This window comes from Pristiophorus japonicus, chromosome 5 (genome assembly GCF_044704955.1).
Source record: "Pristiophorus japonicus isolate sPriJap1 chromosome 5, sPriJap1.hap1, whole genome shotgun sequence".
NCBI lineage: Eukaryota > Metazoa > Chordata > Chondrichthyes > Pristiophoridae > Pristiophorus > Pristiophorus japonicus.
The window spans coordinates 281,076,497-282,048,292 of NC_091981.1; the positions used below are offsets into that span (position 1 = coordinate 281,076,497).

A 971,796-nucleotide genomic window follows, 5' to 3' on the forward strand; every position below is an offset into this window, starting at 1 on the left:
TCACCACCCTCTAAGTGAAGATGTTTCTTCTCATCTCAGTCCTAAATATCCGAAAAGGAGGTGGGGTAGCATTGCTGGTTAAAGAGGAAATTAACGCAAGGAAGGACATTAGCTTCAATGATGTGGAATCTGTATGGGTGGAGCTGCGGAATACCAAAGGGCAGAAAATGCTAGTGGGAGTTGTGTACAGACTACCAAACAGAAGTAGTGAGGTTGGGGACAGCATCAAATAAGAAATTAGGGATGCATGCAATAAAGATACGGCAGTTATCATGGGCGACTTTAATTTACATTTAGATTAGGCTAACCAAGCTGGTAACAACGCGGTGGAGGAGGATTTCCTGGAGTGTATTAGGGATGGTTTTCTAGACCAATATGTCGAGGAACCAACTAGAGGGCTGGCCATCCTAGACTGGGTGATGTGTAATGAGAAAGGACTAATTAGCAATCTTGTTGTGCGAGGTCACTTGGGGAAGAGTGACCATAATATGGTAGAATTCTTTATTAAGATGGAGAGTGACACAGTTAATTCAGAGATGAGGGTCCTGAACTTAAGGAAAGATAACTTCGATGGTATGAGATGTGAATTGGCTAGAATAGACTGGCGAGTGATACTTAAAGGGTTGACGGTGGATAGGCAATGGCAAACATTTAAAGATCACATGGATGAATTTCAACAATTGTACATCCCTGTCTGGAGTAAAAATAAAATGGGGAAGGTGGCTCAACTGTGGCTAACAAGGAAAATTAAGGATAGTGTTAAATCCAAGAAAGAGGCATATAAATTGGCCAGAAAAAACAGCAAACCTGAGGACTGGGAAACATTTAGAATTCAGCAGAGGGTTTAATTAGGAGGGGGAAAATAGAATATGAGAGGAAGCTTGCCGGGAACATAAAAACTGACTGCAAAAGCTTCGATAGATATGTGATGAAAAAAAAGATTAGTGAAGACAAACATAGATCCCTTGCAGTCAGATTCAGGTGAATTTATAATGGGGAACAAAGAAATGGCAGACCAGTTGAACAAATACTTTGATTCGGTCTTCACGAAGGAAGACACAAATAACCTTCCAGAAATACTAGGGGACCGAGGGTCTAGTGAGAAGGAGGAACTGAAGGAAATCCTTATTAGGCGGGAAATTGTGTTAGGGAAATTGATGGGATTGAAGGCCGATAAATCCCCGGGGTCTGATAGTCTGCATCCCAGGGAAGTGGCCCTAGAAATAGTGGATGCATTGGTGATTATTTTCCAACAGTCTATCGAATCTGGATCAGTTCCTATGGACTGGAGAGTAGCTAATGTAACACCACTTTTTGAAAAAGGAGGAAGAGAGAAAACGGGTAATTATAGACCAGTTAGCCTGACATCAGTAGCGGGTAAAATGTTGGAATCAATTATTAAAGATGAAATAGCAGCGCATTTGAAAAGCAGTGACAGGATCGGTCCAAGTCAGCATGGATTTATGAAAGAGAAATCATGCTTGACAAATCTTCTGGAATTTTTTGAGGATGTAACTAGTAGAGTGGACAAGGGAGAACCAGTGGATGTGGTGTATTTGGACTTTCTAAAGTCTTTTGATAAGGTCCCACACAAGAGATTGGCATGTAAAATTAAAGCACATGGTATTGGGGGTAATGTACTGAAGTGGATAGAGAACTGGTTGGCAGACAGGAAGCAGAGAGTTATGATAAATGGGTCCTTTTCAGAATGGCAGGCAGTGACTAGTGGGGTGCCGCAGGGCTCAGGGCTGGGACCCCAGATGTTTACAATATACATTAATGATTTGGATGAAGGAATTGAGTGTAATATCTCCAAGTTTGTGGATGACACTAAACTGGGTGGCGGTGTGAGCTGTGAGAAGGATTCTAAGAGGCTGCAGTGTGATTTGGACTGGTTAGGCGAGTGGGCAAATACATGGCAGATGCAGTATAATGTGGATAAATGTGAGGTTATCCACTTTGGGGGCAAAAACACGAAGGCAGAATATTATTTGAATGGCAGCAGATTAGAAAAGGGGAGGTGCAAGGAGACCTGGGTGTCATGGTACATCAGTCATTGAAAGTTGGCATGCATGTACATCAGGCGGAGAAGGCGGCAAATGGTACGTTGGCCTTCATAGCTAGGGGATTTGAATATAGAGCAGGGAGGTCTTACTACAGTTGTACAGGGCCTTGGTGAGGCCTCACCTGGAATATTGTGTTCAGTTTTGGTCTCCTAATCTGAGGAAGGACGTTCTTGCTATTGAGGGAGGGCAGCGAAGGTTCACCAGACTGATTCCTGGGACGGCCGGACTGACATATGAGGAGAGACTGGATCGACTGGGCCTGTATTCACTGGCATTTAGAAGGATGAGAGGGGATCTCATAGAAACATATAAAATTCTGACGCGACTGGACAGGTTAGATGCGGGTAGAATGTTCCCGATGTTGGGGAAGTCCAGAACCAGGGGACACAGTCTTAGGCTAAGGATAAGGGGTAGGCCATTTAGGACTGAGATGAGGAGAAACTTCTTCACTCAGAGAGTTGTTAACCTGTGGAATTCCCTGCCGCAGAGAGTTGTTGATGTCAGTTCATTGGATATATTCAAGAGGGAGTTAGATATGGCCCTTACAGCTAAAGGGATCAAGGGGTATGGAGAGAAAGCAGGAAAGGGGTACTGAGGGAATTATCAGCCATGATCTTATTGAATGGTGGTGCAGGCTCGAAGGGCCGAATGGCCGACTCCTGCACCTATTTTCTATGTTTCTATGTTTTTATGTGAAGAATCGATCGCCTGGATGGGTTGGAGAGGAATTTTCCCAAATTTCTTTTCTCCCTAAATTGGCCTGGGTTTTTATGTGGTTTTCGCCTCTTCCAGGAGATCACATGGCTCCGGTTGGGGTGGAGTGTCGATGTTTTCAGTATAAGGGGTGACGCAGTTGTGTGAGGCGGACTGTTTGGGCCAGGTGCTCTTTGTCTTTCTGTCATTGTTCATAGGTGTGGTGTATGTAGCACCCAAATCACTGACTCCACACAGTATGGTGTTGTAGTAACTGCCGTGACCTTAGTCCTTTATTGTATAACTCCAGAGTGCCTCTCGGGTGTGGTGGGAAGCTTTTTATACTCTGTCTTGCAGGTACTTTCAGGTCTCCCATCACAGCGCCCTCTGTGGTGCACCATTGCACTTATACATTTAATGTACCTGGACAATACATAACAATAGGTTTATATGTAACTTTCAGGACTGCTGATCAAGGGCCGTGCGGCTCTTTGTCGGCCGATGTGGACACTATGGACAGAAATGCGCTGTAAATTTCTATGTTTCTTTCGAAGAAATTTCCCCTCATCTCAGTCCTAATTGGCTGACCCCCTGGTTCGAGACTCCCCAGCCTGGAGAAACATCCTCCCTGCATCTACCCTGTCGAGCCCTGTAAGAATTTTGTATGTTGCAATGAGATCACCTCCCATTCTTCTAAACTCAAGAGAATATTGGCTGAGTCTATTCAATTCTACAACAGTATGGGCTTAGAACATAAGAACATAAGAATTAGGAACAGGAGTAGGCCATCTAGCCCCTCGAGCCTGCTCCGCCATTCAACAAGATCATGGCTGATCTGGCCGTGGACTCAGCTCCACTTACCCGCCCGCTCCCCATAACCCTTAATTCCCTTATTGGTTAAAAATCTATCTATCTGTGATTTGAATACATTCAATGAGCTAGCCTCAACTGCTTCCTTGGGCAGAGAATGCCACAGATTCACAACCCTCTGGGAGAAGAAATTCCTTCTCAACTCGGTTTTAAATTGGCTCCCCCGTATTTTGAGGCTGTGCCCCCTAGTTCTAGTCTCCCTGACCAGTGGAAACAACCTCTCTGCCTCTATCTTGTCTATCCCTTTCATTATTTTAAATGTTTCTATAAGATCACCCCTCATCCTTCTGAACTCCAACGAGTAAAGACCCAGTCTACTCAATCTATCATCATAAGGTAACAACCTCATCACCGGAATCAGCCTAGTGAATCGTCTCTGTACCCCCTCCAAAGCTAGTATATCCTTCCTTAAGTAAGGTGACCAAAACTGCACGCAGTAATCCAGGTGCGGCCTCACCAATACCCTGTACAGTTGCAGCAGGATCTCCCTGCTTGTGTACTCCATCCCTCTCGCAATGAAGGCCAACATTCCATTTGCCTTCCTGATTACCTGCTGCACCTGCAAACTAACTTTTTGGGATTCATGCACAAGGACCCCAGGTCCCTCTGCACCGCAGCATGTTGTAATTTCTCCCCATTCAAATAATATTCCCTTTTACTGTTTTTTTCCCCCAAGGTGGATGACCTCACATTTACAGACATTGTATTCCATTTGCCAAACCTTAGCCCATTCGCTTAACCTATCTAAATCTCTTTGCAACCTCTCGGTGTCCTCTACACAACCCGCTTTCCCACTAATCTTTGTCATCTGCAAATTTTGTTACACTACACTCTGTCCCCTCTTCCAGGTCATCTATGTATATTGTAAACAGTTGTGGTCCCAGCACCGATCCCTGTGGCACACCACTCATCATCGATTTCCAACCTGAAAAGGGCCCATTTATCTCGACTCTCTGCTTTCTGTTAGTCAGCCAATTCTCGATCCATGCTAATACATTTCCTCTGACTCCGCGTACCTTTATCTTCTGCAGTAACCTTTTGTGTGGCACTTTATCAAATGCCTTTTGGAAATCTAAATACACCACATCCATCGGTACACCTCTATCCAACATGCTCGTTATATCCTCAAAGAATTCCAGTAAATTAGTTAAACATGATTTCCCCTTCATGAATCCATGTTGCGTCTGCTTGATTGCACTATTCCTATCTAGATGTCCCACTATTTCTTCCTTAATGATAGCTTCAAGCATTTTCCCCACTACAGATGTTAAACTAACCAGCCTATACTACCTGCCTTTTGTCTGCCCCCTTTTTTAAACAGAGGCGTTACAATAGCTGCTTTCCAATCCGCTGGTACCTCCCCAGAGTCCAGAGAATTTTGGTAGATTATAACGAATGCATCTGCTATAACTTCCGCCATCTCTTTTAATACCCTGAGATGCATTTCATCAGGACCAGGGGACTTGTCTACCTTGAGTCCCTTTAGCTGTCCAACAATACCCCCCTAGTGATAGTGATTGTCTCAAGGTCCTCCCTTCCCACATTCCCGTGACCAGCAATTTTTGTGTCTTCCATTGTGAAGACCGAAGCAAAATAATTGTTTAAGGTCTTAGCCATTTCTACATTTCCCATTATTAAATCCCCCTTCTCATCTTCTAAGGGACCAACATTTACTTTCGTACAGACCTCTGGAGCTGAAAGGCTGAACGAGCCACCCTCCATATGTCCTTCTGGTTATTACATTTCCAGGGTACAATTGTCATCAGAAGTCTATTCTCCTCAGAGTATTCTTCATACCCATTAATAATAGAATATATTCTGGAATGAGCAACCCTGCACATGTCATCTATGCTGCGATGGAAGGGTGGGGGAAGCTCAATTGATGCAAGAAGACAGTTAATTTGATCCCACACAAATTCCCAAGGCTATAGATAGCATTCGGAAGTAATTTACGCGGAGAATGCATCTGACAAACCTTTAACGTATCTGAAGGAAGCTTGCACAGCAGGTGACACGAAAGTCAATCTTTTTTAATGCAAGGTTTGGTAATGAGAGTCCAGAACACTGAGGGTTATAAAGACTTGGAAGCAAGAAATGCATTTAGAAAGTGCATTAACATGTCTGTTCGAAATATCTCAAAGCACTTCACATACAATTAATTACTTTAAAGTGCAGTACTGTTGCAGATCAAATTAGCCAGGATGGCAGACTGGGCACTTGTCCTGTGCTTTGGGGATTTCAGTAGCTTCGGCGACCCCGACCTGCGAGAATCTACCAGCCGCAAATTGGGGCCATAAAAGGAGCGGTGAGCGGCAGCTTGGAGCAGCGTGGTCACGTACCATTGCAAGGCACAGCGCGAGCTGGTGCAGGAGGGCGATGGCAACGAAGGGGGCGACTGGATTGGACATCACCAAGCTCCAGGTCGCTGATTGGAGCGTAGACAGGAGCGGCACGTGATCGTGGAGCGACGTGATCGGGGCCCAGGACAGGGGTGAATTTGGGGCCAGAAGAGGCGTGGGCTCAGATGCAGCACGGGCCAGCGCACACTGTGATATGTGTGCGCACTAGGTCCGTGCAGCAGAGCTAGTCCTTACCACAGCACTAGGGGATTTGAGTACAGGAGCACGGAGGTCTTACTGCAGTTGTACAGGGCCTTAGTGAGGCCTCACCTGGAATATTGTGTTTAGTTTTGGTCTCCTAATCTGAGGAAGGACGTTCTTGCTATTGAGGGAGTGCAACGAAGGTTCACCAGACTAATTCCAGGGATGGCTGGACTGTCATATGAGGAGAGACTGGATCAACTGGGCCTTTATTCACTGGAGTTTAGAAGGATGAGAGGGGATTTCATAGAAGCGTATAAGATTCTGACAGGACTGAACAGGTTAGATGCGGGAAGAATGTTCCCAATGTTGGGGAGGTCCAGAACCAGGGGGCATAGTCTTAGAATTAAGGGGTATGCTATTTAGGACTGAGATGAGGAGAAACTTCTTCACTCAGAGAGTTGTTAACCTGTGGAATTCCCTGCCGCAGAGAGTTGTTGATGCCAGGTCACTGGATATATTCAAGCGGGAGTTAGATATAGCCCTTACGCCTAAGGGGATCAAGGGGTATGGAGAGAAAGCAGGAAAGGGGTACTGAGGGAATGATCAGCCATGATCTTATTGAATGACAGTGCAGTCTCGAAGGGCCAAATGGCCTACTCCTGCACCTATTTTCTATGTTTATATGGATGCTACACGAGAGTATCATGTAGTATATTTGGGCAACCCAGAGATGCATGAAAATTTCAGCCACGATGTATTAACATTTTCTCATCTGCAGGAGTGTGGAACATCTTTAGTTGTGCTTTGAAGGCATCGTTTTAGCAGGATAAATGTTGTTTATAATTGCTGAATTTCTTTGCTAAGACACTGGAAGCTGCAATTGATGCATTTTTTGGAACAATCATATTAATACTATCAACGCAGCAAAGCTTCCATTCTGCTTCAAATAGAGATCATTCACCTTTATATCTTGAGATAGCATTTAAAATCAGCTTGTGTTATTTTTTATAGCTGGGAGTTAAAAAAAACTTTACAACCACGAGGAGATTCAAATTATATCACGGCTGTTGCAGGAGATTGTGGTTAACTGTGCTCCAAAATTTATATTTTGTCCGATGAACATTTCTTTACATCTTGGAGTCACGTTTGTTTTTTTTTGTATACAAATTCTTTGTAAACTTGAGCTCATCCAAAACTCTGCTGCGCGTATCCTAACCCCCGCACCAAGCTGTGTTCACCCATCACTCCATCTTCATAGGCAGTCCCTCGAAGCGAGGATGACTTGCTTCCACACCAAAAAGGGATGAGTTCACAGGTGTTTCAATGAAGGACCCAATATTCCAAATTCCGAACTACATCTCGAAGGGTGGAAAATGCCTGTGCGTGGATTTTTTCAACGTATGTTGGCCATTGGCTTGATAGAGCTGGGTCTTGGTCCAGTGGCAGCTACACGGACCTAACGCACACCCACATATCACACGCCCGTGCTCGCTAACCTACGTTGTTTCTTGCTCCGGCAACACTTTAATTTTGTAAAACTCATCCTTGTTTTCAAATCCCTCCATGGCTTCGCCCCCCCCCGATCTCTGTAACCTCCTCCAGCTCCACAATCCTGAGATACCCGCGCTCCTCCAATTCTGGCCTCTTGCGCGTCCCTGATTGTCATCACTCCATCCATTGGCAGCCTTGCCTTCAGCTGCCTGGGCCCTAAGCTCTGGAATTCCCTCTCACAACCTCTCCACCTCTAAGATGTTCCTTAAAACCTACCTCTTTGACCAAGCCTTTGGTCATCTATCCCAATATAGTGTCAAATATTGTTTGATAACCCTCCTGTGAAGTGCCTTGGGAAGTTTTACTACATTAAAAGGTACTCTATAAAGGCAAGTTGTTTTCATTGCAATAAAAAAGATACATAGAAACAGATAGCAACACTTTACAATTTTGCTCCTGTTCAGAACGTAAAGACAGAAAAACACTGTGGATGTGCTGGTCGAGGTGAAGGATGTCACTGGGAAATACAGTTCTTATCACCCAGTTTAACCATCAGGCACTTGGGTCATCAGGAAAATTCTGGTTGTGCTCTGTACTGACAATGGGGGAAGCCTCCTTCTGTGCTGGGTGTAATAAGAGTTTACACTTTTGTAATAGCGTATCGGTGGAAAATCAACCCAGCTTTAGAGATGTTCAATTCATCCCTTGTCCTTCCAAAGCATTGTTACCCACCTGATTGATTCAGTCATGGCTCAGTTGGCAACACTCACGCTTCGGAGTCAGAAGAGCAGAGGTTCAAATTCCATTATCCAGGCTGACCCCTCAGTGCAGTACTCGGAGCGCTGCACTGTCGGAGGCGTCGTCTTTCAGATGAGCCATTAAATCAAGGTGGACGTAAAAGATCCTATGGCACTATTTCAAAGAAAAGCAGGGGAAGGTGTCCCGGTCAATATTTATCGCTCAACAAAACATATGATCTTATCACATTGCTATTTGTGGGATCTTGCGGTGTGAAAATTGGCTGCCGCCTTTCCTACATTACAACAGTGACTGCACTTCAAAAGTATTGCATTTGCTGTAAAATGCTTTAGAGGTCGTGAAGTGCGCTATATGAATGCAAGTCTTTCTATTTTCATCTAACTGAAGGTACTTTTACATTATGGAGGTGCTGTCAACTTCTGAGATGCATAGTCTCCATTAGTAGCAGCAGCTCACTTTTCATGGATATGCCAGAATGATGACATCATCCAAGGCCCTCTCTCTTTCTTTCACAGGTCAATTAACCGGCTGCGTTATTCTAGTTTGATTGTTTATAACAGCTGGCATTGAATTTCTATGGTTTATGCCCTCCTTCAGGTCCTGCTTTGCCACAAACCACACTCCAGCTGAGTGTGGGGAAGAGATTAACCTGCACCTTTATCTCTACCAATGCCATTCTTGAACTGGCAACAGTGACGTATACAGTCCAGGCCCATTCGCTCACTTTAAATCTTTGCCAGTGCAGCCTCCCCTATCCACCGACCTGCCCAACGAATCATTCAGAATTTTTTTTTAAACTTGGAAGATTCTGTAGACTATGCTAAAGTATGTGTATAAATTACACTCAAATATTGCATAGCGTAGTGATATCCTGACTGTTCCAAATGACAATTAGGTGCTACATGTGGATCAGATAGCATTTATTTTAATTACATTTCTTTTTGCAAAACTCTAACTAAATAGATTTGTTTTATTTCTCACCCAATGTTCTAGCCACGTAGAACTATGGGAATTTACAGTAAAGAGGCCATTCGACCCATCATATAGGTACCCGCTTGAAAAATCCAAAAAACTAGTCCCATTGCCCTTTATCTTCCTCTGCTTCAAATTTACTTTTCCCTTTAAAGACACATCTCTGCCTCAACTACAAGAATCAATTCTTTATGCATGAGCCTGGAGAGTGGCTCGTGCCAGACTATATAGTCACACCAGTCAATATCGCAAAACTTGGCCCAGTATTTACCTGCTGCCCACAAAGCCTGTGATGGAGCCTGGGCAGTTTAAAAGGTGGCCTTTCTCCGTGTAGCCAAGAGCCCACACGCCTCAATTAATAAACTATCAACTGGCATTGCCTTTACAAAGCAGGTACCACGTGAAATGGAAGCAACTGGTAATATTCAGAGTGAACGCCAGTAAATGGTGCAAGCGAGAGTGCTCATTCAGCTGCTTGAACATAGCAAGCCTGTATTCCTTCACTGAAGGACCAGTCCACAGGGAACAACCTCTACATCTCAGTCTGAACTCGGACTAGAATGATTGAAAGTGATGCACCCAAATTAAAATTTTTAATGTTTTCACAAAGATTATTACATACACCATCCATTGGCCCATCTTCCAACATACAACCATATATTATTTTTTCTGTCAAAAGAATAGAATTCCCTTTGTCAACATTCACCTTTTCAGAAGTTTCTCCTGTCCCCACATTAAAATTACATTTATGTACAGATTGTGTATGAAAAGCACCACCTATCTATATAAAAACACGTGGAAATTAGACTGGACCTCAAATCTACGATAACATAATAAACCTAGTGCTGCAGTTTTTTGACACATCAAATGGGCTCCACATAGCTGGGTGGTAGTCAGTCAGTGGCACCTCTTTTGTTTTTACAAAAGAGCCAGACAGACAGCTCTCAGTTTTGCCTCTGCAAAACATGGACAGCTGCAACTCAGTGAGGCGGTGGCTGACAAAATTTGCTCGCTCCAGCTGAATGTCGATAAGAATTTTAAGTCACAGGTGGGGCCTAGGCCACCAGCACGGTTTATCCGCTGACGCAACGTGACTACTAAAACCCACGCTTCTAGAGCCATTCAAATAATCCGGAAATAAGCATTTTAGGAAATGTGCATTTTATGCACTATTTAAAAAAAAAATTAAAACCTGTTATTTGATATAAAAGTCAATACCTTCAAAATGTTAGAAAAACAGGAATTGAGGATAATGGTCAACCCACTTTGGGTGTAACCGTGCTGATTGAGCACCTTCTGCATTTGCAGCATTGGCGAGTTTTCCTTTTAACTTGAGTTGCGTAATCCTGCACCTTGTCCCCGGCCTTTCACCAAGCCCATGGGAAAAGCCAGCAAGCACATTTAGTGGCGCTCTCAAAAGCAGATACAACCAAACACAAGGTAACGGCGGGGGTGACCCATGCAGGCCAGGTTACGGACGTGATGGGTGCTAAAGCTGGCAAGGGGGCGGTCGTGATACGAAGGACTAAATGCAAACTTCATAAAATAAGTACAATTGTCTCAGCACCTTTGTAAGGTGCAAAGTGTAACATCATTCAAAGCTCTGCAGTGAGATTTTATTTTGACCCATGTTGAGTGCACATCTGTTCTGACAGTCAGTGTGTAGCTTGACAATGATGCATTTCATGTGCAATAATGCTTATTCAAAGAGTTATTCTCCCAGCAACATGTAAACATGATTTTATTTTTTAATTTCCTCCCCCCACCCTATTTAAGGGCTATTGTTAAACCAGTGTCCATAACAGGAGTATTAAATGGACAGAGTAAGGTCGAGTTGACAAGATACGCAGAGATTAGGAAGGAGGGTAAAAATTCCTTCTTAAAAAGGAAGCATTATATAGAAACTATGCAAACAGAAAAAAATACCAGCATCATAATCTGGTTAAAGCATTGGCCACTACTGCATCCCAAAGCCACAACCAGCAAATACTACCCACATGTAGGATCACATTACATTTTCAGTCAATCATTCATTACCTTGTGCGTCACTGGGAAAAACATTAAAAAAAAAATCTCCAAACCCTTCATTAACTGGCACAATACCGGACATCGTCAGAAAGCACCAACAATGCTAGGCTTCTGGGAAGCTGTGTCTAACTTGGCGTTTCATCTACTGAAACTGCTACACAAGGCATGTTTATAGTGTTAGGTTATACAGAATTAACTCTGTAAAGACAGAATGCCATCTACATATATTATATATGTTTATGCTAATTAAACAATTGGTACTCGTCAATCTTGCCCGCAAATCAGCACGTTGGCTGATGTTGGCAGGCTGATAGAGGCAGTAAGCTTTTTAGTCTTTGGCTTCAACAAACGCAGCAAAATGAGTGGCCGGTTGGGAATATGTGCAAGAAATTCCTACCCTTGATGATTCGGTGCCTCCTGTTATTAAATACGTGCGTGAGGATATCAGATGAACAGAGAATTGGACTTGACTATGGTTCCCACCAAGGTCAGATAGCCTGCTGATACTCGCATGAAGACTGGCCAGTCACATGTTTCTATACCACAGAAAGTTGTTGAGGCCAATTCACTAAATATATTCAAAAAGGAGTTAGATGAGGTCCTTACTACTAGGGGGATCAAGGGGTATGGCGAGAAAGCAGGAATGGGGTACTGAAGTTGAATGTTCAGCCATGAACTCATTGAATGGCGGTGCAGGCTAGAAGGGCCGAATGGCCTACTCCTGCACTTATTTTCTATGTTTCTAGTTCCCTGTGGAACCGTACCCCAGTAAGAGTCGGTGCCTTCAGGAGAGAAGGGGGAGGACAATGAAAAAAGATGTTACCAGGAAATCATAAGTTAACTATTGTTGCATAGATTTGAGATTTTCTTAGCTGACAGTAGTCTGTACAAAATCAAATGTTTGCCATTTTCTTTGCAGCCTTAAGGGTGGCGAGTAGCTAACGGTTTGATAGCTTCAGAATCATAATGAAAAATAAGAGAGCATATCTGTATGTGAAGTTGAGTGATGCAGAACTAGGATGCAAAACACAGACATACAAGAGAAGGTTATTAATGTATAGGTTTCCTTCCCAGTAACACCACAATATGTGTGTATGTGTGAGAGAGAGAGCGAGAGAGGCGAGCGAGTAAGTGAGGTGAGTGAGAGTGAGGCAGAAAGTGAATGAGGTGAGAGCGTGTGCGAGTTCCCCAGGAAACTGCCTCATCTTCACTAACATTTGGGAAGAGAGCGACTGTTGTACAGCTTCATTAGCCCAGAGTTGATGGATGTCGATTTTCTACACAGCACATCCGAGTGTTTCCTTTTCCCAATAGCTTAGGCTCTCCTGCTTCCTAATTCCTCGCAACAACCCAAAGCTGCATTTTTATTTACGCGAAGGGAAAAATAGCTGCAAGCCCGAGATTTTGATTCTATTAGTTATGAAAGAAAAATCACTGAAATCGTACAACTGTGGATGAAAGCTAGAAACTAATGCTATCCTACACGCTTCAAATGACTCTACATGCAGGTACAAGCTGCTTATCCATAGTCTCACTAAGATTCCAATCCACGATTAGGCACGAGAAACATTTCCATCAAACAGTAAGGTAAGTATTTTGATTATGACCAACACAATATTGAACTGCCTGCACTAACACTTAGTTTATATGAGGGAGAATGAAAGCGAGTGACTTAATACAATCAAAGGGCTCGGATGAAGTCATGCAATTTAATTGCAAAGCTTCGGAAGTCCTCTAATCTTTGAGATCGGGTCCGTTGCCTCGAACTCCTTTCTACCCAGGAATCTGACAGTACTAATCTGGGATTGGCACAGTAGTGTTATACTGAGAATAATACACCTAAAAAGCAAGATGCTTAAAATAAATTGAGTGAAATCTAATTATAATCTTGTATCTTTCCCAAAACCAGTGATTCGAATCTTCCATCCACCTCTTCCCCATGAAGGTCAGACTGTACTTGTATAGTGGGTCTTAAAAGTAAAGCAATCAGATAATTATATTTTTAGGAAAAGGTAGGCTTGTCATCTCAACCATGATCTCGCAACCAGCTGATATGAATGTGAAATCACTTTCATTGAAATACCTCCTTATTGCTTCTCATGTGGTGGAATAGTTAACAGTGGACAACCTGTAGTGTGACAGAAGGTATAAAACCGGCAGCGTAATGTCGTCTTCAAACAAGGAGCAAAGAAAACAGCCTTGACATACAGCTGCTTGCATTTCATAAGGTAGTTATCAATGTAATCAGATAGGTTAAAATAAAAGTAAACTCAGGTAAAACTCAGCCACGAGACGAGTCTCGTTCGCTGCTGCTCGCTGCCTGCGTGAGCCCCTTCAACCCAACAACTCCTTTACTTCGTCTTCAGCCGCTGAGGAATCACGGGAGGTTGTGGTCTCGTCTTGCGCCGGGCGCTCGTCGCGAGCACCCGGCGGAGATGCCGCGCGGTCAGTATCGGCGTGCGCATCCGGTGACATTTCAGTGGAGGTGGGAAGCGACGGGTCAGTCAAGTCGGAGATCGAGGAGAGATCCTGATCCAGCTCTTGCTCTGTTGATGAAGTAGCCTGCGGCACAGCACCGGCACACGTTAGATCCTCGGGCACAGCTGCGCTAGCCTGGTCTATTTAAAAACAAAAGGGCACACACACACTCATCGTAAGTCAGTCAGATAAATTCACTACTGACAGATAGAGTTAATGTTCCGCATTGAATTCTTCATCTGCCCTGCTTTAGATTTGTTTAAAAGCATCAAATGAGCAGCTAATGCCTTTTCAAGCATAACCACTGGCGACATAATGCAATTTGAGAGACAGCTAGATTGAAGAGCGAGGGAGCAGTAAATTCGTGGCATTTCAATTATTCTGCTAGGCAACCCGACTGGCATCTCACGTCTGCCAGATTTAAAATATAGTGTAGGAAACAAAAAAATATATTTTATAAACACACTCTACGTTAAACACATCACACAACCTGTCACTACAATTACAAAACATAGTGAAACTGTTCACTCAAAACTGGGAGCTGAATTAAAAAATTACTGAGAAGCAAAGATCATGCACAGATATCCGTGACTCCTGCTGGGAAATGCTGAGGGCAGGATCGGGTTCGGCTGTGATGCCACTGTGGGGGAATAGTATTAGGTATTAGGCAGTCCCTTGTATCGAGGATGACCCACTTCCACACAAAAAGGGGTGTTTCAATGAGGGACCTGACATTCCAAGTCCCGAACTACATACTGAAGGGCGGAAGATGCCTGTATGTGAATTCTTTAAGGTGTGGTGGCTGTTGCACACCAGCCATCACACGGGCTTGACAGAGCTAGGGGCTTGATCCAGTGGCAAGGGTTAACCAAGACGACTGGAGACCAAGCTCTGCTGCACGGACCTAGTGCACACACATGCTCCTACTATCCATAGATCGCAGTGTGGGCTGGCCCGTGCTGCCCCTGGGCCCTCGCCTTTTCTGGGCCCCGAACACGATGCTCCTGTGCCCCGATCGCTCACCGCTCCTCCGCCCCAATCAAAAATGGAGCAGTCAGCAACAGGAATAGCCTGCCAATGCTCGCTGCACAGACTCGCACGTGAAGAACAGCCACTTGGATGAGACTCCGTAGCGCGCCGGTATCTGTGGCAGCACGGTCCAGCAGGAGGGGAGAACGTCAAGGGGAGGCAACAAAGAGCTGACTGCCAGCCACACTTACCAGAGTGGAGATCAAGTTCTTCATTGGTGTTGAACCCATCTGTTCCAGTATTGCTTTCCGTTGTTGCATTAAAGATGGAGGAGGAGGATGAGGACAGTGACATATTCAATACTTTGGCCAAGTCATGAGCTTCAGGAATGTCTGCGGATCCAGGTGGAAAACCTATTTCACGAGTACAAAAGACAAATTAAATCGTGACCTGTAAGCTGCACCTGCTGGGCACGCTACACAGTGCAAAGTGACTGCAGCCACACAACCTTGTTTTAATTCAAACCCCTTTTAAAATCTATTCGCAAGCTCCGCCATAATTTTTAGAAACAAACCTCTACTAAAAAGCAGAGCTGGAAAGCAGTACATCATCACATACAATCATTCGCGTAATCAGTCAGGTGTTTTGACTTGTAGAATCTCAGCACCATCTCCAAACCAAACTACTGAGAATTGCACAGCAGCAGAGATGCTGTTTGCCCAACATGCAGTGTTCACAGAGTCGCCCAACACACACGTCTTGCCCCCAAGCCCAGGGAACGTAGGCCATTACACTACAGGCTTTGTAAATCCATTTTGCAATAACACACACTGTGCAGTATAACTGCATCTAAGTCGGCAGTTGTTTGGGATTTGGCCTAGCATGCAGGACCATATCTGTGAGTTAGTATCACCCCACTTTGGTTTCACACCAAATGCAGGAAACTTTTTTTTAAAAAAAGCAATAAAACACGGAATTCGAAAAGAAGTTTGTTTCATTTTCTTTGGAACATCAGTATTCATGATGACCTGAAAAAGGTATTCATGAGAGAGTCAGGGCATTATTATGTACAGTCTGTGCGGTGCAGTCTGATTTTAGTCATCCATAAAGAAGCATTTGCACAATTGTAATAGTGGTTCTTCATTTGAAAATTTCCGTCAGTCACCCAACTGCATGGAACACGCCACTTGGGAAATCATAGATGTGAATTTTATGTTCCTAGCGTGCTGTGCCACTTTTTTTGAAGCCAGCAATCCCAGACAAAAATGGCACACAGCACATTAAGAACCCAGGACAGTACAGGAGCAGAATAGAATCTGCATTGCTAGGCCAAATCCCAAACTCCTGCCGACTTAGATGCAGTTATACTGCACAGTGTGTGTTACTACAAAATGGATTTACAAAGCCTGTAGTGTAATGGCCTACGTCCCCTGGGTTTGGGGGCAAGACGTGTGTGTTGGGCAACACTGTGAACACTGCATATTGGGCAAACAGCATCTCTATTGCTGTGCAATTCTCGGTAGTTTGGTTTGGAGATGGTGCTGAGATTCTACAAGTCAAGACACCTGACTGGTTCCAAAAACTAATACCCTCACATACTCCAAATGTCTATGCCACTGGAAATTACATTAAAATAATCTAGGACGCAATACATTTATTGACAGCAGCGCACAACCTCAAAATTGCGATCTTTGTGGAATTGTTCAATTCCAACATGACCGGCTGTTTGTCGAGTGCAAATCCATTTTGTTACACATCAAAGCATCGCTGGAGAGACCTTTGATGGCTGTCCAGACAGGCTTCAAACGCCCAAGCGAAACAAAGAGAGAATTTTAAAACGCCCACGTACCTGGGTCCATGACACGTTGGATAGGAGGAGGGAGAAGTGAGCTTTCCATTGTCAGGTCGGCTAGCCCCTGCTCCAAGCCTGGGCTCTGACTCGTTCCGTTAGTCGGTGAGCTGGGAGCTACTAAAGGTGCCTGGTGAATAAGCACACAAACACGTTGTATGGTGACCTCGACCTGTATTTAATAGCGAGCACTACCTTCGGCAGTCACACGGCAGACACTCCAAATTGATTATTTTACAAAGTGCTACAGTATCCGCTTTTTTTTTTAATTTTAAAGAAAACAAATTGAAAAATATTAACACGTTGAGAATATAGCAAGAATGCATTCTACCCTGATCGGGTTCCTTGATTCCAAGTTGAGCAGTAAGGAAAATGTGTCCAATTTAAAGTAACCATAAATATGGAGCTTCCCAATGACTCAGTCCTGGCAAACGGTCATCGAAGTGAAAACTCTTTCTTCTTCCACAGATTCTGCCTCACCTGCTGAGCGTTTCCAGCAGGCTTCTGTTTTTATTTCCACTCAGTCGGTGAAGTCACACATAACTAAAGCTACAAAGACCAGAAGGCCTCACGTACAATGTTTGATCCGTGCTAAGTTATCTGTGGGAGTTAAAACCACAACTTTCTGACTCAGAGGCCTACAGCTGACGCACTCAGGCTCGGAGTGTACAACATGGAGATGTGGTAATGCCCAGCCCTCCATATGATCAAACAACCTGCCAACACTCCGTCTGAGCTCACGCGAGTAGTGGTGACTTGGGCATGATACCAGAGGACAGCAGAGCCAGCGTGGATTTGTTGGGGGCAAATCGTATTTGACTAACTTGATTGAATTTTGATGGGGGAAGTGCAGCTGATGTGTATATGGAGTTTAAAAGGCATTTGATAAAGGATGCTGCAACTGGCCTCAGTATCACTGGGCTGGGTGGAGGGTTGGAAAGAACAGGCCATTGTTGTTGCACTCCAATGACCCCTGCTGCAAAGAGAAAGACTTGCATTTCTCCATCACCTTTCACAACCTCAGGTCGTCCCGAAGCGCTTTACAGCCAATGAGATACTTTTTGGAGTGTAGTCACTGTTGTAATATAGGAAACCTGGCAGCCAATTTGTGCACAGCAAGGTCCCACAAACAGCAATGTGATAGTGACCAGATAGTATGTTTTCGTGATGTTGATTGAGGGATAAATATTGACCAGGAATTCTTCGAAATAGTGCCGTGGAATCTTTTGCGTCCACCTGAGAGAGCAGACGGGGCCTCGGTTTAATATCTTATCTGAAAGATGGCACCTGACGGTGCAGCACTCCCTCAGCACTGCACTGGAGTGTCAGCCTAGATTTTTGTGCTCAAGTATGTAGAGCAAGACTTGAACCCACAACCTTCTGGCTCAGAGGTGAGGGTGCTAGCCACTGAGCTACAGCTGACACACACAGAGCATACAGCATGGAGAGGTGGTAATGCCTGGCCCTCCATATGATCAAACAGCCTGCCAACACTCACTGTCTGAGCTCACGTGAGCAGTGGTGACTTCGGCAAGGTACCAGAGCCGGTGTGGATTTGTTCTGGTTAAATCGTGCTTGACCAACTTAATTGAATTTTGATGGGGTAACAGAGAGGGTGGATGAGGGCAGTGCAGCTGATGTGTATATGGAGTTTAAAAAAAGGCATTTGATAAAGTACCACATATTAGACTGGTTAGTAAAATTGAAGCCCATGGGATAAAAGGGGCGGTTGCAGCATGGATACAAAATTAGCTAAGTGATTAAAAACAGAGTTGGCAATTTTTCTGACGGGAGGCATTCCCTAAGGTTCAGCAACAGGACCACCGCTGTTTTTGACATACATGAATGACTTGGACAGGGCACAATTTCAAAACTTGGAAGTGTAGTAAATAGTGAAGAAGATATCAATATTCAAGAGGACAGACAGGCTGCTGGAATCGGCAGACACAATTTTATTTTACACAAGTGGTTAGGATTTGGAAGGCACTGCCTGATAGGGCAATGGATGGATTCAATAGCTTTCAAAAGGAAATTGGATAAATACTTGAAGCAGAAAATAATATTGCAGGGATACGGGGAAGAGTGGGTGAGTGGGACTAACAGGATTGCTCTTCGAACAAGCCGGCGTGGACTCGATGGCCTCCTTTTTGGGCTATGCTATTCTATGATTCTATGAACGGGCTCCGCGAAACCAAAATCCTGCAAGAGGTCAGCACCTTCAACAGAGGAGCAGAGGGAAGAGAATGGACAAAAAGTAAAAGTACAATATAAAGCAATTTTCCTCACATTTGCAAACTGCATACAAAGTGTATCTATTTTATAAGTGTTAGAATCTGGTAAATTTATAAGCTTTATCCCAATTTGGTCAGTTTACATGTTTGATAGAATGCATATCTGATGAGTTCCTAAGCTTCATATAATTGTGTGTCTGGTAAAGTTATAGTGTCTGGTACTTTTAGAATTGTGCATCTGGGAAGGTTATTTCCACGAGACTCGCACAGCACTCAATTCTAATTGAAGTCATTGTCAAGCTTTTGGCTCCCCCAGCTGTTTCAAACAGGTACTGCATAGAATTGAACAGCCATTGGGGTTTCCACATGTTTATAATGAACAGGCTTCCTGTACCCTCAAAGTTAAGGGAGTAATGCACAGTCATAGGTTTTAAAAAAACAAGATGGAACAAGTCTCTTGATTGGGAAATATTAACTCCATTTACACCAGTAATTTCCTATATTATAAACACATTGTGAATGCAGGAAACAGAGTAGCAATGAAGGGCGTGCAGTTCAACTCGTGGTTTTCCCATCAAGGATGAACAGATACTGACAAGTGCAAAAACAAAATCGTCCTGCAGCACATCAAAGGTGTAAATACCTGAAATAGCGTGAAAAAACATTTTGACAGTAGATGACTGAGATTTGGGTTTACAGGTAAATACATTAATTAGGGTAGGGTTTTTTTTAAAAAAAGATTGGGGGGTCAGTGTGTCTCTCAAACCAGTGGTTACCCACCTCCGTGTATCCGTTCTCTGGGTTGTGGGGTGGGGTGCTTGCTACAGATGGTGCTGGGATCTCAATCTTTTTCTCTGGCACTGCAGGACGGGAGGGGATTCTGTGCAAATAGCCGTAGCCAATGCCGCAACCCAAGCTGAAAATGAGAAACGCGCAAGGTGAACATAGAAACATAGAAACTAGGTGCAGGAGCAGGCTATTCGGCCCTTCGAGCCTGCACCGCCATTCAATAAGATCATGGCTGATCATTCAACCTCAGTACCCCATTCCTGCTTTCTCTCCATACCCCTTGATCCCTTTGGCCGTAAGGGCCATATCTAACTCCCTTTTGAATATATCTAATGAACTGGCCTCAACAACTTTCTGCGGTAGAGAATTCCACAGGTTAACCACTTACAGTGAAGAAGTTTCTCCTCATCTCGGTCCTAAATGGCTTACCCCTTAATCTTAGACTGAGACCCCTGGTTCTGGAACTCCCCAGCAACGGGAACATTCTTCCTGCCTCTAACCTGTCCAATCCCATCAGAATTTTATATGTTTCTATGAGATCCCCTCTCATTCTTCTAAACTCCAGTGGATACAAGCCCAGTTGATCCAGTCTCTCCTCATAGGTCAGTCCTCCATCCCAGGAATCAATTTGGTGAACCTTCGTTGTACTCCCTCAATAGCAAGAATGTCCTTCCTCAGATTAGGGGATCAAAACTGAACACAATATTCCAGGTGAGGCCTCACCAAGGCCCTGTACAACTGCAGTAAGACCTCCCTGCTCCTATACTCAAATCCTCTAGCTATGAAAGCCAACATACCATTTGCCTTCTTCACCGCCTGCTGTACCTGCATGCCAAACTTCAATGACTGATGTACCATGACATCCAGGTCTTGTGGAAATGTATTTATATCCAAGCTGTACCACAGTATATTGTTGTGCCCTTTTTAATATAAAACAAAAAGGAGGCCTGGTCCTTCCAGGAATTTCTGCAACAAGCAGTCGGTTTGCATAAACAACTAAACCTGGCTTGAAATGGCTGATAGCCACCAGACAGCTGGGAGGCACGTCCTGCTGAGACAAGTACCCACCCCACCCCCCCATGGTGCTCTCCTATTGTCCATACAACACCAGTTCCACTCCCCCACCCCTTTTCGAAGTACTCAAACCACCAGCCATTATCTCTTGTAGAGACCTCATCCATTTGATGCAAAAAGATAACTGACCAGGAAACTGGACCAACCTGAGACAATGCAAGGCAGGTAATAGCTCATTACCAAACTCTCATAGAATAATGGCCGACTGGCCAACTAATAACCCTGACAAAAGGAAATATCTGGAAACCATGTCAGGACAAGGATGTAGTAATTAACTCTTTATCTGTATTCACTGACTGCAAGACAGAGCCAATACACAGGGAGAGGCCAGAACTTGGGTTTTACTGTATAAATATCCTGTGAAATTGTATCATTTGGAAGGTCTTCACTGAGCCATTGACTGAGTGTGACCTTTCCCTTGTTAGCAAGTAAATTAAAGAAACTTCTGCCGGAGCTGAAGGTGTCGGAGTCGTTTATCGGAGGTCGAGATTTCGACAGTCTCCTTAACCTCCCCTTTTCCTAACCTGTCACCATTCAGATAAAAACTTCCTGTTTTTGCCACCAAAGTGGATAACCTCACATTTATCCACATTGTACTGTATCTGCCATGCATTTACCCACTCACCTAACCTATCTCTTAGCATCCTCCTCACAGCTCACACAGCCACCCAGCTGAGTCTCATCTGCAAACTTGGAGATATTACACTCAATTCCTTCATCTAAATCATTGATGTATATTGTAAATAGCTGGGGTCCCAGCACTGAGCCCTGCGGCACTCCACTAGTCACTGCCTGCCATTCTGAAAAGGACCCGTTTATCCCGACTCTCTGCTTCCTGTCTGCCAACCAGTTCTCTATCCACGTCAGTACATTACCCCCAATACCATGTGCTTTAATTTTGCACACCAATCTCTTGTGTGGGACCTTGTCAAAAGCCTTTTGAAAGTCCAAATACACCACATCCACTGGTTCTCCCTTGTCCACTCTACTAGTTACATCCTCAAAAAATTCTAGAAGATTTGTCAAGCATGATTTCCTTTCATAAATCCATGCTGACTCGGTCCGATCCTGTCACTGCTTTCCAAATGCTCTGCTATTACATCTTTAATAATTGATTCCAATATTTTCCCCACCACCGATGTCAGGCTAACCGGTCTATAATTCCCCGTTTTCTCTCCCCCTCCTTTTTTTAAACATGGTGGAACCTTTCTTAAATTAACACAATGCCTGTATTAAAAGAGGCTGCACATAGTGACACCGCAAGGCCCGGTCAGAATGGAGATGATTGGGTAATTTCCCCCCCCCCCCCCCCCCACCCCCCACCCGTCAATCACACCAGGAGCCCGTACTGCTGTCAGTGACTGGGATTGAATGTATCATTTACATTGTGCAACTATCTGCCTCTACATTTTGCTGGAGAAATAATCCTGCTGTTTACTGTAGTTTTGATCCTGGAGACTATAAATTAAAACCCATTATCTCACCCCGCCTCCAACTCAGTGGTTGACACAATGTTCACTCCAATACAAAAGGAGATGCCGTCTTCATAAAAAAGGTGTTTGGCAAATCTGATCAGTTACAGGCTGGTTGACATAAGTGACAGGAATAGCTGATCAGCTGCGCGTGATGTGTGGTTTGCATCTCCTGCTTTTCTCGAGCTCTCCTTAAGGTACCAACTCTTGCTGGGGTACCATTACAAGGGTTCTGCCAGTGCAGTCCTCCAGTACCCACATGGCTACTAGCATTTACTCCCCGACAGCGGGCTCTCTGACTATGGGACCCATCAGACCAAGGTTTGACACTGTTCACCGGGTCTCCACACTCGTGCATTTTCCAGCAGGGTTATGGGTAACTGGACAGGGATCAGAACACCAACCCTCTCACCTCCGAGTCAAAAGGGTGTCGGTTCAAGCCCCATTCCAGGGTGCCAGAGGTAAATAATTTGGATTGCTCGACGGATGCAGAGGGCCAAGTAACAGCCTTCTTTCGCTCCGTTATGGTCCCAAAAGAATCTTTTTAGGTCTCAGTCTCACCCAAGGTGATGGGATCGGAGGTTACCTGTGACTGGCTTGTATCATTACATCTAACTTATTAGCCTAAATCTTGCTAGAAAAATAATGCCGAGTTCACGACACACGCCGTTGTTAATGCAAAACCAGCCAGAAACAAAGTTTAGGTGAAGAGACGAGCTGTGAATCGCTTGAACTTTGCTGGTCGATTTATGCCACTCCACAGTTTGTCTCGCACAAGTGGCATCTCGGCCTCAACCTTCCTGTTATTTTAATTCGCTGGACTTGCACATTAAACTCAAATAATCCAGGCTGACACCCCAGTGCTGAGGAAGTGCTGCCCTGTCGGAGGTGCCGTCTTTCGGATGAGACGTTAAACCGGGACCCTGCCTGCTCTCTCGGGTGGAAGTAGAATATCCCAGGGTACTATTGAAAGATGAGCAGGGTAGTCCTAACCCTTTAAACCGGGCTGCATGGTCCCCCCCCCCAAAAAAAAAAATTACAGGGAACATTGGGCCTGGCCAATATTTATCCCTCAACCAACACCAAAAAAAATCCAGACGATCTGGTCATTTATTTCATTGCAGTGTGTGGAAACTTGCTATGCGCATTTGGCAGCCCCATTTCCTACACTAAAAACCAACTTGTATTTATATAGCGTCTTTAATGTAGTAAAACGCCCCAAGGCGCTTCACAGGTGAAAATGATTGTAATGTAGGAAACAAAAAAAAAGGACTTAAGTTGGTTGTAAAGTGCTTTGGCACGTCCTAAAGTAGTGGCAGGTGCTATATATATGCAAGTCTTTCAATCAATTGTATATCACTAATCTTCCTGCTCAAGCTGAAATCAGTATGCTCAAATCTAGTTTGGGAAGCAAACCTGTGACCGTTCGGACTGCATGGCTCATTATCAAACCATCAGTCATTTCCCACTGAGCCACTAGGGTACTGCAAAATGCTTTTTCTGCAGCTTACGCTCGTTTAAAGAGGATCCCACCATTCCACATCTTTTAATCAGTCGCAAAGAAGTCTGAACATGAAAATCCTTTCAATGGTCATCGACCTGAAACCTTAACCCTACCTTCCTCTCTCCAAAGGCGCTGCCTGATCTGCTGAGTGTTTCCAGCATTTTCTGCTTTTTTTTTTAAAATGAACATTCACTTGTACTCTTCATTCTTAAAAAGGTTTTGCTACAGGAATCGGTGGTGGTCACAAGTGTGTTAGGTGTAACTGATGGTGTGCGAGGTGTTCAAAATTCAATTTCACTGTAGAGTGAATTAAATTAAGTGGAGCTGAATGGATCATACAATTTTTGAATTGAGGGCGTGACTAAGAAATCAAGGAGAGTCCTGAGGTAGGTTTTTATAGATATAGAAGGCTGCGTTAGCGAGAGGCTTCTTAGATCTCAGCAAACGTGCACTTGTCCCTCCTGTTGCTGAAATCGCGGCTTACACCGTCACTAACACATGAAAAAATGTATACAGGTAGAGTGTCCGAAATCCGGAAACCTCGGGACCTAGGCCATTCCGGATATTTCGGAATGTCTTTCCGACATCCCAAATCCAGAAACGCCTGGACCAAGGTAAGGGGAGGGACAGCGGCAGAACAGGGAGAGAGAGACTGGCGGTTCTGGGGTCGGCAGCCAGGAAAAAAATCTGCCTTGTAGACCTGCAAAAAAGTTAAAGTTTTAATTTTTTTTTAAATTCTTTTTCAGCGATTTAATAGGGAAGGGTTTTGTGAATTTTTATTTTTTGGAATTTTCTTTTTTGCTGTTTTTCCCCCTCCCTAGGCCCAACTCGCAGTGGTAATCTGTTTAAAAAAAGTCCAGATTTCGGAACATTTTCCGGATTCCGAACGACCCCGCCACGGATCGGCCCGGTGTCCGGATTCAGGAACATTCCGAATTTCGGAACTCTGGATTTCGGACGCTCAACCTGTGAACAGAAAATGTTGGAAACACTCAGCAGGTTAGGCAGCATCTATGGAGCGAGGAACAGAGCTAACGTTTCAGGTCTGTGACCCGCCATCAGCGAAACAAATAAGTGATGGTTGAAGCAGCAAAATGAACATGATTGCCGAGAGGTCACCTGCCTGATCCGTGGTTGCAGCCCATTTTCCGGCTAAGCTGTGCGGTCGCACAGTCACCTGCAAGATCCCACGCAGGGCGCTCACCGGCTTTTCCATTGTAGATCCTGCGCACGGCCAAAAATTTGAATGGACCGCGCATTGGGGGAAGACAGGCCGTGCAGGAGGCAGGCCAGCTCACGGGGGACCTTGGTTGCTGGAGGTTTATTGTTTACAAACACATTGGCATGGTTCAATTGTTCTAACTTTGGCACACAAACGAGCTAGCAGGCTAGTTCTGCCTCTTTGGTCAACCAGTGCAGTATGTACGGGGAGGGGGCATCGAGCAGAGGCTAGGAACTTCCCTACTGCAAAACCTTATATAGTGGAGCGGGAAAGGGAAAAGGAAAAGAGGCAAAATCATTCTGGCCATTTTAATAGCTTGCACAAAAGCGGACAGTTCCTCTCCCTGCCTGACAGTGAACAACATTGCAAACAATGCTGAATACCTGGTACACACGATTCCCAGATAGTGTGCCTTAACAAAGCAACAGCTTATAAATTACAGTCAACCAGCACATACCTTCCTTCTCCTCCCCAGGCCCCATTGGGTGTAACCATGACGTCTCTGGTGGTGTCGGTCTCACTGTTATAAACCAGCAGCTTCAGGGGCTTTCCTTCAAAGGCCTCAATCAGGTTGAAAAAATCTTCAGACTAAAAAGAAAAACACAGATTTATTTATTTTTGTTAAATAAAAGAAAAACTTTCCCACTTCTTCCTATCGTGTTTTTTTTTTGCATCACACAAAAATTCTCTAACACTTTAGGTGTGATTTAGCCAACTATTTTTCTCTTACAGATCAATTTATCAAAAGACAAGTGAACCACTTTTGGTAGCTCAGTTGGTTAGATGTGCTGCCCCCGGTGCGAAGCTGTCAAGTGTTGAAGAACTTAAATTTATTTGCTTACTCATTCACGGGACGTGGGCGTCACGGGCGAGGACGGTATCTGTTGCCCATTCCATAATTGCCCTCGAGAAGGTGGTGAGCCGCCTCCTTAAACCACTGCAGTCCTTGTGGTGAAGGTGCCCCCAACAGTGCTGTTGGGTAGGGAGTTCCAGGATTTTGACCCAGCAAACAATTCAACGCTTCTGACACCCTGCGTTAACACGGAGCACTCCCGGAGCAGTTATCGCCCAAGGTCTCGGGGGCGCTGCAATTCTACAGCCACAGTTGTTGCAGAAGTTAGTGCCCAGCACAGGAGCTGTTGCCCTTCCAACCCACCCACCCTATCTATCCATTCTTGTTTTCCTCCCCGAGGTAAAAGTCAGGCGAGTCAACTAGATGCTAAGCGATTAAGTCTGCAAAGAGCTAAACAAATGTATTCTTAGCTGTTTAGAGTCTTTTGAACAATCATCATCATAGGCAGTCCCTCGAAGTGAGGATGACGTGCTTCCACGCCAAAAAAGAATGAGTTTCAATGATAATATTCCAGGTCCCGAACTAAATCCTGAAGATGCCTGTGCGTGGATTTTTTTTAAGAAACGTGTGGTGACCGTTGCACACCAGCCATCGCACGGTTTGACAGAGCTAGGTCTTGGTCCAGTGGCAAGGGTTAACCAAGACGACTGGAGACCAGCTCTGCTGCACGGATCGAGTGCACGCACATATCTTAGTGTGGGGCTGGGCCCGTGCTGCCCCTGGGCCCCTGACCCCGAACTCACGCCTCCCCTGGGCCCCGATCACAGCCCTCCACAGTCTCTCGCCGCTCCTGCTGTATCTGCCCACGCTCCAATTATCGACCTGGACCTTGATGACGTCACTCTTCACTTTTGAACTCTTTTGAACAAGTCATCTAAATGAAAGACGTGCTGCAGAATCTAGGTTCCGAGTGTCTCAGAACCTGACTGGGTTTGTTGCACAAAACGGTCTTGGAAGTGCAGGAGAATTCTGGGGCTCGGGGTCTAGCATGACTACGTAGATGAATGCTCGCTCTGAACTGGCCCAGCAGCCTAGAAATTTCTGTTACCGATGTTAGCAGACGAAGACTTGATACGTAGTGCATTGTGTGAACTGGTCATATCAACATGTTAAGTGTTAATTCATCAATATCAGCAAAGATAATTCAAGGCAAACATGACTTAAGATCACCACTAACTCTCTTCCTTCTCCCCAACCGCCCCCCACCCATTCCCGGCAAAACTGTCTGCAACAGAATGCTATTGCCAGTCTTGGGCCAAATTGTGGGCAATCTTGTGCCTTATTCTAAGGCTCATTAGAATCTGGGTTCAAACCTCCTGAATTAGATCCATTCTAATACATCATGTCAGTATCTTTGGCTGCAATTGGTGGCATTGGAGTGAAACTATTCAGAGTCAGAGCCCAACTTGACCCGGAGGCAAAGTGGAATGAGATTCTCTGTGGTGGCAGCCTCATAAATCCAGTTCAGTGTCCGCCTGGTTTATAGCTCGCTCAAGGGACCAATTGAAAACTCTCTCCCACTCCGGGCCATTGCTAATTCAGGCGTTAGCCATAGCTCAGTGGGTAGCACTCTCGCCGCTGATTCAGAAGGTTGTGGGTTCAAATTCCACTCCAGAGACTGGAGCACGTAATCTAGGCTGCCACTCCAGTGCAGTACCGAGCGAGTGCTGCATTGTCGGAAGTGCCGTCTTTCAGATGAGACATTAAACCAAAATGCAAACGATCCTCTGGCACCATTTCGAAGAAAAGCAGGGGAGTTCTCCCAGTGTCCCATCCAATATTTATTCCTCAACCGTGACAACAGATTGTCTTGTGATTTATCGCATTGCAGCTTGTGGGATGTTACTGTGCGCATATTGGCTGCCGCATTTCCCTACATTACAACAGTGAGTACACTTTAAAAGTAGTTCATTGGCGGTGTTGGGAGAGCGCTAAGGGCACAGATTTATCCAGGCATACATAGATCTATCTCTCCAAGAGTTCTAACCACACGGGAGCCAAGCAATGCAAATGTGACTCTGCCTGGCTGAAAACCGCACCACAGGTGCCAGCTTCGGCTAAATGTACCCCGAGAACTCATTACCTCTTGCATTACTTGATCTGCGCCCACAATGTAATCGGTTTGCGGCCTGAGACCTGCCAGGGCTGCCGGCGAATTGGGTTCAATGTCCTGTCGGGACGAGAAAAGAAAACAGTGAGGGTGGGGAGTGTTGTTGATCATGTGTTTGTTAACAGGCGCTGCATCATTTAGCACAAAGCAGCACTGAACAAGCGAGACGAGAGGATAATTATACTTTCACAGGACGAGGATATAAATACAAATTCAGTAAAACAAAAACATTCAACTGTGAACTCGGCCTTATAACCCACAAGCAACACCAATGATGCTCAGCGCCGCTCCAGAGACTTGAGCGCAAAAATCCAGGCTGACACTCCAGTGCAGTGCTATGGGAGCACTGTACTGTCGGAGGTGCCGTCTTTCAGATGAGACGTTAAACTGAGGCCACGTCTGCTCTCTCAGGTGAACGTAAAAGATCCCATGACACTATTTCAAAGAGGAGCAGGGGAGTTCTCCCCAGTGTCCTGGTCAATATTTATCCCTCAATCAACATCACTAAAACAGATTATCTGGTCAGTATCACATTGCTGTTTGTGGGAGTTTGCTAGGTGCAAATTGGCTGTCTCGATTTCTACATTACAGCAGTGACTACACTTCAGAAGTACTTCATTGGCTGTAAAGTATTTTGGGACATCCTGAGATCGTGAATGGCGCTATATTATTGCGATTCTTTCTTTCCTTTTATATTTTGTATAAACTATTGCTCCTTTTTGTAAATCCTGTCTTAGTAACACATTGCTGATAATACAGCCAAAGATTCATCCCCTAATATTGTCACAAAGTGAAACACTATTGGAATCACACGGCCAGTACTGGTTTATTTTGTATCTTCGACACTGCTGGAAGATGCTATGCGTTACCTGTTGCACCATTTCGCTGTTTGGCAACTAGGGAAAGGCAGCACATGGGCTTTAGAACATACTGCCGAGTAACACCAAAGTGACATTCATTACCAACTATACGAACGGGTGGGAATTCCAGAAATCAGTGCCTAGGCAGCTGAAGGCGCACACACTAATGGTGGGGGAAAAGGAAAATCGGGGCTGCCAGAATTGGAGGAGCGCAGAGATCTCGTAGGGTTGTGGGGCTTTAGGAGCTTACCAAGACAGGGAACGGCGAGGCCATGGAGGGATTTGAACAAAAAGTCACAAATTTTAAATTCGAGGTATTGCTGGACCGGGAACCATTATAGGTCAGCGAGCTCAGTGGTTGATGGATGAACGGGATTTGGTGCGAGTTAGGATGCAGGGAAGCAGAGTTTTGGATGAGCTCAAGTTTATGGAGGGTGGAAGGTGGGAGGCCGACCAGGAGAGTATTGGAATGGTCGATGCTCAAATAACCATTCCTCATTGCAGGACTGAAGTTTTAAAAATCTGTACGGTTTATACATAAACTTGAGATCATCCAAAACTCAGCTGCCCATGTCCTAACTCGCCCCAAGTCCCGCTCATCCATCACCCCTGTGCTCGCTGATCTACATTGGGCCTCAGTTAAGCAACGCCTCGATTTCAAAATTCTCATCCTTGTTTACAAATCCCTCCATGGCCTCGTCCCTCCCTAGCTCTCTAATCTCCTTCAGCCTCACAACCCTACCCCGCCACCCATCACCCAGAGATGTGTGCTCAAAATCTGTCCTTGAGCAACCCCATTGTAATCGCAACCATCGGTGGGGTCATGCCTTCTGTTGCCTAGGCTCTGGAATTCCCTGCCTAAACCTCTCTGCACTCCTTTAAGACGCCCTCATTTCTTATGTGGCTCGGTGCCAAATGTGTCTTATAACACTCCTACGAAGCACCTTGCAACATTTCACTACGTTAAAGGCGCTATATAAATACAAGTTGTTAACAGTTTAGTCATTCTTGTTGCTCTAAAAGCATCACTTGCCGAAGTTCCGTTTAAACAGATAATCGGGGCAGTGTTCGTTTTCATGTGTACTCACCAGCACATGCCAGATATGTTCATGCGCACCTTCAAAACTGCAGAAGCGAACACTAGCTCCAAGCAGGCCCTGTCCACCCCACATGTTACTGGGGACAACCTCCACCTCCCGAACCTTTGTGGCTTTCATGCTGTACACTTCCAGCTTCACCGGCTTCTCTGCATTGGCTTTCAGCAGGTCCTTTAAAGTGTTATTGTCCTTATTCTGGAAAACAAAAAAAAAATGTTTTGCCACAAATATTTTGCAAAGTTGTATGACATTCTTCAGAGACTTAGCTGTACTGGTAATGTAGATCAAAAAGGCTAATGGAATGCTGGCCTTTATATCTAGAGAACTAGAATACAAGGGGGTAGGAAGTGATGTTGCAGCTATACAAATCCTGATTATACCACACCTGAGAGCTATTCTGGGCACCACACCTTAGGAAGGATGTATTGACCTTAGAGAGAGTGGAGCATATCATAAAACCATAGAAATTTACAACACGGAAGGAAGCCATTTCGGCCATCGTGTCCTCGCCAGCCGATAGAACGCTATTCAGTCTAATCCCATTTGTCAGTTCTTGGTTCGTAGCCTTGTAGGTTACTGCACTTCAAGTGCACATCCAAGTAAGTTTTAAATGTGGTGAGGGTTTCTGCCTCTACCACCCTTTCAGGCAGTGAGTTCCAGACCCCCACCACCCTCTGGGTGAAGAAATTTCTCAAATCCCCACTAAACCTCCTACCAATTACTTTAAATCTATGCCCCCTGGTTATTGACCCCTCTGCTAAGAGAAAAAGGTCCTTCCTATCCACTCTATCTAAGCCCCTCATAATTTTATACACCTCAATAAGGTCTCCCCTCAGCCTCCTCTGTTCCAAAGAAAACAAACCCAGCCTATCCAATCTTTCCTTCTAGCTAAAATTCTCCAGTCCAGGCAACATCCTCGTAAATCTCCTCTGTATCCTCTCTAGTGCAATCACATCTTTCCTGTAAATGTGCTGACCAGAACTGCACGCAGTACTCCAGCTGTGGCCTAACTAGTGTTTTATAAGTTCAAGCATTACCCCCTCTGCTCTTGTATTCTATGCCTCGGCTAATAAAGGCAAGTATCCCGTATGCCTTCTTAACCCTTAACTACCTGGCCTGCTACCTTCAGGGATCTGTGGACCTGCACTCGTAGGTTTACTGGAATGATACCTGGACGCCATAGGTTAAATTACAAGCAGAGATTACACAAACACATTCCCTGGAATTTAGATGATTAAAGGGTGAGTTGATCAAAGTTTTCAAGATATTATTGGGAACAGATAGGGTAGATAGAAAGAAACTATTTCTGCTGGTTAGGGAGTTTTGAACTAGGGGGACATAGCTTAAAAATTAGAGCCAGACCTTTCAGAAGTGAAATTAGGAAACACTTCTACACACAAAAGGTGGTAGAAGTTTGGAAAACTCGGTCGCAAATGGGAGTTGATGCTAGATCAATTGTTAATTTTAAAATGGTGATTAATAGATTTTTGTTAAGGAATATGGAGAAAAGGCGGGTATACGGCATTAGGTCACAGATCAGCCATGATCTCTATGAGTGACGGAACGGGCTCGAGGGGCTAAATGGCCTACTCCTGTTCCAAGATAATAAACGTTTTTGTTCAGTTTCTCTGAAGGTTTTCCCAGTTACAGGGAATTAATTGTACATTCACAGTTTTTCTTTCTTCCCAAAAAGAGAATAAAAGAATGGCCTCAAATCATAACTGGTCTGTACCAGGATCCTCTCCCTTTAAAAAGAAATTGCAAGTGGTGGAAATCTGAAAATACTAAAGCCACTTAGGGGATCTGCCAACGTCTGCGATGGGAACACACAGGGCTTCAGTTCCACATTATCCTTTACCTCAGCCATCGCTTTTGCAAGAGAAAACGGTTTTCTTCCTCACAGTGGGAAGGACCGAACGTTTAAGCAATCCTTGGGATGCCAGCTGAGCCCTGATCCCTCTTCAGCTTTCATGACAACCCACCATCTCCCCTTCGATCCTCACTACTGATGGCCAACACACGTGCTGCTTGAATAATGCTGACAAGAGCCAAGGACGAAGTGGAAACTGACCTGGAAGACTTCGTAGGCTCGACACTCAAAATATCCAAACGACACAGCAGCACAACAATAAAACCAATAGAATATTGAATATTATAACAAACAGAACGCAAGCCAGAGGAAGTCATGATCAAACTGTACAGTGCTCCGGTCAAACCACGCCTCGAGTCCTGCCACCAAGTCTGATCATCAAGACTATATTCAGTAGCAAACAACTGCCCTTGTGATGGGACTGAGCAATGTAGCTGTAAAAGCCATCTTGCACAGACTTGCAGCGTGAGGAGGTGCGTGGAGAGGCGGGAGTTCCGGGTTCGGCGAGAGGCTTATAAAGACCAGTGAGACCGGGAGCAGCGTGAGGAGGTGCGTGGAGAGGCGTACTTGTGCAGCTACAGGGAGAAGGCAAAAAGTAGAAAGAAACAGAAAGGTGACGTCACAGCCAAGGGGATAAGTGATTGGTGAGTAGTTTTTCTTTTTTCTCCTATAACAGTGAGTAAACTTTAACATTGTTGTTGCCAATTTAAGTTAATCTAAGGGTTAAGTCATGACAAGAGAGCTCGGTCACGTGATATGCTCCTCCTGTACAATGTGGGAACTCAGGGACACTTCCGGTGTCCCTGACAACTACGTGTGCGGGAAGTGTATCCGCCTCCAGCTCCTGACGGACCTCGTTGCGGAATTGGAGCCGAGGGTGGATTCACTCTGGAGCATCCACGATGCTGAGAACGACGTGAGTAGCACGTGTAGCGAGTTGGTCTTACCGCAGAACGGTCCACAGCCAGATAGGGAATGGAAGACCAGCAGGAAGAGTAGTGCAAGGAAGGTAGTGCAGGGGTCCCCTGGGGTCATCCCCCTGCAAAACAGATACACTGCTTTGAGTACTGTTGGGGGGGGGGGATGACTCATCAGGGGAGGGCGGCACCAACAGCCAAGTTCATGGCACCGTGGCTGGCTCTGTTGCACAGGAGGGCAGGAAAAAGAGTGGGAGAGCGATAGTGATAGGGGATTCAATTGTGAGGGGAATAGATAGGCGTTTCTGCGGCCGCAACCGAGACTCCAGGATAGTATGTTGCCTCCCTGGTGCAAGGGTCAAGGATGTCTCGGAGCAGGTGCAGGACATTCTAAAAAGGGAGGGAGAACAGCCAGTTGTTGTAGTGCACATTGGTACCAACGACATAAGTAAAAAAAAAGGGATGAGGTCCGACAAAACAAATTTAAGGAGCTAGGAGCTAATTTAAAAAGTAGGACCTCAAAAGTAGTAATCTCGGGATTGCTACCAGTGCCACGTGCTAGTCAGAGTAGGAATTGCAGGATAGCGCAGATGAATACGTGGCTTGAGCAGTGGTGCAGCAGGGAGGGATTCAAATTCCTGGGGCATTGGAACCAGTTCTGGGGGAGGTGGGACCAGTACAAACCAGACGGTCTGCACCTGGGCAGGACCGGAACCAATATCCTAGGGGGAGTGTTTGCTAGTGCTGTTGGGGAGGAGTTAAACTAATATGGCAGGGGGATGGGAACCAATGCAGGGCGACGGACGGAAACAAAAAGGAGACAAAAGCAAAAGACAGAAAGGAGATGAGGAAAAGTGGAGGGCAGAGAAACCAAAGGCAAAGAACAAAAAGGGCCACTGTACAGCAAAATTCTAAAAGGACAAAAGGTGTTCAAAAAAAACAAGCCTGAAGGCTTTGTGTCTTAATGCAAGGAGTATCCGTAATAAAGTGGATGAAGTAACTGTGCAAATAGATGTTAACAAATATGATGTGATCGGGATTACAGAGACGTGGCTCCAGGATGATCAGGGCTGGGAACTCAACATTCAGGGGTATTCAACATTCAGGAAGGATAGAATAAAAGGAAAAGGAGGTGGGGTAGCATTGCTGGTTAAAGAGGAGATTAATGCAATAGTTAGGAAGGACATTAGCTTGGATGATGTGGAATCTATATGGGTAGAGCTGCAGAACACCAAAGGGCAAAAAACGTTAGTAGGAGTTATGCACAGACCTCCAAACAGTAGTAGTGATGTTGGGGAGGGTATCAAACAGGAAATTAGGGGTGCATGCAATAAAGGTGCAGCAGTTATAATGGGTGACTTTAATATGCACATAGATTGGGCTAACCAAACTGGAAGCAATATGGTGGAGAAGGATTTCCTGGAGTGCATAAGGGATGGTTTTCTAGACCAATATGTCGAGGAACCAACTAGGGGGGAGGCCATCTTAGACTGGGTGTTGTGTAATGAGAGAGGATTAATTAGCAATCTCGTTGTGCGAGGCCCCTTGGGGAAGAGTGACCATAATATGGTGGAATTCTGCATTAGGATGGAGAATGAAAGTGTCAATTCAGAGACCATGGTCCAGAACTTAAAGAAGGGTAACTTTGAAGGTATGAGGTGTGAATTGGCTAGGATGGATTGGCGAATGATACTTAAGTGGTTGACTGTGGATGGGCAATGGCAGACATTTAGAGACCGCATGGATGAAATACAACAATTGTACATTCCTGTCTGGCGTAAAAATAAAAAAGGGAAGGTGGCTCAACCGTGGCTATCAAGGGAAATCAGAGATAGTATTAAAGCCAAGGAAGTGGCATACAAATTGGCCAGAAATAGCAGCGAACCCAGGGACTGGGAGAAATTTAGAACTCAGCAGAGGAGGACAAAGGGTTTGATTAGGGCAGGGAAAATGGAGTACGAGAAGAAGCTTGCAGGGAACATTAAGACGGATTGCAAAAGTTTCTATAAATATGTAGAGAAAAAGGTTAGTAAAGACAAACATAGGTCCCCTGCAGTCAGAATCAGGGGCAGTCATAACGGGGAACAAAGAAATGGCAGACCAATTGAACAAGTACTTTGGTTCGGTATTCACTAAGGAGGACACAAACAACCTTCCGGATATAAAAGGGGTCAGAGGGGCTAGTAAGGAGGAGGAACTGAGGGAAATCCTTATTAGTTGGGAAATTGTGATGGGAAAATTGATGGGACTGAAGGCCGATAAATCCCCAGGGCCTGATGGACTGCATCCCAGAGTACTTAAGGAGGTGGCCTTGGAAATAGCAGATGCATTGACAGTCATTTTCCAACATTCCATTGACTCTGGATCAGTTCCTATCGAGTGGAGGGTAGCAAATGTAACCCCACTTTTTAAAAAAGGAGAGTGAGAGAAAACAGGGAATTATAGACCGGTCAGCCTGACCTCAGTAGTGGGTAAAATGATGGAATCAATTATTAAGGATGTCATAGCAGCGCATTTGGAAAGAGGTGACATGATAGGTCCAAGTCAGCATGGATTTATGAAAGGGAAATCATGCTTGACAAATCTTCTGGAATTTTTTGAGGATGTTTCCAGTAGAGTGGACAATGGAGAACCAGTTGATGTGGTATATTTGGACTTTCAGAAGGCTTTCGACAAGATCCCACACAAGAGATTAATGTGCAAAGTTAAAGCACATGGGATTGGGGGTAGTGTGCTGACATGGATTGAGAACTGGTTGTCAGACAGGAAGCAAAGAGGAGGAGTAAATGGGTACTTTTCAGAATGGCAGGCAGTGACTAGTGGGGTACCGCAAGGTTCTGTGCTGGGGCCTCAGCTGTTTACACTGTACATTAATGATTTAGACGAGGGGATTAAATGTAGTATCTCCAAATTTGCGGATGATACTAAGTTGGGTGGCAGTGTGAGCTGCGAGGAGGATGCTATGAGGCTGCAGAGTGACTTGGATAGGTTAGGTGAGTGGGCAAATGCATGGCAGATGAAGTATAATGTGGATAAATGTGAGGTTATCCACTTTGGTGGTAAAAACACAGAGAGACAGACTATGAATGGTGACAGATTAGGAAAAGGAGAGGTGCAACGAGACCTGGGTGTCATGGTACATCAGTCATTGAAGGTTGGCATGCAGGTACAGCAGGCGGTTAAGAAAGCAAATGGCATGTTGGCCTTCATAGCGAGGGTATTTGAGTACAGGGGCAGGGAGGTGTTGCTACAGTTGTAAAGGGCCTTGGTGAGGCCACACCTGGAGTATTGTGTACAGTTTTGGTCTCCTAACTTGAGGAAGGACATTCTTGCTATTGAGGGAGTGCAGCGAAGGTTCACCAGACTGATTCCCGGGATGGCGGGACTGATATATCAAGAAAGACTGGATCAACTGGGCTTGTATTCACTGGAGTTCAGAAGAATGAGAGGGGACCTCATAGAAACGTTTAAAATTCTGATGGGTTTAGACAGGTTAGATGCAGGAAGAATGTTCCCAATGTTGGGGAAGTCCAGAACCAGGGGTCACAGTCTGAGGATAAGGGGTAAGCCATTTAGGACCAAGATGAGGAGAAACTTCTTCACCCAGAGAGTGGTGAACCTGTGGAATTCTCTACCACAGAAAGTTGTTGAGGCCAATTCACTAAATATATTCAAAAAGGAGTTAAATGTAGTCCTTACTACTAGGGGGATCAAGGGGTATGGTGAGAAAGCAGGAAGGGGGTACTGAAGTTGCATGTTCAGCCATGAACTCATTGAATGGCGGTGCAAGCTAGAAGGGCTGAATGGCCTACTCCTTCACCTATTTTTCTATGTTTCTATGTTTCTACATGGGAGATGGGTCATTTTTATCAACAATCTTTCAGTTCCAAGATCAGATCAGCCATGATCTTGAGGGACTGGACAGGTTAGATGCAGGAAGAATGTTCCAGATGTTGGGGAAGTCCAGAACCAGAGGACACAGTCTAAGGATAAGGGGTAAACCATTTAGGACCGAGATGAGGAGCAACTTTTTTTACCCAGAGAATTGTGAACCTGTGGAATTCTATGCCACAAAAAGTTGTTGAGTCCAGTTCGTTGGACATATTCAAAAGGGACTTAACTGTGGCCCTTACGGCTAAAGGAATAATGGGTATGGAGAGAAGGTTGGGATGGGGTACTGAGGTTGAATGATCAGCCATGATCATATTGAATGGCGATGCAGGCTCAAAGGGCCATATGGCCTGCTCCTATTTCTTATGTTTTTGTGTGTCACTCGCGATCAAATTTATATATTAAGAAGGGAAAATAAGTTCTGACTACTAGCACAATTTAGCACTTCAATGAGTTTTAAGATAGAAAGAACCAGAGGGGAGATGGTGACTTTTTTGTTTTAAACACAGCAAGTTATGCTGATCTGGAACGCACTGCCTGAAAGCAGTGGTGGAAGCAGATTCAATAGTAACTTTCAAAAGGGAATTTGATATAGACTTGATAAAGGAAAAATATGCAGGGCTATGGGGAAAGAGCAGAACTGGCTAACTGGATAGCTTTCAAAGAGCCAACACCAGCACAATGTGCCTAATGGTCTCCTTCTGTGCTAGAAGACACTATTCTAGAAGACACAAGGGAGAGTCAAATATTATCAGTGCTACAGAAAAGTGCCACATGGCTGATTCCCAGTCTTGGAGGCCTCAGTTGTGAGGAAAGATTGGAAAGATTTTGGCTCTTCTGCCTCATGAGAAGTCAGAGAGGTGATTTTATAGAGGTATACAAGATAGTAAATGGTGTGGAAAAGATTCATCCAGAAAGTATATTTAAAATTAATTTGAGAGACTTGGACAAAGGACTTAAACGAGCCACAGATAAATGTAGGACTAATATCAGGAAGTTCTTACAACTGTGGAGGTGAGAACCCTGGAATCATTCAAGAATCAACAAGAGATTACAACAGGGTGTCTTTATGGTCACTGGATGGATGGGCTGTGTTGTAGGCATTAGGCACCTGCTGAATATATAAAACACTAGGCATTAGGCACCTGCTGAATATATCTAAACTCATAAGTTTAAAGCGGCCACATATAAAATGGCTGCCCAAGCATGATGGGAACCCCGTTAGTCAAGTAATGAACTGGGGCTGACCGAGCAATGACCCTGTGAGGCCCACTACCAGGAATGCCTTGGATACAAGATAATTATAATGAACCAGTGATTTCACACAGCCGAAGCCCGAGGAAGAGAGATAAGGGACTTGCCTCACATAACGAGGTCATTAATCAGCCCGAGCTGACAAAAAACGAACATGCAGTTCCTGAGGTATCAGGGGAATTCTATTGGGTTAAAGAAACCTATATGTCATCTATAATCGTTATGATTGGATTGTGTCCAGCCGAAGTGGGCTGAGTAACTGTAAAGAACTATTGTAAAACATATAAATATCGATGAGTTTTTTTGTTCGGCGGAGAGAAGTGCCTGGATCCAGTCCTGTGGCTTCCTCCCCGCTAGCGTAAATAAAGGCCTCATTGGCATTGGAACCGACTCTGAGTGTTGAGTGATTCTTCTAAAAAACACTAACACTAACAGTGGCGGAGTTGGCAGGATTTCCCGGAGTCGCTGGACGCCCTTGGAAAAACCCGGGTGAGTATAAAAAACGATTTTTAATTATAAAAGGTGCGGAAGGTGGAAGCCGGTTGATTGACACGAGAAGACGGTCTAATATCTCAAACGCCTAGCCTGAGCCTGAATTAAGAGGACTTTTATCCCACGTGACGGCCAGGAACCAAGTAGGCGTAGGGAACACACTTAGACCGTGGGATCGTGATACCGAGAGACATCTTCCGGACCCAGTAGTGTGATTTGAAATATACCCCGGAGACCAGGCGGTGCACAGCGACCAACGGAAACTAAACCCATGAACAGGGCCGGACCAACAGACAAAGCAGTGGTGGGTAGTCGTTAAGGATACGTAGAGCGCTGCGGGAATTGCTTAAACGCGTTTTAAGAATTGTATAAGTTTGTGTAACAGCAGACTTGTGACCTGACAGCAACCCAGAGACGGTCTACTACAAGTTGTGCGAGGTAAAAGGCAAACCTCAGAGTAGATTCCTCACGGTTCTAGTCCTACCCAGGAATGGCCAATAAAGTAGTAAACTCGAGTGGGGATCAGGAGGGTCCCTTACCCGCCATCTGGCGGAAAAGCAAAAGAAACTAATCGAGAAAATGATTAGAGCAGGGTGGGATCCTCAGGACCTGCAAGCAGCCCAACGGGAATGGTGGGTGAAGGAACGGAAAAACCAATACTGGTAGTCCACTACAAAAGTTATGTGAGGAATTATTTAGATAAAACTACGAATTCCCTGAAAGGTCATGGATCCAAAACTAGAGCCGGCCAAAACAATTAATAGGAAAGAAGAGAGACTTTTGTGAACGTCTGTTTTAAATGAGAAGTGCCTGTGTGATTTTTTGACTGCGGAATGAATTATTTATGTTTTCATGTTTCCGAGAGCCTGGTTGGAAGAGGAATGCAAGTGTCTGTTTATTTTAGAAACAGAGTGAAAGTTTTTTTTAACCCTTTGTAGTGTTGTCCTGTATGTGGGAAGTTTTAAGACATTTAAGTTAGAAACGCAGGTGTGAATTTATTCGGATGATAAGTTACAGAGCTAGGAAATGTACAAAGGATAGGTTTGTTGAGCAAAAGATAAAAGAAAACATGCAATGGGTGGTTAAAAAAAGAAAAAAGAATTTGACACACTCACTTACTTGTCGAAAGAAAAAATCCATGATTGATTACATTGGGTTGAAAGACATAAATTTAGTCTCGGAATGAGATAAAGAATGCTTTTTAAAAAAAAAAGCTTCAAGCAAAAAAAAGTTTTAAATAAAGATTGAAATTACAAAGTTTGAATTGGGATTTTGAGATATTCAGAGAAGGCACAGAAAATACTGAGGTGGATTCAAAAAAAAAATTAAATTAAATTAAATCTAATCATGTCAAACTCCTGGACGAGTGGCGAGCTATCTGCGAAGATGTAAAAGGAACTTTTGAAAAATGTTAAAAACAGCAAGCTTTAGCAGTTCAGAAGAGACATTTTAACGACTTTGAAACTGGAGCATTTTGAGATAACGAAAAGCAGCTGTCAAACCCTCAAAGCTGGACTCCATTCCAGTTATGGAGAAAAGAAAAAGATAAAAGACACCACTTTGAAAGTAAACAAATGATTTTAAATTAAATGTGTTTGTGATGGAAAAAGACATAATTTACTAAATACTAGTTCATGTTTGCTGTGAAAAAGATATTGGTTTAATTAGAAAAAAAAATTGGAAGAGGTAAAAAACACTACATGGATTCGAATTTTAAATTATGAGAAAGTTTCAATACAGTTTGAAAAAATTTCCAAAATGGACAGTGTTTATCAAGAAAAGTCCCGAACAGTCTAAACAAGCAGGAGCGGTTTGAAGATAACGAGGAGAAAATCTAAGCTATGCGAACTCAGCACAGAAAGAAAAAAAAACCTGGGAATTAGAGAATCTTACTGAATTTTTAAATTCTTATAGGAAATGGAACTGGCACGGATGTTTAGATTTTGTGCTGAGAGATAAATTAAAAAAAAATTGAATTTCAGTAAACAAAATTGCTATTGTATGTGTGGTCTCGTTTTAAATCAATTTAAAAAAAAAAAATTATTTGACAAATACTTGAATTAGAAGTTAAGAAAACATTGGAGTTTACTCTAAAATGTCGTCTTCCCTGATGAGAAGATTTTTATGCTGTTTAACGGATTCCTAATTTCTAAGCAAGTTTTGAAGGCACAAAGACTTTTTTTCAGATGATTACGTGAAGTCACGTAATGACATCAGGTCTTCTTACAAACCTGGAAAGGAGTTAACCCTTTCCATTGACAGCCGTTTTATACTGAACATTATTAATTTGGATTTCTTAATAGAAAAAAAACTCACCTAACAGAGGAAACAAAAATAAAAACAGAACTAGCTTATGTAATAATACTTGCCTGATACAATAAAGAAATAGATACTCAAACAAAACAAATTGAAGAGTTAAAGCTAAGATAAACAGGCTGGAAGAGATGTTTAAAAAAAACGGGACTAGACGGATAGTGCAGTGCGCAGCCATAGCACCATCACCTATGGCAATAGAGCCAATGTACCCCACGGTGGGTAGGTGTAGTCCACAAACCCAACCTAACGGTAAAGCAGACAACGATGTTTGGAGGAATAATGGTGGCGTTGATTGGAGTTTGGATAATATTTAGATGGGTCATCGTGCAGGCTCGAGCACAGCAGGCCCAAATGCAAAACCGACGGCAGCCCAGACAGGGACATGAAGTGATAGAGATGGTACGACTATAAAGAATATGGTTAACCTAATCCTTACCTTCGATTCCACAGAGTGACAGCGACACAAGTAGACCAGAACCTAACACCTGGTGACGACCAGGCTATCTGTTTAAAATTTTCAGATAAAACACTCACCAAGATGGGACCGCAGTGGTGACTTCGACTCTGGGGACTCATGATACTGGGAACCTCAAGACCCACGCAAACACTGGATGATACCAACGGATTGCAGCGCACTCAGGAAATAAACAACTACATGAACTATAGAGCCTTGTTTAATTTAACGGATGGAATGTGCATCCCAGCAGCCAAGGACTGGAGCAAGGACAGGACTTATTTTTAATGTATGGTTACAAGTAAATCCTAATAAGAACTGGGTATGTGTACAGTGCTCCACGGGTATAAGGAGCAGCTGCATTAAACGGAGGGATGTCAAATGATTTGCGCGCCTCCGGGACAGTCCCAGCAATCAGTCATCCGCAAAAAGGGTTTGGGGCTGTGTGGGTACTACGAGGAGGTGGGGGCGGCTGCAATATCATTGTATGTATGCTTCTCACCCCCTCCGACACCGTGCCCCATAAGAACCACTACATTGCCCAAGGAATTGCCTTGTCCCATAACTACTAAGGGACCAGAAAATGGGATTGTAATGTACAACGAAGGGGAATTATTGTATGATAATGTTAAACATGAAATTGTGTCTGTCCTGATCAATATTTCAGGCATCCAGATGCCGGAATACTGTACAGAACAGTCAAGGAAAATGTACAATGTATTAAGTAAAGTTGTAATGCAGCAGGCTGCCGATGCAATGGGTGCCAGTAGATTCCGAGGACAGGGGTCAGCCCCCAGGATAAAGAGGGGAATAGTTAATGATATTGCCACTGTTTTCAATACAGGGACCTCCGTAGTAAACTCGATAGATATACAAGGGTTAAATGAGAGGGTGGAACAGCTTAGAGGGGTGATGAAGGGGTTATTAGAGAGGGTGGAGAAAAACCAGGAAGACCAAGCCAACCTAGGAAAGGAGGGTGCCGAAATCCAGTTGGATGGCATCTCAGTCCTGGAAGCTCACGCCAAAACCATTAATCACCTCATTGATAGAGAAAAAGAAGATACAGGAAAGCAAAGACAGGGGCAACTCTGTCACGCTTATGGTTTGTGGATGGTGGGACAGATCCGCCACAATCTCGACCAGATCCAACGCGGGGAAGTACCCGATTGGATAGACAGTTCACATTTGGCTCAGTTGGCTAACCAGAGGGGGACACTGGATAATTGTACTCTGAAGGGACTGACCCGAGTATACCCAGCAATTCCAGATTGCCAGATGGGTAGGAATACTGGGATAGGGATAGTCCTGATGATCCCTATAGCCATGCCGGACTCAGGGCCGTTCCCCCTGTACCAACTAGAGAATACGGGAAAATGTCTCCATGCGTTACTATCTGACCACCACCTCCGCCGTTCATCGAAACAACATACTTACCAGGATTTCCCTAACAGATTGCAAGCAAAGGGGGGAGATCACAGTATGCCCTCACTCGGTAGGCCGAGGTGAGCTAGACGAGTGCGGGTTTAACCGAACCGACGGGTGTGTACTAGAAATAGTGCCAGCACACAGGCACTTCGCGAGGGCAGGCTACGGAGAGAAGGGAAGATACTGCGTCTCTACCACAGAGCGTTCATACCAGTATAATGACCTGCAGTGCCCTATACCACAGCCAAACTTTTGCTTTACGCCACTACGATCTGTCACGATCGGGCAAGCGCATATCACCCAGGTTAGGTGCCGGAAGTCCGAAGTTATTGAGGTAACCGATCAGCTCCATGATCATTTGCAGGATTATGACCAGCCAGATCAGGTCCCTATCCCACATCTAACCGAAGTATTACGAGAGTTGAGGCTCAGAGTGGGTCAATCCGTAAAGCTCTACCACCAACTGCAAACTAAAATCAAAGTACTGAAAGAAGATATCGATGTAGACCTACAAAGTCAGAGTTGGTGGAGAAAGGTCTGGGACTGGGGAATAAATGTGAACATCCATCCTTGGATTCGAATAATTTCACATACTGATCGGGATACAATTGATCTTAGTGATAACATGGGGCATAATGGCCTGCCAGGCATGCAGGCACCAAGCACAACGAAGAGGGACCCATGACCGGTCCCCAAATACTAAACAAGCCTGTCTAATAAAGGAGCAGGAGGATTTGGGCCTTTGTCAATTTGATTTAAGCAACCGGGACTCCTGAAACCTCGTGACTGGCCAGCACGTTGAGGCAGGGAGTACCGGGCCGTGCACAGAATCTAATAAAAATAGGGCGGTCGGTTAAAGAGGGACTAGGACTAGTCCCTTTACCGAAAGGAGGGAATTGTTGTAGGCATTAGGCACCTGCTGAATATATAAAACACTAGGCATTAGGCACCTGCTGAATATATCTAAACTCATATAAGTTTAAAGCGGCCACATATAAAATGGCTGCCCAAGCATGATGGGAACCCTGTTAGTCAAGTAATGAACTGGGGCTGATCGAGCAATGACCCTGTGAGGCCCACTACCGGGAATGCCTTGGATACAAGATAATTATAATGAACCAGTGATTTCACACAGCCGAAGCCCGAGGGAGATAAGGGAAGAACCTGCCTCACATAACGAGGTCATTAATCAGCCCGAGCTCATTAATCAGCCCGAGCTGACAAAAACCGAACATGCAGTTCCTGAGGTATCAGGGGAATTCTATTGGGTTAAAGAAACCTATATGTAATCTATAATCGTTATGATTGGATTGTGTCCAGCCGAAGTGGGCTGAGTAACTGTAAAGAACTATTGTAAAACATATAAATATCGATGAGTTTCTTTGTTCGGCGGAGAGAAGTGCCTGGATCCAGTCCTGTGGCTTCCTCCCCGCTAGCATAAATAAAGGCCGCATTGGCGTTGGAACCGACTCTGAGTGTTGAGTGATTCTTCTAAAAAACACTAACACCAACAGGCTGAATGGCCCCCCTCATCTGTAATTGTCTCATGATCTTGTGAAGATGACCATAATTCAAAGTCTTTTTGCTTGGATGAAGGCTACCTCTTTTTTTTTTTAAAAAAAGGTAGTTTTATTTTTAAGGTAGAGTACCCACATCTTACCACAACGGTTGAGCAATATCATAGCAGAGGTACATTACACTGAAGATAGTGCGATGTTACCAAAGGAAACCTGTCACAGCAGTGTCACTTATTGAAGTGTTGTCACTAGTAATCTTGGGTGTGTGAAATTTTCATACTATGTCGACTTGAACTGTGAAAAACACCGACCAGTACAATTATACATTTTGTCCCTCCAAACATGGTTGTGCTCAATCACACCCTCACCACTACTTTTGATACCTTAGTCCCTGTTAAAACAATTACTCTCTCTCACCTTGGCCATTCCACTCCCTCAAGTCCAAGGAACGCAGACTTGAATGGACATGACGGACAACTGGTTTAGCCATTCACCGCCAGATCTGGCTGGACAACAAAGCACTATCGGGTCCTGCTCTTGTCTGCCAAAATCGCTCAATGATTCTGGAATGTAAAGATAAACCCCAGCTTCTATTCTCCACTGCTAGCCGGCTTTTTAACCCCTCTCCCCAGACTGTACCCTCACCTCCGACAATAAGTGTGAGGAGCTCATGGACTTTTGTTTCTAAGATGGAGACCATCCGTTCGGCCGCCTCTGCCTCTTCCCTTCCTTCCCCTAGCCCACCGGGCCTAACTTCCTCGAAGCATCCCCCCTGTTGACCTCACATCTTTCTCCAATTTCTCTCCAATTTCCCCCGAGCTCATCCTGTCCACGAGGCCCACTTTCTGCTCCCTGACCCTGTTCCCACCAAACTGCTGACCACCCAACTTCCTTTTCTGGTTCCCATGTTAGCTGACATTGATAATGGCTCTCTCCCCTCAGGTACTGGCCCCCTCTCCCTCAGAACGGCCATCATCTCGCCTCTCCTCAAAAAACCAACACTCGATCCCTCCGTCCTTGCAAACTACCGCCCCGTCTCCAACCTCCCTTTCCTCTCCGAAGTCCTTGAACATGTTTGTTGCCTCCCAAATCCGTGCCCATCTTTCCCGCAACTCCATGTTTGAATCCCTCCAATCCGGTTCCGCCCCTGCCACAGTACCAAAATGGCTTTCGTCAAATTACATCCTTTGTGACTGTGACAAAGGCAAACTATCCCTCCTCATCCTTGTTGACATGTCTGCAGCCTTTGACACAGTTGACCACTCTATCCTTCAACGCCACTCCACCACCATCCAGCTGGGTGGGTCTACACCTATCTGGTTCCATTCTTAGCTATCTAATCATAGCCAGAGAATCACAAGCAACGGTTTCTCTTTCTGCATCGTTACCTCTGGTGTTCACCAAAGATCTATCCTTGGGCCCCCTCCTATTTCTCATCTACATGTTGCCCCCTTGGCGACATCATCTAAAAACACAGCATCAATTTCCACATATATGCTGATGACACCCAGCTCTCTCTCACTACCATTTCTCTTGACCCCTCCATAGTCTCCAAATTGTCAGATTGCTTCTCCAAAATTGAGTTCTGGATGAGCAGAAATTTGAGTATTGGAAAGTCCTAAGCATTGTTTTCGGTCCCCGCCACAAACTCTGCTCCCTAACCACTGACTCCCCAACTTCTGTCTGAGGCTGAACCAGACTGTTTGCAACCTAGGTGTCATATTTGACCCTGAAATGAGCTTTCGACCACATATCCACAGCATAACTAAGACCGTCTATTTCCACCGCTGTAAAATTGCCCGTCTCAGCCCTTGCCTCAGCTCATCCACTGCTGAAGCCCTCATCCATGCCTCTGTTACCCCTAGACTTGAATATTGCAACACACTCATCGTTGGCCTCCCACATTCCACCCTACGTAAACTAGAGGCAATCGAAAACTCGGCTGCCCGTGTCCTAACTTGCACCAAATTCTGCTCACCATCACCCCTGTGCTCGCTGATGAACATTAGCTCACAGTTAAGCAACATCTCGATTTCAAAATTCTCACCCTTGTTTTCAAATCCCTCCATGGCCTCGCCCCTCCCTAGCTCTGTAATCTCCTTCAGCCCTACAATCGCCTGCGCTCATCTAATTCTGCCCTCGAGCACCTCTGATTATAATCGCTCAACCATTGGTGGCTGTGCCTTCAGTTGCCGAGGCCCCAAGCTCTGGAACTCCCTGCCTAAACCTCTCCACCTCTCTTTGACGTGTCTTAATTTCTTCTTGTGTGGCTCGGTGTCAAATCTTGTGTCTCAACACTTCTGTGACACGGCTTGGGGCATTTCATTACGTTAAAGGCGCTATATAAATACAAGTTGTTGTTGAGTCTGGAGCCATTTTGATGTACGTAATAGGTGATCACTGATGATGGTAGTAATAGGCAGTGCTCCCTCTATCTTTTTTTTTTTTGAGTACACGGCCGCTTTAAGGGGCTGCGTGGCCCATTCAAATTTCTGTGCATGCGCAGTTGTTCCATTGTAAAGCCAGTAAGTGACATGTGCGGGACCTCCAGACTGCTGCTTGGCCATGCAGCTTAACGGAAGCATCGGTAGTGGGAACAATATAAAGCGATGCGGTAAAAAGTATCAGACAAGAATCATATTGAGTAACATAAAAGGAGCATGAACTAAAGTGGGATTTATTCAATCTTTCTAGTGACAACATGGATAGACGGCATTTATGTGCATTTTGATAGTTTAAAAAGCCTTTGGTAATCCCGAAATTAATTAAAATGTGTCTGAATACCGTTTACGCACACAAGACTTACCAGCCTGGTATTTCCGATGGTGATGATGAAATCAAAGAATGGCTCCAAGCCTGCATTTTGGGCTGGGGAGTTATCTTGTATCTGCAACATCAGAGATAAAAACAAACTTGAACATTTTATTCCTGTGACCAGCTGTAACATGGAACAGACTGTTCAGAGTTTTTGATACCTGCTATAAATTTCAGGCCTCTTTTAAAAAATTCATCTCAGGACTTTGGTGTCGCTGGCCAGGCCAGCATTTATTGCCCATCCCGAAGTGCCCTCGATAAGGTGGTGGTGAGCCGCCTTCTTGAACCGCTGCAGTCTGTGTGGTGAAGGTACTCCCACAAAGTGCTGTTAGGGAGGGAGTTCCAGGATTTTAACTCAGGGACAGCATGCAGTAGATACCCTCTCGGCTTCAAAACCACCGGTCAGTCAGTCAGTGAGCAGACCTCACAATTTCCCCTCCCCGGTTAAGAGCTCACCTTTATTGCCCGATATCTAGGCACACAGTGGCGTGATCCTGGAATCCTAACAATGAAACCTCTGGTTCATAGCATTTAAAAGAAAATGCTCTCTACCGCTGTTAATGCACACACAATGACAGGCAGGAAGTGTGTCTCTGGTCTATCCAACCCACACCACACAATTGCAACTCCTTGTGCATCACAACATATACATTCCTCACCCTGCCCCAAACCATGTGATCTCCTGGGAGAGGTGAAAAACCAGATTTTAAAACAACAAAATTAAAAGACTTTTGTGATAGGGTGGAATGCAGCAGTGATTAAAAGGTATGATTGTAAAAGACAAAACTTGCATTTATATAGCACCTTTCACGACCACCGAAAGTCTCAAAGCACTTTTGGAGTGTAGTCACTGTTGTAATGTGGGAAAAGTGGCAACCAATTTGTGCACAGCAAGCTCCCACACACAGCAATGTGATAATGACCAATCTATTTTTGTTATGTTGATTGAGGGATAAATATTGGCCATGACACTGGGGATAACTCCCGCTCTTCTTCGCAATAGTGCCATGGGATCTTTTACGTCCACTTGAGGGGGGAGACGGGGCCTCGGTTTAATGTCTCTTCTGAAAGACGGCACCTCCAACAGTGCAGCACTCCCTCAGCACTGCAGTGGAGTATCAGCCTAGATTTTTTGTGCTCAAGTCATTAGCCTTTTAAATTTTTTTTGTACCTGTCCACTAGTTTTTAGTGATTTCTGTACAAGGACCCCTAAATCTCTCTGCTCCTCAGCATTTAGACAATACTCTGATCTATCTTTCTTAGGCCTATACACAAATAAATGCAAGCCTAGTCTATGTCTTCTGCTTTGGAGATGTGCATAGTCATCTTTCTGTGTAAGTTTTCTATCTGCATGAATGTAGAGTTCCTTAGTTGCTTGTTGATTGGATCAGTCAGAAGGTCTACAGGAATGTATGGCTTAGAGACATGGACCATGTACAGCAGACATCTCAAGTCGCTGGAGAAATACCACCAACGATGTCTCCGCAAGATCCTACAAATCCCCTGGGAGGACAAACGCACCAACATTAGCGTCCTTGACCAGGTCAACATCCCCAGCATTGAAGCACTAACCACATTCGATCAACTCCGCTGGGCAGGCCACATAGTTCGCATGCCAGATACGAGACTCCCAAAGCGCTCTATTCGGAACTCCTTCATGGCAAACGAGCCAAAGGTGGACAGAGGAAACGTTATAAGGACACCCTCAAAGCCTCCCAGATAAAGTGCAACATCCCCACCGACACCTGGGAGTCCCTGGCCAAAGACTGCCCTAAGTGGAGGAAGTGCATCCGGGAGGGCGCTGTGCACCTCGAGTCTCATCGCCGAGAGCGTGCAGAAAACAAGCGCAGGCAGCGGAAGGAGTGTGCGGCAAACCTGTCCAACCCACCCTTATCCTCAACAACTATCTGTCCCACCTGTGACAGGGACTGTGGTTCGCGTATTGGACTGTTCAGCCACCTAAGGACTCATTCTAAGAGTGGAAGCAAGTCTTCCTCGATTCCGAGGGACTGCCTTTGATGATGATGGATCAGTCAGATTGTGAAAGCAAGAAAAAAAAGAACGCAACCATGCACGTCCGAGAGACAGCGTCTCCTAACATCGACCTGACCTGCGACTCTAGCAGCAGGGCAAGTATTGAGCTCCAATCTCCCATTGGTACAAGCCTGAAAAACCACCGAGTCTGACTCTCCATGAGTGCTTCATGTTCTGCCTTCACCGCTCTGCCTCATGCCAGTCAGTCACTGCCAGCAGCCGAGCTGAAAGTTCCTGAAAGCACCAACTTTCTGTGGTCCATTCTACATTACCACAGCGCTGACCGTCAAAAAGTAGTTCATTTGGCTGCAAAGTGCTTCGGGACGTCCTGAAAAGGTGCTATATAATAGCAAGTCTTTCTTTCTTTTACCCTAGGTGGCCATTCTTCTTGAGAGAGCCTGGACAGCAAACATCAGCAAGCTCCGTACCTGCTTCAGCTCATCCACTGCTAAAACCCCCTTCCACGCCTTTGTTACCTCTAGACTTGACTATTCCAACGCACTGCTGGCTGGCCTCCCACATTCTACCCTATGTAAACTGGAGCTCACCCAAAACTCTGTTGTCCGTGTCCTAACTCGCAACAAGTCCCACTCACCCATCACCTCTGTGCTCACTGGCTCCCAGTTAAGCGATGCCCCAATTTTAAAATTCTCATCCTGGTTTCCAAATCCCTCCATGGTTTCGTCCCTCACTATCTCGAGCCTCCTCCAGTCCTACAACTCTCCGAGATATCTATGCTCCTCCAATTCTGACTTCTTGTGCATCCCCGATTTTAATCGCTCCACCGCCTTCAGCTGCCGAGGCTCGAAGATCTAGAATTCCCTCCCTAAACCTCTCCCTTCCTTTAAGACGCTCCTTAAAACCTACCTCTTTGACCAAGCATTTGGCCATCTGCCCATATATCTCAAGTGGCTGAGTGTCAAAGTTTGTTTGATAGCGCTCCTGTGAAGAGCCTTGAGACGCTTTACTATGTTAAAGGTGCTATATAAAATACACAGTTGTTGTTATACAACTATGGAGAGCTACCTAACTGAGCCCAATCCTGTACCCCTCCACAGTCATAAGAACATAAGAAACAGGAGGAGTAGGCCATTTGGCCCCTCGTGCCTGCTCCACCATTCAATAAGATCATGGCTGATCTGATCATGGGCTCAGCTCCACTTCCCTGCCCGCTCTCCATAACCCTTTGTTCCCTTATCGCTCAGAAATCTGTCTAACTCCGCCTTAAATATATTCAATGACCCAGCCTCCACAGCTCTCTGAGGCAGCAAATTCCATAGATTTACAACCCTCAAAAGAGAAGGAATTTCTCCTCATCTCGGTTTTAAATGGGCTGCCCCTTATTCTAAGACTATGTCCCCTAGTCTGTGCACACATGCCGATTCCAAGCTGAGTCAGGACTGAGAACCCTGACTGATTTTCTCCTTCATCCAAAGTTCCAAAAACAATTGCTAAGATTAAATGTAGAACCCTTACTATCGCCCCATTTGAGAGCAACCAAATCAGAATGGACGGGAGATGAATCGGGAACTTTCTTAGTCTCCATGACTCAGCTCCATACTGCTCACTCCATTTAGCAACCAAGCTGTTCGGATGGAGATTGGGTTACACAGCTAAAAATACTTTAGTCTAGGTTTATAACCTGCGTCATTCATTTCTCAGGTTTTCACCTCTGCCTACTCTTTCAAATGTATTACCGTTTACATAGTTTATGATTTTTCAAGTGGTACAGCTGAAGCATTAACATTGAAACATAGAAAATAGGTGCAGGAGTAGGCCATTCGACCCTTCGAGCCTGCACCGCCATTCAATGAGTTCATGGCTGAACATGCAACTTCAGTACCCCATTCCTGCTTTCTCACCATACCCCTTGATCCCCCTAGTAGTAAGGACTACATCTAACTCCTTTTTGAATATATTTAGTGAATTGGCCTCAACAACTTTCTGTGATAGAGAATTCCACAGGTTCTGGGTGAAGAAGTTTCTCCTCATCTCGGTCCTAAATGGCTTACCCCTTATCCTTAGACTGTGACCCCTGGTTCTGGACTTCCCCAACATTGGGAAAATTCTTCCTGCATCTAACCTGTCTAAAGCCGTCAGAATTTTAAACGTTTCTATGAGATCGCCTCTCATTCTTCTGAACTCCAGTGAATACAAGCCCAGTTGATCCAGTCTTTCTTGATATGTCAATCCCGCCATCCCGGGAATCAGTCTGGTGAACTTTCGCTGCACTCCCTCAATAGCAAGAATGTCCTTCCTCAAGTTAGGAGACCAAAACTGTACACAATACTCCAGGTGTGGCCTCACCAAGGCCCTGTACAACTATAATAACACCTACCTTCCCCTGTACTCAAATCCCCTCGCTATGAAGGCCAACATGCCATTTGCTTTCTTAACCGCCTGCTGTACCTGCATGCCAACCTTCAATTAAGCTGTCTTTTTTTCTCTCTCTTTCAGACGTTGCTATGATTTGCCAACATTTCCTGTTTTTAAACTTTGATTCAGAACCATAGGAGCCATCTGACCAGTTTAAACTCTGATCCCCGCTTACAAGCAATGTTCCTCCTAAGTGCGCGGCTGCACAGCGGTCTGGAGGTCCTGTGCAGGCCACTCATGGACTTTTCAATGGGAATAACGTGCATGCTTAAACATTTGAATGGGCCACGTAGCCAGTTAAAGGGCCCGCACACCAAAAGAATTAGAGACATTGCTTACAACCCCTTTCCACTCCCCGCAAAACCCATTTATTTAACTTGGTGCCCTGTCAGCCAACCAACCTTCTATCCATAATGCTTTTATTCCATTTGTACCATACGCCTGAAATTTTCCAACAAGCCTCTTGAGAGACACCTCATGCTATGTATTCAGGTTGCCTTCTGATAGATGTCTTTGCGCCTCGTGTCACTAACACGAAAAAAGCTGCTTTTGATGAGTTTGTTGCAATTCATAGTGTTACAATTGATTGTTAACCTCAGTTGTATAATCTTACTACAGTTGTATCATTTCATGTATCTATCCAAATCTCAATTACATTTGTCAATAACGACTTGTCTTGAAATCCGTGCTGACTGTCCTTGATTAACCTACACGTTTCCAAGTGCTCACTAATTTCATCTTGAATTATGAATTCTAAAAGTTCACACACAACTTAAGTTAGCCTAACTGATCTATAGTTACCTGATTTAAACATCTCTCCCTTCTTTAACAAGGGTGCCACATCAGCAATCCTCCAGTCTCCAGCACTGGGGTTTTTTGTAAAGATTTCAACTTTAAAAAAATGTTATCAAATATTGCAGACGCCCACAAATCCAGCCAAAAATACAGGATTTAAAGTTGTTATTTTTTTTAAACTGAATTTAAATTCTGAAAACTAAACATCTACAAGATGCACTGCAACAACAAAACAAGGCTTCTTCGGCAGCACCTCCCAAACCCACATCCTCTACCACCTAGACGGATAAGGGCAGCAGGCACATAGGAACACCACCCCTCCAAGTCACACACCATCCTAATTTGAAAACATATCGTTCCTTCATCGTCGCTGGGTCACAATCCTAGAACTCCCTGCCTAACAACACTGCGGGAGCACTTTTACCACACGGACTGTAGCAATTCAAGGCAGCGGCTCACCACCACATTCTCATGGGGCCATTAGGGATGGGCAATAAATGCTGGGCTTGCCAGCGACGCCCACATCCCAGAAACTAATAAAAAAACACAGCAATAGCAGTCTATAACTAGCAAACTATTATAGTCGATATATAAAGCATCTGTTAGACCCAAATACATAAACTACCATTAACTTTTCTTTTGAAAATGTGCCTTCTATACTTAAAAGTGCGGATTTTCCCCAACTTTTAAGCAGCTTTCTTTTAAATGAATTCCCATCTTTTTTTTGGGAAAGGTTTGAGAAATTAATTATATGGAAGTTCACCAAAAAGGAAAAAGTACCCATTTTGAAGAGGAGGAGGGCAGTTTTTAAAAGAAATGAATTATACGGAAATTCATTAAAAAGGAGAGCCTCATAAAAGTTACATAACTTGACACAAATTAAAAACTTCTAAAAATGTTACGAATGAATAAAACGATGGCAGCAGAGCAGGTTGCTTGTGTGCAGGTTGTTTTGTGACAGGAGCAGCTCCCTCCTGTACCCGTCCTGGGCCCGCACTGCCCGGCCCGGTCTCCCAGGGCCACTCACGGCGGCCTCTGCAACTTGCCACGCCGGCACTTTAACTCCGTGACCAGGGGAGGGACGGAGGGAGGCTGCTGGTGCCCAGGGGCAGGGCAGGGGGGCCGACACTAGGCTCAACCCCCACCCGCTCTCTCGCTCCACACCCACCCCGTGTACATGGTAGCCCTCGTTGCCCCCGCTGGGGATGTCGGCGCTCTGGGAGCCTCCCATACTCCGAGCTCGGCCGTTGCCGGGGAGCTCCTCACTCCGATCCCTCGCTTCACTGCGCAGCAACCGAGCGCCAGCCTCCCGCCCGGCTCCACCGGCAGCGCCCCCTCCCGCCCGGCTCCACCGGCAGCGCCCCCTCCCGCCCGGCTCCCGCAACTGCGCCGCAAATCACTCCAAATCACTTCTTTAAAATAATATTCCAATTATTACGGAGATGGGATTGGGTACTTTTTTTTTTAAACAGGACATGTCTAAACCCTAACCCTAACATCCCTACCTTGATCCTTCACTTCAACCCTAGCCCCAATCCTAACCCTAACCGAATCCCTGAAACTGGCCCCAAATCCTGACCCGTAATCCTAACAACCCTTCACACTGAAGCTATCCATAACCTTAACCCCCTCAACCTCGATGGTCGAACTCCAAGCCATCATCAACATCTTCACCGAGATGTATGAGAGCATGCTCCTTACACTAAACATCCATAAGACAAAGGTCCTCCACCAACCTACCCCCACATAGCACTGCCCCGCCCCCCCCCCCCCCGATTATTAAAATCCACGACGAGGCCTTGGACAATGTGGACCATTTTTCATACCTTGGGAGCCTACTGTCAACAAGGGCAGACATTGATGACGAAGTTTAACACCGCCTCCAGTGTGCCAGCACAGCCTTCGGTCGCCTGAGGAAGAGAGTGTTTGAACATAAGAACATAAGACATTAAGAATTAGGAACAGGAGTAGACCATCTAGCCCCTCGAGCCTGCTCCGCCATCCAACAAGATCATGGCTGATCTGGCCGTGGACTCAGCTCCACTTACCCGCCCGCTCCCCATAATCCTTAATTCCCTTATTAGTTAAAAATCTATCTATCTGTGACTTGAATACATTCAATGAGCTAGCCTCAACTGTTTCCTTGGGTAGAGAATTCCACAGATTCACAACCCTCTGGGAGAAGAAACTCCTCTCAACTCGGTTTTAAATTGGCTCCCCCTTATTTTGAGGCTGTGCCCCCTAGTTCTAGTCTCCCCGACCAGTGGAAAAAACCTCTCTGCCTCTATCTTGTCTATCCCTTTCATTATTTTAAATGTTTCTATAAGATCACCCCTCATCCTTCTGAACTCTAACGAGTAAAGACCCAGTCTACTCAATCTATCATCATAAGGTAACCCCCTCATCTCCGGAATCAACCTAGTGAATCGTCTCTGTACCTCCTCCAAAGCCAGTATATCCTTCCTTAAGGATACTTCAGGTGCGGCCTCACCAATACCCTAAACAGTTGCAGAAGGACCTCCCTGCTTTTGTACTCCATCCCTCTCGCAATGAAGGCCAACATTCCATTCGCCTTCCTGATTACCTGCTGCACCTGCAAACTAACTTTTTCAGGTAAACTCAAAAGAGTTTCATGCACAAGGGCCAATTGTGGAGCAGTGGAGGCGTGTCCTGCACAGTTGGAGCTGTGCTGCTGAGAGAGGAGCAGCTATCAACCTTTGCTCCTGCCTAGAAGGCCTGGAGAGCCCTGAGAACAGCCCAGGAAGAGAAGGAAGGAAGGGGCTTCACCACCAACTTTCACCCAGAGGGAGAGGAGGAAAAAGCAGAAAACTTTTACTCACTTTACCATTTATACAAGGAGTTGGAGAGAGGGGGAAAGACCAAAACAACATCCAGTGTGGAAGGAGGGAGACTCTACCATTCTACAGGTGGGTGTGGGTGCATTTCCCAAAAAGCCTTTGTTATATCGGTGGGGGGAGGAAAGAAGACCACTGAGGGCCGGAACATCGCGGGGGGTGTGTGTGTGTGTGGTAGTGTGTGTGGGGGCCTTGCTTACAACTAAGCCCCACACACAATTGAACCCCCCCCACCCCCCACCAATTGCCTAGCCTGGGATAGCTGGAGCTACCAGGCTGAAGATTTTATTTACCACTTATTTAACATCATTAGGAGTGTGTGCCTGGTGGCTCTAGCTGCCCCAGGTGAAGACATCTTCTCCCCTCACCCGAAGACCACCCCAAAGACTATTTTGTGTTTTACCATCTAGGGATTGCACCCACAGCTGCGAGGGGAGACCTGCCCTCGCAGTTCCCCCCCCCTTCCCACCCCCCTCTCTCTTTCTCTGTTACTCTGTTTCTCCCCTCTCTCTCTGCGACCCCTTCCTCCCAAATTAATTTTTAAAAAAATCTAAAACAATTGAGACAACTGAGCAGAGGGAGCAAGGCCCCTCCCCAATTGCCAACTAGGGGAGAGGTGTGCCTCGTTAAGAGCTCCTCTGCTCAGTCTATATATGAGGCCAATTAAGACCATTAAGGCCTGTGACTTTGGGGTGGGTGTAGCCCTTAAAGGGACCCCGTGATGGCGACCCCATCCACGCCGGTGGCAGGGCTAGCTAGGACTTATGCGCAGGCGGCATCCACATCCACGGTGCCTCCTGCGCCACCTGCTGCCCTGCCACCATTCAAACTAATAAAAAAAAAACACGGGGTCAAGAGCTACACTCACCCCACAATGAGCATTGAGGAGTGCGTGCGGGCGATGGCTGGGGTAGTCGGCCCCTCGGCCATTGTTGCAGCCTCCAAGATGTCTAGGAAGGCTGTGTTCTTCCTGGGGTCGGAGCGGGCGGTGTCCCTGGCCCTCGAAAAGGGGCTCACGGTGGGCGGGACGTTCCTGCCGGTGGATCCTCTCGAGGCCACTGCGCAGAGGGTCATCATATCAAATGTCCCGCCCTTTGTTCCCGCTGAGCTCCTCCTCCCTCACCTACACCAACTGGGGGAGGTAAGGTCAGGGATTAACCCCATACCGCTCGGCCTCAGGGAGAACAGCCTGCACCACGTGTTCTCCTTCCGCCGTCAGCTCTTTGTCCTGCTGGCGCGGGAGGAGACGACAGAGGGGTATTTTAATGTGGTGCACGAGGGGACTGCCTACCGAGTCTTCTGGACGTCGGACGGCGTGCGGTGCCATGCGCCGCCGCCACTCCTCCCCCTAGTTGCGTCCGCGTGCCGGGAGCCGTAGGTGCACGGGCATCGTCGGGGGCCTTTGTTTTCACGGCCTCCGGCAGGGGGGAGGGAGAGCGTCCGATCGAAAAGAAGGCGCGGAAGAAGACGAGACATCTAGAGGCGGGTCCCCTCAGTGCGCCAGAAAGTTTGACCACCGCGCTCAGCCCAAACCAGTCACCGACGAGCGCGGGGTGCCCTGAGCCCGTGCCTGAGCCCTTGACCAATACCGCAGAGGGGCTCGGGCGAGGGCAAGATAAGGAAAAGGGGGGGGCGGAGCGGGAGGCCTCGGCAGACATGGAGGTCTCCCTGCCTCCGCGCACCCCCAGGAACAAAAGGAGGCACCGCCCCAATGAGGCGGAGGGGGAACAACATCCCTCCGCGGAGGAGTCGGTGCCCGCCGCGTGTCCCGCGTCCCCCACCAGCGCCCCCAAATTGCGCTGTAGGCGCGAGGAATCTGTCCCCGGGGAGGGTGAGGCAGTCGAGGCTGCCCAGCCGCTGCCTCCTGGGGAGGGCGTGGCAGATCTGCCTGTCGTGGGGGGCGTGGGGCCAGCGTCCCGGGGACTGAGGCGGGCGGGGCCGAAAAGGCCGAACCTGAGCCCGCCCAGCCAATACCCAACTTACCCCGGGATTTGCTCGACTCGGCAGAAACTGACACTGCAAACAATTTTAATATACATCCACACGCTGGGCAGGGGGGTAGCGGCGGGGAGGGGGAAGAACAACAACCCTCGCCCCCTACTTTGGAGCTGAGGGACTTGGTGGACCTGGAGAACTTCCTAAACCAGGTCTCTCCGTGTTCCCCGGCTCCTGGGGTGGAGGGGGAACCCCTTCCGCTGTCGCTTCCCGACCCAGCACCAATTTTAAAAGAGCCCAGTGGGGACTCCTCTGCCGACGATCCTGGGGGTGGGATCGGGGCAGAGCCAGGGCCAGATGGAGCGGCCGGGCCGTTTGCCGTACCTCGTGCGGTCGACGGGCCGGCTGCTAGCGGCGACCTCCCGGAGGGGGACGGGGACTCGGTGGAGGACGCGGGTGAAGATCTCGAGTCCATCGCCAGTGAGGCGGTGGATCTGCTCGCGGCCGCCACTGAGACCCTCCTCATTCCCGCAGAGGAACTCCGGGACTTTTTGGTCCAGTGCCGGGGTCGCCGCGACCAAGCCCGTCTGGCCCTGGAAAGATGGTCCGAGCCGGGGCTGCTCGTCGCGTCTGTCCGCGTCGCCGCTAAAACCATGGCCGCGGGCGGGCCCTTATCAAAGGCTCAAGGCCTTGAGCTGCGCCGGCTCAAAAAGTTCCTCGCTGGGCTGCTGAAGGAGTGGAGGTCAACAAACGACTCCGCTCCCTCCCCCACAATAGGTTAGGTAGAGGTTGCACTATGCTCTAGTCATGAAGATAACCATAGCCAGCCTCAACATCAACGGCAGCAGAGAGGCACGCCGTAGATTTAACAATTTTCGCTCCTGCGGGAGGGGAAATATGCGGTGTGCTTCCTGCAAGAAACCCACACCGTTCCGGGAGACGAAGCCACGTGGCTCCTGGAATGGCAAGGAGAGGTCCGCTTGAGCCACCTCACCGCTACTTCTAGTGGGGTGGCCATCTTGCTGGGCCCGAATTTTCAGCCGGAGATCTTGGCGGTCGAGGAGCCCGTGCCAGGCAGCTTGCTGCACGTAACGGTTCGCCTGGGGGACGTGCCGCTCCATCTCGTGAACGTGTACGCCCCTCAGCCCGGCCCACAGCAAACGCGCTTCTTCGAAGAAGTGTCCGCTCTTCTTGGCTCCGTCGACGTCGGCGACTGCATTGTCCTCGGGGAGGATTTTAACTGCACCCTCGAGGCAAGGGACCGCTCCGGTGCCCCGCAGTGCATGACGGCGATGGAAAAGTTGAGGGACCTGGTCGGGTCCTTCGACTTGGTGGACGTCTGGCGAAATCTCCACCCCGACTCCAGCGCCTTTACTTGGGTGAGGCCTGGAGTAGGATGGTCTAGAGTCGACCGCCTTTACGTGTCTCGGGCGTACGTTTCCTGCGTCCCGGCGGCCTCCATGCGGCCGGTGCCGTGTTCGGACCACCACCTGGTGTGGGCGGAGCTCGCTTCGCTCCGCGCGAGGACGGGGTCCGCGTACTGGCACTTTAACAACCGGCTGCTGGAGGACATGCGGTTCCAGGACTCGTTCCGTCGATTCTGGTCCGACTGGAGAAGGAAGCAGGGGGGCTTCCCCTCCTTGAGGCTATGGTGGGACGTGGGCAAGGCTCATGTCCGCGTCTTCTGTCAAGAGTACGCGAGGGGGTCGACCAAGAGGCGGGCGGCCAGAGTCGGGCGCCTAGAAAAAGAGGTGCTCGACCTGGAAGCCCGTCTCGGTCAAGTCGTCCAGGACCCGGCCCTGCGGACGGCGTACGAAGCGAAGAAGGCCGCGCTGAAGGACCTGCAGCTCGTCGGGTCCCGAGGCGCGTTCGTGAGGTCGCGGATCCGGTTCCTGCGGGATCTGGACCGCGGCTCCCCCTTCTTCTACTCGCTGGAAAAAAGGCAGAGTGTCCGTAAGAAGCTCTTGACGCTGCTGGCCGACGACGGCTCTCTCGTCTCGGATCCGGAGGGCGTCAACAACAGGGCCCGTGAATATTACGGGGCTCTGTTCTCTCCGGATCCGTCCAGCGAGGAAGCGCGTAGAGTTTTGTGGGAGGACCTGCCGAAGGTCAGCCCGGAGGGCGCCGAAAATCTGGAAGCTCCGCTAAGCCTGGCGGAGCTGACCGGTGCCCTCGACCGGCTCTCGAGGGGAAAATCCCCGGGGCTGGACGGGCTGACCGTGGAGTTCCACAGGGCGTTCTGGGACGTCCTGGGGAGCGACTACGCGCGGGTCCTGGGGGAAAGTCTGGCGACCGGGGAGATGCCCCTCTCTTGGCGCAGGGCAGTCATCGTCCTGCTGCCTAAGAATGGCGATCTCCGCCTCCTTAAGAACTGGCGCCCGGTCTCCCTCCTCAGCACGGACTACAAAATCTTCGCCAGGGCGATGTCTGCTCGCCTTGGTGCCGTGCTGGACCACATGATCCACCCCGACCAGTCTCCTACACGGTCCCGGGCCGGACAATCCACGATAACATCCATCTGGTCCGGGACCTCATCCATTGTTCCCAGGAGGCTGGTCTGTCGGTCGCCTTCCTATCCCTCGACCAAGAGAAGGCGTTCGACAGGGTTGATCACGACTATCTGCTCAGAACTCTGCGCGCTTTCGGGTTCGGGACGCTTTTCGTCGCCCGGATCCGACTTTTGTACGCCGCCACGGAGTGTCTGATTAAGGTTAACGGGTCCTTGACGGCGCCCTTCGCTTTAGGAGAGGGGTGCGTCAGGGATGCCCCATGTCCGGCCAGTTATACGCCGTTTGCATGGAGCCTTTCCTGCGCCTCTTGTGGACGAGGTTGACGGGACTGGCTCTGCAAGGGCCGGGCGTGGAGGTCGTCCTCTCGGCTTACGCCGATGACGTGCTCCTCGCGGTAGAGGATCCCGCTGACCTGCGGAGGATGCGTGAGTGCCAGGAGATTTACTCGGCCGCGTCCTCCGCCAGGATCAACTGGGAGAAATGTTCCGGACTCTTGGTGGGTCAGTGGCGGGTGGACTCCCTGCCGGAGGAGCTCAGGCCTTTTGCCTGGAGCACGACCCATCTCCTCTATCTGGGAGTCTACCTTAGCCCCAACGAGGGAGCCTGGCCGGCGAACTGGCAGGAGCTGGAGGCCAAGGTCGCCGCTCGCCTAGGGCGCTGGACAGGACTGCTCCGAGTGCTGTCCTACAGGGGTCGAGCGCTAGTCATAAACCAGCTGGTGGCCGCAATGTTGTGGTACCGGCTGGTCACTTTGACCCCTCCCCCTGCATTTGTCGCCAAGATACAGAAGAAGCTGGTGGACTTCTTCTGGAACAACAGGAAGCACTGGGTCTCTGCTGCGGTCTTGAGTCTCCTGCTTGAGGAGGGCGGTCAGTCGTTGGTGTGCGTCAGCGCCCAGCTCGCGACTTTCCGTCTTCAGACCCTGCAGAGATACCTTTACGTCGAGCCCCCTCCTAGGTGGTGTGCTCTGGCGACGTATTTCTTCCGCCAGCAGCGCGACCTCAATTACGACACGCAGCTCCTGTTTGTGAACTTGGGGGGTGTCAGGACCGCCCTCCGGGAGCTGCCTGTCTTTTACAGGGAACTCATCAGGGTCTGGAACAAAGTCTCCACCAAGCGCAGCTCTCCGCCGGCTGGAGTGGCGGCCGTCCTGCAGGAGCCGCTGCTCGGGAATCCGTACCTCCACGACCGAGGTGTTATGTGGCGGTCGGAAGAGAGGGCTGTGGCTGGTGAGGTGACCAGGGTTAGGGACCTGCTCGATGGCGGAGGAGTGGGCTGGATGGCGCCAGACACGCTGGCACGGTGCCTAAATTCTGCCAACGTCCGCCACGCGGCCGATGCCATCGAGTCGCTAAAAACAGCTCTGGGCCCTGACTCCGTTAGGTGCATCGAGGAGGCTCAAGCACGTGGGGAGATCCCGTCCGAACTAACCCCCGTCCGGACGGAATTCCTCATTGGCGCCAAACCCCGGAACCTCCCTCGGGGGCCGGCGCCTCACAACTTGAGCCGCCTCGGGGAAATCCCCTCCGTGCCCTTCAGTTCCGCGCGGAGGGGTTTCCTGTACGGGCTGCTCCTGCACACTCTCAACTTTGCCATCCTCGCCTGCCGTCCGGACACGCCATGGCGTACCATCCTGCCGTCCGGAGGAGGCGGGGGTCCCCGATGGAGGGCACTCTACGCAGGGGTCCTCCCACTATTCATCGGGGACTTGGCCTGGAGGGTGGTGCACGGAGCAGTGCCGTGCAATAAATTTTTAAGCCGGTTCACGGACTCCCAGGCCGCCTGCAATTTCTGCGGTCTGGAGGAGTCCGTGTTCCATGTTTTTATTGAATGCACGAGGTTGCAGCCCCTGTTCCATTATATGAAGGGGCTGCTCCTGAAATTCTGGCTGCACTTCAGTCCCACTCTCCTGATCTTTGGGCACCATGTGCGGAGGGGAGCGGGTAGGTCCGAAGGCCTCCTCGTAGGACTGCTCCTGGGCACGGCCAAGGGTGCCATCAGCCGGTCCAGGCAGCGGGCGGTCGAGGGGGTCGTTCAACCTGACTGCCTGCCTCTCTTCCGCTCTTACATCCGGTCCAGGGTGTCCTTGGAGATGGAGCACGCGGTGTCCACCGGTACGCTCGCGGCCTTCCGCGAGAGGTGGGCACCGGAGGGACTGGAGTGCATCATCACGCCCGGCAACCAAATTTTAATTTGATTTTACGTTTTAAAGTTTAATTTGATTTAATTGCCGGTGCTTTTAGTGTCCCCCTTCCCTTTTATAGGGGGCACTGGGGAAAAATTGTGATTTTAGTGCCCAAAAGAAAACCAAAAAAAGAAAAACACAAAAAAAAAAGGAGAAAAAAAAAGGGGCCTTGTAAATGTCTGGTGTGTCACCCAGGTCGGGTGGCACGGTTTAATGTTTTTTGTTTTGCAGATAAACTCCAAAAAGAGTTTCATGCACAAGGACCTCGTAGGACTGCTCCTGGGCACGGCCAAGGGTGCCATCAGCCGGTCCAGGCAGCGGGCGGTCGAGGGGGTCGTTCAACCTGACTGCCTGCCTCTCTTCCGCTCTTACATCCGGTCCAGGGTGTCCTTGGAGATGGAGCACGCGGTGTCCACCGGTACGCTCGCGGCCTTCCGCGAGAGGTGGGCACCGGAGGGACTGGAGTGCATCATCACGCCCGGCAACCACATTTTAATTTGATTTTACGTTTTAAAGTTTAATTTGTTTTAATTGCCAGTGCTTTTAGTGTCCCCCTCCCCTTTTATAGGGGTCACTGGAAAAAATGTGATTTTAGCGCCCAAAAAAAACCCCCAAAAAAAGAAAAACACAAAAAAAAACACAAAAAAAAGGAAAAAAAGGGCCTTGTAAATGTCTGCTGTGTCATCCAGGGCGGGTGGCACGGTTTAATGTTTTTTGTTTTGCAGATAAACTCCAAAAAGAGTTTCATGCACAAGGACCTCGTAGGACTGCTCCTGGGCACGGCCAAGGGTGCCATCAGCCGGTCCAGGCAGCGGGCGGTCGAGGGGGTCGTTCAGCCAGACTGCCTGCCTCTCGTCCGCGCCTACATCCGGTCCAGGGTGTCCTTGGAGATGGAGCACGCGGTGTCCACCGGTACGCTCGCGGCCTTCCGCGAGAGGTGGGCACCGGAGGGACTGGAGTGCATCATCACGCCCGGCAACCAAATTTTTATTTGATTTTATGTTTTAAAGTTTAATTTGTTTTAATTGCTGGTGTTTTTAGTGTCCCCCTCCCCTTTTATAGGGGGCACTTGGAGGAAAAATATATGATTTTAGTGCCCAAAAAAGAGTTTCATGCACAAGGACCCCCAGGTCCCTCTGCACCACAGCATGTTGTATTTTCTCCCCATTCAAATAGTATTCCCTTTTTTTGTTTTTTTTCCCAAGGTGGATGACCTCACATTTTCTGACATTGTATTCCATCTGCCAAACCTTCGCCCATTCGCTTAACCTATCTAAATCTCTTTGCAGCCTCTCTGTGTCCTCTACATAACCCGCTTTCCCACTAATCTTTGTGTCATCTGCAAATTTTGTTACACTACACTCTGTCCCCTCTTCCAGGTCATCTATGTATATTATAAACAGTTGTGGTCCCAGCACCGATCCCTGTGGCACACCACTAACCACCGATTTCCAACTGGAAAGGACCCATTTATCCCGACTCTCTGCCAATTCTCTATCCATGCTAATACATTTCCACTGACCCCGCATACCTTTATCTTCTGCAGTAACCTTTTGTTTGGCACCTTATCAAATGCCTTTTGAAAATCTAAATACACCACATCCATCGGTACACCTCTATCCACCATGCTCGTTATATCCTCAAAGAATTCCAGTAAATTAGTTAAACATGATTTCCCCTTCATGAATCCATGCTGCGTCTGCTTGATTGCACTATTCCTATCCAGATGTCCCGCTATTTCTTCCTTAATGATAGTTTCAAGCATTTTCCCCACTACAGATGTTAAACTAACCGGCCTATAGTTACCTGCCTTTTGTCTGCCCCCTTTTTTAAACAGAGGCATTACATTAGCTGCTTTCCAATCTGCTAGTACCTCCCCAGAGTCCAGAGAATTTTGATAGATTATAACGGATGCATCTGCTATAACTTCCACCATCTCTTGATGAAATGCATCCCAGGGGACTTGTCTACCTTGAGTCCCATTAGCCTGTCCAGCACTACCCCCCTAGTGATAGTGATTGTCTCCAGGTCCTCCCTTCCCACATTCCTGTGACCAGCAATTTCTGGCATGGTTTCTGTGTCTTCCACTGTGAAGACCGAAGCAAAATAATTGTTTAAGGTCTCAGCCATTTCCACATTTCCCATTATTAAATCCCCCTTCTCATCTTCTAAGGGACCAACATTTACTTTATTCACTCTTTTCCGTTTTATATATCTGTAAAAGCTTTTACTATCCGTTTTTATGTTTTATGCAAGTTTACCTTCGTAATCTATCTTTCCTTTCTTTATTGCTTTCTTCGTCATTCTTTGCTGTTGTTTAAAATTTTCCCAATCTTCTGTTTTCCCACTAACCTTGGCCACCTTATACGGTTTTTAATTTGATACTCTCCTTAATTTCCCTGGTTATCCACGCCTTCTCTTAATGCCCTTCTTTTTCATTGGAATATATTTTTGTTGAGCACTATGAAAGAGCTCCTTAAAAGTCCTCCACTGTTCCTCAATTGTGGTACCGTTTAGTCTGTGTTTCCAGTCTACTTTAGCCAACTCTGCCCTCATCCCACTGTAGTCCCCTTTGTTTAAGCATAGTATGCTCATTTGAGACACTACTTCCTCACCCTCAATCTGTATTACAAATTCAACCATACTGTGATCACTCATTCCGAGAGGATCTTTTACTAGGAGATCGTTTATTATTCATTGTACAGGACCAGATCTAAGATAGCTTGCTCCCTTGTAGGTTCTGTAACATACTGTTCTAAGAAACAATCCCGTATGCATTCTATGAATTCCTCCTCCAGGCTACCCCGTGCGATTTGAGTTGACCAATTGATATGTAGGTTAAAAGCCCCCATGATTACTGCCGTTCCTTTTTCACATGCCTCCATTATTTCCTTGATTATTGCCCGCCCCACCGTGAAGTTATTATTTGGAGGCCTATAAACTACGCCCACCAGTGACTTTTTCCCCTTACTATCTCTAATCTCCACCCACAATGATTCAACATTTTGTTCATTAGAGCCAATATCGTCTCTCACAACTGCCCTGATATCATCCTTTATCAACAGAGCTACCCAACCTCCTTTCCCTTCTTGTCTATCTTTTCGAATTTGAAGACCAGGACCTCAAATCTGGCACCAAGCTTATGGTCTACAGAGCTGTGGTGATATACACCTTCCTATATGGCTCAGAGACAGACTATATACAGCAGACACCTCAAATCGCTGGAGAAGTACCACCAGCGCTGTCGCCACAAGATCCTGCAAATCCACTGGGAGGATAGACGCACCAAAGTCAGTGTTCTCGCTTAGGCCAGCATCCCCAACATCGAAGCATTGACCACACTCGACCAGCTCCAATGGATGGGCCACATCGTCCACATGCCTGACAAGAGACTCCCAAAACAAGCACTATACTCGGAGCTTCAACATGGCAAGCGAGCCCCAGGTGGGCAGAGGAAATGCTTCAAGGACACCCTCAAAGCCTCCTTGATAAAGTGCAACATCCCCACCGACACCTGGGAATCCCTGGCCCACAACTGCCCAAAGTGGAGGAAGAGCATCCGAGAGGGCGCTGAGCGCCTCGAGTCCCATCACCGAGAGCAAGCAGAAACCAAGCTTAGACAGCGGAAGAAGCGTGCATTAACCCAGGCTCCCCGACCACCCCTTCCTTCAACCACTGTCTACGTCACCTGTGACAAAGACTGTAATTCCTGTAATGGACTTTTAGAGTGGAAGCAAGTCATCCTTGACTCCGAGGGACTGCCTATGATGATGACAATGAAGGCTAACCCTAACAACCCTTCACCTTAAGGCTAACCCTAACCTTAACCCTTCACCCCAAAGCTAACCCTAACCTTAACCCTTCACCCCAAGGCTAACCCTAGTTCTAACCACTAATCTTAAACCGCACAATGTCAATAGCGCAATATAGGTCAACCGTGTTGTCAATAATCACTGCAATTTTATTCATAACCAGACTATTATCTTTAAAAGATTGTCTTCCCCATAACAAAAAACAATTTTAAACTTTTACGTTTTCTCCTTCCTCCCCCAATTTTCCACCCCCAATAAAAGACTCTCCCAATTCGTAATTTAAAAAATGCTGCATTTCTTCTTCTCTTGAAGATGTTGCTGGAGTATAGTTCCACAGGCACTGGGCACTTTGACTATTCCTATGGTCCAGATAAGACTATAAACTAAAGCCCAGTCTGCTTGTTCAGGTGGATGTAAAAGAACCTGTGGCACCATTCAAACAATCATAGTCAAATTTATTACTTAACCATCATCATCAATAGAAATTAATTGGCCATTTATCTCATTGCTGCTCCTGTGTGCACAATTTGGGCCCTTCTTTGCTGACATAAGTGATTGCACAAAAAAGTAATTCATTGGCTGAGAGGTACTTCTGGATGTCTTGAGAACATGGAATTGGCGTTTATGGCAAAGGGGATGGAATATAAACGTAAGGAAGTCCTGCTACAACTGTTGGTGAGACCACACCTGGAGTACTGCATCCAGTTTTGGTCTCCTTATTTAAGGAGGAATATATTTGCATTGGAGGCAGTTCAAAGAAGGTTCATGAGGTTGATTCCTGAGATGAAGGGGATATCATATGAAGAAAGGTTGAGGAGGTTGGGCCTATATTCATTGGAGTTTAGAAGACTGAGAGGTGATCTTAGTGAAACGTATAAGATTCTGAGGGAGCTTGACAGAGAGGATGTTTCCCCTCGTGGGGGAATCTAGAACGAGAGGACATAGTCTCAGAATAAGGGGTCACCCATTTAAAATGGAAATGAAGAGGAATTTCTTCTCTCAGAGGGTCGTGAGTCTTTGGAATTCTCTGTCCCAGAGAGCTGTGGAGGCTGGGTCATTGAATATATTTAAGTTGGAGATAGATTTTTGAAAGATAAGGGAGTGAAGGGTTATGGGGAGCGGGCGGGGAAGTGGAGCTGAGGCCAGGATCGGATCAGCCACGATCTTATTGAATGGCGGAGCAGGCTCGAGGGGCCAGATGACCTAATCCTGCTCCTATTTCTTATGTTCTTATGTATGTCCGATCAAGAACAGGCTCCAATGTTGTGCTGCCACTCTTGTGATGTGTAACTGAAACCACTTCACATCAATGTGAAGGTGGTAATGCAACCATAAATTATGACTAGATCATTTTATGATGTTTTATTAAAAGTATGCCATAATTGTGGTTGAAAAATTGTAACTGAAACTCTAAATACACTCAGAGTCCGTAAAGTTTCTAAAGCTCTTTTTTTAAATTGCTCTTTGTTATATAATACTTTGCTCTAGAAGTAGGCATTAGAGCCAATACAGCGTTGACGTACAATAACACACAGGAAAGCATAACCATTAAGAATAAATAAATTAAAATGAAGCAAACTTCGGTTCAGTCGCCGTACTCTTGTGTCTGAGTCAGAAGGTTGCGAGTTCCAGCCCCACACAAAAAACATGAGCTCATAATCTAGGCTGACACACCGGTGCAGTACTGAGGGAGTGCGGCACAGTCAGAAGTGCCGTCTTTCAGATGAGACGTTAAACCGAGGCCCTGTCTGCTCTCTCAGAAAAATTCCTTGATAATACTCAAAGAGGAGCAGGGAACCCAGTGTCTTAGACAATATTATCCTTTAACCAACATCACTAAAAACAGATTATCTGGTCATTATCACGTTGCTGTTTGTGGGACCTTGCTGTGTGCAAATTGGCTGCTATAGTCGCCTCTGAAGAAATTTATTTTTCAACTTATTTTGTCAATTTTCTTTTATTAATTCACAGGATGTGGGCATCGCTGGCAAGGCCGGCATTTATTGCCCAGCTCTAATTGCCCGAGAAGGTGGTGATGATCAGCCTTCTTGAACCACTGCAGTCCGTGTGCTCCTACAGTGCTGTTAGGGAGGGAGTTCCAGGATTTTGACCCAGCGACGATGAAGGAACGACGATATATTTCCAAGTCAGCGTGTGATTTTGAAGGGAACTTGGAGGTGATGGTGTTCCAATCAAACTTAGCATCTCATAGGAACATAGGAACAGGAAGTAGGTCATTAACGCCCCTCAAGCCTATTCCACCATTCAATGAGATCATGGCTGATCTGCGACCTAACTCCATATACCCGCCTTTGGCCCACATCCCTCAATACCTTTGGTTAACACAAATCTATTAATCTCAGATTTAAAATTAACAATTGATCTAGCATTAACTGCCATTTGCTGAAGAGAGCTCCAAACTTCTATTTTGTGTGTAGAAGTGTTTCCTAATTTCACTTCTGAAAGGTCTGGCTCTAATATTTAGACTATGTCCCCTTGTCCTGGACTCCCCAACCAGCCGGAATAGCTTCCTCGCTATCAAAATTGAGTGGTCAGAAATCAGAACCTTGGGTTTCAATGATACATTCAGTGACTCAGGTCTGAAGAAAATAGCTCGCTCGTTGCGTTTGAATTTTAAATTGTGTCAAGCCAATTTCGAAATGTGCTGTTCAATCGCTGCAGCCTCTCTCTTCAATTCTAATGTTAAACGTTGTAACTTCACGCCTGAATTCCAAGAGAAAGCAACAACAGAGAGAAAATCTTGACACCGCGACGTGGCGCGTAAAATGGGTCTAAAGTTGAAGAAAAAAGATATATATACTGGCCAGTTGGGAAAAAAAAGTTTGTAAAAGTTTCGAAAAAGTTCCCCACCTCCAGCTGGCTCACTGGCGCCCCCTGCTGGCGGCCAATGAGCGACGTCGCCCCGCGTCCCACGCCGGTTTGTTGTTTAGCAACAAGCAGCTGATTAGCAACAAGAGGGAAGCGGGTTATCCAGCAGGTTACAGGCAAGAGGCAGCCACTCTGTGGGCGTTACTTTATAACATGATTGCTACTTTACGTAAATACTGCAGCGTTTTCATTCTGGCGCTAGTTGTGGCCGCGGTCGCTGTGTATTACTATTTCTTTTTCCTTTTGTTTTTCTAACGACAGGACAACAGGAGCCACCCTGTCACCGCAGACATGGCTGGCAGTCAGTCCACCACTTTGGTATGTTCAACCGTGGCTGGCTGCTATTTTTAATCACAACTTTCTTGTTAATGCACAATATTTTGATTCTCTTCTGTCTGGTTAATGGTTATAACCAGGACCACTGGTTTATCAGTCGAGTTCAACTTTTATCAGATTACAGCTATTGTTTTATAAATATATTATATATGTATTAAACTTGCACCAAGTCCCGTTCGTCCATGCGCTCGCTGACCTACATTGGCTCCCGGTGAAGTAACGCCTTAATTTCAAAATTCGCATCCTTGATTTCAAATCCCTCCAGGGCCTCGCCCCTCCCTATCTCTGTATTCTCCTCCAGCCCTGCAACCTCACCCTGCCCCTCCAATCTGACTGGGAACCTGGTTGAGGGGCGATGACACCTTACCCTTAAATGAAGCCTCCCCGCTTGGCTATACCTTCCACCACTTGTCCCGCCCAGACGGCCGTGTTGGCGGTGTGGCTCTCATCACCAAATCACACCTTGGTCTGTCCCCCTACTCCTCCAGCACTTTCTCCTCCTGTGAGCATCTCACCTTGTTCCACCCCTCTCACCTCATTTAAAATTCTCATTCTCCACTGCCTACCCAAGTACCATAAAAATTTTATTACTAATATTGCTTCACTACTTTCCTCCCGCTGCCTCTGCACCAAATGACTTTTCATCCTCGGCGATTTCAATCTCCGTCTCAATTCACCATGCTCTCTCTCCTCTGAGTTCACTCGCCTCCTGTCCTCCCTTAATCACTCCCTCCATCTAAACTCCCCAACCTATATTCACAGCCAGTCCCTCGACCGTGCAATCTCTCGTGGCCTCGCTACTCCCATCGTGTCAATCGCAGATAAAGCCATCTCTGACCACTTCCTCATATCGCTCTCTACCCACATCCCCTTTCCACCTCTACCCCCCCCCCCCTCTTTACCTCTTTCTGTGTCCGTCCCTGGAAAAAAACTCTCCTGACTCTCTTACAACTGCACTTATCAACTCCCAATTGTCCAGCCTTTGGCCCTCGATTTACCATGACGTCTCTGCAGCTACCAATCTGCTCAATCACACCCTCACCACCACCTTTGATACCCTAGTCCCTGTTAAAACAATTACTTTCTCTCACCCTGGCCACTCTGCCTGTAACAGCCCCGATCTTGGCTCCCTTAAGTCCAAGGGACGACGCAGACTTGAACGGATATGGCGGACAACTCGTTTCGCTAGTCACTGCCAGATATAAAGCACTATTGGGTCTTGCTCTTGTCTGCCAAAATCGCTCACTATTCCAGAATCATTCTGAAATTTAAAGATAAACCCAATCACTATTCTCTACATCTAACTGTCTTTTTAAATCCCTCTCTCCAGTCTCCACCCTCACCTCCGACAATAAGTGTGAGGAGCTCATGGACTTCTCTGTCTCTAAGATTGAGACCATCCGTTCGGCCGCCTCTACCTCTTCCCTTCCTTCCCCTAGCCCACCGGGCCTAACTTCCTCTAAGGAAGCCCCCTGCCCTAGCCCTGAATTCGCATCTTTCTCTAGTTACTCGCTGATCTCCCCTCATGACCTTTTTTGAGCTCATCCTGTCCATGGGACCCACTTCCTGCTCCCGTGACCCAATTACCACCAAACTGCTGACCAACCAAATTCCTTTTCTGGCTCCCATGTTAGCTGACATTGTTAACAGTTTTCTCTCCTCAGGTACTGTCCCCCTCTCCCTCAAATCTGCCGTTATCACACCTCTCCTAAAAAAAAAACCCTCCACCCCTCCATCCTTGAAAACGACCACACTATCTCCAATTTCCCTTTCCTCTCCAAAGTCCTTGAACGTGTTGTCACCTCCAAAATCCGTGCCCATCTTTCCCGCAATTCCATGTTTGAATCCCTCCAAGGTTTCCGTGCCTGCCACAGTACCGAAATGGCTCTCATCAAAGTCACAAATGACATCCTTTGTGATTGTGACAAAGGCAAACTATCCCTCCTCATCCTCCTTGACTTGTCTGCAGCCTTTGACACGGTTGACCACTCTCCTTCTCCAATGCCTCTCCACCATCGTCCAGCTGGGTAGGATTGCACTTGCCTGGTTCCATTCTTATCTATCTAATCATAGCTAGAGAATCGCCTGCAACAGCTTCTCTTCTACCCCCACATTGTTACCTCTGGTGTCCCCCAAGAATCTATCCTTGGCCCCCTCCTATTTCTTATCTACATGTTGGCGACATCATCTGAAAACACAGCATCAGTTTCCACTGTACGCTGATGACACCCAGCTCTGCCTCACTACTATTTGCCTCGACCCCTCCACGGTCTCTAAATTGTCAGACTGCTTGTCCGACATCTAGTTCTGGATGAGCAAAAATATTCTCCAATTAAATATTGGGAAGACCGAAGCCATTATTTTCCGTCCCCGCCACAAACTCCGTTCCCGAGCCACTGACTCCATCCCTCTCCCCAACTTCTGTCTGAGGCTGAACCACACTGTTCGCAACTTTGCCATCATATTTGACCCTGAAACGAGCTTTCGACCAGATATCAACAGCAGAACTAAGACCACCTATTTCCACCTCTAACATCGCCCGCCTCCACCCTTGCCTCAGCTCATCTGCTGCTGAAGCCCTCATCCATCCCTTTGTTACCTCGAGACTTGACTATTCCAACGCGCTCCTGGCTGGCCTCCCACATTCTACCCTAAACTAGAGGTGATCCAAAACACAGCCACCTATGTCCTAACTCGCACCAAGTCTCGCTGACCCATCACCCCTGTGCTCGCTGATCTACATTGGCTTCTGGTTAAGCAACGCCTCGATTTTGAAATTTTCATTATTATTTACAAATCCCTCCATGGTCTCGCCCCCCCCCCTATCTCTGTAATCTCCCCCAGCCTCACAATCCCCCGAGATGTCTGCGCCCCTCTAATTCTGCCCTCTTGAGCATCCTGAAGCTTTTGGTCAGTTGCACTAATTTCTACTTATGCAGCTCTGTGTCAATTTTATATATCATAATACTCATTAAATGCGCTATATAAATACAAGTTGTTGTTATTGAGATATCTGCGTTCCTCTAACTCTGCCCTCTTGAGCATCCCTGATGATAATCGATTCCCCCATTGATGGCCGTGCTTCAGTTACCTGGGCCCTAAGCTCTGGAACTCCCTGCCTAAACCTCTCCGCCTCTCTACCTCTCTCTCCTCCTTTAAGACACTCCTTAAATCTACCTCTTCGACCAAACTTTTGGTCGCCTGCCCTAATTTTTCTTTGTGTGCTCGGTGTCGAAGTTTTTGACTTGTAACACACCCGTGAAGCGCGTTGGAACGGTTTACTATGTATAGGCGCTATGTAACTACAAGTTGTTGTGGGGCTGGAGGAGATTACAGAGATAGGGAGGGGCGAGGCTATTATAAATGTGTACCCGTTTCGAGTTCCCTTCTTTTGAGGATATTTAGAGTTTCTCCCTAATAATAATTTTGTTTTGATATGCCTGCAGTAGTGATGTCACTAAACGAGTATAATGTCCCTTTCTCCCTCTCGCTGTCCACTGATGCTGCAGCAAGAGAGCAGAACATTCTGGAAATTCATAGAATGATACAGTACAAAAGGAGGCCATTGGGCCCATTGTGCCTGTGCCGTCTCTTTGAAAGAGCTGTCCAATCAGTCCCACGCTCCGGCTTTTTTTCCCCAGAGCCTTGCAAATATTTCCTTTTCAAGTATTTATCCAATCCCCTTTTTGTATCACTATTGTATCTGTTCCCATCGGGGCAATGCGTTCCATAGAAACATAGAAAATAGGTGCAGGAATAGGCCATTCGGCCCTTCGAACCTACACCACCATTCAATATGATCATGGCTGATCATGCAACTTCAGTACCCCATTCTTGCTTTCTCTCCATACCCTTTGATCTCTTTAGCTGTAAGGGCCACATCTAACTCTCTTTTGAATATATCTAATGAACTGGCCTCAACAACTTTCTGTGGTAGAGAATTCCACAGGTTCACAACTCTCTGAGTGAAGAAGTTTCTCCTCATCTCGGTCCTAAATGGCTTACCCCTTATCCTTAGACTGTGACCCCTGGTTCTGGACTTCCCCCAACATCGGGAACATTCTTCCTGCATCTAACCTGTCCAATCCCGTCAGAATTTTATATGTTTCGATGCGATTCCCTCTCATTCTTCTAAATTCCAGTGAATATAAGCCTAGTCGATCCAGTCTTTCTTCATATGTCAGTCCTGCTATCCTGGGAATCAGTCTGGTGAACCTTCGCTGCAATTCCTCAATAGCAAGAATGTCCTTCCTCAGATTAGGAGACCAAAATTGTACACAATACTCAAGGTGTGGTCTCACCAAGACCCTGTACAACTGCAGTAAGACCTCCCTGCTCCTATACTCAAATCTCCTCTTGCTATGAAGGCCAGCATGCAATTTGTTTTCTTTACTGTCTGCTGTACCTGCATGCCTACCGTCAGTGACTGATGTACCATGACACCCAGGTCTCATTGCACCTCTGTCTCCATTCAGATAATAATCTGCCTTCCTGTTTTTGCCACCAAATCATAACAACTCACGGCATTAAAACAATTCTCTCCTCACCTCCCTGGTTCGTTCTCTTGACAATTATCTTAAAAACCAATTGCGGAACTGTAACCAGTAACTTCGGGGGGTGCTGACGTGGGAATGAAATGACAAATTATGCCTGAAATCTATTGAATACACTGGAGTGAATGCCAGAATGGTAAACCACATTGTGCCACCAATTGTAGGAGCCAAGGTAAAGTGAGCCATTAACTTCAATCCAAGCCAAGCAATAGGCAACTTTAACTCAGTTTATTAACTATTATAAATTTGTATTGTTCAGTTTCCTTCTTTGGGGATATTAGAGCTTCTCGCTAATAATTTTATTTTGATACATGTCGCAAAACGAATATAATTGCCCTTTCTGGCTATTTTTAAGCAATATGCATATGTAGAACTCGCTACCACATGGAGTGGTTGATGCATTTAAGGGGAAGATAAATAAACACATGAGGGAGAAAGGAATTGAAGGTTATGCTGATAGGCTGATTAAATAGTGTGGGAGGAGGCTAGTTGGAGCATAAATAGAGACCAGTTGGGACAAATGGCCTGTTTCTGTGCTGTAAATTCCACGTAATTCTATGCAATCTATATATAGAGAGAGCAATGTTATTTCAGAGAAATCCACTGAAAATTGTATCACATTCCGTGTAACATTCTGTACGCTATTGCATTCGGTATATTCATAATTCTTGGTCATTTCCTATATTTGCTTATATTTCAGGCATCGGTAGCTTACTACTGTCAAGAAAAATATTTCAACCACGTGCTAAACGTTGCCAATGAAGGACTGATGATGTGCTGCAACTAGCCAGTGCTGCTGTTCTTCAAAGCTTTCGCAAATTTAATGGAAGGTAAAAAAAAAAATAGCTTTCTAAGAAGGGACGCTGGACTTTCAGACTCTGCGAGGCAGATTGTTTCTCTTTAGCGTAGAGGAAAGTTGTGCCGGGCAGATCACGCGCCCTTAAGTGTCAGCTGTGACTCGGTGGGTAGTACACTCTCCTCTGAGTCAGAAGGTTGTGGGTTCAAGTCCCACTCCAGGGACTTGAGCAGAAAATCTGAGCTGACACTCCAGGGCAGTGCTGACGGAGTGCTGAACTGTCAGAGGTACCGTCTTTCGGAGGAGATGGTAAACCGGTGGGCGTAAAAGATCCCGTGGCACTATTTCGAAGAAGAGCAGGGGAGTTATCCCCAGTGTCCCGGCCAATATTTATCCCTTAATCAACATCCCTATAACAGATTATCTGGTCATTATCACATTGCTGTCTGTGGGAGCTTGCTGTGCACAAATTACATTACAACAGTGACTACACTCCAAAAGTACTTCATTGGCTGTAAAGCACTTTGAGACATCCGGTGATCGTGAAAGGCGCAAGTCTTTCTTTTTTTCTTTAACGGAGCCTACCTAATCTGTTCAACCTGTGAAGAATCGGGCGATTTCCCCATTGCAGGCATGTGATCATTCCGTATCTAATTTTCCTCCATGTATTCTACCCAAGTGATGCTTTAACATAAGAACATAAGAATTAGGAACAGGAGTAGGCCATCTAGCCCCTCGAGCCTGCTCCGCCATTCAATAAGATCATGGCTGATCTGGTCGTGGACTCAGCTCCACTTACCCGCCCTCTCCCCGTAACCCTTAATTCCCTTATTGGTTAAAAATCTATCTATCTTTGACTTGAAAACATTCAATGAGCTAGCCTCAACTGCTTCCTTGGGCAGAGAATTCCACAGATTCACAACCCTCTGGGAGAAGAAATTCTTTCTCAACTCGGTTTTAAATTGGCTCCTCCGTATTTTGAGGCTGTGCCCCCTAGTTCTAGTCTCCCCTACCAGTGGAAACAACCTCTCTGCCTCTATCTTGTCTATCCCTTTCATGATTTTAAATGTTTCTATAAGATCACCCCTCATCCTTCTCAACTCTAACAAGTAAAGACCCAGTCTACTCAATCTATCATCATAAGGTAACCCCCTCATTTCTGGAATCAGCCTAGTGAATCGTCTCTGTACCCCTTCCAAAGCTAGTATATCCTTCCATAAGTAAGGTGACCAAAACTGCACGCAGTACTCCAGGTGCGGCCTTACCAATACCTTATACAGTTGCAGCAAGACCGCCCTGCTTTTGTACTCCATCCCTCTCGCAATGAAGGCCAACATTCCATTCGCCTTCCTGATTACCTGCTGCACCTGCAAACTAACCTTTTGGGATTCATGCACAAGGACCCCCAGGTCCCTCTGCACCACAGCATGTTGTAATTTCTCCCCATTCAAATAATATTCCCTTTTACTGTTTTTTTTTCCCAAGGTGGATGACCTCACACTTTCCGACATTGTATTCCATCTGCCAAACCTTAGCCCATTCGCTTAACCTATCTAAATCTCCTTGCAGCCTCTCTGAGTCCTCTACACAACCCGCTTTCCCACTAATCTTAGTGTCATCTGCAAATTTTGTTGCACTACACTCTGTCCCCTCTTCTAGGTCATCTATGTATATTGTAAACAGTTGTGGTCCCAGCACTGATCCCTGTGGCACACCACTAACCACTGATTTCCAACCGGAAAAAGACCCATTTATCCCGACTCTCTGCTTTCTGTTCGCCAGCCAATTCTCTATCCATGCTAATACATTTCCTCTGACTCCGCGTACCTTTATCTTCTGCAGTAACCTTTTGTGTGGCACCTTATCGAATGCCTTTTGGAAATCTAAATACACCACATCCATCGGTACACCTCTATCCACCATGCTCGTTATATCCTCAAAGAATTCCAGTAAGTTAGTTAAACATGATTTCCCTTTCATGAATCCATGCTGCGTCTGCTTGATTGCACTATTCCTATCCAGATGTCCCGCTATTTCTTCCTTAATGATAGTTTCAAGCATTTTCCCCACTACAGATGTTAAACTAACCGGCCTATAGTTACCTGCCTTTTGCCTGCCCCCTTTTTTAAACAGAGGCGTTACATTAGCTGCTTTCCAATCCGGTGGTACCTCCCCAGAGTCCAGAGAATTTTGGTAGATTATAACGAATGCATCTGCTATAACTTCCGCCATCTCTTTTAATACCCTGGGATGCATTTCATCAGGACCAGGGGACTTGTCTACCTTCAGTCCCATTAGCCTGTCCAGCACTACCCCCCTAGTGATAGTGATTGTCTCAAGGTCCTCCCTTCCCACATTCCTGTGGCCTGCAAATTTTGGCATTGTTTTTGTGTCTTCCACTGTGAAGACGGAAGCAAAATAATTGTTTAAGATCTCAGCCATTTCCACATTTCCCATTATTAAATCCCCCTTTTCATCTTCTAAGGGACCAATATTTACTTTAGTCACTCTTTTCCGTTTTATATATCTGTAAAAGCTTTTACTATCTGTTTTTATGTTTTGCGCAAGTTTACCTTCGTAATCTATCTTCCCTTTCTTTATTGCTTTTTTAGTCATTCTTTGCTGTTGCTTAAGATTTTCCCAATCCTCTCGTTTCCCACTAACCTTGGCCACCTTATACGCATTGGTCTTTGATTTGATACTTTCCTTTATTTCCTTGGTTATCCACAGCTGGTTATCCCTTCTCTTGCCGCCCTTCTTTTTCACTGGAATATATTTTTGTTGCGCACTATGAAAGAGCTCCTTAAAAATCCTCCACTGTTCCTCAATGGTGCCACCGTTTAGTCCTTGTTTCCAGTCTACTTTAGCCAACTCTGCCCTCATCCCACTGTAGTCCCCTTTGTTTAAGCATAGTACGCTCGTTTCTGACACAACTTCCTCATCCTCAATCTGTATTACAAATTCATTGTGATCACTCATTCCGAGAGGATCTTTTACGAGGAGGTCGTTTATTTTTCCTGTCTCATTACACAGGACCAGATCTAAGATGGCTTGCTCCCTTGTAGGTTCCGTTACATACTGTTCTAAGAAACAATCCCGTATGCATTCTATGAATTCCTCCTCCAGGCTGCCCCATGCGATTTGATTTGACCAATCGATATGTAGGTTAAAATCCCCCATGACTACTGCCGTTCCTTTTTCACATGCCTCCATTATTCCCTTGATTATTGCCCCCCCCACCGGGGGCCTATAAACTATGCTGACCAGTGACTTTTTCCCCTTACTATCTCTAATCTCCACCCACAATGATTCAACATTTTGTTCATTGGAGCCAATATCATCCCTCACAACTGCCCTGATATCATCTTTTATTAACAGAGCTACCCCACCTCCTATCCCTTCTTGCCTATCTTTCTGAATCGTCAGATACCCCTGTATATTTAATTCCCAGTCTTGGCCACCTTGCAACCATGTTTCTGTAATGGCCACCAAATCATACCCATTTGTAATGATTTGTGCCGTCAACTCATTTACTTTATTTTGAATGCTGCGTGCATTTAGGTAGAGTGTTTTCATCCTAGTTTTTAAACCATGATTTTTAGTTTTGACCCCTCCTGCAGCCCTTTTATATTCAGTGGCCCTTTTTGTTTCTTGCCTTTGGTTTCTCTGCCCTCCACTTTTACTCATCTCTTTTCTGTCTTTTGTTTTTGTCTCCTTTTTGTTTCCCTCTGTCTCCCTGTATTGGTTCCCATCCCCCTGCCATATTAGTTTACGTCCAAATCAGCTGTGGCTCATTACTGCAGTGACTACTCTTCAAGAGTACTTCACTGGATGTAAAATCCTGAGGTAGTAGAAGGTGCTATGTAGAATCATAGAACAGTACAGCACAGAAGGAGCCGTTCGGCCCATCGAGTCTGCACCGGCTGTTTCAAAGAGCAATCTAGTTAGTACCACTCCGCCTGCTCTTTCCCCATATCCCTGAAATTTTTCTTCTTTAAGTATTTCTCCAGTTCCCTTCTGAAGGCTAATATTGAACCTGATCTCACCACCCTATCAGGCAGTGCATTCCAAATCCTAACCATTCTTTCCGTAAAACACTTTTTCCTCATGTCGTCGCTGATTCTTTTGCCAATCACCTTAAATCTGCTCTCTCGGGTTTGTTTCTTTTCAAAATAACCCAAGTTGCGTGTACAATTGGAAAATTGCTCCATCCCTGAGCAACTAAGAAGAAAATAAAGCACATTCCTCTCTATGTTAGGTATGGGCTTCCACTAGGCATCTCCCCCCAGCTGCATTATGGAATCCAGGAGCTCACAAATTTACTTTAGATACTTGGGAGTGAACTAGAGCACTGCATGCAGTTCTGGTCAGCACATTACAGGAAAGATGTGATTGCACTGGAGAGGATACAGAGGAGATTTACGAGGATGTTGCCTGGACTGGAGAATTTTAGCTATGAGGAAAGATTGGATAGGCTGGGGTTGTTTTCTTTGGAACAGGGGAGGCTGAGGGGAGACCTGATTGAGGTGTATAAAATTATGAGGGGCCTAGATAGCGTGGCTAGGAAGGACTCTATGACCTATTCCCCTTTAGCAGAGAGGTCAATAACCAGGGGACATAGATTGAAAGTAATTGGTAGGAGGTTTAGAGGGCCTTTGAGGAGAAATGTTTTCACCCAGAAGGTGGTGGGGGTCTGGAACTCACTGCCTGAAAGGGTGATAGAGGTAGAAACCCTCACCACATTTAAAAAGTACTTGGATGTGCACCTGAAGTGCCGTAACCTACAGGGCTATGGACCAAGAGCTGGAAAGTGGGATTAGGCTGGATAGCTCTTTGTCGGCCGGCGCAGATATGATGGGCTGAAATGGCCTCCTTCCGTGCTGTAAATTTCCATGATTCTATGAACTTGGTATTCTGTTCCATAGTGCATCATATTACTAAAGAAAGAAAGACTTACATTTATACAGCGTTGTTCATGACCACAGGACGACCCAAAGTGCTTTATACCCAATGAAGTACTTTTGAAGTGTAGTCATTGTTGTCGGAAATCCCCAATAGGAATGTACTTGTGGATGTCGGGTGAGTGTAAGATTGGCTCAGCTGTGATGCCCCCTGCAGTTGAATAACCTGCTGACACTCCCTGTTAAGGCTGAGACATTAATAACTTGTGAAAAATACCAAACAGCACGTGGTAGCCATGGAACTGTGCCGAGCAAGAAATCCATGATTTCAGGAGAGGGGTGAACCGTGATTTTAGATGCATTTAAGGGGAAGCTCGATAGATAGATGAAGGAGGAAGGAATAGAAGGGTATGTTGATATGCTGAGATAAAGAGAGGTGGGAGGAGGCTTGTGTGGAGCATAAACAGTGGCACGGACCAGTTGGGCCGAAGGACCTGTTCCTGTGCTGTAAAATTCTATTGGCTGAATTTTCCAGGGTGGTAACTGGTGCGATCGGTGGCGGGTCGGGTGGGAAAGTTGTTTTTTTTTTGACAGCTCCCACGTGCATTTCCCACAGGTGCATCCTGTAGCGATGGGGAACCCGATTGAAATCATTATTAGGTACTTTACAAGCACGTTAGATCCATTTTTCCCTCTACTTTTTAAATTTCCTCGCATGGCCACGGGATTCACACAACTCGGGAATCATGTCCGTCAACCTGAGGCGGGAGTTCAGTGGCCATTGCTCCAGCTGATTACTTGGCAGCATGGAAAACAAACCAAGATTAAAAACATGTTGATTACATCAGCTAACAGATTGATGGAGATTCTGTTCTACTTGGAAAGCTAATGATAAATGTTAATTTTTCACTGGCCATTCTCGGCTGTTCCCGTCCAACTCAACAGGAATTGCAGTGAATTGATCCGCACTATAAAAAAATGACATTTACCATTTAAATACATTTTTGTGCTGTTTCTGGTCAGGTTTTTCTGTGATTGTCCAGTTACACATTAAATCAAGTCATTAACGATAACAATTTCTGGGTCAATTTCCCCCTCTATAAGTTCCATAACCACCTCTTGGAGGCGGGAGTGGAGCGGAGAGGCTTTACCGACCAGGGGCAGACAGATGGGCCGGCCCGCTTTCTGACCCCCGTGGGAAATTGCCCCGTGCGGAATTGTCCCGCGGGAGCACCGCTACCGCCGGTCGGTGCGACTGACGGCTTTCCCCAGTGGGGAGCTGTGTGTGGCGTCCACCCGTAAATGGGTGGTGGCGCTGCCGGTGACTCCATTTCATTTTTTATTGTGCAATTATGCCCACGGGTTCAGCCAGGCCGCCAACAGGCAGTCTGATACCTCCTCTTAGATGCTGGGCCGCTGGCCCGGCCAAAACCCTCCCCAGTGGACCGAACTAAAAACTTTGCAGAGTTTGCAGTGGCCCTCCCCTCTAACCGAAGGGGAGAGTCGTTGTGACATGTCAGCGTGGCGCTGATGAGCATTCGGGGCAGCGGACCCACTGCAAGGTCACTTCCGCTCCGCAGCCGTCACGACATCCGCCCCGACATACACACAAAAACTAAAGTGCTGAATTACGATCGGATCTCCGCTCCATGGATTGGGGCAGAGAAAAACTTAAAGAAATGGTAAGTGCACCCCGTTTGGGGCGCAGGGCAATTTTGGCCCCTCATTCTCATCGCACATTCCAATTGCTTTCAGTCCCTGAATATGATAACTTTAATATTTTAGTCTGAGACTTTAGGGTGAATTTCTGCAGAGGTTCTCTCACTTGTCCATTGTTAACTTCAACAGAAGAGCTGCAGAAATCCCAGAAACACATTGTAAGCACCACTTACACTGTTTGTCAGGGATTCCGCAGCTCTTCCACTGAACTACACAAGATTGTAAATCCACCCCTTTAAAATTACATTTAAAATCTGTTTCCTTTAGTGTATACACACACACACAGTATATTTGTACCAGATACTGATACAAAAGTCCATAGATTTGTGACTAATTTCTCCAATTGAATATTGGGAAGACCGAAGCCATTGTTTTCGGTCCCCGTCACAAACTCCGTTCACTAGACTCCATCCCTCTCCCCAACTTCTGCCTGAGGCTGAACCAGACTGTTCGCAACTTAGGTTTCATATTTGACCCTGAAATGTGCTTTCAACAACATATCCGCAGCATAATTAATACCGCCTACTTGCACCTCCGTAACATCGCCCGTCTCCACCCTTGCCTCCGCTCAACTGCTGCTGAAGCCCTGATCCATGCCTTTGTTACCTCTAGACTTGACTATTCCAGTACACTGCTGACTGGCCTCCCACATTCTACCACATTGTTTGTCAGGCATTCCTCAGCTCTTCCACTGAACTACATAAGATTATAAATCCACCCCTTTAAAATTACATTTAAAATCTGCTTAATTTTATCTATTACCTATACACACACCTTCTATTTGTACCAGATACTGATACAAAAGTCCATAGATAAACTAGAGGTGATCCAAAACTCGGCTACCCATGTCCTAACTCGCAACAAGTCCTGCTCACCCATCACCCCTGTGCTTGCTGAACTACATTGGCTCTCAGTTAAGCAATGCCTTGATTTCAAAATTCTCATCCTTGTTTAGAAATCCCTCCATGGCCTCACCCCTCCCTATCTCTGTAATCTCTTCCAATCCCATAATTCCCCGAGATGTCTGCGCTCCTCTAATTCTGCCCTCCTTGAGCATCCCTGATTATAATCGCTCAGCCATTGATGGCCGTGTCTTCTGTTGACTCAACCCCAAGCTCAGGAACTCCCTGTCTAAACCTCTCCACCTCTCTTTCCTCCTTCAAGACACTCCTTAAAACCTACCTCTTTGACCAAGCTTTTGGTCACCTGCCCTAATTTCTCCTTCTGCGGCTCGGTGTCAATTTTTTTGTCTTGTAATGCTCCTGTGTAGCGCCTTGGGACATTTCACTGCGTTAAAGGCGCCATATAAATACCAGTTGTTGTTGTTGTTGAGGAAGGAATGTTGGCTCGAACATCAGAGGAAGTCCCTGCTCTTACTTGGGTGGTGTCACATGATCTTTAACATCCAGAGTGACTGCCGCCTACGAACTAGAAGCTGCGCAGAAACGTTCTGTACATGAACGTTGACGTTAACCAATTAAACTTTAACTTTTCATTTTCTTCTGCTGCTGTGGCTCAGTTTGGCAGCAGCGATTAAACTTTAAATTTTTATTTTCTTCAGTTCGGCAGCAGCGATCTCTTTCCTGTCCCCCTCCCCTTCCTTTCTCTCTCGCCAATCTGTGTGAGAACAACCAAAAGAACAATGGATCTGCACATGCTTAACTACTTTATTTCGTCAGCAGCAGTCATAAGAACATAAGAAATAGGAGCAGGGGTAGGCCATTTGGCCCCTCGAGCCTGCTCCGCCATTCAATAAGATTATGGCTGATCTGATCATGGACTCAGCTCCACTTCCCTGCCTGCTCCCTATAATCCTTGACTCCATTATCGCTCAAAAATCTGTCTATCTTCACCTTAAATATATTCAATGACCCAGCCTCCACCGTTCCATGGGGCAGAGAATTCCACAGATCTACAATGAAGAAATTCCTCCTCATCTCAGGTTTAAATGGGCGGCCCCTTATTCTGAGCCTATTTCCCCTAGTTTTAGTTTCCCCTATGAGTGGAAACATCCTCTCTGCATCCATCTTGTTGAGCCCCCTCATTATCTTATAAGTTTCAATAAGATCACCTCTCATTCTTCTGAACTCCAATGTGTATAGACCCAACCTACTCAACCTATCCTCATAAGTCAACCCCCTCATCTCCAGAAACAACCTAGTGAACTTTCTCCGAACAGCCTCCAAGGCAAGTATATCCCTCCTTAAATATGGAGACCAAAACTGTACACAGTACTCCAGGTGTAGCCTCTCCAATACCCTGTACAGTCACGTCCATTGACAACATAGAGAGATGTGGTGTTGGTTTGACATCTTATTTAAGGGACAGTGCCGCTGACAATGCAGCTTCCCCCTCAGTGCTGCATTGGAGTGCCAATCGACATGATGCACTGAAGTCCTGTACTGGGGAGTATTGTGACTCAAGAGGCAAGAGTCCAACAACTAAGCCAAGCTGCAACTGTAGTGCTGGCATGTTTTAATGTACTAGAGAGATATGCATGTTTCAGTGGGCTGACTGCACTTTCCTCGTCCTCTACTTTTGCAGGTCGTATCCAAGAAGCCATCAGAGACCTCGAAGCAATCAAGGGCAAGCAAGATGTTTCACTGTGCTCGATTATTGCCCTCCTTTATGCGCACAGAAAGAGCTCAGTAATTGGTAGGTGCTCCAAGATTTGTTATGCTTTCAGTTACTCCTGCCCGCATGGAACTGTTAGTAGAATTCTCAATAAATACGAATGAAATATTAATTACTTGGATCACTTTCTGGAAAACACGTCAATAGTTGCCTCTTGAGTCCTGTTTACTTCAATGGCTTTCTGGGTAACTTTTTTTGCTGTAACTCCATTACCCTTTTTTGTAATATTAGTCGTAGCCATTCGTGGATCTCCTGTTGCTCACGGTAAGCTGCTCTGTACACTTTCACAGGGACAGAGGCATTATACCATGTTATACACATTGTATTATTAACAGCTAAAGTGCAGTTGTGTGTAACTGAACATGTCTATTTGAGGCCACAAGATCTTATTTCTGTAATTACACTCACTTCCTGATTGGAGATTCATTTCTTTTAGGTCGCATTTAGGCTAGGTCGATTGAAAATTTCAAAACTGAACTAGGCTAAGTGTCAGGAAACTGAGAGTAGTGGTGAACGGTTGTTTTTCAGACTGGAGGAAGGTATACAGTGGTGCTCCTCAGGGTACTAGGACCACTGCTTTTCTTGATATATTAATGATCTGGGCTTGGGTGTACAGGGCATAATTTTAACATTTGCAGATTATACAAAACTTGGAAATATTGTGAACAGTGAGGAGGATAGCGATAGACTTCAAGAAGACTTATGCAGGCTGGTGGAATGGGTGGACACGTGGAAGATAATATTGAATGCAGAAAAGTGTGAAGTGATGCATTTTGATAGGAAGGAGAGGCAATATAAACAAAAGGGTACAAACCTAAAGGAGGGTAAGTGAACAGAGAGATCTGGGGCTATATGTGCACAAATCATTGAAGGTCGCAGAAGGTTGAGAAAGCATATGGGATACTGGGCTTCATAAATGGAGGCATGGAGTAAAAAGCAAAGAAGTTATTGTTCTATATGTAAACCTGTATATGCCTTGTGTAGCCACCAGAGGGCTCATCTCCTGGAGTCCCAAGGGATTCCACAATCCCTTGGGAGCATAGGTACTTCAGGAGGCCTCACAGGTTGGAGAGGCATGCTGGAGACCTGCAATAAAAGTCTAAGGTCACATTTTACTTTGAGCTCACAGTATCCAGTCAGACTCTTTATTCATACACAACAACTGGCAACAAGATACAGATGACGAACCCAACGATGTAGAGAACAGTGGGCATCCTGGAGAAATTCTCGGAGGGAGATGATTGGGAAACCTTTGTGGGGCAACTCGACCAATACTTCATGGCCAACGAGCTGGAAGGAGAAGCGAACGCTGCCAAGCGAAGGGCGATCCTCCTCACCGTCTGCGGGGCACCAAAGTATGGCCTCATGAAAAATCTGCTCACTCCAGCGAAACCCACAGAGAAATCGTACGATGATTTGTGCACACTGGTCTGGGAGCATCTGAACCCGAAGGAAAGCGTTCTGATGGAGAGGTACAGGTTCTACCCTACAAAAGGTCTGAAGGCCAGAAAGTGGCGAGTTATGTCGCCGAGCTAAGACGCCTTGCAGGACATTGCAAATTTGAAGGATATTTGGAGCACATGCTCAGAGACTTCTTCGTACTTGGCATTGGTCATGAAGTGATACTTCGCAAACTTTTGACTGTAGAGACCCCAAACTTGAGTAAAGTCATAGCGATAGCCCAGGCGTTCATTGCCACCAGTGACAATACTAAGCAAATCTCTCAGCACATGAGTGCTGCAACAAGTACTGTGAACAAAGTGATGTTGTTTTCAAATCGCAACATACAGGGCAGGCCCCACATGCCTGCAGCTGCACATCCGCAGATGCCTCAGAGTCCACCATCAAGGGTGATGAATGCAAGGCCATTAACACCTTGTTGGCGCTGCGGGGATAATCATCGTTTCCATTCATGCCGCTTCAAAGGGTACGTTTGCAAGGGCTGTGGAACAATGGGACACCTCCAACGTATGTGCGCGAGCTGCAAACCCTGCTAACCCTGCAAACCACCGTGTTGCAGAGGAGGACAGATCCACGGCGGATCACGACGAACTAGAGCCTCAGACCGAGGAGGCAGAGGTATACGGTGTGCACACATTTACCACAAACTGTCCCCCGATAATGCTGAAGGTTGAATTAAATGAATTCCCGGTGTCAGTGAAGCTGGACATGGGTGCGAGCCAGTCCATTATGAGCAAAAAGACTTTCGATAAATTGTGGTGCAACAAGGCCTCAAGGCCAGCCTTGACTCCCATTCGTACGAAACTGAGAACTTCCACAAAGGAACTGATTCCCGTAATCGGCAGTGCTACTGTAAAGGTCTCCTACGATGGAGCGGTGTACAAGCTACCACTCTGAGTGGTACTGGGCGATGGTCCCACGCTACTCGCAGGAGCTGGCTGGGAAAGATACGCTGGAACTGGGAAGATGTCCGAACGCTCTCGTCCGCTGACGATCCTTCGTGTGCCCAGGTCTTAAACAAGTTCCCTTCGCTGTTCGAACCAGGCATCTGGAAGTTCCAAGGAGCAAAAGTGCAGATCCACCTAATTCCGGGGACGCGACCCATCCATCACAAGTTGAGAGCAGGACCGTACATGATGAGAGAGAGGGTAAAGATCGAGCTGGACCGGCTGCAACGAGAGGGCATCATTTCGTCGATCGAATTCAACAAGTGGGCCAGTCCGATTGTTTCAGTCCTCAAGGGAGACGGCACCATCAGAATCTGTAGTCATTAAAAAGTAACTATCAATCGTTTCTCCCTGCAGGATCAATACCCACTACTAAAGGCTGCCGACCTTTTTGCAATGCTGGCAGGAGGAAAGACGTTCACGAAGCTGGACTTGATCTCGGCCTATATGACGCAGGAACTGGAGGAATCATTTGAAGGGCCTCACCTGCATCAACATGCACAAAGATCTCTTCATTTACAACCGATGCCCGTTTGGGATTCGATCAGCCGCGGCGATATTCCAGAGAAACATGGAAAGCTTGCTGAAGTCGGTCCCGCACACAGTGGTCTTCCAGGACGACATCTTGGTTACAGGTCGGGACACATTCGAGCATCTGCAGAACCTGGAGGAGGTTCTTAGTCGACTCAACCGCTTGGGGCTCAGGTTAAAACGCTCGAAGTGCATTTTCCTGGCACCTGAAGTGGAGTTCCTGGGAGAAGAATTGCGGCGGACGGCATCAGGCCCACTAATTCGAAGACGGAGCAATCGAGAACACACCGAGGCCACGGAATGTGATGGAGCTGCGGTCGTTTCTGGGACTCCTGAACTACTTTGGTAACTTCTTACCGGGTCTCCGCACACTGTTAGAACCACTGCACGCCTTACTGCGTAAAGGAGACGACTGGGTATGGGCAAAAGCCAAGAAAATGCCTTTGTAAAAGCTAGAAAATTGTTATGCTCAAACAAATTGCTTGTGTTGTATGATCCATGTAAGCGTTTGGTACTAGCATGTGATGCGTCGTTGTACGGTGTCCAGTGTGTATTGCAACAAGCTAATGATTCTGGGAAATTGCAACTGGTTGCTTATGCATCCAGGAGTCTGTCTAAGGCTGAGAGAGCCTAGAGCATGATTGAAAAAGAAGCATTAGCGTGTGTTTATGGGGTAAAGAAAATGCATCAATATCTGTTTGGGCTCAAATTTGAATTGGAAACTGACCATAAGCCACTGATATCCCTTTTTTCCGAAGGTAAGGGGATAAATAAGCATGCATCGGCCCATATCCAAAGATGGGCGCTCACGTTGTCAGCATACAACTATGCCATCCGCCACAGGCCAGGCACAGAAAACTGTGCCGATGCTCTGTCGGTTGCCATTGCCCACCACGGGGGTGGAAATGGCACAGCCCGCAGATTTAGTCATGGTTATGGAAGCATTCGAGAGTGAGCAATCACCAGTCACAGCCCGACAGATTAGAACCTGGACAAGCCAGGACCCCTTGCTGTCCCTAGTAAAAAAAAAAAATTGTGTGCTTCACGAGAGCTGGCCCAGTGTCGCAGTGGAAATGCAGGAAGAGATAAAGCCATACCAGTGGCGCAAAGATGAAATGTCTATACAGGCAGACTACCTTCTGTGGGGTAATCGGGTACTGATCCCCAAGAAGGGCAGGGACACTTTCATCAGTGATCTCCGCAGTACTCACCCAGGCAGTGTAATGATGAAAGCGATAACCAGATCCCATGTGTGGTGGCCCGGTATCGATGCGGACTTAGAGTCCTGCATGCACAAATGTAACGCATGCTCGCCGTTAAGCAACGCACCCAGGGAGGCGCCACTAAGTTTATGGTCTTAGCCCTCCAAACCGTGGTCCAGGGTCCATGTCGACTATGCAGGTCCGTTTTTGTGTAAAATGTTCCTTGTGGTTGTAGATGCGTACTCCAAATAGATTGAATGTGAGATAATGTCGACAAGCACGTCCACTGCCACTACTGAAAGCCTGCGGGCCATGTTTGCCACGCACGGACTGCCTGATGTCATTGTGAGCGACAACAGGCCATGTTTCACCAGTACCGAGTTCAAAGAGTTCATGACCCGTAATGGGATCAAACATGTTACATCTGCCCCGTTCAAACCAGCATCCAATGGTCAGGCAGAACGAGCAGTTCAAACAATCAAGCAGGGCTTGAAGAGTGTAACTGAAGGCTCACTGCAGACTTGCCTATCCCGAGTCCTGCTGAGCTACTGCACGAGACCCCATTCACTCACTGGGATCCCACCTGCTGAACTGCTCATGAAAAGGGCACTTAAGACAAGACTCTCGTTAGTTCACCCTGATCTACATGAACAAAGTACATATCATGATAGCGCAAATGTGTCACGCGAAATTGAAACCAATGATCCTGTATTTGTGTTGAACTATGGACAAGGTCCCAAGTGGCTTCCCAGCACTATTGTGGCCAAAGTGGGGAGCAGGCTGTTTCGGTTCAAACTTTCAAATGGATTCATTCACCGGAAACACTTGGACCAAATCTAACTCAGATTATGGACCATCCTGAGCAACCCACTTTGGACCCTACCTTCTTTGATCCCCCAACATATACACCAGTGGCCACGAAGCAGAAACCATCACCCACAGCAGCCCAGCAGGACTCACCACACCAGGCAGCCCAGTAAGGCCAGCTGCACAGTAGCCCAGCGAGGGCCCAACAAACGATTCACCAAAACCAGCATTTGCACCAAGACGATAAACCAGGGAAAGAAAGGCCCCAGATCGACTCACCTTGTAAATAGTTACACTGTTGACTTTGGGGTGGGGGGGGGGGGGGAAGAGTGTTGTTATTTATGTAAACCTGTATATACATTGTGTAGCCACCAGAGGGCTCATCCCTTGAGTCCCAAGGGATCCCACAATCCCTTGGGAGAACAGATACTTAAGGAGGCCTCACAGGCTGGAGAGGCACTCTGGAAAGCTGCAATAAAAGATTAAGGTCACACTTTACTTTGAGCTCACAGTATCCAGTCAGACTCTTTATTCATACACAACAGTTACGATGAACCTTTTATAAAACACTGGTTTGGCCTCAATTCTGGGCACAGGACTTTAGGAAGGATGTAAAGGCCTTAGAGGGGGTGCAGAAAAGATTTACGAGAATCATTCCAGGGATGAGGGACTTCAATTACATGGATAGACTGGAGAAGCTGGGGTTGCTCTCCTTAGAGCAGAGAACGTTGAGAGGAGATTTGATAGAGGTTTCAAAATCATGAGGGGTCTAGACAGAGTAGATAGAAAGAAACTGTTCCCATTGGTGGAAGGGTCGAGAACCAGAGGACACAGGTTGGCAAAAGAACCAAAGGTGTCATGAGGAAAAACTTTAGTTTGGAGAGTGATTAGGATTGGGAATGCATGGCCTGAAAGGGCGCTGGAGTCAGACTCAATCGCGGCTTTCAAAAGGGAATTGAATAAGTACCCGAAGGAGAAATATTTGCTGGGCTACGGGGAAAGGGTGGGGAGGAGGACTAGCTGAGGTGCTCTTACAGAGAGCCGGCATGGACTCGATGGGCCGAATGGCCTCCTTCTGTGCTGTAACCATTCTATAATTCTACGATTCTGTGATTTTTTAAAAATTAGGCAAGTGCATTAAGGGATCCCGAACCAAGGCGGAGAGATGGAAGTTAGATACAGATCAGTCATGATTTCATTGAAAAGGCTCGAGGAGCTGAATAGCCTGGTTCTGGCCTTATGTTCCTTGGTACATTCTGAAGTCAATTTGAAATCGTTCCTTGGGAAAGTTTATTTGAAACCAGTGGGAAATGACTATCACTTCCTCTCTCTTTTTTTGATACTTAAAAAAAAAGTGTGATACAGAAATTTGCATATGTGACAAAATGTGACCCATAAAGTAAAGAAAGAAAGAAAGACTTACATTTATATAGGGCCTTTCATGACCATTGAACATTTTAAAGCGCCTTACAGCCAATGAGGTACTTTTTTGGAGAGTAGTCACTGTAGTAATGTGGGAAACATGGCAGCCAATTTGCACACAGCAAGCTCCCACACAAACAGCAATGTGATAATGAGCAGATAATCTATTTTTGTTATGTTGATTGAGGGATAAATATTGGCCAGGTCACTGGGGATAACTCCCCTGCTCTTCATCCACCTGAGAGAGCAGACGGGGCCTCGGTTTAATGTCTCATCTGAAAGACGGGATCTCCAACAGTGCAGCACTCCCTCAGTACTGCACTGGAGTGTCAGCCTAGGTTTATGAGCTCAAGTCCCTGGATTATTGCCTGAGCCATGTGTAAATTGGCATAGAAGTAGACAGAAAGACATGTTCCTTTTCATGGGAAACTGGCACCAGTTCTGCAACAGGAAGGAACTGTAAGGATGGGAGGATGGGACAGGCTCCACTTGAACCGGGATGGGACCTGTGTCCTAGCAGAAAGAGTAAATAGGGAGGTGACAAAGGCTTTAAACTAGATAAGATGGGGGCGGGGAAATCTACGAGAAAAGTAGCCAGCCTAAAGATAACCAAAACAGGAAAAGAGAGCATAGGAATTAATAAAGTAAGGGAGGACATTGATGGCAAGGGGATAAATAGAGTTCTAGAACAGCAGGGAAAAATTGCGTACCGCCCCGGGAAACATAGAAACATAGAAAATAGGTGCAGGAGTAGGCCATTTGGCCCTTCGAGCCTGCACTACCATTCAATAAGATCATGGCTGATCATTCATCTCAGTACCCCTTTCCTGCTTTCTCTCCGTACACCTTTCCTGCTTTCTCTCCATACCCCTTTAATCCCTTTAGCCGTAAGGGCCATATCTAACTCCCTCTCGAATATTTCCAATCAACTGGCATCAACAACTCTCTGCGGTAGGGAATTCCAAAGGTTAACAACTCTCTGAGTGAAGAAGTTCCTCCTCATCTCAGTCCTAAATGGCTTACCCTTTATCCTTAGACTATGTCCCCTGGTTCTGGACTTCCCCAACATCGGGAACATTCTTCCTGCATCTAACCTGTCCAGTCCCGTCAGAATGTTATATATTTCTATGAGATCCCCTCTCATTCTTCTAAACTCCAGTGAATACAGGCCCAGTTGACCCAGTCTCTCCTCATATCTTAGTCCTGCCATCCCGGGAATCAGTCTGGTGAACCTTCGCTGCACTCCCTCAGTAGCAAGAATGTCCTTCCTCAGATTAGGAGACCAAAACTGAACACAATATTCCAGGTGAGGCCTCACTAAGGCCCTGTACAACTGCAGTAAGACCTCCCTGCTCCTATACGCAACTCCCATAGCTATGAAGGCCAACATACCATTTGCCTTCTTCATCATCTGCTGTACCTGCATGCCAACTTTCAATGACTGATGTCCCATGACACCCAGGTCTCGCTGCACCTCCCCTTTTCCTAATCTGCCGCCATTCAGATAATATTCTGCCTTCGTGTTTTTTCCACCAAAATGGATAACCTCACATTTATCCACATTATACTGCATCTGCCATACATTTGCCCACTCACCTAACCTGTCCAAGTCATCCTGCAGCCTCTTAGCGTTCTCCTCACAGCTCACACCGCCACCCAGTTTAGTGTCATCCGCAAACTTGGAGATGTTACACTCAATTCCTTCATCTAAATCGTTAATGTATATTGTAAAGAGCTGGGGTCCCAGCATTGAGCCCTGCAGCACCCCACTAGTCACTGCCTGCCATTCTGAAAAGGACCCGTTTATCCTGACTCTCTGCTTCCTGTCTGCCAACCAGTTCTCTATTCACGTCAGTACGTGACCCCCAATACCATGTGCTTTAATTTTGAACACCAATCTCTTGTGTGGGACCTTGTCAAAGGCCTTTTGAAAGTCCAAATACACCACATCAACTGGTTCTCCCTTGTCCACTCTACCAGTTACATCCTCAAAGAATTCCAGAAGATTTGTCCAGCATGATTCCCCTTTCATAAATCCATGATGACTTGGACCGATCCTGTCACTGCTTTCCAAATGCATTGCTATTTCATCTTTAATAATTGATTCCAACATTTTTCCCACTGCTGATGTCAGGCTAACTGGTCTATAATTGCCCGTTTTCTCTCTCCCTCCAGTCCATAGGAACTGATCCAGAGTCGATAGACTGTTGGAAAATAACCACCAATGCATCCATTGTTTCTAGGGCCACTTCCTTAAGTACTCTGGGATGCAGACTATCAGGCCCCGGGGATTTATCAGCCTTCAATCCAATCAATTTCCCTAACACAACTTCCCGCCTAATAAGGATTTCCTTCAGTTCATCCTTCTTTCTAGACCCTCGGTCCCCTAGTTTTTCCGGAAGGTTATTTCTGTCTTTCTTCATAAAGACAGAACCAAAGTATTTGTTAATAGGTCCACCATTTCTTTGTTCCCCATTATAAATTCACCTGAATCTGACTGCAAGGGACCTACGTTTGTCTTTACTAATCTTTTTCTCTTCACATATCTATAAAAGCTTTTGCAGTCAGTTTTTATGTTCCCGGCAAGCTTCCTCTCATACTCTATTTTCCCATTATCACAGTAGTGGAAGAGGACTAGATATTGGCACTACAAAGTAACCTAAAACATAAGTAAAGGAAAGGACCTTGTAAGATATTTAATATAAGACTTAAAAAAAATGGTAATGGAGAAAAATAATGGGACTTAAGAAAGACAAATATCCAGGACCTGATGGTTTCCACCCTAGGCTAAGAACATAAATAAGAGCAGTAGGCCCCTCGAGTCTGCTCCGCCATTCAATAAGATCATGGTTGATCTGATCTTGGCTTTCACTTTCCTGCCTGTTCCCCACAACTCTTGACTCCCCTATAGTTCAAGAATCTGACTATCTCAGCCTTAAATATATTCAAAGACCCAGCCTTCACAGCTCTCTGAGGTAGAGAATTCCAAAGATTCGCGACCCTCAGAGAGAAGAAATTCCTCCTCATCTCTGTCTTAAATGGGCAACCCCTTATTCTGAAACTATGCCCCCTAGTTCTAGGTTCCCTCAAGAGGGGAAACGTTGTCTCTGCATCTACCCTGTCAAGCCCCCTCAGAATCTTATGTTTCAATAAGATCACCTCTCATTCTTCTAAACTCCAATGAGTACAGGCTCAACCTGCTCAACCTTTCCTCATAAGACAACCCCTTTATCCCAGGAATCAATCTAGTGAACCTTCCCTGAATTGCCTCCAATGCAAGTATTAAAAGACCAGATGAGGAGATTGCAAATGTCATAATTATAATTTTGAAAAGCTCTCTAAATTCAGGAATTGTGCCTCTGAATTGAAAAATTGCAAATGTCGCTCCCATTATTTAATACAGGAGGAAGGGAGAAACCTAAATACAGACCTGTCAGTTTAATGTCAGTTTTGGGACGGTTACTAGGATCCGTCATTAGGGACAGAGTGATTGAACATTTGAACAACTATAAGCTGATCAAAAAGAGTCAGCATGGATTTGTGAAGATTGGGTCATATATGACTAATCTAGTTAATAAAGTTCTGCACAAGAGATAATAAATAAAAATGAGAGCGCACGAAATTGGAGGCCCGGAATTGGGTTGGTAATTGGTTGGGAGTTAGGAAACAGAGGGCTGGATTTTACGATGATGTCCACCTCTGTTTTCGCCCCAGAGGGGCGGCAATGGTGACGATGAGCTCTTCTGGGCAGATGGTCAGCTTCTAGCGCCCCGCTGGGGTTTTCGGGGCCGGTTTCGGCGGGGCAAGGAACATTATCGCCCGGAAGAGTTGAGCCGGTGTGCAACATCTCTGGACTCCCGCCCAACCCGTACGCCCCGCAGTGCGTGCTGCTGGGACCGCCTGTGAAAACGGGCTGCAGTGAAGTAAGTTATGTCCATCTCGGGTAAGTGTGTTTGTTCTTTTATATTTTTTGAGATTTATGCTGTGATGGCATGGGCTATGGATTGGGAATGTTTTTGGTGGTTTTCGTTCAAGTTTTTGTTTTCTCCCCAAGGCTCTCTGAGCGCGCTCCAGAGCTGGCACTTTAGCTCGACATTTTCCCAAGCTCAGCCGGCCTAGTGCCCTAAGAGAGGTGTACAACGCCTCCCTTAGCGCTCTGCCCCCTGACTCGGTCCAGCGGCCCAATTTTGATGACCGAGGCGCAAACTGTTCCCGGGCGCAAACTTTACCGCCTCGCTGCCTTTATCGCCCCAAAATCATCAAAGCTGAAAATCCAGCCCTCTAGAGAGTAAGGATAAAGGGAGTGTCTTCTGATTGGTGGGTTGTGACCAGTAGTGTTCCCCAGAGATCTGTACCGGGGTCTCGGCTTTTCACCAGATATATCAATGACTTGGATGAAGGAATAGAGAGTTATATATCCAAGTTAGCAGATGATAATAAATCAGGAGGCACAGTAAGTTGTGTAGAAGGGAGCAGAGAGTTAGAAAAGGACACAGACATAGAAAATAGGTGCAGGAGTAGGCCATTCGAGCCTGCACCGCCGTTCAATATGATCATGGCTGATCATGGAACATCAGTACTCCATTCCTGCTTTCTCTCCATATCCCCTGATCCCCTTTAGCCGTAAGGGCCACATCTAACTCCCTCTTGAATATATCCAACGAACTGGATCAATAACTTTCTGCGGTAGGGAATTCACAATTCTCTGAGTGAAGAAGTTTCTCCTCATCTCGGTCCTATATTGCTTACCACTTATCCTTAGACTGTTTCCCCTTTTCTGGACTTCCCCAACATCGGGAACATTCTTCCTGCATCTAACCTGTCCAATCCCATCAGAATTTTATATATTTCTATGAGATATATACAAACTTTAAACATCACAAAATGTTGTTTCCTGCTGCTAAAATGATTAATGAGCATGTTGCCTTTTCAAGACCAGGACGCCATTCAGGAACTTGAGACAAGGCTGAAAGAAAGCCATAAAACTGCAGGAGAAAGAGCTCTGTATTATGCTAGTTTATTCTTGTGGTTTGTGGATCGCCATGAGGAAGCTGGAGAGTACACTGACAGGCTGATGAAAATTTTCAGCAGATCAAAGGAGGTATGTATTTTATGCTTTCGAATAGAAACTTGTAACTATGTAGCAACTTGCCATGTCCTCAGGACTTACCCCGCAGCACTTCACAGACAATGCATTACTTGTGAATGCATTGTTGTTACGTTGGTAGATGCCGCAACCAATTTGTGCACAGCAAGCTTCCACAAACAGCAACGAGATGAACGACTAGTTAATTAATTTTTGAGGGAAGCGTAGACCAGGGCACCCTTCCCTATTCTTCGTGGAATGGTACACTGGGATCGTTTTTTGTCCATCTGCCTAAACCACTAGGAAAACCAAATGGGACTTCAATTTAACATCTCATCTGAGAAGGCACCTCTGACAATGCAGCACTCGCTCAGTACTGCACTGAAGCATCAACCTAGATTATGGAATATTGCAGCACTGAAACAGGCCAAGTTGGTGTTGGTAGTCCCGGAGTGGGGCGTGAACGCATAATCTTCCTTCTCGGAGGCGAGAGTGCTCACTGAGCCATGGTGGCACGGCCATAATGAGTTTCCCCCCCAATAGTTTCAGTAGTGCATTGCCCACCGCAGTACTGAGCTATGCACATTCAGAAGATGCTAGTTGTGGGCCCCGATCTGTGCTGAGTTAGTTATTTATGGCGATGGATCTCACGGCACTATTTCAAAGAAGAGCAGGGGAATTCTCTGTGGTGCCCTGGGCCAATATTTATCCTTCAACCAACAACACTTTAAAAGAAAAACTGATTATCTGGTTATTTTATTGCTGTGAGTGGGAGCTTACTGTGTGCAAACTGGCTGCTGCGTTTCCCACATAACAGTGACTACACTTCAATACACTACTGTATTGGCTATAAAGAGCTTTGGCACATCATGCTGGGTGCTATTTAAATGCAAGTTACTTCTCTTTCTGTTTAGTGCCAGGAAAGCTGTCAGGGCATTAAAGTTAGCCTCAATATATCAAAACTACAAAAACATTCTGATCACATCATCATCATAGGCGGTCCCTTGAAACAAGTATGACTTGCTTCCATGCCAAAAAAGGACAAGTTCACAGGTGTTTCAATGAAGGACCCGAACTACATCCTGAAGGGTGGAAGATGCCTGTGCGTGGATTTTTTTTAACGTGTGGTGACTATTGCACACCAGCCACCACACAGGCTTGACAGAGCTAGGTCTTGGTCCAGTGGCAAGGATTGACCAAGACAACTGGAGACCAGCTCTGCTGCAGTGTGGGCTGGCCCGTGCTGCCCTTGGCCCCGAACTCACGCCTCCCCTGGGCCCCGATCAAGTCTCTCTACAGTCTCTCGCTGCTCCTGCTGTATCTGCCCACGCTCCAATCATCGACCAGGACCTTGATGACATCACTCTCGCTGCCGTCACCCTCCTGCACCAGCTCGCGCTGTACCTTGTAGTGGGCTCCACGCTGCTCCCTGGGCCGCTTGGCGCTCCTTTTATGGCCCCCACCTGCCGCTGGTGTTCTCATGCAGGTCGGGGCCTCCACACTGCTCCCGAAGCTTCTACGCCGCCCCTTTTATGGCTTTGCTCTTTATAGTAGTAGTAAAGTTGGGGACAGCATCAAACAAGAAATAAGGGATGTGTGCAATAAAGGTACAGCAGTAATCATGGGCGACTTTAATCTACATATAGATTGGGCTAACCTAACTGGTAGCAATGCGGTGGAGGAGGATTTCCTGGAGTGTATTAGGGATGGTTTTCTAGACCAATATGTCGAGGAACCAACTAGGGAGCTGGCCATCCTAGACTGGGTGATGTGTAATGAGAAAGGAATAATTAGCAATCTTGTTGTGCGAGGCCCCTTGGGGAAGAGTGACCATAACATGGTCGAATTCTTTATTAAGATGGAGAGTGATACAGTTAATTCGGAAACTAGGGTCCTGAACTTAAGGAAAGGTAACTTCGATGGTTTGAGGCGTGAATTGGTGAGAATAGACTGGCAAATGATACTTAAAGGGTTGACGGTGGATAGGCAATGGCAAACATTTAAAGATCACATGGATGAACTTCGGCAATTGTACATCCCTGTCTGGAGTAAAAATAAAACTGGGAAGGTGGCTCAACCATGGCTAACAAGGGAAATTAAGGATAGTGTCAAATCCAAGGAAGAAGCATATACATTGGCCAGAAAAAGCAACAAACCTGAGAACTGGGAGAAATTTAGAATTCAGCAGAGGAGGACAAAGGGTTTAATTAAGAGGTGGAAAATAGAGTACGAGAAGAAGCTTGCCGGGAACATAAAAACTGACTGCAAAAGCTTCTATAGATATGTGAAGAGAAAAAGATTAGTGAAGACAAACGTAGGTCCCTTGCAGTCGGATTCAGGTGAATTTATAATGGGGAACAAGGAAATGGCAGACCAATTGAACAAATACTTTCGTTCTGACTTTACAAAGGAAGACACAAATAGCCTTCCGGAGGTATTAGGGGACCGAGGGTCTAGTGAGAAGGAGGAACTGAAGGATATCCTTATTAGACAGGAAATTGTGTTAGGGAAATTGATGGGATTGAAGGCCAATAAATCCCCGGGGCCTCATAGTCTGCATCCCAGAGTACTTAAGGAAGTGGCCTTAGAAATAGTGGATGCATTGGTGATCATTTTCCAACAGTCTATTGACTCTGGATTAGTTCCTATGGACTGGAGGGTAGCTAATGTAGCACCACTTTTTAAAAAGGGAGGGAGAGAGAAAGCGGGTAATTACAGACCGGTTAACCTGACATCAGTAGTGGGGAAAATGTTGGAATCAGTTATTAAGGATGAAATAGCAGCGCATTTGAAAAGCAGTGACAGGATCGGTCCAAGTCAGCATGGATTTATGAAAGGGAAATCATGCTTGATAAAATCTTCTGGAATTTTTTGAGATTGTAACTAGTAGAGTGGATAAGGGAGAACCAGTGGATGTGGTGTATTTGGACTTTCAAAAAGGCCTTTGACAAGATCCGACACAAGAGATTGGTGAGCAAAATCAAAGCACGTGGTATTGGGGGTAATATACTGATGTGGGTAGAGAACTGGTTGGCAGACAGGAAGCAGAGAGTCGGGATAAACTGGTCCTTTTCAGAATGGCAGGCAGTGACTATTGGGGTGCTGCAGGGCTCAGTGCTGGGACCCCAGCTCTTTACAATATACATCAATGATTTGGATGAAGGAATTGAGTGTAATATCTCCAAGTTTGCAGATGACACTAAGCTGGGTGGTGGTGAGAGCTGTGAAGGGGACGCTAGGAGGCTGCAGGGTGACTTGGACAGGTTAGGTGAATGGGCAAATGCATGGCAGATGCAGTATAATGTGAATAAATGTGAGGTTATCCACTTTGGGGGCAAAAATGCGAAGACAGAATATTATCTGAATGGCGGCAGATTAGCAAAAGGGGAGGTGCAACGAGACCTGGGTGTCATGGTTCATCAGTCATTGAAAGTTGGCATATAGGTACAACAGGTGGTGAAGAAGGCAAATGATATGTTGGCCTTCATAGCTAGGGGATTTGAGTATAGGAGCAGGGAGGTCTTACTGCAGTTGTACAGGGCCTTGGTGAGGCCTCACCTGGAATATTGTGTTCAGTTTTAGTCTCCTAATCTGAGGAAGGGCGTTCTTGCTATTGAGGGAGTGCAGCGAAGGTTCACCAGAGTGATTCCCGGCAGGACTGACATATGAGGAGAGACTGGATCAACTGGGCCTTTATACATTGGAGTTTAGAAGGATGAGAGGGGATCTCATAGAAACTTATATAAACATAAATTCTGACGGGACGGGACAGGTTAGATGCGGATAGAATGTTCCCGATGTTGGGGAAGCCCAGAACCAGGGGATACAGTCTTAGGATAAGGGATAGGCCATTTAGGACTGAGATGAGGAGAAACTTCTTCACTCAGAGAATTGTTAACCTGTGGAATTCCCTGCCGCAGAGAGTTGTTGATGCCAAATCGTTGGATATATTCAAGAGGGAGTTAGATATGGCCCTTACGGCTAAGGGGATCAAGGGGTATGGAGAGAAAGCAGGAAAGGGGTACTGAGGGAATGATCAGCCATGATCTTATTGAATGGCGGTGCAGGCTCGAAGGGCCAAATGACCGAATCCAGCACCTATTTTCTCTGTTTCTATATAGTTTGTGTGTTGCAAGCATATAGCATGATTTTAAATTTCGCACAAATGTTCATGTCCCCAGGCAAACTCCCTTCTACTAGTATCATTATACAGTATATTGGACCATTTAAGCCTCACTGCAGCGGTTCAAGAAGGCGGCTCACCACGACCTTCTCACGGGCAATTCTGGATGGTCAATAAATGTTGGCTTTGCCAGCGATGCCCACATCCCGTGAATATTGCATGGCATCTTTCATGACCCAAAGCGCTTTACAGGCAATTAAGTACCTTTTTGAACTGTAGTCACGTGGCAGCCAATTTGTGCATGGCAAGATCCCACAAAAAAAAGCAAAATGATCAGATAATCAGTTTTTTAGTAATGTTGGTTGAGGATATTGGCCCCGGCACTAGGATAACTCCCCTGCTGTTCTCTGAAATAGTGGCCGTGAGATCTTTTGCATTCACCTGAGGGGACAGACAGAGCCTCGGTTTAACGTTTCATCTGAAAGACGGCACCTCCGACAGTGCAGCAGACCCCCCCCCAGGCATTAGGAGCTAATGGTACATGCGTGGTTCTAGAGCAATACAAGAGCAGTTTTAAGTGCGTATGCGCACCTGCCTAGAATCGAGCTGAGTCAGGGAGGAAGGTGACAGCGGTCCCATCAATAGAGCTAATCAGAATCCATATTGTTTACACTGCCAGACATTAATACTGAAAGGATAGATTGAACTGACGGATCACAAGAATGGTAATTTAAAGAAGGCCTTCGGTTACCTAGAAGAGGGGCTGCAGGATTCGAAAGATGTTTTCGGTCTGATGGGAAAGGTGAGCTATTACCTGCTGAGTTTTGTGACTTTGAATTTGGTAACATTGAATTTGGGGAAAAAAAAGGTTGTATTGGGAGTGGTATATTAGCAAAGAATTTGGGTTTCTATAGCATAAGAACATAAGAAATAGGAACAGGAGTAGGCCATACGGCATTTTATCAGTTTGCTCCGGATATCTCAAAGGTGTAATCATGTGAGCAAACACAGCGGCCAATTTCCAGACAGCAAGACTCCGCAAACAGTGACATCGATGAATGGCCAGTTGATACTTTTGGGTCCCCGTTGGTTAAGGGAAGGATATTAGCCAGGAGACCGAGGAAAATTCCCCACGATTCAGATACTTGTCTTGGAATATTTTACATCCACCCGAAATGCTGTCACAGGTCTGACAGGGGCCTCGGTTTAATGTCTAATTGGACAGGCAACACCTCCCGAAACACACAGCACACTCTTTCAGTACCACACTGAAGTGCCAGCTTAAATTTTAGGCTCAATTTTCCACCTGGCCCCTGCTGATTTTTTTTTGATAGATGAAAGCATGGACACATGCACGGTGGGGGGGGGGGGACTTTCTCTCAGAGTACAAATGTGCACAGGCCCAATCAGAATAGAAACATAGAAAATAGGTGCCGGAATAGGCCATTCGGCCCTTCGAGCCTGCACCACCATTCAATAAGATCATGGCTGATCATGCAACTTTAGTACCCCATTCCTGCTTTCTCTCCATACCCCTTGATCCCTTTAGCCATAAGGGCCACATCTAACTCCCTTTTGAATATATCTAACGAACTGTCCTCAACAACTTTCTGTGGTAGAGAAGACCTCCCTGCTCCTATACTCAAATCCCCTCGCTATTAAGGCCAACGTGCCATTTGCCTTCTTCACCGCCTGCTGTACCTGCATGCCAACTTTGAAAGACTGATGCACCATGACACCCAGGTCTCGTTGCAGCTCCCTTTTCCTAATCTGTCACCATTCAGATAATATTCTGCCATCCTCTTTTTGCCACCAAAGTGGATAACCTCACATTTATCCACATTATACTGCATCTGCCATGTATTTGCCCACTCACCCAACCTGTCAAAGTCACCCTGCAGCCTCTTAGCATCCTCCTCACAGCTCACACCGCCACCCAGCTTCGTGTCATCTGCAAACTTGGAGATATTACATTCAATTCCTTTGTCTAAATCATTAATGTATATTGTAAATAGCTGGGGTCCTAGCACTGAACCTTGTGGTACCCCACTAGTCACTGCCTGCCATTCTGAAAAGGATCCGCTTATTCATATTCTTTGCTTCCTGTCTGCCAACCAGTTCTCTATCCACGTCAGTACATTACCCCCAATACCATGTGCTTTAATTTTGCACACTAATCTCTTGTGTAGGACCTTGTCAACAGCCTTTTGAAAGTCCAATTACACCACATCCACTGGTTCTCCCTTGTCCACTCTACTAGTTCCATCCTCAAAAAATTCTAGAAGATTTGTCAAGCATGATTTCCCTTTCATAAATCCATGCTGACTTGGACCGATCTCGTCACTGTTTTCCAAATGCGCTGCTATTACATCGTTAATAATTGATTCCAACATTTTCCCCACTACCGATGTCAGGCTGACTAGTCTATAATTCCATGTGTTTCTCTCTCCCTCCTTTTTTTAAAAAGTGGGGTTACATTAGCTACCCTCCAATCCATAGGAACTGATCCAGAGTCTATAGAATGTTAGAAAATGACCACCAATACATCCACTATTTCTAGGGCCACTTCCTTAAGTACTCTGGGATGCAGACTATCAGGCCCTGGGGATTTATCGGCCTTCAGACCCATCAGTTTCCCTAACACAATTTCCTGACTAATAAGGATTTCCTTCAGTTCCTCCTCCTCGCTAGACCCTTGGTCCACTAGTATTTCCGGAAGACTATTTGTGTCTTCCTTAGTGAAGACAGAACCAAAGTATTTGTTCAATTGATCTGCCATTTCTTTGTTCCCCATTATAAATTCACTTGATTCTGACTGCAAGGGACCTACATTTGTCTTCACTAATCTTTTTCTCTTCACATATCTTTAGAAGCTTTTGCAGTCAGTTTTTATGTTTCCGGCAAGCTTCCTCTCATACTCTATTTCCTCCTCCTAATTAAACCCTTTGTCCTCCTCTGCTGAATTCTAAATTTCTCCCAGTCCACAGGTTTGCTCCTTTTTCTGGCCAATGTATATGCCTCTTCCTTGGATGTAACACTATCCCTAATTTCCCTTGTTAGCCATGGTTGATCCACCTTCCCCGTTTTATTTCTAAAAAGTGAAATCAATTGCAGGCAGCTTCTTCTTTCTGTGTTGTGGCATAGCTTTCTAAGCAAATTACTGTTCCCCCACCCCCCCTCATCTAAGAGAGACATTTAAGACGATTAATGGATTTGAATAAGGTAGATAGAGGGAGACTATTTCCTTTGGTGGAGGCTGAGGGGAGACCTTCTTGAAGTATATAAAAATTATGTGGAGCCTAGATAGAGTGCATAGTAAGGGCCTATTTCCCTTAGAAGAGGGGTCAACAGGGGCCATAGATCTAAAGTAATTGGTAAAAGGTTTAGAGGGGATTTGAGGGAAAACTTCTTCACCCAGAGGATTGTGGGGATTTGGAACTCACTGTCTGAGAGGGTGGTAGAGGCAGAAACCCTCATCACATTTAACAAGTACTTGGATGTGCACTTGAAGCGACATAACCTGCAGGGTTACGGACCAAGAGCTGGAAAGTGGGATTTGGCTGGATAGCTCTTGATCGGCAGGTACGGACACGGTGGGCCGAAATGGCCTCCTTCTGTGCTGTAAATTTTTATGATTCTATGATTCACACAAAGGCTAGCGGAAATCTGGAAAATGCTCCACAAAAAAACTGTTGAGACTGGGCAGGTCAATTGGAAAATGTCAAAACAGAGATTGATAGATTTTCGTTGGGCAAGGTTAGTAAGTGATCTGGAACCAAGGCGGGTAAATGGAATTAAGAAGCAGAACAGCCCATGATCTAACCTAACGGCAGAGCAGACTCAAAGGGATGAATGGCCTACTCCTGTTCCCATGAGAAGGTCACTGCGTCATTCACACTTCAATTTTCACACGTTCCTCGCTAATGGGGACACCACTAGCCTCTGCTCAGCGCATCCCCTGATGGGCAGGCTGGGATTGAGAACTGGCCAATTTCAGGTTGTCAACCAATGTGCTATTTCCCCCTGGCTGGGGAGTCTAGAACCAGGGGGGGGTCGCAGTCTCAGAATAAGGGGTCGGCCACTTAGGACTAAGATGAGGAGAAATTTCTTCACTCCGAGGGTGGTGAATCTTTGGAATTCTCTATCCCAGAGCGCTGTGGAGGCTCAGTCATTGAGTATATTCAAGACAGAGATCAATAGATTTTTGGATATTAAGGGAGTCGGCAAGAGGCGGGAGTCGGAGCTGCAGCGGCCTATAAAAGGGTCCAGCAGTTCAGGGAGTTCGTTGAGTCGGCAAGAGGCGGGAGTTGGAACGACAGCAGCAGTGAGGCAAAAAAGAAGTAGAAAGAAATCGAAAGGTGACGTCACAGCCAAGGGGGTAAGTGATTGGCTGGTGATTGGTAAGTAGTTTTTCTTTTTCTTTTCTATATCAGTAAGTAACCTTTAGCATTATTGTTGCCAATTTAAGGATTAAGTCAAGGCAGGACAGCTCGGACACGTGTTATGCTCCTCCTGTACTATGTGGGAAGTCAGGGACGCTTCCGGTGTCCCTGACGACTACGTATGCGGGAAGTATATCCGCCTCCAGCTCCTGACGGACCGCATTGCGGCACTGGAGCTGCGGGTGGATTCACTCTGGAGCATCCACGATGCTGAGAATGACGTCAATAGCACGTTTAGCGAGTTGGTCTTACCGCAGGTAAAGGGTACACAGCTAGATAGGGAATGGATGACCAACAGGAAGAGCAGTGCAAGGTAGGTAGTGCAGGGGTCCCCTGCAATCATCCCCCTGCAAAACAGATACACCGCTTTGGGTACTGTTGAGAGGGATGACTCATCAGGGGGGAGCAGCAGCAGCCAAGTTCATGGCACCGTGGCTGGCTCTGCTGCACAGGAGGGCAGGAAAAAGAGTGGGAGAGCAATAGTGATAGGGGATTCGATTGTAAGGGGAATAGATAGACGTTTCTGCGGCCGCAACTGAGATTCCAGGATGGTATGGCCTCCCTAGTGCAAGGGTCAAGGATGTCTTGGAGCGGGTGCAGGACATTTTAAAAAGGGAGGGTGAACAGCCAGTTGTCGTGGTACATATAGGTACCAACGATATAGGTAAAAAACAGGATGAGGTCCTACGAGACGAATTTAGGGAGCTAGGAGTTAAATTAAAAAGTAGGACTTCAAAAGTAGTAATCTCAGGATTGCTACCAGTGCCACGTGCCAGTCAGAGTAGGAATCGCAGGATAGCTCAGATGAATACGTGGCTTGAGCAGTGGTGCAGAAGCGAGGGATTCAAATTCCTGGGGCATTGGAACCGGTTCTGGGGGAGGTGGGACCAATACAAACTGGATGGTCTGCACCTGGGCAGGACCGGAACCAATGTCCAAGGGGGAGTGTTTGCTAGTGCGGTTTGGGAGGAGGATGGCAGGGGGATGGGAACCTATGCAGGGAGACAGAGGGAAATAAAATGGAGACAGAAGCAAAAGATAGAAAGGAGAATAGTAAAAGTGGAGGGCAGAGAAACCCAAGGCAAAAAACAAAAAGGGCCACTTTACAGTAAAATTCTAAAGGGTCAAAGTGTGTTTTAAAAAAAAAAGACAAGCCTGAAGACTCTGTGCCTCAATGCGAGGAGTATTCGGAATAAGGTGGACGAATTAACTGCGCAGATAGCAGTTAACGGATACGATGTGATTGGCATCACGGAAACGTGGCTCCAGGGTGACCAAGGCTGGGAACTCAACATCCAAGGGTATTCAGCATTCAGGAAGGATAGACAGAAAGAAAAAGGAGGCAGGGGTATTCAGCATTCAGGAAGGATAGACAGAAAGAAAAAGGAGGCAGGGTGGCATTGCTGGTTAAAGAGGAAATTAATGCAATTGTAAGGAAGAACATTAGCTTGGATGATGTGGAATCGGTATGGGGGGAGCTACGGAATACCAAAGGGCAGAAAACGCAAGTGGGAGTTGTGTACAGGCCACCAAATAGTAGTAGTGAGGTTGGGGACAGCATTAAACAAGAAATAAGGGATGTGTGCAATAAAAGTACAGCAGTAATCATGGGCGACTTTAATCTACATATTGATTGGGCTAACCTAACTGGTAGCAATGCGGTGGAGGAGGATTTCCTGGAGTGTATTAGGGATGGTTTTCTCGACCAATATGTCGAGGAACCAACCAGAGAGCTGGCCATCCTAGACTGGGTGATGTGTAATGAGAAGGGACTAATTTGCAATCTTATTGTGCGAGGCCTCTTGGGGAAGAGTGACCATAATATGGTAGAATTCTTTATTAAGATGGAGAGTGACACAGTTAATTCAGAAACTAGGGTCCTGAACTTGAGGAAAGGTAACTTTGACGGTATGAGGCGCGAATTGGCTAGAATAGACTGGCAAATGATACTTAAAGGGTTGATGGTGGATAGGCAATGGCAAACCTTTAAAGATCACATGGATGAACTTCAACAATTGTACATCCCTGTCTGGAGTAAAAATAAAATGGGGAAGGTGGTTCAACCGTGGCTAACAAGGGAAATTAAGGATAGTGTTAAATCCAAGGAAGAGGCATTCCAATTAGCCAGAAAAAGCAGCAAACCGGAGGACTGGGTGAAATTTAGAATTCAGCAGAGGAGGACAAAGGGTTTAATTAAGAGGGGGAAAATAGAGTATGAGAGGAAGCTTGCCGAAAACATAAAAACTGACTGCAAAAGCTTCTATAGATATGTGAAGAGAAAAAGATTAGTGAAGACAAATGTAGGTCCCTTGCAGTCGGATTCGGGTGAATTTATAATGGGGAACAAAGAAATAGCAGACCAACTGAACTTCGGTTCTGTCTTCACAAAGGAAGACACAAATAACCTTCCGGAAATACTAGGGGACCTAGGGTCTAGTGAGAAGGAGGGACTGAAGGATATCCTTATTAGGCGGGAAATTGTGTTCGGGAAATTGATGGGATTGAAGGCTGGTAAATCCCCAGGGCCTGATAGTCTACATCCCAGAGTACTTAAGGAAGTGGCCCTAGAAATTGGTGATAATTTTCCAGCAGTCTATCGACTCTGGATCAGTTCCTATGGACTGGAGGGTTGCTAATGAAACACCACTTTTTAAAAAAAAAAGGAGGGAGAGAGAAAACGGGTAATTATAGACCGGCTAGCCTGACATCAGTAGTGGGGAAAATGTTGGAATCAATCATTAAGGATGAAATAGCAGCACATTTGGAAAGCAGGGATAGGATTGGTCCAAGTCAGCATGGATTTATGAAAGGGAAATCATGCTTGACAAATCTTCTGGAATTTTTTGAGGATGTAACTAGTAGAGTGGACAAGGGAGAACCAGTGGATGTGGTGTATTTGAACTTTCAAAAGGCTTTTGACAAGGTCCCGCACAAGAGATTGGTGTGCAAAATCAAAGCACGTGGTATTGGGGGTAATATACTGACGTGGATAGAGAACTGGTTGGCATCGTGGATGCTCCAGAGTGAATCCACCCTCAGCTCCAATTCCGCAACGCGGACCGTCAGGAGCTCGAGGCGGATACACTTCCCACACACGTAGTCGTCAGGGACACCGGAAGTGTCCCTGAGTTCCCACATGGTACAGGAGGAGCATAACACCCGACCGAGCTCTCCTGCCATGACTTAACCCTTAGATACACATGGTCCTGCATGACAGTTGCTTACAGTGCTTTGTTGTAATAAACTTTTTGGCTCCCCCCACCACCTCACTACCTCCCCCCCCCCCCACCCCCTGCGCTCCTGAACTACAGGTCTGCTGCCATCAGAAGGAACAGAATTTCCTCGATGGCCTGGAAACGGTCAACCAGATTATTGCCACCGCTCCCATGTTCTTGCCAGCGTTCATTCTGAAGAGCTATTTTTAACCCAAAACAACTGGGATCAAACTTTAGTGCACGGCATAAATCAGGCTTCTACAATACTCGAGTGCTTATGATCTTTATTCTCTATCAATCAGTTACCACCTCATTCATAGCCCTGATCCAAGTCACTAATTATATCCTACGTGACTGTAACCATGGCACCTCTTAGGCCCTTTGATCAATCTGTTTGGAGGTTTTCCGATAGCTTATTTGGGTACGGCAGCATAGTGGTTATGTTACTGGGCTAGTAATCCAGAGGCCTGGACTAATGATCCGGAGACGAGAGTGTAAATCCCACCACGGCAGCTGGGGAATTTAAATTCAGTTCATGACATTTTTTTAAAATCTGGAATGAAAAGCTCGTACCAGTAATGGTGACCATGAAACTACCATTTTGTCGTAAAAACCCATCTGATTCACTAATGTCCTTGAGGGAAGGAAATCTGCTGTCCTTACCTGGTCTGGCCAATATGTAACTCCAGACCCACAGCACTGGGGTTGATTCTTAACTGCCCTCTGAAATGGCGGCTCACCACCACCTTCGGGCATCTAGAGATGGGCATCTAGAGATGGGCAATAAATGCTAGCCTTGCTGGCAACGTCCACATCCCAGAAACAAATACATAAAAAAAAACGAGTGGCCTGAAACTCCAAAGCAAGTGAGTTATCCCCGCTGCCCCGCCATAGATGGGGCACTGTTTGGGCCATGGATTGTTGACAGGTTTATTGGGTATGATATTAATATTGACAGTATCGTGACTTCTGGATTTCATCCACTTCAACAATATCCCTAACCCACCAAGCGTTCTGAGTAATCGGGTGTGGGTATAAAGGGGGTTGGAACAACGTAATCGGTCTTCCCAGAGTTCCTAATCTCGCCTCCCACTTCCCCTCTCTCTCTTCCACCCTCTCTCTCTTCCACCCTCTCTCTCTCTCTCCCTCTCTCTCAAACCCCCTCTCTTTCTTCTTCCCTCTCTTCTCTCTTCCCCCTCTCTCCGGCCACCTTTCTCTCCATCGCCCCCTTCTCTCTCTCTCTCTCTCGCTCCCGTCTCGCTCGCTCGCTCTCTTCCCCGCCCCCCCCACCCCCCGGTCGGGAGGGCTCGGCTGGAGGCTCAGCGGCTCAGCGGTTGGATCAACGTGGCCAATTGCGAGGTCCCACATTCGGTTCCATTTTCGGGTGGGTGGGGCCCAGAAGACGCAGGCGCAGAAGGAAGAGAAAACGTTTAGTACAAATAGTCACTCCGTTGTTTTATCTCTCTCTACTTTCAAAAGCTGCCTCAAGAACTACTAGTTCAATCCACCTGACACTCCCCCAATTCCTGCTGAATGTCTCAGTTTCAGCCTGTGCTACATCTCCGGTGCTATATAAATTATTGTTGTATTAATAATGGGAGAAGAAAGACAGCTCATAACACCCAAGATGCAGTTATACTGTATTCGGTGTGAAACCCAAAGCAGTGTGAGTACCTCCCGGAGGAGGCTTCACACCTCTTGTGGTCAATAGTTAGATTGCTACTGACTCCCAATGCATACCATCGGGTGGGTAAGAATGCAAAAGCGACAAAGTGTCTAAGTTGTAAAGAAATCCGTGAATATGTTGCTCCACAGTTACTAATCCCATCTTTTTCTCCTCCATTAAAACAAGAATTATGCTAAAGGAAGGCACCAATGTGGATGCAATGCTAATCCTGTGTCTCCATGCCCTCTGTAGAAAAGGATTGCTGAAGAAACTTATGTCACATTGAACTAAGACCTTCCACTTAGCAGGATGTGAAACTATAGAGGAAGTCCCTAACTTCTGTCTGAGGCTGAACCAGACTGTTCGCAACATATTTGACCCTGAAATGAGCTTGCGACCACATATCCGCAGCATAACTCAGACCGCCTATTTCCAACTCCGTAACATCGCCCGTCTCCGCCCTTGCCTCAACTCATCCGCTGCTGAAGCCCTCATCCATGCCTTTGTTACCTCGAGACTTGACTATTCCAGTGCACTCCTGACTGGCCTCCCACATTCTACCCTACGTAAACCAGAGGTGCTCCAAAACTCAGCTGCCTGTGTCCGAACTCGCACCAAGTCCCGCTCACCCCTGTGCTTGCTGACCTACATTGGCTTCCAGTTAAGCAATGCCTCGACTTTGAAATTCTCATCCTTGTTTACAAATCCCCCCATGGCTTCGCCTCTCCCTATCTCTGTAATCTCCTCCAGCCCTGCAACCCTCCCGAGATGTCTGCACTCCTCTAATTCTGCCCTCTTGAGCATCCTTGATTATAATCGCTCAACCATTGGTGGCCATGCCTTCTGTTGCCTAGGCCCCAAGCTCTGGAACTCCCTGCCTAAACCTCTCCGCCTCTTTATCTCTCTTTCATCCTTCAAGACGCTGCTTAAAACCATCCTCTTTGACCCAGCTAATTTCTTTTTATGCGGCTCGGTGTCAAATTTGTTGTCTCATAATACTCCTGTGAAGCTCCTTGGGACGTTTCACTACGTTAAACGCGCTATATAAATACAAGTTGTTGCTGTTATATCCCTAGATAATAGTGAAATGCAGTGAGTTATTGGTTCATTGTCATGTCAGGCATTTCCAAACGTAAGGTGGTTTACTTGGCCATCAAAGCCCCTGAGGCTTATTTTGCACCCCATTAAAATTACGAGCCTACGCACAGACCATGCATAGGCTGGAAGGTATTTTAGATTAAGGACCTCCCCTTAATGTGATCCAGAGGCTTGAGGAGCACCTGCCTAAATGGCTGAGCACCCATATGTAATGTATTTGCTTCATGGGTTCTTTGCTTAAGAAATCATAGCAACATATTACTATTAAGAACTAGTTGGTTTATTAGCAAAAGGTTTAACAATCACACTACACATTACCAGTTCATCCACTAGGATCACAACTACCTGCCTCATCATGGATTCCCCTGAACCCAACTGGCTGGGGCTTTATTGAGTCCTGTGAACATCACGTGACCAACTAAGCCACTCACAACCCAACAGCTCTACAACTCTTTTATAGTAAACAAAAATAAACATTAGATCAAGTGCCCCCCAATCTTGGGGACACTCCAAACATTTCTCAATGCCCTTTTTTTTTGTTTTTAAAAAAAATTTTTGTAGGTTTTTTTTTTGTGTTTTTTTAGGGCATTAAAATTACATATTTTACAAGTGCCCTCTATAAAAGGGGAGGGGGACACTAAAAACCCCGGCAATTAAAACAAATTAAACTTTAAAACATAAAATCAAATTAAAATTTGGTTGCCGGGGGTGATGATGCACTCCAGTCCCTCCGGCGCCCACCTCTTGCGGAAGGCCGCGAGCGTACCGGTGGACACCGCGTGCTCCATCTCTAGGGACACCCTGGCCCGGATGTAAGAGCGGAAGAGAGGCAGGCAGTCAGGCTGAACGACCCGCTCGACCGCCTGCTGCCTGGACCGACTGATGGCCCCCTTGGCCGTGCCCAGGAGCAGTCCTGTGAGGAGGTCCTCGGACCTACCCGCTCCCCTCCGCACCGGGTGCCCAAAGATCAGGAGTGTGGGACTGAAGTGCAACCAGAAATTGAGGAGCAGCCCCTTTAAATAATGGAACAGTGGCTGCAACCTCGCACACTCCATAAAAACGTGGAACACGGACTCTTCCAGACCACAGAAATTGTAAGCGGCCTGGGAGCCCGTGAACCGACTTAAAAATTTATTGCACAGGACTGCTCCGTGCACCACCCTCCAGGCCAAGTCCCCGATAAATAGAGGGAGGACTCCCACGTAGAGTGCACTCCATCGAGGACCCCCGCCTCCTCCGGACGGCAAGATGGTACGCCATGGCATGTCCGGACGGCAGACGAGGATGGCAAGGTTGAGAGTGTGCAGGAGCAGCCCGTACAGGAAACCCCTCCGCGCAGAACTGAAAGGCACGGAGGGGATTTCCCCGAAGCGGCTCAAATTGCGAGGCGCCGGCTCCCGAGGGAGATTCCGGGGCTTGGCGCTGATGAGGAATTCCGTCCGGACGGGGGTCAGTTCGGACGGGATCTTCAACAGCTCTACAAACCTGCGAACATACTCACAGGTGCATACATTACAGGAGGGAGTTCCAGAGCTTGGGTCCCAGGCAGCTGAAGGCACAGCCAGTTGGTTGTGCGATGATCATCAGGGATGCTCAAGAGGGCAGAATTTGAGGAGCGCAGATATCTCGGAGGGGGTTGGGGTGCATTGTGAGGTAGAAGCAGATTACAGAGATAGGGAGAGGCGAGGCCATGGTGGGATTTGTAAACAAGGATGAGAATTGTGAAATCAAGGCGTTGCTTAACTGTGAGCCAATGTCGGTCAGCAAGCACAGGGATGATGGGTGCACATTTAAACCATAAATCAGTGATTGGTTTCCTTCTGTTGAGTATAACTCAATAATGACGTGAACTATTATCTACCGTCCATGCTAACACTTTACAGCATTGCTTCATGCAAATTGTTTAATTTTTTTTTTAGAAGGACCGTGTCCGGACGGCATACCGTCACTCCTGGCCGTAGCTCAAGCCTGCATGGTCCTGAAGCTGATTCCTCAGGCCAGGAACCAGCTGAAAAGAATAAAAAAATAAACTGGAATTTGAAAGATGCTGAGGAGTTTGAGAAGAGCTGGCTTCTGCTGGCTGATATTTACACTAAAGCAGGAAAATATGACCTTGCAACAGAATTGATAAAACGCTGCTTGCAGTACAATCAGGTGAGACTAATGAAAGTCTGCCCAGTACTGTCCCCCCCCCCCCCCCACCCCCACCCAAAAAACGCACATTAACTGGGAGCGGTAGCATAGCGGTAATATTACTGCACTAATAATCCAGAGGCCTGGACTAATCATCCAGAGACACGAGTTCAAATCCCACCACAGTTGCTGGAGAATTTAAATTCAGTTAATTAAATAAATCAGGAATTAAGAAAAGCTAGTATCAGTAATGGTGACCATGAAACTACCGGATTGTCGTAAAAACCCATCTGGTTCACTAATGTCCCTTTAGGGAAGGAAATCTGCTGTCATTACCCGGCCTATATGTGACTCCAGACCCACAGCAATGCCCTCTGAAATAGCTGTATAAGGTGGCTCACCACCACCTTCTCGAGGGCAATTAGGGATGGGCAATAAATGCTGGCCTTGCCAGCGTCGCCCACATCCCCTGAACGAATGAATTAAAAAAATTCTTTTAGGGAAGGAACTCTGTTCCCTTACTCGGTCTGACCTAAATGTGACGCCAGATGCACAGCAATGTGGCTAACTGTTAACCGCCCTCTGAAATGGCCCAGCGTGCCACTCTGTTGTGAAAAGAAAACTCTACGAGAAACAATAATAAGAATAAAACCGGATGGATCACTCGGCACCGGCTATGGATACAACAACAGCATACCCTGCCCGGTCGACCCTGCAAAGTCCACTCACGAACATCTGGGGACTTGTGTCAAAATACTGGAACTCCCTCCGTAACAGGACTGTGGGAGAACCTTCACTACACGGACTGCAGCGGTTCAAGATGGTGGCTCACCACCACCTTCTCGAGGGCAATCAGGGATGGGCAGTAAATGATGACTTTGCCAACGACACCCACATTCAGTGAACACATTTTTTTTTAAAGTACCACAAACGTTGATTGTAGGTGTCCACGTTCTGTAGTTTAGTTCCACTCCAGCGGGGAGCTTGTTGAGTGTGAGGTGGAGCATGACAGTGAGGAAGATTGAGAAAAGGGTTGGCGCGATGATGCAGCCCTGCTTGACCCCGGTCCGGACGTGGATTGGGTGGGAACCTGTTCAACATTCGTCTTCTCCAGGCCAGATCCCAACCTCTGTCATCGAACTACAGTACGCGGACGATGCATGTGTCTGCGCACATTCAGGGACTGAACTCCAAGCCATAGTCACCATCTTCACTGAGGCGTACGAAAGCATAGGCCTTACACTAAACATCCGTAAGACAAAGGTCCTCCACCAGCCTGACCCCGCCACACAGCACTATCCCCCGAGTAATCAAGATCCACGGTGCAGCCCTGGACAACGTAGACCACTTTCCATACTTCGGGCAGACATCGACGACGAGATTTAACACAGCCTCCACTGCGCCAACGCACCCCTCGGCCGCCTGAGGAAAAGAGTGTTTGAAGACCAGGCCCTCAAATCTGCCATCAAGCTCATGGTCTACAGGGCTGTAGTGATACCCGCCCTCCTGTATGGCTCAGAGACGTGGACCATTTACAGTAGACACCTCAAATCGCTGGAGAAATACCACCAACGATGTCTCCGCAAGATCCTGCAAATTCCCTGGGAGGACAGACGCACCAACGTCAGTGTTCTTGATCAGGCCAACATCCCCAGCATCGAAGCACTGACCACACTCAACCAGCTCTGCTGGTTGGGCTACATTGTTCGCATGCCTGACACAAGACTCCCAAAGCAAGCGTTCTACTCGGAACTGCTACACGTCAAGCGAGCCCCAGGTGGCCAGAGGAAACGTTTCAAGGACACCCTCAAAGCCTCCTTGATAAAATGCAACATCCCCACCAACACCTGGGAATCCCTGGCCAAAGGCCACCCTAAGTGGAGGAAGAGCATCCGGGAGGGCGTTGAGCACCTTGAATCTCATCGCCGAGAGCACGCAGAAACCAAGCGCAGGCAGTGGAAGGAGCGTGCGGCAAACCAGTCCCACCCACCCTCTCCCACCTGTGACCGAGACTGTAATTCCTGTACTGGACTGTTCAGTCATCCTAAGAACTAATTTTTAAAGTGGAAGCAAGTCTTCCTCGATGTTGAAGTTTACAGTAGGAACGTAAAAAATGTTGCACTTGCAACTTACAGAAATACCATCCTGTATGAGTTCAAAATACCTGCATACATCTTCTCTTTCTGCTAGATGGTGAAATTACCCAGAGCCCCGTTCCTTTAACACACAAACTTTAAAACTTTTACTGGAGCGATCACAAGCTAGGGAGAGAGATTTCTGGCACCCCGTAACAATTTCTCCAAGTCTTTCTATGCTTCCAACTTCTTCTGAGGCAGTCCCCCAGAGTCAAGGATGGCTTGTTTCCACACTAAAATAAGTTCTAAGGTGATTGAAGAGTCCAATGTGGGATCTACAGTCTCTGTCATAGGTGGGGCAGATGGTAGTTGGAGGAACGGGTGGATGGAGTGCTTGATTTGTCGTACGCTCCTTCCACTGTTTGTACTTGGCTTCCGCGTGCTCCTGACAAAGAGACTCGAAGTGTTCGGTGCCTTCCCGGATGCTTCTCCTCAACTTTGAGCGGTCTTGGGTCAGGGATCTCCAGGTGTCAGTGGGGATGTTGCATTTTTTCAAGGAGGCATTGATGGTGTCCTTGAAGCGTTTTCTCTGCCCTCCTGCTTGCCGTGATGTAGCTTAGAGTAGAGTGCTTGCTGCGGGAGTCTAGTATCGGGCATGCGGACAATGTGGCCCATCCATTGGAGCTGGTTGAATGTGATCATTGCTTCGATGCTGGGGATGTTGGCCTGAGAGAGAACACTGACGTTGGTGCGCCTATCCTGCCAATGAATTTGTAGGATTTTGCGGAGGCAGTGTTGGTGGTACTTCTCCAGTGCTTTGAGGTGCCTACTGTACATAGTCCATGTCTCTGAAGCATATAGGAGGGCGGGTATCACTACTGCTCTATAGATCATGAGCTTGGTGCCGGGTTTGAGATCCTGGTCTTTGAACACTCTTTTCCTCAGGCAGCCGAAGGCTACATTGGCACACTGAAGGTGGTGTTGGACTTCGTCATCACTGTCTGTCCTTGCTGCGTAGTAGGCGCCCAAGGTATGGGAAGTGGTCCACAATGTCCATGACGAGACCTTGGCTTCCAACTACCTTCAGTATCATAGCTGTCCATATTTTTTTCCTTCAACTGCATCCTGTATGCCACCTATTACAAAAAGAGATTCCATATAATGTTAAAAGTACTTACTGTAATCAAGAAAAATGGTTGTGAATCAATTAGCAGCAATGAGAGCTGCTGACGTGAATATGGTTTTTGTTGACAACTTGAATTTGGTCTTTTTAAAAATTTGTTTATGGGATGTGGGCGTCACTGGCAAGGCCAGCATTTATTGCCCATCCCTATTTGCCTTGAGAAGATGATGGCGAGCCGCCTTCTTGAGCCACTGCAGTCCGTGTGGTGAAGGTGCTCCACAGTGCTGTTAGGGAGGGAGTTCCAGGATTTTGACCCAGCGATGATGAAGGAATGGTGATATTCTTCCAAGTCAGAATAGTCTGTGACATGGAGGGAAACGTGGAGGTGGTGGTGTTCCCATGCACCTGCTGCCCTTGTCTGGTCGCGGGTTTGGGAGGTGCTGCTGAAGAAGCCTTGGCGAGTAGCTGCAGTGCATCTTGTAGATGGTACACACTGCAGCCACGGTGTGCCAGTGGTGGAGGGAGTGAATGTTTAAGGTGGTGGATGGGGTACCAATCAAGCGGGCTGCTTTGATGGTGTCGAGCTTCTTGAGTGTTGTTGGACTATGAACCAACTGGATTTAAAGTTAATCTAATGCATATTTTCAAAGTATTTTGCTTACTCCTGTTTACAAACAGCCGATCAATGACGAACAGGGAAAGACCCTCTGGGCCATCCAGCCTGTCCCACACAACTTCGTTGCCTTGTGCATCACAATAGATACACTCCCACCCCACCTGAAAGCCACATAATCTCCTGGGAGAGGCAAAAGTACAAGATAAAAACCCAGGCCAATTAGGGGGGGAAATAAATCTGGAAAATTCCTCTCCAACTCCCTTAGGCGATCGAAACTAGACCTGGAAACCACTCTGGTTTATATTACATAAGAACATAAGAAATAGGAGCAAGAGTAGGCCATTTGGCTCCTCGAGCCTACTCCGCCATTTAATAAGATCATGGCTGATCTGATCTTGGGCTCAGCTCCACTTCCCTGCCTGTTCCCCATAACCCTTTACTCCCTTATCACTCAAAAATCTGTCTATCCTTAAATATATTCAATGACCCAACTTCCACAGCTCTCTGGGGGAGAGAACTCCATAGATTTACAGCCCTCTGAGAGAAGAAATTTCTCCTCATCTCAATTTTAAATGGGCGGCCCCTTATTCTGAGACTATGTTCCCTAGTTTTAATTTCCCCTATGAGTGGAAATACCCTCTCTGCATCCACCTTGTCGAGCCCTCTCATTGTCTTATGTTTCAATAAAATCACCCCTCATTCTTCTGAACTTCAATGTGTATAGGCCCAACCTACTCAACCTATCCTCATAAGTCAACCCCCCCATCTCCGGAATCAACCTAGAGAACCTTCTCTGAAATTTATTTTATTTAAAATTTGCCGTGCACAAAAATGGTTGCCGTACTTCCATACATTACAATGACTGCACTTCAAAAAGTACGTCGTTAGCTGTGAAGTGATTTGGGACGTTCCTGAGGTCGTGAAAGGCAAACATGCACGTTATTTATTTTCTTCTTTAAATCTGTTTGTAAACAAATCTCCCTCAGTTTCTTTTTTTTAATCTGTCCAGTCTTGCTGCAAGGCGTACGAATACATGGGGTTCATCAGGGAGAAGGAGCAGTCCTACATGGACACAGTTACAAACTACAAATTGGCCTGGAAGTGCAGCAATGAAGCAAGCCCTGCTATTGGTGAGTCGATATATTGCTTGTTGTTAACGGGCAACTTTAAATTAGCAGCACGGAGAACGGCGATAATATCCCGAGAAAACAGGACTGGGTGCGTTTCGGGAAATTTAAACCATCGGGACTTGATATGTGAAATTGGAACTCCAGTTTTTCCGGATCCCTAAATTTGATCTTCGGATTCAGATTTGTTGGCATTTGCAATCAGGTACAGGAATGTCACAACACCTGCGCTACCTGAAATGGGAAGTTCACGTCCAATTCAGAATCCAGTTTGATCCAAACTGGAAATATTCGGGAAAGTACAACTGATAAAAAGTGACATAATTCAAATTAATTTTGACCCAAATGTCGTATGGACATTGTCTAAGTTCTTACGTGACATTAACAGCGTTTTTCTCATCCACTGCCATCCATTATTTTTAATACGGTAATATATATGCAATGATCATAACATTAAAAAAACCCAGGAGTAATATTGTTTGAAGGTGGTGAGAGGCTATTGAGTGTGATTACTATGGAAAATCAGCAGCAAGTCATTTAAAGCAAGATGCAATAAGCAAATAAGTTACTGGTTCAAGAGCGACTGGGACCAACGAGAACTTAAGCGCACTCCCCACACTATGCTGCTGGGAAAAGCAGGCACGTCAAAACTGAGGAGAATAGGCCTCCAACCTGAGCCTGTCTCTTGTCACATTCAGCCCCACCATACTATTTCCCCCCGCCCCGGCGGCCCCCGGCCTGTGAGCACCATCGGAGCAGGCCGGGGAGCGGAAGGAGCAGGCCGTGGTGGTGTACCACTCCAGGGAGCAGCACGTGCTGGAGCAGGAGAGCAACGGCAGTGAAAAGGGACATCACCAAGGTCCAGGTCGGTGATTGGAGCATGGGCAGATACAGCAGGAGCGGTGAGGTCGGGGCGAAGGAGCGGCGAGAGACTGTAGAGGGACGTGATCGGGGCCCAGGAGAGGTGTGAGTTCAGGGCCCAGAAGAGGCGAGGGCCCAGGGGCAGCACGGGCCAGCCCACACTGCGACATGTGTGCAAACTAGGTCCGTGCAGCTGAGCTGGTCTCCAGTCGTCTTGGTTAACCCTTGCTATTGGACCAAGACCTAGCTCTGTCGAGCCCGTGTGGTGGCTGGTGTGCAATGGCCACCACATGTTAAAAAAATCCACGCACCGGCATCTTCCACCCTTCAGGATGCAGTTTGGACCTGGAATTTTAGGTCCATCATTGAAACATCTGTGAACTTTTTGACGTGGAAGCAAGTCATCCTCGATTCGAGGGACTGATGATGACTATTCCCCCCCTCTCCCCGATGCATCCTTTTTCCCGAAACCTTGTCTTGATGCTGTGTCAAATAACTACAAAGTGCAGCCACTCCTTCGCTCCCCACCAGCGCTGCAGAGACTAATTGCGGGTGTGCAGAATTATATTTGTTTGTTCTTGGAATGTTGCGAGAGCTCCGGTTTTATTTCCCGTCCCTGGTCGCCCTGAAAGAACTGCTGGTGGGCCTTCAGCTAGAATCGCTTGAGTCCTTGCTTAGATTAGTGCCGTCAAGATGGAGGTTTGGACCCGGCAGTGCCGAGGCACTGGCAGTTCATGTCCAAGTAACGACGGTTTGCGGAAACTTGGAGGGAAAGTTGGAGGAACTTTAGTTGAAGCATTGCATCAGTGGGTAGCGCGCTCGCCTCTGAGCCAGAAGGTCATGAGATCGAGATCCTTTCCAGAGACTTGAGCGCATAATCTCGGCTGACACTCCAGTGCAGTCCTGAGGGAATGCGCTGCTGTTGCAGGTGCCGTCCTGTCTTCGATGAGCTGTTTAAACTGAGGCCCCAAAAGATCGATGGCACTATTGGAAGAAGAGCACAGGAGGCCCCTCCAGAGCGCTGGCCAACATTTATTCCTCAATAACATCCACCCCTATGTAAAGCAGAGGTGATGAAAGACTCAGTTGCCCGTATCCTAACTTGCACCAGTGCCCGCTGACCTGGTGCCCGCTGACCTGGTGCCCGAGTGCCACGCTGTGACAGCCTGCCGCGAACTTCATTGCTGGTTTAGCGGCGGCGTTGTCATTTGGCACTGTGCACTTTAGCCCCACCCATTTGGTGACGTCACATGCGTGCAACGCCCTCTTAGTGCCATGTTCACCAACTTGACTGCTTTCGCCTGCCGTAGCGCCTGGCACTACACCCAACAGGGAAAGCAAGCACTGCAAAGAGGATCCTGGGGCGATATCTGAGGGACTGACCGGGTAAGTGTTCAGATTGCACTTTATTTACAGTTTTCTGACCTCTAGAAGACTATTGCTAACCTTTCTTCCATTTCCTTGCAGTTTTTGCTTGGTCCACCTCAGCTCCTCTTTTGCCGCTAGGATGGCAGTATCCTAGAGCCTCAACTTCAGTAGCGCTCCCGGCCTGCTGGTGCCCTAACAGGAGTGTGGAACACTTCAGTTAGCACTCCAATCCCCTCTTGGGGCACTTACAACGAATATTCCGGTTGAAGGCGGTAAACATCACCCGGCGCTAAAGTTATTCATCGTCATAGGCAGTCCCTCGGAATCGAGGATGACTTGCTTCCACTCTAAAAGTGAGTTCTCGGGTGGCTGCGCAGTCCAATACCTGAATTACAGTTTCTGCCACAGATGGGGCAGACAGTGGTTGAAGGAAAGGGTGGGTGGGGAGTCTGGTTTGCCGCACGCTCCTTCCGCTGCCTGCACCTGGTTTCTGCATGCTCTCGGCGACGAGACTCGAGGTGCTCAGCGCCTTCCCAGATGCTCTTCCTCCACTTAGGGCAGTCTTGGGCCAGTGATTCCCAGGACTTTATCAAGGAGGCTTTGGGGGTGCCCTTAAAAGTTTCCTCTGCCCACCTGGGGCTCGCTTGCCGTGTCGGAATTCCAAGTAGAGTGCTTGCTTTGGGAGTCTTGTGTCAGGCATGCGGACCATGTGGCCCGCCCAACGGAGCTGGTCGAACGTGGTCAGTGCTTCGATGCTAGGGATGTGGCCTGATCGAGAACACTGTCGTTGGTGCGTCTATCCTCGCAGGATCTGCAGGATCTTGCCGAGGCAGCACTGGTGGTACTTCTCCAGCGCTATATAGTCCACACCTCTGAGCCACATAGGAGGGTGGGTATCACTATGCTCTGTAGACCATAAGCTTGGTGCCAGATTTGAGGTCCTAATCTTCAAACACTCTCTTCCTCAGGCGACCAAAGGCTGCATTGGCGCACTGGAGGCATTGTTGAACCTCGTCATCGATGTCTGCCCTTGCTGATAATAGCTCCCAAAGTATGGAAAATGGTCCGCATTGTGTAAGGCCATACATTGATTTTGATGACCGGGGGAGGGGTTGGGGGGGGGTGGGCAGTGATGTGTGACAGGGTCAGGTTGGTGGAGGACCTTTGTCTTACGGATGTTTAGTGTAAGATCCATGCTTTCGTAGGTGAAGGAGTTGACGATGGCTTGCGTAGATGCAAGCGTCGTCCACGTACTGTAGTTCGATGACAGAGGATGGGACGACCTTGGATCTAGCCTGGAGGCGGTGAAGGTTGAACAGGTTCCCACTGGTTCTGTAGTTTTGTTTCACTCCAGCAGGGAGCTTGTTGAAAGTGAGATGGAGCATTGCAGCATGGAAGATCGAGAAGAGCGTTGGTGCCATGATGCAGCCCTGCTTGACCCCAGTCCGGACGTGGATTGGGCCTGTGGTGGATCCGTTGGTCAAGATCACGGCTTGCATGTCATCATGGAGTAGGTGGAGGATGGTGAAAAACTTTTGGGGGAAGCCGAAACGGTTGATAGCGTCAAAGGTATTTGTGAGGTCAAACAAGGCCATGTACAAGGGTTGAAGCCATTCCCTGCATTCCTCTAGTAGTTGTCACGCGGTGAAGATTATGTCCATTGTACCCTTTAGTGGACGTAATTCACATTGTGACTCTGGGAGGAGCTCTTCAGCTACAGGGAGAAGATGATTGAGGAGGATTCTTGCGATGACTTTCTCTGTGGCCGACAGCAGGGAGATTCCTCTGTAGTTACTGCAGTCGGCCTTGTCCCCTTTTTTGAAGATGGTCACAATTACGGTGTCTCTGAGATCTCCTAGCATGCTCTTCTCCTTCCAGATGAGAGAGATGAGGTCATGCATTTGTGCCAATAATGCTTCACCGCCATACTTTAGTGCCTCGGCGATGATTCCATCTGCTCCTGAGGCCTTGTTGTTCTTGAGCTGACGGATGGCCTTTTCTACCTCGTATAGGGCTGGGGTTTTGCTGAGATGGTGGCGGGTAGCATGCTGCGGAATGGAGTCGAGGACACTCGTGTCGAAGACAGAGTTTCGGTTAAGGAGATCTTCGAAGTGCTCCTTCCAGTGGGCACTGACTGCCTCGGTGTCCTTAATAAGTGCCTTAAACGATGTCCTTAAAGTTAGTGACCAGGAGGTGTCACTGTCTCAAACCAGACTGCTCTGAATTTTTAGCCCTTTGTGTTTGGAATACCACTCAACGTTTAGCCCCATCACGTGGGGTGCAGTATAATCTAACCAATTGCTTAGTTTTGAATTTGTATAATTTCTTTTGAACTTCTATAGTTAAACTGTACAGGTTAATTGTTTACGAATTATAAATTCCGAATCAGGAAATATACCTGAAGTGAGGGGTAAGAGCCAGGCTGGCAAACGACCCATGGACAGGAAACTGTCAATTTCACTTCTTCATGATGCCTTTTTCAACCTCTGTTTTTATGAATTTTTTTGGTGATGTTTTGAGTTGTGATGTTGGTTTTTGGTGGGGAGTGAGAGTCAATCTTTTAAATTTTGGTGCTGGATATAAGCAGCGGACTCTTCCAGGTACAGCAAAGTGTCGGGGCGGCAGGTGAGGGGGGCCATGGTAGCGGGGGAGGAGGAGTGTCGGGGGGCGGGAGTGTCGGGTGGGGGAGTGGGGGAGTGTCGGGGTGGGAAATATCGGGGCGGGAAGTGTCGGGAGGAGGAGTGTCGGGGCAGGGAGTGTCGGGCTGCAAAGTTTTAAAAACTCTCCTCGGCTGTGCTCCAATAATGAGCCTCAGATAATCACCCTACACTGCACCAGTGTGACACTTTCCATTTCTCACATCACACCATCCTTTGGGTCTCTGGTGGTGAGTACCCATGGAAGCCCAATTGCAGCCAGGTTTGCACAGTAAACTGTCAATATTGGGCTTAACCAGGACTCTAACAGCCAAGGAAAGAAACTCTGATGAAATGAGTCTCGGGTGGAAGGTGTACCAACCTACTTCATTACTCAGTCCTCTCACTTGCTTGGATTTTTATAATTTTGACTAGAGGATAAATGAATATCTCATAATTCTAATAGTCTCTCTCACTTTCTCTTTCCCGTTTTTCTGTGTAGGTTACAAACTCGCTTTCAATTACCTGAAAGCAAAACTGTACCTTCATGCAATCGACATTTGCCACAAGGTTTGTATTATGTGAAGAGATCTTAAACAAAATTATTTTATTTTCTAAATAAAGCCGCAGGTAGCTTTTGTCAGTTCACCAGAATGATTCCGGGACTCCAAGGGTTAAATTACGAGAAGAGATTACACAAACTCGAGTTGTATTCTCTGGAATTTAGAAGGCTAAGGGGTGATTTGATCGAAGTTTTCAGGATATTAAGGGGAACAGATAGGGTAGATAGAGAGAAACTATTCCCGCTGGTTGGGGAGTCTAGGACTAGGGGGCATCGTCTAAAAATTAGAGCCAGACATTTCAGGAGTGGAGTTAGGAAACACTTCTACACACAAAGGGTGGTAGAAGTATGGAACTCTCTTCTACAAACAGCAATTGATGCTGGATCAATTGTTTATTCTAAATCTGAGATTGATAGATTTTTGTCAATCAAAGGTATTACGGCACAGGTGGGTACATGGAGTTAGGTCGCAGATCAGTCATGATCTCATTAAATGGCAGAACAGGCTCGAGGGGCTAAATGGTCTCCTCCTATTCCAATGTTCCTATGTAGCCACTGGACCAAGACCTAGCTCTGTCAACGTGTGGTGGCTGGAGTGCAACAGTTACCACACGTTAAAAAAATCCACGCACAGGCATCTTCCACCCTTCAGGATGTAGTTCGGGACCTGGAATATTAGGTCCTTCATTGAAACACCTGTGAACTCATCCCTTTTTGGTGTGGAAACAAGTCATCCTCGATACGAGGGACCGCCTATGATGATGATGTAGTACAAGAGAACCTTTTTTAAAAACTATTTGATTTACTAGAGCTTTTGATATAACACTCATTGCTTCTACCTCCCGAGTCACCAGCAGCAGTGCTTGGGTGGCCAATCGCCCATTCAGGTAGAGTCCCGTCTAAAGCAGGAGGGTTGGGAAACCTACTCCACCTGTTCTAAATCCGTTGCATTTAATATTGTATCTATGGGTCCTTTGTTCTTGATTGTTTTATCTGCCCATTTTCCAGGTGCTGAAACATCACCCCACTAATCCAAAGATTCGCAAGGAGGTTTTCGAAAAGGCTTCTCTTAAGCCCTAAGATTTTTATACGCTTTACACCTATACGTAATTTCAGAAAGTCTAAGAAAGTTGTGCACGTGCAAATATCCATTGAGAATAAAGCTCACGAAGATTAGCTTCATTATCATTAATTTTAAAAAGCTTGTACTTGTTAATTTACCTTCGTACTAAACCGACCACCGCTTCTTAGCATTTAGCGAGACAAACTTTTTAACTTGTTTGTCTTCTCGCTTATCTTTGGATGTTTTCCCTTTCACATGGGCATTAAGTCAGATAGACTGGATGTAAAAATCCCCAACCTTCTGAGGCAGAGGCTGGAACTCTACCAAATGAGTTAAGCTGACAATGAACACAAACTGTCCAGCCATACATGCTGGAACATACACTGCCATTACTGAAATAAAAGTCACTCCATGCCTGGAGAAACTTCATTATTGCGATATTGGGGAGTCTAGGACTAGTCTAAAAATTAGAGCCAGACCTTTCAGGAGTGTAGTAATGCGATTAAACCTATCTGACAAAATATATACTTACACGAGGATTTTCAATAAAAATGAGACACACTAACAAATTTAGGAAAAATAACCAGTTTTGGCGCAAATGGTATATTTAGGAGATAGAAGCATAGAAAATACGTCCAGGAGTGGGCCATTCGACCCTTCGAGCATGCACCACCATTCAATAAGATCATGGCTGATCATTCCCTCAGTACCCCTTTCCTGCTTTCTCTCCATACCCCTTGATCCCTTTAGCCGTAAGGGCCATATCTAACTCCCTCTAGAATATATCCAATGAACTGGCATCAACAACTCTCTGCAGCAGGGAATTCCACAGATTAACAACTCTCTGAGTGAAGACGTTTCTCCTCATCTCGGTCCTAAATGGCCTACCCCTTATCCTAAGACTGTGTCCCCTGGTTCTGGATTTCCCCAACATCGGGAACAATCTACCCGCATCTAACCTGTCCCGTCCCGTCAGAATCTTGTATGTTTCTATGAGATCCCCTCTCATCCTTCTAAACTCCAGTGAATACAGGCCCAGTTGATCCAGTTTCTCCTCATATGTCAGTCCAACCATCCCGGGAATCAGTCTGGTGAACATTCCCTGCACTCCCTCAATAGCAAGAACATCCTTCCTCAGATTAGGAGACCAAAATGGAACACAATATTCCAGGTGAGGCTTCACCAAGGCCCTGTACAACTGCAGTAAGACCTCCCTGCTCCTATACTCAAATCCCCTAGCTATGAAGGCCAACATACCATTTGCCTTCTTCACCACCTGCTGCACCTGTATGCCAACTTTCAATGACTAATGAACTATAACACCCAGGTCTTGTTGCACCTCCCCTTTTCCTAATCTGCCGCCATTCAGATAATATTCTGTCTTCGCGTTTTTGCCCCCAAAGTGGATAACCTCACATTTATCCACATTATACGGCATCTGCCATGCATTTGCCCACTCACCTAACCTGTCCAAGTCACCCTGCAGCCTCTTAGCATCCTCCTCACAGCTCACACCGCCACCCAGCTTAGTGTCATCTGCAAACTTGGAGATATTACACCCAATTCCTTCATCCAAATCATTGATGTATATTGTAAAGAGCTGGGGTCCCAGCACTGAGCCCTGCGACACTCCACTAGTCACTGCCTGCCATTCTGAAAAGGACCCGTTTATCCAGACTCTCTGCTTCCTGTCTGCCAACCAGTTCTCTATCCACGTCAGTACATTACCCCCAATACCATGTGCTTTGATTTTGCACACGAATCTCTTGTGTGAGACCTTGTCAAAAGCCTTTTGAAAGTCCAAATACACCACATCCACTGGTTCTCCCTTGTCCACTCTCCTAGTTACATCCTCAAAAAATTCCAGAAGATTTGTCAAGCATGATTTCCCTTTCATAAATCCATGCTGACTTGGACTGATCCTGTCACTGCTTTCCAAATGTGCTGCTATTTCATCCTTAATAATTGATTCCAACATTTTCCCCACCACCCGTTGGGTAGCAGAACTAAACTGAATATTCATGCTGCCCTACCTATGCATGGGGCTGGCTGTGGGAGCTCACCTGCACAGATCAGGAGGGGTACGGTATGTTACTGGACTTACATAGTGGTTATGTTACTGGACTAGTATTCCCAAAGCCTGGATTAATGAGCCGGTGACATGAGTTCAAATCCCACCACGGCAGCTGGAAGAATTTATATTTGGTTGATTAAATAAATCTGGAATTAAAAAATGCTAGTATCAGTAATGCTGGCTGTGAAACTACCGGACTTTTGTTAAAATCCCATCTGGTTCACCAATGTCCTGTAGGGAAGGAAATCTGCCATCCTTACCCAGTCTGGCCTATATGTGACTCCAGACCCCACAGCAATGAGGTTGCCTCTTAACTGCCCGCTAAAATGGCCGAGCAAGTTATGACAAAGTCAGCACCGCGGGAGTATCTTCACCATAAGAACTTCAGGGGTTCAAGAAGACTGATCACCACCACCTTCTCAAGGGAAATTAGGGGTGGGTAATAAACGCCGGCCTTGCCAGCATTGTTTAACAGACTGTAGCAACAAAGCAAACCATTCCTGGGAGTCACGGGGGTTGAGGTGGAGCACTGGTGACCTCATCGGAAATTTAAAAGATTTTGCATAGGCACCCAGCCTCCACAGCTTTCTGGGGCAGAGGATTCCACAGATTTACAACCCTATGAGAGAAGAAATTCCTCTTCATCTCAGTTCTAAATGGGCGACCCCTTATTCTGAAACTATGCCCACTAGTTCTAGATTCCCCCACGAATGGAAACATCCTCTCTGCATCTACTTTGTCGAGCCCCATCAGTATCTTATATGTTCCAATAAGAATACCTCTCATTCTTCTAAACTCCAATGAGTAGAGGCCCAACCTGCTCAGCCTTTCTTCATAAGTCAACCCCTTCATCTCAGGAATCAACCTAGTGAACCTTCTCTGAACTGCCTCCAATGCAAGTATATCCCTCCTTAAATAATGAGACCAAAACTGTATGCAGTACTCCAGGTGCGACCTCTCCAATACCCTGTATAGTTGTAGCAGGACTTCCCTGCTTTTATACTCCATCCCCCTTCCAATAAAGGCCAACATTCTATTTGCCTTCCTGATTACTTGCAGTACCTACATACTAACTTTTTGTGTTTCATGCATGGACCCCAGGTCTGTCTGTACTGAAGGATTTTGTCATTTCTTTCCAGTTAAATAATTAGCTTTTTTATTTTTCCTAACAAAATAGATAACCTCACACTTTCCCACATTATACTCCATGTGCCAAATGTTTGCCCACTCACTTAGCCTGTCTATATCCCTTTGCAGATTTTGTGTGTCCTCCTCACAACTTGCTTTCCCACCCATCTTTGTATCATCAGCAAACTTGGCTATATTACACTCAGTCCCTTCATTAATATAGATTATAAATAGTTGAGGCCTGTGGCACTCCACTAGTTACCGTTTGCCAATCTGAAAATGACCCATTTATCCCGACTCTCTTAGTTAACCAATCCTCTATCCATGCTAATATATAACCCTCCAACTCCTTGAGCTCTTATCTTGTGCAGTAACCTTTTATGTGGCACCTTATCGAATGCCTTTTGGAAATCCAAATACACCACATCCAATGGTTCCCCGTTATCCACCCTGCTCGTTACATCCTCAAAGAACTCCAGCAAATTTGTCAAACATGATTTCCCTTTCAGAAAACCATGCTGACTGCTTGACTGTATTATGCTTTTCCAAATGTCCTGCTACTACTTCCTTAATAATGGACTCCAGCATTTTCCCAACAACAGATGTTAGGCTAACTGGTCTATAGTTTCCTGCTTTCTGTCTGCCTCAATGTGCCCTCAATAATGATATATGCAGGCTTAGATATCTAGGCTGACACTTCTGTGCAAATCTGAGGGAGTGCTGCACTGTCGAAGTGCCATCTTTCAGATCAAACCAAGGTCGCGTTTGCCCTCTAGGATGGACGTAAAAGATCCCATGGCATTATTTCGAAAAAGAGCAAGGGAGATCTCCCCGTTGTCCTGGTCAATATTTATCCCTCAGCCAGTATCACCAAAAAATAAATTATCCGTTCATTTATCTCTGCCGTTGGTAGGATTTTAATGTGCACAAATTGGCTGCCACATTTTGCTACTTTACAAAGGTGACTACACTTCAAAAAGTACTTCATTTGCTGTAAAGTGCTTTGGGGCATTCTTAGGTTGTGATATATAGAAACTTAAAAAATAGGTGCAGGAGCAGGCCATTCGGCCTTTCGAGACTGCACCACCATTCAATATGATCATGGCTGATCATGTAACTTCAGTACCCCATTCCTGCTTTCTCTCCATACCCTTTGATCCCTTTAGCCGCAAGGGCCACATCTAACTCCCTTTTGAATACATCTAATGAACTGGCTTCAACAACTCTCTGTGGTAGAGAATTCCACAGGTTCACAATTCTCTAAGTGAAGAAGTTTCTCCTCATCTCAGTCCTAAATGGCTTACCCCTTATTCTTAAACTGTGACCCCTGGTTCTGGACTTCCCCAACATCGGGAACATTCTTCCTGCATCTAACCTGTCCAGTCCCATCAGAATTTTATATGTTTCTATGAGATCCCCTCTCATCCTTCTAAACTCCACTGAATCATCAATCATAGGCAGTCCCTCGGAATCAGAAAGACTTGCTTCCACTCCTGAAGTGAGTTCTTTGGTGGCTGAACAGTCCAATACGAGAGGCACAGACTCTGTCACAGGTGGGACAGATAGTCGTTGAGGGAAGGGGTGGTTTGCTGCACGCTCTTTCCACTGTCTGCGCTTGATTTCTGCATGCTCTCGGCATTGAGACTCGAGGTGCTCAGCGCCCTCTCGGATGCATTTCCTCCACTTAGGGCGGTCTTTGGCCAGGGACTCCCAGGTGTCAGTGGGGATGTTGCACTTTATCAGGAAGGCTTTGAGGGTGTCCTTGTAGCGTTTCCGCTGCCCACCTTCGGCTCGTTTGCCATGAAGGAGCTCCGAGTAGAGCACTTGCTTTGGGAGACTCGTGTCTGGCATGCGGACTATGTGGCCTGCCCAGCGGAGCTGATCAAGTGTGGTCAGTGCTTCAATGCTGGGGATGTTAGCCTGAGTGAGGATGCTGATGTTGGTGCGCCTGTCCTCCCAGGGGATTTCTAGGATCTTGCAGAGACATCTTTGGTGATATTTCTCCAGCAACTTGAGGTGTCCACTGTACATGGTCCATGTCTCTGAGCCATACAGGAGGGCAGATATTACCACAGCCCTGTAGACCATGAGCTTGGTGGCAGTTTGGAGGGTCTGGTCTTCAAACACTCTTTTCCTCAGGCAACGAAGGCTGCACTGGCGCACTGGAGGCGGTGTTGGATCTCATCGTCAATGCCTGTTCTTGTTGATAGGAGGCTCTCGAGATATGGGAAGTGGTCCACGGTGCCCAGAGCCGCGCCGTGGATCTTGATGACTGGGGGGCAGTGCTGTGTGGTGAGGACAGAGGCCGCACTCCAGGACATAGTCGACTAATTTACTGAGGCGTACAAAAGCATGGGCCTTACGCTAAACATCCGTAAGACAAAGGTCCTCCACCAGCCTGTTCTCCAGTGAATATAAGCCTAGTCGATCCAGTCTTTCTTCATATGTCAGTCCTGCCATCCCGGGAATCAGTCTGGTGAACCTTCGCTGCACTCCCTCAATAGCAAGAATGTCCTTCCTCAGATTAGGAGACCATAACTGAACACAATATTCAAGGTGTGGCCTCACCAAAGCCCTGTACAACTGCAGTAAGACCTCCCTGCTCCTATACTCAATTCCTCTTGCTATGAGGGACAACATACCATTTGCCTTCTTCACTGCCTGCTGTATCTGCATGCCGACTTTCAATAACTGATGTACCATGACACCCAGGTCTCGTTGCACCTCCCCTTTTCCTAACCTGTCACCATTCAGATAATATTTTGCTTTCCTGTTTTTGCCACCAAAGTGGATAACCTCACATTTATCTACATTATACTGTATCTTCTATGCATTTGCCCACTCACCTAATCTGTCCAAGTCACCCTGCAGCCTCTTAGCATCCTCCTAACAGCTCACACTGCCACCCAGCTTAGTGTCACCTGCAAATTTGGAGATATTACATTCAATTCCTTCGTCAAAATCATTAATGTATATTGTAAATAGCGGAGTCCCAGCACTGAACCTTGTGGTACCCCACTAGTCACTGCTTGCCATTCTGAAAAAGAACCGTTTATTCCTACTCTTTGCTTCCTGTCTGCCAACCAGTTCTCTATCCACATCAATACATTGCCCCCAATACCATGTGCTTTACTTTTGCACACTAATCCCTTGTGTGGGACCTTGTCAAAAGCCTTTTGAAAGTCCAAATATACCACATCCACTGGTTCTCCCTTGTCCACTCTACTAGTTACATCCTCAAAAAGTTCGAGAAGATTTGTCAAGCCTGATTTCCCTTTCATAAATCCATGCTGACTTGGACCGATCCTGCCACTGCTTTCCAAATGCGCTGCTATTACATCGTTAATAATTGATTCCAACATTTTCCCCACTACCGATGTCAGGATAACTGGTCTATAATTCCCTGTTTTCTCTCTCTCTCCTTTTTTAAAAAGTGGTGTTACATTAGCTACCCTCCAATCCATAGGAACTGATCCAGAGTCTATAGAATGTTGGAAAATGATCACCAATGCATCCACTATTTCTAGGGCCAGTACTCTGGGATGCAGACTATCAGGCCCTGGGGATTTATCGGCCTTCAATCCCATCAATTTCCCGAACACAATTTCCTGACTAATAAGAATTTCCTTCAGTTCCTCGTTCTCGCCAGACCCTCAGTCCCCTAGTATTTCCGGAAGGTTATTTGTGTCTTCCTTAGTAAAGACAGAACCAAAGTATTTGTTCAATTGATCTGCCATTTCTTTGTTCCCCATTATAAATTCACCTGATTCTGACTGCAAGGGACCTACATTTGTCTTCACATAAATGCATGTTATTTTTTATTTTTTAGAGGTATACATCAAATATATTTGAGAAGCAGCTGAGTGTTTTGAGTATCAGCCCGTCTCAGTAGTAACCCCCTCAGCTGGCAATCAGAAGGTTGCGGGTTCAAGTCCCATTCCACAGCCTAAGTTTATCGATCTCGGCTAAAACACAATGGAGGGCTGCATTGTCAGAAGTGCTGCTTTTCAGAAAAGATGTTAAACTGAGCCCACTATCTGCCCATTCAGGTGGATCTCACTGCACGATTCAAAGAAGAACTTGGGAATCGCACTGGTTAGCGTTCCTTCAAAAACAGATTCCGTCAACTTATTTGCTATTTGTGGGACATTGCTGTGTGCAATTCGGTTGCTGTGTCTGCTTTCAAAAGTAATTAATCAACTGTGAAATGATTTGGGGTGTCCTGGCGATGTGCAAAGTGCTATATACATATGCTTGTTCTTCTTTAATGAGCCTCACTAATAACAGCTGCATAGTGATTAGATACTTTCAACAATAGCCATTAATCACCCAGAGAAATTTACCTGGATCAAATTTGTCAATTCCTTTCACAATCTTAAAATCTTCACCTGGAAGCTTTTCCAAAGAGAAAAAGCGCAAATTGCTTAACCTCTCCTCACAGCTTGAATGTATGATAGCTGAAATTGTTTTGATTGCTCCCCTCCTTCTCTTCTTTCGTATGGGAGTAGCAAAGCAAATCAAATGTCAATATCTGTTGGATATCCAGACCAAAGCTTCTGGTATAACAGCGTGGATATCTTATAGGCTGCCTGCAAATTCCCTCCGAGGGCAGTGCTTGATGATGTGCTCCAGGATCTGATTAGGAGCTCCACAGTTGTATGATGGGGATGCTTTAATCTTCCACTTATGCAGAAGGTGGCAGCATCTACCATGGCCGGTTCTGAGGCGGTTGATGGTTGTCCACTGTTTACGACGAAGGTTTGCTCCCCCCTGAAAGAGATGCATTAACAGAGAGACCGGGGGCTATATGTGCACAAATCGTTGAAGGTGGCAGGGCAGGTTGAGAAAGCGGTTAAAAAAAGCATACAGGATCCTGGGCTTCATAAATAGTTGCATAGTGTACAAAAGCAAGGAAGTTATGACGAACCTTCATAAAATACTAGTTCAGCCTCAACTGGAGTATTGTGTCCAATTCTGGGCACCACACTTTAGGAAGGATGTGAAGGCCTTAGAGATAGTGCAGAAAAGATTTACCAGAATGGTTCCAGGAATGAGGGACTTCAGTTACATGGATAGACTGGAGAAACTGGGGTTGTTCTCCCTTTGAGCAGAGAAGGTTGAGAGGAGATTTGATAGAGATGTTCAAAATCATGAGGGGTCTGGACAGAGTAAATAGAGAGAAACTGTTCCCATTGGCAGAAGGGTCGAGAACTAGAGGACACAGATTTAAGGTGATTGGCTGAAGAAGTGAGTCGGAAGTTCGGCGAGTCGGGAGATTAGTGAGTCGGGAGGTTGGTGAGTCGGGAGGCCCTGTGAGTTCGGTGAGTCGGGAGGTCGGTGAGCCAGGAGGTTGGTGAGCCGGGAGGTCCTGTGAGTTTGGTGAGTCAGAAGTTCGGCGAGTCGTGAATTCGGCGAGTCGTGAGGTCGGCGAGTCGGGAGGCCGGTGAGTCGGGAGTTCGGCGAGTCGTGAGTTCAGCGAATTGGAAGACCCTGTGAGTTCGGTGAGTTGTGAGGCCCTGTGAGTTCGGTGAGTCAGGAGGTCAGTGAGTTGGGAGGCCCTGTGAGTTCGATGAGTCGAGAATTCGGCGAATTGGGAGGCCCTGTGAGTTCGGTGAGTTGTGAGGCCCTGTGAGTTCGGTGAGTCGGGAGGTCAGTGAGTTGGGAGGCCCTGTGAGTTCGATGAGTCGAGAATTCGGCGAATTGGGAGGCCCTGTGAGTTCGGTGAGTCGGAAGGTCGGTGAGTTGGGAGGCCCTGTGAGTTCGGTGAGTCGGGAGGTCAGTGAGTTGGGAGGCCCTGTGAGTTCGATGAGTCGAGAATTCGGCGAATTGGGAGGCCCTGTGAGTTCGGTGAGTCGGGAGGTCGGTGAGTTGTGAGGCCCTGTGAGTTCGGTGAGTCGAGAATTCGGCGAATTGGGAGGCCCTGTGAGTTCGGTGAGTTGTGAGGCCCTGTGAGTTCGGTGAGTCGGGAGGTCAGTGAGTTGGGAGGCCCTGTGAGTTCGATGAGTCGAGAATTCGGCGAATTGGGAGGCCCTGTGAGTTCGGTGAGTTGTGAGGCCCTGTGAGTTCAGTGAGTCGGGAGGTCGGTGAGTTGGGAGGCCCTGTGAGTTCGGTGAGTCGAGAATTCGGCAAATTGGGTGGCCCTGTGAGTTCGGTGAGTCGGGAGGTCGGTGAGTTGGGAGGCCCTGTGAGTCGGGAGGTCGGTGAGTTGTGAGGCCCTGAGAGTTCGTTGAGTCGGGAGGCCAGCGAGTCGGGAGGCCGGTGAGTCAGGATGTCGGTGAGTCGGGAATTCGACAAATTGGGAGGCCCTGTGAGTTCGGTGAGTCGGGAGGTCAGTGAGTTGTGAGGCCCTGTGAGTTCGGTGAGTCGGGAGGTCGGTGAGTTGGGAGGCCCTGTGAGTTTGATGAGTTGGGAGGCCCTGTGAGTTCAGTGAGTCGGGAGGTCGGTGAGTTGGGAGGCCCTGTGAGGTCGGTGAGTTGGGAGGCCCGGTGAGTTGGGAGGCCCTGTGAGTTCGGTGAGTCGGGAGGTCGGTGAGTTGGGAGGCCCTGTGAGTTTGGTGAGTTGGGAGGCCCTGTGAGTTCGGTGAGTCGGGAGGTCGGTGAGTTGGGAGGCCCTGTGAGTTTGGTGAGTTGGGAGGCCCTGTGAGTTCGGTGAGTTGGGAGGCCCAGTGAGTTCGGTGAGTCGGGAGGTCGGTGAGTTGGGAGGCCCTGTGAGTTTGGTGAGTTGGGAGGCCCTGTGAGTTCGGTGAGTCGGGAGGTCGGTGAGTTGGGAGGCCCTGTGAGGTCGGTGAGTTGGGAGGCCCTGTGAGTTTGGTGAGTTGGGAGGCCCTGTGAGTTCGGTGAGTCGGGAGGTCGGTGAGTTGGGAGGCCCTGTGAGTTCGGGAGGCTCGGAGGTCCGAGTGTTCGGGAGGTCAGGAGTTCGAGGAGCAGGAGGCCTGGAGGTCGGCGAGGAGTTCACAGCACTCGGCCGGGCAGGTAAGTGACTGGCTGTTTGATTGTAAGTATCTCTCTTTCTCTTTTTATCAGATAAGTTTAAATAGAGGGATGGCAGGGTAACTCAGTCCTGTGGAGTGCACATCCTACGGCAGGGAAGTCCTGGACGCTTCGTGCGGCCTAAACAACCATGTGTGCAGGCGGTGTCTCCAGCTTCAACTGTTCGAGCTCCACGTTTCGGAGCTTGAGCGACGGCTGGAGTCAATATGGTGCAAAAAGAAGTGGCAGGACCTTGGTCAAGTAGCTAGTGTAAGTAATATTTTCATTTTTCAATGGAATTGCAATTGTAAATGTGACCATCTGGATGTCCCACCCAACAGAAAGACACTCTCGCTAAAAAGTTAGATTTTCATCTTTGCAGAGGAAGGTGGCACACAACAAACAAGAAAGAACTCGAACAGGAGGAGGCCCAGTAAATCTGCACATATTGACACCCTTGGAAGAGAGGGTCGCTGCTTTGATGGGTCCTGCCTGGAGAAAAGCAACCACCACTGCACAAGCTGGGCCCACACTCGAGGGAGAGGGTAAGTCCTGCAAATTCCACAGTCTGGCTTTGCTAAATGTGAAGTACTGCACGGGCTAGCCATACTTCGGTTCATGTCTCCATCAGCTACACTTCAGTTGATGCAATGTGCTATCATTCATCATGGTCCTTCAAATGAGCCTGCTGCCTGCGCTGTGTGAGCCTACTAATGCCACCCTGCCCCCTCCTCGGCTGCAAACCATTTTTCAGTTCTGTTATATTTTGCAGAACTTGAGGCCAACCCTGACGATGCAGAAGATTCAGACGAGGATGAGCCTGAAGAGGAGAATATCTTCCAATCCCACCTTCCAGACCAAGAGCATAGGGATGAGGGGGAAGGGGGAGGGGGAGGAGATGGATGAAGCCCCCACTGTTGTACTCACTTTGGAGAAGGTGCAGGTGCCGGCCATTGAGGTGCTAGCCCCTTCCCTGAGTAGTGGTTTGAGTGTTGATGCGACATTCCATGGTTTCCCACCGTCCAAGGCTGGGGATTCCAGTAGGGTGCAGTGAGGCACGCCCAGGGTCCCATCTTCCCAGGCTGCAGGTCCCAGAGGGGTGCAGCGAGGCACACCCAGGGCCCCACCGTCCGAGGCTGCAGGTCCCACTGGGATGCTGCAAGCCACACCCACGCTGCGCTCTCCTGAGATGCAGGATCTAACTGATGTGGTTCAGATGATGGCAATGAGTGCGGAGAGCATTGACTTTACGCGATCTCTCCTGGACACCATCAGTGGGGTAGGTTATGAGGTATCGACTGTCGGGAGAAGTAACAACACTCTCACAAGAAATGGGAACGCTGTCCGGGAACATGAAGGAGGGAATAACATCCGAGCCAGGGTGTCCCTGGAGATGGAGCATGCGGTGTCCACTGGTACTCTCACGGCCTTCCACGAGAGGTGGGCACCAGAGGGACTGGAGTGCATCATCACCCTCGACAACCAAATTCTAATTTGAACCATTATTGTTAAAAGTACATTTGCTTAATTTGTCAGTTTTAGTGCTCCTTTAATAATGGGTCACTTGATCTTTTGTTTTACTAAAATAGTTGAAGGAGGGAATATTTCAGTCAGCTGAAACTATGTCGGTGCACATGAGGGAGGGAATGTCGCAGGTAGTTGATGTGCTGTCAGTGAACATGAGGGAGGGAATGTCGTAGGTAGTTCAAACACCCTCAGTGAACATGAAGGAGGGAATGTTGCAGGTAGTTGACACACTGTTGCTCAACATGAGGAAGGGAATGTTGAAGGTAGTTGAGACATTGTCAGAGCACATGAGGGAGGGAATTTTGGAGTTAGCTGCTGCAATATGGATCACGCCCAGACCCCACGCCTATTGACAGAATCAACTGCCACTCCCACTCCAATCCCCAGACCAGCCTCTGAAGAGGCTCAAGCCGGGACTTCTACATTACCACCTGCATCCCCACTCCCCCATCAAGAAGTGCGCATTACCCGAGATATTCGAAAGAATAAGCTTGGTATCAACCCAAGAAACGCTGCGTCACCGCCTGCGGGCAGGGGTGGTGTCACCAAGCCCAGGCGCAGCGGGTGGTCTTATAATCAGGTTGAAGAGAGATGGGTGCAGCCTTTCTTTGCTGCTGCTGCTGTTATTATTATTGTTATTACTGTTGTAACTGTTCTCAAATTTAAAGTTTTTTGTAAGTTATGTAAATTTACAACTTTAAAAATTAGTAAGTGATCTTAAAGTTTTAAAGTGATCGTAGAGTTTGTAAGTGATCTTAAGTGACAACTTTAAAGTTTGATACAAGAATATATTTATTAAAGTACAAACAAATATTTGTGAAACTTTTGAATAAAATATATTTTAAATTATAACTGAATCATTTACATTATTTGTTCCATTATTAACACAACTTTTGGAACTCAAGAAGAATCATTTCCATCATTTGTTCCATTAACACAACACAACATTACGGAACAGGTCCAAACAGTAAACATGGTCCATGTGGAATAGTTGCCGCTGAGCCTTCAGGCAGCAAAGCGTTCACAGATGAGCTGCTGGCGCAAAGCTCAAGCAATCAATAAAGGGCATGATTGCCCGCCCTCCTCTGCCGTCTTGCTCTGGGTTCAGGTAGTTGCATGACTTCCTCATACTTGTCCTCCTCCTTATCATCTGCATCTTGCTCAGCATTATCATAAGAACATAAGAAATAGGAACAGGAGTAGGCCATACGGCCCCTCGAGCCTGCTCCACCATTCAATATGATCATGGCTGATCTGATCATGGATTCAGCTCCAGTTCCCCGCCCGTTCCCCATAACCCCTTATCATTTAAAAAACTCTCTATTTCTGTCTTAAATTTATTCAATGTCCCAGTTTCCACAGCTCTCTGAGGCAGCGAATTCCACAGATTTACAACCCTCAGAGAAGAAATTCCTCCTCATCTGTTTTAAATGGGTGGCCCCTTATTCTGAGATCATGCCCTCTAGTTGTAGTCTCCCCCATCAGTGGAAACATCCTCCCTGTATCCACCTTGTCAAGCCCCCTCATAATCTTATACGTTTCGATCAGATCACCTTTCATTCTTCTGAATTCCAATGCGTCGAGGCCTAACCTACTCAATCTTTCCTCATAAAACAACCCCTTGATCCCAGGAATCAACCTAGTCAACCTTCTCTGAACTACCTCCAAAGCAAGTATATCCTTTCATAAATATGGAATCCAAAACTGCACGCAGTATTCCAGGTGTGGCCTCACCAATACCTTGTATAGCTGTAGCAAGACTTCTCTGCTTTTATACTCCATCCCCTTTGCAATAAAGGCCAAGATACCATTGGCCTTCCTGATCATTTGCTGTACCTGCATACTATCCTTTTGTGCTTCATGCACAAGTACCCCCAGGTTCCACTGTACTGCTGCACTTTGCAATCTTTCTCTATTTAAATAATAACTTGCTCTTTGATTTTTTTCTGCCAAAGTGCTTGACCTCACACTTTCCAAAATTTTACTCCATCTGCCAAATTTTTGCCCACTCACTTAGCCTGTCTATTGCCTTTTGCAGATTTTTTGTGCCTTCCTCACACTTGCTTTTCCTCCCATCTTTGTATCATCAGCAAACTTGGCTACGTTATACTTAGTTCCTTCTTCCAAGTCGTTAATGTAGATTGTAAATAGTTGAGGTCCCAGCAATGATCCCTGCGGCACCCTACTAGTTACTGGTTGCCAACGAGAGAATGAACCATTTATCCCGACACTCTGTTCTCTGTTAGTTAGCCACTCCTCTATCCATGCTAATATATTACCCCCAATTCCGTGAACTTTTATCTTGTGCAGTAACCTTTTATGTGGCACCTTGTCAAATGCCTTCTGGAAGTCCAAATACACCACATTCACTGGTTCCCTTTTATCCACCCTGTTTGTTACATCCTCAAAGAACTCCAGCAAATTTGTCAAACATGACTTCTGTTGTGTATCTGTAAAGCATGCACTCCCGTGTTCCACCACCAGGGAGCGCATCCCCTGAAGTCCCAAGGGATCCCAGCATCCCTTGGGAGCACTGTATATAAGCCGGCCCCTAAGGCGTGTTCCTCACTCTGGAGTGTCTTAATAAAGATTGAGGTCACTGTTACTTTAACCTCCCTGTGTGCAGCCTCATCTGAGTTAGGAACACAATAACTGGCGATGAGTATACGAATCCAACGCAAAGATGCAGCAAACTGTGGCCATTCTGGAGGAGTTCTCGGAGGGTGAGGACTGGGAAGCCTCTGTCGAACGGCTAGACCAGTACTTTGTAGCCAACGAGCTGGACAGAGAAGGAAGCGCTGCAAAAAGGAGAGCGGTCCTCCTCAGTCTGCGGGGCACCGACCTACAGCCTCATGTTCTGGCTCTGGTGAAACCCACAGATAATTCATATGAGGAGCTGTGTACACTGGTTCGGGAGCATCTTAACCCGAGGGAGAGCGTGCTGATAGCGAGGTATCGGTTCTACACGTGCCAATGATCCGAAGGTCAGGAAGTGACGAGCTACGTCTAAGGGCTAAGACGACTTGCAGGACAATGTTAGTTTGATGGCTACCTGGAGCAAATGCTGAGACTTTTTTGTACTGGGCATTGGCCACGAGCCAATCCTATGAAAACTTTTGACTGTAGGGACACCGACCCTCCGTAAGGCCATTGCGGTAGCACAGGCGTTTATGTCCACCAGTGATAACACCAAACAAATCTCTCAGCACACAAGTGCTAGCAATGTTCATAAATTAACTGGAACCGTGTTTGCGAGCAGAAATGTACAGGGCAGAACCCACGAGTCTGCAACTGCCAGCAGGCCTCAGGTGACCCAGATGACTCAAGAGTCCCCAACAAAGGATGAATGCAAGGCAGTTCACATCTTGTTAGCGTTGTGGAGGCTTCCATTCAGCCTATTCATGCCGCTTCAAAGGGTATGTTTGCAAGGGCTGTGGAACAATGGGGCACCTCCAACAAGCTTGCAGACGAGCTGCAAGCTCTGCAAAACCTGCTAACCACCAAGTGGCAGAGGAAGATCGGTCCATGGTGGATCAAAGCAATTTTGAGCCTCAGAGAGAGGAGGCAGATGCTGAAGTACACCGGGTGCACACATTTTCGATGAAATGTCCACCTATAATGCTAAATGTAAAATTGAATGGCTTACCCGTAGCCATAGAACTGGACACCGGCGCTAGCCAATCCATCATGAGTAAAAAGACATTTGAGAGACTGTGGTGCAACAAGGCACTCAGATCAGCCCTGAGCCCCTTCCACACGAAACTGAGAACTTACACCAAAGAGCTTATCACTGTCCTGGGCAGCGCCATGGTCAAGGTCACCTACGAGGGCACGGTGCATGAACTGCCACTCTGGATTGTCCCAGGCGATGGCCCCACACAGCTTGGAAGGAGCTGGCTGGGCAAAATCCGCTGAAACTGGGATGACATCCGAGCACTATCACGATGAGGCCTCATTTATCCAGGTTCTTAACAAATTTCCTTCCCTTTTTGAGCCAGGCATTGGAAACATTTCCGGGGCGAAGGTGCAGATTCACTTGGTCCCAGAGACATGACCCATTCACCACAAGGCGCAAGCGGTACCTCACATGATGAGGTAGAGAGTGGAAATCGAGCTGCACAGGCTGCAACGCGTGGGCATCATCTCCCCAGTGGAATTCAGCGAGTGGGCCAGCCCGATTGTTCCAGTACTCAAAAGTGATGGCACGGTCAGGATTTGCAGCGATTATAAAGTAACTATTAATCGTTTCTCGCTGCAGGACCAATACCCGCTACCTAAGGCAGACGACCTATTTGCGACGCTGGCAGGAGGCAAGACGTTCACCAAGCTCGACCTGACTTCGGCTTACATGACGCAGGAGCTGGAGGAGTCTTCGAAGGGCCTCACCTGCATCAACACGCACAAGGGAATGTTCATCTACAACAGATGCCCGTTTGGAATTTGGTCGGCTACAGCGATCTTCCAGAGAAACATGGAGAACCTACTCAAGTCGGTACCACACACGGTGGTCTTTCAGGACGACATATTGGTCAAGGGTCGGGCTGAAAAACAATGGCGTCTTTCTGCACCGATTTTTCAATGCGCGTTGCTTTTTCTTAACTCACAGAAAGTTTTTCGGGAGTGGTCACATACGCCGACCTAGGAGAAATTTTTTGGGAGCAAGCTTCCATAATTGACAAAAACTGGCGCAGACATCAGGTTATGCTCCCACGACGCAAAAAAAACTAACCTAAAAAAATCGTAACTGTGATACACTGGCACACATTCCTTGGGGAAACTTTAATTTTTTTAAACTTATGCCAAAAAAAGCGTCATGTGCCAATAAAACGCCCAATCGCTGGGGAAAATTGAGCCCTATATACATTCTCTGGCTACTAACATTGCAAGAGGAACCTGTCTCCATCTCATTTTGAACATAGCGTGATCAGCAAAACGAGCAGCTGACCTAGTCAGGAAAGGTTCATTTCTGTTCATTGCTGATTTGTGCTATGCAGTTATCAACTCAGATAGATAATTTGTCACAAATTCCATGAGGGGTATTGATTGCTCAATTGTCGCACCACAAGAAAGACACCATCTGGCATATTCCCAATGTCCGGGAAGCACGGTGACTAATAGTATTACTAGCTTCACATTAGCAAACAAAGTGGCCTATCCTCTGAGGTTTTGGCAATAGCTCATATGCACCAACATGTATTGACACAGTAGAGGTGGCGTCCCACAAACCATTAAGCTGAGAACTCAGCCAAATTGCTGTGTGAGAGGGAGGCACTGAGCTCAAGCCAATCGTCTAATAAAGGGCTGGGAAGAACCAGAGTGAGAGTCATCGACAAGCCACTGTAGGATGAGCACCAATGGCTTAGGGTACACATGGAGATAAGGAGGACTGAAAAAATAAAACAGAGGGATTTCCCACCTTCAAAAAAAAAAACCCAGGAGCCAAAAACACCATAAACTTAGATTTCCCCACTGAAGTTTTGGGGAATCAGAGGTCTCAGCAGTGGTAAAGATATTTTCAGCCTGCTATTAGTGTGGGGTTAGACATACTAGCAATCGAACACGACTGCCAACCGTAGACATTTGCTGTGAGAGGAGCAAGCATTTGAAATGTTTCCAATTTTCGCCAATGATTAGCAGGGAGTTGCAGCCTCTAATACAAATGATGCGTTTCACATACATTTCCATTTTCTGCCCTTGTTGTTCACGTGGCTTCTCTGAATTAGATTGCCATACATCTTGGCAATTTTGTGCTGGATACCTAAAGAGTTGAGGTTTCCCCAGTCTCATTTTACCCTGACCCCTCACAGCCAGCAGAGACAGAGAGAACTTTCAACGCTATAATCCAGGCTAGATTCAAGCCCAGGACCCCGAGATGAAAGACAGTTTTGTGGTTTTTAATGAACTGTAATCAATTCCTGCTGAAATCATGTGCAAAAATGAGCTGATTCCAGCAATTTGCAGTCTTGTGATTGAATGCTGCTCTGAGGCATGTACAATATGTAACTTTATTCTCCGAGCAGTATTTACACCATGTCTGTTTTCAAAATAAACAGGTATTCTTTAAGGAGATATTTTCCTCGTTGTATGAATAGAGGATAAGAAATAGGAGCAGGAGTAATAAAGGGCTGGCTCCGGACACACCCAACACCGGGATCACTCCCCCCGCACACAACCCGCCCCGTCAGAATCCTTCCCAAATGCCGAACACCCCCGGATGTCAAGCCCCCAGCCCCGGCCACCCTGGACACCAACCACACCACATCCACCAACCGCCATCTGCGCAGTCAACCCGTCCACCCCACTCTGAACACTCCCCACACCGAGGCAGAGTCCCCAGGCCCGCCCCTCCAACACACTTCGCCCCCCCAGATCTTCGCTGCAATGTGGCCCCTCCTGTCCCCCGCCCTGGGTTTCTCCGTCCCCCACCTCCACCACTCTCCCATCCATCCCCCGCCCCCGTCTCCCCTCATCTTCCCTCTGCCTCCCCGCACAGGCTCCAATCTTGGGGGCAGTAACCTTCTGGGGCAGGGAATTTTAGCCCCCAGCGCGGAAGTCCTGCTCCCGCCGCAGAATTGGCCTTACCACCCCCTCAATGGAAGCGGAGTGCAATTTCCCACACTCTACTTCCTTTGGGGGCAGTTACCGGGGCACGACTGGATGCTCCTGTGACAGTTGGAACTGGTGCTCGCTCCACTCTCTGTCCTGTAACAGTTGCAACTGGTGCTCTCCACTCTCTGACATGTGACAGCCATCCCAGGAATCAGTCTGGTGAACCTTCGCTGCACTCCCTCAATGGCAAGAACGTCCTTCCTCAGATTAGGAGACCAAAACTGAACACAATATTCCAGGTGGGGCCTCACCAAGGCCCTGTACAACTGCAGTAAGACTTCCCTACTCCTATACTCAAATCCCCCAGCTATGAAGGCCAACATACCATTTGCCTTCTTCACCGCCTACTGTACCTGCATGCCAACCTTCAATGACTGATGAATCATGACACCCAGGTCTCGCTGCACCTCCCTTTTTCCTAATCTGCTGCCATTCAGATAATATTCTGACTTCGTCCCCAAAGTGGATAACCTCACATTTATCCACATTATACTGCATCTGCCATGTATTTGCCCACTGACCTAACCTGTCCAAATCCTCCTGCAGCCTCTTAGCGTCCTCCTCACAGCTCACACTGCCACCCAGTTTAATTTTATAATTAAAAAAAAAGGAAACTGCTGCCAAGTACCTCTCAATAGAGTGTTTATTGGGACTAAACTTCCGTCCTCACTGTGCCCGTATGATGTGTGGATGGACCTGGCAAGGCCTCGCAAAAGCTGGTTTTCCGGGCATGCGTCGAAAAACGGCTTTTCTGATCGGTCAAGATTTGTCTTTACAGACCCTCCACATCCCCGGGGAGAAGGACATTCGCGCGGGAGAGATCGGGCTATTTGCCCAACCCATGCCCAGAGAATGTCTTTCCAAGTCTTACGACCGGTGAAAGCAGGCACATAGCCTACTTTAACACAAAAAGTAAAATACTGCGGGCGGATGCTGAAATGTGAAATAAAAACAGAAAATGCTGGAAATCACAGCGGGTCAGGCAGCATCTGTGGAGAGAAAAACAGAGTTAATGTTTCGGGTAGATGACCCGCTGATATTTCCAGCATTCTCAGTTTTTATATTATATATAGCATGGCCTACGTTTACCAGTGTAAGATGTTTCAAACATATAAAAATTTAAAACTCATTTTAATGTTAAAAACCCTGTCCATTACAGGAAGTTTATTTTAAACCATTTTCAAACCGCATAAACATTTTTTCAAAAAAATGTTTTTTTTTTCTAAAACATTAACTTTAATTTCAATTAATTTTAAATATGTGAGGTGTTTCATTTAGTTATTATGTTGTGTTTCTTCTTCTAGGGGTTTATTCTCATCGATAATAATGGGAACTCGTAATTATCAATGAGACTACTGCCGAGTGGTTGGTGGTTCAGGCCCACGTGACTCCAGCATTTTTGCACTTACGGGGAACGCTATGTATCAAATGAAGGGCCTCCGACCGCGCCTCCGGAACCACCAGGTACTTTCGCCGCAAAAATGTTTTGGGGTGGAGGCGTTTGTCCGAAGAAAACCTCCGACCGGAGTTTTAGCCCCAATATTTCAGCATTGCTTTTAAAATGTTGGCAGTGGTGCTTATGGCCTCTGCAAACTGTGGAGAAAAAAAAAAGAGGGATGAAACATTAGATTAAAATTGCTGATGTGATTATGCACATTGAACCCCAGCCACCCCAAATCTCTTGACCATGTGCACACCCAGTGTCAATCAATGTTGGGTGCCGCTTGCCAGGACCGGATATGACGCTTGACGCAACAAAGACGTAGCCACATCCGCTTTATGCTAATTGATGGGTGAGGCGCGAGCCGGAAACGTTAAACAGCCGTGGCGCGCTCATGTTTGTACGGCACCTATCAAGTCTTCTCAGACGGCAAGGTAAGCGGGGGCAGAGGCCCGGCTTGTGAAACTTACCGTGGCGTTACTAATATTTGTTGAGGTGAAATGAAGGGAAAAAAGATATTTATTTAGAAAAGGAAAAAAAAAATAACGATGTGCCGGCCCGGAGCTCACCCCGCCACCGTCTGACTTGGCGTCGCGCTCCTGAAAGTGAGGCTGTTGGGCGGGCGCGGTGAGTGACTCTAATCCTATTGGTTGGTTAACGCGTCAATCATCGAATTGGTGGGCGGTGTTCCGTTCAGTTGTCGCGGCGCGCATGCGTGAGCCAATTCTTTTGACAATGGGCCAAGTGGCTGAGAGGTGTAATGTAGTTCTTCTGCAATTCCATCCTTCCACCTGGTTAGTTGCACCCAAATCTCTGCATTCAACATTTTATCTAAGTTGACTTAACTGTATAAACTTGGTGCAATTTAAAAAAAAAAAAAAATACTTTTTAAAGTAATTTGCAAAAGAAACATGTAGATGAGCAGAGAGAGACACATTGGTGTTCATACACACACACACATCCTTAAAGTTGGCAGGGTAAACATAGAAACATAGAAAATAGGTGCAGGAGTAGACCATTCAGCCCTTGGAGCCTGCACCACCTTTCAATAAGATCATGGCTGATCATTCCCTCAGTACCCCTTTCCTGCTTTCTCTCCATAACCCTTGATCCCTTTATCTGTAAGGGCCATATCTAACTCTCTCTTGAATATATCCAATGAATTGACATCAACAACTCTCTGCGGTAGGGAATTCCACAGGTTAACAACTCTCTGAGTGAAGAAGTTTCTCCTCATCTCAGTCCTAAATGGCCTACCCCTTATCCTTAGACTGTGTCCCCTGGTTCTGGACTTCCCCAGCATCGGGAACATTCTTCCTGCATCTAACCTGTCCAGTCCTGTCAGAATTTTATATGTTTCTAAGAGATCCCCGCTCATCCTTCTAAACTCCAGTGAATATAGGCCCAGTTGATCCAGTCTCTCCTCATATGTCAGTCCTGCCATCCCGGGAATCAGTCTGCTGAACCTTTGCTGCACTCCCTCAATAGCTAGAATGTTGATAAGGTGGTCAAAAAAGCATATAGGTTACTTGATTTTATAAATAGAGAGATAGAATATTAAATCAAAGTTTTCATGCTGGGTCTTTAAATCACTGGTTTTTCCTCGGCTGGAGTATTGTCGACAATTCTTGGCACCACACTTCGGGAAAGATAGAAAGGCCTTGGAAAAGGTACAGGATGTTACCAGGGTTGAGGGACTTGAGTTATGAGGCGAGGTTGGAAGAGTTAGGACTGTTGTCCTTGAAATAGAGGTTAAGAGGTGATCTTAATAAAGGTTTTCAAGATGATGGGCTTTGATAGAGTAAATAGGGGGGAAAAAATCCCTCTGGCCAATGGGTCAATAACTAATAGGAAAAGATCTAGGGTGGAGATGAGGAGAAAATTGTTTCACTCAGTTGTCGGGATATGGAACGCTCAGCCTGAAAAGGTGGTGGGAGCTGATTCCATCAATAATTTTAAAAGGGAATTGGACGGGTACTTGATGAGGAACTTGCAGGGTTACGGACAAAAGGAGGCGTGCTTGCTGATTGGAAGTTGCAATTAGTTTCCCTCCTATTCACATTAGTACCTGCGATTCAAATTTTAGCTTGAACACACTTCTTTTGGTGCCATGCAGAAAAAGGGTAAAAGTCGTCATTTGTCAGCAGAAGCAGGCTAAGCTTATTAAGATTTGTACGCAAGCAGTTGTCTCCTGTTTTGACATTCCTAGCCTTTGTTTGAAGGGTTTCCGTCATCCCACGTGCAGGATCTAGGACCGTGCTGTGTGGTGAATCCGTGGGCCGAGGGCAGAAGAGACCTTGCTGGGATACAGGGAGGACCCTGACTTGTTGCTCTGTGTGGCATTGGAGAAGAAGTCAGCTGGTTGCATCTCTGCCATTTCCCTTTGCGTGAGGCGTATGGGTTCGGCGATGAGCGAACCTGGTGTCGCATTCGATTTGGAAGAGCAGTATAGGTTGTTCCACCACACCTGAAGGAAAATGTTGGTTGGATAGTGGTTGCTAGTGTGCTGAGGCTTAGAATGGAGGTGACATTCTCTCGAGGCCAGACGTATGAACAAATGTTTGCTGTGTCCAGTGTTTGATGCCTGTCTTGTTTGAGTTGTAGAGAAGGGTTGTGGAAGCTGTGCCTCCATTGCTCCATGGTATATTAGGTGCGTCCATGAGGATGGTTGCAGAGCGCTCCCATTTTATGGTGAGCTCTGCTACTCATCGTAACATTGAGAAAGAGTTCCTGGTAGCTGCTGTTTGCAGATTTAGGACCCATCATCATCATCATATGCAGTCCCTCGAAATGGAGGAAGACTTGCTTCCACTCTAAAAGTTGGCGTGCGCTGGCAACGTAATTCTTCCGCCAGCAGTACAGCCTCAATTACGACACGCAGCTCCTGTTTGTGAGCTTGGGAGGCGTCAGGACCGCCGTCCAGGGGCTGCCTGTCTTTTACCAGGAACTCACCGGGGTCTGGAACAAAGTCTCCACCAAGCGCAGCTCTCCACCGGCTGGAGTGGCGGCTGTCCTGCAGGAGCCGCTGCTCAGGAATCCGTACCTCCACGACCGAGGTTTTAGGTGGCAGTCGGACGAGAGGGCTGTGGCTGGCGAGGTGACCAGGGTCAGCAACCTGCTCGATGGCGGAGGAGCGGGCTGGATGGCGCCAGACACGCTGGCACGGCGCCTAAATTCGGCCGAAATCCGCACGTGGGGAGATCCTGCCCGAACTGACCCCCGTCCGGACGGGATTCCTCATCGGCGCCAAACCCTGGAACCTCCCTCGGGAGCCGGCGCCTCACAACTTGAGCCGCCTCGGGGAAATCCCCTCCGTGCCTTTCAGTTCTGCGCGGAGGGGTTTCCTGTACGGGCTGCTCCTGCACACTCTCAACCTTGCCAACCTCGTCTGCCATCCGGACACGCCATGGCATACCATCTTGCCGTCCGGAGGAGGCGGGGGTCACCGATGGAGTGCACTCTACGCGGGAGTCCTCCCACTATTTATCGGGGACTTGGCCTGGAGGGTGGTGCACGGAGCAGTCCCGTGCAATAAATTTTTAAGTCGGTTCACGGGCTCCCAGGCTGCCTGCAATTTCTGCGGTCTGGAAGAGTCCGTGTTCCATGTTTTTATGGAGTGTGCGAGGTTGCAGCCCCTGTTCCATTATTTAAAGGGGCTGCTCCTCAATTTCTGGTTGCACTTCAGTCCCACGCTCCTGATCTTTGGGCACCCTGTGCGGAGGGGAGCGGGTAGGTCCGAAGGCCTCCTTGTAGGACTGCTCCTGGGCACGGCCAAGGGTGCCATCAGCCGGTACAGGCAGCGGGCGGTCGAGGGGGACGTTCAGCCTGACTGCCTGCCTCTCTAACGCGCATACATCCGAGCCAGGGTGTCCTTGGAGATGGAGCACGCAGTGTCCACAGGTACGCTCGCGACCTTCCGCGAGAGGTGGGCGCCGGAGGGACTGGAGTGCATCATCACCCCCGGCAACCAAATTTTAATTTGATTTTATATGTTTTAAAGTTTAATTTGTTTTAATTACCGGGTTTTTTTAGTGTCCCCCTCCCCTTTTATAGGGGGCACTTGTAAAAAAAATTATGATTTTAGTGCCCAAATAAAACCCCAAAAAACCTACAAAAATACAAAAAAAAACAAAAAAAAGGGCCTTGAAAAATGTTTGGAGTGTCCCCCAGATTGGGGGGGCACTTGATTTAACTGGTTAATTTTGTCTCCTATCAAAAGAGTTGTGGAAGCTCTGTGCCTCCATTGCTCCATGGTAGCTCCCATTTTATGGTGAGCTCTGCTACTCATCGTAACATTGAAAGAGAGTTCCTGGTAGCTGCTGTTTGCAGATTTAGGACCCATCATCATCATCATACGCAGTCCCTCGAAATGGAGGAAGACTTGCTTCCACTCTAAAAGTGAGTTCCCAAGTGACTGTACAGTCCAATGCGGGAATTACAATCTGTCACAGGTGGGACAGACAGTCGTTGAAGGAAAGGGTGAATGGGGAGTCTGGTTTGCCGCGCACTCTCTGCCTGTGCTTGCTTTCTGCATGTTCTCCGCAACAAGACTTGAGGTGCTCAGCGCCCTCCCGGATGCTCTTCCTCCACTTAGGGCGGTCTTTGGCCAGGGACTCCCAGGTGTCGGTGGGGATGTTGCATTTTATCAAGGAGGCTTTGAGGCTGTCCTTGAAACATTTCCTCTGCCCACCTGGGGCTCGCTTGCTGTGTAGGAGTTCAGAGTAGAGCGCTTGCTTTGGGAGTCTTGTGTCAGGCATGCGGACAGTGTGGCTCGTCCAACAGAGTTGGTCGAGTGTGGTCAATGATTCGATGCTGGGGATGTCTGTCCTCCCAGGAGATTTGCAGGATCTTGCGGAGCCATCGTTGGCAGTATTTCTCCAGCGATTTGAGGTGTCTACTGTATATGGTCCACATCTCTGAGCCACAAACAAGTGCTTGTTAAAGGTCTAATGAACAGCTCGAGGCTACCTATTAAAGCCCCAGTCTGGGACATGCCCACAATCGAAGATGACCAGTTAAGAGGGAGCGTTGTGTTGTCGGAAGTACTATCTTTCAGATGAGATATTACACCAACTCTGCCTGTTCAGGTGGCTGTAAAAAATTCCATGTCAGAGCCGCAGCTGGAAATGTTTTGTGCAGTTCTGGTAGGAAGCGTGCATGTTGGAGGGTTTGGGGTGGGGGCCCATAACTAGGGGATATAAAAATGGTGGTCACTAATAAATCCAATAGTGAATTCAGGAGAAACTTCTTTACCCAGAGAATGGTTAGTGTAATGTGTGCACCTGTGAGTATGCTCACAGTTTGATAGAGCTGTTGAGTCATGAGTGGCTTAGCCAGTCACATGATGTTCATAAGACTCAATAAAACCCCAGCCAGTTGGGTTCAGGGGGCCCATGATGAGGTATGGATGAACTGGTAATGTGTATGCTCCACATGAGCCTCCTCTTTGAATATCATCATCATCGGCAGCCCCTCAAAATCGTCAAAAACTTGCTTCCACTCAAAAACGGAGTTCTCAGGTGACTGAACAGTCCAATATGGGAATTACAGGCCCCAAGATTTTTAGGAGCAACTGGTGGAGAACGGAGTATCTTAGAAATCGCAATTCTCCACATTTAAGTTTTCTGCAGTTCTAGTCAGGTAGAACAGTTTCACTTTGGAACAGAATTTTTTTTTCAAAAGGGGGTGTGTCCGGCCACTGACGCCTGATTTGAAAGTTTCCACAGTGAAAACGTACTCCAAACTAACTTAGAATGGAGCAAGTGAAGATTTTTGTCGGCCTGAAAAAACCTTGTCTACACATTAAAAAAATCAGGTGCAGGTTACAAATTAGGCGTCGGGAACGAGGTGGGGGGGGGGGGGGGGAGGGCAGGGAAGTCATTACATTCTACAATAAATCCTTAGTTACACTTAAACAAATAATTCCAACCTGAATAAAAATTTATAAGCAAAGAAAAGATTAAATAAACCATGTTCCTACCTGTGTGAAAGTGCTTCAGGCAGGGAGAAGGCTGCAGGAAGCCTCACAAGTTGAGGCAGCCGTTCCCGACGGCAGCTGGGGGAGGCAGGGAGGAGGCAGCCGTTCCCGACGGCAGCGGGGAGGAGGCAGGGAGGAGGCAGCCGTTCCCGACGGCAGCGGGGAGGAGGCAGCCGTTCCCGACGGCAGCGGGGAGGAGGCAGGGAGGAGGCAGCCGTTCCCGACGGCAGCGGGGAGGAGGCAGCCGTTCCCGACGGCAGCGGGGAGGAGGCAGGGAGGAGGCAGCCGTTCCCGACGGCAGTGGGGAGGAGGCAGGGAGGAGGCAGCCGTTCCCGACGGCAGCGGGGGGGAGACAGGGAGGAGGCAGCCGTTCCCGACGGCAGGGGGGGGGGGGGAGGAGGAGGCAGTGAGGGCCCGACCGACGGCGGCGGGGGGGGGAGGCAGTGAGAAGGCTGCAGGAAGCCTCAGAAGTTGAGTCAGCCATTCCCGACGGCAGAGGGGGGGGAGGCCCTCTGCCGTCGGTCGGGCCCGTCGGGAAACAGCTGCCTCAACTTCTGAGGCTTCCTGCAGCCTTCTCACTGCTGCAAGAAGCCTCAGTGCTGATCATGAAAGGGCAATGTGGTTTTATTAAAAATTTTTTAAAATTGAACAGCTACAAAGAACTACAAAAATGGCCGAGTGCCAATGTTTCCTTCACACTGCGCGTGCGCGAACGCTCCAACGCGCACGCGCAGGGTTGCCGGCACGAAAAAAAACTCATTTAAATGGTACCCGCCCCCTCCTACTTACAAAATCGGCGTGAGTGGTAGGCTCCGCCCCCATGGCGCCGCGCCAAGCTGACATCGAGCTGCAAAGCGCTCAAGAATAGTGTGTTTTTTTTCGGCGCAAAAAACGGGCGCCCAGCTCGGAGGGGCGCCTGTTTTGCCGTGTGTGGAAACTTGGGGCCACAGTCTCTGTCACAGGTGGGACAGACAGTGGTTGAAGGAAAGGGTGGGTGGGACTGGTTTGCTGCATCCACTTGAGAGAGGAGACGGGGCTTTGGTTTAATGTCTCGTCCCGTGCGAAAATCTGACAGTGCAATTCTAAGGGAATGCTGCACTGAGATGTCCGCCTAGATTTTGCGCTCAAGTACCTGGAGTGGGGCTGGAATCCACAACCTACTGACTGAGGCGAGGGTACTACCCACTGAGCCAAGGCTGATGCCAAGTCAGATGTAAGGTTCAGTCTTTGGCTATCTTAAAACTGGCTCCAGGGATTCAATTGTAAAAATGTAGGTTGCAGCTGCATAGGCATGTACACTGTGTTTTGTAGGTGAAAATCAGTGGGGCTTTAATCTTTCCTTGCTTCGCTTTCAATTTGATGTGCAGTGCAAATGTTACTCGATGTATATGTTATAGGATGAAAAACTATAGCATCTCCTTATGATGGAAGTGCAGTTACAGGCCTTCACTGTATAGCAGCATGTGATTCGGAACTCTCGACGGAGGATTTTGCTTGTGAATAAACATTAGAAAATATTTAAGCTGGATCTATATCAGGATGCACGAGCTTTAGATTTGTCAGGAGCACATCGCTAACAATTTGTACTGTAGATTGATTGCATTAGAGATGCAAGTTAAATGAAATTTGCTTGAGTTAGAATATGTTTATTGCGGTTGAGCAGAGTGCGAGCTGTATGGAGTTTGATAATTATCGAGCTATCCGAAACCGTGGAAAGATACCAGGGAGTAGCTTGGTGTTTGCCCTTTGGTGATACACACCCACGTTGAACCTGATTTTCAAGCAGAATAGCACGAGTGTGTTCGTTGCAGCTCTTTGAACACGACTCCGAAACACACCTTGAAGCATGTATGTCAGCTGTGTCACCAAACTGCTAACCGTGACCAGCTGCATTTTGAAGTTGCAGCCATTCCAAACAACATACAGCAAAAGTAAGTGCCTTTTTGTTGTAATTCTCTGGGTGGAAGGCTGCTCTGACCTGCCGAGAAACGTGAGCGTTGAATTTGGAGACGGGCTTGTGGCAAGTCTGAGTGTGAAAGTGCTGGAGTTTGTAACCTCGACTTTGCCACAAGGCTTTCTTTTAGAACATAGGAAATAGGAGCAGGAGTAGGCCATTCGAGCCTGCTCCACCATTCATTTAAGGTCACAGTTGATCTTCCCCCCCCCCTCAACTGCACTTTTCCGCCCGATCCCCATATCCCTTGGTTTCCTTAGTAACCAAAAATCTAGAGATCTCTGTCTTGGATATACTTAATGGCTGAGCCGACACAGCCCTCTGGCATAGAAAATTCCAAAGATTCACAACCTTCTGAGGTAAAAATTTCTCCTCATAAGAACATAAGAATTAGGAACAGGAGTAGGCCATCTAGCCCCTCGAGCCTGCTCCGCCATTCAATAAGATCATGGCTGATCTGGCCGTGGACTCAGCTCCACTTACCCGCCCGCTCCCCGTAACCCTTAATTCCTTTATTGGTTAAAAATCTATCTATCTGTGATTTGAATACATTCAATGAGCTAGCCTCAACTGCTTCCTTGGGCAGAGAATTCCACAGATTCACAACCCTCTGGGAGAAGAAATTCCTTCTCAACTCGGTTTGAAATTGGCTCCTCCGTATTTTGAGGCTGTGCCCCCTAGTTCTAGTCTCCCCGACCAGTGGAAACAACCTCTTTGCCTCTATCTTGTCTATCCCTTTCATGATTTTAAATGTTTCTATAAGATCACCCCTCATCCTTCTGAACTCCAAGGAGTAAAGACCCAGTCTACTCAATCTATCATCATAAGGTAACCCCCTCATTTCTGGAATCAGCCGAGTGAATCGTCTCTGTACCCCCTCCAAAGCTAGTATATCCTTCCATAAGTAAGGTGACCAAAACTGCACGCAGTACTCCAGGTGCGGCCTTACCAATACCCTATACAGTTGCAGCAGGACCTCCCTGCTTTTGTACTCCATCCCTCTCGCAATGAAGGCCAACATTCCATTCGCCTTCCTGATTACCTGCAAATGAACCTTTTGGGATTCATGCACAAGGACCCCCAGGTCCCTCTGCACCACAGCATGTTGTAATTTCTCCCCATTCAAATAATATTCCTTTTTTTACTGTTTTTTTTTCCCCCAAGGTGGATGACCTCACACTTTCCGACATTGTATTCCATCTGCCAAACCTTAGCCCATTCGCTTAACCTATCCAAATCTTCTTGCAGCCTCTCTGAGTCCTCTACACAACCCGCTTTCCCACTAATCTTAGTGTCATCTGCAAATTTTGTTGCACTACACTCTGTTCCCTCTTCCAGGTCATCTATGTATATTGTAAACAGTTGTGGTCCCAGCACTGATCCCTGTGGCACACCACTAACCACCGATTTCCAACCGGAAAAGGACCCATTTATCCCGACTCTCTGCTTTATGTTCACCAGCTAATTCTCTATCCATGCTAATACATTTCCTCCGACGCCGCGTACCTCTATCTTCTGCAGTAACCTTTTGTGTGGCACCTTATCGAATGCCTTTTGGAAATCTAAATACACCACATCCATCGGTACACCTCTATCCAACATGCTCGTTATATCCTCAAAGAATTCCAGTAAGTTAGTTAAACATGATTTCCCCTTCATTAATTCATGCTGCGTCTGCTTGATTGCACTATTCCTATCTAGATGTCCCGCTATTTCTTATGATAGTTTCAAGCATTTTCCCCACTACAGATGTTAAACTAACAGGCCTATAGTTACCTGCCTTTTGCCTGCCCCCTTTTTTAAACAGGGGCGTTACATTAGCTGCTTTCCAATCTGCTGGTACCTCCCCAGAGTCCAGAGAATTTTGGTAGATTATAACGAATGCATCTGCTATAACTTCCGCCATCTCTTTTAATACCCTGGGATGCATTTCATCAGGACCAGGGGACTTGTCTACCTTGAGTCCCATTAGCCTGTCCAGCACTACCCCCCCTAGTGATAGTGATTGTCTCGAGGTCCTCCCTTCCCACATTCCTGTGGCCTGCAAATTTTGGCATGGTTTTTGTGTCTTCCACTGTGAAGACGGAAGCAAAATAATTGTTTAAGGTCTCAGCCATTTCCACATTTCCCATTATTAAATCCCCCTTTTCAGCTTCTAAGGGACCAACATTTACTTTAGTCGCTCTTTTCCGTTTTATATGTCTGTAAAAGCTTTTACTATCTGTTTTTATGTTTTGCGCAAGTTTACGTCCTAAATGGCTGACCCCTTATTCTGAGATTGTGACCGCCTAGTTTTAGACTCCCCAGCCAGTGGAAACATCCTCCCAGCATCTACCTTATCAAGCAACTTAATAATTTTATATGTTTCGATGAAGAACTTGTTGTGGAGGTTGTTGCGTTATAGCTTGTGTGGCATGTCGAATAACTGGTACTGTCGGGGCTAAAGTATCTGCTGATTCTTAAACGATGGGGTGGAGGTGCTGTACTGGCAGGCTCCGACGCAAGTCGAGTCACGTCTGAGACAGATAGCTGGCCTCGGCCTCCTGTGCCGTACACACAGTATAGAAAACTATTTGGAGGTGGCTCTTTCTACGTGGAGAAACCAGTTGCCTTCCAGCTAGTTCTCTACCCCACCTCCTGCACAGAAGCTCGCCAGGTACACCTGCCTGCGGGAAGGCTACTATGGAGCTCTGAGACACTGAGGGATCCTGCTCCAAGCTCGGAATACAGCATTTTTCTGCCTGCAGGGTGGAAGGCCTGGGCGGTCAGCCCCATAGGGAGCTCCTTACTGCGCACCCCTCTCCTCGACCATCCGCTGCCATCCTTTGCCCTTTCTCTCCCATCTCTCCTCTCCCACTGTTTTGCATGAGAACATAAGGAATAGGCCATAATGCCCCTCGAGCCTGCTCCGCCATTTAATAAGATCATGGCTGATCTGATCATGGACTCAGCTCCACTTCCCCGCCCGCTCCCCATAACCCTTTATCCCCTTATCGCTCAAGAAACTGTTTATTTCTGTCTTAAATTTATTCAATGTCCCAGCTTCCACAGCTCTCTGAGGCAGCATATTCCACAGATTTACAACCCTCAGAGAAGAAATTTCTCCTCATCTCGGTTTTAAATGGGCGGCCCCTTATTCTAAGATCATGCCCCCTAGTTCTAGTCTCCCCCATCAGTGGAAACATCCTCTCTGCATCCACCTTGTCAAACCCCCTCATAATCTTATACGTTTCGATAAGATCACCTCTCAATTTTTTGAATTTCAATGAGTAGAGGTCCAACCTACTCAATCTTTCCTCATAAGTCAACCCCCTCATCCCCGGAATCAACCTAGTGAACCTTCTCTGAACTGCCTCCAAAGCAAGTATATCTTTTCGTAAATATGGAAACCAAAACTGCACGCAGTTCTCCTGGCTCTAATAGTGGCTGTATTTTAGCTCTAACTACAAGTTAACTGCAGGTTTGCACCACCACTGCCCATCCTCCGACCCTGCCTGTTCTTTGCTTTCCTCAGTGAGCACTGGATCTTCTCCCAAATTTGGCTTCCAAATTCCTAGACTTCTCTGGATATCAACAACAACAACTTGTATTTATATAGCGCCTTTAACGCAGTGAAACATCCCAAGGCGCTTCGCAGGAGTATTATGAGATAAACGTTTTGACACCGAGCTGCATAAGTAGAACTTAGTGCAGGTGATCAAAAGCTTGGTCAGAGGTATGTTTTAAGGAGTGTCTTAAAGGAGGAAAGAGAGGTAGAGAGATGGAGGTTTAGGCAGGGAGTTCCAGAACTTGGGGCCCAGGCAACAGAAGGCACGGCCACCAATGGTTGAGCAATTATAATCAGGATGCTCAAGAGGGCAGAATTAGAGGAGCGTAGACATCTCGGAGACCACATTGAAGTTGTTGTTGCTGTTATTGTTGAAACATGGGGCCCAAGTTTCCACATGATTTGCGCCTGATCTTTAGGAGCAACTGGTGGAGAACGGACTATCTTAGAAATCGCAATTCTCTACATTTTTATTTCTGCAGTTCTAGTCAGGTAGAACAGTTCTACTTCGGAACAGAATTTTTTCTTCAAAAGGGGGCGTGTCCGGCCACTGACGCCTGATTTCAAAGTTTCCACAGTGAAAACGTACTCCAAACTAAGTTAGAATGGAGCAAGTGAAGATTTTTGTAGAACTGAAAAAACCTGTTCTACACATTAAAAAATCAGGCGCAGGTTACAAATTAGCCCTCCAGAACGAGGTGGGGGGGAAGGGAAGTCATTAAATTCTACAATAAATCCTTATTTATACTTCTACAAATATTATACAAATAAATCCAACCTGAATAAACATTTATAAGCAAAGAAAAGATTAAATAAACCATCTTCCTACCTGTGTGAAAGTGCTTCAGGCACGGAGAATGCTGCAGTCAGCCTGAGGCGCCCGTTCTTCCCACGGGGGGGGGGGGGGGGCGGAGGCGTCCGTTCTTTCCCGCGGGGGGGGTAGGAGGCGCCCGTTCTTCCTGCGGGGGGGGGGGGGGGGGGAGGAGGCGCCCGTTCCTCCCGCGGTGGGGGGGGTAGGAGGCGCCCGTTCTTTCCCGCGGGGGGGGGGGGGGGGAGGAGGCGTCCGTTCTTTCCCGCGGGGGGGGGGGGGGGAGGGGAGGGGAGGAGGCGCCCGTTCTTCCCGCGGGGGGGGGTTAGGAGGCGCCTGTTCTTTTCCGCGGGAGGGAGGGGAGGCGCCCATTCTTCCCGCGGGGGTGGGGAGGAAGGAGACAATGAGAAGGCTGCATGTGCTGATGGCAATGTGCTTTTATTTAAAAAAAATGTTCAAAAACTAAACAACTGCAAAGAACTACAAAAATGGCCGAGTGCCAATGTTTTTTTCACACTGCGCGTGCGCGAACGCTCTAATGCGCACGCGCAGCGTTGCCGGCAGGAAAAAAACTAATTTAAATAGTACCCACCCCCTCCCACTTACAAAATCGGCGCGAGTGTAGACTCCACCCCCCCCTGGGCGCCGCGCCAGGCAGACAAGGAGCTGCAGGGCTCTCCAGAATCGCGATTTTTTTTTTTAGGCGCGAAAAACGGGCGCCCAGCTCGGAGGGGCGCCCGTTTTTTAGCGTTTGGAAACTTGGGCCCATGATTTCTGAGGGCTCCAAAGTAGTTCTGTGGATGGTAATAAAAGTCTCACTAGTTGCAGTGGCGTGCTTCTAGTATATGTCAGTATTTGATGTCACTATTACAGCCTGATATTGAGGGGGAGAGCTTTTTTTTTAAAAAAGTCAAATAAATGAGTATTATTTCCTTAGAACAAATATATTTTTTTTCTCTTCCTAACTCCTTATCTCGTGTTTCCTTTGAATCTTTTTGTCTTCTAGAAGAGTGTCCCCAATACCCCAGTAAGTAACAGTGCTACTGGCTGCAATACAGACCACAAGCATCTCTGGTAATAATTTCTGGATTCTTTTCCTTCAATCTGTTTCAGTGAATACACTGAGGCGAACACCAAAGGAGCTTGTAACAAAGCAGTCTTTATTAATATGTCTTACCGGCCGAGACTTATCAGACAGAAGGAATACTCTCTTGATAGAGCGTACCCACTTCCTACGGACAAGTGAAGTTACATTGTGAAGGCACACAGTTATACATTTTTTGGTACAAGATAACAAGATACAATTAGAGCGATATCCTAGTTCAGCCTATCCCTTTTGATCCCTCCTTCCCTTTGTCCACTCATGAGCCGACATCTATATGAGCTGTTTTTACTAAAGAACTTCCTCAGGCATTGCTTCTAAATGTTACAATTTTACTGGCGTGACTAGTAACTGAGACCTTGCAATTCTGCTAATTGTGCTGATGTTGTAATATTTGCAGTCTGACAATCTTTTAGTTATTTTCCATTGCTTATACATTTTCACATATCCAGTTCACTTCACTGTCTTTATTGCTTATATATTTTCACATATCCACATTCCCCCCCTTTTATCATTCCATGATAACACTTAGGATCATTCTAGGAGTATCGCATTCATCCGTTCACACTCTATTTCCTGAATCATATTGTTGTTATTGTCGTATAGTTTGGTTCGTTGTATCATAACTCGGGAGCCCTTGACCACAAGCTGCTGTGCATCTTGTAGATGGTACACACTGCAGCCACGGTGTGCCGGTGGTGGAGGGAGTGAATGTTGAAGGTGGTGGATGGGGTGCCAATCAAGTGGGTTGCTTTGTCCTGGATGGTGTTGAGCTTCTTGAGTGTTGTTGGAGCTGCACTCATCCAGGCAAGTGGAGAGTATTCCATCACACTCCTGACTTGTGCCTTGTAGATGGTTTTGGGGAGTCAGGAGGCTGCAGAATACCCAGCCTCTGACCTGCTCTTGTTGCCACAGTATTTATGCGGCTGGTCCAGTTAAGTTTCTGGTCAATGGTGACCTCCAGGATGTTGATGGTGGGGGAATCATTTGTATCCCAGGCTATTTGAAAACCAGTAATGGGGAATACAAAGAGCAACTTCTGTATATGCCAGAGCAACATGCTGCAACACAATGGGGGTCTTGACTCCCCCCAGAGACAGATACCAATCGAAGGTTAGTATCTTGTGTTTCCTCACCACTACCAATACACACAGAACTTATCGAATCCATACAGCTTAGGAAATCTTGAGAGAAATTAGTCACTATAATCAAGTTAATCTCTTCTGCCAATTTGTAAAATCCCATTTGCCAATTCGCAAATGACATCCTGCCCACATTTATTTAGTAGCAGGTTAACGACTACTTACTTACAACATCGCTTGACTGTGCTTTTTAAGATTAGGGCCTGTTGCGACTAGAGGATTACTCGGGGCTTATCTCTACAAGTCAAATCAGGGCAAAAACGTATGCTGATGATCAATCCTAAACCTGAAGAACAGGGTTGGGATGCCTGCGTGACACAATGGGATAGATAAAATAACAAACGGAGGCTTTCCAACAATGTGGGAACTCCACCCACAGGTCACAACAGGAAAATCTGAAACAAACAGGTATTTATTACATCAGGAACGCCCAACCTTTTGTAGCCGGGGGCCAAGTCTGTGTGTCAAATCTGCTGTGTCAAGTAATTAAGCAGAAATGCAAGTCCCTGTACACAAGTCTCTCAGATACACAAAGTGTGACCGCCACACAAAGCAAGAATGGCCTACATACAAAAGATTGCGACCCCTCTTCTCCTCCCGCCCACCCCCACCCCTCACCCCAAAGTGAGATCACATACATACAAAAAAGACAATCCCACACATGCAAACAGCAAGAACTCAAAGCGAGAACCTCATACACGGAAGCAGCCAAAATACACACACAAGAGAGTGCAAATTCACAAAATTGTAACGCCTCTCTATTCTGCCCCCAGCCCAAAACTTGGAAGCTGCAACTATTTAGAGTTGCTGTGCCTGAAAGAGTGATAAAATGTTCCAAGGCACTTCACCTGAGCGATTTGACACTGAACTACATAAGGAGCTATTTGGGCAGGTGATGGTAGGTTTTTTTTTTAAAAAGGAGCTTCTTAAATGAGGACAGGGAGGCAGAGGGGTTTAGGGAAGGAATTCCAGAGCTTAGGGCCTAGGCAGCTGAAAGCATGGCCACCAATACTGGTGGGATTAAAATCAGGTGTGCAAGAAGCCAGAATTGGAGAAATGCAGAGAATTCAGAGGGTTGTAAGGCTGGAGGAGGATAGAGAGATAGGGAGAGGCGAGACCATGGAGGGATTTGAACACAAGGGTGAGAATTTTGAGAGAGAGACATTGCAGCTAATGTAGGCCAGTGAATAGAGGGGCAATGGGTGAACAGGTCTTGGTGCAAGTCAGGATACGGCCAGCAGAGTTGACAACACAAGAATTAGGGAGCAGGAGTAGGCCATTCGGCTCCTCGAGCTTGCTCCACCATTCAATGAGATCATGGCTGATCAAAGTTCTCCTTAGCTTGCACCCAGTTATGCCTAATATCAGAGAAAAAAAGTGCACATTGCACAATATCTGACCATGTCCCAATAAAGTTCGGAGCTTTAACTTGATTGGGACATGGTCAGATATTGGAGCTCTCAAAAACCAACCAACATGAAGCAAAACTTAACATTTCCAGTTACACTGAAAATGTTTATGTAAGCAGACCAATTTATGAACTGCGACTAGGCAGCTGCACATGACAAAGTAGCCTTCTGAACACTTATCTTGCAATAGCAATGTCTATTTAAAGCAACAGACCATCAAATTCAGATTGCTTGACTGGTGCAATTTCAAAGTCAGCAGAATCACAAAAGCAAACGTCCAGGATTTAAGTACAAATATTGTATTTTCCACAGAGATCGACAGACTTGCGAACTAGTGAAATTCAGCAAGTTCAATCGCAGCACTCACACTGACTGAAGTTAAACAGATTAGATTTTCCATTATATACGAAGTAATGATTCAGGATTGTAGGGCTGTGGGAGGTTACAGTTACAGAGATAGGGAAGGGAGGGGCCACGGAGAGATTTGAAAACAAGGATGAGAACTTTTAAAAATTGAGGTGATGACAGACCGAGAGCCAACATAGGTCAGCGAGCACAGGGGTGGGATGCTCGCTGTAGTGTGTTTACTCCAAGAAGCTGGTCGTGTATGTTTTATTTATTGGCCATCCCTAGTTATCCTGAGGGCATGAAGAATCACATGTAGTCCACGTAGGTTCGTTTCCCTGAAGGGCATTAGTGAGCCAGTTGGGTTTTTACGACAATCCAGTAAGCTACTTATAGATTGGTTGGCAGTAATCTTGCATTTTACTGCTGCTTAATATCAAACCAACAGGAACAAATTGTTTTCCCTCTTCCATTAAAAGAGACAGATTCCAAACAAGGTTTTACACAATGTACAGGTTGAACCTCCCTTATCCAGGACTCCCTTTTCCGGATCCACCCTTCATCCAGAACCATTCCCGGCCACCGGGTGACGCATGCGCAGAGCTCCAACATGAACAAATTGAAGTCCTTCCTCGCTGCCGACACCCCCAATCGCTGGCCTGACCCCGCGATCCACCACCGCATGATCTCTCTGCCACACTCCCAGCCCCAAGTCAGCCAGCCCCGATATCCCCTTGCTCAGTACCTGTACCATCCAATTTAACGGGACCACCCCTCGTCCAGAAAAATCCCTTATCCAGAACAGGCCAGGTCCCGAGGGTTCCGGATAAGTGAGGTTCAACCTGTACTAACGCAAGAAGGAATGAAGAAGAGTGATCGAGTGTGGGAGCGAGTGTGTGATAGAGTGTGCGCGCGAGGGAGAGAACGGCAAGTGCACGAGGTAGCAGGCGAGAGAAGGACGTGCAAACGAAGGTGAAAGCGAGCGAGTGACATGTACGAAGGGAAAAGCAAGGGAGAGGAGCAAGAGAACAAAAGTGGTGCGCCAGAGAGAAAGGTAGAAAAAAAAAAGAGACAAAAAAAAACTAGCATTTGCAAAAAGATTTAATCACATTTCAGAAACGTCACCAATAGCATTTATTTATAAATGCAGTGACTTTTGTTGCACAGAAACCCTGAATACCCAGTCTTGCTGCTTTACAGTTTACGGAGGCTCTCTGGTACCTTGCACAACCATCCATTCAGATTCTCAGACAGCAAGTATTGATGAGCGATTCAAACATGAGCACATCACACTCAATATCCTGTAGTTATGCCCCGTCCAGCAGTGGTCACTGGATAGGAAGCAGGGGCAGGTAATTCGGCTTATATTTTCCCTCCATAGCCCAGAGATGCTGAAGCTAATTGTACTGCAGCTGTAGATTTCTGGATTCTTTTCCTTCAATCTGTTTCAGTGAATACACTGAGGCGAACACCAAAGGAGCTTGTAACAAAGCAGTCTTTATTAATATGTCTTACCGGCCGAGACTTATCAGACAGAAGGAATACTCTCTTGATAGAGCGTACCCACTTCCTACGGACAAGTGAAGTTACATTGTGAAGGCACACAGTTATACATTTTTTGGTACAAGATAACAAGATACAATTAGAGCGATATCCTAGTTCAGCCTATCCCTTTTGATCCCTCCTTCCCTTTGTCCACTCATGAGCCGACATCTATATGAGCTGTTTTTACTAAAGAACTTCCTCAGGCATTGCTTCTAAATGTTACAATTTTACTGGCGTGACTAGTAACTGAGACCTTGCAATTCTGCTAATTGTGCTGATGTTGTAATATTTGCAGTCTGACAATCTTTTAGTTATTTTCCATTGCTTATACATTTTCACATATCCAGTTCACTTCACTGTCTTTATTGCTTATATATTTTCACATATCCACATTCCCCCCCTTTTATCATTCCATGATAACACTTAGGATCATTCTAGGAGTATCGCATTCATCCGTTCACACTCTATTTCCTGAATCATATTGTTGTTATTGTCGTATAGTTTGGTTCGTTGTATCATAACTCGGGAGCCCTTGACCACAAGAGGGTTTGCTAACCTTGCCATCATAATTTTACAACAAAGGTTAAGGCAACCAACAATCAAACAACAGGTAATTATTACTACGATGAGAATAATTGCCCCATGCATTAGATAGGATCGCCAAGTTCCATCTGATAGCCATCTGATAAAAGTTTAGGATGTCGACGGCCTTGTTCAGCTATGGAGAAGAGGAAACTGGAACAGAAACAGGAATTAGAATAACCAGTAAAATAGGTTCGTTAGAGGGTGGTGAGCTTGCAGTGGTGCAGGTGACCCCAGGCACTTTTCCCCTCAACCTTGGCTGCAGTGGGGGTAGTGAGTAACACCTGAAAAGGCCCCTCTCATCGTGGCTCTAATCCCTTCCGAATCCATTTCTTAATCAGGACATACTTCCCTGGTACCACGAGGCATGATTCGGATAAAACTGGGAGGTCGAGGTGAGCATCTCGAACCTGGTTGTGGGCTATTCGCAGAGCCCGAGTCAGAGAAAGAACATAGGTGGTCATCAGTCGAGCTGGGATACCATATCTAGGAACAATTTCCCTCGTTAACACCTTAACAACAGTTTGAGCCTTATTGTCCAGGGTCGGGTAGGCTTCAATCCATCTGCTAAACACATCTACTATTACTAACACACATTTGTAACACTGAACTCTTTGCAACTCAATGTAGTCCAACTGCAAGGTCTCAAAGGGACCTTCAGGTAGGGGCGTCTTACCCCAATCACAGGGGACTCCCTTCCCTGGATTATGCTGTTGGCAAACAAGGCAACGACTACTGATGTTCTGGGCCAACGCCTGGAGTCTAGGGTGTCACCAAGTAGCCAAAAGCGTATCACTTGTTGCCTTTGCTCCACAATGAGTAGCAAAATGCATACATTCAATAACCCATGAGGCCAACTCGTCAGACATGCAAGTCTGTTCCGCGGGAGTGGTCCAGAGTTTAGAGACATTGTCATAGGTACATCTATAATCTTTCCACAACAGTTTATCTTTTTCAGGAGCGTCCTCCTGTGCGTTAATGACATCTTGGATGGTTGGCATTGGTTTTTCCGAGGCTAACTTATCCTTTGTAGGATTTTTAGTTTGACTCATCATTCTGGGCACTGCCATTTATTGTCCACGAGAGGCCTGTTTGGCCTCTTTGTCAGCACAGTAGTTGCCTCTATCAACCGGAGAGTTTCCGGTAGTGTGGGCGGTACATTTGACAATGGCAATGCGCTTGGGGAGCATGAGGGCTTGCAACAAGTCAGATACTAGCTGCTTATGTGATATCTCATTCCCATTTGAGGTTAGGAATCCCCTATTTTTCCATAATTGTCCGAAATCATGGGCTACCCCAAAGGCATATCCAGAGTCGGTATAGATATTGACCTTGAGGTCTTTAGCCAAGATACAGGCTCGGGTGAGGGCAAATAGTTCAGCTTGTTGGGCGGAATAGGCGGTCTCAAAGGCGGCAGATTCCAAGACCTGATTCTCCTGGTTTACTATGGCGTATCCTGAAATTCGTGCACCTTCTGGATCAATAGAAGAGCTTCCGTCAACATACATAATACAGTCTGGGTCCTCCATTGGTACATCAACAAAATCTTCCCTGACCGAGGTGGCCTCTTGAATTAAAGATAAACAATCATGACTCGGTTCTTCCTCATCTTGGGGTGGCTCAGTAAGAAAACAGGCCGGATTAATGGCAGTACAGTGCCGAAAGGTCAGCCTAGGGTTATTTAGTAGGTAGATCTCATATCTGCTCTGCCTGGCCATGGTAAGATGTTGAGTCTGCAGTTGACCCAAGAGGGCAGCTACGGAGTGAGAGGTATATACAACAATATCCTGCTGGAGGGTAAGGTTGGCGGCAGATTGAAGGCTATTGTAGATGGTAGTTAATACTTGAGTACATACGGGGTGTCCCAAGGCAACGGGGTCTATTTTAGAAGAGTAGTAGGCAACAGGCCTATGCTTATCCCAGTGTTTGAGTTAAGACAGCGGTAGCACAATCTTTCAAGATCGTACAATACAGTTGAAAGGGCCGGTCATAGAGGGGCCGGCCCAAAGCCGGAGCTTGCAGCAGGGTTGTCTTTAGTTCCTTAAAGGCTTGGACGTCTGTGGTTTCTATTTCAAAGCTGCCTTCCTTGGTAGTGTATGGTGTGAGTTGCTTGGTCATCAGGGCAGCATTAGGGATCCAGGATCTACAGTAATTTATCATCCCCAACCACTGCTGCATTTGTCTAGCCGTGCTCGGGACTGGAAACTGGCAGATGGGTTCGATTCGACATGCCTCCAAGGCTCGGTGGATGCCTGATAAAATGATCCCAAGAAATTTGACTTGAGACTGGCCAATTTTGACCTTTGACGGGGAAACTATGTATCCCAGAGAGGACAAGTAATTCAGTAACTGATTAGCATCCTCCCTATTACTTGGTTCATCTGCGCTGGCTACCAGTAAATCGTCCACATACTGAATTAAAGTGGATCCCTTAGTCAGCGTGAGGGACTGTAACTGTCTCTGCAGGCACCTTGAGAATAAGGTTGGGGAGTGGATGAACCCTTGGGGAAGTCTAGTCCAGGTATATTGCTGTCCCTGGTAAGTGAAGGCGAACAGGTACTGACTTGCCTGGGCTAGCGGCAAAGCGAAGAAGGCATGTTGAAGGTCTATTATAGCGAAGATCTTGGCGTTTGCTGGGATTATTGACAGTATCTGTGCTGGGTTGGGAACCAGAGCGTGCAGGGGCTGGACGATAGCATTGATAGCTCGAAGGTCTTGAACTAAACGGTATTCGTTTGGTCTGCTTGGCTTAGGGACTGCCAGTATAGGAGTATTACACGGGGACTGGCATTGGACCAAAATCCCCTGTTCCACTAGCCCCTTAATCAGTCGGTGGATACTCGGTATTGCCTGTGATTTCAGTGGGTACTGTCGGATAGAGGGCCCGTCCACATTGCCCTGCACTGGGATCTCAATCGGATCAATGGGAGTATAACCCACTTGGGAGGGGTCCTCTGCCCACACATGAGGATCCACATAGTCAGGTATGTCAGAGCCAGTATGATGCTTCAGAGTCGTTAAGACCTTCTCGGGGTCCCCGTCGAATTGGACTGTTCGGCCATGTTTTACAATTTGCACATCCCGGCTGGTAGGGTCAGCCTCGTCTATAGCCTGGCGCACCATAACTCCTAAATCTTTAGCGTGGTGAGGAGCTAATACTTCACGAGTAATATGTGGTGCCACCGTTGGGGGCTGTCTCCACAGATTCTTATCCATTTCCACAAAATCTGCCTTCCCTTCCGGTCCAGTCACTCTAGCCCTTAATAGAATTTCCTTCACTTCCCCTTCGTGATCCTGATAAAAGTTCTGCAGGTCCTGATTCTTTCCACTGGGATCGTATGCTAGGGTCACGTGATAGTGGTGGTCTCTGGACCTGCCGCAGGCACCCTGAGGGGTTCTAGTGGTATAATACTGCCGCTTAAGGGTTCCTTGTTTTACAATAATCCCATCATCTCCACACTCCAAATGCAACTGGAATTTGCAGAGGAGGTCTCTAGCCATCAAGTTACAGTCCAAATTGGTAGTGATAACAAATCGATGTTCCACCGATTCTTCCTGGTAACCCACTTTAACCGGTTCTGACACCGGGAATATAGAGACTCGTCCCAGAAACCTGACAGTCCCTGTGTTTCAGTGGAGGCGGGGAGTTTAAGCTTTGATTGTACAGAAGACATGAAGGCTCCTGTATCTATCAAGAAGGGTTGCCACTCATTCAGGATTTTTAACAATATCATCGGTTCGTCGTCCGGGGAGGGTCCCTGCACAATCAAGCTACGTAGTCAATACGAATAATCGGGGGACGATTGGCCAAAGGGGTTGTTCTGGGAGAAGTTAGTGTAAGATCCTCGTCCTCTTTCCCCCCCCTTGCCCCCCTCTTCCTTTTTCGTGCTGACGGTAGGGGCAATTTCTATTCCAATGTCCTTCTTGCCCACAAATAAAGCATTCATTTCCTCTTACCCAGCCCCGACTTCTTCCCATACCAGGCCGGGGACAATAGGGCGGTCCGTAATTAGCAGGGCCCGGGCCGTTTGGGTGTTTAGTATAACCGTATCCTTGTTTATCCACCCAACCCTGCATGCAATATTGCAGTTCCATCTGGTATCCCCTTGGGTTGGAATTTGGTCCTTCCACCCGAGACGGCTCTTCCTTTCTAGTCACGTATTCAGTCTTGACCCGGGTTGGGGGCGCACCTCCCCCCTCTCCTTTCTTTTCCTGCCAATAATATTTAACCGCCCTTTCCATCTGGGCTTTACTGTTATCTGCCCAATTCATATTATTTGTCCGGATAGCGTGAGCAATCGAATAGGGCAGGCACTGAAGTAGGATAGCGCAGAATTGAGGAGCATCCTCTCCCTCCCTGAAGGCATTATCTCCTGATTGACTCCCGTATATTTCAATAAATCTTTCCATGAATTCATCGGCAGTTTCTTCTCGTTTGGGTTTAGTTTCTAATACTGCGGCCATACTGATGGGCTTCTGAAGGGTCGAGGTGAGCGCATTAAAGATAGCGTTTAGGCGGTCCTGGACATCGTTAGGGTGTGCAACCACCAATGCATCATGAGTAGCACGTCCTAGGTGCGTTAGAAATCGGGTATGCTCAGTTGGGCTCAGGGTTTGCTTTACCAAGGCCCACAGGTCCCTTGATTCTGCATTATAAACTGAAATAGTAATTCGAAGATGATCTATAAATTTGATAGGTTCTTTTTTCCGATCTGGTATGCTGGCCATAAGGGCCATAATTTCGTTCGGTTTCCAGGGCACATAGACATCTATGGTGGGGTGGTTTGCAGCTTGTTGTGCATCAGGGTTTGGCATTGGTCGGACTGGGAATTGGTGTCGGGGCTTTGGGATCTTGGAAGGCATTTCTAGGTCGGAGGATGTTTCGGAGCTGTCTGACTGCTCGACACCTCCGCGTCTCGATCGGCGGGAGAGTTTGCTATGCTTTTCACAACTGGGACTGGTAGTTTGACTAGAAGATTTACGGGACTGTCTGTGATGTCGAGATATAGTTCTGCCCTTCCGAGTGTGAGATCTGGTCCTCTCGGCTATATTGCCTGTGAACTGGGGATCCGAATCGCTATCAGAGGATGAGGAGTCAGTTTGGGCTTGTTGCTTCGTTGGTGTGGGGTTACATTTATCTTTTTCTTCTATCGCCGGAGTGTAAGGTGGAGGGGGATGGGAAGAGGACTGGAGCAAGGGGCTAGGGGCTGCGGGAGGCGCCGTTGGGCGCCGAGTCAGTGACCATTCATCAATTTCATCATCAGCCTCGGTCAATGCAAAGCCAGCCATTTGACTACGTAGTCGGTCAATACCTTTCTCAGAGGTCCCAGCGGATCTCTTAGTACGTTTTTCGTGCGCGCATTCTTTTTTTAAGACGTCTACGGTTTTAACATGTCCTCCCTCTGTCAATGAGAGTCCTAATTTAGTGGCGTTTACTTGCCAACTTGACAGAAGTGATGCATCTTTTAATTTTTGACAATAGTGTAGCAATTAAATTCTTGTCCCTTTTCCCTCGTCCCCTTCTCCAAATCAATCCCTGTGCCTTTTTTGCTACCTCCACGCTTCTAATGCCACCTAGGGGCCATTGGTCATCTCCTAATAATTTGTTCAGGGCTCCAGATAATTTTTTTAATTGTTCAGCTCTTTCAGGGATTTCCACACATATCTTTTGTAGCGGACTACTCGCATCCGTGGTTTTATCTAACTCATTACCCATTCTCGCGTCGCCCCTCGTATCGTAACTGTTTCTAATTAGTCCCGATGTCCCCACGTCGCCCCGTGGTGGTTTTGGTTAACTTATCCAGAGCCTCGGCGGACCAAGTGATATACAAAATTGACGCCACACCTGGCATAAGTACAATTTTAATTTTAATTTTACACAGTCCCGCGGCTTAATATTTTTCTAACCTCCGCGTCGCTGTGCGGTTTCATTTTCTTCGCTTCACCCCAAGGTTCGCGTCGCCGCGCGATTTAAACTAACCCGATCTCCCATGTCGCCCCGCGGTTCGCGTCGCCGCGCGATTTAAACTAACCCTATCTCCCGCGTCGCCCCGCGGTTCGCGATCCCGCGGTCCGCGTTACTGCGCGATTTTTTTTCTCAGCGCCGCCACACGATCTGTTCCTCCGCTGTGGGTATGTGAAAATATATAAGCAATAAAGACAGTGAAGTGAACTGGATATGTGAAAATGTATAAGCAATGGAAAATAACTAAAAGATTGTCAGACTGCAAATATTACAACATCAGCACAATTAGCAGAATTGCAAGGTCTCAGTTACTAGTCACGCCAGTAAAATTGTAACATTTAGAAGCAATGCCTGAGGAAGTTCTTTAGTAAAAACAGCTCATATAGATGTCGGCTCATGAGTGGACAAAGGGAAGGAGGGATCAAAAGGGATAGGCTGAACTAGGATATCGCTCTAATTGTATCTTGTTATCTTGTACCAAAAAATGTATAACTGTGTGCCTTCACAATGTAACTTCACTTGTCCGTAGGAAGTGGGTACGCTCTATCAAGAGAGTATTCCTTCTGTCTGATAAGTCTCGGCCGGTAAGACATATTAATAAAGACTGCTTTGTTACAAGCTCCTTTGGTGTTCGCCTCAGTGTATTCACTGAAACAGATTGAAGGAAAAGAATCCAGAAATCTACAGCTGCAGTACAATTAGCTTCAGCATCTCTGGGCTATGGAGGGAAAATATAAGCCGAATTACCTGCCCCTGCTTCCTATCCAGTGACCACTGCTGGACGGGGCATAACTACAGGATATTGAGTGTGATGTGCTCATGTTTGAATCGCTCATCAATACTTGCTGTCTGAGAATCTGAATGGATGGTTGTGCAAGGTACCAGAGAGCCTCCGTAAACTGTAAAGCAGCAAGACTGGGTATTCAGGGTTTCTGTGCAACAAAAGTCACTGCATTTATAAATAAATGCTATTGGTGACGTTTCTGAAATGTGATTAAATCTTTTTGCAAATGCTAGTTTTTTTTTGTCTCTTTTTTTTTTCTACCTTTCTCTCTGGCGCACCACTTTTGTTCTCTTGCTCCTCTCCCTTGCTTTTCCCTTCGTACATGTCACTCGCTCGCTTTCACCTTCGTTTGCACGTCCTTCTCTCGCCTGCTACCTCGTGCACTTGCCGTTCTCTCCCTCGCGCGCACACTCTATCACACACTCGCTCCCACACTCGATCACTCTTCTTCATTCCTTCTTGCGTTAGTACAGGTTGAACCTCACTTATCCGGAACCCTCGGGACCTGGCCTGTTCTGGATAAGGGATTTTTCTGGACGAGGGGTGGTCCCGTTAAATTGGATGGTACAGGTACTGAGCAAGGGGATATCGGGGCTGGCTGACTTGGGGCTGGGAGTGTGGCAGAGAGATCATGCGGTGGTGGATCGCGGGGTCAGGCCAGCGATTGGGGGTGTCGGCAGCGAGGAAGGACTTCAATTTGTTCATGTTGGAGCTCTGCGCATGCGTCACCCGGTGGCCGGGAATGGTTCTGGATGAAGGGTGGATCCGGAAAAGGGAGTCCTGGATAAGGGAGGTTCAACCTGTACATTGTGTAAAACCTTGTTTGGAATCTGTCTCTTTTAATGGAAGAGGGAAAACAATTTGTTCCTGTTGGTTTGATATTAAGCAGCAGTAAAATGCAAGATTACTGCCAACCAATCTATAAGTAGCTTACTGGATTGTCGTAAAAACCCAACTGGCTCACTAATGCCCTTCAGGGAAACGAACCTACGTGGACTACATGTGATTCTTCATGCCCTCAGGATAACTAGGGATGGCCAATAAATAAAACATACACGACCAGCTTCTTGGAGTAAACACACTACAGCGAGCATCCCACCCCTGTGCTCGCTGACCTATGTTGGCTCTCGGTCTGTCATCACCTCAATTTTTAAAAGTTCTCATCCTTGTTTTCAAATCTCTCCGTGGCCCCTCCCTTCCCTATCTCTGTAACTGTAACCTCCCACAGCCCTACAATCCTGAATCATTACTTCGTATATAATGGAAAATCTAATCTGTTTAACTTCAGTCAGTGTGAGTGCTGCGATTGAACTTGCTGAATTTCACTAGTTCGCAAGTCTGTCGATCTCTGTGGAAAATACAATATTTGTACTTAAATCCTGGACGTTTGCTTTTGTGATTCTGCTGACTTTGAAATTGCACCAGTCAAGCAATCTGAATTTGATGGTCTGTTGCTTTAAATAGACATTGCTATTGCAAGATAAGTGTTCAGAAGGCTACTTTGTCATGTGCAGCTGCCTAGTCGCAGTTCATAAATTGGTCTGCTTACATAAACATTTTCAGTGTAACTGGAAATGTTAAGTTTTGCTTCATGTTGGTTGGTTTTTGAGAGCTCCAATATCTGACCATGTCCCAATCAAGTTAAAGCTCCGAACTTTATTGGGACATGGTCAGATATTGTGCAATGTGCACTTTTTTTCTCTGATATTAGGCATAACTGGGTGCAAGCTAAGGAGAACTTTGATCAGCCATGATCTCATTGAATGGTGGAGCAAGCTCGAGGAGCCGAATGGCCTACTCCTGCTCCCTAATTCTTGTGTTGTCAACTCTGCTGGCCGTATCCTGACTTGCACCAAGACCTGTTCACCCATTGCCCCTCTATTCACTGGCCTACATTAGCTGCAATGTCTCTCTCTCAAAATTCTCACCCTTGTGTTCAAATCCCTCCATGGTCTCGCCTCTCCCTATCTCTCTATCCTCCTCCAGCCTTACAACCCTCTGAATTCTCTGCATTTCTCCAATTCTGGCTTCTTGCACACCTGATTTTAATCCCACCAGTATTGGTGGCCATGCTTTCAGCTGCCTAGGCCCTAAGCTCTGGAATTCCTTCCCTAAACCCCTCTGCCTCCCTGTCCTCATTTAAGAAGCTCCTTTTTAAAAAAAAAACCTACCATCACCTGCCCAAATAGCTCCTTATGTAGTTCAGTGTCAAATCGCTCAGGTGAAGTGCCTTGGAACATTTTATCACTCTTTCAGGCACAGCAACTCTAAATAGTTGCAGCTTCCAAGTTTTGGGCTGGGGGCAGAATAGAGAGGCGTTACAATTTTGTGAATTTGCACTCTCTTGTGTGTGTATTTTGGCTGCTTCCGTGTATGAGGTTCTCGCTTTGAGTTCTTGCTGTTTGCATGTGTGGGATTGTCTTTTTTGTATGTATGTGATCTCACTTTGGGGTGAGGGGTGGGGGTGGGCGGGAGGAGAAGAGGGGTCGCAATCTTTTGTATGTAGGCCATTCTTGCTTTGTGTGGCGGTCACACTTTGTGTATCTGAGAGACTTGTGTACAGGGACTTGCATTTCTGCTTAATTACTTGACACAGCAGATTTGACACACAGACTTGGCCCCCGGCTACAAAAGGTTGGGCGTTCCTGATGTAATAAATACCTGTTTGTTTCAGATTTTCCTGTTGTGACCTGTGGGTGGAGTTCCCACATTGTTGGAAAGCCTCCGTTTGTTATTTTATCTATCCCATTGTGTCACGCAGGCATCCCAACCCTGTTCTTCAGGTTTAGGATTGATCATCAGCATACGTTTTTGCCCTGATTTGACTTGTAGAGATAAGCCCCGAGTAATCCTCTAGTCGCAACAGGCCCTAATCTTAAAAAGCACAGTCAAGCGATGTTGTAAGTAAGTAGTCGTTAACCTGCTACTAAATAAATGTGGGCAGGATGTCATTTGCGAATTGGCAAATGGGATTTTACAAATTGGCAGAAGAGATTAACTTGATTATAGTGACTAATTTCTCTCAAGATTTCCTAAGCTGTATGGATTCGATAAGTTCTGTGTGTATTGGTAGTGGTGAGGAAACACAAGATACTAACCTTCGATTGGTATCTGTCTCTGGGGGGAGTCAAGACCCCCATTGTGTTGCAGCATGTTGCTCTGGCATATACAGAAGTTGCTCTTTGTATTCCCCATTACTGGTTTTCAAATAGCCTGGGATACAAATGATTCCCCCACCATCAACATCCTGGAGGTCACCATTGACCAGAAACTTAACTGGACCAGCCGCATAAATACTGTGGCAACAAGAGCAGGTCAGAGGCTGGGTATTCTGCAGCCTCCTGACTCCCCAAAACCATCTACAAGGCACAAGTCAGGAGTGTGATGGAATACTCTCCACTTGCCTGGATGAGTGCAGCTCCAACAACACTCAAGAAGCTCAACACCATCCAGGACAAAGCAACCCACTTGATTGGCACCCCATCCACCACCTTCAACATTCACTCCCTCCACCACCGGCACACCGTGGCTGCAGTGTGTACCATCTACAAGATGCACAGCAGCAACTCGCCAAGGCTTCTTCGGCAGCACCTCCCAAACCCACGACCTCTACCACCTAGAAGGACAAGGGCAGCAGATGCATGGGAACACCATCACCTGCAAGTTCCCCTCCAAGTCACACTTCCTTTCTGACTTGGAAATATGTCACCGTTCCTTCATCGTCGCTGGGTCAAAATCCTGGAACTCCCTCCCTAACAGCAGTGTGGGAATACCTTCACCACACGGACTGCAGCGGTTCAAGAAGGTGGCTCACCACCTTCTCGAGGGCAATTGGGGATGGGCAATAAATGCTGGTCCTGCCAGCGATGCCCACAACCCGGAAAGTAAAACAAGAGTAGGTCATTCAGCCCCTTGAGTCTGTTCCGCCATTCAGTTAGATTATGGCTGATCTGTACCTCAACTTAATTTACCCACCTTTTTCTCTATCACTGAAACTCTTACCCAATAAAAATCCGTCAATCTCTGACCTGAATTTCAATTGACCCCCAGCATCCACAGCCTTTCTGGGGGAGTGTCTTCCAGATATCCACTACTGTTCATTTGAATAAAGTGCTTCCTGACTTCACTGCTAAATGGCTCAGCTCTAATTTATTCAGAGCAAATACACCAAACCCTCCTTGTAAAGCTTGTTTAATGGGCTGTGGCGTGTAACTTTGTTCCTGCTATATTTTATGATTAGCCAACAAGGTAGATACAGATGGAGAAGACACTTCCACCCATTTAACTCGTCCATTCTTAAAGACCTTAAAGACATCATGGCATCTAACTGTGTTTCTTTAATTATGCTAAGGTTTTTGCCTCCCATCATTCTATCCCTAAAGTTATATATTTGTTTTATATTTTTTTTTATATGCTTCCGCGAGATCCTACAAAACCCCTGGGAGGACAGACGCACCAACGTTGGCGTCCTTGATCAGGCCAACATCCCCAGCATTGAAGCATTGACCACACTTGATCAGCTCCGCTTGGTCAGGCCACATTGTTCGTATTCCAGACACGAGACTCCCAAAGCAAGGCTCTACTCGGAATTCCTTCACGGCAAACGAGCCAAAGATGGGCAGCGGAAACGTTACAGGGACACCCTGAAAGCCTACCTGAAAACGTGCAACATCCCCACTGGCCATAGACCACCCTGAGTGGAGGAAGTGCTTCCGGAAGGCGCTGAGCACCTCAAGTCTCATCGCCGAGAGCATGCAGAAATCAAGCACATGCAGCGGAAAGAGCGTGCGGCAAACCAGTCCCACCCACCCCTTCCCTCAATGACTATCTGTCCAATCTGTGACGGGGACTGTGGTTCTCGTATTGGACTGTTCAGTCACCCAAGGACTCGTGGAAGCAAGTCTTCCTCAATTCTGAGGGGCTGCCTATGATGATGATGATGCTGATGATATTTGTTTGCACCGTCCTATAGTAGAAAGTGGCAGAAAAAAATAATGTGTTTTATTTTAATCTTTTGACTGTATTAACTGTAGAGTTTAAAAGAAAAATCTGAGCTCAGTTGTAGCACTGTAATTTGTATTTAACCTCTTCAGAAGACACATATTGTGGCCAGAGGCCATTAAAGGGAGCAAGAACCTTGCCTGTGAGTGTGGTTAACTGAGTTTCATGTGCTGATGCCCTATGGGAGCTCCTTTTTGATATTGAAGGGATACTGTCGGGGGGGAAGCCGCTGTCCAGAGAGTGCTAGATTTGCTGCCAGGTATTGTCGAGCTACAGTACACGGATGACGCTTGCATCTGCACACATTCAGATGCTGAACTCCAAGTCATAGTCAACATCTTCACCGAGGCGTATGAAAGCATGGGTCTTACACTAAACATCCATAAGACAAAGGTCCTCCACCAACCTGACCCTGCCACACAGCACTGCACCCCGATCATCAAGATCCACGGCTTTGACTATATTCAATGACCCAGCCTCCACAGCTCTTTGGGGTAGAGAATTCTAAATATTCACGCCCCTCTGAGAGAAGAAATTGGACGACCCCTTATTCTGAAACTATGCCCCCGAGTTCTAGTTCTTCCATGAGGGGAAACAGCCTCTCAGAATCTAACCTTTCAAGCCCCCTCACAGGGCATTAAAGGTGTTGATTTCTGGATTATTTTCCCTCAATCTGGTTCAGCGAATTCACTGAGTCGAATACCGTTACTGTTTATAACAAAGCAGGCTTTTATTACCGGCCGGGACTTTATCAGACAGAAGGAATGCTCTCTTGATAGAGCGCACCCACTTCCTACGGACAAAGTGAAGTTACATTGTAAAGGCACAACGGTTATACATTTTCGGTACAAGATAACAAGATACAATTAGAGTGACATCCTAGTTCAGCCTATCCCCTTTGATCCCTCCTTCCCTTTATCCACTCATTAGCCGATACCTGGCCTTCCTTGCCCAATTAAATACGAGTAAGTGGTTATAGCAACTGTTTTTCACAAAGAGCTTTCTCACACATTGCTTGTAAATGTTACAATTTTACTGGCGTAACTAGTAACTTAGACCTTGAGCAAGTCTGTTAATTGTGCTGATGTTGTAATATTTCAGTCTGACATTCTTTTAGTTATTCTCCCATGACTTCTTTGTTCAATTTCACTTTCTCTATACATTTTTCCACATTCTCAACTTCAATGGGCCCAAGTTTCCACACGATAAAAAACGGGCGCCCCTCCGAGCTGGGCGCCCGTTTTTCGCGCCTAAAACGGCGCCTAAAAAAAAAAATCGCGATTCTGGAGCGTTCTGCAGCTCCTTGTCTGCCTGGCGCGGCGCCCAGGGGGGCGGAGCCTACACTCGCGCCGATTTTGTAAGTGGGAGGGGGCGGGTACTATTTAAATTGTTTTTTTTCTTGCCGGCAACGCTGCGCGTTGGAGCGTTCGCGCATGCTCAGTGTGAAAAAATCATTGGCACTCGGCCATTTTTGTAGTTCTTTGTAGCTGTTTAATTTTTGAACATTTTTTTAATAAAAGCACATTGCCATCAGCACATCTCACTGCAGCCTTCTCACTGTCTCCTTCCCCCCCCCCCCCCCCCACTTCGTTCTGGACGCCTAATTTGTAACCTGTGCCTGATTTTTTAATGTGTAGAACTGGTTTTTTCAGTTCTACAAAAATCTTCACTTGCTCCATTCTACTTTAGTTTGGAGTACGTTTTCACTGTGGAAACTTTGAAATCAGGCGTCAGTGGCCGGACACGCCCCCTTTTGAAGAAAAAATTCTGTTCCAAAGTAGAACTGTTCTACCTGATTAGAACTGCAGAAAAAAAAATGTGGAGAATTGCGATTTCTAAGATAGTCCGTTCTCCACCAGTTGCTCCTAAAAATCAGGTGCAAATCATGTGGAAACTTGGGCCCAATGTCTCTATACATTTTCAAACATTCATATTCTATACATTTTCAAACATTCACATTCCCCCCCTTTTATCATTCCATGATAACCCTGGTGACTATTCCAGGAGTATCGCATTCAGCCGTTCGCACTCTTTTTCCTGATCCTCTTTGTTGAGTAGGCCTTTAGTTTGCTGGAGCCCCTGGCCACAAGAGGGTTTGCTAACCTTGCCATCATGACTTTACAACAAAGGTTAAAGCAACCAATAATCAAGCAACAGGTAATTATTACTACGATGAGAATAATCGCTCCATGCATTATATACGATCCCCAAGATCCACCTAACAGCCAATCAAACCAGCCTACTCCTCCTGCAGGGGTAGATAACTTCTTTACCTCCCTTCTTATGTGATCAGTGAGATTGGTTATGTTTTCTGAATTATCGGGGATGTAAGTGCAACATTCAGATCCTATCAAGGCACACGTTCCCCCTTTCTCAGCTAACAGGTAATCGAGGGCCATTCTGTTTTGTAATGCTACGGTCCGTATTGCTACCATTTCAGCCGTGATGCCCTCCAGAGCTTCAGCAGTATTGTTAGCTATTTGTTCCAATATCGTCTCTAGGTTCTGTACTTCATCCATGAGATGTCCTATCCCGATTGGGAACATCATGACCCCAAAGAACCTGTCGGCAGGGGTGATGGCTCGCTTGTATCGGCTGGAGGCATGTGCTTCCGCCAGGGTACGTACTTACCGCAGAAGTGGCAACACATATCCCAGATAGCAGGACCCTGTCCATTGCTTAGGCAACCAGGGATTTGCCTTATGACCGCACACGAAATACGTGCCGAAAAAAGCTGCTTTCTGATATATTGCTTCCGGGTCCCAAGACTGGGCCCACAGACCTCCACCACCTGTTTTATTCGGAAGGTGAAAGAGGATGGTGATCTGTGCACCTGTGGTGATGTTGAGACTGTGTGGGCAATTGCTGTACCCTATAATATGTCCCTTGTTACTGGTGTCATTTCGGGTTAGACATATGTCCCCGGTTGGCCTCCCAATCCCCGAGGTATTGGTCAGAGCTAAGAATGGGGGTTCCTTTTCACGGTCGTCGGTTGGTTGGTACCATCCCTGGAACGTCTGACTAATGGGGTCTCCAGCACTCTCCCACTTGGTGACCTCCCCATGGTAATGGTATGATACTCCTCCTGGTCTCCGTGATCCTTCTTTTGACCCGCCTTTCATCTCTCGTATTTGCATTGGCCCCCCTCCTCTCATGATAGTCTGGCTCTGAATCCATCTGACAGTTAGGGTCAGTGGAACGGGGCACAAAGGAATTCCCCCTTTGGAATGTATAGGGATATGTGAGCACACCCAGCAACTAGAAAAGTTCCTGTTTTGCGCATAAACATAAGACATATATAGGAACGTATTTACATGGAGTTCCCTTCGTTATCTTGCCCCCTGTATGTTATAAGCTGCCAACGCCATTATACTAAAAAGAATCCACCACCCCATAGCTATGGGTTAAGTGGATATCATCCAACGTCCTCTGGGCCCGTCAGGTTCCAAGAGTCTCAAGGACCTGGTTTGTCCAACGGGGAATTAGAGGTACACAACCTTCAGCAGCTCGTCTTTGCTCGCCCGAATGTTCCACTTATTCAGCTATGGGATAGAGGAAGTCTGTAATATAAATAAAGGATAGTTAAGGAGTGATAAGCTTGCAATGATGCAGGTGAACCCAGGCACTTCTCCCCTCAACCTTAGCTGCAGTGGGGGTGGTGAGTAACACCTGAAAAGGCCCCTCCCATTGTGGCTCTAATCCTTTTCGAATCCATTTCTTAATCAGGACATACTTCCCCTGGTGTCACGAGGGACAATTCGGGTAAAACTGGGAGGTCGAGGTAAGCCTCTCGAACCTGGTTGTGGGCTATTCGCAGAGCCTGAGTCAGAGAAAGAACATAGGTGGTCATCAGTCGAGCTGGGATACCATATCTAGGAACAATTTCCCTCTAACACCTTAACAACAGTTTGAGCCTTATTGTCCAGGGTCGGGTAGGCTTCAATCCATTTGCTAAACACATCTACTATTACTAACACATATTTGTAACACTGAACTCTTTGCAACTCAATGTAGTCCAACCGCAATGTCTCAAAGGAACCTTCAGGTAGGGGCGTCTTACCCCAATCACAGGGGACTCCCTTCCCTGGATTATGCTGCTGGCAGACCAGGCAATGACTACTGATGTTCTGGGCCAGCGCCTGGAGTCTAGGGTGCCACCAAGTAGCCAAAAGTGTGTCACTTGTTGCCCTTGCTCCACAATGAGTAGCAAAATGCATACATTCAATAACCCATGAGGCCAACTCGTCCGACATGCAAGTCTGTTCCGCGGGAGTGGTCCAGAGTTTAGAAACATTGTCATAAGTACATGCATAATTTTTCCACAACAGTTTATCTTTTTCAGGAGCGTCCTCCTGTACTTTAATGACATCTTGGATGGTTGGCCTTGGGACGTCTGAGTTAACCCTTTCCATTGACAGCCGTTTTATACTGAACATTATTAATTTGGATTTCTTAATAGAAAAAGACTCACGTAACAGAGGAAATGGTGCGATAGTCAGAATGAAAATAAAAACAGAACTAGCTTATGTAATAATACTTGCCTGATACAATAATGAAATAGATACTCAAACAAAACAAATTGAAGAGTTAAAAGGCTAAGATAAATAAGCTGAAAGAGATCCACAAACCCTGACCTCCGATTTCACGGAGTGACCTCGACATGCATGGATAAAAGATGAGTCAGACTACCAGTCGTGAAAGGCAAAACAAACACTCCCGCCGATCGGGATGCAGAGGTGCTGCGCAGTCAGACAGCTCCGAACCACCCCACCATAGATGTCTATGTGCCTTGGAAACCGAATGAAATTATGTCCATTCTGACCACTATGCCAGATCGAAAGAGAGAACCGGTCAAGTTTATAGATCATCTTCGAATTACCATTGCAGTTTATAATGCAGAATCAAGGGACCTGTGGGCCCTGGTACAGCAAACCCTGAGCCCAACTGAGCATGCCCGATTTCTAACTCACCTAGGACGTGCAACCCATGATGCATTGGTGGCTGCTCACCCTAACAATGCCCAGGACCGCCTAAACGCTGTCTTTAATTCCCTCGGCACGACCCTTCAGAAGCCCATCAGTATGGCAGCAGTATTAGAAACTAAACCCAAACGAGACGAAACTGCCGACGAATTCATGGAAAGATTCATTGAAATATACGGAGGTCAATCAGTAGATAATGCCTTCAGGGCGGGAGAGGATTCACCTCAATTCTGCGCTATCCTACTTCAGTGCCTGCCCTATTCGGTTGCTCACGTTATCCGGACAAATAATATGAATTGGGCAGATAACAGTAAAGCCCAGATGGAAAGGGCGGTTAAATATTATTGGCAGGAAAAGAAAGGAGACGGGGGAGGTGCGCCCCCAACCCGGGTCAAGACTGAATACGTGACTAGAAAGGAAGAGCTGCCTCGGGTGGAAGGACCAAAACCCGATCCAAAGGGGATACCAGATGGAACCGCAGTGTTGCGTGCAGGGTTGGGTGGATAAACAGGGATACGGTTATACCAAACACCCAAATGGCCCGGGCCCTGCTAATTACAGACTGCCCTATTGTCCCCGACCTGGTATGGGAAGAGGTCGGGGCTGGGGAAGACGAGATGGATGCTTTAATTGTGAGCAAGAAGGACATTGGAGTAGAGAGTGTCCCTCCCGTCGGCACGAAAGAGGAAGAGGAGGGGGGCAAGGGGGGAGAGGACGGGGATCTTACACTAACTTCTCCCAGAACAACCCCTTTGGCCAACCGTCCCCCGATTATTCGTATTGACTATGTAGCTTGATTGTACAGAGAACCTCCCCGGATGACGAACCGATTTGCCAGTTTCCAGTCCCTAGCACGGCAATGCGACAGTGGTTGGGGATGATCAATTACTGCAGATCCTGGATCCCTAATGTCGGCCTGATGACTAAGCACCTCACATCGTATACAAACAAGGAAGGCAGCTTTAAAATAAAAACCGCAGACGTCCAAGCCTTTAAGGAACTAAAGACAGCCCTGCTGCAAGCTCTGGCTTTGGGCCGGCCCCTCTATGACCGGCCCTTTCAAACTGTATTGTACAATCCTGAAAGACTGTGCTACCGTTGTCTTAACTCAAACACTGGGATAAGCAGAGGCCTGTTGCCTACTACTCTTCCAAAATAGACCCCGTTGCCTTGGGGCACCCTGTATTAACCGCCATCTACAATAGCCCCCAACCCGCTGCCAACATCACCCTCCAGCAGGATATTGTTGTGTACACCTCTCACTCCGTAGCTACCCTCCTGGGTCAACTGCAGACTCAACACCTTACCATGGCCAGGCAAAGCAGATATGAGATCTACCGACTAAATAATCCTAAGCTGACCTTTCGGCACCGTACTGCCATTAATCCGGCCTGTTTTCTTACTGAGCCACCCCAAGATGAGGAAGAACCCAGTCATGACTGTTTATCTTTAATTCAAGAGGCCACGTTGGTCAGGGAAGATTTAGTTGATGTACCAATGGAGGACCCAGACTGTATTATGTATGTTGACGGAAGCTCTTCTATTGATCCAGAAGGTGCACGAATTTCAGGATACGCCATAGTAAACCAGGAGAATCAGGTCTTGGAATCTGCCGCCTTTGAAACCGCCTATTCCGCCCAACAAGCTGAACTATTCCCACAGGGGAATGAGATATCCCATAGGCAACTAGTATCTGACTTGTTGCAAGCCCTCATGCTCCCCAAGCGCATTGCCATTGTTAAATGTACCGCCCACACCACCGGAAAATCCCCGGTTGATATAGGGAACCATTGTGCTGACAAAGAGGCCAAACAGGCCTCTCGTGGACAACAAATGGTAGTGCCCAGAATGATGAGTCAGACTAAAAGTCCTGCAAAGGATAAGTTAGCCTCGGAAAAACCAATGCCAACCATCCAAGATGTCATTAAAGCACAGGAGATCGCTCCTGAAAAAGATAAACTGTTGTAGAAATATTATGCATGTACTTATGACGATGTTTCTAAACTCTGGACCACTCCCGCGGAACAGACTTGCATGTCTAACGAGTTGGCTCTATGGGTTATTGAATGTATGTATTTTGCTACTCATTGTGAAGCAAGGACCACAAGTGATACACTTTTGGCTACTTGGTGGCACCCTAGACTCCAGGCGCTCGCCCAGAACATCAGTAGTCGTTGCCTGGTTTGCCAGCAGCATAGTCCAGGGAAGGGAGTCCCCTGTGATTGGTGTAAGACCCCCCTACCCGAAGGTCCCTTTGAGACATTGCAGTTGGACTTCATTGAGTTGCAAAGAGTTCAGTGTTACAAATATGGGTTAGTAATAGTAGATGTGTTTAGCAGATGGATTGAAGCCTACCCGACCCTGGACAATAAGGCTCAAACTGTTGTTAAGGTGTTAATGAGGGAAATTGTTCCTAGATATGGTATCCCAGCTCGACTGGTGACCACCTATGTTCTTTCTCTGACTCAGGCTCTGCGAATAGCCCACAACCAGGTTCGAGAGGCTCACCTCGACCTCCCAGTTTTACCCGAATCGTCCCTCGTGGTACCAGGGAAGTATGTTCTGATTAAGAAATGGATTCGGAAGGGATTAGAGTCACGATGGGAGGGGCCTTTTCAGGTGTTACTTACTACCCCCACTGCAGCTAAGGTTGAGGGGAAAAGTGCCTGGGTTCACCTGCACCATTCACCAACCTCTAACGAACTTATTTTACTGGTTATTCTAACTCCTGTTTCTGTTCCAGACTTCCTCTTCTCCATAGCTGAATAAGGTTCTTCCTAGGAGCGTCCCGACTAAACGAATGGGTCCCGAGGAGAACAGTTTGAACTCCTACCCGTAGTGATAGACAACCAGCTACACCGACGGTGACCTGAGGAGAGAGGCGAGAAAACCGAACTCTTTGAATCAGCAAAATATTCGGACTATTTATCCTTGTCCATAGAGACGCTACAAGAAACATTTTGTTCCCGAGTAATTGTTAACCTAGAGCGATAAGATGAAACTGTGTCTGTGTGCCACAGTCTGTATAGTAGCGTTGGAGTACGACAGGTGCGGCGCATGGGAGGGGAGACTGAAGCGAGAGCTCCATGTAAACACCTTTTTGTATATGTCTTATGTGTATGCGCGAAATGGGAACTTTTCTAGTTGCTGGGTGTGCTCACATATCCCTATACATTCCAAATGGGGAATTCCTTTGCGCCCCGTTCCACTGACCCTAACTGAGACTGTCAAGTGGCTTCTGAGAGAGGGGGGGCCAATACGAAAGATGAAAGGCGGGTCAAGATGTTGGTCTGGGAGCAACCAGACTTTCAGCTGCAAGGCGGCCTGCCCTTCGGAGCTTTCCCCCAACTGTGAGAGAGATAATAACGATACTTCTCACATATCCCTCTTGTTTTCAAAGATTGCAATCTAACAGGTATCGTCAGAGGGATCACGGAGGGCAGGAGGAGCATCATACCGTTACCGTGTGGACAACCACGGGGACGTCACTAAGTGGGAGAGTGCTGGGTACCCCATTAGTCAAACGTTCCAGGGATGGTACCAACCACCCTACGACCGTAAAAAGGAACCCCCATTCTTAGGCTTGACCAATACCTCGGGGATCGGGAGGCCAACCGGGGCCATATGTTTAACCCGAAATATCATAGGGTACAGCGATTGCCCACACAGCCTCAACATCACAACAGGTGCACGAGTCACTATCCTCTCTCACCTTCCGAATAGCAGAGGTGGAGGTCTGTGGGCCCAGTCTTGGGACCACAACACAATATACATAGAGGCAGCGTATAACGGCACGAATTTTGTGTGCGGGCATAGGGCATATCCCCGGTTGCCTAGGCGATGGACAGGGTCCTGCTATCTGGAATTTGTGCGGCAAATACGTACCCTGGTGGAAGCACATGCCTCCAGCCGACACAAGCGAGCCCTCACCCCCGCTGATAGGTTCTTTGGAGTCATGATGTTCCCATTCGGGATAGAACGCATCATGGATGAAGTACAGAACCTAGAGAGGGTATTGGAACAGATAGCTAACCATACTGCCGAAGCTCTGGAGGACATCACGGCCGAAATGATAGCAATGCGGACCGTAGCATTACAAAACCGAATGGCCCACGATTATCTGTTAGCTGAGAAAGGGGGAACGTGTGCCCTGATAGGATCTGAATGTTGCACTTACATCCCCGATAATTCAGAAAACATAACCAATCTCGCAGATCACATAAGAAGAGAGGTAACGAAGTTATCCACGCCAGCAGGAGGATCTAGCTGGTTTGATTGGCTATTAGGTGGATCTTGGGGAGCCTATCTAATGCATGGGGCAATTATTCTCATCGTAGTAATAATTACCTGTTGCTTGATTATTGGTTGCTTTAACCTTTGTTGTAAAGTCATGATGGCAAGGTTAGCAAACCTTGGGGCTCCCGGGTTATGATCCAGCAAACTAAAGACCTACTCGGCAAGAAGGATCAGGAAAGAGAGTGCGAACGGCTGAATGCGATACTCCTGGAATAGTCACCAGGGTTATCATGGCATGATAAAAGGGGGGAATGTGAATGTTTGAAAATGTATAGAGACATTGAAGTTGAGAATGTGGGAAAATCTAGAGACAATGAAATTGAACAAAGGATTCATGGAGGAATAGCCATAAAAATCTCAGACTGGAGACTGCAAATGTTACAATACTGACACAGCTTGCAAAATAACTTCAAGGTCTTATTAGATCATACCACTAACCTGAAACATTAACAGAAGAAGAAAAAGAATGGGTTTTTGTGTAAAAACAGACCATACTGAAGTCGGCTTATGAGTGGACAAAGGGAAAGAGGGATCAAAGGGGATAGGCTGAACTGGGATGTCACTCTAATTGTATCTTGTTATCTTTTACCGAAAATGTATAACCGTCGTGCCTTTACAATGTAACGTCACTTTGTCTATCAGAGTTGCATTCCTTCTGTCTGATAAAGTCCCCGATCGGGATTTGCTTTGAAATAAAAGCTTGCTTTGTTTAAGGCAGAAACGGTATTCGACTCAGTAATTTTGCTGAACCAGATTGAGGGAAAAGAATCCAGAAATCAACAAAGGTCGTGTTATACTGTCTCTTTTAAACTGCAGATTTAATATAATTTTTTTTTTGAATCCACCTCAGTATTTTGCTGTGCCTTCTCTGAATATCTCAAAATCCCAATTCAAACTTTGTAATTTCAATCTTTAGTTAAAACTTTTTTTTTGAACTTAGAAGCTTTTTTTAAAAGGCATTCTTTATCTCATTCCGAGACTAGATTTATGTCTTTCAACCCAATGTAATCAATCATTGCATTTTCTTTCGACAAGTAAGTGAGCGTGCCAAATAAATTCTTTTTTTCAACCACCGGGACCATGTAATTTAAAAAAAATCTTTTACTCAACAAACCTATCCTTTGTGCATTTCCTAGCTCCGTAACTTATCATCCGAATATATGTAATTCAATAAGGTTCACACTCTTAAACTTCCCACATACAGGACAACACTACGAAGGGTTAAAAAAACTTTCAATCTGTTTGAAAAAGTGGGTGGAGCTAAAACAAACCACAACTCCCCGGTTTCCCAAACAGACTTTCTTATCCACAGTCAAAATCACACAAGCACTTCTCATTTAAAACAGACGTTCACAAAAGTCTCTTCTTTCCTATTAATTGTTTTGGCCGGCTCTAATTTTGGATCCATGATTGATCATCTCCTAATTTGTTCAAGGCTCCAGATAACAGTCCAAATAGGGAATTCATAGTTTTATCTAAATCTAGCCCTACCTTCCATGTCGCCGCATGGATCGCGTCGCCCCGCAATTTGATCTAGCCCTACCTTCCGTTGCGCCGCACGGATCGCGTCGCCCCGCAATTTGATCTAACCTTATCTAGCCCTACCTTCCGTGTCGCCGCACGGATCGCGTCGTCCCGCGATTTGATCTAGCCCTATCTAGCCCTACCTTCCGTGTCGCCGCATGGATCGCGTCGCCCCGCGATTTGATCTAGCCCTACCTTCCGTGTCGCCGCACGGATCGCGTCGCCCCGCGATTTGAATCCAATCAGTGCCTAGACAGGCCAAGTGATATACAAGGTCGACGTCACACCTTATTTGGACACTTATTCCCTGTTCCCTAATTCCCTATTTTATGTAATCCTAAGCCTTACTTAATTTGTTCTAGGTTCCAGATTTACCTATTCTAACCTATCCTTCCGAGTCGCCGCCCGGTTTGCGTTGCCGCGCGATTTCCTTTCCTTATTCTAAGTTTGAAAGGTATTCACCAGATTGTCCTGAATCTCATTCAGACACTACCTGAGAACCAGTGAGTGGCCAAACTTTTCTCAGCCATTTGAAACTGAAGGAAACTGCAGTGGTATTTTAAAATATACTCACTACATTGGCCACTTTCCTCCCGTCTCGTCCAAGGCTAGTCTGGCTCTTAATTCGCAAGTTTTCGGCAGTCCGTTGAGATCCCACTTCTGACACCAAATGTTGATTTCTGGATTCTTTTCCCTCAATCTGGTTCAGCGAATTCACTGAGTCGAATACCGTTACTGCTTATAACAAAGCAGGCTTTATTACCGGCCGGGACTTTATCAGACAGAAGGAATGCTCTCTTGATAGAGCGCACCCACTTCCTACGGACAAAGTGACGTTACATTGTAAAGGCACAACGGTTATACATTTTCGGTACAAGATAACAAGATACAATTAGAGTGACATCCTAGTTCAGCCGATCCCCTTTGATCCCTCCTTCCCTCTGTCCACTCATTAGCCGATACCTGGCCTTCCTTGCCCAATTAAATACGGGTAAGTAGTTACAGTAACTGTGTTTCACAAAGAGCTTTCTCACACATTGCACAAAGAACTTTCTCACACATTGCTTGTAAATGTTACAATTTTACTAGCGTGGCTAGTAACTTAGACCTTGAGCAAGTCTGTTAATTGTGCTAATGTAATATTTGCAGTCTGACATTCTTTTAGTTATTCTCCCATGATTTCTTTGTTCAATTTCACTTTCTCAACTTCAATGTCTCTATACATTTTCAAACATTCATATTCTATACATTTTCAAACATTCACAAAGGCGGCATCTCAGGATGATTTTTTTTAAAGCCAGTTAAATTCTAGGTTTTAGCTCGAGGGGTATAGAATATAAACAGCAAGAGGTAATAATGAGTGTTTATGACACCTCAGTTAGAGTACTGTGCGTAGTATTGGCTCTGTTATGTATGTAAACTCTACCAATATGTAAGACTTGCCACCAGGGGGCGCACCTGTGGGAGACCCAAAGGCCACCTGCACACCCTGGGCACGTAGGTATAAAAGGCAGACTACAATGCTGCCTCCTCACTCTGGAGTTACAATAAAGAGACCAAGGTCACAACAGTTTGAGCTTAAGATGTACAGTCTTGTGGAGTTGTTCTAAACGTAACAGGCTCCACGCTGTTGGAAGGGTATTGAGGCTTCAGAGAGGATACAGCACGGATTCACTGGGATATATGAAGAAAGATTTGGAAAAATTGGGTTTGGCAAATGATTGATTTCTGAAATAACACTGGACTCTGGAAGTTGACCATTTCTGAAATCAATATGGAATCGTGCACAGCTACACGTGTTAACCTGTTTTGTTTACTGCAGTGGACCAGCTACAATTGGTAAAGTTACATGTGGAAGAAAAAGGATTGTCCTCAAACATTAACACTTGGTATTCACTTTGGGCCAGATCTTGCTGGAACAGGATATCTCGCGGCATACACCTGGTTAGACCTTCTCCTGCACAAATAGACTCAAATAACTTGCGCCATAACTTGCTGGAAGTGCGAGCTGGTAACCATGTGGTGAGGGCAGTGGGGCATTTGGGACCTGGATGAACAACAGTTAAGGATTGAGAAAGAATCACAGGAAAGACAGAGTAGAAGGGTGAACTAGAGTCAAATCGGGTGCAGAAAGAGTGGGAAAGATAGATTAGATTGAGGGAGAGAAAAAAGAGATAACGGCAAAGGAACGAATAAATTAAAAATTTGACATTTAAAAGTTTCATTAAAAAAAATCTCCAACAATTTTCTACATACAGGAATGAGACTGAACAGTTTAAATTGTTCCCTTTTGGGGCCAGACAAATTGATTGGCATTGCATTAACAATGATCACATTGTAGGGAATTTGGCTAAAACTAGTGGGGGGCTCAGGGTGAGATGCCGTTTGTGCGAAGCATGGCGGAGCGGTGTAAATCAACGCGTAAGTTCTGGAGACCAGCGCACGATGCATCCTCTGAACTTGCTGACCGGTTTTCACATTACTACCGGCGTGTGTCGTTAAGATGCTGCTGTTTTTTCCATTGTGCTTCGCCCCTATGTATCCAGTTGATGTGGTTGGATATTATTTTGAGCACTGGTGCTGTCTGCCTGTGATCATATATCCTTGTTCTTTTCAGGTCTTTATCTTCCAACAAATTTGTATTTATTTTCAGATTTTAAAATGACTGTTTTCTAATTTTAAACAGTTCTGTCCTCCTCATTTATTGAGCAATTTCTCTTTCATGTGGAGCACAGATCAGAGGAGGGCTCATTATGCAAAGCAGAAGTTTGGGTTTTTTTTGGAACAAGATTTATTTGCAAGCAGTACGTTGAAATGATGGAATGTACCACTGAGTTTTGTGTATCGTCAAGTCCACACTCCCAAGTATAGGGTTCAGACGTGGATTGCAGACTGAGTAGAGGGAAATAAATAAACATAGACCCGTTTAACTGCATGTTGCTTCGTAATATGATCCAATGGTTAATAATTGTTGGGGATGAGAAAAATCAACGCAAAACTTTGTCATTTAACACTAGCTTCCTGGGGGAGTGCTAAATTTAAACAAGATGACGTGGGAATACATTTTGTATTGCTTTAAAGGGAGTTAACCGTGGAAGAGCAGCAGATTAGCCAATTGCTCTGTTGATAGGTTTAACTGTGTCCACGTGAACACTTGTAAGTAAGGCTGGTGAAGTGCTCCACTGCCATCGGCTGTCGGTGTTCAGAGAGCTTGTGTTTGAACTGAAAGCGAGAGCCCGTGAACCAGCGGGGACCAAATGGTAAGCAGACTGCGTCGATGAACAGAGTACAAGAGTTGATGCTGCAGCCCATTGCATACAATTGCAGTTACTGGGAGCGCCTTCTCTTCTAGTCGAGTCTGTAGTGTTCATTGTTGCACAGTTAACACAATCTTAATGTCAGCAGAGGATAACATTCAAGCAACTTTGACAAGAATGAGCTTTTCCTGTTGCGGTTTCTCCTGTGTGATTCTACTTTGTACTGACCACAGTACTTTGAAGGATAACTTTGTGCTAAGGCCTTTATATGGCCTCAAGTACTGCAAATTACATTTAAAAACAAATTGATCACGCATGAAGATTCTCTGCCTGTTATTTGTAGCAAAGTGGCAAATATTTTTGTCATTCTTGCAGTTACGATTTTGCTGCAACCAGCAAACACATGAAATCTGCCAAAGAATGGAGTAAACCGTGGCTTTTAATGTTTCATTGTCATAGGCAGTCCCTCAGAACCGAGGAAGACTTGCTTCCACTCTAAAAATGAGTCCTTGGGGGACTGAACAGTCCAATACGAAAACCACAGACTCTGTCCCACCTGTGACAGACAATCGTTGAGGGAAAGGGTGGGTGAGACAGGTTTGCTGCACGCTCTTTCCGCTGCCTGCTCTTGATTTCTGCATGCTCTCGGCATTGAGACTCTGTGCTTAGCGCCCTCCCGGATTTTAATGTTTAGTGAGGCGCTAATGGTACAGTTTGCCTTAAAGTAATAAAATGTTCCAAGGTGCTTCAGAGTTTGACACCGAACCACAGATACTGGGACAGCTGACCAAAAGCTTGGTCAAAGAGGTAGGTTTTAAGGAGCATCTTAAAGGGGTAGAGAGTGAGGTTTGGCGAAGGAATTCCTGAGCTTGTAGGCCCAGACAGTGGAAGGCACAGCTGCCAATGGTGGAGCGAAGGAAAACGGGGAATGTGCAAGAGGCCAGAATTGGAGGAGCGTTGAGATCTGAGGGTTGTAGAGCTGGAGGAAGTTACAGATGTAGAGAGGCCCTATGGAGGGATTTGAACACCAGGATGAGACGTTGGCAGATCGTGAGCTATTGTGGTTCGACGAGTACAGAGTAATGTGTGAACAGGACTTGGTGCGAGTTAGGATACGAGCAGCAGAGTTTTGGATAAGCTTAAGTTACGGAGGTTGGTAAGGTGGAAAGGCCAGGAGAGCATTGGAATAGTCGAGTCTTGTGGTAAGGAAGAGCTTTGCTTTCACCTGACTATAAGAGCAATCTGGAGGCAATATTAAAACAGTGCTGCTGGCTTGCACAGCTCTACATGCACATGTTCAAAAGTTCCTGCACTGTATACACAGCAATCGGCAATGCCAGCAAGTTAACGGGGACTAACTGGAGGAGAGCTCTTGTTTTCAAAAGTGAACAGATGAAGTGCAAGGTAAAAATCGGCATAGAACGGAAGTGTGGAGGGAAAAGCAAAGTAGCAACACATGACCCTGGAGAAGTGAGGAAAAGAATGAAGTAGAGAAAAAAATGCAACTATTCGGAAAGACCTCCGATGTCCACACAAGATTGAAAACAATCAAAGGGACAGCAACTGGACTCAATTCTTGTGTGGATGTGGTGTCTCACTCCAGCACCACAAATATCTCCACGCCTTGTGGTCATTGTGATTTGTCATGTGCCACTATAACCCAGTTACTTTTAACGCCGGCTCTCGGTACCCGAATCAAGTGTAAATTGTCACTGGGTTGGGAGTAAGGACATTTATTCGCTTCACATGATGTTGCTACTGTGCTAAATGTGACCTTTTACAACCTTGACTTCACTGGCATGACTAATTTCTAGAATTGTTAATGTGAGAGGTTTAAGAAGTCAAAACGTTGGATTTTTGAAGGGACAAATTTGTGTTGGAAGTGTGGGTGACGGGCAGTAGTCAGTGCGGGGGATGGGGAGGGGGCTGCTGTGCCAGTGACTGAGGGGGCAGTGGGACGCGTGGGTGACCAGGATGACGGGCGGGTGATTGAGGGGGGGGGGGCAGTGGGAGGGAGAGTGATTGAGGGGGAGGCAGAGGGAGGGTGGATGACTGAGGGGACAGTGGGAGAACGGGTGGGGCAGCGGCCAGTGTGGGTTACGGAGAGGGCAGTGCCAGCGGGATGTTTGGGTGATGGTGACAGAAGAACATGGTGCTGGATTTCAGTAAATCTAATTGTGGGTACTTGAAATTGTGGGTCACTCCTCCAGCCCAAAGTTATTTTAACATCAGCATTGCAGTTATAGGTTTGTCATTCTAAACTTGAATGCAGAGAGATCATTTTGAGCTATGTAACACTTGGTGACGGACTGGTTACAGGTCTGTCACTGCTGGGAGTAGTTTGCGGCGACTATAAAACAAGTGGATTGATTTTTGGTGTCCTAGAACCAATGGTATTGTTTTATGCACATCATTGCAACATGTAACTATCCTCCTCCACTCACTGTGTTTTGCTCAAGCTGCTTTTATCGGGAGATGTTGCTGTATTTTTGGTTGCGTTCTGTTTGCTGTAGTAGTTAGAAACTTTTTTTTTGAGTAGACCGTTTCTGTAGTGTGTTTAAGTAGACTTTGCTGTAAAATAGACTCATTGGCTGACAGTGCAACTCATGGGCTTTGGTGTTGATCGACACACTGAGTGTTTATCCCACAGCCAACGCTTAGCAGAAGATCTGGTCATTTATTTCATTGCTGCTTGTGGGAGCTTGCTGTGTGAAAGTTGCCTCCGTGTTTCCTACGTTACAACAATGACAACACTTCAAAAAGTATTTCATTGGTTGTAAAGTGCTTTGGGAGGTTGTGAAATGCACCATATATAGATGCAATTTCTTCCTTCTTATCACGAGTAAACTCCAAAGATGCAAGCGGCCTCTTTTGAACCCTCTCTCCAACTAGTGCAGCCACCATTCAGTGGGATCTTGTGTGTGTCACGCTGTGGTCAGAAGGATGGTGGTAATGCAGTCACACATCTCGTGTTGAGTTGCGCAACTCACCATTCCTTTTTGTGAGGAGCTTCTGGTTCCTGTTGTCTACCTAGTGAGATCTCAAACCCACGCTTGTCACTTGTCTAATGACCAGTTGTGAATATTCTCCTGGGGGACGTCAGCAGTTGGGGTAAAAGGTGCTTCCAAGAGAACAGGACAGGCTGCTAGAAACTCGGAACCAAGTCAGTCCTCTGTGGTAGATGCGATAATTGGATCCTAAACCAGGCAGGTCCTCCGTACAATCAGGGCAGCCACCAGCTTCATTGATGGAACCTTGCAAGATGGTCGTTATGTGGTAACTGGACAACCCTACAACCCTAGAACCCAATTCCCCAATGGGTAGAGTGGTCTCAAAACTGTACCCAAAATATAGTTACTTTGAAGTGCCGAGACCGATTTTGACACTGCCACATTTCTACAAATCGCAATGAGGAGAATCATTCATGCTCCTTCTTTGTGTAAAAGAAACCTCTGAAGTAAAGATTTCAATCTTCTATTTAATCTCTGACATCTAAAAGAATAACACAATAATCACAAACTTGACCCCCATGGTGCTTAGAGCATAAAAGACTTGATGAATTTATGGCAGGGATGCTGGAACCATCTTGTTTTTTTTTAATTCATTCACGGGATGTGGGTGTCGCTGGCAAGGCCAGCAGTTATTGTCCATCCATAATTGTTCTTTAGGAGATGGTGGTGAGCCACCGCCTTGAACCGCTGCAGTCCATGTGATGAAGGTACAGTACTTCCACAGTGCTGCTAGGGAGGGAGTTCCAGGATTTTGACCCAGTGACGAAGAAGGAACGGCGATATATTTCCAAGTCGGGATGGTGTGCGACTTGGAGGTGGTGGTGGTCTTGTAGGTCGCGGGTTTGGGAGATTTTGCCGAACAAGCCTTGGCGAGTTGCTGCAGTGCATCTTGTAGATGGTACACACTGCAGCCACGGTGTGCCAGTGGGGAGGGAGTGAATGTTGAAGGTGGTGGATGGGGTGCCAATCAAGTGGGCTGCTTTGTCCTGGATGGTGTCGAGCTTCTTGAGTGTTGTTGGAGCTGCACTCATCCAGGCAAGTGGCGAGTATTCCATCGCACTCCTGACTTGTGCCTTGTAGATGTGGAAAGGCTTTGGGGAGTCAGGAGGTGAGCCACTCGCTGCAGAATACCCAGCCTCTGACCTCTTGTAGCCACGGTATTTATGTGACTGTTTCGACCACTCCAGTTCTGATGTTGAATGGTTAACTCTTCCCTGCTAATGCAGAAACTAGTTCCACTTGGCTACATGGGGTAAGATTTCCTTGAACAATTATATATCTTGTTTGTATAAAATATTTGCTATAAAAATGATGGTGGATTGTGATCATCTGTTGAATTGTGAGTAATTTGTGTTTATTTTTCCCAGCAATGGCAGGCCCCAGACCAGTGGTAATTAGTGGACCCTCTGGTGCAGGCAAGAGCACCCTCCTGAAACTGCTTCTCAAGGAGTATGAGCACGTTTTTGGATTCAGTGTCTCGCGTTAGTAGCTCTTTAATGTCTCTCTTTCTAGCCAAGACTTCAAAAGCATATGCCTGCCTCAAAGCAGGAAAGTTAAATGGACTTGGTCCAACTGCTAATTTGGCAGGTTTTTCATATTTCAAATGTGCGCATTATCTATAGATTGTGCTGCTATAAAGAAGTGAGCTCATCATCATAGGCAGTCCCTCGGAATCGAGGAAGACTTACTTCCACTCTCAAAGTGAGTTCTCTGGTGGCTGAACAGTCCAATACGAGAGCCACAGACCCTGTTACAGGTGGGACAGACATTCGTCGAGGGAAGGGGTGGGTGGGGCTGGTTTGCCGCGCGCTCCTTCCGCTGCCTGCGCTTGATCTCTTCACGCTCTTTGGCTGATTCTGGAGATGAGGGGGTTAGTGATGATAGATTGAGTAGACTGGGTCTTTTCTCGTTGGAGTTCAGAAGGATGAGGGGTGATCTTATAAAAACATTTAAAATAATGAAAGGGATAGACAAGATAGAGGCAGAGAGGTTGTTTCCACTGGTCGGGGAGATCAGAACTAGGGGGCACAGCCTCAAAATACGGGGGAGACAATTTAAAACCGAGTTGAGAAGGAATTTCTTCTCCCAGAGGGTTGTGAATCTGTGGAATTCTCTGCCCAAGGAAGCAGTTGAGGCTAGCTCATTAAATGTATTCAAATCACAGATAGATAGATTTTTAACCAATAAGGGAATTAAGGGTTACGGGGAGCGGGCGGGTAAGTGGAGCTGAGTCCACGGCCAGATTAGCCATGATCTCGTTGAATGGCGGAGCAGGCTCGAGGGGCTAGATGGCCTACTCCTGTTCCTAATTCTTATGTTCTTATGTTCTTATTGAGACTCAAAGAGCTCAACGCCCTCCCGGATGCACTTTCTCCACCTCGGGTGGTCTTTGGCCAGGGTCTCCCAGGTGTTGGTGGTGATGTTGCACTTTATCAGGGAGGCTTTGAGGGTGTCCTTGTAATGCTTCCGTTGCCACCTTTGGCTCGTTTACCATGAAGGAGCTCCATATAAAGCATTTGCTTTGGGAGTCTCGTATCTGGCATGTGAACCATGTGGCCTGCCTAGTGAAGCTGATTTGAGTGTGGTCAGTGCTTCAATATTGGGGATGTTGGCCTGATCGAGGACACTGATGTTGGTGCGCCTGTCCTCCCAGGGGATTTGCAGGATCTTGCAGAGATATCGCTGGTGATATATTTCCAGCAACTTGAGGTGCCTTCAGAAATGAGCTAGTCCATAGTGGGCACTCCAGTTTGCTCCGGAGTCTAGACCAATCCAAGCTCCCCATGTTATATGGAGGAGAACTCTTCAGAACCTGCTTGTGTAAGCTAGTCGGTTCATGGAGCTACCAGAATACATCAGAGAAGACCCGGGGAATCTCATTGTAAGTTTTGAAAAGGACAATCTCATTTAACAATAACCGCAACTTCCCTCTAGAATGGTTTTTCTGATTCGGGCTGGCATAGAGTTTAAGAAGTGAAATATAATGACCAACCTTGGCTCTGCAGTACCATTAATGTTTTTTTTTTGCCCAGGCTTAACAAAAAAAAAACACACAGGAAAAAGTGGAGTGCAGAAACCGAAATATAAGCACAACATGCTGAAAACACTCAGCAGGTCAGGCAGCAGCTCTGGAGAAACGGTTAATGTTTCAGGTCGATGACCTTTCATCAGAACATTTGTAGAAACAGAAGTTGGCCATTCATCTCATTAAGTCAACTCTGTCTTAGTCCTACCTTTTCTCCATGTCCTTCAATACCCATGCAAGTTCCTTCTTTCATTTTGCTTCCCAAGTACTTATCACCCTTTTAAAACTTCTCAGTTGATCTTATGGGCTAGACTTTCCACTATGATCGCTATCGCCCCAAAATGAGTGATATTTCCAGCCTTAGTGCTTTTTAAATTTTTCTTCTGGGCAACTTGTAATTGTATGAAGGGATTTACTTTTAACCAGTCTAGTTCCAATTTTGTGAGTATAACTTGGCTCCTTGTTCAGTATTCCCCTATTGGAGATAAGACATGTTCTCTATCTACCCTGTTAATATTTATTTTAAACACCAAGTTAGATTACTCCAAGTAGAAACCTGGAATTAGAAATCAAATTAGAGAATTGGAACTAAACTGGTTAAAAGCAAATCCAGAAAAATGTTAATACAAATGCGTTAAATTGGATTGCGTTGCTTACTCAGAAATTGCTCTGTTCTGAATTCGGCTCTGCGATCGATGCCTCACTTCATTCAGTGGCGTCAGTTGTTCAATGTTCTCAGTCTGAGGGACTTGTATGGGATTTGACTCCTGCTGCCCTGTCAAATTGTACAATAGCGGACCTGGGGGTGTAACTGTAAATGACAGTTACCTCATATACTCTGCCCAGGGCAAATAACTTCCCCTTGCCCAGTGTGGGACTGAGCCCCATAGAGTGCAGGAAGAGCGCAGGTTCCATCCTCCGGCCCGCATGGGCTCGATGGGCCGAATGGTTACAGCACGGAAGGTGGCCAATCTATCATTCTATGGTGCAACATTGGAACTAAACTGGCTAAAAGCAAATCCAGCAAAATGTTAAATAATTCCATACAAATGCGTTAAATTGCTTACTCAGAAATTGCTCTGTTCTGCGATAGATACCTCCATTCATTCAGTGGCTTGGACTGGATATCTATTCTATTGATTTGAATTGGATATCCATGTCTGTTGCATGGGCAATTTCTCCGAAAAATGAATGAGTTGACACTAGACAAGGTGAGGCTTGGTTTAAATAATTTTAAGCTGCTTTATTCTGCAGCAAACTGAATATACAGAGCAATATTTATGGTCAGATTGATTCACAGTTCAATCGATATAACTCCTCTCCACTGAATAACATGGAAATAATGTACTTCTGGACCATCCCATGTCAGTGGGTGGTCTTGTTTGACTTTAAAACAAACTAACTCTGCATTCTGCCTTTTGCTGTTGAGACCAATTCATGAAAACATACAGTAGGACACTTGGGCTTTGAAGATTATTGATATACTGAGTGTTGCGCTATGTGTATGTTCTTGGTGACACTTACCTGATGGTGAAAATTATTTTACAGATACAACAAGAAATCCAAGGCAAGGTGAAGAAAATGGCAAAGGTTAGCGCCTATTTCATTTAACTTATAAATCTCTTTGCATTGTATTTTAAATATGTAGCATTTGAAGTTCTTAGTTAATAATCTTTTATCTCTACTGCTTAAAAATTTGTTTAGGTCCCACAAGTGCTAAGAAAGTGGTATCAAAGATTATTTCACTTATCTAATGTACATTTCTGTACATTTTCCCCTGTTTAAAAATCAACAGAGGATGACTAAGACATTGATAACGAGGGAGAAAAGCAAAATGAGAGTAAACTACTTGGGCCTCAACTATTTACAATCTATATTAATGACTTGGATGAAGGGACCGAGTATAATGTCAAATTTGATAAAGGTAGGAAAGCAAGTTGTGAGGAGGACGCAAAGAATTTACAAAGGGATATAGACAGGCTAAGTGAGTGCACAAAAATTTGGCGGATGGAGTATAATGTGGGAAAATGTGAGGTTATCCACTTTGGTAGGAAAATAAAAAAGCAAGTTATTATTTAAATGGGGAGAGATTACAAAATGCTGAGATATACAGAGGGATCTGGGGGTCCTTGTACATGAAACACACCGTTAGCATGCAGATACAATAAGTATTTAGGAAGGCAAATAGAATGTTGGCCTTTATTGCAAGGGAAATGGAGTATAAAAGTAGGGAAGGCCTGTTACACTTGAAGTACTGCATGCCGTTTTGGTCTCTTATTTAAGGAGGGATATACTTGCATTGGAGGCAGTTCACAGAAGGTTCACAAGGTTGATTCCTGAGATGAACGGGTTGTCTTATGAAGGAAGGTTGAGCAGGTTGGGCCTATACTCATTGGAGTTTGGGTGATCTTAGTGAAACTTATAAAATTCTGAGGGGGCTTGACAGGGTAGATGCAAAGGGAATGTTTCCCCCTCGTGGGAGAATCTAGAACTAGGGGGCATAGTTTCAGAATAAGGAGTCTCCCATTTAAAACTAAAATGAGAAGGAATTAGTTCTTCTCAGATGGTCGTGAATCTTTGGAATTCTCTACCCCAGAGAGCTGTGGAGGCTGAGTCATTGAATATATTTAAGGTGGGGATATACAGATGTTTGAATGATAAGGGAGTCGAGGGTTATGGGGGGGCAGGCAGGAAAGTGGAGTTGAGGCCAAGATCAGATCAGCTATGATCTTATTGAATGGTGGAGCAGGCTCGAGGGTCCGTATGGCCTACTCCTGCTCCTATTTATGTTCTTGTGTCTTTGAAAACCCTTTTAGGCGAAGTTAAACTCTGACTAGCTGAAATTCTCCACTTGGTTAAAAAAATTAATTTGACCAGAATGATTTGAATTTGTGGTTTCTCAAAAAAAGCACCAAATTAACTCCCATTGCGGTTTGTGGAAAGATGCTAGCATGGAATGGCTGCCTCATTTGCCTACACAGTGACACCTGCACCGATGTGCTTTTAGGCATGATGAGAAACAATATAATGTAGGCATTCTTTTTCTTCAATAGTTTCTCGAACTGGGTTCGTCTTAAGATGGATAGGCCATTCTACATTGTGCTCTACAAGATGCACTGTAGCAACTCGCCAGGGCTTCTTCCACAGCACCTCCCAAACCCGCGACCTCTACCACCTCAGAGGTCGAGGGCAACAAGTGCATGGGAGCACCATCACCTCCAAGTTCTCCTTTCAAGTCTCACACCATCCTGACTTGAACATTTATTGCCATTTCTTCATCGTCGCTGGGTCAAAATCCTGGAACTCTCTCCCTAACAGCACCGTGGGAGTACCTTCACCACACGGATTGCAGCGGTTCAAGAAGGTGGCTCACCACCACCTTCTCAAGGGGTGGGCAATAAGTGCAGGCCTTGCCAACGACGCCCATATCCCAGGAACAAATTTAAAAAAAGAATGTACAAAATGTTGTCTGTGGGTTTTGTAATAATGATTCAAGAGTTTTGTCTGTGTTCTGTACCCAGATTACCATTTTGTAACGAGAGATGAAATGCTTCGTGGCATTGAAGCTGGGGAATTTATAGAAAATGCAGAGTTCTCGGGGAACCGATATGGAACAAGGTATGTGCTGCGATTCTGAAGGTAATTTATTGTGTTAACTGAGGGATGAGGCAGTTTAATGGGTTGACTCCTGATTCTCAACCCAGACCAGCCCTCCTTTAAAATCTATTTGATTATATAGTCTAGTGGTGAAGTAATTTTTTTCCAGTGTGCTATTATCCAACCCCATATATTAACGTTTTGATTTTAATCACTAAGTTAAATATTCCCTTAAAGGATTGCCTCACGTCAGCCATTAGGAGGTATAATTTACAGGATGCGGCTCTTGAGGTGGAATGCATATTTTTCAGGGATTGCTGTGGCTGGGAAAGCTGCCTAACTGCAATAAGTGACTGAAGCTGTTGACCGTTTAGTGCTCCTGTACAGTTAGCGCGACATTCCTGATCTTCACCCACCTAACAGCTGCCATCTTGAAATTTTGAAGCTTCACCATCTAACTCATCTCGCTCTCGCACTCTCTCGTTATCTTGCGCGCTATCTTGACCTCTGACTTGTTCACTCACTCCCCATTCCTCTTGCACTCTTTCCCCTACCTTCTCTCTCTCTCTCTCTCTCTCAGCTTTTTAACAATCCAGCCAGCTGTGTTACGCCACCAGATCAGTTGTGTTCCTTTTCTTTTTATCACACTTGAGTCACCTGTATTATGCCAGATGGAAGTGACTGGGGCCCAGGAGAGGCGTGAGTCTGGGGCCCAGAAGAGGCGAGGGCGCAGAGGCAGCATGGGCCAGCCCACACTGAGATATGTGTGCGCCCTCGGTCTGTGCAGCAGAGCTGGTCTCCAGTTAGTTTTGGGTAATCCTTTCCACTTGACCAAGACCTCGCTCTGTCAAGCCCGTGTGGTGGCTGGTGTGCAACGGCCACCACACATTAAAAAAATCCACGCACAGGCATCTTCCACCCTTCAACATGTAGTTCGGGACCTGGAATATTAGGTCCTTCACCTGTTGGCATGGAAGCAAGTCATCCTCGATACGAGGGACTGCCGAGAATGATGATGATGATGATGATTTGGACAGTAAGTATAATCACTTGTAGCAGTGGTGTTCATACACAAATGAAATAATTATCAAATCCTAAGTGTTCTCAAAATAGATGCCACAAAGCTGCAGTAATTCCAATTCCACCAAATCCCCTTTCGAGTTCAGTCACCTTTCAAGGGAGTAATCCAATTAGCAGCAGCCAGCAGCTGTTGTATAGTCTGTACTAAGTAATCAACAGCCCTATCCTTGAGCGTGTCTGATCAAAATCCTTCCATTTTACCCTGACTCGCCCTGTGTTTGCTAACGAAATCGCAGTGTGTGGCCTCCCATCTCCACACACCTGTGACCTGCACTCACAACTTGCCAGTCTGCAGCACTGGCACGATGCCTCCCTCAGCTGGTGCCCTGATGGCACAATCCTAAAATGCTGCCATCCCCCACCGTACTTACAACCCCACACAAGGACGTGAGCGCGAGAAGCTGAGAAGACACAGAGTAGTAATAAAGGGCCCAAGTTTCGGGCCGAGCCTAAAATGGCGCAGCCCGGACCTGGACGCCCGTTTTTCGCGCCACAAAGTGCGCCTAAAAAAAACTTAACTATTCTCCGGCTCCCTGCAGGTCCCCTGGAGCTGGGCGTGGCGCAGCACGAGCTGTAGGGGGCGGAGTCAGATCCCTGCACTGAAAACAGTGCCGGGACCTCTGCACATGCGCGCTACAGTGGGCACGCATGTGCAGTAGCTCCAGGTGCCCAAAACTGTGTGGGAGGGGCCCGAAGCACGCAGCCCCTAGCCCTGGTCGAATGGCCTCACTGGGACTGCGTGGATAAGGCTCCTCCCACCCGACCCGACCCCTGCTCCTCCTCCTCCCCCCGCCCCCCGACCTCCGCTCCTCTTTTCCCCCCACCCAAACCCAACCTGACCTCCCCCCACCCCCGCCCCCCCCCCCCCCCCCGGCGACCCGACCTCTGCTCCTCTTACCCCCCACCCAAACCCGACCTGACCTCCGCGCCATCCTCCGCGACTCTCTCTCTCCCTCCCCCCCCCCGACCTCTGAGACCCGACCCCACCTATCTGTAAATCCAGCCCAAAGTCTTGGGCCCAGCCATTCAGCCTCCTTCTCTCCCTCCCCCCCTGCCCCCCCCCTCCTCTCTCCTTCCCTTCCTCCTCTCTCCTTCCCTTCCTCCTCTCTCCTTCCCTTCCTCCTCTCTCCTTCCCTTCCTCCTCTCTCCTTCCCTTCCTCCTCTCCCCTTCCCTTCCTCTTCTCTCCTTCGCTTCCTCTTCTCTCCTTCCCTTCCTCTTCTCTCCTTCCCTTCCTCTTCTCTCCTTCCCTTCCTCCTCTCTCCCTCCTTTCTCCTTCCCCCTTCCCTTCCTCCTCTCTCCTTCCTTCCCTTCCTCCTCTCTCCTTCCTTCCCTTCCTCCTCTCTCCTTCCTTCCCTCCCTCCTCTCTCCTTCCTTCCCTCCCTCCTCTCTCCTTCCTTCCCTCCCTCCTCTCTCCTTCCTTCCCTCCCTCCTCTCTCCTTCCTTCCCTCCCTCCTCTCTCCTTCCCTCCCTCCCTCCTCTCTCCTTCCCTCCCTCCCTCCTCTCTCCTTCCCTCCCTCCCTCCTCTCTCCTTCCCTCCCTCCCTCCTCTCTCCTTCCCTCCCTCCCTCCCTCCTCTCTCCTTCCCTCCCTCCCTCTCTCCTTCCCTCCCTCCCTCCTCTCTCCTTCCCTCCCTCTCTCCTCTCTCCCTCCCTCCTCTCTCCCTCCCTCCTCTCTCCTTCCCTCCCTCCCTCCTTCCTTCTCTCCCTCCCTCCCTCCCTCCTTCCTCCCCTCCCTCCTTCCTTCCTTCCCTCCTCTCTCCCTCCCTCCTCTCTCCTTCCCTCCCTCCCTCCTCTCTCCTTCCCTCAATCCCTCCTCTCCTTCCCTCCCTCCCTCCCTCCCTCCTCTCTCTCCTTCCCTCCCTCCCTCCTCTCTCTCCTTCCCTCCCTCCCTCCTCTCTCTCCTTCCCTCCCTCCCTCCTCGCTGTCAGAAACACAGACACTGACAGAGAGATAGAGACACACTGGGGGGGGCCGTCCCAGCACGCTGTTGGTGGACTTCCGGTGCTGCAGTTGGTAAATAGAAAATGTTTTTTTTTAATTTTTATTTTTTATTAATTTTTTTTGATTGATTTATTGGTTGATTTATTGATGTATTGATGTATTTATCATTTATCATTGATGATGGCTCTTTATTTGTAAAACTGAAGTGTTTAATGTTTGTAAACTTCCCTTTAAATCCCCTACGCCTAATTTGTAACCTACACCTGATTTTCTAAAGTGTAGACAAGGTTTTTTCGAATGTACAAAAATCTTCACTTACTCCATTCTAAGTTAGTTTGGAGTAAGTTTTCACTGCCGAAACTTTGAAAACAGGCCTAAGTGGCCGGACACGCCCCCTTTTGAAAAAAAAATTCTGTTCCAAAGTGAAACTGTTCTAACTGACTAGAACTGGAGCAAACTAAATGCCGAGAATTCAAATTTCTAAGATACTCCATTCTAAACCAGTTGCTCCAAAAAAACAGGAGCAACTCAGGCTGAAGCTTGGCCCCAAATAGTGTAGCGAACCAGAAAAGAAAGACACCAAGCCAGTTAAGCAAGAAAACGTATCCACTGATGCATTGTGAACAACGCCATAATATATTTTTAGACAGCATTGGAAAGAATCCCGAACCATAGAAAGTTCATCTGATCAAAAGAAAAAGCTATGAAGGATAGAAATGTTCAGCAGGACAGTCAGCATCTGAAAGTGAAACGTTAATGTTTTGGATGGGGCTTTTCACTAGGTCACACAGATGAAAGCTGCCATCTAAAACGTCAATTCTTTTTTTGGCCCTGTTTCATAGGAACAGAAGGCCATTCAGCCCCTCGAGCCTATTCCGCCATTCAATTAGATCACAGCTGATCTATATCTTAACTCCATCTACCCACCCTAGTTCCATAACCCTTAATACCCTTGCCTAACAAATCTATCAATTTCAATTTTCAGTTGACCCCACAGCCTCGAGAGCTTTTTGGGGGCGAGTGTTCCAAATTTCCACTACCCTTTGTGTGAAAAACTCCTTGCTGACATCATCCCTGAACGACCTAGCTCTAATTTTAAGGTTATGCCCCCTTGTTCTGGACTTTCGTCAGAGGAAAATATCTCTATCTACTCTTATCAAATCCTCAATCATTTTAAACACCTCAATTAGATCACCCCATAATCTTCTATATTCAAGGGAATATAAGTCTCGTCTATGCAACCTGTCCTTTATAATTTAACTCTTTTAGAATCATTCTGGTGAATTTGAGTTGTGTTTCGGGTTCATTATGTAACTGGCAAGCCTACATTGGGAGCTTTTCCTCTGGGAATAATGCCAGCCGCTGGCCTGATACTGAAATGACTTGTTTTACTTGCAGTAAAGCAGCGGTGCAGGCCGTACAAGCCAAGAACCAAATCTGTATTCTTGACATAGACATGCAGGGCGTGAGGAATATCAAGAAAACAGACCTGTGCCCAATCTACCTTTCTATTCAGCCGCCATCATTTGAAATTCTAGTAAGTACAGCACCAGTTAGTATTGCCACCTACAGCTTTGCTGTTGGGATAAGGATGCACTTTTCATGAAAGCCATTATCAGATCAGGAGAGTGAAGTAGTGTGAGGTGCCCGTTATTTAAAGGAACACTCCTCGGGAAGAGTCATAAAGATCATTATCCACCCATGGCTGTCGACTAGATGAGAATGGAAAAGTTATAACTTGCGTTTAAATTATTTTTTTTTAACCTTGTAGTGCCATCCATGTCGCAGTTGTTGGATGCTCATTCCTGGGGTGCTTCCGTGCTCTAACATGGCACTGGGTGCTCCAGGAATCATTAAAACCAAGCCCAGCTTATAGCCCTGACTTGCATTAATCCTTTTTTACTATAACTTTAAAGTCAACTCGCAGACAGGATTTTTAAATGATCATCTACTGCTAAGTATTTTCAATGTCACTCTGTGCTGAATTCCGAGCAACATGAATGAGTATAAGAAGTGTGCTGGACATGTTGTGATCTGGAATGCACTGCCTGAAAGGCCGATGGAAGCGGATTCAATATTGAAAAGTGAATTGGATAAATACTTTAAGGGGGAACATTTGCAGGGCAATGGGGAGTGAGCAGGGGGAGTAGGACTAACTGGCTGGCTCTTGCATTGAGCCAGCATAGGCATGATGGGCCAAGTCACCTCCTTCCCTGCTGCAAGATTCTACGATTGCCTTGATAAGCAGGGTAGTAGAAAGTAAAATAAAACATTGCAGTGTCGGGCAACTTGTGAGGAAAGGCCAACAATATGATTTTGTGAATTTTCTGCACGAGATTCCTTTCAGACAAGCTTTACGCTGGAGGATTCTTGAAGTCCATTGGCAATAATCTTGTCACCATTTGGATCAATGATTTGAAATGTCTGACACATTGCTGACTAGGCGCGCTCCACTGAACCATGTGTGTCTGTTTTCCAACTACTGATCCTAGCTTTTCATAATTGCATCAGCTGAAATACCCTGTACTGAGATTTGAATAGGATTTTGTAATTGGAACCTCTTGTCCCATGCAGAATGGACTTTACACATGGATATTCACAGTCATACATATATATTTTAATTTATTTGTCCAGATGAAAAACCAAAGATTAACGTAACAATTTCCATATCCTTTGTGCTAAAGGCTGGAATCTTGTACAGCTGTTTAGCTACAGTGTTGATTTTTATATCTCGAGTGAATTCAATAGGTCTGCTGAAACTTGTCCACAAACATTAAAGGCAGGACTTTCTGATGACTTACAGAACATCTCTGAAGGTTCCAAAGAAAGTTATGCCATACCTACAACTTTGAACAGTATATTTGTGATTGCCAAACTAAATTGAGCAGGTAAATCACCAGTAACCTCGACATTACTCTCCCAAGCAAATAGATGGGAAATAAATTGCAACTCTGATGTAACTGTTGGAAATCTTTTTTCACAACGTGTTCTATTAAACCCATTTTTAGGAAGAACGATTGAGAAAGAGAAAAACTGAATCCCAGGAAAGTTTAGAAAAGAGGCTAATGGCAGCAAAATTGGACATGGAATTCAGTAAGTACTTCAGCAAATATTTGCTGATATTTATATGTATATTCTTGTACCAATAAAAGTTTCTATTTATAATGGGATATAGCGTTAGCGATGTGATTGTTGGGAGATGGTGTAATGATGCAAATTTGGCACTGCAAAGACAGGTGAGTACAACACTTGAGTGTTAGAATATTTTTTTTGGAGGGGTATTAATAAATCTGGAATTAGAACAAGACCAGAATTATAAATACACTGAACAGCATCTATGATGGATCTTTGTAAATATTTCTGTTTTGCAGGTAAAGAGCCTGGTATGTTTGATGAAGTAATAATTAATGATGATTTAGAAGATGCCTATTCTCGGTTGAAATCGGTTCTGATTGAGGTGAGCTAATTGCAGATCAGCCTGGGAACACTGACTTGCTTGTGCGATGAACTTTTTAGTTATTATAACGTGTGGCCATTTAACACCAATGGGAGCAAAAGAGTTTACTGTAAACTTCTTGTAAAATCAACTGGATGATTACTGCTAGATCTTTAAAATAAGTGAAACATTAGGGTACAGCGCAGTGAAAGATAACCGTTTGATCACATTTGTTTCGCCAGTTTGGCTCATTCTTGTCTTTGGATAGTATAGAATGGTTACAGCACAAAAGGAGGCCATTTGGCCCGTCGAGCCCATGCCGGCTCTCTACAAGAGCACCTCAGCTAGTCCCACTCCCCCGCCCTTTCCCTGTAGCCCTGCAATCTTTTTTCCTTCAAGTACTTATCCACAACTTCCTTTTTGAAAAGCCACAATTGAATCTGCCTTTGCCACCCTTTCACGCAGTGAATTCCAGATTCTAACCACTCGCTGCGTATAAGAGTTTTTCCATAAGGTTCTGAGTTCAAACCTAACTTGAGCAAAGGTTAGCACTTTCTAGTGCTGACTGATGGACTGCTGCAATGTTCAAAATGAAACAAAGCCATGCTTGTACAAGTGGTTCAGGAGGGATATTTACCATCCCATGGCATTATTTGAAGAGGAGCAGGTTCTCCCAGGGTCCTGGCAAACCTTCCTCCAAAAATACCACCAAAAAGCGTATTAGCTGGTCCTTCATCTCGTTGCTGTTTTAGGGATCTTGCAGTATGACTTGGAGGTGAAGGTATTGCTGCTCTTGTCCTCCTTGATGATTGCAGGGCTGCAAAGTATTCTGGAAGGTTTCAGCTGTAACAACTACAAGCTGGTCAATGCACTCGGGGCTGAATAGTAGTCAGCCTTAGTGAGTGGCTGGCCACGTCTCAAACTATTGGGGAGTGGGAAGATTTTATCGATGAGGTATTTGAGAAGACCATGCTGGGGGTCGGAGTAAGAGAGGAGATCCCAATATCTACAGGAGGAGGGAGGATGGGTCTCTGTTAGAACAGGGTGCTAAAAGTTGTGAACCACAGCAATCATCCCCGGTGCTCTCCTCTGGAAAGAGATAACGTGGAACCTTGAGAGTTGACTGCGACAGGCGAGGATGTGTCCTGCACTGAGACTTCCAGCAGCTTGTCAGAGAAGGAAGGGGAAATGAGTGTAGAATATTGTGGAGAGAGTAGGGGATTTAGAATGGAGATTGAGAATTCAAACCCAGCTGAGAGCAAGTTGGAGAATTGAAACTTGGTGAGGGAGATGGAGTTGCGCTATCACATGAGCTGCTGTCTTTAGGAATGGAGGAATAAACTGAGATAATTTGAAATGGGAGAAATGGTGTCAAATTGAGAATGCAGAGTCCCACTGCTCTAGACAAAGAAAGGAAACTGAGTAAGAGTGTTGCTGTGAAAGCAGTTTCAGATCAATAAAAGTAGATATGTATCACTGGTTTGTGCAGAAAACCTGCTTCCTAATGCTTTTTGTGGTGTTTTGTTGTAGGAAATCCAAAAAGCGAAAGACTTACAGAACTGAACTAGTCCTGAACTCCATTCCAGCCAGAAGTTCTAACCTTCTACTCCAGCAGCTTGTACTAAGTAGGAAGAATGAAAATTTCTGAACAAAACATCCATGTATTTATTATCTTAAAAGTTTTTTTTTAAAAAAGGATGTTATTTTTGTGTTGGGTTTGTTTTTGTCGAGCTGGCATTCCATTTTCTAAGCTTGTTGATGAGAAAAAAACATGGCTTTACTGTCTTGTTCAGTATATTGAGGAATTGCCTAATACGTGGAAAGTACTTGTGCAATTTTATAGCTTGTGTTTTTTATTAAAGTATATACTGGATACTAACTACAGTATCAATAGTAAAGAGACACTCCAAACACAAACTATTACTGTTGTATCTTATAATGTTTTTAATAGAGGAAAAGGTGATCATGATTGGACCAATGGAAAGGAGTAGACTTGGCTCAAGGCCTTTTATACCTGGATAATTTCTGAGAAAACTGATTAATGCTATCTCACAAATAGCAAACTTCCATATAGGTGATTGTGTTGTCGTCTCATTATTGAATGTATCAAAGTCGGAGAAGAATTATTCTAACAAGGAAATATGTCTGATTTTTTTTTTATTCTGAATTTCCCCTCCCAAACAAAATGACTTGTCTTTCTTTTGGGAATAAATAAAACCAATGAGAAAAGCTGGAATGTTGTGTTTATTCCATGCCTAAGACTGACAGGACAGTGACCAGTTACAAAACAAAAACACACAACATCGGAAGCTCTCAGCTGGTCATAGAAACATAGAAAATAGGTGCAGGAGTAGGCCATTCGGCCCTTCGAGTCTGCACCGCCATTCAATAAGATCATGGCTGATCATTCCCCCAGTACCCCTTTCCTGCTTTCTCTCCATACCCCTTGATCCCTTTAGCTGTAAGGGTCATATATCTAACTCCCTCTTGAATATATCCAATGAACTGGCATCAACACCTCTCTGTGGCAGGGAATTCCACAGGTTAACAACTCTGAGTGAAGAAGTTTCTCCTCATCTCAGTCTGGCCTACCCCTTATCCTAAAACTGTCCCCTGGTTCTGGACTTTCCCAACATCAGGAACAATCTACCCGCATCTAACCTGTCCCATCCTGTCAGAATCTTGTATGTTTCTATGAGATCCCCTCTCATCCTTCTAAACTCCAATGTAATGGCAGCAGCTGTGGAGAGAATGGACATGGACGGACAAGCCAATGGTTCAGGTATGGACTCTTCAATCGGTAGACGAACGGTAGATATTACAGACGAACAGTTAAAACAAAGGAGGGGCACACAAAATAGAATGACCTGTAACCTGTTTAATTGGAAAGCAGGAGATGGATAAATGGCATTCGCATGCGATATTGGGAGAAATCAGAGATATTTACAAGGTATAGAGACTGTATAGCTGAAAGGGATAGGGAATCGACAGGTAGAAAGGGAGGCATGAAAAGCTGAATGTGCAGGCTACAACGGTGCAGACACTGCGAGGTCCTTACCCCTAGCACTAACCTACTCCTCCCATCCCAAGCAACACCAGCACACCCCATTCCACACCGCCAGCATTTTCTACGAAAGAGACATGGGAGCTATACCCTGTAGTTAAAATCTAGCGTTATTAATGTCAATATTAAGGCCTGAGGACTGCAAAATGCCTAGTCGGACAGATGAGATGTTGTTCCTTGAGCTTATCTTTCCCAGTCACGAAAAGAACAGAGTACGTTTGGGCAGACAATGATCAAGGGAGGTTTTGCATCGGCACTGAAGAACCTCCCATGGAGAAAGCAAAGAAATAGGTCGCAGAATCTCTGCATTGAAATTCTCCAATAGCATCTAGTAAGCTCTTGGGTGTTGGTGTTCACCAGCTGTGCACCGTACACCAGAAAAGGAGCTTGAAGCCGAAAGAAAAAAATCTTGACAAGATTGGCACTGCCCATCAGTGACTGAAATACACTGGGCAGCAAAGGCAAACACGGACATATCCTAGGGGCTGAAGTAGACAGAATCCCCCATTATCCACCGCCCACCCAAACACAAGAAAAACTAATTTGTTTTGGAAAATGAAACGAGTGCGCGCTGATTTATAATTGTACGGTCTTGAGGGAGGTTAATGCAGCAGATGGCCAAGTGCCCAGCCATGTCAGCAGCTTGTTACTGATGAACAAATTGATGCTTGTTTGAAGTATTTAAGTGCTGATGATTTCCATAGCAGATACTGAGTGGCGCTGACAGGCCAAGACGTCTATTCATGGACCAAAATGATTGAGGTGTGGGGGGCAAGTGGATTTTGCAACTGTAGTAATTTTTACTGCAGGTTCAGGATGTGAAATGGTGGCTGTAGATTCTGCTGAGCTGGATACAGAGGCAGATGCCACGGAGCATGCTATATCTCCATTTTGAGCTATGAAGCACCTTTTTTTGTGTTTTATCTTCCTCCAAGACATCTGGGAATAATTCCTCAAACAGACAGGCTACAAAAAATATGCTTGAATCTGGCTACAGTTTAGATCATGGTTGCAAAACCAAAGTATGATGACTGCTATATGTGATAAGGTCACAGCTCTGCAAGCCTAATAATAGTGCTGGCAATTTCTGCATGAGTGGATAGTGTGGTTTTCCCTCTTTCATTGATACCATTACCTCAGTTCTCTGCAACTTGAATTTTATTTTCCTTTCCACATTCTTCACACACTACAAGCATCTGTCTATTTGGTTTGATTCCTGGAGAATATGTGGTGGGCATGTAAAAAAAAACTGCAGACAGAAATTGTGCCTGTGTTGCATCACAGACAACTAATGATGAGGGAGGCTGTTCCGCCCACTTAGCTCATCCTTCCATGGAAACCTATGATTCCCTTTATGCCTCTCTGCCGCCTTATTGCCCCTGCGCCCCCCCCCCACCCCAAAAGAAATCCTGGAGCGGAGCTTAAACTGCGACCTGATACCGAGGTAACAAGCTACCACTGAGCCAAGATTGGGCATTAAATATACTTGTCCCTTATCAGTCGAAGGACAGGTCGCCCACAACAAAGTCGACTGATGGCAGAATCTATCCATGTTCCGATTGAATCCTTCAGCCAGTTGCTTCTCTTGCTATAGAGGAGCCCATGCCTACGTAGGCAACAGTCACTGACGGTTTTGCCCCAGACTAGCTCTGGCCTTCCAGTCGAGGGACCTGCTGGCTCCCGTCTAACCAATAAATTGAAATTGCTAAAATATCTTTCTCTTGTAATAGTCCACATACAGATTTCACAAATTATATGAAAATTAAATATGGTTTTAAATTGATTCCTTTTTTGAACAGCAAAACTTTATTAAAATAAAAACACTTTCACACGTACAATATTGAGATTGCATGCAGATTAAAGGCTTGTATTAAAAATATTCTTATTTAGTCTGGTGAGATGTTCTTAAACTGACGACCTCTTTGGATTCCGTTCTATATAAAGATGTTGGGATCAATCGACAGATATCCATCCACAGGGCACCTCCGCTTGCAAATTTTATTTCCAAAAATTATTTCAGGAGTTAGATAATGTATCTTGAAAAGCTGACCTTTGTAAAACAAGCAAAAAATAGAGCGATGCATAAAATCAACAAAAAAAATCGTAATTAGAGTAGCCTCTCACCATATTAAAATTGTGAAATTGCAAAACTAACGCAGAAATTCTACTGCACGCCTGAAAGAGTTAGTTAATATGTTACTTAGAGTGGAAATGTTTGTGCACTTAAATGTAGCCTTTTATTGTCCAGAAATACAATACTAGTGTAAGCAATATATTCTGTAGCTTTTAAAAGGCTATTTTAGTCCTACATAAATGGTTTCTATTGTAATCACTAGATAGTTCTAAGGGCACCTCTAATCAAATGTTAGAAGTACTGCGGAACTGATAACCAGGGCTATATTCATCCGTCCAGAAAGGAAACAATTTGACAGCTCCAACTACTGTCGATTCTGGCCTGCATCTCACATGTATGGGGGGTAGACTCTCGTACATCTCTGCAGAACAGAGTTGAAAGCAGCAAGTTGACCAAGAGAGTCTACAGACACTGCAAAAACATGACACGCCTAATTAGTACCTCCAAACACAACTGGTGCATCTTTGGATGATGAAAACTGTTTTGCGATGAGTGTCATTATTTTGTTTTTTTAATTTATTCATTCTCGGGATGTGGTGACGCTGGCAAATTGCTCCAGTTGCTCTGAGAAAGTGGTGGGCTTTCGCCTTGAACTGCTGGTAGCAGTTTGATACAGCTGAGTGGCTTGTTGGCACTGGAGTCAGAATGGCCGATTTCCTTCTCTAACAGCATTAGTAAACCAGTTGGGTTTTTAGCTTCATGATTACTTTTACTGTATCAGCTATTTATTTCTATTTTCTGATTTAAAAAAAATTCAACTTGCCATAAAGGGATCTGAACTCGCGCTTGCTGCATTATTAGTTCAGATCTCTGGATTACTAGTCCAGTAACATAAACCACAACACTATTGTACCCATATGCTTTGAAAAAACTGTGTTTGCAGGAATGGTGTGGATATTCGCAGTGAATTTGTTTTTCAAGTTGAAACTTTTCCTCAAATAATATTGAACCGCTGCTTTGACACATATGTTTAATTCTCCTCCACTGACTTCTGTGGTCCACCTTTATACGCTTTCAACGCTATACTTCTACCTGTCTCAACATAGCAAACATATTTCCTTCTGCATCCACACGGTCACCTCTACTATCGCCCAGGATTCCATCCTCCCTTGTTTACATGCTGCCTCTCAGCAAAGGGGTCAGCATTCATTGTATTCTGCAAGGGAAGGGGGAAAGGCTACTATAACTTAAGCTAATGCAAACATTATGCTTTGTATCAGTTTTTATGCAAAGACTACAGTTGGTGTTGATATATGATATTTGGAATAAATTGGGACACATTTCATTCTTTATCACTCAAATTATTGGACCGACTGCTCTCTAAGCAGTAACACTCCTGATGTGATTGTCTAATTATTGGCTTATGATGTGCAAACACAAGTTTATGGCTTGCAAACCAATTTTCCTTGAATTCCTCTAAAGTTATCTCAAAGTTAAAAAGAAAAAGGTGACATACATTCAGGTACATTACAAAGATTTGTTTTTACTTGTTTCTCTTCATTTCTCCTCGTCACTGAAGTATCAGCACCTCGTGCTTTGTCGACAGAAGCATCCTCCGTTTCTCCCGTTGTTTCAAGTAATTCCTGAGCTTTGTTGTTTGAAAGGAAACTGTTGAGCGTCTTAGCTTCATTTTTGAGTCGTCTTGTAACCACGGAAACGAACGGCATTCAGAGGCACATGGTCTTCCTCTGCAATATATATAGAAGAAAAATGCAATGACACATCATGGTGTGAGGGACAGTCAGTCACAAGAGTAACTGCACAGTTTTTTAAAAGTGCTTGATTCCTTTTCTTCCAAATTACTCCTTCAATTCTCATGCCCTTCTGAAGGTGCCCTCCTCCAGGTCTTGTTCCAAGGGCACTGGCCATCTTTTAATGTCTTACCCCAGAAGCCACTGGCCAACTATCCAACTGTGCAGGATCTCACAGGTGAACCTGATAATGTCTTTAACCACTCTCCACAAACGTGCACTCCCAGCAGAGGAAGTGCTTCTCAGGGACACAGTGGTAAACTGCAGTGCCCCTTCTGTGGCCCCAGCGGAGATTAGCTTAGGTTGAACAAAGGATCTTAACTGGTTTGTATAGCTCTGAACTGGAGGGCCATTGGTGGTTAATTTTAATTCTATGAGATGATCTTTGTAACTTCCTGATTTTTAGAACCCGACTTTTGGAACCAACAATTCCAACATACCCATTGATCTTAAAAATATATATATATAATGCAATTTCATCCAATAAAAGTTACTGCATTTGTGTCCTTTTGATTAAAATTATATGTTTTGAGATATGATTCACTGTTTCCTATTAAATAAATTGCAGTCCTCCACCCCTCTTGCCCCCGCCCCCGTCCCAAGAACAATCTTAGTTTAGAAAGTCCTACAGATACAAATTCAGCAAAGCTGTGGAGTCAAGACAGGTTTGAAGTATTTATGAATGAACTCGAGAGCAAGGGAAATGGAACACTCACCCTGGATTAAGGCATAGGGTATTCTTCAGAAATGAAACCGCTCCTTGCGAAAGGCCAGCGTAGCATCGCCCCAGCTTGACTTTCCCTTTCCTTATATTCTTTTCTTTGTCACAATCTTTATCAGACCTAAAAGGACAATCTGCACTCAACCTGCAAGAGAATGGAAATAGTGTCTCTGGTTGGGAATCTTTTTGTAAATTCAGTTTGCATTTCCCGTTTTCTTTCATTGCTTTCCCCCTCCCCAATGCATTGCTCAAGAGGACAAGCCAAAGTTTTGCTGCCCAAGGTGCTGCTCTGTGAGCGACTGTTGGCCAGTGGGGGAAAGCTGCCCGAGGTGATGAGCTGTTTCGTCCCCCATTCCCTACTGAGAAACCCATCTGGTTTGTGCACCTCCCCTTGAGGTCAGAAACTCACTGACATCTGGGGAAATATGGTGTATCCACCTCCTATGCTGCAAGAACTGCTCAATACTTCTAAAAGAACCTTTCGAGTTAACTCGAAATACTGAATAGACGAAGTCAGCACAAACAAATTTACACTGTCACTTCACATGGCGGCTGAGATCCAACAGAAAACCCACGACTTAAAGAACAAATGGTGGGTGGAGAAAGCACAACAAATCCAGCAGCTAGCCGACAACCACGACTTGCGAGGATTCTTCAGCGCAGTCAAGATGACCAACAGCCCAAGGCCCTACCCCACGGCTGGCCAAGAACGGTGAGGTGCTCATCAAGGACAGAGAGGCAGTCAGTGCCCGCTGGAAGGAGCACTTCGGGGATTTCCCTCACCGAGACTCTGTCTTCGACGTGAGTGACCACGACTCCATCCCACAGCATGCTACCCGCCACCATCTCAGCACAACCCCAGCCCGGCACGAGGTTGAAAAGGCCATCCGACAACTGAATAACAACAAGGCATCAGGAGCAGATGGAATCTCTGCCAAAGGACTAAAACATGCCGGAGAAGTACTACTGGTGCGGATCCATGACCTCATCTCTCTTATCTGGAAGGAGGAGAACATGCCAGGAGATCTCAGAGACGCTATAATTGTGACCATCTTCAAGAAAGGTGACTCCGACTGAGGATTCTCTCTGCTGCCGACCACCGGGAAAGTCATTGCAAGATTCCTCCTCAATTGCCTTCTCCCTCTGGCTGAAGAGCTCCTCCCAGATTCGCAATGCGGATTCCGCCCATTAAGGGGCACAACGGACATGACCTTCACCGCGTGGCAGATACAAGAGAAAAACAAGGAACAGTACCAACCCTTGTACCTGGCTGCCTTTGACCTCACAAAAGCCTTCGACACTGTCAACCATGAGGGATTATAGAGCATCCTCCTCAAATTCGGCTGCCTTCAAAAGTTTGTCACCATCCTCCACCTGCTCCATGATGACATTGACCAATGGATCCATCACAGACACATTCCACGTTCGGACAGGGGTGAAGCAAGGCTGTGTCATCCCACCAACACTCTTCTCGATCTTCCTTGCTACAATGCTCCATCTCACCCTCAGCAAGCTCCCCGCTGGAGTGGAGCTAAATGGCAGGACAAACGGGAATCTGTTGAACCTCCACAGCCTCCAGGCCAGATCCAAGGTCGTCCCATCCTCCGTCATCGAATTGCAGTAATGCAGACGACACTTGCATTTGCGCACACTCGAAGGCCACCGTCAACACCTTCACCGACGAGTATGAGAGCATGGACCTTACACTAAACATCCGTAAGAGAAAGGTCCTCTACCAACCTGCTCCCCCCCCCCAAACAGCACTGCCCCCTGATTAGCAAAATCCACGACATGGTGTTGGACGACGTGGACCATTTTCCATACCTCGGGAGCCTACTGTCAACAAGGGCAGACATCGACGACAAGGTCCAACTCCGCCTTCAGTGTGCCAGTGCAGCCTTCGGTCGCCTGAGGAAGAGAGTGTTTGAAGACCAGGACCTCAAACCCGGTACCAAGCTCATGGTCTACAGAGCAGTGGTGATAACTGCCCTCCTATATGGCTCAAAGACATGGATTATGTACAGCAGGCACCTCAAAACACTGGAGAAGTGTTGCCTCCGGAAGATCCTGCAAATCCATTGGCAGGATAGGCGCACCAAGGTCAGTGTTCTCGCTCAGGCCAACATCCCCAGCATCGAAGCATTGACTACGCTCGATCAGCTCCGCTGGGCGAGCCACATCGTCCGCATGCCTAACACGAGACTCCCAAAACATGCACTCTACTCAGAGCTCCAACATGGCAAACGAGCCCCAGGTGGGCAGAGGAAACATTTCAAGGACACCCTCAAAGCCTCCTTGATAAAGTGCAACATCCCCACCGACACCTGGGAGTCCCTGGCCGAAGACCGCCCAAAGTGGAAGAAAAGCATCCGGGAAGGCGCTGAGCACCTCGAGTCTCTTCGCCGAGAGCATGCAGAAACCAAGTGTCGACAGCAGAAAGAGCGTGTAGCAACCCAGGCTCCCCACCCACCCGTTCCTCCAACCACCGTCTGCCCCACCTGTGACAGAGACTGTAGGTCCTGCATTGGACTTCTCAATCACCTAAGAACTCATTTTTAGTATGGAAGCAAGTCATCCTCGACTCTAGGGGACTGCCTATGATGGTGATGGATGATGACATGACGGTCAGAGGTATTCTCACCTTTGAACTCTTCTAAATAACTCTTCCACATGCTATAAAACATTAGCTGAACCTTACTGGAGAAGACAATTTCTAAAAAGGCATAGGCAGGAGTAGCAGGACGTTTAGAAAATCATAATACAATCAAGCAGAGGCACCATGGTTTTATGCAAGGGAAATTGTGTTTGACAAATGTATTAGAGCACTTTGAGGATATAATGAGCATGGTGGCTAAAGGGGAACCAGTAGATGTAGTGTATTTGGATTTACAAAAGGCATATGATAAGGTGCCACATAAAAGGTTACTGCACAAGATAAGCGCTCATGGTAGAGGACACAGAGAGGCTGCAAAGAGATTTAGATAGGTTAAGCGAATGGGCTAAGGTTTGGCAGATGGAATACAATGTCGGAAAATGTGAGGTCATCCACCTTGGGAAAAAAAACAGTAAAAAGGAATATTATTTGAATGGGGAGAAATTACAACATGCTGTGGTGCAGAGGGACCTGGGGGTCCTTGTGCATGAATTCCAAAAAGTTAGTTTGCAGGTGCAGCAGGTAATCAGGAAGGTGAATGGAATGTTGGCCTTCATTGCGAGAGGGATGGAGTACAAAAGCAGGGACGTCCTGCTGCAACTGTATAGGATATTGGTGAGGCCGCACCTGGAGTACTGCGTGCAGTTTTGGTTAACTTACTTAAGGAAGGATATACTAGCTTTGGAGGGGGTACAGAGACGATTCACTAGGCTGATTCCGGAGATGAGGTGGTTACCTTATGATGACAGATTGAGTAGACTGGGTCTTTACTTGTTGGAGTTCAGAAGGATGAGAGGTGATCTTATAGAAACATTTAAAATAATGAAAGTGATAGACAAGATAGAGGCAGAGAGGTTGTTTCCACTGGTCGGGAAGACTAGAACTAGGGGGCACAGCCTCAAAATACGTGGGAGACAATTTAAAACCGAGTTGAGAAGGAATTTCTTCTCCCAGAGGGTTGTGAATCTGTGGAATTCTCTGCCCAAGGAAGCAGTTGAGGCTAGCTCATTGAATGTATTCAAATCACAGATAGATAGATTTTTAACCAATAAGGGAATTAAGGGTTACGGAGAGCGGGCGGGTAAGTGGAGCTGAGTCCACGGCCAGATCAGCCATGATCTTGTTGAATGGCGGAGCAGGCTCGAGGGACGAGATGGCCTACTCCTGTTCCTAATTCTTATGTTCTTATAGTGTTGGGGGTAATATATTAGCATGGATAGAGGATTGGCTAACTAACAGAAAACAGAGTCGGGATAAATGGGTCATTTTCTGGTTGGCAAACTGTAACTGGTGGGGTGCCACAGGGATCAGTGCTGGGCCTCAACTATTTACAATCTATATTAATGACGTGGATGAAAGGACCAAGTGTACTGTAGCCAAATTTGTTGTCAACACAAAGATAGGTGGGAAAGCAAATTGTGAGGAGGACACAAAATTGTGAGGAGGACGCAAAGGGATATAGACAGGCTAAGTGAGTGGGCAAAAATTTGGCAGATGGAGTATAATGTGGGAAAATGTGAGGTTATCCGCTTTGGTATGAAGAATAGAAAAGCAGAATATTATTTAAATGGAGAAAGACTACAGAATGCTGCAGTACAGAAGGATCTGGGTGTCCTCGTACATGAAACACAAAAAGTTAGTATGCAGGTACAGCAAATAATTAGGAAGGCAAAGGAAATGTTGGCCTTTATTGCAAGGGGGATGGAGTATAAAAGCAGAGATTTCCTGCTACAACTGTACAGGATTTGGTGAGGCCACACCTAGAGTACTGCGTACAGTTTTGGTCTCCGTATTCAAGGAAGGATATACTTGCTTTGGAGGTAGTTCAGAGAAGGTTCACTAGGTTGATTCCTGAGATGAAAGGGTTTGTCTTATGAGGAAAGGTTGAGCAGGTTGTGCCTATACTCATTGGAGTTTAGAAGAATGAGAGGTGATCTTATTGAAACATATTAAGATTCCAAGGGGGCTTGACAGGGTAGATGCTGAGAGGATGTCTCCCCTCGTGGGGGAATGTAGAGCTAGAGGGCATAGTTTCAGAATAAGGTGTCGCCCATTTAAGATGGAGATGAGGAGGAATTTCTTCTCTCAGAGGGTCGTGAATCTTTGGAATTCTCTACCTGAGAGAGCTGTGGTGGCTGGGTCATTGAATGTATTTAAGGCGGAGATAGAAAGATTCTTGAACTATAGGGGAGTCAAGGGTTATGGGGAACAGGAAGGAAAGTGGAGTTGGGGCCAAGATCAGATTAGCCATGATCTTATTGAATGGCAGGGCAGGCTCGAAGGGCCAAATGGCCTACTCCCGCTCCTATTTCTTATGTTCTTAAATCACACTTCTGATACAGAGGAGAGAGTGTTAAAGGGAACATCTGTAATGGATCACCAACAAAAAGATGCAGCTAAAAAGCACAGAACGTCAATTATTTTGAGCACATCGATGGTTTGTGCAAAGTGGTGAGTTGCTGGTCGGATTTTCCAGCTGCAACAGTGATATAATTACTTTTTTTCTCTTGAATTACCCCCCTTTTCCTGATTGGGATTGTCCCACAGATGATGGGAGTCGTCCAATATCTCACCGAAGTGGGTATTCTCCACATGAGATTCCAGAAAATGATCATTAGTCCACGTGCGATGTGACAGCTGAGTGAGTTCTGTCGTCACCTTATGTCTGTACACCTACACTTCCAGCAGAAGTTGGTGCCGAGCCTTCAGGACTGAGAACTCTGGCCGATTTATTTTCACGCTCCCTTGCCACAGTCAACTGTGATGTCCCTATGTCGTAGCAGCTGTGATGGGTTAACACATCATAGATCATTTTCTATTTCATTATTTGTTTTCAGGATGTGGGCGAAGGTGGCAAGGCCACATTGCCCATCAATAGGAGCCCTGAGAAGTAGGTGATGGGACTTCATCTTGATGGTGCTTTGAGTTCTACTGAGATTTGGGGCCTCCCTTCCCTGATCATTAGCGAACTAGTTGGGCTGTTCCAACAATACATCAATTTGTATGGTCAGCTCACAAGCTGACCACATTTATTTAATTTAACTTCATAACTTAGAATGGTGGGATCTGAACTCACTACCCATGGGCTGCTAGTCCAGTACCATAACCACTACACTACCAGCTGAATTTGGGTCGCTGAAGGGAAAAAAAACACAATTTATACAGAAATTCTTTTTTTGCAGATGACAGACTGGGGAAAAAGTTGAGGGGGACAGGTTGTGCAGATAAATATATCCTGTAGGAATAAGCATTGTCAGAGATGTAGATACAAGGAACTCACATTGTAAAGGTCAACACACCAACTGCCCAAATATCTGTCTCTGGAACAACTGCCTTCCCTTCAAGGATTTCTGGAGCTGAAGAAAGAAAGTTTTACTTTGTAAGCTGCAGTACTATGAGACGCTCTTGTATATAATATTCCGACAGTGGATAGTCAAGGGACTATAGGGGGGGAGGAACTTAACACAATCACAATCACTAAGGAGGTGGTACTCAGTAAGATGGGACTACAGGCAGATAAATCCCCTGGACCTGATGGCTTGCATCCTAGGGTCTTAAGAGAAGTAGCGGCAGGGATTGTGGATGTATTGGTTGTAATTTACCAAAATTCCCTGGATACTGGGGAGGTCCCAGCAGATTGGAAAACTGCAAATGTAGCACCCCTATTTAAAAAAGGAGGCAGACAAAAAGCAGGAAACTATAGACCAGCTAGCCTAACATCTGTGGTTGGGAAAATGTTGGAGTCCATTATTAAAGAAGCAGTAGCAGGACATTTGGAAAACTAACATTCGGTCAGGCAGAGTCAGCATGGATTTATGAAAGGGAAGTTATGTTTGACAAATTTGCTGGAGTTCTTTGAGGCTGTAACGAACAGGGTGGATAAAGGGGAACCAGTGGATGTGGTGTATTTGGACATCCAGAAGGCATTTGACAAGGTACCACATAAAAGGTTACTGCACAAGATAAAAGTTCACAGGGCTGGAGGTAATATATTAGCATGGATAGAGGATTGGCTAACTAACAGAGAACAGAGAGTCAGGATAAATGGTTCATTCTCTGGTTGGCAACCAGTAACTAGTGGGGTGCCGCAGGAATCAGTGGTAGGATCCCAACTATTTACAATCTATATTGGAAGAAGGGACTGAGCGTAATGTCGCCAAGTTTCCTGACGATACTAAGATGGGAGGAAAAGCAATGTGTGAGGAGGACACAAAAAATCTGCAAAGGGACATAGACAGGCTAAGTGAGTGGGCAAAAATTTGGCAGATGGAGTAAAATGTTGGAAAGTGTTAGGTCATGCACTTTGGCAGAAAAAATCAAAGAGCAAGTTATTATTTAAATGGAGAAAGATTGCAAAGTGCCGCAGTACAGTGGGACCTGGGGGTACTTGTGCATGAAACACAAAAGGATAGTATGCAGGTACAGCAAGTGATCAGGAAGGCCAATGGTATCTTGGCCTTTATTGCAAAGAGGATGGAGTATGAAAGCAGGGAAGTTTTGCTACAGCTATATAAGAATTCTGTGTGCAGTTATGGTTTCTATATTTACGAAAGGATATACTTGCTTTGGAGGCAGTTCAGTGAAGGTTCACTAGGTTGATTCCGGGGATGATTTATGAGGAAAGGTTGAGTAGGTTGGGCCTCTACTCATTGGAATTCAGAAGAATGAGAGGTGATCTTATCGAAACGTATAAGATCATGAGGGGGCTTGACAAGATAGATGCAGAGAGGATGTTTCCATTGATGGGGGAGACTAAAACTAGAGGGCGTGATCTTAGAATAAATAAGTGGCCGCCCATTTAAAACAGATGAGGAAATATTTCTTCGCTCAGAGGGCTGCAAATCTGTGGAATTCGCTGCCTCAGAGAGCTGTGGAAGCTGGGACATTGAATAAATTTATGACGGAAATAGACAGTTTCTTAAACGATAAGGGGTTATGGGAAGCGGGCGGGGAAGTGGAGCTGAGTCCATGAACAGATCAGCCATGATCTTATTGAATGGCGGAGCAGGCTCAAGGGGCCGTATGACCTACTCCTGTTCCTATTTCTTATGTTCTTATAATATATATAATATATATACACACATATATGAAAAATATATTTAATAATCTATCAATTATATAATTGTTCAAATTGGCAGTAAAGTCATTAATCCCCATTCACATCATGATTTGATTAAAGAAAGACTTGCATTTATATAGCGCCTTTCATGGCCACTGGAGGTCCCAAAGCACATTTCAGCCAATGAAGTACTTATTTTTTGGAATGCAGTCACTGTTGTAATGTGGGAAACGCAGCAGCACAGCAAGCTCCCACAAACAGCAATATGATAATGACCAAATAATCTGTTTTTTATTGATGCTTATTGGGGGATAACTGTTGGCCAGCACACCAGGGATAACTCTCTTGCTCTTCTAGCTGATCCAGTAGTTCAGATGATAATGTGTGCTTGTGCAGGCACTTAAAACTTTTGTTCCTGTTCTGGAGAAGCAAATCACTGTGTCAATGACAGAGACTGAAAGAAGCTTCCACTGATCTTGACACAGAAATAGGATGGACCTGAGACACTGGGGAGTGCAAGGGTGGAGTTGGGAGGCTGCAGTGGGAGGCAGAATGTCTGGTACAAACCTGACACACTTCAGATGTCGCACTTCAAGGTGTGACACTTTACTACAGATGGAAAACCATCTTAAAAGCATTTCCTGCTGGTGTCTCGAATAGGAGCCAGAGATTTACAAGCAGTGACAATCTACAGAGAAATAACTACCCTGTAATTGACCTCAGGATGTGACCAATCATTGAAATTAGATCATGTTGCCTTCAATGGACAGGCCGCATTTCACAGTGGAATAATACACTGAGAGTTACATGGCATAATGCTCTTCCTTCTTATTAAACTGCATATCCTCTGACTTACCATAAGCAACTCCACTAGAAATCAATGAATCTGTGTTTCTTTTATATGCATAAAATATATACATATATATATATATAAATAAAATATATGTATGTGAATCTGAATCATACCGGGTCTTAAAGGGTTAAATTATGACGCTAGGTCACATAAACTTGTATTTTCTTTAGTTTAGATGGTTGAGGGGTAATCTAATTGGTGTTTGAAGTTATAAAGGAATTTAATAAGATAGATACAGTCAGAACTGGTTCCAATGATGGGGAAATCCACAACAAGGGGGGAATATCTTAAAATTAGAGCTAGGCCATTATAAGTGAAATCAGCAAGTATTTTTTCATACAAGAGGTAGTGGAAACCTGGAACTCTCTCCCCCAGTGGATGCTGGGGGTCAATTGAAATTTTCATAACAGAGATTGATAGATTTTTGTTAGGTAAGGTTTATCAATGGAAATGGAACAAAGACATGTAAATGGAGTTAATATACAGATCGTCTAATAGAATGGCAGAAGAGGCTGAATATCCAACTACTGTTCCTATGTTGCTATGTATACTGATTTTGGATGAAGGGGCTGCTACTGCTACCGCGAGATCCTACAATTCCCCTGGGATAAAAGGCACAGCAGGGAGTCCGGGGCCCAGCGTCGAGGAGGTGCGTGGAGAGGCAGTCGGGACTTCGGCAAGAGGCTCGGGAGGTGCGTGGTGCGGCGAGAGGCTTGTGCAGCAACAGGGAGAAGGCAAAAAAGAAGTAGAAAGAAAACGAAAGGTGACGTCACAGGGGGTAAGTGATTGGCTGGTGATTGGTAAGTAGTTTTTCTTTTTCTTTTCTACATCAGTAAGTAAACTTTTAACATTGTTGTTGACAATTTAAGTGTATCTAAGGGTTAGGTCATGGCAGGAGAGCTCGGACACGTGTTATGCTCCACCTATACTATGTGGGAAGTCAGGAACGCTTCCGGTGTCCCTGACGACTACGTGTGCGGGAAGTGTATCCGCCTGCAGCTCCTGACGGACCGCGTTGCGGCACTGGAGCTGCGGGTGGATTCACTCTGGAGTATCCATGATGCTGAGAATGACGTGAATAGCACGTTTAGCGAGTTGATCACACCGCAGGTAAAAGGTATACAGCCAGATAGGGAATGGGTGACCAACAGGAAGAGCAGTGCAAGGAAGGTAGTGCAGGAGTCCCCTGCAGTAATCCCCCTGCAAAACAGATACACCGCTTTGGGTGCTGTTGAGGGGGAATGACTCATCAGGGGAGGGCAGCAGCAGCCAAGTCCATGGCACCGTGGGTGGCTCTGCTGCACAGGAGGGAAGGAAAAAGAGTGGGAGAGCAATAGTGATAGGGATTCAATTGTAAGGGGAATAGATAGACATTTCTGCGGCTGTAACCAAGACTCCAGGATGTTATGTTGCCTCCCTGGTGCAAGGGTCAAGGATGTCTCGGAGCAGGTGCAGGACATTCTGAAAAGGGAGGACGAACAGCCAGTTGTCGTGGTGCATATAGGTACCAACGATTTCAGTAAAAAACGGTATGAGGTCCTACGAGGCGAATTTAGGGAGCTGGGAGCTAAATTAAAAAGTAGGACCTCAAAAGTAGTAATCTCAGGATTGCTACTAGTGCCACGTGCTAGTCAGAGTAGGAATCGCAGGATAGCTCAGATGAATACGTGGCATGAGGAGTGGTGTAGAAGGGAGGGATTCAAATTCCTCGGACATTGGAACCGGTTCTGGGGGAGGTGGGACCAGTACAAACCGGATGGTCTGCACGTGGGCAGGACCGGAACCAATGTCCTAGGGGGAGTGTTTGCTAGTGCTGCTGGGGAGGAGTTAAACTAATATGGCAGGGGGATGGGAACCTATGCAGGAAGACAGAGGGAAATAAAATGGAGTCAGAAGCAAAATATAGAAAGGAGAATAGTAAAAGTGGAGGGCAGAGAAACCCAAGGCAAAAAACAAAAAGGGCCACATTTCAGCAAAATTCTAAAGGGGCAAAGTGTGTTAAAAAAACAAGCCTGAAGGCTCTGTGCCTCAATGCAAGGAGTATTCGGAATAAGGTGGATGAATTAACTGCGCAAATAGCAGTTAACGGATACGATGTGATTGGCATCACGGAGACATGGCTCAAGGGTGACCAAGGCTGGGAACTCAACATCCAAGGGTATTCAGCATTTAGGACGGATAGATAGAAAGGAAAAGGAGGCGGGGTGGCGTTGCTGGTTAAAGATGAAATCAATGCAATTGTGAGGAAGGACATTAGCTTGGATGATGTGGAATCGGTATGGGTGGAGCTGCGGAATTCCAAAGGGCAGAAAATGCTAGTGAGAGGTGTGTATAGACCACCAAACAGTAGTAGTGAGGTTTGGGACAGCATCAAACAAGAAATAAGGGATGTGTGCAATAAAGGTACAGCAATAATCATGGGCGACTTTAATCTACACATTGATTGGGCTAACCTAACTGGTAGCAATGAGGTGGAGGAGGATTTCCTGGAGTGTATTAGGGATGGTTTTCGAGACCAATATGTCGAAGAACCAACCAGGGAGCTGGCCATCCTAGACTGGGTGATGTGTAATGAGAAGGGACTAATTAGCAATCTTGTTGTGCGAGGCCCCTTGGGGAAAAGTGACCATAATATGGTAGAATTCCTTATTAAGATGGAGAGTGACAAAGTTAATTCGAAAACTAGGGTCCTGAACTAAAGGAAAGGTAACTTTGACGGTATGAGGTGTGAATTGGCTAGAATAGACTGGCAAACAATACTCAAAGGGTTGACGGTGGATAAGCAATGGCAAACATTTAAAGATCACATGGATGAACTTCAGCAAATGTACATCCCTGTCTGGAGTAAAAAATAAAACTAGGAAGGTGGCTCAACCATGGCTAACAAGGGAAATTAAGGATAGTGTTAAAGCCAAGGAAGAGGCATATAAATTGGCTAGAAAAAGCAACAAACCTGAGGACTGGGAGAAATTTAGAATTCAACAGAGGAGGACTAAGGGTTTAATTAAGAGGGGGAAAACAGAATACGAGAGGAAGCTTGCAGGGAATATAAAAACTGACTGCAAAAGCTTCTATAAATATGTGAAGAGAAAAAGATTAGTAAAGGCAAATGCAGTCGGATTCAGGTGAAATTATAATGGGGAACAAAGAAATGGCAGACCAATTGAACCAAAACTTCGGTTCTGTCTTCACGAAGGAAGATACAAATAACCTTTCGAAGGTACGAGGGGACAGTGGGTCTAGTGAGAAGGAGGAACTGAAGGATATTCTTATTAGGCGGGTAATTGTGTTCGGGAAATTGATGGGATTGAAGGCCGATAAATTCCCGGGGCCTGATAGTCTGCATCCCAGAGTGCTGAAGGAAGTGGCCCTAGAAATAGTGGATGCATTGGTGATCATTTTCCAACAGTCTATCGATCCTGGATCTGTTCCCATGGACTGGAGGGTAGCTAATGTAACATCACTTTTTAAAAAAGGAGTGAGAGAGAAAACGGGTAATTATAGACCGGTTAGCTTGACATCAGTAGTGGGGAAAATGTTGGAATCAATCCTGAAGGATGAAATAGCAATGCATTTGGAAAGCAGTGACAGGATCGGACCGAGTCAGCATGGATTTATGAAAGGGAAATCATGCTTGACGAATCTTCTGGAATTTTTTGAGGATGTAACTAGCAGAGTGGACAAGGGAGAACCAGTGGATGTGGTGTATTTGGACTTTCAAAAGGCTTTTGACTAGGTCCCGCACAAGAGATTGTTGTGCAAAATCAAAGCACATGGTATTGGGGGTAATATACTGACGTGGATAGGGAACTGGTTGGCAGACAGGAAGCAGAGAGTTGGGATAAACGGGTCCTTTTCAGAATGGCAGGCAGTTACTAGTGGGGTGCCGCAGGGCTCAGTGCTGGGACCTCAGCTCTTTACAATATACATTAACGATTTGGATGAAGGAATAGAGTGTAATATCTCCAAGTTTGCAGATGACACTATACTGGGTGGCAGTGTGAGCTGTGAGGAGGACGCTAAGAGGGTGCAGGGTGACTTGGACAGGTTAGGTGAGTGGGCAAATGCATGGCAGATGCAGTATAATGTGGATAAATGTGAGGTTATCCATTTTGGGGGCAAAAACACGAAGGCAGAATATTATCTGAATGACAGCAGACTAGGAAAAGGGGAGGTGCAACGAGACCTGGGTGTCATGGTTCATCAGTCACTGAAAGTGGGCACACATGTACAGCAGGCGGTAAAGAAGGCAAATGGTATGTTGGCCTTCAGAGCTAGGATATTTGAATATAGAAGCAGGGATCTCTAATGCAGTTGTACAGGGCCTTAGTGAGGCCTCACCTGGAATATTGTGTTCAGTTTTGGTCTCCTAGTGTGAGGAAGGACGTTCTTGCTATTGAGGGAGTGCAGCAAAGGTTCACCAGACTGATTCCAGGGATGGCTGGGCTGTCATATGAGGAGAGACTGGATCAACTGGGCCTTTATTCACTGGAGTTTAGAAGGATGAGAGGGGATCTCATAGAAACATACAAGGTTCTGACGGGACTGGACAGGTTAGATGCAGGAAGAATGTAGCCGATGTTGGGAAAGTCCAGAACCAGGGGACATAGTATTAGGATAAGGGGTAGGCCATTTAGGACTGAGATGAAGAGAAACTTCTTCACTCAGAGAGTTGTTAACCTGTGGAATTCCCTGCCGCAGAGAGTTGTTGATGCCAGTTCATTGGATATATTCAAGAGGGAGTTAGATATGGCTCTTACGGTTAAGGGGATCAAAGGGTCTGGAGAGAAAGCAGGAAAGGGGTACTGAAGAAATGATCAGCCATGATCTTATTGAATGGCGGTGCAGGCTCGAAGGGCCGAATGGCCTACTCCTGCACCTATTTTCTATGTTTCTATGTTTCTAGGACAGACGCACCAACATCAATGTCCTTGTCCAGGCCAACATCCCCAGCATTGATGCACTGACCACACTTGATCTGCTCTGCTGGGCAGGCCATAGTGCCCACAAGCCAGACACGAGACTCCCAAAGCAAGCGTTCTACTCGGAACTCCTTCATGGCAAATGAGCAAAAGGTGGACAGAGGAAACGTTACAAGGACACCCTCAAAGCTTCCCTGATAAAGTGCAACATCTCCTCCGACACCTGGGAGTCCCTGGCCAAAGATCGTGCTAAGTGGAGGAAGTGCATCTGGGTGGGCGATGAGCACCTCGAGTCTCTTCGCTGACTGCATGCAGAAGACAAGCGCAGGCAGCAGAAAGAACATGCGGCAAACCTGACCCACCCACCCTTCCCCTCAATGGCTGTCTGTCCCACCTGTGGCAGGGACTGTAATTCCCGTACTGGACTGTTCAGCCACCGAAGGACTCATTCTAAGAGTGGAAGCAAGTCTTCCTCGATTCCGAGGGACTGCCTATGATGAGTGTTATATATGTGGACTTGTATTTACTCTGTACAGCCACCAGAGGGCTCATTCCTCGGAGTCCCAAGGGATCCCATAATCTCTTGGGAGCACAGATATTTAAGAAGGCTTCATAGGTTGGAGACGCACTCTGGAGACCTGCAATACAAGACGAAGGTCACACCTTACTTTGAGCTCACAGTGTTCAGTCTGACTCTTTCTCCATACTCGACAACTGGCGACGAGATACAGATAGTGAATCCAAAGATGCAGAGAACAGTGGGCATCCTGGAGACATTTTTGGAGGGAGATGATTGGGAAACTTTTGTGGAGCAACTCGACCAATACTTCGTGGCCAACAAGCTAGACGGGGAAGAGAGCGCTGCCAAACGAAGGGCGATCCTCCTCACCGTCTGTGGGGAACCAACGTATGGCCTCATGAAGAATCTGCTCACTCCAGCGAAACCCACGGAGAAATCGTACGACGATTTGTGCACACTGGTCCGAGAGCATTTGAACCCGAAGGAAAGCGTTTTGATGGCGAGGTACCGGTTCTACACCTACAAAAGGTCTGAAGGCCAGGAAGTGGTGAGTTATGTCGCCGAGCTAAGACGCCTTGCAGGACATTGCAAATTTGAAGGACATTTGGAGCAGATGCTCAGAGATTTTTTCGTACTTGGCATTGGCCACGAAACCATACTTCGCAAACTTTTGACTGTAGAGACCCCAACCTTGAGTAAGGCCACAGCGATAGCCCAGGCGTTCTTTGCCACCAGTGACAATACTAAGCAAATCTCTCAACACAAAAGTGCTGCTATAAGTACTGTGAACAAAATGATGTTGTTTTCAAATCGTAACATATAGGGCAGGTCACACATACCTGCAGCTGCACATCCGCAGATGTCTCAGTGTCCACCATCAAGGGTGATGAATGCAAGGCCATTAACACCTTGTTGGTGCTGCGGGGGTGATCATCATTTCCATTTATGCCGATTCAAAGGATACGTTCGCAAGGGCTGTGGAACAATGGGACACCTCCAACGAGTGTGCAGGCAAGCTGCAAAGTGTGTTAAACCTGTAAATCACCATGTTGCAGAGGAGGATCACAATGAAACAGAGCCTCAGATAGAGGAGGCAGAGGTAAATGGGGTACACACATTTACCACAAATTGTCCCCCGATAATGCTGAATGTTGAACTAAATGGACTCCCGGTGTCAATGGAGCTGGACACGGGCGCAAGCCAGTCCATCATGGGAATAAAGACTTTCGAAAGGTTGTGGTGCAACAAGGCCTCAAGGCTGGTCTTAACTCCAATTCGCACAAAACTAAGAACTTACACAAAAGAACTGATTCCTGTAATCAGCAGTGCTACCGTAAAGGTCTCCTACGATGGAGCGGTACACAAACTACCACTCTGGGTGGTACCGGTCGATGGTCCCACTCTGCTCGGCAGGGAAAGATACGCTGGAACTGGGATGACATCTGAGCGCTATCACCCGCTGACGACACTTCGTGTGCCCAGGTCATAAACAAATTTCCTTTGCTGTTCGAACCAGGCATCGGGAAATTCCAAGGAGAAAAAGTGCAGATCCACCTAATTCCAGGGGCGCAACCCATCCATCACAAGGCGAGAGCAGTACCGTACATGATGAGAGAAAGGGTAGAGATCGAGCTAGACCAGCTACAAAGAGAGGGCATCATCTCACCGATCGAGTTCAGCGAGTGGGCCAGTCCTATTGTCCCAGTCCTCAAAGGAGACGGGACCGTCAGAATCTGTGGCGATTACAAAGTAATTATCAATCGTTTCTCCCTGCAGGACCACTACCCACTACCAAAAGCCGAAGACCTCTTTGCAACGCTGGCGGGAGGAAAGACGTTCACGAAGTTGGATCTGACGTCAGCCTACATGACGCAGGAACTGGAGGAATCATCGAAGGCCATCACCTGCATCAATACGCACAAATGTATTTTTGTTTATAACAAATGTCCATTTGGAATCCGATCAGTGGCGGCGATATTCCAGAGAAACATTGAGAGTTTACTGAAGTCGGTCCCGCACACCACGGTCTTCCAGGACGACATCTTGGTCGCAGGTCAGAACACAGTCGAGCACCTGCAGAACCTGGAGGAGGTTCTTAGTTGACTCAACCGCGTGGGGCTCAGGTTAAAACGCTAGAAGTACGTTTTCCTGGTGCCTGAAGTGGAGTTCCTGGGAAGGAGGATTGCGGGGGACAGCATCAGGCCCACCAACGTGAAGACAGAGGCAATCGAGAATGCACCGAGGCCACAGAACGTGACGGAGCTGCGCTCGTTTCTGGGACTCTTGAACTACTTTGGTAACTTCTTACCGGTCTCAGCACCCTGCTAGAACCATTACATGTCTTACTACAAAAAGGGGGCGAATGGGTTTGGGGCAAAAGCCAAGAAAATGCCTTTGTAAAAGCGAGAAAATTGTTATGCTCAAACAAATTGCTTGTGTTGTATGATCCACCTAAGCGTTTGGTACTATCATGTGATGCGTCGTCATATGGCGTCGGGTGTGTATTGCAACAAGGCAATGATTTCGGAAAACTGCAACCGGTTGCTTATGCATCCAGGAGTGTGTCTAAGGCTGAGAGAGCCTACAGCATGATTGAAAAAGAAGCGTTAGCGTGTGTCTATGGGGTAAAGAAAATGCATCAATACCTGTTTGGGCTAAAATTCGAATTGGAAATTGACCATAAGCCACTTATATCCCTGTTTTCCGAGAGTAAAGGGATAAATACCAACACATCGGCCCGCATCCAGAGATGGGCGCTCACATTGTCTGCATACAGCTACGCCATCCGCCACAGGCCAGGCACAGAAAACTGCGCCGATGCTCTCAGTAGGCTGCCATTGCCCACCACGGGGGTGGAAATGGCGCAGCCCGCAGATCTAGCCATGGTTATGGAAGCATTTGAGAGTGAGCAATCACCTGTCACTGCCCGGCAGATCAAAACCTGGACAAGCCAGGACACCTTATTATCTCTAGTCAAAAGCTGTGTGCTTCACGGGAGCTGGGCCAGTGTCCCAGTGGAAATGCAGGAAGAGATAAAGCCGTTCCAGCAGCGCAAAGATGAAATGTCTATACAGACAGACTGCCTTCTGTGGGGCAATCGAGTAGTGGTCCCCAAGAAGGGCAGAGACACCTTCATCAATGACCTCCACAGTACGCACCCAGGCATCGTAATGACGAAAGCGATAGCCAGATCCCACGTGTGGTGGCCCAGTATCGATGCAGACTTCGAGTCCTGCGTTCACAGATGTAATACATGCTCGCAGTTAAACAATGTACCCAGGGAGGCGCCGCTAAGTTTATGTTCTTCGCCCTCCAAACCGTGGTCTAGGGTACACGTCGACTCTGTAAGCCTGTTCTTGGGTAAAATGTTCCTTGTGGTTGTAGACGTGTACTCCAAGTGGATTGAATGTGAAATAATGTCGGCTAGCACGTCCGCTACCACTACTGAAAGCCTGCAGGCCATGTTTGCCACTCATGGCTTACCCGATGTCCTGGTGAGCGACAACGGGCCATGTTTTACCAGTGCTGAGTTCAAAGAATTCATGACCCGTAACGGGATCAAATATATCACATCTACCCCGTTTAAACCAGCGTCCAATGGTCAGGCAGAGCAGTGCAAACCGTCAAGCAAGGCTTGAAGAGGGTAACTGAAGGCTCACTGCAGACCCGCCTATCCTGAGTCCTGCTTAGCTACTGCACGAGATCCACTCGCTCACTGGGATCCCACCTGCTGAACTGCTCATGAAAAGAGCACTTAAGACAAGGCTCTCGTTAGTTCACCCTGATCTACATGAACAGGTAGAGAGCAGGCAGCTTCAACAAAGTTCATACATTGATAGCGCAAATGTGTCACGTGAGATTGAAGTCAATGATCCTGTATTTGTATTAAATTATGGACAAGGTCCCAAGTCGCTTCCCGGCACTGTCGTGGCCAAAGAGCAGGATGTTTCGGGACAAACTTTCAAATGGATTCATTCACCGGAAACACTTGGACCAAATCAAACTCAGATTCACGGACTACCCTGAGCAACCCACCTTGGACCCTAACTTTTTTGATCCCCCAACATACACACCAGTGGCAACCGACACCACGGTTGACCACGAAGCAGAACCCAACACAGCAGCCCAGCGAGGGCCCAACAAATGATTCAACAACACCAGCTTTCACACCAAAACGATCAACCAGGGCAAGAAGGGACCCAGGTCGACTCACATTGTAAATAGTTACACTATTGACTTTGCGGGGGTGGGGGGGGGGGAGTGTTGTTATATATGTGGACTTGTATTTACTCTGTACAGCCACCAAAGGGCTCATTCCCCAGAGTCCCAGGGATCCGATAATCCCTTGGGAGCACAGGTATTTAAGAAGGCTTCACAGGTTGGAGAGGCACTCTGGAGACCTGCAATAAAAGACTACGGTCACACTTTACTTTGAGCTCACAGTGTTCAGTCTGACTCTTTCTCCATACACTACAATGAGGACTATAAATTAATCTAGATGAATGTTCTGCTGGGGAAATTTGCGACTCAGCAGGTGTTAGCCGTGGCTCAGTGGGTAGCACTCTCACCTCAGTGCAAAATCTAGGCTGACATTCGAGTGCAGAGCTGAAGTAGTGCTACAGTGTCAGAGGTGTCGTCTTTTGGATGAGACCCTAAATCCAGGCCCCGTCTGACCGCTCAGGTTGATGTAAAAGATTCCTTGGCATTTGAAGAGCAGGGGAGTTTTCCTTAGTGTCCTGGCCAATATTTATCCCTCAACTAGCATCACTAAAAAATAATTATCTGTGTGTGCAATGCATAAATTGGCTATTGCATTTCCTACATTACAAGTGCCTACACTTCAAAGGTACTTTATTGTCTGCAATGCGCTTTGAGATGTCCTGAGGTCGCAAAAGGCGCTATATAAATGCAAGTCCTGCTTTCTAATTATGGAAAAAAATAAAAGCAAGACTCACCCATATTCTCCACAAAGTCTCGGCACTTTTCCACCAGTACAGGACGGCCAGGCATGAGAATCTCAGCATTGCCGAAATCCAGCAGCTTCAAAACATTGTGGTCCACAATGATCATGTTCTCTGATTTCAGATCAAGGTGGAGAGTATGATTGAGATGGAGGTATTCAACAGCACTAAGCATCTGTGTCAGGAACTCCACCACGTGGTGCTCAGTGTAAGAGGATCTAGAATGGAAAGAAAATGCTGCGTTACTTTGGTAAAAAATTCTCTGTGATTATGTGGTGGTGCAACCTATATTTTTTGTTATACATTTCAAAACAAAAAGAGCATGAGAATTCCTGTGGGGTTCTCCTGATCTCATAACTTCAGTCGGTCGAGGAGGCGGGAGCTCGGACAGCGCGAGTCCGGGGTCGGCGAGAGGCGTACTGGTGCAGCTGCAGCAGGGACAGAAGGCAAAAAAGTAAAAAGAAATCGAAAGGTCACAGCCAAGGGGGTAAGTGATTGGCTGGTGATTGGTAAGTAGTTTTTCTTTTTCTTTTCTATCAGTAAGTAACATTTAGCGTTGTTGTTGCCAAATTAAGTTAATCTAGGGGTTAAGTCATGGCAGGACAGCTCGGACACGTGTTATGCTCCTCCTGTACTATGTGGGAAATCAGGGACGCTTCCGGTGTCCCTGATGACTACGTGTGCGGGAAGTGTATCTGCCTCCAGCTCCTGACGGTCCGTGTTGCGGCACTGGAGCTACGGGTGGATTCACTCTGGAGCATCCACGGTGCTGAGAATGATGTGAATAGCACGTTTAGTGAGTTGGTCTTACCGCAGGTAAAGGGTACACAGCCAGATAGGGAATGGAAGACCAACAGGAAGAGCAGTGCAAGGAAGGTAGTGCAGGGGTCTCCTGCGGTCATCCTCCTGCAAAACAGATACACCGCTTTGAGTACTGTTGAGGTGGATGACTCATCAGGGGAGAGCAGCAGCAGCCAGGTTCATGGCACCGTGGGTGGCTCTGCTGCACAGGAGGGCAGGAAAAAGAGTGGGAGAGCTATAGTGATAGGGGATTCGATTGTAAGGGGAATAGATAGGCGTTTCTGTGGCCGCAACCGAGACTCCAGGATGGTATGTTGCCTCCCTGGTGCAAGGGTCAAGGATGTCTCGGAGCGGGAGCAGGACATTCTGAAAAGGGGGGGTGAACAGCCAACGTATAGGTACCAACGATATAGGTAAAAAACGGGATGAGGTCCTACGAGACGAATTTAAGGAGCTAGGAGCTAAATTAAAGAGTAGGACCTCAAAAGTAGTAATCTCGGGATTGCTACCAGTGCCACGTGCTAGTCAGAGTAGGAATCGCAGGATAGTGCAGATGAATACATGGCTTGAGCAGTGGTGCAGCAGGGAGGGATTCAAATTCCTGGGGCATTGGAACCGGTTCTGGGGGAGGTGGGACCAGTACAAACTGGATGGTCTGCACCTGGGCAGGACCGGAACCAATGTCCTAGGGGGGAGTGTTTGCTTGTGCTGTTGGGGAGGAGTTAAACTAATATGGCAGGGGGATGGGAACCAATGCAGGGAGACAGAGGGAAACAAAATGGAGACAGAAGCAAAAGACAGAAAGGAGATGAGTAAAAGTGGAGGGCAGAGAAACCCAAGGCAAAAAACAAATAGGGCCACTGTACAGCAAAATTCTAAAGGGTCAAAATGTAATAAAAAGGCAAGCCTGAAAGCTCGGTGCCTCAAAGCGAGGATTATTCGGAACCCAGGAGAGGGCTCTGAGCTAGTTAGAGTGGGTGAGAGCTCAGATGAACAGGACCCCAAGAAAGAATGCAAAAGGCAGGAGGCAACAGAGCAGAGTAGCACTGGGGTAAGTGTAAACCACAAGGTGATAGGAAGGGACAATATGTATGAATATAAAGGGGCTGCAGGAGGGGTCAAAATTAAAAATCATGGTATAAAAACTAGTATTAAAACACTCTACCTAAACGCACGCAGCATTCGAAATAAAGTAAATGAGTTGACGGCACAAATCATTACAAATGGGTATGATTTGGTGGCCATTACAGAAACGTGGTTGCAGGGTGGCCAAGACTGGGATTTAAATATACAGGGGTATCTGACAATTTGGAAGGATAGACAAGAAGGAAAAGGAGGTGGGGTAGCTCTGTTAATAAAGGATGATATCAGGGAAGTTGTGAGAGACAATATTCGCTCTAATGAACAAAATGTTGAATCTTTGTGGGTGGAGATTATAGATAGTAAGGGGAAAAAGTCACTGGTGGGCATAGTTTATAGGCCCCCAAATAATAACTTCACGGTGGGGCGGACAATAATCAAGGGAATAATGGAGGCATGTGAAAAAGGAACGGCAGTAATCATGGGGGATTTTAACCTACATATCAATTGGTCAAATCAAATCGCATGGGGTAGCCTGGAGGAGGAATTCATAGAATGCATACGGGATTGTTTCTTAGAACAGTATGTTACAGAACCTACAAGGGAGCAAGCTATCTTAGATCTGGTCCTGTGTAATGAGTCAGGAATAATAAATTATCTCTGAGTAAAAGATCCTCTTGGAATGAGTGATCACAGTATGGTTGAATTTGTAATACAGATTGAGGGTGAGGAAGTACTGTCTCAAACATGAGGGCAAAGTTGGCTAAAGTAGACTGGGAACACAGACTAAACGGTGGCACAATTGAGGAACAGTGGAGGACTTTTAAGGAGCTCTTTCATAGTGCTCAACAAAAATATATTCCAGTGAAAAAGAAGGGCGGTAAGAGAAGGGATAACCAGCCGTGGATAACCAAGGAAATAAAGGAGAGTATCAAATTAAAAACAAATGCGTATAAGGTGGCCAAGGTTAGTGGGAAACTAGAAGATTGGGAAAATTTTAAACGACAGCAAAGAATGACTAAGAAAGCAATAAAGAAAGGAAGATAGATTACGAAAGTAAACTTGCGCAAAACATAAAAACAGATAGTAAAAGTTTTTACAGATAGTAAAACGGAAGAGAGTGACTAAAGTAAATGTTGGTCACTTAGAAGATGAGAAGGGGGATTTAATAATGGGAAATGTGGAAATGGCTGAGACCTTAAACAATTATTTTGCTTCCGTCTTCACAGTGGAAGACAGAAAAACCATGCCAAAAATTGCTGGTCATAGGAATGTGGGAAGGGAGGACCTTGAGATGATCACCATCACTAGGGAGGTAGTGCTGGACAGACTAATGGGATTGAAGGTAGACAAGTCCCCTGGTCCTGATGAAATGCATCCCAAGGTATTAAAAGAGATGGCGGAAGTTATAACAGATGCATTTGTTATAATCTACCAAAATTCTCTGGATTCTGGGGAGGTACCAGCGGATTGTAAAGCAGCTAATGTAACGCCTCTGTTTAAAAAAGGGGGCAGGCAAAAGGCAGGTAATTATAGGCCCGTTAGTTTAACATCTGTAGTGGGGAAAATGCTTGAAACTATCATTAAGGAAGAAATAACGGGACATCTGGATAGGAATAGTGCAATCAAGCAGACGCAGCATGAATTAATGAAGGGGAAATCATGTTTAACTAACTTACTGGAATTCTTTGAGGATATAACGAGCATGGTGGATAGAGGTGTACCGATGGATGTGGTGTATTTAGATTTCCGAAAGGCATTCGATAAGGTGCCACACAAAAGGTTACTGCAGAAGATGAAGGTACGTGGAGTCAGAGGAAATGTATTAGCATGGATAGAGAATTGGCTGGCGAACAGAAAGCAGAGAGTTGGGATAAATGGGTCCTTTTCCGGTTGGAAATCAGTGGTTAGTGGTGTGCCACAGGGATCAGTGCTGGGACCACAACTGTTTACAATATACATAGATGACCTAGAGGAGGGGACAGAGTGTAGTGCAACAAAATTTGCAGATGACACTAAGATTAGTGGGAAAGCGGGTTGTGTCGAGGACACAGAGAGGCTACAAGGAGATTTGGATAGGTTAAGCGAATGGGCTAAGGTTTGGCAGATGGAATACAATGTCGGAAAGTGTGAGGTCATCCACCTTGGGAAAAAAAACAGTAAAAGGGAATATTATTTGAATGGGGAGAAATTACAACATGCTGTGGTGCAGAGGGACCTGGGGGTCCTTGTGCATGAATCCCAAAAGGTTAGTTTGCAGGTGCAGCAGGTAATCAGAAAGGCGAATGGAATGTTGGCCTTCATCGCGAAAGGGATGGAGTACAAAAGCAGGGAGGTGTTGCTGCAACTGTATAGGGTATTGGTAAGGCCGCACCTGGAGTACTGCGTGCAGTTTTGGTCACCTTACTTAAGGAAGGATATACTAGCTTTGGAAGGGGTACAGAGACGATTCACTAGGCTGATTCGAGAAATGAGGGGGTTAACTTATGATGATAGATTGAGTAGACTGGGTCTTTACTCCTTGGAGTTCAGAAGGATGAGGGGTGATCTTATAGAAACATTTAAAATCATGAAAGGGATAGACAAGATAGAGGCAGAGAGGTTGTTTCCATTGGTGGGGGAGACTAGAACTAGGGGGCACAGTCTCAAAATACGGAGGAGCCAATTTAAAACCGAGTTGAGAAAGAATTTCTTCTCCCAGAGGGTTGTGAATCTGTGGAATTCTCTGCCCAAGGAAGCAGTTGAGGCTGGCTCATTGAATGTTTTCAAGTCAAAGATAGATAGATTTTTAAGCAATAAGGGAATTAAGGGTTACGGGGAGAGGGCGGGTAAGTGGAGCTGAGTCCACGACCAGATCAGCCATGATCTTGTTGAATGGCGGAGCAGGCTCGAGGGGCTAGATGGCCTACTCCTGTTCCTAATTCTTATGTTCTTATGTTCTTATGAATCCCAAAAGGTTAGTTTGCAGGTGCAGCAGGTAATCAGGAAGGCGAATGGAATGTTGGCCTTCATTGCGAGAGGGATGGAGTACAAAAGCAGGGAGGTCCTGCTGCAACTGTATAGGGTATTGGTGAGGCCGCACCTGGAGTACTGCGTGCAGTTTTGGTCACCTTACTTAAGGAAGGATATACTAGCTTTGGAGGGGGTACAGAGATGATTCAATAGGCTGATTCCGGAGATAAGGGGGTTACCTTATGATGATAGATTGAGTAGACTGGGTCTTTACTCCTTGGAGTTCAGAAGGATGAGGGGTGATCTTATAGAAACATTTAAAATCATGAAAGGGATAGACAAGATAGAGGCAGAGAGGTTGTTTCCACTGGTCGGGAAAACTAGAACTAGGGGGCACAGCCTCAAAATACGGGGGAGCCAATTTCAAACCGAGTTGAGAAGGAATTTCTTCTCCCAGAGGGTTGTGAATCTGTGGAATTCTCTGCCCAAGGAAGCAGTTGAGGCTAGCTCATTGAATGTATTCAAATCACAGATAGATAGATTTTTCACCAATAAGGGAATTAAGGGTTATGGGGAGCAGGCGGGTAAGTGGAGCTGAGTCCACGGCCAGATCAGCCATGATCTTTTTGAATGGCGGAGCAGGCTCGAGGGGCTAGATGGCCTACTCCTGTTCCTAATTGTTATGTTCTTATGTTCTTATATGTGCCATCATCATCATAAGCAGTCCCTCGGAATCGAGGAAGACTTGCGTCCACTCTTAACACAAGTTCTTAGGTGACTGAACAGTCCAATACGAGAACCACAGTCTCTGTCACAGGTGGGACAGACAGTCGCTGACGGAAAGGGAGGGTGGGACAGGTTTGCCGCACGCTTTTTCTGCTGCCTGCACTTGATTTCTGCATGCTCTCGGCGACGAGACTCGAGGTGCTCAGTGCCCTCCCGGATGCACTTCCTCCACTTAGGGCGGTCTTTGGCCAGGGACTCCCAGGTGTCGGTGGGGATGTTGCACTTTATCAGGGAGGCTTTGAGGGTGTCCTTGTAGCGTTTCCACTGCCCACCTCTGCGTTAACGGCAAAAAACAGCCATTTAAAAAAATTATTATTCGTTCATGCGATGTGGGCATCACTGGCAAGGCCAGCATTTATTGCCCATTCCTTACTGCCCTCGAGAAGGTGGTGGTGAGCTGCCTTCTTGAACCGCTGCAGTCTGTGTTACACCGTATCTCCAGGATTACTGCCATAGTTATGGATCAGGAGAACCCAGTGGAAATTCTCCCCTATAGTGTTTGTACTGCACTGATAGATGGGTGGAGAAATATGTAACAGCAGACTGAAAGTAACAAATTTAGATCAGGTCATATCTTGCCACGCTACAGGGAGAGATGCAGAATTGTGATGGACGAAATGAGCTTTTCCTTAGTATAGACGTTATGCTCATCAAAGCGGAGGATGTTGTGTGGGGAAATAGGTCACTTTTCTACATCTGACGTATTGTCAGCATCCAGCTTGGAGATAGCGGCACTGAATTCCATTCCTCTTCCTCTTGCGTTTATATTCGAGCAGGGTCCCTCATGTATTTGCATTGTAGCTGGAGGTGGGAAGGTGGGTGTTTGGAAGGTCAATGCAGCACCTTGCCACAGAATCTGTAGACATACCAACCACCTGAATGTTTTCAGTTTTTTTTTTAAAGTACCCCTCTTTTTATTTTAGAAAAATGAGGTTGGGTTCTGCACTGCAATCAATTGGGCTGTTCGCCATTTAAGTTTCAAATCCTCGCAATAAACCTTAGCATCGCAATACGCGGGGGAGTCACAGCACCACTCGCACCCAGCTTTGCTAGGGCATGAACGGAAGCAATGTAAAACTGTGACATTTAAAACTGAGATGAGGAAGAATTTCTTCTCTCAGAAGTTTGTGAATCTGTGGAATTCGTGGCCTCAGAGAGCTGTGGAAGCCGGGACATTGAATAAATTTAAGACAGAGATAGGCAGTTTCTTAACCGATAAGGGAATAAGGGGTTATGGGGAGCGGGCGGGGAAATGGACCCGAGTCCATTATCAGATCAGCCATGATCGTATTAAATGATGGAGCAGGCTCGAGAGGCCGTATGGCCTACTCCTGCTCCTATTTCTTCTGTCCTTATGACATATTTTCCTCATTTGCATGGCATCATAATCTGCTCACCCATTTGCGAGTGGTCATATTCCACTCCAAGTGCACAGGAAAGTTTGATTGGCAGAATGGGGGACAGAGCCTCCTTGTAACCGGCTACCCGCCCCAATTTCCATCCCTGGTCTACCCAGACACAGCGCTGTTACACCAAGAAAACAGGAAATTTGAACCAGCATAGCCAGCAGCAGAATAAAACTCTCTAAAGTGTGACGGTGGAAAACTGAGGCTCTCACAGAACAGCTCCATCTTTACCTTTCTGCCAAGCTGCGAAACAGCTCTTTCCCTTCGCAGAGTTCTTGGATCAGAACTAAATATTTCGGTGTGATGTAGGCACCGTGAAGCTGTACAATGTTGCAGTGGTGCAGCTTCTTCATGGTTTCATACTCCTTCAGGACAAACGGCCTCCTCTGTTTCTTGTAGGGTGTGATTTTAGCTGCAAGTGACTTTCCAGAGGAGTTTTCTGTACAGTTTTTTATGATGCTGAAGCGCCCTCTTTAAAAATAATAAAAATCAAACAATGCATGGAATTTAAAATCATCTAGTAAATCAAATTAATGTAAAATAAACTAAATCTAGGGATAGTCGAAAATATTAATCAGTAAGAATGTCACTATGCTCCCAATCTTTCCTAAAACCACCCTCTCTTCTTCCATCAAAAGCCTCTTAAAACTCTATGGGCGTGAATTTTCTTGTAGCTGCTCCTGCTCCACCACCTGACACATAATCGGGGTTTCTGCTGCACCTCCGGTGAAGATAAGGCGGTGGAACTCTAAGGTATTTCCCAGCTAATGTCTTTGACTCTGCATTTGCTGCACTCCTCCCCACCACCAGCCCCCACTTACAGTCTCATGTCCCCTGCTTGGTGCTCTCTTCTGCCTCTTGTAAAGCACTGCGAGATGCTTTCTTTGTGAAGGATGCTATATAATTGCAAGCTGTTGTTGAATAGAAGCTGAATTGGTAAAAGACAGACAATTTAGCAAGTAACATCACCTTTGTGTGTTTTTCTTTTAAAGAAAGTGTTTCCCTAATCCCGTTTTTAGTTTCCCTCTAGAATTTGGTTCTTTCTGAATTACTGAAGAACACAATTGTTAATACATGGAATGGGCTATTTTGACATTATTGATCCTAATTAAAGTTTGAATCAACAGAAGTTTGGGGATCGGGCGGGAAAGTGGAGTTGAGGCAGAAGATCAGCCATGATCTTATTGGATGGCGGAGCAGGCTCGAGGGACCTACTCCTATTTCCTGTGTTCTTAAGTGACTCACCACCCCAACACTATTGAAATTTAATTTCATATTTTAAGATTTGCTTTTCATTTGAAGTTGTTCCAAGATAGCAGGCTAATATGCACGCCAACCTGTGCATTAAATGTTAATGCACTCCAATTTGTTTGCTGTTCAATACATAACGCACTCCAGCCTATGTGTCAACCTGTGTACATAATACATTCCAGCCTATATCTTATCTTCTACTTATTTCAATGTATGATATACAAAATATAACATACCTCCTCTAGCTCTAATACGTAACACATTCCAGCCCATGTTTTATCTTTCACGTGCATACTCCAGGTTATGTGTTACTTCCATATATCTCACTTCAGCCTATGTATTATGCTCCGTGTTAACATACTCCAGCCTATGTGTTATCCTGTAAATGGCACAATCCAATCCCACTGTAGCTGGAATTTTCTGGGGTGTCAGCGGGTGGGATTGGTGGCGGTTTGGGTGGGAAAATGTTTTTTTTGATAGCGAGTCGGGAATGCGGTGTCGACCCACCGCAACATGCCTTGTCCAATGTTGGGTTTGTCAGCGATGAGCAGACCCAGCAGGCAGCGGCGGGTGACCCAAATAAACTCATTATAACAGACACTTAACAGGCTTTTTAAACTTACTATTTAACTTTAACTTCATGGCCACGAGAACCACGCTGTTCAGGGACCACGTCTGTCAACCTGAGGCGGGAGTTCAGTGGCCATTGCTCCAGCTGATTACATAACAGCTTCAAATGTACAGTAAAAGCTCCCACCTGACAGATCATCACTTTCCTCAGCCACAGGCTGTTTCTCAGTCCATTTCCAGCACAGATTCTGCAGGCTTTCCACTTTCCATCCACTCTTACCTCATTGAAAGAACCTCTCTCACCATTGGCAGAATGCTTCTGTCATCTCTATTTCACTTGCCATATATACCATCAACATGGGTGCCTGTTATACTGTCTCACCTTGGTCCTCAGAATCCGACTACTATCATCCCCAACACCAACAACACCAACCTGCTTTGGGTACTGTTGAGGGGGATGACTCATCAGGGGAGGGCAGCAGCAGCCAAGTTCATGGCACCATGGCTGGCTCTGCTGCACAGGAGGGCAGGAAAAAGAGTGGGAGAGCAATAGTGATTGGGGATTCAATGGTGAGGGGAATAGATAGGCGTTTCTGCGGCCGCAACCGAGACTCCAGGATGGTATGTTGCCTCCCTGGTGCAAGGGTCAAGGATGTCTCGGAGCGGGTGCAGGACATTCTAAAAAGGGAGGGAGAACAGCCAGTTGTCGTGGTGCACATTGGTACCAACGACATAGGTAAAAAAAGGGATGAGGTCCTACGAAACGAATTTAAGGAGCTAGGAGCTAAATTAAAAAGTAGGACCTCAAAAGTAGTAATCTCGGGATTGCTACCAGTGCCACGTGATAGTCAGAGTAGGAATCGCAGGATAGTGCAGATGAATACGTGGCTTGAGCAGTGGTGCAACAGGGAGGGATTTAAATTTCTGGGGCATTGGAACCGGTTCTGGGGGAGGTGGGACCAGTACAAACCGGACGGTCTGCACCTGGGCAGGACCGGAACCAATGTCCTAGGGGGAGTGTTTGCTAGTGCTGTTGGGGAGGATTTAAACTGTTATGGCAGGGGGATGGGAACCAATGCAGGGAGACAGAGGGAAACAAAAAGGAGGCAAAAGCAAAAGACAGAAAGGAGATGAGTAAAAGTGGAGGGCAGAGAAACCCAAGGCAAAGAACAAAAAGGGCCACTGTACAGCAAAATTCTAAAAGGACAAAGGGTGTTAAAAGAACAAGCCTGAAGGCTTTGTGTCTTAATGCAAGGAGTATCCGCAATAAAGTGGATGAATTAACTGTGCAAATAGATGTTAACAAATATGATGTGATTGGGATTACGGAGACGTGGCTCCAGGATGATCAGGGCTGGGAACTCAACATCCAGGGGTATTCAACATTCAGGAAAGATAGAATAAAAGGAAAAGGAGGTGGGGTAGCATTGCTGGTTAAGGAGCAAATTAAGGCAATAGTTCGGAAGGACATTAGCTTGGATGATGTGGAATCTATATGGGTAGAGCTGCAGAATACCAAAGGACAAAAAACGTTAGTGGGAGTTGTGTACAGACCTCCAAACAGTAGTAGTGATGTTGGGGAGGGCATCAAACATGAAATTAGGGGTGCGTGCAATAAAGGTGCAGCAGTTATAATGGGTGACTTTAATATGCACATAGATTGGGTTAACCAAACTGGAAGCAATACGGTAGAGGAGGATTTCCTGGAGTGCATAAGGGATGGTTTTTTAGACCAATATGTCGAGGAACCAACTACGGGGGAGGCCATCTTAGACTGGGTGTTGTGTAATGAGAGAGGATTAATTAGCAATCTCGTTGTGCGAGGCCCCTTGGGGAAGAGTGACCATAATATGGTGGAATTCTGCATTAGGATGGAGAATGAAACAGTTAATTCAGAGACCATGGTCCAGAACTTAAAGAAGGATAACTTTGAAGGTATGAGGCGTGAATTGGCTAGGATAGATTGGCGAATGATACTGAAGGGGTTGACTGTGGATGGGCAATGGCAGACATTTAGAGACCGCATGGATGAACTACAACAATTGTACATTCCTGTCTGTCGTAAAAATAAAAAAGGGAAGGTGGCTCAACCGTGGCTATCAAGGGAAATCAGGGATAGCATTAAAGCCAAGGAAGTGGCATACAAATTGGCCAGAAATAGCAGAGAACCCGGGGACTGGGAGAAATTTACAACTCAGCAGAGGAGGACAAAGGGTTTGATTAGGGCAGGGAAAATGGAGTATGAGAAGAAGCTTGCAGGGAACATTAAGACGGATTGCAAAAGTTTCTATAGATATGTAAAGAGAAAAAGGTTAGTAAAGACAAACGTAGGTCCCCTGCAGTCAGAATCAGGGGAAGTCATAACGGGGAACAAAGAAATGGCGGACCAATTGAACAAGTACTTTGGTTCGGTATTCACTGAGGAGGACACAAACAACCTTCCGGATATAAAAGGGGTCGGAGGGTCTAGTAAGGAGGAGGAACTGAGGGAAATCCTTATTAGTCGGGAAATTGTGTTGGGGAAATTGATGGGATTGAAGACCGATAAATCCCCAGGGCCTGATGGACTGCATCCCAGAGTACTTAAGGAGGTGGCCTTGGAAATAGTGGATGCATTGACAGTCATTTTCCAACATTCCATTGACTCTGGATCAGTTCCTATGGAGTGGAGGGTAGCCAATGTAACCCCACTTTTTAAAAAAGGAGGGAGAGAGAAAACAGGGAATTACAGACCGGTCAGCCTGACATCGGTAGTGGGTAAAATGATGGAATCAATTATTAAGGATGTCATAGCAGTGTATTTGGAAAGAGGTAATATGATAGGTCCAAGTCAGCATGGATTTGTGAAAGGGAAATCATGCTTGACAAATCTTCTGGAATTTTTTGAGGATGTTTCCAGTAGAGTGGACAAGGGAGAACCAGTTGATGTGATATATTTGGACTTTCAGAAGGCTTTCGACAAGGTCCCACACAAGAGATTAATGTGCAAAGTTAAAGCACATGGGATTGGGGGTAGTGTGCTGACATGGATTGAGAACTGGTTGTCAGACAGGAAGCAAAGAGTAGGAGTAAATGGGTACTTTTCAGAATGGCAGGCAGTGACTAGTGGGGTACCGCAAGGTTCTGTGGTGGGGCCCCAGCTGTTTACACTGTACATTAATGATTTAGACGAGGGGATTAAATGCAGTATCTCCAAATTTGCGGATGACACTAAGTTAGGTGGCAGTGTGAGCTGCGAGGAGGATGCTATGAGGCTGCAGAGCGACTTGGATAGGTTAGGTGAGTGGGCAAATGCATGGCAGATGAAGTATAATGTGGATAAATGTGAGGTTATCCACTTTGGTGGTAAAAACAGAGAGACAGACTATTATCTGAATGGTGACAGATTAGGAAAAGGGCAGGTGCAAAGAGACCTGGGTGTCATGGTACATCAGTCATTGAAGGTTGGCATGCAGGTACAGCAGGCGGTTAAGAAAGCAAATGGCATGTTGGCCTTCATAGTGAGGGGATTTGAGTACAAGGGCAGGGAGGTGTTGCTACAATTGTACAGGGCCTTGGTGAGGCCACACCTGGAGTATTGTGTACAGTTTTGGTCTCCTAACCTGAGGAAGGACATTCTTGCTATTGAGGAAGTGCAGCGAAGGTTCACCAGACTGATTCCCGGGATGGCGGGACTGACCTATCAAGAAAGACTGGATCAACTGGGCTTGTATTCACTGGAGTTCAGAAGAATGAGAGGGGACCTCATAGAAACGTTTAAAATTCTGACGGGGTTAGACAGGTTAGATGCAGGAAGAATGTTCCCAATGTTGGGGAAGTCCAGAACCAGGGGACACAGTCTAAGGATAAGGGGGAAGCCATTTAGGACCGAGATGAGGAGGAATTTCTTCACCCAGAGAGTGGTGAACCTGTGGAATTCTCGACCACAGAAAGTTGTTGAGGCCAATTCACTAAATATATTCAAAAAGGAGTTAGATGAAGTCCTTACTACTAGGGGAATCAAGGGGTATGGTGAGAAAGCAGGAATGGGGTACTGAAGTTGCATGTTCAGCCATGAACTCATTGAATGGCGGTGCAGGCTAGAAGGGCCGAATGGCCTACTCCTGCACCTATTTTCTATGTTTCTATGTTTCTAACCTTCTTTGCAATCACCTGATATTGCACAGCAGAGGGCATCAGCACCCAAGCACATTGTTGCCTGGGAGGCCAGGGATGGTCTCACCATGACCGCATTTACTTCACTTGATGTTGGCACCACCCCACATCAATACCAAAAAGGTTCCCTAAATGTCCAAGCCATTCTTTTCACACTCATCACTATTGCGGGGGGTACCGTTATGTCACACCATTCACTGCAACTCACTAAACCATTTCCAAAGGTGCACACACATCTGTCCAAGAATGTCAAGTGTTATCAATAAAGGTTTCAATGTTTGACAGCAAATTAACAGTAACTTTACATGAACATTGGATAAAATACCCAAGTGGCTACAATTGTGTGTTGTTGGTTGGTATGATTGCACGGGGATGAGCGTGAGTGTAAGGGGTGGCTAGTGAGATGGGGATGTGATAATATAGATAGAGGTATGGATGGAGGTGTAAGGTAAGTTGGTGTGAGTAAGGATGTGCAGGAGTAGGGTAGGGAAGGGAAGACAGAGTGATGAGGATGTGATGAGAGGCACAGGAGGATGAAGGCGAGTATGGCTTTATACTAATGTTTTGTGATCTACTGAGATCACTGAAAGGTTTGCGCTACTGCACCCAGGACCTCCTGACGACATCCCTGCCTGTGCCCTCCTCTGCAATGTGCAACCAGACTGTGCTGGTTTCCTGGGGAGATCTTTTCCACCCATTGGAAGTGAAGAGCAACTCCCTGTTCTGATTCCTTCCATAATATGGAGGGTGTCATGTGAGAACATGGGTGCAGCCCTGTACCTCTGTGCAATAATTGTCAGTGTTTGCAGCACTTCAATGCTGTAGGACACTGACAGCACAACTGTCAAAAGAAAGTTGGCACGGTCCCTTTAAGGAAACCGACTCAAGACACGTCATCAATGGCATCACCAGATCCACTTCCTCTAATTGGGTCGGGAAAAGCACTGGGTGGACAAGCCCTAGCAATGGAAAATCATTTTCCAGAGCGGATGGAGCAAGCACCAACTTGGCCCGCCGAGGTAAGGAAAATCTCGGCCTATATGTTCGGGATAATTCACATACCTGTTTATCTCTGTAAAAAACGTGTATGTCTGATGCACTGATGCCAGCTTCTCACCATGCACACTGTGCGACTGTACTTCTGATAGGAAAGAATACAGAAAAGACAGCAAGAAAATTAGAAAAATAAAAGATGGAATGAAGGAACATTTCAGAATTTAAACAAATAAAACTCACATTTTTCTGAATGATAATGAAAATTACAAGCTTAAACTTGTCCGACAGAAACTTTTTAGAAAACCTATGATTGATTTTGCTTCTTTACCTGTAATCATTAGGCTAATTTAATTTAGTCTCGTTTTGATTAAAAAGCCTTATTGTCCCTGCCTCTTTGAATACCCCTAGCTGACACAGACTAGCCAAGGGACTTAGGTTTCTGCCAATGTCCGTGGCTGTTCAGTGGCACACAAGTTGCCTGAACTGATTTACTTTACAATTTTTTCCAACTTTCTCCATCAAATTTTACCCCTGCACAGAGAATTGGGACAAAGTTACACAATGACAAGGTAGATATGATTAAGGAAGATTATTTGGCCATCCAGAAGAAACAACCCTACAGTTCTCCCATCGAAGCACCGAGCTGCTTCTTAAATGATTTCTGCATTTTAGCCTCAGCTACCTTACCCGGAGATCCATTCATCTCTTTCTGTGAGGAATAACTTGCTTGCGTGTTCTAACTTGATCTTTACCTGGATTGAATCTGAGCTACTGATAGGAGGGTAGAAATTCCAGCTGGGGTGGGGAGGGTGAAACTGAAGAACCTAAGCCTGCTGAGAGCAGATGTGGGTTCTGCTCTGGGCCTCCTGAAGCCCCCAAGAACTAAAAGAAATAAATAAACAAAGGAATCAGTCGTGTAAAGCTTAGGCCACTAGAAAAATTACGACACAGAAGGAGGCCATTTGACCCATCGTGTCCGCGCCAGCTAAAAAAGGGCTACCCAGCCTAAACCCACCTTCCAGCACTCGGTCCGTAGCCCTTTAGGTAACGGCTCTTTAAGTGCACATCCAAGTACCTTTTAAATGTGGTGAGGGTTTCTGCCTCTACCACCCTTTCAGGCAGTGAGTTCCAGACCCCCAGCACCCTCTGGGTGAATAAATGTTTCCTCAGCCCCCCTCTAATCCTTCGACCAACTACTTTAAACCTATACCCCCTGGTTATTGACCCCTCTGCGAAGGGAAATAGATCTTTCCTGACCACTCTATCTAGGCCCCTCATAATTTTATACACCTCAATTAAACTCATTTGTTGATGTAGCATTGTGCAGGTGCCTGATTCACTCTGCCAACTCCCCAATTGCTGTCCAGCTGAGATCAGCTAACAGCACACTGCAGGGATCAAATCCCAGGCCTCTGATCTGAATGGATTCGTGTTACACCGGGTGGCGTCTTTAAGCAAGCTATTTTTATTCACATTCGAAAGTATGCACCTGTATAAGACACTGCAACTTTACATTGCAAACTACTCCAAACACTGACCAATCACTCTGCACAGGGACTGATACAATGTGTTCCCTATCATGTCTGTCACTGCAGTACCTAGCCCAAGTGCGGCAGAGCCTGGTCTCCAGGCGTCTTGGATCCCCTTGCCACTGGACCAAGACCTTGCTCCGTCAAGCCCGTGTGGTGGTTGGTGTGCAACGGCCACCCCACGTTAAAAGGATTCACGCACAGGCATCTTCCACTGTTTAAAATGAGTTCATCAGTCACCTGAGTACTCATTTTTAGTGTGGAAGCAAGTCACCCTCGACCCCGAGGGACGGCCTATGACCTAATCCTGGGTGAGTTTGGAGACAAACGAGATGGATCCAAATTTTGAGTTACACTACGTTTAAGGATAAAATAAAATTGAATTTTAAGTAAAAGTTTAAACTAAAATGGCACATTATTCTTCTGAGAGGTAAATTACCTTCTTCAGTAGTCATTATTTTCATTACTCGTCACTAATAAATCCAAAGAGAAATCTTTACCTAGAGAGTGGATAGAATGTGGAACTCGCTACCACATGGAGTAGTTGAGGCGAATAGCATTTAAGGGGAAGCTAGGTAAACACATGAGGGCGAAAGGAATAGAAACATAGAAAATAGGTGCAGGAGTAGGCCATTCGGCCCTTCGAGCCTGCACCACCATTCAATAAGATCATGGCTGATCATTCACCTCAGTACCCCTTTCCTGCTTTCTCTCCATACCCCTTGATCCCTTTAGCTGTAAGGGCCATATCTAACTCTCTCTTGAATATATCCAATGAACTGGCATCAGCAACTCTCTGCAGAAGGGAATTCCACAGGTTAACAACTCTCTTGAGTGAAGAAGTTTCTCCTCATCTCAGTCCTAAATGGCTTACCCCTTATCCTTAGACTGTGTCCCCTGCTTCTGGACTTCCCCAACATCGGGAACATTCTTCCTACATCTAACCTGTCCAGTCTCGTCAGAATTTTATATGTTTCTATGAGATCCCCTCTCATCCTTCTAAACTCCAGTGAATACAGGCCCAGTTTTTCCAGTCTCTCCTCATATGTCAGTCCAGCTATCCTGGGAATCAGTCTGGTGAACCTTCGCTGCACTCCCTCAATAGCAAGAACGTCCTTCCTCAGATTAGGAGAAATTGAACATAATATTCCAGGTGAGGCCTCACCAAGGCCCTGTACAACTGCAGTAAGACCTCCCTGCTCCTATACACAAAACCCCTAGCTATGAAGGCCAATATACCATTTGCCTTCTTCACTGCCTGCTGTACCTGCATGCCAATTTTCAATGACTGATGTACCATGACACCCAGGTCTCGTTGCACCTCCCCTTTCAGATAATATTCTGCCTTCGTGTTTTGTCCCCAAAGTAGATAACCTCACATTTATCCATATTGTACTGCATCTGCCCACTCACCTAACCTGTCCAAGTCACCCTTATGCCTCTTAGCGTCCTCCTCACAACTCACACCACCACCCAGTTTAGTGTCATCTGCAAACTTGGAGATACTACACTCAATTCCTTCATCCAAATCGTTAATGTATATTGTAAATAGCTGGGGACCCAGCACTGAGCCCTGAGGCACCCCACTAGTCACTGCCTGCTATTCTCAAAAGGACCCGTTTGTCCCAACTCTGCTTCCTGTCTGCCAACCAGTTCTCTATCCACGTCTGTACATTATCCCCAATACCATGTGCTTTAATTTTGCACACCAATCTCTTGTGTGGGACCTTGTCAAAAGCCTTTTGAAAGTCCAAATACACCACATCCACTGGTTCCCCCTTGTTCACTCTACTAGTTACATCCTCAAAAATTCCAGAAGATTTGTCAAGCATGATTTCTCTTTCATAAAGCCATGTTGACTTGGACCGATCCTGTCACTGCTTTCCAAATGCGCTGTTATTTCATCTTTAATAATTGATTCAAACATTTTCCCCACTACTGATGTCAGCCTAACCGGTCTATAATTACCCGTTTTCTCTCTCCCTCCCTTTTTAAAAAGTGGTGTTACATTAGCTACCCTCCAGTCCCTAGGAACTGATCCAGAGTCGATAGACTGTTGGAAAATGATCACCAATGCATCCACTATTTCCAGGACCACTTCCTTAAGTACTCTGGGATGCAGACTATCAGGCCCCGGGGATTTATCGGCCTTCAATCCCATCAATTTCCCGAACACAATTTCCCGCCTAATAAGGATATCCTTCAGTTTCTCCTTCTCACCAGACCCTCAGTCCCTTGTACTTCTGGAAGGTTATTTGTGTCTTCCTTTGTGAAGACAGAACCAAAGTATTTGTTCAACTGGTCTGCCATTTCTTTGTTCCCCATTATAAATTCACCTGAATCTGACTGCAAGGGACCTACGTTTGTCTTCACTAATCTTTTTCTCTTCACATATTTATAGAAGCTTTTGCAGTCAGTTTTTATGTTCCCGGCAAGCTTCCTCTCATACTCCACTTTCCCCTCCTAATTAAACCCTTTGTCTCCTCTGCTGAATTCTACATTTTATTCAGTCCTCAGGTTTGCTGCTTTTTCTGGCCAATTTATATGCCTCTTCCTTGGATTTAACACTATCCTTAATTTCCCTTGTTAGCCATGGTGAGCCACCTTCCTCGTTTTTTTTAAAACTCCAGACAGGGATGTACAATTGTTGAATTATCCATGTGATTATTTAATGTTTGCCATTGCCTATCTACCATCAACCCTTTAAGTATCATTTGCCAGTCTATTCTAGCCAATTCACGTCTCATACCATCGAAGTAACCTTTCCTTAAGTTCAGGACCCTAGTCTTTGAATTAACTGTGTCACTCTCCATCTAAATAAAGAATTCTACCATATTATAGTCATTCTTTCCCAAGGGGCCTCGCACAACAAGATTGTCAATTAATCCTTTCTCATTACACATCACCCAGTCTAGGATGGCCAGCCCTCTAGTTGGTTCCTTGAAATATTGGTCTAGAAAACCATCCCTAATACACTCCAGGAATTCCTCCTCCACCGTATTGCTACCAGTTTGGTTAGCCCAATCTATATGTAGATTAAAGTCGGCCATGATAACTGCTGTACCTTTATTGCACGCATCCCTAAGTTTGATGTTGTCCCCAACCTCACTACTACTGTTTGGTGGTCTGTACACAATTCCCACTAGCGTTTTCTGCCCTTTGGTATTCCGCAGCTCCACCCATACAGATTCCACATCATCCAAGTTAATGTCCTTCTTTATTATTGCGTTAATTTCCTCTTTAACCAGCAACGCTACCCCACCTCCTTTTCCTTTCTGTCTATCCTTCCTGAATGTTGAATACCCCTGGATGTTGAGTTCCCAGCCTTGGTCACCCTGGAGCTATGTCTCCGTGATGCCAATTACATCATATTCATTAATTGCTGCATGTGCAGTTAATTCGTCCATCTTATTATGAATACTCCTCACATTGAGGCACAGAGCCTTCAGGCTTGTCTTTTTAACACACTTTGCCCTTTTAGAATTTTGCTGCAATGTGGCTCTTTTTGATTTTTGCCTTGGGTTTCTCTGCTCTTCACTTTTACTGTGTATCTTTTGCTTCTGCCCCCATTCTACTTCCCTCTGTCTCCCTGCATAGGTTCTCATCCCCCTACCATATTAGTTTAACCCCTCCCCAACAACACTAGCAAACACTCCCCCTAGGACATTGGTTCCGGTCCTGCCCAGGTGCAGACTGTCCGGTTTATATTGGTCCCACCTCCCCCAGAACCGGTTCCAATGTCCCAGGAATTTGAATCCCTCCCTTCTGCATCACTCCTCAAGCCACGTATTCACCTGAGCTAGCCTGCAATTCCTACTCTGACTAGCACGTGGCATTGGTAGCAACCCTGAGATTACTACCTTTGAGGTCCTACTTTTTAATTTTACTCCTAGCTCCCTAAGTTCATTCCGTTTTTTTACCTATATCGTTGGTACCTATATGCACCTCGACAACTGGCTGTTCACCCTCCCCTTTCAAAATGTCCTGCAACCGCTCCGAGACATCCTTGCCCCTTGCACCAGGGAGGCAACATACCATTCTGGAGTCTTGATTGCAGCCTCAGAAACATCTATCTATTCCCCTTACAATAGAATCCCCTATCACTATAGCTCTCCCACACTTTTTCCTGCCCTCCTGTGCAGCAGAGCGACCCACGGTGCCATGGACTTGGCTGCTGCTGCCCTGATGAGTCATTCCCCCCAACAGTACCGAAAGCGGTGTTCTATTTTGGAGGGGGATGGCCACAGGGGACCTCTGCAGTACCTTCCTTCCACTGCTCTTCCTGTTGGTCATCCATTCCCTATCTGTCTGTGTAACCTTTACCTGCGGTAAGACCAACTCACTAAACATGCTATTCACGGCATCCTCAGCATCGCGCATGCTCCAGAGTGAATCCACCCGCAGCTCCAGTGCGGCCTGTCAGGAGCTGCAGCAGGGTACACTTACCTAACATGTAGTCGTTAGGGATACTGGAAGCGTCCCTGAGTTCGCACATAGTACAGGAGGAGCATGACACATGTCCGAGCTCTCCTGCCATGACTTAACCCTTAGATTAACTTAATAGAAGGATATGCAGAGAAGGTTAGATGAAGTAGAGTGGGAGGAGGCTTGTGTGGAGCAGAAACACTGGCTTGGACCAGTGGGCCAAATGGCTTGTGTCGGTGCTGTGACTTCTATGTAATTGTGTGTTATTAAAATATGTTTTGGGTAAAGTCAAATACTGATAGCTGCACTTCACTCTATAACAGGGTCTAACAGACAAGAAAGTGCAATGAGCTTTACCTGTCTCCCCAATGATAACATCTGCAGATGGTTGACTAAATGGTCCTTTCCCAGCTTTGCCGACATAAGCGACTCTGTACGAATAGGTTTCTCCCTTACGCAGGTTACTGGCATAAAAGCAGGATTCAGAGAGGTCAGACGCAACAGTTTTCCAGTTTTCACCTGAAAAAGGTAAACATTTATTGGATGAAGGAATAATATATTACAACATACTTTAATGCAGTCCAAGAAAAACATTGGATGTTACTGGAGCGAGGAGATTGAGGAATATAGTAAGATGGTGGGTAAATGGGACTGAGTGAACAAAACAGATTGCTTATTGGGCCTAATGGCCTTTTCCTGTTCCTAATGATTCTAGAGGCTTCGTTTTCTTTTGAACGCGAATGCAATGCAATGTTAATGAAGATTTATGATTTACGTGTTACAGATATTTTCTGTGTTGTGTATAAGAACACATGGGGCCGATTTGCCCGCTGCCGCTGACATTCCTCCTGAAGATCCGCCCAGTGGCACTTTCGGGGTGGCCTGCTGCGGGCGGGAGGGGAGAGCCGCCGGGAGCCGCGGGCTGACGTCAGCGGACGGCCGAGTGACGCAACTGACCTCCCGACGGCCGAGCTCCCAGATTCCTGTGGGCGGGAGATGGCGGGACCCGGCGGCAGAACGGGGGGTGGGGCCGCTGGCTGCAGGCTGGTCTGTCCCCGACGGTGAGTTTGAAGAACCTGAAAAAAAGGTAAGTGAACATTTTAATACTTTTTTTCAACAGCGACTTACCTGGATGTGGTCACCTGAAGGTCTTCGGAGACTTTAAAAAATTTTTTGCTGTTGTTTTTTTTCCCAGATCTTCGACCCTCCGTGGGCCCGACTCCATCCTCGGCCGCACTTGGGCGGCAGGCGCCTCTGCCGCCGAGAATGCGACCTCCCGCCCGCTGCCGCCCAGATTGGCGACGTAGGTCTTCCATTTGCCGCCTGCCGACCTTCGAGGAACCTTCTTCCTGAACATCTCGTCCAAAGTACCGTCCGGTACCTCGGTGGCCATCGGTGGTACTTTGGGCGGGTGGAGGCCTTGCTGAAAATCGGCCCCAAAGCGTTTATTTTGTTCTGGTCATGCACCAATTAGTGTATTGGGATTAAATTATTTTTGCTCGTTAAAACAACGCAGAAAGAAATTTTAAATGGACATATCCACAAGCGTGGTACGAGAGGAAATTATATGCCTTATGTTCTTATACACAACACAGAAAATAGCTTTAACAAGTAAATCTTTATTAACATTGCAATGCATTCACATTCAAAAGAATACTTAATACCACGACAAGAACACTTAAAATTATAATTTATTCCCACTAAACAGTTTAAACTAATTTTATAGTAAGTCGGTCAGTGCCAAAGCAAATGACTTGCTGCCTTTTACCAAGTGTGCTCTGTCATCAGCCAGATGTTTAACTTGTGTTAATTGCTAAATTTTTAATTTTGCCAAGCAAAGTAACATCTCTACTTACCTTTTCTCTGACACTCAACAATGTACATTATCGGTGTGTGGGTTACAAGTGGCTTCCATATCACTAAAACTCCATCTTCATAGACCTGCGCTACTTCAGGGGAATCGGGGCGACAAGGCACAGCTGTAATGGAGAGAAAGTAAAGACAGTTTGGTTGGAGGAAAAAAAAGACTTCTGACAACTCATCCTTTTTACTGCACCTTACATCAAAAAAGTGGACACAGTCTGGCCACCATCTTTAGTGAATAACAAGTCATTTACAATAACTTTCTTGCCCCTTTCTCCAATGTTATCCCCTCCTCTCCTGATGACACTGGCCTAGAAATTCATCTCGGGCAGTGGCACAAAACATGTGGTACTAGATCAGCAGCCCGTTATTTATTATTTATTCATTGATGAGATGTAGGCATCACTGGCTAGGCCAGTATTTATTGCTCATCTCTAATTGCCCTACTTGGCCATTTCCAAGGGCTGTTAAGAGGCAACCGCATGGGTCTGGAAAAGTCACATATAGGCCAGCATTCCCTAAAGGACATTAGTGAACCAGATGGGTTTTTAACAACAATCCAGTAGTTTCATGGTCACCATTCCAGATTTATTTAATGAACTGAATTTAAATCCCCCCACAGCCATGGTGGGATTTGAACTCATATCTCTGGATCATCCAGGCCTTTGGATTACTAGTCCAGTAACATTACCACTATGCTACCATGCCCTATGTATACACAGCGTCTAATATTCAGTTCCATTGCAGTCCATTGATTCCCATACATGAGTTGCCCTCCAACACCTCATCCGAGTGACAATTTTACATGTGAATGGTTGCAGGCCATTCAAATGTTGGATGGGGCATCATGCAGTGAAGCACCAATCCTGCCTTTACTTGACATGCAGACAAGTACACTGTTCAACAGTGGTCACTCGATCGCATCAGGAGTGGCAACCCATGCTCATTTTCTCCGCCACTCCTAGTCCAGGATCACTGATGCATTGTTGCATTTCTGACACGGTTAATTGGGTGAACTATTCATGGGATTCTAAATGGCTTGTGAATGCTCCCCAGATTTAGACAAAATCAAAAGCAAAATACTGCGGATGCTGGAATCTGAAATAAAAACAGAAAATGCTGGAAACCTCAGCGGGTCAGGCAGCATCTGTGGAGAGGAAGCAGAGTTAACGTTTCGGGTCAATGACCCTTCGTCAGAACCGGAGAGTGTTCGAAAAAAACACATTCTTGAGAAGCACTGAAAGGGGGAGGGTAGAAAGACCAAAAAAGAAGGTCTGTGATAAGGTGGAAGGCAGGAGAGGTTAGAGAGACAAAAGGGATGTTGGGCCTAATTGAAATAGTTAGACAAAGTTTGGTCTAGATAGGGTGTGAATGGCGGAATAATGACCAGCTGCCATTGGAGACAAAGAGAAAAAAAAACATAAGATCGGCAGGGGGTGGTGGGAGCCAAAGATGGCCAGAGGTTATGCTCCAAAATTGTTGAACTCGATGTTAAGTCCAGAAGGCTGTAAAGTGCCTAAACGAAAGATGAGGTGCTGTTCCTCAAGTTTGCGTTGAGCTTCACTGGAACAGTGTAGGAGTCCGAGGACGGAGAGGTCAGAGTGGGAGTGGAGCGGAGAATTAAAGTGACAGGCAACCGGAAGCTCAGGGTCACGCTTACGAACTTGAGACAAAATCACTTTTAGACAACTATACAGAGGATTAGTTACCTGCAAGATTCAGTAAGCAGCAGGTTGAGGCTTTGCCTAAGCAGTTTTCAGCCACACATTTATAACTACCAAGATCCTCCTCAGTCACATTTAGGATAGTTAAAAGCTGGCCTTTTTTACTTGTGGTTGATGACAGTATTCGATCATTGCAGCACACCAGCTGGTCATCTACAGGGAAGGGTAAATCATGAAAAAGAAGTGTTAAATTGAAAGATATAGATGTGAACTTTTCCTTTTGTTTCATAGAATCATAGAAGTTTACAGCACGGAAGGAGGCCATTACGGCCTGTAAAGTCCTGACCCTGCAGTACAGACTTACACGAGGCATATGCTGAAGTCAAGGTGACTCTGGACCTGCACCTTTATTTCACAGCTCTCGAGTGCCACACTTGCCTGAGACCTGCCTTTATAAACCTGTGTGGGACAGGTATGCAGTGTCTCCTGCAAGTGCACCCCTGGTGGTAAAGTATGCTTGTGGTTACAGGTCATATCTGGTTACAGTCATGTATAGCATGGTAAGATACAGTTATATACAGTAGTATGAGATACATGATATCACCCTCCCCAAGTTCTTATTGTCTTTATAGATTCAGTCTCTCAGGTGGTCTACGCTCTCGCGTGGAGCGTCTTAGTTGTGGTTCAGTTGTTTGCCTTGGTGCCTGTTTTTCTTTCGGTGTGATTGCTGGTATCTCGCCTGGGCTGTCTGTTTCGTTCAGTATGATTGCTGGTATCTCGCCTGGGCTGTCTGTTTCGATCAGTATGATTGCTGGTATCTCGCCTGGGCTGTCTGTTTCGTTCAGTATGATTGCTGGTATCTCGCCTGGGCTGTCTGTTTCGATCAGTATGATTGCTGGTATCTCGCCTGGGCTGTCTGTTTCGTTCAGTATGATTGCTGGTATCTCGCCTGGGCTGTCTGTTTCGTTCAGTATGATTGCTGGTATCTCGCCTGGGCTGTCTGTTGAGACTGCCCTTTCCTCAGGTTGTTCCCTCTGTCTGTCCACCAGGTGTGGTGTGAGTTCCACATTGTAGTCTGCCTCTGGTTCTGCAGTGTTGTTGGTGAATTTACTTTTGACTTGGTCTACATGCCTCCGGCAGGTTTGGCCATTATCCATTTGTACAACCAGTAGCCTGTTTCCTTCCTTGCCTGTTACTGTCCCTGCAAGCCATTTGGGACCCCTGCCATAGTTTAGCACAAACACTTTGTCCCCTATCTCATTCCACCTTCCCCTCGAATTTCGGTCATGGTACTCAGTTAGCTTCCGGCGCTTTGCCTCAACAATTTCATGCATGTCTGGGAGGATTAATGAGAGCCTAGTCTTTAAGGTCCGTTTCACCAATAGTTGCGCGGTGGGAACCCCAGTCAACGAATGCGGACGAGGTCTGTATGCCAGCAGCAGTCGCGACAGGCGGCTCTGCATCGTGGGACCTTGGATTTTTAGCATGCCTTGTTTAACGATTTGCACTGCTCGCTCCGCCTGGCCATTGGGGGCCGGCTTGAACGGTGCCGTCTTAACGTGATTTATGCCGTGGTCAACTATAAAATCTTGAAATTCTGCCCTGGTGAAGCACGGACCATTATCACTGATCAATATGTCAGGAATTCCGTGCGTTGCAAACATGGTTCTAAGGCTCTCCACAGTGGTGGAGGTGGTGCTCGAGTTTAAAATGGTGCATTCGATCCACTTTGAAAATGCATCGACGACTACGAGGAACATTTTGCCCATGAATGGGCCTGCATAGTCTACATGCACCCGCGACCACGGTTTGGTGGGCCAGGGCCAGGGGCTTAGTGGGGACCTCCCTGGGGGCATTACTGAGTTGGGCACAAATGGTGCACTGCCGGAGGCAGAGCTCCAAGTCCGCGTCAATGCCAGGCCACCAGACGTGGGATCTGGCTATGGCCTTCATAAGGACGATCCCCGGGTGCTCGTGGTGGAGCTCCCGGACAAACACCTCTCTGCCTTGCAAGGGCATAACTACTCGGCTACCCCACATCAGGCAGTCTGCCTGTAGTGATAGTTCATGCATGCGCCTATGGAAAGGTTTGATCTCCTCGGGGCAGGCATCGCGAGCCTCTGCCCAGTCACCAGTTAAAACACATCTTTTGACTAAGGATAACGTGGGGTCACTGGTCGTCCAGGCTCTGATTTGGCGAGCCGTCATGGGCGAACCTGTGGATTCAAAGGCATTGATTGCCATGACCATCTCACAGTCCTGTTCGTCGGACCCTTCCGTGGTCGCCAGGGGTAGCCTGCTAAGCGCTTCGGCACAGTTGTCTGTGCCTTATTGTGTAGTCGTAAGACGCCAGCCTAAGTGCCCACCGCTGAATGCGCGCCGAGGCGTTGCCGTTTATTGCCTTGCACTCGGATAGCAGGGACGTGAGGGGTTTGTGGTCGGTTTCTAATGCGAACTTGGCCCCGAAAAGGTATTGGTGCATCTTTTTGGCACCGTACACGCACGTGAGCGCCTCCTTCTCAACCATACCGTACCTGTGCTCCGCCTACGAAAGTGACCTGGAGGCATAAGCAATGGGTTGTAATTTACCCGCATCATTGACATGCTGTAAAACGCACCCGACCCCATACCCTGACGCATCACATGTAACAACTAGCTTTTTACCTGGGTCAAAAAAAGCTAAAACACTGTTGGAACCTAGAAGGTTGCGTGCCTTATTGAAGGCACGTTCTTGGGCGTCCCCCCAAAACCAATCGCACCCCTTTCTGAGTAGCACGTGGAGAGGCTCCAGCAGCGTGCTGAAGTTCTGCATAAAGTTCCCAAAGTAATTGAGTAGCCCGAGAAAGGCGCGCAGTTCCGAGACATTCCGGGACCTGGGTGCCAGACGAATTGCTTCGGTTTTGGATTCTGTTGGGCGGATTCCATCAGCGACAATCCTTCTGTCCAAAAATTAAACCTCGGGCACGAGAAACAGACACTTGGATTTCTTAACTCTTAGGCCTACCCGATCCAATCGACTTAGTACTTCCTCCAAATTGCGGAGATGGGAGTCGGTGTCCCTGCCCGTGATGAGTATGCCATCTTGAAACACAACTGTCCCCGGGATGGACTTGAGCAGACTCTCCATGTTGCGCTGGAATATAGCAGCTGCCGACCTGATGCCGAATGGGCATCGATTGTACGTAAAAAGGCCTCGATGTGTGTTGATGGTGGTGAGTAGCTTAGACTCTTCGGTCAGTTCTTGCGTCATATACGCAGATGTGAGATCTAGTTTCGAGAAAAGTTTTCCTCCAGCCAACGTGGCAAATAGGTCCTCCGCTCTGGGCAGCGGGTACTGGTCCTGTAGAGAGACTCTGTTTATGGTAGACTTGTAATCCCCACAGATTCGTACGGATCCATCAGGCTTCATGACGGGGACGATGGGACTTGCCCAGTCGCTAAATTCCACGGGTGAGATAATGTCTTCACGCAGAAGCCGGTCCAGTTCGTGTTCAGTCTTTTCCCTCATCACATAAGGCACAGCTCTAGCCTTGTGATGGACTGGTCTGGCATCCTGTGTGATGTAGATTTTAACTTTAGCCCCTTTGAAGGTGTCCACACCTGGCTGAAAGAGATGTTCAAAATGACTAAGAACTATTGAGCAGGAGGTCCATTCCTCTGATGACATGGCGTGAACATCATCCCATTTCCAATTTAGTTTTGCCAGCCAGCTTCTCCCCAACAGTGCTGGGAGATCTCTGGGGACAATCCACAGGGGAAGTTGGTTCACCGTCCCTTTGTGTGTGACTGAGAACATGGCGCTGCCAAGGACTGGGACGATTTCTTTGGTATAAGTCCTTAGTTTGGTGTCGATCCTTGTGAGTTTTGGTCTGTTGCTTTTGTGCGGCCACAGCTGTTCAAATTGTTGGACGCTCATGAGAGATTGACTAGCTCCCGTGTCCAGTTCCATGTTGATGGGTATCCCGTTGAGTAGGACCCTCATCATTATTGGAGGCATTTTGTTGTAAGAACAGTGGACATTGATCGTGTTGACCCGCTGTACCTCGGTGTCCTGGGCACTGTCCCCACCGTCTTCTGGTCTGCTTTCCGACCCTTCCGATTTGTATACCAGCCGAGCTGCTGTTTTTCTGCACATGCGGGCCAGATGCCCTGTATAGTTGCAGTTTCTGCAAACAGCATGCTGAAATCGACACACCCTGGTGAGTGCCTTCCCCCACATCTCCAGCACAGACTGCTTCCATTGTTTCCGAAGGATGAGCTGCGTCTGGCTGATCTCTCTTGAGCTTCTCTCAGTCTGTAGTTGATTGCTCACATTGTGGGTTGATGAGGTGTGAATGGCCGTTCCTGTAGCCCTTGATGGCTTCTGGCGCCACTGCCTGCTGTTGAAGGCCTGCTCTCCTGCCTTTGCCTGTGTGTGGGGGTAGCAGCTCGTTAACTTAAACTTTAACAGACTTAAACGAGGCATATGCTGAAGTCAAGGTCACCCTGGACCTGCATCTTTACTTCACAGCTCTCGAGTGCCACACTTGCCTGAGACCTGCCTTTATGTACCTGTGTGGAACAGGTATGCAGTGACTCCTGCAAGTGCACCCCTGGTGGTAAAGTATGCTTGTTGTTACAGGTCATATATGGTTACAGTCATGTATAGCATGGTAAGATACAGTTATATACAGTAGTGTGAGATACATGACACGGCCCATCGTATCCACGCCAGGTAACAAAGGTCTATCCAGCCTAATCCCACTTTCCAGCTCTTGGTCTGTAGCCCTGTAGGTTATGGCACTTCAAGTACTTTTTAAATGTGATGAGGGTTTCTGCCTCTACCACCCTTTCAAGCAGTGAGTTCCAGACCCCCACTACCCTCTGGGTGAAGAAATTTCCCTTCAAATACCCTCTAAACTTTCTACCAATTACTTTAAATCTATGCCGCCTGGTTGTTGACCCCTCTGCTAAGGAAATAGGTCCATCCTATCCACCATATATATGCCCGTCATAATTTTATACACCTCAATGAGGTCTCCCCTCAGCCTTCTCCGTTCCAAAGAAAAAACCCAGCCTATCCAATCTGTCCTCATAGCTAAAATTCTCCAGTCCAAGCAACAACCTTATAAATCTTCTCTGTACCCTCTGTAGGGCAATCACATCTTTCCTGTAATGTGGTGACCAGAATTGAACGCAGTACTCCAGCTGTGGCCTAACTAGTGTTTTATACAGTTCAAGCATAACCTCTCTGCTCGTATTCTATGCCTCGGCTAATAAAGACAAGCATTCCGTATGCCTTCTTAACCACCTTATCTACCTGGCCTGCTACCTTCAGGGATCTGTGGACCTGCACTCCAAGGTCCCGTTGTTCCACTACACTTTTCAGTGTCCTACCATTTAATGTGTATTCCCTTGCCTTGTTAGCCCTCCCCAAATGCATTACCTCATATTTCTCCAGATTGAATTCCTTTTGCCACTGTTCTGCCCACCTGACCGGTTCATTGATATCTTCCTGCAGTCTACAGCTTTCTTCTTCATTATCAATTGCATTGCCGATTTTAGTATCATCTGCAAAGTTCTTAATCATACCCTTTACATTCAAGTCTAAATCATTGATATATACCACAAAGAGCAAGGGACCTAGTGTTGAGCCCTGAGGAACCCCACTGGAAAAATCCTTCCAGTCGCATCAACCATTACCCTTTTCTTCCTGCCTCCGAGCCAATTTTGGATCCAACTTGCCCTTGATCCCATGGGCTTTTATTTTAATGACCAGTCTGCCATGTGGCACCTTATCAAAAGCTTTGCTAAAATCCATCTCAAACGCACTACCCTCATCGACCCTCCTTGTTATCTCCTCAAAAAATTCAATCAAGTTAGACAGACACGACCTTCCCTTCACAAACCCATGCTGACTGTCCTTGATTAATCCATGTCTTTCTAAATTAAGATTTATCCTGTCCCTCAGAATTTTTTCTAATAATTTTCCCACCATCGAGGTTAGGCTGAATGACCTGTAATTACTCGGCCTATCCCTTTCTCCCATTTTAAATAAAGGTACCACGTTAGCAGTCCTCCAGCACTACACCTGTAGCCAGAGAGGGTTGGAAAATGATGGTCACAGCCTCTGCTATTTGTACTGCTGAATTGAGCAATATCTCGTGATGCTACTCATTTTTAACTGGTAGGACTGTACTGTGTAGGACTTAATTAACGTGAAACATGCAAGTAAGCACTAGATTAAAATTGAGCACTGAAGGACCTGGAAGGCAATTACAACTTACTATATAACTATAAACACATTTAAAAAAAATGTGAACATAGAATTAGGTCAAGACTGCTCAAATTAATTACACATAGCACCCTTACTGGCAGAGAGAGGAGACTGCTATCATTCTAGGCGGGATTAAAAACTAGATTCACAGGCAAAAGGGAATTGTGTTCAGCAGGATCAGACGGAGCGGTTTAAAATGGTAACTGCATTAACACTGCCAATAACTCTTCTGTTAGATATACAGTTTGTGAAAAATAACTGACATTAGAATTATTTAGTGTACTGATAAAGTCTTCACGACACTCTGCAAGATGCTATTGAGACTCAACTGCAACAAGATCAAACAGCAGGGATTTCAGACTGAGTCTAAAATTGGGGGTTCAATTTCTACCCGGGGGAGGGGGGGGGGCGGTGCTCTTTCAATTACTTGCTGCAAGTTAGTGGAAGATCCACAGAATCTCAGGATATACGCGTGGAGTTAAGGCAGATAATTGGGAGAACCCTCGTGGAAATTTAATCCCTTCAAGCCTGCACACACATTGCATGGACCGAGAGGGATTTCAAAGAACATAAAAAAGACAAAACTCTCATAATTCGCAGAAAAAAGTACATTCAACCATAAAAAATATATATATTGTGACGGAATTCAAATCAGGACTGAAAGGCGGGACAGATAAAACAAGGTTCTAAAAAAAAAATTGTTGAACAAAATTTTTCCTTCTTTTTTTAAAACCAATTTTCACCCCTCTTCTGAAAGTAATGGCTCTTGGATACAGCACTGGAGGGTGACCAGCAGCTTTGGAACCATAATCCAGCGAAGTGCTCATTCTTGATGTGCGAGCCTAGCCGGTGAATGTTAGCAGGCTATTGGACTGTGAGAGCCTACACCAGCCAAGCCTGATTTTTGCATTCATAGAAACATAGAAACATAGAAAATAGGTGCAGGAGTAGGCCATTCGGCCCTTCTAGCCTGCACCGCCATTCAATGAGTTCATGGCTGAACATTCAACTTCAGTACCCCATTCCTGCTTTCTCGCCATACCCCTTGATCCCCCTAGCAGTAAGGACCTCATCTAACTCCTTTTTGAATATATTTAGTGAATTGGCCTCAACAACTTTCTGTGGTAGAGAATTCCACAGGTTCACCACTCTCTGGGTGAAGAAGTTCCTCCGCATCTCGGTCCTAAATGGCTTACCCCTTATCCTTAGACTGTGACCCCTGGTTCTGGACTTCCCCAACATTGGGAACATTCTTACTGCATCTAACCTGTCTAACCCCGTCAGAATTTTATATGTTTCTATGAGGTCCCCTCTCATTCTTCTGAACTCCAGTGAATACAAGCCCAGTTGATCCAGTCTTTCTTGATAGGTCTGACGAGTAGTTGGATTGCAATCAGAAGAAGGAACCCGGGATGATTCACCCCTCCCCAACCTAGGGGTGCTGAGATCAATTACAGCCCCAATTTTGGCATCGCATCGGACATCAGCTAATTGAGTACAGAATAAAAGAACCCTGTAAGGCTCCAGTTACACACCGCATTCATTAGCTGAGCAATCGGTATATTCAAATGATACAGGAGTCAATTGTGTAGGGAGGTGCAATATAAAATAGACTAACCTTTGAACCACAGTATGTCAGGGTTCGGGCAGCCAGAAGGTCGACAGGACAGGGTCACAGACTGTCTCAAAACAACTGACTGGTTTAGGAGGTCTTCCAGAAATGATGGTGCTGAAAAAAAAGGAAACAAGCTTCCAATGTTCCAAGAGTGGGAAAAGAACTGAGTTGCAAGATTATTCACTACAGTAAAGAATTCAAATATCGAGGGGCAAAGTAAAACATTACGAAATTAGAGGCAGTTTTAAAGCTGCTCTGGTTTTGTAAGATTACATAGAAACATAGAAAATAGGTGCAGGAGTAGGCCATTCAGCCCTTCGAGCCTGCACTGCCATTTGATAAGATCATGGCTGATCATTCACCTCAGTACCCCTTTCCTGCTTTCTCTCCATACCCCTTGATCCCTTTAGCAGTCAGGGCCACATCTTACTCCCTCTTGAATATATTTAACGAACTGGCATCAACGACTCTCTGCAGTAGAGAATTCCACAGTTAACAACGCTCTGAATGAAGAAGTTTCTTCTCATCTCGGTTCTAAATGGCTTACCCCTTATCCTTAGACTGTGATCCCTGGTTCTGGACTTCCCCAACATCGGGAACATTCTTCCTGCATCTAACCTGTCCAGTCCTGTTAGAATTTTATATGCCTCTATGAGATCCCCTCTCATTCTTCTAAACTCCAGTGAATACAGGTCCAGTCGATCCAGTCTCTCCTTATATGTCAGTCTGCCATCCCGGGAATCAGTCTGGTGAACCTTCGCTGCACTCCCTCAATAGAAAAATGTCCTTCCTCAGATTAGGAGACCAAAACTGAACACAATATTCCAGGTGAGGCCTCACCAAGGCCCTGTAGAACTGCATTAAGATCTCCTTGCTCCTATACTCAAATGCCCTAGCTATGAAGGCCAACATACTATTTGCCTTCTTCACCGCCTGCTGTACCCACATGCCAACTTTCAATGACTGATGTACCATGACACCCAGGTCTCGTTGCACCTCCCCTTTTCTTAATCTGCCGCCATTCAGATAATATTCTTCCTTCATGTTTTTGCCCCCAAAGTGGATAACCTCACATTTATCCATATTATACTGCATTTGCTCACTCACCTAACCTGTCCGAGTCATCCTGCAGCCTCTTAGCATCCTCCTCACAGCTCACACCACCACCTAGTTTAGTGTCATCTGTAAACTTGGAGATATTACATTCAATTCCTTCATCTAAATCATTAATGTATATTGTAAGAGCTGGGGTCCCAGCACTGAGCCCTACGGCACCCCACTAGTCACTGCCTGCCATTCTAAAAAGGACCCGTTTATCCCGACTCTCTGCTTCCTGTCTGCCAACCAGTTCTCTATCCACGTCAGTACATTACCCCCAATACCATGTGCTTTGATTTTGCACACCAATCTCTTGAGAGGGACCTTGTCAAAAGCCTTTTGAAAGTCCAAATGCACCACATCCACTGGTTCTCCCTTGTCCACTCTATTAGTTACATCCTCAAAAATTCTAGGTTTGTCAAGCATGATTTCCCTTTCATAAATCATGCTGACTTGGACCGATCCTGTCACTGCTTTTCAAATGCGCTGCTACTTCATCTTTAATAATTGATTCCAACATTTTCCCCACTACTGATGTCAGGCTAACCGGTCTATAATTACCCGTTTACTCTCTCCCTCCTTTTTTAAAAAGTGGTGTTACATTAGCTACCCTCCAGTCCATGGGAACTGATCCAGAGTCGATAGTGTTGTAACTCCACTCATCCCCTCCCTTTATTTCCCCGCACTGGACGCTGTTCTGCAGTCAGAAGTGCAGCGAAAAGTTCAGAATACCGACAAAAATAATTGGTCCGTTCTGCTGCAAGAACAACGAAAGTTGGACTTTTTATATTTCCAAGTGTGACTGAGAGCAGCAAGGACTGCGACTGACTGCTCTCCAATAAAGCAAGAGCTGCCTTTGGAGTAAGTGGGGGAGTCAGCCACAACTCTTGAACACAAAGAGCAGGAGACATATGGGAAATATTATCATGCAAGGCTAGAATAAGTGGATTCAAGACTTATTTAGGTATGTTTTTGTCAAGAGAAGGGATTGAGGGATTGGTCGAGACGGTGGAATCCAGCTACTAAAAAAAGAATGGTCCGGTGGTAAATTGCCTTTTCAGGAAGAATTCAGTATCATCCTGTAAGGGGGTAAAAAATACACTTGAGTAAGAAGCATACTATTTATATTTCCAAGTGTGACTAAGAGCACAAGGACTGCGAGTGACTGACTGAAAGATAAGGGGAACGGCACAGAATCAGATTAAAGGGAGCAGCTTTGCTTGCTTGCTTATCTTTAAAAAAATGCAGAACTAGCTATGAGAAACCAGGGCAAGGTTAACACTGTAGAACAACACATTCCAAAAGACTGAGATTGGCCCCACATGCAATAGAGAAATAAAGATGCTGCAAAACCACTCAGCAGCCAGTCTGATAAGGGTTAACAAATCAATGTAGCTCCGTAGATCAGTTGTAAGCCAACTGGTAGTCGGAAACTAGTGTTCACGAGGCCACCATGCCTTCGAAAACTGCCTAACTGTGTGTGTAGAACCCTTGTTCGTTGAAGGTTCATTCCTAGACAACTAGGTCTGGAATGCTTCCCCTGCATATGCTTGAATAAAGATTGGAGAAGTGAATCCAAGGTTTCGTCTGATGGATTCCGTGGTCATTATAAGGGCTGGTGTCGATTCCTTATTTCAGGGAATCCAACTTGAAGAAGAGAAGTCTTCTTTTTACCCCAACAATCCTGTCTTGTTTCTGTTCCCAAAATGTCTTACATTCTTATGTGAAGTCAATCTGCTAAGCTAAACAGACCGAATTTATAAAAATACATAAAATAGTGTTAAGCTGAAACCTAACTTTTCCCTCACATATGAAAAATACATGAATTGGCTGTAATGACTGCCTCAAAAGTGGGAGAAGAATTATAATGCATTATTCTCATTCTTTAAGAAAAGTAACTTGCAGCTAATTGCAGCTCACAGTTGAAAGTCTATTTATTTAACAGGATATTCCATCACCGAGTATTTGTGCTACTACCTGTGCAAGTTACTCAGTGTAAAATATGAGCTATTAAGACAGGGTTACATTCATCAGCAATACCTTTTTCCTTTGCTCTCAAACTGGGAAGCTTGAATGAAAACAGTCTCGATTTTTTCTTCAGGGAACCACTGGGATTGTCTGTAGACTGCTCGCCCACTTGCAGTTTTTCTATTTCTGCACAAAATTATAATATGGTTAATGTCATTTAAATATTCTTTCATTCGGGAAATTCATTTGTAGCTTAGTATTGAGGAAATAATTCCTACTACCTTTATTATATATTATAGTTACAGCTGCTGTTCACCATAGGCTGGGAGAGCCATACTTGGATCAAGTCAGGTATTCATGTTTCTTAACTTAGGAGAACCTAATGTGCTGCATCAAAGGTGTTTAAGGCAAGATGTTTAAGATGATTAAAGGAGTTGATAGGGTAGATAGAGAGTGGGGGAGTCCAGAACCTTAAAATTAGGCCATTCAGTGGTGAGGTCAGGAAGGACTTCACACAAAGGGTAGTGGAAATCTCAAACTCTCTTCCCCCAAAAGCTGTTGAAGCTGTGGTGGGGGGGGGGGGGGGGTCAATTGAAAATTTCAAAACTGAATTTGATAGATTTTTGTTGGGAAAGGGTATTAAGGGTTTCGGAACAAGGGCAGGTAGAAGGAGTTAAGATAAGATCAACCATGATCTAATTGAATGGCGGAACAAGCTCGAAGGGCTGAGTGGACTTCTCCTATGCCTATGAAGAAAGAAAATATGTTGTGTAAACCAAATGAATCCAGGATTCCGTCTCAGGAGTGGCTGACAGTTCAAATCGCACAGCCACGATTCTAAGCAGTTATGTCAATCTTTATCCAGATATCTGGTTGCGAAGGTTTATGGCCATATTTTGGACTACGTGGGCCTGCTTTCCAATAAACTTAACTGCGGCTGAAAGAGCACCGGGTGCCTTGAAGTAACCTCAGCTGGAGGATACTGTGTGAAGGCAAGATGGTCCACAAAAACAGGTCTGTTCATGAAAAAAAATGTTTACTTGTTTGCAGAGTACTTCAGGGTTCTATTATTCTTACGTATTCAACACCTTATTTTTGCTAATGGTATGTAGGTATGTGCTTAAAATATGCATCCTAGCAACGCTAAATTCTAGTTCAGGACAAGCTGTAAAACTATCACTGGAAAAGCTCTGATAAATCATCACACTTGCAGGACTTTGATTTTATTTAATCGGGATCTCACTAAATCTGAAAAACGTTCTGACGTTACCCCTCACTGCGACGGATGCAATCACAAAACAATGAAAAATGTCAAAGCAAGCGACTTTTACATCTCTTGGAAGATGTTTTGTACTTACCTTCTTCATGTGGTGTTAAAGGAGCTATTAATGGCATTTTCATAACTTCCATGTACTGGCTCCCATGCAATTCCGTGCTAGGTGGGTCTGCACTTCCATGGAGGGGCTCGGTCAGCCCCCCTTCATTCTCCTTTCTCAGTTTAGGTTTCTCTGCTGAATCTTTGCTTTTCAATTGCCATGTAAAGCGAGCGGGCAACGTCTGACTTTTTCTTGCCCCCCTTGAGTATTGCAAATGTTTCCTTGAGCTTAAATCCCGCAACACAGATAAAGAATATCGACTTCCCCCTCCGTCTTCGTCATGCTGATGCAATCCTTTATCCCAATTTAGTGAAGCAGATCTGCTAAATAATCTTAAAAGACCAGACTCACCAAACCTTTTTGATGCAGATTTCGACATTGGGTCTGTGTGGGTTTCACTGTTCGACAGACTCGTTTCACTTGAAGAAGTTTGACTTTTGAATGCTTTTTTTAGACTTTCAAAGCTTTGATGTATTTTGTTTTCCAGTGAAGTTCTTTTAGGTTTACTTTTCTTTTTTGACTCTCCTTCCTCAATATCAGATGTGGCTTCATCCTCTTCATTATCTTCGAGCAGTTCCAATAGATCTGATTCCCATTCACCTGCAGTCAGATTCCAGGAACACTCATTCACTGGTTCAGTCTCATCGCACAATATTTCATACGAGGTGGTTGATGTCGGATCTAACTTTCCTTGTAAAGGACTGTCCTTTTTGGGCTCTGTTTCCCTTGAAGGAAATAGTTCTTCAGATGTGCTTGGCACAGGCAATGGTTTGGCTTGTGAGGCGCTTGGCTCTTCAAACTCTTGAAACAGAAATGAGGGGCAAAGTTCATACTGCGCCTCACAGCTGTATGGCTCCGACAGGTCAAAGTAATCTGTGTCTGGTTCCACTGCATCGAAGTACAAAGAGCTGACATTCTCACTCGAATTCTGCTCCTGAGGTTCAAATGTGGCAACTGAGGCAGCAACAAAGGAGCTTTCGCTCTGCAACTCAGAATCCATTGAGCCGTGAAAGTCAGAAGACCCGATACCTGAAACATTTGAATGTGAATTGGTAGGTTCGTCAGAATGCTGCCATTTTGTTGTTATAGCTTCCAACTCCGGTAGTTGAGAGAGAGACGAGCTCTTTGCATCTTTAATTGACTGTGAAGATTCACAGTCCTTGTTTTGGAGATCTGATGAACTCTGGAGGGGAGAACCTGCACTAGAGTCCACCTCTGAATGCTGACTATCATTGTCTTTGATGTCGGTAATACAGGTTTTCTTTTCCATGCTAAACTCGACTTTCTGTTCTTTTTCCGATGAATGCGAAGAAGCTGCATCAGTTTGGTCTATCTCAGAGGAAATATTTTCTGTGGGGTATTCTAAAGTGTATTTTAAGTCTGTTAAAAAGGTGACCTCTTCAGATACACACACAGTGTCACTTGGTACACATGTGGACACTGCTGACTTCTGTGTACCTGACTCTTGTCCACCTAGGGAAAGAGGCTGGGGTATTATGACATCACTAACAACAGTCATTGCCCTGGAGTTTGCATCTGAGTGCTGGGGAAATGGCTCCAATATTTCTCTTGCAGATTCTCTTGCTGCTGTCTGACATAAGAACTCTGTTTCGCATTCATCCAACGACCTGCACCTCCTTGAATTTTGCTTGGGAGCATAAGCCACACTCGCGCCATTATCGTAAGAGGCTGACTTTGCCAGCCTTCCGGAGATGTGGCTTGAGGTTTCTTCAAACCTTTCATCAGCAGGCGTTCTGTCCTGTACAGCCATCTGAAAGCACTCCAAGAGGGGCTCACGTAGGCCGCTCACATTTCCCTTTGTGTAACCTGCCTGCATAAAGCGTTTTCTCGTTCTTTCGAGACTCCTTGCATATTGAGCATCGTCAGTGGCAAGCTCCTTACTCTCCAGCGTGTCACTGTAGAAGGTGCTTTTTATAAGACTATGCCTTGGTAAAAGTCTGGATGATGGTTTGGAGCTTGCATCCAGTAAGTTGTCTTCTCCTGATATGTGAAGTGTGAGAGCGCTATCAGCTGAAAGGCCTCGTACGAGGTTGTGAGTTGCTGTTCCCGGCACTCTTGAACAGTCTGAAGTCTCTATCGTAGCTGCTTTGAAAATGGGATGCTTCATTCGGTTGGTACTTAAGTTCAGTTCTTCACATGTTTCAGAATATTTATGCGGTGCTTTCATGTCCTCTTCACCACATTCTGCACCTGTTTCATGCTTTACATCTGCTTGTTTTTCCACAGCAACGCTTCTAGTTAACGCTGGCCTATGTCTCCTGTGCTCACTGATATCTGGATCTAAGATGTCTGTTGAAGAAGCAGACCATTGAGTTTCACAATCTTCACCTTCATTTGTAAAATATTGAGCAAACACAGTCTGATTGGCATCTGGAGTATGGGGTGGGCATGCTTCTGTCTGGCGGGTGCAGTCTCCAGAATCAGAAGAGGAGGCACTGGATGTTGGCGGGCTGCTTTCCTTAAGCAAATGCCGAGACATACCAAGAGAAAGGCCTTCGGAAGTCCCTTCCAACAGTTGGGGAATTGACCTCATTACAAGTATTGATTTGTAGCACATAAGGGAGCGCTGAAAATAATACAAAGGTGACAAATTTAAAGACGGATGAAAATACTTACTATAAAAACAACAACCTGACTTTTTAAAAAAAATTTGTAATAATTAGATGAAAAACCTTAAGTGACTAACTAAAGTTACGCCCTCCATCAAAATTGGATTTGATTCCCACTGTCAAACTTGCCTGTGCGAGAAAACTTTTATAGATGGCTCTTATAAAGCAACAGTTATTGGGCCCGAAATTCATGGACATACTGCCCCCTACCCAACCAAAAATGTGACTTTGGTGAAAAAATACCTACATACTGCCAACATACCGCTCGGTGGAATATTCATCATTGACATACTGCCAAGCGGTATGCACACACCGTCTGCCGTGCAGAACCGCCTGCATACCACCCAAAAAGTCTGATTTTCATAGCATACCGCTGACATACCACCAGAGCTGCATACCGTCCTGGAAAAGGTGGTTTTACGCAATGTTAAGTGGGTGGGAATGGGCGGTAGTGCTTGGAGCCGCCATTTTTAAATTAGGAACAGTCAGCTAAGGCAGCACCTCTGTATTTCTGAGGTGAACAGTGACTTTACAGTGCAATTTACAGTGGGAAAGGTATTTTTATTGGTACTAAGTAACTTATTAAGATCAAATATGTTGTGTATGGAGAAAGAGTCAGACTGAACACTGTGAGCTCAAAGTAAAGTGTGACCTTAGTCTTTTATTGCAGGTCTCCAGAGTGCCTCTCCAACCTGTGAAGCCTCCTTAAATACCTGTGCTCCCAAGGGATTATGGGATCTCTTGGAACTCCAGGGGTTGAGCCCTCTGGTGGCTGGACAGAGTAAATACATATCCACATATACAACAACACTCCCCCCCCCAAAGTCGATAGTGTAACTACAGTGAGAGTCGATCTGGGGCCATTCTTGCCCTGGTTGATCATCTCGGTGTGAAAGCTGGTGTTGTTGAATCATTCGTTGGGCCCTCGCTGGGCTGTTGTGCAGCTGGCCTTGCTGGGCTGCCTGGTGTGTTGGGCCCTGCAGGGCTGCTGTGGATGATGGGTTCTGCTTCGTGGTCAACCGTGGTGCCGGTTGCCACTGGTGTGTATGTTGGGGGATCAAAAAAGGTAGGGTCCAAGGTGGGTTGCTCAGGATAGTCTGTGAATCTGAGTTTGATTTGGTCCAAGTATTTCTGGTGAATGAATCCATTTGAAAGTTTGACCCAAAACACCCTGCTCCCCTCTTTGGCCACGACAGTGCTGGGAAGCCACTTGGGACCTTGTCCATAATTTAATACAAATACAGGATCATTGATTTCAATCTCGCGTGACACATTTACACTACCATGGTGCACTTTGTTGAAGCCACCTGCTCTCTACCTGTTCATATAGATCAGGGTGAACTAACGAGAGCTTTGTCTTGAGTGCTCTTTTCATGAGCAGTTCAGCAGATGCGATCCCAGTGAGTGAGTGTGGTCTCGTGCGGTAGCTAAGCAGGACTCGGGATAGGCGAGTCTGCAGTGAGCCTTCAGTTACCTCTTCAAGCCTTGCTTGATGGTTTGCACTGCTCTCTCTGCCTGACCATTAAACGCTGGTTTAAACGGGGCAGATATGACATGTTTGATCCCATTACAGGTCATGAATTCTTTGAACTCAGCACTGGTAAAACATGGCCCGTTGTCGCTCACCAGGACGTAGGGTAAGCCGTGTGTGGCAAACATGGCCCGCAGGCTTTCAGTAGTGGCAGCGGACGTGCTAGCCGACATTATCTCACATTCAATCCACTTGGAGTACAACCACAAGGAACATTTTACCGAAGAACGGGCCTGCATAGTCGACGTGTACCCTAGACCAGGTTTGGAGAGCCAAGACCATAAACTTAGCGGTGCCTCCCTGGGTGCATTGCTTAACTGCGAGCAAGTATTACATCTGTGAATGCATCGATACCGCGATCTGGCTATCGCTTTCATCATTACGATGCCTAGGTGGGTACTGTGGAGGACATTGATGAAGGTGTATCTGCCCTTCTTGGATTGCCCCACAGAAGGCAGTCTGCCTGGAATGGCTTTATCTCTTCCTGCATTTCCACTGGGACACTGGACCAGCTCCCGTTAAGCACACAGCTTTTGACTAGAGATAATAAGGGGTCCTGGCTTGTCCAGGTTTTGATCTGCCGGGCAGTGATGGGTGATTGCTCACTCTCAAATGCTTCCATAACCATGGCGAGATCTGCGGGCTGCGCCATTTCCAATGGCAGCCTACTGAGAGCATCGGTGCATTTTTCTGTGCCTGGCCTGTGGCGGATGGCGTAGTTGTATGCGGACAACATGAGTGCCCATCTCTGGATGCGGATCAATGCGTTGGTATTTAAACCTTTACTCTCGGAAAACAGGGATATAAGTGGCTTATGGTCAGTTTCCAATTTGAATTTTAGCCCAAACAGGTATTGATGCATTTTCTTTACTCCATAGACACATGCTAACGCTTCTTTTTCAATCATGCTGTAGGCTCTCTCAGCCTTAGACAGACTGCTGGATGCATAAGCAACCGGTTGCAGTTTCCCGAAATCATTAGCTTGTTGCAATACACACCCGACGCCATATGATGACACATCACATGCTACTACCAATCGCTTACATGGATCATACAACACAAGCAATTTGTTTGAGCATAACAATTTTATCGCTTTTACAAAGGCATTTTCTTTGCTTTTGCCACAAACCCATTCGTCCCCTTTTTGTAGTAAGACATGCAGTGGTTCTAGCAGTGTGCCGAGACCCGGTAAGAAGTTACCAAAGTAGTTCAAGAGTCCCAGAAATGACTGCAGCTCCGTCACGTTCTGTGGCCGCGGTGTGTTCTCGATTGCCTCCGTCTTCGCGTTGGTGGGCCTGATGCCATCCGCTGCAATCCTCCTTCCCAAGAACTTCACTTCAGGCATCAGGAAAACGCGTTTCGAGCGTTTTAACCTGAGCCCCACGTGGTTGAGTCGACCAAGAACCTCCTCCAGGTTCTGCAGGTGCTCGCCTGTGTTCCGACCTGTGACCAAGATGTCGTCCTGGAAGACCACGGTGTGCGGGACCGACTTCAGTAAACTTTCCATGTTTCGCTGGAATATTGCCGCCGCTGATCGGATTCCAAACGGGCATCTGTTATAAACAAAAAGACCCTTGTGCGTGTTGATGCAGGTGAGAGCCTTCGATGATTCCTCCAGTTCCTGTGTCATTTAGGCTGAAGTCAGATCCAGCTTCGTGAACATCTTTCCTCCTGCCAGCATTGCAAAGAGGTCGTCGGCCTTTGGTAGTGGGTATTGGTCCTGTAGGGAGAAACGATTGATAGTTACTTTGTAATCGCCACAGATTCTGACGATGCCGTATCCCTTGAGATCTGGGACAATGGGACTGGCCCACTCGCTGAACTCGATCGGTGAAATGATGCCCTCTCTTTGCAGCCGGTCTAGCTCGATCTCTACCCTTTCTCTCATCATGTACGGTACAACTCTTGCCTTGTGATGGATGGGTCGCGCCCTGGAATTAGATGGATCTGCACTTTGGCTCCTTGGAATTTCTCGATGCCTGGTTTAAACAGCGAAGGAAATTTGTTTAAGACCTGGGCACACAAAGTGTCGTCAGCAGGCGATAGCGCTCGGACGTCATCCCAGTTCCAGCGTATCTTTCCCAGCCAGCTCCTGCCGAGCAGCGTGGGACCATCACCCGATACCACCCAGAGTGGTAGCTTGTGCATCACTCCATTGTAGGAAACCTTTACGGTAGCACAGCCGATTACAGGAATAAGTTCTTTCGTATAAGTTCTTAGTTTCGTGCGAACTGGAGTTAAGACTGGCCTTGAGGCCTTGTTGCACCACAACCTTTCGAAAGCCTTTTTGCCCATGATGGACTGGCTCACACCCGTGTCCAGCTCCATTGACACCGGGAGTCCATTTAGTTCAACATTCAACATTATCGGGGGACAATTCGTGGTGAATGTGTACACTCCATGAACCTCTGTCTCCTCTATCTGAGGCTCTGGTTCGTCGTGATCCTCTGTGGATCTGTCCTCCTCTGCAACGTGCAGATTTAACAGGCTTAGCAGTTCGCCTGCACACCCGTTGGAGGCATCCCATTGTTCCACAGCCCTTGCAAATGTATCCTTTGAATCGGCATGAATGGAAACGATGATCACCCCCGCAGCACCAACAAGGTGTTAATGGCCTTGCATTCAACACCTTTAATGGTGGACTCTGAGTCAACTGCGGACGTGCAGCTGCAGGTATGTGTGACCTGCCCTGTACGTTACGATTCGAAAACAACATCACTTTGTTCACAGTACTTGTAGCAGCACTTGTGTGCTGAGAGATTTGCTTTGTATTGTCACTGAAGGCAAAGAACGTCTGGGCTATTGCTGTGGCCTTACTCAAGGTTGGGGTCTTTACATTCAAAAGTTTGTGAAGTATGGTTCCAACGCCAAGTACGAAAAAGTCTCTGAGCATCTGCTCCAAATGTCCTTCAAATTCGCAATGTCCTGCAAGGTGTCTCAGCTCGGCGACATAACTCGCCACTCCCTGGCCTTCAGATCTTTAATAGGTGTAGAACCGGTACCTCGCCATCAGAACGCTTTCCTTCGGGTTTAAATGCTCTCGGACCAGTGTGCACAAATCGTCGTACGATTTCTCTGTGGGTTTCGCTGGAGTGAGCAGATTCTTCATGAGGCCATACGTTGGTTCCCCACAGACGGTGAGGAGGATCGCCCTTCGTTTGGCAGCGTTCTCTTCTCCATCTAGCTCGTTGGCCATGAAGTATTTGACGAGTCGCTCCACAAAAGTTTCCCAATCATCTCCCTCCGAAAATTTCTCCAGGATGCCCACTGTTCTCTGCATCTTTGGGTTCGCTATCTGTATCTCGTTGCTAGTTGTTGTGTATGGAGAAAGAGTCAGACTGGACAATGTGAGCACAAAGTAAAGTAAGACCGTAGTCTTTTAATGCGGGTCCCAATTCACTAAATATATTCAAAAAGGAGTTAGATGTAGTCCTTACTACTAGGGGGATCAAGGGGTATGGCGAGAAAGCAGGAATGGGGTACTGAAGTTGCATGTTCAACCATGAATTCATTGAATGGCGGTGCAGGCTCCAAGGGCTGAATGGCCTACTCCTGCACCTATTTTTCTATGTCTCCAGAGTGCTTCTCCAACCTGTGAAGCCTCCTTAAATACCTGTGCTCCCAAGGGATTATGGGATCCCTTGGAACTCCAGGGGTTGAGCCCTCTGGTGGCGGGACAGAGTAAATACATATCCACATATACAACAACACTCCCCCCCCCAAAGTCGATAGTGTAACTACAGTGAGAGTCGATCTGGCGCCATTCTTGCCCTGGTTGATCATCTCGGTGTGAAAGCTGGTGTTGTTGAATCTTTCGATGGGCCCTCGCTGGGCTGTTGTGCAGCTGGCCTGCTTGGTGTGTTGGGCCCTGCAGGGCTGCTGTGGATGATGGGTTCTGCTTCGTGGTCAACCGTGGTGCCGGTTTCCACTGGTGTGTATGTTGGGGGATCAAAAAGGTAGGGTCCAAGGTGGGTTGCTCAGGATAGTCTGTGAATCTGAGTTTGATTTGGTCCAAGTATTTCTGGTGAATGAATCCATTTGAAAGTTTGACCCAAAACATCCTGCTCCCCTCTTTGGCCACGACAGTACTGGGAAGCCACTTGTCCATAATTTAATACAAATACAGGATCATTGATTTCAATCTCGCGTGACACATTTACACTACCATGGTGCACTTTGTTGAAGCCACCTGCTCTCTACCTGTTCATATAGATCAGGGTGAACTAACGAGAGCTTTGTCTTGAGTGCTCTTTTCATGAGCAGTTCAGCAGATGCGATCCCAGTGAGTGAGTGTGGTCTCGTGCGGTAGCTAAGCAGGACTCGGGATAGGCGAGTCTGCAGTGAGCCTTCAGTTACCTCTTCAAGCCTTGCTTGATGGTTTGCACTGCTCTCTCTGCCTGACCATTAAACGCTGGTTTAAACGGGGCAGATGTGACATGTTTGATCCCATTACAGGTCATGAATTCTTTGAACTCAGCACTGGTAAAACATGGCCCGTTGTCGCTCACCAGGACGTAGGGTAAGCCGTGGGTGGCAAACATGGCCCGCAGGCTTTCAGTAGTGGCAGCGGACGTGCTATCCGACATTATCTCACATTCAATCCACTTGGAGTACAACCACAAGGAACATTTTACCGAAGAACGGGCCTGCATAGTCGACGTGTACCCTAGACCAGGTTTGGAGAGCCAAGACCATAAACTTAGCGGTGCCTCCCTGGGTGCATTGCTTAACTGCGAGCAAGTATTACATCTGTGAATGCATCGATACCGCGATCTGGCTATCGCTTTCATCATTACGATGCCTAGGTGGGTACTGTGGAGGACATTGATGAAGGTGTATCTGCCCTTCTTGGATTGCCCCACAGAAGGCAGTCTGCCTGGAACGGCTTTATCTCTTCCTGCATTTCCACTGGGACACTGGACCAGCTCACAGCTTTTGACTAGAGATAATAAGGGGTCCTGGCTTGTCCAGGCTTTGATCTGCCGGGCAGTGATGGGTGATTGCTCACTCTCAAATGCTTTCATAACCATGGCGAGATCTGCGGGCTGCGCCATTTCCAATGGCAGCCTACTGAGAGCATCGGCGCATTTTTCTGTGCCTGGTCTGTGGCGGATGGCGTAGTTGTATGCGGACAACATGAGTGCCCATCTCTGGATGCGGGCCAATGCGTTGGTATTTAAACCTTTACTCTCGGAAAACAGGGATATAAGTGGCTTATGGTCAGTTTCCAATTTGAATTTTAGCCCAAACAGGTATTGATGCATTTTCTTTACTCCATAGACACATGCTAACGCTTCTTTTTCAATCATGCTGTAGGCTCTCTCAGCCTTAGACAGACTGCTGGATGCATAAGCAACCGGTTGCAGTTTCCCGAAATCATTAGCTTGTTGCAATACACACCCGACGCCATATGATGACACATCACATGCTACTACCAAACGCTTACATGGATCATACAACACAAGCAATTTGTTTGAGCATAGCAACTTTATCGCTTTTACAAAGGCATTTTCTTTGCTTTTGCCACAAACCCATTCATCCCCTTTTTGTAGTAAGACATGCAATGGTTCTAGCAGTGTGCTGAGGCCCAGTAAGAAGTTACCAAAGTAGTTCAAGAGTTCCAGAAATGACTGCAGCTCCGTCACGTTCTGTGGCCTCGGTGCGTTCTCGATTGCCTCCGTCTTCGCGTTGGTGGGCCTGATGCCATCCGCTGCAATCCTCCTTCCCAAGAACTTCACCTCAGGCACCAGGAAAATGCGTTTCGAGCGTTTTAACCTGAGCCCCACGTGGTTGAGTCGACCAAGAACCTCCTCCAGGTTCTGCAGGTGCTCGCCTGTGTTCCGACCTGTGACCAAGATGTCGTCCTGGAAGAACACGGTGTGCGGTACCGACTTCAGTAAACTTTCCATGTTTCGCTGGAATATTGCCGCCGCTGATCGGATTCCAAACGGGCATCTGTTATAAATAAAAAGACCCTTGTGCGTGTTGATGCAGGTGAGAGCCTTCGATGATTCCTCCAGTTCCTGTGTCATTTAGGCTGAAGTCAGATCCAGCTTCGTGAACATCTTTCCTCCTGCCAGCATTGCAAAGAGGTCGTCGGCCTTTGGTAGTGGGTATTGGTCCTGTAGGGAGAAACGATTGATAGTTACTTTGTAATCGCCACAGATTCTAACGATGCCGTATCCCTTGAGAACTGGGACAATGGGACTGGCCCACTCGCTGAACTCGATCGGTGAAATGATGCCCTCTCTTTGCAGACGGTCTAGCTCGATCTCTACCCTTTCTCTCATCATGTACGGTACAACTCTTGCCTTGTGATGGATGGGTCGCGCCCTGGAATTAGATGGATCTGCACTTTGGCTCCTTGGAATTTCTCGATGCCTGGTTCGAACAGCGAAGGAAATTTGTTTAAGACCTGGGCACACAAAGTGTCGTCAGCAGGCGATAGCGCTCGGACGTCATCCCAGTTCCAGCGTATCTTTCCCAGCCAGCTCCTGCCGAGCAGCGTGGGACCATCACCCGGTACCACCCAGAGTGGTAGCTTGTGCATCACTCCATTGTAGGAAACCTTTACGGTAGAACAGCCGATTACAGGAATCAGTTCTTTCGTATAAGTTCTTAGTTTTGTGCGAACTGGAGTTAAGACTGGCCTTGAGGCCTTGTTGCACCACAACCTTTCGAAAGCCTTTTTGCCCATGATGGACTGGCTCACACCCGTGTCCAGCTCCATTGACACCGGGAGTCCATTTAGTTCAACATTCAACATTATCGGGGGACAATTCGTGGTGAATGTGTACACTCGATGAACCTCTGCCTCCTCTATCTGAGGCTCTAGTTCGTCGTGATCCTCTGTGGATCTGTCCTCCTCTGCAACGTGGTGGTTTGCAGATTTAACAGGCTTAGCAGCTCGCCTGCACACTCGTTGGAGGCGTCCCATTGTTCCACAGCCCTTGCAAATGTACCCTTTGAATCGGCATGAATGGAAACGATGATCACCCCCGCAACACCAACAAGGTGTTAATGGCCTTGCATTCAACACCTTTAATGGTAGACTCTGATTCATCTGCGGACGTGCAGCTGCAGGTATGTGTGACCTGCCCTGTACGTTACGATTCGAAAACAACATCACTTTGTTCACAGTACTTGTAGCAGCACTTGTGTGCTGAGAGATTTGCTTTGTATTGTCACTGATGGCAAAGAACGTCTGGGCTATCGCTATGGCCTTACTCAAGGTTGGGGTCTTTACATTCAAAAGTTTGTGAAGTATGGTTCCAACGCCAAGTACGAAAAAGTCTCTGAGCATCTGCTCCAAATGTCCTTCAAATTCGCAATGTTCTGCGAGGTGTCTCAGCTCGGCGACATAACTCGCCACTTCCTGGCCTTCAGATCTTTAATAGGTGTAGAACCAGTACCTCGCCATCAGAACGCTTTCCTTCGGGTTTAAATGCTCTCGGACCAGTGTGCACAAATCGTCGTACGATTTCTCTGTGGGTTTCGCTGGAGTGAGCAGATTCTTCATGAGGCCATATGTTGGTGCCCCACAGACGGTGAGGAGGATCACCCTTCGTTTGGCAGTGCTCTCTTCCCCATCTAGCTCTTGGCCACGAAGTATTGGTCGAGTCGCTCCACAAAAGTTTCCCAATCATCTCCCTCCGAAAATTTCTCCAGGATGCCCACTGTTCTCTGCATCTTTGGGTTCGCTATTTGTATCTCGTTGCTAGTTGTTGTGTATGGAGAAAGAGTCAGACTGGACAATGTGAGCACAAAGTAAAGTAAGACCGTAGTCTTTTAATGCAGGTCCCAATTCATTTAAATGTATTCAAAAAGGAGTTAGATGTAGTCGTTACTACTAGGGGGATCAAGGGGTATGGCGAGAAAGCAGGAATGGGGTACTGAAGTTGCATGTTCAGCCATGAACTCATTGAATGGCTGTGCAGGCTCGAAGGGCTGAATGGCCTACTCCTGCACCTATTTTTCTATGTCTCCATAGTGCTTCTCCAACCTGTGAAGCCTCCTTAAATACCTGTGCTCCCAAGGGATTATCGGATCCCTTGGGACTCCAGCGGATGAGCCCTCTGGTGGCTGTACAGAGTAAATACACGTGCACATATACAACAAAAGGCATTTTAGTTATATTTTTTTCATTGAAAAATATTGTGGAGATTTTAAAAGAATGGGGCCTGTACTATCTCAGCCTCTATTGCTGACTACTTGTCTAATGGAGAATCCAGATGTGAGGTTTAATGAGCAGAGTTATCAGGGTAATGGAGGACATCGCAGACTGATGAGGAGGAGGAGGCCTTATCCCGAAAGGATTTTCAGGGAGAAGTGCTCATACTTGGACCTGACCGATTGACAGTGTGTTCGGAGGATGTGCTTCCGAAAAGAGGTGATCAATGAGATTTTCCAGCTCATTGAGGCAGACCTGCAGCCCACCAACATTACGTCGGGATGAAGGTAACTGCGGCACTTCCCTTTTATGCATGTCTCTCTTTTCAGACATCAGCTCGGGATATATGTTGTATTTCTCATTACGCCACTCATCGGTGCATTCGACAGGTAACCGAAGCACTGTATGCATGCCGGATGGAATTTATAAACTTCCCAATGACCAGGGAGGAACAGAATAACAGGGCTTTGGGATTTGCATGCATTGCCGACTTCCCTAAGGGGCAGGGTGCTGTTGACTGTGCCCATATTCCCCTGCGAGCACCATTATAGGAGGCGGAGGTGTACCGAAACCGTAAGGGATTTCACTCGCTCAACGTGCAGCTCGTATGCGACCATACACAGCGTATAATGGCAGTGAATGCCAACTTTCCAGGGAGCATCCGTGATGTGCACATCTTGCGTGAGAGCACTGTGTCTGACCTGCTGACATCTGAGCCACAAGGTAAATGCTGGATGCTGACGGACAAAGGGTACGGCCTCGCTACCTGGCTCTTGACCCCCTGTAGAACCCTCAGACAGAAGCCGAGCAACTATATAAAAGAGCCATATAGCCACACGTAATATTATCCTAAAGACAACTGGAGTGCTGAAGCAGTGTTGGACGACTCGGGAGGCAGGCTGCAATACCACCCTGATCAGGTTGCTCAGTTCACAGTGGTGTGCTGCATGTTGTATAATTTAGCAATCAGGCGGGGACAGGAATTGCCACAGGGGACTGCAGGACCACCTGAGGAGAGAGTGCAAGAGACGGAGGAGGAAGAAGAGGAAAATTAGGGGGAGGAGAAGCTTCCAGATGAACCCATGGCACCAACCCCCCAACACCACAGCGGAGGGCACACGGAGCGTATGCCACTGCAAAACAGTTACATCAGCAGCTCATAAATGAACGCTTTGCTTGAATGTGGAGAGCGGCTTTGGAACCCTGATGACTGTTACCCCAAAAGTATGACGCTATACAAGAGTGCTTAAATTCAATTCAAACGTTTATGTAAAAATGTAAAAAATATACAACAATTTTAAAACTTTGTAACTATAAAACTTTAAGAACAATTTTAACAAAACTTTAACAACTTGAATAAACTTTTAAAAAACAAACTTGAATTATTAAATGAACAAGGACAAGAAAAGACCCTTTACTGTCCTCGACGTGCTACACCACCCTTGGGACTATTCCCCCCTTTCCCTTTCCTAGTGCCCCTGGGCACGGAGCTCCCTGTGCAGGTACCAAGCTGGCATGCAGCACCGCACCCCGAGTGCTGTTGCTGCCGTTGGAGGTCAGATACTGCAGGCGCAATAAATGGGTCCTCAGGAGAAGCTCGTGATGTGGAAGGCACGGCTTCAGGGCTAGAAGATGCTATCAGTTCCCCATCCTCGGGTGCTGTCAACCTGACTACTATGGCACGGGGGGATTCTGTGCCAGGTCCCGATCCCGTCGATTGCCGCATGACTTCGATGCAGTCGGCGGTTCGCTCCATCGCGGTGATCATACACGACATATCCTCCGACTGCCACTCTGATAGTGCCATGATGTTTGCGGCTATCGTAGCCATGGCCTTGAGCAGCTCTCGACCTATGTTGTTAGGTCGGAGTATCTCTCTGTAATATTCTCGAGAAGGGCAGGTAACTCTGTCTCGGCGAAGGTGGGCGCCCTCAACCTCCCGTCCTTTTCGACGTTCCTGCGCTTCGACTTTTTTTTCAACCTCTCCATTATATTTATGTTGTTATGATTTTTGCTTTGTAAAATATGTCTTATTATTGTTCAAACAGTAGAATTATTATTTGTTATGAATATATTTTAACTCTGCAATGTGTTTTTAAAGTAACTGATCGTCGACTAGCTTGCTGCTCCTTCTCACTCTCTCTCCCTCGACTACAACTCACTGCGCATGCGCAGGTGACCCTTGACCCCCGAAATTGCGGGTAAACCTTTCTGTGAAAAAAGCGAAAAAAAATATCGCGCACGTGCAGTTCAGTGCCGCACCACCGTCCATCGGAAAGAAAGTTGATCTGGATCGACTACTATGTTACCTATTGTCCGCTGCAGGACGCTGGCATACCGTCGAAAAAAAATTGACCAATTTTGTCCTCTTCGGTCTCGGCGGTATGCCAGTGGTTTGAAACGACACACTGCCGGCATACCACCGATAAATGGGCGGATCTTATGTATTGACCAAGTTCGGGGCCATTGTTTTCTTACCTGCCACTTGTTTCTTGATATAAAGAATTTCAATCTTTTTGTGTTAATTGTACAAGATTCCTGGAGTTTACGTTTTTCCTGCGAAAAAAAGTCCAAGTTACTTTAGCTTTTTTTTCTCCTAACAATGAGAATTATACACATGTATGTATATTACATAAACAGTTTCTTGATGTTGTGGGAATTGTAAGAACTTAAAATATTTTATATATTAGATAGAACATTCGGCCTAACAAACCTGTCCCTTTTTTATAAATCAACCACACTAGCTCCCTTCTCCCAAAATCCTTCAATCACTTCTCTCTCAGGATACACATTCAATTGTCTCTCGAGATCATTTACAGTGTCTGCTTCAATGCCTTCCCTATTCATTTATTTCAGCACCCTATTCTTCATCATCATATGCAGTCCCTCGAAATCGAGGAAGACTTGCTTCCACTCTAAAAGTGAGTTCTCAGGTGACTGTATAGTCCAATACGGAAATTACAGTCTCTGTCACAGGTGGGGCAGATAGTGGTTGAAGGAAAGGGTGGGTGGGGAATCTGGTTTGCCTCATGCTCCTTCCGCTGCCTGCACTTGTTTTTTACATGCTCTCGGCAACGAGACTCGAGGTGCTCAGCGTCCTTCCTGATGCTCTTCCTCCACTTAGGGCGGTCTTTGGCCAGGTGTCGGTGTGGATGTTGCACTTTATCAAGGAGGCTTTGAGGGTGTCCATGAAATGTTTCCTCTGCCCACCTGGGGCTCGCTTGCCGTGTAGGAGTTCCGAGTAGAGCGTTTGCTTTGGAAGTCTCGTGTCGAGCATGTGAACAATGTGGCCCGCCCAACGGAGCTGGTCGAGTGTGGTCAGTGCTTCGATGCTGGGGATGTTGGCCTGATCGAGAACACTTTAGTTGGTGCGTCTGTCCTTCCAGGGGATTTGCAGGATCTTGCAGAGACATCGTTGGTGGTATTTCTCCAACGATTTGAGGTGTCTACTGTATATGGTCCACGTCTCTGAGCCATACAGGAGGGCGGGTATCACTACAGCCCTGTAGACCATAAGCTTGGTGCCAGATTTGAGGGCCTGGTCTTCGAACACTCTCTTCCTCAGGCGGCCGAAGGCTGCGCTGGCGCACTGGAGGCGATGTTGAACGTTGTCGTTGATGTCTGCCCTTACTGATAATAGGCTCCCGAGGTATGGAAAGTGGTCCACGTTGTCCAGGGCCATGCCATGGATCATGATGACTGGAGGGGGGGCAGTGCAGTGTAGCGGGGTCAGGTTGGTAGAGGACCTTTGTCTTACGGGTGTTTAGTGTAAAGCCTATGCTTTCATACGCCTCGGTGAGGATGTTGATAATGACTCACCCAGCAGTGCCTGGTCTCCAGTCGTCTTGGACCCCCTTACCACTGGACCAAGACCTTGCTCTGCTAAGCCCGTGTGGTAGCCGGTGTGCAATGGCCACCCCACGTTAAAAGAACTCATGCACAGGCATCTTCCACCCTTCAAAATGAAGTTCGGGACCTGGATCGTCAGGACCCTCATGGACAACTCCAATAGCGACAGACCGGAACGCCGCAACGCCATCGTTGCCCAGGAACTTAGACGCTTCGATGTCAACATCGCCGCCCTAAGCGAGACCCAGTGGGCAGGGAAAGGCCAGCTCAAAGAACCTTCTTCTGGAAAGGCAAACCAGAGGAAGAACGCCACCTCCACGGAGTCGGTTTCGCCATCAAAAACGAGCTGGTCGACTGCCTTACAGACTCCCCCTGCAGGATTAACGAACGTCTCATGACTCTCCGACTCACCCTATCCCAGCACCCTATTACTCTTTAGGTAAAGGCCTGTTCCTTTATTTGGCCTGCTCAGCTCCTGCCAGTTTTTCCACTTTGCATCTTTGTGCACAAAACTGATTTTAACCTTTGACTCATCACTAGCCCTTAAAACATCCTGGGACTGCAAAATACTGATTGGTCAGGTTTTGCACCAATCATAGAGGATTCTGTTTGCGCCAACCAGGCATCAACAGCCTTTGCCAGTCCTCCAACCACGGAGCTCAGGCTGCAAGTTCTCAGTTTTCAATCGTTAAGAGGAGGCGAATGATGGGGAATGGGAATGGGAGAAAATGGGGGGAAGAACAGAGCGGAAAGGAGGGCGAGGTTGAGCTAAAGATGCAGCGTATTTGAATTTTTTTTATTATATGGGTGGTGGATTTTTTTTGTCTGGGGAGTCTTGCATTTGTTGTGTGTAGAGGTTCTTGTATTTCTTTTTAGTTATGGGCAGTCGTGCTATGTGCATATACTTTTGCAATATTTTTGCATGAGGGTGTTTGGCGTTTCTGTGTATGAGGGCTCAGATTTCTGAATGCAAATGACATGTTGACCTTGGAGTACAAGAGGAAGGAAGTCTTGCTACAATTGTACAGGGCTTTAGTGAGGCCACTGTGGAGTACTGTACACAGTTTTACAAAAGAACATATAAGAACATAAGAATTAGGAACAGGAGTAGGCCATCTAGCCCCTCGAGCCTGCTCTGCCATTCAACAAGATCATGGCTGATCTGGCCGTGGACTCAGCTCCACTTACCCGCCCACTCCCCGTAACCCTTAATTTCCTTATTGGTTAAAAATCTATCTATCTGTGACTTGAATACATTCAATGAGCTAGCCTCAACTGCTTCCTTGGGCAGAGAATTCCACAGATTCACAACCTTCTGGGAGAAGAAATTCCTTCTCAACTCGGTTTTAAATTGTCTCCCCCGTATTTTGAGGCTGTGCCTCCAAGTTCTAGTCTCCCTGACCAGTGGAAACAACCTCTCCGCCTCTATCTTGTCTATCCCTTTCATTATCTTAAATGTTTCTATAAGATCACCCCTCATCCTTCTGAACTCCAACGAGTAAAGACCCAGTCTAATCAATCTATCATCATAAGGTAACCCCCTCATCTCCGGAATCAGCCTAGTGAATCGTCTCTGTACCCCCTCCAAATCTAGTATATCCTTCCTTAAGTAAGGTGACCAAAACTGCAGGTGTGGCTTCACCAATACCCTATACAGTTGCAGCAGGACCTCCCTGCTTTTGTACTCCATCCCTCTCGCGATGAAGGCCAACATTCCATTCGCCTTTCTGATTACCTGCTGCACCTGCAAACTAACTTTTTGGGATTCATGCACAAGGACCCCCAGGTCCCTCTGCACTACAGCATGTTGTAATTTTTCCCCATTCAAATAATATTCCCTTTTACTGTTTTTTTTCCCAAGGTGGATGACCTCACACTTTCCGACATTGTATTCCATCTGCCAAACCTTAGCCCATTCGCTTAACCTATCTAAATATCTTTGCAGCCTCTCTGTGTCCTCTACACAACCCGCTTTCCCACTAATCTTAGTGTCATCTGCAAATTTTGTTCCACTACACTCTGTCCCCTCTTCCAGGTCATCTATGTATATTGTAAACAGTTGTGGTCCCAGCACCGATCCCTGTGGCACACCACTAAGCACCGATTTCCAACCCGAAAAGAACCCATTTATCCCGACTCTCTGCTTTCTGTTAGCCAGCCAATTCTCTATCCATGCTAATACATTTCCTCTGACTCCGCGTACCTTTATCTTCTGCAGTAACCTTTTGTGTGGCACCTTATACAAATGCCTTTTGGAAATCTAAATACACCATATCCATCGGTACACCTCTATCCACCATGCTCGTTATATTCTCAAAGCTACACCTCTATCCACCATGCTCGTTATATCCTCAAATATATCTTTATCTTGGTCTCCTTATCTTGCCTTAGAGCAACAAAGGTTCACTCGATTGTTCCCTGGGATGAGACTTATTGAAACTTATAAGATTCTGATGGGGATTGAAAGATGCTGAGAGGTTGTTTCTCTTGACTGCAGAGTCTAGAACTATGGGCCATAGACTTAGGATAAGGGGTCAGCCATGTAAGACTGACGTGAGGAGGAATTTCTTCACTCAGAATCTTTGTAATTCTCTATCCCAAAGAGCTGTGGACGTTGAGTCTCTGAATATATTCAAGGCTGAGATAGGTAGATTTTTGGACTCTAGGGGAATCAAGGGATATGGAGATCGGGCAGGAAAGTGGACTTGAGGTCAAAAATCAGCCATGATCTTATTGAATGACGCAGCAGGCTCGAGGGGCCTTATGGCCTACTCCTGCTCCTAACTTTTACGTTCTTATGAATAATCATATTCAGTTCACTCACTGGCTTTGACACACGTATCTGGTCCCAACCCTAGAAGTCTGGACATTCCTGCTTCAATGCTTTGTGGAAATCTGTCTTGCTGCCTCAGGTCTTCAACTTTCTGTCAGGTTTGAAATATTATTTTCTCCTTCTCATTCTACGGATCTGATGTGGTAAACCTCTGGTGTCACATTGCAAACTGACACTTGAAGGATCATGTTTTTAAAATCTCTTCCCTAATTCTGAGCACTCAAATTAGTGCACAAGTTGGATAATAAAATGGCTTTCTATATGCATATTAGTAGTAAGTGGATAGTCAAGGTATGGGTAGGGCTGCTAAAAACTGAAGGAGTGAGGTAATGGCAGAGATATTAAACAAGTGCTTTGCCTCAATTTTCACAGGAGGTGGATATTGTGATTGTAGTACCTGTACCATCAGACATGGTTGTAGAACTGTTTGTTAATCACAGATTACGGTACTAAGGAAGTTAAGATAAGATCCTAAGAGAAGCTAGCAAAGAAATAGTAGAGGCTCTGGCTAAAATTTTCCAAAATTCTGTGGAAAGGAAAATGAATCCAGAAGATTGTGGGGGGGGGGGGGGAGGGGGAAGAGAGAGGTCGGGATCGGCAGGGGTCAGGTCGAAGGCTTCCTTGAGTAGCCGAGAGGCGCGTGGGGGGGGGGGGGGGTGTGAGTACTCCTGCTCCCCCTGACCCACAAGAAATGCTGAGAAAGGGAAACCCATGCAGCAGCAGTGACATTTAAAACTGACTGCCAATTGCACGCCTGGGAGCTCAATTTAAATGTTAGTTAAATATCCCGTCTCTCCACGATCGGACACTCGGACACCCTGATACCCACCACCATAAAACGGGCGAATGCGTGTGCAGTATGCGTTCCCCATATTTAAGTTTTTAACCCCCCCCCCCCCCACCGTCATGGGGAGGTTAATATCGAGGACAGTTTCACCCCGTTTACTCAACCAAGCCCTCTCATAATGTTGAATAATATTGGAGATTATTAAATGTTATGAGAGAGTAAATAATGATTGCCATTACCATTGGTCGGTGTAATGGTAATGCGAGGCACATATTTAAGATCAGCATAGAAAGAATTATGCAGGGCTGATAAGTACTTTACAAGGAGAATTAGATAGTTGCTTGAAAAAGAGAAATATTAAAGGGTATGTGGGGCGAACAGGAGAATAGAATTAGGTCAGGTGGCTCATGAGAAGAAAAGCACCGACAGTGACATGATGGGCCGAATGGCCTATTTCTGTGCAGTAAAATTCTGTGATTCTAGTTATGTTGGAGTTTTACAAGCACTTAATGTTAAGGATTATTTCCCCACCAAAGCATTAACAATTTTGAGTTTTGATTCCATTTCCTGTAAGTGCCCTGCCCCACCACATTTGTTTACAATTTCTCCAAACAGCACCTGCTTTGAAAAGTAACGGCATTTACCAGTTTCTGAATGCCTCCATTGAAACATTCCTATGTTCTTAAAATCTTTACACTATATGCCATGCTGTTATCGTCAGAACTGTCGGGTTCATTAATTGCTCCACCGATGCTTCAGCAATAAATGAAGAAAAATATATCAAAAACACAGAAAATAAAAGAACACACAAAAAAGTATGATGGTTATTCTTTATAATGTTTATTTCTAATTCATGTTTTAAGATGCGTAGCTGCTTATAGTCACCAAGAAATCCAAGGGAATTCAGAAGAAACTTCTTTAGCCAGAGAGTGGTGAGAATGTGGACCTCGCTACCACAGGGAGTGGTTGAAGCGAATAGTATCGATGCATTTAAGGGGAGGCTAGACACGCATATGAGGGAGAAGGGAATAAAGGGTTATGTGGATAGATTTAGATGAGGAAATACAGGAGGAGACTCGAGTGGAGCATAAATGCCGGCATGGACTGGTTGGGCCGAATGGCCTGTTTCTGCACCGTATATCCTATGTAATGTAATCCTATGTAATGCTTCACCACTAAGCAGAAAGGCAGAAAAGCACAATTGGTATTTGGCCATTTGTGTTTATATTGTGAAAGCAAACGACATACCTGAAACCACTGTTCTTTCAAACATTCAGATGCTGATGGCCTGTCCCTAAAGGATGAAAATTGAATAGCTCTTATACAAATTACTACACTGAAATAACTGTACGTTAAAAACGAGATAACTGCAAGCAAAACACACATTGAAAGAAGTGAAAAATATTATATTTTGTATATTAATGATTCCCTCAAGGTCAATGGAATTGTTTCATATTTTTAGTTTTCTTATATAGTTACTTTTTTCGTTTTCTAATTTTCTGTCTTGATCTGTCAAACAATGTTCCCCTAAGGTGCGCAGGCGCGTGGTAAATTTAAAGGGACAGTGTCCAAAAAATAGTAGAGGGAACATTGCTCTCAAGCAGTGCATTAATGGCAGTGAGCAGGCAGAGACGAAGGAAGATGAAAGGGGCAAGGGAGGGCAGCAAGGCACTACTCCAGACCTCCGCTATGCTTACCAATAAGAAGGGTGAGGAACTAGGAACCTGGCCTTACGTAAATAACTGCCTACAGCGACACAGCTAAGATTGGAATGTCAATGGCACCACAAGGAATAAAACCTCTAACGCACCTCTCTGGTGCCGTGTGCTGATGCTCTGACTTGCTGCACTGCCAAATATCTCTACTGCTCAATTTTATTTCCATTTTATGTGATGCTTGATGTTCGTTCCATCGTTGACGGCTGTGCCTTCAGTTGACTGGGCCCTAAGGTCTAGAATTCCCTCCCTAAACCTCTCCGCCTCTCTTTCCTTCTTTAAGTCGCTCTTTAAATCCTACCTTTTTCACCTGCCCTAATATCTCCTTCATTTTGATTCGGACTCTGTGAAGTGCTTTCGGATGTTTTCCTATGTTAAAGGTGCTATACAAATGTAAGTTGTTGTGAACATCCTTGTATAATTAAATAGCTGACAAAGACGCCACTTATAGCTAACAAATATACATTGTGGCCCTGAATTCTCAGAGTTGGTACTCTCAGAGTACGCTGCCATGCCGCCTTTGAAATTGACCGCAAGTTAGGGAATCCCGAACTTGCGATCTGTCAAGTTCTGACTGCACATAGGCTTCGCTGTGTCTTTCACCTCCTCATACAAATGAACTCGCCGGCGAAAAGTTGGGCTAATTTCTCACCTGCTGAGAGGTAATTACACTGAAAATGTTTAAATCTGATGCAAACAGATGCAGGAAGCCTGTTGCACAGCCCAAGGGGACCGGATGATAAAATTGTATTACAAAAAGATGTGTAACAAGACAAGGCTATAATGGGTGATTTGTTTTAAGAGGTTATCATAATGAAGTATTTGTAAGCACACTGCATAAAGCATTAAATGAGTGGTTTGTAACCTATTTTTAAATGAGAAGTTAATAATCAGAGTGTAAAATAATGAGAAACTTGTATTGTCAGTGTGTAATAAGGTTTGTAACAACTGATGCTTGTGAATTTTGTATCAAGATACTTTGTTCTAATGAGAGATTTATAATGACAGATTGTTACCATGAGAAAATTGCAGTTACAAAATTTATTGTAATGACAGCCTTTTAGTATTGGATTCCACTTTGTAGTCATGTACATCCGCATAAAGGAGAGACAAAGAAAGGTCCCCAGTATTCCCATTAAGTTTACTCAGAATTTCACTGTTTAATCAACTGTCAGGTTTCCAGCACAAAGATAAATGCTTTGATTCACACAACTTTAAAGGTCGTCAGAATGTTAAAATAAATATTGCCCCATTATTTGTTGTTTTGAAGATTTTATTTGCTGCCAAGCTTATGCAGTTTACTGCAGCTGATATTGTAAATGTAAATGTAATGTACTCCTGTCAGCTTGTGCTTCCACGAAGCTTAGGTCTGCGCTTTTTAATTGATACTGCCTTGTCTTCACACAAGTCAGCAATCTCCCCTGTCTCCTGATTGGCTGAGAGTCAGGAAGTGAAAGGAGCACCGCCTCACGTGATCCCAGGTTCGAATACGAACAACCGTGTGCTCCGCGCGGCACTGCGCTGCGCACAACTCTGCAGCATTTGCAAGCAAGCTCTCGAAGGATGTGCGGATTTGCTTACAATGTCGGTGGTGTACTCTTTAGCTACACCACCGACAGTGAATTCAGGGCTTGTGTGTTTTGAAATAAAGTAAGAAATCTGCGGCAGAGGCTGACTGACGTGTGATGCACTGTCAACTTTTATTTGCATATTTCTAGCAGTTGTGTTTTTCATCTCAGCTGCCAACAATAACTTGCATTTATATAGCACCTTTAACCCAGTAAAGGAGCTTCACAGGAGAATTATGAAACAAAATCTGACACCAAGCCACATCAATTGATACGTGATCAAAAGTTTGGTCAAAGAGATAGGTTTTAAGGAGCGAGAGAGGTGGAGAGGTTCAGTGAGGGAATTCTAGAATTTAGGGCCCAAGCAGCTGAAGGCACGGCCGCCAATGATATATGAAACCTAGGGTTCATACAGGTCACCTGTAGATTTAACTTTTAATTTCACTGAGAAGAGGACTTGTCTACGGAGACCAATTAAAGCCTCAACAACAAATTAAAAAGGAAATCTGATCACTGTTTTTTTACTGCACATTTTACATTTCTCACCTTTTAATTAGTATGATTATTTTCCCAACTGACCAAATATTTGAATCAAAGCCCTCTGTGCTCACCTGAGCCACCTGAGTTCCTGCGGGATATTTTTCTTGTTAATTGCTATCGAAAAACAAAGCTACTGAGTATTCCTAGTTGTTGTTCTCACTTGCTGCCAGTGACAGATAGGTTTAATTACATAAATAACAATGCTATTATTGTAGATTCACGGTTCCCTCTACTGTCAAATATCCATGGTAATTGGCAGGAAAGAGCCCTGATTTCACGACCATGGCGTGAGCTGGTCCAGTCTGGGGGCATACCTGTCACGGAGCAGGTATGCTGAATTTTGTGCCAACCCCTTTTTTTCCCCCCTTTTCTTTTTCGGTGGGGCCAGGAGAAGCGGGAGTTCCCCACCTGCTGGACGGCTCGGTGTAGGAGCCGGCCGAATCCGGCATGCTGCAGTAGAACCCCGGCCCGTTTGGTGCCCGAGGCTCCCCAGCTGCACAAAGCCGAAAATGCTCCAGGCCTGCCGGCGCTGGCTTCAGGTGGGCGTTGCGGCCGCTCCACCGACTCCGTGTCGGTTTTTGGTGGGTCAAAAATCCTCCCCCACCTTCTCCCTTTCAGCGGACTTTCTCGAGCAGCCAAGCTCCAGAACATTCAGCTGCACCCAGTTAGGAACATAGGAAGTGGAGCAGGTCTTTCAGCCCCTCCATCCCGTTCCGCCATTCAGTGAGATCACACCTGATCTGTATCTTAACTCCATCTGCCTTCCTTGGTTCCGTAACCCTTAATACCCTTGCCTAACAAAAATATAGCCGTGGCTGTAGCCGTGAAGTCATATCATTCTCGGCTTTACAGTCTTATACAGGATTTACATTTTAAAATGAAGGCACATGACTGTAACATGGCCTCATTAATTGGCATCAATGCGCCAGTTTGTAAAACTGGATGTGCTGGAAATTGGGCACCTGAGGTCCTGTGCACGATTTTTGGGCTCGCGGGCAGGGAAGTGGAGCTGAGTCCATGATAAGATCAGCCATGATCTTATTGAATGGCAGATCAGGCTCGAGGGGCCGTATGGCCTACTCCTGCTCCTACTTCTTATGTTCTTATGAGTCTGAGACCCATTGAAATGAAGCCTTGTGAATATTTACTCAATCATGTTATCCCAGGTGACCTTAATAAGTTAGCACGGAATGCTCCAACCAGAGACACGGATGAAGAAATTCATAGTAATTGGAGAAAAAATTAATTTGGAGTCCTTTCCCTTTCTCATTAAAATGCAAAACGTTGAAAAGGGCAACTAAACTTCTTTATTCACCAGTATGTACAGTATGCACATTTAAAAAGTCTTGATCATATTAAATATCGGAGCAGGCTCAAGGGGCCAAATGGCCTACTCCTGCTCCTATTTCTTATGTTCTTATTTAAATAGGAACACTGCAGTGAAATAGTACTTCCAGATCATAGCAACAGTTTTGTAGGTTTGAATAAACACATGCCAATATGAACTCACTGTGGGATTATTCTAAGTATTCTCTTAATTAAATGTTGAGCGTCTTCGCTTATACAATCCAAATCACGCTCATCCCATGAGAAGGATCCTTCTTTCACATTGGTCAGAATAACTCTGTCATTTTCACCAGCAAATGGAGAACTACCTGTCAAACTTTAATGAATCACATATACGTATATTAGACAGCATGATAGTGAACTGAAACGCAATTAAAGTAATTAACACTGTAAACAAATCCGTGCAGTATCTGGCTCCTCCTAATTGTACAAACACAAAATAACTTGTTGGAAATCTGCAATGCTCAATGGCCTAAGGTTAAAATTTAAGATTTGCATGTAATTATACAAGTTTTGCTGATTTACATCATTCCCTGAATTACCCATTAATATTACATTTATTTTTAATGCTTGATTTATTTTTTCCAACTCCAAATACTTATAGGTTTACAACTGGTGCAAGTGAATCATGAGAACTTTCTTCTGAGTTAAATTAACTCAGAAGCATACCCTAATACAGAAGCATAGTCTAATCTATTTTACATAAATTAGTATGTTCAGGTGCAAACAGAAAAACATTTTAAATCATAAAATATTGAATTATCCTTTACACAAGTAACATAATCGAAGTTGGTGATGCCCACGGATTGAGGCTTAAGGATCTTCATATGAGTCTGCAGTGAGTTACTTGCTGGATATTCTCAGTCACAGTGTAGTTGGTCAAGCATGGGGTAGAATTGCTGTGTGGGTTCCCTCGTGTAACGCCAGAGCTTTCACACAAGCACCAAGATGTAGCTTGGTTGGCGGTGAGGAGGGCCTTACCCGTCAGAGCCTTCATGCATAGCCGATGTCTCAGCAGCACGGCACGGTGCCCCCGAGTCGGCTGCAGGGCAGATGAGACTGTCAACCATCTCCTTCAGGATTGCGCCTTCGCAAGGCAGGTTTGGAAAGAGATGCAGTGGTTGCTGTCGAGGTTCATCCCGAGCAGCTCCGTAACACAGGACTCTGTGCTCTACGGGCTGTTCCCAGGGACACACACCGAGACAGACATCACCTGCTGCTGGAGGGCCATCAACTCGGTCAAAGACGCTCTTTGGTCTTGCCGAAACTTGCTGGTCTTGCAGAGCAAGGAGATGTCCACGTCTGCGTGTTGCAGACTGGCGCAATCCAAGATCCAGGATTACGTGCTGAGGGACGCACTTAAAATTGGTGCAGTCGCCGCGAAGGCACGGTGGGGAGGGGCCACAGTTTGAAGCCCTTCTGCCATGGTAAATCCGGGGGCAGGAATCAGTACAAAACTCCCCTCAGGCTGTACTTGCAACTTCTTTTTCATGTACATGGAGCACCATGATCTGTCAACATCTATGTAGTGCCATGTACAATGTAAGGTCTGTTTCGTAATGCACGTTGAAAAGAAAAAAATGTAAATGTACCGTCACCCATTCCGTGTACTGTATAGTGACACATGTAATGTAATTTTGTTGAATGTACTACAAGGTATCCCGTATTGTACCGAATTGTACTTGAACTGAAAAGCAAGGAAATGTATCAAACGGAACTGCCGTCAGCACCCAAATGTAGTGTATGGGATTGCTGACCGCAGCTAAACGTACTGAACTGCTTTTGAATGTACTGTACAAATTTTTTATATGAATAAAGTATATTTTGAAATAAAAAAAACTTCAGCAGTAAAGAAATGTATTGAACGGAACTGCGGTCAGCACCCAAAGGTAATGTATGGAATTGCTGACCGCATCCAAACGTACTGAACTGCTTTCCAATGTATTGCACAAATTTTTATACGAATAAAGTATATTTTGAAATTTAAAAAAAACTTTAGCAGAAATCCTGGAGAGACGACTGATTGAATCATTTCTCCGGGGTTTCCGACAATCTTCTGTCAAAGTTACAGCGGGAGATTGGGAGAAGTCCCGTTGGAAGTTTCACCTCACGAGTGTTACTTTCAGACACATAGGCAGCAGGAAATAATCAATTCAGATGTCTAAACTGGTTCCTGATTGGATCTATAAATAGCCAGGATGTTGATCTATGGGATTTCCTTTCAGCAAAGGTGCTTGTTGACGGGCTAATCTTCTCATACCAGCAGAAGAGATCCTAAAGAGTCAGGAGATTTTAAAATAATGGGCAAATTTTCTTCTTCACGACATTGGCGGTGATCTGGCAGAGTTATAGAACCCGCCCGCAAGAATGCAAATGTTCTCTGTGTGCTAGGTTAGCCTTGAAGAGGTAGGTTTCAATGGAGGCCTGTGTTGAGTGCTCCCAATTCCAATTTGTTCTTCTACTGTGACTGAAAATTGTAGCGTTCCTATGACCCCCCAGCCCAATTCCCACTGGGTACAATTCCACACAGTTTGCTACAAATTCCACTAAATTAATAATCTTGCTCAGAAAAGCCACAAAGATGGGAAAATAGCTAATTCACACGGGGCGGGGTCTAAGCACATTGTTTAGGGGCAGAAAGGGATCTTTGGTCTATGCTGCATCTGACCTACAAGTACTTGATGCCAAACACAAGACTCCATTCCTCAGCACAGGCATTATTCACCTCGTTTGACAAAATAAAAGAGATTTTCTGCTTTGTTGCTCCCCAGCACATTCCCCCAGCCCATGGTTTCCCTGTCATTAAAATGAATGGACAGGAAATCAAGGGCTGGATGTGACAGATTTCCTAATATGTGATCCCAGTGCTGGGAGCAAGTGAAGCAGAAATTCTCCCCATAAATGACAAAAATATATTCAGTTTGAAAATGAAATATGCAAGATTCAAATTTACATAGAACTCATCTTACTTACCACAAAAATGTGATAACACCAATAGCCCTATATAAGATAGATAGAAAATATAAAAAGTGAGACGGTAATCAGTAATAATCCTTATTAGCATTAAAAAAATCCTCGGCACAGTTCTGAATTACAAGGTTACAACACAAACAAGCTACATACAGTTTCAAAACCCTTTGCCTTCAGATGGAAACAAATGCTCCCTGCAGCCAGCTTGGTCCTTTTCATACTTTTAATAACTATTGCTTTTTTCAGTTTTTCACCCCTCCCCTCTTGAAGGAGTTGATGAATGTGCGAACATGGTTCCACAGGTTTAACAGCCTTCTGATATCTCAACCTAGTAGCCATTCTTCAGGTGTCAATAGTAATTCTTGTGGGGCTGGCATCATACAATGCTCACCCTTTCTAGAAGGGGGTCCTTGGGTTCGGGGAGCGCTGAGTCGAGGAGGCCTATAAAAGGTCCGGGAGTTCGGGAGCAGTGGGAGTTCGAGGAGCGTTGAGTCGAGGAGGCCTATAAAAGGCCCGGTAGTTCGGGAGCAGCGGGATTTCGAGCAGCAGTGAGTCGAGGAGGCAAGCTGGTGCAGGGGCAGAAGGTAAACAAAGAAGTAGAAAGAAATCGAAGGGTGACATCACAGCCAAGTGGGTAAGTGTTTGGCTGGTGGATTGGTGAGTATCTAATCTTTTTTTCTTCTTTTTATTTCCTTATCAGTAAGTAACCTTTGACATTGTTGCCAAATTAAGTTAATCTTAAGGGTTAAGTCATGGCAGGAGAGCCCAGACACGCGTCATGCTCCTCCTGTGCTATGTGGGAAGCCAGGTGTCCCTGACGACTACATGTGCAGGAAGTGTATCCAGCTGCAGCACCTGACAACCGCATTGCAGCACTGGAGCTGCGCGCGGATTCACTCTGGAGCATCCGCGATGCTGAGGATAACGTGAGTAGCACTTTTAGTGAGTTGGTCACACCGCAGGCAAAGGTTACTCAGGCAGATAAGGAATGGGTGACCATCAGGCAGAGCAGTAGAAGGAAGGTAGTGCAGGGGTCCCCTGCGGTCATCCCCCTCCAAAACAGATATACTGTTTTGGGTACTGTTGAGGGGGCATGACTCATCAGGGGAAGGCAGCAGCAGCCAAGTTCATGGCACCATGGGTGGCTCTGCTGCACAGGAGGGCAGGAAGAAGAGTGGGAGAGCTATAGTGGTAGGGGATTCTATTGTAAGGGGAATAGATAGGCATTTTTGCGGCCACAATCGAGACTCCAGGATGGTATGTTGCCTCCCTGGTGCAAGGGTCAAGGCTGTCTCGGAGCGGCTGCAGGACTTTTGGAGGGGGAGAGTGAACGCCAGTTGTCGTGCTGCATATAGGTACAAACGATATAGGTAAAAAATGGGATGACGTCCTACAAGCTGAATTTAAGGAGCTAGGAGTTAAATTAAAAAGCAGGACCTCAAAGGTAGTATTCTCAGAATTGCTACCAGTGCCACGTGCTAGTCAGAGTGTAGGAATTTCAGGATAGCTAAGATGAATACGTGGCTTGAGGAGTGGTGCAGGAGGGAGGGATTCAAATTCCTGGGACACTGGAACCGGTTCTCGGGGAGGTGGGACCAGTACAAACCGGATGGTCTGCACGTGGGCAGGACCGGAACCAATGTCCTAGGGGGAGTGTTTGCTAGTGCTGTTGGGGAGGAGTTAAACTAATAGGGCAGGGGGATGGGAACCTACGCAGAGAGACAGAGGGAAGTAAAATGGGGGCAGAAGCAAAAGATAGAATGAAGAAAAGTAAAAGTGGAGGGCAGAGAAACCCAAGGCAAACATCAAAAAGGGCCACATTACAACAAAAGTCTAAAGGGACAAAGTGTGTTAAAAAGACAAGCCTGAAAGTTCTGTGCCTCAATGTGCAGAATATTCGTAATAAGGTGGACGAATTAACTGCGCAGGCAGCTATTAACGAATATGATATAATTGGGATTATGGAGACATGGCTCCAGGGTGACCAAAGCTGGGAACTCAACATCCAGGGATGTTCAACATTCAGGAAGGATAGACAGAAAGGAAAAGGAGGCGGGGTAGCGTTGCTGGTTAGAGAAGAAATTAACGCAATACTAAGGAAGGACATTAGCTTGGATGATGTGGAATCGGTATGGATAGTGGGAGTTGTGTACAGACCACCAAACAGTAGTAGTGAGGTTGGGGCCAGCATCAAACAAGAAATTAGGGATGCGTTCAATAAAGGTACAGCAGTTATCATGAGCGACTTTAATCTACATATAGATTGGGCTAACCAAACTGGTCGCAATATGGTAGAGGAGGATTTCCTGGAGTGTATTAGGGATGGCTTTCTAGACCAATATGTCGAGGAACCAACTGGAGGGCTGGCCATCCTAGACTGGGTGATGTGTAACGAGAAGGGACTAATTAGCAATCTTGTTGTGCGAGGCCCCTTGGGGAAGAGTGACCATAGTATGGTAGAATTCTTTATTAAGATGGAGAATGACATAGTTAATTCAGAGACTAGGGTCCTGAACTTAAGGAAAGGTAACTTCGATGGTATGAGACGTGAATTGGCTAGAATAGACTGGCGAATGATACTTAAAGGGTTGACGGTGGATAGGCAATGGTAGACATTTAAAGATCACATGGATGAACTTCAACAATTGTACATCCCTGTCTGGAGTAAAAATAAAACGGGGAAGGTGGCTCAACCGTGGCTAACAAAGGAAATTAGGGATAGTGTTAAATCCAAGGAAGAGACATATAAATTGGCCAGAAAAAGCAGCAAACCTGAGAACTGGGAGAACTTTGTAATACAGCAGAGGAGGACAAAGGGTTTAATTAGGAGGGGAAAAATAGAGTATGAGAGGAAGCTTGCTGGGAACATAAAAACTGACTGCAAAAGCTTCTATAGATATGTGAAGAGAAAAAGATTAGTGAAGACAAACGTAGGTCCCGTGCAGTCAGAATCAGGTGAATTTATAATGGGGAACAAAAAAATGGCGCACCAACTGAACAGTTACTTTGGTTCTGTCTTCACGAAGGAAGACACAAATAACGTTCCGGAAATACTAGGGGATCGAGGGTCTAGCGAGTAGGAGCAACTGAAGGAAATCCTTATTAGTCAGGAAATTGTGTTAGGGAAATTCATGGGATTGAATGCCGATAAATCCCCAGGGCCTGATATTCTGCATCCCAGAGTACTTAAGGAAGTGACCCTAGAAATAGTGGATGCATTGGTGATCATTTTCCAACAGTCAATCGACTCTGGATCAGTTTCTATGGACTGGAGGGTAGCTAATGTAACACTACTTTTTAAAAAAGGAGGGAGAGAGAAAACAGGTAATTATAGACTGGTTAGCCTGACATCAGTAGTGGGGAAAATGTTGGAATCAATTATTAAAGATGAAATAGCAGCGCATTTGGAAAGCAGTGACAGAATCGGTCCAAGTCAGCATGGATTTATAAAAGGGAAATCATGCTTGACAAATCTAGAATTTTTTGAGGATGTAACTGGTAGAGTGGACAAGGGAGAACCAGTGGATGTGGTGTATTTGGACTTTCAAAAGGCTTTTGACAAGGTCCCACACAAGAGATTGGTGTGCAAAATTAAAGCACATGGTATTGCGGGTAATGTATTGACGTGATAGAGAACTGGTTGGCAGACAGGAAGCAGAGAGTCGGGATAAACGGGTCCTTCTCAGAATGTCAGGCAGTGACTAGTGGGGTGCCGCAGGGCTCAGTGCTGGGACCCCAGCAATTTACAATATACATCAATGATTTAGATGAAGGAATTGACAGTAATATCTCCAAGTTTGCAGATGACACTAAGCTGGGTGGTGGTGTGAGCTGTGAGGAGAATGCTAAGAGGCTGCATGGTGACTTGGACAGGTTAGGTGAGTGGACAAATGTATGGCAGATGCAGTATCATGTGGATAAATGTGAAGTTATCCACTTTGGTAGCAAAAACATGAAGGCAGATTATTATCTGAATGGCGGCAGATTAGGAAAAGGGGAGATGCAACGAGACCTGGGTGTCATGGTGCATCAGTCATTGAAGGTTGGCATGCAGGTGCAGCAGGTGGTGAAGAAGGCAAATGACATGTTGGCTAGGGATTTGGGTATAGGAGCAGGGAGGTCTTGCTGCAGCTGTACAGGGCTTTGGTGAGGCCTCACCTGGAATATTGTGTTCAGTTTTAGTCTCCTAATCTGAGGAAGGACGATCTTGCTGTTGAGGGAGTGCAGCGAAGGTTCACCAGACTGATTCCCGGGACGGCAGGACTGACATATGAGGAGAGACTGGATCGACAGGGCCTGTATTCACTGAAGTTTAGAAGAATGAGAGGGGATCTCATAGAGACATATAAAATTCTGACGGGACTGGACAGGTTAGATGCAGGAAGAATGTTCCCGATGTTGGGGGAGTCCAGAACCAGGGGACACAGTCTAAGGATAAGGGGTAAGCCATTTAGGACCGAGATGAGGAGAAACTTCTTCACTCAGAGAGTCGTTAACTGTGGAATTATCTTCCACAGAGAGTTGTTGATGCCAGTCGTTAGATATATTTAAAGAGGGAGTTGGATATGGCCTTTTTAGCTAAAGGGATCAAGGGGTATGGAGAGAAAGCAGGAAAGGGATACTGAGGTGAATAATCAGCGATGACCTTATTGAATGGTGGTGCAGGCTCGAAGGGCCGAATAGCCTACTCCTGCACCTATTTTCTATGTTTCTATGTAGCCTTTAGCTGATTATTTTCCCTTCCACATAACAAAGGTGCTGAGGTCAATTGTAGCGCCCCCTACTGTTGCCCTGGCTGAGATTAGCTAATTCAGCCCAGGTCCAGGACTAAATTTAGACTTTTCCCTGATAGGAATGGTTCAGTTACCACTTGTAGCAGTCATCTACAATTATAAAAAAAGGCAGTTTAACCTAAGATGTCTGATGCAATCTTAACTGTGAGCCTCTCCTTATCTCTTGATCTTCCAATACCCCAGTACCTTACCATATGTCAGTGGCTGGTGAAATTGGATCCTGGGAGACAATCTCAGGGGCCACAAACTCCGGGCAGCCATACTTGCTAAACTGTGGCTGGGTTGGTGAGAATTCTTGCGCAAATCCAAAATCACATATTTTAACATCGTCTCTTTCTGGATGCACCATTAAAATGTTAGCAGGCTGATTAAAGAAAGGAAAAATTACATTACAAGCCAGTCAGCAATAAACTGCACTGCAACTCCTTACAGCAAACGATACACTCCACTACAGTCTATTTTTTTTATAGGGAAACGGGGGCTTATGGCCAAAGCTCTCAGAGCTGGACATCAACAAGATTGGAAAAGCTAAGGCTGAAGATAAATCATCACCATCATATGTAGTCTCTCGAAACGAGGATGACTTGCTTCCACGCCAAAAAGGGATGAGTTGACAGGTGTTTCAATGAAGGACCTAATACTCCAAGTCCCGAACTACATCTTGAAGGGTGGAAGATGCCTGTGCGTGGATTTTTTTAACGTGTGGTGGCCGTTGCACACCAGCCAGCACACGGGCTTGACAGAGCCAGGTCTTGGTCCAGTGGCAAGGATTACCCAAAACAACTGGAGACCTGCTCTGCTGCACGGGTCTAGTGCACACACATATCGCAGTGTGGGCTGGCCCGTGCTGCCCCTGGGCCCTCGCCTCTTCTGGCCCCGAACTCATGCCTCTCCCGGGTTCCCATCACATCTCTCTACATTCTCTCGCCGTTCCTTCGCCCCGACCTCGCCGCTCGTGCTGTACCTGCTCACGCTCCAATCACCGACCTGGACCTTGATGACGTCCCTCTTCGCTGCCGTCGCTCTCCTGCACCAGCTCACGCTGTACCTTGAAGTGGTACGCCGCCACACAACCCATGCATAAATCATGCATAAATCAAGAAGTACTGGTCAGAAGACACCAAACGTGTGTTTTAAAAGGCTGCCAGGTTGCAGAAAGAAAAGGAAGGCTGAAGGAGGTAAGGCTTTCTCGGGTGTTGAGGTCCACAGAAAGAATGAATTAGATAACATTGCTGTGGACCTAAAATATAATTTCCACAGACACCCCCAGACATGTAAAAATTTACCTCATAAAACATCAAAGGCCAAATTTAATTTGAAAACTACTGTTTTTGATTTTATAAGCCTGGCTACACCCAGTGTGGCAATGTCAGTCCGTTAGAATTTGGCAAACAGGAAATTATGGCTTGCAAACCATAAATTCTTTATGACATTGTCCCTAAAAGATTAATTAAATTGACCCGAATGAGAGGTTTCACAGTGATGTTAAAAGGCAGGAAAACACAGTGAGAAACAACTGATGTCTCGTTTGTAAATAATACTGTATGTTAATCGTTAACTGCAAGGGAGTCAAAATGTGTCAAGATTTATACTGCGCTCTGGAGTTTTAATCTGTGCTCAGCATCAGAATTTGAGGGGGTCTGTGATTTTCAACAGCCAGCCGGCCCCTTGAAGAAGTGTCCAGCGGTTGGAAATGTGAGGGAAATAGCGTCTTCTCCCTGTGGATGTGCAAGGCCCACCGGTGCGATTTTCAGGCAGGCTTGTAAGTGGTCGCCTAGCATTCCTGACGAAAACAGATTGAAGGCTGCTTCCACATGCAGATCGGGATCCTACGCTAGTTGTACCAGGTGGGAAGCAGTCTAACCGGCGGTCCTTCACAGGATGGTTGGAGACCGCTTAAGTCACGGCCTGGAACATCTTTTATGGGGGGAAATTTTATAGGGGGCAGGAGAAGCAGGAATGCTCCTTCAGACCCCACAAGATACTGCGGTCCACTGCCGGACGATGGATAGGACCCCACTCAGTGCCCCCCTCCCCTCCAGTTAGTGAAGAATTCTGGCTCTGCTCACTCATAGAGCCGTTGTATTTCTGGCCACCTCGGTTCGGTGAACTGCCCGTTAGCTCTCATTGCTTCGAGCCTCCGCTAAATGCTTCAGGTGGGTGCAGTGGATGCACAGCCCAGTTTGGGCGCATGTTTAAAATCATCTCTGGTGTGTCATTTTTCCATTCGGACTGCTGGACAGTTCCATTGAAACTGAACCAAGAAATAATTAGTGTTGATATGAGGTATTCTCTCATCTACTGCAGCAACTGCACAAATAAATACGTGGGACCTTCGGGAAAAACAGTGAGGTGAGAGCGTATTCAATGCTTTAATCTGTTTGAAAGGAAGTAAGTCTTACTTTTATGTCAAGGTGAAGTATATTGTTGTCATGGAGATACTGGACCCCTTCCAAAATCTGCTGGATATAGTACCTAACCTAGACCAAACAATAAAATATGAAAGATTAACCATATATTCAAATTTTAACCACTGTTAATTGAGTGATGGTCCTTGTATAATCTGATGAGTGGTTATTTATGGCTAATGGAACATGACTCCAGTTGATTCACACAAATCCAACATATTAAAAAGACAGCCATTAAAATTTGAAATACACACACAAAAGTAAATTACATATAACCCTACGGAGTCAACCGGTGAACACAGATCAGGGCCATATCAACCCTTAAATTAAAATGTCTTAAATTGCTGGTTAACCGTGGCACTTTCATAGTCTCCAATTATTTGACCTCATGCAAATCTCCAAAGATGAGAAAGAGACTTTGAAGAAGTGTGTTTGCAGGACATTAAGTATAATCTCCCACACTTTGAACTTCTTGGATGAATTTCTGTTGAATTCTTCAATCTGTTCATATGCTGAAGTGGTTGAGCCTCCTATCCTCCTGGTTCGTGGATATCCTAAAGGAAGCCACCTACATTGAGAACTGGCAGAGCTGTGCAGATCCATTCCGGCTAGAAGGAAAGATTCTCAAGTCTCCATGGATTGGATAGTGCAGTGGCTTAACACGCTGTCACCTTTGGGACCTAATTTGGATCCAGATGAACAAGGAACATAGGAAAGTACAGGACCAGAAAAGACTCTACGGTCCATAGTCTGCGATTAAAATGTCCTACTCTCTGCCAGATAGCACAGCCCAGTTTCTATTGGGCACTTGATTATAGTCCCAAAAAGATAGTTGGTGTGGCATAAGTTTCACTGCTCTTCAAACTTTAAGGGACATCGGGGGGGGGGGGGGGGGGGGGAAGTAGAGGACTCTTTCATTTGGATTTGTCCTGTCCTATATTTTCATGCTAACACCAGATCTACAAAATTGAATAATAGAATCATGAATGTCATAGCGCAGAAACAGTCTAAATGGATCATCAAGTCTGTGCTGGTGATATTTTACATACATGCCATCTAGCCTAATTACCCCTCTTTTGGTTTCCCCCCATATACTCTGTTCCTTTTTTTCAAACAACTATCTAAGCCCCCTTTATGGACTTTGTTTCAGCCACAGTTTGTGGCAGACAATTCTGCATTCTAACCCCCTGTATAAGGACATTTTTTCTCACATCTCCATTAATTCTTTCGTTTTTCTTAAATTTGTGTCTTCTTCCTTTCATCTCGCCAGCTAATAGAAATTATCCATCATTATTTACCATTATCCTGAAGACTTCTATCAGATTACCCCTAAACATCAACAACTTGCATTTATAGAGCACATCTAATGTACAGAAGTGTTTTAGGGCATGTCACAAAAAACATAAGGAAACAGATGCCAAGCCAGAAAGGGAAAGATTATTGAGGGTGGTAAAAAGCTTGACCAAACAGACAGCCTGCCAGAGCTTTCAATTTGGAGAGGTTTTAGTCCGAGACAACTGAAGGGAGAGGATTGCAAAGTCAGAGAAACACAGTGTTAAGGAGGAGATACAAGGCTGAATGAAATTGTGATGGTAGGGTGGGGAGAGGTCCTCGAGGGATTTCAAGATGGGTGTGAGGATTTTAAATGTAATGCACTGGGTTTGGGTTAAAGGCAATAAATAAACATAAGTTGCTGTTGTTGTTTATAAACCAAGGATAAATACTTGGGGTCAACTTCAAGTGGGGCAGGGAAGAGAAGCCATTGCTGGAGACACACTGGCTATGTTTGGATACGTAGGAATGGAACCATGGCTGAACAATGGAGAAGCATCGTAGGAGAATGGCATGATCAATTGTGTCAAATACTGCAGAAAGGTCAAGGACAACTAGGAGGGATAATGCACAGAGGCTGTGGTTCATGACTTTGGCTAAGCCCATTTTGGTGTTGTGAGAGGATGGAAGCTGGAATGGAGTGATTAGAAACTTTTCAGCTTTACTGAAGTCCCTCTGCTCTCTTATTCCATTTAACATCTTACCATTTAAGATGCATTTTCATTCCTGAGCCATAAGTCCAAAATGGGTTACTTCATACTTTTCTGCATCTGCTATCTATCTGCCATATTCACCTGCAACCTTTTACAATCTTTACCAAATGTTGCCATATCAGAAAAGGTCAGTCTTGCTTCCTAAATTCCTAAGCCCAGATAATTTATGTATGAAAGAAATATACCATCCACAGCACTGTCATCTCCCACCTTAACAAGTACAAAAAATCCACGAATAAATAGCTTCAACTAAGTCAAGAGCTAATCTCAGAGCTTCTTCCAGATGGAATTTGGGAGCAATCTTCTGGAGACTCTGCTCTTGACGCGGAATGTGGAGTGGACAATCAAGCGCGGAGGTTGGTGTGCTTGATTCACGGTGCTCTTGACTTGCTGGTGAGCGGAAAATTGGAAGGATGGTCAATGAGACATGCTTATCTCTGAACCCGATTCTCCAATTTGCACTCCCGCCAGACTCTCTTTTCGGAGGGGCGTTGAAGATCAAACCAAAGGGTCCATGCAGGCAGTTTGAACCTTTTCAAAATGAATTCTGTTTCCAATTGTCTGTTACACAAGCTGCCAAGAATATAGTTCTGATGAAGGGTCCACATCTGAGATAATAATCCACCTTTTCCCTTTGCCATGTCCAGCGCTTTCTATTTTTACTACTACGGCAATGCTGTTGGTTTAGTCACTCCTTTGTTGTCCTGTTAATAATTTGGTAAAGCATACATAGGTTGACAATTGAAATTATTGGTGAAAATAAGTCTTACCTCAGTTTCTGCAACTATGTTCTTTTTGAACAAATGGTCCAACAGCCCTTCGTTAGAGCACCTGTTAATGTGGCTCAGGATAACAAGCATGAACAACATGAAGAGCGGGTGTCACATGCAGCCAACACACTTGTCTCAGTGGCTGACAGATGGACGAGATTTTATTTTGGACAATACTGTCAACAGGATGGGGTTACCACCTGAATTCGGAATCATTTTTAACCTGCTATTAAGAGATATTGCCATGGAAAATAATTTCATACCTGCCTTTGAAGAAAAATACAATGGGGAAAAGCAATGAAACTACTAACCCGGAATCTGATTTGCCACTGTTTAAAAAGTTGATGTTTATTAGGTAAGGGTATTAAGGTATATGGAACCAAGGCGGGTAAATGGAGTTGAGATACAGATCAGCCATGATATAATTTAATGGCGGAACAGGCTCGAGGGGCTGAATGGCCTGCTCCTGTTCCTATGAGGTGAGGCCAGCTGGAGGTTGGACTTTAGTATATTTTTATTTATTAAAAAGTTCCTTTCTCTTTGGACAAAGCTGCGGTTTTTCCCTCAGTGGGACAGGAGTACTGCCATTTGTTCAAATAGCATTCTGGGAGAGGGGCATCAAGAAAGATTATTTTTTCACACGTTACAACTCAACCCACCGACTTTCAATCAGTTCTGAACATAAAAACATTAGTCTGCCTACTGCTGATCAAGTTTCTTTAATTATATAAAAGACATTGTGACTGTGGGTTGCAGCCAGAGATAAATATGAAGAGAGCAAATGTTGCATGAAACTAGACCATGGTGGTTGCTGAGAGCACAGAAAGGCTTGGGAGAGATTGAACATAAGAAATAGGAGCAGCAGTCGGCCACTTAGCCCCTCGAGCCTGCTCCGCCATTTAATAAGATCATGGCTGATCTGATCATGGACTCAGCTCCACTTCAGTAACACAGATTGTACTGGGTTACTGACGAGGAAGTCAGATTTTCTAATGCACTCTACAACAACAGTGGTTTAGCACACAATGGTTAACTTTGCATTTAGATTTCTTGGTTTAGGAGACAGGGAACAGAGTTTTAGGTGATGATACTGAACATGAGCACCACAGCAGGGAGAAGCATTGTGTCACTCCTCAAAGCTGTTCCATTCTGGGTGAATGTATTCTAAATCTGGTGATTCTGTCAAGCAATGGAAAATCATAAGACAGGTAAATATGGAGCTCACCGATAAAAAAAAAGTGCTTCATCATAAACTGATGAAAAACAATAATCAACCCACCATAACGCTCCAATCAAAGCAAATTCAAAGTTGGTGCTTAATCACTGACAGTGGAAAAGCTACAATGCTGTATGCATTACTTGATCACTCATGTATTATCCTTCTAAATTTAAAATTCTGGTAAGTATTGGGTAAGTAGAAGCTGTACAACTATTTTAAGTCATAGTGAAATCTAGTTTAACATTTTGATTTAAACCTAGAACTTTAAAACTGTAGGTAACAGAGGTTGCCTGCCAGTGACAGTTAACTGTCAGTCAGCTGAAATTATTTGTCTTGAATAGGTGTTAATCACAGACAAAGGTGTGCTGAGTCAACACTTGTAAACTGGGTACAGCTCCCAAGGGCACAAAAGTCAACAGTTTTTCAGAGCACAGAGTAATCTGCACAGAGAGGTCTTAAAGGGAGTGGTTTATTTGAGAATTTGGAAAAAGTGGGAATTTGGGGAAAATTATTATCAATTACAAAAAAAAAGTAAAAATATGTAAGTGATATTTCACTAGCTGCTGGGTTGGTCAGTTTTTCCTCTCTTTTCTTGGGCATTGGTTTAAATTAAGAGCTGGGATTGTAAATTAAATGTTCAAAACTTCGATTCTTAACTAATTCAATACATTAGAGATGGCAGGGCAGGTGGTGCATGTGAGAGCTGGTGGATATCACTGAGGTCCACGGTGACCACATCTACAGCTCGAGGAACTTCGGCTCTGCGTTGATGAGCTGGACACATCAGGGAAGGGGGGAGAGTTACCTGGATGCCACAATCCAGGAGCTAGTCACACCAATTAGATTAATGAATTCAAATTCGATCCGTAGTCAGGGACAGGAGGGTGTGACTACGAGTGAGAAAGGTATGGGGATTCAGGATGTAGTGATAGAGGAGCCTCGGCCCTCGCTCTTGTCCAACATGTTTGAGGCGCTCACTCCCTGTGTGGACGAGAGCATGCACTGCAGGAAGGATGAGCAAACTGACCACAGCACCGTGGTACAGGGGACCATTCAAGTAATGGTGGGGGGGGGGGGGGGAGTAAAAAGAAATGTTGTAGTGGTAGGGGACAATATCATTAGGGGGATAGCTACTGTTCTCTGCAGCTGAGCGTGTGAGTCCCGAAGGCAATGTTGCTGAACCGGTGCCAGGGTTAAGGGAAATTTTCTCTGGGCTGGAGAGGAACTTGGAGTGGGAGGGTAAATAAAATCAGAAAGTTAAAGACTGGCATGGGAGAGATGGGTTTTGGTTCGTGGGACACTGGCATCAGTACTGAGGTAAGAGTGAGCTGCTCTGTTGAGACGGGCTCCAATTAAAAAGGGCTGGGACTAGGGTCCTGGCGAATTGAATAATTAGAGCTGTAGAGAGCGCTTTAAACTAATTAGTGGGGTGGTGGGGGGGATTCAGGTGAGCGGAAATTTAAAACGTCAAAGAATAAGGAGAAGGCAATAGAGGAGGGTAGCAGGAAGGGACAGAATGTATAAACATAAAGGTGAATCAGAAAGTGGGGTCAAAGCAGGAAAAAAATGTTTAAAAAAAATGTTTTTTAAGCTCTTTATTTGAATGCACGCAGCATTCGTGACAAATAGATGAATTGACGGGACAAATAGATACAAATGGGTATGACTTATAGCCATTACAGAGACATGGTTGCAAGGTGAGCAGGATTCGGAACTAAATATTCAGGGGCACATGACAATTTGGAAGGACAAACAGAAAGGAAAAGGAGGTGGGGTAGCTCTGTGATCACTACATTGGTGTGAAATGATGTTGGCTCAGAAGAACAAGGTGTTGAATCAGTTTGGTGGGAGGAATAATACGGGGAAAAAGTTGCTGGTGGGCGTAGTCTATAGGCCCCCTAACAGTAGCTACACTGTTGGACGGAGTATAACTCAAGAAATAATGGAGGATGGCAAAAAGGAACTGCACTAATCATGGGCGATTTTAATCTTCATATTAATTGGACAAAGCAAATTGGCCAGGGTAGCCTTGAGGAAGAGTTCATAGAGTGTATCTGGGATAGGTTCCTTAAACAGTACGTTGTGGAACCAACCAGGGAGCAGGCTATTTTAGATCTGGTACTGAGTAATGAGACAGGATTAATAAACGATCTCCTAGTAAAGGAATGAGCAACCATGGCATGGTTGAATTTCAAATTCAGTTGGAGGGTGAGAAAGCTGAATCTCAAACCAGTGTCCTGATCATAAACAAAGGTATGAGGGCAGAGTTGGCTAAAGTGGACTGGGAAAATAGATTAAAGTGTGGGACGGTTGATGAGCAGTGGCAGACATTTAAGGAGATATTTCATAACTCTCAGCAAAAATATATTCCAATGAGAAGGAAAAACTATAAAAGAAAAGAAATAACCATCCGTGACTAACTAAGGTAATAAGGGAGGGTATCAAATTGAATACAAGGGCATACAAATTGGCCAAGATTAGTGGGAGGCCAGAGGATTGGGAAACTTTTAAAAGCCAGCAAAGAACAATTAAAAAAAATAAGAGGGAAGACAGATTATGAAAGCAAACTATCACGAAATATAAAAACAGATAGTAAGAGTTTCTAGGTACATAAAAAAGAAAATAGTGGCTAAAGTAAATGTTGGTCCCGTTAGAGGATGAGACTGAGGAATTAATAATGGGGATCAGGAAAATGGCAGAGACTTTGAACAAATATTTTGTATCGGTCTTCACGATAGAAGACACTTAAAAACATCCCAATAGTGGATAATCAAGGGGCTATAGCGAGGGAGGAACTTAATACAATCACGATCACTAAAGAAGTAGTACTCGGTAAAATAATGAGACAAAGGCAGACAAGTCCCCTGGACCTGATTGCTTGCACCCTAAGGTCTTAAAATAATGGCTGTAGAGAGAGTGGATGCAGTGGTTGTAATCTACCAAAATTCTATGGATTCTGGGAGGTCCCAGTGGATTGGAAAACCGCAAATGTAACGTCCCTATTTAAAAAAGGAGCAGACAGAAAGCAGGAAACTATAGACCAGTTAGCCTAACATCTGTTGTTGGGAAAATGCTGGAGTCCAGCATTACTCCATTATAATCATCATCATAGGCAGTCCCTCGAAACAAGGATGACTGACTTGCTTCCACGCCAAAAAAGGATGAGTTCATAGGTGTTTCAATGAAGGACCCAATATTCCAGGTCCCGAACCACATTCTGAAGGGTGGGAGATGCCTGTGCGTTGATTTTTTTAACGTGGGTGGCCATTGCACACCAGCCACCACACGGGCTTGAATGAGTTAGGTCTTGGTCCAGTAGCAAGGGTTAACCAAGACGACTGGAGACCTGCTCTGCTGTACGGACGTAGTACGAACACATAGAAACATAGAAAATAGGTGCAGGAGTAGGCCATTCGGCCCTTCGAGCCTGTACCACCATTCAATAAGATCATAGCTGATCATTCACCTCAGTACCCCTTTTCTGCTTTCTCTCCATAACCCTTGATCCCTTTAGCCGGAAGGGCCATATCTAACTACTTTTGAATATATCCAATGAACTGGCATCAACAACTCTCTTCGGTAGGGAATTCCACAGGTTAACAACTCTCTGAGTGAATAAGTTTCTCCTCATCTCATTCCTAAATGGCTTACCCCTTATCCTTAGACTATGTCCCCCGGTTCTGGACTTCCCCAACATCGGGAACATTCTTCCTGCATCTAACCTGTCCAGTTCCATCAGAATTTTATGTTTCTATGAGATCCCCTCTCATCCTTTTAAACTCCAGTGAATACAGGCCCAGTCGATCCAGTCTCTCCTCATATGTCAGTCCTGCCATCCCGGGAATCAGTCTGGTGAACCTTTGCTGCATTCCCTCAATAGCAAGAATGTCCTTCCTCAGATTAGGAGACCAAGACTGAACACAATATTCCAGGTGAGGCCTCTCCAAGGCCCTGTACAACTACAGTAAGACCACCCTGCTCCTATACTCAAATCCCCTAGCTATGAAGGCCAACATACAATTGGCCTTCTTCACCGCCTGCTGAACCTGCATGCCAAATTTCAATGACTGATATACCATGACACCCAGGTCTCGTTGCACCTCCCCTTTTCCTAATCTGCCGCCATTCAGATAATATTCTGCCTTCGTATTTTTGCCACCAAAGTGGATAACCTCACATTTATCCACATTATACTGCATCTGCCATGCGTTTTCCCACTCACCTAACCTGTCCAAATCACCCTGCAACCTCTTAGCATCCTCCTCACAGCTCACACTGCCACCCAGTTTAGTGTCATCTGCAAACTTGGAGATATTACACTCAATTATCTCATCCAAATCATCAATGTATATTGTAAATTGCTGGGGTCCCAGCACTGAGCCCTGTGGCACCCCACTCGTTACTGCCTGCCATTCTGAAAAGGATCCGTTTATCCCGACTCTCTGCTTCCTGTCTGCCAACCAGTTCTCTATCCACGTCAGTACATTACCCCCAATACCATGTGCTTTAATTTTGTACACCAATCTCTTGTATGGGACCTTGTCAAAAGCCTTTTGAAAGTCCAAATACACCACATCTACTGGTTCTCCCTTGTCCACTCTACCAGTTACATCCTCAAAAAATTCTAGAAGATTTGTCAAGCACGATTTCCCTTTCATAAATCCATGCTGACTTGGACCAATCCCGTCACTGCTTTCCAAATGTGCTGCTATTTCATCTTTAATAATTGATTCCAACATTTTCCCCACAACTGATGTCAGGCTAACCGGTCTATAATTAACCGTTTTCTCTCTCCCTCCTTTCTTAAAAAGTGGTGTTACATTAGCTACCCTCCAGTCCATAGGAACAGTCCATGGCAAAAACAGGAAGACAGAATATTATCTGAATGGTGACAGATTAGGAAAAGAGGAGGTGCAACGAGACCTGGGTGTCATGGTACATCAGTCATTGAAGGTTGGCATGCAGGTACAGCAGGCGGTGAAGAAGGCAAATGGCATGTTGGCCTTTATTGCAAGGGGATGGAGTATAAAAGCAGCGAAGTGCTACTACAATTGTACAGGGTATTGGTGAGGCCACACCTGGAGTACTGCGTACAGTTTTGGTCTCCATATTTAAGGAAGGGTATACTTGGTTGATTCTGGAGATGAAGAGGTTGACTTATGAAGGTAGGTTGGGCCTATGCTCATTGGAGTTCAGAAGAATGTAAGTATCTTATTGATACATATAAGATAATGAGGGGGCTCGACAAGGTGTATGCAGAGAGGATATTTCCACTCATGGGAAAACTAAAACTTGGAGTTCATAGTCTTAGAATAAGGGGTTGCCCATTTAAAACTGGGATGAAAAGGAATTTCTTCTCTCAGAGGGTTGTAAATCTGTGGAATTCTCTGCGCCAGAGAGCTGTGGAGGCTGGGTCATTGAATATATTTAAGGCGGAGCTAGAGAGACTTTTGAGCGGTAAGGGAATGAAGGGTTATGGAGAGCGGGTAGGGAAGTGGAGCTGAGTTCATGATCAGATTAGCCATGATCTTATTAAATGGCGAAGCAGGTTCAAGGGGCCAAATGGCCGACTACTGTTCCTATTTCTTATGTTCTTAAGCTAGGCATTGTGGAGGATCAGAGAGATTTAAAGTTCTATGTATAGAAATTACTAAAAGCTGGTGGTCAGGTGCAACAAATAATTTAAAAGACTAACAGAATACTGGACATTATCTGAAGGGGCCCGTATTACAAAGGAGTGGAGGTTATGCTACAGTTCTATAAAGTTTGGTTCGACTGCATCTGGAGCCCTGCTTTCAGTTCTGGGCACTGCAGCTCAGGAAGTGTATCTTGGCTTTGGAGGGGTGCAGCGCAGATTCACCAGAATGAAATCGGGGCTAAAAGGGTTAAATTATGAGCATCAAAGGTCGAGGAGTGATCTAATTGAGATGTTTAAGATTATTAAAGGGTTTGATAGGGAAGATGGAGAGGAACTATTTCCGCTGGTGGGGTTGTCCAGAACAAGGGAGCACAACCATAAAATTAGAGCCAGGCTATTCAGGGGTGATGTCTTCAGCCAAAGGGTAGTGGAAAGCTGGAACTCTCTGCCAAAAAGCTGTTGAGGATGGGGGTCAATTGATATTCTCTAGACTGAGACTGATATTTTTTTTTGTTAGGCAAGTGTATTAAGGGGGACAGAACCAAGGCGGGTAAAAAGAGGTGGGGTACAGATCGGCCATGATCTAATTGAATAGTGGAACAATCTCAAGGGGCTGACTAGCCAACTCCTGTTTCTATGTATACTCTTAATGGGCCCAAGTTTCCACATGATTTGCGCCTGATTTTTAGGAGCAACTGGTGGAGAACGGACTATCTTAGAAATCGCAATTCTCCACATTTTTCTTCTGCAGTTCTAGTCAGGTAGAACAGTTCTACTTTGGAACAGAATTTTTTCTTCAAAAGGGGTCGTGTCCGGCCACTGATGCCTGATTTCAAAGTTTCCACAGTGAAAATGTACTCCAAACTAAGTTAGAATGGAGCAAGTGAAGATTTTTGTAGAACTGAAAAAACCTGTTCTACACATTAAAAAATCAGGTGCAGGTTACAAATTAGGCGTCCAGAACGAGGTGGGAGGGGGAGGGAACTCATTAAATTATACAATAAATTCTTATTTATACTTCTACAAATATTATACAAATAAATCCAACCTGAATAAACATTTATAAGCAAAGAAAAGATGAAATAAACCATCTTCCTACCTGTGTGAAAGTGCTTCAGGCACGGAGAATGCTGCAGTCAACCTGAGGCGCCCATTCTTCCCGCGGGGGGGGAAGAGGAGGAGGCGCCCGTTCTTCCCGCGGGGGGGGGGGGGGGCGGAGAGGAGGCGCCCGTTCTTTCCCGCGGAGGGGGGGGGGGGGGGAGGCGCCCGTTCTTCCCGCGTGGGGGGGGGGGAGAAGAGAGAGAGGAGGCGACTGTTCTTTCCCGCGGGGGGGGGGGGATGCGCCCGTTCTTCCCACGGGGGGGGAAGGAGACAGTGAGAAGGCTGCAAGTGCTGATGTGCTGATGGCAATGTGATTTTATTTAAAAAATTTTCAAAAATTAAACAGCTACAAAGAACTACAAAAATGGCCGAGTGCCAATGTTTTTTTCACACTGCGTGTGTGCGAACGCTCCAACGCGCTCGCGCAGCGTTGCCGGCAGGAAAAAAACTAATTTAAATAGTACCCGCCCCCTCCCACTTACAAAATTGGCGCGAGTGTAGGCTCCGCCCCCCTGGGCTCCGCGTCAGGCAGATAAGGAGCTGCAGAACGCTCCAGAATCGCAATTTTTTTTTTTTTACGCCGTTTTAGGCGCGAAAAACGGGCGCCCAGATCGGAGGGGCGCCCGTTTTGTATCGTGTGGAAACTTGGGCCCAATATGCCTTTATATTTGAGTTTAAAGTATGCAAGAGTAGGAATAGACAGGCTGTTGGGAGGTTCTTCTTTACCAAGAGAATTGAGGGCCCCTGGAATACCTTGCCGGCTGGTGTAGCAGGTGCTGACTTTCCGTATGTTTTCAAGAGGGAACTGGGCTGGCTCTTGACTTGGACAGAGATGACATGTAGAAAGTATCTTTAGCACAGCTACAAAATGAGGTAACAATGGGATGTCTCGGCACCCATACAGATTCCCCAAATGAGGCCCGAGGTATAATTTCAGGCTGGCCTCTGACTCCCAGTTGGAGTGCTCACTGATTGCGCAGTGCCGATTCTGGTCTCGAAATCGTTATCTATAGGAATTTATACTGTAATCTATTTAAATTAGGGGGCAGGATTATTAGACATTGTTAGTGGAACATATTGAAAATTAAGAACTACTATTATGAAACAGCAGACTACAGACTGTCTGTGAATATTCTGTATGGCCAATGAAAGAAAACCAAATAATGGGGGAAAAATTCAGAGGCGGTAGTGGCTGTCCTGTATCTTGTCCAAGTGGTTGCTCAAACATGGTGCAACACTGACAAGCCTGATCTTATCCTCACTCAACATTAGTATACAACATGAATTATTGGATAATAATCAGGAGTAAGAACTAGAGATTTTTTTCATTTTCTAGCCTGATAGTGCTGAGACAGATAGTGGTGCCCCTAGTGTCATCCTTGCTGAAACTGGCATGAAGCAGAGACATTTCTGCTCTGCATCATAGAATAATAGAAATTTACAGCACAGAAGGAGGCCATTTTGGCCCATCGTGTCCGTGCTGGCTGACAAAGAGCTATCCAGCCTAATCCCACTTTCCAGCTCTTGGTCCGTAGCCCTGTAGGTTAAGGCACTTCAAGTGCACATCCAAGTATTTTTTAAATGGGGTGAGAGTTTCTGCCTCTACCACCCTTTCAGGCAATGAGTTCCAGACCCCTACCACCCTCTGGGTGAAAAAGTTTCCCTTCAAATCCCCGCTAAACCTCCTACCTATTACTTTAAATTTATGCCCCCTGGTTGGTGACCCCTCTGCTAAGGGAAATGGGTCCTTCCTATCTACTCTATCTCGCCCCTTCAAAATTTCATACACCTCAATAAGGTCTTCCTTCAGCCTCCTCTGTTCCAAAGAAAACAACCCCAGCCTATCCAATCTTTCCTCATAGCTAAAAGTCTCCAGTCCAGGCAACGTCCTCGTAAATCTCCTCTGTACCCTCTCTAGTGCAATCACATCCTTCCTGTAATGTTACTCAAAGAAACACCATTTTCCTCACAGCTAGTATTTCTTCATTGCGAGACGTGCAGACAGAACAAAATGGATTTAAGTAAAATCATACAATCCAAAACTTAGCAGGAATACTGAGAAAGAAGTAAACAGATTAAAAACCACAGAAAGGATACATTTCCAGCGCCAACACAAGTGTTCTCTTGGTTTTGAACGCATCGAGTAAGCAGGCAATCTTTGAATGGTTAACTCTGAATAAAATGGCGAGTTCTTCATAAGCCTGTGACCTGGTACTTCTTCTGAGTGGAATAAACTTAGCCGCACAGGATGCCCCACTCTGTTTATTCACAACTCTCTTCACAAAGCCATATGAACCTCTTTAAACAGAAGGGAGACACGATACACTGATTTAAGTTTTTTCAAGAGTATGCACAGTAATCAACGTGCTTCAACTAATTCACAAGAAAAGCTAAAAGATAATTTAATTATAATCTTTGTCAAATGAAACACAATAAAATACAGCATTTTTCACACATTATACAGTAAGTTGGAAAATTTATCTAGGACTGAATTTTTGCGGGACAGATTGGGAACAAATTTGTATAGTTAACATGCACACATAAGAAAGATGATTTGAGATCACTAGCATCTGTGTGGATTTTATTTCTGCAACATGAGGGCAGATGCAGAAAATGACCCATTTTACAGCATACATTCTTATTCCAACATTTTCTCAGTAATGATTTAACTGTAATGAAAACAATCGAAGTACTCGTCATAACAATAATAGTAGTTTCTCTTACAGTCTGAATCAAAGAAGATTGCACAGGGAGAAAAAAAAGATGACCATTTAGATTGTTCCTTTTGGGTTTCTGCCGATCTTCCACCGAAGTTATGCTGGGAGATCGGGAGAACCCCTGTGGAAATTCTAGGTGTAGATGTGTAACAATAACAAGTTGCATTTATATAGCGCCTTTAACGTAGTAAAATGTCCCAAGGCGCTTCACAGGAGTGTTATGGAACAAAATTTGAAACCAAGCCTCACAAGGAGATATTAGGACAGGTGACCAAAAGCTTGGTCGAAGAGGTAGGTTTTAAGGAGTGTCTTAAATGAGGAGAGATTTAGGGAGGGAATTCCAGAGCTTAGGGCCTAGGCAGCTGAAGGCACGGACACCAATGGTGGAGCGGTGAAAATCGGGGATACTCGAGGCAAATGCAAGAGCTAAGAGACAAGTAACATTAAAACTATTCAGTGTAGCAAACCTGACCCTTGCCTAATAAAACCAGCACAGCTAACCAAAGCTCTACAGATATTGTGCTGGTGCCTTGTGCTTCATTATATACCAAACATTCTACACGCCACAGCTGGGCTAGTTCAGGGCTTTGCAGTAGATCCTCGCCCGTACCAAAAATAGCCGAACAGCTAAATACATATCCTGCAAGAACCATTTTGATCGCAATCATAGATTCTTCAAACTCACATGAATGGGCTTTATGCCAGAAAGAAATTAGTTGAGACATGGATAATAATACAGGAAAGACATTCAATTAGAGAGACTTGAGCATAATTAGAGTTTGTTCTCTTTTATTATTACTCTTGCTAAATACTGGTTGCAAGCAGAAGGATCTTCATTAGGTATTCTTTAATCATTGGCCTTTTTGGGAAAGAAATTAATGTCACTCTGAGGACTATCCAGGCCCCTCATAATTTTATACACCTCAATCAGGTCTCCCCTTAGCCTCCTCTGTTCCAAAGAAAATAGACCCAGCATCTCCAATCTTTCCTCATAATCAAAATTCTCCAGTCCAGGCAATATTCTTGTAAATCTCCCCTGCATCCTTTCCAGTGCAATCACATCTTTCCTGTAATGTGGTGACCAGAACTGCACACAGTACTCCAGCTGCGGCCTAACCAGTGTTTTATACAGTTCAAGCATAACCTCCCTGCTCTTGTATTCCATGCCTCGACTTATAAAGGCAAGTATTCCATTTGCCTTCTTAACCACCTTATCTACCTGGCCTGCTACCTTCAGGGATCTGTGGACCTACACTCCAAGGTCCCTTTGTTCCTCTAAACAGTTCAGTGTCGTACCATTTAATGTGTATTCCCTTACCTTGTTAGACCATCCCAAATACATTATCTCACAATTATCTAGATTGAATTCTATTTGCTTGTTCTGCCCAACTGACCATTACATTGGTATCTTCCTGCAGTCCGCAGCTTTCTTCTTTATTATCAACCACACAGCCTATTTTAGTGTCATCTGCAAACTTTTTAATCATACCACCAACATTAAGTCCAAGTCATTGATATATACCATAAAAAGCAAGGGCCCAGCATTGAGACAGCGGAACCCCACTGGATACAGCCTTCCAGTCACAAAAACACCCATCAGCTATTGCCCTTTGCTTCCTGCCCTCAAGTCAATTTCGGATCCAACTTGCCACTTTGCCCTGGATCCCATGGGCTATTACTTTCGTGACCAGTCTGCCTTATGGGACCTTATCAACAGCTGTGCTAAAATCCATATACACTACATCATATGCTCTGCCCTCATCGACCCTCCTGGCCTGTAATTACTCGGTCTATCCCTTTCTCCCTTTCTAAACAATTGTAGGAAACACGACTGCCAATTTGCACACAAGCAAGCTCCCACAAACAGCAATGTGATAATGACCAAATAACCTGTTTTTTGTTATGTTGATTGAGGGATAAATATTGGCCAGGAAACCGAGATCATCGAATATATTTACAGTGGAGATAGGTAGATTTTTGAACAATGAGGGAGTCAATGGTTATGGGGAATTGAGGCCAAGATCAGATCAGCCATGATCGTATTGAATGGTGGAGCAGGCTCGAGGGGCCAAAAAGCTTACTCCTGCTCCTATTTTTTATGCTCTTATAACTTCCCTGCTCTTCTTCGAAATAGTGTCATGGGATCTTTTACAACCACTTGAGAGAGCAGATGGGGCCTCAGTTTAACGTCTCATCTGAAAGACGGCACCTCCGACATGCAGTGCTCCCTCAGTACTGCACTGGAGTGTCAGCCTAGACTTTTTGTGATCAATTCCTTGAGTATACTCCACTTTGCATGGTGTTTTGTATTAGTAATCTTCTCAGCAGCTGAATATCTCCTGAATCATTGATTCATTGTTGTAAAAACAGGAATAATGCCTTATCAGAACAGCTTAAACATTCCTTGAAATATATTTACCTTCCAATTTCCTCTTTAACATCATAATAGGAATGCAGCTTCCTTCTCTTTGCTAGCTTTATGGAGTATTCTTCCTTGGTTCTTGTTTCTGAATTGCCCCGGCATTCCCCAAGAAAACAATAGTAATTATATTAAGATTTAATATTGCAATATTCATTTTTATTTTTAAACCACTGCAATTGTCTGTGGACATGCACAAAAAAAGCAATGTTGTTATTTTATGTGATTAGAAGCAAGTCAAAGGACAGCATGAGAAATGGTGTTTCTTAATTATAATTTCAATTATACTGTCCTTTGGTAAAGAGGTGCTGTTGTCCTGTCTCGGTGAACATTAAACATCCCAGGCAACATCTAAAGAAAGGTGGAAACATAGAAAATAGGTGCAGGAGTAGGCCATTCGGCCCTTCGAGCCTGCACCACCATTCAATAAGATCATGGCTGATCATTCCCTCAGTACCCCTTTACTGCTTTCTCTCCATACCCCTTGATCCCCTTAGCCATAAGGGCCAAATCTAACTCCCTCTTGAATATATCCAATGAACTGGCATCAACAACTCTCTGCGGCAGGGAATTCCACAGGTTAACAACTCTCTGAGTGAAGAAATTTCTCCTCATCTCAGTCCTAAATGGCCTATCCCTTATCCGAAGACTGTGTCCCCTGGTTCTGACTTCCACAACATCGGGAACATCTACCCGCATCTAACCAGTCCCGTCCCGTCAGAATCTTATATGTTTCTATGAGATCCCCTCTCATCCTTCTAAACTCCAATGTATAAAGGCCCAGTTGATCTAGTCTCTCCTCATATGTCAGTCCTGCCATCCCGGGAATCAGTCTGGCGAACCTTCGTTGCACTCCCTCAATAGAAGAACGTCCTTCCTCAGATTAGGAGATCAAAACTGAACACAATATTCCAGGTGAGGCCTCACCAAGGCCCTGCACAACTGCAGTAAGACCTCCCTGCTCCTGTACTCAAATCCCCTAGCTATGAAGGCCAACATACCATTTGCCTTCTTTACCGCCTGCTGTACCTGCATGCTAACTTTCAATGACTGATGAACCATGACACCCAGGTCTCGTTGCACCTCCACATTTCCTAATCTGCCGCCATTCAGATAATATTCTGTCTTCGCGTTTTTGCCCCCAAAGTGGATAACCTCACATTTATCCACATTATACTGCATCTGCCATGCATTTGCCCACTCACCTAACCTGTCCAAGTCACCCTGCAGCCTCTTAGCGTCCCCCTCACAGCTCACACTGCCACCCAGTTTAGTGTCACCTGCAAACTTGGAGATATTACACTCAATTCCTTCATCTAAATCATTGATGTATATTGTGAAGAGCTGGGGTCCCAGCATTGAGCCCTGCGGCACTCCACTAGTCACTGCCTGCCATTCTGAAAAGGACCCGTTTATCCCGACTCTCTGCTTCCGGTCTGCCAACCAGTTCTCTATCCACGTCAGTATATTAGTCCCAATACCATGTGCTTTGATTTTGCACACCAATCTCTTGTGTGGGACCTTGTCAAAAGCCTTTTGAAAGTCCAAATACATCACATCTACTGGTTCTCCCTTGTCCACTCTACTAGTTACATCCTCAAAAAATTCCAGAAGGTTTGTCAAGCATGATTTCCCCTTCATAAATCCATGCTGACTTGGACCGATCCTGTCACTGCTTTCCAAATGCGCTGCAATTTCATCCTTAATAATTGATTCCGATATTTTCCCCACTACTGATGCCAGGCTAACCGGTCTATAATTACCCGCTTTCTCTCTCCCTCCCTTTTTAAAAAGTGGTGTTATATTAGCTACATTCCAGTCCATAGGAACTGATCCAGAGTCGATAGACTGTTGGAAAATGATCACCAATGCATCTACTATTTCTAGGGCCACTTCCTTAAGTACTCTGGGGTGCAGACTATCAGGCCCCGGGGATTTATCGGTCTTCAATCCCATCAATTTCCCTAACACAATTTCCCGCCTAATAAGGATATCCTTCAGTTCCTCCTTCTCACTAGACCCTCGGTCCCCTAGTACTTTCGGAAGGTTATTTGTGTCTTCCTTCATGAAGACAGAACCAAAGTATTTGTTCAATTGGTCTGCCATTTATTTGTTCCCCATTATAAATTCACCTGAATCCGACTGCAAGGAACCTAACGTTTGTCTTCACTAATCTTTTTCTCTTCACATATCTATAGAAGTTTTTATGTTCCTGGCAAGCTTCTTCTCGTTCTCTATTTTCCCCCTCTTAATTAAACCCTTTGTCCTCCTCTGCTGAATTCTAAATTTCTCCCAGTCCTCAGATTTGTTGCTTTTTCTGGCCAATTTATATGCCTCTTCCTTGGATTTAACACTATCCTTAATTTCTCTTGTTAGCCACGGTTAAGCCACCTTACCCTTTTTATTTTTACTCCAGACAGGGATGTACAATTGCTGAAGTTCATCCATGTGATCTTTAAAGGTTTGCCATTGCCTATCCACCGTCAACCCTTTAAGTATCATTTGCCAGTCTATTCTAGCCAATTCACGCCTCAAACCATCGAAGTTACCTTTCCTTAAGTTCAGGACCCTAGTTTCTGAATTAACTGTGTCACTCTCCATCTTAATAAAGAATTCTACCATGTTATGGTCACTCTTCCCCAAGGGGCCTCGCACAACAAAATTGCTAATTAGTCCTTTCTCATTACACAAGACCCAGTCCAGGATGGCCAGCTCCCTAGTTGGTTCCTCGAAATATTGGTCTAGAAAACCATCCCTAATACACTCCAGGAAATCCTCCTCCACCACATTGCTACCAGTTTGGTTAGCCCAATCAATATGTCACCCATGAAAACTGCTGTACCTTTATTGCATGCATCCCTAATTTCTTGTTTGATGCTGTCCCCAACCTAGGGAGTTCTTCCCAATGCCCTGACCAACTTGGAGGGCTGAGTTCTGAAGGTAATTATTTAAAATTCTGGTGGGACTTTACTCTCTAGGGAAGAGGGATGATTTTATTGGTTTCACTGGTACAAAAAAAAAATAGATCTAGGAAATTTCATCTATAGACACAGTTTATAGTAAAGGCATTTCAAAAGATACAAATCTCAGCAACATTTTCTACAAGAGGGTGATAAAATTTGAAGCATGGATTACCAGCAGAGGTGCTGGAACATAAAATCATGGTAGGTTTTAAAAAAGGACTGGATACATTATTGCTAGTAATTCTCGAATCAATGAACCTGATGGAAGGTTTGAAAGAGTAGGCTAGATGGATACTGAATATCTAAATCCCTTGGTGTGGATTTACGCATATACGAACAATGATGGACAGGAAAAGACCCTCTGGTTCATCCCACACAACTGTGATGCCCCAATACATACACTTCCCCACCCCACCCGAAAGCCATGTGATCTCCTGGGAGAGGCGAAAAACCAGTTGTACCTGCGCTGGTGCTCACAACAGGTGGTTTGAGTGAAAGAAACTGCTGTGAGGTGCTGGCTTTCTGGCCATCACTAGGTTCTGCACCTTGTCCTTCAGGGATACCTATAGAAATAGGAGAGCAAGAAATGTAAGAGTGGTGTCTGAGAAATGGACACAAAATCGGAGGAATGGCAGCTCTGCACACTGGTCCATGCTGGCCTGAGGCCCGAGCCAAATTTAGCTCTGGGCCTCCCTTACGTGCCGCCTGGGAACTGCCTCCTCTTGCTTGAGTCTGCTCCCTCCTACTATGCGCTACCTTGTCCCAAAAGGAGAGAAATATTGTTGAGATATTGGAACGATGAAAAATGCATTGAATAACATCCCAGCTTGTGTGTGTGTCAAAGATGTATCATGCGGTCAGGTTATGTTGTAAGCTTGCATTGTGGGATCAACCTTTCCAATGGTCATATGACCACAGTTCCAGTTAGAAGTGGTGATAATCAGGCATGTCCTGCTTCAGTACAGTAGCATGCATGGAGCCTGGAAAGAGCTGCTTTGTGAGGGTTGAGCATGCAACAGAGTGAGTAACTTTTAGTGGTGTGCCTAATTTGCCAACTTTTTTGTTACAGTGAAATTCTGGCTACCCTTGCCTTGGCAGAATTCATTATGCGAATAAACCTTTTACTTATCTGCCTGCTTGATACTGCGATTTTTTTTTATTCGTTCATGGGATGTGGGCGTTGCTGGCAAGGCCGGCATTTATTATCCATCCCAAATTATCCTCGAGTGGCTTGCTAGGCCTTTTAAGAATCAACCTCATTGCTGTGGGTCTGGAGTCACATATAGGCCAGGCCGAGTAAGGACGGCAGATTTCCTTCCCTAAAAGGACATTAGTGAACCAGATGGGATTTTACGACAAACCAATAGTGTCATGGTCATCATTACTGATATTAGCTTTTGTTATTCCAGGTAAATCCTGAATTTAAATTCCCCAGCTACCATGGTGGGAGTCGAACTCTTGTCCCTCAGATCATTAGTCCAGGCCTCTAGATTACTAGTCCAGTAACATTACCACTATGTTACTGTTCCCATTTACTCTTGACAGCCACTTCCTGCCAAGTAGCCTGGATGGGGTAGGAATTGGCGCATATTTTTCAGGCATAAAAAGGGTGCAAATCACACCAATGTAGCAGTGAGACAGTTTGCTCCCTATCTGTGCAGGTGTTGGTCCTACTGCTAAATTAGTTGGGGCCTTCTTTAGACCATAATTCCCAGAATGCGCTCCCCATGAGCACCGATACTTTCTGAGAGCATAGGCTTGTGGATTGGCCATAATTTTTCAAAGGGAAAAAGGGTCAGTATTCACACTTTAACAAAATTTAAGGAGGCAAAATGACTTTAACCACAGAATGGACAGCAAATAAGAGCTACCCAAAAACAAAATACTGCAGATACTGGAAATCTGAAATGTTACATAGAATCTACAGCACAGAAACTGGCCATTCAGCCCAACTGGTCTATGCTGGCGTTTATGCTCCACACGAGCCTCCTCGCATCCCTCTTCACCTAACCCGATCAGCATATCCTTCTATTCCTTTCTCATGTGCTTATCTAGCCTCCCCTTAAATGTAAGGCTATTCGCCTCAACCAATCCCTGTGGTAGCGAGTTCCACATTCTTATCACTCTTTGGGTAAAGAAGTTTCTCCTGAATTCTTTATTGGATTTATTGGTGACTATCTTAGTCACCAATTATGGATCCATGCCAAATAAAAACAGAAACTGCTGGAAAACAATCAGCAGGTCAGGCAGCATCTGTGGAAAGAGAGGGAAACAGAGCTAATGCTTCAGGTCAATTATCTTGAATGGTTTAAGAACATAAGGATTTGGAGCAGGAGTAGGCCATTTGGCCCCTCAAGTCTGCTCCGCCATTTAATTAGATCATGGCTGATCTGATCTTGGGCTCAGCTCCACTTCCCTGCCCGTTCCCCATAACCCTTCACTCCCTTATCTGTCTATCTCCACCTTAAATATATTCAACGACCCAGCCACCACAGCTCTCTGGGGCAGTGAAATTCACAGATTTACAAACCTCAGAGAGAAGAAATTCTTCCTCATCTCAGTTCTAAATGGGCGACTCCTTATTCTTAAACTATGCCCCCTAGTTCTAGATTCCCCAATGAGTGGCAACATTCTCTCTGCATCTACCTTGTTGAGTCCCCTCAGTATCATATATGTTTCATTATCAGCTCTCATTGTTCTAAATTCCAATAAGTATAGGCCTAACCAGCTCAATCTTTCTTCATAAGTCAACCACTTCATCTCAGGAATCAACCTAGTGAACCTTCTCTGAACTTCCACCAATGCAAGTATAGCCTTCCTTAAAAACGGAGACCAAAACTGTACGCAGTACTCTAGATGTGGTCTGACCAATATCCTGTATAGTTAAGAACATAAGAAATAGGAGCAGGAGTAGGCCATTCGACCCCTCGAGCCTGCTCCGCCATTTAATATGATCATAGCTGATCCGACCATGGACTCAGCCCACTTCCCAAAACCCTTTATTCCCTTATTGGTTAAGAAACTGTCCATAGTTGTAGCAGGACTTCTCTGCTTTTATACTCCATCCCCCTTGCAATAAAGGGCAACTTTCCATGTGTCTTCCTGATTACTTGCCGTACCTGCATACTAACTTTTTGCGTTTCATGCACAAGGACTCCCAGGTCCCTCTGTACTGCAACATTTTATAATCTCTCTCCATCTAAATAATAATTTGTGTTTTTATTTGGTTTCTCTCTCCAAAGGGGCTACCTATACCATCCTTAAACTTTAGTTAAATGTACTGTAGAATAATTCGCTGCATTTGTTACCAAAGCACATCAACATGTAATAAAATTAAATATGTTACAGCAAGCCTTACTACACTTGGTTAGTACTGAAGATCGCCCAGTAGTTTAATTACAATTCCACACTTTATTTGTATTACCTGCATTCCCTTGTGCAGCCAAATGAATGCGGTAGCTTTCGGGAAGCTCCATGTACAATTTGTGCTTCTTGATGTCAGGCAACATGTGCATTTCTTCTTCCCTGTTAGCAACTCCCTCACTTAAAATCCTTGCCAAAGATAGAAAAGAAAGTGTCAATGAAAAATTAGAGTTGTGTTATTTTCATTTAGTAAAAGCAAAGAAATGATTCCTTCAGTAATTAGGAATACATGTGAATGGCAGTGGATATAGAATTTGCAAATTCAAAATTAATTTTTACAGCTGTTTTTCTTATTTCAAACTCTCTCCCGCCGAATTCGCAATGGTCGAGGCACATTTTTCCACGTTAAATATATTGTATAAATGAAAATTGTTATTGTTTTTGTTGGTTTAAGTACCGACCTGTGTAATGAGTCTTGCTACTGTGGCTTCCAACCACACTACTTTAGTAATGAGAGATGCTTGACATAGTCACTGGGATGTGTCATGAATAGTCACTGGGTGATGTATGTGAGGGGTGTGTGTTTGTATCAGCTTAAAGATTCTCCCCCTGCATTTACTGCCTTAGGCTAAGTTCATATAATGCATTTTGATTATGGAATTTGAGCTGACTACTTTAGTGAGATACATAATCTGAAGTATAGGTTATCATGACCACCTTGCAAAAAATACCAAAAATTCCATGTTTGATTATCGAGTTACCTCGAGAGTGTGATATTAATGTGCTTTCAAACTGACCAGTCACCAATTCTTTGCCAATATTACAGTTGCTGTATCACTTTAATTATAATTTAGTTTTCTCCCTGTTAATATAAGGAAGAGACAGCTTCACATTTTTTATATGAACAGATACATATATTTTAAGAACATATGGCCCCTCAAGCCTGCTCCGCCATTCAGTAAATCACGGCTGATCTTATACCTTAACTCCACTTTCCTGCACTGTCCCCATATCCCTTGATTCCCTTAATATTCAAAAATCTATCCATCTCTGTCTTGAAAAGTAGCTAAGTTTGCAATGTATTTTATTTTCATAACAAAATATAACTGCGGGGGGGGGGGGGGTGAAATTACCTTGAGAAAATAGTTGGCTCAGTTACATTTATATTAGCTGAAATATTTCTTCTTCTGAATGTGATTGGGCTAAATTGTATTTCACGCAGCTTCTTCACAGTAACACTTTGAATGTTCTCATTCTCCAAATCTGTGTGCGAGAAAAAGTGTATTCATTAGAAAGCACGGAAATTTAAAAAAGGCAGATCAGCTCTTCAAATGGTAACAGGCCATGTACACCCTGCTCCATCTTGAACTCTGTCCCAACTATTTAATTTTATGGGGCAAGTGTCACTGAGCTCCACAGGGAATGAAGAAAAAGCCCAACAATATTCATCAAACACCATTGTTGATCTCTGGCTTGCTGTCAGAGCATTCGACAGTGCAGGAACCATTGTGAACTTCTCTGCCTCTTTCATTTTCTGAAACAGAATCAAGCCTTTCTTTTCTCCAGCATGAAAACATATAAAGGAACTATTGTGCATGGATTCTCTACAAAAATTGTGGGAGCTGTAAATAATGTCAGAGGTTGTGGCATAGTAAACAACATTTCTGAATTGCAATTGCCTCAGCAATGAATGTTTATGTACTTAGAACTACAGTATTGAAGCACTGACCACACTCGATCAGCTTCGCTGGGCAGGCCACTTAGTTCGCATGCCAGATACGAGACTCCCTAAGCAAATGCTTTATGTGGAGTTCCTTCATGGTAAACGAGCCAAAGGTGGGCAGCGGAAGCGTTACAAGGACACCCGCAAAGCCTCCCTGGTAAAGTGCGACATCACTACTGACACCTGGGAGACCCTGGTCGAAGACCTCCTGAGGTGGAGAAAGTGCATCCGGGATGGCGTTGAGCTCTTCGAGTCTCAACGCAAAGAGCATGACGAGGTCAAGCGCAGGCAGCGGAAGGAGCGCGCGGCAAACCAGCCCCACCCACCCCTCCCCTCAACAAATGTCTGTCCCACCTGTGACAGGGTCTGTGGCTCCCGTATTGGACTGTTCAGCCATCAGAGAACTCACTTTGGGAGTGGAAGCAAGTCCTCCTCGATTCCGATGATGATGCAAGACATATTCATGAAGTAGAGTCATGTAGTGATAAGAACTAGAACAGGCTGCACCTATAAGTACTTCCCACTAGTTGTGTCTTTTAAAAACTATATAGGGCTGAAATCCCCCCCTCCTTAAGCTCCATTACCACTTCTAAGAGGCGGCAGTGGAGTGGATAGGCCTCACCGACCAGGGGCAGGCGGATGGGCCGACCGTTCCGGAACTGCCCCCGGGCTGGGAGCGGCAGGAACGGATCTCTGCGCTGCATATTTTGCCACCCCGTCGGACATGCGCCGACCCCATGCTGACTGGCGGAGACCCCCTCTTACCGACCCCAGTGCGGAATTGCCCCGCGGGTGCGGCATCGCGGGAAGCTGTCTGTACCTCGGTGGCGTGTCCGCCCTTAAAGGGGAGGGCGCACTGCTGGCGCCTCCATTTTATTTTAATTGTCGGGCTGACTCCGAGGTCGGCCCGACAATGGTGTCTACAAGTTCGGCCGGGCCGCCAACAGCCAGCCCGGCACCCCCTCTTGGGTGCCAGGCTGCAGGTCCAGCCGAAACCCTCCCTGGTGGCTCAATGGGCCGAACTAAACTAAGTGCAGAGTTCGCAGCAGCCCTCCCCTTTCACTGAAAGCGCAATACGGCATGTCCGCGGCGTGCTGCTGACGACTCATTGGGGCAGGCCGACCTGACCAAAGTGTACTTCCAACCCCTCAGCACTGCCCCGACCGGAAATAGAAGACAAAGAGGCGAATATTGGCGCAAGATGCGTCCCATGGATTGGGCCGGAGAAAAATCATAAATATTGCTAAGTCCGCCTACTCTTAGTCGGGGGGCAATTTCGGCCCCATATAGTTTCTGTAATCTCTGTATTCTTCTATTGATCCATATTGTGACAACAGATATTGCAGAGGGAGCAAATGTGCTGGGATGTTGTAGGGGGAGAAAATTCTTTTGCAGTGCATCTACTCAACATCTCTGGTGTTACTGACACTGCTGTGTTTATAGCTTGGTTATAAATCCACATCATGGGCCACCCGGACCTGTGAGAGAGATTCTCCGCAGGTTGGGGCTATAAAAATAGCTGGAGCATGCCACTGCAGCTTCCATCGCGAGCTAACACAAGTGTGCGACTGCTTCGAGGTGGGCGACTGGGTGACCTCATCAGGACCCAGGTCGCCGTTTGGAGCGTGAGCAGTAGCATCGGCGGACCCATAAAGCGCCATGTGCTGGGACCGCCTGTGAAAGTGGGCGGTCAAAGCTGTAGCGGCTGCAGTGGCCTCAGGACAGTGTGACCTCAGGACAGTGTGACTGGTTTTTTTTTTTTTTTTTGCGATTTATGTTGTAGTGGTGTGAGTTATTTATTGGGAATGTTTTTGGTGTTTTTCTCCCAGGTTTTTTTTCACCTCCAGGCCTCTCTTAAGAATGCTCCGAGGCTGGCTGTTTAGCTCAGGATTTTCACTTGCTCAGCCGGCCGAGCGCCCTAAGAGAGGTGTGCAATGCCTCCCTTAGTGCCCCGCCCCACACTCAGGGCCCAGCTGCCCAATTTTGCTGACTGAGGCGCAAACTGTTCCCGGGCGCAAACTTTACTGCCCCGAAATGAGCAAAGCCGAAAATGTAGGTCTGAGAAGATGCTTAAAAGGTAATTCTGACAAATAGCAGCCAACGGCACTCTGAAAAGTGACTAACCTTTTACAGGCCTGGTTTGGCCTTCAGCACTGCTGGTTGGAGATTCTGATGTATCTGGTTTAAAAGGTTTATCAATTTCCAGTGGCTTCATCTGCCCTGCAAACTGCTCTGGAATATCAAGTCCCTCTGCCACCGCCCGACTGTCTTGTGGTAGAGCCATATAAGTCAGTGGAGAATTTGCCAATTTATTTAAAACTGTTTCCATTTCACTGCATTCATACCCAGGTGAGACTTGAATAGCAGCTTCCAGCTCTGAAGGGGCCGTTGTCTCTTCTTTTTTTGAATGGCAAGGCTCTTCCTTCCCTTCATTATCCTTTCTGTTGCCCAAGTGCTGATTATATTCTGCAGCTGAGGGAGATGTTCCACCATCATTTTTTGAGACAACATCTGCGAATGTTACAGATTTTCTCTTTGACTTTTGGTACATAGTTGTGAATTCTGGCCAACGTACCTCTTGTAATGTATACCTGCTGGAAGGGTAATCAGAGGCATTGAGCATTTTAATATAACTAATAGGTTTAAACAATCTAAGGCATTGCAATCACAACCCTCACAAAAGGTATCTGCTTGTCTTTCTTTTCAGCCCCTGTTCAACTGGGATCCTCCTTCTTTAAATGTCTGTTTCTATTGCTTTTTCTGCCATTTCTGTAATATAGTCTGTCTCTTGTTTCCCTGTTGATCTCTAAGCTACTATTTGTTCGGCCTCCTCGACCTCTGTATCTAACTTTCTGCTGTTCTCCCGCCTCTCAGATTCCCTCCCATCAGCCCCATTGCTCAAGCGCAATTAAAAAACAGAAAAACCTCTGAGAATACCTAGCACCCGCCCACCAATTCTCTCATCTGCCAAATGCGCCAATCAACCTCGTAAGTAGTTATTTCAACCAGTGGACAGTAACATACTGTAAGATTTTCCAACTTTGAAGGGGCTGGTATTTCTCTCATTGAGTTTGACGAATTGCCTTCTTAGTGCCCGTTAAGACTATTGGTGGTGAATGCCAGATTTAAATCTGAAACCAATCATCTGGTAGCACTTAGACCCGAAACACAGCTACCACTGGAAGTAAAAAAAGGGCAGAAAAGCAACTCAAGTAGAGAGTTTGGTTGCAACTGAGACATTTATTTCTCTCTTAATTCAGCATCAATATAAAATTGAAGACATTGTACAATGAGAGATGCTGCGCCATTTAGAAAAATTTTACTGACTACTGATATTACTGCTACTGTTCTATCACCAAGCTGCAATTTTCCTAAGCTGCCATTGGTGGTAACTCATTATCACTAATGATAAATTAATTCTCACCTAACGACAAAGTAAAAACCCATCAAAATTCAGGAGAACACTTGCCACCTGTAACACGTCGACCTACAATCCATGAGCACTTTTGAAGATTTTTCACAATGACTGTTGTGATGCCCTTTACTTTAATGTAGACCTCTTAAAGGCCATGAGAAAATCTGCAGAATCAGTACTCACTTTGTAACAACCGTGCTTCTTTGCATACCATACTCTAAACCTGGTATCTGTACTTCAGTCATTCGTCTTGTTCTAGCTTCAGTGTTTCCCATTGCGATGTCAGCAACACTTTCTGGAAATGGACAACACAATGAACACCACTCAGGAGCAAGGCCTTTGCAATCAAAAAATTGCTCAATTACAATTGTTCTACTGAGGCTTTTTAAGTCTTCACACTGTCGCTAGCTAACTGGAAATTGGCATTCCAGGCTCAATGCTTTCAAATGATGTATCCTTTTTTGTCTACAGCAGGTTGTATACCAACAGTCAGGGCTACTTCCATACCTATTTTAATTTACGAAAAAGAACCAAGCCTTTCTTCTTTCCAGTACAAAAATATATAAAGATAGTTTTGTGCTTGGATTCTCGATAAAAGTGTGGGAGCTGACAGAGGATAAGAACATAAGAAATAGGAGCAGGAGCAGGCCATCCGGCCCCTTGAGCCTGCTCCGCCATTTAATAAGATCATGGCTGATCCGATCATGGACTCAGGTCCACTTCCCTGCCCGCTCTCCATAACCCTTTATCGTTTAAGAAACTGTCTATTTCTGTCTTAAATTTATTCAATGTTCCAGCTTCCACAGCTCTCTGAGGCAGCTAATTCCACAGATTTACAACCCTCTGAGAGAAGAAATTCCTCCTCATCTCTGTTTTAAATGGGTGGCCCCTTATTCTAAGATCATGCCCTCTAGTTCTAGTCTCCCCCATCAGTGGAAACATCCTCTCTGCATCCACCTTGTCAAGCCCCCTCATAATCTTATACGTTTCGATAAGATCACCTCTCATTCTTCTGAATTTAAATGAGTAGATGCCCAACCTACTCAACCTTTCCTCATAAGTCAACCCCCTCATCTCCAGAATCAACCTTGTGAACCTTCTCTGAACTGCCTCCAAAGCAAGTATATTCTTTCGTAAATATGGAAACCAAAACTGCACACAGTATTCCAGGTGTGGCCTCACCAATACCTGTACAGTGTAGCAAGACTTTCCTGCTTTTATACTCTATCCTCTTTGCAATAAAGGCCAAGATTCCATTTGCCTTCCTGATCACTTGCTGTACCTGCATACTAACCTTTTGTGTTTTATGTACAAGTACCCCCAGGTACTGCTGTACTGCAGCACTTTGCAATCTTTCTTCATTTAAATAATAACTTGCTCTTTGATTTTTTCTGCCAAAGTGACCCCACACTTTCCAACATTATATTCCATCTGCCAAACTTTTGTGCACTCAATTAGCCTATGTCCTTTTGCAGATTTTTTGTGTCCTCCTTACACATTACTTTTCCTCCCATCTTTGTATCGTCAGCAAACTTGGATACGGAATCAACCTAGTGAACCTTCTCTGAACTGCCTCCAAAGCAAGTATATCCTTTCTTAAATATGGAAACCAAAACTGTATGCAGTATTGTAGGTGTGGCCTCACCAATACCCTGTATAACTGTAGCAAGACTTCCCTGCTTTTATACTCCATCCCCTTTGCAATAAAGGCCAAGATTCCATTGGCCTTCCTGATCACTTGCTGTACCTGCATACTAACCTTTTGTGTTTCATGCACCAGGACCCCCCGGTCCCACTGTACTGCAGCACTTTGCAAATTTTCTCCATTTAAATAATAACTTGCATTATGATTATCTCTGCCAAAGTGCATAAGCTCACACTTTCCAACATTATACTCCATCTGCCAAATTTTTGCCCACTCACTTCGCCTATGTCTTTTTGCAGGTTTTTTGTGTCCTCCTCACACATTGCTTTTCCTCCCATCTTTGTATCATCAGCAAACTTGGCTACGTTACACTCAGTCCCTTCTTCCAAGTGGATGTGGCATAATATAGAGCACTTCTGAAATGAATGTACTGCACTTGCCTCCGGAGTAAATGCTTAAGCACTTTGAACTACAGAAACATATTGATGGAGTGGAATCATGTCGGGATAAGTATAAATATAACAGGAAAGTACTTACCACTAGTTGTATCCTTTTAAAAAAATCTATGGTTTTATTGATTGTATCTCTGGATTCTTCAATTCACCCATATTGTGACAACAGATATGCTGGGATGTTGGGAGGGTAAACAAATCTACAACAAATCCGGTGTTACTGACACTGCTTGATTATAAATCCATTGCAAATCATTATTCCCGCCTCGTTATGTTAAATCTTGCAAAATGAATCAGAAACATGGTTCCACAAAGAGCCGTGTAAATGCAATTATTTACTAGAAGGTAAACAGGGCATATCTATTTCAACTGGGCAAGTAGTCTGTAATTACAGGGCATACATTTAAGATCCTCGCCAAAAGAAGGGAGAAATTAGGAGTATGGATTTTACACAGAGGGTTATTAAGACACAGAAGAGGCCATGTTAAAAATTTAGGTGGAAGCAGATTCATAATAGTTTTTAGGGAAATGGATATTTTTGAAAAATAAAAATGTAAAAGGGCACAGGGAAATAGCAGTGAAATGGGACTAAATGGATAGTTCTTTCAGACAGCTAGGGACAGGTGTGATAGGCCAAATAATCTCCTTCGGTACTGTAAAATTCTATGATTCTAATGAATATAACATCAAAATCTAAGGGTAAGCTTTTCATCCTAGTAATTAAATCTGGGTATCTTTACTCCTTTACTTCTATTTCAGCTGCTGCTTGTTAAATTATCAAATCATCTCTGTTATTTATAACACTTTTGTATATTATTTACTTTGGCTCATAACTCTAGCTCAACATTTGCAAAAAAAAACTACCTTAAACAAAACTTATTTAAGGAACCTTTTGACGCTCCTCAAACTCAACAAGTGCCTTCAAATATATACAGGCACATGTGCTAAAGTATAATAATGCAAATTCAATGTGAAAATTCAATGAAGGAATTGAGGAGCAGTTTGCTGTAGAATCTGTTTTCCTTCTCAAATAGCTGTGGAACCCTCGATTCCATTAAGGTGTGTGCATTGTACATAGTGCTATATGTTTACTTGCATAATTTCCTGCCTGTGGTCATATCTGTGTACCCCCTTCCGCTGGCAAAGAGGACGATGCTGAGGTAAGGTAAAATGTGATCAAAGCTGTCTTGAGTGAGTGCCAATCATCTGAAGAATGAATTTGTATTACACTGTTGCGTGGCACTGCAGAGGTAGACTTCCTTAGGGCAGCTTCATTGGCCCAGTCATCTTCAGCTGTTTAATCAATGACCTTCCCTCTGTCATAAGAAGTGAGGCTCTTTGCTGATGACTCAGCTCCATTCGTAACTCTTCCGATAATGGAGCAGCCCATGTCGGCCAACAGAAGGATCTGGGCTTCTTGGCTTGGGACGACACATGGCAGGTAATATTTGTGCTATATTAAGTGTCAGGTGATGACCAACTGCAATAAGGAAAGGCCTACCCATCTCCTCCTAGCCTTCAACAGCACCAACATTGACCAGAAGCTTGACTGGAAAAGCTATATCAACACCATGGCTGTAAGTGTAGGACAGAAACTTGGTACTCTTCCTGACCCTTCAAAGGGCCCAACTTTGGCCATGACTTGCATCAATTTTTTTGGACGAAGTTGTTTTTTCTGGCGTAAGTTAAAAAATGCTATTTTCCCTCCAAAATTTGCTCCAGAGTAAATCAGTTAGGTCCGATTTTTGTTAGGTCTGTTTTTTTCCAAAAGGGGGCGTTCCCAGACACTTATGCCAGTTTTGGCCATTTATGCCACTTTGGCCAGCAAAAACTTACTCCAAATCCACTTAGGTCAGCGTATGTGGCCAGCTCTGAAAAACCTTGCGGTCAGTGAAGAAAAAGCAGCGCACATTGGGCAGACATTAGGGCAGGGATAGGGGAGGGAAGGAACTGGAGAGGACCTCAACAACCAAAGCACCAAACATTGCAAGGAAAATCTCAAACAATAAAAATAAAGTAAATCCTACCTTAATCTTTGAAGTCAGTCCGGGAAGGCAGTGGGCATGAGGCCATTCGGCCTGGGATAGGGGAGAGAAGGCGCGCATCGGGAGTCCGGAGCGACCAGAGAATTGCGAGCTGCTGGCCGCGATGTCACGGGGTGGGGGTTAGCCAGAGAGAGAGATACAAAACACTCTTTCTCCACCCCCCCCCCAACACTCTTTCTTCCCCCCCGCCAAAACACTCTTTCTTCTCCCCCCCACCCCCAAACCTCTCCCTCCCCGCCCCCCCCAAGCCCCCAATCAAAACTCTCAAGCACAACCAATAAATAAAAAACAAAACTGAAGTCCTACCTTGGCCCGGGAACTCAGCGGGCCGGCTGGCCGGTGCGGGAGGCCACTCAGCCGGGGATAGGGTGCGGCGAGATTGGGGCATCCCTTCAGCCAGGGATAGGGGCTGCGAGCATCGGGTCCTGCTCACAGCCCACAGGTCACGCTGGGAGGGCAGGAACATGCGCGCAGACTTCACTGAGCATGCACGCAGGTGCCGGCACTGCTTTTGGCGCTGGCCTGTTGCTCAGCCCCCCCCACTTCACAATGCATGCCACGCTGGGACTCTGGGGACTCGGAAGAGCGGCCAGGATGGGGCGACTTTTTTCCGGCACTGTTTCCAGCGCGAAAAGTCGGCACACTTAAGGTAAGTGTGCTGAAAAAAGGGGTTGGGAAAAGTTGGGCCCAAAGTCTCTGCATCACATAAAGCTTGAGTCAGGACTATGATTGAATATTCATCACTCACCTGGATGGGTGCAGCTGCAACAATACTCAGGAAGCGCGACACTATCCAGAACAAAGCAGGTCGATTAATCAGCACCCCTTCCACTGAGCGCAATATCCATCCCCTACACCACCGCCAAACTGTGGCCAAACTGTATCTGGGGGATGCATTGCAGCTTACTTGCCAACGTATCGGTATTATTGTGGCTTGCATTATTTTACTAGGTATGTGCATTATTGTTGGTGCACTGTTTTTCGAAGTATGTGTTACTGTGCATTGTAATATTTTACTCGGTATGTGCGTTATTGTGGGTTGCACTGTTTTGCCAGGTATATATGTTATTATGGGTTACACTATTTCACCAGGTATATATATAATTATGGGCCACAATGTTTTACAATGATACAGGAGCTAAAAAGGGATAAATTATGAGGACAGGTTGCACAGACTATTCTTATATTCCTTTGAGTACAGAAGCTTAAGAAGTGATCTAATTGAGGTGTTGACGATGATTAATGATTTGATAATATGGATAGAGAGCGTCCTCGTCCAGGCCAACATCCCCAGCATCGAAGCACTGACCACACTTGATCAGCTCCGCTGGGCAGGCCACATAGTTCGCATGCCAGACACGAGACTCCCAAAGCAAGCGCTCTACTCGGAACTCCTTCACGGCAAACGAGCCAAAGGTGGGCAGCGGAAACGTTACAAGGACACCCTCAAAGCCTCCCTGATAAAGTGCAATATCCCCACTGACACCTGGGAATCCCTGGCCAAAGATCGCCCTAAGTGGAGGAAGTGCATCTTGGAGGGCGCTGAGCTCCTCGAGTATCGTCGGCGAGAGCATGCAGAAATCAAGTGCAGGTAGTGGAAAGAACGTGCAGCAAACCTGTCCCACCCACCCATTCCCTCAACGACTATCTGTCCCACCTGTGACAGAGACTGTGGTTCTCATATTGGACTGTTCAGCCACCTAAGAACTCATGTTAAGAGAGGAAGCAAGTCTTCCGCGATTCTGAGGGACTGCCTATGATGACGATGATGAGAGAGAAACTATTTCCTCTGGTGAGTCCAGAACAAGGGGGCATAACCGTAAAATTAAACCTAGGCAGTTCAGGGGTAATGTCAGGAAACACTTCTTTACACAAAGGGTAGTGGAAATCTGGAACTCTCTCTTCCAAAAACTGTTGAGGCTAGGTTAATTGAAAAGTTAAAAATGGAGATTGATAAACTTTGGTTCGGCAAGGATATTAAAGGTTGCAGAGCCAAGGTGGGTAAATGGAGTTAAGATACAGATCAGACAAGATCTAATTGAATGGAGGAACAAGCTCGAGGGGCTGAATGGCCTACTCCTGTTCCTATGTTCGAGCACTAATTTTAAATTGCTGCTTTCCCATTGCCAGTGGGAAATAATCTTTCACTTTTTTACCCCCTCCAAACTTTGAGCACTTATATTAGATCACCCCTTAACCTCTGCTTCAATGATTACAGCCCTGGTTTCTCAGATTGCTTGTTATAAGCTTAACTTCTCATCCCTATCATACAACATAACTTGCATTTATAAAGCGCCTTTAACATAGCAAAACGTCCTAAGGCACTTAACAAGAGTGTTATCATTAAAACGTTTTGATACCGAGCCACAGAAGGAGATATCAGGACAGATAGCCAAAAGTTTGGTCAAAGAGGTAGGTTTTAAGGAGCATCTTAAAAGAGGGGAGAGATGCAGAGAAGTTTAGGGAGAGAATTCCAGAGCTTAGGGCCAAGGCAGATGAAAGCACCATTGCCAATGGTGGAGTGATTAAAATCGGGGATGCACAAGATGACAGATTTGGAGGAACGGCAGAGATCTCGAAGGCTTGGAAGGCTGGAGGAAGTTACAGAGATAGGGAGGGGCGAGGCCATGGAGGGGTTTGAAAACAAGGATGAGAATTTTAAAATTGAGGCGCTGTTGGACCTGGAGCCAGTGTTGGTCAGCAAGCACAGGGACGATGGATGAACAAGACTTGGTGTGAGTTAAGATACGGCAGCAGAGGTTTGGATGAGCACAAGTTTATGTAGGGTGGAAGATGTGAGGCTGACTTGGAGAGCATTGGAATCGTCAAGTCCAGAGGTAACAAAGGTCTCGCAAGGACCAGCAGCGGGCTGGAGTTTTATTGTGGGACAGTTTTTTTTCTGTGAGTGCTTCTCCAGCCCCACAAACATAACAATTGTAATTTTCTTCAGCTGTTTTTTTTTTGAATGGTCTCCAGTGATCCTTTCAAGGACCGCTGGTAAGGCTGCTTAACGCCTGATGCTTGAAGATTGGAAACAGAGTCTTACAACTGGGGTAGGACCCCAAATTACATAGTAGAGCAGCCTCCCGTCAAAAATGTCATCAGGTGGGCTCTGGTGATAATGAGATGGCTGAGTTGCCTCTCCTGATTTTAAACCTGCCAGCTGCCCATTTTTTCAGACAAGCTCTGGGCAGCCAGCAGTTGAACATCGATACCCCTCATCACTTTTCCTGGCTTTTGTATACAATGAGTGTGAAATATAAGCTACCCAACATGACAACACTTTTGACAAGATAATTTCAAACAAACCAGGGGTTCAGCCATGATGTTTCCAAACTTGTTATTTTCATTCAGAATCCAATTCACAGAATGTATTGCACCTCAACAGAGCCGGGACCATATCCTCGCGGGGGAGTTTGCTAGTGCTGTTGGGGAGGGTTTAAACTAGCTTGGCAGGGGGATGGGAACCTGAAAATAGATTCAGTAGAGAGGGGAGTGAAGCTGGAATTAGAAAGCAAAAATAAAGAGAGTTTGAAGGAGAGAGGAAACAAGTAGGAAAAAAAGATAAAAAACAAATTTAAAGTCACTTTGTCTCAATGCAAGTAGCATTTGTAACAAAATAGATGAGTTGACGGCACAAATTGAGACAAATGGGTATGAGCTGATAGCCATTATAGAGACGAGGTTGCAAGGTGACCAAAACTGGGAATTAAATATTCAGGGGTACTTGACAATCCGGAAGAACAGATAGAAAGGAAAAGGAGGTGGGGTAGCTCTATTGATAAAGGATGGAATCACTGCAATAGTAAGAAACGATATTGGCTCAAATGATAAGGGTGTTGAAACAGTTTGGGTGGAGATAAGGAACAATAAGGGGAAAAAGTCAAGGGTGGGCGTAGTCTGTAGGCCCCCTAACAGTAGCAACTCTGTTGGTCGGAGTATAAACCAGGAAATAGTGGGAGCTTGTAAAAAGGGAACAGCAATAATCATGGGTTATTTTAACCTCCATATTGATTGGACAAAGCAAATTGGTCAGAGTAGCCTTGAGGAGGAGTTCATAGAATGCATAAGGGACGGGTTCCTTGAGTAGTATGTAACGGAACCAACCAGGGGGCAGGCTATCTTAGATCTGGTCCTGTGTAATGAGACAGAATTAATAACCAATCTCCCAGTAAAGGATCCCCTCGGAATGAGTGATCATAGCATGATTGAATTTCAAATTCAGATAGAGGGTGAGAAAGTTGAATCTCTAACCAGAGTACTAAGCTTAAATAAAGGAGACAATGAAGGTATGAGGGCGGAGTTGGGTAAAGTGGACTGGGAAGATAGATTAAAGTGTAGCACGGTTGATGAACAGTGGTGTACATTTAAGGAGATATTTCACAACTCTCAAGAAAAATATATTCCAGTGAGGAGGAAAGGGTGTAAGAGAAAAGATAGCCATCCGTGGCTAACTAAAGAAATAAAGGACGGTATCCAATTAAAAACAAGGGCTTACAAAGTAGCCAAAACTAGTGGGAGGACAGAAGATTGGGAAGCTTTTAAAAGCCAGCAAAGAACGATGAAAAAAATGATTAAGAAAGGGAAGACAGACTATGAAAGTAAACTAGCACAAAATATAAAAACAGATAGCAAGAGTTTCTATAGGTATATAAAAAGGAAAAGGGTGGCTTAGAGGACGAGACCGGGGAATTAGTAATGGGGAACATGGAGATGGCAGAAACTCTGAACAAATATTTTGTATCAGTCTTTACGGTAGGGGACACTAACAAAATTCCAACAGTGGATAGCCTAGGGGCTATAGGAAGGGAGGAACTTAACACAAGGAGGTGGTACTCAGTAAGATAGATAATGAGACTAAAGGCAGATAAATCCCCTGGACCTGCTGGCTTGCATCTTAAGAGAAGTAGCAGCAGAAATTGTGGATGCATTAGTTGTAATTTACCAAAATTCCCTGGATTCTGGGGAGGTCCCAGCAGATTGGAAAACTGCAAATGTAGCGCCCCTATTTAAAAAAGGAGGCAGAAAAAAAGTGGGAAACTATAGACCAGTTAGCCTAACATCTGTGGTTGGGAAAATATTGGAGTCCATTATTAAAGAAGCAGTAGCAGGACATTTAGAAAAGCAAAATTCGGTCAGGCAGAGTCAGCATCGATTTATGAAGGGGAAGTCATGTTTGACAAATTTGCTGGAGTTCTTTGAGGATGTAATGAACAGGGTGGATAAAGGGGAACCAGTGGATGTGGTGTATTTCGACTTCTAGGAGGCATTTGAAAGGTGTCACATAAAAAGGTTACTGCACATGGATAGAGGATTGGCTAACTAACTAACAGAAAACAGAGTCGGGATAAATGGTTCATTCTCTGGTTGGCAACCAGTAACTAGTGGGGTGCCGCAGGGATCAGTGCTGGGAATCCAACTATTTACAATCTATATATTGACTTGGATGAAGGGACCGAGTGTATTGTGGCCAAATTTGCTGACGATACAAAGATAGGTGGGAAAGCAAGTTGTAAGGAGAACACAAAGAATCTGCAAAGGGATATAGATAGGTTAAGTGGGTGGGCAAAAATTTGGCAGATGGCTTATAATTTAGGAAAATATGTGGTTATCAGCTTTGGTAGGAAGAATAAAAAAGCAAAATATTATTTAAATGGAGAGACACTACAGTATACTGCGGTATAGAGGGATCTGGGTGTCCTCATACATGAAACACAAAACATTAGCATGCAAGTACAGCAAGTAATTAGGAAGGCAAATGGAATGTTGGCCTTTATTGCAAGGGAGATGGAGTATAAAAGTAGGGAAGTCATGATACAATTGTATAGGGCGTTGGTGAGAGTACTGTGTACAATTCTGGTCTCCTTATTTAAGGAGGGATATACTTGCATTGGAGGCAGTTCAGAGAAGGTTCACTAGGTTGATTCCTGAGATGAAGGGGTTGTCTTATGAGGAAAGGTTGAGCAGGTTGGGCCTATACCCATTGGAGTTTAGAAGAATGAGAGGTGATCTTATTGAAACATACAATACTCTGAGGGGGCTTGACAGAGTTGATGATGAGAGGATGTTTTCGCTCGAGGGAATCTAGAATTGGGGGCATAGTTACAGAATAAGGGGTCGCCCATTTAAGATGGAGATGAGGAGGAAGTTCTTCTCTCAGAGGGTCGTGAATCTTTGGAATTCTCTACTGCAGAGAGCTTGGAGGCTGAGTCATTGAATATATTCAAGGCTGAGATAGACAGATTCTTGAACTATATGGAAGTCAAGGGTTATGGGGAACAGGCAGGAAAGTGGAATTGAGGCCAAGATTAGATCAGCCATGATATTATTGAATGGTGGAGCAGGCTCGAGGGGCCATATGGCCTATTCCTGCTCCTGTTTCTTATATTCTTATTTGGAGCTGGAGCTGTGATGTGCAGCCCCAATTCTCCAACCCACAGTCTCATTGACCGAGGCTTTCCTCCGATAGCGCAGAATCACCCCCATAATTCCTTGCAACGTGGTTTCTGCATTGTTAATGTAGAATAATACAAACACATCTAAAAAGGCTCAACCAAGTTCAGGTGAGACTCAGATAATCTGAACACATTTTTCTTTCAGTTTCATTTCAAATTAAACATTTAGCCCACACCTATAATTCTATTTTGCCTGTGTTGAATGTTTTTTTCAAGTCATCTCCTAATGGTGCTAAATGTATATTTGATATATTTAAAGTTAACTGAGATGACAAATTTACTGCAGAAACTAGACTTTATTAAGGGGTTCAAAAATACCACACAGTAATCAGGAGGCACACTTTGATATTTTTATGTACTATATATATCTAAAAAAATATTACCCCCTTACAAAACATACAAGAATGCACCAAACACAGACTGTACAAGATACATTACTCAATATGTGTTTGAAGGTACTTGTTTGTCAAAGTTAATGTATATTGCACAAGTTTCTTTTTCCTTTTCAAGATGTAGTACTGTCATGGCTGCAGTATTGTTTCTTTGAAATAGCCTCCTTTTTATTTTTTGTTTGTTATAGGGATTCAAGATTTGCAAATGTAGGCGTGCAATAAAGTTTCATATAGCAATCTGCATGCTGCAGCTCACCACTTGTAAGTTGATATTTTTAAAATTAATATTGATGTTGCGTTAAAATTACAGCTCTTTTTGTGGCCCAAAAAACACATAACTGTACTAATGCACACCACCACACTTTTTTTTTTAAACGATTTACAGCATGGAGAACACACACATCGAAATGTCCTACACATCCTGTTCTTAACTCGCATTGCTGGAAGGCATTATAAACTCAGCTTAAACCTCCCACTTTAGGATTTTTCTTAAAATTATCCACCTGACTGTAGAAGTCATTAAGAGTTTTGTTGAATCAGTCATTATTTCTTGCTTCAAACCAAATAATATTAGGAGTACCTAAATAAACTTTAAACACCATATTTTAAATAAAGTAAATGCATCAGAAAATCACTTTAGTTTTTATTTGGAATGATTAAAACATCCAATTATCCAAATAATTAAAATTAATTTATAAAAGGGGGCCTTTGATAAGCCACTTCCTCAACATGACAAAGAGATAGCTTTTTTCTTCAGAAGCTGATGACTACAAGTACCCTGTATATGCTTTAAAAAGGCGGCCAGCAAACTAACACTTCAAATGTAGGCTTGCAGCTCTCCTCCAAAATGGCAACCTAATGTGTACAATTTTGTTCTATTTTCAATCAAATTTCTTCAATCTTCATCACCGAATATAGTAAATAGATATAACAAAAACTTTAATATCAGTAGAGTTAAACTAGTTTTCTTCTACTGAATTGTGCACATTTCTAAAAAGTACAATATTATAAATCATTCTGATAGCATTTACATGTTGACATCTAAATAGGCAGATGGATCCTCAATGCATAAACGTTCAAGATTGCGACACACTTCCCATTCTTTAAAATAGATTGGGGGACAATAATAAAATTGTAATGCTCATAAGAAGACTTACTCTCAGGAACAAGTTTTCTACAGTCTGTAATGCCAGTTACTTGTAAAACAGCCCGCTATTTTGATCATGCCAAAGACTCAAGTCCAATGGCCCAAGTACAATTATAAGGATATTCTATGTTAAACTAAAACATGCCACACCACGTTAATTATCACTACTTAATATCTCTATGTTCTGATGATCTTCTTCCCCTCCTTATTTTATCTTTTTGAAAAGTTAGAGGACAACAAATTTCATATTATCTGGAGGTTCAATGACAAACAATTTCAGGAAAAAAGTGCATGTCTGGCTCATAGCTTGAGCAACATTAGTCTAAAAAAGATTGAATGATGCAACCCCCTAACATCCTTCTGTTAGGCAGATTTCTCAAAAGGATTTCTCAGTAACGTTAGTAGAACTGTGATGAAATTCTTGCAAAATACAAAATTGAGTTCTACATGCTAAAGGCTTTTTTCTCAGTTAGTTTTGCCATTTAATCCACAAGGGACGACGAAAGGTTTTCTGCTGCCAAATCAGCAAAAACTGTCTGCCAAATCAGAAAAATCAGACCTAAGTTTTCACAATAAAAAGCTCCAATGATTGATCTGACATCCAGAATGGTTCATTAAGGTTTTCATGAAAACCCACAAAGTAATTCATATTCCTTTAAGTTAGGCATTTTAACACATTATAATGGTGCATGACAGTGTCAACATCTCTTTCTGTGTACTCCAGCATATTTGACCATGCTGGCATGACACCAAGAAGTCACAGTGGTGATAACACGCTTATTGAAACTGAGTGTACTGTCAGTTTGACTGGTCTGTTATGTAGTGATCACAAGACCCAACTAAAGAGAGAACATTTGAATGATTTTTAATTATATTCCATGAAAAACTAATACCTATGAAGAGGACATGATCTGATGTAAATTATTAATAACATATTTAGATATATATTATAAATTTGGATGCCCAATAATTTTATTGAAGTTTTTACATTATGTGGAATAGTGTGCATTTCCTTTATTAGAAGTTCTTTTTCTAAATGTTCTCCCTTAAGACTAGAAATACTTCATTAATTACATTTTCGCCATTGCTATATTTCATCATAAACTAGGCTAGATATTCCCTCATCATAAGATTATTTGTTAAGTTTATCATGTTTGCTTCTGCTGGGCTCTTCTGGTGGGTCTTTCTTACTGATATGTAATGTGACAGTTTCTCCATAGTTAAGAGTTCTTGTAGAAACTTCAGTCTTGAAGCTTGGTTGGCCACTGTCCACAGAACATTGCACTTCAGTACAAAAAGATGTTTTTAATTCAAAAGGTGGTTTCTTCTCCGTTGCTGTTGAGGAATGGATGACCGATTCAGTACATGATCCACTGACATGTACTGACAAATTTGACGGCCCCATTGAATGCATTTCGGTTACTCGAGATGTTGACATGAACATGCCTCCAGGTCGTTGATCTCCAAACTGATGCAAGTAACTTGGCTTCATCTTAGCAACAACCGGTCTCCCGACATTAAGTAAAACTGGTTTGCCAATTGTAGGTTCATTTATTTCTGCCTGTAGAACAGAAATTTCACACGGTTCGTTGGAACTAGCAGCCAATGGAAAATCTTGGTCAACTGCATCCTCATATTTGTAGGTTTCTCCTTGAGCAGGAATGTAATCTTCAAGGTCTTCCAAAGTTAATAACTTGCCATTATGAGTCAAAATTTTGGTGTCTCTGTTGATTAGGTCATCACTGCTGGAGTCAGATGGTTCATCAATGATGACATGCTCATCTTCTGTGTCTATTTCTTCTTCATGCTCTGGCTTGAATTCCTCTATTTCATCACCAGAAATATCCAATGGGAGATCCACAACTCCCAAAGAAGATGCTGTTTCAATATCAGGTAGATTTTTGAGAGATAGCTGTTCATCATCCGTGGGTCCAGGTGTTTCAAAACTTAACATAATAGTTTCACCTACATGTGCAACAAGTGGTGTTTCCACTTCCAGCAGTTGGATATTAGATTTGCATTGATCTTCAGTTATAATTGGCTGAATATCATATTCGTTCACTGAATGAGCAGATGCTTTATAAGAAGCATCGGCAAAGAGGTCTAATGTACAGTCAGGATTAATGTCATCTGATGTGGCTGGTTCAAACTCTGTGGTAGTCTCAGGTTCACAGACAAGAGGCTGAATATCTACATCGGTTAGATTTTCCTCTGAAAGAGAGGAACACATTTGTTCCACCAGATTATTGTTTGAGTTGTTTATGTTAGGGTCAACCCGAAGGGGTCGCTTGGGCCTTGGACTTGAAGATCTGTGGCTGATCTGTCTTTGCTCAGATAAGGTGCGGGCAGAAGGGGAGGCCGATCTTTTCCGTTCAGGTTTTGCACTTTTCTTAACTTTGAATTCAATCACTTCTTCAATTTCTATCCATCTCGGCGTTTGCTCTTGTATCTTAGGTTCTCTAAAAATATGTCTTGCAGCTGCGCCTTGTTCTTCTGGTTCTGTTATCATAACTGCAGGAATGGGTGGCTTTTTCATTGGGGTTTCTCTGGGTTCAGGCTGAGGCTTGGGAGAAGGCCTCTTGGGTCTAGCCAAGAAGGATACTTCTGGTACTGTTTCTTGTGCTCTTGGTGATCTTGCAGGGGAGATGCTTGAAGGTGTGCGTCGTTTAACCTTTGGGCTCTTGACTACTGTTGTTATAGTCTCCTCACTAATCATAAAAAAAGTTTGAATAATTTAACTATCAGAAGGATCCCATTGTCCGCACTGTACAAAATGCATCATCAGCTCTGATGGTGGCAGATTTTTGATTAGTTGGTAAGCAAGGCAATCTTAAATATCAGTTAGATGCCATACATTTTAGATCATGCCAATGCACTCAGTAATGTTAAAAATTATATAATCATTAAAAATGGTTGCTTCTTGATTCAATCTGTGTCTTATTTATTTCAGGTACAAAGTGCTGACATGCATGTTTCAACCAAAATCGGGTAGACATAAGGCCAATAGTAACTGTTATTCATTCTGTTAAATTATATTTCTGTCTGCAATTTAGAATTGCTGCTTTAACACCATGCTTCATTTCTTAAAAGAGATTACACCAGCTACTATACAAAAGAAGGTCTGTATAGTTTTCCAGTGAATGTTTGTTCCTAATACACCTTCTTTAGTCAGTTGGCAGAAGGCATACAAAATTATAAAAATATAGGATTCTTTTACCAACATCTTCGAACTGAGAACTAACTAACTTACATCATGCATGGCTGGAACATCAACCTCTACCATATATACTGTATTTCTGACATGACTGTGAAAATGGTGAAAGAATTGACTTCATTATACTTCATTAAATACAATTAATACTAGAAAAAAGAAGTTATATGTTTATAGGAAGAAAGCTAAAAAACACAATGAGATTCTCTCATTTCACTCTACAAAATCTTCAAGACCCTACTACCCTGTATCAATTTGTACCTTTGATGCATTGTGCCAACTGAACATACTTAGTTGACTGAAAAGTCATTGGGTTATTATTATACAATACAGCTAATAATCACTGAAGGAGTTTCAGATGGTGTTGTAAGTGGGCTTATAACCATCATATAAACCCTGAGATGTGATTATGGATTTGAAACCATTTTTAATAATTTAAAAGATTGCAGATGCTGTTTTATTCAGGTTCAAATCTTTATTTGCCAATGTGGATTCTAGTAGTAAGTGTGATCTATGTGGTTGAACCACGTTATTAGCCGTACTGAAGAATTGCAGTGAATCATTATAAATTTTCTAAATGATAGTCAACAATTGATTCCCGAGACATTTGCAGTCAGTATATTATACTCAATTAATTGATCAATTATTGTTTCAGATACTAATACATCAGTTTTAATACTTCACTTAAATTTCAGGAGACAATATCTGTTGCAGTTATACTTTTAATTCAATACATATTTCCAATTTATGTAGCAGACTTATATGAAATGTACAGCTACTGAATTGATTTGGATGAAGAATATCAGTTTTACACTCCAACTATAAAATTAGTGGTCATCAATAATTACATTCAAAATGCACATCAAAATAGAAAAGAACTGGCACGTATAAGCATTCAGCTCTGAGTATTTGGTCTGAATGTGATCTTAACTGCAACAGAAGCTGCATTTTTAAAGCATGTGCCAAGTGATTAAAGTAATTGACTAAGCTAAACAAATTCATCTTCTTTATCAAAAGGTCAATTTAATGTTAATGTAATTCAGATATTGCCTTTCTGAAACTTATGAAAACCATGTTCTTAAGCCAACCAAATTGTGATTATGACAAACACTGACATGCACAGGGAAACACTGATTATCTGTATGGATTGCATGACGTGATCAAGCATGCGGTGAGATGACAAGCATGACAGCTTACACAAGAGGTAATGAAGAAACTAAGCACTTACATGATGATGGTTTTCTTGGGAACTTTAGTCTCTTGTTCAGTGACTACAAGAAACAGGATGAAAAGCGTGGAGTCAGAAATGGACAAGCTGAAATGATGGCACCCACTCTTGCAGTCACTGCTGTGATAAAACCGTACTGCCACCTCGTCACTTATTCCCACAAGTATCAAGTGCTGCGATTCTACAAGTTTACTTTCGCCTGGCATTCACCTCAATGATCAGGATCTAGCTGCATTTCTGCATACTAAACAAATGGTACCACTCCACTAAAACAGCAATCAAGTAGAAACTGTTGAAGTTTATCAGTTCTACATATTGATCCTGCAAATAATCAGTAACAGAAGAATACGATACTACTTAAATGTGACTATGCTGAAATGCTACCATTTGTGTAGATTGTGTGCAAATAAGGGACCGGTTGGCACTTCGGTTTAAATCCAATCCAAACATTGTGATAAAGGTATTTGAGGTGATTCTCAACAGGGGATCTTCCACTCATTTGTCGTAACTTCAATGGAAAGCTGTGGAAACCCCACAAAAATAACGGCAATGGTGTTGATGCTGGTTTCTCTGCGGCTCTTCTGCTAAATCTACGGCAGATGAGCAGCAAATCCCCTGTAGAAATTCACCCCCATTTTCCCTTTAAGAGCTGGTAGCCTGGATTTTGTTCTGGGTCGCTGGTCCTTGTGACACTGGTAGTCTACTTTATCAATGACACTCAGAGGAGACTGCCTGCAACATATCTTGAGCTTTAGTCCAAAATGTCAGCTTAGCTTCAGAGACCCAGCACCACTGTTAGGCCTCCCACGCAGTGGGTGGCTCTTCGGCAACTTGTGGGAGCACAAAGTCAATGAATGAAAATCACACGTAGTGCATGTTTGATTGTCTTATAATCTGCCTACTTGATGCAAAGTCCTGCAAATTTCATCCATTATTTTATATCAATCCCATATCCAACACTTGATGGTTCTAAAAACTTTAGACATATTGGTACTGATACTGCCTTCCCCTGGCGATAACCTCAAAATAAGGTATTTGGATTTACTGACCCATTAACACCTGCGATATTGTCAGCTCCATTTTGAAAAGTGCCAGCACCAAGTGCTCAAAGCACCTGCCTGTTTCAGGTCCTTTCTATTGAAATCAGGATCCCATCACGTAAATAGGACCCTGATTACCATTTTAGGTCAAAACTGGTCAGAGCCTGGGCAGTGCAGCCTTTAACCAGTTCTATGGGTGATGGAACTAAAGAGGATCGCTAACGCCAAGTGTTGAATTATTTATGTGGGCCCTGATGAAGTGCTCTGCCAGGGACAACAAAAATAATCTGGGCCGCTGCTGCCCCGGGACCCCCACCCACAACTTAACACGCTGGTAGCTGCCCAGGCCCGATTTTGAGGCCTAGAGCTTCACCATGAATGCCTGTTTGGCACCCCACAGCTTGACCGGCACATTTAAATGAGGCCAGGGCCTCGAAATCACAAGGGCCCCTTCCCTGCTGGAATGGGAAGCCAGCCAGTGCACTCTACCGGTTGGACGTCGAACAGTCCAAATCGACCTCGATAAGAGCCACCTTCAATTTTACCACCTCAGCGGTAATGCGGTGGAGTGGATTATGCGACCATTATAGTACCTGACCGATTTTCATCCCACAGAATCAATGGGTGGATTCTATTATGGGCAGGTGATTCGCTCTGCCACATTACAGCCTAGGTGGTGAAAATTAATCCCCATCGTTACATCTCCCTTCTTACTAGAAATTCTAATTTTTAAAATTCAAAGTATACGTGGTGATGATTATTAGAAGATTTTATTATTGTACATTCAGGCTATCAATCTAGTCTAGCAGATGGCTTTTAGATTCTGGCTTGGCATCTCCATTCCAGTTTGCTCTTACTATTTTCAGATTTAGTTTGTTGTTCCACTGTTTTAGTTTCTTCGATCAGCTCTTATACTGGCTGTAACCTTTCAGACATTTTGATAAGGTCTCTTTTGTTCCTTCTGAACTGTTGATCACCTGCTTTTATACTAATTATGGTCTCGGTATGTCACCCTTCTAAAAAACAAATGCCGGTCATGATTCATTTTGTTTGGGTACATACACTCTCACCCCATCTACTGGTAACAATGGCTTTACTATGAGATACTCAGTCATTGTACTGTACATCTGTTGCTTACTTGGTTGGACAGGTATTTAGTTGTCAAATTGCTTTGATGATTTTTGTTTGAGAAGTCGTTCTGAGGTGGAAGTATATAGGCACACATTTTTGCTTCTTCAGCAAGTGTTTTGCAATTTGAACCACTTTGAGCCTTCGCAATTAATTGAGGTGCTTCGGTAGCGAGGTTGTGTGTTTGTATCTGTAAGCTTTGCTAAATTTCCGGAATGCCTTTTTTGCAAACTGAGGTTTATTATCTAAAACTACTTCAGCTGGGATACAACAGCGAATAAATGTTGTAATGACTGATCTTTCTCAATTTGATCTTTCATAATCTTGTTTGTGAAATTTGAAGACAGTTACCATTCACACAGTTATTTGATTATCTTCAGTGCAGTGCTGAGGGAGTACTGCACTGTTGGAGATGCCGTCTTTCGGATGAGACATTAAACCGAGGCCCCGTCTGCCCTTTCAAGTGGATGTAAAAGATCCCAAGGCACTATTTCGAAGAAGAGCAGGGGAGTTATCCCCGGAGACCTGGCCAATATATCTGTCCCTCAAACAACATTACAGAAAAACAGATAATCTGGTCATTATCACATCGCTGTTTGTGGGAGCTTGCTTGTGTGCAAATTGGCCGCGTTTCCCACATTACAACAGTGACTACATTTCAAAAATACTTCATTGGCTGTAATGTGCTCTGAGACGTCCAGTGGTCATGAAAGGCGTGAAATAAATGCAAGTCTTTCTTTCTTTTCTTTGTTAACTCTCAGGTGTGTAATTTTCAGGTGTGTAATTTTGACTTAAAGCATCGGCTACATACTGCTTTTGTAATTTATTGTAAAACTGCACTTATACAACTTAAGTTACATGCTCTTAGTCCTGGTCAGATTTCATTCAATAACTTTTTCATAAATGGTTGGTAACCAGAGGACACAAATTTAAGGTAATTGTCAAAAGAGCTAGAGGTGAGTTGAGAAGAAATGTTTTTCTGCAGCAAGTTATGGTGATCTGGAACGCTGCCCGAAAGGGTGGTGGAAGCAGATTCAATTGTAACTTTCAAAAAAGGAACTGGATAAATACTAAGGGGAGAAAATTGTAGGGCTATGGGGAAAGAGGTGAGTGGGACTAATTTCAAATAGCCAGCACAGGCATGATGGACCAACTTCTCTCCTTCTGTGCAGTATGATTCTCTGTTTACAGTTATTCTCCTCAACATTTTGTACAATACGTAATGGTGAAACATTCTGTGCCGCAATAGAACATCTGATAGTTTCTACTTGGGTAAAAGGTGGAGTAAATGCTCATAAATCACACACTAAGAATTGGCCCTCCTGTAGTAATACTGCACCCATACTTAAACTAGAAGAGTAAACCGTAATCCTTAATAGCTTGGACAAGTAATATTTCAGCATTGGAGAGGTCATGCTGTTTTTTTTAAAGCAGTTTTCTGACATCCATCAAATTAGGTAGCAATTTGTCTAAAATAGTACGCCATACCAAGACATTATAGAGGTCGCTTGATTTTTTTCAAGTGTTTGATCGCTTTGATATTTTTCCATCAGGCACAAGGCTCTCTGCAGTGTGTGTCCTATATAATTGATTTTCTGCACTGTGAACTTATTCACATTCAGCTTCAGTGTGTTTTCTCATTTGTTGCAAGATGTTTTGAAGGCATTAGTCATGTTTCTATTTGTTCTCTCCCTAAATCAGAACACCTTATATAACAACTTCCAGTCCTTCAACATCCAGTAACTGCCGTGCCCGCTCCAACCAATGAAACCCACTGCACAACCAGCGGAGGCCCCAACAGGTATACATAAGAACATAAGAAATAGGAACAGGAGTAGGCCATACGGCCCCCTCGAGACTGCTCCGCCATTTAATATGATCTTGGCTGATCTGATCATGGATACAGCTCCACTTGCCTGCCCGCTCCCAATAACCCCTTATTCCTTTATCGGGTTAAGAAACAGTCTATCTCTGTCTTAAATTTATTCAATGTCCCAGCTTCCACAGCTCTCTGAGACAGCGAATTCTACAGATTTACAACCCTCTGAGAAAAGAAATTTCCCCTCATGTCAGTTTTAAATGGGCGGCCCGTTATTCTAAAATTATACCCTCTAGTTCTAGTCTCCCCCATCAGTGGAAACATTCTCCCTGCATCCACCTTGTCAAGCCCCCTCATAATCTTATACATTTCAATAATATCACCTCTCAATCTTCTGAATTCCAATGAGTAGAGGCTCAACCTACTCAACCCTTCCTCATTGGTCAACCCCCTCATCTCCGAATTCAACTGAGTGAATATTCTCTGAACTGCCTCCAAAGCAAGTATATCCTTTCGTAAATATGGAAACCAAAACTGCAGACAGTATTCCAGGTGTGGCCTCACCAATGCCCTTTATAACTGTAGCAAGACTTCCCTGCTTTTATACTCTATCCCCTTTGCAATAAATGCTAAGATTCCATTGGCCTTCCTGATCACTTGCTGTACCTGCATACTAACCTTTTGTGTTTCATGCACAAGTGCCCCCAGGACCAACTGTACTAACCTTTTGTGTTTCATGCACAAGTGCCCCCAGGACCAACTGTACTGCAGCATTTTGCAATCTTTCCCATTTAAATAATAACTTGCTCTTTGATTTTTTTTCTGCCAAAGAGTATGACCTCACACTTTCCAGCATTATACTCCATCTGCCAAATTTTTGCCCATTCACTTAGCCTGTCTATGTCCTTTTGCAGATTTTGTGTGTCCCACTCACACATTGCTTTTACACCCATCTTTGCATCATCAGCAAACTTGGCTACGTTACACTCGGTCCCTTCTTCCAAGTCATTAATATAGATTGTAAATAGTTGGGGTCCCAGCACTGATCCCTGCGGCAACCCACTATTTAGTAATTACCAACCCGAGAATGAACCATTTATCCCAAAGGGGACTATTTAAACAAAGGGGACTACAGTGGGATTGTTTCTTAGAACAGTATGTTACAGAACCTACAAGGGAGCAAGCTATCTTAGATCTGGTCCTGTGTAATAAGACAGGAATAATAAACGATCTCCTAGTAAAAGATCCTCTCGGAATGAGTGGTTGAATTTGTAATACAGATTGAGGGTGAGGAAGTAGTGTCTCAAACGAGCGTACAATGCTTAAACAAAGGGGACTACAGTGAGATGAGGGCAGAGTTGGCTAAAGTAGACTGGAAACACAGACTAAACAGTGGCACAATTGAGGAACAGTGGAGGACTTTTAAGGAGCTCTTTCATAGTGCTCAACAAAAATATATTCCAGTGAAAAAGAAGGACAGTAAGAGAAGGGATAACCAGCCGTGGATAATCAAGGAAATAAAGGAGAGTATCAAATTAAAAACCAATGCGTATAAGGTGGCCAAGGTTAGTGGGAAACTAGAAGATTGGGAAAATTTTAAACGACAGCAAAGAATGACTAAGAAAGCAATAAAGAAAGGAAAGATAGATTACAAAAGTAAACTTGCACAAAACATAAAAACAGATAGTAAAAGCTTTTACCGATATATAAAACGGAAAGGAGTGACTAAAGTAAATGTTGGTCCCTCAGAAGATGAGAAGGGGGATTTAATAATGGGAAATGTGGAAATGGCTGAGACCGTAAACAATTATTTTGCTTCGGTCTTCAGTGGAAGACACAAAAAGCATGCCAAAAACTGCTGGTCACAGGAATGTGGGAAGGGAAGACCTTGAGATAATCACTATCACTCGGGGGGGTAGTGCTGGACAGGCTAATGGAACTCAAGGTAGACAAGTCCCCTGGTCCTGATGAAATGCATCCCAGGGTATTAAAAGAGATAGCGGAAGTTATAGCAGATGCATTCGTTATAATCCACCAACATTCTCTGGACTCTGGGGAGGTACCAGTGGATTGGAAAGCAGCTAATGTAACGCCTCTGTTTAAAAAAGGGGGCAGACAAAAGGCAGGTGACTATAGGCCGGTTAGTTTAACATCTGTAGTGGGCAAAATGCTTGAAGCTATCATTAAGGAAGAAATAGCGGGATATCTAGATAGGAATAGTGCAATCAAGTAGACGCAACATGGATTCATGAAGGGGAAATCATGTTTAACTAATTTACTGGAATTCTTTGAGGATATAACGAGCATGGTGGATAGAGGTGTACCGATGGATGTGGTGTGTTTAGATTTCCAAAAGGCATTCGATAAGGTGCCACACAAAAGGTTACTGCAGAAGATAAAGGTACGCGGAGTCAGAGGAAATGTATTAGCATGGATAGAGAATTGGCTGGCTAACAGAAAGCAGAGAGTCGGGATAAATGGGTCCTTTTCGGGTTGGAAATCGGTGGTTAGTGGTGTGCCACAGGGATCGGTGCTGGGACCACAACTGTTTACAATATACATAGATGACCTGGAAGAGGGGACAGAGTGTAGTGGAACAAAATTTGCAGATGACACAAAGATTAATGGGAAAGCGAGTTGTGTAGAGGACACAGAGAGGCTGCAAAGAGATTTAGATAGGTTAAGCGAATGGGCTAAGATTTGGCAGATGGAATACAATGTCGGAAAATGTGAGGTCATCCAACTTGGAAAAAAAAACAGTAAAAGGGAATATTATTTGAATGGGGAGAAATTACAACATGCTGCGGTGCAGAGGGACCTGGGGGTCCTTGTGCATGAAACTCTTTTAAGTAAGAGAACAGTGACCCCGAAGTGATTTGAACACACAACCCTTTGAACTGGAGTCAGACACACTACCGTTGCACCATGAGACCGACTCCTTGTGCATGAAACTCTTTTAGAGCACCATGAGACCGACTCCTTGTGCATGAATCCCAAAAAGTTAGTTTGCAGGTGCAGCAGGTAATCAGGAAGGCGAATGGAATGTTGGCCTTCATTGCGAGAGGGATGGAGTACAAAAACAGGGAGGTCCTGCTGCAACTGTATAGGGTATTGGTGAGGCCGCACCTGGAGTACTGCGTGCAGTTTTGGTCACTTTACTTAAGGAAGGATATACTAGCTTTGAAGGGGGTACAGAGACGATTCACTAGGCTGATTCCGGAGATGAGAGGGTTACCTTATGATGATAGATTGAGTAGACTGGGTCTTTACTCATTGGAGTTCAGAAGGATGAGGGGTGATCTTATAGAAACATTTAAAATAATGAAAGGGATAGACAAGATAGAGGCAGAGAGGCTGTTTCCACTGGTCGGGGAGAGTAGAACTAGGGGGCACAGCCTCAAAATACAGGGGAGCCAATTTAAAACCGAGTGGAGAAGGAATTTCTTCTCCCAGAGGGTTGTGAATCTGTGGAATTCTCTGCCCAAGGAAGCAGTTGAGGCTAGCTCATTGAATGTATTCAAATCACAGATAGATAGATTTTTAACCAATAAGGGAATTAAGGGTTATGGGGAGCGGGCGGGTAAGTGGAGCTGAGTCCACGGCCAAATCAGCCATGATCTTGTTGAATGGCGGAGCAGGCTCAAGGGGCTAGATGGCCTACTCCTGTTCCTAATTCTTATGTTCTTATGTTCTTATCCCGACTCCCTGTTTTCTGTTCGTTAGCCAATCCTCTATCCATGCTAATATATTACCCCCAACCCCATGAACTTTTATCTTGTGCAGTAATCTTTTATGTGGCACCTTGTCAAATGCCTTTTGGAAGTCCAAATACACCCCTTTATCCACTCTGTACGTTACATCCTCAAAGAATTCCAGCAAATTTGTCAAACATGACTTCCCCTTCATAAATTCATGCTAACTGCCTGACCGAATTATGCTTTTCCAAAAGTCCTGCTGCTACTTCTTTAATAATGGACTCCCAACATTTTCCCAACCACAGATGTTAGGCTAACTGGTCTATAATTTCCCACTTTTTGTCTGCCTCCTTTTTTAAATAGGGGCGTTACATTTGCAGTTTTCCAATCTACTGGGACCTCACCAGAATCCAGGGAAGTTTGGTAAATTACAACCAGTGCGTCCACTATCCCTGCCGCTACTTCTCTTAAAACCCGAGGATGCAAGCCAGCAGGTCCAGGGGATTTATCTGCCTTTAGTCCCATTATCTTACTGAGTACCACCTCCTTAGTGATTGTGATTATGTTAAGTTCCTCCCCCCCTATAGCCCCTTAACTATCCACTGTTGGGATATTGTTAGTGTCCTCTACTGTAAAGACTGATACAAAGTATTTGTTCAGAGTTTCTGCCATCTCCATGTTCCCCATTACTAATTCCCCGGTCTCCTCCTCTAAGCAAGCAACATCTACTTTAGCCAATCTTTTCCTTTTTATATACCTATAGAAACTCTTGCTATCTGTTTTTATATTTCGTGCTAGTTTACTTTCATAGTCTATCTTCCCTTTCTTAATCATTTTTTTAGTCATTCTTCGCTGGCTTTTAAAAGCTTCCCAATCTTCTGTCCTCCCACTAGTTTTGGCCACTTTGTATGCCCTTGTTTTTAATTGGATACTGTCCTTTATTTCTTTAATTAGCCACGGATGGCTATCTTTTCTCTTACACCCTTTCCTCCTCATTGGAATATATTTTTCTTGAGAGTTGTGCAATATCTCCTTAAATGTACACCACTGTTCATCAACCATCCTGCACTTTAATCTATCTTCCCAGTCCACTTTAGCCAACTCTGCCCTCATACCTTCATAGTCTCTTTTATTTAAGCTTCGTACGCTGGTTAGAGATCCAATGTAAAAAGGATGTAAAAAGCTTTTCTGGTAGGACCAGGAGGACCAAGAATGTTCATCCAGATACCCAAGCAAAGTCTAAAGGGGTCATTTTAACCTAACCCATCAGGTGAGAAAACCACGGGATTGGGTGGAACGTGGTTTTACTTCAGTGGAGAGTAAAATCAGACGGGATGCAAAAACATCGTTGCGCCTCATCCCATTGGTTTCCCGACAGATGTGTTTGATTAAAATGACCGACTTCCCCTCCACCCCAAGACTCGACCGCCCCAGGTCCTCTCCACGATTTACCCGAGTTTCAGGTGTTCAGTCACTCCATCCTTAATTATAGACTCTAGTAATTTTGCAACAGCAGATGCTAGGCTAACTGGTCTATAATTCTGGTTTCCCTCTCTCACCTTTAAATAGTGGAGTGATGTGCAATTTTCCACTCTAAAGGAATGGTTCCCGAATTGAACTTTGGAAGATTATAGTTAGGGCATCTGCAATGTTCTCACCTACTTCCTTTAACCCCTGGGCTGGAAACCATCTGGTCTTGAGGATTGTCACACTTTAGTGCCATTATTTTCTTCACTGCTGTTATTTTGTTTATGTTAATTATAGTGAGTCCCTGTCTCTGATTCAAAATTAGATTCCTTAGGGTGTCCGGCTACTATCCTCTTCCTCTACTATAAATACCGATGCAAAGTAATTATTTAACATGTTCTTCATTTCCTTATTTTCATTTACAGTATTACTATTATCAATTTTTAAGGATCCCACACTGCTTTTGACCATTCTCCTTTTCCTAATTGTAAAGAAAAATGTTGATTTTGATAAACAACAACAGCAATAACTTGTATTTATATAGTGCCTTTAACGTAGTAAAATGTCCCAAAGCGCTTCAAATAGTGTTTGTTATCAAATAAAATGTGACACTGGATTTTAGGACTATCTACAAGGCACAAGTCAGGAGTGTGATGGAATACGCTCTACTTGCCTGGATGACTGCAGCTCCAACAACACTCAAGAAGCTCGACACCATCCAGGACAAAGCAGCCACTTGATTGGTACCCCATCCACCACCTTAAACATCCACTCCCTCCATCACCGGCAGACCGTGGCTACAAGGTGCACTGCAGCAACTCGCCAAGGCTTCTTCAGCAGCACCTCCCAAACCCGCGACCTCTACCACCTAGAAGGACAAGGTCAGCAAGCGCATGGGAACACCACCACCTCCATGTTCCCCTCCAAGTTGCACACCATCCTGACTTGGAAGTATATTGCCGTTCCTTCATCTTCGTTGGGTCAAAATCCTGGAACTCCCTCCCTAATAGCAGTGTGGGACTACCTTCACCACACAGACTGCAGCGGTTCAAGACGATGGCTCACCATCATCTTCTTAAGGGCAATTAGGGATGGGAAATAAATGTTGGCCAGGCCAGCGACGCTCACATCCCATGAACGAATAAAAAAAGTGACTATATGCACTGTTTTTTCTGTGCCTGCGTTCTCTGGACTCCGCCCCCGATGCACTTGCGCATGCGCAGACTCCTCAGACCCGAAACCGGAAGTGAGGCCCTGATGAGTCCACATGGAGTCCGCTGCTGAAACATTGCTTCCAGCCTTTGCATTATTGTGGCTTTCTGTGGGAGGGAAAACATCGGAGGTAGTGGAAGAGAGAGGCGGCGGGCGAGGGGGCAGAGAGAAAGAGACATGTGGGTGCGGGGGGGGAGGAGGAGAGAAAGAGAGAGAGCGAGACACAGGAGGGCGGGGGGAAATAAAGAGAGAGAGAGATGTGAGTGGGAAGAGAGATGGGGGCGAGGGGGGAGGAGAGAAAGAGATGGGGAAGCATGAAGGGGGATCAGAGGGGAGAGAGGGAACTCAGGGAAGTCTTATCACAACCCCCTTTACACCTATGGTGGATGAAATCCGGAAGTCATGACACTGTCACTATTCACTTCATACCCAATAAACCTGTTAACAATCCATGGCCCACGCACAATGCCCCATCTATGGCAGGGCTGCGGGGATATGCACTTGCGCTGGGGTAAGGGACTTCAGTTGGGGGAGGCAGCAATTGCGCTGGGGTAAGGAACTTGGGCTCGGGGGTGGGAACTTCGGCTGGGGGAGGGGAGACATGCACTTGAGCAGGGGACAGGGGTTTTGTAGGCTTTTGCTGGGAGCTCTATCCTCTCTGTGACTGCTTGCAGGGAAATTCTGAAGTCAGAATGGCTCGAATTACACTTTGCAAAGTCACTCAGAACTTGGACCGGGCTTATCCTTCAAGGGGACCAATCAGCAATCCAGTCATGTGATAATGGAGTGCCAATCAACCAGAAACACAGTGCAAATAAGCCCGTCCATAAAATGAAAGGTTTGGAACTCTCTTCCACAAACAGCAGCTGATGCTAGGTTAACTGAAAATTTTAAATCTGAGATTGATAATATTTTTGTTAACCAAAAGTATAAAAGGGATATGGGGCAGAAGTACATATGGAGTTAGGTCACAGATCAGCCATGATCGCATTGAATGGCGGAACAAGCTTGCGGGGCTAAATGGCCTACTCCTATTTACTCTATCTAAACCCTTCATGATTTTAAACACCTCCTTTAAATCTCCTCTTAGCCTTCTTTGCTCTAAGGAGAACCACTCCAGCTTCTCCAGTCTATCCATGTAACTGTAATCCATATAAGAAATAGGAGCAGGAGAAGACTCTATGGTCCATCGAGCCTGCTCTGCCATTCAATAAGATCATGGCTTATCATCGACCTCAAATCCACTTTCCCACCCGATCTCTATATCCCTTGATTCCCCTAGACTCGAAAAATCTATCTATGTCAGTCTTGAATAATAATAATAACTTTTATTTATATAACGCCTTTAATGTAGTAAAATGTCCCAAGGCACTTAAATATATTGAATATATTCAGAGACTCAGCATCCACAGCCCTCTAGGGCAGAAAATTCCATGATTCACAACCCTCTGAGTTAAGAAATTCCTCCCCATCTCTGTCTTAAATGGCCTTCCCCTTATCCTGAGACTGTGACCTCTAGTTCTAGATACTCCAGCCAGGGGAAACAACCTCTCAGCATCTACCCTGTCAATCCCCTTCAGAATCTTGTATGTTTCAATGAGATCACATCTCATTTTTCTAAACTCCAGAGAGTATAGGCCCATTCTACACAATCTCTCATCATAAGACAGCCCCATCATCCCAGGAATCAATCTACTGAACTTCCGCTGTACCGCCTCCAAGGCACGTATATCCTTTCTTAGATAAGGAGATCAAAACTGTGCACAGCACTCCAGGTGTGATCTCACCAAGGCCCTGTACAATTGTAGCAAGACTTCTTTACTCTTATACTACAACCCCTTTGCAATAAAGGACAACATGTCATTTGCCTTGCTGTGTTTCTTGCACAAGGACACACAAATCTCTCTGAACACCAACATTTAAAAATTTCTCACCATTTAAAAAATATTCTGTTTTTCTATTCTTTCTACCAAAGTGAATAACCTCACATTTCCCTACATTATACTCCATCTGCCACCTTACTGACCACTCACTTAGTCTATCTATATCCCTTTGCAGACGCTTTGTATTCTCCTCGCAGCTTACCATCGCATCTAGCTTTCTATCGTCAGCATACTTGGATACATTACACTCGGTCCTTTCATCTAGGTCATTAATATAGGTTGTAAATAGCGGAGGCCCCAGCAGTGATCCTTGCGGCACCCCACTAGTTAACAGGCTGCCAACCTGAAAAAGACAGGTTTATCCCTATTCTCTGTTTTCTGTCCATTAACCAATCCTCTATCCATGCTAATACATTACCTCCAATCACATGAGCCCTTATCTTGTGTAATAACTTTTTATGTGGTACCTCATTGAATGCCTTTTGGAAATCCAAATATACTATATCTACTGGCTCCCCTTTAGCTACCCTGCTAGTTACATCCTCAAAAAACACTAATAAATTTGTCAAACACGATTTCCCTTTTATAAAACCATGCTGACTCTGCCTAATCATGTTATGATTATCTAAGTGCCCTGATACCACTTCCTTAATAATGGATTCGAGCATTTTTCCGATGACGGAGATCAGGCTAACTGGCCTATAGTTCCCGGTTTTCTCTCTCGCTCCTTTCTTGAATAGCGGTGTTACATTTGCTGCCTTCCAATCTGCTGGGATCGTCTAGAATCTAAGGAATTTTGAAAGATTCTTTTTAGTACTTTTTCTCTACTTATATTAATTACATTAAGCTCCTCACGCTCATTAGACCCTTGTTTCCCCGCCATTTTAGGTATGCTTTTTGCGTCTTCTACTGTGAAGACAGAGACAAAATATTTGTTTAATGTTTTTGCCATTTCCTTATTCCCTACAATAATTTCTTGTGCCTCAGTCTCTAAGGGACCAATGTTTACTTTTGCTATTCTCTTCCTTTTTACGTACTTGTAGAAGCTCTTGCAATCTGTTTTTATATTTCTTGCCAGTTTTCTCGGTCTATTTTTGCCCTTTTTATCAATGTTTTGGTCATCCTTTGTTGGTTTCTGAAACTCAATCCTCACGCTTACTACTATTCTTCGCAACATTATAAGCTTCTGCTTTCAATCTAATGCTATCCTTAACTTCTTTAGTTAGCCATGGATGGATCACTTTTCCTGTGGAGTTTTTGTTTCTCAATTAAATGTGTTTTTGTTGAGAATTATGAAATATTTATTTAAATTATCTATTGCCATACCTTTTAATCTATTTTTCCAATCTACCTTAGCCAACTCACTCTTGATACCTATGTAATTGGCTTTATTTAAGTATAAGACTATAGTTTCGGACTTGACAGTCTCTCAAACGTAATGTGAAATTTTATCATATTATGATCACACTGCCCCAGAGGATCCTTTAGTATGAGATTATTAATTATCCATAGAATTTTTTTTTCCATAGAATCATAGAAATTTACAGCACGGAAGGGGGCCATTTCGGCCCATTGTAACTGCATCGACTGACTAAGAGTTATCCAGCCTAATCCCACTTTCCAGCTCTTGGTCTGTAGCCCTGCAGATTGTGGCACTTTAAGTGCACATCCAAGTATTTTTTAAATGTGAGGGTTTTTGCCTCTACCACTCTTTCAGGCAGTGAGTTCCAGACCCCCACCATCCTCTGGGTGAAGAACTTTCCCCTCATATCTCCTCTAAACCTCCCTCCAATTACTTTAAATCTATGTCCCATGGTTGTTGAACCCTCTGCCAAGGGAAACAGGTCCTTCCTATCCACTCTATCCAGGCCCCTCATCATTTTATACACCTCAATAAGGTCTCCCCCAGCCTCCTCTGTTCCAAAGAAAACAGACCCAGCATTTCCAATCTTTCCTCAAAGCCAAAATTCTCCAGTCCAGGCAACATTCTTGTAAATCTCCTCTGCACCCTTTCCAGTGCAATCACATCTTTCCTGTAATGTGGTGACCAGAACTGAACACAGTACTCCAGCTGCGGCCTAACTAGTGCTTTTTCAAGCATAACCTCCTTGCTCTTGTATTCCATGCCTCGACTAATAAAGGCAAGTATTCCATATGCCTTCTTAACTAACTTATCTACATGGCCTGCTACATTTCGGGATCTGTGGACTTGTACTCCAAGGTCCCTTTGTTCCTCTACACTTTTCAGTGTCGTACCATTTAACGTGTATTCATACCATTTAATGTCTCATTACACAATACAAGATCTAAAATAGCCTGTTCCCTGGTTCCCATGACGTGTTGTTCTTGGAAACTGTCCCAAATGCATTCCATTGACTCGTCCTCCAGGCTACCTTTGCCAATTTGATTTGTCCAGTCTATATGAAGATTAAAGTCCCCCACGATTATTGCATTACCTTTGTTACAAGCTCCTACTATTTCTTGATTAATATTCTGTCTAACGTATAGCTACTGTTAGGGGGCCTATATACTACTCCCACCAATGTTTTCTGCCCCTTGTTATTCCTTAGCTCCACTCATATTGATTCTACTTCCTGATCTTCTGAGCCAGATTCTTTCTCTCTACTGTCCTTATTGTCATAGAAACATAGAACATAGGTGCAGGAGTAGGCCATTCGGCCCTTCGAGCCTGCACCACCATTCAATGAGTTCATGGCTGAACATGCAACTTCAGTACCCCATTCCTGCTTTCTCGCCATACCCCTTGATCCCCCTAGTAGTAAGGACTACATCTAACTCCTTTTTGAATATATTTAGTGAATTGGCCTCAACAACTTTCTGTGGTAGAGAATTCCACAGGTTCACCACTCTCTGGGTGAAGAAGTTTCTCCTCATCTCGGTCCTAAATGGCTTACCCCTGATCCTTAGACTGTGACCCCTGGTTCTGGACTTCCCCAACATTGGGAACATTCTTCCTGCATCTAACCTGACTATACCCGTCAGAATTTTAAACGTTTCTATGAGATCCCCTCTCATTCTTCTGAACTCCAGTGAATACAAGCCCAGTTGATCCAGTCTTTCTTGATATGTCAGTACCGACATCCATGGAATCAGTCTGGTGAACCTTCACTGCACTCCCTCAATAGCAAGAATGTCCTTCCTCAAGTTAGGAGACCAAAACTGTACACTATACTCCAGGTGTGGCCTCACCAAGGCCCTGTACAACTGTAGTAATACCTCCCTGCCCCTGCACTCAAAACCCCTCGCTATGAAGGCCAACATGCCATTTGCTTTCTTAGCCGCCTGCTGTACCTGCATGCCAACCTTCAATGACTGATGTACCATGACACCCAGGTCTCGTTGCACCTCCCCTTTTCCTAATCTGTCACCATTCAGATAATAGTCTGTCTCTCTGTTTTTACAACCAAAGTGGATAACCTCACATTTATCCACATTATACTTCATCTGCCATGCATTTGCCCACTCACCTAACCTATCCAAGTCACTCTGCAGCCTCATAGCATCCTCCTCGCAGCTCACACTGCCACCCAACTTAGTGTCATCCGTAAACTTGGAGATACAACATTTAATCCCCTCGTTTAAATCATTAGTGTACAATGTAAACAGCTGGGGCCCCAACACAGAACCTTGCGGTACCCCACTAGTCACTGCCTACCATTCTGAAAAGTACTCATTTACTCCTACTCTTTGCTTCCTGTCTGCCAACCAGTTCTCAGTCCACGTTAGCACATTACCCCCAATCCCATGTGCTTTAACTTTGTACATTAATCTCTTGTGTGGGACCTTGTCGAAAGCCTTCTGAAAGTCCAAATACACCTCGTCATGTATTTAACCATCTTGCAATGACATAGTCATGTAACTGTAACTCATGTACACTGTACCTGTACCCTAGAAATGCACACCCTGACCACGGAGTGAACTTGCGGGAGACACTCCTCACCTGGGTTTCCAGGTATAAAAGGGGAGGTCCCACCCAGGGTCAGCACTCCTTGGTCCTGGCAATAAAGGTGAAGGTCACAGAGTGACCGTGTCTGATATATCCATGCCTCGTGTGAGTTTGTAGTAAGGTGCAGGGACACTACATTTAGCGACGAGAAACGGGAATCACCGAAACACAAGGATGGCCACCGGTGGCACAGAGGAACGTTACTGTGTTACTGTGTGGGTGAGGACTGGGACGACTTCGTGGAAAGACTCCAGCAGAGCTTTGTCACAAAAGGACTGGCTGGAAGAGACAGCGGCTGACAAGCGGAGGGCGCATCTACTGACCAGCTGTGGGCCATAGACGTATGCGCTGATGAAAGACCTGCTCGCACCCCAAAAGCCGGCGGACAAGTCTTTTGAAGAACTCAGCCAGCTGATCAGTGAGCATCTCAAGCCGGCGAGTAGCGTACACATGGCCCGGCACCGGTTCTACTCTCATCGGCGTTGGGAGGGACAAAACGTCTCGGACTTCGTGGCGGAACTGCGGTACTTGGCCAGTCTCTGTAAGTTCTCCGATGCTTGCAGGAGGGGAGATGTTAAGGGACTTTTTCATCGAGGGCATTAATCATGCCGGCCTTTTCAGGAAGCTCATAAAGACTAAGGACTTGACTTTAGAAGGGGTGGCGTTGATAGCTCAGACCTTTATGGCAGGGGAAGAGGAGACCAAGCTAATTTACGCGCGCAGCCCTGGTCCAAACGTGGCGACGGACCAGGGAGTTAACATGGTGAACGCAGCTCTGGACCCCGCAGGCAGGCAAGGGCATTTTGAAACCGCCCAGGCAGCAACAGGCTCTAGGGTGGGCCCGCAACAAGGACAATGGAAAGGGGATCGGCAAGTCACGTCATCTCGAGGAACAATGCGTCCCGCGATGGGACCATTAACACCCACCATCAGAGTGCTTAGAAACAGTCAAACGGGCAATCAGAGAGGAATGCCTGGTAATAGTCCTTTTGTTAACAGCAATCTCAATCTCAGCTCATGCTGGAGGTGCGGGGGCAGACACACTGCGAAAAGCTGCAGGTTCCAGCAATATACCTATAGGATTTGTAATGTCAGTGGACACTTGGCCAGGATGTGCACGCCATTTCATCCGTGGAGCGAAGTTCATGCTCACAGGTCCTGCAAAAATTCGGGTCACTGTTTCAACCTGGTGTCGGAACGTTCAAGGGCACTAGAGTAGTGATACGCATCACTCCGGACGCCAGACCAGTGCACCACAAAGCCAGAGCGGTGCCGTTTGTGATGCGTAAAAAAATTGAATGTGAACTGGACAGGCTGCTCAGAGAGGGCATAATTTTGGCCGTTGAATTCAGCGACTGGGCAAGCCCCATCGTTCCCGTCCTCAAAGCAGATGGCTCAGTTAGGATTTGTGGCGACTACAAAGCCACCATCAACTGAGTATCGCTGCAAGACCAATACCCGCTTCCGAGAGCGGAGGACCTGGCAGGTGGCAAGCTGTTCACGAAGTTGGACCTCACTTCGGCCTACATGACTCAGGAACTGGCTGAAGAATCCAAGCTTCTGACCACCATCACGACGCACAAGGGATTATTTGTCTACAACAGGTATCCGTTTGGCATTCGTTCAGCAGCAGCCATCTTTCAGAGAAACATGGAAAGCTTGCTCAAATCCATCCCTGGAACGATCGTATTCCAAGACGACATTCTCATAACGGGTCGAGACACCGAGGAACACCTCCACAACCTGGAGGAGGTGCTACGCCGATTGGATTGGGTAGGCTTGCAGCTGAAAAGGGCCAAGTGTGTGTTTTTGGCCCCAGAGGTCGAGTTTTTGGGCAGGAGGGTTGCCGCAGATGGGATCCGGCCCACTGAATCAAAAACGGAGGCGATTCGCCGGGCACCCAGGCCCGGCAACACGTCGGAGTTGCGATTATTCCTGGGACTTTTGAACGACTTTGGAAACTTTCTGCCGAACTTAAGCACATTGTTGGAGCCATTACACATGCTCCTGCATAAAGGTTGTGAATGGTTTTGGGGGACTGTCAAGAACGGGCTTTCAACAAGGCGAGGAACATGCTGTGTTCCAACAAACTGTTGATTTTGTATGACCCCTGTAAAAAAACTGGTCTTAACATGCGATGCGTCATCCTACGGGGTTGGGTGTGTGTTGCAGCAGACTAATGATGACGGCCAACTCCAACCGGTGGCTTACGCCTCCAGGTCACTCTCCCAGGCAGAGCGTGGATACGGCATGATCGAGAAGGAAGCACTCGCGTGTGTTTACGATGTGAAAAAGATGCACCAGTACCCTTTTGGTAGACAGTTCGAGCTAGAGTCAGACCACAAGCCATTAACATCCTTGTTGTCCGACAGCAAGGCTGTCAACGCCAATGCGTCAGCTCACATACAGCGCTGGGCCCTCACGCTGGCTGTGCATGACTACACCATACGGCACCGGCCAGGCACCAAAAATTGTGCTGACGCGCTCAGCAGGCTCCCACTGGCCACCACCGAGGGGGGGGGGTCGGAGCAGAGCACCGAGATGGTCATGGCCGTTGAGGCTTTTGACACTGCGGACTCCTCCATTACAACCCGCCAGATCAAACTCTGGACCAACAGGGACCCCCTCCTATCCATGATAAAGAAATGTGTCCTGACTGGGGATTGGGCACCCGCACACAGGGCATGCCCCGAGGAAGTCAGGTCGTTTCAGAGACGGATGGATGAGCTCTCCATCCAAGCCGACTGCCGCTATGGGGCTTCCGGGTAGTCATGCCCCAGAAAGGAAGGGAAGCATTCATCAGGGAACTCCACAGTGAGCACCCTGGCATCGTGTTAATGAAGGCCATTGCCCGGTCACATGTATGGTGGCCGGGGATTGACTCAGACCTGGAACACTGGGTTCGCAGGTGCATGACGTGTGCCCAGCTGGGCAATGCCCCCAGGGAGGCCCCACTCAGCCCGTGGCCCTGGCCCACCAGACCATGGCCACGAATTCACGTAGACTATGCGGGCCCGTTCATGGGGAAAATGTTCCTGATCATTGTCGATGCATACTCGAAGTGGATCGAGTGCATCATATTGAACTCATGCACGACATCTATCATCGTGGAGAGTCTGCGTACGGTTTTCGCGACCCATGGCTTGCCGGACATCCTGGTCAGCAACAATGGCCCATTTCACCAGCCATGAATTCCAGGAGTTTATGTCGGGCAATGGTATCAAGCACGTCTGGACAGCGCCATTCAAGCCAGCTTCCAATGGCCAGGCAGAATGGGCAGTCCAAGTCATAAAACAGGGCATGCTACTAATCCAAGGACCCTCCCTTCAGTAGCGCTTATCGCGCCTCCTGCTGGCCTACAGGTCCCGCCCACAGTCGCTCACGGGTGTCCCGCAGCGGAACTCCTCATGAAACGCACAATCAAGACGTGGCTGTCCCTCATTCACCCAGCCCTGGCAGACATTGTTGAGGGCAAGCGCCAGTCCCAAACCGAGCTCCATGATCGAAACTCAAGAGGGAGGTGTATAGAAATAGATGACCCGGTATTTGTTCTTAACCATGCTTTGGGACCCAAGTGGCTTGAGGGCACCGTAATTGGCAAAGAAGGAATTAAGAGTCGTGGTGGTCCGGCTAAACAATGGGCAGATATGCCGCAAACACTTGGACCAAGTAAAGAAAAGATTCAGCATAGACACGGAGGAACCTGATGAAGAGCATGAAATGGCACCCACACCACTGCCAGCGGACGAGCAACAAAGACAGTCCTCAGCATGCACAGTCCCTTCGGCCAGCCCGGACAGGCCGGAATCACCTCAAGTGACAAGAGACATGTGCCGAGGCTCAGCCACCAGAGCCACAACTGCGGCGCTCCACGAGAGAGCGTCGACCACCTGACAGACTTAACCTCTGAAACAAAAGACTTAAGGGGGGAGGTGATGTCATGTATTTAACCATCTTGCAATGACATAGTCATGTAACTGTTAACTCATGTACACTGTACCCTAGAAATGCACACCATGACCACAGGGGGTGAACTTGCGGGAGACACTCCCCAGCTGGGTTTCCAGGTATAAAAGGGGAGGTTCCACCCAGGGTCAGCACTCCTTGGTCCTGGCAATAAAGGTGAAGGTCACAGAGTGACCGTATCTGATATATCCGTGCCTCGTGTGAGTTTGTAGTAAGGTGCAGGGACACTACACTTATGTCATCCTTTATTATCAGGGCTACCCCCCCCCACCCCACCCTCCTTTATCATTCTGCCTGTCTTTTCGAAACATCAAGTACCCTGTAACAATTAGTTCCCAAACCTAATCACCTTGCAACCACGTCTCTGTAATGGCTATTAAATCAAACCCATTCATCACTATTTGTGCCACTAATTCATCTATCTTATTACAAATGCTCCATGCATTCAGATAAAAAGCCTTTAATTTCATTTTTTTTAACCATTATTCCTGTAACCATTTTAGTAAATCTCATCTGTACCCTCTCCAAAGTCTTAATGTCCTTCCTAAAGTGTGATGCCTAGAATTGGACACAATACTCCAGCTGGGGCTGAATTGGCCATAATTACCACTCCTTATTGGTAGTCAGTGAATCCAACTTTGCTAATATTGAGTGAGAGCAGGATCAGACTCAGCTGCAATGACAATCCCCAAACTCATATTTAAATTCAGTTTCAAGGCTCACATGTGAGGAACAGCCATTTGGGTAAGTTACTGTGGGGTGCCCAGCAACCAGCAAAGAATAGATAGCTTCAAGGAGGGTGGGAGGAGAGGGTAAAGACCGGAAATGAAAAGTGAAAAGGAACTAGTTTCAGGGTATATTTACAGTGTCAGAAGACATTAGCAATTGATGCTTAATACTGCAAGAGCAATAATCCCAGCGATGGCATATAGTTAACAGTTTAATTAAATTAAATGTAAATTAAATGAAGAATTGATCCTACATAATTTAAATGTATGATCAGCAAGAAATGTGACAAATGTTGCAGAACTAATAATTCAATGTATGTGAACATGTGAGAGCAGAAATTCTGGTGCACAAGTTCAGGTGTGAACACAAAATACTCATGCTATATTTCTGTGTGCTTTAGTTTTACAGAAATGTGAACCTATTTATTTTAAATGGATTAAAATAGCGCAGAAAAAATGCAATGAGTGTGTTAAACATTTATAAGTAAATTTCCCCAGTCAGAATTGCTACTGTAATTTTTTGAGTTTATTTGGTTGATAACAGTTACTGTACAATTTAACTGTGATGCACTACCCCTTGATAAAAGGTGACAGGTATCTGTCAAAAGCACATGTTAACCAGATTATATTAATTCATTTACTAACGCCTCATCTTCACCCTGATTCATCTCCCTTCCTAATTCTTGGTTAGAAATGTCAAAACACAGTTGAAGTTAATGACTTGACTTTATTGACTAGCTTGACTGGAATTGTGAAAGATAAAATAAACAGTTATTTCAAGTTTTGCTTCTGTCTCTTCTTCTACCCTTCTCCAAGGCCCATCTAGTGGATGTAAATGATCTCAGAGCACTATTTGCTGAAGAGCTGGGGTATTATTTGATAACCTGGCCAACATATATCCCTCAACCATCACTACTAAAACAAATTAGTTGGTTATTTATCTCTCTGCTGTTTGTGGGATCTTTCTTTGCACAAATAGCCTGCCTACAAAACAACAACTACTACATTTTTTAAGTAGTTCATTGGCTTTGAAGTGCTTGGGATATCCCCGAGAATTTGCAAAGTGCTGTATAAATCCAAGTTCTTTTCTTTCAATTTGGTTTTCTACATGGTGTTCATTGAATGATGTGTAAAATTTATATACAATTAGATTTTGTTTCATTGCTGAAGACTCTTTAGTCAGATATTGTGCAATCTGAGATAACACTATGTTACAAGGCATCAGTTCTGCCCTCAACACCCATTTGAAGCCTGAAATCTCAAAAGCAAAACTGCCTGTTTCCATTCCTGAAAGGTGTTCTCTTGTCTTTTATTAGGCTACTGTTTTCATTACATAGTTCTGATTTTGTTTTTAGTACCATCGTAGCCTTTTGGATCATGTTGAAAAACAAGTGGTGTTCATGTACAAGTGATGCTGCCATCCTTTAAAGCTAGGACTGCAACTATTTTTGGAATGCCATTGGACTCAAATGCAACTGAAATGGTTAATATGACATAAATGAACAAAAAGCAGACACAAACCAAACAAAACCATGTCAGAAAAAAATTGCACTGCTAGGCTGCGTGCTACTGAATAATAGTAGCACTAAAGAATATCAGACTAAGTTTGACATATTTTGGGTGCATACGTATGTCTAAAATTGACCAATAAAATGGTCCTGTTAAAAAAGGTGCCAATTTTTGTTTGTATAGTGTCTTAGATGCTACTGACATGGTTTCCATTGTAGACACTAAGAATGACATTTGTTAATGCATAGCTGAACAAAGCGGGACAATGGTGCCATATAAACTGGAGTCCATTAATGGATTTGCAGTTTATCCAACACAAATAAAATCTCAAAATATCAGCTTTCTAAATTAAATAAATTCCAAATGTGAGAACACCAGCAAAGGAATCCTTAAATAAAATATAAAGACTTCAAATAAATAATAATTCATATCAGAAATATGATACATTGGCCTTCTGTTGTAGAATAAATCTGTAGCTGTCATTTGTTACTTGACAAGTGGTATCTTACAGTGGCTGTGTTGCTAGGTGCTTCTTTTTTCTTCATATTTTCTGTTCAATTCATGCTTAACAAGATGAGTGACGAAAACTGAGGAAGTGAAAAACGTTTTTCCTTCTTTATTTTCAGTAATTGTATCAAGCACTCTTGGGTCACGTGTGTAGAGCTCTCTTCTCACTGGTGCAACACTATGTCCTAACTAAAAATCAGAAGTCACCTTTCTTTCCCCCCTCCCTTCTCCATTCCAGTTAATGAGGAATTACTCTTCTAACTCACAAGATTTCTCTGGCTTTTCTAAAACGCTTCAATTATGCCAAATAATGAACATGCCAAAACTCATGTTTGCGTGGTGTCAACACACTGTGATTATTGTGATGCCAGACATTGTCAACAAAGCTACTAACTGCATATAAAATGAAGCAGAAAATGTGTGTTCACTGAAATCTTCACAATAAGTGGGATTTAATCATGTGATTTTCATAAGAACAACTCTTAATGAAGATTACAATATTAAAACTAAAAAACAAAATCACATTGGATGTCAAAGTGAGAACAATTTCACCTGTTTCATATCGATATCACTATAATGTTACCTTGGTTCCTACCAATTGCAGGAGGTGACACAGCTCTCCCCTTTAAATGCAGATAAAAAGAAAACCTACAAATGCTAGAAATCTGACTTTAAAACAGAAAATGCTGGTTTATATGCAATAGGTCAGTCAGCATCTGCAAATTGAAAGGATAGTTCAATGGCTCCAAGTTTCCACACGTTACAAAACGGGCACCCCTCCGAGCTGGCCGCCCGCTTTTCGCGCCGAAAAAAAACTGCGCGATTCTGGAGCGCCCTGCAGCTCCATGTCTGCTTGGCGCGGCGCCCAGGGGGCGGAGCCTACCACTCGCGCCGATTTTGTAAGTGGGAGGGGGCGGGTACCATTTAAATTAGTTTTTTTCCTGCCGGCAACCCTGCGCGTGCGCGTTGGAGCGTTCGCGCACACGCAGTGTTAAGGAAACATTGGCACTCGGCCATTTTTGTAGTTCTTTGTAGCTGTTTAATTTTTGAACATTTTTTAATAAAAGCACATTGCCATCAGCACATCAGCACTGAGGCTTCTTGCAGCGGTGAGAAGGTGCAGGAAGCCTCAGAAAGTTGAGGCAGCCGTTTCCCGACGGCCTCCCCCCCCCTGCCGTCGGGAATGGCTGCTGAACTTGTGAGGCTTCCTGCAGCCTTCTCACTGTCTCCTTCCCACCGCCCCCGCCGTCTGGAACGGCTTCCTCCCCCCCCCCCGCTGCGTTCGGTCGGTCGGGCCCGCACTCCCTCCCCCCCCACCCGCCCGCCGTCGGGAACGGCTTCCTCCTCCCCCCCCTGCCGTCGGGAACGAACGGCTGCCTCAACTTGTGAGGCTTCCTGCAGCATTCTCCCTGGCTGAAGCACTTTCACACAGGTAGGAAGATGGTTTATTTAATCTTTTCTTTGCTTATAAATTTTTATTCAGGTTGGATTTATTTGTATAATATTTGTATAAGTATAAATAAGGATTTATTATAGAATTTAATGACTTCCCTTCCCCCCCCCCCCCCACCTCGTTCTGGACGCCTAATTTGTAACCTGTGCCTGATTTTTTAATGTGTAGACAAGGTTTTTTCATTTCTACAAAAATCTTCACTTGCTCCATTCTAAGTTAGTTTGGAGTACGTTTTCACTGTGGAAACTTTGAAATCAGGCGTCAGTGGCCGGACACGCCCCCTTTTTGAAGAAAAAATTCTGTTCCAAAGTGAAACTGTTCTAACTGACTAGAACTGCAGAAAAAAAAATGTGGAGAATTGCGATTTCTAAGATAGTCCGTTCTCCACCAGTTGCTCCTAAAAATCAGGCGCAAATCATGTGGGAACTTGGGCCCAATATTTTGGGTGTGTTCGCTTCATGACCCAAAATGTCATGACCACTTTGTCATGACCCAAAATGTCATGACCAAAATGACTGACCTGCTGTGTATTTCCAGCATTTTGTGTTTTTATTTCCTTTAAATACAGCCTGTATCTATCACTTTATTCTGGGAAATTACATTCTGCAATATTTTATGTGCCTCAACACATCTGCATCAAATTTCATGCTACACTATTTTAATGGAGATATTAACCATTTATTTTAAAAGGTTAAAACCTTTTTTTTTTTAAAAACAGTGCACAAACGAGTTTGATACAAATGCACAAAGTCTTCATAAAATAATATCGCACAGCATAATTTCCAGTCTATTGCCTTTTCCGGACTGCAGTATTGGTTTTAAGATATCTCACCTTCAGACACAAAAAATACAATTAAAATGAAAGCTCAAACATTTGTTTTCAGTTCTTGTAGCCTTATTGGGCATATAATTTTATCTAAAACACTAGGCTACTTGGGCTTGGATACAGCACAAATACTGTGCCATTATGCACATCTTTACTTTGTCTTACTTTTATTAAATAATACAATGTCCGCTTTTTTTTACTAAATCCAGAAACCAAATATTACACAAGTGTGGTTGTATGTGAATAGATTGATCTCCTGGAGACTCCTGAAAACTGGTGGCAAAGTGAATAAATGATTTGTGAATAACACCAAAAAGCTCCACTGTCAATGAATGCTTTGTTGAAGATCAGGACATAATGCAAAGCCATCTACAAGAAGCATATGCTTTAACAACAGTATGAATGGATGATCGTGACCAGAAATGTTTCAGCATCATTACCCTGTCAAAGCCAGAGGAAACTATAATGCACCTGCAAGAAGAAATGCTTATGCTGCAATGATGATGTTGCTGGAAATGTATCTTTATTTTTGTGCAAGGACACTAACCAAACGATAGGGAAAGACATAAAACAGACAATTTTACATGTTACATCTAGCATAATCATCTGCACTGTAAATAATAACACCGCAGAATAAAACTATAATTAACCAAACAAGTGCATCAATTCAACCACACTACTGGGAGCTGAAATCGTTTTTCCCCTATCCTCATCAGTCTAGGAGTATCTTCTTTGTCTTATATCCTTAGTATGTTTCAATGACTACAACTTTCAAACCCAACTACAGAATGACTACAATAACCAACAAAACATTTTTATATACATGTAGTTTTCCAAACTGAGATTCAAAATTGAAGAAGATAACACATAATCCAATATCAAGAAAAAAAGCAGAATAAATTAAGTTCAAAATATGGTAGATTGCATAAAATAAACCGAAATGCTGTAGTGCCAAGTTAGATGCATGTTAAAAAAAACATTCTGGCTAGTCTCACTGATTTAACAAATTGAGTAAATATGAGTACAAGAACTAAACTGTACAAGTTCAAGAGCTCAGGCCTCAGAATTTTCAATTTTTTGTTTTCCCCTCCCCAATTTTTCCTTTATATATTTTTTGGTAAGTCAGGTGAATAGGTAATATATTATATGATAATAATCTGAAATCAGCCAGCAAGTTTTGGTACTCAAGATTATATTTATAAATTACTTATTGGGGAGGGAGGAGTGAGGAGCACAAGGGAGATAAGAATTTTAGAAAGGAGAATGGGAGTGGAAAAGGAGGAGCGAGGGAAAGGGAATGGGACAGGAGAGACAAATGAGGTCACTATTTGCCTCAGATGGGGTGAAGGGTTTGGAGGGGGCTTTTGCAGTCAATGGCCGTGTCCAGACAGGGATTTTTGCCTTTGTGGGCGGGGGAGGGCCTGTGATGAATTTATACCTCAGTGTGTTATAGTTCTTCCCGCAGTCCACAGGGATTATATTGAGTCGGGTGCCTTCCATTTGTTTGTTGCTGCAAAGAAGAATATTTATCCAACGTCTGGCTGCTTACTTTCCTTTTCCAGTAGATGTAAAGATTGCAGGCAGATTGAAAGCATAAAATTATAAAGGGATATTGACAAATTATGCGAATGGGCAAAACTGTGGCAAATGGATTTCAATGTAGGCAAATATGAGGTCACCCACTTTGGACCTAAAAAGGATAGAACAGGGTACTTTCTACATGGTGAAAAGCTAAAGATAGTGGAAGTCCTGTGAGACTTAGGGGCCCATGTACATTGATCATTAAAATGTCATGAAGCGGTACAGAAAATAATCAAACAGGCTAATGGAACGCTGGCCTTTATACCTAGAGGACAAGGTAGAAGTTATGCTGCAGCAATACAAAACCCTGGTTAGACCACACCTGAAGTACTGTGAGCAGTTCTGGGCATCACACCTTAGGAAGGATGTATTGGCTTTAGAAGGCGTGTAGCGTAAGTTCAAGAGTTAAGTTACGAGGAGAGATTACACAAATTAGGGTTGTATTCCATAGAATTTAAAAGGTTAAGGGGCGAGGTGATTGGAGTTATCAAGGTATTAAGGGGAACTGATAGGATAGATAGAGGGAAACTATTCCCGCTGGTTGAGGATTTTAGGACGAGGGGGCATAGTCTAAAAATTAGAGCCAGACCTTTCAGGAATGAAATTAACAAACACTTCGACACACAAAGGGTGGTAGAAATTTGAAACTCTCTTCCACAAAGAGCAATTGATGCTGGGTCAATTGTTAATTTTAAATCGGAGATTGATAGCTTTTTGTTAACTAAAGGTATTAAGGGATATGGGCCAAAGACGGGTATATTGAGTTAGATCACAGATCAGCCACGATCTAATTGAATGGCGGGACAGGCTCGAGGGGCTCAATGTCCTACTTCTGTTCCTATGTTCAGCTCGATTGGAGTAATTTTGTCATTGAGTTTTTTTATATACATCTTGCAGGGCATTTTTTAAGGTTGTCTCTGCTTATCTTTTTTTAAACGGAAACTTAAAAAAAATTCTGGGGGAGGTGGGTTGCCTTCAGCCATCTAGGTCCTAATTTTAAATATCAACCCTAAACCTCTATGCCTCCAGTTCTCTTTCCTCCTTTCAGACCCTCCTTGAAACCTACCTCTGACCAAGCATTTAGTCACTGCTCTTAATTATTCTTTGGCTTGGTATCAATTTTTGTTTGATTATACATCTGTGAAGCACATTGAGGAGTGTTTCTATTATATAAAGGCACTATATACACAGCAATAAAGCAGTCCATAACCTGGACAGCATTCAGGCTTGGACTGAAAGTAGCTAGTAACATTTGCACCACACAAGTGACAGGCAATGACCATCTCCAACAAGAGAGCGCCTAACCACCTCCCCATGACATTCAATGGCATTAACATCACCAAATCCCCCACTACCTGGAGGTATCCTGGAGATCACCACTGACTGGTAACTCAAAACTGGACCAGTCAAATAAATACAAAAGCAAAATACTACGGATGCTGGAAACTGAAATAAAAACAGAAAAGGCTGGAAATCGGGTCAGGCAGCATCTGTGGAGAGAGAAACAGTTAACATTTCAGGTCGATGAGTTCGGTAAGTTCTGACGAAGGGTCATCGACCTGAAACTTTAACTCTGTTTCTCTCTCCACAGATGCTGCCTGACCTGCTGAGATTTCTAGCTTTCCAGTCAAATAAATGTTGTGGCTACTGGAAGTCTCTGGCAAGTGGCTCAGCTCCCGACTCACCAAAGCCTTTCCATCATCTACTCTTTTTGTTTTGTATTCGTAGCCAATCTTTCCAATTCTTTGTCAAATCACAAACGCCAGAGAGTCAAGGATCACTCTGCGCCAATGCTCTTAGCCAAAAGGCCGAGAGCCACTGCACCGTTCCTGGAAGTACTGCAATACCAGGTTCGTGCCATGGAGGTGGATGGGTCAGCAACCCCACACACCTCCGTGGAGGTGGATGGGTCAATCCACCCCACCCACCTCCTATTTCCAAAAAGCATAGGAGAACCACCTTCCTGATCCAGGGAGAACCACTTTGGGGTCATGGTCATCTACTCCACTTGTCTTGATGGGTGCAGCTGTAACAACACTCAAGTAGCTCAACACCATCCAGAACAAAGCAATCTGCTTGCTCAGCACCTCATCCATCAGCTTATGCAGCCACTCCCTCCATCATCAGCATACCATGGATGCAGTGTATACCATCTACAAGATGTACTGCAGCATCTCACCAAAGCTTCTTTGACAGTATCTCTAAAACCCACACATCTACTACCGAGAAGGACAAGGGCAACAGGTGCATAGACATACCATCACCTCCAAGTCACACACCATCCCAACATGGACATAAGAACATAAGAAGCAGGAGCAGGAGTAGGCCATTTGGTCCCTCGAGCCTGCTCCGCCATTCAATAAGATCATGGCTGATCTGATCTTGGCCTCAACTCCACTTTCCTGCCTGTTCCCCATATCCCTTGACTCTCGGTCGTTCAAAAATCTGCCCATCTCCACCTTGAACATATTCAATGACTCAGCCTCCACAGCTCTCTGGGGTAGAGACTTCCAAAGATTCACGACCCTCAGAGAAGAAATTCCTCCTCATCTCCGTCTTAAATGGGCAACCCCTTATTCTGAAACTATGCTCCCTAGTTCTAGATTACCCCATGCGGGGATACATCCTCTCAGCATCTACCCTGTCAAGCCTCCTCAGAATTTTATATGTTTCAATAAGATCACCTCTCATTCCTCTAAACTCCAATGAGTAGAGACCAACCTGCTCAACCTTTCCTCAGAATGACAAGCCTTCCATCTCAGGAATCAATCTAGTGAACCTTCTCTGAACTGCCTCCAATGCAAGTATATCCCTCCTTAAATAAGGAGACGAAAACTGTACACGGTACTCTAGGTTTGGTCTCACCAACGCCCTGTACAGTTGTAGCAGGACTTCTCTGCTTTTATACTCTATCCCCCTTGTAATAAAGGCCAACATTCCATTTACCTTGCTAATTACTTTCTGTACCTGCATACTAACTTGTCCTGTTTCATGTACAATGACACCCAGATCCCTCTGTACCGCAGCATTCTGTAGTCTCGCTCCATTTAAATAATATTCTTCTTTAGAATTCTTCCTATCAAAGTGAATAACTTCACGTTCCCACATTATACTCCATCTGCCAAATTTTTGCCCACTCACTTAACCTATCTATATCCCTTTGCAGACTCTTTGGCCGGAATCTTCCCAGCCCTGCGAGTGTAGGTTTGGAGGTGGGCCCACTGTCAAAATGATCCTGATTGACAGTGGGGCGGGATCCTGCTCTGAACCCGCCTCCGTGTGAGTTTCTCAGCTGTCAGATCTGCGTTCGGATAGCAGACCCAACAGCAAGCAACGGGACAGGTAATTAACATCATTAAAAGGTACTTAAATGCCAGTTAAGAGGCTTAAAAGCAGGCACGTGCAATTTTATCAACCCTTTGATGGATTTGCCTTGCCTCGAAGAACATGCCAGGTAAGTGGAGTCGGGTTCTCAGCGACTCTATTGCTTTGGCTAGTTGACAGCTGCAGAAGTGGTATAAAAGCTACCATTTCACAGCTGTTCACTTTCCAATGTCAGAAGCTGAAGCCTTCAGGATTTGGAAGAGAATTTTGAGCTGTATGCACTTTGGAAGTGTTTGCAGTGAACTCTGTAATCACGGTCAACTCCTTGGAGCAAACTCCCTCACCATTAACAGGGCGCTTTTGTTATCTCAACCTCACCTGCCATCAATTCCAGCAGCGTCGGTGCCCTTGAAAAAATCTCACCTTGGTCCTTAGAATCCCACCACGATCAGCCCTAACATCACTAAACTTAACAGCATCACCACCAATACCAATCTTCTCTGCAATCACTTGATGCTGCACAGTACACAGGGCATCAGCACCTGACCACACTGCTGCCCGGGAAGCCAGTGATGCTCTCATCATGGTCACATTTACTTCACGTCATGCTCTTCACCCCGACTGACTCATGATGTGTCAGTTGGCACCACCCCACACACCAGCTTCATAAAGCATCCCAACCAATTCCTTTCACACTCATGGCCATTGTGCCTCACCATTCACTACAACTCACTAAGCCACTTCCAAAGGTGTCCACAAATCTGTCCAAGAATGCAAAGTGCTGAAAATAAAGATTTCAATGTTTGACAATATATCAACATTAACTATATGAACATTGGCTAAAGGACTCAAGTGCCTACTCTTGTGTGTTGTTAGTTGGTATGATTGGACAAGGATGAGTGTGAGGGATGGCTGGTGAAATGGGGAACTGATAATGTAGAGAGAGAGAGAGAAAGAGGGATAGGTGGAAGTGCAAGGTAAGTTGGTGTGAGTAAGGACGTGCAGGGGTAGAGTAGGGAAGGTAGAGAGATGGGGATGTGATGAGTGGCACAGCAGGATGAGGTTGAGTGTGGCTTTGCAGTAACATTTCATGGTTTACTAAGTCATTGAAAGGTTTGTGCCAATGTAGTCAGCTCTTCCAGACAACATCCCTGCTTACATAAGAACATAAGAAATAGGAACAGGAGTAGGCCATAATGCCCCTCGAGCCTGCTCCACCATTCAACACGTTCATGGTTGATCCGATCATGGACTCAGGTCCACTTCCCCGCCTGCTCTCCATAACCCCTTATTCCCTTGTCGTTTAATAAACTGTCTATTTCTGTCTTAAATTTATTCAATGTCCCAGTTTCCACAGCTCTCTGAGGCAGCAAATTCCACAGATTTACAACCCTCTGAGAGAAGTAATTTCTTCTCATCTCAGTTTTAAATGGGCGGCCCCATATTCTAAGATCATGCCCTCTAGTTCTAGACTCCCCCATCAGTGGAAACATCCTCTCTGCATCCACCTTGTCAAGCCCCCTCATAATCTTATACGTTTCGATAAGATCACCTCTCATTCTTCTGAATTCCAATGAGTAGAGGCCCAACCTACTCAACCTCTCCTCATAAGTCAACCCCCTCATCTCCGGAATCAACCTTGTGAACCTTCTCTGAACTGCCTCCAAAGCGAGTATATCCTTTTGTAAATATGGAAACCAAAACTGCACGCAGTATTCCAGGTGTGGCCTCACCAATACCTTGTATAACTGTAGCAAGACTTCCCTGTTTTTATACTCCATCCTCTTTGCAATAAAGGCCAAGATTCCATTGGCCTTCCTGATTACTTGCTGTACCTGCATACTATCCTTTTGTGTTTCATGCACAAGTACCCCCAGGTCCCGCTGTACTGCAGCATTTTGCAATCTTTCTCCATTTAAATAATAACTTGCTCTTTGATTTTTTTCTGCCAAAGTGCATGACCTCACACTTTCCAGCATTATACTCCATCTGCCAAATTTTTGCCCACTCACTTAGCCTGTCTATGTCCTTTTGCAGATTTTTTGTGTGCTCCTCACATATTGCTTTTCCTCCCATCTTTGTATCGTCAGCAAACTTGGCTACATTACACTCGGTCCTTTCTTCGAAGTCGTTAATATAGATTGTAAATAGTTGAGGTCCCAGCACTGATCCCTGTGGCAACCCACTGGTTACTGATTGCCAACCTGAGAATGAACCATTTATCCCTACTCTCTGTTTTCTGTTCGTTAGCCAATCCTCTATTCATTCTAATATTTTACCCCCAACACCGTGAGCTCTTATCTTGTGCAGTAACCTTTTATGTGGCACCTTATCAACTGCCTCTTGGAAATCCAAATACACTATATCTACTGTTCCCCTTGATCCACCCTGCTCGTTACATCCTAATAATTTTGTCAAACACGATTTCCCTTTCATAAAACCATGTTGACTCTGCTTGATTGTATGATGATTTTCTAAATGTCCTGCTACTACTGCCTTAATAATAGATTCCAGCATTTTCCCAATGACAAATGTTAGGCTAACTAGCCTATAGTTTCCTGCTTTCTGTTTCCCACCTTTCTTGAATAGGGGCGTCACATTTGCGGTTTTCCAATCCACTGGGACCTTTCCAGAATCTAGGGAATTTTGGAAAATTACAACCACTCTCTCTGCAGCCACTTCTTTTAAAACCCGAGGATGTTGGCCATCAGGTCCAGGGGACTTGTCAGCCGTTAGTCCCATTAGTTTGCCTAGTACTTTTTCTCTAGTTATAGTGCTTGTTTTAAGTTCCTCCCTCCCATTTGCCCCTTGATTGTCTACTATTATTGGGATGCTTTTAGTGTCTTCTACCGTGAAGACAGTACAAAATATTTGTTCAAATCACTGCCATTTCCTTGTTTCCCATTATTAATTCGCCAGTCTCATCCTCTAAGGGACCAATGTTTACTTTAGCTACTTCTCTTTCTTTTTATGGGCTAGAATTTTCCTAACCTGTTTTTCTGGCGCCCTCACCCGAGGTGCGCCACTTTTGTCCGCCTCCAAGCGCGCCGAAAAAAGACCTCCTTATTTTGGCCGCTCCCCAGCCTCTCCTCGGTCGTGGCGCAGCGTGGCCCAATGGATCGGGGGCGGAGCCAGGCCCCGGCGCTGAACACAGTGCCGGGACCTCTGCACATGCATGTGCAATAGCTCCTGGCAGGTCATTTCTGCAAACGTTTGCGCTGCAGGCTGTGTGGGAGGGGCCCGAAGCACGCCGTCCCTAGCCCTGGCCGAATGGGCTCCCTTATCGGCAGCCAGAGTGTGCTCTGCAGGCTGTGTCAACTCTGACCTGATTGTAAAACTCCTGAAGAGTTTCTGGGGGTCTGGGTTTGTAACTCTCGAGCAGATGAACCGGGGATTCATGCGGGTGTTTGATGCCGTGCCGGACATCAGTCTAGACGTGCCAAACTCCTACAGGACTGAAGAGGTTTGTGGATCATTGTCATCAGCAAACAGTCATCACCAAAGCCCTCCAAGATCAGTGCCCCAAACTTGAAACTAGGTCCTCTGTGAACGAGGACGGGAGTAACTGTGTCGCGCAGGCAGCCCAGTAAGCGGCCTTGACAGCAGGAACAGATGCGTCTGAGCGGAGGGAACGTCCACTGTATCTCGGGTGAACAAGATCCTCAAGATCCAAGGGGCTGGCTCCAGACCTTCCAGAGGATTTGTACCATGTGATCAAGAGGGTACTTCCACCTCCCCACTCTCCTCCTCCTCGCTCCCCTCTCCTCTCCTCTCCTCTCCCCCCCCACCCCTCTGCCCTGGCCGATTGGTCTCCCGCATCGGCATCCCGCTGCCGTCCCGGGCCGTGTTTTGGTAGGACGTCTATTTTTTATTTCTTATTGATTGATTGCTTATTACTTTGGTCTTGGTGCTTTAGGGGCAGGGTTCCCTTCTATTTTTTTATTTATTGATTGCTTATTACTTTTTGTGCTTTGTTTGGTGCTTTAAATGTAGTTACTTGCGCCGATTCCTTAACATAGAAACATAGAAAATAGATGCAGGAGTAGGTCATTCAGTTCTTCAAGCCTGCACCACCATTCAATAAGATCATGGCTGATCATTTACCTCAGTACCCCTTTCCTGCTTTCTCTCCATACCTCTTGATTCCTTTAGCCATAAGGGCCATATCTAACTCCCTCTTGAATATATCTAACGAAGTGGCATCAACAATTCTCTGCGGTAGAGAATTCCACACGTTCACAACTCTGAGTGAAGAGATTCCTCCTCATCTCGGTCCTAAATGGCTTACCCCTTATCCTTAGATTGTGACCCCTGGTTCTGGACTGTAAGTAAGGTTTTCTGTGCGGACAAAACTGGGCATATACGCTGCCCTAAGTTAGTTAAGTACAACTTTTTCTGGCCAAATTGGCATAAATGGTGTGAGTGGTTGGGAACGCCCCCTTTTGAAAAAGAAAACTGACCTAACAAAAAACCTAACTAATTCACTTACACTGGCGCAAATTAAATGGCTATATTTGCAACTAAAAAGATACACCAGAAAAATCAAGTTACACCAAAAAAACCGGTGCAACTCATGGGGAAATTTGGGCCTTATATCCTTGTAGATGCTCTTGCTGTCTGTTTTTATATTTCTTGCTAGTTTACTCTCAATCTATTTTCTCCCTCGTTATTATTTTTTAGTCATCCTTTGCTGGTTTCTAAAGATTTCCCAATCTTCTGGCTTTCCACTAATCTTTGCAACATTGTATGACTTTTCTTTCAAGCTGATACCATCCTTAACTTCCTTAATTAGCCATGGATGGTCCCTCCTTCTCGTAGTCTTTCTTTCTCACTGGAATGCATCTTTGTTATATCTGAAATATCTCCTTAAATGTCTGCCAATGCCTACCGTCTTACCTGATAATCTATTTTCCCAATGCACTTCAACCAACTCTGTCGTCATAACTTTGTAATTGCCTTTAGTTAAGTTTAAGACACTAGTTTCAGACCCAAGTTTCTCACCCTCAAACTGAATGTGAAATTCTATTATGTTATGATCACTTTTCCCTAGAGGATCCTTCACTATGATATCATTAATTAATCCTGTCTCATTACACATTACCAGATCTAAAATAGCCTGTTCCCTGGTTGGTTCCACAACATATTGTTCTGAGAAACCGCCCCGAATGCACTCCATCAACTTGTCCTCAAGGCTACCTTTGCCAATTTGATTTGTCCAATTTATATGAAGATTAAAATCGCCCATGATTATTGCAATACAGGTACCTTTCTAACAACCCTCCATTATTTCTTGATTTATACTCTGTCCTACAGAGTAGCTAATGTTAGGGGGCTTATAGACTACTCCCACTAGTGACTTGTTTCCCTTACCATTTCTTATCTCCACCCAAATTGATTCAACATCTTGATCTTCTGAGCCAAGATCATTTCTCACTACTGTACTGATCTCATCCCTTAATAGAGCTACTGCATCTCCTTTTCCTTTCTGCCTATCCTTCCGAAATGTCAAATACCCCTGCATATTCAGTTCGCAGACTTGGGTCACCTTGCAACCACGTCTCTGTAATAGCTATCAGATCATACCTATTTATTTCTATTTATGCCGTCAATTCATCTATCTTGTTACGAATGCTGCATGCATTCAGATAAAGAGGCTTTAATTTTGTCTTACTACCATTTTTCCCTACTCTGACCCTATTTGCTGCTCACTCTTATGTTTGTACGCTCTGTTCCTTCCTTCACACGGTTATCATTACCCCTAGCTCTACCTTGCACTATTGCCTTGTCCTTTCTTGTACATATATACAATATATATATATAATATATCGCAGTTCCTTCATTGTCACTGGGTCAAAGTCCTGAAACTCCCCATCATGCCACATAGTGGGAGCACCTTCGCCACATGGACTATAGCGATTCAAGAAGAAGGCCCACCATCACCATCTCAAGGGCAACTAGGGATGAGCAGTAAATGCCGGCTTTGCCAGTGACACACATATCCCAAGCATGAATTTTAAAGATATAGATGTACACTTGTTGCTGAGGACAAATGAGGAGAAAGAAAGAACAGAGGAAGATGATGAAGGACAGGGGGGGAAGAAGAGGTAGGGTGAGAGGATAGGATGGGAGGTGGGGAAGAGACAGGGAAGAAGTGTAGGGGAGAGGGTGGGATAAAAAGAGAGTGGTAGTGTGATGAAGGGGAGAGAGGCAGATGTAAGGGAGTAGGAGGGGAGAGGGGTGTGGAAGAGGGGGAGGGCAGGGAAGGACAGGGGAGCGGAAGGGACAAAATGAGATGGGGTAAAGGAGATGTTTGCCTCAGTGGGTGGAAGTAGGAACTTAATGGTTCAGAAGGGGCCAATGGCAGCAGTTTTTATTCTCTTGGGCTTCCCTTCCTCACATGGATGTTTCCCCCAATCATCATCATCATTAGCAGTCCCTCGAAGTCGAGAATGACTTGCTTCCACTCAAAGTGAGTTCTCAGGTGACCGAGTCCAATGCGGGACCTACAGTCTCTGTCACACGTGGGGCAGACAGTGGTTGAAGGAAAGAGTGGTCGGGCAGCCTGGGTTGACACATGCTACTTCCGCTGTCTACTCTTGGTTTCTGCTTGTTCTCGGCGATGGGACTCGAGGTGCTCAGCGCCCTCTCGGATGCTCTTCCTCCACTTTGGGCGATCGTGGGCCAGGGATTCCCAGGAATGTTGCACTTTATCAAGGAGGCTTTGAGGGTGTCCTTGAAGTGTTTCCTCTGCCCACTTGGGGCTCGCTTGCTGTGTCGAAGCTCTGCGTAGAGAGCTTGCTTTGGGAGTCTCGGGCACGCGGACGATGTGGCTCGCTTAACGAAGCTGATCGAGTGTGGTCAATGCTTCGATGTTGGGGATGCTGGCCTGAGCGAGAACACTGACATTAGTGCGTCTGTCCTGCCAATGGATTTGAAGGATCTTGCACCAATTGCACCAACCCCTAATGCTCGAAAAACCCCATCTAATTCCTGCTGGGCCCCAGAATCTCCTTGCTCAGGTTTCCTTCCCCACCCACATTTAGATCCTATCTCATTATTCACGAACCCCAAACTGATTTCCAACGTTCCCTAATCACATAACTGCCCTCAATGGTTCCAGTCATTGAGAACTTTCCCCAGTGTCCTTAGGTCCCACGATCACTCTCATAGTGACTCCAGGCCTGTCTAGTGTTCCTGGAAGCCCATCTTACAGTACTGCTAGATGTTGAGACCACATCCTGGAACTACCAGATCGAAGGGCCACTCCTAATGCTGATAATTCAGTGTCCTTGGTAACACACTTCCCATAATAACCATTATGGGAATCACAGTGAGCAAAGCCATAGAAGGTCTACCGATTAATAAATAAAATAGATCAAGTTTTTCTTTTAATTAGCGCTTCCCTCTGTGACTTTTGTAATTCTGCCTTATATCTCCACTTTATTGGTGGGAAGTGCTGATGCTGGTTAGTGAGAAGTATGGGGTGGTTGGTCAAGGGATCTGGCAAGGGTTATAGGAAGGTTTCAGTTGGTGGGTGAGATGTAGACTGAACTTGGGCCGAGTGGTGGTGACTCTGCATGTTAGGAAAGGAATGCAAAGGGGAAGTAGTGCATTCCCCTTTGCTGCCAGCACAGCCTCGGTCCTATTGCCTCTACTACCTGAGCCTTTATTGCAAGGCGGTTGGAGTATACAAGTAGGGAAGTCTTGCTGCAATTATATAGGGCTTTGGTGAGACCACGCCTGGAGTACATTATACACTTTTGGTCTCCTTACCCAAGGAAGGATATACTTGTCTTATTGGGGTGCAATGAAGGTTCACTTAGATTGATTCCTGGGATGAGAGGGCTGTCCTATGAGGAGACAAGCAGAATGGGCCTATACTCTCTGGAGTTTAGAAGAATGAGAAGTGATCTCATTGAAAGGTATAAAATTCTTAGGGGGCTTGACAGGGTAGATGCTCAGAGGCCTGTTTTCCCTGACTGAAACTAGGGGTCATAGTCTCATGATAAGGACTGAGATGAGGAGAAATGTCTTCACTCAGAGAGTTGTGAATCTTTGGAATTCTCTACTCCAGAGATGTGGATGCTCAGTCGTTCAGTATATTCAAGATTGAGATCGAAGAATTCTTGGGCACTAAGGGAAATAAGGGATAGGGCAGGAATGTGGAATTGATGTAGAAGTTCAGCCAAGAGCTTACTGAATAGTGGAAAAGACTCGAGAGGCCTTGTGGCTCCTATTTCTTATGTTCTTATGTACTTAAACAAAGTCGTTGGCCTTTACATCCATTATATTGCTTCTGCTTTGCACCAATGCCTCATGTTTGTATGCTCCTCTCCCCTCATTATCACTCCAATCTTTTTTAACATAAGAACATAAGAATTAGGAACAGGAGTAGGCCATCTAGCCCCTCGAGCCTGCTCCGCCATTCAATAAGATCATGGCTGATCTGGCCATGGACTCAGCTCGACTTACCCACCCTTTCCCCGTAACCCTTAATTCCCTTTTTGGTTAAAAATCTATCTATCTGTGACTTGAATACATTCAATGAGCTAGCCTCAACTGCTTCCTTGGGCAGAGAATTCCACAGATTCACAACCCTCTGGGAGAAGAAATTCCTTCTCAACTCGGTTTTAAATTGGCTGCCTCGTATTTTGAAGCTGTGCCCCCTAGTTCTAGCCTCCCCGACCAGTGGAAATAACCTCTCTGCCTCTATCTTGTCTATCCCTTTCATGATTTTTGTCACTTCCCTATCTGTTTCTTTAGTACCCTGATGCCTTCCATGTGACACGCCCTCCAATTTATATTCCTCTCATCACTCACCCCTCAAAACTCCGTCCTTCGTTCACCTCCAAATTCACCTTCTCCTGCTACTTGTGCCTCTTCCCTTAATACCATGTCCTTTGATCACCTATAATACTCTTTCTCCACCTCCCTCACCTTTCCCTAAGCCCTCCTTGCCTTTTCCTTCTAACCAACTCCTGTACGACTAGCCACATCCTAATTGCCTTACAACTTTGCTCCTAATTCATCTTTTTCCTCTCAGTCCTAAATCTCCACTGTGACCTGCCTCCCGCCCATGCTGCCTGTTAGATGCCAGCCTTAGCCTGTGCATCATTTTCCCGATGTGCCCCATAATCCTGCTCTATCGGCAAACCTCAGTTGTTCTCTTCGCCAGTAATCTGTCAGTTCAAGTCTCCTTGAAGTAAGGTTTGTGGAAGGAAAGGGTGCAGTTTGTATGTCTATATAATGAAAGAGAGAGTTCTTATAAGTCCAAATGATAAATTTCATCCGTATAATTTTTGGCTGGTTTCAGGAAAGTCTACAAATTCAACGATTTAACCATAATTAACTTGACTTCACTTCCTGACAACTGTAACAGCTTCTGGACTAAGACTTTCTCTAATGCTTCAGCTCCCAGAACTATGTCTGCAGTAGAAAAAGTAACGACAGAACTTACCTTCAATCATGATAACCTGGTCCCCTCTCCTGTCTGGAATCAGGACAGGGGCCTGAAGGTACAACTCGGCAACATCTCTGGCTGTACCCAGCGTGTTTGTAACCTGGGAGAATAAAAACACAACAATTCACATTTACAAACAAAGTAGAATAAGAGTATTGCCTCCAATCCGCATGTTAAATTATATTGGTGTACTCCTCCTTTCCTGTACTAGTGCACCTTTAAAGGAGAAGTGTATTCTATTGAATTATTGCACAATCCTATATATTGTAATGCAAAATTGTTAAAGATATTTATCTTTGTTGGGCTAGACACCATGGAACCTTGGGTGGAAGGAGTGTCACACATGGGCCAGAAAGCAGGGTGGGTGTCAGCGGACTGTCAGCAAGGGATTTGGAATTTGGGATGGAACCTGGATCTTCTCGGTTCCACCCGTCGTTGTCCCCATTACAACTTCCAGGACGTTTAGAAGCAGGTCCATAATTTGCTCCCCCACAAAAGAACAAGCAACTGCAATGTGATGTAAATATGGAAAATGTATTCTCCTGTTATGCCCATATCAATACTGGAAGTCAGGGACAGCAATGAGTCAGGACTGTCAGCAGTGGGTTCCCCTTCACCTCAATGCTGCTCCCTCCAAGACCACTGCAGAAATTTTGGGGCTACAAAGTTCAAATCTATGTTCCCATTAACTTACATACTGTATATCTCAAGTTTCTGCACAAACAGGACATGGCGTTCCATTTTGGGATTTGACCACAATATTAAGAACTCTTTCCAAACTTCAGAAGATCCAAGAAAAGATGACTATGATGGTTTGGTCACTTTTCAAGAATGGAAACAGCTAGAATACCTTTCAAGGCCCTGCATGTAGGGCACGTGGAACAAGAAGCTGAAGACGACCAATGACATACTGGATAGACAATTTCAAGGGTGACTTGTCGAGAAGTGGCTAGGCTAGTTCAGAGCTGACAACAGTGGAGTGAATTCATTCAACGCTATTGTCTCTGCTGAATTGACAGATGGGAATTTAGTAGTAGTTTAGTAGTTTACAAACCTCCACTAGTATTCAAACAGGACAAATGAGTAAATAAGAATTCTAAGTAAATGGAATGGAGTTTCCAAGGCAGAATGGCCTATGGGCCAGTCTGGACTTCCTATCAGTGAAGGGAGATATCTGCACAACTACTGTGTCTCTCAGTGCCCGGATCATTGTGCTTTATGATTAAAACATCTAGTCAGAAGCATCTTTAGGTAACTTCCGTCCAATGTGGCATCAGAAATGTCATGTATTCAACTGTCATTGTAACCCATGTATAAACTGACCTAAGTTGTACACCATGAGAACATTGACCACTAGGTGGTGAACTTGTGGGAGACACTCCTAACCTGGACTTTAAGGTATAAAAGGGGAAGCTCCACCCACCTTCATCACTTCAGTGCTGGCTAATGAAGGTTACTGGTCACAAAGTGACCTTCTCTCAAGTATGGGCCTCGTGTGTATTTATACTGTATAGTAAGGACATATCATTGGCGACGAGAAACTGGGATTTAAACCACGCGAGCATGGCCACTAGCAGCACAGACGAGAAGTACTGTGTTGGTGATGATTGGGACGATTTTATTGAGAGACTACAGCAAAGTTTCATCACTAAGGAATGGTTGGGACAGGATTCGGCCGACAAACGTAGGGCTCATCTCCTGACGGTTTGTGGATCCAGGACGTACTCCCTGATGAAGGACCTTCTAGCGCCAGAGAAGCCGGCAGACAAGACTTTTGAAGAGCTCAGTAAGTTGATCGGGGAACACTTTAAACCGGCGAGCAGCATGCACATGGCCGGTTTTATACGCACCGGCAGCGAGAAGGGCAAAGCGTTCCAGACTTCGTGGCAGACCTCCGGTGACTGGCGAGCCTATGTAAGTTCCCAGATGCATGCAGAGCTGCGAGTCTTTTTTATTGAGGGCATCGGACACGCTGGGGTTTTCAGGAAACTGATTTGAGACCAAAGACTTGACCCTGGAAACAGCGGCTTTGATGACCCAGACATTTATCTCAGGAGAGGAAGAGACCAGAATGATGTTTGACAAAAATCTTGGCTTAAATGCAGCAAATGGACAGGGAGTCAACATTGTTAACGTGGCACACAGTTCTCCAGGCAGACAGGGGCAATCGGACATGCCCGAGCATGTAGTCGAACCCAAAGGGGGAATTCAACAGAGACAATGGCTAGCTGAATGGCGATTCATGCCATCGCAAGGGACAATGCGGCCAGTAATGGGGCCATCAACACCTGTCAATGGTGCGCTTAAGAACAGTTACAGAGACAGTCAGAAACGATCGACTGGTAATGGATCTTTTGTTTCCAACAACGGCTCATATTGGAGGTGTGGAGGCAAACATCCAGCCAGAGCTTGCAGGTATCAGCAATATACCTGCAGAAACTTGCAATGTCAGCGGTCACTTGGCGCGTATGTGCAGGAAGCCAGGTTGATGTATGAGGAGGACGGGCCCGATGTAAGCCCTATGAGGCCAAATGAACACTAGGGGAAATCACTGGAAGCTGAAGTTCAGCGGGTTCATGTGGAGCACATATATAGTTCATACACCAGGACGCCACCGATAATGATGAAAGTGCTCCTCAATGGCATCCCAGTATCAATGGAGCTAGACACGGGGGCCAGCCAGTCCCTGATGAGTATCAAACAGTTCGACAAGTTGTGGGCGTCCAAGGCCAGGAGGCCAAAATTATTGCCGACTGACGCACAGCTATGGACATATACAAAGGAGATCATTCCGGTGCTAGGCAGTGCCATGGTAGTCGTGACCCACAAAGATTCGGAGAACAGATTGCTACTCTGGATTGTCCCGGGGGACGGTCCCGCACTACTGGGGAGGAGTTGGCTTGCTCTCATGAACTGGAAATGGGGCGATGTCTATGCAATTTCTTCTGTGGAGCGAATATCATGCTCACAGGTCCTGGACAAATTTGACTCATTATTTCAACCCGGCATTGGCACTTTCATGGGTACCAAGGTAGTGATTCACATAAACCCGGACTCCAGGCCAGTACACCACAAGGCCAGAGCGGTGCCGTATGTGATGCGGGAAAAGATAGAAGGCGAATTGGACCGCCTGTTGAGGGAAGGCATCATCTCGCCAGTCAAATTCAGTGACTGGGCGAGTCCGATTGTGCCGGTGCTCAAGGCAGATGGGTCGGTCAGGATATGTGGTGATTACAAGGCCACCATCAATTGTGTGTCACTCCAAGACCAGTACCCGCTACCGAGAGCGGAGGACCTCTTTGCGACGCTATCCGGTGGCAAACTTTTTTCAAAATTGGACCTGACCTCAGCTTACATGACCCAGGAGCTGGCGAGTGAGTCGAAGAAGCTGACCATCATCACGACACACAAGGGATTGTTTGAGTACAACAGATGTCCGTTCGGGATTCGTTCGGCCGCCGCGATCTTTCAACGAAATATGAAAAGCCTCCTCAAGTCGATTCCAAGGATGGTGGTTTTTCAAGATGACATCCTTATCACGGGTTGCGATACTGAAGAACACCTCCACAACCTGGAGGAGGTGCTACGCAGACTGGACCGGGTAGGGCTGCGACTGAAAAAGGCGAAGTGCGTCTTCCTAGCTCCAGAGGTAGAATTCCTGGGGATGAGGGTAGCAGCTGACGGGATCAGACCTACTGCATCCAAAACGGAAGTGACACAGAGAGCACCCAGACCCCGTCACACAACAGAGCTGTGTTCGTTCCTGGGGCTCCTGAACTATTTTGGCAACTTTCTTCCCAAATTGAGCACGCTGTTAGAGCTGCTACACGTGCTTCTACGCAAAGTTTGCGAATGGGTCTGGGGGGACAGCCAGGAAAGGGCTTTTGATGGAGCATAACAAATTGTGTGCTCGAACAATCTGTTAACGCTATATGACCCATGTAAGAAACTTGTTTTAACGTGCGATGTGTCGTCCTATGGAGTTGGGTGTGTGTTGCGGTATGTTAATGCCAAGGGTCAGTTACAGCCGATAACTTATGCCTCCAGAAGTCTGTCCCAGGCAGAAAGGGGCTACGGGATGGTAGAAAAGGAAACGCTTGCATGTATATATGCAATAAAAAAAATGCACCAATACCTGTTTGGCAGGAAATTTGAGCTGGAGACAGATCACAAACCCCTAACGTCCCTTTTGGCCGACAACAAGGCCATAAATGCAAATGCATCGGCCTGCCTACAGAGATGGGCACTCACGTTAGCCGCCTATGACTATACAATTCGGCACAGACCGGGCACTGAAAAATGCGCCGATGCACTCAGCCGGCTCCCACTAGTCACCACCGAGAGGGCAATCGAGCATGCTGCTGAGATGGTCATGGCTGTTGAAGCTTTCGAAAGCGAAGGCTCACCCGTGACAGCCCGTCAGATCAAAGTCTGGACAAATAGAGACCCGCTACTGTCTCTAGTCAAGAAATGTGTCCTGAATGGGGACTGGGCAACCACGTACGGGGCATGCCCCAAGGAATTCAAACCATTTCACTGGCGCAAGGATGAACTCTCGATTCAGGCCGATTGCCTACTGTGGGGAAACCGAGTAGTCATGCCCCAGATGGGCAGAGAGATGTTCATCAGAGAACTCCACAATGAGCACCCGGGCATTGTCATGATGAAGGCAATTGCCAGGTCACACGTTTGTGGCCAGGGATAGATACAGACCTGGAACTTTGTGTTCGCAGGTGCAACATGTGTGCCCAGCTGGGCAATCCACCCAGGGAAGCCCCCCTTAGCCCCTGGTCCTGGCCGCCAAGCCATAGTCACACATCCATGTGGACTACGCAGGTCCTTTCATGGGAAAAATGTTTTTGGTTGTATTAGACGCCTACTCCAAATGGATCGAGTGTGACAATCTCAATTCAAACACATCCTCTGCCATGGTAGAAAATCTACGGGCAATGTTCGCCGCCCATGGTCTGCCGGACATCTTGATCAGTGACAATGGCCTGTGCTTTACAAGCATTGAATTCCAGGACTTCATGGCAGGGAACGGTATCAACCATGTCAGAACAGCACCGTTCAAGCCGGCCTCAAGCGGCCAGGCAGAACGAGCAGTGCAGATAGTCAAACAGGGGATGCTCAGAATCCAAGGGGGTTCCCTACAAAGCTGCTTATCACGCCTCCTGTTGGCCAATAGATCTCAACCAAACTCACTCACAGGGGTCCCACCTGCAGAGCTGCTAATGAAAAGGATGCTCAAAACCAGGTTATCCCTTATACACCTCACCATGAAAGAAATTGTTGAGAGCAAGCAGCAGTCACAATGTGACTACCATGACGGGAATGAGAGGGTGCGATGTATTGATGTCAATGACCCTGTCTTTGTCCTTAACTACGCTGCAGGGCCCAAATGGCTCGCAGGCATTGTGATTGCCAAAGAGGGGAATAGGATTCTGGTAGTTAAACTTACCAATGGACAAATCTGCTGCAAACACGTGGATCAAACAAAAAGGAGGTTCAGCAACCCCATAGAAGAAGCAGAGGAAGAACACAATGTAAAGTTCGCTCCTCCACAGGTGACCGAACACCGGAACCAAGCGGAGGAGAGCCCAGTCACTGTGGGCAGTCCAGACAGGCCTGAGGCACCGCAAACAGCAGGCACTCAGGCCAGCGCCCAACAACTGGAGCCCCAACTCAGGCGCTCTACAAGGGAGTGTAAACCACCAGAGACTTAACCTGTGATCCCAATAAGACTTTGGGGGGGAGGTGATGTCATGCATTCAACTGTCATTGTAACCCATATATAAACTGACCTAAGTTGTACACCATGAGAACATTGACCACTAGGTGGTGAACTTGTGGGAGATACTCCTAACCTGGACTTTCAGGTATAAAAGGGGAAGCTCCACCCACCTTCTGCACTTCAGTGCTGGCTAATAAAGGTTACTGGGCACTGACCTTCTCTCAAGTATGGACCTTGCGTGCATTTATACTGTATAGTAAGGACATATCAAGAAAGATCTATCTCAGTCGTATCAGGAATACTGCTAATTGTCATTAGTCTACCATTCCATTCATTGAAGTGGAACGTTAAACCAGATTGGGAAAAGTCCGAACTATAATATGTAAAATGTGTAAAACTATTTTATTCTGTGCTCATACTTATCATGTGAAGTCAAGCCTCCTTCCCCAAAAGAAAATTGGTTATGCACGTGAAATAAATGGACAGTTGTTCTGTTGAGTTGTATTTAAACTTTATAGATGAAAATTATTCTTTGAGCAGTAAGCTTTCGTCGTCATACTCACTTCAATTTCATAGATTCCAAGGTCTTTCTTTTCTGTGTTTTTGATGACCAGCACTGCAACTCCAAACTGCGGGTCATAGTAAGTCTGGTACTTTGTTTTATTTGTTAATGGTGAACCAGCAATACTCCATCTTCAATTAAAATAGAATCAAATGTAAATCAATGTAACTGATATTTGAGAAAACTTCAAAAACATCAGTTTTCAATGGAATATTTAAAAATCCAGTTCAGTGAAGAAAAGCTTAATCCAGAAATTGTAAACAATATAAGGCCATTAATCCAGCAGGCAGGTTAGAAATTGGACGATCCAATCAGAAACTCCCACAAAATGTAAAGTTAGGTGGGATGTTGCTTCTGGGGCCGGCTCTCACTGACATTTTGGGAGCAGTCTGGGTGCGTTCCAGGACTACCCTGGGAAACCCGCCGGATATGGTTCTGATAGGTCGAGCAGTTCCTTGTCTGCTGAGAGTAGGTTCCAGTTTGGGCCTAATGTGGACCCCATCCTCTAGTGATCAATCCAGAGAGGTTGATCACTATTCCAGACTGAGCCTTCTAATCCGTCAGAGACAAATACATTTCAAACTTCGATCTCCGTCCTGATCGAGGCCTTTGGCTGCCCTTTTGGCAGCGGCAGGGTGTTGTCCTGAGATTATTCTGACTCCTTGAGGGTGGGTGGCTCTATTGCATCACTATGGGCACAGGCTCACTCCCTATTATAATGACCTTATGCCCGGACAGGGCCATGATCAATTTAAAGTTGTGCCACCGGAAATCTTGGCTATGGTATCCACTTATCTGAAACAACTGTTTAATCAGTTGACTTATATAAATATACATATTTGTTTTCACTACATACATATATGCACATAGGATAATAAATGGTTTGCAGTGATTTAAAAGGACATAATTGAATCAGGTAGATTTGATGAACAAAGTTTATCTGAAAAAGACATCTATGTGTTCAATTTTAAAAACATGTTATTTATAGATTAAAAAGGGGAAGTGGGGTGGGGGTTGGGAGGCAACCAGGAGGAGGAGAGTTTGTCTGGTGGCGTGGAAGCAATCGGGAGGGGGAAAGCGATCGGAAGAAGAGGGAGGCAATTGGGAGAGGGTCACAGTGATCGAGAGGGGGAGAAGTGATCAATAGGTGGCCAAACGATCTGCAGGGGGAAGAGGTGATCAGGAGAGGTGGATTTGGAGATGAATTGGTGAAAACAATCGTTAACTATTTGCAATCTCAAAATATTTCATAATTTTGAAAAGTTCTATTAGATTCACCTTTTATCCCATTCCAGTGAAACAATCCCCAATTTGTTGAGCCTTTACTCACAACTATAACTTTCATCCCTGACACTATTCTCGTGAATGTCCACTGCACCATTTTCACGGTTCTAATATCCTTCTTTTAATTTTGTGTCCAAAACAACAACAACTTGTATTTATGTAACCTCTGTAATTTAGATGAACGTCTCAGGGCACATCACAGAAACATGAGGAAAACAAACGGCAAGCCATGGAAGGCGGTTAGGAGAGGGTGACCAAAAGCTTGGTCAATGGGGTGAATATTACACAGGGTGTTAAAGCAGAGGAAGGTGATGAGGCAGAGGGTTTTAGGGAGGTAATCCCAGAGGGTTGGTCTTAGCCTTTACACTGCATCGGGTAAATCTTGTGAGGCTACTCTCTTAGCATGCATCAGTGCAATAGTTACTGTGCTCAATTTGCAGCACTCCCAACTTACCCTTATATATTTACTGTAACATACCATCATTTTTACACATCAGATGATAATTTTGTTTTAAATCAACCCATTGTAAGAACTAAAGGTTGTTAAATGAATAAACTTTACCTTATCTGTGGGGCTGGTGCAGCTTCAATCGTGCATGCAAACTGTGTATCTTCGTTCTCTATAAATGGGATGTTTCTAAGTCGGCTTACAAACTTTGGAGGTACTGGAATTTAAAGTAATAATTTTAATTGGCAATATCACAAAATTTCCTACAAATTCGGTATTAAGAAAAAAATGATCAGGTTTGGTATATTATCCAATTTAGCAGGCAAGTGATCTTAATTGGGCACTGAAGTTCATTATTTCAAAGTTTAACAGTGTGTCACCAACCTTTGTGTTTCTCTACTGTTACCAACCAAATCCTTGAAGCCCTAAAGAGTTATTAGTAGTTCTACTTAAGTTGATGAGAAATTAAGGCTTCGGAATTGGCTTACGCAGGGAACGATTCTTGTACTAGAACAGGTACCTGATATTAGGCCTCGAACCTCATTTGCATGAGGCCGGCGAGCTGAGGTCGTCTGCTGGGCTGCTCATCGGCGACAGCTGCCCTCGGGTAGCTTCGAGGAGGGAGAGAGGAGGCATTTGGGCAAGGGCCGGCACTGCTGTGGAGCTGGTTTGAGTACACCTCCTCTTCCCAGCTCTACTTTCAGGTAAATAATTTGAAACATTTTTTTTAAAGTACCTTTTTGGTGGCGGCCTCGAGTGGTCCCTTTAAGGTGCACTTCACATGCAGACCTGGTTTTCCTGAACACTGCTGCCTTAGCATCAGCTACGTTCAGGGCAGACCAATTTCTGGAAGGGTACCTGAAACAGGCTTTAGGTCTCTTATTTACATATGCAACAGGCCCTGGATGCCTCTTTACCTGCTTTCACAAAAATGGCGGGTTGTGCACTTCCTGCATAGAGTGCGCATGCCGCCCGACATATTGGATGCTCAGGAGACCATTTTACACCTGTAAAACAGCTGCGGCGATAACTAATGTCTAGGCCGAGTTGTCAAGTGATGTAATTGGTTTGGTCATATCTACAGCAGGGCAATTTCAATCTTTATATGACTGAATCTTGGCTGACTGAAAAACTGAACTTTAGAACTAGTTTTCAGACAATCAAAGGCTGCTTTTGAATATGTTGCTCACCTCCGAAACTGATGACGGAATTCGAGGGGATCCAAAAAATAGATAAGTATTTCAACTTCAAAAAAAATTAACAGAAAATTTTGATTTTTATTAGAAAAAAGTAAAGTCTAAATATAAATTTTTAAAAAAAGAAGGCTTTACTATCCATGGCCAATGCCATAGGAGCTTCACTAGTTTACTTAACTTTTAGATGTCTAGGTGAAGACGATCGGGATCTGTTCCTACCTTGTACAAGAATCTTTCCAAGTGTACTGGCATTTCCTGCAGTACTGGCTGCATAACACATATACTGCCCTGAGTCGGCAGCGTTGAGAGTATCCAAGATCAGCGTGCAGGAGCCGTCTTCATCCTCTATAATAATGTGATGTGAGTCAACTTCCATGGGTTTGCCATCTAATGTTAAAACATGAATATGAGTATTTTGAAAATGTCCAGAGAAATTATCAATAATTTGTGTGCAAGGTCTTCACTAGATATGCAACAGGTATCCGTTATCTAACAGGCATAAGCAAATCACATTGATTTAGATATTTGACTTTGTTAAATATTACAAAAAAAAACAGAAGCACTGGAGAAAGTGTAGAGAAATGTACAAGAATGTTACCAGAATTGAGAGGATGCAACTATCAGGAAATATTGAGCAGGTTGGGACTCTTTTCTATAGAAAGGAGAAGATTAAGAGGAGACCTAACATAAGCCCAAAATTATGAAGGAGTTCAAAAGGATGGACATGGAAAAGCCTTTTCTACTTGTGAGTGAATCCAGAACAAGTGGGTACAAATATAATGTAGCCACTAAATAAAGAATTAAAAGAATGTATTTAAATAGAAGAGGATGTGGAACTCACTGCCGCATGGAGTGATTGATGCAGATAGCAAGCACTGACACATTTAAGAGGAGGCTTGATGCATATATGAGGGAGAAGGGTGTAGATAGATATGGGGGCAGGGTAGGAAGAAAAAATTAGAGCGGAAGGAGGCTCATGTGGAGTATAAACACCGACAAAGACCAGTTGGGCTGAGTGTCATTTCTGTGCTGAAGAGTCTATGTGAGGCCAAAATAATTGAAATGTACTGAACTTTGAGGTAGATCCAACCTATGGAAAACACTGTTGAAATTAAACGCAACAAAAAAATGGGGCGGGGCCAGGTGGCAGTAAGTTACCTGGGTTTGGACCCAGTTAAGACTGATGATATGAAAGTCTGTTGGCTGCAAGGATCCTACATGAAATGGGGTTGGACAATCCAAATGTAGTCCTTAGTGAGCACAGGAGTACATTTTGGGCTATCTTACAACACTTTTCAATTACGTTCACAGCAAAGAAACAATTTCCAAAACCGTGTTATATATGTAATCTTGTATATACTCTGTACAGCCACCAGAGGGCTCATCCCCTGGAGTCTCAAGGGATCCCATAATTCATAACAAGCAGATGTGGTCTTCTATGAAATTGGGTTTGCACCTTTTATGTATGCCATGAATGATATAGGTAACTTTTGACTTTATTTCTTATGTAACTTTATGTGCATGATGATTCGTTCCATGAGATAATGCAAAGCACAAAACTGAGGACCGCAGGGATGCTGTTGACATTCAGGCTCATTTGAAGATTAAACAGATTATTTTCAATAATCAGGCAATTAAGATATTAACCATTTCTCACACTTAAATAGATAAGGTGAAGAGTTGTCTTTTGGCCATCTAATCGTTGGTTTACCCAACTGTAATGATGTACAACTCTACGGTCAATGTGCACTGCTATAATGCCAGGTTGAGAATTTATTTTACTACATCAGTGTGAAAACCAGTGTACAATTTTCCTGTTTTTACAACAAAAAAAGTTTAAATTCCAGGACATAGTTAAGCCCAATTCTCTGCTCAGTCAACATCCAGACGTGCACACTTTCCAGCAGTCAGTGTAGTTTTTTTACTTTCCTAACTCAGGGGCGCCATGGCTGATTGTAGCATTTCAATAGCTGCCCCAGCTGTGATCGGCTAACTTAGCATAGACCAGAAATCAAACCTGGGATTTTCCAGTCTGTGTGGATTTATTTACCTCCTAGATCACCAAAGAGCTCGTATAAGCTTCTCTTAAAATAAAAATGAAGATAACGTTGATTGCCAGATATTTTTGGTTTGACTTGGTATAAGTTATAGTGACATTTTTTTAAACAGTTAAAAAAAATACCTTTAAACCATGTGATGACTGGCTTGGGATTTCCGATAACCAGGCACGCCAGTTTTACCGTTTGTCCCATTTTAGCAGTACAATCTGCCAGCTTCTCCACAAATTCTGGGGGATCTAAAAAACACATATATTCACACAGTCTCCTTTATCTGTCACATTTTATTTTGGAAAATTCTCACTCCTTATCTATTTGGGTACAACAAGGTAACAGAATCTAAAAATAAAACAATGGTTCTGTTATACATCCAGGATTGACAGGTTTAAAAATCTACAATTTAAAAAAATTGGTATTTTCTTTCCTCTAAGAAGACTCATTGACGGATCATTTCCCCCTTTCTTTTACTAAAGAGAATTTTTATTGAATTATTCACATTCATGGATCTTGGTACTGTTTACGTCAGAATTGTGTAGTAGAATAAAGGGGTCAGTGCCAGCATATCGTTAAGTGTGAGTCAGTCAAACTTATGTACATCACTGAATGCAACATGGGCATTGGGTAGTTCAATGGGTTAAGAATATGACCGTTCACATCTGTGGCCTGTGATAGAACAAAAGTCTACACTTTTTACTAGCTAGAAAAGTCCGAAGAATTCTTTACAGGCACCGGCTACAAAATTACACACAATTAACATATTGGCCATCTCACTCTATGAGGTCATCAGATGTTCATCCGAGGTTGGGGTAAAGGCACACTGCTGTGTAGAAAAATGTCATTTGTAACTGCATGAAGAGACTTCGTGGTTGAATATATACCATGTCTCAGGACTGGCACCGATGAGCCAGACTGGGGCAGATTATAGAACAGTGCAGTTGAGTGGTGAAGTTTGTGTACATAAAATATATAATATAAATTGAAATTTCTATTAGTTACAAAGAGGATGTACTCAAGACATGTGACTTTACTTTACTGTAACTAAAATTTTTAATGTTCTGGTGCGTAATTCTTGTTGCTAAATCATTGAAAAAACAATAGCAAATTTTGAAGCAACACCACCAACAATTTGTATTGATCTAGCACCTTTAATGTAGTAAAATCTCCCAAGGCGCTTCACGGGAGCAATTATCAAACAGAATTTGACACCAAGCCACATAAGTAGATATTAGGGCAGACTTTGTCAAAGAGGTATGTTTTAAGAAGTGTCGTAAATGCGGAAAGTGAGTTAGAGAGGCAGGGAGGATTAGGGAGGGAATTCCAGAGCCAAGTGCTCTCGCAGATGAAGGCACTGCTGCCAATGGATGGAATGATTAATATCAGGGTTAGCAAGAGGACAGAATTGGAGGAGCACAGATATCTCGGAAGGTTGTAGGGATGGAGGAGATTACAGAGATAGCGAGGAGGCGAGGCTATGGAGGGATTTGAAAAGGATGTGAATTTTAAAATCAAGGTATTGCTGAACCGGGAGCCAATGTAGGTCAGCGAGCACAGGGGTGATGGGTGAACGGGACTTGGTGCGAATTAGGACATGGGCAGCACAATTTTTATTACTTGGATTTTGGCAGATACTTACTCCAGGTGGGTAGACTGAAGCGCTGCTGTATGCCACTAATGTCTTTTACCCATGAAGTCTTTATATTCACAGTTCGTGCCTGGAGAGTATATTTACGCACAGAGTCTTCTCGTTCATGCCAGATTTCAAAGGATCGTTCATCACCCTCCACAAAGTCATTCACATCGATGTTAGTGAGCTACGTGAAGAAAAGTAAAGTTGAAATTCTGCACAAAAAGATTCTCAGTTAAGATGTTTCATCTTCAAACTAGACACCCCTATCAAAAGGTCCAACAGTTTCTAGGACAAGAATAGTAGTAAACATTTTGTCCACAGGAAAACCCTGAAAGTACTTTAGTGAACCGCATAGCCCAATATAGCAAGACAGTAATACAAGTAAAAAAAATAAAATACTGCCGATCTGGAAATTTTGAAACAAAAACAGAAAATGCTGGAAAAATGCAGCAGCCTGGAGTTTCCGCTCGGTTGTGCTGTTTTTTTCAGCGCAATTTGCTTAAAATCGGCAAAACCAGTGCAAAAGATCATGGAAATTTGAGCACAAAGGAACAGCCACATAGGCAAGATACTGCAGGGTTGCTGCCACAATTGTACCCAACAAGATTCTGAACTTTCTTGGGAGGAAAAATATATGGACCTTAGTCTTTGGTATTATGTGCGTTGCATGTTTTGAAAGCGTGTTTGATACAAAATATGCAATACCAACCTTCATCAGATTTTTAAAGATGTAACATTGTGTATCTGTCCTGCTGTCTCTTTTCGGTTTGCATATCAGGAAATGGTTTTTGAAGAGAAAAGCAATGCGTTTGTGACCCTTCCAGGACAGCCTTGCACCAGGAGCTCCCTCCCACACAATGAAATGTCCCTAGAAAAAAGTGCAAAACTATTTAGTGCATTTCAGACTAAATTGTTTTTTTTGTGGGAATAATGGTTAGGGAAATGTGCATATGAGCACTACAATATTATATGTATTCTAACTCTTCAAGTATATATCAGATAGAATTAGATGATATTCCTCTCCCCAAAAAATGATCAGCAAGCACTAACGATCTTTACCACCAAAAAAGGAGTAGCAATGTTATGGAACACCATTACCTCCAAATTCTCCTCCAAGTCACACACCATTCTGACTTGGAAATATATTGCCTGTTCCTTCAACATTACTGCGTCAAGAACCTTACATTTCTTAACTAATACTATTATGGTCTGCACCATTGCCACAAGGATGCAACAGTTCAACGAGAAGGTCCATCATCTTCTCAGGGTAACTAGAGATGGGCAATAAAATTAGCCGTGTCAATGTCACCCACATCCCAAGAACAATTTTTTATTTTTTAATAAAAAAGTACAATGTCACAATTTTTCCCTAACTTTGGCAAAGTCATAAAAGAGGTGACAGGTGGTAAGCTATTTCTCACAGAGGAAGAAACTAAAGGGTGAGTTACCCTCGTCCTCTTTTAATTACTGTTTAGTGAAGCACTGTCACACAGCAGGTCACCTGCCTCTCCTCTTATTAGGGAATAATGTGTTCACTATGTAAACTTATCATCCCTGTACAATATATACATTCATTAATGTTCCTGTTTCTGGGAGCAGAGGATTGGTGAATTTACCCAAATATCCAAGTGTGGCCTTACAAATAGTAGATCACATTCTTAGACTTATATTCTCGGTATCCCAAAATTGCATTTGCCTTTGGAAATGCACTCTGATAATACTACAGAATTTGGACAAGCCCCAATTCTAACTCGGGGTGGGAATTGGGAAGGTGGTGGCCAAGGCAGGCAGCAAATCTTTCTGACTGTTAGAATTTAAGTTCCATGCCTCATCAGAGCACCCCTCTACCCTTTTGAGCCTTTTCTGGTCCTGACTCCTCTTGCTGCTAGGTAGACCTGGCAGGAAAGTCACAAGCACTTTCCTGCTCGGGCCCACAATTAAAATACCATTTGGACTCCGATGACATTATTGAAGCCTGATCTGCATATTTAAAGAAGTAGGTTAAGATCGTAGCCTGCGGGATTGGTGTGGGATATTGGTGGGCGAGTCCCACGGTTGACTTGTCTTTAACTCCCATCTGGCCTCCACTGAGTGAACAAGATTAAAATCATCCTTTATGAGTTTTTGACTACCTTAAATTCATACTCAATTCAGTTACATTAAAAATTATAGCTAAGCAAGAACATCAAACTATTCTCAACATAAATACAAGAATGTAACTATATAAAAATATTGAATATCTTAATTATTCAAACATATATCCTTGACTAAAGTATCCTAGTGGTTATGAACTAACAACACAGAGACACTGAGTTCAAATCCCATGATGGCAAGCTGTGAAATGGAAATTCAAAATATTTGCTAATTTGTGAATTGACACCAGAAAAATGAATGTGAACGCTGATGGATTGTAGTAAAAACAAAACTGGGTCACTGATTTCCTTCAGGGAAGGACCTACCACCCTACCTGGTCTGATTTACATATGACTCCAGTCTCACAATATGTAGATTGACTCTTAATGCTCTCAGGGCATAGGAAAAGCAGTCGGCCATTCAACCCATCGAGCCTGATCCTAAGGGCAGCTAGGGTTGGGCTAAAATACTGTTGTCAGTGACTCCCACATCCAAAAGAATATTTAAAAAAAAGCTCAAAGGTTGCCATCAGTGTATAAATTTGACACTATGAGATAACTAGGTTTGTAATGTATTAGCTTCATGGGTTCTTTGCTTAAGAAATCATAGCAACACATTGCTATTAAGAACTAGTTAGTTTATTAACAAAGGTTCAACAATCACACTACACATTACGAGTTCATCCACTAGGCTCACAATAGCATACCTCATCTTGGATGACCTAGACTCAACTGACTGGGGTTTTATTGAGTCTTGTGAACATCACGTGACTTGCTAAGCCACTTGCAATGCAACAGCTCTACTAACCTGTGAGCATACACACAGGTACATACATTGCAAAGATGATTTTATTCAGTTAAGCAAAGGCAAGTTCTTTGGAAAATACCTGTCGGATGGGGTCACCAAGAGATTCCAAAGTGCCTGGATAGTTCTCAATCATTGAAACATGCAAGTTGTTGTCTGCACGCTTGGGAAGGGCAGACACTACAGCATACGCTTCCTCTAACAGGGCACAGTTTTTATTGTTTCTTGCTTTGTTCTGAATTAGCTCCTGAAAAGGACACAAACATTAATATCTTTATACGGCTGTGAAGAAAACTATCAAACAAAACTGAAAAACATAGCTTGCTTTAGAAGGCAAAAACAGTGATTGAGTTAGATATTAGCCAGAACATTACAATGGTTACAGGTAAAGTGGGGCATCATCAGTCAGACAAATAGCATTTCAAATTTGCATGGTAGGTTCAGGTTCCACTAATTCACATAGGATACTACTTATCTGGACACATTGATGCACATTAAAAAAAATAGGTGACATTATTATCAAAATGAACAGCCCTAATTACTAACAAAATTGTACATAATTGTACAGTCCTCATGAATCTGATACGGAATCAAGCCCAATTGAAAATTTGTAGCATAAGCAATGTATTGTAGCACATACCACTGTAATAATTTACATATCAATGCTAAAACTGGGATGCTCCATCCTTGGTCTCCAGAAATGAGCCAAATTCAGCTTAGAGGAATTCAATGCAAATTCATTAAAAGTGCAAATGATGCAAAACTTGAGGGGCAGTGCAATCCAAGGAGGCAGACTAGAAATTACAGAATGAGCTAAACAAAATACATTAGCGGTACAAACACTGGCAGATGAAATGTCAGGGGTTTGAGTTATGAAGAAACACTAGAGACTTGGGCATTTCAGACTGGAAAGTATGAGAGATGATCTTACAGAGATAAATAATTTAATCCAGAATACTATAAAATAAACAGTGAGAGTAGGAGAAGGGAGCACATGTTCAAACTAGTAAAGGAAACTTCAGGACTGTTATCATGAGGTTTTTCTTCATGCAGAGAGTGATCAGTACTTGGAATGGTTTCTGGGCCAAGTGGTACAAGCAAAAACCCTGAAATCATTGAAGAAATGATTAGATGTAGCAATAGGGTGAGCGTAGGGTTGTTCTAGACAGATAAATTTTGATGGGTTGAATGGCTTTTCCTCATCCATAAGTATCTTGTGATAGTATCAGTTTTGTCCATTCTTTCTTACTGGAGCAACAGCAATGTGTAATTACCAGTGCCACTCTATGAGTACTAATTTATATCATTTGAATCTCTATAACTTGTAGTTTTAGATTAGAGCTAAATCTAACCACAAGATCAAAACAATTCTTAATCTCCATGCCAAACTTCTATAAAGTTCAAAATCTAAAATCACTAGATTTACTAAGATGCAAGTGATCAGAAGCTTTGGTTGCCTGTTGCCACCTGAAAGCTAATAATGGAAGCACTGATTTATGCTGACTGTGCATTTCTCAGTGACCAAATACACGCTCTCTGAGTTCAAGATCTACATTACAAACAAAATCCAATTTAAAAAAAGGTTCAATTATAATTATTAAACACTTGGATGATTAGGGTAAGATGAGTAGAAAGACTGTTGGAAATTTTTGATATTAATTAGAATTCCAGAAAAGTCACTGAAAACCATGACTCACCTTGAGAACACTTTGGTATTTCAAGAGTCTATTGGGAGGTTTCTCTAAGTAAGCATGTATAGGTAACACTGGGGGCTCTGATGGGTCCTGTGTTGATGACACTTCATCTGTGTATTTCTGGGAACAAATGTATTAGACACTCATATAACAAAAAGTTCATCTTTGAAGAGTACAATAAGTGACAATATAATCATCTTCCTTGGAACAGCAATGATCAGATGGATAGCCACCACAAAGTTGAATATCTCATGCCAAAGTTCCAATGCACCCAAGCAGACCATATAACCGTTTTCCAATAATACCAGATTATCAGTTCAGGACTTTTAAAAAAGTACTTTGTTTAACGTTATAAGAACATAAGAAATAGGAGCAGGAGTAGGCCATTTGGCCCTTTGAGCCTGCTCCGCCATTCAATTAAATCATGGCTGATCTGATCCTGGCCTCAACTCCATTTCCCCGCCCACTCCCCATAACTTTTGACTCTCTTATTGTTCAAAAATCTGTCTATCTCTACCTTAAATATATTCAAAGACCCAGCCTCCAGAGCTCTCTTGGTAGAGAACCCCAAAGATTTACAACCCTCCGAGAGAAGAAATTCCTCCTCATTTCTGTTTTAAATGTGCAACCCCTTATTCTGAAACTATGCCCATGAATGCAGAATTCTTAAACTAGGGCCAAATTCAATTATTTGTAGATTTAATACAAACTTGGCCAACCTAGGTTGTGTTAGGTTCGGAATTTGGTTTGGAGCACGTTTACGATGCATTCTTCAAAAGTCTTTTAACAGCAATGCTTTCATTACAATGCATAACAATGTGAGGCCACACTTTGAGTATTGTGTGCAGTTTTGGTCTCCTAATCTGAGGAAGAATATTCTTGCTATTGAGGGAGTTCACCAGACTGATTCCCGGGATGGCAGGACTGACATATGAAGAAAGACTGGATTGACTAGGCTTATATTCACTGGAATTTAGAAGAATGAGAGGGGATCTCATAGAAGCATATAAAATTCTGACAGAATTGGACAGGTTAGATACAGGAAGAATGTTCCTGTTGTTGGGGAAGTCCAGAACCAGGGGTCACAGTCTAAGGATAAGGGGTAAGCCATCTAGGACCGAGATGAGGAGAAACTTTATCACCCAGAGAATTGTGAACCTATGGAATTCTTTACCACAAAAAGTTGTTGAGTCTAGTTCGTTGGATAGATTCAAAAGGGAGTTAGATGTGGCCCTTACGGCTAAAGGGATCAAGGGGTAAGGAGAGAAGGCAGGTGTAGGGTACTGAAGTTGCATGATCAGCCATGATCATATTGAATGGTGGTGCAGGCTCGAAGGGCCGAATGGCCTACTCCTGCACCTATTTTCTATGTTTCTATGTTTAAACAGTTCAAAAGGAATAGGCATCATTCAAAAGAAATATCTACAACATATATAATCCTCAAAGTGCAGCATATTTATTTACATTTGATCAAAGTTCTACTGTTAGGAATTGCCCTCGGAATTTTTAGGAATTGGGATTCCCAGCAGCAATTGGCACTTATCTGGCAATCTTACTCAGGTTGGCTTCTGCATAAATGAAAAATTTACACTGGGGTAATGGGTGCACTAAAGTTAGGGTTGAAATACATTATTGGGATAGAGTAGAGGGTGCTTTACTTTGCATCTGGCACTGTTTTACCTGGCTTAGGAGCATATGATGCAAACAGAGTGCCGAAGTAGGAATGTGTTCCAACCCTCTACTTTGTTAACTTGCTTTATATTTTAGTTCCTGTTAAAGACCCTTTGGGCAATACATGCCAATTTAAATTTGTACTAGAACTATTTTAATTGTATATATATATATATCTGTGCCACCATGATTTATTATTCATAAGTGCAAACTTAATAAGCTTTTGGATTACTGGAGTATTGGTTTTGTTCTTTTTCCTTTCACAGTCCCCTTAAAAAAGAAAATAGTCCTAATTTAAAACTACACCAAAATTGAGAAACTTAAATTAAAAAAAACTGCAAGCTATTCTTTAAGTAGAACTATTTTGGAGTCTCACTGGTTAAAATAGTTTTCTAATAAGCAGAAACAATACCATTATTCAACTGGGTTCACTATTTGGATGAATATATATGGATGTGTATCCTTATTTATTCTCAATTTTACAAGTAATTTTACTGATATATGACCATTTCATAAAACAACTAGTTTGATATTAGTCTAACTACTTTGGCAACATCAAACTCTCATGAGAGCTTTACTCACAGTTCCTTAAAGTACTACTTACATTATAAAAATCCTGGACAGCTGGGTTAGTGATAAGAGATTCAGCCTGTACCCTTCCAACCAGGTACTGCATGTACTTATCAAATCCGTCACTGTTCTTGATGAAACATAATGCAATATCATCATCTGTTTGACATTTCATAAGGTCGTTCAAGAAGGTGCTGAAACAGAGTAAAAAATATTTCACATATATAATGTTTGATTCAATTTCTCAGCCCTTCTCTTAAGTTTCCAGGGTTAGCCTCATGTAACGTTTCTCTGCAGGCTTGCAGTGGGATTCACACTTGCGCTTGGGACATTGACTTTGGAGAAGACAGACAACTGCTGATGCTGCAGATGGTCCTGCTTCAGGGTACAGGGGAGATTAATACAACTCTCTAGGCTTCAACATAGATTTGCAGATCCATTCTGTGAATGAGATAGTGCTAGGAAGCATGTGGACTGAGCATGAGCAAGCTAGAGGAGTGGTGAGTGAAGTAGGATGTACTTCCTTCCCAGTAGAGGCAGAGGTATAGGCGACCACTGGCCTTGGGAGTCAACTACTGGGTACTTAACTGAAAAGAAGGATGTACTGAGGTCAGATTGAGGATGTATGCTGCCCGACAGCTGTGACTCTGGAAACTCCAGGGTTTTCTGGATTGGATAGCTGCCATTAGACCAGCCACAGTCCGCTGATCAGTGGACACACAGTTCCAGGGTCCAGTGCAATGATGATGGTCGAAGTCCCAAGTCGAAGGAAAAATGCTTTTCTCAGGACAGCAGCACAAGCCAGGCATCTAGCTTATCACCCCCCCACCCCTCCCTCCGGACGATTATGCAATAACAATTTGTATTTATGTAGTGCCTGTAACATAGTAAAACGTCATAAGGCTTCACAGGAGCATTATGAGAAAAAATTTGACACCGAGCTGCATAAGTAGAAATTAGCGCAGGTGACTAAAAGCTTGGTCAAAGAGGTATGTTTTAAGGAGTATCTTGAAGGAGGAAAGAGAGGTAGAGAGGCGGAGAGGTTTAGGTAAGGAGTTCCAGAGCTTGTGCCCTAGGCAACAGAAAGCACGGCCACTAATCATTGAGCAATTATAATCAGGGATGCTCAAGAGGGCAGAATTAGAGGAGCGCAGACATCTCGGGGGGGGTGGGTGTGGTTGCTGGAAGAGATTACAGAGATAGGGAGAGGCGAGTCCATGGAGGAATTTGAAAATAAGTATGAGAATTTTTCAATTGAGGCATTGCTTAACCAGAAGTTAATGTTGGTCAGTGAGCACAGGGATGATGGGTGAGCGGGACTTGATGTGAGTTTTGGATCACCTCTGTTTTACGTAGGTAGAATGTGGGAGGCCAGCCAGGAATGCATTGGAATAATCATGTCTGGAGGTAATAAAGGCATGGATGAGGGCTTCAGCAGCAGATGAGCTGAGGCAATGGCAGAGACATACAAGTGGCATGGAGGAGGTGACACAGGGTTGCCCAGTCACTTCTGCCTTATCAGCTGATGTTAGCAACAGGCATGCTTCTTTTATTACATTCCATGTTAACCCTAGTAAGGGGATGCATGTTACAATTTTTTCAGAACTTTTCTTTATTAATGCTTGTCTTTGTGAGATCACCTTTTTATACAGACCATTATTTCCAAAGTAACTTCATAATTTACATTTACAAAGATCTGTATTCAGTTATGTATATGCATACTCCTGTATTACAAACCTGATGTGGAAATCAGTAATGTCATTAATGTTTCGGAAAATCGTTTGTTTGCCATTTGCTACCGATGGCGGTACGTGGGGATCTGTTTCGGTATGTTCAACATAATGGTCAACAAAGAACCGTAAATCTCTCGCGAACTCCTTTTCAGTTTCAATCAGATCCTGCACAATGGAGCTGTAATCACATAAACAACAATACATTGTTAATACAAATTTCTAATCCGAATAATACATTTTATACAGTTATTAGAAAATATTGATTCCATAAATGTTTTGTGTAATCAAAGATTTTCCAATTAAATAACATGGAAATAAGAGAAGGCCATCATGCCGCAATAAGCCAAACTTATTTCATGAAACAGTTAACCTGAAAATCATTTTGAAAAAAAAAAATCAAAATCTGAGTTTCTTATTTTTAGAACAGAATAATGACAATTTTAATAGAAGACAATAGAGTAGAAATGGGACTCGAGTCTACTCACTATAACCTTCTCCGGTACTCATCTTCCGATTCAATCTCCCCAGGGAATTCAGGGCTTTCCAGTGCAGCCTCGGCTGAGAACTATGACACAAGAAAAATTAACCCTGTTTAATCTACTCAGTCAGCAGAAGATGCATGTAACAAACCATCATTTAGTTTCTGTTTCATCATTGGTGCCAAACGAGTGCAGTGTGAGAGAGAGACTGAGAATTCAGTAAATGTCCAGTACAGCTATAGATAAATAGTTCACCATCACCAAATATTCAATTGAAGTTATCTGGTTCAAATTCCGGGTCTAACTCACATCTGTGTATATTTAAGTGTGTATTGTTAATTATATCGTTCTCTTTCCTTTGAGGGTAGCTTTCTCCAATGGTATCTCATTGTGCCTTGCAAATGCCATGCAAAACATTTCTATTATAGCAATTACAAAGCAACTTATACCTAATTAAATTGGTGTGGTGTGATTCTAAAGCAACGATCTTATGCAAGGATTCAAGTGGTATTATAAACTGCAAGACTGAAACTAGAATGATTTATAGTTATTATCTGAATGTTGAAGTAGATCAAAAACTTTAAATTTACTTGTTAATATCTATTGTTAATATCAATACATATTGTTTGCACTTCATGTTGGGGTTTTATTCTACATTTTATCATCAATATTTGTGCTGACAGTGGCTGTTGGTACACAGACTCAACGTGCTCTACGTCTTTGATGTGCGATGAAGTTCAGACAAAAGTATTCGCAATTGTGGTGTCATTATTTTAGGTCTATTAATAAATAATTAGAAAATTCTCTAGTCCCGATTTTAAAAAGGGGGGAGGGTCCAGTGTTCGTGAGAGTCCTGAAGCAGACGGAACACTCGTGGATTCATAGAATCATAGAAATTTATAGCACGGAAGGAAGCTATTTGGCCCATCGTATCTGCGCCGGCCGACAATGACCTATCCTGTCTAATCCCACTGTCCAGCTCTTGGTCTGTAGCATTGTAGGTTACGGCACTTTAAGTGCACATCCAAATACATTTTAAATGTGGTGAGGGTTCCTGCCTCTACCACCCTTTCAGGCAGTGACTTCCAGACCCCCACCACCCTCTGGGTTGAAAGAAATTCCCCTCAAATCTCCTCTAAACTTCCTACCAATTTATTTAAATTTAAGACCCCTGGTTGTTGACCACTCTATCTAGGGGGATGGGAACCAATGCAGAGAGACAGAGGGAAACAAAATGGAGACAAAAGCAAAAGACAGAAAGGAGATGAGTAAAAGTGGAGGGCAGAGAAACCCAAGGGAAAAAACAAAAAGGGCCACTGTACAGTAAAATTCTAAAAGGTCAAAGTGTAATAAAAAGGCAAGCATGAAAGCTCGGTGCCTCAATGCAAGGAGTATTCGGAACCCAGGAGAGGGCTCTGAGCTAGTTAGAGTGGGTGAGAGCTCAGATGAACAGGATCCCAAGAAAGAATGCAAAAGGCAGGAGGCAACAGAGCAGAGTAGCACTGGGGTAAGTGTAAACCACAAGGTGATAGGAAGGGACAATATGTATGAATATAAAGGGGCTGCAAGAGGGGTCAAAACTAAAAATCATGGTTTAAAAACTAGTATTAAAACACTCTACCTAAACGCACACAGCATTCGAAATAAAGTAAATGAGTTGACGGCACAAATTATTACAAATGGGTATGATTTGGTGGCCATTACAGAAACGTGGTTGCAGCGGGGCCAAGACTGGGAATTAAACATACAGGGGTATTTGACAATTCGGAAAGATATACAAGAAGGGAAAGGAGGTGAGGTAGCTCTGTTAATAAAGGATGATATCGGGGCAGTTGTGAGAGACGATATTGGCTCTAATGAACAAAATGTTGAATCATTGTAGGTGGAGATTAGAGATAGTAAGAGGAAAAAGATACTGGTGGGCGTTGTTTATAGGCCCCCAAATAATAACTTCATGGTGGGGCGGGCAATAATCAAGGGAATAATGAAGGCATGTGAAAAAGGAACGGCAGTTATCATGGAGGATTTTAACCTATATATCGATTGGTCAAATCAAATCGCATGGGTAGCCTTGAGGAGGAATTCATAGAATGCATACGGGATTGTTTCTTAGAACAGTATGTTACAGAACCTACAAGGGAGCAAGCTATCTTAAATCTGGTCCTGTGTAATGAGACAGGAATAATAAATGATCGCCGAGTAAAAGATCCTCTCGGAATGAGTGGTTGAATTTGTAATACAGATTGAGGGTGAGGAAGTAGTGTCTCAAACGAGCGTACAATGCTTAAACAAAGGGGACTACAATGGGATGAGGGCAGAGTTAGTTAAAGTAGACTGGAAACACAGACTAAACAGTGGCACAATTGAGGAACAGTGGAGGACTTTTAAGGAGCTCTTTCATAGTGCTCAACAAAAATATATTCCAGTGAAAAAGAAGGGCGGTAAGAGAAGGGATAACCAGCCGTGGATAACCAAGGAAATAAAGGAGAGTATCAAATTAAAAACAAATGCGTATAAGGTGGCCAAGTTAGTGGGAAACTAGAAGATTGGGAAAATTTTAAACGACAGCAAAGAATGACTAAGAAAGCAATAAAGAAAGGAAAGATAGATTACGAAAGTAAACTTGCGCAAAACATAAAAACAGATAGTAAAAGCTTTTACCGATATATAAAACGGAAAAGAGTGACTAAAGTAAATGTTGGTCCCTCAGAAGATGAGAAGTGGGATTTAATAATGGGAAATGTGGAAATGGCTGAGACCTTAAACAATTATTTTGCTTCGGTCTTCACAGTGGAAGACACAAAAACCATGCCAAAAAGTGCTGGTCACGGGAATGTGGGAAGGGAGGACCTTGAGATAATCACTATCACTCGGTGGGTAGTGCTGGACAGGCTAATGGGACTCAAGGTAGATAAGTCCTCTGGTCCGGATGAAATGCATTCCAGGGTATTAAAAGAGATGGCGGAAGTTATAGCAGATGCATTCGCTATAATCTATAAAATTCTCTGGACTCTGGGGAGGTACCAGCGGATTGGAAAGCAGCTAATGTAACGCCTCTGTTTAAAAAAGGGAGCAGACAAAAGGCAGGGAACTATAGGCCAGTTAGTTTAACATCTGTAATGGGGAGAATGCTTGAAGCTATCATTAAGGAAGAAATAGCGGGACATTTAGATAGGAATAGTGCAATCAAGCAGACGCAACATGGATTCATGAAGGGGAAATCATGTTTAACTAATTTACTGGAATTCTTTGAGGATATAACAAGCATGGTGGATAGAGGTGTACCGATGGATGTGGTGTATTTAGATTTCCAAAAGGCATTCGATAAGGTGCCACACAAAAGGTTACTGCAGAATGTTGGAGCGGATTTTTGGACATATACTTGACTAGTATACGGGACCAAACATTTGTTTTATTTTCCCCTTTAATGAATTTTGTAAGGGACAATACTGATGCATTACGCTTTATATAAAAAAAACAGTTCGACTTCAAGGTATGCTGGCCTTGAGTTATGGAGATAGGAAAGTGAGATAATGAACACTGGAGAGTTAAGTGCTGGGTATGCTTGTTTATACCGGTGCCAAAAGCCTGCACTTGTTTATACTGCCCTGTCACAATGCAGGATGGTTTATATCAAAAGCTTAGCCTTCGATAGTAAAAGCTTTGTAGTGCTAAAGCATGTGATGTAAAGTGACGTAATTTGTAAGATAAAAGAACCTCACTGGAGATGCCAATTTGAGAAGTGGTTCAGAGACAGGGGTCTCTAATACTTCTCCCAAAGCTTTGTCTCCGATTTAATAAACCTCTCTTTATATATTATACAGTCTCGGAAATATTTTTCCACAACAAGAAGATAAAGGTACGCGGAGTCAGAGGAAATGTATTAGCATGGATAGAGAATTGGCTGGTTAACAGAAAGCAGAGAGTCAGGATAAATGGATCCTTTTCGGGTTGGAAATTGGTAGTTAGTGGTGTGCCACAGAGATCGGTACTGGGACCACAACTGTTTACAATATACATAGATGACCTGGAAGAGGGGACAGAGTGTAGTGTAACAAAATTTGCAGATGACACAAAGATTAGTGGGAAAGCGGGTTGTGTAGAGGACACAGAGAGGCTGCAAAGAGATTTAGATAGGTTAAGCGAATGGGCTAAGGTTTGGCAGATGGAATACAATGTTGGAAAATGTGAGTTCACTCACCTTGGAAAAAAAAACAATAAAAGGGAATATTATTTGAATGGGGAGAAATTACAACATGCTGCGGTGCAGAGGGACCTGGGGGTCCTTGTGCATGAATCCCAAAAAGTTAGTTTGCAGGTGCAGCAGGTAATCAGGAAGGCGAATGGAATGTTGGCCTTCATTGCGAGAGGGATGGAGTACAAAAGCAGGGAGGTCCTGCTGCAACTGTATAGGGTATTGGTGAGGCCGCACCTGGAGTACTGCATGCAGTTTTGGTCACCTTACTTAAGGAAGGATATACTAGCTTTGGAGGGGGTACAGAGACGATTCATTAGGTTGATTCCGGAGATGAGAGGGTTACCTTATGATGATAGATTGAGTAGACTGGGTCTTTACTCGTTGGAGTTCAGAAGGATGAGGGGTGATCTTATAGAAACATTTAAAATAATGAAAGGGATAGACAAGATAGAGGCAGAGAGGTTGTTTCCACTGGTCGGGGAGAGTAGAACTAGGGGGCACAGCCTCAAAATACGGAGGAGCCAATTTAAAACCGAGTTGAGAAGGAATTTCTTCTCCCAGAGGGTTGTGAATCTGTGGAATTCTCTGCCCAAGGAAGCAGTTGAGGCTAGCTCATTGAATGTATTCATATTACAGATCGATAGATTTTTAACCAATAAGGGAATTAAGGGTTACGGGGAGCGGGCGGGTAAGTGCAGCTGAGTCCACAGCCAGATCAGCCATGATCTTGTTGAATGGCGGAGCAGGCTCGAGGGGCTAGATGGCCTACTCCTGTTCCTAATTCTTATGTTCTTATGTTCTAGGTCCCTCATAATTTTATACACCTCAAAAAGGTTCCCCCTCAACCTCCTCTGTTCCAAAGAAAACAACCCCAGCCTATCCAATCTTTCCTCTTAGCTAAACATTTCCAGTCCAGGCAACATCCTCATAAATCTCCTCTGCACACTCTCTAGTGCAATCACATCTTTCCTGTAATGTGGTGACCAGAACTGCACGCAGTACTCTAGCTGTGACCTAACTAGTGTTTTATACAGTTCAAGCATAACCTCTCTGCTCTTGTATTCTATGCCTCGGCTAATAACAACAAGCATTCCATATGCCTTCTTAACCAATTTATCTCCCTAGCCTGCTACCTTCAGGGATCTGTGGACATGTATTCCAAAGTCCTTGTATATCTCTACACTTCTCAGTGTCCTACCATTTAATGTGTATTCCCTTGCCTTCTTAGCCCTGCCCAAATGCATTACCTCACACTTCTCCAGATTGAATTCCATTTGCCACTGTTCTACCCACCTGACCAGTTCATTGATATTTTCCTGCAGTCTACAGGTTTTGTCTTCATTATCAACCACACAGCCAATTTTTATATGATCTGCAAACTTCTTAATCATACCCTCTACGTTCAAGACCAAATCATTGATATATACTTGTACCACAAAAACAAGGGATCTAGTACTGAGCCCTGTGGAACACCACTACAAACAGCCTTCCAGTCACAAAAACACCCATCGACCATTACCCTTTGCTTCCTGCCTCTGAGCCAGTTTGGATCCAACTTACCACTTTGCCCTGGATCCCATGGGCTTTTACTTTCGTGACCAGTCTGCCATCAAACGCACTACCCTCATCGACCCTCCTTGTTACCTCCATCATGTTAGTCAGACATGACCTTCCCTTAACGACTCCATGCTGACTGTCCTTGATTAATCCGTGTCTTTCTAACAGATTTATCCTGTTCCTCAGAATTTTTTCCAATAATTTTCCCACCATGAGGTTAGGCTGATTGGCCTGTAATTACTCGGTCGTCTGGGACAAGGGAGACCCGGATGACCTAAATTGCCAGGCCTCATTTGAATAAATGTTCTCCATCTCCCACCCGAATCCAGGCTAGTCCACTACCTGTCCGGCGGGAACTGTCCAGGACAGTCAGTTGAGGCAGGGGTGGAGGGAGGGGATTGGGTGGGGAGCCCAAGGCTAGTGAGACTTAAGGCATCCATCTCAGGCTTGGAGGACAACTTCTGCTCATCCTGGCACACAAGGAAATCTAATAGAAAATTAGCTATTTACCTGTTGGACGTCTTTGAGCCGATGATGTTGGACGATCCGACAGATTTGGTCTGATGGGCAAGCTGTCACAGTTCTCCTGTTCAGGCCTCTGACTTAATTGCACATCGGGTTCCGATCTGCATATTTAAATTAGGAGCCCACTTCCTTCCTGCGGATGTCCGCTCGCCTGCTCTAAAGAGCATGTTCAGATCGGGACATGCCGAGAATGCAATGGGTAAGTAACCGGCCCCGTTTCAATTGCCTGCCGCCAACTTTCCACCAAGCGGGGGCAGTTAAAATCAGGACCTCTGTGTTCAGCACTCAAAATAAAATTCTAATTACAACAATTTTGCAAGGGTTGGGAAACAGGTGGGAAGCAAATGCTACACTTGCACACCTGACACTGCGAGGCTACTTTTGTACATCTGTCAACAGCAATATCTAGGTTTATGTCTTTCTGTACAAAATAAATTTACTTCTTAAACTTAATGTTTCCGTGTATGTGTACTTGACTGATGCTTAACTGGAGTGGTGAAGTTTACCTTTAATCTTTTGTCCAGATAGGCAGGAGATACCCAACCCTGTCGGGCGGGCGTAGATTTAGTAGGCTTGGTCCTAACCAACCATTTCAGTGGATGTGCAGAGTCGAGAATCTCCACATATTGCCGCTCTTTAAGGTGAATGGACTCTTTCTCTGTCGGTAGTGGGTTGTAGTCTGCTGTAGCCATGTAAATGTCAAAAATCTGCCATGAGAAAAAGATGGAGTAAGATAATCTGCTTTCTTTCCTTACACCTTTTTCCTCCCTGCACTGCTGCATACTGGGTGCAGGTAGCACATGTGCCAGCCACTCTTCTGTCCCTCACCCAAGACCTAATTTTTCATGATTGAGCCTAAACAGTCTAAATGGCAAGCTGTTGGGCTTTGGGAGGCAGCACAGCCTGTGCTCACATGACACATGCATTCCATTCACTAGATAGCAATTTATTTTTCTTCCGTCTCTAGTTGATTCCTGGTTAATATCAACTAATCGAGTGGAAACAAGAGATGAAACCTGGGACTAATCTGGTCTGTTTAGCTCAGTTTCATATTCGATAGTATAATTTTCAAAGCAGTCTACTTGATCTGTATCCCATTCTACTGTCTTAAACATTCTCTTCCTACAGCATGAACAGATTATCTGGTCATTATTACATTGCTTTTTGTGAATGCTTGCTGTGTACAAATTGGCTGCCGCGTTTTCTACATGACAATACTGACCAAGCTTCAAAAGTAGTTCATTGGCTGTAAAGCGCTTTGGGATGTCCTGAGGTCAAGAAAGATGCTACTGAAATGCATGTTTTTCTTTTCGCCAAGGGCAGTATCTCCCAAACCCACGATCGCCACCAACTAGAAGGACAGCAAGATGCATGGGAACAGCATCACCTCCAGGTCACACATCATCCTGACTTGGACATATATCGGCGTTCCTTTACTATCGCTGGGTCAAAATCCTGGAACTCCCTACCTAACAGCACTATGGGAGCACCTTCACCGTATGGTTCAACAAAAAGGCCTACCATTATATGTTCATGGGAAACTAAGGATGGGCAATACATGCCACTCTTGCCAGTGACGCCTAAATCCAGAGAATAAATTTTTAAAAATGGAACCACTGGCAGACTCTATGGGCCCAAGTTTCCACACGATAAAAAACGGGCGCCCCTCCGAGCTGGGCGCCCGTTTTTCGCGCCTAAAACGACGCCGGAAAAAAAACTCGCGATTCTGGAGAGCCCTGCAGCTCCTTGTCTGTTTGGCGTGGCGCCCAGGGGGGGCGGAGCCTACACTCGCGCTGATTTTGTAAGTGGGAGGGGGCTGGTACTATTTAAATTAGTTTTTTTCCTGCCGGCAACCCTGCGCGTGCACGTTGGAGCGTTCGCGCACGCGCAGTGTGAAGGAAACATTGGCACTCGGCCATTTTTGTAGTTCTTTGTAGCTGTTTAATTTTTGAACATTTTTTAATAAAAGCACATTGCCATCAGCACTGAGGCTTCCTGCAGCCTTCTCACTGTCTCCTTCCCGCCCGGCATCTGGAACGTCTTCCTCCCTCCCCCGCTGCGTTTGGGCAGGCCCGCATTCCCTCCCTCCCGCCGTCTGGAACGTCTTCCTCCCCGCCCCCCCCCCCCCGCTGCGTTCGGGTGGGCGGGCCCGCACTCCCTCCCGCCGTCTGGAACGTCTTCCTCCCCGCCCCCCCCCCTCGCTGCGTTCGGGCGGGCCCGCACTCCCTCCCTCCCACCGTCGGGAACGTCTTCCTCCTCCCCCCCCACTGCGTTCGGGTGGGCGGGTCTGCACTCCCTCCCTCCCACCGTCGGGAACGGCTTCCTCCTCCCCCCTTGCCGTCGGGAACGAACGAACGAACTTGTGAGGCTGGCTGAAGCACTTTCACACAGGTAGGAAGATGGTTTATTTAATCTTTTCTTTGCTTATAAATGTTTATTCAGGTTGGATTTATTTGTATAATATTTGTAGAAGTATAAATAAGGATTTATTGTAGAATTTAATGACTTCCCTTCCCCTCCCCCTCCCCCCCCACCTCGTTCTGGACGCCTAATTTGTAACCTGCGCCTGATTTTTTAATGTGTAGAACAGGTTTTTTCAGTTCTACAAAAATCTTCACTTGCTCCATTCTAAGTTAGTTTGGAGTACGTTTTCATTGTGGAAACTTTGAAATCAGGCATCAGTGCTGGACACGCCCCCTTTTGAAGAAAAAATTCTGTTCCAAAGTAGAACTGTTCTACCTGACTAGAACTGCAGGAAAAAAAATGTGGAGAATTGCGATTTCTAAGATAGTCCGTTCTCCACCAGTTGCTCCTAAAAATCAGGCGCAAATCATGTGGAAACTTGGGCCCTATATATTGGTTCCAATATTTAAGGGGAGGCGAGGAGGACGCGGAGGAGGCTGTAATCGGCCGAAGGACCTGACAAGGCCGAGGAAGCTCTGCCAATCTCAATGGCATGGACTCATTTAAATAAAATACTGCAGTTTCCCGCCCGACAGCCGGCCAGATCAACAAGCCTGGCTGGCGGGCAGGAGCAAGTAAACGGTGGCCGGCAGTTGGTAGGGTTTGAGGCCACGATCGAGGGGGGAGTGCTGTGAATGGAGCCGTGGTCAGGGCCGGGATGGGGGTCTGTCAGCAATCGGGGCGAGGGAGGTCTTGCCTCGATCGGGATGGGGAAAGGTATTGCTGTGATCAGTGGGATAGCCCGGTTCAAGGGAGGCCCAAGGCTTCCTTGTGCGGCTGGGAGAAGCACTCCTGCCCCACAAGAAAAGCTGAAAAATAATTTCAAATTTACCTTCTCAGCCTCCTGTGGTTTTGCCTGAAGGGGTAAGCCGATACTGCCACCCTCCCAAATCCGCCACACTCAGGCCTCAGGTTGATATTGCAGAAGGGGTCCTAATGACCTTGTTGGACCCGATCTGCATATTTAAAATAGGACCTTCTTCCCTCCTGCTGTTGTCCTGCTTGCCTGCTCAAAAGAGCAAGTTAATATGGGGACACGCTGAGAAGGAAGCTGAATCAGTGGAGGGAAATGACACCCGCTTTTTTAACTGCACCACCACCATCCGCGCCCCCCCCACGGCCAGTTCCAGCCAGTTAAACACAGGGCCATTAAATCTATAATGCACCGGAACATTCTGTAGTTCTGGTTGTTTGACCAATGAGCAAATGTTTTAATTTTCTTTTCCTGTCCTCTAGTCTATCCATACCGCATGTCTTCCTTGGTGTAGAATTTACCAATATTTCACAAAGATTCCTTGTACCTTTGCCCTGCAGAGGAGAAGAATCCCTTTCTGGACTTTTAAAATGGAAGGAAAAACTTCAGGACACAAATGAGTTTAAAGGGGCAGACGAGGCCTGCAGGGGATAAAAGGAGATGCATTCATGGTGACCCCCCCCCCCCCCAGTGTTTGGACTCATAGGAAAGGGAATTTAATTTGGAACTATCTACCAGAAAGTTTGAAATCCTAAAGTGCACATGGAAGAAACTACGAATTTTAATCGAATTTAGGATTTTTAAAAGATGAATATTGGGTCTGCAAGAAAAGGGGTGGGTCAATCTCTAAAGGGCCAATTTGGACATTGGAGCTAATCAAATTGTCTGGGAACTGTTTACCCTCGAAACCTGTCCCTGGAAGACATTTACATTTTAACAATCGACCACCCCACCCAGAGGACCCAAATGTCACATACATATTCCAACACTTTTTCAATAGGAGTAGAAATATCTGGTTCAGGCCAGACTATCACAATGGACGAGAGCTAAAAGCCTATTAACGCAAGATTAAAACCACTTAATCAAGTTTCAGTTAGCTGGGCTGCAAAAGTAAAACAAAGAGTTGGGCCAGATTTGGTGGGAGATAAGGAAGCCTTTTTGGGGTATATCTATTCTCAGTTTTACAAGGAAAAGTTTGCAGCCACAAGCAGCCCGAGCTGGGGAGTGAAGAAATGGAGTAGTGAAGGAAACTACTAGAAATCATCAAAGACCGACTGAGCACGAGGTCCCGAAACGGAAGGTTGTCAGCAACCAAACTGACAACCCGGGCCACCACAACCGGTGAAACGACCAACCAAAACCAACTCAGCAAAAACCGAAGAATCAACATTTATTTCCACTCTACAATCTACTTCTGAACAACCAACGAGTGATTACCAAAAAGGACTAACTAAAACTATTCCTAACCAAAGAAAGTGGGTACTTACCCCATACATCCAAAACGCAACTTACCGCATCAACGGACACACCCCAACTGAAGACTACGCAGTCCGAAGTCCTCTCCGTTATCCGGGGTACGGCTCGCCTAGAAGGCCAAGTGCAGCGAACCCCAAAACCGCGATTCACTGGCAACTGTTTAAAGGGATTGGTGAGCATAGCCCCTGAACCCCCAGAGCTATAACTTAGTTAGTTAGGGGAATTGGGAGGGGGAGGCTGGGATAACTTGTGTAAATGTATCTGCATTCTCTTCTTTATCCTGTTTAGAGTTTTAGCTGTATTCTTTTCCCCACAGGCTGTATTTTGACATTTTATTCAATGTGTTGTACCCCTCAGTGTGTATTGGTATTACTATTCTGGGTGTGTTATTAAAGGTGTGCCTTTTACTTCTTTTTAAACACAATAAAGCCATACCTGCTTCCTACCTTGAAACCGATTGTCTGTCCAAGTCTGTCACAGTCCCTTCATAATTCCAGTGTCTAGAACCAAGGGTGTGGGCGCGATTCGAAACCGCTCATATAAGGTCAGAAGGGAAAGTTGACCCCCTGAAAACCACCCCTTACATTGATTGAAAGGATAAGGTATCCTCCAAAATGCTTCTCTATGACCAGCTACCTGTAGTTGTGCAAATAGCCTAAGACGACTGCTGTTTAGTAATTCTGTTATTCCTGTGGGAAAGCACAGCAATACCAATGATGCTAAGAGTTCATTGTACATGGAAATTAGGTTGCAAATTCTCATCCTACAGTGGGAAAACTTTTCACTTCCATTTGTTTCTATTTAGGACTGATATCAGGATGAACATTTTATGCTGAGAGTGATCAATGGCTAGAATAAAACCTTACATTATTTCAAGATCCGGTGGTAGGCTGTAAATTTTTCCAGGAAAGGTAAGTTAAGATGGGTCACACTGACTCATTCATCTCTTTTATCTTGTGATCTTAAAGGTAATTTAAAGTATACATTACCTCGCCTCTGGTTTCTGCATCTTCAGACTCAGAGGAGGATTCGTTGACAATTGAAGAAGGCCTGGATCTACCATGTCGTGGCGATGGAGACGGAGTCTTTGTTTCCTCGTCACTTTCTGCTCCAGGAACACGAAGTGATGCTGAAATGCAGTACAGGCTTTCGATTAACCGCAACTTCACCATACCATTACTTCTCAATTTATCTGGCCTTTTTTCCTACTCTTTTCAACCTTGACGGTATCCTGCACTATGGGTTGTTGCACTTCACCTCGGTTTCTCAGGAAAAAGATTAAAATGTTTCTTTTACTGCAGAAAGATGACCAGGAATTTCTTCACGGGTTCTCGCAATCAGCTGCCATAACTTTAGTGGCTATCCTGTTTATGCGTCTACCTGGGATTTCCACTGGCTATAGTGGCCAATCGGGAGAATCCCCGTGGAAATTCCCAGTGCGTGTTTTATTTCTGGAAACTTCTCTTTTCAGCTCTCCGACTTCTGGCAGTGCAGCCCTACAACTGGTGCACAAGGGTAGCATCGGATGACTGGCTTTGAGATTTTTACATTTTGTATGGAAGCACCTACCCTGATGGCACAGTTGACAGCGTTAACCCATTGTACAAATAATTACGCGTACAAGTCTGTAATCTCCAACCATGGTAGGATTTGAGCTCCGTGTTATTCAATGATATGCTCTTTTCAGTATAGAGATAGAAAGAGAGGATAGATAGGTACATTTAGATAGAGGGCACGGGAGATCACTCAAGTTCTGCAGAATGTGAAACAGAATTCACTTTGAGTGCTTGTCTGTTATGGGCACAATTAATGGATGTTAGTGGAGGTTACATTCTGAATTAGTTTTCTCAAAATGAGTAAATTAGATTAGACTAATCTTTACTGCCCAAGGCTCACCTTGGGTGAACTTTGCAGAGACCATTTGTGTGATCTGTGATGTTAATTTCTGCAGGAATTCTTCTGTTCCGACATCCGCCAATGAAAAATGTGGTAAGGCTGTGGTTGCAGAAACTTCTCTGCTGACTTCTGCTAGAATCTCTTTCTGACCTGTAATACAATAAAGGGAAATATTCTTAGAACTAGAGATGCATTTGTGTTGCAAAATCTAAAGACTATAAAAACAACACAAATTGCATTTAAAGAATATACAAATATTTTGTTTCATATGCAATTTCGTTTTTAAAAATGTGCATACGAGAAATATCTGTGGAGATCAATAGGTAAATGAGCAAGGAGTGATTAAGACAATATCAACAGGTTCAGTGCTGTTTTTGCTTAATTGGATACACACAGATTTTACACTACAACATTCCATAAGAGCAAGCTTTAACGTTTAACTAAGGTTACCTATTTTCATTCAATTGTACAAAGGTACTTACTTTTCTCTGATCCTTTATGATCAGGTTCTTGTGGTCTGTATGAAACAGAGGCAAAACATCATTGTCACACAATTGAAGAAAAAAAATAGAGAAACCAAATAAAAATGAGAATTCAGAACATCATTTTTGAGACTATCTACAGCCAGGGTTTTTTTTTCACTAATTTAGCAACTTATATTTTTACCTTCCCTAAAGGACCATAGTGAACTATTTGGGTTTTTTATGACAATCCAACAGTTTTATAGATAATAGCTTTTTATTTCCAGATTTAAAAAAAACTGAATTCAAATTGCCTTGATTTAATTTGAACTTACATTCTCTAAATTATTAGTGCAGGTCTCTGGATTACTATTCCACTAACATAACCACTATGCCAGTGTACACTCAAGTAGCAGCTGATACTGATTTACCCAGAATTCTTGGTGTGGGAATACTATTGTGTTCTGCCAGTTTACTAATCTAAATCCTTTTGTGTGCATCATTTAAATTTAAATAGTTAAAAGTTTACTCCACAGTATTTTCCAGAGAAATATCCGATTAGATGATTTTACCCGTGTAAGAATGTTTGCATAATAGCTTCTTTCACAGTTGTGGTTTCTTCTGTTGAAACTCCAACTTCTTGCATGAAAACAGAAAGGCAGATAAATGTTATAAATTGGTAATGCATACTGTTCATTGAAATTAATAACTGCTAATTTTTCTCTGTAGTGTAGAAATTGATGCAATTAAATTTTATGCTTTAAATATAAATAACCTAGTGTTTCTACACATGTAAAAATAAATTGCCAACTTTTTCGTGTCACATATCAATTTGTGAAAATTGTACTGCAGTAAATTAACCAAAAGCAGTTTGATTCTACAGGTAAAATATGCAACTAGTAACTTGTTGGCCAATATAATCTAAAAACTTGCATTTATAAAATACCTTATTATCACGTCTCTCAGAGATGAATTGGAATTGGAATACAATAAAAATGAATTGGGAGAAATATACTCTAACTTCTGTTTGTTAAAAACTCCAATTAAAAAATTCTATCACCACTGTTTATGACAAATCTATCAGTTGCTCACCATCTACAACGACCAAGTGGGCAGAGCAGATGGACTGGCCAGCCTTGTTTGTAGCAATACAGGTGTAGGTTCCAGTGTACTCCTTCCCAATATCCAGCAAGATCAGACTGTGCTGCATGTTGGAACTGGCCAATTTATAACCTGGTGTATCTTGTCTAATCCAGATGACATCTTCCACTGATTCCTCTTTAAGCCACGTTATATCAGGTGTTGGAGATCCTGCAAAAAGTGTATTATTGGCAATCTGAGTATTCAAATTACTTCTGAAGATTTTCAACACGCTCTGGGGCCGAAATTCAGGTCCGCCCGAAATGGGACGCACCTACCGCTTTTTGGCCGCTATTACTGCCGCAATGGTTATGGCAGCCAGTGGAACAAAATTCACCGATTTTTCTAAAAAATGGCGCTCAGCGGTACTGGCCGGTGGGAATCAGCACTTTGCAGGGTGTGGGTGGGGAGCTTGGAGCGGAGTTTGCATGGGGAAAATCACCTTCTGCTGATTGGTCCTTAACAAGCCAGCTACTCCCTGGCCTTTCTGCAGATGGGCCCTGAGGAGGGAAGGTGTTTGAGTGAAGCCCATGGCTGCTGCACCTGTACCAAGGAAGGCAACCCGTTTTTCCGATGCAGAACTCGAGACACTGATGCAGGCTATGGAGGGAAGGAGGTGAGTCCTGTACCCCGATGCAGGGAGACCTACTCGGGAGGTCTTTACCAATGCCTGGAGAGAGATAGCCACGGAGGTCTGAGGGACCTCCATTCATGATCAGACCGCCACCCAATGCAGAAGAAGAATGAACAACATCATTCTTCTGATGAAAATGAGTACCTGTTCTTCCATTTGCGAGCCTCTCCTTCATATTTCTCGCATTTCCCACCATCACTATACAGCCACTGAAGCAACATTTCAATGTTGAGGCCTATATATATGTGGGTGGTCTCGCAATGGAGGCTCCCGTTCATGTCACAGTTACAGTTGCATGTCAGGGACACACACTTGTGCACTCATTTTTGAAGCCTCATGATACTACTGCTCAGCAAACATTCTTTGTTTTGCAGGCCAAGGTTGCGCACAATCGATTGGAACAAAGGAGGACTGGTGGTCGCGAGGCTCAGCTTCAGATCCTGACGCCTCCGGAAGAGAGGGTGGAGGCGCTAGTGGGCAGACATGCTGCCTTCCCTGTGCCTCCGGGACTGCCGATGCCGCTGTGAAAGCCCTCCTTTAATGCTATCTTTCCCTGAAAGTGCCAGCGCCTTGCAAGTTGCAGCCTCAGTGAGTCAATTCCCTACCTCCCCCTCATGGCAGCCCTTGTGCCATTTATGCTTGCAGATGAGAGGAGAGTGAGAGACAAGGCGAGGGTCCTAGCACTGGTGCGAGTGGGAGGGCAATGCCAGACGACAGCCTTGAAGGCAGTGGCAACCGAGGCCAGGGAGAGGGTGAACTGGAGACTGAGAGGGGAGGCCTGGAGGACAGCGTTGAGCGCAATAACAGCCATGGCGATCCTGACACATTGGGGGCCGTAGCCTGGATGGGAGTCTGGAGGCTACTCCATCTGTTGGCGGCATCTCAGATGAGGCAGAGGAAGAGAAGGACAATGCTGTCAGCATCACGTACTGCTTCCTACAGTCACACGCGCCAGCTCAGATACTGGGAGTATGCGTTCGGATCTAATAGACATAGCAGAGGGGTCTGCACTGGGTGTTCCATTGGGGCCTAGCAGGCTGCAGCATGGTGACGGGTATAGGGAAGTTCTGGTGCCATCTCTCTGGGGCGCGAGTGCGCACGGGAGTCCTGCTGAAGAGGACTCAGATGAGCCCATTGATGTTGGGGCTTATGAAAGAAGGCCATGCATTCCCAGATGTTGGGGCTGTGGCAAGGATGCCAGAAAGGCTGTCAGAAATGGTCAGGAGCGTGAAGGAGTCCGCACTGTTGACAGCTCTGCGCACACCATAGAGCCTATCATTGTCAGTGTGCAGGCAATCGTGGACTCCAGGAGGGTACTGCCCAGTCCCCAGCCAGCCCTTCCAGGGCCAGAGCTGGTCGAGGGCATCCTAGAAGGACATCTGTAGCTTCTACACAAGAAACACAGCAACCTTCCCAGACCCTTGAGGCTGCCACAGGGGAGACACTGCGGCGTAGTAGTAGGATAGGTTTGCATAAGAGGGGTTATAAGGAGATGCACAAGGGTGAGAGATGATGTTGTGTTTGTTTTTTGAACCTTTCTTTATTATGTAATGCATTTTTATTTTGTGTTCCTATATCTGGGCAGCTGTATGATTTGACGTGGGCTAATAATGTATAAAAGGACTCATTGGGATGGCCATGGAAAAGCAAAGATGAAGGGTGATGTGGGCATTAATTCTCAGCGGAAACGAGCAGCGATGAGACGGGTCTGCATTTCCCTTGCAGGGTTTGGATAGCGACGACGCCTCTTGGGTGGCTGGCGATGCCCATCCTGGTCCTCCTCCTCCTCCTGAGGCGGTACTGCTGGATCGACCTCCAGCGGCTGGTCCCTCATGATTGCCAGGTTGTGAAGCATGCAGCAGACGACCACGAATAGGGAGACCCGATCAGGCGAGTACTGTAACACTCCACCAGAGTGAATGATAAACTTTTCAAAAGTCCGCAAAACTTTTACACACGTCCGCAAAAGGTTTTGCAACTCCCAACAATCTTTCGCAAGTGCGAAAAATTTTCCTCCCCAAAAAAAATCGCGATTTAAAAAAAAACTCCCGTCTCCTCCGCTGGTGGTCTCGAGCAGCCCGGCACAGTGCCTCGACACAAAAAGCAGTCGGGGGCACCATCAGGCAGCAGGTTGTTATTTCTATGCTGAATATAGCTTCCGGGGCAGGGAGGCAGCGGTGCTCGCTTTGATTGCATCATTACGGCCACAACCACAATACCATGGCGGAAGTGAGCACCGCTGAAAAAACCCCCGAGGACAATTTCGCTGGCGGCGGCCACTCGACTCCGCCTTTGGCCGCAGCTTTCCGGCGGTAACAGACCTTTTCAAGAGGCTGAATTTTGGCCCCTCTGTGTCAGCAGCAGAACCTTGCAAAATGACTCTCGGGGTGCTGTCTGTTAGTCAGTCATTTGGAGGTGCACGGGAGTGATCTAGGGTGACTGACGTACCTCTCGAGTCCAGGTGCCTCACTATGGCAGGACATTTGAGAACGCAAGCTCCTGGGTCATTGGCAATATGTGTTACATCAACGCTCCTGCCATTATGTGGTTTTTCAAAAAACATCAAAAAACATCACCTAAAGCTAGAGAAGAGATTTTACAATTGCTGGTGGGAGTCTCATCTTACCTTCCACCCTTACAGTTAAGGTAATGCTCGCTCCTTTCCTTACGTTCCTACTTGCAAACCGTTCAAGAAACCTTGGTGGAACCAGCTTCTCCGGTTTCCCTATTAGTAAAGAGGAACAATCAGAAAAGAAAATGCACTGCTAGTTTCCAAGTGCCACCTAGAATTTTCTCTCTCTCTAACCAACTAGCTATTCCATTCACTGCTATTCTGTTATTAAGAACATAAGAGTGTGCAATGTGGAAAAAAACTATTTGGCCTATCAGGCCATTAATTTTACAGACTACTTACCATGTATAATCTGCTTTACCATAAACTCTACCAATTCTACTTGATCCCCTGAGAAAAGTTTCTCCCTACCCTTCAAAGATAAATCAAGAAAGACTCCAGAATATCAATGCCTTACATCCTATACTATGGGGTAATCCTGTAATTTCACACTTCGAGTGCAGAATTACCCCATTTTTATTCCTGACCAGTGTTCTTGCATAATATGTGATTTCACTAAACCAGGGACCTCACTTTCAATTATCTACATCTTACTTATCCTCAAGTCTCTCAGTGTTGTTTCCAATTAGATAGTTATAACAATCTTTTTCAGAATTATTCCACAACATAGCATTAATTACTTCAGCTAGGGATTTTTTCGACAGATGCAGTACACTGTCAGGATAAAATTCATTCTAATATTAAATGAAGAAATGTTAAATAACAATAGGCAATGTACAGCAGGTCTGTCTCCATTGGGAGGAAAAGATATAAATGTGGGAACTGTCACCAGTTCCTTTACCTTTATATCTCTGTATATTATATTATATGTAGCTGTATACTTCATTACATGCTATTGTTTTTAAAGTTTTCACTCCTGTTACATAATTCTGAATGTTCTTTCAATGATTTTTTGTCTATTTCGGTTTAAATAATGTGTCTACCTCTTTAAATGGTTCAGGGACATTTTTATACTTTAAAGGTGCTATATAAATGCAAGTTGTTGTTATTGTTGTTGTTGTAATGCCTTGTATGGCAGTTTCAGCTTTACCTGCTGATTTTTCTTCACACTTCTCAAACTCTTGTCCAGGGCCTGAAACATAATTGAAGTGCAGATAATTAAACCATTTTCCTGTGGTTAACAGTCATGCATGTAGCAATGCTGTCCAACAGAATTGTCTTTTGACAGCTTTACAATAAACCAAGCAAGCAATCTTTTACCTGACCGATCAGGTTAAGAGGATTTCAACAAAGCCCGATATTAACATGGCCCGCTCAGGAGGAACGGAGCGGGTGGGCAGGGTTGGGTTAAAATGGCTGACGAGTACGTCCCGCATACATGTTCGTGCCTGCTGCCATTTTAACTCCCAGGTTTTTGGCAGTGTTGGGGCTGCCCACTGCAGGCAAATGATGTCATTCAGACCCCAACATGATTTTAACTGCCAATTGGGGCAATGTTGCCCAGTGCTGGAACTGCCAGAGAAAGCTGGTGCCAAGCAGGAGCACGCACAAAACTGTTCACCCCACACATATCACCAGTGGAGAAAAATTGTAACCAAAAAAATTCTGCTTACTTTGAACATGTACGATAGCAGATGTATAGGCAGAACCTGATGAATTGCTGATGTACGCTGCATATTCACCACTGGCTTCTTTGGAAACATTGAGAATTTCCAGTGAATGAAATCCTTTATTGTCAGACATCAGAATTTCATCTGTGGCACGCAGAGGTTTAGCATTTTTAAACCAATAAACTCGAGGGATTGGGTAACCTAAAAAGAGTGAAGAGACAAAGACTAAATTTATTTAAAATCAATTAAAAAGAAAATAGGAGCAGCAAAGGACCATCCAAGCTGTGCCAGTTTTTTGGTCCACAGCAAACCACTATCACCCTCCTACAACCTTACCTAGACACATACCACTGTACTTCCTACTTACAGAGGAACTTGTTTGTTTCCCATTATGAATGCAGTCAACTTAGCTCATTTGGTGGACTCTCATGCCTGAGATGGAAGGTGGTTGCTCCAGCACAAAATCCAGGCTGTGACTCCAACACTGAGGGAATTCTGCATTGTTGGAGCTGTCCCGCTTCAAATGTGACAGCTAACTGAGACCATGTCAGTCTGTTCCAGTGGTTCAGGTGGACATGATTCCATGGCACTTCTTGAATAGCAAAACATCCTCCCTGTGAACTGACCAATATGCCTCCCCCTCAATCAATCCCAGCCAAACCAGACTTAAGGGATAGAGATTACTGCCTAGGACCACTGTTCCTACTAATTTCTATTGAGGTGCGCGACATATTTAAGGTGCGCGGCTCATTCAGTTTCACGTATGCGTGGAACTTAACATTGAAAAAGCTGGTCCCAGGCTGCTCGGCCATGCAGCTTAGAGGAAATGTTGCCTGGGATGCTTAAAAAATGGTCTCCACAAATTTAACAGTGGCACTAATGCCAACAGTTTGGGCGTAAGCCATTTCACTATTAAATAGGTATGCTTTGCAATTGTTTTACGCCTGAACAACAGGTGCATAGCATCCCAATTTCTACCCAAGTGTTCATTCATCTCACTGATGTTTATTGGATCTTGGTGCATGCAAAATGCCTCCAGAACAGTCACTACACTAAAAAGGTAATTCACTATATAAGAACATAACATAACATAAGAATTAGGAACAGGAGTAGGCCATCTAGCCCCTCGAGCCTGCTCCGCCATTCAACAAGATCATGGCTGATCTGGCCGTGGACTCAGCTCCACTTACCCGCCCGCTCCCCATAACCCTTAATTCCCTTATTGGTTAAAAATCTATCTATCTGTGATTTGAATACATTCAATGAGCTAGCCTCAACTGCTTCCTTGGGCAGAGAATTCCACAGATTCACAACCCTCTGGGAGAAGAAATTCCTTCTCAACTCGGTTTTAAATTGGCTCCCCCTTATTTTGAGGCTGTGCCCCCTAGTTCTAGTCTCCCCGACCAGTGGAAACAACCTCTCTGCCTCTATCTTGTCTATCCCTTTCATTATTTTAAATGTTTCTATAAGATCACCCCTCATCCTTCTGAACTCCAACGAGTAAAGACCCAGTCTACTCAATCTATCATCATAAGGTAACCCCCTTATCTCCGGAATCAGCCTATTGAATCGTATCTGTACCCCCTCCAAAGCTAGTATATCCTTCCTTAAGTAAGGTGACCAAAACTGCACGCAGTACTCCAGGTGCGGCCTCACCAATACCCTATACAGTTGCAGCAGTCCTCCCTGCTTTTGTACTCCATCCCTCTCGCAATGAAGGCCAACATTCCATTCGTCTTCCTGATTACCTGCTGCACCTGCAAACTAACTTTTTGGGATTCATGCACAAGGACCCTCAGGTCCCTCTGCACCGCAGCACGTTGTAATTTCTCCCCATTCAAATAATATTCCCTTTTACTGTTTTTTTTCCCAAGGTGGATGACCTCACATTTTCCGACATTGTATTCCATCTGCCAAACCTTAGCCCATTCGCTTAACCTATCTAAATCTCTTTAAAGCCTCTCTGTGTCCTCTACACAACCCGCTTTCCCACTAATCTTTGTGTTATCTGCAAATTTTGTTACACTACACTCTGTCCCCTCTTCCAGGTCATCTATGTATATTGTAAACAGTTGTGGTCCCAGTACCGATCCCTGTGGCACACCACTAACCACCGATTTCCAAACCGAAAAGGACCCATTTATCCCGACTCTCTGCTTTCTGTTAGTCAGCCAATTCTCGATCCATGCTAATACATTTCCTCTGACTCTGCGTACCTTAATCTTCTGCAGTAACCTTTTGTGTGGCACCTTATCGAATGCCTTTTGGAAATCTAAAAACACCACATCCATCGGTACACCTCTATCCACCATGCTCATTATATCCTCAAAGAATTCCAGTAAATTAGTTAAACATGATTTCCCCTTCATGAATCCATGCTGCGTCTGCTTGATTGCACTATTCCTATCCAGATGTCCCACTATTTCTTCCTTAATGATAGCTTCAAGCATTTCCCCCACTACAGATGTTAAACTAACAGGCCTATAGTTACCTGCCTTTTGTCTGCCCCCTTTTTTAAACAGAGGCGTTACATTAGCTGCTTTCCAATCCGCTGGTACCTCCCCAGAGTCCAGAGAATTTTGGTAGATTATAACGAATGCATCTGCTATAACTTCCGCCATCCCTTTTAATACTCTGGGATGTATTTCATCAGGACCAGGGGACTTGTCTACCTTGCGTCCCATTAGCCTGTTCAGCACTACCTCCCTAGTGATAGTGATTGTCTCGAGGTCCTCCCTTCCCACATTCCTGTGACCAGCAATTTTTGGCATGGTTTTTGTGTCTTCCACTGTGAAGACCGAAGCAAAATAATTGTTTAAGGTCTCAGTCATTTCCACATTTCCCATTATCAAATCCCCCTTCTCATCTTCTAAGGGACCAGCATTTACTTTAGTCACTCTTTTCCATTTTATATATATGGATTGTTTTGACATGCTTCTGAGAGACTTTCTATTGGTCAGCCAGATATCTGACATGTGCAGAAACTTAGCACCATAGTTAAGAATCTTCAAACCAAGTTCCTGAGAAATCCACACAGTTTTTGTGTGCTGAGAGTGTACACATTCTGCCCATAATTAAGTCCAGAAAACTAAGGCACAGGTTGGCTGAGCCAAGGTTTACGGACACCAATGTGTGCATTGGGATACCACTGGACTTTAACCAGATAAAGACGTGTACCCTACCAATATGACAAGTTGACAAGTTTCCCACTGCTTGTCCAGTCAGCCCTACCCTACCCATTAGGGAACGTGCTTCTGGGGTTATCAGTACCAAGTCTATGCCTTCATGTTCTATTTTTGAGCAAGTCTGTCAATCATCAACAATGCCCTGCAGCACTGCAGATATGACTGAGATATGGGGGGTGCAGAGAGCAATTTTTGTTTCACTATTGCCCCATATTTCGATGTTGGTGGGATAAAATTAAAAAAAATAAATAAATCACCCGCTGAAATCACGCTCGAGGCGCGCCTGATTTGATTTCAAGTGGACCGTGAAAGGGGTAGCCAGCACCTTCATCCAAAATAGGCAGAATCCTTATTTAAATATTTAAACTGGGGTCCTAAGCTCATTGTGGAACCCTGGTGCAATTTTAAGTATATGCTGAAAAGGTAGCCATGTGAGAGATCGCTGGAATAACAGAAAACAAAGAACAGCAGAGTTACAGTAAAAGAGTAACAGAAAAGAAAATAACAGATTAACATGTTAAAGGAGATGAAATTTCCTGCCTTCATTAGAGAAAACTCAGCTTTATAGTGTTGTTATTTTCCCCACAAGTTAGAAACTTGCCCTTCGACCTGCACCGTCATTCAATAAGATCGTGGCTCATAGAAACATAGAAAATAGGTGCAAGTAGGCCATTCGGCCCTTCGAGCCTGCACCGCCATTCAATGAGTTCATGGCTGAACATGCAACTTCAGTACCCCATTCCTGCTTTCTCGCCATACCCCTTGATCCCCCTAGCAGTAAGGACTAAATCTAACTCCTTTTTGAATATATTTAGTGAATTGGCCTCAACAACTTTCTGGGGTAGAGAATTTCACAGGTTCACCACTCTCTGGGTGAAGAAGTTTCTCCTCATCTCGGTCCTAAATGGCTTACTCCTGATCCTTAGACTGTAACCCCTGGTTCTGGACTTCCCCAACATTGGGAACATTCTTCCTGCATCTAACCTGTCTAAACCCGTCAGAATTTTAAACGTTTCTATGAGATCCCCTCTCAATTCTTCTGAACTCCAGTGAATACAAGCCCAGTTGATTCAGTCTTTCTTGATAGTCAGCCCCGCCATCCCGGGAATCAGTCTGGTGAACCTTCGCTGCACTCCCTCAATATCATGAATGTCCTTCCTCAAGTTAGGAGACCAAAACTGTACACAATACTCCAGGTGTGGCCTCACCAAGGCCCTGTACAACTGTAGTAACACCTCCCTGCCCCTAAACTCAAATCCCCTCGCTATGAAGGCCAACATGCCATTTGCTTTCTTAACCACTGCTGTACCTACATGCAAACCTTCAATGACTGATGTACCATGACACCCAGGTCTTGTTGCACCTCTCCTTTTCCTAATCTGTCACCATTCAGATAATAGTCTGTCTCTCTGTTTTTACCACCAAAGTGGATAACCTCACATTTATCCACATTATACTTCATCTGCCATGCATTTGCCCACTCACCCTAACCTATCCAAGTCACTCTGCAGCCTCATAGCATCCTCCTCGCAGCTCACACTGCCACCCAACTTAGTGTCATCCGCAAATTTGGAGATACTACATTTAATCCCCTCGTCTAAATCATTAATGTACAATGTAAACAGCTGGGGCCCCAGCAGAGAACCTTGCGGTACCCCACTAGTCACTGCCTGCCATTCTGAAAAGTACCCATTTACTCCTACTCTTTGCTTCCTGTCTGCCAACCAGTTCTGAATCCACGTCAGCACACTACCCCCAATCCCATGTGCTTTAACTTTGCACATTAATCTCTTGTGTGGGACCTTGTCGAAAGCCTTCTGAAAGTCCAAATACACCACATCAACTGGTTCTCCCTTGTCCACTCTACTGGAAACATCCTCAAAAAATTCCAGAAGATTTGTCAAGCATGATTTCCCTTTCACAAATCCATGTTGACTTGGACCTATCTTGTCACCTCTTTCCAAATGCGCTGCTATGACATCCTTAATAACTGATTCCATCATTTTACCCACTACCGATATCAGGCTGACGGGTCTATAATTCCCTGTTTTCTCTCTCCCTTCTTTTTTAAAAAGTGGGGTTACATTGGCTACCCTCCACTCCATAGGAACTGATCCAGAGTCTATGGAATGTTGGAAAATGACTGTCAATGCATCTGCTATTTCCAAGGCCACTTCCTTAAGTACTCTGGGATGCAGTCCATCAGGCCCTGGGGATTTATCGGCTTTCAATCCCATCAATTTCCCCAACACAATTTCATTCAATCTCAGTACCCCTTTCCTGCTTTCTCTCCATACCCCTTTATCCCTTTGGCCGTAAGGGCCATATCTAACTCCCTTTTGAATATATCTAACGAACTGGCCTCAACAACTTTCTGCGGTCGAGAATTCCACAGGTTAACAACTCTCTGACTGAAGAAGTTTCTTCTCATCTCAGTCCTAAATGACTTGCCCCTTGTTCTTAGACTGTGACCTCTGGTTCTGGAATTCTCCAGCAAAGGGAACATTCTTCTTGCCTCTAACCTGTCCAATCCCGTCAGAATTTTATATGTTTCTATGAGATCCCCTCTCATTCTTCTAAACTCCAGTGGATACAAGTCCAGTTGATCCAGTCTCTCCTCATATGTCAGTCCTGCCATCCCGGGAATCAATCTGGTGAACCTTCGCTGTACTCCCTCAATAGCAAGAACGTCCTTCCTCAGATTAGGAGACCAAAACTGAACACAATATTCTGGGTGTGGTCTCACCAAGGCTCTGTACAACTGCAGTAAGACCTCCCTATCGGAGTACTATACTCAAATCCTCTAGCTATGAATTGTAGGGTAGGACGAAAACCTCTCATTTTACCCAGAAGGAAAAGAGCTGTGGGATCTGTCTGTGCTGCAATAATACAGCAGGCCAGTGTCCTGGAAGGAACAGGGAACCCAGAACCAGATGTGGATTGAAACCGAGACGGTGTGGCCTTGGCAGGACAGTGATTGGACGGGGGAGGGCCAATGGTGGGACAGAGTCAGCCTGAAGCAAGGGACTCCAAGCCAATGGGAGTGCCCTTGCTTGAAAACTCGGGACTGACTCATTACCGATACCGGGCTATTGTCTCCCCCACGTTTACACTATGGAGGGATATTATGCAAGCCTTAAGAAAACAAACTAAGGGCCTACACAATGGCTACAGGAGGCCCACACCTTGCCAATAGATGACCTGGAAGAGGGGACAGAGTGTAGTGTAACAAAATTTGCAGATGACACAAAGATTAGTGGGAAAGCGGGTTGTGTAGAGGACACAGAGAGGCTTCAAAGAGATTTAGATAGGTCAAGCGAATGGGCTAAGGTTTGGCAGATGGAATACAATGTCGGAAAGTGTGAGGTCATCCACCTTGGGATAAAAAACAGTAAAAGTGAATATTATTTGAATGGGGAGAAATTACAACATGCTGCGATGCAGAGGGACCTGGGGGTCCTTGTGCATGAATCCCAAAAAGTTAGTTTGCAGGTGCAGCAGGTAATCAGGAAGGCGAATGGAATGTTGGCCTTCATTGCGAGAGGGATGGAGTACAAAAGCAGGGACGTCCTGCTGCAACTGTATAGGGCATTGGTGAGGCCGCAACTGGAGTATTGCGTGCAGTTTTGGACACGTTACTTAAGGAAGGATATACTGGCTTTGGAGGAGGTACAGAGACGATTCACTAGGCTGATTCCGGAGATGAGGGAGTTACCTTATGATGATAGATTGAGTAGACTGGGTCTTTACTCGTTCAAGTTCAGAAGGATGAGGGTTGATCTTATAGAAACATTTAAAATAATGAAAGGGTTAGACAAGATAGAGGCAGAGAGGTTGTTTCCACTGGTTGGGGAGACTAGAACTAAGGGGCACAGCCTCAAAATACAGGGGAGCCAATTTAAAACCAAGTTGAGAAGGAATTTCTTCTCCCAGAGGGTTGTGAATCTGTGGAATTCTCTGCCCAAGGAAGCAGTTGAGGCTAGCTCATTGAATGTATTCAAGTCACAGATAGATAGATTTTTAACCAATAAGGGAATTAAGGGTTACGGGGAGCGGGCGGGTAAGTGGAGCTGAGTCCACGGCCAGATCAGGCATGATCTTGTTGAATGGCGGAGCAGGCTCGAGGGGCTAGATGGCCTACTCCTGTTCCTAATTCTTATGTTCTTATGCCAACCCAATTAACACCTACTCAACCCTTGATTAGGTTAACATCGGGGATGGCCAGTGGAAAACCCCCCGCGAAATCCAACAGTGCTGCATTTTTCAAAAATCACAAGCCCACCAACGGGAAGGATTTATTTCAGCACGAAAGTCTGGCTGGAAACTTGATTTAAGAAGGGGTTTCTGCCCCGACAAGTTGTTCCATTCTCGTGTTCCAGCAAGCAGTCAGCCTTTCAACACAGAAGGAAGACCAGTGTCCGATGACACAGAAGACAGAAGAAACAAACCACCATCTCGAGACGGCATCAGTTCAGCCTCCTTTCGCTGCTGGAGACTGAACTTTTTTTTCCCACAAGGATCTTCCCCTGAGAGCTGAACTCAGGTAGATCCACAGCAAAACAACCAAGTTTCCAAGAAAATCACAACCGAAAAAGTAACTTCAAGATCCTGAAGATAGCAAAAAGAGAACCCCGAAACCGCGTTTTGAACTGGAAAGAATGTAAAGGCTGTGGTGAGTATAATCTCTGGTCCCCAGAACTCCCAACTCAGTTAGGTCAGGAAGGTGGGAGGTTGGGCATTGCACTGCTGTTTAACTTGTGCAAACATTTTCGTTGTGTCCGTTTAGTGGGATTTAGGGGGATTGTTTTGTTGGTGTGTTGCTGTTTGTTGAGATACAACTTGTCAAATAAATTGGAAGCTTAAAGTTCCTCTTGGAATCACCTCGTCTCAGTTCTGTTGTATTACATTTCCTGATCGTGAGTCTTGTGTCAGAACAGTGTAAGGGAAGCCAGGAGCGCCTCGAAAATGCTCAACTGTGTGCCACAGGCTAGGGAAGAAAGGGGTTAGGAGTGTTTGACACTCACAGGTGCCTCACAGGCTAGTCATAAGCTGTGGGGACGCACGAGTCTCGAAACCTCCTTCATAAGCTGTGGACACAGTCTCTCCAGGAGTGCTCTTGCAGCACTCAGGGTACCTCAGAGGCCAGGCATAAGCTGTGAGGGCAGAAGCCCAGAGAGAGACACCCAAGGCACAACACTCCCCAGAACCCCTTACAGAAGGCCAACATGCCATTTGCCTTCTTCATCGCCTGCTGTACCTGCATGCTAAACTTCAATGACTGATGTACCATGACACCCAGGTCTCGTTGCACCTCCCCTTTTCCTAATCTGTCACCATTCAGATAATATTCTGTCTTCCTGTTTTTGCCACCAAAGTGAATAACCTCACATTTATCCACATTATACTGCATCTGCCATGCATTTGCCCACTCACCTAACCTGTCCAAGTCACCCTGCAGCCTCTTACCCATCCTTCTCACAGCTCACACATCAAATTGATCATTTGATGTGTGAGCTGAAATTTGTAATGTGATTCCATTATATATTGAAAATCTCAGAACATCCATTGTTGAATGTGCCAACTATTCATACCTTTAACTTCAATTTGTAGTTTTACTATTGGAGCCCCGACAGTAACAAAGGCATCATGAAGTTCCTCTACGATCTGAGGCAGCTGTTCTTCCTCAGCCTGTGATTCCACACCTTCCAAGTTCTGCTCCCTGTTAGAAAATAAGAAGTTTTTGTAAATTAATACAATCCTTGTTCAAGAAACTTCAACTGAAATTCTTCTGTATTGGATGAGATCATGGAGTGGAAGAGAAAATATGGCTCCCTCTGGTGGAGAACATTGCAACTTTGCGCACAGATTTTCCTTAGCTGCTTCAGAATACTTGACAAAACATAGAAACATAGAAAATAGGTGCAGGATTAGGCCATTCGGCCCTTTGAGCCTGCACCACCATTCAATAAGATCATGGCTGATCTTTGACCTCAGTACCCATTTCCTGCTTTCTCTCCATACCCCTTGAGCTGTAAGGGCCATATCTAACTCTCTCTTGAATATATCCAATGAAGTGGCATCAACAACTCTCTACAGTAGGGAATTCCACAGGTTAACAACTCTGAGTGAAGAAGTGTCTCCTCATCTCAGTCCTAAATGGCTTACCCTTTATCCTTAGAATATGTCCCCTGGTTCTGGACTTCCCCAACATCGGGAACATTCCTCCTGCATCTAACCTGTCTAGTCCCGTCAGAATTTTATATGTTTCTATGAGATCCCCTCTCATCCTTCTAAACTCCAGTGAATACAGGCCCAGTCGATCCAGTCTCTCCTCATATGTCTGTCCTGCCGTCCCGGGAATCAGTCTGGTGAACCTAAAAAGGATTCTGCAAACTACTTAAGTTCACAACTTTTCTGAAAACCATCTTTGATGACAATCTTTGTGTTCATAAGATGTAACAGTTATACCATGCAGTGTACTAATTAGATATGCAGTATCTTCAATACTAACCGTGTGAGAGAAGCTTGGGCACTGACATAGGAAGATGTCTCAGTGGCTTCTGCTGTATCATAGTCTGAGCTGATAACTGTAAAAAAAGAATTAAAACTACTGTGAACAAAGAACTATTATTTATCCAAAAGACAACATTGGGCGTTTAAAGTTTTCACTATTTATCTAAGAAAAAATGACTGCTGTGCAGCATTTGCAGCTGCATTTCTTTGCCACTGGATTGTTTCAAGGCATCACTAGTGACACAGGTCAGCTGTTCACAGATGTATTAGGAAAAGGAAACATGTTCATCTGTAGAAAGGAGACATCAAGTGGACAAGATTGTAAGGAAGTGGCTCATAAATGAGGTTTCTGACAATCCTGATGAACCTTTGGAAAACAGAAAAAGTTAACACTAAAAACTATAGCTAGAATCATAGAATGCCTCAGATAATAGTCATAGAACAGAAGATTTTGACACAGTTAGAAGATGGTTCCAAGTAATGGCCAGGAGTAGGAGCGTTATCCAAAACATTTTTTTTGTCATCGAGCCATATAAGGAGCTGTTAGACCAGCTGGCTAAAAGCTTGGTCAAAGAGGTAGGTTTTAAGGAACATCTTAAAGGAAGTGGAGAGGTAGAGAGATTTAGTGAGGGAATTCCAGAGCTGAGGACCTAGGCAGTTGAAGGCACAACCGCCAATGGTGGAGCAATTAAAATCGGGTCGGACACGATGAGCTGAAATGGCCTCCTTCTGCGCTGTAGATTTCTATGTTTCCATGAATGTTCAAAAGGCCAGAATAGGCAGAGCGCAAAGATCTAGGGAGATTATAGGGCTGAAGGAGATTACAGAGATAAGGAGGGGAGAGGCTATGGAGGGATTTAAAAACAAGGATGAGAATTTTAAAATCGAGGTGTTGCTTAACTGGGAGCCAATGTTGGTCAGCGAGCACAGTAGAGATGGGTGAGCAGGACTTGTAGAGATTTGGATGACCTCAAGTTTATGGAGAGTAGAACAAGGGAGGGCGGCCAGGAGTGCATTGGAATAGTCAAGTCTAGAGGTAATAAAGGCATGGACGAGGGTTTCGGTAGCAGATAAGTTGACGCAAGTGTGGAGACAGGCGATGTTACAAGGTGAAAATGGGCGGTCTTAGTGATGGAATGGATATGAGGAATGAACCAGAGAAAGTGAAAGGAGTTTGAGCAGGCCAGGTTTAAGGATTCTGGATATGACCATATAAAACAGCCAATGAGCAATGGCCGGTCCCTCATCAGCAGTCAGAAATTTGTTGTTGGTCACAACAGTCCTAAGGTATTGCAACTGTAGGTGGATCTGTGAAAATAATGTAATATAACGTGAGAAGTCCACTTAAAGCAAAAATAATAACCCACCTTTGAAACCATGCAAGATGGGAAAAACCTGTTTTAAAAAGTTTCTTTAAAAAAAAAGAGTACCTTAAAAAAGCAGCAAAATATTGGGCCTGGAAAGTCAATAAAAAGATTACTTAAGAAATAAGCTGAAAAGCACCCAGGGCCAGCTGTGCCTGGAAACAACCTACAAAAAGATGGTGCATTGAGCAGACACATGGCAATTGCAATTGCAGTAATGTAAGCATAATGTTCCATTCCTAATATTATCTGGAAACCAGAGATCACCAGACAAATAAGGAAGAAAAGTTATATTCCTGTGCAAAGGAGAGGAAACAAAGAAACAGTGTACAGAATCTTGATCCCACCACTTAGCAACACAGCATTATGAATTTGTATGGCATAATTGAAATTGTTTCAAGAATACTGCACAAGTCATATTAGTTTTCATGCTAACACGAGTCTCGCTTCAGTTGTAGTTTGGATAATACATCAATTCTAAATAATTAACAAATCAGTTCTACAGAATTAAAATGTTGGCAAATTTAGAAATTGAACATTTTGGCAAGTTTTCAAATAGAATGAAGGTCGTATTTATCTGGCTTACATCATTTTTGCCAAATTTCTTCTTCTGTAGCAGCTCCATCACACTTACCATCGACTCTTAGCTCAGCCTTTGTTGAAGCAACGCCAATGTAGTTTTCTGCCACACATCTGTACACTCCCATATCGCTCAGAATCACAGATGTTAAAATAAGTTGGTGGCACCCATCTACATCTTCGTTGATCATGTAATGGTCATTCTCCTCAATCAGCTTTCCATCCTTAAACCATCGAACTGCTGGAGGTGGATACCCAGCTACCATACAATCAAAACTGACAGGGTAGCCTTCTTGAACGTCCTGGTTCTGGAGCTCAGATACAACATGGGGTGCTTTATGTGCCAAAAGGAGAGACATCAAAAGAAATAATGCATTAATGTTAAAAGATGTTCTCTGCTGGAAAGATACTAAAAGCATACTTCAATTTAGCAGTAACTAATTGAGGTGTGAAGGTGAGAGAAAATGATGCAACTTTCCAACACAGAATCAGCTCTCTGAAAGAGGTATTCATTTACACCTATTCCCGTGCTCTTTTTCCAGAACTTTTAATTTTTTTTCTTTTGCAAAACATTTACCAACTTCCCTGTTAAAGGCTATTATGGATCTTCCATGCACCACTGTTTTTGATAGGATATTTCGAGAGATTTTTTTCAAACCATCCACCGGGGTGATAGTGCTCTAAAAATGGTGGGTTATGACTCCACCCAGTTTCAGCTGGCAGCCTAGCTGAAGAGGAGCCCACACGGTAAGTTTCCATTTGTTTTTCTGGGACTGGGAGGAGCACAAGTTCTCTTCCGGGCGCCACAGAAACAGCCTGGGCCGCTAACACACTGGGTCCCCTCCCCTCTCCTCCCCTTCCGAGAATGGACCCCTCCTCCCCGGACCTATGTTTCTGGGACCGGCAGCACATGCTCCGCCCAGCATCAGGGCCCTAAGACATTCGGCCGATGATTAGCATGTTCAAGGTACCCAACTCTTGTTTTAAGTGGGCGCCCTGGGCATTCGCTAATTGGCAGCTGGGGCATTTCTAGAGGGAGGGGGATCACATGTGAAAGATCGTGCCCGGAGATTGGTTCCCTCACCCCCAACTCTTATTTTAGGCCCAGCGATCAAGCGCAATGGGTACTGATTTCTTCCCCAGAATATTCACTCCTTTCGCTTTTGGTCTTTCATAGAATCATAGTAAAATTACGACACGGAAGGAAGCCAGTTCGGCCCATCGTGCCCGTGCCGTTTCTATAGCTATTTTTTGTTCCTACTTTTATTGCTCAATTCCCTTCACCTTTCTGGCATACACAATCCTTTTTTGTATATTAATGGCACGTCTGTCAAATGCAGAATTTATTAACTGTGTTAATTGAATAGCTTTTATGCTTTTCTATTTTTACTCATCCTTAAGTACGTTAATCTATTAGCTATACATTTCTTGCACATCATATTTATGAACATGCTGATTGCAAAGACTATTGTGATCATTAAATATATAATTAGGCAGAGAATAAAATGTACAATATTTTCTGTATCTCATATTTCCAAAGCTATCTTAATTTTTAAAGACAGTTTCATTTAAAAAACATTGAATTAACTGTTGTATCTGTAGAATATAAAACAGCCCATAATAAAGTCTGTATGATTTAAGCAAAGAACAAAAAGCAGTGACAAATGTACCAGTCTCAGCAGGAATAACACGTTGTCCCTCTTGTGTAGGTGTAGATGCAGCAGGAGGCCGAGAAACTTTCTTAATCCGAATCTCGACTCGGTTTCCTTCCTCGCAGATATCAATGTGAACGGCAATTCCCTGACCAACAAATATATCCTTAAATCTGGCTGCTGCCACTTCAGCCTCAGTCAAGGTATCAAACTTAATATAAATGTAATTTTCATCCTCATGGTATGTCTGTTTGTCCAAGATATCTTCATCTCCTTCATCAGCACTAACAAAAAATTCTTCTTCCACATCAGAAATCTCAAAAGACAGTTTAGAGTGCAAAAGTCTGTGCAGTCGTTTGCCTGCTCTGCGGAAAGCATCATCAACGTCACTTCCTGAAGAACTTTCTGGTTCACTGTCCGTGCTGTACTTTATACCAATGCCTTGTTTGAGCTTCTTAACGGTTTCTTTTGCAGCACTTGCGACTGTAATCTTTCCACTGTGAGAAGTTGTGCCAAATTGGTTAGAAGCCTCACAAGTATAGGTTCCACTGTCCTGTTCTTCCATGCCTGTAATAATTAAGGAGCAAGTTCCATCACTGTAATTATCAATGTGGCAATGCCTTCCATCAACAATTTCTTCTCCATCTTTGAGCCACCGAACCTTGATTTCAGATTTACTCAGGGCCACACACTCGAGATGGATAGTTTGGCCTAGTTTACTTGTCTGAGATTTAAAAATTTCACCAAACACTGGTGTGATTTGCTGTTTAAGTTCCTTCCTGATTTTATAACCCTTAAATGCAGCCTGGATTTTTGTAGCAGCTTCAACGAGAGATGGGTCTTCATCTATGATAGGTTCATCTTGCAGTTGCTCAGGTTCAGTGGTTGAGGTCTCCCAGTGTTTCCAGAACTTGCTTGTGGAAATAGTTTGCACTTGTCCACCTACGGTTATGGTTGACTGTCCTGCCGTTTTCAGATAATGAACAAGGGACGGAGTATCAGATCTTGACTCATCATCAGAACTTGTGAAAGAGTCACAGGCTCTAGACATTTCATCGGTAGATAAATCGTCAATCTCCATAGCTTTCTGTAGCCGTCGTTTCTGAGCTTTGTCATCTTCTTCAGGTACTTCACTAATGGAATCAAGTGTTGGCTCTCGACTCATTCTTCGCTTCTTGGCTAACGCTTCCCACAGAAGATGCAAGTCGCCTTCTTGTGCTGCCTCAGGTGGCAAGCTTGGTTTGAGAGGAGACTCTTCTCCGTCTACTAGTTCAACTGTAATTTGATCTGGCTCCTGTAGAGTTTCCCAATCTTGGGCTGGAATGGGTTGTATCGCAACTGCAGACAACAAGACACCCAATTATCTAAAACAAGCACTTATTAATTGTACAGCCGCACTGAAATAATGGTAACAGAAACAGTGGCATTCCAACAATTTATAGTAAAATTAAATTCACCATAAATAATAAAACAAAAGTAGAATTTATAGATATAATCTTGCTATGAGCACTAAAAAGTTTTTAAAATTTTGAAATGAATTTACGCATGCACCTATTGTCAATCCTAAATAGCAACTTTTTAAACTGAATGATTTCTCCTTTTCACCATGGTCCTCAAAATCCCACCACGATCAGCCTCAACACCAACAACACCAACCTTCTCCGCAATCGCCTGATGCTGCACAGGACACAGGGCATCAGCACTCGACCACATTGCTGCCGGGGACGTCAAGGATGGCCTCACCATGGGCAGATTTACTTCACTTAACAGTGTACACCCTGGCTGCCACATGGTGCACCAGGTTGGCACCACCCCACACACCATAAAGCATCCCCACAATGCCCAAGCCATTCCTTTCACTCATTACCATTGCGGGGGAACCGTTATGTCTCACTATTCACTGCAACTCACTCAGCCACTTCCAAAGGTGCACACAAATCTGTCCAAGAATGGCAAGTGTTCAAAATAAAGGTTTCAATGTTTGACACCACATTAACAGAAACTTTACATGAACATTGCATAAAACACCTAAGGGCCTACCCTTGTGTGTTGTTAGCTGGTACGGTTGGACAAGGATGAGTGTGAAGGATGCTAGTGAGATAGGGAAGTGATAAAGTAGATAGAGAGTGATGGGTGAAGGTGCAAGGTAAGTTGGTGTGAGTAAGGATGTGCAGGAGTAGGGTAGCGAAGGCAGAGTGATGGGAATATGATGAGTGGCACAGCAGGATGAGGTTGAGTGTGGCTTTCCTATGACTGGAAGGTAGCTAATGTAACACCATTTTTTTAAAAAGGAGGGAGAGAGAAAACGGGGAATTATAGACCGAGTAGCCTGACATCGGTAGTGGGGAAAATGTAGGAATCAATTATTAAAGATGAAATAGCAGCACATTTGGAAAGCAGTGACAGGATCAGTCCAAGTCAGCATGAATTTGTGAAAGGGAAATCATGTTTGACAAATCTTCTAGAATGTTTTGAGGATGTAACTAGTAGAGTGGATAAGGGAGAACCAACCAGTGGATGTGGTGTATTTGGACTTTCAAAAGGCTTTTGACAAGATCCCACACAAGAGATTAGTGTGCAAAATTAAAGCATGGTATTGGGGTAATGTATTGACGTGGATAGAGAACTGGTTGGCAGACAGGAAGCAGAGAGTCGGGATAAACGGGTCCTTTTCAAAATGGCAGGCAGCGACTAGTGGGGTGCCGCAGGGTTCAGTGCTGGGACCCCAGCTATTTACAATATACATTAATGATTTAGATGAAGGAATTGAGTGTAATGTCTCCAAGTTTGCTGATGACACTAAGCTGGGTGGCAGTGTGAGCTGTGAGGAGGATGCTAAGAGGCTGCAGGGTGACTTGGACAGGTTAGTTGAGTGGGCAAATGCATGGCAGATGCAATATAATGTGGATAAATTTGAGGTTATCCACTTTGGTGGCAAAAACAGGAAGGCAGAATATTATCTGAATGGCGACGGATAAGGAAAAGGGGAGGTGCAATGAGACCTGGGTGTCATGGTACATTAGTCATTGAAAGTTGGCATGCAGGTACAGCTGGTGATGAAGGCGGCAAATGGCATGTTGGCTTTCATAGCTAGGGGATTTGAGTATAGAAGCAGGGAGGTCTTACTGCAGTTGTACAGGGCCTTTGTGAGGCCTCACCTGGAATATTGTGTTCAGTTTTGGACTCCTAACTGAGGAAGGATGTTCTTGCTATTGAGGGAATGCAGCGAAGGTTCACCAGACTGATTCCCGGGATGGCAAGACTGACATATGAGGTGAGACTGGATTGACTGGATCTGTATTCACTGGAGTTTAGAAGAATGAGAGGGGGTCTCATAGAAACATATAAAATTCTGATGGGATTAGACAGGTTAAGAAGCAGGAAGAACGAGCGGTCACAGTCTAAGGATAAGGGGTAAGCCATTTAGGACTGAGATGAGGAGAAACTTCTTCACTCAGGGAGTTGTTAACCTGTGGAATTCTCTACCGCAGAGTTGTTGATGCCAGTTTGTTAGATATATGCAAGAGGGAGTTAGATATGGCCCTTACGGCTAAAGGGATCAAGGATTATGGAGAGAAAGCAGGAAAGAGTACTGAGGTGAATGATCAGCCATGATCTTATTGAATGGTGGTGCAGGCTCTAAGGGCCTACTCCTGCACCTATTTTCTATGTTCGCAGTAATGTTTCGTGATCTACTGAGATCATTGAAAGGTTTATGCCATTGCAGCCTGGTCCTCCTGACGACATCTCTGCTTGTGTCCTCCTGTGCAATGTGCAATGTGTTGGTCTCCTGGGGCGATCTCTCCTGCCCAGTGGAAGGAAAGAGAATCTTTCCGCTTGCTGTGACTCCCTCCATAAGTATATGGCGGGTGTATGGGAGAGCCTGGGTGCAGCCATGCACCTCTGTGCAGTGACTGTCAGTATTTGGCAGCACCTCAATGCTGTGGAACACCGACAGCACAAATGTAAAATCAATTTGCGCATGGTCCCTGTAAGGAAACCGGCTGATGACGTGTCATGAAATTACTTCATCAGACTTGCTTCCTTCAATTTGCTGGCAAACGCGCTGGGCAGACTTAACAAGCCCAATCAGAGGAAAATCATTTTGGACAGTGGGCTGGACCCAGCTGCGAGACCGAGACCCGCTACCAACATCGTCCGCCATGGACCCGCCGAGGTTGGTAAAATCCAGCCCTAAGTCTCTAAATGGATGATTTTTAATCTCATCTCTATTATAATTATGCCTCTTTCACGACTTGATGAAAACAGAAAAATATATAATGGGAAAATCTAAAATTTGTTCTCATGATGTGGGTGACGCTGGTGAGACCTTGTGTCAAGGTAATGGTGTTAAGGAAGCGGATTATTTTAGCAACTGTTATGCAACCCAGTGGCTTCAAAGGGCATTAAGAACCAACTACATATTTTGGACTACAGTCACATGTAGGCCAGACCACTTAAAGGTGTCAGTTTCTATCCCTAAAGGACAACAATTCAGCTGCTTTCGTTGTCATTTGTTTCTGGTGCTAGCTTACAAATGGTTAGATTTATTGAATTAAATTTCATAACTAGCCATGGTGATATTTGAACTCACAATCTCAAGAGCTGGTAGTCAGCACTATAAACACTGCACTATTATAACTGTTATATATGAAGGTTTATGTTCATAAAGGTTTCACTGTGAAACTGATTGAAAAATGTTAGAATGTGGCAAAAAGCAGAGCAAAATTGTGATTTACCATCCAAACAGACTTCAGCTGATGTTTGTGTGTCTGGGGGCACCATACAGGTGTATCTCCCTTCATCCTCAGCACTGCAATTGTGAATAATCAGATATTGATTCTTTCTATCAGAAATGATCTCATACTTGCTGCTTGTTTCAATAGGCTGATCATTCTTTAGCCATGTTGCATTGATGCATTCAGTGGAAAATTCACATTCTAGTTTGCCAGATTCCCCATTAGTTACAGTAACATTAGACAGAGGAACGGTGACAGTCACAGGAACATCTGCAAAATAGATTAAAGTAAAGAATTACAGATGAACGTAGTATACACTAAGTAAATAATCTTTTGTACCATGCAAATAACATTGTAAGTATACAATCCGAATAAACGATGGACTCATAATTAAGTGCCACTATGATATTGTAGTTTGGGTCAGAATACTGAACAAGAGATATACTTACTCGACTCCCACATGTAGTAAAATCTACAAGAATTTGAAGAAGGCAGCTTCTATGCTTTTGAAGACTTGTGTGTGCTATTATATAACTGGCACTTATATAGTGCCTTTAACATAGTAAAGCATTCCAAGTTGCTTCACAGGAGACATTATCAAACAAAAGTTTATACCAAGTCACAAAGTGATATTAGGACAAATGTCCAAAAGCTTAGACAAAAAGGTAGGTTTTTAAGAGCATCATAAAGGAGGATAGAGAGTAGACTAGACCTATATTCCCTCAAGTTTAGAAGAATGAGAGGTGATCTCATTGAAACATTAAATTCTTAAGGAACTTGATAGGGGCTGGGAGGATGTTTTCCCTGGCTAGGGAGTCTAGAACTAGGGGTCAGTCTTAAAATAAGGAGTCGGCCATTTAGGACTGAGATGAGGAAAAATGTCTTTAGTCAATCTTTTGAATTCTCTACCCCAGGGGGCTGTGGATGCTCAGTAGTTGAGTATATTCAAAACTGAGATTGATAGATTTTTGGGTACTAAGGGAATCAAGGGATATGGGATAGGGCGGGAAAGTGGAGTTGATGTAGAGGTTCAGCCATGAATGATGGAGCAGGCTCGATGGGCCAAATGGCCTACTCCTGCTCCTATTTCTTATGTTCTTATAATGGAACCCTAATCAAAGATGTAATAGAAAAATTATCTAGAAACTGAAAATATAATGAAGAGTGGTCAGCACGGATTCCAAAAGCGAAGGTCATGCTTGACCAACCTTATTGAATACTTTGAAGAGTAGATCAGGGTAATGTAGTAGATGTAATATATTTGGATTTGCAAAAGCCTTCGATAAGGTACTGCATAGTAGACGCACAACTAAGGTCAGAACATATGGAGTCAGAGGACAAGTAACAGAATGGACAGAAGCTGACTACAAAACAGAAACCAGAGAGTTGGTGCAAAGGTATTTACAATGGCAAATGGTGGGAAGTCGTGTTTCACAAGGATCAGTGCTGGGACCAATGTTGTTCACCAGTTACATAAATTAGTTCGACTCAGGAATCAGAAGTACAACTTCAAAATTTATGAATGACACCAAAATGGGGGGATTGGTGCAGAGAGAATTGTGACAAAATACAGGGAAGAGTTTAATAAACATGGAGAATGGGCGTGTAATTGGTAAATGAAAGATATGTGCAAGGTAATAAATTTTGGTAGGAAGAATAAGGACGCCACATACTCCTTGGAAAATAAGTGTCTAAATGCGGTAGAGGAACTGAGGGATCTGGAGGTACAGATGCACAAATCGTTAAAAGTAGCGATGCAGTTTAGTAAGGCCATAAAAAGGCAACAAAGCACTGGGGTTCCTTTCTAGAGGGATAGAATTTAAAAATAGAGAAGTTATCCTATACGTATAAAGAACTTTAATTAAAGCACAGAGTACTGTGAACAATTCTTGTCTCCATATCATAAAAAGGATATCGAGGTGCGGTTGAAGGTGCAAGATTGATTTAATAGAATGATATCAGAATGGAAAGGTTATACCGATCAGGAAAGATTGAACATGCTGGGACTATTTTGTCTAGAAAAGAAAAGATTGAGGGATGACCTGATGGAGGTCTTCAAGACAGAGTAACCGGGCCCGGAGATAATATGTTAATGAGGCTTCATTCCTCAGATCTTGGCACCCATGTTAATTTAACGCTGGCCGGCTGGGTTTCCAAGGGTTCAGGAAAACTGCTAGCTAAAGTGAGGTGAACACCCAGATCCAGCAGCTAAGTGCTTTTTATAGCATTGCTTGTTGGCCAGGAGCAGCAGGAGTGCTTCTCCCGACAGCACAAGCAAATATTCTACTGTGGTTGGCCAAACCCCTCCACCAATATCGCGATTTCTCACAGTAGCCCCTCCCTCCCGAATGGCGGTCTGACTCCTACTCTCCATCAACCCGTGATGTTTCCTGGTTGTCAGAAGGGCAAAAGTACTCCTTTTTAATATCAGTAATTTTTATTATAAAGTTGCTAGAGTCATTTTTATCTATTAGCGGAGAACAGGCAGGCAGCCAGTAGAGCATTCTTGCCGGTGGGAAGCCTGAGTCATTTAGCGATCCATTTCCATTTCGCCGGCGAGCTCTGCAAGCATAGAGTCTGCCATTCTGGCTAGCTACTCTATGCTGGTATTTAGGCTTCACATGGCATCCTCCAACATCTCTTCATCTAACCCTATCAGCATATCCTTCTATTCCTTTCTCCCTCGTGTTTATCTAGCTTCTCCTTAAATGTATCTGCTATTTGCTTCAACTACTCGCTGTGCTAGCGAGTTTCCTATAAAATGCAGCTCTCCAATTTAAGGAAGGTGGTAAATCAACTAACTCTCTTGCTGAGCAAGCTGATAGTTGGAGCCTGCCATGGAAGTCAATCTCTGTAGAAGCCTCGGTTTGGCCAGGCCGGATTTTGTTGCGATGTTAACTGGGAGGGAGCAGGGGCGCATGTTTGCGGGGTGAAAATGCCAGGAATGCGGAGGACCTGCTGAATTTAAGGGCAACACCTCATTCTTACTTTTTTTTACACCATTTCTTGCCAAGTAACCGGCCAGATTGAGAGACTGCCTGGCTATCTGGCGGGAAAGGCTGAAGCTGGGGGGCCTCAGGTTTGATCCTGTACTGAGTTAGCTGATACCAGCCAGGAGGCAATAGGAGGATGTTACAATTAACTAGCTCAATAGGTCAGGGAAGGGAGAGGGAGCTAAGGTTTCCATTTATAATAGCTGTCCAGTAACCTCTGCTTGATTCCTGGGATGTGAGGGCTGTCCTATGAGGAGAGATTGAGTAGAATGGCCATATATTCTCTGGCATTTAGAAGAATGAGAGGTGATCTCATTGAAACATATAAGATTCGTAGAGGGCTTGACAGAGTAGAGGCTTTGAGGCTGATTCCCCTGGCTGGAGAGTCAAGAACTAGGGGTCAAGTCTCAGGATAAGGGGTCGGCTATTTAGGGCTGAGACAAGGAAAAATGTCTTCAGTCAGAGGGTTGTGAATCTTTGGATTTCTCTACTTTAGAGGGCTGTGGATACTCAGTTGATGAGTATATTCAAGACCGAGACTGAGCACTAAGGGAATCAAGCGGTATGCAGATAGGGCGGGAAAGTGGAGTTGATGTAGAAGTTCAGCTATGATCTTGTTGAATGAATGGTCATGCGGCCTACTCCTGCTGCTATTTCTTATGCTCTTGAAATATGCATGCCTGGACATCAAATGATGACTAGATTGGACTTTTTGGTGGCCTCTGTAATTGAGCAGCCACTGACAATTACTACCTAGGCTCATGCATAAATGGCTAATAGGAACTCAGGATCCATAAAACTGTACCTTAGCAACAAGACTTCAAGAAAAATTGGGGCAAAAGTAATAAAAATGAGTATTTTTCACAATCTCTGTGAAAATTATAGCATTTAAAGATCAAATAACACTGACATCATAAAAGTAACAATGAAAGATCCTAAATGATTAATGGAAGATATGCCATACAATCAGTGATGAGCCATCAGCCTGATTCTTTACGAAGTTTAAAATATCCTAAACAGGGCTAGGAATAGGGTTGCTGTAGTTTAAAACAAAGTTGCCGAACTATAAAGTTTAGCAATATCTAGCAAAATTGGAAAAGTTATTTGTGTTTTCCTCCCATTTTAAGCAAAAAGCAGAAAGTAAAACTTAAGGTATTTTTTACAAAGATGAAATGGTAGAGGTAAAACTAAGCAGGTTTTGTTTAACTCAACAAGCCACTATAATATGGGTGTGCTCACACTTATCTGCTTTAGATTAAAATATTTATAGTAAAGTATCTTAGAATATAGTCATGTCCTGGCAGAAATACTTGCAGTTTGTTGAAAAAAAAAGTGAAACCATTTACAAATATAATATCCCATAAATTTCTTTGCAAATCCAAAGCTACTAATCATTGATAACAACTTTTAAGACGCGAGTTCTTTGATTTTAAAGTATCAGGAGGTATGTTCGCCTTGTATAATTGTGCAATGGGAAAGAAAGTGTGACAAGGAAAGTTAACAAGCGCTTTAAAATGAAATTTCTCAAGGTCCTGTTGCAGCTCTGATTAGTTGTAGAAGCGCAAGTACATGCAACTGCGTGCAGTGCTTAAAGTGGGTCTGCATTCACAATTCTCACCCAGCAGAACCGTCTGCGGTAAATGAACAGGTTCTCCAGCACCAGCCCGATTCAGAGCTGAAACACGGAATCTGTAACCAGTACCCAGTATGAGATTATCAATAGTGAGCTCCGTCTCTTCAATCACTTTTGTGTTACATGGCAGCCAGCGGTCGCTGTCAGCAGGTTTCATCTCAATATGGTAGCCTAGTATAACACTACCACCGTCGCTCAGTGGTGTGAACCAAGACAGGGTGACAGACTGGTGTTTTTTTCTAACAACCTCTGGATCTTCAGGAGGGTCAGGAAGGCCTAGAGGTGCAGAGTTAGAATCATTATTACCTTAAGTTCCTGAGATGATGATCACACAAATAAAATTTGAATACACTATTCATTTGTGTCAATCAAATTAAAAATATATTGACCACCTGTATGGATAAATTGCATTTATCCTCTGCTAGATTAAATCCACCTACACTATTTGTTAATTTACAGATCTAAAGACAGTCACTTATTTTGACATGCATATAAAGTATCTCAAAATAATTTGCCATAAATAGAGATGATTTCAAGACTTATGAATTGCAAATAAACCAGAATTAGCAAATCCTCCTACAAAAAAGTATGTCTCAATTAAAATTGCATTCGATACGTCATGCAAAGAGTTGCATTTTTTTAGTTACCTCAATAGGTTGATTTTAATAGATTTATTTTAAACGGTAAAACAAAAATCACTGATCTATCTATCATTCTACTGAAAGCTGATCAAGCCTAAAAATTAACTTCAGGGCTGAAATCGGTGTGCGCTGCTAGTTAACAAATTTTCAACAAAACTGCGGACAAAATAATTTAATAGAACTGGTTCATGCTTTTGTTACTAATACTGTGTAGTGCAATTTCATTTCTTTCCTTTTTTTCTTTGATTCAGTTATTTGCCTAACCATAAAAGTTGTAACTGCGTAAGTGGAGTGAGGGAACTCTATCATTAACAAACAGTAATATTCCTCCTCTCCTAGATCTTATTTCCCTGTTGATATTATATCAGGGTCACTAATCACCACACAGGCTTTCTAACAAGCACAATATTAAACCTAAGTCTAGATGATCTCATTTTGACAACTCCTACAATTTCTTTGAGAATTAAAGTTGGAAGTGTAAAATGTTGCCATTATTTTAAATACAATTCAATTTTTTTTGACATCAGTATCACTTTATTTAAATTGATTTTTCATCTTCTGTCAGACACTTGACTTTGTACAACAAAGGAAAACCAGGTCAGAGCCCTTTTTCTTTAAGTGCATTTTTAACTGTGTGATCAGTAGAGACAGAGCAAGAAAACAGATTCAATTTTGCTCTCTCTGGATGATAGAAAACTAAAGCAGCATAGGATGCTCCACTGAACAACCCACTAAAAACTGATCTGAGGCTGATAGATTAAAGTGTTAGGCAGCCCAAGAACACAAACCAGCCACCTCTGGATTAAAGCAGGGAGTTTCAACTTTCCATTATCAGGCTGTTCATGCAATCTTTTAAATCAATCAATCTCGCATGATTTCATTGCTGTCAAACTCTAGTATCTTACCAATAACAGTTACTTTTGCTGATGTAATGGCATCCCTTGAAGCAAAAGTTATTTCTCCGGAATGATTAAATTGAGCATTTTTCAATATGAGTTTGTAAGTGTTTTTCTCTGCCTTTGTTTCCCAATGTTCATCTGGTTGGATATCAGTTTCATTCAGATACCAGTTTACTTCAGTAATAGGGAGCACTTCACTCAATACACATTCAAATTCAGCATGATTGCCTCGGACCACTTCAGTATCGCTCATAGACTTCAAAATGTTAACATGCCATCCTGCACAGAAGAAATATATACATACACATATGCACATCAAATAAAGTAGTGTCCTTTATTATTAGTGTGACAAATGTCAAATTAGTATGTGAATTCAAGTACAATTAATAAGCTATTTTAGTTTAACAAATCATAGGAAAGGGATTCTTAGGGTTTATAAAATTTCCTCAGTCCAATTCCTCAGGCATATTTAAAAGGAAGCAAATTGTTTCCCCCCTCTATTGCTGTAATAATTAACGCTAAATTGGAGAGGACTAATTTCCTCTTATTTCCCAAAAGAAAGTTTTACAACATGGATGTCACTAATATTTTTTACCTTTAACATTTAGATATGCTGATGACATGGCATTTCCAGATACAAAGCTCACACGGCAGCTGTCCGAAGGAATTAGGTTCTTTAAGAGTAACAAATGTCGTCCTCCAGCATCAAGGATTGCCGTTTCTACTTTTTCAGACTGTGTAATGGCAATGCCATCCATCAGCCACTTGTAATCATGTAATTCTGGTCTGAACAAGCGACATTCAAACAAAGCTTCACCACCTTCTGACGTATCTACATTCTCCAGCCCTTCAAGAATATCAGGTTGTTTTGCTGATTAAAGAAAATACAGATACCACAGTGACTCACACCAATTTTTTGAAATAACATGTTAGCATGGCAATGGTTTGACCTTTAAAAATGATGATCTGTGCATATTTTAATATACTTTTTAGGTCCATCTTGTGCTTCTCAAATTGAGGGATATTTTCACTTGGAAATAGAACATAGTACCATTTCAGACACCCAGTATCACCATGGAACACTTCCATGTTAGGTATAGCATGATTAGATGCAGAATAAAGCTTCCTCTACTCTGCCCAACAATGTGCCTCAGCCTCAACCTCAGAAAAATGTTGCTATTACACAAGTATGACATTTGCTACTTTATGTATCAGCCATCTTGTGACTTCTGTGACTAAGATTTCCAATTTGTGCTGCAGCAGGGGCATCTTTATGCTGTGACCCAAAGTGTTCTTTTAAATTTTTTTAACAAATGGCTTTGCATTGCATCAGTGAATGAATTCTGATGCAATCTAGGAATGAGTACTTCCTTGTTAATTATTGGACACTTGCTAAATTAAAGGCAGCAAAAAGGAAGAAAGAGAGTACAAGTGTTATGCCAGAAGATTAATGGACACTGCACGAGTGTGCAAAGAACTAGGAGCTAGAAATTCATGGTTTTAGCGCCAAAAACGGCTGCGGCCAGCTGCTGGCAGTTCCTGCGGCAGCGGTCATTTTTGTGCTTAGCTTTGCACTGCCGGTTACAGGCAGCGCCATCCCCAGCAAAATGGCAGAATTATGATGTAAACTTTGACCCTAGCGCTGGGTCCTAAACATGCCAGGTTAACCTGCTGTGCAAGTAGGCCGACAGTGACGATGTCTGCACGTCATAAAGGGACACATACATCGTTCAGGTAAGTTTGAATTTAAAGTTTTGGACTGGGTTCTTTTGATTTTATTGAACTGGTGGCGTGCTGCGATAGATGTGAAAAGTTTTTTCAACAGAGTGACTACTCGTCCCGACTCTCGTTTCTGCGCATGCATCTCCTGACGCATGCGCATAAGTGAGAGTGAGGACAAAGTAATTGACTCCGCCCCCCCAGCGCAATTCCCACTAACCCTTTTCTGCGCATGCATCCTCCTCTCCCGACCCCCCCCCGCCCTTTGAGCAGTAGTTTGAGTGAAGAGTGTGGGTGGCGGGGGGAGAGCGAGAAACGGATCGGCGGGGAGAGCGAGAAAATATATCCCAATGAGAAGGAATGACTGTAAGAGAAGGGTAACCATCCGTGGCTAACTAAGGAAATAAGGGATGGTATCAAATTGCAAATCAAACAAGAGCATACAATGTGGCCAAGACTAGTGGGAGGGCAGCAGATTGGGAAACTTTTAAAAGCCAGCAAAGAATGACTAAAAAAATGATAAAGAGAGGGAAGGTAGATTCTGAAAGTAAACTAGCACGAAATATAAAAACAAGATAGTAAGAGTTTCTACAGCTACATAAAAAGGAAAAGAGTGGCTAAAGTAAATGTTGGTCTCCTAGAGGATGAGACTGGGGAATTAATAATGGAGAACGGGAAGATGGCAGAGACGTTGAACAAATATTTTGTATTGGCCTTCAAGGTAGAAGGCACTAAAAACATCCCAATAGTGGCTATAGGAAGGGAGGAACTTAATGCAATCACTATCACTAATGAAGTAGTACTCAGTAAAATAATGGGACTAAAGGTGGACAAGTCCCCTTAACCTGATGGCTTACATCCTAAGGTCTTAAAGTGGCTGCAGAGATAATGGATGAATTGGTTGTAATCTACCAACATTCCCTGGATTCTGGGGAGGTCCCAGCAGATTGGAAAACCGCAAATGTAACGCTCCTATTTAAAAAAGGAGGCAGACAGAAAGCAGGAAACTATAGACCAGTTAGCAGTAGCGGGACGTTTGGAAAAGCATAATTCAATCAAGCAGAGAGCATGGTTTTATGAAAGGGAAATCATGTTTGACAAATTTGTTGGATTTCTTTGAGGATGTAACGAGTAGAGTGGATAAAGGGGGAACAAGTGGATGTGGTATATTTGGATTTCCAGAAAGCATTCAATAAGGTGCCACATAAAAGGTTACTGCACAAGATAAAAGTTCACGGGATGGGGGGTAATATATTAGCATGGATAGAGGATTGGCTAACAAATAAAAAAAGAGAGTAGGATTAATGGGTCATTTTTCAGTTGGCATAGAAACTAGTGGGGTGCCGCATAGTTTGGTGCTGGGTCCTCAACTATTTACAATCTATATTAATGACTTGGATGAGGGGACTGAGTGTAATGTAGCCAAGTTTGCCAATGATACAAAAATGGGTGGGAAAACAAATTGTGATGAGGACACAAAAAATCTGCAAAGGGACATAGACAGGCTAAGTGAGTTGGCAAAGATTTGGCAGATGGAGTATAATGTGGGAAAATGTGAGGTTATCCACTTTGGCAGAAAAAATTGAAAAGCAAATTATAATTTAAATGGAGAAAAATTGCAAGTGCGCAGTACAGAGGGACCTGGGGGTCCTTGCGTATGAAACACAAAACGTTAGTATGCAGGTTCAGCAAATAATCAGGACGGCAAATGGAATGCTGGCCTTTATTGCAAGGGGGATAGAGTATAAATGCAGAGCATTCCTGCTACAACTGTACAGGGTATTGGTGAAGCCACACCTGGAGTACTGCGTAGAGTTTTGGTCTCCGTATTTAAGGAAGGATACACTTGCATTGGAGGCTGTTCAGAGAAGGTTCACTAGATTGATTCCGGAGATGAGGGGGTTGACTTATGAGTATAGGTTGAATAGGTTAGGCCTATACGCATTGGAGTTCAGAAGAAAGAGAGGTGATTGTATCGAAACATATAAGATAATAAGGGGGCTCGACAAGGTGGACGCAGAGAGGATATTTCCACTCATAGCGGAAACTAAAACTAGGGGACATAGTCTCAGAATAAGGAGCTGCCCAGTTAAAACTGAGATGAGGACGAATTTCTTCTCTCAGAGTGTTGTAAATCTATAGAATTCTCTTCCCCAGAGAGCTGTGGAGGCTGTATCATTGAAGATATTTAAGGCGGAGAAGGACAGATTTTTGAGCGATAAGGGAATAAAGGGTTATGGGGACCGAGCAGGGAAGTGGAGCTGACTCCATGATCAGATCAGCCATGATCTTATTAAATGGCAGGGCTAGCTCGAGGGGTCAGGTGGCCTATTCCTGCTCCTATTTCTTATGTTCTTATAAGCGGGTCGGCAGGGAAAGCGAGAAGCGGGTCGGCCAGGAGCAGTTTGTTTTTCATTCAGCGCCAGATTGAGTGAAGAGTCAAGCGGCACCGTAAAGTGCTCACTGAGGAGAGAGACACGGTGGGCGGGGGGGGGAGGGGGGGAGGTGCGGAGAGAGAGAGAGAGCCCGCTGGGGAAGAGAGAGCGCGAGCTTGGAAGTGGGGAGAAAAAGACACAGGTGGAGGGGGGGAGGAATTGGACAGGAGAGAGGGAACTCAGAGAAAATGGAGCACGTTCTTCCAATCCTCTTTTGGTCTTGTGTTACAAGGGACATCGTTGGGGTGGGTGAAATCCAGAAGTCACGACACTGTAACTATTCACTTCATACCCAATAAACCTGTTAACAATACCCACACAATGCCCCATCTATGGCCTGGGGGGGGGGGGGTGGGGGGGGTAGTAAGGTCTTGCGCTTGGGTAAGGGACTTTGGCTGCGGGAGGCAGCACATGTGCTGTGGTAAGGATCTGCAGCTGGCGTAGGCAGCACTTGCGCTGGTGTAAGGGATTTCAGCTGGGGGAGGGATGCATTTGCGCTGGGATAAGGGACTTCAGCTGGCGAAGGTAGCACTTGTGCTGGGGTAAGGAACTTCAGCTGGCGATGGCAGCACTTGCGCTGGGGTAAGGGACTTCAGCTGGGGGAGGGATGCACTTGCGCTGGGGTAAGGGACATCGGCTGGAACTTGGTAGCTTGGTAGATCGATCCTCTGTGGCTTCTCAAGTCAAAATGGATCAAATTACAAATTGGAAAGCCAGTCAGAACTGGGCAGTTCCAGTTACACATTCCAGAGGAAAATCAGGGTGTGGCTTATCCACCAAGGGGACTAATCAGCAATAGGTCATGTGAAAATGGAGCATCAATCAGAGAAATGGCTGTCTTTCAATTAGTATAAATAGATGCATCTGTTTTTTCAGTGTGTCGGGAGTGCTTCTGGACGCCTACAAGGGATCAGATGGTAAATGAAGGCCTTTGAGAAGACAGAACATGCTGCAAATACTCAGCTGGTCACGCAACATCCGTGGAATGAAAAAGAGTTCACGTCTCAGGTCGAGATGCTGCCTGACCTGCATTTTATAATGTCGTTTCACATTTACAGAATCCACTTGCAGAGGGAACAGGAGGAAGCAGAAGAGGAGGAATCGGAAGAAAGGATCCATCCCAGACAACCCCTTGGTGACTGGGATATCCAGGATGGAATCATCCGCCTCCGGTCCCAATTGCCCTTTCAACATTAGTCCCACACCTTACCTTCCTTCTGTTCTGACCACAACGTCCTCTTGGCCATGATGCTGAAATAAAAACCACCATAAAGCAAACTTTCCAATTCACCATCTCCTCCAAAGTGGTGAAGTGAGGCTAGGAATGGGAGATGTGACTCATGATTGGTCTATCCATCCAATGTGACATCAAGAAATCAACACATCACCCGTATGCTTTCTCTTGGGGAGTATCCTGTATGTGCCTTTGTCTATCCTAGTGATGCCATGCAGTGCTCCCACAGTGGCTGCAGGATGGCTGATGGAAGGCTACTGACTTTCAGTGGGGGACACTGCAAACATTTTTTCTGGTTTACCTTGAGGAGCTGGTGGCTTGGAGTGTCAAATCAATCTTATTGTTCTTGCTCTTCTTTGCTATCCTCTCCCTGTTCTTGGTCACCCACTGCTGGGCAGGTTGCATTCTTTGGGTATGTGAAATGAGGTTGGCACAAGAGTGGCCTTGTGGTGATGGGAGGGTGGGAAAGCATGCCAGAAGGAGGATAATGCATAAGGATACCAGTATCTTTTATCCTTTCAGCTCCACCGTTGGCCAAGGGCTCAGCCATGCTCTTGCCAAGAATGGCCTGCCATGGCTCATCCAAGGTGGTGAAGTGAGGCTTGGAATGGGAGGTGTGCCTCATGATTGGTGCATATTGTTGGTAGGTGAGTGATTGGTGGTTGTGCATTGAGCAGTGTGTGAGGCTAGTGGTGCAGTTGGTAGGAGATGGCTTTTGAAGATGCATTCACTGACCTTGACCACTGGTCTGAGATCATGAAGCTTCTTTGGGCACTGGAGCCAGGTGGTGGGGGAAGAGTGGGAGGGGCTTGGTGAGAGGAGCTCCAAGAGGGGGGGGGAAGAAGGTCAGGAGCTCGGGTGGGGGGTGGAGAGGCTGGGAGGAGGACCAGGAAATCAGGGAGAGAAGGTCAAGAATTTGTTGGGGGGGAACACGGTGAGAACAGTGGGAAGGGTGAGCCATGTCTGTTGTCTGAAAGCAGTAGTGTTAGTACTGTGCGCTCTGGAGTCTAGCCGTCACAATGAATGTATCAAATTACACATTGCAGCGATCTTGATTACTCTCCAGCAGGCAAGATCGAATTCCAAATTCCAGACAAACGGTTGGGTGTGTCTTGTCCTCCAAGGGAGCTAATCAGAAATCTGGTTTTGTCCTCTAAGGGGACCAATGAAAAATTTGGTGTTACAAACAGACACGACTCTCTTTGTATAGAGAGCCTCAGTGAACCTTATGCAGCAGTGTACTGCAAATTGCGAAATGCTGATATCTCCAGCAGCAGCCTGGAAGGGGTCCTAAAAGTTAAGAGTCATGTTTGCATCAGCAGCCTTGGGAATGCTGTCCTTGTCCTGCTTTGAGATTACAGTTGTGGCTGCAACAGTTATCAGGTTTCAGTCACGAACTCTTTAGTGAAGCAAAGATGTCTATAGCATTGGACCTCGCTGAAGTTGAGGTAAGAGAATTGCTCCCTAAAAACCCTCAGTGGATATGGCCTCCTGCTGAGAGCCCTACTCCCCTTCCTTCCTTCCCCCTCTTCTAATATCTTGTCCAGCTCTGCGTGGCCTCTCTTCATTCTCCCAGTCATGCTCAATTCCCAGTGGAAGCCCTACCGGGCCATCCATGTCTAGAAGCAACTTGTTTCAGCTCAAGCTTTTAAATCAACAAAATAGTACTTCAGCACCAGCAAGATCACTCCTTGCAGATTTTTTAAACTGTATCCAAAAGAAAAGCTCCAAAACCGCGCATAATTGCACCAGCAGCCAGAAGAAATAATCCAGCAACTAACCTGTATGTAGTTCATTATCCCTTTAAATAGCACTGGCAGAAGGTCCTTCATTTCCTTTAACGTGTTTTCAGCTGTGCGAGGTAGGCTGGAGCGTGGCAATCGAAAATGGCAATTGCATACTGGTTGACGCCATAATCTGCTTGCTCTGCATGCTGCCAATAGTCATTTGGTGCGCGCACACACACCCCTTTACCAAGATGGCGTCCGCCGCACTTCCCGTCAGAAGTGTGCTCATGCATCTCAGACCCCATTTTCAAGTGTTAGGGGGTTGTGTAGCAGCTAAAAGATGGGCTCTACACAGCCCTATTTCTCTGAAGTTTAAATTGTTTTTTTTTTAAAAAGTCACACTGTGATAGTCTGAGACTGAGGGCACTAAAACATGCTTCACAGCTCCTAGGCTTCAAAAGACTATACTATGCTACTTAAAGCTTCTTGTAACAGGGAGACAAACTAAGTGAGAAAACTTTTTCTTCAGCACCTGAGCTTCAGAAAGATCGAAAGCAGCTCAACCACATTTGATGCTAAAGAAAATAAATGATTATAAAGGTGAAGGGAAGAAATCTTTTTCTCAACAATAAAACCACTTTACTTTGCAGTATTATTTTAAATTGAAATTGTGGACTACAAAATTGTATTTAGAGAACATAGCTTCAGTACATAAATGAAAATCTTGCACCTTTTCATGACCTCAGGATGTTTTAAACTGCTTTACAGCCAAGTAAGTACTTTTGAAGTGTAGCCACTATTGTAACAGAAACATAGGAAATAGGTGCAGGAGTAGGCCATTCGGCCCTTCGAGCCTGCACCGCCATTCAATGAGTTCATGGCTGAACATGCAACTTCAGTACCCCATTCCTGCTTTCTCGCCATACCCCTTGATCCCCCCTAGTAGTAAGGACTACATCGAACTCCTTTTTGAATATATTTAGTGAATTGGCCTCAACAACTTTCTGTGGTAGAGAATTCCACAGGTTCATCACTCTCTGGGTGAAGAAGTTTCTCCTCATCTCGGTCCTAAATGGCTTAGCCCTTATCTAGGAAACATGGCCGCCAATTTGCACACAGCAAGACCCCACAACCAGCAATGTGATAATGACCAGATAATTTGTTTAAGTGATGTTGGTTAAGGGATAAATATTGGCCAGGACACTGGAGAGAACTACTCTGCTCTTCTTCGAAATAGTGCCATGGGATCTTTTCCATTGGGGTTCTGAGGCATGATAGGCCTCACTGCCCTGCAGTATTATTTAAATTGAAATTATGGACCACAAAATTCAAGTAGCTCAGTACAGTTATACAATAGAGGCCAGACAAGGCATTGGTTTAAGGTCTCATTTGAAAGAAAGCAACTCAGACGGTGCAGTACCCGCTCAGTACTACACCGAAGTATTTAGAGTGGGACTTGAACCCACAACCTTCTGACGCAGAGGCAAGAGTGCTACCCACTGAGCCACAGCTAACACCTAGCAATATTATATATAAGTATCAATATGATATACTTTTATTCATATTTGTTGCAACACTGCATGCTACTGAGCTCCTAACCATATACACAGTATCAACTCACACGCAACTTATAAATTAATTCAAATTAAAACATTTTGTTACTTTCCTTTCCAAGCTATGCAAGAAAGCCAAGCAGTGTCAGATTACCAACCTATAGAACTGTAGAATTGTTTGCATGCTATATCTACCCTACAACTATTAGCAGCTTTATTGGTTATGAATATTCATATGCTGAGCATGCTTGTGAAAATGCATGACAGTACAGGGCAACTGGTGCTGTGAGTTAGGGGAGAGGGAAATTCTCCTCCGTGAACCCACCTAATTGCGGGCAGGATTGTGGCAGAAAATGAGGACAGTGAGACCTATCAGAGACCAGTGCAGATATAACTAGGCACAATTTCCAAATTAGCTTGCCTAAGTTAAGACACCATCCGGTGCTGATTCACAATCCAAGTGGTGAAAGACTGAAATAACCATAACATCAACCCAATTAGAACTAGATCTTAAAATCAACATTGAACAGTTAGTGAAGGCACTACAAAATATGCTGATCATATAGGAGTAAAATAAAGGAAGTGGAACAAAAACTACGAGTGTGAGTTCTCCATACTTGATGTAGTGGATTGCTCTGGTATTGTCCGACCATACATACATACTTACTTGCCCTGTACTATGATCTAGAAGTATTCTGGAGCTAACTTTACTGCCTTTAGTACCAATTTATTAATATATTAGTTCCATTGTGGAACCCATCATGTCAAATTCACATTGTTACCATCATCAACTATGGGGAGACTATTGCAAAATTATCTCCTGTTGTATCTTGACTACCTATTGCCACCATGTGAGGTCCAAATGAGAGGATGCTCCAGTGTATGATGTCTGAGGCATATGGATGGTGCCATGGAAAGATTGCAGTTGATCTGGGATTTGCAAAGAGATTCTACTTTACACAGGCAAGCCTGTCATACTGTTTTGTTGACCTCTTAAAATATGATTCCAAAGTTCATAAATCTGTCCTCCAAAAAAATCCTTTCCAGGCAACAGTTGTGACTTGATTTTCCACGGGGACAATTCTAAACATAGCCATGTCAGTTGCTGAAACAATACACCAAATGTCATAGACCTCATTGTTTGAGGCAAGAGAAAGGGCAACGGTTTCCTGCTGCAGCACAGCACCTGCATTTGGTTTTCAAACAGGGGCAGTAAATAACTTTAGAAAAGGCCCCCATCTCCCCATCTGTCATAGCTATCTGGAGCTGCATGACCTTTTGGTAAACAAATCCTTTTCCTATTAGACTCATTGGTAAAATTGCTAGTTGAATGCGTCAAAGAATTTATGATTCTCAGGGGCAAGTATTAGGATTCGTCTTCTACATGGTGCGTTCCCATTCTTAGAACGTAAAGCACAACCACTGAGTCTGCAATTAAAAGTGCTCGCTGAGTCTCAGTACTTTAATAAGAGTTAAATGTTGGCAATAAGCCAATCCTTTGTTACCATAATCAGGAAAGATGCAGTCATGAGGAGTCTGCTGACCCTAAATGATAATGCTTTTTTTCTACAGCTGACAAAGCTGATATGTGTTATATATCAGGTCTTTATTCCCATAAATAGCTCCTGATGTGATCTATATGAGAACGGGAGGTATTTTTCCATTCTGAATCAAGAGACTCTGCAGCTAGTACATTGAGGCTTTGGGCAACTTTCTCTAAGATTACTGGGATGAAGAATTTCACACCATTAATGAAGATATGAACAAAGTGAGTGGCACTGACCAAAATTTACAAAAATGGTAGTCTATGTGACTAACTTTATCATTGAACTGATCAAGTTGGTTTACTATTAACAGCTAAACTCTGACAGGCAAGACAAATGGGATAGCAAAAGGTTCTCCGGGGTTTGAGTTTTTTTAATTGTAGAAAGGCCCTAAAAAGTTTCTTTTTAACTCAGAGCTTGTAATCACTAATTTTTTTTTTTAATGTTTTTTCCCCCCTTTTGAAATCTATTGTTGTGTATCCAATTCTTACAGCTGGGCAACAATCTCCTAAGCCACTGCCAAAACTACCTGTAATAAGTATGTATAACTAATGAAAGTCAACACCCCATTCTGATCTTCTCTCCTTCAGAATATATCTGCTTCAGGAATTCATCTGTCACTTGCCTTGTAAAATGCATCATGACTATCCTGACTCACATCTGCATTCCATTTTTCATTGCTATGTGAATCCCATTTAAGAAAGTCATTTTGAATGTTCTTCTATTTTAGAAACTAAAAACATAAAGGTTAATTATTTGAGAACTGGCAGATAAATCTGCATGACCCAGTGTTAAGAGGGGCTTTTATAGATACAGCAGAAAGATTTGGAAAAGGAACAAACAATAAATGTGTTCCCTGACTGGATAAGATGATTATGGCTGTCAGTATTTTAATATATTAATAACTAGGTGAAGGGTTAGAACCAAGAATGCAAATCACCACAATGGTTGAAAACAGTTAGTGAGAGGATGAGATTAATTAATAAATGGTGGTTTAAATGATTCCAAGCCTAGGTTTTAAAAGCATTGTAAATATGCCATTAACAAATATATCCTGCTGTATTTTGTTCGTCATCTTGTTATGTTAAATTGACATTTAATGTTTAGCACAGTATGCACTATGTTTTGGGGCAGCATTAATTTTTCCAGGGCTCACCTGGAACACTGAGCACTGCAGCAACCTTTGTTCCAGCTGCCTCACAAGTATACGTCCCACTGTCCGCAGGGGTGACATCACAGATTTTCAGTTTTGCTACATTCCAGTCCTGGTCAATAATCAGGTGATGACCATCAGGCTGAATCTCTTTGTCATTTCTTCTCCACAGAGCCTTGACTGGTCTAGAGTACTGACAGATAAACTCTGCTGTGCCATGTTCCTCTCTAGTAATATCTTCCATTTCGCTTACTACCTCAACCGTTGGATCTGTCAATCAATATGCCACAGGAGATTTATTAGTAGCACTGAAAGAAAGCCCAATAATTGAAAGTTCATTTATCCTTATTTTAACAGATTGCAACGTGGGATTAAGGAGGTGTCACAACCAATATTAGTGATTTTGATTATTTCCTGGTTAAATGACGAGGATTCACATCAGAGTGCTGGAGTGGAAAGTGCCATTGTAGCATTATTTTTAAACTTGACAATAAGGTCACAACTAACATTGATTTAATCCCAAATCTTCGGAGAATAGGTTTGTCGTAGTGTCTGTTATGTGTTCCATATATTAACAAAAGGCTACCTGGAATCTAGATTGAGAACCAGTAAAAGTCATTATTCAAAGCTGGAATTTAGAATCAGCCACGCTGATTAAACAACTGCTTAGTCCATCAGAATTATCTACTTCACAAGAACTCATCAGAATTGTTAGGACCAGGAAAAGGCTATGACATCCAACAAGCCCTGTCCCACTTTTTTGACTGATCTCAACCTTATCTTGCCACCTTCTTACCATAACCCTCAATCTTTTTCTTTCTAGAAATATATCTAATTGTCTCATGAAGCATTTTCAACTGCCTGCTTTAATGGTATTCTGGTAACTTATTTCCCAAATCTTATTACTCTATGCTTAAAAAGTTTCCCCCAACTTCTCATTTTGCTCCCAGCTTCCTAATTTTAGCTTCTTAGCAATTTTATGGACCCTCTATTATACAGATCACATTTATGGGGGAACTCGCACTTGCAATTTTAGCATACAAAGATGCTAACATGTCCATTATGAAATCTTATTTTAATTAAGGCACTGAAGAATGTAAAACCCATTCAATTTCAAGATTAATTCTGCTCTGTAAACCTTTGAGTAAAGCTGGATTTAGACAGGTTAAAACCTGCTTTCTTCAGCATTATGAGGTTCTCATTTGTACCCATTCATTTCCATTTGAGATCAACTTTAAACAACTAACTGACCAGAAACTTAACTGGACCATTGACCAGAAACTTAACTGGACCAGCCACTGTGGCTACAAGAGCAGGTCAAAGGCTGGGTATCCTGCAGTGAGTGTCTCACCTCCTGACTCCCCAAAGCCTTTCCACCATCTACAAAGCACAACTCAGGAGTGTAATGCAGCTCTAACACCATTCAAGAAGCTCGACACCATTCAGTACAAAGCAGCCCACTTGATCGGCACCCCATTCACCACCTTAAACATTCAGTCCGTCCACCCCCGGCACTGCAGTGTGTACCATCTACAAGATGCACTGCAGCAACTCGCCATGGCTTCTTTGGCAGTACCTCCCAAACCCGTAACCTCTACCACCAAGAAGGACAAGGGCAGCAGGCGCATGGGAACACCACCTCCAAGTTCCCCTCCAAGTCACACACCATCGTAACTTGGAAGTATATAGTCGTTCCTTCATCGTCGCTGGGTCAAAATCCTGGAACTCCCTCCCTAACAGCACTGTGAGAGTACCTTCACCACAGGAACTGCAGTGATTCAAGGAAGTGGCTCATCACCACCTTCTCAAGGCAATTAGGAATGGGCAATAAATGTTGGTCCTGCCAGCGACGCCCACATCCCATGAATGAATTTTTAAAAATTTAGCCACTTCAGCTGTACAACTCAAATGTTTACTCATCTAACTCTAGTGAGCGCAACTGTTGTCAAACTGATCAACAGCAAACTCAATAAGCCCATTTATCAGACCAGGTCCTGAACATACTTGTTACCACCGTAATGGACTGATGTAACCAGAATTGCGATGGAAAGGGTGGCTTCCAACAATGCAAAGGAGGCAGTAAGTGTGACATATAGCTACGGCTAATATAGTGTCAACCAATCTCAAGATCTCGTAGAAGATCCAAAAGAAGTTACACAATTTTAAAAAGCCACAAAGTTAGGACATGAACATTACTTTAAAGTAGCTTCATGGGTCATTTAATGGATGTGAAGGAAAGTTAGAGGTTTATGCCAACAAATGCCCTATATACTGCAAAATGTAAGCAAGGATGCAGCAAGAAAGCTACACGGGACAATAGCAGGTTTATGTCATGTTGGAAAAGAATGTATTGCAGGAAGGAATTTCCATGGGCCAAGTCATCCTTGGAAGCCGGTGGAAAAGAATGAATTAAAAAAAGAACAAATATTTAGATAGCACCTCATTGTGTCCTCAGTACGTCCCAAAATTCATCTTTTCAAGTTTAGTTAGTGTTGGTATGTAGGTAAATGCGGCAAGCAATCTGCATACAGCAAGATCCCAAAGGCAGGAAATTAAATGATTGACCAGTTGGTCTGCTTTATCGATGGATGGCACGAGAAGAGTGTTGGCAATGAGGCTGGGAGAACTCTAATCTGAATATTGCATTGGATCTTTCATGTTCACCTGACTAAGCAGATGAGGTCTTGGTTTAACATCTGATCTGAACGTCAGCATCTTTGACGACAGAATACACTCAGTACTGCACTGATCTTTAGCTGCAGACTAAATTGTAATTTGGGATATTAGGATAACAATGCAAAAATAAACGTACCTGAGCCTCCTTGTGGTCATGATGCTGCCTGTCCGAGACTCTGCGGCCCACAGAGTCGGCTCGCAGTTATAATGTCATGAGCATCCCGAAGACATCATTGGAACACAACCTAGCTATTTAAATTAGGCCCTCGCTCCTCTGGGGTGGGCAGCCTCCCCACGCCTGATTTCAGAGAGTGTTCTGCATTTCCACTACCTTTTGTGTGGAAAAAATGCTTCCTGATTTCACTTCTAAATAGCCTAGCTTAATTTTAAAATTATGCCCCCTTGCTCTGGAATCCACCAGAGGAAATAGTTTCTCTGTCTCTATCTAATATTTTTAACAATTTAAACCCCTCAATTAGATCACCCCTCAACCTTCTAAGCTCAAGGGAACACAAGCCAAGCTGTCTTCATAATTACATTTTTTAAGCTCTGGTATCAATCTAGTGAATCTGTGCTGTACCCCTTCCAAGGCCAATATATCTTTCCTGAGGCTTGGTATCCAAAACTGAACGCAGTACTCCAGATGAGATCTGACTTCTGCAGAAATGTAAACCTGGAGTTACATCTCATCTCTGGAATAGACTAATTAGATGTTGCAAAATGAAAGAACACGCTGCACTACTATCATTGAGGGTGCATAACAATATTCATTTCGGTACTCATTAATAGCAAACTGAACTACACTACTGCTAAATCTAATGCAAGCAAGGAAAGTGAAATTATTCGACATTTAAGCCTGAATGATGGCTAAGACTAAGCAAGCTTAACTGGTTAATTTGGTGCCAGTATGCAGATGTATTGAAACAAATTAAAAATCTATGATGTGATCAGATGTAAAATATACATTTACAGTGACTTGCTGGGGCCAAAATTCAGGCCCACCAGAAAGCTGGCGCACCGACCTTTTTTTTGAAGTTTTTACCGTTGGGTGCGATGAGGCGGGCATCCGATCAATTTTCTCCTCGTTAAAGTTTTTTTCGCATCGGATCGGAAGCCGGTCATAATGGGGGCAGAATTTCAGCGGTAAGTGCTGGTGACGGGTGGAAGTGGGGGCGGGACGTCTCTCATCTCATTTAAAGGGTAGAGAAGCAGCGTTATTTTAGGTTCAGCCACTGGACCAGTTTCGGCCAGGCCAGCAGCCTGGTACCCAAGTGGCTGAACCCGGGGCGATAATTGTCCAGCTGATCGGGAAGTCGGCCGGCAAAAAAAACATGGCGGCCGCGGCAGTGTACCCTCCTCTTGAAGGGCCGCCGCACCTCACAGACAACAAACCAGGTGCACCGACAGAAAAAGCTGTCGGGGGCACCGCGCGGCGGATCAACAAGTTTCTGAGGTAAATTTCGCGCGGAGTGGGATGGAGGTGTGGGAGAGTGACGGTGCGCGCTTTGATGATGCGCTTGAGACAGTCGGCAGCAGTGGGGCGGAAGTGGGGAGCGCCTAAAAAATCCCCGAGGTGAATTTAGATCATGGCGGCCATTGGACCGCAACGCGGTGGCTACTCGATTCCGCCGCACGGCCGCCACAAAATGGCGGTAACGGACCTCATCCGGACTCTGAATTTCGGCCCTGCTAAGTTGTCGTTTAATACAGTGTACAATGCAACAAAATTTGATTTGTTTATTTTGTGGCATCTTTAATGTCTTAACATGTTAGAGGATATTTTTGAAATCACTTAAGCAAGATTACTTTTCACTTTATCATTATCTGTGCTCACTAATGTAACAGATAATAACTTGTCCTCCAGCATAATACTTGCAATGCATTTAATGTTACTATGGCCCCAAGTTTCCACACGCTACAAAATGGGCGCTCCTCCGAGCTGGGCGCCCGTTTTTCGCGGCGAAAAAAAAAACGCGCGATTCTGGAGCGCCCTGCAGCTCCATGTCTGCTTGGCGCGGCGCCCAGGGGGCGGAGCCTACCACTCACGCCGATTTTGTAAGTGGGAGGGGGCAGGTACCATTTAAATTAGTTTTTTCCTGCCGGCAACCCTGCGCGTGCGTGTTGGAGCGTTCGCGCACACGCAGTGTTAAGGAAACATTGGCACTCGCCCATTTTTGTAGTTCTTTGTAGCTGTTTAATTTTTGAAAATGTTTTAATAAGAGCACATTGCCATCAGCACATCAGCACTGAGGCTTCCTGCAGCCTTCTTACTGTCTCCTTCCCCCCCCCAGCCCGCTGTCTGGAACGGCTTCCTCCTCCCCCCCCCCCCCGCTGCGTTCGGTCGGTCGGGCCCACACTCCCTCCCCCCCCCCCGCCCGCCGTCGGGAACGGCTTCCTCCTCCCCCCCCCCCCCACGGGAACGAACGGCTGCCTCCTCCCCCCCCCCCCGCGGGAACCAACGGGTGCCTCAACTTGTGAGGCTTCCTGCAGCATTCTCCCTGGCTGAAGCACTTTCACACAGGTAGAAAGATGGTTTATTTAATCTTTTCTTTGCTTATAAATTTTTATTCAGGTTGGATTTATTCGTATAATATTTGTATAAGTATAAATAAGGATTTATTATAGAATTTAATGAGTTCCCTTCCCCCCCTCCCCCCCCCACCTCGTTCTGGACGCCTAATTTGTAACCTGCGCCTGATTTTTTAATGTGTAGACAAGGTTTTTTCAGTTCTACAAAAATCTTCACTTGCTCCATTCTAAGTTAGTTTGGAGTACGTTTTCACTGTGGAAACTTTGAAATCAGGCGTTAGTGGCCGGACACGCCCCCTTTTGAAGAAAAAATTCTGTTCCAAAGTGAAATTGTTCTAACTAGAACTGCAGAAAAAAAAAATGTGGAGAATTGCGATTTCTAAGATAGTCCGTTCTCCACCAGTTGCTCCTAAAAATCAGGCGCAAATCATGTGGAAACTTGGGGCCATAATGTTTATAATTTAATCAATAGCCCCTCCACTCAAAATGCCACAAAAGGTTTATTTCCGTGCAGTTGTTTGGCAATCTCATTTAAAAACATTACTCCTGCAAATTCTTCTTGTCTAGAAAAACTTCTACCTTGATATTAAGATCCCCACGATGGGCGGGAGAGGGTTGACAGGGTTTAAAAAAAAGAAAAAATGGGGAATGCAACTCCAGGAATGCTCCCCCGGCCCCGGAAGGAAACCTTTGGCCTCCCCATGCCTCTCTCAACCCCACCGTCATGATCGCAGACCTCTCTCCCTGCACCCCAAGCGCCAATGTTCTCTCAATGCTGCTATTGTGGCCAACCTCCTCCACAAGCACTGATCTCCAGCCTTCACCCCTCCCACAATGGTCTCTCTCTCCTCCACCATCCACAAGTCCCTCCCACGACAAGCTGTAAAAACCCGAGTTTGGCTGGCCCAGATCAACCCAGGAGGAATAATTAGCCACTAACATGTAGGCTACCAGTCTGCACAGTCATACGTCAGTATGATTCACCAGCCCACCATCCTTTGAAGTTCAGAATCACACCTCTTACAATCCGGTTGCAAAGAAGCTCAGTGAAACTAACAACATTTACAGAAAAATGGTTAAAACAGCTCTTGTCCCAAGAAATACCTTTAACTAATAATTTTGATGAAGAAGTAAGTGTTCCAGCCTTAAATGTCACTGTTCCCGAGTCATCAGTTCCCAGGCTCTGTAACGTCAATGTGTGGATATTTCCATCTCGAACGGATATCTCGTTCAGATCATTGTTCTGAAGGGGTGAACCATCCAACCACCACTGCACATTCTCCACGTCCTTGTGCGAGAGCTCACAATCAAATGTGGCTGATTCACCAGCAAAGACATCAGTGTTCTTTAAACCAGAAATTATTTTTATTTCACATTCTGGAAAATAAAACAACATTTATCAGTAACTTTCCTTTCAATTGTGTGTAATAAGAGTTAATATATATATACACACAGTTACTCAAGGCTCTTTTTAATCAATAAATACAAAACTTATTTAACTATCCAGTATGTGAAGCAATCATCATATCATCATAGGCAGTCCCTCGGAATCGAGGAGGACTTGCTTCCACTCCCAAAGTGAGTTCTTTGATGGCTAAACAGTCCGGTACGAGAACCACAGACCCTGTTACAGGTGGAACAGACATTCGTCGAGGGAAGGGGTCGGTGGGGCTGGTTTGCCGCATGCTCCTTCCGCTGCCTGCGCTTGGCCTCTTCATGCTCTTTGCGTTGAGACTCGAAGAGCTCAATGCCCTCCTGGATGCACTTTCTCCACCTCGGGCAGTCTTTTGCCAGGCACTCCCAGGTGTTACTGATGATGTCGCACTTTACCAGCGAGGCTTTGAAGGTGTCCTTATAACATTTACGCTGTCCTCCTTTGGCTCGTTTACCATGAAGGAGCTCCGCATAAAGCATTTGCTTAGGGAGTCTCGTATCTATGTGGCCTGCCCAGTGAAGCTGACCGAGTTTGGTCAGTGCTTCAATACTGGGGATGTTAGCCTAATCGAGGACACTGATGTTGGTGCGCCTGTCCTCCCAGGGGATTTGCAGGATCTTGCGGAGACATCGTTGGTGATATATCTCCAGCGACTTGAGGTGCCTTCTATACATCGTCCATGCCTCAGATCCATACAGGAGGGCGGGTATTACTACAGCACTGTAGACCATGAGTTTGGTGGTAGATTTGAGGGCCTGATATTCAAACACTCTTTTCCTCAGACGGCCAAAGGCTGCGCTGGCGCACTGGAGTCGATGCTGAATCTCCGCATCAATGTCTGCCTTTGTTGATAAGAGCAATCATATGTTTGGTAAGCAACATCCCATAGAAAAGTAGATTACAGGATAAAACTGTCAAAATTGTGAAAAGTAGATTCACAAGATTATAAAGGGGAGAAATGTTACATTTTCTTTACAGGATTACATATAGGATTCAATATGATCCATGGATCAATATAAATTCCTATAAGGCCCTGGTAAGATTTCCAGAAGATGAAGAACTTTGAAAATTAGATTTGATAATGCCGTTGAAAGTTATGGCTGTGACCTCTTCACAAATAATCTGAATATGCTGGGTGCATAATACTCCTATGTGCCTAGTATACAAAATCAACTGTTCCTTCATTAATTATCAAAGCTGTTTTGTTAAATATATACAATGACATTTGTTTTGAACAATCACCATTAATACATTATTATAATATAATCAGTTGAATATATGGATCAAATCCCATTAGTCATTCCATTTAGCACATCTTTCTTCCCTGATTCGGTAAACTAATCAATAAAGAATATTTGTACAACTCAGTTTGTTAAGGGAATAAAGAAGATTGCCTACAAGTGAAATTCAAATGTAATAGCATTGCTTACTCTCATCCCAACTCATTGGCACTTTAAACAACTGAGCAGCACCGAGACAGACAATCCTGCTACATTTCAAACAAACTTTTAGGCATTCTTTTAGTATTTCTTCAGTGGCCTTTAATTAAATAAAGATGATCTTTTCCATAGGAAAGCTTTGTTGAAGCAGCAGTTTGAGTAGGGCATCAAGGATTTAAGCAGCTGAGCAGTAAACAGCTGTTGTGCTGCTCAAATTCATAATCTTAAAATGCTTTCCCATGGAAAAGACCTTTGCAGTAAATTTTTAAAAGTAGTTGAATTATCACCTTTAACAGTTAAGGAAGCTGTTGTCTGCAGAATCCCAGAACAACAGGTATATTTGCCGGCATCTCCTGGTTTCACATTGTGGATTAACAACTCAACAACAGCGCCATTTTGCTTCATTTCGTACTTGTCGCTTGGTTGAAGTACTGCAAGTCTCTTTCTCCATTCCACAGGAGTATCAGGCTTAGAAAGTTCACAGCGCAGTGTCACTGCGTGACCTTCTTCAGCTTCCTCATTCTGAAGCTCTTGTTTGAAATAGGCAGGTAAAGCTGAGGTTTACATAAATATAAAATATATAAGTTAAAAAAAAATTAATTTAATAACCATTATGACTTATAAGTACCGGAAGAAGGTGGGAGCCTTAATAATTAATGCAAAATCAGACTCCTATTACCTCAAAGGGGCCCTGTTATCTTTTGTGAGGCCAGGAGGTGCAGGAGAACTCCTCCGGGAAAGTCATGGTCACTCCTGTCCCAGACTTCGTCCCTCCCACAAGACCTGCCCAAAACCATCTCCTTATGACTTACCAGCTTGCCAGTGAGCCAAGTTCCATTGGTTCTCTGTGTTATGTATGTAACCATGTAATACTTGCCACCAGAGGGCACGACTGCTAGAGTCCTAATGATCACCTGCAAACACGTGCAGGGCCAGTATAAAAGGTTGGCTGCCATGTTGTTTAGGCACTCTGGAGTTGTAATAAAGAAGTCTAAGGTCACACTAAGTTTAGCTTTCAGTACTCAGCTTCGTGGAGTTCTTCTATACACAACAATTGGCGACGAGTAACAGAATGCGAACCTTCATGCAACCATGGCTGCCGTTGGAATAGTAGAGAGATTCGTTGAAGGTGATGATTGGGAGCGTCTCGACCAGTACTTTGTGACCAACGAGCTGGAAGGAGACACTAACGCGGCCATGCACAGGGCGGTTCTCCTCACTGTCTGTGGGCCTAAAATATACGGCCTCATCAAGAATCTGCTCGCAACGACAAAAGCAACAGAGAAGGAATATACAGAGTTGTGCACGCTGGTTCGGGACCACCTCAAGCCGAAGGAGAGTACCTCATGGCCAGATATCGTTTTTACACGCACCATCGCTCCAGGGTCAGGACGTGGCAGATTATGTTGCCGACCTGAGACGCCTCGCGGGACCTTGTGATTTTGGAGCTGCGTTGGGGCAAATGCTGCGGGACTTTTTCGTGCTGGGCATCAGCCACGACGTCATTATTCGAAAGCTGCTGGCTGCCGAAACCCTAGAGCAGGGCCATCGCGATCGCCCAGGCATGCATGGCTATGGATGATAACACCAAACAGATATCTTCGCAACATTGAAGCTCACCAGCAAGTACTGTGTATAAAATGACATCGCTATCAGGTCGAACTGCGGCTGCAAGACCTGTGATGACTCAGTGTCCGCCATCGGGGGTGAATGTGAATGCATTAGCACCGTGTTGACACTGAGGGGGTAATCATCAGGCCCATCAATGTCGATTTAAGCACCACATGTGCAAAGGCTGTGCAACAATGGGGCACCTCCAGCTAATGTGCAAACGTGCTGCGACATACCACGTGGCAGAGGATGATCGATCCGGTGCGGATCATGCAGCACAGGCAACTCAACCCGAGGAAGAAGTGCATGGGGTACATACCTTCACCACCAAGAGCCCTCCTATAATGCTGAAAGTCAAATTTAAATGGAGTTCCAGTATCCATGGAGTTGGACACGGGTGCGAGTCAGTCAATAATGAGCCAGAAGGCTTTCGAGAAACTGTGTGGCAATAAAGCACAAAGGCCCAAACTGAGCCCGATTAATGCAAAGCTGCGTACCTGCACCAAAGAGCTCATACCAGTCACTGGAAGTGCGGCAGTGAAGGTATTGTATAATGGAGCTGTGCATTACCTATCATTGTGGATTGTTCCAGGCAATGGCCCAACGTTGTTTGGAAGAAGCTGGCTAGAAAAGATTAGATGGAATTGGAACGACTTCAAAGCACTATCTTCAGTGGATGATGCCTTGTGTGCTCAAGTGCTGAGCAAGTTTCCCTCGCTATTCGAACCAGGCATCGGCAACTTCACAGGCACCAAGGTACAGATCCATCTAGGCTCCAATGCATGGCCCGTCCATCACAAGGCTCGGGTGGATCTGTACATGAGGGAGAAAGTCGAGATCGAACTGGACAGACTTCAAAGCGAAGGTATCATATCGCCATTCGAGTTCAACGAGTGGGCCAGTCCAATTGTTCCGATGTAGAAAAGCGATGGCACGATCAGAATCTGCGGAGACTACAAGGTAATGATTAACCGAGTCTCACGACAGGACCAATACCCGTTGCCCAAGGCGGATGACCTGTTCGCAACATTAGCGGGGGAGAAGTCGTTCACCAAGTTGGACCTAACCTCCACCTACATGACAAAGGAGCTGGCTGAATCTTCGAAAAGACTGACGTGCATCAACACACATAAAGGGCTATTTATATCACCTTTCGGGATTCGCTCGGCTGCAGCCATTTTCCAGAGAAACATGGAGAGTTTGCTGAAATCCGTTCCGCGCACCGTTGTGTTTCAAGACGACGTCCTGATCACTGGTCGTGACACCATCGAACATCTATACAACCTGGAAGAGGTTCTAAGTCGCCTAGACAGAGTGGGACTCAGGCTGAAACACTCCAAGTGTGTTTTCCTGGCGTCAGAAGTCGAATTTTGGGGGAGAATGCTTACAGCAGACGGCATCAAGCTCACGGACTCAAAGACAGAGGCCATCAAGAATGCACCCAGACCACAGAATGTGACGGAGCTGCATTCGTTCCTGGGACTCAACTATTTCGGTAACTTTCTACCCGGGTTGAGCACATTGTTAATGCCTTTGCACATGTTGCTACGTAAGGGTGATGACTGGGTTTGGAGCAAATCTCAAGATACAGCTTTGAGAAGGCCAGGATTCTGCTGGGTTCAAATAAGTTACTTGTACACTATGACCCATGTAAACGTTTAGTGCTAGCTTGTGACGCCTCATCGTACGGGGGTCGATTGTGTGTTATAACAAGCCAATATATCGGGCTACCTCCAACCGGTTGCATTCGCGTCTAGAAGTCTGTCTAAGGCTGAGTGAGCCTATAGTATGGTCGAGCAAGAGGCATTAGCATGTGTATATTGGGTTAAGAAAATGCACCAATACCTATTTGGACTTCGGTTTGAGCTTGAAACTGACCACAATCTGCTCATTTTGCTGTTTTCAGAGAGCAAAGGTATAAATACCAATGCTTCGTCCCACATCCAGAGATGGGCACTAACATTATCCGCTTATGACTATGTTATCTGCCACAGACCAGGTACTGAAAACTGTGCCGATGCTCTCAGCCGGCTACCATTACCCACTGCTGGGGTTGGAATGGTGCAGCCCGCAGACTTGCTACTGGTCATGGATGCTTTTGAGAGCAAAGGGTCACCCGTCACAACTCGGCAGATCAGGACCTGGACCAGCCAGAGTCCTGTGCTATCATTAATAAAGAGTTGCGTCCTAAATGGGAACTAGTCGGCCGTTCCTGGGGAAATGCAAGGTGAAATTAAGCCTTTTCACCGACGCAAAGGTGAGATGTCCATCCAGTTGGATTGTCCCTTATGGGGTAATCGCATGGTTTTGCCAAAAAAAGGCAGGGAAACATTTATACGCGACCTACACAGTACCCACTCAGGCATTGTCATGATGAAGGCAATTGCCAGGTCGCATGTTTGGTGGTCCGCCATTGACTCGGACTTGGAGTCATGTGTCATCAGTGCAACATTTGCTTGCAACTGAGCAATGCACCAAGGGAGGCTTCACTGAGTCTGTGGTCATGGCCCTCCAAACCGTGGTCCAGGATCCATGTAGATTTTGTCGGTCCCTTTCTATGAAAGATGTTTTTAGTAGTTGTGGACACTTACTCCAAATGGATTGAATGCATAATCATGTCATCCAGCACGTCCACAGCCACCAGTGAAAGCCTCAGGGCCATGTTCGCCACCCATGGCTTGCCCGACGTCCTTGTCAGCGACAATGGACAGTGTTTCACCAGCTCAGAGTTCAACGAGTTTATGACCCGCAATGGCATCAAGTATATCAGGTCTGCTCTGTTTAAGCTCGCGTCTAATGGTCAAGCGGAGCGGGTGGTCCAAACAATCAAGCACAGCATGAAAAATGTGACGGACAGCTCCCTGCAGACCCGCTTGTCTCGCATTCTGCTCAGTTACTGGACGCGACCCCACTCGTTCACCGGGGTTTCCCGGCAGAACTGTTAATGAAAAGAGCCATCAAAGCCAGGCTCTCCCTAGTCCACCCGGATCTAAAAGATCACATGGAAACCTGGCGACACCGGCAGAACATGTAACATGATCGCGCAGCTGTTTCACATGACATTGATGCTAACGACCCTGTGTTTGTCCTGAATTACGGTCATGGTCCCAAGTGGGTTGTTGGCACTGTTTTGGCCAAGGAAGGGAATAGGGTGTTTATAATCAAACTGTTAAATGGCCAAATGTGCAGAAAGCATTTAGATCAGACCAGATTATGATTTATTGACAATCTGGAACGACTTGAAGAGGACATCACCATCGACGATCCACCAACAAACAACAAACCAGCAATCGACCTCGCTGTCAATCACGAGGATGAACCCAATGTTCCTGATAGTCCGGTCAGACCAGCTGCGGTGCAGTCCAGCTAACTCACACACGCCAGAGTTTGAACTTAGACGATCAACCAGGGAGCGAAGGGCTCCAGATCGCCTCAACTTGTAAATAACATGTACTGAAGACTTTGGCGGGGAGTGATGTTATGTATGTAACCATGTAATACTTGCCACCAGAGGGCGTGACTGTTGGAGTCCTAATGATCACCGGCACACAACTACAGGGCCAGTATAAAAGGTTGGCTGCCATGTTGTTTAGGTACTCTGGAGTTGTAATAAAGAAGACTAAGGTCACACTAAGTTTAGCTTACAGTATTCAGCCTCGTGGAGTTCTTCGATACACAACACTCTGTATCCCAGTAAACTGACTTCAAGATAGTTGACCTCATCTTCAAATCTTTCCAACCTATTTGAAATACCTTTCTATCATAAGTCTCTGCCTGCTCGTTGTCCAAATCCCTTGTTTCACCATTGGGAAGATGATATTTCAGTCACTATGTTCCTGCCCTCTGTAAATCGCCAAACCACTTTACCTTGCTATCGCCCTTTCTACCTTCTCTGATTGTACTTTGATCTCTCCCTTCCCCAGTTTCCTGCCTTTTAAGCACTTTGCGACATTTTTCTTTGTGTGAGAAGTACTATCTAAATACAAGTTGTTGTTCTCTTGACTAGAGGTATAGGGCTGGGTTTTCCTTTTTGGGATGTTATTAATAATTTCTTCAAGGTTTTATATAAATCTCAGCCATGTTATCTTAAAGTTTTTTGTGCAACACTAGGTACTGACAAACTACAAATGACATCAGCTATCGGGTATATGAAAGAGGTCTACCTCTACAAATAATGAAAAAAAACTGAAGATCACGTCCAAAAAAAAGAGAACTGGCAAACTGATGAAGATGGGAACAAGCAAGGGAAGATAAAGAAGTTAATTGACAGAAGGTAGATAAGAAAGATGGAATGATTTTGTTATTCTTGGATGACCATGAAGATTCTCAATTAAATAAATGTGTCCTCTTCATACCCTCCACTTTTAAGGAAGCAGTGGTCTGCTGATCTCCAGAATCACAGGTATATTCTCCAGCATCTTCTAGTGTTAAGTCAGAAATTACCAACTCAACCACCAGACCCTTTTGCCTCACTTCATATTTGCCGCTAGGTTTGATTGTTTCTGAGCCTTTCTTCCATGTTACAGGCACTTCATATTCAGAAAGTTCACAATGAAGAATAGCTGTACCTTCTTCCTGTGCTTGTACGTCCTGGAGATTTTGTTTGAAAAGAACTAGAAATGCAAATAATAAGGGCTACAATGAGTTACACATATATGAACATATGAGAACGGCAAGGCACGAAAAGACCTACTGGCCCATCTAGCCTGTCCCATACAGTTGTGATGCCTTAGGCATCACAATACATACGCTCCCCGTTCCACCTGAAGCTATGTAATTTCCTGGGAGAGGTGAAAAACCAGATAAAAACCCAGGTCAATGAGAGGAAACAAAATCTGGAAAATTCCTCTTAGGCAATCAAAACTAATCCACACCACCTAGCCCTGGTAAACATTACAAGGTACCTAACTCTATATGGCAAATTAGATATATTCAAATACCAACAGAGCTGGATGACAGTCAGTTATGTGCAATTGCAACTGCGTTTCAAGAGTACCCTTGGTGAATACAGTCTCATGCCTTTTAATGGGCAATTATTTTCTTTTTCAAATCTTCGAAGACATAGTTCCTTCATGATTCCCATAATTTCAGATATCAGCTACCACCTCTTGCCTTTGATGGCTCCATCTTTAGCACTGCTTTATCTATTGATACATCATTCTCTCTCATCTCAAATGGAATTGCCATATTTTTCCATTGCTAAAGTTGCCTCGCGAAATTTGGTTTCTTCTTTTGTGTTAAACATTTAATTTTCCTTCCACACCTTAGTTCTCTGTAAAGCACAATCCAGTCATAGACTTAAGGCAGAAACTCTTGTCAGCATTCAGAATTAGGTTGGATAGGTGGATGAAGAAAATGGGGTTGAAGGGGCAGAAGAACAGGATAGGTAAATGTGACCAGAACTAATATATCACAGGGAGGGTAAATACCGACATGGACTGATGGGTCTGTTTTAGTGTTGTAACTTGTGTGGATTTCTATGGATAGTCTTTTTTGATGAACTCGTGCTCCTCTTGGTCCCACAAAGAAAAGTTCTAGACTTACTGGGCCTCTTCTGCCTTCAGACAAGCTGCTTCATAGCAGCAACGCTGCATCAGGGTTATACTGATGTAATTGGACCCCGACTTGCATCAATTTATAAGCCACCCGCCTCTGCAAAACCCTATAGGTTAATATTAGAAATGGTTACGATCTGAATGGATAAGTAATCTGCTCATTTTTAACTCATCAACCACCTGATATCTGCCGATTGGGTAGGGTTAAAATCGATTCCTAGGTTCTTTCACACGACCACAATCCAGTGATCTTTGTTGGAAAGAGCATGTACGTGGATGTCAAGGAAGAGCCTGATCAGTCTTGGTTGCAATTCTCCCTGATGGTCAAACAGCATCCTACTCTAGGCTCTTACACAAATAACTCGCACTTAGGCAATTGAATTAAGGGTTGCTGTTGCTATTTGAACAATATCGCAGTAGGATTTAACACTTTTAGGAGATGAAAATGCAGGGATATGTTACTGATTTCTTTGATCATTAATATTTCACACAAAAGTTGCATGTTTAAGAAGAACTGCCTTTGTGAAAAACTGTTGGAAAACCAGATTAGACCATTTTAGTGGTGTTATACATGTACTGAAATGTTTATTAGCAACATTCCAGGGAATGACAACACTTCTGAGGTACAAAAATGCCAAGAAGATACATTTAGGTTTTTCTTGCACTACCAACTTAGCTGTTGAACTTTCAGAGCCGATTTTGAAGACAACTGTTCCTGAATCTTCTGGCATGAGGTTTTTAAGTGTCAAGGTGTGTATCTTATCAGTAGCTTTAACTTCACTGAGTTCTTTACTTTGAAGTAATGTTCCATCCAACCACCACTGAGCATTTTTAGGGTTAGGGTTAGGGTTATGCAAAACCTCACATACAAATCTCACACTGTTTTTTGCAAGTATATTAGTATCTTCAAGCCCACGAATAATTTTTATGTGTTCTGTAAAACAATGTTGAGTTGAGAGTACCTCTGAGTTAAGACAAACATAAATATTAGACCAAAGAAGTCTCCTTCTGCAAGTAATTGTGAAGAAACAGGACAACTGTTGGTATCTTCTAAAATTTCCTGCATTTTTTGAAAAACTTTTAATCATTGATACTAATTTTTGGATGGGACTGCATTATTCAAAGAAGATCTGGGGAAGTTCTCTCAATGTCCCGGCGAACATTTATCCCTCAACCAACATTACTAAAATCAATTATCTGGACATTTACCTCGTTGTTTGTGGGACTTTGCTGTTCACAAATTGGCTGTCATGCTTCCCTATATTACAAATATCTAAAACAACAACTTGCATTTATATAGCACCTTTGATGCAGAAATACATCCCAAGTGCTTCAGAAAGGTGTAATCAGACAAAAATGGTCACCAAGCCAAAAAAGGAGATATTAGTGGTGAACAAAAGCTTGATCTAAGTGATGGATTTAAGAAGGGTCATAAAGGAGGAGAGCGAGGTTGGTAGTTGGAAGGCTTAGGGATGAGTGTGGGATCGAGGCAGCTGAAGGCATGACTGCCAATGATGAGGCAAACGGTGGGGATGCACAAAAGGCTAGTTATAAACAGAAGCTCAAGGTGGGGATTTAACTCTGCACACTGACCAAAAGTTATCAAGTGAGCCAATAAATATTTTCCTATATAGTGTAGAAACATGTACCTACCTGCTAAAGGGAGAACTAAAATGGAAGAACAGAAAGAACAACATTTTAAAATCTAAATATTTGTGGAATTATGCCAACCAAATCCGTTAATGACATAGGCAGCATAACTTAAATAACATATACCTTTGACAGTCAGGTTAGCTGTTGTCTGGTCATCACTAGAAGCACAAGTGTATTCTCCAGCATCCTCCACCTTCAGGTTATGGACCAACAATTCAACAACACAACCTTTTTGTACCAGTTTATACTTGTCACTATGACTAAGTATTTGGGATCCTTTTCTCCACGTGACTGATGCGCCAGCCTTAGTGAGTTCACAGTGCAGCGTAAGTACACTACCTTCATCACCCTCCTGGCTTTGCAGTTTCTTTATAAAATACACAGGAGCAGCTACAGTTCAAAAAGGATAACAGAACCTTAGAAAAAAACAAAACTAATCAAGCAAAAAAATATACTAATTCAAACAATGGTCCAACTGCAAACAATAGGAGGTGTTAAGTTTTATAAATTTAAATCAGAGACACGATCCATAACATTAGATTTTACAATATAATCTACATATAGCAGGGATCGTTCTCGCTTTCACAAGGGCTAGATTTAAACCTGAATTCCCAAAGTAATTTCTTATTCATGCTACTCTACAATAAGTTGCATGTATACGAACTATGCCAGTTTAAGATATTTGAAAGGAGGTACTGCAATTAAGTTACAATATCCTTTAAGATAGCAAACCGATTATTTTTCCAAAGGTAATCGGTTACCTTTCACCTGCAGCATGGCAGTGCTCTGTCTGATTCCTGCATCACATGTATATTCTTCAGAGTCTTCTAGCTTCAGGTTTTGAATCAGTAACATGTGTACATAATCTTCCTGTTTGATTTCGTATTTCCCACTTGGAGAAATTGCCAGTGAGCCCCTCTTCCATGTGACTGGAATATTGGGCTGAGACAGTTTACAAAGTAGGGTTGCTGTGCTGTTTTCCACTGCTTCTATGTTTTCAAGCTCTTGTGTGAAAGTCGGCGGAGCACCTAAAGTGATTGAAATAAATAATCACGATTGGACAATTCTTCTGTCTTATGGACAGCTTCAACTCACTTGACAAATGGTTAGAGCAAATATGACAGAGGGATTCCAAAAGATCCTAAATACACACTGATCTGTGCTCCAGAGTTGAGGAGGTAGACGGATACCCAGCGCTACTGCCATGCATGGGTTAGCATGTCATCATCATCATAGGCAGTCCCTCGAAACAAGGATGACTTGCTTCCAAGCCGAAAAGGGATGAATTCACAGGTGTTTCAATGAAGGACCTAATATTCCAGATTCCGAACTACATCTTGAAGGTTGGAAGATGCCTGTGTGAGGATTTTTTTAACGTATGGTGACCGTTGCACACCAGCCACCACATGGGCTTGACAGAGCTAGGTCTTGGTCCAGTGGCAAAATAGCATGTGCAGTCAGTAGGTGTTATGTAATGATGTGTGTATCGTCCCAGTACCTTAAATGTAATGTAACACCACAGAGGGCGCCGCGGTGGGAAACCCTGGCAGTACCTGTAACAAGGGCTATATAAGGATGACCACCACACCTGGGAGGAAGTCTGGAGCTGAACAATAAAGGACGAAGGTCACTGCAGTTAGACTTACACCAGACCGTGTGGAGTCAGTGATTTGTGTGCTACATACACCACATTGGCAACGAGGAAGCGGACGAACTCCACGCAACCATGGCTACTCTGGGCTCGCTAAAGGATTTTACCGTGGGTAATGATTGGGGAGGCCTTTACGGAAAGGCTCGAGTACTACTTCACAGCAAACGACCTGACGGAGGACACGAACGCAATGAGAGATAAGCGTAAGGCGATATTGCTCTCCAGTTGTGGAGATGAGGTTTACTGTCTCGTCAGGGATTTGCTGGCACCTGGGAGCACCAGGGACAAGTCATACGAGGAGCTGACTGAACTCATTCGTGACCAGTTGAAACCGAAGGAGAGCATCCTCACGGCCAGATACAAATGTTACCATCACTGCAGACCCGAGGGCCAGGATGTCACCAAATATGCTGCGGACCTCAGGAGACTCGCGGTGCCGTGTGATTTTGGCGCACACCTTGACGAGGCTTTGCGGGACGTTTTCGTCTTGGGGATTGGCCACGAGGGCCTCCTTCACAAGCTGCTGGCCACGGAACCCACAGTCATTCTGACAAAGGCCATCACCATCAGCCGGGCATATATGACCTCGACTTGCAGCACCAAGCAAATAATCCACAGTCTCGAACCCGGCAGGCACTGTCCACAGGATAGCGCCCACCACGGACAAAACTGCAGAACGTGGCTCTGCCCGGGGCAGAGAGCACGGACCTCGGGATCCTGGAACTCAGAGTCCGCCGAGGGGGGCCAATCAAGCAGCACCATGCTGGCGCTGTGGAGGAAGCCATGGGGCTCACCAGTGCAGGTTTGCGGAGTACACGTGCAATACCTGCCACACGAAAGGCCACCTTCAACGTATGTGCAAAAGAAATCGGACTCACCATGTGGCTGAGGAGATGGGGGATGATCCACTGTTCAGCGAGGAGCAGGTAGAAGAAGATGAGGTGCTTGGACTGTATACGTGCACCGACGATTCGCCCCCAGTGATAAGTGAAGTAAAAATCAACGGAGTCCCAGTGAGTATGGAAGTGGACACGGGATTGGGTCCGTCGTTGATGAGTCGGAGAACTTTTGATAAACTGTGGATTAACCCAGCTGCACGACCCAAGCTGGTCCCGGTCATGGCGAAGCTGCGTACTTACACCAGGGAACTGATACCTGTTCTTGGCAGAGCGATGGTGCAGGTATACCAAGGGGACGAGATGCATGCTTTACCTCTGTGGGTCGTTGCAGGTGATGGGCCAACACTCCTCGGCCGGAGGTGGATGGGGACGGTCCGTGGGAGCTGGGAAGACTTCATCACTCCACAGGCTGCTGCTCCCCGGGGTGCTGCCGTGCCCCGGGTCCCCAGAGAGCAGCGCCGACCGAGCTGGAGCTGCAGCCTCAATCCCCCCACAGGCAAGCCCCTGGCCCGGACCTCACACAGAGACCCTGCAGCCTTAATCCCCACAAGCAAGTCCCAGGCCCGGATCTCACACAGAGACCCTGCAGCCCCAGCCCCCACAGGCAAGCAGCCCTGCACAGAGGGGCCTAGTGGGGGGGTGAGCCAGCGGGGCGCTGCGGGCGGGGTGCTGAGGGATCCAGGGGCCGGCGGTTCAGAAGGGCCCCGCAGAGGAAGAGGCCGTTGAGCGGGCCCCACCGAGGAGCTGGAAGCGTCGGGCGGCCATGGCAGCCGCAGGGGAGGCCGCTACGGAGGGACGCGGCAAGTGCGGCCGCTGGAGAGGCCACGACGGCCGCAGGAGAGGCGGCGAGTCTGGTGGCAGCGGAGGGGAGCGGAGGATGCGACGGCAGAGGGCATCCGGAGCGGCGGAGAAGAAGATGGCGGCAGCATCGTGTCGGAGCTGCAGAGCATCAAAGATGGCGGCGCCCAAGGAGAAGCCTCGTGGAATCCTCCTGCATCAAAGATGGCGCCTTAAAAAGGAAATGCACCCGGGAGTCTTAAAAGGGCCTTACAAAGAGGTGGTCCCCACAAAGGACTTCTGTTTGGCAGAGCGAGTCTAAAATGAGCTATGTTAATGTGAGATAGTGAATTTATAATAAGAATTACTTTTTTTATGCTGAATGGCCACTGTATTTGTGTAAAATAATGGTTGAAGTACAATTAATGATAACGGCTAACAAGGAAATCAAGGTTCCGCTACCAGTCAATAAACAGTTAATGTACCAGATAATATGTACCATACTAACGCACTGTCTATGCCCACCTGCCTTCCATTGGACAAGTGTGATGTTATGTAATGATGTGTGTATCGTTGTCCTGCGTCCAGGTGGGCGGGGGGGGGGAAGGTGATGTTATTTCATGATGTGTGTATCGTCCCAGTACCTTAAATGTAATGTAAGAATAGGCCACATCACAGAGGGCGGTGCGGTGGGAAACCCTGGTAGTACCTGTAACAAGGGCTATATAAGGCTGACCACCACACCTGGGAGGCACTCTGGAGCTGAACAATAAAGGACGAAGGTCACAGCAGTTAGACTTACACCAGACCGTGTGGAGTCAATGATTTGTGTGCTACGTACACCACAGTAGGCACACACATCAGAAGCAGTTCTGTGCCTTTACCTAACCCTGCACACATGAAGTAGGCACTGGCACAGAAACACTGATCCAACAACCATCCACTACTGCTCTTTCAACTCAGACAGTACTCAGCACTGGATCACACTCAACAACAAAAAAAATGCCCAAAACTGCGGCAGAACACACAAAAACTTGAACAGTAAGCAATATAATCAAATTCATTCACTGCTACTATTCTTTCTGGTTCATTATTCTTTCATTATATGAAAAATAAAGCAATCAAAAGACCAACGAAACAAATGTAGTAAACAGCAAAAAATAACTTGGGTTAGCAAACAGCACATCTGCACTTGCAAAATGTCAAAAATAAAGGCCATGAATTTCCTCAAACTTTCTGCTGCTGTGTTGCCGTAACTTTGCCAGAAGTGCAGCAGAAACCCCGTTTATGTACCTATTGCCTCATACAGAGGTTGATCAAGAGTTAAAATAGGTTGACAAAAGGATAGTCAAAGCCATGACATTGGTTTCATTCAAGAAACAGCTAAAAGCTGTAGTGAGAAGTTGGTATGATTTATATTCCAGAAGGATGAAAGACCTGGGCTTTCTTTGCCCACACTTATCGTGATTGTTTCATTCTGCCTAATTGAAATAATTGGATATTTGAGTGCAATACTACTCCAGCACAGCTCCAGAGCAGAAGGAGCAAAACACAAGACTTCCATTGCAACAAGCTCTGGCAGATGTTGCCCATTATTCTTTTATCTTTTTACCTTTAACTAGAAGTTTTGCAGAAGAAGTGTGTTTTCCAACTTTAATGGTTACAGCGCCACAGTCTTCCTGAGTGACATTCTTTAATTTCAGAGTGTGAATCTTTCCATGTTTCACAGATATTTCATTCATTTCATTGTGCTGTAAAGGAACGTCTCCCAACCACCACTGAACATCGGCAAAATTTTCAGGATGAACTTCGCACTCAAACACGGCATTTTCATTGGCAAAAACGGTTACATTCTTTAGGCATTCAACAATTTTTACTTCCGATACTATATATATATAAAAAAAAACAAAATTATAGGTTCTCATTAGTTATCAACTATCTGTGACAACCACCTTAGAAATGGTAATTATCCAGGCTCAGTTACAGTAATGTATTGATAAATATGAGATTAGGCATTCATTGTAGACAGTCAGTCTCCTCATATGGAGATAAAAAGAAAAAGCTCAAGGTATTTTCCAAACCTTCTGTCTCTCTATATATGGATGGTCACATTCAAAGTTCAAATTCATTTTTTTTAAATTAAAAACTATTTAACAGTACCCAAATATCAAACTAAAATTATGTTTAAAGCTATAAAATCATTTAAGAGAAACACTTGCATATAATAGTTATGACCATGTTATGGACAAAAGGATGTTTAGCAGCTGACAATGATATCAACAAAGCACACAAACATTACCATGTGATTGAGATAGGTTATTTTCAAGGCTTTTATTGAAGTGGAGTTTATGGAGTAATTATATCATTGGTGTAAAGATCTTAAAATACTGAATTCTTTTTCTAAATAGAAACTGTAATACTACCCACTTATCATGTAATAATGCATTGGTATGGTTAAAAAAATATTTTTCTAATAACTCACAAATTCAAGGTACCTAACTTAAAAAAAAAATCAACTTTCAAGTTATGTATCATTTTTAAAGTGACAGTATTTCCTACTTTGTAAAATTATTCATCTTGATTCCACAACTTTACTGTGCTGAATCATATCAAGTCAAGTTGAACCAGAATTTTCTTCAGCTCAATATTGGCAAGGTAGAACCATTTCCTTTCAGTCTTCATTATAAACTTTGCACCTTAACCCTAATTCGTTCACTGCCCCCCCCCCCCCCCCCACCACCACCGATTACCCCCTAAACCAGCTGCTTGCTTATTCAGAACCTGATTGATCATTAACTGAGCTTCAACCCTCACGTCTAATTCAGCACCAAAAGTATTTATTCCTCCTCTACAACATTATATTTAGCCCTTACCTTACCCCGCTGCTATTAAAGCCCTCATTTCATGCCTTTAACACTTCAAGGGTAATTATGACTTTGGGCAATAGTGCAGATCGGGCAATACTGGATCAGACATCATCGGGAGAGATGTATAACGGGTGGCTGATTCAATATCACCTGGTTTACACTATCGGCCAAAGTCAAAATTATCCCCCTCGTCTAATCCACTCTTTACCAGCATCCCAACTCTGGTCTATATAAACTTCAACTCATCCAGAAATCCACCATCCGCATTTTATCCCACATGACTCCAGTTGGGGTGGAGTGTAGATGTTTTTAGTATAAGGGGTGTTGCAATGGTGTGGGGCGGACTGGTTGGGCTGGGTGCCCTTTGCCTTTCCGTTATTGTTCATGGGTTTGTATGTAACCTTTAGGGCTGCTGACGAAGGGCCGTGCGGCTCTTTGTCGGCCGGCGCAGACACGATGGGCCAAAATGGCCTCCTTCTGCACTGTAAATTTCTATGTTTCTATGCCGTTCTACTCGCTCATCAGCCTTGTGCTTGCCGGCCGAGAATGGCTCCCCACCCCACAGCGCGTTAATTTCAACATTCTTGTCCTTGTCTATCAATCACTCTGTGGCCTTGTCCCATTTTACGTCCGCAACTCCCTTCTAAAACTCCGTAGCTCTCTGCACATTTTAAAGCCTCTCCAAAACCTAGCTCATTAGCTATGCCTTTGATAACCTCCCCAATAACTGCTCCAACCACCTGCTTGGTATGCAGTCCCTCTTTGTTTTACAACAGTGACTACACTCCAAAAGTACTTCATTGGCTGTAAAGTGCTTTGAGATGTCAGTTGGTCGTGAAAGGCGCTATGTAAATCTAAATCTTTTCTTTCTTTGTAATGCACCTTGGGATCTTTCACGACATCAATGGTGCGAGATCAGAACAAGTTGCTGTTGCATTGTTCCATACCCATAAATTAAGACTGGTTCGTGGTGTCACTGTGACTCAAAACTGCACAAGAGCATTTACACATTACCAGTGCTATTCTATGGGCCATCCTGCAAGAATGTGTATCTATTGTCATTATTCACATGAAGCACCTTTGCACAAACTGTGGCTTTTTAACTTCTGCTGTCAATAAGCCCCAAAAGCAGGTTTACAAAATGTCTTATTAATTTTGCTGTTCAATTTTATTCATGGTATAATCATTAATAACCAATAAGAATACTGGAGTTGTATAGCATGCCTCCAGCAACAATGAGCTCTTGTAAAAAGATAACCACAATTAATGTTATTAATTTTTTTTTTAAGTGAATGCTCAAACTTGGAAATATGAACAGAATATGCCATAAAAACAGCACAGATCAATCAACATCTGAAAGTTTATCATATTATATGGAACCTTCACAGGAATTGACATTTAAAAAAATTACTATTATTAACTCACCTTTTACAGTTAAGGAAGCAGTGGTGTGCTGATCCCCAGAAACACAGGTATATTCACCCGAGTCCTCTGACTTTAGATCATGTATGCATAACATATATGCACAACCTTCCTGTTTAATTTCATGCTTTTCACTTTGGGAGATTGTTGTTAACCCTTTCTTCCATATAACTAGAACATTGGATTGAGAGAGTTCACAGAGGAAAGTTGCTGTTTCAAACTCATCCTCTTCCATATTTTGAAGCAGTTTAGTGAAAGTTGCTGGAGTAGCTGAAAAACAAAATAACTAAATAAATCAACAGGACCATTTTTAACATTTCTGTTGTAAGTAATTAACCTATTGTATGAATCAAACTTTAGTCTGCATTAAAAATGTACAATATAATTGACATTTTACTCTTGGTCCAAAAGTGTGATTGATTATCTTGATCCAAAAGTGTGATTTATTATAGTCAGCAAAAAAAAAAGTTACCAAAATATTTAACTAACATATACTGATAGAGTGCTTGGGGTTAAAGAACCCTAAAATAAACTAGATTTAACGATTTAAAGTATAATATGGCACCTGTGGGGTTAGAGAATATTCATTTTTAAAGGTCCGGAAAAAAAATCAAAATCTGGAAAATACATAATTCAATATCTTTGAAATTTAGTCATTTTTCATTAAAATTAACAATTACCTTTGACGTTAAGCTGTGCTGAAGACGTGCACTTTCCAACCTTCAAGATCACAGTGCCAGTGTCATCCTGTGTGACTTTCCTCAACATCAAGGTGTGAACATTACCATTCTTCACCGAAACTTCATTCATTTCATTATTCTGCAGTTCAATTCCTCCTAGAACCCACTGAACACCTCGTACGTTCTCATGGGATACTTTGCATTCAAACAAAGCATTCCCACCTTCGACTACTTCCACATTTTTCAAACCATCAACAATTGTTATATCTGGCTCTGAAAAATATTTAGAGAAAAAAAAATATCAAATGACAGAAAATGCAAGTATTCTCTGGTTTACTCTGGCGAAGAGGTCCTGGAAGCTGGGATGGCACCCAGATAATACCGGACCGCAAATGACATATGTGGGCTCCATTGTGAGTTCCCAGACTGAGATCGTGGCCTATACCCCAAAGAAAAATCACATTTAATTTTTTTTTTTAAATGCAGACCCCTTACAAAGAGGGCCACTAGAGCCACTTCAAAGTTCTTTCTGTGGAGCAGCACCTCTCAGAACTAGTATGCTGCTCCACAATTTGCAACATATAGGGGGGGTGGAGGGCAGGTGGGTGCCCCAGATGTGTCGCTAGTGGTGTGGGCACGCATTAATGGCATTTAAATTAAGGGACCTCCCTTGGAGGTTTCCGGCAGGTGCCTCGTAACACTTACACCAGAATTCCGTGCCCCCCAGCTCCAACAAGTTTCAGCCCTATCATATATTTGCAACCTCCAAAATCACCAACCAAAATTGGCCAAAGCATCATCGCCGGGAATTTCTTTTGAGGATTCCCCCAACTGGCCACCATAACTTCAGTGGCAGCTAGTCTGCACGCCTATCCAAGATTTCCTCCAATCTTCCTCGGAAGTTACGGAGACTGATTGGCAGAACTGCTGAGGAAATTCCCGTCACATGTGGCCTTTTGGTTCCTCCCTGGACAAAACACAGGTCAGCTTCCATTAAAGTAAGGTTATTTAAGAACATAAGAAATAAAAGCAGGAGTAGGCCATTCGTCCCTTCGAGCCTGCTCCGCCATTCAATGGGTTCAGTCTGGTGAACCTAGTTTAGAAAATGTAATTATATTTACGTAGGGTTTCTTAACTGGGATAACTAAAGAAACAATGATCTGTCCTTTTTTTGTGACAGTTAAGGAAATAGTGGTCTGTTTCTGACCTGTGGCAATTAAGAAAGCAGTAGCTTTTTGTTTACCTGTGACCGTTAAAGAGGCAGTGGTCTGTTGATCGCCAGAATCACAGGTATATTCTCCAGCATCTTCTGGCTTCAGATTGTGAATTAACAACTCAGCAATGGGGCCTTTCTGCTTAATTTCGTACTTGTCATTTGGATGAAGTGCCACAGATCCCTTTCTCCATTCCACTGAGGCATCAGATTTAGTAAGCTCACAGTGCAGAGTGGCAGTGTGGTCTTCTTCTGCTTCCTCATTCTGAAGCCATCGTTTGAAAAGTGCAGGGAAGACTGAAAAAAAAATCAATATTATGACAATACTAAAGCAGAAAGAAATGCTCCTTGGTCAAAGCACAGAAAGAAGAGTACTTTAAAACACTAAACACACAGGAATGCCTACTAGGCAGCATTAAAAGGAATTATACATTTATGGATGGCTACATAATTTAAAAGCTTAAAAACTGTGCACATTAACTAGTCTTCCTTTGTTCCCATCTTATTTTGCTTTAGGCAGAGCAACCCAAGAGAGGACATTAGTGCTGAATTCCCCTTCAATGGAGGTCACAAGTTCTTGCTTCGGTGATGTCACAAATTTGGATAGCAGGTTGGAGTACAGCAGTCGCAACTAAAAACCTCACCACATGATCAACAAAACATAATTTAAAAAAATTAAAGACTTTCCTTCTCATCTGTCTCTTCATTTCTCAATATTTTTCCCATTCTCGGTTTCTTTTATTTATTGTTATTTTAACACAGTTTCTAACAGTGTCATTGCTCCAATCTATCATGCCAAATCCAAACAATTTTGGAAGACACTGACACAAAAGCAGCAGTGCTGTGACTCCCGAGGATAGCAATGGCAGAAGGTGTAAGACGCTTGGCAGTCTCACACTGCTCGAGTTTCATACTTGGGTTGAAACAACATTTTAACAACATTGGGATCTCCTGGACACTTTAGAAAATTATTTTGAATCATTTCAACATTAGGGCATTGAAAATTGATTGTCCAGTGATCAAAACTCTGCACCTGCATATAAACATTTATAAGCAAAGCCCTCTCTGGTGACAGAATGCAAACTACTGCTGGCAATGTTACTTAGGTCTGCAGTCTGTGACTGTGACCATTGATATAACAGCACTCTAATTAATATACCCTCTTGTAACCATTCTATTTGCTTACTTTATTGTTTCCTCCCAGATCTCACTATCGATTTATGAGGTGGAATCCACACTGTAAAATCGAGCATCTTAGTTCCAGAAAACCAGCTCCAAGGGCTGTTATTCTATCTAATCAAGTATCAGACATAAAAATATTGACATGTTCACATTAACTGTAAGGGAAAATGGGAAGACTTCTCCTCCCATGAGCGGGCCCCCTGATATAGAGGGTCGACGTTCGCCCCCAACCCGCGTAGCAGTTCTCAAAGTTAGCAGACAGAGACGAATGGCAATGTATAACGATCTTTTATTACGAACATCCGGGAACACCTCTCATCACAGCCGCCTGTGATTGGAGATGCTCCCCGAACAGCACAATCATACAACTTTTATACATTTCAAAAACCCCTCCGTTCCCTAGCAAGACCTCCCGAGATCTCTAATTGGACTACCTTATCAGTACTACTTCGGATTGACAGGCCAAGATCTCGTGACCACCTTGGGCCGTAACTCAGATGACGTCATTAGGTTAGAATTTGCTGATTCTCCTTGGTGCCCGTGAGTCTGCCTCGAGCCTCTTCGCAAGGTCTTATCAATGTCTGTTTAGGTTCTCACATCGTATCCTGTCGGAATATTATCTAATGTCCTGGTACATATTGAATTAATAACTTCTGGAGCCTTGGTACTGGAATGTACAAGGCCGAAGAGAGGCCTTTTACCTCCTTATGAGTCAGTGCACGAACCAGCACTTTAACCCTTGTCCCGCTGGTACCCCGAATGCCAAATTTTTCTCTTACATTAACCAAGTCAACCTTGATAGCTTTTTATGCAACAACCCAATAAAGATTTCCATACGAAGGTTAATTAACTCATCTGCAGCAATAGGAGCTTTACGGCGATATTTTTATGTTATCTAATTGATACAAGATAATACAATCAGTCATCCGCACTCTCTCTTGCTCATGGTGCCCTCACTGAAGCATTGAAGATGGTGAAATGTAGTGATACTCAACGGGAAATAATATCATACGAGTAAAATTCTGACATAGCAAGTGAGACTTTCCTCTCCCTGAACTCCACAGTCCAATATGGGTGGAGTACACCAGTGGTGCCCTCCCCCGAGACCTGAGTTCCTGAACTTCCGGGCCTCAGACGCACATTATTTAGCTGTGCACTGCCCATTTTTCTCAGCGCCAGAATTTCAAGGCCTGGGTGTTCCTGGGGCTGCAACATTAAAGGAGAAGTAAGTGGCCTATCATAGGAGCTGCAGATGCAATCGGATGTTGTGTATACTTTGGGATCCAGGAGAGATATCATTGCAGCTGTTCTTGCATTTTTGAGAGAGCTGAAGCTTTGATAAGATTTTGTCGTAGCTTCTAACATCTATTTTCATTAGAAGGTGTTCTTGCTAGTTCACAAGGCTGCGCTGGCTGCAGCATTCCAAGTAAGAGTCAGTGCTTCTCTGCAGTGAACCTTAGAAGGTGTGGATAAAATGGAAGCACCTTGGTGACAATGGTAGACACACAGACACAGTTGCTTCAATGAAACCCTGTTGCTAATCTGTCACTATTTCTGAGCATTTTGAATGTGGAGGAACAGAGAAAGCAAGTATGGGTCTGGAGAATAATGGTGTGGGACTAGTAAGCGATAACAGTTTGACTGTGAGACTTCTCATTTTATTCAAGATGCATGGTCAGGGGAGGGAGGATTCTTGCTGTGGTAGGGAAACAGTTGTCAGTGGACAGGATAGGAAAATTTTTTCAGCAGCTGTCAAGTGAGCTTATGATTATTGTTCCTCAACCGAGACTCCAGGATGGTATGTTGCCTCCCTGGTGCAAGGGTCAAGGATGTCTCAGAGCGGGTGCAGGACATTCTGAAATGGGAGGGAGAACAGCCAGTTGTCATGGTGCACATTGGTATCAACGACATAGGTAAAAAATGGGATGAGGTCCTACGAAACGAATTTAAGGAGCTAGGAGCTAAATTAAAAAGTAGGACCTCAAAAGTAGTAATCTCGGGATTGCTACCAGTGCCACGTGCTAGTCAGAATAGGAATCGCAGGATAGCGCAGATGAATACGTGGCTTGAGCAGTGGTGCAGCAGGGAGGGATTCAAATTCCTGGGGCATTGGAACCGGTTCTGGGGGAGGTGGGACCAGTACAAACCGGACGGTCTGCACCTGGGCAGGACCGGAACCAATGTCCTAGGCGGAGTGTTTGCTAGTGCTATTGGGTTAAACTAATATGGCAGGGGGATGAGAACCAATGCAGGGAGACAGAGGGAGACAAAAAGGAGGCAAAAGCAAAAGACAGAAAGGAGATGAGGAAAAGTGGAGGGCAGAGAAACCCAAGGCAAAGAACAAAAAGGGCCACTGTACAGCAAAATTCTAAAAGGACAAAGGGTGTTAAAAAAACAAGCCTGAAGGCTTTGTGTCTTAATGCAAGGAGTATCCGCAATAAGGCGGATGAATTAACTGTGCAAATAGATGTTAACAAATATGATGTGATTGGGATTACGGAGACGTGGCTCCAGGATGATCAGGGCTGGGAACTCAACATCCATGGGTATTCAACATTCAGGAAGGATAGAATAAAAGGAAAAGGAGGTGGGGTAGCATTGCTGGTTAAAGAGGAGATTAATGCAATAGTTAGGAAAGACATTAGCTTGGATGATGTGGAATCTATATGGGTAGAGCTGCAGAACACCAAAGGGCAAAAAACGTTAGTGGGAGTTGTGTACAGACCTCCAAACAGTAGTAGTGATGTTGGGGAGGGCATCAAACAGGAAATTAGGGGTGCATGCAATAAAGGTGCAGCAGTTATAATGGGTGACTTTAATATGCACATAGATTGGGCTAACCAAACTGGAAGCAATACGGTGGAGGAGGATTTCCTGGAGTGCATAAGGGATGGTTTTCTAGACCAATATGTCGAGGAACCAACTAGGGGGGAGGCCATCTTAGACTGGGTGTTGTGTAATGAGAGAGGATTAATTAGCAATCTCATTGTGCGAGGCCCCTTGGGGAAGAGTGACCATAATATGGTGGAATTCTGCATTAGGGTGGAGAATGAAACAGTTAATTCAGAGACCATGGTCCAGAACTTAAAGAAGGGTAACTTTGAAGGTATGAGGCGTGAAGTGGCTAGGATAGATTGGCGAATGATACTTAAGGGGTTGACTGTGGATGGGCAATGGCAGACATTTAGAGACCGCATGGATGAATTACAACAATTGTACATTCCTGTCTGGCGTAAAAATAAAAAAGGGAAGGTGGCTCAACCGTGGCTATCTAGGGAAATCAGGGATAGTATTAAAGCCAAGGAAGTGGCATACAAATTGGCCAGAAATAGCAGCGAACCCGGGGACTGGGAGAAATTTAGAACTCAGCAGAGGAGGACAAAGGGTTTGATTAGGGCAGGGAAAATAGAGTACGAGAAGAAGCTTGCAGGGAACATTAAGGCGGATTGCAAAAGTTTCTATAGGTATGTAAAGAGAAAAAGGTTAGTAAAGACAAACGTAGGTCCCCTGCAGTCAGAATCAGGGGAAGTCATAACGGGGAACAAAGAAATGGCAGACCAATTGAACAAGTACTTTGATTCGGTATTCACTAAGGAGGACACAAACAACCTTCCGGATATAAAAGGGGTCAGAGGGACTAGTAAGCAGGAGAAATTGAGGGAAATCTTTATTAGTCGGGAAATTGTGTTGGGGAAATTGATGGGATTGAAGGCCGATAAATCCCCAGGGCCTGATGGACTGCATCCCAGGGTACTTAAGGAGGTGGCCTTGGAAATAGCGGATGCATTGACAGTCATTTTCCAACATTCCATTGACTCTGGATCAGTTCCTATGGAGTGGAGGGTAGCCAATGTAACCCCACTTTTTAAAAAAGGAGGGAGAGAGAAAACAGGGAATTATAGACCGGTCAGCCTGACCTCAGTAGTGGGTAAAATGATGGAATCAATTATTAAGGATGTCATAGCAGCGCATTTGGAAAATGGTGACATGATAGGTCCAAGTCAGCATGGATTTGTGAAAGGGAAATCATGCTTGACAAATCTTCTGGAATTTTTTGAGGATGTTTCCAGTAAAGTGGACAAAAGAGAACCAGTTGATGTGGTATATTTGGACTTTCAGAAGGCTTTCGACAAGGTCCCACACAAGAGATTAATGTGCAAAGTTAAAGCACATGGGATTGGGGGTAGTGTGCTGACGTGGATTGAGAACTGGTTGTCAGACAGGAAGCAAAGAGTAGGAGTAAATGGATACTTTTCAGAATGGCAGGCAGTGACTAGTGGGGTACCGTAAGGTTCTGTGCTGGGGCCCCAGCTGTTTACATTGTACATTAATGATTTAGACGAGGGGATTAAATGTAGTATCTCCAAATTTGCGGATGACACTAAGTTGGGTGGCAGTGTGAGCTGCGAGGAGGATGCTATGAGGCTGCAGAGTGACTTGGATAGGTTAGGTGAGTGGGCAAATACATGGCAGATGAAGTATAATGTGGATAAATGTGAGGTTATCCACTTTGGTGGTAAAAACAGAGAGACAGACTATTATCTGAATGGTGACAGATTAGGAAAAGGGAAGGTGCAACGAGACCTGGGTGTCATGGTACATCAGTCATTGAAGGTTGGCATGCAGGTACAGCAGGCGGTTAAGAAAGCAAATGGAATGTTGGCCTTCATAGCGAGGGGATTTGAGTACAGGGGCAGGGAGGTATTGCTACAGTTGTACAGGGCCTTGGTGAGGCCACACCTGGAGTATTGTGTACAGTTTGGTCTCCTAACTTGAGGAAGGACATTCTTGCTATTAAGGGAGTGCAGCGAAGATTCACCAGACTGATTCCCGGGATGGTGGGACTGACCTATCAAGAATGACTGGATCAACTGGGCTTGTATTCACTGGAGTTCAGAAGAATGAGAGGGGACCTCATAGAAACGTTTAAAATTCTGATGGGTTTAGACAGGTTAGATGCAGGAAGAATGTTCCCAATGTTGGGGAAGTCCAGAACCAGGGGTCACAGTCGAAGGATAAGGGGTAAGCCATTTAGGACCGAGATGAGGAGAAACTTCTTCACCCAGAGAGTGGTGAACCTGTGGAATTCTCTACCACAGAAAGTAGTTGAGGCCAATTCACTAAATATATTCAAAAGGGAGTTAGATGAAGTCCTTACTACTTGGGGGATCAAGGGGTATGGCGAGAAAGCAGGAATGGGGTACTGAAGTTTCATGTTCAGCCATGAACTCATCGAATGGTGGTGCAGGCTAGAAGGGCTGAATGGCCTGCTCCTGCACCTATTTTCTATGTTTCTATGTTTCTATCTGCCTCCGCATAAACCATACTGCAAAAGTGAGGGTTGCACAATACTAAAAATGGCCTCCGTCACTTAATCAATGTTAATGCTAAAAACGTTCTTGACAATATCAGCCTGTCCCTGGAGAGAAGTGAATTAAATTCTCGTCTTCATCGCTTGGATGGCAATCTTGGTGGATGGCCAGAATGCTCTGCTCAAGTTAAAATTTACCCCTTCGTTTCTTATAAAACCTTTAACTCAACTGTGAGCAAAACCACGGGATATCTGGTAGTAGTAATAAAGAATTCAGGCAAGAAGTCAATTATAACAGACACATTTTAACCCTGTAGATACCAGGATTGGACCCAAACACTCATAATGAAGCTTTAACTCATGAAACTTTCTGAATTTTCATTATCCTCAGGTGAAATCATGTTCAGAATATGCTTTAGCAACAACAGGAGTATAAGTGGTTTGCTTTAGTGCCTGTTTGTATACCACAATTGACTTCACTGATGTCATGTATCCTACATGGCTACTGTTGGTACTATCACAAGGAGTGCCACCAGAGGGCACAGCAGTGGGAGACTTGTAGATTACTTGTACAGGTGTGCCTGGCCTAGTATAAAAGGCAGGCCACCAGGTGTGATCCTCAAACTGGAGTTAACAAATAAAGGACTATGGTCACTACAGTTCAAGTACAACACATTGCCTTGTGGAGTCATTATTAGAGCATCTAAGGACACAACAATTGGCGACGAGATGATGAACTTTCACGCAAAAATGCTAACCTTGGTACATTGCAGCAGTTCGCCGATGGTGATGATTGGGACGCCTTTGTGGAGAGGCTCGACCATTTCTTCACAGCAAACGACCTGGCAGGAGACGACCCGGCCACACTGGCTGATAAGCACAGAGCTATTTTGCTAACCAGTTGTGGGCTCACCGTCTATGGCCTCATCAGGGACTTGCTGGCACCAGCGAAGACAACGACCAAGACGTAAAAGGAGCTCGTAACCCTGATCCATGAGCAACTCAAGCCCAAGGAGAGCATCCTCATGGTCAGACACCAGTTCTACACCCACCGACAGCCTGAAGGCCAGGAAATCGCGAAATACGCCGCAGACCTCAGGAGGCTGGCGGCACCGTGTGAGTTCGGCAACCACCTCAACAAAGCGCTGCGGGACATTTTTGTAATTTGAATCGGCCATGAGGGCCTTCTTCATAAGCTACTGTCGGCGGATACCACAGTCACACTGCAGAAGGCCATCTCCGTGAGCCAGGCATTCATGACCTCGACCTGCGGCTCTGGGCAGATGATTCACCCTCAGGACTCAAACCCGGCAGGTACTGTGCACGGAGTGGTGCCGTTTAGAGGCTGGACTGTAGAGCGTGAACCCTCTCAGGGGAGAGAGAACAGGCCTCCGAGTACTTTAACTCAGAGTCCGCCGAGGGGGACTAATCGAGTAGTTCCATGCTGGCGTTGTGGAGGGAATCACAGGGCTCACCAGTGCCGCTTTAAAGACTATGTGTGCAAGGGCTGCAGCACAAAGGGCCACCTCCAGCGAATGTGTAAGAGAAATATGACTCACTATGTTGATGAAGAGTCTGCAGATGGCCATGAATCCAGCACGGATTATGAAATGATAGGCAGAGAGGCAGCTCAGCCCCACGATGATGTATAGAGCTTGTTTATCTGCACCACCGAGTGTTCCCCGCTGAAGATGGAAGTTGAGATAGATGGCGTTCCAGTCTTCTTGGAAGTGGACATGGGGGCGAGCCAGTCAGTAATGAATTAAGAAGTCTTTGAGAGGCTATCAGACAATCAAGCTGAACGACCCAAGTTGGTCCCGATTCAGGCAAAGCTGCGCACCTACACCGATGAACTTATCCCAGTCGTTGGTAATGCGAATGTAAAGGTACTCCATGAAAGCGCGATGCACAAGTTACCTCTATGGATTGTTGCAGGTGATGGACCAACGCTGCTCGGCAGAAGGTGGATGGAGAAGATCCATTGGAAGTGGGAAGACTTCACCCTCCAACGATCGACGTCCTCTGCGTTCGGAGGCACAGCAAGCCCTCACTTGAGGGTGGACCTGGCACCAGGGAGCAGACCAGCACAGCACCCGAGTCACAGACCGCTCAGCACGACTGCATGGAGATGATCCAGCTGAGACGACCCGAATGCATCTTCCAGGCTCCAGTGGTAGGACTCCGGGGGAAGAAAATCGGATCCAAAGGCGGCTTCCCAGCTTCGGTGGCAGAACCCGGGGAGAAGAGTATCACCGCAGTTGACATCGTGGAGGGAGGAAAGATGGCGCCCAAACCACGAGAAGAGGCGCTGAAGAAAAAGATGGCCGCGGCCAGACCACGAGGTGCAGCGCTGATGGAGCAATACGTGGCACCAAACGGAAAAGAGGATTGGGGTAAAGCAAGGTTCTCTTAAAGGAGGCCTGCAACCCACTACAATTAAAGGGACACACACTCAAGCAATGTAATAGCAACTGTAAGTTAGAGACAAAATGTGTAACTGACGATCAGAGTTGTGTACATGCAATAAGCAAGGAAAAGTCGCGCGATCATGTAAAATAAGAATAATTGATGATCAGAATTGTGTACATGCAACCAGCGAGGAAAAGTCGCGCGATCGCGATTGGAGCTACAGTGTATCCACCATAAGTAATGAAAAGTTGTGCGATGTAGAATTTCAACTGCACGCAACCAATGCAGCAGGCAGACACCCATCGGGAGCACAGAGGTCCAGCGAGCTACCCAATGCTGTAGCCTGCGTCCCGGGGACCAGAGTCATGCACCAAGCAGCCAACACACACGAGCTGCAGAGCAAGCGACCTCAGCAGGGCAATGGCACCTGTATCGATACCCTGCCCCTGATCGGCTCCATCTCTCAGGCACCCGATGGCACCAACCACCACGAGCCTGAAAGAGCAAACTGTGCTAAGGCACAGCCCCAAGCCCCCATCGCCACCAAGGCCATACCCGGAAACGAAGGGTCACCTGCTACAGCCCCCCAAAAGAGGACCAGGGCCAGCCAGGATCCCAAACCAAACAACGCTAGGCTAGCGACTCAGCAGTTCCCTGTGCATTGCTAGACGACAGCTCCTCAGGGAGCAGCAGCGACCCAGGGCGCAAAGAAATGACAGGGAGGTCACAGGCATCTGTGAACCTGCCCGATGCTAGGAACCACAGCAACAGCCCCAAGAGCAGGCAACTTGAGCCAATCGGGTTCCCATTGCCAGCACTGGGCATCGCACTGCCACCAGACTGCAGGGACACCATCCAGCAGTTCTGGAACTAGTTTCTCCTTACGCACCGGCCACCGCATCGATAATGTATCTCACCAGTCTAACGTACTTGTCTCACAACGGAACCACAAATGTAATGCAAACTTGTTTTTCTGAACTTGAATGTATATGAATGCAATGAGCATCCGGCATAATCTATATGTCGTGGAGGAGGGGGGGGGGGGAGGAAAATGGAGTGGTCAGGGACACACACAAACAGCAACCACCAGCACACTACTGCACCAACCACTCACCCAAGATTGAAACGACCTACCAAGGGTCAATCAGATAGAGCCCACATAGAGCTAGACCCAGAGAACAACCAATGCAGAGGCGATTTCCATTAAAGACTTGGGGGAGAGTGATGTCATGTATCCTACATGGCTACTGTTGGTACCATCACAAGGAGTGCCACCAGAAGGCACAGCAGTGGGAGACTTGTAGGTTATCTGTACAGGTGTGTCTGGCCTGGTATAAAATGCAGGCCATCAAGTGTGATCCTCACTCTGGAGTTAACAAATAAAGGACTAAAGTCACTACAGTTCAAGTACAACACATTGTCTCGTGGAGTCATTATTAGAGCAGCTAAGGACACAACAACTAACAATTACCTCTTTTATTCACTACTTACTAATTTATTGTAATAGGTAAACCTATAAACAATGAATTTTAAGAGACTTTTGTTCAATAAGATGTGTATATGTGCCCAATTGTTTACTTTATTTATCTATTAACCTACCTTTCACAGTTACAGAAGCTGTAGTTTGCTGATCCACAAAAGCACAGGTATACTCTCCTGCATCGACTGATTTCAAGTCATGAATCTGCAATATTTGTACAGGACCTTCCTGTTTCATTTCATACTTCTCATTCGGAGAGATCAACTGTGATCCTTTCTTCCACGTAACTGGCACATTAGGTTTTGAGAGTTCACAATGCAGGGTTGCTGTGCTGTACTCCTCCACTTCTATGCTGTGCAGTTCTTTTTTCAAGATTACTGGTGCAGCTGAAACATTGCCAAATAAATTCATTTTATAGGATTTTTGGAAATTTCAACCCTTCATTTACAAAGAATGTCAACAGGAAAGAAGAAAAAGTGGTTGCAGAAAAATGTGTGCAATACTTAAGCTGGTCACAAAGAATGCAAATTTAGCAGTGGGACGGCCTGCACTCAATCTGCATGCACGGTCGGGCCACTGGTAAATTAGTCAGGCCTAATTTTTAGGCACAATGGCTAGCCACCTAAAACAGGTATTAGGCACCTTGCATATGTTATTGTGGGGCCTAAAGCCTGTTTAAGGACCCCTCTGGTAAATATGTTTCTGACGAGTGGAGCAGGCGCTGGGCCTGCTCCCCACAGGATTCTTCAGTCACTACTGTGGCCTAAGCTGTCCTCTTGAAATGCATGAGCTGCCTGCGGAGGCATGTCAGGAGGCGACAGTACACGCAATAAACCGTCAAAGGGGCAGAGGACAAATTTTGGGAGGCGTGCCACTAGTTATGGACCCAAAAACGGAATATAATCAGTTTTCACCCCTCTAGGTCTTCAAATGGTTCAGTAGGCATGTTACCCTTTACATGTAAGTAAATTGTCAGTTTTGGCTCAGTGGGTAACACACTCACCTCCAAGTCAGAAGGCTGTGGGTTCAAGTCCCACTCCAGGGACTTGAGCGCGTAATTCTAGGCTGACACTCCAGTGCAGTGCTGAGGTAGCGCTGCACTGTCGGAGATGCCATCTTTCGGATGAGACGTTAAACCGAGCTCAGGTGGACATAAAAGATCCCATCGCACTATTTTGAAGAAGAGCTGGGGAGTTATCCCCGGTGTTCTGGCCAATATTTATCCCTCAATCAACATAACAAAAACAGTATATTGTGGCAGCTTGATGTGCGCAAATTGGCTGCTGTGTTTCCCACATTACAACAGTGACTACACTCCAAAAGTACTTCCTTGGCTGTAAAGCGCTTTGAGGCTTCCAGTGGTCATGAAAGGTGCTATATAAATGCAAGTCTTTCTTTTTTATACAGTCAGCTCTTTTGATGAAACATACAGTTCAAATCTGCAGGTCATGGTAGCAGAATCTTCCTGTAAAAACTTTCCTGAACAATAACAAATTAATCTTTCCATGTTTAACTGTAATTTGATTAAGTGAGCTGTTCCAAAGAGTAGCTTATTCTAGTTTCCATTGCTTGTGAAACTTTACACTTAAAAGAGCACTTTCATCTACAAATACAGTCACATTTTTCAGTCCTTCTACTATAGCGATATCTGGTTCTCATAATTCAAGAAAGATGCCTGGAGATTTTATATTCATTTCTAAGATCCACTGTAGCGAATTAACATCTTAGCAATGCCAGATTGATGTAGGCACCAATGTTCATATTAAATTTCTTTTTGTGCTGGGTTAAAATACAGTAAAATAGTACAGAACAATTTAATACAAATGCTCTAATATACTCATTGCTGATAGCAAATTTCATGAAACTACAACTGTGCAAAGATGGAATCTAACTGCAAGTGGCATATAGGAGTTGTTTGTTAATGGCTTGTAATGAAACTATAAACTATAATGACGGAAGGAAGTCAGTCTAGTGCAACATGGTAAGAAGTGTTAAAGTGAAATAAAATTAAAAACTATGGATAAGACTGAAGCCTAATGTACTTGACAGTAGTATAGCAGCACTGAATCACACTCAAAGGACAGCTTTATTTTCTATTTCAAATGACCATGTCTCAATATAATCACATGAAATAAGCAGAAACAGATGAACTAAAATCATTTCAGCACGAAAACCATGTGATGAAAAGAATCCAGTTATGAAGAGTGAAGAGTCTTCTAACAGTAGACGAATGTGGAGGCATATTATTTTTCAATTAGCAAGGATCACAATTTATAGCAAATCTCTACTGAACAAGAACTTTTCTCCTACCATTAACTTTCAAGTAAGCATCAGTTTGTTGGTCCCCAGAATCACAGGTGTATTCCGCGGTATCTTCCGTATTCACGTTGTAGATTAATAACTCAACAATGGCACCAGCTTGTTTCATTTCATACTTGTCACTGGGACGAAGTACTACCGATCCCTTTCTCCATTCTACCGGAGCACCAGGCTTAGTTAGTTCACAATGCAGTGTGACTACATTACCCTCTTCAGCTTCCTCATTTCGCAGCTTTTGTTTGAACAGCACAGGTAAGGCTATATAATGTAGAAAAACATTCATAGGAAGTATCAGAATATCAATTCTAAAGAAACTGACTGCAACACAGCCATTTTGTGTACTACGGCAAATAATATGGGCAACACCTTCTAAGATTCTTCAGGTTATTCACACCAGAATGGTTTGCTTAAATAAAGAACTGCTGCATTGACTAACTTCTAAAATATTAAAAATAAGCTTTATACCACTGGCTGTACATACATAAGAAAAAGTTATTTTTTAAATGCTAGTCATCTTCTTGTGACTAGCGCTGTAATAGACCCTTGTTGTTAGGCCTATTCTCTACTTGCTTGTTAGCTTCAAACAGACTCTTTTGTGATTTGCCTTCTTGAGATATCACTTCAACTTTGTTAACTTTCAAGTAATCTTGAATATATAAACCTCCCTCTCAGCTCGATCAACAAACTTTATCTCTACAGATTAAAATCATTCCCATCTTGTGGGGTGTGTCAGGTTTCCATAATGGCAATCATATCTTCCAGGATTCATATCTCCGTTGCTCCAGCTCTGTTCCTAGTTCAATGTATTTATCTTGATCAAACCAGGCCAACTCACCAACCCAAACGCCAGGTGGCTACATTCCAATACCCACGACCACTCTTGCTTTCCCACACCCAATAAAAAATCAATTCAGTAAACAATCAGTAAACAAAAATATCATTAATCAGGAAGGATATAAAATCCATTGTAGAAATAGAAGAAAATAGAAGATGTGAGGTACAAACATGATTTATGCAATTAACTACGAAGCCTGGACGATGATGATAACTTCCAAAACCAGAATCAAAACATGGAAGCAGTTGAATTTCAATATGAAATATCTTCCATTTTACCTTTCACTTTTAGATAAGCAATGGTTTGCTTATCCCCAGAATCACACGTGTATTCACCAGCATCTTCTGGTTCCACATCATGGACGAACAATTCCACGATGGGACCTTGTTGCTTCATTTCATATTTTCCACATGGCAGAAGTACCACTGATCCCTTTCGCCATTCCACTGCAGCATCAGGTTTAGTAAGCTCGCAGCGCAGTTTGGCTGTGCCACCCTCTTCTGCTTCTGCATTCTGAAGCTCTTGTTTGAAAAGCACTGGTAAAGCTGAGAAATATTAATTTATTAATTTATCAGACCACTAATTAATCGCCACTTCACAGAACCCTTATTGATAAGTTTTAATTTCATTGGAAACAAAATACATTCTGGTTACATTATTCCTTTGGAATATACCCTTCTATTCTACTAGAAGGGAAATACTGGGGTGAATCCCACACTCCCAACGGGGAGCTGCACTCACATGGCATATAGTCTATCCAAAATAAACTAAAATAAACATTTGTTAGGATTTGAGTACAAGAAAAGGTATAAAGTATATAAAATCAAATATTTAAAGAATTCAGGTATTGAAAATATGCATGAAAAGTCCTCCATAAATCTTTAATGAGCCAGTTATGATTATGTAAGAACTCTTTAATACAGCACCAAGTTTTGTTTGTATGAAATTATTTTAAATGTTGATTTTTCTATGGCTGGATTGTTATACTACTGATCAGATGGCTGTACTGTTATACCACAGATCAGATACCATTTCAAAATGATATCCGCAGAGTGCAATCCTCAGAACGGCAGACTAGAGTTATAACACATTCTTGGACATTTGGGTAGAGCTCCACTCCCATGGCAGCTAATTTTAATGATAGAAGGGACTGGGCTGACTATTTTCTCGTAAGGTATATTATTAAAGTTCCCTGGAGTTCCAGGGAACTGCTGGGGCACTTACAAAATGCTGGCCATAAGTTACTTTACATCTAATGCAAAAATCAAATTAATGAAACTACCCTTTGGAGATGGTCTTTTACAGAACCCAGTATTGGTGTTCTCCGAGTCAGATTGCAAACCTCACTCCCGAGTTATACTGCCACCTTTGCATTGATGTGCACCCAAAAGCACTTATTATTACTTTAGAAAACAAAAATAAGTTAATCGTAAATTTTTCTTGTTGTTTTAAGGTCCTGATGGTAATTTTTCTAGTTGTTTTAAGGTCCTGATGGTGAAACTCTCTCTTTAAGGCACAAGTTTTCAATCTCTACAGTGTATCACACTAAATAATTAAACGCTAACTTCTAATTACACTGTGTAGAAATTATACCCAGTATCTGTATCAGTTTTATTCTATTGCAGCCATACAAGAAAATCCACAAATCAAGGCATATGAACACTAAAATACAAAACGCCTCAAGAATGAACATGTGCAGTTTGCAACTATAGGAGAGAGATAGAAACTGAATGGAAAGCAAAAGAAGCACAAATAAATTCCATGTCTCCACTGAAGCTGTAATTTTTCTGGTGAAAAGATACATGAAAAGACTCAAATATGAAAAGTCAAACAAATAAAGATTAAATAATGGCCCTGAAATTCCAAGGAGGGCTTCCCACGGGTAAATCCTGAAAAAAGAGAAATAAACTGCGCACTTACCTGGAGCTGCTGCGCACATTGGGACTTCCGAGTCACAGGCCTCCACTCCCAATGACGCGTAGCAGGTGCACGTCAGGACGTCCGCAGGTTGCCTGGACACCCAATCACAGGTAAGTAGTTTCTCATTCATAGTAATAGGCGATTCGTAAGTTACGAATCTCCTATACTATGAATGAGAAAAACCCCAAAACGCACAAACACTATACAAAACATTTAAAAAACACCTCACACAATAAACTAATAGAAATTAAAATTGTTACACGTTTTTTAAATTAAAAAAAATTCCCGATTTTTAAAAAATGTTAGGGTTAGGGTTTAAAATTAAATTATGTGAGTGGGCAGGGTTTTAACATAAATGTGTTTTTTTCATTTTTATTTTAATCATGTTTTTTCTATGTTTTTAAACTCTTTCGCCTGTAAAAGTAAGCTATACGCCTGCTTTTTCAGGCACAAGATTTTAAAGGACATTTGCAGGGCAAGATGTTCGTAAATATCGGAAATCTTGCCCTGCAAGTGTCCTCGTTCCCGAGATATGGAGGATCTGTCAAGCCAGAAACTTGACAGATCGGAAATGCTGATTTTCAGCGCTTGCGCATTGTGCGCCGAAACCCGGCTTTTCCAATGCCTTCCCGGGTCCGTAGAAACTTCGTACGGACCCAGGACATCGGAATTCCAGGGCCATTATATATATATATAAAAGATATTTGTGGCTTTAGATAGAGGATATATGAATCAATCAGAATTAATTCCAAAACAGTTGAAAAATGCACTCAATTTACTCCAGTATATAAGCAGGAAACATTTTTTTTAAAAAGTCATGTAGCCAAGAAGGAAGATATTTAGTGAATGATGAGTCACAGATTAAAAGATTAGGCAATGATAATATGATGATGGTTGAAGCTAAACCTGTGAAGTACATCCTGCCTACCATTAACTCTCAGAAAGGCAGAGGTCTGCTGATCACCACAAAAACAACTGTAATCTCCGGTGTCTTCAACCTTCAGGCTGTGGATTAATAACTCAACAATAGAACCGGTCTGCACCATTTCATACTTGTCTCCAGGAATAAGGACTGCAGATCCCCGTCTCCATTCAACTGGAACATCAGGCTTAGTAAGTTCGCAGCAAAGTGTGATAGTACCATTCGTTTCAGCTTCTTTACTCTGAAGCTCTTTTTTGAAGAACACAGGTAAAACTGGATGATTTAAGACGACAAATGCACAGCCACATTAGGACAGAAAAATCAGGAATCAGAAATATATATCGGAGAATACGGTGTCATGAAAATCACCAAAGATAATTAGAGACAAGGGACGCCATTCGGCCCAGCTAGTTCATCCTTCCATAGAAACCTATGGTCCCAGCATCACAGAATCCAACTACCTCGTGAATGATTCTAGGGTTGTTATCTCCCACTACTGCTTCAGGTATCATTTTTGACCAACAATGTACTACTAACTTACATGAAAATAACCTTATTAAATGACTATTTCTAGTTAGAAGCACATGGGATACTTTCTGGTCAGAATAAGAAGGAAGCCCAATCAGACAGAAGAATGTTCATGTGCTTACCTCAGAACTTTATAAATTGAAGACTACAATTCTTGCAGTAACCAGCATTTCAATACACTTGAAGCAGAAGGTTTGTTGGGAGTTTACTTTAAAATGTAAATGTAGCCCAGGTTCCACATCAAATTTTTAACGTAGCATAAAATAGGGTTGTAAGCAGATTGACCCACTATGATGAAAAGTAGACAGAGGATACCGAAGAAGCTTTAGCAAGGAATAATCTAGGTCAGCAGAAAAATATGAATGTAAACTGAATAAAATATGTTTGCAGTTAACGGGTGCAGAACTCAGAACTGATGCTATGAATTCCAGTAAATTCAGCTAACAACTCTCCCTGGTTTTGTTTGCCCGCTGCTCACACATTGTGACACTGACACAATGACCACTACTAACATTACAGTAATAAGTAACTCAATGTTCAGCAAAACATTTTTTGTTGGAATACTAACCTTAAAATAAATTAAATACTTAAAACAAAATTTTACATAGCACAAAATTAAACACTTCACCTTGACTCACCTTATTGCCTATTTTCTTTTTCTGATTGGTATGTAGTATTAATATAATTTATTTTTTATTATATTCACTTTTACTATTTTACAAATTTCAAAAAATCACTTACCTTTTTCTGCTTCCTCCCAGCATTTGCTTTAAATGAACGTCATGGTTTTACTTTAACCAAAGTCTTTATTAAAATAAATTCTGATCTCCTGACTCAAAACACTGAACCTATAGAAATTCTAGAAACTCTTGAATGATAAAAAATGTTCTGTTTTAGAGACCATGGCCCAGAAAACGGTTTGCACCCGACTTCGGGCATGAACCTAGTGACAAACACAAACTGTAGACCCAAAATTGATCAGCAAGAGGATCACGTGAAATTGTTATCTTGTGTCATTAGGACATGACTGCCATGCAGTCGTGCCCCAAGAGGCAGTGTGCGTGTGCGTTTGGGCCAAGTATGTAGATGCTGGATATAATATTTCTGATACTAAAGCCCCAAAATTCTGGGGCCAGAGAAGGTGGATTTCAGCCTGGGGTCTGGAATTTGAGGCAGAACCCGGTTCTGCCTCGGAATCCATCCCATTTACTGTAGCTCTTTAAATCTGGTTGGGGAAGCTGTGGGCAGATCTTCTTGCCTTGGGCAACACCTCTTGGCAAGCACCACTCAAACTCCCATGCTAATATGCAATTGAACACATTTCTAGTATTTGGGACAGGATTTCCAGCTTGTGGCTAGGACGAAAACGGTTCCACCTAGCCACACTTGGGCCAACAAAATGGACCCCAGGAATTTCAGGACCTAACTGCTGAAATCACAAATGACCACTTGGGAAAGGCACATGGCTCCAAAGAGTTAATGCAATCAGAATGCAACAGAGAAAGGAAGAAAAATTGGTGGAAAAAGGAGAGAAGAAAAAACAAATTCTTGAGCATCGTACTATGCACTGATAATTTAGTATACTTGTGTACCAGCAGTTACCTTATCTCAAATATTTTGTGGTGTAAAATAACTAGCCCGATTATCTGATCTTACTTTGTGGAAACCCCAGAGTAATTTCTCTGGGGTTTCCACAAATCTTTCATTGAAATTACAGTGGACAATGGTAAGAATTTCAACTCAAGTTTCAACATGATAGTTAGTATCACTGATATGTAAAAGTTGCTTGCATCATATAATCTGAATATTTAACAAAAAAGTTACGATTATACTGGACTAATATGGATAGCATCATACCATACTGCTCTCATGCCTCATATGCATACGCCTGCATCTGCGCACATTCAGAGGCTGAACTCCAGGATATAGTCAATGTATTCACTGAGGCATATGAAAGCATGGGCCTTACGCTTAACATCCGTAAGACAAAGGTCCTTCACCAGCCTGTCACCGCCGCACAGCACTGCCCTCCAATCATCAAGATCCACGGCGCGGCCTTGGACAACGTGGACCATTTCCCATAACTCAGGAGCCTCTTATCAACAAAGGTAGACATTGATGCGGAGATTCAACATCGCCTCCAGTGCAGCCTTCGGCCGTCTGCGGAAACGAGTGTTTGAAGACCAGACCCTCAAATCTACCATCAAGTTCATGGTCTACAGGGTTGTAGTAATACCCGCCTTCCTGTATGGATCTGAGGCATGGACGATGTATAGAAGGCACCTCAAGTCGCTGGAGATATATCACCAACGATGTCTCCGCAAGATCCTGCAAATCCCCTGGGAGGACAGGCGCACCAACATCAGTGTCCTCGATCAGGCTAAAACATCCCCAATATTGAAGCACTGACCACATTCAATCAGCTTCGCTGGGCAGGCCACATAGTTCGCATGCCAGATACGAGACTCCCTAAGCAAATTCTTTATGCGGAGCTCCTTCATGGTAAACGAGCCAAAGGAGGGCAGCGGAAACGTTATAAGGACACCCTCAAAGCCTCCCTGGTAAAGTGCGACATCACCACTGACATCTGGGAGACCCTGGCCGAAAACCGCCCGAGGTGGAGAAAGTGCATCGGGGAGGGCGTTGAGCTCTTCGAGTCTCGACACAATGAGCATGAAGAGGCCAAGTACAGGCAGCGGAAGGAGCGCGCGGCAAACCAGCCCCACCGGCCCCTTCCCTCAACGAATGTCTGTCCCACCTGTAACAGGGTCTGTGGCTCTCGTATCGGACTGTTCAGTCATCAAAGAACTCACTTTGGGAGTGGAAGCAAGTCTTCCTCGATTCCGAGGGACTGCCTATATGATATATGACTGCTCTCATGATGACTTCATCAATTACAGTATAACATTAATAGACATTCTGTCTGCCTGATATGGAGCGCATATTCTCTCTGCATAGGAGCACACAGCACCTTAAGGTTGGAGAATCTGGGCTCAGATTAGCAAAATCTAAGGCTTGGTGACCTCCAAGTGTGAGGCTGGCTGGAGTTTAACCATCTAAAACTGTGTGGCTTACCAGCTCAAAAATGGCAAGATTCCTGTTGCTATCTTGCCATGATCCTCTTGCCTTTTACAGCATTAATTTGCAGGGTTATCTAAAGCTGAGTGAAAACAATCCTGACCTTCAGTGACTGGTTTACTACTTCAGATTCCGTCAATGAGCCAAGCTGCTGGTCAATTAGCAACAGCGCTCTGGTGCTTTGCGGATCTGCATGGTTCAGATGTTGGATTAGCAAGTCTGTCGAAGAGGATCAAATTGGTTCCAATTTATCATCCCCAGCTTCGTCACCTTGGAGCAAACTTAGCCAATGGAAATCTATTTACTTCTCACTCAATGAACATAGAAATACAAAGACGTTTCAACATAACATAGGCCTACTCAAAGACAGAGAAGCTGAATATCAGAGTGAAATGCCACAGCCAATCGACTGGGTGAGGACAAAAATATCAAGTTGATTCCAGGAACATATAAATTCCTCCTTTGTGTATCAGACCATCTGGACACTGATTGAATCGAAGTCTTACTTCTGGTTGATGTAAGCCATTGGATTGATTGTGAATATCCTATCCCCCCAAGTGAGTACACTCAACAACCAAATTTAACTTAAAAGCTATGAATGGTATTAAACTGTTGCTGCCATTGTAATTGTTGATTCATACCTCTGTGGAAACGGATGAGCCTCCAATCCCTTTGGAACAGTGCACCTCTCCTGTTTTGAATTCAGCTAGAAAATATTCACTAGTTAATACTGCAGATATCTCTCCAATGTGATTGGAATGAATCTGTTGCAAAAATAATCCAAGGCAGGTCTGGCCTTTACAGTCACCAATGGAAAATTTCTAGTCATGGAGGAGATGGCTTTTGGTAAAGTTCAATAATTGCTTTCGTAGATCTTCTAACACTGATGCTGTGATAATCCGAGGTAAGGCATTGTACCAGTAAACCTTCCATCTGGGATACTGTCTTTGCAGGAGAATCACGTCCCATTTGAATCATTCCTTGTCCAGAAGGATGACGGCAGTTACTAACAGTACAAAATGCATGGTTGGTGTATAATTGCTGCATTTGGCAATTACTTCATCCCATCAGGACCACTTCTGAACAGGGATGGATTAAGTGGAGGGGGGGGGCCCCAAGTCTAGAGTGGGGCCCATACAGGGTCGGATTAAGGGTAAGGATACACAGTACTGACATAAGTGATGTAGCAAGAGCAGAGCGAAGCCATGAGGGCTCAGGCGCATGTTATTCTCGACGATGCAAACAGACTCTGGATGCCCTTTTTCTAGAGATGCATTCTACACATAAATCGGGGGTTAAAAAAAAGGAAAGTGCACCAGCTACGCGAGGAGCAAAGGAGATGAGAAGTAGCTAAACTGCTTAGACTAGATACTTGTTTCGAACTAAAAACTCAAGATCATGAAGATAAAGGCCAAGACAACTTTAACAACGAAACCACTAGTGGCACCGGACCCAGAGTTGCCGAGTTGGAGCTCCAAGTCCAAAAATTTGAAGAAGAAGAAAACTAACTGGCATACACTGAGCTGGAAGAGGTGCACCTTTTGAGTGACATTGGGCTGTAGGGAGACAATATCTCAGAAGACATGCAAAGCCACTGGATTGCAAAAGCGAGGATTGCTGAAACTGAGATAAAGACTTCCAAAACTCTGGCGTGATTCATGCCAAGGAAGGATGGCGCAGATACTGCTAGAAGTCCTTCACACGTGTGCACCCGCTGACAGGGGACCGTGGCTCTGTTATTCACCTTCAAACGGTGGAGTATACTGCTTTGCTTGCAAGGTCACAGCACGAACAAGTAGCCACTTTACTCATGGGTTTAATGACTGGAAGCATGGAGATGATAGGATTTCATCTCACGAAAACAGCCACCAACATAGAGAAGCCATGGTAGTAATGTGCACTAGACAAGCAGGCACTGGTTGTGTGGATGGTCATATTGTCCTCCAGTTTGAAAATGAACGGCAGTATTGGCACAAGGAGCTAGAGCGGGCTGTTTGTGCGATAACGTTTCTCTGAGAACGAGGTCTGGGTGTGTTGGAGGCATTTCTTGCTGAACACATCAAGCGGTTTGCCAACAAAGGCAAGTGGCATATTTCATACTTATCTTCCACCACTTGTGAAGAACTGATTAGTCTGATGGGTGGCAAAGTACTTGAGACGAATATCCAGGAATTGAAATCAGTGAAGTTCTATTCAATATCTGTTGATTCAATGGCAGATGTTGTGAATGTCACACACTCAGATCAGCTGACAATTGTTGTCCGCTATGTTCTACCGACTGGTCCTGAGGAAAGGTTCCAAAAGTTCTTGCCGATAATCGGTCATACTGGACAAGAAATAGCAGAAATAACACTGGCCTTTCTGGATGAGAATGGGATCGACATACAAAATTGTCATGGACAATCTTATGATAATGCTTCAAATATGAGTGGGAAATACATTGGTGTCCAAACTATCAAAGAGCAATGCCCATATGCGAGGTTTATACCATGCGCAGCACACTCACTCAACCTTGTGGGAAAAAACAGTGTCGAATTCAGCCCAGTGATAATCAGATTTTTTGACATTGTACAAAAGTTGTCCACTTTTCTCTCTGCATCGACGTAACGCTGCCGACTGCTTTATGAAAAACTAAAGCTTTTAGGGCTGTCTGTCGTCAAACAGCTTTCTGCTACTCGATGGTCATCAAGGTATGAAGCAGTGTCAGCCCTGCTCAAAGGTTATACTCCCAAATGCGAAGTGTTGGAATCCCTGGCAACTAACGTGGATCAGAAATTTGAATGCCAAAATGAAGCTCAGTTGATCCTTGACAAACTGGGCGAACTGGATTCAGCTATTCTCATTGTTATTTGGAACAGTCTTGAAACGCTTTCACCTGACCAATCTCTCGGCTTCAAGAGACCAGCTTGAACCTGAATGTCATGGTGTCCTTACTCGAGTCACTTGTCGATTTTTGTCAAGTTTTGTCAAGACCCTGCGGACAGAGTTTGAGGACTTCGAAGACCTAGAGATTTAAACTGTGTGGCCACAGCGAGTACAATTCAGCTCAGGGGTGCGTCCGGGTACGCAACCACCACGATGACAATGGAGATGCTGAAAACACTGTGCTGTCACCCAAGGAGAAATTCAAAACTGAAGTGTTCCTGGTCATCATTGATCAACGAATCAGTACCTTGAAACACCGCCTTGAAGCATACGAGGAAATCATCTGTAAGTTTGAATTCCTGTCCAAGCTAGCCGCTCTCTCGACTCATGAGATCAAGCAAGCTGCAGCAAATCTTGCCCATTCCTATCCCAAAGATCTGGAACCTATGAGTGAAAGTGAATTCATCCAGTTTTCTAGCTTAGTGGCATCCTCAACAGAGCTGAGAATGTACCAATTCCTCCATACACACGCCCTTACCCAAACCTTTTCTAACATTGAAATAGCTCTTTGGATATATCTGTCGATGATGGTATCAAATTGCAGTGGTGAGCAGTCCTTCTCGAAACTAAAACGCATCAAGGATGAGGTCAGGAACCGAATTGGACAAGATCGACTTAACAGTCTTTCAATCATGAGCATCGAGAGCGAAGTAGTGAGAGGACTTGATTTCTCAAAAATTATTGACGAGTTTAAGCTGACAAAAATTTAGAAAAAGACCAATGTAATGTTATACTTGTAGTTGCCTCTGTGGAGAAAATGGAATGCAAATGAGAAATGATGGTCTTCCAAAAAAATTGCACTGTCTTGTTCTAAATTGTTGTCATTGTCGATTTAGTTTCAAAATGTAGGGATTTTTGTAAAGTAAAGCGTGTTTTCTGTTTATGCAGGGTTTCATCAAAGTATCAGTTTGATTGTTTGGAAATATAATAAAATATTAAATGAGTTTCATCACAGTATCAATGAGAACATAACCTGAGATGTACACCTGACCTGACCTGATGCATACTCTGTATACTGCCCTGTGACTTAGCTCACTAATGTCATTTACTGCAGGATGTGAACAGGAATAGGGGGCACATGGATGGGGTACTGCCTGGGGCCCGAGGCATCCTTAATCTGTCCCTGCTTCTGAACTGTAGATATTACCAACAGATTTTCAGGTCCTTTAGGTACTTTGCAATTCCAGTGTAATCTGCTTTAATTGGATCCTTTTCCCAGTTAATGAGCTTAAATTGGTATTTACCAACAGGTTCACTAACCTGTCAAAAGCGGATAACCTCTATCCACAACAGACAATGATATTGAAAAATGTACCAGTTATTTCCAGGCATCCGATTATTGCTAATACTGTAAGCAACAGAAAACTCACCTGCAATGAGCTTTGGTTTGCTGAATCACCATAATTAACATAATACATAAAGACAACAGATAAAAAGTTGTACGGCGAGTGTGACATGACTGGCTCAGGAGAAATAAGACTCACAAGTAACATACCTTAAACTAGTTGACACAAAATTAAATTATTCAAGACAGAGAACTGTGACATACATTTTCTCCTAGATTTAAATAATACAGTATGAAAGTGGTTCCTACCATTCACTTTTAGAAATGCAATAGTCTGCTGGTCCCCAGAATCACAGGTATATTCTCCTTGATCTTCTGGTTTTAGGTTGTGAATAAGCAACTGAATGCAGGAACCTTCGTGCTTTATTTCATATTTATTACTTGACTGAAGTACTACAATGCCCTTCCTCCATTCCATTGGGGCATCAGGTTTGGTAACCTCACAGCACAGAGTGGCCATACCATCCTCTTCAGCTTCCGTGTTCTCAAGTTCATGTTTGAAAAGCACAGGCAGGGCTAAGGGAGATAGGAATTAAATCAACTAATGATGTTGTTTAGTCAAGATCCAACCTTGACAAAGACCTCTGGAAGCGCTGAATAACAGAATGCAATTCCATTCAGTATCGACCTCATCAGAAGATTAATATTTATACACAACTGAAATATATAGGACTGTCTTGTAATGGTAATTAGTTTCTTATCCAACTATGAATATGCTACAAATAACTGATAGTGTAATTAATGTAACAACTCAATCATGTGGTACTGCCTATATTCATAAATCACCCAGATGTTTTTCTTGTAGCTTCTGACATCCTCAAAACAGATCAACTGAATTACTGACGACCCAAATATTTTATATATAAATCAATCATGTCTAGTCCAACCAGTACTCGAGTATATGTAATAAATTGATACAACATACTGCAGCGGTTCAAGAAGGCGGCTCACCACCACCTTCTCTAGGACAATTAGCGATGGGCAATAAATGCTGGCCTTGCCAGCAACGCCCACATCCCAGGAACTAATTTTTTAAAACAGTAAAAATATGAAAAATGATATCATAATTTTATATTACAAAAATAACTAGTCCAAACTCGTTACTTCAGGCTAGAAATTACAGTTGCCAATAGAAGTGGATGAATGGATAATCCACTTGTATGACATTCCCTCTGTTATTGCCCATTGGCAAAACATCAGACGGAGGAGATGCGCTTGTTCACTATTAACAACAGTAACTTACAGACTTTAGTGTGTCTATATCACAGACTAAATACATTACTCCTCACATGTTCAGTGCAGTTCAAAATAAAGATCAAAAGCCTACTGTATAGTGTTAACAACTAATACCTCGTACTACACATTTTAAGAAGGACGTGAAGGCTTTGGAGAGGGTTTAGAAGAGATTTACTAGAATGGTTCCAGGGATGAGGGATTATAATTACATGGATAGACTAGAGAAGCTGGGGTTCTTCTCAGAGCTGAGAAGGCGAAGAGGAGATTAGATAGAAGTGTTTAAAATCACGAAGGTTTAGATAAAAGGAAAAGGGTTTCAAATGGCTGAAGGGTCGATAACCAGAAGGCACAGATTTAAGGTGATTGGCAAAGGAACCAGAGGCGACATGAGGAAAAACTTTTTTTTACACAGCGAGTGGTTAGGATGCACTGCCTGATAGGGTGGTGGATACAAATTCAATGGTAGCCTTCAAAAGGGAACTGGATAAATACTCGAAGGAGAAAAAATTGCAGGGATATGGGAAAAGAGCGAAGGAGGGGGGCTAAGTGGATTGCTCTTCGAAATAGCCTGTGCAGATGGGCCGAATGGCCTCCTCCTATGCTGTACAGATTCTATCAAGTTAACCATACAGTATTGAAATACACATCTATTACAAAAGTAACGATATTACAATGTATATTTGACAAAGCATGTCAACTCCTGCAATGTGACATACATGTATGCTACTTTGAAAGGTCAACACTGAATAAGTAACCTACATTATTAATATTTATTAAATTGTGGATGCAAGAAGTTAACTAGTAAATGCTGACTCATCATGGATATCCTTGCAACAAAGTATAGAACAGCAGTACCAGCCGCTCCAACTTCCTCACTTTCAAGATCTTGCCTGAAAAGCACACATTGGGGTGAAATAAGGTTTTAAAATGGTACTTGATTTGACAAGTTCCCAGTTTGAGCACATAAATAATTGATTGCTATATCAGAGTGATAATAACTTTGCAAGATTTATATGCTGTACAGTTGCTACTCTACTGGCCCAAAATGGGTCATTTTGGATACAAATTTGATCAATATAAAACCGCTTTTGTCTTTAACATGAGAACATAAGAAATAGCAACAGGAATAGGCCATACGGCCACTCGAGCCTGCTCCGCCATTCAATAAGATCATGGCTGATCTGATCATGGACTCAGCTCCACTTCTCTGCCCGCACCCCATGACCTATATCGTTTAAGAAACTATATTTCTGTCTTAAATTTATTCAATGTCCCAGCTTCGACAGCTCTCTGAGGCAGCGAATTCCACAGATTTACAACCCTCAGAAGAAATTTCTCCTCATCTCAGTTTTAAATGGGCGGCCCCTTATTCTAAGATCATGCCCTCTAGTTCTAGTCTCCCCCATCAGTGGAAACATCCTCTCTGCATCCACCTTGTCAAGCCCCCTCATAATCTTATACGTTTTGATAAGATCACCTCTCATTCTTCTGAATTTCAGTGAGTAGAGGCCCAACCTACTCAACCTTTCCTCATAAGTCAACCACCTCATCTCCGAAATCAACCTAGTCAACCTTCTCTGAACTGCCTCCAAAGCAAAGTATATCCTTTTGTAAATATGGAAACCAAAACTGCATGCAGTATTCCAGGTGTTGCATCACCAATACCCTGTATAGCTGTAGCAAGACTTCCCTGCTTTTATACTCCATCCCCTTTGCAATAAAGGCCAAGATTCAATTGGCTTTCCTGATCACTTGCTGTACCTGCATATTATCCTTTTGTGTTTCATGCACAAGTGCCCCCAGGTCCTGCTGTATTGCAGCACTTTGCAATCTTTCTCCATTTAAATAATAACTTTCTCTTTGATTTTTTCTGCCAAAGTGCATGATCTCACACTTTCCAACATTATACTCCAAATTTTTGCCCACTCACTTAGCCTGTCTACGGCCTTTTGCAGATTTTGTGTGTCCTTCTCACACATTGCTTTTCCTCCCATCTTTGTATTGTCAGCAAAGTTGGCTACGTTACACTCAGTCCCTTCTTCCAAGTCGTTAATATAGATTGTAAATAGTTGGGGTCTCAGCACTGATCCCTGCGGCACTCCACTAGTTACTGGTTTCCAACCAGAGCATGAACCATTATTCCCAACTCTCTGTTTTCTGTTAGTTAGCCAATCCTCTATCCATGCTGATATATTACTCCAACCCAGTGAACTTTTATGTTGTGCAGTAACCTTTTATGTGGCACCTTGTCAAATGCCTTGTGGAAGTCCAAATACACCACATCCACTGGTTCCTCTTTATCCACCCTGTTCGTTACATCCTCAAAGAATTCCAGCAAATTTTAAAAATCCATGCTGACTCTGCCTGACCAAATTTTGCTTTTCCAAATGTCCTGCTACTGCTTCTTTAATAATGGACTCTAACATTTTTCCAACCACAGGTGTTAGGCTAACTGGTCTATAGTTTCCTGCTTTTTGTCTGTCTTAAGAAGTTCTTGCTTTAAGATTTGTCCTGGTTTACATTGTAACATACTCTCTCACGTGCTGATCTCTGCAGGGCTGTCACTGTGAGGTGAGCACATACTACCTTTAGTGCTCAGGGAGTCAAGGTCTCCCTGTTATTCAGATCAAGGTAAAGCTTAAAATCACAACAATCTTCTAAACCAATGACCAATCTCAGATCTGTGATGATTTGGGCAGGTGCACGAGGGAAGCTCTGAACCGACACAATTGGTTCACAGATCAGCTTTGGAGTGCAGATAATCTTGCTGCTATTAAAAGCTAAAACCTTCTTGTACAATAGCCCTCACCAGTCATGCTGATGAGCAGGAATGAATGAATGATGTTTCAAAGTTATAATTTACAAAGATCAAAAAGTGGTGGATTGTGCAGTGAGGTGGAAGTGACAATTTTGCCGATGGCACAAAGCTAGGCGGCATTGCAGGCAGTGTAGATGAAAGCATAAGATTACAAAGGGATATCGACAGATTAGTGAATGGGCAAAAGTGTGGCAAATGGATTTCAATGTATGCAAATGTGAGGTCATCCACTTTGGACCTAAAAAGGATAGAAAGGCTGAGTCAGGAGCAGCATGAGTCCGTTGGAGAGGCCTATAAAAGGCCGCGAGGTGCGTCGCTGAGTTGGGAGCAGCATGAGTCCGTTGGAGAGGCCTATAAAAGGCCGCGAGGTGCGTCGCTGAGTCGGGAGCAGTGTGAGTCCGTTGGAGAGGTCTATAAAAGGCTGCGAGGTCGGGAGGTCGGGAGGTGCGTCGCTGAGTTGGGAGCAGCGTGAGTCCGTTGGAGAGGCCTATAAAAGGCCGCGAGGTCGGGAGTTGCGTCGCTGAGTCGGGAGCAGCGTGAGTCCGTTGGAGCGGCCTATAAAAGGCCGCGAGGTCGGGAGGTGCGTGGAGAGGCGTGCTTGTGCAGCTACAGGGAGAAGGCAAAAAAGAAGTAGAAAGAAACAGAAAGGTGACGTCACAGCCAAGGGGATAAGTGATTGGCTGGTGATTGGTGAGTAGTTTTTCTTTTTTCTCTTCTATAACAGTGAGTAAACTTTAGCATTGTTGTTGCCAATTTAAGTTAATCTAAGGGTTAAGTCATGACAGGCGAGCTCAGTCACGTGATATGTACCATGTGGGAACTCAGGGACACTTCCGGTGTCCCTGATGACTACGTGTGCGGGAAGTGTATCCGCCTCCAGCTCCTGACGGACCGCGTTGCAGAATTAGAGCTGAGGGTGGATTTACTCTGGAGCATCCACGATGCTGAGAATGACGTGAGTAGCACGTGCAGCGAGTTGGTCTTACTGCAGGTGAAGGGTCCACAGCCAGCTAGGGAATGGAAGACCAGCAGGAAGAGCAGTGCAAGGAAGGTAGTGCAGGGGTCCCCTGCGGTGATCCCCCTGCAAAACAGATACACCGCTTTGGGTACTGTTGAGGAGGATGACTCATCAGGGGAGGGCAGCAGCAGCCAAGTTCATGGCACCGTGGCTGGCTCTGCTGCATAGAAGGGTGGAAAAAAGAGTGGGAGAGCTATAGTGATAGGGGACTCTATTGTAAGGGGAATAGATAGGAGTTTCTGCGGCCGCAACCAAGACTCCAGGATGGTATGTTGCCTCCCTGGTGCAAGGGTCAAGGATGTCTCGGAGCGGCTGCAGAGCATTCTGGAGAGGGAGGGCGAACAGCCAGTTGTCGTGGTACATGTAGGTACCAACGATATAGGTAAGAAGCGAGAAGAGGTCCTACAAGCTGAATTTAGGGAGCTAGGAGTTAAATTAAAAAGTAGGACCGCAAAGGTAGTAATCTCTGGATTGCTACCAGTGCCACGTGCTAATCAGAGTAGAGGGAGCAGGATAGTTAGAATAAATACGTGGCTTGAGCAGTGATGCAAGAGGGAGGGATTCAAATTCCTGGGACATTGGAACCAGTTCTGGGGGAAGTGGGACCTGTACAAAAGGGATGGTCTGCACTTGGGCAGGACTGGAACTGATGTCCTAGGGGTAACACTTGCTAATACAGTTCGGGAGTGTTTAAACTAATATGGCAGGGGGATGGGAACCTATGCAGCGAGATAGGGCGAAGTAATATGGAGTCAGAAACAGATGGTAAAAAGCAATAGTGGAAGGCCGAGTAAACAAAGGCAAGAAACAAAAAGGGCCACACTACATCATAATTCTAAAAGGACAAAGGGTGTTAAAAAAACAAGCCTGAAGGCTTTGTGTCTTAATGCAAGGAGTATCCGTAATAAGGTGGATGAATGAACTGTGCAAATAGATGTTAACAGATATGATGTGATTGGGATTACAGAGACGTGGCTCCAGGATGATCAGGGCTGGGAACTCAACATCCATGGGTATTCAACATTCAGGAAGGATAGAAAAAAAGGAAAAGGAGGTGGGGTAGCATTGCTGGTTAAAGAGGAGATTAATGCAATAGTTAGGAAGGACATTAGCTTGAATGATGTGGAATCTATATGGGTAGAGCTGCAGAACACCAAAGGGCAAAAAACGTTAGTGGGAGTTGTGTACAGACCTCCAAACAGTAGTAGTGATGTTGGGGAGGGCATCAAACAGGAAATTAGGGGTGCATGCAATAAAGGTGCAGCAGTTATCATCGGTGACTTTAATATGCATATCGATTGGGCTAACCAAACTGGAAGCAATACAGTGGAGGAGGATTGCCTGGAGTGCATAAGGGATGGTTTTCTAGACCAATATGTCGAGGAACCAACTAGGGGGCAGGCCATCTTAGATTGGGTGTTGTGTAATGAGAGAGGATTAATTAGCAATCTCGTTGTGCGAGGCCCCTTGGGGTTGAGTGACCATAATATGGTGGAATTCTACATTAGGATGGAGAATGAAACAGTTAATGCAGAGACCATGGACCAGAACTTAAAGAAGGGTAACTTTGAAGGTATGAGGCGTGAATTGGCTAGGATAGATTGGCGAATGATACTTAAAGGGTTGACTGTAGATGGGCAATGACAGACATTTAGAGACCGCATGGATGAATTACAACAATTGTACATCTCTGTCTGGCGTTTAAAAAAAAAGGGAAGGTGGCTCAACCGTGGCTATCAAGGGAAATCAGGGATAGTATTAAAGCCAAGGAATTGGCATACAAATTGGCCAGAAATAGCAGTGAACCTGGAGACTGGGAGAAATTTAGAACTCAGCAGAGGAGGACAAAGGGTTTGATTAGGACAAGGGAAAATAGAATACGAGAGGAAGCTTGCAGGGAACATTAAGACGGACTGCAAAAGTTTCTATAGATATGTAAAGAGAAAAAGTTAGTAAAGACAAACGTAGGTCCCCTGCAGTCAGAATCAGGGGAAGTCATAACGGGGAACAAAGAAATGGCAGACCAATTGAACAAGTACTTTGGTTCGGTATTCACTAAGGAGGACACAAACAACCTTCCGGATATAAAAGGGGTCAGAGGGTCTAGTAAGAAGGAGGAACTGAGGGAAATCCTTATTAGTCGGGAAATTGTGTTGAGGAAATTGATGGGATTGAAGGCCGATAAATCCCCAGGGCCTGATGGATTGCATCCCAGAGTACTTAAGGAGGTGGCCTTGGAAATAGAGGGTGCATTGACAGTCATTTTCCAACATTCCATTGACTCTGGATCAGTTCCTATCGAGTGGAGGGTAGCCAATGTAACCCCACTTTTTAAAAAAGGAGGGAGCGAAAACAGGGAGTTATAGACCGGTCAGCCTGACATCAGTAGTGGGTAAAATGATGGAATCAATTATTAAGGATGTCATAGCAGCGCATTTGGAAAGAGGTGACAAGTCAGCATGGATTTGTGAAAGGGAAATTATGCTTGACAAATCTTCTGGAATTTTTTGATGATTTTTCCAGTAGAGTGGACAAGGAAGAACCAGTTGAAGTGGTATATTTGGACTTTCAGAAGGCTTTCGACAAGGTCCCACACAAGAGATTAATGTGCAAAGTTAAAGCACATGGGATTGGGGGTAGTGTGCTGACATGGATTGAGAACTGGTTGTCAGACAGGAAGCAAAGAGTAGGAGTAAATGGGTACTTTTCAGAATGGCAGGCAGTGACTAGTGGGGTACCGCAAGGTTCTGTGCTGGGGCCCCAGCTGTTTACACTGTACATTAATGATTTAGACGAGGGGATTAAATGTAGTATCTCCAAATTTGCGGATGACACTAAGTTAGGTGGCAGTGTGAGCTGCGAGGAGGATGAGGCTGCAGAGCGACTTGGATAGGTTAGGTGAGTGGGCAAATGCATGGCAGATGAAGTATAATGTGGATAAATGTGAGGTTATCCACTTTGGTGGTAAAAACAGAGAGACAGACTATTATCTGAATGGTGACAGATTAGGAAAAGGGGAGGTGCAACGAGACCTGGGTGTCATGGTACATCAGTCATTGAAGGTTGGCATGCAGTTACAGCAGGCGGTTAAGAAAGCAAATGGCATGTTGGCCTTCATAGTGAGGGGATTTGAGTACAGGGGCAGGGAGGTGTTGCTACAGTTGTACAGGGACTTGGTGAGACCACACCTGGAGTATTGTGTACAGTTTTGGTCTCCTCACTTGAGGAAGGACATTCTTGCTATTGAGGGAGTGCAGCGAAAGTTCACCAGACTGATTCCAGGGATGGCGGGACTGACATATCAAGAAAGACTGGATCAACTGGGCTTGTATTCACTGGAGTTCAGAAGAATGAGAGGGGACCTCATAGAAACGTTTAAAATTCTGACAGGTTTAGACAGGTTAGATGCAGAAAGAATGTTCCCAATGTTGGGGAAGTCCAGAACCAGGGGTCACAGTCGAAGGATAAGGGGTAAGCCATTTAGGACCGAGATGAGGAGAAACTTCTTCACCCAGAGAGTGGTGAACCTGTGGAATTCTCTACCACAGAAAGTTGTTGAGGCCAATTCACTAAATATATTCAAAAAGGAGTTAGATGTAGTCCTTACTACTAGGGGGATCAAGGGGTATGGTGAGAAAGCAGGAATGGGCTACTGAAGTTGCATGTTCAGCCATGAACTCATTGAATGGCGGTGCAGGCTCGAAGGGCCGAATGGCATACTCCTGCACCTATTTTCTATGTTTCTATGTTAACAGAGTACTTTCTAAATGTAGAAAAGCTAGAAACAGTGGAGGTCCAAAGAGACTTGGGGGTCCAGGTACATAGATAATTAAAATGTCATGAACAGGAACAGAAAATAATCAAAAAGGCTAATGGAATGCTGACCTTCATATTTAGAGGACTAGTAGACAAGGGATAGAAGTTATGCTGCAGCTATACAAAACCCTGGTTAGATTACACCTGGAGCACTGTGAGCAGTTCTGGGCACCACACCTTAGGAAGGATATATTGGCCTTGGAGGAAGTGCAGCGAAGGTTTACCAGAATGTTACCCAGACTTGGACTTCAAGGGTTAAGTTATGAAGACAAATTACACAAATTAGGGTTATATTCCCTAGAATTTGAAGGTTAAGGGGTGATCTGATCGAAGTTTGCAAGATATTAAGGGGAACAGATAGGGTAGATAGAGAGAAACTATTTCCACTGGTTGGGGAATCTAGGACAAGGGGGACACAGTCTAAAAATTAGAGCCTGATCTTTCAGGAGTGAAATTAGGAAACACTTCAATGCATAAAGAGTTTGAAACTCTGTTCCGCAAATGTCAATTGATGCAAGATCAATTGTTAATTTTAAATCGGAGATTGATAGCTTTTTGTTAACCAAAGGTATTAAGGAATATGAGCTAAAGGCAGGTATATGAAGTTCGATCGATTATCCATGATCTCATTGAACGGCGGAACAGGCTTGAGGGGCTCAATGGCCTACTCCTATGTTCCTATTCAACACTAGAGAAAGAATGCACATTTCTACCTGGCAATATGATCAATAAAAGTGAATATCAGGATGAGAAAGTGAGATTCACAAGACACCTTATATGATAAAAATTCACAAGGATTCAATTATGATCAGTAATGATGGCTGCCCTACCCTTCACTTTCAAAGAGGCCATGGTCTGCTGATCTCCAGAATCACAGGTATACTCCCCTCCATCTTCTGGTTTTATTTTGCGAATAAGCAATTCAATGCAGGAACCTTTATGCATCATGCTATACTTGTCACTTGGATAAATTACAACAGATCCCTTCCTCCATTCCACTGGAGCATCGGGTTTGGTAATCTCACAACGCAGAATGGCAGAACTATTCTCTTCAGCTTCTGTGTTCTGAAGCTCTTGTTTGAAAAGTACAGGAAGAGCTAAGGGAAATAGTAATTCAATTTGTGAACACAGTTTATGATGCCTGAATAACCACACACAAGTCTATCAAGCCAACTTGATGCATTAGATTATAGTTCACCCCTTTTGGGTGAACTGTAATCTAATGCATCAATCATGCGAGGTTGAGGTTCTGCAGTACTATCATCCATATTACTCTTTTACCAGCGTCACACTCACACGCCCATGAAACAGAGATAAGACAAGTGGAAAAAAATATGTATCAGTTAGGTTCAATGGTAGCACTCTTGTGTCGGAGTCCCAAAGTTGTATGTTCAAGACTCATACCAGGAGTTAGGCGTGTAATCTAGTTTGACTCTTTACTGCAATCCTGAGGGGGATTTTGGATGAGAGTTTAGATTCATGCTGAAATGCGTTATGTTTTGCTTTGAAAAAGGGGTGAACTATCCAAAAATGGGAAGCCACAGTGGCTGTTAACCTTCTAGTCTGGAAAACCTGCTGGCAGAAACAGTTGTTCTACTGCCGTGTTGTGTCCAGGTCATAATCAAGTGATTGACTGAGGTGACAGTGGTCTCTGGTTCTACAAACTGATTAGTTGAAGGGACTCTGCAACAATATCAGACACACATTCTCACAAATATAATATTTTAACAATAAAGATACATTGTCATATTAATATCACTATATATATAATATACATACACACATAGAATAAAGGAAATTTGGATGTGATATTTTGAAGAGGAGATGGAGATGGTGATCAGCTCCACGAGAAACACTTTTGATGAAAATCAGTAATGATTTAATTTTTCTTTCCGTACCCTTTACTTTTAATGATGCAGTGGTCTGCTGGTCTCCAGAATCACAGGTATATTCACCAGCATCTTCGAGCTTCAGATTGTGAATAAGCAACTTAGTACTTGAACCTTCTTGCTTCAGTTTGTACTTGTCACTTGGATGAAGTACTACTGATCCCCTCTTCCATTTCACTGAGGCATTAGGTTTAGTAACCTCACAGTGTAGAGTAGCAGTACTATCCTCTTCAGCTTCCTCATTCTGAAGTTCTCGTTTGAAAAGCACAGGCATTGCTAAAGGAAGATAGTAAATTAATTCCTGATAACACAGTTTAGTCAAATTATGATTGCTGCAATTCCGAATCATCAAATAGAATTTAATTCATTTCCCCTGAAAAAAAATATTCTAGCAGTTGATGACACCTTCCATCATCAATATTAGCTACCCAAATAGTTGCTAAATACTATACCAGTCATGCGAAGTTTCAATTACACTCACCCTGCTCACCACATAGTAGTATAATATCTTCATATTTGATAAGATTAATTACCTTCTAACTCATCAATAGAAGTGTATGTCCTTATATTCAGACAACTAATATTTACTCAATCGATAATACACCAAATTTCTGGGGGGGGGAGCGGGGGAGGGTGTGGTTAATACAGAGGAGGACTGTGACAACATCCAGTAAGACATTAAAAGCTTGTAGAATGGGCATCTACATTTTGGTAGGAAGAATGAGGAGGCCATATACTCTTGGAAAATAAGTGTTTAAATGGAGAGGAGGAACAGAGAGATCTATGGGTACAGATACACAAATCATTAAATGTAGCAGCACAGGTTAATAAGGCCATTAAAAAAAGCAAACAGAACACTGGGATTCATTTCTAGAGCAGTATAATTGAAAAACAGAGAAGTTATGTTAAACTTGTATAAAACCTTGGTTAGTCCACACTTGGAGTAGTGAACAGTCTGGTCGCCATATTATAAAAAAAATATAGAAGCACTGGAAAAGGTGCAAAAATAGATTTACTAAAATGATACCAGAACAGAGAGGTTATGCCCATCAGGAAAGATTAAACAGATTGAGGCTCTTTTCTCTAGAAAAGAGAAGACTGAGGGGTGGCCTAATAGAGGTCTTTAAAATTATTAACGGTTTGATAGGGTAGACAGAGAAGATGTTTTCACTTGTGGTGAGACCAGAACTAGGGGCCATAAATATAAGATGTCACTAATAAATCCAATAGGGAATTCAGGAGAAATTTCTTTATCCAGAAAGTGCTTAGAATGTGGAACTCGCTTCCACAGGGAGTGGTTGAGGCGAATAGCATAGATGCATTTAAGGTGAAGCTATATCAGCGCATAAGAGAGAAAGGAATAGGATATATTGATGGCATTAGATGAAGAAGGGTGAGAGGAGGTTATGTACAGCATAAACACCGGCATGGACCTGCTAAGCCGAATGGCCTGTTTTTGTGCTGTAAATACTTTGTAATAGAATCTCAAAGGACATCAAACATGACACCAAGATCACATCGTACAATATTTAATAGGATATTAGTGTCCTAGTACTTTTAACATTACCCTCGGTTAGTTGACCAAGTTTTTTTTTTAAATAGCCCAGAAATCCCGATCGAGGTCTTCCCGTGGGCAAACTACTGAAAAAACTTCCGATCCTGAGGCTTTCACTCCCTACGCGTGATGAGTGCGTGCATGTTAGGACATCCGTATGCTGAAGCTGGAGTCACATGGCTCTGGGCAGCCAATCAAGGTACAGTATTTTCTCATTCATAATAATGGGAACTCCGTAAGTTGGAGTTCCCATTATTATGAATGAGAAACCCCCCCAAACACACAAAACACTAATAAAAAATAGAAAAATATACTACATATTTAAGATTCATTTAAATTAAAATGTTTATAAAAAAATATTTTCTCGATTTTTAAAAAAGTTTTTTAAATTATGCCTTAAAATAAACTTACTGTAGTGGGGAGGGTTTTAAACAATAAAATATATTTTCATATGTGTTTATTTAATTTAATTTTAATGTTTATGTAACACTTGCGCCTGTAAAAGTAGGCTATACGTCTGCTTTTTCAGGCGCAAGATTTTTGAGGACATTTGCTGGGCAAGATATGCATAAATATCGCAAATCTTGCCCTTGCAAGTATCCTCGCTACCGATATGCGTGAGATCTGTAAAGCCAGAAACTTGACAGATCGGAAAAGCAGGCTTTCAGTGCATGTGCATTGCATGCTGTAAATCGGCTTTTCCGATGCCTTTCCGGGTCCGTAAAAACTTCGTACGGACCCAGGACATCGGAATTTCAGGCTCATTATATTAGATGGCCAAGTGTTTGGAAAAAAACTCAGAAACTTGCTCCAGTGTCATCTAGTGGGAGAAGCCTGTAACTACCTATGCTGACCAAGCAAAATTGACTTGGAAATGTTGACACAAAGCATGATAGCAGGAAATATGAACACAAATAAGATTTTGAATAAAATTTAAATAATGGATAGAACATGACGATGTTTATATGAATGCAAGTTGTTGTTCCGGGGACGTCGAGGCTTATAAAGGCCAGCGAGAATTCGTGGTCGGAGAGCTAGTCGGAGGAGGAGCAAGTTCTGGGGACGTCGAGGGAAAAGGGAAAAAGAAGTAGAAAGAAATCGAAAGGTGATGTCACAGCCAAGGGGGTAAGTGATTGGCTGGTGATTGGTGAGTAGTTTTTCTTTTTCTTTCTTTATCAGTGAGTAACCTTTAGCCTTGCTGTTGCCCAATTAAGTTAATCCAAGGGTTAAGTCATGACAGGAGAGCTCGGACGCGTGTTATGCTCCTCCTGCACTATGTGGGAACTCAAGGGCGCTTCCGGTGTCCCTGACGACTACGTGTGCGGGAAGTGCAGATCCTGACAGACCGCATTGCGGCACTGGAACTGCGGGTGGATTCACTCTGGAGCATCCATGATGTTGAGAATGACGTGAATAGCACGTTTAGCGAGTTGGTCACACCGCAGGTAAAGGGTACACAGCCAGATAGAGATTGGGTGACCAAAAGGAAGAGCAGTGCAAGGAAGGTGGTGCAGGGGTCCCCTGCGGTTATCCCCCTGCAAAGCAGATACACCGTTTTGGGTACTGTTGGGGGGATGACTCATCAGGGGAAGGCAGCAGCAGCCAAGTTCATGGCACCGTGGGTGGCTCTGCTGCACAGGAGGGCAGGAAAAAGAGTGGGAGAGCGATAGTGATAGGGGATTCAATTGTAAGGGGAATAGATAGGCATTTCTGCGGCCGCAACCGAGACTCCAGGATGGTATGTTGCCTCCCTGGTGCAAGGGTCAAGGATGTCTCGGAGTGGGTGCAGGACAATCGGAGGAAGGACGTTCTTGCTATTGAGGGAGTGCAGCGAAGGTTCACCAGACTGATTCCAGGGATGGCAGGACTAACATATGAGGAGAGACTGGATCAACTGGGCCTTTATACGCTGGAGTTTAGAAGGATGAGAGGGGATCTCATAGAAATGTATAAGATTCGGACGGAACTGATCAGGTTAGATGCGGGAAGAATGTTCCCGATGTTGGGGAAGTCCAGAACCAGGGGACACAGTCTTAGGATAAGGGGTAGGCCATTTAGGACTGAGATGAGGAGAAACTTCTTCACTCAGAGAGTTGTTAACATGTGGAATTCCCTGCCGCAGAGAGTTGTTGATGCCAGTTCATTGGATATATTCAAGAGGGAGTTAGATATGGCCCTTACGGTTAAAGGGATCAAGGGGTATGGAGAGAAAGCAGGAAAGGGGTACTGAGGGAATAATCAACCATGATCTTATTGAATGGTGGCGCAGGCTCGAAGGGCCGAATGGCCTACTCCTGCACCTATTTTCTATGTTTCTATGTTTCTTCGTTTCTATGTTTCTTCTACATCTTTATCACCTTAGTGCTGCTGCTCCTCTCTCCTCTTCTGCTTGTCTCTTTTTTTCTCGTTCTCTCTCCATTTCTCTTCTAGTGCTCTTCGTTCTTCATTCCGTTCTTTTCTGCGGTGTAAATAGGTGGAGCATACGCCGTTTACGCTCTGCCCATTTGTACCAGGCGCTGAGCTGCCGAACTAGCGGCCCACTGATGGCTGCTCAAAACACAGCCCAGGAAGCTTTTCATTTTTTTTTTGTGGACCCAGGAGGAGCAGAATTACTTCTCCTGAGCCCTCCAAAAAATTCCGGTCTGCTTCTAGTCCACACCAGGCTCTGACCAGGGTCGGCGGTGCGCCTGCAATGCACGGATGGCATGTTAATGAACCTCGGGCTACAAATTGGTGCAGACCAGCACAACTGTCCAAGTGGAAAGGCCATTCCACTGACTTCACGCCAGTTTTCGACACTAGAATTGCCCCCCCACCCCCCCAAGTGTCTTGCCAATCAAGGTAGCAGAATCTTAATATGACAAAGATTTTAAGTTGTATAATCAATTTATAAATACTAGTGTTCAAACGCTGTAATTTAGTCCCTGAAATTGCAACGGGAAATACTTGCGGTAATCCTAGATTGAAGAAATTACTATGGTTTAGCCGTAAAATTTACAATGAGTGCCTGATGAAAAAGTGCTTTATTTTCACAGCGAGCATGTGCAAACTGTGGTGAACAATTAATTTAGCAACAATTTATACAATACTAAGTGAGTGGCATGCTGTTATTAAGAGGAGGCTGAAGAGGCAAACATGAACATGTTTAAGGATGGAAATGTGAGAGGATTTAATTCCAATGAAAAATTAGTAATGCACTATTGTCCTACCCTTCACTCTTAAAGAGGCAGTAGTCTGTTGATCCCCAGAATAACAGGTATAGTCTCCACCATCTTCAGGTTTTAGGCTGTGGATGAGCAAATCAACACTGGAACCTTCTTGTTTCATTTCATACTTGTCACTTGGATGAAGTACCAGAGATCCCTTCCTCCATTTTACTGGGGCATTAGGTTTAGTAACCTCACAGTGTAAAGTGGCGGTGCCACCCTCTTCAGCTTCCTCGTTCTGAAGTTCTTGTTTGAAAAGCACAGGAAGCGCTATGGAACACATTAAATTAACTTTTAATGATAGTGATTAGTGTACATCCAAATCTTATTTCTCAATTTTCACACACAATTCGCTGAAAATAATTTTCGCAGTAAAAGCCCCAACAATCCATTACTAGATTCCTTTTCTCACTCACCAACGTATCCGCACACCCCCCCACCCCCCCGCATCTACAACTATACAATAGTTCCAGGGGTAGGACAGAAAGAGATGTTCAAGACATATTAAGCAAAAATAATAATTTAGAATGAGTAAATAGAAATAGAATTATTAACCTGTTGAGTTAAACATATAAATAGGTACAGCAGGATCAGAATCTGAAGTGATGTGTGCGCCAAGCATGTTGTGTGCCTCCTGGACTCACATACAAGGCAGGGTGAACACATATGTACGAAGTGAACAAAGGTCGCACTCCTCGATCAGAAAGTTTCATAGCTTGAAAGTCAACTGAACACACTCCGCAGCTTTTGGGAGAAAGAATGCTATTTGGATAGACGTTCCAGAGGGTGGTCACCCCACAGGTTGCTAGGAGTAGAGAAGTTGGTAAAAGAGGCTGCGTGACCATCTGCAGACATGATAATCTGTGGAGCTGGCTTTGTCTGATAAGTTTAAGTACCAGTGATGTAAACAAAAAGAATGACATACAGAGGAGGAGAACCATGAGAAACAACAGGCACTGAGGAGCAATTGGTTACCCATGGGGCACAGTACAGGTAATAAGAAAAGACGAGAGGTGATTATGTGGGATGCTACAGACAGAGGGGCAGATAGTTTATTTTGTAGATGTGATCCAGAGTCCCGAATGGAATGTTGCTTCCCATGTCCCAGAGTTTGGGACATCACGAAGTTAATACAAAAGATTCTGTAATAGGAAGATGAGCAGCCAGAGATCATGGTTCATGTGGAAATCAATAGCACAGATAGGAGTAGGTTTAGGATTCTACAAAGGGATTTAAAGCAGTTAAATTCTAGGCTAAGACGTAGAATTTACAAGCTTGTAACCTGGATACTGTGGCTAATTGTGAGTCCAGGGAAAGTTGTACAGACCTTCACTTAAACTGGAGAAGCACCTATGTTCTTGTGCAAAGGGTAAATAGGGTAGTGGGGAAAATTTAAATCAGTCGTGGGTGTTGGAGGCGGGGGGAAGTGAGAGAAAAAAAATGAGCAGGACAAATGGATAGTATGGGGACACTGGCCTGGATAAGAATATTCGACATAAATATACATAGCATCAATAATAAAACAGTGAATAAGACGCACAAATTCAGCTTGAAGGGTAAGCTACAGTAGCTACTACAGAGACCTGGCTACTAGTTATCATGATTGGGAGCTAAATAGTCCAGGCTATATGATTTTTAGAAAATACAAAGAAATTGGGAAATGGAGTAGCAATATTGATAAAAGACAATTACTGCTGTAGAAAAATGAGTTTCAAGTAAGGGTGATCAAGCAGTGAAAACACTTAAGGGACAGCAAAGGTCTGTATGATTTACCTTTAGACCTTCTGTCATATAGTGGGGAGAGGATGGGTTAGACATTACCTCCTCCAGTCAATCCATATCTACCACTTCAGTATTTATGACCCAACACAAATGGGTGAAGAGGGTCAAAGTTGCAACAGCCTCCACCTCTACTTCCTCAACCCTAAGGGCCACAGACATGGACATTTATGGTGCCTTATCAATCGGCAGATCAGGCTTGATTATGTCAACCATTCCAATGCACTATTTTCCACAATCAAAACCACCTACTTCCCATGATTATCTTGCAATGTAAAGACAAAGTTCCACCATCATCTTCTTGGGAAAGTAGGGTGGAGCAATAAATGCCAGCCCAGCCAGTAATTCCCACATCCTGAGAATTAATTTCCTCCACAAACCCCTTTTCCCCAACCCTTACACTCACTTTAAAAGCCAATCAAGAGGAGCTCATGGATTTCTTTAAATCAAAGGTTGAGACCATCCATGCAGACGTATCCACCACCTCCTCACATTATTATAAAACAAGAATTAAGCCACAGCACTAAAGAGAAATGTACATGACAATCTGTTACTGAGCAAAAAACAATGGGTAATCTTGTCATGAGAAATTTAGAGAAAATCATCAGTTCCAATGAAAATGAACAATGATTTATAGTGAGTAATGATTGTTGTCCTACCATTCACTTTTAAAGAGGCAGTGGTCAGTTGATCCCCAGAATCACAGGTATATTCTCCAGCATCTTCTAGTTTTAGGCTGTGAATAAGCAACTCAACAAGGGAACCTTTTTGCTTCATTTCATGCTTCTCACTTGAGTGAAGTACCACAGATCCCTTCCTCCATTCCACTGGGGCATCTGGTTTAGTAACCTCACAGCACAGTATGGCAGTACCATCCTCTTCAGCTTCCTTGTTCTGAAGCTCTTGTTTGAAAAGTACAGGAAGAACTAAGGGAAACAGTGATTTTGTTCATGATGACTTAGTTTTGTCAAAATTTAAATAAATGAATATCTAAACAAATTCTGTCCCAATTTGGTCAAAATTAAAGGAAACATATATTAATTCATGTTAGTATGGTTTAGCTAAAACACAAGACTAACAAGGAACTTCCGCAAATATAAGCCCATTCTGGTGCACTGAAAATAATGTGTTCTAGTAGTTGGTATGTTATTCTATGCTCCATTATCAGTTACCTAAAATATTTTTAATAGTGTAGTACCATTCAGATGAGACCATCATTTTTATTTCCCTTTCATCAATGTTATGCACCTTCCATTATGCTCACTGCTCACTCCATTGCAGTCAGATGTTTTCATATTTATTCAATTCAATCCAATTGTTGTCTTATAACTCATTAATAAACACAAGCTCTTGTATTTGGACTGAGAAACGAGACTGAAGGGCCAAGGCCCTTCGTGTCAAACATGATGGACGAGTATAGTAAAAGATGAGGTAAATCAGGATGAGTAATTAGGTGATGACAATCTCGGGATTAGAAATTTCAAGAAGGTAGAAGGGAGAAAAATATGGCTTTCCATAGTTATGAAGTCCTGGAAAACAATGAGTTGGAGACTGCGATGAGTCTGGAGTTCAACACAGTAAGGGTGCATCCTTGATCATATCAGCCATCCTTGCAAGACAAATTTCTTGAGGTTATTTTTTCACTTTTAATCTTGTTCAAACCCCAGTTTTGAAGAGTATGTATTAATGTATGTACAGACTAATTAGCAAAGGATAAAGATACATGACAATAGAACAACAATGCTTATCTCAAACATGGCAAATCTCAAGATGTGACTGTGAATGCGTACTGACTATAAGGAAAGTAACTGGGTTCTAATTCATAGCTAACACATGATATTTTTATAACACCCATGTTTATACTGCAAGAGATCAAGTAGGGAGCCTCAGCTTGGACAAGAAATTCACACCACCAGGAGCTATAGATCAAATAAATGGTGGATCAGATCTTCCCGGAAGAATTTGGAGATGAGAAACATTTCCTGACAAAAAGGGAATAATGGTTTAATTAGAAGCAATGATTCTTGTCTTACACTTTACTTTTAAGGGGGCTGTGGTCTGCTGATCCCCTGAATTACGGGTATATTCTCCAGAATCTCCTACTTTTAAGCTGTGAATCAACAGCTCAACACAGGGACTATTTGCTTCATTTCATGCTTTTCACTTAGGTGAAGCAGCAGAGATCCTTTCCTCCATTTGACTGGAACATAAGGTTTACTACTCAGACAGTGAAGAATAGAAGTACTATCCACTTCAGCTTCCACATGCTCTTCTTTGTAAAGCACGGGTAGGTAATTCAATTCGTAATGATATAGTTCAATCAACATCGGATGCAAACAATGATTCCACTGAATCTAAGAATACCCAAGCTTAAATCCATTCTATTCCACTGAAAATAATGCAGTGACTTCCACCAATGATTTAGCTTCCCAAGACAGTAAACATCTGTGCCACACCACTAAGGCATCAGGCTCAATCCCTGATCTGTGCGGAGTTAGTTAATTTCAACTGGGACTATAGCAGATGACCACAAGTGGCGTCAGCACTTCTTGGTTTGGTGCAGATAAGCTTGGTCAGTTTTCCTATTTCTGACTGTTGATGAGTGACCTATGCTGGAAAGTATGCGCATATGGATAAGATCGGACTTGGCTGCAATGCCCCCAGTAGTTGTTTCTTCACGCCTAGCTTCTATCTCTCTCTGTTTCAAATGGGTATATTCTCTGGAAGTTACACGATGTAATGGCTCATTTATTTCTTCACTGCATAGGAACATGAGCCAGAGCATCGGAGTGTTCCTGCCTGAGTTAGTTGAGCAGAAACTGTACCCAGATGTTTTCTTTTCTTCCTGAATATAATTTCTCAGTCAATTTCTGCATTTTGTGTATCAGCTTGCATGCAATCCTCAGGATCTGCTGGGCAGCTCGATTCTCCAGTATTTCACTTTTTTAAAACTATGCAAATCTTTAAAAATAAGATCAGTCTCAAGATGTGGACGTTACTGGCAAAGTCGCCATTCAGTGCCCATCCCTCATGTCACAAGAAAGAGGTGGTGGGCCTTCATAAAGATTTGATACTACTGAGTGGCTTGCTAAGCGATATCAGAGAAGGGGGTTTAAGAATCAACAGCGGTGGTATGGGACTGGAGTCACATATAGGCAAGACCAGGTAAGGACAGCATGTTTCCTCTCCTAAAGGAAATGAGGGTTTTTACAACAATCCAACAGCTTTATGGTCATTTTTACAGATATTGGGCTCAATTTTCCCCAAAGCATTTTTTTTGGCGTATTTGAAGAGTTACGCCCGATTTTTTGGGGCCTAAGTACGCCAAAAAAAAATATTCTAAGTTTCCCCATTGGATTTCTTCATTTTGGCGTGGCCTAACCCAACCTTTAGTTTTGGAGGTGGAGCCTTGATCTGTGCCAAAAAGATCGGGCTGCCATGGTAACCAGGGACACAATGTGAGCTGCGGCTGCAGCTCCCAACACATTAAAAGAATTGAAAAACACACAGCAGCAACTTACCTCCAACCCCGCCCGAAGGGCTTGCTGGTCCGATCCTATTCTCAGTCCCCATTCTCCCTGTCCGGTCCCATTTCGGACCCTATTCTCCCCAGTCCGGTCCCATTCTAGGTCTCTCTCTCTCTCTGTCTGTGTGTGTGTGAACCGGGGACCAAGAATGGGACTGGACCAGGAGAATGGGGACCGAGAATGGGACCGGAATGCAAGCTTTTCGGACGGGGTTGGAGGTAAGTTGCTGCTATGTATTTTTCAATTCTTTTAATGTGTCCAGGCATCTGCTGCGCCGATTTCCATACCTGCACCGATTTCCTTAACTCTCCGGAAGGTTTTTCTGGAGAGGCTACATACGCTGGCCTAAGCAGAACTGGAATAACTCTCAGCTGGCCAAACTTCCCTAAATGGCCAGAATTGGCGCGGGTTACGTCGCCTTTGACTGAAAAAAAAACTGACCTAAAAAAATCGTAACTAACTGAGTTACACTGGTGCAAATTGATTGGGGAAACTGGTTTTTCAACTTAGGCCAAAAAGAGCAGCCTGTTCAAAAAAAATGGCGCAAATCACTGGGGAAAATTGAGCCCATCATCAGTGGCAGTTTCCACATATACGTTGACGACACCCAGCTCTACCTCACTATCACCCATCATGAAACCTCCGCTACCTATGAATTGCCAGACTGTTGTTTGACATCCAGTACTGGATGAGTAGAAATTTCCTCCAACTAAATATTGGGAAGAGCAAAGTCATTGTCTTCGGTCCCCGCCATAAACTCCATTCTCTACCCACTCCATCCCTCTCCCTGGCAACTGTCTGAGGTTGAACCAGATTATTCGCAAACTTGGGGTCATAACTGACCCAGAGACGAACTTCTGACCACATATTCCACATATCTGTGCCATCACGAAGACTGCCTATTTCCACCTCAGGAACATCGCCCAATTCTGTTCCTGCCTCGGCTCATCTGCTACTGAAACCTTCATCCATTGCTTTGTTAGCTCTAGACTTGACTATTCCAATGCATTACTTGCTGACCTCCACGTTCTACCCTATGTAAACTTGAGGTCATCCAAAACTCTGCTGTTCGTGTCCTAACTCGCACTAAGGCCCATTCACCCATCATCATCATCATCATCATAGGCAAATACATCTTTCTGACTCGCCATTGGCTGAAAAACATGGTCAAAATTGAAGTCGTGTCGCACCTCTCCTTTCAGATCGCGGCCAACACGAGACTCTTCAATTTTACTCAAGGTGATCACGGAAGACTTGCTTCCACTCTAAAAATGAGTCCTTAGGTGGCTGAACAGTCCAATACGAGAACCACAGTCCCTGTCACAGGTGGGACAGACAGTCGTTAAGGGAACGGGAGGGTGGGACTGGTTTGCCGCATGCCCTTTCCGCTGCCTGCGCTTGATTTCTGCATGCTCTCGGCAAAGAGACTCGAGGTGCTCAGCGCCCTCCCGGATGCACTTCCTCCACTAAGAGCGGTCTTTGGCCAGGGACTCCCAGGTGTCAGTGGGGATGTTGCACTTTATCAGGGAGGTTTTGAGGGTGTCCTTGTAATGTTTCCTCTGCCCACCATTAGCTCGTTTGTCATGAAGGAGTTCCGAAAGAGCGCTTGCTTTGGGTGTCTCGTGTCTGGCATGCGAACTATGCGGCCTGCCCAGCGGAGCTGAACAAGTGTGGTCAGTGCTTCAATGCTGGGGATGTTGGCCTGGTCAAGGATGCTAACGTTGGTGCGTCTGTCCTCCCAGGGGATTTGTAGGATCTTGTGGAGATATCGTTGGTGGTATTTCTTCAGCGACTTGAAGTGCCTACTGTACATCGTCCATGTCTCTGAGCCCTGTACAGCCCTGTAGACTATGAGCTTGGTGGATGATTTGAGGGCCTGGTCTTCAAACACTCTTTTCCTCAGGCGGCCGAAGGCTGCACTGGAGGCGGTGCTGAATCACATTGTCAATGTCTGCTCTTGTTGATAAGAGGCTCCCGAGGTATGGGAAATGGTCCACGTTGTCCAGAGCCGCGCTGTGGATCTTAATGACTGGGGGGCAGTGCTGAGCGGCGTGGACAGGTTGGTGAAGGACCTTTGTCTTACAAATATTTAGCGTAAGGTCCATAAGAACATAAGAAATAAGAGCAGGAGTAGACCATACGGCCCCTCAAGCCTGCTCCGTCATTCAATAAGATCATGGCTGATCTGATCATGGACTCAGCTCCACTTCCCTGCCCGCTCCCTATTTCTGCCTTAAATTTATTCAATGTCCCAGCTTCCACAGCTCCTGAGGCAGCGAATTCCACAGGTTTACAACCCTATGAGAGAAGAAATTTCTCCTCATCCCAGTTTTAAATGGGCGGCCCCTTATTTTAAGATCATGCCCTCAAGTTCTAGTCTCCCCCATCAGTGGAAACATCCTTTCTGCATCCACCTTGCCAAGCCCTCTCATAATCTTATACGTTTTGATAAGATCACCTCTCATTCTTCTGTATTCGAATGAGTAGAGGCCCAACCTACTCAACCTTTCCTAATAACTTAACTCCCTCATCTCCGGAATCAACCTAGTGAACCTTCTCTGAACTGCCTCCAAAGCAAGTATATCCTTTCGGAAATATGGAAACCAAAACTGCACACAGTATTCCAGCAGTGGCCTCATCAATACCCTGTATAGCTGTAGCAAGACTTCCCTGCTTTTATACTCCATTCCCTTTGCAATAAAGGCCAAGATTCCATTGGCCTACCTGATCACTTGCTGTACCTGCATACTATCCTTTTGTGTTTCATGCACAAGTACCCCCAGGTCCCGTTGTATTGCAGCACTTTGCAATCTTTCTCCATTTAAATAAAAACTTGCTCTTTGATTTTTTTTGCCAAAGTGCATGACCTCACTTTCCAACATTATACTCCATCTGCCAAATTTTGCCCACTCATTTAGCCTATCTATATCCTTTTACAGATTTTTTATGTCCTCCTTACACATTGCTTTTCCTCCCATCTTTGTATTGTCAGCAAAGTTGGCTACGTTACACTCAGTCCCTTCTTCTAAGTCGTTAATATAGATTGTAAATAGTTGGGAGTCCCAGCACTGATCCCTGCGGCACCCCACTAGTTACTAATTGCCAACCAAAGAATGAATCATTTATCCCGATTCTCTGTTTTCTGTTAGTTAGCCAATCCTCTATCCATGCTAATATATTACCCCCAACCCAGCGAACTTTTATCTTGTGCAGTAACCTTTTATGTGGCACCTTGTCAAATGTCTTCTGGAAGTCCAAATACACATCCACTGGTTCCTCTTTATCCACCCTGTTCATTACATCCTCAAAGAATTCCAGCAAATTTGTCAAATATGACTTCCCCTTCACAAATCCATGCTGACTCTGCCTGACCGAATCTTGCTTTTCCAAATGTCCTGCTACTGCTTCTTTAATAATGGACTCCAATATTTTCCCAACGACAAATGTTAGGCTAACTGATCTATAGTTTCCTGCTTTTTGTCTGCCTCCTTTTTTAAATAGGGGCAATTTTCTGCGCCCTCTCCAGAATGGAGGAAATTTTGGTAAATAACAACCAATGCATCCACAATCCCTGCCGCTACTTCTCTTAAGACCCTAGGATGCAAGGTCCAGGGGATTCATCTGCCTTTAGTCCCATTATCTTACTGAGTAAGATAATGGGACTTGTGTTCCTCCCCCGCTATAGCCCCTTGACTATTCACTGTTGGAATATTGTTAGTATCATCTATCATAAAGACTGATACAAAATATTTATTCAGAGTTTCTGCCATCTCCATGTCACCCCATTATTAATTCCCCGGTCTCATCCTCTAAGTACTTTAGCCACTCTTTTCCTTTTAATGAGCCCAAGTTTCGGCCTCAGTTGCTCCTGATTTTTTGGAGCAACTGGTATAGAACGGTGTATCTTAGAAATTCAAATTCTCGGCATTTAGTTTGCTCCAGTTCTAGTCAGTTAGAACAGTTTCACTTTGGAACAGAATTTTTTTTCAAAAGGGGGCGTGTCCGGCCACTTACACCTGTTTTCAAAGTTTCAGCAGTGAAAACTTACTCCAAACTAACTTAGAATGGAGTAAGTGAAGATTTTTGTACGCTCGAAAAAACCTTGTCTACACTTTAAAAAATCAGCCGTAGGTTACAAATCAGGCGTAGGGAATGGTGGGGGGGGTTTAAAGGGAAGTTTACAAACATTAAACACTTCAGTTTTACAAATAAAGAGCCATCATCAATAATAAATGATAAATACATCAATAAATCAACCAATAAATCAATCAAAAAAAATTAATAAGAACTAATTTTTTTTTTAAATCAATAAATAAAACATTTTCTACTTACCGACTGCAGCACCGGGAGCCCTCCAACAGCGTTCTGGGATGCCCCCCCAACCCCCCCGCCCGTGTGTCTCTGTCAGTGTCTCTATCTCTCTGTCTGTCTGTGTCTCTCACTCTCTGTCTGTCAGTGTCTGTGTTTCTGACAGCGAGGGGAGGGGGGTAGAGGGAGAGAAGGGGGGCAGGGGGAGGGGAGGGAGAGAGGCAGAGGGGGAGGAGGGATGGGGGAGAAGGGGGAGGGAAGGGGAGAAGGGAGCGAGAAAGGGGGAGGAGAAGGGGAAGGGGGAGAAGGGGAAGGGGGAGGAGGAGAAGGGGAAGGGGGGAGAAGGGGAAGGGGGAGGAGGAGAAGGGGAAGGGGGGAGGAGGAGAAGGGGGGGAGGAGAAGAAGGGGGGATGAGGAGGAGAAGGGGAAGGGAGGGAGGAGGAGAAGGGGAAGGGAGGGAGGAGGAGAAGGGGAAGGGGGGGAGGAAGAGAAAGGGAAGGGGGAAGGAGGAGAAGGGGAAGGGGGGAGGAGGAGAAGGGGAAGGAGAGGGGGGAGGAGGGGAAGGAGAGGGGAGGAGAAGGGGAAGGGGAGGGGGGAGAAGCGGAAGGAGGGGAAGAAGGGGAAGGAGGGGGGGGAAGGGGAAGGAGGGGGGGAAGGGGAAGGGGGGGGGAGGCTGAATGGGCCGGGTCCAAGACTTTGGGAAGAGCCCGTCCCCAGCACCAGATTCACAGGTAGGTGGCGTTGGGTCGGGTCGAGTCCGGGGTCGGGGTCGGGAGCGCGGGTCGGGGGGAGCGCGGGTCGAGGTCGGGAGCGCGGGTCGGGTCGGGGGGGGCGGAGGGAGGTCGGTTCGGTTCGGGTCAGGTTGGGTCGGGTGCGGTCCGGATTGGGGGGCGGTCGGGAGCGCGGGTCGGATCGGGGGGGGGGGATGGGAGGGAGGGAGAGAGGTTTGGGTCGGGGTGGTAGGGAGAGGGAGGTCAAGTCGGGTGGGGGAGCGCGGGTCGGGTCGGGTCCGATCCGAGGGCAGGGAAGCGGGAGTCGGGTCCGGTCCGGTCCGGGGGCGGGTGTCGGGAGCGCGGGTCGGGTCGGGGGGGTGGTGGGAGGGAGGTCGGTTCGGTTCGGGTCGGGGGAAGGGAGGGAGAGGGAGGTCAGGTCGGGTCCAGTCTGGGGGGTCGGGTCGGGTCGGGTCCGGGGGCGGGAGAGCGGGAGGCGGGTCGGTGTCGGGTCCGGGGGCGGGGGGGAGCGGGAGTCGAGTCGGGTCAGGAGGAAGCAGGAGCTGGGCGTGGGAGGCAGCCTTATGCATGCAGCCCCAGTGAGGCCAGGGCTAAGGGCTGCGTGCTTCGGGCCCCTCTCACACAGTTTCGGGCGCCTGGAGCTACTGCACATGCGCGCCCACTGTAGCGCGCATGTGCAGAGGTCCTGGCACTGTTTTCAGCGCAGGGACCTAGCTCCGCCCCAAACAGCTCATGCTGCGCCGCGCCCGACTCAAGAGGACCAGCAGGAAGCCGGAGAATCTGTAAGTTTTTTTTAGGCGCACTTTGTGGCGCGAAAAATGGGCGTCCAGGTCGGGGCTGCGCCGTTCTAGGCGCGTCCCGAAACTTGGGCCCTAGATACCTATAGAAACTCTTGCTATCTGTTTTTATATTTTGTGCTAGTTTACTTTCATAGTCTATCTTCCCTTTCTAAATCATTTTTTTAGTCATTCTTTGCTGGCTGGCTTTTAAATGCTTCCCAATCTTCTGTCCTCCCACTAGTTTTAGCCACTCTGTATGCCCTTGTTTTTAATTGGATACCATCCTTTATTTCTTTAGTTAGCCACGGATGGCTATCTTTTCTCTTACACCCTTTCCTCCTCACTGGAATATATTTTTCTTGAGAGTTGTGAAATATCTCCTTAAATGTATATCACTGTTCATCAACCGTCCAACACTTTAATCTATTTTCCCAGTCCATTTTAGCCAACTCCGCCCTCATACCTTCATAGTCTCCTTTATTTAAGTTTAGTACGCTGGTTAGAGATCCAACTTTCTCACCCTTCATCTGAATTTGAAATTCAATCATGCTATGATCACTCATTCCAAGGGGATCCTTTACTAGGAGATTGTTTATTAATCCTGTCTCATTACACAGGACCAGTCTAAGATAGACCGCCTCCTGGTTGGTTCCATTACATACTGCTCAAAGAACCCGTCCCTTATGCACTCTATGAACTCCTCCTCAAGGCTATCCTGACCAATTTGATTTGTCCAATCAATATGGAGGTTAAAATCACCCATGATTATTGCTGTTCCCTTTTTACAAGCCCCCACTATTTCCTGGTTTATGCTCCGACCAACAGAGTTGGTTGATGGTTTCGTACGCCTCAGTAAATATGTTGACTATGACTTGGAGTCATCACCCATCCCCCTTGTGCTCGCTGACCTACGTCGGCTCCTGGTTAAGCAACGCCTCGATTTTAAAATTATCATCCTTGTTTTCAAATTCATCCATGACCTCGCCCTTCTTTATCACTATAAACTCCTCCAGCCCCACAACTCTCAGATATCAGCTCTCCTCTAATTCCAGCCTTTTGAGCATCCCCGATTTTAATCACTTCACCATTGTTGGCCATGTCGGAGCTAGTCAGAGGAGGAGCGAGTTCCGGGGACGTCGAGGTCTATAAAGGCCAGCGGGAGTTCGTGGTCGGAGAGCAAGGAGGAGGAGCGAGTTCCAGGGACGTCGAGGCCTATAAAGGCCAGCGTAAGTTCGTGGTCGGAGAATTAGTCAGAGGAGGAGCGAGTTCCGGGAACGTCGAGGCCTATAAAGGCCAGCAGGAGTTTGTGGTCGGAGAGCTAGTCGGAGGAGGAGCAAGTTCTCGGGACGTCGAGAAGGCAAAAAGTAGAAAGAAATTGAAAGGTGACGTCACAGCCACGGGGGTAAGTGATTGGCTGGTGATTGGTGAGTAGTTTTTTCTTTTTCTTTCTTTATCAGTCAGTAACCTTTAGCCTTGTTGTTGCCCAATTAAGTTAATCCAAGGGTTATGTCATGGCAGGAGAGCTCGGACGTGTGTTATGCTCCTCCTGTACTATGTGGGAACTCAGGGACGCTTCCGGTGTCCCTCACGACTACGTGTGCGGGAAGTGCATCAGCCTGCAGATCCTGACAGACCGCATTGCGGCACTGGAGCTGCGGGTGGTTTCACTCTGGAGCATCTACGATGCTGAGAATGACGTGAATAGCACGTTTAGCGAGTTGGTCACACCGCAGGTAAAGGGTACACAGCCAGATAGGGACTGGGTGATTAAAAGGAAGAGCAGTGCAAGGAAGGTGGTGCAGGGGTCCCCTGCAGTCATCCCCCTGCAAAACAAATACACCGTTTTGGGTACTGTTGGGGGGATGACTCATCAGGGGAAGGCAGCAGCAGCCAAATTCATGGCACCGTGGGTGGCTCTGCTGCACAGGAGGGCAGGAAAAAGAGTGGGAGAGCGATAATGATAGGGGATTCAATTGTAAGGGGAATAGATAGGCGTTTCTGCGGCCGCAACCGAGACTCCAGGATGGTATGTTGCCTCCCTGGTGCAAGGGTCAAGGATGTCTCTGTGCGGGTGCAGGGCATTCTGAAAAGGGAGGGTGAACAGCCAGTTGTCGTGGTGCATATAGGTTCCAACGATATAGGTAAAAAACGGGATGAGGTCCTACGAGACGAATTTAGGGAGCTAGGAGCTAAATTAAAAAGTAGGACCTCAAAAGTAGTAATCTCAGGATTGCTACCAGTGCCACGTGCTAGTCAGAGTAGGAATCGCAGGATAGCGCAAATGAATACGTGGCTTGAGGAGTGGTGCAGAAGGGAGGGATTCAAATTCCTGGGGCATTGGAACTGGTTCTGGGGGAGGTGGGACCAGTACAAACCGGACGGTCTGCACCTAAGGGGAGTGTTTGCTAGTGCTGTTGGGGAGGAGTTAAACTAATATGGCAGGAGGATGGGAACCTATGCAGGGAGACAGAGGGAAGTAGAATAGGGGTAGAAGCAAAAGATAGAAAGAAGAAAAGTAAAAGTGGAGGGCAGAGAAACCCAAGGCAAAAAACAAAAAGGGCCACATTACACCAAAATTCTAAAAGAGTGGTTAGAGTATTCTGTACAATTGTAGCAAGACTTCCTTACTCTTATACTCTAACCACTTTGCAATAAAGGACAAAATGCCATTTGTCTTCCTTATTACTTGCTGTACCTGCATGCTGGCTTTCTATGTTTCTTGCTCAAGGACACCAACATTTAAACGTTTCTCACCATTAAAAAAATTCTGTTTTTCTATTCTTTCTACCAAAGTGAATAATCTCACATTTCCCTACATTATACTCCATCTGACATCTTACTTAGTCTATCTATATCCCTTTTCAGATGCTTTGTGTTCTCCTCACCACTTACTGACCAAACTCATTGAATTTTTTGAAGAGATAAGAGAGAGAGTAGACAAGGGTAATGCAGTAGATGTAGTTTATCTAGATTTTCAAAAGGTCTTCAATAAGCTACCCCATAATAGACTGATGAACAAGATCAGAGAATGAGGAGTCAAGGGACAAGTAGCAGAATAGATAGCTAGCTGACTTCAAGACAAAATGCTGAGAGTAGGGGTAAAAGGTAGCTATTCACAGTGGCAGAAGGTGAGTAGTGGTGTTGCACAAGGATCAGTGCTGGGACCACTGTTGTTCACAATTTATATTAACGATTTAGACTTTGGAATCAAAAACACAATTTCTAAATTCACAGATGACACCAAATAGTCAATACTGAGGAGGACTGCAACAAATTACAGGAGGACATGAGTAAACTTGCAGAATGGGCATATAATTGGCAAACGAAGTTCAACATAGATAAATGTGAGATATTGCAATTGTTCGGAAGAATAGGTAAGGTCATCAGTACTTGGACGGTGCGAGTCTAGGTGGGGTAGAGGAACAAAGGGATCTCGGAGTACAAATACATAAATCACTAAAAGTTGCATCACAGGTTAGCAAGGCCATAAACAAAGCAAACCAAGCACTATGGTTTATTTTTAGAGGTAGAGAATTAAAAAATAGGGAAGTTATGCTAAACCTGTATCGAACCTTGATTAGACCACACTTAAAAGTACCGTGTTCAGTTCTGGTCACCATATTATAAAAAGGATATAGAGGCACTGGAGAGGGTATAGCGAAGATTGACAAGGCTGATACCAGAAATGCAAGAGTATATATATCAGGAAAGGATGAACAGGCTGGGTCTCTTTTCTCTTGAAAAAAGGCTGAGGAGTGACCTAAAGGTTTTTAAAATTATTAAAGGTTTTTGATAGTGGATACAGAGAGAATGTTTCCACTTGTGGGGGAAAGCATAACTAGAGGCCATCAATGTAACATAGTCACCAAGAAATCCAATAGGGAATTCAGAAGAAACTTATTTACCCAAAGAGTGGCGAGAATGTGGAACTCACTACCACAGGGAATGGTTGAAACGAATAGCATAGATACACTTAAGGGGAAGCTAGGAAAACATGAGGGAGAAGGGAATAGAGGGTTACGCTGATAGATTTAGATGAGAAAAGACGGGAGGAGGCTCAAGTGGAGCATAAACGCTGGCATGCACTGGTTGGGCCGAAAGGCCTGTTTCTGTGCTGTATATCCACGTAAACTTTTGTAAATCGAATTGCCCCGCATTTGTCTAAATTGTTGCAAAAATGTGCAGTAAAATTTAGAACTCTGAAAGCAACACATACAACTCAACATTTATGGATAATAAAGATGACTAATGTGATATCACATGCAATGAGACACTTCAAGTGATTAAAACTCCAGAGGGATTAGTTATGGCGAATAATGGTTGTTGCCCTACCCTTCACTTTTAAAGATGCAGTTGTCTGCCGATCCCTTGAATCGCAGGTATATTCTCCAGCATCTTCGACCTTTAGGCTGTGAATAAACAACTCAACACAGGAACCCTTTTGCTTCATTTCATGCTTCTCGGTTGGATGAAGTACCACAGATCCCTTCCTCCATTCCACTGGGGCATCTGGTTTTGTGATCTCACAGTGCAGAATGGCAGTACCATCCTCTTCAGCTTCCTTGTTCTGAAGTTCTTGTTTGAAAAGCACAGGAAGCGCTAAGGGAGACAGTAATTTATTTCAAGTTGTACTTCAGTTAAGATTCAAATCTGATTTCTGAACACCCACAAAATTTGAGTCAAGCTTGATTTGAGGAAGCTATTCAATATCAGGGGTCTGCAATCATTCCTCAACAGCCTGCGCTTGCTATCATGGTTGCTATTGACATTAGAACAGCTGGACTGAATGACTCCATGCTGTTAACTGACAAGTTGCTACTTTCTTGCGTGTTAATTTCTGTCAGCCGGAGATTTCTGTCAGCCGGAACAGAAGAGCATGAACATGTTCAATAACAGTTTATGTCGGTCATAAAATCATATACAACAACCATGTCTAATAAGACAACGAGTCTCCTACATATTCTCATTTTAGTCTCTATCTCGTGCATCACAAGCAGACACTGCATTTCTATAAAATTTCAGATTTTCTGCAAAGGTTCACTAAATGATCAACGCAGGTCAGAATATTTTAACCAATGTATATACTAATATACATATACTAATATACTTCAAACTAATGGGTAAAAAGAACACTAAGCATTAAACTATGTTGCAATTTCCAAGTCCCAAAAAGTGCTGACTTTCATAAAATGTGGAGGTATTTTGATGTCAAATTAAAATAAAATATAATTTGAATAAGAAATCCATATCACTAGCAATATGGATAAAGTGCTGGATGAAATCTTAGGAGAAGATGGACAACAAACTATTCGTTAAAAGTAATGGTTGTTGCCCTACCCTTCACTTTTAGCACGGCCATGGTCTGCTGATCCCCAGAATCGCAGGTATATTCTCCAGCATCTTCCACCTTTAGGCTGTGAATAAACAACTCAACACAGGAACCCTTTTGCCTCATTTCATGCTTCTCACTTGGGTGAAGTACCACAGATCCCTTCCTCCATTCCACTGGGGCATCTGGTTTTGTGATCTCACAGTGCAGAATGGCAGTACCATCCTCTTCAGCTTCCTTGTTCTGAAGCTCTTGTTTGAAAAGCACAGGAAGCGCTAAGGGACACAGTAATTTAGTTCATGATGATGAACTTCAGTAAGGTTTAAAACTGATTTCCGAACACACACACACACAACCTCAAACAAGCTCACTAAAGAATAATGTTTGAGAAAGCTATTCAATATCAGGGTTCGGCCATCATTCTTCAAAACTCTGAACTTACTCTTAAGGTTGTTGTCGTCCCTAGAACCACTGAATTATACTACTCCTGGATGCTAACTGACAAATTGCTACTTTCTTGTGATTTATAAATTTTTGTCAGCCTGAACTGAAGAATGTCACAATTTGCAATACCAGTTTACGTACGTCAAAAAATCATACATGATAACTACGTCTAACAAGACAATTGGTGTCCTACTCATTCTTAATTTAATTCCTACTGAACAAATTACAAGTAGACTCTCCGTTTCTATATAATTCCAGACTTCTCTGCATAACTTTGCAAAAGGTTCATCGCAGTGCAAAATATCGATTTCCAATTTATATACCAATATTGTTCAATCTAATGTCACACTAATGGGTAAAATAAATATAGAACACTGACTATACAACTATGTTGCAAGTTCCGCCTCCCAAAAGGTGCTAACATTCATAGTAATATGTACAGGTATTTTGGAATGAGACAAAAATTAAAATATAGTTTGAACATTGGTGAGACCACACCTGGAGTACTGCGTCCAGTTTTGGTCTCCTTATTTAAGCAGGGATATACTTGCATTGGAGGTAGTTCAGAGAAGGTTTACTAGGTTGATTCTTGAGATGAAGGGGTTAACTTATGAAGAAAGGTTGAGCAGGTTGGGCCTATAGCCATTGGAGCTAAGAAGAATGAGATGTGATCTTATTGAAATGTAAGAGATACTGAAGGGGCTCGACTAAGTAGATAGAGAGAGAATGTTTCCACTCGTGGGGGAATCTAGAACTAGCGGTCATAGTTTAAGAATAAGGGGTCATCTATTTAGAACTGAGATGAGGAGGATTTTTCTTCTCAGAAGGTTGTGAATCTTTGGAATTCTCTGCCCCAGAGAGCTGTGGAGACTGGGTCATTGAATGTATTTAAGGTGGAGATAGACAGACTTTTGAATGATAAGGGAGTGAAGGGTTATGGGGAGAGGGCAGGGAAGTGGATCCCAAGATCAGATCAGCCATGATCTTACTAAATGGCGGAGCAAGCTCGAGGGGCCGAATGGCCTACTCCTGCTCCTATTTCTTATGATTCTTACGAACAAGCACTCGATATCGCCAACAATTAGGGATAAAGTGCTGGATGAAATCTTATGAGAAAATGGACAACAAACTTCGTTAAGAGTAATGTTTGTTGCCCTACCCTTCACTTTTAGCACGGCCATGGTCTGCTGATCCCCGGAATCGCAGGTATATTCTCCAGCATCTTCCACCTTTAGGCTGTGAATAAACAACTCAACACAGGAACCCTTTTGCTTCATTACATGCTTCTCACTTGGGTGAAGTACCACAGATCCTTTCCTCCATTCCACTGGGGCATCTGGTTTTGTGATCTCACAGTGCAGAATGGCAGTACCATCCTCTTCAGCGTCCTTGTTCTGAAGTTCTTGTTTGAAAAGCACAGGAAGAGCTAAGGGAGAGAGTAATTTAGCTCATGATGATGTACTTTAGTTAAGATTCAAAACTGATTTCTCAACACCCACAAAACTGCAAACAAGCTTATTAATAGAAGTCAATGTTTCAGGAAGCTATTCAAATTCATGGTTTCACGAGAATTTCTCACCTTTGCTGTTACAGTTGTTGACCTTAGAATTGCTGGATTGGATTACACCTTGCTGATAATTGGCAAATTGCTACTTTCTAGTGAGTTGATCATTGCTGTCAGCCTGAACTGAAGAATGTTCTAATTTGCTACAGATTATGTCACAAGACCATACTCCACAACTATGTCTGACAAGACAACTCCTATCCTACCCATTCTTAATTTAGTCCATATCGAGAGAATCACAAGTAGACACTCCATACCTACGTAATTCCAGACTTCGCTACAAGCTGCACAAAAAGTTCAATTAAGTTTAGAATATTTTTTCCAATGCATATACTAATATTTGAAACGAATGTCACACTAATGAGTAAGAAATATTGAACACTGACAATAAGATATGTTGCAGTTTCATGTTGCACATCCACAAGGTACTTTCATTACAGAGATATTTTGAGCTAAAATATAAGGCATAATTTGAACAATTAATCCATATCACTAGCAATATGGATAAAGTGCTGGATAATCTTATGAGAAGATGGACAACAAACTATTCGTTAAGAGTATTGGTTGTTGCCCTACCCTTCACTTTTAGCACAGCCATGGTCTGCTGATCCCCAGAATCGCAGGTATATTCTCCAGCATCTTCCACCTTTAGGCTGTGAATAAACAACTCAACACAGGAACCCTTTTGCTTCATTTCATGCTTCTCACTTGGGCGAAGTACCACAGATCCTTTCCTCCATTCCACTGGGGCATCTGGTTTTGTGATCTCACAGTGCAGAATGACAGTACCATCCTCTTCAGCTTCCTTGTTCTGAAGCTCTTGTTTGAAAAGCACAGGAAGGGCTAAGGGAGACAGTGATTTAGTTCATGATGATGTACTTCAGTAAGATTCAAAACTGATTACCAACACACACAAAACCTCAAACAAGCTCATTAAAAAATGTTTGAGAAGGATATTCAATATCAGGGTTCTGCCACTATTTCTCAAAACCCTGAACTTGTTCTTATGGTTGTTGTTGTCTCTAGAACCGCTGAATTATATTACACCTGGATGCTAACTGACAAATTGCTACTTTGAGAGTTGATAATTTGTCAGCCTGAACTGAAGAATGTCACAATTTGCAATACCAGTTTACGTATGTCACAAAATCATACACCACAACTACGTCTAACAAGACAACTGGGGCCCGAAATTCAGTACAGTTGGAAAGCTAATGCTCCCCCCACCTTCTTGTGGCCATTAGCGCCAAAAAAATTTTGTGGCTGGGCCACCCCGTATTCATCTCCAAAATTGAACAAATGGGTTCCAGCGCTAATGAACCCTTCCAAAATGGTATTTTCAGCAGTTTGGCTGTCTTAATTTGAGCGTTATCACCACTGAGAAATTCCACATGCAGGTAAGGATTTCTAACAAGCCAGCTGCTCCCTTGCCTTTTTAAAGGCCACGGTTTGCAGCAAGGTCCTGGGGGGGCAGGAAAGGAGTTTGGAAGGATGGCTGGAGTAAGAGGTGCAAGGAGAGCCAACAGGTTCACTGATATGGAGCTGGAGACACTGATGGACGGTGTGGAGGACAGAAGGAGTACTGTTTCCTGACGTGAGGAGACCTGGCAGATTACCAGTACATAATGCATGGAGGGACAATGCAGGAAAGGTGTCGGGCACCTCCATAGACGTGCGGACGCACCCACCCAGTAGGGTGCTGGCTAGTCTGCACCCTGCCCTTCCAGGGTGGCGACTGGTCGACGCCTACTAGCTCTGGGGCAACGGGGATTCTCCTCCTCATCCTGCGCCTCCTCCTCCTCATCCTGCACCTCCATCTTCTCCTCCTCAGGTGGTTCTGCTGGTTCGACCTCCAGCGGCTGTCCCCTCATGATGGCCAGGTTGTGCAGCATGCAACAGACCACGACGATTATGGAGACCCACTGAGGAGAGTACTGCAAGGTGCCACCAGAATGGTCCAGGCACCGGAACCTCTGCTTAAGGATGCCTATTCACTGCTCGATGATTAACCTGGTGGCACAATGAGTGTCATTGTATGCATGCTCTGGCACTATCCTGGGGTTCCGCAGTGGAGTGAGCAGCCAAGTGTACAGAGGATATCCCTTGGCCCCAAGCAGCCAACCATAATCCTGATTCGGGCCGGTGAAGACGGCGTGCTCACTGCTTTGGCGCAGAATGAATGAATCATGCTGCTGCCTCCCTTGCCCGCTGCCTGTCTGCATGGTGCTGACGGCGACACCTTCTTCTGCATGCCACCCTGCTTCTGACCAGGTGTCACCTGTCCTATACTCCTCCCATCCTCAGGGTGAACACTGCCAAGCAGGTCCCTGCAGCCCACAGAAATCCATTGAAGAGTCAGACCTGAAAGTTGTACAAAAGTATGTGCAAACCTCTGAGCAGCACTCAGCAGGTTGAATGGAGCCAAAACAATTAATAAAACTTTAAATAGATAAATACAGTGGATGCTGTAATCTTAAATAAAAATACTAAAATTAATAAAACTATTTCCCTACCAAAGGGGCCCCATCGCAGCAACACCTCAGCAGTGTCCCATTCGAGCACCGACTCAAAGACCTCACGGGAGCACTGCTGGGAAAAGGCGTACCTTTTTGCAGCTGAAAATCCCGGTTTTTGTCGCTTTTCAGTGGCCCGCACACTGCAGAGCTGTCTGCTGGATTGTCCCCTTTACAAAGGCTTCACCGCAACGTTTCCGGCGGAAGTACACACCGCTCAAATCCCCCCCAAGCTGAATATGGCTCGGGGAGGGAAAATCATCCGACCGCGGCGGTCGATCGATTTTCTTTAGTCGCCCGCTCAGACTCCGCGGTAGCAGTCCTTTCGGGGACGGTGAATTTCGACCCCCGGTGTCCTACCCATTCTTAATTTAGTTCCTATTGAGAACATCACAAGCAGACACTCCATTTCTATATAATTCCAAACTTCTCTGCATAACTTTGGAAAAAGTTCAATGCAGTGCAGAATATTTTTTTCCAATTTATATACCACTATATTTCAAACTAATGTCACACTAATGGGTAAAATAAATATAGAACACTGACTATACAACTATGTTGCAAGTTACTTCTCCCAAAAAGTGCTGACATTCATAATAATATGTGGAGGTATTTTGGAATGAGACAAAAATTTTAATATAGTTTGATTAAGGAATCCATATCATCAACAATATGGATAAAATGTTGGATGAATCTTATGAGAAGATGGACAACAAACTATTCATTAAGAGTAATGGTTGTTGCCCTACCCTTCACTTTTAGCACGGCCATGGTCTGCTGATCCCCGGAATCGCAGGTATATTCTCCAGCATCTTCCACCTTTAGGCTGTGAATAAACAACTCAACACAGGAACCCTTTTGCTTCATTTCATGCTTCTCACTTGGATGAAGTACCACAGATCCCTTCCTCCATTCCACTGGGGCATCTGGTTTTGTGATCTCACAGTGCAGAATGGCAGTACCATCCTCTTCAGCTTCCTTGTTCTGAAGCTCTTGTTTGAAAAGCACAGGAAGGGCTAAGGGAGACAGTAATTATGATGTTATGGCTCAAAATTGATTTCTCAACACCTATAAAATTGCAAACAAGCTCATTAATATAATACAATGTTTGAGAAAGCTATTCAATTTCATGGTTCTGCGAGAATTCCTGAACATTGCTGTTACAGTTGTTCACCTTAAAATTGCTGGATTGGATTACACCTTGCTGATAACTGACAAATTGCTATTTTCTTGTGAGTTCATCATTTCTACCAACCTGAACTGAAGAATGTTCAAATTTTCTATAACATTTTAAGTATGTCAGAAGACCATACTCCACAACTATGTCTGACAATTAGTCCATATCGAGAGTATCACAAGTAGACACCCCATATCTACGTAATTCCAGACTTCGCTACAAGCTGCACAAAAAGTTCAATTAAGTTTACAATATTTTTTTCCTATGCATATATTAATATTTCAAACTAATGTCACACTAGTGAGTAAAAAATATTGAACATTGACAATAAGATATGTTGCAATTTCATGTTGCACATCCACAAGGTACTTTCACAACAGATAGTTTGAGCTAAAATATAAGGCCATAATTTGAACAAGGAATCCATACACTAGCAATATGGATAAAGTGCTGGTTAATCTTGAGAAGATGGTCAACAAACTGTTCATTAAGAGTAATGGTTGTTGCCCTACCCTTCACTTTTAGCACGGCCATGGTCTGCTGATCCCCAGAATCGCAGGTATATTCTCCAGCATCTTCCACCTTTAGGCTGTGAATAAACAACTCAACACAGGAACCCTTTTGCTTCATTTCATGCTTCTCACTTGGGTGAAGTACCACAGATCCCTTCCTCCATTTCACTGGGGCATCTGGTTTTGTGATCTCACAGTGCAGAATGACAGTACCATCCTCTTCAGCGTCCTTGTTCTGAAGCTCTTGTTTGAAAAGCACAGGAAGCGCTAAAGGAGACAGTGATTTAGTTCATGATGATGTACTTCAGTAAGATTCAAAACTGATTTTTGAACACACACAAAACCTCAAACATGCTCATTAAAAGGCTCATTGAGAAGGCTATTCAGGTTCTGCCATCATTCCTCAAAACTCTGAACTTGCTGTTACGGATATTGTCGTCCCGAGAACCGGTGAATTATATTACTCCTGGATGCTAACTGACAAATTGCTATTTTGTGAGTTGATAATTTGTCAGCCTGAACTGAAGAATGTCACAATTTGCAATACCAGTTTATGTACGTCACAAAATCATACACCACAACTATGTCTGACAAGACAACTGGTGTCTTACACATACTTAATTTAGTTCATATTGAGCGCATTAGAAGCAGACACTGCATTTCTGTATAATTCCAAACTTCTCTGCATAACTTTGCAAAAGGTTTAACGCAGTGCAGAATATTTTTTTCCAAATTATAAAGCACTATATTTCAAACAAATGTCACACGAACGAGTAAAATAAATATAGAACACTGACTATAATACAATGTTGCAAGTTCCACCTCCCAAAACGTGCTGACATCCATAATAATATGTGGATGTATTTTAGAATGAGACAAAAATTAAAATATAATTTTATCAAGGAATCCATATCACCAACAATTATGGATAAAGTGGTGAATGAAATCTTGAGAGAAGATGGGCAACACATTGTTCATAGAAACATAGAAAATAGGTGCAGGAGTAAGCCATTTGGCCCTTCGAGCCTGCACCACCATTCAATATGATCATGGCTGATCATGCAACTTCAGTACCCCATTCCTGCTTTCTCTCCATACCCCTTGATACCTTTAGGCGTAAGGGCCACATCTAACTCCCTTTTGAATATATCTAACGAACTGGCCTCAACAACTTTCTGTGGTAGAAACATAGAAAATAGGTGCAGGAATAGGCCATTCGGCCCTTCGAGCCCGCACCGCCATTCAATAAGATCATGGCTGATCATTACATCAGTACTCCTTTCCTGCTTTCTCTCCATACCCCTTGATCCCTTTAGCCGTAAGGGCCATATCTTACTCCCTTTTGAATATATCCAATGAACTGGCATCAACAACTCTCTGCGGCAGGGAATTCCATAGGTTAACAACTCTCTGAGTGAAGAAGTTTTTGCTCATCTCAGTCCTAAGTGGCCTACCCCTTATCCTAAGACTATGTCCCCTGGTTCTGGACTTCCCCAACATTGGGAACATTCTTCCCGCATCTAACCTGTCCAGTCCTGTCAGAATCTTATACATTTCTATGAGATCCCCTCTCATCCTTCTAAACTCCAGTGAATAAAGGCCCAGTTGATCCAGTCTCTCCTCATATGACAGCCCAGCCATCCCTGGAATCAGTCTAGTGAACCTTCGCTGCACTCCCTCAATAGCAAGAATGTCCTTCCTCAGATTAGGAGGCCAAAACTGAACACAATATTCCAGGTGAGGCCTCACTAAGGCCCTGTACAACTGCAGTAAGACCTCCCTGCTCCTATACTCAAATCCCTTAGCTATGAAGGCCAAATACCATTTGCTTTCTTCACTGCCTGCTGTACCTACATGCCCTCTTTCAGTGACTGATGAAGCATGACACCCAGGTCTCGCTGCACCTCCCCTTTTCCTAATCTGCCGCTATCCAGATAATATTCTGCCTTCCTGTTTTTGCCCCCAAAATGGATAACCTCACATTTATCCACATTATACTGCATCTGCCATGCATTAGTTCACTCACTTAACCTGTCCAAGTCACCCTGCAGCCTCTTAGCGTCCTCCTCACAGCTCACACCGCCACCTAGTTTAGTGTCATCCGCAAACTTGGAGATATTACACTCAATTCCTTCATCTAAATCGTTAATGTATATTGTAAAGAGCTGAGGTCCCAGCACTAAGCCCTGCGGCACTCCACTAGTCACTGCCTGCCATTCTGAAAAGGACCTGTTTATCCCGACTCTCTGCTTCCTGTCTGCCAACCAGTTCTCTATCCACATCAGTACATTACCCCCAATACCATGTGCTTTGATTTTGCACACCAATCTCTTGTGCGGGACCTTGTCAAAAGCCTTTTGAAAGTCCAAATACACCACATCCACTGGTTCTCCCTTGTCCACTCTGCTAGTTACATCCTCAAAAAATTCCAGAAGATTCGTCAAGCATGATTTCCCTTTCATAAATCCATGCTGACTTGGTCCAATCCTGTCACTGCTTTCCAAATGCGCTGCTATTTCATCCTTAATGATTGATTCCAACATTTCCCCCACTACTGATGTCAGGCTGACCGGACTATAATTACCCGTTTTCTCTCTCCCTCCTTTTTTAAAAAGTGGTGTTACATTAGCTACCCTCCAGTCCATAGGAACTGATCATTCCACAGGTTCATAATTCTCTGAGTGAAGAAGTATCTGCTCATCTTGGTCCTAAATGGCTTACCCCTTAGCCTTAGACTGTGACCCCTGGTTCTGCACTTCCCCAACATCGGGAACATTCTTCCTGCATGGACCCTGTCCAATTCTGTCAGAATTTTATATGTTTCTGTCAGGACCTCTCTCATTCTTCTAACTTCATTAAGAGTAATGGTTGTTGTCCTACCCTTCACTTTTAGCACAGCCATGGTCTGCTGATCCCCGGAATCGCAAGTATAGTCTCCAGCATCTTCCACCTTTAGGCTGTGAATAAACAACTCAACACAGGAACCCTTTTGCTTCATTTCATGCTTCTCACTTGGGTGAAGTACCACAGATCCCTTCCTCCATTCCACTGGGGCATCTGGTTTTGTGATCTCACAGTGCAGAATGACAGTACCATCCTCTTCAGCTTCTTTGTTCTGAAGCTCTTGTTTGAAAAGCACAGGGAGGGCTAAGGGACACAGTAATTTAGTTCATGATGATGTACTTCAGTAAGATTCAAAACTGATTTCCGAACACACACACACACACACACACACACACACACACAACCTCAAACAAGCTCACTAAAAAAAACAATGTTTGAGAAGGCTATTCAATATCAGGGTTCTGCCACCATTCCTCAAAACCCTGAACTTGATGTTATGGTTGTTATCGTCCCTAGAACCGCTGAATTATATTACTCCTGGATGCTAACTGACAAATTGCTACTTTGTGAGTTGAAAATTTGTCAGCCTGAACTGAAGAATGTCACAATTTACAATACCAGTTTACCTACGTCACAAAATCATACACCACAACTACGTCTAACAAGACAACTGGTGTCCTACCCATTCTTAATTTAGTTCCTATTGAAAACATCACAAGCAGACACTCCATTTCTATATAATTCCAGACTTCTCTGCATAACTTTGGAAAAAGTTCAACGCAGTGCAGAATATTTTTTTCCAATTTATATACCACTATATTTCAAAATAATGTCACACTAATGGGTAAAATAAATATAGAACACGGACTATAATACTATGTTGCAAGTTCCACCTCCCAAAATGTGTTGACTTTCATAATATGTGGATGTATTTTGGAATGAGACAAAATTAAAATATAATTTGATCAAGGAATCCATATCGCCAACAATCATGGATAAAGTGCTGGATGAAATCTTATGAGAAGATGGGCAACAAACTGTTCATTAAGAGTAATGGTTGTTGCCCTACCCTTCACTTTTAGCACGGCCATGGTCTGCTGATCCCCGGAATCGCAGGTATATTCTCCAGCATCTTCCACCTTTAGGCTGTGAATAAACAACTCAACACAGGAATCCTTTTGCTTCATTTCATGCTTCTCACTTGGGTGAAGTACCACAGATCCCTTCCTCCATTCCACTGGGGCATCTGGTTTTGTGATCTCACAGTGCAGAATGACAGTACCATCCTCTTCAGCGTCCTTGTTCTGAAGCTCTTGTTTGAAAAGCACAGGAAGGGCTAAGGGAGACAGTGATTTAGTTCATGATGATGTACTTCAATTATGGTTCGAAACCGAGTTCTCAACACTCACAAAATTTCAAACAATCTCACTAAAAAAAAACAATGTTTAAGAAGGCTATTCAATTTCAGGGTTCTACTGACATTCTTGAACAGCCTGAACATTGCTTTCATAGTTGCTGTTGTCCTTCGAACTGCTGGATTGGATTACTACTTGTTGTTAACTTACAAACTGCATTATGTTTTGTAACCTCACAGAGCAGAGACATGGTACTAGCTTCTCTAAGTTGAAGCTCTTGTTTAAAAAACAGAGCCAGGGCTGATCGAGCCAGTATTTTAATTCATGATATGTTGTAATCAGCATGGATACCAACAATAGCAACTTATATAGCGCCTTTAACGTCGTAAAACGTCCCAAGGTACTATCCTACTGTGATCTCCGAGAATCTAACTCCATTCAGTTTCACTGAAACAATAATGCATTCTAATAGTTAAGAGTATCATTCAGTTCTGCTTAAACAGCAGCCTAAGGTATTTGACCATACTACAAAGGCAGTGATGTGATGCTACTATCATTTTTATTCTCTTTCATTAATAATATGCAGCTTCTTTTACACTGTCTGCTCATTGTGTAGCAGCAGGATTTCTTAATATTTCCTCGGTTAAATTATTGCCTTGCAACTTGTAATACACATTTGTTTCCTTACATTTAGATGCATGGTAGAATCTCAAAATTTAAATAGGGCAATCCAAATGTGATATTACAATTACGTGCGATATAATCTTATTTTATAAAGACAACCAAGTCCAATAACATTGGAGGGTTGATTCTAACTTGGCGGCCGGGGGGTGGGGGGAAGGGCAGTGGAGGCGTTCGGACAAGCATAGCAGGGCTGGCAGGAGTCCTCTACTGTCTCGGTGGCACGAGGCTCGAGTCCTTTCAATTTTTAATTTGTCTGAACCATTTCCCATCCAAAGCTGTAAGAGCTGGCAGGTTTGAGCGAGAAAGCAGGCAGAGGCTGAGGCCGCCAGGACCCAAGGGAATAATCCTGTGCATAAGATTAGTGTTGGAGGGGGGCATCCTCCAAAGTAATGCTGGTGGTGGGAGACGGAGGGAGAGGCCAAAGGATTTCTGCTTCTCCTGGCCCACAAGGAATTTTCAGAATTTTTTTTTTAAACTTACCTTGGCCTGTTCGGGACAGTCTGCTGCCTCCCACCAGGTTTCTGGCAGGTTTGGTGTTATGCAGGCCTCCTGCTATTTCAAGTTAAAATGGAGTCGTGGATTTTCCATGTAATGTAGATTCCATGCCCGATCTGAGGTAAGTTAAGAAGGTGGGAATGCATCGGAAACACCTGCGCCATCTTAACCCCTGTCACATCTCTCCCACGGGCAGGATAAAATCAACCCTTAAGATTCTTCCTTTGCATAATTTACTACAATCACTATGATTTTTTATAAAGTATATAAGATTTGTCGAGATATTTAGTGGTAATTTCTACCTAGCTCCACAGGCTGGTAACTGGTGGGATCGGATCGACCACCCATTTTACACCACACCCAATTTTATTTTCCATTGAATTCCATTTCCTTTCCAGTAAACGGAAAGGAAAATTGGGTGGCTGTATAATGGGCGACATGCCAAATTTGAACTTCACCATCATGAACTCACAAAATCCACTGTTTATGGATAATAAAATGATGTGGTCTTGCTAACAAAAGTTCAGCAAAAATGGTCAGTCAGCGACATTAAAAACCTCAAATTATGAAAATTCTCTATTTGAATTACAATATCTAATGCATGTTTTCCTACTCTTCACTTAGGAGACAGTGGTTTGTTGGTATCCAGAATCACAGGTATATTCTCCAGAATCTTTTAACTTTAGGCTGTGAATAAGCAACTGAATACAGGGACCTTTTTGCTTTATTTCATGCCTGTCACTTGGGTGAAGCAGCACAGATCCCTTTCTCTATTTGACTGGGGCATCAGGTTTGGTGACCTCACAGTGCAGAATGACAGTGCCATTCTCTTCAACTTCCTGATTGCAAAGCTCTTTTTTGAAAAGTACAGGCAAGGCTGAGAGAGACAGTAATTTGGGATGATTTTGATTAACGTCAAAACCAATGGTACTTATGAGTCTCTTAATATCCTGCCAAAATTCAAAACCATTATACTGATTATAATACAGTATTCATTATTAATATCAAAATTTGCATATGAGCTCAAACAGGATACAAAAGCAATACATTTAAATTTTGCTTTTGAAAGTAATTTCCTTACCATTTTTAATTTAAGCCTTTTACATGGTTACAAACTCATAACTAAATAATTTTAGGGCAATCTCCCAGCTTGTTGATATAAATATATTTTCATAGAAAGTTATGCAGTTCAGGCTACAGACAGGTGTTCCATGCCCATACACTTGCACACCCGTAATTGCAGGCAGAGGTGAACACACTTCCCTTTGGTAAATTTTAAATTCGCAGAGGCTAATTTTCCAAAGGAAGCTGGGCCTCAGAGACCAAGTCTAAGTAACTATAATGTTGGATGCACCCTAATCACAATATGTCATGCTTTTGGTGGCAATGCATGAAAGAAGGAGTGCTATGGTGATTAAAAACCAGCATTCCCTGATGGGCCTCCCTGATGGGCCACTGTAGGAGAAATTCCCTCAGAAATACCTTAAATGTGTTCGCAAAATGTAGTCAGTAGTCAATGCTTGGGGAAAAAAAGGACGAATGATCATTTAACCATAAAGACTATGCAAACAAAACCGGGACAAAAAAAACACTACAAGACCATAGGCTTGGTAAAGAGGCCATAAATATATCCTGGCCTTTCTTAGCAAACACCCGAAGCTAGGGAGTGAACGAATCACCTAGCATAAAAGCAAAATACTGCGGATGCTGGAATCTGAAATAAAAACAGAAAATGCTGGAAATCTCAGCAGGTCAAGCAGCATCTGTGGAGAGAAAGCAGAGTCAACGTTTCGGGTCTGTGACCCTTCGTCAGAACTGGAAAAGTTCACGATGTAACAGATTCTTAAGGGATCTTCGGGACACTGAAAGGGGAGGGGAGGAAAGAACAAAAGGGAAGATCTGTGATAGAGTGGCAGGCAGGAGTGATTTAAGAGACAAAAGGGATGATGGGCAAAAATGAGATGGTAATGGCACAACTTAGGAAACAAGAATCTAGATGGGGTGTGAATGGTGGAATTAGCACCAGCTGCCATGGGAAAACATAAATAAAGGGGGTGTTTTGTAAAGACAAGTAAAGGGAAAAATAATATGGGCAGAGGTTATGGTCTGAAATTGTTGAACTCAATGTTGAGTCCAGAAGGCTGTAAAGTGCCTAAACAAAAGAAGAAATGCTGCTCCTTGAGCTTGTGTTGAGCTTCATTGGAACTGTGTAGGATGCCGAGGATGGAGGGTAGGAGTGGAGTGGAGAATTAGTGACAGGCGACCGGAAGCTCGGGGTCACGCTTACGGACGAATCACCTAGCCTTCATTGATCTGGAGTTCATCAAGGAAACCAACATGGCTCTGTGAGGTGAGAACAGTTGAACATGTCTAACGCATGTGTCACTCAGATTGTTCAATAGAATTGAGGAGGTTTCTTTGAAAATTAAGGATATGCGATAGTATTTTTCACAATAAAGTCAGTCTCGATTCTAAGTCTTCAATTTTTAGTCTTCAGTTCTGGTTCTTTTATTGGTACTTTCTCTAGTATATGTAGAACGGTGTTTCTGTAAAATCAACAAGTTAATCTCCGATAGAGAAAATGTTACAGAATTTAAGATTGTATGACTGCACCAGCCAGATACAAGTATGTCACTTAGATATTCAAGTTTCAAGGGAGATGAGATTAAGGACAGCTACTTACAGCTACTAGCACAGAAGGTGAAATTACCCAAGAGGAACAGTTACACTTCTGCAGATGGAGGTTCATCACTTTGACATCTCAGAATGCTAACACATCATCCCAGAAGGCGGCAAGGCAATCAGTTCATCCAGGTCATCATGTAGGATAAGGTTGTATACATTCTAAAAACATTGCTAACTCCAAGCATAGACTTTAATTTATTCAAAAGTTGGGTATCTAATGCACCGATCAGCTAAGTGAAATGCACTTGAAACTATGCATAGTTAAGTTCAAAGTTGTTCTGCATGGGGCCAGGAGGAGCAGGAATGCTCCTCTGGGGTCCACAATTATGTAGGATTACATAGTCCAAAGCACAGAAACATCTGTTGAAATCAATCCTCTCTCGTCTCCCTTATGACTAATAGATTTTTAATCTACATTTACTAATCACTTGAGGGTGGATTTTGACTCGTGGACAGGAAGCCAGGGGAAGCCAACAGCCTTCCCACATGAAAATCTCTGTGGGAGGCCTTGACCGATTTTAACGGCCTGATTTCATTTATATCTGACAACTACTTGCCCAAAATACACGTAAAGTGGTATCTAACAGGCTCTGGGGCAAATGAAAATTGCACGACACAGCGGCCATCCGTCAGCACTTTGGTTAAGTCACAGTGGTGGAGGGCTGGGGGGGGGGGGGGCGGGGAGGTGGAATCAAGGACCTCCTGCCCCCAGTAAAGAAAGTTTTCCTGCGCACCAGGTTTTACTGAACAGGGCTCCCGTCATTGGCTCCCTATGCTAGATTGTTAAAGTGCCATTGGATGTCATAGGACCCCGATATAATGAGGCTCCCACCTGAGCAAAGCAGGCACCTCAGCCATTTAAAAACAAAAGGGCACAATTAAGATGGCGGCTGGCGGGAATTGAGTGGTAACAGGATATTAAATCTTTGCAAAGCTATTGTTACTATGCATCTGCCTTGTTCCCGCCGGGCACTTTGGTTTTAAAATTTCCCCTCTGCCTGTCAACTCTAGTTTAAATGAATTCCAACTGTTTTCATGTACTTACCTCAGTTTGATTACATTATTTTAGACTTACAGAGCTGTTGTGTTAGGAGGAATCAGGAGGAGAAATTGCCAGTTTTTGGGAGCAAGATCGGCGGTACATTCAGAATGTGCGCCAGATGCCAAAGTCCCAAGACTTGTCCCAATTTGGTCCTCATCTGAATAATTACTGCGAGCTGCAGACACCAATCATGCAGATGGATTTGGGCTTGGCGCATGCTCTGTTCAGTTTCGAATCAATTTCGAAGCGAGGTCATTAAACAGATATAAGGCTCCTCATTAGCATATGCAAGGGGCCCAACACCTGTTTAAGATGACCACTAGGGACGTCTGAATATCACCAAAGCCAAAAGTCTGACAAAGTGTGACTTTTTTGCTGCCGTTTTGTAACCAAAAAACTGGTAAAACAAGGTACAATTTCACCCCCACTGTCTCTTATAAAAACATAATTGTAATAATTAATTAGCATTCAGCACTAAAAAAAACAATTTGTACAACTGTATTTATCAATAAACTGGAAATTTTGATAGGATAAATGGGAAAATGCAGAAAGCAGCACCCATAATGAAAATTCATAAAAATTTCATTGCAATGAATAGTAACAGTTGTCCTACCCTTCACTTTTAAGGAGGCAGTAGTTTTCTGGTCCCCGGAATCACAGGTATAGACTCCAGCATCTTCTGGTTTTAGCTTGTGAATAAGCAACTGAATACTGCAACCTTTTTGCTTCATTTCATGCTTCTCACTTGGGAAGAGCATCAAAGATCCCTTGCTCCATTCCACTAGGGCATCAGCTTTAGTAATCTCACAGTGCAAAGTGGCAGTACTAGCCTCTTCAGCTTCCACGTCCTTAAGGTCTTGCTTGAAATGTACAGGTAGAGCTAAAGGAAGACAGTGATTCAATTCATAGATTAGTCTAGAAACTGAAATTATGTGGTTCTAAATATCCATAACATAATTCTCTCTCAATTCAAGAGAAAATAATTAATTCTAATCCATGGCATTTTTATTTATTTCTTGAAAATCTTTTCTTAAAAAAACCCTCATAGTACGATAGATAGTACATGTCATCCTTCAAGTTTTAAGGGAAATGATTTTACCCAGGGGCTGGAATCAGGGGTCGCAGTGGGCGAAGATCCATCCAAGCCCCTGGAGTGTGAAGTCCATAAGACTTTACTGACATGGAGGTCACCACCAGAAAAATAGTCCCTGGCAAGTCAGGAAGGGGGTTGGTCACAAATAATCGTGGTTGGCGGCGGGAGTGGGAAGCCTGCGGAAGAGGAGACCCAAGATATCCATGTGGGGCCAAGTGGGGCTGGGTCTCTTACAGATGTCAGTGTTTGGATCCATTACCTGCCTCATTCCACCCCCACAATTATCCTTTCCACCACCGTCCCTCCCCCCAACTGAGTTAAAATCAATCCCAGAAATTTTAAAGGCAAAAAAGAGGATTAAATCTTTAGATCCAGGAATTGAAAGTATTCTGCCCACTCCAAATCTACTCCCTAAGCGTGTTAAATATTAAATATGGCAAAATGCTAGATAACCGTAATTAATTACACAAATAATCTTTATCAAATATCCATTGGAAAACTAATTTTGTTTTGATGGTAAAATGGTAGATTTTCAATTAGATTTCATATTTTAATAGTTTATAGAATCATAGGGCCCAAGTTTTGGCCTCAGTTGCTCCTGATTTTTTGGAGCAACTGGTGTAGAACGGAGTATCTTAGAAATTCAAATTCTCAGCATTTAGTTTGCTCCAGTTCTAATCAGTTTCACTTTGGAACAGAATTTTTTTTTCAAAAGGGGACATGTCCGGCCACTTACGCCTGTTTTCAAAGTTTCGGCAGTGAAAACTTACTCCAAACTAACTTAAAATGGAGTAAGTGAAGATTTTTGTACGCTCGAAAAAACCTTGTCTACACTTTACAAAATCAGGCTTAGGTTACAAATCAGGCGTAGGGAATGAGGGGGGGGGGGTTTAAAGAGAAGTTTACAAACATTAAACACTTCAGTTTTACAAATAAAGAGCCATCATCAATAATAAATGATAAAAACATCAATAAATCAATCAATAAATCAATCAAAAAAAATTAATCAGAAATGTTTTTTTTAAATCAATAAATAAAACATTTTCTAATTACTGACTGCAGCACCGGGAGCCCTCCAACAGCGTGCTGGGATGCCCCCTCCCCCAGTGTGTCTCTGTCAGTGTCTCTATCTCTCTGTCTGTCTGTCTGTGTAAGTCTCTCGTTCTCTGTCTGTCAGTGTCTGTGTTTCTGACAGCGAGGGGAGGAGGAGGAGGTGGGTAGAGGGAGAGGGGGGGGCAGGAGGAGGGGAGGGAGGGAGGCAGAGGGAGAGGGAGGGAAGGGGGAAGGATGGGGGAGAAGGGGGAGAAGGGGGGAGGAGAAGGGGGGAGAGGAGAAGGGGAAAGAGAGGGGGGGAAAGAAAGGAGAAGGGGGAAGAAGGGGGGAAAGGAGATGGGGGAAGGAGATGGGGGGGAAAAGGAGGAGGGGGGGAAAGGAGAAGGGGGGAAAGAAGAGGGGGGGAAAGGAGAGGGGGGGAAAGGAGAGGGGGGGAAGAAGAGGGAGAGAAGGGGGGGAAAGGAGGGGGGGGAGGAGATGGGGGGGGGAAAGGAGAGAGGCGGGGGGGGGGGGGGAAAGGAGAAGGGGGAGGGAGGCTGAACGTGCCGGGCCCAGCCGGGCCCAAGACTTCGGGCAGGGCCCGTCCCCAGCACCAGATTTACAGGGAGGTGGTGTTGGGTCGAGTCGGGTCCGGGTTCGGGAGCGCGGGTCGGGTCGGGGGGAGCGCGGGTCGGGGTCGGGAGCGCGGAGGGAGGTCGGGTCCGGTCCGGGGGGGGGGTGGTGGGGAGGTCGGTCAGGTTGGTTCGGGTCGGGAGGGAGCACGGGTCGGGTGGCGGGGGGGGGCAGAGGGAGGTCGGGTCGGATCGGTTCATGTCGGGGGCGGGGGGGGAGTGAGGTCAGGTTGGGTTGGGTCCGGTCCGGGTTGAGGGGGGGGCGGGGGGTGGGGCGTGGTCGGGAGCGCGGGTCGGGTCGGGGGGGGGGGGGGGGGGGGGTGGTGGTGGTGGGAGGGAGGGAGGTTCGGGTCGGGGGGTGGGGGGAGTGAGGTCAGGTCGGCTGGGGGGGGTCCGGTCCGGTCCAGGGGGGAGCGGGAGTCGAGTCGGGAGGAAGCAGGAGCTGGGCATGGGAGTGAGGCCATTCGACCAGGGCTAGGGGCTGCGTGCTTCGGGCCCCTCCCACACAGTTTTGGGCGCCTGGAGCTACTGCACATGTGTGCCCACTGTAGCGCGCATGTGCAGAGGTCCTGGCACTGTTTTCAGCACAGGGACCTAGCTCCGCCCCCTACAGCTCGTGCTGCGCCGCGCCGAGGGCCAGAGGACCTGCAGGGAGCCGGTGAATCTGTAAGTTTTTTTTAGGCGCACTTTGTGGCGCGAAAAACGGGCGTCCAGGTCGGGGCTGCGCCGTTCTAGGCGTGGCCCGAAACTTGGGCCCATAGCTACCGCATGGGAGGTATTTCGATATAATTTGGAATATAAATGTATGTAATTTATAAATAACCCTATTGAACTGCCCTAAAATAGTAGTCTCTTATTTTGTTTTATTCCTATAAAAAGCCAAAAATTAGTGGTCAGACAAATTTTCTAGGCTTTCCACTTGAGCAAGAGGGTATAATGCACATTGGAGATGTCGGGCTGAAATTTAGGCCCATCACCATTTTTAAAGTGCTTTTACCGCCGTCTTGGAAGAGGTCGACTCTTGATCGATATTCAGGTCTTTGTCTTTTTTTTCAAGCAGACCGGAAGTCGGTCATAATGGGAGCGGAAGTGCGGCGATAAGTGCTAGTGAGGGGCGGAAGTGGAGATGGGACGGATTCTCTGCCGCTGTCACTCAGCAGTGGAGCAGTGATGAGGTCATTGCACATCTGCATCACCACGTCTCGCCCCTCCGTTAAAGGGAAGAGAATCGGCAAATCTATAGGTTCTGCCATTGGGCCACCAGGGAGGTTTTTGGCCGGCCCAGCAGCCTGGCACCCAAGATGGGGTGCCAGGCTGCCTGTTGGCGGCCCAGCTGAACCTGGGGCCACAATAGTCTGGCAAAAAAAATGGCGGCGGCATTGGACCCTTGCCTTTAATGGCCACTGTGCAACCAGCGGGCTCACAGAGGGAATACAAGGTGCAATGACAGAAAAAGGGGGCACTAGATTTTTAGCCCTGAATATTGACAGAGATGGGGGGTCCAGCGGTGCGTGCACTACTGATGACACACTTATAGCTGCTCAGCAGTGGCGGGGCGGAAGTGGAGACCGCCAGAAAACCTCCCTGCTGAATTTGGCTGGCGGCGGGCATTTGACCAGAAATCAGCGGCCATTGGATTCCATCGCCTGGCCGCCGCATTCTGGCGGTAAAGGGCCTTATCGGGACCCTGAATTCCAGCAGCGACATTTTCTCCCAAATTTAGTTTTAGTTTCAACAACAAGATCTCCCATGGCGGTGCATTGCCTTTGTGATGTTTATTTTTCTTTCCCTCCTCTTCTGCTTCTATCTCTCCCTTTCTTGTCTTTGATGGCCTTGCTCCCAGCAAAAACCTTTACACTCCCCTCATCTTGGTCATTCAGCCAGGTATATTGCTCCCCTTAGTATGGCCCCCATATTTGCTCCTTCAAGTCCAAAGGGTGCAGACTGGAGCATATCGAGTGCACAAGTGTTTTAGCCATCCATCACTAGATCAGGCTACACCACATCAAGCATGACCAAGCCTCAATTTCCTCTATGGGTCAGGAAACAGAGTCCAACATTGAAAATAGATGTATCATATAGTAAGACAATTTCTTAATACCGGACATCTTACATATAAAGTTGTATAATTAGATTCTTATCATGGCATCATGATCCTGCTTGCCTACATAAGAACACTCATTTCAAAGTAATTAATTGTAAGTGATTTGATAATATGCAATACAAATGCAGATATTTCTTTCTGATTGGCAGCATATATCCTTCAGAAATTCCTATACTAACTAATTTTTTTCCCTGAACTTTGAAACACATTACCTCCATCAGGCTTTACTCTCTTCCAATTTACAAACTTGCTATCTCCTAACCACTACGTCTTGATTGGAAGAGTAAATCAGGTCACTCTTTTTAACCTTAGCACCCCCACCCCTCCAAAATGGAGTGTGGATCCTGAATTCAACATTTGCACAGAGATGGCATGGATTATTTATTAATTATTTTCAGGCCACTGTTAAATTGGTCGCGGCCTTTTTATTTTAGTAGGATCTGGCAATATCGCGCTTTGTCGTGCAAGCTGCCTCATACTCTCCGCTGCTCGCCAGCTTTTGGAAATGAGGCCCGAGGCTCAATGTCGAGGATGCCTTGAGCCTCACTAATCTGGCACAGGGATTGTATCCTGTAGCCCCCGCCCCCCCCTGGGTCCAAAATTGGACACATATGAATTTCTATACCATGATCTGCCTTCAATGAGCTGGAGAAGATGGTGAGCACAGAAGAAACCCAACAACATTAAAATCCTTCAAGATTTAATTATTTCATGTAATGATCGTTGTCCTACCCTTTACTTTTAAGAAGGCCGTCGTCTGGCGATCCCCTGAATCACAGGTATATTCTCCAGCATCTTCTGGTTTTAGGTTGTAAATATGCAACTCGATACTGGCACCTTTTTGCGTCATTTCATGCTTTTTACTTGCGTGAAGTATTGAAGATCCTTTTTTCCATTTAACTGGAGCATCATGTTTAGTAACCTCACAGCAGAGTGCCACCGTGCTGCCTTCTTCAGCTTCCTTATTCTGAAGCTCTTGTTTGAAAAGTACAGGCAAGGCTAAGGATCACAATGATTTTATTTAATACAAGATAAAGGATCTAGTTAATACCAAACCTTGCATTTCTGTAATGGCCTCAATAGCCAAAAATAGTTCAACAAAGAATACAACATACATTTTTGTATTTTGGTATTAATTCTTGCAATTATTGTAATAAGTATCAAATTTACAAAATTGTCTTTATGTGAGAGTAATTCATTTCTTTGATAGTCTCTATTATGATTTCGATTTCATTAAGGCCCTGAAATTCCGGAGTGTGTACGGACCCGGAAAGGCAACGCAAAAGCCGGTTTTCGGCGCTCGATGCACGTGCGCCGAAAACCAGCTTTTCCAATCAGCCAAGCTCTAGCTTGACAGACTGCACGCATCTCAGGGAGAAGGACATTCGTATTGGCAAGGTTGCGGTATTTGCCCATCTCTTGCCCAGAGCCTGGCGAGAGTTTTAAGGATACTCTACTTTTACCAGTGTAAGAGTTTTAAAACATAAAAAAATAAAATTTAAAATGCAAAAATTAAAAAATAAATAAAAATCAGAGAAATATTAGTTTTTTGTAATACATTTATTAACTAATTTAAATTAATGTTAAATGTGATGTTTTTTTCTATTTTTTATTGGCATTTTGGTGTTGGAGGGGGACTGTTTCTCAATCATAATAATGAAAACTCCTACTTGCAGATGATTATGAATGCGAATACTTTACCTGGATTGGTTGTCCAGTGGCACGTGACTCCAGCTTCTCCCTGCGCAACTGCAAGACGTGAACACACTGCGATGCGCAGGGAGAGGAGGCCTCTGATCGGGATCGCTGGAGGGCACAGCAGGAAAAGGTGGGTGTGCATCTTTAAAACTATTTTCACGCGAATGCCCGCGGGAAGCAGAGGACCAGGATTTCAGGGCCTGTATTTTGGCTTCCAAGCACAACTGCAAGATACAAGTCAGTTCTTGAGATTTTCTAAATTAAAGTGTCATTTTTATAGGTTTAACAGTGGTAACTGCCCACTCAGAAGTTTAGTGCCTCCATCCCAAAACACTTTTGGTCAATGTTTACGATTGTTGTCACAAACCAATATAGCACCTACAGGGGGTTTCAAAGACAACTTAATTATGGCTTTCCATTTTACTTACAGTTGCTACATAGTACACAGGATATACGGCACAGAAACAGGCCATTCGGCCCACCAGTCCATGCCTTTCATGTATTCTCAGAACTTTTTAATAACATAAAAGTCAAAATAAAGTTTAAAATATAATTACTCCTTAATATCAGAAAGTGAATTGTCTTCATTATACAAGTGATAATTGTTTCACAGCCAGTCTTCAAACCAGATTATCAAAATGATCACAAATATATGATCTAAAATTATTTTTGTATGCAATTCACCTCTGCCCAACTGTTTCTTGATCAAGAGAAGATGGTCGGACTTCCAATAACATATAAAGTAGAAGAGTAAAGTAAAGGCAAAGGAATTCCATTTAGCCTTTTAAATGATTCATTTTGTCAGGGAAAGAGCCATAAAGCATGCAGAAACAAAGAGAGGAAGATAGAAAAATTGCAAGAGGTACATGCAATGAAATAAGAAAAATGATGGAGCCTTATATAAAATGAGTGAGAGGAATGAGTAACACAAGTAAAAGTAAATGACTAAAGGATGGGAGAGAAAGGAAAGGTAAGAAAATAAGATGCCGTAAAGAGAAACTGAAAAGGACAAGAAGAATAAAAGGTAAGAGAAATATTACATTCAGTTCTCCTAATTCCATATTGCAGAAGTCCTGCTATAACTGTACAGAGTATTGGTGAGGCCACACCTAGAGTACGGAGTTCAGTTTTGGTCTCCGTATTTAAGTATGGATATTATTGCATTGGAGGTAGTTCAGAGAAGGTACACGAGGTTGATTCCTGAGATGAAGGGGTTGACTTATGAAGAAAGGTTGAGCAGGTTGGGTCTATACTCATTGGAGTTTAGAAAAATGAGAGGTGATATTATTGAAACATATAAGGTACTGAGGTGGCTTGACAAGGTAGATGCAGAGAGGATGTTTCCACTTGTGGGGGAATCTCGAACAAGGGGCCATAGTTTCAGAATAAGGAGTCGCCCATTTAAAGCTGAGATGAGGAGGAATTTCTTCTCAGAGAGTTATAAATCTGTGGAATTGTCTGCTCTAGAGAGCTGTGGAGGCTGGGTCATTGAATATATTTAAGGTGGCGATAAACAGATTTTTGAGCGATAAGGGAGTGAAGGGTTATGGGGAGCGGGCAGGGAAGTGGAGCTGAGCCCAAGATCAGATCAGCCATGATCTTATTGAATGGCAGAGCAGCTTCGAGGCGCCAAATGGCCTACCCCTGCTCCTATTTCTTATGTTCTTATATTCCCCTGCAATTTTATACATGTTCTGATTATAATTGCTCTGAAAAAAAAACATGTGAACTATGCTACTCTTTTCAGGTAGGCAATTAAATGATATAGTTAGTCTTGATGCTCCATGAAAATGTTTATAAGTGCTTACAAAAAAAAATCCATAAGATTTACGATGAGTAAAGTTGATTGGCTTACCCTTCACTTTTAAGCAGCTCTTTGTCTTTTTGTCACCAGAATCACAGATATATTCTCCAGAGTCTTCTAGCTTTAGATCGTGAATAAGCAATTCAACACTGGAACCATTTTGCTTCATTTCATGTTTGTCACTTGGATGAAGTAGAATAGATCCCTTTTTCCACTCCACTGGGGCATCTGACTTAGTGAGCTCACAGCAAAGTGTGGCAGTATCTCCCTCCAGAGCTTCCATATTCTGAAGCTCCTTTTTGAAGTACACAGGCAAGGCTAAGAGAGAGACCATAATTTCACTACTTAATTCAAGAGGAAGACGACAATGCAGGATCATAAATGACACAGACACTATTCTCACAAATCTCTGAACTTAGAATAGCCTGACATTATTGAACTGATAAAGGAAATGCAGCAGATGTATATATATGTTTACATAAATATATATACATACACAAGACATTTCATAAGGTGCTGCATAGGAAGCACACAATATTAAATAGAGTGTGGTAGCATGGATAGGAAGTTAGTTGAAGAACAGAAAAAAATTGCAACGGTTAATGGATATATTTAGCACTGGAGGAATATAAACAGTGGTGTCACCCAGGGTCAGAATTCAGATTATTGCTCATCTCAATATATGCAGATGATTAGGACTTGGGAAGGAGGGTACAAATTTGTATACTGTCAAGATGACTGTAAGTAACTACAGGAGGACATACATAGGTTAGTGAATTGAGCATAGATGTCAGATGAAAACCCTATTTTTATTGATCAGTAAATCAGTAAGTTGAGGACATGAATTTAAGATCATCACTAAAAGAATAAAGTGAGATATTAGCAGATTTTTTTAATTTAGTGGGATGGTAGGGCATGGAATGCACAACCAGAAACAGCAGTAACAGAAGGGAAGTGTGTAAATATTTTAAAAGGAAAAAGCGTTTAAGTAGATCATTCTTTCAGGGAGCTCGCAAAATACAGTGTGAATAGCCTCAATGTGTGCTGTAAAATTTCTTGGCCAGGAATTTTCTCGGAGCTGCTCGCACTGTACTGTTGTCTGCTATGAAGTTATGGTAGCAGAGCGGGAGGAGCACCAAGGAAATTCCTGGTCGAAGATTGTGTTCAACAGCACCATAGAGAAAAACAATATTCAATTACTGTGCAAGACTCCCAACTTGTTTGTTGGTTCTACAAAAATCGGCGTTATTCCCAAGTGCAATTCCACCCTTTTAATGCACTGCAGGCTACAAGGAGCTATCTCTAATCTTCTGACAGATCCCACCCTACTAGAGATCATACAAGGTCACTACACGACCCTCAATTTAGGAAAGGTTTTACCTAAGGTTTTGTTTGCCTTACCTTTTACTTTTAAGGAGGCAGTTGTCTGTCCATCCCCAGAGTCACAGGTGTATTCTCCAGCATCTTCAAGTTTTAAGTCATGAATAATCAGCTCAACGTTAGCACCTTTCAGCTTCATTTCATATTTGTTATTGGGATCAAGTAGCACAGATCCCTTTTTCCATTTTACAGGAGCACCTGGTTTTGTCAACTCGCACCGCAAAGTGGCAACACTCCCTTCTTTATACTCTCTATTCTGAAGCTTCTTCTTGAAAAGCACTGGAAGCGCTAGAATAATAATTTGTTCAATAAGTGCCTCAAAAGAACTTCTTCACAGCTACGGTTTACCAATTAGCAAACGTGTATGCTCACAAGCCAACATGAAATAACTGTTCACATGAATAACATACATTTTCATACACAATTATAATTATAGATAGATGCACACGATTACTACAAGATTTCCTTGCACATATTTGGTCATAGATAAAAAAAGTAATTATAAAACATGCTGCCTTCCATATTTGAGCAACAAGTGGTGAAACAATAGAGAATTCTTACTCTCTCTTCTAATAAAACAATCCTCTACATATTAGCTCTGTCATCCGACATGTGAAAACATTATTTCCTTATGGTACCGTTGCCAACATGATGGTTTCCGCTTCATACAGTCAACCGTCTTAAACCTGAGGTCACTTCTTAATTCTCTTCAATATTGTATTCAACATTTAGGAAGGATAGACAGAAAGGAAAAGGAGGCGGAGTGGCATTGCTGGTTAAAGAGGAAATCAATGCAATTGTAAGGAAAGACATTAGCTTGGATGATGTGGAATCGATATGGGTGGATCTATGGAATACCCAGGGGCAGAAAACGTTAGTGGGAGTTGTGTACAGACCTCCAAACAGTAGTAGTGATGTTGGGGAGGGCATCAAACAGGAAATTAGGGGTGCATGCAATAAAGGTGCAGCAGTTATCATGGGTGACTTTAATATGCATATAGATTGGGCTAACCAAACTGGAAACAATACGGTGGAGGAGGATTTCCTGGAGTGCATAAGGGATGGTTTTCTAGACCAATATGTCGAGGAACCAACTAGGGGGCAGGCCATCTTAGACTGGGTGTTGTGTAATGAGAGAGAATTAATTAATAATCTCGTTGTGCGAGGCCCCTTGGGTAAGAGTGACCATAATATGGTGGAATTCTGCATTAGGATGGAGAATGAAACAGTTAATTCAGAGACCATGGTCCAGAACTTAAAGAAGGGTAACTTTGAAGGTATGAGGCATGAATTGGCTAGGATAGATTGGCGAATGATACTTAAGGGGTTGACTGTGGATGGGCAATGGCAGACATTTAGAGACCGCATGGATGAACTACAACAATTGTACATCCCTGTCTGGCATAAAAATAAAAAAGGGAAGGTGGCTCAACCGTGGCTATCAAGGGAAATCAGGGATAACATTAAAGCCAAGGAAGTGGCATACAAATTGTCCAGAAATAGCAGCAAACCCGGGGACTGGGAGAAATTTAGAACTCAGCAGAGGAGGACAAAGGGTTTGATTAGGGCAGGGAAAATAGAGTACGAGAAGAAGTTTGCAGGGAACATTAAGATGGACTGCAAAAGCTTCTATAGATATGTAAAGAGAAAAAGGTTAGTAAATCAAACGTAGGTCCCTTGCAGTCAGAATCAGGGGAAGTCATAACTGGGAACAAAGAAATGGCAGACCAATTGAACAAGTACTTTGGTTCGGTATTCACTAAGGAGGACACAAACAACCTTCCGGATATAAAAGGGGTCAGAGGGTCTAGTAAGGAGGAACTGAGGGAAATCCTTATTAGTTGCGAAATTGTGTTGGGGAAATTGATGGGATTGAAGGCCGATAAATCCCCAGGGCCTGATGGGCTGCAACCCAGAGTACTTAAGGAGGTGGCCTTGGAAATAGCGGATGCATTGACAGTCATTTTCCAACATTCCATAGACTCTGGGTCAGTTCTTATGGAGTGGAGGGTAGCCAAAGTAACACCACTTTTTAAAAAAGGAGGGAGAGAGAAAACAAGGAATTATAGACCGGTCAGCCTGACATCGGTAGTGGGTAAAATGATGAAATCAATTATTAAGGAAGCCATAGCAGCGCATTTGGAAGGAGGTGACATGATAGATCCAAGTCAGCATGGATTTGTGAAAGGGAAATCATGCTTGACAAATCTTCTGGAATTTTTTGAGGATGTTTCCAGTAGAGTAGACAAGGGAGAACCGGTTGATGTGGTATATTTGGACTTTCAGAAGGCTTTCAACAAGGTCCCACACAAGAGATTAATGTGCAAAGTTAAAGTACATGGGATTGGGGGTAGTATGCTGACGTGGATTGAGAACTGGTTGGCAGACAGGAAGCAAAGAATAGGAGTAAATGGGTACTTTTCAGAATGGCAGGCAGTGACTAGTGGGGTACCGCTAGGTTCTGTGCTGGGGCCCCAGCTGTTTACATTGTATATTAATGATTTGGACGAGGAGATTAAATGTAGTATCTCCAAATTTGCGGATGACACTAAGTTGGGTGGCAGTGTGAGCTGCAATGAGGCTGCAGAGTGACTTAGATAGGTTAGGTGAGTGGGCAAATGCATGGCAGATGAAGTATAATGTGGATAAATGTGAGGTTATCCACTTTGGTGGTAAAAACAGAGAGACAGACTATTATCTGAACGGTGACAGATTAGGAGAAGGGGAGGTGCAACGAGACCTGGGTGTCATGGTACATCGGTCATTGAAGGTTAGCATGCAGGTACAGCAGGCGGTTAAGAAAGCCAATGGCATGTTGGCCTTCATAGCGAGGGGATTTGAGTACAGGGACAGGGAGGTGTTACTACAGTTGTATAGGGCCTTGGTGAGGCCACACCTGGAGTATTGTGTACAGTTTTGGTCTCCTAACTTGAGGAAGGACATTCTTGCTATTGAGGGAGTGCAGCGAAGGTTTACCAGACTGATTCCTGGGATGGCGGGACTGACATATCAAGAAAGACTGGATCAACTGGGCTTGTATTCACTGGAGTTCAGAAGAATGAGAGGGGATCTCATAGAAACGTTTAAAATTCTGACAGATTTAGACAGTTTACATGTAGGAAGAATGGTCCCAATGTTGGGGAAGTCCAGAACCAGGGGTCACAGTCTAAGGATAAGGGGTAAGCCATTTGGGACCGAGATGAGGAGAAACTTCTTCACCCAGAGAGTGGTGAACCTGTGGAATTCTCTACCACAGAAAGTTGTTGAGGCCAATTCACTAAATATATTCAAAAAGGAGTTGGATGTAGTCCTTACTACTAGGGGGATCATAGGTTATGGCGAGAAAGCAGGAATGGGGTACTGAAGTTGCATGTTCAGCCATTAACTCATTGAATGGCGTTGCAGGCTCGAAGGGCTGAATGGCCAACTCCTGCACCTATTTTCTATTTTTCAGCTAAAGAGTCTGGCAATAGCAGCACAGCCAATGGAAGTGTTGTAAAAAAAAAACAAATGCTACATGATGATTATTTTTATGACAGTAATTAATCACATGATAATTAAGGATAAAGAATATAATTCAGCCCATCTTAATTCATCCTTCTAGAAAAACTTGAATGCTTCCAAACAATATAGAACTACTCTTTCCATAGAATCATGGAATGTTACAGCACAGAAAGAGGCCACAATGACATTATCAGACAGAAATTGATACCGAGCCACATAGTAGTATTAAACAGTTCTAACTATTGAGGAATGACCCGCTTCCACACCAAAAAGGGATGAGTTCACAGGTGTTTCAATGAAGGACCTGACATTCTAGGTCACGAACTACATACTGACGGGTGGAAGATGCCTGTGCATGGATTCTTTTAACGTGGGGTGGCCGTTGCACACCAGCCACCACACGGGCTTGACAGCTCGGTCTTGATCCAGTGGCAAGGATTGACCAAAATGACTGGAGACCAAGCTCTGCTGCACGGCCCTAGTGCACACACATGCTCCTACTATCCATAAATCGCAGTGTGGGCTGGCCCATGCTGCCCCTGGGCCCTTGTCTCTTCTGGGCCCCGATCTCTCACTGCTCCTCCGCCCCGATCAAAAATGGAGCAGTCAGAAACAGGACATCAATTAGTCTCCTCTTATCTTGCAGACATCAAATATCAACACTGTTATTTGAAATATCAAAATATTAAACTCCAGTCTAGTTGAAGGTTATTAACATCAGCAGAAACAAACAAGCCACATTGAGATATTAGGAGACGTGAATAAAAGCTTGGTCAAGGAGGTCAATTTTCAGGAGCAACTTAAAGGAGGAAAAAGAGAGGTAGTGGCAATAGGTTTAGGGAGGGAATTCCAAAGCTTAGGACCTAGGCAGCTGAAGGCATGGCTGCTAATGGTGAGATGAAAGAAATTGAGGTTGCAGAAGAGACCAGAATTGGAGGAGCACAGAGATCTTGGAAGGTTGCAGGAGATTATAGAGAAAAGGACGGGCAAAGCCAAGGAGGGATTTGAATACAAGAAGGAATTTTTTTTTTAAATCGAAGCATTGCTGGACCGGGAGCCAATGTAACATAGAAACATAGAAAATAGGTGCAGAAGTAGGCCATTCGGCCCTTCGAGCCTGCACCACCATTCAATAAGATCATAGCTGATCATTCACCTCAGTACCCCTTTCCTGCTTTCTCTCCATACCCCTTGATCCTTTTAGCCGTAAGGGCCAAATCTAGGTCAGGGAGCACAGGGGTGATGAGTGAACAGGATTGCTGCAATGTGGGAGGTCCTCAGGTGAGTCCGGGTGGGTGGAGGGAGGCAATTCTGGAGGCGAGTGAGTAGTGTCCGGCAGGGATCCACGGTTCTACGTGGATCAGGGAAGGGCACTTCTACTCCTCCTGGCTCCACATTAAGGTAAATAAAAAAACTTTAAACTTACCTTGTGGATGTCAGCCGCCAGCGGTCCCTTTAAGGATCGCTGATATGGCTGCTGTGCATCTGAGAAAATTGACTGCAGCAACATGCTGTGGTCAGTCGTAAACAAATTTTACAAAGGAGCCTGAAGCAGGCACTAGGACCCCGATTTGCAAAAGTTTCAAGGCATGCGGTATAAAATGTGCACATGCTCGCCACACAATGTCCACAGCAATTTTCTTTAAGATTTTTGGGGCTGTGCAGTCCCTTTAACCTGCCCCCGCCACACAGTACTGCTCCTTGATTATCAAGATCCATGACGAGACCTTGTACAATGTGGACCACTTCCCATACCTTGGGAGCCTACTAAGCAGCAAGGACAGACATCGATGACGAAGTCCAACACTGCCTTCAGTGTGCCAGTGCAGCCTTTGGCCACCTGAAGAAACGAATGTTCGAAGACCAGGATCTCAAACCCGGCACCAAACTCATGGTCTACAGAGCAGTAGTGATAGCCACCCTCCTATATGCTTCAGAGAAATGGACTATGTACAGTAGGCACCTCAAAGCTCTGGAGAAGTACCACCAACTCTGCCTCCGTAAAATCCTGCAAATTCACTGGCAGGATAGGCGCACCAACGTCAGTGTTCTCTCTCAGTCCAACATCCCCAGCATCGAGGCATTGACCACACTCGATCAGCTTCGATGGGCAGGCCACATTGTCCGCATGCCCGATACTCGAATCCCGAAACAAGCACTCTACTCAGAGCTACGTCACGGCAGGCGAGCACAGGAGGGCAGAGAAAACGCTTCAAGGACACCCTCAACGCCTCCTTGAAAAAACGTAACATCCATACCGACTCTTTTGAATCCCTGGCCCAAGACAGCTTAAAGTGGAGGAGAAGCTTCCGAGAAGGGGCCGAACACTTCGATGCTCTTCGCCGGGAGCATGCGGAAGCCAAGTACAAACAGCGGAAGGAGCATACGACAAATCAAGCACCCCATCCACCCGTCCCTCCAACCACCATCTGCCCAAACCTGTGACAGAGACTGTAGATCCCGCATTGGTCTTATCAGTCACCTTCGAACTCAGTTTAGTGTGGAAACAAGTCATCCTTAATTCCGGGGGACTGCCTAAGAAGAATAATTGCCGGGTTTATCCCTCCTCTTTTTTGAACAAGGGTGTAACCTTTGCAATCCTCCAGTCCTTTGGCACCACCCCTGTATCTAAGGAGGTTTGGAAGATTGTGGTCAGCACCTCGGCAATTTCTACCCTTACTTCCCTCAGCAACCGAGGATGCATCCCATCCGGATCGGGTAACTCATCCACTTTAACTACCGCCAGCCTTTCTAGTACCTCCTCTTTATCTATTTTTATCTCATCCAGTATCCCAGCAACCCCCTTGTTTACCACAGCTTTGGCCAAGTCCTCTTCCCTGGTGAACACCGATGCAAAATACTCATTTAGTCCCTCAGCCATGCAGTCTGCCTCCACCAATAGTTCTCCATTTTGGTCCCTAATCGGCCCCACTGCTCCTCTGACAACCCTTTTACTGTTAATATGCCGATGGAAGACCTTTGGATTCTCTTTTAGGTTATGTTATTTTAATCCAATTATAATTAAATCGAACACAAGTTCATAAACCTATTGCTTAAAAGTAAAGGTAGGTAGACAACAAGTGAATAGTTGTATTCGTATCGTCTGAATAAATTAGTTATCATTACAAAAAATATTTTTCCATACCTTTCACTTTAAGGGAAGCTGTGGTCTGTTGATCTCCTGAATCACAGGTATATTCTCCCGTATCTTCAAGTTTCAGGTTGCAGATTAACAATTCAGCAACAGGTCCCTTTTGCTTTACTTTAAACTTGTCACTGGGATGAAGCACCTCAGTTCCCTTTCTCCACTCTACGGGAGCATCAGGCTTAGTAAGCTCACAGTGTAGAGTGGTGTTGCTGCCTTCTTCAGCTTCCTTGTTCTGAAGCTCTTGTTTGAAAAGTACCGGAAGGGCTGGCAGGGCAAGATTATAGTGCATTTACAATAAAAACAAAACAAGGTATTATGCCGTTATACAATTATTGTACTTCTTCCTTATATATTTGGTTGAAACTCTTTTGCAAGTTTAAAAAAACATGACCAGAAGTATTCATAATGAAAACTCATTTTGATTTAATCTAGCCAATGCACTCTTTGCAGGAGTATGTGCATGTGAGTTTATACTTGCGAATGTATAAATATCTTGATAAGGAGAATACAAAAGGAAAACAACTTTAAAGCGGTTTACTGGCTGTTTGTGCAAAAAACAAAATCAAAACTTTCACTTAAAAATTTTTTTATTTTCTTTCTTTCCGTTTTTCCTTGTTGTTTATATTATTTTCATTGATATTAGTTACCTGTGGGATTAAGAAAATATATCTCTGCAATACAAAATAAAGCAGTAAGTTCAGTAGTTTTATATGCCTGTAAATCAAAATCAGATAATTTAAAAGTATTTATTTGAATTTTTTTGTAAACTGCATGAGAACCATTCCATGCCCAACTGAAGGCTTGCTTGTATAACGTCACTTATGAAATTACTACATTTTAAAATTGTTAAAGGGTATGATAGTTATGGACACAGTTAAGCACAAAGTGCAATTTCTATCATACCCATTTCTGAAAGGATCTATATCTCACATGAAGTAACTTTGGTTAAAATGTAAGAGTCAACCATCTTGGTGTGGGTCTGGAGTCACAAATAGACCATATTGGGATGGCAGCTTCCTTTCTCTTATGGGACAATAGTGAACCTGTTGGGTTTTAATGACAATCTAAAAGCTTCATGGTCATTTTTACTACCACCAGTTTTTTTAAACACCAGATTTTTTTTAATAAACTGAATTAAAATTTTCACAAAGCCAGAGTGGAAGTTGAACTCGCATTCTCTGAATTACTACTCCAGTAACATAACCACCAAGCTACAGTACCTGACCAGGCAAGTGGATCCACACTCCTGAATTGATGGCTTTGAAGGGGGTCAGAAAATGAGCAACTGGTCACAAAATATCCAGCTTCTGCCCTGCTTTTGTAGCTACAATGTTCAAAGGCTAGTCCAGTTAAGCTTTTGGTCAATGGTCACCCCAGAGTATAGATAGTAGGATCTCATTTAATGCTAATGCTACTGAAGGTCAGGAGTAGATGGTTGGGCTTTTTTGGTTGGGAGATTGTCATTACCTGGCATTCACATAGTATGATATTAACCGCCACTTGTCAGCCAACGCCTGGATGCTGTCCAAGTCTTGGTTAAGGATGGCATGGTTTATTTTATTATTGGAGTTGTGAATGGAGCTGCACACTGTAGAATCACCAGTGAACAGCTCCGCTCCTGACCTGATAATGGAAGGATGAAGCTGCTGACGATTGTTGGGTCAAGTACACTTCCCTGAAGAACTCAAGCAGAAATGTCCTGAGGCTTTGATGACTGGCCTCCAGCAACCACAACCATTATTCTTTGTGTGACTCCTGTTATTGCAGTCTGTTCCCCTTGACTCCCATTGACCACAGTTTTGCTAGTGCCATACTTAAGTCAAATCTTTCATGTCCAGGCAGCTACTCTCACTTCTCCATGCTTGCCTCTGGCATTCGGCTTTTGCATCCATATCTGGATCAAGGCTCTGACGGGATCTAGAACTGAGTGGTTCTGGTGAAACTTGAAATGAGCATCAGAGAACAAGTTTTGGTGAGTCGGTGTTACTTGGAATGGATAAGTAGCATGATAGTGTAAAGAGGATAATAGAGAATAATAAAGATTTCACAAGGCATCCCCGCAAGCAATAGGAGCATATCAAAGTAGTACAATTTTAGAGATGGAAGTTCCTGGAAACATCAGCTGTCAGATCTATTCTGCCAAAGCTATTGTTGTGTGCTGCAATATAGCCCTGATACTAGCAATAGTAAATTTGTGCGATTGCTACATATAGCCATGTAAATATCATTGGAGTCGGAGAGACATCCAGGCAACAGTTCTGGAACAATTGGAATGACCTTTAACCTTCTCCAGGCTTCGTCCCTGTTGATATACAGAAGTTCACTTGGTTATGCACTACTTAGTGAATTATTGCTTTTGGTCCTTGCAACATTGAACACAAATAACGGTCAAGATTGCCTAAATCAGTCTGCTGGAGAGGCTCAGAAAATCCATGTTGCAATTACAGCTGTTGCGTCAGGATCACACCCGTAGGTGCCCTCCAGATTCCCCACCAGAGTGCGTAGGGCCAGTGGGAGGGTACCTAATGAGCATGGAGCAAGTGAGAAACCATGCCACTACTGGCACCTGCCTATGCACAAGACCAGAAACTGCACCCACCTCCCCGCCTGCCTACTGTGGGTATGTGGTGATCAGGCCCCTTCTCCCACAAGACCGAAGTTATGCCCCATTTAGCCCGTTAAACAGACTTTTGGTATAGTAAAAAAGTTGGCCTTTTTGCAGGGGTTCAGTCCATTCCCCTCATTTGGACCCCTCGGTGGGATCTATTGGCCCTTATTTATAGGTCAGTGTGCCTCATTTCATTCAGCACATCAGCCTCCAGCAATATGCTGGGTCCAGACTGAGCCAAGGAAGTGGGAATATCCAGCAAAAAGACTCCTCCAGCTCAGTCCCAGGGATACCTCTGTCATCAATGGTCTTCTGAGGGGTGGATCTGTCAACCGAAAAATCACAGAAATGGCGGGTACCTGACAAAATAGGATCCCTAGGACACTAATGATCTAAACTGAAGTAGGACATTATAGACTAAAACTGCTGCAACATGAATCCCATATAACAAAATTTTAAACCAGTGTCCAACAGATGCTGGAGATACTCAAGTTTATGAAGAATACCTCTCAAAATGAGACTAACTAACTTAATAAAAAAAACACTGTACATACCTTTACCATTTTGTTTTAATGTCAATGGAAACTAATTAATTTATCTATCACCGACACACTGATTTAACAGAAAGCCACCAAGTAAAAAGTCTTTGCATTTGGATACAATATTTACTTAACCTAACTGAGTGTAGATCACGACTGTAGGGCAATAAGACGCCTCTGGACATTGCCGTGATGTTTGAGAACCATGCTTTGCAGAGGTAAAAAAGTTACGAGTAGAAATAAATGCATTTCCAACTTCACCACACACAATACCCAGAGGAAATTTCCTTTAAGATCCATTAGTTTTTTTCTGTCACTTTACGTTAATTTGTCTATTTAAGTAACGAGTGCTGATGATAATTAAATGTTACCTTGACTCAGTGGCGAATAGTCTCACCTTTGAGTCAGAAGCCTCACTCTGAGACTTCAGCACAAAATCTGGGCTGTCACTTCAGTGCAATACTGATGGAGTGTTATATTATTTCTGGTAAAACTTTAAAATGTTAAACTGAGGTCCCATTTTCCTATTCACATAAATGTATGGGATCCCATAGTACCATTTGAAAAAAAGCAGGGGAGTTTCCCTCAACTAACCCAAGTAAATTAACTGTTCGTTTATCTTATTGCTGTTTGTGGGAACTAGCTGTCATCTTTATCTACATAGTAACAGTGATCACAACTCAAAAGTAATTCATTAGCTGTGAAGCACTTGGGGATATCTTAAGAGCATAAAAGGCAATATATAAATGCAACTTCATTCATTGACGGGGAAACTGTCTCAGTAGTGTTACTGCGGTCAAAAGTATGAGAGATGCAAAGGTATGAGAGACGCAAATAAGCATGTACAATTAAAATAACTAAAGTGCAAACTATGCTTACCCACTACTTTTAAAAGAGATTTTGACCCATTCATTTTAGTTGGGTTAATACCTCTGTTCAAGAGAGGAATATCATACGAATGAAATAGGTATTTGCATTGTCGCAAACATTAAATTATAGCTTTATACCTTTACACAACTGTTTCATACTGTTGAGCTCAGTTATGCCTCCCTCCCAATTATGTCAACAGCATATATTGTTTTAACAAAATTATAGAAGTGGAATATTAAATGCAATTATAGTAGGTTTCTATTCAAATTAGTACCGATGCAAAGAATCTTTTTTTAAAGAAAACTCACCATGGTGATCCCTTTTAAATAGATAATTGCAAAGAACAGTAAATAATGTTAATCTCTTTTTATTTTGTTCCATCCACTTTTGTTGATTTCTGTTGGGTCTTAAAGGAAATTCTATCACATAATTTTTGAAAGGGATACTGATCATGAAACTCATCTTAAAGAAAGGCTTTAAATTAAATGCTTGTTATGTTTTCACATACACGTCTCAATGGTAGATGTTTTACTTCACAAATGCATGAAAATGGGTAAGTTGTTAAGATGACAGCACGAGTAAAAATATTATCAAATACAAGAAAAAAGGCAAGACAAGTAGACCACAGTCAGTAATTAAGGGAAAGAAACATTACGATTTATTTTATAGCCAAATAATGACACAGAACTGTTAATTGGGAACGGTACAATAATAATGTAAATTTAAAAAATTATGAGTTTAACAGGGATGAGCAGAAAATATACAGTAGCCCTTCATTATAACACTCTCCAATGTACTTTTATCTCTTCATAACAAACTGTTTCAACAAGAAAGATCCCAGTACATACCTTGGCCTGATAAATTCTAATATTTCTTTTTCAATTGCCTATATTTTGAGATTTTTTTTAACCATGTTTTAAAATGCAAACAAAGACCAAGTTTGCACAGAGAATTACAACAGCTAGAGTACTGCCCTCAGAGTGAGATACACTCCAGCCACATGTTCAAAGAGAAGTTGGAAAGGAGTACACAATAAAGAAATTTATCTTGTTCCAACATAATGCTTACTTAGCTGCTCAGCCAGCAAACCGAACGACCATAAACAGCAGCAGATCTCCAACCAGGGCTCATTTAAACATCTATTCTAGTACTTATTGACTCTAGTATTAGCTGCAGCACCTAGGCAAATTTCTTGCTGACAGTAACTTGGATTGCCCACTCAAGAGGAAAATGCAGGTACTTCTTTTTAAACACGGCGCTTATTATTGCACTCGCTGGCTTACTACAACTTTTGATGCAACCTCATATTGTTTGCAACAGCCTCTTCAGTGGGCAATCCATGTGAAGTACATTTTTTGTTACATTCTTCTCACTCTCAAATATACCACTATTCTGATGCAGCACATTATTCAGAATTTCCTTATTACAGAAATCATACTGAATATCTTATCTGTGACATACAGCTCACTACTACATTTTTGACACATTTAGCTCACATATCTCTATTAACTCAGGATTCATATAAAATACTCTCTCTATCGTATGTTTTACGACTTCTTTCTAATTGAGTGGACCATTCTGTGACAGTATCGAGTCCATGTGAAGCTGTTATAAGTGAAATCAAGTCGAGTACATTGCCAGTTTTTTTTCAGCAACTCTACATTAAAAATTATACTGATGCATAGGAAAAAGCTTTTCAATTTGTTTTGTTTGCATTTCTTGAAAGCCGGGGATTAAGAAAATAAACCAAAGAAAATGCTTAACAGTAATTGGGCCTTGAATTGGAAGTTGTGTTGCTGCGTTGTAACACAGCTGAATGGCGCAGACTCAGACCAGCTGATCTTTTTCAATTTTACTTTCCTATGTTCGTATGAATCGAGGCTTAGTGCCTTTAAAAAGATCTTAAAAATATTAATGCATCATGTTCCAACTGTCACAGGACAGAGAGTGGAGAGCACCAGTTCCAACTGTCACAGGAGAGAGAGTGGAGAGCACCATTTCCAACTGTCACAGGACAGAGAATGGAGAGCACCAGTTCCAACTGTCACAGGACAGAGAGTGGAGAGCACCAGTTACAACTGTCACAGGAGAGAGAGTGGAGAGCACCAGTTACAACTGTCACAGGACAGAGAGTGGAGAGCACCAGTTACAACTGTCACAGGAGAGAGAGTGGAGAGCACCAGTTCAAACTGTCACAGGACAGAGAGTGGAGTGCACCAGTTCCAACTGTCACAGGACAGAGAGTGGAGAGCACCAGTTCAAACTGTCACAGGACAGACAGTGGAGAGCACCAGTTCCAACTGTCACAGGACAGAGAGTGTAGAGCACCAGTTCCAACTGTCGCAGGACGGAGAGTGGAGAGCATCAGTTCCAACTGTCACAGGACAAAGAGTGGAGAGCACCAGTTCCAACTGTCACAGGACAGAGAGTGCAGAGCACCAGTTCCAACTGTCACAGGACAGAGAGTGGAGAGCACCAGTTCCAACTGTCACCGAACGGGAGAGTGGAGAGCACCAGTTCAAACTGTCACAGGAGAGAGAGTGGAGAGCACCTGTTCCAACTGTCACAGGAGAGAGAGTGGAGAGCACCAGTTCCAACTGTCACAGGACGGGAGAGTGGAGAGCACCAGTTCCCACTGTCACAGGACAGAGTGGAGAGCACCAGTTCCAACTGTCTCAGGAGAGAGAGTGGAGAGCACCAGTTCCAACTGTCACAGGAGAGAGAGTGGAGAGCACCAGTTCCAACTGTCACAGGACAGAGAGTGGAGAGCACCAGTTCCAACTGTCACAGGAGAGAGAGTGGAGAGCACCAGTTCCAACTGTCACAGGACAGAGAGTGGAGAGCACCAGTTCAAACTGTTCCAGGACAGAGAGTGGAGAGCAACAGTTCCAACTGTCACAGGAGAGAGAGTGGAGAGCACCAGTTCCAACTGTCACAGGAGAGAGAGTGGAGAGCACCAGTTCCAACTGTCACAGGACAGAGAGTGGAGAGCACCAGTTCCAACTGTCACAGGAGAGAGAGTGGAGAGCACCAGTTCCAACTGTCACAGGAGAGAGAGTGGAGAGCACCAGTTCCAACTGTCACAGGACAGAGAGTGGAGAGCACCAGTTCCAACTGTCACAGGACAGAGAGTGGAGAGCACCAATTCAAACTGTCACAGGAGAGAGAGTGGAGAGCACCAGTTCCAACTGTCACAGGACAGAGAGTGGAGAGCACCAGTTCCAACTGTCACAGGACAGAGAGTGGAGAGCACCAGTTCCAACTGACACAGGAGAGAGAGTGGAGAGCACCAGTTCAAACTGTCACAGGAGAGAGAGTGGAGAGCACCAGTTCAAACTGTCACAGGACAGAGAGTGGCGAGCACCAGTTCCAACTGACACAGGAGAGAGAGTGGAGAGCACCAGTTCAAACTGTCACAGGACAGAGAGTGGAGAGCACCAGTTCCAACTGACACAGGAGAGAGAGTGGAGAGCACCAGTTCAAACTGTCACAGGAGAGAGAGTGGAGAGCACCAGTTCCAACTGTCGCAGGACAGAGAGTGGAGAGCACCAGTTCCAACTGTCACAGGACAGAGAGTGGAGAGCACCAGTTCCAACTGTCACAGGACAGAGAGTGGAGAGCACCAATTCAAACTGTCACAGGAGAGAGAGTGGAGAGCACCAGTTCCAACTGTCACAGGACAGAGAGTGGAGAGCACCAGTTCAAACTGTTCCAGGACAGAGAGTGGAGAGCAACAGTTCCAACTGTCACAGGAGAGAGAGTGGAGAGCACCAGTTCCAACTGTCACAGGAGAGAGAGTGGAGAGCACCAGTTCCAACTGTCACAGGACAGAGAGTGGAGAGCACCAGTTCCAACTGTCACAGGAGAGAGAGTGGAGAGCACCAGTTCCAACTGTCACAGGAGAGAGAGTGGAGAGCACCAGTTCCAACTGTCACAGGACAGAGAGTGGAGAGCACCAGTTCCAACTGTCACAGGACAGAGAGTGGAGAGCACCAATTCAAACTGTCACAGGAGAGAGAGTGGAGAGCACCAGTTCCAACTGTCACAGGACAGAGAGTGGAGAGCACCAGTTCCAACCTTCACAGGACAGAGAGTGGAGAGCACCAGTTCCAACTGACACAGGAGAGAGAGTGGAGAGCACCAGTTCAAACTGTCACAGGAGAGAGAGTGGAGAGCACCAGTTCAAACTGTCACAGGACAGAGAGTGGCGAGCACCAGTTCCAACTGACACAGGAGAGAGAGTGGAGAGCACCAGTTCAAACTGTCACAGGACAGAGAGTGGAGAGCACCAGTTCCAACTGACACAGGAGAGAGAGTGGAGAGCACCAGTTCAAACTGTCACAGGAGAGAGAGTGGAGAGCACCAGTTCCAACTGTCGCAGGACAGAGAGTGGAGAGCACCAGTTCCAACTGTCACAGGACAGAGAGTGGAGAGCACCAGTTCAAACTGTCACAGGACAGGAGAGTGGAGAGCACCAGTTCCCACTGTCACAGGAGAGAGAGTGGAGAGCACCAGTTCCCACTGTCACAGGAGAGAGAGTGGAGAGCACCAGTTCAAACTGTCACAGGATAGAGAGAGTGGAGAGCACCAGTTCAAACTGTCACAGGAGAGAGAGTGGAGAGCACCAGTTCAAACTGTCACAGGACAGAGAGTGGAGAGCATCAGTTCAAACTGTCACAGGACAGAGAGTGGAGAGCACCAGTTCAAACTGTCACAGGAGAGAGAGTGGAGAGCACCAGTTCAAACTGTCACAGGAGAGAGAATGGAGAGCACCAGTTCAAACTGTCACAGGAGAGAGAGTGGAGAGCACCAGTTCCAACTGTCACAGGAGAGAGAGTGGAGAGCACCAGTTCCAACTGTCACAGGACAGACAGTGGAGAGCACCAGTTCCAACTGTCACAGGACAGAGAGTGGAGAGCACCAGTTCAAACTGTCACAGGACAGAGAGTGGAGAGCACCAGTTCCCACTGTCACAGGACAGAGAGTGGAGAGCACCAGTTCAAACTGTCACAGGACAGAGAGTGGAGAGCACCAGTTCCAACTGTCACAGGAGAGAGAGTGGAGAGCATCAGTTCCAACTGTCACAGGACAGAGAGTGGAGAGCACCAGTTCAAACTGTCACAGGACAGAGAGTGGAGAGCACCAGTTCCAACTGTCACAGGAGAGAGAGTGGAGAGCACCAGTTCCAACTGTCACAGGACAGAGAGTGGAGAGCACCAGTTCAAACTGTCACAGGAGAGAGAGTGGAGAGCACCAGTTCCAACTGTCACAGGACAGGAGAGTGGAGAGCACCAGTTCCCACTGTCACAGGAGAGAGAGTGGAGAGCACCAGTTCCAACTGGCACAGGACAGAGAGTGGAGAGCACCAGTTCAAACTGTCAGAGGAGCATCCAGTCGTGCCCCGGTAACTGCCCCCAAAGGAGGTGGAGTGTGGGAAATTGCAATCCGCTTCCATTGAGGAGTGGTAATGCCAATTCTGCGGCGGGAGCAGGACTTCCACGCTGGGGGCTAAAATTCCCTGCCCCAGAAGGTTACCGCCCCCAAGATGGGAAGATATGGGGAGACAGGGGCGGGGGATGGAGGGGAGAGTGGTGGAGGTGGGGGGGGGGGCGGAGAAACCCAGGGCGGGGGACAGAAGGGGCCACATTGCAGTGAAGGTCTGGGGGGGGCGAAGTGTGTTGGAGGGGCGGGCCTGGGGGCTCTGTGCCTCGGTGCGGGGAGTGTTCGGAGTGGGGTGGATGGATTGACTGCGCAGATGGTGGTTGGTGGATGTGGTGTGGTTGGCGTCGCGGGTGCGTGGCTTCGGGGTGGCCGGGGCTGGGACTTGACATCCGGGGGTGTTCGGCATTTGGGAAGGATTCTGACGGGACGGGGCGGGTTGGGTGCGGGTTGAGTGTTCCCGGTGTAGTGTGGGTCTGGAGCCGGGTAGTGGCACGCTCTTGGGATGGGGGGTGGGCTGTTTGGGGCTGGGATTGGGATTGGGAGCGACTTCTTCACTCGAGGAGTTGTTGGCCTGTGGGGTTCCCTGCCGCGGAGAGTTGTTGATGCCAATTCATTGGATGTGTTCGGGAGGAAGTTGGATGTGGTCCTTGCGGCTGGGGGTCGGGGGGCTGGAGTGGGCGTGGGGGGGGAGGTGCTGGGGTGGGTGATCAGCCATGATCTTGTTGAATGGCGGTGCAGGCTCGAAGGGCCAAATGGCCTACTCCTGCACCTCTTTTCTATGTTTCTATGATGTAATGTGAGCAGGTTATTGCTTCTGGTCGCGGAGATGCAGTACACAATTTCAAAATTAAAAACATCAAATGAAACTAGAAACTAGAAGAATGGTTCACCTCATTTTTGTAGATATGTGAAACAGACTCCCAGCAATTAAAACTATGTTGACTAAGTATTTTAAAAGGAACTGGTTAATTATTTACTTAGAAATGCAACTGAAGGGTTTAAGGATGTATGGATAAAGATAACCAAATCCTCCATGAAACATCATGGCATCTGTGCTGTGGGGAAACTGGAACTATACCATGACTAGCTAATTAGCTACACGGTTAAATAGATAGAAACTAGAAACATAGAAATTTACAACGCAGAAGGAGGCCATTTCGGCCTATCGTGTCCACGCCGGCCGACAAAGAGCTGCACGGCCCTCGGTCAGCAGCCCTGAAGGTTACAAATAAACCTATGAACAATGAACAGTGGCAGAAAGGTAAAAAGCATCCGGCCCAACTATGCAACACCCCTTACACTAAAATATTCTACACTCCACTCCAACCGGAGCCATGTGATCTCCTGGGAGAGGCAAAAACCAGATAAAAACCCAGGCCAATTGGGGAAAAAAAATCTGGGAAAATTCCTTTCCGACCCATCCAGGCGATCGAAACTAGCCCAGGAGATCACCCTGTCCATATTCGATTCCCTGCAGTACTTACCGTCGTATCTGCGCCAGCCAACAAAAGGTTATCCAGTCTAATCCCAATTACCAGCTCTAGGTCTGTAACCTGCAGGTTACGGCACTTTAAGTGCCCATCTAAGCACCCTTTAAATGTGGTGAGGGTTTCTGCATCCACCATCCTTCCAGGCAGCGAGTTCCAGACCCCCCACAACCCTCCGCGGGAAGAAGCCCCCCCCTCCCCCAAGTCCCCTCTGAACCCTCCACCTTCCACCTTAAAACTATGCCCCCTCATAATAGACCTCTCCACTAAAGGAAATAGGCCCTTTCTATCCACTATATCCAGGCCCCTCAAAATTTTGTACACCTCAATAAAGTCACCTGTCAACCTCCTCTGTTCCAATGAGAACAAACCCAGCCTAGCCAATCTGTCCTCATAGCTAAGATTCTCTATTCCAGGCAGCATTCTAGTAAATCTCCTCTGCACCCTCTCTAGTGCAATCACGTCCTTCCTATAATACGTCGACCAGAACTGCACGCAGTACTCCAGCTGTGGGCTAACCAGAGTATTAAACAATTTAAGCATAACCTCCCTGCTCTTGTATTCTATGCCTCGGCCAATAAAGGCAAGCATTCCGTATGCCTTCTTAACCACCTTATCCACCTGGCCTGCTACTTTCAGGGATCTGTGGACAAGCACTCCAAGGTCCCTTTGTTCATCTACACTATTAAGTGGCCTACTGCTTAATGTGTATACCCTTTCCTTATTAGCCCCAAGTACATTACTTCACACTTCTCTGAATTTAATTCCATTCGCCACTGTTCTGCCCACCTGACCTAGTAGATCGATATCCTCCTGCAGTCCATGACTTTCCTCTTCATTATCAACCACACAGCCAATTTTAGCGTCATCTGCAAACTTCTTAATCATACTCCATATATTCAAATCTAAATCATTGATATATACCACAAAAAGCAAGGGATCTAGTACTGAGCACTGCGGAACCCCACTGGAAACATCCTTCCAGTCACAAAAACATTCATCAACCATTCCCTTTGCTTCCTACCTCTAAGCCAATTTTGGATCCACTTTGCCTTGATCCCATGGCCCTTAACCTTCATGACCAGTCTGCCGTGTGGAACCTTATCAAAAGCTTTGCTAAAGTCCATATACACTACAGCGTACGCACTACCCTCATCAACCCTCTTGGTTACCTCCTCAAAAAATTCAATCAGGTTAGTCAAACACGATCTTTCCTTAACAAATGCGTGCTGACTGTCCCTAATTAATCCTTCACCTTTCCAAATGTAGATTTATCCTGTCTTTCAGGATTTTTTCCAATAATTTTCCCACCACTGAGGTTAGGCTGACAGGCCTGTAATTACTCGGCCTATCCTTTTCTCCCTTCTTAAACAAGGATACCACATTCGCAGTCCTCCAGTACCATGCCCAAATCCAAAGAGGACTGGAAAATGATGGTCAAGGCCTCTGCTATTTCCTCTTTTACTTCGCTCAATAGCCTGGGATGCATTTCATTTGGACCTGGGGACTTATCTACTTTCAAAGCTGCTAAACCCCTTAATACCTCCTCTCTCATTATGTTTATTTCATCCAGAATTTCACACTCCTCCTCGATAGCAGTATCTACATTGCCCCTTTCCTTTGTGAAAACAGATGCAAAGTATTCATTAAGAACCTTACCAACATCTTCTGCCTCCACAAAAAGATTATGGTCTCTAATAAGCCCTACCCTTTCTTTAGTTACCCTCTTGCTCTTAATATATTGATAGAACATCTTAGGGTTTTCCTTAATTTTACTAGCCAAGAATTTTTCATGCTCTCTCTTAGCATTCCTAATATCCTTTTTAATTTTACCTCTTAACTTTCTATATTACTCCAAAGATTCTATAGTATTCAACCATCAGTATATGACATAAGCTTCATTTTTTTTCTTTATCCTCCCCTGTAAGTCCTTAGACCCAGGGGGTTCTAGAATTGTTATGCCCACCCTTTTTCTTTAAGGGCATATGTTTGGCCTGAGACTTCCGGATCTCCTCCTTGAATGCCTCCCACTGTTCTGACACTGATTTACCCACAAGTAGCTGTTCCAGTCCACTGTGGCTAAATCACTCCTCAATTTAGTAAAGTTAGCTTTTCCCCAATTTGGGACTTTTATTCCAGGCCTGTCCTTGTCCTTATCCATAACTAACTTGAATCTGACTGAATTATGGTCATTGGCACCCAAGCGCTCTCCCATTAATACCCACCCCTTCAATCTGCCCAGCTTCATTTCCTAAAACTAAATCCAAAACCGCCCCCTCTCATGTTGGGCTTGTTACATACTGACTGAAAAAGGTCTCTTGAAAGCATTTTAAGAATTCTGCAACCTCTATACCCTTCACACTATATTTGTCCCAATCAATATTAGGATAGTTAAAATCCCGTACTATTACTACCCTATGGTTTTTGGTCTTCACAGCAATTTGTCTACATATTTGCTCCTCTACCTCCCACTGTTTGGGGCTCAATAATACACACCCAGCAGTGTGATCGCTCCTTTTTTATTTTTCAATTCGACCCATATGCCCTCATTTGATGATCCCTCTAACTTATCATCCCTCCTCACTGCTGTAATAGTTTCTTTAATCAATACCGTGACACCACCCCCCCTTTTTACCCCGCTCTCTGTCTTGTCTAAAAATCCTGTAACCAGAAATATTGATCTGCCAAACCTGCCCTCTTTCAACCATGTCTCTGTAATGGCTATAATGTCATACTCCCAAGTATCTACTTGTGCTTTTAGCTTATCCGCCTTATTCGCTATACTCCTTGCATTAAAGTATATACCATTTAGGAAGACTTCCTTGAGTACTACTTACTAACCCTTGTTTCCTCTGTCTTACAGATTCGCTTTCTAAATTCTTGCTATCCTGCTTTACTTCCTTCGCTATTGAATTTGTTCTCAGGTTCCCATCCCCCAGGTTGTTTAAATTCTTCCCAACAGCACTAGCAAAACTCTCCGCGAGGATATTGGTCCCGGCGCTGTTGAGGTGCAACCCGTCCGATTTGTACAGGTCCCATCTCCCCCAGAAGAGGTCCCAATGCCTCAAGAATTTAAAGCCCTCCCTCCTACACCAACTCTCCAGTCACATGTTCATCCTCTCTATCCTTCGATTCTTATACTCATTAGCACATAGCACCGATAGTAACCCGGAGAATTACTATCTTTGAGGTCCTACCCTTTAATTTTCTTCCTAGCTCCCTAAATCTGCCTGTAGGACCTCATCCCTCTTTCTACCTATGTCATTGGTCCCGATATGGACCATGACCTCTAGCTGTTTACCCTCTCCCTTCAGAATGCCCTGCGTCCACTCTGTGACATCCTTGACCCTGGCACCAGGGAGGCACCATACCTTGCTGGAGTCATATCTGCGGCCGCAGAAATGCCTCTCTGTTCCCCTAACTATAGAATCTCCTATCACTAGAGCTCTTTTATTCTTCGTCCCACCCCCTGTGCAGCTGAACCTCCTGTGGTGCCCTGGAATTGGTTCTGGCTGCACTCCCCAGAGGCACCATCGCCCTCACCGATACTCAGGTGAATATCAGTTTGAAAGCGAGATGGACTCATTGGAGGACTCCTGCACTACCTGCCTAGCGTTCTTACTTCGTCTGGTGGTCACCCACTTACCCTCTGCCTGCACGCTTTTAAGCTGTGGGATGACCGCATCCTGAAACATGCTATCCACGTAGCTCTCAGCCTCGTGGATGCACCATATTGACTCCAGCCGCCGCTCAAGCTCCGAAACGTGGAGCTCAAGTAGTTGAAGCTGAAGACACCTCCTGCACACATGGGTGTCTAACTTGCGCGAAGCGCACAGGACTTCAAGCCGCAGGATGTGCACTCCATGGGACTAAGCTCCCCTGCCATCCCTCTAATTAGACTTATCTAATTAAAATCTAATTAAAAAGAAAAAGAGAGATACTTACCAATCAAATATTCTGGAATTTTAACTGATTACCGCATGGATGAACTACAACAATTGTACATTCCTGTCTGGCGTAAAAATAAAAAAGGGAAGGTGGCTCAACCGTGGCTATCAAGGGAAATCAGGGATAGTATTAAAGCCAAGGAAGTAGCATACAAATTGGCCAGAAATAGCAGCGTACCCGGAGACTGGGAGAAATTTAGAACTCAGCAGAGGAGGACAAAGGGTTTGATTAGGGCAGGGAAAATGGAGTACGAGAAGAAGCTTGCAGGGAACATTAAGACGGACTGCAAAAGTTTCTATAGATATGTAAAGAGAAAAAGGTTAGTAAAGACAAACGTAGGTCCCCTGCAGTCAGAATCAGGGGAAGTCATAACGGGGAACAAAGAAACGGCGGACCAATTGAACAAGTACTTTGGTTCGGTATTCACTAAGGAGAACACAAACAACCTTCCGGATATAAAAGGGGTCAGAGGGTCTAGTAAGGAGGAGGAACTTAGGGAAATCCTTATTAGTCGGGAAATTGTGTTGGGGAAATTGATGGGATTGAAGGCCGATAAATCCCCAGGGCCTGATGGACTGCATCCCAGAGTACTTAAGGAGGTGGCCTTGGAAATAGCGGATGCATTGACAGTCATTTTCCAACATTCCATTGACTCTGGATCAGTTCCTATGGAGTGGAGGGTAGCCAATGTAACCCCACTTTTTAAAAAAGGAGGGAGAGAGAAAACAGGGAATCATAGACCGGTCAGCCTGACATCGGTGTGGGTAAGATGATGGAATCAATTATTAAGGATGTCATAGCAGCGCATTTGGAAAGAGGTGACATGATAGGTCCAAGTCAGCATGGATTTGTGAAAGGGAAATCATGCTTGACAAATCTTCTGGAATTTTTTGAGGATGTTTCCAGTAGAGTGGACAAGGGAGAACCAGTTGATGTGGTATATTTGGACTTTCAGAAGGCTTTCGACAAGGTCCCACACAAGAGATTAATGTGCAAAGTTAAAGCACATGGGATTGGGGGTAGTGTGCTGACGTGAATTGAGAACTGGTTGTCAGACAGGAAGCAAAGAGTAGGAGTAAATGGGTACTTTTCAGAATGGCAGGCGGTGACTATTGGGGTACCGCAAGGTTCTGTGCTGGGGCCCCAGCTGTTTACATTGTACATTAATGATTTGGACGAGGGGATTAAATGTAGTATCTCCAAATTTGCGGATGACACTAAGTTGGGTGGCAGTGTGAGCTGTGAGGAGGATGCTATGAGGCTGCAGAGCGACTTGGATAGGTTAGGTGAGTGGGCAAATGCATGGCAGATGAAGTATAATGTGGATAAATGTGAGGTTATCCACTTTGGTGGTAAAAACAGAGAGACAGACTATTATCTGAATGGTGACAGATTAGGAAAAGGGGAGGTGCAACGAGACCTGGGTGTCATGGTACATCAGTCATTGAAGGTTGGCATGCAGGTACAGCAGGCGGTTAAGAAAGCAAATGGCATGTTGGCCTTCATAGCGAGGGGATTTGAGTACAGGGGCAGGGAGGTGTTGCTACAGTTGTACAGGGCATTGGTGAGGCCACACCTGGAGTATTGTGTACAGTTTTGGTCTCCTAACCTGAGGAAGGACATTCTTGCTATTGAGGGAGTGCAGCGAAGGTTCACCAGACTGATTCCCAGGATGGCAGGACTGACCTATCAAGAAAGACTGGATCAACTGGGCTTGTATTCACTGGAGTTCAGAAGAATGAGAGGTGTCCTCATAGAAACGTTTAAAATTCTGATGGGTTTAGACAGGTTAGATGCAGGAAGAATGTTCCCAATGTTGGGGAAGTCCAGAACCAGGGGTCACAGTCTAAGGATAAGGGGTAAGCCATTTAGGACCGAGATGAGGAGAAACTTCTTCACCCAGAGAGTGGTGAACCTGTGGAATTCTCTACCACAGAAAGTTGTTGAGGCCAATTCACTAAATATATTCAAAAAGGAGTTAGATGTAGTCCTTACTACTCGGGGGATCAAGGGGTATGGCGAGAAAGCAGGAATGGGGTACTGAAGTTGCATGTTCAGCCATGAACTCATTGAATGGCAGTGCAGGCTAGAAGGGCCGAATGGCCTACTCCTGCACCTATTTTCTATGTTTCTATGTTACCAATGGGCTGTGGGGATAAACTTTAAAAGAACCTTCTCACAAAATATTAAATACATTGTTTGGAGTCCATGACATGGCAAAGATTGTAAAACAAAATGTATTTAATAGATGCAGTAGTGTACAGGATTTGGAATCCAGAGGATGTGATTTCAAATCCCACTGTGATACATTAAAACCCACCACAGAATCGAATTGAATATATCTGGTAATTTATGGGCTGGCACTAGGAATACAAAATGACCATGCAGAATTGTCGTAAAACTCTACTGGTTTGGTAATGTCCTTCAGAGAAGGGTGACCTGCCACCCATGTTCAGACAGGCCTACATGTAACTCCAGTCCCACGCTACCTGGTTATTGTTTAATGTCCTCCAAAGTGAACTATCAACCCACACAGTTAATATTGCAGCGATTCAAGATGGTGGTTCACCGCAACCATCTTAGAGCAATTTGTGATGAAGTAACTGAGGTGCCCACCCCATCACATTTTCCAATCTGAGAAATGAGCAGGAAACAATTGAAAATCATCGGGTAAACTCCACTACTCTTCTTTAAATTATGCCTCTATTATTTTATACCCACCTGAAAGGGCAGACGGGGTCTCTGAATAACATCTTATCACAAAGACACCACCTCCGACAGTGCAGCATTCCCTCAGTGCTGTACTGAAGTGCAGTTTAGATTATGTGCTCAAGTCATTGGACTGGATTTTTGATAGAGAATTCAAGCTCTGCAGCCCGGCTGCAGTTTTGAAGAAAACACAGCCCACATTGCATTCAGTCATCAATCAATTTGACATTTTAGGACCTTGGGTAGCGAGCCAATTAAAGGTTAAAAGACTATCAATTGAGCCAATAAGGTCAAAGAAGGCGAGTTCTTTTCTGTAAATTGAACCAGGTATAAGTACAGCCATTTTGGCCATGTGGTCTCAGAAGGACAAAGGCCTGGCTTAAAGCCAGAAGCTTGTTGCTGCTGCCAGAATAAAGTTACATTAAAACTACAATCGGAGTTCATATTTCATTGGAAATTAAGAGATCTAACAATTTTGGCATCACGAACACGATCGCTGAGGGAAGAAACTGAATTTTGGACATCGGACCTACATACTAAGGTAAGGACTCCTCTTTATAAAAGTCCTCGGTCAAAAGTCTAAATTCGCCTCTCCTTCTACGCGATTCCAAAAGCCTCCGGTTTGCGAACCCTCCGGTTGGTAGTCGGCTCGAGGTCCCATCGACGTTTAACTTCGGCGGTGTGTTAATTAATTAATCACCGACCCACTGATCGGCTGGAAAGCCTATGACTCGAGACCCCAGTAAAGAAATCAGTATTATGGCAGCAGGAGATAAGAGCAAAGAATTGCCTACAACTGTAAAAGGTGGGCAGGCACCACCTGAGGTTTCGATAGATGAAATTCTCCAACAGTTGAAAGAATACATAGAGCAACAATTCAACTTATCTAAAACCTGTATTAAGATCGAACAAAAGTACGGAACCTCCAAAGGATAATGCTCCTTGGACGAGATTAAAAGGGTCTGGGGAACAACGACCCGTATGAAAAATAAAGAGCGAACTAGATGGTCCCTAGCCGTTATGGGACAGATCCAAAAGCGGAATTAAATTATAATGCATTCCCAACATGATCGAGAACTGACCAGTACAAAGGACCAATTGCAAGCTGTTTGTGCACAGCTGCGACAGAAAAAACTTGAACTTGAAAAGTCAGAAGCGGAAGTTAAAGATCTTAAAGGTGAAATTAAAGAATGGAAAAAATCATTCGGTCAAGAGACAGTAATAGGAAAAGGAAAATGTGTCGGTCAATTCCCAGGGCACCCATGTTTGGATAAATTAAAAGCGCAAACCCGAAGACACGACCGAGGAATAGATACGGATTCTGAATCCTCCGATGATACAGGGTCGGAGGATGAAGAATTAGGGGTGCGCTTTGCCCCATTTAAAAAAAGACGAGTTGTAGTCAAATCAGAAGAGACTGCGGATGAGGGCGGAACCAAAAAAACGAAGAATAGAGTGTATGCAGAATATTTAGTTCATGATCCAGCAGACCCAGAGAAAATTGATAAATGGTCCAAGGAATTGCCCAATCCAAAGGGGGAGTAAAAAGGTGGGACCAATTGGACCGCTTAAGAAATATGTATCAACTTCATCCCTGGGACGGAGTGCAAATTTTGACAATAATGGTGCTAAAAACACAAGGAATAAAATTGCACGACAAGGTAGAAGAAGCTTTGGGGCAGGATGAGCAAGAATTAAACGCAGGATGGGAGGCGATTAAACACTGGCTGCAAGCCTTCAGTCCAGCCAAGACAGACTGGGGAAAAATTGCAGCCTGCCAACAGAAAGGAACAGAGGAGGTCCTGGAGTATGACGAGCAGTTTAGATGCACGTGGCTAGAATATTCGGGTATGAATAATACGGATGAGAAAATGGATGAACAAGTGTTTGGACCCCTGAAAGCAGCTATCATAGCAGGTCTAAAGCCAGAACTGTTCAAAATGCTTAAGATAGTGTTACCGGACTGGGAAGGTAGAGGAACTACCTTTGCAGCATTGGTGGATCGATGTAACCAATTAGATCGGAAAATTACCCGGAAAATGTCATTATTGTGGGAAAGAAGGTCACTGGGCCAAGACGTGCAGGACAAAACAGCAAGGTCGCGGCCGGGGAAGAGGACGCAGCCAGGGATACAATTCAGCCAACAAACCAGGCTTGTCACAAGATAACGACCTCATAGAAGCATTACAACAACAGAAGGAGTTACTTGGGATAGCAAAAAACGATTAGAGCCCACCCTGGCCCCCCTCCTCACACTAATACAACAAAGGGGAGATGGGCTATATATAACTGTGAGGGTGGGCGGTAAGGATGTGGACTGTCTTTTAGACACAGGGACGGAATTAACATGCTTACCTCTACAATATGGAGACTTTTTGCCGTTGGATGGTAGGGCACGTACAGCCTATGGAGTTGGGAGCCATAAAATGGAAATTAAAAGGACAACACCGGTACGTATAGGGCTGGGTCCACATGAACTAACCACACCGGTCTGGATAGGCCCAGTAGATCAACCCCTTTTGGGAATGGACGTTCTAATCCAAATAGATTCATCGTTGCATTTCGAGAATGGTCGGGTGACATGGTCAATTAGAACTTTGAAGAAAGAAGAATTGAAGGAACACCCGATATGGGCTAAAGATAAGAATGATTGTGGCCTACTCCAGATGGAGCCTGCGTCATTTACCGGGACCAAGCCTCCATGCACTAAACAGTATCCCATCAGTCCAACTGCCATCGCGGGAATCTTACCGGTTATTCAGCAATTGGAGAAACAAGAGGTACTTATTAAAACGCATAGCTCCTCCAATAGCCCCTTGTGGCCGGTACAGAAATCTAATGAGACTTGGCGTTTGACTGTCGATTATAGGAAAGCTAACCAATGTATTGATCAAAAAGCTCCTTTGGTCACAGATCCCTCCACCATTTTTAATGCCCTCAAACCGGAACATAAATATTTCTCGGTTATAGATATGGCCAACGGATTTTGGTCGGTGCCTCTGGCACCGGAGGTTCGACAGTGGTTTGCTTTCACAGTCCAAGGACAACAGTATACTTGGACCCGGTTACCACAGGGTTTCCACAACAGCCCTACGCTATTCCACATGGCTTTACAAAGCCATTTGCGAGAATTACCTCCCCTGTCATCCACAGTCATCCAATATGTAGACGATATCCTGCTAGCGTCAAACACGGAAGAACAGCATGAACAAGATTTACGAGCTTTGCTGGACCACCTTCGGCTGAAAGGACATAAAGCCAGCATCGACAAAGCACAAATATCCCAAGAAGAGGTTGTATACCTGGGACAAAAGATTTCACAAGGAAAGAGAGAACTTACCCAGGATAGAACTGCAGCCATTCGGGCTGCTAAAAAACCCACCACTATTCAGGAACTAAGGTCCTTTTTGGGATTGTGTAACTTTAACAGAAATTGGATTGACTCCTTCACACAGCTTGCTCAGCCACTGAATGATATCTTAAAGGGGAAACGTGCCTCTAAAGAAGCCATCACCCTCACTAAGGAACAGCAAGAGGCCTTCCTGAGTTTGAAAAAGGCTTTGTGTTCGGCACCGGCTCTGGGAATCCCCGCCAGTGGTAAGCCATTTACCCTGTTTGTCCATGAGAAAGAAGGATACATGACAGCTATTCTGACACAAGAACATGGGGATCGGCAAAGACCTATTGGCTATTATTCGACAAAACTGGATGCGGTAGCCCTGGGATGGGGAAGTTGCCGAAGGGCCATGGAAGCTACATGTCGAGCGGTAATGATCACTGCGGGTCTAGTCCTCGACCAAAAGCTGATTGTCAAGTGTCCCCACACCGTACACGCTTTGCTGTCTATGAATAGAATGTTTCAGGTGACGGCAGCTAGATGGACCCACTGGACAGCAGTTTTGGAAGCTCCTAATCACCATATCGCCCAGGCCAGCCCGGTTAATCCCACAACTATGCTCCCGATGTCAGAATCGAGGGAGCAAGAGGGGGGAGAATGTGAAGAGCATGACTGTGTGGAGATTTTAAAAGAAACAGAAGAAGCAGCCTTAGCAGCAGAGGAGCCTCTGCACAACCCAGATCTCATCCTGTTTACAGATGGTTCCTCCTTTGTTGACAATGGTACCAGAAAAGCAGGATGGGCAGTTACAACCTTATATGAGATAGTGGCAAAAGGATGTTTACCCTCAGGAACGTGAGCACAACAGGCCGAGTTACGGGCCCTGTCAGAAGCATGTCGAATAGCAGAAGGACAGATAGCTAATATCTACACAGATTTGCGTTATGCTTTTGGAGTCGCTCACGACTTTGGTTTGTTATGGCGGAATAGGGGATTCCTCACTGCTGCTGGTACAGCTATCCGAAATGGAAAAGAAGTCCGAGACTTACTAGAGGCCATACAATTACCTCAGGAAGTGTCCATCCTGAAGTGTAAGGCCCATATCAAGAAAAATACCACAGAAGCACAGGGAAATGCCCCAGCCGACCAGGCAGCTAAAGATGTCGCCTCACAGGGCGTTCCCCCAGAAGAACCAACACAGATGTGCAGATTGAAAGCACTCAGGACTCTGACACGAGACCTTCAAACAATGCAAGGCGAGTGCTCCCGAGAGGAAAAATGGACATGGATTGAGGCAGGAATGAAGCTATGTGAAGATGGTGTCGGGAGACAAAAAGTTACCGACAAGCCAGTCACGCCACAAACGCTTATGCCTTTTTTAGCCCAACAGATCCTCTCGTGGGGACACTTGGCCTCACAACAGATGACGGCATGGTTGCAGAAAAGCTGCTGGGGTCGGGGATTTAAAAAACATGCCCAGCTGGTAGTAAACCGCTGTGTGGTCTGCCAGAAAAATAATTCTTGACCTATCACGGTAATGCCCCAACTGAGGCCCCCTGCCACTGTCGGACCATTCCAGCATCTGCAGGTTGATTATATATCTCTTCCTTCATGCCAAGGATACACTAACATTCTTGTCATGGTCGACAGATTCTCTAGATGGGTAGAAGCTGTCCCAACTAAAAGAGCCACAGCCAATCACACTGCAAAGGTCTTGTGTAAGGATTACATTCCCCGATGGGAAGTCCCGAGTAGCATTGACTCAGATCAGGGAACACACTTCACAGGTGCTGTCTGCCAAGAAGTCTGTAGGTTACTGAACATTACGTGGGATTTACACTGTCCTTATCATCCACAATCATCAGGACAAGTAGAGTGAATGAAACGAACTCTGAAACAACAGCTTGCCAAATATCACCAAGAAGGAACAGCATGGCCCCAGGCACTACCAATAGTGCTATGTAGTATTAGGGCAACCCCGAACAGAACTACAGGTCTAAGCCCATTTGAAATTATAACAGGAAGACCCATGTCGCTGCCAGGAACTATTGACTTACGGAAAGCTGATGTTCACTTAATGAGTGACACTTTGTTATCATACTGTCAGAACCTAGCCAATGCTATTAGTTCTGTTTCCCGACAGGTATCGGCAGCTTGGGGTAATCCACCTGAAGGAGGACACGACATCATCCCAGGAGTCTGGGTGTATGTGAAAAAGTTGCATAAAGAACCTTTGGGTGCCAAGTGGGAGGGACCTTATCAAGTGTTATTGATCACCCAGGCAGCTGTTAAAGTCTAAGGAAAGAAAGCCTGGATCCACGCTTCACACGTTAAACGAGCACCTGTAACTGAAGTTGAAATTTAATAAGGACAATTACTTTTTGCCAAAATATATAAATTTACTGTATTACTGACTGTAGGTATTCTAGGCATTTGCCTACTTCTTACTAGCCGACCCTCTGCACCAAAGGGAAATAGTAGGGTAGCAAGGGAATTATAGTAACTGCTCCCGGAATTCTGAAAAGGGAGGTACTTGCGCCCTACTCGGAACTGAGTGTTGCACATATATGCCAGATAGCTCCGAAGAAATTACCCACTTAGCGAAGCATATCCAAAAGGAGGTAGAAAAACTTAAGCAACCCCCATCATTCACTTTGTGGAGCGGAGTCACTGAATGGCTAGGTTCAATAGGAACTTCATTGGTGGAAGGTTTAATTCTATTTGTTGTAATTGTTTTACTTTTATGTTGTTTGTTTATGTTGATTAAATGTTGTTGCGACCAGGCAGCTGTAGCAAGATGTGAGACACCTTGCAGGTCCCAGCAGACCGTCTGTACGTAGCACAGGGGTATGTTGTGCTTAAGGGAAGGTTGTTTACTGGTTGAATTAAGATATTGATTTGGATTAAATTGGAATAAGGTTAATCAACCTACTAAAACCAGACTTCCATTGTGGCCACGATCATAAAACATCAGCTATCACTGGTTAAACATTCTACAAAATAATTTCATACATGTTAATAGAGTTTCCTTCTAAAATTTGTGTTTGGGTTGGTGTAAATTTGTGTGGAAGTTACTAGTCCAGACATGTGGCGAAACACATCAACAAATTTTAGAAGGAAACTCTATTAACATGTATGAAATTATTTTGTAGAATGTTTAACCAGTGATAGCTGATGTTTTATGATTCAGTTTGTGAAAGAATCAAAGGGAGGATTGATAGAGAATTCAAGCTCTGCAGCCCGGCTGCAGTTTTGAAGAAAACGCAGACCACATTGCATTCAGTCATCAATCAATTTGACATTTTAGGACCTTGGGTAGCGAGCCAATTAAAGGTTAAAAGACTATCAATTGAGCCAATAAGGTCAAAGAAGGCGAGTTCTTTTCTGTAAATTGAACCAGGTATAAGTACAGCCATTTTGGCCATGTGGTCTCAGAAGGACAAAGGCCTGGCTTAAAGCCAGAAGCTTATTGCTGCTGCCAGAATAAAGTTACATTAAAACTACAATCGGAGTTCGTATTTCATTGGAAATTGAGAGATCTAACAATGTTGAACCCATCACCATCTGAGCCAAAGATGAGAATGCTGTCACTCAGCTAAGCCTGAGCCAAGTCAAGCCTTAAATAGTCAATGATAGGAAATTCTAGCCCTTGTTGTCTAAACTTACAGATTAAATAATGGGCAAGTCCCAAAGCAGTTTAGGTTTATGACACATGACATGTGTTGAAACAATTCTCTGTTAAGTAAGGTTCAGGACTCTTAGACATGCATGATGCCCATGTGTGAACTCCAGGAACAAGCAGAGAGATGTATTTATGGCAAAAAAGAAAACAATTGCAGAGTTGCCTTACACCAATCTATCACATCATCCTGAAGGAGAAATTAGTCTAACAGACACACTGTTTTCCCAAAGCTCTTCACATTAAATCCTGGATTAAGCAGTTGGTAATGAGTAAGTCTGGTACATGGCATTAGACTTGGATGTCAAGAAAATGAAAATGGCTGGTACATCACAAGCTGCATAGGTTGAATGCATGTGTGCATTGCATAGCTGAAGTGGAAACTTTAAGTCTTGAGGCGTTATTACTTGGAGACATTACCTGGAGACTAGGGCCCAAGTTTCGGGCCGCACTTAGAACGGCGCAGCCCTGACCTGGACGCCGTTTTTCGCGTCAGAAAGTGCGCCTAAAAAATACTTAACGATTTTCCGGCTCCCTGCAGGTCCTCTGGAGCTGGGCGTGGCGCAGCACGAGCTGTGGGTGGCGCGGAGCCAGGTCCCTGCGCTGAAAACAGTGCCGGGACTTCTGCACAGGCGCGCTACAGTGGGCGCGCATGTGCAGTAGCTCCAGGCGCCCAAAACTGTGTGGGAGGGGCCCGAAGCATGCAGCCCCTAGCCCTGGCCGAATAGCCTCACTGGGGCTGCGTGGATCAGGCTGCACCTCCCACGCCCAGCTCCTGCTTCGACCCGACCCTCCCCCAGACCGGACCCGACTCAACCTCCCGACCCCCACCCCCTTCGCCCCCGGACCAGACCCTCGTTCCCACCCACCCCCCCCCACATCGGACCCAAACCCCACTCCCCCCGGACCCGACCCGACTCTCACGACCCAACCCCCGCTCCCCCCCCGGACCCGACCCGACCCGACTCCCACCTCCCGGACCCCCGGCCACCTACCTTTAAATCCGGTGCCCCGTCCGAAGCCTTGCGCCCGGCCAGCCTCCCTCTCCTCTCCCTCCCCCCCTCCCTTCCTTCTCCCCCTCCCTCCCTCCCTTCTCCCCCCCCCTCCCTCCCTCCCTTCTCCCCCTCCCTCCCTCTCCACCCACCTCCTCGCTGTCAGAAACACAGACACTGACAGACAGAGAGTGAGAGAGACACACACAGACCGAGAGATAGAGACACTGACAGAGACACAATGGAGGGTGGGGGGGGGGGGAGCGGGGGCGTCCCAGCAGGCTTTTGGAGGGCTCCCGGTGCTACAGTCGGTAAGTAGAAAATGTATTATTTATTGATTTTTTAAATTTTTTATTAATTTTTTTTGATTGATTTATTGATGTATTTATCATTTATTATTGATGATGGCTCTTTATTTGTAAAACTGAAGTGTTTAATGTTTGTAAACTTCCCTTTAAACCCCCCCTTCCCCCCCCCCCATTCCCTATGCCTGATTTGTAACCTACACCTGATTTTCTAAGTGTAGGCAAGGTTTTTCTGAGCGTACAAAAATCTACACTTACTCCATTCTAAGTTAGTTTGGAGTAAGTTTTCAATGCCTAAACTTTCAAAACGGGCGTAAGTAGCCAGACACGCCCCCTTTTGAAAAAAAAATCTGTTCCAAACTGAAACTGTTCTAACTGACTAGAACTAGAGCAAACTAAATGCCGAGAATTGCAATTTCTAAGATACTCCATTCTAAACCAGTTGCTCCAAAAAAACAGGAGCAACTCAGGCCGAAACTTGGCCCCTAGATATGAGAACATGCACAAAATTATCCGAGATTTGGTGCTATCAAAATTGGGATGCAGAGAGTTATATCTTTGTTGAAGGTAATTACCTCCATCTTGCCGAACTATCATTCAATAACATATGATGGGTGTCCATTCTGTAGTCAGAAGGTTGCACTCACTCATTTTATGGGGAGCTGTGCTATTCACCACGCTGCTTGTGAGGAGGTTATATTTGGCGGTGAATTTCCATGGAGATTCTCCCACTCATCACACTCTGGTGGAAGAGCTGTGGAAATACCAGGAAAGTATTCTGCCGGAGTTATGGCAGATAGGAAGGAAAAACCTCATGAAAATTCACCCCCACCACAATCTCTACCCAGTGAGGGCTTACATCCACACTTGTCAGTTGTTTATGTTATTTGTGGTAAAGGAGAGGTAAGCTGGGTCTCTATGGGGTCAAGTTGGCTCCAAGTTGACATGTCTACCCCTCGAGCCTGTTCCACCATTCAATGAGATCATGGCTGATCTGCGACCTAATACCATATGGCCTTTGCCTCATATCCCTTAATACCTTTGCTTAACAAAAATCAATCTCAGATTTAAAATTAACAATTGACTTAGCATTAATTGCCGTTTGTGGAAGAGAATTACAAACTTCTACCACCTTTTGCATGTTGAAGTGTTTCCTAACTTCACTCCTAAAAGGTCCGGCTCTAATCTTTAGACTATACCCCAGAGTCCTAGACTCCCCAACCAGCAGAAATACCTTCCCTCTATCTACCCTATAAGTTCCCCTTAATATCTTGAAAATTTCAATCAAATCACCCCTTAATCTTCAAAATTCCAGGGAATATAACCCTAGTTCGTGTAATCTTTCATCATGATTTAACTCTTGGTGTCCAGGTATCATTTTGGTAAAGTCCAGATATAAGAACATAAGAACATAAGAATTAGGAACAGGAGTAGGCCATCTACCCCTCGAGCCTGCGCCGCCATTCAATAAGATCATGGCTGATCTGGCCGTGGACTCAGCTCCACTTACCCGCCCGCTCCCCGTAACCCTTAATTCCCTTATTGGTTAAAAATCTATCTATCTGTGACTTGAATACATTCAATGAGCTAGCCTCAACTGCTTCCTTGGGCAGAGAATTCCACAGATTCCTTCTCAACTCGGTTTTAAATTGGCACCCCGTATTTTGAGGCTGTGCCCCCTAGTTCTAGTCTCCCCTACCAGTGGAAACAACCTCTCTGCCTCGATCTTGTCTATCCCTTTCATTATTTTAAATGTTTCCATAAGATCACCCCTCATCCTTCTGAACTCCAATGAGTAAAGACCCAGTCTACTCAATCTATCATCATAAGGTAACCCCCTCATCTCCGGAATCATTCACCTGAGAGTAACTGAGGAACGTTCCCTCAATAAAGATTGTTTCAAGAGAGGAAGAGAGAGAGAAAATTTGTAGAAGGAGCAAAAATAATTACCGTTGCAATGGAATAGCCTTCACTGCAATATTATGGTGAAGCATTTAATACATTCTGTTTAAAGTTGCAGCACCAACAGAGAATCTGTGTAAAACCACTTAACTGCAACTTGTCTCTTGCTCGGTCACATATTTTGCACAGCATTACAAGACAGCATTATAGAGAGGGACCACTGTATAATCTAGCCATGTTAGTCTGAGTTGAGTAAGAATTAAATTGAAAAGTTAAAAAATGGTTATCGTTCTTTTATACATTTTGTTCCTACCATTAATTTTCAAGGAAGCACTGGTCTGTACGTCTCCAGTGTCGCAAGTGTATCTTCCACTATCTTCTGGTTTGAGTTTGTGAATAACTAGCTCAACAATCGATCCTTTTTGCTTCATTTCATATTTGGCGCTGGGATGAAGTAGAATGGATCCTTTTTTCCATTGCACCGATGCATCTGGTCTGCTAATTTCACAACGCAGTATGACAGAATCATTCTCTTGAGCTTCTTCATCCTTAAGTTCTTGCTTGAAGATCGTAGACAAGGCTATTTGGACAACATTAAAGACTAAATATTATAACAACAACTTGTAATGTTCCATCTTTTTACTTGTATACGGAAAATGAGGCAGCGTTTCCTACTCCACTCTGCTCTCCCTCTTACGCAAATAGCAGTGGATGAACAAAACCCAGGGTGATGAAATGCATTTTACTTCGAGGATATCACAGCTGTCAAAAGGACAGAAGAAAATCTAAGGCAAGAAAATTCCTTTCAATTCAGCAGACCCTGTTCCATCCAGAGTCCACTTGTGATTGTTTTATCACAGAATTCTCACAACCTCACATATTAATCCCATGTTTTAAGCAACATTAAATTCCCTCCCTACTTTCCCTGAAAAAAAATCAAACATGCTGTTATATTACAAAACAGATAGCAAGAGTTTCTATAGGTATATAAAAAGGAAAAGAGTGGCTAAAGCAAATGTTGGTCCCTTAGAGGACGAGACCGGGGAACTAATAATGGGGAACATGGAGATGGCAGAAACTCTGAACAAATATTTTGTATCAATCTTTACGGTAGAGGAAACTAACAATATCCCAACAGTGGATAGTCAAGGGGCTATGGGGGGGAGGAACTTAACACAATCACAATCACTAAGTAGGTAGTACTCAGTAAAATAATAGGACTAAAGGCAGATAAATCCTCTGGACCTGATGGCTTGCATCCTAGGGTCTTAAGAGAAGTAGCGGCAGGGATTGTGGATGCATTGGTTCTAACTTACCAAAATTCCCTAGATTCTGGGGAGGTCCCAGCAGATTGGAAAACTGCAAATGTAACACCCTTATTTAAAAAGGAGGCAGACAAAAAGCAGGAAACTATAAACCAGTTAGTCTAGCATCTGTGGTTGGGAAAATGTTGGAGTCCATTATTAAAGAAGCAGTAGCAGGACATTTGGAAAAGCAAAATTTGGTCAGGCAGAGTCAGCATGGATTTATGAAGAGGAAGTCATGTTTGACAAGTTTGCTGGAATTCTTTGAAGATGTAACGAACAGGGTGGATAAAGAGGAACCAGTGGATGTGGTGTATTTGGACATCCAGAAGGCATTTGACAAGGTGTATTAGCATGGATAGAGGATTGGCTAACTAACAGAAAACAGAAAGTCGGGATAAATGGTTCATTCTCTGGTTGGCAGCCAGTAACTAGTGGGGTGCCACAGGAATCAGTTCTGGGACCCCAACTATTTACAATCTTTATTAACGACTTGGAAGAAGGGACTGAGTGTAACGGAGCCAAGTTTGCTGACGATACAAAAATGGGAGGAAAAGCAATGTGTGAGAAGGACACACAAAATCTGCAAAAGGACATAGACAGGCTAAGTGAGTGGGCAAAAATTTGGCAGATGGAGTATAATGTTGGAAAATGTGAGGTCATGCACTTTGGCAGAAAAAAAATCAAAGAGCAAGTTATTATTTAAATGGAGAAAGATTGCAAAGTGCTGCAGTACAGCAGGGTCTGAGGGTACTTGTGCATGAAACACAAAAGCATAGTATGCAGGTACAGCAAGTGATCAGAAAGGCCAATGGAATCTTGGCCTTTATTGCAAAGGGGATGGAGTATAAAAGCAGGGAAGTCTTGCTACAACTATACAGGGTATTGGTGAGGCCACATCTGGAATATTGTGTGCAGTTTTGGTTTCCATATTCACGAAAGGATATACTTGCTTTGGAGGCAGTTCAGCGAAGGTTCACTAGGTTGATTCCAGAGATGAGGGGGTTGACTTATGAGGAAAGGTTGAGTAGGTTGGGCCTCTATTCATTGGAATTCAGAAGAATGAGAGGTGATCTTATCGAAACGTATAAGATTATGAGGGGGCTTGACAAGGTAGATGCAGCGAGGATGTTTCCACTAATGGGGGAGACTAGAACTAGAGGACATGATCTCAGAATAAGAGGTCGCCTATTTAAAACTAAGATGAGGAGAAATTTCTTCTCTCAGAGGGTTGTAAATCTGTGGAATTCGCTGCCTCAGAGAGCTGTGGAAGCTGGGATATTGAATAAATTTAAGACAGAAATAGACAGTTTCTTAAACGATAAGGGGTTATGGGGAACGGGCAGGGAAGTGGAGCTGAGTCCATGATCAGATCAGCCACGATCTTATTGAATGGTGGAGCAGGCTCGAGGGGCCGTATGGCCTACTCCTGTTCCTATTTCTTATGTTCTTATTAACCACAACTCTGAATCAACCGTAAATAACGATAGATAATGCTGGAAATACAAAGCAGCATTTATAAAGAGAAAAGACAGGTTACGTGAGGTGAATAACCCTTCGTCAGAAGATGTGAATGACTGGAGTCTGCAACAATATCAGGATTTCCTCCATTAATGCATGGTTAATCTTACAAGAAATAATAATTAACTGTCTCTTGTAAGAAGAATGTCATAATTAATTACTCAAACATATGTGGTCAAGGATTAACATATCAAATGTTTTAAAGGAATTACATATTTTTGTGCGTTTCCAACTTTCTTCAAACCTGTGGGTCAATCCTTAAATGAGAATGTTTTGTCCAAACTTGTGATTATATTTCTTCATTTACTCCACTCTTCTCCTGGATAACTGGCTTAGATTTTCCAAAATGGATTCAACTTACATGCTAATGATTTGAAACAGGTGTTATTGCTGACCTGAAGTAAAGAATGCTGTTTGAACCTAATTTTCCACTAAAAGCTCATTAACATAATTGCACATAGCTTCAGACATAGGGGTAGATTTTCAACTTGCTGCCTGGGTGTAAAACTGGTGTTGCGAATCGGTCCCCAGTTACAGAATTTCCTCAATATACATTTCTATTGATTTCAAATGGAAATTAAAATTAAGCGGTTTTTATTATGGACAACCCATTCACTGCAATGTCCGGTTTACTCCCAGACAGCAAGTTCAACATCTACCCCATAGATTTGGATATTTTAAAGGAGTGCACCTGTGCTGGGAACACAAAATTGCATGCAAGTAAAAGTACAAATAACTAAAGGATATAGGGAGCAATTTTTGGAAAACTTATTTGTCAAGGTTGAATCGGGAAGAGAAAAAAAAGTGACAGGTAAAAATGAAATGAAAGGAAACTCAAAATGCAGTCACGAGTCTGCAGGCAAATGACAGTGCAGCCTTGTGTGAGGTGGTAGTGGTGCTGGATAAGGTGGTTATGAAAATGGTGGTCTTGTTTGTCACTTCCGGAGGTCAGTATTACAACATGGGGGCCCATAACCAGGGGGCATAAATATAAAGTAATTGGTAGAACGTTTAGAGGGGATTTGAGGAGAAAGTTTTTCATCCAGAGGGTGGTGAAGGTCTGAAACTCACTGCTTGAAAGGGTGGTAGAGGCAGAAACCCTCACCACATTTAAAAAGTACTTGAATATGCACTTGAATTGCCGTAACCTACAAGGCTATGGACCAAGAACTGGAAAGTGGGATTAGGCTGGATAGCTCTTTGTCGGCCGGCATGGACACGATAGGCCGAATGGCTTCCTTCTGTGCTGTAAATTTCTGATTCTCTGCTTCAACAGAGATGGAGGCAGGTTTCAGGATGCAACCTACCTGGAATACCATTAGATGTACCAGTCCCATGGTGCAGGGCAGCTACAGGTGTCCTAGCAGCAGATGGCACAATTCTGCATTTGGCTCTCCAATTACCCAGATCCTGTGCAGGCAGTTTCCCATGGTGGTTGCCAAGTAGGCAGCTAATATCTGTACATGTGGTTGGTGACATCTTGGTGGGTACAGCTAATAATGCTATTCTAGTCGTTTATCACCCCCACGTGCCTTTTCTCAAGCAGGAGCACTGAAATACCGCAAGGACAGCAGCAGTTCAAGGCAGCGGCTCACTACCAACTTCTTAAGAGCAATTAGGGATGAGCAATAAATGCTGGCCCTGCCAGTGATGGCCACATCCGTGAATTAATAAGAAAAAAGTAATTGGAGACCTGATGGGGAAGCATCCAGCATTATAGTTAGTCAGGCAGTCATGTATCTTATTTGTGTCATCTAGTCTGTCGTCCCAGCTTCTTCTGGGAATAAGAGCCTCCTAATGCATTAATCCTCTGTCAAATTTTGCAGTAAATAGAAAATGATGCAGTCTGATTTAACCTGGCATCCCTCTCTTTTCAATCCTTTTTTTCCTCCAAAAGCATCAGTGACGCAAATACTTAATTTTACCTTAATTTCACCATATTTTTGAAGAGCTGCTGCATACTTACCATTACTCAGCAACCAGAGATATCTATTGCACATGGATGCAGTTATGAACTGTTGTCATTAAGAATGGATATCCTGTATGCACTATTTTCACAATATGGCTGCAAGATGTACTCACCCACATTATCATTTTAAAAGAGGCTTCCTCCTGTTTCAGAGGGGAACTTCCGGCTCCCAATGCTTTATGCACCAAAAACAGTATAATGGATCTCTGCCCACTTGCTAACTGGGTTCACCTGATTTACATCTGTAAGCCATATGAACCTGATTGGAAAATCCAGGGTACTGAATCTTAGTGGGATACTAATCCAATCTAAGATTACCCTCCACCTCACCCAAGTGGTCATTCTTGTTTTGATTTAAAAAAAAATGCTCTTGCCAGTTACGTTCCCATCTCCCTTGTAGGAATTAACTTTTTGTTGGGTATGGCTTCACAAGCATTCCAGTATCTTGGCCATGGGAGATAATTTATGTATGAGCCTTGCCAGTAAGTGTCAGCAGGCAATTTGACCATATGGTTAAAAGTCAAGCCTGATCCTCTAAGCACTTCCAGCAGAGTCCAGATTTCAAGAAGGTTTGCTGCACACATCAGCGAATCCAATCAATCTTCCCCTCCCTGACTCAAGATCCAAGGCTGATTGTTGTGTCTTTACTGCTGTCCAAGCTGATATCAACCAGTGCAGCACAAGCTGGGACCTACGTCCTTCCTGATCTTTATGGCTCAGCCATTCACTGGGTAAATTCACTGTCGTCCATTCTTATATAGCCACATAGAAATGTATGGAATTGGAAAGGTCTATTGTGGTAAATGTGGCTGGTACCAAAGTTCAAAAGTGTTTCTTTTTCTTTCAATGAGCGCTTATGTGGAGTGTCAGCAAACTAATCAATTGTGGTGCGCATCTAGACCAAACCCAAACTTGTCTTCCTAGCTACAATCACGTGCATGCACTTTTCAGCGGTAGTCACTGCAGTGATCAAGAGTGGGAATCTTAGCTGATTTACCGCTCCACTACAGCCAGGTTTACCACCCAAACTGCTGCCCGGTCTGAGATCAGCTACTCATTGTAGACCAGGAAGTAAACTACAACACTCCGTTCCCAAGAGGGCATCAGGGACCTCCAAACCTGTGTTCAAATGAACTTCCAGTACACAAAGCATACAACAATCTCAACAGCTTTAATTTCTAGTTGATCTAATGAATAATTCAGTCATCAGACCAAGAAGGAACAGGATTCAATCACAGTTGTGATCTGCACTCAGCCAAGGAGGCTGTGGTGGTGCTACAACTGACATCCTGCACAGAAGTGAGAGTCAGTGGCAGGTTTTAACTGAAGGCCACATTCGAATGTGGCCTGTCAGTTGTTTGGGCATTTCTGGTGGAAAGTGTCAGCTCGCTGGCAAAGGAAAGCAAGTCCAAAAGGAGGAGTCTTGCGAGGGTCTCATGACTGGGGGTTGGGGGGAAGCCCAGTACAGTAGAGGCCTAGACTTTCCTTGTGGGGCCTGAAGGAGCTCTCCAATAAGTGCACATGCTAGAACAGCTCCATGTAATAAGCCAACTCTGGAAGTGCTGCAAAAAAAACATTTAACCTGTGCAGTGCAGCCTGAATGGTAATGGTGGAAGGAATCAATGCTGTCTCACCAGTGCACTGAACCTGATGAGGAAGACATTTGCTGGTCTGAGAAAGGTTGCCATGGTACGTCTGCACACACATTGCTTAATTTTATAATGTAGTCTTACAAAGGATCTTAATAGCACTGCAGTTTAAGGTTTAAAATACACATCACTTTGAAAACTGTTCATGTACTATTTCTTTGTTCCTCTCATTGTCCAGAACCTGCAAATAGAGAGAGATTGCCAAAGTTCCTATATACGCAATACACAATGACTAACAGTCCCTTAGGGCGAGAGACACATGTAGCAGACAGATACAGCTTCTCACACAGGATGTTTGCACACAAAAGGGAGGAATACTCCCGATTCTTCTGCCTCTGTATGAATTTTAATTAAAAAAAAATGCAAACTTACCAATTCCATACCTGGAAAACCTGAGCGAAGCAGGCCCATCTAAAACAGATGTGACTACACTTCAAATGTACTTCATCTGCTGTAAAGCACTTTGGAACATCCTGGGGTTGCGAAAGGTACCATATAACTGCAAGTCTTTCTTTCTTCCTTTCCTCGATCATTAGCATATCCAATATGACGTTGTTTTTCAGGTATTCTTGGGGCACAGCTCATAACCCTACAAAATTGGTAATTTCCCCCTCCAATTTCTGACCAGAAAACAGGCACCAACGATTACCAATTTCTACACTCAAATTTCAGAGCTCAGATGCAAGTATTTATGGCCTGGTTACTAGCCTCCCAGCAAAACTGATAACTGGGAATGCTGAACAAGGCCAACCTTCCTGCAAAGCTTACCATTCATGCTCTCAGCAGAGACCATCACAGATCCGGAAACACTCCAGTCACTGAAATCCTTTACCCTTGAGGGAGGTCTATGCTTCCCTGAAGTTCCCACTGCATTAATCGGCCCTCTACCCAGTTAGGCATAACAGGATGATGGGATCATCAGGCTAGGCTAGCTTATGCATGAGCTATTCCACTCGTTGGCTAAATTTCACCTCTCCCAATGTGACCATTACCACTATCTCTAGATGCCACATTATCTCGAGAACCCTGCAATATTCTGCAGACTTCAGCATGAGCCAGTTCTCCTGGAATTCTTCCTTCATTCCCCAATGGTTTCCTGCATCCCCACCTGTGCACAATTCTTATGACAATGACCAAAGACAGGATAGAAAACCTGAGAGAAGCCCAAAATCTAGCCACTTATTAAGAGAGAGTAACTATTGAGTGGTGCGGAGACGGATCTTAAATACTATCAGCAAAATGCACGAAGACCAACTCAAGATTAAATATCGCACATGGTGCACCCGTTTTCAAGCACCACAAATTGCATCATCCCTCCATATTAGACAATGCTGGATAGGTTGTGGCCAGAAGAAGATCCCTCTCCACATATTGCTGCCATGCCTCTGCATTCAACCATTCTGGATAGCAGTTTGGGAGACAACAAGGACCAAGCCTTGCAATTTCAGAGGAATTCGAAAGACTTACCCATTCCCTCCCACAATTAACAGGCTAACACAACTCTACTAGCTACAAGATGACGATTTTCCACTCTAAAGCTAAGTGCAGCCCTCCCCACAAATAATACGTGGCTTAAGCATAGTTGGATCAATCAGAACGACTGTTGTTCAGCACCAAGCTCATGGTCTACAGGGCTGTAGTAATACCCGCCCTCCTGTATGGATCAGAGGCATGGACGACGTACAGTAGACACCTCAAGTTACTGGAGATATATCACCAACGATGTCTCCGCAAGATCCTACAAATCCCCTGGGAGGACAAGTGCACCAACATCAGGGTCCTTGACCAGGCTAACATCCCCAGTATTGAAGCACTGACCACACTTGATCAGCTTCGCTGGGCAGGCTACATAGTTCGCATGCCAGACACGAGACTCTCAAAGCAAGTGCTCTATGCAGAGCTCCTTCACGCCAAAGGTGGGCAGCAGAAACGTTACAAGGACACCCTCAAAGCCTCCCTGATAAAGTGCAACATCGCCACTGACACCTTGGGAGTCCCTGGCCAAAGTGGAGAAAGTGCATCCAGGAGGGCGTTGAGCACCTCGAGTCTCGTCGCCAAGAGCATGCAGAAATTAAGCGCAGACAGCGGAAAGAGTGTGCGGCAAACCAGTCCCACCCACCCCTTCCCTCAACGACTATCTATCCCACTTGTGACAGAGTCTGTGGCTCTCGTATTAGACTGTTCAGCCACCAAAGAACTCACTTCAGGAATGGAAACAAGTCTTCCTCGATTCCGAGGGACTGCCTATGATGATGATGATGTTCAACTCTTGCTTGAAATGGTGGAAATTGAAAGCAGTCTGAGGTCATAAACTGCATTCTCCCAGCAGAGCAGCCCACCCACTAGCCACAAGGACAAGGAATATAAACAACAGAACCATGAGTAGGCATAGGGTCCACCCTTCTGCTCACACCAGAACTAACTAATCCCCAAAACCAAGATCAAGCAAGTTGCCTCAACCAGACATATACTGCACCCAACACAAACAGTCTTGCCAAGACATGCAAGCACTTTGCAATTAACTTGTACAATGTCTTCATAAAATATATATTTGAATGCAGATTTTAGAGAATTAAATAAAGAAGGAATCTCTGAGCAAATTCAGTTTTGAAAGCACAACAAAGGCACACTGAAATTTGTGCAAAGAAACACAACAGCAACAATAACACAAATATGAATCTGCTTTAAGAGACAGGAGATGGGAGAGATGGTTTTGAACCTGAAAACGTTAGCAAAGGTGCATGCTGATGACAGCAATTTTGACAGGCATAGGGATAATATCAGAGGAGTAGGAGCTGTTAATGATGTCAGCAAGCATCGGGCAAAAAGAGGCAGTCCAGTAATTAGCATGAGTCATGAGTGAGTCAATAGAGCAGATGGTGGGCCTCATGGGGAACACGAGTCTAATCAGAGCTGGAAAGATGATAAGAAGCTACAAAATATTGTGATGTAGGGGAAGGGCAGACTGGGGTGGAAGCAGGGTAAAGTAAGTAAAGTATTCTGCAGTAAGTACTGGTGAGAACGATGGTGCCTCTGGGGTGTACAGCCAGAGCCAAGTCCACGGCACCACGGGTGGCTCAGCTGCATGTGGGGGGAGGGGGGGGAAGAAGAATGGATGAGCAATAGTGGTAGGGAATTCAATAGTCAGGGGAGATGACAGGTGTTTCTGTGGCCGCAGACATGACTCCAGGATGGTATGTTGCCTCCCTGGTGCCAGGGTCAAGGATGTCACCGAGGTGCTGCAGGGCATTCTGGGGGGAAAGGATGAACAGCCAGAGGTTGTGGTCCATATCGGTACCATTGACATAGATAGAAAGAGGGATAAGGTCCTGCAGGCAGAGTTTAGGGAGCTAGGAGACAGATTAAAACGCAGAACCTCAAAAATAGTAATCTCTGGATTACTGCCGGTGCCACGAGCTAGTGAGTACAGAAATAGGAGAATAGAGAAGATGAATGCGTAGTTGGACAGATGGTGCAGGCGGGAAGGCTTTAGATTCCTGAGGCACTGGGACCGTTTCTGGGTGAGGTGGGACCTGTACAAGCCGGATGGATTGCACCTCAACAGAGCCAGGACTAGCATTCTCGCAGTAGGTTTTGCTAGTGCTGTTGGGGAGGGTTTAAACTAGCTTGGCAGGGGGATGGGAACTGGAGAATAGATTAAGTGGGGCGAGAAGCAAAGCTGGAATTGGGTAGCAGAGAAGTAGATATAGAAAGTGAATTTTGAAGACAGAGGAAACAAGGGCTGGAAAATAGACAACAGGGGAGTTCGGCAATACTAAATGGCATATACTTCAATGTAAGGAGTACAGGAAATGAGGCAGATGAGCTGAGAGCACAAATTGACACTTGGGAGTACGATATTATAGCTATTACTGAGACATAGCTGAAAGAAGGGCAGGTATGGTAGCTCAACATTCCTGGTTACAGGGTCTTTAGACGGAATAGAGAGGGGTTAAAAAAGGAGGGAGGGTCGCAGTATTGATTAAGTAAACAATTACAGCTGTGAGAAGGGATGATTTGTTAGAGGGGTCATCAAACGAGGCCATATGAGTTGAATTAAAGAACAAAAAAGGGGCAATCACACTACTGGAAGTGTACTATAGACCCCCAAGCAATCAGAGGGAGATAGAAGAACAAATATGTGGGCAAATTGCTGCAAAGTGCAAAAACCATAGAGCTGTAATAGTGGGGGATTTCAACAATCCTAATATTAACTGGGAAAAAGGTAGTGTAAATGGTACAGAGGGTACAGAATGCCTAAAATGCATTCAGCAGAACTTCTTTAGCCAGTATAAAACAAGCCCAACAAGGGAGGTTCTGGATATGTTTTTTGGGAATGCAGAGGAGCAGGTGGAGGGGGTATCAGTGGGAGAGCATTTTGGTGCTAGTGATCATAATTCAGTAAGATTTAGGGTAGTTATGGAAAAGGACAAAGGGGGACCAGGAATAAAAGTTCAATTGGGGTAAAGCCAATTTTGATAAGCTGAGATGGAATTTAGCCAAAGTGGACTAGAAACAGCTACTTGATGGTAAATCAGCGTCAGTGCAGTGGGAGACACTCAAGGAGGAGATCCTGAGGGTACAGAGCAAGTATGTTCCCATAAAAAAAAGTGTGGGGCTTTTGGATATCCCCTGAATATCAAGGGACATACAGGGTAAGATAAAGAAAAAAAGGGAAGCTTATGACAGATACCAAGAACTCAATACTGTAGAAACTTTAGAGGAGTATAAGAAGTGCAGGGATGCAATTAAAAGATATCAGGAAAGCAAAGAGAGCATGAAATAATGTTGGCAAGTAAAATCAGGGAAAACCCAAAGATGTTTTATAAATATTTTAAGAGCAAGAGGATAACTAGAGAAAAAGTGAGGCCTACAGAGACCTTAAAGGAAATCTTCATAATGAATACTTTCATCTGTTTTTCACAAAAGAGAGGGGCAATGCAGACTTTGCAATGAGGGAGGAGTGTAAAATATTAGACAAGATAAACCTAGTGAGAGAGGAAGTATTAAGGGGCTTAGCAGCTTTGAAAGTGGATAAATCCCCAGGCCCGGATGAAATGTATCCCAGGCTGTTAAGTGAAGCAAAAGAGGAATTGGCAGAGGTTCTGACCATCATTTTCCAATCCTCGCTGGCTACAGGTGTGGTGCCAGAAGACTGCTAATGTTCTACCTTTGTTTAAAAAGTGAGAAAGGGATTGACCGAGTAATTACAGGCCAGTCAGCCTAACCTTGGTGGTGGGAAAATTATTGGAAACAATCCTGAGGGACAGGATAAATCTTCATTTGGAAAGACATGGATTATTCAAGAACAGTCAGCATGGATTTGTCAAGAGAAGGTCGTGTCAGACTAACTTGATTGAATTTTTCAAGGAGGTAACCAGGAGGATCGATGAGAGCAATGCGTATGATGTAGTGTATATGGACTTTAGCAAAGATAAGGGGTGAGCCATATAGGACCGAGATGAGGAGAAACTTTTTCACCCAGAGAATTGTGAACCTATGGAATTCTTCAGCACAGAAAGTTGTTGAGTCCAGTTCGTTGGATATATGCAAAAGGGAGTTAGATGTGGCCCTTACGGCTAAAGGGATCAGGGGATATGGAGAGAAGGCAGGAGTGGGGTACTGAAGTTGCATGATCAGCCATGATCATATTGAATGGTGGTGCAGGCTCGAAGGGCTGAATGGCCTGCTCATGCACCTATTTTCTATGTCTATGCTTCTATGTTTTGATAAAGTCCCACATGGCAGACTGGTCACGAAAGTAAAAGCCCATGGGATCCAGGGCAAAGTGGCTAGTTGGATCCAAAATTAGCTCAGAGGCAGGAAGCAAAGGGTAATGGTTGATGGGTGTTTTTGTGACTGGAAGGCTGTGTCCAGTGGTCTTGCACAGGGCTCAGTGCTGGGTCCCTTGCTTTTTGTGGTATATATCAATGACTTGGACTTGAATGTTGGGGGTATGATTAAGAAATTTGCAGATGACACTAAAATAGGCTGTGTGGTTGATAATGAAGAAAAAAGCTGCGGACTGCAGGAAGATATTAATGTACTGGTCAAGTGGGCAGAGCAGTGGCAAATGGAATTCAATCCAGATAAGTGTGAGGTAATGTATTTGGGGAGGTCTAACAAGGCAAGGGAATACACATTAAATGGTATGACACTGAAAAGCGTAGAGAATCAAAGGGGTCTTGGAGTGCAGGTCCACAGATCCCTGAAGGTAGCAGGCCAGGTAGATAAGGTGGTCAAGAAGGCATATGGAGTACTTGCCTTTATTAGTCAAGGCATGGAATACAAGAGCAGGGAGGTTGTGCTTGAATTTTATAAAATACTGGTTAGGCCGCAGCTGGAGTACTGTGTGCAGTTCTGGTCACCATATTACAGGAACGATGTGATTGCACTGGAAAGGGTGCAGGGGAGATTTACAAGAATGTTGCCTGGACTGGAGAATTTGGACTTAAAGGAAAGATTGGAGATGCTGGGTCTGTTTTCTTTGGAACAGAGGAGGCTGAGGGAGACCTGATTAAGGTGTATACAATTATGAGGGGCCTGGAGAGTGTTTCCCTTGGCAGAGGGGTCAACAACCAGGGGGCATAAATGGATAGGAAGGACCTGTTTCCCTTGGCAGAGGGGTCAAAACCAGGGGGCACAGATTTAAAGCAATTCGGGGGAGGTTCAGAGGAGATATGAGGGGAAATTTCTTCACCCAGAGGGTGGTGGTGGTCTGGAACTCACTGCCTGAAAGGGTGGTAGAGGCAGGAACCCTCACCACATTTAAAAGATACTTGGACTGTGCACTTGAAGTGCTGTAACCTACAGGGCTACGGACCTAGAGCTGGAAAGTAGGATTAGGCTAGCTAGCTCTTGGTTGACCGGCGCAGACACGATGGGCCGAAATGGCCTCCTTCCGTGCTGTAAATTTCTATGATTCTATGAAAAGAAGGATGAAGCAGCTGAACAGATTGTTTCAATTTTGGAGATATACATGAGCTTCTCGCATCAGGGATGAGGATGAAAATGGCAAAGTGGAAAATCAAACCTGAAAGAATGAAATAAAGATAAAGTTTGTCCTTGTGCTCCATAATGATTCTAGAGGAGGCCGAGTTTTTGAGAGCCATGAGGAAGCCACAAAGCATTAAAAATATTAGTGGAGAGGATGAAAAAGTCTATGCGATGAAAATGAAGAGATTGAATAATGGTGAATAATGATTGTAGTCCTACCCTTCACTTTTAGGCAAGCAATGGTCTGTTGGTGTCCAGAATCACAGATATATGTTCCAGTATCTTCTATTTTCAGATCGTGGATTAACAATTCAGTGATGGCATCTTTCTGCTTCATTTCATACTTGTCACTTGGATGAAGTACCACAGATCCCTTTTTCCACTCTACTGGAGCACCAGGTCTAGTAACCTCACAGCGCAGTGTGGCAGTACCATTCTCTTCAGCTTCTTCATTCTGAAGCTCTTGTTTGAAAAGCACAGGCAAGGCTGAGGGATGCATTGTGAATCATTTAATATTAGAGTGATGTTTACATAGATCCAAATATCCTTGGGCAACACAATTTTACTTTACCATACTATGGTACATAATAACATGAGAATGTAACAGACTATTCAGCTCCCTGTTATTTGGACCCAATCTGGCTAACTTCCATCTTTTACTACACACGATTTATATATATTTTAAATCTTTGCTTAATTCCTTCTGAATGCTTTAGGTAAATCATTGTTTACTATATAGATGTCGGTCTATTCATAAGTCAATGGACAGATTTTACTGTTGCTGTGCGTCAACATATTGGATTGCCTAGGTGCAGCGAGCAGAAAAAGTTCGAGCAGGAAAGGCCACACATTCATAAGCGAGCCACCTAATTTTCGTCCTCTTAAATTAATGGATCTAAAATACCCAAGCGCAGGAACAGGAAAATCTGCCCCACTGGCTCTAAGCAGGAAGAAATAATTGAGGTTAACTATAAAACACAAAGTTGAATTCCCTTCCTCCACTAATATTCATACTCAAGCTTAATTTAAGTTCAGCCAGGGGTTTTCAAGACATCACACTGTTAGTAACCATAGGGTCAACCTGTTCAGCCATTCCATCCTCCTCACCATAAAGAATAGCAGGAGGCTGGTGACTTATTTCAAGCTACATAGCTTACAGTCTGGACACATGCAGTGAAAGGAACTGAGATTTTCCTTACACCATAATCCAGCAACACTGACCTGATAAATGGTAAAGTTAATATTTTTATAAATTCTTTATCATGCTTAGCTCATAAGATGGGATGTTTTTTAAATCAATATGTGAACTAATATTATAACAAAATAAAATAAAATCAATTCAAGGTCTATTCTGATCAAACTTTCTTTAAAACTAAGTTTTTAAATTCACTAGCAGGTATTTTTTTTATACTGTTCAGTAAAATAAATGCACGACATTTCTAAACTTGTCTACATCATTGATGTAAAAATTGGTAGATGAAGACTTGTCAAATAAAATTTGAGTTATGCTAGTAACTGAAAGTCAATAAGCAGGGCTTGTTTAGTCAGTAGGCTGGACAACATTAAATCAGTAGCTTCCCGATGAAACAAAATCTATGGCAAAAGCAATACAATACAGAACAATATTGAGACCAAAGTAGCATATTGGTTTGAGCAGTGACTTGAGGGAGATGATAATCCTACCCTGTGTGTGGATACAATTGAGTTGACCTCAGCCAACAGCATGAGATCAGCTCATTTAAATATCGTTCAGGCACTTACTACACATTGTTTATTGTACACCAAAAGTGCCATGGCTGTGCGGACCACAATTCTATATGACAGCAGCTAGTGAAGGGCTGTTGGCTGCGCAAAGAGCACTAGTTGATTTTCTGGCGGGGTGGGGGATAGTGAATTAGGTAGTGAGCAGAATTGCCAGGCAGAGGCGTTTTAAAATTATAGGACATCCCTTCAGCACTTTTTCCAAAAAGGCTACGGGCCTGAAATCATTGAAACATAGAAAATAGGTGCAGGAGTAGGCCATTTGGCCCTTCGAGCCTGCACCACCATTCAATATGATCATGGCTGATCATGCAACTTCAGTATCCCATTCCTGCTTTCTCTCCATACCACTTGATCCCTTTAGCCATAAGGCCAAATCTAACTCTCTTAAGAAAGCAAATGGTATGTTGGCCTTCATAGCGAGGGGATTTGAGTACAGGGACAGGGAGATGTTACTACAGTTGTACAGGGCCTTGGTGAGGCCACACCTGGAATATTGTGTACAGTTTTGGTCTCCTAACTTGAGGAAGGACATTCTTGCTATTGAGGGAGTGCAGCGAAGGTTCACCAGACTGATTCCCGGGATGGCGGGACTGACATATCAAGAAAGACTGGATCAACTGGGCTTGTATTCACTGGAGTTCAGAAGAATGAGAGGGGATCTCATAGAAATGTTTAAAATTCTGATGGGTTTAGACAGGTTAGATGCAGGAAGAATGTTCCCAATGTTGGGGAAGTCCAGAACCAGGGGTCACAGTCTAAGGATAAGGGGTAAGCCATTTGGGACCGAGATGAGGAGAAACTTCTTCACCCAGAGAGTGGTGAACCTGTGGAATTCTCTACCACAGAAAGTTGTTGAGGCCAATTCACTAAATATATTCAAAAAGGAGTTAAATGTAGTCCTTACTACTAGAGGGATCAAGGGGTATGGCGAGAAAGCAGGAATGGGGTACTGAAGTTGCATGTTCAGCCATGAACTCATTGAATGGCGGTGCAGGCTCGAAGGGCCGAATGGCCTACTCCTGAACCTATTTTCTATGACACCCAGGTCTCGTTGCACCTCCCCTTTTCCTAATCTGTCACCATTCAGATAATATTCTGCCTTCCTGTTTTTGCCACCAAAGTGAATAACCTCACATTTATCTACATTAAGCTGCATCTGCCATGCATTTGCCCACTCACCTAACCTGTGCAAGTCACCCTACAGCCTCTTAGCATCCTCCTTATAGCTCACACTGCCCCAGTTTAGTGTCACCTGCAAACGTGAAGATATTACATTCAATTCCTTCATCTAAATCATTAATAGCTGGGGTCCCAACACTGAATCTTGCGGTACCCAACTAGTCAAAGGACCCGTTTATTCCTACTCTTTGCTTCCTGACTGCCAACCAGTTCTCCATCCACATCAATACATTACCCCCAATACCATGTGCTTTAATTTTGCACACTAATCTCTTGTGTGGGACCTTGTCAAAAGCCTTTTGAAAGTCCAAATACACCACATCCATTGGTTCTCCCTTGTCCACTCTACTAGTTACATCCTCAAAAAACTCTAGATGATTTGTCAAGCATAATTTCCCTTTCATAAATCCATGCTGACTTGGACCGATCCTGTCACTGCTTTCCAAATGCGCTGCTATTTCATCTTTAATAATTGATTCCAACATTTTCCACACAACCGATGTTTTCTCTCTCCTTTTTTAAAAAGTGGGTTTACATTAGCTACCCTCCAATCCCTAGGAACTGATCCAGAGTATATAGAATGTTGGAAAATGACCACCAATGCATCCACTATTTCTAGGGCCACTTCCTTAAGTACTCTGGGATGCAGACTATCAGGCCCTAGGGATTTATCGGCCTTCAATCCCATCCATTTCCCCAACACAATTTCCTGACTAATAAGGATTTCCTTCAGTTCCTCCTTCTCGTTAGACCCTCGATCCCCAAGCATTTTCTGAAGGTTATTTGTGTCTTCCTTAGTGAAGATAGAATCAAAAGTATTTGTTCAATTGGTCTGCCATTTCTTTGTTCCCCATTATAAATTCACCTGATTCTGACTGCAAGGGACCTACATTTGTCTTCACTCATCTTTTTCTCTTCACATATCTATAGAAGTTTTTGCAGTCAGTTTTTATGTTCCCTGCAAGCTTCCTCTCATACTCTATTCCCCTCCTCCTAATTAAACCGCTGTCCTCCTCTGCTGAATTCTAAATTTCTCCCAGTCCTCAGGTTTGCTGCTTTTTCTGGCCAATTTATATGCCTCTTCCTTGGATTTAACACCATCCCTAATTTCCCTTGTTCGCCACGGTTGAGCCACCTTCCCCGTTTTATTTTTACGCCAGGCAGGGATGTACAATTGTTGAAGTTGAAACCCAAGGCTCGCCCAAGTGCCAAGAGACCGGGCGTTATTTTGCCAAGAAGATTCCACTAAAAGTGATGACAGTACCGCCCAGCGGCAAAATAACGGCATACGCCGTCAATCTGGGCGGCAGAGGTGGAAGCTCTCAATCTCGGCGGCAAAGGCTCTTGCCGCCCAAGTGCTGCCGAGGATGGAGTCGGACTCAGGGAGAGTGGAAGACCTGAAACTAAAAATCATTACAAAGAAAAAAAAACACTGGGAACACTTTCAGGGGACCCCATCCAGGTAAGTCGCTGTAGATGTTCACCAACCTTTTAGTGCAGGTCTTCATACTTACCGTCAGGGTTAGATCTGCCTCCACGCAGCGGCCCTTCCCCCTGCTGCCGCTGACTCCCACCCGCACCAATGTGGCAGCTCGGTGGGCGGGAGGTCACTCATGCTACTTGGCAGTCAGCAGGCCATTCCCGGTGGTATTCCCCTCCCGCCCGCTCCAGCCCAAGTGGAAACTGGCACAGAGGGGAGACCGGAGGCAACATTTGGCGGCAGTGGGTGGTAAGGCCACCAATATCGGAGCCTATGTATGACTGAAGAGTTGCTCAGGCACTCTGGTTGCATTATGGGTAGGTTCCATAATTTAAATATTTTTATGGCCCTAATGAGCGTTGCGCACGGTCTCCCAGCAACCTTCATGTTGGTCAGCTGCAAAGGGCTGTGCTGAACAAATTGGGCACATTGAAGGGCTCAGGCTTCTGTGTTTATTAATAGAGAGAGTGGGTACTCGATGTAAAACTGCATTGCATTTTTGATCCAATGCCTCTTTACTTGGAGCTCTACTCAGTCCATCTTCTGCTAACTTTAATCTGTTCTTTGGCAGGCTAAAACTGTGGCTCGATGAGATGGCTAATTCCACTAGAGAGAAATATGTGACCTTTCCAAGTCATTTTGTCATAACAGTTCCTTTTGTGAGTTAAATCATGGGGCTGGACTGAGCTTGCAGATAACAAACCCTTTTATAGCCCTCTTTATGGCCCGCTAACTAAAACAGATTGTTAAAAAGAAAACAGGAAAAAGAATATCCATATGCCGTCACCATGACACAGTACTTATGTAAAAAAAAAATTAAGAGAGCCTGTTTAGGAAAAACTGTAACAAAATCTACTTTGAGATATTCTTAGCCATTTTTATATTAAAAAGGCCAACATTTCTTCAGGATCCGAGACCCCATTGCAGGGGGGGCATGAGACCTTTTGAGGTAGCAAAATCGGGTGGGCCCCAAACATTACTCCTGATATGACAAGGAGGAAGGTTGGCTTCCCTCCCAGAATTTCCACAACTCATGCCCCCTCCTCCAACCCCCTCTCTGCCTAGCAATAAGCACCAGGTCATTTTATGGGTGAAACTGAGGCCCACCTGGATCTGGACACCCTTGAGAAGTGCCAGGGTGCCTTTTGACAACTTAAAAAAGTCTGTTAAGCCGATAGCGCTGACTGGCCACTCAACTGCACGTTCTACCCCCACCCCAGCAGACACCCAAGATTAACCCTTGCTGGCACAAGCGCCGCCAAAATGTTCAAATTAGGTGTTTTCAGATACTCCAGCAGAGGTCAATAATGGATCAGGATTCCTGCTCCACCTCAAATACTGGCGCAACAGTCCCGAGGATTTTAAGGGTCAAAATCGGTAATTAGCAATGAAAATAACCAAAGGGCTAGAATTTGATTCATTACCTATATTGCAAATCAATGAGAAACATAATATTAATGTTGTCTAACCTTGAATAATTCGTAAATTGTAGTTATTGTGATCATTATTATTGGCAGGGTAAACACAGCTTATGAGCAAACTTTTTTTCCTTACCATTCACTTTGACAATGACTTTAGTACATGACGCCACAGTGTGGCATTCATATATTCCAGCATCCTCCTCAACACTTTTACAAACAATCAGTCTGGCTTCATTCCCAGAACGACTGATTCTGTACTTGGAAGTATTTTTCAAAAGCTTTTCATCCTTAAACCATTTAACTGGGCAGTCCGGTTTGGACGTTTCACAGAATAAGATGATATCCTCTCCTTCAATGATAGCAGCTGAAGCTGCCAACTCTTTTGTTATGACAGGTGGTTTTTCTAAAACAATATGAACATAGGTTAACTTTATAATGTCTACAACAGCTTCCCTTCAACCAGCTGGAATTAGATTCTATTTTTGGTTCTCCTTTGAAGCATGTCAGCTATTCAATAAAGTAACCAATATTTTTCCCTTCTGAAGAATGCATTTGATAAAATAGGGAAAATAATTGTATTTGACTGTGAGTCAACTTTAATGGGCTAAATATTTCTACAATCAGGGAAGTGGAAATATCCTTTGTGTTTTAAAGAAGTGCCTTGTCCTAAGTTCATATATATGATATTCACAAGAACGTAGTAAAGACACTGTTTTACATTGCAAGTGCCGTTTCTGCCTGAAAAAATGAACAGATGACATCAATTATAAACAACCTAGAAATTATGGAAGTTCATTCATTTGCTCTCATAGAAGGTCCTTGAGGTTATTCCCTCCAGAGACTAATTTGCAGCAAAAAATAAACAGAATTGGAGATAAAATATCGCACTGGATAAATAACTAACTTAAAAACAAGAAACAACGAGCAGCCACAAACGGAAGCTTTTTATATTAGGAAAAGTGTATCTCAAGTCTCATTCTTGGAACTTCTTGCTACTTTTAATACTGTATGTATTAATGGATTAGATGAGGATATTACAAGTAAAATATACACATTTGCAAATGGCAAAAAAAAAATAGGAGACATAAGCAAATAGTGAGAAACAATGCTACTACGTTCAGGGTTTAGGGCCTACATTTTCTACCCACTGACTATGAATGGGCAAAATCTAGGGTTGCATTTTAATTTGGGCCACCGGCATAAACAGCTTGAAAATGGCTTGCGCAAGCACTCTGGCCACCACCAACTTCAAGAGGGTATACCGTTAGGTGACCGAAGCCCACTTGTTTCGGTCACTAGGCATTTTTATATGCAAATAGGGTCTTACGACATTGGTAGGGCTCCGACTGCAATTTCAAAACAGAACTGGGTAAAGCATATGCTGCTCAGTTGCATCTGGCGGTCCAGCTGAAGGAGCACAGCGTCATGTTTTTATTTATTTTTGTGGGGCCAGAAGGAGCAGTGGTGCTCCTCCAAGAGCTGCACAAAAATAACCTGAGTTGCTGACGTACTGTGTCCACCACTCCTAATCAAACATTACTTTGGTCGGGCCCACGTCTGGCACTCAATTTTGTGCTGGCCTGGAACCATCCCAAGGTCGGGCCTTAGTACCAAGGATCTACCAAAAAGGAATGGGCTTGTTGAGCTTAATCTTTCCCTTTTTTCCTAATTTTTTTAATGGTCTTAGAAACAAACATAGACAAAGACAGGGGGAGATAAGCACTGCAGTCCATCCGACTAGTCTTCAAAACTAATACCTCAATTGCCCACTTCCTTAAATGTCTATCCAATTATTTATTTTCCCCACTAATCTGCCTCTCTGGGCAGCCCAATCCACATGTTCACCACCCTCTGCGTACAGTATTTAAATCTAAACTGTCTGTGCACCTACCCTCTTCTAAACCTGTTCCCACGTTCTTTGGTTCTAGAGTTAATGGCAATCTTGAACATATTATTAGGGTTCAATTTATCTATTCCCTTAAGAACCTTGAATACTTGAGTAATATGTCCTCTGTGCCTTCTCTTCTCCAAAGTAATCAATCCCTGGTTATTTAACTTCCCCTAAAGCTTAGATGCTTCAAGATAGTTAAAGCGCCTTGGGAAGTTTTACTACGTTAAATGCGCTATATAAATACAAGTTGTTGTTATCAGTTAAATTGCCCTTTTTCTGGCTCCAATGCCTGGATATCCTTGTTGACCAGAACTATACACAGTTTGGCCATACCGATGCCTTAATTTGATCTTAACCTTAATCTTGCGTTCTATGGGAGAAGAAGCTACTGGCAAATTTCTCTGGGAAAATCTCCACTGCTATAATTGCATAGAATTCTCATCACCTTCTCTGTCACTGTAAGAAAGACATTGAACCATGGTTTATTGATTGTTGAATATGCTGTAAGACAGGATTTCTCACATCTACAGGTAACTTTCACTGGTGGTTTTTTAAATAAAAATGTTATATTTTTAAATAAAACTTTACCTTTCACTGTCAGGGCAGCAGAGGTTTTCTTATCTCCAGCTTCAAATGTTATATTACCAGAATCTTTCACTGAAAGTTTTTTAACTGTTAAAGTGTGATAGCCATCCTCTAGTGATTTAATTTCATTCACATCATTGTTGTGGAGAGGTGTTTTATCCAGGAACCACTGAACGTTGGTATAATCTGATGGTGATATCTTGCACTTAAATGTTGCTGATTCATCTTCAAGGACTTCAAGATCTTCTAGGTCTTCAACCATTCGAACTTTCTGACCTGTAATTAGTACATATAATTGCATATGTTGTTCCTTTGCAGGGGCACTGGGTGGAGGAGCAGGTTAGAATTCTTCTTTTCAAGATCTAGCCCAGATTGATGAGATGAAGATCTTCTCTCTTTGATGCTATTAGTAAAATGAGTCTCAATACAGTTTCCAATAAACGTGAGTACACAGCACAACACAATCCTCAAAAATGGAGTTAGCTGGAATTTTATGTGTCTGCATGCAGTTTGTTACTTGGAAGAGATAGTACACGTTTATATAAACCTATGGAGTATTATTGGGGAAATTTCAACTCGCGGCCAAAACAGGCTAGCCCAATGACACAGATGAGATGCACAAACCCTTTTGAAGAGCATGCTGGATGTTGGACAGTTCAGCCCTGGGGAGTGGTGGGACGGGGACTTTGCATCAGCCTACCATCAGTTTCTGGTGGCCTACATCTCTTAAAGGTGAGGTGCAGTGCTCATTGTGGAGCTGAGCTGAAGCCAGTTTTCTGTGTACTGAAAGGCAAAATATGTCCACTGACAAAGCACCTGTGTTATCAGACAGTGTCCTAGAGGCTTTAGTGGAGGAAGTAAGAAGGAAGAGGAATGTCTTGTAGCGAGCAGCTGGGAGAAGGGTGCAAGGAAAGCATGGTCCATGGTGGCTGAGCATGTCAATGCCTGCAGTTTAGCCCCTCAAGCCTGGACACAGCGCAGAAAGAAGTTCAATGATCAGACTCAGGATGCTATGGAAAGATTCCCTTTCATAATACGGTTGTCATTGTCACTGCACTTTACCACTTTGCCGTAACAGTATCAAAGAAAATCGACTTTCCCGCTTCAGTTTCCTCTCATCCAATCATTGCAACACCCTTCAGTGCCCCTCTCCTACTGTCACTTCCAAACTCTGCCACTGTCATTAACAATTAATTTCCACTCTTGCATACACCTGATGCTTCTCCATAGTACCAAAGAAACTATTCTACCCTCAGGCACAGATGCTAAGAACTCTTCAGCGTGCCACTCACTAACAGACTCCCTTTCATCGTGCAGGACAAACTAGGACATAATTCGAGGGAGAGGAGCCTCACAGGAAGAGGGATATTATTCTTTCATGTGCTTTCAGTGGCTGAAAAGGCTGCCATGGCTATTATGGACATTATATCATGGCGCTGAGCATCCAGAGTCCCAAGCGTAGACAGCGGAAGGAGCGTGTGTCAACCCAGGCTCTCCACCACCCTTTCCTCCAACCGCTGATTGCCCCACCTGTGACAGAGACTGTAGGTCCCGCATTGAACTCCTCAGTCACCTGAGAACTCACTTTTAGAGTGGAAGCAAGTCTTCCTCGACTCCGACGGACTGTCTATGATAATGATGGGACAGGGGGAGCTGTTACAAAAGGTAAAGTAGAGAAAAAATTGCTACAGCATGTATGACCCTATAACCTTCCATTTCTCATATCACTTAATTATCCCCACTTTCAGTCTACATCACAGCCTGGTGCTTCATCGAGAAAACACTTCCCCTATATTTGCAATGATATACCACTGCCTCCAGCTGCTATTTCCTACTTCAAAGAACTATTTAAAGCATGAATGCATCTATTAAAGAGAGGTAGCATTACACTGACACTGGTCTCTGCATTTTAGGAAGCCCCCAGATTTTCTGATACATCCACAGAGGTTCTATTGAAGAGGTAATGGTTCGGTGAACGTCCTCTTCAATCAGATGTGAGAGACGTCAAAGCATACCACTCAACAGGTCTGGAGGTAGAGGTAGTCAACACTTATGGACATCACCCCTCAGGACCTGGATTCAATACAGGAAAGGTCCAATGACCTAACCAACATGGGGGACTACAAGTCTTCATTTCCCTTCAATACATTCGGCAACATTAGTTTGTCACCCCCCTTCCCCGGTACCCTGAGCATTCCCTCACCCCCATCATATCCTTCTTCACCAATCAGAAGGGGTTACTGTACCACCTCTCCTTCTCATTCCAATCACACATCCACCTATTTCTTGCTAGTAACAGCATTCTGTTCTCACGCTTGCTAACTCCTCAATCAATGCCCATCATGGTGTCAGGAAGCCAGCTGGCCAGACTGCCCCAGCAGCAGCTGAACAACTGCAGTCTCAAGCCTGAGATCTCAAAGCATCTCAAGGTTCCTAATTTGAGCAACAGTGGCCTCCCACAAGCTGTGCTGAAGCCACAGGGGGAGCACTTCACAGGAGAAGTAGGATTTTTTTTTTAAAGGCAGTTTGGGTTGACACTGGGTGTGGTGCGGGGGGTGGGGGTGGGGGGCAGTGGTGGAAATGATATAAAAACTATTATTGTAAACATTAAAGATTTCACATTTGGAACTTTTGTCTGCAGTATGGTTTCATTGCCGGTCAGGATGTCATATAGGTGACAGTTGGTTCAACGGTTTCAATGTTCTTTATTGCAGGGTTGAAGAAGTGGCAAATGAAGAAATAAGGACTGTTAATGCGGAGGGGGATTGTGGAAGGTTTGTGGGGAATGAACAGGTCAACTAAAGTGCTGTATAATTAACTCGTTCCTGGAATGTCTGGCTGCAAGGTGTTCTAGTGGCCCTCTTTCTTCTGCTCCTTCCTCGCCTTCATCCAAGTCTTCCTAATTAAATATTGGGAGTTCCTCCTGCTGTTCCTCTTGCATGTACAACATGCAGCAAACTATCACAATGAGTGAGACTCTTTGTCGGTTGTACTGAAGCGAGCCTCCAGACCTATCAGGGGACCCAAACTATTGTTTCAAGAGTCCAACTATGGGCTCGATGATCAACCTGTTGGCACAATGGCTCTGGTTGTACCTCATCAATTTGGGTGTGCTGAGGTTACAGAAGCTATCATAAGCCATGTAAGGATGGGGTAGTCCTTGTCCACTAACAGCCATACCCCTGTTCCTAAATGGGTGGAATAGTTAGGGGGATAGTTGACTGGTGCCGGATGAAGAAATCTGTGGCGGTGATCACTAACCAGCAACAAATTGACAGAATGAAATTCTTTCCTGTTAACAAATGTTCCTGGCTGGTTTTTGTGGTATCTTGATGGCTGCATGCATGCAGTCTAGGATTCCCTACAAACAATGGAAGCCAGACACTAGAGCAAATCTCAGAGCCTTTTCATACTGACTGCTGATGTTCACTGGGAAGGTTATGTAGCTGTTGGCCCTGGCAAAGAGGTTACTTGCTTGAAGCATTTATAAACAGCAGACTGAGAGATTCGGTAAATATTCGCAGTAGTATCCTGGAAACAACCTGAGGCAAAATAGCTAAGGGCTGCAGTGACTTCCACTGCCACAGACAAAATGGCCAACCAGACCAGGAGGCAGTAAGTTTTGTTGCAGAATGCTGCAGAGGTCTGCTACAGCCTGTCTGGCGAATAGGAGTTTCTTCATGTACTGCTCCTCAGGCAGATCCAGGAAACTCACTGGGCCTGTACATCCTATGGGCTAGATAAGGCCTTGTTCAAGCAACCCACCGCATCTCGTTTCCTAAGAGGCCCAGTTGCTGCTCCTGGTCACCGAGAGCCTTCTACTGTTGTTGCTCCTCTTCATGCAACCAAATCAAAGTAGCAAGAATGTCACCCATCATAAAACTGTGAGCTTACTGAGAGCATGAAAGCAGAATAAATGTAGAAAAAAAGCAATCTTCAAGGCAAACACTCCTGTGGAAATTCAAAAAGCACAATAGCAAGCAGATACCTATGATTGAGTGATTGCTGGTCAGTGCCCTTCTAACTACAATAACCCTTGCTAGGTTTCACTCAGCAGGCTCAGCGCTGGGCAAGACCTCCGTCTTTACATGTTAAAATCGCATCAGGGTTCTAGTAACATCATAGGACCCTGATTTGCATGTTTTCATGAGGCTCCTGCGGATTCCGGCAGACAGCTTGGAAGCCTAAAAATATTGCCCAGTTAAGCTAACTGCAGGGAGGAATTAAGAGGGATTGGACAGCAAGCCCCCAGTGTGATTTTTCTCTCCACTCCCATCCCATTAATGCCAGGGGGGCGCGGAGAGTTAGTCATCCTCTTCGCCACTCTCACACTTATTGTATAAATAAAAAAAGCCAAACTTCAGACAGAGGAGGCAGTTTGAAGTGCCGTGTACACTGGTCAGCCAAAATTCTGAAAGACAGAGAGGGCAATCTGATGTGTAGCGTACACTGGTCGGACAGCGGTCAGATAAATCTGAGGCCTACTCCGTGCCATCAGTGGGCTGCCCGATTTGATGATCGAGCCTCATTTAAATTTGACAGGCCTGCTACCTGTGGATAGGCAGCTCGCTTATTGCGGGTGGTAGAGGGCGGCGGGAATGCAGGGAACAGAAAATCCAACGGCCCATCCACAGAGCCAAGCCAATAGTTTCAACTCAAAACTGTAGGCTAGGTCAATTGGGCAGAAGCAGGCAGGGGCATTTTGGTGGTGTCACAGGAAGAGAAATTATGCTCAACCAAGCCTCAAAATATACTCTAAAAAATATGTAACACCCATTTTTTTTAGTGGCCTTCAGCAATTGGTTTGGTTGTATTTGGCATAGTGGGCGAGGCTTGAGGAGCATGTGTTTACCCATCAAAATTGTATTGGGATCCCAGAAATGTCAAAAGATCCTGATTTACATACAGTAATAAAGCTTTCGCCCGCTTGTAGTGGGAGCCTCGGTTGCCTATTTTAAGGCCCAGAACAAAATGGGAGCAAGTGCAAAGACGGTGGTAACTTTTCTTCTGTGATTTCGGATTCGCCACCGTTTCCAGAAAAAAGCAGGTAAGTAGAGTCAAAAATCAGCCCCAGAATTTCTACGTTGTTATCTTAAACCACACCAATCCATTTCACAAAGACAAGGAAGGTTTGATTAGACCAAAGGAGATGAGAATTAAAGTTAGATAAAAATAAACAAACTGATTCAGAGGCGAGAGAAAGTAAAGAATTAGATTACTCACTGAACACAAACGTTCGCCCATGTACTCAAGAATTGTCAATAAATATTATGATGTATTAAGAATGATTTATATATTATTGATTTAAGGTAATTCATAAGATTATAAAATCTCTAAAATGTTATAATCTTTGTTAAACCTAGTGTTAAGAGTTCACACTCCTCATGTTATACTGTACCACTTTACTGTTCTCTCCTCTATATATAAAATATTCCACTGAATATAACAATTAGTTTAAACAATACAGTGAAGACTAGTCTTGTGGCCGTATGAGTGAATCAATTCATTCAGGGGAAGAGAAGCAATATTAGACAATATAAGTAAAGGCATATAAAAAAACTTCAGATGACTAAAATTGCATAATGGGTCCATCAGTTTTAGAACTTATCAAGTATAATACTTTAGGAAACAGCTTCCTTCTGTTTATACACACAATAAAATGACTTCATCTACATTGGGAAATCTTTGTATCACTCACGCAGCAAAGCAAAGATGTTCAGCTTTTCTAGAATCAGCTGAACAGAATTTAATCCAAAAAACATGGATGATTAAATCTCCCTGCAATAAAGTTAGTTTAGGCTGTAGATTTAACTATACCTGTCAAACAAAATTATGATGATGCACATGGATTAATCGCAAATATCAGCTATTAACCAACAGCAAAATTAGGTGGTGATCAATGCATAACTTTAAACATTGATCTCGATGTTTATATTACAGAGAATTTCAAAATAGTAAAAGATAAAACTGAATAATATATAGGGGCCAATAAAGCAGTTCCTCGAGGTAGAAATTGTTTTTATAAAGATTTGAGCTCATTATATGATGCTACTGCTGGATCAAGGAAAACAGCTGTTATTACAACTAAAAAAATCGTTAACATAGAAACATAGAAAATAGGTGCAGGAGTAGGCCATTCGGCCCTTCATGCCTGCACCACCATTCAATAAGATCATGGCTGATCATTCACTTCAGTACCCCTTTCCTGCTTTCTCTCCATACCCCTTGATCCCTTTAGCCGTAAGGGCCATATCTAACTCCCTCTTGAATACATCTAACAAACTAGCATCAACAACACTCTGCGGTCGGGAATTCCACAGGTTAACAACTCTCTGAGTGAAGAAGTTCCTCCTCATCTCAGTCCTAAATGGCTTACCCCTTATCCTTAGACTGTGTCCTCTGGTTCTGGACTTCCCCAACATCGGGAACATTCTTCCTACATCTAACCTGTCCAGTCCCGTCAGAATTTTATATGTTTCTATGAGATCCCCTCTCATCCTTCTAAACTCCAGTGAATACAAGCCCAGTCGATCCAGTCTCTCCTCATATGTCAGTCCTGCCATCCCGGGAATCAGTCTAGTGAACCTTCGCTACACTCCCTCAATAGCAAGAATGTCCTTCCTCAGATTAGGAGACCAAAACTGAACACAATATTCCAGGTGAGGCCTCACCAGGGCCCTGTACAACTGCAATAAGACCTCCCTGCTCCTATACTCAAATCCCCTAGCTATGAAGGCCAACATGCCATTTTTGCCTTCTTCACCGCCTGCTGTACCTGCATGCCAACTTTCAATGACTGATGTACCATGACACCCAGGTCTCATTGCATTTCCCCTTTTCCTAATCTGCCGCCATTCAGGTAATATTCTGCCTTTGTATTTTTGCCACCAAAGTGGATAACCTCACATTTATCCACATTATACTGCATCTGCCATGCATTTGCCCACACACCTAACCTGTCCAAGTCACCCGGCAGCCTCTTAAGAGTCCTCCTCACAGCTCACACCGCCACCGAGCTTAGTGTCATCTGCAAACTTGGAGATATTACACTCAATTCCTTCATCTAAATCATTAATGTATATTTTAAATAGCTGGGGTCCCAACACTGAGCCCTGCGGCACTCAACTAGTCACTGCCTGCCATTCTGAAAAGGACCCATTTATCCCGACTCTCTGCTCCCTGTCTGCAAACCAGTTCTCTATCCACGTCAGTACATTACCCCCAATACGGTGTGCTTTAATTTTGCACACCAATCTCTTGTGTGGGACCTTGTTAAAAGCCTTTTGAAAGTCCAAATACAACACATCCACTGGTTCTCTCTTGTTCATTCTACTAGTTATATCCTCAAAAAATTCCAGATTTGTCAAGCATGATTTCCCTTTCATAAATCCATGCTGACTTGGACAGATTCTGTCACTGCTTTCCAAATGCACTGCTATTTCATCTTTGATAATTGATTCCAACATTTTCCCCACTACTGATGTCAGGCTCACCAGTCTATAATTCCCCGTTTTCTCTCTCCCTCCTTTTTTAAAAAGTGGTGTTACATTAGCTACCCTCCAATCCATAGGAACTGATCGAGAGTCGATAGACTGTTGGAAAATGACCACCAATGCATCCACTATTTCTAGGGCCACTTTCTTAAGCACTCTGGGATGCAGACTATCAGGCCCCGGGGATTTCAATCCCATCAATTTCCCTAACACAATTTCCCGCCTTAATAAGGATTTCCTTCAGTTCCTCCTTCTCACTAGACCCTCGGTCCCCTAGTATTTCCGGAAGGTTATTTGTGTCTTCCTTTGTGAAGACAGAACCAAAGTATTTGTTCAACTGGTCTGCCATTTCTTTGTTCCCCATTATAAATCAGAATTTACACTATAAGTAGTAACGGTACACAATTTACATGATAGAAATGATCCAGACCTGCGACTGTCAGGCGAGCTCTTGATTGTGCATTACCAATGTCACACGTGTAGTGGTCACTATCGCTCTTGTCTAGCTGATTAATTGTAAGGCTTAAGAAAGTGCCATCCTGCTTCATTTCATATTTCTTGTTTGACTTGATGTCTGCCATCCCTTTTCTCCAGACAGTCTTGTCTACTGGCTGTTCTGTTTCACATTCAAAAACTGCAGTTCCTTTCTCTTCAGTTTTTATGTCATGTAATTCTTTGGTAAATCGGTTTATGATTTCTAGAAAGAATGTAAAACATGCGAACAATATATTTAAAAATATGTAAACTTTATGTTGCATACCCAAATAACTATATGTTGTACACTTAACTGATGTATTTACACTGTGATTCAGTGATCCAGCACTCCTAGCGGGGAGCGGTAATGACAGGGAGCCCATTTCAGGATATTGCAAGTGATTTTTTTCAGATGTACTTCCCACTTTCAGTAGAGGATCACAAAATCATCCTTACAGTGCAGCTTCCTGACTGCAATCATTTATAAAGTATCCTAAACCAATCTTTAAGCTCTCAGATTTGTTTTATTCTCCCTCTTTTAGGCTCTCCATGAACTATCTAAGTGGACAGGCTAGCAACCTACTCCCAAGTCCTCTACCAAAACTGCTCTATAACATAAGAACATAAGAATTAGGAACAGGAGTAGGCCATCTAGCCCCTCGAGCCTGCTCCGCCATTCAACAAGATCATGGCTGACCAGTCGATAGAAAATGGACGAAAGCAATGGGAGTTGATTTTCTGTCCAATTTTCTCTCTCTGATAGCAGGGAAGTATCTCATCTGCTGCTTTGAGCCTTACCTCAATGGTCCAGTTCAAATTTTGCATTCTCTATCTAGAAATTCAGAGGTACAAATTACCATCCCTGTACAGTTAATGCTGGACTGCTATACCACCACATGACTGCAACTTATAAGGGTCATTTAAACATGGACCACTTAATAATGCATACCTTCTAGATATCAAAAAACAGACATTAAGTACCACAAAGTATAGTTCAAAACACAATTATAATTTTAGGTGCTCAAGCATTCTACTTAAATTGATGCACTATTAATTTGTTAGCTACTTAACCACTTAACTCTCGATTTAAATACAGTACATACGTTATTAAACAGTACATTAGGGTGGATGGTGATCCATGACTTTGATTCATCCACACACAGGCAATAGCTAAATTAATATGATGTAAAGTATGTGCAGATGTTGCAATTGACGATAGTGGAGAGGAAAGAGAAACTAAAATGTATGTTTTTACCATTCACAATGACAGTAGCTTTGGTCTTGGAAGTTTCTGTTCCACACGCATACTCTCCAGAATCTTTCATAGTTACTTGATGAATTATCAATTTGTTTACAGTTCCTTGCTGAGATATTTCATATTTCTGACTCTTTCTAATTCTTTTCTCATCCTTAAACCACTTCACTAAAGAATCAGGCTTGGAGGTTTCACAGCTCAGTACAATCTCTTCACCTGCTAATGCCACCAAGTTCTCAAGTTGCTTTGTGATCTCTGCTGGTTTTTCTGAAACACAAAAATTATTAATATTCTTACACTTTCAATCCTCACAGTTTAGAGCATTTATTAAACATAGTTGTTGTGTATGCAATAACTCAATAGACCGAATACTGTAAACTCCGAACAGGTACAAACCTGGCTCTACTTTATTAGGGCCCAAAGTGATTACATTACAAGATGGCTGGCCTTTTATGCCTGGGCCGCACACACGTGCACACAACCCAATGACCTCCGACAGTGGTGCCACCTGGTGGCTAGTAAACTCAAGCATACATACATGACAATATCCCCCTTTTAGATATTAGTAATGGTCTTTTTACAAATTGAGACGGTCCGGGGCTTTCCGCTCCCACGTTAAATGTCTCAGTTCAACTCCAGCCTTGGGCGAGCGTTCTGAGTCTGTTATGACTGGGGCTGGGTAGCTGAACTGATGGGAATGGCAATGACCACGTTAGGGATTGAAAGTCCAGATTCATTGATGACAGCGGAGTCCACTGATGACTGAGGGTAGGTTGGTTGGTCACTGATTGTGTCTTCCTCAGACTGTTCCGATTCATCCGTGTGCAGCAGCTTTATCTGATCAACATGTTTCCTGTATTTTTGCGCATTCTTGATCTTAACGATAAACACTTTGTTACCCTCCTTGGGCACAGCCTCAAAGTACGGTGGAGCCAATTTAAAACCGAGTTGAGAAGGAATTTCTTCTCCCAGAGGGTTGTGAATCTGTGGAATTCTCTGCCCAAGGAAGCTCATTGAATGTATTCAAGTCACAGATAAGATAGATTTTTAACCAATAAGGGAATTAAGGGTTACGGGATCCGGGCAGGTAAGTGGAGCTGAGTCCACGGCCAGATCAGCCATGATCTTGTTGAATGGCGGAGCAGGCTCGAGGGGCTAGATGGCCTACTCCTGTTCCTAATTCTTATGTTCTTATGTAATAGTACCGGCGATCCATTTGGGACCTTGACCATAATTCAGTACATACACAGGATCATTGATAGAAATGTCGCGTGACACAGTAACGCGATCATGATACCCTTGCTGACTTTGACGTCTGTATTCGACACGATTATTCAAGTCAGGGTGGACAAGAGAGAGCCTGGTCTTGAGACCTCTCTTCATCAATAGTTCAGCAGGGGAAACTCCGGTAAGCGTATGGGGTCCTGTCCTTTAACTAAGCAATATGCATGACAAGCGAGTTTGCAGTGAACCTTGAGTTACACAATTCATACTCTGCTTAATGGTTTGGACCGCACGTTCTGCTTGTCCATTGGATGCGGGTTTGAATGGTGCTGACTCCACATGTTTGATAACATTGAGTTTCATGAACTCTTGAAACTCTATACTGATGAAGCAAGATCTGTTGTCGCTTACAACGATGTCAGGCAGACCATGCATAGAAAACATGACACGAAGGCTCTCAATGGTAGCTGTGGATGTGCTGGATAAGCATCCACCACAAAGAAGAACATCTTTTCCAGGAAGGGACCTGCAAAGTCGATGTGGATCCTGAACCATGGTTTAGATGGTAACGACCATGGTGCTTTACTAAGCTGCATCAAGTGTTGCACTGATGCACACATGATTCCAGATCAGAGTCAATTCCAGGCCACCATACATGAGACCTGGCAATGGCTTTCATCATGACAATACCGGGATGCGTGCTATGTAGATCATGCACAAATTTCTCTCTGCCTTTCTTGGGCATAACAACACGACTACCCCACAGTATACAATCTGATTGAATGGATAGTTCATCGTTGCGATGGATGTAAGGTTTGGTCTCCTCACACATTTGCTTGGGTATGACAGACCAATCACCGCTAAGTATACAACTTTTCACAACCGATAATATCGGATCCTGGCTGATCCAGGTCTTAACTTGTTGGGCCGTGACAAGGGTTCCTTCACTTTCAAATGCACCATGACTAACAGCAGGTCTGCCGGTTGTGGCATTTCCACCTCCGGTGTGGGCAACGGCAGATGGTTCAATGCATCAGCACAATTCTCAGTGCCAGGTCTATGGCGAATGGTATAATCATAGGCAGATATCAGCGCACACCTCTGGATGCGGGACGATGCATTGGTATTGATACCTTTGTTTTCCGAAAACAAAGAAATGAGTGGCTTGTGTTCTGTTTCCAGTTCAAACCAAAGATCAAACAGGTACTGATGCATCTTTTTAACCCCACACACATAGGCTTGTGCTTCTTTCTCTACCATGTTGTAGGCTCTTTCCACCTTTGACAAACTTTTTGAACCATATGCAACAGGTTGTGATTTGCCCGACTCATTAGCTTGTTGGAGCACGCAACCAACTCCATATGACAAAGCATCACAGGCCAATACTAGACACTTACACGGATCATAATGTACCAGCAGCTTGTTAGAGCAAAGCAGATTAGTAGCTTTCTCAAAAGCTCTATCTTGAGACACACCCCAAACCCAGTTGTCGCCTTTTCTTAGCAGCATGTGCAGTGGCTCTAATAAGGTGCTCAATCTAGGTAAGAAATTACCGAAGTAGTTGAGTAGACCAAGGAACGAACGCAGCTCCGTCACATTCTGAGCCTTGGGTGCATTTTTGATGGCCTTGGTTTTCGAGTCCGTAGACCTGATACTGTCAGCAGCAATTTTCCTCCCCAGGAATTTGACTTCCGGTGCCATGAAGGCGCACTTCGAGCATTTCAGTCTGAGTCCCACTTTGTCCAGACGATGTAGAACCTCTTGCAGGTTCTTCAGATGTTCGGCGGAGTAATGACCTGTGACCAGTATGTTATCTTGGAACACGACGGTTCTGGTGACGGACTTCAGTAGACTCTCCATGTTCCTCTGAAATATGGCTGCAGCCGAGCGAATTCCAAAAGGGCACCTGTTGTAGATAAACAGTCCTTTATAAGTGTTGATGCATGTAAGTTTCTTTGACGTGTCGACCAGCTCCTGTGTCATGTAGGCCAATGTCAGATCCAGTTTTGTGAACGACTTCCCCCCGGCTGGCACTGCAAACAGGTCATCAGCCTTCGGTAACGTGTATTGATCCTGTTTCAAAATTCGGTTGATCGCAATCTTGTAGTCTCCACAAATCCTGATAGTGCCATCACTTTTCAGCACAGGAACAATGGGGCTGGCCCATTCGTTAAATTCGACCAGTGATATGATCCCCTCACGCTGGAATCTGTCCAGTTCGATTTCGACCTTCTCGCTCATCATGTACAGAACTGCCAGAGCTTCACGATGGACAGGTCTTGCATCCGAGTCCACGTGGATCTGCACCTTGGCTCCCGTGAAATTGCCGATGCCTGGTTTAAACAGCGGGGGGAACTTGGTCAGCACTTGAGCACATGGAGTATCCTCCTCCGACGACAATTTTGATCTCGTTCTAGTTCCATTTGATTTTTTCTAACCAGTTCCTGCCGAACAGCATTGGACCATTGCCTGGAACAATCCATAATGGTAAATCGTGAACCGCACCATACGACACCTTGATTTCTGCACTGCCAATCACCATTATGAGTTCTTTAGTGTACGTACGCAACTTGGCATTGACTGGACTCAGCTTCGGCCTCACAGCCTTGGTATCCCACAGCCTCGAATGTCCTCTGGCTCATTATTGATTGACTCGCACCCGTCTGTGTCCAATTCTATCAATACCGGCACACCGTTAAGTGTTACATTAATCATTATCGGTTGGCTCTTTGTTAGGAACGAATACAGTCCATACACTTCCTCCTCTGGTATCTCGGATTGCATATCCGGATCCGCGCTAGACTGGTTATCATCCTCCACGTGGTGTGTCGCAGCACGCTTCCTTAGTTGCGGACACATGCGCTGGAGATGCCCCACTCTCGAACAGCCTTTACAAATATACTGTTTAAACCGATACTGATGATGCCGATGATTTCCCCCACAACGCCATCACGGTGATATCGGATTTATTCCCGTTGGCGAACTTTGAGCAGCCACAGGTTTCGCGTACGCAGTCGGGTAGGCCCTATGCAGCTCTGCCAAATGACGATACTATCTTGTTTACAGTACTTGCCGAGTTCCGATTTTTCAATGATATCTGCTTTAAGCTTTTGTCCGTCGTCATGCATGATTGGGCAATCATGATGGCCTTGCTCAAATCCAGCGTCTCCATCCCTAATAGCTTACGCAGGATCACCTCGTGGTTGATGCCGATTACAAAGAAGTCCCGCAGCCAATGCAGTTTCAAACTTACACGGTCCAGTTAAATGTCTTACGTAGGCAACAAATTCCAATACATCCTGGCCCTCAGAACGAACGTGCCTATAGAATCGATATCTTGAGATGATGATGCCTTCATCTGGTTTGAGATAGTCACGTACCAGAGCACACAATGTTTCATAGTCCTTGTCCGTTGGACTTAAGGGCGAGAGGAGATTCTTTATGAATTCATAGATTTTCAGACCGCAAACCGTGAGGAGGACCGCCCTGCGCCGAACTGCGTCTGTCTCTTTCTCCATTTTGTTGGCCACGAAGTACTGGTTCAAGCGGGCTACAAAGTCTGCCCAATCTTCTCCCTCCACGAATCACTCCAGAATTCCAATTGTGCTCATTTTTGCATGCGAAGATTCTTGTTACCTCGTTGCCAAATGTTGTGTATGCAATAACTCAATAGACTGAATACTGTAAACTCCGAACAGGTACAAACCTGGCTCTACTTTATTCGGGCCCAAAGCGATTACATTACAAGATGACTGGCCTTTTATACCTGGGCCGCACACACGTGCGCACAGCCCAATGACCTCTGATAATGGCGCCACCTGGTGGCTAGTAAACCCATACATACATGACAGTAATGATGGTTTGTATCAACAACACTGACCCAGGAAGGCCGTTTACTCCTCTTCAAAAGGTAGAAGAGGGAGTGGAAATCAAATGCAGAGTTGTCACTGGATTCCTTTCCACACCTCTTAGCAGCTTGCACTTGAGCAGTATGAATGGCTACTCATGAAAAAGTTATCCCCGCCTCCATGTAGTCTTGTATGGTTTGGGAAGACGAGAAAGGGAGCGCATAATAATAACAGTAGAGAGATCAGGAATCTTTCAAAAATCTTTGTTTAAGTGGTCCGTAGTAGACTACTGATCCTTTATTCTAAAAGAGCGAAGACATGGGGCAAAGTAACCCTCTTGCAACACTTCTGCTCCATAAGAACAGTATGATTAGAACTGGTCTGTTTACAGTTTGTTTAGAGATCAGCAATTAATTTCTATCTCCCACTAACCTCGCTAAATGAAAACTATTCCCAGTTGATATTATGTGATCACTTCAGCTATCTAGGATTATGGTACATTATATTGTAGTTTTGTGCCCGCTTGAGCAGTGATAATGCTCTTGTATACAGCTAGTATAGATAAATGCTTCTACATGTTAGAAACTGTTTCTTGAGATTATAATGGGGAGTTATTGACATCTGCTTAGGCAAACAATAACATTCTGAACCCTTTGATATTGTTAAATGTGCATAGTGTCACTGATTACTTGTATAAGTGGTGATGTAAACAGATCATACCTTTCACCATTAGTGAGGCTTTTGAACTGAGATTCCGGACATGGAAAACAACTTCTCCTGCATCTGAATGAGCTGCCTCCTTAATGCTGAGCATGTATTTTCGGCCAATATTAAATGACTCAAATCGTTCATTGCCTTCCACTAATTGCCCATTTACGGTCCAGTAATATTCATCGATGCTTTCATGAGAAAGTATACATTCAAAAGATCCATTTTCTCCTTCTTTAATCTCTGTGCTCTTTAGCCGCTTTGTGATTCCAATGTTCAGATCTGCAACAAAGTAGGTATTTAAAGAGAGAGCCACAGACATAATTAATTGTTGACTCTGATAAACATTGGGCTACAAGAATACTTTCCACCAGTTATGCTGATCCTATCTGACTGTATTGGGGAATACCCTTACCCAATTCATATACATTGCAAGTACAGATATATTGCTTGGAAGATATTGTCAAACAGATATGGTAGCAACATGATGTTATTGTTTGTTGGTAGGCAAAATGTTTCTTAGTGTACCTGAGAGTTGGCAATGCAGGATTCTAACGTTATACAATGGGGCCATGATTGCAATTGGTGGCACATGACAATACAAACCGCCAGAGTTTACTTCACTCCCATAGTTTATTAGCATAAAATATCAGAAGAAAGGGAACTGAAGAAAGATGCGTGGGGTGTTCTTATGGGATGAAATAAGGAAAAAGAATAAAGATGGTGGATACAGCAAATCAAAAAGAATGCATTTGCCTTTCCTACCCAAACATAGGGCCCAAGTTTCGGGCCGCGCGACCTGGACGCCGTTTTTCGCGCCAGAAAGTGCGCCTAAAAAAAACTTACCTATTCTCCGGCTCCCTGCAGGTCCTCTGGAGCTGGGTGTGGCGCAGCACGAGCTGTTGGGGGCGGAGCCAGGTCCCTGCGCTGAAAACAGTGCCGGGACCTCTGCACATGCTACAGTGGGCGCGCCCAAAGCTGTGGGAGGGGCCCGAAGCACGCAGCACCTAGCCCTGGCCGAATTGCCTCACTGGGGCTGCGTGAATAAGGCTCCCCGCCCCCCACCGCGGCGACCTGACCTCCGCAACTCTCTCTCCCCCTCCCCCCGGACCTCCGCGACTCTCCTCTTCCCCCCCCCCCCCCGGACCTCCGCGACTCTCTCTCTCTCTCCGCCCTCCTCCCCGACCTCCGCGACTCTCGCCCCCCCGGACCTCCACAGCCCCCACCCCGAGACCCGACGCCACCTATCTGTAAATCCAGCCCGAGGGCTTGGGCCCGGCCGTTCAGTCTCCTTCTCTCCCTCCCCCCACCCCCCTTCCTTCCCTCCTTCTCTCCTCCCCTCCCTCCTCTCTCCTTCCCTCCCTCCCTCCTCTCTCCTTCCCTCCTCCCCCTCTCCCCCCTTCTCCTCGCCCCTCCTCTCCTCCTCCCACCCCCACGACTCCTCCTCCCCTCCACCCCCCACCCCTCCTCCTCCCTCCCGACCCCCTTTCTCCCCCTCCCACCCCTTCTCCCCACCCCCCTTCTCCCCACCCCCCCCTTCTCCCCTTCCCCCCTTCTCCCACGCCCCTCCTTCTCCCCCACCCCCCTTCTCCCTCTCCCCCCAACCCCTTCCCCCACCCCCCTCCTTCTCTCCCCCCACCCCCCTTCTCTCTCTACCCCCCACCCCCTCCTTCTCCCTCTCCCCCCCTTCTCCCCCTCCCCCTCCCACCCCCCTTTCTCCCCCTCCCCTCGCTGTCAGAAACACAGACACTGACAGACAAAGAGTGAAAGACACACACACAGACAGCCAGATAGAGACACTGACAGAGACACACTGGGGGAGGCCGTCCCAGCACGCTTTTGGAGGACTCCCGGTGCTGCAGTCGGTAAGTAGAAAATGTTTTATTTATTGATTTAAAAAAAAATGTATTAATTTTTTTTGATTGATTTATTGGTTGATTTATTGATGTATTTATCATTTATTATTGATGATAGCTCTTTATTTGTAAAACTGAAGTGTTTAATGTTTGTAAACTTCCCTTTAAACACCACCCCCCCCCCCCATTCCCTACGCCTGATTTTCTAAAGTGTAGACAAGGTTTTTTCGAACGTACATTCTAAGTTAGTTTGGAGTAAGTTTTCACTGCCTAAACTTTGAAAACAGGCGTAAGTGGCCAGACACGCCCCCTTTTGAAAAAAAAATTCTGTTCCAAAGTGAAACTGACCTAACTGACTAGAACTGGAGCAAACTAAATGCCGAGAATTCAAATTTCTAAGATACTCCATTCTAAACCAGTTGCTCCAAAAAAACAGGAGCAACTCAGGCCGAAACTTGGCCCCATAATATTTGCTTTGGAATTTCTTTTGGCCACATAATTTTTGACCCAGAAATTGATCTCGGGCGGTGGCGCAAAACGGGCTATATTGTATCGGCCGCCCGTTATACATCGTGTCTGATGAAGTCAATGGAACTGAATATCAGGGCGGTCGATCCGATACCGTCTGTTTTGTGATACTTCCAAAGATGAATTTCTAGGCCAATATGTATGACTCAGATGAGCTTTACACCAAGTTAAATTAAAATGAACCTTCGGATGGAACTCTGGTAGCTCATAGGCCTATACATTCGGCTGCACAGCACCCGAAAAACGGGTGCTAACTAGCCTACTAAGCCGCCAACTTGACGGACAGGACATGCGCACACATTCCGGCCATAAGTGCGCCACACGCCCTGTTGGAAAAGGGAAAACATAGGCGATCCCATCTTGATCACCAATATTATTATACCAGACTAATGCTAAATCCTTAAGCTAGCTGACTTTTCCTAGACCTCCTTTTCCGAGCACCTTTCCATCTCTTAGAACATCAGAATTTATAGTGCCAAGTCATTAACATGATCTGGTCACATCCCCAGCACAGGCCTGCCCCCTAGCAAAGATAAACATGAAAGCACCTGCAGAACTCTACACTAGCTTCAGGGCCGTCTGTTTTCTATTGAATAAGAGTGGCCAAAGCCTTCAGGCCTAAAGAACGCTAGAAGTAAGAGAAAGGTGCCACTTACATTTACAGCCTCCCTTACTTTGTTGTCTGGCCTTCTCAGACTTTCTAATGCAAGGGAGTCCCAGGTTCATCACCAACTCCTTCAAGCGTACTTCAAAATGGGCACCCTTCATATGAAACCATAAGCAATTAAGCAGGCAAGCAGGGAACCTTTAACTGTTCCTCGTATCCATTGGAACATTTGGCTTATCCTATTGCAGACTCAAACCCAGATCAGCCACTCTGGAGAATTCCAATAAATTCCAGGGCAAAGATCCTGCGTCCTAGGCCTTCATCCCCTTTCTCGTGACCTTTGTATGTGGGGATATGCGCTGCCTGGACGCTGTCCTCAGAAAAATCAGCCTCTTAAAGTCTCCCAATATTACAGCCTTACTACTTCTTCAAACCTCTATGAATGATCTATAAATCGGTTTTCACTATACATCAGTCTACAATGGACACCCAATAGTGTTGCATACCTTGGATGGTGACCTTAGCACTTGCTTTGTCACTGCCTATGTCACAAGTATACACTCCAGCGTCACTTTTATTCAGGTCATGAACGATAAGGCAAAGTGTTTTTCCAGCATGCAGCAGTTCATATTTGTCACTTGAACCAAGAATTACATCATCTTTTTTCCACATGGGATTGACCTTGGGCTTAGATACTTCACATTCCAGTGTGATCATTCCTCTCTCTTCCCCAACAGTATCATCCATTGATTTCATGAAGACCACTGGCTTTTCTGCAATATGACAGATAGAAGACAAACACAGTCAGTTTTATTTTCAAAATTTCCTAGTAGCTAAAAATCTACCTTGCTGGTGATTGTTCTAGCACAACTGGCTCTGCTGTAAGTACTGAGAGTACTGCTTTGTCCTTTAGTGAGACTTTAAACCAAGGTCCGCCTGTTACTTATATGAGATCCCAATACACTATTTGAAGAGAAAGGCATTCACCTGGTGACCTGCACAACATTCCTCCCTTAACCAACATCACCAAGAAAAAGATTAGTCATTCATTTCACTGCTGTATGGGAGATGCTTCAGACACGTTTACTTTTATAACAGTAACTGCATTTCAAAAGTAAGTGATGTTAAACCAATATCCCGTCTGCCCTCTTAGGTGAATGAGAAAGATCCCATTGCACTACTTAAAGAGCAGGGGATCTAAGTTGATGCTCCAGTGCAGTACTGAGTGAGTGCTGCACTGTTGGAGGTGCCATCTTTCAGATTAGCGATCCCATCTGTCTCCTCAAATAGGCACAAAATATCCCATGGCACTATTTTGAAGACGAGCAGGGGAGTTCTCCCCAGTGTCCTGGACAATATTTATCCCTCAACCAACAGCACTTAAAAAAAATCTGTTCATTATCACATTGCTGTTTGTGGGATCTTGTGCGTAAATTGTCTGCCACCTTTCGTATATTACAACAGTGACTACATGTCAAAAGTACTTTATCGGCTGTAAAAGTGCTTTGGACGTCCTGTGGTCATGGAAGGTACTATATAAATGCAAGTATTTTCTTTTTAACACTTTCTACATATGAATCTTTGATGACCTCACAAATATAAGAAATGAATGATGAACGCTGTTTAAAAAATACTAGAACCCCTTCTCTTTAGTTAACCAGTCATCATCAAGTATTCTTATTAAGAAATGCTGAATGTAAATTAAATTTCCTTCTATTCTACTTCAATAGCATCCTTTGACCTTGAGTTCACATGAGCATCACCCACTTCCTCACTGTAATTTTATTTTTCATTTGAATGAAATTACAAAATAATTATGAAATTTGGGCAGTGAATTTATGTAGTGAACTCAAGCCTAATAAATTTGGTGCAGATTGTCCACAATCATTTCACTTAGGACACATGCCTCCCAGAAAATAGAGATTTTTAAATCTCATCTGCCTTGACTGGATTAGAATAGAGGCTTTAGAGGTGAAGTAACAATATTCAGCACAATCAAAGCGCTTTCGATAAAAAATCCCTGGCATACAGTAAACCCGAAGGTTTATATTTGAGTTAATGCTAGTTCACGAAAATCTATTCATGTTCAGCAATGTTAAACCTTTAATGGCTCACACAAATATTATTTCATTCCGAACAAGAGATAACGGGGTGCTTACCTCGAACATTCAGCTGTGCTGTTTCCGTCACCTCTCTCACTTTCAGCATAACGGTCCCTGTGTCATCGGGTGTTACACCTTTCAGAATTAACGTATGTCGCGTTCCTTTTTTCTTTATCTCATTGAAGTTATTTGAGCATAAGAGAGTATCATTTAGATACCACTGAACATCTTCATCATCATGGGATAACTCACATGAATATACTAGATTGCTGTCCTCCTCAGTATCTACATTCTCCAAATGTTTTATTATTTCTATTTTTAGAGCTGAAAATGCAAACACAAACATAGTTAATGTTTCTACCTTGAATATATACATGATTAGCATACAGTTAGGTAAACTTTCAGAGATTCCATTCCAGGCACAGAGTCTTGCTCAATGAATTGGAGAATCAGCGCCTGATTCGCAGCAACCCCGATTCAGAGCACTCTCGAATGACTCTCGAATCATTGGAAAATTGGGAATGTGTGAATTGTGTGCACTGAGCTACAGGCCTGGTTCTCTGATCCGTGTCAAGAGAAATGCACACCAGAAGCAATGTTTGAACGTTTATCAAAATGTAGAATGTTCTATTCCCCTTAATATTAAGTTAAATGAATTCCACTAACAAATCACAAGAGACAAAAATGCTACTTCCAATAAGCTTCATTTGAGTAGAATATCAAATAATACAAGTATATATACTCATGCACGAGAATAAACAAATCAGCCATGATCTATTAGTATGGTAGAACAGACTTGAGAGGTTAAATGGGCTACTCCTGTTCCTATGTTTCAAAGAAATTTGTTTAAGAGGATCAACACACATCTGTGTAATTGTAGTGGGTCGTACTTATTGCTTACTAGTAAGGGGAGAGGGCACACTTCCATTCTTCCAGCTCTGCTATCCTGTCTCATTTAGAACTTCCACTGCCAATATCACCATACAAAATTGGTCCTCCTGCTTCATCAGGATGCAACCGGCGTGCTGGGGACTCTATTCGGCCACAAGAGGCAGTGCACCGATCGCGAAGACGACGAAGATTGGCTGATGGGAAAGTCAGCAGAGAAACTATCCGAAAACCGGGGGAAAGGGAGCGGGGGAGGTCAGGAGTGGTGCGTGGTGAGTGGTGGCGAGCAATGGCCAGGAGTAGCACTCCTGCTCCTTTTGGCTCCACACTCGGGTTAAGTGTAGCATTTCTAACTCATCTTTTTTGGTGACAGCCTCCAACGGTTCCTTTAAACACTGCAGGTTTGGTTGCTGTTCACGTGCAAGGCACATGCTGCAATCAGTTGCGATCCAATATCAGAAAGGGGCTTGAAATAGGCATTAGGGCCACGATTTGCAATACAATTGGCCCAACGCTCATTTCAGGTGGGCTCCTTGGGCGACTGCAGGGCATCCTAACTAATATGGCATACGTCGTGTACCCAGTGGGAACGGGTGCGGGCACGACATGCGCTAGATTTCTTGGTCTACAGCTTTAAAAAGGAGGTGAATGAGGGAGAGAGGACCTCATATAAGGTATATAACATGCTACGGTGAAAAGAAACAGTTGATTTGGAGCATTATTCCAAGTTAAAGCACAAGAATGTGACACATATAAACTAGCAAAGGACAATGTGATTAATGTGAGCAAAGGAGGCAACATTTCTGGCACCATTCGAGAGGCAGTTAAATGGAAGGCATCTCTGGAAGAATGGGCTAAAAGGCATTGCTTATATGTATTTATCCTAGTGGCCTAAAATCCAAGTAATTAAAAATGAATTTTGGGCTTCAGTTGAAAAAAATACATTCACTGGGCTTTGGTGTTAATATTAATTACCAGTCATGCTTTTTTTAATATATAGCAGAAAATAATTTTTATTGCAAGCGTCAATTCTTACCTTCGACTGTGAGTGTGGCTGTGGTCTGTGCATTACTTGATTTGCAGCTATATTCACCAGAGTCTTTGGGTGTGAGATTTGTAATGGTAAGTTCTATCACATTCTTATTTTGTTTAAATTTGCATCGGTCAGAAGATTCAATTAAGCTCTGGTCTTTGTACCATCTGACCACCTTAGGAGTAGGTGTAAACTCACAGTTCAAAGTAGCAGAGTGCTTCTCTTCCACTGTAATGTTCTGTAGTTCTTTGACTACCTTTGACGGAGGCTCTGAAAAATAATCACATTTGAATTTATATGTGAATTTATATTATGACTGTCAAACAACAACAACTCGCATTTATATAGCACCTTTAACATAATAAAGCTTCCCAAGGTGATTCACAGGATAGTAATAAGACAAATTTTGACACAGAGCCACATAAGAATATATTAGGATAGGTGGTCAGAGTTAAACTTTAGGGGGCATCTTAAAAGGAGGTGAAGAAGTAATAGAGATCTGACCTAATAGAGGTCTTTAAAATTAGGAAAAGTTTTAGAAACATAGAAAATAGGTGCAGGAGTAGGCCATTCGGCCCTTCGAGCCTGCACCGCCATTCAATGAGTTCATGGCTGAACATGCAACTTCAGTACCCCATTCCTGCTTTCTCGCCATACCCCTTGATCCCCCTAGTAGTAAGGACTACATCTAACTCCTTTTTGAATATATTTAGTGAATTGGCCTCAACAACTTTCTGTGGTAGAGAATTCCACAGGTTCACCACTCTCTCGGTGAAGAAGTTTCTCCTCATCTCGGTCCTATATGGCTTACCCCTTATCCTCAGACTGTGACCCCTGGTTCTGGACTTCCCCAACATTAATAAGAACATAAGAACATAAGAATTAGGAACAGGAGTAGGCCATCTACCCCTCGAGCCTGCGCCACCACCCAACAAGATCACGGCTGATCTGGCCGTGGACTCAGCTCCACTTACCCGCCCTCTCCCCGTAACCCTTAATTCCCTTATTGGTTAAAAATCTATCTATCTGTGATTTGAATACATTCAATGAGCTAGCCTCAACTGCTTCCTTGGGCAGAGAATTCCACAGATTCACAACTCTCTGGGTGAAGAAATTCCTTCTCAACTCGGTTTTAAATTGGCTCCCCTGTATTTTGAGACTGTGCCCCCTAGTTCTAGTTGCCCCGACCAGTGGAAACAACCTCTGTGCCTCTATCCTGTCTATCCCCTTCATTATTTTAAATGTTTCTATAAGATCACCCCTCATCCTTCTGAACTCCAACGAGTAAAGACCCAGTCTACTCAATCTATCATCATAAGGTAACCCCCTCATCTCCGGAATCAGCCTAGTGAATCGGCTCTGTACCCCTTCCAAAGCTAGTATATCCTTCCATAAGTAAGGTGACCAAAACTGCACGCAGTACTCCAGGTGCGGCCTCACCAATACCCTGTACAGTTGCAGCAGGACCTCCCTGCTTTTGTACTCCATCCCTCTCGCAATGAAGGCCAACATTCCATTCGCCTTCCTGATTACCTGCTGCACCTGCAAATTAACTTTTTTGGATTCATGCACAAGGACCCCCAGGTCCCTCTGCACTGCAGCATGTTGTAATTTCTCCCCATTCAAATAATATTCCCTTTCACTGTTTTTTTTTCCCCAAGGTGGATGACCTCACATTTTCCGACATTGTATTCCATCTGCCAAACCTTAGCCCATTCGTTTAACCTATCTAAATCTCTTTGCAGCCTCTCTGTGTCCTCTACACAACCTGCTTTCCCACTAATCTTTGTGTCATCTGCAAATTTTGTGACACTACACTCTGTCCCCTCTTCCAGGTCATCTATGTATATTGTAAACAGTTGTGGTCCCAACACCGATCCCTGTGGCACACCACTAACCACCGATTTCCAAACCGAAAAGGACCCATTTATCCCGACTCTCTGCTTTCTGTTAGCCAGCCAATTCTCGATCCATGCTAATACATTTCCTCTGACTCCGCGTACCTTTATCTTCTGCAGTAACCTTTTGTGTGGCACCTTATCGAATGTCTTTTGGAAATCTAAATACACCACATCCATCGGTACACCTCTATCCACCATGCTCGTTATATCCTCAAAGAATTCCAGTAAATTAGTTAAACATGATTTCCCCTTCATGAATCCATGTTGCGTCTGCTTGATTGCACTATTCCTATCTAGATGTCCCGCTATTTCTTCCTTAATGATAGCTTCAAGCATTTTCCCCACTACAGATGTTAAACTAACGGGCCTATAGTTACCTGCCTTTTGTCTGCTCCCTTTTTTAAACAGAGGCATTACATTAGCTGCTTTCCAATCCGAAGGCACCTCCCCAGAGTCCAGAGAATTTTGGTAGATTATAACGAATACATCTGCTATATCTCTTTTAATACCCTGGGATGCATTTCATCAGGACCAGAGGACTTGTCTACCTTGAGTCTCATTAGCCTGTCCAGCACTACCCCGCTAGTGATAGTGATTATCTCAATGTCCTCCCTTCCCACATTCCCGTGACCAACAATTTTTGGCATGGTTTTTGTGTCTTCCACTGTGAAGACCGAAGCAAAATAATTGTTTAAGGTCTCAGCCATTTCCACATTTCCCATTATTAAATATCCCACTTCTCATCTTCTAAAGGACCAACATTTACTTCAGTCACTCTTTTCCATTTTATATATCGGTAAAAGCTTTTACTATCTGTTTTTATGTTTTGCGCAAGTTTACCTTCGTAATCTATCTGCCCCTTCTTTATTGCTTTCTTAGTCATTCTTTGCTGTCGTTTAAAATGTTCCCAATCTTCTAGTTTCCCACTAACCTTGGCCACCTTATACGCATTGGTTTTTAATTTGATACTCTCCTTTATTTCCTTGGTTATCCACGGCTGGTTATCCCTTCTCTTATCGCCCTTCTTTTTCACTGGAATATATTTTTGTTGAGCACTATGAAAGAGCTCCTTAAAAGTCCTCCACTGTTCCTCAATTGTGCCACCGTTTAGTCTGTGTTCCCAGTCTACTTTAGCCAACTTTGCCCTCATCCCACTGTAGTCCCCTTTGTTTAAGCTCGTTTGAGACACTACTTCCTCACCCTCAATCTGTATTACAAATTCAACCATACTGTGATCACTCATTCCGAGAGGATCTTTTACAAGGAGATTGTTTATTATTCCTGTCTCATTACACAGGACCAGATCTAAGATAGCTTGCTCCCTTGTAGGTTCTGTAACATAGTGTTCTAAGAAACAATCCCGTATGCATTCTATGAATTCCTCCTCAAGGCTACCCCGTGTGATTTGATTTGACCAATCGATATGTAGGTTAAAATCACCCATGATTACTGCCGTTCCTTTTTCACATGCCTCCATTATTCCCTTGATTATTGTCCGCCCCACTGTGAAGTTATTATTTGGGGGCCTATAAGCTACGCCCACCAGTGACTTTTTCCCCTTACTATCTCTAATCTCCACCCACAATGATTCAACATTTTGTTCATTGGAGCCAATATCGTCTCTGACAACTGCCCTGATATCATCCTTTATTGACAGAGCTACCCCACCTCTTTTCCCTTCTTGTCTATCTTTCCGAATTGTCAGATACCCCTGTATGTTTAATTCCAAGTCTTGGCCACCCTGCAACCATGTTTCTGTAATGGCCACCAAATCATACCCATTTGTAATGATTTGTGCCGTCAACTCATTTACTTTATTTCGAATGCTGCGTGTGTTTCGGTAAAGTGTTTTAATACTAGTTTTTAAACCATGATTTTTAATTTTGACCCCTCCTGCAGCCCCTTTATATTCATACATATTGTCCCTTCCTATCACCTTGTGGTTTACACTTACCCCAGTGCTACTCTGCTCTGTTGCCTCCTGCCTTTTGCATTCTTTCTTGGGGTTCTGTTCATCTGAGCTCTCACCCACTCTAACTAGCTCAGAGACCTCTCCTGGGTTCCCAAGGTAGTTTAAAGCCCTCCCAACCGTACTATTAAAACCACCCGCGAGAACATTGGTCCCGTCTCTGTTGAGGTGTAATCTGTCCGACTTGTACAGGTCCCACCTTCCCCAGAAGCGGTCCCAATTGTTCAGGAAACTAAAGCCCTCCCTCCTACACCAATGGGAGAGTGGAGAGCACCAGTTCCAACTATCACAGAACGGGAGAGCGGAGAGTGGATTGAGAGAGAATGTTTCCACTTGTGTGGAAGAGCATAACTAGAGGCCATCAATACAAGATAGTCACCAAGAAATCCATAAGGGAATTCACAAGAAAGAGTGGTGAGAATGTGGGAGTGGTTGAAGCAAATAGTATAGATGCATTTAAAGGGAGGCCAGACAAGCATATGAGGGAGAAGGGAATAGAGGGTTATGCTGATAGATTTAGACGAGGAAAGAGAGGAGGCTGGAGTGGAGCATAAATGCCAGCATGGACCTGTTGGGCCGAGTGGCCTGTTTCTGTGCTGTATATCCTGTGTAATCCTATGCAAATATAAGGAGTGAATACTAAAGCTTAGGGCCTGGATAGCTAAAGGCACTGCCGCCAATTGTGGGGAGCGGGGGGGGGGCGGTGGGGAGTGAGGTGGCGAAGGAAATTCGGGATGTGTAAACGGCCAGAATTGGAGGAGCACAGAGCTAGGATAGGGTGAGGCCATGGAGGGATTTGAACATAAGAATGAGAATTTTAAAATCAAGGTGTTGCTGGACTGAGAGAATGTAGGTAAGCGAGCACAGGGATGATGGGTGAATGGGATTTGATGAGTTAGGATATAGGCAGCAGAGTTTTGAATGAGCTCAAGTTTACAAGGATGGAAAGTGAGAAACTGGCCAAAAATGCATTGGCATTGTCAAGTCTGGAGGTAACCAAGGCATGGATGAGGCTGAGGGAGGGGTGGAGATGGGCGATGTTACGGAGGCGGCACTAGGTGGTCTTGGTGATGAAGAGGATATGGGGTCAAATAGATGCTCATCCTTGGGAACATCCCAATGTATCTAATGAATTTATTAGTTGTCTAACTGAATCTAATGAGCCTTTCACTTTGTTTTTATATTGTTCCTACAATAGGGTGCCCAATGCTGCACACAATATTCTAGCTGCAGCCTAACTCAGTGCTTGCTTAAGTTCAGCTTTCCTCTTCAAATCTTTGTTTAGAGTGTTATTACTATTTTCTTAGTTATTTAGAATTCCCCTGCAACTGATAAGTAAGTTAAAGATTCAGATATTCATTTTGCCAGTAGCCTACCAATATTTATGGGTAGGGAAAATGGTTATGACGCTGAGGTACTACATTCTGTAGGTTTCTGTGGGAGCATATGCTGACATAAGTCACTGTCTAGAAGAGAAGGAGGTAGAAAATTGGGAGAATGGGGAAGAAGAGAGTCTGAATACCTTTAATGGTCAGCCTCGCCTCAGATTTTGATTTCCCTGCAATAAATTGCAGCAAGCCAGTCATCTGACAAGTTGTTTTTTTCAGAGTGAGACGATGAATAGTGCCACAATGCTCAATGTCCACATCTTCAGAAGCATGAAGAATTTCATCATTTAGTAACCACTTTGGAGGCTTCACGTCAGCAACTGAAAGCTCACACTCAAGAATGGCGTCATCTGGTTCTGTCACTTCCACATCAGATATCGGTTTAATGATGGCAATTGATTGCTCTGTAAAAATAAAATATATTTAAGGAGATTTGATCAAAGTTGGTCAATTTGTTTTGAATATTAAATTATACAGGTATGTAACCTATTGCATTCTTTCACTTGTCATATTTTACAGGCATAAAACGGGTTCCAAAGGATCCATATCGGGTCCGTCTTTCCCTTAGGCATCCAGGGCGCACACCTGAACAGGGTCTTTGTATATGCAAATTCGATTGCGAGTGACTGCAGCACGCGCCGCATATGTTGTGGTCAGTTTCTTCAGGCACTTATTAAATCCGTGGGCTTTTGAAAGCCACCGTTCACCCCACTCCCAATTGACTCCCCAGCAAAATTTATATGAACGGGAATGTGCGCTGGCAAAGCATACCGAAAATTTGTACCTCTTATATATAGGTTAAATTTTCAAATTTAGTGCTCTTGACTCAGAACTTTGTATGAGAGAAGCACAGATTAGGAATTCATAAGTCAAAGCTTATCACATAGCTTACAGGGCACATTTTCCGCTTTGAGCATTCGTAACAAAATAAATGAGTTGACGGCACAAATAGATACAAATGGGTATGATCTGATAGCCATTACAGAGACGTGGTTGCAAGGTGACCAAGGCTGGGAACTAAATATTCAGGGGTATTTGACAATTTGGAAGGACAGAAAGAAAGGAAAAGGGGGTGGGGTAGCATTGTTAATAAAGGATGAGATCACTGTGTTAGTGAGAAATGGTATTGGCTCAGAAGATCAAGATGTTGAATCAGTTTGGGTAGAGATGAGGAATAATAAGGAGAAGAAGTCACTGGTGAGAGTAGTCTATAGGCCCCCTAACAGTAGCTACGCTGTTGGACAGAGTATAAATCAAGAAATAAGGGAAGCTTGTAAAAAAGGAACGGCAATAATCATGGGCGATTTTAACCTTCATATTGATTGGACAAAGCAAATTGCCAGGGTAGCCTTGAGGAAGAGTTCATAGTGTATCCGGGATAGTTTCCTTGAACAGTACGTTGAGGAGGCTATCTTAGATCTAATACTATATAATGAAACAGGATTAATAAACAATCTCCTAGTAAAGGATCCTCTAGGAATGAGTGACCATAACATGGTTGAATTTCAAATTCAGTTGAAGGGTGAGAAAGTTGGATCTCAAACCAGTATCCTAAGCTTAAACAAAGGAGACTAAAAAGGTATGAAGGCAGAGTTGGCTAAAGTGGACTGGGAAAATAGATTAAAGTGTGGGATGGTCGATGAGCAGTGGCAGACATTTAAGGAGAAATTTAATAATTCTCAACAAAAATATATTCAAATGAGATGAAAGACTAAGGGAAGGGATAACGATCCGTGGATAACTAAGGAAATAAGGGATGGTATCAAATTGAAAACAAGGTCATACAAAGTGGCCAAGACTAGTGGGAGGCCAGAGGATTGGAAAACTTTTAAAAGCCAGCAAAGAACAAGTAAAAAAAAATAGAGAGGGAAGACAGATTATGAAAGCAAACTAGCACGAAATATAAAAACAGATAGTAATAGTTTCTACATAAAAAGGAAAAAAGAGTGGCTAAAGTAAATGTTGGTCCCTTAGAGGATGAGACTGGGGAATTAATAATGGGGAACAGCGAAATGGCAGAGACTTTGAACAAATATTTTGTATCGGTCTTCACAGTAGAAGACACTAAAAACAACCCAATAGTGGATAATCAAGGTGCTATAGCGATCACTATCACTAAAGAAGTAGCACTCGGTAAAATAATGGGACTAAGGGCCCAAGTTTCCACATGATTTGCGCCTGATTTTTAGGAGCAACTGGTAGAGAACGGACTATCTTAGAAATCGCAATTCTCCACATTTTTTTTTCTGCAGTTCTAGTCAGTTAGAACAGTTTCACTTTGGAACAGAATTTTTTCTTCAAAAGGGGGCGTGTCCGGCCACTGACGCCTGATTTCGAAGTTTCCACAGTGAAAACGTACTCCAAACTAACTTAGAATGGAGCAAGTGAAGATTTTTGTAGAACTGAAAAAACCTTGTCTACACATTAAAAAATCAGGCGCAGGTTACAAATTAGGCGTCCAGAACAAGGTGGGGAGGGAGAGGGGAAGGGGGGAAGGGAAGTCATTAAATTCTATAATAAATCCTTATTTATACTTATACAAATATTATACAAATAAATCCAACCTGAATAAAAATTTATAAGCAAAGAAAAGATTAAATAAACCATCTTCCTACCTGTGTGAAAGTGCTTCGGGGAGGGGGGGGGAAGGAGGCAGCCGTTCGTTCCCGCGGGGGGGGGAGGAAGCCGTTCCCGACGGCGGGCGGGGGGGGGGGGGGGTAAACGGCTGCCTCAACTTTCTGAGGCTTCCTGCAGCCTTCTCACTGCTGCAGGAAGCCTCAGTGCTGATGGCAATGTGCTTTTATTAAAAAATTTTCAAAAATTAAACAGCTACAAAGAACTACAAAAATGGCCGAGTGCCAATGTTTCCTTCACACTGCGCGTGCGCGAACGCTCCAACGCGCACGCACAGGGTGGCCAGCAGGAAAAAAACTAATTTAAATGGTACCCGCCCCCTCCCACTTACAAAATCGGCGCGAGTGGTAGGCTCCGCCCCCCTGGGCGCCACGCCAAGCAGACATGGAGCTGCAGGGCGCTCCAGAATCGTGCGGTTTTTTTCCGGTGCCGTTTTCGCCGCGAAAAACGGGCGCCCAGCTCGGAGGGGCGCCCGTTTTTTATCGTGTGGAAACTTGGGGCCTAAAAGTGGACAAGTCCCCTGGACCTGATGGCTTGCATCCTAGGGTCTTAAAAGAAGTGGCTGCAGAGATAGTGGCTGCATTGGTTGTAATTTACCAAAATTCCCTGGATTTGGGAGAGGTCTGCAAATGTAACGCCCCTATTTTAAATAGAGGCAGACAGAAAGCAGGAAACTATAAACCAGTTAGCCTAACATCTGTCGTTGGGAAAATGCTGGAGTCCATTATTAAGGAAGCAGTAGCAGGATATTTGGAAAAGCATGATTCAATCAAGTGGAGTCAACATGGTTTTATGAAAGGGAAATCATGTTTGATAAATTTGCTGGAGTTCTTTGAGGATGCAACGAGCAGGGTAGATAAGGGGGAAACCAGTGGATGTGGTGTATTTGGATTTCCAGAAGGCATTTGACAAGATGCCACATAAAAAGTTACTGCACAAGATAAAAGTTCATGGGGTTGGGGATAATATATTAGAATGGATAGAGGATTGGTTAATTAACAGAAAACAGAGAGTCGGGATAAATGGGTCATTTTCGGTTGGCAAACAGTAACTAGTGGGGTGCCGCAGGGATCAGTGCTGGGGCCTTAACTATTTACAATCTATATTAACGAACTGGATGAAGGGACTGAGTGTAATGTAGCCAAGTTTGCTGATGATACAAAGATGGATGGGAGAGCAAATTGTGAGGAGGACACAAGAAATCTGCAAAGGGATATAGACAGGCTAAGTGAGTGGGAAAAAATTTGGCAGGTGGAGTATATGTGGGAAATTGTGAAGTCATCCACTTTGGCAGAAAAAATAGAAAAGCAAATTATAATTTAAATGGAGAAAAATTGCAAAGTGCTGCAATACAGAGGGACCTGGGGGTCGTTGTGTATGAAGCACTAAAAGTTAGTATGCAGGTACAGCAAGTAATCAGGAAGGCAAATTAAATGTGGGCCTTTATTGCAAGAGTGATGGAGTATAAAAGCAAAGAAGTCCTGCTACAACTGTACAGGGTATTGGTGAGGCCACACCTAGAGTACTGCGTAAAGTATTTATCTCCATATTTAAGGAAGGATATACTTGCATTGGAGGCAGTTCAGAGAAGATTCACTAGACTGATTCCGAAGATGAGGGGGTTGACTTATGAAGATAAAATGCATTTTACTTCTCTAATTTCTCTCATAATGTCTTCTTTTATCATGTTATTATCAATTAGCCATCTCCTGTTCTCCACTAATACAAAAGCAAAATACTGCGGATGCTGGAATCTGAAATAAAACTAGAAAATGCTGGAAATACTCAACAAATCAGGCAGCATCTGTGGAGAGAGAAACAGAGTTAACATTTCAAGTTGATGATCCATCGTCAGAACTGATAAAGAATCTTCGACTTGAAATGTTAAGTCGGTTTCTCTCTCCACAGATGCTGCCTGACCTGCTGAGTATTTCCAGTATTTTCCATTTTTATTCCTGTTCTTCACTAATCACTTTACAGGTTATTCTTTTTCTTTTTATGTGTTTATTAACAACCCGAGGGTCCCCCCCCACCCCCACCCCTTCTCTTACTCTGTTCCTTCATATATGTGGTTCATCTGTAATAGGTTTTGTCAAAGAGTTATAACTGAAACACTTCATATGCCACCTGGCATTAATATACATTCACAAGTTCAGTATTAAAGATAATAGAATGACATTTTATTTTTTAGTATTAAATTGATTGTAATTTAGTCTAGGTTATAAATTGGGAAAGTATTTAATACCACTAACGTTTTTAGGTGAATCAATCTTCACTTCTTTTTAATAGGTCTATTTATCTTTTTGAAAATACCACAATCAGTATGCCAAGTGGTGATGCACTACTTTCTAATCTAGAACCTATACACATCACAGTGAAGCAGAAGGATTCAGATTTTACCCTCAGCTCACTTGAGCATCTGATATAAACCATGTCACTATGAAAAGGCACTAAGCAGAAGTCACAGATCTTTCCAAGAGCAGGAAGGACATTTTTAATGCAGTGTCTCCATCAAGCCGCTTTCTTGCATCTTTAGGCCCTCTTGGATGTGGCTACCTCAAAGGATGAGAGAAAAACTGGAAGGCAACATAACCCCAGCCTCTCTGATTCACCTCCTACTAGCCAATTACAGAGCGCCATAGGAGACCACCTGCCTGTCCACTCTCTCCAAGGGGAAATGATTTGTGGGATGGAGGAACCTAAAAAAGAGGACCAAAAAACAATGTGGACTTAAAAATGTGTGAATTTCATATTAGTCAGGTGCCAATATAGTTAACTGTAATTTATGTATATTCAGGTATGGTGTTATTTAACTAAACATTGGGTCAAATTACTTACTTAATTTAGGGGCTTGAAAGGCCAAGTTTCAATATATTAGTATATTGCTAACTACTGGAACTAAACCTTAAAATTTGCATTATTTAAAACTTGTTTTCCAGCTCCACTCTGTGTTGATGAAACATTTCAAAATTGACATTTTTAAACATTGATTTCAAAGATCATCATTACCTTCTACACATAACCTTGCTGTGCTTTTGTCATCTATGGCATCACACATGTAGCTGCCTTCATCTTCAAAAGCGACACTATTAATAATGAGCTTCCTGTACACATCTTCACTCACAATCTCGTATTTTTTACTGGGATGAAGCTCTTTGCCTTTATAATACCATTTGACAGCAGCATTTGGCCTGGAAACCTTGCATTCAAAAATGACACGATGTTTCTCTATGGCAATCTTCTCTCTTAAAGGTTTCACAATTTTAACCGGCAATTCTGAAACAGATATGAGAACAACTGCTTGATATCTACATGAAAACAATGAAACAGTAATACTAGTATGTTAATGGTTAAAGACAGATACTGTTTCTCTCAGCATTGAACAGGCACAGTGACCATGATGGAAAAGGAGAACCACTGGATGAAACAACTGTCTGTCATTTTTATTATAGTGAATAGTACAGTAAATGGCCCCAAAATTGCAGTCCGCGATGTACCTCCGGAGTGCGTCGCAGACCTACGAAAAGAATATGCACCGACCTGATGGCGTCCCTCCTACGTATACTTGCGCTCTGACGCTGCAATGGCCCATGGATCCTAGGGGCGCAGCCTGTGCGGAAGCGTACCTGGGATCACGTGGGCCTGGTCCTCCAATCAGGAAGCAGAATTAGATTTTACATCATTTCAGAAGGGAATCCCGTAATCAGATTTAATTACAATTAGCTTCATTCCAGCAACATCACTACACCTTAGTTCTGTTAGTAAAAATTTAATTTTGCTGATAATTATTGACATCTTTAAAACTCCAATCTTCGTAGAAACAAGAAAATTAACTCAGTACAATTAAACTATCCGATTTCAAAAATGAATTCCACAATCCCACTCTCTGAGCAATAATCTCGTTTGCAGAGAGCACTGATAGCACTGCAATATTATAGTCTTCATTCTCCAAATCTATAGGGCTAGAAATTGTGTTTTTGGCGCTAATTGCGTTTAACATCATTTTTTTAGTGCCGAAATAGCGTAAAAAAATAAACGCACAAAATTGGCCAAACGCTTTTTGATGATCGCTATAGTGGTAAAATTGTGTCGTTTTCAAAAACTTTTGTGTGCCAAAACTCAATTTTTTCGGCGTTAAAAAAACACCCATTCTGCGCTTGCGGCAAAATGGTTTTTTTCACCAGTTTTTTTCTTCCGATCCTTCTGGCACCTTCCAGGTCACGTGCAGGGCGTGTATGCGCAGTACGCCTAGGGCTGAATCAGCCATTTTTGAGAGGGGATTTAAACATCAGCAGAGTTCAGCACAGTTCATCAAAAATTAAAAATGCAGGGTGATTCAGCAAAGAAGAGGACCAGGGAATTAACTCAAGATGCAAATGAGGCCCTCATCACTGCTGTAGAAAGCAGATGGGGGGGGGGGCGGGGGGGAGGGAGATCTCGATGAAGGATCGTGGAAAACTACACCCAGCTGTTATGGTGCGTGTGTGGAGAAGTGTGGCTGAAGGGGTTTCCTCAGTGGACTCTATCCAGAGGGACCATGTCCAGTGCAGGAAGAGGTGGAATGACCATTGCAGGGTCGTTATCGAGTAAATAATATTTTTATTTATCCACTCCAATTACTTAAATTGTAAATGTGACACATGGTGATAACGCTAGGCTTAGTGTTGTAACATATTTGCCATGAATGATCGTCACACATTATATTTCTGCACTTCGATGTTTTCCTGATGAACCATGTGCAACTACCAGGGCCATTAAACAGAGGACTGTATTAAATGCACGCAGTATGGTATAAGTGCTTAGATGTGCATCTGTGTGTGCCACAAGAGCAGAAGGGCCCTCTGTTAAAAATTTGTATTGCCTTCTTTGCAGGAAAAGTTGTCCCACAACTGCCGAGAGCAGCGGAAAACAGGCGGTGGTCCGGCAAAACTGGTCCCACTCACCCACCTGCGTGGCAGGTTTGATGGGTGCCTCGCAGAGATTGACTACCCGTGGGGATGCTGACTCCACATTGGAGAGTGAGCGTAAGTGCTGCAAGATCCACGGTCTGGGTTGGTTCAATGTTATGTACTATCTGTGGGCTAGGTTTCAGTTTATGCGATGGACTGATCTGCGGGCTAGGGTTCAATTAATGCAATGTACGGTCAGTCAATGTACGGTCGGTCAGTCATCGACATATAATACAGTAGTGGAGATCCTTCAAATAAGCCTGCGCTATGTGAGCCGACTGATGTTACCTGCCCCTTACCCTGTTGCTAACCAGTCTTCTGTTGTTTTCTATTTTGCAGATGTGGATTCCGAGTCATCAAATGCAGTAGGGGAAGCCCCCAGCTTGACGGATGCCATGGTCGAGGACACCGACCTCAGCCCTGCTGAGGAATGCCCCCGCTGGCCAACATTGCAAAATTATAGAAAAAAATTTAGCGCCAAAAACACACTTTTACCGCGAAAAATGACGGTAAAACGGACACATTCCTGGCCAATTTCTAGCCCATAGTATTTCCTAAAAGTTTTACCTTTAACTCGAAGTAAAGCTCTGGAAGTAGCAGTTTCAGCAACAAACTTGATCTCTGCAGCATCTTCAGTTTTTACTGATTTAAAGAGCAGAATATGGGTCCTTCCTGTGTGCAAAATATTTAGTTATGCTCTATATCAGCAACATGAAAATACATAAAGTGTATATTTTTTAATCAGATTTTGCACGAATTTCTTCCTTTATGCTTTAATTTGTATGTGCTACCTTCAATTCTATGTTCCAGCAACAGGGAGCATACTTGCTTTGGGATAATTTACTCATTTCTATTGCTCCCAACTAAAACATATTGGTGGATGTGATGGTTTACGTCACCTCAGCAAAGAATATAAGAACATAAGAATTAGGAACAGGAGTAGGCCATCTAGCCCCTCGAGCCTGCTCCGCCATTCAATAAGATCATGGCTGATCTGGCCGTGGACTCAGCTCCACTTACCCGCCCGCTCCCTGTAACCCTTAATTCCCTTATTGGTTAAAAATCTATCTATCTGTGACTTGAATACATTCAATGATCTATCCTCAACTGCCTCCTTGGGCAGAGAATTCCACAGATTCACAACCCTCTGGGAGAAGAAATTCCTTCTCAACTCGGTTTTAAATTGGCTCTCCCGTATTTTGTAAGAAAAGTGGCTGTATCTGGTGACCGTCCAAGGAAATTGATTAGTCACATTTAAGGATACAAAGGACAGAGATGATGTGTAGCAGATAGCATACAAGTGAAATAATTTAACAAATAATCCACCATTCTTCACTTCCATCTGCACTTGTTAAATTATGTTTAAAAACATCAGATCTTCTCCATATATGCCTTTTTAGTCTGATAGCATACTCTGGGAATTTACAGCAAATTGCAAGATCCTCACAGTAAAGTAAACCGAGAACAACCTTACTTGTTTACCTACTAGAGTGTGACTGGAAGCTGCAGTGTGCAATGTTACGTTTATCAACATCTGCAGCACATTTGATAAAAATAGAGTAATTCTACAATGCTGGATTTCAAATGAACAGTGCAGTTGAAATGACAGATACTCATTTCAAATGAGACATTTGAGTTAAAAACTGTACTACTGTTTGTTCAATTCTGTCATACGGCCTGGTTTAGTAACTGATGGTTGCAGTTATGGATTCAAATCAATTGCTGCACAGTGCAGGTCCTAGCTGCTACCTCCCAAATTATACTGCAGGCTGAAATCTTAGTCTGACAGTCAGGAACGAACTCAGCACATGGTCCATACCTGGTCGGTAAAATTTTAATGTTTTGAAAGCAGAGATAGGATTATCCACTTTCTCAAGATATTAAAATAAAACTTAGCCCAAGTTTATAAAGTGCCAGACAATCCAATGGACCACCTGAGCACTTTATAAATCCTGGACTGACATTGCACTGGAGTTATATTCAATGTGGTGTCAAACCCAAGAAATGCGAGATGATCTCCCTGCTTCACGGTGACACAAAAATGACACATTAACTTCAATCAGAATCTGGAAACACTCGCAGTAAAAATAACCTTCAATTTTAAATATTTCCCATCAGGTAACAGTCTTCCTAAGAAAGTTTTTTAAAAATTCATCAAGGTGGAGGAAGTACTTTTCCCTTTAAAAGTAGTTCCCCTTTTCCTTTAATCACACAATTCTCAGTACAGCACCGTAGTTTTGTATTATAAGCATCTAGTGGCAGACGAAGAGTACTGCAATAGTTCATGTACTTTTTCTGACCTCCAGGATCTGAAAGTTAAATTAATCTTCTGTTTCGGAATTGAAAATCAAACTTAACTGGGCCTCAGATCTATGCTTCAAATTGACTTAAATTTTTTAACAACTTTTTTCTCATCTAAATGTTCCAAACCAGAAACAATATTATTTGAAACATTCATTTGGATAATAGCATATCCCAATTCTAACAACATTCACGTTAAAGTAATTTATGGAATTAAGTCACAATAAAAAAAGATTCTACCTTCCTGACGAATTTTGACGTTTTCTCCAGCCCTTATTTTTATGTCATTCTTGAACCACTGAAAACCAACTTCATCATGTGAGATTTCACACATGAAGGCAGCACTCTCCTGTTCAATCACTTCAAGGTCTTCCAAGGGCTTGATTACTTTGATGTCACGAGCTAACAAATAACACAAAAGAAATCAAAAAGTCAAAACTACATCTGTTTGAAAGAGACAGTTATATTTTTGCTGAACGTATGCATTTGTCTATATAACAACAGTGACTACACTTCAGAAGTAATTTTTAACTGTGAAGCACTTTGGAACATCCTGAAGGCATGAAAGGTGCTATATAAATGCAAGTTAATTTCTTCTTTCTTTCGGTTTGTTGCACCTTGATTTAACAAGGATATATCCTTCCAGTTCAGTCTCTGTCACTTCTGCACACTCGCCCTCCCTATTTCAGCTCTCTGCCTCTTCAACCATGTATCCAAATGGGTCTCCCACAGCAACTGTGCCTGGCTACTCAAGCCCACCTTTTTCTTCCTAGCTCTTACTCTCAGGCCTCATCTTTGTTATCTCGAACACATTCTTTATTAACTGCTTTAGTGCTCTTCGGTGTTTCCATTGGCTCTCTGCTGCTCTCTTTCACTACTATGTTCTTACGTAATCAATGAGTTGTAGCAGAAAATTCCGTATTCATATTCTACTAACTCTCCAAGTAGTGATATTTTTTCTCTAATCTTACCTTTTAGTATTTATCTTAAATGTGTGCCCCTTATTACCATCTGGTTGAACAGTCTCATTAGTTACCTTATTATAACCTTACATAATCATGAAGACCTCTATCAGTTCACCACCTAACCATCTCAGATCCAGTGGAAAAAACTCAAGCATGTATTTGCAACTGAAATCCCTCTTTTCTGGCAACATCCTAATGAATCCAGTTACTGCTCATCGCCAAAACATTATATATGCTTTTAATTTTAAACGTTATGGCGTACATCAACCAATTCTTAATCTACCCATGGAATAAATCAATGGTGGACTCTGCAAAACCAACAATAATCCATTCCTTTGGTTTAGTATCCTGTTTGGTATCACTCCTCATTCTTATCTGGTAAGGTCCACTTTGCATTGTAGATGAAAAATGATTAAAAGTAGGTTAACTGCACATTCCATGGGGTGCCCCACCCCCAACAACAAGCTTTGAGAGAAATGCTGAAATATACAAGAAATTATACACACACACATACACACAGATGTTTAGTTGTATCATCTATTATCTCACATTACAGCTGGAATCAATTGGACAAAGAACAAAGTAACCACTGGTATTAAAATTAATGATTTAATAACAAAAATATAAATCATGGTCCGATAATCACTAATCACGTACCATGGACAGTAAGCATGGCCGTCGACTTGCTATCCACTGCATCACACGTGTACTGCGCTTGGTGTTCATTTCCACACTGGTGAATGATAAGGCTCCTTTTCCTTCCTTTAGAAATAATGTTATATCCTTTCCCTGGTTTAATCTCCACATCACCCTGCAGAAAATTAAATCGTAATGGTGAGGTATACTGATGTGCAGCTGGAAACTATTAAACTTAGCTATTAAGTTGCACAGTGAGATGGAGAAGATCAAGAACTTCATTCGCAACTAGAAGATAAATTACCGGGACTCTAAACTCCTCAAATTGCCTATCACAGTTGCACAGCTTTAATTTCTTTTTGAAAAAAATAAAATAAAAAAGGAAAAACCTACAAATGCTGGAAATCTGAAATAAAACACAAAATGCTGGAAATACATACAATAGATCAGTCAGTATATGTAAAGAAAAAGATTTTGAGGCCTCCCTTCAGATGTAAATGAAGCATTAGGGCCAGAAATGGTGGGGTTTGATGTACTGCCCCATTCCCACCAACAGTATGACTTCAATGGAAAAGTACAATCGGACGCACTGTGAATCGGGCGACCAATCTAATTTTGTCAGTTTCCTGCCAGGCGGATTAGGTTAATGTTACACCCAACTGAGTTGGTTTGGCAGTACTTACTGCTGTTTTTGCTATTGATAATTTTGTAGCAGTCTCTGGTGAAGCTCAGACTCAGACCTGTTAGGTTTGCCGCTTTTTTCAGTAATCTAAAGACAGGCAAAGCCAGCAGTGAATGCTGGGATATGTTTGTAGACATGACAGATGCTGCTCTGAACCCCTGCCAGATAAAGCAGGAGGAACATGCATTTTTAATTGCACTTAATCCTGGCAACTTGTGCAGTCTGTGAAATTAAGAACAGGCATAACTATCAGACAATAAGCTTCATCTTATATCCAGACCTGGACTGTGAGACAGGTTTCAGAAGGGCTCTGCAGTTACAGGAGAAGCACTGCATATTTTTATGTAAACAGAAGAGTACCCCATGGATATCCAGTTTAGGTCACAAGGAATGTCACTATTACACCCCATGACACGCAATCATACGAGTATATATCAGGCAGTTCAAGTCAACTCTAATAAAAGCAAGATGCAAAGACCATTTGTGGGAGCTACTGAAACCACTAAATCTAATTAAGTTGTCTACAGAAGACCCAATTTCCTAGCAACTGCTGGCAGCTACTGAATTACTCTGGTGACTAAGGTCATTTAAAATGTAAGAGTGAACGGAATAGAATCAGTAATACCTTAACAAAAACAACTAAAAGAAGCAGAAATTGAAATGGCATATTTAGTAGTGAAAGAAAAAGTGAGGAAGAGAATTTTCGATAACAAAATAATAGTTTTAGGGCCCGAAATTGGTGAAAGCTAAGTTCTGCCCAAGTACCTTCCAAAGGACCGCTGAGATCCCGATGGTATTTTGGGCGGAAGTTTCATGGAAAAATCTGCGAAAGACCACCCGGCGGCAAAAATGGCACTTACGTGCCAATTCTGAGCGGCAGCGGGCGGTAGCTCCCATTCTTGGCGGCAAATGCAATCCTCGGCAAAGTATAAGCGAGGATTGAGTCGGGCCCAGGGAGGGGGGAAACTGATGAGATAAAAACATTTCTAAACATAAACAAAAAAAACAAAATCCTTCAGGGAGCCCCATCCACCTGGATCTCTGGAAAAAAAAGTAACAAAAAGTGGACTAACATTTTTTTGCAGATCTTCATACTTACCATTGAGGTTAGACCTGCCTCCACGCGGCGGTCTTTTCCCCTGCTGCAGTGGAGGACGGCTCAGACCAAACTGGCAACTCTGCGGGCGGGAGGACTCTTCTGCGCGTTGTAGCTGGCACACGCCAGCGGACGATACCGAGCGGTCTTCACTCCCCGCCGACGGGTGGCCTCCACCAAACTCGTTCAGGGCGGAGACCACCCAAAAACCAGGGAGACCACCGAGTGGACAGTAAGTACACCAATTTTAGGTCCTTAATTGTGAGAGTGAGAGCTTTTGCTAGAATCAAAGAATCTTACAGCACAGAAGGGGGCCACTCAGCACTTTGAAAGAGCTATGCAATTAATCCCCGCTCTATAGTATACTCGCAAATTATAAACTACAGACAGCCTTCAATGCAACAAGCTCCGTTACACTTTAAACATGGAACACAGCTTGTTGCAAAGCTGTTTTATCTGGCTTGTTCACCGAGTCGGTGCTTCACCTTTTGCCCCAAATTCTCATGAAGTCTGTGTATGTCAGTTAGTACGAGACAGCAGCAGATTTTGTGCAATAAATGGCTTTTGTGGAATGGGGAGCAATTTACCCAGCACGCATAGCAGCAGAGAAACTGCTCTATCTCTGGTACTGAATGCTTGCACAACTCTATCTGAGAAATCTAGGATAAGGGGATATAGATATCAAATTAAATGCAAAAGGTTTAGGACAGAAAGGTGGAGAATCCTTTTTTTAAACAGAGAGTTGTGAGGCTGAGAAATGTACAATCGGAGCTAGCAATTGAAGCAGAGACCATGTCAGCATTTAAGAATAGGTTAAATAATGATTGAAGGAAAGGATAAGGCATCTGGAAACAAAGTGGACACTTGGGAACAGAACTATATCTACTATTACTACTGCAAAAAAACATTCTCAACGTCTGTGTTCTTGCAAGCTAGCACCCCATCTGCAACCTCGCTTTTCTCTTCAAAGTTGTTGAAGGTGTTATTACGTGACTATCTTTCCCGCAATCCATATTTGAATCTCTGCAATTCAGATGAAAAGTCATCGATCTCCACAGATGCTGCCCAATTTGCTGAGTGTTTCCAACATTTTCTGGCTTTATTTCAGATGGTTTACAACTTCAACAGCCTATCCAACCCCAAGCTGAGCATCCAGGCCATATCCTCACCATCGCAAGCACTGCCTACCTCTCCTTGCATAACATCGCTCACCTCTACCCCTGCCTCAGCTCATCTACAGCTGAAAACTTTATTCTTTCACGAAACTAAACTATCGCAATGCTTTCTTTGCCAGCCCCCTATCTTCTCCCCTCAGTTCTCTATTAATGCTTGTAGCGTCCTGTAAACTACTATGCGCCCAAGTAAAAACTGAGCTGATTTGCCCATCAGATTTCCTGTACGTATCTTCTTTCCAGCCGTTCCTACGACAACCTGGCAGCGGTCAGAAGCTCGTTGTAGTCTTGAAATTGTGCAAGAAAGAGATAGGTAAATGTCTCCATTAACATAGTTGACAAAGAAATTTTATTAAACCTTCATACATCAATATGCACATAAAATTTAGTAGGGAAGCTTTGGCGAAGAACAATGCCTTAACACTCCATAATTGGCACATCAGCTGTGCCACTGGGTTACCATTGATATCCAAGTCTATTTTCCTTCATAACACTTGGGTTGCAGCTATCATTAATTCCTTCTTTTTCTATTTACCCAACTTCCTCTGATAGTAGATGGATTTTTTTGTGTATTCATACCTTAAACCATTTAACTTCTGCGTTGGCTCTTGAGAGTTCACATTCAAAAACAACTTTATCTTTCTCTGGAACTTTGATATCTTCTAAAGCTTTGGCAAAAGTCACCGGAGGCTCTGGTAAAAAAAAAAGAAGAAAATAACTGCAACTGGTGCAAAGCATAAAAAGTTGGACCTCTTGGTACTTGTAAAACTTCACTTTTAACCTTTATATTGTTAGCAGAGAGAACTGCTCCATTTGTTATTTTAAACCAGCATTTGAATGTTCTGCAGCCACTGTCATCAGATACGTCGTAATTGCAGGAACATCACATGACTGCACCTAGAGGTTTAAGGCCACAGCCATCCCAACAGTCACACCAACCTCGACCTGCCATCGTTCCTCCTTCACAGTGAGTACTTAGACACAGCATTAGGCTAAGAATTAGGACATGCACTCTGTAGAAGAATCAAGGGGAATCATGGCCACTTACATCACTTCATCAGTGTTAATAGCACAAAATAAATATTGATTTGGAGCTGGGAAATAGTGATTCAGCTCAAGTAGAGAGAATTTGGCGGCTGCAAAGTGGGAGATTTAATCAGACAAGGTTCATCAGTGGGAGGAGGTGTCAATTACTAGAAGTAGTTATCAATCAGAGTTCCACTCAAGTCTCACTGAACATCAAATCCCTCCATTCCTCTCTCTTTGGGCCTGCAGCTCTATGGACCATTCTCCTTGCCCTGCTGCATGCCCAAACTCTTTGGGTTAAAAATTCGTTACAGCCCAGTTTGAGGCAGTGACACCGCCTGGGCAATAATGTTAACGCCGGGAGATGTTTACCGCCTCCAACCGGGATATTCACTATTAGCGCCCCAAGAGGGGAGTGGAGCGTTCCACGCTACTCTTAGGGCGCTATGGGGCAGCAGCGCTGCAAGGATAACGAAGGTCTGGATAGGAAATCAGCATCTCAGCGCCTAAAAAGGGGAGGTTAGTTGGACCATCCGAAAAATGGGAGAAAGTGGAAGGGAGTATTGGAAACATCAGCAGCAGTATGTCAGACCTCACAGAATCACAACAATGTTAAAAGATTTTACACTGACCCACCTGCTCCTGCTTTATAATATCGCCCCAGGAGGTTCCATAGAACGCCTGCTCTCCCCGTCAGTGACGGCACCAGGCGCTACAGCAGGCAAAAGGAGTGAAGTTCTGGATCGCGGAGCTAACGTTGCACTCATGACGTCACCAAGTGGGTGGTGCTAGAGTGTGCAGCACTGAGAGCGTCGCCGCTAAATCACCAATGAAATTTGCGTCAGGCACTAACAGCGCTCGGGCGGTAAGCGTATAGCGGTCCGTTAGCATCCCTCTCGGGCATTAACGGGTGACGCTAAGCAAACAAATTTTTAGCCCTTTAGATTTAGAATTGATCAGCATGCAGCAAAGAGTGATAATCTTGAAGACTTTTGTCTACGCTTCTTGCTAGGCTGGTGCGTTGGCAAAAATTCAGAGAGCAGGCAATTCCGCCCACCGCTCAAGTGTAGGATGTGTTTTCCGGGGTTAGCTAATTTTCATGATCAAGGGCAGACTGCTGATGGAGATCCACAATGACTGAGCACAGACAATAGAGGAAGCAAAAATCACAGGAAAACAGGATGTAATCCTACTTTTTCTCTTAAGATCATGACCTGCTGAGTTTCTTGAAGGTTTGCAGTTGCAATTGCAGGCAGAAAGAAAGACTTGCATTTATATAGCGTCTTTCACGACCACCAGACATCTCAAAGCACTTTACAGCCAATGAAGTACTTTTGGAATGTAGTCACTGTTGTAATATGGGAAACATGGCAGCCAAATTGTGCACAAGCAAGATCCCACAAACAGCAATGTGATAATAACCAGATAATCTGTTTTGTTATGTTGATTGAGGGATAAATATTGGCCAGGACACCAGGGATAACTTACCTGCTCTACTTTGAAATAGTGCCAAGGGATCTTTCATGTCTACATAAGAGAGCAGACGGGGCCTCAATTTAACGTTGCATCTGAAAAACGGCACCACCAACAATGCAACGCTCCCTCCAACGCACTGGAGTGTCAGCCTAGATTTTTGTGCTCAAGTTCCTGGAATGGGACTTGAGCCCACAACCTTCTGACTCAGAGGCAAGAGTGCTACCCACTGAACCATGGCTGACACCAAGAAGAAGAAGAGAAATATATTTTCACATTGTGCTGTGTAAGAATTCAAAGAGTAATCTGGAGAGAAGAAACAGAAAAAATTGGGAAATTTTAATGAATGGCCTCAAAGACACGTAAGGGATTTTTCGCAACCAAATTTACAGGATGGAGAGCTAAAGGTGCTCCTTCAGGAAGTCATGAAGAAGAGGACAGGGAAAGAGGTTTCTTGAGTTTGGTGATGGCAGCACAGTATCTTAGACTGTGAGAGCCCCCTTCACAACCCTCTGATCAGCAGTTCAGTGCCACAACAATGAATGACCCGATGAGGATGGGCAATGTAAGTTTGGGCATTTGAAGCTTAACATAAACATCTGTGCTGCCTTGTGTGTTAACTTCTTGCTACTCAGCCACTGGACACTTGAAAAGTGCTCAATGCTTGCCCAAGTTCCTCTCTGCTTTAATTCACTCTGATGCCAATTGTGTCTGGTCACGTTACCGATTAGAAGCATCCTTTCTCACTCACTTGAATGATCAGCATGTCTGGCACTACAATACTCAGTGGGAAGAAACACCATTATGTCTCTCACACTTCTCATGTTACCCTTGCAAGATTGCAATTTGAGGAAAAGCAGCATATAGGCTCGAAATCTCTTTTCAAGGGGAGGTCATAGAGATTCTCACAATGTCCGGGCTGAAAGCATGGGAGATGGTGAAGTGGGAGAGCAGGTGCCAGTTGAGGATTTGTCAAACTGCTCCCGGGCTCTCCATCTGGCACTGATTATACAGAACGCAAAAGCAAACCACAGCAGGATCAGGCTCTATCCTATTAGGCAAGTTAGCAGATCGCCTCCATGTCACTTTGTCATTCTTATTTTCACTTTTTTCCACGCCACTTGGAATTGCAGCAGCAATTGCGAATATTTCAGGAGTGTGGCTTTACAGACTCAAAGATAGAAGGAAATAAAAGAATGCAAGAGGTTCAGTGCAAAAATAGAGAAATGGTCCCAGTTAAATATATACTTCAACAGCAACTGAAACAATAGTTCATAAACTCCGTACTTTCATGCAGCAGAATTTGGCTGTATGGACAGGAGGGACAGAACCTGCCTACACTAAACCTTTGAAAGCTACAACAGCATTATCCAATAATGGAGGGTGACATTTCTGCTTGCGTTCCATCCAGCTTGACGTCTGTTTGGGGATTTTTCCACCTGTTCCACTGGGTGGGCACCTCTAGAACGTCACTACTGACACATGGTACCAGGTTTTAGGACAAGGTCACAGTTTGGACAAAGCAGTGGGCGGCTTTTCTGTCCTGCTGCACTGCGAGGTCAAAATCTTCAAGAAGTACTCCAAAGCAGGTCACGTCTGTTGAGCAGTTGTGTGCCCATTTTATGTGGGCGAGGTGCACACTGGGGAGCGTCTCTACCAGAGTTATGAAATTTAGTGCGAGACATCATTTGCATAATTAAGAACTTAAATGAGGCTTGTGCAGTCTTATTTTGGCCCTCGAAATTTCACATTGCAAAATGCTAAATTGTCAACATCATCATAGGCAGTCCCTCGGAATCGAGGAAGACATGCTTCCACTCCTGAAGCGAGTTCTTTGGTGGCTGAACAGTCCAATACAAGAGCTATAGTCTCTGTCATAGGTGAGACAGATAGTCGTTGAGGGAAGGGGTGGGTGGGACTGGTTTGCCACACGCTCTTTCCGCTGCCTGCGCTTCATTTCTGCATGCTCTCGGCGATGAGACGAGGTGCTCAGCGCCCTCTCGGATGCTCCTCCACTTAGGGCGGTCTTTGGCCAGGGACTCCCAGGTATCAGTGGGGATGTCGCATTTTATCAATACCTGTCACCAGCAAGATTCCATTGCTGTCAGTGAAGTCTCACAAAACTGATCCTCAAATCTCACGATTTTGTAGTTTAGTATGAACATCCTTCATACAGTTTGGAAATCTTTCATAATCATGTAAATTTAAAGAGATGGATGGAAGTGCAGAGGATCATTTTTCTATAAAGTAATTAGGAAATTTTCTGTGACAGCAGTCTTTTTCAACCATAACAGCACAGTCTTCAGTATTAATTAATCACCTATTTGGTAATAGGCTTCAGGTCTGCCAGGAGGTGGCACCACAACTAAACTTTACCAACATGTCAAGTCTTTACCAGCTATCCGCTAGTTTATAACGCTAAGTGTCTGCAGTTGTAGTTTTACTGAAAGCCTCATTTTTACTAGGAATCCCTCCTTGCTTCACAATTTGATAATTTTAAACACGGTTCACTCAATCGTAACAAAGTTATTAATGATTAATTAGCTACAGCCATTAAAGGATCATGGCATTATTTAAAAAAAATGTGCAGGGAGCATAGTTCAATTATTTACTACAGCAAATATAGCCTTCAGTGATAGATCAACAAACACCAAGACAGAAGGGAAATGTTATTTGCATGTTCATGATGATGTTGTTTAATGAGTTATCCCACTGGTTGTACGGATTTAAATTGTATTACTATAAAGTTATTTTTAGCCCGTTTAGAACATTTTAATTTATTTTTCATAAAATTACATTTTGGTTTTAAATATTTAATTAAATGGCATTTTAATTAATTTTAAAGATGTAACGTTTTATTTATTTGATGTGTACATGTATTTTTGGGGTATTCCCAATCATGCATTTGGGAATTCCATACATACAGAATCCCCATAATTATGAATGGGGGTTCCCTTCTTTCATTTGTTGGGCCAGCCTAATTGTTACACTTAGGATACAGTAATCCTAAGTGTAACAATAGTACACTCTTGTGACCAGAACCATACATTCATGTCATTCTTCAATCTCCTTAAAGGCAGAATGAGCAAACAATTGGTGAGGCAAGGGCAGGCGAATATTATTAAGCTGCTTTATCACACCGCAAATGAACAGTTACCATTAGACTTACAATTATCCTCATATAATGATATGAAATAAAGAACACTCCATGCTTCTCCATATCAATGAGTCATCTGGGCATTGGAATACATGAGTAAAGGGGGCCGAAATTGCCCTCCGCCCGAAATGGGGCGCACGCACCGTTTCTACTGTTTTTACCGCCATTGTAGTTGAGGTGACCTCTTGAGCAAAATTCCGCTCTTTGGCTTTTGTTCTCAGGCGGACTGGAAGTTCCTCATAATGGGAGCGGCAGTGCGGCGGTGAGTACACGAGAGGGGAGGAAGTTGGGGTGGTGCGGAGCGGCAGCCGCTGTCAGTCATCAGTGTAGCACTGACGACGTCATTACGGCGCCGCTTCACCACGGCTCTCCCCTTCACTTAAAGGGGGGAGCCTGCGCGATTTTGAAAGTTTGGTCCATTGGGCTACCAGGGAGTGTTTCGGCTGGGGCAGTGGCCTGGCACCCAAGAGAGTGTACCAGGCTGTCCGTTGGTGACCCGGCCGGACCGGGGGACATAATTGTCGGCCCGACGTGGCAGTCGGCCGACAAAAAAAAATATGGCGGCAGCGTGTCCTCCCCTTTAATGGGAGCCGCACCACCATTGCACAAGACCACAGCCTCACTGCACAATCGGGAAAAAGCAGGTTTTGGCACCGCCTGGCAGAAGGAAGATTTTCACGGCGGAATTTCACCATCCGGGGGGCGGGGGAACATTGGCGGTGCGCACTTTGATGACGCACTTAGGACGGATCAGCAGCAAGCAAGAGGGGGAGAAGCGGGTCACCGCCGGGATACCACAGGAACGGAATTTTGATAATGGCATCCATTACACAAAAAGTTGGTAGCCATTGCACTCCAACGATTTCTGCTGTTAAGAGGTCTTAAGGAAAGGGGTAATTTTGGCCCCAAGAAGTTTTACTGCAATTATATAGGGCCTTGGCGAGACCACACCTGAAATACTGTGTACAGTTTTGGTCTCCTTACCTAAGGAAGGAGATACTTGCCTTCGAGGGAGTGCAATGAAGTTTCACTAGACTGATTGCTGGGATGAGGGGATTATCCTATGAGATGAGATTGAAAGTTCATGGCACCATGGCCTGCTCTGCTGCACAGAAGGGCAGGAAAAAGAGTGGGAGAGCGATAGTGATAGGGGATTCAATTGTAAGGGGAATAGATAGGCGTTTCTGCGGCCGCAACCGAGACTCCAGGATGGTATGTTGCCTCCCTGGTGCAAGGGTCAAGGATGTCTCGGAGCGGGTGCAGGACATTCTGAAAAGGGAGGGTGAACAGCCAGTTGTCGTGGTGCACATTGATACCAACGATATAGGTAAAAAAAGGGATGAGGTCCTACGAGACAAATTTAAGGAGCTGGGAGCTAAATCAAAAAGTAGGACCTCAAAAGTAGTAATCTCGGGATTGCTACCAGTGCCACGTGCTAGTCAGAGCTGGAATCGCAGGATAGCTCAGATGAATACGTGGCTTGAGCAGTGGTGCAGCAGGGAGGGATTCAAATTCCTGGGGCATTGGAACTGGTTCTGGGGGAGGTGGGACCAGTACAAACCGGACGGTCTGCACCTGGGCAGGACCGGAACCAATGTCCTAGGGGGGAGTGTTTGCGAGTGCTGTTGGGGAGGAGTTAAACTAATATGGCAGGGGGATGGGAACCAATGCAGGGAGATAGAGGGAAACAAAATGGAGAAAGAAGCAAAAGACAGAATGGAGATGAGTAAAAGTGGAGGGCAGAGAAACCCAAGGCAAAAAACAAAAAGGGCCACTGTACAGCAAAATTCTAAAGGGTCAAAGTGTAATATTAAGGCAAGCATGAAAGCTCAGTGCCTCAATGCGAGGAGTATTCGGAACCCAGAAGAGGGCTCTGAGCTAGTTAGAGTGGGTGAGAGCTCAGATGAACAGGACCCCAAGAATGAATGCAAAAGGCAGGAGGCAACAGTGCAGAGTAGGACTGGGGTAAGTGTAAACCACAAGGTGATAGGGAGGGACAATATGTATGAATATAAAGGGGCTGCAGGAGGGGTCAAAACTAAAAATCATGGTTTAAAAACTAGTATTAAAACACTCCACACACAGCATTCGAAATAAAGTAAATGAGTTGACGGCACAAATCATTACAAATGGGTATGATTTCGTCATTACAGAAACGTGGTTGCAGGGTGGCCAAGACTGGGGATTAAACATACAGGGGTATCTGACAATTCGGAAAGATAGACAAGAAGGGAAAGGAGGTGGGGTAGCTCTGTTAATAAAGGATGATATCAGGGCAGTTGTGAGAGACGATATTGGCTCTAATGAACAAAATGTTGAATCATTGTGGGTGGAGATTAGAGATAGTAAGGGGAAAAAGTCACTGGTGGGTGTAGTTTATAGGCCCCCAAATAATAACTTCATGGTGGGGCGGACAATAATCAAGGGAATAATGGAGGCATGTGAAAAAGGAATGGCAGTAATCATGGGGGATTTTAACCTACATATCGATTGGTCAAATCAAATCGCCTTGAGGAGTAATTCATAGAGTGCATACGGGATTGTTTCTTAGAACAATATGTTACAGAACCTACAAGGGAGCAAGCTATCTTAGATCTGGTCCTGTGTAATGAGACAGGAATAATAAACGATTTCTTAGTAAAAGATCCTCTCGGAATGAGTGATCACAGTATGGTTGAATTTGTAATACAGATTGAGGGTGAGGAAGTAGTGTCTCAAACGAGCGTACTATGCTTAAACAAAGGGGACTACAGTGGGATGAGGGCAGAGTTGGCTAAAGTAGACTGGAAACACAGACTAAACGGTGGCACAATTGAGGAACAATGGAGGACTTTTAAGGAGCTCTTTCATAGTGCTCAACAAAAATATTTTTCAGTGAAAAAGGGCAGTAAGAGAAGGGATAACCAGCCGTGGATAACCAAGGAAATAAAGCAGAGTATCAAATTAAAAACCAATGCGTATAAGGTGGCCAAGGTTAGTGGGAAACTAGAAGATTGGGAAAATTTTAAACGACAGCAAAGAATGACTAAGAAATTAATAAAGAAAGGAAAGATAGATTACGAAAGTAAACTTGCGCAAAACATAAAAACAGATAATAAAAGCTTTTACCGATATATAAAACGGAAAAGAGTGACTAAAGTAAAGTTGGTCCCTTAGAAGATGAGAAGGGAGATTTAATAATGGGAAATGTGGAAATGGCTGAGACCTTAAACAATTATTTTGCTTCGGTCTTCACAGTGGAAGACACAAAAACCATGCCAAAAATTGCTGGTCATGGGAATGTGGGAAGGAAGGACCTTGAGACAATCACTATCACTAGGAGGGGGGGAGGGAAGTGCTGGACAGGCTAATGGGACTCAAGGTAGACAAGTCCCCTGGTCAGGATGAAATGCATCTCAGGGTATTAAAAGAGATGGCGGAAGTTATAGCAGATGCATTCGTTATAATCTACCAAAATTCTCTGGACTCTGGGGAGGTACCAGCAAATTGGAAAGCAGCTAATGTAACGCCTCTGTTTAAAAAAGGGGGCAGACAAAAGGCAGGTAACAATAGGCCGGTTAGTTTAACATCTGTAGTGGGGAAAATGCTTGAAGCTATCATTAAGGAAGAAATAGCGGGACATCTAGATAAGAATAGTGCAATCAAGCAGACGCAACATGGATTCATGAAGGGGAAATTATGTTTAACTAATTTACTGGAATTCTTTGAGGATATAACGAGCATGGTGGATAGAGGTGTACCGATGGATGTGGTGTATTTAGATTTCCAAAAGGCATTCGATAAGGTGCCACACAAAAGGTTACTGCAGAAGATAAAGGTACGCGGAGTCAGAGGAAATGTATTAGCATGGATAGAGAATTGGCTGGCTAACAGAAAGCAGAGAGTCGGGATAAATGGGTCCTTTTCGGTTTGGAAATCAGTGGTTAATGGTGTGCCACAGGGATCGGTGCTGGGACCACAACTGTTTATAGATGACCAGGAAGAGGGGACAGAGTGTAGTGTAACAAAATTTGCAGATGACACAAAGATTAGTGGGAAAGCGGGTTGTGTAGAGGACACAGAGAGGCTGCAAAGAGATTTAGATAGGTTAAGCGAATGGGCTAAGGTTTGGCAGATGGAATACAATGTCGGAAAATGTGAGGTCATCCACCTTGGAAAAAAAAACAGTAAAAGGGAATATTATGTGAATGGGGAGAAATTACAACATGCTGCGGTGCAGAGGGATCTGGGGGTCCTTGTGCATGAATCCCAAAAAGTTAGTTTGCAGGTGCAGCAGGTAATCAGGAAGGCGAATGGAATGTTGGCCTTCATTGCGAGAGGGATGGAGTACAAAAGCAGGGAGGTTCTGCTGCAACTGTACAGGGTATTGGTGAGGCCGCACCTGGAGTACTGTGTGTAGTTTTGGTCACCTTACTTAAGGAAGGATATACTAGCTTTGGAGTGGGTACAGAGACTATTCATTAGGTTGATTCCGGAGATGAGGAGGTTACCTTATGATGATAGATTGAGTAGACTGGGTCTTTACTCGTTGGAGTTCAGAAGGATGAGGGGTGATCTTATAGAAACATTTAAAATAATGAAACGGATAGACAAGATAGAGGCAGAGAGGTTGTTTCCACTGGTCGGGGAGACTAGAACTAGGGGGCACAGCCTCAAAATACGGGGGAGCCAATTTAAAACTGAGTTGAGAAGGAATTTCTTCTCCCAGAGGGTTGTGAATCTGTGGAATTCTCTGCCCAAGGAAGCAGTTGAGGCTAGCTCATTGAATGTATTCAAATCACAGATAGATAGATTTTTAACCAATAAGGGAATTAAGGGTTATGGGGAGCGGGCGGGTAAGTGGAGCTGTGTCCACGGCCAGATCAGCCATGATCTTGTTGAATGGCGGAGCAGGCTCGAGGGGCTAGATGGCCTACTCCTGTTCCTAATTCTTATGTTCTTATGAATAGACTAGGCCCTTTATTCACTAGAGTTTCAAAGAATGAGAGGTGATTTCATTGAAATATATAAAATTCTTAAGGGGCTTGGCAGGGTAAATGCTGGGAGGATGTTTCCCCTGGCTGGGGAGTCTAGAACCAGGGGTCACAGTCTCAGAATAAGGGGTCGGTCATTTAGGACTGAGATGAAGACAAATTTCTTCACTCAAAGCGTTGTGAATCTTTGGAATTCTCTACCCCAGAGGGCTGTGGAATAAATTAAAGATAGAGATCGATAGATATTTGAATAATAAGGGAATCAAGGAATATGGCGAGTTGAAGTAGATCAGCCATGATCTTATTGAATGGCGGAGCAGGCTTTAAAGGAATAATGACTTAATCCTGTTCCTATTTTCTATGTTGTTATGTTACTCAACATAAACAAGGTATCTTCTAACTGTTCCACCACCATTTTGACTATCTGAGCTTGGTAAAAACTTTCACACTTCCTATTCAAAGCCTGATTGCCCTTGATGTATTTTTATTTCAAAGAGCTTGCTTCTGTCTTTCTATTTCCCTCCTCTGTCAGAAGGGCTTTCCAACACAATGGTAGTTTATTCCTTAGGAAGGATATGAAGGCTTTGGAGAGGGTACAGAAGAGATTTACTAGAATGGTTGCAGGGATGAGGGATTATAGTTACGTGGATAGACTGGATAAGCTGGGGTTGTTCTCCTAAGAGCAGAGAAGGCTAAGAGCAGATTTGATAGAGGTGTTTCAAATCATGAAGGTTTAGATAGAGTAAATAAAGAGAAACTGTTTCCAATGGCTGAAGGGTCGATAACCAGAGGGCACAGATTGACGGTGATTGGCAAAAGAATCAGAGGCAACATGAAGAAAAACTTTTTTATGCAACGAGTGGCTTGGATTTGGAATGCACTGCCTGATTGGGTGGTGGATACAGTTTCAACAATAGCCTTCAAAAGGAAATTGGAATAAGACTTGAAAGAGAAAAAATAGCAGGGATATGGGGAAAGAGCAGGGACTAACTGGATTGCACTTCAAAAGAGCCGGTGTAAACTCAGGTGGGCCGAATGGCCTCCTTCTGTGCTCTACTATTCTATGATTCTAAAGCAATGAAATCTTACTGTGCTGTATATACCAAAGAGGTTTCGGCAAAGATTCTTTTTCTTATATATCCAAACGCTCATCTAAATACTCTGGTCTTGAAATAATAATCTATAAATGTTTAACGCGCACATTTAAGTTCCATTGTCCGTTGTTTTAACAAATGCTTTAACCCACTGAAAATAAATGGATTGATGCATCTGATAAAATAGTGAAGATAGGAATTCTGAAATGTCTAATTTTAAAATAAGTTAATATAGTAGTATAATTAAAATAAGATTATTGTTAGTGGCAGCCAAAATAGGAATAATTATTTTTGTTATCTACATCTTGGAATTTATACTATTTACAATGTCAATTGATCAACTATCGATTGTCTTTTTTTTCCCCAAAATGGCAAATGAATGTTTAAAGGTACTGTAAATTTTATTTTTTGCATCTTCTTTAGGCCTCCTCACAACAGTAGTTGAGTGTGCAAGAACACAATACAGTAGATACTAAGGAGCTAATCTAATTAATTAAGTTGGGCATTAAAGGAGAAGAAAATTGTAAGGGAGTTGCTTTTTACTTAAATTGCTGCCTCTTTTTCTGGAACAAGATCAGAAACTTACCTTAAATTTTTGTTTTTAAAATATCATTTTTATTGTTAGAATGGATACCCTCAAAGATTGTTTCTCTTCTGCTAGGCCACGCGTGATGTGAATTATTGAAAACATCCCATGCGTACAGTGGCAGCTCCACTACAAACAGGGGCACAACTTTAAAATGGCCCAAGAACCATTCAGTAGCTGGCTGAAAAACCACACACCAGACTGAGTATATGGGCATCCTAGTAGGGAGGTGATCCTAGGGCCTCACGGCCAGGAATAAAATTTAAAAAAATTTTAAATTAAAGAAATCTAATGAGAATGTTTTCTTTTATAAAATGAAGAGTACTTTGATGCCCCATAGTAAACCCCAAGACTTTTCTTGACCTTTAATTAAACGTTTACCTGTTACAATGAGTCTTCCAGATGTACGTATGTCTTCAGCTTTGAAACTAATCAGCCCTGAATCCTCAATCTTCAAAACGGACAGGGTCAGGGCATGCTTTTTGCCCAGTGTTGTAATCCTGCAGTTAGCTCCTGATTTCAGTCGGATACTATCCTTCAGCCAGGTTACTTCCACATCCTCATGGGACAGCTCAACTTCAAAAGTGCACGTTTCTTTCTCGTGCATCTTCACCTCCTCCAATCCTTTGATCAATTTAATTTTTCTCACTATTTAAACAAAGAATTGTTATTAATATTCTTCGTAATAAATCAGTGATCTACAAAACATTATCAGCAAAAGGTGAAGCATCAAAGAAGAAAGATGAATTTGTGGATACTGAAATTAGATATTTTGGACTCCCATGTATTTATGGGTATGATTAGTTTGATACCTTAGTTAGACTATATCTGGTGTGCAGGATATCACTGAGAAAAAATGGGATTTGAGACCAGTCTTACAGAATATGTCTATCAACTGTATTGGCATGTTCACCCTGATTACAGCGTACAGCGTAATCTTCGAGGGAACCTTACATGCATATATCGTTGCAGGTCACATATGAAGTTGAAATCAAGACTAATTTGTATACAATAAAGTTGTAGCTAGTAATAAATCTTCAAGTTTTATCCATTAATGACAAAACCGCACTAAAATAGCTCTTTTCAAATTTCCAGGCCTACAAAATTTAAATGGACATACCAATACCAAGAAGTAAGAAATATAAATGCAAAGACAAACCTTCTGAGTGAAGTTGTTTTTCCTCAACACAGTCCTAAATGGCTAACCCCTTATTCTGAGACTGTGACCCCTGGTTCTAGATGCCCCAGCCAGCGGAAACAGTCTCCCTGCATCGACCCTGTCAAGCCCTACTCATGGGGGCTGAGAATTTGGGGTGAGGATTCAACTGTATGCATTCCTGCTCATTTTCCTCCTATAAACACGGCAGGATTGTCCAAAAGTGAGAGAATCCCGAAGGAAAATCAAGTTTACTGACTCCTGAATATGAAACATATAACAGTTTGTGCAAAGTGTTATACTTACTTTCAACATTTAATTTTGCTTTTGTCTTTTCATGAAGTGTTTCACAGGAGTAATTTCCACGGTCAGCAATGCTCACATTTTTAATGGTAAGGGTCTGCTTGTTTCCATCCACCTTAATGTCTGTATTTCCATCAGGCTGAATGATGACATTATTTTTCATCCATTTAACTTCACCACAAGGTTTTGAAAGTTCTATTTCCAAAATGGCTGTCTCTTTTTCTTCAACTGTCATGTTCTCCAATTTCTTTTTAAACAAGGCTGGAGCTTCTGTAAAAAAATTTCAATAGAAATTAACATTACTGTAATTTAAAAAACACATGATTAACTTTTAATAAACTGGTTCTTGTTCAAGATATACCGGCTCACATGTTCTGGGACGCGCGGGGACATGGGGTTCATTCCCTGCTCCTGAATGGTGAGTCCCGAGGTTCCACAGATATTGGGCCTCGAAACTCATTACAATGGAGCCAGCACAGTCTCAGAGCACGGACTATCTGGCCGCTGATAAGTGCAAGATCGGGGCTGGAAGATCGGCTATCGATACCGAGAGTGGTGGCAATGGGGTGAGGATGTGTTGGCGGGGTGCTGCGGCTATCGTTACCTTTAATGTGGGGCCTGGAGGAGCACACTTGCTTCTCCGGAGTCCACATTCAGGAAAGTTACTTACCTTCTTAGTTGGCAGGCTTGGTTTCCCTGAATGTAGCCAGCGATGGCACTGGCTTCCTTAGGGTAAACAAATCTTAGCGAAGTGGGCTCAAACTGGCATTAGGCCTCTTATTTGCATATGCAAAGGGTCTAACACCTGCTTCCGACTTGGGTAAAAGACACCTCGTTTGCTCATGTCCAATATGGCGGGTGGCGCACTTCTAGCCAAAAATGTGCGGAGCGTTCCTGGTCGCCATATTATGGCCTTGGTAGTCCGATTAGCATCTGAAAAACTAGTCCATTGATTTTATGCTTAACTGTCTCCTTCAGCCTTCACCTTGTTCCTGGCCTTGTTAACCATTTGAAAGTTCATCTTCACTTTACTACTGAAGGAAACATGTTAATTTTCTATTATAACTGCAAAAAGAAAATTGGAAATATTTTTATTTGATTGAAAAATCAAGGTGAAAGGCTAATACTCACACTGCAAGGCTGAATGGATGAAGCAAGAAAGGAAGGAAGGCAAGAAAAAATAACATTTATCACTTTAGTCACTGTTGTAACATTGACAACATTAACAACTTGTGCATAAGATTCCACAAAGAGCAAATGTGATTCATTTATTTTTGATGATGTCGGTTGAGGGAGAAATTTGGGCCAGGGCACTAGGAGAACACCTAAGGGCCAAATTTGCTCCCGGGCGCAGTGGCAGTTAGCACTGCCGGCCAGCGTTAATGGTACGCTAATGAGTTAGCATGCAGTCGCAGTGGCCACATCAATGCGAGCGGATTTGCCCCCGGAGTTCCGCTGACAAAATGTGGTTTGCGCTGTGCTCCACAATTAGTGCACCGCCGCCTCATCGCCGTGTACTGACCCCTTTGCGCTCTACGGGGGAAATTGCCCAGCGGGAAGCGGGGTCAGCATGGTGCGATGCCAATGACAGCTTCTCGAATCCGAGAAGCTGTGGTGGCTGTGGCACCCCAGCTGCCCTCAAAGGAGAGGTGGTAGCGCCGCGGCGGCCATTTTTTTTCTGTCGGCCAACTTTACACTCGGCCCGACAATGGCAGCCGTTGGCGTGGCCGAGCCTCCAACATGCAGTCTGGCACCCCTCTTGGGTGCCAGGCCGCTGGCCCGGCCGACACTCTCCCAGAGGCTGTCAAGTTCACAGCGGCTCTCCCCTTTAAAAGGGGAGGGACATTGTGAGACGGTAGCGTGATGTGCCACATCCGATCCGCGCTGACATCATCAGCGCCACGCTGATGTGCTGAGCACGGTACTGAGCAGTGCGCCCCGCGAACGACGTGAGAACGCTCTGTTACCTCAACAGCAAGATATTTTTAACTCCACTAAGCAAATTCGAATTATGTGTTACAAACCGAGCGCGGGGCAAATTCGGCCCCCTACTCTTTTACGTCCACTTGAACCATGGGAACAAGTGGGCATGGCCTTGGTTTAATGTCTTATCCATGGACTTTTGACAAAATGGCTGTAGAAAATCGCCTGACTGTTTTACACCCCAGCAATATTCCTTTCCATTGAAGCCAAATTATCACCAAACATGAAATTCAAGACCGTGAAAATCCATCGGGGACTATTTCCCAGTGTAAATGCCGGGTTGTGCCCACCATAGCTGCTAATCCCACCAAAGTTCGCAGCACCAAAAAGCGAGACCAGGAGAAGCAGGCTTTTGGTACTTGGGGACAGTGTTGAATATATGTACAATTGTTGAAGTTCATCCATGTGATCTTTAAATGTCTGCCATTGCCTATCCACCGTCAACCCTTTAAGTATCATTCGCCAGTCGATCCTAGCCAATTCAAGTCTCATACCGTCGAAGTTACCTTTCTTTAAGTTGAGTGTGTATGGGGGGGATGGGGGTGGGGGTGGGGGGGGGGGGGAAGAAGAGGGGGTGGTTGGTTGCCACCTAACTCCCTCCCAGAAATGAATGCATCCCCATCATCATAGGCAGTCCCTCGAAATCGAGGAAGGCTTGCTTCCGCTCCAAAAGTGAGTTCTTAGGTGACTGAACAGTCCAATCCAGGAATTACAGTCTCTGTCACAGGTTGGAAAGACTGTCGTTGAAGGAAAAGGTGGGTGGGGAGTCTGGTTTGCCGCACGTTCCTTCCACTGCCTGCACTTGCTTTCTGCATGCTCTCGGCAACGAGACTCGAGGTGCTATGCGCCTTCCCGGATGCTCTTCCTCCACTTAAGGTGGTCTTTGGCCAGGGACTGCGAGGTGTCGGTAGGGATGTTGCATTTTATCATGGAGTCTTTGAGGGTGTCCTTGAAACATTTCCTCTGCCCACCTAGGGCTTGCTTGCCCTATAGGAGTTCCGAGTAAAGCGCTTGCTTTGAGTCTTGTGTCAGGCATGCGAACAATGTGGCCGTCCAACGGAGCTGGTTGAGTGTGGTCAGTGCTTCGATGCTGGGACTGTTAGCCTGATCGAGGCCACGAACGTTGGTGTGTCTGTCCTCCATGGGGATTTGCAGGATCTTGTGGAGACATCGTTGGTGATATTTCTCCAGCGATTTCAGGTGTCTCTGAGCCATACAGGAGGGTAGGTATCACTACAGCCCTGTCGACCATAAGCTTGGTGCCAGATTTGAGGAGCTGATCTTCGAACACTCTCTTCCTCAGGCGCTGGCACACTGGAGGTGGTGTTAAACCTCGTCGTCGATGTCTGCCCTTGCTGATAATAGGCTCCCGAGGTATGGGAAGTGGTCCACGTTGTCCAGCGCCACGCCATGGATCTTGATGACTGGGGGGGTATGCTGTGTTGCGGGGTCAGGTTGATGGAGGACCTTTGTCTACATCCTACTCACCCCACACAGTCCCCTTTCTGCAGTCTCCAGGGATCTGCTTTGAAAAAATTGAAGATAAAATTATGTCCTTCTCTTCGGAAATCCAAGCTTTGAAACCGACCTGGTCCCCAGGCGAGTCTTACTTCTGCAAGGAGTTAAGCAAGTGCGTCTGGTGTGACAAAACACTACAACGTGACACAACTAAAGATTGGGACGCAGGAACTTTAGGCTTCCAGAGTCCTTACACGCACCCACCCCCGCCCCCTCACCTTCCCCTCCCCGATATCAATAGTCTTGTAGCAGCAGGTGAAGGTTACATCCCTACACGGCCATTACAGAATCCTTGACAAAGTTGGAAGTCAACACATCTGGGTTCTTGGTGAGTTTGTGGCCATTCCAGCAGACTCCCACTGGACTTGTGGTGAAAGTCCACCAGCACAGGCATGGAATATTGGGTAAAAGACTTCTTTAGTTCAAAATCCAACTTATGTTTCCTTATGTCTGTACAGTAGCAGTCACTACCTTTTCTTTAAAATAGCTATTAAATGACTGAAAACAGATACCTAACTGTTATATATGTAAACTTGTATTCATTTTGTACAGCCACCAGAGGATTCATCCCCTGGATTCCAAGGGATCCCATAATCTCTTGGGAGCACAGGTTGGCTTCACAGGTTGGAGAGGCACTCTGGAGACCTGCAATAAAAGACTACAGTCACACTTTACGTTGAGCTCACAGTGTTCAGTCTGACTCTTTCTCCATACTCTACAACCGGCGACGAGATACAGATAGCGAACCCAAAGATGCAGGGAACAGTGGCATCCTGGAGAAATTCTCGGAGAGAGATGGTTGGGAAACTTTTGTGGAGCGTCTCAGCCAATACTTCGTGGCCAACGAGCTAGATGGGGAAGACAACACTGCCAAACGAAAGACGATCCTTCTGTGGGGCACCAACGTATGGTCTCATGAATAATCTGCTCACTCCAGCGAAACCCACGGAGAAATCGTACGACGATTTGTGCACACTGGTCCGATTGCATTTGAACCCAAAGGAAAGCGTTCTGATGGCGAGGTACCGGTTCTACAAAAGGTCTGAAGGCCAGGAAGTGGCGAGTTATATCGCCAAGCTAAGACGCCTTGCAGGACATTGTGAATTTGAAGGACATATGGAGCACATGCTCAGAGACTTTTTCGTACTTGGCATTGGCCACGAAACCATACTTCGCAAACTTTTGACTGTAGAGACCCCAACCTTGAGTAAGGCCATAGCGATAGCCCAGACGTTCAACGTCACCAGTGACAATACGAAGCAAATCTCTCAGCACACAAGTGCTGCTACAAGTACTGTGAACAAAGTGATGTTGTTTTCGAATCGTAACGTACAGGGCAGGTCACACATACCTGCAGCTACACTTCCGCAGATGTCTCAGAGTCCACCATCAAGGGTGATGAATGCAAGGCCATTAACACTTTGTTGGTGTTGTGGGGGTGATCATCGTTTTCATTCATGCTGATTCAAAGAGTACGTTTGCAAGGACTGTGGAACAATGAGACACCTCCAACGAGTGTGCAGGCGAGCTGCAAGGCCTGTTAAATCTGCAAACCACCATGTTGCCGAGGAGGACAGATCCACGGAGGATCACGACGAACCAGAGCCTCAGATCGAGGAGGCAGAGGTATAAGGGGTGCACACATTCACCACGAATTGTCCCCCGATAATGCTGAATGTTGAACTGAATGGACTCCCGATATCAATGGAGCTGGATACAGGTGCGAGCCAGTTCATCATGGGATAAAAGACTTTCGAAAGGTTATGGTGCAACAAGGCCTCAAGGCCAGTCTTAACTCCAGTTTGCACGAAACTAAGAACTTACATGAAAGAATTGATACCTGTAATCGGCAGTGCTACCATAAAGGTCTCCTACGATGGAGCGGTGCACAAGCTACCACTCTGGGTGGTACCGGGCGATGGTCCCACGCTGCTCGGCAGGAGCTGGCTAGGAAATATACGCTGGAACAGGGACGACATCCGAGCGTTATCGCCCGCTGACGACACTTCGTGTGCCCAAGTCTTAAAACAAATTTCCTTCGCTGTTCGAACCAGGCATCGAGAAATTCCAAGGAGCAAAAGTGCAGATCCACCGAATTCCGGGGGCGCGACCCTAAATCACAAGGCGAGAGCACTACCGTACATGATGAGAGAAAACGTAGAGATTGAGCTAGACCGGCTGCAATTTCACCGATCAAGTTCAACGAGTGGGCCAGTCTTATCGTCCCAGTCCTGAATCGTCAGAATCTGTGGCAATTACAAAGTAATTATCAATCATTTCTACCTGCAGGACCAATACCCACTACCAAAGGCCGACGACCTCTTTGCAACGCTGGCGGGAGGAAAGATGTTCACGAAGCTGGATCTGACTTCAGCCTACATGACGCAGGAACTGGAGAAATCATCGAAGGCCCTCACCTCCATCAACACGCACAAAGGTCTTTTTGTTGATAACAGATGCCCATTTGGAATCGGATCGGCGGCGGCAATATTCCAGAGAAACATGGAAAGCTTACTGAAGTCGGTCCCACACACCGTGGTCTTCCAGGACGACATCTTAATTGCAGGTCGGAACACAGTCGAGCATCTGCAGAACCTGGAGGAGGTTCTTAGTTGACTCAACCGCGTGGAGCTCAGGTTAAAATGCCTGAAGGCGGACAGCATCAGGCCCACCAACGGGAAGACGGAGGCAATCGAGAATGCACCAAGGCCACAGAACGTGACGGAGCTGCGGTCGTTTCTGGGACTCCTGAACTACTTTGGTAACTTCTTACCGGATCTCAGCACATTGTTAGAACGACTGCATGTCTTACTACGAAAAGGGGACGAATGGGTTTGGGGAAAAAGCCAAGAAAATGCCTTTTTAAAAGCGAGATAATTGTTATGCTCAAACAAATTGCTTGTATTGTATGATCCATGTAAGCGTTTGGTACTAGCATGTGATGCGTCGTCATATGGCGTCGGGTGTGTAGTGCAACAAGCTAATGATTTCGGGAAACTGCAACCAGTTGCTTATGCATCCAGGAGTCTGTCTAAGGCTGAGAGAGCCTACAGCATGATTGAGAAAGTAGCGTTAGCGTGTGTCTATGGGGTAAAGAAAATGCATCGATACCTGTTTGGGCTAAAATTCGAATTGGAAACTGACCATAAGCCACTTATATCCCTGTTTTCCGAGAGTAAAGGGATAAATACCAACGCATTGGCCCGCATCCAGAGATGGGCGCTCACGTTGTCTGCATACAACTACGCCATCTGCCACAGGCCAGGCACAGAAAACTGCGCCGATGCTCTCAGTAGGCTGCCATTGCCCACCACGGGGGTGGAAATGGCGCAGCCCGCAGATTTAGCCATGGTTATGGAAGCATTTGAGAGTGAGCAATCACCCATCACTGCCCGGCAGAGCAAAACCTGGACAAGCCAGGACCCCTTATTACCTCTAGTCAAAAGCTGTGTGCTTCACGGGAGCTGGTCCAGTGTCCCAGTGGAAATGCAGCGCAAAGATGAATTGTCTATATAGGCAGCTGCCTTCTGTGGGGCAATCGAGTAGTGGTCCCCAAGAAGGGCAGAGACACCTTCATCAATGACCTCCACAGTACCCACCCAGGCATCGTAATGATGAAAGCGATCGCCAAATCCCACGTGTGGTGGCCCGGTATCGATGCGGACATAAGAGACCTGCGTTCACAGATGTAACACATGCTCACAGTTAAGCAATGTACCGCTAAGTTTATGGTCTTGGCCCTCCAAACCGTGCACGTCGACTATGCAGGCCCGTTCTTGGGTAAAATGTTCCTCGTGGTTGTAGACGCATACTTCAAGTGGATTGAATGTGAGATAATGTCGGCTAGCACGTCCGCTGCCACCACTGAAAGCCTGCTGGCTATGTTTGCCACTCGCAGCCTACCCGATGTCCTGGTGAGCGACAACGGGCCATGTTTTAGTAGTGCTGAGTTCAAAGAATTCATGACCCGTAACGGGATCAAACATGCCACATCTGCCCCGTTTAAACCAGCGTCCAACGGTCAGGCAGAGAGAGCAGTGCAAACCATCAAGCAAGGCTGAAGAGGGTAACTGAAGGCTCACTGCAGACTCGCCTATCCCGAATCCTGCTTAGCTACCGCACGAGACCCCACTCACTCACTGGGATCCCACCTGCTGAACTGTTCATGAAAAGAGCATTTAAGACAAGGCTCTCGTTAGTTCACCCTGATCTACATGAACAGGTAGAGAGCAGGCGGCTTCAACGAAGTGCATACCATGACAGCACAAATGTGTCACGTGAGATTGAAATCAATGATCCTGTATTTGTATTAAATTATGGACAAGGTCCCAAGTGACTTCCCGGCACTGTCGTGGCCAAAGAGGGGAGCAGAGTGTTTCGGGTCAAACTTTCAAATGGACTAATTCACTGGAAACACTTGGAACAAATCAAACTCAGATTCATGGACTATCCTGAGCAACCCACCTTGGACCCTACCGTTTTTGATTCCCCAACATACACACCAGTGGCAACTGGCACCACGGTTGACCACGAAGCAGAACCCATCATCCACAGCAACCCAGCAGGACCCAACACACCAGGCTGCCCAGCAAGGCCAGCTGCACAGCAGCCCAGCGAGGGCTCAACAAATGATTCAAGAACACCAGCTTTCACACCGAGACGATCAACCAGGGCAAGAAGGGCCCCAGATTGACTCACATTGTAAATAGTTACACTATTGACTTTGTTGGGGGGAGTGTTGCTTTATATGTAAACTTATATTTACTCCGTACAGCCACCAGAGGGCTCATCCCCTGGAGTCCCAAGGGATCCCATAATTCCTTGGGAGCACAGGTATTTAAGGAGGCTTCACAGGTTGGAGAGGCACTCTGGAGACCTGTAATAAAAGACTACGGTCACACTTTACTTTGAGCTCACAGTGTTCAGTCTGACTCTTTTTCCATACACAACATTTGTCATGTTTGTAACTTTCACATAACTGTAACCCTTATGTAACAACACTGTACACTGTATACACCTGAGTAATGCACACCTTGACCACAGGGGGTGAACTTGTGGGAGACACTCCTCACCTGGTCATCCAGGTATATAAAGGGAGGTCCCACGCAGGGTCAGCACTTCTTGGTCCTGGGAATAAAGGTTCAGGTCACGTAGTGACTTTGTCTGCAGTACATGCCTCGTGTGATTCTATAGTAAGGTGTAAGGACACCACAACACTAACCACCTGAGTATGCTTTCAAAAAATGCCTTCAACCAATATTTTAGGAGATTGATCCTTAGAGAATAAATTGTTGTTTAACTCTACCACGTGCATCATTCTCGGGATAGTTGCTAACAAATGAAGTTTGATTCCTCACCTTGAACCTGAAGGTTGGCTGTTGTTTTAACGTTTTCAGCTTGTGCAGAAATTTCACATGCATCCTTTAGTATTAGGTTTGTAATAGTCAAACTGTGGTTGGTTCCTTCACATGATATGACATACTTTACACTTGGTTCAACTTTGATTCCATTCTTATACCAAGTAATTGCAGCATCCTCATGAGAGACACTGCATTTAAAGATGGCGTCCTCTCCTTCCACAGCCACTGCACTGTGAAGCTCACTTGTAAACTTAATAATCTTTGGAACTGCTCAGAATGAAACAAAAGTTTGCACATTGAGGATTGGTCAGTCTTGTCTTTTCAGCTACTAATAAACACTCACAACACACATCATCAGCATAAACCTCTATTTGTAGAGTCTGCTTAAATAATGTGCTGGGAACATTTTAAGTGGCGGTGGATGTAGCTGTTTTATCAATAACATCAATTTATCAGGATGGTACTACAGGAAGATTGTTATGAAAGGAGCAAAAGACAGGATATGAGATAAAAACGTCTGGACACAACCGGAGCTGATCTAGCCACAAGTTCAGATACTATGGCTTATAATTATTTTTTGGGGCACAAAATGCAGGAAACTGAAACAAACCAGGCTAAACTATTCAGTTTTGGTGGAATTAGGAGGTATTAAAAACTAATGGATCTAATTATAATTTTATCTCAGTCCACTTTAAGCTGGTATGTTTCAGTTGGGAATTATTTCATCTAAACCAAATATGCTGAAACTAAACATTTAAACCTTCTCAGGTATTCTTTGTTTAAACTAGTTTGAATTCAGGTTCATTTTTCTACAGATAAGAGGGAGCATTTCCCTCTGACGCTTTTGGCAGGTGGAGACAGGACAATCGGGTGGGGAAACCATCCCACCAGGGCTCCACTCATTCTATCCTTGTAACAATCTTCCACTGTCACATCAGTCAAACACGACCAAATAAGGTGGCAATGATGAAGTGATATATATCAAATTTATCATCATTAATACCATGGATGCACTGACCAAAGGAATTCCTGTACACTATAGGCATTGACATTGCCACGGCCAGTAGAGGCCTTTTAAAATTAGCAAGGTTACCAGAAGGACTGAAATCGATTGGTATCTCACTCTTGTGTTTTGCTTCAGTTCTATCAATGGATAGATGCTTTCCCTGACCTGGAGTACATCCCCCTTTAAGCTGCTGCAGGTCCTATAGTAGCAGGGATTTTCCTGCATCAGACAGGTGCCCCGGGCTGGCAAAAATCCTCCTGGGAGCTCACAAAAAATATTTAAATGGGGCTAACAGTGGAAAGTTTGCCAGCATCAACAATGCAGCTGGTGAGCAGGCAGAAACTCCCCCTGCCACATAGCTGCAATATCTCTGGGTCACTGATGCCTTGATTTATTTTTGTTATTGCACAGATAAATACTTTTGCTGTCAACTGAGTACATACACTGACAAAAGCATTATATAAAGGAGATACTTCCGGTTCAAAGTACTCCTCCAACCATGCTCCAAACAAAATATATAGCTATAAAAATATTCAGGCAGGATAGAGCTTTCCTAGTATCTGCAGATTGATGTGAACTTCCAACCCCACTGAAAGGAATACAGTTCTTAGAGGAAACAGGCAGCCCCTTCCCATCAGTGATACCATCAGAGCAGTTTTGGTGAGAAGACCCAAACCGACATGCTTCAGTGACACCAAAAAATTACATTTTACAAATGGCAAGACATATTTTTCTAGCTGTATTTTTCCAAAAGAACTGGGGAGGAGTATACTCAACAGAATATACTTTCCCATGAATTTCATTCCCCTTCAAATGTTACTATTTGCACTATTGCTAGTAGTATCTTTCATTTATAGAAAGATTTTCATTTTTTAAAAAGTGACTTAACTATATTAGCAATGTTATAGTTCTGTGTAGTCAAGAAACACAACTCAGTACAAATCATGGGATGTGGCGGATCTGAACCTATTGTTCATTCTAAATTATCTTATCTGTGGGGATTTCTTTTTACAAAGTTAGATTTTTCAGATAAAAACTGAAAATGTTGGAAACACTCAACAGGTCCTGCTGAGTATTTCCAGTATTTTCTGTTTCTGTTGCAAAAAAGTATTAAACTTTGTTTCTTATGCAAAATTCACATTTTCAGTCATAAGATGGCTATGAATATGGCAAGATTGTTAAGAATATTAACACAGAATGATTAACTGTGAAATCGTAGCCTTGATTACTAAAGCTCAGGAGGAAGACCAATTCAGCTAACTCTTCTGTTGGTAAAATGTTCAACTGTGACAACATTTGGTTGATAAAGTAGATTGAAAATTGAACAAAGTATTACCCTTGGTGGTCAATTTAGCAGTGGTAACATCATCCTTTGATTCGCACAGATACTCCCCCTCATCCTCAATGGTTACTTCAGAAATAGTCAAACTTCGCTTCTGACCATCTGCCTGTATTTTTAGCCTGCGGCTTGGTTTGATTTCTGTTCCATTTCGTCGCCATAAGACGTCACCCTTTGCTTGATTTAGTTCACACGTAAGCACAACTGTATCATTGGACAGGGCATTTACATTTCCCAGCTTCGTTGTGAACAAGACGGGTAACTCTGCGAGGAAAACATAATTCCTGAAATCATCTTAAGCCAATCAACATTTTCATAAAATAAATTGCTTTCTGTTTTTCCACTCTCTTCCCAAGAGTATTCACTCATATAAGCACTGACTTTTTTCCCCCCCGAGGGTATTACTACTACTTACAATATTACAATTAATAGCTCGGAATCAAAAAATAAAAACAAAAAACTCAATTTTAGGTGAAAAAATTCTAAAAATATACTTTCAACAATCGTTGGGAATTTCCTCAAGTATTCTCCCAAGTGGCTGCCATAACCTTCAATGGAAGATAAGCGGAAACTACAGATACAAAATTACAGCCACCAATTAGGAGAACCCCGGAGGAAATTGTCGGCATACGATTTTAGGACTAGCAATCTCCCGTGGCGTTGCACACAGGGACGCAAAACGAAATGTGGTATTCAGGTCAAGCAGCATCAGAGAACAGTGGTATAATTGGGACAAAGTGGGGGTACAAGGAAGAAGAGACAAATAGAAGGGAGGGAGGGAGGAAGAGTGAAGGAGGAAGAGAGAAATGGGTGAGGGGTTATGGGGTGGAGGGGGGAGGGAGACGTGAGATGGGGACCCGTCCCCAATATGAGAATAAGACCCATGACCCATGTTTTCTTTAGAATACTTTGGTTAGTAATTAGAATGAACTATACTATACATAATTATACAAGTCACCAAATAAAACAAATACTCACAGTCTGATAAAATAAAATCCTTTTCACTAGAGGATTGATTATATGAAAAAGAGCAGTTAAATTTCCCAATGAAATAAGGAGTTGATGTACTTCTGATGTGATACCAAGCCACACCGATCAGGATGGCACCAGGTTCCATCCCTGGTCTGTATGGAGTTATCTAATCTCAGCTAAGGCTACAGCTGGAACAGGAGTAAACCATGCAGCCCCTCAAGCCTCTTCCTCTGTTCAATTACATCACAGCAGATCTGTACCTCAACTTCATTTGCCTGCATTTATTTCATAGACTTTACCGAACAAATATCTAACGATCTCAGTTTTCAAACTAAAATAAGGGAAGAGAGAATTAGGTAGAGAAAGGAAACAAAAGGATTGGTTCCTCACATGGACAAAATTCATTTAGATGTTGCAACGAATACAAGAATTATTAAAGAGACAAGAAATGCTGGGTATCTTCTCAGTCAGTTACTAACCTGTAACCTGAATGTTGAAGGTCATTTTCTCTCCAGCTGCTTCACATATGTATTCACCTCCATCTTTTGACTCCACATTCTGAATGATAAGCTTTCGAATTTTACCGTCAGATTCAAGTTTCATTTTTTTACTCCGACTGAGCAGTTTTCCATTTCTGAACCATTTGACCTCGGTTTTGGACTGTGCCACTTCACAGCTGAGAATAGCATTCTCTGATTGTTGAACCTTCACCTTCTTCTGAACTGAATCTTTATTGGCAAATACTGCTTCTGGTTCTGCAATCAAGAAAAGTTAAATTGGTACTTTGGAGAGAGAAATGGCAGAGATAAATCTAATCAGTGATTTGAGCTCAAAATTAGCAAAGGGTTTGATATTGAACACCAATTTAATAATGCATTTAATGTACAAAAAAAAGTGAATTTTGGAAAATAATCTCCAAATTGGCCCAGAATTCATCACAGCCTTTGTTAGGGGACCCAAACTACCACTTCAGGTCAGAAGGATGTCGCAAAGCTCATTATAAAGATGAAGAAACACATTCAACACCAAGAAGGAGGGGAGATAATAGGAATCAGACATGAGAAACCTTTTGAGGATATTATGGATGAGCCATAACTTTCTCAAGCTAAATATTGGGAAAGCTGAAGCCATTGTGTCTTTGGCCCCGACCACTAAATCAATCAACCAACATGAACTCAGCGAATGGCGGTGCAGGTTCGAAGGGCCGAATGGCCTACTCCTGCACCTGTTTTCTATGTTTCTAACTGTTTCAGGCTTAATGACCCTACTTGCAACCCTTGGAAACTTATCTGACCACAGTGATGAATTTCCACCCCTAGCAGAAATATTGCTACCATATTCATAACATTTCCGACCTCCATTCCTAGCTTAATCCCATCTGCCACTGAAACCCTCATACATACCTTCATAAAATTCAAACGATTACGAAAGTGCTTTTCCTCCTTACCAGCTTCCCATCCTCTTTCCTCCACAAACTGCAGTGTATCCATAACTCTGTTGTTCACATTAGAATCTCAGAATGATAGAAATTTACAGCATGGAAGGAGGCTATTTGGCCCATTGTGACCACGCCGGCTGACAAACAGCTATCCAGCCTAATCCCACTTTCCAGCTCTTGGTCCGTAGCCTTCTAGGTTACAGCACTTCGGGCCCAAATTTCCCCAGCTGCTTAGAGCGGCATCGTTAGATGTGGTGCGCCGACTGCGTGGTGGACAAAACGTGCCGAAAACTTACTGGGATAATTTGGCCGCTCCTGGATCCCTGTGGTCCCGTGGCATGGCGCTGCAAAATCTGCGGGAGGCGGAGCTTGGGTTGCACTTGCTCAGCTGGTGGCGGGGGCAGGGCTTAGGCCCAGCGTGTCTTCGAGTGCCGGCAGAGGTACGCATGTCCGTTTGTGCGCGCGCATGCGCAATGCGCGTTGAAGCGTGCGCGCATGCTCAATAGGTCAGGAACCTTGGCAATCGGCCATTTAAAGGGAGAGCGTCCTCAGTGCATCAGCAGCATTGGCAGTGGACCTATTGGAAGGTAAGGTGTTAATATTGATTTTTGGGTTGCTGAGGGAGTGGAAAGGAGTGCTGCATAGGTGCATGCAAGGTGAGAACTGTGTTTTTTCAACATTACTTGAGTGTGAATCCGATACACCAATGATGCAAGAGCGTGCAACAAGAATGAAGAACTTCTTGCATGAGGAAGTGGAGAAACTAGTCATTGTCATGAGGACAGATGGCAGGAGCTGGATATCAATAAGAGTGGTCCCACAAAAGTTCCTCTCAAAGAAATGAGGAGACGTTGGAACCTAGTTGCAGAAGAATTCTCCTCAGGAGAATACCGCAAGAACTGGAAGCCACTGTAAAAAGAAATGGTAGGACGTTGGTCAAGTAGTGAGTGTAAGTATTATCTTGAGTTTTAAATGGAATTGCCATTGTTACTGTGATCATCTGTATATGTCCCATCCATCAGAAGCTCACCATGTGGCAAAAATTCTATTTTCATCTTTGCAGAAGAAATTGACCGACAACAAAAGGGAGAGAACTAGAACAGGAGGAGGGCCGCCAAATCTGCACCAACTATCACCCCTGGAACAGAGGGTCGCTGCCTTGCTGAGTCACACCTGCAGAAAAAGTATCAGCTCTGCAAAGCTGGGCCCACACATGAGGATGAGGGTCAATCATGAAAATGCATCGTCGCCCTTCAAATCAGCCTGCTGACTGGTCTGCTACACGTGAGATTACTCAATCCACCTAGGCTGCCCCCTCCTTTCCTGTTAACCATTTGACTGATCTGTTGCATTTTGCAGAAGAAGATAATCCTGAACATCCTGAAGATCAATAAAAAGATCCAGATGCGTCCGCTCCAGACCAAGGTGCGTGGGGGGAGGAGGGGTCCATGGATCTGTGATCACGGGAGAATGCTGATCGTGATATGGATCAGTCCATGGTAGAGGACATCACTTTGCCAGACACCTCCAAGAGCTCTGCCACGACATTCCTTGGTTTCACGCCTTCCGAGGTTGTGGGTCCCAGTGGCGGTGGTGGAATGCAGGTAGGAACACCCAAGGTCCCACTGTCCCAGCCTGTGCCTCGCACTGGAGGGGTGCCGCTAGGCAGACCCATGGTGAGGGGAAGGAGAAGCCGACCAGTCTCTCCTGAGGTGCAGCCTTCATCAGATGTATATCAGGTTATGTCATTGGGTCAGGAGACCGATGCCCTTACCCGATCACTCGTGGCCACAGTCAGTGGGGTGCATGATGAGGTTACAACACTGTAGGGAGAAATATCAGCACTGAGACGGGAACTGAGAGTGGGTATGTCAGGGGGAATGCAAATGATGGCAGAGGCCATGAGGGAGCTAGCTGCTGCAATAAGTGCACACAGGCCTAACAATCAAATGCCACTCCCACTGCAATCCCCACACCAGTTGAGACCCAATCCGCACCCCCAGCCCCCCCAACCATCATCACCGCCCCCATGAGGAAGTGCACATTCCCCGATATGTGGGTGAGAGCCTTTCTTTGCTATTGTCCTTGTTGTTGTTCATGTTGTTATGGAAGTGCACTGTAAACTTTCCAATAAAAGATTTTTTGCATTAAAACTGAATCATGTTCCATTATCACCACACATTTAGGAACTGTAAAAAAAAATCCCTCACCCCTACAGTCATGCGTGCCTGCCGCCCCGAGCCCTGGCCGAAGGGCTAGCCGGTGCGTTCTGCAGTCGGCAAGGCAGGACTGCTCCATTTTCAGTAGCTGATTTATCTTTTATTTTTGATGATGTCGTGAAGCTGTTGTGCTGAATTGTTTTGATGTTGTGCTGGTGTTTAGTGCTTTAGAATCCTCTAACTCACCTTCCTGCTGCCTCCCCCCCCCCCCCCCATCTCTGGCTACCTACACTGATTTCTTAAATGTAGGTAAGGTTTTTCTGTGCCTACAAAAGTGGCCACATACACTGGCCTAAGTTAGTTTGGAGTAACTTTTAGTTGGCCAAATTTGCTTCTATGGCCAAAACAGGCTAGTCATGCCCCCTTTTGGAGAAAAAAAACGATACTAAAAAAAAACCTAACTAACTGACTTATGCTGGAGCAAGTTAAATGGGGAAATTAGCGATTTTTAAGTTACTCCAAAAAAAGCTACTTGCTCCAAAAAAAAGCAGGGCAACTCCTGGGGAAATTTGAGCCCCTCAAATGCATATCCAAGTACCTCTTAAATGTGGTAAGGTTTTCTGCTTCTACCACCCTTTCATATAGTGAGTTCCGGAACCCACCACCTTCTGGGTGAAACCATTTCCTTTCAAATCTCCCTAAACCTATTACTTTAAATCTATGCTCCCTGGTCGCTGACCCCTCTGCTAAGAGAAATAGGTCTTTCCAATCCACTGTATCTAGGCCCCTCATAATTTTATACACCTCAATTAGGTCTCCCCCTCAGCCTCCTCTGCTCCAAAGAAAGCTTATCCAATCTTTCCTGATAGCTAAAATTATCCAGTCCAGGCAACATCCTCGTAAATCTCCTCTGTACCCTCTCTAGTGCAATCACATCTTCCCTGTAATGTGGTGACCAGAACTGCACGCAGTATTCTAGCTGTGGCCTAACTGGTGTTTTATACAGTTCAAGCATAACCTCCCTGCTCTTTACTTCATGCCTCAGATAATAAAGGTAAGTATCCCATATGTCTTCTTAACCATCTTATCTACCTGTCCTGCTATCTTCAGGGGTCTGTGGACATGTACTCCAAGGTCCCTCTGTCCTGTACACTTCTCAGTGTCCTACCATTCATTGTGATTCCCTTGCCTTGTTAGCCCTCCCCAAATGCATTGCCTCACACTTCTCTGGATTGAATTCCATTTGCCACTTGTTCTGCCCACCTGACCAATCTAATGATATCTCCTAGCAGTTTCCGGCTTTCTTTTCATTATCAACCATACGACCAATTTTTGTATCATAAGAAAGAACATAAGAAATAGGAGCAGGAGTAGGCCATACGGCCCCTCGAGCCTGCTCCGCCATTCAATAAGATCATGGCTGATCTGATCATGGACACAGCTCCACTTCTCCACCCGCTCCCCATAACACCTTATCCCTTTATCGTTTAAGAAACTGTCTATTTCTGTCTTAAATGTATTCAATGTCCCAGCTTCCACAGCTCTCTGAGGCAGCAAATTCCACAGATTTACAACCCTCTAAGAGAAGAAATTTCTCTTCATCTCTGTTTTAAATGGGCAGCCCCTTATTCTATGATCATGCCCTCTAATTCTAGTCTCCTTCATCAGTGGAAACATCCTCTCTGCATCCACCTTGTCAAGCCCCTTCATAATCTTATACGTTTCGCTAAGATCACCTCTCATTCTTCTGAATTCCAATGAGTAGAGGCCCAACATACTCAACTTTTCCTCATAAGTCAATCCCCTCATCCCCAAATCAACCTAGTGAACATTCTCTGAACTGCCTCCAAAGCAAGTATATCCCTTCGTAAATATGGAAACCAAAACTGCGCGCAGTATTCCAGGTGTGGCCTCACCAATACCTTATATAGCTGTAGCAAGACTTCCCTGCTTTTATACTCCATCCCCTTTGCAATAAAGGCCAAGATACCATTGGCCTTCCTGATCACTTGCTGCACCTGCATACTATCCTTTTGTGTTTCATGCACATGTACGCCCAGGTCCCGCTGTACTGCGGCACTTTGCAATCTTTCTCCATTTAAATAATAACTTGCTCTTTGATTTTTTTCTGCCAAAGTGCATGACCTCACACTTTCCAACATTATACACCATCTGCCAAATTTTTGCCCACTCACTTAGCCACTCCCTAAGTCCAAATACACCACATCCACAGGTTCCCCTTTATCCACCCTGTTCGTTACATCCTCAAAGAATTCCAGCAAATTTGTCAAACATGACTTCCCCTTCATAAATCCATGCTGACTCTGCCTGACCGAATTTTGCTTTTCCAAATGTCCTGCTACTGCTTCTTTAATAATAATGGACTCCAACATTTTCCCAACTACAGATGTTAGGCTAACTAGCCTATAGTCATCTGCAAACTTAATCTTACCTCCTACATTCAAGTCTAAATCATTGATATATACCACAAAAAGCAATAGACCTAGTATTGAGCGCTGCAAAACCCCACTGGAAAAGCCGTCCAGTCACAAACACCCATCAACCATTACCCTTTGCTTCCTGTCTTTGAGCCAATTTTGGATCCAACTTGCCACTTTGCCCTGGATCCCATGGGCTTTTACTTTCATGACCAGTCTGCCATGTGAGACATATCAAAAGCCCTGTTAAAATCTATATACACTACATCAAACACGCTTCCCTCATCGACCCTCCTGGTTACCTCCACAAAAAATTAAATCAAGTTAGCAAGACATGACCTTCCCTTAACAAATCTATGCTGACTGTCCTTGATTGATCTGTGTCTTTCTAAATGAAGATTTATCCTGTCCCTCCTAATTTTTTCCAATAATTTTCCCACTGCTGAGGTTAGGCTGACTGGCCTGTAATTACTCGGTCTATCCCTTTCTCCCTTTTTAAACAATGGTACAATGTTAGCAATCCTCCAGTTCTCTGGCACCACACCTGTCGTCAGGGAGGATTGGAAAATGATGGTCAGAGTCTCTGCTATTTCCTCTCTTGCTTCTCTTAACAGCCTGGGATACATTTCATCTGGGCCTGGGGATTTATCCACTTTCAAAGATGCTAAACCCCTTAATGCAAGGTAAATTGGTGTAAGTAAGGATTTGCAGGAGCAGGGTAGAGAAGGCGGAGTGATGGGTAATGATGAGTGGCACAGCAGGATGAGGTTGAGTGTGGCTTTGCAGTAACATTTCGTGATTGTTAAGTATTTTAACCCCTTGCAACCTGTATCACACTACCACCAGAGGGCCTACCTGTTGAAGTCCCAAGGGATCCCAGCATCCCTTGGGAGCATGGTATATAAGCAGGCCACCCACGAGGTACCTGTATTCTGGAGTCTTATTAAAGGAGCTAAGGTCACACTTGCTCATTGTCCACAGTACTCAGTTTCATCCTTTATTAAAAGCATATCAATTGGCGACGAGGTAACGAACAACCGCGCGAAAATGCAAAGAACAGTTGGTATCCTGGAGAAGTTCTTAGAAGGGGAGGATTGGTGGGCCTTCATGACAAGACTCGATCAATACTTTGTGGCCAACAAGCTGGAAGGGGACGAGAACACTGCCAAACGAAGGGCGATCCTCCTTACTGTCTGTGGGCAACAACCTATGGCCTCATGAAGAATCTTCTAGCTCCGGTAAAACCAACAGCTAAATCCTATGAAGAATTGTGTAGTCTGATCCGGGAGCACCTAAATCCTAAGGAAAGCGTTTTGATGGCGAGATGTTGGTTCTACACGTGTCAACGGTCGGAGGGCCAGGAAGTGGCGAGCTATGTTGCCGAACTAAGGCGCCTCGCAGGATATTGTGAATTTGAGGGATTCCTAGAACAAATGCTTAGAGACTTTTTTGTACTGAGCATTGGCATGAGGTAATCCTTCGAAAACTGATGACTGTTGTAACTCCGAATCTAAGCAAAGCCGTAACGATAGCCCAGGCATTTACTTCCACCAGTGACAACACCAAACAAATTTCGCAGAACAAAGAGGTTTCGGCCAGTACTGTGCACAAAGTAAAGCTGTTTTCGAGCAGGAATATACATGGCAGAACGTACACGCCAGCTGCTGCTGCACGACCTCAGATGGCCCAGAGTCTGCCATCAATCGTTAATGTGAGGCAGTTAACACCTTGTTGGTGTTGTGGAGGTGATCATCGGGCCCATCAATGCCGCTTCAAGCACTATGCGTGCAACGGCTGCAGAACAATGGGACACCTCCAGCGAATGTGCAGGCGAGCTGCAAACTACCACGTTGCAGAGGATGATCGATCCACTGTGGATCAAGCTGAATTGGAGACTCGTACTGAGAAGGCAGAAGTGTACGGGGTACACACATTCACCACGTAATGTCCACCAATAATGTTGAAAGTTGAACTGAATGGAATTCCAGTATCTATGGAACTGGACACGGGTGCGAGCCAGTCCATAATGAGTAAAAAGGCCTTCGACCCAGGCTGTGGTGCAACAAGGCACACAGGCCCAAGCTCAGCCCTATTCACACCAAACTAAGGACTTACACCAAGGAACTAATCCCTGTAATTGGCAGTGCAGAAGTCAAAGTCTCCTATGATGGAGCAGTACACGAACTCCTGCTGTGGATCGTGCCAGGGGATGGCCCCACACTGTTTGGCAGAAGCTGGCTGGGAAAAATCCGTTGGAACTGGGACGAAATCCGAGCGCTTTTGTCCGTTGGCGACGCCTCATGTGCCCAGGTTCTGAGCAGATTTCCATCATTGTTCGAGCTAGGCATTGGAAGCTTCTCGGGGGCAAAAGTGAAGATCCATTTGGTTCCCGGAACGCGACCCATCCACCACATAACACAGGCGGTACCATATATGATGCGTGAGAAAGTGGAAATTGAGCTGGACAGGCTGCAGCAAGAACGAATCATCGCGCCGGTGGAATTCAACGAGTGGGCCAGTCCGATTGTCCCGGTACTTAAAGAGGACGCACAGTCAGAATTTGTGGGGACAATAAAGTAACGATTAACCGTTTCTCGCTGCAGGACCAGTACCCGCTACCCAAGGCAGACGATCTATTTGCGACCCTGGCTGGAGGGAAGACGTTCACCAAGCTGGAGTTGACCTTGGCCTACATGACGCAGAAGCTGGCGGAGTCTTCGAAAGGCCTCTCCGGCATCAACACGCACAAAGGTCTGTTAATCTATAACAGATGCCCGTTCGGGATTCGGTCGACTGCAGCAATCTTCCAACGGAATATGGAGAGCCTGCTAAAGTCGGTTCCTCGCACCATGGTTTTCCAGGACGACATACTGGTTACAGGTCGGGACATCATTGAGCACTTGAAGAATCTGGAAGAGCTTCTTAGTCAGTTGATGGCGTGGGACTCAGGTTGAAACGCTCGAAGTATGTTTTCCTGGCGGCGGAGATCGAGTTCTTGGGAAGAAGAATCGCAGCAGATGGCATCAGACCCACCGATGCCAAGACGGAGGCCATCAAGAACACGCCGAGACCACAGAACGTGACGGAGCTGCGGTCATTCCTGGGACTCCTTAACTATTTCGGTAATTTCCTACCTGGGTTAAGCACCCTGCTAGAACCCCTACATGTGCTATTGCGCAAGGGAGATGACTGGGTATGGGGGAATTCACAAGAGGCTTGCTTTGAGAAAGCCAGAAATCTGTTGTGTTCAAACAAACTGCTTGTCCTGTATAACCCTTGTAAACGATTAGTGCTAGCTTGCGATGCGTCGTCAAACGGGATCGAGTGTGTGTTACAACAGGCTAACGAATCGGGGATTTTGCAACCGGTCGCTTATGCATCCAGGAGTTTGTCCAAGGCCAAAAGGGCCTACAGCATGATTGAAAAAGAGGCTCTGGCATGCATTTACGGAGTAAAAAAAAATGCACAAGTACTTGTTTGGCCTCAAGTTTGAGCTTGAAACTAACCACAAGCCCCTCATATCGCTGTTCTCTGAGAGCAAAGGGATTGACACCAATGCCTCTGCCCGTATCCAAAGATGGGCGCTCACGCTGTCGGCATATACCTATGTAATCCGCCACAGACCAGGCACAGAGAACTGCGCTGATGCTCTCAGTCGGCTACCATTGCCCACCACCGGGGTGGAAATGGCACAGCCTGCAGACTTGCTCATGGTAATGGATGCATTCGAAAATGAAAAGTCACGCGTTACAGCCCGTCAGATCAGGATCTGGACCAGCCAGGATCCTTTACTGTCCTTGGTAAAAAACTGTGTCCTCCATGGGAGCTGGTCCAGCATCCCAGCAGAGATGCAGGAGGCGATTAAGCCGTTCCACAGGCTCAAAGACGAAATGTCCCTGCAGGCAGACTGTCTGTTGTGGGGTAATCGCGTTGTCTTGCCCAAGAAAGGCAGAGATACTTTCATTTGTGAACTGCACAGCACCAACTCAGGCATTGTAATGATGAAAGCCATAGCCAGATCCCTTGTATGGTGGCCTGGCATCGACTCAGATTTAGAGTCATGCGTGCGCCAGTGCAACACTTGCTCTCAGCTGAGCAATGCACCCAGAGGGGCACCGCTAAGTTTGTGGTCGTGGCCCTCCAAACCGTAGTCGAGGATCCACGTGGACTATGCGGGCCCATTTCTAGGCAAAATGTTCTTGGTTGTCATGGATGCTTATTCAAAATAGATTGAATGTGCAATAATATCTGTAAACACGCCCACGGCCACCATTGAGAGCCTACAAGCCATGTTTGCCACGCACGACCTGCCTGATGTCCTAGTCAGCGACAATGGACCGTGTTTCACCAGTGTTGAATTTAAGTAATTCACGACCTACAATGGGATCAAGCACGTCACATCTGCCCCGTTCAAGCCCGCATCCAACGGCCAGGCAGAACGGGCAGTTCAGACCATCAAGCAAAGCTTGAAACTCGTGTCGGAAGGCTCCCTGCAGACCCGAGTCCTGCTCAGCTACCACACCAGACCCCACTCACTCACCGGGGTTCCCCCAGCCAAACTGCTCATAGAAACATAGAAAATAGGTGCAGGAGTAGGCTATTCGGCCCTTTGAGCCTGCACCGCCATTCAATTAGTTCATGGCTGAACATGCAACTTCAGTACCCCATTCCTGCTTTATCGCAATACCCTTGATCCACCTAGTAGTAAGGACTACATCTAACTCATTTTTGAATATATTTAGTGAATTGGCCTCAATAACTTTCTGTGGTAGAGAATTCCACAGGTTAGCCACTCTCTGGGTGAAGAAGTTTCTCCTCATCTCGGTCCTAAATGGCTTACCCCTTATCCTTAGCCTGTAACCCCTGAAAAGGGCACTCAAATCAAGGCTCTCTTTTGTCCACCCTGATCTCCATGATCACGTGGAGGGCAGGCGGCATCAACACAGTGTGTACCATGACAGCGCAAATTTGTCACGCGATATTGAGGTCAATGGCCTTTGTGTTTGTACTCAATTATGGACATGGTCCCAAATGGCTCACTGGCCCGGTCATAGCCAAAGAGGGGAGTAGGGTGTTTCAGGTCAAATTGGCCAATGGACTAACGTGCAGAAAACATTTGGACCAAATCACATTGCGATTCACCAACAGCTACGAACACACCGAAGAAGACATCACCAACTTTGACCCTCCAACACACATACAAGTGGCAACCGAAATCATGGTTGACCACGAAGCCGAACTCAACATCCCCAGCAGCCCGGCAAGGCCGGCTGCCCAGCAGCCCAGTGAAGAACCAACCAACTCACCCACACCCTCATTTGTACCGAGACGATCGACAAGGGAGCAAAAAGCCCCAGATCATCTCACCTTGTAAATAAGTGTACTATTAACTTTACGAGGGAGTGATGTTATGTATTTTAACCTCTTGCAACCTGTATCGCACTACCACCAGAGGGCCTACCTGTTGAAGTCCCAAGGGATCCCAGCATCTCTTGGGAGCACAGTATATAATCAGGCCACCCACGAGGTACCTGCACTCTGGAGTCTTATTAAAGGAGCTAAGGTCACACTTGCTCATTATTCACAGTGCTCAGTTTCATCCTTTATTATGAGCATCTACTGAGATCATTGAAAGGTTTGCACCACTGCAGCCTGGTCTTCCTGAGGATATCCCTGCTTGTATTCTCCTGTGCAATATGCAACCAGGCTACGTTAATCTCCCGGAGGGGGAATCTTATACTTGTGTGCTGTGATTCCCTCCATAAGCATATGAAGGGAGTCATGGGAGAGCCTGGGTGCAGCCCTGCACCTTTGTGCAGTGCTCGTCAGTGTTTGCAGCATCTCAATGCTGTAGAACACTGACAGCACAACTGTCAAACTAAATTTGCATATGGTCCCTTCAAATGACATAATCAGACCTGCTTCCTTCAATTGGCCAGCAAATGCGCTGGGTGGGCTTAACAGAGCAGACTGGAGCTAGCATCAAGGTCGGGACCCACCATTGGCCCCAGCCGCACCAGACCCGCCGAGATAGGGGAAATCGCGGCCATAGTTTTTTTCTAACATGTCGGAAATTCTTCAAAGTTGCTCTCTTTCTATTACTGTAACTTTACCGAGTCCTATAACTCTCTCCCTAATCCCGCTGCCTTTCCCCTCTCGCCTTTACTTGAAAACAACATTTATATAATGCCTTTAATGCAGAAAAATGTCCCAAAGGGTGACACAGAGTTGTGTATGGTAAGATACAAACTTGAAGCCAAACAGAACAAAATTATGAGGAGTGACCAAAAACTTGAAAAGAGTTCGGTTTTAAAGAAGGCCTTAATAGAAGCAAGGGAGGTGGAGAAGTAGAGTAATTTGGAGAGAGAATTCTGGAGAGTGGAACCAAGGTGACTGGAAGGCATGGCGCCAATTGTATCGGGTAGGCAGGAGAGACACTAACACTCGATTAGTGCTACGCCCAAGATAAATTTCTACCCTTTATTCTCTATCCCACGCTGACCTCTCGGCCTCCTACACTGTTCCAATGAAGCTCAAAGGAAGCTCAAGGAACAGCAGCTCATCTTTTGATTAGGCACTTCACAGCCTTCGGCCTCAACATTGAATTCAACAACTTTAGATCAGAACCATTACTCCCATTTTCTCAGGATCGCAGGTGCTGGTAATGATTCTTCTATTCCCATTTCATCATCATCATAGGCAGTCCCTCGGAATCGAGGAAAACTTGCTTCCACTCTAAAAGTGAGTCCTTAGGTGGCTGAACAGTCAAATATGAGAACCACAGTCCCTGTGACAGGTGGGACAGACAGTCGTTGAAGGAAAGGGTGGGTGGGCCTGGTTTGCCGCACGCTCTTTCCACTGCCTGCGCTTGATTTCTGCATGCTCTCGGCGATGAGACTCGAGGTGCTCAGCGCCCTCCCGGATGCACTTCCCCCACTTAGGGTGGTCTTTGACTCCCAGGTGTCAGTGGGGATGTTGCACTTTGTCAGGGAGGCTTTGAGGGTGTCCTTGTAACATTTACTCTATCCACCTTTGGCTCGTTTGCTGTGAAGGAGTTCCGAGTAGAGCGCTTGCTTTGGGAGTCTCGTGTCTGGCATGCGAACAATGTAGCCTGCCCAGCGGAGCTGATCCAAGTGTGGTCAGTGATTCAATGCTAGGGATGTTGGCCTGGTCGAGGACGCTAACGTCGGTCCTCCCAGGGGATTGGCAGGATCTTGCGGAGACATCGTTGGTGGTATTTCTCCAGCGACTTGAGGTGTCTACTGTACCTGGTCCATGTCTCTGAGCTGTACAGGAGGGCGGGTATTACTACAGCCCTGTAAACCATGAGCTTGGTCTGTCCCCGCCGCACAGCACTGCCCCCCAGTCATCAAGATCCACGGCGCGGCCCTGGACAGCGTGGACCATTTCCCATATTTCAGGAGCCTCTTATCAACAAGAGCAGACATTGACGACAGGATTCAACACCGCCTCCAGTGCGCCAGTGCAGCCTTCGGCCGTCTGAGGAAAAGTGTGTTTGAAGACCAGGCCCTCAAATCTGTCACCAAGCTCATTCCCATTTACTCCTCCGCTGGACCCATCTTTTGTTTCTTTACTTGTCCTATTATGATTGCCTTTTGTCTTCCACATCATCCCTTTTGCCATTTAATCACTCCTGCCCTCTACCCGATCACACACCTGCCCCTCTGTTCTTTCCTTTCCCACCACCCCACCCCCATTTCCCTGATATGTTTAATAACTGTTAAATCTCTAACGATTTCCAATTCTGATGAATGGCCAGCAACCTGAAACGTTAACTCTGTTTCTCTCTCGACAGATGCTGCCTGATCTGCTGAGTGTTGTCAGTATTTTCTGTTTATTTCTCTTTCCCCACAGGCAATAAACAGTTTCTCTCTCTATCTCTTTGGGCCTGCTGTTTTCAACCTTGACTGTGTTCTGCAATGCAAGTGTCAGCCTTTCAGCTAGCTTTCATGATACAATGAGAATCCAACATTAAACTCCACATAGTTAAATACTCAGTAAGTTATAAATTCATTTCAAGCACATGCTATTGGAACTCAATTTAAGACTGTTCTCAGTACACTGTGAAAGACTTCAGTACTTCTCATATGAGCTATGAACCATAATTACTCAAGTCAACATTGGCAATAAAGAACTCAGCTTTTGAAGATATCCTGTAGTGATCAATTAGATGGAAAAGTATGAAGATTTTTATTGTGAAAATCTCAAAGAACAAAATGGGACTAGTATAAACAAGCTGTACTCCGCCATGGATCATGTGTGATCAATACAGACTCTTAACCTTTGAACTGTACAATATACTCATATGTGCACAATGTATTTGTTTACATATTAAACTCAATTGTAAATGTTAGACACCGCAGTAACAAACGGACAATATTTAAGTAAATTGCCAAAAAAATCCAGAGGGGAGATGAGGAGAAATGTTTTTACTTGGCAGGTTATGATGATCTGGAATGAACTGCTGATAGCGGGAGCAGATTCAATAATAACTTCTAAAAGGGAATTTGATATATACTTTAAAAGGAAAAATTTGCAGGGCTATGGGACAAGAACAGGGGAGTGCGACTAATTGGATAGCTCTTTAAAAAAAAACAGTAAGGGATGATGGGTCAAATAGCTTCCTTGTGTGCTGTAAGATTCTATGATTCCATATTAGTAAGCATAAAATGAATATTTATTACATTTTCTCTTGGCAGAGATGTTAAACTCCAATATTCATCCAAAATAATTCTTCCAACTCCAAAAATGACATCAATATCTTAATCAAGCAGCCCATGCCAAACTACACAGGGCCTGGACAACATCTAAGCTTAGAATGACAGATGGCAAGTATCGTGTGTGCCACTTTAGTGCCAGACAATGTTCGTCTCCAACAAGAAAAAAGGGCCAACACCATGACTTTCAGGAGCACCGCCCTCACCAAGTATCCCACAATCAACATCTTGAGGGTCACCATTGACCAGAAGCTTAATTGAACCAGCCACATCAACAACATGGCTACAACAGCAGGACTAAGGTTGGATACTCTAACAGGTGATTCATTTCTGCATGGGTCCAGCTGCAACGCTCAATAGCCTGACATTATCCATAATAGAATTGCCCACTTGATTGGCGCACTGTCACTGGACTCGGTATCATCACCTCCATCATTAATGCACAGTTGCTGCAACATGTACTATCTACAGGATGCACGTCAGCAACTCACTTCAACAGAATCGTCCAGCCCTGTAACCTCGAGCACCAAGGAGGACACGGGAACAGCATCACCTCCAACCTCACACCATCCTGAATTGGATATATACCTCCATTCCCTCATCGTTGTTGCGTCAAATTCCTAGAATTCCCTATCTTAAACTATTGCAGGTGCACCGTCATCACAAGGACTGCAACAGTTCAAGAAGGCCCATTGCCTAGGCAACTAGGGATGAGCAATAAATGTGGCCTGGTCAGCACTGCCCACATCCCAAGAATAAATTTAAAAATCATGTCAGAAGATAACAGGCCACACTGGAAATTGAACCACTTCAAAAAAAAATAGCATAAAAAGTATACTGCATTGTCTTACTATCAAATGTAAATCATTGAAATACTTGTCCTTTGACACTAATTAATCACAAAAAGTAGCCCCAAAGGTAAGATTACCCTGAACGAAGCTGCAGGGCTATTGCTGTGACCATTAACAGTGAAAAAAGAGTTGCTACTACCTTTGTTGCCTCTGGCACTGATCGCCAAGCAGTTCAACAGAAAAATTACAATCAAGGCATGTAGTGATGAGCCAAATAATTAGAACAGACACTTCATAACCTGGGCGGAAGTTGAAGTTAGGTCTTCATAGATAAAGGGAGATGACTGAAACTAGTATTTTGAATGCATCATCTAGAATTCCACAATATTATTTCATTCTATTTGTTTTACCTTTAACAGTAACATTGATGGTGATCTCATCCTCTTTGGTTTTAAATACATATGCCCCAGAATCTCCAGATTTGGCATTGTGAAGGACCAGTCTTCGTGTTGTGCCTTCAGATTCAACACTTACTGCTTTGCTCAGCCTTACTTCCTGTCCTTTTCTGCACCATTTCCCTTCTACAGTAGACTGAGACACGTCACAAACAAGGACTACCTTCTCTCCCACGCTTGCTGTGTACTCTTTTTGTGTTGTGGACTTCTTCAAGATAGTTGCAGCTGGTTCTGCAAAAGTTAAAGGAAGAATCAGAAATGTTGTAATATGTTGGATAATTCCATAACCATTAGAAAATGATCTAACGCACAAATAAGCGCAACTAGATTAACTAGAAATGATTAACTACGGCACTAACAAATAAACTGGAAGTTTATATATCATACCACAAAATCTCTGACTAATACTTCAAATTTTCAGTGTCCCATTATTAATTTCCATCATCATCATCATCATAGGTAGTCCCTCGGGGTCGAGGATGACTTGCTTCCACATTAAAAATGAGTACTCAGGTGACTGATGAACTCATTTTAAATGGTGGAAGATGCCTGTGTGTGAATTCTTTTAATATGGGGTGGCCATTGCACACCAGCCACCACACAGGCTTGACGGATCAAGGTCTTGGTCCAGTGGCAAGGGGATCGAAGACAACTGGAAACCAGGCTCCAACGCATGTGCCAATACATACACACAAACTCAAACATACTCCTACTGTCCTCCTTCCCACAGGACCTCTTTCTCATGGAATTCATAGTACGCAATGTGAGCCTCACGACATCCACATCCTCCAAGTTTTCCTGAATTAGTTCTTCAAGTAGAGAAGGGTGGAATGTCTTTTCCATCTAATTTAGACTTGTCATGTATAGATAAGGGCACACAAAAGGTCTATCCATACAAATAAAAAATTGTTATCCACACTATTTGTTTTGGAGACTGAACTTTTTACATTGGAGACCAATATGAATAGCATGCGATCTGTGTACTGATAGTATCCTTTCCACCAGAGCCATTCTGGGGATATTGGTAAAAGAAAAGCCAACCTCCCCCCAACCGCCGCCCCCCCTCCACTAAATTGGCCTATGCTTATTAAAATGTGCTTTGTCCCTCCCAGGAGCTTACGTAGTTGCCGGTGGGGCATTGGGGATTATGGTGCTCAGTTGCAACTGATTATAGACTAGAAATACTTTATAGTAAATATTTTCTCTTGCAACAATCCCACACTATTTGCCGTCTTTAAAATTTCTGCTAAATAATACTCTAGCAACAGGAACAACACCAACTGTTGCAATGTCACAATAGTAGCAGCAAAGTTCACACATTCTGATGTGCTGCTGGAGCAATTGAGGAGGATAGTGCCAGGAGAGTGTGAAGATGCAGCCAGGAAATAGTGAGAACAGAACTGGGGAATCATTAGGATAGAATGACATGGGACCAGAGCAACTGGCAAACGAATGGCAGACTTGCCCTTCCTTGCCCGTTTAATTTCCATGAGCTTTTGCACAGCAAGTTGCTACCACTATGACATCGAGATAGTGTGGCGCCCTCTACAGAGCATCAGGGATCTGTGTGGACAGAACAAGCAACTTTGTATCTCCTTAATCAATCAGATTGAAGGATCGTTAATTAACAGCAGTCAGAAAGTGTAAATTAGAATAGTGAATTTAATGTCAAATCAGGTACACAAAACAAAATAGAGGGAAAGAAAGATTGGATTAAGAGAGAGTGCAAAAAAGAGAAGGAAAGTAAAAGTAACACAAGAACATAAGAAATAGGAGCAGGAGTAGGCCACTTGGCCCCTCGAGCCTGCTCCGTCATTCAATAAGATCACGGATGATCTGATCCTGGCCTCAACTCCACTTCCCCGCCCGCTCCTCATAACACCTTACTCCTTTATCATTCAAAAACCTATCTATCTCCACCTTAAATATATTCAATGACAGCTCTCTGGTGTAGAGAATTTCAAAGATTCACAATCCTCAGAGAAGAAATTCCTCCTCATTTCCATTTTAAATGGGCGACCCCTTATTCTGAAACTATGCCCCCTAGTTCTAGATTTCCCCCACGAGGGGAAATATCCTCTCTGCATCTACCCTATCAAGCCCCCTCAGAATCTTATACGTTTCAATAAGATCACCTCTCAGTCTTCTAAACTCCAATGAGTATAGATAGGCTCAACCTGCTCAACCTTTCTTCATTAGACAACCCCTTCATCTCAGGAATCAATTTAGTGAACCTTCTCTGAACTGCCTCCATAGCAAGTATATACCCCCTTAAATAAGGCAACCAAAACTCTACGCAGTACTCCAAGTGTGGTCTTACCAATGGCCTATACAGTTGTAGCAGGACTTCCCTACTTGTTTAATTTAACACACAATAGTTTATTATTTTGATGTTGCACTTAAGAAATATTGATGGGGAAGTGTAGAGGGCATGACCTGCACTTAACCTGTGCTACAACTGGCTTGCGCTGCTTACTCCTGGCAATAGATACCAAAAATAGAACATTTCTATTCCTCTGTGCTGATATCCAACAAAATATTCATTAACCTTGCTCTAGAGATCTCTTAACTGTGACTTACTATCAAGGGTAAACTTTGTGACAGAGGAAATCTCTTCAGTAGGAACATAAGTTGGAGAAACTGGTGCATCGTGCCCACACTCTAATGAGATGCCGTCCCTTTTTAACAACATCATGATCGCATTTAATAGTTACGTGGCTAAGAGGAAAACTGATACTTTAGAAGATTTTATGCTGCAATGTATCTGGGCAAATTTAGCCGATGTGGCCAACTATAAATGATATTCAGTTGTTTAAAATCTGCAATATCTAGATGTGAATCCTGAAGGTCCATAGGGCAAAGCACCACCAAGGAAAACAGTAAAAGAGCCAGTGACGTAAATCAGGAAGTAGTGATTAGGTAACAGAAAGTTGACTTTTAAACGCCTGAAGATTGTAAGAGTAAAGCAAGAATAGGGGAGTGGAAAATATGAAATGTAACCCCTATTTCCCCTCACAATTGAGAGTGAAGGATTCAAGTGGCAGGCATTTCTAAGATTCAAACTTGACAGATCTGAATTGTGATCCATCTTCTTACCTATTATATTACCTCACTATCACTGAAAAAACGATCAAGGTTAGTTTTACCTTTGATCTTAACTTGGAATGTTAGGCTGTCATCATTAGACATGCAGGTGTAGTTTCCTTGGTCGCTCTGCTGCACCTTTTTGATGACAAGTTTGCGTTGTGTTCCCTGAGAGATGATGGTTATCCTCTGGTCCTGCTTAACCTCTTTTTGATCCTTTCTCCATGTGACCACAGCATTAGCTGGTGACACCTCACAAGACAGTTCCAGACTTTCTGAGGTTACTGCTATCACTTCTGGAGGAGTTTTTGGCTTGTTTATGAATTTGACAGCTGCATCTGCAAATTTAAAAAAAATGCATTACAATTAGCACATTAGGTCAAACAGGAAATCGCAAAACGTACTAATTGCTAATTGTATTCAAATGGTGTATAGCAATTGGGTGTTCCTCGTCCAGGCCAACATCCCCAGCATTGAAGTACTGACCACACTTGATCAGCTCCGCTGGGCAGGCCACATAGTTCGCATGCCGGACACGAGACTCCCAAAGCAAGTGTCTATTCGGAACCCCTTCACGGCAAACGAGCCAACGGTGGGCAGCGGAAACGTTACAAGGACACCCTCAAAGCCTCCCTGATAGAGTGCAACATCCCCACTGACATCTGGGAGTCCCTGGCCAAAGGCCGCCCTAAGTGGAGGAAGTGCATCCGGGAGGGCGCTGAGCACCTCGAGTATCATCGCCGAAAGCATGCAGAAATCAAGCGCAGGCAGCGAAATGAGTGTGCAGCAAACCAGTCAAACCCATCCCTTCCCTCAACGACTATCTGTCCCACCTGTCTGTGGCTCTCGTATCAGCCACTAAAGAACTCACTTTAAGATTCCAAGGGACTGCCTATGATGATAATTGTATTCAGGTGGTGTGGATTAATTGGGGACTCTCTTGCTATCATATATTACATAGGATAACATAGGATATATGACACAAAAACAGGCCATTCGGCCCAACCAGTCTATGCCAGCATTTATGCTCCTATTGAGCCTCCTCCCGTCTTTCTTCATCTAAATCTATCAGCATAACACTCTATTCCATTCTCCCTCAAATGCTTGTCTAGCCTCCCCTTCAATGCATATATACTATTCGCTTCCACCACTCTCTGTGATAGCGAGTTCCACATTCTTGTTCTATTCTCACCCATCTTTGAGTAAAGAATTTTCTTCTGAATTCCCTATTGGATTTCTTGGTGACTATCTTATATTGACGGCCTCTAGTTATGCTCGGCCCCACAAGTGGAAACATTCTCTCTTTATCCACTCTATCAAAATCTTTCATAATTTTAAAGACTTAGGTCACCACTCAGGCCCTTTTTTTTCAAGAGAAAAGAGACCCAGCCTGTTCATCCTTTCCTGATAGTATATTGGAATAGACTGGGGAAGGGTTGCAAACTTATCTGAGGGTTGCGCAGTATGTAACGTGTATTTCTGTAAATAAAGGCTTGTAAGCAACTAAAGACTAGGTTCTAGTCTTCTATCTTTCACCAACTAGCTATCCAACTTTTTCACAAATGTATTATTTTAACACCGACACCCATCAGATAAACTCCTCTTCATGTTAACATCAACTTCATCTTTGATGTACTGGAGTTAATAAAATCTCGGTTGGAAAAAGATCCATTAGTGCTGGAGTATGCCGGTATTAGCTTTGACAACTCAGCATTGCTCTTGGAATGTATTACGTTTGAGACCCCAGATTTGGCGTTGGAAGTGTGCTCATTTTAGCTTTGAGATACCAGCATTAATGTTGGACTGTTCTGGTATTCGCTTGACATTCCTATATTAATTCCTACATTGTAACACCACCAAACCTGTGTTGCAGCGCAAGTGAAATCAGGCTCCTAACACAAGCACCGACAAAGTAATAAGTATTAGATATCTGTACAATATGTCTCACTAAAAAACAGTGCAGGAACAAACTTTATATTTGAAACAGCAGTCACAAAACTAATCTGCATTAGCATCTAGTATTCCACTGCCATGACGAACAACACTTAAAATAGCACCACATTTCCATGCAGATATTGCCATGAGATTACACGGCACAAGTAAAGAGGTGATAAAACACACTGGATTCAATAATTATACCTAAAACTAGGCTCAAGTGGCTACAGTCAGATTATCAGGTCAAGGTTGACAAAAGGCTCCTCGTGAGCTGGAACAAAATAACAAAATCATACTCACTCCATTAGCTGTCAATCTATATCCTATCAATTCAAATAAACTTGATTAACCTGGACTCTAATATCTTAATGCATTTGTACCAAATATCCTCATTTTGTGATAGCCATGTAGTTGATAAGGTCAACAAGTTCTATCCAGAGGAAAATTCTGTAGCACTCAATAATTCTCCAGTGCATTTTGTAATTTCTTACATGTCTCACACAGTCTGCTAAAGATCATAAGCGTACTGCACGTGTAGGGACAACTGTTGCATTATATCAAAATGTTTGACCTACAATGTGACACAGACTTGTGACACCTAACAAATGATCAGAAACCTGTCTCATGGTTTTAGAAATTGCGTCAAAGCTTATATATTATGCTATATAGAGACAGACAGTTCTAAAAAAAATACCATATTGAAAGCTCAAGAAAGCTTATAGTTTGCAAAAGTAACCATGAATATTTTCACTAAATTAAAAATATCTAAATTATTTGTAAGAATTATGATAAGCAAATATTTTTTTGTTATCCTATGTTGAATCAAAAGAATACTTGATAAGTAACATAATATTACTCCTTACTAAACTCATTACTCCTTACTATATTTCCCCCTTCAACACATACTGATTATTTTTGAGGCATGGTTCCATGTACAAAATGCCCCTGACACTTGACCACAAATGACTACATATACATTGAACTCAGACACTGAGTGTTGACAGTCTATCTGACTGTGGAAAATCATAGCTGACTTCAAACCTCACTTCATCTAATATCCATACACATCGTCATCATCATCATCATCATCATCTTCATAGGCAGTGCCTCAGAATCAAGGAAGATTTGCTTCCACTCCTGAAGTGAGTTCTTTGGTGGCTGAACAGCCCAATATGAGCGCCACTGACTCTGTCACAGATGGGACAGATGGTTGTTGAGGGAAGGGGTGGATGGGACTGGTTTGCCACACGCTCTTTCCGCTGCCTGCGCTTCATTTCTGCAAGCTCTCAGCATTGAGACTCAAAGTGCTCATACCCTCCCGGATGCACTTTCTCCATTTAGGGCGGTCCTTGGCCAGAGACTCCCAGGTGTCAGTGGGGATGTCGCACTTTGTCAGGGAGGCTTTAAGGGTGTCCTTGTAACGTTTCTGCTGCCCACCTTTGGATCTTTTGCCGTGAAGGAGCTCCGCGTAGAGCACTGTGAAGACGGCGTTCTTCCTCTTGTTTTCCTTTCCAGAAAAAAGGTGTAACCTCCACCTTGTTCCTTGAGCTGGCCTTCCCCTGCCCGCCGGGTCTCGCTTAGGGCGGCGATGTCGATGTCAAAGTGTCTAAGTTCCCAGGAAACTATGGCGGTGCGGCGTTCCGGCCTGTCGCTATTGGAGTTGTCCATAAGGGTCCGGACGTTCCAGGTCCTAAACTTCATGTTAACGAAGTGGAAGATGCCTGTGCTTGAGTTCTTTCAACGTGGGATGGCCATTGCACACCGGCCACCATACGGGCTTAGCTGAGCAAGGTCTTGGTCCAGTGGTAAGGGGGTCCAAGATGACTGGAGACCAGGCACTGCTGTATGAGCTTAATTGCCTATGGCGAGATGTTGGCCGCGAGCTCAGCGCCGAGTAGCGCCTTGATGGTAGGTGGCCCAAGGCTTGGTTGGGGGCAGGCATTAGGAAGGTCAGTTATCTGCTGGAGTTCCGAGTGGGAGGTCAGCAAGGAATGGGAGGGTGGAAGAGTCATAGCCGTGATGCTCACCAGTAGAAGTGGCCAGGTCACCAGTGGGGAAGGAGAGGCGGTTGACTAGGAGAGGGATGTAGGCCCGCCGCTGGAGGAATGAAAGCCTACCACTGGAGGGATGTAGGCCCGCCACTGGAGGGATGTAGGCCCGCCACTGGAGTGGGGGGCTGATGTCCCGGTCGCCTGGTCGGAGGCACACCTGCTCGTCGTCGTGAGTAACCTGGTTTCAAATGACTGAAAATGATGCTAATAAAACACACCAAATTGGGGTACAGTATTCAATTCCTTAATAAAAAATTTAAAAAAAAAATAATTCTTGGAAGTTCTTCCACGTTGGTTAAAAGCTTCTTCAGAAGTTTTAAAAGTTTCTCCCGAAGTTTTAAAAGTTATCCCAAGTTGTTTAAAAGTATCCCAAGTTGTTTAAAAGTTTAAAACGAAAGTCAGTAGTAAGCTACCTCCCTTGGTACTGTTGCATGGGCGCTGCCAGCCCTCTGCAGCTGCACAAAGCCCTGGCTAGACCACACCTGGAGCAATGCGGGGAGGTAGAGGCCCAGTCGTCTCCGAAGGGGGCCCGAACGCCTGGTCGCCGTTGGAAAGGCCTGAATGCCTGGTTGCCGCTGGAGACCTGAACGCCACTGGGGGCCCAAACGCCTGGTTGTCACTGGGGGCCCGAACGCCTTCGTTGCCTGAATCAACCTTGTATTTTGTTGGCTTGAGCGATGCTGACCGGGGCTGGCTGCACTTTGCTGTCCGCACTTTGCTGTCTGGGGCTGGCTGCACTTTGCTGCAGTTGTAGCCGGGGTGCCGGACCCTGGGCTGCCCTGCACCTTGATGAGCCGGTGAAGGTACTCCCTGTTCGTAGCCATACGCATACACTTTCCAGCAGGAGTCTTTGAACAGCAAATAGGCTGATTTTTTTCCCCTACTAGCCCAGAGGCACTGAAGCAATCTGTAGCAGCTAATTGATGTACTGGCCGACATCATTCACTAAGGTACCCTGGATCAAGCTTTAGTCCTTCCAGCCTGTGCGTTTTACTTGTCGACAACAGCCAACTACCTGTCTTGTAATATGTTACAGCAAATACACAAACTTTGGTTTGACATTATATATCATAGTGTAATTTCATAGCATTGTATCATTACCCACTAAGTCATCAGGGCAGCTACCCTATGCAGTTAATAATTCTTTATAATGAGCATGAATTTAATTACTTTATCATCTATTACATAAATTACATAGCTTCTAACCATCTGGTAATGTAACTTATGGATTGTTACTGGCACTCCTATGCTCAGCTTCTTGCAATAAAAATATGCACTTTTTAACAATGGGGTTGAATTTCCATGGGGGCTCTCCCAATCATTTGCCATAACTTCGGCATCTATGCCAGTTCTCCTTGGTTGCTGCAGACCTTCCCCCAAAGTTAGAGTGAATGATCAGGAGAACCCCTGCAGAAATTAATGGAAATAAGCGAATTGAATGGATTGGAAAAACAGAAGTCAGTTTGGAAGGACAGACACGTCCATAACAAGGAGAGCTTAGAGGGAAAATCATTCCAGTCTTTCCTTTATGCACATCATTGGAGGAGATTAAAGAGCAGGTCTCTCAGCTTCAGATGCTATGTGGTGTAAGGAAATACACGTTTAAAAATGTAATTGGGGAAACCTGTTTGAAAGAATTTAAAATTGCAGCTTGCATGTAACAGCGCATTCACCTTCAACTGCTACAATTGGTAATAGGCGCTTCCCGTCTAAGGGGTATGCTGTTTATTCCTTTGCCCAATCTACAACCGCTTTGATTAGTTTATAATATTGGGCCTTGGTAGATTACGTTAAATCGCTTTGTTTTGATGGGTGCATGGTTACATTCATTCCTCTAATTAAATTAGTATAGTGCACAATATTTTGAGACTTGATTACAGTCAGTATGGCTTTAGTTTCAAGGTCTGCAGGACGGGCCATTAACCCAGAGACAATAGAAGCTTGTGATGACATTGGCCTGCATGTATCATCAATATTCATCAAGGTTGGGAGGAATATAGGAAAAATCGTGATTGGACGAATTCTGCTACAAGTTCCTGTTTGTGGTGCATAACTAGGGGGCTTGGAACCACTCTCAGTGTAGAAGGTTCAACAGCGAGCACTTGCAGAGTGACCAAGAACAAACTGTAGCAGGAACATGGAATACCAGGGTAACAATTCTCAACTGTACCTTGTAAACTGCTGCTCTAATAATATACTGTCTTACTTATATCAAATAAAAATCACCACTGTTACTATACAGCATCAGCTTCGGACAATTGGAAAGAGTCCAAAAAGGGCTATAGCGGCCTCAGGAGACCCTCAAAATAAAAAAGGGAAAAAGGTGCCACTCCCCACAGAACGTAATCGTGTTGCTATAGTATCCACACAGCAAAATAAACATCCTAAGACTGTGAAATTCCAGAAGCAATACATAAGAACATAAGAATTATGAGTTAGTTTAGGCTAATTGGCCCTTTGAGCCTGCCCTGCCATTCAAAAAGATTATGGCTGATCTTCCACCTCAACTCCACTTTCCAGCACTATCCCAACATCCCTTAGTTCCCAAAAATTTATCGACCTCGCTCCACAACTCTCTGGGGTAGAGAATTCCAAAGGTTCACAACCCTTTGGGTGAAGAAACTTCTCCTCATCTCAGTCCTAAATGGCTGATCCCTTATTCGGAGTCTGTGGCCCAGTGTTCTAGATTCCCCAGCCAGGGGAAAAAAATTTTCGGCATTAACCCTGTCAAGCTCCCTAAGAATTTTATATGTTTCAATTAGATCACCACTCATTCTTCTAAACTCTCGGGAATATAGGTTTAGTCTACTCAATCTCTTCTCACAGGGCAATCCCTTCATCCCAAAAACTAGTTTAGTGAACCTTTGTTGCAGTCCCTCTAAGGCAAATGTGTCTTTTCTTAGGTAAGGAGACCAGAACTGTACACAGTACTTCAGGTGTGGCCTCACCAATGTCCTCTATAATTGTACTAAGACTTCTTTCACATCATCATAGGCAGTCCCTCGGAATCGAGGAAGACTTGCTTCCACTCAGTCCTTAGGTGGCTGAACAGTCCAATACGAGAACCACAGTCCCTGTCACAGGTGGGACAGATAGTTGTTGAGGGAAAGGGTGGGTGGGACAGGTTTGCTGCACGCTCTTTCCACTGTCTGCGCTTCATTTCTGTATGCTCTCGGCAATGAGACTCGAGGTGCTCAGCGCCCTCCCGGATGCACTTCCTCCACTTAGGGCGGTCTTTGGCCAGGGACTCCCAGGTGTCAATGGGGATGTTGCACTTTATCAGAGAGGCTTTGAGGGTGCCCTTGTAACGTTTCCTCTGGCCACCTTTGGCTCGTTTGCCGTGAAGGAGTTCCGAATAGGGCGGTTGCTTTGGGAATCTCGTGTCTGGCATGCGAACTGTGTGGCCTGCCCAGCGGAGCTGATCAAGTGTGGTCAGTGTTTCAATGCTGAGGAAGTTGGCCTGGTCGAGAGTGCTGATGTTGGTGCGTCTGTCCTCCCAGAGGATTTGTAGGATTATACTCGAATCCCTTTGTAACAAAAGCTAACATACCATTTGCTTTCCTAATTGCTTGCTGTACCTGTATATTACCTTTCTGTAAAAGGACATCCAGGTCCCCTCCCAGTCTCTCACCATTCAAAAAATATTCTGCTTTTGTTTTTCCTACCAAAGTAGATAACGTCACACTTCCCCACATTGTATTCCATTTGCCACCTTATTGCTCACTCAGTCAACATGTTTATTCCTCTGCAGCTTCTTTGCGTCCTCCTCACAGCTTACTTTCCCATCTAACTTTGTATCAGGAGAACATAAGAAATAGGAGCAGGCATAGGCCATACGGCCCCTCGAGACTACTGGCTGATCGGATCTTGGCCTCAACTCCACTTTCGTGCCTGACCCCATAAACCCATAAACCCTTAACTCCCCTATTGTTCAAGAATATATTCAATGACTCAGCTTCCACAGCTCTCTGGGGTAGAGAATTCCAAAAGATAGAAGAAATTCCTCCTCATCTCCGTCTTAAATGGGCGACCCCTTATCAGCAAACTTGAATACGTTACACTTCATCTAAGTCATTAATATAGATTGTAAATAAATGAGGCCCAAGCACTGATCCTTGCGGTACCCTGCTAGTTACAGCCTGCCGAAAAAGCCCCGTTTACTCCTACTCTGTTTTCTGTCCATTAGCCAAACCTGAATCCATGGACCACAACAACTAAAACCTCCCCTGCCCAGTCCAAGTTTCTTGAACAGTGTCTATCCCCCTGGCCAAACTGTCGCCTAAAACTATCACATTCGTTTTTACTCCTCCCACTTGAATGGCCTCCTCTACCATGGAGCCATGGTCAGTTTACACATCCTCCCTAAAGTACTTGTTCTCATCCATACTGGTAGTAAGTACCTCATACTTGCTGGACAAGGTCAAGGGTGAGGCTGTTCCATCACTATATCCTGGGTCCCCATACCTTCCTGACTTCCTCTAATAATGTCAGCTGTGGCTCAGTGGGTAGCACACGTTTCTGAATCAGAAGGTTGTGGGTTTAAATCCCATTCCAGGGACTTGAGCACATAAATCTAGGCTGACACTCCTGTGCAGTGCTGAGGGAGAAGTGCACTGTCAGAGCTGTCGCCTTTCGGATGAGACGTTAAACCGAGGCCAGGTCTGCCCGCTCAGGCGGACATAAAAGATCCCATGACACTATTCGAAGAAGAGCAGGGGACTTATCCCCTGGTGTCCTGGCCAATATTTATCCCTTAATTAACATAACCAATACAGATTATCTGGTCATTATCACATTGCTGTTTGTGGGAGTTACTTGTGCGCAAATTGGCTGCCGCGTTTCCCACATTACAACAGTGACTAATTTGTACATTCATTGGCTGTAAAGCGCTTTGAGACGTCCGGTGTGAAAGGCGCTATATAAATGAAAGTCTTTCTTTCTTTCTTCTTCTTTCTTATCCCTGACCACTGACTAACTCTGAAGTACTATTAACCTAAGGAGTGCGACTACCTCCTGGAACAAAGTGTCCAGGTAACTCTCCCCATCCCTGATGCATCACAATGTCTGCAGTTCGGATTCCAGCTCAACAACTCTGAGCCAAAGTTCATCGAGCTGCAGTCACTTAGCGCAGATGTGGTTGCTCGAGATCTCGTTGATCTCCACCAACTCCCAGATGCTGCAATTACGACACACCAGCTGCACTGCCATCTCTATCTAATGTTATTTTATTTATATAATTAGTTACAGTTTGTACTCAAACAATTGTTTTTAGTTTTAATTTTTAGTTTTAATTAGTTAATTTAGGTTAAGTTATTAATTCAATAAAGTTATAGTAGTTAATAATCTCCCAGTACAATCAGAGATTACAACCCTTAATGTAAATCTCCAAATTAAATTAGATTTTAAACTTTTTATGTGATGGCTCGCTTATTGAAATTATACGTCCTTAATTTCCACTGGGGGTTCTCCCAATTGTCTATGTAACTTCGGTAGAAAATCCATAGAATTGGTGTTTATAGGGATCTTCTGCCAAAGGTAAAGCAGGCAAGAGGAAGTTTCCTCCCCCTCATCCTCCCCCACAGAGATCAGCTTCATAATGTTTATGGGGTTATGGTCTTATGTCTTCAACTTCATTACCAAAGGCCATGTGCTACCCCTGCTCGCAGTTGACAATGGGCGAAATCTTCACATTATCTGCTTTATTCAAGAGATCATTCCACAAACAGCGTAGATAAAAAAAATTAAGCAATATAATTTTAGCAAGAATAATAATTAAGGGATATAAAATTCCTGGTTATGAATCTTTGAACTAGTTAACTAAGGGAATCATTAGCTGTCGGAACTGTTAAAAACCGTGCTATCAGATTGGAATATACTTTCAATGGATGTGAACTGGTCCTGAAATACAAGTTACATTTACCTATGATTTTCAAATCAAAGCTCATAGTGTCTTCTCCACACTTGCATGTATAAGTGCCTTCATCCTCTTTCTTTGTAGTTGAAATAAGAAGCCTGTGTTGTTTTCCCTTGCTCTCCATTGTAAACTTTTTTGACTGCTTGATTTCTTTGCCATCCTTGAACCACTGTACTTTGGTATAGCTGTCAACAGTCTCAATAAAGAGCTCTGTTTGCTCTCCATACACAGCAGTGACAATGCGTTCCACTTTCTCTTTAAGAAATCGAGAAGTCTCTAATGTGGGGAAACAAAAAAAGATTTAGTTGACAAATGTATTTTAAAATTTGTATGTTTATATTGTTTACAATATGTGATAAAATAACTAATGCCAGATTAAGACATACTTAGAATATATATGTCCCCTAGAAAAGATAGTTTCTGAATTTGCTCTGTTGAGAATAGATAAATAAACAGAACATCTTTTGTTCCAGTGTGAAGGTTTAAACATTGTTTGGTATTGAAAAAGATCTCTCCCAATGGTTTACTAGGTAAATGCACTACAAAGTGTGATATTAAGCTATTTAACTAGAAGCTTGCATATGGTAAATTAGGTCATTTTAGCCACAACACTGGAAAAGATGCCTTTGGATTAAGGAAGGAAAAACAATTAGCCAGGGTTCTTCCTCCTTATTGCTATTGAGTGACTATTGTTGGATATTGTGTGTGGGTATGTCAAACAGAAATAGGACTGGTCCTGACCCTGGCATTTCCCACATTTGGGGCCCAAGTTTCGGGCCGCGCCGTTTTCGCGCCACAAAGTGCGCCTAAAAAAAACTTCCAGATTCTCCGGCTCCCTGCAGGTCGTTTGCAGCTCGGTGCGGCGCAGCATGAGCAGTAGGGGGCGGAGCCAGGTCCCTGCGCTGAAAACAGTGCCGGGACCTCTGCACATGCGCTACAGTGGGCGCACATGTGCAGTAGCTCCAGGCGCCGAAAACTGTGTGGGAGGGGCCCGAAGCACGCAGCCCCTAGCCCTGGCCGAATGGCCTCACTGGGGCTGCGTGCATAAGGCTGCCTCCCACGCCCAGCTCCTGCTTCCTCCGGACCCCCCCCCCCCCCACCGGACCGCGCCCCCGCTCCCGACCTCTCCCCCCCACCCTGACCGATCTCCCCCCCCGACTGATCTCCGCCCTCCCCCCCAACCGACCAACCCCCCCCTCCCCTCTGCCCGACCCGCGCTCCCTCCGATCCGCGCTCCCGACCCCCCCGGACCCCGGACCCGACGCCACCTACCTGTCAATCCGGTAAGCTAATTTTTAATGGCGAAGCGAACCCCATGGAGAAGGCCTTTCCAGAAGGTGTATCCACCACCTTGTTCCTTGAGTTGGCCTTTTCCTGCCCGCCGTGTCTCATTCAGGGCAGTGATGTCAATGTCGAAGTGTCTGAGTTCCCGGGCAATGACAGCAGTGCGACATTCCAGTCTGTTGTTGTTGTCCATGAGGGTCCTGACGTTCCAGGTCACAAATTTCATTTTAAAGGGTGGAAGATGTCTGTGTCTGAATTCTTTTAACCTGGGATGGCCGTTGCACACCAGTTACCACACGAACTTGACAGAGCAAGTTGTTGGTCCAATGGCAAGGGGATCCAAGACGATTGGAGATCAGGCTTTGCTGCATGGGCCTTGCACATTTTCCCACTAACCCCCTCCCTCTCTCCCTGGTTTTCAGAGATCGTAATGTAGGTGAGCACATTAATCTTGGAGCAGCTTGTGAGTTTGTCCATAAAATACTGACACTGTACCCCGAGCCCCCCCGATTCCAGCTCCAGCACGCTGTTCTCCATTCACAGGCTCTGCTGCATTTTTCCATTCTCTCTCCAGGCGTTCATGCTTTGGTCGTTGGGTCTTTACTAGTTTACTTCGCCATCAAAAATGAGCTAGTTTGGTGTCTTAGAGATTCCCCTTGCGGGATAAATGAACGCCTCATGACCCTTCGGCGCACTGCATTCTGTGTATTCTGGCCTCGGGTCTCGACCTCGCTGCTGGCCTCGACCTCCCGACCTTGCTGCTGGCCTCTCTGGCTTGACGATTCGGCTCCGCTTCTTAAATCGGGCGGCATCAGGTGACGAGAAAACCGGTAGAAAACGTGGCATCGGGGGCCGGGGATGTCAGGCTGGTGACAAGAATCGCCGATATTGTATAACTGGCGGGGGAGGAAACGGTGAAAATAATCCCGGGAACCGGGATTTCCAGCCTGCCCAGTATCATTCATTGAGACAGACAGTCACTCATTTTGGTTTAAAAATGTTCCCCAATTTAGTGTACGTCACTCTTAAAAACAAACACAGCTCTTTATGTTTAAATGAGTTAATAATCTGTTTTATTCCCGAATCCTAAATGATTTTGACAGCTCTGGTAGGGGCCTTTTTGGCTTGCTGGAATTAAGAGTTTAGCTAGACTTGCCCAGACTGAACATAATTAATTTTACAATGCCCAATATTTTAACTACCTACACCTTAGTTCAACTGGCACCGAAACTCCAACTTTTAGATGAACATGCACATTTACTAATAAATGCTTAGCATCATACGCACCCTTAACATAGAGCTGAAATGACATTTTATTGCCATCACAAACACATTCGTAAATCCCAGCATCTTCTAGAGTTACGGTGTTGACCTTCAAGATGCGGCGTTGATCCAAAGATTGAAATTCATACTTTTTGCTAGACTTGATCTCCTTGCTATCTTTTGTCCAGGTTACTTTCGCAGCTCTATCGGAAATCTCAGCAACAAACTGAGCTGTGCCTTGTTGTGAAACAGAAACAGTCTCCTTTTCCGCTGACTTGTTTCTGAAATTCACTGGCGCCACTGGCAATGCTGTTAAAAAAGCACAGTCTTTAGTTTTTTTCTTTTTATATTTAAAAAAAAGTTAGTTTCTGTTCTCTTTTAGACTTCTTGCTCCATTCCACTCTCTGACTAGCAATGTGAAAAGGCAACTTCTTCCCATACTGCCAATGCTGTTCTAAAGCAACTACAATCAGTCAACTCAAGTCTTTAAATTTATCTCCAGGAATGAATTTAGTTCCCAGTTCAAAGCTAACTGGATAAAACATGCCAATAGAATCTTGGATATTACAAATAGGGGATTAGAGTGCAATCGTTTTTTTTAAGTAATTATAAATTTATGCAAAGTATTGCTTAGGTCACAATTAAGTACTGCGTGCACCCCATTACAGAAAGGACATTAAAGCCATAAACAACATTGATATAGCTTCACCAGGATGATGCCAGAGACTGTAGTTGTGAGGAGGGACTTCAGATACTGGGGCTATTTCCACTGGAGCAGAGAAGGTTAACAGGAAATTTAATAGAGGATTTTTTAACAGAAAGAAAAGACTTGCATTTATACAATGTCTTTCATGACCACTGGATGTCCCAAAGCATTTTACAGTCAATAAAGTACTTTTGAAGTGTTGGAAAATTATAAAGAGCTCTGATAGAGAGAACAGGGAAAGACTATTACCTCTGATTGGGGAGTTAATGACAAGAGGTTATCAATTTAAAATTATCACTAAGAAAGTGAGGAGAGAGATTAGGAGAAATGTCTTTACATAGGAGTTTGCTGGACCATGGAGTGCTTTGCTATAGGCAGTTGAGGAAGATACTGTTATGTGTGCAACATCTTGTAAAGAGCATTCTGCCGCCACCAGAGGGCGCATCTGTTGGTGTCCCAAGGGATCCCAGCATCCCTTGGGAGCACTGCATATAAGCAGGCCTTCCATGCTGTACCAGCACTCTGGAGTCAGAATAAAGAGACTAAGGTCACATTTACTCAAGTTTCCAGTACTCAGTCACATTGCTTTATTTGAAACATAACAGATACCATTACTTCGTTTAAGCAAAAAATGGATAAATATTTGAAACAGAGAAAGTCAGAAGGCTATGGGGACAGAGCGAGAGCACAGCAGTGAAATTAGTTTTGGATCGCTCTAGCAAAGATCTGGCACAAGCACATGGGCCAAATAGCCTTCCTTTGTGCTGTAAACTTCTACGGTTCCATAGTTCTATGGTTTATTCTACAGCGTTCTTAAGTCAACAAAATCATGCATGGGCAAAGAATTAACCGTTCAGGAAGGTGGCCCACCACCACCTTCTCAGGGCCACTACGGATAGGCAATAAATGTCGGCTTTGCCAGGGACGCCCACATCCCACGAATGAATTTTTTTTATCAAAGTGATATAAGCCGAGTACAATGACAAAGATTTTTGTTCAACCACTGGGCTCACTACAATTAGCTAGAAAATGGGCAGGTAAAAGCATAGTTCAGTTCATTTTTGAGTGCAACACTGAACAACAGGAAAATAGCAGAGGCCAAAGTCCAAAAATGTAGCAATCCCACCCTCACTTTCTGTGGAGTGATACTTTCACTAACATCTGTTCGGTTGTCTGAGGGAGGCAGAGAAACCTTTTACAAACTGCACAAGCACCTCTTGGTTATTTGGTTAAGAAGTAACATTAACAACTCCTGATGTCGATACTGATCTGCCAATTGTGCACTTCTACAGTGTACTAATCTATATTTTACTGTTACCACTCCAGAACACTAGAGTATTTATATAGCTCCCAAGTTGTCTCCATTGATACACAAATGCAACGGTAGTATAGTACAGGCTTGTACAACAGGCTTGTCAGGACCAGCATATGCCAGCACAAAAAAAATCTCACCCTTAAATTAGGATGGAAATTGATTAAGGGATTATTATATTTCTTGAGCAAAGAATAGTAGAATTTAATAATCAACCCAAAAATCAACAGCAATTATTTACATAATGCTCACCTTTCATTCTTAATTTAGCAATGCTTTCAGCATTGCTAGCCACAAATTTCACTTCAACTTCATTGTCCAATGACCTCACTTGTTTAATTATTAATGTGTGTGTATTTTTAGTTCTCTGTATTATGTAATTCTCACTGCTTTGTACAGCTTTTTCATTCATGAACCACATCCCAGGAACAACTGTAGATAGTTCGATAATGAAAGTGGCATCTCCACCTGCTGAAACTTCAACATCTTGCAGAGGTTTTTCAATGGAAGCTCGAGGTTCTGTCAGAGCAAAACACACAATTCACTGTTAGCAATTACATTCAAATACATTTAATTTGTTTTATTGAGAACCCTAGCTGAAGGACCAAATAATAAACTATTGATGTTATAGATAATCTATACGATACATTTCCAAATCCTATACTATACCATGACTTGGAAATTTTCCTGGTTCCATTTTGTCTCAGCCAATTTTTCAGTGAATTTTCCCTTTAGAACATAATATGAAATTATTTTTTACTGGCATTGCCTACTCTGGATTTTGGAACTTTTAAATGTTCTGCAGAGAAAAGGCAAAATCATTAATGTAATTTCAAAAATTTCTTTTTAAATGGTCAGTCACCTGGAGCAGGATTCTAGATATAATAGGGGCGAGTGTCCCCAACAGTAGCGGCAAACCACACAGCATAATAGAGGAGAAGCCACATGCCAGTCAGGCCAAAGACTGCACGCAGCAACTTTTATTCAGTTGATGACTCAAATGTTCGCAAGCCCACAATCCAACAGCAATCAATCCCTCGAGGATCAGCCCAGAATGACACCTACACATGCTTTCAACACATGTATGTACCAATGGGCATTTCAGAGACATTTCTGGTGGGATTCCCAAGGTAGCCTAGGAACACCCTCAGACATGCTCCAAAATTGCTGCCAGGTTGTAAGGTAGGGGCAGTAGAAGGTCTGCCCTTCCCAACTTCCTAGAAAAAAAAACTGAGCAGGGCAAAATGGGAGGCACTCTGACATGTCTGGATTCTTCCCCATTTTCCAATCCGCTCCTCACCCCTGCTGGAATTTCCCTATTTTTGTGTAAACACTCCACAGTTTCTAGGTTCACAATTGCAGCTGTTGGTTAGATGTGTGAAACAATTAATAAATCAAGGACAAGGGAGTAGATTTTCAACTTACTACCTGGGCATAAATCTGATATAATGGGTAGGCTGTCCATTTTAAAAATCACCTGATTTCCATTTCCTGTGATTTAAAGTTATAATCTACCCCAAGATTTTGATCATATCACTGAAGTACATGGAGTGCTTTAGCCATCATGCCACAAGGAGTGGAGATTAAAAGCACCAACGGCATGCAATCCGAAGAAAATTGATGAGTGAACAATATGATCATCAGCAAAGAATGGATAAGGCTAAATAGTAAATGAAAGAGGTCATGAAGAGGATTAAACTAAGAGAGAGATAAAATCTGAGTTAAAGGAAAAAAAAATCAGAGAGTGAACCATCAACTACAGGACAAATTAGAGGAATTGAGTTTGTCACAAACAAAGCTTTGGTGGGAGGCTATATGATAGTAACTTATTTAGAAGCCTAAATACCAGATCTTGTCAGAAGCTTTCAAAACAATGAGATATGATTTATTAAAGTGTCCTAGAGATGCATAATTAACAACCAACAACAATTTATTCCTCACACTGAAAACCATCTCAGAGCCAGTTTAAGAGACGGAGAGATGATGATGCACATAATTAGAGGAAATTGAAGGGGACAGATAGGGTTTCGGAGGTAGTTGAAGAGAAGGCAGGAAGGCAAAGTAGCTCTGAAAGAGAATGCATTAGGGTAGGGCAGTGGTGGTTGGAAAACTGGGCTCTGGTGATGGGACAGGAGCACAAGGAGAAATATGAAATCAGAGGAATGAAGGTGTTAGCCCGGACAAATGGGAGAAGTTCTCCCGAATAGGGCGAGATGTAGAGAATGGAGAGATTTAGAAATAAGGGCAAATATTTTGAAATCAATTTGCTGGGTTAGATGAAACCAATGGAGCTAGAGCAGGATAGGAATCAAAGGAGTGTAGTACTTTGTGCAAGATAAGACTCAGTTGGCAGAACTCTGAATTAGTTCTAATTAGTGAAAGTTAAGGCAGAGGGACCAGTGGGCAATCAGAATGACTTCTAACTGAAAAACAACAGAAAATCCAGGGTAGAATATGTCACTAGTTAAAATATAGAAATCAATTACTCTCATGAGATACAATGTCCGAGTAAGGGGAGATGTTAAGTAGAGTTCCACAGTGGTTGATGCTCCATCCTTGTTATTTCTAACCTGTAAAAATTAGTTTGAATTCCAAATTCATGAACACTAAAATGGGAAAAGTAATGGAGAAAGGTGAATCTAAAGATTCCCCCAAAATTTAGATTGATCATATATTGGACAGACAAATGGTAAACTAAATACATATGGTGTGGCGCACATTGAAATTTGTGGATTATCAACATGCAGCAAGTAGAATTTAATTAATGGAGATGCACAGAACTTTGGGTAGTAGAGGCTAAAACATTAGCTTTGTTCGATACACAGTTGGATTCTGTGATGGGAGAGCTAAGCCTTGATTTTAACTCGGGGCGGAATGAGGCAGGTGGGCTGATGCGGGCAGCAAACCGTCCTGATCTCGGCCACATGAAGCCCAGGATAATTTTAACTCCTGAGAGCTTTAACGTTTTAGTAGGCAAACAGTAAATGTAGCAGTTGTCTAGTGAAAAATATGCAAACTGGTAGAACAAAACTTACATCCATTTTTGGATGAGTTAAACAAAGATAAAGATAAATGACATATAAACAACTGAGAAAACAAATTAAAAAAATGTATGGAGAGAAAAACAAATTTTAAAATTTTGTGTCAAAACATTTTTACTCACCGATACGAAATGTTCCTGGGACTTCTAAGTATGTGCTCTGGGTAAAGTTGTTTACAGAACTAATTCTGAACTGATAATGATCTCCTTCTGGCATGTCACACACTCTGAACTCTTGTGCCACTACCTTTTCTGTAGTGTGGCACCTTGTCCAGGTATTGCTTCCTATTTTCTTTTTTTCTACTATGTAACCTGTCACAGGGGCAGGCGGCACATCTTGAGGCAGAGACCAAGCTAAAGTGACAGATGTTTCTGTTTTTTCTTTGACCACAGGGTTGACCGGGGGATTCGGTGGAACTTTCCGGGGAGCTAGGGAAAAGTACAAAGATATCATTTGACGGGACTCCAGAAACCCAAGAGTTCAGATAAAGCTTGAAAAATAGGCAGTCACTGTTGAAATGGTTCAAATTCAATGCAAATCCTCCAATCAAAATTATTGCAATTAATTTCTACCTTGGAAAGTTGCAGATTGATTTTTTTAAAGTACTTCATTATGGTATTCTATATAAATGTGCACACTAATAATGGACATCCAACATGACAAGTAATTAGAAATTATCTTAAAGTACAGAACTCCTTTTAAAAAAAAATCTCAATGCCTTGGATTGTTAATGGTCACTCCTGCAATTCCTCATAGATGCACGATTTTTTTCATTACATTAGCATCCAGAGCAAAGCATAACCCACAAGAGCCGTTTCTAATAGCCCTCACCTAGAATTAAAAAGGGTACTAGTGACATGGGTTGGGTCACTTATTGTCCTATTTATGCTGGCGCTCAGACAGCGCCATCTTGGGTGGGTCCTGGGATGAACAGCTGAAGTACCCCACTGTTTAAGGCGGAAGGCTACTTGCAATATGTAAATTGGGGTCTGATCATGTATATAGAAACATAGAAACATAGAAAATAGGGGCAGGAGTAGGCCATTCGGCCCTTCGAGCCTGCACTGCCATTCAATGAGTTCAGTACCCCATTCCTGCTTTCTCGCCATACCCCTTGATCCCCCTAGTAGTAAGGACTACATCTAACTCCTTTTTGAATATATTTAGTGAATTGGCCTCAACAACTTTCTGTGGTAGAGAATTCCACAGGTTCACCACTCTCTGGGTAAAGAAGTTTCTCCTCATCTCGGTCCTAAATGGCTTAGGACCTGATTTGCAATTTTGATATACAAATAGGCGGATTATGCGCTGCCCACATACTGGCATTGAGCAGCCTAGCCAGCGGTGCGTAAAAGGACTGATGGAGGTCAGTCAGAAAATGGCTGGTTTCTTATCAACTTTTATTTTCGTGGGCCCAGGAGCCCACTAAATTAACTTCAGCCTGCTGCCAGCTCAGTGGGCCAAGCGAATTTCAAGGGATCAAAGGCTTATGGGGAGCAGGCAGGAAAGTGGAGTTGAGGCCAAGATCAGATCAGCCATAAACTTATTGAATGGCGGAGCAGGCTCGAGGGGCCAAATAGCCTACTCCTGCTGCTATTTCTTATGTTTTATGACTTCCCACAATAGACGGCCTGCAGCAAAGTAACCGTTCAGCACACACAGTTCACAACTGAGCCTCAGGCCTCATAATGGCTTGGGCTTCATAGCAGCATCAACAGGCACCCCTAAAGTTTTTTGATAGCAAACACCAGTAACTGGCTTTTATTTACTTTCATGAAGTCATTTTTGTTAACCCAGAAAAACAAAAACAAGTCCTGTATTCAATTAACTGGAGATTTAGAAGCTTTGTTCTTTAGCAATTCTTGCCTGCTTATAGGAATACGGGTCATTCAAAGTCGTCACAGAAACTGCCTACTACAATATTATTAATAAGTCTGTGGCAGTTAAATTCAAATGATAAAAAGGTTTGTTAAAAGTACTGTAAGGATTATTCTCTAGCCATCTTGTTCATGGACATTAAGCATCAGGGACTGGATTTTCCGGTCCTTTGCACTCCGGGTTTCACTCCAGAGCGGCGTGAAAGGCGGCGGTGAGGTCTCCAGTGCCCTTCCAGTTGGGTTTTACGGCAGCGCTAAGCAAAGCCGCCGGGAAGAACTGTGCCGGGTGTGTAACGCCACTGGTTGCGACACTGGCGCAAGTTTGAGCTCCTGTCCGACCCGCCTTCCCATAAGTGCGCCTGCAATGACTGCCTGGTAAATCAGAGTGGTTCAGCCATGCCGGCGGAGGAGAGGAAGGTAAAGTACATAAGTGTTTTCTGTTTTAATTTTTTGTGTGATTTGTGTTGCGGTGGCATGGGCAATGTTTTAGGAATGTTTTTGTGTATTTTTTTTTTAGGTTCCCCCCCCCCCTTCCCCAGGTCTCTCTCGGCGCGCTCACAGCCCGACTCCTTAGTTCGGGAGTTTCCCTTCCTTGTGCCAAGAGAGATGTACAACATCTCCCTTAGCATACACAGGGCCCAGATGCCCAAACTTTCATACCAAAGCTCAAACTATTCCCAGCCGCTATCTTTTCTGCCCCACTGCCATTATTGCCCCGGCCGTTAACTTTCCTACCCCGCCGCCATTAGTGGCGAAAACAGAAAAGCCGAAAATCCAGCCCCAAATCTTTCCAATCAATTAATAAAGTAAACTGAGGAAAAAAATAATTTGCTACAATTCTTTGCTTCATGACTATGTGCATACCATTCAGATTGATCTATCTAATTCTCCTGCTGGCTAAATGTGCAACAACAACAACTTGCATTTATATAGCACCTTTAATGTAGTAAAATGTCCCAAAGCGCTTAAAAGAGCAATATTGATCATAATTTGAAACCAAGCAAAATAAGGAGATATTAAGACAAGTGTCCAAAAGCTTAGGCATATAGGAATATAGGAGAGAAACTAGAAAAAGATGCAAGTTCAGAGCTCGGGCAGGAGGGGAACCTTAGGGTAGGTTTGGCTTGCTGAGCTAGGGGAAGGGAGAGAAGCAGCAGAGGCAGTTGGTGATAAGTAAAACATCTCTCAGAAAACTACAAAATATATATGAAGTAAATGCCAGAGAGCATAAATCCAAGCAAGCACATGATACTTAAATCAGTCAAGTTCTCTGAACATGTCCTCTGGTAGCTCCTTTTTCATAGTTGTTGACAAAGTCAAGTGTCTTGATTACACTGGGACCTATCACCAGCAAAAAGACATATGGACTGTCTGTAAATAGCAACATGCTCATTAGCAGATTTAACAAGCGTTATGATAGTGGTAAGATTTCACATGTAGTATGTAATGGAGTGTGCTCACTTAACAACTAATTTTGCTGCATCAGAGTCTGATAACTTGCAGATCTGATATAGCCATCCAAAGCTATTGGTGCTAAAATACTCTTTAAATTGACACCACCGATGTAATTCTTATAAACAGTACATATGAGGAGAGACTGGATCGACTGGGCCTGTATTCACTGGAGTTTAGAAGAATGAGAGGGGATCTCATAGAGACATATAAAATTCTGACGGGACTGGACAGGTTAGATGCAGGAAGAATTCTCCCAGTGTTGGGGAAGTCCAGAACCAGGGGTCACAGTCTAAGGATAAGGGGTAAGCCATTTAGGACAGAGATGAGGAGAAACTTCTTCACTCAGAGAGTTGTTAACCTCTGGAATTATCTACCGCAGAGAGTTGTTGATGCCAGTTCGTTGGATATATTCAAGAGGGAGGTAGATATGGCCCTGACGGCTAAAGGGATCAAGGGGTATGGAGAGAAAGCAAGAAAGAGGTACTGAGGTGAATGATCAGCCATGATCTTATTGAATGGTGGTGCAAGCTCGAAGGGCTGAATGGCCTACTCCTGCACCGATTTTCTATGTTTCTCTGTTTCTATAATTTATGGAACAAACGCAACAACAGTGATTTTTCAACAATATAGAAATGTTCAAAAATACTAAAATAATTCTGAGGTTCTCACGTGCCACGAGCGCCATTTAAAGGAGATACTCTATTTTGGTGACTCCTGAGTTTTCCCAAGTCACATTTCCTAGAACATTGTGGAATATTAACCAGTTTATTTCCTATTCTCTTGCTCACCACCAGTTTTTTTAATGGTCTATTTCTTCCTGTAAGCATATCTCTGCCTATCTCCACTCCATAATGATTGATCTATCTCTGACTTTGTTTGGCTTCTACTTTTTATGACTCCCTCATATAATTTATCTCTACTGTATACTTCACAAATTTAGCAGTGCTTTCTAAAGATGTGACTGATTGTATAGATAAAGGGAATGCAATAAATGTAGTGGATTTTCAGAAGACATCACAGGAGGACACCAAGGAAGAGAATCCATAGTTTAAGGAGAGAGTTGAGTTACTGGACTATTTCCAGTAGAGAAGGCTCAGAGGTAATTGAATAGAAGTTTTTAAATTATGAAAGGTTTTAATGCGATGAATATGGAAAGATAATTCATCTGGTTGGGGGGTGGGGGGTCAATGACAAAAGGGGTCACAGTCTAAGAATAAGGGGTAAGCCATTTAGGACCGAGATGAAGAGAAACTTCTTCACTCAGAGAGTGGTTAACCTGTGGAATTCTCTACCGCAGAAGATTGTTGAGGCCAGTTCGTTAGATATATTCAAAAGGGAGTTAGATATGGCTCTTACGCCAAAGGGATCAAGGGATATGGAGAGAAAGCAGGAAAGGGGTACTGAGATTGAATGATCAGCCATGATCTTATTGAATGGCAGTGCAGGCTCGAAGGGCTGAATGGTTTGCTCCTGCACCTAGTTTCTATGTTTCTATGTTTCACTTTAAAACTGTCACTAAGAGAATGAGGGGAAAGATTAGGAGAAATATCTTTATGCAGAGTTGTTAGGGTATAAAATATTTTGCTAAAGGATGTAGTAGAGGCACAGATATGAATATAGGAACAGAACTGCTAAAAGTTGAGAGGGTATAAAAAAAAGCCCAGTGGCCAATATAAAGAGTATTGGAAAGGCTTTTATAAGCATACCAGAAACAACAGGATAGCCACAGAGGAGTTGAATCATTATAGATAACGGAGCTTAGTATAAAATATATGTTTCACAAGTATTTTGTCTCTATATTTACAAAGGAGAGTATAGCAAGGACTACAAGAGTACCAAAAGAGTGTGTGGAACAGTAACTAACAGGATTTCTTTGCCAGAGTGACACAGGGAAACTTATAAGAGCAAAGAGAACCGGGGGTACAATAGTGTAGTGGTTATTTTACTGGGCTGGTAATTCAGAGGCCTGGACTAACAATCCTGAGAATGTGAGTTCAAATCCCTCCATGGCAATTTGAGAATTTGAGAAATAAGAACATAAGAAATAGAGCAGGAGTAGGCCATTTGGTCCCTCGAACCTGCTCCATAATTTAATAAGATCATGGCTGATCTGATCATGAACTCAGCTCCACTTCTCTGCCTGCTCCCCATAACCCTTTACTCCCTGATCGCTCAAAAATCTGTCTATATCCACCTTAAATATAATATGGGGCAGAGAATTCCATAGATTTACAACCCTCAGAAGAAATTTCTCCTCATCTCCATTTTAAATGGGCGGCCCATTATTCTAAGACTATGTCCCCTAGATTTAGTTTCCCCTGAGTGGAAATATCCTCTCTGCATCCACCTTGTCGAGCCCCCTCATTATCTTATAAGTTTCGATAAGATCACCTCTCATTCTTCTGAACTCCAATGAGTATAGGCCCAACCTATCCTCATAAGTCAACCTCCTCAACACCAGAATCAACCTAGTGAACCTTCTCTGAACAGCCTCCAATGCAGGTATATCCTTCCTTAAATATGGAGACCAAAACTGTATGCAGTCCTCCAGGTGTGACCTCATCAATACCCAGTACAGTTGTAGTAGGACTTCTCTGCTTTTATACTCTATCTCCCTTGAAATAAAGGCCAACATTCCATTTGCCTTCCTGTATACTAACTTTTTGTGTTTCGTGCACAAGGACCCCTAGTTTTCTCTGTACTGCAACACTTTGCAATTTTTCTCATTTAAATTATAATTTGCTTTTCTATTATTTCTGCCAAAGTGGATAACCTCACATTTTCCAACATTATACTCCATCTGCCAAATGTTTGCTCACTCACTTAGCCTGTCTATATCACTTTGAAGATTTTTTTGTGTCCTCCTCACAATTTGCTTTCCCTCCCATCTTTGTATCATCAACAAACTTGGCTGCATTACACTCGGAACCTTCATCCAAGTCATTAATATAGATTGTAAATAGTTGAGGACCCAGCACCGATCCCTGTGGCACCCCACTAGTCACTGTTTGCCAACTGGAAAATGACTCATTTATCCCGACTCTTTGTTTTCTATTAGTTATCCAATCCTGTATCCATGCTAATATATTACCCCCAACCCCGTGAGCTTTTTTCTTGTGCAGTAACCTCTTATGTGGCATATTATCGAATGCCTTCTGGAAATCCAAATACACCACATCCACTGGTTCCCCCTTATCCACCCTGCTCGTTACATCCTCAAAGAGCTCCAGAAAATTTGTCAAACATGATTTCCCTTTCATAAAACCATGCTGACTCTGCTTGATTGAATCATGCTTTTCCAAATCTCCTGCTACTGCTTCCTTAATAATGGACTCCAGCATTTTCCCAATGACAGATGTTAGCTAACTGGTCTATAGTTTCCTGCTTTTAGTCTGCCTCCTTTTTTAAATAGGGGCGTTACATTTGCGGTTTTCCAATTCGCTGCAATCAAGGGAATTTTGGTAGATTACAATCAATACATCCACTATCTCTGCTGCCATTTCTCTTAAGAGACCCTAGGATGTAAGCCATCAGGTCCAGGGGACTTGTCCATCTTTAGTCCCATTATTTTACCTAGTATTACATCATTAGTGATAGTGATAGTATTAAGTTCCTCCGTCCCTATAGCCCCTTGATTATCTACTATTGGGATGTTTTTAAATGTCTTCTACTGTGAAGATCGATACAAAATATTTGTTCAACGTCTCTGCCATTTCCCGGTTCTCCATTATTAACTCCACAGTCTCATCCTTCAGGGGACCAACATTTACTTTAGCCACTCTTTTCCTTTTTATGAATTCAGTTTTATTTTAATCTGAAAATAAAAGCTGGTATCAATACAACTGACTATTAAGTTTTATGGAAAGAAATCTGCTGGTCTGGCCTATATGTGACTTCATATAGTCCTTTTAACAGTCCTTTGAAATGTCCTAGCAAGCCACTCAGTTGTGAAGGTCCACCATGACATTCTCAGGGCAACAAGAGGTGGTCAATAAATGCTGGCCTTGGCAACGACTCCCGCATCCCAAGAATGAAAAATACATTACACTTTCCACTAATGCAATGAGATTTCAACGTGTATAATCAGTTACATCTGATGCCTAGTAGTTCTTTCTACAGTAGTTAATATCAAAGCAAACTGTAAAATTTGCAAAAAGAATGTTTTACATAACCAATCTCTCTGGGAAATGTGCCACCAAGTATCCAAGAATTAGCAGCATATTCTTAAAATATAGTCTTAACATTTTTTTTTGCTATTTAACTTTTCCCCTACCTTATTCTCCTGAACACATTGATCTAGAAATTCAAGCGCATACAGGGAAGGTGCAGGGATTGATCCTGATACGCGTCCTCAAGCAGTTCGCCAGCGAAGACGAAAGATCAGGCCACTGCACTCTAGGAGTGGTTATCAGGTCTAATAGGGGAAGGAGGGGTCAACCAGGACTGAGGGGAGGTGGGTGGCGCCTTTGGCCAGGAAGGGCAATAATCGGGATGGGGCTGACCAGTCGGGTACGGAGGCTAGTGGTGGTCAAGATGAAGGGTAGTGGTTGGTGGCGATCTGGGAGGGCAGAGACTAGGATTGGGGGAAGGGGGATAGCGGCTGCCCACATGCTTTGAACTTGTGCTCTGCCCGGCCCCACATTCTGGTAAGTATATTTTAAAATCTTCCCTTATTGGTTGCGACCTGGTTTTCCTGAATGCATCCGGCTCCAGCTGCCTCAGAAAAAAACAATATAACAGAAGGGGCTTTAAACGGGCATTAGGCCTCTTATTTGCAGATGCAACTAGACTAATGAATATATCAGGTGTAAACATAGAAACATAGAAAATAGGTGGAGGAGTAGGCCATTCAGCCCTTCCAGTCTGCACCACCATTCAATATGATCATTGCTGATCATGCAACTTCAGTACCTCATTCCTGCTTTCTCTCCATACCCCCTGATCCCTTTAGCCATAAGGGCCACATCTAACTCCCTTTTGAATATCTCTAACGAACTGGCCTCAACAACTTTCTGTGGTAGAGAATTCCACAGGTTCACAATTCTGAGTGAAGAAGTTTCTCCTCATCTCAGTCCTAAATGGCTTATCCCTTATCCTTAGATTGTGATCCCTGGTTCTGGACTTCCCCAACATCGGGAATATTCTTCCTGCATCTAACCTGTCCAGTCCCGTCAGAATCTTATACGTTTCTATGAGATCCCCTCTCATCCTTCTAAACGCCAGTGAATAAAGGCCCAGTCAATCCAGTCTCTCCTCCTATGACAGTCCAGCCATCCCTAGAATCAGTCTGGTGAACCTTCGCTGCACTCCCTCAATAGCAAGAATGTCCTTCCTCAGATTAGGAGACCAAAACTGAACACAATATTCAAGGTGTGGCCTCACCTGTACAACTGCAGTAACATCTCCCTGCTCCTATACTCAAATCCTCTCGCTATGAAGGCCAACAAGCCATTTGCCTTCTTCACCGCCTGCTGTACCTGCAGGCCAACTTTCAATGACTGATGTACCATTACACCCAGGTCTTGTTGCACCTCCCCTTTTCCTAATCTGTCACCATTCAGATAATATTCTGCCTTCCTGTTTTTGCCACCAAAGTGGATAACCTCACATTTATCTACATTATACTGCATCTGCCATGCATTTGCCCACTCACCTAATCTGTCCAAGTCACCCTGCAGCCTCTTAGCATCCTCCTCACAGCTCACACTGCCACCCAGCTTAGTGCCATCTGCAAACTTGGAGATATTACATTCAATTTCTTCATCTAAATCATTAATGTACATTGTAAATAGCTGGGGTCCCAGCACGGAACCTTGCGGTACCCCACTAGTCACTGCCTGCCATTCTGAAAAGAATCCGTTTATTCCTACTCTTGCTTCCTGTCTGCCAACAAGTTCTCTATCCACGACAATACATTACCCCCAATAGCATGTGCTTTAATTTTGCACACGAATCTCTTGTGTGGGACCTTGTCAAAAGCCTTTTGAAAGTCCAAATACACCACATCCACTGGTACTCCCATGTCCACTCTATTAGTTACATCCTCAAAAAATTCTAGAAGATTTGTCAAGCATGAGTTCCCTTTCATAAATCCATGCTGACTTGGACTGATCCTGTCACTGCTTTCCAAATGCGCTGCTATTACATCTTTAATACTTGATTCCAACATTTTCTCCACTACCGATGTCAGGTTAATCGGTCTATAATTCCCTAGGCACTGATTTTTTTTGACTATACCAATTTTGTGGGCAGCGCACTTCCAACTCGTAATGAGCGTGCACTTCCTGCCCACCATATTTAAGGCTTCGGAGGCCATGTGGCCAAAATTTCTATGACACTGAGTACACACTGGGATACAGTTCTCCATGCACCAGACAACCTCTAGTACTTTACTCAAGTCTTCATTATTTATGCATGCACCATAACATTGAGTGACAATTGCCTTTTCAGGCATGAGGGAATACCACTGCCAATCTTGTCGTCACTCAATGCCCACACAAATTCACTTCTAACAAGAGACATTGACATCCACAAATGGAACCCAGGCCAATTTTCCTTTTCTAACCTTAGGATTGCCAGTTGTAATGCCAGAGATCAAATCTGAAGCCTGTATATCTCAGCTACTCACTGAATCATTGTGGAGCCAAGTGCAGCTGTTTGAAATTGATAACTGTTATTGGATTGGTAGACATCATAATTTATAGTACATGATATTTTAGAAGTCCGTTATTGTTTACAAATGATATCATCTTGTCAAATTTCACACAGAAAGGTATACAAATAATAAGTAAATTACATTGAAAAAATAAGCCTTCTACCCATTTGTGATAGACCATAGGTCATGATTTGGCATGAGTTGCAGATTACAGTACTAAGGAAGGAAAACATATCTGAATAATCCCAGTTTTCACCTCTAACTGGCAAGTTGCAGACCATAGGGTAGGTCAGCTGACAACAATTAACCAGGGACTGGTGTATGGTGTGTTGCCATTACAAATGATAAAAGAAGCAAAACAAGGATAGAATTATGCTGATGTCTTGGGAATCTAAATGGACATCTAATTATCTGATATGGGAGACTGTTCCAACTTGCTTTCAGATTGCACAGTAATTAATATTTATTTCTGGAACCAAAGGTGTCTTTTCACCCTGCCCTTTCTACCCACCGTCCGAGTGAACCTAAAATGATATTATCCCCAGTGCGATTAAACTCGAATTTGACCACACTTTTTTATTGTCGTTGAGAAGTTTAAGACCCGTAGCATCCCAATTCTGTAGCCAGAAGCAACTGCAGAGACAAAACATTTGTGACAGAACAAGAAAAAGAAAGTAACTGCCCATTTCAAAACTCACATGTTAATGTGAATTGAGTTGATGTTCGAGAGTCATCTGCCAAAAGTGCTATTTCTCCAATGTCTTCCCATTTGCATTCACGAATAGTAAGAGTGTGCCGCGTGCCAGAAACCGCAATAGTTGTTCTATCATTTGGTTTTAGCTCTTCTCCATTCTTTGTCCACCTGATATTCTTACAGCTACTGTCCAATTCCACACAGAAAATGGCAGTATCACTTTCTGGTACTGCAGTTTTCCTTGGAAGTTTCTTAACAATGTTACCTGTAAGAAAAAATGAAGAAAAGGAAAAAAATGTAAACGTATACCTATGAGTATAATCTGCAACATCTCCATCCACCTGACCAAAGCAGATGTAGTCTAGAAGGACACTCAGGTTTCTTAAAAATGAAGTTATTAGTCTATGTCTTCAGTATAATTTCAGGTTCTTTCTTTCCACAGGACAGAAAATAAAACAAAATGCACTGATGTTTTAAAATAGAAACATAGAACCATAGAAAATAGGTGCAGGAGTAGGCCATTCGGCCCTTCGAGCCTGCACCACCATTCAATAAGATCATGGCTGATCATTCACCTCAGTACCCCTTTCCTGCTTTCTCTCTATACCCCTTGATCCCTTTAGCTGTAAGGGCCATATCTAACTCCCTCTTGAATATATCTAACGAACTGGCCTCAACAACTCTCTGCAGTAGGGAATTCCACAGGTTAACAACTCTCTGAGTTTTCTAATATTGTTATATTATTTTGCGATATAATTAACATGCTATGGATGGTACCTTCCTTGGAGCTGCTCATGCTCTGCTAACGTAACCTTGCCTGAAGTGCAGCGGAAATATTATTTATGCAGAAATGGGGTTATCGCCCCAATTCCAAGCAAAGTTACACTGGTGGAGCAGGCGAAGGTCCATGGAATTCCCTAGCCATCATATAGACCATATAAATTTAGGTCACAACTTCCCATCAGCCACAAGAAATTATATAATGTGTTTAACTAGAACAACTTGATAATCCCTACTGGAAAAGAAAATGAACAAGGTAATCTGAAATTCAAACCCATCTTTGAGTCGTTGAAAGTGAAGCAGAACAGGACTTCCACTCACCTTAAGGTAGTGGCACTGATCCCATTATAATTTGTGGGTTCAGACAATTTACAAAGGCAGAAGCATTGAGCCTATGTAAAAAAGCGCCTCAGATACACTGGGATGAAGCCAGATAGACAGCAGCCATTTTGTACACAAAATTTCACAAATAGTAATGAGATGGTCTATTTTTATCATCTCTTTTATTGGTGCTGTTGGACAAAGGTAAAAAATTTATTTTTCTTTGAATATAATATCTTTAACATTCACATGAACCACTGAACCAAGAGATGGGGCTTTGGTTTAATCTTTCATCCCAAGAATGGAGCCTCCAACAATGTAGTCCTGCTTGGGATTCTCAGCTTTGACTATGTACTCCAGCCCTGCAGGAGGCTTTGAAGCAACATCCATCTAATTCAGAAGCAAGAGCACAACCAATAGAATTAAATGAGGCTACAGAAGACTATAATGGGCTATAGGGAGATAGCAAGTCAGTGGGATTGCTCCAAAACAAAATCACCACAGATACAATGAGCCAAATGGCCTCTTCTGTGCTGCAAGCTTCTTTTTTTCTATGAAAATCACGCAAACTTCTTTTTTTCTATGAAAAGCAAGAACTACATAGATTTGGCAATAAAACTAAAGCAATCAATTTGTACTGAAAAAATTAATCGTTGATTTCTGTTTAGATCAATTTCTTCATATTAGAACATAAGAACATAAGAATAAGGAACAGGAGTAGGCCATCTAGCCCCTCGAGCCTGCTCCGCCATTTAACAAGATCATGGCTGATCTGGCCGTGGACTCAGCTCCACTTACCCGCCCGCTCCCCGTAACCCAGAATTCCCTTATTGGTTAAAAATCTATCTATCTGTGACTTGAATACATTCAATGAGCTAGCCTCAACTGCTTCCTTGGGCAGAGAATTCCACAGATTCACAACCCTCTAGGAGAAGAAATTCCTTCTCAACTCGGTTTTAAATTGGCTCCCCCGTATTTTGAGGCTGTGCCCCCTAGTTCTTGTCTCCCCGACCAGTGGAAATAACCTCTCTGCCTCTATCTTAACTATCCCTTTCATTATTTTAAATGTTTCTATAAGATCACCCCTCATCCTTCTAAACTTCAACGAGTAAAGACCCAGTCTACTCAATCTATCATCATAAGGTAACCCCCTCATCTCCGGAATCAGCCTCGTGAATCGTCTCTGTACCCCCTCCAAAGCTAGTATATCCTTCCTTAAGTAAGGTGACCAAAACTGCACGCAGTACTCCAGGTGCGGCCTCACCAATCCCCGATACAGTTGCAGAAGGACCTCCCTGCTTTTGTACTCCATCCCTCTCGCAATGAAGGCCATCATTCCATTCGCCTTCCTGATTACCGGCTGCACCTGCAAACTAACTTTTTTTTTGGATTCATGCACAAGGAACTGGGAGAAATGTTCCGGACTCCTGGTGGGTCAGTGGCGGGTGGACTCCCTGCCGGAGGAGCTCAGGCCTTTTGCCTGGAGCACGACCCATCTCCTCTATCTGGGAGTCTACCTTAGCCCCGACGAGGGAGCCTAGCCGGCGAACTGGCAGGAGCTGGAGGCCAAGGTCGCCGCTCGCCTAGGGCGCTGGACAGGACTGCTCCGAGTGCTGTCCTACAGGGGTCGAGCGCTAGTCATAAACCAGCTGGTGGCCGCAATGCTGTGGTACCGGCTGGTCACTTTGACCCCTCCCCCTGCGTTTGTCGCCAAGATACAGAAGAAGCTGGTGGACTTCTTCTGGAACAACAGGAAGCACTGGGTCTCTGCCGCGGTGCTGAGTCTCCCGCTTGAGGAGGGCGGTCAGTCGTTGGTGTGCGTCAGCGCCCAGCTCGCGACTTTCCGTCTTCAGACCCTGCAGAGATACCTTTACGTCGAGCCCCCTCCTAGGTGGTGTGCTCTGGCGAGGTATTTCTTCCGCCAGCAGCTCGACCTCAATTATGACACGCAGCTCCTGTTTGTGAACTTGTGGGGTGCCAGGACCGCCCTCCGGGAGCTGCCTGTCTTTTACAGGGAACTCATCAGGGTCTGGAACAAAGTCTCCACCAAGCGCAGCTCTCCGCCGGCTGGAGTGGCGGCCGTCCTGCAGGAACCGCTGCTCGGGAATCCGTACCTCCACGGCCGAGGTTTTATGTGGCGGTCGGAAGAGAGGGCTGTGGCTGGTGAGGTGACCAGGGTCAGGGACCTGCTCGATGGCGGAGGAGCGGGCTGGATGGCGCCAGACACGCTGGCGCGGCGCCTAAATTCTGCCAACGTCCGCCACGCGGCCGATGCCATCGAGTCGCTAAAAACAGCTCTGGGCCCTGACTCCGTTAGGTGCATCGAGGAGGCTCAAGCACGTGGGGAGATCCCGTCCGAACTGACCCCCGTCCGGACGGAATTCCTCATCGGCGCCAAACCCCGGAACCTCCCTCGGGGGCCGGCGCCTCACAACTTGAGCCGCCTCGGGGAAATCCCCTCCGCGCCTTTCAGTTCCGCGCGGAGGGGTTTCCTGTACAGGCTGCTCCTGCACACCCTCAACTTTGCCATCCTCGCCGGCCGTCCGGACACGCCATGGCGTACCATCTTGCCGTCCGGAGGAGGCGGGGTTCCCCGATGGAGGGCACTCTACGCAGGGGTCCTTCCACTATTCATCGGGGACTTGGCCTGGAGGGTGGTGCACGGAGCAGTGCCGTGCAACAAATTTTTAAGCCGGTTCACGGACTCCCAGGCCGCCTGCAATTTCTGCGGTCTGGAGGAGTCCGTGTTCCATGTTTTTATTGAGTGCACGAGGTTGCAGCCCCTGTTCCATTATTTGAAGGGGCTGCTCCTGAAATTCTGGCTGCACTTCAGTCCCACTCTCCTGATCTTTGGGCACCCTGTGCGGAGGGGAGCGGGTAGGTCCGAAGGCCTCCTCGTAGGACTGCTCCTGGGCACGGCCAAGGGTGCCATCAGCCGGTCCAGGCAGCGGGCGGTCGAGGGGGTCGTTCAACCTGACTGTCTGCCTCTCTTCCGCTCTTACATCCGGTCCAGGGTGTCCTTGGAGATGGAGCACGCGGTGTCCACCGGTACGCTCGCGGCCTTCCGCGAGAGGTGGGCACCGGAGGGACTGGAGTGCATCATCACGCCCGGCAACCAAATTTTAATTTGATTTTACGTTTTTAAGTTTAATTTGTTTTAATTGCCGGTGCTTTTAGTGTCCCCCTTCCCTTTTATAGGGGGCACTGGGGAAAATTGTGATTTTAGTGCCCAAAAAAAAACCAAGAAAAAAAGAAAAAAAAAAAAAAAAAGGGGGGGGGGGGGGGGGGAAAGGGCCTTGTAAATGTCTGGAGTGTCACCCAGGTCGGGTGGCACCGTTTAATGTTTTATGTTTTTGCAGGTAAACTCAAAAGAGTTTCATGCACAAGGATTCATGCACAAGGAACTCAAAAGAGTTTCATGCACAAGGACCCCCAGGTCCCTCTGCACCGCAGCATGTTGTAATTTCTCCCCATTCAAATAATATTCCCTTTTACTGTTTTTTTTCCCAAGGTGGATGACCTCACACTTTCCGACATTGTATTCCATCTGCCAAACCCTAGCCCATTCGCTTAACCTATCTAAATCGCTTTGCAGCCTTTCTGTGTCCTCTACACAACCCGCTTTCCCACTAATCTTTGTGTCATCTGCAAATTTTGTTACACTACACTCTGTTCCCTCTTCCAGGTCATCTATGTATATTGTAAACAGTTGTGGTCCCAGCACCAATCCCTGTGGCACACCACTAACTATCGATTTCCAACCTGAAAAGGACCCATTTATCCCGACTCTCTGCTTTCTGTTCGCCAGCCAATTCTCTATCCATGCTAATACATTTCCTCTGACTCCGCGTACCTTTATCTTCTGCAGTAACCTTTTGTGTGGCACCTTATCGAATGCCTTTTGAAAATCTAAATACACCACATCCATCGGTACACCTCTATCCACCATGCTCGTTATATCCTCAAACAATTCCAGTAAATTAGTTAAACATGATTTCCCCTTCATGAATCCATACTGCGTCTGCTTGATTGCACTATTCCTATCTAGATGTCCCGCTATTTCTTCCTTAATGATAGTTTCAAGCATTTTCCCCACTACAGATGTTAAACTAACCGGCCTATAGTTACCTGCCTTTTGTCTGCCCCCTTTTTTAAACAAAGGCGTTACATTAGCTGCTTTCCAATCTGGTGGTACCTCCCCAGAGTCCAGAGAATTTTGGTAGATTATAACGAATGCATCTGCTATAACTTCCGCCATCTCTTTTAATACCCTGGGATGCATTTCATCAGGACCAGGGGACTTGTCTACTACCTTGAGTCCCATTAGCCTGTCCAGCACTACCCCCCTAGTGATAGTGATTGTCTCAAGGTCCTCCCTTCCCACATTCCTGTGACCAGCAATTTTTGGCATGGTTTTTGTGTCTTCCACTGTGAAGACCGAAGCAAAATAATTGTTTAAGGTCTCAGCCATTTCCACATTTCCCATTATTAAATCCCCCTTCTCATCTTCTAAGGGACCAATATTTACTTTAGCCACTCTTTTCCGTTTTATATATCTGGAAAAGCTTTTACTATCCGTTTTTATGTTTTGCGCAAGTTTACCTTCGTAATCTATCTTTCCTTTCTTTATTGCTTTCTTAGTCATTCTTTGCTGTCGTTTAAAATTTTCCCACTCTTCTATTTTCCCACTAACCTTGGCCACCTTATACGCATTGGTTTTTAATTTGATACTCTCCTTTATTTCCTTGTTTATCCACGGCTGGTTATCCCTTCTCTTACCGCCCTTCTTTTTCACTGGAATATATTTTTGTTGAGCACTATGAAAGAGCTCCTTAAAAGTCCTCCACTGTTCCTCAATTGTGCCACCGTTTAGTCTGTGCTTCCAGTCTACTTTAGCCAACTCTGCCCTCATCCCACTGTAGTCCCCTTTGTTTAAGCATTGTACGCTCGTTTGAGACACTACTTCCTCATCCTCAATCTGTATTACAAATTCAACCATACTGTGATCACTCATTCCGAGAGGATCTTTTACGAGGAGGTCGTTTATTCTTCCTGTCTCATTACACAGGACCAGATCTAAGATAGCTTGCTCCCTTGTAGGTTCTGTAACATACTGTTCTAAAAAAAAATCCCATATGCATACTATGAATTCCTCCTCCAGGCTACCCTGTGCGATTTGATTTGACCAAGTGATATGTAGGTTAAAATCCCCCATGATTACTGCCGTTATTTTTTCACATGCCTCCATTATTCCCTTGATTATTGCCCTCCCCACCGTGAAGTTATTATTTGGGGGCTTATAAACTACACCCACCAGTGACTTTTTCCCCTTACTATCTCTAATCTCCACCCACAATGATTCAACATTTTGTTCATTAGAGCCAATATCGTCTCTCACAACTGCCCTGATATCATCCTTTATTAACAGAGCTACCCCACCTCCTTTCCCTTCTTGTCTATCTTTCCGAATCGTTAGATACCCCTGTATGTTTAATTCCCAGCCTTGGCCACCCTGCAACCACGTTTCTGTAATGGCCACCAAATCATACCCATTTGTAATGATTTGTGCCGTCAATTCATTTACTTTATTTCGAATGCTGCGCGCGTTTAGGTAGAGTGTTTTAATCCCTAGTTTTTAAACCATGATTTTTAGTTTTGACCCCTCCTGCAGCCCCTTTATATTCAATGGCCCGTTTTGTTTTTTGCCTTGGGTTTCTCTGCCCTCCACTTTTACTCATCTCCTTTCTGTCTTTTGCTTTTGTCTCCTTTTTGTTTCCCTCTGTCTTCCTGCATTGGTTCCCATCCCCCTGCCATATCAGTTTAACTCCTCCCCAACAGCACTTGCAAACACTCCTCCTAGGACATTAGTTCCGGTCCTGCCCAGGTGCAGACCTTCCGGTTTGTACTGGTCCCACCTTCCCCAGAACCGGTTCCAATGCCCCAGGAATTTGAAACCCTCCCTGCTGCACCACTGCTCAAGCCACGTATTCATCTGAGCTATCCTGCGATTCCTACTCTGACTAGCACGTGGCACTGGTAGCAATCCTGAGATTACTACTTTAGAGGTCCTACGTTTTAATTTAGCTCCTAGCTCCTTAAATTCGTCTTGTAGGACCTCATCCTTTTTTTTACCTATATCGTTGGTGTCTAGTAACTTTTCAATTGTAGCTGATCTCACTAGCAATCTAATTATCCCTTTGATATAAACAGCTTTAGTAGCTAATTTAACAAGACCATGAGAGGTTAGAGGCTGGAGTGGGTGTGTATACATCATGGCAATTCATCTTTCCAACTTCACAGAGAAGCAGGAGAGTGCGTCATCTTTCTGTTGGTTAGATGCATGCAAGTTGAATGTGACAGGAGACATAAACATTCTGCTATCTAGACAATAGCAAGACAATGGGATGATTTTTGACATCTCCTTCAGGTGCTCAAGAGCCTCAGCGATGACCAAGATGGGGTCTTGAGCTGAAACACCAGTTTAGCCCATGTTCGGTAAAGGAGTTGAAACTCTTTTAGAGTCTACCTGCAAAACATAAAACATTAAACCATGCCACCCGACCTGGGTGACACACCAGACATTGACAAGGCCCTTTTTTTTCCTTTATTTTTTTGTGTTTTTCTTTTTTTTTTGTTTTTTTTGGGCACTAAAATCACAATTTTCCCAGTGCCCCCTATAAAAGGGAATAAAGGAGTTGAAACTCTTTTAGAGTTTATCTGTAAAACAGAACATTAAACCGTGCCACCCGAACTGGGTGACACACCAGACATTTACAAGGCCCTTTTTTTCCTTTTTTTTGTTTTTCTTTTGTGTTTTTCTTTTCTTTGGTTTTTTTTTGGGCACTAAAATCACAATTTTTCCCCAGTGCCCCCTATAAAAGGGAATAAAGGAGTTGAAACTTTTTTTTTTGAGTTCACCTGCAAAAACATAAAACATTAAACGGTGCCACCCGACCTGGGTGACACTCCAGACATTTACAAGGCCCTTTTTCTTTTCCCCTTTTTTTTGTTTTTTTTTGTTTTTCTTTTTTTGTTTTTTTTTTCTGGGGCACTAAAATCACAATTTTCCCCAGTGCCCCCTATAAAAGGGAAGGGGGACACTAAAAGCACCGGCAATTAAAACAAATTAAACTTAAAAACGTAAAATCAAATTAAAATTTGATTGCCGGGCGTGATGATGCACTCCAGTCCCTCCGGTGCCCACCTCTCGCGGAAGGCCGCGAGCGTACCGGTGGACACCGCGTGCTCCATCTCCAAGGACACCCTGGACCGGATGTAAGAGCGGAAGAGAGGCAGGCAGTCAGGTTGAACGACCCCCTCGACCGCCCGCTGCCTGGACCGGCTGATGGCACCCTTGGCCGTGCCCAGGAGCAGTCCTACGAGGAGGCCTTCGGACCTACCCGCTCCCCTCCGCACAGGGTGCCCAAAGATCAGGAGAGTGGGACTGAAGTGCAGCCAGAATTTCAGGAGCAGCCCCTTCAAATAATAAAACAGGGGCTGCAACCTTGTGCACTCAATAAAAACATGGAACACGGACTCTTCCAGACCGCAGAAATTGCAGGCGGCCTGGGAGTCCGTGAACCGGCTTAAAAATTTGTTGCACGGCACTGCTCCGTGCACCACCCTCCAGGCCAAGTCCCCGATGAATAGTGGGAGGACCCCTGCGTAGAGTGCCCTCCATCGGGGACCCCCGCCTCCTCCGGACGGCAAGATGGTACGCCATGGCGTGTCCGGACGGCCGGCGAGGATGGCAAAGTTGAGGGTGTGCAGGAGCAGCCCGTACAGGAAACCCCTCCGCGCGGAACTGAAAGGCACGGAGGGGATTTCCCCGAGGCGGCTCAAGTTGTGAGGCGCCGGCCCCCGAGGGAGGTTCCGGGGTTTGGCACCGATGAGGAATTCCGTCCGGACGGGGGTCAGTTCGGACGGGATCTCCCCATGTGCTTGAGCCTCCTCGATGCACCTAACGGAGTCAGGGCCCAGAGATGTTTTTAGCGACTCGATGGCATCGGCCGCGTGGCGGACGTTGGCAGAATTTAGGCGCCGCGCCAGCGTGTCTGGCGCCATCCAGCCCGCTCCTCCGCCATCGAGCAGGTCCCTGACCCTGGTCACCTCACCAGCCACAGCCCTCTCTTCCGACCGCCACATAAAACCTCGGCCGTGGAGGTACGGATTCCCGAGCAGCGGCTCCTGCAGGACGGCCGCCACTCCAGCCGGCGGAGAGCTGCGCTTGGTGGAGACTTTGTTCCAGACCCTGATGAGTTCCCTGTAAAAGACAGGCAGCTCCTGGAGGGCGGTCCTGGCACCCCCCAAGTTCACAAACAGGAGCTGCGTGTCATAATTGAGGTCGAGCTGCTGGCGGAAGAAATACCTCGCCAGAGCGCACCACCTAGGAGGGGGCTCGACGTAAAGGTATCTCTGCAGGGTCTGAAGACGGAAAGTCGCGAGCTGGGCGCTGACGCACACCAACGACTGACCGCCCTCCTCAAGCGGGAGACTCAGGACCGCAGCAGAGACCCAGTGCTTCCTGTTGTTCCAGAAGAAGTCCACCAGCTTCTTCTGTATCTTGGCGACAAACGCAGGGGGAGGGGTCAAAGTGACCAGCCGGTACCACAACATTGCGGCCACCAGCTGGTTTATGACTAGCGCTCGACCCCTGTAGGACAGCACTCGGAGCAGTCCTGTCCAGCGCCCTAGGCGAGCGGCGACCTTGGCCTCCAGCTCCTGCCAGTTCGCCGGCCAGGCTCCCTCGTCGGGGCTAAGGTAGACTCCCAGATAGAGGAGATGGGTCGTGCTCCAGGCAAACGGCCTGAGCTCCTCCGGCAGGGAGTCCACCCGCCACTGACCCACCAGGAGTCCGGAACATTTCTCCCAGTTGATCCTGGCGGAGGACGCGGCCGAGTAAATCTCCTGGCACTCACGCATCCTCCGCAGGTCAGCGGGATCCTCTACCGCGAGGAGCACGTCATCGGCGTAAGCCGAGAGGACGACCTCCACGCCCGGCCCTTGCAGAGCCAGTCCCGTCAACCTCGTCCGCAAGAGGCGCAGGAAAGGCTCCACGCAAACGGCGTATAACTGGCCGGACATGGGGCATCCCTGGCGCACCCCTCTCCTAAAGCGAAGGGGCGCCGTCAAGGACCCGTTAACCTTAATCAGACACTCCGCGGCGGCGTACAAAAGTCGGATCCGGGCGACGAAATGCGTCCCGAACCCGAAAGCGCGTAGAGTTCCGAGCAGATAGTCGTGATCCACCCTGTCGAACGCCTTCTCTTGGTCGAGGGATAGGAAGGCGACCGACAGACCAGCCTCCTGGGAACAATGGATGAGGTCCCGGACCAGATGGATGTTATCGTGGATTGTCCGGCCCGGGACCGTGTAGGACTGGTCGGGGTGGATCATGTGGTCCAGCACGGCACCAAGGCGAGCAGACATCGCCCTGGCAAAGATTTTGTAGTCCGTGCTGAGGAGGGAGACCGGGCGCCAGTTCTTAAGGAGGCGGAGATCGCCCTTCTTAGGCAGCAGGACGATGACTGCCCTGCGCCAAGAGAGGGGCATCTCCCCGGTCGCCAGACTTTCCCCCAGGACCCGCGCGTAGTCGCTCCCCAGGACGTCCCAGAACGCCCTGTGGAACTCCACGGTCAGCCCGTCCAGCCCCGGGGATTTTCCCCTCGAGAGCCGGGCGAGGGCACCGGTCAGCTCCGCCAGGCTTAGCGGAGCTTCCAGATTTTCGGCGCCCTCCGGGCCGACCTTCGGCAGGTCCTCCCACAAAACTCTACGCGCTTCCTCGCTGGACGGATCCGGAGAGAACAGAGCCCCGTAATATTCACGGGCCCTGTTGTTGACGCCCTCCGGATCCGAGACGAGAGAGCCGTCGTCGGCCAGCAGCGTCAAGAGCTGCTTACGGACACTCTGCCTTTTTTCCAGCGAGTAGAAGAAGGGGGAGCCGCGGTCCAGATCCCGCAGGAACCGGATCCGCGACCTCACGAACGCGCCTCGGGACCCGACGAGCTGCAGGTCCTTCAGCGCGGCCTTCTTCGCTTCGTACACCGTCCGCAGGGCCGGGTCCTGGACGACTTGACCGAGAATAAAGGAGTTGAAGCTTGTGCTAGGAACAACCACCTGGAGGATCATTAAGGGGCTGGATGCCACTTAAATTGCTTGCTAGTGCTCATTAAGGGGACTACACGGCATTTTGGTGGATAGCGCTTGGCCTAATGCGCTTTCCTAACAGCGACCAGCTGATTGGGAGTAAACAAGTGGTTGCTGAGGATTTCGAGCACTACTTAAAGGTATACCACCTTTTAATGTTCACTTGCTCTGGAGCTTTGAAACACATCGGGAGACTTTCTGAGACACTTCGTCAAAAACTTCACGAACACTCGAGCAACATTTATTCCGGAAATTCTCCGAGGATTTCTCTTAAAAAAACATTAAGTACTGTGCTGCTTACCATATTGGACACCTTATAGGAATCACCAGAAGGGAGTGCTTGGTCTTGGGTATCTTCCTCGGGGTTCCCCCTTGGTCTGCAGGAGAAATTGGGAGGAGGAATATGAGGCCAGGCAGAGCAGAACCAGCTGCTGCAGGAGAGGACAGGAGTACAAGATGGACTCCTTTCCCCCTGCAGGTTCAAGACTCAGACCTCCTCCTCTGGACCTCCTTCAGTGCCGCATTCGAGAACTTGTGCGCCCTCTCACCCGAGCCCTCCTGAAACCTGCCACTGTGCGTCAGCCAATGCACTCCACACCTTCAATATAGTGCTCCCTGAAAATTGTGTCTATCAGCACTTGAGTGCTAAACCTGTAGGTGTCCGTTTTAGCACCTCCAGCCAAGTTCAAAGTATGGTAATCAGCAACTACAACCAAAATTGCATGCTAAAACCAGATTTTCAAACAGGCTTGTCTTATTAGCACAGCACCCATTTAGCACCTGTTTTTACCCTGCCACCAAAATAATCCCCTAAATGTTTTAACTATCAAGCTAAAAAAAGTGATAGTTCCAATTAATTCATTAAGTACAACATCTAATTGTGGAAGAATTGACTTTGTGTGTAAACGGCTACATACAAAAACCAACCTTACAAAGACTACATCTGTCAAGGGGATACAGCCTCGGGTGATACGAAAGTAAGATACTCGCAGTTTGTTAGAAGGCCTTTGATAATTCATGAACTTCTGTAACTATCTTTAGCCTAATAATTTGATTGACAAATTAATCAGGGTGAAAACTATAACAAAAGGGTGTTGTAAAACCAAAGTTATTGACATCGATTGGATTCTCCAGTGAACGCGCAAGGTTTTGTTGTAAATTCTGCTGTTCAGCGAATGTTTAAATATCATCAATAATTATTATCATATGCTTAATAAATCTCTGACCACCTACTCATAAATGCTGTGAACCTTATTATTTTGAGGAGTAACTTATAAGTAAGAACACCCATCCTCTAACAGATTTAGGAATATAATTCTTTGAATATAAAATAAATAATAGATCCATGACTTCAAAAGAGTTGGAAATAATTGGCTAGTAATTTAAACCAAGAGATTTAAGGTGTTTAGCATTCAGACACATCAATGCAATTAAGGCACCATATGAATCCTACCTTTTACTGTCAACTCTCCAACCGTTCTGCTGCCTTCTTTCATTTCACAGATGTAGACAGCATCGTCATCAGTAGTAACATTTTTGATAGTAAGTTTTCTAAGGGTGCCTTCCTCTTCTATTTTATATTTAGTGCTCTCAGTTATCTCAGTTTCCTCTAAGAACCAACTGGCCTGTACAGCAGGAATAGGAACTTCACACTGGAGGGTTGCCGTTTCCTTCTCCACAACTTCAACATCTTTCAGTTTGGTTTTAAAGGATATTCTTGGTTCTGGAATAGAACATAATCATAAACTTGAGAATTTTGGCATAGTTATTATTCATTATGTTTTACTTTTTCATTATTAAAGTGGCTTTTAAAAACTTGGATTAAACAAAAAAAAAGAGAAAATGTTAGAAATAAATAGTAGGTCCTTCAGTATCTTTAAAGAGAAGTCAGGTTACAATGTCAGACTGGATTGAACAAAATGCTTACTAACAGCAACTGCATTATCCTTATTGGACATTATGAATAAAACACAACTGAATCGAACAACAGCAATTTACAATTATATAGCACTTTTTAAAAAAATTTCCAAAATATTTCACAGAAGCATAATGAAAGAAATGGATGCCAAACTAAAAAAGGAGACTTTACAAGGAATGACCAAAAGCTTGTTCAAAGAGATGGGTTTTCATCATCATCATTATCTTAGGCAGTCCCTCAGAATCGAGGAAGACTTGCTTCCACTCTTAACACGAGTTCTTAGGTGGCTGTACAGTCCAATACAAGAACCACAGCCTCTGTCACAGGTGGGACAGATAGTCGTTGAGGGAAAGGGTGGGAGGTCCTTAAAGGAGAGGAAAGTGAAGTGATGATGGAATGCACAAGATGCCACGGTCTAAGGAGCAGAGTTCAGGCGGGAGTAGTATTGTTGGAGAAGGTTTCAGAAATAGAGATGTATAAGGGCATGAAGGGACTTGAGTACGAGGGTGAGCCAGGAGTCAATATAGGTCAGCAATGAAAAGGATGATGGAGTGCGGGACGTGATGCTAGAGAGGACACAGGCAGATGAGCTGAGGTTTAGAGAGAGTGTAAGATGGGAGTGTGGTTAGAATAGAATTGGGGGTAGTGAAGTCTGCGGGTGACAAAGACATGGATGAGAGTTTCAGTATCAGATGGACTAAGGTAGGGGCCCAGGCAGATAGTATTGGAACTAGGCAGCGTTTGCAACGGAAAGGATAAGGAGTCAGAAGCTCTGATCAAGGTAGAATAGTATGTCTAAGTTGAGAACAGTCTGGTTCAGCCTGAGACAGTGGCTGGTGAGGGGACTAAAATTGGTGACAAAGGTATGGAGTTTGTGGTGGCAGACAAGGACAATGGCTTCAGTCTTCCCAATGTTTAACTGCCCCTCAACCACAACTAGATATAGGACAAGCAATTTGATCACAGAGGGTAGGGTGGAGATTTAGAGCAGGGTATCATAAGCGTACATATGGAACCTGATTCCACATCTATGAATGATTTCACCAAGGACTAGATGTAGATGAGGAAGAGCAGGGGACCAAGGATAGACCCTTGGGAGACTCCAGAGGTAACACTTGTAAGCATCGGCTCCCCAAGGATTGTTGGATATCTGGACATTGTGTTTTAATAGAAACATAGTAACATAGAAAATAGGTGCAGGAGTAGGCCATTCGGCCCTTTGAGCCTGCACCACCATTCAATAAGATCATAGCTGATCATTCACCTCAGTACCCCTTTCCTGCTTTCTCTCCATATCCCTTGATCCCTGCATATTTCTCACTGCAGAGAAAGCTGGCAACCTTTTGTGGGAGGGGCCCAGGTACTTTTCCATGTTGTACTCGAAATCCACATCTGATGGGTGGTGGTTTGAGAAGTTACAATGGCCAGGAGAAGGCAACTCATCACAGGTAATGGGCAAAGATGGAGGGTCCATTGTTAAGAGGTATTTGTCCATGACTCATTCATCTGTTCAATACAGTAGTCACTCCCAGGTCTTGAACTATTGTAACGTGGGGGTGTGTCGAAAACACCCAAGGGAAACCACTTACACCTTATAACAATGCAATGTAGCAATTTCATCTCTGAGGAAGCACTGCATTGCAAGAGATACTGTCTTTCAGATGAACATTAAACTGAGGATGCACCTGGTTATTCAAATGAGCATAAAATAGCCCACAGGACTAATCAAAAAAAACATAATGGCCCCACAGTTCAAATAGGGTAATTTACAACTTTGTTGCATCCCTGAGCCAAGATGTGCGCACAATAGTATCACTAAGCACGGACCCGCCATAAATTGCAGAGTCAGTGGTTATTTAACCATTGGCGGTTCAGTGGAACACCTAGAAGGACAAGGGCAACAGGCGCATGGGAACACTACCGCCTCCAAGTTCCCCTCCAAGCCACACACCATCCTGACTTGGAAGTATATCGCCATTCCTTCATCGTCGCTAAGTCAAAATCACAGAACTCCCTCCCTAACAACACTGAGTATCTTCACCATACAGACTGCAGCGGTTCAAGAAGCCAGCTCACCACCACCTTCTCAAGGGCAATTAGGAATGGGCAATAAATACTGGCTTTGCCAGCAACATCCACATCCCATGAACAAATTTTTTTAAACTCCAGTTTTTACACAGCAACAATGCTCAGTTGGTTGGGGGATGGGGGGGGGGCGGAGAGGGGGGGTGGAGGTTGACAATTAAGATTGTCAAGAATAGCTGAAAATTGCAGCAGATTGGAGAGGAGCAGGTAAGCAGCAGAGTGTTTGGCGCAGTGAGTTGACTGTCAGTTAGCTGTAATGGATGGTTCATGTGTAATGTGGGCCACTTTTAAAGTATGTCTTCAAGTGGAGAACCTGCAAAGGCACCCCAGAACGGTAACAGAGCATTGGAAGGAGTCAGAAAAGAAGGGCACACAATTTCAATGACCTGACCTTCATGCTCCTGCTCTTGGACGTGATACAGCAAAGGAGAGAAAGACTGCTGGGTGCCCATAAGAGGAAACAAAGTACTCAATCTGATTTCCATTATTGCTGATTTTTAGAAACTTCTCAATCATTGTGACCAAAGTATTTTAAACAAAAGTGAGACTAACTAAACAATAGCCAAGCAATCACTTCTGGTGGCACAGTATTGTCCCTATACCTTAATTAAAAAGTCGCTCTCTCTCTAAGCCTATATATTTGTTAAAGTACTACATCTAACCCTTTAGTGGTTCTTTCCATGTCTTGAACAAAAGTAACTTCATGGGCCAGACAAATCAGCACAGCTGTTGAGGTTAAATTTTCTTTAGGGACTAGTTACTCACTGGCCGGAGTCTACTTAAGTGCCATTGCTGATAGCCATCACTCTCTTAACCTCAACAGCTGCTGCCTACTATATTCATCTTTTTTCCTTCACGGAAGCCTGACTATCTGAATTCAGATACAATGCACAACTTCCAGACACTATGGACAACCATAACAATACATGATTCCTTCAGGAGTTGCAGAACAGGGGAAAAAGGTACATTATAACATACAGGTCTTAAGTTGTGCGGCAGCTGGTTGAAATCCATACTAAATATTACATCACTACTTTAAATATCTCTGATTGCTACTCTCCCTGCATACCTTCTTCCAGAGTACCCTCACACACCCTAGCCTAAATAAACAGAGGGAATTTTAATCTATCTTACTGCTGTTTATCTTACTACAGGGATAGAAATTTGTTTAGGCCTGTTTTCAGTGTCTGAAATAGGCGCCATTCTCAGAGCGTACGTTAGAATTCAGAGGCCCAAGGCTCGTCCATAATTGGGCCTTGGGAGTCATTAACATATTGTGGTGAGCGGTGGATGACAATCGGGCAGCTTGCCGGTTTTAGGATAACCAATTTGAGCTGCCTGCCCTTAGAAATAATGAAAGGTTATGGTAGAGTGAATAAGGAAAGATTTGATTTTGAAAGTCTAAATCACAAAAAATAATCGTTTTGTAAATTTATTCTAGACTTCATGGGATCAATTTTCAGGTGTAGTGTAAATGGGGCAAGCGATTTGTTGGGTGTCCAAAGCAGTCGACGGAAGCCATTATCTTGGCCAGGTCTACTTTAAACGCAATTGGAAAGCTGCCAGCATTAATCACCCTCCCTGTAGCTGACTCACCTATAGATGTACGGATGTACGGGAAATCCAGCATAGCTACCCAATCGTCATCCATAGCCACATATAGGTGCAATGTCCCGAATCCGGATCTCCAAAAACCTGAATCGTCTGAAAATCGGACATTTTGCGCATGGTTGATGGTGTCGTCCAGAATCCGGAATTATTAACCAAAAACCGGACATTTTGCAATGGAATCGTCAGGAATTATTGTCTGAAAACTAGACATTTTTGAGGTGGTTCAGTTTAGTAGGAGGAACAAGGAGGCTACTTACAGATAAAAAGCGCAGTGCTGGGGGGCCGCGGGAATCGGCGGGCGTCGAGGAGTGGAGTGAATCAGCAAGCAGCGAGGTCCGAAATCCGGCACGGATTCAGTCGAGGATTCCGGATTTCAGACTATTGATTTTCTTGTCTGAAATCCGGAAAAACCCAAAAACCGGCACAGACTCAGTCCCAAAGATTTCGGATGTTGTACCTGTATTAGTATTATGGAGGGATTTAAAAACAAGGATGAGAATTTTTAAAGTGCGGTGTTGCCAGACCGGGAGCCAATGTAGGTCAGCGAGCACTGGAGTGATGGGTGAACGGGACTTGTACTGCAGCTTGACCACCATACATTAATTCCTGAGAGGAGTCATGAGCCATATGTGCAGGGATAGCTCTTGACCCCAAACAGCTAACTTCTCAATTGCTGTGCAGCAGAAAGAGTGGGGGGGAGAGGGAGGATTGGTGTGTCATTGCCAGGAAAGCAAGCACAAATGTGTGATGTGCTGTTTGTGATCACATATCAGTTGGACATTAGAAACATAGAAATCTACAGCGCAGAAGGAGGCCATTTCGGCCCATCGTGTCCGCACTGGCCGACAAAGAGCCACACGGACCTCAGTCAGCAGCCCTGAAGGTTGCATATAAACCTGTGTACAATAAAGAACATCCGGCCTAACCAGTCCGTCTCACACAACTGCGATACCCCATGCATCGCAACATTTTATACCCCACCCCAACCGGAGCCATGTAATCTCCTGGGAGAGGCAAATAAAAGATAAAAACCCAGGCCAATTGTGGAAAGAAATCTGGGAAAATTCCTCTCCGACCCATCCAGGCGATCAAAACTAGTCCAGGAGATCACTCTGGCTGTATTCGATTCCCTGAAGTATTTACCAGTTTGCTATCCAGTTATCCAAGCCTCACAAAATTTTATACACCTCAATGAGGTCTCCTCTCAACCTCCTCTGTTCTAGAACAAACCCAGCCTATCCAATCAATCCTCATAGCTAAGATTCTCAATTCCAAGCACCAGCCAACAAGAGGGTATCCAGTCTAATCTCACTTACCAGCTCTAGGTCCGTCCTCAAGTGTCCATCCAAGCACCTTTTAAATGTGGTGAGGGTTTCTGCCTCTACCACCCTTCCAGGCAGTGAGTTCCAGACCCCCACAACCTTCTGCGTGAAGAAGCTTCCCCTCAAATCACCTCTAAACCTTCCACCAACCATTTAAAACTATGTCTCCTCGTAACTGACCCCTCCACCAAGGGAAATAGGCTCTTGCTATCCAGTTATCCAGGCCCCACAAAATGTTATACACCTCAAAGAGGTCGCCTCTCAACCTCCTCTGTTCTAGCCTATCCGATCTATCCTTTGAAGGTATGAGGCGTGAATTGGCTAGGATAGATTGGTGAATGATACTGAAGGGGTTGACTGTGGATGGGCAATGGCAGACATTTAGAGACCGCATGGATGAACTACAACAATTGTACATTCCTGTCTGTCGTAAAAATAAAAAAGGGAAGGTGGCTCAACCGTGGCTATCAAGGGAAATCAGGGATAGCATTAAAGCCAAGGAAGTGGCATACAAATTGGCCAGAAATAGCAGAGAACCCGGGGACTGGGAGAAATTTAGAACTCAGCAGAGGAGGACAAAGGGTTTGATTAGGGCAGGGAAAATGGAGTACGAGAAGAAGCTTGCAGGGAACATTAAGACGGATTGCAAAAGTTTCTATAGATATGTAAAGAGAAAAAGGTTAGTAAAGACAAACGTAGGTCCCCTGCAGTCAGAATCAGGGGAAGTCATAACGGAGAACAAAGAAATGGCGGTCCAATTGAACAAGTACTTTGGTTCGGTATTCACTGAGGAGGACACAAACAACCTTCCGGATATAAAAGGGGTCGGAGGGTCTAGTAAGGAGGAGGAACTGAGGGAAATCCTTATTAGTCGGGAAATTGTGTTGGGGAAATTGATGGGATTGAAGGCCGATAAATCCCCAGGGCCTGATGGACTGCATCCCAGAGTACTTAAGGAGGTGGCCTTGGAAATAGTGGATGCATTGACAGTCATTTTCCAACATTCCATTGACTCTGGATCAGTTCCTATGGAGTGGAGGGTAGCCAATGTAACCCCACTTTTTAAAAAAGGAGGGAGAGAGAAAACAGGGAATTACAGACCGGTCAGCCTGACATCGGTAGTGGGTAAAATGATGGAATCAATTATTAAGGATGTCATCGCAGTGCGTTTGGAAAGCGGTAATATGATAGGTCCAAGTCAGCATGGATTTGTGAAAGGGAAATCATGCTTGACAAATCTTCTGGAATTTTTTGAGGATGTTTCCAGTAGAGTGGACAAGGGAGAACCAGTCGATGTGGTATATTTGGACTTTCAGAAGGCTTTCGACAAGGTCCCACACAAGAGATTAATGTGCAAAGTTAAAGCACATGGGATTGGGGGTAGTGTGCTGACATGGATTGAGAACTGGTTGTCAGACAGGAAGCAAAGAGTAGGAGTAAATGGGGACTTTTCAGAATGGCAGGCAGTGACTAGTGGGGTACCGCAAGGTTCTGTGCTGGGGCCCCAGCTGTTTACACTGTACATTAATGATTTAGACGAGGGGATTAAATGTAGTATCTCCAAATTTGCGGATGACACTAAGTTGGGTGGCAGTGTGAGCTGCAAGGAGGATTCTATGAGGCTGCAGAGCGACTTGGATAGGTTAGGTGAGTGGGCAAATACATGGCAGATGAAGTATAATGTGGATAAATGTGAGGTTATCCACTTTGGTGGTAAAAACAGAGAGACAGACTATTATCTGAATGGTGACAGATTAGGAAAAGGAGAGGTGCAACGAGACCTGGGTGTCATGGTACATCAGTCATTGAAGGTTGGCATGCAGGTACAGCAGGCGGTTAAGAAAGCAAATGGCATGTTGGCCTTCATAGCGAGGGGATTTGAGTACAAGGGCAGGGAGGTGTTGCTACAATTGTACAGGGCCTTGGTGAGGCCACACCTGGAGTATTGTGTACAGTTTTGGTCTCCTAACCTGAGGAAGGACATTCTTGCTATTGAGGGAGTGCAGCGAAGGTTCACCAGACTGATTCCCGGGATGGCGGGACTGACCTATCAAGAAAGACTGGATCAACTGGGCTTGTATTCACTGGAGTTCAGAAGAATGAGAGGGGACCTCATAGAAACGTTTAAAATTCTGACGGGGTTAGACAGGTTAGATGCAGGAAGAATGTTCCCAATGTTGGGGAAGTCCAGAACCAGGGGACACAGTCTAAGGATAAGGGGGAAGCCATTTAGGACTGAGATGAGGAGGAATTTCTTCACCCAGAGAGTGGTGAACCTGTGGAATTCTCTACCACAGAAAGTTGTTGAGGCCAATTCACTAAATATATTCAAAAAGGAGTTAGATGAAGTCCTTACTACTAGGGGAATCAAGGGGTATGGTGAGAAAGCAGGAATGGGGTACTGAAGTTGCATGTTCAGCCATGAACTCATTGAATGGCGGTGCAGGCTAGAAGGGCCGAATGGCCTACTCCTGCACCTATTTTCTATGTTTCTATGTTTCTATCCTCATAACTAAAATTCTCAATTCCAAGCAGCATCCTCGTAAATTTCCTCTGCACCCTCTCCAGTGCAAACACATCCTTCCTATCGTACGATGACCAGAACTGCACGCAGTATTCCAGCTGTGGCATAACCAGAGTATTATACAATTTAAGCATAACCTCCCTGCTCTTGTATTCTATGCCTCGGCCAATAAAGGCAAGCATTCCGTATGCCTTCTTAACCACCTTATCCACCCGGCCAGCTACTTTCAGGGATCTGTAGACAAGCATTCCAAGGTCCCTTTGTTCATCTACACTTCTAAGTGGCCTACCATTTAATGTGTATACACTTTCCTTATTAGCCCTCCCAAAGTGCATTACCTCACACTTCTCTGCCATTTGCCACTGCTCTGCCCACCTGACCGATTGATATCCTCCTGCAGTCCATGACTTTCCTCTTCATTATCAACCACACAGCCAATCTTAATGTCATCTGCAAACTTCTCAATCATACTCCCTATATTCAAGTCTAGATAATTGGTGTATACCACAAAAAGCAAGGGACCCAGTACTGAGCCCTGCAGAACCCCACTAAAAACATCGGGGCAGAATTTCCGACACCCTGGGCCTGCATGAAGTTTCTACGGACCCAGGAAGGCATCGGAAAAGCCAGTTTTCAGCGCGCAATGCTTGACAGATCGTAGTCAGATCAGGTGCGAGGACAGTTATATGTGGAAGTTTGGGCTATTTACCCATATCTTGCACAGCAAATGTCTTCAAAACTCTTGCGCCTGTTCAGGTGTAAGAGTTTTAAAACATAGAAAAAACACGATTAAAATAAAAATTAAAAAAACATATTTATGTTAAAACCCTGCCCACTCAAGATAATGTTATTTTAAACCCTAACCCTAACTTTTTTTTTTAAATCGGCAATTTTTTTTCTTTTAAAAAACATGTGTAACATTTTTAATTTCTATTAGTTTATTGTGTGAGGTGTTTTTTTTAATGTTTTATGTATTTTTTGTGAGTTTTGGGGTTTTTCTCCTTCATTGTAATAGGAGTTTCGTAACATACAAAACTCCTATTACAATGAATGAGAAAACACTTACCTGTGATTGGGTGTCCAGGCACACGTGACTCCTGCAGACCTCCCTACGAGCACGCGCTCCTGTGGATTGAGAATTCAAGCGGGTGCAGCAGCTTCAGGTAAATGTGCATTTTATTTCTATTCTTTATTGATTTGCCTGTGGGATGTCCTCCTCGGAGTTTCTGCCCCATCCTTCCAGTCACAAAAACATCCATCAACCATTACCCTTTTGCTTCCTACCTCCAAGCCAATTTTGGATCCAATTTGCCACTTTGCCCTGGATCCCATAGGCTTTTACTTTCGTGACCAGTCTGCAATGTGGGATCTTATCAAAAGTCTTGCTAAAGTCCATATACACTACATCGTACGCACTACCCTCATTGACCCTCTTGGTTACCTCCTCGAAAAATTCAAACAGGTTAGTCAAACACGATTTTCCCTAAACAAATCCGTGCTGAGTGTCCCTGATTAATCCTTTCCTTTCCAACTGTAGATTTATCCTGTCCTTCAGGATTTTTGCCAATAATTTTCCCACCACTGAGGTTAGGCTGACAAGCCTGTAATTACTCAGCCTATCCCTTTTTCCCGTCTTAAACAAGGGTACCACATTAGCAGTCCTAAAGTCCTCCGACGCCATGCCTAAATCCAAAGAGGACTGGAAAATGATGGTCAAGGCCTCTGCTATTTCCTCTTTTGCTTTGCTCAACAGCCTGGGATGCATTTCATCCAGGCTTGAGGAGTAATCCACTTTCAAAGCTGCTAAACCCCTTAATACCCCCTCTGTTTATTTCATGCAGAATTTCACAATCCTCCTCGATAGCAGTATTTGCATTGCCCCTTTCCTTTGTGAAAACAGATGTAAAGTATTCATTAAGAACCATACCAACATCGTCCGCCTCCACACAGAGATTACCATGGTTGTCTCTAATAAGCCCTACCCTTTCTTTAGTTATCCTCTTACTTTTAATATATTTATAGAACATCTTTGGGTTTTCCTTCATTTTACTTGTCAAGAATTTTTCATGCTTTCTCTTAGCATTCCGAATATCCTTTTTAATTTTACCATTGAACTTTCTATATTCCTCCAGAGATTCTACAGTATTTAGCCGTAGGTATATGATATAAGCTTCCCTTTTATTCTTTATCCTCCCCGGTAAGTCCCTAGACACCCAGGTGACTCGAGAATTGTTATTCCCACTCTTTTTCTTTAAGGGCACATGTTTGGCCTGAGCCCTCTGGATCTCCTCCTTGAATGCCTCCCACTGTTCCAACACTGATTTACCTACAAGTAGCTGTTTCCAGTCCACTGTGGCCAAATCACTTCTCAACTTAGCAAAGTTAGCTTTTCCCCAATTTGGGACTTTTATTTCTAGTCTATCCTTGTCCTTATCCACAACTACCTTGAATCTGACTGAATTATGGTCACTGCCACCCAAGTGCTCTCCCACTGATAACCCTTCCACCTGCCAGTTTCATTCCCCAAAACTAAATTCAGAACGCACCCCCTCCCGTATTGGGCTTGTTACTTACTGACTAATGCAATGGAAACTGTTGCAGTCCATGAAGGCACCAGGATCATCTAAAGGAGCCTGGAGGTGCCATCAATAACACAATGCCTGGGCTGGGAGAACCTGCAATCTGTGAAAATCACTATCTTGCTGCTTTTGGTTGTCCATGGCACAGGTGATAAAAGTGTTTGCCTCAGTCACCTGATTAATGCAATCATAAACTGCAAACTGAATAATGTTACTAATGTCACCTGTGGTAGCAATTGGAGTCAAAGAAGTTCGAGGTCTAGTGAACTTGACTGCAACAGGCAATGCTGTGCTAGTTATGGCAGCTAGTTGCAGAACTCATTGCAGGAGGTGATATAACTCTGCCTCCATCATTCTGTAGAAGTGTAACCACCTTATGCACTGCTCCATTGAGAACTGTAGGTATGTTGTCCTGGGCCTATAAATTCTGTTGGGAAAGTAAGGACTTCTTCAATTAGCTTCCTTCTATTTGCTCTTCCTACAGCTACTCTTGTAAACTCAATTTACCCACTTGTGATCCATATCCCTTCATACCCCTACCTAACAAAAATCTATCAATATATGCCTTGAAAATTTAAATTGATGTAGCATACACTGCCTTTTGAGAAAGAGAGAGAGAGAGAGAGAGAGAGAATTCCAGATTTCAACTACCTGTTATGTAAAAAAGTGCTTCTAGATTTCACTCCTGAATGGCCTAGTTCTAGTTTTAAGATTGTGCCCTCTTGTTATGGATTCTCCACAAGAGTAAATAATTTCTCTATATGTACCCTATCAAATCCTTTTTCATTTTAAACACCTCAATTAGATCACCCATCAACTTTGTAAATTCAAGAGAATACAAACCATGTTTATGCAACAACCTAGCCTCATAATTTAACACTTTATCCTGGTATCATTCTGGTCAATCTATGCTGTACATCTTCCAATACCAGTATTTAACTTCCTGATGTGCTGTTCTCAATACTGAACGCGGTACTCCAGATGGTGTCTGACCAAGGCTCTGTACAACTGAAGCATAACTTCCTCCCCTTTGTATTCCAGCCCTCTTGACAAAGACCAAAATATTTAATTACTTTTTGTACCTGTGTACTAAATGTTGGTGACTTATGTACATGGATCCCAAATCCTTTTACTCCTCCACAGGTCCTTGTCTCTCGCCATTAAGAAAATATTCCAATTTGTCTTTCTTCGATCCAAAGTGAATAACTTCACATTTTCCTATGATCGAATTCGATCTATCATAGTTTCGCCCACTAACATGTCCATGTCCCTTTGTACCTTCCTGCGCCCTTCAACACAATTTATTGTGTCTCCTCACTTGGTGTAATTTGTGAACTTGGATATACAACTCTCTATTCCTTCATCCAAGTCATTGCTATATCTGGTGAAAAGCTAAGGCCCCAGTACAGATCCTTGGGGAATACCACTTGTCATATCCTGCCAATCAAAGTACATTCCCTTTATCCTTACTCTCTGTCTGCATACAAGGGAGTGCATACCAGAATATTAAGCATGCAGAATGGCACACCAATCACCAACCCATGTCACAAGGTTACCTGCAATTCTGTGCACTTTTATTTTTGCTAATAAACTCTATTGTGCGGAATCTTATCAAATGCTTTCTGGAAGTCTGATCTCCCCTCATGACCTCTCCATGCTCATCTTGTCTATTCCCACCAAACTCTTGGTGGTGTTGCAGAGAGCTGGAAAAGGCTCTACAGGCCGAATGGTCGTCTTACATTTAGTAACCACCCACTTCTTTGTCTGGTGACATTGTTAACGGTTCTTTCACCTCAGTTACAGTAGCCATCTCCCTCAAATCTGCCGTCATCACCCCCCTCCTCAAAAAAACAACCCTTGACCGCCCTTGCAAACTATTGCCCTATCTCCAACTACCCTTTCCTCTCCAAAGTCCTTGAACGTGTTGTCGCCTCCCAAATCCGTGCCCATCTTTCCCGCAACTCCATGTTTGAATTCCTCCAGTCGGGTTTCTGCCCCTGCCTCAGTACCGAAACGGCTCTGTGACAATGGTAAACTATCCCTCCTTGTCTGCAGACTTTGATACGGTTGACAATTCCATCCTCCTCCAACACCGCTTGACCGTCATCCAGCTGGTTGGGACTGTACATCACCTGGTTCCATTCTTTTCTATCTAACTGTAGCAAGAGAATCACCTGCAACGGCTTCTCTTCCCACTCCCGCATCATTATCTCTGATGTCCCCCAAGGATGTATCCTTGGCACCCCATTTCTCATCTACATGCACCCCATTAACAACATCATCCAAAAACACTGTCAGTATGCTGACGACACCCAGCTCTACCACATCACTTCTCTTGACCCCTCCACGATCTCTAAATTGTCAGACTGCTTGTCCAACATCCAGTTCTGGATGAGCAGAAATTTTTTCCAATTAAATATTGGGAATGCCGAAGCCATTGTTTTCAGTCCCCGCCACAAACTCCGTTCCCTAGCCACCGAGTCCATCCCTCTCCCTAACATCTGTATGAGGCGCGACCACACGGTTCACAACCTTGGTGTCATATTTGACCCTAAAATGAGCTTCCAAGCACATATCCGCTGCATAACTAAGTGCCTATTTCCACCTCTAACATTGCCCGTACTGAAGTTGAATGTTCAGCCATGAACTCATTGAATGGCGGTGCAGGCTAGAAGGGCCGAATGGCCTACTCCTGCACCTATTTTCTATGTTTCTATGTCTCCGCCCTTGCCTCAGCTCATCCGCTGCTGAAACCCTTATCCATGTCTGTGTTACCTCTAGACTTTACTATTCCAACGCACTACTGGCTGGACTCCCATGTTTTACCTTAAATAAACTTGAGGTCATCCAAAACTGGGTTGCCCATGTCATAACGCGCACCAAGTCCTGCTCACCCATCACCCCGTGCTCGCTGACCTACATTGGCTCCCAGTTAAGCAACGTCTTGATTTTAAAATTTTCATCCTTGTTTTTAAATCCCTCCATGGCCTCGCCCCCTCCCTATCTCTGTAATCACCTCCAGCCCCACAACCCCGAGATGTCTGCGCTCCTTTAATTCTGCCCTATTGAGCATCCCCAATTATAATCACTCAACCATCGTTGCCTAGGCCCCAAGCTCTGGAACTGCCTCCCTAAACCCCTCCGCCTCTATTTCCTCCTTCAAGACGCTCCCTAAAACCTACCTCTTTGACCAAGTCTGCCCTAATTTCTCTTTATGTGGCGCGGTGTCAAATCTTTTGTCTTATAAAACGCCTGTGAAGTGCCTTGGGACGTTTTACTACATTTAAGACGCAATATAAATACAAGTTATTGTTGTCCATATATCCATTGTCACTCCCTTATCCACCACGTTAGTAGCCCCTTCACAAATGCAGCATTTTACCTGAAAGCAGTTGAGAATTTCTTAAAATGTCACTGGTAATGGCCAACCCCAACTTATACCACCCATAGTTTGTGGTGGGGTCACGAATTAACAGTTGGGTCTTGACAACATTAATTGACCTCTATTTGCATATAAGCATTCGGCTCCTGCCTGTTTCCAATGGTAACTCTGGTCACCTAAATCAAGGTCCACCCAAATATCACAACGGGCAGACAACCAGCAATAAGTTCTCTGGCCCACATAATTCTGGTCCTATTTTTAGGTGTAAGGATTGCGAGATGAAAATCACACCCATGGGTGCTACCAAATAATATGCTAGCTGACAGCTATTATTTTTAGCACCACTGATTTAGATGAAATGCGAAAGCTTAGTTGTAATACATTGGGCCATAACTTGCTGCGGCAGGGCATCGAACAGCATGTGTCTTTAGACAGACTTGTCCTTGCACATTTAGGTTTTTTTAATTTTTGCATGATAAGTTGCTCAAAGTGCGAGGTGATAACATTGCAGCGAGGGAAACCGGGCATCTGGGATCGGAGTAAACAGGACAAACAACTATGTGTCTCCTTAACCAATCAGATTGAAGGATTGTGAAATTAACAGCGCAAGGACAGAGAAGGAAGCATAAATTAGAGTGGGTGAATTCATAGTCATATCAGAGACAGAAAGATAAATAAAGAGAGAAAGCTTGGATTACAAGAGAGTAAAAGGAACAAAAAACATTTAATTTAAAATTTGGCATTTTTAAAATCTTCAACAAAACCTGAAGGAATGAGACTCCATGCTTGTAATGTTGAGTGTCAGTGCCCAAGAGGTTAACTGGCAGTAATTAATACTTATCACGTCGTTAAAAGAGTACTTAGATGGCGATGAACAAGACTTAACTTTCAGTGGCAAGTTTAGTTTATATTTACACACCTTTCAATGACAAGGCAGACAGCAAGATGCCGCTTGCACGACATAAACTTTTGGATTTATGAGTTTACAACAATAGCTTATATTTATATAGCGCCTTTAACATAGTAAAATGTCCCAAGTCGCTTCACAGGGGTGTTATAAGACAAAACAAATACATTTAACACCCGAGCCACATAAGAAAAAATTATGGCAGATGACCAAAAGCTTGGTCAAAGAGGTAAGTTTTAAGGAGCATCTTAAAGGAGGAAAGAGATGTAGAGAGGTGGAGAGGTTTCGGGGAGTTCCAGAGCTTAGAGCCCAGGCAGCTGAAGGCATGGCCACCAATGGTTGATTGATTATGTTCAGAGATGCTCAAGAGGGCAGAATTTGAGTTTAACCTCACATCTGCCCTTGCCTGAAGTTTCTGTAATATTTTCGCATAAATAACAGCGAGCGTTATTAGCCTCGCTGTCATTTTATCAGCAAACTATGGGCCAATATACGAAAAATTACAATGCTTCATTGCTATTTTCATGTATGTTATGTATGTGAACCTCACCTGTGTGTAAGACTTGCCACCAGAGGGCACACCTGCGGGAGACCTATGGATCACCTGTGTGTACCCTGGTGCAAGTAGGTATAAAAGGCAGGCCACCACATTGCTGCTTCACTTTGGAGTTATATTAAACAGACCAAGGTCACAATGGTTTAAGTTTATAACACAGCCTGGTGGAGTTATTCTAAACATAACAACTGGCGACGAGTTACAGATCACGAACTTTCACACGGAAATGACTGCCGCTGGTATTCTTGTGAGATTTATTGAGGGTGATGATTGGGAAGCCTTCGTTAAGCGCCTCGACCAGTACTTTGTGACCAAGGAATTGGACACGGCTGAAACAGAGATTGAGTGCAGGGCGATTCTCCTCACTTTGTGTGGGTCATCGGTATATGGCCGCCTTAAGAAGTTGCTGGCACCAGCCAAACTAACGGACAAATCGTACGCAGAGCTGTGCACACTGACTAAGGAACACCTCAAGCCAAAGGAGAGCATCCTGATGGCCAGGTACCGCTTTTACACACACCGTCGCTCCGAGGGCCAGAAAGTGGCAACCTTAGACTCCTTGCGGGGCAGTGCAACTTTGCAGGATCCTTGGGGGAAATGTTGCGGGACTTTTTCGTCCTTGGATTTGGCCACGAGGGCATCCTTCGCAAGCTGCTGTCTGCCGAATCCCTGGATCTGAGCAAGGCCATCACGATAGCCCAAGCCTTCATATTCACAAGCAACAACATGAAGCAGATATCTTCACAGAATCAAGGCTCACTGGCAAGTACTGTGCTTAAAATGCCTTCAGCAGGCAGGACTGTATGCGATAGGGCCCACATGGCCACAGAGGCCAGGCCCAGGGTGACTCAGAGGCTGCTGGGGAGTGCTAATGTGAATTCATTAACGCCATGCTGGTGCTGCGGGGGCAGTCACAGAGCCCATCAATGTCATTTCGAGCACTATGTGCGCAGGGGCTGTGGAACAATGGGGCACCTTCAGCGATTGTGCAAGCGACCTCGGACTCACCACGTGGCAAAGTCAGCAGAGAGCGATCGATCCAGCACGGATCACGCTGAACGAGCAGGAGAGACAACTCAGCTGGAGGACGAGAAGGAAGTGTATGGGGTACACACCTTCACTACCAAAAGCCCTCCAATAATGTTAAAAGTCAAACTTAACGACATTCCATGTAACTGGACACGGGAGCAAGCCAATCGATTATGAGCCAGAAGGCCTTTGAGAAACTGTGGAGTAACAAGGCACAGAGGCCAAAACTGAGCCCGATTCACACTACGCTGCACACTTACACCAAAGAACTCATACCTGTTAGCGGCAGTGCAGCAGTGAAAGTATCGCATGACGGAATGGTGCATGATTTACCACTATGGATTGTACCAGGCGATGGCCCTATGCTGTTCGGCAGGAGCTGGCTAGGCAAGATCCGCTGGAACTGGGACGACATCAAAGCCCTGTCCTCGGCGGATGACACCCCGTTCGCCCAGGTGCTAAACAAATTCCCGCCATTATTTGAGCTAGGCATTGACAACTTCACAGGCGCCAAATTGCAGATCCACCTTGTTCCTGGGACACGGCCCGTTCATCACAAGGCGCGAGCAGTCCCATATATGATGCGAGAGAAAGTCGAAATTGAGCTAGACAGACTTCAACGAGAGGGAATCATATCGCCAGTCGAGTTCAACGCGTGGGCCAGTCCAATCATGCCGGTGATAAAGAGCAATGGGACGGTCAGAATCTGCGGGGACTACAAGGTGACGATCAACCGAGTATCATTACAGGACCAGTACCCACTACCTAAGCGGAGGACTTATTTGCAACACTAGTAGGGGGAAAGTCATTCACCAAGCTAGACCTCACCTCTGCTTACATGACGCAGGAGCTGGCTGAACCATCAAAGAAGTTGACGTGCATGAACACGCACAAAGGACTGCTCATGTATCACAGATGCCTCTTTGGGATTCACTCAGTGGCGGCCATCTTCCAGAGGAACATGGAGAGTCTGCTGAAATCGGTTCCTTGTACAGTGGTGTTCCAGGACGACATCTTGATCACTGATCGAAACACCACCGAACACTTGCACAACCTGGAAGAGATTCTAAAGCGAATGGATGGAGTGGGACTCAGGCTGAAACGCTCCAAGTGTGTTTTCCTGGGGAAAACAAATTTCTGGGGAGAAAGATTGCGGCGGATGGCATCAGACCTATGGACTCCAAGACGGAGGCCATCAAGAACGCACTCAGACCACAAAATGTGATGGAGCTGCGTTCATTCCTGGGACTTCGCAACTACTTTGGTAACTTCCAACGGGGTTGAGCACTTTGCTGGAACCTTTGCATTTGCTGCTACGCAAGGGTGACGACTGGGTTTGGGGTAAATCTCAAGAACAGCCTTTAACAATGCCCGAAACCTGTTATGCTCCAACAAATTACTTGTATTTTATGACCCATGTAAACATTTGGTTCCAGCATGTGATGCATCGTCATACTGGGTCAGGTGTGTGTTACAGCAAGCAAATGTGTCAGGCAAACTGCAACCAGTTGCATACGCGTTCAGAAGTTTGTCCAAGGCTGAAAGAGCCTATAGTATGGTTGAGAAAGAAGCGCTGGTTTGTGTATATGGGGTTAAGAAAATGCACCAATATCTATTTGGTCTCCGGTTCGAGTTTGAAACCGACCACAAACCGCTCACATCACTGCTCTCAGAAAACAAAGGTATCAACACCAATGCTTCGTCCCGCATCCAAAGATGCGCGCTAACGTTGTCTGCATATGACTATGTAACCCACCACAGAGCAGGCACAGAGAACTGCGCTGACGCCTTCAGTCGGTTGCCATTGCCCACCACCGGCGTGGAAATGGCGCAACCCGCAGACTTGCTTCTGGTAATGGACGCCTTTGAGATCGAGGGGTCGCCCATCATGGCTCGCCAGATCAGGTCCTGGCCCAGCCAAGATCCCCTGTTATCACTAGTAAAAAGATGCATCCTCAATGGGAGCTGGTCAGGGGTTCCCAGGGAAATGCAAGAGGAAATTAAGTCTTTTCAAAAACGCAAGGACGAACTGTCAGTCCAGTCGGATTGCCTCCTATGGGGGAATCACGTGATTTTGCACAAAAAGGACAGGGAAACGTTTATACGTGACCTACGCAGTACCCACCCATGCATAGTCATGATGAAGGCTATCGCCAGGTCGCACGTTTGGTGGCCCGACATCGACTCCGAATTAGGATCATGCGTACACCAATGTGACACTTGCTCACAACTGAGCAATGCACCCAGGGAGGCCCCACTGAGTCTGTGGTCATGGCCCCTTTCTAGAGAAGATGTTTCTAGTAGCAGTGGACACTTACTCAAAATGGATTGAATGTATAATAATGTCATCATGTACGTCCACTGCCACCATTGAAAGCCTCAGGGCCATGTTCACCACCCATGGGTTAACCGACGTCCTTGTCAGTGACAATGGACCATGTTTCACCAGCTCGGAATTCAACGAATTCATGACCCGCAATGGCATCAAGCATGTCAGGTCTGCCCCATTTAAACCCGCATCTAACGGCAAAGCGGAACAGGCAGTCCAAACCATCAAACAAAGCTTGAGATGCGTAACGGACGGCTCCTTGCAGACCCCGTTATCCAGCGTCCTGCTCAGCTACCGGACGCGCCCTCACTCGCTCACCGGGGTTCCCCCTGCAGAATTGTTAATGAAGAGAGCACTAAAAACCAGGCTCTCCTTAGTCCACCCGGACCTCAATGATCACGTAGAAACCTGGCAGCACAGGCATAATGTGTATCATGATCGCACAGCAGCCTCGCGTGACATTGAAGTCAACGACCCGGTGTTTGTTCTAAATTACGGTCGCAGTCCCAAGTGGATTGCTGGCACTGTCTTAGTCAAGGAGGGGAATAGATTGTTTGTTGTGAAATTGTTGAATGGGCAAACATGCTGAAAGCACCTGGATCAGACCAAACTGCGATTCACGGACTACCAAGAACAGTTTGAGGAAGACCCCACCATCTATGATCCACCAACACACAACCAACCAGCAAGCGACCTCGCTGTCAACCACGAGAATGAACCCATCTTGCCCGACAGTCCGACCAGACCAGCCGAGCTGCTGTGCAGCGATGACCCGACCAACGCACCCATACCAGGATGTCAACTCAGGCGATCGACCAGGGAACGCAGACCGCCAGATCGCCTCAACCTGTAAATAACTGGTACTCAAGACTTTGGGGGGAAGTGATGTTATGTATGTGAACCTCACCTCTATGTTAAGACTTGCCACCAGAGGGCACACCTGTGGGAGACCTATAGGTCACCTGTGTGTACCCAGGTGCAAGCAGGTATAAAAGGCAGGCCACCACGTTGTTGCCTCACTTTGAAGTTATATTAAACAGACCAAGGTCACAATGGTTTAAGTTTACAACACAGCCTCGTGGAGTTATTCTAAACATAACAATGTACACACAAAAAAACTTATTAGCAAACAGCAATAGCTGTTCACATTTTCATAGTCCTATTCTAGGGACTAATTTCCTCTGGTAGAACACTGGTTTGCAAAGAATTCCTTTCTGGATTATTTTAACACAGTTGTTAACCCCTTTATTTTATGTTAACTAATGCACTGTGCATTTTTAAATAAAACAAGATAGATTCAATAACCAATCAAAAACTTATGCATTTCTTTTCAATTAGAAGTAAAAAGGTTCTAATAAGTAGCCTTCTGTTTACAAACACAACCAAAATGTTCAACCATTAATCTACCAGCATTTCTTAAAATGTAATTACCAACTCTGTAGTTTTTAAACTGACAAAAATATAGGTATTTTGCATGTGTTATTTAAGATATATTTGCCAAGCTCAGAATATAAACTTCTGGCCCCATATCTAATACAGCAACCACAAACTCTGACAACTATTCATCCAATGGAAAATAATTATTAATAATTCAAACAGCTAAACATTTGAAGCACTGTTATGAAACAAACTAATTCTATTTTCCCATTTCTCAAATTAGTAGACATACAATAAAATAATTTCACTGTGCATGGCAGTACAAATACTGTGCATCTGCAATGTAGCAAATCATTGGAATTACCATCACTTACTCCAATTAGGAAGAGATTAACTACATAGACAAGAAGTGTCCAAATGTTTTAATCGCATTTACTTTTGTTTCTTAATCGATCTGGAATTCAATTTAAAACACATTTCTACTGGAAACAATTTTAAAAATCCATTATGACAACGGATACCAAATATTATAGTGACACAGACTCCTTGAGCTTGCCAAATATCTCAGGCATTCATGGAAGCAAAGTGTCATCGCAGACTAAAATACAAATACAATTAAAATTAGAACATTTTATACAGGTATTAATGCTTGGGGGGAAATAGTCTCTAACTGTAGGCAGAGGATAAAACTGGTGGTAAACTGAACTGATTAATTTCAATAAATAGCCCTTATGAACTATTAAATTCTCCTTCCTTACAGACTTGAAGATTTACTGCTTCAAAGCAATTAGAGTGACGATCCATTTATGAGCTTCTGGCACAGCGCATTGCATGCTGGGAGTGCATACCACAATATTAGGCATGCAGAGCAGCACATCTAATACGCAAATCACCCAATTTTCCGTCCATTTAAATGAATGGATAGTTAGGCTGTGCAATAGTTTCATTATCCTCAGTGCCCAATATTGTAATATGATTTCTAGCATGCAATACTCTACATCAAAAGTGCAAAAGCAATTTACCCTTTATTCCCTTGAGAGTTTTCAGCAAAAAGTGTAAAATTATTAATCTTAAAATCTGACACATATAAACATTACTATAATTACTTTCTATTACAGCAGTAATTAAAGAAAAGAAAGCCTTGCATTTATATAGTGCCTTTCATGACCACCAGAAGTCTCAAAGCGCTTTACAGCCAATGAAGTACTTTTGGAGTGTAGTCCCTATTGTAATGTAGGAAACACCGCAGCCAATTTGCGCACAGCAAGCTCCCACAAACAGCCATGTGATGATGACCAGATAATTGTTTTGTTATGTTAATTGAGGGATAAATATTGTCCAGGAAAACAGGTATAACTCCCCTGTTATTCTTCGAAATAGTGCCATGGGATTTTTTACGTCCACCTAGAATTAACATCTCATCTGAAAGACAGCACCTCCAACAGTGCAGCACTCCCTCAGCACTGGACTGGAGTAGAGTGTCAGCCTAGATTTTTGTGCTCAACTCCCTGGAGTGGGACTTGAACCCACAACCCACAAGACTCAAGAGGCGAGTTGGCTACCCACTGAGCCATGGCTGACACACCTTATATTCCTGTACTTATTCAATGCTGACGTTACAAATTTAATTCTTCAATGATTATTTTGTAAGCAATGTTTTTAAATAAACACTTGTTTTTTTTAAAAATATAAATGGCTAGTTTGTGGTCATAAAAATAATTTTGCTTCATTTTGTGGGTTTATAACAGCCCTTCTGGATCAAAAGTGCATCTTTTTTATGAATTACTCCTAAATCCCTTTTTTTCTACATATATGTTTTTTAGGAAGGATAAGGATGACATTTGAAGTACAGGGGTAAGCATTGGATAATCTTCTTTCCGAGAGGACACTTCCTCCCACATATTACCTCAGGACACAATTCTCATTTTTTGGTTACGGAACATAGGGAACCAAGGCACAGAACTTTTTAATTATTTTCTTTTTTAATCTTTTTTCTGTTATTGAGTTATATGGAAGGAAAATACTGGGCTTTAGTCAGAATTATATTGAAAATTCTGTACAATCGTTTTGTGATGTTAAAGTTATACATGCTATACATTTTACAAGCACCTGGAAGTACCCTGATCAACTGTACTGGCTTCCGACTCCAGTGTTGTGTGCAAGCCTCCCAAAATGCATTGCTCCAGGCAAAACCATGGAGCAGTCAAGTTAAGAAATTTTCCTGCAATACTAAAAGTTAGGAGTGGGCACAGCCATTACAGCCCACAATCTTCCTTAGAAAGATCAGCAGACTTGTAAGTATAAAGTTGATCTGTCTATCAGGCTATAACAACAGAGTTGCGGGGTTTGTAGTGTTGCCAGAGGATACAGAGATAGGGAGGGTCGAGACCATGAAAGAATTTAAACAGGAGGATGAGAATTTTAAATTTGAGGCATTTGGGCACCGGGAGCCAAAGTTGATCAACGAGGAGAGGCATGATGGGTAAGCGCAACTTGGTACAGAATAAGATATGAGCAGCAAAGTTTTGGTTGAGCTGAAGTTTACGCACGGTGGAGGATGGAAGACTAGCCAGGGAATGTTGGCATAATCAAGTTAGAGATGACAAAAGCATGGTTTAGGGTTCCAGCTGTGGATGATCTGCCATATGGGCAGATGCAATATGTAGATACAAGTAGGCTGTGTTATGTAGATACAAGTAGGCAGTGTTTTTAATGGAAAGCATATGGGGTTGGAACTCAGTTCAGGTCAGGTAACCGGGATTGCGAACAGTCTGGTTGAATCTTAAACGTGGCTAGAGAGGGGGATGGAGTCGGTGGCAAAAGTTTGGAGTTTGTAGCATGGATCAAAGCCCCTGACTTTATTCTTCTTAATATTTAGTTGGATGAAATTGCAGCTCATCAAAGACTGGATTTCAGACAAGCACCGGATAGCAATGGAATGAGAGACTTGGTAAAGAGTTAGAGCTGCGTGTCATCAGCACACATGTGTTGATGATGTCACGAAAGGGCAGCATGCAGATGAGGAAGAAAGGGCCAAGGAGGGATCCTATGGGGGCTCCTATGCAAACATGAGAAGAGAAGCCATTGCTAGAGATGCTCTGGCTACAATTAAATAAATGCGGGGAGCGTAGCAAGAGCAGTCCTACTGAGCTGGACAAATGAGGAGAAGCATTGGAGAACTATTGTGCGGTCAACCATGATGAAGGCTACAGAAATTACAGTCATGCTGAAGGTTATTCATAAGACCAGAAGAAATAGGATGAGTAGACCATACGGCTCCTCGAGCCTGCTCTGCCATTCAATAAGATCATGGCTGATCTTCAACCTCCACTTTCCCACACTATCCTCATATCCCTTGATTCCCTTAAAAGTTCAAAAGCTATCAATCCCAACCCTGAATTTACTCAACGACTGAGCATCCACAGCCCTCTGGGTAGAGAATAACAAAGATTCACAGCCCTCTGAGTGAAGAAATTTCTCATCAGTTCTAAATGGCCAACCCCTTATGCTGAGACTATGATAGTTCTAGACTCTCCTCCAATAACTTTGGTTGGGTATGCTTCGGTGCTGTGGAAGGGGGAGGAAACCTGATTGGACGATTCAAAAAACAGGGAGTTGTGGCAGAGATTGGCAGGGGTCTGAGAAGCAACAACACATTCAAGGACTTTGAACAGAAAGGGAGGTTGGAAATGGGTTATTAGTTTCCAAAGACAGAGGGGTCGAGAAATTAGACTAATGACAAAGGTTTTGAAAGGGAGAACAACAATGCATCATGAGAGGGAGCCACTTAAGAGTCAACTGGCATGGAGGCCAGGAAGGGCAGCTCAGTGATGAGGTGTTTAGTGGGAATGGGGTTGAAGGAACAAGAGGTAGATCTTACAGATGAGCTGCCAGATTTCTGTACGGTTGGCATGCGTCTAATTGGAATGGACCTGCCAGGTTTTGAGTAGATTCTCCAAAACTTCAAAGATTTTTGAAAATGTAAGTCCTATTTTTCAACTCACCTCTGCATCTCACGATGTGGAGGCAATATTACTGAGGTTATTCTGGTTTTCAATTCATGAGTTACCCTTGGGAGATTTGCTTGATTGCTTTAAAAAGTCAGAGAGGGATTTTCTGGGGCTTCTCCCTAAATTGGCCACAATTTTTTTTTGCCCCTACCAGTGAGTTAGAGGGATGGATGGTGCACAAGGCTGCAGGATGTCTGAATGAGGCTAGTTTGATGAGCCAAATGGTCTTTTCCCGTCCTTCTTTTTGACATTATCCCTATGTTCAAGCCATGTTGCCGTAGAAATAGATCGAACCTGACTGTTTACTCTTGCTTTAGTTAGTTTGTGGATCACCCAGAGCTAAATGCATAATTAAGGTATTAGCCGTGACTCAGTGGGTAGCACACTTGTCTCTAAGTAAGAAGATTGTGGTTCAAGTCCCACTCCAGAAACTTGAGCACAGAAATCTAGTGCAGTGCTGAGGGAGTGCTGCACAGTCTTTCAGATGAGAGGTTAAACCAAGGTGCGGCGGAATTTAAAGGATCTCATGGCACCATTTCAAAGAAGAGCAGGGGAGTTATCCCTGGTATCCTGGCCAAAAGGTAGTCCTCAATCAACATAACAAAAACCGATTATCTGGTCATTGTTTGTGGGAGCTTGTTTGGTCAAATTGGCTGCTGCGTTTCCAACATTACAATAGTGAGGGCACTTCAAAAAGTACTTCATTGGCTGTAAAGCGCTATGGGACGAGCTGAGGAAGTGAAAGGCGATATATAAATACATTTTTTTCTTTCTTGTTAATAATAGAAAAGTAGAATGTATAATGAAATGTCCATTTACCTTTGACGATGACCAGCACCGAGCTGTAGGTCTGCCCGGCCAAGTTGGAAGCGGTGCAGGTGTAGCGCCCGTTGTCGCTCTGCTTGCAGTAGAGGATCCTCAGCACAAAGTTGTCCTCGTCGTCGTCGAAGAGGACGTGCCTGCGGCCCGGGCTGATGGGCTCGCCGTCTTTCTTCCACACGATCTGCGGCTTGGGTTTGCCCGTCACCTGGCAGCTCAGCTTGGCGTGCTTGCCCTCGGTTACGGTGCACGTGCGGGCCCAGACAACGGTCGAGCCGGCACCCGCCACCGCGCCTGCGCCGCCGCTGTAAGGCGCGCGCGCCGAGCCGTAGCTTCCCGCCTTTTCGTAATCTCGCGAGAGATGGCGGCCGGCGAGGCCGTCGAACAACAACGACGACGGCGGCGGAGGAGAGATGGAGGCGTCCGCCGCGCCCCGGGTATGAATGTCCGAGCCTCGGATCTGTTCGCGCCTCTGCTGCAGGTGCGAGAGCAGCGACGTCTTGGCCGCCTCACCTGGCGGCGAGAGGACGACCAGGGCGGCGACCGCCTGGCTCTCGCCCGCCGAGCTGAGGGCCCGGCACACCACGGTGCCGCCGTCGGAAAACCTAACGCAGTTGATTTTGAGGGCGCTGCTGTCGCCGGCCGACTCCACTGCGTAGTGCTTGTGGTCGCCGCCGTCGTCGTGGACGAGGACGCTCCTGCCATCTTTCTCCCAGCAGACGTGCGGCGTCGGCTTCCCTTCCACCCGGCAACAGAAGCTGGCGTCGTCGCCTAGGCAAACGCTGAGGGAGCGCGGCTGCAGCGTGAAGTAAGGCGCGTAATCGACGCCTCCAACAACCTCCCGCTCGACGCCGACCCGCAGGGTGACCGCCGCGTACGCTTCGCCCACCGTGTTGTTGGCCCGGCAGATGTACTGGCCGCTGTCCCCCGCCGACAGTTCGCAGATGGTCAGCCGGTACAGGTCGCCGTCCTCCGCCGTCCTGAACCTGCCGCCCGGCTCGATCGGCACGCTGCCCCTCTCCCACACCACCAGCGGCACCGGGTTGCCGATGATCTGGCAGGCCAGCGTCGCATCCTTGCCGGCCGAGACGGCGAACGTTTTCGGCCGCGTTAAAAACCTCGGGGCGCCGCCGAAATCCATCCTCGATCTTGAGCCCGGTGGGACGGGCGGAGGGGGGAAAGGGGGTGAAGAAGAGAAATGGAGAAAGTCTTAGACTTTGAAGGTCATGAGAACTGGTCTTTCTAGTATAATTCAGAATGCTATTTCATTTTGAGGTCGCAGAAAAGTCGTCAATCACCCCGTTACAGCAATGTCCCAAAATAGAATCAGCTGTCCTCACTTATCTCTCATACATGTCCATTTGTAGAACCACTCCTTGACAATACATGCAGAGCACTATTAGCAACAACATGAACAATTATCTATATTGATCAAAAAGTGTAGCTAGCAAGTTAAGTTTCTTTTCTATCGTTGCAATTTTCAGTAAATGGAAACATTGCGTCTCAATTTGTCTTATTTTTTAAACTAGCTTTTTAGATACATATTTCTGTTCCTCAATACATATTTGTTGCTGAATTGTTAAAAGATCTGTGAAAAAGGAAACATACCTGTTTTCAAGAGAGTGGAAATCACGAAGAACATAAGCGATTTCAAATATTAAAGCCACGTATCTGGGTGTATAAGAGTGTGGATTCCAAGGTGATGAAATCACGCATCCAGATACTTCGTCCAAAAAACGGATTTCAAAAGATCGGCTGAAAGTTTGTGAAAGTCGATGGCTGGGACTGTATCCCCCCTCCCCAGTTCCCTGCAGTCGTTTTCGATTTTGCCTTCTACCCCGGTCTGTCTCGAATGCTAAATCGTTGACGTACTTTGCTTTACTCAGCCGAAAATCTAAAATAGATTGGTGACATTTGCGCAAGAGATAGCGTTACAGGCCGCGATGAAAGGGACAGCATCTCCAAAGCACCCTGTGGAAAATACCACTAACTTTGGGGGAACGCGTTTGGACTCCGTTTACCCTACTTTCGTGGACAGTGTCGTGCACTAGATGAATGCTTTGTTAGAATTTATAGTGTATTACAAAGAAACTCCTAGCTCTTTTGAGAGACTTCCCAGTATTGTGCTTCTTATCGTCCCCTCGATTCCAGAATGGTTTGCTCTACTATGTAATCTCATAGGGGCTCATGGTGAGATTGACAACACCAAACGTTTGAAGCTTTATAATAAACCGTCTGAAATGTTTTACCAATTTGGCTGTCCATCTTTAATGTTCTGTTTTGATCTAGGATATGGGGTATTATCATATTCCATGATCTAATGTATGTTCAATAAACATTGCAGCTTATTAGACACGTTGCAACGGAAAAATTATTTTGTTATTCAATAATAAAATCCGTTAAAGTTCCAAAACAAGACAAATAAAAATATTCATAATCTGTTTTATAACACAATGTATTACATCTATAATGTTGTGTTTTGACATCTACTTTCTTTTTAGTTTTCAATATTAAAATTGAATTGGCCAGTGATTATTCTGGTCAGACCAACAACATTTTACTGTTAGACAGTCTGAAAAAGCAGGGAATCACTGACTGCAACCTCTAGATTTCCACCAGAAGTTGCTGTCAGTTTCACGGGGTAATGATGGTGAACGCTGACACTGATCACTAGTAGATTATATTGTAAATGCTTGAAACACAGGAATATAGAGAAGTAATGTTCATATACATAATAATTACCTTGTACTGCAGGTATTGGTTTGAATGATAACATTTTTGCAGCAACTCAAGTGGAGAATGTGGAGTTATCTGGACCACTTACATTCTCTAATCAAACAAAGTAGGGATGTGCTCACTAGCCTTCAACAGATAGTTCTACCATTTGTCGCCAAATTCATTAAGTCAAGGAAGGTTATCTGTGAAATAGGAGGAAACAGACAGAATTATAGACTGATTGGTCATACCAATGGCCCGGATTATGCGGTTGTAATGACGGTGAAACTGTCAGTGTTCGCCATCATTACCCTGTGAAACTGACAGCAACTTCTGGTGGAAATCTAGAGGTTGCTGTCAATGATTCCCTGCTTCTCCACCATTGAAGACCCCGCAGACGGCAATCTTTGAGAAATGAGTGAACTGACAAAAACGTCTCCTTTTACGCTGTAATAACGGTGTACTGAGACATAATTACTGCTCAACAACCTCGCTAGCCCCGAAAGACTAATTTTATATTTGTGGAATGTCAAATTTTTCCATTATAATATATTTTTTTAAATGTTGTTTATGTGTATGTCCCTATCTTTATTTCACTCTAACATTTATAAAAAAGTGAAGGATAATCTTTACTTCCTGGTTTTCTGTCTGAAAAACTTTCCATGTGATTGGCTGCTTAGCCTTTTGAATGTTGGAGGTCCCCTAGACTTATCAAATTAACACCGGAAAAGGTGAAATCGATGCCGGAGATTGCTAGATCTTTGTGGACAGCTTTCTTCGCTGTCAGCAGCGAGTGGCGTCACTTCGCCACTGACCACAAAATTCAGTCCATTATTTTAACTTCAGCAACTGAGTATTATATTGACATTCATTAGAAGGCATTTGCCTTTGAAATTAATGTAGGACCCTACCTAAAATGTGAATTATTAAAAATCCTTAATTTGTGGAACCTACAACGAGAATCACCGCAATGACTCAAGGATGAGGCCAACTCCCATTACTCAGGACAACTAGGGGGCAATGGGCAATAAATGCAAGCTTGCCAGTGTTACCTACATCCCAAGATCAAAAAAACCAATCATACAACACAGTAGCAATTGTGAAGGGACATTTCCAGTGCCTGGATCAGTCTGAGTGCTCTGCAATATAATCTGGCCAGGGTCTCAAAGATCATGGTGCACTAGTGAAGCACAACTTTGCCTTACAAAGATGCCTTCCTGAACCATACGCTATTCTTTGGAAGAAGGACACTTGAGCCAGTTGCAGGGAGATGCACGGATGTGTGTATAAATTAATATTGTGCCGTTAGGTTGGATAGTAGCTGCTCATTTATTCAGAACCAATTTTCCCACCAACAAAGTAGCTTCTCTCAAACTATGATAAACACATTTCACTTATTTTATCACTTTGTCAAAGACATAGGTCAAACCTGATGGAATTGATCTACTGGTCAGCTTCAAGACTTGCTGCCAACTCCAAATCCATAGGCAATCTTGCATCAGATACTATTTCTACAGTTACAACATGACTACACTTCAAAAGTAAAATGAGATGTCCGGTGATCGTGAAAAGCGTTATATAAAATGCAGGTCTTTTCTTTTACTGCTTCTGAGTAAGGCAATAGAGTGTTAGTAAATACTATAAACTCTGAGGCTCCTAAATACTTAGGAATGTTGTTTGTTATTGTCTGTTTCAATATTTGGAAATCCAACTTAAATAATTACATAGTATGGTATTATAGAATCATATATCACAGAAGGAGGCCATCGTATCTGTGCCGGCTCTTACATAAGAATTAGGAACAGTAGTAGGCCATCTCGCCCCTCGAGCCTGCTCCACCATTCAAAAAGATCATGGCTGATCTGGCCGTGGACTCAGCTCCACTTACCCGCCCGCTCCCCATAACCCTTAATTCCCTTATTGGTTAAAAATCTATCTATCTGTGACTTGAATACATTCAATGAGCTAGCCTCAACTGCTTCCTTGGGCAGAGAATTCCACAGATTCACAACCCTCTGGGAGAAGAAATTCCTTCTCAACTCGGTTTTAAATTGGCTCCCCCGTATTTTGAGGCTGTGCCCCCTAGTTCTAGTCTCCCTGACCAGTGGAAACAACCTCTCTGCCTCTATCTTGTCTATCCCTTTCATTATTTTAAATGTTTCTATAATGTTTCATCCTTCTGAACTCCAACGAGTAAAGACCCAGTCTACTCAATCTATCATCATAAGGTAACCCCCTCATCTCCGGATTCAGCCTAGTGAATCATCTCTGTACCCCCTCCAAAGCTAGTAGATCCTTCCTTAAGAAAGACCTATCCAATTTGTCCCACTCCTCTGCTCTTTTCCCATTGCCCTGCAAGTTTTTCCATTTCAAGTATATATCTAATTCCCTTTTGAAAGTTACTATTGAATTTGCTTTCACCACCACACCATCATAACTCACTGTGTAAAAAATGTTCTCATCACCCCTCTGGTTCGTCAATTACCTTAAATCTGTGTCCTCTGGTTACCGATCCATCTGCCAGTGGAAACAATTTCTCCCTATTTACTCTCTCAAAACCCCTCATAATTATCTTTGGTGGTTTTAACATTCAGCTTACAAAAGTGCCAGCATTGTTAAATAATACCAGTATCAATATTTGTTTCTAAACAACATATGCTCTACTTGACTGCATCATTGCGAGTGTCACATTTTGGGATTTCTGACTATTGGAAAGTTTTGGTGTATTTTATAATAAAATGATAAAATTACCCTAAATTCAATTCACAAACGGTCAAATCAACATACAGGTCCTGGAAAATATAGATTAGAAGCACTTTTCCTGATTGCTTGAGACAATGAAGATTTGATAAAAATATCCCAGTAAACATTTGCACAAGATGTTGGAAAGCCTAACCATTTGAGGTCAGCAGGAGTTAGATTCTAGGAGCCTTCCAATGTCTTAAACAATCAGGAAGAACGCTAATCTGTGTTTCCTAAAAGTTAGGTCTCAAGTTAAATTTAACGTAATATTTAAATTTTTGGCCATTGCGTCTCCAGCAGCAGCCACCCTCAGTAGATCCTGGGAGAGGATTGAGTGGGAGAGGAATGACTTGTGGGGGGTTGGGGGGAGCACAGGAGGAAGGAGTACGACTAGGAGACGGAGAGAGAACAATCGGCAGGTTAGGGGGCGGGAGAGAGGCACAGAATCTGGAAGGAAGAAGGGAACTGATTGGGAGCCAGCAATAATCTTCAGCTCAGCATACTCGGATAAGTATTTTTTTAAACTTACCTTTTTGGTGACCGCTTCTGGACCGCTGGTTGGGCTGCATGTAGCTATGTTTTCCTGAAAGCAGCCGGCCCAGCACTGGCAACGTATGGAACAGCCCAATTTTATATAGAGGATCTCAAAGGGTTGAATGCCTGTTTTGGGCGCAGGCCCTGGACGTCTTTTTCCGCCTTCCCCAATATGGCAGGTGGCGCCTAACGAATGCGTGCACCCCGCCCGCCATATTGAATGCTTCCGTGCCCAATTTGAGCCTAAAAAGCAGCACCATCAAATTTCTAAATCAATATTACACACCTCACGTAGTTAGCTTTTCATTAAGGATGGCAGAATAAAGCAGCATGCCAAAATTCTTGGAAGACTACTGGCTTATGGATGGAAGGGTGGTACTGGCTTATGGATGGAAGGGTGGTAGTGGTGAAGGCAGCAATCAATCGCTCGAGATGCTGTAAAGGAAAGCATAAAATAACATTAAATGGAGAATTTTAACCCGTTTGATTTTATTCTTGGGTTTGAGGTTAATTTTTTTGATGAACAAATTGCTAATAAAATTCTTAAATTTACATTACCAAATCGTTCACAATACACAATTTCAGACTAATACTATTTTAAACACCGGAATTAAAAAGGCTCAGGGTTTATTACATTTATTTTTACTATCAAACAGTAACTTTGGTAAAATCAAATTTTGACAGTGGACAATCTAATACCTAGGGCTAGACTTTCCACTTTGCTGGCTATCGCCCAAATAATGGGCGATGTTCCAGCCTTGGCTTCATGATCACTGGAACATCGCCCATTTTTTGGATCACGACTTTTGGCTCAGCGATAGCCCAGCGATGTGAAGTGATAGCCCAGCGATGTGGAAGGGAAAGCTTCCCTGGCAATGGTCTTCTGCGCATGCGTGTTTTTTTTTTGGTAAACAGGTTTAGTGCATTTCGGACGGTCAGGGGTCATCCACACATGCGCAGAAGCCAAAGGGAGGGAGAGAGTGAGAGAGCATAGAGGAAGGAGAGTACAGTTGGAGTTCCAGAACTAGAGATTAAAGTACATTGATAGCCAAATTTAAAAATGTCATCTTCTAAAGAAAGTATCCATGATGTAGAGGGGGGTCAGGGGAGGAGAAGGGCAAAGCCCTTTTCTGAAAAAGCTAATGAGGCCCTCGTCCAGGAGGTGCACTCCCAGTGGACCTAATTAACCCGGGGTGGGCATAGGAAACCTCCACCCCATGCATACCGTAAACTATGGGCCGAGATTGCCGACGTCATCTCCTCGCCGTCCCATGAGACCAGGGAATCCGACCAGTGATGAAAGCGCTACAACAGCCTTGTCACTTCGGCAAGAGTAAGTAGGATTTTATATTGTATTGATGCAAATTCTAGTTATAATTATAAATCTCCTGGATTGAATTTAAACTTATTACATATATTCCCTGCTAAGATCTGGACAAGGCTATGAACCTGTGCCCTTTTTAAGTCTTTCTGGCTGCTGTCACTTGCACAATGACCCAGCATGGACTGGGGGAGAGCTGCCCTTGTTCACTGTCTGCCATGGGACACTTTTGGACATTAGCTCCTATCATTGCCAAGTTCAATGGAGATTGTAGTCGAGAGAGATGTTTGTGTCAAGCATTAGCTCCTAAACCCAATCTTTGTTATAATCATGCATCAATTATGGATAAAAACCCTATTAGCATATAAAGTTGGAAACTGTTGTCTTTCCATGATAGGACCGAGTCAATTAGCTTATGCCATGCTCTTTTCACATTTGCAGAGGAAGATATCTAGCAACAGCGCAGCAGAGGTGCACCGGAGGGGACCCTGCAAACATTCAAAAACTTACTGACCTCGAGGAGTGTGCGGTGGCGCTCGTGGAAACCCACAGTTGCTCGGCCACCACCCGTGGTGTTGCAGAGCCCTCCGATGCGTCTCATGAGTAATGTGTCAAGCAGTGTTAAAGTAATATAACGTCATTTCATTATCTTATACGAATGTTGTCATGTTATGCATGCACCCTCTATGCCACTCTCAGATTGACAACGTAAGAAATAAGAGCAGGAGCAGGCCATCTGACCATATGTCCCCTTCTCTGTCTGCTCCCCATAATCATTTTATCTATCTCCGACTGATCCAGACTCTACAGCTCTCTGTATCACTGAATTCTACATAGATGTACTACCATATGATGCATTATTATGTAACATCTCTTGGTCTCATTTATTGTAGTAGTGCTGATCCTCCTTCGTATGCCAGCGCAGCGCAAGAATGTGTACTCTTCCATTCTAATAAGCTCAATTATGTTTTGCAGGTCCAACAACACCAATGTGCAGCGAGGGAAGACCTCAACCTGCATGGGTGCAGGTGGTCCTCACCAATGGTAAGGAGGAGGAAGACGATCAGTCATAATCAACCGAGCTTGAGGAAGACATGGAGGAGGATGCCCCTAGCATCCCACCAGCTGAGCTTTCACCTGTGGGACCTGCAGCCATAACGTCGTCTTCAACTGAAGAGGTGCAGTAGGACCAAGCGGTGTGCAGCTGGCGATGCCAAGGCACTCATTAGTGCTCTCGCAGACCCGACCAAGCCGATTGCGTAGAGGGCTTGACAAGACTGTGAGACATCTCCAGGCATTTGTGGCCTTCACTCAGGACTTCTCCCGGGTGTCTGCTCGACAAGTGGAGCTGTCACAGCAAATGCTCCTGGAGATGTGTGCACAGACCGCCGCCACCAATGCCTTGCGGCATGCGTTGTTAGCAGGACACTGCGCTGCACCCTAAGGTGCCGTGATCCGACACACCACAAGCACCAGCACACAAGCGAGTCAGGAGGAAGCACTTCCTTCTGACTTGGAAGGTGATTCCCCAGCTTCGTCTTCCTCTGCAACACCTCTCCCCCAACAGGCGATCGCGCCACTATCAGCCCCACCACGTCAGGAAGATTGACGTTGCCGCTACACGCCAGTGTCGTCTCTGTATCCGGGGACCAAAACGGGTGGGTGGGGTTAAGATGCAGGGGGGGGGGTCAAGGATCTGGAGAGAAACATCGCCGCAGGTAGGGAGGGGGGTGCAATGTTTTTAATTTTGTTGATATTGTTCAAATTGTTTATTGTTGTTTCACTGTTGAGGTGTGGGTTGGGGGGGGCGGTGTTTGGTGTTATTTTAAAATAGTTTAAAAAAAATATCAATATAATAAAAAACTGTTATTTTACTTTACAATTGTTGTGCAGTGTCTTCTAATAACGTAAGTTAAGGTAAAACATGAATGCAACTGTTGTAAAACAATGGCCAGGCAGACCAGGCAAGGATGAAACGTAACTCAATGCAAACGCAACTGTTGTCTTTCCGTAATCGTAACTGTCCCCAATGTAAGTTCATGCAAAGCATTCATTTATGAGCTGCTGTCGCAACTGCTTTGCAGTCGTGTAACTCCCACGGGGTTTTTGCAGTCGTGGCGGGGGGAGGGGGTCCAATGGGTTCATCGCCAGGCTGATTGTCCTCCCCGAGGTACTCACTAGCCTCATCCTCTTCTGCCTCCACTCTTTCTTGAGGTGAACCAGCAGCCCCATCTGGCAATTGTTGTCCTCTCTTTATAGCTAGGTTATGCAACATGCAGTACACCACAATAAACTCAGCAACCTGGTCAGGGTGGTATTGCAGGCTGCCTTCAGAGTGGTCCAGGCATCTGAAGCGCTGCTTCAGCACTCCAATTGTCTTTTCGACGATATTGCGTGTAGCTATATGGCTTTCGTTGTAACGCTTCTCAGCTTCCGTCAGGGGATTACACAAGGGGTCATGAGCCAGCTGGCAAGGCCATATTCTTTATCCCAAAGCATCCAACCATAACTTTGTGGCTGATTGTCAAACAGGTAAGAGACAGCGCTCTCGCGCAGGATGTGCGCATCATGGATGCTGCCTGAAAATGTAACATTAACTGCCATGATAATTTGGTTGTGGTCTACAACGAGCTGCACATTCTGGGAGTGGAATCCCTTTCGGTTACGAAACACCTCCGGGTTCTGTAAGGTGCTTTCGGGGTGATGTGAGTGCAGTCTATTGCATCTTGGGGAAGTTTGCTATTTTCGAGAAACCCAACGCCCTCCCGGTCTGTGCCTTCCTGGTCATAGGGAAGCTTATAAAGTCCATCCTACGAGCGTAAAGGGCTTGAGTCACCTGTCGAATGGAGCAGTGTTGGGGAAATGGCATGCTGAGGGATACCACAGATGTCGCCAGCTGAAGCCTGAAAGGAGCCTGATGCGTAGAGGGATAGTGCCGCAGTAACCTTGACCTCAACGGGCAGTGCGGTCCTGATGGTGCTGGCAGGCTGCAGATCCCCCTTGATGAGCTGGCATATCTCATCGATGACCTCCTTTCGGAAGCGCAGCCTCCTAAGACACGCATTATCAGACAAGTTGAGGTAAGATTGCTTTTCCCTGTAAGTTCGTCGGCTGTACGTTTTCCTCTGCCTCCGCATTCGTCTACCTCTTCGATTGGCCCCTTCACTTAACTCAACCTCAGACGCCAGCAGTTGAGCATTTACAAGTAAGGATAGAGAAGCTACATGCCCCATCACTATCACTATTGATATAAATGCCCTTTCTACTAAAATTTAAAATATGTATAAATGTGAGTGGATCTATCAGTAAAAGACCCTTAAATAACACTCAAATTATAAGCCCTTTATTTATGCAGCCTCCTCACTTCCTCCGACATTCAAAATGGCATCCCTAGTGCCGAGATTCTGTGAGGAAAGCCAGGTAAAAGCAGCTTTTCTCCAGTGATGTTTTCGGCGAACGATTATCCTGGCGATGTGTCAAAAGTTGCGCTGGGCGATCATCTCAGCGAAGTGAGCTGAAAGTTGGGCGATCAATTTTCCAGCGATGTTCCGGCCCAACTTTGCACTTTTGAAGCAAAATGGACGATAGCAGGTCTTTTTGGGCGATATATGGGCACTAGCCCAGCGATCTCAAGTGGAAAGTTTAGCCCTAAATAAGCACTCTCTTTTCAGTGTTACCAAATCCAGTCAGGGTGTAACAGCAATTACTAAAGCAAACAAAATGGGGAGTAGAATACAGGGCAATGTTCATACATTAGTTAGTAGCCGCATGGGGCTAATTGGGAATCCAGAAGTGGACAATTGCATTTTTACTGAGTAAATAAAAAGACTAATAGACACCATCGTTGGCCATGTGATTTTAATATCCATATTTGTGCAGCATAGGCATACTTAAACATTTTTTGAATGTTTATTTGCAAAATGGTAAGATAAAAAGCAGAGTGCGCTTCTGTTTTTTTGATCATTGTGTATGCTTTTCTTCTTTGGTTATTGGTTATCTGCTTAAATGGTGTGGAACACAGGTGAAAATGCCAGACTTCAGTACCATAGAAACACCAGCAACGTTGAATGGAAAGAGAAATTGTTATTGTGATCAGCTCGACCAATCAGAATAAATACTCCAGGCCAGCAGAAGAAAGGAAGCCCAACCAATAACACGTAGTTCCAACATGACACATCATGGCAAAAGGAAAGGAACATTCAGCCATGTTCTGGATGGATCCAGTTCAAACAATCGCAGGACAGAAGCTGGATCAACGGTCTTTGGAATGATTACTTCTCATTGTGCCTTTTAATCTACCGGAGCATGAGAGCTGGAGACTGATTTAACTTTTCAATTATTCAAATTCTGATTTTAAATTTACTTATAATGAATCAATATATTAATCAATTTTGTTTTAATATAATCTAGATTGTACAGATTCTACTATTGTCATCAACCTATTCACTATGTAAATTGAGTTTGTTCCTGTATCTATTTGCGTGCGCATTTTGGCTGTCACTTTGGACCCAAGCCATTCACTTCTATTTCCACTTCCTTCTCCCACTTTTTCTTTTCTCTATCCTTCCCTGACCAGTCTCTCCTGTCGTCATGCCGCCTTTCATCTCTGCTCTCTCGGATGCTCTTAACTCCTTACCCCAACCCTTCATTACTCTTCGACCTTCTTACTCTCCTGCCACCATCTCAGGCTTGACTCCCTTTTAGACAAGCCTGCAGCTCTGTGCCTCATCTGGCATTCTCCAAAAGGACCACCATGGCACTTGTCACTGTCTCCTCATGAGCAGCAATCCCAACTGTTCCATCCTACTCTCTCATCGACCATGTCGCCCACCTTGCACAGGGGGGGCTAACCTTGCCAATCTCCTCCCTGTTCAACTCATCCCTCCAAGTACTGAACCTGTGGATGCTGGCAGTGGATCAGTCATCACCGATCCTCTCCAGATCTCCTTGCAGAATGTCCATTCACTTACGAACAAGGCACTGAGCTTATCGTGGATGATTGCATCGACATCATGGCCCTGACGTAAACTTGACCGAGGAATGATGACACCTTACCTTTAAATGAAGCCTCCTGCCTGGCTATACCTTGCCCCGCTCAGACCGCCGTGGTGGCAGTGTAGCTCTCATCACTAAATCATACCTTGGTCTGTCTCCCTACTCCTCCGGCACTTTTTCCCCTTGAACATTTCACCTTCACCCCTCTCTTTTAAAATTCTTGTTCTCTTCCGCCTGCCCAATTTATCACGGATATATCTTCACTGCTTTCCTCCCTCAGCCTCTGCACCGAGTGACTTCTCATCCTTGGTGATTTCAACCTCCATCTTAATTCATCATGCTCTCTCTCCTCTTGAGTTCACTACCCTCCTGTCCTCCATGTGAATTCATCAACCCATATTCCCAGCTACCCCCTTGACCTTGCCATTTCTCTTAGCCTCACCATTCCTACTGTATCAATTACAAACAAGGCCATCTCTGACCATTTCCTTGTATCGTTCTCCATTCCCCAACCCAACCCAACCTTACCTTCCCTTCCCTTCCTTCTGCATCCGTCCCTGCAAAATACTTTACAACTGCACTTATCAACTCCAAACTGTCTAACCTTTGGCCCTCCTTTCACCATGACATTTCTGCATCCACTGGTCTGCTCAACCACACCCTCACCGTCACCTTTGATGCACTAGTCCCGATTAAAACCATTACTCTCTCTCATCCTGGCTGTTCCCTCTGGTACAGCCCTCATCTTCGCTCCCTCAAATCCAAGGGGCATAGACTTGGAACAGATGTGGCGGACAACTGGTTTAGCCATTCACCACCAGATCTGGCTCGACCACATAAATCATTTTCGGGTCTACAAAAACTGCTCACTATTCCAGGATCATTCTAGAATGCAAAGATAACACCTGGCTACTATTCTCTACTGCTAACCGTCTTAAACCTCTCTCCCCTGTCTCCACCACACTCCCCTCCAACAAGAGTGCGGAACTCTTGGACTTCTTTGTCACAAAGATTGAGACCATCCGATCAGCTGCCTGTGTGATTTCCCTACCTTCCCCTAGCCCACCAGGCCAAACTTCCTCTGAGGCTCTCCCCTACCCTAGCCCTAAACTCACATCTTTCTCTAGTTTCTCTCTGATCTCCTCTCTTGACCGATCCACGCTCATCTTGTCCATGCGACCCATTTCCTGCTCCCTTGACCCTATTCCCACTAAACTGCTGACCACTCAACTTTTTTTGGCTCCCATGTTAGCCGACATTGTTAACGGTTCTCTCTCCTTCAAATCTGCGGTCAACACCCCTGTCCTCAAAAAACAACCTTTGACCCCACTTGCCAGCTACCGCCCCATCTCCAACCTCCCTTTCCTCTCAAGTCCTTGAATGTGTTGTCGCCTCCCAAATCCATGCCCATCTTTCCTGGAACTTCATGTTTGAATCCCTTCAATCTGGTTTCCACCCCTGCCACAGTACCAAAAGGGCTCTCATCAAAGTCAAAAATAACATCCTTTGTGAAGTTAAACTATCCCTCCTCGTCCTCCTGGACCTGTCGCAGCCTTTGACACAGTTGACCACTCCATCCTTCTCCAACGCCTCTCCACCATCATCCAGCTGGGTGGGACTGCACTCGCCTGGTTCCAATCTATCTAATCGTAGCCAGAAAATCTCAATGGCTTCTCTTCCCACTCCTGCATCGTTACCTCTGGTGTCCCCCAAGGATCTGTCCTTGGCCCTCTCCTACTTTTCATCTTTAAGCTGTCTCTTGGTGATATCATCCAAAATACAGTCAGCTTCCACATGTACACTGACGACACCCAGCTCTACCTTTCCACCAATTCGGTCAACCCATCCATGGTCTCTAAATTGTCAGACTGCTCGTCAGACATCCAGTACTGGATGAGCAGAAACTTTCTCCAATTAAATATTGGGAAGATTGAAGCCATTGTCTTTGGTCCCCGCCACGAACTGCGTTCTCTAGCCACTGACTTCATCCCTCTCTATAGTATCTAAGGCGAAATCTAAGCATCATATTTGACCCTGAAATGAAATTCCAGCCACATATTTGCTGCAAAAATAAAGCCACCTATTTCCACCTCCATAACGTTGCCATCGCTGCCCCTGCCTCAGCTCATCTGCTGCTGAAACCCTCATCCATTCCTTTGTTGCCTCTAGACGATTGCTCAAACACACTCGCACATTCTACCCTACGTAAACTTGAGGTCATTCAAAACTCAGCAGCCCAAGTCCCGATCACCTATACTCACTGTAGATTGGCTCGTGGTTACGCAACGCCTAGATTTCAAAATTCTCATCCTTGTTTACAAATCCCTTCATGGCCTTGCCCCTCCCCATCTCCAATCTCTTTCAGCCTCACAACCCCACGAGATGTCTGCGCTCCTTAAGTTCTGGCCTCTTGAGCATCCCTGATTATAATTGCTCAAGCATCGGTGGCTGGTCCTTCAGCTGCTTGGACCCTAAGCTCTGGAACTCCCTCCCTAAACCTCTCCGCCTTTCTACCTCTCTTTCCTCATTTAAAACGCTCCTTCAAACCTACCTCTTTGACCAAGTCTGCAGTAATTTCTTCTTATCAGATGGCACGGCCACCAATGGTTGAGTAATTGTAATCAGGGGTGCGCAAGAGGGCAATCATCTGGGGAGGGGGGGGGGGTCGAGGCGTTGCTTAACCGGGGGACAATGTAGGTCACCGAGCACATGGGTGCGCAGGACTTGATGTGAGTTAAGACATGGGCAGCTGAGTTTTGGATCACCTCTAGTTTACATAGGGTAGAATGTGGGAGGCCAGCCAGGAGTGTGTTGGAATAGTCAAGTCTAGAGGTAACAAAGTCATGAATGAGGGCTTCAGCAGTGGATGAGCTGAGGCAAGGGTGGAGACGAGCAATGTTACACAGGTGGAAATAGGCGGTCTTAGTTATGCTGCAGATATGTGGTCGAAAATGACACCAAGGTTGCGAACACTCTGGTTCAGCCACAGACAGAAGTTGGGGAGAGGGATGGAGTCATTGGCTGGGGAATTAATTTTGTGGTGGGGACCAAAAACAATGGCTTCGGTCTTCCCAATATTCAATTAGAGAATATTTCTGCTCATCGGGACAAGCAGTCTGACAATTTAGAGACCAAAGAGAAGTGGTAGTAAGGTAAAGCTGGGTGTTATTAACGTACATGTGGAAATTGCTGCTGTGTTTTTGGATGTCACCGCCAAGGGACAACATGTAGATGAGAAATAGGAGGGGACCAAGGATAGATCCTTGGGGGACAACAGAAGTAACGATGCCGAGGCGGGAAGAGGAGCCATTGCAGGTGATTCTCTGGCTACGATTAAATAGATAAGAATGGAATCAGACTACTGCAGTCCCACCCAGCTCGATGAGGTCAACCTTGTCAAAGACTGCAGACAAGTCAAGGACAAGGAGGGATAGCTTCCCTCTGTCAGTCACGAAGTATGTCATTTGTGACTTTGATGAGAGCCGTTTCAGTAGGGCGGCAGGCGTAGAAACCAAATTGGAGGGATTCAAACATGGATTTAAAATTAAAATGAGACAGTGCATGAACATCGGGAAAGGTTCAAACGAGATGAGTTGGGTGTGGGCTCGAGATACTCCCACAGGAATCAACGGGTGTGCAGCAACAGCTGGAGCTCCTGAGATTAGCAGAGAAATTAAATTGAAAAAGAGGGTTTCATAATATAAACGGAAATCAGGGCATAGAAAATGGAGGGAGGGGAAAAGAGAGATTTGACAAGCAAAAAGAGGGTCAAAGGCACTATTCCCCCTAGGCTGCGCGCGTGCAATTACTTCGTCTGCCGTGCAGTCCCACTGGAACAGGTTCCAGCGCTCAGGCACTCATCTCACAGGCTCGTTCTTTGGCCCGCAAAAGCGGGCTTCGGCACCTGCGCACTGAACCCATTTTGGCGCCTGTGCGCTGGAAGCTGCTACAACGATGAGTCACTGAGAATGAACTGCCGAATACCGATACTGTGCTGGGAGTCCTGGCGACTGGTCATGAGTTTATAAACGCCGCCTGCGCACTTGATACCTGCTACAGGCCTGAGCCTCAAGCATGGAGGGAAGAGGGGGAAGGGAGTAGAAGTGATGGGAATAACTGGAAGGATTTCTGAGAAAGTTTTTTGAAAAACATTTTCAGCTACAATAATAGTTTTTGTAAGAGCTCCTATGACCTATTACTGTTTAAATAGAGCTACTAATCAGGTTTAAAGAACAACTGACCATGATTTTTAAGAGTTTATCTGATTGTCTCATGATTTCAGACAGTAGGGTGGCAAATTACAATATGGCGGCAAATTACAATATGGCATTACTGTAAAAATGTTTTTACATAAGAACCTAAGGTCCCACACAAGAGATTAATGTGCAAAATTAAAGCACATGGTATTGGGGGTAATGTATTGATGTGGATAGAGAACTGGTTGGCAGACAGGAAGCAGAGTCGGGATAAACAAGTCCTTTTCAGAATGGCAGGCAGTGACTAGTGGGGTGCCGCAGGGCTCAGTGCTAGGACACCAGCTATTTACAATATACATTAATGATTTAGATGAAGGAATTGAGTGTAATATCTCCAAGTTTGCGGATGACACTAAGCTGGCTGGCGGTGTGAGCTGTGAGGAGGATGCTAAGAGGCTGCAGGGTGACTTGGACAGGATAGATGAGTGGGCAAAATGCATGGCAGATGCAGTATAATGTGGATAAATGTGAGGTGATCCACTTTGGTGGCAAAAACAGGAAGGCAGAATATTATCTGAATGGCGGCAGATTAGGAAAAGGAGAGGTGCAACAAGACCTGGGTGTCATGGTACATCAGTCGTTGAAAGTTGGCATGCAGGTACAGCAGGTGGTGAAGGCGGCAAATGGTATGTTGGCCTTCATAGCTAGGGGATTTGAGTATAGGATAGGAGCAGGGAGATCTTACTGCAGTTGTACAGGGCCTTGGTGAGGCCTCACATGGAATAGTGTGTTCAGTTTTGGTCTCCTAATCTGAGGAAGGACATTCTTGCTATAGAGGGAGTGCAGCAAAGGTTCACCACACTGATTCCCGGGATGGCAGAACTGACAAATGAGGAGAGACTGGATCGACAGACTGTATTCATTGGAGTTCAGAAGGATGAGAAGGGATCTCATAGAAACATATAAAATTCTGACAGGACTGGACAGGTTAGATGCTGGAAGAATGTTCCCGATGTTGGGGAAGTCCAGAACCAGGGGACATAGTTTAAGGATAAGGGGTAAGCCATTTAGGACTGAGATGAGGAGAAACTTCTTCCCTCAGAGTGTTAACCTGTGGAATTCCCTACCACAGAGACTTGTTGATGCCAGTTCATTGGATATATTCAAGAGGGAGTTAGATGTGGCCCTTATGGCTAAAGGGATCAAGGGGTTTGGAGAGAAAGCAGGAAAGAGGTACTGAGGGAATGATCAGCCATGATCTTATTGAATGGTGGTGCAGGCTTGAAGGGCCAAATGGCCTACTCCTGCACCTATTTTCTATGCCACAGGTACACACTTCACTTAGCTAATTCCAGAAAGCTTAGGAGCAGGTTGGCAAAGCTACGGCTTAGGAACCTTTATTTATGCACCCTGGGGTACTGCTGAAATTCATCCAATTAAAACCAGTTTACTAGTAGAGCATTGGTAAGCTTCTCACTGCTTGTCCAGCCAGGACCACACCAGCCAGTAGAATATCTTCAAAGAGTTATTTGAAGCGAGTTGAAAGAAACCCATCCACCAGTAGGCTACCCTCTGGTCTTTAAATGAATCAGACTGCATGGTTATGTTGTTATGCCACCTTGTACCCACAGCCCTGCCGTTTGGTTCTAAACTTGTCATTTTGAAGCTAAATATCCAGAAAGAGGGCAGTCAGCAGTTGGTCATTAAGCAAATTACAAGCACCGGTTTGAGCCCTCGTAGGCAGGCTACAACAACATGCATGGCATGTCATCATAATGTGAGTAAATTCCCACCATCCTCGTGACCACAATATGAACACACACAATGCCTTACTGATTGGTAGTTTCACCAGTTGAAATGTAAAGCCCCAGCACTCGATAATGGCCTCTCTGCAGGGAGCTCTGTCGATATATAAGCACATGTTCATATTCGACCTCCAAGTAACCAGCAGCTGTTGTCCTGAGTTTCCTCATCATTTATAAGACACGTCTTCCTTTAACTTGCTAAAGGGCTTACTTGCATTATGGCACTCATCTCGATGTTGTAAACATGAGTGCAGTGCCATGTACAGGCGCTCACTCATCACCAACAGCTTAATCCACGCCCTTAATCTGAGGAAAACAAAAAGGAAAATACTGTGGATGCTGGAAATCAAATAAAAACAGAAAATGCTGGGAACACTCAGAAGGTGGAGCGAAGAACAGTTAACGTTTCAGGTCGATGACCTTTCATTAGACCTGGAAAAGGTTAGAAATGTAACCTTTTAACATCTCAAACATTGGTCTGTATTTTGAGGAAGGTGGTGGGGGCTGGGACGCTTCGAGGTAGTTGGGAGGCCAGGATTCGTGCAGGCTCCGTCGACATTATCAGGAGGGCCTAATTGGCATCCGAGGCCTTGGTTTCCTACCCGCAGCCAGCCAGATGGAAACGGCTGGCGGGGGAGGAGGTGCAAGATCTGTGGCACTAGGCCACACAGGAAGTGAAGGGATCGGGTGTGGGGCAGTGCTGTTCTCCGGAAGATGGGGATGTGGGAAAAAAAAATAGCTGACATCGAGGATCCCAGGAATGGAGAGAAGATCAGGGACATCAGGTGGGTGGATCACATCGGGGCCGGCCTGATCATCGGTGGTGGGGGGAGGAATGGAAGACCACATCAGGACTGGCTTGATGTTGGGGATGGGGGATCTGAAACGCGATCGGAGGCCAATTTGGGGGGGGGGGGGGGGGGGGGGGAGGGGAGGAAAGAGTATTCCAGTTCCCTGGATCCAGGAGGTAGGTGTAAAGGCACTTACCTCCTCGATGCAGCAGTCTCCACTTTGGATTTTATTCACTCCGTAAAACCTGGCATTCACATGCAGCTACAAACAAAATGGAGGTTAAAAAAAAGGCTTCCATCCTCATTGTAATATTTTCATTGTAACATCGGGTTCTTCATTGAAACATCTGTGAACTCATTTGGAAGCAAGTCATCCTCATTCGAGGGACTGCCTATGATGAACATTTAAATTGACGATCCGCCTACTAGCTGCCCGCCCTCTACCTTTTTACCTTCTGCCTCCGCTAAAACTGGAAGTGGGCAGATTCAGGTTGGGAATCGATTTTTAACAATTTCACTAACCCCCAACGCCAAACCCCAAACCCACCCATATTTTTATGTTAACTTGCTCTCTCCACAGATGCTGCTTGACCTGCCACAGGACCAGGACATCGCTGCAGGAGTTCCTCAGGGCAGTGTCCTAGGCCCAACTACCTTCAACTGCTTAATCAATGACCTTCCCTCCATCATAAGGTCAGAATTGGGGATGTTCGCTGATAATTGCAGTGTTCAGTGCCATTCGTAACTCCTCAGATAATGAAGCAGTCCATGTCCGCATGCATCAGGACCTGAACGACATTCAGGCTTGAACTGATAAGTGGCAAGTAACATTGGTGCCACACAAGTGACAGGCAATGACTATCTCCAACAAGTGAGTCTAACCATTGCCCCTTGACATTCAACAGCATTATCATCACCGAATCCCTCACCATCAACATGCTTGGGGGGTGGGGGGGGTTACCATTGCCCAGAAACTACCAGCCATATAAATAATGTGGCAACAAAAGCAGGTCAGAGGCTGGGTATTCTGCAGCAAGTGTCTCACCTCCTGACTCCCCAAAGCCTTTCTGCCATCTACAAGTCAGGAGTGTGTTGGAATACTCTCCATTTGCCTGGATGAGTGCTGCTCCAACACACAAAACCATCCAGGACAAAGCAGCCTGCTTGATTGGCACCCCATCCACCACCTTAAAACATTCACTTCCTCCACCACCGCTGCAGTATGCACCATCTACAAGATGCACTGCAGTAACTCGCCAATGCTTCTTCGGCAACAGGCACATGGGAACACCACCACCTCCAAGATCCCCTCCAAGTCACAACTATCCTGACTTGGAAGTATAATCGCCATTCCTTCATCATCTCAAGGTTGAAATCTTGGAACTCCCTCCCGCATAGCACTATGGGAGTACCTTCATCACACGGACTGCAACGGTTCAAGAAGGCAGCTCACCACCATCTTATCAAGGGCAATTGGGGATGGGCAATAAATTGCTGGCCTTGCCAGCGAAGCCCATATCCCATGAACAAATTAAAAAAAAATTACAGCATTTTCTGATTTTATTGCTTAATCTGAGGAGTTTTGGCAAAGTGACATGCCGATTCTTCTTCCAGAGGACTCTGCGGTGTTGGTATAGGTAAGGGCACCCCCTCCCTGAAGCCACTTGCCTTTTGGCCAGAAATCCAACTTGCAACCTGTTCCTGGATCTCACTAGGGCTGGAGATAATCCTTCCATTGCACACTTAGGCATTAAAGAAAGACAAAAGTGCCCTTTGTCCCTTCTCAGCATGGTTCTAAAGAACTGTAAGGCTGAAGTTGATGTCCACCAGGACCACCTGTTGCCGATATGGATCAACAGTTTAAACAGATATACTTCGTATTTTCACAATCAATACCTTTGAGAGAATAGAAGAACATAAGTAGGAGTAGGCCATACAGCCTTCGGGCCTGCTCCGCCATTCAATAAGATCACAGCTGATCTTCAACCTCATCTCCACTTTCCCATCTGATCCCCATATCCCTCGAATCTATTGCTCTCAGCCTTGAACATACTCAATGTTTGAGCATCAAGATTTACAACCCACCGAGTGAAAATATTTCTCATCTCTGTCCTAAATGGTAGAAGGTTCGAGAACCAGAGGACACAGATTGAAGGTGATTGGCAAAAGAACTAAAGGCGATGCGAGAAAAAACTTATTAATGTACTGAGTGGTTATGATCTGGGATACACTGCCTGAAAGGCTGGTGGAAGCAGATTCAATCGTGGCTTTCAATGGGGAATTGGATAAGTACCTGAAGGAAAAAAAATTGCAGGGCTAGGGGGAAAGGGCGAGGGGGTGGGACTAGCTGAAGTGCTCTTGCAGAGCCAACACGGGTTCAACGAGCTGACTGGCCTCCTTCTATGTTGTAACTATTCTCTGATTTTCTAAGTGCCCTGTTACGACTTCCTTAAGAATGAATTCCAGCATTTTCCCCGATGACTGATGTCAGGCTAACTGGCCTGTAGTTTCCCGATTATCTCTCCCTTTCTTTATTAGTAGTGTTACATTTGCTACCTTCCAATCCACAGGAACCATTCCAGAATATAGGGCATTTTGGAAGATCACAACCAGTGCATGCACTCTCTTTTAGAAACCTAGGATGTAGGTCCAGGGGATTTAGTGGCTTTTAGTCCCATTAATTTCTCCTTTTTCTTTACTATTAATTACTTTAAGTTTCTTGCTCACTAAACCCTTGATTCCCCACTATTTCTGGTATGTTTTTGTGCCTTCTACTGTGAAGAGAGATACAAAATACTTGTTTAAAGTCTCTGATTTCCTTATTCCCCATTATAATTTCTCCTGTCATAGCCTTTAAGTGAGCCACATTTACTCTTGTAATCTTTTCCTTTTTACATATTTGTAGAAGCTCTTGCAATCTTTTATATTTCTTGCTAGTTTACTCTCATTCTATTTTGTCTCCATCATTTTTTGGTCATCCTTTGCTGGTATTTAAAACTCACCCAAACCTCAGGCTTACTACTCTTGGCAACATTAAAAGCCTCTTTTCATCTAATGCCATCCTTAATCTCTAGTTAGCCACAGATGGATCACTTTTCCCATGGAGAGTTCCCATCTCAGAGCATAATGCTACACTTGGGGCCACCCATCACATTTCACTGGTTAGCCCATTATTCAAGATGGTGGATAGAGCACTGTACATCCCCAGGTGAGTTTGCCAACAACACCATCTATGAAAAGGAGAACAAAACTACTGCCAGAAATGCCTGGAATGGCAACTCCTAGTATATCCCTTACAAATTCCATCTAACACATCATTGATGAAAACATTGAATACGATCAGTGACAGTGGAAAACCATACCTTTTTCAAGAGGGAGAAATGCATTCAGTTTTTACTATACAATCTTGGAGCTGGAGTACACATCGCAGATGAAATTAACTCTCATAACTTCCAGGTTCATGAGGGCAGAGTAAGGCTCTAGGTCAAAAGCCTTTCAAAAATTAATGAAAACAATGTAGGGTTTTCCTTGCGCCGTAAAATACTGATCTCAAAAAAGCTACAATCTCCTCCAGCTAAGAGCAATATCTAGCCTGTTCCTTTTGAATATTCTGAAGGTCCTCAGACTACCTTTTATAGATGCAGCAACAACCTAAAGAGCCCAATATTCCAAAATTCCATAGTAGTTCTGACACTTGGGTTTCCTTTCTTGTGGCTAGAAACCAAACATGCCGCTGAAGATTGAGGTGACACATGTCTTTAACAAAATCTTATACAGCAGCTTCAGAAGGGCAACTCTAAGGCTAGTCGCTCTTCACAAAAATCATTGCAGAACTCTCCCACCATCAGCTTTAAGAAGTCAGCATATCATTCACATAAAACAACCCTAGCATTAATGTGTGACGGAGTTCAGTTCCTCCTATAAAACTGGTTCATTAAGATTTTCTATCTGCAGTACATTGCCAGCTTTTCCAAACTCCATGCAGATGGATCTTTGGAGCATTTCTGTATACTACAGACTCTCAAGGATGCAATCAGTTGTTTGTTGGAAGGAACCAAACCAGTCAGTGAAAACTGATTGAATTGACAGGAGTGAATATATATGTCTGAATTTGCCTTCAAGTCGTACATTTTTGTTTTATAAATACGAACTAGAAACCTAAGCAATGCTCCCGTTCCCTGGTTTAAAAAAAAAACTGTTGAAAAGATTATAAATCTTACAAGTCAAAATATATTGATATCTGATCCAGTTTTCAAAAAATGTAACACTTTGCTTTGTGTTTACAAGAAACATATCAGTTTCATACCCAAGAATAAAAACACAATCAAAAAGGTCAACATCAAACTAATTTAAACTTTTATTTCTTTGCAGTAATGTGCTAATTTTCAAACTTTTGTTTTTAAACAGAGCTCCAAAGCTGCTACACGCCCGTTAAATATAAATTGTAACTTTAAAATAATTCAGCACTTGAAAGCCACGGCTGACTGCAATAAACAATAATTTGATTGTTAGCAAGACTGAATTCAGCAACATTTGTAACAAAACAACATTGTTTTAAGTGATTCACAAAGACAGTACAATTATAATTAAATGGCATTCATTAACAGAACTTTATGACTGGTCTACACAATGTGTACTGCTGACTTCTCCTCTGAAAGTTTGAGATCAAGATTTTCAGTCTTTGTCCTTTCATCTGAGACAATTAATGACTGAACTTACAGATCAGACCACAACATCTTGTACATCTGTGGAAAATCTCCATGGAAGAGCAACCCAACCACATGATTCTATCAATAGGGTCTAAAATCTTAAACTTTTGCCATAACATTTATACTGCAGCAAATAGGTTATTTTCTTCCCATTGTATGCAGTATATGATGACAGCATCTTCTAGTGAATACTGTTATCCCGTAAAAATAGATAATATCAAAACCTGCTTTTTTTTTTTAAACACTTAACTCTCACAGGAGAAGTCTGTGATTACACATTGGTCTCAAAAAGTCTTTATACCCCTCTACCTCAAGAAAACAATGGAATTCCTATTCTACACAAACCATTAAGGTTTTCCAGAAATCCAGTGATTTAGAAACATGTTCATTTCCAGTTTGTCTCTGGCTAAAACACACAATTTAAATAAAAATGTTTTTTTTTTAAAACAATTAAGTTTTATTGGCTAAATACCACCCAAGGAAAGTGCAGTGAAACAGATTAACTATCCAAAGCTCAAATTATTTTGCTTTTGAAAATTGTTCCCCTTTGTTGATGCAATACTAACAAATGATAATTAAGTTCCCCAATATTTATAAATTGTATGTTCTTATTTGTGGGGCAAACAAATAAACATCTTTCCTCAAGCAAACCAAATTTCCTGTATATTTAAATCTAATGTTGGTGATCAAGGCAAAAGACATGATTAAACATTTTACATTAAAAAACTTGGAAATATTGAAGTACCTGTACCACAAATGCTTTAAGTTTTCAACTGGGGGCAGAAGGTGTTGAGGGCTAACCCCTCATTGTTAAATGAACAAATTCACAGTCAGAATTAAGAAAGGCAAAGTATAGAAGTGATTCATGACACAGCACCTAAAAACTATCAAGTTGTTAATAAATTTCACATTGATCCAAGATAGAACATAATGACATTATGGATAACATACTCATTTGATGAGAATACATTTTGTAGATTATTGCATAAGTTACATTCCATGCCATTATATACCAATCAGTGAATGTTGATTGATTTCACAACAGTACCATTAAGCAACAGTGCCTCATGCCTTTAACTGAAACAGACTAATACAAATACATTTAAGAAAATTAACATGCTACACTGTTAGCTATGCATTGCCATACATTATATAACTGATTTTCTGTGAACTGCTAGCATATGTTTTATCAGCAATAATGAGTAATTATAAAGCTGCTGAATCCAACATACATACAGCTTTTTGCAGTTTGAAAGAAAATATCAGTAAAAGGCACATTACCATATTTAAAATACACATCAAAATGATTTAGAAAGATTACACACACTATGAATACAAATGAACAGACACATGTAACCCAAAAAATGATCTACAATGGCCAATACATTCATTACTACTAGAGCACAATCCAGTATGGCTACAAAAATAAATTTGTGTAAACAAAATCTAAGATATTCAAAAATGCATGACCAAATCATCTTTTATTCCCTTCGTTACGTAGGTCATATTACCGTACATTTAAATATGTGTACGGTTTTAATGCTTTAGTAAAATCTGTAGCAAACTATTTCCATAAAATTTATACCAAAAATGAGAATTGTAAACCTATTATACAAAGGCATGTTGCAATCTAGATTATAAAAGGCAGCACTGATTTCTGTGGATTTTGACTGTCAACCACTTCCTTTATAAATTCAGAATGGTTGTTAAGTTACAAGTGTGGACCATACTAACTATAAAGGTGAAATGTATTCATTCTTTTGCAAGTGATGAATATATTCCTGGAATGTTTCAGCAAATTCAATTTTTGATTTCTAAAATTCACTTTTTAACAGGAAACTTAACTGTTCTCTCCCTGAATGATCCCAAATTAGTGACGATCACATAAAATTGGTGCATTAAGAAAAATAAATTAGGTAACTTAGAATAGAAAAAGTGCTTTACAGTATTGATTTTTATCTGTGAATAATTGGTAAATATAAATACACTCTGGATGGATGTAGTCTTTAGTCTAGTATTAATGTGACTACAAACTTGCACTAAACATTACATTAGGGGGTAAAGCTTCCACCTCTGGGCTTGAAAGCCTGTGATTTTCTGTCACTTAGTGAATGGGCTGGCAAGAGAACAAGTAGAATTTACCCTTAAGGCATCTCAAACTGCACATAATTTTAAAGATATTATTTGGTTATTTTCATTGTTGAATTAGGAACTGCTATAACTGGATACCATGAATGTAATGAAAAGGGAAAACATCCCGCAAGATTAGATACTTTAATATATTAGTACAATTCTTACTAATTACTGACCTGGGGGGCGGGAGTGGGGGAAGCTGTGTTCGCTGTACACCAAAGAAATACACATGCTATTCCTTCAATACTAAATCAAGTCCCTAACATGGAATGCTTCCTAACACAATTTGTACAAGAGTAGAGTTCAAACTATAAGTAGTGAAATAATGGCAAGAATGCAGTATTTACTTATTTAAAGTTTTAAAAAGGTATTTTTTTTTTTAATTAACAAAACCAAAAATCCATAAGCTTGTCATTGCATAGTTTGGATTTTGTTTATTATGAGCGGGGGAGGAGAGAGAGAAGAGGACCAAGGTGGGTTAAGAAAGTAATTTTTTCAGTGTTTTGCAGGTTGAGTATAATGTGTGTTTTGGGAGCATGGCAATACATAACGGAAAGCAGTCGAAAAAAAATCCTAAAATATGCATGGTTCTGATCTCATACCATATTTATATAAGTGTAAGCTAAATGATGGCAGCTGTATGTTTTATTTGTATCTGATGGAAACCATAACAAAACAGCTACCTCATGGATAAATGCCGTTGAAGCTTTTTTCACAAATCAGGAGTTAGATTTTATTTATATTGAAAAAATCAATGGAAAAAGTATATTTTCACATTTCAGTAACTCTGAATTACTACAGTAACTAGTTTCAGCATGCCCAATGAAAGCAGATGCTTTACAGCAGCACTGTTAGACTAAGGTTAATTGTATTAGCAAATATTACATTATGTAAGCTTAACCAAAGCTTAAATGATCAAACCCACTTTGCATCACCTTTTAGTTGAAGATAAAAGTTGATTTCAAACGAGTGAGATGAACAAATTATTTGGATTAAGTACATCATGTAGAAGGGAAGCTACAGAGCATTCACTCTGTCCCTCAATTTTCCTCGTTAAAAAGTATTAACTCAACACTAATTTATTAACCGGTTTTCCTTTGTTAAAAATAAAATTAATGGTAATATACCACAACTTCTTATAGTTGAGTGTTACACATCCCTGTGTCATACATAAAGAACAAATTTGTATTTATATAGATCCTGTCATAACCTCAGGTAATCCTAAAATTCTATATTCAATGAATTATTTTTGGAGTGCAGTTACTACTATTTTGTAGGCAAACACCAATTTATACATTTACTGTTCATTAATTAATTTTTGTTGATATAGAATTGTCTACACATAGTTAGATTCATGTGTTGTGTGTGTGTCTTTGTGAACTGTTACATTCTCCTGTATGAACATATCTAAGCAGTTCTATGCTGCACTGTGTTGTGAAAGAAAGATTAGTGAAAACTATGTCTTATACTTTTATATAAATGTGTAATGAAATGCAGGACTGTTTTGAAATGATTCCTATTGGTTGATTAAATTAATAAATGTAAACATATTTATATAAAACACAATGATTTGCCTATGAAATGAAGTTTAAAGTTCTAGAAAAAAAATGCACTCCATACAAGAATCTTTAAAAAAAAATCTGTAAAGTGAAAATATAATACATACAAAGTCGCATTTGGGAAGCTATTCAGACTATTGTTCCTTGCATATTTCAATTGATTGTTAGTTGCTTGTAACTGTAGATCTTAACACAATTAAACCCAAAGACCGTCAATGCTGCCTTTTTAATAATTTTATGCTTATGCAGAACTAATATAATTTCCATAGGCGCTACTACTTTGCCTTCAAATATAATTTCTCATAGTTAGCATAGTCCCAAAGAGATTCCTCCCTGAGCCAATCTTTCCAAATACAAACAACTATGAATACTACCTGGTTTATAATACCATTTTTCAAAAACAAGATCACATGGTAAATTTTTGTTAAAAGCATTAAATTGACAATAGTGTAAGTAGTGTAATATGGAGGAAAAAACAGAATTTTTGACCTATGTTAATGGTCCTATAAATATCTTAATCCTTCTCTACATTCACAAAGCTTTAAGACGCAAGATTTCTGATTGTCTAAGCCCAAGTATGAAGACTAGCAGATGACTAGCTCTATAATGAAATAGAATGTCTCTAGTCACAAAATGGTTTCCAGAATTTTAGAAATAAATCAGTTAAACAAAAATAGCTTTGGTAACCTAGTACTGTACATAGTTAGATCTGTGAAAAATACTTTGCACATACAACCCAAAAAACTAAATATTAAATATATATTTCCTGAGTAAACAGTTAATCTGATTATTAGGAAGGTTTGGCAAGAATAGTCCCATTAATACAGTACATTAGATACTAAATCTGAATTTAAATTAAGATTGAATCAATATTAAAATAAATATATGGAATGCTTTAAAAATTATAATTCCTTAAACAGATATAAAAAAAAAATCAATTTTGTCTTCATTAAGTGCATGCTAGATCAAATATAGGTACTACTTTTATTTCCCCACCACAGAGGGTTAGTAAATCCAAGAACTAATCCTGAGTAACAATTCTTTTTCTTTCTTTAATGATTTTTTTAATACAAATTGCAGACTTAAAATGAAATTACTCCAAGTTATGTAGCACTCATACTCATTCAGGCTTTTAGTTCTGAAATGCAGTGGTGATGACTACATTACAAACATTGCACTATGGGAAATTTCAGGCTAAATCGGTTTGATTATTCCTCCTCAGTAGAGCAGTTTATAATGATCACAAATCCCTCAACTGACCAAGACCACTTTCTAATTAAGCATGCAACAGTAACCATCTAAAGGATTCTGGTGGATACATTTTTCAAGTGAGCAAGTAAAACCTTTGTTCCTCGATCCGCATTTTTTCCCATTTTAAAGACACTTTAAAATGTAGAGAATGAAAGTTGTCACCCAGTTTTCTAATTTAACAGCCTCAACAACCCAGGTATGACAAAGCATGATAAAAAAATTACATTTTGAGTAGATATATATCAATTCAGAAAAAAAACAGCTGTTTAGATTGGGAGCATGGGTTCCAAACTGGGACAGTTCAAATGTCTCGGGTTGACAGTACAGTGCAATAAAAGCAGCTATTGTTCACTTTTAACCAATATCCTGTTCAAGAGATTCATTTAATATTGGGCTATTTTGCATTATGATACTAAGTGTGCTTGACAGCTTGATTCAATTGCCTTACACTTTTTGGTGTGATCTGCTTTAACTTTGATTTTAGTAGATAATAGTAGAAATCAAATTCAAATGTAATAAAAAAACACTCAAAACACATAAAATATTAGTTTAAATTGGAACTGAAAACTTTCTTTGTAGAAAGAAAATAAAGTGAGTTGTTCTCTCCAACACCCCACCTCACACGCACAACTAAAGTACTGGCTCAACCGCATCTTTTGACAGTGCAGTTAAATATAACAATGTGCTTCAAATGTTTTGTTAGTCGGCAAATGCACCTCAGAGTAGTTATGAGCCAAAGGGACTACAAAAATTTCAGGCTTGATGCCTGGTGGGTACACTACAATTAGCTTCAGGTCAGGTTGATTTTCAACTTGCCATGGCGCAAAACTGGTATTGATTTCAATGAAAATGAAAATTAGGTGGTTTCTATAATGGGACAGTTTTACACCTGGGCAGCAAGTTGAAAATCAACCCCAGTATCTCCAATACAGTGAGGAAGAATAAAAATAAATATATAGGCCACAGCTGATTGCTATCTAGTGACTGCTACTGGGGTTGCACGTGTAGGTGCTGGTTGAATACAGGATCAGGCTTGACTGTAATAGTCCTACAGTTAGTTACCTACCAGCACTCTCTGTTGATGCTCGCACATGGACGAGGTATTATGGAACACCAATGCCTATGGTACCATAAAGTATGATGAATCATTACCTTGAGAAGAAGGGTAACGATATAAAATTAACAGAGAAAGTTTAAAAATGAAAAATAGATTTTCCTTTTGAGACTATGTGGGTTCTAGCAGAATTTTATCATGAGAAAGCTGTAAATACTGCCCTGGTTTCATGGACTGCTAACCGCAATCAGACATATTAGGTGAAAATATAATTCTTTACGACATCTCTACCTTTTTTTGAGTCCAAACACATTTGTGAAGTAAGCTCAAAGGCTAATAAAAGTTACTGATGCACATTTAAATGTCTGAGGTGTTAAGCCTACATATATGGATGCATGTACAGTTCTCTCAGTTTGCTCATCTGTGAAAAAAAATCCTATGACTAAGTAACTCACTCACCAAGTTAAAAATTGAATGAGTACGTTTAAGTGCTGGACATAATTAACTAAATTGTTCTTGGATGCACAGGCACACAAAAGTGTTTTCTTTAACAACACCATAACCAACAATCGAGTTACAAAGATCTTGTTAGCTGATTGGTTAGGCAAGATCTCTTTTTCCAAATAGCCCTGTTTTTAGTTCTGAGGATATAATTTGTCATTACAATCTGATTTATTCAGGTATCTACAAAGTAGAATTAAAGATAAAATTTAAGTTAATTGATTGAAAATACTCAATTATCTAAACAGTGTTTTAAACAAAAATAAGATTCTAATTTTGTAATTTTTCTAAACTTTCGCATACCTTCTTCCCAAAGTTCAGTAACACAATACCATGGAAAGTGGACAGTACTGGTCCAGTGTTCCAGAGGCCGAAACAAAATTTAAGATTTGACCAGGGTACATAACAAGTAAAAATTAGGCGGTTGTAACAAATTCTAGTACAATGCATAGAATTTCAGCTGGAATGGGAAAATAAATAGCCCATTGAATATATAAACTGTGCATTTCCAGCAGAATTTAGCACATTACTATTTTTATCAAGTTCAATGATACAATCGGTCTTATTGTGTTTTAAGCCTCAGTTAGACAGATCTAACTGTCGGTCATTAAGCTTCATCAGGACTGAACTTTCCAGTTTCTAATACTTTTTTATAATCTATAGTAGTAATTAAGAATATTCTATCTAATTGCAAAGCATTAAAAAACAACCTTCATTAATTGGGTTTTTCACTAAATTGAACTTTTGTAGTAGAAATTATACTGCAGTTTAGAAAATAAACAAGGTAAATCACAAGAATTCTTTACAGGTCTCAAATGTGACAAAATCAGGCCAAATTGGGCACTACTTAAAATTGCAAACAGCGTTGTATTCCCTTAGCATTGTCACAGCAGGTCAATATTTCTATTCTCACGGTAAAATTCAAATTCTTGTTTCAGTAGTAAGGAAAAAACAGCAATTATTTGGTTTCTCTTCTCTTCCACACAAGATTTAGTGCAATCTCCTGAACAGCATGGTTACTATCTGGTGACATTAACATATATACCAAAGTCTCAGCTTCAAATAGAATTGAGTTTGCCAATATCCTGATGCAGCAGAAATAGCTCATTGCAGCAAAAACTGATGTAGCATCAGGATTTTACAGAAGTGGTTATCAAAAAATGATATTTTCACACTGTATCGAGATCAAATTTCACTTTTCAGGTTTTCTCAAAAACTGATAATCAAGTAACTATTTTCCACATTACTCCTCCCATCTCCTCTCAGATATACAACTTGCCCTTACCATTCAGATTTCCCGGTTAATTTCAAGTTTAGGGAAACTACTTCTTTACCACGTGGCTCATCATTAATCCTAGAATTTCACACAATGCAAACAGATACTGCAATACTGCTTTAAACATTTCACCCAGTTTGAAATATTCCATAGCGCAGCTCACAATACATAACAGGAGCTGTTTTTGAGCTGCCACTTTTTCAGCACACTTCTCTCTTAATTGCTGCACATCCAGCATGGTCAGATTGAGGATTCTCCAGCATTTTTACTTCGATGAACCCTTTGTCTTCATCTTTGATAGCACCCCTCTGACACAGTTCCTTTAATGCTTTTTCAATTTCAACTTGCTTGACTAGAAACCCCAGGGAACCTTTTGGCAAGGTCATCTGCAGTGCACACCAGAGGGCAGTGCGAGCCTTGCGTGTTGAAATAGTTAGATCCTTTATGGCAGCTGCCAGGGACAAAACATCTGCAAACAGGGAAACAGGCAATGAGCATATCATCACAGATAGTGAGAGGACTCAACTTTAACTCGGGACAAGATTAGTATGTGTCGCAGTAGCCAAATGATGGTGAGCAAGACAATTCCTTAAGGATCAGTCAATACATTCAAATATCAACACATAGTGCACTGCCACGTGTAGAAAACTTCTTGCTTAAAGATTTACAAACAGTTCAACAGGCACCTGTGTAAGAGGAAGAATAAATAAATTTTATTTTGTCTTTTTATTACAGACTAGAAAGTTGTCAACTACTATTCTTTCCATTTTATAGTGCCTTTTGAGCCAACCATAAGAATACCTTGGCCTCCGATATGCCTAAATGCCGTGAGGGGAGGAATATCGTGGCCAATGTTTCTTAAAGGTTTAGGATTCTTAGATGATTTTACCACACGGGATGGCAGTGATGTCCTATTTGTATAAGAAATTGAATAAACAAGGATGATATTTTAACAATGGAATATTCAATTCTCTCTTGTTTAAATTCCAGTCATCATCACCAAAAGTTAATATATTGGGAATAACTTCTTACCCTTGTCATCATTGTAACGAGGTGCTCCTTGTCTCTGACGATTTGCAGCATTAATTATTTCATCTTTACGACGTGCTTGCGTGACATGGACGGCTTCCAAATGGCAATCGAGAGTTGTAGATATATTAGCATGAACGGGAGAACTACGGAGACGTTCCATTTTGCCAAGCAGAGTCAAAACCTGCCATACAATTCAACCAGCTAGAATGACTTCCAGACAATTCTCAAACATGTAAAATTTTCTTAGAGGAGAATAGAATTCTTTGCTAAATACCACAATGATAGGTACTTCTCCATGAAGTTGTTCTTTGGTTTCCAATTACTCAAAAAGTAACTTGGAAAAAATAATTTCTGCCAACCAGTCTCAAAGCCAATTTCAGCAGACTTCTGCGGAAATTCATCCAAATCGCTGTGAAGTAATACATATTTTTTTTTATTCATTGCTGGGAAAGCCAGCATTTATTGCCCATCCCTAATTGCCCTCGAGAAGGTGGTGGTGAGCCGCCTTCTTGAACCGCTGCAGTCCGTATAGTGAAGGTACTCCCAGAGGGATGGGGGTGGGGAGGGGAAGCAGCTTCGTTCCCATCTTGACATCCTCCAAAGAGCCCAGCCAGGATCATCCTGGAATGCAAAGATTCGCTTCTCCACTACAAACCGTTTTCTTAAATCCTCTACCCTGCCTCGTCCACTCTCACCTCTTGGTCACCAGTTATTTACGAATTGTTTCTTATTGAACATATATTTAAAGTCAAGGAAATGGACCCTGGGATGACAATGAACTGGGAAACATAATAATGAATGAACTGAAATCACATCCTGCTCACAGGACTCCACAATTAGATACAATCCCAAGCGAGGACAAGAAAATAGAACATTTTTGCTCATGCAGTTCGGGAGTGTTTCAACTAATATGGCAGGGGGATGGGAACCTATGCAGCGAGACAGGGCGAAGTAATATGGAGTCAGAAACAGTTGGTAGAAAGGTAAAAAGCAATAGTGGAAGGCCAAGTAAACAAAGGCAAGAAACAAAAAGGGCCACACTACATCATAATTCTAAAAGGACAAAGGGTGTTAAAAAAAACAGGCCTGAAGGCTTTGTGTCTTAATGCAAGGAGTATCCGTTATAGGGTAGATGAATTAACTGTGCAAATAGATGTTAACAAATATGATGTGATTGGGATTACAGAGACGTGGCTCCAGGATGATCAGGGCTGGAAACTCAACATCCAAGGGTATTCAACATTCAGGAAGGATAGAATAAAAGGAAAAGGAGGTGGGGTAGCATTGCTGGTTAAAGAAGAGATAAATGCAATAGTTAGGAAGGACATTAGCTTGAATGATGTGCAATCTATATGGGTAGAGCTGCAGAACACCAAAGGGCAAAAAACGTTAGTGGGAGTTGTGTACAGACCTCCAAACAGTAGTAGTGATGTTGGGGAAGGCATCAAACAGGAAATTAGGGGTGCATGCAATAAAGGTGCAGCAGTTATCATGGGTGACTTTAATATGCATATAGATTGGGCTAACCAAACTGGAAGCAATACGGTGAAGGAGGATTTCCTGGAGTGCATAAGGGATGGTTTTCTAGACCAATATGTCGAGGAACCAACTAGGGGGGAGGCCATCTTAGACTGGGTGTTGTGTAATGAGAGGATTAATTAGCAATCTCGTTGTGTGAGGCCCCTTGGGAAAGAGTGACCATAATATGGTGGAATTCTACATTAGGATGGAGAATGAAACAGTTAATTCAGAGACCATGGTCCAGAACTTAAAGAAGGGTAACTTTGAAGGTATGAGGCGTGAATTGGCTAGGATAGATTGGCGAATGATACTTCAGGGGTTGACAGTGGATGGGCAATGGCAGACATTTAGAGACCGCATGGATGAACTACAACAATTGTACATCCCTGTCTGGCGTAAAAATAAGAGAAGGTGGCTCAACCGTGGCTATCAAGGGAAATCAGGGATAGTATTGAAGCCAAGGATGTGGCATACAAATTGGCCAGAAATAGCAGCGAACCCAGGGACTGGGAGAAATTTAGAACTCAGCAGAGGAGGACAGAGAGTTTGATATGGGCAGGGAAAATAGAGTAAGAGAGGAAGCTTGCAGGGAACATTAAGACGGAATGCAAAAGCTTCTCTAAATATGTAAAGATAGAAAGATTAGTAAAGACAAACGTAGGTCCCCTGCAGTCAGAATTAGGGGAAGTCATAACGGGGAACAAAGAAATGGCAGACCAATTGAACAAGTACTTTGGTTCGGTATTCACTAAGGAGGACACAAACAACCTTCAGGATATAAAAGGGGTCAGAGGGTCTAGTAAGAAGGAGGAACTGAGGGAAATCCTTATTAGTCAGGAAATTGTGTTGGGGAAATTGATGGGATTGAAGGCCGATAAATCCCCAGGGCCTGATGGACTGCATCCCAGAGTGCTCAAGGAGGTGGCCTTGGAAATAGCGGATACATTGACAGTCATTTTCCAACATTCCATAGACTCTGGATCAGTTCCTATGGAGTGGCGGGTAGCCAATGTAACCCCAGTTTTTAAGAAAGGAGGGAGAGAAAACAGGGAATTATAGACCGGTCAGCCTGACATCGGTAGTGGGTAAAATGATGGAATCAATTATTAAGGATGTCATAGCAGCGCATTTGACATGATAGGTCCAAGTCAGCATGGATTTGTGAAAGGGAAATCATGCTTGACAAATCTGGAATTTTTTTGAGGATGTTTCCAGTAGAGTGGACAAGGGAGAACCAGTTGATGTGGTGTATTTGGACTTTCAGAAGGCTTTCGACAAGGTCTCACACAAGATATTAATGTGCAAAGTTAAAGCACATGGGATTGGGGGCAGTGTGCTGACGTGGATTGAGAACTGGTTGGCAGACAGGAAGCAAAGAGTAGGAGTAAATGGGTACTTTTCAGAATGGCAGGCGGTGACTATTGGGGTACCGCAAGGTTCTGTGCTGGGGCCCCAGCTGTTTACATTGTACATTAATGATTAGACGAGGGGATTAAATGTAGTATCTCCAAATTTGCGGATGACACTAAGTTGGGTGGCAGTGTGAGCTGCGAGGAAACATAGAAACATAGTAAATAAATGCAGGAGTAGACCATTCGGCCCTTCGAGCCTGCATCACCATTCAATGAGTTCATGGCTGAACATGCAACTTCAGTACCCCATTCCTGCTTTCTCGCCATACCCCTTGATCCCTCCGCTAGTAGCAAGGACTACATCTAACTCCTTTTTGAATATATTTAGTGAATTGGCCTCAACAACTTTCTGTGGTAGAGAATTCCACAGGTTCACCACTCTCTGGGTGAAGAAGTTTCTCCTCATCTCGGACCTAAATGGCTTACAACCCTTATCCTTAAACTGTGACCCCTGGTTCTGGACTTCCCCAACATTAGGAACATTCTTCCGGCATCTAACCTGTCTAAACCCGTCAGAATTTTAAACGTTTCCATGAGATCCCCTCTCATTCTTCTGAACTCCAGTGAACACAAGCCCAGTTGATCCAGTATTTCTTGATATGTCAGTCCCGCCATCCCGGGAATCAGTCTGGTGCTATGAGGCTGCAGAGTGACTTGGATAGGTTAAGTGAGTGGGCAAATGCATGGCAGATGAAGTATAATGTGGATAAATGTGAGGTTATCCACTTTGGTGGTAAAAACAGAGAGACAGACTATTATCTGAATGGTGACAGATTAGGAAAAGGGGAGGTGCAACGAGACCTGGGTGTCATGGTACATCAGTCATTGAAGGTTGGCTTGCAGGTAAAGCAGGCGGTTAAGAAAGCAAATGGCATGTTGGCCTTCATAGTGAGGGGATTTGAGTACGGGGCAGGGAGGTGTTACTACAGTTGTACAGGGCATTGGTGAGGCCACACCTGGAATATTGTGTACAGTTTTGGTCTCCTAACTTGAGGAAGGACATTGTTGCTATTGCAGCGAAGATTCACCAGACTGATTCCCGGGATGGCAGGACTGACCCATCAAGAAAGACTGGATCAACAGGGCTTGTATTCACTGGAGTTCAGAAGAATGAGAGGGGATCTCATAGAAACGTTTAAAATTCTGACGGGTTTAGACAGGTTAGATGCAGGAAGAATGTTCCCAATGTTGGGGAAGTCCAGAACCAGGGGTTACAGTTTAAGGATAAGGGGTAAAGCCATTTAGGACCGAGATGAGGAGAAAATTCTTCACCCAGAGAGTGGTGAACCTGTGGAATTCTCTACCACAGAAAGTTGTTGAGGCTAATTCACTAAATATATTCAAAAAGGAGTTAGATGTAGTCCTTACTACTAGGGGGATCAAGGGGTATGGCGAGAAAACAGGAATGGGGTACTGAAGTTGCATGTTCAGCCATGAATTCATTGAATGGCAGTGCAGGCTCGAAGGGCTGAATGGCCTACTCCTGCACCTATTTTCTATGTTTTCTATGACAGGAGATACAGGTAATCCCAGACTATCCAGTTTACTGTACATACAATGACCATTTTAAAAATAAGGACATCTGCAAATAAAAGACAACTGATGCAAATCCCTTACGCGTCCCTAATTTACAGGTTTCACTGTACATATTATTTACCATCAATGAGGAACCAATATTAAAACCTTTCTAATCAGCATTCAACCACTTTGATTTAAAAATCCAACATTTAAAAGTTACGTTTATCAAAATCCTTCCTGTAGATAAATGGTTAAGAAAATCCCAAAATATTGAATCTTGTGATGTACCTTTTGATCTTATTATGAAGGACGTCTGCCCTCTTCCCCCATAATTCATTGAGCTATTCATAATAAGAGCAGAGAATGTTGGAAATATACTGCAGGTGCATGAGGATCTAAAAAGTAAGACGAGTTAATGTTCCAGATGGGGCCCTTTGTCAGACAGATGAGGATGGCAATTCTGACAAAGGGTCTCACTTAGGTAAGCCTCTTTTCAAATGCAGATGGACATGCTATATATTTACAGCATTCACTGTTTTCTTCATATTTCCAGCATTCACCGTTTCTCATTCATGTCACATGGCATAACAGATCTACAAACGGTCTTACATAAGAAATAGGAGCAGGAGTAGGCCATAAGGCCCCTCGAGCCTGCTCCACCATTCAATAAGATCATGGCTGATCTGATCTTGGACTCAGCTCCACTTTCCTGCCCGCTCCCCATAACCCCTTATCGTTTAAGAAACTCTATTTCTGTCTTAAATTTATTTAATGTCCCAGCTTCTACAGCTCTGAGGCAGCGAATTCCACAGATTCACAACCCTCAGAATAAATTTCTCCTCATCTCTGTTCTCAATGGGCGGCCCCTTATTCCAAGATCATGCCCTCTAGTTCTAGGCAGTAAAGAAAGCAAATGGCATGTTGGCCTTCGTAGCGAGAGGATTTGAGTATAGGAGCAGGGAGGTCTTACTGCAGTTGTACAGGGGCCTTAGTGAGACCACACCTTGAGTATTGTGTGCAGTTTTGGTCACCTAATCTGAGGAAAGACATTCTTGCTATTGAGAGAGTGCAGCGAAGGTTCACCAGACTGATGGCAGGACTGACATATGAAGAAAGACTGGATTGACTAGGCTTATCGTCACTGGAATTTAGAAGAATGAGAGGAGATCTCATAGAAGCATATAAAATTCTGACGAGATTGGACAAGTTAGATGCAGGAAGAATGTTCCCGATGTTGGGGAAGTCCAAAACCAGGGATCACAGTCTAAGGATAAGGGATAAGCCATCTAGGACCAAGATGAGGAGAAACTTTTTCATCCAGAGAATTGTGAACCTGTGGAATTCTCTACCACAGAAAGTTGTTGAGTCCAGTTCGTTAGATATATTCAAAAGGCTCAAGGGATCAGGGGGTATGGAGAGAAGGCAGGAGTGGGGTACTGAAGTTGCATGATCAACCATGATCATTTTGAATGGTGGTGCTCGAAGGGCCAAATGGCCTGCTCCTGCACCTATTTTCTATGTTTCTAGTCTTCCCCCATCAGTGGAAACATCCTCTCTGCATCCACCTTGTCAAGCCCCCTCATAATCTTATACGTTTTATAACATCACACCTCATTATTCTGAATTCCAGTTAGTAGAGACCCAACCTACTCAACCTTTCCTCATAAGTCAACCCCCTCATCCCCGGAATCAACCTAGTGAACCTTCTCCTCCACAGCAAGTATATCCTTTTGTAAATATGGAAACCAAAACTGCACACAGTATTCCAGGTGTGGCCTCACCAATACCCTGTACAGCTGTAACAAGACTTCCCTGCTTTTATACCCCATCCCCTTTGCAATAAAGGCCAAGATTCCATTTGCCTTCCTGATCACTTGCTGTAACCTGCATACTAACAGTTTGTGTTTCATACCGCCAGGTCCCGCTGCACTTTGCAATCTTTCTCCATTTAAATAATAACTTTCGCTTTGATTTTTTTTCTGCCAAAGTGCATGACCTCATACTTTCCGACATTATACCCCATTTGTCAAATTCTCGTCCACTCACTTAGCCTGTCTAGGTCCTCCTCACACATTGCCCTTCCTCCCATCTTTGTATCGTCAGCAAACTTGGCCATGTTACACTCAGTCCCCTCTTCCAAGTTGTTAATATAGATTGTAAATAGTTGTGGTTCCAGCACTGATCCCTGCGACACTGATTACCAACCAGAGAATGAATCATTTATCCCGACTCTGTTTTCTGTTTGCCAATCTTCTATCCATGCTAATATATTACCCCCAACCCTGTGAACTTTTATCTTGTGCAATAACCTTTTGTGTGGCACCTTGTCAAATGCCTTCTGGAAGTCCAAATACACATCCACTGGTTCCCCTTTATCCACCCTGTTCATTACATCCTCAAAGAAGTCCAGCAAATTTGTCAAACATGACTTCCCCTTCATAAATCCATGCTGACTTTGCCTGACCAAATTTTGCTTTTCCAAATGTCCTGTTACTGCTTCTTTAATAATGGACTCCAACGTTTTCCCAACCACAGATGTTAGGCTAACTGGTCTATAGTTTCCTGCTTTTTGTTTGCCTTCTTTTTTGAATAGGTGCATTACATTTGCAGTTTTCCAATCTGCTGGGATCTCCCAAGAATCCAGTAAATTTTGGTAAATTACAGTCAATGCATCCACAATACCTGCCGTTACTTCTCTTAAAACCCTAGGATGCAAGCCATCAGGTCCAGGGGATTTATCTGCCTTTAGTCCCATGATGTTACTGAGCACCGCCTCCTTAGTGATTGTGATTGTGTAAAGTTCCTCTCCCCTCTCTACCGTAAAAACTGATACAAAATACTTGTTCAGAGTTTCTGCCATCTCCATGTTCCCCATTACTAATTCCCCAGTCTCATCCTCTAAGGGACCAACATTTACTTTAGCCACTCTTTCTTTTTATATACCTATAGAAACTCTTACTATCTGTGTTTTATATTTTGTGCTAGTTTACTTTCATAGTCTATCTTTCCTTTCTTAATCATTTTTTTGTTTTTTCCCAGGCTGCCTCCAACCAACAGTTCTAAATCAAATCAGTGACTCAAAAGGTAGCTCCCTTTAAAATAATCAGAGATAAACGCAAGGCAACTTAGTTGAATATATTTATCCTTTTTTAAAAAATTGATTAGCTGGTTGTGATGATATTTGCTAACATGCAAGTACTTGAAGTCTACAGCATGGCACACATGACCGAGAATAAAGTACTTCCAATAACATGTAGGATGCAAATCCTACATGTTTCTGCACTTACTTCATTCTACGATAAAGGTTAAGAAGTGAAACTAGAGAAGTGTGGAGAAGAAAAATCTAATCATCCTGATAATAATTTTACTTAATCATTCTTCCAGGGGAATGAAGAGTATAAATCCAATAACAGAATAATAAATTATAATAAACATTATTCAGCAGAGTTGACATTTGTAGCTTTTCTTCAGAAGCACCATTGAGGAAGCTCTTGTTGGTAGCTCAGTGAAAGCATAAACAAATCAAGTGATCACAGCAATAATATTCAACATGTAGTGTAAAACATGTACATATATTTTGATAAATAAAATGTTGCATTTCTTAACAAATAAGTATTCACTATGGAGTTAAATAAAAAAATTTGCATCAGAATTAGATGAGTTTGCCTAAACTCCTGATGTGAATTATTCACCTTGGTCACTATTTGTTAGTGATAAAAATAATGTTTCCAGTACTCCAGTATCTTAGTATAATTTTCCAATCAAACTAAAGAGAAAGATTGTAGATATTAATCTCCCGAGAAAAAACACTAATAGAAAGGTTCTATAGACCCAATGCTATACTGTTATACAGTTCAATGTGGGATTCTTAGCAAACTATTTGTAAGTGCCACAGAGTAACAGAGGTGCATATTTTCAAAATTACAAGAATGAAGGAAGCACAGCATGTTGGGGGAAAATAAGAAACATGAGAGTGGTCACAAAGGCAACCTCTCGCACCTCCTAGCATCTATCTCAGTTGTTTTGGCAGAAACCTCAAAGCAGTTTGCCTTCCTTCTCTCCTGCATGGTCCAGGGAAATCAGGGACAAGAGAGAAACCAACACCAAAATTAAATTGAATTGAATATAGAGAGTACTTAGTATTTACAAGTTGTTGTACTGCTGGAATAACTAAGATTTGTGCCCATAATTCTAGAATTCTAGAAAGGAAAAATGAATGAAGAAAATACTTGTGTATTACCTCTCATACCCAGTTCAGAGGCAATTGCAGTGGCCTATAATCAGGTTGCTTCCCTATCCTTTCTACTGCATAATAGTCTGTGATTGGGTAGAATCTAAGGCCTTCAAATTATGGTGTGGATTAATTAACTTAGTGCATATCTGATATCACTTTGTGCCTATTTTAATTGAGCGGTTTAAAATAAAGATTTTTATTTGAATTTGTATTTTAATATTCCACTGTGTAATTAAGGCCTAAGAGAATGGGCAAAACAAAAATAAATTGTCGTAAAGAAATCAAACACAAAACAAACACTCCTAATAGCAAACCTACCCTAGCTTGTTCACGTAACTGATCAACAATTAAACGATCTACTCTTGAGGGATTGGAAGGCAGGCGAGGAATAGGAGTATTGTTTGAACTGGACACTCTCTTTCCAGGAAAATTTCTTGCAAGCTCAGCTTCAGTCTGTAATAAAAAAAATAAAATAAAAGTGAAGAATGATCAATGTTCTAAATTTGTCTTCCTGGAGTGCCCATTACAATGTTGTTAAGAATGATTTGATGAATAGGTTCACATCATCAGTGAACATTAATGATTTGGACATGAACATAGAGGAATATCAAAATTTGCTAATGATACGAATTAGAGAATTGGCAAACTGAGGAATACTGCAGTGAATTGTAGATATGTGGGAAATTCAGTTAGTACTTTTTGGGAAAAAGAACACAGAGAATGGAAACATACTCTAATAAGATAAAAATTTGCAACATAGAGGTGCAGAAAGATCTGGAACTCCAGATACAGATCTATAAAAAGGTTTAAGTAGAAAAGACAAAAAAAAAGGCAAATGGCATCGAGTCTTGCGTATAGGGGCACTAATTATAAATGCAAGGAGGCAATAGTGAATATCTATACTGAACATTGCTTAGGCCACAGTTGGAGTACTGTTTCATTGCCTAAGGAACCTTCCCTTTTCTCTTCCCCGCTCAAAACCCAACCTTAATCCTTTCTGCTCTCACCAATTGCCACTTCATCGCCAAGTTCTCTCCACTCTCTCAAGATCCTTGAATAGGTCATTGTTTCATAGCTCTGTGGTCAATTCTCTCATACTTTCTTACTCAAATTCTTCCAGTCTGGATTCTGCCAGTCCCAGCACATCCCACATGGGATGTGCGCATCGCTGGCAAGGCCAGCATTTATTGCCCATTCTTATTGAGAAGGTCATGGTGAGCCGCCTTCTTAACCGCTGCAGTTCGTGTGGTGAAGATACTCCCACAGTACAGTTGGGGAGAGAGTTCCAGGATTTTGGCCTAGCGACGATGAAGAAACAGCAATATATTTCCAAATAAGGATTGCGTGTGACTTGGAGGGGAACTTGCAGGTGATGGTGTTCCCATGCAACTGGTGCCATTGTCCTACTAGGTGGTAGAGGTCGCAGGTTTGGGAGGTGATGTTGAGGAAGCATTGGTGAGTTGCTGCAGTGCATCTTGTAGATGGTACACATTGCAGCCACGGTGCACCGGTGATGGAGGGAGTTAAGGTGGTGGATGGGGTGCCAATCAAGCAGGCTGCTTTGTCCTGGATAGTATCGAGCTTCTTGAGTGTTATCCAAAGCCATAAACAAAATCCCCTTTGATTGTGAGTAATGATGCAGTATTCTTCCTTGTCGTCAACCTCCCTACAGCATTTGACATGGTTGACCATCCATCCCCTCCAATGACTTTTCTCGGTTGTCCAGTTCCAGGGACCACCCTTGCATTGTTCTATTATTACCTTTCTGAATATATGCTGAGCATTAGCAATAGTATCCGTTCCCTCCATCACACTGTAATCTTCACCATCTATCGTTGTTCTCCTTTTACCGTTGCCCATCAAAGACATCACCCACAAACAGAGATACTGATGACGCCCAGTTCTCCACCACCTTCATCAAATGTCTCTGTCCAAAATCTAATTTGCAGCACTATATTTCTCTCAATCAGTCCATTTCTAGGACTTGTACTTCCTGTGCATCCCCCTCTCCTTTTACTTTACAATGATAGCAAGGCTTTTAGCCTCTGCGTCCTACTCTCTAGAATTCTCTACATAAACCATGCTTTTGGTCACTACCAATAACTTCATTTCCAGCTTGGCATTTTTTCCAAATGCTTATTCTATTGGTTTTTTTTTGCATTAAAGGCATTATATAAATGGAAGTTGCTATTGTAAATATATCAGTAACGTGAGATATAAATTTAGCTTTAGTGCTAGAAACAGAAAGGGAAGGTTAGAAAAACAAATTATGCCAAGTGCTATTCGGCTAAGTAAACCAGTGACTACTGAAGCCATATCAGTAAAACATTTAAGAGGGAATTATATCGCAAGAAAAATATTAACGGAACAGGGAAAAAGCAGGAAAATTGGATTAGTAATAGATTGTTTCAACGCAGGATTACATGGGCGCTGGATCAACTAGCCTCCTTCTGTGCTGTAATTCCTATGATTTTAACAGTACTCACTCATTTTACTTAAAGGCCAGAAAACTAGGATTTTGATTTGGTCCAGATCCCAAGAGGAGAGCAATTTTCCACCACAATAAGAAATGCAATGTGGTCAACAAAGTCCACTGAATACCATTTGTTCACTTTCTCACAATATTAAGCATAGACTAGAATTTCAATGGTGAAAACATGAACAAATGGAGTAATTATATTGGTAGCATAATGTACTGACAATGATGAAACTTATTTCAATGCTATCCAGTGACTGTACAATAAAACATTTTACTTATGTGGCATTCTGTATATTGACATTAATTAGATGCAATTCCAACAAAATGAAATAGTCATACAGCAATTTAAAAAGTCAAAATATTTGGACACAAGAGGAGAAATACCAAGCTTCAACAGATCACTATATAGGAGTATTTAATGAACCTTACAGGACATCAAAGAAGTTTAAAACGTCTCAAGTTGTAACTGGGTGTGAATAAAAGTACTTGAAGTATCTGAAGTTAACTTTCACTGTAATGAAAAGGAACTTGTGCCTGTTAATGTTACTATGGCTTTAATTAGCTTAGTATTAGTGTGCCCAATCTTGGCTCTCAAAATGCTTTAAAAAACACTGGAATCATTTCATAATGTTCTCAAAGTTGACGCATTTTGAAAAATATTTAGTTTATTTAATACTTTTATTCATAACTCAACATAATAAAAAAAAATTATCTGGTCATTATCACATTGTTGTTTGTGGGAGTTACTGTGCGCACATTGGCTGCCACGTTTCCTACATTCCAACAGTGACTACACTCCAAAAGTACTTCTTTCGCTGTAAAGCGTTTTGAGACATTCGGTGGTTGTGAAAGGCGCTATATAAAACCAAGTCTTTCTTTCATAATATTTGCCTGTTATTAGGCTAAATTACAAACAGATAGTGATACTAAAGTAATCTTTACAAGTCTTGCCAAACCAAACTGATGCAAATAAATAGTATTTTATTTTAAACTGCTGTATGTAGATTGGCAAAATAAGAAATATTCTTTTATTTAAATTGTCTTAAACTCTACCTTTACAGTCCCTTTCCAGCATCCTCTTTTTGACTGCCTTGCAATGTCTTTCCTGAAAATCATTTAGTGGTTCATTCTGGCATGTACAAATACAAGAAATAAACTTAAACACATTCCCAAGTGGAGATTAATTACTGTGCTTTTACCTTTTTCCGCTCTTTTTCCAAAGCCCGCCACTGCTCATAACACTCCTCCAGTCGAATGTGAAGTTCATTTGCTGGGCCACTACGATTCTTCATAGGTCTGTATTTGGAAAAAGGTGGTGGAAATCCAAAGTAGGGTGCGGTCATATCGCCACCAAAAAGGTCATTCATAAAAGGATGTAGCTGATTAAAGTCGTCGTAATGAAAAAAGTCAATTAGTTCAGGAAATGGAAATGCTGAAGGAGGAAATGGAAAACTGGCTGAAGAAAATCCATGTGGGCCAAATTGGGAAAAATTTTGACTTTGCTTAAAATCAGGCATCATGAATGGGAATGGGGGTACAAAAGAATGATTAATGAAATCAGACAAATTGCTACCATCATGTTCTTGTTTTCTACGATAACTATTATACTGTTGGTGATTTTGACCAAAAGGTCCAGACTGCAAAGGATGTGGATACCCATTTTTCCATCCTCTTTTATCATCCTTACTGTTTCCACCATTGTGTCCGTGTTTGTTAGGATATCTGAAATATTTGGCTGGCTCATCATTACCAATATTGTGATGTGGTGTCCAGTTAGTACCAAAGCCAGTAGACTGTTTTCGGTACTGATCATCTCTGGCAGCAGAAGATTCAATCTGCAATGTTGTACTAGTCTTGTTTTGTTGTATCTGAACACCAGCACTGGATGAACCCCAATCACTTATGTTATTGCTAGGAAACTTTGGACACCCACCTTGCCTTAAGGATTCCAATGGAGCTGCTGGAGGACAATAGGTAGGTTGAAGGACACCAGAAATTGGCAACTGTGTTGGAGAGCCGCTACTTACAGCGGAAATAGTTGATGTCTGTGAATTTGATGAAACAATATTCCCATCTTTTCTATATACTGGACTAGGCTTCATAGTGGGGCTCAACATTTTGCTATCAGACCACAACAGGCTGCATTGGGAAGAATGAGGACTATATTCACTACTCTGTGGTATAATCTTTGTCAAATTAACATACTCAGATGACCTAGGAAGACCATCTAAACAATTTTGATGCAGCTTTTCACACTGATTCTCAAAACTGCCTCGTAAAATACGAGTACGGTTTTCCTGTTTTGGAAAGTCTGCAGGTTTTCGGTTCATGTCAGCAACAAAGTCATTCTCCTTGGAAAACTGCTGCCCATGGAAGTTCATTTGTGAAATAGAAGAGCTATTTTTAAGAGAACTGGCACTGAAGTCTTCATATCCTTTTTGAATTGGTTGTTTTTCCTGCAACACTTTGCTCCACATTTCACCAACATGTGAGCTGTAACTATTTTCAGAATTCCGGCTGCGATCTTTAATCCCAAATGTTGCAAATTTATTCTCTCTAAATCGGTCAGTTTTGTAGTGCTCCTTGCGTGTGTTTGTGTTATTACTACTGCAATTATTGCGGAAGCTGTGTGCAGTAAAATCAGAAACTCCCCTCTCTGCTTCCTCATAATCTCGTAAGCAGCAATCAAATTCCTTGGTCTGCAAGGAGAACCTTTCTTTATGAGGCATGGTATTGTTTCTCACAGCAGATGAGACATCACTGGGTCGAGAATCACACTGATTGGTATCCTTATTAATCATGGACATCCATGGTTCTGTAAGATTAAAACCTTGAAAATCCTGATAAAGTTCATCAAATTTTCCTTTTTCAGCTAATGTCTGAGAGTTTTCTTCATAGAATTCAGAAATGCCCATACTATTTGAAATTCTACCGTTTTCCATGTTGTTTTTCAAAGCTGTTCCAGTACCATCCCCATTTGCAGTAGACCAAATTGACTGAAACAACCTGGAGGATGAACTCCTGCAAGAAACAGGACAATTAGAACTGAAAAACATTAAGTTTATGATGCATCAGATTGAATTTTGCAATACATTGTCAGTTTACTCAGTGTGGACAGATTTTGACAGATAGTACATCCTACATTTTACTCATCTTCTAGCATTATAATAGTCAAGTTATTTCCCCGAGAAGCACATACATAAGAATTATGAGCAGGAGTAGGCCATTCGGCCCCTCGAGCCTGCTCCGCCATTCAACAGGATCATGGCTGATCTTCGACCTCAACTCTATTTTCCCCATATCCCTTGATTCCCTTCATATTTAAAAATCTATTGATCTCCGTCTCAAAGATTGAGCCTCCACAGCCCTCTGGGGTAGACTTCTAAAGATTCACCACCCTCAGTGAAGAAGTTTCTCCTCATCTCAGTCCTAAATGGCCGACTCCTTATTTTGAGACTACGGCCCCAAGTTTCCACACGCGGCAAAACAGGCGCCCCTCCGAGCTGGGCGCCCGATTTTCGCGCCAAAAACAGCGCCTGAAAAAAAAACGCGCTATTCTCGAGCGCTTTGCAGCTCGATGTCTGCTTGGCGCGGAGCCTACCACTCGCGCCGATTTTGTAAGTAGGAGGGGGCGGGTACCATTTAAATGAGTTTTTTTCGTGCCGGCAACCCTGCGCGTGCGCGTTGGAGCGTTCGCGCACGCGCAGTGTGAAGGAAACATTGGCACTCGGCCATTTTTGTAGTTCTTTGTATCGGTTCAATTTTTAAAATTTTTAAATAAAACCACATTGCCCTTCCATGATCAGCACTGAGGCTTCTTGCAGCTTTCTCCTCCTGCCGTCGGTCGGGCCCGTCGGGAAACGGCTGCCTCAACTTCTGAGGCTTCCTGCAGCCTTCTCACTGCCTCCCGCCCGGCTGCCGTCGGTCGGGCCCTCACTGCCTCCCCCCCCCTGCCGTCGGGAACGGCTGCCTCAAGTTCTGAGGCTTCCTGCAGCCTTCTCCCTGCCTCCCCCCCGCTGCCGTTGGTTGGGCCCTCACTGCCTCCCCCCCCCGCTGCCGTCGGTCGGGCCCTCACTGCCTCCCCCACCTGCCGTCGGGAACGGCTGCCTCAACTTGTGAGGCTTCCTGCAGCCTTCTCCCTGCCTGAAAGGCCTGCCTGAAGCACAGGTAGGAACATGGTTTATTTAATCTTTTCTTATAAATTTTTATTCAGGTTGGAATTATTTGTATAATATTTGCATAAGTATAACTAAGGATTTATTGTAGAATGTAATGACTTCCCTTCCCCCCCCACCTCGTTCCGGACGCCTAATTTGTAACCTGCACCTGATTTTTTAATGTGTAGACAAGGTTTTTTTCAGGCCTACAAAATCTTCACTTGCTCCATTCTAAGTTAGTTTGGAGTACGTTTTCACTGTGGAAACTTTCAAATCAGGAGTCAGTGGCCGGACACGCCCCTTTTTAAAAAAAAAATTCTGTTCTAAAGTGAAACTGTTCTACCTGACTAGAACTGCAGAAAACTTAAATGTGGAGAATTCCGATTTCTAAGATACTCCGTTCTCCACCAGTTGCTCCTAAAAATCAGGAGCAAATGATGTGGAAACTTGGGGCCTATGACCCCTGGTTCTAGATTCCCCAGCCTGCATCTACCCTGTCTAGCCCTGTCTAGCCCTGTAAGAATGTTGTATGTTTCAATGAGATCACCTCTCATTCTTCTAAACTCTAGAGAATATAGACCTAGTCTACTCAGTCTCTCCTCATAGGACAATCCTGCCATCCCAGGAATCAGTCTGGTGAACCTTCGTTGCACTTCCTCTATGGTAAGTATATCCTTCCTTAGATAAGGAGAAAAACTGTACACAATATTCCATGAATTTTGCAATACATTGTCAGTTTACTTAGTTGGAGCATAGAGTGTGGACAAATTTTGACAGATAATACGTCCTACATTTTACTTGTTTTCCAGCATTATAATAGTCAAATTATTGCCGGAGAAATAAAGAATAAAAAGTTCTCTCATGTTTCTCATGATAGCAGCTACTAAATGAAAAGGACTGTGTGAATTCTAATAAGCACATAAATATTGCAATAGTACCTTGCACAGATAAAATATTTTTAGGTGATTCCGACTGCTATGAAAACCACTATAATATCAACAGGGCAAGCTCTACAGCAACATAGCCTGAACAACCATTGCAGAACAGTTTAAGAACAGGTCATTAAGGATGTAGATATACTACATTACGTCAATACAAGGAAGTTTTGGTGCACGTCAACACAAAAGTGTCAGCATAACCTAGGAGCCTACGGAGCATACTAAAGCTGCACCCACAAGACTCCCTCCAGGAAACAATCATAATGGTTTTAAGTCACACTAAATGCAGTACAACTCCAGCCTACAAATGCTAAATGTGAACTGCCGCTTTCAAATTTATAACACACTACAAAATGTTAAACGAAACAGCAGTGAAATGTACCAGAGCAGCCTAAATTTAATGTGCATCTAAAGTTCAGTAAAATCTGACTTACCAATCGGAAAAGGACTCTGGTTTATCAGGCTCATCCAGTATGCTGGAGACCAGTCCAAATAAATCAGGTGTATTTCCAGAATCTGATAAACTAATCTGGGCTCTGAAATAAGAACATTTATTTTTATTATAATATTAATCTGCATTTCTATCCTAGGCTTAGAGTTTTATATTTGATACAATTGAAAATAAACTCTATTGGAATATTAGGACTTCACATTTTCAGTTTTTATTTTTGCCACATAGAAATTTACGGAATTGGAAAAAAATGCTGCAATCCATCTCAAGCTAAACAAAAATGCTCTACTATCTCACACACTATTGAATATTTGTCAAAACAAATCTAGCTACCTCTTAAATTTGTCGACAATGCACGTCTCCACTGTCTCCCTAGGCAGGCTGTTTCAAGCCTTCACCATCCTTGTAAAGTAGTTAAATCTAAACTGATCATTTTCTGAGCTCAAGTATGTACCCATGGTTAGAGTTTGTCACTAAGTCAAATTATGTGTTAAGGTTCAGATTAGCTACAACTCTTAATAATTTGAAAACTTCAACAATGTCTCACAAGCCTCAAGTGCAAACAATCCCAGCTTCTTTGGTCTCTCCTTGTAACTCAAGTGTTCAATCTCAGCAACCGTCTAGTTAGCCTCCTCTGTACCAACGTCACATCAAGGATGTCCCAACTGTAGTATCATAATTGTACAATGTACTCCTCGTAGGGCCATACCAGTGCTCTTTACAAATTCACTATTATCTTCGGGAACTGGCTATACACCCTCCAGATAATGGTCCCAAATTTCCAGAGATTTGCACTGCTTTTTTTGGCACAAGTTAAAAAATTAAAGTTTCCCCAATAAATGTGCGCCAGCGTAACTCAAGTTAGTTACGTTTTTTTTAGGTTCATAGTAACCTGATATCTGCAGCAGTTTTTCTCAATTATGTAAGTTTGCCCAAAAAACATTTCTCCTAGGTCAGTGTATGTGACCGCTCTCAAAAAACCTTCTGTGAGTTAAGAAAAACCAGTGCGCATTGAAAAATCGGCGCATAAAGACGCCATTGTTTTTCAGCGAAATTTTGGAGGGAGCGAAAAACACTTAAATATGCATAATAAAGATTTAATTTTTTTTTAAACCTTAAAACGCAGTAAATGGAAGTTTGATGGAATTCTGTAAGTTTAATTTTTTTTTAAACTGACACGCCACCACCGAACTGCAAACAGGGCTCGAGGATCGGAGTGTCGGCCGGCAGAATCTGATACTCGCCCGGACACGGGCTCAGCTTCAAAACAAGCCCGAGCAGGGGTAGGGGGCTGTGAAGGCATACGGAAGGCATCAGAAGCCTGCACTGCCCATCAAATGTAGCCCGGGGAGGTGGGGTGGGGGGTTCCCGATCACTGCGCCTGCTCAGTCATGGGTGTGGTCCATACAGACCAGTGGGGAGAGAAAACAAAGAACCTTGTCCTGCCTGCCGCTTTGAGCTTCTTGCAAAGGTAAAATTTAATCATGGAGGCAATACTGACACAATACCATACCTTATGCAAGACTTATGGTGCTGCGGAGATGACAATTGATTGAATGTCATCGCATTAGAAACCTCAGAGCATATAGGGTGATGAGCAGGAGGCGTTACCTACGTCGGGTATGTCGAGACAGGCGTTCATACCTGCACCAGAGTGATGCAGACTGTATCAGAAGGCTGTGTTTCCGCAAAGAAGTTGTAACTGAGATCTGAGAGTTAGTAAAAGCAGACCTGCAACCTAGAAGCGTCAAGAGGACTGCTTTGTCAGTTGAAGTGAAGGTTACAGCTGTACTTTCATTCTATGCATCTGGATCGTTGCAAGCTACAACTGGGGATGTGTGCGCCATTTCTCAACATGCAACACATACCTGCATTCGGCAGGTCGCTGCTGTGCTATATGCCCGGAGGAATGACTGCATAAAATTCCTCATGACCACCCAGGCAATGCGTGACAGGGCTTCTCCAGGATTGGTGGCTTCCCAAAAGGTACAGGGCTGCATTTATTGTACCCACATCGCCTTGCGAGCACCTTTGGAGGATGCAGAGATGTACAGGAACAGGAAAGGCTTCCACTCCATTAATGTGCAGCTCATGTGTGTCGACATGCATCGTATCTTGTCAGTTGATGCAAGATACCCTAGGAGCACCCATGATGCGTTCATCCTACGCGAGAGCATTATATCTGCCATGTTTCAGCAGCAGCCAGAAGGGCAGAGCTGGCTACTGGGAGACAAAGGGTACGGCCTCGCCACCTGGCTCATGACATCCCACGCATAACCCGGACAGAAGCTGACCGGGAATACAACATGTCGCACATTGCAACGCATAGCATAATAGAAAGGACCGTCGGCATCTTGAAACAGCGTTTCTGATGCCTGGGCCATTCTGGAGGCTACTTGCTATACTCCCGAGATTGTCGGTCAGTTCACTGTTGTGTGCTGCATAACTTAGCCATCATGAGGCAGCAGCAGCTGGTAGTAGAAGACCCACCTGAGGGGAGAGTGGCTGATGATGATGAGGAAGATACAGATGACGAGGAGGACGAGGAAGCCACGCAACTATCTGAACCCGAAGCATGATGGCGGAGGTGGGCGAGCCGTCAAGCCCCTATAACGATTGTTCGAGCCTTGCGCCGGCAGCTTATCCGTGAACACTTTGCTGCCCGAAGGCTCAGCGACAACTATTCCACATGGACCATGTTTACTGTTTGGACTTGTTCCGTAATTTTGTGTTGTGTTAATGGAACAAATGATGGAAATTATTCTTGTTTACTTCAAAAAGTTGTGTTAATAATTGAACAAATAATGGAAATAATTCTTCGAGTTCCAAAAGTTGTGTTAATAATGGAATAATGTAAATGATTCAGTTATAATTTAAAATATATTTTATTCAACAGTTTAACAAACATTTGTTTGTGCTTAACTTAACTTTAATAAAAATATTCTTGTATCAAACTTTAAAGTTTTCACTTAAGATCACTTACCAACTTTTAAACTTGTAAATTTACATAACTTACAAAAAAACTTTTAATTTAAGAACAGTGACAACAGTAACAATAATAACAGTAGCAAAGATCGGCTGCACCCATCCCTCCTCCACCTTATTCTAAGACCCCCCGCTGCGCTTAGTCTTGGTGATTCCATCAATCCTGCCCGCAGGCGGTGGCGCAGCATTTCTTGAGTTGGTACCAAGCTTATTCTTTCGAACATCTCGGGTAATGCGCACTTCTTGATGAGGGGGTGGGAGGGCAGCCGGAAATGTGGAAGGCCCAGCTTGAGCCTCTTCATAGGCTGGTCTGGGGCACGGGGTCTGGGCATGTTCCTTTTAGCAGCAGCTAACTCAAACATTCCCTCCCTCATGTGCCCTGACAGTGTCTCAACTACCTCCAACATTCCCTCCCTTATGTGCACCAACTTTGTTTCTGATGATTGAGATATTCCCTCCTTCATGTTCCCGGACAGCATTCCCATTTCTCGTGAGAGTGTTGTTGCTTCTCACGACAGTCCCAATACCTCATCACCCACTGATGGTGTCTAGGAGTGATCAGGTAAGGTCAAAGCTCTCCGCACTCATTGCCATCATGTGAACCACATCTGTTAGATCCTGCACCTCAGGAGAGTGCAGTCAAGCTCTCCTTCCCCTCCTCACCCTGGGTGTGGCTCGCAGCTTCCCAGTGGGACCCGCAGCCTCGGACGTGGGGCGGGCCCTGGGCGTGCCTTGCTGCATCCCACTGGTACCCCGCAGCCTCAGACGGTGGGCCCTGGGTGTGCCTTGTTGCATCACACTGGCACTGGCAGCTTCGGACGGTGTGGCCCTGGGTGTGCCTTGTTGCATCACACTGGGACCGGCAGCTTCGGACGGTGTGGCCCTGGGTGTGCCTTGTTGCATCACACTGGGACCGGCAGCTTCGGACGGTGTGGCCCTGGGTGTGCCTTGTTGCATCACACTGGGACCGGCAGCTTCGGACGGTGTGGCCCTGGGTGTGCCTTGCTGCATCCCACTGGGACCAGCAGCCTCGGAAGGGGAGGCCCTGGGTGTGCCTTGCTGCATCACACTGGAAGCCCCAGCCTCGGACAGTGGGAAGCCATGGAATGTCCCGCCAACACTCAAACCACTACTGAAGGAAGGGGCTAGCACCTCAATGGGCGCAACGGCACCTCCTCCAAAGTGAGTACAACAGTGGGGGCTTCATCAATCCCCTTCCCCCATGCTCTTGGCCTGGAAGGTGGAATTGGAAAATGTTCTCCTCTTCAGACTCGTCCTCGTCTGAATCTGCTTCTGCATCATCAAGTTTGGCCTGAAATTATGCAAAATAGAATAGAACAGACAAATGGTTAGCAGCAGAGGAGGGGGCAGGGTGGGTGGCATGAGTAGGCTCACAAAGCGCAGGCAGCAAGCTGATTTGAAGGACCACGACGAATGATAGCATATTGCATCAACCGAAGCGTAGCTGAGGGAGACATCCCCATGAACTAAAGAATGGCTAGCCCACGCAGTACTTAACATTTAGGAAAGCCAGACTGTGGAATTTTCAGGACTTGCCCTCTCCCTCGAGTGTGGGCCCAGTTTGTGCTGTGGTGGTTGTTTTTCTCCAGGCAGAACCCATCAAAGCAGTGACCCTCTCTTCCAAGGGTGTCAGTGGGTGCAGGCCTCTTCCTGTTTGAGTTCTTTCTAGTTTGTTGTGTGCCATTTCCCTCTGCAAAGATGAAAATATAACTTTTTAGAGAGGGTGTCTTTCTGCTGGGTGGGACATATACAGATGGTCACATTTACAATTGCAATTCCATTGAAAAATGAAAATTTTACTTACACTAACTACTTGACCAAGGTCCTGCCACTTCTTTTTGCACTGGCCTCCAGACTTCGGGGTGGTCACCATTGCACAGTAATTTTCTGCAAGTTGGTTCCAGCATTTCTTCATTTCTTTGGGTGAAACTTTTGTGTGGCCTCTGCTGGTGTCCAGCTCCTGCTATCTGCCCTCAATCACAGTAACTAGTGCCTCCATTTCATTCTGCAAGAAGTTCTTGGTCCTTGCGCCACGTTGCATCTTGTATTGCAGCTCCTATTTTTCTAATGATAATTAAAGTTCTCATACACACAACTGGCTCTTTAAAAATGGCCGATTGTAGACCGGGAGCTGTACTGCGCATACGCGCCCCATAAGAATCATGTGAAAAACGTCCTATTTTTCTGCACATGTGCAGAAGGGGCAGCATCGTATTTTCGGTGCAGACATCAGGCTCCACCCCCGGAGGCTACAGGAGAGGCTGTGCGGTGCCAATTTCAAGAAATAGAACGGGAAAACTTGGCAAATTTATTTTTGGAGCAGTTGTGGCCTAGAAAAGCGGCGCAACACTGGCAATATGCCAAAAAATGGCTTTGGGAAAACTGAGCCCATAATTTTGGGGTTTATTTTTGAACTTTCAAATAAAAAAAACAGGAATAAAAGTCAAAAGTTCAGTGCAAAACAGAGGTAAAATTGTAGGCATTTGAGAAAATGCGTGCAATATGTAATCGGTATTCATTTTCAATGCATTATCTGTGAGTGCAAAAAGCAAAAGCACTACACGAGGAGTCTGAAGAGTGATTTTCTCTTTCTTGAAAAACTACATAACAAAAAAGACTTTCATTTAAAAAGCACGTTATTACAACTCAAACTTCTCAAAGCACTTAAGAAATAACTACTTTATAATAGTGTGTGTTATATACGCAATGTGGAAGCCATTTTACATATAATAAAATCATACCAAAAGAAGTGAAATTAATTACCAGTTCATCTGTTCCTTTGATGGGCTGAATTTAAACTCAGGTTTCAAAAGTTAACGGCTAGTATCTAACTCATTGCACTTTCCAGTTCCCACTTGACTTCCTTATTTGTGCTCATCAATATTAGGAATATTGTCCACATCTAGCATTTCGAGATTTGGTATACCAGTTAAATATACAGTAAAACCTTCTTTCCTCACCAAATAATATGCCTCAGACCCCAACTCAGAAGAGTACCCCTACTAAAGCAGTGCAACATCTTACAATACATAGTCCTTATGTCACATTATTTGAATAGTACACTGACATATTCCACCTAAATGCAAAGGTGATAAATGAAGATACTGCACATCAGATCTGCATTGATTCCAGCTAGAATGCACTTCCCACCACAGCACTAACTAAACTGTCTTGAATACTCAACAGTCGCTGAAGACTTCAGTTAAATGGCTTTACCTCTGTTTAGGGCCATCATGAAAAGCAACTGGAGGTACGCCATCATCAGCAAACACAGACCAATGGCTGTACAAGATAGCCGGATCCACAGAAGGCGTAGAACTGTTGATGCCACTCAACAGAGAAGTTGAGAAAAGCTGCTGTTCCATGTTATCTCCTTACTCATTTACCTGCTGGATAACTATAACTGTTATTACAGAAACTTGTTCACCAGTTGCAACACCAGAACACCACCAAATCACTGCACTATCTTAAAATACGTAATTGTTGTCAAATATATCTGTGTAAATTGTACACGAAAAAACACTCAGTTGAAAATGGAAGCAGCACAGTTAACCCCACAATCTTCAAAAAGTTCACCTCTATATTGTAAGAAAATTAGAGCAAATCCACCACAATAGGGTAGGGTTGAAACTCATTTTGTTTGATATTTGCAAATTATTGTAAAATGCAGGAATTTCTGTTGATTGAAAGCTAGAGAGGTCAAGGCAGTAAATAAAATAAAATGGCTGATCTGTGCTGTGTTATAAGTTGTAAACTCTGTGAATTTTGTAAAACAGATTTGCCCAGAAATTCAAAGCTGCCGTTTTACAGATTCCAATTATTCCCAAAGCAAAGAAGTCATGAGCCTTTTTATTAAAACCGCAATTTTAAACAGAAAGCTTATGGTTGCTTAATACTAATATAAAACTACAAAAAAAAATACAGGCAGTTTATTTTTTTTTTAAATGATTATTCTGAGAGATAGTATATTTAACCTATCTAAAGCAGTGAAGTTATAATGTGAAATAAAAACAGAAAATGCTGGGAATACTCAGGTCAGGATGTATCGACCTGAAACATTAACTGTTTCTCTCTCCACAGATGCTGCCTGACCTGCTGATGCTGAGTATTTCCAGCATTCGCAGTATTCTGCTTTCGTAAGTCGTAATATGAAATTAGTTACTTCATATTAATCTGAAAACAGCCAGTCCTCTGTTACTGTGATTCTGAACCCAAGTTATTGTAACAGTTGTGATGATTATATTGATATTGGCCCATAATCTGCTGTAACAGGGCAACGGACGGCATCTGCCATTGGTTAGATTTGCCCTTGCCCGTTTAGTCTTGACTATATTTTGCGCCACAAGTTGCTGGAAGTGAGAGTTGATAATGTTGCAGCGAGGAAAACCAGCCTTCTGGGACCTGAGTGAACAGGGCAAGTAACTGCGTACCTCCTTAACCAATCAGATAGAGGAATTGTGAAATTAACAGTGCAAGGACCGAGAAGCAAGTGTAACTTAGAGTGGGTGAATTCAATGTCAAATCAGGTACAGAAATAGAAAGAGAGGGAAAGAAATATCAGATTGAAAGAAAAAAAAAGGAAAACTTTTAAAAAATACATTTTAAATTTGACATTGTTAAAATATCCAACAATTAAAACCTGATGGAATGAGACTCCACATTTATAATAGTTAACTTTTAGTGCCAGAGGTTCATTGGCAGTAATTAACATTTAGTACATAGTTAAGAATCTGACAGCTAATCCAGACTTAAATACACGTGGACCTTAAACGGCTCCAAAACAGGCTCCCTGCATCACTTCAGACCAGTTCTAACTTTTTGTGGTGCGTTTCATTCATATCGATCATGCAAATCCAGCAACCTCAGGGCATTCAATGCATTTCAATGGTGAGCCAGACAGCTAAACACCATTTTCACAAAGCCAACAGCAGAGCGATGCACCTCAGACAGCAACTTTTGGATTTCCGCGTTTAACTGCACATCTGCCCTCGCCTGAAATTGCTGTAGCATTTGCACACAACAGCGAGTGCCATTAGCCTCGCTGTTATTTTGACAGCAAATTATGGGTGAATATTTTCACAATAGAAGAATAAAGTAGTGATTAGAAATACAACTTTTGTTTCCATTTGTTTCTTCAACTGTGATAAGCCAAAAATTAAATTGTTTCTTTTAACCAATGCTATACTTAGGTCGTTGGCAGATTATTTTCTTAATTAAGGATGACAACACACGAATACAACTTCATTTATTATACTCTAGACATACCGAATTGAATTCCTATACATTTCCTACTTCAACATGAGGCAATACAACATTGAAATTTTCAAGTTAATCAACCTCATTTTAGTCTGCTTAGGGCCAGGAATTACATTTCCAATCTTAAAAAGGGCCATGTGTCCGACATGCACAATCATGCAACCTAAAAAAGGAAAAAAATATTTGAGCACTATAGCTCGCCTCTCCCTTTTTTATATCTTATGCACAATTTCCCTGTCTAGAGATTATAAGCAAAATACTTTATTTCCAGATCAGGCTCTGCCAATTGTAACAACCTTCTGGGAGATACACAAGAATGTTATGAATTGATTCACCTCAGATTTTCTACCCTGACAAACTAAATTTAAATGATAGGGGGGAAAAAAGATTAGGTGCAACTTCTCATCGTCCCATTATACTGTTACACTTTAACGCAATGCACTGCAGGCCATTAAGTTAAACAGGAATTTTCATATGATGCAAAATGAACTATTTCTATAGTAGCTGCCACATCATCAATTGTTTGCAATGTACATAAAACTGTGAACTTTGATTACACTGGTACAAATACAAAAGAGTGCAACAACCTGCCATCTGGTGATTGTATCCAACACAAGATAACTCTGACATGATGTTCTGCACTGTTAGAATTGTTAAAATTTTTAAATGCATAATTAGAAATGTTTTTAGAAGCTAAGTTTATAGTTAGGATGACAAAGCAAAACTTGAGTGGTAAGAGGCAGATTAGATTTACCAATCTGTTTCAGAACTTAATTGCCTAAAACTTGCATGCCTTCTGGCAGCCAATTAAACCAATATGGACAAGACTGTACATTATTAAGCCTGGCTGGAGCCACTGTTCTCAAAATATTCTTATAAACATATGAAAAGTAATGCAAGAAATCATCAGAATAATCAATAGTCACACTTTCCTTTGGTTATTGCAACCAATCATTAATAATGTTAACCCCTTGGGGAGGCATAAAAACCCTGCAAATTTCAGGAAAAACTGAATAAATTCCTTCCGACTCCTTAAGGCAATTAAGAAAGTTGCAAGAAACCATGGTAACATGATAGATCAGATATACTCAACAACTGCTCCCAACCCTTTCGATACCTTCAAAATATAGAACTTCACATAACTGTAAAATTTATTACTATCCATTGAGCTGGTCCCAAAGATTACAGACAATATACCCACTTATCTCTCATATTTCACTGGCTCTGCCAAAAATGTATCCATCACACTCTTGAAATTTATAGCATACTTGGGCTCTGCCATCGCCCTTATGCTCACCACCTTGTTCTGATGGTCTTTTTTCTTTTTCTTTTTGTAAGTTTATAAGAACATTTGGGGAACATTACATTGGTTCCAGCGAAGCATGGCATTCTGTAGAGTTTTGCCCATGTCAGTTTAACTGGTGGCCAAGAGGCATGCAGGAACATCTGTGTCCCATCTAACCTCAGTGCTTCCTCCAAAAAGGTGTTCAACATCATCATAGGCAGCCCCTCAAAATCAAGGAGGACTTGCTTCCATTCTAAAAGTGAGTTCTTGGGTGACTGAACAGTCCAATATGGGAATTACAGTCTCTGTCCCACCTGTGACAGTCGTTGAAGGAAAGGGTGGGTGGGGAGTCTGGTTTGCCACATGCTCCTTCCGCTTGCTTTCTGCATGCTCTCGGCAATGAGACTCGAGGTGCTCAGCGCCCTCCCGGATACTCCTCCTCCACTTGGGATGGTCTTTGGCCAAGGACTCCCAGGTGTCGGTGGGGATGTTGCATTTAATCAAGGAGACTTTGAGGGCGTCCGTGAAACATTTCCTGTGCCCACCTGGGGATCGCTTGCCGTGTAGGAGTTCCGAGTAGAGCACTTGCTTTGGGTGTCTTGTGTCAGGCATGCGAACAATGTGGCCCGACGAACAATGTGGCCCGCCCAACAGAGCTGGTCGAGTGTGGCCCAACATGGAATACTGATTCATCAGCTGATGGATGGTGGTAGCTGGTGATCAGCAATCACCATCCATCATATTGCAAAGTGTGCCAATTCATTTCTGTGTCTAATGAGCATTACACAAATGTAAGATTTTATTATTAATTATAAGAGAAATTGTTGAGTATATTAAAAGTTGAAATAGATAGATTTTTGGAATCAAGGGATATGGAGAATGGGAGGGAAAATGGAGTGAGGTCGAAGATCAGCCATGATCTATTGAATGGCAGAGCAGGCTCGAAGGGTCGTATGGCGTACTCCTGCTCCTAATTCTTAGGTTCTTAGAAAAGAATGTGAGGCAAAAGTCATTTGGCAAATGAGAATATTTGATTTCTACAGAAATGTTTCCATATATCTACTACATAACTAAGCTACAAGACTTTTTTTTGGCTTCAGCAAGACATGAAAGGCCACAATTGGTAACTACAAGTTATTCTCATCATCCAACATCCCATGATACACCCCAAAGCAGCCAGTGTAAACATCAAAATGGCTTTATAAATTATGCTGCAAAATAGTGTTTTTACCTTACCTGTGATTTATAATAACTGAAGGCGGAAGCTGAGCTGACCAACTTCTTGCTGAGAAATTCAGATCCCTTTTCCACATCAGTACCATTGCAGTAGACATAAGGAATTACAAATTTGAAGTGGGGTCAGGCTAAAAATATAAAACAAATTCAATTTGTTTTTGAAAACATAAAAGTACTGATTAATTATGAGATGTCCTAAAAGATGTGATCAACACTAACTTGTTTCTTCAGGAACTTTAGATGTCTGTTACATTTCAATGTTTTATAAATTCAGGTCTAATTTTATAAACATTTAATACACAGTTTAATAAACTCTTGCATTCAGAAAATCTTCACATTAGGCAGATTTTTCAAATATCCCGAGAATTTTTTTTAATGAGAAAAATTAAACTTTGTAGGATTTACTTTCAGCACATTACTGTACAGCAATTTTTAAATTATACTAAAAAGATCTGGTGAGTTTTTGATACCACATTAAACTTCACCAAACAAGCTTATGAAAGTACATTCATGGCTAGATGTTATTAAATATCAAATTTAGTACTTAAATTTTAATGATTAATAATTTTTCTATCTAAACTAATACAGTAAGATTTGTTTTGCATTTATTTGGTGTTCGTTTATCAAATATCTCCAAAAGCATCACATTCAATGATTAGCTTGAAGTGCAAATATATGCACATAGCAATATGAGACAACAGCAAATCAGAGGATGGACTAATTGTTCCTTTTTGGGTGAAGCTGTTTGAACGGACAATGTTGGCAGGGACAAAAGAAAAATTCCTTGCTCTTCACTGAATAATACTTTGCAATCTTTAACTTTCTCCTGAATCCCTATAAGGTTCTTTTTTAAACTACTGTACGAATAAAATGCATTCATATAGCACCTTTTACAACCTCAATGTGCCAATGCATTTTAATGCCAATAAAGAACTTTTGAAGTCCAGTCACTGTTGTAATTAAGGAAACACGGCTGTCAATTTCCACGTCCACGAGAGAGCAGACGGAGCCTCAGTTTAATGTCTCATCCGAAAGATGGCACCTCCGGCAGTGCAGCACTCTCAGTACTGCACTTAAGTGTCAGCCAAGATTTTGCACTCAAGTCTCTGAAGTGAGACAAACCCAAAACATAGTACACTGAGGGGCTGTAACCAGTATAAAACCCTTGCAGGCTGTATGTATGAGGAAAATGTAAAACGCAAAGTAACCTTATTGATTTGTATTGCATTATGTAAATACAAATACATTACAGTACTATCCGAAGTGTATCATAAGTTTTATGAAGAGAGCATTTTTTCAGGAAAAAAACCCCACAACTTCTGACTCACTACCACTGACCCACAGCCAACACGCGAATTGTGGTGTTTTTCAATTTATCCAGCTCCTGCAGAATCGTTTACAACGCTTTTCCTGTCCCATCAAATTTACCCAATCTATTTCCTCATTCCCTCAAAGCTTTGCATATGCAGCTGTAAATCCTAATTTGCCATGCAAAAATTATTTTGCCTCCATTTCATGCTACATATTGATCACTCTTACAATCATAGAAATTTACTGCAGGGAAGGAGGCCATTTCTGCCCATCGTGTCTGCGCCGGCCGACCAACAGCTATCCAGTCTAATCCCACTTTCCAGCTCTTGGTCCGTAGCCCTGGTTACATCACTAAGTGCACATCCAATAATTTTTTTTATATATAGTGAGGCTTTCTGCCTCTACCACCTTTTTCGGCAGTGAATTCCAGACCCCCACCACCCTGAGTGAAGAAATTTCCCTTCATATCTCCACTATACCTCCCCCCAATTACTTTAAATCTATGTCCTCTGGTTATTGACCCCTCTGCAAAGGGAAACAGATCCTTCCAATCCGTTCTATCCAAGCCCCTCAATCTTATAAAATCATCATCATCATCATGGGCAGACCTTCGAAATCAAGGAAGATGTGCTTCTACTCCAAAAGTGAGTTCCTAGGTGACTGAGCAGTCCAATATGGGAATTAGTCTCTGTCACAGGTGGGACAGACAGTGGTTGAAGGAAGGGATGGCTGGGGAGTCTGCTTTGCCGCAAGCCCTTCCACACTTAAGCCTGTGCTTAATTTCTGCATGCTCTCGGTGACAAGACGTGAGGTGCTCAGCCTCCTCCCAGATGCTCTTCCTTCACCTTAATGGCGGTCTTGAGCCAGGAATTCCCAGGTGCCGGTGGGGATGTTGCACTTTATCAAGGTGGCTTTGACGGGGTCCTTGAAACGTTTCCTCTGCCCACCTGGGGCATGCTTGCAATGTAGAAGTTCCGAGTAGAACGCTTGCTTTGGGAGTCTCGTGTCGAGCATGCGGTTGATGTGGCCCGCCCAACGGAGCTGGTCGAGTGTGGTCAGTAATTCGATGGGGATGTTAGCCTGAGCGACAACACTGACGTTGGTGCGTCTATCCTCCCAGTGGTTTGCTGGATCTTGTGGAGGCAGCGCTGATGGTACTTCTTCGGTGCTTTAAAATGTCTACTGTATATGGACCATGTGTGAGCCATATAGGAGGGCAGGTATCACTACTGCCCTGCAGACCATAAGCTTGGTGCCAGATTTAAGATCTTGGTCTTCAAAACTCTCTCTTCTTCAGGTGACTGAAGGCTGTGCTGGCACACTGGAGGTGGTGTTGGACCTATTCATCGATGTCTGTCCTTGCTGATAGTAGGCTCCTGAGGTATGGAAAATGGTCCACGTTGCCCAAGGCCCGCCGTGAATTTTGATGACTGGTGACCAGTGCTGTGTGGCAGGGTCAGGTCGGTGCAGGACCTTTATCATACAGATGTTTAGCGCAAGGCCCATGCTTTCATTCGCCTCGGTGAAGAGGTTTACGATGGCTTCGAGTTCGGCCTCTGAATACGGGGACGACGCTTGTACTGTAGATCGATGACAGATGATGGGACGACCTTGGATCTTCCTGGAAGCGACAAATATTGAACAGGTTCCCACTGGTTCTATAGTTTAGTTTCACTCCAGCGGGGAGTTTGTTGAAAGTGAGATGGAGCATTGCAGCAAGGAAGATCGAGAAGAGCGTTGGCGCGATGACGCAGCCCTGTTTGCCACCGATCCGGATGTGGATTGGGTCTGTGGTGGATCCGTTGGTCAGGATCACGGTTTGCATGTCATCGTGGAGCAGGCAGAGGATGGTGACAAACTTCTGGGGGCAGCCGAAACGGAGGAGGACGCTCCATAGTCCCTCACGGTTGACAGTATCAAAGGCCTTTGTAAGGGCAAAGGCAGCCATGTACAAGGGTTGGAGCTGTTCTCTGCATTTCTCTTGCAGTTGTTGCGCGGTGAAAATCATGTCCGTTGTACCCCGTAGTGGACGGAATCGGCATTGTGACTCTGGGAGGAGCTCTTCAGCCACAGGGAGAAGCCAGTTGAGGAGGATTCTTGCGATGACTTTCACAATGATCGACAGCAGGTAGATTCCGTTGTAGTTGCTGCAATCGGACTTGTCCCCTTTTTTGAAGATGGTCACAATTACGGCATCTCAGATCTCCTGGCATGCCCTCGTCCTTCCAGCTAAGAGAGATGAGGTCATGCATTCGTGCCAAGTGCTTCTCCGCCAACTTTAGTGCCTCAGCGGGGATTCGATCTGCTCCGGATGCCTTGTTCTTGAGCTGACGGATGGTCTTTTCTACCTCATACAGCACTGAGGTTTTGCTGAGATGGTGACGGGTAGCATGCTGTGGGATGGAGTCGAGGACACTAGTGTCGAAGGCAGAGTCTCAGTTAAGGAGATCTTCGAAGTGCTCCTTCCAGTGGGCCCCGACTGCCTCGGTGTCTTTAATGACTGCCTCCCCGTTCTTGGCCAGCAGTGGGGTGGGGCCTTAACGACATTAATGATTTGGACGAGGGGATTAAATGTAGTATCTCCAAATTTGCGGATGACACTAAGTTGGGTGGCAGTGTGAGCTGCGAGGAGGATGCTATGAGGCTGCAGAGTGACTTGGATAGGTTAGGTGAGTCGGCAACTGCATGGCAGATGAAGTATAATGTGGATAAATGTGAGGTTATCCACTTTGGTGGTAAAAACAGAGAGACAGACTATTATCTGAATGGTGACAGATTAGGAAAAGGGGAGGTGCAACGAGACCTGGGTGTCATGATACATCAATCATTGAAGGTTGGCATGCAGGTACAGCAGGCGGTTAAGAAAGCAAATGGCATGTTGGCCTTCATAGCGAGGGGATTTGAGTACAAGGGCAGGGAGGTGTTACTACAGTTGTGCAGGGCCTTGGTGAGGCCACACCTGGAGTATTGTGTACAGTTTTGGTCTAACTTGAGGAAGGACATTCTTGCTATTGAGGGAGTGCAGTGAAGGTTCACCAGACGGCTTCCCGGGATGGCGGGACTGACATCAAGATAGAATGGATCAACTGGGCTTGTATTCACTGGAGTTCAGAAGAATGAGAGGGAATCTCATAGAAACGTTTAAAATTCTGACGGGTTTAGACAGGTTAGATGCAGGAAGAATGTTCCTAATGTTGGGGAAGTCCAGAACCAGGGGTCACAGTCTAAGGATAAGGAGTAAGCCATTTAGGACAGAGATGAGGAGAAACTTCTTCACCCAGAGTGGTGAACCTGTGGAATTCTCTACCACAAAAAGTTGTTGAGGCCAATTCACTAAATATATTCAAAAAGGAGTTAATGTAGTCCTTACTACTAGGGTGATCAAGGGGTATGGCGAGAAAGCAGGAATGGGGTACTGAGGTTGCATGTTCAGCCATTAACTCATTGAATGGCGGTGCAGGCTCGAATGGCCTACTCCTGCACCTATTTTCTAATTTTCTACGTTTCTATGTTGAGTGCTTGGGCCGTAGGTGGATGTAACTGTGCTGAAGAATCCTCGTAGGTCATGATCGTCAGCCAGCTGCTGGATCTTCTGTGCTTTCTCCATCCATGATCTATTCTTTAGGTCGTGGGTTTTGTGTTGGACCTCTGCCTTCAGCTGCTGTAGAGCTGCTTTGCTGCTCCAGAATTGAGTTGCTGCTTTAAGTTCAGAAATGTCTTGCGCTTATGGTTTATTAGCTCCTGGTCGTTCTCGTCAAACAAGTCTTGGTGTTTCCTTGGGTTGAGTGACCGAGCGTCTCTTCGCAGGCAATGGTTATGGCGGCCTTGAGGGCAAACAAGGCGCTGCGGGCACTCTGCATCTCAGGGCATCGAGGGTCGCCAGGTTGGTGCTGATGCGCTGGCTGTATAGGGCTTTCTTAACTGGGTCTGAGTGCCCCAGCGTTGATTTTTCTGCATTATTGTTTCTGTTGTCATCGCTGCTTTGGGGCTATATTAATGTTGATGACGGAGCAGATCCTGTCATGGCGCTGGTGATGTGCACGTCCTTGCGGTCCCTCGCTCAGAAGATGACGTAATTTAGCAGGTGCCAGTGCTTGGAGAGAGGGTGTTGCAACGATGCTTTAGCTTATACACCTCAATCAGGTCTCCCCTCAGCCTCCTCTGTTCCAAAGAAAACAGACCCAGCATCTCCAATCTTTCCTCATAGCCAAAATTCTCCAGTCCAGGCAACATTCTTGTAAATCTCCTCTGCACCCTTTCCAGTGCAATCACATCTTTCCTGTAATGTGGTGACCTGAACTGCACACACTACTCCAGCTGCAGCCTAACCAGTCTTTTATACAGTTCAAGCATAACATCATTGCTCTTGTATTCCATGCTTCGACTAACAAAGGCAAGTATTCCGTATGCTTTCTTAACTACCTTATCTACTTGGCTGCTACCTTCAGGGATCTGTAAACCTGTACTCCCAAGATCCCTTTGTTCCTCTACACTTTTCAGTGTCATACCATTTAATGTGTATTCCCTTGTCTTCTTAAGACCTCCTCAAATGCATTACCTCACACTTATCCGGATTGAATTCCATTTGCCACTGTTCTGCCCACCTGACCAGTACATTGCTATCTTCCTGCAGTCCACATCTTTCTTCTTCATTATCAACCAGAGACTATTTTAGTGTCATCTACAAACTTCTTAATCATACCCCAACATTCAAGTCCGAGTCATTGATATATAACCATAAAAGACAAGGGATCCAGCACCGAGCCCTGTGGAACCCCATTGGATGCAGCCTTCCAGTCACAAAAACACCCACCAACCATTACCCTTTGTGTGAAAAACACCATTGATTCGATGGGACAGGAAAAGCGTGTAAACGATTCAGCAGGAGCTGAACAAATTGAAAAAATAGATTTGTGTGTATATATAGTGTATATAGTGTATAGTAAAACATCCCAAGTCACTTCACGGGAGCATTATTAGACAAAATTTGACAAGCCACATAAGGAAATATTAGGCTAGATGACCAAAAAGCTTGGGGAAAGAGATAGGTTTTAAGGAGTGTCTTAAAAGAGGAGATAGAGGTAGGGAGGTTTAGGGAGGGAATTCCTGAACTTATGGTCTAGTCTGCTGAAGGCACAATCGCGAATGGTGGAGTAATTAAAATCGGGGATGTGGAAAAGGCCAGAATTGGAGGATCGCATACATCTCAGAGGGTTGTAGGGCTGGAGGAGTTTGCAGAAATAGGGAGAGGCAAGGCCATGGAGGAAATTGAAAACAAGGATAAGAATTTTATAATTGAGGTGTTGCCGGACCAGGAGCCAATATAGGTCAGCGAGCACAGGGGTGATGGTTGAACGGGACTTGATGCGAGTTAGGATACGTGCAGAAATTTGGATGAGCTCAAGCTTAGTGTGGAATTTGGGAGGCCAGCCAGGAGAGCATAGGATTAGTCAACTATAGAGGTAACGAAGGTATGCATGAGGGTTTAAGCAGATGAGCTGAGGCAGAAGCGGATATGTGATCAGATACTCACCTCAGATCAAAAGCAACACCACAGTTACGAACGATCTGGTTCAGCATCAGGCATTTGTCAGGGAGAGGGATGGAGTCGTGGTTGGGAAATGGATAGTGGCAGGGACCAAGGACAAATTACTTCGGTCTTCCCAATATTTAGTTGGAGGAAATTTCTGCTCATCCAGTATTGGATGTCTGACAAGCAGTCTGACAAATTAGAGACAGTGGAGGGGTCGAGATCGGTTGTGGTGGTGGTGAGGTGGGCATCATCAGCGTACATGTGGAACCTGACATGTTTTCAGATGACGTCGCCGAGGGGCAGCATGTAGATGAGAAATAGGAGGGGGCCAAAGACACTTCCTTGGGGATTCCGGAGGCAACAATGTGGGAACGGGAAGAGAAGGCATTGCAGCCGATTCTCTGGCTGTGACTAGATAAGAACGGAACCAGGCTAAGGCCGTCCTACCCAGCTGGACAACAAAGGCGGCGTTGGAGAAGGATGGTGTGGTGAACCGTGTTAAAGGCTGCAGACAGGTCAAGAAGGATGAGGAGGGAGACTTTACCAAGGTCAGTCACATAGGATAAGTGACATTTCGGTACTGTGGCAGGGGCAATAACCTGATTGGAGGGATTCTAACATGGAGTTATGGGAAAGATGGGCATGGATTTTGGAGGCAAAAACACATTCAAGGATTTTGGAAAGGAATGGAGATAGGGCAGTAGGGGTCAAGGCAGACAGAGAAGTCAAAGGTGTTTGTTTTTTGAGGAGAGGGATGACGAGGGCAGATTTGAAGGGGAGGGGACAGTACTTGAGGAGAGGGAACCATTAAACCATATCAGCTAAAATGGGAGCTACAAAAGGAAGTTGGATGGTCAGCAGTTAGATGAGAATTGGGAACAGGAGGTGGGTCTCATGACAAGACAAGCTTGGAAAAGGCATGAGGAAAGATAGGAAAAAAACTAGAGAACAATGAGAGTTCAGGGCTACGGCAGGAGAGGAACCTTAGGGGAAGTTTGGCCCAATGGGCTACGGGAAGGAAGGGATATGGCAGAGGCAGCTGAATGGATGGTCTCAATCTTCGTGACAAAGAAACCATAAGCTCCTCGCACTTGTTGTTAGAGGGAAGGGTGGAGGAGACAGGGGAGAGGGGTTTAAGATGACAGTTTGTAATGGAACAGAGAATCTGAGGATTATCTTTGCATTCCAGGATGATCCTGGTATAGTAAGCAGTTTTGGCAGAGGGCAGCAGGATCCGATAGTGGTTTATGTGGCCCAGCCAGATCTGGTAATGAATTGCAAAGCCATTGTGCGCCATAAATTTTCAATATCAATCTTAAAAGCACCTTTTATTAATTTGAATCTGTGTCACCTAGTTCTAAGCCCACATTTTAATTTAAGGTAATATTTTAGGCTAACTTTTATCATATTCTTGGCTATCGAATATAACATCTCTAAGATCACTTTTCAGACGCCTCCTTTCCAAGCTGAAATGGCTAGGTCTATCCAGTCTTTCATCATAACTCACTCTGAATCAGTCCAGTGACGTTTCTCTAAACTATGTCCAGCACTTGAATGCGTCGCTTGTTTCTTGCCAACTAGAACTGGATGCAGTATTCAAGGTACAGTCTGACTAGAGCAGTATACAGTTTGATTATCTTCTCTTTTATATTAGATTGTTCTGGCTATGTAGTTCAACTTCCCATTACCTTTGCTAATTGTTATCAATTTAGTATTGAGTCTACCAAGACTTCTAGGTCTCTTTCACAGAATAGTGCAGTACAGAAGATCATTCGGCCCATTGAGTCTGCACCAGCTCTTTCAAAGAGCAATCCAGTTAGTCCCACGCCCCTGCACTTTCCTCACATCCCTGCAATATTTTTCCCTTCTAGTATTTATCCAATTCCCTTTTGAAGGCTACTACTGAATCTGTATCAGGCAGTGCATTCCAAATCCTAATCACTCATTGCATATCTCTATCAGACGGGATAGAGAGGGGGTAAAAAGGGAGAGGGGGTCGCATTATTGATGAGGAGGGGCGATATGTTCGAGGGATCATCAAATTAGGCCATATGGATCGAACTGAAAAATAAAAAGTGCCGATCACACTGCTGGGGGTGTATTATAGGCCCCCAAACAGTGAGTGGGAGATAGAAGAACAAATATGTAGGTACCTTTCTGTGAAGTCTAAAAACCATACGGCAGTAATAGTAGGGGATTTCAACTATCCCAATATTGATTGGGACAAATATAGTGTGAAGGGTATAGAGGGTGCGGAATTCTTAAAATGCATTCAAGAGAAGTATTTTTTTTAAAGACAGTATGGCCTCCCATATTCTACCCTACGTAAACTTGAGATCATCTAAAACAGCCTCACAACCTCCCCCTCCCCAAGATGTCTGCACTCGTCAAATTCTGCTGTCTTGAGCATCCCTGCTTATAATCACTCAACCATCGGTGGCCGTGCCTTCAGCAGCCTAGGCACCAAGCTCTGGGACTCCCTCCCGAAATCTCTCCACCTTCAAGACACTCCTCAAAACTTACCTCTTTGACCAATCTTTTGGTCATCTGCTATAATTTCTTCTTATCTGGCTCGGTGTCAAATTAATTTTTTTGTCTTATAACACTCCTGTGAAGTGCTTTGGGACGTTTTACTACTTTAAAGGCACTATATAAATACAAGTTGTTGCTGTTGAACTAGGAATGATAATGTCCCTCTAGTGGCAGAAAACAACTACAGCATTTCAACTCAACAGATTTCTCAACTTTGGCACGCTTGTATTCACTGAAAGCAGGCTAAATATGCTCCTTTGTTCAGTGCTGGCATTGACTGGATGGCAGACTTGACTGGCATGCCAATCAGAATAATAAGGTAGAAAAACTTAATCATAACATCGCTTTAAAAGAAAACAGCTAAGAGTTTTTCAGGACATATACAAAAAAAAACTCGAATACTCTGCCTCCCCATTCCTACAGATTTCTTCAGACATATTATTCTTGGTGTCTGTACATGGCTTGCCTATCAGCAGAAAATGCCAGAATTAGCACCATTGCTTTTTCTTCTTTTACACCAGTGAAAAAGCAAGAGTATCCAATTTGGAGGCTGTGTTATCCCAATATAGAACAAACATGAAAGGGCTATGAGAAACACATCTGAACATTTTTATTTGTGTCCCTCTGTAGGAAACAAAACAAAACAGAGGGAAACAAAAAGGAGACAAAAGCAAAAGACAGAAAGGAGATGAGGAAAAGTGGAGGGCAGAGAAACCCAAGACAAAAAACAAAAAGGGCCACTGTACAGCAAAATTCTAAAAGGAAAAAGGGTGTTAAAAAAACAAGCCTGAAGGCTTTGTGTCTTAATGCAAGAAGTATCCGTAATAAAGTGGATGAATTAACTGTGCAAATAGATGTTAACAAATATGATGTGATTGGGATTACGGAGACGTGGCTCCAGGATGATCAGGGCTGGGAACTCAAAATCCAGGGGTATTCAACATTCAGGAAGGATAGAATAAAAGGAAAAGGAGGTGGGGTAGCATTGCTGGTTAAAGAGATTAATGCAATAGTTAGAATGGACATTAGCTTGGACGATGTGGAATCTATATGGGTAGAACTGCAGAACATCAAAGGGCAAAAAATGTTAGTGGGAGTTGTGTACAGACCTCCAAAACAGTAGTAGTAATCTTGGGGAGGGCATCAAACAGGAAATTAGGGGTGCATGCAATAAGGGTGCAGCAGTTATAATGGGTGACTTTAATATGCACATAGATTGGGCTAACCAAACTGGAAGCAATACAGTGGAGGAGGATTTCCTGGAGTGCATAAGGGATGGTTTTCTAGACCAATATGTCGAGGAACCAACTAGGGGGGAGGCCATCTTAGACTGGGTGTTGTGTAATGAGAGGATTAATTAGCAATACCGTTGTGCGAGGCCCCTTGGGGAAGAGTGACCATAATATGGTGGAATTCTGCATTAGGATGGAGAATGAAACAGTTAATTCAGAGACCATGGTCCAGAACTTAAAGAAGGGTAACTTTGAAGGTATGAGGCGTGAATTGGCTAGGATTGATTGGCGAATGATACTTAAGGGGTGGACTGTGGATGGGTAATGGCAGACATTTAGAGACCGCATGGATGAACTACAACAATTGTACATTCCTGTCTGTCGTAAAAATAAAAAAAGGGAAGGTGGATCAACCGTGGCTATCAAGGGAAATCAGGGATAGTATTAAAGCCAAGGAAATGGCATACAAATTGGACAGAAATAGCAGTGAACCCGGAGACTGGGAGAAATTTAGAACTCAGCAGAGGAGGACAAAGGGTTTGATTAGGGCAGGGAAAATGGAGTACGAGAAGAAGCTTGCAGGGAACATTAAGACGGATTGCAAAAGTTTCTATAGATATGTAAAGAGAAAAAGATTAGTAAAGACAAACGTAGGTCTCCTGCAGTCAGAATCAGGGGAAGTCATAACGGGGAACAAAGAAATGGCGGACCAATTGAACAAGTACTTTGGTTCGGTATTCACTAAGGAGGACACTAACAACCTTCCGGATATAAGAGGGGTCAGAGGGTCGAGTAAGGAGGAGGAACTGAGGGAAATCCTTATTAGTCGGGAAATTGTGTTGGGGAAATTAATGGGATTGAAGGCCGTTAAATCCCCAGGGCCTGATGGACTGCATCCCAGAGTACTTAAGGAGGTGGCCTTGGAAATAGCCAACATTCCATTGACTCTGGATCAGTTCTTATCGAGTGGAGGGTAGCCAATGTAACCCCACTTTTTACAAAAGGAGGGGGAGAGAAAACAGGGAATTATAGACCGGTAAGCCTGACATCTGTAGTGGGTAAGATGATGGAATCAATTATTAAGGATGTCATAGCAGCGCATTTGGAAAGAGGTGACATGATAGGTCCAAGTCAACATGGATTTGTAAAAGGGAAATCATGCTTGACAAATCTTCTGGAATTTTTTGAGGATGTTTCCAGTAGAGTGGACAAGGGGGAACCAGTTGATGTGGTATATTTGGACTTTCAGAAGGCTTTCAACAAGGTCCCACACAAAAGATTAATGTGCAAAGTTAAAGCACATGGGATTGGGGGCAGTGTGCTGACATGGATTGAGAACTGGTTGTCAGACAGGCAGCAAAGAGTAGGAGTAAATGGGTACTTTTCAGAATGGCAGGCGGTGACTAGGGGGTACCGCAAGGTTCTGTGCTGGGGCCCCAGCTGTTTACACTGTACATTAATGGTTTAGACGAGGGGATTAAATGTAGTATCTCCAAATTTGCGGATGACACTAAGTTAGGTGGCAGTGAGCGCTGCGAGGAGGATGCTATGAGGCTGCAGAGTGACTTGGATAGGTTAGGTGAGTGGGCAAATGCATGGCAGAAGAAGTATAATGTGGATAAATGTGAGGTTATCCACTTTGGTGGTAAAAACAGAGACAGACTATTATCTGAATGGTGACAGATTAGGAAAAGGGGAGGTGCAACGAGACCTGGGTGTCATGGTACATCAGTCATTGAAGGTTGGCATGCAGGTACAGCAGGCGGTTAAGAAAGCAAATGGCATGTTGGCCTTCATAGCGAGGGGATTCGAGTACAGGGGCAGGGATGTGGTGCTACAGTTGTACAGGGCATTGGTGAGTCCACACCTGGAGTATTGTGTACAGTTTTGGTCTCCTAACCTGAGGAAGGACATTCTTGCTATTGAGGGAGTGCAGCGAAGGTTCACCAGACTGATTCCCGGGATGGCGGGACTGACCTATCAAAAAAGACTGGATCAACTGGGCTTGTATTCACTGGAGTTCAGAAGAATGAATGAGAGGGGACCTCATAGAAACGTTTAAAATTCTGATGGGTTTAGACAGGTTAGATGCAGGAAGAATGTTCCCAATGTTGGAGAAGTCCAGAACCAGGGGTCACAGTCTAAGGATAAAGGGTAAGCCATTTAGGACCGAGATGAGGAGGAACTTCTTCACCCAGAGAGTGGTGAACCTGTGGAATTCTCTGCCACAGAAAGTTGTTGAAGCCAATTCACTAAATATATTCAAAAAAGAGTTAGATGTAGTCCTTACTACTAAGGGGATCAAGGGGTATGGTGAGAAAGCAGGAATGGGGTACTGAAGTTGCATGTTCAGCTAGAGGGGCGAATGGCCTACTCCTGCACCTATTTTCTATGTTTCTATGAAAGTCATCAGCTTCCATTTAGCAATTTCGCACAACACCAGGGTTGAAATCTGGAGTCTGTGGAACTGCAGTCACAAACCTGAATCGCACCACTCTAAGGTTCAGTATTAGAATGCTCGTGACAAAAATATTTATTTACAATAGTCTAGAATTATGGCACTTGCTTTTTTTTTAAAAAGTGGAATGTAGTCAGGTTTTTTAAAATATTCGCCAGTATCCTAAAATATTTAACAAATCCTTTACAACAAGAACAAAGAAAATATATCCTAAATGCAAATAAAAATTACTGAAGAAACAAGTGACTCAGCATCCGTGCAAGGAAAAGACAGGTTACGACCATTCAGGTGTGCAATCTTCATCAGAACCTCCATACAATGTTAAGCTATGTAACCAAAGCACTTGATGACAAGTCAGGGAAAGTGGTGAGCAAACCATATGTGGCTCTAGTCAGATTTCTCCCCGAGTACTGTGCCCAGTTCTGGTCACAGAGACAGAAAGCTTTCAAGCTGGAGGCAGTGCACAGAAGATCTAAGGCTGAGCCCTGAAGTCAAAGGTCTGAGTTATAAGGAAAGACTGGAATACCTTGAGCATTTCAGTCTGATATGAAGACTCGGAGAGGTGATTTTATAGAATTTTATAAAATAGTTAAGGAAATGATAAAGATAAACTCAGAAAATTACTGGATGAGTGGGACACAATTTCAAACTAGTAAAAAGGAAACAAAGAACTCGCATTAATTTACACCTTTCACAATCTCAGGATGTCCCAAAGCCAATGAAGTACTTTTGTATAGGGAACTATGGCAGCCATTTTGCACACAGCAAGGTCCACAAACAGTAATAAATGACCAATTAAATTGTTTTAATGAAGTTCATTGAGGGATAAATATTGGCCAGGACAACAGGAGAACTCCCCTGCTCTTCTTCAAATGGTGCCATAGGATCTTTTACATTCACCTGGAGAGCACATTTACCGTCCCATCTGAAAGATGACACCTCCAACAGTACAGCACTCCCTCAGTACTGAACTGGAGTGCCAGCCTAGATTTTATGCTCAAGAGTGGGACTTGAACCCACAATCTTCTGACTCAGAGGAGAGAGTGCTACCACTAAGCCAAAGCCGACATCTAGTAAAAGATAAATTTATTACTTGTGTCATGATACGCTGCTTTAGAGTGATCAACACGTGGAATAGATATCCAGCAAGAGCTGAAAGCAAAAACCCTGGACCGTTAAGAAATAGTTGGATGTTGAAATGGGCCAACTTTAGGATCTTTGTGGGTGGATGATCTAAGATGGGCTAAATGGTCTTCCTTATCTTTAACTGTGATAACCGACCTTTCCTCTTTACAGATGCTGATTGTATTTCTAGTCATTTTATTATTATTTCAGATTTCTATCATTTGCAGTTATTCCTTTTTATTGTATCATATTAATAACCGTTCAAAAGCCAAAACAATTTTAAAAACTTCAGGCACAGCAACCCTTTTAACCTTTGCTTTTATTAATTTCAATAAATGCATAATAGCCATTTTTTAGAAGAAGTCAGGTGTGGAGCATTCAAATTTTAAAATATTGCTTAAGTCACTGAAAAATAAATACTCAAATCATTGAAAATGTAATTCCAACAAGCATAGATGCAAAATAACAGTTATAAAAGCACAGAAAGTCAATAGATTGTTCAAATAAAACAAGTTAAATATACTAATTATAATCAAAATGAAACTAAAGCACTCTCTTACTGTCAGATTGCCAATTAATTGCAACCCAACTTTATCTGGCTTATAGTCTTGTATATTGCCTATTCAAAAGTAAAAGAAGAAAGTACAATGAGCAGTTTAAGTGTTGTGTTACACGAGAAGTAGTAAACATCTATAGTAACTTGGTGTCCTGGGTTACCTGTTGTGTGTCAACACAGGGGGCTATTGCTATGCTTGTGACACCCAGCAAACATCCAGCATCTGCTCCACCCTTTTAAAAAAGATAATACCACTCTCAGATGACTTGGAGTTTATCCAGTGAATAGCTGAGCAATGCAGAGTGGAAATTCCCCAGTTTGGTGAGTTAACTAATTCAGCCAGCGCTGGTAGGAGTATCTCAATGACCAGGCTTCTCACTCTAGATTGCTGTCCAATGACATTAGTGAAGTCTGCATACAAGAACATTGAGCGAGGACAGGATTGGACTCAGCGATGATGCTCCTGCAGTTCAATAGTTGACATTCACTGTTGATCATGACAGCCAGCTTGCCATATTCAAGAAGTCAGCATAGCATGGGTAAGGTAGACCAGTGGTTATAGTACTGGACAAGGATATGAAAATAACGGATAGAAAAGGACTAGCTTGTCCATCAAGCTTGTCCCATACAGTCAAGGTGCAATTGAACATCATAATGAATTCCAGTGGATGTGGATTACATGGATTTTTAAAAACATGAGCGAGAAATAGCAAAGATGTAATTGAGGGGAAGGTGGCCATATGGATAAAGTGATGGCTGGAAGGCAGAAAAAAAAGGTGGTGTAGGGAATAAAGGAAGTTTCTCAGACTGGATTGATGTGGTGAATGGTGTTAGTAATTATGAATGGCCCTATGTAAATATAAAATGATCTGGACTTGGGAATTGAGGGAATAATATCAAAATTTGCTGATATATTCTGAAGGAGTACATAGGTAGGGTTGCAGATGCAGTTCAATGCAGCAAATGTGAAGTACAGGCTGAACCTCGCTGATCCGTAACCCTCGGGACCAAGCCTGTTCCGAATGAGATATATTTCCGGATAACGGGAGGTCACGTGTATGTGCACGCCGATTGGCTGGAACGGCTGTCAGTCAGACCTGTTAAAATAATTCCTTCCTCACACCATCCGATATGAAGGTATTGAAGTTTTTGCAGCAGAGATTATATTGGGAAGGAATGTTTTATGTATCCATGGTTCTTATCTCCCATCCCTCTCAGGTCAGGCTCTACAATTATGAGGACTATTTCACAATATTAAAAGGTGCTATATAAATCTAACTTATGTTTGAGTTCATTGAATGTTAAGCTAAAACAGCAGCATCTCTTGTGCCCCGTGCAAAAACATAGCGATCTGGTACTAGAAACGTTTAGGGTGCTACATTCGTCACAATTTTGTAAAGAAATAATAGACCCCAGAGTACAATATAAAATCTGGAATTCTCTACATTTTAATCTTGGATAAGATCTACAATCTCACCTCCCTCCCCCATCCAGGGCGGCAATGATACACCAGGTCACTACCACGCAGGAGAGGAGCATATTGATCTGTTTATTAGTGGCAGACCCAGCTCTTATCTTCTCGACTGGATATCTCAACTATATAATCTATCTTGCTGTGTCTTTCTACCATCGTGCATTTTGTTACCGTTCACTAGCAGCAGAACCTACAAACTTTGGCCGACCCAACACTCCGGTTATCTAGCATTGCAGTCACACTGGCTGTTCTAGTGTCGGCGGGCCGTCGGGCCCCAAAGGTGTCGGCGGGACCCTAAGGCGTCGGCGGGCCATAAGTTGTCGGCAGGCGGTCAGGCCCCTAAAGTGCTAGCGGGCCAGCAGGGGTCGGCTCCGAGGTTGGGTAAATTTATTTTTCATTGATATTTTTCACCGGCCGCGTTGTGCGCATGTGCCACCCAGCGGCTGGGAATGGTCCCGAACAAGGGGTGGGTCCAGATAAGGGAGTTACAGATAAGGGAGGTTGAACCTGTAATATATTTGTAAGCTAGAAAAAAAAAAGGAATACACGTTAAATGTTAAAATTTTAAATGGAGTACAGAAATAGAACGTGTGTGCAGATACACACATTATTAAATGTGGTAGCACAAGTAAATAAGGCCAATAATAGAAAATGGAACACTTGATTTTATATATAGAAGCATAAAGTACAAAAGGAATGAGGTAGTATGAATTTGTAAAAGACCATATTTAGGCCACAGTGGGATGTTCGATGCAGATTCATTTGTATGTTACCAGAGATGAGTGCTTGCAGTTTTGAAAGAGAATTAGCAAGTTAGAGCTTTTTTCACTGGAGGTGAGACTGAGGGATGAACTGATTGAGGTCAAGATTAGGAAGGGTTATGATCAGGTAAATAGTGCTTGATTGTTTCCATTAGTCAGCAAGATATAACAAGTGGGCATAAATGTTATGATAAAAAGAATTAAAGGGGAGGCTAGAAAAATATTCTTCACCACAAACCATTATTGAAGGGAATTAAATATTTTAATGAAAAATATATATAAAGATTATGCAGGAGAATGTGTAACTCGTGTGCTGAATGGCTTGTTTTGTGCTCTACTATTTAATAACTACATCATAAGAACATAAGAAATAGGAGCAGGCCATTTGGCCATTTAATAAGATCATGGCTCATCTGATCATGGACTCAGCTCGACTTCCCTGCCCGCTCCCCATAAACCTTTACTCCCTTATCGCTCAAAAATCTGTCCATCTCTGCCTTAAATATATTCAATGACCCAGCCTCCTCAGCTCTCTGGGGCAGAGAATTCCACAGATTTACAACCCTGAGAGAAGAAATTCCTCCTCAACTCAGTTTATCGCATCATATGTGCCGAGAAATTATTCTGCACTCACTCAAACTGCAATATTCAAGGATTTGCAAACTGAGTGAAACTACAAGCTCAGGCTTTTTAAGAGGTATGAGCTCTTTTAATGAAGATATTAAAAAGATAAATTTACAATTGTGAAATGTAATATTTTATGCTTTTGTTTAAAGACAAATTCAAAGAGAAAAATGAAGGACAAAAGGACTTGGAATTTTTGGAGCAATTTGGTTCTCCTTTCTCTGCCTGCTTATTTAGGATTGACTGTTTTCGTAAGTTCTTAATAGTCTCTCATTGGTATTTTATAAGCCACTTACCTCATTTTTGATTTATAATTTGCCTACCTCTGCAGTTCAGAAAGAAACAGGAAGTGCACACTACCATGGAAGACTTAATATATGCATACATATATCTAGATTAGAAAAATGATACTGTTTAGGGGTTAATCCAAGTATGCTTAATTATTTACAGCAAAAGTCTATTTTCTCTGTACAAATGTCTAAGCGTGTCTTAGTTGAGACTAACAGTACGAGGCTGTTTTTCCAAATAATTTGAAAACAAACCAGATCAATTTAAGGAGCCTTATTGTGTAAAAGTTTCACATTGAAAACTATTTTACTCCGAGAGGAGCCTACCTCAGAGAAAGACGGATTCCCATTCCTAGCTGCTCTGAGAAGTTGGTGGGGGACTACTTCTTGAAATGATTGTTGTACAACTGTGCCGCTTCAGAGGGTACTAAATGTCAACCACAGTATTGGACCAGAGTTATGGACAGAGGTGGCAGTTTCCCTGAAGGACATTAATGAACTGGTTGGGTTTTTAATGACAATCCCAGGGTTGTTTTTTTTCTGGGACTAGCTCACAAATGACTCGAATTATTGAGGTGAATTTCACAATTGGGCTTTGAATTCACAACTTCCAAGTTACTGGTTTAGTACCATGGCTAATTCACTAACTGTGCTCTTTTCTTTCCACTGAGAATACCGAAACAAAAGAAACGGTAGAGGGCACGAACGATCATCATCGTAGGCGGTCCCGCAAACGAGGACGACTTGCTTCCACGAGTTCACAGATGTTTCAATGAAGGATCCGATGTTCCAGTCCTGAACTCCAGTTGAGGGGGTGGAAGATGCCTGTGCGTGAACTTTTTAAACGTGTGGTGACTGTTGCACATCAGCCACCACATGGGCTTGACAGAGCTAGGCCTTTATCCAGGACGACTAGAGACCTGCTCTGCTGCACGGACCTAGTGCACACACATGTCACAGTGTGGGCAGGTCCGTACTGCCCCTGGGCCCTCGGCTATTCTGGGTCCCATACGCACCTCCGTCATGATGTCCAGTGCCCGGCGCCCCAGCTCTATTTATAGCCCCGACCTGCAGTGGTGTTCTCACAGGTCGGGGAGGCCCACAATGTTCCAGGGCCCGCGCTCCAGCTCTATTTATAGCCCCGACCGGTGGTGGTGGTCTCACACAGGTTGGGGCAGCCCACGATGTTCCAGGGCCCGGCGTTCCAGCTCTATTTATAGCCCCGACCTGCAGTGTTCTCACACAGGTCGGGGCGGCCCACACTAACAATATTCCAACAGTGTATAGTCAAGGGGCTATTGGGCGGGGGGGGGGGGGGGGCGGAGGGGGGGAACTTAACACAATCACTAAGGAGGTGGTACTCAGTAAGATAATGGGACTAAATACAGATAAATCCCCTGGACCTGATGGCTTGCATCCTAGGGTCTTGAGAAGTAGCGGCAGGGATTGTGGATGCATTGGTTGTAATTTACCAAAATTCCCTGGATTCTGGGGAGGTCCCAGCAGATTGGAAAACTGCAAATGTAATGCACCTATTCAAAAAAGGAGGCAAACAAAAAGCAGGAAACTATAGACCAGTTAGCCTAACATCTGTGGTCGGGAAAATGTCGGAGTCCATTATTAAAGAAGCAGTAGAAGGACATTTGGAAAAGCAAAATTCGGTCAGGCAGTCAGCATGGATTTATGAAGGAGAAGTCATGTTTGACAAATTTGCTGGACTTCTTTGAGGATGTAACGAACAGGGTGGATAAAGGGGAAACCAGTGGATGTGGTGTACTTGGACTTCCAGAAGACATTTGACAAGATGCCACATAAAAGATTACTGCACAAGATAAAAGTTCAGGGGGTTCGGGGTAATATATCAGCATGGATAGAGGATTGGTTAACTAACAGAAAACAGAGTCGGGATAAATGGTTCATTCTCTAGCTGGCAACCAGTAACTAGTGCCGCAGGGATCAGTGCTGGGACCCCAACTATTTACAATCTATATTAATGACTTGGAAGAAGGGACTGAGTGTAACGTAGCCAACTTTGCTAATGATACAAAGATGGGAGGAAAAGCAATTTGTGAGGAGGACACAAAAAATCTGCAAAAGGACATAGACAGGCTAAGTGAGTGGACAAAAAATTGGCAGATGGAGAAAAATGTTGGAAAGTGTGAGTTCATGCACTTTGGCAGAAAAAAAAATCAAAGAGCAAGTTATTCTTTAAATGGAGAAAGATTGCAAAGTGCCGCAGTACAGCGGGACCTGGGGGTACTTGTGTATGAAACACAAAAGGATAGTATGCAGGTACAGCAAGTGATCAGGAAGGCCAATGGTATCTTGGTCTTTATTGCAAAGGGGATGGAGTATAAGTAGGGAAGTCTTGCTACAGCTATATAAGGTATTGGTGAGACCACACCTGGAATACTGCATGCAGTTTTGGTTTCCATATTTACGAAAGGATATACTTGCTTTGGAGGCAGTTCAGAGAAGGTTCACTAGGTTGATTCCGGGGATGAGGGGGTTGACTTATGAGGAAAGGTTGAATAGGTTGGGCCTCTACTCATTGGAATTCAGGTGATCTTATCGAAGCGTGTAAGATTATGAGGGGGCTTGACAAGGTGGATGCAGAGAGGATGTTTTCACTGATGGGGGAGACTAGAACTAGAGGGCATAATCTTAGAATAAGGGGCCACCCATTTAAAACAGTGATGAGGAGTAATTTCTTCTCGGAGGGTTGTAAATCTGTGAAATTCGCTGCCTCAGAGAGCTGCGGCAGCTGGGACACTGAATAAATTTAAGACAGAAATAGACAGTTTCTTAAACGATAAGAGGATAAGAGGTTATGAGGAGCGGGCGGGAAAGTGGAGCTGAGTCCATGATCAGATCAGCCGTGATCTTATTGAATGGCGGAGCAGGCTCGAGGGGCCATATGGCCTACTCCTGTTCTTATTTCTTATGTTCTTATGTAAAAGATTCAACTATGCGGCTGTGCTTGCTATTTCACATCAAGGTCAACCCCTGCATTCAATATATCAACATATTTGCATTCAATTGGATTAAATTTAAAAAACAGCAAAAAAATCCACAACTGAATTGAGTAGGAACCAACCAATGACAAACAGCAGCTTTTAAAATAAATATTTTTAAGACAAACTTTCGGCAGCAATCAGCGTCCAATTGATCTCAAGATGTGCCTGCTTACATTATTTTCCAGATGGAGTAGTTGAGCAAGGATAAGATCAAATTTCTGGTGAGCAGACGGGAACCTTAAAAGGTTAAAACAACTTAAACATAGACTCACCATAGCCTATAGCAGAGAGTTATTTACATCTAGATAGATAGAAAAGGTTTATCAAGATATTGGGCCCAAGTTTTCACATGATTTGCGCCTGATTTTTAGGAACAACTGGTGGAGAACGGACTATCTTAGAAATCGCAATTCTCCACATTTTTTTTTCTGCAGTTCTAGTCAGGTAGAACATTTCTACTTTGGAACAGAATTTTTTCTTCAAAAGCGGGTGTGTCCAGCCACTGACGCCTGATTTCAAAGTTTCCACAGTGAAAACGTACTCCAAACTAAAGTAGAATGGAGCAAGTGAAGATTTGGCTCATTTGCCGTGAAGGAGTTCCGAGTAGAGCGCTTGCTTTGGGAGTCTAGTGTCTGGCATGCGAACAATGTGGCCTGCCCAGCGGAGCTGATCGAGTGTGGTCAGTGCTTCAATGCTGGGGATGTTGGCCTGGTCGAGGACGCTAATGTTGGTGCATCTGTCCTCCCAGGGGATTTGTAGGATCTTGCAGAGACATAGTTAATGGTATTTCTCCAGCCACTTGGTATCTACAGTACATGGTCCATGTCTCTGAGCCATACGTGAGGGTGCGTATTACTACAGCCCTGTAGACCATGAGCTTGGTGGCATATTTCAGTGCCTGGTCTTCAAACACACTTTTCTTCAGGCAGCCGAAGGTGTTGAAACTCGTCATCAACGTCTACGCTTGTTGATAAGAGGCCGCGCCGTGGATCTTGATGACTGGGAGGCAGTGTTGAGCGGCGTGGACAGTCTGCTGGAGGATCTTTGTCTTACGGATGTTTAGCGTAAGGCCCATGCTTTCGTTCGCCTCAGTAAATACGTTGACTATGACTTAAAGTTCAGCCTCTCTTCATGCACAGACGCAGGCATCGTCCACGTACTGTAGCTCGACGACAGAGGTTGGACCTGGCCTGGAGACAACGAAGGTTGAACAGGTTCCCACTGGTTCTGTAGTTTAGTTCCACTCCAGCAGGGAGCTTGTTGACTAAGGTGGAGGGTTGAGGTGCTGACGCAGCCCTGTTTGACCCCGGTCCGGACGTGGATTGGGTCTGTAATGGATCCGTTGGAAAGGATCACGGCCTGCATGTCGTCATGGAGCAGGCGGAGGATGGTGATGAACTTTTGGGGGCATCCAAAACGGAGGACCCTCACGGTTGACAGTGTCAAAGGCCTCTGTACGGTCGAAGGCCGCGTACAAGGGCTGGTGCTGTTTCCTGCATTTTTCCTGTGGCTGTCACGCTGTAAAAATCATATCTGTTATGCCCCATAGGGGACAAAATCCGCACTGTGACTCCGGGAGGAGCTCCTCAGCCACAGGGAGAAGACGGTTGAGCAAGACTCTAGTGATAGCAGGGAGATTGCTCTGTAGTTGCCGCAGTCGGACTTGTCCCCTTTTTAAATGATGATCACAATCACTGCATCTCAGATCTCCCGGCATGCTCTGCTCCCTCTAGATGAGAGAGAGGTGGTCATGTATTCACGCCAACAGTGCCTCTCCACCATACTTTAGTGCCTCAGCAGGGATTCTATCCGCTCCCATCGCTTTGTTGTTCTTAAGCTGTCTTATGGCTTTGTCTACCTTGTGCAGTGCTGGGGTTTTACTGAGGTGGTGGCAGGTAGCATGCTGCGGGATGGAGTCGAGAACACTCGAGTCAAAGGCAGAGTCTCGATTGAAGAGATCTTTGAAGTGCTCCTTCCAGCGGGCCCTGATTCGGTACCCTTGATGAGTGTTTCCCCATTCTTGACCAGCACTGGGGTGGGAGCTTGGGAGTTTGGACTGTAGGTGGCCTTGACTGCGATGAAGAATCCTCGCACATCGTGGTGGTCGGCCAGCTGCTGTATCTCCTGCGCTTTCTCCATCCACCACCTGTTCTTTAGGTCCCAGGTTTTTTGTTGGACCTCAGCCTTAAGCGGTCTGTAATGCTGCCTTGCGCAACTCCAGCGGCACCCTACTCCTGACAAAATTTCTAGAACACGAACTTGTCATCACCAACACCTTGTTCCGCCAGAGGGACAAATACAAGGCATCATGGCAACATCCTCGCTCCAAACACTGGCACTTGCTCGACTAGGTCATCGTAAGGATGTGCGCATCATGACAGGAGCAGATGACTGCTGGACAGACCACCGCCTAATCCGATCCATCATTGACATCAACACAGCCCCAAAGCGGAGGGGGCAGCAGAAGCAGTGCCGCAAAAAAGAGTCAATGTCAGGGCACTTAAAGACCCAGCTAAGAGAGCCCTATACAGTCAGCGCCTCACAGCTAACCTGCCGTGCCTTGATGACCCCAAGATGCAGAATGCCCACAGCGCTTGGTCTGCCCTCCAGGCCTCCATAACCAGTGCCTGCGAAGAGATGCTCGGTCACTCAACCAGAAAATACCAAGACTGGTTTGATGAGAATAACCAGGAGATCCAAGAGTTAATAGATCGCAAGCAGTGGGCATTTCTGAGCCTTAAACAACAACCTAACTCGAGAGCAGCAAGGCAGCATCACAATAGTCATTACGAATGTCAATAAACATTGAGATCATCTTGCTAAGCTGGAAAGCAAGCAAGCCTTATGCCTTTTCTCCAAAAAGTGAGACACACAGGCAAAGACGAACCTATTAATTCATAGTTTGTAAAATATAATTCAGACAAAACTGGAAAATTACTCACAGAATAGCAGCCAATTTGCATTCAGGAGGAGAAAATACTGCCTGCCGGTACAATTTTAAAGAGGGTACACATACACAAATCTTTGAAGGTGGTAGGACAAGTTGATGCGGCGGTTAAAAAAGCATACAGGATCCTGGGCTTTATAAATAGAAGCAGAGAGTACAAAAGCAAGGTAGTTCTGCTAAGCCTTTAAACATCACTGGTTAGGCCAAAGCTCAAGTACCTGTATTGCAACTAATTCTCTGCACCACATTTTAGGAAGTATGTCATAGCCTTGGAGAGCGTGCAGTGGAGATGCAAGAGAGTGGTATCAGGGATGAGGGACTTCAGTTATGTGGAGAGACTTGAGCAGAGACGGTTCAGGGGAGATTTAATTCAAACTGATGAATAGTTTTGATAGAGTAAATAAGGAGAAACTATTTCCATTGGTATGAGGGTCAGTGATTTATGGGGTTTTCCTTTCACTCCTCTACCCTGAAGTACATACCATTTGTTGATATCAATCATAAATTTTTCAATAATTTTTCTGCCACTTGTCCTAATGTCAAGATTTAATTACAGACTCACCATAATTTAATGACTTGGAAAAACCTTCCCACGGTCATGAGATCAGTGATTTAAGGATTTTTCCCTTGACCGCGTTCTGACCATTCGCAACTCCTCAGAAAATGAAACAGTCCATGCCCGCATGCAACAAGATCTGGACAACATTCAGGCTTGGGCTGATAAGAAGCAAGTAACATTTGCGCCACACAAGTGCCAGGCAATGACCATCTCCAACAAGCGAGAGTCTAACCACCTCCCCATAATATTCAACGACATTACCATTGCCGACTCACCTACCATTCACATCCTGGGAGTCACCATTGACCAGAAACTTAATTGGACCAGCCACATAAATACCGTGGCAACAAGAGCGGGTCAGAGACTGAGTATTCTGCGGCGAGTGTCTCGCCTCCTGACTCTCCAAAGCCTTTCCAACATCTACAAAGGCACAAGTCAGGAGTGTGATGGAATACTCTCCACTTGCCTGGATGAGTGCTGCTCCAACAACACTCAAGAAGCTCGACACCATCCAGGACAAAGCAGCCCGCTTGATTGGCACCCCATCCACGACCTTAAACATTCATTCCCTCCACCACTGGCACATCGTGGCTGCAGTGTGTACCATCTACAAGATGCACTGCAGCAACTTGCCAAGACTTCTTCCACAGCACCTCCCAAACCCCCAACCTCTACCACCAGAAGGACAAGGGCAGCAGGCGCATGGGAGCACCATCACCTATAAGAATTAGAAATGATGTAGCTTGTACAGTAGAAGCAACTCGTGAATAGAATTAAAATATAAATAAAACAATTTAATTTGTACGTTTACAAGCTGAATTTTGATCTGGCAAAATCAGCCATCCAGGATTGCAAGATCACTGCAGGGTCTTCCAACTGCTTGCTACTGTTCCAGGCCCTAGTGTGACCAAGGCACACAATCAGTGTCCACCAGTTTGCTTGAGGCTTTCTATATAAATCAGACCATTGCCTGCCTCATTGATGGTGATAATTAAATCACTATTTAACATTACCTGCACATTCTTAGTTTGAACCAGCTACTCACCCTCCTTCAAGGGAGCACTTGCATTTGTTCAGGTCGCATTGGTCCACACTATCTGCCCTGACAAAATACAAGCTACAGTCCGCCAATCTATTTCCCCCTCCCACCAAATTGAACATGCTTACAGGTGCACAACTTTTTTTGCACTTGTGCTCGATATGTATTCAATGCAAATTCTTATGTACATATTTGCTATTAAATGTAAATCTGCAGTTATTAGCTATCTGCAAAATGGGTTTGAAGGCAGCTTTTTGTTTGCAGTAAGTTCCTCGGCAAGTAGTTCGGTCAACTCGAATACGAAAGATTTGTTTGCTATTTTGTCATTCGGCACTTGCAAACCGAGACCATAAAAGTGTTGCACAGATTCAAGAAAAAGCAGTCAAACGCCCAAACTGTTATAGCGCCCAAGAACGCTGGAAAGATCGGACCCTCGGTTTGTTGCGGTGTCTCTCGACCAGTCGACGTTTACGTAATCTTAACTGTGCAGGCCAATTTCTTGCTGGCTGATGCGCAAAAAAAAAACGAAATACCGTCTTTCGAAATAATTTATACTCACTGGAGTCGCGATCAGTAGTAGTTAGGTCGTCGCATTTTTTTCACAACCGCGACATCCATTTGCGTACCCTGCTGAGGAAAAGGGTCGCCATTAGTTCTATACCTTCTGGGTTGCTAACAGGAAACGCACTTTCAACCGTGCAAAAAACAGGAAATGGATGATCAACTTCACATTTTCCTTCCTGTACAATGACGTCTTTGTTCACCAACCAGTACAATTAAGTTTTCCAAGAAACATGGCCAGGAGTGCAGATCGATCACAAGTATTGCATCAAAACACTGAGCTGAGAATAGGGGAAACAACACTACACCATTACAGCTCAAGTGCCGAATGACATCCACGACAAAAATTTAAAGTAAAATATTGCAGAAGCTGGTAATTTTAAATTAAATCAGAAAATGCTTACTCAGCGGGTCAGACAATATCAGTGGCAGGGTTAACTTTTCAGATCGATGACCTTTCACAGAACCGAACTGATCTACTGAGTGTTTCCAGCATTTTCTGATTTCATTTCAAATTTACAACACCTGCAATATTTTGTTACTTGTAACTTTAAATCTCAGTTTTCGTACTGTTTCTCCCAATCTTACGAATTTGTAAATTTACAATTTTTGTTTCGATATTAAGACATCGAATCCCTTAAGTAGTAGAATGAGGTCAGAATGGGTTCTCTGTATCCAATAACCTCGCCGATTTTTAAAAAATGTACTATAAATCGTTGTGCAGAATCCTATCAAACAGCTGCAGTCTCGAATCATGGATAATGTGCTGCACTCATGAATGGTCTACATAATCTGCATTAATTATCAAACTCCGAAAAGCTTAAATTTTATTGTTGTTGATTGTATGCTACAGTCCCCATTATTAGCGCTATGGTTGTGAATCGTAACTTTGGCGCAACTCGGTGTTACAATTTTGCAGGGTATTCAAAAATCCTGACCTCCCACCAATGAAATTGTTGAAAGAATCCCGTTCAAGCGCTAGAGCGGAAAAGGGAGCAACTGAGCCGTACTGTCAAGCCAGGATACCAACAACGTAGCATGAGGTGAGAACGTAGAAATACCTCTCTAAAATGCTTTATAAATTATATAGAATATTAAAAGCAGGTGAAGCGCTACCGCAACGGAACAAGCTGGGTGCTGGAGGATGGAAATATGAATTAAATGAATTAATTGGAACTATAAATCATTACATTAAACTCGCATACAGTAATCCACGCAGAAGCATAAATGGAGATCGATAAATCACATACTCCTATCTAGGTGCAGTAACAAATAATTGAATACATAAATATCTATTTTTTAATCAACTATGTGTGTGCTGTATTGTGTAAAGTAAATGTAGCATTGTTGAAAATATACGAATATATTTCGACACGGGAGCCTAATGGTTCTGGTATTGGATTGGCCGCAAGCTCAAATCCTACCATAGCAAGTTGTGAAAATAATTAATCTGGTACGTAATGGGCTAGCACCAAATAATGACCAGGAAAGCCCAACCCACACTTTACTAGTATGTAAGACTTGCCACCAGAGGGGCGCACCTGTTGGAGACCCAAGGGTCACCTGCACAGCCCGGGCAAGCGGGTATAAGGCAGTCTACCATGCTGCTTCCTCACTCTGGAGTTGCATTTAAGAGACCAAGGTCACAACAGTTTGAGCTTACAGTAAAGTCTTGTGGAGTTATTCTGAACATAACAATTGGCGACGAGTAATAGATCACAAACTTTCACACTGTTATGGCTGCCATTGGTATTCTTGAGAGATTTGTTGAGAGTGATGATTGGGAAGCCTTTGTTGAGCATCTTGACCAGTACTTCGTGGTCAACGAGCTGGATACAGAAGATACCGTGGTCAAGTGCAGGGCGATGCTCCTCACCATTTGTGGGTCCACAATATATGGCCTCGTCAAAAATCTGCTAGCACCGACGAAACCAACGGACAAGACATATGTAGAGTTGTGCATGCTGGTTCGGGAACACTTCAAACCGAAGGAAAGCATCTTAATGGCCAGGTATCGCTTTTACACGCACCATCACTCAGAACGTGGCGAGCTAGGTCGCTGACCTAAGACGCCATGTGGGACCGTGTGAATTTGCTGGATTTTTGGGGGAAATGCTGCAGGACTTTTTCGTGCTAGGAATCGGCCACAAGGTTATTCTTCGCAAACTGCTGTCTGCTGAATCCCCACATCTGAGCAAAGCCATCACGATAGCCCAGGCTTTCATGTCCACAATCGATAACACTAAACAGATATCTTTGCAGCATCGAAGCTCACTGGCAAGTACTGTGCATAAAATAATGCCTTCAGCAGGCAGAACTGTACATGGCAGGGCCTGCACGCCTGCAGAGGCCAGACCTAGGATGACTCAGAGTCCGCTGTGGGGCGTGAATGCAAATCCATGAACACCATGTTGGCGCTGCGGGAGTAATCATCGGGCCCAATAATGTTGATTCAAGCACTAAGTGTGCAAGGGCTGTGGAACAATGGGGCACCTCCAGCGAATGTGCAAACATACTGTGACTCACCACGTGGCAGAGTCGGCTGAACGAGTAAGAGAGGCAACTCAACCTGAGGCTGAAGAGGAAGTGTACTCGAGAGATTTGTTGAGGGTGATGATTGGGAAGCTTTCGTTGAGCGTCTTGACCAGTACACAGCTTCACAACCAAAAGCCCTCCGATAATGTTGAAAGTCAAATTAAACGGCATTCTAGTTTCCATGGAATTGGACACGGGGGCGAGTCAGTCAGTCAATTATGAGCCAGAAGGCTTTTGAGAAACTGTGGGGCAACGAGGCACAAAGGCCAAAACTAAGCCCGATTCACACAAAGCTGCGCATTTACCAAAGAGCTCATACCAGTCATTGGCAGTGCGACAGTGAAGGTATCGTACGATGGAACTGTGCATGATTTACCACTATGCATTGTACCAGGCGATGGCACAACGCTGTTCAGCAGAAGCTGGCTCGGAAAGATCCGATGGAACTGGGACAACATCAAAGCACTGTCTTCGGTGGATGATGCCTCGTGCGCCCAAGTGCTAAACAAATTCCCGTCATTATTTGAGCCAGGCATCGGCACCTTCACGGGCGCCAAAGTGGAGATCTATCTAGTCTCTGATGCACGGGCCGTTCGTCACAAGGCCCAAGCGGTTCCATATATGATGAGAGAGAAAGTCGAGACCAAGCTGGACAGACTTCAGAGAGGGAATCATATCGCCAGTCGAGTTCAACGAGTGGGCCAGACCAATTGTTCCGGTGTTGAAAAGCGATGGGACGGTTAGAATCTGCAGGGTCTGCAAGGTAATGATCAACCAAGTCTCGTTACAGGACGAGTACCCACTACCCAAAGCAGACAACCTGTTCGCAACGCTAGCAGGGAGGAAGTCGTTCACCAAGCTGGATCTAACCTCTGCTTACATGACACAGGAGCTGGCTGAACCTTCCAAAAAATTGACGAGCATCAACACACACAAAGGACTGTTCATATACCACAGATGGGATCAGTTTTGGGATTCGCTCGGCTGCGGCCATCTTCCAGAGGAACATGGAGAGTCTGCTGAAAATCGGTTCCGCGCACCGTGGTGTTTCAAGACGACATCCTGATCACTGGTCGCAACACCACCAAACACTTGCACAACCTGGAAGAGGTTCTAAAGCGATTAATCAGAGTGGGACTCAGGCTGAAACGCTCCAAGTGAGTTTTCCTGGCACCAGAGGCCGGATTTTTGGGGAGAAAGATTGCGGCGGACGGCATCAGACCCACGGACTCCAAGATGGAGGCCATCAAGAATGTACCCAGACCACAGAATATGACAGAGCTGCGTTCGTTCTAGGGGCTCCTCAACTATTTTGGTTACTTTCTACCGGGGTTGAGCACTTTGCTGGAACCTTTGCATTTATTGCTACGCAAGGGTGATGACTGGATTTGGGGTAAATCTCAAGAGACAGCCTTTAATAAGGCCAGAAACGTGCTATGTTCTAACAAGTTACGTGTATTGTATGACCGGTGTAAACATTTAGTACTAGCTTGTGATGCATCTTCATATGGGGTCGGTTGTGTGTTACAACAAGCCAATGTGTCAGGCAAACTGAAACCGGTTGCATATGCGTCCAGAAGTTTATCGAAGGCTGAAAGAGCCTACAGTATGGTTGAGAAAGAAGTATTAGCATGCGTATACGGGGTTAAGAAAATGCACCAATACCTATTTGGACTCCGGTTCGAGCTTGAAACCGACCACAAACCACTCATTTTGCTGTTCTCAGAAAGCAAAGGTATTAACACCAATGCTTCGTTCCGCACCCAAAGATGGGCACTAACATTATCTGCATATGACTATGTAATCCTCCACAGACCAAGCACTGAGAACTGTGCTGATGCCCTCAGTCAGCTACCATTGCCCACCACCGGGATGGAAATGGCGCAACCCGCAGACTTGCTCCTTGTAATGGATGCTTTTGAGAGCGAGGGGTCACCAGTCACAGATAGGACCCTGTGCTATCACTAGTAAAAAGTTGCATCTTTAATGGGAACTGGTCAGCTGTTCCCGGGGAAATGCAAGACGAAATTAAGCCGTTTTACCGACGCAAGGATAAAATGTCCATCCATTCGGATTGTCTATGGGGGAATCGCGTGGTTTTGCCAAAAAAGGCAGGGAAACGTTTATATGCGACCTACACAGTACCCACCCAGGCATAGTCATGATGAAGGCTATCGCCAAGTCGCACATTTGGTGGCCCGGCATTGACTCGGAATTGGAGTCATGCCGGGCCATTGTAACACTTGCTCACAGTTGTGCAATGCACCATGGAAGGCCCCACTGAGTCTGTGGTCATGGCCCTCCAAACCGTGGGCCAGGGTCAAAACAGATTTCGCTGGCCCCTTTCTAGGAAAGATGCTCCTAGTAGCAGTGGATGCTTACTCTAAATAGATTGAATGTACAATAATATCATGTACGTCCACTGCCACCATTGAAAACCTCCGGGCCATGTTCGTCACCCATGGTTTGCCCAACGTCCTTGTTAGTGACAATGGTCTATGTTTCACCAGTTCGGAATTCAACAAGTTCATGACCCGCAATGGCATCAAGCATGTCAGGTCTGCCCCGTTTAAGCCCGCATCCAATGGTCAAGTGGAACGGGCTGTCCAAACTATCAAGCAGAGCTTGAAACGCATAAAGGACGGTTCCCTGCAGACCCGGTTATCTTGGGTTCTCCTCAGCTACCAGACGCGACCCCACTCACTTACTGGTGTTCCCCCTGCAGAATTGTTGGAGAGCAATCAAAACCAGGATCTCCTTAGTCCACCGGATCTCAATGATCATGCAGCAACCCAGTGTCACTGGCATAATGTGTACCACGATCGCGCGGCTGTATCGCGTGACATTGAGGTTACTGACCCGGTGTTTGTTCTTAATTATGGTCCTGGTCCCAAATGGGTTGCTGGCACTGTTTTAGCCAAGGAGGGGCAGAGAGTGTTTGTTGTCAAACTTTTGAATGGACAAACGTGCAGAAAGCATTTGGATCAGACCAAACTGCGATTCACTGACAACCAAGAACAGTTTGAAGAGGACATTACCATCAATGATTCACCAACACACACCCAACCAGCAATCGACCTCACCGTCAACCACGAGGATGAATCCACCATGCCAGACAGTCTGATCAGATCAGCGCGTTGCAGTGGAGCAATTATCTGACCAACTCACCCATGCCAGGAGTTCAACTCAGGCGATCAACCCAGGATTGAGAGCCCCGGATCGCCTCAACTTGTATCTAAGACTTTGGGGGGGGGGGGGGGGAGAAGAGAAAGAGTGATGTTATGTATACAAGCTTAACTTGCCACCAGGGGGGCGTACCTGTTGGAGACCCAAGGGTCACCTGCACACCCCAGGCAAGCAGGTATAAAAAGGTAATCTACCATGCTGCTTCCTCACTCTGGAGTTACATTAAAGAGACCAAGGTCACAACAGTTTGAGCTTACAGTATCATCTTGAGTTATTCTGAACATAACACCAAGTTCCTTTCACTCACCAGCCCTGAACTGCATTGGCTCCCAGTCCAGCAATGCCTGGACTTTAACATTCTCATGCTTGTGTTCAAATCCCTTCATCCCCATCTCGAACATCCTCTCCCAGATCATCACATGGCACCGGTTGGAGTGCAGTGTAGAATGTTTCAGTGGAAGGGGTGGCGCAGTTGTGTGGGGCGGACTGGTTGGGCTGGGTGCTCTTTACCTTTCCGCCATTGTTCACTGGTTTCAGGGCTGCTGACCAAGGGCCATGCGTCTCTGTCGGCCGGCGTGGACACGATGGGCCAAAATGACCTCCTTCTGCGCTGTAAATTTTATGTTTCTAATGTCCTCCTGTCCTACAACCCTCAGATCTCTGCATTTCTTCAATTTTGGGCTCCTACTACATCTGATTTTCACGACGACAATTGGCTGCTGGCAGTGCCTTTTGCGGTCAAGGCTCTGGACTTTCCTCCCTAAATCTTTCTACCTCTCTCTCCCATTGTCACCCCTTGAAGCCTACCTTTTTTTTAAATTCGTTTAAAAATGGGGATATGCGCGTCACTTGCAAGGCCAGCATTTATTGCCCAACCCTAATTGCCCTTCAGAAGATGGTGGTGAGCCACCTTCTCGAACTACTGCAGTGTGGTGAAGGTATGTTAGGGAGGGAGTGAGAGTTCCAGAATTTTGACCCACCGACCATGAAGGAACGGCGATATATTTCCAAGTCAGGATGGCATGCAACTTGGAGGTGAATTTATAGGTGATGCCCTTGGTCTTCTTGTGGTAGAGGTTGTAGATTTGGGAGGTGCTGAAGAAGAATTGGCAAGTTGCTGCAGTGCATCTTGTAGATAGTACACACTGCAGCCACGGTGCACTGGTGATGGAGGGAGTGAATGTTTAAGGTGGTGTATGAGGTGCCAATCAAGCGGGCTGCTTTGTCCTGGACGGTGTCGAGCATTTTGAGCGTTGCTGGAGCTGCACTCATCCAGGCAAGTGCAGCATATTCCATCACACTTCTGACTTGGGCTTTGTAGATGTTGGAAAGGCTTTGGAGAGTCAGGAAGCGAGACACTCGCAGCAGAATACCCAGCCTCTGACCCACTCTTGTTGCCACAGTATTTGTGTGGCTAGTCCAGTTAAGTTTCTGCTCAATGGTGACCCCAATCATAGGCAGTCCCTCGGAATCAAGGAAGACTTTCTTCCACTCTAAAAATGAATCCTTAAGTGGCTGAACAGTCCAAAACAAGAACCACAGTCCCTGTCACAGGTGGGCAGATAGTCTTTGAGGGAAAGGGTGGGTGGGATTGGTTTGCCACACGTTCTTTCTGTTGCCTGCGCTTGATTTCTGCATGCTGTCGAGGTGCTCAGCGCCCTCCCGGATGCACTTCCTCCTCTTAAGACAGTCTTTGTCAATGGCGATGTTGCACTTTATCAGGGAGGCTTTGAAGGTGTCCTTGCAACGTTTCCTCTGTCCTCTTCCATTTGCCGTGAAGGAGTCCAGAGTAGAGCACTTGCTTTGGGAGTCTCGTGTCTGGCATGCAAACAATGTGGCTTGCCCAGCGGAGCTGATCAAGTGTGGTCTGTGCTTCAATGCTGGGGATGTTGGCCTGGTCGAGAACGCCAATGTTGGTGTGCCTGTCCTCCCAGGGGATTTTCAGGATCTTGCGGAGACATCGTTGGTCTCTAAGCCATACAGGAGGGCGGGTATTACTACAAGCCCTGTAGACCCCCAAGATGTTGATGGTTGGGGATTCGGCGATGGTAATGTCATTGGATATCAAGGGGAGGTGGTTAGACTCTCGCTTGTTGGAGATGGTCATTACCTGGCACTTGTGTGGCGCGAATGTTACTTGCCGTTTACCAGTCCAAGCCTGAATGTCGTCCAGATCCTGTCCAATTCCCCCTAATTGCCATGGACTGCTTAATTTTCTGAGGAGATGCGAATGGAACTGAACACTATGCAATCAGGGAACATCCCCAATTCTGACATGGAGGGAATGTCATTGATGTAGCAGCTGAAGATGGTTGGGTCTTGGACATTGCCCTGAAGAGCTCCTGCAGCTATGTGCTGGGGCTGGGATGATTAATCTCCATCCACCACAACCATCTTCCTTTGTGCTAGGTATGACTCCAGCCAGGAGAGTTTTCCCCCTAATTGCCATTGACTTCTGTTTTGCCAAGGAATTCAGCTCTTTTGTCCACCTTTGGACCAAGGTCTAGAGCTAAGTGGTACTGGCGGAACCCAAACTGAGCATCGGTGAGCTGGTTATTGGTGAGTAAGTGCCACTTGATAGCAATGTCGATTACACCTTCCATCACTTTGCTGATGATTGAGAGTAGACTGATGGGGCGGTATTTGGCCAGATTGGATTTGTCCTGCATTTTGTGAACCTCTTTGACAAAGCTTTTGGTTACGTGGCTCGGTGTCAAATTTGTCTGATAATGCTCGTGAGATGCCTTGGGACATTTATATTGTGCTACGTTAAAGGCACAATATAAATAAAAATTGTAATAAAAACCCAACTGGTTTACAAATGCCTTTCAAGGAATGTCACCTCCAACTGGTCTGGTCTACACAAGACTCCAGTCCCACACTATGTGGTTGACTCTTTACGCCCTCAGAAACCAAGGATCGGCAACAAACACTGCCTTGCCGGTGTTGCCCAAATACCAAAAACAAATTTAAAAACAGAATATTGATCTAAAGGATGCATTTCATCATTTTTAATATAAAAACTCAACATACGCAAAATTTATTTTTTATCCTTGTAATGTATGCACCTGTGTGTATGCTCACAGCTTTATAAAGCTGTTGAGTTGAAAGTGGCTTAGCCAGTCACATGTTGTTCACGAGACTCAATAAAACACCAGCTGTGGGGTTCAGGGAATTCACAATGAGGCAGATGATTGTGAGCCTGGTGGATGAACTGGTAATGTATAGTGTGATCGTTAAACCTTTGCTATTAAGAAGTAGTTGGTTTATTAGCGATGTGTTGCTATGAATTCTTAAGCAAAGAGCCCATGAAGCAAATACATTACAATCCTGACTTCCAACACTTTGAACATCAATGCTAAATGTTACCAAATAACTTTTTTTCTTAGTATATAGCAATTATGATTGTGAGAACAGTTTACTTATTGGCTCACATATCTAAAGTCAAGAACCAGGCTTCTACTCAGTTTGTCTTACTGTTCTAAAAGGTTTTGTGTTGATGGTAAAAGGCATCTTCCATAACAGACCAAATTTTACATGAACCTAAAACCCACTTGCTTGTATATACCAGTAGAGTAGCAGGCCACAGGATTATCAATTACTCATACTCATGGTATTAACCAATAGAAATCATATTGGCCTGCGACAGGTTGTGAGAGAACCAACATATGGGAAAAATCTACTTGACCTCATCCTCACCAATCTATCTGTTGCAGATGCATCTGTCCACGACAGCATTGGCAGTAGTGACCACTGCACAGTCATTGTGGAGACGAAGTACCACCTTCATACTGAGGACACCCTCCATCGTGTTGTGTGGCACTACCACCGTGCTAAATGGAATAGATTCAGAACAGATCTAGCAGTTCAAAACTGGGCATCCATGAGGCGCTGTGGGCCATCAGCAGTAGAATTGCATTCCACCATAATATGTAACCTCATGACCCGACATATCCCTCCCTCTACCATTACCACCAAACTTGGGGATCAACCCTGGTTCAATGAGGAGTGTAGAAGAGCATGCCAGGAGCAGCACCAGGTGTACCTAAAAATGAGGTGCCAACCTGGGGAAGCTGCAACACAAAACTAAACAGCAGAAGCAGCATGGATCAGATCAAACTCTGCAATCCTGCCACATCCAGTCGTAAATGGTGGTGGACCTTTAAACAACTAAAATGAGGCGGCTCCATGAATATCCCCATCCTCAATGATGGAGTCCAGCACGCAATTGCAAAAGTCAAGGCTGAAGCATTTGCAACCATCTTCAGCAAGAAATGCCAAGTGGATGATCCATTTTGGCCTCTTCCTGAGGTCTCTACCATCACAGAATCCAGTCTTCAGCCAATTCAATTAACACCACGATATCAAGAAACGGCTGAGCACACTGGATACAGGAAAGGCTATGGGCCCCGACAACATCCCGGCTGTCTTGCTGAAGACTTGCGCTTCAGAACTAGCCGTGCCTCTAGCCAAGCTGTTCCAGTACAGCCACAACACTGGCATCTATCTGACAATGTGGAAAATTGCCCAGGTATGTCCTGTCCACAGGACAAATCTAATCTGGCCAATTACCGACACATCAGCCTACACTTAATCATCAGCAAAGTGATGGAAGGTGTCGTCAACAGTGCTATCAGGCGGTACTTACTCACCAATAACCTGCTCACCGATGTCCAGGTACTGCCAGGACCACTCAGCTCCAGATCGTATTACAGTCTTGGTCCAAAAATGGACAAAAGAGCTGAATTCCAGAGGGGAAGCGAGCGTGACTGCACTGGACATCGACAGCATTTGGCCGAGTGTGGCATCAATACTGAAGTCCATGAGAATCAGAGGGAAAATTCTCCACTGGCTGGAGTCATACCTAGCACAAAGGAAGATGGTTGCGGTGGTGTGAGGTCAATCATCACAGTCCTAGGACATCGCTGCAAGAGTTCGTCAGGACCGGGTCCTAGGCCCAACCATCTTCAGTTGCTTCATCAGTGATCTTCCCTCCATCATAAGGTCAAAAGTGGGGATGTTCGCTGATGACCGCAGTATTCAGTGCCATTTGCAACTCCTCAGATAATGAAGCAATCCATGGCCGCATGCAGCAAGACCTGGACGACATAAGTGGCAAGTAACATTTGCACCACATAAGGCAATGACTATCTCCAACAAGCAAGAGTCTAACCACCTCCCCTTGACATTCAATGACATTACCATCGCCCAATCCCCCACCATCAATCAACATCCTGGGGTCACTATTGACCAGAAACTTAACTGGACCAGCCATATAATTACTGTGGCAACAAAAGGCTAGGTAGTCTGCTGCGAGTGGCTCACCTCCTGACTTCCCAAAGCCTTTCCACCATCAAGTCAGGAGTGTGATGGAATACTCTCTACTTGCCTGAATGAGTACAGCTCCACTAACACTCGAGAAGCTCAACACCATCCAAGACAAAGCAGCCCACTTGATTGGCACCCCATCCACCACCTTAAAACATTCATTCCCTCCACTACCAGCATACCATGGCTGCAGTGTGTGCCATCCACATGATGCACTACAGCAACTCGCCAAGTCTTCTGCGGCAGCATCTCCCAAACCCAAGACCGCTACCACCAGAAGGACAAGGGCAGCAGACGAATGGGAACACCATCACCTGCAAGCTCCCCTCTAAGTTACATGCCAACCTGACATCGCCGTTCCTTCATCGTCGCTGGGTCAAAATCCTGGAACTCCCTCCCTAATAGCACTATGGGAGCACCTTCACCACAAGGACTGCAGCAGTTCAAGGCGGTGGCTCACCACCACCTTCTCAAGGTCAATTACAGATGGGCAATAAATGCTGGTCTTACCAGCAACACCCACATCCCATTAACGAATTTTTAAAAAGGACGCTCACCAATGGGCTCTTAGTTACTTTGAAAGATGGAATGTGCTACACCGTCCGATAACTCCATGCAGAACAAAACCAACAGATTTTATTTAGAAAGAAAAAAACATTTACATTTATATAGCATATTTATATATTAGGGTCACCCGAAGCACTTTGCAACCAGTAAATTACTTTTGAAGTGCAGTAAGCAATTTACACAAAGACTTCACAAATCTCGAGCCCGGAGCTATTACAGGTCCTTGGAGAGATCCAGGAGCTTAATAAGAACATAAGAAATAGGAACAGGAGTAGACCATACGGCCCCCTCGAGCCTGCTCCACCATTCAATAAGATCATGGCTCATCTGATCATGGACTCAGCTCCACTTCCTCGCCCACTCCCCATAACCCCTTATCGTTTAAGAAACTGTCTATTTCTGTCTTAAATTTACTCAATGTCCCAGCTTCCACAGCTCTCCAAGGCAGCGAATTCCACAGGTTTACAACCCTCAGAAGAAATTTCTCCTCATCTCGGTTTTAAATGGGCAGCCCCTTATTCTAAGATCATGCCCTCTAGTTCTAGTCTCCCCAATCAGTGAAAACATCCTCTCTGCATCCACCTTGTCAAGCCGCCTCATAATCTTATACGTTTCGATAAGATCACCGCTCATTCTTCTGAATTCCAGTGAGTAGAAGCCCAACGTACTCAACCTTTCCTCATAAGTCAACCCCCTCATCTCCGGAATCAACCTAGTGAACCTTCTCTGAACTGCCTCCAAAGCAAGTATATCCTTTCGTAAATATGGAAACCAAAACTGCACGCAGTATTCCAGGTGTGGCCTCACCGATACCCTGTATAGCTGTAGCAAGACTTCCCTGCTTTTATACTCCATCCCTTTTGCAATAAAGGCCAAGATACCATTGGTCCTTCCTGATCACTTGCTGTACCTGCATACTATCCTTTTGTGTTTCATGCACAAGTACCCCCAGGTCCCGCTGCACTGCAGCACTTTGCAATCTTTCTCTATTTAAATAATAACTTGCTCTTTGATTTTTTCTGCCAAAGGGCATGACCTCACACTTTCCAACATTATACTCCATCTGCCAAATTTTTGCCCACTCACTTAGCCTGTCTATGTCCTTTTGCAGATTTTATGTGTCCTCCTCACATTGCTTTTCCTCACATCTTTCTATCGTCAGCAAACTTGGCTACGTTACACTCAGTTCTTTCTTCCAAGTCGTTAATATAGATTGTTGCCCGGGAGATCAGATGCTTCGACGTTGACATCAACACCCTAAGTGAGACCTGGCAGGCAGGCAGAAGGCCAGCTCAAAGAAGGTAGTGGTTACACCTTCTGGAAAGACAAACCAGAAGAACGCCACCTTCATGTAGTTGGCTTCGTCATCAAGAATGAACTGGTGGGCCCTATCAGAGACTCCTCCTGTGGGATAAGCGAACGTCTCATGACTCTCCGACTCACCCTAGCCCAGAACCAATGCACCTCGGTCATCAGCATATGCGCCCCAACACTCGACACAACAGATGAGACCAAGGAGAAATTCTACTCCAGCCTCAAAAATTCCGTCCAGAATCCCTACATATGACAAACTGATCCTCCTTGGCGACTTCAATGCCAGAGTCGGTAAGGTCACAGACCTCTGGGGAGGAGTGATCGTCAGAGGGCGTAGGGAAAACCAACTCCAGCGGTACCCTACTCCTGACAAAATGCTTAGAACATCACCAACACCTCGTTCCGTCAGAGGGACAAGTACAAGGCATCGTGGCAACACCCTCGCTCCAAACACTGGCACCCACTCGACTATGTCATCGTCCGAGCCAGGGATCGCAAGGACGCGAGCATCACCCGCGCCATGACAGGAGCCGACGACTGCTGGACAGACCACTGCCTAATCCAAATACTGGCATCTGCTTGACTATGTCAGAGCGAAGGACCACAAGGGACTTGCGCATCATCCACACCATGACAAGAGCCGACGACTGCTGGACGGACTACTACCTAATCCACTCCATCATCATCATCATCAATATAACCCCAAAACAGCGACGGCAACAGAAACAATGCTGCAGAAAAATCAATGCTGGAGCACAGAGAGACCCAGTTAAGAAAGCCCTATACAGCCAGTGCCTCACTGCCAACCTGGCGACCCGCGATGACCCGAGATGCAGAGTGCCCACAGCGCCTGGTCTGCCCTCAAGAGCTCCATAACCAGTGCCTGCGAAGAGACGTTCGGTCACTCAACCAGGAAACACCAACACTGGTTTGACAAGAACGACCAGGAGATCCAGGAGCCAATAAGCCGCAAGCACAAGACATTTCTGAACCTAAAGCAGCTAAGCAGCTCTACAAGCAGCTGAAGGTCAAGGTGTAACAAAAAACTCGCGACCTAAAGAATAGTTGGTGGGTGGAGAAAGCACAGGAGATCCAGGAGTTGGCTGTCAATCACAACGTGCGTCCAAGCACCCATCCCACTGCTGGCCAAGAACGGAGATGCACTCATCAAGGACACCGAGACATTCAGGGCCTGCTGGAAAGGAGCACTTTGAAGATCTCCTTATCCGGGATCATGCCTTCGACGCAAGTGTCCTCGACTCCATCCCACAGCATGCTACCCACTACCCCAACCCAGCAAAATCCCAACCTTGCACAAGGTAGAAAGGGCTATCCGTCAGCTCAAGAACAACAAGGCCTCAGGAGCAGATGAAATCCCCGCCTAGGCACTAAAGTATGGCAGAGAAGCACTATTGGCACATATGCATGACCTCATTTCTTTTATCTGGAAGGATGAGAGCATGCCAGGAAATCTCAGAGGTTCCTTAATTGTGACCATTTTCAAAAAAGGGGACAAGTCCGACTGCGGTAACTACAGAGAAATCGCCCTGTCGGCCACTGGGAAAGTCATTGCAAGAATCCTCTTCAATAGTCTTCTCCCCGTGGCTAAATAGCTCCTCCCAGAGTCGCAATGCGGATTCCGTCCACTAAGGGGTACAACGGACATGATCTTCATCGCACTTCAACTACAAGAGAAATGCAGGGGAACAGCATCAACCCTTGTACATGGCCTTCTTTAACCTCACAAAGGCCTTTGACACAGTTAACCGTGAGGGACTATGGAGCATCCTCCTCCGTTTCGGCTGCCCCCAAAAGTTTGTCACCATTCTGCGTCTGCTCCACGATGACATGCAAGCCGTGATCCTGACCAACAGATCCATCACAGACCCAATCCACGTCCGGACAGGGGTCAAGCAGGGCTGCGTCATGGCACCAATGCTTTTCTCGATCTTCCTTGCTGCAATGCTCCATCTCACTCTCAACAAGCTCCCCGCTGGAGTGAAACTAAACTATAGAACCAATGGGAACCTGTTCAACCTTCACCGCCTCCAGGCTAGATCCAAGGTTGCCCCATCCTGTGTCATCGAACTACAGCTTGCATCTGCGCACATTCAGAGGCCGAACTCCAAGCCATCATCAACACCTTCACCGAGGAGTACGAAAGCATGGGACTTACACTGAATATCCGTAAGACAAAGGTCCTCCACCAACCTGACCCCGCCATACAGCATTGCCCTCCAGTCATCAAAATCCATGGCGCGGTCTTGGACAATGTGGACCATTTTCCATACCTCAGGAACCTACTATCAGCAAGGGAAGACATCGACGACGAGGTCCAACACCGCCTCCAGTGTGCCAGTGCAGCCTTCGGTTGCCTGAGGAAGAGTGTGTTTGAAGACCAGGACCTCAAATCTGGCACCAAGCTCATGGTCTACAGGGCTGTAGTGATACCCACCCTCCTACATTGGCTCAGAGACATGGACCATATACAGCAGACTTCTCAAAGGGCTGGAGAAGTACCACCAGCGCTGCCTCCGCAAGATCCTGCAAATCCACTGGGAGGATAGACCCACCAACGTCAGTGTTCTTGCTCAGGCCAACAACCCCAGCATCAAAGCACTGACCACGCTCGACCAGCTCCGTTGGGCGGGCCACATCATCCACATGTCCGACATGAGACTCCCTAAGCAAGCACTCTACTCGGAACTCCTATCTGGCAGGCGAGCCCCAAGTGGGCAGAGGAAATGTTTCAAGGACACCCTCAAAGCCTCCTTGATAAAGTGCAGCATCCCATCGGCACCTGGGAATTTGTGGCCCAAGACCGCCCAAAATGGAGGAAGAGCATCGTGAGGGCACTGAGCACCTCACGTCTCGTCGCTGAGAGCATGCAGAAATCAAGCGCAGAGAGCGGCAGGAGCAAACCAGGCTCCGCACCCACCCTTTCCTTCAACCACTGTCTGTCCCACCTGTGACAGAGACTGTAATTCCTGCATTGGACTGTACAGCCACCTGAGAACTCACTTTTAGAGTGGAAACAAGTCTTCCTCGATTCCGAAGGACTGCCTATGATGATGATGACTTTTGAAGTGCAGTAGGCAATTTACATAAAGCAAGACCTCACAAATAGCAAATTAGATGAACGACCATTTGATCTGTTTTTGATGATGTTGCTGGAAGAAAGAATCTTCGTCAGGACATGGGAAGTGCTCCCTGCTCTTTAAGTAGTGTCATGACCTTTTCCGTTACCTGCACATGCAAGGATCTGTTTAACGTCTCATTAAAAATACTGATTTACAGGTAGAACATTCACAGAGCAAGGTACAGAGTAAGTATGGAGAATAAAATAGAATGCATCCGCAGTTAAAATATCCCTTTAAAAATGTTTTTTTTAAAAAACAAAATTGATAAAATCAGCAGAACGTTGAATGAAAGCTTTCCACAGACCTTCATGATACTTGGGTGATGAAATAATCAAATCGACCCAAGGAATTCAGATCAGAACAGTCAATATGACTTAAAACAGTATAAAAGCCTCCGAAGCCATACCTGTTTGATTAATAGTACAATGCATAATATCACTTTAATGACCAAATGTGCACATCTCATTCATCTCTCACATCTGTTAATGGTTTGACCATACATAGTGGAATTAGTACCTACCACAAAGCCCTGCATCCTGGGCAAACTGGCCAGGATCTCAGACAACTGGATTTCAATCTCCATTTTGAAATCTAGGAAGGTCAGACTGTTTTCATTTTATCTCTAGCCATTTTACAACACTATGAAATAAAATATAGAAATATCTCCATTTTGATTTGGTATGGTCCCTTTTCATTTTTTGATTGGTCTGTGTATGAGTCAGTACGAGCCACATGATCAGCAGGGACCAAACCATTCCAATAATTATTGCACAATACAGATGGGAATCACAACAGTGCTGTACCAAGATATTTTAATAAATTAATAATTAACAGTAATAAGCTGTAAAGAGTTTTGTTTAAATTGTCCTTGGAATGTGCAGAATCCTGGTACAGTCCCTTGTCCCTTTCTTGGTTGCCCACAAAGTGTTAAACCCTCTCAGGTAGATGTAAAGGATCCCACAGCACTAATTCGAAGGGCAGGGAAGTTTTTCCATCATGTCCTGGCGAATATTTATCCTTCAACCAATATCAAACCGATGATCTGGTCATTACCTCCTTGCTGCTTTTGGGACCTTGCTGTGTGCAAAATTAACTGTCGTGTTTCCTACATTACAGCAGTGACTACACTTCAAAGTACTTCATTGGCTTTAAATCGCTTTGGGACATCCTGAGGTTGTGAATATATTTCTTAGCCAAAGGCCCTCAGTTAAAAACCTGGACTAAACAGGGATGAGCAAACCTGCCATGTGCCATTGGACCTGGATGTCTATAACAAGGTAGCTTGCACAATGTATAGTTCTTCTACTATGCTCAAGATATAGGTCAGTCATACAGGTAATGAGGAACCTCTGACTTGAGCCCTGATCATTTATGTGCTCATTTATCCAGGGCTTGTTGTCCACTATGTTTGGATTCCACAGTGAAGCAACTGCTGCTAAGGCTCCATAACTCCAACTAATGTAACCATGATTTAATGGGATGTGGTGAGTGTTCATGCTGTAAGCAAGGGAATGATGGCAATACACTTTCACATTTATGGTGAGTGCTGCTCACCATATACGAGGACCTCCTGCTATCTGTTATCCACCTAGTGAGAACTCAAACCCACACTTGTTAGATGTCCAACAATCAACTATCTTCTTTGAAAGTAGATGAGATCTGAAAGGTCAAGGTGGCTTTACGACAAGAAGCTTCGCAACAGAATTTTGGAACAACTTTCTGTAGTAAATGTGGTAATCCTATACAAGAGCCAGATAGCGCCACCATACTTTAGGACACAGCTAATAACTAATCAACCAGCCTGCCTCAATAATGAGATGCAGAAATAATTCTTCCCACCCAGCTAGTTAACCCTGCAGGCCAAAATCCCATGGACCGGTGGCAAGACGTTTATCAGTGATCTGTCTTGGTGGGTGCACAGATTTAACTGGTTAGACTCCAACAGTGCCCTTGCATAGACTTGGGGTCACTAAGTCTTGCCTCTGCCAACTTTAGCCTATGGATTTGGGCAAGTGGGATATACATCTCCACACACAAAAACATATGTAGTCATGTTTGATTTGACAGGCCTGAATCCATATTATATTTAGAGACACTGTACATCATTTGACTAACCATAGAAAGCTGCAGTAATGTTGCCATCCTGAACGTCTCCTGAATTAGGATGCTAAAGATTAGTTTCGACAGGGCCCTCCGCCTTTTTTGAAAAATAAAAAATATCTGGAGCAAAAGCATTTCTTCCAACTTCACCCTCAGTGAGACTCAATAGAAACATAGAAACATAGAAAATAGGTGCAGGAGTAGGCCATTCAGCCCTTCGAGCCTGCACCACCATTCATAAGATCATGGCTGAGGCGCAGTTTACTTTTACGATCAGGTGTTGATAATTTGCAGATGTCGGCATTTACATTTTGGAGGTTGTACCCGAGTTTCCTTCGCATTACTGACCACTCCTGCAAGTGGATCTCCCATCTCTGCAAACCAGAATGTAAATGTAATGAGATAGGGGTATTGTACCATTGCGAACAAATATACATCACATGCCACCACATTACCTACCTTTCTTTGTATAGGTGGAAGAATAAATATCAGTCTGTTGCTTAATCTATAAACATTATTGACATTATAAAGGTAGATGATTATTTCATAACAGTATACTTTAGTAATTAAACTTTACTAATCCTAATGACCATAGAAATATAATTATCCTACAAAAGTCATCTGGGATTTATGAGATTACTTGTAGGTTTTCACACGGCATGAGTCACACCAAGGCTTTTGGGTGTCTTTTATATTAATTGTCTCTAAATAACTTAGGAACAGGAGTAGACCATTCAGCCCCTTGAGCATGTTCTGCCATTCAATGAGATAATAGCTGATCTGTATCCTAACACCACTTGGTTCCATATTCCTGAATACACTTGGCTTGCAAAAATCTATCGATCTCAGATTTAAAATTATTAAATGTGCAAGCATCTACTACTTTGAGAGGGTTTCACACTTCTACCACCTTTACTTTACTTCTCTTGCGAATGGCCTGGCTCTGATATTAAGCTTCTGTCCCCTTGTACTAGACTCCCCCACCAACAGAAAAAAGTTTTATCTATCTATCCTATCAATTTCTTTCAAAATCCTTACAACTTTAATCAAATAACTCTTTAACCTATATTCCAGAGAATACAAGCTTAGTTTATTTAATCTGTCCTCAATTTAACTCTTGGAGCCCGACTAACATTCTGGTGAATCTGCGCTGCACTCCTTTCCAAGGCCAATATATCCAGAACTGTACACAGTTCTCCAGGTGTGGTCTAACTTTGTATAACTGTAGCGAAACTTCCACCGCTTTATACGCTATCATAAAGGCTAACATTCCAATTGATTTTTTTTGATTATTTTTTGTAATTTGGAGCTCTGGTCTAACAATATGCTCCCAGACAATTCATCACTACCTTCCAGGACTCCCGACTTCCAATCCTCGCTTGTGGGAATCTATTCTGCCTGGCTTTGGATAGGAGCATGGCTCATATTGATTCCCAATAGCCATTGAGGGAGTTGGTCATGCAATGTGCAGTGATTCTCCACACATAATCCAGAGAAGGGTGCTTTATTTGTCTCCGCTTCCTCAAATCCTCCTCCCTATAGGCAGTCTGGATGTCCCGGAGAAGTGTTCCCAATGAAAACGATGCAGACAGAAAACATGCTCATGCAACAAACTCAAGTCACTTATCCCTAGAGGACAGTTTGAAGAGTGCTGACTGTAACTGAGGTTGCTTCAGCAATATTTTTGCAAGGATCTGTGAACTTGGGCCTCCTTCCCAAGGAGACCAGTGTTACCAGAATGTTAGTTAGCTCCTTAAAGAGATCAAGTGTAATCCACCCTTGATATACCTAGAAGTTGATACAAATGTTCTTTCAATGTCAGCGATCCCTGAAAGGATCCAGTCATGGTCAGCGTTATTGATGTCTTAGCAACAACTGACGTGTATATAGCAACACCCCAATTGGGCATCACCCTAAATTGGCATCACTGCATTTTTTAGGCTTACTGCTGGAAATAATGCCAGAAAGATGGTGCAGCTACTGGTACATTTCACGACCCCAAGGAAAGTATGTCAAGAAAGGTTATCTTCTTGGAGATGAGCCTTTTATACAATAGTCGTTGGTCACTTCGCCTAATCTCTTACTTTTCAACCCAGTGTAAGTTTTCATTACACCCATTTGTGAATCAGTAGTGGCCTTCTTTTTTAAGTTAAAATATTGAAATACAAGTTGCTGTTGTTTTGATGCAAGCAATGTACTACATGGTCTGTGCCAAAGAACACATTATACATTCCTGTTTGTGCTTTAACCACTTGCATGCCAGTGGTCATTTGGTTTTGCCTGCATTATTTATTTCCTATACTGTCATCTCGACAAAGTGTAGAATCCACTGCTGGTATTACCATACAACCTAAAAGAGATTAATTTGTCTTCCTTTTATATGCATTCCCTGACAATGATAGCCCAGAAACCTGAAAAAGGAACAAAACCCAGACAGACCAGATTAAATAACAGAATGTTGGATGCTCCAACGTCTGTCAGATCTAAACACCTCCTATAAATAAACAGAAGTCTGAAGCCTGGATTTTATTTTGGCATTACAGGTTGAACCTCCCTTATCAGGCACTCTCAGAAACTGGCCTGTGCCGAATAATGGATTTTGCCGAATGAAGGGAGATCAGCCCGAGGGGGGGGGGGGGGGGGGGGGGCGGGAGGAGGAGAGAAGATGCTGCACCCCACGTCGTGGAGGGGCGGGCCTGAAGGGTTGGCAGGCCCTCGGCGGGCCAGGTGTCAGCACGGCCATGTTCTGCACATGTGCCTCCGGCTGCCAGAATCATGCCGGACAAGGGGTGGTGCCGGATAAGGGAGGTCCAACCTGTATTACCATCAAAATGGCTATTGGTAGGTCATAAATGTAATAAAACAGAAGTGTACTGTTTACACCCAGTGCAGATTTGAACAGATCTAAAAGCAGATTAGTGGTACGAGAGGAAAATTGCATACATCAAAAATAATGGAGAGTTACAATACAGAGATAACAATTCTGAAAGCCCTTGAAGGAATCTCACCCCATTATCAGTGTTTGCCAAGCCTCAAGAGGCAGGGAATGAAAACAGACAAACAAAAAACAAAAGAAAGGGATGCCAAGGTGCAGGCATGAGTCTGTAGACAAGCGATGGAGCTTCATAGGAACACGAGTAGGCCATTCAGCATCCTGAGACTGCTATGCCATTCAATTAGATCATAGATGATCTACACCTCAGTATTTATCCATCTTTGCTCCTACCTAACTAAAATCACTCACAGTCTGGGAAGCTCCACTTGACCAAACATTCACAGGCTTTCAGGAGATTCATCAGATTACGACTGCAAGAATATTTGCCCTCTTTACCACTCAACAGTACCATCCCCACAGGCCAGCATTGCAGCAAACCTGCAAGGAAATACAGCCAAGTTGCAGTCTATAGCTGACCCTTACTGTCATTGCATATATACCCCATGTTGCATGGTGAAAGCATGACATACAGAAATTGGGATACTTCCAACAAAGTGATGTGTAAATACGTGACTAACTGTGTTGTTGGATGCTTTCATGAAATCATGGATTCATGAAGGGAAATCATGTTTAACTAATTTACTAGAATTCTTTGAGGATATAACGAGCATGGTGGATAGAGGTGTACCAATGGATGTGGTGTATTTAGATTTCCAAAAGGCATTCGATAAGGTGCCACACAAAAGGTTACTGCAGAAGATAGAGGTACGCGGAGTCAGAGGAAATGTATTAGCATGGATAGAGAATTGGCTGGCGAACAGAAAGCAGAGAGTCGGGATAAATGGGTCCTTTTCGGGTTGGAAATCGGTGGTTAGTGGTGTGCCACAGGGATCGGTGCTGGGACCACAACTGTTTACAATATACATAGATGACCTGGAAGAGGGGACAGAGTGTAGTGTAACAAAATTTGCAGATGACACAAAGATTAGTGGGAAAGCGGGTTGTGTAGAGGACACAGAGAGGCTGCAAAGAGATTTGGATAGGTTAAGCGAATGGGCGAAGGTTTGGCAGATGGAATACAATGTCGGAAAGTGTGAGGTCATCCACCTTTGGAAAAAATATAAAAGGGAATATTATTTGAATGGGGAGAAATTACAACATGCTGAGATGCAGAGGGACATAGGGGTCCTTGTGCATGAATCCCAAAAAAGTTAGTTTGCAGGTGATCAGGAAAGCGAATGGAATGTTGGCCTTCATTGCGAGAGGGATGGAGTACAAAAGCAGGGAGATCCTGCTGCAACTATATAAGGTATTGGTAAGGCCGCACCTGGAGTGCTGCGTGCAGTTTTGGTCACCTTACTTAAGGAAGGATATACTGGCTTTGGAGGGGGTACAGAGACGATTCACTAGGCTGATTCCAGAGATGAGGGGGTTACCTTATGATGATAGATTGAGTAGACTGGGTCTTTACTCGTTGGAGTTCAGAAGGATGAGGGGTGATCTTATAGAAACATTTAAAATCATGAAAGGGATAGACAAGATAGAGGCAGAGAGGTTGTTTCCACTGGTAGGGGAGACTAGAACTAGGGGGCACAACCTCAAAATACGGGGGAGCCAATTTAAAACCGAGTTGGGAAGGAATTTCTTCTCCCAGAGGGTTGTGAATCTGTGGCATTCTCTGCCCAAGGAAGCAGTTGAGGCTAGCTCATTGAATGTATTCAAGTCACAGATAGATAGAATTTTAAGCAATAAGGGAATTAAGGGTTACGGGAAGAGGGCAGGTAAGTGGAGCTGAGTCCACGGCCAGATCAGCCATGATCTTATTAAATGGCGGAGCAGGCTCGAGGGGCTAGATGGCCTACTCCTGTTCCTAATTCTTATGTTCTTTCAAGAAAGGGAATAGGAGAATTCCAGCTTGCACTGAAAGAGAAAAGAGGCAGTTAAAAAGGAGAAAAAAATGCCAGTGTGACCAGGAGATTATGAATGCCAGATTGAATTGGAGGGGGGGGTGGGGGAGGGGAAGGGTGATAGTCCTCAATAAGTTGTAATCGTCAAAATACAATGGAAGAGTGGAGTGAGGTTCTTTGACAAGATCATTAAGATTAGAGTTGGAAGAAAAGTGAGCTTTAAAAAAAAAGATCATGCTAATCTGCAGAAGAGCCAAGAACTGTATCAGAAAAAAAAGCAATGGAAATAAGTATTTCTTGAAGTTACATGAGATAGCAAGGGATGTCAGAGGTGTATCTTTTCGATGAGCCATTTAAATTGAGGCTCACATCTTCTCTCTCAGGTGGATGTAAAATATCCCACATCATTATTTGAAGGTGAGGCGTTCTCCCGGTGTCCTAACCAATATTTATCCCTCAAGAAACACCAGTAAATCTGGCGAGAGAAAAATCTCAGTTTGCGAGATCTTGTGTGTAAATCGGTTGGCATTATCCTTCATTTCAAAAGTAGTGCATTGGCGGTAAAGCAGTTTCAAAAGTCCTGAGGTAGTGAAAGAGTTTCAGATTTCCACTATCCTTTAAGTGAAGAAATGCGCCCTGACGTCAACCCTGAACAGTCTAATTTTATGGTTTTGCCACCCTTGTTTTGGACTCCCTCCACCAAATGAAAGGAAGACTTGCATTTAGACAGCGCCTTTCACAACCACGGGACTCTTGGGGAAGAGTGACCATAATATGGTGGAATTCTGCATTAGGATGGAGAATGAAACAGTTAATTCAGAGACCATGGTCCAGAACTTAAAGAAGGGTAACTTTGAAGGTATGAGGCGTGAATTGGCTAAGATAGATTGGCGAATGATACTTAAGGGGTTGACTGTGGATGGGCAATGGCAGACATTTAGAGACCGCATGGATGAATTACAACAATTGTACATTCCTGTCTGGCGTAAAAATAAAAAAGGGAAGGTGGCTCAACCGTGGCTATCTAGGGAAATCAGGGATAGTATTAAAGCCAAGGAAGTGGCATACAAATTGGCCAGAAATAGCAGCGAACCTGGGGACTGGGAGAAATTTAGAACTCAGCAGAGGAGGACAAAGGGTTTGATTAGGGCAGGGAAAATGGAGTACGAGAAGAAGCTTGCAGGGAACATTAAGGCGGATTGCAAAAGTTTCTATAGGTATGTAAAGAGAAAAAGGTTAGTAAAGACAAACGTAGGTCCCCTGCAGTCAGAATCAGGGGAAGTCATAACAGGGAACAAAGAAATGGCAGACCAATTGAACAAGTACTTTGGTTCAGTATTCACTAAGGAGGACATAAACAACCTTCCGGATATAAAAGGGGTCAGAGGGTCTAGTAAGGAGGAGGAACTGAGGGAAATCTTTATTAGTCGGGAAATTGTGTTGGGGAAATTGATGGGATTGAAGGCCGATAAATCCCCAGGGCCTGATGGACTGCATCCCAGAGTACTTAAGGAGGTGGCCTTGGAAATAGCGGATGCATTGACAGTCATTTTCCAACATTCCATTGACTCTGGATCAGTTCCTATCGAGTGGAGGGTAGCCAATGTAACCCCACTTTTTAAAAAAGGAGGGAGAGAGAAAGCAGGGAATTATAGACCGGTCAGCCTGACCTCAGTAGTGGGTAAAATGATGGAATCAATTATTAAGGATGTCATAGCAGCGCATTTGGAAAATGGTGACATGATAGGTCCAAGTCAGCATGGATTTGTGAAAGGGAGATCATGCTTGACAAATCTTCTGGAATTTTTTGAGGATGTTTCCAGTAAAGTGGACAAAGGAGAACCAGTTGATGTGGTATATTTGGACTTTCAGAAGGCTTTCGACAAGGTCCCGCACAGGAGATTAATGTGCAAAGTTAAATCACATGGGATTGGGGGTAGTGTGCTGACGTGGATTGAGAACTGGTTGTCAGACAGGAAGCAAAGAGTAGGAGTAAATGGGTACTTTTCAGAATGGCAGGCAGTGACTAGTGGGGTACCACAAGGTTCTGTGCTGGGGCCCCAGCTGTTTACATTGTACATTAATGATTTAGACGAGGGGATTAAATGTAGTATCTCCAAATTTGCGGATGACACTAAGTTGGGTGAAAGGTGCAGCGAGACCTGGGTGTGTGTGGGCAAATGCATGGCAGATGAAGTATAATGTGGATAAATGTGAGGTTATCCACTTTGGTGGTAAAAACAGAGAGACAGACTATTATCTGAATGGTGACAGATTAGGAAAAGGGGAGGTGCAAAGAGACCTGGGTGTCATGGTACATCAGTCATTGAAGGTTGGCATGCAGGTACAGCAGGCGGTTAAGAAAGCAAATGGCATGTTGGCCTTCATAGCGAGGGGATTTGAGTACAGGGGCAGGGAGGTGTTGCTACTGTTGTATAGGGCCTTGGTGAGGCCACACCTGGAGTATTGCGTACAGTTTTGGTCTCCTAACTTGAGGAAGAACGTTCTTGCTATTGAGGGAGTGCAGCGAAGATTCACCAGGCTGATTCCCGGGATGGTGGGACTGACCTATCAAGAAAGACTGGATCAACTGGGCTTGTATTCACTGGAGTTCAGAAGAGTGAGAGGGGACCTCATAGAAATGTTTAAAATTCTGACGGATTTGGACAGGTTGGATGCAGGAAGAATGTTCCCAATGTTGGGGAAGTCCAGAACCAGGGGGTCACAGTCTAAGGATAAGGGGTAAGCCATTTAGGACCGAGATGAGGAGAAACTTCTTCACCCAGAGAGTGGTGAACCTGTGGAATTCTCTACCACAGAAAGTAGTTGAGGCCAATTCACTAAATATATTCAAAAGGGAGTTAGATGAAGTCCTTACTACTCGGGGGATCAAGGGGTATGGCGAGAAAGCAGGAAGGGGGTACTGAAGTTTCATGTTCAGCCATGAACTCATTGAATGGCGGTGCAGGCTAGAAGGGCTGAATGGCCTGCTCCTGCACCTATTTTCTATGTTTCTATGGGATGTCCCAAAGCACTTTACAGCTAATGAAGTACTTTTTGAAGTGCAGTCACTGTTGTAATGTAGTTAACGTGACAGCCAATTTGCACACAGCTAGTTCCCACACAAACAGCAATGTGATAATGACCAGATAATAATCTGTTTTAGTGATATTGGTTGAGGGATAAGTATTGGCCAGGACACCAGGGAGAAGTCCCCTGCTCTTCGAAATAGTGCCGTGGGATCTTGGGTCCAATTGAGAGAGCAGATAGTGCCTCAGCTTAACATCTCATCTGAAAGATGGCACCTCAGACAGTGCAGCACTGCTTCAGTATTGCACTGGAGTGTCAGCCTAATTTTTGTGCTCAAGTTTCTGAAATGGGACTTGACCCCAAAACCTTGTGACTCAGGCGAGAGCACTAGCAACTGAGCCACAGCTGACCAGAGGAATTAGCTTTGCTCTATCCACCCCATCAAATCCTTTAATCATCTTAAACATTTCATAGAAATATAGAAAATAGATGCAGGAGTAGGCCATTCGCCCCTCGAGCCTGCACCACCATTCAATAAGATCATGGCTGATCATTCCCTCAGTACCCCTTTCCTGCTTTCTCTCCACACTCCTTGATCCCCTTAGCCATAAGGGCCTTTTCTAACTCCCTCTTGAATATATCCAATGAACTGGCATCAACAACTCTCTGCGGCAGGGAATTCCACAGGTTAACAACTCTGAAGAAGTTTCTCCTCATCTCAGTCCTAAAAGGCCTACCCCTTATCCTAAGACTATGTCCCCTGGTTCTGGACTTCCCCAACATCGGGAACATTCTTCCTGCATCTAACCTGTCCAGTCCCGTCAGAATCTTATACGTTTCTATGAGATCCCCTCTCATCCTTCTAAACTCCAGTGAATAAAGGCCCAGTCGATCCAGTCTCTCCTCATACGTCAGTCCAGCCATCCCTGGAATTAGTCTGGTGAACCTTCACTGCACTCCCTCAATAGCAAGAACGTCCTTCGTCAGATTAGGAGACCAAAACTGAACACAATATTCCAGGTGAGGCCTCACTAAGGCCCTGTACAAGTGCAGTAAGATCTCCCTGCTCCTATACTCAGATCCCCTAACTATGAAGGCCAACATACCATTTGTCTTCTTCACCGCCTGCTGTACCTGCATGCCAACCTTCAATGACTGATGAACCATGACCCCCAGGTCTCATAGCACCTCCCCTTTTCCTAATCTGCTGCCATTCAGATAATATTCTGCCTTCGTGTTTTTGCCCCCAAAATGGATAACTTCACATTTATCCACATTATACTGCATCTGCCATGCATTTGCCCACTCATCTAACCTGTCCAAGTCACTCTGCAGCCTCCTAGCATCCCCCTCACAACTCACACCATCACCCAGTTTAGTGTCATCTGCAAACTTGGAGATATTACACTCAATTCCTTCATCCAAATCGTTAATGTATATTGTAAAGAGCTGGGGTCCCAGCACTGAGCCCTGCGGCACTCCACTAGTCACTGAAAAGGACCTGTTTATCCCGACTTGCTGCTTCCTGTCTGCCAACCAGTTCTCTATCCATGTCAGTATATTACCCCCAATACCATGCGCTTTGATTTTGCACGGCAATCTGTTGTGCGGGACCTTGTCAAAAGCCTTTTGAAAGTCCAAATACACGACATCCACTGGTTCTCCCTTGTCCACTCTGCTAGATACATCCACAAAAAAATTCCAGAAGATTCATCAAGCATTATTTCCCTTTCATAAATCCATGCTGACTTGGACTGATCCTGTCACTGCTTTCCAAATGCGCTGCTATTTCATCCTTAATGATTGATTCCAACATTTTCCCCACAACTGATGTCAGGCTAACCGGCCTATAATTACCCATTTTCTCTTCTCCGTCCTTTTTTAAAAAGTGGTGTTACATTGGCTACCCTCCAGTCCATAGGAACTGATCCAGAGTCAATAGACTGTTGGAAAATGATTACCAATTCATCCACTATTTCTAGGGCCACTTCCTTAAGTACTCTGGGATGCAGACTATCGGCTTTCAATCCCATCAATTTCCCTAACACAATTTCCCACCTAATAAGGATATCCTTCAGTTCCTCCTTCTCACTAGACCCACTGTCCCTCGTACATTCGGAAGGTTATTTGTGCCTTCCTTCGTGAAGACAGAACCAAAGTATTTGTTCAATTGGTCTGCCATTTTTTTGTTCCCCATTATAAATTCACCTGAATGCGACTGCAAGGGACCGACATTTGTCTTCACTAATCTTTTTCTCTTCACATATTTATAGAAGCTTTTGCAGTCAGTTTTTATGTTCCCTGCAAGCTTCCTCTCGTACTCTATTTTCCCCCTCTTAATTAAACCCTTAGTCCTCCTCTGTTGAATTCTAAATTTCCTCAGGTTTGTAACTTTTTCGAAACAATTTATATGCCTCTTCCTTGGTTTTAACACTATCCTTAATTTCCCTTGTTAGCCACAGTTGAGCCACCTTCCCCATTTTATTTTTACTCCAGACAGGGATGTACAATTGCTGAAGTTCATCAATGTGATCTTTAAATGTTTGCCATTGCTTATCCACTGTCAACCCTTTAAGTATCCTTTGCCAGTCTATTCCAACCAATTCATGCCTTATACTGTCGAAGTTACATTTCCTTAAGTTCAGGACCCTAGTTTCCAAAATAACTGTCACTCTCCATCTTAATAAAGAATTCTACCATATTATGGTCACTCTTCCCCAAGGGGCCTCGCACAACAAGATTGCTAATTTGTCGCTTCTCATTACACATCACCCAGTCTAGGATGGCCAGCTCTCTAGTTGGTTCCTCAACATATTAGTCTAGAAAACCATCCCTAATACACTCCAGGAAATCCTCCTCCACCACATTGCTACCAGTTTGGTTAGCCCAATCAATATGTAAATTAAAGTCGCCCATGATAACTGCTGTACCTTTATTGCACACATCCCTTATTTCTTGTTTGATGCTGTCCCCAACCTCACTACTACTGTTTGGTGGTCTGTACACGACTCCCACTAGCTTTTCTGCCCTTCGGTATTCCGCAGCTCCACCCAAACCGATTCCACATCATCCAGACTAATGTCCCTCCTTACTATTGCATAAATTTCCTCTTCAACCAGCAACGCCACCCCACCTCCTTTTCCTTTCTGTCTATCCTTCCTAAATGTTGAATACCCCTGGATGTTAAGTTCCCAGCCTTGGTCACCCTGGAGCCATGTCTCCGTGATTTCAATTAGATCATCCCTTTATGTTCTATACTCCAGGGAATATAAGCTACCCTCATAATTTAAAAAGGGTTAAATTAATTAAAGGTCACTTAGTCAATGAATATTACTTCAAGGGGATCAACAGATTAGGAACAAAAATGTCCTTTATCATTCGATGCTGCTAACATCACAAATAGCGGTGAAACTGTGCAACTTGCCCGAGTCAGAAGGTTGAGAGTTCAAGTCCCACTCCAGAGACTTGAGCACATAAATCTCGGCTGACACTCCAGCGCAGTGCTGAGCGAGTGCTGCATTGTCGGATGTGCTGTCTTTCGGATGAGACGTTAAACCGAGGCCCATCTGCTCTCTCAGATGAACCTAAAAGATCCCACAGCGCTACTTCGAAGAAAAGCTGGGGCGTTGGCCAACATTTATCACTCAATCAACATAACAAAAACAGATTACCTGGTCATTATCACATTGTTGTGTGTGGGAGCTTGCTGTGTACAATTTGGCTGCCGCCTTTCCCACATTACAACAGTGACGACACTCCAAAAGCCCTTCATTGGCTGTACAGTACTTTGGGACGTCCGGTGGTCGTGAAAGGCGCTGCAAAAATGAAAGTCTTTCAACAGAACTTTGTGTGCACTTTTTTTTAAGTACTTAATATATATATATAAAAAATCCCCAAACAAAACAAAAATCACTCACCGTCAACGGTGGCCTGAACTGTTTGTTTCTGCAGTGTCCAGATAAGCTGCGCTCGCCGCCATCTCCACCCTCTACTCTCTCCTTACTAACTCTTTCAACTGTCACCAACTGACAACACCACGCGCCTTCCCGCGCTCAACCCGCGCCACTCCACAACAACCCCGTCACCGTCTCCGCAACGCCAACCGCCGCGTCGCGAGTGCGCGCACGTATATCTCCGTGTTTCCCACCCACACGTGTGCGCGCTCATGGACCTTCCTCTCGCACTCCCTGCTCTTCCACATCTTTGCGGCCATCTGCGCATGTGCGCGCTATCGCGGCTCCGTTCGTGCCCACCATGATCCTGGAGCCGCGCACGCGCACCTTTTTTTTCTGGCATGCAACCGGCAGGAGGGAACTGGATGATTGACAACCCACTTAACCAATGGCTTCGTGCTTTCCCCGCCCCCACCACCATCATCATCATAGGCGGTCCCACGAACGAGGATGACTTGCTTCCACATGAGTTCACAGATGTTTCAATGAAGGACCCAATATTCCAGTCCTAACTCCAGTTGAAGGGTGGAAGTTTCCTGTACGTGGATTTTTTTTAACATGTGGTGACCGTTGCACACAAGCCACCACACGGGCTTGACAGAGCTCGGTCTTGGTCCGTGGCAAGGGTTAACCAAGACGACTGGAGACCTGCTCTGCTGCACGGACTTAGTGCACACACATATCGCAGTGTGGGCTTAATGGATGACATGGGGGGGGAAATGGATTTGCTCGAGCAGCGTTTTAGGGTCTACTCTTTCCTGGCTTTCAATCAGGAGGATGAACTCGTCAAACGAAAGCCTGCCCGCTTTTTTAAAAAGGGACACAAACTATAGTAGTTCAAAATTAGAATGAACGTAACGGCAAAAATTTTTTAATTCCTTCATTACAACAGTGACTACACTCCAAAAGTACTTACATAAGAATTAGGAACAGGAGTAGGCCATCTAGCCCCTTGAGCCTGCTCCGCCATTCAACAAGATCATGGCTGATCTGGCCGTGGACTCAGCTCCACTTACCCGCCCGCTCCCCATAACCCTTAATTCCCTTATTGGTTAAAAATCTATCTATCTGTGATTTGAATACATTCAATGAGCTAGCCTCAACTGCTTCCTTGGGCAGAGAATTCCACAGATTCACAACCCTCTGGGAGAAGAAATTCCTTCTCAACTCGGTTTTAAATTGGCTCCCCCGTATTTTGAGGCTATGCCCCCTAGTTCTAGTCTCCCCGACCAGTGGAAACAACCTCTCTGCCTCTATCTTGTCTATCCCTTTCATGATTTTAAATGTTTCTATAAGATCACCCCTCATCCTTCTGAACTCCAACGAGTAAAGACCCAGTCTACTCAATCTATCATCATAAGGTAACCCCCTCATCTCTGGAATCAGCCTAGTAAATCGTCTCTGTACCCCCTCCAAAGCTAGTATATCCTTCCTTAAGAAAGGTGACCAAAACTGCCGCAGTACTCCAGGTGCGGCCTCACCAATACCCTATACAGTTGCAGGACCTCCCTGCTTTTGTACTCCATCCCTCTCACAATGAAGGCCAACATTCTAATCGCCTTCCTGATTACCTGCTGCACCTGCAAACTAACTTTTTGGGATTCATGCACAAGGACCCCAGGTCCCTCTGCACCGCAGCATGTTGTAATTTCTCCCCATTCAAATAATATTCCCTTTTACTGTTTTTATTTCCAAGGTGGATGACCTCACATTTTCCGACATTGTATTCCATCTGCCAAACCTTAGCCCATTCGCTTAACCTATCTAAACCTCTTTGCAGCCTCCCTGTGACCTCTACACAACTCGCTTTCCCATTAATCTTTGTGTCATCTGCAAATTTTGTTACACTACACTCTGTCCCCTCTTCCAGGTCATCTATGTATATTGTAAACAGTAGTGGTCCCAGCTCCGATCCCTGTGGCACACCACTAACCACCGATTTCCAACCCGAAAAGGACACATTTATCCCGACTCTCTGCTTTTTGTTAGCCAGCCAATTCTCGATCCATGATAATACATTTCCGCTGACTCCGTGTACCTTTATCTTCTGCAGTAACCTTTTGTGTGGCACCTTATCGAATGCCTTTTGGAAATCTAAATACACCACATCCATCGGTACACCTCTATCCACCATGCTCGTTATATCCTCAAAGAATTCCAGTAAATTAGTTAAACATGATTTTCCCTTCATGAATCCATGTTGTGTCTGCTTGATTGCACTATTCCTATCTAGATGTCCCGCTATTTCTTTATTAATGATAGCTTCAAGCATTTTCCCCACTACAGATGTTAAACTAACCGGCCTATAGTTACCTGCCTTTTGTCTGCCCCCTTTTTTAAACAGAGGCATTACATAAGTTGCTTTCCAATCTGCTGGTACCTCCTCAGAGTCCAGAGAATTTTGGTAGATTATAACGAATGCATCAGCTATAACTTCTGCCATCTCTTTTAATACCCTAGGATGCATTTCATCAGGACCAGGGGACTTGTCTACCTTGAGTCCCATTAGCCTGTCCAGCACTACCCCCCTAGTGATAGTGATTATCTCAAGGTCCTCCCTTCCCACATTCTCGTGACCAACAATTTTTGGCATGGTTTTTGTGTCTTCCACTGTGAAGACCGAAGCAAATAATTGTTTAAGGTCTCAGCCATTTCCACATTTCCCATTATTAAATCTCCCTTCTCATCTTCTAAGGGACCAACATTTACTTTAGTCACTCTTTTCCGTTTTATATATCGGTAAAAGCTTTTACTATCTGTTTTTATGTTTTGCGCAATTTTACTTTCGTAATCTATCTTTCCTTTCTTTATTGCTTTCTTAGTCATTCTTTGCTGTCATTTAAAATTTTCCCAATCTTCTATTTTCCCACTAACCTTGGCCACCTTATAAGCATTGGTTTTTAATTTGATACTCTCCTTTATTTCCTTGGTTATCCACGGCTGGTTATCCCTTCTCTTACCGCCCTTCTTTTTCACTAGAATATATTTTTGTTGAGCACTATGAAAGAGCTCCTTAAAAGTCCTCCACTGTTTCTCAATTGTGCCACTGTTTAGTCTGTGTTTCCAGTCTACTTTAGCCAACTCTGCCCTCATCCCACTGTAGTCCCCTTTGTTTAAGCATAGTACGCTCGTTTGAGACACTACTTCCTCACCCTCAATCTGTATTACAAATTCAACCATACTGTGATCACTCATTCCGAGAGGATCTTTTACTGGGAGATCGTTTATTATTCCTGTCTCATTACACAGGACCAGATCTAAGATAGCTTGCTCCCTTGTAGGTTCTGTAACATACTGTTCTAAGAAACAATCCCGTATGCATTCTATGAATTCCTCCTCAAGGCTACCCCATGCGATTTGGTTTGACCAATCGATATGTAGGTTAAAATCCCCCATGATTACTGCCATTCCTTTTTCACATGCCTCCATTATTCCCTTGATTATTGCCTGCCCCACCGTGAAGTTATTATTTGGGGGCCTATAAACTTCGCCCATCAGTGACTTTTTCCCATTACTGTCTCTAATCTCCACCCACAATGATTCAACATTTTGTTCATTAGAGCCAATATCGTCTCTCACAACTGCCCTGATATCATCCTTTATTAACAGAGCTACCCCACCTCCTTTCCCTTTTTGTCTATCTTTCCGAATTGTCAGATACCCCTGTATATTTAATTCCCAGTCTTGGCCACCCTGCAATCACGTTTCTGTAATGGCCACCAAATCATACCCATTGTAATGATTTGTGCCGTCAACTCATTTACTTTATTTCGAATGCTGCGTGCGTTTAGGTAGAGTGTTTTAATACTAGTTTTTAAACCATGATTTTTAGTTTTGACCCCTCCTGCAGCCGCTTTCTATTCATACATATTGTCCCTTCCTATCACCTTGTGGTTTACACTTACCCCAGTGCTACTCTGCTCTGTTGCCTCCTGCCTTTTGCATTCTTTCTTGGGGTCCTGTTCATCTGAGCTCTCACCCACTCTAACTAGCTCAGAGCCCTCTCCTGGGTTCCGAATAATCCTCGCTTTGAGGCACCGAGCTTTCAGGCTTGCCTTTTTATTACACTTTGACCCTTTAGAATTTTGCTGTACAGTGGCCCTTTTTGTTTTTTGCCTTGGGTTTCTCTGCCCTCCACTTTTACTCATCTCCTTTCTGTCTTTTGCTTTTGTCTCCATTTTGTTTCCCTCTGTCTCCCTGCATTGGTTCCCATCCCCCTGTCATATTAGTTTAACTCCTCCCTAACAGCACAGCAAACACTCCCCCAAGGACATTGGTTCCGGTCCTGCCCAGGTGCAGACCGTCCGGTTTGTACTGGTCCCACCTCCCCCAGAACCGGTTCCAATGCCCCAGGAATTTGAATCCCTCCCTGCTGCACCACTACTTCATTGGCTGTAAAGCGCTTTGAGATGTCCGGTGGTCGTGAAAGGCGCTATATAAATCCAAGTCTTTTCTTTCTTTCATGCTCTCCCGTTAATCGCAAGTTGCACGATTTTTAATGAAAAGCATTTTCAGATGCAGTAATATCATTTTTTTTAAAAGATCCACAACCTGGTCGAGATTAAATAAAGCTCCTAATTAGGTTTATAAACCAAAAAATACCATCTCATGATTTCTTATCAAAGCTCATGAATTTTAAGTTTGTCTCATGATTTATGAGGAGGTGGGGTTGCCATTACTGAAATTATCACTTTGTTTCCAGTATCCACTAGGCAATCCAGTCCTTTCCGGGGCCCACTGGTCAAGGAAAGCCTCAAGCGTATCGACAGACACCCCGTGCTCCATCTCCAGGGACACCCGGGCACAGACATAGACAGCCGCAGAAGACACTCAGGCAGCCGGAGCGAACATCCCCACAATGTTTGGGTCCATGTGCACTGAATTGATTTAAGTTCACACCTAAAAACCATCTAAACATAACGTTGTGCTATCTATTATTGTGGAGCTTTACAAGAACCATAGAGTCATAACAGTTTACTGTGCAGAAGGAAGCCCATAATGCCTGTGCCAGCTCTTAATTAAAATTAAACAACTGTAGTCTCCCCATAAACCATGTATGTTCCTCTGCTTAAAATATTTATCAATGTTTTTCCTTATAAGGGTCAATAGTCACTGCCTCAACCACACATACTTAGAAAAGTTGGCAGTTGAAAAAACCTGACAACTCATAAAACACTGTATAACTGACAAACAACCGCAAATATAGCCCAATGGCCAATGCCACTGCTTCAGTTTAACTGAATAATAAATCTCTTTAACTACATTTTATTTCTAGGTTTTAATTAGTGTCTTGGGATCACAATCCAGTTTGTTTTCTGTGAAAAATAAAATCCAATGGCCTCATCTATGAAAGGAAGTGGTCACAATGGGACATGAATTACATAGAACTGACAGTCGAGAAACAGGCCATTGGGCCCAACTGGTTTATGCCTCACCACATTTAAAAAGTACTTGGATGTGCACTTGAAGTGCCGTAACCTATAGGACTACAGACCAAGAGCTGGAAAGTGGGATTAGGCTGGATAGCTCTTTGTTGGCTGGCTCGGACACGATGGGCCGAAATGGCCTCCTTCCGTGCTGTAAATTTTTATGATTCTATGATGTTTATACTCCAGATGAGCTTCCTCGCACTTGATCTACCTCTTTCCACCCTGCCCCGATATCCCTCATATGCATAAAACTTCTGCTTAAATACTCCAAGTGGCAGTGAGTCCCACATACTCACCTATATAAAAAAAACCTCCTAAATCCTTTGTTTCATCTGAAAGTTGCTACCCCTTGTTTTGAAACCACCCAGCAGTTCGCCACATTCACCCGGGTAGTCGATCCAATTACAGCAGTATCCCATTGGGCAGGTTAAGTTAAAATAACCCCCATGGAAAATGTGGGAAATGCAGCAAAAACTCCCAAAATGGATTCAAACTTAAAGCACACTATCACCAACTCACTTTATACAAAAAAAGTCTTCCTCACTTTGCCAATATCTCAACATGGGCTTTTTAGGAATGCCTTTGACAAGGTATTACACGGGAAATTACTATTAAGATTAAGGAGTATGCAATTGGAGGAAGGATAGAAAACTGGATTAAAAATGGAAACTATATGAAACCTTAATATGATCTATTAGAGTAGTGTGTGAAGCATTGCGCTCCACACTATAGGAGGCTTTCAAGAGGGTACAATGTAGATTCACTTGAATGCTGCCTGGTACGAAGTGATACAAATACAAAGAAAGACTTGAAAAATATTTTTTTTTCAGGCAGATTACTGGGCAATATGACAGAAGTGTTTAAAATTACGAAAATATGAGGCAGAGTAGATAGGAGCAGTTTGATTCCAATAGTTGCGGAGGCTAGAATGAGGGACCATGGATACAAGATTAAACGTGAGATTTAGAACAGAGTGTTCGAGAAACCTCTTTATAGAGAGTTGAGAGGCTAAGGAATTTATTTCCAGGGTTAGTGGTTGAGGCAGAAATTACATCAACATTCAAGATTAGATTGGATAGATGGATGAAAGAAAAGAGGATGAAAGGCTATGGAACAGGGTGAGTAAATGTGATTAAGACTATTTGCTCTTGTGGTAGGTAAATACTGACATGGACTGGTTGGGCTGAATGACCTGGTTCTGTGTTGTAACTTCTATGTATAGGTAGACTGTACTATATATAGGTAACTTCTATGTCTAGGTAGACATTCCACTTTATTACCACATTTTAAATCAGAAGTATCGAAACTGCATCCTGTGGGTTAAATGAGGCTTGCAAACCTTGATAATTTGACTCCCAAAGTTCCATTTTGTTTGTACTTTTATATCTTTGTCATTGGCTTGTTTTATTTGAATTTCATGTAGACTGGAAAGGGCTGTTAGCCTTACTGCCTCACTTGTGGATAATCCTTAAATCACACCGTCCAGATCTGTTGGTATCCACAGCTTGAGATACACGCAAGTTAATGGGAACATTGATTTAAACTTCATGTGGCCTGCAAAACTCCATTGTAAGCTCCCAAGTAATTCACAAAGGTGGAGCCCTTGGACACTCATGGATTAAATGAAATATTTACAAAACAACCTATTCAGGGTTGTGTGCCAACATACTTAATGTGGTGTAGAGCACAGAAGATGAACGATCTGGGAACTTTATTCAAATCGTTCCAGCTTTTTCACTAAATCAATGTCAGAAGTTTGTTGTACAACAGGATCTGAACAACCACAAGAATAATTTGTCCAGTGATGTATTGTCTCACTTCAAGCTGGCTCAGTGATGAAATATTTTAACTGAAAATCATTTTAATGAAATAACTGGCTAATGTGGTGATGGTCCTTTAGGATAGATGTGGCAATTTTTCCACAAAAACTAGTTGGCCTCCCTCCTCTTTTTACCTGCCATTTTCCCGGCTTCTCTCAAACAATGGTTCAGGATGAGGGCAACTTAAGGAACTTTACATCCAGCAAGGTCCCAGTAAATGAATGAATGATCAGATAAAAATGTTTTTATAATGTCAGTTAAGGGAAGAATGTTGGCTATGACATCTTCCTGCTCTTCAAATACATTCACCTGAGCAGATGGAGAGAGCTTTGGTTTAAAGTCTAAGCTGATAATGCACCACTCATCTATACTGCATTGAAGTATCAGCCTAGATTATGTGCTCAAATTGGTACTGGTGCTTGAACCCATGACTGGCTCACGAGTGTGAGACGATTACCAACTACGCCAAGCAACCAAGCGGAAGTCTAAATACTCATGGTGTAAACCAGACTGTATGTGTACTAGAAGTAACAATCCCCTAGACCTGATGGCTTAGGATCTTAAAAGAAATGGCTGTAGATATTGGATGCATTGGTTGTAATTACCAAAATTCCCTGGAATCTGGGACGGTCCCAGCGAATTAGAAAACCGCAAATGTAACGCCCCTATTTAAAAAAGGAGGCAAACAAAAAAGCAGGAAACTATAGACCAGTTAGCCTAACATCTGTCGTTGGGAAAATGCTGGAGTCCTTTATTAAGGAAACAGTAGTGGGACATTTGGAAAAGCATGATTCAATCAAGCAGAGTCCGCATGGTTTTATGAAAGGGAAATCGTGTTTGACAAATTTGCTGGAGCTCTTTGAGGATGTAACGAGCAGGGTGGATAAGGGGGAACCAGTGGATGTGGTGTATTTGGATTTCCAGAAGGCATTCGATAAGGTGCCACATAAGAGGTTACTGCACAACATAAAAGCTCACGGAGTTGGGGGTAATATATTAGCAAGGCTAGAGGATTGGCTAACTAACAGAAAACAGAGAGTCGGGATAAATGGGTAATTTTCCGGTTGGCAAACATTGACTAGTGGGGTACCGCAGGGATCGGTGCTGGATCCTCAACCATTTACAATCTATATTAATGACTTGGATGAAGGAACTGAGTGTAATGTAGCCAAGTTTGCTGATGATACAAAGATGGGTGGGAAAATAAATTGTGAGGACACAAAAAATCTGCAAAGGGATATAGACAGGCTAAGTGAGTGTGCAAACATTTGGCAGATGGAGTATAATGTAAGAAGATGTGAGGTTATCCACTTTGGCAGAAATAATAGAAAAGCAAATTATAATTTAAATGGAGAAAAATTGCATAGTGCTGCAGTAGAGAGAGACCTGGGGGTACTTGTGCATGAAACACAAAAAGTTAGTATGCAGGTACAGCAAGTAATCAGGATGGCAAATGGAACGTTGCCGTTTATTGCAAGGGGGATAGAGTATAAAAGCAGGGAAGTCCTGCTACAACTGTACAGGGCTTTGGTGATACCACACCTGGAGTACTGCGTACAGTTTTGGTCTCCGTATTTAAGGAAGGATATACTTGCTTTGGAGGCTGTTCAGAAAAGGTTCAGTAGGTTGATTCCGGAGATGAGGGGATTGACTTATGAGGATAGGTTGAGTAGGTTGGGCCTGTACACATTGGAGTTCAGAAGAATGAGAAGTGATCTTATTGAAACTTATTAGATAATGAGGGGGATGCAGAGAGGATATTTCCACTCATAGGGGAAACTAAAATTAGGGGACATAGTCTTAGAATAAGGGGCCACCCATTTAAAACTGAGATGAGGAGAAAATTCTTCTCTGAGGGTTGTAAATCTGTGGAATTCTCTGCCCCAGAGAGATGTGAAAGCTGGGTCATTGAATATATTTAAGGCGGAGATAGACAGATTTTTGAGTGATAAGCGAGTAAAGGGTTAAGGGGAGCGGGCAGGGAAGTGGAGCGGAATCCATGATCAGATCAGCCATGATCTTACTGAATGGTGGAGCAGGCTCAAGGGGCCAAATGGCCTACTCCTGCTCCTATTTCTTATGTTCTTATTGAGACTGTGTCCCCTAGTTTTAGTTTCCCCTATGAGTGGAAATATTCTTTCTGCATCCACCTTGTCGAGCCCCTTCATTATCTTATATGTTTCAATAAGATCACCTCTCATTCTTCTGAACTCCAATGTGTCCAACCTACCTTCAGAAGTCAACCCCCTCATCTCCGGAATCAACCGAGCGAACCTTCTCTGAACAACCTCTGCAATATAAGACCAAAACTGTACGCAGTTGTAGAAGGACTTCTCTGCTTTTATAATCGATTCCCCTCGACTTATGAGGATAGCTTGAGTAGGTTGGGTCTGTACACATTGGAGTTCAGAAGAATGAGAGGTGATCTTATTGAAACTTATAAGATAATGAGAGGGCTCGACCAGGGGGATGCAGTGAGGATATTTCTACTCATAGGGGAACCTAAAACTAGGGAATATAGCCTTAGAATAAGGGGCCGCCCATTTAAAACTGAGATGAGGAAACATTTCTTCTGAGGCCAACGTTCCATTTGCCTTCCTGATTACTTGCTGTACTTGCATACTAACTTTATGCATTTCATGCACAAGGACCCCCAGGTCTCTCTGTACTTTGCATTTTTTCTCCATTTAAATTATAATTTGCTTTTCTATTATTTCTGCCAAAGTGAATAACCTCACATTTCCCCACATTATACCCCATCTGCCAGATTTTTGTCCACTCACTTAGCCTGTCTATATCCCTTTGCAGATTTTTTTGTGTCCTCCTCACAATTTGCTTTCCCACCCATCTTTGTATCATCAAACTTGGCTACATTACATTCGGTCCCTTCATCCAAGTCATTAATATAGATTGTAAATAGTTGAGGCCCAGCACCGATCCCTGCGGCACCCCACTAGTCAATGTTTGCCAACCGGAATATGACCCATTTATCCCAACTCTGTTTTCTGTTAGTTAGCCAATCCTCTATCCATGCTAATATATTACCTCCAACCCTATGAACTTTTATCGTGTGCAGTAACCTTTTATGTGGCACCTTATCAAATGCCTTCTTGGAAATCCAAATACACATCCACTGGTTCCCCCTTATCCACCCTGCTCATTACATCCTCAAAGAACTCCAGCAAATTTGTCAAACATGATTTCCCTTTCATAAAACTATGCTCACTCTGCTTGATTGGATTATGCTTTTCCAAATGTCCCGCTACTGCTTCCTTAATAATGGACTCCAGCATTTTCCCCAACGACAGATGTTAGGTTCCTGCTTTTTGACTGCCTCCTTTTTTAAATAGGGGTGCTATATTTGCAGTTTTCCAATCCGCTGGGATCGCCCCAGAATCCAGTGAATTTTGGTAGATTATAACCAATGCATCCACTATCGCGGCAGCCACCTCTTTTAAGACCCTAGAATGTAAGTCATCAGGTCCAGGGAACTTGTCCGCCTTTAGTTCCATTATTTTACCGAGTACTACTTCATTAGTGATAGTGATTATATTAAATTCCTCCCTCCCTATAGCACCTTGATTATCCACTATTGGGATGTTTTTAGTGCCTTCTACTGTGAAGACCGATACAAAATATTTGTTCAACGTCTCTGCTCTCCATTATTAGATTACCAGTCTCATCCTCTAGTGGACCACATTTACTTTAGCCATCTTTTACTTTTTATGTACCTGTAGAAACTCTATCTGTTTTTATATTTCATGCTAATTTACTCTCACCCATCTTCCCCCTCTATCATTTTTTGTCGTTCTTTTCTGGCTTTTAAGAATTTCAAATCCTCTGGCCTCCCACTAGTCTTGGCCACATTGTATGCCCTGGTTTTCAATTTGACACCCTCCCTTATTTCCTTAGTTAGCCATGGATGGTTATCCCTTCTCTTACAGTCTTTCCTTCTCATTGGGATACATCTCAAGTGACAACTTAGCAGTATCACCTAATAAGTGTCAGCTGTGGCTCAGTGGGGAGCACTCTCACCTGAGTCAGAAGGTTGTGGGTTCAAGTCCCACTCCATGGACTTGAGCACAAAAAAAAAAATCTAGGCTGACACTCCAGTGCAATGCTGAGGGAGGTGCCATCTTTCAGATGAGACGTTAAACTGAGGCCCCATCTGCTCTCTCAAGTAGCTGTAAAAGAGCCCATGGCACTATTTTGAAGAAGTGCACGGGAGTTATCCTCGGTGTGCTAGCCAATATTTATCCCTCAATCAACATAACAAAAAAAAACAGAATATCTGGTCATTATCACATTGCTGTGTGTGGTAGCTTGATGGTGCGTAAATTGGCTGCCGCGTTTCCTACATTACAACAGTGACTACACTCTAAAAGTACTTCAATGACTGTAAAGCGCTTTGAGACATCCAGTGGTTGTGAAATGTGCTATATAAATGCAATTCTTTCTTTCTAACAATATTGAAGTATATTAAAAAAAAGTCAATGAGTCAGCACCTAGTTGCTCCAAGTTCACATTGAAGAAACAGTTTCCTCAAGGTTAAAACCAGTTCTCAGGTGGTACTGAATAAGACTCCTGTAGACAATCAAATTCGACACATCCCAGAACATGCAACAAACTGCAGTGTGATATAGATGGAAAATCTTACCAGAGGATAATGTCAGAAGGTGAAATTGCAATATTGAGTTAATTAATGAAAACTCACACAAAACACTGTTTGATAAATCTATTTAGGAAAATATTTTTCCACAAAAAGTAGGTGCTCATTACAAAACATATATTCGTTTATTTATTCTTTTCATCATTTGGCCACCAATCTGGAACTGATGCCCTCAACTGCACGAGAACATCGCCCGTTGTGCGCACAAGAAGTGGTTCATTTGCGAAGGCCAGTCGAATCATGGCTAAACCAACGTCACCCTCATAGTTCCTCAACCTTCCGGCCGATTTTCCAGATTCAGTCACAATCTGCGCTTTCTCAGGAACACCGACAGGTGGCAAAGGGTTGTCCAGTTGGATTGGCATCAATCTTTTCCTTATTATACCTGTGTAGTGAGTCCGAGCTGTCAACTCTTGTCCGATGTAACAGCCCTTGGTGAAGCTGATCCCATTCATATAAACTAGGTTTGATTCCAGAGGTATTGCTACTCCAGATGGAAGGTCCTTCACACCTTCAGCAATTCCTTAAATAAATTAAGACAAAAGACAGCTTAGTAATATCACTATCTATCCTAGTGATAGGTACGGTTCAACCCATTTGTTCTTATACATTCAAATAGCCGACATTTATTCTTAATCATCTTCAATAGGTTGGCACTCAGCTGCCCAATGTGCTCATTGCAGAAACATTTCAAAAAACCCTATGGACCCCTTTGGCAAGATGACTTGTTTGTGTATCCTGCTCCTTGAGGCACATGAACCTTTCAAAGGCCAAAAAATGTTCAGACTTTGGTTTGGTCACCCTAATGATGCAACCATTGTTTTTTTGATCAGCCGTTATCTGATATACATGGAATCCACTACCACACTTACGTGTCCACTCCTTACTGACCCTTCCAGAGGCCTGAAGCGCAAATTGGAATAACCAAGGAAACGCAAAGCTGTGCAGGACTACTCCTGGAGTATAACCAACTAAAATGCCGCAGCTTCCAGCTGCTCGCCAGCTAGGATTACCGTAACTATTTGCCATGGGAACGGGAGGCTCAGGCTAGTCGGAGTTAAGATAACGGGAGACACCTGCTGGACTTGAATAAACTCCATTAATTTACTGGGCTGTGAACCTCACTTGATAAGTGTTGAAACAGTATGTATTGATTTATGATTGTCGCAAAACAATCCAAATGACAGTAACTTGTGTATTATAAATGTATGCTGCAAATGCTGTATTAAAGAGCTTGGCATCTCAGGCAGCTGAGGATCACTCCCTTGCATTTTCTCGAATAAACTCTTTACTTGCTGAATTTAGCAAACTTGAGAGTGGTAATTTTTACCACAACAATTGGTGTAGTCAGCAGGATCCCAGAGGCCCGACAACTGGTACCGAATCGAACGTTAACATCAAAGAATGGGTGAGTATGTTTACTTTACCACCCACCAGATAGGGAGGTTGGCGTTCGGGTTGGGAAGCCGGCAGGCCAATTCGAGGATCAGAACCAGGATACGGGTGAAGCAATTAAAGAACGGCCATTAGGTAGACATAAGTTGCAGCTCCTTGGGTAAATATTGCTCTCCGGGTAAACATCCTTGGGTAAAGATTGCTCTCAAAGGGTGAAATTCCCTTGGGAAAAATTGCTTTCAAGGGTAAAAAGTTCCTCGGGTAAAGGTGGCTCTCAAGAGTAGAGTAGGTGAAGTAAATAAGTTGCTGAAAGTAGAATGTTGTTTAAAAGTTTTCAGTTTGTATGAAAGTGTTTGTGTGGAAGTTTTCCTGACTATGAATGTTTGGGGAGTTAAAGAATTTTTCATTTGTCCGAGTCTGTCTTTTAAAAGAAGAAAGTGTGTCTGTATGTTAGTTTTAGCTCCGCCCACCTTTTCAGACAGAGAGCTAAATGTTTTTTTAAATCCTTTTGTCATGGATGTGTGAAGTTTTATGACAGTGTGGACAAATTGAGTGTTAAAAATGTATATTGTGCACCTAGAATTGAATTACATTTGAAGTTAGAAACACAGGTGTGGATTTATTTTGATTATGATTTACGAAGCTATGAAATGCACAAAAGATAAAACTTCAGCCTTGAAGTTACAGTGCTAAAAAAAATGAATTGGATGTTTTAATTGGATTACAGTAAAAAAAAAATTGTCTAGTGGTTTAAATTAAAATGTATATCATCATTTTGAATCAATTCAAATCGTAACAAAGTGCTGTCTTTTCAATTTGGTTATTGCAAGCCTGCGACACCCACTTACTTGTAAAAAAAAACTTAATCAATCATTGAATACATTGGGTTGAAAGATATTAAATGAGATAAAGGAGGAGGGAAAGCTCCTGTCCCTAGGAGTGCATTTAAAAAAAAAAGCCTTTAGTGTAGGAATACAAAAAATAATGTTTCTCCAATTATATTCAGTATTTTTACAGTCAATTGGAAAGGCATCCGAAGAAAGAAGAATATGGAAACTGACCTAACTTACTGTGTTATTTTGTTTTATTTTTATCTGCTCTGTACTGTGTTGAGTTAATAACATATTGGCTATGGAAAACAAAAGAATATGGCCTGAATTTGATTGGAATTATTGAGGTTAATTAACCTATGAAAACCCCATTATGGCCACGGTGAAATTCTGGTTATCTCAAAGTGTGAATGTCCCTAGTTTTGGACATGAGACTTTCAAAAAAAATGAAATGTTGATAATTTTTGCTAGGAAAAAAAAATAAACGCGTTTGGTTGTTTGGAAAATGTTATTTTAAATTACATGAAAGCTTCTAGTTCAGGAAAAGAGATTTAAATAAAAAGATTGGCTTCATTTGAATTGGAATTTTGAAACATGCTGTTTTCTCGAGACAGAAATGCCGTTTGGGGCCAAGACGAGATAAAATATGGAAGTAACCTTGTAAATGAATTACGAGCACTTGAATAGTGGGCGCTTGTGTTAAAGAGACTTTGTAATTTATCACTTGTTTTTGAAATTGGAATTAATGTGTAAAATGGAGAGGGGTAGTTTTGAAGGTAAAAAGCATTATATAGAATTTTTAAAAGTGTTAATAACTGGACCAAGTGGGAATGTTTGATCTATGTTTTCTATCTTTAATATTGCATTGTAAGGTTACTCCAGAGTAAGGCTACTCCAGAGCTCATGAGACATGAATAGTAATTAATGGGATGCCCCATTTAAGATGCAAGATAGAAACAGGAAAAAGTACACTACCAAATGCGAATTTTTCTAACATAGAAACATAGAAAATAGGTGCAGGAGTAGGCCATTCGGCCCTTCTAGCCTGCACCGCCATTCAATGAGTTCATGGCTGAACATGCAAATTCAGTACCCCATTCCTGCTTTCTCACCATACCCCTTGATTCCCCTAGTAGTAAGGACTTCATCTAACTCCTTTTTGAATATATTTAGTGAATTGGCCTCAACAACTTTCTGTGGTAGAGAATTCCACAGGTTCACCACTCTCTGGGTGAAGAAATTCCTCCTCATCTCGGTCCTAAATGGCTTCCCCCTTATCCTTAGACTGTGTCCCCTGGTTCTGGACTTCCCCAACATTGGGAACATTCTTCCTGCATCTAACCTGTCTAACCCCGTCAGAATTTTAAACGTTTCTATGAGGTCCCCTCTCATTCTTCTGAACTCCAGTGAATACAAGCCCAGTTGATCCAATCTTTCTTGATAGGTCAGTCCCGCCATCCCGGGAATCAGTCTGGTGAACCTTCACTGCACGCCCTCAATAGCAAGAATGTCCTTCCTCAGGTTAGGAGACCAAAACTGTACACAATACTCCAGGTGTGGCCTCACCAAGGCCCTGTACAACTGTAGCAACATCTCCCTGCCCCTGTACTCAAATCCCCTTGCCATGAAGGCCAACATGCCATTTGCTTTCTTAACCGCCTGCTGTACCTGCATGCCAACCTTCAATGACTGATGTACCATGACACCCAGGTCTCTTTGCACCTCCCCTTTTCCTAATCTGTCACCATTCAGATAATAGTCTGTCTCTCTGTTTTTACCACCAAAGTGGATAACCTCACATTTATCCACATTATACTTCATCTGCCATGCATTTGCCCACTCACTTAACCTATCCAAGTCGCTCTGCAGCCTCATAGCATCCTCCTCGCAGCTCATACTGCCACCCAACTTAGTGTCATCCGCAAATTTGGAGATACTACATTTAATCCCCTCGTCTAAATCATTAATGTACAGTGTAAACTACTGGGGCCCCAGCACAGAACCTTGCGGTACCCTACTAGTCACTGCCTGCCATTCTGAAAAGTCCCCATTTACTCCTACTCTTTGCTTCCTGTCTGACAACCAGTTCTCAATCCATGTCAGCACACTACCCCCAATCCCATGTGCTTTAACTTTGCACATTAATCTCTTGTGTGGGACCTTGTCGAAAGCTTTCTGAAAGTCCAAATATACCACATCAACTGGTTCTCCCTTGCCCACTTTACTGGAAACATCCTCAAAAAATTCCAGAAGATTTGTCAAGCATGATTTCCTTTTCACAAATCCATGCTGACTTGGACCTATCATATCACCTCTTTCCAAATGCACTGCTATGACATCCTTAATAATTGATTCCATCATTTTACCCACTACCGATGTCAGGCTGACCGGTTTATAATTCCGTTTTCTCTCTTCCCTCCTTTTTTAAAAAGTGGGGTTACATTGGCTACTCTCCACTCCATAGGAACTGATCCAGAGTCAATGGAATGTTGGAAAATGACTGTCAATGCATTCACTATTTCCAAGGCCACCTCCTTAAGTACTCTGGGATGCAGTCCATCAGGCCGTGGGGATTTATCGGCCTTCAATCCCATCAATTTCCAAAACACAATTTCCCGACTAATAAGGATTTCCCTCAGTTCCTCCTCCTTACTAGACCCTCCGACCCCTTTTATATCCGGAAGGTTGTTTGTGTCCTCCTCAGTGAATACCGAACCAAAATACTTGTTCAATTGGTCCGCCATTTCTTTGTTCCCCGTTATGACTTCCCCTGATTCTGACTGCAGGGGACCTACGTTTGTCTTTACTAACCTTTTTCTCTTTACATATCTATAGAAACTTTTGCAATCCGTCTTAATGTTCCCTGCAAGCTTCTTCTCGTACTCCATTTTCCCTGCCCTAATCAAACCCTTTGTCCTCCTCTGCTGAGTTCTAAATTTCTCCCAGTCCCCGGGTTTGCTGCTATTTCTGGCCAATTTGTATGCCACTTCCTTGGCTTTAATACTATCCCTGATTTCCCTTGATAGCCACAGTTGAGCCACCTTCCCTTTTTTATTTTTACGCCAGACAGGAATGTACAATTGTTGTAGTTCATCCATGCGGTCTCTAAATGTCTGCCATTGCCCATCCACAGTCAACCCCTTCAGTATCATTCGCCAATCTATCCTAGCCAATTCACGCCTCATACCTTCAAAGTTAGCCTTCTTTAAGTTCTGGACCATGGTCTCTGAATTAACTGTTTCATTCTCCATCCTAATGCAGAATTCCACCATATTATGGTCACTCTTCCCCAAGGGCCCTCGCACAACGAGATTGCTAATTAATCCTCTCTCATTACACAACACCCAGTCTAAGATGGCCTCCCCCCTAGTTGGTTCCTCGACATATTGGTCTAAAAAACCATCCCTTATGCACTCCAGGAAATCCTCCTCCACCGTATTGCTTCCAGTTTGGTTAACCCAATCTATATGCATATTTAAGTCACCCATTATAACTGCTGCACCTTTATTGCACGCACCCCTAATTTCATGTTTGATGCCCTCCCCAACATCACTACTACTGTTTGGAGGTCTGTACACAACTCCCACTAACGTTTTTTGCCCTTTGGTATTCTGCAGCTCTACCCATATAGATTCCACATCATCCAAGCTAATGTCCTTCCGAACTATTACCTTAATTTGCTCCTTAACCAGCAATGCTACCCCACCTCCTTTTCCTTTTATTCTATCTTTCCTGAATATTGAATACCCCTGGATGTTGAGTTCCCAGCCCTGATCATCCTGGAGCCACGTCTCCGTAATCCCAATCATATCATATTTGTTAACATCTATTTGCACAGTTAATTCATCCACCTTATTGCGGATACTCCTTGCATTAAGACACAAAGCCTTCAGGCTTGTTTTTTTAACACCCTTTGTCCTTTTAGAATTTTGTTGTACAGTGGCCCTTTTTGTTCTTTGCCTTGGGTTTCTCTGCCCTCCACTTTTCCTCATCTCCTTTCTGTCTTTTGCTTTTGCCTCCTTTTTGTTTCCCTCTGTCTCCCTGCATTTTATTTCTCCCTAGCCTAACAGTCTAGTGAAAATCAGGAAAGTGTAGTTAAGAATAGTAAACCGATCGCTTTCTCTTGGAGACATTGGTGTCCTTGCCTATGTACTTTTTAAGAAAACTGAATTGGATAGCCTGGCCATTACCAAAAATATCTGGACCGTGCAGTGGGATAAAAGCAAAGATCTGCAGACTACTACAATCTTTTGATAAGATTACCTGAAAGCCCGAGATGGTTTGTATCGGATGGCATCAAGACACCGGCGTAAGAGTGCAGACGTGATTTGTAGTATAATGAAGCAATGCATGGTGAATCGGCACTGAAGAACAGGTCTCAGACATGCTCAGTTACTTCACATCAGCAAGACATGAAATGGCTAATATGGCTCAGGAAGTAAGATAATTGTAAAGCATTGACACATACTCCTCCGAGATACTATCTAATTAATGAAACAATCAAATAAGAGTTAAACATACTGATACCTGCTAGATGGATTGAAATTGAAGTTGAAGTAAAGAGTTACATGGGATTTGGATTGGGAAAATTGAAGGCTAGGGAGAAATTAATTTGGCAAGAATTATCCACAAAATGGATATGACGAAAAGTTAGATCTGGAGAATCTTTTAAGTCCATGATTTGTTGTTTAGATGTTAAACTTCAGTTTTCTTTACAATGTCTGTTTTCTTTGTCTGCATCGTCATTCAAAATATATGTTCTTAGTCGACGTACTAGTGATTGAGAGACTGAATAATAACTTTAACTGTAATTGTGTTTTGTAGGTAACAGAGCGTGGGAAAAGCCAGTATGAATCCAGTATGCCTCCTGTACCATGCTTTACGGGCTAACAGGACCTATCTCAAAACCAACAGTAAATGAGATACTCAAGTACAAGCTGCACAATTATGTGGCACAATTATTTCAGCGCCCAATATATTTCACAGCCCTATATAATTGCAGTAAAACAGCTTTACTCTTATACTCAAATTCTCTTGTAATAAAGGCCAACATACTATTTGCTTTCTTAATTGTTTGCTGTGCCTGCATGTTAACTTTCAGTGATTAGTGTACAAGGACACCCAGGTCTCTCTGCACACCAACATTTCTAGATCTTTCACTGTTTTAAAAAGTACTCTAGTTTCTATATTTCCTATATTATTAGGTGTTATGCTCCTCCTGTACCATGTGGGAACTCAGGGACGACTCCAGTGTTCCTGACGACTACGTGTGCGGGAAGTGTATCCACCTCCAGCTCCTGACGGACCGCGTTGCAGAGTTGGAGCTGAGGGTGGATTCACTCTGGAGCATCCAGAGTAGCACGTGTAGCGAGTTAGTCTTACCGCAGGTGAAGGGTCCACAGCCAGATAGGGAATGGAAGACCAGCAGGAAGAGCAGTGCAAGGAAGGTAGTGCCAGGGTCCCCTGTGGTCATCCCCCTGCAAAACAGATACACTGCTTTGAGTACTGTTGAGGGGGATGACTCATCAGGGGAGGGCAGCAGCAGCCAAGTTCATGGTACCGTGGCTGGCTCTGTTGAACAGGAGGGGAGGAAAAAGAGTGGGAGAGCGATAGTGATAGGGGATTCAATTGTAAGAGGAATAGATAGGCGTTTCTGCGGCCGCAACCGAGACTCCAGGATGGTATGTTGCCTCCCTGGTGCAAGGGTCAAGGATGTCTCTGAGCGGGTGCAGGACATTCTAAAAAAAGGAGGGAGAACAGCCAGTTGTCGTGGTGCACATTGGTACCAAGAACATAGGTTAAAAAAAAAAGGGATGAGGTCCTACGAAACGAATTTAAGGAGCTAGGAGCTAAATTAAAAAGTAGGACCTCAAAAGTAGTAATCTCGGGATTGCTACCAGTGCCACGTGCTAGTCAGAGTAGGAGTCGCAGGATAGCGCAGATGAATACATGGCTTGAGCAGTGGCGCAGCAGGGAGGGATTCAAATTCCTGGGGCATTTGAACCAGTTCTGGGGGAGGTGGGACCAGTACAAAGCGGACGGTCTGCACCTGGGCAGGACCGGAACCAATGTCCTAGGGGGAGTGTTTGCGAGTGCTGTTGGGGAGGAGTTAAACTAATATGGCAGGGGGATGGGATTCAATGCAGGGAGACAGAGGGGAACAAAAAGGAGACAAAAGCAAAAGACAGAAAGGAGATGAGGAAAAGTGGAGGGCAGAGAAACCCAAGACAAAAAACAAAAAGGGCCACTGTACAGCAAAATTCTAAAAGAAAAAAGGGTGTTAAAAAAACAAGCCTGAAGGCTTTGTGTCTTAATGCAAGGAGTATCCGTAATAAAGTGGATGAATTAACTGTGCAAATAGATGTTAACAAATATGATGTGATTGGTATTACGGAGATGTGGCTTCAGGATGATCAGGGCTGGGAACTCAACATACAGGTGTATTCAACATTCAGGAAGGATAGAATAAAAGGAAAAGGAGGTGGGGTAGCATTGCTGGTTAAAGAAGAGATTAATGCAATAGTTAGAATGGACATTAGCTTGGATGATGTGGAATCTATATGGGTAGAACTGCAGAACACCAAAGGGCAAAAAATGTTAGTGGGAGTTGTGTACAGACCTCCAAAACAGTAGTAGTAATGTTGGGGAGGGCATCAAACAGGAAATTAGGGGTGCATGCAATAAAGGTGCAGCAGTTATAATGGGTGACTTTAATATGCACATAGATTGGGCTAACCAAACTGGAAGCAATACGGTGGAGGAGGATTTCCTGGAGTGCATAAGGGATGGTTTTCGCGACCAATATGTCGAGGAACCAACTAGGGGGGAGGCCATCTTAGACTGGGTGTTGTGTAATGAGAGAGGATTAATTAGCAATACCGTTGTGCGAGGCCCCTTGGGGAAGAGTGACCATAATATAGTGGAATTCTGCATTAGGATGGAGAATGAAACAGTTAATTCAGAGACCATGGTCCAGAACTTAAAGAAGGCTAACTTTGAAGGTATGAGGCGTGAATTGGCTAGGATTGATTGGCGAATGATACTTAAGGGGTTGACTGTGGATGGGCAATGGCAGACATTTAGAGACCGCATGGATGAACTACAACAATTGTACATTCCTGTCTGTCGTAAAAATAAAAAAGGGAAGGTGGATCAACCGTGGCTATCAAGGGAAATGAGGGATAGTATTAAAGCCAAGGAAGTGGCATACAAATTGGCCAGAAATAGCAGTGAACCCGGAGACTGGGAGAAATTTAGAACACAGCAGAGGAGGACAAAGGGTTTGATTAGGGCAGGGAAAATGGAGTACGAGAAGAAGCTTGCAGGGAACATTAAGATGGATTGCAAAAGTTTCTATAGGTATGTAAAGAGAAAAAGGTTAGTAAAGACAAACGTAGGTCCCCTGCAGTCAGAATCAGGGGAAGTCATAACGGGGAACAAAGAAATGGCAGACCAATTGAACAAGTACTTTGGTTCAGTATTCACTAAGGAGGACACTAACAACCTTCCGGATATAAGAGGGGTCAGAGAGTCTAGTAAGGAGGAGGAACTGAGGGAAATCCTTATTAGTCAGGAAATTGTGTTGGGGAAATTAATGGGATTGAAGGCCGATAAATCCCCAGGGCCTGATGGACTGCATCCCAGAATACTTAAGGAGGTGGCCTTGGAAATAGCGGATGCATTGACAGTCATTTTCCAACATTCCATTGACTCTGGATAAGTTCCTATCGAGTGGAGGGTAGCCAATGTAACCCCACTTTTAAAAAAAGGAGGGAGAGAGAAAACAGGGAATTATAGACCGGTAAGCCTGACATCGGTAGTGGGTAAGATGATGGAATCAATTATTAAGGATGTCATAGCAGCGCATTTGGAAAGAGGTGACATGATAGGTCCAAGTCAACATGGATTTGTGAAAGGGAAATCATGCTTGACAAATCTTCTAGAATTTTTTGAGGATGTTTCCAGTAGAGTGGACAAGGGGGAACCAGTTGATGTGGTGTATTTGGACTTTCAGAAGGCTTTCGACAAGGTCCCACACAAAAGATTAATGTGCAAAGTTAAAGCACATGGGATTGGGGTTAGTGTGCTGACATGGATTGAGAACTGGTTGTCAGACAGGAAGCAAAGAGTAGGAGTAAATGGGTACTTTTCAGAATGGCAGGCGGTGACTAGTGGGGTACCGCAAGGTTCTGTGCTGGGGCCCCAGCTGTTTACACTGTACATTAATGGTTTAGACGAGGGGATTAAATGTAGTATCTCCAAATTTGTGGATAACACTAAGTTAGGTGGCACTGTGAGCTGCGAGGAGGATGCTATGAGACTGCAGAGCGACTTGGATAGGTTAGGTGAGTGGGCAAATGCATGGCAGATGAAGTATAATGTGGATAAATGTGAGGTTATCCACTTTGGTGGTAAAACCAGAGAGACAGACTACTATCTGAATGGTGACAGATTAGGAAAAGGGGAGCTGCAACGAGACCTGGGTGTCATGGTACATCAGTCATTGAAGGTTGGCATGCAGGTACAGCAGGCGGTTAAGAAAGCAAATGGCATGTTGGCTTTCATAGCGAGGGTATTTGAGTACAGGGGCAGGGAGGTGTTGCTACAGTTGTACAGGGCATTGGTGAGGCCACACCTGGAGTATTGGTCTCCTAACCTGAGGAAGGACATTCTTGCTATTGAGGGAGTGAAGCGAAGATTCACCAGACTGATTCCCGGGATGGCGGGACTGACCTATCAAGAAAGACTGGATCAACTGGGCTTGTATTCATTGGAGTTCAGAAGAATGAGAGGGGACCTCATAGAAACGTTTAAAATTCTGATGGGTTTAGACAGGTTAGATGCAGGAAGAATGTTCCCAATGTTGGGAAAGTCCAGAACCAGGGGTCACAGTCTAAGGATAAGGGGTAAGCCATTTAGGACCAAGATGAGGAGGAACTTCTTCACCCAGAGAGTGGTGAACCTGTGGAATTCTCTACCACAGAAAGTTGTTGAGGCCAATTCAGTAAATATATTCAAAAAAAGGGTTAGATGTAGTCCTTACTACTAGGGCGATCAAGGGGTATGGTGAGAAAGCGGGAATGGGGCACTGAGGTTGCATGTTCGGCCGTGGACTCGTTGGGTGGCGGTGCAGGCTGGAGGGGCCGAATGGCCTACTCCTGCACCTATTTTCTATGTTTCTACCTAAGTGGATAACTTCACATTTCTCCACATTATATTCCATTTGCCATGTTCCTGCGCACTGACGTAGCCTGTCTATATCCCCTTGAAGTCTCTGCATCCTCCTCGCAACTTACATTCCCACCTAGCTTTGTATCATCAGCAAACTTGGATATATTACTTTTGGTCCACTCATCCATCCAAATCATTGATAGATTGTGAATAGGTGAGGCCCAAGCACTGATCCTTGCGGTACCCCATTAGTTAGTCTGCCAACCCAAAAATGACCCGTTTATTCCTACTCTCTGTTTTCTGTCCGTTAACCAAGCCTCAACCCATGCTAGTATATTCTCCCCAATCCCATGAGCCCTAATTTTGTTTAATAACCTCTTGTGTGGCACCTTATTGAATGCCTTCTGAAAATCCAAATACATCACATTCACTGATTCAGGTATTGATTACCAAGTAGGCCTGAGGATGGACTTGGTTCCAAACATTATCGGCAGGCAAGTCATTTTGGAGTATCTGTAAATCCAGAGACCCTGCTTACTAAGGAGGATAATCACTAGCTGCTCTTTGGACAACTGATCAGTGCGGGCATGAGCTCTCGCAAGAGGACATCAGAAGCTCCTCACAAGCCGCACAGTGAGCAGCACAACTTACCATAAAACACAAGTGAATTACCACCTGAACACAGCATAACCACACATCCCATCACATTTGAACCCCCTCCCACCCAAGTCTCAGAGTTTCCTCATCGGTACAAGACGAATACCTGCCCTCAGCAAAGCAGAAGGACCTATACCATCATGCCAGGTGCTATGTTGTCGATGTTCAGTGCCATGTACCAGGTTGACCCATCAATAATTGCTTAAGCCAGGCCCTTGTTGAAGGGCTTTTTAAAATAAAAGGGCATGCCCTTCATAGGCTAAGCTGCTCCCTTCCCAAGGCATTCAGTAATGGAGCTCTGCAATACACTGGCCTGAGTCGCTTGGCCTTTTGCTGTAAATCCATCTTTTATCTTGGTCTTGGATCTCACATGTGGTCCAGAGGAAGCCTTTCATGGTCTGTATGACTCAGTACTGCAGCAGGAATGTAATAAGTTTGAAGTCTTTCTCCTCCCTCCCTGGTAAAAATACACTCCATTATGTGTTGGGTTAGCTAATCTCTCAAAGCAAGATTTAGAAGAATACTGCTGGATCATAAATGAAAATTACAAAAATGTACATTACATTTTCAAAATTATATTTTCAGCAATAGAGAAAATTTGGGGCTTTGACAATAACTAATTACAGTCATCAGCGTAGATAATCATCCCATCTGTAATTTTAGTACCCTCTCAGTTAATAATTTGTTCATTGAGAGAGTATGACTGCTTAAAAGGTCACCCTCTTCATTTAAAAAAAAGTGTATGGCAAATGTTAATTTGCTTACTTGCAAAACCATGGCAAAAATAGAAAGTTGCATAGAGGAGCACATTGCTTCGATTGTGTTCCTCGCTGTGCTGAAAATAACACACAGCTCCTCTCTCTACAAATAAACAGAAAAGTTTGCAAAATATTTCTCACTTTAAGAGATCAGACTTCTGAAGTGGGTCAGAGCAGTTTCAGTCTGTGAGGTACGATCACTCCTTACCTATCTTATACCGATGTCTATGGTAGTCCTGAATGTCTCCTAGAATACTTTCCGAGACAACGTCCAATGGATCATCAAACTTGCTCAACACCAACCGCCATCCCATGGCATCAGTTCTAGGATCATGTGTGCACACCACCACCTTCTTTGCGTTTTCTCCTAAAGCGCTACCAGTTTCTGTTGACTGTTCAAATGGGAGTATTGCCCACAAGGAAAGATCTGCACAAGGGGATATATCCACTTTCCTTCTAATCTTATAGATTTTTAAATGCTTCTGAACATCATCAAGCAGTGTGGCATCACATTCTAAGAGAATGGTTGGCTCTTCCTCCTGGCTTTTGTGCAACCTGGCATTTAAAGGAACAGAACATTCCATTTTGTAAGAGCTGATACAGCCATTTTGCCACAGCGACCTCCAGCAATACAGATGTACTAAAATAATTCACTTTTTGATCAAAACTATTTGTATTCAAAACTTCATAAGACACGAAGTACAACATTTTAAAATGAATTTTAAAAACTGTTAAGATTTTGAACTCTTAACTAGAAACCAACAACCTGTATTTATATAGCGCCTTTAACATAATGAAACGTCCCAAGGCGCTTCACAGGAGTATTACGAGATAAAAAATTTGACACCAAGCCATATAAGTAGAAATTAGCGCAGTTGACCAAGAGGTAGTTTTTAAGGAGTGTCTTGAAGTAGGAAAGAGAGGTAGAGAGGCAGAGAGGTTTAGGCAGGGGTTCCCAGAGCTTGGAGCCTAGGCAACAGAAGACACGGCCACCAATGGTTGAGCGATTATAATCAGGGATGCTCAGGAGGGCAGAAATCTCGTGGGGTTGTGGGGAAGAGATTACAGAGAAAGGGAAGGGCGAGGCCATGGAGAGATTTGAAAATAAGGATGAGAATTTCGAAACCAAGGCATTGCTTAACCGGAAGCCAATGTAGGTCAGCGAGCACAGGGGTGATGGGTGAACGGGACGTGGCGCGAGTTAGGACACAGGCAGCCAAGTTTTGGATCAACTCTAGTTTACGTAAGGTAGAATGTGGGAGGCCAGCCAGGAATGTATTGGAATAGTCAAGTCTAGAAGTAACAAAGGAATGGACGAGGGCTTCAGCAGAGGATGAGCTCAGGCAAGGGCGGAGACGGGCGATGTTACGGAGGCGGAAATAGGCGGTCTTTATTATGCTGCAGATATGTGGTCGAAAGCTCATTTCAGGGTCAAATATGAGAGGGATGGAATCAGTGGCAAGGGAATGGAGTTTGCGACGGGGACCGAAAACAATGGCTTTGGTCTTCCCAATATTCAATTGGAGGAAATTTCTGCTCATCCAGTACTGGATGTTGGACAAGCAGACTGACAATTTAGAGACCATGGAGGGGTCGAGAGAAGTGGTGGTGAGGTAGAGCTGGGTGTCATCAGTGTGGAAACTGACGCTGTGTTTTCAAATGATGTCGCCAAGCAGCAACATGGAGATGAGAAATAGGAGGGGGCCAAGGATAGATCAGAGGTAACGATGCGAGAGTGGGAAGAGAAGCCATTGCAGGTGGCTACAATTAGATAGATAAGAATGGAACCAGTCCCTGCACTCTGACACAAGAATGGAATCAGGCAAGTGCAGTCCCACCCAGCTGGACGACGGTGGAGAGGCATTGGAGGAGAGTGGTATTTTATTGCCCCAAAAAAATATTTAAAAAAAAGAAAAAAAAAATTATTAGAAAAAGGGGCAGTTAAGTGTCTGGAATGTCCCCCAGATCGGGGGGCACTTGATCTAATGTCTATTTTGTCCCCCCCCCCCCCCCAATGGAGAGTGGTATTTTATTGCCCAAAAAAAATATTTAACAAAAAAAAACACAAAGAAAAACAAAAAAGGGCAGTTGAAAAGTGGCTGGAGTGTTCCCCAGATTAGGGGGCACTTGATTTAATGTTAATTATGTTTTACTCCAAAAGAGTTGGAGGAGAGTGGTCAACCATGTCAAAGGCTGCAGACAAGTCAAGGAGGACGAGGAGGGATAGTTTGCCTTTATCACAGTCACAAAATATGTCATTTGTGACTTTGAGGAGAGCTGTTTTGGTACTGTGGCAGGCGCGGAAACCAGATTGGAGGGATTCAAACATGGAATTGCAAGAAAGGTGGGTCCGGATTTTGGAGGCAACAACACTTTCAACGACTTTGGAAAGGAAATGGAGGTTGGAGATGAGGCGGTAGTTTGCAAGAACGGAGGGGTCGAGGGTTGTTTTTTTTGAGAGGGGTGATGACAGTAGATCTGAGGGAGAGGGGGACAGTGCCTGAGGTGAGAGAACCGTTAACAATGTCAGTTAACATGGGAGCCAGAAAAGGAAGTTGGGTGGTCAGCAGTTTGGTGGGAATAGGGTCACGGGAGCATAAAGTGGGTCTCAAGGACAGGATGAGCTCAGAAAGGTCACGAGGGGAGATCGGAGATCGGAGAGAAACTGGTGAAAGATGTGAGGTCAGGGAACTTCCTTTGAGGAAGTTTCGCCCAGTGGGCTAGCAAAAGGGAAGAGGCAGAGGCGGCCAAACGGATGGTCTGAATCTTAGAGACAAACAAGTCCAAGAGCACTTCAAACTTATTGTTGGAGGTGAGGGTGGAGACTGGGGAGAGGGGTTTAAAAAGACAGTTAGCAGTGGAGAATAGGATCTGGGGTTTATCTTTACATTTCAGAATGATTCTGGAATAGTGAGTGATTTTGACAGACGGGAGCTGGACGCGATAGTGCGTTATGCAGTCCAGCCAGATCTAGCGGTGAGTGAGCGGTGAGTTGTCCGCCATATCCGTTCAAGTCTGCGTCCCTTGGACTTAAGGGAGCGAAGATCAGGGCTGTACCACGGGGAACGACCAGGGTGAGAGAGAGAGATTAATTGTTTTATCAGGGACTGGGGCATCAAAGGTGGGGGAGGGGGTGATTGAGCAGACCGGTAGCTGCAATGAGTTTCAGACCCCCATCACCCTCAACTCCCTTCCAATTCTTCCACCAATGACTTTAAGTCTTTGTTCCTGGTTATTGGCATCCTTCTGTGCTTTATGATTGACATATGAGGAGAGACTGGATCGACTGGGCCTATATTCACTGGAGTTTAGAAGGATGAGAGGGGATCTCATAGGAACATATAAAATTCTGACGGGACTGGACAGGTTGGATGCAGGAAGAATGTTCCCGATGTTGGGGAAGTCCAGAACAAGGGGACATAGTCTAAGGATAAGGGGTAAGCCATTTAGGACTGAGATGAGGAGAAACTTCTTCACTCAGTTGTTAAAACTGTGGAATTCCCTACCACAGAGTTGTTGAGGCCAGTTCATTGGATATATTCAAAAGGGAGTTAGATATGGCTAACGGGATCAAGGGGTATGGAGAGAAAGCAGGAAAGGGGTACTGAGGGGAATGATCAGCCATGATCTTATTGAATGGTGGAGCAGGCTCGAAGAGCCGAATGGTCTCCTTCTGCACCTATTTTTTATGTGTAGCAGCAGATCGCAGATCCTCCCCCTCCCCCTACCTGTAGAGGATCACATCGAACAAGGTCCTGCCCTGCAGGTTAAGCAGGTGACAGTACAGCGCCTCACTGGGCCCGCTCACCAGCGCCTCCACGTCATTAGTAACCAAGCCCTGCAGAAAGGTGCCCGCATCCCGGCCCCGCAGCCGCAGCAGCCGCCGGTGAGTCAATCCGTAGCAGCGGAGGCGGCCGCTCGCCGGCCCAGCCTGGGTGCAGGCCCGGCGGGGCCATTGCTCGGTCAACGGGACCCGCCTGCCGGCCGCCTGTATCCGCAGTAAAAGCACCAGCGCAGAGCAGCAGCCGGCCTGCAAGCGGGGCAACAACATGGTCACCAAACACGATTCTCCGCCGCTCACTCCGGCCCGGCTTATAGGGCCCAGTCTGTCGCCATCATAAACAGCGACAGCAGCCGGCGGCGGAGCTCCCGGGACAGCGCCACCTGCAGCAGCGGCTGAGGGGGTGTCAGGTCAGGGAGCAGGGACTGTGTCACAGAGTGCAGAGTCTGGGGACTATGTCATAGAGAGCAGGGTCTGTGTCAGAGAGACTGTCACAGAGAGCAGAGTCTGTGGGGACTGTGTCATAGAGAGCAGGGTTATATAGAGCAGGGTCAATGTCATAGAGACTGTGTCATAGAGGGCAGGGTCTGTGACAGAGAGCAGAGTCTGTGGGGACTGTGTCATAGAGAGCAGGGTCTGTGTCATAGAGACTGTGTCATAGAGAGCAGGGTCTGTGTCATAGAGAGCAGGGTCTGTGTCATAGAGACTGTGTCAGAGAGAGCAGGGTCTGTGTCATAGGGTCTGTGTCACAGAGTGCAGAGTCTGTGGGGACTGTGTCATAGAGACTGTCATAGAGAGCAGGGTCTGTGTCATAGAGACTGTGTCATAGAGAGCAGGGTCTTTGTCATAGAGACTGTGTCAGAGAGAGCAGGGTCATAGAGATCAGGGTCTGTGTCATAGAGAGCAGAGTCAGGGAGCAGGGTCTGTGTCAGAGAGACTGTCACAGAGAGCGGAGTGTGTGGGGACTGTGTCATAGAGACTGTGTCATAGAGAGCAGGGACTGTGTGAGAGAGAGCAGGGTCATAGAGAGCAGGGTCTGTGTCATAGGGAGCAGCGTCATAGAGAGCAGGGGCTGCGCAGACTGCTGGGCTAGGTTGCCACGTTGTTCCTTCCGCTCCCAGGCCTGCTCCGATGGTCTATCGCAGGCCGGGGGCCACACAGACTGCTGCGAGCACAATTGAGCAGGCCGGGGAGTGGAAGGAGCAGTGTGGCAGCCTAGCCCAGCAGTCATAGATGAGGCAAGGGCCCAGGGGCAGATGGGCCAGCCCACACTGCGATATGTGTGCCTGCTTGGTCTGTGCAGCAGAGCTGGTCTCAAGTTATCTTGGCTAATCCTTGTGACTGGACCAAGACCTAGCTCTGTCAAGCCTATGTGTTGGCTGGTGTGCAACGGTCACCACACGTTAAAACAATCCAAGCACAGGCATCTTCCACCCTTCAAGATTTAGTTCGGACCTGGAATTTTAAGTTCATCATTGAAACACCTGTGAACTTTTTGACGTGGAAGTAAGTTATTCTCGATTCGTGGGATTGCTTATAATGAGAGAGTAGGGATTGTGTCATAGAGAACAGCGTCATAGAGAACAGGGACTGTCAGAGAGTGCAGCATCATAGAGAACAGGGACTGTGTCATAGAGAGCAGGGTCAGTGTCATGGGAACTAATGCAGGGAGACAGAGGGAAACAAAATGGAGACAGAAGCAAAAGACAGAAAGGAGATGAGTAAAAGTGGAGGGCAGAGAAACCCAAGGCAAAAAACAAAAAGGGCCACTGTACAGCAAAATTCTAAAGGGTCAAAGTGTAATAAAATGGCCAGCCTGAAAGCTCGGTGCCTCAATGCGAGGAGTATTCGGAACCCAGGAGAGGGCTCTGAGCTAGTTAGAATGGGTGAGAGCTCAGATGAACAGGACCCCAAGAAAGAATGCAAAAGGCAGGAGGCAACAGAGCAGAGTAGCACTGGGATAAGTGTAAACCACAAGGAGATAGGAAGGGACAATATGTATGAATATAAAGGGGCTGCAGGAGGGGTCAAAACTAAAAATCATGGTTTAAAAACTAGTACTAAAACACTCTACCTAAACGCACGGAGCATTCGAAATAAAATAAATGAGTTGACGGCACAAATCATTACAAACGGGTATGATTTGGTGGCCATTACAGAAACGTGGTTGCTGGGTGGTCAAGACTGGGAATTAAACATACAGGGGTATCTGACAATTTTGAAACATAGACAAGAAGGGAAAGGAGGTGGGGTAGCTCTGTTAATAAATGATGATATCAGAGCAGTTGTGAGAGACGATATTGGCTCTAATGAACAAAATGTTGAATCATTGTGGGTGGAGATTAGAGATAGTAAGGGGAAAAAGTCACTGGTGGGTGTAGTTTATAGGCCCCCAAATAATAACTTCACGGTGGGGCGGGCAATCATCAAGGGAATAATGGAGGCATGTGAAAAAGGAATGGCAGTAATCATGGGGGATTTTAACCTACATATCGATTGGTCAAATCAAATTGCACGGGGTAGTCTTGAGGTGGAATTCATAGAATGCATACGGGATTGTTTCTTAGAACAGTATGTTACAGAACCTACAAGGGAGCAAGCTATCTTAGATCTGGTCCTGTGTAATGAGACAGGAAGAATAAACGATCTCCTTGTAAAAGATCCTCTCGGAATGAGTGATCACAGTATGGTTGAATTTGTAATACAGATTGAGGGTGAGGAAGTAGTGTCTCAAACGAACGTACTATGCTTAAACAAAGGGGACTACAGTGGGATGAGGGCAGAGTTGGCTAAAGTAGACTGGGAACACAGACTAAACAATTGAGGAACAGTGGAGGACTTTTAAGGAGCTCTTTCATAGTGCTCAACAAAAATATATTCCAGTGAAAAAGAAGGGCGATAAGTGAAGGGATAACCAGCCGTGGATAACCAAGGAAATAAAGGAGAGTAGCAAATTAAAAACCAATGCGTATAAGGTGGCCAAGGTTAGTGGGAAACTAGAAGATTGGGAAAATTTTAAACGACAGCAAAGAATGACTAAGAAAGCAATAAAGAAAGGAAAGATAGATTACGAAAGTAAATTTGTGCAAAACATAAAAACAGATAGTAAAAGCTTTTACCGATATATAAAACGGAAAAGAGTGACTAAAGTAAATGTTGGTCCCTTAGAAGATGAGAAGGGGGATTTAATAATGGGAAATGTGGAAATGGCTGAGACCTTAAACAATTATTTTGCTTTGGTCTTCACAGTGGAAGACACAAAAACCATGCCAAAAATTGTTGGTCACGAGAATGTGGGAAGGGAGGACCTTGAGATAATCACTATCACTCGGGGGGTAGTGCTGGACAGGCTAATGGGACTCAAGGTAGTAGACAAGTCCCCTGGTCCTGATGAAATGCATCCCAGGGTATTAAAAGAGATGGCGGAAGTTATAGCAGATGCATTCGTTATAATCTATCAAAATTTGCTGGACTCTGGGGAGATACCAGCGGATTGGAAAGCAGCTAATGTAACGCCTCTGTTTAAAAAAAGGGGGCAGACCAAAGGCAGGTAACTATAGGCCGGTTAGTTTAACATCTGTAGTGGGGAAAATGCTTGAAGCTATCATTAAGGAAGAAATAGCGGGACACCTAGGTAGGAATAGTGCAATCAAGCAGACACAACATGGATTCATGAAGGGGAAATCATGCTTAACTAATTTACTGGAATTCTTTGAGGATATAACGAGCATGGTGGATAGAGGTGTACCGATGGATGTGGTGTATTTAGCTTTTCAAAAGGCATTCGATAAGGTGCCACACAAAAGGTTACTGCAAAAGATAAAGGTACGCGGAGTCAGAGGAAATGTATTAGCATGGATCGAGGATTGGCTGGCTAACAGAAAGCAGAGAGTTGGGATAAATAGGTCCTTTTCGGGTTGGAAATCGGTGGTTAGTGGTGTGCCACAGGGATCGGTGCTGGGACCACAACTGTTTATGGATGACCTAGAAGAGGGGACAGAGTGTAGTGTAACAAAATTTGCAGATGACACAAAGATTAGTGGGAAAGCGGGTTGTGTAGAGGACACAGAGAGGCTGCAAAGAGGTTTAGATAGGTTAAGCGAATGGGCTAAGGTTTGGCAGATGGAATACAATGTCGGAAAGTGTGAGGTCATCCACCTTGGAGAAAAAAAACAGTAATAGGGAATATTATTTGAATGGGGAGAAATTACAACATGCTGCGGTGCAGAGGGACCTGGGGGTCCTTGTGCATGAAACTCTTTTGAGTTTACCTGCAAAAACATAAACATTAAAACCATGCCACACAACCTGGGTGACACAGCAGACATTTTCAAGGCCCCTTTTTTTTTCTTTTTTTCTTTTTCTTTTGGGGCGCTAAAATCAAATTTTTCCAGTGCCCCCTATAAAAGGGGAGGGGGACACTAAAAGCACCGGCAATGAAAACAAATTAAACTTTAAAACGTAAAATCAAATTAAAATTTGGTTGCCGGGCGTGATGATGCACTCCAGTCCCTCCGGTGCCCACCTCTCGCGGAAGGCCGCGAGCGTACCGGTGGACACCGCGTGCTCCATCTCCAAGGACACCCTGGACCGGATGTAAGAGCGGAAGAGAGGCAGGCAGTCAGGTTGAACGACCCCCTCGACCGCCCGCTGCCTGGACCGGCTGATGGCACCCTTGGCCGTGCCCAGGAGCAGTCCTACGAGGAGGCCCTCGGACCTACCCGCTCCCCTCCGCACAGGGTGCCCAAAGATCAGGAGAGTGGGACTGAAGTGCAGCCAGAATTTCAGGAGTAGCCCCTTCAAATAATGGAACAGGGGCTGCAACCTTGTGCACTCAATAAAAACATGGAACACGGACTCCTCCAGACCGCAGAAATTGCAGGCGGCCTGGGAGTCCGTGAACCGGCTTAAAAATTTGTTGCACGGCACTGCTCCGTGCACCACCCTCCAGGCCAAGTCCCCGATGAATAGTGGGAGGACCCCTGCGTAGAGTGCCCTCCATCGGGGACCCCCGCCTCCTCCGGACGGCAAGATGGTACGCCATGGCGTGTCCGGACGGCCGGCGAGGATGGCAAAGTTGAGGGTGTGCAGGAGCAGCCCGTACAGGAAACCCCTCCGCGCGGAACTGAAAGGCACGGAGGGGATTTCCCCGAGGCGGCTCAAGTTGTGAGGCGCCGGCCCCCGAGGGAGGTTCCGGGGTTTGGCGCCAATGAGGAATTCCGTCCGGACGGGGGTCAGTTCGGACGGGATCTCCCCACGTGCTTGAGCCTCCTCGATGCACCTAACGGAGTCAGGGCCCAGAGCTGTTTTTAGCGACTCGATGGCATCGGCCGCATGGCGGACGTTGGCAGAATTTAGGCGCCGCGCCAGCGTGTCTGGCGCCATCCAGCCCGCTCCTCCGCCATCGAGCAGGTCCCTGACCCTGGTCACCTCACCAGCCACAGCCCTCTCTTCCGACCGCCACATAAAACCTCGGCCATGGAGGTACGGATTCCCGAGCAGCGGTTCCTGCAGGACGGCCGCCACTCCAGCCGGCGGAGAGCTGCGCTTGGTGGAGACTTTGTTCCAGACCCTGATGAGTTTCCTGTAAAAGACAGGCAGCTCCCGGAGGGCGGTCCTGGCACCCCCCAAGTTCACAAACAGGAGCTGCGTGTCATAATTGAGGTCGAGCTGCTGGCGGAAGAAATACCTTGCCAGAGCGCACCACCTAGGAGGGGGCTCGACGTAAAGGTATCTCTGCAGGGTCTGAAGACGGAAAGTCGCGAGCTGGGCGCTGACGCACACCAACGACTGACCGCCCTCCTCAAGCCGGAGACTCAAGACCGCAGCAGAGACCCAGTGCTTCCTGTTGTTCCAGAAGAAGTCCACCAGCTTCTTCTGTATCTTGGCGACAAACGCAGGGGGAGGGGTCAAAGTGACCAGCCGGTACCACAGCATTGCGGCCACCAGCTGGTTTATGACTAGCGCTCGACCCCTGTAGGACAGCACTCGGAGCAGTCCTGTCCAGCGCCCTAGGCGAGCGGCGACCTTGGCCTCCAGCTCCTGCCAGTTCGCCGGCCAGGCTCCCTCGTCGGGGCTAAGGTAGACTCCCAGATAGAGGAGATGGGTCGTGCTCCAGGCAAAAAGCCTGAGCTCCTCCGGCAGGGAGTCCACCCGCCACTGACCCACCAGGAGTCCGGAACATTTCTCCCAGTTGATCCTGGCGGAGGACGCGGCCGAGTAAATCTCCTGGCACTCACGCATCCTCCGCAGGTCAGCGGGATCCTCTATCGCGAGGAGCACGTCATCGGCATAAGCCGAGAGGACGACCTCCACGCCCGGCCCTTGCAGAGCCAGTCCCGTCAACCTCGTCCGCAAGAGGCGCAGGAAAGGCTCCACGCAAACGGCGTATAACTGGCCGGACATGGGGCATCCCTGGCGCACCCCTCTCCTAAAGCGAAGGGGCGCCGTCAAGGACCCGTTAACCTTAATCAGACACTCTGCGGCGGCGTACAAAAGTCGGATCCGGGCGACGAAATGCGTCCCGAACCCGAAAGCGCGCAGAGTTCCGAGCAGATAGTCGTGATCCACCCTGTCGAACGCCTTCTCTTGGTCGAGGGATAGGAAGGCGACCGACAGACCAGCCTCCTGGGAACAATGGATGAGGTCCCGGACCAGATGGATGTTATCGTGGATTGTCCGGCCCGGGACCGTGTAGGACTGGTCGGGGTGGATCATGTGGTCCAGCACGGCACCAAGGCGAGCAGACATCGCCCTGGCGAAGATTTTGTAGTCCGTGCTGAGGAGGGAGACCGGGCGCCAGTTCTTAAGGAGGCGGAGATCGCCCTTCTTAGGCAGCAGGACGATGACTGCCCTGCGCCAAGAGAGGGGCATCTCCCCGGTCGCCAGACTTTCCCCCAGGACCCGCGCGTAGTCGCTCCCCAGGACGTCCCAGAACGCCCTGTGGAACTCCACGGTCAGCCCGTCCAGCCCCGGGGATTTTCCCCTCGAGAGCCGGGCGAGGGCACCGGTCAGCTCCGCCAGGCTTAGCGGAGCTTCCAGATTTTCGGCGCCCTCCGGGCTGACCTTCGGCAGGTCCTCCCACAAAACTCTACGCGCTTCCTCGCTGGACGGATCCGGAGAGAACAGAGCCCCGTAATATTCACGGGCCCTGTTGTTGACGCCCTCCGGATCCGAGACGAGAGAGCCGTCGTCGGCCAGCAGCGTCAAGAGCTGCTTACGGACACTCTGCCTTTTTTCCAGCGAGTAGAAGAAGGGGGAGCCGCGGTCCAGATCCCGCAGGAACCGGATCCGCGACCTCACGAACGCGCCTCGGGACCCGACGAGCTGCAGGTCCTTCAGCGCGGCCTTCTTCGCTTCGTACACCGTCCACAGGGCCGGGTCCTGGACGACTTGACCGAGACGGGCTTCCAGGTCGAGCACCTCTTTTTCTAGGCGCCCGACTCTGGCCGCCCGCCTCTTGGTCGACCCCCTCGCGTACTCTTGACAGAAGACGCGGACGTGAGCCTTGCCCACGTCCCACCATAGCCTCAAGGAGGGGAAGCCCCCCTGCTTCCTTCTCCAGTCGGACCAGAATCGACGGAACGAGTCCTGGAACCGCACGTCCTCCAGCAGCCGGTTGTTAAAGTGCCAGTACGCGGACACCGTCCTCGCGCGGAGCGAAGCGAGCTCCGCCCACACCAGCTGGTGGTCCGAACACGGCACCGGCCGCATGGAGGCCGCCGGGACGCAGGAAACGTACGCCCGAGCCACGTAAAGGCGGTCGACTCTAGACCATCCAACTCCAGGCCTCACCCAAGTAAAGGCGCTGGAGTCGGGGTGGAGATTTCGCCAGACGTCCACCAAGTCGAAGGACCTGACCAGGTCCCTCAACTTCTCCATCGCCGTCATGCACTGCGGGGCACCGGAGCGGTCCCTCGCCTCGAGGGTGCAGTTAAAATCCCCCCCGAGGACAATGCAGTCGCCGACGTCGACGGAGCCAAGAAGAGCGGACACCTCTTCAAAGAAGCGCGTTTGCTGCGGGCCGGGCTGAGGTGCGTACACGTTCACGAGATGGAGCGGCACGTCCCCCAGGCGAACCGTTACGTGCAGCAAGCGGCCTGGCACGGGCTCCTTGACCCCCAAGATCTCCGGCTGAAAATGCGGGCCCAGCAAGATGGCCACCCCACTAGAAATGGCGGTGAGGTGGCTCATGCGGACCTCTCCTTGCCTTTCCAGGAGCCACGTGGCTTCGTCTCCCGGAACGGTGTGGGTTTCTTGCAGGAAGCACACCGCATATTTCCCCTCCCGCAGGAGCGAAAAATTGTCAAATCTACGGCGTGCCCCTCTGCCGCCGTTGATGTTGAGGCTGGCTATGGTTATCTTCATGGCAAAAGCATAGTGCAACCTCTACCTTAACCTATTGTAGGGGAGGGAGCGGAGTCTTTTGTTGAACTCCGCTCCCTCCGCAGCCCAGCGAGGAGTCCCTCGAGCTCGCGCAGCTCAAGGTGTTGTGCCTTTGTCAAGGGCCCGCCCGCGGCCAAGGTTTTGACGGCGGCGCGGACGGACCCCTTGATCAGCTCTGGCTCGGACCATTTTTCCAGGGCCAGTCGGGCTTGGTTGCAGCGACCCCGGCTCTGGGCCAAAAAGTTCCGGAGTTCCTTTGCAGGAATGAGGATGGTCTCGGCGGCGGCCGCGAGCAGATCCACCGCCTCGCTGGCGGTGGTCTCTAGGTCTTCACCCGCGTCCCCCACCGAGTCCCCGTCCTCCTCCGGGAGGTGGCCGCCAGCAGCCGGCCCATCGACCGCACAAGGTACGGCAAATGAACCGGCCGCTCCAACCGGCCCTGGCTCTGCCCCGATCCCACCCCCAGGATCGTCGGCAGAGGAGTCCCCACTGGGCTCTTTTAAAAATGGTGCTGGGTCGGGAAATGACAGCGGAAGGGATTCCCCCTCCGCCCCAGGAACTGGGGAACAAGGAGAGACCCGGCCATAGGAAATCCCCAGGCTCCCCAAGTGCACCAGCTCCAAAGTAAGGGGCGAGGGTGGGTGTTCCTCCCCCTCCCCGCTGCCACCCCCCGGCCCAGCATCTACAGTGTCATAAATATTTGTTTCGGTTTCTGCCGGGTCGAGCGACTCCCGGGGGAAGTTGGGTATTGGCTGGGCGGGCTCAGGTTCGGCCTTTTCGGCCCCGCCCGCCTCAGTCCCCGGGGCGCCCGGCCCGGCGGCAATGCATTCCTCCGCGATCCCCACGCCCCGCACGACAGGCAGATCTTCCACGCCATCCCCGGGAGGCAGAGGCTGGGCAGCCTCGACTGTCTCACCCTCCCCGGGGACAGACTCCTCTCGCCTACAGCGCAGCTTGGGGGCGCTGGTTGGGGGACGCGGGACACGCGGCGGGCACCGACTCCTCCGCGGAGGGCTGTTGTTCCCCCTCCGCCTCATCGGAGCCGTGCCTCCTTTTGTTCCTGGGGGCGCGCGGAGTCAGGGAGACCTCCATGTCTGCCGAGGCCTCCCGCTCCGCCCCCCCCTTTTCCTTTTCTTGCCCGCGCCCGGGCCCCTCTGTGGTGTTGTTCAAGGGCTCGGGCACGGGCTCGGGGCACCCCGCGCTCGCCGGTGACTGGGTTGGGCCGAGCGCGGTAAACAAATTGTCTGGCGCAGCGAGGGGACCCGCCTCTAGATGTTTCTCCTTGTTCCGCGCCTTCTTTCCGTTCGGACGCTCTCCCTCCCCCCCGCCGGAGGCCCTGAAAACAAAGGCCTCCGACGATGCCCACGCACCTATGGCTCCCGGCACGCGGACGCAACTAGGGGGAGGGGTGGCGGCGGCGCCAGCCTTGGCCGCCTTTGGTGGTTTGGCGGCCTTGGAGGCGGGGCAGTTCTTGCGAATGTGCCCCACCTCCCTGCAGGCATGGCACCGCACGCCGTCCGACGTCCAGAAGACGCGGTAGGCAGTCCCCTCGTGCACCACATTAAAGTGCCCTTCCGTCATGTCCTCCCGCGCCAGCCGGACAAAGAGCTGGCGGCGGAAGGAGAACACGTGGCGCAGGCTGTTCTCCCTGAGGCCGAGCGGTATGGGGTTGATCCCCGACCTTACCTCCCCCAGTTGGTGTAGGTGAGGGAGGAGGAGCTCAGCGGAAACAAAGGGCGGGACGTTTGACACGATGACCCTCTGCGCGGTGGCCTCGAAAGGGTCCACCGGCAGGAACGTCCCGCCCACCGTGAGCCCCTTTTCAAGGGCCAGGGACACCGCCCGCTCCGACCCCAGGAAGAAAACAGCATTCCCAGACATCTTGGAGGCCGCGACAATGGCCGAGGGGCCGACTACCCCAGCCATCGCCCGCACGCACTCCTCAATGCTCATTGTGGGGTGAGTGTAGCTCTTGACCCCGTGTTTCCTGGTTATAAGTTGAAAAGGTGGCAGGGCAGCGGGTGGCGCAGGAGGTGCCGTGGAAGCGGTTGCCACCTGCGCATACGTCTTCGCTGGCCCTGCCACCGTCGTGGATGGGGTCGCCATCACGGGGTCCCTTTAAGGGCTACACCCACCCCAAAGTCACAGGCCTTAATGGTCTTTATTGGCCTTGTATATTTAACTGAACAGAGGAGCCCTTAACGAGGCACCACTCCCCTAGTTGGCAATTGGGGAGGGGCCTTGCTCCCTCTGCTCAGTTGTCTCAATTGTTTTTTTTTAAAAATTAGGAGAAAGGGGCCTCAGAGAGAGAGGGGAGAAACAGAGTAACAGAGAAAGAGAGAGGGGGGTGGGAAGGGGGGGGGAACTGCGAGGGCAGGTCTCCCCTCGCAGCTGTGGGTGGGTGCAATCCCCAGATGGCAAAACACAAAGTCTTTGGGGTGGTCTTCAGGTGAGGGGAGAAGATGTCTTCACCTGGGGCAGCTAGAGCCACCAGGCACACACTCCCAACGATGTTTAATTAGGGTGATTAAGGAAATTCTTGAGCCTGGTAGCTCCAGCTATCCCAGGCTAGGCAATTGGGGGGGGGGGGGGGTCAAATGTGTGTGGGGCCTAGTTGCAAGCAAGGCCCCCACACACACTTTCCACACACACACACACCCCGCGATGTTCCGGCCCTCGGTGGTCTTCTTTCCTCCCCCCACCGATTCAACAAAGTCTGTTTGGGAAATGCACCCACACCCACCTGTAGAAATGTAGAGTCTCCCTCCTTCCACACTGGATGTTGTTGTTGGTTTTTCCCCCTCTCTCCAACTCTTTGCAGAAATGGTAAAGTTGTTCAAAGTTTTCTTTTCTCCTCCTCTCCCTCTGGGTGAAAGTTGGTGGTGAAGCCCCTTCCTTCCTTCTCTTCCTGGGCTGGTCTCAGGGCTCTCCAGGCAGGAGCTCAAGTTGATAGCAGCTCTCCTCACTGCTCACAGCTCCAACTGAGCAGGACACGCCTCCACTGCTCCACGATTGGTTACTTGTGCATGAAACTCTTTTGGAGTTCACCTGCAAAACATAAAACATTAAACTCGCCCCCTTTTTTTTTGTTTTTTTCTTCTTTTTTTTGTTTTTTTTTGGGCACTAAATTCACAATTTTCCCCAGTGCCCCCTATAAAAGGGAAGGGGGACACTAAAAGCACCGGCAATTAAAACAAATTAAACTTAAAAACGTAAAATCAAATTAAAATTTGGTTGCCGGGCGTGATGATGCACTCCAGTCCCTCCGGTGCCCACCTCTCGCGGAAGGCCGCAAGCGTACCGGTGGACACCGCGTGCTCCATCTCCAAGGACACCCTGGACCGGATGTAAGAGCGGAAGAGAGGCAGGCAGTCAGGTTGAACGACCCCCTCGACCGCCCGCTGCCTGGACCCTTGGCCGTGCCCAGGAGCAGTCCTACGAGGAGGCCTTCGGACCTACCCGCTCCCCTCCGCACAGGGTGCCCAAAGATCAGGAGAGTGGGACTGAAGTGCAGCCAGAATTTCAGGAGCAGCCCCTTCAAATAATGGAACAGGGGCTGCAACCTCGTGCACTCAATAAAAACATGGAACACGGACTCCTCCAGACCGCAGAAATTGCAGGCGGCCTGGGAGTCCGTGAACCGGCTTAAAAATTTGTTGCACGGCACTGCTCCGTGCACCACCCTCCAGGCCAAGTCCCCGATGAATAGTGGGAGGACCCCTGCGTAGAGTGCCCTCCATCGGGGACCCCCGCCTCCTCCGGACGGCAAGATGGTACGCCATGGCGTGTCCGGACGGCCGGCGAGGATGGCAAAGTTGAGGGTGTGCAGGAGCAGCCCGTACAGGAAACCCCTCCGCGCGGAACTGAAAGGCACGGAGGGGATTTCCCCGAGGCGGCTCAAGTTGTGAGGCGCCGGCCCCCGAGGGAGGTTCCGGGGTTTGGCGCCGATGAGGAATTCCGTCCGGACGGGGGTCAGTTCGGACGGGATCTCCCCACGTGCTTGAGCCTCCTCGATGCACCTAACGGAGTCAGGGCCCAGAGCTGTTTTTAGCGACTCGATGGCATCGGCCGCGTGGCGGACGTTGGCAGAGTTTAGGCGCCGCGCCAGCGTGTCTGGCGCCATCCAGCCCACTCCTCCGCCATCGAGCAGGTCCCTGACCCTGGTCACCTCACCAGCCACAGCCCTCTCTTCCGACCGCCACATGAAACCTCGGCCGTGGAGGTACGGATTCCCGAGCAGCGGCTCCTGCAGGACGGCCGCCACTCCAGCCGGCGGAGAGCTGCGCTTGGTGGAGACTTTGTTCCAGACCCTGATGAGTTCCCTGTAAAAGACAGGCAGCTCCCGGAGGGCGGTCCTGGCACCCCCCAAGTTCACAAACAGGAGCTGCGTGTCATAATTGAGGTCGCGCTGCTGGCGGAAGAAATACCTCGCCAGAGCACACCACCTAGGAGGGGGCTCGACGTAAAGGTATCTCTGCAGGGTCTGAAGACGGAAAGTCGCGAGCTGGGCGCTGACGCACACCAACGACTGACCGCCCTCCTCAAGCCGGAGACTCAGGACCGCAGCAGAGACCCAGTGCTTCCTGTTGTTCCAGAAGAAGTCCACCAGCTTCTTCTGTATCTTGGCGACAAACGCAGGGGGAGGGGTCAAAGTGACCAGCCGGTACCACAACATTGCGGCCACCAGCTGGTTTATGACTAGCGCTCGACCCCTGTAGGACAGCACTCGGAGCAGTCCTGTCCAGCGCCCTAGGCGAGCGGCGACCTTGGCCTCCAGCTCCTGCCAGTTCGCCGGCCAGGTTCCCTCGTCGGGGCTAAGGTAGACTCCCAGATAGAGGAGATGGGTCGTGCTCCAGGCAAAAGGCCTGAGCTCCTCCGGCAGGGAGTCCACCCGCCACTGACCCACCAGGAGTCCGGAACATTTCTCCCAGTTGATCCTGGCGGAGGACGCGGCCGAGTAAATCTCCTGGCACTCACGCATCCTCCGCAGGTCAGCGGGATCCTCTACCGCGAGGAGCACGTCATCGGCGTAAGCCGAGAGGACGACCTCCACGCCCGGCCCTTGCAGAGTCAGTCCCGTCAACCTCGTCCGCAAGAGACGCAGGAAAGGCTCCACGCAAACGGCGTATAACTGGCCGGACATGGGGCATCCCTGGCGCACCCCTCTCCTAAAGCGAAGGGGCGCCGTCAAGGACCCGTTAACCTTAATCAGACACTCCGCGGCGGCGTACAAAAGTCGGATCCGGGCGACGAAATGCGTCCCGAACCCGAAAGCGCGCAGAGTTCCGAGCAGATAGTCGTGATCCACCCTGTCGAACGCCTTCTCTTGGTCGAGGGATAGGAAGGCGACCGACAGACCAGCCTCCTGGGAACAATGGATGAGGTCCCGGACCAGATGGATGTTATCGTGGATTGTCCGGCCCGGGACCGTGTAGGACTGGTCGGGGTGGATCATGTGGTCCAGCACGGCACCAAGGCGAGCAGACATCGCCCTGGCGAAGATTTTGTAGTCCGTGCTGAGGAGGGAGACTGGGCGCCAGTTCTTAAGGAGGCGGAGATCGCCCTTCTTAGGCAGCAGGACGATGACTGCCCTGCGCCAAGAGAGGGGCATCTCCCCGGTCGCCAGACTTTCCCCCAGGACCCGCGCGTAGTCGCTCCCCAGGACGTCCCAGAACGCCCTGTGGAACTCCACGGTCAGCCCGTCCAGCCCCGGGGATTTTCCCCTCGAGAGCCGGGCGAGGGCACCGGTCAGCTCCGCCAGGCTTAGCGGAGCTTCCAGATTTTCGGCGCCCTCCGGGCTGACCTTCGGCAGGTCCTCCCACAAAACTCTACGCGCTTCCTCGCTGGACGGATCCGGAGAGAACAGAGCCCCGTAATATTCACGGGCCCTGTTGTTGACGCCCTCCGGATCCGAGACGAGAGAGCCGTCGTCGGCCAGCAGCGTCAAGAGCTGCTTACGGACACTCTGCCTTTTTTCCAGCGAGTAGAAGAAGGGGGAGCCGCGGTCCAGATCCCGCAGGAACCGGATCCGCGACCTCACGAACGCGCCTCGGGACCCGACGAGCTGCAGGTCCTTCAGCGCGGCCTTCTTCGCTTCGTACACCGTCCGCAGGGCCGGGTCCTGGACGACTTGACCGAGACGGGCTTCCAGGTCGAGCACCTCTTTTTCTAGGCGCCCGACTCTGGTCGACCCCCTCGCGTACTCTTGACAGAAGACGCGGACGTGAGCCTTGCCCACGTCCCACCATAGCCTCAAGGAGGGGAAGCCCCCCTGCTTCCTTCTCCAGTCGGACCAAAATCGACGGAACGAGTCCTGGAACCGCACGTCCTCCAGCAGCCGGTTGTTAAAGTGCCAGTACGCGGACCCCGTCCTCGCGCGGAGCGAAGCGAGCTCCGCCCACACCAGGTGGTGGTCCGAACACGGCACCGGCCGCATGGAGGCCGCCGGGACGCAGGAAACGTACGCCCGAGACACGTAAAGGCGGTCGACTCTAGACCATCCTACTCCAGGCCTCACCCAAGTAAAGGCGCTGGAGTCGGGGTGGAGATTTTGCCAGACGTCCACCAAGTCGAAGGACCCGACCAGGTCCCTCAACTTCTCCATCGCCGTCATGCACTGCGGGGCACCGGAGCGGTCCCTCGCCTCGAGGGTGCAGTTAAAATCCCCCCCGAGGACAATGCAGTCGGCGACGTCGACAGAGCCAAGAAGAGCGGACACCTCTTCAAAGAAGCGCGTTTGCTGCGGGCCGGGCTGAGGGGCGTACACGTTCACGAGATGGAGCGGCACGTCCCCCAGGCGAACCGTTACGTGCAGCAAGCGGCCTGGCACGGGCTCCTCGACCCCCAAGATCTCCGGCTGAAAATGCGGGCCCAGCAAGATGGCCACCCCACCAGAAATGGCGGTGAGGTGGCTCATGCGGACCTCTCCTTGCCATTCCAGGAGCCACGTGGCTTCGTCTCCCGGAACGGTGTGGGTTTCTTGCAGGAAGCACACAGCATATTTCCCCTCCCGCAGGAGCGAAAAATTGTCAAATCTACGGCGTGCCCCTCTGCCGCCGTTGATGTTGAGGCTGGCTATGGTTATCTTCATGGCAAAAGCATAGTGCAACCTCTACCTTAACCTATTGTGGGGGAGGGAGCGGAGTCTTTTGTTGAACTCCGCTCCCTCCGCAGCCCAGCGAGGAGTCCCTCGAGCTCGCGCAGCTCAAGGTGTTGCGCCTTTGTCAAGGGCCCGCCCGCGGCCAAGGTTTTGACGGCGGCGCGGACGGACCCCTTGATCAGCTCTGGCTCGGACCATTTTTCCAGGGCCAGTCGGGCTTGGTTGCAGCGACCCCGGCTCTGGGCCAAAAAGTCCCGGAGTTCCCGTGCAGGAATGAGGATGGTCTCGGCGGCGGCCGCGAGCAGATCCACCGCCTCGCTGGCGGTGGTCTCTAGGTCTTTACCCGCGTCCCCCACCGAGTCCCCGTCCTCCTCCGGGAGGTGGCCGCCAGCAGCCGGCCCATCGACCGCACAAGGTACGGCAAATGAACCGGCCGCTCCAACCGGCCCTGGCTCTGCCCCGATCCCACCCCCAGGATCGTCGGCAGAGGAGTCCCCACTGGGCTCTTTTAAAAATAGTGCTGGGTCGGGAAATGACAGCGGAAGGGGTTCCCCCTCCGCCCCAGGAACCGGAGAACAAGGAGAGACCCGGGCATAGGAAATCCCCAGGCTCTCCAAGTGCACCAGCTCCAAAGTAAGGGGCGAGGGTGGGTGTTCCTCCCCCTCCCCGCTGCCACCCCCCGGCCCAGCATCTACAGTTTCATTAAAATCAGTAAATTGTGTTTCTGCCGGGTCGAGCGACTCCCGGGGGAAGTTGGGTATTGGCTGGGCGGGCTCAGGTTCGGCCTTTTCGGCCCCGCCCGCCTCAGTCCCCGGGACGCCCGGCCCGGCGGCAATGCATTCTTCCGCTGGCCCCACGCCCCCCACGACAGGCAGATCTTCCACTCCATCCCCAGGAGGCAGCGGCTGGGCAGCCTCGACTGCCTCACCCTCCCCGGGGACAGACTCTTCGCGCCTGCAGCGCAATTTGGGAGCGCTGGTGGGGGACGCGGGACAAGCGGCGGGCACCGACTCCTCCGCGGAGGGATGTTGTTCCCCCTCCGCCTCATCGGAGCCGCGCCTCCTTTTGTTCCTGGGGGCGCGCGGAGGCAGGGAGACCCCCATGTCTGCCGAGGCCTCCCGCTCCGCCCCCCCCTTTTCCTTTCCTTTCCCGCGCCCGGGCCCCTCTGTGGTGTTATTCAAGGGCTCGGGCACGGGCTCGGGGCACCACGCGCTCGCCGGTGACTGGGTTGGGCTGAGCGCGGTGGTCAAACTTTCCGGCGCACTGAGGGGACCCGCCTCTAGATGTCTCGTCTTCTTCCGCGCCTTCCTTCCGTTCGGACGCTCTCCCTCCCCCCCGCCGGAGGCCCCGAAAACAAAGGCCTCCGACGATGCCCGCGCACCTATGGCTCCCGGCACGCGGACGCAACTAGGGGGAGGGGTGGCGGCGGCGCCAGCCTTGGCCGCCTTTGGTGGTTTGGCGGCCTTGGAGGCGGGGCAGTTCTTGCGAATGTGCCCCACCTCTCTGCAGGCATGGCACCGCACGCCGTCCGACGTCCAGAAGACGCGGTAGGCAGTCCCCTCGTGCACCACATTAAAAGACCCCTCCGTCGTCTCCTCCCGCGCCAGCCGGACAAAGAGCTGGCGGTGGAAGGAGAACACGTGGCGCAGGCTGCTGTCCCTGAGGCCGAGCGGTATGGGGTTGATCCCCAACCTTACCTCCCCCAGTTGTTGTAGGTGAGGGAGGAGGAGCCCAGCGGGAACAAAGGGCGGGACGTTCGATATGATGACCCTCTGCGCGGTGGCCTCGAGAGGGTCCACCGGCAGGAACGTCCCGCCCACCGTGAGCCCCTTTTCAAGGGCCAGGGACACTGCCCGCTCCGACCCCAGGAAGAAAACAGCCTTCCCAGACATCTTGGAGGCCGCGACAATGGCCGAGGGGCCGACTACCCCAGCCATCGCCCGCACGCACTCCTCAATGCTCATTGTGGGGTGAGTGTAGCTCTTGACCCCGTGTTTCCTGGTTATAAGTCTGAAAGGTGGCAGGGCAGCGGGTGGCGCAGGAGGTGCCGTGGAAGCGGTTGCCACCTGCGCATACGTCTTCGCTGGCCCTGCCACCGGCGTGGATGGGGTCGCCATCACGGGGTCCCTTTAAGGGCTACACCCACCCCAAAGTCACAGGCCTTAATGGTCTTGATTGGCCTCGTTTGGTTTGACTGAGCAGAGGAGCTCTTAATGAGGCACCTCTCCCCTAGTTGGTAATTGGGGAGGGGCCTTGCTCCCTCTGCTCAGTTGTCTTAATTGTTTTTTTTTTAAATTAGGAAGAAAGGGCTCTCAGAGAGAGAGGGGAGAAACAGAGGGTAATGGAGAAAGAGAGAGGGGGGTGGGAAGAGAGGGGGGGCTGCAAGGGCAGGTCTCCCCTCGCAGCTGTGGGTGGGTGCACTCCCCAGATGGCAAAACACACAAGCACAGTCTTTGGGTTGGTCTTCAGGTGGGGGGAGAAGACGTCTTCATCTGGGGTAGCTAGAGCCACCAGGCACACACTCCTAACGATGTTAATTGGTGATTTAAAGAAACTTCAGCCTGGTAGCTCCAGCTATCCCAGGCTAGGCAAATGTGGGGGGTGGGGGGGGTTCCAATTGTGGGGGGGGCCTAGTTGTAAGCACGGCCCCCACGCACACTACGACACACACACACACCCCCCCGCGATGTTCCGGCCCTCAGTGGTCTTCTTTCCTCCCCCCACCGATATAACAAAGTCTGTTTGGGAAATGCACCCACACCCACCTGTAGAAGATGTAGAGTCTCCCTCCTTCCACACTGGATGTTGTTGGTTTTTCCCCCTCTCTCCAACTCCTTGCAGAATGGTAAAAAAGTTGAAATGTTTTCTTTTCTCCTCCTCTCCCTCTGGGTAAAAGTGGTGGTGAAGCCCCTTCCCTCCTTCTCTTCCTGGGCTGGTCTCAGGGCTCTCCAGGGAGGAGCTCAAGTTGATAGCAGCTCTCCTCACTGCTCACAGCTCCAACTGAGCAGGACACGCCTCCACTGCTCCACGATTGGTTCCTTGTGCATAAAACTCTTTTGAGTTTATCTGCAAAAACAAAAACATTAAAACCATGCCACCCGCCTGGGTGACACAGCAGACATTTACAAGGCCCTTTTTTTTTTTTTTTTTTTTTTTGGGCACTAAAATCAAATTTTCCTTTTTTCCAGTGCCCCCTATAAAAGGAGAGGGGGACACTAAAAGCACCGGCAATTAAAACAAATTAAACTTAAAAACGTAAAATCAAATTAAAATTTGGTTGCCGGGCGTGATGATGCACTCCAGTCCCTCCGGTGCCCACCTCTCGCGGAAGGCCGCGAGCGTACCGGTGGACACCGCGTGCTCCATCTCCAAGGACACCCTGGACCGGATGTAAGAGCGGAAGAGAGGCAGGCAGTCAGGTTGAACGATCCCCTCGACCGCCCGCTGCCTGGACCGGCTGATGGCACCCTTGGCCGTGCCCAGGAGCAGTCCTACGAGGAGGCCTTCGGACCTACCCGCTCCCCTCCGCACAGGGTGCCCAAAGATCAGGAGAGTGGGGCTGAAGTGCAGCCAGAATTTCAGGAGCAGCCCCTTCAAATAATGGAACAGGGGCTGCAACCTTGTGCATTCCATAAAAACATGGAACACGGACTCTTCCAGACCGCAGATATTGCAGGCGGCCTGGGAGTCCGTGAACCGGCTTAAAAATTTGTTGCACGGCACTGCTCCGTGCACCACCCTCCAGGCCAAGTCCCCGATGAATAGTGGGAGGACCCCTGCGTAGAGTGCCCTCCATCGGGGACCCCCGCCTCCTCCGGACGGCAAGATGGTACGCCATGGCGTGTCCGGACGGCCGGCGAGGATGGCAAAGTTGAGGGTGTGCAGGAGCAGCCCGTACAGGAAACCCCTCCGCGCGGAACTGAAAGGCACGGAGGGGATTTCCCCGAGGCGGCTCAAGTTGTGAGGCGCCGGCCCCCGAGGGAGGTTCCGTGGTTTGGCGCCGATGAGGAATTCCGTCCGGACGGGGGTCAGTTCGGACGGGATCTCCCCACGTGCTTGAGCCTCCTCGATGCACCTAACGGAGTCAGGGCCCAGAGCTGTTTTTAGCGACTCGATGGCATCGGCCGCGTGGCGGACGTTGGCAGAGTTTAGGCGCCGCGCCAGCGTGTCTGGCGCCATCCAGCCCGCTCCTCCGCCATCGAGCAGGTCCCTGACCCTGGTCACCTCACCAGCCACAGCCCTCTCTTCCGACCGCCACATGAAACCTCGGCCGTGGAGGTACGGATTCCCGAGCAGCGGCTCCTGCAGGACGGCCGCCACTCCAGCCGGCGGAGAGCTGCGCTTGGTGGAGACTTTGTTCCAGACCCTGATGAGTTCCCTGTAAAAGACAGGCAGCTCCCGGAGGGCGGTCCTGGCACCCCCCAAGTTCACAAACAGGAGCTGCGTGTCATAATTGAGGTCGAGCTGCTGGCGGAAGAAATACCTCGCCAGAGCGCACCACCTAGGAGGGGGCTCGACGTAAAGGTATCTCTGCAGGGTCTGAAGACGGAAAGTCGCGAGCTGGGCGCTGACGCACACCAACGACTGACCGCCCTCCTCAAGCGGGAGACTCAAGACCGCAGCAGAGACCCAGTGCTTCCTGTTGTTCCAGAAGAAGTCCACCAGCTTCTTCTGTATCTTGGCGACAAACGCAGGGGGAGGGGTCAAAGTGACCAGCCGGTACCACAACATTGCGGCCACCAGCTGGTTTATGACTAGCGCTCGACCCCTGTAGGACAGCACTCGGAGCAGTCCTGTCCAGCGCCCTAGGCGAGCGGCGACCTTGGCCTCCAGCTCCTGCCAGTTCGCCGGCCAGGCTCCCTCGTCGGGGCTAAGATAGACTCCCAGATAGAGGAGATGGGTCGTGCTCCAGGCAAAAGGCCTGAGCTCCTCCGGCAGGGAGTCCACCCGCCACTGACCCACCAGGAGTCCGGAACATTTCTCCCAGTTGATCCTGGCGGAGGACGCGGCCGAGTAAATCTCCTGGCACTCACGCATCCTCCGCAGGTCAGCGGGATCCTCTACCGCGAGGAGCACGTCATCGGCGTAAGCCGAGAGTACGACCTCCACGCCCGGCCCTTGCAGAGCCAGTCCCGTCAACCTCGTCAGCAAGAGGCGCAGGAAAGGCTCCACGCAAACGGCGTATAACTGGCCGGACATGGGGCATCCCTGGCGCACCCCTCTCCTAAAGCGAAGGGGCGCCGTCAAGGACCCGTTAACCTTAATCAGACACTCCGCGGCGGCGTACAAAAGTCGGATCCGGGCGACGAAATGCGTCCCGAACCCGAAAGCGCGCAGAGTTCCGAGCAGATAGTCGTGATCCACCCTGTCGAACGCCTTCTCTTGGTCGAGGGATAGGAAGGCGACCGACAGACCAGCCTCCTGGGAACAATGGATGAGGTCCCGGACCAGATGGATGTTATCGTGGATTGTCCGGCCCGGGACCATGTAGGACTGGTCGGGGTGGATCATGTGGTCCAGCACGGCACCAAGGCGAGCAGACATCGCCCTGGCGAAGATTTTGTAGTCTGTGCTGAGGAGGGAGACCGGGCGCCAGTTCTTAAGGAGGCGGAGATCGCCCTTCTTAGGCAGCAGGACGATGACTGCCCTGCGCCAAGAGAGGGGCATCTCCCCGGTCGCCAGACTTTCCCCCAGGACCCGCGCGTAGTCGCTCCCCAGGACGTCCCAGAACGCCCTGTGGAACTCCACGGTCAGCCCGTCCAGCCCCGGGGATTTTCCCCTCGAGAGCCGGGCGAGGGCACCGGTCAGCTCCGCCAGGCTTAGCGGAGCTTCCAGATTTTCGGCGCCCTCCGGGCTGACCTTCGGCAGGTCCTCCCACAAAACTCTACGCGCTTCCTCGCTGGACGGATCCGGAGAGAACAGAGCCCCGTAATATTCACGGGCCCTGTTGTTGACGCCCTCCGGATCCGAGACGAGAGAGCCGTCGTCGGCCAGCAGCGTCAAGAGCTGCTTACGGACACTCTGCCTTTTTTCCAGCGAGTAGAAGAAGGGGGAGCCGCGGTCCAGATCCCGCAGGAACCGGATCCGCGACCTCACGAACGCGCCTCGGGACCCGACGAGCTGCAGGTCCTTCAGCGCGGCCTTCTTCGCTTCGTACACCGTCCGCAGGGCCGGGTCCTGGACGACTTGACCGAGACGGGCTTCCAGGTCGAGCACCTCTTTTTCTAGGCGCCCGACTCTGGCCGCCCGCCTCTTGGTCGACCCCCTCGCATACTCTTGACAGAAGACGCGGACGTGAGCCTTGCCCACGTCCCACCATAGCCTCAAGGAGGGGAAGCCCCCCTGCTTCCTTCTCCAGTCGGACCAGAATCGACGGAACGAGTCCTGGAACCGCACGTCCTCCAGCAGCCGGTTGTTAAAGTGCCAGTACGCGGACCCCGTCCTCGCGCGTAGCGAAGCGAGCTCCGCCCACACCAGGTGGTGGTCCGAACACGGCACCGGCCGCATGGAGGCCGCCGGGACGCAGGAAACGTACGCCCGAGACACGTAAAGGCGGTAGATTCTAGACCATCCAACTCCAGGCCTCACCCAAGTAAAGGCGCTGGAGTCGGGGTGGAGATTTCGCCAGACGTCCACCAAGTCGAAGGACCCGACCAGGTCCCTCAACTTCTCCATCGCCGTCATGCACTGCGGGGCACCGGAGCGGTCCCTCGCCTCGAGGGTGCAGTTAAAATCCCCCCCGAGGACAATGCAGTCGCCGACGTCGACGGAGCCAAGAAGAGCGGACACCTCTTCAAAGAAGCGCGTTTGCTGCGGGCCGGGCTGAGGGGCGTACACGTTCACGAGATGGAGCGGCACGTCCCCCAGGCGAACCGTTACGTGCAGCAAGCGGCCTGGCACGGGCTCCTCGACCCCCAAGATCTCCGGCTGAAAATGCGGGGCCAGCAAGATGGCCACCCCACTAGAAATGGCGGTGAGGTGGCTCATGCGGACCTCTCCTTGCCATTCCAGGAGCCACGTGGCTTCGTCTCCCGGAACGGTGTGAGTTTCTTGCAGGAAGCACACCGCATATTTCCCCTCCCGCAGGAGCGAAAAGTTGTCAAATCTACGGCGTGCCCCTCTGCCGCTGTTGATGTTGAGGCTGGCTATGGTTATCTTCATGGCAAAAGCATAGTGTGACCTCTACCTTAACCTATTGTGGGGGAGGGAGCGGAGTCTTTTGTTGAACTCCGCTCCCTCCGCAGCCCAGCGAGGAGTCCCTCGAGCTCGCGCAGCTCAAGGTGTTGCGCCTTTGTCAAGGGCCCGCCCGCGGCCAAGGTTTTGACGGCGGCGCGGACGGACCCCTTGATCAGCTCTGGCTCGGACCATTTTTCCAGGGCCAGTCGGGCTTGGTTGCAGCGACCCCGGCTCTGGGCCAAAAAGTCCCGGAGTTCCCGTGCAGGAATGAGGATGGCCTCGGCGGCGGCCGCGAGCAGATCCACCGCCTCGCTGGCGGTGGTCTCTAGGTCTTCACCCGCGTCCCCCACCGAGTCCCCGTCCTCCTCCGGGAGGTGGCTGCCAGCAGCCGGCCCATCGACCGCACAAGGTACGGCAAATGAACCGGCCGCTCCAACCGGCCCTGGCTCTGCCCCGATCCCACCCCCAGGATCGTCGGCAGAGGAGTCCCCACTGGGCTCTTTTAAAAATGGTGCTGGGTCGGGAAATGACAGCGGAAGGGGTTCCCCCTCCGCCCCAGGAACCAGGGAACAAGGAGAGACCCGGCCATAGGAAATCCCCAGGCTCTCCAAGTGCTCCAGCTCCACAGCAAGAGGCGGGGGTGGGTGTTCCTCCCCCTCCCCGCTGCCACCCCCCGGCCCAGCATCTACAGTTTCATTAAAATCAATAAATTGTGTTTCTGCCGGGTCGAGCGACTCCCGGGGGAAGTTCGGTATTGGCTGGGCGGGCTCAGGTTCGGCCTTTTCGGCCCCGCCCGCCTCAGTCCCCGGGACGCCCGGCCCGGCGGCAATGCATTCTTCCGCTGGCCCCACGCCCCCCACGACAGGCAGATCTTCCACTCCATCCCCAGGAGGCAGCGGCTGGGCAGCCTCGACTGCCTCACCCTCCCTGGGGACAGACTCTTCGCGCCTGCAGCGCAATTTGGGAGCGCTGGTGGGGGACGCGGGACACGCGGCGGGCACCGACTCCTCCGCGGAGGGATGTTGTTCCCCCTCCGCCTCATTGGGGCGGTGCCTCTTTTTGTTCCTGGGGGTGCGCGAAAGCAGGGAGACCTCCATGTCTGCCGAGGCCTCCCGCTCCGCACCCCCCTTTTCCTTATCTTGCCCTCGCCCGAGCCCCTCTGCGGTATTGGTGAAGGGCTCGGGCACGGGCTCAGGGCACCCCGCGCTCGCCGGTGACTGGGTTGGGCTGAGCGCGGTGGTCAAACTTTCCGGCGCACCGAGGGGACCCGCCTCTGGATGTTTTGCCTTCTTCCGCGCCTTCTTTCCGGTCGGACGCTCTCCCTCCCCCCCGCCGGAGGCCCTGAAAACAAAGGCCCCCAACGATGCCCGCGCACCCATGGCTCCCGGCACGCGGACGCAGCTAGGGGGAGGGGTGGCGGCGGCGCCAGCCTTGGCCGCCTTTGGTGGTTTGGCGGCCTTGGAGGCGGGGCAGTTCTTGCGAACGTGCCCCACCTCCTTGCAGGCATGGCACCGCACGCCGTCCGACGTCCAGAAGACGCGGTAGGCAGTCCCCTCGTGCACCACATTCAAACTTCCCTCCGTCGTGTCCTCCCGCGCCAGCCGGACAAAGAGCTGGCGGCGGAAGGAGAACACGTGGCGCAGGCTGCTGTCCCTGAGGCCGAGCGGTATGGGGTTGATCCCTGACCTTACCTCCCCCAGTTGTTGTAGGTGAGGGAGGAGGAGCTCAGCGGGAACAAAGGGCGGGACGTTCGACACGATGACCCGCTGCGCGGTGGCCTCGAGAGGATCCACCGGCAGGAACGTCCCGCCCACCGTGAGCCCCCTTTCAAGGGCCAGGGACACCGCTCGCTCCGACCCCAGGAAGAACACAGCCTTCCCAGACATCTTGGAGGCTGCGACAATGGCCGAGGGGCCGACTACCCCAGCCATCGCCCGCACGCACTCCTCGATGCTCATTGTGGGGTGAGTGTAGCTCTTGACCCCGTGTTTCCTGGTTATAAGTCTGAAAGGTGGCAGGGCAGCGGGTGGCGCAGGAGGTGCCGTGGAAGCGGTTGCCACCTGCGCATACGTCTTCGCTGGCCCTGCCACCGGCGTGGATGGGGTCGCCATCACGGGGTCCCTTTAAGGGCTACACCCACCCCAAAGTCACAGGCCTTAATGGTCTTTAATGGCCTCGTATATTAACTGAGCAGAGGAGCCCTTAACGAGGCACCTCTCCCCTCGTTGGCAATTGGGGAGAGGCCTTGCTCCCTCTGCTCAGTTGTCTTAATTGTTTTTTTTTAAAAATTAGGAAGAAAGGGCTCTCAGAGAGAGAGGGGAGAAACAGAGTAACAGAGAAAGAGAGAGGGGGGTGGGAAGGGGGGGGAACTGCGAGGGCAGGTCTCCCCTCGCAGCTGTGGGTGGGTGCAATCCCAGATGGCAAAACAAAAAGTCTTTGGGGTGGTCTTCAGGTGGGGGGAGAAGATGTCTTCACCTGGGGTAGCTAGAGCCACCAGGCACACACTCCTAACGATCTTTAATAGGGTGATTTAAAGAAACTTCAGCCTGGTAGCTCCAGCTATCTCAGGCTAGGCAAATGTGGGGGCGTGGGGGGGGTTCCAATTGTGGGGGGGGGGCCTAGTTGTAAGCACGGCCCCCACGCACACTACCACACACACACACACCCCCCGCGATGTTCCGGCCCTCAGTGGTCTTCTTTCCTCCCCCCACCGATACAACAAAGTCTTTTTGGGAAATGCACCCACACCCACCTGTAGAAGATGTAGAGTCTCCCTCCTTCCACACTGGATGTTGTTGGTTTTTCCCCCTCTCTCCAACTCCTTGCAGAATGGTAAAAAAGTTGAAATGTTTTCTTTTCTCCTCCTCTCCCTCTGGGTAAAAGTGGTGGTGAAGCCCCTTCCCTCCTTCTCTTCCTGGGCTGGTCTCAGGGCTCTCCAGGCAGGAGCTCAAGTTGATAGCAGCTCTCCTCACTGCTCACAGCTCCAACTGAGCAGGACACGCCTCCACTGCTCCACGATTGGTTCCTTGTGCATGAATCCCAAAAAGTTAGTTTGCAGGTGCAGCAGGTAATCAGGAAGGCGAATGGAATGTTGGCCTTCATTGTGAGAGGGATGGAGTACAAAAGCAGGGAGGTCCTGCAACTGTATAGGGTATTGGTGAGGCCGCACCTGGAGTACTGCGGCAGTTTTGGTCACCTTACTTAAGGAAGGATATACTAGCTTTGGAGAGGGTACAGAGACGATTCACTAGGCTGATTCCGGAGATGAGGGGGTTACCTTATGATGATAGATTGAGTAGACTGGGTCTTTACTCGTTGGAGTTCAGAAGGATGAGGGGTGATCTTATAGAAACATTTAAAATCATGAAAGGGATAGACAAGATAGAGGCAGAGAAATTGTTTCCACTGGTCGGGGAGACTAGAACTAGGGGGCACAGCCTCAAAATACGGGGGAGCCAATTTAAAACCGAGTTGAGAAGGAATTTCTTCTCCCAGAGGGATGTGAATCTGTGGAATTCTCTGCCCAAGGAAGCAGTTGAGGCTAGCTCATTGAATGTATTCAAATCACAGATAGATAGATTTTTAACCAATAAGGGAATTAAGGGTTATGGGGAGCGGGCGGGTAAGTGGAGCTGTGTCCACGGCCAGATCAGCCATGATCTTGTTGAATGGCGGAGCAGGCTCGAGGGGTTAGATGGCCTACTCCTGTTCCTAATTCTTATGTTCTTATGTTCATAGAGACTGTGTTAGAGTGCAGGATCTGTGTCAGGGAACAGGGTCAGTGTCAAAGAGAGCAGGGTCAATGTCATAGGGTCTGTGTAAGGAAGCGGGCTCTGTGTCAGAGAGCAGGGTCTTTGTCAGAGAGACAGTGTCATAGAGAGCGGGGTCTGTGTCAGCAAGCGGGGTCTGTGTCAGCGAGCGGGGTCTGTGTCAGGGAGACTGTGTCAGCGAGAGCAGGGTCTGTGTCAGCGAGAGCAGGGTCTGTGTCATAGAGACTGTGTCATAGAGAGCAGGGTCTGTGTCATAGAGAGCAGGGTCTGTGTCATAGAGAGCAGGGTCTGTGTCATAGAGACTGTGTCATAGAGAGCAGTGTCTGTGTCATAGAGAGCAGGGTCTGTGTCATAGAGACTGTGTCATAGAGAGCAGGGTCTGTGTCATAGAGACTGTGTCATAGAGAGCAGGGACCGTGTCAGAGCAGGGTCTGCGTCAGAGATAGCAGAGTCTGTGGGGACTGTGTCATAGAACTGTGTCATAGAGAGCAGGGTCAGTGTCACAGAGACTGTGTCATAGAGAGCAGGGTCATAGAGAGCAGGGTCAGTGTCACAGAGACTGTGTCGTAGAGAGCAGGGTCAGTGTCGTAGAGAGCAGGGACTGTGTCATAGGGAGCAGCGTCATAGAGAGCAGGGGCCGCGTGGACTGCTGGGCTAGGCTGCCACGCTGCTCCTTCCGCTCCCAGGCCTGCTCCGATGGTCTATCGCAGGCCGGAGGCCACGCAGACTGCTGCGAGCACAATCGGAGCAGGCCGGGGAGTGGAAGGAGCAGTGTGGCAGCCGAGCCCAACAGTCATAGACGAGGCGAGGGCCCAGGGGCAGCACGGGCCAGCCCACACTGCGATATGTGTGCGAGCTTGGTCTGTGCAGCAGAGCTGGTCTCCAGTTGTCTTGGATAATCCTTGCTATTGGACTAAGACCTAGCTCTGTCAAGCCCATGAGGTGGCTGGTGTGCAACAGTCACCACACGTTAAAAAAATCCACACACAGGCATCTTCCACCCTTCAAGATTTAGTTCGGACCTGGAATTTTAGGTCCATCATTGAAACACCTGTGAACTTTTTGACGTGGAAGCAAGTCATCCTCAATTCGAGGGACTGCCTATAATGAGAGAGCAGGGATTGTGTCATAGAGAACAGCGTCATAGAGAACAGGGACTGTCAGAGAGAGCAGGGTCTGTGTCAGAGAGCAGGGTCTGTGTCAGCGAGACTGTGTCAGAGAGCAGGGTCTGTGTCAGGAAACAGGGTCCATGTCAGAGAGCAGGGTCTGTGTCATAGAGAGCAGGGTCTGTGTCATAGAGAGCAGAGACTGTGTCAGAGAGCAGGGTCTGTGTCAGGAAACAGGGTCCATGTCAGAGAGCAGGGTCTGTGTCAGTGAGACTGTGTCATAGAGAGCAGGGTCTGTGTCAGGGAGCAGGGTCTGTGTCATAGAGAGCAAGGTTTGTGTCATAGAGAGCAGGGTCTGTGTCAGGGAGCAGGGTCTGTGTCAGGGACCAGGGTCTGTGTCATAGGAGTCTACTATGTGTTGTAGAGCTCCAGGGTTGGCAGGTCATAGGGATTTACAGTGTTTAACATAGATCCGCAGAGACGTTGTGTCATGGGAACCACTGTGTATGATATAGATTCCCAGTGGTCATGGAGCTCCAGTGTCTGTGTGTCATAGAGTTCTACTGTGTGTTTTAGAGAGCCCAAGGTCTGTGTGTTATAGAGCCACATTGAGTATCCATCTGTCTCTTAGAGCCCAATGAGATCTACTTAGTGGGTATTTACTCTCTGTATTATAGAGCGGAGTTCTTTTGATAGAGTATATAGGGAGAAACTTGCCACTGGCAGCGTGGGGTGGGGGTGTTGGGGGTTGCAGGGAGCTCAGTAACCAGAGGACACAGATTCAAGGTAATTGGCAAAAGAACCAGGAGAGATGAGGAGAATTTTTTTCTTGCGCAGTCATTATGGTCTGGAACGCACTGCCTGAAAGGATGGTGGAAGTAGATTCAATAGTAACTTTCAAATGAGAATTGGATAAATACTTTTAACAGGAAAATTTGCAGTGCTATGGGGAAAGAGCAGGAGTGTGGGTCTAATTGGACAGCTTCTTCAAATTTCTGGCATTGGCACGATGGGCCAAATGGCATCGTTCTGTGCTGAAAGATTCTATAACGGTTAATTTGTATTCAGCAAGTATCCCATCCCTCTTACGAAGACTGTACCGATTACCAGAAGCTCCCTTTTACGGGGATTGTCTGGTGTTATATTTTGAGATGCCATTAGAGGGCAGTCATGTCCTTACACTTTTCAACCTAGTGATGTTCATAAGATTAAAAACACGGACTTACATTTATATAGCGCCTTTCACAACCTCAGGATCTCCCAAAACCGCTTTACAGCCAATGAAGTACTTTTAAACTGTAGTCACTGTTGTAATGTAGGAAACATGGCAGCCAAGTTGCGCATAGCAAGCTCCCACAAACAGCAGTGAGATGTGACCAGATAATCTGTTTTAGTGATGTCAGTTGATGTCATATGAGCTGGGACACCAGGGAGAACTCCCTGCTCTTCTTTGAAATAGTGCCATGGGATCTTTTACATCCACCCGAGAGGGCAGACGCGGTGTAACGTCTCATCTGAAAGACGACATCTCCAACAGTGCAGCACTAGGAGTGTCAGGCTGGATTTTGTGCTCAAGTCCCTGCAGCGGGACTCTCAACCTTCTGACTCAGAGGTGAGAGCGCTACGCACTGAACCAAAACCGATATCTGCCTCCTATCCCCATCAGCCCTTCTTTGGCCCTGTAGTGTCGTTGAATTGGAGGCAGGTCCCAAGTGAAAAAGCAGAGCCACATCGCTGGAAGTAGAAGGCGGATTTCAGCTCACCAAGAGGGCTGGTGGCCTGAAATAAATCCATTCCACCAACCCCCGCATAGAAGTGTCCCCAGCCAGCTTATTTCAAACGAAAACCTCCCAAGTTGAAGGTTAAGCTGAGCGTGACATATCTGGGACAGAACTTTATTTTGTTGAAGAGGTTGAGTTTATTTTGAGGTAACAGATTCATATGTTGGGATGGGTTTGCCGGTGAGTTACGGGAGTAGATATATTTCATGCCACTGGCAGTGCTATCTGCCGGTTTCAATAAAACTGCTCACAATACTACCGGGAACCCTCCCACCACCGGACAGCTCCCATTTCCATCAGAACATGAACGCAGCAGTCACCTATGCCTCTACAAACCGACAATACAACCGTGACTACACTTCAACAGTACTTCATTGGCTGTAAAGCACTTTGGGATGTCCCAAGTTTGTGAAAGGCGCTATATAAGTGTACTCAATGCAAGTTTTCCTTTAACCTAACTGTGACTGCAGAGACAAACCACAGAGAGAGGTAAAAACAGAGGAATAAAAAAGAGGTAGAGTACATAAGAAATAGGAGCAGGAGTAGGCAATTCAGCCCATCGAGCCTGCTCCGCCATTCAATAAGATCTCCGACCTCAACTCCACTTTCCTGCACTATCCCCATATCCCTTGATTCCCTTAACCGTGGCGAATAAGGGAAATTAAGGATAGTGTTAAATCCAAGGAAGAGGCATATAAATTGGCCAGAAAAAGCAGCAAACCTGAGGACTGGGAGAAATTTAGAATTCAGCAGAGGAGGTTTAATTAAGAGGGGGATAATAGAGTACGAGAAGAAGCTTGCCGGGAACATAAAAACTGACTGCAAAAGCTTCTATGGATATGTGAAGAGAAAAAGATTAGTGAAGACAAACGTAGGTCCCTTGCAGTCGGATTCAGGTGAATTTATAATGGGGAACAAACAATTGAACAAATACTTTGGTTCTGTCTTCACGAAGGAAGACACAAATAACCTTCTGAAAGTACTGGGGGGTCCGAGGGTCTAGTGCGAAGGAGGAACTGAAGGATATCCTTATTAGGCGGGAAATTGTGTGAGGGAAATTGATGGGATAAATCCCCGGGGCCTGATAGTCTGCATCCCAGAGTACTTAAGGAAGTGGCCCAAGAAATAGTGGATGCATTGGTGATCATTTTCCAACAGTCTATCGACTCTGGATCAGTTCCTATGGACTGGAGGGTAGCTAATGTAACGCCACTTTTTTAAAAAGGAGGGAGAGAGAAAGTGGGTAATTATAGACCGGTTAGCCTGACATCAGTAGTGGGGAAAATGTTGGAATCAATCATTAAGGATGAAATAGCAACGCATTTGGAAAGCAGTGACAGAATCGGACCAAGTCAGCATGGATTTATGAAAGGGAAATCATGCTTGACGAATCTTCTGGAATTTGTTGAGGATGTAACTAGCAGAGTAGACAAGGGAGAACCAGTGAATATGGTGTATTTGGACTTTCAAAAGGCTTTTGACAAGGTCCCGCACAAGAGATTGGTGTACAAAATCAAAGCACATGGTATTGGGGGTAATGTACTGGCGTGGATAGAGAACTGGTTGGCAGACAGGCAGCACAGAGTCGGGATAAACAGGTCCTTTTCAGAATGGCAGGCAGTTACAAGTAGGGTGCCGCAGGGCTCAGTGCTGGGACCCCAGCTCTTTACAATATACATTAACGATTTGGATGAAGGAATAGAGTGTAATATCTCTAAGTTTGCGGATGACACTAAACTGGGTGGTGGTGTGAGCTGTGAGGAGGACGCTAAGAGGCTGCAGGGTGACTTGGACAGATTAGGTGAGTGGGCAAATACATGACAGATGCAGTATAATGTGGATAAATGTGAGGGTATCCATTTTGGGAGCAAAAACACGAAGGCAGAATATTATCTGAATGGCGGCAGACTAGAAAAAGGGAAGGTGCAACAATACCTGGGTGTCATGGTTCATCACTGAAAGCGGGCACACAGGTACAGCAGGCAGTAAAGAAGGCAAATGGTATGTTGGCCTTCATAGCTAGGGGATTTGAATATAGAAGCAGGAAGGTCTTACTGCAGTTGTACAGGGCCTTGGTGAGGCCTCACCTGGAATATTGTGTTCAGTTTTGGTCTCCTAGTCGGAGGAAGGACGTTCTTGCTATTGAGGGAGTGCAGCGAAGGTTCATCAGACTGATTCCAGGGATGGCTGGGCTGTCATATGAGGAGAGACTGGATCAACTGGGCCTTTATTCACTGGAGTTTAGAAGGATGAGAGGGGGTCTCATAGAAACGTATAAGATTCTGACGGGACTGGACAGGTTAGATGCGGGAAAAATGTTCTCGATGTTGGGGAAGTCCAGAACCAGGGGACACAGTCTTAGGATAAGGGGTAGGCCATTTAGGACTGAGATGAGGAGAAACGTCTTCACTCAGAGAGTTGTTAACCTGTGGAATTTCCTGCCGTAGAGAGTTGTTGATGCCAGTTCATTGGATATATTCAAGAGGGAGTTAGATACGGCCTTTATGGCTAAAGGGATCAAGGGGTATGGAGAGAAAGCAGGAAAGGGGTACTGAGGAAATGATCAGACATGATCTTATTGAATGGTGGTGTCGGCTCGAAGGGCCGAATGGCCTACTCCTGCACCTATTTTCGATGTTTCTATGTTTCTTAATATCCAAAAATCTATTGATCTCTGTCTTAAATATACTCAATGGCTGAGCCTCGATAGCTCTCTGGGATCGAGAATTCCAAAGATACACCACCGTCTGAGTGAAGAAATTTCTCCTCATCTCAGTCCTAAATGTCCAACCCCTTATTCTGAGACTGTAACCCCTGTTTCTAGACTTCCCGGCCAAGGGAAACATCCTCCCTGCATCTAACCTGTCAAGCCCTGTAAGAATTTTGTATGTTTCAACAAGATCACCTCTCATTCTTCTAAACTCTAGGGAATATAGGCCTATCTACTCAATCTCTCCTCATAGGACAACCCCCCCCCATCCCATGAATCAGTCTGGTGAACCTTTGTTGAATTCCTTCTATGTCAAGCATATCCTTCCTCAGGTAAGGAGACCAAAACTGTACATAACTGCACAGAAAAGAAACAATAATACATGAAGTGAAGCAGAAATAGAGTAAAGTGTTAGAGGTGAAGGAGGATAGAAAGAGAAAGAGAGAGAAGGAGGAATGAGAAGGAAATGAAGGAAGAAAGACAGAAGTGTTTCAGATGAAATGGCACGGTCCAACAACTCCAAGAAACACAAAGTTGAATGTTGTTTTTATTCTTCCTGATTGAACATGGCCCACTTATTCGATACAACACTCAGATTCGTCTCACTGCTCCAAAAGGTTGGAGATTATAGCACAGACAGATAGTGAAGATGCTGATTCTTCCTGAGGTATGGTTCTATCAGCTTCAGCTATCCTCTGGTACCTCGCGTAAGTGGTCATTCTTCATCTGTGAACCCAGACAACAACACCAACTTGTATTTATACAGCATCTTTAACATAGTGAAACGTCCCAAGGCACTTACAGGAGTATTATGAGATAAAAAATTTGACACCGAGCCACATAAGGAGAAATTAGGGCAGGTGACCAAAAGCTTGGTGAAAGCGATAGGTTTTAAGGAGAGTCTTGAAGAAGGAAAGAGAGGTCGAGGGGCCAAATCTTTTCGAATTTTTTGAGGATGTAACTAGTAGAGTCAACAAAGGAGAACCAGTGGATATGGTATATTTGGACTTTCAAAAGGCTTTTGACAAGGTCCCACACAAGAGATTGGTGTGCAAAATTAAAGCACATAGTATTGGGGGTAATATACTGACATGGATAGAAAATTGGTTGGCAGACAGGAAGCAGAGAGTCGGGATAAACGGGTCCTTTTCAGAATGACAGGCAGTGACTAGTGGGGTGCCGCAGGGCTCAATGCTGGGACCCCAGCTCTTTACAATATACATCAATGATTTGGATGAGGGAATTGAGTGTAATATCTCCAAGTTTGCAGATGACACTAAGCTGGGTGGCGGTGTGAGCTGTGAGGAGGATGCTAAAAGGCTGCAGGGTGACTTGGACAGGTTAGGTGAGTGGGCAAACGTGTGGCAGATGCAGTATAATGTGGATAAATGTGAGGTTATCCACTTTGGTGGCAAAAACACGAAGGCAGAATATTATCTGAATGGTGGCAGATTAGGAAAAGGGGAGGTGCAACGAGACCTGGGTGTCATGGTACATCAGTCATTGAAAGTTGGCATGCAGGTACAGCAAGTGGTGAAGGCGGCAAATGGTATGTTGGCCTTCATAGCTAGGGGATTTGAGTATAGGAGCAGGGAGGTCTTACTGCAGTTATACAGGGCCTTGGTGAGGCCTCACCTGAAATATTGTGTTCAGTTTTGGTCTCCTAATTTGAGGAAGGACGTTCTTGCTATTGAGTGCAGCGAAGGTTCACCAGACTGATTCCCGGAATGGCAGGACTGACATATGAGGAGAGACTGGATCGACTGGGCCTGTATTCACTGGAGTTGAGAAGCATGAGAGGGGATCTCATAGAAACATATAAAATTCTGACGGGACTGGACAGGTTAGATGCAGGAAGAATGTTCCCGATGTTGGGGAAGTCCAGAACCAGGGGACATAGTCTAAGGATAAGGGGTAAGCCATTTAGGACTGAGATGAGGAGAAACTTCTTCACTCAGAGAGTTGTTAACCTGTGGAATTCCCTACTGCAGAGAGTTGTTGATGCCATTTCATTGGATATATTCAAGAGGGAGTTAGATATGGCCCTTACGGCTAAAGGGATCAAGGGGTATGGAGAGAAAGGGATACTGAGGTGAATGATCAGCCATTATCTTATTGAATGGTGGTGCAGGCTTGACGGGACGAATGGCCTACTCCTGCACCTATTTTTATCTTTCTATGTTTCTAAAAGGCTTACATAGGCAATGCCTGAGCTTAGGGCCTAGGCAACAGAAGGCACGGCCACCGATGGTTGAGCAATTATAATCAGAGATGCTCAAGAGGGCAGAATTAGAGGAGTGCAAATATTTCGGTGGATTAGAAACATAGAAAATAGGTGCAGGAGTAGGCCATTCGGCCCTTCGAACCTGCACCACCATTCAGTATGATCATGGCTGATCATGCACTTCAGTACCCCATTCCTGTTTTCTCTCCATACCCCTTGATCCCTTTAGCCCTAAGGGCCACATCTAACTCCCTTTGAATATATCTAATGAACTGGCCTCAACAACTTTCTGTGGTAGAGAATTCCACAGGTTCACAATTCTCTGAGTGAAGAAGTTTCTCCTCATCTCGGTCCTAAATGGCTTACCCCTTATCTTTATATTGTGGTGCTGAAAGGGATTACAGAAATAGGGAGAGGTGAGGCCGTGGAGGGATTTGAAAACAAGGATGAGAATTTTGAAATCGAGGCATTGCTTAACCGGGAGCCAATGTAGGTCAGCAAGCCATCATTAGCAGACTGTTGGACTGTGGCAGATAAAGCCGATCCATCATCATCATCATAGGCAGTCCCTTGAAATCGAGTAAGACTTGATTCCACTCTAAAAGTGAGTTCTCAGGTGGCTGAACAGTCCAAGACGGGAATTACAGTCTCTGTCACAGGTGGGACAGACAGTGGTTGAAGGAAAGGGTGGGTGGGGAGTCTGGTTTGCCACACGCTCCTTCCGCTGTCTGCGCTTCTTTTCTGCACGCTCTCGGCGACAAGACTCGAGGTGCTCAGCACCCTCCCAGATACTCTTCCTCCACTTAGGGCGGTCTTTAGCCAAGGATTCCCAGGTGTCGGTGGGGATGTAGCACTTTATCAAGGAAGCTTTGAGGGTGTCCTTGAAACATTTCCTCTGCACACCTGGGGATCGCTTGCTGTGTAGGAGTTCCGAGTAGAGCGCTTGCTTTGGGAGTCTCGTGTTGGGCATGCGGACAATGTGGCCCGCCCAACTGAGCTGGTTGAGTGTGGTCAGTGCTTCGATGCTGGGGATGTTGGCCTGATCGAGAACACTGACGTTGGTGCGTCTATCCTCCCAGGGGATTTGCAGGATTATGCGGAGACATCGTTGGTGATATTTCTCCAGTGATTTGAGGTGTCTACTGTATATGGTCCACGATTCTGAGCCATACAGGAGGGCGGGTATCACTACAGCCCTGTAGACCATAAGCTTGGTGCCAGATTTGAGGGCCTGGTCTTCGAACGCTCTCTTCCTCAGGCGACCGAAGGCTGCGCTGACGCACTGGAGGTGGTGTTGGACCTCGTCGTCGCTGTCTGCCCTTGCTGATAGTAGGCCCCCGAGGTATGGAAAGTGGTCCACATGGTCCAAGGCCGTGCTGTAGATTTTGATGACCAGGGGGCAGTGCTGCGCGTCGAGGTCAGTTTGGTGGAGGACCTTTGACTTACAGATGTTTAGTGTAAGGCTCGTACTTTCGTATGTCTTGGTGAAGATGTTGATGATGACTTGGAGTTCAGCCTGTGAATGTGCGCAGATGCAAGCGTCATCTGCGTACTTTAGTTCAATGAGAGAGGATGGGATGGTCTTGGATCTAGCCTGGAGACGACAAAGGTTGAACAGGTTCCCATTGGTTCTATAGTTTAATATCACTCCACGGGGAGCTTGCGGAATGTGAGATGGAGCATTGCAGCGAGGAAGATCGAGAAAAGCGTTGGCGCAATGACGCAGTTCTGCTTGACCCCGGTCCGGATGTGGATTGGGTCTGTGCCAAGATCACACACATGCGCTTGCAGTAGGGGTGAGCGGGGAACAAATCATGAGAGGCACCAAGGCCAACTGGACCTCCGTCACCATCGTCAAGGCTGAGATGGATTAATTCAGCGCAAGCAAGGATCGCACCTCTTTCATCTTCCTGGTCTGTATGACTAATTTCTGCTCTATACAACACATCTACCAACTGAGCCATTAGGGAACTACTTTATTCAATGTTGCAATAAAGTGGGGCTTGGATCAGTGACAGTAGAAGCAGCTATTATGTACATCCTCCACTTTTTAAAAATCTGTTCTCGAGATGTTGGTGACACTGGCATGGCCTTATTCTTTGTCCATTCATAGATACATAGATACATAGATACATAGAAAATAAGTGCAGGAGTAGGCCATCCGGCCCTTCGAGCCTGCACCACCATTCAATAAGATCATGGCTGATCATTCCTTCAGTACCCCGTTCCTGCTTTCTCTCCATACTCTTTGATCCCTTTAGCCGCAAGGGCCATACCTAACTCCCTCTTGAATATATCCAATGAACTGGCATCAACAACTCTCGGCGGTAGGGAATTCCACAGGTTAACAACTCTCTGAGTGAAGAAGTTCCTCCTCATCTCAGTCCTAAATGGCTTACCCCTTATCCTTAGACTGTGTCACCTGGTTCTGGACTTCCCCAACATCAGGAACATTCTTCCTGCACCTAACCTGCCCAGTCCCGTCAAGAATTTTATATGTTTCTATGAGATCCCCTCTCATCCTTCTAAACTCCAGTGAATACAGGCCCAGTCGATCCAGTCTCTCCTCATATGTCAGTCCTGCCATCCCGGGAATCAATCTAGTGAACCTTTGCTGTACTCCCTCAATAGCAAGAACGTCCTTTCTCAGATTAGGAGACCAAAACTGAACAAAATATCCCAGGTGGGGCCTCACCAAGGCCCTGTACAACTGCAGTAAGACCTCCCTGCTCCTATACGCAAATCCCCTAGCTATGAAGGCCAACATACCATTTGCCTTCTTCACTGCCTGCTGTACCTGCATACCAACCTTCAATGACTGATGAACCATGACACTCAGGTCTCGTTGCACCTCCCCTTTTTCTAATCTGCCACCATTCAGATAATATTGTGTCTTTGCGTTTTTGCTCCCAAAGTAGATAACCTCACATTTACCCACATTATACTGCATCTGCCATGTATTTGCCCACTCGCCTAACCTGTCCAAATCACCCTGCAACCTCTTAGTGTCCTCCTCACAGCTCACACCGCCACCCAGTTTAGTGTCATCTGCAAACTTGGAGATATTACACTCAATTCCATCATCTAAATCATTAATATATATTGTAAAGAGCTGGGGTCCCAGCACTGAGCCCTGCGACACTCCACTAGTCACTGCCTGCCATTCTGAAAAGGACCCGTTAATCCCGACTCTCTGCTTCCTGTCTGCCAACCAGTTCTCTATCCACATCAGTACATTACCCCTAATACCATGTGCTTTGATTTTGCACACCAATCTCTTGTGTGGGACCTTGTCAAAAGCCTTTTGAAAGTCGAAATACACCACATCCACTGGTTCTCCTCTGTCCACTCTACTAGTTACATCCTCAAAAAATTCCAGAAGATTTGTCGAGCATGATTTCCCCTTCATAAATCCATGCTGACTTGGACCGATCCTGCCACTGCTTTCCAAATGTGCTGCTATTTCATCCTTCACGATTGATTCCAACATTTTCCCCACTACTGATGTCAGTTTTCTCTCTCCCTCCTTTTTTAAAAAGTGGTGTTACATTAGCAACCCTCCAGTCCATAAGAACTAATCCAGAGTCGATAGACTGTTGGAAAATTATTACCAATTCATCCACTATTTCTAGGGCCACTTCCTTAAGTACTCTGGGATGTAGACTATCAGGCCCTGGGGATTTATCGGCCTTCAATCCCGTCAATTTCCCTAACACAATTTCCTGCCTAATAAGGATATCCTTCAGTTCCTCCTTCTCACTAGACCGTCGGTCCCCGAGTACATCCGGAAGGTTATTTGTGTCTTCCTTTGTGAAGACAGAATCAAAGTACTCATTCAATTGGTCTGCCATTTCGTTGTTCCCCGTTATAAATTCACCTGAATCTGACTGCAAGAGATCTACGTTTGTCTTCACTAATCTTTTTCTCTTCACATATCTATAGAAGCTTTTGCAGTCATTTTTTATGTTTCCGGCAAGCTTCCTCTCGTACTCTATTTTCCCCCTCTTAATTAAACCCTTTGTCCTCCTCTGCTGTATTCTAAATTTCTCCCAGTCCTCCGGCTTGCTACTTTTTCTGGCTAATTTGTATGCCTCTTCCTTGGATTTAACACTATCCTTAATTTCCCTTGTTAGCCACGGTTGAGCCATCTACCCCGTTTTATTTTTACTCCAGACAGGGATGTACAATTGTTGAAGTTCGTCCATATGATCTTGAAAGGTTTGCCATTGCCTATCCACCGTCAAACCTTTAAGTATCATTTGCCAGTCTAATCTAGCCGATTTGCGCCTCATACCATCAAAGTTACCTTTCCTTAAGTTCAGGACCCTAGTTTGTGAATTAACTTTGTCACTCTCCATCTTAATAAAGAATTCTACCATATTATGGTCACTCTTCCCCAAGGGGCCTTGCACAACAAGGTTGCGAATTAGTCCCTTCTCATTACACGTCACTCAGTCTAGGATGGCCAGCCCTCTAGTTGGTTCCTCGACATATTGGTCTAGAAAACCATCCCTAATACACTCCAGGAAATCCTCATCCACCGCATTGCTACCAGTTAGGTTAGCCCAATCAATATGTAGATTAAAGTCGCCCATGATTACTGCTGTACCTTTATTGCACACATCCCTTATTTCTTGTTTGATGCTGTCCCCAACCTCACTACTACTATTTGGTGGCCTGTACACGACTCCCACGAGCATTTTCTGCCCTTTGGTATTCCGTAGCTCCACCCATACCGATTCCACATCATCCAAGCTAATGTCCTTCCTTACAGTTGCATTAATTTCCTCTTTAACCAGCAACGCCACCCCGCCTCCTTTTCCTTTCTGTCTATCCTTCCTAAATGCTGAATACCCTTGGATGTTGAGTTCCCAGCCTTGGTCACCCTGGAGCCATGTCTCCTTGATGCCAATCACATCGTATCCGTTAACTGCTATCTGCGCAGTTAATTCGTCCACCTTATTCCGAATACTCCTCGCATTGAGGCACGGAGCCTTCAGGCTTGTCTTTTTAGCACACTTTGATCCTTTAGAATTCTGCTGTAAAGTGGCCCTTTTTGTTTTTTGCCTTGGGTTTCTCTGCCCTCCACTTTTACTATTCTCCTTTCTATCTTTTGCTTCTGTCTCCATTTTATTCCCCTCTGTCTCCCTGCATAGGTTCCCATCCCCCTGCCATATTAGTTTAACTCCTCCCAAACAGCACTAGCAAACACTCCCCCCAGGACATTGGTTCCGGTCCTGCCCAGGTGCAGACCGTCCGGTTTGTAGAGGTCCCACCTCCCCCAGAACCGATTCCAATGTCCCAGGAATTTGAATCCCTCCATTCTGCACCACTGCTCAAGCCACGTATTCATCTGAGCTATCCTGCGATTCCTACTCTGACTAGCACGTGGCACTGGTAGCAATCCTGAGATTACTACTTTTGAGGTCCTACTTTTTAATTTAACTCCTAGCTCCCTAAATTCGTCTCGTAGGACCTCATCCCGTTTTTTACCTATATCGTTGGTACCTATATGCACCATGACAACTGGCTGTTCACCCTCCCTTTTCAGAATGTCCTGCACCCGCTTTGAGACATCCTTGACCTTTGCACCAGGGAGGCAACATACCATCCTGGAGTCTCGGTTGCGGCCGCAGAAACGCTTATCTATTCCCCTTACAATCGAATCCCCTATCACTATTGCTCTCCCACTCTTTTTTCTGCCCTCCTGTGCAGCAGAGCCAGCCACAGTGCCATGAACCTGGCTGCTGCTGCTCTCCCCTGCTGAGTCATCCCCCTCAATAGTACCCAAGGCAGTGTATCTGTTTTGCAAGGGGACCCCTGCACTACCTTCCTTCCACTGCTCTTCCTGTTGGTCTTCCATTCCCTATCTGGCTGTGGACTCTTTACCTGCAGTAAGGCTAACTCACTAATTGTGCTATTCACATCATTCTCAGCATCGTGCATGCTCCAGAGTGAATCCACCCGCAGCTCCAGTTCCGCAACGCAGTCCATCAGGAGCTGGAGGCGGATACACTTCCCGCACACGTAGTCGTCAGGGACACCGGAGGCGTCCCTGATTTCCCACTTAGTACGGGAGGAGCATAACATGTGTCCGAGCTGTCCTGCCATGACTTAACCCCTAAATTAACTTAATTTGGCAACAGCAATGCTAAGGGTTACTTACTGATATAGTAAAGTAAAAGAAAAGGTACTCACCAATCACCAGCCAATCACTTACCCCTTTGGCTGTGACGTCACCTTTCAATTTCTTTCTACTTCTTTTTTGCCTTCTCTCCCCACTGCAGCTGCACCAGCTGGGCCTTTATCGGTCGCTCCGCTGTCCCCGGACTCCTGCTGCTTGCACTCCCGCCTCTCCGAATGATGCTGGGCCTTTATAGGCCGCTCCGCTGTCCCCGGACTCCTGCTGCTTGCACTCCCGCCTCTCCGAATTATGCTGGGCCTTTATAGGCCGCTCCCCTGTCCCCGGACTCCTGCTGCTCGCACTGCCAACTCCCCTAGTTGCCTTGCAAAGGTGGGGAGCTCTGTTAGCAATTGTTTTATAACTGAGCGGTTTCAGAGAGCATTGAAGTGTCAATGGCAGTGGGACTGGAGTCATTTTAAGGTAGTAAGTTCCCTTCCCTTAGTGAACCAACAACAACTTGCATTTATATAGCACCTTTAATGTAGTAAAATATCGCATCTCACAGGAGCGCAAATTAGGCAAAAATTGACACTGAACCAAAGAAGGAAACATTAGCTGAGGTGACCTAAAGCTTGGTCAAAGAGGTAGGTTTTAAGGAGTGTCTTAAAGCTGAAGTAAAAGGTGGAAAGGCCAAAAAATTTGGGGAGGTAATTCGAGAGCTTAGGACCTAGATTGCTGAAGGTATGGCCGCCAATAGTGGGGCGAAGGAAGTTGGGGATGCAAGAGTTGGAGGAATGCAGAGATCTCGAAGAGTTGTAGGGTTGGAGAAAGTTACAGAGATAGGGAGGGGGCGCGAGTCCATGGAGGGTGTTGAAAACATGCTGGGTTTTTGCAACAATCCAGCAGCTTTCATCTCAGTTTTCCCCCTGCGTCACAAATTTCCAGAGTTATTGAATTCAAATTCACAACTTTATGGGATTTAAACTTGCAGCCTTTGGGTTCCTAGTCATGTACTACAATCACTAGAGTGCAAAACCAAGGTGAATTAAGTCCACATTGCACTGCAGTTGCTGATCAAATTCAGTTTGTTTATGTATCACCATTCTCCTGCAATGATTTTTTAATATTTTCTACATCTATAGAAATCCTCTCAAGGGTTTGCAAGAGGGAGGATGTACTTAGTGAATTCATGGCAATTTAACATGATTCTCCCCCAAGAGATTTATACAGAGGCAAACCATGGTTGACTGGCATCTGAGCAAAGCTTTGTATAGTCAATGCTCTCCCACTCATGCAGTTCCCGAAGGACTCTAGATGACTTCCACAATGCTAATTTTCTTATTTTAAAAACATTATAACATTAAAAAAAACACATCCACACACCAATTTGAATTAAAGCTTGGATCGCTTTTTGTTAAAATACAACGGAACAAGGTTTCCTCTGTGCGCTGTGTGTAACAAGATTGTAAACCTATTTGTTATAAATGGGCTTCTGATTCCATTGCATGAAGCTTGCTGAGGAAATTTTCGCCCTTTACTGGAAAATCTATCCTCTTGGATGGGAGAAAGGAGATTTCCAGCATCTGCTGTATTTTGCTTTTATAACAAAATTCTAAACAGTTCTGCTGAGGGACCATTCCTTCAGTAACATTATTTTTCTGATTAATCTCCTTTTCAGTTTGTTGTTTATACAGTTGCGTGTAATTAATTTCATTTTTCCAACTCAGGAGACATGCACCTACCTCGGAGTCACACCCACCTATTAGTTCATGTACTTAATATTATTGGGTTGGAGTTATTTAACAGCACACTTGCTTGGCACTGTTTCGTAATCTAAATGTATATCTGATCATGGCATCAATCACAGCACATGTATAATTAACAGCATTTTGATTGTCAGCTGGAGCATGTAACTAAGATGAATTACTATGTCATTAAAGGGCGTATTGTTTACTGCAACAGAACAAGATGGGGCTCATAAATGTTGCTGACTTTGGTATTTGCCATCTACGGATAAGGTCTACGCTGCGATTTCACACAGTGACCAGGGTAAATTGAATTAGCAACAGCAGCCACCGCTACAGAAGGTGGAGTCCAGGTTGGCACCAAAGCGGAGCTAAGATCTGTTGTGGAATTCTTTCTGTGTTATCAAGCTTATTACCAAATTTGTTATGTATGCAATAAAGTGAGTACTGCTTAACTAAGCAAAGTACGACCATGGCTGTGCTTTATTCAGTCCCAAAGTGCCTGACTCACAAAATGGCTGGCCTTTTATACCTGAGCAGCACCATGTGCATGCTGCTCAGTGGCCTCCAACAATGACACCATCTGGTGGCTACAAACAGCATGTACATATATGACAATACCCTCCTCTGAGATCTTATCACAGTCTTTCACAGGTTGAGACGGTCTGGTGCTTTATGCTCCCGGATTGACCGTCTCAGTTCAATTCCGGCCTTGGGTGAATGTGCGGAGTCTGTTGTGGCTGGTGGCTGGATGGCTGACTTGTTGGGGGTGGCAGTGGCCATGTCAGGAATTGCAAGTCCATTTTTATTGAACAAGTCCGTGATGGAAATTCCAGGTTCACTGATGACCCTTGAAGTCCACGGAAGGCTGCTGGTAGGTTGGTTGGTCGTCGACGGTTTCTTCGCCCAACTGCTCTGGCTTGTCTGTGTGCCTCAGCTTTGTTTGATCCATGTGTTTCCTGCAAGTTTGCCCATTCTTGAGCTTAATAACAAATACTCTGTTGCCCTCCTTGGCCATGACCGTACCAGCGATCCAGTTGGGACCCTGACCATAATTCAACACATATACAGGATCATTAACAGAAATCTCGTGTGACACAGTTGCACGATCATGGTACCCTTGTTGATTCTGTCTTCTGTATTCAACATGATTACAAATCCGGGTGTACAAGCGATAACTTGGTCTTAAGACCTCTTTTCATCATGGGTACAGCAGGCGAGACCCCTGTAAGTGTGTGGGATCTTGTCCTGTAACTCAACAGTATGCAAGACAAGCGGGTCTGCAGTGACCCTTGGATTACTCTCCTCCTTGATAATTTATACTGCACGTTCTGCTTGCCCTTAGATGTTTTATGCCGTTAAATGTTAAAAAAACTCCTGAAACTCCTGACTGGTGAAGCATGGCCCATTGTCGCTCACCATTATGTCAGGCAGACCACATGTCGCGAACATGACATTGAGTTTCTCTATGGTTGCCGTGGACGTACTGGATAACATGATTATGCATTCTATCCACTTCGAATAAGCATCCACCACCACTAAAAATATCTTGCCCAGGAAGGGACCTGCAAAATCTACATGGATCCTGAACCAAGGTTTGGATGGCCATGACCATAGACTTAGCGATGATTCCGCTGGTGCTTTGCTGAGCTGCATTCAGGTGTTGCGCTGATGCACGCATGCTTCCAGCTCAGTATCAATTCCTGGCCACCATACGTGGGACCTGGTGATGGCCTTCATCATCACTATACCAGGATGTGTGCTGTGTAACTCACACACAAACTTCTCTCTCCCTTTCTTAGGCATTACAACACGATTGCCCCACAATATGAAATCTGCTTGAATAGACAGTTCGTCCTTGCGACAAATGTACAGTTTGGCCTCCTCGCACATTTGCTTAGGTATGCCAGACCAATCCCCTTTGAGGATGCAACCCTTTACCACCGATAATATCGGGTCCTGGCTGGTCCAGGTCTCAACTTGTTGAGCCGTTTTAGGGGTACCTTCACTCTCAAAAGCATCCATGATTAACATTAACTCTGTCAGTTGTGGCCTTTCCACATCCGGTGTGGGCAACGGCAACCGGCTCAAAGCATCGGCACAATTCTCTGTGCCAGGTCTGTGGCGAGTGACATAATCATAGGCAGATAATGTCAGCGCCCACCTTTGGATGCGGGATGAAGCGTTGGTATTAATACCTTTGCTCTCAGAAAACAACAAAATGAGTGGCTTGTGATCAGTCTCTAATTCGAACCTCAGACCGAACAGGTATTGATGCATCTTTTTTAACACCATACACACATGCTAAATCTTCTTTTTCTACCATACTATAGGCTCTTTCTGCTTTAGACAAACTTTTGGATGCATACGCGATAGGTTGAAGTTTCCTTGACTCATTGGCTTGTTGTAACACGCAATTCCATATGACGATGCGTCACAGGCCAAAACTAAACATTTACATGGGTCATAATGTACCAGCAGCTTGTTCAAGCAAAGCAGATTGGTGGCTTTCTCGAACGCTCTGTCTTGCAATGCGCCCCACACCCAGTTGTTGCCTTTTCGCAATAGCATGATCAGTGGTTCAAGTAAGGTGCTCAATTTAGGTAGAAAGTTACCAAAGTAGTTGAGTAGACCCAGGAACGAATGCAGCTCCATCACATTCTGCGGCTTGGGTGCATTCTTGATGGCTTTGGTTTTCATGTCAGTAGGTCTGATGCCATCAGCGGCGATATTCCGCCCGAGGAATTTGACCTCCGGTGCCATGAGGACGCACTTCGAGCATTTAAGTCTGAGTCCCACTCTGTCCAAACCCAGTAGAACCTCTTCCAGGTTGTTCAGCTGTTCCTTGGAGTCACGACCGGTGATCAGGATGTCATCTTAGAACACGATGGTTCTGGGAATGGACTTCAGTAGACTTTCCATATTCCTCTGGAATATTGCTGCAGCCGAGCGAATTCCAAATGGGCACCTGTGGTAAATAAACAGTCCTTTGTGCGTGTTAATGCACGCAAGTCTCTTCGACGTCTCCACCAATTCCTGAGTCATATAGGCCGATGTCAAGTCCAGTGTTGTGAACGACTTCCCTCTGGCTAGCATTGCAAACAAGTCATCATCCTTTGGTAACGGGTACTGATCTTGTTTCGAAACCCTGTTGATCGTAGCCTTGTAGTCTCCACAGATTCTGACTGTGCCATCACTTTTCAGCACAGGAACAATGGGGCTGGCGCATTCATTAAATTCGACCAGCGATATGATCCATTCACGCTGGAGTCCGTCCAGTTCAATTTCGACCTTCTCCCTCAACATATACGGCACTGCCCGAGCTTTATGATGGACGGGTCTTGCATCTGAGTCCATGTGGACCCGCACCTTGGCTCTGGTGAAGGTGCCGATACCCGGTTCGAACAGCGAGAGGAACTTGCTCAATACTTGGGCACATGTATCTTCCTCCGACGGCAACGCCTTTATGTCGTTCCAGTCACATCTGATTTTCTCCAACCAGCTCCTGCCGAGCAGTGTTGGGCCATTGCCTGGAACAATCCACAGCGGTAACTCATGAACTGCACCGTTATACGACATATTAATTTGTGCACTGCCCTTCACCTTTATCAGTTCTTTGGTGTACTTGCGCAGCTTGGCATTAACAGGGCTCAGCCTGGGCCTCGCAGTCTTAACATCCCACAGCTTATTAAATGCCCTCTAATTCATGATCGATTGACTCGCCCCTGTGTCCAGTTCCGGTATCCCGTTAAACTTCATGTTAATCAAAATTGGTTTACTCTTAGTTATGAAAGAGTACAGTCTATACACTTCCTCCTCTGGCATCTCGGATTGCTTATCCGGATCCGCGCTAGTCTGACTCTCATCCTCCACGTGGTGTGTCGCAGCTCGCTTGCTCATCTGCGGACACTTGCGCTGGAGATGCCCCACTCTCAGACAGCCTTTGCAACTATAAAGGTACTATAAAGATACTTTGCAAACAATAAAGATAAAGGTACGCGGAGTCAGAGGAAATGTATTAGCATGGATTGAGAATTGACTGGCGAACAGAAAGCAGAGAGTCGGGATAAATGGGTCCTTTTCGGGTTGGAAATCGGTGGTTAGTGGTGTGCCACAGGGATTGGTGCTGGGACCACAACTGTTTACAATATACATAGATGACCTGGAAGAGGGGACAGAGTGTAATGCAACAAAATTTGCAGATGACACAAAGATTAGTGGGAAAGCGGGTTGTGTAGAGGACACAGAGAGGCTGCAAAGAGATTTAGATAGGTTAAGCGAATGGGCTAAGGTTTGGCAGATGGAATACAATGTCGGAAAATGTGAGGTCATCCACCTTGGGAAAAAAAAACAGTAAAAGGGAATATTATTTGAATGGGGAGAAATTACAACATGCTGCGGTGCAGAGGGTCCTTGTGCATGAATCCCAAAAAGTTAGCTTGCAGGTGCAGCAGGTAATCAGGAAGGCGAATGGAATGGTGGCCTTCATTGCAAGAGGGATGGAGTACAAAAGCAGGGAGGTCCTGCTGCAACTGTACAGGGTATTGGTGAGGCCGCACCTGGAGTACTGCGTGCAGTTTTGGTCACCTTACTTAAGGAAGGATATACTTGCTTTGGAGGCGGTACAGAGACGATTCACTTGGCTGATTCCGGAGATGAGGGTAGATTGAGTAGACTGGGTCTTTACTCATTGGAGTTCAGAAGGATGAGGGGTGATCTTATAGAAACATTTAGAGGCAGAGAGGTTGTTTCCACTGGTCGGGGAGACAAGAACTAGGGGGCACAGCCTCAAAATACGGGGGAGCCAATTTAAAACCGAGTTGAGAAGGAATTTCTTCTCCCAGAGGGTTGTGAATCTGTGGAATTCTCTGCCCAAGGAAGCAGTTGAGGCTAGCTCATTGAATGTATTCAAATCACAGATCGATAGATTTTTAACCAATAAGGGAATTAAGGGTTATGGGGAGCGGGCGGGTAAGTGGAGCTGAGTCCACGGCCAGATCAGCCATGATCTTGTTGAATGGCGGAGCAGGCTCGAGGGGCTAGATGGCCTACACCTGTTCCTAATTCTTATGTTCTTATGTTCTTATAGTGCTTAAATCGGCACTGCTGGTCCACAATGTCAACACGGAGAAGTCGGATACATTCCCGCTGGCGGACTTTGTGCAGCCACAGGTTTCGTGAATGCAGCCGGATAGCCCCTGCCATGTGCCACTCTACCGAATGCCGAATCATTCGCGAACGCAGCCGGATGGGCCTTGCCATGTGCCACTCTGCTGAACGCCGAATCAATCGCATTTGCAGTACTTGCCGAGGTTCGGTTCTTCACCGACATTTGCTTTAAACTCTTGCCCGTCATCATACATGATTGAGCGATCTGGATTGCCTTTTTTAAATCCAACTCCTCCACCACCAGAAGTTTGCGCAGGATCACCTCCTGGTTGATACCGATAACAAAGAAGTCCCGCAGCATGTCTGCCAACACCGTCCCAAACTTGCACGGTCCCGCTAGATGTCTCAGGTCGGCAACGAATTCCGCCGCGCTCTGGCCCTCTGATCGAAAGTGTATAAAACTTGTATCTTGAGTTGATGATGCCGTCGTCTGGCTTGAGGTACTCCCGTACCAATGTACACAACTCCTTGTATGTTTTCTCTGTTGGATCACTAGGCATGAGTAGATCTTTTATCAGACCGTAGATCTTTGAACAGCACACAGTGAGGAACACGGCCCAGCACTGATCTGCATTGTTGGCCCCCTTAATTTTGTTGGCCACGAAGTACTGGTTCAAACGGCTCAGAAGGTCTGCCCAATCTTCTCCCTCCACGAATCGCTCTAAAAATCCAATCGTGCTCATTTTGCAAACAAAGGTTCTTGTATTCTCGTCGCCAAATGTATGCAATCAAAGTTCAAACTGAGTACTGTTTAACTAAGCAAGTTCCAACCTCGGCTCTGTTTTATTTAGTCCCAAAGTGACTGACTCACAAAATGGCTGGCCTTTTATACCAGAGCAGCACCATGTGCGTGCTGCTCAGTGGCCTCCAACAATGACACCATCTGGTGGCTACAAACAGCATGTACATACTGTTTGTTGCATTTCCGGTTCCTCAGCACTTCCATCCCCGCCCCCACCCCACCAGTGATCTCTACTTAAATCATTGTCTGACCTTACTGGGAACTGAACTCAACCTAGTGAAGGGTGGTGGTGAGGCTCCAAAATGCTTTCATTGATTGTTAGAAGTGAGGTGAGAGTGACATCAAGGCAGCATTTGACTGAGTGTGGCATCAAGGAGCCCTAGGAAAATTGAAGTCAATGCGAATCAGGGGTAAAACTCTCCACTGGCTGGAGTCATACCCAGCACAAAGGAAGATGGTTGTGGTGATTGGAGGCCAATCATCACAGCCCCAGCACATCGCTGCAGGAGTTCCTCAGAGAAATGTCCTAGGCCCAACCATCTTCAGCTGCTTCATCAATGACCTTCCATCCATCATAAGGTCAAAAGTGGGGATGATCACTGATGATTGCACAGTGTTCAGTTCCATTCACAACTCCTCAGATAAATGAAGCAGTCCGTGCCCACATGCAGCAAGACCTGGACGACATTCAGGCTTGGGCTGATAAGTGGCAAGTAACATTTGCGCCACACAAGGCAATGACTATCTCCAACAAGCGAGAGTTTAACCACCTCCCCTTGACATAGAAACATAGAAACATAGAAAATAGGTGCAGGAGTCGGCCATTCGGCCCTTCGAGCCCGCACCACCATTCAATAAGATCATGGCTGATCATTCCCTCAATATCCCTTTCCTGCTTTCTTTCCATACCACTTGATCCCTTTAGCCGTAAGGGCCATATCTAACTCCCTCTTGAATATATCCAATGAACTGGCATCAACAACTCTCTGCGGTAGGGAAATCCGCAGGTAAACAACTCTCTGAGTGAAGAAGTTTTATTCAATTTTTATTCAAAAAATATTTTTTTGGCATTACCATCGGCGAATCCCCCAACATCAACATCCTGGGGTCACCATTGACCAGAAACTTAACTGGACCAGCCACATAGATATAGTGGTTAGAAGAGCAGGTCAGAGGCTGGGTATTCTGTGGTGAGTGTCTCACTTCCTGAATCCACAAGGCACAAGTCAGGAGTGTGATGGAATACTCTCCGCTTGCCTGGATGAGTACAGCTCCAACAACACTCAAGAAGCTCAACACCATCCAGGAAAAAGCAGCTTGCTGGATTGGGACCCCATCCACCACCTTAAACATTCATTCCCTTCACCACTGGCACACCGTGGCTGCAATGTGTACCATCTACAAGTTGCACCGCAGCAACTTGTCAAGGCTTCTTCGACAGCACGTCCCAAACCTGCAACCTCTACCCCCTAGAAGGATAAAGGCAGCAGGCGCAAGGGAACACCATCACCTGCAATTCCCCTCCAAGTCACACAGCAACCTGGTGTGGAAATATATCGCCGTTCCTTCACTATCGCTGGGTCAAAATCCTGGAACTCCCTCCCTAACAGTACTGTGGGAGTACCTTCACCACATGGACGGCAGCGGTTCAAGGTGGCGGCTCACCACCATCGACTCAAGGGCAATTGGGGATGGGCAATAAATGCTGACCATGCCAGCGAAGCCCACATTCCAGGAATGAATTTTTTTTTAAGTGGAAATAGCTAGAAGAGAGGCAAAGACCTGGTGCAGAATTAGGATATTA

At 44.7% G+C, this 971,796-nt stretch overlaps 5 protein-coding genes and 1 long non-coding RNA gene across 46 annotated transcripts; 1 reads left to right on the top strand and 5 right to left on the bottom strand.

Moving 5' to 3' along the window:
• Positions 1-9,970: 9,970 nt before the first annotated feature.
• gorasp1b (golgi reassembly stacking protein 1b) lies at positions 9,971-53,392 on the bottom strand. Its single transcript, XM_070881673.1, has 9 exons — positions 53,254-53,392; positions 46,873-46,953; positions 29,922-30,125; positions 27,947-28,033; positions 25,468-25,598; positions 19,730-19,865; positions 16,719-16,848; positions 15,121-15,282; positions 9,971-14,040 (listed from the first exon to the last, which is right to left on the bottom strand). The coding sequence occupies exons 1-9, from the start codon at positions 53,314-53,316 to the stop codon at positions 13,757-13,759; spliced, it is 1,278 nt and encodes a 425-aa protein (XP_070737774.1). The 5' UTR covers positions 53,317-53,392; the 3' UTR covers positions 9,971-13,756.
• An 88,313-nt stretch (positions 53,393-141,705) lies between these two features.
• Positions 141,706-143,132, bottom strand: LOC139264721 (uncharacterized). The gene is made up of 3 exons (XR_011593402.1): positions 142,992-143,132; positions 142,490-142,673; positions 141,706-142,069 (listed from the first exon to the last, which is right to left on the bottom strand). It is a non-coding gene; the product is annotated as an uncharacterized lncRNA (long non-coding RNA).
• On the top strand, positions 142,883-205,022 carry LOC139264720 (guanylate kinase-like). 5 transcript variants are annotated; one of them, XM_070881675.1, is made up of 8 exons: positions 142,883-142,955; positions 191,120-191,233; positions 194,326-194,367; positions 196,299-196,395; positions 200,793-200,931; positions 202,403-202,487; positions 202,766-202,851; positions 204,361-205,022. In XM_070881675.1, exons 1-8 carry the CDS (start codon positions 142,916-142,918, stop codon positions 204,391-204,393), a joined length of 636 nt encoding a protein of 211 aa, XP_070737776.1. In that variant the 5' UTR covers positions 142,883-142,915; the 3' UTR covers positions 204,394-205,022. The 5 variants fall into 5 exon arrangements, with proteins under 5 accessions (XP_070737776.1, XP_070737778.1, XP_070737775.1 ...); XM_070881677.1 differs by lacking the exon at positions 142,883-142,955 and adding an exon at positions 143,080-143,148; XM_070881674.1 differs by lacking the exon at positions 142,883-142,955 and adding an exon at positions 155,815-155,834.
• Positions 205,023-207,661: 2,639 nt separating this feature from the next.
• LOC139264722 (obscurin-like) lies at positions 207,662-779,192 on the bottom strand. Of its 32 annotated transcripts, none has more exons than XM_070881681.1 (119): positions 778,942-779,192; positions 777,334-778,481; positions 752,339-752,608; positions 739,643-739,903; positions 729,080-729,385; positions 726,169-726,435; positions 723,923-724,207; positions 721,358-721,627; positions 711,514-711,789; positions 708,323-708,598; positions 692,828-693,103; positions 691,374-691,640; positions 689,029-689,298; positions 680,174-680,440; positions 679,093-679,359; positions 666,982-667,094; positions 663,474-663,627; positions 662,092-662,253; positions 660,118-660,222; positions 657,611-657,877; positions 652,102-652,371; positions 646,713-646,979; positions 644,846-645,112; positions 643,193-643,459; positions 639,708-639,977; positions 633,916-634,182; positions 632,617-632,883; positions 624,697-624,969; positions 622,351-622,620; positions 616,593-616,859; positions 603,248-603,514; positions 575,114-575,380; positions 568,486-568,752; positions 567,136-567,402; positions 564,315-564,581; positions 559,335-559,601; positions 553,530-553,796; positions 552,497-552,763; positions 549,617-549,883; positions 548,677-548,943; positions 545,991-546,257; positions 545,010-545,276; positions 543,415-543,681; positions 542,410-542,676; positions 529,392-529,658; positions 526,957-527,223; positions 522,202-522,468; positions 521,134-521,400; positions 511,665-511,931; positions 500,976-501,242; positions 499,854-500,120; positions 497,663-497,929; positions 487,192-487,458; positions 485,949-486,221; positions 485,272-485,538; positions 482,592-482,864; positions 478,414-478,680; positions 477,776-478,042; positions 477,653-477,667; positions 474,800-475,057; positions 469,121-469,387; positions 467,064-467,336; positions 460,758-461,024; positions 449,985-450,260; positions 449,396-449,668; positions 447,835-448,125; positions 443,224-443,493; positions 438,503-439,822; positions 436,888-437,166; positions 434,888-434,963; positions 433,968-434,095; positions 425,195-425,392; positions 424,672-424,713; positions 423,636-423,734; positions 420,328-420,546; positions 419,808-419,874; positions 419,257-419,291; positions 418,775-418,924; positions 417,868-418,007; positions 412,692-412,892; positions 405,912-405,991; positions 405,431-405,604; positions 403,728-403,887; positions 401,456-401,572; positions 399,841-400,005; positions 397,531-397,689; positions 396,828-397,005; positions 395,320-395,433; positions 393,357-393,524; positions 392,056-392,158; positions 390,211-390,340; positions 383,911-384,013; positions 327,957-328,068; positions 326,483-326,952; positions 323,769-323,898; positions 322,697-322,824; positions 319,734-319,835; positions 316,310-316,397; positions 313,271-313,471; positions 303,216-303,276; positions 300,395-300,472; positions 298,184-298,356; positions 293,203-293,229; positions 290,393-290,545; positions 286,308-286,353; positions 280,069-280,146; positions 265,242-267,846; positions 263,956-264,069; positions 260,821-260,931; positions 252,992-253,159; positions 251,276-251,398; positions 249,777-249,938; positions 243,532-243,610; positions 236,725-236,964; positions 229,463-229,686; positions 216,434-216,509; positions 210,496-210,645; positions 209,516-209,716; positions 207,662-209,184 (listed from the first exon to the last, which is right to left on the bottom strand). In XM_070881681.1, the coding sequence occupies exons 2-118, from the start codon at positions 778,472-778,474 to the stop codon at positions 209,539-209,541; spliced, it is 28,545 nt and encodes a 9,514-aa protein (XP_070737782.1). In that variant the 5' UTR covers positions 778,475-778,481; positions 778,942-779,192; the 3' UTR covers positions 207,662-209,184; positions 209,516-209,538. The 32 variants fall into 32 exon arrangements, with proteins under 32 accessions (XP_070737782.1, XP_070737786.1, XP_070737783.1 ...); XM_070881680.1 differs by having other exon boundaries at positions 207,663-207,944; XM_070881685.1 differs by having other exon boundaries at positions 207,662-209,716; positions 475,013-475,057.
• Positions 779,193-800,780: 21,588 nt separating this feature from the next.
• On the bottom strand, positions 800,781-893,529 carry LOC139264725 (meiosis-specific coiled-coil domain-containing protein MEIOC-like). 6 transcript variants are annotated; one of them, XM_070881716.1, is made up of 9 exons: positions 893,416-893,528; positions 863,455-863,522; positions 837,441-837,568; positions 832,880-833,049; positions 826,641-826,742; positions 822,311-824,132; positions 818,951-819,085; positions 809,948-810,128; positions 800,781-809,384 (listed from the first exon to the last, which is right to left on the bottom strand). In XM_070881716.1, exons 4-9 carry the CDS (start codon positions 833,026-833,028, stop codon positions 809,116-809,118), a joined length of 2,658 nt encoding a protein of 885 aa, XP_070737817.1. In that variant the 5' UTR covers positions 833,029-833,049; positions 837,441-837,568; positions 863,455-863,522; positions 893,416-893,528; the 3' UTR covers positions 800,781-809,115. The 6 variants fall into 6 exon arrangements, with proteins under 6 accessions (XP_070737817.1, XP_070737814.1, XP_070737816.1 ...); XM_070881713.1 differs by having other exon boundaries at positions 832,880-833,052; XM_070881715.1 differs by having other exon boundaries at positions 832,880-833,060.
• Positions 893,530-905,420: 11,891 nt separating this feature from the next.
• iba57 (iron-sulfur cluster assembly factor IBA57) lies at positions 905,421-922,325 on the bottom strand. The gene is made up of 3 exons (XM_070880120.1): positions 921,909-922,325; positions 918,389-918,735; positions 905,421-905,892 (listed from the first exon to the last, which is right to left on the bottom strand). The coding sequence occupies exons 1-3, from the start codon at positions 922,229-922,231 to the stop codon at positions 905,495-905,497; spliced, it is 1,068 nt and encodes a 355-aa protein (XP_070736221.1). The 5' UTR covers positions 922,232-922,325; the 3' UTR covers positions 905,421-905,494.
• Positions 922,326-971,796: the final 49,471 nt, after the last annotated feature.

What these genes read in the sequence shown, in the direction of transcription:
- gorasp1b (XM_070881673.1), bottom strand. Translation starts at nt 53,316, where the DNA reads ATGGGAGGCTCCCAGAGCGCCGACATCCCCAGCGGGGGCAACGAGGGC. An exon ending in CAGATCAAGTAATGCAAGAG is followed by an intron (nt 25,599 to 27,946) that starts GTAATGAGTTCT and finishes TTTTCTTTTTAG; the next exon opens with TCTGAAGATTTTTTCAACCT. An exon ending in CCAACGTGTCATGGACCCAG is followed by an intron (nt 15,283 to 16,718) that starts GTACGTGGGCGT and finishes CTCGTGAAATAG; the next exon opens with GTTTTCCACCTGGATCCGCA.
- LOC139264720 (XM_070881675.1), top strand. Translation starts at nt 142,916, where the DNA reads ATGTTTGTACGGCACCTATCAAGTCTTCTCAGACGGCAAG. An exon ending in AAGTCTTCTCAGACGGCAAG is followed by an intron (nt 142,956 to 191,119) that starts GTAAGCGGGGGC and finishes TATTTTTCCCAG; the next exon opens with CAATGGCAGGCCCCAGACCA. An exon ending in AGGTGAAGAAAATGGCAAAG is followed by an intron (nt 194,368 to 196,298) that starts GTTAGCGCCTAT and finishes TTCTGTACCCAG; the next exon opens with ATTACCATTTTGTAACGAGA.
- LOC139264722 (XM_070881681.1), bottom strand. Translation starts at nt 778,474, where the DNA reads ATGGATTTCGGCGGCGCCCCGAGGTTTTTAACGCGGCCGAAAACGTTC. An exon ending in TCATAAAGGATCAGAGAAAA is followed by an intron (nt 418,925 to 419,256) that starts GTAAGTACCTTT and finishes ATTGTATTACAG; the next exon opens with GTCAGAAAGAGATTCTAGCA. An exon ending in ATCTGGACAAAAGATTAAAG is followed by an intron (nt 405,992 to 412,691) that starts GTAAACTTCACC and finishes CTTGTGTCATAG; the next exon opens with TTCTCAGCCGAGGCTGCACT.
- LOC139264725 (XM_070881717.1), bottom strand. Translation starts at nt 833,028, where the DNA reads ATGGAACAGCAGCTTTTCTCAACTTCTCTGTTGAGTGGCATCAACAGT. An exon ending in AGTTACGTGAACAAGCTAGG is followed by an intron (nt 810,129 to 818,950) that starts GTAGGTTTGCTA and finishes ATTGTATGGCAG; the next exon opens with GTTTTGACTCTGCTTGGCAA. An exon ending in TCGTTACAATGATGACAAGG is followed by an intron (nt 809,385 to 809,947) that starts GTAAGAAGTTAT and finishes CCCTGTTTGCAG; the next exon opens with ATGTTTTGTCCCTGGCAGCT.
- iba57 (XM_070880120.1), bottom strand. Translation starts at nt 922,231, where the DNA reads ATGTTGTTGCCCCGCTTGCAGGCCGGCTGCTGCTCTGCGCTGGTGCTT. An exon ending in TTCGATGTGATCCTCTACAG is followed by an intron (nt 918,736 to 921,908) that starts GTAGGGGGAGGG and finishes TTTAAATGCCAG; the next exon opens with GTTGCACAAAAGCCAGGAGG. An exon ending in TAGACATCGGTATAAGATAG is followed by an intron (nt 905,893 to 918,388) that starts GTAAGGAGTGAT and finishes AATTTATTTAAG; the next exon opens with GAATTGCTGAAGGTGTGAAG.